General features: G+C 41.1%; 1 protein-coding gene and 1 pseudogene across 13 annotated transcripts; one reads left to right on the top strand and one right to left on the bottom strand.

Moving 5' to 3' along the window:
* Window positions 1-185595: 185595 nt before the first annotated feature.
* LPP (LIM domain containing preferred translocation partner in lipoma) lies at window positions 185596-900277 on the bottom strand. 13 transcript variants are annotated; one of them, XM_067034208.1, is made up of 13 exons: window positions 900058-900227; window positions 847204-847329; window positions 828066-828179; window positions 710454-710517; window positions 655745-655945; window positions 584560-584672; window positions 554522-554644; window positions 456224-456916; window positions 361019-361145; window positions 306965-307134; window positions 207870-208048; window positions 201879-201999; window positions 185596-200602 (listed from the first exon to the last, which is right to left on the bottom strand). In XM_067034208.1, exons 5-13 carry the CDS (start codon window positions 655935-655937, stop codon window positions 200474-200476), a joined length of 1848 nt encoding a protein of 615 aa, XP_066890309.1. In that variant the 5' UTR covers window positions 655938-655945; window positions 710454-710517; window positions 828066-828179; window positions 847204-847329; window positions 900058-900227; the 3' UTR covers window positions 185596-200473. The 13 variants fall into 13 exon arrangements, with proteins under 13 accessions (XP_066890309.1, XP_066890311.1, XP_066890310.1 ...); XM_067034210.1 differs by lacking the exon at window positions 900058-900227 and adding an exon at window positions 899894-899939; XM_067034209.1 differs by lacking the exons at window positions 847204-847329; window positions 900058-900227 and adding exons at window positions 841928-842062; window positions 842714-842946.
* Window positions 890453-890995, top strand: LOC131756830 (large ribosomal subunit protein eL28 pseudogene; annotated as a pseudogene).
* Window positions 900278-1153433: the final 253156 nt, after the last annotated feature.

Genomic DNA, 1153433 nt, shown 5'->3' with positions numbered 1-1153433 from the left:
TGGCCTTCTAGTAGATGTCTCATTTGGGTACAGCTGTGCCTTCTCTAAGAGTCTGGGGCTCAGAAGTACAGGACTAGATAACCTACCATGTAAGAACAAAATGAAGAGAGACTCAACAGGGAGGAACCTCAAAGACTTTGTTTTTCCAATAAATGGCTAAAGGACAATCCAAGGCCAGAGGGAGTAGATCCCTGAACAGCCATTGTCCACTTTCCTTCCATTTTGAGCAGCTGAGCTACCAAAGGGCACTCAGTCCAGCCCCACGTATTATACAGCTTTTTTCCAGCTCTGAGGCCCAGCATGTACAGAGCCAGAAGCTCACCCATGCTGTCACATAAACAACAAAGACACACAGAAACCTTTCTCTAAATTTTTGTGCCACAGATTTTGTGTTGTGTCTCCACCTCCAGGAGCAAGTAGCTTCCTGGAAGATTCAAGGGGATAAAAGAAAGCAAGACTGGTTCTCCCTATTACCCACTGTCACGCCACCGCCCTGCCCGCCTTCCCCTTCCCACCCACAAGCCCTCCTACTCCCCAGGGTGCCATTTTGGAGCCAAAATCCACTTTGTCAGTGCAAGAACAGCCCTGCCTTCTCTTGCTCCACACACCATGTGACCCTGGAGAACCTCCAGGGCATATTTCATCTGGCATCAGCAACTAGAGGTCACCGTGACCCAAGACTTCCTGCATTCTCAGGCCTGGCAGCCCCTGCCAAAGCCAGCCATAGCGGGGGGAGGAGAGCGCCGCTTGGTGGGGAGCAGACCACGTGTGGTGTCTGTCGCCCCGGCTGCCAGCAGACAGCAGCACTGGTTTTCCACTGCCGGCCATTCATTGGACTTGGAGAGATTTGTTCCTTCCCTGGGACCAAGTCAACAAGCTGAGACCAGAGGAGCTGCAGCCCTGGCATGAAGAGTGAAGCCAATTCTGTTTGCATGCACACCATGGGCCTCTGCTGTGTTCCATGGCCCCCAGAGATGCTGATTCCCCACCTATCCTACCTGCTGGGCACTGCAGTGTGACAGAGTTCAGGATTCCCAGGGATTGCTTTTTTTTCCTACATAAGAAAAAACAAATTGTTATAGAGCCCAGAGACTTCATGTTTAAAGACAGTGAAGGTGAACCTCTAAAGCCAGGAAACCATTTTAGGATGGGTTCACAGAGGCCCCTTGCATGCAAGAACCATAAAGTTTTAGGGCAAGAAAAGATCATAAACCAACCAAGTCGGTGGTTCTTCATCCAGTTTGGTAAAGAGACCTTTTGGTAACTGATGAAAACAACTCACTCCCTGCCCTAAAATAACCCATGGACACACAAGATTTGCTCACAATTTGGGGAGTGCAGGGACCCCTGGAGCCCACCTGTGGAAGGTCTTGTCTACCTCCAGTTCCATTCCTTTCCCACTTAGCCCTCTCATTTTGCAGAAGGGGAAATGTGAGGCCCAGAGAGGATGTAAACTCTTGCAAGAATAGAGGCTATAAGTGGTCCTACTGAACCCAGACCTCCTATTCACATCTTTCTAACAGATCTCATGATGCCCTCTCAACCCTGGAGCCCCTCTTCCCTTTGTCTTATTTTCTTTACTCTTATTGTCTTTCTTTATCTTCATTTTTTCCCCTTTCTGCCTTCTCTCCTTAGTTCTTCCCTCTTTCATTCTCATATTCTTCCTCTTTAAACCTTGTTTCCTCTGTGCTTTCTCTGACCCCACTCTCCTTTCTTTCCGCCCTGTGCCTCACGCACTCAATCAATTGACCAGTCTTAACTCTGGGGTCCTCTGAATAGGTCACCAGCTCCTGGCGAATCCAAAGGCATAACATGTAAACCTAGGAAAAAATGAAATTGCAGAAAGTAGTCAAATCAAAAAGAAAATCTCTCTCTCCAAATCTTCAGGATAGATCTAGCACAAATGGGTCTTTTCACCCTTAGTAAAGAAAAGATGCATACATAAAGAGGGAGAAATACAAAATCAATCCTATAGATCAGTGGTTCTCAGAGCATCATCCAGGGATCTCTGAGACTCTTTGAGGGGGTCTACATGGTCAGAATTGTTTTCACCATAACGCTAAGATATTCTTTGCCATTTTCACTGTGTTAACATTTGAATTGATGATACAGAAACCACAGTGGTTAAAATTTTCTGGGGCCTTAGCATGTGTCAAGGCATTGAAACCAAATTGGATTCATGGTCACTGTACTCCTCACTGCTATGGAAGAGTTTTTTTTTTTAAGTAAATTTTATTTAAGAATGCCCTTAAAGAAGTGGTTAAAATTATTTATTTTATTAAATTTAGAACCTTGAGTACACATCTTTTTCTGTTCCATGACAAAATGAGAAACAGGTGTAAAGCACTCCTACTGCCTCCTGAAGCATAATATTTGTCTCAAGGAAAAGTAGTTATGCAACTGAGCTGTAAGCTATACCGATCACCTTTTCCAGTTTTATCTGGAAGAATGGCTGACAAACTGTGGTTATTTACACCTGTGTGTTTAGCAGATGTTTTCTTAAGAATGAACGAAGTGAGGGAGAGGATGTCACTTCAAGGGCAGATTGACAATACTTTTTACCAATCGTACATTTAAGCTTTTGGTCAAAAATTAGAATGTTGGAAAATGTGTATCCACCACCATAAACTTCATGGCTTCACAATACATAAAACTTTTCTGATTAGATCAGTGGAGATGGTAACAAATGTGACTACTTGAATTTTGGAATCAAATATGTCAACATTTGAAAGATCAGTGTAAGTCAGTAAAGCAATGTTTTCCAAATGACTAATGCCTGCATTGGAAAAATATCCACTTGAAATGTAAGATAGATTAATAGATTTCACTGTATCTGAGTACCAAATGTTCATTAATATGGTTTCACACTCCACAATGCAACTAAATTTTAAGAAACTACCACATATTGAATTTTTGACGTAGTAGCAAAGAAAAATGTCTACAATTATCTGAAAAAGTTATTATAATATTCCACCCTTTCCCAACTGCATGTATGTACAAGGCAGAATTTCCTTCATCTACTTTAACTAAACACCGTATTATTGCAGGTTGAATATAACAGAAGATTAAAAAAATCTACCAGTTTCAAGTCAGACTTTAAAGAGATTTACAAAAATGTAAAATAATACCACTCTTTCTTTTGGAAAATATGTGAATTGGTAATTTTTTAAAATTTCTCAGTTTTAATTTCTAATACAGTAAATATGAATAGGTATAACCCATACAAGAAAAACTCTTTAGAGTGCTCATTAACTTGAAGGAACACAAAAGAGTCCTGAGGCTAAAATGTTTGAGCACCCCTGCTATAGACTGTCCTAGGAGGAAAGAGGGATAAATCAGTGCAGCACTCATTTGCTGAGAATCCAGAATGGGCAAGGCTCAGTGCTAAGTACTATGGGGGATCGAGCTCTGACAGACCTCACGGTCCAGTAAGAAGACAAGACATTAAGGTCAATAACTACACTACAAGTACAGGAGTGCCACTGGAGAGAAAAAATGAAGAGCCACCAGAGTGTCACGTGGGGTATAGGGAAGAGGTCTAGAAAAGTCTTCACAGAGGAGATAACAGTCTAGAAGCCCAAATAGAAACTGAGCATTCAGAAAATAAAACCAAAAAGAGGCAGAGGGGATGGGGAGGGGTTGTACCTACCAAGCAAGGGGAAGAACCCGGAAACAGAAGAGCAGACAGTTTATTGGGTGGAGAGTAAATATTCCTTTAGGATCAACTGAGGTACAGTATGCAAAGCCTCATGGGAGAAGCCCCTTGTACAGTTAGTGCTCCAGAAACATGGGTCAGATGAATCTATATATAAAACCAATGATTGACTAAGCCATGGATGGGCTTATCTGTATCTTATCAAGTCCACTTCCCACAGTGTAAAGGAGAAAATTTTATGGATAAATCTGCTAGAGGCCAAGAGAAGTGACATAATTCATACAAAATCAGAGGCAGAGCTGGGACCTGATCAAACTTCCCTATTCTGTCTTCAAAGTCTCCTTCACCAGTTAATTTCTTCTGAAGTCAAGCCCTGGCTGGAATTTCTCTGCCCAACTTGGAAGTGACACCAAATGAATAAGGGTGAGCCAGACAAAAATTTGGAGATTGATCATTTGAAGCACTTCCTCAGAATACCCACACCCTGATAGGGGCAGTGAGTGCTCAGAAATGAAAACACACTGCTCTTGTCCTCATAGTCTCTTGAACAAGACATTCAGGGGAGCAAGACCCATCTGACCATGACTGAGAGAGAATAAGTACAGAGCACAGAGAAGACCTCTGTCTAAAGACCTCTGTCTAAAGTTTCTAAAGAAGCTTTCAAGAGGGATGGAGAAGATGGGAGTGACTCAAGAGACTTTTAAAGGATAAAGGCTGATTACATAGATACAGAGCACTCATTCACAGCCCTGCAGGGCTGTGAGTCTGTCTTCTTTGTCTCTGGATCCCTAACACTCAGCATAGGGCCTATCACAACAGAGACATTCCATAAATGTTTGATGAGCTACTCTGAATGCAAGGGTGAGAAAGAGATACGCTACTGAGACCCAATTTTTTTCCACCTTTATGAAGATATTTTTGATGTATAATATGTGTAAGTTTAAGATGTATAACACAATTTGATACACATATATATTGCAAAATGATTACCATGATAAGGTTACTTAACACCTCCATTGCCTCTGATAATTACCATTTTTGTGTGTGTAGTGATAACTTTTAAGATCTACTCTCTTAGCAACTTTCAAGTATGTAATACGTTATTGTTAATTATAGTTACCGTGCCATACATTAGATGCCCAGAACTTACTCCTCTTATAATTACAAGTTTGCACCCTTTGACCAACATTTCCCCATTTCCCCTACTCCCCAGCCCCTGGCAACCACAATTCTAGTGTCTATTTCTTTGAGTTTGATTTTTTTAGATTCCACATATAATGAAGAACATAGAGTATTTGTTTTCCTCTGTCTGACTTATTTCAGTTAGCATAATGCCCTCAAGGTCCATCCATGTTATTACAAGTGGCAGAATTTCCTTCTTTTTTATGGCGAATAACATTCCATTGTAAATATATATTGCATTTTGTTTATGCATTCATATCTTGATGGACACTTAGGTTTTGCCATGTGTTGGCTATAGTGAATAATGTTGCAATGAACATGGGGTGCAGATACCTCTTCGAGAGAGTGATTTCATTTTCTTTGGATATATACCCAGAAGTGGAATTGTTGGTCATATGGTAATTCCATTTTTAATTTTTTGAGGAGACTCCATACGATTGCACCAATTTACATTCCCACCAACAGTGCACAAGGGTTCCCTTTTCTCCACAGGCTCATCAATACTTGTTGTCTCTTTTCGATAATAATCATTCTAACAGGTATGAAGTGATACCTCATTGTGATTTTGATTTGCATTCCCTAATGATTAATGATGTTGAGCATCTTTTCATGTACCTCTTGGCCATTCCTAAGACTCAGTTTCAAATATGCCACACATTATCTATGCTCTGGTCTGACTCCGCAATCTCCCCTTCTCCACCACTAGAAATCTTGTCAGTCATTGGGACCCAAATCTGCCACTGCAGGCAGCCTCTCCTGGACTGGCATTCAAAAGGTAGAAGGTGTCTGATTTCACTGCTGACAGAGCTTCGTAGGCAGCCACGACAAATGAGACAGTAGCCACTGCAGATCAGGTCTGTGTCACCTTCACACAGTCTTTCTCATCTCCCTCTCTTATCAGGCAGGGACCACAAGAACTGCATTGGTACCCTAGACATGAGCCAGGATCTCCCCAAGAAATGCTACAATCAATACACATGACATAAGACTGATATGATGCCCTGGAACTGGGGGAGCAACCTGCAAAACTGATGCCAATCATCTCCTGAGGTCGTGCACTGTGCTCCTCCAGGATGGATGGGCTGCTCCCCAGCTTGACCAGAACAAGAAGGAAGGCTTCAGTGATGGAGACAGCAAGAGGATTAGCACCGCTAAAGAAGGGATATTGTGTTCTCCTCTCACTGCTTCACCAGTACCGACATGTGCAGAGATTCAGTCCTACCCATCATCTCCAAATATGCCCACATTTAAAACACTTCCCCTTTGGGGGATTGACTGACAATACAGGTGACACCATGAGATAATTAATTACACCTGGGTGAACTTTGGTGCCGTAACTCACAGAGCTGTGTTCATCAGAATAAATGACACAAACTTAAGATGTAAGCAGGAGTCAGTGAGCTTTTAACAGGATAAATAGCAAGCCAATTCCAAACCCATGGACCTGAAGCAGTCTGGTCAACCCAAGACGTCCTAAGCACCATTTAAAGGGGAATCTCAGAGCACTTTCAATAGATATCTTTTGTTTATCAACAAAGCTTTAAAAGTGGGGGATTCAGAGGCATGGTGGAGTGAGTAGTAGGAGAAGTGGGGGCAGTCATAGAGTGCTTGAGGATGTATAACAAAGAACTAATTTTACTGAAGAATATCTATTCATCTTGTGAATCCAGGTAGAAGGTTACCTGTCCTGGACCCCCACTTACTCAGGTGGAGTGAGGCCTCCTCTCAGCTCATCTCATGTGACACCCTTTGCATCACCTTCTTACAACACACATAATGTGTCATAGTACTCTATTTCCAAGTCTGTCTCCCTATAGGACTCTGATGGCCCCTGAACTCAGGGACTTGGTGGAATTATCTTTGTGTCCCAGGGCTGGAACCTAGGGCTGGGCCCATAGTAGGAGCTTGGTATGTTTAGAGGCTGTATTTTGAGTGAGACTCAAGTGAAAAACTGAAAAATGAACAATTGATTAGAAGTGAAGATAAACCTAAACAAAGCCAATGTCCCAAGGGCTGCTCTGACCATGTCTTTCCGTAAGCTGCTTTCTTTACCAAGAATAATACTGTTTGATCTTAATTAAATACAGTTAGAACAGCTCTTGGAGGCACAGTAAATTTCAAACTCTAAAGAAATAGATTTTGATAAATATAGAGAATTGGGATTATGTTTCCTTTGTAAAACAAATACCTTTAAAAATAGGGGAGACATTTTTAAGTGTGTGAGCTTTGAAATTCCCAGAATCCAACATACTGGAAATTAGTGGCTTGAGCCCAAAATACAGATGGTTTCAACTGTCTTTCCATTGTCCATCCACATCCTGAAAATTATAGGAAAAGTCCCTACGATAAAAGATCACATTAAGCTGCAAATTCAAATCAGTCAGGTTCCAAGATTTAAATGGCTTCCTCTTTGGCATCTAGGTAAATATTGCCAATAAAGTCCCTGCAAGCCCACAGAATAAAAGACCATTTTATTTAGCTCACAGAAACAATCCATACAACACAGGACAAGATGTCTCTCCAATAAACTTATGAAAATCTGCCTTTTTGTAAGCCAAAATTACTATTCCCCCCCGTTCTCCTGGGTTACATCTCTAAGGTCACTATAGCCAGAGCTCTCTCTGAATGTCAAGGGCTACTCAATTAATCTCTTGTTTGCAGAGATTTGAAAGCATTAAAGGAAGGTCAAAAACTAACATCAAGCAAATGCAGCTGAATTCCCCACTCTTGTGCAAATTTCACCTTCACTCTTCTTCTTCCCCCTTTCATTGTCTTTTCTTTGTTGACACTTTCTCCCCAACTTCTCCTTCTTATTTCTTCTTTCTTCTCTTCTCTTCCTTTCTCTCTGTCTTTCTTATTTGCTTTACTCTGTTCCCTTCCCATTATACAGGGTTTGGCTTTTGGGTTATTATCCAATTACCCTGGAATATTTGGTCTATTTCATCCAAATAACTATGTCTTCATCATCCTTCCATTTACCCCCAGGAGTAAAGAAAGAAAAGAGCATAGGATGAGAATAAAGACAAATTGTGTTCCTCAATCTAAGTAAGTTAGAGGGACGAAACATACAGAGAGGAAGATTGATGTGGTTTAGATTTTCAAGGTTTGACAAGTTCCATCCATTAAGTGAGTTAATACATGCAACACTTAGTGTCTTTCATGCCACAGACACTCAAAAATGTTAATTTAACTGTTTCTGTCATCTTAATTATTAGATGTGCTGGTCAGCCCTAGCCCCAGCTTGTGCTAAACAGTTGGTAGCAGTGGTTTGCTCATATGCTAAAGCAGTGAAAGGCCACTCTGAAGTTGGGAGGGGGCTGTATCTAGAACCCCACATGCTACCATGAACTCCTCTGAGCAGGTTAGCAACAGGTAACTGACAAACAACTTAAAAATAAGGAGAAAAGAAGAAAAAAAGGAAAGGAAAGGAAAAGGAAGGGAAGAGAAGGGAAGGGGAGGGGAAGGGAATAAAAGATAAGATTTGAGAAAAACCAATGCCAGAAGAGAGAAGCCACAAACTCCACAAACACAAGTATTAACACTCAAGAAACAGAGTAAATAGAGGATACAGAGGCAGACATTTAAGATTAATGATTCAGGTCTTCAGAAAGGTTAAAGCGGACATCACAGCCATGAAAAAGGAGCAGCTAGAGCCTTGCTTATCAAAGTGTGGTCCACATCACCATGACCTGGGAGTTTGTTAGAAACAGAAATCTCAGGCCTCTTCCCAGAATGACTAAAACAAAACTTGTATTTTTACAAGATTTGTATGCCCACTGCCAGGTCATTTGTATGCCCACTGCCATTAGTGGAGCAGTGTGATAGAGGGCTTGGCATTTGAAAGTTTGATCATTGGATGAAAATGATTGGCAGGCAGAAAAGAAGAAACAGATTTAGCCGAATTAAACATTAGTGAGTTAAAAGCCCCAGTGGAGGTGGTTTCTTTCAATACTGCATCTGAGCTCTCATTGGCAAAGCTAGACATTAAGAGAAATTAAAGGAAGAGATATTTTTCTTAGAATCTTATACTTAGTATGTAAATTACCAATGAGAGCAAAATCAAGGCGTATTTAGGATTGCAAAGATTCAGAAAAGTTACTCTGGGGGCAGGGTGGGGAGGCAGGGGACACAAGGAAAGAGCTGTGTGAAGCACAAAGAAAATAAATCAAAGATTAAATAATATATAAGATAAAAGAGAGAGTGGTGAGTAAATGAAGTAGAAACCTAGATTAGGTTTAAATAACTGCTGATGCAGGATTTTAAAATATTTATAACTAAAATCCCAAATAATCTCAAAATGGAAGGGGGCAAAGGGAAAAGAGAGAGGAAAGAAGACAAAACTACTTAGGTTCTGGTCCCATTTAGGGGTGAATAAAGGTATTGAGTAACTAGATAGTAATAACAAAATATGTTTAAATGTATATGTCATGAAAGACAGCAAGCTGTATGATTTCATTTATATTTAACTCTAAAAAAAGCAAATTAATCCATAGTGGCAGAAAGCATATCAATGGCTACCTGGGGCTGGAGAGGGTTAGATGGAGTGGGAGATGTACTGAATAGAAAGTGGTACAGGTATTTTGGGGTGATGAAAATGTTCTATGTCTCAATTGTGGTAACGACTAAATGTGTATATAAATTTGTCAAAATTCACCAAAATACTATACACTTAAAATGGGTATGTTATATTGTATGTAAATGATACTTCAATAAAGTTGATTTTAAAAAATGCAAGTGTCACATATACAAAGTAACTGTTTGAAGAGTAAAAATTAGATGTATCACTTCCAAAATACTAGAAGAAGAAAGGGGGTAGGGGGTAGTTTGATTAACTCAACAGATACAACTGGGGAGTATCTGATAAATACGCATAATGATAAAAATAGCTAACATTTATTCAGTACTTACTCTTCCACAGGCAAAGTTTTAGATACCTTACGTATAATAATTTCCTAATGTCTATAACAAGGCAACAAATTTAGCATGATTATAGTCATTTCCATTTTATTGTTGAAGACACTGAGGAACAGAGATTTTATAGAACTTAACTAATGTTAAACATCTAGTATGAAGGAGCTAGGGTTCCAAGCCAGGTCACATAACATTCTGCTCTACTTTTTTTCATAGTAAAGAGAAACCATAAAGTAAAGTGAAAGAAACGATTGCAAAAATGTCATTAATCAAGCAAAAACATTCAAAAAAGGTTGTGATCTCAGTATAAATGTTTACTTTTGTTGGTCAATATTTAAACCCACTTTCCAGATGGCTCTTGAAGAAGCTGAGGAAATGAGTTCTTAGCCCTTATTGGGAGGGGACTATATATTGGGACTTGACGGGAAGCAGATGACCCAGAGCCAGAGCATCAACAACCAGCTCCTGCAAGTGAAGCAAACATTAGTCTGGGCTAAGCTGCAATATCCAGTTGCTGGAACTCCATAGTAAATATACACACACACACACACACACACACACACACACACACATACACACACACATACACACAGAATATGCAAAACACTCATGCAAACCATGCCCATCACCAGCAGCCATATTTCCCTTTTGTTCCCAGATATGATGGGGACAGGACTTACACACCTTTGCATGGCGAGAAGAGCTCACTCTGGAGCAGCTCCTTGATGGACTTACCCACCTTCAGGTATTGCGTAGCCTCTAGCCTTCTCCACCTGCAGGGGCCATAATTTATACATGCCCCACTTGCTGACAGAGCCTGTTCCTGAATTTTTGTTTTATTTTTGTTTCTTTTAGTCTAGGCTGTACAACTTTACGATTTCTGTGATTGTGGACAAAATCATTCAATCTATGTGTCCTCACTTGTTAAACAACGTATTAACACTGTCCTTACAGAATTGCTATGAGGAAAGTGCTTGCAGCCATGCTTGGTAACGTTTGTGTGCCTGTACTATCTCTTACTGCTATGTAACATTTCTATTAAGCAGCTACTATTTATGAGGTGATAGAAATGACAAAAATGTGGTTGCCTTCCTCTAAGGATGTAGTCTCTCCTGAAACATTTGGGTAAGATCATCATGTTTGTAGCAACTGTGTCGTTTACTAAGTACCCTGTCTTCTTGGCATGAGGTAAGGTTATCACAATAACAGAGAAACAACAGCTTTATGAAACTCACCTTTGTTTAGACAACACTGCAGTGTTCTCTCTCTGGAGGGCGGGAGGGGTGAGAGTCCCGAGAAAAGTGAGGCGAGATGGCCATTCTGAGAACTGCACACGAAGAGAAGAGACAGAAGCCTTTTGGCTTAGGAGAAGCTTTCCCCAGAGACTGATTAGAAATGAAACAAGTTAACCTAATTAAGCAAATGCTACTTTAACTAAGTTGAGGAAAATATAAGTTGCAAAGGTGGGGAAGACCCTTGGACTTTGTTCAGATTCTTTTCAGAGAAATGGAGGAGATCTTGCTGAAAGAAGTATAAGGAATGACAACCTGAGCGCAATTCTGAGGCAAACTTAAATAATGATAAAGAGCTAAGTGCGTTTTACAAGGATGTCTCCTTATTTTTATGAGAGAATGCATCTTCAGGAGAAAATTTTTTGATTTAGCAAGTCTTCTCGACAAGCTCAAGTTTGTGGGTCATCTCTATTTGTACACTTTATAAATTTACATTTTTATTAATGGATTGATAGGGTTTGTTATTAGAATATCTAATTAAAAATACACTAACAGGAGCTTCAAAATGGCGGAAGAGCAAGACGCGGGGATCACCTTCCTCCCCACAGATACATCAGAAATACACCTACACGTGGAACTGCTCCTATAGAACACCCACTGAACGCTGGCAGAAGACCTCAGACCTCCCAAAAGGCAAGAAACTCCCCACGTACCTGGGTAGGGCAAAAGAAAAAAGAATAAACAGAGACAAAAGAATAGGGACGGGACCCACACCAGTGGGAGGGAGCCATGAAGAAGGAAAGGTTTCCGAACACTAGAAGCCCCTTCGCGGGCAGAGACTGTGGGTGGCGGAGGAGGGAAGCTTCAGAGCCACGGAGGAGAGCGCAGTAACAGGTGCGGAGGGCAAAGCGTAGAGATTCCCGCAGAGGATCCATGCCGACCTGCACTCACCAGCCTGAGAGGCTTGTCTGCTCACCCGCCGGGGCGGGCGGGGGGTTGGGAGCTGAGGCTCGGGCTTCGGTCGGATCCCAGGGAAAGGTCTGGAGTTGGCAGAGTGAAAACAGCCTGAAGGGGTTAGTGCACCACGGCTACCCAGGAGGAAGTCCAGTTGAAGTCTGGAGCTGCCGAAGAGGCAAGAGACGTTTTCTTCCCTCTGCCTCCTGGTGCGCGAGGAGAGGGGATTAAGCGCGCCGCTCTAAGGAGCTCTAGACACGGGCACGAGTCGCGGCTAATAGCGCGCACACCAGAGACGGGCCTGGGACGCCACCAAGAAGCCTGTGTGCAAGCACAGGTTACCATCCACACCTCCCCTCTCCCAGGAGGCTGTGCAGCCCGCCACGGCCAGGGTCCCGGGATCCACAGACAAGTTCCCCGGGAGAACACACGGCACGCCTCAGGCTGGTGCAACGTCACGGCGGCCTCTGCCACAGCACGCTCGCCCCGCACTCCATGCCCCTACCTCCCCCCCCACCCCCCCACCCCCCCGCGGCCTGAGGGAGCCAGAGCTCCCGAATCAGCGGCTCCTTTAACCCCGTCCTGTCTGATCAAAGAACAGACGCCCTCAGGTGACCTACACGCACAGGCAGGGCCAAATCCAAAGCTGAACCCCCAGAAGCTGTGAGAACAAAGAAGAGAAAGGGAAATCTCTCCCAGCAGCCTCAGGAGCCGCGGATTAAATCTCCACAATCAACTTGATGTACCCTGCATCTGTGGAATACCTGAATAGACAACGAATCATCCCAAATTGAGGAAGTGGATTTTGGAAGCAACGATATATATATATATATATATATTTTTTTTTCCCCCGTTTTCTCTTTTTGTGAGTGTGTATGTGTATGCTTCTGAGTGTGATTTTATTTTATTTATTTATTTATTTAGTGGTACACTGGTCTCTCACTGTTGTGGCTTCTCCCGTTGCGGAGCACAGGCTCCAGATGCGCAGGCTCAGCGACCATGGCTCACAGGCCCTGCAGCTCCGTGGCATGTGGGATCTTCCCAGACCAGGGCACGAACCCGTGTGCCGTGCATCGGCAGGCGGACTCCCAACCACTGAGCCACCAGGGAAGCCCCTGAGTGTGATTTTGTCTGTATAGCTTTGCTTTTACCATTTGTCCGAGGGTTCTGTCCATCCGTTTTTCTTTGTTGTTGTTTTTTTTTTAATTTTTTTCTTCACAATTATTTTTTATTTTAATAACTTTATTTTATTTTATTTTATCTTCTTTCTTTCTATTTTTTCTCCCTTTTATTCTGAACCGTGTGGATGAAAGGCTCTTGGTGCTCCAGCCAGGCATCAGGGCTGTGCCTCTGAGGTGGGAGAGCCAACTTCAGGACACTGGTCCACAAGAGACCTCCCAGCTTGATGTAATATCAAATGGGTAAAATCTCCCAGAGATCTCCATCTCAACACCAAGACCCAGCTTCACTCAACGACCAGCAAGCTACAGTACTGGACACCCTATGCCAAACAACTAGCAAGACAGGAACACAACCCCACCCATTAGCAGAGAGGCTGCCTAAAATCATAATAAGGCCACAGACACCCCAAAACACACCACCAGACGTGGACCTGCCCACCAGAAAGACAAGATTCAGCCTCATCCACCATTACACAGGCACTAGTCCCCTCCACCAGGAAGCCTACACAACCCACTGAACCAACCTTAGGCACCGGGGACAGACACCAGAAACAACAGGAACTACGAACCTGCAGCCTGCAAAAAGGAGACCCCAAACACAATAAGTTAAGCAAAATGAGAAGTCAGAGAAGTATGCAGCAGATGAAAGAGCAAGGTAAAAACCCACCAGACCAAGCAAATGAAGAGGAAATAGGCAGTCTACCTGAAAAAGAATTCAAAATAATGATAGTAAAAATGATCCAAAATCATGGAAGTAGAATGGAGAAAATACAAGAAATGTTTAACAAGGACCTAGAAGAACTAAAGGGCAAACAAACAATGATGAACAACACAATAAATGAAATTTAAAATTCTCTAGAAGGGATCAATAGAATAACTGAGGCAGAAGAATGGATAAGTGACCTGGAAGATAAAATAGTAGAAATAACTACTGCAGAGCAGAATAAAGAAAAAATAATGAAAAGAACTGAGGACAGTTTCAGAGACCTCTGGGACAACATTAAATGCACCAACATTAAAATTATAGGGGTCCCAGAAGAAGAAGAGGAAAAGAAAGGGAATGAGAAAATATTTGAAGAGATTATAGTTGAAAACTTCCCTAATATGGGAAAGGAAATAGTTAATCAAGTTCAGGAAGCACAGAGAGTCCCACACAGGATAAATCCAAGGAGAAACATGCCAAGACACATATTAATCAAACTATCAAAAATTAAATACAAAGAAAACATATTAAAAGCAGCAAGGGAAAAACAACAAATAACATAAAAGGGAATCCCCATAAGGTTAACAGCTGATCTTTCAGCAGAAACTCTGCAAGCCAGAAGGGAGTGGCAGGACATATTTAAAGTGATGAAGGAGAAAAACCTACAACCAAGATTACTCTACCCAGCAAGGATCTCATTCAGATTTGATGGAGAAATTAAAACCTTTACAGACAAGCAAAAGCTAAGACAATTCAGCACCACCAAACCAGCTTTACAACATATGCTAAAGGAACTTCTCTAGGAGGAAACAGAAGAGAAGGAAAAGACCTACAATAACAAACCGAAAACAATTAAGAAAATGGGAATAGGAACATACATATCGATAATTACCTTAAATGGAAATGGATTAAATGCTCCAACCAAAAGACATAGACTGGCTGAATGGATACCAAAACAAGACCCGTATATATTGCTGTCTACAAGAGACCCACTTCAGACCTAGGGACACATACAGACTGAAAGTGAGGGGATGGAAAAAGATATTCCATGCAAATGGAAATCAAAAGAAAGCTGGAGTAGCAACTCTCATATCAGACAAAATAGACTTTAAAATAAAGACTATTACAAGAGACAAAGAAGGACACTACATAACGATCAAGGGATCAATCCAAGAAGAAGATATAACAATTGTAAATATTTATGCACCCAACATAGGAGCACCTCAATACATAAGGCAAATGTTAACAGCCATAAAAGGGGAAATCAACAGTAACACAATCATAGTAGGGGACTTTAACACCCCACTTTCACCAACGGACAGATCATCCAAAATGAAAATAAATAAGGAAACACAAGCTTTAAATGATACATTAAAAAAGATGGACTTGGAGACGGCTTAAAGATGGCGGAAGAGTAAGACGCGGAGATCTCCTTCCTCCTCACAGAGACATCAGAAATACATCTACACGTGGAGCTTCTCCTGTAGAGCACCCACCGAACGCTGGCAGAGGACCTCGGAACTCCAAAAAGGCAAGAAACTCCCCACATATCTGGGTAGGGCAAAAGAAAAAAGAATAAACAGGGACAAAAGAATAGGGACGGGACCTACGCCAGTGGGAGGGAGCGGAGAAGGAGGAAAGACTCCCACACACTAGAGGCCCCTTCGCGGGCGGAGACTGCGGGCGCCGGAGGGGGAAGCTCCGGAGCCGCGGAGGACAGCTCAGCCACAGGGGTGCGGAGGGCAAAGCGGAGAGATTCCCGCAGAGGATCGGTGCCGACCGGCGCTCACCAGCCCGAGAGGCTTGTCTGCTCGCCCGCCGGGGCGGGCGGGGCCGGGAGCTGAGGCTCGGGCTTCAGTCGGATCCCGGGGAAAGGGCTGGAGTTGGCAGAGTGAAGACAGCTTGAAGGGGGCTAGTGCGCCACGGCTGGCCGGGAGGGAGTTCGGGAGAAGTCTGGAGCTGCCGAAGAGGCAAGAGACCTTTTCCTCCCTCTTTGCTGCCTGGGCGCGAGGAGAGGGGATTAAGTGCGCCTCTTAAAGGAGCCCTAGAACCGGGCGCGGAGCTGCCGAAGAGACAAGAGACTTTTTCTTGCCTCTTTGCTTCCTCGGGTGTGAGGTGAGGGGATTAAGAGCACCGCGTAGAGGAGCTCCAGAAACGGGCGCGAGCCGCGGCTGTCGGCACGGACAGTAGAGACGGGTGTCGGACGCTAAGGTTGCTGCTGCCACCACCAAGAGGCCTGTGTGTGAGCACAGGTCACTCTCCACACCGGCCCTCCCAGGAGCCCGTGCAGTCCGCCACTGCCGGGGTCCCGGGATCCAGGGACAGCTTCCCCGGGAGAACGCACGGCGCGCCTTGGGCCTGTGCAGCGTCACGTCGGCCTCTGACGTCGCGGACTCGCCCCGCCCCCGTGCCACTCCCTCCCCCCAGCCTGAGTGACCTGGAGCCCCCGAATCAACTGCTCCTTTAACATCGTCCTGTCTGAGCGAAGGGCAGTCGCCCTCGGACAACCTACACGCAGAGGCGGGACCAAGTCCAAAGCTGAACCCCAGGAGCTGTGCGAACAGAGAGGAGAGGGGGAGATCTCTCCCAACAGCCTCAGAAGCGGCGGATTAAAGCTCCACAGTCAACTTGAAGTGCCCTGCATCTGTTGAAAACCTGAATAGACAACGAATCATCCCAAGTTGAGGAGGTGGACTTTGGGAGCAAGATATACTATTATTTTCCCCTTTTTTTTCTTTTTGTGGGTGTGTATGTGTGTGCTGCTGTGTGAGATTTTGTCTGTATAGCTTTGCTAGCACCATTTGTCCTAGGGTTAGACCGACCCATTTTTCTGTTTTTTGTTTGTTTGTTTGTTTGTTTGTTTGTTTTTGTTTTTGTTTTTTAAAAGGAAATTTTTCTTCTTAATAATTATTTTTTATTTTAATAACTATACTTTATACTACTCTGTCTTCTCCCTTTCTTTCTTCCTTTCTTCCCTCCTTCCCTCCTTTCTTCCTTCCTTCCCCCTTCTTTCCTCCCTTCCTCTCTTCCTTCCTCCCTTTCTTCCTCTGCACCTTCCGTCCTTGCTTTCTTGCTTCCTTCCTTCATTTCTTCCTTCCTTTCTTCCTTCCTTCCCTCCCTCCCTCCTTCCTTCCTTTTCATTCCTCTCTATTTATTCTACCTTTTATTTTGAGCCGTGTGGATTAAAGGTTCTTGGCGCCCCAGCCAGGCACCAGGGCGGTGTCCCTGAGGTGGGAGAACCAACCTCAAGACACTAGTCCACAAGAGACCTCCGAGCTCCACGTAATATCAGACGGCGAAAATCTCCCAGAGACCTCCATCTCAACACCAAGACCCAGCTTCACTCAAGGACCAGCAACGAACAGTGCTGGACACCCTATCCCCAACAAAGAGCAAGACAGGTCTACAGCCCCATCCATTAGCAGAGAGACTGCCTAAAATCATAATAAGGTTACCAACATCCCCAAACACACCACCAGACGAGGACCTGCCCACCAGAAGGACAAGATCCAGCCTCATCCACCAGAACAGAGGCACTAGTCCCCCCAACCAGGGAATCTACTCAACCCACTGAACCAACCTTAGCCACTGGGGACAGCCACCAAAAACAACAGGAACTACGAACCTGCAGCGTGCAAAAAGGAGACCTCAAACACAGTAAGATAAGCGAAATGAGAAGACAGAAAAACACACAACAGATGAAGGAGCAAGATAAAAACACACCAGACCTAACAGATGAAGAGGTAATAGCCAATCTACCTGAAAGAGAATTTAGAATAATGATGGTGAAGATGATGCAAAATCTTGGAAATAGAATAGACAATTTGCAAGAAACAGTTAACAGGGACCTAGAAGAAATAAAGAGGAAGCAAGCAACGATGAGCAACACAATAAATGAAATTAAAAATACTCTAGATGGGATCAATAGCAGAATAACTGAGGCAGAAGGACGGATAAGTGACCTGGAAGATAAAATAGTGGAAATAACTACTGCAGAGCAGAAGAAAGAAAAAAGAATGAAAAGAACTGAGGACAGTCTCAGAGACCTCTGGGACAACATTAAACGCACCAACATTCGAATTATAGGGGTCCCAGAAGAAGAAGAGAAAAAGAAAGGGACTGAGAAAATATTTGAAGAGATTATAGTTGAAAACTTCCCTAATATAGGAAAGGAAATAGTCAATCAAGTCCAGGAAGCACAGAGAGTTCCATACAGGATAAACCCAAAGAGAAACACGCCACGACACATAATAATCAAACTGTCAAAAATTAAATACAAAGAAAACATATTAAAAGCAGCAAGGGAAAAACAACAAATAACACACAAGGGAATCCCCATAAGATTAACATCTGATCTTTCAGCAGAAACTCTACAAGCCAGAAGGGAGTGGCAGGACATATTTAAAGTGATGAAGGAAAAAAACCTACAACCAAGATTACTCTACCCAGCAAGGATCTCATTCAGATTTGATGGAGAAATTAAAACCTTTACAGACAAGCAAAAACTGAGAGAGTTCAGCACCACCAAACCAGCTCTACAACAAATCCTAAAGGAACTTCTCTAGGCAAGAAACACAAGAGAAGGAAAAGACCTACAAGAACAACCCGAAACAAGTAAATGGTAATAGGAACATACATATCGATAATTACCTTAAATGTAAATGGATTAAATGCTCCCACCAAAAGACACAGACTGGCTGAATGGATACAAAAACAAGACCCATATATATGCTGTCTACAAGAGACCCACTTCAGACCTAGGGACACATACAGACTGAAAGTAAGGGGATGGAAAAAGATATTCCATGCAAATGGAAATCAGAAGAAAGCTGGAGTAGCAATTCTCATATCAGACAAAATAGACTTTAAAATAAAGACTATTACAAGAGACAAAGAAGGACACTACATAATGATCAAGGGATCGATCCATGAAGAAGATATAACAATTGTAAATATTTATGCACCCAACATAGGAGCACCTCAATACATAAGGCAAATACTAACAGCCTTAAAAGGGGAAATCGACAGCAACACAATTATAATGGGGGACTTTAACACCCCACTTTCACCAATGGACAGATCATCCAAAATGAAAATAAATAAGGAAACACAAGCTTTAAATGATACATTACACAAGATGGACTTAATTGATATTTATAGGACATTCCATCCAAAAACAACAGAATACACATTTTTCTCAAGTGCTCATGGAACATTCTCCAGGATTGATCATATATTGGGTCACAAATCTAGCCTTGGCAAATTTAAGAAAATTGAAATCGTATCAAGTATCTTTTCCGACCACAACGCTATGAGACTAAATATCAATTATAGGAAAAGATCTGTAAAAAATACAAACACATGGAGGCTAAACAATACACTACTTAATAACGAAGTGATCACTGAAGAAATCAAAGAGGAAATCAAAAAATACTTAGAAACAAATGACAATGGAGACACAATGACCCAAAACCTATGGGATACAGCAAAAGCAGTTCTAAGAGGCAAGTTTATAGCAATACAATCCTACCTTAAGAAACAGGAAACATCTCGAATAAACAACCTAACTTTGCACTTAAAGCAATTAGAGAAAGAAGAACAAAAAACCCCCAAATTTAGCAGAAGGAAAGAAATCATAAAGATCAGATCAGAAATAAATGAAAAAGAAGTGAAGGAAACAATAGCAAAGATCAATAAAACTAAAAGCTGGTTCTTTGAGAAGATAAATAAAATTGATAAACCATTAGCCAGACTCATCAAGAATAAAAGGGAGAAGACTCAAATCAATAGAATTAGAAATGAAAAAGGAGATATAACAACTGACACTGCAGAAATACAAAAGATTATTAGAGATTACTACAAGCAACTGTATGCCAATAAAATGGACAAACTGGAAGAAATGGACAAATTCTTAGAAATGCACAACCTGCCGAGACTGAACCAGGAAGAAATAGAAAATATGAACAGACCAATCACAAGCACTGAAATTGAAACTGTGATTCAAAATCTTCCAACAAACAAAAGTCCAGGACCAGATGGCTTCACAGGCGAATTCTATCAAACATTTAGAGAAGAGCTAACACCTATCCTTCTCAAACTCTTCCAACAGATAGCAGAGGGAGGAACACTCCCAAACTCATTCTATGAGGCCAACATCACCCTGATACCAAAACCAGACAAAGACGTCACAAAGAAAGAAAACTACAGGCCAATATCACTGATGAACATAGATGCAAAAATCCTCAACAAAATATTAGCAAACAGAATCCAACAGCACATTAAAAGGATCATACACCATGATCAAGTGGGGTTTATCCCAGGAATGCAAGGATTCTTCAATATACGCAAATCAATCAATGTGATACACCATATCAACAAACTGAAGGAGAAAAACCATATGATCATCTCAATAGATGCAGAGAAAGCTTTTGACAAAATTCAACACTCATTTATGATAAAAACCTTGCAGAAAGTGGGCATAGAGGGAACTTTCCTCAACATAATAAAGGCCATATATGACAAACCCACAGCTAGCATCATTCTCAATGGTGAAAAACTGAAACCATTTCCACTAAGATCAGGAACAAGACAAGGTTGCCCACTCTCACCACTCTTATTCAACATAGTTTTGGAAGTTCTAGCCACAGCAATCAGAGAAGAAAAAGAAATAAAAGGAATCCAAATAGGAAAAGAAGAAGTAAAGCTGTCACTGTTTGCAGATGACATGATACTATACATAGAGAATCCTAAGGATGCTACCAGAAAACTACTAGAGCTAATCAATGAATTTGGTAAAGTTGCAGGATACAAAATTAATGCACAGAAATCTCTGGCATTCTTATACACTAATGATGAAAAATCTGAGAGTGAAATTAAGAAAACGCTCCCATTTACCATTGCAACAAAAAGAATAAAATATCTAGGAATTAACCTACCTAAGGAGACAAAAGACTTGTATGCAGAAAACTATAAGACACTGATGAAAGAAATTAAAGATGATACAAATAGGTGGAGAAATATACCATGTTCTTGGATTGGAAGAATCAACATTGTGAAAATGACTCTACTACCCAAAGCAATCTACCGATTCAATGCAATCCCTATCAAATTACCACTGGCATTTTTTACAGAACTAGAACAAAAAATTTCACAATTTGTATGGAAACACAAAAGACCCCGAATAGCCAAAGCAATCTTGAGAACAAGAAATGGAGCTGGAGGAATTAGGCTCCCTGACTTCAGACTCTACTACAAGGCTACAGTAATCAAGACAATATGGTACTGGCACAAAAACAGAAATATAGATCAATGGAACAGGATAGAGAGCCCAGAGATAAACCCACACACATATGGTCACCTTATCTTTGACAAAGGAGGGAAGGATATACAGTGGAGAAAAGACAGCCTCTTCAATAAGTGGTGCTGGGAAAACTGGACAGCTACATGTAAAAGTATGAAATTAGAACAATCCCTAACACCACACACAAAAATAAACTCAAAATGGGTTAAAGACCTAAATGTAAGGCCAGACACTATCAAACTCTTAGAGGAAAACATAGGCAGAACACTATACGACATAAATCACAGCAAGATCCTTTTTGACCCATCTCCTAGAGAAATGGAAATAAAAACACAAATAAACAAATGGGACCTAATGAAACTTAAAAGCTTTTGCACAGCAAAGGATACCATAAACAAGACCAAAAGACAACCCTCAGAATGGGAGAAAATATTTGCAAATGAAGCAACTGACAAAGGATTAATTTCCAAAATTTATAAGCAACACATGCAGCTCAATAACAAAAAAACAAACAACCCAATCCAAAAATGGGCAGAAGAACTAAATAGACATTTCTCCAAAGAAGATATACAGATTGCTAACAAACACATGAAAGAATGCTCAACCTCATTAATCATTAGAGAAATGCAAATCAAAACTACAATGAGATATCATCTCACACCGGTCAGATTGGCCATCATCAAAAACTCTAGAAACAATAAATGCTGGAGAGGGTGTGGAGAAAAGGGAACCCTCTTGCACTGCTGGTGGGAATGTAAATTGATACAGCCGCTATGGAGAACAGTATGGAGGTTCCTTAAAAAACTACAAATAGAACTACCATACGACCCAGCAATCCCACTACTGGGAATATACCCTGAGAAAACTATAATTCAGAAAGACTCATGTACCAAAATGTTCATTGCAGCTCTATTTACAATAGCCAGGACATGGAAGCAACCTAAGTGTCCATCAACAGATGAATGGATAAAGAAGATGTGGCACATATACACAATGGAATATTACTCAGCCATAAAAAGAAATGAAACTGAGTTTTTTATAATGAGGTGGATGGACCTGGAGTCTGTCATACAGAGTGAAGTAAGTCAGAAGGAGAAAAACAAATACCGTATGCTAACACATATATATGGACTCTAAGGGAAAAAAATGTCATGAAGAGGTTAGTGGTAGGACGGGAATAAAACACAGACTTACTCGAGCATGGACTTGAGGATATGGGGAGGGGGAGGGGTGGGCTGTGACGAAGTGGGGGAGTGGCAGGGACATATATACACTATCAAATGTAAATTAGATAGCTGGTGGGAAGCTGCTGCATAGCACAGGGAGATCACCTCTGTGCTTTGTGACCGCCTGGGGGGGTGGGATAGGGAGGGTGGGAGAGAGGGTGATGCAAGAGGGAGGAGATGTGGGAGCATGTGTGTATGTATAACTGATTTAGTTTGTTGTAGAGGGAAAACTAACACACTATTGTAAAACAATTATACTCCAATAAAGATGTTAAAAAAATAAATAAAATAAAATAAAATAATTAAAAAAAAAAAAAAAAAAAAAAAAGATGGACTTAATTGATATTTATAGGACATTCCACCCCAAAACAACAGAATACATTTTCTTCTCAAGTGCTCATGGAACATTCTCCAGAATAGATCATATCTTGGGTCACAAATCAAGCCTTGGTAAACTTAAGAAAATTGAAATCGTATCAAGTATCTTTTCCGACCACAATGCTACGAGACTAGATATCAATTACAGAAAAAATTCTGTAAAAAATACAAGCACATGGAGGCTAAATGACACACTACTTAATAACCAAGAGATCACTGAAGAAATCAAAGAGGAAATCAAAAAATACCTAGAAACAAATGACAATGGAGACACGATGACCCAAAACCTATGGGATGCAGCAAAAGCAGTTCTAAGAGAGAAGTTTATAGCAATACAATCCTACTTTAAGAAACAAGAAACACCTCAAATAAACAACCTAACCTTACACCTAAAGCAATTAGAGAGAGAAGAACAAAAAAACCCAATTATAGCAGAAGGAAAGAAATCATAAAGGTCAGATCAGAAATAAATCAAAAAGAAATGAAGGAAACGATTGCAAAGAACAATAAAACTAAAAGCTGGTTCTTTGAGAAGATAAGCAAAATTGATAAACCATTATCTAGACTCATCAGGAAAAAAGGGAGAAGACTCAAATCAATAGAATTAGAAATGAAAAAGGAGAAGTAACAACTGACACTGCAAAAATGCAAAGGATCATGAGAGATTACTACAAGCAACTCTAGGCCCATAAAATGGACAACCTGGCAGAAATGGAAAAATTCCTAGAAATGCACAACCTGCAGAGACTGAACCAAGAAGATATAGAAAGTATGAATAGACCGACCAATCACAATCACTGAAATTGAAACTGTGATTAAAAATCTTCCAACAAACAAAAGCCCAGGACCAGATGGCTTCACAGGTTAATTCTGTCAAACATTTAGAGAAGAGCTAACACCTATCCTTCTCAAACTCTTCCAAAAGATAGCAGAGGGAGGAACACTCCCAAACTCATTCTATGAGGCCACCATCACCCTGATACCAAAACCAGGCAAAGATGTCACCAAAAAAGGAAACTACAGGCCAATATCACTGATGAACATAGATGCAAAAATCCTCAACAAAATACTAGCAAACAGAATCCAACAGCACATTAATAGGATCATACACCATGATCAAGTGGGGTTTATCCCAGGAATGCAAGCATTCTTCAATATACACAAATCAATCAATGTGATACACCATATTAACAAATTGAAGGGGGAAAACCATATGATCATCTCAATCGATGCAAAGAAAGCTTTCAACAAAATTCAACACTGATTTATGATAAAAATCCTCCAGAAAGTAGTCATAAAGGGAACTTTCCTCACCATGATAAAGGCCATATATGACAAACCCACAGCCAACATCATCCTCAATGGTGAAAAACTGAAACCATTTCCACTAAGATCAGGAACAAGACAAGGTTGCCAACTCTCACCACCATTATTCAACATAGGTTTGGAAGTTTTAGACACAGCAGTCAGCGAAAAAAAAGAAATAAAAATAATCCAAAGTGGAAAAGAAGAAGTAACGGTCTCACTGTTTGCAGATGACATGATACTATACATAGAGAATGCTAAAGATGACACCAGAAAACTACTAGAGGTAATCAATGAATTTGGTAAGGTAGCAGGATACGAAATTAATGCACAGAAATCTCTAGCATTCCTACACGCGGAAGATGCAAAAAAAAAAAGTGAAATTAAGAAAACACTCCCGGGCTTCCCTGGTGGCGCAGTGGTTGAGAATCCGCCTGCCAATGCAGGGGACACGGGTTCGTGCCCCGGTCCGGGAAGATCCCACATGCCGTGGAGCGGCTGAGCCTGTGAGCCATGGCCGCCGAGCCTGCGCGTCTGAAGCCTGTGCTCCGCAACGGGAGAGGCCACAGCAGTGAGAGGCCCGCGTACCACAAAAAAAAAAAAAAAAAAAAGAAAAAAGAAAACACTCCCATTTACCATTGCAACAAAGAGAATAAAATATCCAGGAATAAACCTACCTAAGGAGACAAAAGATCTGTAGGCAGAAAATTATAAGACACTGATGAAAGAAATTAAAGATGATATATATAGATGGAGAGATATATCATGTTCTTGGATTGGAAAAATAAACATTGTGAAAATGACTCTACTACCCAAAGCAATCTACAGATTCAATGCAATCCCTATCAAAGTACCACTGGCATTTTTCAGAGAACTAGAACAAAAAATTTCACAATTTGTATGGAAACACAAAAGACCCCGAATAGCCAAAGCCATCTTGAGAAAGAAAAACAGAGCTGGAGGAATCAGGCTCCCTGACTTCAGCCTATGATACAAAGCTACAGTAATCAAGACAGTATGGTGCTAGCACAAAAACAGAAATACAGATCAATGGAACAGCATAGAAAGCCCAGAAATAAACCCACGCACATATGGTCACCTTATCTTTGATAAAGAATATACAGTGGAGAAAAGACAGCCTCTTCAATAAGTGGTGCTGGGAAAACTGGACAGGTGCATGTAAAAGCATGAAATTAGAACACTCCCTAACACCATACACAAAAATAAACTCAAAATGGATTAAAGACCGAAATGTAAGGCCAGACACTATAAAACTCTTAGAGGAAAACACAGGCAGAACACTCTATGACATAAATCACAGCAAGATGCTTTTTGACCCACCTCCTAGCAAAATGGAAATAAAAACAAAAATAAACAAATAGGACCTAATGAAACTTGAAAGCTTTGGCACAGCAAAGGAAACCATAAACAAGACCAAAAGACAACCCTCAGAATGGGAGAAAATATTTGCAAATGAAGCAATTGACAAAGGATTAATCTCCAAAATTTACAAGCAGCTCATGCAGCTCAATATCAAAAAATCAAACAACCCAATCCAAAAATGGGCAGAAGACCTAAATAGACATGTCTGCAAAGAAGATATGCAGATTGCCAAAAAACACATGAAAGAATGCTCAACATCATTAATCATTAGAGAAATGCAAATCAAAACTACAATGAGATATCATCTCACACCCGTCAGAATGGCCATCATCAAAAAATCTACAAACAATAAATGCTGGAGAGGGTGTAGAGAAAACGGAACCCTCTTGCACTGTTGGTGGGAATGTAAATTGATACAGCCACTATGGAGAACAGTATGGAGGTTCCTTAAAAAACTACAAATAGAACTACCATACGACCCAGCAATCCCACTACTGCGCATATACCCTGAGAAAACCATAATTCAAAAAGAGTCATATACCAAAATGTTCATTGCAGCTCTATTTACGATAGCCAGGACATGGAAGCAACCGAAGTATCCATCAACAGATGAATGGATAAAGAAGATGTGGTACATATATACAATGGAATATTACTCAGCCATAAAAGGAAATGAAATTGAGTTATTTGTAGTGAGGTGGATGGACCTAGAGTCTATCATACAGAGTGAAGTAAGTCAGAAAGAGAAAAACAAATACTGTATGCTAACACATATATATGGAATCTAAGAAAGAAAAAAATAATAAAGGTCATGAAGAACCTAGGGCCAAGATGGGAATAAAGACACAGACCTACTAGAGAATGGACTTGAGTATATGGGGAGGGGGAAGGGTAAGCTGTGACAAAGTGATAGAGTGGCATGGACATATATACACTACCAAACGTAAAATAGCTAGTGGGAAGCAGCCGCATAGAACAGGGAGATTAGCTTGGTGCTTTGTGACCACCTAGAGGGGTGGGAGGGAGATGCAAGAGGGAGGAGATATGGAGATATATGTATACATAGAGCTGATTCACTTTGTTATACAGCAGAAACTAACACACCATTGTAAAGTAATTATACTCCAATAAAGATGTTAAAAAAAATACACTAACAGTGGGTACCACTTACTGGGCCCCAACTATGTCCCTGATATGTTGTATATTTGTTTTTAATGACCCTGACAGGAGGTGTCACTATCCTCATTATACAGATGAAGAAGCTGAGGGCGATAGAGATGAAGAAACTTGTTCAAAGTCACAGAGGCTGTGAATGACAAAAATAGGACCTGAAGCTGGATCTGCCAAGGATCACAGGTAACAACATGGTTATGATTCCACATCTAAAATTTGTCAAAAGTAACTTGACATAGGGCACTTGGAAAATAGTTGTTTAATTAATTGACAAGAGAACAATAAATTCAGGAGATGAATAATGTTAGACCTAGGAGGATATTTCAGATCAAATCCAAACTCCTCATTTCCCAGACCACAAAACTTAGAAAGGAAAGATGAGCTATCTAAGGAACAAAGCAAGTCAGTGACAAAGCTGATATGAAAAGTTAAGTCTCGTGATCCCTGCTCCAACTGTTCCCTAGATCCTTAGACAAGACCATGCGCCAAGCCCATGAACTCGTCATTCAGCTACAGTTACCATGAGATGCCTATCTTGGCCTTCCGTCTCCTTCTCTGGGTTCTTCTGGTTCTCCTCTGTTGCCCACGAACCTTCTAGAAGGAGTCTCACCATTGCTTCTCTAGCCCTGGTCAGAACCCAACATTCCAGGCAGAGTGGTCAGAGTTTCCAGGCCTCTGTCTCCGGGACTGTGCTGGCTTCCAGGCAGCGTCCGTGAGGAGTGCCTCTTCCGCAGCTCAGTGCCACCCTTGGTCACCTGGGCCCCAGTGGTCCTGCTTATGCCAAGAATCTCACAAAATAGTTTTTAAACAAGACCTGCCAGCTTCCCCCACCCTGCCCACCCCAGTCCATACTAATTATAGACACTCAAAGCCAGTCAATGGAAAACTGAAAGAATGAACCATGCTGTCTTCTCTCTTTTTCTTGTCTTTTTCTTCCCAGACTCTGTCCCCACCCAAACTTCATCTCTCTCTCCACCCAGTTATGTATGTGATAAGACACAAATACCCATAAATATTTCCTCCGTGTGTGTGTGTGTGAATATGTATAAACACAGCAGTGATGTTGTAAGCAGTCAAATATTCTGTTACGCTTGGTATTAATTTGCTGGCCTCTTTTAAGTGTCAGTTACACAGTTAATGGCTACTACAGCTGCCTTTATTAAAGTTCTGACCACTGGAATTTCTCTCTCTGAGCTCAAGAAATTCAAAGTAAATTGTAAAGCTTGACACAGAATCAGTCCAAGCAAATGGCGGTGAGTGACGGAGCACCTGAGAGTATTTGTCTCTGTTGCTCAAGTACTATAAGATGTCGCAAGTCTTGAACTGGACTTGGAATCAGTTTTAGGGACTCCATTAATGGGGATGTGTACAGGTAAAGCCCAGAAGACTTCCTGCAACCTTGAGGAGTTAGGCAGAGAATTCACCAACTGTTGTGTGGCCTTCTGACAAGAAGCCTAACAGGTTTCTAGGTTTTCATCTTACTGGATGAAGTATATTTAAAAAAAAAAAGAGTTCCACATATTCATCTTCCCTTGGTAGATCCTCTCAAAAGCTATGTAAGGTCCAGAGAGGTTAATTAATGATCTGTCCAAAAACATGCACCCAGGGATGGCAGAGCCAGGCAAGGACCCAGATCTTCTCATGTGAAATAGCATGGCTTTCCTGTGCACATACTTACCTACAGACCATCTTTCCATATATGAGACACGCCCTCTCCTATTTTCCCCCTTGGGTGTCCCCGTCTTGTCACTCACCACTAACAGACTCCTCCCTGGAGAGACAGTTATACAGTCTACTCTTCCCACTGAGCTGAGGCCAGTAGATATTGATAGCTTATTATCAAATGGCCTCCAACTCTTTACAAATGAGTTTAACCCCCTCCTAAGTCTCTTTTTGATCTCAAAAAAGAAATTAATTGAACCTAGATGACTCCCAGGCAAATTTCAACCTCTACAGGCAGATAAATAGTACTACAAAAAGAAAGTTTCATCTATATGGAGTTACAACCAAGGAAACCTAAAACAAGTAACACCACTAATGTTGTAGGACACTGTAAATTTTGACATACGGTTTTCACAAGGAAAGAAACTGGAAGAGAAGATAGTTATATTGAGTGTGTGTATATGTGTGTGTGGTGGATTTTTTTAATGGAAAGAAACACATCACTACATTTTAACAAAACTTGAAAATAGAGAGGTAATCTTTGTTACTAAAGGATACAGAGTAAATCCAGCATGAAGTCTTCTTGGTCTGTATTTCCATCAAATTCTCTGTATCATCCAACACTTTATGACCATACTTTGTTCTTTTCTTCTATTCTTTCATTCAAACACAAATTTTGGCTTGCTTATTATGTGAGGATACCTTACCAGTTGAACCATATTTCCTGCCCCTGTACAATACTGACTCCCCAACATGCCCTGACTTGTCTTTTCACTTTCCTTCTTAAATTCTACATGTCTTCCTACCTTTTTAATTGCACTCTGTTACCTATATGTCAGAAAGAGAAAAACAAATACTAACTCCTTTTTATCTCCTGTTTCTTAGGACATTAGCCAAGGCTAGTCCTTTGCTCTCACAATAATCCCTCTCCCATGCATTCTCTTTTCATCTCCTTCTTATTCATTCTCTTAGCCAGCTGATGACCTCCAAAACCACACTGCCACTTCTGTTCTTTCAACTACCTGCCAGTAGTATGTCTGTTTTCCTAGATTTGCCTGTTTATATTTTACCGTTATCTCGAATCCAACTCATCCAAAGGGTACACATCATCTTCTCTCACCAGCTCATCTCAATTACAATTATTCTTCCAGTTAGTCAGGCTGAAAAATTGGCATCATTTTAAACTTACTCTTCATTTTCACCTCTTATAATTAGAAAAGTTTGTCAAACACTGAAGTCTATTTATTCCTCTCTATAACTGCTGCCATTACCTTGTGAAGACTTGCTGGTCCACATGTGAATTATTGCAGTGGCTAGATTTGTGGCTTTCCTGTCTCTGGTCTCTTCTCACTCCAACCCACTCTGCATACCCCTTCGAAAAATTATTCCTTCAACACCATTTTCGTCATGTCACTCCTCTACTCAAATATCTGTAATGATATTTTAATAAATAATTCTGAAGCTCCTTGTCAGGTTTTCAAAGCACACCATGTCATGGTATAATCCTGTTGACTAGTTTAATCCCCGTACTACTCTACATGCACTTCCTCATCTACCCAGAGTGCCTTTCCTATTCTGTCATAAATATGCCTCACACCACTTTGTATTTGCTCATGTAGGTCCCATTTTCCATAAGTGGCTCATTCTTGACCCTTCAAGTCTTGAAATTCAACTTATCCTTCAAGACCTAACCCATGCTCCTCTTTCTTTAGAAACCTCTCTTGGTCAGCTGCCTGTTTGCTCCCAGGTCCATCTTCTCCCTTCCCTTGTACTCCCTGTATCATTACTAGGGAACTAGGCTCCTTTGCCCTCAAGCTTCTAGGTAGCTTTGGCCCCCAGAACCCATAGAAAAAGAGTAAAGGGGAAGATGAAAACTAGCAATGTTTTCTTTTTTCTTCTATGCTTTCTGTGATGTCTCCAATAATGGCTATGTCTCCTCCGTGGCTCTGGCTAATATGGACAGTCCCAGCTTCTTAAGTCTGGAAGCAACACCACCTTTCTATGGTCCTACCAGGTTAAGGGTGGTTTTTGTTTTCTGTGTTACCTCAACAGCCCCTGTTTGGTTTCTCAGCTCTTCTATCACAGGTATGGCCAATTCCCTACATTGAAATTCCCTCTATTTAAATATTTAGCATTTCTGTTTCCCTGTCCAGACTCAAGCAAAGTTGAACAGATAACTTTAAACATCCTTCCTTGCTCTAACAGTCTTTGTCCATTACCACATAATGTAACCCTTTGTTATATAGGGGTTGGAATTGTGCAATACTTTTTCTCATTTATTCATTCACTCACCAGATGTCTATTAATATATATAATGTACATTCAACCATATCAGGTCTTGGAGATAGAAGGGCGGGCACAAAAAACTATTGGGTACAAAGCATTTATAATCTTAGTGGTAGGGAGAGGTATCCACACACAAGTCAAGCACCAACATAGCAGTACTTGGATAAGGGTAGGGTGAATGCGACAGAAAATGATCGCTGTCCATATTTAAACTTTTTGCCCTAAGAGATGAGGTTTTAAATATGTGCTTAGAGGATGAATTTATGTCCAGACGGTCATTAAACATCAACTGGTTTATTTTTTCACTGTAGAAATTGCATATGGTACTACTGGGTTATGGGAAGTATAGAATGACAACCAAAACCAAGAAAATCAAAAAGATTTATTTATTTATTTGGCTGCTCCGGGTCTTAGTTGCAGCACGTGGGATCTTTAGTTGCAGCATGCGAACTCTTAGTTGCAGCATGCATGTGGGATCTAGTTCCCTGACCAGGGATAGAACCCAGGTCCCCTGTATTGGGGGTGTGGAGTCTTAGCCACTGGACCACCAGGGAAGTCCCTCAAAAAGATTTTTAAGGCCAAGAATCAAACACCAATTAATCCTTTCAAAAACTATTATTAGGTTGCATTGCTATTGAATTAATAATGAAAAGAGATCCTTAAAATGAAACAACTTATTTATTCATTTATTTTTTAACTATACTGGGTGGGTACTGGTGAAAAAATGTAAGTCATGGTCTCTGCCCTTGAGAAGCTTACAATCTAGTATGGGACACAAACAAGTAAACAAACAATAATGTATAGCCTGATAATGATAATTATGGCTACCTACTATGTACCAAACATTACACTATTACTTTACTTAAATTATAAAAACAAACATTTTTGCAGATATTATTACCACATATTACATTATTATTGTACAAGAATAAATAAATAAATAAAAACATAGACTCAGAAATTGAAACTTTGTTTAAAGGACACAGCTAGTGTGCGCTGGAGCCAAAATATTTAAACCCAAGTATGACTAAACTCAGAGTCATGAGTCACTAATTACACAGTGCCGCATACTGTATCTGTCACCGCCAGATCATTTTCCTTCATACAACCGTGAATTTATACAGCAATAAAGAGCTTATAGAACTTAGCTTACAAAGGAGTTTAGACTACAACCTAGCTAAGGGAAAGAGCTTTCATTGCTAATCTCATGTTTCCTCTTCTTCTCTTATTCAGTAGGAGGTATGTAGGAAATTAAGAATGCATTTGTAGGACATTCTAATTATAGAAACACATTTTTAAGGAAAAAGGTTTCAGGAAAAATGTATTGAGACAGTGTTCTTCAGAGTAGATTAGCTGGAGAAAGTTCTGTGACCAACTTTGTTGGGAAGAAACGAACTTTGTTAGCTTTGCTTGAGGAACATCGCATTAAATTTGAACCACTATATGTTTGGTTCTGTTCAGGTACAAAGCTGACAGTGCAATTTCTTAGTTCTCCAACTAAAACAAAGTTCAAGAAAACATGTAATAAGAGATATTTGTATTTCAACTAACCCATACTGAGTTCTTGAAAAGTGTAAGGTGTGACTAGCAATAGGCCGGCTTGACTGGAATTTATGTTTCTCTATAGTCACTTTTTAATTGAGCTATAATTAACATACAATAAAATGAACAAATCTTAAGTGTTCAGTCCAATGAGTTTTGACAATTTTATACACCTGTATAGTCACTCCCTCAAATAAAATATTGAATATCTTCACCATCCCAGAAAGTTCCTTGTATCCTTTTCCAGTCAATTCTTTCCATAGAGGCAACAACTTTCTGACTTCTAGCCCCATAGATTAGTTTCACCTGTTCTTGGACTTTGCATAGAATCAGATAATATGTATTTTTCTTTTGCATGTAGCTCTTTTCAGTTAATATACTTTTTATGTCCACCCATGTTGTTATGTGTCAGAATAATTCATTGTTCTTTATTGCTAAGTAGCATTCCATTGAATTAATACAACACAGTTTGTTTTCTTATTATCCTGACAGGGACATTTGCATTGTTCCCAGATTTTAGCTTTATTAATAAGTTTGCTAGAAACATTGTTGTTTAAGTTTTTGTGGACTTATTCTTCATACATTTTGAGTAAATACCTATAGATGGAATTGCTCAGTCATGGGGTACATACACATTTAACTTTAGAAGAAATTGCAGAACATGTCTCCATAGCCATGTACCATTTTACACTCCCATTAGTAATGTATCAGAGTTCCAGTTGCTCCACATCATCACTGACAATTTACTGTTGTTAATCTTCTTGATTTTTGCCATTTATAGCTTATCTCACTGTGGTTTTAATTTGCAGTAAGCACTTTCTCATGTGATTATTAGCCATTAATATATATTCTTTTGTGAAGTGTTTGCCCATATGTCTACATTTTAAAAATTAAACTTCTTATCTAGTCTGATTCAACATCATAATATTTAATTTGATAGTTCAGGTATTCATATATCAATTCAGAATAAACAGTGATAGATTTGCCTAGGTGGCCCATTAGTGTATCCTTGGAAATTATTGGGCATGTTTTGCTCAGTTACATTACTCTACCTCTTCCAGTAATAATATATATGCATTTAAAAGCAGGGAAGGAGAGATCATTAAGCCCAGGGGTTAAGAGAAACTTTTGTGTGGAATCATTAAATCACTTACTAACCATCTGCTTTTGGTGATGAGCCCATTCTGTTTTATTACAGAAGGTTTTTTGTAAAGAACAGTCTTAGTGACACATAATACACATATCTTAAAAATAAGTGATATTTGTCAACCTATGGCTTATTGAGAAAGGAGCAAACTAAGGTGATTCAAAGACCATTACAGCTGAAAGGGAACTTAAAGCTCATCTCAGCCAAACCACAATGTTCTAGAAAAGACTGAGGCCCAGACACTTAAATAATTTCCCAGCCAAGGACAGAACCCAAGTAATTTTACTTATAGCCCAATGCCCTTTCACCGTATTAAGACGCTGTTAAAGAAGAAAAGTACTCTCATCTCATTTACAGTCCAAAGTATTAAAGAATGTCTAAACTCAGTAGAAGTTTAGAAAAATACTAAATGGAGAAATAAAGCCAGCAGAAAGGCTACTTGGAGTCACTAAAAAAAATGTGGAATCTGAAGCCAGGAAATTTGGATTTGAATCCCAGCACTTTCACTCATTAACTGCACTTTAATATCCTCAACTGAAATTTGAGGTTGATGACAATAAATATGTTGTTATATAGAGAAACAGAGCAGAAGTGTAAATTGGGAAGGGGATATTGAAACAGAAGACCTGCTGGCCTCCAGAGCCAGAAGTCAGGAGTGGCAAAGAATAATGGGTTAAAAGTGTTTTATGTAAGATGGGTGAGAAAAACTAGGCTCACTGCTTGAGGCTAGGGATTTGCTGTAGGGGGTGTCCACATGCATAAAAGGGACAGTGGGAAAAAAGCATTGACAGTTTTATCCCTGAAGCTATGTTTCACAGTTTATAGAAAGCTGTGGAGCCAAGGAAGTAGGACTAAAAAAACACAGCCTGATGTGGAACTGAGCTAGAAACCCACTGACTCAAAGATTGGATCTCAGACTCCCCTGGTGGTCCAGTGGTTAAGAATCTGCCTGCCAATGCAGGGACACAGGTTCGAGCCCTGGTCCGGGAATATCGTACATGCCACAGGGCAACTAAGCCCATGCACCACAACTACTGAGACCGCGCACCACAACTACTGAATCCCATTTACCTAGAACCCGTGTTCTGCAACAAGAGAAGCCACGGCAATGAGAAGCCTGTGCACTGCAACGAAGAGTACCCCCCTCTCGCCACAACTAGAGAAAGCCTGAGTGCAGCAACTAAGACCCAGTGCAGCCCAAAAATTGATTAATTAATTTATTTATTTAAAAAGATTGGATCTCAATACCTCTAAAATCCCATAGAGCTGAAACCTTAAAATGCCATTATAATATCATGCTTGGGACTGGGTTTATAGGAGAGGTAGTTTCAAATGCCTGTGAAAATAAAAAAACTACTGACTATGAAGAAAAAGAGACAAAAATAATCCCTCTGACTCAAAATGGGCCTATTAGCCCAAATTTGAAATGAAATGATGAAATCTGTAGCTAAGAAAGACAACCAATGAAATCAATGATTAGAACATGAATTAACTCTTTGTAAAAATTAATTTTAAGAGACAGTGTGAAGAAGATTAAAATAAGAATGTTAGCCTAGCCAGAGATAAAGGAAGGCATAACATAATTAAAATGAACCAAAGATATGAACAACTAATAAATAATACAAGAATAAGTAGATATGACAATATGAACTTAATTGAAAAAGAACAGAACAGAGATAACAGAGATATAGAAATAGAAATATTAAAGAACAGTTAAGAATCATGGAGAATAAACTGAGATGCTCCAACATATATCTAATAGGAGTTACAGAAGAAGAGAAGAGAAGAAAATTAAGAGAAATATCACAGAAGTTTCCCAACTTAAAGAATAAAATAAGTTCTTAAAATAAAAAACACTCCAAGTACCAATGTGAATTAATAACGACGAATCTGCACTACAACACATGAAGCTGCAGAATTTCAGGGACTAAGAGAAAGGCCAAATTCTACAAATAACAATTATACTAATGGCATGAATGAAAAAATAACACATATTTGTGCTTACATTTCCTAAAAGAAACATGGAAAGGATAAACCAGAAAATAATCAAGTTGCTTACCTACCAGGGACACAAGAGACAAGGGAGAATGATACTTCTATGAGTATCCTTTTTTTGTAATGTTTAACATATGAGATCATGTTAATTACCTACAAATTCAAAACATAAAATTAAATTAGCAAAGATGGGAAAGGGAACAATAAAACCAAGTACAAACAGAAATCAATAAACATAAGTATATTAAATGACTAACATAATCACACTAAATGGGAAAGAAAAAGAGCTATTCAGGTAACTTTTGACACTGTCCTTTATATATATTTCATCTAAAGAAAAAAGAAGAACTGGAAGCAAATCTTGAATTTTTTTAAATTGGTTTGTTTTCACAGTGTTATAACAATATTTAAATATTTTTTTTGTGTTATGGGATTGAACAAAAGAGTAAATATATTGAAATTTTGGGGAGCTAGTGTTCTTACTTGGAAGGAAGGGAATACAAATACGGAATGGGGGAAGGGGAGGATTAACTCTGTGGGGGTGAAATGGAATTGGAGGAACCAGTTTAAATTCATGATTTCATATGGATGTCTATTTCCTGGACCTGTCCACTGAAAGATCTTGAAACAATGACACTCCCATAGCAATGAACACAACTAGCACCCAGATCTTGGATTATAAATATCATTCTCATTTAAAAAAAACAGTGCTCCTTGGGAAGATGGCTGATTCGAGAACTGGAACAGGGGAAGTACAAAATAAGTATGAAACATCTTGTGCCAGAAAGTTAAAAAGTATCTAAAAAATGGAGGCATATACAAATACACAAAAGCCTACTTGAAAGTGCTACCATTTTAAAATCTAGGACAATTTGAGTGTAAAAATTAATAAGGATTGTTGTGGATTATAACCAGTTGAATATAAGAATCCATCAATCCATAATAATAATAAATAAGTAGGTGGATAGATAGATATAGTTGGATGGATGGATGGAAGGGTAGACAGTTAGATAGGAGAAATGCTTCCTTACAGATGAATGCCAAGTGGTAAATATAGAAGAAATGATGAAATTAGACAATAACAGTTTGAAACCATTATAGTAAAAGTTAAATTTAGGCAAAAAGCAATAATGAATTTTGGCTAGAGGAAGGTACTTTTGTGAGTAACAGGACATTTACAAATCTAGAAGTATATCAATATAAGTTACTTATAAGTTAAGAAAGGAAAAAGCTGGAGAAACCAAACACTTTAACCAAGTGATCAAAATTAACCTTACCAATGAATGGGAAACAAGACATCATGGGTTTCTGGATGTGAGGCCCTTGAGAAAGACACAATATCATTTATAGAGTAAACAAACCAAAAGGAATATTATCATGAGGGAACAACTGAAAAATTCACATTGTGGAACAATGTTTGAAACAGTGGACCAGTATTTTTCAAAATTATCAATGACATGAAAAACAAAGAATAACTGAAGATTTGTTCCCACTTAAAAGAAAATAAAGAGCCATGGCATCTAAATGCAATGCATGACTCTAGATTGGATCCTGAACTGGGGGAAAAATAACAATTATAAAGGACATTATTAAGGCAGTTGACAATTCTAGAATATGATTTGTAGATAAAAGTATTGTATCAATGTTAAATTTCCTCAACATATTGATGAAAGAAGGGAAATACTTGAGTAATAAGCCCATCTGTTATGCCTCTTCCTCCACATATTTTAGAATCCAAGTTGAGTAAGAATATTAAATATGGTTTTCCCCCTTCATCACTGTCCAGTCTGCCTGATGAGGCCTAATATGGCCCACATTTCACATTCCCTGATCACTACTACTCAACTAATTGAGGCTTAGCTGTATTCTTCACGCACATGCCAAGGAGGCGAGAGAGATACAGGGCTTTAAGAGCTTGCAGCCTGGGGCTTCCCTGGTGGCGCAGTGGTTGGGATTCCGCCTACCAATTCAGGGGACACAGGTTCGTACCCTGGTCCGGGAAGATCCCACATGCCGCAGAGCGGCTGGGCCCGTCAGCCATGGCCACTAAGCCTGCACGTCCAGAGCCTGTGCTCCACAACGGGAGAGGCCACAACAGTGAGAGACCCAGAGTCTGCAGCCTGCTTGAACCCGGCTCCGTGGAGAGTTTCATAGAGATCCAAGTCCTGATTGTATTTGTGGGAACCAAAGCTGGATTGAATTGAGCACACAACCTAATTAACAGAATTTGAACTTTAGAAACCTTCATTATGCTAAAAATCACACATCATCTTTTGAAGCTAAAAAAAAAATGTAGCTCTGTTCATTACTTTATTGCAATAAGTGCATCATCTCTGCCTTTGAATACTCTGAGGCTAATGGTATGCCAAAGTATGCTGCAAAGAAAGATTCCAAATGTCAAATAGATAGCTAGTGGGAAGCAGCTGCATAGCACAGGGAGATCAGCTTAGTGCTTTGTGACCACCTAGAAGGGTGGGATAGGGAGGGTGGGAGGCAGACACAAGAGGGAGGAGATATGGAGATATATGTATACATAGAGCTGATTCACTTTGTTACACAGCAGAAACTAACACACCACTGTAAAGTAATTATTACAATTATTCCAAATAAGATGTTAAAAAAAAGAAAGATTCATAATAGTTTTTCTTGTAGGGAGTTCTCTGTATGTATACACATATGCCATTGTGAATGAAATTTTTTATACCTGTGTGACGGCCTCTTTCAGCAGTGTGTGCACAAGGAGGTGTGTGTTTACAGATGCACACTGGTATTTGTGGGTGTAGGTTCATGCCTCTGCACAGGCATGTGGACACCCCTGCACTGATGTATTTCTGTGTGTACATGAGAACTTACACACTGCTGAGTATAAGGTCAATAAACAATATAACTATTCAGGATCTCACAATTGCAAATGACATTAAATAAAAGTGAAAATTGTTTAAGCAAAAAGGAAATTTACTGACACATTTAACTGAATTGTCCAAGATTAGCTTTTTTTCTTTTTTTAACATCTTTATTGGAGTATAATTGCTCTACAATGGTGTGTTAGTTTCTCCTTTACAACAAAGTGAATCAGTTATACATATACATATGTTCCCATATCTCCTCCCTCTTGCGTCTTCCTCCCTCCCACCTTCCCTTCCACCACTCTAGGTGGTCACAAACCACCTAGCTGATCTCCCTGTGCCACGTGGCTGCTTCCCACTAGCTATCCACCCTACATTTGGTAGTGTATATATGTCTATGCCACTCTCTCACTTTGTCACAGCTTACCCTCCCCACTCCCCATATCCTCAAGGCCATGCTCTAGTAGGTCTGTGTTTTATTCCCATCCTACCCCTAGTCTCTTCATGACATTTTTTTCTTAGATTCTATATATATATGTGTTAGCATATGGTATTTGTTTTCTCCTTCTGACTTACTTCACTCTGTATGACAGACTCCAGGTCCATCCTCCTCACTACAAATAACTCAGTTAGCTTTAAATCCCCATTTGGGAAAGGGAGAAGTAGGGAACCACACCTAGTGGTGACTAATTCTCAGCACAATGCTGCTGAGCAGGAATGCCCAGGATTCCCTGACCAGGAGTTCTTGCTTTTGGTCAGCTGATCTGGGAGCCTCCGCTGAGCTCTCCCCAAGGCACTTTCCATTTTTTCAGTTTTAGTCTCTTTGCTTCTGGGGAATTCCTGGGGCAAATAAAAAACCCAGAAGTCTTATCAAATCACCATATTTGAACCCAGAAATTGGTCAGGGAATTTCTGTTTCCTAGCAACAAGCCTCTCTTCATCCACTTCACCCTCAGCTTTGTGGTCTGTCTTGATCAGTCAAAGGCCAGTTTGAAACAGTGGTCACCCAGGGAATCAAACTTCTTCAAGCCCTAATTTAATTTTCTACCATATTTCTTGGGCCACTGTGTTTGCTCATACTAACTGAAGATGAGGGAAATCTGTTTTTCAACACTAAGACTCTGGGATTCCTGGGTACTCAGATGTCTTAAATTTCAACTTATAGGTAGAAAGGGTTTTCAGAGCAAAACTGTATTGTCATTCTCTCTCTCTCTTTTTTTTTTACTACGTGTTTATATAATTTAAATTATTATTGAGATTATTGTTGATTTACATGTGGTTATAAGACAAAACACAGAGATATACTCCAGACACTTTTCCTATTTTCCCCATTGGTAACATTTTGCAAAATTATAGTACATTACAATCACAGTGTGTGGACTTTGATATAATCAAACCAATCTTATTCCAATTCCTCCAGTTTTACTTGTGATTATTGTTGTGGTGTGTGGTCTTTGTGTGTGTGTGTGTAAGCAAAGATGCACAACATTGCATCATTAAGGAGTTGCAAATTAAAATAACATGGAGATGGGCTTCCCTGGTGGCGCAGTGGTTGAGAGTCCGCCTGCCGATGCAGGGGATATGGGTTCGTGCCCTGGTCCGGGAAGATCCCACATGACGCGGAGCAGCTGGGCCCATGAGCCATGGCGGCTGAGCCTGCGCGTCCGGAGCCTGTGCTCCACAGCGGGAGTGGCCACAACAGTGAGAGGCCCACATACCGCAAAAAAAAATAAAATAAAATAACATGGAGATAACACTATACACCTATTAGAATGACCAAAATTCCAAATACTGACAACACAAATACTGGTGAGAATGTAAAGCAATGGGGGCTCTCATTCATTACTGGTGGGAAAGCAAGATGGCATAGCCACTTTGGAAAACAGTTTGGCAGTTTCCTACAAAACTAAACACATTTTTACCATATAACCCAGCAATTATAATCCCTGACATTTACCCAAATTAGTTGAAATCTATATCCACAAAAAGCCTGAGCACGTATGTTTATAGCATTTTATTCATAATTGCCAAAGTTTGGAAGCAAGCAAGTTGTCTTTCAATAGGTAAATGGGGAAATAAATGGTGGTATATCCATACAATGGAATATTATTCAGCACTAAAAAGAAATGAGCTACCAAGCCATGAAAAGACATAGAGGAAACTTAAATGCATATTAGTAAGTGAAAGAAACCAATCTGAAAGGCTACATATTTTATGATACCAACTGTATGACATTTTGGAAAAGCTTAAACTATGGAGATTTAAAGCAATCAGAATTTGCCAGGAGTTGTGGGGAGAGAGGGATGAATAGGCATAGCACGGAGGATTTTTAGAGCAGAGAAACTATTCTGTATGATACTATAATGGTGAGAACATATCATTATATATTTGTCAAAACCCATAGACTATACAACTCCAAGAGTGAACCCTAATGTAGACTATGGACTTTGAGTGATAACAATGTGTCAATGTAGGTTCATTGATTATATTGTTATTGGTACAATAACAAATGTACCACTCTGGTATGGATTTGTTGATATTGGGGGAGGCTTTTGCAGGAGAGGGGGAGGAGGAAGTGTGTGGATTTTCTCTCTACTTTCTACTCAGTTTTGCTGTGAATCTAAACCTGCACTAAAAATAAAGTCTATTAAAAAAATTAGTTCAGCGTATTTGTGTGGGTTTATTTCCAGGTTCTCAATTCTGTTCCATTGATCTATGTGTCTATCTTTCCATCAAAACCACACAGTCTTGATTACTATAGCTATATGCCTTAATAGAATGATTCCTCTCACTTTATTCTTCTTTACAAATTCCTTTGCTTATTCTAGAGTCTTTGGATTTCCATACAAATTTTGCAATAAGCTTGTCTATGTCTACAAAAGACAGTTCTGAGATATTGAAAGAAATACCACTTTAGGAGAATTAACACCTTTAAGATGTTGAGTCATCCAATCCATGAACACAGTATGCCTCTCCATTTATTTAGGTCTTATCTGATTTCCTTCACCAACATTTTGTAATTTTCATATTCTTAAAAAAATTGTAACTGTGTGAGGTCATGGATGTTAACTAAACTTATTGTGGTAATCATTTTACAACATATACATACATCAAATCATTGTTTTACACCTTAAACTTATACAATATTATAGGTCACTTATTTCTCAATAAAACTGGAGAAAAAACACTTGTTTTGTTAAGTGTAGATACATAAGTGTTTTATTTTCTTTGGAATGATTTTTGAGTTGTAATATCCAATGAAGGGCTTCCATGGTGGCGCAGTGGTTGAGAATCCGCCTGCCGATGCAGGGGACACGGGTTCATGCCCTGGTCCGGGAAGATCCCACATGCTGCGGAGCGGCTGGGCCCATGAGCCATGGCCACTGAGCCTGCGGTCCAGAGCCTGTGCTCCACAGTGGGAGAGGCCACAACAGTGAGAGGCCCGCATACCACACACACACAAAAAAAACCAATATCCAATAAAAACTTTGAACTTTTAGGCTCAGGCAAGTTTCCTTGACAGATGTTGTACATATGCAGTCACAATTCATTGCTGGAGGAATTAAGTGTATCCTGTGTGACTCCACTAGGAGAAGACTCTTAGAAGCTTTTGCCTGGTTTTCTTCAGACTTTGCCCCATACACCATTCCCTTCACTGATTCTGCTATTTATCCCTTAACTGTAAGAAACTGGAACCAAAAATATAAAAACTTGAGTCCTATGAGTCCTTCCAATGAATCACCAAACCTGTTTCTAATGTAAGCATTTTGGTGCTATAAATTTTCCTCTCAGGACTGTTTTAGATGCCTCTTACATATTTTGATGTATTGTATTTTTCAATATAATTTGGTTCTATATATTTTTTAATTTCATTTGAGATTTTCTTTTTTACCAGTGAATTATTTAGAAGTGTGTTATTTAACTACATATTTAGAGATATTTATTTCCATTATGGTCAAAGAACACATGTTGTTAGATTTCAATTCTTGTCAATTTATTGAAATCTATTTTATGGTCCAAGATATGGTCTGTTTTGGTGAATGGTTCACAGGCACTTGAAAAAAAAAAAGTTTATTCTGCTGCTCTTGAGTGGAGGATTTTTTTTAAATATGTCAATTAGATACTATTGGTTGATTGTGTTATTCATATATCTTATATACTTTCTGATTTTCTGTCTAGGAATTCCATTGTTTGCTGAGAGGAGGTGTTGAAGTCCTGAATTACAGATTTAACTATTTCTCCTTTCAGCTCCATCAGTTTTTGCTTCATGTATTCTGAGGTTCTTTTGTTTAATCTGTACACTCTAAGAATCATTATATCTTCCTGGTGGATTGATCCTTTCATATGTAATTTAACTCTTTTTCCACTTTATCAGGTATTAATATACCCACACATACTTTTTTATTTTGTTTTGTTTTGCTTTGCTTTGCTTTGCTTAATGTTCTCATAGCATGTCTTTTTCCATACTTTTATTTTTGGTATAGCTATGTCATTGAGTTTGAAGTGTATTTCTGATAAACAGTGTAGATTTCTTAAGTACTTATTTTTCTAATCAGCTCTGCCAATCTTTGCCTTTGATTGGTGTATTTAGACCATTTACATTTAAGATAATTATTGATGTGCTAGTACTTAAGCCTGCCATTTTCTTATTTGTTGTCTGTTTGCTTTCTGTGGTTCTTCTTTCTCTGTTTTTCTTTTCTTGCTTTCCTATGGGTTACATGAACTTTTTTAAGATTCCATCTTGATTTATTTACAGTGTTTTTGAGAGTATTCCTTTTTATGGTTTTTGTAGGATTTCTTTGGGTATTACAAAGATCATTATGGCACATCACATTCTACTGGCATCAATATTTTACTACTTCAAGTGAGGTGTGACAAACTTTCTTCCATTTAGTTTCCTTTACCTTCCTCCTTTTAAATATCATTGTCTTGAGTATTAGATGTTAGAATTTTTGTTCAATCATCATTTATGATTTAGAAAACTCCCGAGAAGTGTAGTCTATTGTATGTACTCATATTTTTGCTCTTTTTGCTATTTCTTTTTCCTCTCTAATACTCCAAGATTTTTCTTTTTTTATTGTTTCCTTTCTGATTGAAGAAATTTCATTAGCTGATCTATAAGGGTAGGTCTGCTAGCAACAAATTCTCCTAGTTTTTCTTCATCAGTGAATGTCTTAATTTCCTATTTATTTTTAAAGGACAGTTTCACCTGATAAAAAATATTCAGTTGACAGTGCTTCTTTTTAACACTAAAAAATATTGTTCCTCTTTCTTCTGACCTCTATGGCTTCATGTGAGAAATCGGTAAGTAATGCCTCATTTCTCTCTGGCTGCTTTCAAGATTTTGAAGCCATTTTGAAAACTAGAGATTTTGTCTTTAGTTTTCAGATGTTTAATTATGAAGTGTCTTTGTGTGGATTTGGGGGAATTTATCCTGCTTGTGATTTGCTCAGCTTCTTGAATCTGTACGTTTCTGTTTTTGCTTTAAGTTGTAACATCTTTGAATACTCTTTCAGCCCCATTCTCTTTTGCTCAGCTCTGGAACTCTGATGTTATGACTGGTGGTATTTTTGTTATTGTCATACAAGTCTCTGAGGCTCTGTTTTATTTTCTTTTTTTCAGTCTGTCTATTTTCTTTCTATTGTTCAGATTGGGTGATGTCTATTGATCTGTCATCAAGTTCACTGCTTCTGCTCTCCATCACTTCCCTGCTTCTATTCAGCCCATCCAATAAGTGTTTTTTTTTTTTTTTTTTTTAATGTCTGACATTTTATTCTTCAGTTTTTTAAATTCCTTTTGGTTCTTTTTTGTAAATTCCATTTCTTTGCTGAAGTTTTCTCTTTTTTCATTTGTTTCAAGGGAATTTGTAATTGATGTTGAATCACTTTTGTGTGGCTGCTTTCAAATCTTTGTCAGATAATTCCAACATCATATTCATCTCCAACTTGGTGTCAGTTGATTGTCTTTCTCATACCAGTTGTGATTTTCTTAGTTCTAAGTATGATGAGTAATTTTCTATTGTATTCTGGACATTGTTTCTATTATGTTAGGGGAATCTAGGTCCTATTTAAATCTTTTTACATTATCACTTAGTTTAAATTAACCATGCAGTTTAAATTAACTTAGGTTCTGGACTACATTTTTGTGCTGTGGTTCTAATGATAGCGTAATTTGCACAGCACTTTCAACATTACTTTTGTCTGGTTTATGTGAGGTTATTGGGGCTGGTTCCTGCTGGTGCTGCCTGAGGTGGTGGAAGGATTTCTCTCGGCGGGGCCACTGTGTGTTCCTGGTGGGAGAGGGGAGTTTCAGGCCTATGGACACCAAAAGTGTCCTGTTCAGGCACCTGTTGTGGTAGGACCCCCTACCTATGCTTCTAAGGTCCCCAGTGTCTCTGGGCAATAAATGGAATCTCAGGTTCTTTTTCTAAGAGGATTCCCCGGCTAGGCCTCTCCTTTTGGCTAAGTTTTTCTTCCTGCTTCCACCCACCCACACTGATATCTCTGGGCAGGGGAGGAAATTCTCAAGTCCAGTTAGGAAGCCCACTTCCCTCAGCTGCTCCAGATCAATCGCCCTTGCTGGTGATGTTTGGCGCACCTGATGTTGTCATAGACACTCCTATTTAATCTAGGAAAGAAGGAGTCTACCTGGGCTGCCTTCCATTGCTAGGTTGGAGGTCAGGAAATTCTGGGATTCCTTTTCCTGTTTTGGTGGAGGGGGGACTATATAACAAAACTCGTCACTGTGTTTTTCCTCCAGTCCTGGGGTTCTAAATGAGTTTGCCTTTTTCTTACCACCTTTTAGAGCTCTCCTTTTGGTTGCCTTCTATTAAATAATGTAAGAGGGTTTATACTTGTGCTTAGTGAGACGGAACAAAATCTATGCCATCTTGTCCAGATGTCATTCTCTTTTCATCAATAAGCCAGCTTTAATCTTAGCTGATCTCTTTCTTACAGAGTTTTTCTGGAGGCCACATGTTAGCCAGTAGACTCTAACATCATGAAAAGTACTGCATAGTCCCCAGAAGAATAAAGGAACTCTCTCTGCCTTTCATCCAACTCAGCCAGTTCTACATTTTTTGGTTACTTGCAACATCTCACTTCCTGGATTAATTTCTATATCCCTTAGGACCACGGCATAAGCAAAACAAATTGACTAATTTCTTATCACAAGGTCTTCATGACCTGGTACTTTTCTAGCCTTATCGCCTGTATTTTGTGACTCTGACTTCAGATACTGGCAACTGAAACTCTCCATATTCCACAAAGATGCTACACCTAAAACACTTTGCTCACCCAACCCGTCTTCACCTACTAACTCCTCTGACCCTCTCCTTCCTGTGCTAGAAAAAATAAATCCCCCTTCCTCAATGCAGGTTTGTTAAATTATTAGTTACTCTGCATGCAATTTACATAATGTCCTAATTTGTCCTTATTTATTGTTCTAAGAATACAGGTAACTTGTAAGAGCCTCTGGAGCCAGACTGTCAAGGTTTGAATTGCAGATACACAGCTATGGACTGTATGACCTTAGAGAAATTATATAACCTCTCTATGCCTCAATTTCCTCATTTGTCAAATTGAAACAATAATATTATCTCTCTCACAGAGTTGCTGCAAGGATTTAATTGAGTTTATACATGTGAAGTTCTTATAACTGTGCCTAGTACATAGAAAGAGCTCTGTAAATATTATTCTTATTGCTATTGTTAAGACCTCCTTATGTGCTAAACACTTGGGACTATGTTGTATAATCCTCACAACAGACCTGTGAATTAGATAATATCATTATCCACATTTTAGATATTAGGAAACTGAGGCTTGAAGTGATTAAATAACTTGCCCAAGATCACAGAGCTAGCAAGTGATGGAGCCAAAACTGGTACAAATCTGCCCTGGGACATCCTAATGATCTTGGAGTCTTGGTGCTAGTGTGCAGAGGGGCAAAACTAGATATGTTCATAGAAGGAGGATTGTCTATATAAGATTTTCCTCAGTCTGTTTTTGCTACATCTTGCTCGTGAACTAGTCTCTGCACATATGGGCCTTTCTCAAAGCCTCTGAATGTGTCCTCTACTTAGTATATGTTGAGGTCCATTTCACCAATGCAGCCTGAGCAGGAAAAGCATAAATCATCCATCTCTTCCCCAGCCTCAGGAGTAAAGACCGAATGTGTGTGTTAAATACAGCTGTTGTAAGTTAGCCATATCCTGGGTAAATCACCTTTACAGACAACCTACTGCTTTCCCAAGAAAGCCTTAGCTTTAAAAAACCAGCATTAAGGATTATTTTTTTTTAAAACAGTTTCATGATGCATGCCTCTTTGTTGAGGATCCTTATTTGTGGAGACTGTGCTAATCCTAACAGTACCTTGACTCTTCTCAATTCATTGATCCAGTGGGATGCTTTATGAGCCCCACAAAGTGGTCCATACACAGATATGTATGCATACAGAATAACTTAGTCAATTAGGTTGGGTGTTTGGTACTATGTTATAATAACCAGCTAAATTCTTCATTTTCTACCTATTACACTGTCAACTGAGGCCAGACCACTTTGTGGAGACTTTTTATGGCCCAAGATTACATGCTTTGATCACACAGAAGGAGTCTATTGTTAAACTGGTCAGAGTTGACTTCAAGGAGAACAAAACACAGGGTAGTGAAAAGATCCCGGGCTGCTAGGTTAAAACCTTGGCTCTAGCAAATATTTAAATTACTTGTCATCTCTAAGGCCTCATTCTTCTTGTATGAGTTGTGTAGGTGAAGGTGTATTAGGTAAAATCTAAGGCCCCTTTCTGGCCAAAAATCTATGGGTGCAGAACTCACCATCCAGGAAAAGAGTAGCCCAAACCAAATGAGTTTAAATTAACACTTTGGAGGTCCAGAGGAAGTTCCTGACATACATATATTCTTATGTTAATACACATATAGAGATATGAACTGTGCTTCACAAATGAGAAGCACAGTTGTTGTTGTTGTTGTTGTTGTTGTTGTTTTGGGGTTTTTTTAAGTTTATTTTATTGAAGTATAGTTGATTTATAATGTTGTATTAATTTCTGCTGTATAGCAAAGTGATTCAGTTACACATATACATACATTCTTTTTCGTATTCTTTTCCATTATGGTTTATCACAGGATATTGAATATAGTTCCCTGTGCTATACAGTAGGACCTTGCTGTTTATCCATCCTATATATAATAGTTTACATCTGCTAATCCCAAACTCCCAATCCTTCCCTCCCCCACTCTCCCTCCCCCTTGGCAACCACAAGTCTGGAGAATAGCTCTCTCTTGTCTTCTATCAGTGGGCCCATTTCTTCCGGTGTTTTATTTATTTATTTATTTTGTTTCCATGAAAGGTTTGCCCACAGCTGTTAACACTTTCTCCCTTGGGCCACACAGAAGGGTGGTTAAAGAATTCGTAGAAGGTGATGGGATTGTAGAAATGAGACCATAAAATGTGTAAAGAGCAATCATGTCTCTGTAGGAAGTGCATCTTCTTGCACATGCTGTCTTATTATCATCTCTGATGATTTTCTTTTTTTCTTGCCTCGTGTCTAGACAAAATAAAACTGCTGGAGGTTTATGAAATAATTTCCAATCTGAAAATCTTCATTTTCAAGGTATAGCCCAGAAGGGATATTTTCCACTTCAATGATTTAGACCCAAAGAGATATGGCACACAAGCAGGCACCTCATGGCTGAAGCATACATCATATGCTGGCAATACAAACAGTAATAAGCCCAGGGCTTCAAATGCCAGTGTATATAGAACATTTTTGGATTCACTCACTGATTTCCGAGGAATATTTTCTTGCTCAGCCTTTGCTATGCTCCCAGCAACTCCCCAATCCTAATGGGCCTTAGAGAGCTTACAGAAAGCATGATAGATGTGAGGTCAAGCTGTTAATTTAGCAATGCTCCAAGGAGGAAGAAAGAGTGATTAATTCTTACACTTCAGAAATTATCCCTTTGGGTGGGGAGGGAGGGGGGAATCTCAAGATGCCATTGGAAGAAGAAAGAGTTAGTGGGAATAAAAAGTTCAGGCAGTTGAGATTACATACCTTCTTCGATATTCACCTGGTGTTGGTACTTCCCAAAGGTTCTGCCATCATTTTGATTAGTAGCCCCAGACAGTGCAGTCCCCAAAGGAGTTGGCACAAACCACCCAAAGGAGTCAGCATGAACCAGAATAAAAACTAAAAATCCCACCCTGGTCCAGGACTATCTATTCAAGCTGTCCATCTGTCAGCATTGAGAGAATGGTTCAACCATTCCAGATGGAGTTGCACACAAGTAAGGGAGAGAGAATAAACAGCCATACGTCTAGTATTACAACAATGGGAGTAGGCATGAAGTGCCCTGCATGTCCTCCTCTCCTTCTGGGTCCTACTTCTCTATGTCCTTCTGGTTGCTTCTGGAAACACTTCCTTTAAACTGGCTTCTTTAAAATTGAATTTTTGCCACCTGGTCTGCTTCTGGGACCACAACCCAAGTAGGGAACATTACTTAGAAAGAAGATGGAAAAGGAGATGACACTAAATAAAGGCTGTGGCATTGATGACTTTAGACTGGGAACTGAGAGATGCTTTCCCATAGCCAATTGGTAACCTTGGAAAAGCACCTCCTACTTCTGGCCTAAGTGTTCACACACAGAACTTTTAATTTGGTCCAGAGGAACTACATAACTAAATACCAGGTAAGATTTCATTGGAAAAGATAATTTAGGGCAAATGGATATTTATAAAAGACCACACATATACATGTCTCAGTAATATACATGTTAAATCTCCTACATTTGATATCAATTTTTATAGCATCCTTCTCCATCTAGTTGGCCTTGACAGAAAGAGCCATACCTATATTTTTCAGAATAAAATAAAATAAAGCTGCCTGGATTCCAAGTTCTTTCTCTGCCTTAAACAGAGGTTGTACTTGTTCCATACTTTTTTCTTCCCCTCTGGGTTCAATGAAGACTCAGGTGTTTTTGTATCAGTTTTTCTTGGTGGTAGTCTGAGGTGGTGTTAAGGGATGTAGTTGAAAGTGTTGACTAATAGCTATAAAACAAAAATTGCCTTCCCTGGACAGCTTCCACCACAGGGAAAGAAGAATGGAAACTGTCTTTAATCTTCAAACTTTTTAGAGAAACCAGTAAATCTTCTCAAGAAGCTTTAAAAACTCTGTTGTAATGTTTCTGTTATACAATCTTTGGATTTTCCCTGGTTTGTCAGATGAATCATTCTCTTTTCACTGTATTTCCCTGCTGGGTTTTTGACTTAAAGAATTCCCTGCATAACTACTCCCTATATCTCAGGCCAGGAAATTTTTCCTAGCTATTTCCAAGAGAAACAGCTAGCTCTGCCTCACATATTTAATCACTGGATCTTTGCAGGGGTCCTGAGAAGCAGATTTGATCATCCCTCTTACAGGACTGCATCCTGTTCTCTGAGTCCACATGGGCTGTGTGTAACTCAGTGCCCAAGAGGAACAGAGTTTACCAGCCATATCTGTCTGCCAATCAGTGGACCCTGAAATTAAATCTCACTGTTACTAACCTAGAAATTCAGTGTGCACACAAGGAACCACTGATCCCCAACCAAGACTCAACTGGGCTTTTGCCTCAGTTTCCTCAACTTGCTGGTCCCCACACCCTGCCTCTTCTCAAGGCCCCAGGAGTCTGCTGACCTCCTGCCAGTTCCATTCTGGGAGTGGTGTCCTAGCTGAGACCCTGAATCACTATGCTGTACACCAGAAACTCACACAACATTGTAAATCAACTATACTTCAATAAAAATAATTTTAAGGAATTCCCTGGTCGTCCAGTGGTTAAGACTCCAAGCTTCCACTGCAGGGGGCATGGGTTTGATTCCTAGTTGGGGAAGTAAGATCCCACCAAAAAAAAAATTATTTTTAAAGAAAAAGAATTTAATATTAATGACAATGATAATGATTAAAATTCTACCATTTAGCAGAGAATTACTCTCTTCCGGCTCCTATTCCATGCACTATACAAATATTTTCCCATTTTACAGGTTAAGAACTGAGGTTTAGAGAAATCAAGAAATCTGTTCCAGTATTACTGTTTTAACTGACAGAGTCAAAATTGAATCTAAACATCTAATTCCAATATCTGTTCTTTTTTCCACCTCTACCACAAAATGTATAAATTCTGATCTTATTATTTAGAACATTTTGAGACTTATTGCCCTTCTTTCTCCTAGTGACAAATAGCAGTTATAAAAACCATTTGCCCATGAAGATGAAATGAAAAACTGGACCTAGACATCAATGAATCTACTGTAATTCTTGCAATAGAATGATGTGCTGTTGGCAATTAGATTGTATTAGCACTGAAAATAAAATCATATTTGTTTAGGAAGTCCTTTAGTATTCTTAGAACTGAAATATCATGCTTGCCATTCACGATATTTATCTTTACTGTAGTGCTTTAAAAAAATATATATGAGCATTGGTTAAAAATAGACCTTAGCCAATGAAGGGCATGGTTAAATAAGCTCTCTAAGGGTATATTTCTGCTTATGCTAGATAAATTAGATCTTCTAGGGTAGCAGTTTTATTTGGTCATTTTCCAGGAGTACTAATGAATACTCTGATTGCCTGAAAGAGTTCATTTTCTTCACCCAGGATGAGCATTACACTTTCAAAGATCAATCACACTTTGACCTAAAATGTAATACTGTGGCCCTTTTACGGTATACTAGCTTAGGTTTAAATGAGTGAACTCTAATCCTTTGTTCTGATCATAGCCTGCCCCTTCTCAAAAATGTCCAGTGGCTCTCCACTTTCAACAGAAGTCCAAAGCTTCTGTCATTCTAGTTTCTTCTCAAGACCACCACCAACTGACTTGATTTCTTCCCCACCTCGTGTATCCTAGACCACAGCTCTTTTCTGCCCCAAACAGTTCCTTCCTGCTTTTGCTATGCCTTTCTTAACCTGGGTCTCCTCTCCTACTCTTTACCATTTTTATGTATGAAAAACATACCTGTCTTTCAATGCTCAACTCATATTCCTTCTTTTTCATGATGTCCCATTTAATCTCTCCAGCTCTGAAGTCCCTGGCATACTTATCTCTTTCTTATAGTACAGGTCACAGGCTACCTTGTATTTATTAGTTTATGTCCATGTCTCCTCTGTCTCTTTCCTGTTAATTCTTTGAGGAGATGTACTGATTTTAGACATCAAGATTCATTTATTTATCCAACATTCCCTAGATATCAGCTTTGTGCCTACTATTTATAGAAAACAGACACCAGTGAAACACTGATATTGGATCATGAGATAGAAAAATGAGACATGAAAAAAGTTCAGTTCCTTGTGTAAGTTCCCTCTCCTGGGTATAGCTCAAATGCTGTAGATGGCACTCATCTTTCAGAGACCTCATTATTTCGAGAGAGCCGGCTTTCTCCTCTGGTAATGAAAGTCACTCCTTGTAATGGCATTCTTGTGGAAACTTTTGGCTCCAGTCAGTAGCCATATTTGGATCACAACCCAGCTACTAGTTTTAAAGGGCAATTCAACCACTAGCCCCAAGCAGAAATGCCAATGTCACCGTGCCCTTCTCCAATTCAAAAGAGTGGGAGTCATAGAATTCCAGGGCCATTCCAGCACCAAAATTGAGGTGGTGAATGGCATGTTCTCAATGTACACAAGCCAGGCCCTGCAGGAAGTTGTCGCCCCCAAAATTTCAACAAGCTAAGCACAGGATTGACTTTGGTGACAGACTGCTTCTTAGTAAATCAACAAATTGTTCTTTCACCTGGGGAAAATATGAAAAATAAAGAGAACACTTAATGTCACAGGAGGTCAAACCCCATAAAAGGCCCGCGTGATATGTGGTTCAAACTTGCCATGTTGGTGGATGGAAAAACTGAACCTCAGAAAGCAATGGCTTGCTCTGGGTCACAGAGAAAGCCCGGGGAAGTGTTGGGAGCCTCTCCACAGCCTGACCCCCCCTGATTCCCAGTCTTGGGGTCGTTACAGGGCTCCTTTTGTGTCCCTTTTCATTTGCACCCTCTCCATATTTTTTCCTCAAAGGAAGAATCTTATTTTTGTAAAAACTCAGACTTCATTAGGCCCTATTATATTCAAGCCAGTATTTGATGCTTCAGATTTACCTTATCTCTTAGTTTGGATTTAGTCTGTGTATATTCTTGCCTCTGTTTTCTGAGCAGGGCCCATTTATTTGTGACCTCAGAAGCAAGGTGAAACTAGAAAGGCCTTATAATTAGTAGGTGCAATAGTATTCTCTGTGGCCTGACAAAGGAGAATAAACAGTGGATGGTCAGTGTGATCAGTGTCACCAGTCGCAAGTGGTGATGGGAACTACGCCTACTATGGCTAGTTGCCACTGTCCCCTTTATGTAGGTGTTTGGGCCAAGACCAAGGTCCTAGTGCCCAACCTGCTGGCGAGCCACCGTGCATCTCATGCACGTAACTCTCCCCTTCTCTGGGCATCAGTTTCCTCCTCTGTAAAATAAGGTTCCTCCTAGCCTTAGCAGATTATATGTTGTGATATAATGCTTTATCTAAAAGTCAAAAGAAACTATTGCATTTTCTATTTTTTTTTTTTTTGGCATACTTTTCTTTGGGCAAGAGTGAGTTCATTTTCACCAGGGATTGTCAAGGGTGCCCTAAGCAGCTGAGATATAAAGAAGCAGTCAGAAGCCCTGGACGTGAGAGCCAACTCTGACACTTGCTAGCCCAGTCATTATGTAACCTCTCTGGGACGCTCTCTGCTCATCTGCAGACATAAGATGACAGACACCTTCCACCTTGCTCTTCATTCAAAACCCATTTATTGAAAATCTACAGTGGACCAGGGTTGGCGTGAGGTTTTTGAGAGGTAGCTATCTAAATAATCTATAAATTGTGAAACACCTTATCAATGGAAAACGTTACCAATATTTTTATTCACCTCTAATTTAAAACGTTTTATGTGTCTAGCAGACTTGGATGACTCAAAGGGGGATAAAATACATGCTAAGATGGTAGAAAAATAAATGCAACCAAAAAGCATGAAATTGGCAAAGACATTTATTCTTGATAGCTTAAAAATTCATTAAAGTTGCAATCATGTCACCAAGCTTCATTTTCTTTTGGCTTTCTGATACTTATTTTATAACCTAGGATATTTTCCAATTCCTAAAGATGAGAATATTTTAGTTTTTCAATGTTTGGGGCCTCTTAAGGACATAACCAGCCCTGATACCCATCAGGTAACTCAATTCACTTCAACCGTTGTTTATGGAGCACCCCACTACATCAGAAACAGGCCTCTGAAGTTGACATTAATGACCCAGAAGGATCCCAAGCTTAGGGGAGGAGGTGTTAATTTTTATATCAGAATCCAAATTATTAGGCTTGAGATTTATGTCTGGATTTGTATCTGACATTCAGCATTCTAAAGAAATAAACAGACCTGAAGCAACAAGGACAAGATGGCTCCATGTGTAAAGGTGAGGGCTCTGTGCAAGGCAGTTGCAGAATCTGCTGGGTTCCTCCCCCATCTGAAAGCCTAGCAGAGAGTAAGGTCAGGTGGTCCAAAAGAAATTACTCTTCTCTGCCACCAGAGAGCCCCATCACCAGGTAATAGGGCAGAAAATTGCCAACATCTGTGTGAATGACTCAGACTAGGAAGTTCCACCTCCCCACTTGAAGGTGGCAATTGATGCCATGAGCACCTCACCCGTGCCCTGTGTGTGATTTTGGTTTGCTCCCTAATTAATAACGGAAGTATCTCCCACATATTGGATGCTCCATGACATATGTTACTTAGTTAATCCTCACTGTAGTCCTGTGAATTAGGTAGTATTGCTAGTCTCCTTTGACAGATAAGGAAATTGAGACTGAGCGTGGTTAAACAATTTGCCCAAATCACACAGCTAGAAAGGGACAGAGTCAGGATTTGAACCAAGGCTGTCTGATTTCAAAGTTCAAATTCTTAGCCATAATGCTGTGTTTTCCCTGTTACCTGGATAACTCAAGCAGCTTTTAGTTCATCATCTTGGACCCGGCAGTGAGTTCAGAAAATGTAATGACCATGCTAAGTGAAACTTCAGCTTGTGAAATGATCCAGTTTCTAGAGGAAGGTGAGCTCCTCTTTAACCAAGTGAGAGAAAGCAGAAAAGGGAGGAAGGGAGACTGGTGCGGTCCTAAAATAGCTGTGGCTGGTCTATACTTCAATAACCCCTCCCCCATTCTGTTTTCATCCACCATATCTAGAGCTGTGATGTTATGCAGATAAAGGGCAAAGGGTCCCAGTTCAAGCTGCAGCTACTTTCAGCCTAAAATTGAGACAAGTCTGGAGAAGCCCAGACCTATATAAAGGGGGTGCTCAGGACTGAACAGACCTGAGGAGTCTCCTGGGAAATAAGTCAGCCTAAGGAATGTTGCCAAAACCCAGGCAGAGATGCCTGAAACTGCAGCTGAACTCGAGAGAGGAATAATATTGAAGACCACCTAATGTTTTCCCTTAGACTCTTCACTCAGCTCAGTCCCCAGGGACTTGTGCCCAAATCCTGGGGAAAGAAGACTTGCAAGTAAACCTTTAATGGGATGTTTTCACCCATTGTTGCCATACAGTTTTGGGTGTAAGGGGATACACCACCATGGGAACAGTGTAAGAGACAATGGCACAAAGAAGGGGAAGGGATTTTCTCCATCTCACAGACATCAGCAGGAGTAGTACCAGTATCAGCAGTGGTACCAGCTTTAGAAGGCAGGCACAGAAATGCTCTTAATGGTGGACAGAATGGCATTTTGATTCCATTGGTGGATGCCAAGGACCTCAGCCACAGCAGGAAGCAAAGCAGTTTGCCTGAGGTGGGATTTAGAGGGCAAGAGAAAAGCCCAAGAGAACCCTTGTCATAACTCTCTTGGCACCATCCACAGGGCATACCAGCAGCAGGGACAGTGAGGAAACTACCAGGGAAATGGGCACTTTGGCAACCATGACTGAGGAGGCTTATTTTTGCATCCGTAGGTGTACCTCTGGGGATGCTTAAAAATAATTGGTGGATGGTTAGAGAGTAGAGATCCAATATCTCAATCTTTTCTTGAATTTCGAGGGAGAGAGAAAAGTCTATTTAGTCTTCATTAATATTAATTCATCTTCATTAAAGTTCAGTTTATTCCTCACCACAATGAGGACATCATGTGGAAGATAAGATTTATAAGAAATGTGATCTCACTTCACAGAGGGAGGTGAGATCCAAGAGTTATAACCAGGTACCAGGGAAACTCTCTTAAGGATGGGACAACGTCTCTTAAAGGAATGGATCAATGGCCTGATTACAGTAGATTCTTGAGATTAACTTATTAGGGAATGGATATTTGTGGAGAGAATTCCATAGCAGGTTAGAGCTATGTTAGTTAACTTTTTGGAAGCCACTTCCAGCTCTAATGTTCTGTGGTTCTTTGAAAAATTTTAAAAAAAAATTCTGGAATGAGAGGGAGTCTATCTTTCTCAGATATAGAGAAAGATCTTCTTTCTGAGGTTCCCTCTGAATTGAGACAAACTTCACTTATTTTCTTGGTTTTCCTGAAATGACAGGAAAACAAGGAAAATTTTTGTTTTAATAACTTTAGTGTTCAAAACTAGATTTGTGGGCTTCCCTTGTGGTGTAGTTTGATTAAGAATCTGCTTGCCAGGGCAGGGGACACGGGTTCGAGCCCTGGCCTGGGAAGATCTCACATGCCACAGAGCAACTAAGCCTGCGAACCACAACTACTGAGCCTGTGTGCCACAACTACTGAAGCCTGTGTGCCTAGAGCCCATGCTCCACAACAGAAGCCACCGCAATGAGGAGCCCATGCACTGTAACAAAGAGTAGCCCTCGCTCGCCACAACTAGAGAAAGCCCGCACAACAATGAAGACCCGACGCAGCCAAAAATAAATTCATTCATACATTCATTCATTCATTAAATTTAAAAAAATCACAGGCCATTACTTAAAGAAAAAAAAAACAACTAGAGTTGTGCTAAAACTGAAAAAAACTTTGTGGCTCTTGGTACATGTTTTCACAGCCATATTCACTTATGGAGTTGCTTCCCTTTCACTGTGCGAAGGGAAAGAACAGAAGGGGGTCTCCAAACTTCTAAACCTCCTGTCTGCACTCAGAGATGTCATGGATTTCTCTTATTTGGCTGTCCCTGAAACCTATATTCTATCACCACCATCACCATTCCCGTGGGTTAAGAATTGCCTTCATCCTGTGCTAACAACACTTTTTTAAATGCTCCACTATATTCCTAATACTTTTGACGTATTTAACTTCCTAGACAGTTTCCACAACAGAGCACTGAAAAGTTTGGAGAGTGCCAGGGAAGGGTCAGTATATGGGCCTTGACAGTGTCCTAGGACTAAAGTAGAATGGGGCAATTACACTCCTACTTAACGAAGAGATTTAGCAAGGAATACAAGCCTGCAGACTCAGGAGAGCCTGCTCAAGCTTTATTATGCTTTGTTTCTCGCTGTTGTTTCCACCAAGCAACATCTCCCGACCCAAACTATAACGCTCTGACTATCCTTGTATATGCCATCTATGTCTCCGTGTAAGTTTCTCTAGGGTATAGATCCAGAAGAGGAATTTCTGGCCATGAGATTCACACATATTCAATTTCCTGACAGATTGCTCTACAGAATGGCTCACCAGTTTACACTCCCACCAGCAGTGCATGGGGATTCTCATTTCCCCACATCTGTGCCAACAATGGTACCATCTGACTTTCTAATTTTTACCAATCTGGTGGGTGTAAAATGAGTCTCATTGTGGTTTTAATTTATATCCCTCTCATTGCTTGTGTTGTTGGGGATCTCTTCATGAACATGTAGGTAATTTGGGTTTCCCCTTCTGTGAATTGCCTATTCATAGTCTTTGCCAATTCCTCTCTTTTTATTGTTGATTTGCAGGAATTGCTTAATTATTCTAGATATTAATCCCTTGTCAGTTTTAAATGCTGTAATTATCTTCTCCCAGTCTGTCTCCCATCTGCTACCTTTATCTACAGTGTCCTTCACTGAACAGAAATTCTTAATTTTTAATGTAGTCAGATCAATTTTTCTCATTATGGTTTGGACTTTTGGGGTACTGTTCAAGAAACATTTCCCACCCCAAAGTCACCAGGCTGTCTTCCAACATTTTCTCACTAGCTTATAATTTATCTATACATTTAGGAGTTCAATGCATTAGAAATTTTATCAATTCTTATTTTTCTCTATTTATTAAGCCACTTTTGGCAATACTATATGCTAAAAAAAAAAATCCATCTTTCCTTCACTGATTTATTGTATCAATCTAGTACATATAAGGGCATCTAATCATTTATAATCCAAACTGGAGAGATTTGAGAGTAAAGGGGGGGGGGATATTATTTGTAATTTTAGTAGGCCAACAGGCACAAAGTTAGGACTTTGCCAGGCAAATTGGAATAGTCACCTTAATTTTATACCATATATCATATGGGACTGTTTATGGCTATCTTATCTTTTCCATCATTCTATTTATCTGTTAATGTTACAGGCCTCATTGTTTCTTTTATGGCTATGTAGTAATACAGAGTACAACAAATATGCCCTTTTGCTTTTCTTTTCCAAAATTGTCATTTACTTGTGTCATTTACTTACTTTTATTTTTCAAAATATATTTTAGACCCAGTATTTCAGATGTCTCTGCAAAGTCTTGCTTACAATTCCAAGTGCAGTTTATTTAAATTGGGGAAATTTGACATCTTTAAAATGTTAAGTTATCCCATCCATGAACATGATTTATCTCTACACTTATTTAGATCTTCCTGTATGCCTTTAGATAGAGACATTAATTTCTCCAAAATCATCTTATACAATTTTTATTAGGTTAATACACATATTTTAAAGTTGTATTGGTATACTGTGAATAACAAACACATTTTACTTATTTATTCCTGGTGTGAAGAATGCTGTTGGTTGTTGTATCCATCATTTATCCAAATTATGATTCTACACCAAGTAGCATAAAAGTTTATATTAGTTTCCATAAACGGTTATGTCATCTGAAACTCTCTTTCCAATATTGGTATCTCACTGTGTTTCTTGCTTTATTATACCAGTTATATTCTGTAGCATTAGGTAACTAGTAGTGTAAATAAGGCTTTCTTGTCTTATATGAAATATGTCTAAAGTTCCTTCTTTAAATAAGATGTTTGCTGGAAATATTTCATATATAGCTTTTAGCTAGTTAGTGATGTACTTTCCTATGCCTATCTTTGTGAAAAAATTGTATAGTATGTAAAATTTGAATTTCATTCAGTAATTCTCTACCTCTATTGAATTAAGCATATGATTTATTTACTTAGTAAACTAATATGCTGTTTGCATTGATAATTTTTTGATGTGAAAAAGTCCTTGCATTGTTGAGTTAAACCATATAAGATCATAATGTGTTTTTTTTTAGTTAATGTAATTTGTGATCTAATGATTACTTTGGAATTTTTACATCTATGTTTATAAATAAAACTGGCCTTTTTTTAACATATAACATTTTTATACAGTCAAAAATCAATGCTACACTAGCCTCAGAAAATAATTTAAACACTTCAGCCTTTTTTATTTTTTCATTATCTAGGACCCCTGTATAAAGAGGATTATTTGTTTCTTAATTTTTATTTTAAGAAATCACTTACAAACCGTTTAGTGGAGGATAGAGGATGGGATGGGGACTTTTCCAAGAACCATTTCAGTTTCTTTTATGATGTTTGAATGTTTTATTTATTTATTTATTTATGGCTGTGTTGGCTCTTCGTTGCTGCACACAGACTTTCTCTAGTTGCGGTGAGTGGGGGTCACTCTTCGTTGCGGTGCGTGGATTTCTCATTGCAGTGGCTTCTCTTGTTGCGGAGCATGGGCTCTAGGCGCGTGGGCTTCAGTAGTTGTGGCATGCAGGCTCAGTAGTTGTGGCTCGCAGGCTCTAGAGCACAGGCTCAGTAGTTGTGGCTCAAGGGCTTAGTTGCTCTGCAGCATGTGGGATCTTCCTGGACCAAGGCTCAAACCTGTGTCCCCTGCATTGGCAGGTGGATTCTCAACCACTGTGCCATCAGGGAAGTCCCTATGATGTTTGAATTTGAAATTATTTTAATTTCAAATTTTCTATTTCTTTTTCTGCTGATTGTGAATTTTTTTACAAAAATTTAATAATTCCATCTAGGTTTATCAGTTTATAGGTCTTTCATGTATTTACTGTTTTTGTAATCTCCTTTACACGTGTAATTATATATTACACCTATAATTATAATCATACATCTACTCATTACATCTATAATTATATCTTTCCATTTTGTATTTTTCTAACTTTTATCTTCTTTTTTATCAATATTACCAAGTACCTATATATATTATTTATCTTATCAAAGAATTAAAATTTATTTGTTTATTTGTGCTCACTTATATATTTGTGTTTCTTATTTCATTAATTTTATTTTCTTCTTTTCATTATTTCTTTCTTCCTCACTTATATAGGATATTATGTTGTTGCTATTTTTCTTCTTCAGTGGAAAATAAGTTTTTATTTTTATAGATGTTTTTAAAGCACCAAATTTCCTTCTAAATGCTGTTGTTCCAATCTTTTATTCCTTTTCTTCCTTTCATCTGTTTTAATTAAGACTTTTCAAGGACTGCCCAACTCCAGATATTAATTTACCTTTATTCCACCATAGTTCTGTCAGTTGTTGCTTTATACATTTGAACATACATTGTTAGGTTGGAAGCAAATATGTTTATGATTGTTATATATCTTCATCTGTTGTTTGGGTTACCAGTATGTTACATCTATCTTTTTTTCCTGATGCTAAGTTTTCTCCATTTCTAATTTGTTCAAGTTTGAAATTGCTATTCTGACTTACTATCAGATTGTATTTGTCTAGTGTTTTTTATGCCTTATTTTTAATCTTCCTGTACACTCTTCTTTAAATATAGCTTATATAGATAACATAATGGTGTTTTTAATCCAAACTGAAAAGGTCTGTTTTTGGTGGGTGAGTATAATCATTTATATTTATTGTAACTACTACTTTGTTAGAACTTACTTCTACCAAATTGTTTTGTGTTTTTTATTTATAAAAATTTTATTTGTTTCCTATTTTCCCTCCCAATATACCTGTCATTGGATATGTCAAAATTTCTTCTGGTTGTTTGGAAATTATGCATTCTTTTTTTTTTTTTTTTTTTTTTGCGGTACACGGGCCTCTCACTGTTGTGGCCTCTCCCATTGAGGAGCACAGGCTCCGGACGCAGACTCCGTGGCCATGGCTCATGGGCCCAGCCGCTCCGCAGCATTTGGGATCTTCCCGGACCGGGGCACGAACCCGTGTCCCCTGCATCGGCAGGTGGACTCTCAACCACTGCGCCACCAGGGAAGCCCTATGCATTCTATTTTTAATATCCTGAAGTAATTCTTAAATTTTCAGGACACATACCTGTATTTAAATCACCAACAATTTAAAAGCTAATCAGTATCTGTATATTTTCCTCAACCAGACAAATGCTTTAATGTGCTCTGATGAAACTTTTGTCTCCCCCTGCATCTCCCCAAACCTTGTAGGTATCATTGATAATCTATACATAGAATATTCTACACCTTTTTTCTTTTATTAAGAGGGATAGCAATTTTACTGTTACTTGCTTAGTTGTCTCCAATATCTATTCTCCCTCTTTCCTATAGTGAGAGAGCCCTGGATTTTAATTGAGCACACAGCTACTCAAAATAAAGACTACATTTCCTAGCCTCATTTGCAGAATGACTATGTGATAAAGTTCTGGCCAAAGATATGTGAGAAATTATGTGTGCAATTACTGGAACGTTTACTTCAAGAGAAGGAACATGATTAAATAAGTGGTGCTGGGAAAGCTGGACATCTACATCTAAAACAATGAAATTAGAACTTTTTCTAACATCATATACAAATATAAACTCAAAATGGATTAAAGACCTAAATGTAAGACTGGAAACCATAAAACTCCTAGAGGAAAACATAGGCAGAACACTCTTTGACATAAATCGTAGAAATTGGGGGGGTGGGGAGGGAAGAATCTGTCTCCTAAAGCAAAGGAAGTGAAAGCAAAAATGAACAAATGGGACCTAATTAAACTTAAAAGCTTTTGCACAGCAAAGGAAATCACTGACAAAGTAAAAAGACAACTTACTGAGTGAGACAAAATATTAGCAAATGATATGACCAATAAGGGGTTAATATCCAAAATACATAAATAGCTCATACAATTCAACATCAAAAAAAAAAAAACCAACCTAATTTAAAAATGGGCAGAAGAACTGAATAGACATTTCTCCAAAGAGGAAATGCAGATGGCCAACAGGCACATGAAAAGATGCTCAACATTGCTAATCATCAGGGAAATGCAAAACAAACCCACAATAAGATATCACCTCACACCTGTCAGAATGGCTATCATCAGAAAGAACACAAATAACAAATGTTGGTGAGGATGAGGAGAAAAGGGACCCCTCCTACACTGTAGGTGGGAATGTAAATTGTTGCAGCCACTGTGGAAAACAGTATGGAGGTTTCTCAAAAAACTAAAAATAGAACTACCACCATGTGACCCAGCAATTCTACTCCTGAGTATATATCCAAAAAAACCCAAAAACACTAATTTGAAAAGACACATGCACCCCAATGTTCATAGCAGCATTATTTACAATTGCTAAACTATGGAAGCAACTTAAGTGTCCATCAACAGATGAATGAATAAAGATGCAGTATATATATATATATATATATATATATATATATATATATATATATATATATACAATGGAATACTACTCAGCCATAAAAGAGAATGAAATTTTGCCATTTCATTCTGGTTGGACTTGGAGGGCATTATGCTAAGTGAAATAAGTCAGAGAAATATAAATACTGTATGATATCACTTATATGTGATATACAAATATAAAAAATAAAAGAAACTAGTGAATATAACAAAACAGACTCACAGGTAAAGAGAACAAACTAGTGATTACCAGTGGAGAGAGGGAAGAGGGGAGGGGCAAGATAGAGATAGCAGTACAAAGATAGAGGTACAAAGTGTTATGTATAAAATAAGTAAGCTACATGAATATATTGTACAACACAGGGAATATTGTCAATATTTTATAATAAATATAAATGGAGTATAACCTTTAAAAATTGTGAATCACTATGTTGTACACCTATAACATATAATATTTTATGTGAACTATACATCAAAAAAGAGAGAAAGAAGGGACATGACCTTTCTTTTCCTTTTCTTTCATCCAGCTGCTTGAAACATATTTTAGTTTTGAGACATTTTTGATCATCAATGTAACCAACATTTTTAAGAGGAAAGATTAACAAGCTATAAGCAGCCAGGATTCTTGACAATCCTGTGGAGCAAAACCATCCCACCAGTCCTGTACCATCTACCACTTGATTCTTCTTAGGAGAAAAATAACTCACCCCTTGTGAATTAGTTTTCTATTGCTCCTATAACCAACTGTCACAATCTTAGTGACTTAAATAAATTTATTATCATACAGTTTTGAAGATCAGAAGTCATAAAGTCATGGTGTAGACAGGGCTATATCCCTTCTGGTGGCCCTCAGGAAAAATCTGTTTCCTTGCCTTTTTCAACATCTAGAAGTTACTTGCATTACTTGGGTCGTGGCCCCTTCTTTGTATCACTCCAATGTCTCCTTCGGGCATCAGACCTCCTGTTCTGACTCTGAGCCTCCTCCCTCTTTATATTACACTGGGCCCATCCACATAATCTATGGTAATCTCTTTATTTTAAAATCTGCAACATAACCCCATCTGCAAAGTCTCCTTTGCCACGTAGTAACAATAGTCATGTGTTACAGAGATTAGGATGTGGACATCTTTTCAGGCACCGTTAAAATACCTATAATACTTTATTTAAATAACTGTTAACTTTGGATCAGTTTTACACATAGCTAGACCTAAATTCTAATATTCCCTTTTTTCCCAAACTCTATTAGATTCTTCTTATTATCCCTTGTTTTTATTATTTTTGTTGCTTCTTTTCTTGTTAAGATACTTCTTCCAAGAGTGCTTGCAGAGAAGATTGTTGTTTGGAAAACTCTTTTTGACATGTCATGTACACTCTCTGTCTCCCCACTTCCCAAACAAGAGCTGCCTGAAATTTCCTCTCTTGGTCTTGACCATCCCTCCACAAAGCCAATCATCAACAGTATTAATAAAGAACCCAGTCTGTGCATATTTATATTTCAAGAGCCTAAAACAGTGCCTAGAACACAGTACTTACTCAGTAAAATTTTGCTAAATGAAGCACGGAATTTGTTTTTATGTGACATCCACAGCAAGAAGAGAAAAGCCAAATACATAAGGGATATGGCAGGAGAGACACTAGAAAAAATATTCATTTACCTCTCAATACTGTATGCCTTGACTTCCAGAGATGTGCACATCTATATAAAAAGGCTTGATATAAATGTATAGATATATATAACATCACTCACGCACATATCAAGTACATGTGTACCATATATCCTGTAGATAGGAGTTGTCTTGCCCAGTTTTCAATTTTACATAGTTTTCAGTGCCTTTTTACAATTTTGTATTGAATATTTTCTACAGCAATTGGTGATGGAGTGTCAACATTGATGACAAGAGACCTCTAATATTGTCATCAAGGGCACAGACACTGGAGCCAGATAGTCTGGGTTCAGGTGCTGAGTTTGTCTTTTACTAGCTATGTGACCTTAGACAAATTACTCAACATTTGTGTGCCTTAGTTTCCTCATCTGTCAAGCGGGATGATGGTGATAATAGAAGCTAATTGATAGGATTTATGAAGGGTTTAAATGAGTCAATAAACGTAAAGCGTTTAACTAGTTGCAAGTAGTAAACTCTATAAGTGCTAGCTATTATTTTTTAATGGCATTTATGAAGCCTTCAATCAATTTTAAATGAGTAAATTAAATCACTTTTCCCTTATACTTTATTGTGAAGTTTGCATGAGCAGCAGCGAAATGGAATCCACCCCATCCCATGAAAGATTGTCATAGACAATAGATAGATAGACAATAGACATAGATAATCTGCTCATTAACCTTTCTTTATGCCTCTAAGAGGAGTGGTCCACTCCACTCCCTAGGGTGGACTAGAGTGGGATGGGGCATGGGAGCGCGTCTCTTTGCTTCTTCCCCTGCAGGGGGATTGCCTGCATTTAATTTTTAGTAATTTTAATTGGGAATAATCATTGCAAGAGTGGGAAACCGGTTGTAACTCAAAGCCAAATTATCCAGTCCAGATTTATTAGGGAAAATAAAAAGCTGAGCCCAGTGTATTTTGACTCCTGAGTCCAGTGACTATTCAAAACTCATCTGAGAAAAGGGTATGACTGACACCTCAGAGATAGTGTTGCCAGATAAAATACAGGATGCTCAGTTAAATTCGAATTTAAATTTAACTATGTGTTGGTTTTGTTTTGCTTTTGTTTTCGTCTTTTGCTAAATCTGACAACTCTATTCAGAAACTCCAATAATCATCCTTACTCAATTCCCTCATTTTATGATGGGGAAACTGTGACATTGATGATGAAATAAAGTCTCTTCCAACTAGCAAATGGGGTCCAAGAGTCAAACCCAGGCCTTATTATGTCTTTTCTTAAGTGAAGCACAAAAAATGTCAGGAGTATTGAGGTTAAAAAGCAAGTAAAGTGGGGAGAAACATCTCTGGTTTCTACCTCTGACCTAAAAATATCTTAAATTTGGGATTCAGCTTCCCAGTCATTTGTGAAGCCCTATACTACCTTATTGTTGTTCCTAAAATCATTAACCCATTAATTAAGATCTTGTAGGCCTGCTCTGAAAAAGCTTATTGAATTGCTTTTGTCTGTTCTACAATAAACGACAGACAGAGGCAGTTTGGCATTAATTACGTTAAAGCCCTATCCATCTCTATTGATGTTAGCTCACGTGAAATGTTTTATAACATCAATATTTTATACTGTTTATTCCCTGCTCTTTTTATCAGAAGCAGCAGCAGCATAAAACACTGCACCTCTAAGTGAACCACATTTCCACGAGCCTCTTTTTGACTGTGAAATCACACCTCACACATAAACTGATTCTCTGTTTTTCTCCTTTAACAAATTTAAATTTCGATAAAGAGGTATTATTTTCTCTGGCTCCCTTAGCACAGGCTAGTGGACAATATCATATTAGCAACTTTAGGATATAAAAAAAAAAGGTTTAATTTTCATTGAACTTCTTCCTCAACTGTTCAATCCTGTTCAACCCACCTAAAATAAATTCTCACATCCAACCCACTAAATCACTTTGTTTTTTCCATCGAAAACACTTATTCGATTCCATCTTCAATAAGAAGTAGACTTGGGCTTCCCTGGTGGCACAGTGGTTGAGAATCCGCCTGCCGATGCAGGGGACACAGGTTCGAGCCCTGGTCTGGGAAGATCCCACATGCCGCGGAGCAGCTGGGCCCGTGATCCACAACTACTGAGCCTGCGCGTCTGGAGCCTGTGCTCCGCAACAAGAGAGGCCGCGAGAGTGAGAGGCCGGTGCACCGCGATAAAGAGTGGCCCCCGCTTGCCGCAACTAGAGAAAGCCCTCGCACAGAAACGAAGACCCAACACAGCCAAAAATAAGTAAATAAATAAATTTTTTAAAAATAAGAAGTAGACCCTGACTGGGGACATACAGAAAGTTAAATTAGTCTCCCTTGCTCCCCTATTCTAAAATTCTTGCTGTTTTCTCTAAAACACTTGTCATAATCTGCTCTGTAGGCAAACTATTTATGCACGTGTCCGTCTTGTCTGCTGGAATGGGAGCTCCCTGAGGGCACGGGCTATGTTGAACCCTAACCCACACAGTAAAAGTAAATGATTGTATTTGTTTATCACTTCTCTGTTTACAGAGACAAGTGACCATACTAACTGCCGTTTATTGAGCTTATCACACTTCAGGCAATGTGCTCAGCATCTTATCCAAAGTATATGACTACAATACTGAGTAGTAAGAAATATGAGCACACCTCCCTCACAGGTTAAAAAAAAACAAAACAAAACTGAGGCTTGAGGGATAATTCAAAACAACTAGAAAATGCTAGAGCAGGAATTTAAATCTAGATCTCTTTGCACCAGAAGTTCTTTGTTTGCTCAATCGTTAGTTATAATGGGTGAAGACCTCAGATGTGAGACCATGACTGTGATCCTTCTCCATCCTTCACTTAGTACCAAGGAGTGCAAAAGCAAATGCATAGAAAGTGATGCTTGGCCCTGGAGGAGAGATCATTAAGTGACACGACTGGTCATCTTCCAAGGCTGATTATCTGGCCTTTCATTGTTTTTCCCACCTTTATACAGTGGGCAATATGAAGAATGCCCAAGGGTCTATCTACCTCAAGTGCCAGTGTTACGTGGCAAGTAGGGCACTGGAATGGGAATCAGGGAGCTGGAAGCTTGGTCCTGACACTATAATTTACCAGAGTTTCTCCATCTGTAAAATCATGAAGATCAAACTGTATAATCATAATATAGATAATAGCTGTATCTTCCTATAATCCATGGGAATATGAGCTTCCTGAGAACCCCAGCAACTGGCACACAGTAAGTTCTCATAATAAATACTTGGATAAAGTAATGAATACATGAGTGAATAACAAAAATATGGCTCTTACTCCAGTTCCTAGGAAACACAAATAAGGTTTCACTTCAGTGCATGAGAGAGGATGCGAGCTCACTGTTTGCAATGCTGGTGTTTCTAAGCCTTCCAACACACTTCCATCTGGCCCTGGTTTTCCATTTTTCCAATCTGAAACAACTTTTCCCACTCACTGGAATCACTTCTTTTCTTATGTTTACAAAACAGATGATTTGGTGATTTTACATAATTCATCCTAAACATAGACTAACTCAAACTGAGTCCAAGTACCATCCACCAGCAGCAGGGAACATTGCACTGGATGTACAAAAAAATGATTCTGTACGCCTTTGAAAACCTAGTGAAAACTGCAACCTGACAACATTTTTAATCACAATAACGTTGCTTCTGTGAGCTTGTCCTGCATACACCCTGCATGTGTTTACATTCCTATACAGGGTTTATAGTGTTTTGATTCATTACAGACTGGTTGTTCAAGTGAATCCAGAAAAATGAGATTTTTAAGCATAGTTCTGGCTTTCTATTTACTTACCTTACTTAGTCCAGATGTAAACTTTTAGAACAGCTGCATCCCTTAGATGCAAAGGATTTACTGGTTGCTTACAGGCATTTTGGGTTTCTGGTGGAGTATATTTTGAGTTTCTCTTGGCAGGGTCAGTGGAAGCAGAGTGGAGCAGGCTGAAATCTAGTTGTTTACAAAAGTAGGCCTGAGAGATAAATGTAGTGGAACCACAGGCGTCATTAAGTGAAAAACTTTTATTTTCTGGTTGGTCAGGGAAAAAAGAAAGTGTTGATTTCGGATATTTGTCTAGGGCTTTCCCACCTTCACTATATAAGCAAACATTTATAGAGCATGCCAGGTACTTTTCTAAGCACCTTACATATACTGACTCATCTAAAACTCATAACACTTTGTTCAGCCCTGCCTTTCTTACAAAGAAGCAAACGCCCCGAAAAGTAATGCCATTTGCCTAAAGTTATTCAGTTATATAAGTGTTATAAATCAGGTTTGAAACCAGACAGCCTGGTTGAGAGTTGATGCTCTTACCAACCATACTGTATGTACCAAGCTGTGTCTGGACTATCCATTCTTGATTATTTCAGTGGCTTCCTAACTGGCCTCCTTACTTCCCACCTAATACCCACACCTTCCAACCCATCCTTCACCAGCATAATCTGCTTATAATGCAACTTTGACCCATGTTGTTCCCCAGCTCCAAATTCTTCAGTGGCTCTCAGCCATCTTCCCAAGTCAAGTGATACATCCTCACCCTGCTACTCCAAGGCTCTATAACTTTGTCCCAACCTCCTTTTTCAACCTATTTCCTGTATCTCTACCTCCACAAGTATTCTGTTCCAGCTAAACTTAAACCCTACTTGCCATTCCCAAAACACAGTTTTGATTTTTCTATGTCCATGATCTTGTCCATAGGGCATGGAAAACCCTCCCCAATACCAAGGCTAATATAAACCTCACCTGCCTTCCAATGTGCAAAAGTCACATGCTCTCTGTCATGGTCTGAATTAAAACCCCCTAAAATTCATATGTTGAAGCCCTAACCCCCGATGTGACTATATTTGGAGATAGGACCTCTAAGAAGGTAAGTAAGATTAAATGAGGTCATAAGGCTGTGTCTAAATCCAATATGTCTCGTGTCTTTATAAGAAGAGGAAGAGACACCAGGGATGCACACACAGAGGAAAGGCCATGTGAGGACACAGCAAGGAAGCAGCCATTTGCAAGCCAGGAAGAAAGGCCTTCCCAGACCTCTCTGGCACCTTGATCTCGGACTTCCAGCCTCCTCAAGTATAAAAAAATACATTTCTGTTGTTTAAGTCACCCAGTCTGTGGTATTTTGTTATGGCATCCCAAGTAGACTAATGCACTCTCCTTTACTCCTTAAGGTAGGGATTCTCAATCTTGTGTTCAGTGACTGGTTTTGAGTCCTTTAAATTTTGGTAATGCCCTAATAGCAGACTAAAAATTTAAAAAAAAATAATAAAACTCAAAGAAATCACTATTAAAATCTACACGATCACTTCTGAGGAAAAACGGAGTCTTTGAATGTTTAAATATCACGTTTTTTGCACTTTTTCTGGGTCATTGTACTGAACTGTATTTGTTTTTATTTTAGACACGTTGACTGATCTGATAGTACTTTCTTAAATATTTGAAAGACAACATTCTTACATATTTTAGAGAACACTCCAGAAAGCAAGCACAGGCTTGATTATGCCAAGTCTCTTCCTTCTCACTGTCAGTAAGTTTCTCCCTGCTCTTACCCTTATTTCAGGTGAGATGTCAATCACTGGAGTGTGTGTAATCACTAAGACCACAATTTAGTTTAACACTGTTCACATTTCAACAACACTCCTGAAAAGCACACCAGCAAACCAGTTAAGAATTACTGCATTTGGGCAACGACCATCTGAGAATCACAGGGTAACACTATAGGTAAATATTAGGCATAAATATTAGATTTATTTCTCTTGGCAAAGGACTTTGCATTAATAAATGAATAGAAACAAAGGACCAGAAAGTGTTGGTAGTAGAATTAAAGATTACGGGGTGATTTTAGTGTAGTTTTCTTTTTTTAATGTCTCTCTGCATTTCTAAATTTTCTCTGGTGATCAACGATTACTTTTAGAATCATGGGGGTGGGGGAAGGAAGAAATTTTTACTGAATAGAATTCCTAGCTCTCTAGTCTCCAGGGTTCTTCCTTATAGGATGTCAATGGGTCTTCCTTCCCTAATTAGCACGTTTCTTGCCCTGCTCCTTGGTCTAGCATCTACCCTTAAGCATCATTTACATTCACCAGATCAATGTCCTTTCCCTCAGGTCAGTCAAATAATTGACCATATTAATGGGACTAATTAATTAGTAGGGTTCAGTGCTCTACAACCCTGATTAATACATTTGAATTTTGATCGTGCCTTCAAAAAACATCCCCCCAAATTTGGACTTTCTAGCCTTAGTACTAGCCAGTGGTCCATGAAAGTATGTAGGAGGCTCGACAAGCCTTCTAATCACTAACCAGAATATGGTCACTTATTCAGTAGCTCTTCTCTGTGCCGGAATAAATCATTAGTCCTGTAGTATCAAACAGAGAGCTGCAACACCACACCAAATTGCAAGGCCCTAATTAATTCCCTTAACCTTTCTCATAACCACCTTTGCTGATCCACTCACTCTCAATCTGGAAAAGTCAACAGGCCTTAGAGAGACAGAAGAAAGTATTGAGATGTCTATGCCTTACCCTGCTGCGAGACAATATAGCATAATGCTTAAGGACTCTATTCAAACAAACAGATTTTGTTTTGTATTGTTTTGTTTTACTTAGCACATCTTAAATTCCAAACGGACTTGCCCCATGACTGTTCCCTTTACCATACCCATTTGATGCCTTCCAGAGTCCATAAACCCTGTCATGCATCATGCGTGGAGCAAGAACAATCTCTGACAGCAAAGAGCAAACCCCAAATAAGAATGACATTACTTTAGAGCCTCCCAGGCATCCTCCCAGCCCAAGGAAGACAGTAAAAATTCTTGCTTTGAAAGAAGGCATAGGATACCAGTGAATTTCTCATTGAGACATTCCACTATTTAGTTAAAATAAAATAGTGCCAGAGCTTGGGTTAGAACTATATTTCAGAAATCCAGGCCAGGGTTATTGTCACCACATTAATGATTCTCAACCTTGGCTGCACATTGGAATTACCTATAAAGCTTTAATAATTACCAATGTCCAGACACACCCCAAGAGATTCTGATGTAATTGGTGTGGAGTATGGCCTGTGTATCAAGACCTTTAAAAGATCCCCAGATGAATCTGATATGCAGCCAAGCTTGCAAACCACTGATCACAGTGTACTGCCTCTCCTAGTGACTAACGGCCAACCATCCAGGTCCCATAGATAGTGAATGAAATAATAGATGGACCTACATTTTTCACCCCAGCTTCCCCCCTCTGCCCCCTCTCCCTATTCACATATGTGCATGTACATACTTAACATAACGAGTTGTTTATTTAACCAGTGGCTGTTGCATGTCTCATGCATTTGGTACAGTGGCTTTAATTTAATAGATGCCCAATTAATGCTGAATGAATTGAATTAGTTTACTAATGATTTGTTTATATAGGCCTATATTTAAAATTTCTTTCTACTCTTAAGCCTTTTAAGAGTAATAAAAATATCCCCAAGGGTAGAAGAGAATTAGATGACTTTTTTATAAAAAGACAACACATAAAGGGAATTTCCTTCCCAACTCAAAGTAGAATCTCCTTGGCCAAGTGCACATGCCCGGAAACACTTTTGTTAACTACTTAAAATAAGGGAACATAACTCCCAGCTGATTTCTCTTCCTTATAGAATCATTAATGCTTAAAAGGTCACAAAAGCAAAGCTGTCAGCAGGATTTTCCTGGATGAGTAGATGCTCAACTTTGGCTGAATCATCAGTAAAAATTATAATTTCCTCTTCATTTAGAATTTTTCTTGGAACACACCTCAAAATACCCCTGGAGTGCTCTGAAGAGGGTCATAAGTTCCACCTCAGAGCTTGATTTGCAGATACCTCACCCCAGCTCCCCAGTCACCTCTCACCTGCTCCACTGGGAAATCAGTAATTGCTTAATTAAGACTATGAGCCCCCACTATGCATCAGACACTTTACCGGACACCGAGGTGATGAAAGTTCTATGAGTTCAAGCAGTTTATGATCTGATGAGTAAGAACAGATGTACAATCCTGAAATGGACTCTAAAGTATTCTATGGGGAGTTGGTTTCAAATTCCAGGGAGGCAGACAGACAGAGCAAGATGGGCCAGGGTAGGTGGAGAAAGCTTCCAAGGGCAAATTTCCGCCTCCAGACTTCTAGAGGTGCATGTATTTGCACTGCGTACAGGCCTCTGGGCAGGCATTTGAGGAGATAATGGCTAGATGAAGAGGAAGAAGGTTTACTAGCTGGCTCAAAAGGACATCTGAAGAGCAGGTTCCTGAAGAGTTCTACTCCATGCAATCACTGAGGGGTCCATGCTATCTTGTGACTCTCCCCTCCTCTGCATCCCTGGGTTCCTCATAATTCAGCCAGATGGTGAGTCCTAGGAGAGACGGGATCAATGAGAAAGGTTCTTAAGGGCCAAGCCTGGAAGTGGACACATTACTTCTATTCTTATTCCATTGGTCATAACTCATTCATGTGGTCACCTTGGACCACAAGGAAGATGAGAAAAACTTGTCTGCATTCTCAGGAAGAGGAGAATAAATCAATATTAAAGACTAGTAACAGCTTGCACCACATTGTGCTGTTCTGGCCATCAAGCTTCCAGTGTACTTTTTTTTCAACATATTGAACACACTTACATCCTCCCCAAAAAACACAACACAAAGTCCTATCCAGTCACTGCACCAAACTCAAAGTCCAGAATGTCTGAATCCATCCTCTCTGTCCAATCTGGATACATCTCCTTATGGTCCAGCGACTTACAAGCTACATGGAATATATCATAGTGAATAAAGAAGGATTACCAAAATAGAAATACTCATTCAACAAAAAGAAGAATGGGAGACATGCAAAAGTGACGCATCCATGTTAATTCCTAAATCTCTCTAGGAAGGCATTTTGAAGGCCTCTTACTATGCGGGTGGGGAAGATTAGTTGACTAGATGTTGAAGCTGCCCTTGGGAAGAACTCTCCAGTCTATTTGTTTCTATGACAGCTGTTTCCCTCTCTGGGAAGTTCTTCCCTGTCCATTACCCTATGGCCATATCTGAAGTGAATGTTTGAGCTCTTTTGAAGCAGTCCAAATTTCACAGCCAATTTCCTGCTGGTATAAATATGAGAACCTGAAGAAAATAGAGCAGCATTTTCAATCCTGGATCATAGTTTCTCTGACATTACAATGCACTAGAAAATTTGATAGGTTTATAATCTATTTGCTTCTCGTCAGTTCCTCATGCAAATACACACACTCAAAGTCTTTCCTAGATAGAGGAGGGATGAATGTTGATGAGCATTACTGGTTTCTGCTAGAACTACCCAGTGTGTAAGAAAGGGGGGAGATAAGAATATGCATTTATATTTACTTGTTATTTTTAAAAGAAACAGTAGAATGATAAGTACAGTGAGCAAGGGAACACAAAGTGAGTAGAGACAGGGTGGGAATCGGATTCTCCATTTATATCTGTTAACACTGTTTGGATTTTTGAAACACATAACTGTAATATTACCATTATGCAAAAATGTATTACTATTTCCAAAAAATCACAACTTTTAAAATGTACATAAAGAAAACCTGGTGCTCACATACATCCCAATAGCCTGTCTTCCTTCAGCTCTTCAGAAGCATCAGTTCTCTTTGTGGGCTTCACTGATAGTGTTTATTTTCCCTAAATTTTGCTCAGATAAAAATGTGAGCACATTGAATCAGGGGAAAGAACCAGGTGGTAAGATTCACTCCTAAATCCTCAGCCTACTCCTCAGCCTCTCTCCAGCTCCCCAGAGGAGTGATGCCAAGAACTAAACATATAGCTACAGGTACACTTAAAAAATTACAAGGACACCTCTGAGGAAAAACTAAGCCATGGCATTCTCTGGCATACATGAAGGGTCTTTTTAAAAAGTTACAATTGGGGAATTCTCTGACAGTCCAGTGGTTAGGACTTGGCGCTTTCACTGCCAGGGCCCAGGCTCAATCCCTGGTCGGGAACTAAGATCCCACAAGCCACTCGGTGTGGCCAAAAAAAAAAATCACATTTGGGTAAGTAGAGGAAAGGAAAAAAGGACTTCTCAGACTAGCCTTCAAGACAAGAGGAAACTGTGAAACCAACCCAACCAAGGATCAAATGAAATCTCTGATTCATACCCAGACACCAAAAATGAAGCAGGGATTACACAGGGTCCTGCTCTTCGAAGGGCCCAATCGTGGTTTAATGCTCACTCTACCATCTTGAAATTCTTAACAATTTTTGAACATAAAGCTGTATAGTCTCATTTTGCACTGTCCCCCACACATTATGGAGCCAGTCCTGCTCTTAGATAAAATTTTCATATCTTACTGTAGCTTATAAGACTTTCATAACTAGGTCCATTTTCTCTGTCTTGTCAGCCACTCATCTTGCTTTCTGTCTGAAAACACACACACACACACACACACACGCACGCGCGCGCGCACATGCACGACTCAAACATTGCACTCCATCCCCAACCCTTTATTAAAATACTATTCAATCTGTAGATCTCTGTTTCAACATTATTTTCTCTGCCTTGTCACACTCCATTCCATAACTAGTCCCAATCACAGGGTATCTCTGCTGCTCCAATATGTCACTCATCTCCCTCTATGGCAACTGTTATTTGCTTTTCTGTATCTTTCAGAGAATGCTAAGATCCATGCCACTGTGTACTACTTCATCCACAGTGTATTATATAGTTCCTATAATATTATGGATATATGTACCTAATACTTCATAGTGAATGGTTAACTATTACAACAGTAATTGTCTTTTTAATTTTTTTTCAAAAGAAATAAATATGCAAATGCTAAAAAAAAAATAATGAAGCAGGGGACTAGGCAACACAAAATGACTCTGAAGTCAGTCAATATACTAGGCGCAGCTATGCAACAGCATTCCACGGTGATTAGCTACAATAAGTCTCCATAAATTTTGAAGGGCGGTCTTAAAGAAGAGGGCAGAAACTTGGTCTATATGGTCCCAGAGAAGAGAAGTATAAGCCTAGATGAAAGTACCAAAGTGTCCCCAATTAAGAAAGTTTAAAAACAGTGGACCAGGTATGGAATGGACTGCTTTGCATTTTGAGGAAGGAGTGCCATGGAGGCCTGGGGGTGCACTAGCCGGAGGAGCTGCAGGAGTCCTTGGGGCCAGGTGGTCTCTCAAGTCCATGCCAACCCTGAAGCCCAGGGACTCAACACCTTGTGGGTGACTTTGACACTGTAACTCTCTCTCATTCTCTCCCTCTCTGTGCCACTGCTTGAATACTATGCCTGGGACGTGGTGTGGACCAAGTAGTAAGTAGTACACAAACACAATCACTGTTTCTGAAACCACAGCTGCAGGCGACAATGGCATGTGAAAAAAAAAGTGTTTGTTTCACCTTTAACACAACTAAGAGGATAAGCTGTGGGGAACACAGTACAGAACTTCATTTGGAAGATTCAAAAGCCATTAAAAAGATAATAATAATAACAGCTAATATGATTAAGCTCTTAAACATATAAGCTAGGTGTTGTTAAGTGTTTTTTACATTTTAAGTCATTTAATCCTCAGAGGAAGTGGTCTTTGAGCAAGTGCTTCAAAAATAAAAAAGGAAACTGCCATTCAATATAGTGGGCAAGTAGAATATAATGACTGAATTCAGGTCCTGGGTGAAGCCTGTGTTGGTTCAGAGCAAGGTCCCAATAATGTCCTCTAATCCTTTTTGGTACTGGCGAATTCTGGCTCAATATTTATCAGATGAAGGATGACATCTACAGACATGAAAAATGTAGATTCAGAAAACTCCTTAGGGTCATCATTTATCAGAGTGTAGCTACAGGGAGAATGGAGTAAGCAGTTTTGTTTTGTTTTTTGGTTTTTTGTTTGCCTTTTGTTTGTTTGTTTTTAAGTTCTTAAGTTTGGAGAGACATTTGGAGAGCTTGGTATGAAGTATTCTGTTCTGTAGCTGGAGCTGCTAAACCTTCAAGGATAGACTTAAATGTGATTGGCAAGACTCTCCACAGTTCAACAACTCGTATCTAAGAATTACAAATAACTCCAAATCACAAACTCCTAAAAAAGAGTTTGTAGTCTAACAGCAAAGGAGAATGGTAAAGACAGGGACTAGAAGCCAGAGAATCCTGCTTTCAAATCCAAATTTTGCTGCAAGTGTTGATAACACTTGGACACACTCTCTACTCCTCCCATCCAGCAAGGCTCGTGATTTTGATCCCTCTGCAAGGAACGTCTTTTCACCCCAGTTGCTGGGATTGCTGTCACAGGTCACCTTCAGCAGTCAACCCTCAGGGATTGCCTCTCATAAAGATCTACCTTACCCAAGGTGACACCCTTCCTGTTGTGGCACATATCCAAGAATGGAGGCTGGGCTGTAAAGGCCTGGCCATTGTAGTCAAGGTGGGACAACTCCGATGGACCACTTTAGCTGCAGAGCCCCTTGTGGTATTAGATGAAACTATCAGGCAGCTGTGTTCCCTTATGGCAGCTCTACTTCTCCCTCTGCCTACTCCTGCATTAGCCCCCTCCCTCCCACAGGCACTGATCCCAAGGATGCTCCCTAGTAAATATACTGGTAACTGATCTCTGTATCAGAATCTGCTTCCCAGAGAACTCAATCTTCCATGGTCACTAGTATTTATCTGCATCATCCTTCAATAAAACAAAGGTCAAATTTGCATGGAGTGACCTTGAAAAATTAGTTTACCTCTTTGGGCCTCAGTTTCCATCTATAAAATGGGGGCACTGCATATAAGGGCTCTTCTATATGTATGAGCCCATATAATATGTGGAATTTTCCCAGTGACCAGCAGAACAGAAAGCCCTACCTACACAGTGTGAATCCAGAAACTGAAAAATTCACCTTGATTTAAATTATTACATTTCCGACCCAGGTCTCTAATGCCTAAAGAGTCACATTTCTGCTCCATGATTTAGACTTCAGATTTGTCAATAGCTAAAATACATTAAACTGGTATAAATTCAAATAAAAATGTTATACTGTAGGATGTAATATGTAACCTTCATGGTAACCACAAAGAGAATAGCTATAGAATACACACAAAAGGAAATGAGAAAGAAACTTAAGCATTTCATTACCAAAAATATAATTAAACACAAAATAAGAAAGCAATACAGGTAATGAAGAACAAAAATGTATACTACATACTGAAAACAAATAGCAAAATAACAGAAATAAGACCTTACTTATCAGTGATTAAATGTAAATGGAGTCAATTCTCCAGTCAAAAAAGAGACTGCATCAGAATTGATGAAAACTCATTACCCAACTGTATACTGTTTATGGGAGACTCACTTTAGCTCCAAAGACACAAACAGATTGAAAGTAAAAATTTAAACAAAATTGACAAGGCTTTACCCACCCGCACTGAAAGATAAGACAGAAGAATCTAATCACTGAAATCAGATATGAAAGTGGAGACATTATTATCTACTCTATAGAAATTATAAAAGGGTACTATGAACAATTGTATGCCAACAGATTTGTTAACCTAGAAAAAATGAACAAATTTGAGAAATACAAAATCTACCAAGACTAAATCATGAAGAAGTAGAAAATCTGAATTGAATCTATAACTAGTAATGAGAATCAGTATCAAAAATCTCCCAGCAGGGCTTCCCTGGTGGCGCAGTGGTTGAGAATCCACCTGCCGATGCAGGAGACACGGGTTCGTGCCCTGGTCCGGGAAGATCCCACATGCCGCGGAGCAACTAGGCCTGTGAGCCATGGCTGCTGGGCCTGCGCGTCCGGAGCCTGTGCTCCACAACGGGAGAGGCCACAACAGTGAGAGGCCCGCATACCGCAAAAAAAAAAAAAAAAAAAAAAAAAAAAAAATCTCCCAGCAAAGAAAACTCCTGGTCCTGAGAGCTTTACTGATGAATTCTAACAAACAAATAACTAATACCAATCCTTCTCAAAATTTTCCAAAATACTAAAGAGAAGGGAATAGCTTCTAACTCATTCTATAAGGCCAGTGTTACCATGATTCCAAACCCAGATAAAGTGACAACAAGAAAAAAAAAACAGATTAATACCCCTTATGAACACTGATGCAAAAATCTTCAACAAAATGCTAGCCAACCAAATTCAGCAGAGTGTTAAAAAGATTACACACAATGACCAAGTGGAATTTATTCTTGGAATGCAAGGATGGTTCAAGAGATGAAAATTGATCAATAAAATACTCCTCATTAACAGAATGAAGAAAAAAAATGGAAAAAAAATATGATTACTTCAATTGTTGCAGAAAAGAATTTGACAAAATTCAACACCCTGTCATGATAAAAATGCTCAACAAACTAGAAATAGAAACTATCTCAACATAACAAAAGTCATATATGGAAAACTCACAGTGAAACACTAAAAGTTTTTCCTCTAAGATCAGGAATAATGCCAGGATGTCAAATTTAAACACTTCTAAATAAAGTAAAATCAAAATGCAATAGAATTGGAAAGGAAGAAGTAAAATTATCTCTGTTCTCAGATGATATAGTCTTATATGTAGAAAACTCCAGAAATTCCACACACACACCAAAACAAAACCTGTTGAAACTAATAAATGAATTCAGCAAAGTAGCAGGATTCAAGGTCAACAAGCAAAAGTCAATTGCATTTCTATATACTAGCAATGAAAAATCTTAAAGTAAATACAAGGACAAGTTCATTTACAATAGAATAAAATACTTAGGAATTAACCAAGTAGGTGAAAGATTTGTACAATAAAAACTACACAATAGTGGTGAAAGAAATTGAAGACATAAATAAATGGAAACACATCCCATGTTTATGAATTGGAATATTTAATATTGTTAAGATATCAATAGTACCCAAAGCAATCTACAGATTCAATGTCATCCTTATCAAAACTCCCAATAATTTTCTTGCAGAAATAAAAAAATCCACCCTAAAATATATATGGAATATCAAGGGACCCCAAATAGCCAAAACAATCTTGAAATAGAACAAAGGTGCAAGACTCCTGATTTCAGAACTTACTACAAAGCTACAGTAATCAAACCATGTGGTACTAGAATACAAATAGACATATAAACCAATGGAATAGGATAAATAGACCAAGAATAAACTCTTGCATATATGATCAAATAATTTTTAACAAGGGTGCCAAGACCATTCAATGGGGAAAGAACTATTCAACAAATAGTTCTGGATATCCACATGCAAAAGAATGAAGTTGGATCCTTACCTAACACCATATACAAAAATTAACTCAAAATTGATCAAAGACCTAAATGTAAGACCTAAAACTATAAAACTCTTAGAAGATAAAGTAGGGCAAAATCTTCATGACATTGGATTTGACAATGATTTACTGGATATGACACCATAGGCACAGGCAACAAAAAAAAAATTGATAGACTGAAATTCATGAATATTTTTAAAATTTGTGTATCAACAGAGTAAAAAGGCAACCCACAGAAAGGGAAAAAAATATTTGCAAGTTATATATCTGGTAAGAAATTAATTTCCAGAGTATATGAAGAATTCCTAAAACTCAGCAATAAAAAGACAACTCAATTCAAAAATGGTCAAAGGACTTGAGTAGACATTTCTACAAAGAAGATAAACAGATAACCAATAAGCACATGAAAAGATGCTCAATATCACTAATCATTAGAAAAATGCAAATCAAAACTACAATAAGATACCACCTCACACCCATTACAATGGCCACTATCAAAAAACAAAAACAACAAGTGTTGGTGAAGGTGTGGCAAAATTGGGACCCTTGTGCACTGTTCGTGGGTGATTATAATGGTATAGCTGCTGTGAAAACAGTATAGCAGTTCCTCAAGAAAATTAAAATACAATTAACATATAGATGATCTGGCAATTCAGCTTCTGTGTATATACCCAAAAGAAATGAAATCAGGATCTCAAAGAAATATGTGTACACCCATGTTCATAGCAGCATTATTCACAATAGCAAAACATAGATGTGACCCACGTGTCCATCAACAGATGAAGGGTTAAACAAAATGTGGTATATACATACAATGGAATGGTATTCAACCTTAAAAAGGAAGGAAATTCTTCAATATGTTATCACATGGATGAAACTTGAACATTACGCTAAGAGAAATAAGCCAGTGACAGAAAGACAAATACTGTATGGTAACACTTATACGAGGTACTTAGAGTAGTAAAAATTATAGAGACAGACAGTAGACTGGTGGTTGCTAGGGGCTGGGGAGAGGGGAGAGTGAGGAGTTGCTTCATGGGTACAGAGTTTTGGGTTTTACAAGAAGAAAAATGGTTAAGGAGTTGGATGTATTTAATATCCCTAAACTGTACACTTAAAAGTGGTTAAGATGGTAAATTATATGTGATGGATATTTTGCCATTGGAAAAAAAAAATTTTCTTCAAGGGAAAACATTCTTCTCCTTCCCCTTCTTTTGGTTTCTTTGTTTTATTTTTGGTTTTGGTTTTGCTGTTTCTCTTTCTAGCTTAAATATCTCAACTCAAATTAGCTGAACCTGAGGAACACCTAAATGAATGAATATACATCCTTGGTTGGGAAGATTTGATATATTATGTTGTTAACATTCTCCAAAATTTACTTTTACATTTAATATTATTCCAGTCAAAATTTGAAGGTCTTTTTGAAATGAGAGTTCTTTGGAAGACTTAAACACCCAGAAATAAAACGAGATTAAAGAGCTATAATTCTTTAAATAGTGGAGCAGGAACACAGAGATGGGTAAATAGAATGGAGAAGAAAGCTTAAAAAACAGAGCCAAACATGTATAATAATTATGTATTTACATTAAAAATGAGGTAGATGCACTGCATTTTAAAAATCCAGTCATCTGTATACTTATATAGGAATTTCTGTAGGTATATCTCAGTAGTTTGAGAGGGCAAGCATTTTAAATTAGAGAAGAAATAAAAGATTCACTTGTTAAAGTGTATTGATCAATTTAACTATTTTGAAAAATAAAACCTTAGATATTAAACTTATACCATAGACTAAAATAAATTTTAGTTTAATTAACCCTTTAAAAATATGACTGATATTTATATGATATCAGTATAAGGAAGGCAGCTGTAATATAGTAAAAGATGTACACATTGAATCCAACAACAATCCACTGGTCAAATAAATTAGATTGAAGCATATGTAGCAGTAAACAGTTGTTACAAATTGAAAAAAGAAGTCAAATACTCCAATAGAATAATGGCCAATGGCTAATTTTTATATATAACTTTCAGTCTACTCAATACTTTTTAAATATCAGTTTAATCAGTAGGGACATGTTATTTTTTTCTATCAAATTGGTAAATTTGTTTTTCTTTTTCTTTATGATAATGTCCAAATTTGGCTACAATGTGAGGAAATAAACAACTAGTGGAAGTATAAACTGGTATAATCTTTGGCAATAGGTAGCAAACCTTACATCTTGCATCTTCCAGAGTATCTGAGCCAGCAAATCCAACTGTAGGAATTTATCTTAAATAAATAATCATACGGAAAAATAGGTATGTATGTGAAAATTGTTTATTACAGTACTATAGCTAATAGAGATTATTGGAAATAATCAATGTTTGACAAAGGTGAAGATCAATTATATAATATATAATATATCCATATAATGGATATCATACAGCCATTAAAATTATTTAATAAATGCAATAACTTTCATTTCTTGCCAGACATTTTTCTAAGTACTTTACATGTGTTAACTCATTTAATCCTTATGAAATCCGATGAGATATATACTACTTATCATCTTTTATGAGGAAACGGGCAAAGAAGTTAATTTGACCTACATCCACGGTTAGGAAGTGGCAGGATGGAGTACAAAGTTGAGCAGTGTAGCTCAAGAGCTACAACTCCTAACCACCATGCACAATCCCATATTGTGGTGAAGGAATATTTAATACTCTGCAGAAATGCTTTGCTCCCTTCAGAATCGTATTTCTTTTTCAGTAGATCTTATTATAGGCATGCCATGAGTGCTATGATCAATGAAGAGTGTTCAGACATCAAAACCCACTTTTTTGCTCACGTCAAGAATCCAGGAGGCATCCTTAATTCTTCCTAATCTCCCACCCCTATTCCATCTAGTCCAACAGCAAGTCCTATTACCCGTACCTCCAAAGTATGTCACAGATATGACCACTTCCTTCCTTCACTGTTCTCACCCAACAACGAACCAGTTTTTACATTCATTTGAAAGACATCAATACCTCCCTAATTTGGTCTCACTGCCTCTACTCTTAACTCCTATGATCTTTCCCACACAACAGTCAAAAAGATATCTTTCTTTTTAAATATTTATTTATTTATTTATTTATTTGGTTGCTCCAAGTCTTAGTTGCAGCAGGCCGGCTCCTTAGTTGTGGCATGTGAACTCTTAGTTGGAGCATACATGTGGGATCTTGTTCCCTGACCAGGCATCGAACCCAGGCCCCCTGCATTGGGACCTTGGAGACTAATCCACTGCGCCAACAGGGAAGTCCCAAAAGATATCTTTTTTTTTTTTAACATCTTTATTGGAGTATAATTGCTTTACAATGGTGTGTTAGTTTCTGCTGTATGACAAAGTGAATCAGCTATACATATACATATATCCCCATATCCCCTCCCTCTTGCATCTCCCTCCCACCCCCCCATCCCACCCCTCTAAGTGGTCACAAAGCACTGAGCTGATCTCCCTGTGCTATGTGGCGTCTTCCCACTAGCTATCTATTTTACGTTTGGTAGTATATATAAGTCCATACCACTCTCTCACTTCGTCCGAGCTTACCCTTCCCATTCCCCATGTCCTCAAGTCCATTCTCTATGTCTGTGTCTTTATTCCTGTCCTGCCCCTAGGTTCTTCAGAACGTTTTGGTTTTTTTTAATATTCCATATATATGTGTTAGCATATGGTAATTATTTTTCTCTTTCTGACTTACCTCACTCTGTATGACAGACTCTAGGTCCATCCACCTCAATACAAATAACTCAATTTCGTTTATTTTTATGGCTGAGTAATATTCCATTGTATATATGTGCCATATCTTCTTTACCCATTCATCTGTCAATGGACACCTAGGTTGCTTCCATGTCCTGGTTATTGTAAATAGAGCTGCAATGAACATTGTGGTGCATGACTCCTTTTGAATTAAGGTTTTCTCCGGGTATATGCCCAGTAGTGGGATTGCTGGGTCGTATGGTAGTTCTATTTTTAGTTTTTGAAGGAACCTCCATATTGTTCTCCATAGTGGCTGTATCAATATACATTCCCACCAACAGTGCAAGAGGGTTCCTTTTTCTCCACACCCTCTCCAGCATTTATTGTTTGTAGATTTTTTGATGATGGCCATTCTGACTGGTGTGAGATGATATCTCTAATATTTCTCTAATGATTAGTGATGTTGAGCATCGTTTTATGTTTGTTGGCAATCTGTATATCGTCTTTGGAGAAATGTCTATTTAGGTCTTCTGCCCATTTTTGGATTGGGTTGTTTGTTTTTTTGATATTGAGCTGCATGAGCTGCTTGTAAATTTTGGAGATTAATCCTTTGTCAGTTGCTTCATTTGCAAAAATTTTCTCCCACTCTGAGGGGTGTCTTTTGGTCTTGTTTATGGTTCCCTTTGCTCTTCAAAAGCTTTGAAGTTTCATTAGGTCCCATTTGTTTATTTATTTTTTTATTTCCATTTCCCTAGGAGGTGGGTCAAAAAGGATCTTGCTCTGATTTATGTCATAGAGTGTTCTGCCTATGTTTTCCTCTAAGAGTTTGATAGTGTCTGGCCTTACGTTTAGGTCTTTAATCCATTTGGAGTTTATTTTTGTGTATGGTGTTAGGGAGTGTTCTAATTTCATTCTTTTACACGTAGCTGTCCTGTTTTCCCAGCACCACTTATTGAAGAGGCTCTCTTTTCTCCACTGTGTATTCTTGCCTCCTTTATCAAAAATAAGGTGACCATATGTGCATGGGTTTATCTCTGGGCTTTCTATCCTGTTCCATGGATCTATATTTCTGTTTTTGTGCCAGTACCATACTGTCTTGACTACTGTACCTTTGTAGTGTAGTCTGAGGTCCGGAGCCTGATTCCTCCAGCTCCGTTTTTCTTTCTCAAGATTGCTTTGGCTATTTGGGGGTTTTGGTGTTTCTGAACAAATTGTGAAATTTTTTGTTCTAGTTCTGTGAAAAATGCCATTGATAGTTTTATAGGGATTGCACTGAATCTGTAGACTGCTTTGGGTAGTAGAGTCATTTTCACAATGTTGATTCTTCCAATCCAAGAACATGGTATACCTCTCCATCTGTTTGTATCATCTTCAATTTTTTCCATCAGTGTCTTATAGTTTTCTGCATACAGGTCTTTTGTCTCCTTAGGTAGGCTTATCCCTAGGTATTTTATTCTTTTTGTTGCAGTGGTAACTGGGAGTGTTTCCTTCATTTCTCTTTCAGATTTTTCATCATTAGTGTCTAGGAATGCAAGAGATTTCTGTGCATTAATTTTGTATCCTGCAACTTTACCAAATTCATTGATTAGCTCTAGTAGTTTTCTGGTAACATCTTTAGGATTCTCTATGTATAGTATCATGTCATCAAAAGATATGTATTTTTAATGTGATTCAGAACACATCACTCTCTGACTCAAAATCATGTAGTGTCTTCACCCAAATTCTTTACCATAGCCTTCAAAGTCCTAGCATGCTCTGGTTCCCTCCTATCTTTCTAATATCATAAAATAACATATTTGCTTCCTGTTTTCCAGCCATATTGACCTTCTAGATGTTTTTCATACAAGTTAAGCTTGTTTGCATTTAAGAATCTTCATGTACACACTCTTCCTTTCTCTCAGTCTTTTCAAGACTGCCTCCTCCTCATATTTCCGGCTACAGCTCACATTCTACCTCCTCACAAAGATCTTTCCTTAAAACCCAATTTAAAATACACCTCATTACTCTTTATCCACCCCACAGTTTTATTTTTATTTACATCTAAATTATGTTACTCTTGTATTTCACACATTTGTGTGTTGGCTGTCTACTCCCACAAGAACGTAAGTTTCACATACTTTAAACCATCAAACCCCCAGAACCTAAAATAGTGTCTGGCATATAGTAAAAATTCCATACATTTTTAGTTGAACAAATGAGTGAATGAATGAATGTGAATGAATATGAATTTTTTTATTTGTCCCTGAATTGTTTTCACTCACAACACTTCCAACACCGAATGTGTGTTTTTTTTCCTCATGCTAACCAATTCTGACACCAGCTGGATGTCTTACATTTCAATTCTGACATTAACTACCCCAAGTTAGCTTTTAGGGCTCAGTTCCACAAGACTGTCCCAATTCAGATGCCACCCCTAAGTATTGGATCCTCAAGTTACCCATGCTTCTGTCTAACTTGGCTACAAGTTTAAGGGTTCCCATAACCCCTCAAACTCCATCCCCGCTGCAAGTTTCAATATTTGCTAGAACATACAGAACACAAGAAAATGCTTTACTTACTATTATCAGTTTGTTATAAAAGTCTACAACTCAGGAACAGCCAAGCAGAAGAGATGCATAGGACAAGCTACTGCAGGGTAATGTGGAGGCACAGAGCTTCCATGCTTTCTCCAGGAACACCACCCTCCCAGAACCCTGTTGTATTCACCAACCTGGAAGCTTTCTAAATCTCATTGTTCAAAAATGTTTATAGAGCTTAATCTCCAACCACACCCCACACCTTCCTGGAGGTTCATGGGTGAGGCTGAAAGTTCCAACCCTCTATTCTCTTGGTCTTTCCTGTGACCAGCCCCATTCTTTTTTTTTTTTTTTTTTTTTTTTTTTTTTTTTTTTTTTTTTTGCGGTATGCGGACCTCTCACTGTTGTGGCCTCTCCCATTGTGGAGCACAGGCTCCGGACGCGCAGGCTCAGCGGCCATGGCTCACCAGCCCCATTCTTAAGCTGTTTAGGAGCCCTATCCTAAATCTCTTCATTAGCGTAAACTCAGGTGTTATGAATAAACAAAAGACATTTCTACCATTCAGGAAATTCCATGGGTTTTAGGAGCTCTGTGTGTCTCAGGAACTGAGACAAAGACCAAATATATTTTTATATTATATCACAGTCTCTAAGAGTAAAGTTAAATCCTGGTGTGTAGAAAAAGGGTATATCTCTAAGGTAAAGCCAACCTGTAGTCGTTCAGATGTTCCTTCCCTGGATATATTACCAGGAGCTAGAAAATTAAGAACTCTTTTCAGGAACCTGAAAGCTTGTGCTAGTTCTTTGAGGCTGGAGGGTAAGTATCTCAGACAGTGAGATAATTGGGCAAAATATAGGGTGACCAACACATCCTAGTTTACCTGAAACTATCCCAGAAACCTCAGCCCCTGGCAAACTAGGATAATTGGTCACCCTAAAAGATCAGAACTTTGCACGTTCGTAAGCAAAACTTTATATTTTTCTATCTTTGACTTGAGTTCCCTATAGCTTTCCTCAGACTTGATATATTTAAAAATCCCAGGAACAACTTTCTGCAATATACAGAAATTAAGAGTGTTTAAAGGGGACCACCTGATGGTGTCAGTGTGATTATAGTGAGTGAGCCCCAGGGGAAAAATGACATATAAGGAAACAGAATTAGTGCTTCTTGGCCTAGCAATTCTCCTACCTATGCCAAATCTTGAAGACATTTTGCCAAGAAAATAATGAATGGAGAGAGGGAGAAAAACATAAATGATTTGAATTAAAAAGCATATTAATATGGCACTGATGAACCTCAATTCCTTTGAGTTGTTTTACCAGCAATAAAGATGGAATCTATGCCAGTTAATCTGCCTTCTCACACCAAGTCCCTCTTGTGGTCAAGTTGCTCATAGCTAAGAGATGCCAGCAAGACCACCTTCTCATAGTTTAAGATTCAATTTCAGTAGAAAATGTATTTGATAAATTCCAACATTCCTTCCAGGTTAAATTTTTTTTCAGTGGATGGTATCTCATTTTTTTAATACGCTTTTTAAAAATTAAGGTATAACATGCATACAGAAAAGTGTGCAGATCCTAAGTGTACAACTCCATGAGTTTTCAAAGTAAACACACCCATACAACTAGTAAACAGGTCAAGCAACAGAATATTAACACCATTTCAGAAATCTCTCTTGTTCCTCCCACTTCACTGCCCTCACTCTCACACAAGTGTTCACTATACTGACATTTTTGTAACAGCCTTATTGAGATATATCGACACACAGTAAACTGCACAACTTAACATTTTAATAAGTTTTGACATGTATATACCTGTCAAACTATCTTCACAGTCAAGATAACATGTCTATAACCTTTAAAAGTTTCCTTGTGTCCCATTATAATCCTTCCCTTCCAGTCACCCATTCCAGGTTAAATTTTATAATAAAATCGGAAATAAGAAGAGATGGATATACCATTTTGATTTCTGATCTTTTGTATGTGACATTTTCTATCGTCTAGAAGCTTTTAGAAACTTCTGTTTGTCCATGTTGTTCAGGATCTTTTTCATTCATTATGATAGGCACCACAAGTATACTTCCAACCTCAAGTGTCATGTGTTTTGGATTGGAGAGATTTTATAAAATTGATACTTGAATAATTTCTACTCCACTGTTTACTCTGGTCTTTCTGGAGTGCCTAGTTGTTGGATGTTAGAGCTTATGGTTTGATCTTCTAATTTTCTTTTGTTTTCTCTTGTATTGACGGTCTCTGTGCTTTTATTCTAATAACTGGCTTATTTCCTTAATTTTATATTTCAACTATTTTTCAGACATTTTCATTGCCATATTTTTAATTTCTCAGAAGCTCTGTCTTATTCTCTAGTTGTTTTAGTTTGTTTTATCTTTAAATATATTAATATAAAACATCTTTGTCTTATTTTCAGGATGTTTTATTTTCTCTTACCTCTCTGAGGTAAAACTATTTATAATATTTTAGTTGGCTTTTTCTATTAAGTCTGCTTGTTTCAAATTCCTTTTTATTTGTTATTTATTTATTTATTTATTCTGTTTTGTGAGAGACTTTTCTCAGATGTTTCTCTTTTTCCTTAGAATTGTCTGTTTCCTTTGCCAAATTTTCTTTTACTCTGAGAAATTTCTCTTGTTGCTATTAAAGAACTCTTTGTATATTAACGATATTGTAGGCAACCGTTTTCCTACTGAATAATCATTTGCCTTATTTGAGTATCTGTATAGAAAATTTTTAATTTTATGTGGTTAAATGTAGTTGTCATTTTATTCAGAAGTTTGGGTAATATTGAGGCAAGCCTTCCATAATTCAAGGTTGTATTTCATAAAATGTTACATTTTTTTCTAAAACATTTATTTTTCAACATTTACATTGTTATTCCATCTGAGACTAATTCTGGTATAAAAAGTGAAGTAAAGGTTCCACTTTGTTTTTTCCCAGATGACTAGGTACTTGTCCTAACATAATTTATTGAGAAATTCACTGATTTGAAGGGTTACATTTAGCTGAATATCTTAGAAATCTGATCAAAGTGATTAAATCAAGTAGATGTTTTTCCCCATATATAACCAGAAAGCTGAAAATAAAAAAGTCTCGTAGTGGGTTTTGTAATGCCATTAATATCCTAGTCTCTTTCTATGATTCTCTTCCTTGGTAAACTTTATTTTCATGGTTGCTTCAAGTCATATAAAGGCTGTCTGACCCCTTACATAAAATCAGCTTATTCAGGGAGGAAGGGAGCAAAGAGAGGATAAAGAGAATAAAGGGAAGGAGAAGTATCTTATGGATCTTCTTATGAGTATCTCATGAACAATATTTGCTGCAAGAGAGGCTAGAAAATCATTTTTAAGCTATATGTATTGCTGCCCTAAACAAATGTTAGGCTTCCATTAATAAAAGAGAAAGGGAGAATAAATTTTGGATGCACTACTAACAGTTTTGTGTACTAAATTGTTACCTGTGGACTTGGTAGACAACCCAGTGCATTTGACTACATATAAAATAATAATGCAGAGTATTTTATAAAGCTGTTAGAGCACAAGGGGGTTAATTAGTTATGTGTACTTAAAAATGAAGAAAATTTAAAAGGCAATCATTAACTCCAGGAAAACCAAAGAACTGTATACAAAAACTCAAGCAATCATGATTTACTATTTATCTCAACAATAAACCTTGCTTCTATAATCATGATAATGTAAATACTGAAGTCTTTCTGATTTCAGGAGAAAAGAAAAACCATTTCAAACAGCCTTTAAAGTTCCCATTTTTCCATACTTGCTCATCTCCTGGGTTTCAGGTTACAGTGCATCAAGGACCTCTGTGAGGAGACTAGTAACAAGAGGAATACCACAGACTCTATGGATTCAAGTGGACTTCACATCAATTAGGACACTCTCCAGCTTAACTTTTCTCTACAGAGTCCCTGATAAATGGTTACTTGCCTTCTGATTGAACATATCCACTGACAGGGAGCTCACTATTCCTCCAGACAGTCTATTCAATTCCTGGACAGCTCTAATCACTGCCAAATAACTTCTTATAATTAGGTTATGGTCAGTCAATTCTACTTCACTCTAGTCACCCTTTTCTGCTCCATAAAGTTTTACAGTATATGTTCAATTCCTCTTTCACAAGAAAGCAATCAGCTATTTGAATATTACTGTCAAGCTACTCAGTCATAATCCTCCCCATGTCAAACTCTTCCCCAGGCCCAATCATTTGATATGGTTTCACATTCCAGTGACATTTTGGACATCTTCTTTTGGATGCACTTCATCCAGTTAATGCCCCTCTTAAAATATGGCACTAGAACAGAACACATGATTGCCAGATGGAGTGGGAAAAAATATGAAATACAAAGTTTCTGAATTTCACATTATATTTAGAAGGTACCTTGTAATATGTTTCCTTTTGGGGTCTTTTTGGAGATCTTTCGGCAAAAGATAGGACTGTTTGTCTTTATAAAAACTTATGGAAAACCATGCTTTTCATCCCCCAGATTTTACCAAAGACATCTGTCCCTTTTCACTATCCACTATGCTAAAAAAGTGCCAAAATCTAGGCATGAAGTAAAAGAGAACGGGGTCTGAGTGAGCCATCCTCTCTTTCAGGAATCAAAGGAGAATTGTAAACTAGGATTATTTTAACAATGTTGAATATCAAAGAAGTCCAGGATGAGATCTTTTTCCAACACCCTGCCCTACCCACAAGAGACCATGTCCCAATTTGCTGGATTCAAACAGCCAGGCTCTGTTTCTGATCTGCAGTCTCTGTCAGTATTCTTTTTCTTTGTGTCTACTCATTCCTCTTCTTTATACTCATTTAGAATACACTAATGGAAGTAGCCTGCCACGAGGCTTTCCTTTTTGCCACTTTTTCTCAGGAAATGTGATTAAAGAACTTGGAGTGGGCTGTTTTACGCACAAATATTCCTACAGTCTCTTAGCAATAAATGGCTGTCGCTTCTATTATCTGTCTGGCTTTGAGTTCTATTATCTGTTGTGAATTGTTGCAGGGCTCTGTAAAACAATTTTTAAGCAGCCTCATTACTCCCTTCCACACCTTCTGCTCCATCTGAGAGTGCTGCTGCTGTGATTGCTGGGTAATGTTTGCCATTAGACAAGGCACATAAAAGAATCAAGTTATGACTAATTCACTTGATGGCTGTGTGCCCTGTGTCATGCTCATTAACACCTCTCAACTTCATTATTAAAGAGAATCACAGAGCAGATCTCAGTGGGCTCACATTTATACTATAGTATGCTTTATTTTTCCATCTGAGCCACATCCTTAACACCAAATTCTCCTGATCACCCTTACATTCTACCCCAGGCCTATTCCACTCAGCCATACCTAACTAGGTCTTTCACTGAATAAATAAATGTTTATGGGGGTCTCTTGCCAAGAGGCCTTTAGGTTATCTGGAAATGTGAGTTTATGCCCTCTGAAGAACCATCCAACCAATATTCAACTGAAAAGTCATCAAACATGCTCCTGATGGAAGTCCAAAGGGAAAACAATAACACCTTAACATATTGAAGTCTACTCAGCCCTTTTGTAATTATTATTTAATTTGAAGTTTACAACAACTTTTTGTGGTAGACTGAATAAATAGTACTCTATCAGTAGCTTGAACACTAGATTTTCTAACTCTGAAGAAGCATCATATAGAAGACAAACAGGTTATCTACAATTACAATGCTGGACAAAATAAAAAGCAATAGTATTATTTATGCTCGACTTTCCCAAGCTTAGTGATCAAAGTAATGGCAAAAGAAGAGAGAGAGTATTTTCCTTAGTACTGACTCATAGTGTTCTCATCCAAGACTATAGGGGCGTCATACTTAGCTGCCTTAATCATTAACTCTAGCTGAATAGTCATAAGTTCATATGGTAACTATTACTATTGTTCACTATTATCTAGGTATCCCCTACTTCTGAGTCCATGGAAGATTGCGCTGATCTGCCTCTTGAAGTTGGGCATGGCCATGTGATTTGATTTTGCCATGAAATGTGAGTGGAAGTGACAAGCATGGTTTTCATGTGGAAACATTTATTTGAAGTTGCTTTAATCTATAGCTTAGCTCTTCCCTTGCCATGAGAATTTCAGAAGCATGTAACCATATGGCAATACCATAAGATCTAAATAGCCTAAGATACTGAGTTAGCACATGGGAGACAGTAGCTCTGGAGAAACACTTGGACTTTTAGTAGAATCTGAATGAGCACTAGACAAAATTTTGTTATGATAAATTACTATGATTTTGGAATTGTTTGTTATCACAGAGTGTATAGTCTATACTGACTGATGTAGTTTTCATTTGCTCTAGATATATCATAAAATTAAGCCATTTGTGGAAAAGAAAAATAGATGCAGCATGGCTGAAGGCAAAAGGAAATAACTGAACTTAAAGTCAAAAGTTCAAATCCACTATACAACATGAACTCTGCCAGGTACCAAATAATGGTTGGCAAGGTTTTACAATGCACAAGGACAACTATCTGCTATGGACAAGTGACATCTGAAATCTAATCCATGCTTTTCTCATCATAGTTCAGGGCTATGCCCAAGAGCAGGTACCTTTCTCCAATTTACACAAAAGTGCTTTATGTGAAAGCCGATCTCACTTACCTTTTAGATGTCCTACGAGACATCAATTAACTTCTCTAAAGTTTTCATTTTTTTCTCATCTTTAACATATGAACAAAAATCTTCACCTCTTTGTCTGTTAGGAAATTTAAATTAAATAGAGATATAAAAGTGCATATATAGTATCTATATCATAGACCAATAACATTCAAACCTGAAGCGTTAACTTTGATTGTTGAAAGACCCCTTCAGAAAATGTGGAGGTAATGTTTGTATCACAAATGACCACTTTTCAAACTAAGTGGTTTGGGAAGCTTCACAAATGTGAGTTACATTGCACTTGTTCCAATGTTATGATAATATATGTTTCCAAGTGACAAAAATCTGGTTTGAACTAATTTAGTAAAAAAGAGAAGGGGGGGTGAGTGGTAAGAGAGTGGTAATTGGTTCACATAAACAAAACAAGATTTGGGTAAGCAAACCACCAGAAGAGGAGAGATGAAGCTGGACTTTGAAACAACTAGAATCAGGGACTTGAACATGACCATACCCCTCTCTTTTTTCATGTCTTTTCCTTTTTTGCTCTTTGCCTCTCTATTTGTCACCTTCCTTTCCTCTCACTGCAAACTTGCTTGTTCCAGATAACAAAAAACAGAGCTGCAAAGATTTCTTGAATTTTCCACCAGAAGATAAAGACTTACTCTCTTTCTCAATAACATTTCAAGAAATTCTAGAAATAATTCTGATGGCTTAGTCTGATCAAAGACCCACACTTAGACCAATAAATCATTTCCACATAAGAAAACACCCTGGGACTTCCCTGATGGCTCAGTGGTTAAGAATTGCCTGCCAATGCAGGGGACATGGGTTCAATCCCTGGTCTGGGAAGATCCCACATGCCATGGAGCAACTAAGCCCGTGCACCACAACTACTGAGCCTGCACTCTAGAGTCCGTAAGCCGCAACTACTGAGCCCATGTGCCACAACTACTGAAGCCCATGTGCTCTAGGGCCCGCATGCCACAACTACGGAGCCTATGTGCTGCAACTACTGAAGCCCACGCACCTAGAGCCTGTGCTCTGCAACGAGAAGCCACCGCAATGAGAAGCTCGTGCACCGCAGCGAAGAATAGCCCCCACTCGCCACAACTAGAGAAAACCCGCACACAGCAATGAAGCCCCAATGCAGCCAAAAAAAAGAAAAAAAGAATACATCCTGACTGCTCCAATTTGAGTAATATACCATCCATGGACCAATAAACTGGCCAAAAATGGGATCAGGGTCATAGAAAATCATGGCAGCCCCAACTAAAACCAATCAGTTGGAATGGAAGAAGAAACAAAGAAATGAAAAATATAGATTAGAAAATACTATAGATGTCCAGTTTAGATAGTAATTTAAGGTGAATCAGTTGGATAATGTGAAAGTAACAAAAACAAATTCAACATTCTGATGGGAAAGGAAGATCAAATTATCTCTATAATGGGTTCAGTGGCAGAATTTAGCAATGTATTTCTAGTTGTTTGAGTAATTTTCCAGAAAGACAGATTGTCTGGGCCAGCTGGATGTTTTCCCATCCATTACCTCTCCCATTATGAGGCACTATCCACTCATCAGGGAGATTTAGATAAACCAGAAGCCATTTAACTACATTTCTCTGAATCCCCTTTGTTATATAGTTCTAGATAGAGTTTGTCAATAAGAAAAGCTCACATAGATTTTGGAAGGCAGAAGTGATTTAGGAGGTCAAGGAGGCCACACAGAGGGCCAGAGGAAAGTAACATAGCCAACCAAAATACTCAATTGGGAGCTTTCCCTGAGACTCAAGAATTGCAGCAGTTGCCTGGTGAAATTTTTGAAACTACTCATTATAGGGTTTCAGGCTGTTTCTCTGATATTTTAACTGCACCCTTCCAAATCTTTCCTTTCCCAGAAAAATCTCTAATTCCTATATTAAAATATTATTCTATATTCTATATAGAATTCAAAAACTCTATTCTTTATATAATTCAATATTATATACACTTATATTCAATATAAAATGTATTCCTGCATTGCTTAGACTGACTCTGTTTTCCTGTCCTAACAAGACTGGTACAGGTGAAGATCCAGTTTGGTACAGGTGAAGATCCAGTTAGATGCAAGTAAAGAGATTCTAGCCTGGTTCACTATAAAGTACAAGAATCAGAGTGAGTTTGGTGAAGAAAAAGAATGAAAGATAGAGAGAATCAGGGGATTGATCGCCCAGTAAAATAATACAGCATATCTCAGGATCCAACATGACAGAAAGAATATACTTACCTATAAAATGTCCAAGTTTTTTTTCTTGTGCTACAAAGAATGTAAGTGGGACAACTGGTAACTGTAAGATGAGATAATATTGTATCAATGTTAATTTCCTGATTTTGATAATGTACCACAGTTATGTAAAAGAATATATTTGTTTTCAGGGTATACATACAGAAGTCGTTAGGTTTTGCAACTTATTCTCAAATGGTTCAAAGAAATTGGGTGGAAAGAGAGAGAGAAAAGAAGGAAAAGAAAACTGGAACTCCCAATTTTACCCAGCAGTAACAAGGAGCTCACCAATTGTGTGTCAATGGAGACCAAGTTGGGAACCTAGCTTCCAGCCCTACATGGCAGTAGCAGTGCAGCATCCTCCCCTCCCCGTGCCTAAGTGGACTCAGTGAAAGAAATCTGAAACAGAAGGTTTTAGTAGGATCCAGTTTCTTATAACATAGTTCCAAAATGTCCAAGTTTCAATTAAAAAAAAAAAAAACCCACTCATGCCAACTACAAGGAAGATCTCAAATTGAATGAAAGAAGACAATCAATAAATGCCAACACTGAGATGACAGTGATGTTAGAACTATCTGACAAATATTGTAAAGCGGCCATCATAACAATGCTTCAATGAACAATCATAAACACAGTTGAAGCACATGACAAAATAGGAAGTGCCAGCAAAAAAATAGGTCTCAGCAAGAAACAGAAAATACCTCCCCTCCCCAAAATTAAAATTTTAGAACTTAAAAATACAATAACCGATATTTTAAAACTCAATGGATGGGTTTAACAGCAAAATGGAGGGAATATATTAATTAGCGAACTTTACAGTAGAAATTACCCAATCTAAACAAAAGAGAAAAATCGACAGAGAAAATGAGCAAAGTCTCAAGTACCTCTCAAAGTCTCAAGCAAAGTCTCAAAGTCTCAAATATAACAAAAGATCTAACATTTGTGTAACTGGAGTTCTAGGAGGAAAGAGATAAAGGGTGGGACTGAAAAAATACTTGAAGAATTAAGCCTGAAAACTTCCCAAATTTGTCAAAGAAAATGAAAAATAAAAACCCACAAAAACAACACATAAATTTCCAGATTCAAGAAGCTGAGCAAACCCAAAGAAGGAAAAAAACAAAGAAATCCCCAACAAGATGTATCATAGTCAAAGTTATGAAAATTGAGTACAAAGAAAAAAATATTTGAAAGAAGCAAAAGAGAACCAAAAGCAACCCTCTATGAAAAACACCATTCAGATTACAGTGGATTTCTCAGCAAGAGCAAGTGGAAGCCAGAGCAAGTTGCACAACATTTTCCAGCATAAATAAAAGAACTGTCAATCCAGAATCCAATGTTCAGTGAAAATATTTTTCCGAAGTGAAAGGGAAATCAAGACATTCTCAGAAACAGGAAAATTAAAAGAATTTGTCATCAGAAGACCTACCATAACAGAATGGCTATGGAAGTTCTCTAAACAGAAAAGAAATCATAAAAGAAGGAATACCAGGAAGGGAGAAAGTACATGTAAGAAAAAATATGAATAAATAAAAATAGACTATCCCTCTCCTCTTTTCTAAGTTATTCTTGTTTTCTAAATTATTTTTGACAATTGAAACAAAAAATCATAACACTATGTGATGAGTATCTAAAGGGATGTGGAGAAAATGTTTAAGAAAGTTATATTTTAAGTGGGGGAAGGCAGAGAAATATAAAGGGAGGTAAGGTTCAATATGTCACTCAAACTGGTAAAATGACACCAGTGATAAGTTATGTGTATATAATGTAAAACCTAGAGCAACCACTGAAACAGCTATAAAAAGAGATAACACTCAGTTATAAGTCATAATTCTAGTTATTACTTTAAAATGTATATCTCAGAAATAACTAAATTTCCTTGTCAATTGCATTATTATGAACTTTCATCAAATCTTTAACCATGGTCATTTTTAAGTCTTTTGTCATTTACAGACAGTTCTGGGTGTACTCTGATGCTTTTGCAAATATGTTCCTATAAAAGGGTTTCAGCTTCAAAGAATTCATGGAAAAGACTCTGACAAGTACAGGTTTCTGGTAACTGACTGTACTGCTGAACTGAATGAATAAGCATTTTCAGAACTCTAATGGAAAACTGATGAACTCATAAAAGTGCTAACAAAAGATCAAGATAACAAATTAATTACATGGGACTGAGTGAACTGATGAGGATGATTATAATTTTTGTGACTTTCTGTTTGAATTTTTTAAAAAAATCCCACAAGGACTCAGAGGCAAAAAATATACAAATCAATTTTCACTGCAAAGTAAAGGATCTGTTACAGTGGAGGATTACTGGACTGAATGTCAATATTATGACATAGTATGAGTGTGTTTTGTGTTTGGTAATTGCAGTCATTGTTGCTTTTGTTGTGGTCATCCATTTACAATGCTTGGTGTCAGTCTATTTATCTCTTGTAAAAATAAAATACAGTGTGTGTGTGTGTGTGTGTGTGTGTGTGTGTGTGTGTGTGTGTGTGTGAAAAAAAAAAGAGAGGGCAGGATATTCACCCCCAGAAAATGAAGAGGGGGTTGGGAGAAGGAAACCAAGGAAGGATGAAAATCAGGGACACAGTCTGCAAAACAGACGGCTAGCATTTCATATTTTTATGGTTTGGAAATAGAGGTCTTCAAAACACTGAAAAAAAGAAAAAAAAAGAGAGATAACATTCAAAAAAGCTATAGAAAAATCAAAATGGAATTCTAAAAAAACTCTCAAGTAACCCAGAGGACATTAGGAAAAACAAAAACAGAAACAGAAAATAGAATAAAAAGACAACAAAAAAAATGGCAATCTTAACCCTAAGATATCAGTAATTATAGTAAATGTAAACAGGCTAAATACATTAATAAAAGGCAGAGATTGACAGAGAAGAAAAGAAGAAAAAAGTGATATAAATCATGCTACTTGATATTAAGGCTTAGTATGTACTTTGATTAATCAATTCAGTTTAGTATTCATAGAGGAATAGACACAGATCTATGGAACAAGATAGAGAACCAAGAATTAGATTCACAAAAATATGCCCAGCTGATTTTTGACAAAGGTACAAAAACAATTCAATGGAGGAAAGACACCCTTTTCAATGTATGATGCTGGAGTAATTGGACATCTACAAGCAAAAATAAATAAATAAAAAGAACTTCAATATAATCCTCACATCATCTTATACAGAAATTAACTCAAATGGATTATGGACTTAAATGTAAAACAGAAAAGTACAAACTTTTATTGTAAAAAATAGGAAAAAGTCTTCAGTATCTCAGGCTAGGCAAGAATTCTTATAATTGACACTAAAAACATGATCCTTAAGGGGAAACAAATGATAAAGTGGACTTCATCAAAATTAAACTCTTACTCCAGAAAAGGCTTAGGCTATGGTAGAACAAGATACAGACTGGGAACAAATATTCACAAACCTCATATACAACAAAGGACTATTATCTAGGATATATAAAAACTCTCACAATTCAATAGTAAAAACAAACAACCAACCAAGCATATAAAAGATGTCCATCGTCATTTGCTAAGAAATTTAAATCAATACCATAATGAGCTATCACTACACACCTATCAGAATGGCTTAAATAAAAAGTAGTGATCACACCAAATGCTGGTGAAGCTGCAGAGAAACCGGATCAGTCATACATTGCTGGTTAGAATGTAAAATGGTACAGCTACTTTGGAAACAGCTTGGCTATTTCTTTCAAAACTAAACATGTAGTTACCATACAAGCCAGCAATTGTACTCCTGGGCATTTATCCCAAAGAAATGAAGACTTGTATTCATTCAAAACCTTATGCACAAATGTTTATGGCACTGTGTTAGTTTCTAGTGCTGCCATAACAAAGTTGCACAAACTGGGTGGCTTTAACAACAAAAATGTATTATCTCACAGTTTGGGAGGCAGAAACCCAAGATCAAGGTGCCAGCAGAGTTGCTTCCTTGGGAGGGTTGTAAGAGAGACTCTGTTCCATGCCTTTTACATAGCTTCTGGCAGTTTGCTGGCCATTCTCAGTGCTTCTTGACTTGTTGAAGCATAAACCCAATCTCTGACTTCATGTTCACATGGTGCTCTCTCTGTGTGCATGCCTGTGTCCAAATTTACCTTTTTAATAAGAAAAGTCAAACTGGATCAGGGCCAATCCTAATGACCTCATTTTTACTTGATTACTTCTGTATAGACGCTGTTTTCAAATACAGTTATATACTGAGGTACTCGGGGCTAAGACAACAACATACGAATTCTGGGGAGATGCAATTCAATTTATAACAAGCACTTTTATTTGTAACATTCCATTACTGGAAACAATCCTGATGTCTTTCAGTAAGCAAATATTTAAACAAACTGTGGTATGTCCATACCATGGAGTATTACTCAGCAATGAAAAGGGGGAGGGGGATCTATTGATACACAGGAGAACCTGGATGACTCCCCAGAAAATTATGCTAAGTGAAAAAAGCCAACCCCAAAAGATTACATACTGTATGATTCCACTTCTGTAACATTTTCAAAATTATAAAATTGTAAAAATATAGAACAGATTAATGGTTGCCAGGGGTTAAGGAGGTAAGAGGGCAAGCCAGAAATGGGTATGGCTAAAAGGGGAATAAGAGGGAACCTTGTGGGAATGGAATGTTCTGTATCTTGACTCTATGAAAGTCAAAAATCCTGGTCATAATATTGTGCTATACTTTGGAAGGTATAACCATAGGTAGAAACAGGGTAAAGCGTACACGGGATCTCTCTGTATTGTTTTTTATAACTGCATGTCAATTTTAAGTTATCTCAAAATAAATGTTTAAATAACACATAAATTAAATGTTAGTTTTAAGTTTGTGCTATTTTTCTCAGATTGAAATAATCATATATGACAAAACCTGAAGACTTAGAAAATAAAGGATAATACATGGGGAAACATTTTTAAATCACTCATAATACACATAAGTTTGGACTGATATTTCTAAAAAGTAATGAGTTTACAATACATACATCTGGGATCACCCTGTCCCTTAAAGGATAGGTAAGATTGAGTCAAATACATCCTTACTTCCATGTCCCTTTCAGTGTTCTATAAAAATTGAAACAGTCTCCCCAGATTTCTGTTCTTGCCTGGAGGTAGGAACAGGAAGTGATTAGAGCTCACAGATGCCTGTGTTCCTGAAGTCCTGCTTCAGTTGAATAAGTTCCATTTGTGGATCATCTACCAATTCTGCTTATGACATATCCAAGTTGTTGCAGTCCCACCCCTTTCCTAATACTCTACTCTCTTGAGATAGGTGTGTGCTTAATATGTTTCACTAATGATCAAAGGAAGGTAACTGAAGAGAGAACTACATCATACCAACAAAAATGTATTCATACTGAACATCAGACTTCTTTGCTCTAGAAAGCCTTTGATTCTCCCACAAATGGATATTGTCACTGTCCAACTTTCTCCTGAGGTCTTCAGCCTTATGCTACCTTCTAACATCTTGTCTTTTCCCTCTTATTCGTTCACTTTTCTTCCCACATTCCCAAATTCCTATTCATCATTTATTCAAAGGTTATCCTTCTCCTTTGTTGTTGTAACTCCTGGTAGCCCATGACCTCTGAGTATCACTTTTCCAATAAGCATTTTGTCAAAGATTTTTCTAAACCAAGGCATTTTCTTCCTTAAGAGAAATTCCTGTACCATTTGTTAAGGAAACCCATTTACTTCACTTACCACAGTACAAAAGTGTATGCTCTCAGTGGATTCTGACTAGCCATGTGTCAAGGGACATTATCTAGAGACAGAGGTGATCAAATACCCTGATCTTTGGTTTCTCTGAATCATTTCTAATATGGGCCTGTTCCAAACTGTTTAAGTTTGGGGAAATTAAGGATTTCAACAATCATTACATGAAAAAATAATAATGCTAATAAGTGAGAATATCTGTTACAGTCATTTTTCCTGCTTTCTTGTTAACAAACCCCAATGTTTCCAGTAATATGCCAAATCCCAAAGGATCAATCATGATGGATATTATGAGCTAGATTGTATCTCCCCAGAACTCAGACTATATCGAATCCCCATTACCTCAGAATGTGACTATACTTGGAGACAGGGTCTTTAAAGAGGTAATCAAGTCGAAATGAAGTCATTAGTGCATTAGAGTGGGCCTTAGTCCATTATGACTGGCGTCCTTATAAGAAGAGAAGATTAAGACACAGACACACATAGAGGAATGACCATATGGATCACAGGTGGAAGACAGTTATATACAACCCAAGAAGAGATGACTCAAAAAATAAATAAATAAATAAATAAAAGATAAACAACCCTGTGGACACTTTGACCTTGGACTTCTACTCTCCAGAATCATGAGAAAATTCATTTCTGCTGTCTTAGCCACCCTGTCTTTGTTATGGGTGGCACTCTGTTATGGGTGGCACTCTGTTATGGCAGCCTTGAGAAACTAATACAATGGCTCCAAGTCAATCACGGAAATGTATTTATATTTTGCGTATGGCCTGGTTATGAAAAATTAGATATAACAGGAAGCCTTTAAGAGCTTTCCAGAAACTCTTATGTTGTGCTTTAGACATTATTCTATGAAGATATGATGCTTGGAACTGTAATAGCCATCTTGAAAGCATGAAAGAAATACAAAGAAAATTCCAGGAACATTGGTCTTAACCTTTGACACTGATGAATTGCTGATCCAGCCTGAGAACTGCTAATCTCTGGACGTCTTATTTTGTAAGTTTTATTAATAAATCTGAACTCTTTGGATTGGTTTTGAGAGGTACTCACTCTTTGCAGCCAAAAGCATCAAACTGTTACACCTATAAGCATTGCTACAACTGTTTTCATGTGAAGTCAGTCCCATTCTTTGTCTGAAATCTGAAAGACTCATTTTCAGAGGTAATATTAGTATAGCAATCACCAGAATAAATTTCAACACATTTCAGAAAGTGGAGGGTAATGGATAGATGTACACTAAAAAAATACCATTAAATTGTACCTAAAGCCTTATGGTCAAAGGTATTCCCTCCCTAGTCTTGGCATATTAATTCCTTCATTCCAGAAACATTTCCCGAGCATCGTCTACTTGTACTATGTTGATGCCATTTCCATTGAAAGAGATATTGGGCTTATTTATACTTTTTTCTGACTCTGGTTCAAGATTGTTTACTGTGTGTATGGAGACTAAATATTTCAGCAAGACCCATTTGTCTGACGAATAGAACCAACTGAGGGAGGTAAAACCTGGCCTGGTGACTTTGGCTCCAAAAGCAGCCAGACACTGTTCCTTCCACTTTCTTCCCCACACCATGCTAGAGAATCCACACTGGTCCTATTAGAAAATACCTGAAGATACAATGTTAAAATGCACAGTCAGTTAGTGGCCACAGAGGGACGGTGCAGCTGTGAGTCTCTGCTCCAGGGAGCATCCCAATGGCACAGGCTGCTTTCCGGGGAACAATACCATTTGTAAAAGCATGCTGGCGCCACCAAGACATGGTCAAGCACCATTCTCCCTTGAGTCTTGCTGCTCCAGAGGTGAGAAAACAGCTGACAAAATTGGTGGCAAGTTAACTCATCCTTCTGAACCAAGCAATTCATAGCTGGAGTGAAGAGGGAAAAGTAAAATAAGCCTTGGGTTTTGGGTTTTGTATGTATGTGTGTGATGACAGCCAAGGAATCATTATTTTCTTTCCAGGTGCCCAATAACTGAACAGCCACTTTTGAGGGCGCCAACGCTACCAGCTCAGTATTGTTGTTACCCCAATAAGGGGTGGGTAGAAGCTGGCAGTGAGACAGACTGTTTTAATTGGCCTCCTCCTGGAAGGGAAAGAGCCAAACGTTTGCGGAATGCTTATTCGAGCCAGTTTCAGAGTAATAAAAGTGCATCTTTGATACACAGAGAGTTTATGTTCTTCATAAAAATGCTAATTGCAATCTTTGCAGAAAGGAGTGGCTTGAATGCTTACCCCTTCAGCTTTTTAATATGAATACGGTTTACTATGTGGATGACCTTGTATTCATTAACAAGGGACAAGGCTGAAGTCCTCTCTGCAGCCTTTCAAAACCCACTTCAAGGATTCTACCACTGTGAATCTGAGAGCATTGAAACTCTTTTCATGGAAAACTGGAAAGCAATCTATTTGTTTCTTTAAAAAAAACTCTTAATACAAATACAGAGGGGGAGTTTAGAATATTTTTTTCCTTCAGTGAGTATGTTTTTCCAAGGTCAATTTGGAGATTCTTCCTATTTGGCTGAGGAAAACTGGAGCCCCAGTAAGCGTGTTCACAGCCCTCTCTGTGGCTTGGAAGCCTTCCCCACCTACAGATGCTACAAGAAGTTGCTGATGTTTTTCCAGGGCCCCCACTATTTGCTTCTCTCGCTACAGAGAAGGAAGACAGGGTGATGAGTGAGGTTTTATTTATCCTACAGGATGACTCATTCAATGAGACTTTCCAACCCAGAACCCTCATCTTTCTTTGCTCTATTCATCTGCACCCCCAGACCCTTTTAGTTTTTGGTCCTTGGGTGGGTTTCCATTCACCCTCTCCTGTCGAGCTCTCCCTCCAATCTCAAAAAAATAATAAGAAATTATTTTAAGTTAAACTTCCCACAATTGCATTCAATTTATTCTGGGAACGCATTTAAAGGGCACGGGTTTTGAAACATGATCAACAAAGTAATCAGTCAGGGTTACATTAAATACCATCTTTCCAGACTGAGCCAAGCCTTACGAGGGAAAACAGCCCCCTTCGATCCCTCCCACCATGAATGGGACTCTGTTTATCAAAAAGATTTTATTGAATATTTCCCGAAATGATGTCGTCTTTCCAACTGGGGCTATGTGCAGTCTTTCTCAGAACCCCATCCCATCTTTGGTCCAGCTGCAGGCAGGTGTTACCCAACAGCGCTGGGCTTCTCTGCTGCTGGCAGCATCTCCACAGCAGATGCTCTGTATTCTCAGGAATCCTGCTCTTTTTTTTTTTTTTTTTTTTTGTAAAGGGGTGGGGTGAGGAGACACTAAATAGAAGGGAATCAAAACAAAGTAGACTAACTGGACAGAGAAAACATCACATCATCTAACCAGTTTTTATTGCAGCCACACATCCAGGAGATCAAATGTCAAAATCTGGGTTCATAAAACCAATTTCTAACATCTCTATCATCTTTTCTAATGAATTATAAAACATACAAGATATTGCTCTTTAAATTTTGTCCTTCCCCATCTGCAAATTGGACAAAAAGAAAGAAGGAACACAGAGCAGTAATATTTCTTATGAGATGCTGCAGCCCAGTCACATAATAAAATAGTCATATGGAAATCATCTCTTCTGCCTGTTCTAGATCTGGCACAGTCCAGTACTGACCAAGGAGCCCGGGTCAATAGTAGCTTCTGTGGACTGCATCTTATAGGAGGTCAGGCTCGACCCCAGGCAAAAGTGACCAAGGCTGGGAGGGATCAGACAAATCAGACTGTGTGTTAGGGAAAGCAGGGGTTTTTTTGTTTTGGTTTGGTTTGGTTTTTTGGTTTCTTTTGCGTGTAACTGCTTTACAGTGTTGTGTTAGTTTCCACTGTACAGCAAAGTGAATCAGCTATATGTGTACATACATCCCCTCCCTCTTGGACCTCCCTCCCACCCCCGCACCCATCCTACCCATCTAGGTCATCACAGAGCACCAAGCTGAGCTCCCTGTGCTATACCACAGGGTCCCACTAGCTATGTATTTTACACATGGTAGTGTATTTCAAAGCAGGCATTTTAATTCAAGGAAGACATTCTACAAATACTAAGTTTAGATCAAGGCTAGCATCACAGAGCCAAGAGTTCACAGCCAAATTGATCAGTATCAAATGCTACCATGCTGTCGTAAAGAGAAGACAGGTACTTAATGGGGGAGGGGGGTGAAGCTGGTGAGTATGTTATAGTTGTGAGGAGTGGAGAGGTCTTCCTAGAAGTATTGATACCTGCATTAATGAAGGTGTCTTTAATTAACCAAGTGAAGAATTGCTAGTAACAAAGGAAGAAAGAACCACAATAGCAAGAGTATGGAGACAATAAACAGCATGGTATGAGGGAGAAGCACAAGAATATATAAATGATGAATGAATGAATGAATGAATGAATGGCACGAGATGAGTAAGTAATGGCAAAGGGCATTGATGGCATTTGAGAAGGAAAGCAACACAGTCAGATAAATAAATATAGCAAAAATGTGTTGCAGGATCTTGGGAGAGTCATAAGACAGAGAAACCTGTGACCTCCCCTGTTTTACTCCTGTGGTCACACTATGTGCAGTTTTATAATTTAAAATTTTTAATGTATATCTTCTCCCAGGTATGATTCTCTTTTGTCTTCACCATGTCGGTATCCCCTACACCAGCTAGATATCTAGCACATAGGAAATATCCAATCAATGTCTGTGTTAAACACATGAGTATATGGATAAATGGATATATAGAGTGTAAAGAAACCCAGAGCAATGACAGCCGATAGAAACAGAGATAAACCCACGCAAGTCTCTATGAGGTGTTAAAATCCATAGCACTTGGTGATTGATTTAATTTGAGGAACAAAGAGGGAGAAGTCAAAGATGACAGTTTAGGAACTAAGTGTCTGAGTAAATGCCACAGGTTTGGGTGGAGATGATAGTAGGCTACATTCTCAGGACCCAGAGTAGGACCAGGTCCAGATGGAGAGGAGGTTGGCTTTGGTCCTGTTGAGTTAGGGTAGTGATAGCTTTTGCTGAAATGTCTAAAAGAGCTAAAAATACAGAACTGGGGCTCAGAAAAGAGGTCAAAGCTAGAGAGAGGTTTGATTTTACCTGTGGAGAGATGGTTCGTTAAAGCTGTGGGCAAGGATGAACTTATCCAAGAGGGGGGACAGAGAAGAAAAAGCAAGGACAGAGCCTTAGGGAGGGTGGCAAGATGAGCTGGTGTCTGAAGCTTGGGGACTGTGTCTTGATAGCCTGATTCAGTTATCTGATCTCTCAGCCACCCAACCAACACAGAAAACAGCATAGATCCTTGTCCTGCCCAGGGAGAGGAGGCCTTTAAATGCATGCGGCATTCCAGCCCTTCACTACAATCAATAGTTCCTGCATTAACAATTAACAGCCACAGAGCAGCTCAAAGATTGCCACTTGAGCCTGTACCTTGCAAACTTATTTTTCCCTCTGATGCTATTTAGTGTCTGACAATGTTATTAAAATGAAAGGATTTTTTTTTTAATGAGCTGGAAGGAAATCCGTTTAACCAAATTGTTCGAAAAAGGAATAAAACACATCAAGACTCTTTGCTTTGCTCCAATCCACCAATATAGGATCCTGCAAAAACCTTCTTGTGTAAATATTTACAAGGAGAGTAAAAAAGGAAAGTGGTTTAGGGAGCAACCAGATGGAATAATACAAGAACAAACTTGAATACAGTCAAAATGGGATTCAGCAACAACAGGGCATCCTCTCAGGGATCTACTATTGCTTGTGGGGAGAGCAAAGAAAAATATAGAGTTAAAAAGAAAACCAGCTCCGGGAGAGAATCTCTTGAGCCCCATTTCAGCTAATCTCTGAAAACTGGGTTTTTGTTTTTATTAAAATCTTCAAAAACCAATTATAGTAGGCTCCCTAATAATAACATGTATGAATTAATTCATAATTCATCACTCCTCTGGAACCAACTTCTACCCTCTCCCGAAGTCTTTCAAAAGATGCCATTTTGGTGCCTGGGGGTCCATGAGCAGGAGTGGGGCTTCCTCCTGGGTTGTGAGCCTACGATGCTTTCTCAGTTTTCATTTCTCCATCTGCCTTGGGTAGCTTGATTATAAAGAGAGGGTCATTAACAAATATATCAATTACATAATGTTTTTGTAACTGCTTTCCTGCCCTCCCCTCCCCTCTCCCTGGGTTCCCAATGCAACCCTCTTCCAACTCAGGGAACATTTGAAGCGAGCTTGGCTCACAATGCATTTTGCAAACAAACCACAGAATAACATGATGGTAAAAATGTTAGCTGCAAATTTAATAAATAAGGAAATAAATAAGTGCGTAACCACAGAGGCTTGTCTGGCTCCTCGGCCCTCTGACCACAGAGGCCCTCTGCAGCCTGTCCTCACTAGCGGGGAGGCCAGGAAACTGGGAAGACACTTCAGCCTTGCCCAGGGGTCTCAGAGGTGAAAGTTACACAGAAATAGATTTTTTTCTCTCTCTCTCACTGTGAGGTAGACAGTTCTATGTCAAAGCTATCCAACAACAAACGACATCACCAGAGAGTGGGAGAGGTGGGGTTCTTGCCACCATTGTCTCAGATTCACCCACCATTTCTGAGCACATAATAGGGGTCTGTGTCTCAATGCATTCACAGGACATCTCTTTAGTAAGCTGGGGAAGAGGATATGATTAGTTCCATTATGCAGATGAGCAAACTGAAGCCCATCAAGAAACAAGTAGAAGTCAGATGACAACATTTCACAGATGCTATAAAATCTCCCTAATAATTGGAATGGGGGATGGGAGCATAGAAGAGCCATGTGTGATTTTTAACCCTGCTTTCAAGACTGGCTGCTGACACTATTTATAATAGCCAGGACATGGGCAACCTAAATGTCCATCAACAGAGGAATGGATAAAGAAGATGTGGTACATATATACAAGGGAATATTACTCAGCCATAAAAAGGAACGAAATTGGGTCATTTGTAGAGACGTGAATGGACCTAGAGAGTGTCATACAGAGTAAAGTAAGTCAGAAAGAGAAAAAAAAATATTGTATATTAATGCATATATGTGAAATCTGGAAAAATGGTGTAAATGACCTTATTTCCCAAGCAGAAATAGAGACACAAACATAGAGAACAAACATATGGATACCAAGAGGGAAAGGAGTGGGGTGGAAGGAATTGGGAAATTGGGATTGACACATATACACCATTGATTCTATGTATAAAATAGACAACTGATGGGAACATACTGTACAGCACAGGTAACTCAAAGTACTGTGGTGTCCTACATGGAAGGGAAATCCAAAAGGGGGGGGGATACATGTATATATACAGCTGATTCATTATGCTGTGCAGTAGAAGCTAGCACAACATTGTAAAGCAACTATACTCCAACAAAAATTAATTTAAAAAATAAAATGTATCCAGAAGACAAAAAAAAAAAAACAGACTAGCTACTGAGATATCATCATTTACAAAGATTTTGAGATGAAAACACCAAAGTCAAAACACCAGCCTTGCCAAGTTTTTTCCTAACTTTTACTTTGAAATCCTGATGGCCCCAAACTCCTCTTCACCAGAAGACTTCTGTGGCTGATGGGTTCTGCTAAGAGTATGACCACTACAGTCCAATCAAAGTTGCAATGGGACGCTGAAGGCTGGGCCTGAAACTGAATACTAGAGTGCAAAATTTTTGATTCAGGGACCAGAATCCAGGATTCACTAATTTTTTATGCCCTAGGACAGGGCTTAAGTATCAGGAATAGAAAACAGAATCCCTCATGTTTAATATTCACAGAGAGAGCAGCCTGCCAGGCACTTTAGTTGGACCTCCTGCATCAGACCACCATAGAGGACCCCATTCACTGCATGGTCATATGAATAGTGTTGGGCAGTGCACATGACCTGCACTGCCATTCAGGAAAGTTCTGTCTTCAAGGAGATACTAAAAAAAAAAAAAAAAAAAAAAATCAAGAAAAACACAACCTCAAATAAGTTAACAATCAAATAAGGGAGACAGATGTGGATGCAAATGATGCTTAGAGGTGGGGGTAGTTATAAGCGCAATGTATAGGCTGAGAATGAAACCACTGTCCAGTTTATTGATCTCATGTCAATTAATGCCTTTAGTTGTCACAATAACTCCATGAATAAGAGGTATTATCCCCTTTTTTTCCAAAGAGGAAAACAGAGTTTCAAAGTAGGAAAGTGAGGGACTTCCCTGGTGGTGCAATGGTTAAGAATCCACCTGCCCATGCAGGGGACACGGGTTCGAGCCCCAGTCTGGGAAGATCCCACATGCCACGGAGCAACTAAGCCCGTGAGCCACAATTACTGAGCCTGAGCTCTAGAGCCCACGAACCACAACTACTGAGCCCATGTACCACAACTACTTAAGCCCATGTGCTTAGAGCCTGTGCCCTGCAATGAGAAGCTACTGCAATGAGAAGCCCACACACCGCAACGAAGAGTAGTCCCCATCTGCCGCAACTGGAGAAAGCCCACACGCAGCAACGAAGACCCAACAAAGCCAAAAATAAATAAATAAATAAAAAGATTCAATGCTTCCTTGTAAAAAAAAAAAAAAAAAAAAACAATAAAAAAATAACAGTAAAAAACCAAAGTAGGAAAGTGATTCTTCTAAAATCTCTGGCTCTTAGTTAGGAAGCGAAGCCCAGTCCAGGTCCCGAGGCCGCCTCGGAGCCCCTCCCCTGCCCCTCCCCGCCATGTTGGAAATGCTGTAGACAGGGAACAACAGCCTCAGGGTGCCTGCTGCTAAAAGCCACAGTCAGGCAAGAAGGAAAAGAAACTTTAAGAATGCAGGAAGCATAGAGATGATGCAAAGGAGACTGGAAGATGGGGTTGTGACATACCATGACTCACAGCACTTCTGGATTTATTAAAAGTCAAACCACATTATTCCTTGTCTAGAAGGTAGCATTCCAAATGCTGAAGCTTTCTGGCTTTAATACAAATTTTATTGTAACTCAACTGGGAAAGAACTCTTTCTAAAATCGCTTACGCATTTGTCTGTATTCTAAAACAAAGCATAAAGAATATAAATTAGCCGTTTCTGAAAGGACTAGAGGCTGTCATTTTCTTCACTGAACTCTAACATCAGATGACATTCTAGAGGACTCTCTCAATTTCAGGACCGCTTGACTCCCACACTCAACCCAGATTGCTGTGATTTTTCCATTCTTGAGGATTTGTGGTAGGGTTTTGTTTTGATCTTCGGTCTCATCTTTTATCAAGCCATCCCCCTTGTATTTCTCTCCATTTTCAAGAGCCTACCTGTAGTAGCCCCTTCTCTCACTTTTAATTTGCTGGTTTTGGTCTCATATGTATTTATAGGTGACCAAATTTATTAGCAGTTTGTATAAACTAAAAGTAATCAAGCTCTGAGTGAAGACTACAGCCCATCAGCAAACTGTAAACATTTGTGCATTAAGCGTGAGCCCTTCTTGTGGCTGTGCCACGTCCTTTGCTCTTATTTGCCGGGTTTATTTGTGTTCTTCAATGAGTGGCCTTCAAGATCTAAGTCAAGTAAAACCTCCTTCAGAAGACATCCCATGAGTCCCCAGCAGAAACCACCTCTGCCTCTGAACTCCCAAACCACCAGATGTGCCTCTGGGGTGGGGCAGGGGGGCACACTGCCTACCTCTGGGTTATGGTCAGTGGGGCTGCTTCCTCTACTACAACGGAAGTGTAAAGATATGATTTGCATTTGACTTGTCTTTAATATCTTCCCCCAACCAGGGCTTTGTCCATAATGAAGACATACGTGTTGTCTTTAAGGGGATTTCATCCTAGTAGAAGAGGCAAAAGGGAGGAGGAAAAAAGGGGAAAAGTTGGTGGGGAAGGAAGATGGGGAAGGGAAGAAGAGAAATAAGAGGTAGAAGACCCTTAATTCCCCTAGCTCAGTTCCTTTTCCCAAACCAAGTATCAGCAGCACCAAGTGGGGCCATTTCTGGTATTTCCTGAGTCTCTTGCTAGATTCTGATCAGTGGCTGCCAACAAATGTAGACAGCTGCCACCCGAGCTAAGACAGAGGACTGAACGTGGGCACCCAGGTGAGCCCCCCACCCAGGCGCGTGTGTGCACGTGCACACACACACACACTCACACACACTCTGCCAGGAGGCTCGCGGGAGGAAAGAGCTGCCCAAGCTGGCAGGAGGCTATACAGTCCGGTCACTGCAGGCTCTGCCTTTTCCTGGCTCCATAGCGCTGAGCTCATCCTGGGGTGAGCTCACCAGAGGCCCTCCCGCTTTCTCACAGATATTCAAACGAGCGAATGTTTTCTTTTAAAAGACTTTGTTTAAAAACATGGTCTCAGGGCTTCCCTGGTGGCACAGTGGTTGAGAGTCCACCTGCCGATGCAGGGGACGCGGGTTCGTGCCCCGGTCCGGGAAGATCCCACATGCCGCAGAGCGGCTGGGCCCGTGAGCCATGGTCACTGAGCCTGCGCGTCCGGAGCCTGTGCTCTGCAGCAGGAGAGACCACAACAGTGAGAGGCCCGCGTACCGCAAGAAAACAAAACAAAGAAAAACATGGTCTCAGAACGTTCTCTGTTCCTCTTGCTCTCATGCTCACCAATGCCACAGTAAGAAAACTAGGCCCATTTGAAATCAACAAAATGAAAGCTGTTAAACATTGGGTTGGACTCCCAATATATGCCCGATGAATATCCCCGCTTTGGAACTTCCACAACCTGTCTTCTTCCAGATTTGTTGTTGAGTGAATTGATATGCTGATTCACCACGGTAACTTCCCAATGTGCGAAGCATGGTGTTGCCACATAGCGTTCGCCTTTTAAGCTCTCATGGCTTGGATGCTGCAAAGTCTCTCTGTTGTTTTGACCTTTCCAGTACCTACTTTCTCCTATTCTGGCAGCAGCACTTGACTTTTCCTTTACAGAACCACCGCTCCGGCTCTCAATCCACGTGGTTTATGAAGAACTGACCTCACTCCTCTAGGCTCTATTTGTGGAGGAGACCCAGGCTTGGGCAATCAGCATATCTAAACTTGCTGGCCACAGTGACCGACTTACAGATGGGCAAATGCCCGTGTCACTCCATGGAGAATTAATTGTGGAATTTTTGCCAAAATTACTTGGGGAAAATAAAACAACTTTCCGTTACCGTTTGTGAACTGATAGGATATAAACCTGCAGCTGCTGAGAAACACCAAGAAAAAGATGCTTGATAAAGAAGCCAACACAGAGAAAACCATAGCTGGTGGAAAAAGAGAAACATCATTCTGATTTTCTCACTGGCTATCTGTTGCAATTATTTCGTTAGGTGGCCAAAGCATGATTTTTCACTTAGTCGACTTTGAGTTGGGTTTCTGTTTGTTGCAACCAAAAGTGTCCTGATTAGTACAGGTGCAGAGACACGTGTAATATAAAATTCTTATCGTTATAATGTTTTATAGTTTGTAAAGTACCATCATATACATTTCTCATTTAAATATCATAAAAATTCCCAAAGGTGGCTATTATCATGTTCCCTATTTAATAAATGAGAAAATGGAGATTAACAAAATTACCTAAGCTCCGGTAGCCAGTAGGTACCAGAGTCAGGACTGAAATCTTGTGTTCCTGCTCTAAATCCAGTGTCACCCACCCTTGTTACAATCGAAAGGAGGCAAGGTGAGCCCGTGTATAATGTTAAACACAAAACATGACAGTCCGTTCGATGGTAAAATATACCAGATAAGGCAGCATTTGTTTGGTGGTAACATTGATGGTTCTTAGAGTAAATGATGTGTGTCCTCAGAGGGGAGAGAGCGCTGAGGACTGGCCAGCATTAGGAGAATGTATGGAGGGGAAGGGATTGCACTGCTGGTAAATTTTCCTAGAGCATTTTAAGGCATCTTGGGGTATCACATTCAGAAAGGCCTCTAAAAAATCTTGGGGTTTGTTATTATTATTATTGCATTATTGGTCTTTCACTGACTAGCTACTGACTTCCAGGCTCTATTTATGTACATTATCAACATTGCAAGTTAAGTATTTTTATCCCCATTTTCCAGATTTGAAAAGCAAAACCCAAAAGTTTTTTCCTTGGTTCTTTTGTACAAGTTGTGCTTTTACCACAGATGCCCTTCCTTTTTTATCCAAATGAAGAGCATCTTCTTATCTTCCAAGATATCCCTGAAGACGCCTTCCACAGAGACTTTTCTACCCTCCACTCAAGTGCCAACGAACCCTGTCAAAGCACAACACTTCATTAGACTTAGAGGTTTTCATTCACCCATCCATCTCCCCTCTACCAGACTGTGGGTTCCTTGAGGTTAGATACTCTATTTTATTTATCTTAGCATACCCAGTACCTGGCTTAAAAGCTGGCACCAGAGCTGATGAGAGGAGTGAGAGAATGAGAGAAGAAAAAAACAGAGGACACAGCCTTAAGTTGAGGGACATGCCCAAAGTTAGGAGGCTGTGAAAGAACTGAAGACGGTTAGGAAGGAGATGTTTGAGTAGAACCAGACTAACGCTGGGTCTCAGGAAACACTGGGAAAGAATGTCAAAAGTATGCAACGCTGCCAAGAGATCCAAGAAAACCGTCTGGAGAGAAGGTCAGACAGTGGGTAACCATGCTGGTTTTGCAACCTGCTGGTAATTCTTTGGAACAAATTATCAGGGCTTTTAGATTTATTGAGAGAAAAGCTTTTTTTCTGCAAGCAATCTGGAGGATTTATAAAGTTGAGCGATGATGTAATTACACTTCTGTCTGGTTTGCCTAAATGACCTAGGGTGAAAGACCTTTCGAGCTTCCGGTTTGTTTCCATCTTCAGAGCAGAGAGACGGGTTGTAGCAGCTTAGCTCTCCTGGGGGAAACCCAGCACAAATGATAGCGAAGCACATTTCGTATGCCAAGGATATCAGGGTTCAAAACCAAAGTGCAAGCCAAACTGATGATAAGCTTCACCAGGGTTTAGTTAAACTCATAGGTGAGACATTTTTAATGGAGTACTTAAAAAAAAAAATCTAGAAATACAGGAGCGACTCCCCTCGTTTTAGTTGTTGCAGTGAGAGAGACAACCCAGGTCCTTCTCCAGAATACTCTCCCTGGCCACTATCAGAGACCCAGTCCGGGGTGGATTAGCCTTGGGCCTTTTCCCAGGGGGAGGAAAGAAGAGTAAACCAGAAGACCTAATTTCAGTGTTTCTTCTGACCGGAGGTGTAGTGGTTACTCAAGACATTTCCCTGCTCTGAACCTCTATGTTTCTACCTGTGAAGTGGGTAGTGCAATAATAGCTGTCCCACAGGGCTGGTGTGGGAATCCAGCAAGATACTGGCCTTAAAAATTATTTCTAAACTCTAAAGTGTCATCCCAATACTACAGATTTCCAGCCTGGTAGAACTGCTTTCTTTACCAGTAGAGGTAAACGGTGGAAAGGGTCCCAAAGTGTGACGTCCAGGCCCACACAACTCAATCTTCTTTCCATTTATCTTTTGACCTTTAGGATTCATTAATCTCAGTATAAGCATCTGCTGAGATAGGGACTTACATTTTTATTCTTTCATTACTTATTTACTGAATACCTATTATATGCTAAACAGTGTTTTAAGCACTGGACATATGAAGGGAAGAATAACAATAGTAAAAATAATAATAACACCAACAACAAATACCCAGTATTCCTTGAGCATTGTCTATGTTCCAGGCTCTGTATTAAGCAGCTGACATGTACTCCCACATTTAATCTTTTTAACACAATAGGAGTTGGGCATATTTATTGACTTCATATCACGGATGAGAAAACTAAGACTTGAAGACATTCAGTAATTTGCCCAAAGTCACACAGTAAGTGGCAAAGCCAGGGCTAGAACTAGGACTACCGCAGGCTGCCTGTCCCTAAAGCCTGTACGGTCACCACCGTGCTAGAGTGCCGCAGTGGACAGACAGGACCCTTCCTCTCACAGCACTTGCAGACTAACCGAGGGTGTAGACAGGTCGTCGGGCAATGACAGTAATTGCCCCCATGGGGAGCACCTGGGGAGAGCACCCCCTCTCAGGCAGGGGAACATGCAGGCCTGCTGCCCTGTGCCTGCTGGCCGGGATCTGAGACAGAAGGCAGCACCTAACTCTAAGCGGATACTTTCAGTACCGAATATTTTCCTCTGAAATGGTTACTACCTTTTAGATCTAATCATAATACTACCCCCTCACGTTTCTGTAGGGCTTCATGTTTCTGACCTCTGTTTACAAGGTATTTTACACTCATGATCTCATTTGATCCCACAGTGATGTAAGATGGCCAGGGCTGGGACAATTAGCTCCATTTTACAGCTAAGAAAACGGAGGCCCTGAGAGAGAAGGGTCCCAAGTCATTCCAAGTAGCAGACTGGGACTTCAAACTAAATCATCAGACTCAAGTCCAGGCCCCACCTAATACCATCTAGCATCTTGGTCCAGACAATGTGACACACTGAATTACCTCTCTTGTCAAACCTGCAGATGTGTTACAACAGACCTCAGAGTAGGGTTTTGAAGTTCTGCTTTCCATAAACCTATAATTTTTTAGGTAAGGCTACTTTGTAGTTATAGAGTATCTTTTGTTACTTCTAAACACTTTCAGCCTCAGATTTCAGAGAATTTTGTACCCCCAGGATTACTTAGCCATTAACTTTGATTTCCCCTGACCTTGTCTAATGTGATCATCTAATGTGATCATCTTAGTAATTTTAAAACATTGCTGATCACAGTACATATCACTTAGGGATGCCTGGCATGCACAGAGCACATCAGTATCAGAAATGCACTGTACTTATTCTCTGGGGCAAGGAGAGCCCTCCAAGCAGATTTTTTCCATGGGCCTGAGCTTAAGAATAGCATTAGGATATGAAATCGATTTCCAAGTATCATGAAAAGGTCTTCAGAGACTTTGAACGCATTTTCTACTTGCTGAATATAGTCAATATAGTTTCAAATACCAGAATATGTTATTTATTTCCACCATTTCTCTCTCCCTCTTTCCCTTCTTCCCCAAAAGGCACCCAGCCATCTTGCCAGGGGAAACTCCATGCAGGCTGCCACTTTTATAGTGCTTTTTTTTAACACTTGGTAAGGACAAAAATTATTACCACTGACTCCTATGTGTCTTAGTAGTTATGAAGGATAAGAAGGTGATGAATGAGGGGGTTCTATGTAGAGGTCTGAAAGCTATTAATGTAAATTTAAGGCTCTTTCTCTTCTAAATCTTATCCAGTATTGTTCATGTAACCAAACATCCTTGAGTTTGATTTCTGTTGGTCCTGGACATGTCAGAGAGTTTCTGGGATAACCAAGCTGAACCACAGATTCCTTTTCTTAGGAGACTTGGGTTGAAATACTTTGTTATTCATCAAACTCAAAATTTGAATATGTGACCTGAAATGTATAAGTATCTTTACAGTGACAACAGAGAAGAAATCCAATGCAACCTGTAAAATGCTGGGCATATGATGATTGCCAGGAGGAGAGGGTGTGGAAGGGAAGGCCCAGCCAGACTGCAATTTGAATGTGTATCTGGAGGACTCAAGGCTATTAGGGCAAGCCACTAGACACTGTAACTGTGTAACTGAGGACTACTGAAATCACTACTCTATCCTCCAAAGCTATCCTTTGAAAAGAGCACAGCTCTGATCAGGGTACTCAGCAGTTCAAAATTCATCCCTTTCCATCTAAGTCCAGAGTGGTCCATGTTGTTTGTCGCAAATGTGATTCCCTCCACTTGGAATGCCCCTCTCAGACTTTTTCTCCCTGGAAAACTCCTACATCCTGATGTCCAGCAAGCTCAAATGTCACCCACTCTGAGAACTCTTCCCTAACTGCCAGTACAGTCCGTTGTTCCTGCCTCTGTGCCCCCTTAGCACTTTGTACATACCTCCAGGCTAGAAGTAACTGTTGCATTGTAAATTTTTATAGGTCTCTCTCCTTGGCTACGTTAGACTAATATCATATATCACATATATATATAAATATATCCTCAGTGTCATACACAATGGCTGACACATAGCAGGCACTTAAATGAAAGAAAGAGAAGAGAAAAAAGGAAGAAAGAGAGGGAAGAAATCAGGGAGGAAAGAAAGGAATGGAGAGGTGGAAGGGAGGGAAAGAAAGGAGAATGAAGGAGGGAGAAGGAAACAGAAGAAGGAATGAAAGGAACTCTGTTATCCCAACTGATAATCCTACTGTGAAATAGGAATAATCTCTCCTCCCTCTTTGCAGATATGAAGAATCCATATTTATTTCACATTCTCTCAATTAAATTGCTCATTTGGATCTACTAAGACATTTATTGATTCTTGGTTTTCTATTGATTCTGAAGAGGTCCTTCGGAAGATTTGATAAGTGTAGAAAAGATAAACAAGTGTACAACTAATAAACTCTAGATTACATAAGCAAACATTACTTAATTACATTCCTATTAATACACAGACCCTGTAATGAATTTTGAGGCATTTAATTATCAATTTGACAAGATAATCTAGGGGTAGTCAATGATTATACCAGTAAATTGTTTTAAAAAAATCACTGACAATTATTAAGTCTTGTAACAGACATCAAATTAACTTGCTGGAGCTGTCTGGTTAAATAGACAGCAGTTAATTATGAGGTACTTACACATGCCTCACATTTTAATGTGCAAGCCTTTTTAATTGTGTAATGTCGAAAATGTTGTGTAAGGGAATAGTTTACCCATGGGGAATATTCCTGTTCTGTGCAGTGTGGCCACTGGACAGCAGAAGCATTATCTGTGATGTCCAGTCTGGCTTGTCCCACTTTTCATCTTGGAACAGAAAGACAGAACTCCCTAAGAAACAATGATTGTCATGTGCAGTCCAGCCTCTGGGGCCATTCAAACTCTCTCTCTCAAAAGGAGTGATGGAAAAGTGGTCACATGACAAAAGTTTAGGATAATAGTGGTAACATTTGCCACCTTATGAGCACCAGCTATGGGCCAGACACCATGCAAGATGCTTTATATGGACTATCTCTTTTATGGTCAAAAGGTAGAAAATCCCATCAATAGGCAGGTTTCCCTCGGAACGCTTAGTGGAGGAGGAGGAATAAGAAATTACATGTACCAGGCCACTGAGATGACTTCATCTTAGCTCAGAAGAAGGCTGCTGGCCACAAGGTCTGGAACAAGACACAGAGCAATTGTCCCAGTGTTGAAGACATACACATAAACATAAATCAAAGATCATTTACTTTTCAGGAATCCCAACTACCTGTTTTTCCAACTCTTCTCCAACCTGGATTCTGTGGTCCCAGGAGACACCTATCTCCCCATAGCTGGGCCACTTTTTATTTAATGAGCAGAGGATAGGTGAGGCTTTATAAAGCATCTTTATTCTGACTCTCACAGTTCCAGATTTGACATTCTTTCTGGAGACTGACTTATTCACCCTATATCTTACTACCATCAAAACCCACAAACTAAACACTGGCACAAACTAAACACTCAAGAGAGTATTTCTTGAGTTGAAATGAATTGAACTGAATAGGACTGGACTGGATTGGATTGGGTTGAATTGGATTGATTAGATTGGATTGGATGGGACTACATTGGATTGCAATCCATTGGACTGGACTAATGGAACTGAACCTTGTAAGGAAGGAGAACAGACTCTAGAACCTATGTTTCTTTACTTTTAGGCCAAGGCACTTTCACTGATAATAAAGCAGCATGAGAACTATGCAGGGACTCTGTCTTCAGACTACAAAGTCCTAAGTTAAAAGTTCTAAGTTCCTAAGTGGTGATCAGTGCCACCACTTATCAGCTCTGTGTTGTAGGGTAAATTCCTTAATCTCCTTGTACCTCCCTGAGTAAAGCTAGGACAATCGTTGTACCTACTTTATAGGACTGCTATGAAGATCTATTCAATTAAGTCCTTGGAATAATGCCTGGCACATAGAATGCACTATATAAATGTTTTTAAAATAAAAATAATTTTTAAAAAATCATCACTTTGAATTGTATTCCACTTTACATTTTACACAGTCCTTTCACATATGGCAACTCGCATCACAGATGCATTGGAAGGATTATCCCTATTAATCCCCATCTTGTGAATAAGAAAACCAAGGCTCATAAAAGCAAATGCAGATCAAGAAGTCAAGCAGAACATAAACAATCATAGGACTTGAGCCCAGTTCTGTCTTATTTCAGGCATATTTTCAGTTCAGTTCAGTATGAAATCCCTGATAGTTTTCATATGTAGTCCTGACTGCAGTGTATGCTGTTAGCTGCCTGATAGGCAAGAGTTAAGTAATGTCATAGCATCCTCAGTGTTACTGGAATAGCCTCTTTTTCTTACCCAGTACTCAGCAAAGCAAAGGATTGCAGCCTGGACTAAGGTGAAAGGTCTGTGATGTGGTGTGATAGAAACAGCTCCGTTGAAGGAGTCAGGAAACCTGAATTCTGGCCTTGACCCAACCACTAACTTTTGTCATACTGATAACTAACACTGATTGAGGGCTTACTCTGTGCCGTGCACTATATTCATATCTTTTAAACCTCACAGCAAACTGTGGGCATACAGACTTTTATTCTTCCATTTTTCAGATGAGGAAACCAAGGTATACAGTAAATAAGTAAACTGTTCAGGTCAATTGCTAGTAAGTGCCATAATAAATCTTATTTGTAGTATGAGGGCATTAGACCACTATGACCTCAAAGGTACTTTCCAACCCAGTCCATCCATAATTCAGGGAGTTCTTGTCTAATCCTCACTCCCCTGGCAGGTAATTCTGTGGTTCTGAGCAATGCTACATCAAACCTCAGACATCTCAAGGTCTCCCGGGACACAAAGGTTGAAAAACTGGTGAATTGTTGCATAATGTGGGATTTTTCTAATCATTGAAAGAATGAAACTTAAGTGAAAAATAATCAGAAAATAATAAACCCAACTCTTCCCCAGCTTACCAATTTCATGTATACATTTATTACATTTGTAACCATGAAGTTCATTCCATTTTGCATTTTTCTTTCTTCACTTAATTTACTATCACAAACATTTTTCCAATAATTATGGCTAAAATTCTTCATAATTATCATTTTTATGACTATATAAACAATCAGCAATAACTACCAGATGATATTTGACCAAAATATCATAATAAAATGATTACCCCTTTGCAAAATTAGTTAAGCAGTTTTGGGCATATTTTTTAAATATATAATGCTGCAATGAACCTCTTTGTGCAGTTCATTTTTCTCCTCAGATATGTTGTTTCTATAGCATACATTCTTCCCCACAAGGCAAGGCTAAGCAAAAGGCGTACCTATGTTTGTGGCTCATACACTCTGTAAAGACAGAGTGTAATGTTGATAGTGACCACAAATGGGCCTGCATTGATGAAATCTTAAGACAATGAACAGTGAATCTGGTTCCAGATTTTGAGTGAGTATTACTGGTTTGCTAAGGTGAGCAAACATTAATTTAATAGAGGTTTTGAATGCTGAATTCTTGGTGCTTGGCTTCAAGGGGGAAAAGGTCTGTAAGAAGTGCTTACAAGAAACAGACTTACAGGAGTAAAATGAGATTTTATGGGAAGTTTAAAAAGGCCAAACCTTCAAGAGATTAGTACTCAGGAGACATGACCAAACCAGTACTCTTGGACCCCACTGGGATATTTTTATCTTAATACTAAAGAAACATACTGCCATCAGTGTCAACTGATCAGAAAATGTGGTTAAAGTTGGGAATCATCTGATATATTTTAACTTAAGACATTCATTTGCCAGTCAGTAGGCCAGGTCCTTTCTTTAAGCATACCTTTTCCAATTCCAGAGTTCCTTCTCATTTTTCTTGACTAAACCACTCCCATAACAGATATTCCATTATTTCCAGTTTCAAGTGTTTTTGCTTTTTATTGTGTCTGCTTTTCTTTTATTTGTCTTAATGGAGGAAATCTTTAAAAACTTGCAGAATTCTTCTAGATTTTAATTTTTGTCATCCTTTACAGTTGTTTCACCCACAAATTAACTATAGAGTATTTTTTGGCAACTCATCCCCTTTAAGCCTTTCCAAAGCAATTAATTATCATTGAAACAATCTCTTTATTTTCACACTCATACTTCATTTGTTTGCATAATATTTAAGTTATATAATTACATTAACTAATACAATTGGCATAAATAAGTTTGGGGGGAAGAAGTCAACTGACCCTTGGTAAGCATACAGTTCAACTGATGGGAAGAGAGAGGCACAGGACACCAGAGAGCAGCCTCACAGCCATGAGTATTTAGTGTGCTGTGGGCATCTGTCAGAATGCTTTACAAAGGGAATGGAGGGCTTCTGCCAGCTAAGTGGGAGTTACATCTACTGACTAATGAGTGTTCCTCAACATGGAAGAGAAGGAGAGAATGAGAACTGAATTCCTGGACCCTAAATGCAGAAGCAGTGTGTATCTGCTGTCTCCATGTCAACAAGGGGCTAAAGAGACACTAAGTGTAACTCTACGAAAAGAGTTAGAGCTTACGTCCTTCACTTTCTTGGAAACCTAATTCTAAGGTTAACTTGACGATTTGTTTGAATTTTGGGGTGATCCTAGACCCTTCTGATGAAATCTAAGGAGGTTTTTTCTTTCTCTCCAAGAAAATTCACAGAAGCGTTAACAACTACATGCAACTTCAGAAAGCTCATAGATCTCCTGGTGCAGCCTGATCCTATAGGATTCTGAAGATCCCAAACTAGGGATTACTATTCTAAAAGGGAGGAGTGTTTTTGTAATGGTAACCGTGCCACCATTGGGGAGGAACTCTGTGCCAAAATACAATGTACACTTGAAAATTTTAAACATTAGCTCTGGACCAGCCCTTAGAGATCATGTAGTTTCCCTCGTCTTAATAAATTGGGGCTCAGAAAGGGCAGCAGTTTGTCTGAAGTCATCTGTCCACGAAACAGTGCTCAGAACAGAATAAATTATTTTTCTGTGCTCTACTAGCTTAAGAAAATAACCTCTCTAATGGCTAGGGAACAGGGCCGTAGGTGTATTTGAAGCCTAATTATCTGGCCAGAGTCCATCTTCCAGATTCACTGAAGGTGAGAGATTCCGGAAGGTGTAAGGATTGGATCCTGAAACTAGAGCACCAGCAAAAGGTCCTGGGCTCCACTTCAAGCTTTACTACAAAGTCACTGATGCTGGAAGTCATTTCTATTCATGTTTAATTAGTCCCATTAGGTAGTTTAACTAGGAAATTTCTAAGATTCATTACCAATTCCCCAAAAGAAGTCTGGGTTTTCCTCCTTTTCTTGGACTTTTTTCTCTTTCGCACCACCCAGAGATGATGACCACTAGGGGTCAGACTTGCAAGAAAGAACCCAAGTCTTGGTTTGGGGTTTTTTTTTTTTTAATTGGGAGGAAATGAGAGATCTCTAGCCTGGCAAGTAGCACCACATTTAAACTCTTTCAACATGGGAGACTCTATTATATTCTTAAGACTTCTAAGAAGCAGAGGTTTCCACAACCCTCTCTTCCAAAAAAGTCTTCCTTATAGCTAACGTAGATCTCTCAGATATAACTTGAACCTCTTACTGCAGTGCTTCAGTGGACACTGGTAATTCCTGGCTGTTATCCTCTGGGTAAGATGCATGTTCTTCTGAGCAAGCATTAGTTTATGTCTCACTCTTTCTATAAATAGCACCTAACCACCTGACACTGTTCACAGGATACACAGACATGGACAAGCCCTCGAAGAGTTTTGACGATCTCCAACATCTCTGGTTGGCTCTAAAGTTCAGTGATGAAATGAGATTACATGTCATTTTCTTAAGTAGGGCCTCATTTTACACTTTTCAAAATAGAGGAGTCACAGTAAATGTCCCTTAAGCCTCTTTCATGTCTATGGCTGTAGGATTCTATGGTTCTGCTTGCTGCGCTATTCTAATCCTAGGAGCCTTCTTTCAGAATTCTTTCTTTCAAGCATCTTAATTATGCTTTATACTTTGTTTCTCCTCAAAACGTGTCCGGGCTTCCCTGGTGGCGCAGTGGTTGAGAATCCGCCTGCCGATGCAGGGGACACGGGTTCGTGCCCCGGTCCGGGAAGATCCCACATGCCTCGGAGCGGCTGGGCCCGTGAGCCACGGCTGCTGAGGCTGCGCGTCCGGAGCCTGTGCTCCGCAAAGGGAGAGGCCACAGCAGTGAGAGGCCCGCCTACCACAAAAAAAAAAAAAAAAAAAAAAAAAAAACGTGTCCATATTTTATGCCTCAGATGCACCTTTTCTCTAAGTATTCTTCTCACCCAGAGTTTACCATCTGCACTCATTTTCCAGGCTCTGTTCACCCAGGAGCACAGAGGGTGCCCTGGCAGAAGGAGAGCCCAGATACATGCTCCTCAGCTGGACACAGCACAAGACCCTCAGCCTCTTCCCATCCCACAAGGAGCTTAGTTTAGTTGTTGTCTTGTTTTTAAAATACTTGTTCTATATTATAAAGTCTCTGTATATGTGTAAAAATTTCAACCAATAAAAAAGTGTCGGGGGCTTCCCTGGTGGCACAGTGGTTGGGAGTCCGCCTGCCGATGCAGGGGACACGGGTTCGTGCCCCGGTCCAGGAAGATCCCACGTGCCACGGAGCGGCTGGGCCCGTGAGCCATGGCCGCTGAGCCTGCGCGTCCGGAGCCTGTGCCCTGCAACTGCAGGGGCCACAGTAGTGAGAGGCCCGTGTACCGCAAAAAAAAAAAAAAAAAAAAACAAAAAAAAAAAACCTCTTAAAAAAGTGTCTACATTCAAGAATAAAATTTCCCATTTCTTCCTCTTGCTCCAATTGCATGTCTCATAGGTAAAGACTATAAACATTTTGGTGACATTACCTCCATATTTTTTCTTTTTGTACATACACACACAAACTTTTTGTTTTTACCAATTCAGAATTCTCAAGGAGGTATGCGCACCACTTACTAAAGATAGCTTTTTAGTGGGAATGAACAAACTGCCAATACATACAGTAACAAGAATGAGTAATTGAAAACATTATATTGAATGAAATTGGACTTATACAGACATGTACATACTATATTATTCCATTTATATGAAGTCCTAGAACAGGTCAAACTAATCTATGGTGAAAAAAACCAGAATAGAGTTTCTCCCTAGTTGGGGAAGACAGGGATTGACTGGGATGGGACATGTGAGAACCTTACAGGGTGATGTTAATATGCTATATATCCTAGTAGAGGTTTGGAATACACAGATGTACTATTTGTCAAAATTCAGTGAATGTGTAATTAAGACTGTTCATTTCATTGTATATAAATATATATTAAAAGAAAAAAGTCAATAAATATTGATCTCTAGCTAATGATATTCATGCTGAAGAATTTAAGAAGTGTACTGTTATCTGCAAATTACTTTGAAATACATAAAGTGTGGATTGATGGATAAAGGAATGGATAAACAGATAAATGATAAAGTAAGTTTGGTAAAATGTTAATGGTAGAATCTAAGAAGTGGATATATGGGTGTTATGAAATTATTTCATCTTTAAACCTAAAATTAGGTTTAAATTTTTTCACAATAAAATGGAAAAAAAGAGTGCCTTAAACATTTTTAAAACATACAAAAAGAATAGACTATTATTGATAATTGATTATTATTATTGATGATAACAATAAGTCATCACATTTTTGAGCCCTTAAGAAATAACATAAAAGCGAGAGGCCCAATGCTGTCCTCTAGATCCTCACAAATTAGTAGCTACCTCATTCACATAGGCTCCAGGAAGAAGAAAAAATTCTCAGGAAATAATAGTAATAGCTATGATATATTGGACACTCTTGCTATAAACTTCAAATACATTATGTTGCTAAATCCTTTCACTTAGAAAAATATTAGTTTTCCTATTTTAAGGAAAAACACGATAATAAGGCTTGGACTTAAGGCAACTAATTCAAAATCACATGACTAGTGAATGGCTGGGCCAGGATTAAAATTGAGTCTTACATAACCCCAAAGCCCATGTTCTGCTCACTAGAATACACTGTCTCTCACACATGCCCCTCCTAGCCTCTGCCTGCCAGGGAGAACCACAGACCTGGCATCAAGGAAGGCAGAGGATGCAGAGAGAGGGGTCCCCAAAGTTGTAATGGAGCAGTAGATGCCTTGGTCACTTGGACCACTGTGGTGATGACTCAAGTTAGCTCCAGAAACCGTCAGCATCAATCAGTGCAGCCTTCGACATGAAGTGACAACCTTCAGGCTTTGTAGAGGAAGTTAAAGGCAGTAAACTCTAAGCCAGCAGTAAAAATTAAATGTGTTCTGATGTGTTGGATCAAAACTTGGAAACCTCATGGGTTCCACCCTCCCACTTCCCCACATAACAGCTGCAAATGTTTGTTTTATTTCTCTCACATCTGGCCAGCCCATGTGTAAACAGAATGAAGGGTCAGTGTGAGGATCTGAACTCCTCATTTCTCACAGCCTCTTAAGGATATAGTGAAATGGGACAGAGCCTGAGTTAGGAAATGTTTTTTAATTTCATTGGGATTTTAGCAGCAGTTTCCAAATGCATGTTAGGATCTCTTACATATGGGTCCTTTTTCACGCCTTTGTAGGGAGGCAGTGTTGAGGAGTGGTGAGACCTCTGGATTGAGAATTGGATGACCCAGATTCCAATCCGGGCTCCTCCAATAACTGCCCTTGAACTTTTGGGAGATTTTTTTCTTTCTAGATCTCATTGTACCATCTGAGTTATAAGAGGGTGAAATCCTCTCTAAGGTTTCATCCAGCTTTAATATTCCATTTATCAGCATAATTTCAGTGTTTACCATACTACTGCCTCTATTTATTCAGTAAGTATATTACTAGCCACTGCCTTTCCATTGTCTGCATGGTACTTCAAAGAGTGTCAACCCCCAAAACTTTTTAAAGTTAGGTAACTTTCACCTTGTTTCCCTCCAAAGAACATGTTAGAACTAAACTCAATGCTAAAGATAGGATTCAATCTACCAATTATTGCTTCTGTTCAAAAAGCTAATTATTTAAGCAAGGTCTTTTGTCTTGTTCAAAATTATAAGCAGATTAAGTATTTGCTGAGCCTGATTTTTAATGTGAAATGTATGACTTTGATATTCAAATATACTTTTTAAAATTTCAATACATTTTCATTTCCTAAAAACTAGATCAAGGTAAAGTTCTTGTTTAAAGTAAGCATGCTATTAGCCTTGATAAATGAAATGCAAACAAAATAATGCATTATGAATTTATAAATATACCTTGAATATAAGGTAAAGACTGTTGACTTAATTTAGAGAGCAATGAATGGCTGATGAAAGTTTTTAACCTAAGGAGTAATACAATCTGAGATTAGAAATTGAGTTTTTTTAAGAAATTGCTCTTTGAAACCCAGCCATTAGGCCTCAAGAAAGTAGAATCCATAATTTTATACCCATTTCACTAGACCCAGTTTCCCCTCTTTAAATCCTATTTTTCCACCCCAAGATGATCTTTTAGGCTGAATTACCACGGTGGATTCTTTCCCCAAATACTAATCAGCAAGATGAGACAAAAGAAAGAAATTGAAATAGAGGGAACGAGAAATGGAGAGGCAACAGAACCTCATGAAATGGATCCATCTTATTTTGAGCTTATATTGAAATAGGGGGAGCTCGGAGCTTCCCTGAAGGGGAACCCATGTCTCAAGGAAATCCCAATCCTGTTTCATCCTTTCAGAGTCCCTATTGGCCCCATTTCCAAGATGGTCGAGACTGCTGGGGCCTGCTCGGGTCCAGCAGAGGGCACTCTTGGAACAGAATTAAGGACAGTGGTGGGAAACTCTGGGAGGATAGTCTCAACCTCCTTCAACACAGGGCCGGCTGGTGTTATCTGAGCCTTCTGCACTGACCTGAAAGACAGATCATTGGTCCTTCTTGCCTTGTCGTACAGAATTCTGCCATAGTCCAGTTAAACTGCTTGAAGACCCCATTTTCCAGTTCTACCTCTCTTCCCACTACCAAGAATAAACAATGACTAACTGATCCTTAAGAGATAGGAAATGAGTTAAGAAATGTGGCATCCAGGTGACTGCACAGAAAAGCTGCTGAGAGCTGAGAAATCAGGAAAAGGTTAACCAGGTTTGGTATGTGTCAGAGATAGTCAAAGCAGCTTAAGCAAAATCACCTGTCTGCCTCTCCCTACCTCACCATCCACAAGGGAATACCTACATTTTTTTAAGTGGTGGCAGATATCATGGCCAGAGCCCAAATAATGACACAGAATGAACCTTAAATTAGGAATGGGTAGCAGAAATCCACAAAGGTTTTTGAGCCCAAGGATGATGCAATCCAAGCTTAGCAACTGGGTCGGTCGCCTAGCAGAAGATTTATCCATTGCAACCCAGCTAGTAGCAAAAAATAAGCACCAAGGAATAGTGCAGATCTGGGGTCCAGCCCTGGCTCTGAGGCTTCTTGGCTCTGCGTCTTGGGCCAAGTCCCTTGGGTAAGTCTCTTTAAGCCTCATTTTCTTCGTCTATCAACTGAAGGAGTTGAATCACACAATCTGTCAGATTCGTTTCACATTTTATATTCAGAGTATGGGTTTCTAGCATCTTAGAATTACAATTTAAAATATTTGGGGGGAATCCATGTATGGCAGGTTAAGGGTAGCTGTCCATTCATTCAATCACTCATTATTCAGTGAACACACATGTCCTTCACAGGACAGAAGAACTTGTGTCAGGCTTTCAGCCACATCGCCACTCCCCTCCAGATATGCCCTTCATTCACCAGCAGTAGGGGTGTGGTGTGGGGCTACAGGTAAGGGAGAAAACATCAGTTTCTTAGCTGGTTTATAGATTCTGAGGCGGATTGTGGAGCTCCATCAGTCAACTCATGTAGAGACTTGTAGGAAAATAGAACATGAGTACTAAAAGGGACCTCAAAGTTCAACTGCTCTCCCCCATCATTTGATAAACGCACAGACACAGATCTCAAGACAACACAGTAATTGATAGAATCAACCTGGATTATTTAGCCCTTATGGGTGAAATGTCACTTTCACCGTATAACCTCCATACCTGCTAATCCCATAAACTCACTAGATTATTTAGATTTTCTTCTTCCAATGATTATTGGGTCCTTGCACTGCTTACAGAAAATCACTATCTCTTCAAAACTTCTCACACAAAACTGCAACTCAAACAAAGGAGCAGTAAGAAAATAGTCTGAGTGAAGGATGTTTTCACTAGGGATGCTCTGATATTTTGATATTTTGCTTCAACTAAAGTTAGGAGGGCTTCAGTCAGTCCACTGGTCATAAGTGGACTTATTTCTCCACTTCACACAATGACTCAGATCCAGCTGAACCCTCATTTATTAATTTATTCACTTATTTACATAAACCTATGTGGAAAAAAATTTTAGGAAGCTTACAATAAAAAGCATACGTATTTTTAAATCCAACTATAAGACAGGAGCATACATTCAATTATCCCTGAACCTAAAGGAACTATTGTAAACCCCCAAATGGCCCCCCAAAACCCCACTTTTAATAATATATTCTTCTTTACTATATGAGTTCACTGAGGGTTTTCTATGTGGGTCTTTACCTAAGAACCATTAAATAATTTAACAGATGACGCCCCAATAGCACCTTCATAATAAAGAATCTTCTAGGTGCCAGTCTTATAGTGGACCTGGGTAAATGGCAAGGCATATTGTCAAGTCGTATTTCAAAGGCAGAGTTCTGAGGCCCCGAACCATGCAGTCCTGGATGGTATGAGCCTTCCTGGAAACCTAACACAGGAGAGGGTGAGATCCGAAGCTTCTTGAGGGGCAGCCAGTTAGCATGAACCTCAATTCAGTCTTCTCAAACAGCAGCTGGCTCAGCCCGACTAGGAAGTAGGCAGCAGACAAGTCTAGACAAAGGTTGCTGACCAGGCCTTAAATCCAGATGTGCTGTGTTGGGACCTGAAGAAAGATCTCCAGGTTCTGGACACACAGGGAGTCCTCCAGACCTGCTTAAGCTCTGAAGACTGCTCAGGCTTCCTACCTGAAGACCAAGGCTGCCAGACATAGCTTTGTGTCTAACAGAGCAGTTACCACCTCCCCCCTCACACACACACACACACACACACACACACACACACACACACACACACACAGGCTATATCCTGATGGTATTTACTGTAGCAGCACAGCATGTTCAAGTTATTCAGGGCCATTTTACCCATTTATTTTGCAGAGAGGGAAACAGAAGCTCAGATGGAGGGGAGCCGCCATTTGTTTAAGGCCAAACTGGGATGTGACAGATGCCAGCTCCAGAGTCTGCCCCTCCATCTGACACAGGTGTCTCACTAAAACACACTGCAGATCGTGCCGTGCCCCAACTCAGTCCCCTCCACTGATCCCCCGTCGCCCTCAGGAGAGAGGGCAAATGTCCCCAGCCAGCATTAAAGCCCTCCGTGCATAGTCCTGTTTGCTTTTTATTGCCATCTCCCTGTTCCCCTTATTGATTGCTCCCATGACTCTCACTCCCACTCAAACAGCCCAGACTCATTCCCACCTCCATCTTGAGACTTCCAGTTTCAGAGAGGTCGTTCTCAGGGAACTGAGGCGTTCCAGAAACTAAAGCAGCATCCTAAAACGGCTTCCCATACCTTCCATGTGTGCCCCTCCAGAGAGTCCAAAATACACTGACAGGACATTTTTACTTTTAATCATACTTTTTTGTATAATTACCAAGGCCTCTTAAAGCCTCAGCCCCCTCCTGTGTGGTAGGAGTGGCAAATACACCCATTGTATAGGGGAGATGAAGGAATTGAGAGCCAATGCCGAGAAAGGGCATATGATTCATGCTCCAGAAAGCAGTGAGTCAGAGGAGGAGAAAGAAGACCCAGCCTCCCTGATGCTGGTGCTCCATTCTCAAAGCCAGGCATCTTGCCCGCTGTTATTTCCAAACGCTTGCTGTCTTTAAAAATAAGTCAACAGGGCTTCCCTGGTGGCACAGTGGTTGAGAGTCCACCTGCCGATGCAGGGGACATGGGTTCGTGGCCCGGTCCGGGAAGATCCCACATGCCGCGGAGCAGCTGGGCTCGTGAGCCATGGCCACTGAGCCACTGAGCCTGCGCGTCCGGAGCCTGTGCTCCGCAACGGGAGAGGCCACAGCAATTTGAGGCCCGCATACCGAAAAAAAAAAAAAAAAAGTCAACAAACACTCAGCCCAACAGGCTGATTTTTGAGAAAACTTATGATGTAAAAGGCAAGAGACCATACCCTTCCTACCCTTTGAGCCATACCTAGAATGTTAACTACATATTTTGTAACAAAGCAGCTCTGAGCTTTCCAAGTTGTGACCTCCTAAGGCAACTACATAAATGAAAGTAATTCTGAAGAGTGGGACTGTTAAAGAAATTGGACAAGACCACAAATCCAGCTGAGGCTGGAAATGAGGGATTCATCCCACAGACCGAGTGACCTGCTCTAGCGTTTGATGCATATTTCCAACACCTGGCAGCTGTCCGACTATTGAGGGGCTGAGAAGCATGGGAAGAATTGGAGTAAGCCACTTCTAGTTGGGTCAGAACATCTGTAACCTTGGAAAGGCTTGTCAAAAAGAAAGTGGCACTAAGTCCTTCTGTAGTTCTTCCCGAGGGAATGTCTCCAGGCTGGAGAAAAAGGTAGGGCTGAGAGCCCCCAGGGAATTGGGTAAGAAACAGCTCTTATATACTCTTCACAACAGTTCACACATTTATTAAGTCTACTCATGTGCCAGGTACTCGGATAGAGACCCGAAGTAAGGTGACCACAGAATTTATCATCCAAACCAGAGCACTCCAGAGTGAAAGAAGGAACCATTAATTATACTAGGGCAACAGGCGTAAAGTAGGAAAGCAAACCAGGATATCTGGTCACCTTAACCTTCAGAGCTGAGATCAACAATAAAGGGTCCCTATTCATAGAGAAATGTCTACTCCATAAGAAGGGTATAATAAGCACAAAGATGGCTGGTTATACTGAGACAGTATTAAAAAGTCCCAAAAAGAGTTGAAAGAGAAAGATATCACATCTCTAGACTCTTTCTAAAGAGGAGTTGTCATTTGAGCTGAGTTTTGAGGGATGCAAAGGATCTGCATGTGTGGTAATGAGAGGTCAAACAGTCTTCCAGGTGACTGTAAAAAAGAAGCTTTGGTCCAGCTCCAGTGACAGGGGAGCGTGGGCCTCCATGGGACATGAGGGGAGCGTGGGGCTCCATGGGACATGGTGAGGAGGCATCACGGATCTGCTGTGGCTGCAGTGGACATGCAGAGTGAACCCAGTCAGGGATGGGACAGGAAGAATGCTGATGCCCGGTTGGACTTGGTTTTAATTTTGTGAACACCACCGGGGATGAGCTGTCCTCCTTTCCTAAGTGGGGTTGCATAAATCAGCTTTCCCAGTCTTGGACTTGGGGTGAGACTACCCAGATGTTCAGACTCACAGGGCATAGGCTGCTGCCGTTGTCACCAGGCCAACTGTCTTCCCTCCACTACGTAAGGGTGTCTCATCATTTGAGGAACTGCTCGACCTCTTCTGGTTTCAGTACTAAGCACTTTCTCTCTCCATCCAGCCGCTGGAGAAGTGAGTTTGGACGTTAGGGGGAAGTGTCTGTTTGGCAATGCAACAGGGCTAGACAGCTTGAGGGGGGTGGATTTTAAGGGCTTTCCCTTTGCGCGTATTCAAACCTTTGAAGCTTCTTGGTGAGACTCCTTATGTTCCTATTTTTCAGGAGTACACACAAGTCCAGAAGAAGTTTGGACCTTGGGGCTTTCAGAGGAGTCAAGAGAGACAGAGAAAACATCTGTGTATCTGTGACACTTAAGTAGAGCTTTGCCGTGTGTAAGTGACATTCATATTTGAGCCTCACAATTTTGCGAGATAGGTAGGTCAGGAAGGTGTTACTGTGGCCAACAAATAACATATAAGGGAATGAAGGAGCAGGGAAATGGGTGACTCATCCAAGGTCACGCAGCAAGTGACAGAGCTCAAGTCTCCTGGAACCAGGCCCTGTATGCAGGCGGCCACCCCACAGCCTGTTCTCAGAAAGGAGACAAGAGAGGAGGGGAGAGAGGAAGAGGAGGTGGAGTGGGAGGAGGGAAAGAGGAGGACGGAGCGTCGCAGAAGAGGGATGGCAAACCCTTCCCTCTAGTCGTGGGGTCTGGGATGCACCTAAAACCTTCTCCCTTAATCCTTTCCCACGCCAGTCCCATTTTTCCTCCTGGACCCAATAAAATGGGTCCGAGGCCGTGCGGTAGGGAAGGGCTGCCGGGTAACGTCTTCCCAGAGGCGCGAGCTTGGCCCCGCGGGGTGGCCCGGCCTTTCAAAGGCCACTTGTACACTGGGACGCGGCGCAGGGGCGGCCGGAGAGCCCGGGCCAGGAGGAGGGGCCAGGCCTGCCTTTGGTGCCTAGAAATCAAAGCAGCCAACCTTGGGCTTTTTCTTCCCCTCACACTGAGGCACTTTTATTGGCGAGATGAAGGGAGGCAAAGCGGGCCTACAGTCCTCGCTTTGCTTTTGGAGGTTAATGACCCAGTTAGCAGCTCTTGGCTGCGTTTCCGACATTTTGCAGACATCAAGCCCCGCGTCTCTGCCAAGTACATTCTGTTCCCTGGAGCTCATCCAATGCATCTCAGATTACTATGTAATGCGACAAAGAGGGAGAGGTGGCTGGGAGGGGCGGCGGAGAGGGCGGGGGAGCGGGCGGGAGCGGGGAGGGCGGGACGCCGGAGCGGCGGGGCGGGGTAAGGGGATGCCAGCCTAAATATAGCTCTCCTGCACAAGCAGTCCCAAGGTGAGGTTGCGGAGAGCGCCGGGGTCCGGGCAATAAGTGAAGGAATCCTGCGGCCGAGAGCCAAACCCCCGACCCGGGGCGGCGACGGGGTGGGGGCCGCCAGGGACTCCGGGCGCGGAGGGCGGGGAGAGGAATGATAAGGGGAGGGCCTAAGGGAATAGGCCCCGCCCCGAAGCCCTTCCCCCTGCAGCGCCAGCTGTGGCCGCAGCCCGCGCACTAATTATAGACGTGAATGGAAAGCGGCAGCTTTTGAATGATCGTGTTGCTCGCGCTGCCTTTGGAGGCTGAGGAGCAGGTGCTGCCCCGCTAGATACAAAGTGATTCATTTAAAAGCCCTCTGTCACGCACGCACGCTCACCGACGTGCACAAATCCTCTGGCTCTCTCCCACCACCTCCAGGCCGTGCTTCCAGAATTGGTTTTAAGAGTCCTGGGCCCCGGGGTGTGGGACTGAGACTGGGGGGTGGGGGTGGGGGGCGGTTCCTGTCTCTTTCACCCATCCTTCGAAAACTCCCCGTGAATAACAAGGACCTTAGGCCTTTTCAAGCTGTGGGAAAGTAGCATCTTGTTTTACGGATGGAGAAACTGAGGCTGGGAGAGAAGCTGGGATGTACCCAGGGCACAGGATGAGTCAGTGCAGAGCCAAGAGAGCCCAGTCGCCTGACGGCCTCTCCCTTTCCCTTACCAGGTTGAAACCTGAGCAGAGTTCACTTCAGTGACATTCATTTCCAGGCATGGATCCTTCCTACGTAGATCCATCCTTCCCCCTCCTTTCCCGGTTCAGCTCCTCCCCCATCCTACCCTGCACCTCCACCCGCTCCCACACAGAAAACTTGCTAGTGCCAGCTGATTCTCACTGGGAGGCTTAATACTTGCAAGCCTGGAAACTGGGTAACGTGGAAACCATGCCCATCTTCCTGTCAGGTTTGTGGGAGTCAACCTGATGTGCCCTCTGTCAGCATAACCGTGGCATAACCATGTCACGAGGAATTCCAGAGGCGGCAAACCTAGACGTGTCTTCCTCAGGGTCTCATGTGCCCCTAGCACCCACAGTGGGTCGAGCGCTCTCACGAACATCATGACCTAACCCAGGCCACACAAGCACAGTAGAAAGTCATATGTCCTTTTCACAGAGTCCCTGTAGAAATGGAGTGTCGGAGGGGGAAGTGATCTGCTCACAATCATCTGCTGATGAGTAGCCAAGTTGGGAGCCCAACCCCGGACTCCCACCCCTGTCCTGGGGTGTGTCCAGTACTCATGCTGTGGTCTGCAAGGGGGAGCAAGGATCCACCTAGTCATAGAGAGGGGTCGCTCAAAGTGACCTGGGCATCTCCAGCATGACCGCTGGCCTCCCTTCCCCATGGTCTTGGGTCACTGCCCCAATAATCTTGCCTCCATCCAGGCCATGGCATGAAACTGGGCACAAACAGCTGCTGCTTTCCCTAGGGCCAGAAGTCTCCTGACTCCAAAAAACAGGCCAGCCTCATTCACTCTGGGACTTATCCTAGCCCCTTACCTTTGCTGACCACTCTGGACATAACTCTTTTCCTGTGTCTCCCCGGTGCCCTCAAGGTCTCCACCAGATGGATGGATAAAGGAGCAACAACAAGTACCACACTGAAAAAAAAAAGAGAGAGGGAATAGGTGTGCAGGATAGTTTAATTGTTTTGTATTTGCCTCTTGGAAGCAAGGCACTGTATCCTAGTCTTTGTAAGTCCCCACCCTGCCCCATATACACAGGGTCCAGCCCAACGAACTGAGCAGAGCAGACCAACGGATGTTAAAGAATCATAAAACTTTCACATGGCTGAGGAAATTTGTATATACCTAGGCTGGCCATTGTCATGTGTTTCTGACAACAGAGATGAGTGGTTCAAGAACATGAGCTTTGCATGTACAAGACCAGGCTCTGCCCTGATCAGTTGTACGATATTGAGAATATCGTACCATTCTAATCTCTAGTTCTCAATTTTCTCATCTGTAAAATGGGCGTGATTATACTTCTCTAGTTCTCAGTTTCTCTCTAGTTCTCAGTTTAATCTCTCTAGTTCTCAGTTTTCTCATCTGTAAAATGAGCATGATTATACTTCACAGAGGTCTAACGAGAAGTACTGATCCTATGTGAATGGTTGTCTCTACAATCGCTACCTAGTTTGGAACCCACATTCAGCTATGGGTAAGTTTTTTAACCTCCACACGCCTTAATGGCCTCACGTATAAGATGAAAATGATAAGAGTACCTCTCTTACAGTGTTGCATGAATTAAATGAGCTGATAGATATAGAGGGCTGGAAATAGTGCTTGGCACAGAGTAAGTGCTCAGTACACATGGCTGTCCTTTTTATTGGAATTAGATCTAATATATGGAAAGTCCCTAGCATATTGCCTAGCAGAGTGTCAGCACCTAGTAATAATAATAACTATTATTATTTCCTCATCTATAAAATGAGATTGTAATAGCTCCTCTCACACAGGATTGTTCTGAGGATTAACTTAGATAATATCAATATATATGAACTCTCTTTGTGAAACTATACAGGACTGTTCACATGCTTCATTATTAACTGTATTATTGGGGCACTGATTCAACACATATTATGTGTTACCTGCACCTCTTATCTGAGATTCAGAGATAAGTAATATCCATGTGTTCAAGGGGCAGATAAGCAGGTAAGGCCTAGGATGGGTATAACTATATATAACTATCTCACACCAGGCAGAGGGTGATGAGCGCTCTGACTAGCACAATAAAGCAAATGCCATGAGACATCAGGGAAGGAAGGCCAGCAGATACACTGAGGCAGAAAGAGGAGTTCAGGAATGGCTGCAGCAAGAATATAGGGGCATAAACATAACCTGGATGAATAAGCAGGATTTGGACAAGTGAGGATAGAGGTGAGAGAAAGACATTCCTAGTAAAGACATCAGAAAGAGCAAAGGCCCAAAGCAGGAAAAGAAAGGGGGAGAAACGGGGTAATTGGAGAACTGCAAGCACATTCATGTTCAGAGAACAGAGCCTGACAGAGAAGGGCCGGGGAGGTAAGCTAGGAGGCCAGGCAGCATAGTCCCAGGGAGCCCAAGAGGGCCCTGTGATCCTCACTGAAGACATGGAGGAGCGATGTGCTGGGGACAGTCTAGGGATGAGGATTCATGGTCAAACTGAAGAATCCCATGTAGCAGAAGTGCAGACAGAATGGAGGAATGCTTTTGCAGGGCCAGAGCTGAAATGGCAGGAACTGGGATGGTTTCATAGCTCCTTCATAGCACCTCTCAGATTTCATAATTGTATATTTACTTTTGTGTTTTGTTCTTTATTTTGACATGTAAGCTCCCTGAGTGATGAGACTAAAAGTCTTTCTTTTCTTAATTATCCCCAGTGTCTGCCATGGTGACTGACACATAGTAGGAGCTCAATAAAGACTCACTGAGCAAATGTATGCTCCCTTGATTCCAAGGCCAAAAGCACCACCCATGTGGTCCAAAAGCAGTCAAAGGATTCTCCAAGGTTTTTCCTGCCTTTTGCTTCAGCAAACCTGTGTCCCCAGGGTTAAAAATTCACTGAACAGGAGAGCCAGACTTACTTCACAATCCTTCAGATAGGTCTATTTTTAGAAAATAAGATCAGAAAGAACTGGGGAAAAAGGGAAAAGAAGAAACCTGGAGCAGATATAAAATTCCTCCTGTAACTCTCCATCTCTTACCTAGTTACCTTAATTAGCATCTTCTGTTTTTAGTCCTTGCTTTCTAAAAAAGTAAAAAAGAAGAGGAAGGGAAGAAAGAAAGAGAGAAGAAAAGAAATTACCCAAGAAAGCTATGAATGTGATCAACTGGTTTTGTTGTCTTCTCTACCCCTCCATGACCTGGATCCCTTCCCAGCTCAAGTTGGGAAGCAGAAAAGAAATCCAACTGGTTTCAGTTGTTAAGGATTTGGGACAAGCATCTGGCTGATAGAAACTTTGCCTGCTCTCTGATTTCAGCCTTCTTTAAAATATCAATGTCATTGCCTTTCTTCCTCTCTCTTGGGATGGCAATTTGGTGCTATGATTCCTGATCAGAGGCACAGAAGGCCAGAGGTGGAACAAACAGAACCTAGAGGTTATTTGGTTCAACTCCTTTATGTTATAAATGAGAAAACCAAAGAAAAAGACAGAGGCAATGAATTCTCCAAGATCATCCAGCTCCTCTGTGATGGAGAACAGGACCCAAGACTTCAAATTTCAAGTTGAGTGCTCTTTCCATACTCCATGAAACCCCCTTTAATGAAGTAACATTCATATGATAACATATATCACATTCGTATTTCCCTGAAAAAAAATAAAGATAGCTTTGAAAGAAGCAGATCTGGGTTTGAATCCCAGTTCTACTATACACTAGCTGTGTAACCTTAGGCAAGAAGCCGGATCTTCTACAATAATAATAGCCATCATTGCTGGGCGCCGATCTTGTGTCACACTCAGAAAAGTTAAGAAACTGGTCCAAGGCTGTACAAGTTTGAACCCAGCTTAGTCTGTCTTATTCTGAATCCCATGATTTTTCCATTGTACTACACTGCTTCTCTATGCTTCAGATTTCTCATCTGTAAAATATGGGATATTATTAAGAATAAGTGAGATTAAAAGTGCCTAGAACTGTACTTGATGTATACAGTAGGTGCTTTATAAACAGCAGCTATCATTATTTTGAACAACACATCTTGAATACATGTTACACCTGAGGTCTTACCATTTTGATTACAGTATATTACTCAGGAATGTTAGCTACTATCAGTCATCATCACCATACTCATCAGCCTCCCCGCTCCCGGTCTCAGCTTTCCCCTGATGTGTTCTCTCAAGGGGTTGGGTTCCAAACAAGGAAGATCTAAGCAGAGCAGGTAAGGCAGTGTGGGACCTGAACCCGCCTACTGGTGCTGGAATGCTGAGCAGACAACTCAGGTCTGGCAACAGAGCTACAGACATTCACAGACCAGGCAACCGAGTATCCAAGTACAGATACTCTGGGGGGCAGAGTACAGGGATTTGAGATGGGCAAAGCCAAAGGCAGACAGACCATGGCTTCAAAGACCAAATCATGGGAGCAAGGTCCAAGTTACCATTTCTGGCAAAAGCCAGACAAGATGTTAGCTAGGAGGAAATAAACCTGGGTAGGAAGATCACCAGAAAAAGAACATAAAAACCAGGATTAAAGCAAAACCCAGTTGGAAGCAGCAGAGATTAAAATGGACCTAGGGGGGCTTCCCTGGTGGCGCAGGGGTTAAGAATCCGCCTGCCAATGCAGGGAACCCGGGTTCCAGCCCTGGTCCGGGAAGATCCCACATGCCGCAGAGCAACTAAGCCCGTGCGCCACAAGTACTGAGCCTGCGCTCTAGAGCCCACAAGCCACAACTACTGAAGCCTACGTGCCTAGAGCCCGTGCTCCACAACAAGAGAAGCCACCGCAATGAGAAGCCCGCGCACCGCAACGAAGAGCAGCCCCCGCTCGTGGCAACTAGAGAAAGCCTGCGCTTAGCAACGAAGACCCAATGCAGCCAAAAATAAATAAATAAAAAATAAATTAAAATAAATAAATAAATAAAATAACATCTAATAAATGACCATGAAATTGTCTTGGTTATATAAATAACCACGATATGATTTGTGGATACATCGTTTGGAGTGAAAGTACGAAAACATTCATGGGAATGATACCTACCAAATTCAAATAGTGTTTTCCTTGGTAGAGAGTGGGAGGGAAAGAAGGAGGGAGGAAGAGGAAATGGCAGGTGGGGGCTTTAACTATGTGTGTTACATTTAATTTCTTTTACGAAAAAAGAGATCTGAAGCAAATATGGCAAAATGTTAACATCTGTTAATTCTGATGGTGAGTACTCGACATCTGTTATATCTTTTCAGTACCGTTACATAGTTAATAACTTAACATAAAAATATAAAGCATAAATGTATTTAAAATCTAATAAATTGTATTAATATGTAATCACTGTAGAAAATCTGGGGATTTCATGAATAATAACATAGGAAGATAATGAGTTTTTAAAGTTATGATGTTAGTTAGCTGATGTGATATTTCTCAGATAAGACAATAGGTCTTAATCCAATGAGATTCATAGAAGAAGTTCGTGGTAGGTTTGCACACTGACAGTCCATATATGTGTGTTAGGAGGAAGACTTCAGGATTCTTCAAATCATACTATCTGGCCAACTATTCCAGAAGTACCCAACTGTTGATCCCTAACCTGGCTGGCCAGAAAGTCCCATTTTAAGATAAGAACCAAGATGTTATACTCTCACATGGAAAGAAAATCTAAAGAGACTTCTGGACCATCAAAGCTAATGTTACAAACTTCACAAACTAGAATTCATGGATGGAAACCCAGCAAGGATATGAAGAACAGAACACCCCCATCAACCACTGCATCTGATTGACATTTACAGAACACTCTGCCCAACAAGAGCAGAACACACATCCTTTTCAAGTGCACATGAAACATTCACCAAGATGGACTATATCCTGGGTCGTAAACCTTCTGGATGTCTCCCATGAAACAGGGACCTTCAGACCCTCACTCAGAAATGAGTCTCATTTTACATAAAATTGATGGACCATCTGGAGTCTCTGATCACAGCATGACAGAAGAGAAAAACAGAATTGCTTCCCGATGGGTAACACTCATCAGTAATAGCTGGCTGCCAAGCCATTTGGGAGGAGACAAAAGAGCTATAAAATACAGACACAAGGGCCCAGAGCTTAGCAGTCGAGGGCCATCTAGTTCAGGGCCAAAGCATAACAGGCCCAGAGGTGCCCGAGGCACTCCTGTACTAATACACTCAGTGGTTTAGTAGAAAGAGCATATGTGAGTCAGCTGAAGAGGGTTTGGGCTTGGCTCTACCACTAACCCACAAGAGGCTGTGGGCCGGTCCCTTTCACTTCTCCTTTCTGGGAACTGGCTTCCTCTTCGGCAAAATGGAGTCACTAGAATCTAGTGGCTAGGTCTCCAAGTTGATTTCCACTTCTACCTCTCTGTGACTACTTTTGTGTTCGTTCTAATACCCTGGTTCTTCAAAGAAAAGATAAATAATTCTTGGTGACTTTTGTGTTCGAAAACAGGACACAGTGTGAGACCTCAGAGGGCGTGTTTGCTTTCATGCCCTGGCTTGTTCTCCTCCACAGTCGTAGGCATGCTCACAAGTATCCCAAAGGGTTCCACAAGGACATATTTACAAACAGCTTCCAGAAAGCAGTAAAATGGCAAAAACAAGCCTTGCAAGAGAAATTCTGTATACCAGACAATTTAATTCAGAACAATGAACCACATGAGGGTGTATAAATAACTAATTACGCTGGACAACATGAACAGCTTTTGGGGATGATTGCAAAATTGGGGAGGAAGGAAATGTGATGGGTATTTATATATTTGGGCTTCAGTCAAAGATTTCATATTCACTCTTAAGCAATTTGACTTGCAAAATTAGCTCAAACTAGAACACGGTCAAACGACTTGAAACTGGCAGCAGGTCTGCTATCGAAGGGGGATGTTTGTGCCCAAGTGTCCAGGAGACTGGAATGGAGGGCTGGGTGCATGCCCGTGCCACCCTGCAGGATGTTCCGTGAGAGGTGCCTTGGTCTCCACAATGACCCTGAGGAGGAAAGACTGTTCAGGGGCGTTTGTAATAAGTAGTTTCAATGGGAAGTCAAACTCATCTTGTTATCGCACAAGCACATATTCCTGGACGCTCAGTTCCACATTTTCCTGAGTCTGTACTGTGTGATCAGTACTCTGCCAAGTCCTGGAGATACAGCGACTGGATCTCTGTAAGAAGCAGTGCGATACCTCACTCACCACTGTTATGTCTGGTGCCTACCTCTGCCTCTGGTACCTATATACCAGGTGTGCAGAAATACTCGTCTGACCAGTGAATTGTTGAATGAAATGAGTAACACACAGTCCTTACCCAAACAGAATGCTCGGTCTAGTGGATGACATAAAACTGAGCATTTCTCTCTACTACAGAGTGGGTGTCAATAGTGTGATCACCAAGGTGCCAAGGGCTCTGTGAACACAGGAGAAGGAGTAGTCAATTCCCACCTTAGGGGCTGGCAATGCTCTTTCCTTCCTGCTGCAGTGTCCTCACACACCCATTTCCCTGTTGATACTCTCTGCTAAGTCCTATTCATTGTCATAATATCACTTCCAGATTTGAGCAGGACCTTGAAAAAGATACTGACAAAGAGAGGTTTAGGAAGAGAGAATTCCAGGAGGATACAGTAGCATGACCAGAAGCAAAGAAAGGGGAAAGTGCAGATAAGAGAGACTGAAATGGTCCCCAGGAGCAGACCTGTCTTCCCCACAAATGACACACTAAGGAATGGCAAGGGGGAACCATCAGTGATTTCTGAGGTAAAGAAATAAAAGTACCAGAGCTGGAACTTAAAAAAGTGGCTCAAGAAGCTTTCTGAAGGATTGATTGGTGGAAAGAGAAACTGGAGAGAAAAAGATAATTAGAAGGCTGCTAAAGTAATCTGTGGAAAAAGGGATGGAGGTCTGACCAGGGCAGCCCTAGTAGGAAAGAAAAGATCAAAGACAAGGCTGTAGAATGATTGAAAGGAATCAACATGTGAGGAGACAGGAGAAGGGGAACCCAGCAAGAAGCCTCAAGTTTTTGCCTGGGAGACTGGCTTAAGGGAATGGAACAGTGAGCAGAGATTTCAAAGCAGCAAAAGGAGGACAAGTTTGCGAATGAAGTAAGAGTGATAGGGACAGCCGGCGTCAGAGGTGCTGAAGAGCCATTAATGGGAACCATTCCCAGACACGAGGAGATCAGGACTAAGATGTGGACTTAGGCGGCACCTGCCCAGAGTGGGTACCTCCATTTTCCCTGCACAGCAGCTCACCCTGAGCCTCAGACAGTGACCCCCAATCCTCCAGGATGCTAGAATCCTCTTTCTGCACCTTTGCTGGAAACGGTGGAGGTACACCCTGCTTGTTATTCAGTCATTGGCACAAATGGAAGCACAGCTCTTGGATCCTGGAAAATCACCTCTCTAACTTGAAAAGCTTTTTGACTGTCTCTCCTTCTGCTGGGTTCTTCCAACAAGTGCATGTAGCCTGGGCTGTCCCAGCCCACACTCCTAGTGAGACAGGAAGGAAGGGGGCAGGGCACAACCATTAAAAGAATGACACAACCATTAAGAGTGGGATACGACATAAACTGGTTAGAACCTACTAGGTCCAAGATGGCAGAAGATTCAACTTCCGGTAGACCTTGAGCCTCATTATACGCTCATTGTAAAAATTAGCATGCTACATACACACCCGCAGGCGCCATGACAGTTCCAAGGCTGACCATAAAAGGCCAAAAAGTGGGTGGTCCCCCAATTCCTGGAAATCCCCACCCTTCTCCAAGATAAGACTATTCCTCCCACTCGTTAGCCTATGAAATTACCCAGCCCATAAAAACTAACCTCCCCATATTACGGGGCCACCTCTTGCATTCTGAGATGGCCCACACTCTGCCGATAGAGTGTGTATCTCTCTAAATACAACCGCTTTCACATTACAGTGGATCACTCTTGAATTCTTTCCTGCGGGAAGCCAAGGACCCTCACTTGGTGGCCCGTCCCAGGGGCTCACCCGAGACCTGGGACATGGCCATCCTCTTGCACCCTAATTTTCCAGCAACACAAGCAGCCAAAGCTAAATTCCCCCTCACCATGTTGAGCCAAAGAAAAAATGGACTTGGCAGAAAAAGAACACAAACAAAATCCCCACATAGCTAGAAAACATTCTCCCCCATAGCAGAAACTTTAGCTTTGACTGACAGAAAGATTACACCCCTAAGTTTTTCCAAACATAAATAATAAGGAAACGCAGCCAGGTGCCAGATGGCTGTGAAGGAATTGCCCAAGGTGAGGGGCACCACACAGTTAGTTGGTCATGACAATGGACAGAGAGAACATTGTTTCTCACCAGTTGTCCAGGGTCAGGCACAGGGAGGGGGAGGCCAGACTGATGCAGACACCCTCAGCTCTCAAGGAGTTTTTCCTTGAAAGAGAAAAACAAAGGCAGGATGAGAACTCCCCCAGCTGCTTCCTCCAGGAGATCTGCTGCAGCAGAAGTCGCCCCTCACAGATCTGCCAAGAAGGAAGCTTTGAAATTACTACTGACAAGGACACGGGGTCAGAAGTTCCTAGAATTACTTCCTACTTGAATCAAAGAAGCGCAGGAAGAGAAGGGGGTCTACCATCAGATGTGAGTGATTTTGAACCCTGGCCAACACTCAGATTCCCTGGAGAGCTTGACTACCTCTGGAAGTAAAGGGGGATCCTGCCTAGCAGCTGACAATCCGCACAAGCCATTCGCTCTTTTTAAGGCCCCAAAGTGTTTAGCTTGAGCCTTTCGATGGGAGCAAGAACATTACTGCCCTAGGGCAGGGCCACGGCACCCTTCTCCACCTCTGTAAGGGATGCCCATTATTTTCGTCTTAATTTCAAATTTATTTCTCTTGTCTTTGATGTTGGTATTCTTCTTCTTACTGTGGGAGGCAGCAAATTTGGATTTGGAAAAGGCCCGAGGTTAAAACCCCCTTGGCCACTGGCAGGCCTTTTGGTTTCCCTGCTGAGGGTTCTCAGGCCCTTCTGAGGAATAGATAATACTGTATGTGCACATGGGAAAGGGCTTTGTGCCTTTACGCTCTCCACACATCAGAGATCATAATCATGCACTGACTGAACCTGTCAGGTGAGTTTTCTTCCTCCTCAACTGCTGTTCCATTTCCCCTGAGGGTCATGCAATGTGGTAAGTGGCCGTCACCTGCCTTCTCCGGCTGCTTTCTCTCTGTCTCTGTCTCCGGTGGAACTGACATGTCTACGGAGCATGAGGCTACTCAGCATCTCCAGTCTGTGAGAGCTGCTTGCGTGGCTGATGTTAGAGCAAATTAGACAGGAAAAGAAAGCAGAATGATTCCCACCAGTAACAAAATCCATAACGAAGCACAGCCAAGCTAATCAGAGGACGCTAGATCAACCAACCTTGCCTAGAACATTCTCACATAAAGGGAGTTCATTCAGATGGATGGGAACTTGGAGCCAGATCATCCTGGGTTCCAGTCTCAGAGCCAGTTCTGGCTGGGTCACTCCAACAGGGACACCTAACTTCTCACATTGTCCTTATCAATATAATGTGGTTAATAATAATAACTAATGAAAAGAGTTATCAATATTAAATGAGATGGTAACTGTGGAAGTGTCTGTCACAAAGTAAGTCCCCAGACTTATGGGTTTCCTTCCTTCCTCACAGAACCAGAGAAAAAAAGTAATAAAAACAATGACAGTAGAAGCTAATGTCTATATAGCATTTGTGATATAGCAGGCGCTGTTCTAGGAGCCTTACTTATTGACTCAATCTTCACAACTGTTTCCATCCTCATGTGATAGATGGGTGAGCTCAGTGAGATTAAGCACATACTTGAGGCCAAGTAGCTCTTAGGAGAAGAATCAGGGTTTAATGCAGGTAGTCTCACACTCAAGCATCGTGCTTACCCACCATGCTCTAGTGCTTCCCATGATCATGGATAGTAACCCACAAGGGTGCTTTCTGCTTTGCTCTGAGATTTGATGCATAGGCTTTTCCCCTCTCATTAATATAAAATGGCTTTCTACAAAATATATATTCCAATTAGTTTTTTTAATATAGCAAATGTGCTTTCCTGTCATTTATAATGACTCAGCTTCTGACAAGCTTGTTAATTGAATGCTATTTTTCCCCCACCTAAACCTCCTTGGCAAAGTTCACATGCGTCATGCAGTTATTTATGGTTTGAATATCCTATATGTAAACTGAAGAATGTTTACTAAAGTTAGAATTAACAGTGATTGATTTGATTTCACTGATTCGGTAACTGGGGAAATGAACAGGTAATTTAGTATTTACAGAAGAAGGTCAGGCATGATATCTGGGAGGGGCCACCAGATCCTTTCCGGAAGACTTTGCTCAGCCTTGCCTCCCCCAAAACTACCGCACTGTGGATCAGGAAAGAAAAGCACTGCCTCTACATTTGCTTCTGGCTGATTCACTTTTCTCACTGTGATGGGATCTACTCCGACACCTCCACAGACACTGTTGCCTATGGGATAAAACCAAGCCTCAGCTAGGCCTCAAGGGTCCTCCACACTTGTCCAATATTCCAGACTGCTTCTCCAAAACTCTCTTCTACCACACTCTAGACTCTGCTCTTCCCCAGTCACTCAATGACCCCTCCTTCCCCCGGGCCTTTGCACAGGTGCGGCCCTCCCCCTTCGACTCTGCCAAAGTTCTAGTAAATGTTCAAGACGGTTTAACCTGCGCCTTCCCCACATGTATGTCCCAGATACCCCCAGTTCAGAATTATTTTTCTTGCTTGAGTTTCCCACTGCGTAAAACTTTGTTAACATTTTAGAATTCATCACTGATCATCTTGAGTTGTGTGTGTGTGTATGTGTGTGTGTGTGTGTGTGTGTGTGTGTGTGTGTGTGTGTTCCTTCCACCAGCGCAAACCTATAACTGGCAGGGTGAAGGTCACATTCATCTCTAATCACCCTCACAGTCCTTCATCAGCACAATCCCTGTGAAAGGAAGGTTTCAATAAATGTCAGTTTACTTGAATTGAGCTTCTCACACAGCAGAGTGAAACCACTTCGTGCTTTTGCTTGAGCTGAGAGTCCACCCCCAGAGGCTAAACCAGCCAAGGAACTTTTTCCACAGTGACTATGACACAACTTCAGCCATCAATCTCTGAGAGCCGGAAAGAAAACTCTTCTTCAAGCACCTGGAGATGTACTTAACTAAAAGAGTCATTCCACCAGAACGTGTGATTGTGATTTCTCTTACTATCCAGAGTATGAATAAGAATCATTATCATGATAAATTAGTGGCAAGAGTCATTGATTTATACAAAGGAAAATTAATAATGCACCATGAAATTGTATTTATAGAATCTTACTCAGGCATTCTTTGCACATACTCTCTAATAATAAGAATTTGGACTTCCCTGGTGGCGCAGTGGTTAAGAATCTGCCTGCCATTGCAGGGAACATGGGTTTGAGCCCTGGTCCGAGAAGATCCCACATGCCGTGGAGCAACTAAGCCTGTGTGCCACAACTACTGAGCCTGCACTCCACAGGCCACAAGCCACAACTACTGAGCCCACGTGCCACAACTACTGAAGTCCGTGCACCTAGAGCCTGTGCTCCGCAACAAGAGAAGCCACCACAATGAGAAGCCCACGCACCGGAATGAAGGGTAGCCCCTGCTCACCGCAACTAGGGAAAGCCCGCACACAGCAACGAAGACCCAACACAGCCAAAAATAAATAAATAAATAAATTAATTAATTAATTAATTAAAATAACCACACAAATTTTTTTTTTAAAAAGAGTTCACTCTGTAGCATTTTACAATTGGTATATCAACCTATGATTTCATCCTCATACCAATCAAGAGAACCTGGACTCATTGACAATTTACAGATAAGCAAATCTAAGTCCAGGCAGACAAAAACACAAAGAATTATTTAGGAGGAGCTTCAAAATGGCGGAAAAGAAAGACGCAGAGATCTCCCTCCTCCTCACAGATACATCAGAAATACATCTACACGTGGAACTTCTTATATAGAACACCCACCGAACGCTGGCAGAAGACCTCAGACATCCCAAAAGGCAAGAAACTCCCCACGTACCTGGGTAGGGCAAAAGAAAAAAGAATAAACAGAGACAAAGAATACGTACGGGACCTGCACCAGTGGGAGGGAGCCGTGAAGGAGGAAAGGTTCCCACACACTAGAAGCCCCTTCGCGGACGGAGACTGGGTGGCGGAGAGGGAAGCTCCGAAGCCGCGGAGGAGAGCGCAGCCACAGGATGCGGAGGGCAAAGCGGGGAGATTCCCGCACAGAGGATCGGAGCTGACCGGCACTCACCAGCCCGAGAGGCTTGTCTCCTCACCCGCCGGCGTGGGCGGGGGCTGGGAGCTGAGGCTCGGGCTTCAGTTGGATCCCAGGGAAAGGTCTGGAGTTGGCAGAGTGAAAACAGCCTGAAGGGCTTAGTGCGCCACGGCTGGCTGGGAGGGAGTCCGGTTGAAGTCTGGAGCTGCCGAAGAGACAAGAGACTTCTTCCCTCTTTGCTTCCTGGGGCGCGAGGAGACGGGATTAAGCGCGCCGCTTAAAGGAGCTCCAGAAACGGGCGCGAGCCGCGGCTGTCGGCACGGACAGTAGAGAGAGGTGTGGGACGCTAGGATTGCTGCTGCCGCCACCAAAGGGCCTGTGTGCGAGCACAGGTCACTCTCCACACCGCCCCTTCCGGGAGCCCGTGCAGCCCGCCACTGCCGGGGTCCCGGGATCCAGGGACAGCTTCCCGGGAGAACGCGCGGCGCGCCTCGGGCCAGTGCAGCGTCACGCCAGCGTCACGCCGGCCTCTGCCGCCGCGGGCTCGCCCCGCATCTGTGCCCCTCCCTCTCCCCGGCCTGTGCCAGAGCTCCCGAATCAGCTGCTCCTTTAACCATGTCCTGTCTGAGCGAAGGGCAGACACCCTCGGACGACCTACACGCAGAGGCGGGGCCAAGTCCAAAGCTGAACCCCAGGAGCTGTGCAAACAAAGAGAGGGGGAGGTCTCTCCCAAGAGCCTCAGAAGCAGCGGGTTAAAGCTCCAGTCAACTTGAAGTGCCCTACATCTGTGGAAAACCTGAATAGACAGCGAAATATCCCAAGTTGAGGAGGTGGACTTTGGGAGCAAGATATACTATTATTTTCCCCTTTTTTCTTTTTATGAGTGTGTATGTGTGTGCTGCTATGTGAGATTTTGTCTGTATAGCTTTGCTTTCACCATTTGTCCTAGGGTTAGACCGACCTGTTTTTCTTTGTTTTTTTTTAATAGAAAATTTTTTTCTTAATAATTATTTTTTATTTTAATAACTATACTTTATCCTACTTTATTTTGTCTTCTCCCTTTCTTTCTTCCTTTCTTTCTTCCTTTCTTGCTTTCTTTCTTCCTTCCTTCCCTCCTTTCTTCCTTCCTTCCTCCCTTCCTTCCTCTCTTCCCTCCTCCCTTTCTTCCTCTCCTCCTTCCTTCCTTTCTTGCTTTCTTCCTTCCTTCATTTCTTCCTTCCTTTCTTCCTTCCTTCCTCCCTTCCTTTCTTCCTTCCTCCCTTCCTTTCTTCCTTCCTTCCCTCCCTCCCTCCTTCCTTCCTTCCTTCCTTCATTCATTCATTCCTTTTATTTCCTTTCTATTTTTTCTCCCTTTTATTTTGAGCCGTGTGGATTAAAGGCTCTTGGCGCTCCAGCCAGGCACCAGGGCTGTGTCTCTGAGGTGGGAGAACCAACCTCAGGACTGGTCCACAAGAGACCTCCCAGATCCACACAATATCAAACGCCAAAAATCTCCCACAGATCTCCATCTCAACACCAAGACCCAGCTTCACTCAAGGACCAGAAATGAACAGTGCTGGACACCCTATCCCCAACAAAGAGCAAGACAGGTCTACAGCCCCATCCATTAGCAGAGAGGCTGCCTAAAAACATAATAAGTCTACCAACCTCCCCAAATACACCACCAGACATGGACCTGCCCACCAGAAAGACAAGATCCAGCCTCATCCATCAGAACAGAGGCCTAGTCCCCCCAACCAGGAAACCTACTCAACCCACTGAAACAACTTTAGCCACTGGGGACAGCCACCAAAAACAATGGGAACTACGAACCTGCAGCCTGCAAAAAGGAGACCCTGAACACAGTAAGATAAGCAAAATGAGAAGACAGAAAAACAGACAGCAGATGAAGGTGCAAGATAAAAACACACCAGACCTAACAGATGAAGAGGAAATAGGCAGTCTACCTGAAAAAGAATTCAGAAAAATGATAGTAAAGATGATTCAACATCTTGGAAATAGAATAGACAAATTGCAAGGAACAGTTAACAAGGACCTAGAAGAAATAAAGAGAAGCAAGCAACGATGAGCAACACAATAAATGAAATGAAAAATACTCTAGATGGGATCAATAGCAGAATAACTGAGGCAGAAGGATGGATAAATGACCTGGAAGATAAAATAGTGGAAATAACTACTGCAGAGCATAATAAAGAAAAAAGAATGAAAAGAACTGAGAACAGTCTCAGAGACCTCTGGGACAACATTAAATGCACCAACATTCGAATTATAGGGGTCCCAGAAGAAGAGAAAAAGAAAGGGACTGAGAAAATATTTGAAGAGATTATAGTTGAAAACTTCCCTAATATAGGAAAGGAAATAGTCAAGCAAGTCCAGGAAGCACAGAGAGTCCCATACAGGATAAACCCAAGGATAGACACGCCAGGACACATAATAATCAAACTGTCAAAAATTAAATACAAAGAAAACATATTAAAAGCAGCAAGGGAAAAACAACAAATAACACACAAGGGAATCCCCATAAGGTTAACGTCTGATCTTTCAGCAGAAACTCTACAAGCCAGAAGGGAGTGGCAGGACATATTTAAAGTGATGAAGGAAAAAAACCTACAACCAAGATTACTCTACCCAGCAAGGATCTCATTCAGATTTGATGGAGAAATTAAAACCTTTACAGACAAGCAAAAGCTGAGAGAGTTCAGCACCACCAAACCAGCTCTACAACAAATGCTAAAGGAACTTCTCTAGGCAAGAAACACAAGAGAAGGAAAAGACCTACAAGAACAACCCGAAACAATTAAGTAAATGGTAATAGGAACATACATATGGATAATTACCTTAAATGTAAATGGATTAAATGCTCCCACCAAAAGACACAGACTGGCTGAATGGATACAAAAACAAGACCCATATATATGCTGTCTACAAGAGACCCACTTCAGACCTAGGGACACATACAGTCTGAAAGTGAGGGGATGGAAAAAGATATTCCATGCAAATGGAAATCAGAAGAAAGCTGGAGTAGCAATTCTCATATCAGACAAAATAGACTTTAAAATAAAAACTATTACAAGAGACAAAGAAGGACACTACATAATGATCAAGGGATTGATCCATGAAGAAGATATAACAATTGTAAATATTTATGCACCCAACATAGGCGCACCTCAATACATAAGGCAAATACTAACAGCCATAAAAGGGGAAATTGACAGTAACACAATAATAGTAGGGGACTTTAACACCCCACTTTCACCAATGGACAGGTCATCCAAAATGAAAATAAAGAAGGAAACACAGCTTTAAATGATACATTACGCAAGATGCACTTAATTGATATTTATAGGACATTCCATCCAAAAACAACAGAATATACATTTTTCTCAAGTGCTCATGGAACATTCTCCAGGATTGATCATATATTGGGTCACAAATCTAGCCTTGGCAAATTTAAGAAAATTGAAATCGTATCAAGTATCTTTTCTGACCATAACGCTATGAGACTAGATATCAATTACAGGAAAAGATCTGTTAAAAACTACAAACACATGGAGGCTAAATAATACACTACTTAATAACGAAGTGATCACTGAAGAAATCAAAGAGGAAATCAAAAAAAATACTTAGAAACAAATAACAATGGAGACACGACGACCCAAAACCTATGGGATACAGCAAAAACAGTTCTAAGAGGGAAGTTTATAGCAATACAATCATACCTTAAGAAACAGGAACATCTCAAATAAACAACCTAACTTTGCACTTAAAGCAATTAGAGAAAAAAGAACAAAAAAACCCCAAATTTAGCAGAAGGAAAGAAATCATAAAGATCAGATCAGAAGTAAATGAAAAAGAAATGAAGGAAACAATAGCAAAGATCAATAAAACTAAAAGCTGGTTCTTTGAGAAGATAAATAAAATTGATAAACCATTAGCCAGACTCATCAAGAATAAAAGGGAGAAGACTCAAATCAATAGAATTAGAAATGAAAAAGGAGATGTAACAACTGACACTGCAGAAATACAAAAGATTATTAGAGATCACTACAAGCAACTGTATGCAAATAAAATGGACAAACTGGAAGAAATGGACAAATTCTTCAAAATGCACAACCTGCTGAGACTGAACCAGGAAGAAATAGAAAATATGAACAGACCAGTCACAAGCACTGAAATTGAAACTGTGATTCAAAATCTTCCAACAAACAAAAGCCCAGGACCAGATGGCTTCACAGGTGAATTCTGTCAAACATTTAGAGAAGAGCTGACACCTATGCTTCTCAAACTCTTCCAAAAGATAGCAGAGGGTGGAACACTCCCAAACTCATTCTATGAGGCCACCATCACCCTGATACCAAAACCAGACAAAGACGTCACAAAGAAAGAAAACTACAGGCCACTATCACTAATGAACATAGATGCAAAAATCCTCAACAAAATACTAGCAAACAGAATCCAACAGCACATTAAAAGGATCATACACCATGATCAAGTGGGGTTTATCCCAGGAATGCAAGGATTCTTCAATATACGCAAATCAATCAACGTGATACACCATATCAACAAACTGAAGGAGAAAAACCATATGATCATCTCAATAGATGCAGAGAAAGCGTTTGACAAAATTCAACACCCATTTATGATAAAAACCCTGCAGAAAGTAGGCATACAGGGAACTTTCCTCAACATAATAAAGGCCATATATGACAAACCCACAGCCAGCATCATTCTCAATGGTGAAAAACTGAAATCATTTCCACTAAGATCAGGAACAAGATAAGGTTGCCCACTCTCACCACCATTATTCGACATAGTTTTGGAAGTTCTAGCCACAGCAATAAGAGAAGAAAAAGAAATAAAAGGAATCCAAATAGGAAGAGAAGAAGTAAAGGTGTCACTGTTTGCAGATGACATGATACTTTACATAGAGAATCCTAAGGATGCTACCAGAAAACTACTAGAGCTAATCAATGAATTTGGTAAAGTAGCAGGATACAAAATTAATGCACAGAAATCTCTGGCATTCTTATACACTAACGATGAAAAATCTGAGAGTGAAATTAAGAAAACACTCCCATTTACCATTGCAACAAAAAGAATAAAATGTCTAGGAATAAACCTACCTAAGGAGACAAAAGACTTGTATGCAGAAAACTATAAGACACTGATGAAAGAAATTAAAGATGATACAAATAGGTGGAGAAATATACCATGCCTTGGATTGGAAGAATCAACATTGTGAAAATGACTGTACTACCCAAAGCAATCTACAGATTCAATGCAATCCCTATCAAATTACCACTGGCATTTTTTACAGAACTAGAACAAAGAATTTCACAATTTGTATGGAAACACAAAAGACCCCGAATAGCCAATGCAATCTTGAGAACGAAAAATGGAGCTGGAAGAATCAGGCTCCCTGACTTCAGACTATACTACAAGGCTACAGTAATCAAGACAGTATGGTACTGGCACAAAAACAGAAATATAGATCGATGGAACAGGATAGAAAGCCAAGAGATAAACCCACACACATATGGTCACCTTATCTTTGATAAAGGAGGGAAGGATATACAGTGGAGAAAAGACAGCCTCTTCAATAAGTGGTGCTGGGAAAACTGGACAGCTACATGTAAAAGTATGAAATTAGAACACTCCCTAACACCACACACAAAAATAAACTCAAAGTGGGTTAAAGACCTAAATGTAAGGCCAGACACTATCAAACTCTTAGAGGAAAACATAGGCAGAACACTCTATGACATACATCACAGCAAGATCCTTTTTGACCCATCTCCTAGAGTAATGGAAGTAAAAACAAAAATAAACAAATGGGACCTAATGAAACTTAAAAGCTTTTGCACAGCAAAGGATACTATAAACAAGACCAAAAGACAACCCTCAGAATGGGAGAAAATATTTGCAAATGAAGCAACTGACAAAGGATTAATCTCCAAAATTTATAAGCAACTCAGGCAGCTCAATAACAAAAAAACAAACAACACAATCCAAAAATGGGCAGAAGAACTAAATAGACATTTCTCCAAAGAAGATATACAGATTGCCAACAAACACATGAAAGAATGCTCAACATCATTAATCATTAGAGAAATGCAAATCAAATCTACAATGAGATATCATCTCACACCGGTCAGATTAGCCATCATCAAAAACTCTAGAAACAATAAATGCTGGAGAGGGTGTGGAGAAAAGGGAACCCTCTTGCACTGCTGGTGGAAACGTAAATTGATACAGCTACTATGGAGAACAGTATGGGGGTTCCTTAAAAAACTACAAATAGAACTACCATACGACCCAGGAATCCCACTACTGGGCATATACCCTGAGAAAACCATAATTCAAAAAGAGTCATGTACCGAAATGTTCATTGCAGCTCTATTTACAATAGCCAGGACATGGAAGCAACCTAAGTGTCCATCAACAGATGAATGGACAAAGAAGATGTGGCACATATATACAATGGAATATTACTCAGCCATAAAAAGAAATGAAACTGAGTTATTTGTAATGAGGTGGATAGACCTGGAGTCTGTCATACAGAGTGAAGTAAGTCAGAAGGAGAAAAACAAATACCATATGCTAACACATATATATAGACTCTAAGGAAAAAAAAAATGTCATGAAGAGATTATTGGTAGGATGAGAATAAAACACAGACCTACTAGAGCATGGACTTGAGGATATGGGGAGGGGGAAGGGTAAGCTGTGACAAAGTGAGAGAGTGGCAGGGACATATACACACTACCATATGTAAATTAGATAGCTAGTGGGAAGCTGCAGCATAGCACAGGGAGATCAGCTCTGTGTTTTTTGACCACCTAGAGGGGTGGGATAGGGAGGGTTGGAGGGAGGGTGACGCAAGAGGGAAGAGATATGGGAACATATGTATATGTATAACTGATTCACTTTGTTGTAAAGGAAAAACTAACACACTATTGTAAAACAGTTATACTCCAATAAAGATGTTTAAAAAAAAAAAGAATTATTTAGTGCTAGAGTTGGGCCTCAAACCCAGGACCCCTGACTATATGCTGGATTCTCTTCTCCCAGACGTTGTGATATAGAGTGAATGTTTTTCCCCCCGTAAAATTCATATGTTGCAATCTAATCCCCAATGTGATGGTATTAGGAGGTGGGGCTTTTGGGAGGTGAATGGGTCATGAGAGTGGAACCCTCATGAATGAGAGTGCCCTTATAAAAGGGACCCCAGAGAGACCCCTTGCCTCTTCTTCCAGGGAGATGACAGCCATCTACGGACCAAGAAGCGGCCCTTCACCAGACACTGAATCTGCCAGTGCCTTGTTCTTGGACTTCCAGCCTCCAGAACTCAGACACAAATGTCTGTTTTTTAAGTCATCCAGTCTGTGGTTTGTTATAGCAGCCTGAACAGACTAGGACACATTGCCAAGGGTGGAACCTCCAAAAGGTACAGTAGTCAGGTGAGTAGCTTCCTCTCCAGGCACCAGGGCTCTTGTCCGAGGCCTGCGTGTATATTGTTTGTGCCACCCTAGCTACACTTGGGCAAGCACACTTTAGGAGTCTCAATGCTATGGAATTGCTCATCTCCAGGGTTTTGGTATCTATGGCTCTCTAGCCTTCTGAAAACATCTCAGGGACTTACTTTCAATTTTTGTATCCAAGTCCCCTACATTCAAGAAATAATGCTATATCCTTACTCTCTAAACCCCTCCTTCTCACTATCACCTTCACCCTGCACCATAAACTGCCTTCTTCTTTCAAATATCTTCTTTCAAAATGAAATTAGTGACATAACTGTACCCAGAGGAGGGGTTGTTCTAAGTGAGCTCAATCTGCATCTAATTCAGTAGAACATTAGTTTACGAGATAAACTCCCCTGTTACATGGAAGAGAGCTCGGCACACAGGAAGCACTCAGTACATATTATTGCTGAGGAAAGTTAAATAAACAAGAAATAATAATATTAATCAGCATGTTATTTAGATTTGGGGAGGTAATCACCGTCAAAACTAGAGTCAGGATGGTTAGACATCCTTGCCTCTGAGTAAAATGACTCATGCTGGGAGGGACAAAAATCAGGAGCTTATTGCTTTTATTATATGTCTTCCGCAGTATTTGACTTCAGGGAGGAGTCAGCCTAATCCCAGCCGAAGTCTCTTTTTGGCCTTTCTAACTGTTAACCACATCTTCCCCACCTGAAAATGGAAAACCGCCCACTGGGGAGCCCGATGTTTGCACCTGTTTTAACCATGTGTGGCTGTATTAACTTTAACAAAAATTCAAACGTTCAATATATTTTACAAATCAGTCTGTTTATATGCTTTGCACCTGTGGTTTCTGGGTTGCATAAACAAAGGACCAAAAGCCTCTAGCAAGCATCCTTTCTTCACTCTCCTTCCTGTAGCCTAGAGCAATGAGGCCAAATGGAAGAGAGAAGCAAACACCAAAAGAGAGATGCACAGCCCTTTCACAAGCTCAACAATGTTTCCTTCAGAATGGTTTACTAAGCCATCTCCCCATCAATTTTCTCATGATCCTGGTCCCGGTGTCCACTTAAGTCCCAAACCACCCCTTATGTCTCCTGCTGTCCACACTGAATCTCAGGCCTCCTTAGCCCGGGGCAGCCCTGCCCGTGCAGAGGGCAGAGGCAGCATCCCTCCAGGCTGGTCTCATAGAAGGAGCCCAGGACACGTCTGTAGACCTTCTGATTAGCCAGATGCTGAGGCTGAGTGAGGATGGTGTGCCATACTGGAAATGACGCAATTTCAACAAAAGCCCCAGATAAATGTTTAAGTCTGAAATTAAACAAGAGTGACAAAGAGGAGTGGGTAGAAGGAAGATGTGGGCTCTGGGCCTGCCTCTGCTGCCCAGTGGCTGGGGGGGTCTCTGAACAAGTCACTCCTCTGGACCACAGGCTGTGACTCCTCACAGAGGGGGACAAAGCCCTGCCTCGCCAGCCTCATAGGCTGGCTGTGATCCTCGGAGGAGATTGAGGGTGTTAACAAGTTTGGGGAGCTATAAGGCTCTGTATATTTTGAAAGTTTCTGTTACCATGCATTGGGCTGGAAAGAGGAGAAATTGTTTTATTTTCCCCTGGTCTGGAACTTTGAGTCACAAAACAGCTAACTCAGCAGCTTTGGGGCAGACCTAGGGTAGGAATTCTGGCCTCCTGCCTCTGGTCCTAGTTGTTAAAATCCAGCACATTGCTCTAGAATAGAATTCATCATATAGATGTCAGCTTTAAAAGCCAACCCAGAGGGGCCGAGGGCTGCTCTCCAGGCCCTTCCCGCAGGACCCCAGAGGACAGTCACACTGACTCTCTGAAACCTGTGCTTTCTCTCCAGGCTTAACCTTTCAGAGCCAGGTTCAGAAAAGAGGCATTGAGGGCCTCCTGTTTCTGGGGAAGGTTCACAGCATTTAGCTGAATCCCAACAACCCTGTGAGGCAGGAGCAGTTAGCACCCCATTTTCAAGATGAGGACTGGGGTTGAGAAAGATGAAGTGAGCTACTCAAGCCTGCCTGGAATTCCAGGCCCAGATCTCTTCAGCCTGAGCTCCTCCTGGGCTTTATGGTGACTGGACACGGGGCCAGGAAACCAGCTGTGAGGTATCAGAACCCAGCTCCAGGTTAGACTGGTCCAGAGGTGGTGGATACCCCACCATCCTCCCTCCCTGCAAAGCACTTACTCTCCAGGGAAGTTCTAGAGACTTCTGGGAGGAGCTTCTTTAACCCAGCAATAGGAGTGCTGCCAGCCTAGGGGAGACGTCAAGAGGGCCTGTCTGTTTCTCTGCTCAAAGGGGCCCTTGCAGGGGATGGTTGTACCTGGCACAAATCTCCAGGGTCTCCGTCTGGCAGGGGACCCTCTCCGGGTGACCTGCCCACGTCAATCGCACTCGGGCTGAGTGGGCATGGCCTGAGTGGGTTCCCAGCCAGCCACGGCCTCGTCTGAGACCTCCAAGTTCCCGGTATGCACCCGGGGAACAATTACAATAGGTTCTAGGAGAGGGTCTCTTGGTCTCTGGTCAATACAGGACTCAGGAGAGAGGGCTGCCATCCTGAAGCTGAAGCAGCCGTTATATTCTCTAAAGATCTCTGGAGGCCATGCAGTCTTTGTCTCAGGGTTTGTTCTATCCAGCTCAGCATTTGATATAGGTTCCAGCTCAGGACTAGGGGATACTGGCTCTAGGACACCCTTAAGCTAGGAATTGCATTGATCTGGAGAAAGCTCTGGAGCCAAGGCTGGGGTCCCAGATAGAATGCACTCTTCCACTGATAGTGGGTGCAATTGTTCCCACAGGCCTAACAGATAGCCCTGCCCCTGCTTTCTCCAGGTAGCTCCACCTCTTACAGTTATGCTTCAGGGCAGCCCCTGGGCTCTTCAGCTCCCACCTGGGCCACAGGGAGGTAGGTGGACCTCTGGGAGGTGAGAGGCTCACAGCCTCCTCCCGCCTCTCTGACCATGGCCTGACTTCTGGGTCTGCATTTAGGAGAGTCAGCCTGTGGCTGTGGGACCTGGGTTTTGGAGAAGCACTGAGGCCTGAGCCTCTCACCTGGATCCAGGTACTGTGCAGGGAGGGGCTCCAGGAGGGCTGAGGGTATGAGGGGCCGGCTCAGGGTTGCTGTGGGGGAGGATGGCAAGCTACACTTAGGCTTCTTGTCTCCTTAGCCTCTGCGCCTTCAGGAAGGGAGTCACTTGGCTTCCCTGACCCCTGGCAGTGGGCTGGCAGGGATCTAATTCTGACAGTGGCATTCTGAAAGGGCAGCTGGACACAGCCAGGGCAGGCAAGGATCCTCTCTGGGCCTCTACACATACACAGGCCACGAAAGGGATCTGTGGGGCTGGAAATGGGTAGGACCTGGGCAGGGTGAAGGCTGCAAGGTAGGGGAAGTCACAGACTTTCAGGCCTCAGAGTCTGAGTTGTCTTGGAGGGTTCTGGGCACCAACCTGACCTGGAGGTGATTCAGAGAGAATTTGTGTATCCTCTAGAGCCAGAGAGCGGGAGAGAATTTGGGAATGCCTGGAACCTGATTGGGTTTGGTTGGAGAGCTGCAGGAACCACTTCCTTCCCTACAGTCTCTGGAAGTAAACCCATGGGTCTCTCATTCTGGGCTTTCCTGGGTCTAGCAGGAGAGGCCATTGCTGGGCAGAGTCCTATCAAATTCTCCAGGCACAAATCCAGGAGCCACAGGTGGAAGGACTAGGTTGTGAGAGTGTGCTTTAGAGCAGCTGTCCTGAACAGACTGGGGGAGCCTGGAAGGTTCAAGTAACCATCAAGCCCTTCCACTCCACAACCCTTCCCCCAAAGGCTAACAGAAAGGCCAGGCTTGTGGGCACAAGCACCTTGTCAGGAGAACACAAATCTAGGCAAAGGGAGAAGGCTGCCAGGCCACCTACTAATTCAGGAAGGTCCTTGGTGGGGGGGGGCGGTCCTGGGAGCATGGCAGTATGGCTGGGGACAAGCAGTGAGCAGAGATTCAAGTAGTGATGGGGGTTGGGGGACCTGGAAGCGAGTACACGTTCCCACACCTGGGTCAGATTTGGGGGCAGGCCAGGTCCCACTAAAATGGGAAACTTGAGAAGTCAAGGATATTAGCTAGAAGGTAGGATTCCACTCCATGAGTTTATAAACGCAGGGCCCCAGGCCGAGGAGGAGCAAAACTGGCCCCAGGTTCCAAACGCAGGCAGAGGAATCACGGCACCAGGGCCAAAGGGGTGAAGTAGCCACGGTGACTTGGTGCTTATTTCCCAGAACTACTGATCCTGGGCTTCTTAAATTCTAATTGATTTTTTCCTTAATAAAAATAACATTTATGCACCAAAGAACCTAGGGCCAGGCTGAGCCATTACAGGATCTACATGGTATCTGGTACCAGTTACTGGAAAGAGGATGGAGAGCCCAACTCCATCACTAAATCCCTGTTTGGCCTTTAATAAACCACATCACCCCCTTGGGCCTTCATGACCTCATGTGTGAAAAGAGGGTGTTGGATCACAGCAAAGGTTTCCAAACTGCTGTCTGTGAAGCCCAGCAATCTGAGGAGGGGCCTCAAGGGGTCAGATAAGACGGAAGCTAGAAAAGGAGGCCAAAGCCCCATACCCACAACTGCCTAGAACACTTGCATTTTTTTTTTTTTTTTTTTTTGCGGTACGCGGGCCCCTCACTGCTGTGGCCTCTCCCATTGCGGGGCACAGGCTCCGGAGGCGCAGGCTCAGCGCCATGGCTCACGGGCCCAGCCGCTCCGCGGCATGCGGGATCTTCCCGGACCGGGGCACGAACCCGCGTCCCCTGCATCAGCAGGCGGATTCTCAACCACTGCGCCACCAGGGAAGCCCGCATTTTTAAGTTTAATACGTTAGATTTCCATATAAGATTTTATGTGGAAGCCGCAACAAGAAAAGGAATGAAAAGGAAAGGAAAGGGGGAAATAAAGACTAGAAAAGAAAAGGAAAGAAAGGAGACAAGACAAATAAGGGTTCTGAGCTGGATGATCTCCAAGCTCTTTCAGTCTTGTCCTTCTCTGACTCACCATGACGCTCTCCTGCTCACATTTTCAAGAACCACTTCTGTTCCTTCCTGCCACCCTCTCAGGGAAGCATCCATACATAAGCCCAGAAAAAGCCACTGGTGAGATCTCATTTCCCAGCTCGGAGGAGTGCTGGCACACAGAGGAGGAAACTGGGGGGTTTATGTGGGCCGGGAGGGAGGAGATTTGAGGCCCTGAGCTGTAAATCAGGCTCAGAGGTTTGGATTCCCTGCTGCGTGACCTTGAGATGCCCCCTCCACTCCAGAAGCCGGCACGCTAACATCCAGGCCGAGGGAAACATGCCCAGCTCCCAGGCTGCCCCTGAAAGCTGGGCCCACTTTCAGGAGTTGTTTTGATTTTTCAGGGAAAACTAGTCCAAGCCAAACCTTCCCTCCCAAAAACAACACAGGCAGGGATTTTCGATGCGCTTGGGAGATGAAGGCTTTGGGTGGCTCTTTGCCATTGCCCCCCGGCCAGTGAGACCAACAGATAACATCCATACCTGAATCAGTACAGATGGCTCCTAATTGTGATTTCTTTCTATTCTAAACACCTCCCACTCCTGCCGAGTCTCAGGACTTCCTATTTTAAATGGGTTTGCTCTCCCATTTGCCAGCCTGACTGCATGATTGCACATCCATCAATACACAGCCCACGAGTCCAGGAATTCCACAGCTGCTTGGAGATATGGCAGTCCAGCTTGAACTGGGGACCTCCTTTATGTGCACACATGCCACCCGGCCAGGGCGCTCTGCTGCCCTCTCACACAAGAGGAGGGTAGGTGGAAACTACTACCTGACCGTGTAGGGTGGTGAGATGAAATCTGGACGAGGAGTTAAGAGATGGATTCCCTGGGGCCATCACAGCTGGACCCTCCCTCCATGTGAGCTCCAGTGGATCACCTGCCCTTGCCAGGCCTGTTTCCTCCTCTGTGAAATGAGGGAGATCCCTCACTCACTCAGTCAGCATTTACCATGTGCCTGCTTTCTGGTGAAGTGGTTCTCCTTGACCAAGGTCACAGCCCAAGGAATGGCATGAAAGCCACATCAGTCAAATTAACTCTGGAGTTCCGTAGGGTATCTGATGTCAAGACAGTTCTGCCTGTGTAAAGAAAATGAATTAGATGTATTCTCATCCCTGGGAAAGCTAACAGTGTAGGGAAGGAGAGTGTGACATCGAGGGATAATCACCTAACAGGGTGGTAAATGCTCTGAGAGGCTGCTCTTACAGTGTGTCCCAGAAGAAGTGACAGCTAAGTTGAATTTTAAAGGCTGAGCACCAAGCAGGGGAAAGGAGGTGGAGAGAAGAATATGGGAAGGGGTGAGTTTGGAGAATTTGAAGTAATTAACCAAGGACGGGATGCCGGGGTGAGAAGGGCAGAGGAAGTAAGAGATGTAACAAATCAGATCTCCAGGGGCCTGTGTCCATCAGGCTATGTGTATTTCAGGTTATGGGCTACTATTTTTGTTGCTGTTGTTGTCGTTTCCTGAAGGCAGTGGGGAAACACTAAAATGCAAGGGAATAAGATAATCACATTTGTATTCTAGAAGTCTCACTCTGACCATCTTGTAGGGCATGGTTTGGAGAGGAAGAGAAATAGAAGACAGGGAGATCACTCTGGAAGCAAGAGCAAGAGGAGATGGTGTCACAACCCACGCCAGGCAGGACGGGAGTGAAGAAGGAAGCGCAATCCAAGAAGAGAGTAAGGGCTGTGACTAGATGAGCATTCTCCACGGCTGACTTTCTAGGACTCAACAGCTAAAGAAGTCTCCCTGCACACATTCCACCTCCCATTTTTATCCACCCCTCCTCCCTTCTCCCACACACCGCGAAGTCTGGCCGGACCCTCCCACTCCCAGGCTTGGATAATAGGTGTGGCAGCAGGCCCAGGAGTTCCCGCCATCCCTTCCACCAGCATGTTCTGCTGCCTGAGCAGTTGGCTGCCACCATGAGTGTTAATTGGAGAGACATCTGAGGTGACCAGACTGGTGACGCCGCTGCCATGATAGACACACTCCATCTGCCCCAACAAGGCGCGTCTCCTGCACACAGGAGGCCGGCCCCACTCCCTGGGCCTGGGACTTGTTAGAAGTGAGACTCAAAGAAGTTACATCCACAGGCTTTGAAACTGAATACCGCCTCCGAGAACATTGAACCCAAGCTGCTCGGTTGATGAGGAGGAAACTGAGTCCCCGTGCCACCCAGGCTTACTCTTGGAGCTCAGGGCTATGACGTCTGCTGACCTGTCCCCTGTCCTTTCTTCGTAGGTGGGTAAGGTGCGAAGCCGGAGACTGAGCATCTAAAATCATGAGCTGACCTGTATGGGTCCCTCCACAGATCTGCTCAAACTCTCCACGAACTGGTAAGTGTTGTGACTTGACTTTAGGATGAAATTTTCATGGAACCCATCAGTTTCTTGGAAAATTGTTATGGAAGTTTATTCTATGATCTAGCTGGAAGGGACTTCAGAAATAGTCCAGGCCAATGGTTTTCTCACTGGTATTCATTTATTTGGGTTTTGGTTTTGTTTTGTTTTAGTACGAGAGCCTTTTTCAGATAATGAAGCAGGTTCAGAAAGGGTAGCACTTGGGTAAGATGACATAAGTCTAAGTGATGAAGTTACAAAATAGGGTTGGAACTGAGCCCTTGGAACCCCAAGCATGTAGTTCACATTCGTTATCTTATTTGGTCTTTGCGACTATTCCCACTACCGCCTACCCCCAGTTCCACCATGGATGGGGACAGAGAGGAGAAAGTTCCGTGGTGAATAGTGTCTGTCTTATTTTAAGTTCTAAAATCTTCTAGAACAGACTCTTAATATTGCCTGATCAGTGTATGGTATTTTCTAATTAAGTACTCACTTTCACATATATAATCTTATGTTCACTGTGAAGAATGTCAAGTATGCCATTTTACAGAAGGCAGAAAATAGAGAAATGGGGGAGTCCCATCCAGGGACTCCCGTACCTGGGAGTTACCGTGCATCCTGAGAGTACCCCCACCCTCCTCAGTTGCTTTTTGTGGACTGAACTCCAGTTTGAAGGAGGAGAACTAAGCTCCTGAGCTGAAGAGATGCTAAGCTGCAGCATCACAAATAGCACTGCAACTCCCTTGATCTTGGTGCATCAACAGGGAGATAGAAGTCATCAAAGAGACCAACCTGAGATCTGTAATTAACTAGGATCCAAAGCATCCTGAAGAACCAGCAGTGATTGGAGGTCTTAGTGAAGAGATGAAGGATGTCTCCTTTCTGAGAGTCAACCAACACCAGGGAGCCCCAGCTTGGCCTCTTCTGCTGCCCAGATGCTGAGAAGGTAAATATGTTGGATCAGGCCTGCTGAAGGACAAAGGTGAAGCTATGTGGCAGGCCCTAACCTCAGCAGGGTCGGCAGTGCAGGTAAGATTGGATGCCAGAGGACCAACAAGGTGCTCCTAGGAGACCCTGGTCATCTGTGGCCCTGAGGTGCATCCTCCATCTGGGTGGAGGACGGAGGACCATGCCTAGGAAGGGCTCAGGACTCTGTCAACACCCCTCCGCCTGGACAGTTTCAGAATAGGTTAAATCTGGCTACAGTGACCCTGAGAGGGAGAGAAACGCAATGGAAAATGCAGCTATAAGCAGGACCATGGTTTTTTGTGGAAGGGGCTTCAAATGCATTCTAATGTAGCCTATTTTTGGTCATGCGGTGATTGAGTCACTTGGCAATGACAGCTGCCTGATTCTTGGAAGCAGCTAACAACCCTCCCACGGCAATAATAGTGATAAAAATAATAAGAATAGCAGTGGTAATTATTAGTATAAATATATATTAAAATAACTACTATTACTTTAAGGACAGTTGACAGATATAAGCAGTTTTTAGTCCACAACAGTCTTTAACTGTTCACTGTTTTGTGAACTGTGGGTTCACAAAACCCACAGTTGGTAGGCAAGGCAGGAGTGGTAACCACACCCATTTTACAGAAGAAGAAACTGAGGCCCAGGGACTAGGACTGGATTCCCTAAATTGTACGGTAAATTAGTGGCAGAGCAGCCAGGATTTGGAGGTGGGAGAAAGGAGGAGGAAAGTTGAATAATCTGGACCTGCTAAATCCCAATGAAGAGGGATGCAGATTTCCCTTTGGAAGGGATGCGTAGTGTTCATCCTCCTGGGTAAGGTGGCCTTGGAAGGATACACTGTTGAATGGGGAGTCAATATCCCCAGAGATCCAGCTGTGTATGTGGAATGTGCCTTAAGAGGAACACCTTAAAAAAGGGAGATTCCCGGGACTTCCCCAGCCATCCAGTGGTCAAGGCTCTGTGCTTCCACCACAGGGGGTGCAGGTTCCAATCTCTGGTCAAGGAGTTAAGATCCCACATGCCACGCTGCGTGGCCAAGAATAAATAAACAAACAAACAAATAAATAAGTAAAAAGGGAGATTCCAGCCTCTGGGCCTTGAGCACAGAGTGGACAACACTCACAGCTGCCCTGGCCTCACCTACGTGATAGATGCCACAAGACCAACGGAATAGAATGAATAAGCTGCTCATACACACTTCCGGGATTGCTCTTAAAGATCACGCTTACCCCCTATCAGCTTCCTGCTGCTCTGATGTGAGGAGCTTCTTGATGTCCAAGACTTTTTTTCTTCTTTGTCTTCGGTGCCTATTACATTGCCGTGATCAGTACGTGTTGATTTCATGTGTGCATAAAGAAATAGATGGATTTACCAAGAGGCAACTGACCTGGAGGCTGGGGAGACATGTAGTGCAACTCTTGACCGAGATAACCTGCTTTTTGGTGTCAAGAACTTGGTCTCTGTGTGTCTTCCCCCATGAGACCACTAATATTTACTCCCTTGGAAAGTTCAGTGAGAACAAAAACAACATGGAGTCTGAGAGACAAAAGGTTAAATAGCGGCATGAACCCCAAGGCATCACTGATAGGCTCTGCTTAATAAATGCCACACAGATGCCATCCCCCTCCACATTAGGCCTGGCATCATTTCTAACCTGATGAAAACCCAGCTACCTGAAATGATGCCTGTTTAGCTGTTCCAGCCCACCTGGCTTCACATGTACAACAGTTTCAATCTAGTTCTGGGACTTCACCCAAAAGACCATTTGATTCAAATGCAAATACCCCAAACAGGGCATTTGATTTACATTCAAAGGCATAATAGGCATCTACATGTGCAGAGTTCTGTGTTAGGCACCCAGGGGATAAGACCATTTATCTGATCGGTCCTTGCTCTCAAGGAGTTTGCAATATTACGAAGGACAATATAGTACCAGGCAAATAATAAATAAATGCTAAGTAGAGAATATTAGTCTCTTCTTGCAGCTTTAAAAAATTACCACATACTTCATGGCTTCAAATGACACAGATGCCTTATCATATAGTTCTCTAGGTCAGAAATTTGAAAAGGGGCCACTGGGCTGCATTTTTTCTGGATGCTCTAGGGGAGAATCTCCTTCCTTACCTTTTCCAGCTTAGAGAGGCGACCTGCATTTCTTTGCTCCTGGCCCCCTTTCTCCACCTTCAGAGCCAACAGAATGGCAGCTTCTCTTCTCTCTGACCTTCTTCTGCCCTTTTATAAGGACCACTGTGATTACACTGGGTCCACCTGGAGAATCTAGGATAATTTTCCCATTTCAAGATCTCAACTTAATTGCATCTGCAAAGTTCCTTTTGCCATGTGAGGTGACATGGTCACAGGTTCTGGGAATTAGGACATGGGCATTATTGGGGGCCGTGATTCTGTCGAGCACTTAAAGGAACAGTTAGAAGCTTTGGGGGTACAAAGAAAGCCATGGTAAATTCCAACAAGAGGCTTGAGGGTCAGAAGGGCGTCACAAAGGAGACAACATTTGAACTGATCTTGAGATTTAGGGAGGATTTTACAGGGTGAGAGGACAGAAGACACGATGGCAAATAATCTGGTGAGAGTGGAATATAAGATCTATTTGGGAGGGAAGCACTGGGAGAAGAGGCTAATGGTGTTGTTTAGGCCAAACTGAGTAGTACAGCCAATGCCATGTGAAGCCCTTTGTGCCCTCTATGCAGGAAGACCTCAAACATTTTTAGAAATGTCCTGTCCTTCTGAAAGATCATTTTCGCAACAGCATGGAGGATGTATAAGAGAGGAAGCATGTACAGGAGAGGGTAAGGCGACCAGTTTGAAGTTGTTGTAATAGCCAAAGCAATAAAAATGACGACCTTGGTAATGGTCTGGAAGGAGGGGAAGATGTAGAGATACTGAAGAAGTAAATTTGTGAGGACTTGGTAATTAATTATATACAGAAGGTTAGGAACATGGAAAAGGTAGAGCTATAAATGCAGTAACTGGAACTGATGCCCTTATGTTGATTGTTAATTAGATGAACCATTAGCTAAAATGCATATGGGAAAAGGAGCAGGTTCGGGGAAGGAAGGGGATGGGTTCAGTTTAGGACACGCTGTTGAATCCAAGCTGCCTGTGGGGCTTCCAGGTGGAGACGCCAGCAGATAGGCGGAGTTTCAGAATTGTACAATAACTGACAGAACAAGACCCCTTACATCTGGCTGCCTCCCATCTGCCCGGTACTAGGGTCATAGCTAACATAAGTTTTTGAAATGAGTTGCTGAGAATTGTCATCACATGGCAGAAATTCCAGTTCTCAAGATTGAAGGAAGCATGACAAGAAGACACACTGCCACCTCCAGGCTAGTGATTCTCAGACATGAAATTTTCACATGTCACAACGAGGGAGCAATTGTGGGTGCTGTTCTCAAAGAATCAGGAACAGAACCCCTGTGTATCCTTGACCAAAGCCAGACTGTGTGGGGCTCAGGTTATGAGCAGAGGCAGAGAAGAGTGAGTGAGAAGACAGAGCTCTCTAGGAGTGGGCTTTACTCTCCTCCATTTGTACGTGTTCCAGCTCAACTCTCCTTCTACTTTCCTGCCTCTATGACTTATGACCTCCCCTTCCACTTAGATTGCTTTTTCTTCTTCCCATCAAGGCTCAGCTCAAAGGCCACTTCCTCTGGAAAGCCTTCCATGGTTCACCTCCAAGGACATAATACTCTTTCCTTACCATTGGTTGTATATTTTTTATGATTTGCTGCCTGTAGTATCTATTACAATCAACTGTGTTATAAGTATTATAATTAGTATTATAATCATCCGTGTATTTAAGGCTCTCTTTCTCACCTAACGCAGAATTTCTTGAGAGTGAAGATTTTGCCTGATCTCTTTTTGTGAGCATGCCAGCACCTTACGTAATGCCCTATACACTGTCTGTTCTCCGTAAATGCAGGATGAATGGATAAAAATAGTTGTTTGGGCATTTATGTTATTCCCTCCTCTCTCTCCCACCCTTTGATAAACAGACTTTGAGTGACATCCTTGCGGACAGGGGTCAGTTCTTACTAAACTCCCAAAGCCTGTCTTAAGAATACCTTTCAAACGGCCGGAAAACCATCCAACATTGTTGAACTCAGTTGGGTTGATGACTTATGACTTTAGCAAAGAGACATAGAATAATGAAGCCTGGGATATACTTATGTTGAAGCAATATGCCATGAGACATATTTAGAGAAGGAACTCTGCCTGTCTGATTCTTATCAGTAGCCCCATACTTTGTGTTTGTCATATTCTAGGTACCCAATATTTGTTGAGTATTTGACTACCTATAAAATAGAAAAAGGTTGGGGAGTAAGAAGAGATGATTTCTAGGAAAATCCTGTCTCTCCTAACTGTACAACTATACATGTCAATCTGTATACCTCTGATGCCCTTGGAAATTCTGAAATGAAATATAAATTTATGTCTCCATCATTATTGCAATGACATGTTCTTTGATATATAGTTGGTGGCCTAATTCTTCTTCAAGCCTCTTGAAAATTCTACCAATAACATCTTTTGTTTTTGTTAAGGATTATAATTTAAAATGCATTTTCTCATTTGATCCTACAAGCACCTATGGGGAAAAGTATTATTATCTTATTTTACAAGTGAGAAATCTCAAAGCTCAGTGGGGTAAAGTGATTAGCCCAGGGTCACACAGCTTGGCTGTGGCTGAGGCTCCAGGTATCTTGTTCCCAAGTTCTATGCTTTCCCCCTAGATCTCACTGCATCTTAGCCACCAGTAAGGTAAAGCTCTATACTGTATGAAAAACAGTATATGCAAGACAAATTCTCCAGTCTGCAGTTGCTACCTCTCCCATGCTGGCATAAGCAGGAGGGTTCACTGGGCCAGTGAATTCTTCTCTCTATCAATGCAAAATCAGTCCAGCTGTGTCAATACTCTGGCCTGTGAGGTCCAGGGACTCTGGTCACAGAGGTAGAGAACTTTACAGTGAAAAATAGAAGAGTACCTAGATATCACCTACTTTTACCTGAGGCACGAAGAGGAACTCATGACTTCTGAGTTCTCCTGAGTCCAGATCTTTAAGTCATTGTACCATAACTACTCACTGTCTCATGAAGACACATGGGGCAATCAAAACTGGATTCTCTGCTTTAGGAAAAAAGTGAGCCTGGCCTGCATTTGCCCTGACCTGGTGGAGAAAGCCTGAATTAATGAGGGAACAAGGACTAAGAGCCCCTTCTCTCTGGGAGTAAAGGAGAGTGCAGCCCTAGGTCCTTCAGAGCAAATCCCACAGCAAAGATGCTCTCGGGAGCCTGGGGGAATTGAAGCCTCATCCCTTGAGGAGTGTGACAACCTGAGAGTCTCTGCTCCAAGCCACAAGCTGCCTCTGCCTATGCAGGTGGGCTAGAACAGGCCAGGCCCATAGGTAAACCTGAGTGGTGCCCCAGGAGAGGTCTTACCTCAAGACCCCCAGATCTAGATGCCCTCTAGGGGACACAAGGTATGGGACTTGATTTTTCCCTAAACTCGATAAAAAAGTCAAGCTCAGGTCCTCCATTTTCTCCTCTGTAGAGTGTGGCAGGACAGCCCGGGGAATTAAGTGGTTTCATCATTGACAGACACTAGCCCATTGGCACATTACTGTTTTATCTTTACTTCTAAAAAATCTGACCACTTAAGCCATAATCAAGGCAAGAGAAAGGTGTTTTCTGACTTTTGGCATTAGACAGCATTTTCTCCGTTAGTGCTTAAAGCACTCTACACACTGTTGGCATGTTGTAATTTATTAAATGTTCTCATATTCATCATATGACTTCACCCTGCTAGTAACTCTGTGAGGGAGACAAGCCAGGTTCTCATTGATTCACCGGGTAGTTACTAGGTAATGAAAAGGCTTTGTTCTGTGCCAGCAGCTGTGCTAGATGTTGGGATCACCTGTGCAAAAGGTGACAGAAGGGGAAACTGAGGCTCAGGAAGACGATGTGATTTTTCCTAGGAGTACAGAGGTACTCTGCAGGGGAACTGGAGCCCAGAGCCAGTTCTGCCATGTGGTCTTTTCCTTGTCTACACACACCTCACTGCCCATTTCTGCACACAGAAATTCAAAAGGATGATCATCTCTCTCTCCTCCTTTCTTCTCCTAATTTACATATTGCTAAATGATGAAATTATACAGTACATAATTCCACAGCAACTCTGCTGCTTAAAAAAAATTGGGAATGGAGTAATTAGGCAGAAAGTATTCTCAATTAGGCAGTGGATTCTGTTTCTAAAGCAGTAAATGGGGAAGAGATATTTTTTAACTGTCTCTTGCATACATTGCCACAGAATGATTGCTGCCTTGGAGAGCCGCAGCGTGGCTCTGAAATGGAACCCTCTGGTCTGGCCTCCAAGCAGTATTTTGTATCTGAGTTTCCTGCCTAGTTCCAGACTCTCAGATTACATAGGTAACCTCACACTTCAGAATCTTTGGAACAAAGTGGCAGTCAAGACCACCACTTAATTCCAGGTGTCTTCTCTAGATTTCTTTGTTTATTTTGAGGTTGGAAATGTGAAAAGTCCAGAGGTCTTGCCAGAACCCCTTGTGCTGGGGAGCAGCAGAAAATGATGGAAAGTATCTGGGTTTTCCGGAGCTGGTCTTGAATTCCTGAGCTGCCACCTCCAACTTGGGTGGCCTTGCAGAATTCTACCTCTCTGAACTTTAGCTCTCTGGGCTAATGAACACTGGGTAATTCCAGCCCTGAAATAATAGTGAGGATGATGGGAGGTAATAGTACTAAGTGTGAGGATGTGATTTTAGTTCCCATACAGTCCTTTCCTGGTCTTATCCACACCTGATCATCTATAATCCCCTGTAACGTTCTCTCAAACTATTTCTGAGCAGCCTGAGGGGGTGACTCACACATGCTCTCATACACAGCATCATTTGGAATATGTCATTTTGCCCTTTCTAGTTCCTTCTGTTGACTCTAGCAATGAACTGAGGCAGAATCTCCACGCTGCCACCCCAAATTCAAGTTCATGTAACTGTCAAAGGTGCAGACACCACTCATAGTGGTACCCTCAAAGCATTAGAGCTACCTTGTGCTGCCTTCTTCTATGTTTTGTAGGCTGATGTTCCATGGGCCCCTACTGGAGCTGCCTGGCACTCCTAATCCTTACAGACTTTAATGAAACCTTGCTTCAGATTTATTATGAGCATCCATTCTCCTGAATTCTGGCATGAGTTGAGGCAAATGGGTACAATATTCTGAGAATGGCTCCTCTCCTTTCCCAAGGTTCACGTCCTATGGACCTTTGTCCTCATCCTTCTCCCATCCCTTAGAAGCCTTCCTTCCCAGCAGGTTTCTTGGTCACCACTGCAAATAGTCACCTGCTGACCTATCCCACAGACCTTCCAGTCCTCTGCAGACAGATCTGCATCCTAGGCTAGGATGAACTCAGCCTAGCTGAGTTCTGTGATTTCCATATCACAGATGTCCATACTACATACATACACATGTATATATACATATACATAAATATACAGTATACATATATATATATTTATATATAAATCCACAGATAATAAATTGTTACATTGTGCTATACTGGCAACTGGAGGATACAACTTAGCTGAATACAAGTAACTATGGGGTAGATTTTTAGGCTGTCAGGCTAAAGTTGCTTTCTCTCAGATCTTGAAAAGTACAAGAAGCATAGGCTGTTCCAGGGACGCAGAATGGGCATCAGCTGTACTGCACTCTTTCAAGTATGAGTGCCACCCATGTGAAATCCATTTCCATAATTCAAATACTTAAGCCAAAGGCTGCTATGGTATCCTGAACCTCAGCTGGACTGGGACCTCTCAGAGGTGGGTCCTCTCATTTGCAGAAGCACTTAGATGTCCCTCACCAGACCAATGACCATCAGCCCAGCAACGCCTGGCAAAGTCTGCAGCATCCTACTTGGAGGTTTTACTCTTTGAAGGTGAGGCAGAAACTCCTTAAATGAAGAGAACAGAAAACAATAGATCACTTCCTATGTCCATTTCACAGAGGAAGGCAGTATTTCAAGGAAGCGGATGTTTCTATGTCTACACAGGTTTCCACTTAGCCTCTGACCTCTTCTACCACAGCTGTACATCTGATGACTGCCCAGCTGTCAGCTTCCCAGACGGCATTTCTCTGCCATGCCCCTTTAGGAGAAGAAAAAGTGCACCAGAGGAGAGAGAGACTGTCTCAGGCAAGGTCTCTGTGAACAAAGCAAATGGTTGTAGCATGACATTGATGAGAAGCTGAAGGGGGGCGAGGAAGAAAGGGGGTGTGCGTGTGCAGGCACATGTGCGGATGTGTGTGCCCTTTGAAGCCCTGTCCTTCTAATGATCTTTTCCTCTTGGTACCTCACCTGGGGTTGGAATTGTTGCTTAGGAATCAGTTCTGAGGTTGCAGTTATGGCAATAATTTGTTTTAAAACACTTTATGATTTCAGAATTGGATTTCAATCTTAACCCTAGTCACCAACAGACTAAGTGACCTTGAACAATTCATTTAACCCCTAGAGTCTCATTTCTTTTTGCATAGCTGAGAAAAATGTATTTATCCCACAGCATACATGGAGCACCCACTCTGTACCAGGCTCTCTGCTAGTTGTGGTGTTTTGCGGGGGGAGGGGAAGAAAGAAAATAAGCCACACTTTCTATCAAGTTCTAACGGGACTGCTTGATTCTTTTTTTTTTTTTTAATTTTTGTGGTATGTGGACCTCTCACTGTTGTGGCCTCTCCCATTGCAGAGCACAGGCTCCGGACGCGCAGGCTCAGCGGCCATGGCTCACGGGCCCAGCCGCTCCACGGCACGTGGGATCTTCCCGGACCGGGGCACGAACCCGCGTCCCCCGCATCAGCAGGCGGACTCTCAACCACTGCGCCACCAGGGAAGCCCGGGACTGCTTGATTCTTAACACTCTCTTCTCTCGGCTTGCGTGGCACCATTTGCTTTCTCTGTGACCAGAACCTGTCTGGCCCCCACTGCAGATCTCATCTTTCCCTGCACAAGCATCTTTCACGTACACATCTATAGACTCTCTCTCCCTTATGCTACCTTCCATATTCTCGCTCTCCTGAACTATGAAGTACGTGTGCTATTTAGATTGCCCAACATTTTTCTATATACACACTCCCAAAGAACCATTTCTTTCACCTTCTCAGCATTAGCACAGTTATAATTTTATCTTCATCTTTATTCTTTAATTAATGGCTATCTCACTCATTTGATTGAAACCTTTCATGTAGACAAGACTCACATCTGCTCTTCTTCACCACTCTATCTGCAGAGCCTAGCACGTTCCCTGATACCAAGCGGGCACTGAATATCTGTTAAATGAATGAAGTAATAAACATTTTGTTTCTACCCTGCTCTTCCATAGATTCTCCTTCGGGTTTATTTAGCCCAACTGCCTCATTTTACAGATGAGAAAACTGAATTCCTGGGAGAAAGAAACTTGCTCAACATCACACTGTGCCTTAAAGGCTGAGACAGAACGACACACCAGGTTTTCTGACTCCAGGGAAAGAAGATAGAATACCTATCATACTGTTCTTCCTTTCCTTCTGGAGTGTAATTGAAATGCCTCAGGGCTTACCAGTCTGTGACTACCAAAAAACAAAGAGGTAGGGGAGACTTATTTTTTAGTGAAAGTATGATAATACAAACTCCTAGCTGCCAGAAAGCAGCTTCCGTTAAGGTAACTCCCATCTGTAGTTGGGAGTTCCCCAAAAGGAGAGTCACAGGGACCCACAAAGCAGAGTGTCAGCAACAACCAGCATTCATCCGCCCTACTCTTTGCCTTTCCGCCCACTTGTCCACAACCGATTCCTACAGAATGAATTCTAGAAACCTCCCGGCTTCCACCCACCATTGCAAGAACATCAATTTTGGTGTCAAGCCTTCTGTCTCCAATGTTTTTAGTCTGCAGGATGCAAGACCGTCACTTGTTTCCTGCAGAAGGAAGGGAAGCAACTCCTCCCTCCCCCATGCCTTATGTACTGTTCTCCGTACTCAGTCTCACAAAGGCTCGTGTCAGTTCTCCAGATCCTATCAGTCTCTCACTCTTCTCTCTATAGGAGCCACAAATCAGCCTGAGGACCAGTGAGGGACAGCAGGTACCACTGATACCCTGGATCGTCTTCCCCAGCACAAGCCCCCAACCAAGTCTCTCAAGGGACCTTGATGAGGACTGAGACTGGGGAATGGGACGTGGTGTCTGTCTACACTGCCTTAGTCCGAGCTTGGCAGTCAGTAATGTACCTTTTCATCAGTACCTGGGCTGAGACCGCACAGAAACTCAGACGTTTAGACAGCAAAGCCGATGACCTTGCTTCTCCTTTGTAACGAAGGCACTTTTTCCTGAAATCAAAGCATCGCAGGTAAAATTCCCTATTATCTGTCAGGGACTTCCTTTATATTGTAGTGCATCTCTCACTGAGTGCAGCCCACTGTGCTTCTCACAGAAGACCCCTAATACATGTGCTTTCCGTTTATAGCACATACAGGGTAACTCAATTATTTTGATGCCGTGGATTTTGTCCAAACAAACACATAGCTAAAAGTCATATGCCAAGTTCAAGGGAGAGTGAAATGGAACAAAGTGCTACTTGGTCTCTCCCAGCAAGATCCTAGAGGGTGATGGAGTTTCTCTGCTTTTTCCTCCACCCCTTCCTTTATTCATTCATTAGGATTTGGGCTGGGACCTGGGGCTACAAACATAATAAGACCCAGGCCTTGGCCTCAAGGTGCATTTAATGTCCAACTCTACTGGACACATGAAAACAGAAACAATCTAGCATCCGGCTTGCTAATAAAAATGCTGGCCATGGGGGTGTCTGGGGGAGAAATGGCTAGAATCCAGATATCAGAGGAACACAAGTTAATTCCAGAAAGATCTGAAATAAAGAGGACAATGCCAAAACAGGAAATTGGATATACTATGAACAAACAAAGTCCTGGAAACTGAGTGGGAAAGCAGATGGCCAAGTACGTCCAGACATTAGGTAAGATCACTAAGCCATGTGTATTTGGGTGGCAACAGAACCAAGCCAGGAGGAAAGAGAGAGCACATACAGGATCATAGCCTCTCCAGTCCAGGCGGGCTCCTGGGTAACTTGGGCTGACACAGCCAGGAAAGCAGAGGGGCAGCTCAGACCCTCTGCTGGGCCTCAAAGACCTTGCATGGCCCTTTGAGGGCTGGGATTTGATGTGTGACCCCAATTTAACAATGTTCCCGTTTTGGGGGGCAACTCTCAATCACTTGATCAAGGTCATATCGAAGAAGATTTAGGGCTAAAAATAAGGCCCCCAGACTCCACAAATTCTCTTGGTTGTCTGAGGACTCACAATTCTGCAGAAGACAAGACCCAGAGAGCTCCCCTCAAAACTACGGATGTGGTAGGGAAGTGGAAACCAAGCCGACATTTGGTGTGTTGTAGCATTCCCAGCTCTGGTTTAACACAAGTGATGTGTTTCGCTCACAAACTGGCACTGAGAGCTCATTTACATTTAAATAAGAGGCTTGTTAATGCCAGCAGGAGGACGCTGTCAATGCCAAGCCTGGCTCAGGATTCCTGCCAAGGAGTTTCTAAGAGCATTGCTCTAGGAAACTCCCCCAGAAGAGAAGCAAGCATGCCTTCTCATTAAGATAACTCCACCACAGTGACATTTGCCTCAGAGCGGCAAGCCTTTGGCTGGCCTGGAAGCAAGTTGTCAAGTCTCAGAAAGTTATGTGTCTCCAAGACTGTCTTTTAGTTCAGTTTGGCTCCATACACACTCCAAGACCACCTGGCATATGTAGGGTGGACCGGTCAGGAGGGTGGCCGGTTCATTCCTGACCGCTGGCCCCTCCAGTCACGTCAGGAATTACCAAGAAGCACATGCAGATCATCTTGCTTCATAAAGAGAAGACCTACCCCGTTATTGGACAACTCTTATTATTGGAAGTTCCTTCCTGGCATTGACAGCAAATATGTTTGTCTCTTGTAAGGACGGTCCATTCAAATACCTACAGATGCCAAGCAGGGAACATAGAGGATGAGACGGGTTGTTTACGAAACCCTCCAAAGTCGTTGGGAGTGTAGCTGTCTAGTCTAAAGGGGAATGTGCTACTCAGTGAGAACTGATTTTGATTTTGTAAACATGGATCTTGTTCTCTGTGGCTTAAAAACTAATGGGGGGACTTCCCTGGTGGTGCAGTAGTTAAGAATCCACCTGCCAGCGCAGGGGACACGGGTTCGATCCCTGGTCCGGGAAGATTCCACATGCCACGGGAAAACTAAGTTCGTGAGCCACAACTACTGAAGCCCACACTCCTTAGAGCCCGCGCTCTGCAACTACTGAGCCCACTTACTGCTACTACTGAAGCCCACACGCCTAGAGACCATGCTCCACAGCAAGAGAAGCCCATGCACCTCAACGAAGAGTAGCCCCCACTCATCGCAACTAGAGAAAGCCTGCGTTCAGCAAGGAAGACCCAACGCAGCCAAAAAAAAAAAAAAACTAATGGGGAAATCAAGTAATTAGACAAGAATCACAACACAATTAATGAGTGCTGTGATGGGGAAGTAAAAAGTGCTGTGGAGTACACAGGAGTAACACGGGTTCCTAACTCATAATTTAAAGTTCACGAAGGGATTGATGTTTAAGTTCAATCTGAAGGATAAACAGAAGTTACCCAGGCAAAGAGGTTTAGGAGAGAGGGAGGGGCAGGTACCAAGGTCCTGAGGCCATAGCGAGAACAAACTACATTAGAGAACCTAGAGAAATTTTGTAAGGGGAGAGCTTAAAATTCAAGGGAGGGAAAGGATGAAGAGGTAACTAGGGACTAGACTGTGAAGGGCTTTCCAAGCCACTGAAGTGTTTAGGCTTTAACCTAAGAGCAATGAGGGTAAGCAGAGAAAAAACAGGATCAGGGTTGATGCTGGCTGAGTCTTCTAAAGGTTAAATACCCCCAGTTCTGGTAAAGGAGGCAGCACAGTGAATTGAGAAGAGCTCAGGACTTGGAGTCAGAAAGCTGTGGGTCTGGGTCTAGCTCCATCACTCTGTAAACATGGACAAGCCTCATATATCTCTCCTGTAAAATGGGAAAAACATATACCATTGCTGGTGAAATAATGGTGACAGGGAACTGTCGCACTCTGTTGGTGGTAACGATAAAAGCATAAATTATTATGAAAATCTTGTTGGGGCTGTTTGACAACATGTATCAGAAGCCTTAAAACTTGCATTCTCTTGGACCTAATAATTCCATTTCTAATATTTAGCCTAAAGAAAAAATTAAGTATTGTTTGCAAATATTTAACTATAGTGGTATTCTATGCAGTGTTTGTAAGAGCCAAAAAAAAAAAAAAAAAGAGTGTAATTCAAGTGACTGCTGACTGGACATTCTTCAAGTCCTTTCTCCTGCTGAGGTCATTTTAGCCATTAATATTTAAGCAAGTTTGGCTCAGGGACTCATCTCAAATGCAGGGAAAACCCTGGGACCCCGATCCCAATATCTCTGGTGTTTCTTGTTCTCTAAGTTGACTCTGCCTCCAAAATCTGTTTAATTCTCCATCCCTGCTCTGTTTTTGCATCTGCCCCTACTGTCACTTTTCTGTCAGGTACCACTCTGCGTTAGACAATCCACCCCAAACATCTTTCACTCTCCCGTGTACCTTGGCGAGGAGTACACAGCAAGGAGGGTGGTCAAGTTTTACTAAGGGTTTGGACAGTGAAAGGTTTCATGTTCAGCAGACAACTACCTTTCTCAGCACCCTCCTCCCCCCATTCTAAGCCTCTTTCCATCTACTCTCTTCTTTGCTTTCCAGGATCCTGCATTCTTGGCCTCTTCTTCAGCTACCCATGCCTAGGCTATTTCCCTCCCCTTATACTTTTCAGATTCATCTGGCTCTCTACTCCTCAATCCCTACCCCGTACTAACCAGAGATTCCCGAATGGACTCTACTCAGTATCTTACCCATTAACAGCACAGAAGAGCCTTCACTTCTTTCCCTTTCTTGCTTCCTCAATGATGTCTGAATGAAAAGACACACCAGAAAGACTTATTTCCCCATTCAAATGCATTATTCCAAACTCTTCCCATTTAAGAAGGCAAAAGACGCACAAAAGATTGGTTTTGGTTTTCATCTTCTTATCACCCTTGGAAATAATCTCCAGGTCCCCAAATCAAGGATGAAATCAATCATGTTACAAGTGTGCAATGGAGCACAATGGAGAGGGTAAGATAATATTGTAGGACAGATATCAACATGGGAAAATGTTCAGGATCGTTGGTTAAGTGAAGAATGAAACTACAAAACAATATATGTATTGCAACTCCATTTAAAAAATATGTATCACTTGTTTGCATGTAGGAAAAAAGACTGGAAAATGGCATTACTGCTTATCTCTAGAATTTTGGTTTTTAATGGGAGTAATTTTGCTGCTAGAGGGCATATGGCAATGTCTCATGACCTGTTTGTTGGTCCAGTGGGGGGAGGAGACAGTGTACTACTGGCATCTAATGGGTAGAAGATGCAGGGATGCTGCTAAGCATCCTGCAGTGCACAGGACAGCCCTCCAGCTTTGAATGTCAGTAGTGCTGAGGTTGAGAGAAACCCTCCTCTAGATGATGGGCTTATGGAATACTAAAACTTTCTTTTTTGCTTGTTTTTATTTCCTACTTTTTCTACAACAAGCATGTAGTTCATGTGTAGTTTTTATTTGTTTGTTTGTTTTTGTAAAACACATTAAGAGAATACTTCTGAAAAAGATCTGGAGCAAATCCCTATATTTTTGCTATGGAGATAACTCATTTGAAGGTACTTAGCACAGTTCCTCAGGTTTCCTCATCAACACGGTGACTTTCTCTAAACTCACGCCTTTAAACTGGGGCCAAGGAGTAGGGGACCCTCTACCCCAGAGGAAGCAGATGACCCTCTCCCCAGCTGTGCTTCTAGTCAGTCTCCCTGCGTGGCCTGAGCCTTTGGGCACTGTTATCACACAGCTGACCCAGTGAACTTGCTATTCACAGTTTGTCACATATGTGGTCTCCCAAGGCATCTCAACAGAACTAGAGGTGGAGCAGGGCTCTGGCAGAGGAGACAGGGTCCCTTGCACACCCAGAGTTCCAGGCTACCAGATCCTCCACTCATGAAGCCACGTCTTGGGGATGCCATTACCTAGGAGAACTTTTGCCAAGGAATGGTTCTTGTGGTAATCAAAATGTGTTTGCTTAGAAGTTTAATCACTTGAAGAAGTAGTTTACTGCCCCCAACAGACTCCTCTGCTGTGAACGTTAGTCCTAATTAGTAGCTGAAATAGTGATGATTTAACAGAGCCTCTGTATTTGATGGCTGTGGTTTCTGGGCCACCAATCACAGTTGAAAAGGAAAAGGCAATCATCTCTGCCTTGTAATGAATCCTTCATCCTAATTCCCAGGGAGCTAAAAGGCCCTGTGGGAGGGAGATCACCTCGGTGCTTTGTGACCACCTAGAGGGGTGGGATAGGGAGGGTGGGAATGAGGGAGACACAAGAGGGAAGAGATATGGGGATATATGTATATGTATAACTGATTCACTTTGTTGTAAAGCAGAAACTAACACACCATTGTAAAGCTATTATACTCCAATAAAGACGTTAAAAAAAAAAAAAAAAAAGGCCCTGTGGGGACTGGCTTTTCCTTTGACCCTAAATCTGGTAGAAACTCAAAGGCTGTAGAAATGACTCGCCGCCCCCCCCCCCCCGGAGAAAAGTGAAACCGACAGCTGGAAGGGGCTTTGGTTGATTTTCAGAGTGGCGCTGTGCCTTCCTATGAATGCATCCAGCTTCTTGCAAAGAAAGGAGCAAAGCCTCAGAGAGGGAAGATGTAGTATGGGAGAGTCAATCCCCTCTGCCACCAGACTGGTTGGAGGAGAGGAGAAGCTGAGTGGGAGCTAGGAGGGCCAGCAACCTGGAAAAGTTGGGTGAGGCAGGGGCTGGCATCTTCTGATGTTTTGGAAGGAGAGAATGAATGGAGAAAACATTGGGACTGAAAAGCTTGGGTTAGACGATTTCAGCTATCCATAATCTGCCATGATGAGGAAGAAGGAACTCTTCTGATCTTCCAAAGGCACATTTGATGGGTGTCCTTCCTCTCTGTTTCCACTCTCTGAACACAGTTCTAGAGCTTCGGTTCTGCTCACTTCTCCATTTTCTCTCTGACAGAAGTCATTACCAACCTGTGTCTAGTGATCTAGTCCACATGGAAAAGGCTTGGGATCTCTTTACTCTCTGTAAACACCACTCTGCAATAAAACTTCCCACAAGGCAGAACTAAGAGGAATAGTCTACAGGGAGATGGAGGGAACTGTTGGCAGCCCAAAGGTGTGAAGGCTTGTTTTGGAAGGAACAGAGCTCCCGAACTAAGAAAAAGGGTGTTTACATCGCGCCTGATGGGTGGTGGGGGAAATGTCTTGGTGTCCCAGGGACACCGCAGATCTCAGGATGGGCAAGGAGAATGTTGAATCCTCACTAGATGACCTGGGCATGGTCCTTTCCAATTTGGATTGTGATATTCTTTGTTGCTTTTGTGAATAACACAGGACAACAAAAACGACAAAATCCAAGAACAAAAAGTCATTGCTAAACTTAAGGGGACCCTTGAGAGGTTGTTTTTATTTTTTCCCCTCTTCCATTTTTTTCCCCTTTTTCGAGTGGTTATGATGAGCAGCAAATTATCCTGTCCAGACAGCAACGTAGAACAGCCTGGAACATTTCCCTTCTACTGAGTCCAAAAAAAAAAATGCCAGAGGAAGTAATATTAGTCAGTACTTAGTCACACTTGAAAACAATGGGATAGTTTAGGTTGGCTTGACATGACACATTTGCGTCTGGCTATGGCCACGATGAAGTACTTTTAGTGGGCAGATTTTGTCCCAGGTTTGAAGGGATTCCTCCCTGCCCCTGGATTACAGTAAAGCATACAAAGTGGTTCTCCACAGCCCCTGAGAGAAAAAGGTTTGCATACAAACTCAGAAAGACTTGGGAATGGAGTGGGAAATCTCTCGGAGACAAGAAAGGGCAAGTGTGTACTGGTCCAGTCTTCCTCTCCTCCTGGAGAAGTGTAATTGTTTCCCTCCTGCTCTGCAGCCACACCTCTGTGTCCATTTCCTTTAGGGACCACTCTAGCAAGAGAGCATATCTTAACCTTTACCACCCCTTACAGAAGCACCCATTTACTCATTCATTCATCCAGCCTCCTCTTCATATGCATGTATTCCAGGCCTGTTACACCTGGCTCAATGCATACAGGGACGGATAAAACACAGTTTTCAACCTTCCAGGTTTTAGTCCAGATGGAAATTTAACTAGAAGAAAAGAAAGAAAATTTTACTTTAGTAAAATAAGTATCCTACTATATGTCTGTTAGAAGTTGTATGGGCTTACATACTAAGAGTGACAAATATCATAGTGGAGGTCAAAGAAAGAAAAATTCTTTCTTTGGAGGTGGTGACATGGAGTCTGGGTCTTGAAGTGTCAGTAGTGTCAAAGGTAAACGAAGCCAGACATTAAAGTGGAGAAAACATATTTTATTCTGTAACTACTGACGGTAGGGCAAAGAGCTTTCCATTGGTGCAGTGGTGACTGGGCATTTTAAAGGGAGAATGAGGTAATAGGAGGGGAGTGAGCAGGGGCTCAGCTAGCGCTGGGGACATGAAAAATTACAGAAAGCAAGTAAGAGGATTGGTCAGCGTAAATGTGATCAGACCAGCTGTGTCTGCTGGCTGGCAACCATTGAAGTTAAGATTTTATCCTCCCACAGAGACTGGGAGAGAGGGGCTCTATCCTTCCTGATGACTGCAGTTCAAAGGGATGGCTTTCAGGACCTTGAGAGAGACACTCTTGGGTTGTTTGTCTTAAAAGGACAGAGGAAGAGTTACAATTGTAAGCTTTTTAAAGTAAATTCTCTAAGAAAGAAGAGGTCAGGGGTCTATTGTCAGGTGGTGGCCAGAAGAAAGAGTAAATTCTTTTCATGGCCTTGATCTTTTGCGGATAGAAACTCAAAGTGGAGCTGGGTTGTCCCAGGGACGTGCCCTCAGGCTGCCAGCAACCATGCTAGCATTGATCAATCTCTTAGTGCCGGGGTTTGGATGGAGTTATGTGCCAGAGGTCTTTTGTGGTTCTCAGCGGGTACCAGGTGAAGGTGCAGCCTAAACACAAAGAAGTGAGCATAAAGGCATGGAGAAGTGAGAAGGCCTGCTCTGTTTGGGAATGGTGCATGGTTTGGTGGTCTGCATGTTGGAGGAGGAGGAGGAGTAGATGAGTATGGAAAGATAATTTAGAAAAATTGTCAATTAATGGTGCTAATAAAATCTAGACCTTCAGCAAAAAGAAAGATAACCCACAGTCTTCAAGGTCATGGCAAGGAATTTGGATTGAATTTTGAGGGCAATGGAAAGACAGTAAAGGTTGGAATCAGCGGAGCAGCCTTGGAAATAGGCTGGCCCCAGTGAAGGGTGGTCTAGAGGTGGTGCTGAGCTCAGAAAGACTGAGACAGGGAGAGAAGTGGTGACCAGTGACTTCCTAAAGGAATGAAAGTCTGGAATGAAAGCAGGGTGGACAAAATGTGGGAGATGGGAATTGAGGAGAAGGAAGGGACAGCATATGGGAAACAATTAGATGAGGAAATAAGAGGGAGGAATTGGGGACAAAATTGAGGTCTGAACCCTGCATGACCCAAAGGACATGGCAGACTTTGCTGGCATGGCCATCCTGTGTTTGTTTCTTCCTTTTTACCTATTTATCTGGCTCATTCCCTTCGTAAGAGAGTTGGGAGGGAGGAAGCTCTCAGACCTGAAGTTAGGAATCTTAGTTGTGATACTTCATGCAGAATTCACTACCACTGTTAGTTTTACAACATCAAAGGGAAGTAATGAATATTTTATTTACTTCCTGACTATAATAGCCGAGTTAGAAAGAGGTGAAATGCTTTGCTTTGGACATGAAACTGGGGTGAAACTGAAAGAGGATCAATTTAATTCAATTGGATAAGAATTTATTTAGGGTCTGTAATGTGCCAGGCTGTGCTTGATACTTTGAGGGCAACTAAATTAACAAGATCATGTCCTTCCCAGAAAAATCATGGAAATCGTTTGGGTATGCAGACATGTACATAACTGAGGAATGGTGGTATGCTAATCTGCACTGGAATGGGAATCCGGAAGAGGGAAGTAGTCAGTTTCAGTAAAGAAAGCAGTGAAGGCTTCATGGAAGAAAAGTCTTTATAGAAGATGCCAGGGGCAGAGAAGTGTGGGGAGGGAGAGGGGAAGTGTCCTATAATTGCATGGCCCACGCTGAGAGCTTTGCTCCCCATTTTCCATTCATCTACATCTACATTTACTAAAGAAGTTACTTGTAGGATTTTATATAAAAAGTGCTGAAAAGTGCTTAGCCTTCTTCTAAGGCAGCCTTAAGGTCATTAAGGATGTATTGAGCACTTGACTCTGCACAGGAGTGGAAAAAAGAGTTATCAGAAAGCATTTCTTTTGGCATTCCCTGGTAGTCCAGTGGTTAGGACTCCATGCTTTCACTGCTGAGGGCCTGGGTTTGATTCCTGGTGGGGGAACTAACATCCCACAAGCTGTGCAGCACAGCACACACACACAAAAAGAAAGACAGCATTTCTTCCTTTTCCTTCTCTCTTAACTATTATATTATGAAATATATGATAGGTATATAACACATATTATAATGTATAATAATAAAATGAAGGTCTATGAACCTACAATCCAACTAAAGAAATCTAATATTAATAACAGCACTGAAGATCCCTTATGCCATGTTTTTCACCAATCACATCTCCCTCCTTTTATCCTAACTCCACATGATGAGTTTTCTGTTTTAAAATTTCCTATAAACAATATGATATGAATATATCTGTTTATGAATGTTTTCCTCTAACATTGTTTCTGAGAATTGACCACATTGATTTATTCAATTATAGATAATTAGTTTTCAGTGTTATGCATCATTCTATTACAGAAATATACTATTATTTACTTACCAATTCTCCTTGGAAGGACGTTTGTCTTCAGCTTTCTGCCATTACAAACAGTTCAGCTCCGTATGTCTTTGTACATGCCTTTGGGTTACATGGACGAGAGCAGCATTGTTGGTCATGGGATTTCCACATCATCATCTTTATTAGATAATGCTAAATTATTTTCCAAAGTGATTTTAACAATTTATACTCCCACCAATATTGTATATAAATATCCATTGCTCCATGTCATCTCCAATATTTGACATCATCAGCCTTTTAAATTTTTGCTGATCTGGTGGTATATGATACCACCAGATAACTTATATCTTATAACAAGTGATAACTTATATTGGTTTTCATCTGCATTTCCCTAATGACTAACATAAGTGTTTTTCATATGTCAATTGGCCGTTTGTATTTCCTCTTCCATAAAATGACTGTTCTTGTCCCCATTTTTCTATTGAATTTTCTTTTTCTTAAGAATTCTTTGAATATTCTGGATAGTAATCCTTTGCTATTTTTATGTCTGGCAAATAGCTTTTCCTAGCTTGAAGCTATTATGAGTCTTTTGATTAACTACATTTCTTAATTTTAATGGGGTTTAAATTATTATTTTATTTACAGCTTTAATGTTTTTTATTTTGTTTAATAATTCTTTGTAACATAAAGATTCTTTTTAGCAGGTCTTAAAGTTTTGTATATATGAGGTAAGCTTTGGATGTTATTTTTTTCCACGTGGAAAACCAATTATCTCAGCATCTACCCTTGCCACAGTGATCTGAAATATCATTCATATCAAAGATTAAGTTACCATAAATGGATGGTTTTGTTTTAGGATTCTCAGCTGTGGTCCATTTAGATTATACATGTCTTTTTCTTATACAAATAAAACGTTGCCTTAATTACTCTAGCTTAGAAAGTTCTATCTGGTAAAGAAAATTATCTTTTCTTGTTCTTTAAAAATTTTTTGGGTATTTGGCATTTGGTTTTCTGAGTAAATTTTAGACTCAGCTTGCTAAAGTCCATAAAAATTCTGCTGGGACTTGGATTAGCATTCCATTAAATCTATGAATCAATTTAGGGAGAATTTACATTTTTATGATATTATTTTCCTATCTTTGAAGATGGTATATCTTTCCACTTAGATCTACTTTAATGTCTTTCAATAAAGATTTATGATTTTCTTCATTTAGGTATTTTATATTTTAAAAAAGATATTCTAGGGTACTTTACATTTTTGGTCACTATTATATATGGTTTATTCAAAAATACATTATCAAAAATACATAATCAAACTCTTTGTGGCTATTGCACAGAAATAAAATGCAGTTTTGGTATATTAATGTTATATCTAGCAAACTCTTATTTATATAGCATACTGATTTGACAACCAAATACATTAATAGCTGATCACCACGATAAGTCTAGTAACCATCTGTCACCATACAAAATTATTACTGTTATACTATGTTCTTTATGTTGTACATTACATCCCCGTGACTTATTTATAATTGGAAGTTCGTACCTTTTAATCCCCTTCATCTATTTCACCCAACATCCACTCTCCTCCCCTCTTGCAATCACCAGTATGCTCTATCTATAAATCTGTTTTGATGTTAATTATTTATATATTATTTTGGGCTTCTATATATAGTTTTCTGTAGTTATATCATCTATGAATAATGGCACTTTGGTTTCTTACATTCTATTCTTTATATCTTTTATTCATGTTTTTATTATTACTGTACTGGTTAGACTCTTCAGTACAAAGTTGAATAGAAGTGTTGATAGTGGGTATCCTCTTTTATAATTAAAAATAACTACTTCTAATGTTTCACCATTTGTGGTGATTTTTGCATAGACAGACTTTACTCAAGGAAGTTTCTTTCTACTCTTAGTTTGCTAAGGGGTTTTCCTTTCTTATGAATGTTTCATTGTATTACATTCTTTTCCTGCATCTATTGAGATATAATGATCATAACACTTTACTATTTTGTTCTGTGAAAGTGGTGAATCACATTAGTAGATTTTCTAATGTTTGGCTACTCCTATATTCTTGGGATAAACTCAGGTTGAGATTGAACTATATGCTTGCCATCCTCTCTGCTCACCATTCCTTGTGTATCACTGATATTCCTTCTTGGTTTATTTTCTTTCTTCCTGAAATATGTCTTTTAGAATTTTTTTTAGTTATGCTCTATGGACATTAAGTCCTCTCAGTTTTTGTTCATTTTTAAATTGTCTTTCTTTTTCCTAGAAATGGAGATTATATATAAAACTCTTTTTCTACTCTCTTCCACATTATTAAAGCTGTCAGTATGATAGCACAGGACTGGGGGTCAGGCCAGGACACAAGATCCAGACTTGTAATTAAATTACACTGTGATCTTAGGTAAGTTCTTTCTTCTCTCTGGGACCTAGTATTTCCTCACAAAATCAGAGAACATGCTCTCTATTTGCCCTTTCTAGCTCTCACATTTGATGAATAGGGGCAAATAAATATATGTGCAGTGTTAAAACACAAAGCAGAAGGGGGCCAAAGAACATAAAGTGAGTAATTTGAGGAAAACAGGGAAAGGAAAGGCAAGTTTACATGCCCTTCTCTGTTTACAGCTTTCTGGCAAGAAGTTATGAATACGCCGAGCCCCAGTGATGTATCTACCATTTGTTAATTCAAAGACACACCTTGTGTCTGGTACCTTTGAAAATGGCGGCCTCTTGCAGACCTCTCAGACTGCTCGGCATTAGTAGGCTGAAATATGAGGTTGGAGAGATAAAACCCAAAGCCTAAGTGGGAAGGAGAAGGGATACCCATTTCTGAATTTCATGGAAGGAGTTTCATGTGCCCTCTAGTTCTAGTCACTCTTACGTTTTAGACTGGACTAGGGGTCAGGGTACTGGGTTCTCTTGTAGATCTGTTTAAAAAGTTAAAAATGAGGGCTTCCCTGGTGGCGCAGTGGTTGGGAGTCCGCCTGCCGATGCAGGGGACACGGGTTCGTGCCCCGGTCCGCGAGGATCCCACGTGCCGTGGAGCGGCTGGGCCCGTGAGTCATGGCCGCCGGGCCTATGTGTCCGGAGCCTGTGCTCCGCAACGGGAGAGGCCACTACAGTGAGAGGCCCGTATACCGCAAAAAAAAAAAAAAAAAAAAAAGTTAAAAATGAGTGTTCAGTGAATGAATGGTGATCTTGGATTGTTAACTTTATTTCTCACTTTCTTAGCATATTCATCTATAAAATGTGGGCAAAAATCCTTCCAGATCACAGAGCTATAAAAAATGATATGATAGGGCTTCCCTGGTGGCGCGGTGGTTGGGAGTCCGCCTGCCGATGCAGGGGACGCGGGTTCGTGCCCCAGTCCGGGAGGATCCCACGTGCCGCGGAGAGGCTGGGCCCGTGAGCCATGGCCGCTGGGCCTGCGCGTCCGGAGCCTGTGCTCCGCAACGGGAGAGTCCACAACAGCGAGAGGCCCGCCTAGGACACACACAAAAAATGATAGATAATGAAGTTTTGAAAATGCTGACTTATACTCTCCCAAGTGTCTGATTTTTCCTGTCTTCTTACCATGGTTATTTGTCAGCTTTACTAGAGACTTCTTGAAAGCAGGAGTTATGTCTGATTTATACCTGTATCCCTCAAGGAGCCTAGCAGAGAGTAGATTCTCAGCATTGGAAAAGTATGCATAAAACAGGTGGAATAAAAGTGTGAAAAGTCAGCCAGCCGTTAGTGATGTGAATGAGAACTCTCCATTTGCCGTCCCCCACCCCAGGAACTGATTTATTTGGATCCAACTTTAAAAGGGGAAAGTTCTTTACTTGAAAGTTTAAGACAAAGTGGTCAAGTAATTCCTGAACATATCTAACCTTAAGATCTTCTGTGCTAACAGTGGAGAAGAGTGGGTGCCTTCATTCTCTTGTTGGCATCATATTTGCTTTGAGAGACGTTCCCTTTCTCAGAGGCCCATATGGAAAGCAAATGATGTAAAAAATGAATCACAGTAAAAGAGGTTAGAAGAAAGAAGACAGGGATTATCCAACTCAAAAAGAATTCCACATATAGGCAAGTAAATGTAATAACTTTATTCGATTTCTAAATATAATAAAGTAGTTGCAATTCTTTTACAGAAAAAAAAGGAATATGATTTTCATATTTATTCCTATAGAGCACTGGAAAAACATAGTTGATAGGAAAAATTGATAGAAGGTAAATAGAAACATGATTTAATACAGTTGGTAATATATAAAAACAAAAGAAAATAACCCAAATCACTTGCTTATAACAGGTTTTATTCTCTTATTTTCATAAGGAACCACGAGGGCTATTTTGGATATGTCAGTGATCGTTCATGATGTAGTGGAGAGATGCAATTTGCTAAGAATAAAAAAGAGAAATCTGTATTTTGGGAATACCATGGCTCTGTCAGTATCATACATGTGAAAAAAGGCATATTCCCTATACATTTTGTGTGTGTGTGTGTGTGTGTGTGTGTGTGTGTGTGTGTGTGGCTTTCCCTAAGTCAGAGAATGTTATTCAGACTCACAGCTGATCATGGTGGGTCTATGATTGTATTTAGTTAGTAGGAAGTTCTTGTTCTCCGACACATTTAGCACAGAGAAAACCTGGTTTCTCCTCCTTTCCCCTGGATTTGTCTACTTGTAAATACCATTTAACATCACATAAAACTCTCTCATAGTCACAATCAGATTGAAGCCTGGAGCAAAGCTATGCTCTCTCTTTCCCAGTCCATCTTGTTTCCAAGGAGGAAAAACTCTGTAGTACCCCAATGCCACTTTTGACATCACACAGAGATTGAACTCTTATCTAGTACTCACATCTGATTCTCAGAAAAAAAATAAAAGAAAATGACTAGTGTTGAAAATGAATAAAGTAAAAACAGAACAAGAACATCACCAGGAAGAGGAGACAGTTTTAGTGAAGAGTATCACTTTCTCCAAGAAGACAAGCGGTCTCATAAAATGATAACTAAGGAAGGGTGGTCTACACTCTGGAAATTATGAAACAATGATCCGTTCCGCCCTCCTCCCTAGTTTAAGTAGTGGAGCCCCTTAGATGGAAAGCAGAATGGTGGCTGATTTCAAGGGCATGGGAAGCATCTTTTATTGCTTGTCCCCCTTTACTTCCATTTGGTGAAACTAGGTGGCATAGGAGACAACTTTGTGACCAAGAGGATGCCAAGAACTTCCTTGGGGAAAGGCTAAATGGAGGTATCCTGCCTTCCCAGGCAGAATCGAGTGAACGTGGAGCCAACTGACTTAGAAGGGAAGAGAGCGACTTGGCAAGTGTAATTTGCCAGCTGGTTGAGTCAGACGACACATTGAGAAAGATCTTTTTTGGAAACATGTCCTCCCTTCAACCCTTTTCCTAAAATCGTGCATAGTCTACCTCGTCCTATTTGTCCAGACCCTCTCCTATTGCCACACCTGGGTAAGAATCCAACTTTCTAGGCTGAGCTGCTGCTCCGTCGACAATATCTACAGTTATAATGTCAGTGACAGAACCATGGAAACAAAAGCCATTAAATAACATGGGCTACTATTTTTAGGAGTCAAAGATGCTCTAAGGATCTGGCAAGGGCCTTTGGCCCCCTGAGCCTCCAATTCTCAGAGCCAAGACTTTTCTTTAGTTTTCACTGATGTTAGCCTGAGAGATAAAAGGAGAAGCAATGTGCTGACATTCTAAGCTCACCAATGCTTAGTTTATAAAACACACATATGACACATATCCTAATACAGACCCTGGCTCATTAATTCCCTTAAACAATTTTTTTCCTGACTAAATGTTCCAATTCCATAAAGCATAATATATTCCCTTGAAGTAGCTACAGGAAACCTCAGCAATATGCCACCACCCAGTAGGATAAAAATATAAAGTGGCTGTATCAGCAAGGAATGCTCAGGGAATGTGCTTGCAGCCTGTTTCACGGTGCCGCTTGGGAGGGGATATTGGAAACGAGGGACTTTCATTTGGCAAGGTTTCCTTATCTTAGCACCTACTCCTTTCGATGGTATGTTTTTGAAGGCTGCACGGTATGACTCTGGGTACCGTGTGTACATACATATGTAGGAATAACGTCTATGTTTCTCAGAATAGGCACTTTTTTGAAGGCAGTAAATCTAAAAGTAAAGTTAATAGAGCCTATATTTAGTGCTCATCTTCTCACTTTGCTGATGTGTATGCTGAACAGAAGATCACAGATTTGAGTCAGTCTCGCAAAGAGGCCGGAGTCGGCAAATGGTTATATTCAGAGCTGGGGAAGTCTTGCCAACTCAACTGTAGCTGTTAAAAGGCAGACTTGGAGAAGGTGCAATCATTTTTCTCAAAGGTGACAGCACAGAAGGAGAAAAGCCTGTGACAAAGCCATGAAATAAAAGCTGGTGTGTACGGCTCAGAGAAAATTACTATCCTCCGGCTCTGCGTCTTCATGTCACGTCTACTTCATGCCACAGATTTGCAACCTGAAAGTTCTTTCTTTTCCCTTCCTTTTTGGGGGGTGCATCTCATAATTGCACATATTCCCAGTAGAGAAAGAGACAGCCCCTAATCTGTTTAACTAATTATAAAGGATGATAAAGGTGAAGTTTAAAAGGCAAAACAAAAAAAGTAATTAATTGCATAGATACCAAGGCAAAAGTTCAATACTGCATCCTGCTGTGAAAGCTTTGCCTTTAGTTTAAATTTTAGCTGAAGGTACATTAAATCACATAATTTTATTCATGCTAAATAATCAGACAACCTATGCCATCTTTAATTCTATTTGCTTTTTCATATATTTCCTGAAAATTAATGAGGACTACTTCAGATTTTTGGCGGGGAGATATTCTGACTTTGTTTAATAAGAAATAATTCTTGGATAATTTGCTCATCAGCTTTCCCAAGAGAAAAAATGGGTACTAAAAGGAAGAAAGTCATTTAAAAATGATTTTGCAACTAGCTAAATAGAAGCTAATGGTGGGTGACAAGATTTAGTCTCCAGGGTCCTAAATCTCTTTCATCAAGGATACACCTCAGTTCAGATATTTCAGTTAAGTAAGAAGCCTGGCACGGCTTATCCCAGTTTCAACTTGCTACCCAGTGAGGAAGGTCCAAAGCACTGTAACACTTTTTGGCAATTTCACCCTGATATGTTAATGTAATGAAATTCATCTAAAAACTAAGCAGAAGGCACATAGGGTTAGTAAAATGCAAACACTGCCCAAATATCAACTCACCTTTTACTGTTTGAAAGTTAAAAATGAGGCCATTCCTATTGTTGGTATTTAAATGATAAAATCTCTTTTCCTCTCAAAGTCTGTGTTTGAAGGAATGAAGCATGTTGGCAGATACATCATAACCTGGCTAAGCTATTCGCCTACTTCTGGTTTATAATTACTAAGTGATCATCAACTGTCACCCAAAGAGAAAGAGAGATGAAAAGAAACTGGATTTTTTTCCTTTATATCTGTCTCCCAAGAAAGAAGAAAAATGGAGACATATATCCAGGAAAAGCTAGCTCTCCCCCTTGTGCACTTTCTAAACTAGCTCAGAAATGGAGTGAAATAATTTGGTGAGGGAAGACATTCAGGCTTTAATATTTACTCCCTCGTGATGGGGGAGAAGGAGTCAAAAAAACAACTCATTCTTATGCCTCGGTAGGAAGCAAAGCAGGCACCGTACAAGGTGGCAACACAAATGCTTCAAATAATAATCGCCCAAGAATAGTTCTTATCCTTTTCCCAACAGGTAGAAATATAAAGAGAGCCTCAAGCAGCAGAGATAAATACCTTAGTCTTCACCTTCACCGCAAATTGCTTTGGCATATTTTAAGAGATAAATTGATGCGTACAAAATTTAAATAGCTTTCTCTTTTCTTTTTTAGCAGTCACTAAAATGGGTCAGGTCTAGGAATTATTAGTTTCTTGGCCTGAAAAATCCAAGTGTTTTAAAATAAGATTTCCTTTTTGAAGTATCAGCCTTCTTGGAAGAAGTCTGCGTGTGTGTGTGTGTGTGTGTGTGTGTGTGTGTGCACCTGTGTGCAGGCACGTGCATGGATGAGCGTTTTGAGATACAAATACAATTGTATTTTCCCTAAGTATGGGGGGGTAATATTGTATACAGTGGAGGAAGAAAAAACTGCATTCATAATTTCCTTTACATTATGTAAAGATAAATCAGAGTTTGTGGCTCCCTTGATTTTTTTAAAGGGCTGCTTTTTCGTATTCACAGCTTCACTGTCCTTTTATTCCCTCTAATAAGACAGCACAGTTTCTACCCAAGTGAGTCTGGGCTCAGGCATACTCACTCAGATAAAGTTCTCAGAATGCTGCTTCTGCTACCCCACTCCTCTAGTGGGGGTTATACCTGTTATTCTACAAGAAATCATTTTCCACTCTATCAGTCGTCACATTAATCAGACCTCACAGCAAGATCAGCCACCATTCCAGTGTCTAAACGTTGCCATTTCAGCCAAGGAGACTCATCTGCTGGCCCCGCGGGCCACGCCTGTATCTCCCAGGTGTGAAGACTGGAAAGGGGTGAGAGGCCATTTGTTATTTAACTTGGCCCTCATTAATCCCAGGGAATTCAGCAGAGGGATGATGAGGCCAGCTTGATGGATGGAAGCCTCTAGGGAGGGAAAATGCCTAGAAAGCTTATTAGATAAGCTCATTTTAAAGGTTCCCTGCAGTAGATTTAACTCAGATGCAGAAAGATATTTTTCAATCAGTGAACAGATCTTAACTTAAAGCCAAACAACTATAATGAGAAATGGGAGGAACTAAAAAACCAAGAGCACACATTAAAAACCACAGGTTCCTGAGGGATGCAGCTCAAGAGAAGGCACGCCCAGTTGTTGAAATGCCACGTAGAGCAGGTTCTAGAATCTACACGCAGGCTTCCAAGTAAGTATGCTGGAAACAACACAGTACCAAACGCCTCATGATAAGCGCACACAAATCACAAAACGACCACAGCTGGGTAGGCCCAGGCTATCAAATAGCAAAAGCCAAGTCACAGAATGGCAGTCAATCCCATAGCATTTGTTCACAGATATTTCAAGGTCAAGGTCGGTTGGCTGGCTCGGAAAATGCCTGAGGCTGTGACATATACTTGGTGGACCTCGATAAATGTGAACTGAGAGAAGAATCTGCATTGTTTACCTACAGCAGTTCCTGCCTCTGTGGGGTGTAAATCATAGCCCACAGGAGAATCTCGTCCTAAGGGTCAAGTCACTTCTGCATGCCACTGGATTCTAAATGACACGGTCTTGGTTGATAATCGGAACCTCACATTTCCAGAGAGCTTTTCAGTTAATGTAAAGTAAACCACGGTCTCTGGGGAAATTTGCTGCAGTGTACTTCAGTGCCCCAGTGTTTGTTCTTAGCCGTGGCCCTTCCTCACCGGCTCCATCACACTGCCAATCAGAATACCTAGTAATTTCCCACAAGATGACAGAAAATGCATGCAAGCTCTAAATGATCTCAAACACCACAGTACACACATGGCTCTGCCACCTGATAGCTGAGTAACCTATGTGAATTTCCTTGGATTCCCTCAAACAGGGGGTCACGGTGGTCTGTGAGAAGCATACAGTGTACTCTGAGGTATTTTGTGCCCTGAGAGCGGCCACTAGAGAGAGCACTGGACTTGCAAGACCTGGGTATGTCCCCAAATCTACCACTTACCAGCTCTGACGCTTTTTTCTTTTTCCGGTACGCGGGCCTCTCACTGCCGTGGCCTCTCCCGTTGCGGAGCACAGGCTCCGGACGCGCAGGCTCAGCAGCCATGCCTCACGGGCCCAGCTGCTCCGCGGCATGTGGGATCCTCCCGGACCGGGGCACGAACCCGCGAGCGCTGCATCGGCAGGCGGACTTTCAACCACTGCGCCACCAGGGAAGCCCCAGCTCTATGGCTTTTGGCAAGTCACTTGACAATTCTGAGCCTCAGCTTTCTCTTCTAGGATAGGGCTATTAATAACCTTCCTCCCAGGGCTGTTTTATGTGTGAAAGCAGTTTGTAAGCTCTCTTAGGAATTATTATTTCAGAGCTCAGAAAGCCACCTCCAAGTCCTGCCCAGGAGCCTGGTGACAGGTTCTGGCGATAGGACTCTGGAATTTAAGGCTGGGGTGGGTGGAAGGGCTGCAAGCCTTGTCCTCCCAAAGACCAAGGAATGGTATTGACACTAAATAGTAACTCGGGACAGTATGGAAAGAATGTATACATTTCTATGTAAAACCATGACATAATGTAACCTTCTTCCTTTCTCAAAGGACAACTGGCCAGAGGTGATGCATTTCAATAGAACCAGTATTTTCTGCTTTTGACGTTTTCCTTGTTAGAAGTGGAGATCACATGCTGACATTTCCCAACATTTTAAGGTCATTATCAGCAGAATGAATAACAGGAGAGGGTTTCATGGGTTAGTTACTGGGGGAAGGCATGAAGCTGTATAACAACGGTCAGAACAGTTTGTCTTTTGAATAAGAAAGTAAAAACAGCAACCCCAAACTCATACTCTAAAACCTAACCCTCAGAAAACCCTTCAGACTATTTTTAAGGATGTTTAAAGGTTTTTATAATCCTCAGCTAAAAAAAAAAAAATCAAAGTTTATTTTTTGTAAAGTAATTTGTTGCCAAAAGCAATATATATTTGGAAGGAAAACAGAGGGAGGAAGCAACATTTTATTATGTACTAAAGATTAATTTTCTGCGGCACCAAGGAGCACCTAAGCCTGAAAGACTGGTTCTGGGAGCTTGGAACAAAGCATGATGGAGGAAATGGAAGAGCTTAAGAAGTAATGAGCTCCTTGATGCAGGTGATGCTTAAGCAGAGTCTGGATTATCACCTAGCAAGAAATCTATAAGGGAATTTTAACACCAAGTGGAATAAGTGGAATAGATGGAGTCCTTTCCAATTGTGGACCTAGAAGTAATAGGAAAATAGAGGTGTCCTGCTCATTGCCTTGTGGGCTCAAAAGATAGGGGTGTTTGGTGCAAGAGTGGAGTACAGAACTATGAACCAATGCAAATGTGCATTTTGTATGTTATCAAAAAAGATTCCTGTTGATACTGTATGGATTGGATTATAATTTGACAACTTATCCCATCTCACATTTGCATAGAGATGAAAAAGCAAATTGAATCAATCTTGCTCTATGCTTTTCCCTTCTCACTGACCTTGAATATCTGGAAGCGTTTTCTCCTGTGAAGGACATTCGAGAATCTGTGACACTTAAAGCAGAAGGTCTTCTCTGAACATAACCTATGCTTTCCTTTTGTTTCTAGTGCCGTCAACAGTCTTCTCTAAACTTCGAAATCAAGCCAAGGAACCAAGATTCCTTAACAAAGTTCACTCTTCCATGAAGCCTTACTGATACCACTGGGGAGAATTACTTTTCCTGAAGCTATATTCCGTCCTATGGAGTGCAGACTGAACTTATTTGATTTTACTGCAGTTAGCTTCAATCAAAATTACTGATTCTCTTAAAGTAATTACTACATTGTGGAGATGAGTAAGGGGTAAAGATGTTAGAAAGACAAAAGTATAGAGAAAACATGGACTCCTAAGGGTAGTTCTTAACTGATCAAGTAGGGAAGCTGCTCACTTGGTCTAGAGTGCAACATCTATAGGTACTAACATTTGAGCCCAGAAGAATCAAAGCAAATCTCAAAACCCAACCAGCCAGAAATATTTATGTGGAAACTATAAAGAGCTCAGGACTCTTTTTGTGTATTCAGTATGGGAACATGGACAAGAAATGTCTTATTCTTGAGAAGACAAAAACAAAGGGAAAGGGTTGAAGAGAATTTATGAACATTGACCAAGAAGTGGGAGTCTTATGGATGACATATATACTAACTAGCTCACTTCCTCTTTTGACTTTTTGGTAACAACAAAAACAGTAAAGGACATAGTGTAAGAGGACTGTTTTGCACACATGGGAGATCTATCCTCATCAAGCTTTCACTCTCCTGGGTCTGAGTCCTTGGGGGAAGTTTCCACATCGAATATCAGTTTCCTTTGGATGACTCCAATTCCACTTATTTTCAACCCTGAAGAAAGTGTTTTTACCTAGCCTGACCCAAAGTGCTGGCCACATTTCACCAAGTAGATTGAAACAAAATTAGAAAATATTGTTGGGTCCAACTGTTCAAAGGAGAAGAGGGTGACTGGTCTTGATACCATGTCAATCAATGAGGAAAAGTTGAAAGAGTTAGTGATATCTGACCTAGAGGCAACGATTTAGACATTATACATTAGACTTCTTGTGCATAGCTCCAGAGCCAGAGTTTTGTTTAACACGGAAGAACTTTTGTAGAAAAAAGTTGCCCCAATGGAAGAAGGGACTGCCATGAATACTACTACATACTAGCCAGCTCTAAGAAGATGTGAAATGGAGACTTTTCAGGAAAATAACGGGAGATTCAGATCCTTAAAGGACGCATGATTTGTCTAGGAACAGCACTGGGGCTTGGGGTCAGCTATAGCCCTCTACACTGGTGTAGAACACAAGATGACATAATGAAACCTGTCTCAGTCTTGTAGATCATTCTATTCCTGGGGTTGAACACTGAATTTAGAAGCTATGTTCAGTGCCAAGTTGATTTCACTTGTGGGTCATTTAATAAGACTTCTATTTGGGACTATTAGGTAAATGTCTAACAGAGTCAGATGAATGATGTTTTCTCTTGCCCATAAGTGAATAAGTATCCTGGAAAAAGTAGCAAGCACACAGTAGGGAAAGATTAATGTAACCATCTTAAGGTATTACAAAGAATTAGCTATCGGTTTCCCTCATCTTTCTGGTATACATAACATTTTGCTTGTAGAATCCTACAAAATCTGTGCTTATAACAAGGGCTAGGATAAGAGATATTCATTAGTGTGGTTAGAAACTGCCATAAATTAAGTAACAATCAGGAATAAAGAGCGAAGATTTTAGTAATTTTTTTTTTTGGTAACTTCACGGGAGAAAAGTCAATGAGTTTAATAAAATACAACTTCCCACAAAGTAAGCCAAACCCATGTTGGATAACAAAATTACAGAGTCTACAACTTTTTGCACAGAGTCCAGGAAAATAGAGGTAAAGGAGTAAGTGTCTTTCCTTTCTATATTGAAGGAAAAATATGCCATCTTATATTTCTTCTTTGAACTTAGTAAGCTAAAGTTAGTTTTCTGTGCTTGTAAGTAAAAAGGAAAACAACAGTACAAATCAATTCTAGTACGGCTGTTTAGGCAGCGCATGACAGAAAATGGATGGCTGGGTTTGAACAAGAGGCCCGCAGACCAAAACAACTCCTGCTTACTGTGCACACCAAGTAGGTACATCAGAAGGGATGAAATATTGAATGTGTGAAAGCAGAAACCTCTAACCTTCAGAGATGCTCAGGGTGTAGTACAGCTTAACTAAGACTACGTAAGAATATGCATTGCCATCTGTCACAAAGAGAACGAGCTATGGCCCTCTCACAGAGGGATGAAATGACATGTATTATAAAAGTGTGTAGTTATGGCCATGCCATGAGGCTGAGAAGCAGCTCCAATTTTAATTCTCTTCTGACAAGGGAAAAATACATTGTTAGCCATAGTGATTTTTAAACACCTCATAAACTTGGAAATATAAATATTTTACTTGTTTAAAAAACTACAATTGCCAATCCTTAAAACCCCAATGAAAATTCTGAGTTACACTGTACAAGAATCTTATGGTTTAAATTGTGACCTGCCCCTTCTCTCAAATTCCTCCTTCCCCACCAAATCCCTCTCTTCTTGGAGACAGGTAAAAAAAACCCCAAAAAACCCACCCTCCCCCAAACCTCTGCCTGTTTATCAAAGCAACACATTCACTGAGACTATCATTAATTCTCGGCAAATTCATTTGTGTATTGTATTATGTATGTATTAGTTATGCTTTTACTTTCCTCATATGTGATCCTCGTAAAAAGGAAAATCGAGATCAACTTGTAGAAAACAGAAGGGCAGAAACCAAAAATAGAAATACAGTCCTAGAATTATAAGCTTTTTCTAAACAAATTTATAAAAAATGGACACAGAAGGCATGTTTTGATCAGTATTAGCCAGAGTTCAAAAGAATCTCAGACTCATTTTAAGACAATGTTTTACTGAAAGACCCAGATTATTCTTCTCACGTTGCTTTTTATAAACAGACTACAGGTCTGTAATCTGTGCTTCAGGAAAAACTCTGTTGCTGACCTACTCCCTGCAAAATACTGTGATTCAAGTATTAGGGTTTAATATTATTGTCATGGGAAAAATGCTGATATGTGTAAAAATTCCAGAAGGATAATAGCTTTCCCCTGCCATAAGGAAAACTCTCAAGTTTCATTGATCTAAAATAACATGCCACCACTTAAAAATATGATTGTTTTGTTAGTCAAAATGCTTTGGATTAAAAAATAAATCTCAACCTAGTCTTAGAAAGATCACTTTGCCTATAGCTGAGAAAAGTAGGCCAGTCATAAAGGAATTTGCCAAGAACTCTGTGATCTGAGTCCCTGATGAAAACTCATTAAAATAAAACTGAAAGACTCTATTATCTCAACTCACTTTATGAATAAACACAATCTGGAAAAATAGGCACTTTTAAAGAAAGAATTGATGGATGACACATATATTTTGCGGTACAATTCTTCCTTTAATATGATCATAATTCCATAAGGATTGTAATGCATTGATTTAACTTATTTATGAAAAGTCCAATCACGATAACATTAATGAGTAGGAATGGGAAGGAATAAGACGGGAGACAAGGGGTGGGGGGAGGGAGAGAGAGAGAGAGAGAGAGAGGAAGAACTCTCACCATGCCACACAGCTTTAATCAGATCACTTTTTAAAGGTTGAAATAATAAGTGAACTAAATAACAGCTTCATGAGAAAAGTTATCTGTCAACAAAATAACTTGACCTGAAATGTTCATGATTGCACCATAAATAATGACTCAGAACCAAGATCCTCAAAGTGTTCTGTACACTATTAAATTAAAAACAACAAACAAAAAAATTGTGGCAATTAAAAAGAAAGTGGACATGCTGAATAGGTGTTAAAGGCTCAAGTGGAAGTCTGTCTTCATTATCTAACTAAAATGAGAGTAAGACCACTAAGTCACTAACAACACCCAAGACATCACCTTGTGGCATAAGAATGTTTACCTAATTTAGGAATCCGTAAGGTATTTCTAAGAGATGGCAAGAACAGAAATACTGTTAGAATACATTAAGATGAAGAGTTCAGATTTCTCTGGATTTTGACTTTTTGATGAGTATACCTTGGAGATTTGGGGATGGTTAGTTAAGGGACAGACTCTTCAGTGGAGCATTCATAGTAGTGTAAAGATTCTTTAAAAATTAGACACAAATACATATTGCTCTCTGATTGTCTCCCATGAAAGTGCACCAAAAGAACGATCTCAGGAAATGAACTTGAGGCACATTTTGCAGAGGTATATCTTTTCCAGCCTCCTGGTTTCCTACAGATGGCTAAAGCATGGTATGGAACATGCTGTCATATTTCATTCATAACACACATGTACTGTAGCTCTAGGCAACAGATGGACAATCGCTTGTTTAAACTACAAATGTGAAATACTAAGGTAGAATAGCAATATTTCTAGAAATGTATATGGAAAAAAAGCCTTTCCAAGCCAAGAGGAATGGTGAGAGGCTGTGAGGTTACATCAGTGTTTCCCTGATCTCCCTGGCAGCTGCCATAACTTCCCCAACACCCTGCAAAACTTGATAATGGAGGGATCAAGGGGCAGCCGACACAGATTTGACAAGAGAAGCCTAAACCATATCAAATAGAAATAACACTGTTACTCCTAGCTGGTTCACATTAATAGGATTTTTACTAACTAGGAAAACTGTTGGAAGTTGTGTTTTCAGAGTCCTGTCTATATTCCATAAACCCTCTACTATAGCCCCATGGTAAAATGCTCTTTTTTCCCCCCTGGGACTCAAATATAAAACACTTGAGAGTTTTATATGCTTGAAACATCATCACAAACATCTCTGCAGAATATTTCATAGTGAGAAAACAATTATACTGTTGATATCTCCACTGTATTAATCAGCATACACCCAATGAAGTAATTTTGATCAGAGAAGTTGCTCTTACAGAAACAATTTGTTAATGAAAGAAAAAAGAACCCACATCTTTGAGCTGCAGAGATGTTCAGGATCTCAAAGTCTTGATGCACTTTGCTGGGACACATGACTTATTTTTGAGTTTTAAAGGCCGATTTGTTTGCAGATGAGACTCCACACTGAGTCGCCATGAACTGGAGATCCAGGCAATGGAGAAATCTAACTGTGAAACGGTCTGCAGAGCCCAAGACACAGTGGGTTTCTTTTTCCTTTTGCATGTCTCTCATGTTACATAAAATTACCAAATATTTGTGTTCTTGACAATTTTTTTTAAGCCAGTATATTTTTAGTATATTTTTACAAACTTTCTCTTATAGACTCTATGATTCTTTTCTATTATTTATGTATTTAAATGATTAACAAGGCAATATATCAAAAGACAGTAGAATTATAATCCTTAAGGTACTAGATCTTTATATCTCTGTTATAGGCAAAATTTCATGTAGCTAAAACAGTAAAAAATGATTTGGCATTGCTGACACCAAATGATTAATAGAAGATAAGAAAGCAATATAAATCATATATTTAAGAAATCCTGAAATAAAATATTTTAGGATCCTTTCCTTATTATACCTTGTGAAAGAAAAAAAAATCTAAATCTAAATAGTCTATATATGTAGGTGTGCACATTCATTATTATAAAAGTATGATAAGTCTATATTAAAAAGAGATTTACTTAAAAAATCTTTGGTAAAGATACTCTGAGGTTATGTGATAAAAATGCACTATAAAGATTGTAAGCAAGCAGTATTCTGGCAATGCCACAGTGAGGGGCCTGTGAAAGCATTTTTTTATAACTCTTTTTTTTTTTTGGCATGTAAACATTCAGTTACATAAGGACTTAAATGTAACAAACAAGTAGAATGTTATTGCATTTTTATAGTATAAATATTTCATAAATTCTCCCTCCTTTGGCAAAATTCATACTAATAGGACTGTACTTCAAGAGATAAAATCTATCTCTCAATAAACTGGGCTCTTTGCTTTTGACCAAAAGACAATTTCTCCCCAAGTATTTCATAGAAAACAAGTTACTGAAACAATTCAAACAGATTATATTATCATTATCACCTCAATTGTCTAATAGTCAGTATTCTTTGAGTTAATCTGCATGGTCTGGCCTTTCATTTGGAAGACAGAAATTCAGAGATACAGTTGCCATTGTATCCTAAAATTCACATGCTGCCCGCAGTGAACCCCTTGTATTTCACATTATGAGAAATGTGAGACCAAGGATAAGGGCAGCAAGGTAAGGAAAGGACAGTGGTCAAAGGACCCTTTGAAAAGCTGTAACTGTGGTGGTTCTAAAACAAAACCGTTTGGTGACCAAAGCAAATGAGCCACAGATTAACTCAGAAGACCTATAAGCTTAAGAATTTCTTACAGAAAAAAAAAAAAAAAAAAAAAAAAAATCAACCACCTTTATGATTATTCCTACTAAAGTAAAATAAATTTAATTGGGACTCTTGAGGCCTGTGTTGCAATTCAAAACACACACAATTTTTCATTTTTGAGTGTTAAAATGAAAAATTAGAAACAAAAGTCAGACTAGAAAACGTTATCACTTTCTAATCATGAAAAAACTATCTGTGGAATCAGGGAAGGGTATACAGGGGAATGTAGCTATATTTGTTATATTTGATTTCTTAAACTGGGTGGCACAGAGATTCATTATATTATTATTTATACTTTTGTGTATATTTAAAATACTTCATAATTTAAAAGTATATACTTGTGAAAAATTTGAAGAAAGTTTTAACTAATCTTAATCCAAGATACTTAATTAGTTTACAAAACGGTAACCTGCTACTAAGAGAAATGTCTTTCCTTAAAAGAAACATGTTAAAACGTAATAAAGTATATGCGGTCCTGGAGCTGGCAAGCAAGCATTTCACTGCCCAATAAGAATTTGAATAAAGATTCTAGGCAGAGACTCTGCATATTTTTAGCTCAACAAGGCGATTTTTTTTCAGTGATTGTCTTTGAAAGTGTGGTGTAAATGTCACATCGATGATATGAAAATGTCTTCTGCAGTGTATGTAATTTGAGTTGTAGAAGGATTATAAGAATAATGAAACTGTGGTTTCACAAGCTTTTCAAGCTTTCCTGTCTTTTTAAAGTAAACTACACAAAACTAACACAATTTTATGTGCCCTGATTTGCAACTGTCAGGCAAAAAGGACCTGGGCCTGGAAAAAAAAATTTTAAACTGCTCTTTATAGCTATTTTCCTCTAGAGAAGAAGTCAATTTTGGTACTTGTGTTTGGATATTAAAAAAAAAAAAAAGGCAATATTTCTGACATGAAAAGCGGAACAGTATTGGAAATGTTATATTCTAGAGAAAACCAAGTTTGTCCATATTATTATGTCCAGGTAGCATGGAAAAGGAAAATCTTAAGATAATATTTCGGGGTAATAATGAGTTTTTCAAATATAACCCCCAAATGCTTTATCCAGCATACCCTATCTGTAATTTCTTTAGAAAAATATTGAAGTTTGGTTCTCTCTCACCAGTATTTGTTTTCAAATGAGCCCCAAACACTGGTCATTATAGATTTTGAATTAGGGTTGCTGCAAATTCAATGTGGGCTTCTTTTAACCTATGTAATTTACAGCTTAAATTCTTTATAGCCTGACACATAATTGTGCATTTTTTTCCCCAAGGAACACGACTAGTTTACAGCAACAGAAACATGTATTTTTCAAAACACAGAAAAAGAATGGCTATCTCTTATGCTCGCTGGCAGTGTGGAAGTGATAGGATGGAGCCTCCAATCCTAAAAGCACCTGTGAGTTGGCAGACTCACCCAGGAAAAACTGTGTGACAGCAAATACCACACTAAAAAAAGCCATTCAACCAGATGAAAAGTGAGACAAACATAGGGATTAAAAGTTAAAGGAATGCAGAAGTGAATGGGATGGAGCATAATCCGTGCAAAAATGTGCAAGTCCTTGGGAACAAAGGCCCATCAAGGTCCTACATGATTAAATGTGAAATGTGTATCTGGTAAGAACTTTAAAAAATCTCATGCTCTATGTGTTTCTAAAGAAAGGTTAATAGTGGATGAAGTAGAGACCATCCCATAGCTTGATTGCCCTTCCTCTCTTTTCCTATTTCTCTTCTTATATTTTTCTTGTGTTTCATCCTTCTCAGAGCCACCAACTAACCGCTACGTAGGTGACTGGATTTAAAGGTCAGTGCTAGCCTTGGCGGTCAACACCCTGATGCGGGCAGAGTTGCAGGTCTTGCAGAGGATGTGTCCATCCAAAGGGTAGCAGCCTTGGTTATCTCCTTCAGACAGGAGACCACCACAATCCTGGAAGAAGGAAGACAGATGGAAAGGATATCAGTGAAAATGGAAACAAATTCCTTTGCTTTCCATTCAAGGCTTCCATAATGAGGCCAACTACTACCTTTCCTCTTCATATACTACCAACCCCTTCAAATCCTTCTGCAGGATATAACATGGTATGTCTTGCATTAAGCTTAAGTAGAGACTGGGGACATCAATATGAACAGGGTGAAATGAATGACCCTCCTGAGATCACTTAATGGGAAATACAGGTACAGGAAAAGAAGAACCTGAGGGTCTAAGCTCCCAACTAGTAGTTTTGCTCCTTACACCCAAACAACAAGAACAAGCACAAGAGAAAATAAAACAAGAATAGATCCCGAATTGTTAATTCATCTTTGACATTTATCATTAATTTAAGGATCTCTCAAAAGTAATATACAGGTGCAGGGACAGAATCTCCTGGTAATTCCAGGGCAGAAGCTAAGTTGTAGAGTGACTCCTGCTAAGCAGAAGGGCCACCAACGGGCTCTACTTACTTATTCCAACTTTAGAAAGAAAATAAACTCTTAAGGTTTGGGGGCGGGAGGTGGAGGGAAATGATCAGCTGTACTTTCTAAAGGATACAGCACGGAGGACAGGACACTGCTGTTTCTCTTTAGTCATAAAACCTAGTGTAAAAGCTGGAAGTCTTTTATTCTCTTTGCTCATGTGAAGGCCAGAGAGAGGCACGTAGGGCCAAAGAAGGCACACTGCATGAAACAGGTAGTTGTTACAGCTCAGGCGGTGAATGGAATGACTGCAGTCCTGGAGAGCAGGGGCCACCCTGCCAGCCCTGCCAGCCTGTGTCTTGGGAAAATCTCCTCGTGGGACTAGAAGAGCCAATCTCATGAGGATGTGGTAATAAAGAAGTTCATACTATCTCTCGCAGACGGCTAATGCTAACTGCTGCACTCAGAAGAGCTGGTAGAAAACAAGAAAAGTGCTTTCAAAGAGGAGCTCTGGGTAAGTCATAGGACGAGGATAAGAAAATGTTTTAAAATCATTCTCTGAATGTTTTTATACCTTTTCATACCCAGATTATAGGAGAAAGACTTGCTGCCCTTTGCTGTATAAATGAAGACATGGCCCTTGGGCAAGAGGCTTCCCTTGTCACTTCCAGCCTGGATTACAGACCTCTTGTAAAACACAAGTCCCATGAAGACAGGCACTAGGGGCTCCCCCAGATTTAATAATTGCTATATTTATGAAAATCCGGCTCTAGTGGGCCTGGCAGGGTGAGGGGGAGCTGACCACAGACCTCACACCGGTAGCAGTGAACATGGAAATCGCGATCCAGAGCCACAATCCGGACAGTCTCTTCCTGGCCGGGGGCTGGCATGATAGGCTCCTTGCACACAGAACAGCGGGGGGCAAACTTCCTGAAAACGGAGAGATAGTTCTGGTTAGATACTGAGCATAGACACTGGCAAAAAGATGAGACTTGGAGGTGAAAAGAAAAGGTGTAAACCAAGAGCCAGGACACCTGGTCTGCTGTCTTGTGTGACACTGAGCAAGTCACTTTCCTTGAGTCTGCTTCCTCAGCTTAAAATAAGGGACTTACACTTGGTGACTGTTGAGTTCCTTCTAGATGATAAATATCATGATATTTGGTGAGGTAGGGGAGTGAGTGTGTGAACTGCTTCTGCATGAAGAGCTACCATGGCGTGGGATTCACCTGTGGATAGATCGCAAACACAAACCCTGGGCTTGGGCAGGTCAGCCAGAGAGGCAAGAAGGCCCCTACTTGTTTCTGACTTCTGCTTCTAGAATTTTGTATGTGCTCCCCAGGCCCTACCCGAGTATCCTGAGGTTGGTAATTTGCCTCATTCCCGATTATTAAGCCTCTTCTTTGAAATGTGTCTTGAATTCTAGGAATGAACACAAGAAACCTCAAATACGTATCTTTTCAAAGCAGCAGAGGTTAGCGAGTTTAACTACTCTTTTTTTTTTTTTTTTTTTTTTTTTTTTTTTTTTTTTTTTTTTTTGCGGTCCACGGGCCTCTCACTGTTGTGGCCTCTCCCGTTGCGGAGCACGGGCTCCGGACGCGCAGGCTCAGCGGCCACGGCTCACGGGCCCAGCCGCTCCGCGGCACGTGGGATCTTCCCGGACCGGGGCACGAACCCGCGTCCTCTGCATCGGCAGGCGGACTCTCAACCACTGCGCCACCAGGGAAGCCCTAACTACTCTTTATACCAAACTTCCTATGGCCCAATCTGCACTTCTTATATTTTGGTCGTGTTAAACTTTTGTTTAAAAAGAAAAAAATTATAAAGCTGTCCAGTTCTCTATTCTTCAAAGGATTTTAGAACTTCCAAAGGGTATGTGTATATGAATACACCACCCAACACACACACACACACATATATACATACACACATATACATATGTTTCTGAGGTTAACTCTCGGTGAGGAATTTTAATATTTCCTAATCTCTTAATATTCCTTAATATGACAAATGGCCATAACATTTTTTTTTTTTCTCATAACAGATTAATAGGCTGCAAATATAGGCCGTGCACCCGTCTGTACCTTCTGGAAATTAGGTGTGGTATTTATGAAGGTGTGAAATGAGACGTGATTTGAAATGGACATGAATAAGAACTGAAAAGATTAAAAAAGAAAGACTGAGCAGCTCAGTTTTTTCATCGTAATGGTTTTAAGACTAATGATGTTAAAATTTATCTATTTGTAGAAAGACTTAAAAAGAAATAATGACAGTAATCTAACTCTTTGCAGAGCACTTTATGGTTGTCGAAGCATTTTTACATACATTATACTCTATATGTACATATTAATTTTCCTGGCAGCACCCAAAAGGCATCTGTATGGCTGCAATCTAAATAAATATGAATTAAGCGGCAGATCAATTGATTGCTATGAAAGAAAAAATTAAAGGATCATGGTACAATTGCAGCAGTAATCAGAGTTGTTATAATTGGTATTTTATGCAAGAAGTTCATACTCAGTGGCAAAAAAAATTGCTTTGGACTACTTGATTATTTTTGAATCTGGGTCATCAGTAGTGAAATAAGCAGCCTTCTGGAATCAGCTGCAAAATTTCCTTCCCCAAACCCACTGGGACTGTAAACTCTGTGAGGTCAGAAGTGTGTCTTGCCTATCACTTTATCTGTGAGTCTTCCCCAATGTCCCCAAGTAGGATTACTAACTCCTTGAGGATAAAATATCTTTCACTGAAATTGCCTATTTTAGCAGTAATTATCTGCATATCTTTGGAGACCTCAAAACTGTGAGCTTCCAAAGGACAGGATTTGCTCTATTTCTGAGTTTCTAGAAATAACTAGTGTGACTGGTGCAGAAGGTAAAAGTCAGGCAATATCTAATGGAATGAAGTACTTGCCACATTTCACATAAAAAGATGTTGCTTAGGCCTTTACATTCAATCTCAAGGTTCCTCTTTGGAAAGGCACAGACTGTATTCTTGCAGAGTAATGATTTCTTCTTACCACTTGGCCTCATTTCTATGATGGGAAAAGGCAAAGTGAAGAGACAGGAAGTGTTTTCCACCGTCCCCACTGTGTTCCTTGGCCGGCATTTTGAGGATTGTTAAAAATCCCAGGTGGTCTATTTCAAGGCTCAGCTCACTAAGCAGACAATAATAATAAAATTAATTTGATAAAAACACTTCTGATGGTTAAAACTGTGTGCTTATCATTGTGCCAAGCCTTGTTAAGCACTCTGTACACTTGGCCTTATTTTTTACTGATAGCAAACATTATTAAGAAATACTTTTATCATTTCTGCTTTACAGCCATGGGAGCCAAAGCTCAGAGAGGGATGATCTTAATCATTGGGTCCTGGCACATTTCTGGCAATCCACAAATGGATGCTGATTAAACAAACAAATGGATGCATGTAACATCCCTGATAAGAAAGCACAGATAGTGGAATAAAGACTCAACACAGTGAAAGGGTCAGTTAAATAAATCTGCTTTTCTGAGCTCACTGTCCTGGCACTGGGAATACAGAAATAAACTCAAACTCCAGCAATCACACTGGTGAGGGAGTTCTATATATTTCTGCATTTGTTCTGTTAACATATATACATATCCTACCATATTGCAAAAATGATTTAAGGGGGTTACTGTAAAATAGCGTGTGTGTGTGTGTGTGTGTGTGTGTGTGTGTGTGTATTCTTTATTACTAATCAGGCTATGTAAAGTGCTATCTATAGTGAATTTACAAAACTATAAAACATAGAGAAGGAGATATAAATTCAAACATGGGTTTAGGGAGTGTTTGAGATCAGAGGAGGATTATTGGAGTAGATGATAATTGAGTTGGGCCTTGAAAGATGGCCATTTACATGAAATGGGAAAGTAAGTCTGTGTGTGTGTGTGTGTGTGTGTGTGTGTGTGTGTGTGTGTGTGTGTGTGTGTTTTGGGGGTGAGGGTGCGATACAGGCAGTCTGCCAGGGAACTAGTTTGAGCAGTCATCTGAAATGACATATGGGAAAGAGTTTCTGCCTAATAGGATGGAGGATTTGGGCCAACCCTGACTGATGGCAGTTATGGAGGGGATGGCCCATAAGCAAGGCTTTAAAAATAGCATTTCAGAAGCTTGTTACTCAAGAGTGCAGTCCAAGACCACCTGGGACCTTGTCAGAAAGGCAGAATCTTAGGCACTCCCACCCCAGACCTCCTGAACTAAAATCTGCAGTTTCACAAGATCGCTAGGTGACTTGTAAGCCCACTGAAGTTTGGGAAGCACCAGTTTAAAGGACGGGTTTCTAGGCAGGAGAGGTAAATCCCTTCTCCTGGGCCTCCTGCTTCTCACCATAGCTTCTATTCGCAGGCTGTTCTAGTTTCAGCCAAGCGGATCTTTCTTGAAAGCAGAGAGCCTTTCTTCACCCTGGGCCCTTTGTTATTGCCTGAGTTGTTCCTTCTGCCAAGAAATCTCCATTTTCCATTTAAAACACTCTGCTTCCAGAAGCCTACTCAGATCCCAGGGCTGAGTAATATCTTCTGGCTCTGACAGCTCAAGCCCTTGCCTGTGCCTCACGTCGTCACCTTTACAGTCTTTTCTGCCTGGTATCACACAGAATCTGCACTTATTCTCTCCCCTCCTCCTGGCAAGCTCCTTGCAGACAGGGGCTTCTCTCTACGTATTTCTACCTATGCAATTTCTCTCCTTTAGCACTAAGCACAGTAATTGGCACATAGAGGGCTCTTCATAGATGCGGTTGAACAGAATTGAAATACATCTCCCAAAAGCTCACAAATGGGAGACCTGTTCAGAATGACCAAGAATCTGCAGAAGGCGGCTATGTTCCCCTCTCTGCAGTCCACTCTTCTTAGCCATGCAATGTCCATGGCTAAGACATGGCTAATGGGTTGGACTTGTAGCTGCTTTTTACTCCAGTCCTTTCAAGACTCAGAAATGGAGTTCTGTAAAATGTATCTTTTATTCTTCTTTGGGAAATGGGGAAAAGATCAAAAAGCTCTTCCCCCTGCATACCTGCCAATCATGCAGACAACATTATTTTTAATAATTTGTAATTTAACTGGCCACTGAATTAGCGGTGATGGGGAGTATTGGGGGTTTCAGATTCTTTTTCCCTTTCAGTTGCTCAAGTCTGCCTTCCTGGAGTGTTCAGACCCACACACATGTCACCAGTCACAAGTCTCTAATTATGCTCCCCACTCCTAGAAATGAAAGATAAATGGCATAGATATAAACTTACATTTGTCAGAATTGATTTCCTGTTTTAATTGAGGGGTGTAACATATCAGTCTTTTTCAGCAGCAGAAACATGTGTGCTCTGATTATATCTATCAGTCTTTCTTGGATTAGGGTAAGTCTAAAGGAGAGAAACAGTGACAGAAATACCCTCCCCAATGGTATCTTTTCACTTCCCTTAAATAGATGCAGGGTTTTTTTCCACGTGTAATTAGAAGCTAAAAATATCAATAACGTGAAGTACACTTTATGCTGTGACTGCCCTTTCAAAGTGAACCCTTTCTTGTCTAATTCAGGTCGAGAATTCCTGCCTCTGGGGTTTTTGTTTGTTTGTTTGTTTTTGTTTTTTTAATTTATTCAGCCTCACATCTTTTGGTGAGGTTTTCACTTTCCCTGCTACTTGAAAAGTGGTCAGGAAATTCTTTTTTTAAAATATGAGTCTCAGGTCCCCAAACTGTTTGTGGCAGGTACCTCCCAGTTGTTGACAATCAACAGAGCGGTGAAAATTAACCCACAAACTGCACATGTGGAGGCCATAGAACAGACACCCAAACTGGTGAGCCATGTGAGCTTCATCTCTCTGAGAGCCTCAGACTGTTCTTAAAGCCACTGCGAAGCAAACACGAGCCAGAAACCTCCGTGTCTGCCACTTACAAACCACATCTATAGCTGTCATATGGTTCCTAGAAATATGCAACAAATGTGATCAACCAATGAACCAACCAACAAACTGGCCAAATAAGAATAAGCAAAATGCAAAGCTATACAATTTTCATGAAAACTCCAGCTATAATAAAGAGGGATCTACAAATTAGAGAAGTGAGGAAGTGGTGACATAATTTTCCAGGCCCATCAGTTAAGTGGTCTTGACCTTAAGATTCTACTTTTAAATCGTCATCAAAAGATTAGAAAATATCCTGAGGAAGAGAAGACCTGGGTGGGGGTAGAGATTAGCAGAGGGTGTGAATATGCTGATAATGGCATAAAATAGCCTCCAAATATGTGAGAGGCTGCATTAGCAAGAGGGGTTGAACTGTTCTCTGTGCCAGTCCCTCCCATAACCTCCTATATGCAGGGTGGCCAAGACGTAGAGGTCAGCTCTAGAGAGAACCCTAGGCTGTCTCAGATGGGAAGCTTTAAGACAGGGTCTGGTCTAATGACCAAACTGAAGAGCTCAGAGAAACTGGGCAATTTGTCCACTGTCACATATCTTGTTCCTTTTTAGGCCAGGGAGAGCTACCCCAGGATCCTGCCTCTTTCCAGTACACATGTTCTGTGGCTAAGTCAACTTCCTCATAATAAGAGCTACACAAAGATGTGATGGATAAGGCCCAGGGAAGTCTTGAAGCAGAGGCCAGGCTGGAGGACAACATGGAGTACCTAATATCAATTCCTGCATTGGAGGAGGGGATAAATAACCTCTTTTTAACGTCCCACCAAATCCGGAGATCCTCTAGCTCGGAGAGAGAAGAGTGTGAAGCCCAGATACAGGAAGTAAGAATAGACCCCAAGAAGACAATTAGGCTGCAGGAGGGGCAGTAGGTTGCCTACTTGTGGAAGTCTTCGATGCAGTGGATGAGGCCGCCAGCGTCCACGGTGAACGGGATCCCATCCAGGCTGCGGTGGCACATCACACAGGTAAAGCAGTGAGGATGATAGGCCTTCCCAGTGGCTCGGAGAATCCGCTCCATGATGGGCTTGGAGCACACGCTGCACTGCTCCAGGGTATTCTGAGGAGGAAAAGAAAAATGCCAACGTTAGGCTAAGACGTGAAGAGCTCCATTTATGTAGTAACTTACAGCATGACAAGCACTGTTACACAACACATGGGCTCATGTGCTTATCACAGTATTTGGAGGAAGGCAGAGTGCATATCTTTATTACAGAGAGAATGAGACACAGATGGATCAAGTGGCTTCTCTAAGGTCATGCAGGTTCTGGGTGGCAAATCTAGGATTTAGAACTCATGTTGTCTGACTTCTACTCGTGTTCCTTTCCCAATACAGCAGGGGTAATAGCAAACTTTTCTGTAAAGCCCCATGTAGTAAATACTTCTAGCTTTGTTAGAGCAACTCAATTTTGCTGTAGTGGCAGGAAGGCAGCCACAGACAGTGTGTAAGTAAATGGGCATGACTGTGTTTCAACAAAACTTTATTTACAAAAGCAGGCTGGATTTGGACATGGCGATAGTTTCTTGACCCCTGAACTACACAATCCGGGTTCTCCACTGGAAAAATACTTCTCTATTACTTCTAAAACTTGATTAGTCATCAAAATCCTAGTGGGGTCACCAAGGACTTTAACATTTTAGAGTGGTCTTTCTGATGACCCAGACTCACAGAGAGCATGCCGGTTGCAGAACCCAATCAGAGCTCAGCATAATCAATGAGGCTTTTGATCATTTAAAGCCTTGATTCAAACACCATCTCCACGCTTAGTGTTGTGAACTCTTGATGGAAATGTTGAACCTAGAGGGATTCCAGTTTTGAGAAATGAATTAAGAAAGTCAATTTATTTGGCTTTAAAAATATGCTCAGGCACAGTGGTTGAGAGTCCGCCTGCCGATTCAGGGGACGTGGGTTCGTGACCCGGTCGGAGTGGCTGGGCCCGTGAGCCATGGCCGCTGGGCCTGCGCGTCTGGATCCTGTGCTCCGCAACGGGAGAGGCCACAACAGTGAGAGGCCCGCGTACCGAAAAAAAAAAAAAAAAAAAAAAGCTCAGCTTTAAAAATAAATCCCTCCCCCCCTTTAAAAGGGATACCATTTATTGAGTCAGGACTCAGAAAGACTGATACAATTAGCTGTTAACTTTCCATCCTTGCCTAGGATACCATGCTCTCTTACCAACAGCCATGTTTCACATGTAATATGCTATATTCCAACTGAGAAATCTGGACTGACTCAATGAATTTACGATTTAGAATAAACCTGGGATGGGGATCTGATTAGAAATATGCAGAACTCGAAGGGATGTGGCAATCAAGGAGTAATTTCCCTCTTACCACTAGAACCTTTAAATGGGCATGAGGCAAGGCGTGCCTATAGGTAGATAACTAGTGTGCCAATGACAACTACAGCAACAGTTCCTGACTGGTTTCTTGTTTCCATCTCTCTTCCTGTAACACTTGCCCATCCTCACAGTGACTTCCAGTTTCCTTTCTAAAACACAGATGTGACCAAGCAGCTTTCTTGCTAGAAAAACGTATATGGCTCCACAATGTGAAAACAGCTCATTCCTTACCTGACATGCAAACTCCCTTTTTAGGCTCAGATTCCCCTGATGTCTCAGACTGCTCACTTTTGTTCAAACCTATGAGAAACTTCCATATTTCTGTGCATTGGCTAATGCCCAGAAGAAATCATAATTTGCTATTTTGACCTTTCAAGGTACGGGTCAGAAGGCATCTCCCCGGTAAAGCCTTCCTCAATGCCTTCAGCTGGAATAAACTGCTTCTTTCTCTCCCCTTCCTGAGCACTTAATTCATGTTGCTTAAAGCACTTACAGTGTTCACTGTATTGAAATTATTTGCACATATGTCTATTTCCTCTAGTATACTGCAATTCTTTAAGGGCAGGGACTATGTCTTAAGAATGTATTTCTCTGTTCCATGCTTCACCCACTATACTACCTGAAGAAACTCAGGATGAATATGTGCAAAAAGAATGAAGGAAGGAATATTGTTTACATCCCACTTTGGCATCACAGTGCTGGCCCGATTCCCCTAACTCTGGAATCCAGAGGACAGTAAATCTATCACCGTCCTCTCCTCCAAGTTGTGGGTTGCTGGAGTTTCTGAAATTGCTTAGTATGCCTCTGGTCACAGTCTAAACTCATGGAAACTATTAACCTATTTCCCCCCTATTTTGAAGTGGTGAAATTAAAATAGCAGAAGGACATAAGATGAGAGTCTGGAGAAGACGATGGTCTCGACAATGAAGGCCCTGGTTCTTTTCTACCCTGGTGATCTGAGCTAATGTGGCTGGAAACTGTCTTCCCAGGGTTTGTGTTTTGCTCTTCTGTGGGTTTTAACTTTTTTTTTTTTTAAAGCCAACCCTGTAATGGAGTTGAACAAATGAGAAAATTCTTGACCAGAAAATATTTTTGTTTGCATTGAGGCTTGGCTGCAAGATTCAAGCCCATTTACTCAAAACCAGCAGCAGCATATAAGGTAGAGTCAGTTTCTAAGGAAAGACTTTATGGTCCATGTTTAAAGAACGGGTAATCTGAACATTTCTGCTACAAAGGAAGAACAGTGTAAAATATACGTAAAGTGAGACTATTGTAAAATGCCCCTAAATAAGAAAATAAAGGCTCCAAGAATGCATCTGACTAGAAGCTTGGACTAGCAAATGGTTGAGGACATGTGAATCTTCTTGAGCCAGTTCTCTTTACTGTATTCTTCTCCTTTCAGTCTTCAACTGGCCCACTAGGACCCTTAGACATATCTGCTCCTAAAGAAAGGATAAAGACTCTTAAAATGCCTGGGAGGAGGGCTCTGGGAGTACCTCTAGCCCAGGCCTCTGATTTCCCAGGTGAGAAAACAGACCTGGAAGACCGATACAGCTGGGACCTGAGTCATGGAGATGATGAGGGGCAGAGGATGGGTTGGTACCCCAGTTTCCTGCCTCCCAGTAATTCAGATAGGTATCTGATGAATTCATTATGTAGCCATAGAGAGACAAAGTTGCTAGATGAAGAATATGAATTGTCCCTCTGGATTTGTCAACATCTACTGTGTGACCTTAGGTAAATGATTTCTTCTCTCTAGACCTTGGTTTTCTCACCTGTAAAACAATGATTAATTCCAACTCTGCAATTTTGTTACTCCGTGATATATCAGTATTAACAGAAACAGGTAAAGGTCAATGTTTCCATTACTAGAGATATACTAAAAACAACTGGACAACGCTTCATCTGAGGCTTGAAATGGGGGTTCATGTGTTAGAAATCTGGACTATCTAAACTTTACCTTACCTTACCACTTGGAATTCCAGAAATTGCTAGTGGTAGAATTTTAAGCACGATAGAGAAAGATCCTTGTGTCTTTTTATAGAAGGTTATTTTAAAGCCAGACTAAAAGATACACTCTTTATATAAACATGAGGCTTTTCTAAAGTAGGTTAAAATGAAACGGTTAATAAATAAAATAGTATTTAAGAAAATAGAAAAAGAAATAAGTCTTCAAGCAAACAAGTGGAAGAAGGGTGTCTCTAAGTATATCTACTCAAATTACATCTTGTATGTGAAGTAGGGGTGCCAAGTTTGACAGACGGGAATTAGGAAGGAAGAGGGCACTCCAGCATAAGAACCTTCAAAATCAGTAGTGCTTCATGGCCTGGCTCTGAACCCATCTCTACTGGGACCCAACCCGTGAAACCCACCTTCCAGCTGCCACACTGAGCTCTCTGCCACATCTTTAATAAGCTGTGTTGTTTTACAAACCCAGACTACCTCACATACTTCTTTGTCTAGAGAAGACCTACACATTCTTCAAAGTCAAGCTCAAACATTACCTCTTCTGCAAAACCTTTCATAATTCTTCCTATGTTATACTCCAAGCAAAATAAGTCACTTCTTCCACTTCCATAGGATTGTATGATGCTTCTCTGACACCGACTATAATAATGTCCTTGATTTAAAGGTTTATGTCAACCTCCGTGACCAAACAGTGGCACCCTGCTCTCCCCGTATGGAGCTATAGTCATAGGTTGAGTGTGTTAGGAATCAGATTCTGAAAAAGAGCTTTGCACTAAAGAAGTTATTGAAGAGTGGCTTTGAGCTCATGCCTGTGGGTGAGAACAGGAAGCATCTGGATAGAGGGAGGAATTGAACTATGATTCAGTTATAACAAAGGCTTCTGATGGTTTCACGGAGAACTCTGGAGTTAGGATGGCTCTGCAGAATTGTCTTTCCTTGAAGCTAGGGGGTAGGGCTTTTTTATCCCTACATCTGCCAGCCAATGGATACGGGCTGCTTGCAAGGAAGAAGAGAGGGACTCAGCTGTGAACTGTCAGCAGCCAACAATCCCAGCCAGTGGGGGAGTGAGAGCCTCAGTCCTGAAGGGGGTCTGGGCAGTGCAATACAGCATCCACAACAGTAAGCATCCTTGCCCAGGACCTCCATGGTCCGTGACACACATTAGGCAACAAGTAACCAGGTGTGAAACACCTTCTAGATCAAGCTGAATGAAGAGCCTAGATTTTATGCTTTTTAAAAATCCTAGGCCCTGTTTGAAGATTTTAAAGGATTTTTTGAAAATGTTTTAAGCAGTTACTTCAATGAGAGTGTGGTTAACAAGAGAAGATGTTAAAAGTAGCAGAAAAACCAAGAAATTATTTAACGGCTAAAAGGCACAGCTTATAAACTTTTCTGAAATGATGGCAATACAATTGTGATTAAAAACAAAAAGTTAAATGAAAATAAAAATAAAATCACCAACAAATCTTGTACACAAAACTCCCAAATGCAACTGTTTTTAAATTAGAGATACAATCTGGTTGTATCTTTTCTATCCCTGGATATTGTATAAATAATTTCTCTAATTCACAGTCAGAAGAACTGGAAGAATCATCTGAACCTAAATGAAGCATACAGGTAACATAAGCATTGACTACTAGTTAATGATGGAGAAAATAATATTTCTAAAATTTATATATTGCTTAGGTGTATGTGTGTTTGCTGTTGAAGATTTTAAATCGAGACATACATATTTGAAGATTTGGAAGACTATAAAGTATTGCCATTTAGAAATGTTAAAATTTTCATTTCATAAAATTAAAATGTCATCTTATATTCAGTCTTTATTGTTTTTTTTTTTTTTTTTTAGGTACCAAAGCAATACTGGAACAGAAAAGACTCTTGGAAAGATTAAGGGTGACAACTCATGTTCTACATACAGTTTTGGTCTTGTTGAGCTAAGAATAAAAAGAAAAAAAAAAAAAAGGAGAGTTAGAAAATATGAGACTTTTAAAAGTCTTTAGAGATTATTCTGGTCCAGAAGTTTTCAACTTCCCTCACTTGCCTTCCTCTTCCATAATCCTTTGTTCATGGAAATAATTTATCAAAGAAGCACATCCAAAAGAGTCCAAAATCACTTCTGGATGAAGAACAGGAAAGGATGGAGCCTATGGGGAATACATATAGTACAGTTTAAAACCCATCCATCTGGTCCAACTACCAGATTCAAGAAACTAAGGCGCAGAGAGGGAAAACTACTAGAGGAAGATTTGGAATTAGAGTATAGGTCTAATTCTCCATCCAATGGATAACCCCACTGCTATATCACAGTACACCTATTCCATATTTCAGTAGACTTACTCCACATTACAAATATAAGGCTGACGACCTGCAAGCTCCATGCATATAAATAAAGAGAGGAAACACACTGAGATCTTAAGACGTTGGCTCCCGCGGGGTAAGACAAAAAATTCATTGTTGGATCCCTAGCATCTACAACAGTATCCTTGCATAAAATTGATGCTCAACAAATATTGGTTTCATCATGAATAAACTCTGGATACTTGACATAAAATAAAATTATTCTATTTAATCATGCAAAACAAGTCTCTAGTGCAAAGCTTCTCAACTGGCAGGCTAAGACATAGTGTGCCTCAAATGGGCCCCAGGTGTACCATATTTGGGAGGGTCAGAAGGGGCCAGAGATTCCATAGTCCCTGAGCAGTCACCTTGGGCCAAGAGAAGCCTCACCTACTCATGCCAGTGTGCTGAATGAATGCCATCACTTTCCACATGAATCGTGATGTGAAAAAAGTTGGGAAGCACAGCCTAAGTGTAGGTGTTCCCAACAGAATAGCAACGCGGTACAGTAAGAAGAGAACAGGGCTATGACTCAGCAAGCTCCACTGAAATGCCATTGACATTATTTAAACTCAAATAATTGTATTACCTACTTTAATTCTGGAATACAAACTTATTCTTGATTCTGGTAATCAAGGCTTCCCAGGTAATGACAGTACTTCTGGGTTTCCTTCACAAATGAAGACATGATTTTATCTTGGTAGTTTTCCTAATAAGCCTGCAGTACAAAACTGCCCAACAGCTCTGCCTCCCAGTGAGGCACGCATTACTTATTGAAAGTTTTTGTGCACTTGCCAAATGTCCTTTGCCTATATCTATATCTTAATCTAAATCTATACTGTATTTATATCTAATACGTGTTTCAAGACAGACTGAAAATAACAATGATAAGCCTAGTGATATGCCGTCCCTATGACTGTGATTTTTCCAATTAGAATCAAAATTCCTACTCTGCAGATGAGAATTCTCATTTTTCAAAACAGGAAAAATTTTGAGTCAATTTATCAAATGGCATCAAAACCTCAAGATGTATTTTCTTTTGATGTCATTACCGCCACACACAAAATGACAGCTATGGAACATGTAACTGAAAATTCAGTAAAAGAACTTCAACATTCTTATTTTTGTCACTTCTGTTACTCTTTTTGGGCACAACTCTGCATCCAACGCCTGTGTTACCTCAGCTTTCTCATAAACACCCTTTAAAAAAACTTTTCACATGATTTTCTGATGAGCAGAGCGGCCTCCCCACATAATTTAACATTGCAGAAAGCCTAAAGAGTGGGACAAAACATTTAACATCCTGGCAGGTACGGCTGAAGAGAGAACAGACGGACACCATGCCTGCCCTCAGAGGTTCCCACCATGGTAGGAGAGGTAGACACTTCCGTAAATAACTGACTAGAGGCGAAGGGCACAACAAATTGCTGTTATAGAGGAATGAGTAATGTGTGATGGGAACACAGAGAAAAGAGTAACTACTTATGAATGGTGAGGGAGCAGGCAATGTGGTGGTGATGTACGATTCTGGGAATCTATTCTAAGTGGGATTTGAGTTGGCTCTTGAAAAAAAAAAACCCACATTATAACACTTTTTGGAATTAATGTTGTGTTATAACAAAAGTCTTCATTATATAAGTCCCAGATATGCCTACACTGAGACAAAATTTATTTCACAGGCAGACTATTGTAACAAAATCGGTGTATTGGGAGCATTGGTAAAAGGGAATTCAACATTGCTAGAGATGCGTGTCTTTGTGTTAAACTAACTCAAACAAAACATGTGTGACGATTAACATAGAATTTAGGGAAAACAATTCTTATAAGATTTTCTGTTTATATTTGAACTAAATAAACTGGATTTAAAATTAAGAAATGTGTCTTAAAACCACAAATGTGAAAAAACCCACAGACAGGACACAAACATCAAGACAATTAGATCATTTTACTCAATTTTGCCATGAGCCACAAATCACATGCCCTCCTGTTTATTCTGAAGCACTTAGGTTGGGCTTACAATCGGAGCTTTAGCGAATTAAAAAAAGAATCTCCATTAAAGGACACTTAGTTTGTCTATATCTTCAGGCCCAGAGAGGTGCTATTTTACCTTAAAATGTGTAGCCCTTGTGGAATGCTAGTTCGTTCACAACAAAAACAGTTATCTTGAACGGCTCCTAACCCTTGAGAAAAATGATGGGGTAGCTGGGACTTGATGAGCGTGTCAGACCTTTATGCCAGGAGCAAAATTAAAAGATCACAGCACTCCACTGAGATTATGGTGAGAGGGGACAAAAAGAGTAGAATTCCTTTCCTTCCAAGCTAAGTCAGATCATAGATTTCCCTTTACAACATCATTAAGGTGCAGTCTGTTGGGACTTGTTAACTCAGGAACCAGAGAAGAGTCTGTTATGTGAGGTAAGAGAATTACTGGTAGATTTAAGAGACCTGAGTTTGAAATCTAGGCAATTTTCTTGACCTCTTCGATCATTTGTTTCCTCATCTAGTATAGAAAAATGAAAATATTTACACGGCAGTGTCATAAGGACTAAATGAGATCACATATATGAAAACAAGTACACAGTGCCTGGCTGTATAATAAATGTTAGTTTTGTGTAATTCTTACACAAGAAGAGAGTAGAGCATATATTGAATTAATTTGACATTCCTTGATCATTTAATTAAATTATTATATGTACGCACTACATTTCCAATTTTTTGTTTCACAATCAATTCTCTTATATTTTACATCTCTATTTAAAGAAATGGATTACTGAAGGAATTCTGTGCATGATACTCTGGGACAACTGGATTACATAATAACATAAAATGGGCTTCTGGATTCCTAAGAGGTTTCCCCCCCTACTTCCATGAGAATTTTGTGGAAAAGCTGTCCTTCCTTTTACGGAAAATGATTATACCTCAAACCCTTAAATACCTTAGTTCTTCATAAAAGTAATTTCCATCATTTTATACTCTCAAAACAAAAACTGACACTTTGCTCTGGTAGTTTTTAAAGTTTAGTAACTGTACACAACCAGGACCTCATTTGATCTCCACAACAGTCAGTAGAACGGTAGAATTCTTATCCCTGTTATATGCCATGTGCCTATAAATGTGGTTGGATTTGAAACCCTATGTCTTTTAAGTCCAAAGACAAAGTTGTTTATTCTTCTACTTCACACTGTTCTCCAATTAACAGATTTTTCCTATCTCTTGCTATCTGGTTCCCTTTAATGGCAATTACATTGAATGGAGATATTAACCTTTAGCAAATTGCTGTGCTAGAGCCTTTCACAAATACAGTTTGCTTGAACTTGAAAAAAATTATTAAAATCATCTTGCCCAACTCTCTCGCCTTATATACTAGGACACTGCATTCAGGGAATTTGATTGGCTAATGTAAACTAGTGAAAGAGCTGAGCACTATATAGAAACCAAGGTTTCTAACCAATTACCTTGGCTTCTATGTAGTGCTCTTTCCAAACCCCATACTAGATCCTTTTTGGAGTACCCAAACTTCTCTTTGGTGTTCTGGCCCTTGTTAACAATAAGAATATGACAACTCTTGTTGATTAGTTATTGACAATTATTTACATGACCAATGGAAAATCATTAGGCGGAGTATATTACATTACTTGGGTTTTTGTCACTGTCAAAACAAGGCTGTCTCACACTGATAAGTATAGAGGTTCTCTGGCCAGTAAGTCAGAGGAGCTAATCCTAAACTCAGCATCATGGCATGATGTATTAGGTCCAGCTTTTATGATGTCTGCTATTTGCAACCAGAGGTTGTTAATAGACACTCAGACCAGTTTCACTGAGGCAGACACTTTGCGGAGTAGCTAGAATATCACGGCATCTTGAACAAAATTCCATAATCTGAGTGTCAATTTTCTCATCCACAGAGTGAGATATAATTACCCTGTCCTGTCTACCTCCCAGAATTGTGATAATTAAATGAGATGAGAAATGTAAGATGTACTCTTTAAGAATGTAAAGAGATGTAAAAATATTGTCATAAAGTTCTTTTCTCTGGGTAAAATTACTGTTCCACGTGAGAACAGAACCTAATTATTAGTTCTTCAGTTTCTGACTAATCAACTGAGAGGTTACTTTGCATTACTCTTATTACTGGAGAGAAGAAAATATGATCTGTACACACAGACATCCACAATCCTATGTATATTGAGTTTGAGAAAATACAGTGTGTTTTTTCCCTTCATTTTTGTTGTTTTGTTTTCAACAGATATTTTTCTTATTATAATTTTACATACCTGGAACACCTAATAAGTGATGGACCAATTACATATCAGGCATTTAGGATGTACACAGAGAAGCCTCATGGAACATGTACTTTACTGCAGATACACTTGGCAGGGTCCCTAACTTAACCCCTGATACCTGTGCCTGTGAGGCACCATCTTAATCACCCTCAATCATGTTCTCTTCAATTTAGAGTAGACGGGAGGTCCTGATGGGGGAAAATGACTTATCTTTGGGTCCCAATACTAAGCCCAGCACTATTTGAAACTGGAATTGTTGAAACAGATGTTTATGGAAATCCTGCATGGTACAGTGACAAAGAGAAATGACCCTAAGCCAAGGGCTGTGTTCTAGTCTTGCAAAGCCCAGCCACTGGCAGGGAGGCATGTGCAAAGTGTTTGCTTCTCTGGGCCTAAACTCCTTCACCTCTAAAATAAGAGACTTAAGTTAATAGACCTCTTGGTCCCTTGAAACTCCATGATTGCTTTGAGGCTGAACAAAACTTTCAATAGGGCAGGGCTCATTTTCTTGTCCACTGCTTCACCCCTAGTTCACTGAAAAATGACTGGCACATAGAAGGAACAGAATAAATATTTTATTAAGTCAGTAAATGAATGATTGGGAACGAATACTCCCAAGAGTCATCCAATACCACTTATTCCCATAGACAGACCTGAAATTCCATCACCATCCTCAGATGGCCTTCCATCACCACACTATGTAAGCAGTCACCTCTCCTGAGCCAGACTCTAGCTCATGACCCTGTTACTTTCTTCACAGTCCTTATTACTATCTGATATCACCTCCTGGATTTAGTTGCTGACATACTTAGTGCTTATCTCCCCACGACTGCATTCACAGCCTTTGGAGCAGTACTTAATATATAACAGGCACTTAATAAGTATTTGTTGAATGAAAAAAGTAAATGACATTTAACTACCTAAGGTCTCTTCCAATTCTTGGGTTTTTTGGTTCTACCTCAGCAAGAGTATGTTTCTCAGAAAAATCAGTGCTACAAACTTTGCTAAGAAAAGAAATGATATGAAGTGAATCACACAACATAGTAGGTAGGACAACACTCTTTTTACTTATTGTATCTGTCTACCATGGGTAACTGACCCATCCAGGGGCAAAATCTAAAACTGGGGTTTCAGTGATGGTGTTTTCAGCCCCATGTATACATAGCAATCACTGCCTGCCTGTGCATTTCAGATCAGAATTAAATCTATTGTGAATCATCCATCAGAATCAAGAACTGCAAGCAGAGACTAGAAATGTTCCCAATACCATTCTGCTCACGTGTCAGTTCCTTTCAGAATTGCCCGAAACTCAGCTCTGCCAAGATATTTATCTTCTACCTGGCTTTATGAATTGCAATTACTTCCTAAATTATAACAAGCCATAAGTGGTCTGAGCCAAACAACTAGGGTCACAGAAGGTCTCTCCTTGTACTTCTGGGGATGACAGAAAAGCTTGTTTGAACCAAACTTGATCCTCTTTCAAAAGAAAGAAAACTTTAAGCCTTTAACTCCTGGGAGTGGCAAAGAGAACAGCCAGAGGGCCATGAGCTAACTTGGATTCTCTAGAGATCAGTCTAACAGATTTGGCAATGATTTGGCTTCTGGTGAAAACAAGCCCTTCTAATTATACTTCTACCGTTGGAAGACAAAAGACAGCACCATCACTTAGAAAGACCATGATGACATGGCACCATCATGGCTGCAACTGTGTAGTTTCCTTCTGAGCAGAGCACTGTCAATGTATATGTCAAACACTGGGCTCTGGCACCTATTCATGAGAACGTGACCTTCTGAAGAGTACAAAGTGAAGCCAGTGAAGTGATTTCCTTTCCTTCAACTGTATCTTGGCTGTAATATTTTCTGACACGAGAAACAAAATAATTCCATGTTTTGGTTCCTCTCTCTATCCTCACTGTGCCGAAAGTGGTTTACATTAAGTAGATAAGAAAGGCAGAAACAACTAATATAGGGTTTTCCATTCTGTAACTACTGAAGAACAAAGGGGACAGAAAATACAGATGTTTTCTCTTTGCTGCTACAAAAGGGTGGTGGACTAACTCTTTCAGTGTCTCTGGAATGCAAATTTTCTTTCACAGTTTAGCAGTCTTTTTTGGATTTCAGCACAGTGAACTAACACTTTCCTGGATTCCAAGACCTCCAGAGAACCAGATGGATGAGAGGAATTGGGAAAAAAAGAACCCACGCTACTTGAAAAAGGTATGAATTTCTCACTCTGCATCTAGCCAAAAGCTCTGAAAATTAGAAGAGTGAAATCACTTTGGGTTTGTTCAAATGCATGCCATCCTAGAGTTGTTTGTGGTGGGGTAAAAAAAAAAAAAATCTAAAATGATATGATGGTTTAGAGTCTGCGTTCAGTTTAAACTAGGAAGCAAACTTTAACAGAGATGATATGTTTACTATCAAAGGCAGGAAAGAATGTGGATGGAGATTACACAAGAGCATCATCCAATATGGCTGTGCTCTAAAGCCAGTCACTGCTCCCCAGTGCCGAACTTTTTAACTTAACACTCGAGGCCCTTCAGGATATTGTCTTCCCTTCCCTTTCCAGGCACCTACACCATCATTCCCCCAATACAGTCTTTAACCTGTCAATCCAAACTTTTTAACACTTCACACGCCTTGTTCTTGCATGATTTTACATCCACTGTTGCCTCTGCCTTGAACATTTCTTAACAAGTTAGATGGCTCAGACTTTATGACCCAGGGCATGTGAATGCAACCTTCCTTACTAATCATTTCCCTACTCTTCTGTTCTTTCACAGCACTGTTCATACCTTCATTATAGCACAGACCCTGTGTAGAATGTCATTTGTCTATATGCTATGACACAGTGTACTTTCCAAAGATGTGACATCAACACATATTTCATCCCATACACTCCTCTTCTAGTGTGACCCTGACAGTCCATCAAGGAGAGATGGATGCTTGGGAGGACATTTGTAACTGCCTGGCCAATGGAATGAGGTAGAAGTGATGCTGTATGACTCTCAGTGCTACTCATAAAATGAGAGATGGGTTTCTTTTGAGACACATACCTTTGAAGCCCTGAGTTGTCATGTTAGAAGCTGAGCTATCCTGAAGCTGCCACGCTGAAGAGACTACACACAGATAGAGGGAGATGCCTGAAGAACCCCAGTTGTTCTAGAACAGCTACTCAAGTATTCCCAGGCTGGGCACCAGACGTATAGGGGAAGAAGTCTTTGGGAGAACTCAGATCCAGGAATCTCATGAGGGACCCCAAGCCAGAACTGCTCAGTTGAGATGCTATCAAATGCCTGACCCACCAAACTGAGAGATAATAAATGTCAATTGTTCTCTTTAGCTACTAAGTTTTGGAGTGGTTAGGCATGTAGCCATAGTAACTGAAACATAAGCACAGTTTCCATATTTGATTTTGAGCTCTTCCAATATAACAATTAAAAATGTATGTTTCTAGCATGAAAGAGGGTGACTGAAATATGGAAGAGATTATTTATTGAAGAAATACTTGAATGAATAAATATTAACTTTTGGACATGGCCACATAAATTAATATCCTGTAACTTGATGAGGCCAGTTAGGTTTATTCAGCTAGGGCATTCTGAGTAACACTAATGCCCAAACCATATAAATGTAAAATAGACCTTCCTCTTCCATACGGGGGGATAATGTGTTTTTCAAATTTGGCAAGCTATTGTTTATTCCCAGTAATAGCCTGAGAATAAACTGGTCCAGAACTATATGTATAGAGATCTTTTTCTTCAAAAGCTTCCAGTACTATTCTTAACATCTCTACATGTGAAAAGACAACTTTCTCTTAGCATCGGCATCAGTTAATAAAGACAAATTACCTATTTAATTGTACTGTCAAAAAAATTAAGGGGCTACAACTTCACATACAACATGGAGTAACATCAAAGTGAGAAGGACTTAGGGACCATCTACCCCAGTCAATCTGTCTGATCCATAAATCCCCTCTGTAACATCCTCAGTCAGTCAATCAACACTTGTCCAGTCCCTGGGACTGCTTGTGCCATGTCCAGTCACAGCAGACTGTCTCAGAAGGTGTCCATTCTACCAGTAGGTCTAATTGTTAAAATATTCTTTACTATATCAATTTAACCTGTCACCTCATTAGCCCTACTTCCGCCCTCTCAGGACAAGTCTGTTGCTTTTTCTATACAACAACCCAAAAGAATACTAAAAAAAATTGTCCCTCCCTTTAGCCTTCTCTTTATTGGGATAAACACCTGGATTCCTTCCACAATTACTTACGGGACATGATTTCTTTCTTCTTATCCTCTTGAGCATCCTCGTCTGCACCAGTTCCCTTCAATGTGTGGGCCCCAGGAATAAACACATCACTTTAGGAGCTACTGTTTCCCCTCTTCTACACACTCCTCTTTATATGAGTGCTGCTGAAGGTGCATTACTTTGCTGTGGTCTTATTTATTATTATTGATGTTGGGGTCAAATTGTCTCCCTTACAAGTCTTTTTTTTTTTTTTTTTTTTTTTTGACATGAATGTCTGTCAAATTAAATGATCCTCATATGTACTTGGAGAGTTAATTTTTAAAGCTAAGAATAGGATTTGACTTTTGTCTCTCTTATATTTTACCTTGTTGGATCTGGGTTACTGTTCCAGATAACAAAAATTTTAGTAATGTTAATGATCATATTTTACATATTTTCCTCCCATCTTTTACCTCAAACCAGTAAGTTCAAGTTAGATATATTTCAAGAGCTACAATTTTGCTACTATTAAAAGATGTTTGACAGCAAAATCAGTATCAACGTCCCTCTTCCTGCATCCCATGAGGCACCAAGTTCTACTACTGTGCCTACTAAATATGTAAATTCATCAATTATTCTCTTTCTCTACCATATTATTCCATCATCTCTCACCTAGGTATAATCACAGTAGCCTCCTAATTGGCCTCTCAGCCTCCCCGTTTCTGTCTACTCCAATCTGCCACCATATTGATTTGTTTACAACACAATAGCATAGACTCATCAGACAGCTTTAAAAACTAAAGATTCCCGGACCACTCCCAGACCTATTTCATCGTTATCTCTGAGGTCGGGGCTCAGACATCCATAACTTTTAAAAAGTTCTATGATTGTGCCAGAGTTTCCTGATCTTTGAAGATTGTCTGAAATGTGAGTTTTTATAAAGCAAAAAAGAACTGATGATGCATCTAAACAAATTTATTGTGGGTATCTGGAGAAGAGTTTTGTCAAGGATATAGATTCCTTTCAACGACCTCCTAGGAAACTGAGGTGGCCTCAGAGGAAACCCGAGGAAGCAAGGAGAAAGGAGATGGGAACTAACGTTTGCAGCACTAGATACCTATTTCCTTACTAAGCACTGGACTAGGCCTTTTCATGGGTATTATCCCATTTAATTCTTAAAACAATGCCACTGATAAAATACTATCATTATTTTAGAGGAGAAAAAACTCAAGTTTATATTTTTAATCCGTATGTACCTGTCACAAACTGGAACACAGGAATTAAACGTGGGTCCGCCTGACTCCTATCTACAAGGCCTAGGGATTAATAAATACAAAAATATCTTAAGTAAAGGAGAAACACTGCATGTTTTATGGACACACACAATGATGAATTTATACATTTCAAAGTGGTCTATAGGCTTTAATTAAAGATCACATCTCTGTGAGAAAAATCTAGAGTCAGGAAACAGAATATTAGTCCTGAAAATGTTCCGAATTTGCCATGGTATGCCTTGATAGTTGTTGTTCTATAGCTGCCCTCCCCCATCTTTCTTTAGAACCTCCAAATTTTAGCTAGGTACACAGCTGTCCTGAATAAATATTACATTTTTCAGCCTTCCCTGCAGGTAAGTTTGGCTAGGGACTTGAAGGTGGAATGGAAGTGTCCTCAGAGGGAAGGGGTCTGGTCTCAGTCCATTGGGATGCAGGAGCTGCCATCTTGGGCCCCTCGATAGGAGCCACAAGCTGACTGTGGCTGAGGAAACTAGCAGGAGACTGGGTCCTTGTCTACCACTGTCCTGGATCTCTACTTCCTTCCACAGAGAGAAATGAACACTGTTTTGTTTCATCACTGATTTCTGTCACTCCAGCTGAAACTAATTCTACCGTATACACTTGCTTTGTGATGTCCAGTCATCCCCCTTCTTTGTGTTTCAGTTTTCTCATTTATGTTAGAAAAAGGTTGGACTAGATGACACCTAAGGTCTATATCACATTCTCTATGACTGAATAACTTGCCCTATAGAAAAGATTCCAAATTGAAATCAGGCTCTCAAAGAGATATCTGCACTTCCATGTGCACAGCACTATTCACAATAGACCATGTATGGAAACAATCCAAGTGTCTCCTGACAGACAAATGGATAAAGAAAATGTGGCATACACACACACACACACACACACACACACACACACACACACACACACACGAATATTATGCAGCCCTTAAAAAGGAAATTCTTCTATTCACAACAATATGGATAAACCTAGAGGACATTATACTAAGTGAAATTAATCAGTCACAGAAGGACCAATACTGCATGATTCCACTTACATAAGATATCTAAAATAGTCAAATCATGGAAGCAGAGAATACAATAGTGGTTGCCAGAAGCTGGGAAGAGAAGGAAATAGGAAGTGCTTATTGAATGGGTATAAAGTTTCAGTTTTACTAGTAAATTCTAGAGATCTGCTCTACAACATAAATGCCTATAGCTAATAATATGGTGTTGTGCACTTTGAAATTTGTTAGGAGGTCAGATCACATGTTAAATGTTCTTACCACGAGAAACAAAGCAAAAGCAAAGCAAAACAAAAGGGACACAAGGAAACTCTAGATGTTGTTGGATATACCTATTATCTTGATTGTGGTGGTGGTATCATGGATATTTGCATTGTCCAAACATCAAATTATATATTAAATATGTGCAGTTCTTTGTATATCAATTATACTTCATAAAGCTGTTAATGGAAACAAAGTCCTAATGTTCTAAAAAAAATTCTTACCTCCAGCAGCTTGACACCTGACCTGCTAGTGATTGGCCCTTCAAAATCCATAAGAGGGCTATGTCAGTATCAGTGGAAGCTACTGGAAGAAAGGAATCCACCCCAGTGCAGAATGCCAGTATAAACAATTATCAAGCAATTGCCTATCGCTGGATATTCTAATGATAGTCCACTCAGCTCAGCCCCACCTGGAAACTCACGAGACAAGACTTGAGGCTTTAATAATACCAACAGGTCTCAATCTAGAGTTTGTATCACCCCATGGTGGAGACATACATAAGAATTAGACAAGATTATTAATCATAAATGATTAATTGTAATCAAGGCCTATAGACTCTCATGGGATGGAGAATAACATTTTATGATTTGTGATCATAAATACTTATTTGTTTATTTTCAAAATCTGCTTATCAGGGCCAGGGTTAAGGTAAAGCAAGTGAGGCATTTAGGGAGCAAAATTTAAGGAGGTGTTCACTTTTAGGTTAAAGGATAAGTGGCTGGACACTCAGCCACTCCTCTTATGTAACCTACAGTCCAGCCAAATCAGATGCTCACCTTACCCTGAACATGTCCTACACTTTCCCCCTTGAGGCCTCTCTTCATATGACTCTTCCCACTTCATCTCAGCCTGGACAACATCAGACTCTAGTCATATGTGCTCTCTTCTCTGATGCCTTAACCGAGTTAGTCCCTCTCAGGCAGAATTGGCTGATACCTCTTTCTTCATCTATAAAACTTCTGCAGGTGTACTGTTGTGGCATTTTTGAACTGCATTCTGGTTTTGTGAACGTTGATCTCTCCCACCCTATTTTGAGCTTCTTGAGAAGGGACCAAGTTTTACCCATCTTTTGCATCCCCAGCACAGTGTCTGGTACAAAACAATAGGGATGCAATAAGAGTGCTTTTGCTAATGTATGATTCAATAAAAGCTCAAATGCGCAAAAGCCTTTAAGTTGATTTTGTTGAGGTTAACAGTGTGAATCCTCCTTTGGTTTAGTAAAGACTGGAATTCAAAGAAAAGTTAGGTTTAAAAGACAAAAGGAATAGCCTGGAAGTTTGGGCAGCAACTCTACCCATTTTCCTTATCTGAGGCAAGCACAATAGTAAACACTTTGTAGCCATGTAGCATCTTTCTCCCATGAGCTCTCAGCCCATTGCAGACATGATCTTCTTCACCCTGTGTTTGAATCAACTTGCTCCAAGGTCAGAGTCAGTATTTGACAGAAACAGCAGACGTAAGAGCTCCTGATTCCCATGTCAGTGCTCTGAGTTCTAGAGCACACTGTCTCCGTTAACAGTGTTCTTCTTGTCAGGGATACAGGGTATATACACAGGAGGAAATTTATGAAAGAAGCTGGCTCCAAGATCTGCTTAGATATGCTTCTACACCCACTCATGTTCCATCAAGGAGAACAAATCACAAGCACTCCAAACAGTTACCTGAAGAGAGGACCATTTCAAAATTCTAGACAAATAATGCATCTCTTGCATGTGAAAATTTACTTTATGGTGTGGATCTTTTTTGTAATTCACTAATCCTTCCTGAAGCCCACTGAATTTCTTAATCTCTCTTAAGCTTTTTACCATCCTCACCCACACTTTCTAGTGACAGGAGGATGGTTTCCAGATTTTGGGGCTGCCTTAGCCTCGACTACACCATCAGGAGATACCTACCCATACAGAGGTCTTATCTCTGCAATGCACACAGAGTGTGGTCACTTAGTAAACATTCTGATTATGCTCCACCTGGTCCTCCACTGGAAAAGAGTGTGTATGAGGCCTTTAAGATATGACTTTCTGGATCTAATCACAATTTGGTAAGCTATAAGGCAATGATAAAAGATCTCAGACTCTGTGAGTGTGCACATGAAATTTACACTTCATTTTGGAAGTTCCAAAGTTAGAGATTAAAACTTTGGGCTTTAATTTTGATGTTAGAATGAGGAGTAGCAGAAATGACAACTCCAAAGTAATTGCATTACCATCTTTATTGGGTTCATGCCTTATGTGCCATGAATTTTATATGTATTATCTAAGAACCTCAAAACAACCTTGAAAAATAGAGACTACTATTCCCAATTTACAGATAAAAATATCAAGGCTTAAAGAGGTTAAGTGATTATCCAAAGTTATTCAACTGGAACATAGCTGGGCCAAGATAAAAAAATTAGACTTTCTAACTCTGCAAGTCCATGCTCTTTCTTGTCCAATATATTGCAAAGAATATACCCAAGGAGATGGATAATAAATATGATAGATACTTCCCAAATCCATTTTTGCTTAGAGATGGAATTTTGAATTTTCCGCTGTATATGAGTAAATATACTAACCTCTAAACTCCCTTGGTTTCCAAAATAATTATATTATTTTGACTTAAAAGAAGCTGGAATAATATTCTTCTTCACTGTTCATCTCCCTCCAGTTAATTTCATTCTAAGGACAGATACAATTTCTTAAAGTGAAGCAAAGTTGCCTTTAAAATAAAAAATTCATAGAAAACATTTCCCGTAGGGAGAATGGTTGTCTTTCAAAGACCCCCTCCCTCTTTTTTTTTTCTATGAATTGGGAAGAGAAGGAGAGGAGGTATTAATAAGTTGAGTTCTAAAGTAAAACAGACACTGTCAAGTGAATAATATTAGCCCAGGACTAGCTGAAATATAGGTAGGCCAGCACTTGACTCTCTGGTGCCTAAACTCAGATGACACAACTGTTACTACAAACAGGAGGAAAAAACTTAAGTCAATAGTTTAGAATCCACCACCAAAGACAATTGTTCAACATGGAAGGGAGACAAAGTACAAATCCACAATGTAGTTTTGAAGTATGATATAAAATACAATAAAGTATGATATTGCTGATTAACTTTGCAAATAAATAGTATTTAAGAACATGACAAATAGGTGAAAATTTAAGACCCAACACTTTTTAGGGAAATCTTTCTTGCAGCAAGTTCCAGACAACATTTCTTCTCTATGCTCCAAGTCTAGAAAAGGAGCATGTGGGGTGTGGAAGAGGAATAAGGACCAGAGATATTTGTCAAATAATCTGATGCTTTGGATACTTCACCACAGAGATGTAAAAGAGTGAAATCCTAGGACTGACTGATAAGGATGTGATGTGCAGAGCCCAGAGGAAGGATTTGCAAAGAACCATGGGATCTCTGAGATGAAAGAGCTGAAGGGTTATTCAGTCTAAAAAGACCATTTTACTGATGGAGAAAGTGAGGCTTGGTGATGAAGTAGCCAGTTATAGTGCTGAGCGGGGGCAGAGCTGCTGTCTGAACACAAGTCTCTTGACTCTCAGGCCAATGTCTTCCCAATTCCACAAGACACTAGTGGAAACAATGATGTAATAAATGGCTACTACGAGAAGCAAAGATATATGCCTAATGGTTCAGATTGGTTTCAAGTGACAAACACCTGAGGCCCTTGGGCCTGAACAAAAGATGGATTTGACCCAAAGATTCAATACTTACTTATATTTATATCCCCATGTTTCCCACTTATATAAATTCATGATCAAATCAAAAAAGAGGAGAATGGATGAAGGAATTGGGAGTACGTTCATACAATGAAATACCGCTCAATAACAAAAAGGAACAGACTGATGATACAACAGCATGTATGAATGGATGAATCTCAAAACCTGCATGTAGAATGAAGAAGCCAGACACAAAAACAAATATGGTGTGATTCTATCTATCTGAATTTTTTAAAAAGACAAATAACTTATGGTGACAGAAGTAGGAAAGTAGTTGCCTCTGAGGGTGGCAGGTGGATATTGGTTGGAGAGATTCACAAGGGACCTTTCTGGGGTGATGTATACAATTGTCAAATCTCATCAATAGTTTAGAGGCCCCTAACAGAAACACTCATGATCTGAGTATTTTATTGCATGTAAATTATGCCTTTTTTAAAAATAAGAAAAAAAGCATGAAGAAAACAAGTAATAATATTAAGTGATATTATAAATAAATGCTAAAATATACTAATATAATATTTTAAAATATAAATAAATAAATAAATAAAAATAGGAAAAACATTAACTTTATAGCCCATTTAACATAATGAATGTCCTAACTAGGCAGGGGTCTTACTCTCAGAGTGCAAAGAAAGAAACTAAAATTGTGCTTTTTCTTTTTATAAGGAGGGACATCATTAGAAAAAGATGCTCTATTTCTCTGCTGCCTTAAATAGCTCCTATTCATAACTTAACCTTTTTTTCATAATGAGATCTGTAGCTCTTTCAATCAGCTCTTTCAATCAACATAGAAAAGTTAAAGAACACTTTCAGAGAAGGAAGGGATGCTTGAAATCATCTGGTTCAAACACACAACTGGGAACAGATTCAGAAAGGGGAGGTGACTTTACCAGAAGAAGCAGGACTAGAAGTTAGTTTTCTAAGTTTTCAGGATAAGCATTTTCACTGTACCACACTAGCTCATGACCTTGAGAGATGCCTGAAAGTTAGCCTGCCTTCAGACATTCAGCTTTATAAAGCACTGTCACTGAGAATACTAAACGCATACAGGTACAAGTTATAGAGATTGCTTTTCTAATGTGTCTTCCATGACAAAAAGAATCCACAAAGATTGTGTCTCACAAGCACACTTTATCGCTAGGCTGGTCCTCATGAAGAACCTATGGTATAACCCCGGCCCTGGTGCTCTCCTAATTCTCCTGATAGGTCAGGGGTGATCTGAAGACCCCACAGCCCACAGTAACCCTGTGCATTGGGACCTGAGAAGGAAGCAAGTCCCAAAGACAGCACCATTTTCCCACGGGGTCTGGATGCTGCCACATCAGACTCCACCTTTAGTACAAACTGATTAGTACACACTGAGCCCGAGCTTGCTCCGCGGGCCTGAGGGAGCCAGAAACAAGGATGGAGGTGGAAAAGAACGTTATTGGATTCTGGAACAAGCCAAGACACTATTACTGGCTCATGTGATTTCATATCATGGGCAAGTAAATTCACCATAGTTTCCTCATCTGTAAAACAAAGATAATAATGTCCCTTTGTGGGACATAGTGAAAGTAAAATCCAGCTTCTCCAAGTGCATAGATTCTCTGTTACAAGGGTTGGCATAACATCTTCCCTTAGCTTGGGGAATAGCTGTATGGCCTCCTTTCCCAATTTCAACATCTGGTCCTCTATGTCTGAGAGGAAGACATGGTTGTGTGCAGGTAAAACACAGCCTAACACACAGTTGCACACTCAACTATCCCTTGAATTCCCAGATACTGGTTCCCAAATAGATAAGGGGTGCAACAAAGATCTGAACATATCATTCCCTGCCTCCACCAACAGCTGGAAAAAGGAAGGGAATCTTGAGTTTCTTCGAATATGAAGGAATAGGAAAACATATGGTGGGGAAAAGAAACTACCTCTGTTTCATGATAAATCTTTATGTCTTTTAATTTTCTAGGAACTAGGATTGGAACAATATCCAGCACCCTAAATTGACTTGATGGGTGCATTTTTCTCACATTTTACTTGTAAAGCAGACATTTATAAATTTACTATTTGTGGATAGTAAAACTAAAGTTCAGAAAAGTTAAGTACTTATCCTGGATTGGCTGTATAAACAGTTAAGTGGTGAGGCTGGGTTTTATATATTTAGGCCTGTTTGATTCATTCCTATGGCTTCTCCCCCTTTCTCTTGCTGTTGACTCAACTAAATAACCCTTTTAGCAGATGTCTGAGCCCAGTCTTGACAATGATTACTGCATTTACTGCTAGTCCTAGAAGTGATGTGCAAAATGTTTGCTGGAACCTTGGGGGCTCTAAGTACAGAATAAACATCAGTTATCCTTGTTGACCTCATAAGGGAGCTGGGCCTTGAAATCTAACCTAGGGTAACAGCTGACACTTGCAGACAGCTTTTAGATATTTAGATAAGACTCTATTAAAAGCACCAATAAAACCTCTTCCCTGTTTATACACCACACTGTCCACTAGCTTCAGAGTTTAAAGAGGCTTTGTGTAGCCCAAATGCCTTTCCCTACTTGTAGCTGCAGTCAGGGTTCTCTCTCATTAAGAATAAAAAAGACCTCCTCTTTGGCGATTCTTATCAAGTTGTGAGCAGACAGAGGTGTGGGAGATACCACCGCAAATTGTCACTCCCACCCCCCAGCTTGAATGTCCAAAGTCTTATAAGAAATTGCATTTCACATTTTTACATGGGGAATGAAATCCACTCGTGTGAAATGGAACTGCTTCCAACCTAAAGCTGTATGTTTTCAAGGAACAAAATTCTTTCTAGAATATATTGTGAGAAAGACGAGACAAAGAGGGGTGAGGGGCTGGATAAACCAAGCCTTTCTGACTCCGATCATGTCAGATGTTCAGGAGCTCCACAGCCTTACAAAAGAACCTGGGTTTAGGAATTTCAAAATGTGGGTTCGAATCTTGCCCATTATTCAGAGGCAAACTTGGGTCACAAAGTCCTTTATTCTCCTATAGTCTCTCTTTTTTCATCTGTAAAATGTAGATCGCGATACATCCAATATTCTACTACATTCTATTATTTAATACATTCTAGATTTAAATATATCTAATTAATGTAATATATATCTATATTAACATTCTAATATACTCTATTATTCAGTAATACAATACTAAAGTAAAAGAGAACATTTATTTTAATACTAGAATAACATTAAGCAATATTAACAATAATTGAATGATAAAATAATAAAGTACTGTATAAGTCATAAGATGTTAAATAAATACTGGCTGCCATCTGAGATTGTTACTCATGAGAAGCTACCTGACCAAAGAAGATTCAGAATAGGAACCACTAGAGATAGTGGTTTTTAATAATATGAGTTTGCATAGGTTAATCCCTGGTCCGAAACTGTTCCACACTTTCCCATACTAGATAGATAGGGCGACAAGGTTTCCAGGGTTCCTGACGTTCCTAAACTCATAAGGCTAAAAGGACACCGTGCAAGGATTCAGACAAGGATCTTATAGAACTAAGCAAGGCTCTCCTCATTTTCTGGCCATTCTGCCTCCTTTTTTTGACTCGAGCAATATCCCTTCCTATTTCCTAACTTGTTAAGTTGTTAATTTTTCTCCAAGTAATGACAGTATTTAGAAAGTCCTCTAAGGTGGAAAAGATTTTGGAAAGCAGGGCTGCAGGCATAGCAAAAACAAACCATGGCTTTAATAGTCACTGGCCATCAAACTTGAAATAAAGGCAATTTCAAGATTTGTCAGAAAATATGAACTCGGTCAGCAGAACAGAATGAATTTCTCAGCTGGTTATGAAAATGACTATTGTCCTCTTTTCCCCTGAACAAAAGCAACCTCAATTGAGCTATGAATACAAAGGACAGAGGTCTTGCCTGACAGTGAGAATAGCATCGCTGGAAATGAAGCAGGTAGCCCAGATTCCTTCTTAGCTCTTCTCTACCTCTAGAAACAGTCAGTCTAGGAACAGTCACAAAACAGAGTCATATTACATTTGTACTGAAAAACATATTGTGAATATGCACAGACTATCTTGATTAGGGAGAGTGCAAACTCTTAATTCATTCCCTAGCCATAAAGAATGCAAATATGTCTGCTTCATCATCTGTAAATGATATGGATGTAGACAGGATCTCTAAAAGCCTGTGCAGCTCTGAGAGTTTAGGAATTTAGGACACATGAACACAAAGTTAAGCAACCAAGCTGGCCATGAAACCCGGGAACTGAGTCTCATGGACTGAATGCCATTTTGTGGGAAGATATTGAAAAGATTAACTCTGTCATTGGAAATATTTTAATTTCTATTCATTTGAGCTCTACTGAAAGTAGAGTAACACAAACCATTCATTTTGGTATTAAAAAGCAATAAGAGGGGATATGGGGATATATGTATACGTATAGCTGATTCACTTTGTGATGCAGCAGAAACTAACACACCATTGTAAAGCAATTATACTCCAATAAAGATGTTTAAAAAAAAAAGGATAGGATAGTTATACCAAACCTTAATGAATGGATAATATCAAGGCTGTACAAACTGTTTAAGAGAATTCACAAAGAGGTAAACGGCCAACTTCGTGCTTGTGTGACTTGGATACAAAACTGGACAAGGAGTGTATAAGAAAAATATAAATGAATTAATCTCTGGTATGAAAATAGATGCACAAATTCTAAACAAAATATTACCACATTGAAACCAGAAATTTATTAAAAAGTACATCATGACTAAGTTGGATTTACCTTACTATCTCAAGGATCTTTTGGGCATCGGAAAATCTTTCAATACATTTCCTCAGTTTAACAAATTAAGGGAGATAATTCATATGATCATTTTGGTATAGGGAAGGATTCCTTAGGACGGAAAGTCACATTAGAAAAAGACTGATAAATCAACTACATTAAAATTAAAAATAACATTCATGCTTAGTATAAGACACCACAAAATGTGTTTAAAAAGCCACAAACTGGGAGAAATGATTGCAATGTATAACACTAAGATAAGATAAGATAATAGATAGACAAAAAACAAACAAAAACATTGAAACAGTTGACAAAGGCAATTAACTGAAGATGGATTCTGAAAGGCCAGTCAACATAACCTCAGTAACAGTGAAATTTAAATTAAGACCACTATGAGATACCAATTTATATCCAGTCACCAGAATGACACAAAAATTCTGATGATATGAAGTACTGTAAAGATATAGAAAAATAGGAACTCTTGTACACAGCTAATAGGATTATAAATAGGTACTCCATATTCAAAGACAAGTTAATAATATTTTAAAAGTTTTGAAATGCACATATTCTCCCATCTAGCAATTCTACTTCCAGGGATAGTTCTTTAAAACAAAACTCTAAGAATCTGAAGGATGTTCATTGCAACATTGTTTGTAGGAATACAAAATTGGGAAAAAATAAAATGTCCATAAGGAAGAGAATCACGGTGTAAATTTCAGTACAATGGAGTATTATGCTTCAATTAAAATAAAAATATTATATTTATAAACATTTATTTGGATGTATCTTAAAAACAATGTTAAGTGAAAAAGAGATTCAGAATTTTACATAAAATATATTTATGTAAATGTAAAACACAATATGTTGTCCAACATATAATGAATATTTTTTTAAAAAGCAATAAGAAAAATGTACCAATTAAATGTCTTATGAAAACCTAGGTGGTGCATCTAATAAAATTAAACAGCTCCTGGAATCAAACTGAAAATTCACCCATGCATTCATTCATGCATTGAGCCTCTATTGTGTGCAAAGCATAATTATAAGCCCTGCAGGGATAGAGTGAGGAATCAGATCACGGATGCTACCCTTGTCACATTGCTCACAGAGAAACAATACGAAGGAACCCCATACAGGTCTGGAAAGTTGACAAAACTGAAAAGTCATGTAACACCAAATGCTTATCATGTAAGTCGAGGGAAAGTATGAAAGCCCTAAGACCGGCACCAAGAATTGCTATAGAAATATGAACACACAGAAACATTTTGTGTTTGCCCTCCTCCAAGGCTGTAGAATAAAGAGAATAATCTTTTATGTTATGCTTAAAGGGACAACATCAAAGAGTTGAAGGCTCAAGATGTGGGGAAGCGAAAGCTCACACAAAGAGAAATCAAAACAGTAGTTTGGCAGTAGAAGCTTTTGATACATTTTTCTTTATTCTCCCCTTCTTTAAAGAAAATTAAAATAAACATTTCCTGGAGTTTCAAAAAAACCTAACATGACCCTACAGTTCTAGACAGAAGTAATATATGAAATTTATCTGAAATAAAAGGCAAAATTGCTGGAAAGCATTTGTTCTAAATTCTGGCAGACAGGTGTTCACAAGATAGGTAACAAAGCCCTTGTTTTCTTTATCAAAAATGAAAAGACATGCACAGGAACAAGATGCACATGGGAGACGATTATAATGGTTTCCCTGCAACAAAAACTATTGTCCTTGCCTATGAAGACTGTGCAGAGGCTCGTCCTTGAATCAAGAACTGTTATCTATTGTAAACACCTCTCCTGTTAGATAGGGATGGGCACCCTACCCCCACACACTCCACTGACATCACAGTGGATGGAGCTTTTCCTCATGGTAGCAGATGTCCTTTCTTGCTGCCACCACTGATGGCTGCTGGAACTCTTTATCATTTGCCTTATATCTTATTCTCTAGTAGGGTCAGGCCATGTGAATAATCATTTTATCTAACGCTGGATTAAATGAGTTTCCCTGTGGGCTAAGGGATGTAACTAATTGGTATAAGTGCCTGTGATAAAATGAGAATAAACCATAAGGAAAATACACAGAGCCAAGCAGGAATTAGTTTTGCCACAAACTCTTCCCAGGACTTTCAGTGAGGCAAAGTGCTCCCTCAGGGTTGAGTTGCTTCATCTCTGAAAAGGGAAAGCTGTAGTGAATTCTGTCAAGATCTATGAATTGGAATACTCATTCATCTCTGAACTACTAGAACATAACCCATCTGTAATTTGGGTGCTTCCCATACCGATTGTCACTGATCATTCAAATCCTTTCACTTGGGGTCCCACATGCTATGGCAAAACTTAGGATTGCATTACTGGTCCATGAGAAAAGTGTAACCTATGAACAGTCATTCACTTATGAAATAAACAGTAATGGAACATCAGCTTTCTGCATTGTCTTGTGCTAGGCACTGGGGTTATAATGAACTGGACAAAGAGGTTTTCTGCATTGCAAGAGCTTACCACCTAGTGGGGGAAACTGAGGAAGTAAGAGATAACTTAAAATTTCAATGGTGGGATTTATGGTAGGTTGATTAAAAACTCTCTAGGCTCAAAGATGAGAAAGCAGGTAACTTCCTTGGTGGGGAAGACTGGTAGCATGACATCTGAACAACTGAGATCATCAGCCAGAGGAACTCCAGGAAACCAGGCTCAAATATTTCACTCTAGCATTCAGCTTAGCACTGGACTTCAGGCCCAAAATCCAAAACATACAAAGAAAAACAAAAATTGAAAATGAAAAATGAAAAATAACAATACAGGTTTGATAAAGGGTAAAGACACACATGTAGCACTGACAGCACATTGCTATATGCTCCTGCCACTTGCTACCACGACATGGATTATTATGCTGACAAGAGAACAGGGTGTGTACAGAGGCAGGTAAAATTCAGACCAAAGGTAGGAAACATTTTTGTGAGACCAAATATAAAAGGCTATATAGATACTTGGCTGGCTCAACACTTTTTAATCTAAGTTTTTAAAAGGAGGGGTTTGTGGAGGATTTTGGCTTTAATAATGAGATCTTGGTTTTAATCTTCCTAAAGTGGGCAAAACAATACAAATATCACTACAATAAAATAGTGATACTTTTAATAATAATGTGAACCATACAATGTAAAGATAGATAGCAAACAGACCCTGAAAAATACAAGTATAAACATATTTTTCTTTTCCAAATGAGGAGAATCACAATACATAAACCGTCTGTACAAAAAGAATTAGCAGCGCTTTGCTGGGATATCCTTGAATGAACAGATTAAACGGCCTCATAATTTCTTGGGCTCTTGGGGATTAATTTACTTCATGGTGGTTTGTTGTAGGGAGGACTCTTAAAGAAAATAAATGAGTTTGGGGCTGGCTGAAAGTGTAAAGTGGCTGGATTTGTAAGTGAAGACATTTTGCTTAGTGAAATCTCTCATCAGGTAAACTGCCAAGACTCCAACAGCCCTTCAAGAACAGACAAACACGTTCAAACCAGTTTTGCCTGTAGACAGAGCAACACTAATTGCTTTACCCAGATTCTCTTGAACCTTCCTGCATGCAGAAACATTCAAATAGCCAAGCTGCATACACTGCCTCCAGGATCCAACCCTCCACCTGTGGAAAGGAATTCAAGTTTCAACTCTATCTGGCTGCCACAGGTTTGCTTCGGAGTCTAATTACCAACTAAGTTTGAGACAATGTAACTGGCTCCAGGGCCTTCTTGTTCCTTCCAAACAAAATGAAAAACAAATTCCTGAAGCAAGACCTAAAATGCACTGCTGGGAATCCAGGGTCAGTGATGCAATTCCCGACAGGGGCTGGTCTCCTCTTAACTTCACATCAGTAGCTTCCCTGGAGAGCCTGTCTTCATAAGCATGGACCAGCTTTAACAGATATTTACTGACAAATGACTATTATTTTAATAATAATAATCATTTGCAATCATTTGCTGATGGACAGCCACCAATATTTTCATAGATGCCATCTCATTTGATGGCCACAATTCTATAAGGAAAATATGCAGATCAGGGCTTATTATAACTTATTTAACTGGGTGAAAGTTTAGACTGCGGCAGAGCGGTAAAACTGGGAGCAAGAGATCCAGTGCTATCTACCTGTCACATGCATTCCCCTTCAGTCCTTCTTTTATGAAAAAGGATGGCTCTGGACTGTTAGCCACTTGGGATAGTCCAGACCCAAGAGAACTAGGACCTCCTCACCGGCCTGAATCCATGGCTCATCCTAAGCTATGTCTGCAGAGTGTATTACCTCCACAAGAACTGAGCTGTGACAACATGCAAACCTGTTTAACACTGAAATGGGCTGCCCTGTGAAATGGTAGCTCCCTGCCACTGAAGATGTTTAAGCAGAATCTTGGTAACCGCTTGAGTTGGACAACAGTAGAGGGGACTCCTTCATTGGGTGAGGCTTTTCTGAAGAGTATCTGTTTAGAATACTGTAAGGAGTACTGTATTAGCTTTCAATTGCTGCCTAACATTCTCAGTGGCTTAAAACAACATACATTTATTATCTCATGGTTTTTGAGGGTCCATGCATAGTTTTTCTGGGTCCTCTACTAAATCTCACAGGCTTGCAACTGAGATGTTGGCTGAGATGCATTCTTATCTGGAGGCTTGACTGGGGAAGAATCTGTTTGTAAAGGATAGTTGATCCGTGATGCAACAGAAATAATCCAGGATAACCACAGAATCTGAATAGGTTCCTGGACTATGCAATAAACTTGGCCCATAATGCTGAGCCTCTTACTATAACAAGACAGATCAACACATCATTTAGTATCACTGAATTGTACAGATAAATATAGAGACCTCTGGGGTTTGCCCAGAAACAACCTTCTTCACTGTTTCTTAAGTATGTGTGTTCATTGGGAGAGGGGCTATTTTAAAATGATATTTAAACTCTGGAGACGGGGGTTGTGCATACACTCTTTTTTCAGCCTATAAGCTTAAAAACGCTTTCATAAATTCTATATTCTTTACCATTAGTGTCAAATCTTAGATATACCTGAAAATTCTAAAGGGCTTCTGTTTCTCTGGTGTGTGTGGAAATTATAAAAAGTGTCCATTTCTTTCCTTCACATACATCAGTCATTATATTTGCACAGAGTTTATTCATCCCCCCTGACATTTATACATGGCAATTTATATTTTCTGAAATTTCTTAACATGTCTTTTAATCTTCAAAGTATTCCTGTGAGTCAGGGAGGGCAAGAGTTAGTTTTATTTTATAGAAGTGAAAATTGAGACTTTAAGGCATTTTCCAGGGTCACAGGGTGAGTAAATAGCAAAACTCGGGTGAGAATTCAGGTCATCCAAGTGCCAGGCATGAACTTTTTCAAACTCGATATCATTGATTCAGGTAATAGGAATTCAGGTGTTGACTCTGCCTTTTTTGCCATGTGCACTTGAATTTTTCACTTCACTCCTCTGAGCATGTTTCCTTACTAGAAACATGCAGCTGATCATATCTGAAGTTTGTACCTCACACAGTTGTTCTAAGGATCAAACGAGAAAACGTATGAAATTGGTCTTTTTACAGCTAGAATAACATGATTACTAGAGGTATATGGCATGCATGTGGGTTTTGACAGGGGACTGGGTGACTCCCAATAGAGAGAAATGGTTAAGATTGCGTGAAGGTGGAATGAGGCTATAGGAGCTGGCTGGATCCACAGTCAAATGATCCTCAAAAAGCTTCTGTGAAGGAGCAGAGGGGTGTGTGAGTCAGGGAGACAAGGACCATGAGTTTGGCCTTCTGTAAGAGGTGGGAAGGATGGTGATGAGAAAGCAGGGAGGGGACGAGGAGATGATGCAGCTGGTGTTTAGATGTGATATGAGAATAGGGAGAATTAGAGAAGGATTCTAAAAACTGGCTTCCAGGAAAGATTACTGTGTCTAGGAAAGGGATATCCCATTTGTTTCTTTCTAATTTAGCAAGCGAACATAGATTCTTCTGTGTGCTGGGTACTATGAGGGACACAGAGACCAACAAGAGGAGGTTGTTGTCTTCAAAAGTTCAGTCCAGTAGGAGAAACAGACACAGATGAAAATACAGGTATTTTGAGAAAAATGGAATATTAGAGGCACAAAGTCAGATAAGAATATCATACACACAACATATACACTTATACATCATTTTTGTATATTATACAATATATAACATCACATTAATAATAATACAAACTAACAATCATTAAGTGCCTACAGGGGACCAGCCCCTGTGTTGAACACTTAACAAGTATCATCTCATGTAATTTCCACAACAACCCAAGAAGATACTCCGAGAAGAAGATTTCTCTTATGATCCCTGATACAAAGACGAGGACTCTGAGGCCCTGTGAGGTCTATTAACGTGCCCAGTCATATGACTTGGATGGATGGACCTGGATTCCACCTCCAGCCCACGCTGTCTGAGCCGGCACTGAGACCTTTGGTCCCTCCTCCTCTGGAACTTCCTCTTCCTTCCCGGCTTATTTTCTCTCAGCACTTATTACTTTCCCAATATTCTATATAACTTCCAATGATTTTGTTTATTGTCTCCCCCTTTGAATGGAAGCTCCATGAGGAGGAATTTTTGTGTCTTTTGCTCACTGTTGTATCCTCAACAACTAGAACGGTACCTGGGACCAAGTATGTCCCCAATAATATTTTGTTGAGCAGGTACATGAATAAATGTTAAGAGATCACATTATCCTACTGTGGGTCTCATAGCTAGGGAAGGAGGCGGCCAGATGGAAACATTTGGAAGAAGAATGCGATGTACCATGAAAAGGTAGACGGAGAGGAAAGTAGGAGAATGGAAAAAGTTATGCAGATAAAGAAACACTGAAAGCAGGTGGTGGGGAAGTAGATGGGAGGAACCGGGGTTGTTTGCAGGTCAGTGAGGAAAAGGACGATGAGAGAGATTTACAGTCCACATTCCACCAGGCACTCAGCTCAGTACACACTCAAAGCTCTGAATTCCCTCACGTCACGCTGTTACATGGCTGGAGAAAGGAATCTTCCCCCAGCCCCACCCTTTGGCTCCTGCCCACATCTCCTCCTACTGCTGAAGTGCAGAACTCCCAGTATTTTCTTCCTGTCTACTCCTCTCCCCGTTGCGGGAATGTCAGCCAGCTCCACTACTACTTCCTTTCGTGCTGTCAATGACCCAACTGCCTGACCTTCACTCATTCAGTCGTTTACCAAGTACAAAATTGAGTAAGACTTGTCTTATCCCCTTACCTGGGTTTCTGATTCAGCTGGGTAGAACCAGCACATGATGGAAGTAGTCATGTTTCCCTCTCAAGTCGCTGCTATTTGGTTTGTACTCTTTACATCAGGAAGAAAATAAAGGTATGTGGTGATGTGCTGCAGGGGTGGGAAATTATCTTCCCATAATCATGTGTCTTGGCAATAGTATGTTTATGTCACTATTATTTTAGCTTTGTTTCAAAAGAATATCCTGAGTGATTGCCGGATCGGAGTTACAAGTCCTAGCTCTCTTATTTCCTTACTATGCGATCTGGACTGGTCATATATAAATCTTTGTTTCCTCATTTGAAAATGAAGATGGTATGGTAGGTGAGGTGGTGGTAACATTTTGAAGTTCCAGACGACTCTAATATTCCATCCCATTATTAATAAAATTTCTCAAATCTCCTGTGTAATCAATCGCTTTTTAATAGCCCCAGTCAATGGAACAACTTGCTCCGGCATCCTGCATATGGTTTCTGCCATTTATTCATACACCTATTCAACCAGTAGTCTTTGAACAGCTACACTGTGTGAGGAACTAAGCCTGCCCTAAACCTGATCAGGAAAGGCGCAGGAGGAGATAAGATGGGACCCTACTATCATCTCAAGGAATTTCATATCTAGTGGGACATAAAGCGTATTCAACTAAAAAACAAATAACACAAGATAAAAAGTGGCTGAAGATATCCTGGGACGTACAGAGATGACAGTGGAAATTCAGGAGAGGACTGTCACTTTCAGCCAGGACAATCAGGGCAATATCTTTTCAGAAGATGAGGTATTTGAGTTAGGTCTTAAGGGATAGGACACATACCAGTGGTGGAGGTGATGGTGGTGGTGAAGGAATTCCAAGCAGAGACAGCAATACAAGCAAAGACACATTGATGGGAAAACCTATTGCTAATGTGAGGGGATAATGAAGGAGGTTAAGGACATAGAGTTACCAGTCAGATCATGAAGGACCCACAATGCCAATCTAAGATATCTAGATAGTATGTGATAGATATTATTTGACATTGCACATTAAGCCACATTCCTGTTTGCATGCAGTCTTCTGCCTATTAAAATGTCTGTCCTAATACACACTGCTCAATTAAGACTAATAGGGCAGAACTTTCCAGATGAGACCTTGAACTAATTACTACTGAAAGTTAATGGGGCAAGAATCTACACTGAGGACAGCAAGATGTGTCCAATAAGTAAATCAGCAGAAACCAGAGAGTATTTTGTTAGTGCCCCAACCCAAGCATTAATTGGATGCATTCAAAAATGGCAAAACCCCCTCAGCCTACAAGAGAGCAAGACCCGCTCGAGAGAGAGCTAACCGGTCCACTGGAGAGTCTGGAAGTGTTTGCAAGTGTACTGTTCTCTTCAGTCCGTCTTCTGGCAGCTGCTTCTGAACCTAAATAAGTGACAGGCTATAGAGAATGAGCTGTCTGCCACGAAGAGTGGCACATAAAGACCCAGGGGAGGGGAGGGTGAGAGGAGACTTGAGGGGGTGGAGAGAGGAAAGAAAGGCTAGGTAGGATTATGTCAGTGGGTAGCCTAGGTAACCAGAAAACATCTTGTATATTCTGCTTGAGAGTTCAGTGGCACATGGAAGAAAAAAGTGCCCGACTTCTGTCAACATCAACAGCATGGGAACAGGACATCTCTGTGCCTCGGTCAAGGTGAGAGCAGAGCTCTCCAGGGCCCTTAAGTCTTAAGCATTTTGCAAAAAAAGAAACACACAGATTTGGAGTGTGTGTGTGTGTGTGTGTATGTGTGTGTGTTGGTGGGTGGGTGGAGGTGGGAGAGCTCTCACAGTGAGCGGTAGGTATTGTGAAGGTCCCAGACTATCGGGGTTACGTAGTTCTGAAGGCAGCATCCTATCAACTCAAGGGTTGAGTGGATATCCTGCAAGGGAAGGCCTCAACCCAGTTGACAGGGCTCAACTCCAGAGACAGGACATGGAGACACCTTGCTATCATCCTCAGTTTGGCAGACCACAGGGTTCTGGGGCAGAGAGAGAGCACTGGACTTTGTAGGTTCACTAATGAGAATATTAGTGCCCTAATAATTATGGCTACTTTATGGCTAATACTTAATAGCACTTACAATGTGCCAGGAACTGTACTGAGATATATGTATGTGAACATACACATACATATATACGCATATGTGAGGATGAGTATATATGTATGAGCATAAAGTCAGCCCTCAAGATCTGTGGATTCTGCATCCACATATTCAACCAACCACGACCAAAAATGTTCAGAAAAAGTTCCAGAAAGTTCCACAAAGCAAGACAAATTTGCTGCACGCTAGCAACTATTTACAGAGCATTTACATTGTATTTACAAATGTAGCATTTACACTGTATTAGGTATTAATAAGTAGCCTAGAGATGACAAAGAATACAGGAGGAGGTGCATAGGTTATATGCAAATACTAAGCTATTTTATATAAGAGACTTGAGCATCTGTGGATTTTGGTATCTGTGCGGGGTCCTGGAACCAATCCTCCCACATATATTTGTAGACATATATAGTCACAGACATTCTCATTTAATCCTCATGGCAATTCTGTTACAGAAACTTACAATCCTCACTGTAGATAAGAAAAATAAAACACAAAGAAGGTATATAACTATGCCAAGACCAACTAGTCTGTGGTGGAACTGGGAATTCTACACAGACAGTCAGGTCATGGTCCATACTGGGGAAAAAAGGTGAAACTGCCAAGCATAAAGAAAAAATGTACTTTCACACTTGTGAGCTCTAGTAAGTATGCATGTGAGTGCGTGCTCATGCACACACACACACACGCACACACACACATGAAAGGAGATACTCAGGTACCACTGCACCTGTACTGAAATGAATCTCAGATTGTAAAGGCAGCATAAATGGTCACCACTCTATAACTTTATCACAGTGTTGTCAAAAAAAAATAGATGATATTAATAATCAGTACTAACTTGGGTATATGGTTTTATAGTTCATAAGAACTTTCAAAATCAGACATTTGCATAGAATGTGGGGGGCTAGCAAACCATAAGCAGAAGGGGTATATATTTTCTGCTTATTATGCAGCTGCTTCTGGTCACTTAAGACGAATTTCTGCCAATCCATAATAGCAATATGATTCTCAGATATGCCCTCACTCGTCATTCCCAGAACGATTATCCCACTTTACTTAAGGCTTCTAAAGCTCAGTACGTCATCCTCACCTTGCCCTTGGATGACTAAATTTATGAAGGAGACCGTGAGGTTTCATTTTGGAACTCAGATGAAGCCGGAGAAATGTGCCAAAGATGACAATGGACATATGGTACTTAAAAATGATTCTGACAGAATTCAGAATAAGCATGCCCACTGATTTCACATCTGTGGTGATGCAGCTGACATGCCATCAACACAAAGTAACCACTCCCACATGGCAGGTTCACGATCTTGCACGTGGTTCAAGGAGAGACAGAGTTCTTTGAGGGCTGTACTGTTCCAGTAGCTCACAGGTCAACTCAAATTGATACCATCCAAACTCAAACAGCAATTCCCAGCACCATGGAAGGGGCTGTCATTCTAGATCAGTGCTGTCCAACAGAACTCTTTGCAATGATGAACTCTTTGCACTGTCCAATATGGTAGCTACTACTTATTTGTGACTGTTGGGCATTTGAAATGTGGCCCATGGGACTGAGGAGTTGAATTTCTAATTTTAATTAATTTACATTTAAAGAAGCCACATGTAGCTAGGGGTTACCATATTGGACAATGCAGTTCTGGATCACCTAGACCAGCAAATTCATTTTACTCCTCCCACGAGTCATCTCCTTTAAACCTGACATCACCCAGATGAGTGAATGCACTGTTCAGAAGACAACACTATAGCGACAGAGGGTAAATTACTTAATCAAAATGGCACAGCCATTCCACAGCAGAGCCAGGATTATAAAATAAACCTCCTGTTTCTTCTTCCACTTAACTACATATTTCTGAGATGAAATTATGATACAAATAGATTAGGATGAGTCAAATCATGACCATTAACCTCCTCTTTTCTCTTTAAAATTAATGACTTTTGTAGCAAAGTATACTTAAGATCTAATGGTTTTAAGAATTAGCAACAGTAAAAACAACAAAAAAGTTCAGCCACAAAGATTGGATAGATGCCCAAAGGGCAGAATGTAAAAGTTTTATGACTAACAAATGACAAAACTGGTGAGTTGAAGACATAATTTGAAAATCCTAAATTAAAGGTTATTATTAATAGCATAATCTTTTTGGACGAGGAAAAACATGCTAAAAACCCCCACTAGAATATTTGCCAGCTGATTACTATAGTTCCACATCTTACCCCTGATATTTGCTCACTTTATTTAACTTCGTTTGTTATTTGTCTTTCTGTACTAAAGCCGTTATGGATTGTCATAAAAATCCAAAAGTATTCTGGAGTCATGGGAATGCAAAAAAGCCTCTTCAAAACAAAACATTTTAATTTGTTTTACTTGCTCTTTTTTTATTAACATTTACAACATAGAAATTGTGTTTGTTTTTTCCTCCCTCCACCCAAATCTGTACCCAATAAAAAATGTTTCCAAACTGGGATGCCAAGTTTCCATTCAAATCCCATTTTATTTTATAGCCCTGGGTGAACCCTCCTTAGAACAAAGATTTACACTGAAGCTTGGATGAACTTAAAGTTGAAATGGTGAGATAAACCATCCGGTAGCCATCCGAGTCCTCCCAAGCCTTGACGGCGCTGGGAGAGGAGCCTTCAAAGGAGAAGTGCTGGCTTCAGCAAGGTCAGGCTCTCTCTCTGGCTACTAGGGAAAGCTGCTTATAATCCTGAAGTTATTTATTCTCACCCATCTCCTCTAGAAAGGCTGAGAAATCTCACACCTCTTTTGCCATATTATTTTGATTATTATCCTGGCTTGCTCCTCTCTCACAGACTGGCTGGAATTCTGAACAAGACTCTCGGAAGGAAGTACATAATTGAATTATAAAATGTCCAAGTAAAACCTTTACAGAAAGAGACAGGCCATCTAACCTGAACCCAAGCCTTTGTGAAGGACTGTTCCCCTCTCAAGAAAGCTACCATAGTGTAAGGTTTACAGTTTCCTGTACATACATGTATGTATATATACGCACACACACACACACACACACAACTATGACAGGGGATTTTACTTTGGAGGGATTTCACATTGACATAAGAAAGAATTTCCTGTACATATGGTCCCCAATTTTAGACACAATGCATTCCTGGAAATTGTATCATAAAGCAGATCACCAGTAGGGAAAGCTGTGATTGTGCCTGCTTCTTTCATTCAACAAACATCTACTGAATGCCCACTATGTCCCAGGCACAATGACAATCTCTGTCCCATTCACATGGTCTTAAAAATGATCCATGCATCAGACTGGGTAAGACTGTAAGAACAGAAATAAGTGTTTAGGAAGCTATGTCAAATGAGAGAGCAGTAGAGCTCTGAAGAGTAGGCGCTGCCAGGACACTCTTTGGACCGCTGAGTTTGGCACTTGATCATAAACTACCTGAAACCATGACTTTCCAAGCAGACTGTCAGCATCCTGTGAACATACGCCATGTCAAACTCAGGTGACACAAGACTCCGTGGAATTTCAGTGCTCTCATCAATCTGCTGCTTCCTCTATCACTCTTGACCCATTTCTCCCAGAATTTGGCTCAGACCTTCCTGATGCCTCCTGCCTCCAAATTCAGGCTCACTTCTCTTACCCTAAGTAGATGGCTTCAGCCTTTTATGTCAGAGGAGGTAATGTTCATATGCCACCTTTTCCCCAATATTTTTTCACTTCACCTCAAAGAGTCCTTGCTGTCATTTCGTGACCTGTGTTTCCTTTCTCAGAGGAGAAAGTGTAGCCAATCACTTCCAAGATAACCTTGACAGTTAGCAGGGACTCTTTCAAGGCCAAGGTTCAATGCTTCTAAAACCCAGGGCAGTTCTGTATTAAGTTCTGAGTCTATAGGAAGAGCAGAAAATAACACTTCCTTTAAATGCCAGAAAGAAATAGGGTACCAGGGAGCTCTCAAGGAGCTACTACTCTCATTCCTGTGGAAAAGTATCCCACATAGAAAGGAATCAATAGATCACTCAATATATCCCCAAAGAAAAACTGGATTAATGCCCCCAAATTTTTTAAGGATGTTTCCTGCAATCTTAATGTATAAGAATAGAAGAATAAGTGAATGGTGGTATAATCATGTAGTATAAATGTTACACATATATTAAGAACTAGGTTCTTAGAGAATATTTTTGGGAATATGTGGGAAAACGTGCCTGAAAATAAAAGAGATTTGGAATAATACCACACACACATATTATCGTCAACTTACATACAAATATGTAAAAAGGTATACAATATGTAAGCATAAATAATTTTTTTTTTTTTTTTTTTTTTTTTTTTTTTGGTACGCGGGCCTCTCACTGTTGTGGTCTCACCCATTGCGGAGCACAGGCTCCGCGGCCATGGCTCATGGGCCCAGCCGCTCCGCGGCATGTGGGATCTTCCCGGACCGGGGCACGAACCCGCGTACCCTGCATCGGCAGGCGGACTCCCAAACACTGTGCCACCAGGGAAGCCCCAGCATAAATAAATTTTATATAATATATATATGATTGCAATTTTGTTTTAAAAAGAAACAAAGAAAAAGATTAGCAGGTAAACTATTACAAAATGTTTATAGTAATTAAATAGTGAATTATGGAATTACAGGTGTTTTAAAATTTCCTTGTCTTTTTTAAAAACGTGTTTTTGTTAAAAAAAATGTTGAACATCATAATAAAAAAAGATTTAAACCAATAATTCCCCACACGGAATCACCTAAAGAGCTTTAAAAAATACTGATGCCTGGAACCCACCTTCATATATTCTGTAAGTGGTCTGAGGTTCTGCCTGGGTATCAGAACTTTATTTCTTATATATTTTAAAATTTGTTTATTTTATTTGTGGCTGCGTTGGGTCTTCCTTGCTGTGCTTGGGCTTCCTCTAGTTGCAGAGAGCGGGGGCTGCTCTTTGTTGCGGTGCGTGAGCTTCTCACTGCGGTGGCTTCTCTTGCTGCAGAGCACGGGCTCTAGGTGCATGGGCTTCAGTAGTTGTGGCACGTGGGCTCAGTAGTTGTGGCACGTGGGCTCAGTAGTTGTGGCTCGTGGGCTCTAGAGAACAGGCTCAGTAGTTGTGGCACATGGGCGTGGTTGCTCCTCGGCATGTGGAATCTTCCCGGACCAGGGCTCGAACCCGTGTCCCCTGCATTGGCAGGCAGATTCTTAACCACTGCGCCACCAGGGGAGCCCACTCCCCTGGGTATCAGAACTTTAAAAGCACCTAGGTAATTCTAATGTTTAGCTATAACAGAATCATTTTAAAATTATGTTTATTTTCAACCATATGCTTTATTTATTTTAAATATATGTCAAAAAAGAATTTGACTTGAATTACAAGTAAAAGTCACATTCATTAAGGTTGTTGCAACTAAAATCTGAAAAAAAAAAAAATTAAGAGACTACAGAGAAGAATGGAGGAGAGAACTGTACCAGAAACCTAAAAAAGATAGTTACTGTAGCACAGCATTAAATTTACGGTTGTGCTTCCTGGTGGCCAGGACAAAGAAAGGAATTGAATATAAAATAAAAATAATTAATTTCTATTAAAGAAACTTAGACTTAAATTCTAAGAGAAAATGACCTTGGACATTGATATAGTGGAAAACATCTTTATCAATGTGTCACAAAAAATAGAGACATCTTTTCTTATAAAAGTTTCTAACACTGATTTCTCATAAAAGCCAAAGGTAAAAATAAAAGCAAAATACTATAAAGTGTTTGATATTAATTTTGTGAAACATTTCAGTGGTAGACTGAGCTAAATGGTCTGGGCTTACTGTAGGGGACAATGTATTTCTTTACTATAAAAAGGATTATTCAAGAACACTGAAAACTAAAATGTGTGTCCTTTTCATTGAACTTCCATATATCTGTGACACAGAAGATAATTTCTCAGTTTAGTACTTTCAGATATGTAAACTGACCAGATATAGGAAATTTAACTTTGGGGCTATGTTGGGGAGTGGGGTACCTTGGGGAGATGCAAATACAAACAAAGAATGAAATAATTCAAGTCAGCAAATATGAAAGTAGGTTTTTGGGGAAAAATATTGATGTGAACGTTTGAGAACTGCTTTCCACCTTTTATACCAATTAACACACACAGACTCAGTTGTAAACAGAAAAGATAACGCACATACTTCTGTATTTTAGTGATAACTTCCAAGATATATTTATAAACATTTGACTCAAAATAACTTGAGAATTTCAACTTGAGTCTCCTCTGATCTTTACTCAATTGCAAACTCACACACATACACATATGTGCACACACAAGTTTACAGGAGAGCAAAACATACCAGGGAGTATAGTAAAGGAATACTATGGGGGAAAATTTTTGACCTTTAACACAGAAGCAATGATTTATTGCTAACAGTACTTAATGTGAGGGCTTTAGAAAAATACTCAGCACACTTCCTTGGGAGAATCTGCTAAAAACAAAACTGACCCTATTACACAACAGTGAAAATAACTCGAGTCTTGTGGACTCTGCATGTGTAGTTGAAGTCACAGAAACTATGTAACCTTTTGAAATCTCTAGTCTGCTTCATGTTAGAGCACAAAGCTTCCTTTTCAGATATCATGGCCAAATATTATATATATACACACATATATATGTATATACATATAATTGCACACACATATATATAATACATACAATAATTTAATCTCTTAAGATGGCTGGCAGAGTTAAATTGATGGCTGGCAGAGTTAGTTGCTTAAAAATCCAGGTTTGGTCATGCTTATTCCACCGTGCATAAGCCTTCCTGTTGACCCCCAGAGGTGAGTACACCATTCAGGACCCTCCTTGAATCAGCCCAAAATGTTCCTCTGATCCTTCTACCTTTATTTTCTACTTCTGTCTTTTTACATTGCTGCCCCACTGGCTGGATGATCACCACCCATGTGTTGATCTTGTCCAACTCTGATCCTCGGCCCAGGCTCTTGGATCTTTCTCCTCCTTTCTGCCCAACAATATCTGCTGAAGTGTCTACTCAGTCTTTAATACCCAGTTCCCATCTCCTCTACAAAGTATTCTCTCCCTGATCACCTGGTTAAAATAAATAAATCCTTTCTCACCCAATTTTATATTTCTATTATAACATCCTTCAAATTCAACTTTTTTTGTTTTGTAAACAACTTAAGGTTTTTCCCTTCCTCTTACAAACTCCCAGAAGGCAAAGTTTGCCGTGTGGGTCTTTGTAGCACCTACAGCAAGGTGTACCAAAGGTATTCGGTACAGATTTTTTAAAATGTAGTTGGATTTTTAAAACCAGACTAATCAAATAGAGTCATAGAGGAATAAGAGAGATGGCAAAAATTTCATAAATTATACACATATAGAAATAACATATGCTTTGCAACTCTTTAAAGATGAAGGGAAACAAATTCTTAAATTAGCTTCAACTGAATTCTCAAGACAATTATCAGACAATTATCTTCATGGCGAATTATTTTCTCTTCCTACAAACCCAAGTTGGTGTTAAAACAGATGCTGACCATACAAGGTTGGGAAGGAATCTGGCATGTGTTATGTGTTTACAAGGAGTCAGGTACTTCACATATGTAATCCAGTAGAAACACTGAAAGGAAAAAATTTAACCCACACCCGCCCTGTGCTTTTTTTATTTGAAGAAACTGAGACTAAGAAAGGTAAAAAATTTTGCCCAGGGCCACACTGCTTGAAAACAGTATAAACCCTGGACTGTAGAATTACAAAATCTACACTCTTTCTACCCCACCAAGCTGCCTCTCACAAATACATAGTTAAGACTCTAGCTGAAGATGAAAAAGAGAATGGTTCTCATATGACCTTACATTGTTTTAGGGCTTTAGAGCAACACCTGTCCAATTGACATGGAACTATCAATACAAAATCCTGACATTTGCTTAGAGTTGTAAGGGAAGAAACAGCTCAAGAGAGAAAGTAACAATAGAAACTATTATAGCACTCACAAGAGCTTGAAAATTACTAAAATGAGGATGCATGCTTATATCAACTATTAAATAGTTCTGTCAGCTTACACATATTGTATGTTATTATTCCCCAAAAGCACAGGTAGATGTACTAGAAAAACAAAAAGGGCATTGATTAGAACTCATGAGGCTGATTTCAGTACAGAAAAGCATGGACTCAACGGTGGTACCCTGAGTAAGTCTTTTCCTTTTCTGGGTTGTCTTGTGGCCCCTTTGTTCAGTAAAGGGGTTGATTACATGATTTCCAATGAACCCTTTGGTGCTGACATCCTGTGAGCCTGAGGCTACTAACTGATATACCTACAAGATCTCACTAACAATGAAGACAGACTCTGCTCATGCCTGCCCTGTGAACATTATTTGATGTGCATTGAATTATGATCCACACCATTTTCCTAAAAGTATTAACTCATTGTGGATGCTAAGTTAAGAATCAGAAGGAAGAACAAAAATGTGAATGCCTAAAATAGGCCTCTGAAGGTGATTTCCTTGCCACTTTCCTTTAAAGGGTGCCCAGACACTTCACTGCACTGTAGCATCTCTTTCTTCACTTTAGGTTAGGATGTGGAATTTCAGTTTTCAGACAAACACAGGATCTGGTTTTCCATTTCTGTTCTATATACAAAGCACAGTTACAACCATTTTGAATTCAAGCAGAACTCCTTTCCATCCCACGAGCCCACAAGAATTCTAACAGGGCTGGGTTTTGTTTTGGGGTGGGGAATGGCAGGAGCTGCAAAAATACTTGTAAAATGGAAGAAGGTGTGATACGTTGCGGCAAAGGGATGAGCTGCCAGGAGCAGCGAGGATGGAAAAACCTGGCATCCTAACTGAAACAGCTGCAGAAGAGGCATCTAGTTTGCTATATTCATTTACGTATCTTTATAGTGCAGAGCTAAGTGCTTAGGCAGCCCTTTTGAAATCTGAAAATGTGTTTTCCATTCATTCAGAGCTTATACATTGGCTCAAACTAGCTCTTGTTAGGAAGGTCATCTGGGAGGTCATGGCCCGTTGTATGCCAGAGTCTGCATTAAACTTCGATAAAGCTCTGGGAAAATAGAGTAAGTGCTGCTCGGAGGATATGTAGAACTGTACCAATGTCTACTCCCACCAAACCACTCTGGTAGCCAGGGCCCATAACACAGGACATTCTCACAAACAATTACAATAATGGGGAGATGGCAGGAAATGGACTCATTTGCTCTGAAAACTTTGTGTTGGCTTTATATTAATTCATTTCAAATTTAATTGAAAACGTCCCTGTCTTTTCAAGGAGCCCCATTTCCCCCTCTCTATTATTTACAAATGCCTGTTTCCATGCAACAATCCAAGAGGCAGAGGAACGCCAGGGTAGTGGTTGCTTCTCACTGCTCCGTTTTGAGGGAGAAAAAAGGAGATCGAGAGTGGCTTTTCTTCTAACAATGAAGGAGTTGCTATCAATGTTTTATTGCAATATTTTTTGTACCCCTACTGGGTGCTTAGCTCTATGCTAAGTGCTGGGGATTATATATGATTTTTCCAGGAACATAAGATTAGTTTTTTTAGGAACATAAGATATTGGTCTTGGCTTCCCAAGTACATTCAAGTTCTGTTCATTCCCAGCAAGTAGATAAAAAGTGTAAGTTTGTGTGACACTGAATCCAAATGGCATAGGATTTTAGAAAAGGGGACACTCTCAGGAAAGGTTTCATTAATACTGATTTTAATATATATGATGGGAGGTATAAGCTCTGCCTGATTTAGGAGGGAGAACTGGGAGAGTAAATCAAAAGACCTTCCCAGCAGATGAGGAGATTTGAGTTCTAGCTTAGATAAAGAGAGTAGAAGCAATGACTATGAGGTACCAAAGTACCTGTGGAGTGTTTTATAATTTATCAATCATAGTTTCTGATTTTACCTCAATGATCTCATTAGGAGAGAAGGTCAAAAGTGGGCAGAAACTTTACTCATTTGGAAAAAAAAAAAAACCTCGCAAAACTAAAAAAGCATATGGGCAGGATATAGATTTATTTTTCTTCTTATGAAATTTACTTTTGGATTCTCTCTGAACACAATGGACATAAGTGATCAGTAGTTGATGCAAAGACCTTAGTAATGAAATTCGCTTCCCTGTGGCCTGTAGGAGCCTGCCTGCAGCCCACCACTGGCTTGAGGCAGAGAACATGGCTAGTCTACCCTGAACAGTTGCCAAGGGAACAGCCAGCAATTTATGACATTATGTTCTGATTAGGGTGAAACAGACTGACCCTGTAACAATGCCAGGAGAAGACCAGCTGCTTGGAAAATCACAATGCTTACCCAAAGTCTTCTTTCAAAAGACGCATGAAGCAACAGAAAATCCAAACCAACATATATGACCATGAAAACAATTGCTTTTTCCAACAAATCCACTGTGGAGTCCTGGCCTAAATATAAAAGTTGATTACTGCTTCTATTTTTTTTTAAGCAGTTAGAATCCCCTGATATTTTGTCTCATTCAGAAATATAATCTTAAATCCAGACTTAGATTATTAACCAACATCAGCCAGAAAGGAAACGAGTCTATGTTGAAGTACTCTTAATAGCACACCTATACCTGTCTGTATAGTCCTTGAACATCTTGGCTTTCCTCATAAAATATTCATGGGAATAGATGCAAAGTCTAATTATGCCTGTATCACATCAGAATGTTTAAAGAAAGGCCAGAAAAGTTATCCAGGTGGCCTGGGAGCTGCCTTGAGTTCAAGGGATAGGGTTGGGTTTGGAACAAAATCCAAATGTCATGATGAGGCTTTGTTATCCATAGGGTAGCCATCAGAGTGAAGAGTTAGGGGCACTAAATTCTAGTCCTTTAAATATGTACCTATGAATAAGTGCCTGGATCTTCGCAGATGTTTAGTACATGCTGGTTGAGGTTAAGTAACTAGTGTTCGTTAAGTCTTAGTGTGTGTGAGGCACTGCTTGGCATGTATTTTCTCATTTAATCCTCACAATTGCCCAAAGGGAGGAAAGACATATTATCCTTGCCCCCATTTATGGATGTGAGCACTGAGTCCTGGAGACAGGAAGAGTAATTGGCTTGATACTCCATAGCTCACAGGCAGGGAAGCCTGTCTCCTGAGTTCTGCCTCTAACCAGTCTGCTATCTTGCCTCTCAACTGAGAGACTGAAGCAGTGCAAGGCCCAGCTTCCCACAGTGGGTGACAGATGAATCATATACTGTTTCTGTCTTCTAAGAGGCTACAAAATAGTCTGTGTTTTAGTGTATATATGTGTGAATGTGCATTAGAGTAAAAGAGGGGTGGAGAATATGTAGAACCAAACTAACCAAACATGGAGTTGCTTATGTCAGGGGCAGCATGGAGACAGTCTACACAGGTGCAAAAAGCAAAATTCACCTTGCAGGGATTTACAGCTCTCCTCAGAAATCAGCAGAGGACACCAGCCAATCCCCAAATGCCAAGTCTGTTCACGCCATTTCTGGACCTCTTTGTTCCCCTGACTCAGCTTCCCTGATCCAAATAAGAAAGAAGACCACTAGGCAACCTATCAGCTGAAAAAGCCAAATAACTTCCATATTCGTCCCATACAAATCCATTAGCCTGCGAGTAACTCGGAACTCACTGGTTCTGTAGCCTTGAGTTGCCTCAGCTTGCAAGTCAAAAGCTTTGTAATAAACTCATGTTTCTGCTTTGCTTTATTCAATGTGCAGAGTCTGGGTTTTGACAACATAATGTGTGCAGACAACTCTCATCCAAGCCAGAATAAATCTACTACAAGAGAGGAAAGAAGAATTTGGGGAACAACAGAGAGGAATTTTAATCCCATTTGACCTGCGAGAAGCCATTTAGTTTATTTGAAAGGGAATATAGGAAATTCAGGTGAGCGGGCAGTTGAGTGGAATTTCAATTAGAAGTAAATAGAAAAGTAAATAGAATAGCTTAACTCTTTAACCCAGAGCCATTTCCATAAGAGTGGACTGTAATACTGTTAGGGTATAATAAAGAAAGGGGGAGGAGGGGTTTTAATATTACTCCTGGGGTACTCATTATCTTCACCTCTACTTTTAAACTGAGTCAGTGCCATATAATGATACTGGGAAAGTGAGGTTGTAAAATTATTCCCAAGCTAACTGCTAATTGTGGTTGTCTTCTCAGTTACTATCTCATTGTATAGTTTTGGGCACCTTCTCATCTACTCACTGAGGGAGCTAGACCGATGATCTCCCAAGTAAAGGCCTGACAGCATCTCCTAAGGTGATATTGGGATGCACTGACCATGACAGATAAGTGAATGAATGCTTTGTTAACCAAATTCCCTTGGGGAACTAGCTCCTTTAAAATAAGCTAGATTTTGCTCAAGTGGGTCCCTGAACTCTACAACAGAATTAACCTTGTGGAGCCTGGCAGTTCCAAGGGGCAGAGTGTGTAGCCTCTGTGTGATATCTAGTGTTATCTGGCTGAGAGATTATAAACACAATTAGAAGGGGGCCTAAAATTCTGTCTGATGCATAGTAGGTATCCAATGATATATCGAATAAATGAACAAATGAGTATTGATTAAGAATTCACTACTTACTAGCCTTTTAACTTAACAGTGACCTACTTTTCTCTTTGGATATCAAGTAAACAATCATAATAGTGGTACTGATTTAACAGATCACTGATATGGTTAAATAAGATCTGGCATGCAAAATGCTCAGCACAAAAACTAGCACAGAATAAAGCATGAAGTCGGTGATATTACTGAAGAACCCAGAGGGACATGCATGATTGAATAAATGGGTATTGGTGTTACTGCCGTTAAATAGCTAAGGTATTTATTCATCTCACTGGAGGCTAATAAGTTCATGCATATGAGAATATATGTAGTGTATAATTTCCATTATTCAAAGACCATTTTTAAATTTAATTCATGAATTCTGTATATATCTGGGTGGCACAATTCTTTAAGCTTTCAGTGCTCCATTTATTACCGGGACTGGCTCTGGAAATTGGGGAAAACAATAGAAAACTTCACACTGATTCAGAAGCTATGTTTTGTTCATAATCACTCATCAATTCCCCTATTCAGCTGGGTTCATTCTCCTCTAATTCCTCTGCCTTCACTGATTGATACTTTAATTTAAACAGAAAACATAAAGGACACTAAGAGAAGTGCAAATTTTTCTCTTGAGTCAAACCTGTACTTGGAACATTAGACATCTGGAGTAAAATTTATTAGACATAATATACCAAATCAATAAAATATAATTGGCTCCTGGGGGTGAAGGAAATCTTAAAAATTACCCATGAATAAGTGAAAAAAAATCACTCTGGGCTTAGCCCTTTGAATTATTTAATAATCACATCTACAAAGCCCACACTAATCTACTCCATCAGTGAACATTTTGGAAACTATTTAGTTGGTTTTTAAAATATAATCTTAAAAAATCCTCAATATGCACAAGAGAAATGAAAAAATAAACACCGTTGTGAAAGAAACAAACTGAATTGTGCTTTTTTGGATCCTCCTAGTCATCTTTTGCAAATTCCTTCAAAGTATGCATTTAGATCTTTTTATGTTCTGATTACATTCACCATTAAAACACTGGGTAAAATCCACCATTGCTACTATTGTGGAATTGGAGGTTTATGCTAGCTGCAGGAAATAACCTTTCAGAATTCTCTGGTTGTATGGAGACTGTTATTTGCCCACTGGCACTACAAGTACCAATAAAAGGAATTGGGAAGCATTATAATGAAGAATTTTGTACCCGAAACACACAGAGGAAAAAGAGAATAACCAGCATTCTCCAGGTTTTACTTTGTTCTCTGCTGCCTAGATCATCAACTGTATAAACTACCTTTGGTTTTGAACAACAAACTATATTTACAAAATATTTTAAAACTTGCTCACCCTTGCCCTTGAACAGGCCAGGAGGAATGTAAGGGAATAAGAATTCTGTCCTTATTTCTACAACCACAAAGTTCACTACCCAAGGTTTCACGAAGAATAAAAAGATGAGTAAGACAACGTTCCACCACTCAGAACTTTGAGTACAGCTGGGAGATTTCAACAAGTAAGTATCTTAGCAGAGTGCAACCCTGGGCAAGTCCTTTCCTCTCTCTGGGCCTTAGTTTTCTCCTCTGTGAGAATTTAGGACCTGGTGATCCCTAAGGGACTGCCATTCCTTAATGAATGGTTCTGAGATTAGTTCTTCCAGGGGAAAAAGACCCAGATATCCTCAATATCTCCTTAAAACAAGGTCATATATTTCATTCCTGACATAATGACTCTAAATTCTATGAAACCGCTGAAGAAGATGACTCTGAGATCAAATTGATGTAGGATGATGCTGATGCTGATAATGATGATGGCAGTTAACATTTCTTGAGCACTTAAGATACGCATGATGGCACATTATTTAATTCATGTTGTTATTATGATTATTCACATTTTAAAGAAGGGAAAACTTGAGTTTTACCCAGCTGGGATGTGCAGAACTAGGATTCAAGTTAAAATCTCCAGATTCCAGTTCTTAGCTGATATTTATATTACTATACTTGAGGGTCCAGATCAAATGACATGTTCTCCAATATGCTTCTCCTGATTCTTCCAGTCATGATTTCTCTCTTTCTACTCTTGTTCTTTTTGGACAGAACTTGATCACATCCCTATATTTTAAGTTCCTCAACAGCAGTGACTTCTTCACCTTTCAATTCCTAAGTGCCTATTATGTTAACAGGTTCTCAGTTAATGTTTGAGTATGTGAATATCCATAGATGTATTATGTTACATTTTAAAAGATGGCCTGTGGTCATTTAAGACAGGTGTACTTTTCTATAAGTTATACTTCATGGAAATAATTTATCAAGATTATACATATATACCTTATAATACATATGTATGTATATATATGTACTCCATAACTCATCAATTCTACTCCTATGTCTATATCTTACAGAAATATTTATATATGTGCACCAAAAGACATGTGATCACAGAAGCATTATTTGAAGTATTGAACCCAACTGTAACTAATACAAACTTCTCTCCATAATAGAATAGAAAAAAATTTAATACTTTTTTCATAAAATGGAAAGCTATACATATAAGAAAATGAATAAACTGAGATCGATGGCTTCTTCATAGGATGAAGAAAGCTGGAAAGAGCACTGCTACCATCCTTACAACAAAAAACCATGCCAGACAGTCTGCAAATTCACATTTTTTGAACCCATTAGAGAAGTGAGGCTGTCAAGTAACCAAGTAACATGAAATCTAAGGAGAGACAGATGCCTCCAAGGAGAGACAGGACACCTGAGGCAAATGCCTCTGAATGCCACACTATCTGGTAAGAAGAAGTCATCTAAAATTATTAACACATTGTTAAAGGCTGGTTGTGGATGAGTATAAGAACACAGAGCTCCTGGGGAGTAAAGATAGAAGGGAAATTTGAATCACGACCCCTTTTAGGATTTTCTGCACAGATCTCACCAGATTCTCACAAGAACGGCCTGAGGTAGGGTTAGAGTCCTGATAAAGCGTCTGTTCTGGTGTAAGCCTAAGGAGGGGAAGAGCAGCAGCCCTGCATAAGGCCTAAAGCCCTGCCCAGATCCTTCTCATATTTCCCTTCAGAACAAAAGCCTTAAGCCCTTGGGAAAAGGGCAGTGAATCCTGTTGCCCTTAGAGCACCAGTGAAGACCTACTGTGGCTGGGGAAGGAAACAAAATAAGACTCTAGTCCTGGGGGAGAGGCAGGATCATCGAGAGAGCTTGTTCCTGAGACCCACAAAGTGCTGCCCTAAAACTGAGATTGAAATAGAATGGAGAGCACCTCTCTCGCTTTATGAACATCAGGTAAAACATCATAGCAGTCTAGTATTGGGAGAGAGACAAGAGAGAGTTCTCTGAGGTACAGGCACAAAAAAAAGACCTGAATCTGAGGGTGGGACAGATACTGAGAAAATCCCTTTGGCAAACCACTTCCCACTGCAAAGACAACATTAAAGGAATTTGAAACCTGTGTTGCACTGAGGGTAACTGAAGCAAAAAGACAAAAACACCCCAAACTAAGGGCAACTCATGACTAGGCTGACTCAAGCACCCTACACTAAAGGCCTAACAGAAGAAAAGATATGTCTATTTTCAGGTACAGAATATTTTGGCCTAAGTCTCTACTATCCTATACAAGATGTCTGGCTTTCAAGAAAAAAATTACAATGCATATAAAAAGCAAAAATAACATTATACCTTATAGTGCATATAACTCTATAACCCATCAATTGTACTCCTATGCCTGTACTTCATAGAAATATATATATGTGTGCACCAAAAGACATCTGACCATAGAAACATTATTTGTAGTAATGGACCCAACTCTAAATAATACAAATTTCTCTCAGTAATAGAATAGAAATAATTATGTTATTTTTTATACAGTGGAAAGCTATACATACAAGAAAATGAATAACTGAGGTGGATGGCTACAGCATAGGATGAAGAAAGCTGGAAAGACCACTGCTGCCATCCTTACAACAAAACATGCCAGACAATCAAGAGACAAAGCAAATAGCTAAAACAGACTCAGAACACAGATATCAAACTGTCAGGGAATTTAGAATAACTGATTAACGTTAAAGGCTTTAATGGAAAAGGCAGATAACATGCACGATCAGAAGAGACACAGAGACTATAAACTATGAGACTATGTCTTGTTCTCTCTTATGAGAATAAACGGAAAGTGCTAGAAATGAGAAACATAGAAGAAAAATGCATACAATAGGCTCATGTGTACTCTCCACTACTGGGGAAAGAATCATCAAAAGTGAAGATAGGTCAGTAGAAATTATGCAAACACAAGCATGCAAAAGAACAGAGCACCAAAGAGCCATAGGACAATATCAAACATACATGTAGTTAGAATCCCAGAAGGAGAAGAAAGAGGGAATGAAGTAATAAACAACAATTTGAAGGGATAATGGCTGAGTATCTCTAAAATTAAGGACAAACAACAAAGTGCAGGTCTGAGATGCAAGAAATTAAGGGACCATCAGGAAGGATATGTATAAAAACTAAAACTAAAATAAGAAAATGAAAAAACCCTATAAATATACCATTTTCAAACTGTTGAAAAACAAAGAAGAAATCTTGAAACCAAAGGGGGAAAATATATACTGCATAGAAAGCAAAGAAGAAAAATTTTAGAGACTTCTTGTCAGACATTATGCAAGTGGGAGAATAATGGAATGACACCTTCAAAGAGAGGAAAGGAAAAAAATCTGTCAACATAATTCTCTACTCAGTAAAAATATCTTTCAAAATGAAGGAGAACTGAAAACAAAGATTAAGAGAGAATTCATTTCTCACAGACCTCTACTGCAAGAAATGTTATAGGAATTTCTTCAAGCAGAAGGAGTATGACACCAGACGGAAACCTGATTCACACACACAAAAGGAAGAGTGCTAGAAAAGCCTAAATAAATAAAGTTCTTCTTACTTTTAATTGCTCTAAAAATTGTCTAAAGCCAAATTAGCAGCAATGTGCTGTGTGTTCATAGCATATCCACAAATAAAAAGAAATGACAAGAGCATAAAAAATGGCAAGGAGAGTGGGAATATTCTATGGTAAGGTCCCGATATGGTACACATAGTGATATAATATTATTTGAAGGTGGACTCTGATTAATTCAGATGTATGTTGCAAATCAAAGGACAACACTAACATTCAAATCAAGAGTATAAATAATTGAAAAAGAGTAAGAATAACATAGTTGTGAAAAATACACAACCCCAAATAGAAAAAGAATCCAAATATTTAGAAATTAAATAATATAATTCTAAATACCCAGAGGTCAAAAGGAAATAACAGAGAAATTAGAAAACATCTTGAATGAAAATCAAAGTACAACATGTTAAAATTTATAGGATGCAGTTAAAACAGGGCCTTTCAATTAAATGTTTATATTAGAAAAGACAAAAGACCTCAAATCAATGATTGAAGATTTAACTTTAAGGAAACAGAGAAGAGCAAATTAAAACTGAGGTAAGAAAGAGAAACAAAATAATAGAGCAGAAATCAATGAAAGTGAGAGCACAGAAACAGTAGAAAAAAATATTGATGGAACCAAAATCTGATTCTTTTGAGAAAAAAAAAATCAATAAAATTGCTAAATTCTATCCAGACCGATCAAAGGAAAAAAATTAGATAAGACATAGATTTAAACATCATGAATGAGAGAGAAAACAATACCATAGTACCTACAGACATTAAAATAATAATAAGGGAATACTGTAAACCATCACTGTGCCTATAAATACAGCTATTTAGATTAAATAGAACAATTGCTTGAGAGACACAAACTGTTAAAAGTTCACTTAGGATAAATTAAATTTGTAGGTAAAAGCTTTCTAACAAGGAAAATTCCAGGTCCAGATGTCTTCACTAGCAAATTCTGCCAAACATTTAAGAAACAATACCAATTTCCACAAATTCTTCCAGAATTTAAGAGAGGATGGAACACTTGCTAATACCTTTTATGAGACTAGTATTACCCTGATACCAAATCCAGACAAAGACATTACAACAAACAACGACAACAATAAAGTATAGACCAGTATCCCTCATGAAGATAGATGCAAAAATCCTTAACAAACTACTAACAAATTAGATCTAACAATACATAAAATGTTTAGTACAACATGACAAAGTAGGTTCTAAATGATCAGTGCTCTTTCCCCCAAGTTACCTCTCTGATATCATCTCCTACTACCCCCCGGCTTGCTCACTTCTCCATGTTTACTCTGGACACTGATATTCCTCCAGCACTGAAGGCACACTCCTGGTCTAGGGTCCCTTCCTCGCAACTTTCAACTCACTGTTCAAAGATGGTCTTCTCAAGTCTGACCCTGACCACCCAATTAAATGTTACAGCTTCCACTTGTACTGCATTCTTGATTGCTTGCTTTATTTTCTTTTTCCTCTCCATTGCATATATCATTTTCAAATATGCTACATAATATACTTTTGTGTCAGGTTTATCATTTATTGTATATCTTCCCCTGCTAGGAGGGCAGAGGTTTCTGCTTCTCTGATGCCTACAAAGACCCTGGAATATCTGCTGAAAGAACTGAATGAATAATTGTGAAGTAACTCTAAATAACTATATATTTTTAAAGGAATAAAGAAGATTTTTGAGTATGCAAGAGTAAGTTATCTTGTAATATAAATATCTACCACTTTCCCATTAAAATATCTATTTTGAATAAGCCTTTGAATTAATCTGTTATATTAAGTCTTATTTAATGAATAAACTGGTATAAAAGAGTCCTGTAGATGACTGCAGAATTTATCCCCTTATTAAATGAACCAACACAGAAAGATGCATTCAAAAGAATGTCCTCAGCTACTACCTGGACCATTTAGAGTTATTACTCCACTCTTATTTCAGAGAGAATGAAAGAATGAGAGCCATACTACATTTTTTTATTTTTTTCTTTCAAGTCTAAAAAACTAAACTGGGAAAAATCAAGCCCATTTCAGAGGAGATGAGTGCTAAAATATCAACACTAGTCTACATGATATGGGGATATGTTAAAACACATTTAATTACTACAGTTCCTGTTCAAACTAGCAGTCCTTCTTTCAACACCTTAATAAAGGGCAATAGATACTTGGATTATTCCTTGCATTTTTGTAAGGTACTGTGCTATTCACAAAAGGTAAGAACATTCATTATGTCTCTACCCTAGTCAGGATGACAATGCATGCATTAGTACTCTCACTGTAAAAGAGAAAAAAGAACTGAGGTTTAGAAATGTTAAGAAGATCTGTCCAAGATTAACCAGCAAAGAATGGCAAAGTGGGTAAAATAGGAGTCAGGACTCTAAGGATCTGGGTACCACGCTGGTATTAACTAGCTGAGGGTTCTCAAAGATTGTCTCTTAACTTACAGAATTGAAAGCCTGGCCCAAATCAGCTACTCATAACTGTGGGCAGCAGATTCCTGCTGGGCCTTGAGTCAGCAGGGTCCTCAGATGAATGCATCATCTACGAACTACATAAAGTAACAGATAATAAAGAAATAATCAAAATAATAAAATAAGTCCTGAGCATTGTCTATAGTCATATGCATACTTTCAGTTTCAAATATATGTTGAACAAAAATAAACAAATGGGATCTAATGAAACTTAAAAGTTTTTGCACAGCAAAGAAAACCATAAACAAGACGAAAAGACAACCCTCAGAATGGGAGAAAATATTTGCAAATGAAGTAACTGACCAAGGATTAATCTCTAAAATTTACAAGCAGTTCATGCAGTTCAATATCAAAAAAACCAAACAACCCAATCCAAAAATGGGCAGAAGACCTAAACAGACATTTCTCCAAAGAAGATATATAGATGGCCAACAAACACATGAAAGGATGCTCAACATCACTAATCATTAGAGAAATTCAAATCAAAACTACAATGAGGGGCTTCCCTGGTGGCACAGTGGTTGGGAGTCCACCTGCCAATGCAGGGGACACGGGTTCGTGCCCCGGTCTGGGAAGATCCCACATGCCATGGAGCAGCTGGGCCCGTGAGCCATGGCCACTGAGTCTGCACGTCCAGAGTCTGTGCTCCGCAACGGGAGAGGCCACAACAGTGAGAGGCCCGCGTACCACAAAAAAAACAAAAAACAAAACAAAAAAAACTACAATGAGGTATCACTTCACACCAGTCAGAATGGCCATCGTCAAAAAATCTACAAACACTAAATGCTGGAGAGGGTGTGGAGAAAAGGGAATGCTTTTGCCCTGTTGGTGGGAATGTAAATTGATACAGCCACTATGGAGAACAGTATGGAGGTTCCTTAAAACACTAAAAATAGAACTACCATATGACCCAGCAATCCCACTACTGTGCATATACCCTGAGAAAACCATAACTCAAAAAGAGTCATGTACCACAATGTTCATTGCAGCACTATTTACAATAGCCAGGACATGGAAGCAACCTAAGTGTCCATTGACAGATGAATGGATAAAGAAGATGTGGCACATATATACAATGGAATATTACTCAGCAATAAAAAGAAACAAAATTGAGTTATTTGTGAGGTGGATGGACCCAGAGTCTGTCATACAGAGTGAAGTCAGAAAGAGAAAAACAAATATGGTATGCTAACACATATACATGGAATCTAGAAAAAAAAAGGTTCTGAAGAACCTAGGGGCAGGACAGGAATAAAGACGCAGATGTACAGAATGGACTTGAGGACACGGGGAGGGGGAAGGGTAAGCTGGGACAAAGTGAGAGAGTGGCATGGACATATATACGTTACCAAATGTAAAATAGATAGCTAGTGGGAAGCAGCCGCATAGCACAGGGAGATCAGCTCTGTGCTTTGTGACCACCTAGAGGGGTGGGATAGGGAGGGTGGTAGGGAGATGCAAGAGGGAGGGGATATGGGGATATATGTATATGTATAGCTGATTCACTTTGTGATACAGCAGAAACTACACACCATTGTAAAGCAATTATACTCCAATAAAGATGCTAAAAAATATATATATAAGTTGAAGATATTATGAAGAGTAAAATAATTATCAGTATTAGGTATTATGGAATTCATGACAGCTATCTGTCAGCATCTTATGTGTATTGACATATATTAACAGTATAGTTCACATGATTTAGGTGTTTGTAATGAAATTGGAACTTAATATTTACTTTCTAAGCACCCTTCCAATTTAAAAACGCCAAGTTGTAGAGCCTGAGACAGATCACTTTATGACAAATCTAGGGCTCTTCCTCCCATGGGAGTGTTTTTTCAACATCTCTTTAGACCCAGGAGAATTTTCTTTTTAAGTCTTTATTGAATTTTTTACAATACGGCTGCTGTTTTATGTTTTGGTTTTTTTGGCTTCCAGGCATGTGGATCTTAGCTCCCCAACCAAGGATCGAACCCGCACCCCCTGTATTGGAAGGCAAAGTCCTAACCACTGGACAGCCAGGGAAGTCCCCACGGGAGCCTTTTTAAAATCTCAAGCCCAAAGTTCAACATGAAATGCAAGTAAAAACTGGGCAACTCTGATCAATATCTATGTGTAGGAAGTAAGAAGGGGGAGGTAGGACTCTGGAGAGCCCATCCAGCCAGGCCAATTCTTCCTCCTCAGGGTCTTCTCCAAGGAACTCATGGGGTTCTGCGGGGCAGTTTCAAAATAACCACCAACAAAAGGTTAAAACTCATATAACTTGCGATACGTCCATAAGAAAAACAACTCAACCAAAAAAGGACAAAATATGTGAATAGGCAAGTGGCTACTAAGCATATGAAATGACGCTAAACCTACTAAAAATTATAAAAATGAAAAAGAATCCCATTTTGGGGGCAAAAATTTAAAATATGAACATGTACAAGGTCAGGGAGGGTATGTGGAATCAGATATTCTTATACACCATTGAGAAGAATGAACTGGGACCACGGTTTGGAGGACTATTTCAGTAGGTATCAAAATGGAAATGCACATACACTTTTGACTCAGCAAGTTCATTCTAGAGATCTATTCCACAGAAAGTCTCAAAATTGCATAAAGATAATTGCACAAAGATATTTGCTTTTAATGGCAAAAATGGAAACAATGTAAATATCCATTGGCAGAGAAATGACTAAATTATGGTTCATGCACCCTATAAACACTATGGCACCGTGACAAAGGTAGACCCATATATACTACCATTTTCAGAAAGATATCAATACTCTATTAGGGGAAAAACAAAAGTCCTGAGATGTAGAATATTATGTATGCTGTGTCTGTATGAATACGTATGTACACATATGTGTTTATAATGTATAAAAATTCTGGATTCTGGAAGTAGATACACAGAACTGCTAACAATGGCTTCTAGGGAGAGGAGTTGGGAAGAATTTCACTTTTTATTTTAGATATTTCTGCATAATTTTATTTTTTACTAGAAGATCAATTACTTTTATAATTATAAAAAAGAATTCTACTGTACAGAATGCTGCCTCTCTACATAAACATTGCTTGAATGAGGAAATGTAAGCCTAAATTACACATGAAGTGCAAGAGACAATTCTGAACCTCACTTCCATACCCTTTTGCTGATAAAGTCTATAAAAAGAAGGTGACAGGCACACTTTATGGGAATTTCAGCCCTTTACACATTCTGAAGACAGAAAACACTAAATACTACTAATGATGGAAAGAAAAAGGATGTCAACAACAGTAAAAAAAAAGAAGATTTAGTGGAGTTAATAAGACCTTTGTTAAAACAGCAAGACACTATTAAAATAATTAATAGGGCAAAGAGGACATGGAAACAGAAGGCAGTGAAGAGTGGATCCTGGAAGTTTGCAGTGACCCCCATGTCATGCTTCTACAATTCTTGTGAAACACATCTCTGAGAAAAACGAGATCAACGTACAAGCCCATAAAAAGAGAGGTTTAAATTTTAAGTGGTTTTGTATATGTTGCGAATACAAAGGTCAAATGGGTATTAAAAGAGCCATAATTCTTTCTGATTAAACTTTGATCCAAAGATAGAAGAAAATGTTCAAAATGAAGTAGAGACTTTATTAACAGTTACAGCAGATGCTGTGAGAGTTAAACAAAATCTCACTGGCTGAGGGGGAGCTCTTCTTTCTTTTTTTTTTTTTTTTTTTTTTTTTTTAGCTAAAGGTGAGGTTGTAAAATTGGAACCTTCTTGCTGTGCCAGACTGAAGGAAAACCTGTTAAAAGGCAGTTGACTAATTCTGGATTATTTTTTTATTATTGAGAAGACTTGGCTTACACCGAAGGGAAAAGAAGCAAAACAACTACACACATGTAGCTGAACTGGCAATTAAATAATTATTCATCACAAATAGTTAATCATCCTTTTAAGTGAAGAGGGTGGAACTCAGCTGCAGCTGTATTTTCACACACTGAGCAAGACCATTCAGTAGCAAGTGACAGAGTTCATAAAACCTAAACCTGTAGAGGCTTCACAAAGGGCGAAATCTGCCTCCTCTCAAGCATCTTTCCCTCATTTCTATTCAGCATCTTCCCAGCCTGGGCCACCCAAGTGATGGTGAGTACTGACTCAAGTCAACAAGTGGCTGCTTCACGGTCCCACTGAGGTGTTCTTTGACAACAGGAACTGTAACTTCTATTTCTGCCACCTCTCTGAGTAGTAATTCGAAGCAGCTATATCTTACACTTTAAAAGGCACATAAAAGAATTGGAACCTGTCCAGGGCAAGGAGACCAAGATGAACACAGGGAGAGAGCAGAAAATGTGACCTGTGAGGAAAGACAGGATGGACTTGGACTGTTTACTTTCCAGAGGAGGCTGCGTAGCGGGGAGCTGAGATTTATTCTCAAATGTCTGGGAGAGTGAACAGACTTTATTATGTCCCTGGACATGGCTAGATTTACGAGTTGCATTGCCTATTTAAGTGATAATTCAGCTTGGAGAAAGTATCAGGAAGGCAGTGTCAAGAGCACAGGTCCCAGAGTCTGACTGACCAAGTTTAAGTTCCAGTACCTCTAACATCTGGACAAATTACTAAGCTTCTCTAAGTCTCAGTTTTCTACTTTATAAAATGAGATGGATCAGAGTACCCATCTCAATGCATGAAATGTACCACATAAGTATTTACTAAATATTAAAACTATTTATAAGATATTTTGTATTTTGCGTAAACAGAACATACCAATGTGTGCAGACATATCAATGTGTGCAGGATATAAACTACCCTCTTTAAATATCTACCATAACAAAGTCCCACACCAGAAGTTCTCTTATAAGTCTTCTCATTTATTCCTCACCAGAGATTCTTCTAGTGAGGAACTTAGGAGATTTAGATAGGTTAAGAAACTTGTCCATGGTCATAAATAAATGTTTTAATCATAGAGCTCTATTTGAACTAAATTCTTACTGACCTCAAAACACTTTGTCCCACTAGAAGTAGCTCTAGGAAACACAAATGTCAAGAAAAGTTACAGGCCCTTCTCTCAAAAGCTGCTCTTATGGAGAATATAAGACATACACATATAAAGGCATAAGTATATCAATAAAGGTAACCTATGTCATAAAGTGAGTAGGAGAGAAAGTGATTACTTCCAAACTGTGAGACAAAAGGAAGCTTCAGGGATGAGGTGACACTGGAGTTGGCCATGTAAGATTTTGACATAAAGGTGAAGGGAAAGGCATTTCAATGCAGGGCACAGAATGAACAAAAGCAGAAGGTCAGAAAAGGGTAAGACTTTTTGAGGAATACAAAACAGGTCAGGACAGCTGAAGTATAGGATGTATGAAATGAGATTATCTGCTTTTTGATAATTCGGGTCATATGAAGGCTTTGATCTCTCCAACTCTTCTCTATCTAGAAGTCTAGAAGATTCCATGATTTTAATCTTTAGGCAATGCTGAATCTGTAGGAATGAACACTCATCAGGCAACATGGATGGGATGGACTGGATTAACTGCAAGACGCCTTACTACCATTTTAATCATCACGAAGCTCAACCCTCTGGCACAGGAAGCATTACTTACTATGTATGGACTGTAATATATGGGCTGTATCAGCTCATGTATTAACAAACTGAGGAAGAACACTCAATAATAGCTTGACCATGGTTTTCCAGCAAATCCAGGCCAAAGATAGCCTTCGAGTCCTGTCAGTTTCTGTCTTTCCCTGCTTTGTTAAATCACCAAAGCCCACACTCCCCAGTTCAGAGCCCAGACTTGTGTTATCAAGAAAAATAGCTGAAGACAATTCCCTCAAGCAGGTTTTCTATTCAGTGGGAGAAGAATAAAATCAATAAATTTGTCCTCAGGGCAGATTTTGTGGAGATGAGAGTCTTGAGTTCCAATCTGAAAGTTAGTTCCAGTTTTAGAAGGAAAAGAATGGTCATCTCAGTGGGAAGAAAAAGGGAATAAAGAATAAGTGGCCTGGTTCAATCAGAAAGGGTGTTTTAAAGATTATGGAGAAGGGAGAACTACAATTGGATCTGTGTGGAAAAGTAGAAAGTATATTGGACTAGGAATCAGAAGGCTGTAATCTAGACCCATTTCTGAAAATAACTGCTGGGAAGTTGCTGATAAGTTGGAATTGGGTGGCAGAGGCAAGGCCTGGAAATATGACTCCAAATCCAGTTGTGTCTCTCTACTGAATCATGAAGTAGATGATGCAGACAGGGATCACATTTGGAAGAGGAAAAACCATTCACTCTGCAGGTTGTGTTCTTAACTAAGTCATGTTTCCATCAAGCTTGTCTTACTCTTAGCTCTAGGAAACAATGAGGAGAACTGGGGACGTGGAGAATGCATGGTGTGTGGCTAAAAACCACAGCACTTAGGGAAAAGCCTCTGCCATTCACTTACTCATGATGTTGCTTCCATATCTCCCCTATTGCCAAAGACCTTTCAGGAAAAGCCTGTGATGGATGAGTGGTGTAAGAAGTAATGAAATGGATGGGCTTTCCTTTACTTTGGAGAGAGTGGCTAAAATCCTTAGCATGGCCTAAGTCCTTCATGGTCTGCCTCTGAAAACTCGCCTTGCATTATGCTTCTTCTGCCTCTGAGCTCTGACCACACTGGCCTTCTTTCAGTTCCTCAAATCAGCATGCTCTACTGTCTGAGATGGCCAAACTCCAGTCACTCCTCCTGCCTCAGTGAAGGAGCACTTCTTCAGGAAGGTTTTCCTGACCCCTCCGTCTAGGTCAGGTTCCTTTGTTTTAATTCTTTTAAGACAATCTTCTTTTTTTAAAAAAAACACTCTGTCTAGTTCTCTGTAGAACATAAACTTCCTGAGACCAGGCTGCTTGTCTGTTTTTGCTCACCACCGAATATCCAGTTGCTGACCTGTGGTGGGCTCTCAATGAATATTTGGTGCATAAGTAAATAAACATTTTCTTCCTCAAACATAAGGTACATCCCTCAGTTGTGGACATGGAGGAGTTAGAGGTTAAGTTATCTAGTTGGGGCCCATGGAATCTATTTTTTCGTCATTATTTTAAATCAGACCAAGATAGAAAACACACACAGGAATAAAGATAAATTACATTATGGAAAAGTGTCTTTTACATACTTTGTTAAGCTAAGTGACCCACAGAGTTTGATTTGGAAAATTCCAGGAAAGTACACTGATGATGATGATGATTAAAGCATGGCTAGACATATACCAAACCACTTCCTCTTCCTTTGGGGCACGTGGTGGCTACATTTCCAAGCATTCTTTGCAGCTGTAGCCAAATGACTGAGTCCCGGCCAACGGAATATGAGTAGAAAGGAAACACATTACCCAGTCTGGCCCAAAACCATCCTCACCACCTCATGAGATCCTCAATGTTCTCTCTTCCCTCATCTGAGAATCTAGTATGGGACCTGCAAACTCTAGGGAATGGTGGAGCCAGTGGATGGAATAAGGCAGAGACTCTGCCTCCCCAAATGGAAAGCACCTGCCAAATATCTGCTTTTATCAGAGAGAAATAAACTATTGTGTTAAGTCACTGAGATTTGGGAGTTTATTTGCTACAGCACTCAGCACTACTTGTCCAAACTAAAACATCAGGCATGGCATTAAGAAAATTATATATATATATATATATATATATATATATTTTTTTTTTTTTTTTTTTTTTTTTAAATTTATTTTTGGCTGTGTTGGGTCTTCGTTTCCGTGTGAGGGCTTTCTCCAGTTGCAGCAAGCGGGGGCCACTCTTCATCGCGGTGCGTGGGCCTCTCACTGTCGTGGCCTCTCCTGTTGCGGAGCACAGGCTCCAGACGCGCAGGCTCAGTAGTTGTGGTGCACGGGCCTAGTTGCTCCGCAGCATGTGGGATCTTCCCAGACCAGGGCTCGAACCCGTGTCCCCTGCATTGGCAGGCAGACTCTCAACCACTGCGCCACCAGGGAAGCCAAGAAAATTATATTTTTAAAGTTATCTTCCTCCATAATATTTGAGGTGAAATCATAAGGGTAAATTTCAAATCGACTTTCTGCCCAGTTCTACTGCTTCGTTGTTTTTGGCGCTTGTAGATTCCCAGGGCTGGACCTGATCTTAGGGCCATTTTGTCTAGCTCCTAGCCAATGCAGAAAGTAATCTTTGTCATCACAGGTCACCAACAGTCTCGGCCAAGACCCTCATGAGAGAAGGCAGGAGGACCCTTGAGATGGCTCTTCTCAGCCTGCATTCATTGTTATAAAATCATTTCTTATGCTGAACCCCAAATCTCCTCTATGGCTTCTTCCAGTGAATTATTCTTTTAACACTTAAAGAAATGGGTTTAAAAAACCATGTGCCCCTCCTTGCCTTCGTTAATATAAACTCAGTTAAACATAAATTGGGAGTACGACAGAGTGGTGGAGGACAACCACAGTCACTTAAACCACAGTTGCAGAATATGCGAGAAAGTTTGAGAAAATAAATCTAAATTCACCTGTTATGCTGGAGGCACTTAAGAGCTGGAGAGGTATCTTCTTTACAAATGAGCCGCCAAAAGTCAGATTCTTATGTGATATTTGATTATTAATGATTTGAAGTAATATATTGCCTATGCCTGGGCCTTAATTTTAAATATTCTGATTTCATTGTTCTGGAGTGGGGGCTTAGCATCAGAGTTTTAAAAAATTACCTTTTTTTTGGTTTGCTTTTTGACTGTGCAGCTTGCGGTATCTTAGTTCCCTGACCAGGGATCGAACCCACGTCCCCTGCAGTGGAAGCGCAGAGTCCTAACCACTGGACCGCCAGGGAATTCCCTCTAATTTTTAAATGATTTGAATGCACAGCTAGAGTTGAGAAACAGTGAGATACACTTCTATCAACTATCAATATAAATTATCCATGTAGGACTACTGCAAGGAATAAAATGTAAGATTGTTTACAAAGATTCTTGTCCAAAACATCCCCTAAAATCAGGCTGGATTCATGGACTGACGAAAAAAAAAAAAGCATCTTTTCTTGCCATGATTGTCACTCATTATCCAAGCACCCTAAATTGGAGGAGGATGATGAGTCTTGATGAGAAAGGCCTGGCTGGGGGTCAACCAAGACAAGGACTTATGTCCTGCAAAGCACTTCCAAAGGAAATTATGCCAGCAAGTCACTTTATGTATTACACAGGAGAAGCCCAGAGCTCCTTACAGACATGGGAATGTGAGTTCCAGGAGGACAGGGACCAGTGTACCTTACTCCCGGCTCTATTCTAACATCTGCAACACCAGCCCCTAAGCACCGAAGGGTGCATGAAAATTCTTTTTATAGGTTCTTTGAATGATATTGAACCTAGTTGGATAAGAAACTAGAAAAGCTGTCCACTCACTCACAGGAAGAAAAGAATGGCTTCTAAGAGACCTGGATACCCCTTTGCTAATTTCTAAAGCTCATATCTCCTAGATGAGCAGGCTTCACTTAAAGGGTGGTCATTCTGGCTTCAGAGCCAGAGAGTGAAATGATTGGTTACCTCCCTCATCTGGGTCTCAAATTCACTATCAGCACAATGGGAAAGGGTAACTTGAGTCCTTTATCTTGACAGTCTCCTTCTCCTAGATTTCTAAATAACAAGAAACTTCTCTGTGCCTCTGACTGCTATGTGCCAGCCCCTCGGAAGCTAACAGCCACCACAGCTGGGCTCGCTCTCATGTGGACCAGTGCCCACTAGAGGGACTAGAGACACATTCACTCGCAGCCCACAGCCCTGACTTCCCTTCTTCAGATGCTTCAAGATGCTGTGGCTTCTACTCTTTATAAAACTCTTCTCTTGCACCAGAAAATGAGGAAGTTTGAAACTAAATGTAGCGTCGTCTTTATCTTCCACTATCCACACAGCTAATACTTGAATGCAGTGCCTCATTACCCCAGAGGTCTTATTAGCAGGGTAGCGTGACTGAGCAGAGGATCCCACTTTGATTTTACCTAATTTCTGATTTTAGCACACATATGAGTGAGTGGGGAAGAGGCGGGACAGACTGATCTAAACCACTCTTGTGTGCTTTCTGCTGTTTCTCCTGTGCCTCAGAGTCAGCCAGGTAGGGTTGTTTACTTTCAGAAGAATCTGTGAACTTCTAGACGGTTTTGACTGCACTGCCTCAGAGAAGTTGGTCCTGCCAGAAACAGGAGCCCTTCAGAAGAAGAGGGAACAAGTGATTCTAAAATTCTGCCAGTGCAAATCTGAATCCTTGTCTTAAAATTTTTAATAAGAGGTTGACTGAAACCCTGAACAGAAACGTAGGATTCACGGCCCCACCTCTCACCATTGTCCAAACTGGTAAGGCCCAGTGCAATCAGAGGTGGAGGTAGTGAGCTGGCCTTGGGTGGGTATCATGGAGCCACTCCCCGAGACCATAAATATTGACTGACATGTGATAAACCCATCTGATTGGAGCTGAAACTAGGAAAGATGGAAAGCAATTCTCAAAGTGAGAATGATTCCAAGTCTTCTAGCCCTTCTCTATTAAACAGAATCTTGAAGGACATTACATTGGCAGCTCCTATCCTGCCCTAAAAACTCTGAGGATATACATGATCACACTGGACACAGTGCTTGGGCTGAGAGAACAGAACAAGGGGAAGGCAGCGGGAAGAGAGCCCGGTGCAGGAGCAAAAGCAGGGTGCTCAGGCTCAGAAGACGTGGTGTCTGTCCGGTCTAAAGCTTATTCATGCAGTACACGCCGATAATGCACCTACTGTGTGTCAGGCACCAGGTCATGGCAAGGGATGTAATAGTGCCCTCAGTACAATCGGAGGACAGAAACTTTCCCTGTCCTCGAAGAGTGGCCTGCAGACAAGCAGAGCCCAAATCCAGAGTAAAAAGTAGTAGGTGGGGCTTCCCTGGTGGCGCAGTGGTTGAGAATCCGCCTGCCGATGCAGGGGACACGGGTTCGTGCCCCGGTCCGGGAAGATCCCACATGCCGCGGAGCGGCTGGGCCCGTGAGCCATGGCTGCTGAGCCTGCGCGTCCGGAGCCTGTGCTCCGCAAAGGGAGAGGCCACAACAGTGAGAGGCCCGCCTACCACAAAAAAAAAAAAAAAAAAAAGTAGTAGGTGCTATGAAGGGAGACCCAGAGTGCTATGAACTGCACACATCAGCAGGACAAAACTCGAGAGGCCAGGGAGACTCCATGGAGGAAGTGAAAAGTCAGCTGAGATCTGAAGGATGGGAGAGAGTATTCTAGGCAGACAAAGATTATGCACCAAGGGCTGTGGCTGGACCAACCATGGTGCAACTGGAAAACGGCAAGTATCTGAAAGTAACCCAATGCGGTCAGAGTGGAGAGTGAAGGGATGAGGCTGGAGTACAAAGTCTGCCTTATCTCAGCTACCTCTTTGGGCAGCTGACTCATTCAACACATGTGTCATGGCTCAAGGCCAGTGATGAAAGGTCCCATAAACAAGGGCACATTTAAATACGTTGAGAAGCTTTGCATTTATATACAGAGTAACTAAGGACAGTGAGGCTGGGAAGAAGAACTAATTGAAGGGTTTGAAATAAAGGAGCAACATGATGAGGTTTGAATTTCAGAAAGATCATTCATTCTTCCATTAAGAAGATATTCTGGAGTAGGAGGCAAGCCCATGAATCTAGGTGGCAAAGGCGCCAGAAGGAGCAAAGAGTAGACAGGCACTCATTTGTCTCATCTGATGTAGGGCCTTCATCTGCAGAAGGAGGCTATTGTTGAGAGGTGATGGGTGGCCTCTCGGGTCCTCCCACACTGAGGCCTACGCTCCATGACAGCTGACAGATCACACGGTGCAGGAAAGGCCAAAGATTAGTCACCTGCTTGCTATTATGACTTGGGGTGAAGGTGGGAATTCTGACTTGCTGAGTGGGATTATTAATTTTTTCTTACTTTAAAAGTCATATAAATATAAAGCTTCCGAAGTGTGTTTTTTTCTTCTTTAGGGTTTTTCTATTGTGGTCAATTACATTGGGCAAACCAATGACACCCACTGCAGCTCACTGAAATAAGAAAAACTGTCTAAGCTGAAGGCTAACTTTTCAACTTTTTATATGTATACACATGTATACTCATTTAAAAATCAAATTGGCACAGAAGGATATAAAGTGAAAAATAAAACTCCATCCCAGAGGTAACCACCCCAAAATTGATGATTCCTACAATTTTTCTATGCTTGTACATAAATGGGTGGCGGTGTGTGCCCGCATGCATGTGCGCACACACACACACGCACATACATTCACACATAAACACCCTTTTAAAAAGTTTCTCTTTAAACACAAATGAGATCCTTTAGGTACTGTTCTGCTCCTTGTTTTTTCTTTAACTAGTTTTTCTTGGGTGTCTTTTATAGCACATATAGATTTATCATGTCTAAGTCTCCACGTTGTCATATGAATTTGCCGTATCTTATTTATTTTGTAATTTTATTTAACTAGTCTCTACAACATTACGAACAATGCCACAATGTATATTTTTGAACAGGTACTGCTGTGCCCTTCTGCAAATCAAACAGCATACTGTTTGAAATTAAAATAGTGTCGAAATATGGGTATAATTAAAATTTTGAAAGATAGTACCAAATTTTCTTTCCAAAAGATTGTATCAATTTGTACTCTAATCAAAAAAAACACAAGAGTACCTGTTTCCCTCAGCTTTGTCAAAAGCAGGTGTTAAACTTGTACATCGTGGTCATTTTGATGAGGGGAAAATGGTATTTTAAATTGCATTTCTTTAAATAAAATAAGGCTGAACATCCTTTCATAGATTTAGCAGCTATTTTTATTGTCTCTTTTTGAATTGCCTGTTGATGTCCTCACTCTTTTTGTCTAATGGATGATGCTTTTAAAATCAATTTTCATGTGATCTTTATATACAATCAAAACTATTCGTTCCACTGTTTATTATTTTTGTTCACTTGAATAAGTCACTGAACCTCAGTTTCCAAATGCGTGAGGATTAAATGAGATAATGGATATGAAAGCATATTGAGAAGTAGAAAGCACTACAGACACATAAGTCTTAGACTTTACAAGATTTCTTCACTGGAGTGTTCCAAATCATTGCACACATATAATCTAGCCATACAATGGGACACAATGAGATGTGTTTACTGCCATAAAATAAAGACATCCTTTAAAGGGATGGGCACGTCAAATGCTCCACGGCGGCCCCTTAGTCAGCGGCAGAGCCAAGCGGGTCCAACTTTCCTGATTTCCAGTTCAACGTACTTTCCACTAGCCAGACGTGTTATAATAACTGTTAAAAAACAACAAAAAACCCCGACTCTCTAAGGATGAGGTAACATATTAGGTGAAATAACCACGGATGTTGGAGGGACCACAAACTGGGAGGATTAGCCACGCCCTACTGCGATGAGCCAGCCAGCAGAGTAGCAGCCACCAAAACTGAGAAGGAGCGCCAAAGACTCATGACGTCACACTTAAATTCAGCACTGGTTAGACCCCGGGTCATTCTGGTCTATACAGTGTGAGAGAACTTGCAAAAACAATTGAGAAGAGGGCTGGCAAGATTCACAGGAAGTGACTAAAAGGTTTGGAAATCAGGGGCTGTGCAGAGGGGAATCATTCTTCCAGTACACGATGATTTACGCCACAGCTGTCCCTATAGCACTTATGCGTATGGCTTTGTATTCAGTGGTCTCATCTTTGTTCAATTCAGTCCAACCCAGCAGTCAAGAAACATCTGAGTGCTTACTATAGGACATGACGAGGAACAAGATAACATCTCTGCCCTTGAGGAGAGTTTATAGAGAATGGGGTACATGAGAAATACATGGGTCATTTAAATACAATCTTCTAAGTGGTATGGTAGAGGTAAAGCAGAAAATGCTACCACAGTGCACTGGGGAGGACAAGGTACAAGGACCACACTTTTATTGATGTCTAAATTGAGGTCTTAAGGAGGATAAATTCTTGGCTCGGTGATGAAGATGGAAGTGAGAAGGTCACGTATTCCAAGAATGAAAAGTATTTGCTCAGCCCCAGAGGTAAGAGGAAGTCTCCCTGTTTCGGAAGTGTGTGTGTGTGTGTGTGTGTGTGTGTGTGTGTGTGTGTGTGTGTGTGTGTGTGTGTGTGCGCGCGCGCGCGCGCGTGTATGCACACACATTGGCACGTGTATGTGGGTGCATGTGGCTATGGGCTTTTTATACGACAGTCTGAGCAGTGTGACCTTTATTGTGAAGGCAGTGAAAAGTCACTGAAGGATTTCTGAAGGTAGATATAAAGGAAGCTAAAGTATTATATCAGAATTTGGTGAGTGATGGATAAGAGGAGACAGTGAAACAAGGGCAGAATCAGGACAGCTCCTGTGCCTTTAATTAGGGAAAGCAAGTGGTGTCATTCACCGTGGAGGAACACAGGAAAGAGCTTTTTTAAAAGGGAAAATCGTGTGTTCTGTTTTGAAAGTGTTGAATTTGTGAGCCTATAAGCCAATTTATGAAGACTGGTAAGCGGATAGATACATCCTCTGGAGCTCAGAGGGAGCTCTCAACTGCAGACCTTGGCCAGAGAGTTTTCAGCACATAGATGATATTTGTGGTCATGGGAGCAGATGAAATCACTTAGGAGAGCATGGAGTGAGACCAGAAGGGGGATTAGGGCAGAACTCAGAAAAACATTGAAATAAGGAATGAGGAAGGGAAAGGAAATCCGTTAAAAAAAGAGTGGGGAGCTGTGAGTAGAGAGGTAGAAGGAGAACCCAGAGTGGATGGTATCACAGAAGCCAAGTGAAGAACACGTTTCGAGGAGACAGTGTCAACAGCTTTAAATGGTGAACAGGGCTCAAGAGAGATAAGGACAGAGCAGTCCCCAGCATATTTAGCATCAAAGAGGTCACTGGTGGTGCTGAGGAGTGCAGTGTACGTGGAGAGGTGGGGACAGAAGCCAGATTGCAGGGGGTGAGTAGTGAGCAGGAGGTGAGAGAGCAGAGAGAACAAAGCTTAGATGTGTGTGTGTACACGTACCTGCATGCACACACATGCGCACATGCACATATTTATTTCTAGGCAATTTTAATACATGTATACATGTAATACGTCCACCACCACAGCAAAGATACAGGACGGCTCCCTCATTACAAGGATCCCTTCTGTTGCCCTTTTATAACCACATCCACTCCTACCCATCCTTCACCCTTGACTTCTCCCCTCAACCGTAACCCCTGGCAAACGGTGATCTGTTCACTGTATCTAGCACCCTCTCAAGAATATTACATAAGTAGAATCATGCAATATGCAACCTTTTGGGATTAGCTTTTTCCACTCAGCATAATTCTCTTGAGATTCATCCAAGTTGTGGTGTGTATCAGTAATTCATTCCTTTTTTATTGCTGAATAGTATTCCTGGGTAAGAATATACCACCTGTTGAAGGACATCTGGGTTGTTTCCAGTTTGGGGTTATTATGGATATAGCTGCTATGAACAGATTTTTGAGTAAACACGTCTTCATTTCTCTGGAATAAATGCCCAGAAGTCAACTGCTGGCTTATATGGTAGTCGTAGGTTTAATTTTTAAAGGAACTTCCAAAGTGTTTTCCAGCATGGCTATACCATTTTACATTCCCACCAGCAAGGTATGAGTGATCCAGTTTATTCACATCCTTTCCTGCATTCCATCATCACTGGCCATTAGGGAAATACACATTAAAACTATAATGAACTATCACTATACACTTAGAATGGCTTAAATGAAAAACACTAACACCACCATCCAGGTACCTAGTTGAGTCATGACAGCATACTGATGGAACTTAGACGCTTGGGAGGAAATGAGAGTGACTACAGAGAGAACTGAGGGAGAAAAGGAACCAAGAAAAGCTAGACAATTTAGGGACATGCGAGAAGAAGCAAGACAGCAAATCTGAGAAGTAGATAAATAGAAAAATCAGAAAGCTGGAGATGCCAAGGGAGCTGGGAGGATAGCTTTTTAAAGATGAAATGTCCGTCCCACCCCTGCTGAGATGTCACGTCAGATGAACACTGACATTGATCTATGGTTTTGGCAATGTGGAAGTCACAAGTCACAGATGTCCTCAGCCAGGGTAGTGGAGGTAGGAGTGCTGGGGAGAAAAGCCAGAATGTGAGATAAGGAAAAGGAGGCAGCATGTGTAATGAAAAATCTTCTAGAGTCTGGCTTTGGAGAGGAGATAATGCAACAGCTAGAGAGAGCTGTGTAGTCAATGGGGGCGGGGGGTGGCAGGGAGGGGATCTATGCCATGCTAGAACACAACTGGATGCTAATGAGAAGAATCCAATCAAGGACGGCAGAGGATCCAGGATGAAGAACGGATGAACAATGGAGTGAGGGTCCTCTCAAGATGAAGGAAACAGGATCAGAATACATTTATGCCAATTGGTGTTTGCTTGATAATCTGATGAGCTCTTCTGCTTGTTGTAACAGAAGGAACAGAGAGGACAGGCACAGATTTGACAGCACAAGCTGAGGGAGTGTCTTCTGGTGGTCTTCACTATCACTGCGGAGAATGAGGCAGTCATTTCTTAAGGAGCGGGGGAGTGGGGATGGGGTGCAGTCAGATACTGGGGTAGAGTAGAGAATGTAGGTAACAGCTGAGGGCAGCATGTAAGAATGTAGGCTGTGAGTGGGGTTAAGGTGGGTCACAATTTATTCTGATATCAACATGCTTGGATGTGTGCTTTTCTCCAGCGACATCCAACCGCTTTGGTGAGCAAAAGACAAGTGGTTGAGTTCATCCAGATTACAGTATTACCAGGAAAGAGTGACAGGAGACAAAAGCAAAGGATTGAAGGAAGACATTATGATGTAAATTTCTATGGTATATTTATAATCTATTTTCCAGAGGGGGTATGGTATGATAAATGTCTTCAGGGTGAATCTCAGCAACAACAGATAGCATTTATTAAACACCTATTAGGAGGCAGGCACTGTGCTTGGCACTTACGTGAACTCATTTAACCTTCCCAGGAGCCCAACACAGTAAGTACTATCAACCTCCTTTCATAGCCTTGCTTTAGAGAACTAAATAACCTTGACCCATCACAAAGTACAGAGTAGTAAAGTCTGGGTTCAAACAAATTTCTCTTTGATTCAGTCTGAGTTCTGTGCATTGACTTGCAGCCTTCAGTTCAGGTACTTGGAGAGTGAGCCAAGTGACAAAAATGGTCCTGAATATCACAAGACACTGAATTTAGATTTTTCATCTTGGTATGTCCTGATGTGAATTTGCAGTTGCAGGTGCAGCTAAGTACCCTTTAACTAAAAAAGGCATTAACTGCTATTGTCATATTATTTCCATGCAGGGCACATGAATAAACTCTGCTACTCTTTAAAGAAGATAGGTATACCATGTGGGCTGTGGATGCAAGCATGTCAGGGGTTTATGGACAAACAGGTCCCTTTCCTGTGTTCGACTTTCATGTTGGAAAGACTGGTAGAGGTCATCTTCTCCACTCCCCCTTCCTTGACAAGAGTCATCTCTGATGAGTGATCATCTAGAACTTGCCCCTTTCCTTCCGGTGGCAGGATACTCCTGTTTGATATGGTGTGTTCAGTGTCTTTGGGGATCTCTCAGGTATCTGCCTTCCTTTATATGCAGTACATGTTGCTGAGGGCTGAACATGACCCATGAATGGCAGTAGCCGTTGTCTCAAAAAGTTCTATTTGATTTTCACAAAACCCTGAAAAATATTGTTGTAGCAATTTTACATGAAGAAGAAAGTGAAAACCATGTTTACCTCTCCCAGTGAATTCTACCCCATGAATATACACAGGACCAATCTAACAGCTCTTTCACCCCAAAGCTCTCCAGCGCTGTCACAGTCAGGGTCCAGAGGCCTTTCACCATCCAGATGCATACTTTAAATACAACTTGAAAATGGGATTTCTCAATCTCCTTTGAAGGGGGTGAGCATTGCTTAACAGTTGGAAGTGTCTCCTCCATTACTGGAACTGGCTGCGCAGTACTGTGGTTACTGGAATGGGCTTTATGGCTGGGACACTTAATCAAATGTGGAAAATTTCAGGAGCATTCTGAAAGAAAGAGTGGGTCCCATTTGATAAGGACATGGACCCAGAAACAGAATGGTGTGATGAGACCGCTCCCCCGGCAATGGTGAGGTGGGATAGATGTGGAGTGATGGTGGTGAGGTCAGAGAGGCAGTGAGGAGGAGGTTTTTCACTTGAAGGGAGAAACAGGTAGAAGCATTGGACTTTTACTACAAGTCCAGATTAAGCATAAGCCTGGGCTTCTGGATGACTGTGTCCAGGTGGCTGGGGAAACTGGCTGGAGACTAGGAGCCCCGAGCTTGAGCTCTTCCCCTGACCCCATAACTTATTTGTTTGGGATCATCACTCTTTTCACTGAAGCCTCACTTCTCCCACTTGTGTTTCAGAATTTGGATACAAAATGAACCTGTTGCTGGGAACCCTTAAAGAGGTTCCATCTGCTGTCTCAGTTCTGGTTCTCACAGACCACCCATTCCCCCAAATTACTGCAGATTCATTTTGGATACAGAGGCTACAATGCTCCAGAGAAATGCTGCTCTAATGCAGCTCCTAGAAACCCAAAGGATTGCTTTCAAATTTACCAAAAGCCTTTGAATTTGAATAACACCTCCGTCAAGGGTATAGAAATCAAAGCTCTCCCTCCCCACAAAGCATTTAAAAATACATTCTACCCAGGCAGAAACCAAGGAAGAGATAACCCACTAACAGATGCTCTGTTTAAATGACAAAGTTTATAGCCACAATGTCTTACATTCAAATCTGCTGACCAGCTCTGCGTTCCTGAGTAAGTCCCTTAAACTTTCTGAGTCTTGACTTCCTCATATTAAAAAACAACAACAACAACAAAACATACACACAAAACCAAAACCTGTACACCAAGCTCAAATTTAGATTGGAAATGTTTTATAAACTGGAAAGCACTAGGTATTATTATTATTGTTCTTTAATTCTAAACAATTAATGGACATCACCTACACCAAGACAGTGCTGACTGCTAAAGGTGCAAAGAAATAGGTAAATTACCCCTGGATGGAGATGAAACATGTACTTTAATGTAAGTTAGAAAATGATAAATGTCGTAAATCTTGTTTTACTTCTGATTAAAACAGATTGAAGAGAACAAGATCTAATATGCAATTTTACTTTATTCCAGTAGAATTGGGCGATGGGTTATAAAATTTTCCTTCAACTTTAAAACACGTATTGTTACTCAGAATCTTCTTTTTTTTTGTTGTTATGTATTGTTGTTATGTATTGTTGTCTTTTAAATCAAGTTCTACATATCCCAAGTGGTCAATTTCTTTACACAAGGTAATGGAAATTCTAAGTACTACACTGGAAGAATGACATTGATATGCTGGACGAATCCATTAGAAAGTGGTCAGGATGGAGAATTTCAACATTCATTCAACAAATGAATGGAGAAGAAGAGAAGATTCAGATGGACTTGAGAACTTTCTTCAAATACCTAAAAGGCTTTCAAACGGAAGAAGTATTAGCTGTCTACTTCGTGGACAGATGAGTAGCTGTTGTAACGAAACAGACTTCTGTCCAAAACAAGAAGTAACTTTATAACCTTTAGAGCATTCAACAAAGGAAAAAGCTGCCTTGAGAGCTAGTAAATTTCCCATGCCTGGAACTACTCTTATTTAAAAAAATATAATCTTAAATCCATTGCAAAACAACTTTGCAAACTCCATGGCAAAAAGACTTCTTTTGAAAAGTGAGTAAGCACGCCTGTTTGTTTCTTTCATAAACTGTTCACTTGTCTAACTGGCACAAAATGAAAGTAGACCTCCATAGGCCAAGACCCACCCAGAGAAAGAGAACCAAATGTCACACTCAATGAGTCCGACAGGGCCTTTTATGTACTACTCAAGTGAGCCTCTGCCATCACTGGATCCCTATACTCCATCCCACATTGATCCACAACCCTTCCTGATGTTCTGCTGTCATTTGTACTAAATGCAATAACTTATTGTCTATAAAGTCTGCTTTACAATCTGATTTTACTCATCAAGGGAATGTGTCTGCAATATGTACTTTCGCCAACATCCCTATCTCTTGACAATGTTATCATCAGGTACTTTTTCAGAAGGGGAGGTGGCAAATTACTTCAAACTGCATGAATTTCTATAAGTGCAATAACGTTCCTCAGTTTTTAAAGGGCATCTTTTATTTTTTTCTTTTACAGTTGTCATTTGAATTCAAACTCTTTGGAAAACATGCATAATAATCTTAATGATCCCATTGAGCAGTTTAAATTCAAATTGTGGAGCATTTGAAATACCATGCTGGCAGCACTTTCCATAAATTACTTTCAAATTCAATACACACACACACATACACATACACACATTTAACCAGTACCACACTCAAAAATATTTAAATGAGTTTCTCTTTTCTAGTCCCATTTAAATTATTATTTGGTTGATAAATTAGTGCCATACTATCTGCTTATAAATATCCAAATTAATTTTCAAGAAAATAATTTTGTGGTAGGCATAAATTTTTATTTGCCCTCAGGATAAATGGAACTTTGTTTTGTGGTAGGGTTCCTGGCTTTGGTGTGAGCTTGTGCTTGTGTTTGTATGCACACACGGGTGGGTATCTTGGTGTTTGGTACATCAAGTCCAATTTACTCATTTACCTTGCAGTTCACTCTGTACACTATCATTTTTAGGAAATGCTGGGAGACAATCGAAAAGGCCACTTTTGCTAGAGAGACTGCTCAACCTAGATTCTTTATAATGAGCTCCTATCTACAGCAGAATTGAACTAATTACATCTTGAGAATTTAATGATTAAAGGAAACTCTAAGATATATGAGAGAAAAACCTCATTTTTGCTTTATTTCTAGTATCTTTGAAATTAATATTTGTTCACAAAGCTTGCCAGTAACATTTCAGAAACCAGGAAATATATATAAGTGAGCTGTGAAATATTCTGTTTGTAATATATGGTAGAAATAAAGCAATACAAAATGTTGGCATTGTGCAGCAGAATTCCAAGCTTGTGCAACTGACATATTTAATCACAACTTGGCTATGAGGAAAAATTTCCCCATAATTTTGAAAATATGGGTGTTCTTTGGCACTGAATAGCACTGAAATCCATCCCCTTCCTGTGCAAAACAGTTGCAATGTTTGATACCACTCAAATTATCAATGAAACAGTAATGATTAGATACTCGGGAATAATTAGAATTTTTAAAGACTGATTAAAGGCTGTTTTGATGTGTTAACAGCCCCTAATGAAAGATACAATTCACTGACTGAAGAAGAGAACAGTCATACAAGTAAAACACTCTAAACTGCAAATGTTGGGCAAAGACTGGTTAAAATAGAGGATCTACTATATTGAGCATGTTAGTATTTAGAAGCTATCTCATAAAGTTGTGTATTTTTCTTAAAAGTGATTTTTAAAAGGCTAACTCAAATTTGTAAATTAAACTCTGCTCTACTCAAGGGCCAGCTGGAAACTTCTCCAGTGTGAGAGTCAGAGGGAAAAATCATCAGCATCATCAACAACAGATATTGACTGAATGCCAGCAGAGTATGAGGCTTGTGATTGGAGTCTCGGGGGAGACAGAGACACATGCCATGGTAAGATATTTACAATCTAGCTGGGGAGACAGGACTGTGACATGCTTAGATAAACAGCTACAAAATTATTCCCCCAATCTTATGTGTCCCCATTCCCTCAAAGACCCAGTATGCACTTAACATGCTACATATTTGTTTGAATGGCTATCTCCTTCAAATGGGGAGCTCCCCAAGGACTCGGGGTTGTATCTTTCCCAACTTTGTAACCCTAATGCCCACTACAATATTTGAAATATAGAAGGTGCTTAGTAAATATTCAGTGGTTGGATAAATGACTGAAGACCACTGAGTCAGGCAACTGAGATGCCAAGGTAAGAAAACCAGACTCCCAGTCAGAAGATGGAAGTCAGAGCCCATTTCAGTTTCTTAGCTATATAGGCTACTTTCTCTGAGCCTTAGTTTTCTCATGTTTAATCTAGGAGTAACACCTGCCTTGTGGAATTGTTGTGAGCATCAAATGAAAAACAACTATAAAGGTACTTTGGGCACATGCATTTAAGTATAAGATATTATAATGCTAAGCAATTGGTACAGGTGGTAAATACTAAAAGATATATAATTACCATAGCTGAACAACAGGTAGGTTATTAAGTGAAGTTGCCTAATACCATCCAATAGGAACTCAGGGAATTGGGAGTCAATTTATTCCTCCCTGAAAGCCTAATCATCCTCTTCCATGTGAAGGTAACACAAATACCTAATAATAAACTGGTTGTTATGTGATTTAGGAAGTTCACTTGGCTCTCTTTCACCTAGAAAAACTGTATTCTGGTCTTCAGTTTACTAATATGCAAAAAGTGGGCCTTGGTTAGAGAGTCTTCAAGGTCCTTTCAGGTTTCAATGGCATCAGTATTGACTTCCACTCAATTCTACTAGCAAAATGGACTTAAACCATCTAAACGGATAGCAGCACTTTTTCATAGCTTTTAAGTACCCACTTTTTCCGAAAAGGAAGAACAGCATCAACATGGCTTTTCCATTGGTTGCTGTTACTGGTGTTCTCAGGACAAAGGAACTTGGCCTTTGTAATAAATCCAATTAAGACGCCATCAGAAGAAGGTAATGAGTCCGAGACTATCTTGTTGCGTATGCAGAAAAACCCATGAACTAGAAGATATTCTTTACTTCCTCTGCTCCCACTTTCTCTGCAGAATAATACACATACAATGAATGTTCAACAAATCCTTACTTAGCAACAGGCTGGTTTCTTTTCCTTTTATCCCAGGTGTTGTAAAGGAGTTCAACATGGAAAACAAATGTTTAGAAATTGGAATTATATTTGTGCATTCTTTTCCCCCTATCATATCCACACTGCTTTCAAGGCCTAGCTCAAATGCTGCATCATCTGGGACGTCTTTCTTGGTGCTGGTGCCCTCCAAACCCACCCTTTTCTGAGCTCTCATCACTGCCTGAGTCTCCCTCACAGACAGATTCTGCCTTATAGTATACTTGTGTATGTGTGTGGTGCTGCTTCTCTGTCTAAGGGCTCCATGAGAGCAGGGATTGCACCTCATGCTGCTCGTATCCCTGACAGCATTGAACTCAGCCCTCTGTACACAAAAGGTGTTCATTTGATGGCTCTCACAATCAGCAAATAGTTTATTCTTCAGTTAAAAGTATTTAAGAGACATAAGTTTAAATGCTTGCTTTTCCCAAGGCAATGGAGACAGTAATCCTCCCCTCCATCTCCTGGATTCTATTCCATAAAAACTCAGAAACACTCTTGAGCAAAGTCTGACAGCACAATTTCACAAAACGACCTTCATTTTATTTTCCTTTGAACTTAATTAATAGTAATACTTAACCTACCACCTCTTAATTACATTGGCAAGTTGGTGAGGCTTATTGATCCGTGTCTGAGGGGTTAATTCCAAAAGAGACTTTGACAAAAAGTACTTTACTGGAGAACACATCGTTATTCTGGCAGCTTTTTTGGAATGACCTGCAGACACTGCCTGGCCAGACACAGGCCAGTTTGGCTTCCTGCCACTTGTGCCAATTTCCTAATGATCTAATAGGAATGCACAGCAACTCTCCAAAGAACCAAGTTTTTCTCTTTACTCTTGTCTAAAAAATGAGGTAAGATCTAGTGGGTAAAAGTGTAACCTTAAAGGAAAATGCAACAGGGCTATATGATGTTTTAAACAATAGGGTCCTACTGAGGGTCCACCAAAATTCTTTAAAGGCAACAGGATACGCAAATACCTGTTAAATATCTCAGTATGTAGCTTCTATATCTAGAAACACAGGATATTCTAATCACCAGTCCATCAACCAGGACCAATAATGCATTTACAGACCTATGGCCAAAAGGTATAGTTCATTGCTATGGACTGAATTGTTTCCACCCAAAATTCATGTCCAAGCCCTAACTCACAATGTGATAGTATTTGCAGATGGGGCGTTTGGGAGACAATTAGGCTTAGATGAGGTAAGAGGGTGGTGTCCTTATGATGGGATTAGTGCCCTTATAAAAGCAGACATCAGAGAGCTTGCACTCTCTTTCTTTCTCCCTGTCATGTGAGGGCATAGTGAGAAGTCGACCTTCTACAAGCCAGGAAGAGGTCTCATACCAGAAACCCACCATGCTGACACCTTGATCTTTGATTTCCAGGCTCTAGAACTGTGAGAAATTTCTATTGTTTAAGCCACACAGTCTGTGGTATTTTGTTATGACAACCTGAACGGACTAAGTCATTCATTAAAGAAAAAATAAGTACTAAATACCTCCCAGAGTGAGAGGTATTGCTTTGGGCACTATTTTGGAAAATGTGGAGTAAGGTTTGGGCATGAATAGGAAAGAGACACAAAGAAGAACAGGAAAAAAATGAACCTGCTTCTTAAGGAGCTCACAGTCTCTATACATGTGGGTGAGACTGTCTGCCTAATGTAAGGTTAAGACAAAGGTGAATGATTAAAACAAGGGTATAGATAAAAGCTCTGGGGAGTCAGAGGAGGAAGTGCTTATCTTCAGCTGGAAGGACATAGGGAAGGATTCTCAAAACAGTGGTAACCAAACTGGGACCTGAGGGCTGTAAAAAAAAAAAAGAGAAAAAAAAGCCTTGTTGATTAAAAAAAGACCTATCTGATGACAGGCCATCTGTTAACTTGAATTTATTTAAGAGAAAGGTAGAGGCTAAGATTTAGAATGCAGGAGCTCAAAGTTCTGCTCTAATCCTATGCTAATTCCTCATTTTCCAAAGCCCTTGGTTTTTTACGCCTTGATTTTGTTAATTTGTAAAAAGGAATAGTAACAGTTCTCATTCACTTGTCAGGGTAGAAAAAGAATAAATATGTGGTATTAGAAGAAACTAAGATTTACCATGTGACACACTAGTACTGGTCTCGTCCTCCACGAAGATGTTCTTGTTGATTTCCTCCTTTTTCCTCCAAATGTCTCTACTCCCTTTCCTTAGTTCTTTCCTCTGAGGCCCCAGCACATTCAGTGCTATCTACTTTATGGAAAAACTATTTGTCTATTGGTTATACTTTTATAATAGAATTTACTTAGAGTTTTTACCTAAACTAGAATAAAAATATAAACTTTCATTTTTTTAGGGATACATTTTAGAAGGTTCAGTTTTACTTTAACTAATGTGTCCCAATGGCTTTATTGATATAAATTGCCTCAAATATCTTTTAGCATTATTAAAGAGCCCATAAAGTAAAAGTAACTTCTGTGGAAGATGTTTATGATCCAAAATAACTGATACAATTTAAAAACTCATCACATAAGTGCATTTGCGATTTTCTCATTTCTTAGAGTTCTCAGTGCATCTATGCATTCATGACATCCCAAGCAAGTCTTCTCCCCTCTCCTGGTATCCTACTTTCCTATATTGTAAATGTAGGAGACTAAATTATTAAATAATCTTCAAGTTAAAAAAATACTTTTTGAAGACCTATCAGGTATACCAGATATACCAGGCCCTTGTCACTACGAAGGGCTCAAAAAGAGTACCTGCCTTACTATAAAGATGATGCTAACCTCACCTGGCATCCCCTCACTCTGCAGGGAGGTGAGTAAAAGAGAGGTTCAGGAAGCAATTTTTTTTTTTTTTTTAAAGTAAGCCAGGCTGTGGGAGAGAATTACCATGTCCCATTCAAAGTCATCAGAACATCAGAGAACCTCCACCCTAACTCCCCGGCAATTTTCATCTGTAAGTAGGGCCAGTGTGTTTGACCTTGAGTACAGCAGCTCATATGAAGATTCTACAGCTGGAAGCAAGACAGCTGGCTTCACTCTCACATCCCTCCTTTCAATCTTTTACATTTACATTTCAACAGTGACTGCTCCCAGGCTCCTGGAGCCAAGTTCCCTTCTTTGCTTCTTATACACACATAGAGTTCCAAATACAAGGTATATAAGCAAAGGGCAAATGGTCAAAGACTCTCTCAGCAGTCACTGTGATCTAGAGGGAAACCCAGTCCCTCTCCAGCCCCTCTCATCCCAAATAAATATCAGAGCAGTCATAGGCTCACATGTTGGGACAAGAACTAAGGAAAAGAAAAAAATGAATAAAATCTGATAACCCCTGACCCTAACATACACACACACACACACACACACACACACACTCACTCTCTCTCTCTCTCTCTCTCTCTCTCTCTCTCTCTCTCTCTCTCTCTCTCTCTCTCCCTAAGGATTTCAAATCAGTAAGGAAATGTGCCAGAGTCTCAAATGACTATAATACCAGTTGTAGAGGGTTAAATCCTATAAGAGCAGGAGAAACAAAAGCCTTGCATGTTCAGGAAAGGCCACATCTATTTGGGGAAGTTCCAGGAAAGCTTTTTAAGGTTGGATGACACAGATTTTCAAATGATGCAGACGAAGAAAGGTACAAGACAGACAGCAGTCTGGGCACACAGAGAGAAGGCTAAGATAGCAATGTCTGGGAGAAGTGTCCAGTTTGGTCAAGTGTTCGAAAGGAATGGGTAGGAGAGAGATGGGGGTAAAAGTGAAGTATTTGGGCGACTAATTCTTACAGAAACTGGGGCTGGAAGTACAGGCACATGGATCTCAAACCTGAGCATGCCTAAGAATCTCTCCTCAGAGCCTTGTAAAAGATGCTAATTTCCTGGCTGGCTGTACAGGGATTCTGGTGAGTGGTCCAGAATTTTATTTTTAATGAGGACTTCAGGGTGATTCCAAAACAGGTGACCTCTGACACGTTTGGAGAAACCAAGTTTCCAGAGTCTCGGGACTGGCCACTGCTCCTCAGACTCTTGGAACTCTCAAACCAGTAGTGTGCAGGTAACATTGCGGAAACTGAAATGCTGGCAAATAACTGTCCTTTGGTGATGCAAGTTAGGCAAACTTCTCCTTTGCAGGTTTTGTAGGTGTGTCCCTGAGGCTTCGTCTGTGCAGTTATTTACTGCTCAAAGCCCCCATACCTTGAGTTTTATTCAGCCCTGTCAACCTCTCTGAACCCTCACTTAGCCACTGAGGTAAGAAATACCACTTTCATCCTATTTGTGAGGAAATTTAAGCGAAAAGAAATGAGGTGAATGCAGCATTAGTAGCTGGCCAAGCTGGGTGTGAATGAGGTCTGACTTTAAATTCCATATTCTTTCTCATTTGCTGCTTCACATCAGGTCCCGTAAGTGAAAGACTGATATCTTACCTAGGACTCTTGAACTTATATTCAGGTTTATTTTTAAGATCAATCTGAAAGCCTAAACTTACTCTCTCTCTCTCTCTTCTCTCTCTCTCCTCTGCCCCAATCCTTTTCCTGCCAATTGAAAATGTATTGCATTTTTCTCTTCTGAGGGTATGGAGCAGTTCAGAAGACCCTACTAATGCAGATTCCAAGCTGTAGCTGGGTAATTATCATTCCTTTATCCTTTAAGAGATATAAGATAAATATGAAAGAAAATGAGGAACAGACTCCTTCCCTATTTTCTTTCCATCCTTTTATCTCTAAAGTAGGAAGTTTACTGAACCACTGCCAACAATTCACTCAGCCTAATGAAGTATATAAGTAATAGGATTAAATAATCTTAAACCATTATTACAGTGGCCTGATGCTGACATTCAGCCAAACTCTGGCAAACACCGAATGGTGAGTTCATGCTTGATTTAAAAATAAACAAACTAGGGCAGTGGAAAGGTTCTAGCATAAAGTTTCAGAGGCATTTAACCTGGAAATCTGAGACTCTCCATCTTGGTTGGGGCTGAAGCAAATGCTGTCCTATTTCTAAACTCTCCAACCAAAATTTACGCAACCAACATTTTCTAGGGATGTTTCTCCGGGGCCTGTAGCCACATATGGTTAAATCTCTTCATGTCAGTCACAAAGAAAGCAGTTCTTTGAAGGCATCATCAAGGCTCATGGTTTCTATTCCTGCCCCTGACATTAATAAACCATATAACCTCAGGCAAATCAGTTAGCTTTCTTGGGCTTTAGGTTTTCTTGGCTATGAAAATGACGTTATTGAATTTCTAAGGTTCCTCCTGGCCCTTAAAAAAGCACTCTAATTCTATGACAACAGGAATGAATATAGTTTGGGATAGGAACTGGAGGAAAAGGTTTTGTTCAGCTAGGTCTCCTTCTTATTCCGGGAGGTCTACTTACAGGTGTGAGCTTTACTACCCTTATCAAGGACTGCGTTGAAGCCTGCAGGGATGTGGTGGACAGCCATCCAAATCAGCAAAGGACTCGGGGCTATCTGGGGAAAAGGGCTAAATAAAAACCATTAGCAGAGGACAGTGCAGTAACTATTCTTCTCCCACTGAAAGCTGTGCTGTTGTATAATTACAGGGTGCTGATATAAATGCCTGTTAAAATGAGAGGTGCTTTCCAAAGCATTTTCAATCCCCAAATCATTTTGCTCATGAGTTAATTATCCCTGTAAAATTTTATAGCATTCTTCACTTAGATCATTTACACTTTGAAAGGTTTACCTAGGTGTTTTATATTTTTTGTAACTTCTGTATAGGGATTTTTTTTTCCTGTTATAATTTCTAAACTTAAATTCCTAATTTTAATGTTGGTAGGTTACTAAACTTTTCTTATTCTAATACATTAGGTTTTCTCAGATTTTCTTAAACAATAATCTTATCATCTGTAAACAGTTATACATCCTAGTCTTATAATTTTGAATGAAAAAATCTCAGAAAAATAGGCATGATACAATGCCATTCATTTAAAATTAAGAAACACTATATACAAACAATACTATATATATTTATATATTACATATATTTAGAGGTATAAATATATATTTTAGAGATACGTAGTAAAACCACAAAGAAATGCATGGATATGATAAAAAAACAAATTTAGCATAGTAGCTACCTCTGTACAGGAGTCTTGAGAATGTGATTAGGGACAAGAACCTAAGGGATTTCAACTGAATTTCTAATATTTTATTTCTTAAATTGGATAATGGATACATGGAATTTCATCTTATTATGTTTTTAATCTTTATCTGTGTTAGAAATATTATGTAATTGAAATATACATAAAACAAAGAAAAAGTCATATATAATATATATTTATCCTTTGTTTCTAAATTTCCATTACAAAGACTAGAATGTTAAGAATAATATTGATATAATAGCAGGGATTCTGTGCATATCTAGGAAAATCTAGGAATAAGGCTCACTATTGGTTTATTTTATCCTATTGAAATTATACATCTTTTTTCTTCTATTTTACTTAGAGCTCATTTTGAGTTACTGCAGTTGTTTTTGTTTTTAAACAAGAATGTGTGACAAATTTCATTAAATACCCTTTTGGCATCTATGGAGATGATTATCTAGTTTTTTAAAATTTGATATATCAATACAATGAATTATGTTAAAAGATTCCTGATACTATTCTAACATTGGAATCATGGAATAACCTGGGTTGTTTTATTATGTGGCATTCAATTTGCTAATATTTCATTTAGGATTTCTGCATTTGTGAAAGTTTGATTAGCATAGAGTGTTCTTTGGGGGGCAACCTAGGTTAGGTATTATTATTCAGGGTCAGGCTAGCTTTACAAGATGATTTGGGAAGCTTATCTTCTCTTACTAAGCTCTGAAAGTTGAAATAGCACAGGAATCAGTTGTTCTTCAAAGATCTGAAAAATCCTGTTAGTGAAATTTCTTGGTTCTTTCTCAGATGGTAGCTCTGCATTTCACCCATGTTTATGAGGTTATTTAAGTTTCCTTCCCCTGTATTTAGATTTGCAGAGAAAACAGCCTCTTTTACATAAAATTTTAAGTGTAATAATTTTTATACGTCTTCTATACCTATGCTAAAAGCTTCTTTTTTCATTCCTAATTTTCTGTAAATTTTATTTCTCCCTTTTTTTCTTGATTATCTTCACTGGATGTTTATTTGATTGTGCTTTTCAAAGAATCACCTCCTGGACCTGAAAATTCAGTATTTTTCAATGTATTGATAACTGCCTTTATTTTAAACTAATTCCTTCTCCCTGTGGGTTTTGTTGTCCTTTTCTAGCTTTTTAGGTTCATATATTTGCACTCTTGTTGCAATTAATGATTCTAACTTTACTTGGAATTCAAGTTTGGCTGCATCTCATCCTCCTGTCATACGGTGTTATCATTATCACTACTTTCTAAGAATTTTTTAACCCAAGAGTGTGTTTGTTTATCCTTTTATAGATTTCTTGTCTTACCCTAACATATGTACAACTCTGCCTGCCAAAGTAGGAACTGTCTACATTTTCCTTTCAGACTATATTATGATGCTTTTCTAAATCTTCCACAAAGATTTGGAAAGATATAATCTCTTTGGTTGTATGGACCAAAGAGATTATATTAATCATATTAATCACATTATTCCACTTCTATAATTGGTTTGTCAGAGACTGCAAGAAATGTGTTACAGTTTTATAAAGACTATGGTTTTACCATTTTCATTTCATATTTCATCAATATTTTTATATCATATATTTCAACATAATGCTATTTAATGAAGAAACACTCAGAGCTTTTCTTTGGAAACTGTGACATTTATCAATAAAATAATGTTCTTTGGCTTGATAGTTTTGTCCTAAATTATATTTTGTCTGCTATTTTTTTCTCTCTCTCTTTTTTTTATTTGGCTGTGCTGCATGGCTTGTGGGATCTTAGTTCCCCCACCAGGGTTTGAACCCGGGCCCCCTGAAGTGGAAGCATGGAGTCTTAATCACTGGCCACCAGGGAATTCCTGTCTGCTTTTAATATTATAGTTAGTAGGTAATTAATATTATTTTCTTTTGGTCTGAATTTGCCATTACATCTTTTCCTATCTATTTATTTATTTAACATCTTTAATGGAGTATAATTGCTTTACAATGTTGTGTTAGTTTCTGCTGTATAACAAAGTGAATCAGCTATATGTATACATATATCCCCATATCTCCTTATTTTTACCTATTAGTTTTATTGGTTCATGGCTTATTACCAATTTTATTTGCTCTGGATTTCCCACACACTTTTTGATTAATTTATTTGTCTGCTGGAATATTTCTTTGAGTCACTTTTTCAGAAAGGGCATGTACATAATACAACTTCTTTTTGAGTGTCCATGGAATATTTAAAAGAAACTGTTTCTGTAGAAGGCAACATCTGATATACTATTAAGTAATAAAAGCAAGTCATTAATTCATATGAATAGCATGACCTCATTGTGTTTGTGCATATGTGTAAACATTTATACAGATGTGTGGTTACATTTATAAGCATATATCCATACAGAGGTACACTGAAATAGAAAAGGAATATGTGGTAAAGAGTAAACTTTTATAATATTTAGATGGGAGAGCTACATACCTTTTAAAATATTTACCAATTTTTCTCTAATAAGCATGTAATAATTAAAAACTGAGTTTTTATTGTTTTTTTTAAAGAGTTACTACTATAAGAAAAAATATTCTGAGCTCAATATGGTAATAGAGAAAAAATTAATAGGAAAAAAGAAATCTACTAATAACAAATGATATTTTCAGTGATTTGCTGGATATGTGGAAAGAGCTGGACTTGAGAATCAAAAGCCAGGGTCAAGTCCTGGATCTGGCACTCATGCTCTGTGGAACTGAGCAAGCTGATTTTTTCTAAAACTCAGTTTCTTACTACTGGAAATGAAGGCAATAATAACTGTACCTATTTTCTAAGATCACGAGAGAGTGACATGAGATAAAAGAAAAGTGCTTTGTAAAAGTTAAAGCACCACAAAAAACGTTAAGTTATTCCTATATTATTTTTAACCATAAAAAGAGGCCTTTGTCTTAAAACCTGAGGCATTTCAAAGACAGCAAAAAGTAAATGCTCAAGAAAAGACGGGGCTATGGTTTTACGTTGGTAGAAGTTCAGCCTTTCAGGTTCTGTAATCCTGGAAGGCATGACTCATGCGGTCATCAGTGAAAATCGTGGGGATCGAAGGCTATAATCCCAGGGGGCTGTCAGTATCTGCATATTTTTAGGAAGCTGAACACTAGTTTCAGGGCGGCAGCATGTATCCAGCCATAAAATGCAAGTTAAATCTGTTCCCTAGTCTTCATTTTTGTCTTTTACTTTGAAAATATCAAAGCCACTGTAAATGTGACTAATAATCTTCCCCTTGTCTGTTTCACAAGATTCTAATAGGTATGGTAAGGTGCAGTAATAGAGGCTCAGGAGCACTGTAAAATGTAAGGGGCTGTACAAATGGAAGAGATAATTATTCATAGTAGTTAGCATGGTTAAATCTCTCAAGAGCATACTTGACAAATTCTCTTCTCGCTTGAAGCACTTTTCTCCTTCCTGGGTGAGTGCTTGTGGGATGATGACGTAACATTAATTAGGAAGTGTGTGTGTGTGTGTGTGTGTGTGTGTGTGTGTGTGTGTGTGTGTATGCACCCATGTGTGTGTGTGAGAGAGAGACAGAGAGAAACACTCCTTGGAAATGAGAGAGCAGAGATGGGCAATTAAGAAAAGAGGAGGAGTGAAGTTCATGTGAATTTTTCAAGTTTAGTCCAAACTCCAAGTCCTTTCCTAATACCCACATAAAGCATATGTGGCCATAACTGCATTTAAAACATTTTATTAGGAGGAATTGAGCATATAAAAGGACAACTTTCCTGCAGAGGTACAAAACCTACCTCCTAATGTAGCTTGAAAAGTTAGAATGTTTTGACTGTAGCCATTTAGTCACAGAGGGAGCAAATGGCTGTTAGTGTGTTGGCCACCAATGCGTCAAATTCAGGAAACTTCAAGTGTTTAGTCTCCTGTGGAGTTGGCCTCCTATTTCCTGAGGTCTTTTAATCGCTTGGATTGTAACTGTAATAAAAATGTCTGTACCAACTTCCACTGCTAGAGAGTCAGGAGTTGGATTTCACCCACTCTGAGTAAGAGCCCTGGTTTAGGGGAAGATCCTTGGCTGCCATTTCATAAACAGACTTTCTGAGAATCTCTGATGCACTGTGTCTCTAGGCCCAGACTCTTTGGCAATGCTGAGAACACAGCAATTCTTTTGTAAATCTGTACTTATGAGTAAACCTGTCTCATTAAGGGCACAAGGACACATAAGTGGGAGGCATGGTTGCTGCCTATACCAACACAAAAGTCTTCTTAAGCAAAACATGCACCTCTTCTTCTCATATATGTCCTCATATTCTTTCTATGACATCTATTTATTTCAGTATTTCCATAGCAACTGCAGCTATGAAATTACCCCAGACGTAGAGGATTTCTAAATTCTATCAAATGAAGCTAAGGGAAAAAGCAATGATAATAACGCTATTAATCAGATTAAGCCCTTATATTAGTAAACAATTTCTTCATGATGTACAAAGTATGACACTTGTTCATTCCTTCCCTTTGAAGACAAAGAAGAAGTTAAAAATCTCCCTTTAATAAATGAGGACACTGGTACTCAGAAATTAAATGACTTATCTAACATCACACTAGGAGAGCAAGGCCTAGCACCAATGTATTCTATGTACATCACTTTCCTTCCCAAGGAAGCTTAGTGCTCTTCATTTGTTCATTTATCCAAATCCATAAGAATAATCAAAACTAAGCTTTTAAGAGACCTATCATCAAAGTAGAAAAGCTTCTCATTGATTTTGCTAATCATAAAAACTCAAATTAAAAATTATTATATAATGCATCTATTAAAAATTGGTTCAAAATAAATGTAAACAAACCTCTTCAGTAGTGGATAGGGTATAGTTTAACCTTTGGTCTCATTATTGCTTATGGTTCTGAAAATTGGAAAAATCTTTTTAAGTAAATCCAGTAAAAGTTCTCCAAATTGCCATAAAATAAACTGGGTAACATAAATCAAAGGATTTATGTTAAGAACATAATTCAAAATAAAATAACATAAAAATTTTTACTCATTTGTAGGCATGTTATGTACAATACTAAAAGTTTGGAAAATACCCAAAATCTTCCTAGTGGCCAATGGTTTTAAAATGTGGTGTGTAAACATAATGTAAAACTAAACAGATAAAAAGCTAAAATGGAAATTATTAACAATGGAAAGCTATATACATATTTACATTAAGTCAATCAATAGAAAATACAAAGGAAAGCATGTATAAAATGATTAAAGAGAATTACAATGCCTTACTAAATCCAAATTTGTTTGATTACAGCTATGTACATGTAAGGATTAAGGATTCAAGAGATCATAGGAAAATATGAATAATCATTAAATCAAAGATAAAGCCATAACTGGTATAGTCTCTCTCCAAATTATGTAAATGTTTAATTTAAATATGATCTTAAGTTGATCAGTAACCAACATAGGCAAGAATAAATTAAATTTATATTAGACTGGTCTCCTTCCTGAACTCAGAGCATCAAACAGGGTGCTCCTTACACAGAAATAATTAACTAACTAAACCACTATCTTAATATTCTGATTCCATCAACCAAAAAAAAAGAAAAAAAAAAAGGCACAGACTGAGCCCAAGGTTTAGGATTTCTCTGTTTTGTACAGGATGTCTTTCAGACATCTTGTTTCCACTAATGGAACAAGAGGCAATTTGAATGAATGACACTGCTCTGTCCTAACGGCTTTGGTTCCAAGAGAGCTACATATAGCCCTAGGGTCCTGCTTAAACAAACTCTGTCCTCAAAACAAACTTATTTCACTTTATTCTCCCAGCTTCCCCAACCTCCCCCAAAAGAGAACTCTTTACATTTTTCGTGTGGCAACTTATTGGACTTACGAAAGTTCAGAAGAACTTAAAATGCTAAAACATCCATCTGAGGGCTTGAGGGCTGTGCTGAACTCTGAAATCAATATCGAACAAGGAAAGGTCTTTCAGTAAAGCTTAACTGAATTCTGATAAGAATTAAATTACATTTAGAGTCACCACGGATAGATCTCATTAAAGAAAAATCTTGATTAAAGTTTCTTCAGAGGGAGTGAAGTCAAAAAGGATGGTAAGAATTTCTGTTATTTGAATTTACCCACTTCTTCCAAAGATGTGATTAAATATCACCCAGATAGTGCTCCTTGTCATGAGCATAGTAGAGTAACAGACAACCAAGGCCTAAGGAAACACATCCTAAAGAATCACTGAGCAGCACTGCCTGGAATGGAGATGGAAACCTCAGCCCAGTACTGTAGAAGCTCATAATTAGCCAGCTTAGACTTTCTTCAGTTTTACTATACCCTCAGGAGAGCAAGCAAAGCATTTAAAAATGAGAGAAGTTAGGTCTGAGATTTCCCAAGCCCGATGCATCTCACTACACAAGTAAGGTGCTCACTTTCGGAAACGCTAAATAGCCCAGAAATCTTATGAAAATTAATCTCAATAACATTAATTCCACTAGCCTTCCCTGAGCCAGACAAGTGTGCTTCACAAGGACTGCCTCATTTCATATTAGCAAGTCTGGGGAGAATCCAGCAATCACCACCATTATATATATGAGGAAACTGAGGCTTAGAAAGATCAAGGAACTTTCCCAAGGAGTCAAAGTATTAAGTGATGCGGCACGCCTCAGGCTGGTGCAATGTCAAGTTGGACTCTGCTGCCGCAGGCTCACCCTGCATCCGTACCCCTCCCTCCCCACCGCCTGATTCGGCCAGAGCCCCCGAAGCACCGGGTCCTTTAACCCCGTCCTGTCTGAGCGAAGAATAGACGCCCTCAGGCAACCTACATGCAGAGGCGGGTCCAAATCCAAAGCTGAATCCAAAGCTGAACCCCGGGAGCTGTGCGAACAAAGAAGAGAAAGGGAAATCTCTCCCAGCAGCCTCAGGAGCCGCGGATTAAATCTCCACAATCAACTTGATGTACCCTGCATCTCTGGAATACCTGAATAGACAACGAATCATCCCAAATTGAGGAGGTGGATTTGGGGAGCAAAGATATATATATATTTTTCCTTTTTCTCTTTTTGTGAGTGTGTATGTGTATGTTTCTGTGTGTGATTTTGTCTGTATAGCTTTGCTTTTACCATTTATCCTTGGGTTCTCTCCGTCTGTTTTTTTTTTTTTTTTTTTAACTTAAAAAACTTTTTTGGTAAATAATTATTTTTTATTTTTATAACTTAATTTTATTTTACATTTTATTATTTTATTTTATTTTATTTTATTTTATTTTATTTCCTCCCTCCCTCCCTCTCTCTCTCTCTCTCTCTCTCTCTCTCTCTCTCTCTCTCTCTCTCTCTCTTTTTCTTTCTTTCTTATTTTTTCTCCCTTTTATTCTGAACCATGTGGATGAAAGGCTCTTGCTGCTCCATCCAGGCATCAGGGCTGTGCCTCTGAGGTGGGAGAGCCAACTTCAGGACACTGGTCCACAAAACACCTCCCAGCTCCACATAATATCAAATGGCGAAAATCTCCCAGAGATCTCCATCTCAACACCAAGACCCACTTTCACTCAATGACCAGTGAGCTACAGTGCTGGACACCCTATGCTAAACAACTAGCAAGACAGGAACACAGGCCCATCCATTAGCAGAGAGGCTGCCTAAAATCATAATAAGGCCACAGACACCCCAAAACACACCACCAGACGTGGACCTGCCCACCAGAAAGATAAGATCCAGCCTCATCCACCAGAACACAGGCACTAGTCCTCTCCCAGGAAGCCTACACAACCCACTGAACCAACCTTAGCGACTGGGGACAGACACCAAAAACAAGAGGAACCACGAACCTGAAGCCAGCGAAAAGGAGACCCCAAACACAGTAAGTTAAGCAAAATGAGAAGACAGAAAAACACACAGCAGATGAAGGAGCAAGATAAAAACCCAACAAACCTACAAATGAAGAATAGGCAGTCTACCTGAAAAAGAATTCAGAATAATGAGAGTAAAGATGATCCAAAATCTTGGAAATAGAATAGAGAAAATACAAGAAATGTTTAACAAGGACCAAGAAGAAGTAAAGAGCAAACAGACATTGATGAACAACACAATAAGTGATATTAAAAATTATCTAGAAGGGATCAATAGCAGAATAACTGAGGCAGAAGAACAGATAAGTGACCTGGAAGATAAAATAGTGGAAATAACTACTGCAGACCAGAATAAAGAAAAAAGAATGAAAAGAATTGAGGACAGTCTCAGAGACCTCTGGGACAACATTAAATGCACCAACATTCGAATTATAGGGGTCCCAGACGAGGAAGAGAAAAAGAAGGGCACTGGAAAATATTTGAAGAGATTATAGTTGAAAACTTCCCTAATATGGGAAAGGAAATAGTTATTCAAGTCCAGGAAGCACAGAGAGTCCCATACAGGATAAATCCAAGGGGAAACATGCCAAGACACCTATTGATCAAACTATCAAAAATTAAATTCAAAGAAAACATATTAAAAGCAGCAAGGGAAAAACAACAAATAACACACAAGGGGATCCCCATAAGGTTAACATCTGATCTTTCAGCAGAAACTCTGCAAGCCAGAAGGGAGTGGCAGGACATATTTAAAGTGATGAAGGAGAAAAACCTACAACCAAGATTATTCTAACCAGAAAGGATCTCATTTAGATTTGATGGAAAAATTAAAACCTTTACAGACAAACAAAAGCTAAGACAATTCAGCACCACCAAACCAGCTTTACAACAAATGGTAAAGGAACTTCTCTAGGCAGGAAACACAAAAGAAGGAAAAGACCTACAATAACAAACCCAAAACAATTAAGAAAATGGGAATAGTAACATACATACTGATAATTTCCTTAAATGTAAATGGATTAAATGCTCCAACCAAAAGACGTACACTAGCTGAATGGATACCAAAACAAGACCCGTATATATGCTGTCTACAAGAGACCCACTTCAGACCTAGGGACACATACGGAGTGAAAGTGAGGGGATGGAAAAAGATATTCCATGCAAATGAAAATCAAAAGAAAGCTGGGGTAGCAATTCTCGTATCAGACAAAATAGACTTTAAAATAAAAACTATTACAAGAGACAAAGAGGGACACTACATAATGATCAAGGGATCGATCCAAGAAGATATAACAATTGTAAATATTTATGCACCCAACATAGGAGCACCACAATACATAAGGCAAATACTAACAGCCATAAAAGGGGAAATCGACAGTAACACAATCATAGTAGGGGACTTTGACACCCCACTTTCACCAATGGACAGATCATCCAAAATGAAAATAAATAAGGAAACACAAGCTTTAAATGATACATTAAACAAGATGGACTTAATTGATATTTAGAGGACACTCCATCCAAAAACAAGAGAATACACATTCTTCTCAAGTGCTCATGGAACATTCTCCAGGAGACATCATCTCTTGGGTCACAAATCAAGCCTTGGTAAATTTAAGAAAACTGACATCATATCAAGTATCTTTTCTGACCACAACGCTATGAGACTAGATATTAATTACAGTAAAATATCTGTAAAAAATACAAACACATGGAAGCTAAACAATACACTACTTAATAACCAAGAAATCACTGAAGAAATCAAAGAGGAAATCAAAAAATACCTTGAAACAAATGACAATGAAAACTCGACGACCCAAAACCTATGGGATGCAGCAAAAGCAGTTCTAAGAGGGAAGTTTATAGCAATACAAACCTACTTTAAGCAACAAGAAACATCTCAAATAAACAACCTAACCTTACAACTAAAGCTATTAGAGAAAGAACAAACAAAAACAAAAACAAAGTTAGCAGAAGGAAAGAAATCATAAAGATCAGAAATAAATGAAAATGAAATGAAGGAAACGACAGCAAAGGTCAATAAAACTAAAAGCTGGTTCTTCGAGAACATAAGTAAAATTGATAAACCATTAGCCAGATTCATCATGAAAAAGAGGGAGAAGACTCAAATCAATAGAATTAGAAATGAAAAAGGAGAAGTAACAACTGACACTGCAGAAATACAAAAGATTATTAGCGATTACTACAAGCAACTGTATGCAAATAAAATGGACAACCTGGAAAACAATGGAAAAATTCTTAGAAATACACAACCTGCAGAGACTGAACCCAGAAAAAATAGAAAATATGAACAAACCAATCACAAGCACTGAAATTGAAACTGTGAATAAAAATCTTCCGGCAAACAAAAGCCCAGGACCAGATGGCTTAACAGGCGAATTCCATCAAACATTTAGAGAAGAGCTAACACCTATCCTTCTCAAACTCTTCCAAAATATAGCAGAGGGAGGAACACTCCCAAACTTATTCTACGAGGCCACCATCATGCTGATACCAAAACCAGAGAAAGATGTCACAAAGAAAAAAAACTACAGGCCAATACTACCAATGAACATAGATGCAAAAATCCTCAACAAAATACTAGCAAACAGAATCCAACAGCACAGTAAACGGATCATACACCATGATCAAGTGGGGTTTATCCCAGGAATGCAAGCATTCTTCAATATGTGCAAATCAATGAATGTGATACACCATATTAACAAACGGAAGGGGCTTCCCTGGTGGCGCAGTGGTTGAGAGTCCGCCTGCCGAGGCAGGGGACACGGGTTTGTGCCCCGGTCCAGGAAGATCCCACTTGCCGCGGAGTGGTTGGGTCCATGAGCCATGGCCGCTGAGCCTGCACGTCTGGGGCCTGTGCTCCGCAACGGGAGAGGCCACAACAATGCGAGGCCTGCATACCGAAAAAAAAAAAAAAACGGAAGAAGGAAAACCATATGATCATCACAATAGATGCAGAGAAAGCTTTCAACAAAATTCAACACCCATTTATGATAAAAACCCTGCAGAAAGTAGGCATAGAGGGAACTTTTCTCAACATAATAAAGGCCATATATGACAAACCCATAGCCAACATTGTCCACAATGGTGAAAAACTGAAACCATTTCCACTAAGATTAGGAACAAAACAAGGTTGCCCACTCTCACCACTATTATTCAACATAGTTTTGGAAGTTTTAGCCACAGGAATCAGAGAAGAAAAATAAATAAAAGGAATCCAAACTGGAAAAGAAGAAGTAAAGCTTTCACTGTTTGCAGATGACATGATACTATACATAGAGCATCCTAAAGATGCTACCAGAAAACTACTGGAGCTAATGAATGAATCTGGTAAAGTAGCAGGATACAAAATGAATGCACAGAAATCTCTAGCATTCTTATACACTAATGATGAAAAATCTGAAAGTGAAATTAAGAAAACACTCCCATTTACCATTGCAACAAAAAGAATAAAATATCTAGGAATAAACCTACCTCAGGAGAGAAAAGACCTGTATGCAGAAAATTATAAGACACTGATGAAAGAAATTAAAGATGATACAAATAGATGGAGAGATATGCCATGTTCTTAGATTGGAAGAATCAACATTGTGAAAATGACTCTACTGCTTAAAGCAATCTACAGATTCAATGCAATCCCTATCAAACTACCACTGGCATTTTTCACAGAACTAGAACAAAAAATTTCACAATTTGTATGGAAACACAAAAGACACCCAAATAGCCAAAGGAAGCTTGGGAAAGAAAAATGGAGCTGGAGGAATCAGGCTCCCTGATTTCAGCCTATACTACAAAGCTACAGTAATCAACACAGTATGGTACTGGCACAAAAAGCAGAAATATAGATAAATGAAACAGGATAGAAAGCTCAGAGATAAACCCATGCACATATGGTCACCTTATGTCTGATAAAGGAGGCAAGAATACACAGTGGAGAAAATACAGCCTCTTCAGTAAGTGGTGCTGGGAAAACCGGACAGGTACATGCAAAAGTATGAAATTAGAACACTCCCTAACACCATACACAAAAATAAACTCCAAATGGATTAAAGACTTAAATGTAAGGCCAGACACTATCAAACTCATAGAGGAAAACATAGACAGAATACTCTATGACATAAATCACAGAAAGATCCTTTTTGACCCACCTCCTAGAGAAATTGAAATAGAAACAAAAATAAATAAATGGGACCTAATGAAACTTGAAAGCTTTTGCACAGCAAAGGAAACCATAAACTAGACGAAAAGACAACCCTCAGAATGGGAGAAAATATTTTCAAATGAAGGAACTGACAAAGGATTAATCTCCAAATTTTACCAGCAGCTCATGCAACTCAATATCAAAAAAACAAACAACCCAATCCAAAAATGGGCAGAAGACCTAAATAGATATTTCTCCAAAGAAGATACACATATTGCCAACAAGCACATGAAAGAATGCTCAACATCATTAATCATTAGAGAAATGTAAATCAAAACTACAATGAGATATCTCACACTGGTCAGAATGGCCATCAGCAAAAAATCTACAAACAATAAATGCTAGAGAGGGTGTGGAGAAAAGGGAACCCTCTCGCACTGTTGGTGGGAATGTAAATTGATACATCCACTATGGAGAACAGTATGGAGGTTCCTGAAAAAAGTAAAAATACAACTACCATACAACCCATCAATCCCTCTACTGGGCATAAACCCCGAGAAAACCATAACTCAAAAAGAGTCATGTACCACAATGTTTATTGCAGCACTATTTACAATAGCCAGGACATGGAAGTAACCTAACTGTCCACTGACTGATGAATTGATAAAGAAGATGTGGCACATATATACAATGGCATATTACTCAGCCATAAAAAGAAATGAAAATGAGTTATTTTTAGTGAGGTGGATGGACCTGGAGTCTGTCATACAGATTGAAGTAAGTCAGAAAGAGAAAAACAAATACCGTATGCTAACACATATATGGAATCTAAGAAAAAAAATATGTCATGAAGAACCTAGGGGCAAAACGGGAATAAAGACACAGACTTAGTAGAGAATGGACTTGAGGATATTGGGAGGGGGAAGGGTAAGCTGTGACAAAGTGATAGAGTGGCATGGACACATATACACTATGAAACGTAAAATAGCTAGCTAGTGGGAAGCAGCCCCATAGCACAGGGAGATCAGCTCTGTGACCACCTAGAGGGGTGGGATAGGGAGGGTGGGAGAGAGGGAGATGCAAGAGGGAAGACATATGGGAACATATGTATATGTATAACTGATTCACTTTGTTATAAAGCAAAAACTAACACACCATTGTAAAGCAATTATACTCCAATAATGATGTTAAAAAAAAGAAGAAAAAGTATTAAGTGATGTAATTAAATTCAAACCCATGTTCTTCGTACCGTGTTATAGTGTTTCCAGTATTGTTCATGTGATTCCTAGGTCATAAAAGATAAAAGAAAACCGAAGGATGCAGTCCTAGGAGCATCATTCAAGTAACAAGAATCAACAATGCAGTCAAAAAAAGGGTGAAAAATAGACACAAGAATTACAAAAAACAGTGTACTCTGTGGTCACTTAGTGTATGAACAAACAGCCATAGGTGCTTCTAGAGGCTCTGCTGAGCTCACTGTAATAAATAATTTCACTGTGGTCCTAGATGAGTGTGAATGACGATCCACACAGTCTGTTTATAAAGGCAGGGAATTTTGTAATTTTCTCATTCCACAAAGGTTTCTAAGAGTGATATTTGAAACATTTTTATTTCCTAAAGAGGCAAACTTTTGTTCCCTAGACTTTTTCTGATATGTAATTGACCCTTCCAAAGCAACGGGATATCACTGTGTTTGTGTTTATGTTCTGGATAAACTAAAGCCTGTGGTGTGTTTATGTTCTGGATGAACTAAAGGTTTGCGGTGTCTACAAAATATACGAGACTAGTGTGACCAACTGAATTTAATCCTGGCTTTGACACTAATAAAATAAATCATTTTCTTCCTCTCTGTGTATTCTCACTTCTTTTTTTTTTCCTTATACATTTATTTTATTCATTTTTGCCTGCATTGGGTCTATGTTGCTGCATGCAGGCTTTCTCTAGTTGCAGTGAGCGGGGACTACTGTTCGTTGCAGTGTGCAGGCTTCTCATTGTGGTGGCTTTTCTTGTGAGGAGCACAGGCTCCAGGCACGCGGGCTTCAGTAGTTGTGGCACGTGGGCTCAGCACTTGTGGCTCACGGGCTCTAGGGAGCAGGCTCAGTAGTTGTGGCGCACAGGCTTAGATGCCCCGTGGCATGTGGGATCTTCCCGGACCAGGCCTCAAACCCATGTCTCCTGCATTGGCAGGTGGATTCTTAATCACTGTGCCACCAGGGAAGTCCCTGTATTCTCACTTCTAAAGAGAGGAGTTAGACAAATGACCTTAAGCTTTTTTTTTCCAGTTCCAACATTGTGTGGCACTATAATGATGTTATATGTGGCCAAGTTGCCCTTGGGGAGGAAAATGAAATAAAATTGAACTTAAGAGATGCAGGGCTTCCATGGTGGCGCAGTGGTTGGGAGTCCGCCTGCCGATGCAGGGGACGTGGGTTCGTGCCCCGGTTTGGGAATATCCCACATGCCGCGGAGCGGCTGGGCCCGTGAGCCATGGCCGCTGAGCCTGCGCGTCTGGAGCCTGTGCTCTGCAGCGGGGGAGGCCACAGCAGTGAGAGGCCTGTGTACCGCAAAAAAAAAAAAAAAAAGAGAGATGCAAAACAATATTTAATCTTGCAAGATCTTAATCTCGAAGAAATTTCAGATCAATGCTACACATTCCAGGGCTGCAATGAGTTTGAGCTGTCAGGTTATGGGAAAATCCCAGTGAGGCCAGAAGCTTATGCAATAAACTGAACCTTGGGGCTCTGCAAAACTATATGTATAACTTCCAATACCTCGCACCCAAGGTTTCTCTTAGGTTGAAATGCCGGGTGTGCTGAGGGCCAAATCATGCCTCTTGTGTGGGTTTGCAAAAAAGTACTACTTTTTCCACTAACAAGTGTTCAACAGAGAGATAAAATCGTGTAGAAGGATAGCAAGGAAATTTACTTTAGATTAAAAACATTTATGTTCATTTACCAAACTGCTCTATCAGAAGACAGCTTAACGTGTAGATTTAAGTAGCCTGACAAACAGCTAAGATAATGTGACAATGAGTATTTTTTAGTCACCCAGCTATGTTATTAAAATATAGTTGTGTATTTTTAAAAAAGGAGACAATTATTAGCTCAGTCAGCATGACTATTTATTTCCCTTGAAGGTACTCTATAATCGTTTCTCTAACTGCATCATGAAAACCTGCTGGGTATGACAGGTAAGAGAAATTCTGGGTAGAAAAAAGGTGATTCAAAGGACCCAGGAGTTTGAAAGAGCACTCACAAGTCCCAAGGCCCTGCAACGTTTCTCTAAAAATATGACATCAAATATGGAGTGAGATCTAATAAGAAGTGGTGTGACTTTGCTACTTGGGAAACCTTCTGATGCTTTAAGGGGGAACGTGTTAGCTTGTACATATATGCTTGTAAGCCACAGGGTGATGATCTTCCTGGCAGACCACTAATTGAATGGTAGCCCCATCTAATGCGCCCTTTAACCTCATGTGAACAGGGGGCACATGGATAAAAATTAAGATATACCAATTTACATACATGTATATTTTGAGATTTGATGAGAAGCAAAGATCTGATGGCTACGTTTGAGCTAGAGTGACTGGCATTTTGCCAAATAAGTCATCTCTGTAAGGTACCTGAGGACCAAATCTGAACTTACGATGTAGCAGGGCTCACAGTAGGCTTTCTTCTCCACCGCGTAGAAGGGCTGCCCTCGGAGCTTGTTGTTACAGATGATGCAGGTAAAACAATCCACGTGGAAGACCTGATCCATGGCAGTGCATCCTGTACCTTCCCCTACTACATTTTCCCCACAGCGAGCACAGCGGCCTGAAAGAAAAAAGGAGTTGACTGTTAAGAACACCTTCAGTCCTTCTAAAGAAGACAATGTGTGGGGCTTCCCTGGTGGCGCAGTGGTTGAGAGTCCGCCTGCCGATGCAGGGGATACGGGTTCGTGCCCCGGTCCGGGAAGATCCCACATGCCGCGGAGCGGCTGGGCCCGTGAGCCATGGCCGCTGGGCCTGCCCGTCCGGAGCCTGTGCTCCGCAACGGGAGAGGCCGCGACAGTGAGATGCCCGCGTACCACAAAAAAAAAAAAAAAAGAAGACAATGTGTGGTGGAGACAGCACGTTTGTAATGTCAACAGCGGACGGGATCACCACCACCGCCATCACCATCATGAGCATCATGCCCCCATGAGGCCAGCATGACGGGGATTTTACGAACCACTTGAGAAGTTGACCCTCACAGCCAAGGTCCCACAGAGAGTGATGAGTAGAACTCAGGTCTCCTGAAGTTGAGGTCAGTGCTCTGCCTCTAATTGCACACACAAATTAAGAGGAACATGACTCAGGATGGTAGGAGTAGAAGGCTTAATCTAGAAAAGTCTTTCTCCTTGGAGAGACTATGTGTCCAGCTAGACTGTGAGGGAACTGGGTCCAAACTCAAACTTCAACTCCTTCCACAAAAGCCTGGCTTGCAAAACCTCTGCATCCAGCCCTCAGTGACAGGCAGATAAAAAAGTAGTCCCTTTTATTTCCAGCTAGCGCTGACTGCTAGAAAGTGTTCTTGTATTGAGCCGGAATGCTTCTTCATTCTGTTATACAACAGTCCCAGTTCTGTCCTTTAGGGCCTCAAGAAATAAGTCTCATCTCTTACACTTGACAGCCTTTAAGATATTACAACTCAGCATTGCCTCCAAGTCTGTTTATAGTTTGAATATCCCTTAATCATGCAACAGTTCCACAGACTGTAGGATTTTAAGTCCCTCATGGCCTTGGCTGTCACTGTCCAGCCCAGTGTTCTGCAAATTTTCAGCATGATTCAACTGATTCGTGGGGCTTCTGACCACTATGGACACTGTGTTTAGGTTAAAAAAACCTGCATTACAATTTGAATAATAACATTAACATGTAATTTACAAATAAAAATTTATGTCATTGAGAGGCATTGTGCTGGCTGCAGTCTGTATCCATAGCTGGCTTCACCATGGGAATCTTGAGCCAGAGGTCAGAGCCGCATTCAGTTTCCCTTCTTATTCTTTATTTCTACCAAGGTAAAAAGTTTTAACAAGTAATTACAAGTCACTGGGAAGGTCAGCAAGAATTGGCAGGCTTTTACAGATAAGCTTTAGCAAAACTAGTGCTTCCTATGGGTCAGGCATTTTCTAGGTGCTTTATGTGTATTAACTCATTTCATATTCACAACCTGTGTGACAAGTACTATTAGTATCCCTATTTTACAGATGAGGAAACTGGGTTACATAAGTGGTTGACTACCTTCTAGCCCAAGCAGTCTAGCTTCAGTGTCGATGGTCCTAACCATTCTGCTGTCTTGCTTCTGCCTAGTTCTGTGCATTAGGATTGAACACAGAGCTGACACTATGGAGAGATTTCTCACTAAAGGCTGCCTTCAGCCCTCCACCACATTGGATTGACGACTATTTCACACCTAGAAGGGAGGAGGTTTAAATGTTTCAACTTGGGAGAAAAGAAGCAAATGTGTTTCTAATCCTCTCTTGCACTGGCCTGGAAAGTATTTCTTTACATTTTGTTGCAGAATTTGAATGCATCTTTAAAATATAGCCCAAACTATAGAAATTTTCCCCCTAAAGAATGAGAAATATCAAGCACTGAAAAAAGAGTCAAACTTTTGGAAACTGAGCCACTTCCACCATAGTTGATATTTTTATTAAGTCTTGACATCATATTCTTGACATCTGATAAACTTTTATAAAATAAATGTTTGTAATAAACTTTGTGGCTTGATTTACAAACTTCTATCCAAGAGTGAACTTGTGTCTGTTTTTTATTAAAAGATGTATAACCTTAGAAAGGTGCTTTAAAATTTTAGACTCTCATTGCCTTTAGTATCAAAATTAGGATTTTCATATGGCACTATTTTGTGATTATTCAGAAAAAAAACTTCATTGATTTACTAGAAAGTTCACTATACTATGTTTGAAAAGGATGCTAAAAGTCTGAAAGCTTCATGCCACTATCTGACAACATTTCACTACAGAGAACATATTGGGAATAACAGGCGAATGGATCACCGATCCATAAAATATAATTTAAAAAATTACATCATCATCATCATCATAGCATTCCAAATTTTCTTTTTCAACTGCTTGTGCAAAATAATCACATTCATCCCAGTGTATATAGATTCATTTCCAATATTTATACTGGAATTGTCTTCACTAACATTTACATTTGTAATATTAACCTGAAGTGGTATTTATGGGATTATCTTTACTACTATTTTTTCTACTTTCAAAGACTCATATTCAAATAACAGATCTATTTTGGCAAACTGAAGAAACAGGGTAATATAGTAATGATAAAAAAATGTAGGTTTAGCAGCAGTAGAAAAAAAAACATGGTAATGACATGAAAATACTGTGAGCTTAACGGCAATGTTACTGAACATTGGATAAACAACACCGATCAACATAGGTTTGGTGGTACATATGCAATCTTTAAGAATGTGGGGCTTCCCTGGTGGCGCAGTGGTTGGGAGTCCGCCTGCCGATGCAGGGGACACGGGTTCGTGCCCCGGTCCGGGAAGATCCCACATGCCGCGGAGCGGCTGGGCCCGTGAGCCATGGCCGCTGAGCCTGCGCGTCCGGAGCCTGTGCTCCGCAAAAGGGAGGGGCCACAGCAGTGAGAGGCCCGCGTACCACACACACAAAAAAAAAAACCAAAAAAAAGAATGTGATGGTTCATTAACAGCATATTGGATTCCTGTGAATATTGTAGTTTTACAATTCAGATTCATTAAATGCAAGTCAACAAAATAATTATTTATTACTCTTTCCTTTTCTAGACACCAAACTGGACTCCTTGATACTCCATCAGGGAATACCAGTGATCTGTGGACCACATTTCGGAAAAAATTTGTTCTGGCCAAATGTGATTGACTACTGGTCATGGTGGTCGATGAGACAGGTAGAGGTAGCAATTATGATTCCAGACCATGGCTGTCCAATGCGTAATATCTGGAATCTAAGAGGCTGAGCCTACATGGTTTATGGAGAGTTTGAGAGCTACCCATAAGGATCTAGGAGAAAATTTCAATCACTGATTAAAGGGAAAGGTTGGAGCAGAGCCCTAAAGGGCAGGATGAAAAGCTAAGCTTTGGAATTCTCATTGTATTCAACAGGCATTCCCCAGGTATTTACTCTTTGCCCAGTACTGTAATCTGTATGATACCCAGAAATGAACTAGGCGTCGTCAGTGCCTTTCACATTAATTATGAGACTATATAACATCCTACAATCACATTACAAAATGTGGTGTCATCTGAGAAAATGCTCTGGAGATGTGGGAGGAACATCACACTTGAGAGGGCTCAGGAAAGGTTTTGTGGAGAAAGAGGCATTTAAGTGCAACCTTAAAGGATGGAATTTTGACAGGTGGGGATGCAAGAGAAAAAAACATTCTAGTTTTTCCACATAGTGAATGAGTGGCTGGGCTTCCTGGATCCAGAAACTCTGCAGTGGCTTGGTGGTGGGACAACAAGGTTTTGTCCTCTCTGCTATGAAAGCAGATGGGCTGTGTTCACAAGGAACAATCTTTTCCTTTATATTTTGGAGAATATTCTTCCAGAGTGGGTCAGGCTAATATGCTGGACCCAGACATGACCAGCTTGCTGCCTCCCATATTTTTCCTATTCTTGGGAGAAATTGGGGACACCAGGCTCGAGGGCAGTCAGTCTGGCACCTTTAAAATCACAAGCACAGGAAAGAGCAAAGAACAAAAATTAAAAATAGCTCTCTCTACACTTTCTGTCTACGGCAGGACAGAAAAGGTGCCCGAATGTTACCTTTTCACATTAACAAAAATGTACAAACTATACCTTTTAGGGAGGCATTCACAATGGAAAGAAAGTCACCAGAGCATAATACATCCTTGCCCCTAGAGGGGCTCATGCTACACATCATTAAAAGCATCCTGCAATCTTGCTGCCCATTTTGAAGACAAGTATCTCAGCGCTTTTAAACGAGAAAAACCAGGGGAATGGTACCAGACTTGGAGGCATCAGAGTATGAAGGAAACATTGTTGATTAGGGGCCAGTGGGAAGCTCAGGGTCAAGTTCAGACCCAGGGATGGTATGAGGAGCTCATTGGCAAAGCTTAACACAGTAACTTAAAAAATCCAAGGACAGAGGGTTAGCCTGGGGGGAACTTTGTCAGTGAATTGAGATGCCTGAACCAAAAAAAGCTTCTCCACGTATTATCGTTTGTTATATATCGATAATGCTTTGTATCAATTGTGGAGCCAGTCAGAGACTCTTCTCACCCCTCCCCCTCCTTCTTCCCCACTCCCACAACTATTACAACCTCTGCAAAGTCTCTGAAATGCTTCTCTTCCATCACAGGTCTGCTGCCCGCATTGGGCTTATTATCTTTCATGGGTCATTTCAATGACTTCCCGATTGTTCCACTAGCTCTGACTTATTCCCTCTTACAAATGGACAGGCTTTATGGTGGTCTTACTACTTGAGCTAAGTCTGGAAGTTTAGATAGTTTTTGAACAAGCCATTTTAGGAATGGCATGGGTGAAGGGCGACGTTACAGGCAAATCTACAAGTTAAGCAAGACAGGTGGAGTAGTGGGACATGGGTTTTCATATTTACTGGTGCCAGCTTTCTCTTTCTGTAATGTGAATTTATTTTCTTTATAATATGAAAATAAAATTTCATTTAAAAATGATGTTCTTGTGACCAGTATACCATTAATATGATAGGCCATAGACCCTCTTCTGCAGATACTGCTTGTTTCTGAGGTGAGACCAAAAATGTCCAGTCATTTTGAGAGTCGGTGGCATGGTGATGGGGGGGTGACATACTCTCAAACATGTGCATTATTCAACATCAAAAGCAAACTAGTATATTTATGCAGATGTAAAGCCAGGTCACATATGTCTCCATCTCCTCCTTGCCACTTGCCTTGTAACAGAAATTTTTGGCATAAGCAAAATTAATAGTCTATCTCTAAATATTATAATGAGTTGAAACTCTACATGCCATTCTCACTAAACACCTTTTAAAATATATTCTGAACAAAGTCCTGCTCCAAAAGTTGAATCAATAAGGTTATATCAGAGTAGTGAACTGATAGCAAATTATTCCTAGAAACAAAGCTTGCTCCAATTTACCCTACATGTGTCCATTGGAGTTATCTTCCTAAAGCACAGGCTCCATTAAGTTGATTCAGAAATTATCTTCCACTGAAAGTACAAAAAGACCATAGAACAAGTTTGTACTCTTTATGTGACAGGTCCATATGACATTCACTGAAGTCTAGGATGATGGCATTTTCTAATCACCAAAGCTTTTATTTTATGAAACCCTGTAGTATTAATACATGGCATAATAGATAACCTGTCTTTTAAACTGCATAAGTCCTAGGACAGTGATTCTCAACCTTGCCTATATGTTGGAATCATCTGGGGAATTAAAAAAAAAAAAAAAAACTGATCTCTGGGTCCCAGCTCCAGAGATTCTGATTTCATTGGTCTGAGGTAGGATGTCTTAGGATTGGAATTTTTAAAAGCTCTCCAGGTGATTGCAAGTTAAGCCACTGTTCCAAGGGGTGCCTACTTCTGCACTGCTTGTCAGAATAACAGCTGACAAGAATCGCCGAGACAGACCTCATCTGCACGCAAAACAGTTAGGGGACAGACTGTTAACCATGAGTTGGCTGAAAAAAAGAAATATAATATATATATATAATATATATATATTATATATATATATAAAAATATATATATATATTATATATATATAATATAATATATCTTGCTTTTCACCAACAAGAGTAATTTCCCTAATGCTGTCTCTTTATGTCTTAGTTTGAAGAGCTTTCAGTAGTTTTCCATCCACTGTAACATACATGAAGAGAATCAGCTAAGTTTTACCATAAAATACTTTGACAGCATTAAGCCAGAGAAAGCAGTTCACATATATTAATTACAAGTATTCCTATAGAACAGGCTTCTTTTGTGCTGTAAATAAAGTTATCATATGGCACTGCTATGTGGCCTTCGACAATACAGAACACACAAAGAATGTCAACTGATAGCCATTTAAGGTAATGATACCACATAGTATACATCATACATCAAATTAAGTTTTATATATTTTCTTGGACTCTGCCTTTAAATACTGTACCAATATCCGGTTTCCTATGGTTAGTGCTATTTAGCTCTGTGAATCCTGGGATCCTTAACATATATTAAAAGCTGGACTGAAGGACACATCTAATTTTGTCACTGCTTGTGTGTATATAATTGTATTATACTACTTCACTGTTATTGCTTAGATGGTCCTTGCAGAGATGGCTTGCAGATTCAACGGGCACATGGATGGAATGAGAAGCAGAGGGCAGATAGCTGTTCTCTCTTTCTCTTCTCTATTCTCGCTCTCTCTCTCTCTCTCAGGCACGCATGTGCACAGGCAGACAACAGGAAAAGGAGCAATGACTAAAACAGCACTAAAACCAACGGTAGACATGTAGAGCTTTCAGAAGGAGACAAAATAAGAAGCATTTTAGTACAAAATAAGAAATTAAGCTAAGTAACAAGAAAACAAAACAAAACAAAACAAAACAAGACTCCCCCAAATTGTCAGAGAGAATGGTTCGGGAACGGGTGGACAGAGGCCTGGGCAACAAACCAGATGAGATGGAGTGAGAAATGAGTGACCTGGTAAAAGGAAGTCATTACAAAGTCTAACCATGAGGTGATTCATTTATAGACACGTATTTGCTTAGGTTGGACCTTCAGGTAAGGAGGTAAATTGGGAGGGGAAGTCCCACATAGGGCTGCATAAGCAAGCATGTTTCACTGATTTAAATACACTAAATTGTGAAGAAGCATAACAAAAACATAAAAGAAAATTACTGTACTTTTTCCTCTGGGTCAGACACTGCCTTAAGCTCTCTACATGTATTCTCTTGTTTAGTCTCATCAAGATTTATCTATTCTTATTTGATAGATAAGAAACCAGGGGTTAAGTCTCTTGGCCAAGGTCTCAAAGGTAGAAATGAGGTGAGGCTGGGATGGGAACCAGGTCAGACTTCTAAAGCCCATCTTCTTAATCAGCTTGTGGTTTTCTAGGAATACACTCCATTTATTCAATCATAACTGATGTTTTCGGCATTGCTGAGGAGTGGGGTGTGTTCCCACCCCCAGGGAAAGAAGAGCCAGTAAAGTATCACTTCTCCAACACCCCAAGCCTCAGGCGAGCTTAGCAAAGTGTCAGAATCAGCTACACGTGGCGAAATCAGTACAGCTAAGGGTCCTTCAGAGACCTTTGGTTGAACCCTAACCCTTACCCTTTGTTGAATCTCAAACTCTGGCTTCCCACCAGGAACACTTTTAAAATAATACTGATGGCCACACTCTGCTTGCAGAGATTCTGATTTATTTGGTTTGGGGGGGGGGGCTAAAACCAAGACGTTAATGCACAGTGGGGTTGGGGACCATTGTTCTAAAGGGAACCACGCGTTCATATGTTCCACAAAGCGGAGTTCATCCTAGAGTGTTCTTAGAAAGCAGTGATGTTTGGGACCAAAAGCCCTGGCCCTAAGGAGCTATATCCTAGGAAACTGCACAAGGAGCAAGTTGGTCACCATGTACCCTGGTCCTAACCTTCAATAAACTAATGTACACAGGCACAGTGGTCAGGAAAATTACTTTCTGACAACAACTTCCAGTCTCAGGAGGAGCAATAAAAACATAACCAAAAACCAGACAACAACAAAAGCAAAACAAAACACAATACTGCTTTGCAGTTTCGGATACAATACATGGTGCCCTTTGAACAAAAGTATATATTCCATGGCATAAAGGCAATCAGACAGAATTGCAAGTCTTGCCTGTGTTACTCACTAGCTATGGGAACCTGGACAAGTTTCCTAAACTCTTTGATCCTGAAGTCCCTTGTTTTCAAAACAAGTAGTTCAGTCATCTATCCAGTCATTCTTTCAATCCCTCCACTAATGCACTTACTGAATCTCTATTCTGTGCTAAGTCCTGTGCACAGGGGTAACCTTTTCTCAGCCTCTGTAAAAAGGAATGGATAAACAACAAGGTCCTACTGTACAGCACAGAGAACTGTATTCAGTATCCTATGATAAACCATAATGGAAAAGAGTATAAAAAATGTATATACATATATATATATGTATAACTGAATCACTTTGCTGTACAGCAGAAATTAACACAACACTGTAAATCGACCATACTTCAATTAAAAAAAAAAAGTCATGACGATGACTGCCTTGACTACCTGGTCACCAAGTTCAATGATGGTAACAGCTACAAAGTGCCTAGTACAGTCCCTGCTTATTTCCCCCTCCAACTAAGGAGGTAGAGGAAAACTTCAAAACGAAGAGCTCATTATGACTAGGACCAGAGATGGTGGTCCATGAAGGGGTAAGAGGAAGCTGCATCTATGAGGCAGTTACGTAAGATTTATATTTACCAGTATGGTATTAATAGAATTCAGTGCTCGAAATTCAATCTCAATCTTGAAAAAATCTGTGGACCCCAGAGTGATGATAATCATCAAGATTTATTCAGCACTTATTATGTGCCAAGCACTGTTTTAAGTATTTAAATATAGTCTCTCAAGTAATCCTTCCAACAACCTGATGACGTAGGTCCTCTCATTATGTTCATTATAGTATAAGAAATGGCAGCCTAGAGAGATTAGGTAGCTTGCCCAAGGCCACAGAGTTAACTATGAAGCTGGAATTGGGAACCAGTCAGTCTGGCCTTGAAGCCCACTTAACCAGTCCTTTAACCTGGCTTTTGACTTTAGAATTCCAAAATTCTTAAAAACATCTGGCCTGGCAGATGTAAGCTTGCATAAACCTTACAACATTCCTAAAGGAATATCTGTATCTGTTTTGGCTAAAGCAAGATTTCTTTTCACTTTAATTTTTACACACAGGCATTTTCATATCCTGACTCTTAATTTTTAATCTATTCTTCTATATTTAAAATTTATTTCATGATTGATCTGTTAACGGAAAAAAAAATCAGTGTTTACTAGTACAGTTAAAACTGCTACTGCAATGTTTATTTTTGACTTATGATTAAAATATGCTCTAGGGTATCTCTCATGGGAATGTGCATTTCCCTCAGCCTCCACTCAAAGCTGAAAAAAACTTTGTTTGCCATGTTACTTTTAGTTTTATTGAGGGGAAATCTCCTAATGTATTTTGGTTATTTAAGAGCAAACCTAACACTGGTTGTTCCCGAAGCTACTGTATTTCAATGCCTAACAATAGTCATGATCTTCTCCTTATAATATTAACAAGCACGCCTTATATTTATATATTGCCTTATAATAGTAAATGTACTTTCTTACCCGACGCTACCAAAAAGAGCAAAATGAAAGCTATAATTAACACTACTTCTTTTAGCTTTCTGATAGATGAAGAATGAGAGTAACCCTGCAAATTCACATAAAACTTCACCATTTCCATGTTCTCATTTGAACCTTACAAAAACTAAAAGCCAGATAAGACAATTATCCTCTTTTAACAAATGAGTTAGCCTAGGAATAACCTTGTGCATGACTTGAAAGGTAGATAATAGAGTTGGAATTCAAGCTCAGTTCATCTGACCCAAGACTACTGATCTTTGAGCTGGACTACGTTACTTGCTTGCATGGTGCTGGACCCAGAGATGGGTGATATTCTCACCTGACACGTCCCAGGGAAGCCAATTAGTCCTACTTGGGTTTTGGATTTTCTACTTAGTGCTGAAATGCCCCTAACACATTTTTAGAGGATTTTAAAAGTCCTAAAATGTAAGAGGATGTGAAAACTTAGAAACCATCCAGTGCAACCTCATTTACAGATGAAAAAGCAAAGGCTCAGGCAGAGGCAGTGCCTAGATGAAGATCCTACAGCAAGCCGAGACCTGAATTCAGGCCTTCAGGCTCTCAGTACAGCGTGCTTTCAGCCGCACAAAACTATTTCCCAGTGTGCTGCCTCAGCTATTAGTTTCTTTCCACTAGCAGGCGCTGTGGCCTGAGCATAAGATAAAGTTTCACTGTATCAATAAATGAAAGTATTATGTGGGGACTGCAGTCCACAGGATGACTCCTACATGATTCCAGAACAAGGTTAACGCCATTACCCTCTGAAGCAGCACGATCATTCCATTTCTGTCTGAAACACCTGGTATACTTTGGATTTGTACATCTGTATGTTCTGAAAATGGAAAAAAAGGCAGCAGGATGTGGGTACTGGGTCCCGCAGAGGTACCTTGGGACCAAAGAAGTCCAGGTTCTGGTTTCTGTTTGACCATAGTTGGTCTGAATCAATTTGGTTTGTACATTTGAGTTACATTCCGTATTCACTTGATAGGTTTCCAGTTTTATTTTGTTATTTATTATTGTTTTTTTAAAGACTAAGAACCACTTGAGTGAAATAAGTGGCAGATTTGTGGTTAGAAGAGCTGGGTTCTAGTCCTAGTACTACCATATCTGTGACCTTGCACAAGTAACTAGGTGACTCAAAGTGTTACTGGGAGCAATATATATATACTAAATTATAAGTGACAAGAAGATGTAAGGAATTCCTTCAAAACATATCACTGTAAAATAAATTTTGTTATGAATATTAATACAAATCACATGCACAATAGAGCAGAAAATATTTATGTATCTGGGACTTGCATCCAGAGATCACATTCTAAGGAATCCCTATGCAAAAGCTACAAGATGGAATGCCGTACTGGATGTGAGGAGACACTGTGAGGAGCTAAGCTTCTTGGAAATGCTGGCACTGCAATTTATCTTTGCAGTGGAGTAGGCAGATGGATGCCGTGAATATTTGACACATGATGCTACATCGGAGCTCAGAGGGAGACCCAGGCGTGAAGTCTTAGACCTCAGGCCATCTTCGCCCTTGCGTGTCTGTAAAATCCTCGTTGCTAAACTGCAGTCGGCATGGATTCCATCTCTGGCACTTGCATAGCAACACTGCTCTCTGAGCGCTGAACTGACGTCTTGGGAACAGTTATTAATACATGTATGTATGCACACAGTATGTGAAAATATGCAAGATTGAAAGCAATTAGTGGATTACTTTTAGGTAATACTTCCCACCGGGACTATGCTCCTGGAAAAATTCCTCTCTCTCAAAAAGCTTGCACAATTGTCTGCTATCACTTACCAAAATGTTTGGGATAAAAATGGTGTCAATTTTAAGGAAACACACTTCTCAATGTTCTTTGTTAACATCTGAATAAAACATGAGAAGGTTCCTACTTTTCCCCTCTCCTCTCTCATTCAGAGAATAAGTCCCTTCACAACCTTGCTTTGAGTGAGAGAGGAGATAGTCACCCTTCTTAGTCACCTCCAGAATAGCACTATCACTGAGTTTAAAGGTAGAAAAGTTTAAATTCCATTCTAATAAATTCCACGGGCTATCATCATTTCTGAGGTGCAGTGCAATGTTTTATAAAAAGAACAGAGCAAGAAATCACATTTCTACCTTGTAGAAGCTTATGTTCCTGTGAGATCACGGGAGAGCAGCACAAGAAAGGCACAGAAAGTTATACAGGAAGGATCTGGTTGGGATTGAAAGAACACTTTCTGGACCATATGAGAGTATGAGAAAAATATGGAACATTTCCTTAATGTAACTTGGCTGGACATATACTTTCTATCTCCTGTTATAAAATGAATACACTGAATCAACTGTCAAGTGTTTTACTAAGCACCTTCCCAGTCTTTAATTTTTCATTCTAAGATACATTTTATAAGATGAATATGCAAATTGAAGTTAGATTAAGTCTGCCTGAGGGGAAGGAGAATAAACTCAATAATAATCTTTGGACAGCTTTTCAAGACCCCAAATTTGTTGAAAAACTATGAAAGTTATGAACTAAAAAAAAAAAAAGAAGAAAAAAACAAGAACACCAGGCAATAGGCATGTTCTATTTATGTCAGCAGAGTTATTTCTGGTGATTCCTCTCATGCTAATGTAGTTTCCATTTTTAGATTATCATATTTGGTAAACATTTAATTTTTACAGGATGACTAATACCCAAGTGTCTCATATCTAGTGAGATAAGTAAAGGGCTCTTCCTCACTAAGGCTTATAGGGAGATCCCAGAAACCAAGTAAATCCACAGAAACTGCACAAAAACAGGTAAGTTCAGTAATGGGTTGTTGCATCGGCTCCTGCTTATGTGTTTTTATTTGTAGTTCTGTCTTGGGCAAGAGATACCACACAAGGGGAGTGCAAAGTTGAAGGTCTTTAGCAAAAATTTGCACTGTAAACACAGCCTGGCATTATCAGCATTCTGTTAAGTTCAAAGAAGAGGTAGTTACAACAAATACAGCTTGCTTTATTTCTGAAACAAAACTGTGCACATATTTGTGGCCATACTACTAAGTAACCTATAGATTGTTCCTTTCATCTATTCAGCGTGTTTTTCTGCCCCCTGTTACAATATGTTGGGGTTATTTTTTTCCATCTGGAATATCCTCAAACTGTTCTCTTAGAGGCACTAGAGAGAAGAATGGTACAAATGATGAAGAGACTAGAGACACTAACTTGTACAAAAAGGTTAGAGGAGCTATATATGTACATATAACGAGGCCAAAGGATGACTAAGGAGTGCCACGATGATGGTCTATAAATATTTGAAAGGTGTAAACACCGAGGAATAATTTAGCTTGGTCCAGGTGGTACAATTGGAAGCGATGGTGTATCTTAAAGAAAAGGGAAGATCTCTATTAAAGAAAAATGTTTAAATAAATATAAATGTTTAAATGTTTAAGATGTTATCCATGCGATACAGCAAAATTGAAACAGAAAGGCAGTTTAAAAATATTAGCATAAAAGTCAGAAGACATGGGCTTATGGGCTGGCTTTACCATACATACATAGCTATGTGACCTTAGGTCATTTAACCACCATGGGCCTCAGATACTTGTTTCATAAAGTGTGAACCAGAACTAGATATTTTTAAAGTGTGCTCAGAAAAACCTTAAGGGTTCTGAGGATTCAGCTATGTCAGATTCTGAGAAAAGAAAGAAGACTGGAGGGGGGTGATGATGACCAGAGCCCCTTTATCAGTTTCATCTCTATACCATCAGCTTCCTCAGAGTAAGTTTTTAGGAATTTCCTAAGTTAAAGAAGTTTGCATGAGAAACTTTCCAACTTAAAAAGTTTGAGGAAGGTATTAGAGATCAGTTTTAGACCCGTTCTTGTTCAAAAGACTCCTGAGAAGACAGAAGACTCATTAAAATTATGCTTTCACAAAACGTTTACTGAGTACCTACTATGGGCCAACATAGTTGATAAAGCAGTAATGCAGATATGCCCTTGTGGAACGCACATTCCATATGCAATTTTTAATATAGAATTGCCAAAAATTCTAAAATGAATAGAGGCTTAACTCATGTAATTCCATGTAAGATTGAAAATAATTCGACACTTATTGAGCACTTACTATCAAATCCTTGAGACTCGTGACATATAATATAGAAGGTAGACATTCAAATTAAGCAGATATTTAGCACATACCCTATGTCAGGCACTGTGCGACAAATTAGCAATCTTCATTTATTCCGTTTCTATCCCAGTAGCCACTCAGTCGTGTGTCTTTGTGTACAACCAGTGAACGCCGTCATGAGCACAGCCTGACTCATGCTCCAACCCGCTACTGGGGTCAGCTGGATTTGATCCTAAACTTACTCATACCATTTGAACTTGTTATTGCAATTAAGCTATTTAATGAACTATTATGTAAGTTAGCAAAAAAGTGAAAATGTTTTCATTTTTTAAAATAACATCTAAATACAATGTTTTGGAAAAGTTCCAGAGAGACATTTCACTTAGGGAAAAAAAAAAATAAATTATTCAGTAAGGTATGGATAAGCAACTTCAAAATATTAGGGAAAAAAAGCTTTAAAATTGTAAAGCATTCTGCACTCACATTATTTCACAAGTGTTTTTAAATTCTTGCTCTCCGACCATTTCCAATCAGGTTGGAAATTGTCAGGGACCCACTATGACATTATGCACAATGACACAACAGACACAAAGCTGACAGCTCTCACTCAAATATGTCTTGTTCATATTTCAAAAAAAAGGTGAAATATGCATTTTGTTGATTTATTAAAATAAACTTTATTGAGGTATAATTTACATGTAATAAATGAACTCATTTTAAGCGTGCATTTTGATAAATCTTAAGAAATTCATAGTCCCTTTTAACTATCACCATAATCAAGTCCTAAAACATTTCGATTACCTGAAAAGTTCCCTTGTGTCCCATTAGAGTCAATCCTCTCCCCCAGCTTCAGAAATCCACTGACTGTTCTCCGTCACGATAAATTTGTCTTTTCTATGATTTCATACAAATTGAGTTATACAGTAGATACTTTTTTTGGCAGGGGGAGAGGTCTGGCTCATTTCGCTCAGCATAAAGCTTGTGAGGTTTTCCCACATTGTACATATTGGTAGTTCACTTTTTTATTAATGATGGGTAGCATTCCATTCTAAATATATAGCACAATTTGTCCTTTGACCTGTTGATGGGCATTTGAGTTGTTTCCAGTTTTTGGCCATTGCAAATAAAGCTGTTATGAATTTTTATGTACAAGTCTTTGTATGGAAAAATGTTTTCATTTCCCTTGGGTCAACATATGGGAGGAAAAATGCTGGGTCATATGATAAATATGTGTTTTATTTTTTTAAGACACTACCAAAGTGTTTTCCAAAGTGGCTGTACCATTTTACATCCTCACCAGCAATGTATGAGAGTTCTAGTTGCTCCGTCTACTAGTTAACACTTTGTAATGTCATTCCTTTAAATCTCAGTTATTTTAATCAATTTGTAGAGGTACCTCACAATTTGTACTTCTCTGAAGACTAAAGGTTTGGAACATTTTTTAATTTGCTTATTGGTTTTGTATATTTTATTTCAATAAGTGTGTCCAAATATTTTGCCAATTTTTAAATTGAATTGTTTGCCTTCGAGTAGTAAGGGTTCTTTTTATATTTTGGACACAACTGCTTTGTCAGATATGTATATATTACACTTATTTTCTCCCAATATATGGTGTGTCATTTCATTAAAAATTAACTGAGGTATCACTAGTTTACAAAATTATGTAAATTTCATGTGTACAACATTCTATTTCTACATCTGTATGCCCTACAGCATGCTCACCACCAAAAATATACTGATGGTCACAAGAGGGGAGGAGGGTAAAATCAGATGGTATTTGTCTTTCTCTTTCTGACTTAGTTCACTCAGCATAATACCTTCTAGGTCCATCCATACCATTGCAAATGGCAAGCTTTCACTCTTTTTATGGCTGAATAATATTCCATTCATTTTTATCCATTCATCTGTGGATGCACATAGGTTGCTTCAATATCTTGGTTACTGTAAATAATACTTCAATTAGGGTGTATATTTCTTTTTGAATTAGTGTTTTTGTTTTCTATGGATAAATACCCAGAAGTGGAATCGCTGGATTGTACAGTAGTTCTATTTTTAATTTTTTGAGGAAACTCCATAGTGTTTCCCATAAGTGGCTGTTCTAATATACGTTCTCACCAACAGTCCTCTAGGGTTCCCTTTTCTCCACATCCTTGCCAACACTTACTATTTCTTGTCTTTTTGATAATAGCCATTCTGAGAGGTGTGAGGTGATATCTCTCACTGTGGTTTTGATTTGCATTTCCCTGATGATTAGTGATGCTGAACATATTTTCATGTGCCCATTGGCCATGTGTATTTCTTCTTTGGAAAAAATGTCTATTCAGATCCACTGCCCATTTTTCAATCAGATTTCTTTTATATTAAATTGTATGAGTTCCTTATACATTTTGGATATTAAGAATATCATTTACAAATATCTTCTCCCATTCAAATTGCTTTTCATTTTGTTGATGGTTTCCTTCACTGTGCAAACATTTGTAATTTGATGCAGTCCCATTTGTTTATTTTTGCTTTTTTTGCCCTTGACTGAGGAAACAGTTTCCCCACCCCTCCCTCCCCACCCAAATACTGCTAAGGCCAATGTCAAGAGTGCAGCATCTATGTTTTTTTCCAAGAGTTTTATGGTTTCAGGTCTTATATTTAAGACTTTAATCCATTTTAAGTTTCTTTTTGTATATGATATATGAAAGTATTCTAGTTTCATTCTTTTGTAAGTAGCTGCCCAGTTTCTCCAAAAACATTTCTTGAAAAGACTGTCTTCCCCATTGTTATATTCTTGCCTCCTTTCCATAGATTAATTGACCATGTACGTGTGGGTTTATTTATGGGCTCTGTTCTGTTCCATTGATATATGTGTCAGTTTTTGTCCAATATCATTCTGTTTTGATTACCTTTGCTTTGTAGTATAGTTTGAAATGAGGGAGTGTGATAACTCCAGCTTCTTTCTAAAAATTGTTTTGACTATTTGGGGTCTTTTGTGCTTCCATACAAATTTTAAGATTTTTTGTGCTAATTCTGTGAAAAATGCCATGGGTATTTTGATAGGGATTGCACTGAATCTGTAAATTGCCTTGGTTATCCTAGGACTTGGGGCATGCTGGGTGACCTTAGCAGATAGGCTAGAGCACCTGAACCATGTTCCTGCAATACTATAAGGTGGAAGGGGAATGCAAAAAATGGCACTCTCCGGCTCCTCTTCCACCAGAGAGAGTTCCAGCAGTTTCCTGACCATTTGGCAGATGCATTAGGGCTAGCAAATGGATTTTTTCCCCGTATACTCTAGGTGTCCTTTAAACTGCTCCTTTTTCACTGTGTTTCAGGGTGGGTGAGTGTGTGCAGGCCGCTCAGTGATGTCCCTTTCCACTGCAGGTTTCTGCATCGAGGGTGGGGTTCCTGTCAGTACTGTATCTCCATCTGTCCTACCAGTCTCTATGTGGTCCCTCTATCGTTTATTGTGCAGAAGCCACTCAATCAGCTCTCAGTTCTTCAGGAGGAACTGCTCTATATGCAGGTATAGATTTAGTGTGTCTGTGGGAGAAGGTGAGTTCAGGGTCTTCCTACATTGCAATCTTGGACTGGAAATTATTTCATTTTTAAAATGGGGTTTTTGAAAAGCCAAAGTTTTAAAATTTTTATAAAATACAATTTATTGTGTGTTTTTTTAAATTTTCCTTGTGGGTTTTTTTTTTTTTTTGATAACTTCTCTAGGAAATCTTATCTTCCCCCAACATCATAAGGATTTTCTATGTTTTCTTGTAAAAGTCTTACAATTTAGCCTTGACATTTAGGTCAATGACCCAAAACATGTGTAAGACCTTTACAATGAGAACCATAAGACATTGCTGAGAGAAATTAAAGAAGATCTAAATAAAGAGAGAAATATGCCATGTTCATGTATTGGAAGACAAGTTAAGGTGTCATTTCTCACCAGTTTTATTGGCACAAATTGGTAAACTGATTGTAAATTTTACATGGAAATGCAAAGAATGAAAAATAGTCCAAATAATTTTTAAAAAGAACACAGTTGGAGAACTTATGTTATCTGATATCAAGATTTGATCTAAAGGTACAGTAATTAAGACAGAGGAGTACTGGTACAAGGATAGATATAAAGGTAAAAATATTAAAATTAAATTATGTAATCTCTCTCTCTTTTTCTCAACTGGGATTCCCCAATTCAAAGTGCATTTTGATTAGCTCCGTGTACCCAAATGCATTGAAGAAGGTTCTATTATATTTCTTTTCCATAAAATTTTGCCACGAAATTTCAAGGTTTTTTGTTTAAATAGCATGTTTAGGAAAGCGTCACACTTCCTTTGCTAATTTCCTCTATAAGGATACTAAAAACTAGTATTTTGATTTTTTTTTGATGGTTCATACCAGTGAAACACACTAATGCCTTTTTATTTGTTTTCCTCTCCAGAAGAACATTTGTACATATTTTATCAAATATATTACTATTGCCCCTCAAATTTTTTTATTTGCTAAAAAAAATAATTGTGTATGGTCATGGAAACTGAGAAGAGGTAGATGATCAGCACAGAGATTTTACATTCTGTCAAGAGATTGAATTAATACCTGGTTTTTGATGTTAAACAAAACTACACACTTTTTTTTCCTGGTGTGGGAAGGATGATAATCATTTTGCAACTCACAGATTCAAATTTAAAAGTATTTCATTACGATGAAGCCATTTCTTATGGATCACTACATAAAGATATGAATTTTACAACCTGCTGAGCATATCAAATAAGTTTAACTATATGATCAAAATCTGAAGACAAAAGACTTCTAAATGGCCCTTACCCTATGAATTCAGGCTTATTTTTCATTTCTTACCATTTATTGTGCCTGAAATATTTAAAGTAAGTTATGAGGGCCTGAAGTATGAAGCACTCCTTATAAAGGAATATTCTTCACTAATAAGTGAATGTAATTTTTCTAACTCTGTGGAATAAAATATTCATAATGGATTAATGTGAAAGGATAGAGACACAATTAAATGTAATTTCTCCTTATTAAAACAGATGTCAGATATTGGGCTTAGCTAAGTATGCTTTAATAGAAAATATGGGGCTTCCCTGGTGGCGCAGTGGTTCAGAGTCCGCCTGCCGATGCAGGGGATACGAGTTCGTGCCCCAGTCTGGGAAGATCCCACATGCCGCGGAGCGGCTGGGCCCGTGAGCCATGGCCGCTGAGCCTGCGCGTCCGGAGCCTGTGCTCCGCAACGGGTGAGGCCACAACAGTGAGAGGCCCGCGTACCGCAAAAAAAAAAAGAAAATATGAATGTAGCAGAGCATAAAATATGTTACTATATTACTTTTTTCTTGCAGTCCTAAAATGCAAGAGTTCACTCGGAAGTCCGCAGGTAAATCCATTACTCATTGCTACTATTATGAGCAAATTAAGGCTCACAGCCCATTAGGTACCATAGTCCCTATTGCAAAAGCAACATTTAGTAAACAAATTGGCTTGATGATGCCTGAGTTAACATCCACATTTGCTCTCTATTGACAACCTGGAGGAAATCACCTTCCAGAGTCTGTAGTGCATATGGAAATACATTTTGGCCCTGGATGGACATAGATAACACCCTTGCAGAGTTCTGTGGGCATTCAGATTGAGAAGCAAAAGGCAAATTTTTTATTACTTTTTAGTATCAACAAATTCGAGACAATGTGGCCATTGAATGACAATCATTGATCATTTACCTTTATGAAACGTGAGATACATGTGAGGACCTAAGAAGCAACTTTCAGAGATTATTATAAAAAGGCACCGTTGTCAGTCAAATTGTTTTATCAAGCAAGAGTAAGGGATCACTCCCAATTCTGGCCTTTAGCAGGAGATAAAGATAGGATGATGGCAACTCAAAGGACTATCAGAAATTCTGGTCTTTAGTAGGCTTATAGATAACTCTGTTACATCCACGTCAAGCTGGTTTATCAAGAATATTTGTGACCCTGAAGTAACTAACTCCCATCTTCAGTTACAAGACGCTTCTATCAGATGGGAACAGATTTTCAGGAACTTCTGGGTTTATCTTATCACCCCATCCCCAGTTTCCCAGAATTCATCTTCTAAAGAATCATGCAATGACACACCATTTGAAATGAAAAGTCCTCCATTATAGGAATATAGAAAGTTATCCCTATACTACCTCCTAAGAACCAGCATAGATCCTTCAATATTATAGAGAATTACATGTTTCCCTCCTGACTTCTGTTTTCCAATTGCTCCATGTTTTCCAACCTCTATGTCTTTGCTGAAGTTACTCCTACCTTCTTCATGCCCTGCAACCCCTTTTCACCAATCACAAGTATAAATAATTATCCAAAGCCTGTCTCAAATGCTGCCTTCTGACAGAAGCCAGACAAGAAACCAGTCCTTTCCTTCTCTCTTTCTAATAAATACTGCAATATTCCCCTCCTATGAATTGCCTGTTTAAAACTTTGACCCATTTTTCTGTTGGGTCATTCAGGAACCCTTTCTTTATACTCCCAAAGTATATATAACATCTCCCTTCTTCAAATTATTGTAGAAATGTTGGCTCTTTTTAGGCAATCATATTAATTCAGTTTGTGTTACAAGGACTTACATAATTGACTGATCCCCATGATAAGATCTTGAGAACCTTTACAGCAAAAACATTTATTTATGCACTCCATGGGATCCCAGCCTATGCCTGATAGAAAAACTTCAAATAAGTATAAACAGTGGTAAGTCCCCATTTTTAAGAGAATTTTTAAACCAATCAGGACAGCAAGTCTTTGCAAGAAAGGAGTTTGATATTTAGACCAGTTAATGTTCTCACGGTGAGAGGTGAAAGGTACATTGCTCCTTGGTTTATAGGAATTATGTCTTGATACTGCCAAATGAAGGAATAAAATGAATATAACTTTCATATCAAAAGTCAAATAGACATAGCACCAGGGATCCAATTAAATGTTCAAAGTTAAGAGTTAGGGGACACTAGAAAACTTGTGTTATCAACAAAGAAACTATTTACATTTGTGATTAAAAGCAACCCACATCCTATCAAGTGACTATGTTTGGAAATGGGAATCCCTCGTACCTATATAAAGCAACACAGTAAAATAGAGCTTTAAACTCACCACTAGGGTAGACTAAAATTCTCCAGATGGTCTCAGTCACATTACTGTATTTAGAAAGGAGCATGCAGGAGCAAGGTTTCTGAAGTCATATTATCTGCCTTTAAGACTTGGCTTTGTCACTTACTGGTGTGTGTCCTTGGGCAAGTCACCTAACCTATCTGGACATAAGTTTCCTCCCCTGGTGAAGCACATATAATGTTTTATTATATAATAATATTATTATTCAATATGTTTCAAAAGGTATAATCATACCTACTTAAGCAGAGTTGCTGTGGGAATTACATGTCAATGCATAGAAAGAGCTTTGCAAAGCACCTAGCACATCTATAAATACCATCTTTACTGTTATTGTTATTGCCAAAGAGTCTGCGGATACCCTGCATGACTGATCCTCATTTGGAATAACACTGCTGAGAGCTTGTTTGTTATGAAATTTAATTTCCTTATAAACAGAACAAGATGTGGGACTAAGAACAAAAATGCAGTCCCTGACTCTACTGAAATAAAAGCATACAGGTACCAAAAATAATAACAGCAAAAAGTGGGGGAGGTGAGAAGGGGAAGAAAAAGAGAATGTATGTTGGGTAGGAAGGTTACATCAGACAAGATATTTCAATTTATGTCTGGAATTTTTTTAAAAACAGCAAATGAGAACAGGTTGCCACAAGATGTGGAATAGGCCACATTGTAGAATAAGGTAGGTTGGAGCTAAGAAAGAGGTAAAGTGAAGGCTGAACTGCAGACCATTCTAAACTAAAGGTTTCCTGGACATGATGACTACAATTTCAATCTGAATCGCACGGTCAGAAAAGGTAGATTTACACTTCCTTAGTCCCATACTTAGAGGGCACTGCCACATTTCCTAAGGCTATTAAACATTTCAAAATCCATGATGGGTATATTCAGCAACAAACCACAGCCAACGCCAGCCAAAAATCACTCTGATGCTGAAGTGGTGTGAGGGTCTAGAACTGCCTAAGAGCACAGATATTACTGAATATGTGCTTTCCCCATCTCAAAGCTGATGTCAACTGGGAAGGGGACAATTGGCATCAGTAATTTCTTAGTTCTCTTCCAGAAGAGTGAAAAAGGATGAAAGGTGGGAAGGAGTTCGGAAATTCATCCACAGGAAATTTAGTCTGGTTTACTTACTGTCTACCAGGGTTGGCAGGCCCATGGGTAGACAGGGAAGGGCTCTTGCGTAGAACACTGGCTCGTAGACTCTTTGAGCCAAAAGAGACAATCTCAACAAATCTCTCGGGATTCTAGAATCCAGGTCCCCCCACTTCCAATCTAGAACTCTCTTCATTATCTCACTCACAACTTCATTTACTTGTTCTTTCTTACATTTTTATTTTGCTAGTTAGTTCTATTTCTCTTTTTAAAATGTATTTTATGATTACAAACATTTTCATTGTAGTTACTTTGAAAATTAAGGAAAATTATGAAGAAAGTAATAATCATATGATCTGATTAGTGAGAACTAGTCTGTTTACATTTTAATGTGTTTTCTTAAAGAACTTCTACACGTATTTTTAACTTAACGTTTGATCATACTAAATACACAAGTTTAAATCGTTCCCCCTCCCACAGAAGAGCATTTTCCTAAATATATTAAATTCTTCAAATACAGTATTTTAATATCACATCATTTGGGATCTACAATATTTTATAAAACATGTCCGCTAACTTTTGGTCATTTCAACTTGCAATTTCTCATTATAAATTGCTCCTCAGTGAACATTTTTGTAAATAGGTTTTGTTCAAATTTCTATTTCCTTGGGATAGATAGATGATATATGTGTTATATGTGCATCTATCTCCCTGTCTGCCTGCCTATCATCTATTTGGATTGAGAAATATGAAACATTTAAAGTTCTTGAAGAATATTGCCAAATAATTTTCCAGAACTACTGGGCTAACTTACACTCCCACCAGCTGCAGATGAGAGTAGTTGTTTTCCCTCAATCTTTGCTAATTTCATATGAAAAACTAGAATTCAGTTGCTTTAATTTTCGTTCCATTTTAGTGAGAATAAAATTTAAGTTAATCATCCACTGTACTTATTCTGTTAAGAATTGTTTACAGCCTTTGTGTTTCCCTATTGGGAGTTCTCCAACTGTGTAAAAGTTTTCATATCATATATATCATATATAATAAATATTTATTATCATATTTATTGCAAATATAATTCCCATTTATTTTTTCTTAATTTTAATCTCTGACATTTATAAATACTTTAAATTTTTTCTCAAATCTATTGCTAATATCTTTTGCTATTGTCCTTATTGCTTTATAAGCATAAAGCATAAAGAACGTCCTTTCTCAATACTAGATCAGATCAATTCAGATCTGATTACATTTCACCAGAGGTTATTTTTAAATTGTTGTTAGTTTTTAAACTTTGAATTCTTTAATTCATCTGGATTGAGCAGATAGTATGAGTTAAGGAACTTTTTGTTTTTCCAAAAGCACTATTCTTTGGATAAGCCATAAACCTTATTTTTAAAGTAGTTTAAACTTTCAGCAGAGGTTTGTGACTTGTCCCGTCTACCTCTCCTAATTTCACTCATCCAAACCACCTCTTGCATGCAAGGTTAGCGGGTACCCTAAGTCAGAATCCCTCTAACTCTGCTAGAATGGTTATCCCACGTGGTTATCCCACGTGGTTATCCCACGTCCACCTTTGCAAACTGGCCATGGGTGGTTTATAACTCCTTATGTCTGACATATCATTCTGAAAAGATTTGGGGGCATTTCTCTTCCTCTATGACTTTAAAATAGATTAGGACGTTGCATACAATGAAAATTGGATCACAGTTAAGGTGATTTAACTCGGTTAATTCATTGAATCATTTTGTCTTTGTACCTATAATACCTTTATTGTTGACATGCTTAGGGCAGCTCTGCTGAAAGATTAATCAGACCATTAAACTGCCTGGAACAAACACACAATAACCTCTGAGGAACAAGGTTAGAAATGTCAAGGTCAGTGGTTACTGCATCATGATCTGGCTTAATGAGAAGAATCAGACTCAACAGCATTTGAATTTATAGATATGGATCAGTTGGACTACCTGCTAAAAAAAAATTCTGCTTGTGATCAAAGATTTGAACTACACTAATTTGAACTACATATGCATATAACTTTCAAGGGTGGAATAACTGAATGCTGGGTTCACATGTAGAGGATGGCATTCTTTTTTTTTTTTTTTTTTTTTGAGGATGACATTCTTGAATTCAGGGCACAGGATGACACTAAGTGGCTACAATTTCAAGAAGGGCTGAATACCCTCAGGCTCTTGACCATATGCTCCCCAAACCTATCAGTGTTTCTCCTGGACTCTTTTCAAACTCAGCAAATGCATCCTTTCCATTGAAGTCATTGGGATGGATGACAATCTTCGAAGGTCATCTAATCCATGCACCTGCCTTTAGGCAGGGCTGCTCTTAAAACCACCCAAGACAGATGGTTCTTTACTGTTCTCAAAATTCCCCAGGGAAGGAGGTTCCACAGGCTGCCACAATAATCCATTCCCATGTCTCCCAGTCACCCGTAGGACACTGAATCCTAAGTATTTAGTTAATAGCAGGTGGCAATGAGACAACTCTTTGTCTCTCTCTGAGGAATTGGAAACTGGCCAGATTAGCCATGGGGCAATTGCCAAAGTGTACAGGAACCCCAATGTTGCTCTGAGCTTTACAGATATCAAGTTAAGTGAGGGTATTTAGTGTTCCCAGCTGACAAAACACCAAATCCAGCAATGAGCTGGGCACGTTTTATAATGCTCAGTCTGGAATTTATATGTCAGTAATAAATTTCAAGGCTTACTTTCTTTCAATATAAAAAAGAAAAATAAAAAGATGAATATAACTTGGGAATAAATTTGAAATAAACTAAAAATAACGGGAATAAATTTCTAAATAATTCTTAGATGGAAGAACAACTGAATTATAAAATATTTATAATAAATCTAAAAAGACATATCAAAAACCCATGGGATACAGATGAAGTTAGAGGAATATTTATAAAATTAAATGCTTTCATTATTAAACAAAAGAGACAGAATAAATGAACTAACATTCAGATTAAGATGCTACAACAATGGATAACTAAATGAACTAAAATAAGGTAGGAAATATAAATTAATAACACACTAAATGTAATGAGTTAGAAAACAAACAAAAAAAACAACTCCACACACATACACATAAGAAAACTCTTAGAAGAGCTTAGTTAAAAGGAAAACAGGAAAATTAGGCAAAAATTTTAAAAAGAGATAAATATAGACAAAGATATTTTAAAAATTACAAGTGAGTAATATGCCTACATCATGCTAACACAGTTAAAAATGTTGATGAAATGGATGATTTTTTTATAGCATTTGGATATAAACTACCAAATGAATTCCAAGAGAAGTTTAAACGCTTCAGCAATCCCATAGTCACTGAAGAAATTTAAACGTTTGTTAAAGATTTACCAATGAAAAAGACAGATGACTTTAAAATTCAGTTCACCCTAATGTTTAAGGAAGATATAATTTCTAAATGAATCAAACTATTCTAGACCATATTAAAAAATGGGAAGCTTTCAAACTGATTTTAGGAGGTTAGCCTATGCTTAATACCAAAATATAATATTGTGCAAAAATAAAAGCAGAGCTCAATCCTAATTTATGAACATAAGTACAGAATTCTAAATGAACAGCATTAACAACTTGAAGCTATTAGTTTATTAAATAGTAAAAATTATAAAGTAAAATATAAACCAACAATGTAAGGATGGGTCTACTTCAGGGATTCTACTAACATAATTCATTTACATGAATAAATAAAAGAAAAAATATAAGTAAGGTTAAGTAAATCTGAAAATTTAATAAAATTTAATGGCTGTTTCTAATTTTAAAAATACAAATAAGAGAGAAATAGAATGAAATCTATAATAAAAAGGTATTTGAAGCTACTAGTAAACATTATGTCAAAATATGAAATGCTGAAGTCACTTCTATTGAAATAAGTAACAAGAAGAGATGTCCAATATCATTGCTACCATTCAGTAACATTTAAAAAAACTATAGTAAAGCCATAGGACAAGAAAATGAAATAACAGTATAAACATTGGAAAAGAAAAGACAAAATTGGTAAATAACACTGTTTGATTAAAAGAACCCAAGTAACCCCAACAAAAGAATTATAGAACTAATAACATAATTCAGTAATGTGTTTGGATAGGTAAGTAAAAGTCAAGAGCTTCCTTTTATACAAGCAATTACCATATAGAAATGGAAACAAACGAATATAAAAATTGCACAATAGGAACAAAAACTGATTTATTAGTTTACTGAGGAAAGATAAATGACTTAGATGAAGAAAATTATTTTAAAAATGTACTGAAGGGCATGAAACAGAATTTAAATAAAGGGAGAGGATATCACAAGGAAGCCTAATTTTTTAAAAAATTGACTCTAGTACAGAATTACGGAGCAACATGCTAATAGTAACTTATTTTTCAGAAGTATTATAGAATTGTTTAGCTTTTTTACAGTTTTTTTTGCGTGTATGTCTGCATGCATATTTGCATGGATATACATATACAGACACATACATATACACAGACACATACATACATACACACATTTTTGGTGAAGGAAAATAAAATGGGATGAGTATACTTTACTGTAGACATAGTCACTCTGCAGCACAGAAATATAGGAATGTTCCATTTAGGCTATGCCTATTGCACAGTAACAATGAGACTTGGATTAGAATTTAGGACTGTAAAGGTAATCATCTCTAAAGAAACAAAGTTCAAACCCTCTGTGGACATGACTATGGCAGCAGGAGCTCAGAGATAGCCAGTGCTGGTGCTTTTTCACCAAGTCTAACTTACACTTATTCTCCCACTTTGATACCCATGCCCAAAGTAGTGGCTAGTCAAACTTTTCTCCCTGGCTCAAGTAAGAGAAAATCAAATATCTCTGAGGTGAAACAATAGAATAAAGAGGAGCATAAAGAAGAAAATTTACAACTCTAATAGTTTAAAGAATATTTTTGACTGATATTATTCAGTTTGATCTATATCTCAGTACTGTAGGAGACATATTTAACAATTTTATGAAGAAGAAATATGAATCAGACACCTTAAAAATGTTTGACTTTTCTCTTGTCACTAGGATATCCTTTTATGATCAATATTGGTTCATCTAATTCTTATAATCAGTCAGCATTAATATGGCAACTTACAGTGCAGTGGTTCCTGGAAGAGGGAATTTTGGATGTAAATGCAAGTGTATCTTGAGGACTATTAAAACGCATCCCCTTATTTCTCCTCCTACCCAGACCTCAGAATAAGTTCACTCATTTCTGAATTGTGTCTGACCTGATTCTTATGGTCAGAAATAAACATTTCCACTTGGGAGCCATGTTTGTTTTCTAATTGAGAAAGAACCCAAGCTTTGATGAACACGTCCTTTCCCATAGTACCAGTCATAAGACTCTTATTTCCCTTTAGTGTCTTCCATAGAGCTACTACTCAATTCTGGAACTCTTGGCTTAACTATTTACAGGAAACACAACCGTTTTATAGGACTACCTAAGACTGGCAGGGGGTTGGGGATAGAGAAGCTTTCCTCCTGGCCTCTTCTCTTTACCCATAAACTATTTTTTTTTAACATCTTTATTGGAGGATAATTGCTTTACAATGATGTGTTAGTTTCTGCTTTATAACAAAGTGAATCAGTTATACATATATATATATATATATATATATATATATATATATATATATATATATATATCCCCATATCTCTTGCAGCTTGCATCTCCCTCTCTCCCACCCTCCCTATCCCACCCCTCTAGGTGGTCAAAAAGCAACAAGCTAATCTCCCTTTGCTATGCGACTGCTTCCCACTAGCTATCTATTTTACATTTGGTAGTGTATATATATCCAAGCCACTCTCTCACTTTGTCCCAGGTTACCCTTCCCCCTCTCCTTATCCTCAAGTCCATTCTCTACTAGGTCGGGGTCCTTATTCCCATCTGGCCCCTAGGTTCTTTATGACCATTTTTTGTTTGTTTTTTAGATTCCATATATATGTGTTAGCATACAGTATTTGTTTTTCTCTTTCTGACTTACTTTACTCTGTATGACAGACTCTAGGTCCAACCACCTCACTACAAATAACTCAATTTCGTTTCTTTTTATGGCTGAGTAATATTCCATTGTATATATGTGCCACATCTTCTTTATCCATTCATCTGTTGATGGACACTTAGGTTGCTTCCATGTGCTGGCTATTGTAAATAGAGCTGCAATGAACATTGTGGTACATGACTCTTTTTGAATGATAGTTTTCTCAGGGTATATGCCCAGTAGTGGGAATGCTGAGTCATATGGTAGTGCTATTTTTAGATTTTAAGGAACCTCCATACTGTTTTCCAGAGTGGTTGTAGCAATTTACATTCCCACCAACAATGCAAGAGGGTTCCCTTTTCTCCACACCCTCTTCAGCATTTATTGTTTGTAGATTTTTTGCTGATGGCCATTCTGACCAGTGTGATATGATATCTCATTGTAGTTTTGATTTGCATTTCTCTAATGATTAATAATGTTGAGCATTCTTTCATGTGTTTGTTGGCAATCTGTATATCTTCTTTGGGGAAATGTCTATTTAGGTCTTCTGCGCATTTTTGGATTGGGTTGTTTGTTTTTTTGATATTGAGTTGCATGAGCTGCTTGTAAATTTTGGAGATTAATCCTTAGTCAGTTGCTTCATTTGAAAATATTTTCTCCCATTCTGAGGGGTGTCTTTTTGTCTTGTTTATGGTTTCCTTTGCTGTGCAAAAGCTTTTTAGTTTCATTAGGTCCCATTTGTTTATTTTTATTTCCATTCCTCTAGGAGGTGGGTCAAAAAGGATCTTGCTGTGATTTATGTCATAGAGTGTTCTGCCTATGTTTTCCTCTAAGAGTTTGACAGTGTCTGGCCTTACATTTAGGTCTTTAATCCATTTTGAGTTTATTTTTGCATATGGTGTTAGGGAGTGTTCTAATTTCATACTTTTACATGTACCTGTCCAGTTTTCCCAGCACCACTTACTGAAGAGGCTGTATTTTCTCCACTGTGTATTCTTGCCTCCTTTATCAAACATAAGGTGACCATATGTGCATGGGTTTATCTCTGGGCTTTCTATCCTGTTCCATTGATCTATATTTCTGTATTTGTGCCAGTACCATACTGTCTTGATTACTGTAGCTTTGTAGTATAGTCTGAAGTCAGGGAGCCTGATTCCTCCAGCTCTGTTTTTCTTTCTCAAGATGGCTTTGGCTATTCGGGGTCTTTTGCGTTTCCATACAAATTGTGAAATTTTTTGTTCTAGTTCTGTGAAAAATGCCAGTGGTAGTTTCTTAGGGATTGCATTAAATCTGTAGATTGCTTTGGGTAGTAAAGTCATTTTCACAATGTTGATTCTTCCAATCCAAGAACATGGTATTTCTCTCCATCTATTTGTATCACCTTTAATTTCTTTCATCAGTGTCTTATAATTTTCTGCATACAGGTCTTTTCTCTCCTGAGGTAGGTTTATTCCTAGATATTTTATTCTTTTTGTTGCAATGGTAAATGGGAGTGTTTTCTTAATATCACTTTCAAATTTTTCATCATTAGTGTATAGGAATGCTAGAGATTTGTGTGCATTCATTTTGTATCCTGCTACTTTACCAAATTCATTCATTAGCTTTAGTAGTTTTCTGGTAGCATCTTTAGGATGCTCTATGTATAGTATCATGCCATCTGCAAACAGTGACAGCTTTAAGTCTTCCTTTCCCATTTGGAGTCCTTTTATTTCTTTTCCTTCTCTGATTGCTGTGGCTAAAACTTCCGAAACTAGACTGGCTGAATGGATAGAAAAACAAGACCCATATATATGCTGTCTACAAGAGACCCACTTCAGACCTAGGGACACATACAGACTGAAAGTGAGGGGATGGAAAAAGATATTCCATGCAATTGGAAATCAAAAGAAAGCTGGAGTAGCAATTCTCATATCAGACAAAATAGACTTTAAAATAAGACTATTACAAGCGACAAAGAAGGACACTACATAATGATCAAGGGATCAATCCAAGAAGAAGATATAACAATTGTAAATATTTATGCACCCAACATAGGAGCACCGCAATACATAAGGCAAATACTAACAGCCATAAAAGGGGAAATCAACAGTAACACAATCATAGTAGGGGACATTAACACCCCACTTTCACCAATGGACATATCATCCAAAATGAAAATAAATAAGGAAACACAAGCTTTAAATGATACATTAAACAAGATGGACTTAATTGATATTTAGAGGACACTCCATCCAAAAACAAGAGAATACACATTCTTCTCAAGTGCTCATGGAACATTCTCCAGGAGAGATCGTCTTTTGGTTCACAAATCCAGCCTTGGTAAATTTAGGAAAACTGAAATCGTATCAAGAATCTTTTCCGACCACAATGCTATGAGACTAGATATCAATTACAGGAAAAGATCTGTAAAAAATACAAACACATGGAGGCTAAACAATACACTACTTAATAACCAAGAAATCACTGAAGAAATCAAAGAGGAAATCAAAAAATACCTAGAAACAAATGACAATGAAAACTCGATGACCCAAAACCTATGGGATGCAGCAAAAGCAGTTCTAAGAGGGAAGTTTATAGCAATACAATCCTACTTTAAGCAACAAGAAACATCTCAAATAAACAACCTAACCTTACAACTAAAGCAATTAGAGAAAGAAGAAGAAGAACAACAGAAAAACAAAGTTAGCAGAAGGAAAGAAATCATAAAGATCAGAAATAAATGAAAAAGAAATGAAGGAAACGACAGCAAAGATCAATAAAACTACAAGCTGGTTCTTTGAGAAGATAAGTAAAATTGATAAACCATTAGCCAGATTCAACACGAAAAAGAGAGAGAAGACTCAAATCAATATATTTAGAAATGAAAAAGGAGAAGAAACAAATGACACTGCAGAAGTACAAAGGATCATGAGAGATTACTACAAGCAACTCTATGCCAATAAAATGGACAACCTGGAAAACAATGGACAAATTCTTAGAAATGCACAACCTGCTGAGACTGAACAAAGAAGAAATAGAAAATATGAACAGACCAATCACAAGCAATGAAGTTGAAACTGTGCTTAAAAATCTTCCAACAAACAAAAGCCCAGGACCAGATGGCTTCACAGGCGAATTTTATCAAACTTTTAGAGAAGAGCTAACACCTACCCTTCTCAAACTCTTCCAAGATATAGCAGAGGGAGGAACACTCCCAAACTTATTCTATGAGGCCACCATCACCCTGATACCAAAACCAGACAAAGATGTCACAAAGAAAGAAAACTACAGGCCAATATCACTGATGAACATAGATGCAAAAATTCTCAACAAAACACTAGCAAACAGAATCCAACAGCACAGTAAAAGGATCATACGCCATGAGCAAGTGGGGTTTATCCCAGGAATGCAAGCATTTTTTAATATGTGCAAATCAATGAATGTGATACACCATATTAACAAATTGAAGGAGGAAAGCCATATGATCATCTCAATAGATGCAGAAAAAGCTTTCAACAAAATTCAACATCCATTTATGACAAAACCCCTCCAGAAAGTAGGCACAGAGGGAACTTACCTCAACATAATAATGGCCATATATGACAAACCCACAGCCAACATCGTCCTCATTTGTGAAAAACTGAAACCATTCCACTAAGATCAGGAACAAGATAAGGTTGCCCAGTCTCACCACCCTTATTCAACATAGTTTTCGAAGTTTTAGACACAGCAATCAGAGAAGAAAAAGAAATAAAAGGGATCCAAATCGGAAAAGAAGAAGTAAAGCTGTCACTGTTTGCAGATGACATGATACTATACATAGAGAATCCTAAAGATGCTACCAGAAAGCTAGTAGAACTAATCAATGAATTTGGTAAGTAGCAGGATACAAAATTAATGCCCAGAAATTTCTTGTATTCCTATACACTAATGATGAAAAATCTGAAAGTGAAATGAAGAATACCCATAAACTCTTTAATACATTTATTTAACCCTCATCTTTCTTCCCTTAATCTTCTCCTTCCTTTCTTCCTGCACTCTTCTATAAGTGAAAAGAAGGAAAGAAAGGGAGATAGGGAGGGAGAGAAGAAGGAAAGAATGAAGAAAGGAAAGAGTCAAGATATAGTAAGGGAAGGATTGGAAAAGAGTGACCAATGTTGAGAGAAACTATAGCTTTGTTTCTAATAACTTATAAGGTTAAATGTTCCATCAAAAGGATCAAGTTTACCAGGGCATCAGAAAATTTGTTTTAGATACTCCAGGACCTTCATATGGTTGTTTAAGTCAGAATGACCTTTTTTCTCACAGTGGAGCTATCAGCACAATAAAATTTGTAGGCAAATCTCAAGTTTTCCTTTACTACAAGATTAGAATCCATAGGAAGAGTTGGGACCTTTAATAGATAGGTTTTGGGGGCACCTCCATCCATGTCCCAAGGATGAGCCTGGCAGTGTAATCTCTAGAAGACAACCAGAAATTTACCAGAAGAGAATTTTGGTAGGAAGCATAATGGTTTCTATGTCCTAATCCCTAGAACCTATGAATATTTTATGACAAAATATAATACATGACAAAGGGGATTTTACAGATGTGTTTAAGGATCTTGAAATAAGGACATTATCTGAGATTACCTAGGTAGGCCCAATCTAATCTCAGAGGTCTTAAAATCAGAGCGTTTCCAGTTGTGGTCAGAAAGAGACTTGAGTATGGAGAAATGATCACTGATGCTATTCTGCAGGCTTTGAAGATGGAAGAAGGGGGCCACAAGTTAAGGAATATGAGCAACCTATAGAAGTTGGAAAAGACAAGGAGGATTCTCTCCTGAAACCTCCAGAAAAGAATGGAGTCCTGCTAACATGTTGATTTTAGTCCACTGAGACTCATGTTAAACTTCTGACTTACTGAACTGTGAGATAATAAATGTGTGTTGTTTTAAGTCCCTATGTTTTTGGTAATTTGTTATAGGAGCAATAGAAAACTAATACAGGTCTCATAAACTAGTTCTGACACAATCCTTTATAGTTGATAAAATACCCTTTCATGTCACATCAAACCAATTTGAGAATGAAGAAGGGAGGAGAAGCCTTCATATTCTGCTTACCCATGTCCTACCTTCTTCCCCTTGTGAAAGATGATTTGAACTAAGGTTGCTATGATAAATCCAATCATACTTCCTTACCAAATTCCTCAAATATTCTTTTCTTATTGTTTCTACATTTACAAATGAGTACTAAGATATCTGTTACCTTAGGATAACTCACTCAATCCATAACTGCCAAAACACTTTGCAAATAAATGATACCAAAAAAATGAGGTTTCCATTTTTATAATGAATTTATAATAATGGAAAGAACGAAGTTTTAACTTGGGCATCGCTACTTGGTGGCTGTGGCTTGGACTACTGCTTCTCTCTGGACATCATTTTCTTTATCAAAAAAATGACAGAATTAGGAGATGACTTCAAGGTACTTCCTATGCTAAACACTACATGTATTTTCAATTCTTAAGGAGGAATCCAGACCTTGAAATGTTTTCTGCTTGAAGGTAGGACCAGCACAAATAACATGCATGCACACACACACACATATAACGATTTTCGAGGATCTGTGTATTTTTTGAAAGTTGAGAATCATCTTTAAATTTGTAGGTTCATATAATCACTTTAAAAATCTGCTAGTCCTTCATCAGTTGAATCTGGTGAATTATTCACATAGCAGTACTCAGCAGCAGTATCGCTGATGTGCAAAAAGCAGAATACACACAAAACACACCAAGAACACAGTTTCCTCGACTTGCATTTTTGCATACCTAGGCACTTCCTGTTTTGAACTATGAGTAAAAAGATAGCCATTTCTTTTTTCTCACTCCACAAGTCACTTAAATCTGTTTTCATGAAATCTCCAGCTTCATTATCCCTTGTGAACTGGCTCTATAAGGTTATCTAGGCCACTAGTAGTGTTACATGGCAATAGAAGTGGCTACCCCCTCAATTTTTTATCACTAATCTGATATTTCCCTCTGTTTAACAATAGTCAACAATTTCCCATTTTTCCACAAAAAAAGTTACAAAAGTTCCTTTCTATGACATCACACCTCATCTTTCATCACTGCAACTCAGGTTCTCTATACTCCCATGTCCCAAGACTTTTCCCCCAAATCAACTTTGCTTTAGTCCCAGGGAGCTTCTGATATGAAGTCTGTAATGCTTCCTGTTCCCCAGTACATCCTGCTTTCCTACCTCTATCCTTTTGAACATGCTGTTTTTTCTCTAGCATCTTTCCTCTCCTTTTCTACTTGGAAAAATTCTGTTCCTCCTTGAAGACTTGGCTCAGGTATCACCCAATAATCTCCGCACTCACACACAGACCTCCAGACATTCTCATAGCCACATGCACAAAGCTCCTTCATAACATTTATCACACGGTAAAAGGATTATTATATATTTTTGACTCTTTAACCTCTAGTAGTCTACAAATCTCTTGGGAGCAGAGATCTCTGAATTTAATTACTTATAGCACATTTTTCCCCCCCAGAAAAGATTCATAACAACTCTTGATTCAACCCACCTAGGTCAGTGATGGACATATGGTAGGCTCTCAGTAAATATCTACTTAACAAACAAGCCAAATAACCTTAGAATCTACTGTGTCATTACTAGATATACTGATTCACTAGAGAAGAAAGATCACAGAAAATCTAGGAGATAATTCTCCTCTGAGTTTTGTCATCTCTGCTATTTGTTCTGTTATCAAAGGAACAGAAATTGAAAACAGACACACAAAAAGCTAGGCAACCCACAAACCTACTATTATGAAAATGTGCATTCCATATTGATGAGCTGTTACTTTACGAGAACCAAGTGAATAGGTGGAGAAGAGCGTAATACAGCAAACTTATCCTCTCTTGACCAACTGATTTGTTATGGGAACTTGGGCAAATTAATCACTCCTTTTGTTTTGCCTTATATTCCTCTAGAACTATCAAGGAGGGCATAGTTCATTCCACAAAGGCAGTTTTAAGGAATATACAGGAAAATTGCCTAATACCGAAAGTCAGAGGGCCCAGGTTCTACAGGTAGATGTGAAATAAATGAGCTGTGATCCTGGGGAAGTTACTGTCACTCCCTGATTCTCAATTTTCACTACATGAAAATTTATCAGTAATTCTCAAACCCCCCCACCTTTTTTTCTTTCCACCACCTGGGGACTATGGCACGCTCCATCAGCTAAATTTTCTCAGAGTAATAACATTTTCTCAGTGGAGGTGGGCCCAAGATTATGTCAGAATCACAATGTATGTACAAGGTAGGTGTGTGTGGGTGTGTAGGTTTAGTGATAAAGTTCCCTCAGGTGATTCTTAGTCTTCAAGTTGAGAACCAGGAAACTCCCTCCAGATCCTGCCAGCAAAAACAACCAATGATTTTATAATTTTATGAATGAATAGTATGAATGGCACAGAAAGGACAGTAGTGTAAAATGCAGACTGCCTGCAGCATAAGTAGCTACTTAAGAAAAAGTATCATCATTAAAAAGTAATGTGCTGAACAAACAAGAACGGACTGGTTTATGAAAATTTAGTCTGTGTCTCTTACTATCTTATTCGTGTGACCTTGGACAAGGTACCGAAACTGCCTTTGGACTGAATTTTCTCATCTGTAAAATCCAAATACAAATGCCTCCCTGCAGTGGGATTAAGTATGATCAACTATGTAAAACATTCAAGCATGGTGCTTGGAACACAGTCAGTACTTATTAAATGGCTGTCAACAGTTACGAGGCCAATCTGTGCTAGATGTACATAAATGGATCCTGACGTATTCTTGTCTTTAAAGGCTAGGGTTCCATTTCTGGTTTAGAATCTCATATAACTCAGTTCTAGAATGAATTGTCTAGAACTAATGTGAGTGAAATGAATATCAAAGTTATTTTAATGTGTTCTATATTTACTCAGTGACCCAAAGGAACTTGTTAATATTTTACTATATTAACTGGAAATTCCAGAAGATCTTATGTGTGGCCATCATCACAGACTGGCTTCAAATTTATAGCCAAACACACAAAGTCTAAATAAGCTATATCATAACGTTCTAATACCCCTAGTATAGTAATAATATAGTGAACATTTTCTGAACAGTAACTGTGTGTCAGGCACTGCTGTGAGTAATTTACATGTATTAATATTAACTTTAATCCTCAAAAACACTCTCATAAATACTATTATAATCATCCCTATTTTGCAAATGAGGAACCTGACACAGAGAGGTAAAAATTCCTTGAGGCCACTGTGGCAAAGGAGAAATTCAAACCCAGGAAGCCAGATCCCAGATCCCAAGCTTTGGGCCTGTCTGGTACAGTGGACAATGGTAGGAGTTCTAGATGAACTGTTAGGAAACCTAAATTCTAGACCTAGCTGGGTGTCCTCAAATAAGCTATTTTCTTTCTCTGTCTAAACTAAAAGATATGGATTAAATCCAAGGTTCTCTAGCATTAAAATATCAGAATTATTATCCTGGTTCAAATATTCTCTCTCTCTTTTCTGTGAAATTCTAATTCATACTATCCAGCATTTTGAATGACAAGAATTAGTGTCTGAGGGAGCCTCCATCCATTTTTTTCCTTTAAAAAAAAATGTATTTACTTTTTTAGCTGCTGTTTTCTTTTGTTTTTCTTGGCATGTGTTACGTTGGCAACACAAACCATTGTGTCTACATTTCTGTGTTTGTAAATGTTTATGTTGCTATTTATTTCCTTTGTTTAGGAGAAATAACAATTTATAAAACACAAATGAAAAGGAAACAAAATTAGGCAGACCAGACTTCACCAGCAAGAGGAACCTCACAACTACATTTGTCACACTTTTACTGTGTTACTTCTACCCCAACTTCCAATGTTGCATTCACTGTCCCCTTCTTCTGCTCAATGTTTCTCTATAGGATACGTCACCATCTGACATAGGATGTATTTGACTTATTTATGTGTTGTCTTTCCTTACTAAAATGGAAGCCCATAACAGAGGCTTTATGTCTGTTTTACCCCTGCTTTGTGTCAATGCCTACAACAGTGCCTGCACACAGCAGGTGCTCAATAAGCACCGACAAATAGAACTACATTGCTTCCGGATAAGGAGGATCTCTGGGGGCTGAAGGCACGTCACTATTGAACTTCTGTTTTCTCACCTCACTTATGTCATTATCCACCGAATACAGAAGCACAGGAATAAGCCTCCACGCATCCCTCTTACTCTCCCCTGAATTGTCACAACATGACTGCCTTGGCTCAGGCTCTTTATCCCCATAGGCTGAGGCAAATGACTTTCAGTCTCCCAAATCACCTCCTGTTCAACGCCAGTCTCCCCAACAGTACCCAGCATGATCTTTAATCAATGTCTATCAGATCATGTTGTTCCTTGTGTAAATCCTTCATGGATCCTCAGGGCCTTCAGGACAGACTCTAGACTCTTTAGCAGGAAACAAAAACCCCTTTTGATCTGACCACTGATCATCCTTTTAGTCTCATTTCCCCACTACATTACCCTAGTTATTCTGCACTTTCTGTAATCCTCTCTTGGTCTCTTTGTATCCACTGAATCGTTTGTCTGAAATGCCCTTAAATTCATCGTTTACCTGGGAAATTACACCATATTCAGCCCTGACATCGCCTATGCTAGAAAACCTTTCCCCACTTTTCCAATCACACTAAGCCATTCTAACTATTTTCCTCCCATAAGACTTTTCACCTAACTCCAGTAATACATTTATCATATTATAATTCAGTTATTTTTAAAACTTCTGTTTCTCTTTTGTAGACTAATGTTTAATGGAAATTAACACAGTGCTTGGCACATAGTAGGCCGTCAACAACTACTGAATAAAGAAATGAACAAACAAATACCATGAATGTCCTATCTAGAAATCCTTATCCTTCTCATTTAAAAGCATGTTTATAAACAAATCAGATCCCAAATCCTTACCGACGAGACCAAGTTTAGAATTTTCCTAGTCTTACCTAAACGCATCTTGTGGCCTGTCTAGGGTATCTCTTGACTTTGACAGTAACTGCAGTGCTGAGGCCATTCCTTCCATAGGTATCTTCTTACGTGATCTCCAAATGAAAATCCACCTTGAGCCTAATGCTGCTATGACAGACACACGGTGGAAGGTAACCGGATGCACACACCTGAGTTGTATTTCCTTGGTCAGCCAGAGGAGAACCAGAAGCAATGGTATTCCCACACCACCTGTGACCAGAGATGTAGAGCAGGGGAGATGCCAGGATAGTAGGATGTGGGGTAGACTGTTCCCAGGATTGCTTTAGAAGCACAAGAAAAGTTTTCTTTAGCATCAGGGTATCACAACAGCTTCCGGAAGACAACACATCCAAAATTAGGAGCGAGAACTATGTCGAAGAATCAGTTAATCAGTGTCTGGCTTCCTGAACCACCTTAATGAAATAAAATGCCAAAATTCACAGATACAATGACACTCCTGCTGACAGCCTAAAATAGCATCAACTTCCGACTGAGTGAGCCAATTGCTAGCTATTGCATAGAACTCTTCTACCTGATGATATGTCAACAGGGTGACCTTATTTTCAAGATAAGTTCCCTTTTCCTTGCTGTCTCTCATTTCTGCTTTGACAGTGAGACTGAACTTGGCTTTTTCTAAGGCTAACTAGATTAGAAGATGCCACTGCAGATGGATTGCTAAAAGTTAAAAGTAACTATTTCCATGTGTGAAAGAAAGCTTCACTGGATTGGGATGAAGCATTGGGAGAAGGGACTTTCTGGATTTAGATAATGTTAAAATCACAAGAACCAGGTTTCAATTTCAAGAGGGAACAGAGGAATAGAAATGTATATTTCAAGTGCTAACAAAAATAGTTTTACATTCAGCACTTGTCTTACATTGTCTGGAGTAAGTGGCACACATGGGCACTATTATCCTTGTAGGGGAGCCAAGACGGTATCCCTGAAGACATCTGGTAGACTGCAAACAGAATGATGGCATGCAGGGATTTCTGTCTGCTGCCTGGCCAGTTGTGGGACTCTTCAATCAGAGGAAATCAAATCATACTAAAAAAAGTCCCCCAGAAGAAGCAGAGGGAGAAACAGAATGGAATTTGGCAGAAAAGCCATATGATGAGCACAGGCTTTGTGGCCCAATCTTCTGCCAGGCCTAGTTAGCTGACCCTCTGCAAGCTATAGTCATTGACAAAGTACATACAGTGGTTAGGAGGCAGACTCTGGGTTCAAATTACAACTCCAATAATTACTAGACCCTGGGCAAATTATTTACCTTCTTTTTGGTTCAGTTTTCTCATCTGGAAAAGAACAATGCCTACACCTCACAGGGTCATAGTCAAGAAATATGTATAATGCATGTAAAACTTGTAGTATATCGTAAGTGCTCAGTGCATGCTAGTCTTATTGTAAACAGAACCATTAGTGGGGATATTTAGAATCAAGTCAGACTAGAGAAACTCTACTGCAAGCAAAAGTCTTGATGGAGGGGCACAGAGAGAGTTAAGAACTCATCTAGCTCTATCTCCTTGTGGTGCTCTTTGGGGAAGAGCAAGATAAGGAAGAGGTGGTCTTTCTTCACAATGATCTTACAGTAAGGTAGAAGGTATAGACATATAAACATATATTATGTATATTACATAGTATATATAACATACATACACATGTGTGTATGTATATATAGATGAGAAAGAAAGGCCATAAAAATTATGACTAAAATACAACAGTAACAAAAATTTAAATGAAATTAATGCTGACTTAGAAACTGGAGACTATATCCTAGGGTAGGTTACAGTGCCTTTCTATCTGTATCAAACCCTTTTTTAAAAAAGCTACATTTGCAAGTAAGGTAGATTATACATCTGAATCCTGGACTCCAGCAGGACAAAGTCTTCATTTTTCTTTAATCATTCACATCAAAAACCCAAGTAAGTTAAATTCAAGGAAGCAGCAATTCTACCCTGGCCAAGTTTCTGTTATTTTGCTGTCTCCCTGCTCCCTACTGAACTGACAAAGGAAACTGGGATCAGATGTGGTCCAAGCTTGTCCCATCTCTGATTGGCCTCTAATTGTTCAATAGAGAGCACAGGTACATTTCTGAATGTTTTGGACAACTTCTGATGAGTCCCAAACTCTCCTGATTGGAATGCTTTAAACAAAGCAGGAAAAAAAATCAGCAAAGAAAAAATTAACCATGTTTTCTACTACCTGCAATTCTTAGCCTAGTAGTAATACACTCTTTGTTCTGCGGAAAAACACTCTATATTGATTATGCTGACACTGACAGTAAAGCTGTGTGGTGTCTGGCTTTATTTTAATTTATTTTTTCTTCACATCTCAGATGAGAAAGTGGGTTATGATTCATCCTGCACAATCTGAGTCAAAATTCATTTTTGTATCTTTTCAATTAGTTCTTCTTCATTCCACATTAAAAAGCAAGAGTAGTTTGCTCAGCAAATGAGAACACTGTGGTATGTCTGTGTGTTGCTTTCTCACACACAATGACTGAAAAACATTTTTTGTAATGATATTCCAATAATAAGAGAACATCATAAGAAAATTCAAAGTGTTAATTCAAATAAAGACAAACAGTGACATTAAAAATTCAGAGTGGCTGATTATTACACACTAATCATAAGCGGCATAAATCAAGCTAGATGCTGCACTGGGAAGCAATACTGACATCTCTTAAATTTTTGATTTGTTACGGTTTAGAATACATTTTCACATCTATTTCTTTAACTTGGTCCTCACAATATATAAAATAGATAGGATAACCTTTATTAATAGGTAAACTAACTGAAATTCAAAAAGTTTAAGAGGTTATATAAAGTTGCTTAAAGTACATGTAATTTAATCCAGAAAACCTACATTAAGAATTTAGTTCCATCTCTTAACTGGTCCTTGTTTAAGCTGATTTCTCTCTAATCCTAAAACTGTTAAAAAAAGTTTGCAAATAATGCATAATATGTTCTAAAGCACATTGCAAATGTCAAATGTCACCAATGTCACGCAGAGAAGATACTTGGATTTCCTGACTCCAAGTCCAGTTCTGATGTCACTATGCCATGTAACAAAAGATGAGTTATTTATTTTTATGACAGTGCTATATTATACACTGAAGACCATGATCACATTCATGGTTACTAATATTAGTATTATTTATGTATACAAAGTATCATTAGTGAAAAACATATTAAACCTGGAAAATCCTTAAACAGTGATGCTAGAATATCCAACTCAGCACACAGTGTTCCTTATGTTCTACAATCTTAGTTTATGTTTGTTAACTGACATTTAAAGCTACTTCAAATGATGTGAACCTTCTCATAAACCTTAGGAAATGAGGAACAATACTGAGCAGAGTATAAAACAGTCTAGGAAATATAATTCTTGGGTTTCTTTTCCAATTCTTCTGAAGTAAGCAATATTGTAATTCTACATAGGGCAGCTATTTTCCTACCCACTTATGTTTTAACGGTGTATAGAGGACAATATACGAAAAGTATTTGAGGTAAGTAAATTAAAAGGCCAAAGGATCCCAAGAGATCATGAAGTCTATGAGAGATGAGGTCCATGGAAAAGGGACTGGCCTAATATATCACAGCAAGAATGTGGGACAGTAACAGGCCCAGAATCTGGCCTCTGGTTACTTGATACCTGACTCTTTATACCACTACACAGCCTCTCATGATAACATGATGATGCTGGGTATAAAAAAAAATTTTTTTTAGTAAAATTTAACTCAGTGGGTAACCTCTGACATCACTTCACCATAATATTCCATCAATTTATCTTCTGGTTGAGTTATACACACATTTCTCAGTATTTTGAACATTGGTGGGTTCATGGATGAACATTTAAAATTTAATTATGGTATTTTTTCATGCCTTTCATGAAACTTCATAAAGTTTCATGCCTTTTAGGGGAAAAAAAGCAGCAAGTACTTTAATCCATAAAATCAAATTATGGATATTATTGACATGAATGAAGATAAAATAGGTTAAAAAATAAATGAATTGATTTGAACAAAAATGTTAGGCAAATAATAGTACAGATGGTTTGCATATGTGGTGAAAATTACGAAGGTGGCCTCCAAAGACCAAAGAATGGGAAGCTTTCAAGTTGGAAGATTTATAGCCAGCTCTCTAACTGTGCCATGATCCTAGGGCTGAATGGTGTGTGTGTGTGAGTTTGTGTGTGTGTGTATGTGTATGAGTGTGTCTGTGAGTGTGTGTGTGTTTCTGTGTGAGTCTGTGTGAGTGTGTCTGTCTGTGTGACAGTGTGTGTGTGAATGTGTCTATGTGTGTCTGTGCGAGTGTTGTTTGTATCTGTGTGTGTGCGTGTGACAATGTGTGTGCGCCTGTGAGTGTGTGTGTGACTGTGTGTGTGTGTAGAGCGAGAGAGTAGATGTTAGTAACTGTTTTCTATTACCTACTGCCTACTGTATCATCTTAGTCTCCTTCAACAAGTCACTCCTGCACAGTGTTTGTGTTCCCTCTTGTTGAATTTTAACAAATGATGTTCACTTCCAGGTAGGAGTGGAGCCAGGTCCAGGACTGATATAAATTGAAATTTTGATAGAGAACCAAATGGGGACTGAGATCAGAACTGTGCAGTGCTGTAATGAAACTGGGAGAATTAAATGTAACATAACTGGCATCAGAGTGAGAATTAGGAAGAAAATCAGGATAAGGTCATTAATTTGGACCTGCTTGTGGGATTTCCCAGTTTATCGGCCTTGGATATTTTCTGCTTGCTTTTCTTTTAAAGCATTCAATTGTCTTTGCTGAGAACTCTGTCCACAAATAGTGCTTCACCAACAGGTCTCTCTATTCCCCAGCAATAGGTGGACTCCCCTGGCATTTTATCTGGCACAGGTCAGCTGGCAATAGTGGCAAAAGCCCCTGAACCTGGATGAAAAAGAATGTATTTCCCACTTCCAGTCATGAAATCTGTTTTCCATCAAAGCCCTTGGTGCTAGAGGATTGAACAAATGCTTTCTCTCCTTGGCCATTATGTTACCTTATTTCTTTTCTCTCCCATAGCACACACTTCAATGATTGGTATATAGCAAGCACTCAATAAATATTTGAAGATGAGTGAATCCGTTCAATTGAAAGTACAACAGATGCCTACCAAGTAGAACTCTGCAGATGTTCAAACAATGGCTTTGCTGACAGTCAATTAATTATGCCTTCTGACAATTCTAATGTCACTTCAAAGTCTGGAAGGAGATGATTATCTGTTTTAGAGAAAGTTGTGGGGAAAGTTCAGGTTGGGGGAAAGGAGCGTGGTTTGGAGAGGAAAGGGAGTTGAGTTCACAGTTATCTGTATTTGTGTGTTTAAGATCAGAAAATGCATAATTAGCACTTGTAGGTTTGGGTCTCAGCTCTGCATGTCTCAGTACACAACCACAGACAACCTGCAAGTTGAAACTTCCTTTTGCCATACACACTGTGTGCCCCGCCAGCTCTTTCTCTCTCAGGACATCAAGCTTATTTCCACAGTCATTAGGTAAAGGATGCTTGATTATAAAGTAAAAATGTCTTTTTTACTTTTTTTTCCATTCTTTGATAAAGAGAATGGTGATCCCAATGCAAAAGAATGAGTGAGTATCTGCTGTATGTATGAAACACCAATCCTGGGTGAGTCTTCCCAGCCTTGAAGGGGTGGTAATATAAGAGAATGATCTTTTATAACTGGTTGCTAGGGAAGAAAAACATGTAAACATGGAGAAAGGATTTCTCTTTTTCAGTGTGATGCCCTGCCCATCTGACCCAATTAGATTAGAACAGAAGAAAACTGAGGAGGTAAGAGATTGTCTTGGGAACCAAGAACCACAAAGGAATCCCAGAGAGGAGAAAATGTGATTTAGAACTTAAAAACGAAAATCCTAACTATGTAAGCTATCCATTGACGAATTTCAATCTTTAATTTTCAAAGAAAACACACGGAAAAGAGATCAAGTCCAAGGGTATCTATCTAATTTTGACTGAAGTTCAATGATCGTAGCAACCATGTGTTGTTCTACCTTAAACATTCTCTAGCGCCTTTAAGTGATTTAAAAAAGGAATGAGAAAGTCTGAGTTATAATCCATGGCTCTGTCACTAATTAGTTTGTGAACCTAGAAAACTCCCTTATTTTCACAATCTCTAAAAATGAGAGGATTTTCCTAGATAGTCTTTACGAATCCCTCTAGCTGTAACATTTTAAGATTCCATAAGTTGTTAAATAAATGAAGTATTTTCCCTCTGTAGTTTATACCATGTCCTGCCACAAGGAATATGGAATGTCTGCTCACAATTTTTATTCATGGGCTAATTAATTAATTAAACATTAAGTATCTCCTATGTGCCAGGCATTGATCTAGGACCAAAGATGGGGACACAGCAGTGTACTAAACAAAAACTACCTTCAATCAGACTTATATATTAGTGAGGTAAACAATAAATACTACAAGTAAGTAATTTGATGAGTGTGAGAGAAGAGGATATTGGCAATCTCTTCAGTTCATTTATATGTGAAAATCAAGGAGATAAGGACAGTATATGTACAAAGGTTCTAACAAGTTTTTATCATTTTATTTTATTATTTTTAAGGGCAATGTGTTCTTAGCTCAAATTTGAATAAGGTTGTCACCATGTCTGGGTTCACAAAAATGGCAGGCCCAACCTACTCCCTCACCTTTGTGAACAGCCCTGCCATTCCTCTTCTTACCATCAGAGACTAATTTCTACTCTTTGTTCAGAAAGGAAATTTTGGCCATAGAGTTCAAATCACTCCCAGGTGTATGACCTTGAAGGAGTCATTTGGGCTTTAGTTTTCTGGAACATGAAAGGTTGTCCTAGATAGTTTCTAAGATTAAATTATTCTTTATGATACTATAAGTCTAGGTTTCCAAATCAATGCTTAAAAACACACTATGTAGCCAAATTAATTAAAAATAAACGTGTGCTAAAATAGAACACATAAAATGCTTAGGATTATTATTTATTTAGTGCTGTGACCATATATTGCCCCAAGCAAACATTTTACCAGAAATCACTACCACAAAAAGAAATATATCAAATATGTCTCATTAATAGAAAACATTCTATTCCCATGACCCACAGAGACCTTAAACAAAAAGCTAGAGAGAAACAAAACCAAGAAATCCATTTTTTTCCCAAATCAATACCAACTTTTCTCTATACCACTTATTTTCTACTTATTCTTCCATTGTGGTTTTGGGGTTTTTAATTAATTAGGTTATTTTTCTGTGAAAATAAGATCCTTACGGTTTCAGGTTCCATCTGTACTAAAGGCAGCTCTCACTTGGAATCACTTTCTAGTGTGTAATTGACAGGAGCACTTTGGAAACCATTTCCTTGACACAAAATAATAATAACAATGAAATACAAATTACTTAGCACTTGCCAGTTGAAACCCTCTAAAAACTTTTCAAAGCAATCACATTGTTCCTTGTACCGATGAAGAAGCTAAAGCACAGAGTATGTTCACTGATTTATCTCATAGTCTATGACCAATCCAGTAACATGGTGCTAAGAGACCATGATGGGGTGGAAAGAGAACAGGGTCTGGGATCAGTAGGCCTGGGCCCCTGTGTAATTCTGATGCTAATGGGATCTATGACTAACAGTGGTGGCAGAGGGCTCTGAGGAATGGGGAGTTCCTTAATCACACAGATCCCGTTTCTTCATATGCCAAATGGAAATAAACATACAGTCTGTTTTGCAGGGCTGCTGTCTAGTTTAAATTAAATTATATAACAAGTATAAAAGTGCTTTACAAAGCACTATATACATGTTAGTTGTAATCATGTAATAATAATGACAAGCTGGGGGTAGCACCAGAAGTTAGATGCAAGAGCTTGATTCCCACGCAAGTTGAGATGCCTAAGTCACTGAATATCAGAGTTGGACAAGTATTTTTGAAATCTAATCTTATAGTCCATTGAATGCTTGAGTACCTTTCACCACTTCCCCAACAAGGGGTTACTGGGCTTTGGCCTACGCTCTTCCAAGAAATTTCTTCTGTCTGTTAAAGAAGTTAATTTATTATACTGAATGTAAATTTGCCAGCTTCCCCTCACTTGCCTTTGTAGCTAATTTTGTAATACCACATATTAAGTCTAGTACCTTTTCGACATGACATTTCTCCAATAGCTTTCAGGGCTCCAGGTTTTCTTTTCTCCACTCCTTCAACTGTAGCTCAAATAGTGGTTTCCAGTCTCCTAAGCCTCTTAGTCCAAGTCCTCTAGACATGCTCACTTATCCTTTGGTCTTACTAGAATAGAAAAGAAATAAACCATCTTCCCCATTGTTTGGGGCACTCTACTTCTACTCACAAACATCCTTTGGGCCTCCATCTTGCTCTCAGTTGAGAAGATATATAGTACCAAGTATGGTGAGGTTGTTTTATCAGTAAAGTACTCGTAGCACATTCCCCTCCATGCCTTTCTTCTCCTAGGGCTTGACACATGCCAGGTCCTCACTGCCTCATAGCTTCCACCCTGTCCACCTGTCCTTTGAAGCAATAAAGCCTACTTCCCCTAGAACCAACTTCTGGCTTTATGCAAAAACTCTCAATATGCCTCACTAACAATGCTCAAGAGATAAACAAAAAAATTCTTAGATAAATGCCAAGTTCTGTGAAGAGAATTTACCTAGTGCCGCTCTGAAGGCATAGGGATTCTTCAAATAGCTCACTAAACAATATTAAGACTCACACACTTCAGTTTTTTTTTTTTGGAAGAAGGAATAAGACAACACCATGTAAACACTGCCAAGATAATTACAGCTTCCTGCTTAAAAATAAGCTGGTAGATATTTTTAGTTCATCCTCAGATATATTACATTGTTCATTTCCAGAGATACTGTATTCCAAGATTGTTGCCTTCTGCCTTAGGGTCTGTACAGCCAGAACACCATTATTTTGGAAAGAATCATGCCATGGCTACAGACTGAGACATGGAACTTCTCATCTACAAACATGCTTTTTCTTTCAAAATGAATGAAAACACAAAACTTAGAGGCTCTGGGTATACCAATCAACATGGAGAACACCTGCATAAATTCACAGACATGGCTCAAGGATATCTAGAGACAAACTCAACTTTCCTTTACATTTCTCCCTCAAAACTATCTGAAAAATATAAGCTCCAAATGCTGGCCACTAGTCCTGTAAGCTCCCTAATCCCTAGCAACGAAAACGTTCTCCCCCATTAATTTTAATAGCTAATTTAAAAATCCTCCCTCTCCTATCTTAAGTTCTGAACTTTACCCTAAATTATAGTAATTTATAGTTCATCACCCCTTGTTCTTTCTATGTATATACCTCTGGCACTGAATCTCCTCTAGTAGAAACATAGTTTTCTATTTGCCCAGGAAAACAGGTTGCTCCAAGATGCAAGCACTTGCACCAAGGCCTGTAGCCTTGCAAATGATGTGAACTAAAGATCTACTGCCTGGTTAACTGAATTAGATGAGAATTTCTCCTTACCTTCAACTTTCTTCTATATTTCCCCTCTTCCCCTTATAACACAGCATTCTAGGCCCACTCAAGTACACCCTTGCTAATGGAAAGACACTTAGGAATCTGCTACAGCCAAAATTCAAGTCCAAGTAGATGAAAAATGTTCAGAACATGAGAGGCTAACTTCCCTTCAAAGATCTGGACTTATCATACAGCTCTACTATGATTCATCTGCTATGGCATTTAGCTAATACTGTAATGCAATAGTTACAATTTTTGATGAAGATGTAAAAGGAAGGGCATGGAAGCACTAAAACTAGCACATTTTCAGAAGAAATCATTAAAAAAAAATCAGCTGAGACTCAATTGAAGGTTCCAGCTTGTAATATTTTATCAAGAAATGACGTGAGGAAACAATCACTATAGCTCTTAGTGATTTTTAGTGATTTGCTTTCCCTTAAGGTCAACAGTCAGCTAACATGGCTGATAGAGAGGTATTAGGTGGGTTATCTCCCTAGAGTATGTATCTGAGCCATGGAAAAAAGCCTGTGCTTAGTGTCACATCAGTTAATTCAGGAGTTAAAGATAGTCAAAGTATATTACCAGTGACATTGAAGTCTGGGCTACAGATGCCCTTGGAACAGTTGGTCTCTTACTTAAAGATCATGACTTCAGTAGGTAAAGGATGACGTGAGGCAGGAATAGCCACCCACAGGAACAGCTTATGCCTTTTTGTAATGGTAATGAATCAGAATGGACTTTGCGATCTGAAGAATAAGTCGAAATCCTCAAACTTATAACTGTGTGACTTGAACAACTCATTGAGTCTCTCTGAATCGCCGTTTCCTCATCAGAGAAATGACAACTTCATGGCCAGATATATGAGTCAGACCATGACTGGGAGCAGGCTTTTTAAACTTGTAGAGCTTTAAGTAAATATAGCTTTCATCATCTCCACCACAATAGTTACCATCTCACCAACAATAGAAAGGGTATGTGTCCAGTAGAAAATAAAGAAACAGATACACAAGAAAGGGAAATTTTAAAACAGTCAAGTTTACAAGATATAGGAATGACTCTCTACTTCTCCCGCCCAAGAAGGGAGTGTTAAGATGATTCATTTGTGGGACTTCCCTGGCGGTCCAGTGGTTAGGGCTTGGCGCTTCCATTGCAGGGGGCACAGGTTCGATCCTTGGTTGGAGAACTAAGATTCTGTATGCTGTGCGGCACGTACAAAAATAAAAGATAATTCATTTGTGATACGCTTCAAGGCTCCTGGGGTGGGGGGGGGAAAGGGTATCCTTTGTAGCTGTGCAGTTATAGTGTCTCTCATTGTTATAATCTGAAGTGATTCTGCCCTCTTTATAATATCTCTACATCTATCTATCTTGTTTCAAAATAGGTTGCTGACATAATGACACTTTACCCTAAATACTTCAACATTTTGCTCCGAAAAACAAGGATATTATCTTATATAACCACAATTCCATTACCATACCCACAAAATTAACACTGATGTATTATCTAATATATAGTTCATATTTAAATTTCTCTAAACTTGCCCTAAATACTTTTTTTTTTTTTTTTTTTTTTTTTTTTTTTTGCGGTACGCGGGCCTCTCACTGTTGTGGCCTCTCCCGTTGCGGAGCACAGGCTCTGGACGCGCAGGCTCAGCGGCCATGGCTCACGGGCCCAGCTGCTCCACGGCATGTGGGATCCTCCCGGACCAGGGCACGAACCCGTGTCCCCTGCATCGGCAGGCGGATTCTCAACCACTGCGCCACCAGGGAAGCCCAATACTTTGTTTTTTGATCCAGATTCAATCAAGACTCATGCCTTGCATTTGAATGGCATGTCTTTTTTCATTTTCTTTTTTTTTTTTTTTGCGGTACGCGGGCTTCTCACTGTTGTGGCCTCTCCCTTTTCAGAGCACAGGCTCCGGATGCACAGGCTCAGCGGCCCTGGCTCACGGGCCCAGCCGCTCCGTGGCATGTGGGATCTTCCCGGACCGGGGCACAAACCCACGTCCCCTGCATCGGCAGGCGGACTCTCAACCACTGCGCCACCAGGGAAGCCCTTTCATTTTCTTTAATCTTGACATTTTTAAAGAATTCAGGACAACTGTCTTGAAAAATGGCACATCGTTTGGATTTGTCTACTTCCTAATGGTTGGATTTTAGGTTAAATATTTCAGCAAGACTATATTACACAGGTGATGTTGTGTACTTTCTACTACATCATAGCAGCTGGCATATGTCAGTTTGTCCCATTATTGGTGATGCTAAGTTTCATCACTTGGATTAAGAAAGTTTCCAAACTCTCTATTTGTGAAGGTGTCTTTTTTCCTTTGACTTAAGTCACCTGTGAGGTGACATTTTGATATTCCTCCCCTACTTTGAAGCATGCCATAATTATAGTTCTTCAAACAAAGAAAAACTGCTAAGAGTAATGGGAAACTCCATAATGAAAAACAAAACAAAAACCAAATATATTCATGAATTATTCCACTCAAGGAAAAAGAAAATAAGGGCTGCACAGAAAAAAATGAACATGACCACAGGGGAATCTATTCCATTGACACCATTTATTTACATCTTGTTCCCTCTCACTCACTGGTGCAGCTCACAATCTAGTAGGAGATCTTTGACATGAAAGCATTTAATGACCTTCAGCAAATCAGCTACAGTGTCAATGAAAATTCCAGCATTAAATAGGCAATCTGATAGAAAGAGTGAGGGGGTTGAGTTGGGGCTGGGCATGTTAACACAAGAGTGAAAAGTTCTTTTAAGGTAGTGATTAGCAATGCTATTTCCAGCCCAGAATGGAACTCAGGTAAAATTCTGATAGAGAGCAAGAGATGACTCTTCTTCATCTCCCTTGGGTCAGGCCCTTCTGTTGCAAACGCATTATTATGTAGCCTTCCTTCTCTCATTTTCAGACTTAACTCTGTCTTCTATGCTCACCTAGTGTCTCAGGCAGACCCAACAGAGTGCTGCACCCCTTGCTGCGCTGACATTCCTTACATGCCTGCCTCTCTCCTGTCCTTCCCAGAACGTGTGGATCCCCTGAGGGCAGAGACTCTGCTCGGTGTCCCTTGCACACAGCAGCAGGCATGGAAAACATGTTCGGGAAATGTTTAATGTTTGAGTAGAACAGTAAACCATGGTTCTGTTAACTCATCCTTTGCTTCCTGCTTTTATCTAGCCAGTGAGAGGTAGAGCTGGCATTCAAACCAAGGCATTCTGGCTTTGGAACCCACATTCTTAACCACATTTCAGAAACAGTTCCCATAACCTTTGATCTCAACGTGCAGCACTCATTATATAAGATAAAGTCATTAGTCTTTAGGCCATTGGTCCCAGCCTACCTCTCCTACCTTATTTCCCCAAATTTGTTCTGTCCCACATGGGTGCCTCACGCCAATGATTTTATTGCCTATTGTGTTAAAATTCTACTCCTCAGAAATAACATCACTTCTCTACTATCATCACACTTCCAAATCTCTATTACCGTAATTTTAAAAACAACCCAAAGGCTATCCACTCCACAAACACTTTTCCATTCCTGCCTCATAATGTTCTCTCTCTTTTCTTCTCATTTCTCAAAGTACTTTGGCTGAACTTCAAATAAGTTACTTGTCGCTTGCTGCCTTGTATTAGGATTAAACACCACAACGTTGTATACATCCTCTCTTAAGACTATAAGCTCCTTTAAAGGTAAAACCCACGTCTCCCTAGCTCCACATGTCTCCAACACCTACCTAGCACAGTAGCCTGCACATAATAGGCCCTTGGTGGATATCTGCCATATAACGTAATTTTCCTTAAATAATCTTGGCCTCAATTTATATTTTATTCATTCTATCTACTTAGAAGAGAATGCCCTTCTCTTATTTTCCATCTGTCCAAAGCTGATCTCCTGCGTAAAACCCTTCCTAAACATCCAGACTAAACTTTGGAAGTGAAGGATATGTTTATTACCTGGGTTGTGGTGACGGCAAAAATAAGTGTACACATACATCCAAATCCACCAAATTGTATACATTAATTATGTGACTTTGTTTACTTCTATAAAGCTGTGGAAAAAGGTTTAGAAGAAAAAAAAAAAAAGTATAGACCTGGAGTTTGGATTCTAATCCAGTCCTGCAACTTATTAGCTGTTGGTATTGGGCAGATTACTTAACATTTCTGTGCCTTGATTTCCTAATCTGGAAATAATAGTAGCATTTACTTCACAGGGTTATATTTTTTTCTGTAAGGATGAAAGGAGTTAATTGTTAATAAAGTACATACTGTATAGCAGTGAGGCCATATTGTAAGCACTCAGTAAAACTTAATGATTATTCCACATTCTCTCTCATGGTTTGTAATACTCATTTGGCAATGATTATTTACCAATTGGTGACATATGTTCTATTTTTGCTAGGAACTTCAGTTTAAATCACGTATTATTAATGGCTTTTTAATGGGCATATCTTGTTTTCTTTAGTAAAGCACGGGATAACTTTGATTATTGAGCATATTCTACATGCCAAGAACTTGGCTAAGTGCTTTCTATAAATATTTCATTCAGTACTCACTATAAAAGTATAAACTAGCCATTATTTCCACATTATAGATAGAGCAAAACAAAAAGATGTAGAGAATAAGCAATTTGTTCAAGTTGTCTAAGCTAGTGAGTAGTAGAGCTAGGACAGTTCTTGAAGGCAAAGATAATAGTTAATTGATCTCCCAGAGCGATTAATATATACTCATTAACACAGTTACAATCTATGTTCAATGTTTTCTATTGCTATCTATTCTGTTGCTGTGAAAATTGAATTTGGTATGTTAGCTTTTTGTGCTTGGTATACCTTAATACAGAGGCCTTACTTTTCACTCTTAATAAGCTTTTTAAAAAAGTTACCTTAGGCTCCAATATAAGCCCTTCCCCCATGTCAATGACAATAGCGTGATATACTTTTAGTATATTTTAATATAACTAGAGACTTTTTTAAAACTATTCTCTATGCATTTGTGCTAATGTCTATCAACTTACATTTAACTTTTAGCTTTATGTACTTCTCTGCATGAATGCTGTTTCTACAGAGAACTTACTATGAAAGAAACGCTAAAGCACATTTGCTTCACGCCTATGATTCACCCAGGTGGGAAATGGGGTTGAGGCAGTTGAGGAATGGGCCAATATTGCTTAGCTGGTAAAAGGCAGAAAAGGAACCAGAATCAGAACTCTTTATCCCCACTACTGTGCTATTTTAGCTAAGCTACATTGTCTCCTGCATACAAAGAAATGTCACGTTTTTCATATTTTAACCCAGTGCAGTGCATTTATGATGTGGCTTTGTGCCCTCAGTTTACCTGTCATTACATATTCCCAAATAGGAAGCAAGTGGGGAGCCATGAAAATAGGAAGTATATGAAGAAGCAGAAGTCCCGTGCAATTTTCCCACCTCTATGCCTTCGCTCCCCCTCCCCCAATGTAATAACCTCTCTCCAGATGCCCGAAAAGCAGTGCTACTCAGAATATCTACAGGTTCCTATCTAAGTCACTCTGCTATGAGACAAGTACAGACACAGACAGTATTTAGAAAATATGATAGCAATTTAACAGAGTAATTTATTCCTGTTAAATGTAATAATGGTAAAACTCAGTCTTCCATTTTGTATTCTGTTTATTTCATTTTCTTAGTAACTAATTTTAATTGTACTCTATGGAAATATTGGTCTCCAACAGATTAGGGAGAAAACAGAAAATCTGAAAGGCACTGCTTTGAGTCCAGGTTCAAGAACCACCAATTTTTCTCAAAAGCATTCCCGATGTTCTTGATGACTAGAGCTTTTACATTTTGTAACATTTGACCTAAGCCTCTCTTATGCCTCATAACTTTCTACCTAGATTAGCAATTGTTTGTTTTTCTTATCTTTTCTAAATAATTCCAACCTCCCTGAGGATAGGTTATGTATCTGTAATACCTATACTTGGCGTATAATTCATAAATTCACATTACACAAATGGACTGGATGGATTAACCATTGATAATTATTCACAGGTTTGGAGAGAGGAGAAGTTAAAAAAAAATACAAAGGGAACAACTTTTCCTAAATAGGGAAAGGACTGAAAGCACAAAGTTTAGATACTACCCAATTCCACATTTTGTAAATGAACATTAAGATCGGTGAGAGACCTGAACACACACAGAAACCCTATTTCTGCCTAATAAGAAGCTAACAAATTGTCAAAAATTAACTTTTAAAATCAAATTTGTATTCAAGAAACTCTGCATCACCCCTGAAATTTTAGTCCAAGCTAAACAGACATTACATTTACAGCAGTCTCACAAAGCAATTTCCAGAACACTCAGGTGTGTGTGTACATGCATACCAACTCCAACGCATCCAGACTCAAAGCTTTTACCAGTGGAGCCGGTACTATTCCTAATTACTAATTAAGGAAAACAGAACAGAACCTTTACTTCAGAATTCAGCCTTACACCCCACTCACCAAAGTATTCATCGGCGGGTGGATTTTCCATGTCATACAGCATCTTCTTGGTCAGATGCTCGAGCTCATCTTCAGGGCGGAATGAGGAGGGGACAGCCGGAGGCCCCATGGATCCTGTTTGTCCACTCTGAAAGGCATAAAACACAGAGTCCTTTAAGTGCAACCTAGACGTCAACCAAGGCAATCAGGTAGTGTTTGCACTGTAGAGGAAAAAGCACTGGATGGGGATATTAGGAGGCCTGGGTTTAGAATTGGTTTATCAGCTACTCAGTGTCTGACCTTGGAGGCACTACTTTATTCACTTGCCTTATATAGATGAGCCATCTATCAGACTTAGAAATCCATGTTTACAAAGAATAGGACTCTATTTCATTCAACAATTGCTAAGCAGTCACTATGTGCCAGTTGTAGATTTATAAAAAAAGATGAAGAAACTGAGTCTCTTCCCTTACAGAGCTTACGGTCAAGTAAGAGATATAGGCACCCTAGTAATTAAAGATAAAGCAACTGTAGAAAGTGCACAATCAGAGCACAAAGGGGACTCTCACTTGGCTGGAGAGGAAGAATTCCAGAGGAGAGGCATCAGCACAGACTAGGATTTGTTCAGCTAAAGGAGAGGAACCATAAACGTTGAAGTTTATTAACATTCAGGTGAGGAAGAAGCCAGGTGGCATAAGGAACTCCTATGTATAAAGTTTGAGGTAAGAAAAGAGATGAATATTATTGGGTACATGGGGTCCACAAAGTGAAGGGCCTTGTGTTGCAGTTAAGGAGGTTGAGTAACCCCCCTGCCCCACGCCACCAGACCACCCCTGCACTGCAAACAACCAGATGTCAAATGAGGAGGTAAATCAGCAGGAGTAAACACTGGATTGGTGTTAAATAGGTGGATGTGTCTGAATTAAAGCAATGCAAGGGAATCAAATGTCAGGTGAAAGAACACTTGAGGTGATCAACCAAGAATCTAAAGTATGTAAAGAAAGAAGAAAGACCAGAGGCCAGATGTAAAATAGCTGGTGCTATGTAAATAAGAGGGAATTTGTTATATTTTCCCTTGCCTATATTATAACTTTGACCAATTCCAATATTACACTCCAGTATCTTCAAAGTATTAAAAATAAAAAGACTGTTAAAAGTTTAGAAATATTGGTGATGATATTCCCCATGGCAAATGGGAAGAGCTGAGATTGGGAATACACTGCCTTGATCTTAATGCGCTCTTAAAATTGTTGACTAAGAGTTTCTCCTTTCATGAACAGTTTACAAGAATCAGCTCAACAAGACTTGAAGCTGCATATTCATTCACCCGTTATCTTCACTATACCAAATGAGTTCTTGGATGTGAAAATCCTGTGAAGAACAAATCCTTGTACAAAAGTTTCATTATTATTACCAGCAACATTTCAACAACTAAGAAGGTTATTAATTACTTGTGCTATGGCTAGGGCATGAAATGCCTTCGAAACATATGTGAAATTGTTGATTGGTACCTATTTGGCCTTTTCTCTCTAATTATCTTTCATCTGGCATCTGCAGGATCATTACCTCAATCTACTCATTGTGAGGTAAAGAAATTGACACACAAAAGGACCCGGCAGGGCTAATTAGGATAAAGCCAGGACAAGAGCCCATTCTAGATTCACTCATTTGTCCTAAACATTAATCTCAGGGCCTCCTCTAATCTGCAAATAATGCCTGCCCTATTGAGTTAGTGTGAGGGTTAAAGAAGTTCTTGACTCATTCACATTTGTTTTGCTTATTAGTTTATGCACACGTTCTTACAGTGCCTATTTTGTGTACCCTCTGCAAGCATCAGGGAAGAACACAAAGAGGTATTTGACACAGTCTTTGCCTTTGAAAGGACTGGAGTCTAGTGAGGGTGAAAGACAGACATAAGTGATCATCAGTACCATAAAGCACACTATATTGGGGGGAGTGTTTGCAGATATAAACATTGGAGGAGTGATTTGCTCGTGTAATTAAACTTCAAATTGCTCATATATGCTATCAACTTTCAAGAAAATTTTACAGAAATATTCATATAAGAACATAAAATTATTGTGGCCAGAGATAGTGAAGGGATATATGGTGTGGCAGTGGCATTGTGGTTGGAGACAGATTTAATGAGGTGAGCTTGTGAACCTGTCTGAACTTGAGACCCTATTCTGTAAAATGGGCTTGCAATGCTACCTCACAGTCTTTGTGAGAATTAAGATGAGATAGCTTGCATTTCATGCTAAATAGAGCTTAACTACTTTCAAGCCATGGCAACAAAGGGACTCTAGATGCCCCAACCTGCCTCTGAGGGAGGGGACAATCCCAGTTCAGGTGACAACATTGAAGATAGGAAAATTATCTACAACTTTTTTTTGCAGGTTTGCAATTAAGAGAGAACTTGAGCCCCAAATTTGGTATTACCTGACTCTAAATTCTACGTATTCTTTTCCAACCAAGCATTGTTTTCCATAGAGAAAGTGATAGAAAAGTATGAAATATTAATGGTGGTGGCTGTTTTAATTTAAATCAACAACTAGTAGAGAAAAATCTGATAATTCCTGCTTCCAGTCTTAGGGTGAACCCTCAGGGAATGGACACAATTTATTATTGTTTGGCCCTAAAATCTTCTGGCTTCCCTTTTCATATAAACAAAGGAAGCAAGAAAGCCAAGTCTGTCCTCTGTAAATCAGAGCCAGTAATTGAGATTCTACCTTTAGCACTTACATTTCAAGCAGAGGCCTAATTTCAAAGTACTTACCCTGTCAGTATTTCTCAGATTTTAAGAAACAATACGTATATTATACCTTTTATTCTACAAATACTCCTTCCTATTTGCTTGCGATACTCTTTCTGAAGTTTGGGAAGGCTCTTTTCTTTTAGATTCTAATCTCATATACTGCTGATCTTGGATTCCTGGTATTCCTTCTGAATAAAGACCCCAGGAGATCATCTCTTCCAGTGTTTCTGGACCTTATTTGTCTAGAGAACTCTCCCCACTGCCCCCACCTCCAGTGGGTAATACTCAACATCTGTGGAATACATAGTGGTAAAAAGTCAAGTTCTTCCCAGTTGTCTCTCACACCCAGGAAAATATAGCTCAGGACTTTCTTCAGGGTTCAAGTCTCGTAAGTAGTAGTTTAGCACTTTCTCACTGGGATGAAGAGATCCCTTTCAATTTCTCTCTCCTGGGAGTGCTTAGGACTCAACAAATCCTAGGAAAAATTAATAATTGTGTCCAAATCATTTTCAAATAAGCAGCTTCTAAATTGTGTCTGGGCAATAAAACACAATTGAAAATTTATAAGTGGGGGGTGAGGGAGGGCTGGCAGGGGATGTGATATATTATTTTGTTTTTTATTTCTTCAGAAGTAGAAATATGAATAGTATCAGCAGTATATTCATTGTGACATAATAACAGTTCCTTGTATCTGTATGATCCTTTTCAAAGTGCCTGCTTTCACATATGTCATCTCAAATGTTTATACAACAGCCCTGTGTGATATATCATCCTATTTTATGGATGAGGAAACTGAGGCTCAGAAAAGATAACTGAGCAATGCTGTGTGCAGTACCAGCCCTGAAAGCCAGCAGAGCCCTGACTGAGACTAGGTATGCTGAGTTGGCCATGTTTGGGCTCCACTTCAATGCCTTGCTGGATTCCACTATTGTTCTTTCCAAGCCTTCCAGCTCTATCACTATAGTCATTTGGATTTTAAAATACTGATTGTATTGTCTAATAAGCAAAGATGTTTTTCAGAGTGGAGGCTTACTGCTAAATAGTGAAACAAAAGCACTGCAAAAAAAATAAAAACACAGCCTCCAGCCTTTTCTAAGAAAAAGACATTCTTACAAGTATCAATATTAATCACTAATATGTGCGTTCTTTGAAATGCCTGGACCTCCTAGTAAAGGCAAAAAAAGAAAAAAAAAAACATTGCATGACCCATAGATGAAATTATTGAGAAATAAATTTCAGAGGATTCCTTCAAAATTATCTTAACATACTTTTCCTAAGGAAATGGCAAATGCTAAGCACTACCATTATAAAGTCAAATTATTCAGGATACCTGACTCTGACAACTCAGTTTAGGAAGAGAGAGACATGAAAATAGGTAATTACAGTAAAGTGTAAGTACAAAAACACAGGTATGAATTCAGTGTTCTGACATAACAGAACACTGCCAGAAAGGAGGTGACCATTTAGTTTGATATTGAAGGATAAACTGGATTTTACTAGATGAAAGAAAGGAAGAAAGAAAGAGAGAGAGAGAGAAAGAGGGAGGGAGAGAGACAGAGAGAGAGAGAAGGAAAGGAAGGAAGGAAGAAGAAAGAGAGAAAGGAAGGAAGGAGAGAGAGAGAGAAAGAAAGAAAGAAAGAAAGAAAGAAGGAAAGAAAGAAAGAAAAAGAAGAAAAGGAAAAAAGAAAGAGAAAAACAGTAAAGATATTACAAGAACAGTATGTACGAAAGAACATGAATATTAGCAAAAATGTTAAGAAACAGAGGAAGAACAGAGCTAGGATGAGGCTAGAGAAATGGGTTGTGGTCAAAGTCAAGACTGTTTTAGGCAACAGATAATCTTTAGATTTAAAATGGTGGGCTGACTTTACTAAAGTCATGCTTCTGAAATATGCCTATTGGCAAATACCTCAAACCCAAAGCCAGTGATGACTTAAAAAAAATGCAACCAGACATCATGGTATTTCTGAGCAATTTAATGGCTAATATGCTTTAAAAGAACTCTGATATGTACTATGTAAATTTGCTAACTCCTCACCAAAATGTGTTTCCTCCTCCTTCTGAGCACACAGCTAGGCTATTTTCCATTCTCCCTTGCAGTTAGATACAGCCATATGAGGCATAGGAAGAAAGGAGCTCACCCCTGGAGGAGAGCCATCCACTGACCAGGCTGCTTGCCTAGAACTGTTACAGAAGGGAGACTGGAAAGAAATATGCTCAGAGGTTAATGGTTAAAAGTGATGGGCAGTGGTTTATATTCCTTTTATTTATACTTTCCTTTTTCTATAATGAAGATTTTTTCCTGAGATGTGAAAAAATATATATATATTTTTTCCTGACACAAAAGTGTCAGGAAACAGAAAATGTCCAAGTATCTACAGCAGACTCTTCTCTGCCATGGTTCTTTCCTTGCTAGGGGCCCAGCTGATTATCATTCTGGGGAAGGCCTAATATGAATACCACAGCCAAATTTGGATCTAGGCCCCTGGTAAAGGTTATGGATGAGACTGTGCAAAAGTAAGGACTGTTTCTGCAAACAAAATGCATATGGACAGAATCTGCTTGGTGAGCAAAAAACTCTGCCAGATTAAGAATAGCACAAATAACAGTATCCATCATACTTATATAACACTTCATGGTATTTGAAGTGTTTTGTATTTTCTTACATGAGAACCTATTAAGACAAAAGACCTATTTATCTCTCTAATCTTAGTTCCGCCTTTAACTTGTCCAGTCATTTGGATCAAATCATTTCTATTCTCTAAGCCTCAGTATGTTTATGCGTAAAATGGTGTTTTCAAAGATTCCTTTGATTTTAACTCTATCACATTTTTGTACCCATAATATGCAGATATTTACAGATATTTATAGCAAAATCACAGTATTCATATCTATGGCAACTTTGTAGTTTATAAAAACAGACACACTGAGCAAGTGGAGACCTCATTATTATAGAGATTTCCATTTACATGAGGACTTAAACCACTTGTCAGCATCCCCTGAAACAATCTAGAACTTTATTCAGCATTCTGAATCTGAGTAAGCAGCTGGCAGGTCACAGGGTTTCTGCAGCCTACAGAACTTTCACTACACATGGGGCATGAAATCAAGAACATACAAAGGTTAACCACCCTTTCCTACCACCACCCTTCCTTGGGTGGGGAAAGCAGAATTGTCCCTCCTAAAGAGAAAATGAAGCATGGTAAACAGCGTACACTAAGGTACAAACAGCAAAGACCCCTAGGAGAACACCCACCTCCTTGAATCTTTGTTATCACCAACTTAACTAATTAAATATATGTGTTAAGGATCCATATTACAAAATGGCTACCTAATCTGTCATCACATCAGCCTTCTGGGTTACTCTGATATTGACCTCACCATGGGCCATTTTTCTCCCATGAGTCCTTACCTGCTGTTGATTTCCTAGTTACAGAGTGCTAGGTAACTGGAACTTAGTGCAAATCTGAACCTTACCAGAAAAGCACGGCCCAGGCGGATACAACACTGGGGAAAGGTAGCCAACATATTCAGAGGGATTACATGATAATGAATACTCTATCACTCTAGGTACCAGAGCTTCTCATTTTTCTTGTCCATTTGCAATGATGTACAAGAGGTTCCTTCTCTCAGAGGGAAAATAACTTCAATTACGTGTTCTTGAAAAAAGAAACACTGAAATTATCTTCTTTCAAACGGTAGAATTAGCCCCATTTTGAGCTGAAAGCCTGCCAGAAAAAATATATTTCTGATATTTTCGTTCTTTTTTTTCTCCCCTTATTTAACTGTGTCAAGTTTGCAGTTTGCAGTTTCCTGAGGCTGCTTCTACTTTCTGACTCTCACTGAATTATCACACTCTATGCTCAACGTCTCACTGTTCAGTGGAAGGAGCACCCCGCTTCAGGCCAAAGGCAGAAGATGTGCTGGACACCCACCCTGCTTCAGGTTTAAAGCAATGGGTCTCAGAGAAGGAAGGGGGAGGAGGAGAACCACTTATTAATAATTAGAAACCCACCAGTGAACATTCCTCACAGCTGCATGGGAGCAGAAAGGCATGTGCTTAGTTCTTCTATTCCTAAGGTCCATTTTCTTGGAGAATGAATGGTTAAGGGCACAAAGAAGACCATCCAGAAAATTTGACTTTAAAAGTTTGACAATACCTTGGAAATCCATGCCAGTTAGTCTTCAACTTTCAAAAGGTTTGTTTTCTTACAACCCATTTTTCATATTCCCTTTCTCATGCCATGCATGGATGCCCCTAAATCACCCTTCTTAGGCCAAATTGGGAGTCATAGCCAAGGACTGATGATTCTGAATGACAGCCTGGTGGAGTTGCTGGATGTTGCTGCAGCCAGGGGAAAGTGCTGGGTGTCCACCTAGGGGCTGTGGTGTTTGGACACCAGAGAATTATGGTAATGTAGGTTGAGCTGAGAGGTAGTGGCTTCTCTCCATGCCCACCCCACCAGTCCCCAAAGTATCAGGGTAGCCTTAAGAGTGCCTCGCTTGGAGCATGCTTATTTCTGGCCCTGACAGCTAGGGCACCATTTCAGTTCCCCAAGGGTTTGTTTCTCTATTAGACTTTCCCATCTATAAACTGGAAGATACTAATATCTAATTCATATGAGGAAGCTCTGTAAAATATTAAACATAATATTGTGTTTAAATGACAGTTGCGGTTACCAGGAGGGACACCTTAGAAACCACTAACAAAGATGATTTTCTTCTTGGAAGTGGAATGTTTGCAGATAATAGTATCTCTCCAGTAAATCTTCACTCTTCTATCTGCTGATAAAGTACTTCAGTCTAGTCTATCTGAATTTCACATTAATTGTTGTAGTAAGAGATGTAATTCCTCTGAGTCTTTTTAATTGTAAACCTTGAAATACATGACATTTGGTGAAGGTATGCCTTGCTGGCTCTCCAAATTGTTAAACTCTCTACATCTTAGCCTTTGGCACCAAAGATAAATGGTAAAGCAGAGCTCATGTTTGGTTATTCAGAACGAAGTAGCCTTCCTTATGTGTTCCTGCCTAGATGAGCTCCAAGCAAAAAAGGCATAACCACATATGCTCTCCCACCTAGTAGACAGGTAGGAAAGGTCAGAAGCAGGAGTCCCAGATATTCAGGGTCAGGGAGAAGCTAAAGCAAAGATCTCTTACCACCTTGCTTCATAGTTCTCGTTTCATGACTCTTTCTCTCCACACTCCCATATTCTCCATACTTTCCATCCTTCAAGAAGGCAGGCCTTCCTTAAAGGAGAAAGCCGGTGGCCTCTGTGGCAGGTGATAAGATCTCTATCAATTTGCTTCCATCTTATATACCACCATACAAGATTCCTACACAAGGCTACTAGAAGCTATTTCCACAGCACGGGAGCTAAAAGCTACCTGCATTTCTTTGCTCCATTAATTAGGCCTATGTGTGCTATGCAGAAGGGATCTGATAAAACAAAGGAAAGACAATGACAAGACATTATTTCCATTGGTAGGTTTCACCTCAACAAGACTCAAGACATAAAAAGTTTGATGAATGGGATGAACTGTTGTTCAAGGTTGTTTTCAAACAAAAGGAGGTCTTGGTCTTTGCTGTGCTCCACTAGTACCTGGCAGTGACTTCCGCTGAAAAGACATTTCATGTTTATTTGATTGCCTGGAACAATGTAAAGGGCTAGTTGCCCCAACACTGGGAACAAAAGTGTTACCACAGCGCACTACTTTCCATGCACTGTCCCACAGAAAAGTCATCCTCAACCAGACATCTTACTGTTTCTCTTACCAGGGCTCCAGCCTTGACCACGGTTCTAATTCACTGGGGCTTTACCAATTCCTTACTGTTACATATTTAGATTGTTTCACAATTCTTGTCATTATCATGTTGAAAAAAAAAACCCGAAAGATATTAAAATAGTACTATCTGATAATTCCAAATGTATACAAATATATATGTAAGGGTGCCAGCATGTGTTTCTATGTAGGTATAAAAAAACAAATACTGGAAGAAAAAAATACCAACATGTTAACAGCTCATGTTAGGATGATGGGAATATTAATTTTTTCTTTAATATTTTAAAATTATCTAAATATAGTAAAAAAATGGATGAGCCTTAAAAAATAAGAACTATTCTTTATAAGACATGGGATTTCAGTCTTTTCTTTAGCATTTTCAGACACAAAGCCAGAATAAATAGAAGAATGTAAAGTGGGGACAATTTGTTGAAAAAAATAAAGGCACCTAGATTTTCAGTCAGATATGCACAGAAACACTTTCCTATTATACAAGCTGTTTCTATCTAAGTGGGCTTGACAGATGCCTGAACGTGACACAAGACACTGAAATAACATGCAAATCAGTTTTCGGTTTTAATATGCAAATATGACGCTTGGCACATCACTTTCCATGGCCGAGGTGAATTTCTGTTTTTGAGTTTTTCGTGGGAAATGCACGCCAGCAAACAAATGGTTAACTCCCCATATTTCACCTAACACAAGGTGGTTTTCATTTGAGTCAGAAAGGTTCTTGCTCAGCAATCCAAGGCACTTAGGATGCAAAGGAAGGGCATGTGTTTTGCTCAGTAACAATGCCACCCGCAGCAAACAAGTCCATCCTCTGACAGATGCCCTGATCACACTGGATTTCTGGGCCTTGGCGGGGAGGCAGGCAAAGTGTGTCCGTGAGAATAACAGAGAAAAGGTTTTTTGCTTGACCTGTGAAAATCAAATCAAAGTAGCTCAACATGGTGGGAAGATTAGCTTCTGGAGACAAAGACAAGGAAGGAGTCAAAAGTCCTTGCTGCCAGGATACTGAAGCACTGTGAAAAACTGTACCTTCAGTGAAATCTACATCAAATTATCCACAAATACTAGTAATTAGGCATTATGGCAATCATCAAGATAACTGAGGTGTATTCAATATCTCAATTACTGGAATTGAAATTCCAGTTCAAGGAATTTATAATTCAGTCAAGAAATCAAGGCACATGAGGGAGAAATAAAGAACGAAGCAAAACACTGACTGCTGATGGTAATCAGTATGGTTTAGACACTTAAGAGTATAGGCTCTAGGGGCTGGCTACCTGCTTGGATTCAAATCCCACATCCACTACTTACCACTAGTGTGACTCAGGGCAAGATGCTTCATTTTACAAAGTATTAGTTGCATAAACCATAAAATGGGGTCAATAGGATTTACCCCATGAGTTAAATGAGATGGCCCGTGTAAATCATTCACTGCCTGCACTGATTAAGAGCTTATTCTTATCCTTAAAGATATGCTACACAGTAATAGATACCATGTGAATACTCCAATGGATGATATGAATTTAGAGGAAAGAGAAGTTACAGTGGACTGGGGCATACCAAAAACATGCCACGGGGGATGAGAAGATTGCATTGGGACTTGAAGCAAAGGAAGAAAGGCCTTTGCATTTCCACGCTCCTTCACAGGCAACAAGGTACTCTGGGGCAACGCTCATGCACGCTGCATTTTATTTAATACTTTCCAAGGCAGCAGTGTGTGTCTTCTGTACAAAGAAACAAACAACGTTAGTGGTTTGTTAAGTGACTATGTTAAGTGACTTAGCCAAAATCACACCCATAGGAAGTGGCAGAGCCAAGAGTTAAACATGAGTCTTCTGATCCAAGCTCAGTGTTTTTCCACTAATTTACAGTTGCCTCTATATATTCATTTAGAAATATGAAACTTACATGATCTGTCACAAAGATTAATCAAGACAGTCAACCTCACTGATTAAAGCATGATGCTAATTATATCAGAGGTTGGAGACCAATGTGGCCCCATTTACTTTCAGAAACATTGATTGTGGTGTAATGGAGAAAGTGTGGGCTTTGGAAGCAGAAAAAGCTGGTTCAAATACCAAGTTATATCCCTTATTTTGTATAACACTTCACAAGTTTTTTTAAACTTCTCTTAGCATAAGCATATTCATCTGTAAATGGGGTCGGGGGCAGGCAGTGAATAGGGAATGCTTCCATTTCAGGGGCGTTGTAACACCTAAGATGATACATGGCGTGTGCTAATATTTAATAGGGGCTCATGGCTTGCATTAAATGCTCACAAACAGTCTGTCAAATTTGAGCTATGGCTGCCTTTCAAATGTGGCAGAAAGGTGGATGAGGGAATATGAATGACTCAGTGCCATTCATCAGCACTGCAGCAGAGGGGGAAATAGATCATGCCCTGATACTGAATCTAAAGGTCAATAGCATTGAATATTTCTAACTGATCAGCAACCTTGATTCAAATAACAGTAATTCTATTGAAGGAATATCTCCTTCCATAAACTCTGAAAGGTAGAAATATGTAAGTATTTAATTTATATATTTATTGATTTATAATTGATGACACTGAAAATAATTAAGGTATCCTGAATAGTTTAGCAGGGACCAGACAATGTTCAAAATACGTTAACTCATTTAATCACGACAGCAGCCCCATCAGATCAGAGATTCCAATTTTACAAATGAGAAAACTGAGGCACAGAGATCACCTTGACAGTACCTGGGGACTTGAAATCAGAATGCAGTCATCAATCCAGAAAGTGCATGCTTAACCATCATACAACTGCCTCAGCCTCTCAACCCATCTACATTTTTTTTCAGAGGGATCTTATGACCTATCTACTTATGTTTAGGAGAATTTAATCTTGTATTATGAAGTCTTGAACTATCAAAGGAAACTTCCTAAGGGACAAATACCAACAATTTTTTAAAATCGAAATATAGTTAATTTACAATGTTTTGTTAATTTCTGGTGTACAGCAAAGCGATTCAGTTGAATATATGTAAATATATTCTTTTTCATATTTGTTTCCCTTCTAGTTTATTACAAGATATTGAATATAGTTCCCTGTGCTAGAGAGTAGGACCCTGTTGTTTATCTATTTTATATATCGTAGTTTGTATCTGCTAATCCCAAACTCCTAAGTTATCCCTCCCCTGCCTTTCCCCTTAGGTTTCCATCAGTTTGTTTTCTATGTCTGTGAGTTTGTTTCTGTTTTGTAAACATGAAGTATTTACTGTGTAGAAAGACGGCAACCTAGAAAATAACAAGCGTCCTGGGTAATTCTGATGTTGATGGACTGAGCACAAGAAGTAAAGAGACAGGGCCACTTTTGAGGTCTTCATTCATGATTCAGCAAGACAAGTAGAACTGCTCTTCAAAAGACTACTTCCTTTATCAATCTCTGACACAAGCTGGGGGGTAATGCTGAATCTTAAAACAGTAAAAAGAAATGATAACTAGCACTGTACTAGAAGTGAGCAAAGGGAAAATCATGTAAAGGGTCATTAATACTTTGATATAAAAAACTAAAAGATAATACCATTTCCTAGTGACCAAAGTAATAATTTTTTTTTCTGCTGGGTTAAAAGCCCAAGCATGAATAAAACACTACGCAATATTCTATTCTATAAGAACTTGGGCCTCACCGAAATGTAAAACGCTGTAGTCTGCGGTAGTCTACTGGGAGGTAATTGTAGATCCCTGGCACTCTCTGAGTATTCCAGAAACAGAACACACTAGAGATCATTTAGTGGTAGGTGAATCCCCTCATTTATAATGAGAAAACTGAGAGTCAAGGAGGGGAACTGAGCTGTCCCAGGTCACCTAAAAAATGAGTGGTGGAATCAAGAAGGGCTCAAATCAGGAAAGAGGTCTACTTTGAAACTAGTTTGTTCTTTTTCCACCGTGAAAGATGCGCTCAGCACAGTGACGCATTCTTGATGCCCTATAAAGTATGTTCTCTCTTGGCACGACTTTGGGAGCCCTCACCTCCATTTATGCAGCATTCTGAGATCCTGAGACGGAAACTGCTTTAAAGTGAAAATCATGGCTGTTATTCTCGGCGAGCTTACACAGACTGACAACAGCTGGCACAAACAGATGTGGTCCCCAGAGGAGTCTGCAGGCTGTGCTGGTGTCACCCCCGTGCCAGTCTCTTATTCCTTGACTTAACAAAAGGTGTCTCTCCTCACATGATGCAGACCCCACAAGCCACTTTTCGTCACAGGGGAGTCCAGAGTCCTAGGCAAGTTGGCCTCAATATCTCCCCTCTCTTTCTGCCTTATCCATTGTTTCCTAATGACATACATGGCTTTCTGAAAGAAATACTTCCTTCTGGTAAGAATTTTCTTGATCCAGGGCCTTATTTAATGCCCAGGGATTATAATAATACCATTTATGGAGTCACTTACTGTCTACATGTGTTATCTCATTTAGCCTCTGAAATAATCCAACTACGTGAGCACTTTTGCTACCTCACTTTACAGATGAGGAAACAGACACAGAGACTCCAAAGAGCTTTGCTCAAAGTCACGGAGCTGGTGTGAGAAGGAGCTAGGATGTGTATCCAATTACACTGATTCTAGAAACCACCTCTCAAGTTCTAGTAACTAGAGATTAAGACCCAGAAGGATGGGGTTGAAAGTACCACTATAATAAGGATGAAGTGGGGTGATTAAGAATCCGCCTGCCAATGCAGGGGACACAGGTTTGAGCCCTGGTCCGGGAGGATCCCACATGCCGCGGAGCAATTAAGCCCGTGAGTCACAACTACTGAGCCTGAACTCTAGAGCCTGAGAGCCACAACTACTGAGCCCACATGCCACAACTACTGAAGCCTGCGCGCCTAGAGCCCATACCCTGCAACAAGAGAAGCCACCGCAAAGAGAAGCCAGTGCACTGCAATGAAGAGTGGGCCCTGCTCGCCGCAACTAGAGAAAGCCTGCGCACAGCAACAAAGACCCAACACAGCCAAAAATAATAAATAAATAACCTTTTTAAAAAAAGAATGAAGTGGATTGGATATCATTAAATGCCAAAAACTTACAGTTATTGTTATAACACCACCATGAATATCATCAAAAACTCTATATGTTTCATCATCACTGTCATTCTAACTACCCTCACTGATAGGTAGGAAGCAAGTTATTACTGGCTTTATTCTTTTTCTAACCAAGAGACATATTGCAGTGACTGACCCAGTCACTCGGCAGGCAGTGCCTCAACCCTCATGACAATGCTGAATGTTATGGACTCAGCTCACATTGCTTCTTGAATATAAAATGAGCTTGTGGGAGAAGAACAAGGACAAGATGTTACAGTGCATCAAGCACATTAAAGATCACATTGTTTCACATATGAGATGCAACGTAGCAAGTTCCTAATAGCACAGTAACTAAACATAACTGAGGAGATGACTGTAAGTAATACATTTATTCAAAGCACAATTGCCGAGTGCCTAGCAAGTGCTAGAGCTAAAGAAATTAAAGAAATAACTGAGACACGGCTCTGCCCTCCAGGAGATGTAGTAGGAAATATTAGACATCTGGAAATATCCAAAAGTAAAATATCCAAAAATACAATAACCGAAGTTAAATGTTTTAATCAATGCTACCAGAACACAGAGAAAGAGAAGGTGGCTCACATTGGGAAGATGAAGGGACACTCAAGAGGGAAGTTGGCATTTTAATCACGTCTTGGATGAATACAGAATTTGGACATCCAGAGATGTAGCAAGAATGACATTCCAGGTGAAGACGCCAAGAGGGACACATGAGAGAGTCAAGTTGATAAGTTATCATCTTTCATTTCAGGTAAAAATCACATGTAATTGACCTTTGGCTCTTCTGCCCTCTATGTTCCTTTTTGTTAGTTTCACTGCGCTGTGCATGAAGATGTCCGTAATACTTTAGTGAAAGTGAGGGAATTGTCTACTGGGACATCCACCCCTACATGAGGCTGCAGGAGAAGATGTCTACATGTCAGCCCATGACCTCGGCACAGCAAGTCAGCTGTTCCAGACTCGAGTGCATACTACTCACTGAAATGTTTGCTTTTTGCTGCTGATCTTAAAAAAATGATTGCTTTAGTGAGAGGCTGAAGAAAATGAGCATACAAGTGGCTGTGATGATTTCTGATGCCAACAACTCAGTGCCTAGAGGAAGGTCAGAGTAGAGAAACATGGGGGCCCTGGTATTTTGCTGCAAGGGCTGTGCTGGCACATAAAAGATGAGGATTGGCTTCCCTGGTGGCGCAGTGGTTGAGAATCCGCCTGCCGATGCAGGGGACACGGGTTCGTGCCCCGGTCCGGGAAGATCCCACATGCCGCAGAGCGGCTGGGCCCGTGAGCCATGGCCGCTGAGCCTGAGCGTCCGGAGCCTGCGCTACGCAATGGGAGAGGCCACAACAGTGAGAGGCCCGCGTACCACAAAAAAAAAAAAAAAAAAAAAAAAGATGAGGATCATGATGGAAGGTGTTTATTTGTTTGTTTGTTTATTTGCTTTTGCAGGTTCCACAGAGGGATATGCTGTCTTTACTATGTAAAGCTTGGCTGTACGTTTTCAGGAATCCTCTCCATTGGCCCCTTAGAAATCTACATAGGTATCTATGCTCCAGTTGATATGAAACACTGTCATACAAAACCAGATTGAAAAAAAAAACCTAAATGTGCTTTACTGTCTCTTTAGCTTAATCTGCAATCTCGGATAGTAACTAGGAGTCAAAAATTACTTTCCCCAACTAAGAAGTCTATATAGGAAACAAACACAGAGCAGCCTGGTGGTTAGGAATTTTAGGTCCCTCTTTTCCATAAACTTGCTAAATACAACTTAGATAGTCATTTTCCCTCTCTGGGTCTGGTTCTCTCCAATGGGTATAATCTTCAGTCTCCTAATGCGTGTTTCTATGGCAAACAAAGGGAGCAAGAGAGGTAAAATCACTCAAGTAATTTGTGAACAGCAACATGCATAAAGGGGACACACAAACCATGCTCACCCGCCTCTTCCTCATCATCACAGCTAAGATTTATTGAGTCAGGCCCTGTTCTAAATGCTTCAAATGCACCTCACCCTCCCAACCTCCTGCTCAGGTAGCTACTCTTATTGTCCTCATTCAGCGATGACGAAATTGAAGCCTGGAGTTGTAAGTATAGCACTCAAGGTATCACAGCCAGGACTCAAACACAACTACAGTTCATGGCCTTGACCGCTATACCACGTGTGGCATTCTGAGTGTTGCACTGTCGGTGTTTTCTCTTCTCTAGTTTCTAAACTTTGGGCCGTGTTGCTCTCATAAGTTAAAATTAAAATTTATTAATCCAAATCGTATTTACTGAGCCGGCACAAGGTGGCAGACACTGCATTAGTCAGTACTTTGATTAGAAAGGTGAAGATAAAATTAGACATGCAAAACACCCCATGACACAGTAGCATAAACTGACGTTAAATGTAGCTGATACTATTTCTTCTCTATGGAAAAGACACGACAGACGTATCCTAAAGGGTAAGAAAAAGGGTCTTGGATGAAGATAAACACAGTGATAAGAGGTAACCATAATTACCAACTAAAAATGTGCAGGCATTGTACTACATCAATGTTCTACAAATTACATGAAATAGCATTAGACCTTTCTCCAAATGAGGAAAACAGAGGCCCCGGAAGGTTAGATAGATTGTCTACAGTCTTGTAGGTAGTACAGGGAGAGCCAAGATTCAAATCCTGGACTGTCTGGCTCTAGTGTTTGTGTTCTTAACCACGAAACTACGTCTAGGAGAGGGAGGAGGATGGGGAAGGAGAGAAGAATGCCGTGACTATTCTCTTAGTCTACCTGGTTCCGACTACAGGAATTTTGGTGAGAGTTTATAGAACCCATCTATATGTCACACTGCTATTTATCATCCTTTAAAATGTGTTATTGCTTGTGCTTGAAGGGAACATAGAAATTAGGCCAACCTCTCACTTACAACTTGTGAATTAAAGAAACTTGGAACATTTTGCGGAATGTTAAAACAATTAGAGGTAAAATTGGGAAATAAATGAAAACTTCTCTTTAAACTAGTGGAGCAGTCCCCTTAAAGCCACATATTTTTCACTTCGAAGGGTATATCACACCTGCATTACTGTGGCAAACTTAGAAGCTTGTCAGTTTAGCTTGGCCAAGTTCTAACTTCCAAAGGGAAATCCTAACCCACAGCAAACAGCAAGGAGGTCAGATGGAAGCTGAGATGTCAGCTACTATAACAAATACTGGAGTCAGAACCAGAGGACTAGGATTTCAGCCCTAAATCTGCCACATACTAGTCACATGACCTAGCATATGTCACCTGATCTCTCTAGAGCTTACTCTGGACCAAGTGGGTTCTACCTATACTTTACAGAGTAGGTTTGAAGATAACTACCCTTGGAAGCATCATAGAAACCTTTTAAGAGTTTGTCAAATGTAAATATGGTCAATATATTGAAGACATGGTCTATGATGGAATAGGTTTACCTTGTGATCAGTCAGGGAAAGAGAGACAGTGATTTCACAGGTCAGAGAAGCATATCAATCTTAAGAACCCCATTCTGCGTTGCCTATGCTCACTCACTGAGCCAAAAAATGAACCCAGATCTCCTGACATACCATCATGTGTTAATCAGACAAAAAAGTACTAGTATCTTTCCTCGCAGTTTCTCTGATGTAACAGCAAACCTCTTACAAACACATAGCACGAGGAGCTTTATGACTTTGGGCAAGTCAGTTTACTTTTGTGGGTCTCAATCTCCTTGGTGACTGAATGAATACAGTAAAGTGTTCAAATTCCGACCATATGGACTTCAGGAATGAGTGACATCATGAATTGTGAAAATGTGGAAACAACAAAACGTCAGACAAAGACCAGGGACAGCCAACACCACCCCTTTAAGCCACTGTGAGAAGGACTCAGTTACTTGCGAATACGATTATAAGCACAGGCAAATCAACTCCTCCTGCCAAGAAGTTTTGTTGCCCTTGATGAAGTGAGAGCATTTTGGCCAGAGAGAAAATTTCGTCATTGTCCTTTGACTTTGCTTCTGACTTTTACAAGATGCATGCCTGGGATTCAGGGACTGAGGATCCAGAAGGCAATACAGTCCTGACTGCAGTTCACAGCCTGGAGTAAACAACTTGATCACTGCTCGAGCAGAGAAGAGATCTGCCAGCTACAGATCCTAGGCTGAAATCCCCCCAACCTACAGGCACCAGAGTACACAGGCCTTCCAACCAGCCAGACATCAGAAGTATACTTCCTGAAGCCTACCACAGGCCAGGCACTGTGATACAGAAAGAAACAGATTACAAAGCTCCTGTTGTGTCAAGCGCATCCTATCTTCTCATTTAATCTTTCCACATCCTCAGTAAGGCAGGTACTAAGAGCCCTGATTTACAGATCAGTGAACTGAGGTGCATACAATAAAAATAATAGAGCTGGGATTGTAATCCAGGTTTAACTCTGAAACTTGCACTTTTTTTTTCAGTTGAACAAAAGTGCCTGCCCTCCAGGAGCTCACAATCTAGTGGGAAAGTCAGAAAGGCAACTCAATAGACTGTGAGCTCCTTGAGGGCAAGGACCATTTTTTATTCTTTCTTGTATCTTCAGAGCCAAGCGTGGTGTCTGCCATGCAGAAGGTGCTTAATTAGTGTCTTCTGAATGGATAAACCATAATCAGATGTTTTCTCTCATAAAATACAAATCCACTTACACCACTCCTCTGTTCTCACACACCTCTGCTGAGTGCTCTTTGCCAATCCCCTGAGAATTACTTTACAAGGTTCTTTGCAGCCCTGCCTTCATAGCCTCAACTTTCACTATTTATGCCCTTCCATATGCCCTGTGCTCCATTTCCCTAACCTCCAACCACCCGGCCATGGAGGTGGCAGTCAACAAATGTTCACTGAATGAACACACGGATATGAGAAGGGAACGATCAGTGTTATGTATGAGCCCTGAATCTAATAATGCCTTGTGAACACCAGCGTTAGATTTATCCATTAGGAAGCGTCACAGAAGACGATGGATTGGGGCCATCTAACTCTAAAATCTCAAAAGGCTGGATGGCATTGCATAGGGGAAATTCAGTCCTTATTTTTACTATTAATTAAACAAGTGACATCAGAACAAAACATGTTTCTTTAAATCAGAATATAAGCTGTGGCAAATTGTATCTTCTTCGCAAGGATCTGGGTGCAGGGCCAAAAGCCCATCATATGCATTATTGTTTTTCCTCTCCTAAGTACTCAGGGAAAATTGAGTCTCATCTGGCATGCAGTGGCTCTCAGCAAGGTCATGGTTCTTCTGCAGTGGTGCCTAGGGCAGTTAAGGTAAGAACTGTGTTTCAAAAGGAAGAAATGTCAGTCATCTTTGAAAATAAGACACATGGTTAGACAGGATGGCATGGGAACAGTCCAGGCTTTGGTCAAGAAAACAGAAGGAGTAGGAGAAAGTTGGGGACACTCCTAAGTCAGCCCTTCCATCCTTGAACCCCGTATTGAGTAGACCATGGTGCACTGCCCGAGGAGACAAGAGATCTGTTCCTACAGGACTGTGAGATGTCACGCATCACTCTGTTTGCTCATCTCTAACATGAGGCAGCTGGAACTGAACTAGATGATCTCCCATAATTTGGAAACTGGCAATGAGAAAGCACGGAGAAAAGAGATAAGCTGTAACCAAGCATATAAATCTAAAGACTCGTAAGAAAGCCACAAAATTCCTTTATTATTTTGACAGCAAAGCCAAATTAAGAGAATCTGTCCTTTCAGAGAGCCTGACATTGAGGCATTCACATCAGTACATATACTTCACCTCAGCACGCACATACCAGGTGCCTCTGCTGGTCCCCAAGCTAGAGTCATAAAGCCCCTGCTTACTGTCTATTTGAAGATTAGAAGCAACTTTCACATCCTTGATGTTGACGTCCCCCTGCCCCTGCTTTTTTTGTACTGCCTGCAAATGTGGCCCAGAGATCAGAGATAGAGCAGAAACAAAGCTCCAGCTCCCGGAGCACTTGATGAGTCTGTCTCACATTGATTCTTCTCGTGGTTGCCGTCAGAGCATTTCCATTTCCTCCCTCGGTTTCCCCATCCTCTAAGTCATGGGTTCTGAAACCTGGCTGCCCATTGGAATCACTTGGGGAGCTTAAAAAATAATAATGCCACTTGAGGATATGGGGAGGGGGAAGGGTAAGCTGTGACGATGTGAGAGAGTGGCAGGGACATATACACACTACCAAATGTAAATTAGATAGCTAGTGGGAAGCTACAGCATAGCACAGGGAGTTCACCTCTGTACTTAGTGACCACCTAGAGGGGTGGGATAGGGAGGGTGGGAGGGAGGGTGACAAAAGAGGGAAGAGTTATGGGAACATATGTATATGTATAACTGATTCACATTGTTGTAAAGGAGAAACTAACCCACTATTGTAAAACAGTTATACTCAAATAAAGATGTTAAAAAATAATAATAATAATAATAATGCCCACTCCCCACCCAAGAACAATTAAATCAGTATCTCTGGGGATGAAGTTCAGGAATTGGTGTGTTTAAAAGGCTTCCCAGATGATTCTGACCAGCAAATGGGGACAAGAACAAGTGCTAGTTTAAGCACTGGAAGTCATATACCAAGTGAACTTCTCTCTTTTTTACTGTCTGGCATTCCTCATGGGAATCTTCTATTCCTCCTGCATCCATGGTGCCCATTCGATTTCTCCCCAGAGCCATCAGTCAGGGTAAGAGTTGCAAGAACGGCTGTGGGGATAAGTTGGAGCCACTCAACTTAGTTTAAAGGAGGCTAGAACTTTCTATACCTTCTCCTTATCATCACTGCCTTTCGTATAGGCCTGTGGCTACGTAAAATAAAACCATCTAGAGGAAGAGCTGGTACTTTGACTGGTATGATTCATCCTTCATCTTGTTATCAGTATTAATAATGCCTACATTTATTGGACACTGAGTGTGCAGGCACTGGGCTAAGTATTTTATATAGGTTATTGCATTTAATCCAAAAACCCCTGTGAGGCAAGTACAGATAATATCCCCATTACATAGATGAGGAAACTGAGGCTCAGTGAGGTGAACTATGCATAACACACTCTGGCCCAGGGCTGCCTGCCTTCAAAGCCTGTAATTATACACATCAGGCCATGGTGATACCCTGATTGCATCACTGTCTTCACAAAGATGGAGGGAAAATGAAGCTCTCAGTATGTCCACGTTTGGCTCCAAGAGTAAGAAGTCATCCTTTGGACCTGTTTGTGTGCCTAACAATACCCTGACACTGGCCTAAATAAAGGCCAAACTGAGTGAAGAAAAGGGAGGTGGTGGTTGGTAGAGGAAAGAGAACCTTTAGAGGAAAATTGGTTGTTAAATTAAGAAAAGTTTTAAGCATAGGTGATAAACTAAGCATGGCAGCTAAACTCAGCACAGGCTGTCATATCAAATGTTTTTCCAAAAGATTTCAAGAGGCATCTGAAAAAGGGAGCTGTGCAGCTCCCAGGCAGTGGGTTCGTCTTGCTGGTTGATAAAGTCAGCACCGTGGAGAAGGCAGAAGAGCTGCAGCTGTGTGTGAGCCATTGGAAGTGATGCCCAGGCGGGCAAAGAAGCTTTCCTCAGCACTTTGCCCTGCTAAAGGGCACCCCCTTCAGGGGGCTCTTTACTCCTCTCTCTCCTTTTCTCAGTGGAGACTCATCCCTACCTAGGAAGGGGTGACCCAGAAATTATTTAAGAAGGGTAGAGAAAGTTGACCAAGGCAGCAAGAAAAATGTCTACAACTCAGAATTCCTTGGTCCAGCAGGACATGGGTTGTACTAAAGCAAACGGGTTGAATTTGGAAAGCTTCCATCACCAAAAGAGAGGTGAATACCTTTTAGGGAAGTGGTCCAGCTTGCTTAATTTGGTTTATGCATCTCAGGGTGCTCTCTCTCAGGACAGCAGGTATTAGCAGTTAGCTTCTCTACCTTGAGCCGAGTGCTGCAGTGGACACAGGTGTGCTCTGCTTGCCAAGCTGGTCTTAGACCTATAATTGCCTAGTGGCCTCACACAGACAAATGAAATTACTATTCTTTCAGCACAACCACAGAGGCCATTTTCCACCTCAAGGCTACCGCCCATGTCCACTGTCATGAATACCAAGAGCCAGACAGTCCCAAACATCCTCTGTAGGGTCAGTGCTACTTGTCTTCACATCCTACTTCAGATGCCTCATTCCTTGATCCTGAACCCAAAGCAATTTCTTCGTCCTCTCACCTCTCAAAGCATAGCATAGTGCTTATGAACACAAACACCAGAGCCTACTGCCTGGACCCACTGCTATTAGCTGTGTTACTCTGAGCAGATGACTTACCCTCTCTGTGCATCAGTGCAAAATGGAGATAATCACAGTGCTCACATTTCAACGGGCTGTTTTGAGGATGACATGAGTTAATAAATAGAACAGTGCTTGACACGTAATAAGTGCAATATAAGTACTTGATAAATGAATAAGTACCTCCTCTGAGGCACCAATTACTGTCTAGCCAGTAGTGTACATTATATGCTTTTAGCACATTATAGGAACTCTTTTTTTTTTTAACATCTCGATTGGAGTATAACTGCTTTACAATGGTGTGTTAGTTTCTGCTTTATAACAAAGTGAATCAGTTATACATATACATATGTTCCCATATCTCTTTCCTCTTGCGTCTCCCTCCCTCCCACCCTCCCTATCCCACCCCTCTAGGTGGTCACAAACCACCGAGCTGATCTCCCTGTGCTATGCGGCTGCTTACCACTAGCTAGCTATTTTACATTTGGTAGTGTATATATGTCCATGCCACTCTCTCACTTCGTCACAGCTTATCCTTCCCCCTCCCCATACCCTCAAATCCATTCTCTATAGAAACTCTTAAGTGTTTGTTTCAGGATTAGTAGTGTCCATACTTTCACAGCATGGACCCAGCACCTGACCCAGAGAAGGCAAACAGTAAATGTTCATTGAAATGAATTGTGTTGAACTAATGAGTATTAATGCCACATTCCTATGATTCTGCAAAGGGAATAGCAAAGCAAGCGGCTTTGGCTAAGATTGAGCACCTTTGTTATCCTATAGCATCTTCCCAATAGCACACAGAAAACTAGTAAAAAGGCATTTTTGTTTTCTTTTCAGTGCTGTATAATTTTGGTCTCATGTTAACATGCCTCGGGGAACAAAATATGTATTTACATAAAATTTCTGGTAATGGCATCTTGAAAAGTAATTAAACGAAACAACGGATTCTATCTGCTGAGGGCTCCGTTTCTAATACCAGGTGTGTGATGATGTTCTGGAATGTGACCTGGACAGCTGCTCCCCCCAAACAGTCTACCCATGAACCACAGGGGAGAACCTGGCTCATCTATGACTTCAGTAAGCCAGAACTATCTTAGGAATATGCAAGAACCTGGCAGGCCTTAGGCCCACTGACATAATTCCCTGAGTAAGGTGAACACAGGTGTTCCATAATTAAGAAGACATACTTCCTTCTCCTTCTCTGCCAGCTTTCACTCCCCAAAAGAGTTTGGGAGAGAGTTTAACCTAAGAACCTGGAGAAGATTTTAGAAATCATCTAGGTTAATGGTCCTCAACCTTTTGCCCCTAGGGTCTGGTGTGCCATGATACCTGTATAATAGAGCTTCAGGATGACTTCAAAATTCTAAAAAGCCTAAAATACACAAGTATTTGGCTGGGGTTAGACTGTTTACTGATAGAATATCAACTCATTACAGTGACATTGGTTATATCACTCTATGATCAAAGTGTCTGAGCTGGAGTATAAAAACTGGAAAAGAATGCACATTTCCTTAATAAATGCAGCTTGTTGGGCAGTATCTTCAGCACAAGGGGTCTTAATTCCAAAAGTAAAATGAGGTGCTTGTGCTGATGTAAAGATCCAGCCTGAGATTAAAATGACATAAAGACTCAGGTTTCCTGACTTCAAGTCTAGTATTTCTTTAACTACATCATAGCTGATACTTCTGACTGGATGGTCCTTACAGGGGTGCTACATTGTATCTACATTGATATTTTGTATGTAATATCTTTGCATCTATAGAATAAGATTTCTTGACCCTCCTATTGTTCACTTACACTGGCTTACTTGCTGTAAACATATAGACAACTAGAAACACATAAACACAAGCTGCCCTCCCTACCTCCCCAACTGTGATTTCCTAACTGACCATTCATTTTCATAAACTTGTTTTTAAGAAATTTAAACAGCTTTCCCTCATTTCACGCCTTGTGCCTTTCTGTCAGATTAGGAAATAATCAGAGTGCACGATCAAAAACCCAAGCGGGCAAGGCAGATGGACCAAAAACACAGCACTTTTGACAAGCTGTTTCCCTAGGAAACCGGGCAAAAAGCAGGATTTTGACCAAATATAGAACTGGCAGTCAAAATGTGGAAACAGAAACTTCCAGTCGTGGATGGGTGGGAAACCCAAACAGCCCACTTCTGCAAACCACACACAGGAGGTGAAACCAAAGGGGAGGCGTGCTTCACTGGGTGAATCCAGTAAGCTCAGAGGACATGCACTTCCACGGTGCTAATTCCAGGATGAGATACTCACATGGGTCTCCAGTAAGTCTCCTGAGTCATTTATGAGAAAGGAAAAGGGAAAGAAATGAGTCCTACCTACACCTAGCACCCCAAGTTCATGGACTACAGCCTGACTCATGGTCTAATGGAGAATCAGACTCATGAATGTGTAGACATGCCTTTCACCCCGTTATGATCTGTCTGAGTGAATAAGAAGAGAGGCCTTGGGGAGCTCATGGGCTACTCACTGCCACTGCCACGGAGTCTGTGACTTAAGATCTCCTTTTTACAGTTTTTTTTTACTGACTCATCTCTCCCCTCATGGGCTTCGGATATAAGCAAACGCTTGTTTTCTCTTGTACTTCAGTGTAGGAGCCTTTATCACTGTAAACCTTATTCCTCTTTGTAGTCATCCTGTTTTAAGATAAAAGCAAAACAGAGCTGTGCCTGAGAATAGAAAGTGACTGTTGCTACACCTCAATTTGCTGCCAAATGTCTCCAGGTCCTTCCATGCATCAGGGCTTAAGGGGTGTCCTTTCCTGGCGGGTGTGTATGCACCAAATCTGTCTGCAATGATAGGGGGAGACGGCATGTGATGCCTGGCTTCTGTTTCAGCAAAACATGATATTTCATTCAGATTTCATGGTGATTACTGACATCCTTGGACAACTTAGTAATTTGCATGGATGTTTACTGTGTTTGCCAATGTGAGCTACAATTAGGGTGAACATAAACTTTTGACAACAGCCCAGCCTACTTCTACTCCTGAAATGCCTGCTCTGCTGCTTTCTTCAAGCCCTTTGCACTTGCCAAAGGGCCAAAGGGACCATAACAAACCCTGCTGCATGTCACTTGGTCTTGGCCTGACCAAGCAACAGCCCTGACAGGTACGGGTGCTATCAGGGCAGGCAGAGCCTACAAGAGGAATTAACAAGGGACTGGAAAAGTATAAGCTGAGAGCTGCAGGGTGTGTGTGTGTGTGTGAGTGTGTGTGTGTGCGCGCGCGTGTGTATACACTGACACATATGCTAATAAAGGCAAGAGGATGGAAAAGAAAGGCTTTTCCTTCCCCCAAAATCACACAATCTGTGTTATCATTGGATTGAAAAGTCAGTAATTTCTTGTGTACGCATCATGCATTTAAATTTGGAAACAAATTTTCCTTGTGTGACTTTTCTTGCTTTGCTACTAGTATAGCAAATTCCCAGAAGACAGCAGGGAAAGGATATGGAAATAGAAAATCTGAGTTCAAGTCTTGGTTGTGCCACGACTAGCTATGTGACCTTGAGTGGTCTCGAGGCTTTAGGTTTGCTACCTGCAAAACAGGAAGACAAGCATGGTGTGGTATTCACCTCACAAGGTTTGGATGATCAAAGAGTTAATATCTTCATTCATTCATCTAACAAATATTTATTGAGCTTCCCCTCTTTGTCAGGCACTGTTCAAGTAGCTGGGGATATAGTCATGAACACAACGATGTCCTTGCCCTAAGAGAGCTTATGCTTGTGGGTGCACACAACGTGTGTGTGTGTGTGTGTGTGTGTGTGTGTGTGTGTCAGAGAGAGAGAAGCAGAGAGAGAGGAGCAATATACACACATTTTAAAAGATACACATACAGATAGACACTACACACCCATGCACACAATATTAGGATAGGATGAATGCTACGTAAATAGTGAAAAACTGTATGTGGTAAAAATGGCATACAAGTCAAAAGTATTATTTAGCATTATTACATTAGGGCCCTAGATATAAGCTTTCTATAGTTGTAATATACCCTTCCTTTCATCTTTCCCACCTTCCCTCCCTTCTCTCCCTTCCTTCCATAAATATCGGTTAAAAGCATACTTTGAGAATTGCATTGGGGTGCAGGTTCATAAGGGAAGCAGATAAATTAGAAGCAGCTCCTGCCCTCAGGAAGCTTGTAGATGGCATAAAGATAAGGCATTATGTAAGTTACCAGCGTTGTAGGTACGCCATGATCAAAGCGATTTCAGAGAAGAGTAGGTCTAATGCCTTGGAGATTTCCCCCAGAGAGATCACTTGCGCTTGGGAGCGCAACAGCTCAGAAGTACCTTCTGGAGGCCAGAGGGAGGCAGAGCCTGCGGTGGGGAGGGCTGTCCCAGGAAGAAAGGAAGGAGGGAGCAATAGGAGTGTGTCCTAACATGGACTTGTGACGCTGGCTGTCTCCCAGGACGTAAAAGGGAAGTGAACTTGGGAAGATGCAGTGGGGATCTGTCAGCTCCCCACTGTGGAGAATCAGCTCACTTAATGTTCTCAGCTCCATTTTCTCTGTAACAGGAAGTCCTCACTTCTTCTGGGAAACTTAGTTCTCCAGCCTCTAAGTTCTGGCCTTAACCAGAGTAAAATAAGATCTGTGTTTCATAATGAGATTTTCCCTAATTTCAAAGTTTGGGTAACTATTACACAGGCTCCTTTTCAGTAACAATGACACAATGATCCTTTCACACATGACTGTTAAGAAAAATGATAAGTAAATGCATCTTCCTCTATTGGGTCTGTATCTCTACTTACTTCCTAAAGTTACACTTTCAGGAAAGCTGAGGCCTGTCCTATAAATTGAAGCAAATGATTCTTTTTTTTCTTGCTGCTGTTTGAGTCTGAATGTGTCACCCTCATTTTCCGCTGCTGATTTGGGGATAAGGCCGGGTAGTAAGGAAGTGTTCTTCCATTACTGCAAGCATCTGTAATATGAAGTTAGAGAACTAAGTTATGCTTTTTGGCTTGATTTCAAATACCCTTCTTATTATGAAGGGTGTGAACTGGAAATAAAGTTGTCTTCTTTCATTTGAAAGATAGTGAGCATTCTTGCTTGATAGTCCAAATAAATGGATGAAAGCTGCCAACAGTATGTGGCTTCAAATTAGCTTGTTCTTAAAGCCACAGTGAACTGAGACAATCAGCTGTGATCCAATTTAGAAACACTCCTCTAATTGTTATGACTGAAGAACAAAATCTGAGCAGAGGGTAAGGAAGCATATAGTCAGAGCCTACATTTCCCATTTCCCTGAGAGATGGAAAAGAAAAGAAGATGATGATGAAGAAGCAGCAGCAGGAGGAGTAGACTCAGCTCTGTGCTTGTAAAATAGCAATTTGAAAAAAATGCCAGATCTCTATCAAACTACCAAAGGCATTTTTCACAGAACTGGAACAAAAATTTCACAATTTGTAAGGAAACACAAAAAACCCCAAATAGCCAAAGCAATCTTGAGAAAGAAAAACAGAGCTGGAGGAATCAGGCTCCCTGATTTCAGACTATACGACAAAGCTACAGTAATCAAGATGTATAGTACTGGTGCAAAAAAAAAAGAAATATAGATCAATGGAACAGGATAGAAAGCCCAGAGATAAACCCAAGCACATAGGGTCACCTCCTTTGATAAAGGAGGCAAGAATATACAATGGAGAAAAGACAGCCTCTTCAATAAGTGGTGCTGGGAAAACTGGACAGCTATATGTAAAAGAATGAAATTAGAACACTCTCTAACACCATACACAAAAATAAACTCAAGATGGGTTAAAGACCTAAATGTAAGGCCAGACACTATAAAATTCTTAGAGGAAAACATAGGAAGAACAGTCTTTGACATATATTGCAGCAAGAAACTTTTTGATTCACCTCCTAGAGAAATGGAAATAAAAACAAAAATAAACAAATGGGACCTAATGAAACTTAAAAGCTTTTGCACAGCAAAGGAAACCATAAACAAGATGAAAAGACAACCCTCAGAATGGGAGAAAATTTTTGCAAATGAAGCAACTGACAAAGGATTAATCTCCAAAATATACAAGCAGTTCATGCAGCTCAATATCAAAAAAACAAACAACCCAATCCAAAAATGGGCAGAAGACCTAAATAGACATTCCTCCAAAGAAGATATACAGATTGCCAACAAACACATGAAAGGATGCTCCACATCACTAATCATTAGAGAAATGCAAATCAAAACTACAATGAGGTATTACCGCACACTGGTCAGAATGGCCATCATCAAAAAATCTACAAACAATAAATGCTGGAGAGGGTGTGGAGAAAAGGGAACCCTCTTGTACTGTTGGTGGGAATGTAAATTGATACAGCCACTATGGAGAACAGTATGGAGGTTCCTTAAAAAACTTAAAATAGAACTACCATATGACCCAGTAATCTCACTACTGAGCATATACCCTGAGAAAACCATAACTCAAAAAGAGTCATGTACCACAACGTTCATTGCAGCACTATTTACAATAGCCAGGACATGGAAGCAACCTAAGTGTCCACTGACAGATGAATGGATAAAGAAGATGTGGCACATATATACAATGGAATATTACTCAGCCATAAAAAGATATGAAATTGAGTTATTTGGAGTGAGGTGGATGGACCCAGAGTCTGTCATACAGAGTGAAGTAAGTCAGAAAGAGCAAAACAAATACCATATGCTAACACATATATATGGAATCTGAAAAAAAAAATGGTTCTCATGAACCTAGGGGCAGGACAGGAATAAAAGTGCAGACGTAGAGAATCCACTTGAGGACACGGGGGTGGGGAAGGGTAAGCTGGGACAAAGTGAGACAGTAGCATTGACATATACACACTACCAAATGTCAAATAGATAGCCAGTGGGAAGCAGCCACATAGCACAGGGAGATCAGCTCAGTGCTTTGTGACCACCTAGACGGGTGGGATAGGCAGGGTGGGAGAGAGACACAAGAGGGAGGGGATATGGGGATATATGTATATTTATAGCTGATTCACTTTATTATAACGCAGAAGCTAACACACCATTGTAAAGCAATAGTATTTCAATAAAGATGTTAAAAATAAATAAATAAATAATTTTTAAAATGCCAGAATAAAATGATTCTTTCCTCTGATGGATGCTCCTCTGGGAGCTATGAGCATTCAGTGCTTATTGGCTCATATTCACCAACAATTCTAATGACCATTTTGCTGCTGCTTCCTCATACCAGAGGAGATTAGAACCAGTAAACATTAGAAGGTGGTGGGAAAGACTGTGAGAGGCAGAGCAGTGACAGCAGAAATGGCAACTGACAGCCTGAGGGGACAGGAGAGACAAATTCCTGCATTACAGCAGAGTCAATAATAGATGGTCATTACGATGACCTTGAGTCATCAAGAGGTTTCAAATGCTTAGAATGGCCTCTATGAACGGAGAGAAATATGAAATGTATTTGAATAAGGTTTTCCACATAAGCCATTACAACTGCTTACCATTATTATTATTATTACTACTAATTTTGTCTCTGTTAGAGGAGAAAGCTTAAGCTTTGTGGAAAAGTCAAGTGTAAGGTACAAAGTGGTTATATAGAGCATGTATATAACACATTCATGAGTACACAGAAATGCACTAATTCTCCACTGAGGCCAAATATTTTTCACACACACACACACACACACACACACACACACACACACACACACACACACACGTATTCAAAGTCTTGGCAAACTAAAGCAAGATAATCACAAATACTGAAATGTGCATTTGCTTGGCTAGAGTGGACACGGTAATAGCCATGGTTTTACAAACAGGTGAAAGGGCACAATCTTAAAGAAGGTGGCTCCTATTATATTCCTGATAGTAAAAAAAAATGAGTGAGCTTTCCCATACATTTTCATGATTTACAGCCACACCTGTGTTGTTATCTGCATGTTTTCAGACCACCCTGTGAGGTGGGCCTTCCAATGATCTCCATTTTATACCTGAGGAGTCTGAGTTGTCTAAGCCTTGGCCCACGGTCACATGCTGCTGGGTGACTGGAGCCCAGGTCACTGAGTTACCATCCCACATGGCTTCTTCTGTCCAGCACTACTCCTCCCTTAGTCAGGGGCCTCTCTACCAAACATCTCCCAAAGCTCACTTTGGTACTCCTACTATGGATTGTCTGTTCAATGCCAGCCACTCCCCATGTCTTCTCATTCAATCTTCCCAACAAATCTGTAAAGCAGATTATTAGTCCCCATTTTTCACATGAGAAAACAGTTCTCAGAAACATCAAGTTACCTACCTACATCAGCAGATTTATAATCTAACTGCACTCACTTGAGCCTGGCCTTCTTTTTGTGCATCTTTTTCTTTCTTTCCACAAAACCCAGAATTTTCACTTCCTTAATTATCTTTTTCCTTATAAGGGCAAGATCTAGGCCTTATTTATCTGTATTCCCTCATCGTATCTAACATGGTACATGGGACATAGTGGATGCATAGAAAATGTTAGCTAAATATATGTCTGTGCATAAAGGAAAGAGTATAAAGTTTGGAAATGGCAAGACTAGGATTTATATCTCTTCCCTGTTATTTTTGAGCTTTGTGTCCTTGGGAAAGTCTTCATAAGCCTTAGGAGTTCTCTGCTAACTAGTAATGCAGAATTGTATAATGTATTCTGAACCCAGAAGATAATCAATACTTTCTTGGTTAAGTTACAGTCCAATTGATTTCCCCATATTCTTTTGGGTGACCTATTCAGAATGTTTTAGAAATAGTTTAACAAAACGCTTTTAACTCATAAAATAAATCTGAGCTATATGTAGCTATACCAAATGTAATGTCCCTCACGGGAAGAAAAAAGTGGTTTGTCTTATTAACATTCAAGCATACTTATCTGCTCATTCATTTCCTTTTTCACTCATTCATTCAAAATTGAGAGAAACGTGCTATAAGGCAGGACCGTGATGGAAATGGAAGCTCCAAGAAGAGGGGCTCTGCTGATACTGGGACAGAAGCTAGAATGATGTGATGAGTGTTATAAAGATACAAGTATGAAGTAGTGTTTCCGGGAACTTTCCAAATAGCTCTTTATCTTCCATTTGGTTGGGTGAATAAAGAAATAACTGAGAGCTTAGGTGAGGGTTTGGTAATTTCCCATGTAAGTGAGAAGAGGCATGATCACACTGGGGCCACATTGGGGTTACTCCAGGGCTACACCTTGTTTCAGAGTATTAGGAGTATTAGGATCCTCTGTCATTTCCAAACTGTCAAGCCCCTATCTTCCAGCAAACTGCACCTGGGGGTCACGTAGGCCCGCGGGAGACGGAAGAGGCGGCTCTGATACAGACACGAACTTCTTTTGGCCAGTTTGAGTGCCTGCCCCACTTCCCTAACATTCTTCAGGCTCAACAGTGACCTTGTAAAATGGCAGTTTCATTTTAAGGCTCCTATTCTAGTGATTTTTAACTGAATTTCACTAGAATGCAGATAACAGAGAAGCACAAAGAATGATCTTCACACCCCATTTTCCAGTAGGAAAAGTTCTGATATACCACCTATGGCTCAGAAAGATTTAACAACAGCTCTCAGAGAAACTCATCTTCATATAATTCAACTGGATTCAGCAAGGATGTATCAATGATTTTCACCCTTATCCAATTTCCTTATAACACATAGTCAAGGGACATCTCCTTTGAAGAGATACTGGAAACTGAGGAGCACATCTAAGACCAACACAAAGCGACAGATAAGTCAATTCCTAAATAAAATACCCTCAATGATTCTGAAGATGGGGTAACAAGCCACTTTCACTTAGTAACTCTTCTGAAGAGAATGAAAGATGAAGAAAATGGTGGAGTCTAAAAATAACATGATTGTACTAACTATTGCTGCATACCGATAAAAACGTAGTGGAGTGAAACAACATACATTTATGGTCTCAGTTTCTGTGGGTCCTGAGTACCATCGTGGCTTAGCTGGGTCCTCTGCCTCAGGGTCTCACAGGCTGCAAGCAAGGTGTCTGCTAGGTTTGTGGTCTCACCATTAAGTTCAACTGCGGAAGGATCAGCTTTCAAGTTAACATGGCTGTGGGCAACATTTAGTTCCTGCAGGCTGCTGGACCGAAGGCTTCAGTTTCTTTTAGCTACTGGCTGCCCTGAACTCCTTGTCACATGGTCCCCTCCATATGGCAGCTTACAACACGGCAGCTTGTTTCTTCAAAGCCACCAAGGGAGAGAGCCTCCTTGTAGGACAGATATTACAGTCTCATGAAGCACAATCCTGTATGAGTAATCTTGCACATGCCATCACCTTTGCTTTATTCTATTGGTTAGAAGCAAGTCACAAGTCCTGTCCTCTCTCAAGGGCAGTGCCATACACAAAGGTATGAATACCCGGAGGTGGGGATAATTAGGAGCCAGCTTAGGGTCTATCTGCTTTCATGACATTTCCTGCCTTCTGCATAAATAGCTGTCTAAGAGGCTGCAGTGGTCTTAAATACAAGAGAGGGGTTTTCATTTTCTAATTGAGAAGGAACTGTAGGTATTCATGAAGACTTTGCCCTGTCATCATTTGTCTGATACGGAACACGTATTTTTTCCTCTGTTAAGCACAAAGACTTATGATAAAGAATGGAGAAGGGGCTTCCCTGGTGGCACAGTGGTTAAGAATCCGCTTGCCAATGCAGGGGACAGAGGTTTGATCCCTGGTCCGGGAAGATCCCACATGCCGCGGAGCAATTAAGCCCGTGCACCACAACTACTGAGCCTGCGCTCTAGAGCCCGAGAGCCACAACTACTGAGCCCGCATGCCACAACTACTAAAGCCCATGCGCCTAGAGCCTGTGCTCCACAACAAGAGAAGCCACTGCAATGAGAAGTCCATGCACCGCAATGAAGAGTAGCCCCCGCTAGCCACAACTAGAGAAAGCCCGTGTGCAGGAACGAAGACCCAACACAGCAAAAAATAAACAAATAAGTAAATAAATAAGTAAAATAAATATAAATACATTTATTTAAAAAAAGAATGGAGGGCTTCCCTGGTGGCGCAGTGGTTGAGAGTCCGCCTGCTGATGCAGGGGACACGGGTTCGTGCCCCGGTCTGGGAAGATCCCACATGCCGCGGAGCAGCTGGGCCCATGAGCCATGGCCGCTGAGCCTGCGTGTCCGGAGCCTGTGCTCCGCAACGGGAGAGGCCACAACAGTGAGAGGCCCGCGTACCACAAAAAAAAAAAAAAAAAAAAAAAAAAAAAAGAATGGAGAAAACATTTTTGTTGTTTTTGTTTTAAATCCTTCACAGTGTAACCTCTGGACAGAGTTAGAAAACTCAAGAGTTACTTTGAGATGTATTAATCCTGCTCTGAAGTCCAGCCCTGGACTACTTCAGTGCTAATGGCCTGTCCTATACCCACTGCAAATTACCTAAGAGGTGGGGAAACAGAGTAGGTGAGTGAAAACACTTAATTGAGAGTTGCTACAACCTGCCCTTGGGATAAAGTGTAGCTGTTTCTACAATTTGGTATATCCTCTCAAAACGTATAAGGCAGGATTTTATCAAGAACATTCCATGAATAGACAAATATGCAAGGGTTGGAGTCCACTAGAATATGGTAGTGATTGCTACTTACTTTTTCTCCAGCATGTTCCCTTTCCTAATGCTTTCTTCTCAAAAATATTATCTTTTTATCCAGCCTATCTCAAATTCTGAATTAGAGATGAGTAATTTTTCACTCCTCGTACTCTTTCTCATGAATAAATAAGGGGATTTCACTCATCAAAACTTAAAACTGGCTTCCAATGTAAAAGGGAAGAACACCAAAACTTAAAACTGGTGTCTATTATAAGAAAGAGGAACACAGCAGCAGAGACATTAAGGTACAAAAAGAAAACTGAAAATTAAGAATTTTGAAAGCATGATTCCAGAATGTTTTTTTTTTTTATAACAAGGTCAGCCTTTAACATTTTCAAGGAGAAAGAACACACCTCTTTTGATGCATACTAAAGTAGTTAATATATGTCCCTATACTGCAGTGGGCAATCAAAGCACACTAAGAATTGTACAATCATTAAATGCTGGAGCTGAATTAGAACTTCATGATCATCCAGCCTAATCCCTACAATTCCAGGAGAACACTGAGGAGCTGAGAGGTTCTACAATAACAGTAACCTGACGGTAGGACTGGAACTCAACTCGGTATACTTGGCTTCTAAACTTAGCCAATTTTACCACCACCACTTTGTGATGTGTTGTTCTTCATACCCAAACACCATACATACACCAGGAAATACAGACTCGAAGATATTTCTCCTATTTGCTGGAGCTATTGTCTCCCTCTTTCTCCCAATCTCCTTCCCTCCTTTGTACTTGTGTTTTTTGGTGAAGGTTTTTTTTTTTTCTTTTCACGGTACGCGGGCCTCTCACTGTTGTGGCCTCTCCCGTTGCGGAAGCACAGGCTCCGGACGCGCAGGCTCGGCGGCCATGGCTCACGGGCCCAGCCGCTCCGCGGCATGTGGGATCTTCCCGGACCTGGGGCACGAAGCCGTGCCCCCTGCATCGGCAGGTGGACTCTCAACCACTGCGCCACCAGGGAAGCCCTTGGTGAAGGTTTTGAACAGGGAAGGAAGTCAAATGATGGAAATGGAGACCCAGGCTACCCATTCAGATCTTACTATTCCTCAAACTGGTTAACACCCACACGCTCCCTCTGTGAGGCGCTCATTATACCCCAGCGAAAAGTGATTTGACACACTGCCTCATCTCTGTAAATTAACCTAATCAGCGCCAGTTATTTGATTATTTCAATTCTTCCATCTTTTTATCTACCATCCAGAAGGACTATTTTTCTCCTTTTATATTATACAAATAACTAAGCCTAGTGCTAGGCATGTAGGAATGGCTTAAAAAATATTTCTTGATTATTCCGATGCCCATATAATCATAATTATTTTCAACGGGATCGGAATGGCATCCAAAAGTCATTTTGTCAATGACTTACACAACAGAATACCAATATTTCATTCACACATCTCTAGTTGCTAAGGCACGATGCATGCTCTGGGATTATAGACTTTGAAGTAATAGATATGTCATAACCGTTGAAGCTTCCATCTTGATCTTCTGTATGGTTTTCCATGAGGTGGAAAGAGCATGGACTTTGAAGTCAGAGATGTTTGGGTTCATAGCTCACCTCAGACATGTATCCTCAGGCAAAATATTTAATATCTCCGAGCTCCAGATTCCACATTGCAAAGTGGAATGGTAACCCACACTTAGCAGGGTTACCATGAAGATTAAATGAGAAACTGTAAAAGAAGAAGCCTAGCCCAGTGTCTGTTGCAAACTAGGTACCCATTATATGTTACTTTTCCTTCCTTACCTTCACTGAGAGTATGGTATTAAGTTAACTCAGAACTTGGGCACAGCAGTATCAACAAAACAAAGTGAGGTTTACAAAGGAAGAGTTTCCTAATCTAAATCATATTGTGGTATGCTAAAAGATTCACATGCATTACTGTGTATCCAAGACAGGATGGAAAAGAGGGCGGAAAGCCAAGCCACTTCTGCAATGAATGAAAAGTGAGAAGAAAGAAGGGAAAGAAATCAAGCAAAAATTGTAAAAATTTACCCAAAGTGTCTACAGAAAAGAGGCTGGGAAACAATGAATTGAAGAGTAATAGAAAGAAAGATTATTAGGAATTTGAAAGCTGGGAACTCCTTTGTGCCAAACTTAAAAGTGAAAGAGTTTCCAACCACGTTTTTGTAAACCTAGCGTCCCTGAATGTACTAAGTGAACACTTAGCCAAATACGACTAGCTCAGCTCAGAATGGGGCAATTCAATAGGGAGGGCTGGGGCTTCCCTGGTGGCGCAGTGGTTGAGAATCCGCCTGCCGATGCAGGGGATACGGGTTCGTGCCCCGGTCCGGGAGGATCCCACGTGCCGCGGAGCGGCTGGGCCCGTGAGCCATGGCCGCTGAGCCTGCGCGTCCGGAGCCTGTGCCCCGCAGCGGGAGAGGCCACAACAGTGAGAGGCCCACGTACCACAAAAAAAAAAAAAAAAAAAAAAAAATAGGGAGGGCTGTCAGGCTAATTCGGTAAACCAAGAGTTCAATAATATATTACAGAAAGCGGTGGTGTTTGTTATGACATGCCCATAGTTATAATGGGCTGGGAATGTTCTTCCTTATACTCTACAGGAATGAGATGCAAATAATCCAAGGGGTATATTTCATCAGTCATCTCCCGGACAGACTGAATCTTACTCAATCTTCTCTGAAGGCAAGACAAAGAAAAAAAAAAAATTACCAAAAAAACCAAAAAAACCCCAAGAGCCTCTAATTTTCCTCAAGAGACTGTGTGTTGGTCTTGGCCATATTCCAATTTACTGCTTTTCAGTTACTCCACCAATACGCCACCCCCGCTCCAGTTTCAGCAGGGCATGTTAAGTTTTCATTTCTTGTCTTCAATATGGAGAAGCAGCAATGTGGTCCATTCCTTTTATGCCAGGAGGGGCAGGAAGGTGCACAGAATCCAGAACCATAGCTTCAGGGAGTGCTAGAAGAGTTGAGATCAGCGGGTTAAATTACTCCCTAGCTGATGAATGAATTCTGCCAAATGACCTCTCCTCCATGATGCCTTAAAAGCCTCAGAGACAGAAAACATGAGTCTAGTTATCATCGATATTATAGATCCTAATTTAAAATGGGAAAGTATCACAGAAGTGCTATGTCCATTAATTATAGAAGCTGTATGCTATCAAACCATATTATAAATATTTAACAGTTTACATAAATGTTGATGGGGTGAACACATCTTTTTCTTTGACACTATTTTATAGTTTTTGTCTGTTTGTTTTCATATGCAGGGCCCTCAGCCATTCAAGAAATGATGTAAACTGACCAAGCTCACAGGGGCCCTCACATGAAAAAAAAGAAAAGAGGGCCTTCTTTATCATGAATTTGCTTGGCGGAAGTTGAACTTCTCCTGGCTAGCAATAAGCCTTCTCTCACTTGAACCTCCACAGGCTGTTTTATGTGTACCTCCCTAAAGCATTCTCATCACTTGTAGGAAAGTTATTTATATGATATTTCATTTCCTCTATTTGAACAAACAGACCATGTGGCCTCCATCTTAGTGTCCCAAATGGGAGTTAAGACAGTTGGAGAGTCTCAGTAAAGGAGTGCTGAATGGAAGTAAAACAAAAGAACAGATGAAAAAAGAAATCAGTTTTGTCCTCAGATATATAATTTGTGTTAAACTTCATGTCATGAAGTCTACAGCATTTTGTACACTGTATCAACGCCATTCTTCCAGTTCCTGTCCTTTCAGGGTCCAGACATTTAGAAGAGAAGCCATTATTTCTTTTAGCCACAGTTCAGGGAACAACCCTAGAAGGTGTCATCAAAGCAGTGAAGAGAATGAACAAAATTTTTTTGTGGAAAGAACAGGTGACTCAAGAACAGTGAAGGTGCAGACTTCAGTGGCATGGACTAGGAGGAAGGCACCTGCCAGCAGTTCCTGGGGTTAGGGAGTGAGTTGGCAGCAGCGAATAGAAACAAAATGGTACGCGTAAAATCACTCTCAGGCACACTCACTGAATATGAGAAAGGGCAAAAGACAAATGGTATTTTTACTTGGATCTTTTAACCATCTCTGTACAATCACAAGAACAAAGTCAAAACAACTAATCAAAAAAATTGCATATATTAAAACAAAATAAGTGCAGCCCCTGTGGACAACAGTATGGAGGTTTCTCAAAAAACGGAAAATAGAACTACCATATGACTCGGCAATTCCACCCCAGGTATACATCCAAAAAACCCAAAAACACTAATTTGAAAAGATACATGCACCCAGATGTTCACAGCAGCATTACTTACAATGGCCAAGATATGGAAACAACTAAGTGTCCATCAACAGATGAATGGATAAAGAAGTTGTGGTATATATACACAATGGAATACTACTCAGCCATAAGTAAGAACAAAATTCTGCCATTTGCAGTCCATGCAGACTTAGCATTATGCTTAAGTGAAATAAGTCAGGCAAAGATAAATGCTGTATTATATCACATACATGTGGAATCTAAAAAATACAACAAACTAGTGAACTTACCAAAAAAGAAGCAGACTCACAGATGTAGAGAACAAACTATTGGTTAACAGTGGGGGGCGGTGGGGGAGTGGGTGGTACAAGCTATTGGGTATAAGAGAGGGTTATGGATGTATTGTACAACACAGGGAATATAGCCAATGTTTTGTAATAACTGTAAATGGAAAGTAACATTTAAATATTGTACAAAAATTAAAAATTAAAAAACAAAACAAAAAACAAAACAAGAGCCTAGAAGACAATGTACCAAACTCAGCAGGGTGAGCCCTGGGCAGTGAAGGCTGCTATCGGTGCCTTCCACTTTTTCTTTCATATATTTTTGCATTGGTGATTAAAAAAAAATAATAACATCCTTTATCCTTTATAACAATTTAAAATTTAAAGACAAAAAGCTCACCCTAAACAGCATTTGGAAAACAGACTGCCTTTTATGAAGTACCATGAAAGATTATAATGAACCTGAGTCCTGCCTTCCAGGAATGCAAATAGCTTCCTCATTTCTGCTCCTCCCAGTTCTTACTTAAATTCTTGTACAGTCAGTTCAGACTCATTCAGTCCCTTGATACCAAAAGTGTGAGCAGGAAAGCAATCAAAATGCAAAAATGAAGATTAATGGAGGATTTTCAAGCACTTCTATTTAAACAATGTTTTGCAGAGAGTGTGTTCTCGCTCTTCGGCGGCAGTGTTGCTAGAGACCACTGAAGAATACTTTTTTTTTCATAATTATATGTCCCACAAATGCAGTAAATGATGCAAAAAGAGCACAATGTTCAGAGCTGTCATTTACAGTCAAATAATTAGTCGACATTACATTCAAATGCTACCTCTGGTATTACAGCCTGAAGAGTTCTGTATTTCATTAAATGCAGAGACCTATTCCAGTAATTTCTCTAAAATAAACTCCTTGCTTTCTGGAGAGAATGGATCAACCCCTCTAAACCAGTTACATTTCAAAATGGAAATAAGGAACAGCACAGAATTAAGTAGAAGTTTTTTTTCCCCCAAAAAATAACATATGCAACTACCTCTCAGTTGCTTTTCAATAAGTCATCTCCTTTATTTAAACCACATACACATATGCAAACATGTATGCACACATATGGGTGTGCATATACATGCTCATTGAAAATGTTAATTAGGTTATCTTCACTTCAGAAGCAAAATTATGTTTGGTATGCAGCAGATTACCAGGCAACTCTTTTGAAAAATAGATGATACATGGGTATTCAAATTAATTCGCTCTTTCATGAGACATTTATTGCACCTCTGCATGCAGAAGACCTCGTGCTATATAATACCATGTGGGGAAATCAAAAGATACAAGGGACCCCCGTCTGTGCAGAAGCGTACAAGTACAGGGACAAGACAGTAATACCAGGTTTAACACAGAGGGTCTGTGTGCCTTAGCTAGGTTTTAGTCCTGGAGTTTTTCCAAAACTCAGTTATTACTAGTAATCCTAGATGTAAAATGGTAAGTAATCTTAAACATCTATAAAAATACTATAGACGCTCAAAGTGAGAAGGCACTCTGCCAGTCTCACATAGAAAATGCTGACATCTTTGATTCCTCTCTGCCTCTCCCGCCCCACACCCAATCCAGTGGCAAATCCTGTCAACTTTATCTTTGAAATATAGACACAATTGGAACACCTCGGCTACCACCTGAGTCCAAGACACCATCACCTCTTGCCCAGTCTATGGTAATAGCCTCTTAACTGGTCTCTTGCTACTGTCCTTTACCCCTACAGTTTATTCTCTGCAGAGCAGCCAGAGTCATTCATTTAAAAACTGGTCAATGTGGCACATATATACAATGGAATATTACTCAGCCATAAGAAGAAACGAAATTGAGTTATTTGTAGTGTCTGTCATACAGAGTGAAGTAAGTCAGAAAGAGAAAAACAAATACTGTATGCTAACACATATATATGGAATCTAAAAAAAAAAAAAAAAAAAAAGAAAAGGCTCGATGAACCTACAGGCAGGACAGGAATAAAGACACAGACATAGAGAATGGACTTGAGGACATGGGGACGGGGAAGGGTAAGCTGGGATGAAGTGAGAGAGTGGCATGGACATATATATACCCTACCAGATGTAAAATAGATAGCTAGTGGGAAGCAGCTACACAGCACAGGGAGATCAGCTTGGTGCTTTGTGACCACCTAGAGGGGTGGGATAGGGAGGATGGGAAGGAGGGAGATGCAAGAGGGAGGAGATATGGGGATATATGTATATGTATAGCTGATTCACTTTGTTATAAAGCAGAAACTAACACACCATTGTAAAGTGATTATACTCCAATAAAGATGTTAAAAAAAACCCACAAAAACTGGTCAGCACATGCCATGCTTCAGCTCAAAACACACTATGCCTTCTCAACTCATTTAGCATAAAATCCAAGTCCTTCCATGGCTTATAAAACCCTATAGCACCTGGTTCTTGGCTGCCTCTCTGACCTCATGTCCTGCAACTCTCCCCCATCGTTGCACTCCAGGCACCTGGCCTTTCTTGTTTCTGCATGTTTCAAACCTGCTTGGGCTTCAGAGGCTTGCATTTCTGTTCCCTCTGCCTGGCATTTCTTCCCCAGATCCTTCACACATCCTACATGTCATTCAGGTCTCAATCCAAATGTACCTAATCAAAACAGCACTTCCATAATCTACCCCACTGCATCCATACTCCATCTTCTTCATCTTTGTTTTTCTTCCTAGCATTTAATATCATTGAACCCTGTGTGTGTGTGTGTGTGTGTGTGTGTGTGTGTGTGTGTGTGTGTGTATGTGTGTTAACTGCCCTTTTCTACCCTCTAGAATTTAAGTTCCATGAGAGCAGGAACTTTAATTTGTTCACTGCTGGGGTGAACACTTCAGCACCTAGGACAATGCCAACCATATAGTAGGAGCTCAAATTCTGGTGTAGGTCCTTAAAGGGTGGAAGGATCTAGACATGATGAGGATGGAAGCAGTATCCAAATTATTCAACGTTTCAGTGCTTTGAGGACACTCATTCATTCAAACTATACTGAACACCAACTTTGTGTGAGGCACTGTTGTACTCTACGCATAAAAAGGCCAAAATGGAAAACATGGGTTGTCTATGAGTAGACCAAACTCCAAGAGGCTGGGAGATGTAAAATACTTCTCAAGGAAGTTGGAATCAGGTTAACCACTAAGGTCTACAGTGTTAGTTATCACCTGAAAGAAGAAGGCTAACAGCACTTGATGTATAAAGAGTAACATCAATCCAATCAATAACCTCACTATTCTTCCCGCCTTACGATGCCAGAGCTGCACAAACCCTCAATGAACCTCTTGACCAATCTTCATTTCAGGTGACATGAAAGTTGTATTTTCAGAACGTGTCACTTCCATTGCCTAATCAAGCAGTTCTGATGGAGAAGCTGTGACATTTAACACTAAACAGAGCTGCGCTGACCCGTTTCACTCTAGTGTCACTCAAGTTTGAGGAGTGAGCTAGGTTAGATTCTGAGAATTCATGAATTTGTGGATAAACGGAGCAATGGGACAAACTGTTAATATTAACAAAAATGTTTCTCCTTTTATCATATCAAGATGTAATTCTTCCTATTGCTATTGTGAAGGAAAAGGGGAGGGGAGGGTATTAGTCAACTGGATTTGTGCTTTTTGTTGAGAAAATTTCCAGTTTTTATTTTTCAATTTCAGTGAAGTAAATATTGAAACATGATAAACTGAAGGAAATGCTGACAGCTTTGCCAACACTGCTAGATGTCAACTTTTATAGTTTTTAACATGATTGCAAAGAAAGTCATGTGAAATTTTTAGGGATACGGGATAGTATGCCAAAATAATTTATTCCCCATATATTTATTAAGTGAAAAAAAGGCAATGCTAGGTTCAATGGAGATAGTAACTATAAATATAAACTATTTCTCTTTTCAAGGTTGCAATGTCTAGTGTCAGTATAATAACTATAATCCAAGATAGGCTTTAATAAATGCCATAAAAGAGGCAGAACCATTTTAGCCTGGATGGTGCTTGATCTGAGACTTAACAATTGGAAGAATTTTAAAAGGTAAAGAGAGCATCCCAGGAAGAGCTAAATTGCATGAACAAATGTGTGGAGAAAAGGCAACTGCTGTGGAATATGTGTGGGGGGCTGGAGGTATTGAAATTGCTCCATTAGGTTGGAAACATGTAACTGACAAGTAGCAATGGTATGTGTCAAGGCCAAAAGGGTAATGAAAGACAATTATGGAATGCTTCGGATGGCAATGGGGCCAGCAGTAATAATGGTACTGACTGAAATAAAAAGTCTGTGGCCATGAGATGTGACAGTTCAGAACTCCTTGACTTCATTTTGCTCCCCTATCGAGTTTGGAGGCAAAGGAAGCTGCATCCCAAAATAAGTATAATCTTCAAATATGTTTGTGGTAAAGGCCTTAGCTCCAACCACATGTGTTAAATCCAATAGCAAAATTATAAAGGGGAAGAGGAGGTAATATGTGTGCCAACACAGAGGTGAGTTTAGTTCAGCAGGAGATCTGTCTCAAAAATGCCCTCAGCCAGAATTGGTTCAAACCCCAATGGCTGGCCTGAAGTAGCCTTGGCTAACAGTGGACACAAATATGAACTAAAAGGGTGGAGACTATTGGCTTAAATAATGGGCAACCTGGGTTCTCATCTTGTGTTTTCTATTAAATAATGTTAAACGCCTGTGTGACCATCGGCAAATCCCTTCCTCACCCAGACTCTTGCTTTTCTCATCGGTAAACAAGGAGCTTTGACTAGACAAATTAGGGCAGTCTTTTAACTCTAATAATCTGACTTCATATGCTGTGTGCTCCGAGTAGGTAAGACTCTACAACCACCTGAGGGCCGACATGGAGTTGAAATGGCCTTTTCTCTATCATGATCCCATTGCTGTTGCCCTATATCAAAAGGCTCCCTACTTCCCTCTGTAGTTTTCCTAAAATGATACCTTATTCCTTCTCTCCTAGTCTATATATCACTTAAATATCCCACTGAACTCGTGTTTGTATCTGATAGAGCTCCTAGTCCAGGATCTTACAAATAATGTTCATTCAATAAATATTTGTGGAGTGAATGAATGAAATGTCAGAGTTTTTGAGTAACACAGCAGATTATATTTCCAGAAAAATCTTGAAGTATTAACAATAAATCTCAAGGAAGATTACACATTGTTGCTCCCATTATTATTAATATTTTACTTGTGGATATATCTTAGGCAATTGGCCCCAAAAGAAGTAACTGTCCAAAGGAAAAATCAGCAAATCACTCAGTGATTGTGTATTTCCATGCCAGATTGTGACCCGTAGCTAAAGTCTTTATCCCCAGATTCATGCATCAGAGAAGGATGAGACCTGAGGATCTAACTTCCAGGCTTGCCTCTTACGCTTACATATCTATCAAAGAGGCCGATTACATCTTGGCTGTTTCAGTGCCATTGGTGATTCTGGAATGAAGAGCTGTGCAGCACTGAAAATTGCTTGTTTGTAAGCAATTACACATACTGCGCTTCTTCCTAAGTTATCTATAACAGCTATTTAATACCTGAAAAGTTACATTGTTCACAAAGAGACCATACCACTGAGTTATGGTGTTTGCAGTGAACACCTCCCAATACCCACTCTGCATAACACACAGTGGGTGTAAACTAAATGACTTCCCATTGTACACTGTTCATGTCACAGGCGTAAAATTATAAGAGTTTCCATCTTCAGAGTCAAAAAAAAAAAAAGGAAATAGGAAAAAAAAAGCCCCTAATTTAACACATCATCTTTAAGAATAAATGAGGTTACAAATCTACATTTGGAAGAACAGAATCTAGTCCATATGTACTAGATACCATTTTTTTTTTTTTTCAAACTCAAACTCCGGATTTCAAAATGTATACTCTCTCTATATACTGAGGTAACAGCTTGTCAGAGGAATGTGGCAAAAGCAACAGCAGGGCTAGCACAGCAGATGGGCAGTATTTTTATACTGGCTTTTAAGTGATAATGTGAGTTTACATAGGGTCATCCTAAATATTGTTTAAGTGCATGGAATGACTTGAGTCACTGTCTAACCTTGAGTAGGCTGTTTTGCTTTCAGTTTTTGTCTAAATTTGCTGCCGTCAAGGCTTCATCGAGAGAAGTCTATCTTTTCTTTGAAATAGGAACTGCACAAATTTCTCAGAAACCCTCTTTTCCGATTCTTGTAAATGTTTTAAACTGACATTAAGAACATAGGGAAGAAAACAGCTATGATAACTTCTCTAGTTAACACAGTGGACTAACTCAGTCTCCGCCAAAGGTTACAAAGGATATGTGTCCTGGAAGAAAAAACATAAAGCCCTGCAGGGTGGTTGGTGACCCTAAGTTTTCATTTCCACTCTCCTCTGTGAATTGGCTTCATAGAATCTCTGAGCCTCAGTTTCCATATCTGGAAGATATGCTTATCAATAACTACTGTACAGAGTTGCAGGGGTGGGAGGTATCAAAAACAAAGAAAGCACCCACCAATGCACTCAAGGTTCACGCCCTTCCCTTCTTGCGCCTGGGTCTAGTTCACTTTATGATAAAATGGAGGGAACAGTCTTGGTGACTTTCAAGTTCAATTTCAAAAGATTTTATGGATTTTTAAGCAATCCTATGTAATCAGAACAAAAATTTCATTTGGCTCATTCACAAGTAATGTACATCAATCTTAAGAAAATCTTAAGGAAGCCTTAGGATGGTAACTTTTATCAACACCTTTTCTGTGTGGCAAACCCGAGGGATCGAACACGCAAGGACTAGAAACAGTGGCTTCCTTTACAGTGACAGTTCTTAAATGGGGATGGGTAGGTTGGAAGAGAGTGGAATGGAAGTTTCAGGATTTTGGCAAGGTATTAGATACTAGTTCCTTTGAAAAGCTGGGACGCCCAATATAATACAGTCAGAATGAAAGCACCCAGGAGGCAGGTATTTTTTATTATTGTGTTCAATACTGTATCTCCAGTGCCTAGAAGAGACACACTCAAAAATATTTATTAAAGGACTGTTAAATAAATGGCAGGCTCATTCAAGCATATCATTTTCCCTCTTCCCTACCAAAAAATCATGGTCCTAAAGTGATCTGTGAGGTATGCTCTTTTCCCCAAATAAGAAAATACTGTGTTCAGAATTAAATATCTTACCTTAGTTTACATATCCAGAGAGTGCCTGAAGCAGGATGCCACCCCAACTTACAGTTTCCTATTCTTTCTCCTAAGCCAGGTTGCCTTGATGAACCTTATTAGTTGAAAGGCATAAGGTCAACTCATTTGACCACAGACAAGGCTGTGAATCATTCTGACCTTTCAAGTTCCATCTCTGTAAGGATGGGTTAATAATATAACACTTCAGAGAATCACTGGCTCAAAAGAGATCAAATTATAAGTGAGTAAAGGAGAAATAAGAATGTGTTCTCAGGTCTCTTGGGTACAAATAGGAATATGTGACTTTGTTTTATAAGTGATAAAATACTACAGAAATATTAATAATTACTGACATTATGATTCTTGGTTTATAAGCTTTAGTCGAGGCACTTATTCACCTACTCATGAACGAACTGGCCAGCACCTGATAAGTAGTGTCTGGCAAAGTTGGCATTCTGAGATTGAATGACAGGATAAGTGAATAAGAATGATAAAATCTTAGAGGGATAAATGTAAATGACTGTATTTCTGGTAAAACATTAATTGTAGAATTATAGGATGGGTCAGATCCTTCCAAATAAGGCAGAGGTTAAGTAAAATTATGCACTAAATGCAAAATTCATAGGTCCCCATTTACTTCTTCAACAAAACTGATCCTTGTTACAAAGGAAAAGACAAGTTGGCCTCAAGGCATGTATTTTTTAAATTGTATTTAGGAACAAAGTAATATGTTAGATATATTTAGAGAGGAAATTATAATTTTCTAATAATACAGTAACTACTCAAACATGAATTGTAGGAACTATGATGAAATACATTGATTTACCAGAATCTTTCTTTCCTTTGCCCTAAAATTCTACCCTTTAGATTGTCTGAAAATTTTACATTTTCTAGAACTTAATGTTCAGCACAGAAAAGGGGGATGTACTATTTACAACAATATTCAACATATTCAATTCCATTAAAATGACAGTTTAAAAGATCAAACAGGGCACACAGTAACAAAATCTGAATTTGAGAGGAACCAGCCAAAAGAAAAACAGCACAGGATTCTCAGGCAACCCTTGATCACAATCAGCCTTAAGAGTTCCACAAATCCAGACAGTGGTTCTCCAAAGACACCAGAGTGAGAGGACAGATTCCTTCAGGGGGCTTAATACACTGGGAGTGTTTTTGGTTGTCACAGTGGGTGTGTGTGTGACAAGGTCATATGGGCATTCAGTGGGTAGAGACCAAGAACGTCAGTGTGCTTCCATGCACTAGACATTGCCCCAAAATGAGGAACTCTCTTGCCCTAAAGGTGAATAGCACCAGTTGAAAAACACCAGACTACATCCTACTTTACTCCAGTTTTCCATGATTTTGATCCCTAGTAATATTTCTGTAGCTAATCTGATGGTTAATTTGATGTGTCAACTTGACTTGGCTAAGGGATGCCCAGATAGCTGGTAAAATATTATTTCTGGATTTGTCTATGACAGTGTCTCTGCAACCGATTAGCATTTGAATCAGTAGACCAGTTAAGAAGATCTGCTCTCACCAATGAGGGTGAAGCTCATCCAATCCACTGAGGGTCTGAATAGAATAAAAGGGTGGAGGAAGGGCAAATTTGCTTCTGCTGGAACTGGGACATCCATTTCCTCCGGCTCTCTGGTACCCGTGCTCAGGGTTCTCAGGCCTTTGGACTGAGACCAGAAATTAAACCATCAGTGCCTCCCCACCACCAACCCTACCGACCCCACCCTCCCACTCTGGTTCTTAGACCTTTGGATTCTGACTGAATTAAACCACCGCCTTTCCTGGTTCTCTAGCTCTCAGACAGCAGACTGTGGGATTTCTCAGCCTCCATGATTGCTTGAGCCAATTCCTATAATATTTAAATATATGGATAGCCTATTGGTTCTGTTTCTCTGGAAAACCCTAACACACCTTTCACCTGAAAAATCAATCTTTGATCAAAAAGACCACTAACACGAAACACAAAACAGAAGCTATCGACAGTCTCAAAATTATTTAGAATTTTTAATTTTTTCACATAACTAGAGGACATAGCCGGTGTAATGGATCTCTCTCTCACACACACACATTCTCTCTCTCTCTTTCTCAAACGGTAAAGGTAAGTAAAATTTTAAAAATTGTTTTGATCAGGCCACTAAGTAAGTATATGAAGGTGTTAGAATACACAGGCCTTGAACTTCACAGTTTTAATAAAAGCAGACATCTTGATAGTCAAAGAAATAGGTCAACTTGAAGCACATTGTGTGATTTTCTTTGTTCATTCATTCAAACAAGGTTATGGAACACCTTCCAGCTTTTATGCACTTAGCAGCATACCAACATAGGAAGCAGGAGATTAAAACTTCCATTAGAGGTGTATGATCAAGGGCAAGAGGAATTCAGAGAGGGGCACTCACTTTTAACTCAACGAGCTGAAAAGGCTCACTGGCTAGGTGGCACCTGCGAACAAAATGTTCCTGCTCTACCCACCCCGACACTCTGAGTATGGCACATGGTGGTGATACATGGCTTACAATGGACTGGGTGTGTAAACCAGGTAACATTTAACTGTATAAATTCTACAGCCAATTTCATTATAGTACCTTATAAAAGCATTTGCTCCAATTACAAAATTCCACGAAAGTCATCCTGAAGACACAAAATGACAACAGTTGGCTTTTTCCCACTTACCATAGTTTTTCACATTGCATTAAAAAACAAGGTCATGGGCTTCCCTGGTGGCGCAGTGGTTGAGAATCCGCCTGCCGATGCAGGGGACACGGGTTCGTGCCCCGGTCTGGGAAGATCCCACATACCGCGGAGCGGCTGGGCCCGTGAGCCATGGCCGCTGAGCCTGCACATCTGGAGCCTGTGCTCCGCAAAGGGAGAGGCCACAACAGTGAGAGGCCCGCATATAGAAAAAAAAAAAAAAAAAAAACAAGGTCATGGCATTGTGCTCTGAACATAAGTGTAATATTTATCATGTGCACACGTACCGCATGTAATAGCCATGCTACTTGTTGTACGTAGCTTTAAGCAGTAACATGCATGATACTTAATATGACAAAGTAGGGTGGAGAAGAGAATAGCAAAAACTTGTTTGAAAGAACTAATTTTTAATTTATTAGGTGCAAAGGGATTTAGAAGGCAAAAAAAAAAAAAAAATAGAGCCTCCTGTGGAAACACTTCATTTACCTAACAGCTTGAAATCTTTACTGTGGATTATCTTTAATGTGAGTTCCCCCACCCCTTTTTGGAGTTTGTATACTGCAATTAAAGGAAATATGAAGCCTAGAAGCCAGGGACACCATGGACCTTTAATCATCGAGATCTGAGATGCCTGCACTTGAAACAAGAATGGGACGTCCACGCAAGATTCACGTTCAGATAGAAATGTCTTCCAGTGATTTTCATCCCACCCCCACTGCTTGTCCTGGGTTTTTTCTTCTCTTTTGCTTCTCCTTTCCCTGCGGTTTTTCTGGGGACTTATACTGTCTTCTGTTCCATTTGATGACACTTTGTCAATTAGATGCATTCCGTTCAGTTCAGAAGTTCATGAAATTCAGATAACACACCATTCTTGCAAACTGACTGAGTTTTATTAATGTAACATGTGAAACGGGTAATTCACCAGGGAATTTGAGCCATTCTTTGCATAGCTCAGACACCTAGAATAATGCAGTGTGTCTGGAATTCATCAGGGGCGTTATGATATTATTTACACATTTAAAGAATCCTTGAAAGTCACATGCCTCTGAGAAATTCAAGAATGTGTGCATTGTGCAAAGATAAATCAGATATAGGCAATATGCTGATTCACAGCCCTAAACAGCTTTGATTTTTGTGTCTGCATTGTGGGGAGTGGAGAAGGAGAGGGGCAAGAGAGAGGCAATAAGAAGTCCTTTACGTAATTAAGCGCTGGGTTTTTAATAAGATGTTTGAGATTATTAACAGCTAACCTTTAGGTTAATAACATTAATCTTTAAATAGTAAGTACAATTTTCAAAGTTATTTTCCTCTGTTTGTTATGTCATTAAGGGGTTTTCTATTATGTTTTTCTGAAGAATAAAAACAAACATAAATGAAACAAATAGTAACTGATCCAGTCCTTAGTCACATAATCTTGCTAGCAGGAAGGATTTCCAAGTTACATGGAATTGAAAGAACTGGAACTCAGGGAAGGGCATATACCCACCACCCATCTGCTCCCTCAAATCTTTATAACCTTCTGTGCCAGTTGAGCCCATTACCACAAAGATGGTGATCTGAAGTCCAATGCCTACCACCTGCTGGGCACTCTTAGATTCTCTGAGATAAATCTCTTCCTCTTTGGAAGCTCACAGTTTAGGAAGAAATAAACAAGTACCATGTATGCATAACCGAGAGCAATTATTTAAATATTGCTAATGTTCCATAGATAAGCAAAAGACTGAGCTGATGATTCTGCCTGTTTTCCTTCCTCTCTCCCCTCTCTCTTTCTGATGACACTAACCACATGCATTGAAATGTCATCGTGTGTACAAGTTTGCTTATTGCAGTAATGGTCAATAATTTTACTTAAGAGTTAAAAAAAGAGAGATTAAGCACTCACTGAGCATCAGAATATTCTTGTATCCCACCAAGGCTGCTTTTTACTACATGATTCAAAGAGAAAAGGAATATAGAGAACTCAAAGAAAAAAATCAGCTGCTTGAAAGTTAATCTTTTAAACCCATTTCAAGATATGCTATAAACAAGGGACAGTATACTGGAGCAAATATGGTTGGACAAAAACATCTTTGTCAAGAGGATAAGAAGACAAGCACAGATGGAAAGAAAATATTTGCAAAAGATATATCTGATAAAAACTGCTATCCAAAATATACAAAGAACTCGTAAAACTCAACAATAAGAATATGAACAGCATGATTAAAATATGGGAAAAGACCTGGACACCTCACCAAGAAAGATATACAGATGGTAAGTAAGCATGTAAAAAGATGCTAAACGTCTAATGTGACTAGGGATTTGCAAATTAAAATAACAATGAGATACATTACATATTTGTTAGAATGGTCAAAGTCCAAAACACTGACAACACCAAATGCTGTCTAGGATATGGAGCAATAGGAACTCTCATTCACTGCTACGGAAATGCAAAATGGTACAGCCACTGTGGACGACAGTTTGACAGTCTCCTACAAAAATAGACATACTCTTACCATAAGATTAAACAGTCACACTCCTTGATATTTCCCTACATGAGCTGAAGACTTCCGTCCACGCAAAAACCTATACATGGATGTCTGTAGCAGCTTTATTAATAACTGGTAAAACTTGGAAGCAACCAAGATATCCTTCAGTAGGTATATGGATAAATAAACTGTGGTACATCCAGACAATGGAAGATTATTCAGCCCTAAAAAGAAAGGAGCTATCAAGCCATGAAAAGTCATGAAAGAAACTTTAATGCATGTTACCAAGTGAAAAAAGCCAGTCTGAAATGGCTACACTACTGTACAAGTTCAACTATATGACATTCTGGGAAAGGAAACACTATGGAGACTGTAAAAACGTGGCTGATTGCCAGACATTAGAGAGGAAGAAGGGGTGGATAGGTAGAGGGTTTTCAGTTAAGACTTTCAACGGTAAAACCATTCCGCAGGATAATCTAATAGTGGATACATATCATAATACATATGTTCGTACACATGGAATGTACAACAGCGCGAGTGAAAGTTACGTGAACTTGGGTGATTATGATGTGACAATGTAGGTTCATTGATTGTAACACATGAACCATTGTGGTGCAGGGCATTGATGGTGAAGTAGGCTGTGTGTGTGGAGGCGGTGGGGTGGGAAAACTTTGATCTTCCTGCTCAATTTTGCTGTGGTCTAAAACTGCTACAAAAAGTAAAGTCTTTTCAAAACACACACACACACACGCACGCACACACACACACACACACACACACATCTTTGGAAATTCACTTCAGGCTGGGAAAGACAAGAAATCCTATGATGCTTAGCACTGTAGCCTAAAATAGTTGAAAGAAAGAGGCTTTTAAGAGAGAAAGGATGGATTGACTCCAGGTTCTAGTCTCTACTAGTTGTTTAACAACTTCTCTAACAACCTCCACGTCTGTAAGATGGCATGAAACACCTAAGGGGTTTTGTGAGCATGAGAATGAGATAATGGACACACAAATGCTCCACATTTCAAAGCATGTGCGTGTTACTGAACGTTTCTGCTTTTAGGTGGTTGTGGTAACTTTCTTAAAGATTTGATTCCAAAGAACTTAGGTTTTCTGTCTGCATATGCAAAAAGAGAAAAAATATCATGCATTCATGGCGGTGAAATAAAATTGGAGTAGGAGGTAAAAGCCCGGTGATTGGTGGTCTTAGAAGGATTCCCACCCATCCCAAGGACAGAGGCAGAAAGTAAAGAGGTTGGGGGCTCCCCTGGTGGCGCAGTGGTTAAGAATCCACCTGCCAACGCAGGGGACACGGGTTGAGCCCTGGTCCAGGAAGATCCCACATGCCGCAGAGCAACAAAGCCCGTGCGCCACAACTACCGAGCCTGTGCTCTAGAGCCCGTGAGCCACAACTACTGAAGCCTGCGCACCTAGAGCCTGTGCTCTGCAACAAGAGAAGTCACCGCAATGAGAGGCCCATGCACCACAACGAAGAGTAGCCCCCGCTTGCCACAACTAGAGAAAGCCCACATGCAGCAACGAAGACCCAACACAGCCAAAAATAAATGAAAAAAAAAAAAGTCCTAAAGAATTTTAAAAAAAGAAAGTAAGGAGGTTGAGAATGTAAAATGAAAAGCATGTACACAAATGCACACATATGTGAGTTGTGCCATGTGTCATTCCACATCCATTTATTCTCACATCCTTAGGCATTAAAAGATCCAACCAATGTAATCTAGAATCAACTCATTTCTGTTATATGTAAAATGAAAACCACTTGGGCAAGAGATGAAGAATGAAGGGAAATGGATTAAGAACAATAAGGATTAAAGACAAAGCTTAGCAGGATTGCAAAATCCTTTCCAGCTCTCAACTTGTGTGTGTCACATGAGTGTGTGTGTAGGATCCAATCCACAAGGCAGAAGCAATAATATAAAATTAAAACTGAATAAACTAATCAGTGCAACGCAAGAAGCCTGATGGTGAGAACCTTTGCCAAGCTATGAAATGAAGAAAGGATCTGGAGCAATCCTGCGAGGGGGGTACTCTGGCAGCACTTCTGGGCTCTAGTGGGGCCTCCCTCCAAGCTCCCAACACACCTGTTTCTCCACCAGACTCTTATTTAGTATAAATTGAACTTTGATAAACAACTGTGGAAACATTTGTTAAATAAGTGAATAAATGAATGGCAAAAGAATATATCGAAGGCCACCCCAGATCCCATCCTTTATTAGCAACTTGTGAGCCACAGAGATAACCAAGTATATACTAGCTCATCTGATTGTTACACAAAAATGATTCTAGGGAAAGGATTAGTAATCCTATTTTATAGACGAAAACTGAGGCACTGAAAGAAGATGTAACATGGGAATGTGGCCTTTCTAGAAAGCAGCTGAGTCCAGGTCTCCAGACTTAAATAATAATGTTCTATCCTCTGTATCATATTCCAATCATCTCTAAACAAAGATCATTAAGTCCCTGGGAGGCAGAGGGCAGAGAAATATATCACATATAACCAATTATCCCCAACACCTAACAGGTTATTTTATACCATAAAGAATCTATCAAGATACACTGTTCCGTAACACTTATTAAGTATCTAGACTATATTTGTTAACAAAACTGAGATGAATATAGGCTGTCAGCTCTGTGTTGCCTTGTATTTCTTGTAAGGACGTTAACAATTTCCAAGTCGTTCTATCATTATTTCTCCTGCAACTTTCAAGGCTAAGTGTTGTGGGGAAATGGGGCCCTAGAGGATCATCAAGTAACTCTTTTGGCTCAAAGGCAAACATCATCAGCCTAAAACACCAGGTCAGCAGGCCAGCAATGAAGCCAGCAGCAAGAAAGGACCTCATTGCCACAGTTTCCTGATTTTGGAGGGAGAAGGGCAAAAGCCCCCCAAACTGGGAGGCTCTAAAAAGTCAAACACACATATAGATGGAATATTCATATCCTTTGTATTGTTAATCCACAGTTAATGTCTAAAATTCAAGAATCCTCAGATAGAAAACATGCCCTTTTCTTCTGAAACATGGAGCAGTGCAAATGCCAGGGAGAAGCATCTAAATGTTATTTGCAAAGTAGGACTGGGAGATTGGAGAAGAGTGGAACATAAAAAGGATATTGTTTGTTTTACACCTATTAGTCCTATTAGGCTTGTTAAACTAGAAGGTCGTATTACTTTAATTTTTAAAAAGACAGAAAAACTTGAGAAATATGGAACTTTTAAATGACAAGATTGCACAGCAAAGGAAACCATAAACAAAACAAAAAGACAACCTATGGAATGGGAGAAAATAATTACATATGATGAGACCAACAAGGGATTAATTTCCAAAATATACAAACAGTTCATACAGCTCAATATCAACAAACAAACAACCAAATCAAAAAACTGGCAGAAGACCTAAATAGACATTTCTCCAAAGACATAGAGATGGCCAATAGGCACACAAAAAGATGCTCAGCATCACTAATTACTAGCAAAATGAAAATCAAAACTACATAAGGTATCACCTCACATGGGTCAGAATGATCATTGTTAAAAAGTCTACAAATAATAAATGCTGGAGAGGGTGTGAAGAAAAGGGAATCCTCCTACACTGTTGGTGGGAATGTAAACTGGTGTAGCCATCATGGAGAACAGTATGGAAGTTCCTTAAAAAACTAAAAATAGAGTTACCATATGATCCAGCAATCCCACTCCTGGGCATATATCTGGAAAAGATGAAAACTCTAATTCAAAAAGATACACGCACCCCAATATTCATAGCAGCACTATTTATAATAGCCAAGACATGGAAGCAACCTAAATGTCCACCAACAGATGAATGGATAAAGAAGATGTGGTATATACACACAGACACACACAGACACACAGACACACACACACAGGAATATTACTCAGCCATAAAAATGAATGAAATGATGTCATTTGCAGCAACATGGATGGACCTAGAGATTATCATAGCAAGTGAAGTAAATCAGGCAGAGAAAGACAAATACGATATCACTTTTATGTGGAATCTAAGAAAATGATACAAATGAACTTATTTACAAAACAGAAATTGACTCACAGACATAGGAAACAAACTTATGGTTACCATAGGGGAACGGGGGAGAGGGATAAATTAGGAGTATGGGATTAACAGATACACACTACTATACATAAAAGTGATAAATAACAAGGATCTACTGTACAGCACAGGAAACTGTATTCAATATCTTGTAATAACCTATAATGGAAAGGAATCTGAAAAAGTGTATACACACACACACACACACACACACACAACTGAATCACCTTGCTGTGTACCTGAAACTAACACATTGCTGAGAAACTACACTTCAATAAAAAAATAAAAATAAATGACAAGAACATTGGTTACTCATTCATCATCATTGCTACTGTGTTGATAATAAACAAACATGTCATATAACACCAGGGAAGTCAAGGAGATCAAAATTTAGTAGGGATATTAAGATGCCCTCCTGTCAGGTGCAACATTACATGTTTTTATATGTTACTCTTCAGTTTACAGAGCACACTCTCATAGGGCTATAAGAGAGGTTCAATAACGTGCCATGGGCATGCAGAGGAAGAAATTATTTCCATCTGGAGGAATCTGTGAAAGTGTCATAGAAATGGTCTTTTTGAGCTTAGATAACCTAGATTGAAAAAAAAAAAAGGAGCATTCTTCACAGAGGGACAGTTTAATTAAAAGCAGAGAAATAGATGGTTAGTATGCATAAGGACCAGCTCTTTGATTGGATTGGGTAAACTGTGGAGACTGTGAAGGACAACTGGCAAAAAGTAATGGAGAGAAAACAACAAAATGTCCATGGATATCAGGCTTCCTTCCATCGTCATGGGAAGATGTTCAGAGCAAAATTAATGAGTAGCAAAGTGACTAAAGCAAAATGAAAAAGCATATAAAATATAAGGTAAGTAGTAGTATGGCTAAATTTATACCAGCCTGTGATCAATGATTTAAAATACTGCAGAAGGCCAAGTGTTGCAAATAACATAAGGGCAAACATTTTTGAAGTTAAGGTTGTAATGACAGTCACCAAATTCTTTGCCATTTTATATTGTTTCTTGCTCAGGTCAAAGTAAAACAACTATAATAAATGTCTTACACACTTTTTTTGTGTATACATTCCTTGACAGCTCTGGGAAACTCATACATCACTAGAGTATTAAGGGGAATGTGCACACTGGAGGGGAAAGAGGAGAAAATAACTGAATTCAGCTATGATATCCTGGGACAACTTAAACCCCCCCAAACAATTAGGCAACTAATAAAGTACCTGAAAACTTGTAAAACATCCCATGGAAATGGGCCAACACGGACCCTGTTTGGAAAGCCCTGTGAGAAAGTAGGAATCTGGTATTATTTTCAAAGGAGGTAACAGAATCTCCTTTTCAAGAACTATCAAATGGGTGGTTAGCTAGAAGCAGGATCATGTAGTAGAAAGAACAAGTGATGTGATATCGGAAAGCCTGGGCTTGAATTCTCGCTTCATATTTTACTGGTCCTGTGATCTTAAGAAAGCCTCTTCTCTAATCCCGTTTCCTCATCCATTCCACAGGGCTGTTGTGAACCTCCAATGTCAATGTTAGTTATTAGTCACTATTATTCCCTCAAGTGGAGAATTTTCATGGAACCTTCATTCCAAACGGAGAAAATGAGCTTGATTTGCTCAACCTCATACCTCTAGCCAGTGGGAAAGTCATGTTAAGAGTGAGGGCTCCAAAACCCCTCCAAATTTAACCACTAGAAATGGCTCACCTGCCAGTAGGGCACGGTCTGATGTAATCTGCTGTAATTTGGGAAAAACAGAAACTTAGCCACGAGGCCTTGGCAGGTGGGCAAAAAGGTTGTCGTTGTTTTTCCCCAACACTTTGTTTTTAAATGTAATTGTTTGTTTGCTTTTTTTGAGTCTACACAATCTGTTCTTTGATTTGGGATCTCAAACAGTTTGCTATTACTTCACGACTTTGAAGATCAGCTTCAAGAAACGAAATCAATGAGCTGTCACAGATAGTGAACATTAAAGCCGCCAGTATTTGCAAGCATCACCAGAGGAAGGAGCCCTCAAGTCCTGTCTTCAGCACCCTCACTTTGAGGTCTGGCAGTACCCCTAACCTTAGTACTGCTTGGCATGGGTGGGGCCTCTTCTTAAATCAAAGTGTTTCTAAATCTGAGAGTTTTACTGCTTGCAATTTGGGCAAGGAAACATCAACATCACAGGCTGATGTTTTCTGAAGTCACAGTTAAAAGCTGCATAAAGAAGATTTTGCCTGAAAAGTTCAGACCAATGTCAGGATTATCTAAGATAAATAAATTTGTAGTTCAGCCAATTCTCTATAACCTCTAGTAGATACCTTTCTCTATTCTTTGAGAAGAACTCATTTCAGTGACTAGAATCTTGGAATCTTAAGGCTGGAAACAACCTCCATGATGATCTATTCAACCCCCAACCTCTGCTTCATTTGATGAATCCCCACTGCAATCTACCAGTCCAGAGATGGAAATCTCACTACTTTCAAAAGCAATGGCGCTTTATCTCAGACAGCTATGTTTTGGTCTTCCTGTCATTGAGCTAAGCTATCATTTCTTCCATGTACCTTCCACTTATCATTATTACATTGTCATGTTTATTAAGCAATCTCCCTAATTCTGTCTGCCAAAATTTTGCCTTATTCATTTTCTAAAACCCACCTTAAATTTCATTTCTCCTAGAAACTCAGCAGGGCTATTCTACCCTTTTCGGATATCCCTTCCCTCATCTCGAACCTGACGGTGCTTACCAAGCTCTGGGTTCTTTTCCAGATGATAGTAGGAACTAGACCTTCTCTTCTGGACCTTCTTACCCTGAAGTTAAGAGGGGAACAGGGGCATATTTTAGACCCACACAGATATTAGGTGACTGGATCATGCAGATGTGTCAGTTAAAGGGATAGTACATCATACCCTTCACTGCAAAACAAAACATAAGCCTAAGAACACTTCATTTTGCATCTTCTGTTCATAGTTGGCTTTCCAACTATATACATGCCTTCACCCAGTGAATAACTTCTACCACTTTATTTTATACACATATATATTTTTTCCATATAAATTATGTCTCCTCCCACCTTACCCCAGGGCAATTTTCCCCTTCTACAGGATGCCAGCCCAACACTATGAAATCCCTGGACTGAAACTATTGACTGCATGAGTCTGTTCTCTGAGTATGATTAGGATTATTTTCTCCCTGCTGGTGTAACCAAGTTGAAGCTATTGTCCTCATTACTGACTGATTAAAGGGACAGCAGGTGGGTGTTGTCTAAAGTTCATCTGTGAAGGGATGCTGCTACCTGCAGATGTAGATTCTCCTATCCTCAGCACTAATCCAGGAAGGGACTGGCTAAGCTTTTGGAGACCACGAAGAAACTCAGCAGGACTGAGAAATATTGATAGATTTCATCATTTTGCTGAGTGCAGTGCTTAAGCATGCAATTATTTGCAGTAAACTGTGGAAAATTGCTCCATTTGGCATTGTCATTGATTTGTGGAAATGTGTGGAGTTTGCCTGTGTGTATGTATACACACACAATTCAGAAAGAAATAATTTGTCTGCATTTTGAGGGTTTGCTGATTTTTACACTAAAGTATGTGGGAATCTTAAAGTAAACTGTGGCTATATTAATAAGAGGTGCCACTTTTAAGCCATACTAACAAGCACAGGCAGATTTAATCTCCAGAATTCTCTGCCTCCCTAAGTATACTCAAACCATTTCCTCTATCAGGAATGTCACTCTCCTAATACTCTGTACCCTGAGGTCACTGATTGCCCAAGCTCAGTGGTAAGACCCAATCAACACCACTTTCCTCTTGAACCTCCTCTCAACTCCCAAAGGACATTGTTCTTCTTTGTGGCACTTAATATACTCCGTTTTCTATACACATTTTATATTGGTGCAAGTCTATTGGATTTATCTTTTGCATAAAACTCAGTATTCTTCCTAGTTCCAAACATGATGAGGTCCCCAGCATAACTTATATTTATAAAGCATAAAATAGAGGTCATGGACATTTAATAAAGCAAGCAATGAAATACCTTCATCGAGTCTAAGCTCACAAAGGGCAGGGGATGCTGGTATGGTAACCTCTCACCCCATTCTAGCACCAAGCAATGGCAACAGTGGCAGATCACTAACTCAGCTCAGTTTACAAGCCTGAGGACAGATACGATAGGACAATCAATTAAATATCTGTCGGTTTTATATCTAAAACCCATGAGCAGATGCCGCTCAACTACTGGCGGTCGTTCCGTAATTAATGAGGAAATGGACATGGTCAAAATGTATAAAAGCAAAAGCCAACAAAGAAAATACGTTTACTTCATAAACCAAATGACTGAGGGCTGTATACATGACCATGATTGGTTGCATTGGGGCAGGTGCTTTAGAAATGCCTATCTTTGCAGACTTTGTTATCTTTCACCATCTGGCTCCTTCTTCAAGTTGGAGCATCTCTTATAGATGAGTGACTTCAGTCCAAGAGTTTCTCTGTAACTCATCGTTTGGATATCAGGAATTCATGCTTTCATAAAAACAGTGCTCTAATTGGAGGTTGGGCTCCAAGGCTAACCCCCAAATTCTATTAAACCTGTGATTATGTGAATCATATTTTCTGAACCCAAAATAGAGACATGGTATGAAAAGTTCAAGGAGAAGAGAAAAACAATGATAATAACAATAGTAACTAACCCTTGCACAGCCAGGGACTGTCCTAAGAACTTATCATGTACTCATTTAATCCTTAAAACAGCCCGATCAGGAAAGTCCTTGCCCAGAGACATTGGGAGATGTGTTTAAGGTCCAGGCTAGTAAGTTAAGTAGCAAGACTGAAATCCTGATCAACTCATTCCAGAGCCCATCTCTTAACCTCTATACTTTATGACTTCCAGCTAAGAAAAAAAAATGTACTGAAAGCTCCAATTTAGTTTTTTCAAGGCCACTCTTGTTGGGATAAGACTTGGCAGTAGAATCTGTTCCTTTAGCTGCAGAGGAGCAGTGGAAAGATAGGCATTTCTTACACACATTTACAATACAGTGTTAGAGGTTCCCATGGTCCAAGTCAGACAACTAAGGAGAAAATAGAGGTTTTGGGGGGTAAAGAGCTTGAACATTTGAAGCTAGGGTTCTGGAGAGACGACCGAGCACATAAATGGAGAAGAGACATCTGGGACAGGATTTGGTAAGGGGAGTGGGCACAAGGTCAGAAGCCCATGGTTACCAGACTGTGAATAACAGGACCTGGTGAATGGTGGGTTTTGAGGCCCCTCCCACTTTTCTCACATTCTACGAGGTGTTGGCATTTCACCAGATTCCTCACCCTCTGTCCAAAACTCCCTTAGTGAAGGAGGGAACTGTGTGATGAGGGGGTAGAGGGTCTATAAGCTGTTATCCACAACAAGGAAGGGAAAAAGGGATAACAGAAAGCAGAGAAAGCTGCAAGTAAATGGAGAATAAGAGAATCCAATGACAATCTAATGAGGCCAGCCATACTTATATAAGAGGAAAGCATATGGAGCCCCGACCATGGTTACTTCAACCAGCAGCATGTACAATAATGCCAAGTGCAAAAAAACATTTCTTAGCAATGTCTGAAATAAAGCAGGTTACTTAAGTGCAGGCAAAGTCAAAGGACCCTTTCTCCCATCTTTCAGACCAATTACAAGTTCCAGGGAATATTTTTAGACTTAAGTCAGGGAAGTTTGACTCAGGGGGACAGTCTTGTGGCTTTGGAGCCAGAAGAAGTAGGGTCAGGTCAGTTTTACTGTTTACAAGCAATGGAAATTTGAACAAGTAACTTATCTGTCCTGATCAACTCTCACTTCTTAATAAAACATAGAAAATTATATAACTAACTTCCATTGTAAAAACAGATTACAGATGAATAGTATTTCATAAACTGTGATGCTGTTGCTAGCATACCAAATTATTTCAAGGTAGAGTTGAAGCTACTAGAAATAAAATATTTGTTTCTACCCTTGATCATCTATCAAGGCTCATCCTTTCAGACACAGGTGAAATTTTAACAACCCTGTGATATCTTTCCCCCAAATTACAAGAAGTCAGGACACCCCTACTCTATGCATTCTCTCGGCCTCTTTATTCTATCTCGCGTACAGCATCTATCACTGTGAGAGCATTTGCTGATTTGCATGTCTGTCTCTGCTAACAGACTGGGAGCTCAGACTGTGTTGTATTTGCCTGAATATCCAGCATCTGGCAGAAATTCCTGAAACATGCAGTATCCTCAGAACAAGCTGGTAGAAGAAGATGAGGAATTATACTCTACGGATTTCTTGTCCATCATCTCTTAGCTTGGGGGTTTCTGTTTTAAGTTTTTTTCTCTTCTTAATTGTTCTGAGTTTTATTCCTGGAGAGTTTCAGGACCACATGTTACATAAATAGAAAAGTATGATTAGGGACATTAGAATTTTTGTTTTCTTTGTCTGCTTTCCTTCAGAGATTCATAAGTTCCCCTAGGTTGGCAAACTTCTGCTGTAAAGAGCCAGATAGTAAATATTGTAGGGTTTGTGGGCCATTTGGTCTTTGTCACAACTACTCAACTCTTTCTGTAGAGCGAAATCAGCTACAGACACATACACAAATGGGAATGACTGAGTTCCGATAAATATTTACAAACACAAGTAGTGGACCGGATTTGGCCCAGGAGCTATAGTCTGCTGCTCTCTGTCCTAGATACTAACTGAAATCGTTTTTTCTACTATTTCCAACAGTTCCAAGTCACTTAGATAATGTGAAACACTATGTATCAAATGCCCTATCGCTCCAACAACTGATCCTAAGTTGCAACCAAGTACTTAACACTTGTGAAAATGCTCACGTTTTGATTTTCAGTCTTTTATCTTCTGATAGCACCTGGTATAGGTCCACTGAAACCCAACTACAAGGATGGAAGATAATAGGAAAGACAAACAGTGCAACCAATGTGTACATATCTTGGCTAAGATGAGCAGAAGTAAAGGTGCAATCACAATGGCAAGCATTCAGGGTTAGAAACAAAGTCTCTTGATAGCGGAAGAATGTATGTCCTCACTTTATGCTAGTACAGTGTCTGATATGGAAGGAATGCACAGTAAATTTTCAAAAGATAGATGGGGAAATGTGATTCTGGCTCACAGGCATCATTCTCAGTAGGAAATGCCTGAGTTTGTGATTATAATGACACCATCTTCAAGAAGTTCTATGTGTCTTTTTCTTTAACTCTTTTATAGATCCATAACATTTACTCAGCTGTTTTTGTCTCCATTACTAACTCACAAGTTATTCCTAACCAAATTCTTTATCTCCATTAGGATATAGAAAAATGTCTGTCATATTGAGGGCATGAACTTTTGCAGAATGAATGGATGGATGGATGGATGGATAAATGGATAGACAGATGCTGTGTTATCATGTGAGGAATCTTTCCCAATATGAAACATATCATTAGGTGGTAACTCAGATAGATAGATACATAGATAGGCACATACATAGGCTATAAATAGTAAATGACAATAATGATATAGAAAAAGGGCAAGGTAGAAGCCAAATTCCTAATTATTACCTATGACTGAGGCAAATTCCTTCAGGAAGAATTCATCAAAGTCTCCTATATGCTTCCTTGGTATCCTGTTCATTATACCTAGATTACAAATTTGGAAATAGCAACTTACACATCTGTCTCCATTCCTTGATGATGAGCTCTCTGTGGACAGGAATCATAGCTGACTCAGGAATCATAATTGATTCATCTTCTGTCTCTGTCTCAGATGCTGCTTCATTTCTTCTGTAGCTCACTTCAAGGCCTGATCTAGTAAAAGCCTCCATAGCTATTTGAAGACTAAAAGCTCTTGGATGCCTGACAGAGGAATGTAGGGATTTTGCTATCACCTCAACACTAGAACGATGGTCTTTATCTAGCTCACAATTTCACCTGTGGTTATCATTTCCCACAGGGGGCTTGGTTTCACTGCAGGAGCTCTGAGTTTTCTTACAGTCAAGTCCAGTCTCCTTTGGGGTGGCTGAGATGAGGTCTGGTTTGGTTACAACTGTTAAAACTAGAGAAGCATTAAATCAAAGTACCTCAACTGTCATCCAAAACCTGGAGGCCATTCTGGCAAATAGCCGTATCCCCCCTTCCTCCAAGGATTTTTTTTTTTTTTTTTTTTTTTTTTGCTTGAGTAGTTACAATATAACAATAGTCTGGATTAAGCATCATCATTTACCTGTAAATGGTACTGTCAGAGCAAGATGCACTGGAAGCTTAAAGCTATTTTAAATTTAGCGTTTTGAGAACTGTAAATCTAATTAGCTTTTCACTATTACTTTTTGCATTTGAAATTTCTTTTGTTGAATTTACATAAAATATGGAATATCCTTGGTACAAAGAGAACATTCCTGCTATTAAGCTGAAAATGACAATGACGATAGCACTTTGAAAAAAATAACACGGTGATAAAAGCATTTTGTAGCAAACACTTCACATGCCAGAATTAGAATCAAGCAAACACTCCTCTCCTATCCTGAAACACTACAGAAAAGAGGGAAGACCTTTTCAGAGAGAAGGAAAACATTTTTTGACATGTGCATCTTAGCTTGGTTACAAGAGCTAAGAAACCAACACAACCTAGCAACATGCTGGCCCAAACTGGCGAACAATAAAATAGAAAGGGGAAAAAATAAACCCCCATGCCAGATCCGCCTCAAGCGGAAATCTTCTTGGTATTTGACCACCAAAGTCTGCAGTTAACGCTGGAGAAATCCACCAGCCTCAGGAATACTGGAAACAAACACCTAAATGATGGTACCATTTATTTAAAATAAGGGTACCATGAAGAAGATGGTTCTAGAAGCACGGGAGCTGGAGAGAGCAATGGAAGGAAAGGGAAAAAATGAGAGACCAGTAGGACAAGAGGACAAGGCTTTCACTGCAATGGGCCAAAGCTGATGTCTTAAAGAGAGCTGAGTCGGGCCTACAGCTATGTCATGGTTCCCTCCTCATCCATCTTCCTTCGTGAGTATTCATTATCTGAAAAGAAAGACCCCATAAGCCAGTCATAAGCACACACCAGGATCTAACTTCCCATCCTGATTTGGCATTAGGTGAACCCCTGCTAGCTCAATGCATTCCCAGGGGACTGCGCTCATCATCTATAGAGTGGAAATAAGTAAGGCACAGCCCTTTGGGAGCTCATACTGGTGGTACAGAAAGAACTCAACATCCTTCGTCTAGCCTGTATGGCCCAGAGAATTACACCGGTAACTCATTTTCTCCAAGAAATTCTCAGGGAAAGTTTAATCTGAAGTCGACCGCATCATGTGCTCCAGATCAATGCAGAGTGTCAATTTATTAATGGAACATGAGAGAAGTCCAATACTAATTTTCCTATTTATATAGTGTTCTATTGTCTATGAAGCACTTTCTCACTGAGTCTCACATTTAAACCTCACCATAGCAGAGTGAAATAGACAGGCCAAATATAAGTATCCCGGATTTCCAAATCAAAACACCGAGGCCCAATAGGACCAAATAACTGAAGTCCTATCTTCTGACCACAAGCCCTGTGTGCTGGCTGCAAACTGTGCAGCTCCCTTCACTGGTGCTGCCTCGTGTTTAATTATGAAAGACTAATACTTTTTGAGAAGTGAAAAATATGCTAGGTTAGCTAAGGCAGAGCAGAAAAGGATCAGGTCAGGACAACAGTGATACATTAGGGAAATGACCGGCAATGACCCTTTTCTTGGAAAAATGTGCTTGAGGGAAATTCAGGTGCTCAGATGGTCTCTATTAAAACCTTGTGGCCAAAGTGGAGGTAATGTTTCTTCTGAGGTCCCCATAATAACCAGGACTCATGTGAACGCACACTCTGTCTCATACCCACACACCTTTTATTGTCTCTTAAAGATGTTCAAGGGGGAATGGGGAGGGAGGGCGACGGCAGAGAAAGGTTTCTCTTAACCTTGGAAGAGCCTCAGTAGCAGCTGTGTCCTGAGGTGTAAACACACTAAATTAAACAAAAACTAAGAGAGGGCAAGAGAAAAGGAGCAAGTGAATCAAGTCTTCTCTTCTGCTTACAGTCCTTCCTGGCAAATATTTTGTCACTAATGAAAGATCCATTCATGAAGCCCTATCTCCTAATTAGGTAGGTGCTTCCAACCAGGCCCTGCAGCAGAAGCCCCTTAGACTGGGCCAGGCCCCCTGATACCAAACACTGTATGAGGACCACTGTTAGGGTCCCAAGGTAGGCAGTGGCCTGCACAGGACAGACCCAGAGCCATCATGGTGGGACTGGGGGGTGGGTGGTGTACTGTGCTCATCTCCAAGTGGGGTTACACAGGGAAATCCAGAAATGAATAGCCCAAAACAGCAGTCCTAACAGCATCAGAGGAGGACTGAAGGGAAGAAAGGAGGTAAATATTAGTGGAGCATCCATTATGGGCCAAGCATTAAGCCAGACACAGACATGTTATCTTACTTAATAAAGGCCGACACCCTGCTTGGCATGCATTATTCACAATGAGGCTCAGGGAGGGGAAGCAATCTAACTTTACAGACATGCCCAGGAAGTAGCAATGAGATGTGCCCTGAGGTCACAATGATTCCTTGGTCCTTTTATAGTTTCCTGATGCTTTCCTGTGTTTATGCATCTAATCCTCAGCACAATGTGATATAAAGAAAACTTGTGTTTTGTTTCCACCTCAGGAACAATTTAGCCTTCTTCTGTCAAGTGAGGGCATCAGAGGAGATGATTTCTAAGGAAAATTTCAGATCTGGTAATGTTCCAATTCTGTGGAACTCTAGGGGCTTTCTGTACCTAAATGTAGCAAGCTACCGGTGGCTTTGAGGTCATGATTCACAACATACCAGCTTGCCGTGGGTGATTCTACTTGATATCCTTACCTTTATAAGCAACCTTACTTCTGTGGGCTTCAATTGCCTCATCAGTAACACAGAGACAATAATAACCCTGCCTTAACTAACTCAAATTTGCAGGGAGCTTATATTACTTTGTATGCAAAGAGTCATTTTGTAAATATTATCAGCACTCCTGCTCTTCCAAGGGTTAGCCTATAGAGTTCCAGAATCGCCTCAACATGCAAGACATTAGGTATGGTTCTATCTAACGCATTGCTGCTCCAGGTAGTGGACTGAGGTTCTGATGGCCATCGTTGGCCACTCCCCTGTGTAAATCCTAAAGGACCATGGAGGGCAAACAGATATTAGGATCTTAAGGTGAATGACTGAAGCTATATAGTATATTTCCCCAGCATGATGCCTTATCATATCAACAATGTCACTCCTTCCTGACAACAACCCTTAGATGTAGGGAAAGAATATTTTCTCTACAGGTGAGGGGACATATATAATGTCAAAATCAGAAGAAATATCAGAAATGATTTAGTTTTACTTCTTTATTTAAATTCAGGAAAACAGAAACCCAAGTTTTGGAAGATATGGGCAAAGGTATGAGATATAAAGATGTTTGGTACTCAACATTTATCTAATGACTAGAAAATTTTATTTTCTGCCAATGTTGTTTAGAACTGCATTCATTCTTTGGATCTACGTTATTTAAAGATTTTTGGAGGGAATTCCTTTCTTTTTTTTTTTCTTCTTTTGTTCAAGGAATGATATTTGGCTTTGGTAAAAGGAAGCACACAACACATTTCTTCTAAATGTACTATCCCTTTACAAATATTTTATGACCAAGGAAAGAAGGGCTCAATAGGTTTCTCTGAAGCTATGCTCAGTTACAAGGGACCACACGGCAAAACTGATGTTAGAAAGAAGGGATCCAGGTGCCTACACAACAGCTATTATTGGGCCCCTATCACCTAATAAGAAGAAAGTGACACTGCACTCCACTGGTGAGTTCACACCTCAAGGACAACATCTGATATTGAGCCATACATTTCTTAACATAGATGAGGGCAACACCCTGAATACAGATGTGGTCCTCAAAACCATATTAAAAACAACCATTTAAGAACTGGCAATGGTCACCCAGATGAAGAGAATATTGAAAGCATTTATGACTATTGACTTCAATATACTAAAAAGAAAGCCATGCAAATCCTTCCTTCCTTCCTTCCTTCCTCCCTCCCACCCTCCCTCCATCCCTTCCTTCCTTCCTTCCTTCCATCTTCCCAATATCAGAGAAAAAGTTCCAGAGTTTAAAAGTAGCACCAGGGTTTAGAAAGCTTTCAGCTTAATAAAAGCAGAATAGATCTATTCAAAGATGGGATGAACTGTTTTGGAAGGTAATAAGCATCTCATCACTGGAAATAATTAAGCTTATAATAACTAAAGTAACCATTAACTAAGTATATAGTATGTGTCAAACTGGGCTATCTGTTTACATGTATTTTCTCATTTACTCTTTACCACAATCCTATAGGTACATGCTATTGTACCACTTTGCAAACAAAAAAGCTGAAGCTTAACATCACATAGTGAATATAAGGCAAAGAAAAATTCTGAGCCCAGTTCTGCCTGATTTCAAAATTTATACTAACCTCTTTCTTCCGATTCCTTCTCTGCACCCTTTACTAGGCCATGGCCACCTAGGAATGGATTTCTCCAACAAATATAAGATTCGGAAGAACTGATTTTCCTTTTGTTGAGTTAATGAGTCTGCCTATAGTCAGTTTTATACCACCCATCACCCATAAGTATGGCATTTCCTCCCAAATGTTGATCCCTTGAGTTAAAGACGCCATTATGCCATATAGCAAAGCCTCACAGATGAAGCCAATGTATCCCGAATCCTTAACATTAAAAATTTAATCTCCTAAAGGGAGACCTTACCAAACACTGAATGAGGGCATTTATTCCATTTCTTAGTCTGGCACTGTGTGTGGCTTCAGGAAAGTTGTTGACTACTAAATGTTAACCAAACATCCTATTTTTAGAAGAATATTTAGCTCCATCTTTATAGTGTCTGGACTTGTAACTACCCATTTCTCTAACATTAAGCTGAGCCACACAAGAAAATTACTACAGTGATAGTATTTCCAGGGAACACTGAGTCACTGTCCAATGTCTAAAATGGGAAATAAATAATTTGTGAAGATTTGTTGGCACAGTGAGAAGGAGGATACTCCACTGTTGGTGTTCCGTAGTAAACCTCAGGGTTTAATGTGGGGGAAATGATCTATTTCCCTCAAAAGGGGGTTGCTATCTTGTTTTTTTAAATAATACTTCAGGCTTAGGAATAAGAAAGTAAGAGTGGGCAAAGGCCAGTACCACCAATAATTATCATGCATCACTGCTGTAAAAGCAAAGATGCAGTTTGCTTCTGATGGTAACAGGCCTTTTGGGGAGAATGAATGACCAGCGTGACCCTACCCAGCAGCCAGCCAGGAGACAGGCCAAGGATCAAAGGCCTCAAGATTCAAATCCCAGGCCACACAGAAAGAAAAGGGCGTCTATCAGAATAGGTCAAATGTCACAGCTATTGTGGGAGGTTGCCCTGTCCCCAGGTGAAGTAACAGGAGCGTTTTGTCTGTACTTCATCCATCCGAAACCTTCCTTTGCTGCCAGCTTCACCTCTCCAAAGGAAAAGAAGAAGAAAAACAAAACAAGCCCAAATGATTATACAGGCGACGGTAATGTACCAGTCTTCACTGTGGCCAACACTATTTTGATCAAACCTAAGCTGCTTCTTCTTTTTTTAAAAAACATTAATTAATTTTTAACATCTTTATTGGAGTATAATTGCTTTACAATGGTGTGTTAGTTTCTGCTGTATAACAAAGTGAATCAGCTATATGTATACCTATATCCCCATAAACCTAAGCTTCTTTTAAGATAGTTCTCCAACAAATATTTCTCTTCAATGTTTATCTTCTCATAGGTGAAGAGAAAGGAAAGGATAAAAGAAACAAACAAAACTCAAAATACGATTCACTCTCTCAGCAGAGCAGCATGGTGTAAACAAAAATAATAGTTACGCTCCTGGGTTCTGAACCCTCACAGTGTTGCTGTAGAAAATAATTTTAATGGAGAGCGAGAGAGTCTTGCAAAACACATAACGAAGCCACAATAAAGTGGGATACTTCTCCTGCTGCTCCGATTAGACCACTTCCATTCAATGGTTGTAACTAATGGCTTGTTTTTCCTCTGGTATTAGGAGCCTATTACTGTGCTGAACATAACATACCTCATTTTGTTTTGCTAGCCATGCTTGTCTCTTTCCCTGATGACTACAATTCTATATTTATGAAATCACATAAAATAATGTATAATCTTCCTTATTACTCCCTCCCAAATAGTATACAATTATTCAGAGGACAATAGATTAATGTACACTCCAATGCATGTGCCCTTTTTTTTCTAACCACTTCTGACACTCTCTCTCTCTCTCTCTCTCTCTCTCTCTCTCTCTCTCTCTCTCTCTCTCTCTCTCTGGCTGGAGAACACACTGTACAATGGAGATAATTGACTGTGGAAATATGATGATGTTTATTCAAAAACAGGTCACACAGACTGCAATTTGAGAGTCTTCCTTTATCCTCCTTACTTATTCTCATCCAAGGGAAATGCATAATACCGTTTCCTGCAAATCAGAAATATGGAGTCTTAATTGCTCCTTTAGATTTAACCTACTGAGAAAAATCCACTGCAAATGTACCCACCTCCCTTGAGATTGGCAACATTTGGAAAACTCACTTCTGATTACTCATGTGTAACAAACTGGGATGAGATAGACGGTGCACTCATATCATTTTAACAGTATGTTCTACGGTTTCTAAACAAGCACATTATGGCATTTAGACTTGTCTTCTCAGGAATTTCACAAATGGACAGTAACCGCTGAGTGGGAAGGTATAGTTGGGGGGAAAACATCTCGGGCTATCAATAACCTCTGGCAATGGTATGGACATGAAGATTGGTCTTTGACCTTGGGGTAGAGCTTTTCCTCCTGTCTGCTGCTGGTACATTCTGACTAATTCAAGTAAAAAATGGAGTTGTCCAAAAGGCAATGAGAATTCTGCCACTGAAAGTGTACTCATGTAAATCATTTATGCTGTACAAAGAGGCAATCATGTTGAATGGGTTGAATTTCACCCTAAGATGACATTCATAGGGATCTAATTCTCAATCTATAATACCATTCAACTTTTAGGCCAGACACTGGGTAGAGCAGGTGACTACTAGCATACTGTCATCACACACACACACACACACACACACACACACACACACACACACACACACGAGTCCATCACTTTCCTGCCACTTCTCAATGTAGTCTAATATAGGCCTGTGTTTAGGAAATGGGGTCAGATCACAATTACAATGATCTCATTCATTACAGTCTTTTAATAAATGTTTACTGAGTACTGGGCTAGGTGCTCAGAAATATGCTAGGTCTAGAAACATGAAGGGAATGAGATATAAACCTGGAGTTAGTTAAGAACTTGTTATTTGAAACATCATTGTGATATGTCCTTAGTATCTATTTAGAGAAGTTCTCAATGAACTTGTGAGCTAAATACTAAGCATCTTGATTCATAGGCTCTTTAGGCACTTGTAAAAGAGAAAGGAGTCCAATCTCCTTGTTTTGTAAAACTGAAGAAAAGAGAGATGACTTGTCTAAAACCACTTACGGATTATTGACGAGAGCTAAAGCCTAGGATTTCAGACCTAGAAAAGTCTACTTTCCCACACCACTTCATTTTCTAATTTCAGTTCAGTCACTTAAATCTGGTATTGACTTAACAAACATTTATTGAGCACTTATTGTGCCATTTGAATGCTGAGGAATAAATTTTCATTATTTCAAGGGAAGTACACATCGTTCTTCCATTCCCCAAGGCATCCTCTCATTTCCCATGGCATCAAATTCCAAAACAGAGAACATCTAGACTCCAATATATCAGAAATGGTACACAGGATGTTGTTGTATTGAGGCAATTCCCAGTCTCTGCCTACTTGGAGTGGGGCACCCCAGGGACTCCAGCAGCATTGTCTATACTTCCCTGGAATGCACATGTTCAGCCCTCATGTGGTTCAAAACGCCCTGAGTATGTCAAAATAGTCTGACAAAGCCTGCTCTCACCATATCTGTGGTGGGCTAGAACCAAACGTGCTGGGAACCTCTTGAGAACAAGCTGTCTTATGAGATCTATGCTCCACAATTCAAATGAAAGAGCTTGAGAAACACATCCAGACTCTGTTTGGGTAGATGCAATGCAGGCTTTCTCAACTGCCACTACCGATGGCCAAGAAGCACTGTCACAAAAGGGAACCTTTCTAACAGCCCAGAATGTGAGACAGAGGCTTCTGAAAGCTCAGAGCACTCAAAAATCTATCCTTTCTTTTTCCAGATGTCTTTGGAATTAATACTGAACACCACAATTCATAAATGTGAAGCATAAAGTTTCGACACAGAGCCCGTGAAGTTTGTGACCAGGAAGAAGAATAATTTCAGCCCAGCTGCAGATTCTCTGCCATGTCCCGCGTTAGCGGGATGGAGCAGTCGTGGAGAACCAGAACTGAATGGTGGGCTGGGAGACCTTGTGCTAGTCTCCCTTCTGTCTTCTATGCCTACAAGGCCTTGAGCACTTGGCTGTAAGCATTACTTTCCTTGACTATTTCCTACCCGACTGAAGTCTTCGCAAGCAAGGACTGCATCTTCTTCATCGCCGTAGATGGAAGCCCTAGCACAGGGTCTGGCACATGGTAAGAGCTCAATCAATGTGTGTGGAGTAAATGAGAGGAACAAGGGCTTGAACTAGATGTTACCTAAACCCCTCTCTAGCACTTTAGTTTATTAGTTCAACCGAGAAAATATCAGGGTGGTGGCTTGAAGGTCTGAGAAGAGGGGCGATAAGGAAGAAAGCTTTGATTCCAGAATCTGAGGCACTAAGTGCTTCCTGGTACTTTCTTTTTATTAAGGTTTATGGAACTACACTTTATATGGAAGATTTTCATTCAGCTTTTTGTAGAGATCTCCTTAAAATATACCTTGTGCTGAACCGCTAGACTGACTGAAACAGGTAGTACAGTTCTGGTCTAAGCAAGCTACTCAGTTTATCTGATAGTTTCATGGCAGACAGAATGACCCACATCTGGAACAGAGCAAAAACATGAGATCACAAAGTGAAAGGACTTCAAATTAATTCTTACGACCAAAAGCAAAAGAGAAAAAAAGAGAGGAACGCTATGTCACATTAGATAATATTTTGATGAAACATTAGTCAAAGACAGAACTGTGATAGTTTGAAGAATTACTGTATGAGTGATATACAGATATATTTTTCAATTATATCCCTGCTATTTTACTTGTAAATATTGTGACTGCATTACTTGCTATTTGTCAGAAGAGGGAATGATTATTTTTATTGGCATATTCTCCTCACTCCACTCAATTTTATTTTAATATACTCACGCCATTAGAATAAGTTATCTGGAAAAAAGAATCACCATGGGCAGCAAAATTATGTGAGATACAAATGTGCTCGAGACAAGTGTGTTCATTCACTATAAATGGAAGAGTAGTCTTTGTACAGTCTTTCCTATTATTATTCCTAAAAACTCAGTACACAGACAGCCATTGCCACCAGAGAGTAATATTAATAGTGCTCACAGGGCTGCTCTCTGCTACCATTAACCCTTACAATACCAGGTACGTCAACAACTGATTCATCATTACCTTTACTTCTCAAATTACAGTAAGAACTGTCACAGAAGCCACAACAAAAATCAATGTAACATTTACTGAACACGTGCTCTGTACGAAGAACTGTGTTTCCACTGTGAAGTGGGAGGCAACCCGGCTGGGTTCTGTTTAGACTGGTTGGTGCCTATGCACTACCAGTTACCAAGGTATTGTGCCCTTTGCTACAGAGTTCCTTACTCTCAAGAGACTGACAGTCTAGGATGCGGACAGCGAAATGTCTCTTTCGCGAAGATTAAAATAACCAACAGATCTATATGACCTGGCAGAATGATGCAAAGACGACTGAACAGGCAAATACCCCTATTGTTCCCATCATCACGTCACACTGGGTGATGCTGGGCCAATCACCTGCCTCAGATCTCCCGTGAAAGAGAAATTTTTCTAGATTCTTCTCCCTCTGCGCCACGGAAAGCTCAGAAAGAAGGCTGTGCCTAGACTGTCTTCTATGGGAGACAGAAGAGTCGCTGAAATAACTGAAACAAAGGAGCAAATGGGAGTGGGGAAAAAAAAAGGAACCACAAGCAAATACTAAATTTGGGAGAGAGTGGAGGACTAGTGAGAGAAAAAAAAAACAGCAAGTCAAAAATGGAGCATCAACATTGCTACTAAATGTCATTGAAGAATAGATTCTATTTGTCCATGGGTGGTAGTGTTGAAACATGGGGTCTTAGTGAAAGGGTTGTCTGAAATCTATCTCTGGTGAAGTAGACAAAGCTATTAGCTTAATTCCTTCAGATGCTGTCACATAAATGACTTAAGGGATCCCACAATAAAGATGTGATCAGATGTTCTGAACCTTGAGCCTTAAAAGAGGCACCAAACTCTGGAAGACATTTCTCAAAAGCACAGAGATGGCCACCACATCAGAGATTTCCCCTTAGTCCATTTGTTTTGACCATGTAACCAAATAAACCTTTAAACATTACAGATACAGAAAAAGGTCCTGTAGAAGTGCAGCCATATGCAGCACTGGCGGTCTGGAAGGCCCTTTTGTCTTCCCAGTATCACCAGTCCCAATCCTAGCCATCCTTTAGGCTAGATCAAATGCTGCTTTCTCATAAAGACTTCCCTGACCACTCAAGCTGAACGTGACCCTAAATCATCTGATACCAGTAGATTTTTAACAGCTTTGGCTACCCATCACTTTATACTGTGCTGTAGGCATCATCATATGTGTTTTATCCCTCCTAACACGTGGTGTGGAATATGGTGTGCACAGAATAAATATTTAAGAAAGAGAAATATGGAAGGAGGGAAGGAGGCAGGAAGGGAAGGAATAACTCTTCCCAAGCAAATAGCCAGAGGAGAAGAGATACTTTTAAACAAACATGGATTGACAAGAAATGAAGCTTCAGGGCCCGTCACTTCCTTCGGCCTCTTCTAAGACCTTCGGAGGGTCCAAGCAATGTGTTCCTTGCTGCCTCTTTCCACTCTGACTGTCCTCCGTTACATGCTCATGTGGGACAGTGTTGGAATGGTGTCAGGAATTTGGGGGTTTGGTTAGGGGAAGATGAGTTGGGGATACATTTAGTTGAGCATCGTTGGATACATTTATGTACGGTTTGCTGTCACTACAGTGTGTGCATAAGGCATGGCCAATTACCATTGTGTAGGAATGACTTCCTGGCATACTTTCAATGACCCTGGGTCCACTACTCCCCTAGCTCTGGGACTCAGGGGTATGGAGCCAAAAATCCTGTGACAAGAATGTGTCCTGCAACACCCAGCATGTGGACTGTGCTGGTAGAGAAGAGAAACAGGGTGTGAAATGTATGGAGCCAGAAGCTAGGTCAGCAGAAAGTTCTACCAATTGTCAGATGTGTAAAAGTATACACACAGAGAGGACTACTCAGTGCTCAGTGATGCAAAAATAGATGCTTTCCCTTATTAGGACTGTACTCAGTGATGTACTAGAAGCAATTATAAATGTACCACTGACTTGGTTTTCTTTTTTGATGTGGATTTCACAAAATAGAATGTATCAGTGTATGAACTTACAGCAACAGTATACGTATTTTTGTAACAGCTTTCAAGTAAAAGCAACTTGATAGAAGATTCCCCAAATTTGACAATCATCTTAAGTTTTAGGACATTACCAACAACAGTTGTACAGATTAAAGGAAGTTTTCCAAACTTTTAATAGTAATAATAATAAGTTTCTATTAACCATTTAAGAGGAAAGAGTGAAATTCTCTTTCTATTCTCCTTACAGAAAAAAATTACAAAGTTAGGTTGCATGGAGAGGTGACCAGAGAGCATGCAGCCACAAAATGTAAGAAAAAATCATTGGGCATTTAATTAATTAATTAAAATGATATTTTTCTGGATTTTGTGACTTTTATCATATTTCACAGATTTTTAAAAACAATTTAAAATACGTTTCGGGCTTCCCTGGTGGCTCAGTGGTTGACAGTCTGCCTGCTGATACAGGGGACACGGGTTTGTGCCCCGGTCTGGGAGGATCCCACATGCCGCGGAGCGGCTGGGCCCATGAGCCATGGCCTCTGAGCCTGCGCGTCCGGAGCCTGTGCTCTGCAGCAGGAGAGGCCACAACAGTGAGAGGCCCGTGTACAGCAAATAAATAAATAAATAAATAAATAATAAACATAAAATATGTTTCATTCACTTTTCTCACTTGAAATAAGTATTCATTTTCTTATATAATTGTTTTGGGGTGAATTATGTCCCCCCAAATTCATATGCTGAAGTACCCTAGTACTGTAGAATGTGACTGTATTTGGAGATAGGATCTTCAAAGAGACACTTACGTTAAAATGGGATTGTCAGGTTGGGCCTAATCCAACATGACTGATGTCCCTCTAAGCAGAGAAGCTCAAGACACAGATGCACAAAGAGGAAAGAGCAACTGAGGACAGAAGGAGAAGACGCCCATAGATAAATAAGCCAAGGAAAGAGACCTCAGAAGAAGCCAACTCTGACAACACCGCGATCTCAGAATTCCAGCCTCCAGAAACATGAGAAAATAAATTTCTGCTGATTAAGTCATCCAGTCTGTGGTACTTTGTTATGGCAGCCCTAGCAAACTACTGCAATAATTTTCTGGTCATCATTTTGTATTTTTAGAAGAAGTCTCCCCAAAGTGATAGGCTTCAAAGCTTTAGTTCCCAAAGAATCTGAATATATCTACACACACACACACACACACACACACACACACACACACACACACACATAATCTCACTATTCACTGTTGGGTGTATTAACTATGGTAGCAAAAGCCAAGGCTGTTTTGTCAGAAGTTCTTACTTTTTATACATACTTCTTTACAAAAACTTTCTATCTTGAACAGTCATTTATATTGTAGTAACTACCAATTAGTATTCAATCATTTAATCAAAAGGTTTATTTGGTTTCTGAGATTTGTGTAACCTTGGCATCTACAGAGACATCATCTGTAGAGCCTTCCCAGGTGGAGTGCTGAAGAACACCTAGATATCAGCCCCAGCCTTTTATTGACTGTCCTGTTTAATGAACTGCCTATTTTTCAATCTAAATTTTAAGCAACTGAAGAGGACATTCTTTAAATGGAAAATCTGGCGTTTGCAATTTCTTTTAGTTCCATGTTGCATGTTATGGATTTTATAGACAAGAGACAAGGATTCTATGATTTATACAGTGTGCAAAATTGGAGAAGTGACTTGGATTCTCTAAAATCGTGTCATTATCTGTAAAAGAAGAGAACTGCCCACTCTTTGTCCATATCAATGAGTTTTGTTTTGTTTTGTTTTCAGGAACAAATGAGACAATGGATATGAAAATGTATTACGTTAAAAAGTTCACTGTTATTTTATTGAAGGCAATGGTAAATCACCTATCAATGTAGACATAGGATTGTTCTTGATCTCCCAAATCTAGAGGTTTAAAAATTGTTTTAAAATCCTGCCTGTGAGACCTTTGACAGTCATTCTCTGGGTCTTAATTTCTTGTAAATGGGCAAGATGGCTTCTTAGGAAAGCAAAGGGACACATTTCATCTCTGACAGCCTAAAAATCTGTGAACTCCCCATCACTGAAAACATTTTTGTGGTAATTATTATGTTCCAGGAGACTACTGGGAAAGCTTGTTTTCATTTCTAGGACTTTTTTTTTTTAACTTTGTAACTGGTTAACACTCAAAGTAGAAAACTAGACTCCTGTTTTTAACAGGGACATTTAGCGTGGAATAAGCATGGAACCAGAGGATATAAAATGGAAACCAATGACTTCCTCACCTCAACACCTCTTGCTAAAGGAAAGGGTCCTTTGTAAACATGATCCATGCAGTTAAGAACAAAAAGGAAAGCAAGGGCTTCCCTGGTGGCGCAGTGGTTGAGAGTCCGCCTGCCGATGCAGGGGACACGGGTTCGTGCCCCGGTCCGGCAAGATTCCACATGCCGTGGAGCGGCTGGGCCCGTGAGCCATGGCCGCTGAGCCTGTGCATCCAGAGCCTGTGCTCCGCAACGGGAGAGGCCACAACAGTGAGAGGCCTGCGTACCGCAACAAAAAAAAAAAAAGCAAAAAAAAAGCAAGCAGCAACAGCACACTTGTGCTCCTCCCTATTAATAGCCTGGTACTAGAACTCGTAGAACTGCCACAGAAGTCTGAACAGTCCTGGGCTTTGCACGTGACCACGTTCACACTTCCACGGTTCATTAAGTGTAAGGCTTTCCAAACAAACTTGGCCTAGTCTCACTCATTTGGCATTTCTCCTGTAGGAATGCAACTCAATGCTCTACCCGAGGGTTCTAAGAATGACAGTTTGGGATATTTATTGATCGATTTAATCCTCTCTCAGGACCGGCTCATTTTGGATCAATGGCAAATGTCACGAGTCAATGGAACATTCGCTTTGTCTGGCTTTGTACTTTGGATATAAGTGGGTTGGGTTTTACAGCTTATTTTAACGTTTCCTTTCCCCTTACCCTTTTCTGATCAGCTCTTCAAAGACAATGTCAATTATTCATGCCAATGTACAAAACTATGTTACTCCTGGCATTTTGCAAGCAGTTCACATGTTTGGGGGGAATTATATCACACTTGAAAAACTGGGCATTGTTGGGTTTTTTTCTCACTTGGAGACACTATGCTGATGACACACATTGGCTCTGAGGAGGGCTTCATATCTTCATGCATCTTCATGCAAATTGTCCTGCAGCTCTCAGAGCTCAGTAGTACTTTCCTCCCGGAGATTCAAGGCTACTGGCTAGATTCTTGCCTATGACATTCCATTTAGCTCCATTCCACAGCCCACCCATCACACCCCTCATGCTGATGCTTCATAAGTACCAGGCAGGAGAGACCAGTAGATGAGGAATGAAGAAATAAACTTAGATCATCTATTAGAAAAATAATTAGGAAAGCTTTCTTGGCAGATAACCTCTCAATAGACTCATGCTAAGAGGAGGGATCCTCAGCAGCTTAGCATATGGGTCTTACTCATGATCAGAAAAGAACGTGATTTAAGGTTTACAGCTGGGTTGCTGCACATCAGGGAGGATTTTTGTTAACATCCTTTTATAGAGAATTTGTGTAGCATCACGCATGGCTAAGAGCTTGTCATGTGGTCTTGCGCGAGTAGCCTAATCCCTCTCTATCTTGGTTTCCCACTCAGTAAAAATTCAGGATATTAATAGTACTTTCTTTTATACTTTCTTCTAGGACTAAATGAGCCAACGCACATGAAGGCATTGCAAAAAGAAATAATAACTCGCCTTGGGTGATATCTAGCATTCATGTTTGAAAGCAGGTTTGAAAACTTCAGAACACACACACATTTTGCCACACTAGATTTTCAAGCATAAAGTTTCTCAAGTGATTAGAATGTGCTTGCTGAGGGGACATGAGCTCCCAGTAGTTAAAAATCACTATTGTTAATATTCATCATTTATTCGGTATTGCTTACCTACTAACTTTAGTAAGTAACAAAAAGCTATGTTATGGTCTTCACTAGGCATGCCTGCATTTTTTTGTTGTTAATTTTAATTTTTAAAAAATTTTTATTGAAATATAGTTGATTTACAACATTGTGTCAGTTTTAGGTGTACAACCAAGTGATTCAGTTATATTGATACATATATATAAAATACATATGTTTACTTTTACATTCTCTTCCATGATAGGTTATTAGAAGATATTGAGTATTATTCCCTGTGCTATGTATACGGTGCAAGCTTGTCTTTCAGCTATAACATGTAAAGATATAAGTGGTGAGCCAGCCTTTACTTTGATCTTATTTTTAGAGGTAAATGGCAAGAGAATCAGAATGGCCGCAATTAATATTGAAATAAATCTAAGTTAAGGAAGATCTTTTGATTTCTCAGCCATTAGAGGCTCTGGACAATAAAACAATCTAATCTTGGCTACTTTCCCACCCCTCATTTTGAATCTCACTGATTCAAAACTAATAGAGGTCACATCCTACATGAACCCTTGCAAAACTGAAGATCACTACCTCTTCAGAAGATCACTAGAACTCTCTCAGGCCCTTTCTTTTAGCATTTACAATTCCTGTCTTGTGTGAACTATTTGTCCATAAGTAACTGATCGTGGGTGGAAATGCTCTATTCTCTAAGCAAGTGGGGATGCCAGCTCTATTTTTTTTTTTTGTACTTCACACTGATCAATAAGAAGGTAAGAATGGTCAGAGGCCAGTGTCACCAATAATACATATCTCAAGCTCTTTGAGGATGAACTAAATTTTAGTTGATTTTTTGCTTATCTTCTGGCATCTAGAAAAATGGTATATGTTATTTGTTGAAAGTAATAATTTAAGAAAAATAGTTCTATGCAGCAATATACTAACATTGGTACTTTGAAAGCAGCTCTTGAGCTGCACAGAAAGACCTTAAGATATCCCCAACTTGCAGGTGCAGGGAAAGCGGTCCCCTGTTGGGCCATTTATACAAAGAATCGTTATAAAGACTACAAAGTATTGCAGTAGTAGTCGTTTCAAGGCAAAGGGATAACCTGAAAAGATAACTTGAAAGAGGAGGGTGAGACAAAAAATCAAGCTGATGAGAAGCATATGTCAAGGTGAATGACATGTGGTGTGAACAGAAAGTCTTGAAGAACGCGATGTCATCATCATCTGCCTTTTATTGGTTATACTGCCACCAGGGGTGGAGACTGGATGAGGAAGACGGTCCCTGTTATCCTAGTGAGCCTGTCATAGAAATAGAAGTAGATAAAACTCTCATCCCTCACCCATGTCCATGCTATCTTTAACTGAGTATTCAGTTTTTAACTGCTCAAGTGCCATTAAAAAATATATATATATAGTAGTGTCATACTATATCTTTTTTGGTGAAGTAATTAAAACCAGAAGATTTTGAAAAACTGTCAACTCTAGTTCACCTCCCAAACGGCTTGAACCATCATGGCTTCCGTTACTACCTATCTTGGGAAAACTTGCCCTGCCACTTGTGAGAGAACAAGTGGTGTGTATTTGCTATTTCCACTTCTCATTCAACAACCACACTCCTCCACTGTCCCTAGAGCCAGAGACTGTGAGTCTGTTTAAGTACAAAACTATAGGAATCTGCAGATATAAACTCTGTACTCATATAGTGGCCCATACCTTCACAATTTCTTAATATAAAAGCTTTTCTATTTGCAAATAAGAAAGTTCATAAGCCCATCTTTTCAATAATGTTAAGGGAACCACAGAAGCATCAGAACCTAACAAATCTTCCTACAACCACTTTGATCTTACACAGTGGCTAGGATTATCTTAAAACAAAACCAGGCCCTATCAGTCCCTTGCTAAAACGCTCCAGTGGATTTCCATTTCATTTAGAATAAGGACAAACTCCTTACTGCATCATGCAGGACTTTCTTTGTAGTTTGGACTCCAACCTCAGATATGATGTCAAATACCAGGGTCTATCTACCATGTCAACATTATCATGGTGTTAAAGGGAGGGCTGGGGACCTCAGGGAGTAGAAGGTGGATGGGATGGGGAACACGCAGTTTGGGGAAATCATACATAAATGAGTGGCATATATTGGAAGACCTCAGGGCTTTGCACCCTTTTCACATAATAAAAGTCACTGTCACATCCCTGCAGACTTATCTGGATAAAAAAATAACACAGGGAATGATCCTGTGCCCAGCATTTGTTCATTCATTTTTTCTGAGGACTTACTACTTGTCAGACAGTGTTCTCTATATGGCAGTTAACTAAACAGAAAAACAAACAAACAAAACTCTGCTCTCGGGATACATTCTAGAGGGAGAGACACAAAAAAACAAATGATTAAGATACACAGTATATTAGATGGAAATAAACATTACAGGGGAAATTGTGAGATTGGGATTGACATGTATACACTGATGTGTATAAAATGGATGACTAATAAGAAAAAATAAAAAAAAAAAAGAAATCAAACCAAGCACACTGTGGAGGCTCCAGATAGCTCAGAGCAAACAGTCACTATATATGGACTGCATGGCCTGCACTAGTTTTTAAAATTGTTATGTTTTTAAGCACTTATCTATGTGCCTGATACAAATGATAAAAATACATGGTCTCTGTTCTCTAAGAGCAGGAATGTGCAGTGAAATCATAATGTAACAAAAAAAAAAGAAAGAAAAACAAAAAACATTACAGGGGAATAAAGTGAAGGTAGATAGGGACACTTTGGGGCAGTGGAGGGATTTTAGGGCTGTCAGGGAAGACTTCTGCAGCAAAGTAACCTTTGAGTGAGGTCCCGCAGGAGGTGAGAGAATAGGCCACGTGGATACCAGGGGAAAAGGGCTCAACAAAACAAAGGCCCTGAAACAGGAGTGTGGCTGGAGCAGAGGGAAGGGGGGCGCGGAGCTAGATGAAGTCAGCCTGTTAATGGGTGGAGACAGTGGGGCCTTGTAAGCACAGTTCCAGCTTTTTTTTTTTTTTTCCTTGGCTGAGATGGGAAGCTGTTGGAGAGTTTTGAGCAGGACAGTGAAAGAATGTGACAAACAGGATCACTCTGGGTTGAGAACAAGGCAAAGTGGAACAAAGGTGAGTAGAGCAGAGCAATAGGAGGGGGTTAAATGATCCAGGCAAGATGTGCTGGGGCTTGGACAGGTGCAGGCAGTGGAGGCGCTGAGACATCGTGGGGTTTTAGACACACTTTAGAGGTGGAGATGAACGCATTTTGCTGTGTGAGAGAAAAGAGGAATCAAGCATGACTTTAGGTTTCAGGCTTGAGCTCCTGGAAGAGCAGAATCACTTCTGAAAAGAGCAACAATGCCATGTGGGAGAAGGTGAGATCAGAAGGTCCTATTTCCCTCAGTGATGAAAAATGCTTCTTTAGGTTTACACATAACATGAGCTATATGGGACAGAGACAAGAGCAATTTAAACTGACCACAACAAAGGAGAGAAAAACTACAATGATGTAGGCTGGGAAATTAACAAGGACTAAAACAGACTCCATCTGAAAGATTAATCTACTGGTAATACAAGCTTAGAGCTAAAGACCAGAAGAGATCAGGAACACAGCTAGAATTTTTTAAAAAAAGTTAAACACCTATAAAAGCACAGCTATTAAAAAGAACCCTCAGTAATAAGAACTGCATGTGGGTCCATGCCCATTATTTCACTTTGAGTCTTTCATTCATGAGTGCCTGACATATGCAAGATACTATGTTAGGTGTACAAGAAACACAACTGAATTAGACATGATTCACACACTTGAAGAACATAGATATCTACCTGGGGAGGCAGACATGTAACATGATTAAAATCAAATGGGATGTGGGGATGTGGAGAAATTGAAATGCTCATACACTGCTGGTGGAAATGTAAGATGGTATAGCTCCTTTGGAAAGCAGTCCAACAGTTCTTCAAAAGGTTAAACAAAAAGTTACCATATAACCCAGCAAGTTCACTGCTAGGTATATACCCAAGAGAACTGAAAGCAACGTCCATACAAAAGCTTGTACTCAAATACTGATAACATCATTCATAATAGCCAAAGTGGAAAAAACCCAAGCACCTATCAACTGATGAAAAAATAAATATAGTGTAGAATGTCCACACACTGGAATATTATGCAGCAATAAAAAAGAATGAAGTACTCATATGAGCTACAACACAGATGAAACTTGTAAATATTATGGTAAGAATCCAGTAAAAGACAATATGTTGTATAATTCCAAATGTCCAGATTTGGCAAATCCATAGATACAGAAAGTAGATTAGTGGTTGCCAAGGGCTGGAAGGTTTGAGGGAAATAAGTGACAGCTAATGGGTAAGGAGCTTTTTCCTGGGATGAGAAAACTGATGATGGTTGCACAACTCCATGAATATACTAAAATAATAATAACAATAATGATTGAATTGTACATTTAAAATGAGTAAATCCTATTGTGTATGAATTACATCTCAATAAAGTTATTACCTATTTAAAATATCCAATAAGACGCATGCTATAGTAAAGGGAGTTTTAAAAGTGCTGTGAGAAGAACTCAGAAGAAACAAACTAATAATATGTGGGGACTGGGTGAATGGTCAAGCTTCTCCAAGCACTTAATATTAGAGATAGCTCTTGAAGGCTAAAGAGTAGTTGACCAGGCTGGGTAAACAGGAGGGAAGCAGAATCTATTCTGTAAGTAGCAGGTTAATTTGGAGTTTTGATATTTAATTCTTCCCTGCCCCCAGATTCCCACCAATAACCTTCAGCTCAAGATGTAGTATATACTGGTTAAGAAAAAAATAGCTGAAAAATATTCAAGCAATTTTAATGAGAACCTAAATTTTGCTAAGTCATTTCCATATTTTCAGTAAGGGGTTGATAAACTTCTTCTGTGAAGGGACATAACAGTGAATGTTTTGGGCTTGGAAGATCATACAGCTTCTGATGCACCTTCTCAATTTTACTGTTGTAGTGTGAAAGCAGCCATAGATAATATTTAAGCAAGTGAGCATGGCTGAATTTCAAATAACACATTATTTACCAAACCAGGTGGCAGGTGAGATTGGCCCATGGGTTGCAGCTGGCAGGGCCCTGGTCCATGTTGCCCACCTGCCTTGCTTAACTCTTCTCTGGTTCTCTGCTGGTCACTAGCAATTTCCCCACTCCTGCAGGGATTATCAGCTTCAGCTGTCTCATAGAGAGCCTGCTTAATACTCTGCATCCTTTGGATGGGATGAAAAGCAGGATTAAAAATGGGGTTTCATCTGGTAAAGATTATAAATATCATCTTTATAGTAAGTCTATCCAAATTCATGTTAAAGATTGCATGTATGCACAATGAAAAATACACTTATCTAAAAGATCTATAAAGAATACAAAGCACACCTCTACTCTCTTATCCTTTTTCACAATAATACCTAAAGGTACATAAAAAATAAACAAGGTGTCCATGTTTGAGCAATAAATATACCAAGTACTTATAAAGACAGAATAAAAGGGGGCCTGTTATCTGGAACTTATATTCAATATATAGCTTCAACTCCTGGACTCTTGATATAATGTTGACTGAATCTTGGGTTTCAAATGTTAAATGTGTTACGTCCCAGAAATACAACTCTAAGGTTTTAACCCCTAAAGTGTTTGGCCTAGTGAATATTTGATGTTTGGATAACTGTACAGTGAGCTAACACATGTAAATACAGACAGCTATGAATGAAGGCAAGTGTCACAGAGTGGAAAGAACATATTGGGTTGGCAGTCAGAAGACCTAAGAGCTTATCCTTCCTCTGACATTGGGTATTGGTATGATACTAGGCAAGCTGCCCCTGGACATGTTACAGAGTTTTCCCCACATATGAAAGTATTTGGTAAATTTTGTAAGGGGTTACAAAAATGCTACATGTTATTGTTACATAAACTAAGATGTTATAGTTAAGTAAACTTCTGAAATAAACCATATTGTATTTTTCTGAAGAACAGTCACTGAATTCTAAGGATGAAATAGAGCAATCACTGTATTATTTGCTAAGAGTATATTTAAAAGTTGGGTTTTCCATATTCCAGAAAATCAAAGGCCTAACATAACAAGTAAATATTTCTGGGACAATGGGAGGAGAACAACTATAGTTTCTCCTCTGAAATAGGACAGCGTGCGTGTTTGCAGCTGGCCAAGAAGGAAAGGAGATTTCTAGAGGGACATATCAGTGGGTCCACTTGCAAAATGAAGTGCATTCTCTTGCTCATAAACACAAAAAAATTACATATCGCTAGAGTCGTTTGTTAAAACTATTTAATTTTCCAAAGAGATTAGGGACCTGGGATACTTTCAAACATCTAAATCTATGAAAAACATTATACAAGTAAAATGAATAAATAATATTCACAGACATGTCTTAGTGTACTAGGACATCCATCCTCACGGTAACTTTTAAAGTCAGGGGCAGGGGCTTCCCTGGTGGCACAGTGGTTAAGAATCTGCCTGCCAATGCAGGGGACATGGGTTTGAGCCCTGTTCTTGGAAGATCCCACATGCCACGGAGCAACTAAGCCCATGTGCCACAATTACTGAGCCTGCGCTCTAAAGCCTGCGAGCCACAAGTACTGAGCCTGTGTGCCACAACTACTGAAGCCCACGTGCCTAGAGCCCATGCTCCACAACGAGAAGCCACTGCAATGAGAAGCCTGTGCACTGCAACAAAGAGTAGCCCCTGCTCACCTCAATAAAATAAATTTATTTTTTTAAAACTCTAATAAAATAAATAAATTTAAAAAATAAAATCAGGGGAAGGAGAGATGACAGACTGAGTCAAAATCATAAAGACCCTAAGAACCAGTCGTCTCACTGGAACAACTGTGAGCCCGAACAAGGAACACCAGAATGGCCTCCATTTTCTATTATTATTATTATTTAATTTTTTTTTTTTTTTTTTTTTTTTTTTGCGGTACCTGGGCCTCTCACTGTTGTGGCCTCTCCCGTTGCGGAGCACAGGCTCCGGACGCGCAGGCTCAGCAGCCACGGCTCACGGGCCCAGCTGCTCCGCGGCATGTGGGATCCTCCCGGACCGGGGCACGAACCCGTGTCCCCTGCATCGGCAGGCGGACTCTTAACCACTGCGCCACCAGAGAAGCCCCATTTTCTATTATTAAGAGGCCTTACAGAATTAGTGTGGAGGTCTAAGGCCAGGAGATCAGCTCCGTTTAACAATAGTTATTATACCTTTTTTTTAAATTTGTGGTACGCGGGCCTCTCACTGCTGTGGCCTCTCCCGTTGCGGAGCACCCGCTCCGGACGCGCAGGCTCAGCGGCCATGGCTCACGGGCCCAGCCACTCCGCGGCATGTGGGATCTTCCCGGACGGGGGCACGAACGGGTGTCCCCTACATCGGCAGGCGGATTCTCAACCACTGCGCCACCAGGGAAGCCCATTATACCTTTTAAAGGTCCTTTATACTTCCGATCTCATTGGTCTTGAACCAATGTAGAGAGAAATTGTGATGTAGAAAAGAGTGTTAAGTTTTCTACTCAAATGTGCCACTTACTAGTTGTATAACTAACTCTTCAGGTCACTGTAACTCTTCAGGTCTCAGTTTCTCATCTGTAATTTTAAGGGATTATAATCTACTGATTCTGAAGATAACTTCTACATCTGACAGTTTCAACAGGCCAGTCTAGAGGAATGGAGAGTAAAGATTTATTTATTTATTTTTTTCCAATTTCTGTCCTTCAAATTTGTAGGAAACTGTCTCTTCTTCAATCAACAAGCAAATCTTCCAAACATAGAAAGTTGATGGATAGACTCTTATCCATAAAGGATATAAACAGTTGAATCAAGAATTTATGTGCAGATGAAATGATCAGGTAGAAAATCCTAAGGAGTCTTAAGAAGCTAGTAAAACTGTTAAAGAGGTCATAAGATGCAAGGTCAATATTAAAAAATCAATGGTATTTGTATACACTACAAAATGACAATGACTGCAAATTAAGAAATTTTTTAAAATACCATTTACAATAGCACCCAGAATATGAAATAATTTAACAAAATATGGGTAAAACTACAATACATTGTTGAGAGAAATTAATAAAAGCATAAATAGAATGAGAGATATACAATGTTCATGGTTTGGAAGACTCAATATTGTTAAGATATCAGCTCTTTTCAAATTATAGATTCAACAAAATCTCAACTGAAATCACAGCAAGCTACTTTGTGGAAACTGACAAGCTGATGCTAAAATGTATAAGGAAATGGAAAAGACTTAGAATAATCAAAGCACTTTTGAAAGAGAAGAAAGATGGAAAGCTTATACTGTCAGATTTCAAAATCTTGTATAAAAGTCAGAGATCAAGACAGTGTGGCATTGGCTTGAGGATAGATATACAAATTAATGAAAAAGAATAGTCCAGATGGACCCACACATCTGTGGTCAATTGATTTTTGTCAAAGGTGTCAAGGTATTTCAATGGAAGAAAAGAGTCTTTTCAATAAATCATGTTGGAAAAACTGTGTATATCAATGGGGGTAAATGACTTTTGACCCTTATCTCACACAATACACAAAGATTAACTTGAAGTGAATGATAACCTTGAATTTACCTGTAAAACATCTAAAAGAAAGCACAGAATAAAATCTTTATGACCATGAGGAAGCAAAAATATCTAAGGAAACAGAAAGCATAAACTACAGAAGATAAAAGTGATAAATTGACCTCCATCAAAAGTAAATACTTCTATGATACAAATAGGTGGAGAAATATACCATGTTCTTGGATTGGAAGAATCAACATTGTGAAAATGACTATACTACCCAAAGCAATCTACCGATTCAATGCAATCCCTATCAAATTACCACTGGCATTTTTTACAGAACTGGAACAAAAAATTTCACAATTTGTATGGAAACACAAAAGACCCCGAATAGCCAAAGCAATCTTGAGAACGAGAAATGGAGCTGGAGGAATTAGGCTCCCTGACTTCAGACTCTACTACAAGGCTACAGTAATCAAGACAATATGGTACTGGCACAAAAACAGAAATATAGATCAATGGAACAGGATAGAGAGCCCAGAGATAAACCCACACACATATGGTCACCTTATCTTTGATAAAGGAGGGAAGGATATACAGTGGAGAAAAGACAGCCTCTTCAATAAGTGGTGCTGGGAAAACTGGACAGCTACATGTAAAAGTATGAAATTAGAACACTCCCTAACACCACACACAAAAATAAACTCAAAATGGGTTAAAGACCTAAATGTAAGGCCAGACACTATCAAACTCTTAGAGGAAAACATAGGCAGAACACTATACGACATAAATCACAGCAAGATCCTTTTTGACCCATCTCCTAGAGAAATGGAAATAAAAACACAAATAAACAAATGGGACCTAATGAAACTTAAAAGCTTTTGCACAGCAAAGGATACCATAAACAAGACCAAAAGACAACCCTCAGAATGGGAGAAAATATTTGCAAATGAAGCAACTGACAAAGGATTAATTTCCAAAATTTATAAGCAACTCATGCAGCTCAATAACAAAAAAACAAACAACCCAATCCAAAAATGGGCAGAAGAACTAAATAGACATTTCTCCAAAGAAGATATACAGATTGCTAACAAACACATGAAAGAATGCTCAACCTCATTAATCATTAGAGAAATGCAAGTCAAAACTACAATGAGATATCATCTCACACCGGTCAGATTGGCCATCATCAAAAACTCTAGAAACAATAAATGCTGGAGAGGGTGTGGAGAAAAGGGAACCCTCTTGCACTGCTGGTGGGAATGTAAATTGATACAGCCGCTATGGAGAACAGTATGGAGGTTCCTTAAAAAACTACAAATAGAACTACCATATGACCCTGCAATCCCACTACTGGGAATATACCCTGAGAAAACTATAATTCAGAAAGACTCATGTACCAAAATGTTCATTGCAGCTCTATTTACAATAGCCAGGACATGGAAGCAACCTAAGTGTCCATCAACAGATGAATGGATAAAGAAGATGTGGCACATATATACAATGGAATATTACTCAGCCATAAAAAGAAATGAAACTGAGTTATTTATAATGAGGTGGATGGACCTGGAGTCTGTCATACAGAGTGAAGTAAGTCAGAAGGAGAAAAACAAATACCGTATGCTAACACATATATATGGACTCTAAGGGAAAAAAATGTCATGAAGAGGTTAGTGGTAGGACGGGAATAAAACACAGACTTACTCGAGCATGGACTTGAGGATATGGGGAGGGGGAGGGGTGGGCTGTGACGAAGTGGGGGAGTGGCAGGGACATATATACACTATCAATTGTAAATTAGATAGCTGGTGGGAAGCTGCTGCATAGCACAGGGAGATCACCTCTGTGCTGTGTGACCACCTGGGGGGGTGGGATAGGGAGGGTGGGAGAGAGGGTGATGCAAGAGGGAGGAGATGTGGGAGCATGTGTGTATGTATAACTGATTTAGTTTGTTGTAGAGGGAAAACTAACACACTATTGTAAAACAATTATACTACAATAAAGATGTTAAAAAAAAAATAAAAAAAAAAAAATAAATAAAAAAAAAAATAAATAAAAAAAAAAAAAAGTAAATACTTCTGCTCTTAGAAAACAACATTAAGAAAATGAAAAGTCAAGTCACCGACTGGGAATGCATATATCTAAGGACTCTTACTCAGAATACATAATGTACTCTTCCAAAAAAAAAAAGAAACAATCCAATTTAAAACATAAACCAAAAATTTGATGACACTTCACAAAAGAAGACATACAAATGGCTAATAAGTGCACGAATAATAAGTGTTCCACATCATTAATCAAAAGGAAAATGTAAATATAAACCACAATCAGATACATCTATACAGCATGAAAACAGCTAAACTTAAGAAGGTTGACAATACCAAGTGCTGCCAGGATTAGGGAGCAACTGGACCTCTCATACATTGCTGGTGAGATTGTAAAATGGTACATTTAGGAAAACAATTCAGCAGTCTCTTATGAAGTTAAATATTTACCACACAACCCAGCAATTCCTCTGCTAGGTATTTATCCAAGAAAAATGAAAACTATGTTCATATAAAGACTTGTACATGAATATTCGTAGCAGCTTTATTAATAATCAAAAATGGGAAAAAAAATGTCCCCAAACAAGTGAATGAATAAACAAAATGTAGTATATCCATATAATGGATACATAAACAAATGAAGCTCAAAAAAATTCTAGTGAGTAGAAGGAGCCTAGATGCAAGAGTGTATACTATATGATTCTATTTATATGGAACTCTAGAAAGGGTAAAAATAATCCATGTTAGAAAGCAGAAAGGTTGCCTGGGGCTGAGGGCAAAGGGGGCTGACTGCAAGAGGGCTCGAGGGAGCTCTGTGGGGTAATGGAAATGTTCTATCTTGATTTTGATGGTGGTTACCGAGGTGCATAAATTCGCCAAAGATTCACTGCCTTGTGCATTTTAAATGGGCATATTTTATTGTATATAAATTGAACCTCTAAAGGTAATTAAAGAAGCTGAATCAACAAAGTCTATGGACATTTTGCAAATGCAAAAAGTAAAAAAAACTGTGTACATAATAGCATACACATACACACACGTATCCCAGAAGGAATGTAAAACATTAGCACAACTGTGAACATGAGAAATTATCTACCTACTTTGGATACTGAGTTGCTCATGTGACAATGTGTGGGTTACTGAGGTCACCTAAGCTAATTTGGTGGTGTAGGTTTGGGTTTTGGCATTTTGACCAACAATCTGCTAAGTTCTAAAGCAGGGCTTACTCCTTATTTTACTAGGACATAGGAAGTTTCTTCAAGTACCTTCACTAAACAAGAATGTATTATGTACTGTCTTAGTTACTCTGGACGAAACAGTGCTCGGATACCATCTCTATCCCCTAAATCTCAGAGTCTAATATAAGCTAGGGCATAGGCTGGTGAAGGACAGGTACATAAATGATTCTAGTACAGTAAGTGTGTGAAAATTTACATAAGAGAGGGTAAAATAATGTACAACTTAATTTTAGAAAGAGAAGGCTTCACAAGAGAGATTAACACTTTAGTTTGGTCTTAATGGGTCACGTTGGATATGCAAACATTTAATTTATTTGGGGGGAGGTCTGGGAAGGCATTTGAGGAAGAAGTAGCTCCACGATGAAAGCTATAGAGATGATAGGAATGTAATCTCAGCTGGAAGCTGGGATGCTTAAAGGGGGAGATAAAACTGGAAATCTAGGCTGGGGTTTCAATTCATTCCATAACTGGGGGGGTACTCCTGAAGGTTTTTGAGAAAAGGCAATTAGTGATGAGTGCGGAGCTGTGGGGTAGAAAGGTTAATCTGATAGCATGTGTAGGATGAAGAGGTGTGGAGTGACTAGAGGTGGGGATACCCAATAAAGGGCCATTTCAATGGCTCAGGTGAGAAACGGGGACAACTGAGCCAGGACAGTAGCAAAGGGGGTTTTAGTAAGAAAACAGATTTGAGATACTGTGAACATAGAAACACTGGAATAAATTGTACATAGTAATGGGAAAGAGGAAGCATAGCCCCATGGTGCTGAGCCTGGGTGCCCAGCAGGGATTTAACAGTGCTTCCCCTGCAGCTGTTCATCTCATGACACAGCACCGCAACTGCCTGAGCCTATCGACATGTCTGCCAGTGATGTGGGCCATAGCGGAGCCACGCCCAGTGGCTGCCAATGCTGATGTGGCACTCCCCCCATCAAACACCAAACCAAGATCCATAGTTTACCAGGTGGAAAGCATGAGGACAAACCTTCTGAAACCTTGATTTGGAATCGTGGCTCACCCATGAATTTGACATATGACCTTAGGTGAGTGACTCTCATTATTGAGCTTTTGAACCCCGATCAGTAAAAGACAAAATCCTCTACCTGTGCTTATCGCTTATGTTTTTTGTGAGGTCCACAAAGCATTTTGGAAACTGAAAAACCCTGTGCAAAGGGGAATTACTAATATTACGGTCACTGTCCTCCTCAAGCCATCTCTTGAATCCTCAGCTTTATACAGACCTAGGTATTATTAGCACCTGACTGGAGGCCTATATCCACATCTATCCTTCTCCCCACTCTATCTAACTCTTCTTTTTTGTTTCTCTGATCCTGGAATTGAGAGATATTTAGCATAGGGATTACCATAAAGATAGTTTTCTCCCAAATGCCACCAATTCTTGCAGGACACCCAATATATACAACCTCCATTTCACTGTGGAAAAGACCACAATGAAATGAAATTTAAATATTTTGATATTACTTGAATATCTGAAATGCTACTATATCAACATTCTCAAATATTTTCTTAATCTCAACAATCCCCAGGTCTTGGGGATCCGTCAACACTGACCCTGGTGGTTCACTACCTTCACTATCCTCTGACGCATTAAATATCCCCAGATTCAAACACTAAATGAACAGCAGTAATCTGTTCCGACTCTGGATAAGATAAACTTGGTGTTGGATTTATTGAAAGGTTGACCTCCAAGTTCTCACTGTCCTGAAGGATTTTTCCAAGGAAACTTTAATAGATGGTTTTAGAATATAACTTACCCCCCACCCACTAGTTGGGTCTCCACAGCTTTCCAGAGATGCACAGCACCAGCACTCTTAACATATTGCAGAGGAAATACCTGTCTCTGCAACAGAGCCGAGGCTGCCACAGTTTAGGTTTATGACAAGGAAGTGGAAGCTATAGCTACCTGCCACTGTGGACCTGAAAGTGATGACTGCCTCTAGGTCCTGGCTCTGGGGCTTTCAAGCTGACTCACCTTACCTGAATATTGGAGAAAATACACACCCTACCTCACGGGAATGTGAAGATAAGACACAGGACAAAAGTTCTGTGAACAACACAACAACTAGCAGATGTTAGCTTTTATAAAATGGCAAAGAGAAGAGATTCCGCTGTGTCTTTAAGAGGATTTCCAGTGAGAAGAGAACATTTCTCTCTTATAAAGACTTGCTTATAACAATATTTTTCAAGGAACTCAGCTCACATGGTCCACGAAACACATTATGGCCTACTGTAGCATGCAAATTCAGTGCTCAGCACATTATGGAAACACAAATATAATCATGATCCCCCAAGTCTTGTAGGTTCTGATTTGGTCTCCCCTTCCTTTCTTCATTCTTTTCTTACTTTCTTTTTTCTTTGTTTTTTCCTTTTCTTTCCTACTTTCTCCATCCCTTCTTCTACTTCTTCTTCTATATCACACCATGGCGTGGAAAAATTAAAGCAGCTTATTCTCAAACCTAAAGGAGATTTCTTTCTTTCATTTTTTGAAAACTTTTTCCTTAATGGGTTAAATGCCAAACTCCTAAGAACTTCTCAATGTAACAAAAGGTAATTGTTTTAAGGCACCGAGGTATGTTTTCCATCAGTGCCTAAAAAATTGGAAATAAATGAAAGCCAGTGAAAAAGCTGAATAGTCCTCACTTGGCAATTATTCAGCCCTTGGAGATTTCCAAGCCCTTTGCAATCATTAATTAATTAGTGAAGATGACATTCCACTTTACTGAGGCTGGGAGCATGACATAAAGAGGTCTAGAGGCTTTCCTCAAGCTGAAAGAAGAATATCAAGGGAGGTACTGGGATTAGAATTAGGAGCTCACTTCTCACGCCGGGAGTCACATCGCTAAGCCAAGCAAAGTTAATATTTGAGACAATACGGTGCTCTGTGCACAGGTGCAGTTGAATACTGTAGTGTTTTGCTCAAAGACCAACTGTGAAAGAGCCCACCCCTTCATCCACCAATGCTCCCACAACACACACAGACGATATCTGTAGCTTCATCAGCCTCTTTCCCCTTTCCCAAAACAAAGACAGATGGCTAAATATCAATCTCTAACCAATCTCCTTAATAATCACAGCAAAAAGTACATGATTTGATTTTCATTTTTGAAATGCACAATATGATGTTAAAACACATGACACTGTTGAAAAACAAATATTTCAGAATTTTTTTAAAATGACATGAAATCCACTGATGTCCAGAAACCTTAACAAGGTAATAGATCATCCTGAATAATTCTTTTACTCCAATAAGAAGGAAAATAAAGTTTCATGCTTTCTGGAGAGTGGTTAATAAAAGTCCATTCTGTCACCCCAAATAAACTGATGAAGACAGACCAAATAAATACTAGTGATGTTTCTGGACCTAACATCTTAGAACAAGGTCTTACAGCGGGTGCTGATCCTTTTTTGTACACTACTGGATTGGTTCCAGAGGGCCCAGTGACATGATGGGAAATCAGGACACTCAAAGATTGGCTTTGTACTTCACCAGATCATTCTCTCCACCTAGACATACTTTTGCTCTGTCTCATGTCTGTTTTCCCAGGTGGGGTAATAGGATCCTGAAATACCTCAGGGCCCATCTCCTGCTCTTAGGAACATCACTCAGCCATCCTATCACAGTCAGGCTGCTTTGGACAGGGCAAAATTGCATACCTACTGGAACTTAAATGTTGATGGCCATTGTCCCAACCTAAATTTTTAATCTTCTCTAGGGGAATTCGTTGCAATTGTAACAAAGTGAGGTAAAGTTGAATAAACCCATTTTCTTCTGAACTGGTCGCTCTGGGGTCAGGACAGACGAACGCAAATATACTGCAATGTTAACAAAGGACAAGTTTGTCCAGCTTGGCTATTTGGGGCAATATTTATTTTAAAAACAGAACAAAACAAAATTTTAAAACCCTTAATAACATTTCTTTTCAGAAAGAGATTTTTGGAAAGAAAATCCTTCCAAGAGTAATGTTTCAAAAACACCTAACATTTTCACTTGAAATCTTTATGTTGGAAGATGATCATGGCTTGGTCCACTTTCATGTAATGGGCAATCATAAGGTTGATGGATGCCTCCAGCTACCCACAGGCCCCACTTGTTGGGAAGGGTTCTTTCCTCTAAGGAACCTAAAATCCATCTGCATCATTAACAGAGAAGATGCTTTCATGTGAGAATAGTGATTTAGTAAACTCCCTACCTGGAGAGTAAGGACCTCACTAAATTCTGTTATAATGTTGAAAATGTGAATGGATATGCCTGGAAATTGACAATCTCAACTGTGTAAAGGATTAAAAAAATAACACAAACATATAGTCCAAACTTCCACCCAGTACATCCTCCCAATTTATCATTGAACTTCTTGATAATCAAGGGCTCTCCAATTTCTGATTTCTTACAGTTCTTACTACAGGGAAAGGGAGTGCTCGGTTCTAACACAATGGCTGAAAACTAGATTGGTTTCTCCATCTAAATCCTTCCAAGTAACTCTCCTTGGTTCCTCTTTTCATAGTAGAAGGAAACATCATCATGTTGGTTCTAGGACACATGAAAAATCCAAGTTGTAGGTGAGTAGGTGTGTATAGTATTATATCTTGCCTATTCACAGGAAGTAACTGAACATGATGACTTAAAACACATACATGCTTGAAATTAAATCAAACAACAAAAAAGATAACTGTCATAAAGAATTTTTTTAAGTTGCCTAATAGGGTTAAAGGTTGGAGAGTAATATTCTTCTTGGAGGATCATTAATGTAGATAAACAAGGCGTAGTAAACAAGTGCCATTCTACTACAGCCCCTTCCCAAAGAAAACTAGACAAGATATCTGCATTACCTTAGATCTCCTTAGCCTCACCTGTCTCCTGGGCCCTTGTCGACTTGTTCTTCCCCAGCAGTCACTATGGTACCAACTTTGCTTGGGTTCTGACCGCCTTCACATGAGCCCAACCTGTCATCAGCTCATCTCATGCTGCCCTGAGCACCTCTCACCTCCACATGTGGGAATTCCCTGTCCCTGCTGAGGCATCAGATACTTCAGATCTATTTAGTGACCAAGTAAATGCAACGACTAAGTGTGAGGAAGTCTATGACCCACAGAAGGAAGCTCTGACCAACAGGAAAGGAGCTGGAAGATAAATTATTTTCCCTTCCTCTCCCCAAACAGATTGTCCTGAGCTGCTACGGTTCATATGGTCTTTTGGAAGATGGTCCTTCAAGATTGAAAAATTAGTTGTACTTGATACTAAACGGAAGCCATATTGGTAACACCCCCCCATATCCCCAAATAGGATCTCCCCATTTTCCTGCTTCGCTCATGCACTTCCTTCAGATTGTACTTTCTAATGAAATAAAAGTAGCACATATACTTTTGCCTTAGGCTCTGCTTTCTGGGGAAGGCAGACCAAGATAGGTACCCCCTTATTCCCATCACTATATTAATGAGTTCCCTACCTTTGGTTGCAGTGGTGGTGCACAGGGGGCTGAAACAGGATCTGTGATATAAGTCTTCTTGGGACCAGCAACTGGATACATCCCAGCAGGGTTCTGGTTCCCGGTGCCAGAAGGAGTATACCCTTGTTCCCGCTTCCAGGTATTTGGGTGACCTTGTTGACCATAGGCAGGATCAGAGTCATTTTTGCCCCCATAGCCAGGCCCCGCTGCACAATAGGGTTCATAATAGCGTCCTTGGTTGGGGGCATACCCATACCCAGGCTCAGGCTGAAGTCCTGCTGGTGGAATATACGCATAATCCATGCCTCCCCGTGTAGAAGGAGGTGGACCCTGCCCAGCGATAGGAACTGGTTGAGTGTTATAGCCCTGGGTCCCTGGTCCTGAGCCATAAAATTGTCCTGGTGAAGGGGCAGCCATGTAATGAGAGCTGGGCTGGGCTGACTTCACCTGCACATTGAAGGTAGGCCTTGAAGGGGTAGATGCCGTAGTGTAGGAGGCTGGGACGGGCTGAGGCTGGAGTTTTAGTGTTCCAATTGGAGCCACGGGGATGGGTGCAGCCTGGGGTACAGGCTGTGGCTTCAATGTAGACTTTTTCGTTGCCGTCAGAGGGGGCTGGTTTGGTATGACCATTCTCTTATGTCCTGTGACAGGGGTGGAGACTGGAGGAGAAGCTGTTGTTGAGCTAGTAGAGCCCTAAAGCAGAAAAGAGAAAAGGAAAAAAAAAAAAAAGACAAAGATTATTGCTAATGCAAAATAAAAATACATAAACAGACAAATATTAATAAACGCCATTATTACTTTTGTATTAACTCGTCAAAACATAAACAAGGCATGGTTCCTGCCTTCTAAGAGTTCACAGACAACACAAAAATCAGTTGTGCTTCTGTGTACAAATTCCATTTATAATAACATCAAAAAGAAAGAAAAAACTTAGGAATAAACTTAACCAAAGAGGTGAAAGTCTTATACACTGAAAAGTACAAAATGTTGCTGATAAATTAAAGAAGATACAACTAAATGGAAAGACATATCATGTTCATGGATTGGAAGACTTGATATTGTAAAAATGTTAATACTACCCAGAGCAATCTACAGATTTAATGCAATCCCTGTCAAAATCCCAATGGAACTTTTCTGCAAAAATAGAAAAATTCATACGCAATCTCAAGAGACTGTGAATAACCAAAACAATCTTGAAAAAGAAGATTGGAGCTCTCACACTACGCAACTTCAAAATTTATTACAAAGCTATAATAATCAGTGTTCCACTGGCATAAAGACAGACATAGACCAATGGAATAGAATTGAGAGCCCAGAAATACATCCTTGCATACATGGTTTGATTTTTGACATGGGTGCCAAGACCACTTGATGGGGAAAGGATAGTCTTTTCAACAAATGGTGCTGGGAATACTGGACATCCACATGCAAAAGAATGAAGTTGGACCCTTACTTTATACCATATACAAAAAGTAACCCCAAATTCTAGCTCTAAATGTAAGAGCTAAAACTATAAAACTCCCCCCAAAAAAAACACAGAAGAAAAAAATTCATGACATTGGACCTGGCAATGATTTTAAATACATATAGAAACATCAAAAGCACCAGCACCAAAAGAAAACAGATAAATTGAACAATGGGATCTCAAACAAACTACCCAAAGACTTGGTCACCATACTGCTAAAAGGCAATACTAGAGAAAGAGAGCTGAAGGACTAAGCAGAGGGAACAAAAAAAAGCAATGAGGAGTGTTGGGAGAAATAAACAAATACCTCTGGTACAACCAAAGAAATACTAAATTTAGGATCAAAGATTCCTGTCAAAGAGTGATTAACCAAAGATAACTCAAATGCAGCCTCCTCCCTTTACATCTTTCTGTTTTTTGTCGCATTCATTTGTTCAATTCAGAAATACTTACTGAATGCCCTAAAAATGTCCTAAGGCCACAAAGATTAAAAGACTTTCTGCTGAACTGTGAGAGGTCTTGGTTAGGCTGGGGATAAGTAAATGCTTTGGGAAGGTTTGAAGATTCAAACATTCATCCTAAGGCACTAGTCTATTAGGGATCTGTAAACATTCCAGTGACAGAATGTCTTAATTTTGCTCTGGCTTACTATGATTAGATTCACTGATACAAGAAATGAATGACCACACCCTAATTCAGTTGTTCATTAATTTCCAGGTCAATTCTAGTATGTATAGGAAGAAATGACACAAGACTTTATATTACTCTAGTGTCATTTGCCCACACCAAGCCATTAGAGATACATACATGTAGGGCAGATACTAACTGCCTCCCCATACCCACTGCCTTTCTTCATTACTCAAAAAATTTCAGTTTTGTTTGGGGCAGCAATGTGCCCACTCTTCCCTAGATTACTTTGCAGGTAGGAGTCGCCATGTGACACAGTTCTGGCCAATGAGATGTATGCGAAGCACTTCTTGGAAAGCTAGAGCTCTCCTGACACAGCATGATCCCTTCCTACTTTTCCCTTTTCCTCCTTCCTGCCTGGGATGTGGATGTGGAGCTGGAGACAGTACAGCTATCCTGTCCCCACCATAACATACAAGTATACTGATTTAGACACATGGCTTTCTGGGAATAGCTTTCTGGTCATCTAGGTTGATCCAGAGATAAAGATTAAAACATCTCAGGGATGTTTGGTTAACATATAGTAGTTTTATTTTTTTATTTTTTATTTTTTTGGCCGTGCCGTGCTGCTTGCCCAATCTTAGTTCCCGGACCAGACCAGGGATCAAACCTATGCCCCCTTCAGTGGAAACATGGAGTTCTAACCAGTGGACTGCCAGGGAATTCTCTGTATAGTGGTTCTCAACTGGAGAGGAAATCACCTAGCGACCAGGGAGAGTTTAGAAATGTGTGGCAATGCTTTTACTGTCACAGTGATTAGGGGATTCTATTTTCATTGAATGGTTAAAAGGCAAAAACACACCATTTTCAAACCCAGGATGACAACAGTGCCCCTGTTGAGAGACACCAGTAAACTCTTAAGCCACATGTCTTCTGGGAACCTGATTGTGAAGTTCCCAGCTGTCAGCCAAGGAGGGTCACTGGTCCTTTCTAGGATCTCTCTTCTACCACACTCTCGCCTCCTATTCAAATCACTGCTCTCCCCCTTGGTCCTCTTGAACCTAGGGAGATGACAGTTCTGACTCTGCTAGCCCCAGATTATCACTTTGTCCCTAATGGCTTCTCTATACCCAAGTGGACCTATGTACACAATGCATTTATAAATCAGCTCCTTGAGAGGGACTCGTTTCTGTATGCTATCATTTTCATTGGGATCTGACCATGACGGCTATCTTTTCCCATCATTTGTGATTTGTCTCAATTGTAGTTTCCTAGAGACTTTGTAATTCTATATATAGTTTTCTGTTAAGTTACAGAAAGCTGTTGAATAGAGTTATCTTTTTTTCCTTTTTTGATAGCCTCTCAGGAGGCAAAGCTGCCATTTCCTTTTGTAATTTAAGCATCATTGAGTATTCTTGTCTTGGTAGAGTAGCCTTTCCCTTCTGAATGAAGGTGGTCCCAATAGTACCCAACAGAAGATGCAGTTTCCACATTAAGTGGTTTGCTAAAATATATATCCTGAAGAAATTCCTAAATAAATGCCCAGGAAGACCCTGACATTCTGCATCAGAGAGTATGGAAGAGTCAGTTTGAACCTAACAACAAAAAAAGTAAGGTTAGATTTTTCTAGTCAACCATGTCAGTCTTAAAAAATGTTCACATTGGGGACTGACTCTGCCCCCCATTAGCGTGGTACTGGCCACTGAACAGAAGAGAAGTCCTGGCTCACACCTGGCTCTGGCCCTAGCCCCTCCATCTCCAGCCCCGCCTCCTACCAAGGTGATAGCTGCCAGCACGCCCTGGGGAAAGATGTAACTCGTGCTCACTTTGGATACAGTTCTCCCACCAAAGCCACTGGGCAGACTGTATAGGGATGCTCCCACACAAGGACACCTCTTCAAGACTGGGATGGGTAACTGTTTCATCAAATTTCACTGAGACAGAGAAAGTTAAGCAAAATGAGAAGGCAGAGGAATTTGTTTCAAAGGAAAGAACAAGGAAAAAAAAAAAAACTAATGAAACAGAGATAATTTATCAAATAAAGAGTTTAATCAAGGCTTTAAAAAAATGATGCTACTGTGCTATGAAATTTTGATAAAAGCATTGTTTTAAAGTGCTTAAGTGGGCTTCCCTGGTGGCACAGTGGTTGAGAGTCCGCCTGCCGATGCAGGGGACACGGGTTCGTGCCCCGGTCCGGGAAGATCCCACATGCCGCGGAGCAGCTGGGCCCGTGAGCCGTGGCACTGAGCCTGTGCCTCCAGAGCCTGTGCTCTGCAACGGGAGAGGCAACAACAGCGAGAGGCCCACGTACCGCAAAAAAAAAAAAAAAAAAAAAAAAGTGCTTAAGTGTTTATCAGTGTTTAGGTCTACAGAATTGTGCAAAATCACTGATGGAGTATTTTTGAAAGATGATAATAATAATTGTTATTATTATTGCTAACTATAATAATTACAGCTTAAAATAGTTGATTGTGTTACACCCTCTACTAAGCAATTAACAAATCTATCATTTTATTATAATTTGTTAGAAGTTCCTGAGAAATAAAAATTAAACTTGATAAATGCAAAAAAAAAAAATGTCCACATGGATGGAACTGAATATAAGAAGGAATAAAGCTTTGCTTTTCTTTGATGACTCAAGATCAGCAGAAACCCAGAGTTCCTATTTTAAACACTTTACAAACCCAACTATAAATGGAGACAGTGACTGAGCAACTGAGCTAATGACAGGCATACGCTGGGCCGCAGCTGGAAAGGAGTCTGTCCCAAAAAGAGATACTTCAAAAGTCACATACTTTGAAGATGAAAACCAATCACATTCATAAAGTAAACAAAAAAGAATGTAGACCTAACTCCTTAGAAGCAACTTTTTTCAACAAATTTCTCTTTCACTTTTTCTTTCTTGGTGAACACGCACACATGTGCACACACATTCACTACTTACAGATTCCTAAAGTCTTTGAAGGAAGGCATCAGAGAGCAATTTCAGGAGCCTTTGCTATCTTCTAGGAAATATCTCCCTAGATGAGAAGGTTTCTCACAACTTTATTATGAATTCTGCTATGTATGTGCCGGCATGTTTCTGAGTATTTTCTATTTCAAAACTACGTGTGTGAAAATAGCACATTTAGCTCTATTTTTTTTCCTTTGCAATTTTAAATTCTTTACCTCATTGGAGGTGGAAGGGGTAAAGAACAGGAATCATTTTAAAGCATACTTATTTATGTTCTTGATGATAAAAGAAAGCTATGGCAACACTTTCTTGGCCCACATATTCAATTAAATACACAGCGCATCTTTTCTACTTACTGGATTAGTAGGCACTTCCAAATATTTATTTTTGGCATTTCATTTCTTTTTTGTTCTTTGCAAGAATTCTTGAAGTTTTATCATGATTTAACATTTTCATTTTGAAAAACAAGAACATTTTAAAAATTACACTCATACAGATATATATATATATATATGTATATACATATTATTTTCCCTGAGACTTGAATGTCTCTGTAGCAGTGTTTTTATGTGGTTATTTTTCCATTAATTATTTTCTAAGCATCTACCACATGGAAAGCTCAGCGAGGTTCATGGGAGAAGGATAGTGTCCCAGGATGAATAGCGCATGTCTCCCTGTCCCCCAGGAGTTTGTATGTAGTCTGGTAGAGGGACTGATCAATTACTGTTTGAACGGATGTCTCCACTACCAGGCAGAACTGGCTGTGGCCATGAGACAAGAACAGACAAGGGGCTGTAAGAGCACCTCTCGTGCTCACCTTTGGGAGCAGGCCCTCAACTTCCTTTTTGCCCAACTCGGAATAACATCCTCTATCCCTCTCACCATTGACCTGCCCATTCCCTGAACACACCCCGCATGTACGTGTACACACACACACACACACACACACACACACACACACACACACACACACACCCCTAATCTACTATTGTCTTCTATATAAGCCCTGATTACTTCTGGCATCCCTGTACTTTACCCCAGTCTCACTTTCTCTCTCCTAGTTCTGGCTCCCATCATCACTTCTCAGAGCTGTTTATTGCCATGATCTAACCTCACTTCTCTCTCTATCTCCTCCTCAGTACTGTCACAGTGATCTCTCTAACATGACTATATGATCCCGGCTCTCTGCTGATCCAGATTTGCCAATGACTCTGCCTTGTGTGGAACTCTTTTTATCATGGTGTACTCTCTATTCCTTTTTTAAATACACTTTATAAGGACATTCCAATCTAGCCCTTGCCTTTCTGTCCAGACACCTCCTTATTTCCTATATTAGTCACAGCATATTAAGTCTAATCTTAGGCTTATGTAGAGACGGGATTAGACCATAAACTCATGTGTGTACTCATATCTGTCCACCAGCACCTCCTTCTATAGTCTATGATTTGTTCTTTATGACTCTCCTCCATGTTTCTCATCTGCAGCTTAAACATAGCCATCTTCTGCCTGGAAGTTGCCTACTGATTCTTTAAGTCTCTGATCAAATGGTGCTTCTTCTGTAATGTCTTTCCGGAAGTCTGGAGACATCCATTCAACAGTTACTATGTATTAGCCCCTATACCAGACTATAAACTGCTGGGGGATAGGGAGACATCCTATCCTCTTCCCACTAGCCTGACAGAGCTTTACATGTTGAAGATATTTACAAAATAATTAATAGAAAAATAAAAACATAAAAAGACATAAAAATCCCCTGGAAGGATTTTGGGGGTCTTCTATGGTCCTCTGGCTTTACCGCCAATGGGCTTTGTACATACCTCCATTAAAGCAAATACCTTACAGGGTTTTCACAACTGACTTGCATGTTTTATAAGTTGGGAAGAAGTCAAACTGTAAGCTACAGAAAATCAAATTATCATGGTCATAGACAGAAATTTGTCTTTTGTAACAGAAAGGGCAGCCAAGAACCACTATGTCTGTTCATCAGTGACAGCAAGGACCCAGGCTCTTGCTAGCTTTCTGCTAGAAGTACTTTTGCAATCTTTCTATAAAAGTGCTACTGACAACATTAGTCAACATATTGCCCAATCGCCCCTGAATAAAGATCTTTTTTATCTGACACAGGACCTCCTCTCCTCTATTAACTCTCTCCAGGACCATGCCCACAACTTGAAATAGCTCCTATGTATGATGACTCTCTTGAAGTTCTCTCTCCAGAATCCATCTGTACTTGAAATGCTAGACCCCAATATTCAACTGTCTATTTCATGTGTTTTCTTGGATGTCTCATTTGCTCTTCAGGCAAAAGATGTTAAAAACTGTTTCATCATCTTCCTTGAATCTGCTTTTCATGCCTTTCATCTGGTTTTCTCATCCACCCCAGCACTGTTCAAATGAGAACACTAGGAGTCATTCTTGAGCCTCTCCTTCACATCCCATTCAATTATCAAATCCTGCTGATCCTATTCCCTATATAGGAAATTCTATATCTCTCAAAGTTGTCTGCATTTCAACCATTTCCTCTGCTGTAATTCAATTCCAAGACACCACCACTTCTCACCAGGAATTATCCAACAGCATCCAAACTGGTCTGCCTGTACCTACGCTTGTTCCCCTTCAATGAATCCTTCATTCTGTAGGAAGAGTGATTTCTCTCAAATGCACATCTAATCACATTACTTTCTTGCTTATAAATCTTCAGAGGTTTAGTGGAGTGATTTGGACTCAATCTATTTCTTCTGTCTCTCCTTGAGAGGTACATGTCATGTCACTCTCGAGAGGTACATGTCATGTTACTCTTTGACACTGACTTCCTTTCATATCTGATGTGCTAGACTCTCTCCTATCTCATGGATTATACCTCTGTGCTTTCCCACCTCTCTCTGGATTCTATGACTAGCTAATTCCTAAGAAACCCTGAAGTCTCAGCCTGAGTGTCAGGTTCCTCAGTGAACCTTTGCCCAAATCCTCTGGCACAGTGAGCTCTTCTACACATATCACACTTGTGTATGTCTGTTCTCATAAAGTTAGAGATTGTCCCTTTTATTCACTGCTGCTTTTCCACTGGCTTTTTCATATCATTGTACATAGTAGGCATGTAACAAACATTTGAATAAATGAGTAATGGTCTCCCAAGAAAAGTGCATTTCTCTTGTCAGATTACAACCAAATACGTAAAATATGAGCTATCTCATTTCTCTTATTACTTGACAATCAAGGAACTCTGATATAACACATTTTTAACATCTTTATTGGAGTATAATTGCTTTACAATATTGTGTTAGTTCCTGCTGTATAACAAAGTGAATCAGCTATATGTATACATATATCCCCATATCCCCTCCCTCTTGCGTCTCCCTCCCGCCCTCCCTATCCCAACCCTCTAGGCAGTCACAAAGCACCCAGCATACAGCTGCTTCCCACTAGCTATCTATTTTACATTTGGTAGTGTATATATGTCAATGCTACTCTCTCACTTCATTCCAGCTTACCCTTCCCACTCTCCGTGTCCTCAGGTCCATTCTCTACATCTGCGTCTTTATTCCTATCCTGCCCCTAGGTTCAACAGAACCATTTTTTCTTTCTTTTTTTTTTTTTAAGATTCCATATATATGTACTAGCATACAGTATTTGTTTTTCTCTGACTTGCTTCACTCTATATGACAGACTCTAGGTCCATCCACCTCACTACAAATAACTCAATTTCATTTCTTTTTATGGCTGAGTAATATTCCATTGTATATATGTGCCACATCTTCTTTATCCATTCATGTGTCGATGGACACTTAGGTTGCTTCCATGTCCTGGCTATTGTAAATAATGCTGCAGTGAACATTGTGGTACATGACTCTTTGAGTTATGGCTTTCTCAGGGTATATGTCCAGTAGTGGGATTGCTGGGTCATATGGTAGCTCTATTTTTAGTTTTCTAAGGAACCTCCATACTGTTCTCCATAGTGGCTGTATCAATTTACATTATTTAACACATTTTTGACTGGAGGCGTATTATGGCCACAGGCATTAGTTTCTGCAAAAATTCCCCAGTCAATAATGTGTTCAATGCATGCTTAATTACAATAATCTCATTAGTCTCTCCCTCCCTCTAAACAGTTTTAAAAAGTAGGACTTTACCTTTTGAATTTATTAACACTACTATCTTTCAAAGAAGCATTTGAGGTGCTTATTTTCATTTCAATGGTCAGATTGTATATGTAAGTTCTACTTGATGCCAGCTCAAACTCCTACAGAAATAGTGAAAGGGCAAATTTTAAATAAAAGTACCATGAAAAGAAAGAGACTAAAGCATTTTAAAATAATCTTTAACATGTACTGAAAAGAAACACATTTTGGGGCTTCCCTGGTGGCGCAGTGGTTGAGAGTCTGCCTGCCGACACAGGGGACACGGGTTCGTGCCCCGGTCCGGGAAGATCCCACATGCCGCAAGAGCGGCTGGGCCTGTGAGCCATGTCTGCTGAGCCTGCAAGTCCGGAGCCTGTGCTCCGCAACAGGAGAGGCCACAACAAGTGAGAGGCCTGCGTACCACAAAAAAATAAAAAAAGAAACACATTTTGAATTAACTATCAAATAATTACAATATCCCAATCTCCTCAAATTTAATGAATCCAAGGTATTTACTAACAAAAATTTATTGAAATTCTGCTCTGTGTCAGGCACTGAGCTAGTTGCTAAAGTCACAATAAGGCAAAGTGAATCAAAGTCACTGCACTCAAATAATTCTTAATTCATTCAATTTTTTGACAAAATATGGTGTAATGAGAAAAAATGATTTCTACTTAGAAAGGAAACTTTCTAAGGTAACAAAGGGGAAAATATACAAAGGCTAAAGCCTGACATATACACAGCAACATAAAACTCAAAGCTCCTTCATTACATTTTGATTCCAGCTATTATAAAGACATGAAAACATGCTTAAGATGCTAAATGAAAATGTAAATATTAAATGAAAAACATAGAATGGGAAATCAATCATGTGTACAATACAATTGAGGCTACACAGAACGGTATTTCCATATGGACAAGGACCAGACAAACTATGGAAAGAGAGATGGTTGATTTGTTAGAAGATAGGGTTACAAATATTTCAACTTCAATTTTCTTTTCATGACAACTGTTTCAGGTTATTTGAATAAGACCTGTTGACCATTTGTCACTTGAAGTTATGTATTTTATCTGTATATCACTGTGGCAGTAAAAACAGACTAAAATACCTACTGGTGTCTTTAAAAAGATGTATAATAATAGCAAACACTTATGTAACATTTACTTTCCATAAATATTTTGTATTCAATGCAGTTTATACTTACGCCTCACAAGTACCGTTGAGACAGAAACTACTACTTACCCCTATTTCCCAGATGAAGATACTGAAGTACAGAGAAATTAAGTAACTGCCCAAGGTTACACAGCTAGCAGGTGGCAGATCCAGGACTCAACCCAGGTAGCCTATTCCATAGTTAGAAGTTTTAAAAACAATTCTACCTCTCTCGGGTAAAGAAAAAGTAAAATAAACCACATATGAGAAATTCACAAAAACACAAACAAGAGGCCTTCTCAGTCTATGTGGGTACAGAAAAATATTTCTCTCCTAGAAGAAAAATAATGGAGTAAATGGGACAACTGACAGCAAGTGATACTCAGTGTCGTTATCTGGGAAACAATAGAGTGACATGAACTGTATACAAGAAGAGTTCATAGTCTAAGGCAGCTGCTGTACTGTGCCAGCTGATTGCTGTCGTATAAAAAATGGATCCAACATTCCTCTTCTGACTTTAAAGCTTTGCTTATGATTGATTGATTCATTGATTGATTGCAAACACCAGGAAGCCAAATTTTTCAAATTCCATTCTCAGTTAAGGACACTGGAAGATAGAAATATCACCAGCGAGGATGAACAATTAAATTGAAGGGTCATGCAGTAGAGCTCAGGGGGAAAAAATATTCCAGCTTTGCCACTATTTAGAATTGAGTGACATTGAAAAATTCGTATTACTTCTCCAGATGGACTCCTCATTGGAACAACAAAGAACACCTAGGAATAGTGTCATTTTCTCCTCCTATCTTTTTCTTCAAATAAGAGTCTTTCTATAACCCAAACAAGAAATGAGCTTCACTGGACAAAGCACAGAGTTGAGGGGAGCATGCTTACACTTCTTGTTCTTCTAATACTATTTATTCCTTTACAAAATAAGTCAGAAGGACATTCAAAATCCCTTGATTCTAAGAGTAAATTCTGAATATTTGCAGTGAGTTTTACTGGCCAAAAGAGCTTGATCTCATCATAAGGATTCACACCAGGTAGGTACTTAACAAATCATGACTGGATAAATGAATGGACAGGCTTGGTGTTTGAGTTTATACAGTGAGGAAAAAAAAAGAAAAGAACCACGGCTTACCCATTTCAGTTATAAAGCCGTGCATCCATTATTTGCTACTTGTTTTTTGCTCAAGAAAAATTACTTAACATTTTCTCCAAGGCCTTAATATAGAAAATAACTTAATTTTGTTTTCTTGAGTCCCCTCACTGATTATCTTCCATAATTCAGAGTTTAATACTCATGGCTCCATTCCTCACTCATTCGAGTCACACCCTATCCACTTGATAGATGACCCCATGAGCTAGAAAACAACCCAACAGACTAAGAGTACAATATATGAATATGCTACAATATATTTAGAGAAGAGCTTTTCAAGTCTGACTGCATGACAGAATCATTGAGCACTCTTTAAATGCAAAGTATCTTGCATTTAGAGCTTTTTAGATACAAATTATCTTAGACCCATCCACTTGGGGAGTGAAATCTGGAAATTAAAAAGGGGAGGAACAAATGATTTTTTGTTGATACCAGAGTTAAGAACCACCTTTTTAGGTTCTGTTGCTAAGCAGACTAGGGAATCACACCTGGAGCTGGGGGCTATGGGTGATGGGAGGCTTTTATCCCAATTGTCTTCAAAGGGCAATGTTTATATAATTTAGACTTAGGAACCAACGTGATATTTGTTTCTGTAAACTTCCTATGGGCAATCTGCAGGTTAATTTTGTGATATGTATCAGAAACCCTAACAAAGTCTGTACCTTTTAAGAATTTAACCTAAGGAAATAACCATAGATGTTTAAATCTTCAGATTTCAAGAAATGTTCATGGTAACGTAATTTATAAAAGTAAAAGATTATATGCAATTTAAATAATCAATACATGGGGATTGGTTAAATAAATGATGGTATATTCATATAATGGAATACTGTATTATTAAAATGTTTCAAAACATAGCAACAATCTAGCAACTCCACTTCTGGATATATACCCCAAAGAGCTCATAGCAGGGAGGGACCCTAACAAGCATCTGTATACCCATGTTCATAGCAGAATTATTCATGATATTCTAAAATGTGGGAGCAACCAAAGTGTCCACTGATAGATGAAGGAATAAACAAAATGTAGTATAAACATACAACGTTGTATTATTCAGCCTAAAACAAGAAAGAAATTCTGAAACGTGCTAAAACATGAATGAACCATGAAAACATTATGCTAAAATGCAATAAGCCAGTTACAAAAGGACATGTATTATATGATGCCAATGATATAAGGTACCTAAAGTAATCAAATTCATGAAGACAAAGTAGAATGTGGTTACCAGGGTGGTCAGGGGAGGGGGAAATGAGGAGTAATTCTTTAATTGATACGCATCTTCAGTTTGGGGGAAAAAAAATTTCTGAAGATGTATGGTGGTGATGGCTGCACAACGATGTGAATATACTTAATGCCACTTAAATGTATCCTTAACAATGATTAAGGTGGTGAATTTTGTCATGTATATCTTACTATAGTAGAAAGGAAAGAAGGAAGGAAGGGAGGGAGGGAGAGAGGGAGGGAAAAGAAAAGAAAGGAAAAAAGAAAAGAAAGAAAGAAAAATCAATAATTTTATACATTTTAAAATCACATTAGGGAACACTGTTTTATATGTGTTAATCAATATATGCATCTCTCTGTATCTCTCATATACACATACACATGTATAGAGCTAGAAGGATTTGTTCCCAAAATGATAACAGTGGTTAATTTAAGGGGGTGATTTTGGAGTATATACTTCTCCTATTTTCCAAAGTTTCTAACACAATCACATATAGTGAAAAATGTATATAGATCTTCCTCTGATGTGTGCATATATACATACATATGCATGTAAATATATACATTTTAAATAATATATGAAATAAATTATTTTAAAAATTAATAGACACCAAAAAATTACATTGCAGTATCCCAGCTTGGGTGTGTTTGTGTGTACATAGAAAAAGAGGAAGGGACATAGGAAAAATTTAAAATGATTTTAAAATACTTTTAAAAGGTTAAAAAATGGCATCAGCTGATACAATTAACAGAAATTTTTATTTTTGTCTTCATATGTTTTTGAATTTTCTACATTAAAAGAAAAAGTTACCTCATGAACAGTAGCAGAAAACTGGTGAATGGTTAAAATCATCTCAAAGATTACTTTTGAAATTAAAATCACAGTATTTTAACTGGTGCCACTGAGTTCAAAACAATGCTGCCAATATGGGGATGGGGACACTACTAATATGCTAATTTTCAGTCATTGATGGACACCTAAACCACACACACACACACCTGACAAGTCCCCCAAAGAGCTCTTGTCAGAGAGATACCAAGATGTCTTACTTCCGTGCATTGTATCAGCACTTGTTCACTTCACACTGTGGTGCTTTGGGAACACGTACAACAGCTAGCGAGGGGCTATTCTCAATAACTTCAGAAGGCTGAAATCGAAAAAGCAGTACAGTCTGGTGTGGTAGTCCAGGACAGTTTTTGTCTTAGAAACACTCCACTTAATTAATTCTCACGGCATTCTGAATGGTATAAGATACTTCGAAGACAAAGGGCTCCCTGGACTACTGAAGACGTGGATGCCAGTACGTCGACTTGTTTTCTCAGAAATAAAATCAAGGCAGTTGGGAGCACCAAGATGCTGCCTGAAGTCCTCCTTTCTTAATCCCTAACTATTCGACAGAGAAGCAATGACCCAGGTGGGCCCTGCACTCACAGGTTCATAAAACTAGCATGTCATCATGTTAAAACCAAGAAAGCCAGTATTTTAAGGAGTGTTTTCCCCCCAGTAAATATCCAATAAGGTGGTATGTCAACAGTTTTGACTTGGAGAGGTGTCCAGGGCTCCTATTTATATAAATACCCGTACAGTACAGAACACTTAGTCCCTAGCATGCATGGGACCGGCACTGGATAAAACGCCATTGTGATGAGGGTTAATTCAATCTCAGTGTGAGCCTACTGGCATAGCAAGCAACCTCCTACACTTGAGTCATCCCCTCAAGGGCCTATGTGCTCTTCTCCAATCAGGCCAGGGGATTAATGAAAAGCACCTGGAGTTGAAGCACCTAGTCAAGAAATAATAAAACACCCTCTCTGTGAGAATATGATTGTGCGGGAGCATTATTACATGACTGGTAGCACCGGAAGTTTGAATAATTCCTTTGGTGGCTAAGCTGGCAATGAAGAGCCATTAAAATGCCCATAACTTACACTGATTGTATATTTAAAAATAAAATATTAGAGGATGCTTGAGAAAAACATGGTGCATTGTTCTGACGGAATGTTATACAACTGGTAAGCAAGGAAACAGGTATTCAAAACAATGGTCTATAAAGAAAAGTAAAATAAGAGTGCATATGTACACTGATAAAATTGTAAACCAGTAATATTTAAGGTTAGTAGGTATTTCAAAGACTTATAGTAATGTGACTAAATGTTATAGATATGGCCATACTAATTTTTCTCCCCTTGGTATTTTAAAGGTTGTTGATTCCATCTCATAATTACCTTCGGCCTTTCCAGTTCTCACTATTGATGTGTGGATACCCTAGTTTTGTCCACCATCACTGGTGCCCTAGTTTACTGCAATATGTATATATACATATATATGTATACTGCATACATACACACATATGCGGATATAGGTATTTTTAAATATGACCTCTTATTGGTCACTAGCACACTCTGCTGCAATCAGAATATTCCTAAAATCCAAGTTGATCGTTGCCTTCTTTTATTAAATCTCCCAAAGGTTCTCACTGTTCTTAGGATGAAGTTCAGTTTTTTTTTTTTTTCCCTGATACAGCCATTGCTTTGCTTTCCAGTCTCCCCTCTTCCTTCCCTCCCCCTGGGACTTGATGTTCCAGCCATCCTGCAGTTACCGGACTTGGACGCTTTCCAACCTGCCTCACCTCCCAACTCCTAACCAGTATTCATCCTTCAGGTTTTAAATGAATGACACTCTGGAAAGCCAGTCAGTCCTGAGTCCCCATGTCTCAGTAAGGTGTCCATCACTGGTGTCCTTTAACAGGCCATACTTCCCTTATGATAGCCCTTGTTCACTGCTTCGCAATTCCTTCTTTAATGTCATCTTCCCCTCTGAGCTTCATACAGGCAAGGACTTTGTCTTTCTCATTCAACATATACTTTAATGTCCAGCAAAAATATACTCCATACGTATTTATTCAATGAATGAATGATTTCAAGAATGCATTATTGACAAACTCTACAAAAGAGAGGTACAATGAAATAAAACAAGAATGGCAGTAGTTGGCTAAATGTTAACCACTCCATACTCTTCTACTTTCCCCACCAGCTTATTTTTGCCAAGTCACACAGCACGCAGGATCTTAGTTTCCTGATCAGGGATTGAACCCACGCTCGTGTAGTGGAAGCATGGAATCTTAACCACTAGACCACCAGGGAAGTCCCTTCTCACCAGCTTTGTGAAGCCAAACCCTTAGTTATTTACCCAAGAAGTATTTAGGTATGATAGAGGATTCTGTAATTCAATCTAATTTTTAAAAAGTATTCTGACTTAGTTTATGCATTTTAGATTTCTTAGCTGTAGGTAATAGGAAATGTGGTGAGGCTGGTTCAGTAGCTTTTGGTTATAATCAACTGCCATGATAGAACCAACCATTCCAGTCTACTGTTGCTACTCAGAATCCATTTTAAAAGACAGAAAGATAAATAAAAGAGTGAGATCCTTTCAGTAAACCCCCAAGTCCTATAGGGGTTTCTCAATGCTGAAGTTTGCCTGTCAGGGTGGAAGTTAAAATGTGGTCACCTTTGAGACACAGTCTGAAGAGAGGTATCTGGTACAGATGTAGACACAAAGGAATTTATAAGAAGAAATAAAGTTGACTTATTTGTATATCACTAAAATACATGATATTCTTTACAGAATCACAGAGTATTAGAGCTTGACGGAATTTGAAGGTCATAAATTTCTACCTTCTCCTCAAGGAACTAGGTTCAGGAAAGATTCGCCCAAGGTGATAAGGCCTTGACAGGTCAGAATTAGAATCCAGTTTTCCAAGACCACTGTTGGAACTCTAATACCAGTGTTCCTGCCATCACACCAGAATGACCAGACTTAGTAACAAGCTTACCAAAAGGCAACAAACCCAGTTTTGTTTTGTAACAAAAGTGAATCTCAGTATATAGACACTGGGCAGTATTGCATGGAAATCACCCACGAGGCTCAAATGGGGACAGGTTGGGTTGCTGTGTTTTCATACAGGAGTTTGCAAAATAGTAGTGGAATTCAGTGAGGGAAGCCACCAGTGTGAGCAAGTGGCTATATTTGCTTCAGTGGAAACAAACAGACCCTTCGTTCACATATGTCCAAAGGAATCTGCGTGCCCGAAAGCAAGTAAAAAGAAAAGGAATAGGTGGTGTGTTAAAGTTCTCAGAGAATACGGTGAGCAAAAATTTGCTAAGGCCTACTGAATATTTCAAATAAAATGCTGCAAGGACACCATATTTACAGCACAATAAGCTCATAGCACAGTCACTAGATGTTTGCTCTGTTTTTTTTTTCCTTTTTGCAGAAAAAATGCTCACTTTAAAATGATCACTTCATTATTATGATCTGAATATACATCATCCATATTATATATTGTATGGGAAAATGAAGTTTCTCTTCTCCTAACATATTTGTTCTCAGAAATGGAGGTTGTTTGTCCAGTTATTGTAGACAGATAAAAGGGCTGAATCACAGAAGGGTATAATTTCTAAGGAGAGAGCACATTTGCCACCAAGTAGGAGAAAGGGTAGAAAATGTTTTCATAAAAAGCAACTATTAGGGACAAATAAGAGCTCTAGTCACCAAACCTGTACGTATCCCTTTATCCTTGTAAAACAAGCTATGAAAGCACATAATGACTAACTGCAGCAAAATTACTCACATTCTAACTTTGCACAATCGCTAAAATGGTTCTGGTTTTTTAACCCTCCCCCTTCAACAATTCTGCACTCCTAAAAAATTTTTTTTTCAACCACAGCACAAATGGTTATAGCAAATGAGTGTACCAGGCACATCTGCTGTTCCAGAAAGAATTCACTCTCCTGTGCCAAATCCACGTCTATCGGAAGAAATAAAAATAAATTGTGAGCAGGTTCAGCAAATGCCCGGATAAATCCCGCAATGACCCCATGGGGGTAGATTCATTTCTGTCCGTTGGTGTGGCCAAAAAAGGGTGAGGCAATGGAGGAGTTGATCTGGAAGCAAAGGTTTCTCTCATGCCTGTCTTTGTCACTCAATCACAGAGAGCACACTTCAGGTAGCTCCCTACTCGCTTTCTCTGGACAACTATTTAGGTAATAGGATTGAGCTTTTATAACCTCAGAGGTGAAGGAAAATTGGTACAGTGTTTTCCAATATATGGATAGTCTCCTTAAAAATACCAATGACAAGAGCAACAACAGTCCCAGTGTGCATGGCCCCCCAAACCACCCAATGCTATTCTGTCTGTTTATATTTTTGAAAGCTTTGCAGGTAGAGTCTGTATGATATTTTAGATCATGCAGTGTGGTAAATGTGTTAAAATCTGAAGTAGTAAAGAATTTGTTTTCTCTTTTCTAGATAGACATTGTCAGCTGGAAATCTGAAGATGGCTCATGGGAGGGACCACCATTATTTTGGCCATGGCACACGGTGACCGAGCCCTATGGAAGAGCAAGGGAATGATGGCTAGGCCAAGATCAGGGTAGCAGCTCCACTACTAAAACGCTTCAACAGCTGAAATCCTACAAATGGCTGATAGAGTTCAATCATTCGGGGGCTCATTTCTTCAGTGGAACTTCCTTCCAAAGGTAAAATGAAGAGTTGTTTTATCCTTTTTTCTTTCTTTTTAGCATTACAAAATAGAAAACAAATACAGGTAAATATTCTTTGGGACACAAATTTAAATTGGGACAAGGTCTGAAAGCCCTGGATCAAAACAAATTCATTTATGTTGTTCTTTGGGTCTCAATTTCCTCAATTTCATCTTATAAAAAGATGAGGGGATTTGAATGGAAGAATTCAAAGATCTCTGGTTGAACGTAGAGCATCTCAGGAAAGCCTTTGATCCCATGAACTCTGATACCTGAGGTCCTCTGCAATGGTGTATAAACTGAGACACTTCTCATTCTGATATTATTTTCAAGATTCACTTTGATACATCTCAAGATCTATATACATTACAGAATGCTAATCCCCTTATGTTATAATGTTACAAGAAAATAAAAGGACATAAACTTGTACATATAGCATGACTTAACTCCAATATCTGAATAAGAAAAAACAGAGTGGTTATTATTAAGAAAACAGGTATTTTTCCCTTTCATTTTGTTTTATAAAATGAACGTGTATACTAATATTTAAAATAAAATAGCTTTATTTACGCAGAAAAAGAATCTTACTTCCAAATATCTTTTCCTTTCAGAGAACACATTGCATTTTCCCAAGCCACACAACAGCAGAGAAATACATTAGTTGCCCCTAAATATGTGACTTAAGAAAAATTTTTTTTTTTTGAAAAATGGTGTCATTCATACAGTCATCAACCATTAACTGACCACCTTCTAAATGCCAGGAATTTTGCCAACTGCTGGGTAACAAGTTATGGTTCCTGGCCTCAATGAATTCAACTATAGCCAGGGAAAACAGGCAGAAAACCTGTGGAAACTTCTCAGATTCCCAGAAGTCTGACAAATGCTACTTGGAAAACACTGCTCCACTGCAACCCATTCATTTTTTTAAACAGAGAGCTGAGTTCGAGCCAGCCAAAAAGCACTGTCTTAAGAGGCCAAGGGCCAGGGTCCTTTATTCTACTCTGTAACTACTGGAAAACATTAGGCAAGTCCCTATCTTCTCCATTCCTCAGCTCCTTCTACCTCAAGTGCTGGCTAAAAATCCTTCTTTTTTGAACATCACATAAGCAGCTGAATTCAAACATCTTCCTCTAGCCTGCTCTTCCTCTGATATCCTGTGTATATCAGATAAATGCCATTATTTACATAATTCTTATGCATGCTCAAGTTTAAGAACTGTGGTGCTAAACAACGTAAGTTGAGAGTAGGGGCCATATTCTAATATTCATCTATTATCCTTTCATAACACTCAGAACATGGTAGCACAAAGATTAAGGCACGGCAGGCTATCAAAACATCATTGAGGAAAAAAAAAAAAAAACGAGGAAAAAAGAAACAAACAAAAAAACATCATTGAGGAATTAATGAATTAATAAATAAATATATTTAAGTATGAAGTTAGTATGAAGTTATCCTCCTTTCTCTTAATTTTGTGTGTGTGTGTGTCCGCCCTTGTGGGTTCTAGGTATCAACTATATCACTATTTGGTGATAAAAAAGGAAAATCACAGGAGTAAAAAGAAAAATTACCACAAATGATCCCAGGCATCAGAGATGTAATCTATAGAGCTTTTCATTTTATTGCTAGATTTCTTCACTCAATACCCCAGTCATTTAAAAAAAAAAAAAAAAAAGCAGCAAAACATACAATTTCCCAGAAGCATTGATCATAGATGGCAGGCAGTGGAAGTATTCAAAATGTTATTTTACCTTATAAAAAGATAATTCAACTTTCACTATTTATTGTGTCACTCCATGATTTTTTAGTGATGTTTGAACAAAATAATATAATTCGCTCTTGAACAAATTAATATAATGAGTGAATAATATAATTCACTCATTTCTCACTGAATGAGAGCGCTAGGTGAGCCCTCATGTAAGCTGCAGTTTCCTCATTAAAACAGTAATACTGGCTTCCCTGGTGGCGCAGTGGTTGAGAGTCCACCTGCCGATGTAGGGGATACAGGTTCGTGCCCTGATCCGGGAAGATCCCACATGCCGCGGAGCGGCTGGGCCTGTGAGCCATGGCTGCTGAGCCCGTGCGTCCGGAGCCTGTGCTCCGCAATGGGAGAGGCCACAACAGTGAGAGGCCCCCGTAGCACAAAAAAAAAAAAAAAAAAAAAAAAAAAAAAAAAAACCCAGTAATACTCATTGTAGAAAATACAGGAAATATTAACAAAATTAATAAAGAAAATGAAAAAAATTCATAAGTCAAAAACCTTAGTGACAGTAATTATAAGTTTTGGTTAATTTCCAAGCTTCTTTTTTTCTAGGCATTTACATGTATATTTGTGTGTATGTTTGTGTGTGTGTCTGAGTATGTTTGTGTGTATGTGTGCACGTGTGCAAGCGTGTGTTTGGTGTGGGTGTTGGTGTTTCAATGTGAACACTGTTTATGTGCAGTTTTATATCTTTTTCTTTTAATATATCATAAATGATAAATTTAAAAATTCTTCAAAAAAGCTGTTTACAATGTGGTAACCAAGTAGTCAATCTGCTTTAACAGATATGAACACTCAAATGCAATAACCTCCTATTTAGCATACATGTTTAATTGCAAAACCAAGACCAGGATGGAAAGTATTAAGATTTTCCCACTGTCCTGAATTATGCTATATTTTCTTGACAATGTTTCTGATAACAAAGATTTGAGCAGGTGCGATGGTTTATCAAAACACCAAGTATGCACTTCTAACAAAATGTCAACTCCCCACCCACTCACTTCTCATGTATATCAGATGATCTTCTTTCAATCAGCCACACTACACACATGCGTTCAGACCCACGCCAAATACCTCAATGTTAAACCCTCTGATATTGAATTCCACTCTGTTATCTCAAGACATCTTATATTTGAGATGGAGCATCTAAGAGCGTTCACTAATTATTATTGTCATCGTTATCATCATTATTATATTCCTTCTATCTGTATAACAGGTAGATTGTTATGAAGCCACATATAGAATGATAGGACCAGGACTGTGTTAAAGAAATATTAATCTCAGGCTTCCCTGGTGGCGCCGTGGTTGAGAGTCCACCTGACGATGCAGGGGACACAGGTTCGTGCCCCGGTCCAGGAAGATCCCACATGCCGCGGAGCGGCTGGGCCCATGAGCCACGGCCCTGAGCCTGCGCATCCAGAGCCTGTGCTCCACAATGGGAGAGGCCACAGCAGTGAGAGGCCCGCGTACCGCAAAAAAAAAAAAAAAAAAAGAAATATTAATCTAGAAGCCATATATTTATGAAGGGCATAAAGGAAGCCAGATGAGAAGCTATGGCAATAATCCAGGCAAGAAATGATGAGGCCCAAATGAGGGGCAAAGTTTGAAAGAAAAAGGGTCCCACAGCATCAACTAGAGAGTTTATACCTGTAAAAACTCTGTCCCAGCAGATATTTCTCTAGCATCTTTTATTTTGTACAATGCTATTTCCGAACATGAGTAAGTATGGAGCAAACAAGATCCACTGGTTTAGCTGATTTGATGGAAACCAAGAAAATATAATTGAAACGATCATTGTTCCGACACCTAGGGTGTCAGAACAGAGAGAAACAGAATCATGGAAAAGGGCTGTTAAAACTGAAGGTCTCTAGTCTGGTAGTTAAAATTAAGTGATGTTTTTTACATTAAGTAATCCATGGTTCCTTTAACAGAGTGAATGATTTGTTTCTTTTGGGAAATCCAAGTATTACAGCAGTCATACATATGTTTTAACAGAGGGGCTAGAAAATTTTGTGAGGAAGCACAACGTATGTGTCCCAAATGACCTAAATGATTTGACTGCAGTCAAAATCCAATGATATAATCTTGTCTCTGATTCAGAAAGCTATCATCTGGTTGTGGAGATTCCTATATACACCCTCAGGGGGGAGAGGGAAAAAACCCATATTATACTGTATTTATTTCACATACTTATTAGACTTTATCTAAATAGTTCAACCAAAATTGGGATTTGGCATTAGAAAAGCATGATCAATTTGGTTTTGTTAAATAAAGCAATAACTGATTGTTTTCCAGTGATGTTAAATCTCAAATTAAGTCTTAGAAGTCACAGGCCATTTAAGTAGAACTCAGTCCCAGGGATCTAGCAACACTTGGGTTTGCATTGCTACGTGCAGCTTGGGTTACAGCTGCCATACTCCCTCATCACTTCCTAGTATTTCCCAATCAGAAATGAGGTGTCAGTTAACCATTTATCTCCCTGCTTATACTGTGGTTTTTCCTCTAATGAAGAGTAAAGTGAAATACCTCGTTTGCAATAACTTGTCTATCTAAAAAATGGAAAGAATATTTGCTTTAAGAAATATGGAAGAATATGTAAATTATTCTTAGGTGTGCTCTGTGTAAACAAGAAGCATCTATGAAGAGAAAACCTAACCTGAAAAGCCATTATGAAACAAACCATACTTTTTGGTCTGCTTTGATCACTTACCTGGATCTATGATGATGAAATTACCACCCTAGAATAAATGAATTATCATTTAGCAATGAGGAAACATAGAGATTTTTTAAACCTATGTACAAGAGTGCTGTGCAATGCAACAGAAACAAGAAGCAGACATGGAAATGCTGTTGCAAAAACAAACAAAAAAACAATGACAAAAGAAAGCAAAAATAAAATCAAGCAAAAAATGCAGCAAATAGTAAAACCTTCGTATTTTCAAACAAGATATACAAGCTATGCATTTCATGTCTTTAAGTCAAATTTTGTTATTTTTAATAAAGTCTACAGCCTTAAAAAAATCCAATAATAAAACATTTCCCAATAGAATTTGCCACACTATCATGTTTTATGATTTTATGATTTGTTTTTAAAATATAATCAAGTAGCTTCAATGTCTAAAGATTAAGCCTCACAAGTTATCAGTGTAAAGAAAAAACACAACATAACTTTTATCATGGAATATAGTGTTAAAATATTCTTTCAGAGTATAATATTTTTAAAGACATAACAGAATTACAGTTTCCAGAATGTAAGTGTTGGTTTATAACCCACATGAACATCACACACACAAAATGTATCATTCAGGCACAGAGTTTCTTGTACAGTTTTCATAGAGTATATATGTGCATTAACTGTACATATAGTATTTAAATATTTTGTTTAATTATCCATCAATAAAGAACATAATTCACAGAAGTAACAGATCTGCTTTCATTTTATTTTAATAAGGAATTTGTCATTCTTTTCCCAAACTATTGAGAGCTAAATGAGTGAAGGAAACACAGAGGAACTCAACATATTGCTTAAATGAACTAAATGTATCTGTTTGGGTTCCTCCTAATTTTCTGACCTTTGCCAATGCCCAGAAGTGATAGGATTAATGTAAAAATATAGAACACATCATGTACATTCAAAAGTGTTTCAAATAAGATATAAAGAAAAGCACTCTTTGCTAATTAAATAAGCACAGCAGATCACAAGGCAATGGGCTCTCTGTAGTAGGGTGAAATTCATCACATGAGTTCCCTGGATTCAAGGAGCTGACATACCAGCAAAAGAGGCAAAATAACACTAGCAAATGCCTATAGCATAAAAGTTGAGAATACTAAGAAACACAAGAGAAGTTATTAAGGTTTCAGATGCATTAGCCCCAAACTGGCAGGCAGAGAAAGGGGCTCTCTGAGCTGTCTCATGGAGTGGACACAAAGATGGCTTCATGTTTACACTTGCACGTGCCTGCCTTGCAAGAGGAGGGCGGATTCTGTTCCAAGCAAAAGATGTGAGCAGAGGCACAGACAAAAGGATAGGGCACACAGGAGAGCAATCAAGTTTGGCAGGAATTTAATAATAGCTGAGACATCCTATGTGCCAGTTCTTCTCTAAGTGCTTTACGTACAGCAAAGGGCCTGTTATTCCCATTTTATAGATCAGGAAACTGAGGTCTAGTGAGTTTAAGTAATTTGTCCAAGGTTACAGAATAATCTAATATTGGTGTCTGAATCTACACTTTGCAGTTCCAAAGTTGTTCTGTTAGCCACTTCTACACTAAAAGCAAGTACCTAAAACAAATCTGCAAAATTAGATCAGGACAGATTGTGAAGGGTAACAGCTGTCTTTAACTGTAGTTGACAACTAATCTGATAGAATTAAGGGACAAGTATTAGGGCAAAAGAAGGGCAGGAGTGGGACTCTCAGCGCTGAGAAAAAAATACGTTCCAAGGAGAACAATTACTTTCTGAAGAGAGACACTGTTGTTTCATGAAGAGTAAGGACACACACACCTCTGATGCAAATTACTTCTGTTTAGCTGAGGGTGACATTTTCAGTCTTGAAAAAGGCAGCTTACAAACTATGTTTTTTATTAAAGCCCTATCGTCATAGCTGGATACATTATTCTGTATCCACGTACAGTCTCAGTCTAAAAGATAATATTTTTAAATATCAAAGATTTTCCTCCATGTATGATGCCATTTAAAATTCTTTCCTCACAGGACACTGGGGGAATTTAATTATCATGTTAACACATTGTGAAAATTAAAACAACTACAATGATGGCCACAGAACCAGAAGCATGACTTTCCATTTATTAGGAGACATCACAGTGCAGTGTACTGTATACTTCTTGAAATTAACATTATTTAATATTGCTTGGGGTTTTTAGAAAGAGTTAGAGGGAGGGAGAGAGCAAAAAGCCAACAGATGAACTATTCCCGAAATATCTTCACTAGTGAGCCCACCGAAAAGCAAGAAATTTATTTTATTTTAAAAGAAAAAAATAATACAAGATCCCTTATTGATGTAAAGTCCTGAGTACATTGCAGCAGATAATTCTGGCCGTCAATCTCTTTATTTAATTCAAAATTCAACAGACACAAAGCACATAACCACTTTAGGAAAGGCTATTTCAAAACACACTGCTTTTTTATTACCCTATTAAACAAAAATTATGGTAATTTCTTAATAAAGTTATGGAAATAGGTCGCATTATTAATTGTATTGCAAATATAGTATTTAATTAAAGATACATTATGTTGACAGGATTTAGCATCTGGCGCTCGGGCTGTGCAGACAGCGTAGAGTAACAACATGAAAATAGTCGCTATAAATGACCTCTTATATTTCAGTCCTCAGTACAGTGAACTTTCTTTAGAACAAGAGTTAAGGTCTATTATATGTTGTGGAAAATACCTAGGACTAAGGGAGAAACTCATTTGCAACTGCCATGTACTATATCACCCAGTTTTCTGTGGGTCCCCTTCTCTTGGGAGACATAAACAGCTTTTCTGTAAGCATGTTAAAGACACGGGTGCTGTTTTGTGGACACTCACACACAATCAACTGTTTCTAAATTTTAAAACAGATACTCTAAAGACTTACATTAGTGTAACATCAAGTTTTCTAATATATACTTCCCAAAGTTTTCCAGAATCTAATGTCAATTAAATATAGTCAATGGTGGACTAATGAGACCTAATTAGTAGTGATTCATCATTTACTGCACTTGTACTGTTGCCTACAGGGTTTTATTTCTCACACTAAACCACAGTCATATCTCATTACTAGTGCTTCATGACTACATTCTGGTCTAAATTTTGTCACTGGCACTTGGTTAAGTAAAAGATTTTTCCATAAAATCTAAAGAATCTTTTCCATTTAAAAATGTCAAGTCACATATATACACTACCAAATGTAAAATAGATAGCTAGTGGGAAGCAGCCACAAGCACAGGGACACCAGCTCGGTGCTTTGGGACCACCTAGAGGGGTGGGATAGGGAGGGTGGGAGGGAGATGCAAGAGGGAGGGGATATGGGGATATATGTATACGTATAGCTGATTCACTTTGTTATAAAGCAGAAACTAACACACCATTGTAAAGCAATTATACTCCAATAAAGATGTTAAAATAAATAAATAAATAATAAAAATGTCAAGTCAAAGTGTTCCTAACTTAAAAATACTACAGTCAAATTAAGACGGTTAATCTCAACAACAACAATAAAAACAACAACAAAAGAGGTATTTTTTTTCCTTCTGGTTTTAAAAGTATTCCAGGGACTTCCTTGGTGGTGCAGTGGTTAAGAATTTGCCTGCCAATGCAGGGGACATGGGTTCAAGCCCTGGTCTGGGAAGATACCACACACCGTGGAGCAGCTAAGCCCGTGCGCCACAACTACTGAGCCTGCTCTCTAGAACTCACAGCCACAACTACTGAACCCATGTGTGACAACTACTGAAGCCAACGCACGTAGAGAAGCCACCGCAATGAGAAGCCCATACGCCTCAATAAAGAGTAGCCCTGGTTCGCCAGAACTTGTGAAACCCCGCACGCAGCAATGAAGACCCAATGAAACCAAAAATAAATAAATAAAATAAATAAATTTATTTTTTTAAAAAAGTATTCCACATTGTCATGAAAACTTGGACAAGTCTGCACACACCCACTTCTGCAGGTAGCAATGACCTTGCTCTGCTTAAAAGCAGAAAGTAAAAGCTCTCCACACCTCATCCTGCCCCAAGGAGACCCCCTCCAAAAAACTGTAATCTTTTATTACAAGATGCAGTATGTGACAGCATCTGGAGATGGATAAAGAAACTGTAGGAGTGTTACCTAATAATGCTGCTCCTTATGTAGATTTATATATGTATATAAATACACAGATATGTGTTTCTGTGTGTGTTTGCATGTATTTCACACACATTTAACGAAGGAACAGAAATAATCTTGGCAATTCAGATATAAAACAGTGCATTTACAAGTCCTCTATTTATTCCCTCATGAAATACTGATATAAAAATACAGTAATAGTTAACTGTAAATGGAAAATAGGTTTTCAATTGTAAATGGTTTGGACATTTTCAACTTCAAAATTTTTAAGTTTTGTGCCCCAGGGGCAAACGCAGTATTTATATCCAAACTCTAGGACAGAAAGAAGAATGCCAAGTCCCCTAGACTGGTCCATCCGGCTTAGAGAAGGGACCCATTTCTCTATTTCACTGGGGGCCACGCTGTCAGAGTTGTGAGAGAATCCTCTCTATTCCCAGGAGTCCATTCAGTTGCCAAGGGAATGGTTCAAGCTCAGAAGTCAGTCTTCAGAAAATAAGGAGAAGAAGAAGAAGAAGAAGAAGAAGAAGAAGAAGAAGAAGAAGAAGAAGAAGAAGAAGAAGAAGAAGAAGAAGAAACAGGAAAATAACTTGACATACCCTAACATAACAGTGAACCTTCAAAGAAGTAAAATGTAAAACAAAAAGGGTAAAGCCCATGCATTTCAACAAACCATATAAACTTGTTACTAAAAAAACAGGCATGGGGGTTTCCCTGGTGGCGCAGTGGTTGAGAGTTGCCTGCCGATGCAGGGGATGCGTGTTCATGCCCCGGTCCGGGAGGATCCCACATGCCGCGGAGCGGCTGGGCCCGTGAGCCATGGCCGCTGAGCCTGAGCGTCCGGAGCCTGTGCTCCGCAACAGGAGAGGCCACAGCAGTGAGAGGCCCGCGTATCGCAAAACAAACAAACAAACAAAAAAACCCAGGCATTAATATGCTGAAGGCAACAAATTTAATAAACTTCTAACAAGTTATTCTACTTCTTGAGGACTCTGAATTCTCTAAATGAGTCACTGGTTCTCTGTAGAATTATAAAAAAGTTGAGTCATGCCATGCCATGTAATTTATTTCTTTATTTGTTCCTTTAGGTTGCCAGCTGAAATGTGGGGTCCTTAAGAGAACCTTTCAAATGACATGTATATTTGCCAGAATTCAGTGGAAAAGCTTTCCATCTCCAAGTCGTGTTGTAAATAAAACATGAAAACACATTTTCTAAACTCTTAAGGCAATGGTGTTTCATTTCAATTATACCAAACAACTTTTGTTCAAGTTTTTTAAACTGTTGTAGAAATGTTACATGAATGAGATTTTTCAGAGAGGGAGAAATTTATATCACAGAAGGAACGCAGACCATCTTCACCAGTTTGAATTTTAAAAAAGAAGTTGGTTGAAGAAATCTGGGTTTGAGAAGTGAGATGATGTGTAGCGTATTAAAAAGTAAGACCCAGATATAGAAATATGAAAGAAAAAATTGAGGGAACAGGATGTAAAAATGAATAATTTAGATATAAAACATAAGGCATGAACCATGCCAATAAACAGACATAATTTAAATAGAAAATGTCCTGTGATTGTTTTAAGCCATGACCAAATTCACACAGATGCAAAAAGACCAAAAGTAAAAAACAACATCGAAACCTATTTTTTCCTAGTCTAAAACTGGAAATAGGAGCTTACTTTTTAAAGGAAAAAAAAAAATCCCTCATTTAATTCTTGTTCTTATCAGAGAACCTTCTTTGTCAGTTTTAACAGCAGATTAATCACTTTCACAACCTACGGAAAAAGTTTTCTGGAAAGCATAACAGCCTGCAAGTGTAAATGACAGTATTACTTTTCCTACAGCTCAGCCGCCTACAAATTCTCTCTCATCCATGACTCAGCATGAGGTAAAAGGAGCTAATGAAAAGGGCCACATTTCCTTTTAAAATTTGTGAACTTTCTTTCAGCATGTAGAACTGCTAAAAAAAAAAAAAAAAAAAAAAAAAATCCCCCAAAGCTGGACAGAAAAGTAAAGCAGCTCTCCATGAATGCTTGTCAGTTATATACCTAGAAACTTCCTTCCAAGTAATGCTAAAAGTAGGTTTGTTGTTACCCATCCAAGGCCGAATGTTATAATCTACTGGGGATTTAGTGTAAACACATATCTGTATTACATTTATAGGATTCTGGGGCGAGGATAAAAATGTTGCTTTGCTGTAACCAAGATTTCAAAAGGAAAGAAAGAAAACATAGAACTTCGTGGTCAAGACAAGGGACTTGTCCTGGGGCTTTCCCTCCTAGCAAAATACCACTTGATTTGATTGTGTAAACAGCTCTCTAGAAGCAGTCAGTTTCCTAGGGAGCTACCACAGAGGTAGGAGAATTATATTTTTTGGCATGTTTTCTCCCACAGAAGGAACAATGTGATCACTTTGTCGGAAACATAAGTGAATTAGCGAGAGCATCTTGTGAACATTCATCAAATATTCATTGAGTGCTCAAACTTTGCTAGACACTGTGCTAAGCACTGGACAGCAGGAACAGGAAGCTTAACAAGATGGTCAAGGTCAGTAGTCAATATCTGCACAGAACTTACAGTGGGTGGACACTGGATGATCAAGTGGGAGGAGAAGGCAGTAAGTAAATGAGCATTCACAGGACAGGACAGAAAGTATGTGGATTAGGAAGTTCAAAGAAAAAGATACAGGAGCACATAGCAAGAGCACTCAAACTACATAAGAGCAGAGGGCGTTGCTGAACAATTTCTCAAAGGAAATGACATCTATGTTGGGACATGGCAACAGAGGGCTGGGAGCATGGATAGTGTTGAATGCCTTTGGGGATCTGAGAGAAGTCCAGTGTGGCTTCATGAAGCATAAGAGGGGCAATAGTAAAAGAAGTCAAAGGGCATAAAACATCTTAAAAAACAAAAAAAAGTAAAGAAGAACAAAACAAAACAAAAACAACCCTGCTATCACTATTCCTGTTTTACATATGGGAACAAACCATTAAAGCTGGTTACTTGTCCAAGATCACATAGCACATAAGTGCGATTCAAACTCATTTCTATTTGATTCCAAAGTCTGTTTTCTTAATCATTCTGTTATACTACTGGGCTAAAAAGATAAGGCATTAGGGGAATTGTACAGTGAGATTTGCATTTTAGGAACAGACTAGGTGGCAGGCAAGGGGCTACAAGGAAACCAGTTAGGAGTGTATGGCCAATGCCATACATATGTGGTACATGTGAGATCCCTCAGAGGAGAGGCAGTGGGGATGGGGAGAATTAGAAAGTATGTTTAGGAGGTAAAATTGACAATAAGGGAAAGAGAGGAGTGTAGAAATAGTACCCAGATTTCTGGCTTAGGAAAATGGTTAGATGGTGACACCATTAAATTTAACAGCACAAGATGAGAAGGAATTCCAGAGAGAAGTTGATGAATTTATTTTAGACATGTTGAGACTAAGTTTTCTTGGATATATACAAATGCACCTGGCTGATAAGCACTTAGAAAGGTCTGGATCTGAAGTGCTAGAAAACTTGCTGAGACACATCTATATAACAACATTACAGCACAGGTATTTGAGGCCACAGAATTGAGAGTCTCCAAACCAAATTGGGAAGTAGAACAAGAACAGACTCCAGGAAAGACATTCCCCACCCCTGGTCCCCATCACTACCACCAACAAAGAAAACCAACCTTCTGGCAGAAGAAGATGAGCTAAGGAGATCCTTAAAAGTGGAATTGTTCAGAAAAGGAGGCAGAAAAACCAAGAGAGCATGGTATATAAAAACCTAGGAAAGTTGGCAAGATGGCCTAAGTGCTGCAGGTTGAAACAGGGCAGGTACACAAATGAAATTCTGGAAAAAGCCAACTGAAAGAAAGTCAACAGCAGGAAGAATGGGCTGAAGTATTGAACCATAGAATCTAAATTGGATAAGAAGAAATACAGTCAGGGACTGATGGGGAAATAGAAATAAAGATAATGGAAGGCAAAGATGCTGAAGAAGAGTAGAGTATGAGTTGTCTAAGAGTTAGAAGAATACAGCGTTGTGGTTTTGTTTTGTTTTGCTTTGTTTTGTTTTGATTGTTTGATTAATGAACACGGCAATAACAATATCCAGGTTGTAACCCTGGGATTGGTGGCTACAGTTGAATGGAGATAAGAGTCACAGGAGATGTGAGAGCAAGGGACTGAGAAGCCAGCGAATTAAGCCCTGAAACCTTCCAACAAGGCTAAAAGCCTGGATCCAGAGAAGAGACAGAGAGCCATTTGCCAAGAGGTCAGTTAGTGACAGCCAGGACCAGTAGACTAGGGGATGATAGCAATGTGGAGGTAAAAGCATTTTAGCCTAATGCTTTCAACTCTGAAGAAGCATATAAACATGTTACAAAGTTGTATTGATAACTCAATACAGAACGCAAAAGAAACTACAATCAACTCTGATGTTTGGAACTTAGAACTAACACAGAGGAACTATTTGACAAGCAACAGTTCTATTCCCAGAGCAGGTAGGCAAAGCCTTTTCAGATCTCAACATGCATGAGGTAGAACACTAGTCTGTGCACATTTACTGTCCCATATATCTATCATCACTCCGCCACCAATCCCAATGATGCTGCTGGGATTCTCAAGGCTCCTCCTGTACCTTTCCTGCTTTCCCTGTTTCTGATATCAGTGCCCATGGGTTCTCTACCACAGATTGATCTTTTGTAGAAAAGATCAATTTGTAGCTAGCCTTCTGTGATGATCAGTTTTGTGTGTCAATTTTGCTAGACTACATTCTCACCAGTTATTCAATAAAGCATTAATCTAGGTATGGCTGTGAAGGCATTTTGTGTAAGTGTCTAGAGTCCACAATCAATTGACTTTAAGTAAGGGAGATTATCCTACATAATGTGGGTTGGTCTGACTGAAAGTTGAAAGGCCTTGAGAGCAAAGCAGAGACTTCTTTAAAGAAAAAGAAATTCTGGGCTTCCCTGGTGGCGCAGTGGTTGAGAATCCGCCTGCCGATGCAGGGGACACGGGTTCGTGCCCCGGTCCGGGAAGATCCCACATGCTGCGGAGCGGCTGGGCCCATGAGCCATGGCCACTGAGCCTGCGCGTCCGGAGCCTGCGCTCCACAACGGGAGAGGCCACAACAGTGAGAGGCCCGCGTACCAAAAAAAAAAAAAAAAAAAAAAAAAAAAAAAAAAAAAAAAAAAAAAAAAAAAAAAAAAAAAAAGAAAAAGAAATTCTACCTGTGGACAGTAGTGTCAGCTCTTGTAGCAAAGTTCCAGCCTGCCCTTCCTAACAGCCTACATTACAGATGTTGGATTGCTGGGCCAGCCAACACAATCACATAAGATAATTACTTGCAATGAATCTCTTAATATTTATCTCCTACCAGCTCTGGTAAAACATTGACTAATATACCTTCCACAGGCATCACCAGTCACAATGGTTGATCTTTGACCAAACAACTATTCATAAGGTCTGCCAAAGTTGCTGCAAGACCTTATGTAGGGACTGGTTCAAGATTGCGGAGCAGAAGGATGTGCTCTCACTCCCTCCTGCGAGAACACCAGAATCACAATTAACTGCTGAACAATCATTGACAGGAAGACACTGGAACTCACCAAAAAAGATACCCCATATCCAAAGACAAAGGAGAAGCCACAATGAGACAGCTAGGAGGGGCACAATCACAATAAAATCAAATCCCATGACTGCTGGGTGGGTGACTCACAGACTGGAGAACACTTATACCATAGAAGTCCACCCACTGGAGTGAAGGTTCTCAGACCCATATCAGGCTTCCTAACCTGTGGGTGCGGCAATGGGAGGAGGAACTCCTAGAGAATCAGAATTTGAAGGCTAGCAGGATTTGATTGCAGGACTTTGACAGGACTGGGGGAAACAGAGACTCCACTCTTGGAGGGCACACACAAAGTAATGTGTGTATCAGGACCTAGAGGAAGGAGCAGTGACCCCAAAAGAGACTGAACCAGACCTACCTGCTAGTGTTGGGGGTCTCCTGCAGAGGCAGGTGGTGGCTCTGTCTCACGGTGAGGACAAGGACACTGGCAGAAGAAATTCTGGGAAGTACTCCTTGGCGTGAGCCCTCCCAGAGTCTGCCATTAGCCCCACCAAAGAGCCCGGGTAGGCTCCACTGTTGGGTCGCCTCAGGACAAACAACCAACAGGGAAGGAAACCAGCCCCACCCATCAGCAGTCAAGCAGATTAAAGTTTTACTGAGCTATGCCCACCAGAGCAGCAGCCAGCTCTACCCACCACCAGTCCCTCCCAACAGGAAACTTGCACAAGCCTCTTAGGTAGCCTCATCCACCAGAGGGCAGACAGCAGAAGCAAGAAGAGCTACAATCCTGTGGCCTGTGGAACAAAAACCACATTCACAGAAAAATAGACAATATGAAAAGGCAGAGGGCTATGTCCTAGATGAAGGAACAAGATAAAACCCCTGAAAAACAACTAAATGAAGTGGAGATAGGCAACCTTCCACAAAAAGAATTCAGAATAATGGTAGTGAAGATGATCCAGGACCTCAGAAAAAGAATGGAGGCAAAGAGCAAGAAGATGCAAGAAATGTTTAACCAAGACCTAGAAGGATTAAAGAACAAACAAACAGAGATGAACAATACAACAGCTGAATAAAAATACACTAGAAGGAATCAATAGCAGAATAACTGAGGCAGAAGAACGGATAAGTGACCAGGAAGACAGAATGGTGGAATTCACTGCTGCGGAACAGAATAAAGAAAAAAGAACAAAAAGAAATGAAGACAGCCTAAGAGACCTCTGGGACAACATTAAAGGCAAAAACATTCGCATTATAGGGGTCCCAGAAGGAGAAGAGAGAGAGAAAGGACCCAAGAAAATATTTGAAGAGATTATAGTCGAAAACTTCCCTAACATGGGAAAGGAAATAGCCACCCAGTCCAGGAAGCACAGAGAGTCCCACAGAAGATAAACCCAAGGAGAAACACACCTAGACACATAGTAATCAAACTGACAAAAATTAAAGGCAAAGAAAAATTATTGAAAGCAGCAAGGGAAAAATGGCAAATACCATACATGGGAACTCCCATAAGGTTAACAGCTGATTTCTCAGCAGAAACTCTAGAAGCCAGAAGGGAGTGGCATGATATACTTAAAGTGATAAAAGGGAAGAACCTAAGACCAAGATTACTCCACCCAGCAAGGATCTCATTCAGATTCGATGGAGAAATCAAAAGCTTTACAGACAAGCAAAAGTTAACAGAATTCCGCACCACCAAACCAGCTCTACAACAAATGCTAAAGGAACTTCTCTAAGTGGGAAACACAAGAGAAGAAAAGGACCTACAAAAACAAACCCAAAACAATTGAGAAAATGGCAATACGAACATATATATTGATAATTACCTTAAACGTGAATGGATTAAATGCTCCAACCAAAAAGACACAGACTTGTTGAATGGATACAAAAACAAGACCCATATATACGCAGTCTACAAGAGACCCACTTCAGACTTAGGGACACATACAGACTGAAAGTGAGGGGATGGAAAAAGATATTCCATGCAAATGGAAATCAAAAGAAAGCTGGAGTAGCTATACTCATAACAGATAAAATAGACTTTAAAATAAAGAATGTTACAAGAGACAAGGAAGGACACTACCTAATGATCAAGGGATCAATCCAAGAAGAAGATATAACAATTATGAATATGCACCCAACATAGGAGCACCTCAATACATAAGGCAACTGCTAACAGCTCTAAAAGAGGAAATCGCCAGTAACACAATAATAGTGGGGGACTTTAACACCTCACTTACACCAATGGACAGATCATCCAAAATGAAAATAAATATGGAAACAGAAGCTTCATATGACACACAGACCAGATAATTTTAATTGATATTTATAGGACATTCCATCCCAAAACAGCAGATTACACTTCTCAAGTTTGCACGGAATATTCTCCAGGATAGATCACATCTTGGGTCACAAATCAAGCCTCAGTAAATTTAAGAAAATTGAAATCATGTCAAGCATCTTTTCTGACCACAATGCTATAAGATTAGAAATGAATTACAGGGAAAACATGGTAAAAAACACAAACACCTGGAGGCTAAACAATACGTTACTAAATAACCAAGAGATCACTGAAGAAATCAAAGAGGAAATCAAAAAATACCTAGAGACAAATGACAGTGAAAACACGACGATCCAAAACCTATGGGATGCAGCAAAAGCAGTTCTAAGAGGGAAGTTTATACCTCTACAAGCCTACCTCAGGAAACAAGAAAAATCACAAATAAACAATCTAACCTCACACGTAAAGGAACTAGAGAAAGAAGAACAAACACAACGTAAAGTTAGCAGAAGAAAAGAAATCATAAAGATCAGAGAAGAAATAAATGAAAGAGAAGCAAAACAAAACAAAATAGCAAAGATCACTAAAACTAAAAGCTGGTTCTTTGAGAAGATAAACAAAATTGATAAACCATTAGCCAGACTCATCAAGAAAAAGACGAAGAGGACTCAAATCAGTAAAATTAGAAATGAAAAAGAAGTTACAACAGACACCGCAGAAATACTAAGCATCCTAAGAGACTACTACAAGCAACTGTATGCCAGTAAAATGGACAACCTGGAAGAAATGGACAACTTCTTAGAAAGGTATAACCTTCCAAGACTGAACCAGGAAGAAATAGAAAATATGAACAGACCAATCACAAGTAATGAAACTGAATCTGTGATTAAAAATCTTCCAACAAACAAAGTTCAGGACCATATGATGTCACAGGCAAATTCTATCAAACATTTAGAGAAGAGCTAACACCCATCCTTCTCAAACTCTTCCAAAAAATTGCAGAGGAAGGAACACTTCCAAACTCATTCTATGAGGCCACCATCACCCTGATACTGAAACAGACAAAGATACTACAAAAAAAAAAGAAAATTACAGACCAATATCACTGATGAATATAGATGCAAAAATCCTCAACAAAATACTAGCAAACAGAATCCAACAATACAGTAAAAGGATCATACACCATGATCAAGTGGAATTTATCCCAGGGATGGAAGGATACTTCAATATATGCAAATCAAGCAATTTGATACACCATATTAACAAACTGACAAATAAAAACCATATGATCATCTCAATAGATGCAGAAAAAGCTTTTGACAAAACTCAACACCCATTTATAATAAAAACTCCCCAGAAAATGGGCATAGAGGGAACCCACCTCAACATAATAAAGGCCATATACAACAAACCCACAGCAAACATCATTCTCAATGGTGAAAAATTGAAAGCATTTCCTCTAAGATCAGGAACAAGACAAGGATGTTCACTGTCACCACTATTATTCAACATAGTTTTGGAAGTCCTAGCCATGGCAATCAGAGGAGAAAAAGAAATAAAAGGAATACAAATTGGAAAAGAAGAAGTAAAGCTGTCACTCTTTGCAGATGACATGATACTATACACAGAGAATCCTAAAGATGCCACAAGAAAACTACTAGAGCTAATCAATAAATCTGGTAAAGTTGCAGTCTACAAAATTAATGCACAGATATCTCTTGCATTCCTATATACTAATGATGAAAAATCTGAAAGAGAAATTATGGAAACACTCCCATTTACCACTGCAACAAAAAGAATAAAATACCTAGGAATAAACCTACCTAGGGAGAGAAAAGACCTGTATGAAGAAAGCTATAAGACACTGATGAAAGAAATTAAAGATGATACCAACAGGGCTTCCCTGGTGGCGCAGTGGTTGAGAATCTGCCTGCCAGTGCAGGGGATACGGGTTCGTGCCCTGGTCTGGGAAGATCCCACATGCCGCAGAGCGGCTGGGCCTGTGAGCCACGGCCACTTAGCCTGCAGGTCCGGAGCCTGTGCTCAGCAACGGGAGAGGCCACAACAGTGAGAGGCCCGCGTAAAGCAAAAAAAATGAAAAAAAAAAAAAAAAAAGATGATACCAACAGATGGAGAGATATGTTATGTTCCTGGAAAAATCAATATTGTGAAAATGACTATACTACACAAAGCAATCTACAGATTCAGTGCAATACCTATCAAATTACCAATGGCATTTTTTTACAGAACTAGCACAAAAAAATCTTAAAATTCGTATGGAGACACAAAAGACCCCAAATAGCCAAAGCAGTCTTGAGGGAAAAAAGCAGAGCTGTAGGAATCAGACTCCCTGATTTCAGACTATACTACAAACCTACAGTAATCAAGACAATATGGTCCTGGCACAAAAAAACAGAAATATAGGTCAATGGAGCAAGATAGAAAGCCCAGAGATAAATCCACACACATATGGTCAACTAATCTATGACAAAGGAGGCAAGGATATACAATGGAGAAAAGACAGTCTCTTCAATAAGTAGTGCTGGGAAAACTGGACAGCTACATGTAAAAGAATGAAATCAGAACACTCCCTAATACCATACACAAAAATAAACTCAAAATGGATTAGAGACCTAAATGCAAGACCAGACACTATAAAACTCTTAGAGGAAAACATAGGAAGAACACACTTTGACATAAATCACAGCAAGATCTTTTTTGATCCACCTCCAAGAGTAATGGAAATAAAAACAAAAATAAACAAATGGGACCTAATGAAAGTTAAAAGCTTTTGCACAGCAAAGGAAACCATAAACAAGATGAAAAGACAACCCTCAGAATGGGAGAAAATATTTGCAAATGAATCAATGGACAAAGGATTAATCTCCAGAATATACAAGCAGATCATGCAGTTCAATATTAAAAAAACAAACAACCCAATCCAAAAATGGGCAAAAGACCTAAATAGACATTTCTCCAAAGAAGACATACAGATGGCCAAGAAGCACATGAAAAGCTGCTCAACATCACTAATTATTAGAGAAATGCAGATCAGAACTACAATGAGGTATCACCTTGCACCAGTTAGAATGGGCATCATCAGAAAGTCTACAAACAACGAATGCTGGAGAGGGTGTGAAGAAAAGGGAACCCTCTTGCACTGTTGGCCGGAATGTAAATTGATACAGCCACTATGGAGAACAGTATGGAGGTTCCTTAAAAACTAAAAATAGAACTACCATATGACCCAGCAATACCACTACTGGGCATATACCCAGAAAAAAACATAATTCAAAAAGACACATGCACCCTGATGTTCATTGCAGCACTATTTACAATAGCCAGGACATAGAAGCAACCTAAATGCCCATCGACAGACCAATGGATAAAGAAGTTGTGGTACATATATACAATGGAATATTACTCAGCCATAAAAAGGAACGAAATTGGGTCATTTGTAGCGACGTGGATGGATCTAGAGACTGTCATACACAGTGAAGTAAGTCAGAAAGAGTAAAACAAATATCATATATTAACACATATATGTGGAACCTCGAAGAATGGTACAGATGAACCGGTTTGCAGGGCAGAAATTGAGACACAGATGTAGAGAACAAACGTATGGACACCAAGGGGGGAAAGTTGTGGGGGTGATGGTGGTGGGATGAATTGGGGGATTGGGATTGACATATATACACTAATATGTATAAAATGGATGACTAATAAGAACCTGCTGTATAAAAAATAAATTTTAAAAAAAGACTATATGTAGACCATTCTTGCTGCATTCTGATTTCCACCCTAAACAAAACTGTAAGGTTGCTTCTGAAAAAAGATGCCTTCCTACTATAAGCCAAGAACACTAGCAATATATCTCCCCAAGGGCCTCTCAAGACGGAAATTCCTGGTTCCCTTGGAAGCTTGTACCTGTCCCACAAGAAGGGGGGGAGCAATTACAAGACATAGAAAGTTAATAAAAATGTCTTCATACTCTACATTCAAAGTGAAGTAATTAAAATAAGGAAGAGGGCAGCAATGGGTAGTAATAACAGTGGAGAAAAACATATAATTGAAGAGGCAGAGGTAGCAGGCATTACTGATACAACAATTCTTTATAGGTTTTATCTGCATATAATTATAAATAAATACTAAATGCTGTGAGTCCTATTTTTTTTTAATTGTGAAAGGAGGGGTTTATTGAGAAAAATACAACCATCAAAGTATTACTCTCATGAGAAATACGAGAGGATTTTTGATAAAATAGCTCTTGGAGCCTTGTCAATTGCATTGCATATAGTATTATAGTTTGTACAAGCTATGGTTTGAACCTGAGCTCTTAACTCGACAGCGTCTTTAAAAGTATAATTAGATCCAGAATTGATATATCCTGACTAACTAGAAATACTACACATGTATTTTTTTCATTCTCTACAATGGGATTGCTTTTGTTGTCATCGTTGTTGTTTCATTTATTTTAGTTTAGTTAACACAGAGACATGATGAACATGTATGGACTTTCTGTTATGGAATAATCTAAAGCCCAGGATATCAATGATGAATGATCTTAAGTCTGACATCCTTATTTTACACATGATTAAATGCCAAGGAAGGTAAATAACTTTTCCAGTATGATGGAGATTAGGTGAAACCAGGACTAGAATGCAGGTTTTTCAGCTTTTAGCCAGTGTTCTTTCCACCACACACTGCTGGTAAGAAAGCTTTAAAACATATTCACAGCCACACCTCCATATCCCTGGTTTTTCCTAACTGTAATAAAATCCCAAGGGATGCTTTCTGCAGGATGCAGAGATTGTTTTGGCAACTCTAACATCATTCCTGGAATCCATTTGCAAATGCTGGTCAGCAGAGCCTGCTTCATTCCCTTTTTGGTATTACTCACTCAGTAAAGGTTAAGTGTATGTGAATTATCATAAGTTTATTTTTATTCTCCCACCACCCCCTTTTTTGGTAAGTGATCAGTGACTACAAGGCACAGGAAATACATTTCACTGAACGACTTTCTAAAATCAAAACTCCATCTGGGCTGGAACTGAGACAGACTTAGGGATGATCATTTATAACACTAATATCAGCTACAACAAGCCATTCAAAGATGATCAGAGTGAGGAAGGGGTCACCATCTTTTCCTGAAAGTACTTTCCAGCCTGAACCTTGGCCACCACACTGTCTAGTGTGCCAGGTGGAAGAGCACACAAGCAGCTGGTGATCGCATTGTGACTCAGTGCATCTTGGGGAGGGGGGCCGCAGGAGGAACTCACTCAGAATTGTAGAACACGAGTCTCAACTAGCAAGTACTAAATGTGGTCTCCTTAGTTGGACAGATCAAATTGAAAAAAGAAAAAAGTGAGAGGATAGACTACTAAAGTCAGTCTCCTTAAGTGAGAAATAATACTTTCCCTTAAAAAATTCAGAGAGACACACAAACAGTTGCTCCCTTCACTCTGGATTAAGTTCATATCATAATAACTAAAATGAACAGTATCACATGGACTGACAAGGGAAACACTACACAAAGAAAAAAGCATAAGTAGAGCAGGGTGGTCCCATAGCAGACATCTGTAGAGAAAAAGTAAAGTGTATAAGCTTTAGTTATTAGGACCCAAACTCCTGGCTGCTACAAAGCTAATGAACCAAGATCTTGTAAACTTGAAAAGAAAGGAAAAGAAATCATCCTGGCCACTGAGAACCATAGAGGGCACTCAACTTGGACGAGTGCTACTAGAATCACCAGACTTGGGTTTAAGTGTTCTGTTCTCTCTCATCAGGGTGGTTGGGAAGGAAAGTCTATTCATTAAAGACTGAACTTAGTATTAAAAATCATAGCTCTACTTTTGTTTTGAGATAGGTTCAGTACCACAATGATATATGGATACAAGGACAAGACATCTCCTCTCAAAACACACATTCTATTTTTCTAACACACTATATTTAAGATCAATATTGTTTCAGTTTCTATTCTGAAAGGTGCTAAAGAGGTGCTGGGCAGGGACAAAAGAAAGAAAAAAAAAAAGGATGGAGGGAGAGATTAGATAGATTAATAGACTGATAGAAAGAAGAGGGAAAAGGGAGGGAGAGGGGAGGGAAGAAAAAATTAATGGTTTTACAATTTTCCCCTGTAGATGTTTACTGTTAAAGGGTATTTTACTTTGCCAAAATACTGTATGCATGTGTATATACATACATACACATATTTATATAAATTTATGAAATGAGACATTATATATACATTTACCAAAACATTTACATAAATTACACTATACCTGTAAAACAAAAGCAAAGTAGGTTAATTATAGAAACCTTAAAAATATGTAGAATATAAGAAAGAAGTCTTATCTCCTATGACCCCAGAAATAACTGTTAGTGCATTTATCACTTTAAATGTTGTAAAATATGCATATGTAATTGTATGTGTATGAAAATATATATATGTCACAATCCAAGTAATATATAGATTCATATCTAATTAAGAGGAAATATAATAGATGTGGAAGTATCAAGGGTGTTATTTCTCATTTCACATGGAGTAAATTAGAGAAGAATCTGCTGTCAGGGAAATAAAAACAGAGTCAGGATTTTAAAATCTAAGTCCCTACAGTTATACATAAGGAATATCAAAGATACTCTCAGACTGTTTTACACAACTAGAAAGTATCGGGGGTAAAAAGAGGGGTGAATGTGAAAGATAGCTGGTAATCACAAGAGTGACACTACTACCGTCCAGGAGATTAATCCTTTGCAGTGGAGAAAATACTTCTCACTCATTTCTTCACAACCCAACATACTTATCCAATATTATTATTGTTACATTTTTCTCATGGTGAAATGAGACCTGAAGACATCAACCAGAGTAGTTAAGGTCACGGAGCCAGTAAATGCGGGAGACAGGACTTCAGTGAACGTCTTTAATTACTGACAGGAAGAAAAGCTAACACAGAATGTAGAATGTTTTATGAAGATGCATAATTCTCTTCACCATTTTGAAGTTCTGCTTCTAGAAATCTTCTCCCTGGTGACAGAGTGAGTCACGGGAATATCCCTTCTCCAGGGGTACACAGTAAGATGCGGCCCCCTCTCCTCCCTGGTTATTATCCTTCTCGACAGGATGTGCCAACACTCTTTTCAAGACAAAAATAGTTCTGGCATTAGAACTTCAAGAACTCAGATTCAGTGTTTTTAATCCTTGTTTTGTTTTCTGAGATACAGAAGATCGACCTTGACACAGTATGGTATAAAGAAAACACTGGACTACAAGTTAGGAACTTGTGCTCAAAACTCACCATCATAACCTCACAACCCTGGAAACGAGCAAGCCATCTCTTCCAGATTCTCCTTTACCTCCTCTAGAAAACAGAGCTAATAATAGAGCTGATGAAATTCACTGAAGTAATCGGTAGTGCACCTGACATAGTGTGTGATACATGCAAGGAAGTAACACAACATTCCACCAGCCTACCAGTTACCCTCTCAGGGAGCTGACAGCCCACTGGCATAATGAACATCACTTCCTCCAAGCTGGTGTCACTGGGGTAAGCACTGACTATCTTCAATTCTATGTAAATTCTGGGTATTTAAAGGAAACTCACCAATCAAATCACTGTGAACCAAAGCAAATTCTTTGTGCGTCAGAAGTCTGTAAAGGGACAAAGAATATCGAAGAGCTGCATCTTTTCCTGAACCAAGTCTGGATATAAAGCAATAGGCTGAAGTGGGATAAGAACCACACAAACAGATGACCAAGAGCCTTGGCCATTCAGATGAGAGCCCTAAATCAGCAGACTGTGGTGGGGTGGGCGTGGCTACTCAAAGGGCAGGCAGAATCCAGTCAGGCTTCTTTCCATGCACTTCTATGCTCTCTAGCCACTGCTGAAAGCCCAGGGGCCAAAAAGACAATCCTAGTGTAACTCTCAAGTCCAATCAATCACCCAAAGGAGCATTTGTTTGTTTGTTTGGTAGAGTGAAAGAATGATTCCAAGTGGTCCTAAGAGGCAAGAACAACCGGTGAGAACCCATTTCTTAGCACCCTTCCATCAAGAAGTCCATGTCATCAGAACGCTAATTTAATAAAACCGGAACGGTGGTGCTATAATTGGATTGCCATTCTAACTAGTGGGTTTCCAGGGTAACCGTGTTCTTGACATAGATGAAATGCACCTAGTAGCACAAAGATTAAGGGTTTGGCAAGAGTCAGTGTCAAACAAGAGGTCAAGAATTCAGGCTGAAGAGAGCTAGCTATACCGAAAGCAAATTAGTGATAGTGGTCTAGATTCAAAATCCCAGCCCTGCCACGTCCCAGCTGTATGAATTCCGAAAAAAACAAAACAAAAACAAACAAACAAACAAAAAACCTTTAACTTCTCTAGGCCTTGTTTCCTCATCTGTAAGATGAGCATGATCAAGGCATCTGTCTCATAGGGTTGTTACATGGATAAAACAGGGAACTTAAAACAATAATTGGTACATTTTAAACTCTAAGTAATGTTAAAAAAAAAAAAAAAAGCTATGACAGATGTCTCTAAACCTAGATATTCAGAGGCCTGAAAAACTAGAACAGTAATTTTTGTTCTTTTCAGTTTAGTGCTTCGGAGGGAAAGACCCTGAAAGCTTCCCAAAGGAGCCCGGAATGGCTTAAATCCACGTTGCCTTAAGGTCGGGCTCATGTTATTCCTGCCTCCAAGGCCCTGACTTCTGGGAATATGCTGCCATGTCAGAGGCAATCCGGCAAGTCTTAATTGAGGAGGGACACAGCTTTTCAGGCCACAAATTCAGGATCGGGAAATCTCCCTTGCTTAAGGGGTAGCAGCTATCAGGAATGGTACATAGCCATAAATACAGCAGCCAACCTAGCATGCTTCCCCCTCAGGGGAGAGACTCAGCTGCTGCACAAGTAACACGAAGAAAAAGGGAAAAGGGAAATTTTCCTTTTGAATGAAAGAATGCATTTCAGGGGGGCGGGAGGAGGCCGCATACCTTCCTTTGTGTCCATTACAGTTAGAACAGGTATCTGAAGGTGAAAACCTAGAATTAAGTTCAGCTGTAAGACCTATCATGCTGGGACCACCCCCCCTCACCCCACCCCCACACACAACAGGAAGTTAAGCTGGCAAAGGAGAAAGAGAGCCACTAATAAATGTCTGTTCTCACACTCGCAAACTTCCAGGCAACCAACAGCAAAGCGGCGACGAAGATGAAGTTTGAGAGCAAGAACATGTACGCATAAAAAAAGTTTCTGTTGTCCTCAGATTAAATGCTGAGGCAGGAAGAGATACTATTCTTGAATCAAGTGAGAAAAGATGGTAAAGTGTGATATTAAAATGCAGCACACTGGAATAAGTTTGCCTCTATAAAAACTGTTATGTTCTGTATGTGATTTAAATTAATGCCTATATTTGTTGGAGATAAAATTAAAATGAAGATAAACGGTGCCAACATATAACGTGTTTGCTGGAGCAATAAATAAGGCAGTGAAAGGTACTTTACATTTCAGTCACATCTATCCGAGCGGGCAGCTCACAGCATTTGAGGAACATTTGTTAATTGAATGTTATAATAGATTTGTGAGGCCCCCGGATGGTGAGTATATGCGTCTTTCAAAGAGACAGGGAGGTTCAATGACCCAGCGTCCTCTGGATGCCGCTCATTTGGAAGCCCAGGGCGGTCAGGTAGTGTGCTTTCTAGTTCAGCGGATTCTCTGCCTGACGGTAGGGCCGAGAACACAGAGCTCCTTTACCCTGCCCCATAACAGACATCAGATGTCCAGCTCTCTGTTTATTAACTATCTCAGTGGTGGACAAGACTGCAGTTTTAGCTGGGAAGAAAGGCAATAATTTTGACATACATTAACAACAAATCTCTCCTCTCCCCACTTACCTTTCAGGACTGTCCCATGAATGATTAAATACTGTCACATCATTCATCCTCAGCTTGAAACTTGTCCATTGAGTGATGCCGTCTTCAAATCAACCTCTTCAATTCCGTCCTCCCCATGTCCTCACTAAGCCTGCCCAGCACAAAGCTGCCAACTTGTCACCGGCTTTCTGTTTCATGAGTCCTGTTCTCTGAGTGCCACAAACCCAAGGAACTCAGTCTATGTTCAAAGGTCTACTTGATAGGTGGCTAGATTAACTTATGAAGCTAAATGAAGCAGGATTGGGTGAGCACTGACACTGTGTATGGATAACTGATAATCTGGTATACTGGGTTCACTATAATCTTCTGTTTTTACATATGTTTGAAATTCCCAAATAGAAAAGTTCAAATAAGTCAAAGAGGGAACATTCACAGCAACCCTGGTGGCCCGTTTACTGGGACAACACTCCTCTCCTGAGCTAGTAGGGGAAGTGTGCTGGTCAAGGAGGGCCCCTGGCTTCTGAAGATGAGGTTGCCAAAGAAACAGGTGAGACACCTTTTTTGCAGGTCATTTTAGGATTCAGGTGAAATTTTAGGGAGCCTTAGGGCTCACTTAGTCCACTCTCTTGTTTTTGAGAAAAGAAGAAATCTAGGGCTTCCCTGGTGGCGCAGTGGTTGAGAGTCTGCCTGCCGATGCAGGGGACACGGGTTCGTGCCCCGGTCCGGGAGGATCCCACGTGCCGCGGAGAGGCTGGGCCCGTGAGCCATGGCCGCTGAGCCTGCGCGTCCGGAGCCTGTGCTCCGCAACGGGAGAGGCCGCAACAGTGAGAGGCCCGCATACCGCAAAAAAAAAAAAAAAAAAAGAAGAAGAAATCTCAACTGTATCCTCCTTTTACAGTTTAAAAAGATACATTCAATTCCATCAATGCAATAGATCCTGCAACAGCTCTGCTCTGCCTCTTCTGCACAGGTTAATCTACCGCTTTTCTGCTTCAGTTTCCCACCTGTACCATGGTGATCATGAGCATATCTGCTTCACAAGGACTAAAGGACTCCACACCTGGAAAGCACTGACAATGAAACAGTTCCTGGTATATAGGAACCATTATTATTATTACTGCAAACTTTGTGGTAGTCATCAATGCTACTTTCCAATATTTCCAACTCTGCTCTCTGGCACCCTTATGGCTAGATGGAGCCATATGAAGAGTTTTGGCTGACAAGCTGTGAGTAAAGTCCACATGTGTTACTTATAGGCCAGAGCATGCAACTGCCAGGTAAAGACCCTCAGAGGTCTTTTACTCTGGGATGGGGGCCAGCAGTGTTTGAGATGGTGGCTATTCCATCAGCCTGCAAAGAAGTTCTGACCCACAATGAACGAGTAACAGAAGCAAAAAATAAGCTTTTGTTTTAAGCACTAAGATCTGGAGAATATTTATTAACACAGCATTGCCTGAACTATCCTGACTGATACTTCTTACTATGGTTTACAAAATGCTTTCACTTCTATTATTCAACTTAACTCTCATAATCAGGAGAAAAGGGCAGTATGTAGGTATTTAGAAGATGTGACTTTCAGCCCAAGTTAGTGCAGTATCCACTGAATGAATGTAGGCAAGTCTTACTGGTATAGCTGCAAGTCAAGTTCTCTAGACTTTAGGTAAATCCAAGGTATTCTTTCAACACACTTGACTCAGAATCAAAGGCCTTTTGACATTGTACCTACCCACATTAACCTCAACCCAAATACTAATTACAACTGCTAGCATTTTCTGAGTGCTTCCTACAAGGTCCCATCAAAAAAGGTGTCACGAATTATAAAATGCACCAATAGTTATTGCACCACTAGAAACAAAAATATTGTGATTTAAATTACGACAGTGTTTTATTATTAGAATTGTTGTTATATGTTATTGAAAGAAATGTTTTAAAATTATTTAGACAGTTTTAAAAAAATCATGTCACTCCACTGCATATATACAAAAATAAATAATACATGTGAAACAAGTTGAAGCATTCCAAAAGTTTCTTCATATTCAGAGTTCAACCCTCTGAATCACTTTTCAACGGAAAATCGTGGAAGTTTTATGCTTTTTCCCGTAATACTGTTCACTGGGCCATCCATAACAATGATAAAAGAGGGTTCCATTATCACCCGCAGGATTTTCTTCCAAACAAGTGTTGATGTGCATTTGCAACAATGACAACTATGTCATTGTTAATTATTCACCAACAGTAATTAGTCAGCAATGGTTCAGGATGTGAATATGGGTTTTAGAATTGACAAAATATAAGTATGTGAGAGACACAGTGCTTTACTGATCTAGGTGTAGTAGTGTTTTACTCCTCATAACAGCTACATGAAGTGGGCACTGTATTATTATGGCCATTTTGCAATCAGGAACTGAGAGGCATGGAGATACTACATTGCCTGCTGAACTTCACATAGCTAGTAAGTGGAGGATTCAGAGTTTTGCATCTAAGGTAGCTGCCATCTTTCAAGTAACTACTCTTAGCCACTATGTGGTACAGCTTCTCATTACAGCAATCAGATCAGCACTTTTTTTAGCAGGGGATGGGGTGGAGAGTGGAGGCACAAGAATTACAAACTCAAAGTAAGTGCTCACTTGTCTCTTAAAGTTTACACATTGGTCTGTTTTGTTTAAAGCAAACCAAAGGGGCTTTGGGGCTTCCCTGGTGGCTCAGTGGTTAAGAATCCGCCTAGTTAAAAAAAAAAAAAAAAAAAAAGAATCCGCCTGACAGTGCAGGAGACACGGGTTCGAGCCCTGGTCCGGGAAGATCCCACATGCTGTGGAGCAGCTAAGCCTGTGTGCCACAACTACTGAGCCTGCGTGCCACAACTACTGAAGCTGTACACGCCTAGAGCCCGTGCTCCGCAACAAGAGAAGCCACTGCGATGAGAAGCCCGCGCACCGCAACGAAGAGCAGCCCCCGCTCACTGCAACTAGGAAAGCCCGCGCACAGCCCAACACACCCAGAAAGAAAGGAAGGAAGGGAGGGAGGGAAGGAGGGAGGGAGGGAGGGAGAGAGAAAGGAAAGAAAGAAAGAAAGAAAGCCAAAGAAAAACTGACCCTTGTATTACTGCCAACTTTTTTTATATACTAAATGGACAATTTAGCAGATGTCTTGGCCTCCTTTTGGTTACCTTCAAAGAATTATTGAAAAAAATCTGCATGCAGCTCTATCTTTTTAAAATATTGGGATGTATGTGCAATGAACACAGATATATAACATCTATACCTACACAGACATACATGCTGTATGTACACATACATACACATTTTAATCGCATTTAGTTTTATTAGCGTCTATGTTTCTACATGGATATAACTTTGGATAGGCAAAGCGATAACCACTGTTGGGTATTAGAAGACCAAATGTGTGCTTGATCCTTACAGAGCATGAAACTAGACTTAGTCTATGCCTAGAGCGGGCAATCTTACTGAACAAGTATAACAGTTGATTTTTTTTCAGCAGTTCTTTGTCTCTTCTCCTTTAAAAAGGACAGTTAGCACAACAGAACAATTACTTAGGAGGTACGATACAAAGCTTTGAGCGTAGCTCTTTATACACTTACCAAATGAGTATTATAATTTGCTATAATTCTTCCTCCTGATTACATACAGTAGCTATTTCATTCTCTAAATCATATCTTATACTTTTTTTTTTTTAAGAAGTTGGTTAAATTGCTTAGGAAGAGAATATTAGGCTCAATTTCTTTGAAGGGTAATACAGTGGAAGTGACTGCATAATTATCTCTACCGGGTTCTCACCCACTATACAATGTTGTCTACTATATCTACTGCTTTCCTGTTGGGAACTCCAGTTAATCCTAACTAACTAGCACACAGGAAAATGAGGCAAGAGGATTTTATTTTTAACTTGGGACTGAGAAAATAAGAAAAAGAAATGCTAAGATTGATGAAATCTGGTGCATTTGCAATTTTTATTTTAAGCCATTTTAGATATATGAGCTACCAAATAGGTACAGTAATTCAGGCCGAACAGTTACTTATGTAGCAGCGTCCTATCCAGTACTCTCTGCCTGAGACCAATTGTCCTATAAGCTACTGCACAGCTGGGCTATTTTATGTCTGGCAATTACTACTCTATTCTGGATGGGGAGTTTTATTTTATTTAACATTGATGTGGATTTTATCTTCCAAATGCCAAGCAGTCCAAATGCTTCATACATACTAGATTTTTATAAACAACTCAATGGCTTCCAGCAGAAAGAAGTTTAACACAAGTCCTTCAACAAATACATCGAGATTTCTAGACGAATTCCATTCCCCAGTGTTGTTCAGTGATGTGTCTATTTATGTGTCGGCATCTCCAAAAGATAAATGAACTCAAGTGTGGCGCCTGGAGCAGTCTTACTCATGTGCATATGACTAATGACTGACACAGGGCTGGCACTTTTACACTTCTCTGCCCTAAATTAAGAACAGAGAACATTACTTTCATGCAGATGTTAGAAATTAGAAGTTAAAACTATGTTACACTGCTGAGTTACTGAGTAAGCCTATCAGATTGCTACTATTCAAAACAAACTGTCACTAAAGTGAAATCACATTCATTTAAAGACTGATGACCACTAAAGCAGATTGGAGGTTGCATAGGGTTAGAGGTGAGAATAGTGACTACAAACTGGTATGAGACTTCTTTTAAGGATGGAAGAAAAGTTCTAAAATTAGATCAGGGTAATGATTGCAAAATCATTGAATCATTGAGTTGTAAAAAAGACAAAACAAACAAACAAAAAACTGCCCCCAAATTCCTCCTCACCAACACAATTACTGTTAGTATTTTTGATTATGCATTCAGTTTTCAATTCTTATAATTAGGCTTAGTAGCTAGACTGGTTTTGGCTCAAACACCAGCTCTTCCACTTACTAGTTCCAGGTTTCACCTCTCTAGGCCACAATCTCCTCATCTGTAAAATAGGGGGAAATGATAGGCTACCTCATTGGGCTTTTGTAAGGATCAAGTGAATACATGGAAGTGACACAGTACATTTTCAATGAATGTTGGTTAACATTTCCATATCTCTTATTTAATTATAATTTCCTACTATTAGAAATTATTGAACATTGGTGCAAAGGGTAATTGAATTTTATACAAAATGTTAACTAGAAAAATAATAGAGATGACATACTCCTAAGTTTCATTTACAACCCTGGGCTCCTCCGATTCAAGTATAGCCAGAGTTATCTTAGAAGATTAGAAGCATACTTCTGATTTATTTTCTCAAATCTTCAATGTTCTAGTCTTCTCTCAAAATGTGGTCCCTACCCTCCACCCCCAGCTGCCTACAGGATGAAAAGCACAATGTACAAATTCATTGCACTGCACAGAATCCATCTATAAGCTTCCCTTCAACCCTCACCAATGTACTATTTTGGCTCTGGTCTTTCTCTGTTTCACTTACCTCATCTTCCAAGCCCTTCAAATTCCTTACCCGGCTGAAAACACCATTGTTTTACACACATTTATTTCTACAATTGTAGTTCCTTCTGCCTGGACTAACTGTAGACTGCCTCAACAACCTCCTAGACATCCTTTGTGACTCAACTCAAATGTCACATCCTCTAGCTGACCTCATCCTCCTTTGTGACCTCATAGTAAGACTGTGAAGGCACACATTAACAGACTCTCTGACCTTCGGACCCAGCGGAAACTGTCCTTCCCACACCATCCCCCATGCTCTCTATAACTCTACTGAACTGCCATGGGTTACCTATGTCTCAGCTCTGTGCGGTGGCACGTTTCTTTCCTCCTCCCTAAAAATTCTCCCTTCTCTTTTGTCCCCAGTCATCAACCTAGCAAACTCTTAACAGGCTTCTCAGATTCTGTTTAGAGATGACAACCTCTCAGAAACCTCCCCAGTTCTCCCAAGAGTGGGTTTCCTTTGTCTCTCTGATGTATTGCCCGAGTACCCTTAGCTGACACCAAATGTTGGTCTTTAACACCATACTGAAGAGTCTATTAAACAGACCCACAGACATAGAAAACTTATGGTTACCAAAGGGGAAAAGGGGGTGGGGAGGAATAAATTAGGGGTTTGGGATTAATACATACACACTACTATACGTAACATTCATAACCAATAAGCACAGGGAACTATACTCAATATTCTGTAATAACTTATAAGGGGAAAGAATCTGAAAAAAAAATATATATATATATGTATGTATAACTGAATCACTTTGCTGTACACCTGAAACTAACAAACACTGTAGACGAACTATACTTCAATAAAAGAAATAAAATAAAACAAAAGATTCTGCTGATGAACATTTTGTGAGAGGCTAGGGTTTGTAGAACTACTGTCAGTCTCCCTAACCTCAGCACCTAAACAGTCCCTGGTACATAGCAGATGCTCATAAAATACTTGTTGAGTAAATATATAATCATCTCCTTTAAAAATAATTTGAGTCAGTGAATTGTATGGTAAGTGAATAATATATCCAAAAAATCTGTTGTAAAAAAACTCTGAGTTACCAATCTATGATTTTCACTACAGTTTAACCTCTCAGTTGCTGGACAGAGGTCTTATATGCTTGTATCCCTATTGTGGAGCCTGGTACCTATAAGATGATCAATTATATTTAATTTCATGATTTAATAAAAATGAAAATGTTAGCTAGATTCTAAGCTACTGAACCACTTTCTACAAATGCCCAATTTATATGATGTTTCTCAGTAAGTAAATTAATAGTGATATCACGGATCATACAGCTAGAAAACTCATTTATTTCAACATCCACATTTTATAAATAAGGAATCAGGTGAAATAAAATAAACAAATTACCCAAGATCATGTGGATAGGATCCCAAATGAATGCTTCCTCCAAAATCACTATCAGTAATGGTGTCTGACTTAGAAAGATGCATGTCACTGTTGAAGTCAGATCGAGAGTTATGAGTGTAGACTATGCAAGGACCTAATACTGGTGCTAAAAGCTATTTTTAGAAATAATAGATCACCAATTTTTATATATGATCAGATTAAACAGGTGTTGATAATCATGAAAAGAGGAATAAACAAACTCTTCACAGCCTAGGTCTTTCACTTACCAGTTGTGTGTCTTGGCTTGACATGAGTCATTATTTGATGGTCTATTTCAAGACAGAATTGATATTTCTAAACAGCTGATACCAAGAGAGGCAATACCAAAGAACCACAGAAGTGGGGGAAAAAAAGCCACTAATGATTTCTTTTATAGAGCAATTCCATACACTGTGAAAAGTTACCACTTTCAGATTTGTAGTATCGGAAACTTCCACTTGGAAGAGTGTAGGCTTTTAAAAACTCTCCCCCCCGCCAAAAAAAAGAACAAAAACCTCCAAAACTGACACCTAGGTGTAAGTATGTTTGGCAACTAGATATCACTAGCACTGTACAACATTAGAAAACTAACTAGGGAAAATCATTTCATAGCTTGTTGTTCAGTGTACTCATCTAGATAAGAGGATAAAACAACCCATGTGCTTATATCCCTCTCTAGAATATAAGAACTTCCCTAAAGAACTCAAAAAAATATAAGCTTATAAGGTATGGTAAAGAATACCCAAATCCTTTGCTCCTGAGAGACAAAACTCAGCATCTGCTACGAAGCCTAAAATCACAGCCACCTTAGGACTGTAGGCATCTACCCGCCCTGGTCCACCTGACCCATTCCATGTCCTTAAAAGACTCAAGCTCATTTCTGTCTCAGGCCTGTGCATTGTTCTGCAAGCACAAGTTCTCAACTTGACACTGAGTTGTCACTTCAGAAGTGAACTCCTCAGAGAAGTATTGCCTGACCTTCTCAGCAAGCATCCTTCCAGACACACCAATCTGTACTTTTCTTCCTGTTTCACTGTCTAAATTTGTTTACTGACTTGTTGTTTATGTCTTACTCTCCTCACGTCTCTCTTCAGCATTTAAGGTCAGAGAAAAAAAAAAAAAAACAAACCTCATCTGCCTTAGTTATCTCTCATCCTCAGTACCCAGAGTTTATACTATATAGTAAGACTCAATAAAGGTGAGATAAATGTAGCATAAATAAAACAACCTAAGTTCACAGCCTAGGTCTTTCACTTACCAGTTGTTTGATCTCTGGCAAATATTCCTGGCTCTATTTATTAAAATAAAGATCAGGAATCACAAGTATATCTGCCTCATGGTGTAGAAGTCAATAAGATTAGGTACAAATGTCCTACAAACCACAAATATGGCATTCAGACAATGATAACAGTATCGCTCTGGAAGACCTATTATGGGCCAGGCTCTGTTCTAATAAGCACTTTACACATGCAATATGATGCGTTTGATAGTAAGATGCATTATTATTTTTTTTTTACTGGTAAGAAAGAAATAACTGGTTTCTATTAATCTGCAAAACAATGAAATCTTATCAAATCAATCACAGTGTGCATATCAATCTCAAAGAAATTTAACCATGGGGAAAAAAAGGTGCTTCATAAAATGGAAGGAATATAATTTTATACATTTAATGCTTTAACAATCCTATGAGATGTCCTATTATCATCCACATTTTCCAGATGTGAAAAACAAGGCACAGAGAGGTTAAGTAGCTTGTTTAAGGTTACACAATGAGTTTTAATGATGATAAGACAAGAAGGACTCGTGAAACTCTGTGGTTTCAGCTCTCCATAAAATATCAAGAATTAGATTTGCTTTTATTTTTCCTCTTCTTTTTTTTTTTTTTTTTTTTTTTTTTTTAGCGGTACGCGGGCCTCTCACTGCTGAGGCCCCTCCCGTTGCGGAGCACAGGCTCCAGACGCGCAGGCTCAGCGGCCATGGCTCACGGGCCCAGCCGCTCCGCGGCATGTGGGATCTTCCCTGACCAGGGCACGAACCCGTGTCCCCTGCATCGGCAGGCGGACTCTCAACCACTGCGCCACCAGGGAAGCCCAGATTTGCTTTTCTTAATGATACAATTCAACCAGGAAATTTTCCTCACCAAAGTGTAGGGTGTACAAAATTGTAACAATTCTCATGGCAAAGTATTAAGAAAATAAAAGTAGAAAGATACCAGTTTTAAATACTGAACTTCATTTCTTAATTTGCATCTCTTTGCATTTATATAACTCAATTCTTACCAGACCAATTTGCATTCATTTAGATTTTGCTTTTAAGTTTTCTTAATCCTTTCATTTATCTGTTTTCTGTATTCGTAAAGATATGGGCAGCTATTCTGGAGATTATGATAGTCTATTTGGGTTTAGATCTAATTTCTGCCCTTCTCTACTCTCCAAGCTTTTTGCTCTGAGCTTAGTAGGCATTAAATAAATGTTGCTGACTAATTAAAAGCAAAAAAGAGATCTGATTTGGGATATTAAAAAAAAAAAAAACACACAACTCAAGCAAATATTATCGTGAGCTTCCCAAATACAATTAGTGGCAATATTAGTGTAATTTACGTAAAGAGAGATCATGGCTTTTTTAACTAAACAGAAAAATCCAGGGGTGTGGTATGTATGGGGGGGGGCGGGAGTCAAAAGCAACACATAGAACACTTCAGAGATGTGACTGTAATATTACCAAGACTTGATCATTGTTCTTAGTCTGATCACAGTTGAGATTAAAAAAAAAAAATCTCAGTTATTTGGTGAGGTTATAAAAATAGCTAATGAAGCTAACGTATGAAATATGACCCAGATTTTAAAGAGCACATTCTCCATCAATGCTCATTTTGAAAACAACATTCTTTTATATATAAAATCCCTCAAAGTACAGAAAAGTTGTTTGCTGAGTCCTGCTACCACATACGAAAGTCAACACGTAATATTCAAATTCACCTGTGAAATTCTAACATACATATTAGGAAAAGCAGACAAGGTGTAAGCCCTTTCATGTTGCCTTATAATCAGTAAGGGAAGACCAAAAAGAAACACAGTTGTTAACTTCTGCAATTGTTTGTCATTAAAGATCTTGGCTAGTTGAAAAGTTACCAAGAATATAAAATTAAACCTTATTAACCCATTTTTCTATCATATGAAAAGTTCTATTGACTACACTGTAAAAGTTTCCTTGCTCATACACAGGTTAAGAACTAGAGGCTGTTCCAAAGTCATTTTGTCTCTAAATCCTAAATGACAGTACACAATCGTGCATCCACACCATCTCTTAGTGGCAGGTAGAGATGATTTGCATATTCTGGCAAAGAGCTTTATCCACATTTGCAAAAATTTGAGAGTTTGTGAGTAAAGGAACTTATACACATTTTTCAATAATACATGTTACTAACAATAACCTTGAGGTATAGTAAAAGTCCCTTTTGAGTCATCAAATATTGAATGCTTTCAATTATTTTAGTATCAAATATATCTTATTCTATTTGGTTAATTCTTTCCCCACAATCCATAAGACACACAATATGCACCTGACAACATGTTTATGAACAAATTAAAATTCTATTCAGAATTTTAAAAACTACTAGAAATTTTAGCTTTGAATGGACAGAAATGGAATGAAACCTTTTGGAAGTTGTCAAAGCTGTGATGCCAACTCACAATTGTTTTCTAAAGGGCTCATTGCTGTGCTAATTGTCTTTATCAGAAATCTATAAAGTATGTGTGTATGTGTTGCTAATTCATCCCTCTTAAAGAATATTGGCACTCTGAAGAAAGGTTTACTTGGACAGGAACTTACTTGCCCTATACTCACAGGTGTATACTCATAGGTGTGTTTGTATATGAAGAGGCCTCTGTGAGTAACTGGACATTTCACATGATGGAATTAGCAATGTGAAAGTATCAAGGGAGCCAGTTTCTTCTGCAAGGATTCTACTATTTGAGCTTTGACTAAACTTCTTTGGCTGTTAGTTTTACATTCTGTAAAAAGGCAAATACAAAAAGTTGTTCTTGAATACCTTAAAGAGTCACTAAGTTCACTAAGATGTGAACATTACTTGAAATACAAATCTTTAGTAATGACAGTAATTTCCTTTATTAATCATGCTCTTATAGGAAATTTTCCCTTTTAGATGCTAACTAAATTTCACCGAGACTGCACATCAGAAACCTAAGGATTCTTTTTCATGCCTGGATCAGCCAAAATGACTATTTTACAAACTCACTTGAAAATCTCTGAAAGTAGGCACAGCTGATTGCAGATAAGGGAACGAGGCTCTGATGTGATACTGCCATTGGAGGCAAGCCCAAACGAGCTTTTGCATAAGTTGTAACATTAGGAAGAATCATGTAGTCTACACTGCCTTTCAGCAAACCTAATACAGCAACTGTGCTACCCAACAGTTTTGAAACCACAGTGAAAACTAAGTACGCATGGAATCTGGACCAGGAGCCCAAGGCAGAGGCAAGAGGAAAATGAGAGGAGCAGATATCTAAGTTACAGAACTTGTTAACTTGCAAGCATGGGGGAGAAAGCCTACCTCAGATAGTCAGTTCACCCTGACTCATAATTCCTCCCTCTTTCTTACCCCATTGGACACTCAAGTCCACTCAGCAGTACCCACCACCCAGCTACATTCCAGACCTCACCTCCACCTCTTGCCACACTTCCTCCAGAATAGGTGCCCCTTTAATCCTCTTTGCCTTAGCCATCTGGAGTCTCTTTGCCTTTACAAGACATCAAATCACTCCACCTTCATCCAATCCCTCAACACCCCATTTGGAACTGCCATCACTAAATGAAGGGGGAAAGTTCATTCCGTACTCGAGTTTTCCACAAGGAGGGACCTTCCATGAAGAAACATTCCTATCGTCAGTCTATGTCCCACTCAACCTCCTGACTAGGAGCAATGACTTAACCTTGTGACTTTGAGGAAAGAAACAAGGCAGGTACGGTTCAGCCCCTTTCCAAGCTCCACTCAGAATCTGCTGCCTGCAAGATCATGCTTTTCTCTACTTCTTCAGGCTCAAAATTGTTTAGGGGAAGGGGGAAGGGTGTGGAAGACAGCTTCACTTCAGGAGGAGCCTGCAGGTGACAAGTGCTGACCACTATCAAAGGGCCACCTGTCTATTCAGAGGTAAAACAGTAGTAATTTCCTTGGACCTAAAGGTAATGGCAGTCATCCAAGGTACTTTTATCTGTCATAAGGCTGACATTTTAGTCTCCAAGTATCTGATTCCTCTATTTCTCAATGGCTGCTGAACATGGGTAGAAAGGAGGGTACTATTTATTGTGTTCCCTGAAGTCACAACGATTAATACTCAGTTAGCCTTGTTCCCTTGTTTTTCATCCAACATCTCTGCTAACCTTTAACTCACAGTCACCTACAATGTCTCCTCACTCCCTTCTTCCCTTCCTCCCTCCCTCCCTCCCTCTCTCCCTTCCTTCCTTCCTTTCATTTTATTTTATTTTTGGTAGCTGTCTGGGATTGTGCAGATTCTTGAGAAGGGTAAGAAATAGTGCAAACCTCATCATTAGATTTCAAGTGGGCCTCAGTGCTACACCACAACCTTTTCATGCATCTCTTTATTAAACATCCCCCAAAGGGTCCAGCTAAATGTCCTTGGCCTCACACACTCCCATGCCGTCTTTCCACACATAACTTCCCTCCCTACTTTGGAGAAGAGTAAGGCTCTATTAGCATAAATGTTCTCCCCTAGTCAGTCACTTCTCATCAACCTATCTTTGTTTCCATAGAGGTACTTGTCTCTCTCTGCAGGAACAGAGGAAAAAAACACCCAATCTCCTTGCTAAGCAAATCCTTCCCATTGTGTTCTTGATTCCAGCCCCTACTGCCTCCTCTAGAACCCCATTCCCTCCTTCCCTCCCTCCTCCACTATCATAAGTATCTTCCATGGCTCCCACTCCATGGGTGCATTTCCAAGGGAATACAGGTCTCACTTTTACTTGCGGGCAGAGGATTGTGGGCACTTAGCCTTAGTCCTCCTTTTCTCTTAAGCTATCTTTTTCCTTTTTTACAGTAAACTTCTTGAAAAGATGGGTGAACTGAAGCTTAGAAATGAGAGCTAAACTATAAGAAGCTCCAACGCTTGTTGGAGTAACGTAAGAACCAGAATCGAAGTCTTCCAAATGTTTCTGGAGCATGTGGACTTGAATGCTGCATCTTCAAAACCTTCCAAATGGCTGAGTTAAAACCTCACCATGACAGAGGAGGGCATAAAATGTTGAGTCTCTACTACATCCACAGCTCTGTTTAAGGTGAGAGCCCAAAAAGTTGTTTGTTTTTTAAATAAATCCACTACCACATCTTTGTAAACAGGTAATTCTGAGTTTGGCCCACAACTAACTGGATCAGAGACTGAACCAAAACCAGCTCCATGAGATGTGCTGGAGGAAGACGTGTTTCCCAATTTGTACTGGACAGGAACCAGCTAAAATAATGGATCCCATTGCTTCGAGTGCAAGGCATACAGAGAAAGAAGAGTGGGTAGCAGAAATAGAATGGGGCACAAGCAAGAGATATACAGAATGGTATGGAGAAGCCCTAAGGCAGGAGAGGGCGTTATAGAGTGAACATCACGGTGTCCAGAAGAAGACTAAACAGAATCATCGCCAGGAGCATCAGTAGGAAATGGAAAGGAAAACTGAGTGAAGCTAAGTGCTAGGAATGGAGACCCACTGGTTAAGGAAACATGGGGTGTTTATTTGGAGGGGATGACAAAATCAGCTACTGTTGTGTCCTCAGTGATCTTCTAAGTTTCCACGGGGCTTGGTTGTCTGGCTGCTGACATGGTTTTTGGACTTCTTTCCTTCTCTTTGTATCCTTTCCACAAATCCCCACCATCTAATAACATCTGAGGTAGCTTTAAGCACATCTTGGATTCCTGCAACCGAAAAGGACTTAAGGACAACAAACCTGAGAAATAATTTCTTTATTTTAAAAGAACTTAGGCGAACAGGATTCTGACCTACACTGGTATTTATGGTTTTAAAAATAACTAAAGCCTTTTAACAATGAAAAAGAAAACAGAAGGACGGGGGGAAAGGGAGTTTATTTTGTGTCTCTGCTTGTCACACATTCTTTGTGATTTGGGAAATATCTGTGAACAGGCTCTTCTGCAATCTATAAACTGCACAAGAGCTCTCTTCTCTTCCATACCCACACTTTCAGACTTTAACCCCTATTAATTACCTCCAATATGAAGCAGCAAGAAAATGTGGAAAGAGACAGGATGGTTTGGAAGGTAGAACTGACTCTCTGGACACTCATGTAATATAACTGGTAGACAAAGTTAAATCATATTTTTTTCAAGCCTGATTATGCAAAACTCTTGTTTCTTAACAAAAAATAAATTCATGGTAGTTTTGAGCACATGGCACCATTTGCATTTTTAATTCTGATAGATATTTTCATTGCATTAAGTAACTTCTTCTAGCCGAATGAAGAATGTGGCTGTCTTAAGTAAACAAAATTGTCACAAGAATACCCTACTCTTCTTCTTCCATGGTGAGTGCCACCTGTATCCAAGCCACAAAGCCATGGAAAATAACCTCCCCAACATTTACTCTCCTGGCCACAAGAGTCTGCTTAGAGAAGTGTCTAGATTGTTCTGAAAAACACATCCTTGAACAACTAAGTGGAAGCTCAGGTCTATAACATGGGCTAATATGAGGATTCTAACATTTGGGATGGTGGCTGAAACTGACTTCTGATAAACCTGGAAATTCCAAGCAATTCCAATTCCAGACATTTAATTATGGATTCACACAAAAACAAAGATGCCATGCAAGGAAACTCAACTTAATATGACTTATAATAAAGAAGAGCTGAAGCCCATCCTGAATGCCTATCAGTGCAGAAGAGGTACATGATGGTGCATTCAAACTATGCAGCACTGAATGGGTGTTAAAAACAATATGGCACATCCCTGTTTATTGACATGAAAAGGTCTGGAGGAAAAGAACAAATTAGAGACAAGAGATAATATCATTCTACTTATGTTTAAAATAAATGTTACCTATACAGCCATAGCCATGTATTGAATATATTAATGTATTGGTAAAAACCTGGGAAGATGTACAAACGGACTATAGTGATTACTTCGTGAAAAAAAGTACAGAGTCGGTGTGGGTAGAGAAGAAATAGAGTGGTTAGTGAAGGATGACTTTGAAGTGCTATTCGACATACTTCTGATTGTTGGGATAGTGTCATGAGAGTTTATCCACATACTCCATTCATATATATGTTTCAATAAAGCTAAGGAAAAGGATGCCTCCAATGTACTGCACACATATTTGACTGATGGGCCAGTACAGAAAATTGGAGGAATCACTGGATTCAAAATCAAAATCAAGGGACTTTCCTGGAGGTCCAGTGGTTTAGACTCCTCCTTCTAAATGCAGGGCATAAGTTCCATCCTTGGTCAGGGAACTGAGAACCCACATGCCGTGTGGCCAAAAAATAAATACATAAATAAATAAAAAGAATCAAAATCAAAATCAACAGGACCACTTTAGAAGTAGGCGTTTGGGGCAATTCATTCAACCTGTGTTAATGTATTAAGGGGACGGTAGTTTCTGGGCAGGCAAACTCACAGACTTGATGTCAGGATAGGATGAGAAATGAACACAAGGCCACCCTATAAGCTGCTAAGCGCTCTATAAATCTCAACTACTACTAGTAGTGTTTGCGTTATTTGACCTCTCCAATTTCCCCAGAGAGAAATTGACAAGTTTGTGATAATAGATAATTTATTTTAAACTCCTCTGTTTGAGCCACATCCTTATATCTCCTCTGTCTCCTCTCACTAAGGTCTGAAATGAAAACAAACATCAAATGAGGCCATAGGATTCTATTTTATCTGTCACATACTGCTGTCATTAAACACACTTGAGATGAGTGGGTTTAGTTCATATAAAACTGCTTCTTTCCCAAGCTCAACAAACACGAAGTGGGGAGAAAAGGAAGTTTGCACTTGAATCACGCTTAGAAGCGCTACACTTCAAGGAGATCCATCTGGCAGGCTGACACAGTAATAAGTTCTTTTAATTGTCAGGTCAGGCAGATTACAGATCCAGGCTGTCAATTCTTTCATTGCAGTTTTATTTTGTTACTGGTAGCTCATTTAAAAAAAAAAATTCTCCCAGTGATTCAACATAAGAAAAACCACCTACTTTCTCTCCTTCCTAGGATTTTAGGCAGGCAGCAATTCAGTGCCACAAGCATTTCTTACCAAGTACCAACTATGCTGGAACCATGCTTGGTGCTGGATATTCAAGAAAGAATATATACAAAATTCTGTCCCACAAGAAGTCACTACCAACAGGGGAGATAAACTCTTACAATCCCAAATGACAATCATATAGCTCAAAGATGCTGGTATACCTGATTTTCTCCACTGTTGTAAAGGAGTTACTTCTCAGATGTACACATCTACTTAATCTTGACGTTTATCCGTTTGCTGAAGTAAAAAGAGCAACAGTCAGGAGACCCTTAAAAGAGGTGTGTATGTGCATGTGCGTGTGTGTATGTGTGAGCATGCCTGCAGTACACACTGTGGAGATCCCCTAGACTCACGCCAAACTGCCCTTCCGCACAACCTTATCTCTAACTGCTCACCTCCACGCATACAGATCCTCAGTGACACCTCATATTCTCAATAGAACCTGCGCTTTCCAACTGTCCTATCATTACTCATAACTTCATCTTTTTGGATGTCTCCCTCCTCCAAACTTCCATTACACCTTATTTATATTTCTCATAGAATGCACTCAATACATAGCTGTAAAGCCTCCTCATTGTACATGCAACAAGCATTTCCCTGCAAAATGCAAACAATGACAGACAGTATTCCAATAAGTTACAAAGGAGAAAAACTTGCTGAAGAATTTACCCATCATTAGAGTTGAAAAGAACCTTAGAAAAGATTTAGTTCAATGCTTTATAAAAGATAAATGAGATGTTCAGATAAGTGAAGCGATTTTTCCAAAGTCAAATAATTAGTGGAAGAGGAGGGCTTGGAATCTGCTCTTCTGACTTTTAGCCCAGTGCTCTTTCTACACCGTACTGTTCCCTTACAGTTTTGACTAATGACAGGAACGTGTACTGACAAGCACAGTGGATTATTAACCATGAGATGGCATTCCATTAAAGAGAGGGGAGAAAAATCAAGGGTGCTTATTAAAATAAGTGTGCTTTCTTTTACCATGACTGCCTCTCAAGTTAATACTCAAGGCGAGGTACATTCAGCTACCAAGTGCACCGCTCTTGTCCATCACAATGAAGAAATGTGCTTTACTGAGAAATCTGCAGAAGCCAAGGTAACAGTGAATTTCTTGAGCTTAACAAGGAATTTAAATTTAGGAATGTATTGGAAAAGGGGGGAAATGTAGAACCTATAAGCTTCAGATAATGTTTGAAAGTTTCGATTTATACTCATGTTAGAAAAGACAGATTTGCTTAGGGTCTAACAAGCACAAAGACACACTAACTCAGGTTGGGGGGGTCACGTTTACATTCAGAACAAAGGCCAGGACATGGGTCTGGGAGAAGAAGGATGCTGCCTGAAATCTAGGTTACGCAGCACTTACTATAGGACTCCTGGGCAAATCATTTTGTCTCTCAGCCTGTTTCCTCATGTCTAAAACGTGGATAAGAATCCCCATCTCTGGGCTTCCCTGGTGGCGCAGTGGTTGAGAGTCCGCCTGCCGATGCCGGGGACACGGGTTCGTGCCCCGGTCCAGGAAGATCCCACATGCCGCGGAGCGGCTGGGCCCGTGAGCCATGGCCGCTGAGCCTGTGCGTCCGGAGCCTGCGCTCCGCAACGGGAGAGGCCACAACAGTGAGAGGCCCGCGTACCGCAAAAAATAAATAAATAAATAAAAATAATCCCCATCTCCAAGAGTTATTGTGACATTTCAATCCTAAGGAATAAATAAAAATATTTTGTAAACTCTAAAGTATCAGAGGAAAGTACTGCATTATCATTATCAGAAAGGAAGACCAGCCCTTGAAGGGCCTGTGTATTAGTCAGGCTGAGAAATGTTACCTACTGCCTATTTCAGGGGTAACAGTGGGAACATATAAACTTTGAATCCTAAGAAAGGAAGGGAACACAGGAGGGGATGGCCCTCAATACTTCAATATGTAATAAACAAAAGCATAAATGATCTATGCAGTTCTCGAGAGACCTTAAGGGATAGGACTGTCATTTAAATATGTAGAAGGAAATGGGGACACATAGGTCAAACACGAGGTGAATCTGAGAGTTAGGACTGGAGTCCAGGTCTGGTGGATCCCACACTACATTATGGAGACTGAAACAACAGAAGTCTAAGAAACACACAAGGAAACTGACATCACAGTGCTGAAGAGATCCGCTGGGGAGTGATCTGAGGCCTCACTAAACTGGATGGGATCCTGAGCGGTGGTTGACTGCCATTTTTCCTAACTTATCAGAGCAGTGGAAGACCCCTTGGGGATAGAGTAGCAGAGAGAAAAAGCAGGTGAAGCAACAGAGACCACGGGCCATCTGGAGGAGGGGAGGCAAACCTGCACATACTATGGGTCATGGGATGGACCCATGCATGAATAGAATGCTTTCTATGCATTCTTTCTCATAATTCTAGACATGTCAAAAAGTAAATGTAATCATTCCTCTCTTACCGATGAGGAAATGAGGATCTAGAGGACTTCAGTACCTCCAGCACTCACACAGCTGCTAAGTGGTAGAACAGAATCCAGGTCCAGGATTATCAGAGTGAGACCAGGAGCTCTTTGTGCTTTGCCAGATGGATGGCCCCAGCCCTGTCCCAGCCCAGCAGGCAGAGGGCCTGAGGTGCTGGAAGGAGGAGGTCAGGAGAGCTGCTGTGTAGACAGCTGGCATTCAAAGGAGAAAGTGGTTTGAGGAACAGTGTTACATTCACATTTTCTGAAGTGAGTTTATGTGAGGTAAGTGTTTTTATTTTCTCTGATGGGAAACTGGGCAATTCTGGGTAACTTTTTCAAAGGAAAAATATTTCTCTTTGTGGCACTGCTGTGGTTAAAGAATAATAAAATATGCAAAACTATAAATATAACTGGTATGAGTCAGGAGCCAGAATGACTTGGACAAAGAGGCTAGCAGGAGGCTTTATTTTCCAGTTTTGAGTGAAATAGTTTATTCTGTGAACACAGAGATTCAAGAATGAAAACAACACATGATCATTGGTTTTCCTTACTAGAGACAGTACTACATATGGCAGCTCAGGCTTCCTATAACTGGAGCTCTTACTATACCATCATCCTTAACTCACAAAAATCAAATTGTATTACTCCCTTATAATGTTCTTTCTCGCTTGGTGAATATTTCACTTATCATTTTACACTCTAATGAGATACTGAATAGGTTATATTACATATACATCTGATAGAATATTTAGGACTCAATTTTCACCATCACTGAACAGCTTTATGCAATTCATATATTCAAAAATGTGTGAATAATCAAGTACTTGTGATCATGACGGTGGGCCAATTAAGAGCTGAAGGTTGGGTCATATGTCATCAGAATGAATTCTTCCTCAATCCCAACCTAGAATTCCAGGTGGAGGAAGCACTGGAAATTAACTACTTCCGCTCCCTCATGTGACATCTGGAGAGACTAAGGCCCAGAAGGGGCAGGGACATGTTAGGGTCACATGGCTAGACGGGAGCATAGGCAGAGCCGTGCACTGGAACACAGATAGTTTGTTTCCTTATGTCTGTGGAGATCTGTGTCTCCCACTGGAGACAAGAAGTCAAGCTCTTTGTTGTAACAGTAACTCTTCTTTTACCCCTGAGTTCAGAATAGGACAAAGGCCATCGCTGCTCTGAGAAAAGCAGAGTCCTATACCCATCACTAGACATAAAGTTAATCAAATGTAATCAGTGTGGCCCACTATCCTTTAGATCATCACATACATTTGTGACCTTTGGGGAACCTGTAGTTTTATTTTGCTTGTATTTAGAACTGTAAGTGGGAGGTAAAAATGGCAAAAACAACTATGGCCTCGCAGTCCTGGAAACTCTATTCGCTGAGTTGTTTTAATAAGTGTTGAAGCAGCCGCACAGCACAGGGTGATCAGCTCGGTGCTTTGTGACCCCTAGAGGGGTGGGATAGGGAGGGTGGGAGGGAGATGCAAGAGGGAGGAGATATGGGGATATATGTATATGTATAGCTGATTCACTTTGTTGTAAAGCAGAAACTAACACACCTTTGGAAAGCAATTATACTCCAATAAAGATGCTAAAAAAAAAAAGTGTTGAAGGTTTAATTCCCACCCCCCCACCCTTTGTCTTCATTGGTTCAGCAAACATCCACTGAGAGACTAACCCATACCAAGTATTTTTGTTAATTTTACTGATTGTTTTATTCCATTTATGGGTTATTTACTATGTGACAGATACTGTGCTAAGTGTTTATCTCGTTCAATCCTCCCAATAACCCTATGAGGTGGATAATATCATTTCCTCCCTTTAAAAAGAAGCACAGGGCTTCCCTGGTGGCGCAGTGGTTGAGAGTCCGCCTGCCGATGCAGGGGACACGGGTTCATGCCCCGGTCCGGGAAGATCCCACATGCCGCGGAGCGGCTGGGCCCGTGAGCCATGGCCGCTGAGCCTGCGAGTCCGGAGCCTGTGCTCCGCAATGGGAGAGGCCACAACAGTAAGAGGCCCGCGTATCGCAAAAAAAAAAAAAAAAAAAAATTGACCAGCAAAAAATAAAAAGAAGCACAGACAAAGGTTAAATAAGTTGTACACACTTAAACAACCGGTAAATATGGAAGGAGGATTGGGCTCCAGGCAATGTAATTCCAGAGTCCTTGTATTTAACGATAATTTAGTGTGGATTCCACCGGGACAAAGGAAAAGTAAAGCAAGTGTGAGCCAACAGCTCAGAAGAATGATGAGAACTGCTTGTGTCAAGGTATCAGCCATCAAAGATTTAAATCCAATGGTCCATTTTTAGTCCTCATGGCATTTGATCCAACAGTGCAGAAAACTTGCTCACTCACTCCCTTCTGAAGCACCTTTTCCACTACATTTTTCGATGGTTCTCTCTTGCTTCTCCTCCCACCTCAATACCCCTGTTCACGACATCTCTAATGGTTCCTCTGTGTCTCCAAGAGACCTCAAAGTCGTGGCCTCATAGCTTAATCCAGCATCTTAAATAATGTCACTCAGTGCCAAGATTTTAAATTCATATCTCCTGACTCCTAAATCTATATCAAGTCAACACTCTGCCCTTGAACCCCAGACTCAAATATATAATTGTCTACTCAACCATTACTTGGAAGGCTAACAGCTCAAATTTAACATATCAGAAACCAAATTCCTGATCACCTTTTCTTCTCAAAACAAAACAAACAAAAACAAACCACAAAACTAATTATCTTTTGTCTTCCTGACATCTCTCTAAACCGCATGTCCATCCTTCTTATTGCTCAGGCTTAAAACCTAGCAGTCATTCTTGACTCTTCCTTTGCTCCTATATTCTACATCTAATCTGTCCACTAAACTGGTTGATGATGCCATCAAAATATATCCAGAACCCCACTACTTCTCAGCACCTGCTTCATAGCTACCAACCAACTATCATTTCTAGCCCGCATTCAATTCTCCACAAAGCTGCCAGAGTGATTTTAATGTAAATCTGATAACATGACTCCAAATGGTCCCCATCTCACTCAGAGTAAGAGTCAAAGTCATTAGAACAGCCTACAAGGCCCTGTGTAACGGTCCCTCTCACCTCCTTGCCCTTATCTTTTCTCACTCTCCTTAAGATCACTCAGCTCCAGCTTCCCTTGCCAACTTTACTCTTTCTCAAACAAGTCAGTTGCCAGCCAGGCTCCTTCCCAGTGTGCTTTCACATGCGCACTTTCCTCTGTCTGGAACACATTTCCCTCTGTCCTAAACACCTGCGTGCACACTCCCTCACCTACTTGCCTTCTCTAAGCTTCTCTAACTGCCTGATGTAAAGCAACCACAATTATTCCACTCCAACCAAGGCACTCTCTCTCCCCTTTTTGTCTTGCCTTATTTTTCTCTACAGCACTTAACTCCATTGGACTTAAATGTGTATTCGTTTATCTGCTTATGATGCCTCTCCCTAGAGGAAAAGGAACTGTTTGAGGAAATACACTTTGTTTTATTCATAGGTGCACCCTCAGCCTCTAGAAGAGACTTGTCACCCAACAAGTGTTCAATACATATTTGAAATGATCCTGAATACATGGCTCCTCTTGTTACTCTTATAGGGGTTCGAGAAATAAGACTCAACGTGAAGAATCCAATAGCGTAAAAAGTAAGGCAGCAGTGTAAGCACTTCTAAAAGTGGCTTGTTGATTTAGAATCAAAGTAACATATTATATGTCACCATAGATTTGGACTGTGAGTCACAGACTATTAAACTTGGGAGGCAGCTGTGCTGGACCAGAAAGAAAGTAACTGGAAGTCAGGTGATGATGGCTCCAGCCTTGGCAGTGCTACTGACCTACTGCATGACCTCAGACAAGCAGCTTCAGCCCTGTGGGCTCTCCTCGTTCATCCAAATAAAGAACAATTCACCTCAAACCTCTAATGTTTTGTAGTTTGGTATGAAATTCAACTACTACTTGTTCAACAGATACTCCTTCTGAGTTCGTGCAGAGAGGATCAGTTCACTGTTGTCAACTCTACTTGCAAGTTAGGAAAGAAGTCACGTTTGAAATTGCATGCCTTCTCTGAAAAAATACATAATTAACATCTAAAGTGGAAGACAGAAGCTTCTTCCACTCCATGCACCACAGTGGATGTTAGACATTATCAACTACAGCATAGAAGGAACAAGTATTCAGGATGTTAAACTCTTCCAGATACACACACCTACACACACGTATGCACACACACTCATGCACATGAAATTCACACACGGGAAAACAACATGCAGTTTTCCTTCAAACATGCTCATTTCCCATTCTTGATATGCAGTCTCACATAAGCATAAAATGTGCTTTCTCATGAGTAATAGAGATGACCTTTAAAAATACAACCCTCTCTTTATTCCCTAGCCTGCAATCTCATGAAGATCAAAGCCAGTTTGCTCTTCTGCATCAACATTTCTGCGATCAGATATAATGTGGGCACCCTGATTCTATCTGTGTTAAGGCATCATCTCACAAGTGACTCGCTTGCTAGATGATCAGGCATTGAACACGGCTCTGACACCATGTCCTTTGAGGTTGATTCCCCCCTGGTAGTATCACAAGCCAACATCCTGTTTAGCTGCTTTCCTCTGCAAGACAACAGGGCAATTGGAACTGACTGAACAATAAATCTCAATTTCCCTGTTCCATGAGGAGAATCTTTGAATTTACTAGGCTCCTTCTATTCAGCAATTCCTCCTCAGGATTACAAATCATTCCTGGACGAGTGTACAAGTTAACTGCCCACTTTTACATTAAAGGCAGAGGGGAGCAGTGCCAATTCTTTCATTAGACTTCCTAGATCTGTTCCTTGGGGACCCAAGAGAAAGCTGGGGGTTGCTCCTGGGTTGAATATATGAAGAGGCCATCCACCTCCTCACTCAGGCTCTGTCAGCTCCAGGAAGCACGAGTTCTACGTACCGCTGTCCCGAGGAACAGGCATCTCTTTGTCCACCTAAGCACTCCTTGCTGCTACCAAGTTCCAGTTTCCAAAATCTGAGACACTTTTGCCCGATGAAAGCCATCCTGAACTTTTCACCCAACAAGTCAGAGACCATGAATGGCATTCCTTCAGGCTCCAGAAAAACTAAGTAGGGAGAGAAGGTAGAAAAGAACATGGTACAAAGGAATGGGGAACGTAATACTATGCTCAGGACACAAAATATGTCCCAGAATACTAACTTCAAAAATAGACTTAAGGGCTTCCCTGGTGGTGCAGTGGTTGAGAGTCCACCTGCCAATGCAGGGGACACGGGTTCGTGCCCCGGTCCGGGAAGATCTCACATGCCGCGGAGCGGCTGGGCCCATGAGCCATGGCCGCTGAGCCTGTGAGTCCGGAGCCTGTGCTCCGCAACGGGAGAGGCCACAACAGTGAGAGGGCTGCGTACCGGGGGAAAAAAAAAAAAAAAAAGACTTAATTTTCCCATAGAAATAAATGCAAAGGATTGTTGGGTACCACTGAACTTCTTACTTCAATAGCTTAACTTCATTATAGATTAAATATCCTTGTACTAAAAAGAATTGACTAGCTCCCTGTTGCTAACAGGTTACTTTAGAACTCTACATAAAGCACAAAACACGCTTCACGATCTGGCTACTTCAGCTCTTCTCATTTATATCCTCACTCTCTATACATTATTAACAATGTGTAATTATTTACATTCCCATAAAAAGACTATGGTTGACAGAATCATGGTTCCCCTGTAGATATCCACATTCTGATTTCCTGGAACCTGTGAAAGCATTACTTTGTTTGGCAAAAGCGACTTTGCAGTTGTGATTAAGATGAAAGATCCTGAAATGAACAGATTATCCTGGATTATCCAGCTGGCCCTAACCTAATCACATGACTTCTTAAAAGCAGGGAACCTTTCTGAGCTGTGGTCAGAGGGAGACATAGCTATAGAAGAATGGTCAAAGAGATGCAATGTTGCTGACTTTGAAAGGAACTGGAATTTCCTTTTGAGAAAACTAGGCCACAAGCCAAGACATACAGTGTCCTCTACAAGCTGGAAAAGGCAAGGAAAGTGATTCTCCCCTAGAACCTCCAGAAAAGAATGCAGTTCTGCCAACACCTTCCTTTTAGCCAATGAGACCTGTAATGGACCTCTGAACTACAGACCTATAAGAAAATAGAGAACTGTGTTGTTTTAAGTCACCAAGTTCACAATATTTTGTTACAGCAATAATAGAAAACTAATACATATACCAAGCTCATGTCCTCTTTCTGGTCTTTGCCCATAATGTTTCCTGAGCAGGTAATGGTGCTTACAGAATCCTCTACTTAATTCTCACAGAGTTTTCCAGATCATATTTAAATCAGAAACACATGACTATTCTCCCAACCCCAGTTCCCACTGGACTTCTCATAACTTGAGTTTATTCAGTGCTGGGCCCCTGGGACCTAGCTCAGGGTGCTATAGATCTACTGTAGAACCACTGCAGTTCTATTATAAATATGTACTGAATAAATAATTCTCAGTGGGAGATTAAGATTTAATATTTCAAGGAATTACGAAACGTCAGAGATCATAGTCACAACTTAGAAGTTGTAAAGACTCTCATTTGATAGATGAGCAAATTGAAGCTCAGGGATGGGAAGTCCCCATGGATACAATGTAATTTTCTTTCAGTGAATCAGTGAATATTCAAACTATTTGCACAAGTTTTTCCACCTGACTTGCAAGGACCTTCATGATGGAATCACATCTTTCTAATCTGAACTTTTACCATTCCTTCCTCCTTGTACCCTACTCCAAATGAAAAGCTAAACTGCTCAGGGTTTCTTGAAATTGCTTATGCTAGAGATCTCTGCTCCTAGAACAGCACTACAACAAGTATCACTGAATGCTCACAGTTGATCAGTTAAATAAATAAAGGCCAGGCTCAAACATGATTTTTTAGAGTGTTGATTTTTTTCAACAATCTCCCTGGCAGAAAGTGACTCTTCAACAGCCACCACCATCCCTCTCACCTCCCAACACCCATAAGCTGTATATCCTCCATTCATCTCTTATGGACCAAAGCTCCTCCTCTTTATTCTCTGTTACTGTATATGTAATAGTTTCCCTACTCAAAGGTAAGTTTCTGAAGGCAAGGTTTCTTTTTTACATCCTGGTGACTAACATAGTATCTGTTCCATACATTATCTGTTAATTTGATGAGAGGCCAACATGTTTTTTAAATATTTGGAAATATTAGATATTCTATAAACAACTAGGTTTATTATTAAGTTTGATATTACTTCACTATGTAGAAATTTATACAATTCTTTTTTTTTTTTTTTTGTTATACAATTCTTAATGAAAATGTCCTATGATCCAGTTTCTTACTGTAGATACAACAAGCTCCCTAAGGATCATAAGGAGAAACTTTGCCAAAAGATCCATAGACACCAAATAAGATGTGTAGACATATTTATTATGTCTTTCATTGAGATCGTCTCATTTAACACACAACCCCATGAGTTAAGAAGCACAGCTACATTGTCTCCATTCTAGAAATAAGGGATATTCATTCATACAACTTTTCTCACCATGATCTATGTTTCTTACCACCTCTAACCAGCAGCCTTTCTGGTCAACTCTCCAGTAACCTAAAGCCTGTAAGTGCAATGGACTAGCTGATCTGTACTTTATAAAGATCTCAATTACCAAAAATAAATGAGTGCTTAGGGCTTAGCTACTATGATTAATACCCCAAAACCTGGTTTGTTTGTCTTATTTTTCAAAAACTGTTGCACTGCTAGTTTTTGTTTATTTGATTTCTTATTCTGCTCTATCTTGAGTTATACTTTTAAAACTTTGCACAAATCACTATTTATAACACAGAAGAATTTTTCAATTTAAAAAGTTGTGGAGAGTGTCAAATGGGGAGAAGGAGTTCTGTTAAGATTCTGATAAAAGTAAGATTGCCTTTGAATTACCTTGGTCACATTAACACCAAAACAACATCCCTTTTCTTTTACCATAGAACTACCTTGTCAATATATTATCAATACATCATCGGAGACCTACACGAAGTTCAAGAAAGATTCATGACCAGTGTGCAAGTGATGATGTAAATACAGTGACAGAGGTCACAAACACCACTTTCCACAAAAGTAGCAATGAAAATTTAGCACTAATACTTTAATGCACACCAACCTTAAACCTCCTTGTGTTCATCAACGTCCAAGGTAGGAATGATGAACTAATGAAAAGACAACTTGACTGGTAAGCATAAGTCCTATTTTACTAAATCCCCTATCTTCTAAATATTCTAAATACTCTGTAAATTTAAGCCAGTGATATGTCTCAGTGTTCTCAGTTATAGTAAAGTGCAACATATATGTGGCAGTGCTTTGGAAAAGATACTGCTGAATAAGCCTAAGATACTGGTTCTTGCTGGGAGTGGAACTGTACACAACAGCTAAAAGCTGTATCTTGGCTCTGAATATCCCTGCAATGAGGTAATAGTGAAGCCAGTCCAAGTGTTTGCTAGAATAAACAAGAGGCCACTGATGAGATCTGACATGGCTTCCCCCACCTCCCCACCCCCAGGCAAACAACTAGGCAACAAGGTCAATAGCAGAAGATGGTGTGAGAGGTAAGGGGACAAAAATAGCCATACCACAAATGCAGATAATTTTGCCTGTTTTCCAGCAGACATCTTACGGGACCATCTCAACAGAGCTTAATGACACCTCTATGTGGTTACAAATTGAATTATTTTCCCATAATGTACCTGCCCAAAATCACCAGAAAGAGACAGAGAAAGTGATAAGGACCTAGATGTTCTGATTTCTAGTCCAGATCTATTCCTACCATAATAGGTCACCTCCCTGTCTGGAAAAGTTACTTGATATAAATCTCAGTGTGCAAAGAATTCTGATTTATTTTTGAAGAGTCTTTCAAGTGGCCAAACCTTTTCTCAGTACTATCTCAGAGTACCATTGTGTAGTAGATAGAAGCATGGGCTTTGAAATTAGACAGCCACTGCTGTAATTCCTGCCTGCTTACACAGTCATGGGCTGTGTGACTCTGGAAAACTTACTTAACCCCCTCTCACACCTCAGTTTCCTCCTCTGTTCAATTGGGATACTACTAGTACCACCTCTTAAGTATAAACATGAAACAAGATGATGCATGCAAAACATTTAGCAGACTATGACTATTACGTCTTCAGACAGTAAAGATCACACCTCTAACTAGTGCTCAGAATGTGTGGGTATCTGTGTACACGTCTCTGTTATATGCGTAAGGTGTGTGCATAGGCATGTTATGTGTAGAGGGCTGTGTGTTGCACATGTATATGTCTGTGTGTGACTGTGTGTACATAATTCTATATGCACATGTATGCTACATAAGTGTAGGTGTGTATATGATGTGTTTGTATAAATGTGTGAGTATGGGGATATAAGTGAATGCATATGCTTGTGTGCATGTAGGGTTGGGGAAGCTAGGAAAGGGGTGAAGGAAAAATTAAAGAACTCAGGGTCAGGTAGATGGGAAGAAGCTAGTTTACAAATAAAAATAAAGGCCTTGACAGATAACACTTTAGAAACGCATATCCTGTGTTTGTTTAAAAACAAAAAGCAGAAGGGCAATTAGATATCTCATAGCACAATAATGACACATCTTTAGATTAAGTTTCCAAATCTATCTTCCCACTCTAAGGTCTTTTCTTCTCAGAAATTGCTGGACAGGGAACAAGCATAAACGTGTGAGCCTGTGCTCAGATGTTTCTTACTCATTTCAGGAAAAGGCTGTGAGGTGGTCATAAGAATATAAACTTAATTGTTAATGAAGAACTTCATTCCCCCATAAAGAAAAGGAAATGGGTGGTGGTGGAGGCCTCTGTGCTCCTCAGTCTCAGGTAAGCTGAGTTTATATGTATTGGGTTTATCAGTCTTTTCTTCACCTCACATGCTATACTTGGAGATGATGAGATAAAGCACAATGCTATAGCCTTCAGTGGTAAAGCCAGACCACTGTTATAAAGCAGAATTGTCTGGTAATCGGCTTGGAGCTACCAAACATACATAAACTACATAAAATTATTTTTTAAAAACGACTGTTTGCAGGTTTCTGAGATACCAGTCAAGTCGACATCTTCTAATGTCTTCAGATGGTGTCCATGGCATCAGAAAAAGGATTTGGAGAGGTAGAATTACCACAGTGAGGCCTCATCAATTTATATCTTTCTTGGATTTTTAAAAAATAATATGGAGCTTTAATATATGAGGGGAGATAGTATATTCCAGTACTGCCATATCTTATGTTCCAAGTCAAAAAAACAAAACAAAAATGGAATCATTAATGAGTAAAACAAAACAAAGTCTTCTCTTAAACTGTCCACCAACATCCAGCTTATATGGGAAACTGCTTTGTATTGGAACATCTCATAAATATTTTCATAAGTTCCAGGGCTCTAAACATGTTAAGTACATTCCAGAAATGAGAGTGGCACCTGTTGTTATCAAAATTAAGCTCGTGGTTTTCTTTTCCTGCCACTCCTGTGGGAGTCTTTATTTCTTCTCAGTTAGGCCTCACCCCTAGCACCAAGCACCTGTTAATGACTATTTAGATAGACCCACAGTTTTCTGAAACATCTAGGACCACGTGGCCCCTGCACCCACTGCTCTCCAGTGGAGGCCGTTCTCTACAAACTACCCTGTGAAAGGAGTGTGTGGCAGCATTGCGAGTGGGAACGTCAGTCTCCAGCTCAGGGCTGGTTGTCCTCCTCTTTAAGATTGAGGGGCTTGATCCAGAAGACTTCCAAGGACCCTTCCCACATTGTAGTATTGGACAGAGGAAAGGTGAAATATGTAGCCTTTTACAAAGGGCTCTGCCATCAATACCATCCATGCCCCTCCTGGTGTCTACCTTGTCCTCCTTCCTGCTTTTTAGATCTGAGTCAAATCTGTCCTGATTCTTGTAGGACAAGAGATACAGTGGCTGGCAAATTTTACATTCATAGCCCTTCTCCTTTTCTGCCTTTCTCCTCCCTCTTTTTCACCCCCAGGATTTCCTCACTTATTATCCCCACATTCAAGCCAGCAATATAAGGCAGGAAGTCTAATGAAATGTTTGAACCTAATGAACCAACACATGGACAAAAAGTGGGTAAGTACTTATTTCCTACATGATGATAATTTATCCAACTCAGCAGGCGAAGCTCTCTCTATCCATGAAACATGACACTTCTGAAGCATCTACCATAGGAGGTCATGAAAGGGAGTGGGAAACATTAGGGTTGATCCTTTTGGGGTCTGAGGTAGGACAAGCTATGCGTCTTCCTCAAGGAATGAAGGCCTCATGGAATATTTTCTAACAGAACCCGAGGGGACTTGGAATCCAAATCCTTCATTTGTGAATTGAAATACTGGCACAAGAGAAGAGAAATAGCTTGTCTGCTAAAAATCCCTCAGCAAGTTAGGGGGAGAATTAAGATAAGAATTCACATGCTCTGCCCACTGCACCAAACTGCCTTCATCATCTTCTGGTTCTTTTACTCTCTCGTGGGCTGGGCTTTGAGCCACAGGAACTCAGAGTAGGATCAGTGGGGAAATGGTGTGACTGACCCCACATGGGCAGTGAGTGACTCGTGCCCCTTGTTAATCCCACCCTCAGAAGCAAAACGATCATGTGGTTTTTCCTGAGGGCTCCAAGGAAGGACATGAAGAATTAGCACAGTGCAATGGGACTGGTTTTCACATTAGAGATGGAGATGCTTCAGGGCAGCATCTGGAGTGAGCAGGATGACACTCAGCAATGCTCCAGAGTCCCAACTCCATATTTTAACCAGAGCTGTTTCACTTTAGCCATTTTATATACCAAGTTCCAACTCAGAGTTCATTTGAACAGAGATCACACTATGGAGGACCACTGATGTACTAGAAATGGGTTGGGACTTGGAGACAGAGGACATGGATTTAAGCAATGATTTCTCCAGTCTGCTTTTCGTGAGAATTAAGGCAAGACATTTCATATTTCTGGACCTAAATTTCATCTTATGTTGGACGGATTAACAACCTATATGTGCTAAATAATCAAAAAGACACTGTATGGTATATGTGATTTTTGTGCAGTGAAGCACTTCCAAATCATGACTGTTACCACAGGACACTGCTACAGACAGGCCCAGCAGCTTTATAAAGAAGGGATGTGAGAAGAGAGGCTGACCCTAGTGGCTCCAGTGACTTATGACTGGTGTGATTTTACCCTGATGGGACACATGACTTTCTAGCCCCCATCCTGACAGCGTTTAGGTGAGTCATTGGCAATGAGGTATTTGCACTGAGGACAGATAGAGAGAGGGATCACAGAGAAATGTAACACTGTGTATGTTTGCTGTCTGTTGCCTGAGATTCCCGGTCCTGAGTCATCACTGTGTCTCTAAGGCAGAAAGGAAGACAGAATGAGGGAATGCATTTGGAGAAACATTTACCTGCCTTCCTTTCCAGGCACATGCCATGACACCTGCCCTATGCACCCTGAGTTCCAACCAGGCTGAACTATTTCCATTTCCTTAATATATCTATGTAAATGCCACCTCTGGAAAGCCTCCTCTGACCTCTCCAGGAGGGGACTGGAGCACCTTCCTCTATGAATCCATACAGTTATGTTCATTTCATTAGTCATATACCCCTGTTATCTATTTAGGCATCTGTTTCCTACATTAGAAGTCCATTGTGGGATGGGGAACAGTAAGAACTGTGACCCCCTTGATTTTAAACTGCAGCATCCTGTACTCAGCAGGGGCTTAACAATTGTTGGTTGAATAAAGAAGTGACACGATTTGATGAATAAATAAGTTTTAAAAACTGATACAAATTAATACATAATTAGCTGTAATTTTCTCAATTTGGGGCTACACTTTAATAAAAATTCCAACATAGAAACCAATTCCAATATAGGATTTAGTTTGCTGGATAGGTCACCAGACAGAATACCAACTAGCCGAGCTTTGATGGGACAAGGGTAGATGTCCCTCAATTTCTTTAGTTTTCCAATATTGTCCCCTGTTGTCCATTTTCTCTTCTCATCTGTTTCTTCTTACTCAGCTGCTCTCCCTGGCTTTCCCCAGACTTCCATATGTCTTTTTAAATTAAAGCCAAAATCATCATGACCACTGCAATCTATGGATGGAACCAATGGCATGTTGTTTCTCTTCTTGGGCCCTCCTAGCATTGGTCCCTGAAGCACCCGGAGACAGGCTTAGACCCATCACTTTCAAAGGCAGTACTGCTCCTACATGTGATCCCTCCCTATTAATATTGCTTCTCCAACTACCCACTCTTTTAAAGGTAGATAGATGGAGATGGGGATGAACAAGGTGTGGGCAAGAGCATGGTATGGACAAAGACCTGAGATATAGATAAAAACATAGAAGTCATCAGGTAGAGTGGTTAAAAGTATGGGCTCCAGAACTAGATCAGATTAGAACCTGATTAGAATCTGAATTCTGCCACTTATGAGCTGGTTTGACCTTAGGTAACTTACTTAACATCTTTGTGCCTTGGTTTTCTCATCTGTGAAAATGAGAATAATGATTACTTCATAAGGTTGTTGTATAAATTAAGTGAACGATAAGAGAATTACAGAACTTACAACATGTCTGGCACTTAGCAAATACTCAACAATGGAAAACCAATAAAATATAACATAGGCCATTATAATATGATAGAATAAACTATGACATGATACAGTACCGTACAATACAACAACACATTATATTTTCCAAAGATGGCCACAACAGTACCTCTTGCACATATGCTATTGTAGAACCTTGCCACAACCCCATCAAAAGGTGGAGTCTATGTCCCTTGCCCTTGAGCCTGGGTGAGTCTTTGTGACTATCTATCTTAACCAACAATGTACAGTGGAAGTGACATTATACATGACTTCTAAAACTAGGTCATAAAAATGCATGCATTTCCACCTTGTTCTCTTGGAATATTCACTCTCGCAACTCAACCACCATGTTATAAGGAAGCCCAAGTAGTGTGTGGAGGTATCCACATGGGGAGAAACCATGATCCCTCATGCACAGCTCTAGCCAAGCTTTCAGCACCAACCTGCCAACCAATAGTCACGTATCTTGAAAGCGAATGTTCCACCCCCAAGTCAAGCCACCCAGCCATATTTCACAGAACAGAGATAAACCAACCTCATGGAGAAGTACCAAAATTATAGATTTGTAAGCAAAATAAACAATACTATGTTTGGAGTAGTTTATCATGTACCAATAGATGACTGATGCAGATATAGAAATAGATAAAATTATCTGTATTTTTATGAACTGATATTCACGCTTTCTAGGAAAAGGGGCTGTTTGTTTAATGCACATAATTTGTTTCAACAAAAACATAGTATTTTCTAAAAGGCTGCCATAGGTTATAAGGACTTTTCTCAAACAAGAGTCAATGTAGCTTTTCTTCCCTCTTTGCTTCCTGGGGCGTGAGGAAGATGCTGCGTAAAGGAGCTACAGAAATGGGTGCGAGCCATGGCTAACAGCGCAGACCCCAGAGACAGGCATGAGACGCTAAAGCTGCTGCTGCCACCACCAAGAAACCTGTGTGCGAGCACAGGTCACTCTCCACACCTCCCCTCCTGGGAGGCTGTGCAGCCTGCCACTGCCGGGGTCCCGGGATCCAGGGACAGCTTCCCCGGGAGAACACGGCGCGCCTCGGGCTGGTACAGTGTGCCTCTGCCGCCGCAGGATCACCCCGCATCCGGACCCCTCCCGCCCCCCCACCTGAGTCACATCCTCCGAATCAGCTGCTCCTTTAACTCCGTCCTGTCTGAGCAAAGAGCAGACGCCCTTGGGCGACCTAGACGCAAAGGCGGGGCCAAGTCCAAAGCTGAATCCCAGGAGCTGTGCGAACAAAGAGGAGAGGGGGAGGTCTCTCCCAGCAGCCTCAGAAGCAGCTGATTAAAGCTCCACAATCAATGTGAAGTGCCCTACATCTGTGGAATACCTGAATAGACAGCAAATCATCCCAAGTTGAGGAGGTAGACTTTGGTAGCAAGACAGATTATTATTTTCCCCTTTTTCTCTTTTTGTGAGTGTGTATGTGTGTGCTGCTGTGTAAGATTTTGTCTGTATGGCTTCGCTTTCACCATTTGTCCTAGGGTTCTGACCGACCCTTTTTTTTTTTAATTTTTCTTATTAATAATTATTTTTTATTTTAATAACTTTATTTTATCCTACTTTATCTTCTTCCTTTCTTCCTTTCTTTCCTCCCTCCTTCCTTCCTTTCTTCCTTTCTTCCTCCCTTCCTTTCTTCCTCTCATCCTTCCTTCCTTCCTTTCTTCATTTCATCCTTCCTTCCTTCCTTCATTTCATCCTTCCTTCCTTCCTTTATTTCATCCTTCCTTCCTTTCTTTCCTTTCTATTTTTCCCTCTCTTTTATTCTGAGTCGTGCTCAGACAAAAAAAAAAAAAGGATCATACACCATGATCAAGTGGGGTTTATTCCAGTAATGCAAGGATTCTTCAATATATGCAAATCAATCAACGTGACACACCATATCAACAAACTGAAGGAGAAAAACCATATGATCACTTCAATAGATGCAGAGAAAATTTTTGACAAAATTCAACACCCATTTATGATAAAAACCCTGCAAAAAGTAGGCATAGAGGGAACTTTTCTCAACATAATAAAGGCCATATAAGACAAACCCAGAGCCAGCATCATTCTCAACGGTGAAAAACTGAAACCAGTTCCACTAAGATCAGGAACAAGACAAGGTTGCCCACTCTCACCACTCTTATTCAACATAGTTTTGGAAGTTCTAGCCACAGCAATCAGAGAAAAAAAAGAAATAAAAGGAATCCAAATAGGAAAAGAAGAAGTAAAGCTGTCACTGTTTGCAGATGACATGATACTATGCATAGAGAATCCTAAGGAGGCTACCAGAAAACTACTAGAACTAATCAATGAATTTGGTAAAGTAGCAGGATACAAAATTAATGCACAGAAATCTCTGGCATTCTTATACACTAATGATGAAAAATCTGAGAGTGGAATTAAGAAAACACTCCCATTTACCACTGCAACAAAAAGAATAAAATATCTAGGAATAAACCTACCTAAGGAGACAGAAGACATCTATGCAGAAAATTATAAGACACTGATGAAAGAAATTAAAGATGACACAAATAGATGGAGAGATATACCATGTTCTTGGATTGGAAGAATCAACATTGTGAAAATGACTCTACTACCCAAAGCAATCTACAGATTCAATGCAATCCCTATCAAACTACCACTGGCATTTTTCACAGAACTAGAACAAAAAATTTCACAATTTGTATGGAAACACAAAAGACCCCAAATAGCCAAAACAATCTTGAGAACGAAAACTGGAGCTGGAGGAATCAGGCTCCCGGACTTCAGACTATGCTACAAAGCTACAGTAATCAAGACAGTATGGTACTGGCACAAAAACAGAAATATAGATCAATGGAACAGGATAGAAAGCCCAGAGATAAACCCACACACATATGGTCACCTTATCTTCCATAAAGGAGGCAAGAATATAGAGTGGACAAAAGACAGCCTCTTCAATAAGTGGTGCTGGGCAAACTGGACAGTTACATGTAAAAGTATGAAATTAGAGCAATCCCTAACACCATACACAAAAATAAACTCAAAATGGGTTAAAGACCTAAATGTAAGGACAGACACTATCAAACTCTTAGAGGAAAACATAGGCAGAACACTATGACATAAATCACAGCAAGATCCTTTTTGACCCATCTCCTAGAGAAACAGAAATAAAAACAAAAATAAACAAATGGGACCTAATGAAACTTAAAAGCTTTTGCACAGCAAAGGATACCATAAACAAGACCAAAAGACAACCCTCAGAATGGGAGAAAATAGTTGCAAATGAAGCAACTGACAAAGGATTAATCTCCAAAATTTATAAGCAACTCATGCAGCTCAATAACAAAAAAACAAACAACCCAATCTCAAAATGGGCAGAAGACATAAATACACATTTCTCCAAAGAAGATATATAGATTGCCAACAAACACATGAAAGAATGCTCAACCTCATTAATCATTAGAGAAATGCAAATCAAAACTATAATGAGATATCCTCTCACACCGGTCAGAATGGCCATCATCAAAAAATCTAGAAACAATAAATGCTGGAGAGGGTGTGGAGAAAAGGGAACACTCTTGCACTGCTGGTGGGAATGTAAATTGATACAGCCACTATGGAGAACAGTATGGAGGTTCCTTAAAAAACTACAAATAGAACTACCATACGACCCAGCAATCCCACTACTGGGCATATACCCTGAGAAAACCATAATTCAGAAAGAGTCAGGTACCAAAATGTTCACTGCAGCTCTATTTACAATAGCCAGGACATGGAAGCAATCTAAGTGTCCATCAACAGATGAATGGATAAAGAAGATGTGGCACATATATACAGTGGAATATTACTCAGCCATAAAAAGAAATGAAACTGAGTTATATGTAGTGAGGTGGATGGACATGGAGTCTGTCATACAGAGTGAAGTAAGTCAGAAGGAGAAAAACAAATACCATATGCTAGCACATATATATGGAATCTAAGAAAAAAATGTCATGAAGAGACTAGAGGTAGGACAGGAATAAAACACACACCTACTAGAGCATGGACTTGAGGATATGGGGAGGGGGAAGGGTAAGCTGTGACGAAGTAAGAGAGTGGCATGGACATATATACACTACCAAACGTAGGGTGGATAGCTAGTGGGAAGCAGCTGCATGGCACAGGGAGATCAGCTAGGTGGTTTGTGACCACCTAGAGGGGTGGGATAGGGCGGGGGTGAGAGAGGGAGACGCAAGAGGGAAGAGATATGGGAACATAGGTATATGTATAACTGATGCACTTTGTTGTAAAGCAGAAACTAACATACCATTGTAAAGCAATTATACTCCAATGAAGATATTTAAAATAAAACAAAAAACCCCATAAACATGTTTAGAAGTATACTCACACTCCAGGTACATTCATTTCACATGCACACACCCATTTCCTTACCCATATAAAATATCGTTGACACAAACAGTAACATGCTTACATAAAGAAAAAGTCAATGTATTCATCACACATAACTAAGTATACATGACAAATGATAGCTCCATGTTACCAACTGAGTAACCATATCTTAAGAAAGTAAATCAATCAAGGTCACACAGCTACTCAGAGGCAAATCAAATATCACGAAGCCACATCTTTTTACCCCAAATCCAGAGCTGTTTCCATTATATCACACTGACAATCTGGACAAAGAGGTTTGAAGACTTGATCCAACTACTGGCTCAGTTACAATCCCTGTGGCCTGAGCAAGGCCCTCTATGAACCTTGGAGTCCTTGAGAAAATAAAGTGTTTAGATGAAAAGACCTCTAAAACCCCACACAGCTCCAATATTCTCAGAGAGTAGGAATCCTCCTACACCTGTTAGAGCCTTTCATTACCTCTTATTCCTTCCAGATTGGATTCTTCTCTTGATATCCTACCTGCCTCCACTGTCCTTGACTCACACATCCACTAGATTCCACAAGCAAATTCACATTTGTGTTAAATCCCTGTGCACAAGAAGTCTTACTTCACCCTCTCCTATGGTAGGCAGGTTTCTAAGATGGCCCCTAGTGATCCCTGCCTCCTGGTATTCACAGCCTTGCATAATCTCCTCACTCTGAGTGTGGTCTGATCCCAGTCGCTTACTTCTAACCAACAGAATGTGGTATATGTGATGGGATATCACTTTCACAATTAGGTTTCACATGATTATGACTTATATCTGGTAAGCAGGCTCTACCTTTTGCCTTCTCAGATTCCATGCTTTGATGTAATGAGCTGCCATGTTGGAGAACTGCACATGACCAGGAGCTGAGAGCAGTCCCCAGCCAACAGCCAGCTAGAAACTAAGGCTCTCAGTTCAGTAACCCAGGAGAAACTGAACCTCTGATAACAACCAGCTGGGCTTGGAAGTAGATCATTCCCCAATCGAGCCTTCAGATGAGACTGCAGACTCTGGGGCTAATACACTTATTGCAGACTTGGGAGAGACTGTGAACTGATGGTCCAACTAAGCTGTTTCCAGACTCCTGGCCCACCAAAAAAATGTGAGAGTGTGTGCTGTTTTTAAGCTGCTAGATTTTTAAGAAATCTGTTGCACAGCAATAGAGAACTAATACTTTTTACTATGCATTAATAATAAGGGAGATCCTCTGAATATCACTGAAGGGAAAAACTCACTAAAAACATGAAAGCCTTGTCTCCACCCACACCACCCAGCATCTCTATCTCAGGGGATCGAAAACAAGACACAGTCTTGTTACATTTTCAATCATACCAACAGAATCACAGCCCAAAGAAACCCAGTCAGACCCTGAAGAAAAGGGATGGTGGAGTTATACTGCATCATATGACATGCAAACAGCAGTTAGGCCTGAGGCATGAAAAGGAAAATATACTATTAGAATAGATCCAGGTCAATGTGGACACTGTTCAGAGTTTCTCAAGAAGATGATAAATATCATTTAAAAGCTGCCTTATAACTCTAATACCATAGACACTGTGAGTGGAAGGAATGAGTAAGGTCTGGCCTCATTTATAAATGGGGACCTAAGCCTTAGAGAGAGGAATTGACTGACTTTACACAACCTGTTAATTGTAGAACTGGGAGCAGAATCCATTTCTGTTAGCTCAATTCAGTTCTGTTTCCAACTCAAATGCAAAAAAAAAAAAAAATTCATTTCAAGCAAAATAGCAATTCACGTATTTCATTCTTAATAAATGTGACTTGCAGGTATCTTACATAAAAGAATACTAGGAGAAAAATTCATAGCACATGCATATGTGTATGACAACATTTCACATATATGTAAGTATTCAGATGCATAAATAGCTAAATGACAATTTCTAATTGCTTAGTTTTAAAAGCAGATTAGCAGAGAAATCAATGTTGGAAGGAAATGAAAAAAATTCTATGCAAAAGGTGACAGGTTTATAATGTACTACTTCCTCCCCAAATCTGTTACAAACATCAATATTTACCCTAGATGAGTGAGAGAATGATGTGCCTATCATAAAATATATTATGTTTAACATGATATTGCATCTGAAAACTGGAATGAGTTTGAAAAATATTTGTATAGCACTTCATAATTTACAAAGCACTTTAATGCACAGTATGTCACTTACTTCTCACAAAACCATATATGGTAAGCAGAGGAGGTATTCATATCGTGGATGAAGAAAATGAGGTTCAGAGAGATAAAGCAACTAAAATTCATACTTCCTAACATGGCAGAGCTGGAACTGGAATGCTAGTTTTCTAAATCTAAATGCTTAGTCTAAGAATTAGAGATGCAAATCATTCTCAATTAAAAACAAAAATCTTGGGCTTCCCTGGTGGCGCAGTGGTTGAGAGTCCGCCTGCTGATGCGGGGGTCACGGGTTCGTGCCCCGGTCCGGGAGGATCCCACATGCCGCGGAGCGGCTGGGCCCGTGAGCCATGGCCGCTGAGGCTGCGCGTCCGGAGCCTGTGCTCCGCAACGGGAGATGCCGCGACGGTGAGAGGCCCGCGTACCACAAAAAAAAAAAAAAAAAAAAAAAAAAAAAAAAAAAAAAAAAAAATTCCAGATTCTGTCAATTTACTGTGTAACCAGGGGGAAATACTTCTGAGTTTGGTTTTCCTCCTCTAGAAAATGAAGACATTAGGCTAGTGTCCGCTACTGACACTAGAGCGAGCCTTCAGAGAATACAGCTGTAGAGGTGAGACAAAGGAGGGAAAGGATGCTGCTTCTAAAACATTTGACTGACAAATCAATGTTTGCTTTAAAGGGTTCTCAAAGTATGGTCCCAACATCAGCACCATCTGGGAACTTCTTAGAAATACAAACTCTTGAGAATCACTGCAGATCTACTGCAACAGAAATTCGGAGAGTGGAGGCCAGCACTTTTCTCAACAAACCTGCCAGGGCGTCCAGAAGAAGAGTAACTTGACCATAGCTGTCCACGCTTTAGTCTCTGTGCAGGTGATAAACAATGAGAATAGGGGCTTCCCTGGTGGCGCAGTGGTTGAGAATCCGCCTGCCGATGCAGGGGACACGGGTTCGTGCCCCGGTCCGGGAAGATCCCACATGCCACGGAGCGGCTAGGCCTGTGAGCCATGGCCACTGAGCCTGTGCGTCCGGAGCCTGTGCTCCGCAACGGGAGAGGCCACAACAGTGAGAGGCCCGCATACCGAAAAAAAAAAAAAAAAGAAACTGAGAATAAACTATACCAATAGTCCAATATTAGGCTTATTAAATTGTGACAAGTTCATAATCTGTGAGTCATGATTTTTGTTTTTAAAGTGAACCTTATTTATCAGAGGTTACCCTATAATCCACAGAAATAGATGTTGATGATTCATGCATATGTCAAATGAAAGGTTATTTGCTCTAGCATTGGCTTTAGAATCCATGCATTAGAAGCCACTAAAATAACCAAAAGAACTGGACAGAAGCTGAGGAACAGCTAGACCCATACTCTTTGGCATATTGTAAGAACGACTTCCGCTTTATGTAAGATAGATAATCTGTTCAGAGTTGTATACAGACCAAATTTACAAATCAATTTTTTTTTACATAAAAGCAACAACTTGGACAATTTAAAAATAGGCATTAGCATTTAATTCCCAATAATAAGATCTGTTACTGCAAATGGTGCTAACTATATACCAAACACTGTTTTAAGTGCTTTTCACCTGGTAACTCATTTATTCCTCATTACAATCCTATGAGGTGGATACTATAACTATCTTCATTATAGAGATGAAAAAACTGGGGTACAAAAAGCTTCAGTGACTGATCCCAGGTCACACAGAAAATGATAGAGTTGGGATTTGAACTCAAGGCAGTCTGGTCCTAGAATCTATGATTTTAATCACTACAATATACAGCATTTTGAGTAATCTTAAATTCTATGAGGCTGGTTCCAAATTATCCTGAACACCATGAATCTGGGTTCACATTATCTTGAAAAACATTACTTGGCCCTTCAATTTACAGACACTTTCCTCTGGTTGCACATCATGACTCCCAGAAACTTCAAACCAGTTGTACAGAAAAATCTTCTATAGTGAAATAATAAAAGGACAGAAAGAAAAATCAACATACACATATTTTTTCTTTTATACAGGGCAAAAGCCATACCAACTCAAAGCTAAAAACACCACGAGAGATCACACCTCATTCCTCAAGTCCAGTTTACAGACATTGAAACAGACCCAAAGAGAGGTAGTGATATCTTGGCCAGTCATGGAAATTCTGGACCTTGTAATACATCTTAAATAATTGTTTCCAGAGGTCTAACACAGTTGTCCAACTTGTTTTTAAGAGATGACATGTTTTTGCGAGGTTGAGGAAGCAGTCTCTTTGTGCTTCACCCTCACACTGTTTCACCTAGAGCCCTTCTAAATGTTCATCCGAGTTCTATGGATATTTGTAAAGACCGTCTTCCAAGTTCATTGAAGGTTCTCGTCAGTAACAATTCTTAAAAAATCACACATCTATACTAGCTATTATAGCAAACAGCACAAAACCATTATTGAGGCTGAGTAGTTTGTCTTAGACACAGAAATAGTCAATTGGGGGCCTGGCATAGGACCAAGGTCTGTCTTTCCTTCCAAGTTTTATATCAGCGAACAGAAAACTCCAAACCCTGTGACCAAGAATGAGAGTACCACAAAATCTTAGCATCATTCAAATCAATTCTCCCATCTGTTGCCTGAATTCTTTTCCCAGCATTATTGCCAAAATTCATTTGATAATGATGATGGTGGTGAGAGCGACGGTAATAACAGTGTCATTAAGTGCTAGATAGCGTATCCACACATTATACACACACCCATTATTTCATGTGGTCCTCATGTAAACTCTGAGATGTATTAACTCAGGTTAATAACCAGGGTTTTAGAGAGTTTAAATAACTCACTTGGTAAATGCCAGAGTATCATCTCAACCAGCTCCAATGAAGGCAAACTTGCCATTTCCTGAAGCAGCCTGAATTGAACTTCAACTGTCCTTAATGGTAGAAAGGTACTGTCCTTATACTGTATTGCCGATTCCCTTTCTTGGCTTCTAAATATTAGGCTTTGTTCTGCTCTCTGGAGCTGCATAGAAGTCTGTTCCTATCTGCAGAGATTCCTATCCAAGTAAGGATGGAAAGCACAGACAGCTTCCAGGACATCCAGGCTGAGTTCTACCTCTTCCTCTTCCAGAAGCATTCTATATGTGCTTCTTTCTTAGGATGTATACTCTGTGCTGTAATTGTCAGTTTGTATTCTCCCAATAGACTGTGAGCTTCTTTAAGGCGGAGGCCATGCACAATTTTATCTATGTATTCCAGGCACACTGCTCGATATAGAGCTTTATTTGTTAAACTTTTAAGTGAGATATAATTTACATACCACTAAATCCACTCTTTAAAAATGTACACTGTTCCTTAATATATTTATATCACCATCTAATTCCAGACTATTTTGATCATTCCCAAAATAACTATTGTCCCCACTGGTAGTCACTCCCTATTCTCCCCACTCCTCAGTCACTGGTGGCCACCAATCTTTCTATGTATATATACTAGGCTATTCCTATAAATAGAATCATGCTACATGAAGTTCTTTGTGTCTGGCTTCTTTCATACAGCATAATTTTCAAGACTCATATATGTTATAGCATGTATCAGTATTTAATTTATGATTATATAACATTCAATTTTATGGACATACTACATTTTGTTTATTCATTCTTCGAACGATGGATGTTTAGGTTGTTTCCACTTTCTGGCTATTACGAATAACGCTTCTATGCACATTCATTGACAGGTTTTTGTGTGGATATATGTTTTAATCCTTTTGGATAGATAATTAGGAATACAGTTGCTTGATCATATGATAACTCTATGTCTAATCTTTTGAGGAACTGCTAGACTTTTTCTAAAGTGGCTGTACCATTTTACAATCAACCAGCAATGCATGACAATTCCAATTTCACTACATTATTGCCAACATGTGTTACTGTCTGTCTTTTGTATTATAACCATCCTAGTGTGGGTAAAGTGATATCTCATTGTAGTTTTGATTTGATTATTTCCTGGATGACTAATAATGTCAAGCATCTTTTCCTATGCATATTAGCTTCTTGTATATCTTTGGAGAAATGCCTATTAAGATCCTTTGTCCATTTTTTAATTGGATTATTTGTCTTCTTAGTGAGTTGTAAGAGTCTTAATATACTCTAGATACAAATCTCTTATCAGATATATGATTTGCAAATGAATTCTCCCAGTCCATGGGTTGTTTATTCACTTTCTTGATGGTGTCATTTGAAGCACAAAAGTGTTTAATTTTGAAAAAGTCCAATTTATCAAAATTTTTTTAGCCGTTTGTACTTTTGGTATCACTGACTAATCCAAGGTCATGAAGACTGCTCCTATGTTTTCCTCTAAGAGTTTTATAGCTTTACTCCTGATATTTATGTCTTTGATCCACCTTAAGTTAATTTTTGTATATGATATGAGGGAGGTGTCCAACTTCATTCTTTCACATGTGGATATCCAGTTGTCCCAGCATTATTTGTTGAAAAAACTATTCTTTCCTCATTGAATATGTTGGTACCCCTGTCAAAAATCAATTGCTATAAATGTAATGGTTTAATTCTGGACTCTCAATTCCATTCCATCATCTTATATGCATACTTTATGCCAATACCACACTGCTTGATTCCTGTAGCTTTGTATTAAGTTTTGAAATGGGGTAAACCTCTGCATTTTTTTTCTTCAAAATTGTTTTGGCTATTCTGGGTCCCTTGAATTTCCATATGAATTATATATTTCACCTGCCAACCTCTACAAAGAAGAAAACTGGAAAATTCTGATAGGAATTAAATCTGCAGATCAATTTGGGGATCATGCCACCTTAACAATATTGTATCTTCCAAGCAAAGAACCCGAATATCTTTCCACCTATTTGGGTCTTCTTTAATATCACTCAACAATTCAACAGAGATTTTATGTTCAGTTATAATCAGTGAACAAAAGAAAAAACTAAATAAATGAGTGAATAAACCAATCAATGAATAAGAAAGCTCTTAGTAAAACATACACAATGGCCACCTTCTCAAATTGCATTTTCCTTTTCAAAAAGCCACCCTTTACTAGTCCCAGTTTTCAAGCTACATTTCTGTCTTTTCCTCACATTTTTGTTTCTTGGTTTTGCTTTTTTTTTTTTTTTTTTTTTTTTTTTTAAATAAATTAAGGGCAGGCGCGCCCACTAAGCAACTTGAGACAGAGACAGCAGCACATGCATGGCAGGTTTCCATGAAGATTTTCTTTTCTTTTTTTTCAGAATGGATATTTATTTATTTATTGGCCCCCCTCACAGCATGTGGGATCTTAGTTCCCCAAGCAGGGATCGAACCTGTGCCCCCTACAGTGGAAACAAAAAGTCCTAACCACTGGACCACCAGGGAATTCTCACATTTTTGGTCATAAATTTTATAGTTTCTTTCTCTTTTTTCCATTGATATGATGCAGTGTGGTGGAGAGGTGATGGCTGAATGATGCACCTCCATTCACACCTTTCCTTCAGAAGGTACTCCAGGAAACTTGTCCTAACACAGCTGCCAGCACACCACCCTGAACCTCCCTCTTTTTTTTCTCCATGCACTGGTTGTGAGGTCTCATCTACAAGTAGACTTCCCTATAAACAAAGTAAAGCAACATAATTTTTAGCTATGCTAGGCTGGCTGATGAGAAAAGGAGCCCTACAATTAGGATTACATAGAATATTATGTCATCTAGGATGCTATTTGTAAAATCTGTTCCCTGGCTTTGACTGCCTTGGTAAGGATCAATTTAACATCGGCCATTTAGGAAATAAAACAGCACTCTGTGTAGGTTGGGTGGCAGAGAGAGCCAAGAAGACTCCTTACTGCACCTCTAGCAGTACCTGAGAAATAACATTTTCCAGTATTTTCATATAAGTAGTACAATATCAAGATGGAATTCAAAACAGTTCAAGACAATTTACAAATGATTCGGGTAATAGGCTTACATGTCTCACTACTAGTACTTCAAGCTTTCTGAAACACCACATTTCTTAAAAGGAACAAATAAATATTCTATCTCTTTAGCCCACTTTAATTCTTTTATTTTACTTCCACAAGCAGAATATGTTACTTTAATGGATCCACTGTTTACCATCAATATAAGCAAAGAATCCATTTAGAATTAAATTACCTCTTTAAAATAAGTATGAAGTTTACATATTTTTAAGGATGTTCAGAGGGACATATAGATAGAAAGTTTATTTCCATTTAAAAAGCACAAGTTAGGTTAAGGCAATTAATTAGTTGTGAAATAGCTTATAATTGGCATACACTTATATCATTTCAAATATCATGTCAGGAGGTATCAGAAATAATGTGGTAAAGGAAGGAGATGAATCATAGAGTCTCAAGCAAAAGTCATATGATAATTCTGAAGACTTTTGCTTTTTTTCTGAAAAAAAGGAGGCATATATCAGCTCATCAGTCAAGTAACTTTTTGTCTCCTATCATTGAATCCAAATAATTGATTGTGTTGATCTTTGCTTTAGGCAACACTGAGTAACATGAAGGTCTTCTCTTTTCAGCAGTTCCTTAGAGGATACAGAAAAGAACTTGATATTTATTTTTGTATCAACCCAATAATAAGAGAATAGTTATAGTACTGAATTATAACCCCAGATAATATCTTTTCAACCAAGTGCATTGCCTTCAAGTGATATAAGTGCAGGGGTAAAGGTAGAAATTTTAGCTGATTCAGCAGCTACCATTAAGTTGTCCTTATAAAACTCATTTGCCTCAGCTGTACTATTTTTTATTGGTGCAAATACCTGTTAATTATGGAAAAATCAGAAAGCAGTTATAACTATGTCATATACTAACTCGATATCAATTCTGGAGTGGGTTCTCTAGCAAATTTCTAGGGTATGAATCCTTACAGCATTATTGGATTTGATAACAATATTTACTTATTTATGCAGCACATATGAATCTGTATGTCTCTTGTTTGCCAGGAAACGAAAAGATAATCTTGCCTCAAGGACTTCATACTCTGGTATTTAACACAATTATATTTTTATTGTTCAAGCTTAAGGCATTATGCACTTTTATACTGTCTCTGTAAGGTATACTCTATGAGGTACAATTATTAGAATGTTTACTTTATATTTGAGTAATTTGTGATTTAGAACAACAAAACATAATCCAGTTCTATTCTGTGGTCTTGAACCCCAATATGACAGCACAGATTAGGGGCACATTTGGGTGAGGGCCCAGGACCTCAGAGAGGTCAAATTCACAGAGAGGCAAATTCTAAAATTCACAAGTGGCCTTGTCTGCACTTACAGATGAAAATTATACTTACTGGCTCAACAGCAGTAAGTGCCCAATTTGTATCTTTTATTTCAATAAAATTCCAGTTTGTAGTTTTATGTAAACTGGAAATATGTATGTTCAAATTACGAAACATAACAAATTAAACTTTCATATTTGTAGTTGATATATGCACTGAAAGGCGATATATAACTTTCCTGGTAATTCTTCCACAGTGTGAAAGGAAACTTAGCAGTTATACTCCAACGTGGTATTTTGTGGAGAGGACAGACCAGTTACTCACCATGACAAATGGTGATATGTAGGATTGGTTATTAACCACCTCCAACCTTCTGTCTAGAGAGGCCATCGTTATCATCATTATACTTTAGTTTGGCATATAAAGGAAATGGCTGTCAAAATGCACAAAACAGTGACAACATCTTATCTGAGATTCGGCTTTTGCTCTTAAAACACAATATTCCCATGTATTTGCCATGGTAAAATCTAATCATCTCGGGTAAAAAATATAGCCGGATTTGTATTTTGTTGTTTATTTCCTTTTACATTAAAAAAAAGAAAAGAAGAAGAAGAAAGGAATAAAGGGAACCATGGGGTTTGAGACCAAGGCTACTACCAAAATAGATATTTAAACAGTGGGAGAGGAGGACAGAAATAAGAAAACCAGTCCTGACAAGAAAGCTCTTTAATTTTGCAAATGTGATGTGTGCGTCTGCATGGACATAAGGCTAATTATTTCCACTAAGATGCTGTTATAAAATGGAGAAGCTCAACAGGCATCTTTGTGAGTTTCTTTTTAAACCAATGCCTGGATGGAGTGACTAAGTCTAATGTAACACAATCATCTCTGAGCCAAGGTCTTGCAAACATATCACAGCTAAAGGTTACCCCAGGGACCATGGCCAGGGTACCATAGAAGACTCCCCCTCCCTGCCCTAGGCTCCAGCAGAGCTGGCTTCTCCTGGGTACTCTCAGCAGCAGCTGCCTTGCTTACCTTCCTCCTATTTCACTGTTGGCAGCTAACCTACACCACATACTCAGAGCACACCTTTACACTGGGACAAGTAAAATGGGCATTTGGGGGCAAAAGTTTTGTAGAGGTTCAATTCAAGGTAGACCTTCAACCTAAAGTTCCACTCTGAAAATGTTACATTTTCATGGTGCTCAAAACAAGATTAAAAGTTAACTTTATTATGCTTGTCATATAAGACACAAACACAAACATCACCCTCTTGAAAAGGAGGAGGAGGTATACATGTTATTGAGATGCAATTATATACAATCTAAACATCAATTGCCTGTCATCAAACTCACGGCATGCAACTCTGAGTCAGCTAAGGGCTCCACTACCTCCACCTCATTGTTACTTAATGTTGAGGCTTCCTGGCAGGTACAGACTAATTCAAAATAACCCAGATCTTCTAAACATGGGCACTGCAAAGAATTAGATCCCCTGTTCTTTTAAAATGGTATATTTGCCTCTATTATTTTATTGGACTCCATTTGGTATCATATATGAGGTTTCTACTATATTTCAACTTTGACCCTAGCTCTCAGAGAGAACTATTAGTAAGCAGACAGTACAGACACATAGACAAATCTGTTTTTCTCTCTTAAGCAAATCACAGGATGCACCTCATTTTTTCCCAGTTGAATATGGGAAAAGGAAATGACACTATTCACACCTCTTCTCTTTTTCAACAGTATAATACCCAGTTCCTATCTCCATTCCCAAGAAGCCAAACAAAGCAGCAGCCAAGTCCCAGTCTGCAGGGATAGTCTACATCTTACCACACAGTATCAGCATGTTGCAGCGTTCATCTCCCAGTAGCCTGCATGTTTGGGTTGCAACGAATAATATGGAATATTAAAAATTTAATTCCTAATTAATCTCCCCTGCAGCTGCTCATGGCTTTTGCAAGCTAGAACATGGAGCATAAGAGAATAGAAGATCCATGGCACCATAAGACTCCACCCTGATTATGCTGCCTGCAAGCCCTCAGGCCACATAAATTCCAAATAAAAAGCCTTCCATGCCACACAGACACACCTGAAATAATTTCTTAGGTTGCCTCATAGATTATTGCTCTATGAAAGGGACTCAGTGTGGCAGCACTGGAATTTCAGTTTGAGATGTGTCCATGTGATCAAACAGCATGTATGTACTCAGTTTCCAAATAGACTACAATACTTGTACAACACTTTTAAAATGCTTTAAATGAGAAAGATAAATATATCATTGATAGCGCAACCAGCATTCAGAAAGGATAAACCCCAAACGTTCAAAGACCTGAAGCTTCAAAGTAAGTTCCAGACACAAGCTAGCAATCCCAAAACAAAAATGGGAAGGATTGGGCTTCCCTGGTGGCGCAGTGGTTGAGAATCCGCCTGCCAATGCAGGGGACACGGGTTCTTGCCCTGGTCTGGGAAGATCCCACATGCTGCAGAGCGGCTGGGCCTGTGAGCCATGGCCGCTGAGCCCGGGCATCCAGAGCCTGTGCTCTGCAAGGGAGAGGCCACAACAGTGAGAGGCCCGTGTACCACAAAAAAAAAAAAAAAAAAAAAGGGAAGGATTGAGTGGACTGCTGCTCAAAGCCAACATCTTATTTCTTGTAATTCTAGAACAATATGGTATCTCTGCAAAAGGGGAAAAACTGTAGCTACCATGCCCATTTTTGAAATATAGAAAAGAAAGCTAAGACTGGTGATGTGGAGAATTCACACAATTGGAGCTCTTTTTAGAGAGGTGATCACGGAATTGAGAAGACAGTGCTCTTCTTATTGGCAAACTTGGGAGCCTAAACTATCAAACTAGGTCCAACCCTATTCTTATCCCTGGAATCTCTCCAAATTTTTTCATACTAGTCTAAATGAGGATAGTGAAATTTCAATTCCAAAGAAATTTGATTCAAAAATACTAAATCCCCAGTTACAATTAATATACAATATCTGAAAATTCTTCCAAGTCACCTAGGTACCAGCTCCAACCCTGCTAAACTCACTGCAGGGAAGAAAAGGCAGCTTTGTAATAGGAATTAGAAGGCCAGCACTCTAGGCCTGGTTTTCTCAAGAGAAGGGAAAGAAAATCATAAGTCCATGGATTTATCCTTTTTCTTCTAAGAAATCAAGAGAATTGCAATGTGACCACGTGTGGCTCTTCCCAAGAGTCTAAACTGTACTTTTATTAACAGTAGAAAGCCAGATGGGTGGGATCTAGACACATACTAATTCAAAGACACTATACTATCAAAAATTTTCTGTTTACCTTTATGTTTTTGATCTGCCTACTCCTTTATGTTTCCAAGCCATATTTTAGGGAAAGTACCACAAAAGAGAGATATTTTGGAATAAACTAATTGAAATGCTAAAGGGAACCAAGGTGTCCCTTGGTTGCTCTCAGCATCCACAGGGAACCATTACATCATGGGTCAAGCAAAACAGAAAAAAAAGCATTCATCCTATCTCTAACTGAGCCTCCCTGAGCAATGCTCTTTCCCTCTCTAGACAAAAACTTTCCTTCTGTAAAGTAAGAGTTTGGCTACATGACCTCTAAGCTGTGATACTCTCAGATCATACTGAGTCTGCAATTCACCCCACAACCACTTCCAAGCTTCTCACAACTGTTTTTCTAAAACCACCCCCTAATACACACATTTTTAAATGATCATAAATTTTATTGCTAAACACTAAGGTAGTTTAATTGCATTACTCTGGGCAGTGGCTGGCAGAGGTGTACAATTTATATCTTCTGTAAAACTTGCTAAAGGTGTTACCCACCAAACCCACCATAGCCAGAAACACTGTTGCTACCCACCCCTCCCCCCAATTTCTCCTTTTACTGAGAGAGTCCTTGGGCATCAAGGCTACTTAGGTATTAAATTAGTGCCTGTGATTTCATCTGCCATTCATACCCTATATCACAATTGAACTACCTTCTTCTTCCAACAAGGCATTCACTTTCAACATTCCTTGACTTTCTCATTCCTGTTATTCTCTCATTTGAATCCTATGCCTTTCCCATGACATATGCAGCCAAAGGAACTCAAATTCTACCTGCTCTGTGCAGTGCTCCCTGACACTTCCCTAGAAAAGTATAAAATATAATGTTGATATTCCTGTCTTTGATTTCCCAACAATTTCAACATCTGGTGAGTCACACAATAACTTAAAGTAGCACATCCAACAACGCCCTTCTTTTGTGTCCCTCTGAATTGTTTATGCATTTGTCTCTTCTGTAAGACTAAAGATTACTCTAGAGCAAGAACATGCTGATACACTAACCTCTATATTTCCATGCCTAATCCACAGTGGGATCCCAATAAATGTTAGTTGAGTGAATGAAAATGTGGAATGAAGCCGTGTTTCCCAAATAAAAATATGGATAAATAAGTGAACAGAAGTAAAGTTGGGAAATCTGAGAGTGGAAATTGCCCTTTTCGAAAAAGGAAGAAAATACCCCATAAAAATCGATTTTCAAGAGCGCAGATATTTTTCAAAGTTGTTATGTGAATAGAGCAACTTTGGACCACTTACTGTACAAACATACCACCTATATGATCATTTTCTGCTCAATCCACGAGTCAAAGCAGCCTTGCAAAGAGGTGATTCAGAGGTGGGTTCGGGGAAAGCACACAACACATGCTTGAATAATGAGAAATCACAGACCTACTAGCCTACTTTAAGTAGCCAGGTGATTCAACAGGTTTTGCAGTTTGCTTTGGATCAAAAATGGAAACATCAAAACTGGGCAGTAACAGTCTACATTTCTAGGACTTTTCAAGTACCTTTTGTTTACAACACAACACAGTCTACTACAGACATCATCCTCTCTTAGCACATATTTTTAATATTTTAAGTGTGTGATTACTGTTCTCACAGCATATAATTATGTTAACCAATAAATACTAACACATCTAATTTAGTTCCACCAGAGTAAAGATAACTCAGAAGAATGAGCTGCTTCTCCCAATTAACTCTTGCTTTCCTAAATCAGAATAATAAAGAAGTTAGAATGGATCACTCTTTAATTTCTGAATGGAACAGGCAGCTGAAAAGTGGAATTCTCAACCTGTTCTACTTAAGACTTATCACTATTAATTTTTTAAATTTTTATACAATTTCTAAAGGTAATTTGCCATTTACAATTACAAAACATTAGCTATGTTCCCTGTGTTGTACAGTATATCCTTGAGCCTATCTTATACCCAACAGTTTGTACCTTTCACTCCCCCACTCCTATATTGCCCCTCCACCCTAATTTTTTTTTACCCTTTGAATATTTTTCTTTTTATGAGAAAGCCATACTCAAGGGACACTGTTACTCATGTGACTGATCAGTGTCCCTTGAGTATGGCTTTCTCATAAAAAGAAAAACATTCAGAGGAATATCCTCAATCTGGTTCTAGAACTTAAAAATCAAACACAGGTCTAAATTCAAGGTTCAGCTGTGCTCACACTGTAGTCATATGTCCTAACTTAGTTTCCTCATCCACAAAGTAAGCACACCATCTATATCTCAGAGCTGAGATATCTGTATTTCACTGAAGTGTGAATAGATGTGAAAGTGCTGCATTTTACAATCAGTAAAGCACTGTCCAAATATCAGTGATTATGAGTTTGTGTGCACAGTGAGATTGCTCCAACAAAAATGTGGCTGCTGAATAAACCCATTAAAATGCAGTGGTTTATGGGAGGCATGTGTAGACACAGTCTTAAAGGATGAAGGCTATATTAAGCAAAAATCTCTATGCAGAATCTCCCCAGTGTATATCAGGGTATGAGAATTTAGGAGGGAAAAAAAAGAGCAAACAAAACTCCTATTTAATAAGGGGGAGAGGGCATAGAAGTATTTACTCACAAAATGGATGAGTCCAGGGGCAAAGTCAGTGGCCTTGCTGTTCTGAGAAAGTAGGCTTGAGGTATTTGCTTGGGTGAATTGGAAATATGCTTAACATCAAACTACAGTTTGCTGGAAAACATTTCTGAGACTTGGGTCCATCCTCTTGCATCTTTCCAGAGTTTGTCTTATTTCCTATGTTCCTTTTTCAGGATGAATTATAGCTTTCCTCTGCTTGAAAACCTTCAACTATCACCCATTATTTATAAAAGACAGACCAAAATCTTAATCTGGCATTCAAACAAGCCCACAGGCTATTAGTAGGAAGCCCCCAGGCCTGTAGTCTACTTGAAGCTTTCGATGGCCTCGTCTGCAGCCACCACGCTGCTTGCTGTTCTCTGAATGCAGCCTGGACCTTCCTGCCCCGTGACTCAGGCTGCTCTCTCTCCCCTCTTGCTTCCAACATCACCGTTCCACCCATCCCTTAGCTGAACGTGCAGATCTTCAGATGAACCTTCTCAGATGTTGCCACCTTTACAAGAATATCTCGCTCTTTTCCTTGTGCTTCTATATATCTGCCATTGTTGAACTTAGGATATTATAGGCTCCTGAAAGATGACAACTCAGTCCTATTTTTCTCCCTTTCAACCTCCTAACAGTTCCCCCAAAAGACCACAGCCCATGCTACCTACTTGCAGCTCAGCACGTGTTTACAGAAATAAAGAGCATTTTCACCACTGACAAGTCTAGTGGAGCCAAGGGTAACAAGATCTAAGGAAGAGCTAAGCTCTAGTGTGTTTTGTCTTGTGCCCCTACATAGCTGACAGTCCCACTGTATGTCTAGAAAAGGCAATGGGAACATGTCTAAAGAGGAAAGCACCTTACGAAGTTCTGTGTTGAAATGACTGACAGCAGAGAAGCAGGACTCACTTTTAATCTGTGAAATGAACCATTGTGAATATAGAGGCTGCTGTTGAAGAACTAGAGTGCTGTAGGTCAAGCAAACATCACACGAGAGTCAAACAGCGCAACAGTGCCGGTCCAAGATCTGCATGCAGAGTCCTGCTGGCTGTCTTCGGAGGACTCACAAGCCCTGAAATTAATTTGCCGTTACTTTCTCAAGACCAGAGGGAAGCAGGGAATGACCATAAGCAGTGCAAGGTTGGCTTCTAAAATGCATATAATAAATGAAGGTGCAGAAGAATAGCCATGCCAAAGGATACAAAGAAGAACTGATAACAAGGCACCATTTGCATTAAAAAAAAAAAAAAAGATTAATTACTGTCACCAAATTCTGGTAAGATTGGGGAGAAACTGATATATTCAAACTGCTGGCGCCAGTATAAGCTATGTACCACCAGTGGAAAGAAAAGTAAAGAAAGCACTCGTAATCTGCAATGTAGAAATCCCACTCTAAAAAAAAATCTGAGTTAGTGAAAGAGCTCCAAAGAAAATATACACGAAAATGCCCCACATAGCATTACTTCCAACAAGCAAAAAAGCAAGCCGCCTCAATATCCAATGTAAGGAATTTCTTAGAAAAGATGTAGCCCTCACCCTAACTTTAACATAGCCATGCTAAGCCATATTTCTGAAGATTATACCAACATATAACAAAATATCCAGCTAGACAAAGCCAGAAAAAGAGCAGGGTAATGGAATAAGAGATTTAATTTTATAACGTTTGTGTGTAACACTGTTGGGTTATTTTAAGGAAAATACTAATCAAATCAATGAAAGAAATGTCTGTCTGTTAACTAACACATGTGGATATTAAATAAAAAGACAACTTAGACTGTTGACTCTGAGAAAATCCAAAAAGAATGGAAGGGATAAATGAAGCAGCTTATTCTTTCAGATAATTTCTGATTATCTGTGGTGACTATTTGCAGATAGCTCTTACCTGTGGAGGCCGAGGCTTGTAGGAGGAGCTGCACTCCAGGTCAGCCAAGATGCTAGTCAATGAGTCGATCTCAGCGTCTAGGCTCGAGCGTCTCTCCTCGAGGGTCTTGCCTCCAGGATTTCCCTGTGAGAAGCAACACAGCCATGTTAAAAAGGGAAATTTCCAGTCTCCATCCATATCAATCTGAGTTCAAATTTCTCAAGTTACACTGTGACTCTGTCCAAGTTTTTCTGCACCTCATTTCTTTTAGCTTTTTATAAAATCTCAGTGAGGTAGGCTGAAGAATTATCCCTCCTTGACAGGTAAGAAAACTGAAATATATGAGGTGATTTTCCTAAAGTCATACTCTTATTTAGAGGATATTTCCTTTGATGAATATCCAAGTTAAAGGAAATAAATGTCTCCATCCCTGCCCTCAAGGAGCAGATCCAACTAGGGACATAATGCAAATTCCACGTTCAGAAACCACTGTATAGAATGACGACATTTTAGTTGGAGCAGGAAAAGACAGGGAGAGACTTACAGTCCAGGAAGAGGAATGGAGTCGGTGTGAGATCAGTGGACTGGGTGTGCCTGTGTCAGACAGAGATGGCAAGCCCCAAGCGATGCCCCTAAAAAGTGAACTAGAATAAGACCGCTCAGGGTCCTGGCCAAGGGGCCGCAGAGGAAGCATGGGGCAGTGACCACTGATTATGAACCAGGGGATCTGTGGATTTCGTATGTCAGGGTTCCATGTTAGCACGAGCACCAACTGCTACCGGTACTGAGAATCCGTGCGGAGCAAGCAGAGGGCAATAACAGCACCACAAGGGCATCCCCAGGAAGTGGGAGCAAAGCTTAGGAGAAACAAGCAAACAGTTTGCCTAGAGCTTAAGGCAAGGAAATAGGGAGGGAAATACAAAGGAACCATAAAGGTCGCCCTAGAATTTGGAAGCAGGGTGAGTTAAAATAATTTTTTAAGGTGACAATGTAATAACGATCATGGACATGTGATGAGAATGTCTCTTAAGACTCCATCAAGAAAAATCAAAGTGAATCTGCAGTAAGGCGCAGTAGGAATGAAATAATGGGAAGTTAGTGTAATTGAATTAACTCTATTGAACTTGTCTAAGGAAGTTAAATATCAGTATAGTGTCTGGAAGAGGTTAGAAGAAAACCAAGAAACCAGAGTTTCCTCAGTGACAACAAAAACTAGGGTACCCTGACAAGCTAGCATTAAAATCTTACAATTCTCTAGGTAAATTTATCTTTTTAATGCATATGATGATGCATCAGACAATGAGAGCATAATGGTATTTCCATTTAAGACCACTAGTTTCTTTTCCCTTAGTAGTTTGCTCCCAAAACCTTCCCTGAGTTCTTATACCTATTTAATTCTCTGCATAAAACATCTCTATTGGGATCTAGCATATTGGTCAGTCTCCTGTGAACTTCGATAGCATGAGTTAATCCCTCTGGACCTTATCTATCCCAGGCATGATGATAACATCGAGGTGTATGAAGCTATAGCCCAGCCCCTTGGAGCCAAACCGGAAGACTGCTGCCTGCCCCGTAGGCAGTGGTATCTGTTCTTGTGAGCCCTCTTTAACTATGGGTACCTTCAATCACATTATCTAAAATAACCTTCTCATCATTTTCTCTTTCTGGATACATTTGTATGACCCCTCTGTGGCACTCTATCCCCTCACCCTGTTTTGCTTATTTTTCTTGTAATATCTATCACCATCTAACATTATATTTTATGTATATTTGTCTGTCTATCATCAGACTCCCCAGGAGAATGTAAGCTTCATGAGGGCAAGGAATTTGTCTGTTTCCCTCCTCATTATTTCCCCAGAATCTTGCTCAGGGCCTAATCCATGAATGTGTTCAATGAATAATTTGAGTAAATAAATGAATAAGTAATGGAAGACTCTGCCATAGGTCCAGCCCATTACCTTTTCCATATCAACATCTTTTGGGTAAAATCAGCTAGAAGTACAGCAGGATCAGTGGATGCGAAGGGAAGCAAAAGGTTCAGTGTGCCTGTGTGTGCACACTTGTGTGTGTCTGTGTATTTCACGCTGTATGGCCCAGATTTGAAGGCCACCCTTGTGAAAATTGAGAGGCTTTCCTCAGCCCTATTGCTACAGCCAGAAATGGGAAAACAGTGAAATGACACGTTGGTTATGTCTTCTCAGAGTCTGAATTTCCAGTTGACCAAAGCCTCTAAGACCAGTGGGTCTCTGCCCTAGGACCAGATGTTTTCAAAGAGCTAATCCCTCTATTAGAGGTGATCTCATCTTCACTTCATTGACTATTAGTAACTATGAAATACTGTGGTATTATTAAGAAAAAAAGACCCTTAAAAATTTAAAATTCGTGTGAACATTCTGGCAATGGATTCTGCTACAAGGAAAGGTAGGATCTCAGTTGCGTTATGGAAGGCAACTGAGAATTGTGTGAACCTGATTCTCTTATATGCAGCTATAAAACATTATTATTAACATGAATTTGATCACTGTATTCCCATATTCTCATAGACGGCACAAAATACTGGTAAGGGTGGTGGACTGGAGTCTAGTTAAATTCTTCCCTGGGCCATAGTCTCCTCATCTATAAAACTAGGAGAACATGATGTTACAAGACTCAGATAAGAAAATGGATGGGAAAAACACTCTTTAAATTGTAAAGCACTATAATTATTATGATTTTCATAAATTGTATTAATTATAGCAACCAGTAACTATAAATTAATATGAATAATATAGCTATTGTTAATTCTTCTTCTTAAAGGGAGCATCATTCATTAAGTATTCCCTTGGGGTATCAGAAAAGAGACAGGATTTAATCAGGTCTTCAACATCTGTACTTCACTGTAGCAGACAGCACAGCAACTGCCCATGCCCTGAGTAAAGGGACACCATGGAGCCTCAGAAGTCACAGAATTACCCTGAGCCATGCAATGAAACAAGTAATTATAGTGTCCGACCAGCCTGTGCACGTAAGACCTCATTCTGCCTTCCCTCTGAGTTGGGATGACTCCCCATTTTCAGTTTCTCATATTAGGTTGATGCCATGGAACAAGTTCCAGCCTAATGCTGTGAGATTTTTCACCCAAGACCCCCCTTGCTGCCCTACCTGGCCTTCTGATAAGAACTTTGTTCCTACATTTCAATCCCCATTATGGACTAGGATAGGCTTCTTTCTCACCACTGATTCTCTACTTAATGTCTCAGTTCAAACAACTGAAGTCCTGCACAAGTCTCACCACCAGCCCTTCTCTTGGTGCTTCATCTACTACCACAGCACCTTTAGATCCGGGAACTACCTTGCTACTCTCAACACTATACACTTCACACTGGAGGACATAGTCCTATAGCCAGCTAATGGAATCCTACACACTTACTTGTGTAATCCTATTACTTGTAATAATCCTACACTTACTTACTTGTCTTCTCCTTAACTCCCTGTCACTGCAGCCTTACCAGTCACCTGATGGTTGAATGACCTGCTCGAGGCCAAGTAACAATAAAGAAGAGTCTCCTGACTCTTGGCCTAATGCTTTTTCCAGATACCAAAGGGCCTCCTATAAAGTGGTCACTATAATAATAATGATTCTTATGCTCTTCAACAATAAGTAGAGAGATTCCATTGTCTTAGACCAGGATCTGCAGAAAACAAAGCCTGAGACAAAGGCTTGTGTGCAGGTCATTGATTTTGGGAATCAGTCCCAAAAAAACAGTACTGAAGGACTGGACAAGTTAAGCAGGAGAGGAGGGAAAGCCAATTCAAAGGTGCTGAATTGAGCTGGTCACCAATATGGATAACTAGGGCTCCATTTTCCTGTGAGTCCTCTAAGGAGCTCCGTGAAACGTGCCTCCGATTTTCCCATGTAGGGAATGAGAGAAGAGATGTTCATCCTCTGGCTCTAGTTCTCTACTGGTTTCGAATCACCTACAGGGATATTAACTCCCTCATACTTGTCCCAAGAAGTACAGAGGTAGCAGAAAAGTCCCAAGACAGAGAGTAAGAGAAACGTTTTACAGCTGAGGCTGTACTGCCTCAGGTACTGCTAGGTCATACCTATGCAGTGGTGAATGCCATGGCAATGGCTGGTGTCTGAAGGTGAAATGAGAGGGTGAGAAGTAGGGTACAAAGGGTGTCCAGTGACTGTGTCCCCTTATTAACAGCTATAAAACTCAAATGAATAAGCCATTCATGGGATATTATTTCCTATAAGACACTTGATTTCATTCATTCAATAAATATGTATATGATAAAAGCTCACCAAATCACAATCAAGGCTTATTACAATTTGGAAAATCATAATTCTTAGTGCCACTACTAGAATTACAGGGTGATGACTCTCCCACTATAAGTACAAAGAAACATACTTTAAAATAGGGCCCAGAATCAGAATTCATAGCATGTGAGGCCATTTGGGTTATATTGCTAGTCCACTAATTACAGGTGATAGATAAGGAGTGCCAGCAGTGAGTCATGAAAGAACATTATTTATATTTATTTCTTTACTCACTCTTTACATCCAAATATCTTATGTAAAAAATTAACTCATAGAAAAGTTGAACAAGTAGCAAAATGAACTCCATCCACACACCCTTCACACAGATTTATCAATGGCCAACATTTTGCCTCCCCTTCTAATAACAAAAATATATTTGATTGCTTGTTATTGTAATTTAACTATTTGAAAGAAGTTGCAGAAACTTCCTCTCCATATACTTCAGCTTACATATCCTAAGAACTAACTTTTCAATACCACTGTCACACCCAAGAAATGTAATGTGGGTACAGTAATCTGACGCATGCATGTTCACGTTTCACCAGAAGTCCCAGTAATGTCCTTTTATCGACTGTTGTTAATTTCCATCCAGAATCCAATCAAAGATCATACATTGAGGTTGACATGTCTTTTTAGTCTCTTTTAATTTAGAACAGGCCCCAGCCTATTTTCGCCTTTCAGGAAACTGACTTTGTGTAAAGAATTCAGGCCAGGTGTCTTATAAAAAGTTGAACAATATGGCTTTGCCTGATGATGAGATTCAGATTACACAAGTTTGTCAGGAAGAGTCCGTGCATGAGGCTGTGCTCTTTCCATTGCATCACATGAGGAAGCTCATAATGTTATTTGGACATTTAGTGATGACAAGTTTGATGACTTGGTTAAAGTAGTGTCCACCAGATTTCTTCACTGTAAAAGTGTCTTCTTCCCTTTTAAATCAATACATGATGTGTGAGGTGACATTTTGAGACTCTGCTAATATTCTGCTCATCAAAAACCTTTCACCCAATGATTTTAGTATCCATAGATGATTCTTGCCTGCATGGATTATTGCACTGGTGGTTGCAAAATGGTGAGAGTATCCATTATTAACAAATGGAAATGAATGGATCCTGCTTAGCATAATAACAATTTATTTGTTAAGTATTCATTTCCCTTCTGAGGTAGGGAGCAGAACTACAAAGTCCTCTGCTCTAAAAAAACATCAGGAACCTAATGATCAAATCAGCATTCTTAAAGAGAGAGTTCCCATTCAGGCTGTTAAGAAAAACAAAGGATTGGGGAATGGTCTAGTTAATCAAGAACCACTCTCTGCCCTAGGAAGTTAACATCCTAGAATTAGAGCCAATCCACAGGGTCACACTCCAAACATGCATGAACTGACCTAATCCTCAACAACATCCAGAATCTCTGAGGTGGCCAAGCGATCACACTGACACATTGCAGAAGAGGGATTTGAAGAGCCAAGATCTGCATGTGACTGCTCAAAATAATCAGAGAGAGACCACTTGATGTTGGAGGTACTAAATCTGTGATATTTACATTGCATTTCCCAAAGCTCATGGAACTCCTCAGGGCAGACTCTATGTGTAACACTAAGGGACTCCCAACCCCTACCTATGCCTGGACTTCCCTTTGTGGTCCATTAGAGAAAAAAGAAGCTCTCCCTGAGACCTGAGCAATATAAAACTATCTCATCTTAGGGAACCCTAGGAGGCAAGTGGCACAAAATAGTATATTCCTTTTACATACAATTTTGATTTTCTTTTCAATGGTATTATTTCAGTATTAATAATACAGTGTGAATTTCACTTCATTTTTGTATTCTTTTACGGTTAATAGAGTTCATTATTCCCTTATTTCTAAATTAATGTTAAAAAGATACTGGTTGGTGAAAACAAAAGGGATACAAAAAAGCTATATTATCTCTAAGCAACAAAACTAAGTATATCATTTATCCATCATCTTTCTTTCTTTGATGAAGCTGAGAATATAATCAATGAATTTCTTTGTGATCATTTTAATTGAATTAGACTCCCAAAGCATCCTTAACAAGAAAAAAGTAGTGGTGGGACTTGCCTGGTGGCGCAGTGGTTAAGAATCCACCTTCCAATGCAGGAGACATGGGTTCAACCCCTGGTCCAGGAAGATCCCACATGCCGCAGAGCAACTAAGCCCGTTCGCCACAACTACTGAGTCTGCACTTTAAAGCCCGCAAGCCACAGCTACTGAAGCCTGCGTGCCTAGAGCCCGTGCTCCGCAGCAAGAGAAGCCACCGCAGTGAGAAAAGTCTGTGCACCTCAAGGAAGAGTAGCCCCCGGTTGCCGCAACTAGAGAAAGTCCACGCGCAGCAACAAAGACCCAATGCAGCACCCCCGTCCCCCCAAAAAAAAGTAGTGGTGAAGGCTCTGGAGTCAGACTGGAGGGGTCTGAAACCTGGATCTGCCATTTACCGGTTTTGTGACCTTAAGCAATTTACCTAAGGTATCTGGGTCTCAGTTTGTCCTGCAGTTGTAAAGATTAAATGAGTTCGTACATGTCAAGTACCATTCACATCTTAAGTATTCAATAAACAACAGCTACTCAGTCATTACCTTGATCACAGTCTCAAAATGAATGCTTTGGCTGACATGGTCAGTCAACTGAGTATGTAACTTTTAAAAGCATTTTGATTCAAAGTAAAAATCAGCTGCTGGGGGCTACAATTAGATGGGGCACCTATGCTTCTTAACATATGATGGTGCTAGGAATTAACTGTGAAGCATATAATTCTGCATCAGCAGTTCTCAAACTTTAGCCTGTATAGAACCACCTGGAGAGCTTGTTAAAACACAGATTACTGGATCCCACTCCAGAGTCTCTGATTCTGTAAATCTTGGGTGAGGCCCAAGAACTTACATTTCTAACAAGTTCTCGAGTGATGCTGATGGTGCTGATCTGAGGACCACTGCTCTAAATACATTTCTAACACGACGAACATTTGATAGGGTAGTGTATATTTTATATGGTTATGGATGCCATGAAAATATCAATAGGCAATCCAAATAATGAGTAAGAGAAACCTGGATCAAAATAAAATGGAAACAGTAGCACTGCTTCTTAATATAATCCCGCACGCTATATAATAGTGTGAGCGTCCTCATCACACTGATTCTGGTAATGCTGAGTTGACACAGGCAGCGTTCAGCAGTAAGAACTCCAGAAAATATGGCCTATTTTATCTAACAGAAATGTCACTGTATTGAATTTGGAGGAAAATGTTGAAAAGAGAAAACAAATGGTTTAGTTCATGATTGTACATTCTTCTTCCCACTCATTGAGTTGAAGGGCTTACCTTTCCAAAAACCCATCTATCTCATCATATATACTCTTCCAGGAAGGCATCACTGATAACTCAGCTTATATGATAATTGACTCTTCTTTGTCTAATTCTCTCTGATACCAGGGTTCACAGGGTAACTCATTGTTGGTTCATGTGAATGGCTCTTCTCCCACGCTGCTCCATGAAATCATTGTGCTAAGTAGCAAGCAGTCTAAGGAAGGCATGATCCCCAACCTCAAGAAGCTACAGTCTACTGGATAATATGACTTTCACATCTGCCTAGTGATATCAAATACACTTATGTTCTTTAAGACTGTAAAACCACACGGAGGAGGCAGAAATTTAAACAAACAAACAAACCTTCCCTAAGAAGCTTGTTATCCAATGGCTGATAGAAATACAATTCAACTTTCCTAATGTGCAAAGCTAGGCTAAAACTCGAGTCTCATTATTATGTAAGAAGAGTCATCTACCCCACAGGTTAAGGACCGTGAGGAAAGGTGCCATAAAAAGCCATCTTTGGTACAAACACTGTAGCATTCAAAATAGAGACAACATCTTCACAATTCAAAGTAGAACAATAGTTTGGCAACTGAGAGTATGGCAATGAATAAACAGAAAGTAAGTGGACAACAGGAAACAAAGAGAGGTTTTCATGGTTCTAGCATACTTGGAGCAAGAAACGTCAAGATAAAACTTCAGCACTAGGCTTGACACAGGCATCAGTTTTTTCCTTCCTATTCCCTATCATTCCATCCTGTTCAGGCCTAGAACACTCACCCAAAGTTGATAATGTTTGGTCAACCCACATCTCTTTAAAGGAAACAGTCTTGCCCCCAGACCTTGTTGCTAAAAGAGCCATGTTTTGGACCACGGGACTCCACTTCACAGTACTGTGACCCACAAAAGTAAGGCTGGACAGCCCATCTACAAACAGCCTGATGAATCTAACCTTTGGTCTGTGACAAAAAGATGAGCTAGGCAATAAACCTCCTTCTCTTATACATATGAACTAAGCAACATGTGACAAAACTGCCATGAGGATGAACTGTGGTCATGATAAAACAAGAGGATCATGTTCATGGCTAATAATCAGAGCATGTAAGAAGATAAGATGCAATTATTGGAGAGAGGAGATTAATGGGAATGCAAATAATAGAAAAGAGGAAGATCAGAGAGTGAAGAAGGGAAAGGAAGAAGAAAAAGGGGAATAAAATGGAGAGAGATATGGTCCCATCCTTGAGCCTTCTGGTGTCAGATCTCATCCACATGGATCCTTAAGATAAACTCCTTTATATGGAAATATCCCAAGTGGCCTCTGCTCCACAGTCAGCCTTACTGAAGCAGCCAGCACAAGACCCAGTTATCCACAGGGATGACAGCAAGAGGTCAGGTCTACTTCTGACACCATCAGGGAGTCATTTTTCCTTTCTGAAACCCAACTTGCACTTCTATAAAATGAAGGGTATGAACCTGCCAGGTCCTCTTTTATTTATTTTTTTTAGCTCGAACATTGCATGAGTCTATAATGACATTTCACAGCTTGCCTGCCACTATCTTTGCTGCCCACTCGCAACCAGACCCAAACCCACCAGAGTTAGGCCCACTCAGAGTTTAAGCCAACTCAGATGTAAGGAAAGACAGGGCCATGGTTAAAGTGGTCCGTGCTTGAGTACACACAAGTAGCCCCTTTGTTCAATGCTCTATTCAGAAGCAAAACATACACACACACAAATCAGCGCGTGCACACACACACAGAGTATGGAATTATTTCTACTGAATTCTAATCTTTATAAAATAAATATTGATAATGTACTCTTAAAGTAGTCCCTTAAAATTAAAAAGTCAATTTGTATGAGAATAGCTATATAATAACATAGAAAATACATACAGTATCTATCCATTGATAAAATAAGAGCCATAAAAATAACCATAATAAAATTAATTATTTGATAGTAAAAGAGACATTTAGCACACCTTTATTAAGCAGCAGAACCCTATGGGGAAAATAAAATCATACACGGAACCCCATTATTTAAAACAGATAAAAACAGAGCTGCTCTGGTTCAAGTGCAAACAGGGAAGTGTACGGTTCCAACCACTGGGTTGTTCCCATTGCCTCCAATAATGTCTGCTGAAGCGGTTCTATAAAAGATACTTGGAAAATCACTGCTGCTGATTTTCTGGGCGAGCTATAGAGGAAGAAACAGGATCCTTAGGGGAGCCACCTTGCCAGTCAGTCCACACACATAGTTTGGCAACACTATACCAAGCAGCCTTTTCCACACTGTGTGTGCCTGTGTGTGTGTGTGTGTGTGTGTGTGTGTGTGTGTGTGTGTGTGTGTGTAAGAAGGAGATACAGCCAACTGAAATAGCTATAAAGATATCATCATACAGTGTCATGGAAACTTTCCCAGGAATGCTTTGCTAATACAATTAACACAAAATATTACAAGTATTAGAAGTTTTAAAAGGTAGAGAAATTAAGAGTTTGGTTTGCCCTTAAGGAAATAATATCTGAGCGGGGAGGGGAAAGAACAATTATCATTCAAACCTACGAAACAAATAGACTGATGAAATATTTTTGGTCCCTGCTGTAGTATGCAGTAGAAAATAGACCATACCAGGTATTTTTGCTATTGATTTTGTTTTAAAACCTCATGGAAGACAGTTTTCTGATTTTGCATTTTGATAACACAGGACCAATGGGTTTCGGCATGATAAATTCCAGAAACCACTTCCTCACACTCCCCAACAATGCAATAGAAATACCAGAAGCAAATATTCAAATACTTAGAAATGTGATGGTAACATTATATATTGGTTCATCATCCTCACACCTTTTATCCTTGAATCCTTTCAGGACTCCTCAAAACATTACCAAAATTGAAAACGAAGGAAAGTGTTCAGTTCCCATGTCAAGCACTCCATGTCAAGTAGCCAAAGCTATAAAGCCCAGGGGCTCGTCATCGAAGCAGATAAGGGGTAAGAAATTCCTTTAAACTTTTGTGTTTCTTAATCTGTGTGCTAAGCACCATCAACCAGGACTTACAGATAAGAGATGTTTGGGAACGTGTGAATAGATTATAGATGATTAGCATAGAAAAGGTAACTCAGGCTCATGAAATATTAGAACTGGAAGGGGAATTTAAGCAGTTATTCCAACATTTTCACTTAAATATAATAAAATGCCCCCAAAGAAGTGATTTAGATGTCAGCGATGATAATTCAGTGAAAAGGACTGAAATCAGTCTAAAAACTGAACACCTTATACTGTGAAACATCTTCTCCAAAGCAAATATCTCATACATTATTTCAACTCTTCCTCTTAAGAATCCATGAAATAAGCAGAAAGTTTCTCTCATCCCATCTTCCAGATGTGGAAACTATATGGAAGAGAGGAGCACAGGCACTGTCTGAGGATTTCCAGCCTCACTTGTGGGACAAGATCAACAAAATTAAGCAAGGACTTCATCCTGCAACTAGTGGAGAATGCAATACAGACACATTGGTGCAAACCAGTGCTACAGAAATTCCTAGAAGACAGACACCAGAATGGATGGAGACACTTAGATTCACTGAAGTGGCATTGAAGACAGGAAGATCCTTAGCTAACATCTATTACAATATCATAATCGTACCAAAAAGGAAACAAAAGCCCAGAGAGCATAAGTGATTTACTACTGGTCAAACAACCAGGTGATAAGGATGGCACAAGGAGACCTGAATCAATGCTTCTTTGTCCCAGTCCTCCCACTCAAAACTCACTGTCAAGTAAATGAAGACAGGATCGTAATTTTCCCCTAAGAAACTAGTGAGTACGCTAATGTCAGAAGATGACTGAATATTTAGAAATGTTGACCCAGAAAAGTGACACATTATCCACCCAGTGCAACCACAGAAATCCCTTCAGTGAATACTGAGGCGAATGTGTAGGCAAGGAGAGTAGAGAAACAACAAACTAGGCATTTTGTCTTGGTTCTGCCTTAATTCAGTAGGGTGACCCTGGGCAAATCATTTTCCCTTTCTAAGCCTGTGTTTTCTCAACAGCAAAATGATGGGTTTAGACCTGATCTTTATGTTTTCTTTTAGTTTAAAAGTTCTGTTATTCTAACACATTCATATAAATACAACCTAACTAACATTATAAGGAGTTTAAAGTTTTTCATTGTTGTTGTTTTTTTCCCTTATAGCCACTTACTGGAACCAAATTACTCTGTTTCTACTTAGTGTAAGTGTACTCAGATAGTCAACAATACAGAAGATATAGAGCAGATACTAACAAGATACAATTTGAAACACTCCTTTCAAAAACAGGGTTACTGATAACTTCAGAGAGGAAGCTGCATTCAGTTGTATTGTTTTCAGAGTCACTAGCTGACTAATGGAAATGGAAAAAGATAAGTGAGAGTGACAACATCCTAGCAAGCAGGCAGGAGGGGAAAAGGCAAAACACACGTCTTATCTCAAAGGCTAAGAATGGAAAAAATATGGGGGAAATTACCTAAAATGGCAGGAATCATATTTTCTAACAATCAATGATGCATCAGTTCCCTAATAATCATTCTAGATCTGTTCATCATTTTCTCTTGGTCAAATTCTCTGTTCCAAGACAGTTCTGGGAAATATCCTATGAACCTGCAGCATTGCTGGCCAGATACCCAGTGCACTGTACACAGCCTGGGACACGGTTACCACTGAGAACATGGAGAAAGAAAATCATAGCTCCCTCTCTCTACGCTGCCATTATCAACAGAGAAGTGCCTAAGTGTAGAAAAGCGCTTTCATAAATATTATCTCATTCAATTCTCCCAGCAATCATAGAGACTGGTAGCTATTATTCCTATTTTACAAAAGAGGATACAGAGTATCAGAGAATAAAAGCCTTTTCCAAGTAACTCAGGTAGAAAACAGAAGAATTAAAATTAGGGACTCAAACATTTTGCTCCAGAGCTCTAATTCTTGTACTTTCCATGACACTAGGCTGGAAATGTTAAAGGTGAAAGGTCTTCCCTTCAAACATGAAACGGAGAGTATACGGGCCTATTAGGTTACCATGAATTGGGTCACGGCTGCAGCTACTGTTAAAAGCCAAGCTCTGTTCCTCCCTCTCGCCTTCTATCTCCCCATTTAGCACAGTTTTCATTCACTTTTCCATAAATATTTATCATATATTCACTACATATTGATATGAAGGACAGGAATTACTTTAAAGAAAAAAAAAAAAAACAGGAGAAAGGAAAATCATCGACTCTCTGTCCTCCAAGGACTTACAATTCCATTAGAGGGGTTAGTTCGTCCACATATAACCGTAATATAGGGCTGAATACAGGCAGGTAAGTATTAAAGTATATGAAACACAAGATGCTAGGGCAAAAAAATAGAAAATCAGAGAGGGCTGCATGGATGCAGTGAGAAGTGAGATGATCTTAGAGGGAGAAAAATATTTAAGACATATGCCACAGGAACATAAAGATACAGAAGGAAAACACTGCAATGTGCACTAGCACTTGGCAAATACAAGCGTCCTTTTAGGTAAAAATAGAGGAGGATCAGACTCAGAGGATCAGCTGTGGTCAGATTATGCAGGTGTGCAAACCCTAGGCATAGAAGAAGCTTGGCTGGTATCCAGGGATCAGATATCCGAAGGATAAACATGGTCCTCATGACGAAAGGAGAGTGGGCAGGGGTCACTGCAACCTGGGACTTAGTGTTGATGTGAGAACAAACACATCGTATGAATCACATATATTTTGGTCTGTGCACAGACAATTTACATTAATGACACTCCCAGGAGGAATTCCTATCTTTACAAAAAGGTTGGCATTGATAAAAAGTGAGTATGGGACCGTAGCAGAAAGTTGAATTCACCTTAATCAGGAATGAATGTGAGTCCGCAAGAAAACAAACATTTCTGCCTTCGACCTCGGGAATACAAATGAACAAGTGCTATGAAAAGTCTGTTATTACCCCCAACAGAAACTAAAGAAGCCAAAGGAGGCAAGGGATGATGCTGTCTCAAGCGTCAGCGTTCTCATCTCCACTGAAAAAGCCTTCCTCTACTCCACAACTCTGCTCATGCCTCTTATCAGGCTTTCCTGAGAAATGTTGCCTCTTCGTAGAATGTTCAGAGTCAAGCCATAATCAAATGGCTACTATTTACTTAGTGATGATTCAATACCTAGTCTATATTAAAGAACCAGGACAAATAACAAGGAAATAATGAAAAACTGAATTTGTCATTTCTACCATTCCTGCCTTCCTCTCACCTATTGCATCGTGAACTTTCTTCTTTATGACACATTCCCCTCAAACCAGTTCTAGATGCTCTGTCCCCAACTGTTTTTCAAAGTGGAATCCAGGCCCCCACTTGGATTTCAATCAAAAGGATTTAAAGTAGTGAGATATTTCACCAAGTCATATCCCCTCTTGGTTTTAGTTCCCACCTATGAAATAGAAAAATAATAATACAACTCCCACAGGGATACTTTGAAAACCAGGTTGGCTAAGGTCTTGGGAACCACATGTCCTGTAGAATGCTAAGGGTACAGTAGGTTCTTCTGTCAGTGTTGGCTCACAGGATGTTTGGAAATGAGAGGATTGCAGGATTACACTAAGCGAACGGTAGGAGACCCTACAGATATTAAATCACAAGTCTTGGTCTCAGGATGAGGCTAGATTTTGGTGGTGAAAGAAAGACCCTACAAGAAGGAAAAGGCTGAGGTTTTGAAGGGACACTGAGCCGCCTCTGAGGACAGAAGCACCTCAGATGCCCATTAAAAGGGAAAATCCTTAGGTCCATGGGAGCAGGGCCTAGTGATCTGAATTCAACAAGCCCTTTGCAACCCCTTCTCTAATTCTTTCCCACACTCAATTTGAAATCTGCTGGCCCAGAATTTGGGTATTGGGCGCTAATGCAAGTGCTAACGATAACTGGAACAATTTAATTAAAATCCCGCAACTCTGAACACATTTAAGGAGAACTCTTTACTAATGTATTCTAACCCAATTCCCGGGGACAGGGAAAACACTTTTCTCTCCCTCGACAGCTCTGTGTTCTCACCCACAGTGCAGACAGAGCAAACACAAGCCACTTCACTTGTCCTCGTCTGTAGAAATGGCAGCAGCGTTTACCACCTTGAAGGGGTGCTGTGAGTTTCCATTTACTGGTGTTTATGAAGTCTTCAGAGTGTTCTGATAAATCAACTATAAATTGGCATTATTCATAGCACCCTGTTGGAGCTTAATACATATTCAATTGAAAAGCAATGACAACAATACAGCAATATCCACAAATTAGCATTCATTATAGCAACGTATGATTCTCACCCTACCATCACAATTTTATCTAAGCAGAGCTGTTTCTGTCTGGAGACTGTAGAGTCCCTCTCATTAATGAGAGTAATCTTTGCTCAGTGGTATCCACATTTCCTCCAGTAAAGTTCACATTACACTTGTCTCAGAGTTCTGATTTTTCAGAGGAATTTCCTATTTGGCAAACATTAGGATAGAAAGCAAATATCTCTTTCCTGAAGAAAGTCAGGATCCTGCAAAGCATCTTGGGCCCCTCCGTTTCCCATCTCCCCTCTTTCCAAATGGCTCTGGACTCTAGCCCCCCTTCACCATAGTCATGGCCACCACCCCATTTCAGGCTCTGGTCTGCCTCACTAGATTCTTGCAGTTGGCTCCAAACCATCCTACCGTTGCCACTTCTGACCAGTCAAGGCCTGCTATATTATAGAAAGCCATCTAAATGGAGACCAGGTAATTCTATTCTCTTTCATAAAGTTCTTTATTGTTCCCAAATAATAACTAGTATAGAGCCTCAGATTGGGAAAATCCCCAAACTGTCACCTAAACAGCTAAAGAGAAGTAATTCACTGATTTGAATTAGGGGAGTGGCTGTAAGGCACTCAAGGAAAGGAAGAGAGCAGAGAGAGACTCAGGCAGAAGGAACAGCTTGAGCAAAGGGCTGTTAACACTAGGTGTCCTTTTATCTATGTAGTTCAGAGTTCAGCTTTCTCCAGGGGCAACATCCGGTAGCCGGCCAAGACTCCACTGATGGAGGTGTCCCCCTCCCCTCCTCCTGCCTTCTCTGCCCTGTCTCTCAGGAACCAGAGCACATCTTGCCATCCTCGGTTTTGCTGACTCCAGTCTCCTCCTCTGCATAAGCCTTTGACATGCATAGTTGAGGTTGAGGAATCTGTGCCTAGTGGATTTGAGGTTTCATCAAGAGAAAAAGAAGGAACTTATGTGATTTCACTGAGTAACTATTTTCACTACAAAAAATTCCCATATTTATTTTTTTCCCTTTTTGAAATGGCACTAAGGAAATACATGCCAGACTGCCATGAACAGGGTTGTACTTTCCAAACAGTAGCAAGGACTAAAAATAGAAAAGCTTGATTTGCTCAAGATGTATATAATATAACTTCCTCTCCTGTTTCCTTTCCCCACCATGCTGAGCCAGTGCACAGAAGTGTACATGTTGGACACATGTTGGATGCTGTTTACAACAGCATCAAAAGCATCAAAAGGGTGATAAGCCTATGTATAGTACATACTCCATAGAGGTTTCCAGAGAATTCTTATTGCCAAGACAAAGAATGAATCAATCAATCCACAAATATCTACCAAATATCCCTCAATGAGATACACACTATGGGTGATACAGGAATGTGAGCTGTGATCCAACCTTCAGACAGTTTCTAAAAGGGGAATAACAAGAGAATAATAGATAGCATTCAAATCTGTGAGTCCAGAACTTCCAGTTGGCATGGGGGTTGGGGTCACCTCTCCTACTGTGTCACCCTGGGCAGCTGACTCAAGAAATCTGGGCACCCATTTCCTCATCACAGGAAAGATGAACTGGATTATGATCCTTTCGAAGATGAGGCTCTATGATTTGTGATGTTAAATGATTTCTACAGGTCTCCCCCATGTCGTATTTTGATTCTGGCTTTATGATACAGAGTTTGGAGGCACATGATATAATTACATCAGTCCACAAACAGGCGTATAATTCAGTGGCAGGAAAATGAAACATAATTAACTGATTTATCCATTAACTGATTCATTGTAGCCTTCACTATGAAACAGATACTACTGGATACTCTATACTCTTCACCTTAACTAATCCTCAAAATAACTTTCTAAGTGATCATTCCCATTTTGCATGTGAAGATAACTGGTAAGACAACTGGTAAGCAATACAGCAGAGCTTCCTGGAATTAAACCCTAGGTTCATATCACTTCACCACACCACCCAGTCAATAGAGTCAGGATGCAAAGAAGGGAGAGATGGGGATGACACATCCCCATCGGTGTCAGAGGGTAGGAATTAGGCTTTTAAAAAATGGGGAGGATTCCTGATCAGCTGAGAGCTGAGGATACTTCAGGCACCAAGAAAGACACAGGAGAATTAACTCACATGGGAAACTGACAGTGACGCCATCATCCTGGCAAGAGCAAAGATGAAAAGAGCACAGTGTGAGATGAGGTGTACTTTAAAGGATGAGGTAGGTCTTGGAGTACTCTGAAAACCAACTAAAAGAGGAAATTTAGTGTGGCAGTCAAAAAAAGCCATAGAAGGAAAATAACATTTTTTTGAAGACTAATTGGTTAGGGAAATGCAGCTGGAAGGGAAAAAAACCCACAAAGCAATGAGTCTATTGTGATACGGAGAAGGAATGAACTAGGACATCGAAAATGAAGAGACTAGGGCTTCCCTGGTGGCGCAGTGGTTGAGAGTCCGCCTGCCGATGCACGGGACACGGGTTTGTGCCCCAGTCCGGGAAGATCCCTCATGCCGTGGAGCGGCTGGGCCCGTGAGCCACAGCCACTGGGCCTGCGCGTCCAGAGCCTGTGCTCTGCAGGGGGGAGAGGCCACAACAGTAAGAGGCCCGTGTACAGCAAAAAAAAAAAAGAAAGAAAAAAAAATGAAGAGACTAGAGCAAACCTGAGAGTCATTTTGAACCAAAAAAAAAAAAAAAATCAGATGTTGGCGATAGATACATTTAAAAAGCAAGACACATCAACAGTGACCACAGAGTTTAGAATTTGGGAGCCAAGAAAATATGGTGGTACCTCTAACAGAATGTAAGTTTTGGGGGAAGACATGAGCAGAATTTGCACACCTATTGAATGTGAAGGGGTTCCCTGTGGAAAGATTTTCTATGGATAAATGGCACAATAGTTGTCAAAGAAAGACACAGTGCCAAGAGTCGTAACCAGTCCAAGTCATTAACTAGACAGGGATGGAAGTTGACTCTGTGAAAGTTGTGACTTCTACTGAGAGAAGACAGAAGGTCAAAAGGGAGAACACTGAGTGGGCACCTAAAAAATTAGGGACAGAAAAAAAGAAAAAGGGAGTTCTAAGAAAGAAAAGGAATAGTTGCAGATCTAGCAAAGGAACCAAGGAGGTTCTTTTTTTTTTTTTAATATTTATTTATTTATTTATTTATTTATTTATTTATTTGCACTGGGTCTCAGTTGCAGCAGGAGGGCTCCTTAGTTGTGGCTCACGGGCTCCTTAGTTGCAACACACATGTGGGATCTAGTTCCCTGACCAGGTATCGAACCCGGGCCCCCTGCATGGGGAGCACCGAGTCTTAACCACTGCACCACCAGGGAAATCCCCGAAGGAGGTTCTTTTTAATGAAAATTGAAGGAGGAAGCAAGGAGGTTCAAGTCATCAAGAGTGTTCCTTGCCTGATAGAGGTAGAAGAATGTCTCAGAAAAATAACAGTCATTAGTGAATCACGGATTGGAGGGGGGGTTGCGGGGGGGTAGGTGGTAGCAGATGCATAAAAGAGCCATTTCAATAGAGTTGAAATGACTTAAGTTCATGGTAGGATTGTAACTTAAAATCGGAGAGAAACATGGTGGAGGGGAGGGGAGAGAGCCTCATTTGCTGAATCTGTAACTGTGGAAATAGTTTTCTGTAGTAGTTGCCCTGCCCAAAAACTGATTTCTGTCCCCACTGGGTCAGAAGAGAAATACTAAAGTGACACTGTATGGCTTTCAATGAGCTAAAAGGAAATGGAAACAATCCAATAGGCACATTTCAAGTTACAAAATGGCTTGATGTAAAATGGTAATACAAATGATGAAGTTCCCTGAATGTGCACAGTGAAATATTCTTCTGGTTGCTGTATTTTTTATTTAATTGTTTGATCATCTCTCAATGGAATACCTGAGTCTGAGCCAGCCAGGTCCTCTGTGCAGTTCTGAGACAGGTTTTCTGAAGTCATGACCCTGACTCCCAAGTGCACATACCGGTGCAGTAAACTATGGCGTGAATCCTTAAATCTGTGTTCAAGGGACAGTTTGCCATGGTCTTTTCAATACGCATCATACATCAAATATACCATTGAAGGCCATTCAGTTAATCATTGCTCTAAATATATAATTTCTAATAGAAAGAATTAAAGCTCAAGGATGCTAAAATAATGTTACAAAAAATACATATTTTAAGGTAAATCCTTTAATTACTGATTCAGAAAGTGCTATCAAATGGGTTATTTTCATCTGACTGTACAAAAAAAACCAGAAGATGAGAGAAATAGAATTATCATACTAGTTCTATGACTGAAAAATTGAGAGATTTGGCTCTTAGAGATGATCCTCCCCAAATCACATATCATATGGATGTGTCATCTACAGGTCAAAACAGAAGGTGGTTTTAAGATAGGCACAGACTCCTTTAAGCACTAAAGGGAATGAAACAAACTGTGGAGAAAGGAGGGAGTGTCTCGGCTCTTGCTCTCCCTCTCTCCCTCTCTCCCTCTCTCTCTCTCTCCTTGTTTACACCAGGTACCACCAATTTTACTTTTTTCTACAGTAATAAAAATTGACATATTTACTGAAGTTTACTGACAAAATAAATATAAAAACAAACAACAAATTTGGAAAAAATTCCATTTTAAAGGCCTACAAGCAGCTTTCCTGTATTTTAATGTCAAAGTACAATCTTCCAATCTGTAAAGATGCAGACAATTTTAAAAAGGCTAAAGACAATATTGCAATAGAGGATTTTACAACCAAACTAATAAAAGCATGGGCTACCAATTAATGAAATTACTTGGAGAGGAACATGACAATTGGCGTTTTGTGTCCTTCATTGAAAAACAGTATAAAGGAAGAGTAACAATAAAGCAGTGCTGCCAAAAGAGAAAGAAATGGACTGGCATGACTCAGAAAAAGGTAGGGTTGCATTCCTGCCCCAAGACCCCTAATACTATGGAAACCTGGACTATTACCTAACTCGCTGAGCCTCAGTCCCTTCACTAGCACAAGGTGGAGAATTATCCCTACCCTTCCCCTTCATAAGTTATTTGAAGGCTCAAGTGAGATAAAGTATATGAAAGTCTTTCATTAAAAACAAAACAATGTCAATTTTGGAATTTATGAAATTTACAGGGTAGGAGCCTTGGACAGGTCAAACTCACAAAAGTTAATGATAAAATAATGATAATAATAGCTTAACCCCTCAAGGATTCATATAAGTACTGCATGAAATAATATATTTTCAGTTTTAAATACCTGACTTTTGAACGGATCAACCCAAATTAGCCATGCACAGAAAATCTCCCTAAAACATTAGAGTTTCAAAAATAAAATATGAGTTAATGCCCTCAGTTTTTGGTTTTGGCATCCTCTATGCCCACTTTTACCCCTTCTTTCGGATCAAGCTGTTTTGTGCTCATGTTGAGAGGATTACGTAAATTACAAAGGAACTAAAGATCTGTGAGCCCAATAGGGCTTCCTTACCAAATCCACGGATAAGAAGTACGTGGTAATATTGGTGAGGGGATTGTCAGGGAGGCTGGGAAGGAAGATGTGCTTATTTCCACTAAAGAATTACAAAGAAAGCTATCTTGGTGGCCCCTGGCCACTAGCCATAAACACATATTGTTGATGACTTTGGCTGCTTTTTGAGAACTTAAAATGATCTGCCTTCTCTCATTTGCAGGGATTTGATACTAAGCCAAAAGGCTTAAAAGTCCCCCAAATGCATTTTGTTTTTGTTTTTATCCATTCAAAAATAAATTACTGCTTCCATGAAACTTGCTGTGAAATCTAAACAAGCTGCCTCAAATTTCTGAGTCGTAATTTTTTCTGTATTTGTTAAATTAAATGTGTGCTGTTCTTACTTGTGAAGATCAAATTCAATAATATAAAGTATTTTGCAGTTTGTAAACAACTATGAAGTAAATAAAAAGCTAATTTTATTATTGGTAATAACACCTTGGGGCGTTGAATTTTAGAGTCATAAGAGAGCTAAGATTATTTAATTCAATCATTTTGATGAAAGAGCTGTGGGAGTATTTCTTTGGTAAAAAGCCTTAAAATCCTCAAGTGAGACTTGGAGAGGTGTGGGACATCATTAGTGAACCTTGGGGGAGGTGTGGTACAAAGCAAAGGACAGCAATAACTCTGCCAGAACTCAGCACAGAGACCAGTTAACCCAGAACAGTGTAACCATAGCATCAACAGTAAACATTTACTAAGCTCTAGGCTATGGCAGGCTCATATGATATTCTCTATGTAACCTCACAACAACCCAAAGAGGTAGGTACAACAATTATTCCCATTCTACAGATAAGCAAACAGGGGCATGAAAAGGTTAAATAACATGATCATAGTCACATAGCTAGTGAGTGGGGAGCCACGTGTGACCCCAGGTAGTCTGGATCAGCACTTACAGTGTTTACCATCATACTATGTTGTCCCTGAAGTTTTACTTGGCCTAGATGATGCAATCAGGGAGGGCTTTTCTGTGGTGGCGCCCTCAAGGGCAGCAGCCAGCAGCGTGAGCTTGAGATAAATAGCAAAAGATAGCAATATCTGAGCTGACTTCAAACTGCCTCGACAAAAAAGGTGAGGGGGTGGGGGAGCCTCTTAGAAAAGGAAGTTTGGGGTACATACTGAAAACCAGTCGAAACAGCAGTGAAATCACGTAATGAGTTCATTCTTTCTAATAAAAGGTACTTTGCCACAATCCCTCACACTCCTGGTGACATAGTCATCGAAAGGCATGAATGGGGAAAAAGTGAGGGAGGAAACTGAGAACTCAAGCAGAGAGCACCCCGCAGAAGGGCTGGGCACAGCCTACTGTTGCCCTCACTGGGCATATATGTACAGCATGTAAAACAGGGGCTTTGCTACCCGCCAATGGATCTTCACAACTAATAAATAGCACTGATGCTTGTTGTTCTGCTCTTGGTATGTGTATCTAAGGGAAACCCGTTCCCTGGCCTCCCACACAGTGACGACTGGATGTACACACCCTGTGGCTGACCTGATATTTAAAGGACTATATGTTGAGGTAGGTTCCCTCTATGTCCACTTTCTGGAGAGTTTTTCTCATAATTGGGTGTTGAATTTTGTCAAAAGCTTTCTCTTCATCTATTGAGATGATCATATGGTTTTTGTTCTTCAATTTGTTGATATGGTGTATCACGTTGATTGATTTGCATATATTGAAGAATCCTTGCATCCCTGGGATAAATCCCACTTGATCATGGTGTATGATCCTTTTAATGTGCTGCTGGACTCTGTTTGCTAGTATTTTGTTGAGGATTTTTGCGTCTATGTTCATCAGTGATAACTGGTCTGTAATTTTCTTTTTTGTGTGATATCTTTGTCTGGTTTTGGTATCAGGGTGATGGTGGCCTCATTGAACGAGTTTGGGAGCGTTCCTCCCTCTGAAATTTTTTGGAAGAGTTTGAGAAGGACAAGCGTTAGCTCTTCTCTAAATGTTTGATAGAATTTGCCTGTGAAGCCGTCTGATCCTGGACTTTTGTTTGTTGGAAGATTTTAAATTACAGTTTCAATTTCATTACTTGTGATTGGTCTGTTTAATCACTTCATTGTACAGCAGAAACTAACACAACATTGTAAAGCAATTAAACTCCAATTTAAAAAAATGTGGCAAGTAAAGGACTGTATGTTTCTGATCTAGATAAAAGATAAAGTTTGGAGTGCAAGCGAGCTAGGTCTACCAGAACAGCAGATTCAGAGCACCTCCCCCAAGCACATTTTCTCCCTAAATTCAGGTGTATATAGCATTTATAATTTGAGAATACATCATCACCACAAAATTAAAAATAAAGAACGGAAGCAAGCAATAGGGACTCTTCCATATGGCAGAACTATTGAAAAAGAATACCAATACGAAGAATGGGGGAAAAAATCCAAAACCATAAAAAAGGAGTTCCATACGGGAGAAAACGGCAAATGAAAAATTGAAACTTTCTCCCAACATTACAAGAAAATCCCCCTTAGCTAAATAAAAACTTGACTCCTCAGATCAAACAGATTCACTGAATGCTGAGTAGAAATATTGGGGTGAGGGTGAGGGAAGCTGTATCTAGAAACAGTGTAGTAAAATTGCTGAATCCCACAAACAAAACTTACAGATCAAACAAGAAAAAGTTACTAAATTGGAAAAAGAATCAGACAGGCATTGGATTTCTCTGATGAATGATGACACTGAATGATACAAAGTAATAACATAGAAATCTTTGTTGAATACTGAGGTAAAGAAAATTTGACCCTAGAATTCTACTTGCAGCCAAACTTACTTTAAAAAAGTCATTTTCAGATATGCAAGAACTTAGAAAATATATCATCCATGTAGCCTTTCCCAAATAAATAAATAAATAAATAAATAAATATTTTATAAAGTACTGTAGGAAGAAGAAATTTTTAAAAAAAGGACAAAAAAGAACCAGTATGATGAATTCAAGAAAAAGAAATAGCAAACAAGAAACAATGCAATAAACAAAAGCTATAGTTTATTAAGAATGTGATGGTACAATTTAATGTGAGAAATAATTCTTTAAAAAGACGTGTTATAAAGTTTAAAATATGGCAATACATTCTCCGAACTATGTTAATAATACTTTAGATGAGGCAGGAAAAGGAGTGCTCAAACTTCATATGGTGTATATATTAGGAGTGGGGCACATATGCATATCATAATTTTTCCTTGATAGAGAAACATGTTTGAAAATATTTACTCCATATTGTTTGATTTATTTACATTACTAAGAAAAAACATGTATTACTTTTAAGATGTACAAAACATAAATACATGTATTTCAGCTTTGAAGGAATCACTAAGATTCTTGATGGGAAAGACAAAATGGGATAAAAACTTCCATTGACTCAGAAAGAACCAACTTAAGTTTCACTTAATTTGGGCATGGGAAATTGTCTGAAATATGCAAATATTGTAAATTACTCCCAAAAAAGAAACTCAGGAGCTAAAGCAAATCTAACCTCATTGGTTATCTCAACACACAACAGAACTGACCGCAACCTATTTCCCCATAAGACTCTTCTTGTCCAGCAATCAGCCAAACTTTCACTGCAGAATACACGCATGTGTCCTAGATTATTTCAAAAGAGTAGCAACAGTGGTAATTGAGTTGATATGCGTGAATGAGCGTGTGTGTGTGTACACATACTCCACTATCGATCCCCGGGAAAGGGTTTACCTTTTAAAATAGATGCTTAAAAAACAAGGAAGAGAAACTATGGCATTCATGAAAAAGGCTCAAATTACTAAATGAAACATTGGAATACTCCCTATCGGCTGTGACCTGCTACTTTCAAAGAAGTTTTTATAAGTCTAGACACCAAAAATATCTCATTTCTCACCTGAATACCCAATCGGAGGATGATTCAGAGCGAAAGGCAAACAGGAAAACTCCGACATTCGCTTCTAGAAAGTCACACTGCCCGGAGGCTGTGACGTGCCTAAGAACCCACCAGTCCTGCTAAATAAACACACACTCCTCTACATGTGTGGACCGTAAAAGGAGGAGATAATCTTGAAGCAAGCTGCTGCTGCTACTGTTGTTGCCAGGGTCACAAACAACCCTACAAATCAACTAGGGCCCCTTGTTAACACAAAACCCAAAGGAACAAGGCAAAGGGCCAGGAAGAAATAAGCATCACGGTCACTCCTTTGGTATGTTTTCATGGATCAAGATATTCTTATATCCTCACTACACAGGAAGGATAAGCACTTCAGAGTGGATTAAAGCTTTTGTTGAGCATTTTGGTTTTGCTCTGGCAATATTGCATCTCTACTCTTAATTTTTGTAGACTGGATCTCCTTTTTCACCCAGCCTCTTCCTTTCTCACCCCACTACCAGGTAGCAGAAGGGATGACTTCTATGGTAGGGTATGTCCAAACCATATAAAGCAAGGCCTGCTGCCTATTTCTGTGAGTTCATGAATGAATGTGCCCATGGCTGGGGGCCTGAGTTCTCTACGTCTATAAGTAAAATTCTGTCATTCCATACCTGTAATCATGATAGCACTAGACTAAGGGTCACAGGACACAGATTTCAGTTCCAGTTCTACTGAAACATCAATAGATTTTTAAACTATTATTGATAAATGAAATACATAAAATGAGTAAGTAGATAAATGACTACAATCCACCATTCACCCTACACATCTATGAGCTTTGAAATTGTTTTCACAAGAGTAGAAATGACTTGGCCCACAAACTTTTGGACCCTGACTTTAAGACAAGAACATAAAGGATTTCAGAAGTTTCTCCAGAAACAGACTCATAGAGTACAGACCTGTGGTTGCCAAGGAAGGTTGGGGGAAAGGGGAGGGAGGGACAGATGGATTGGGAGTTTGGGATTAGCAGATGCAAACTAATATATATAGAGTGGATAAACAACAAGGTCCTACCTTATAGCACAGGGAACTCTATTCAGTATCCTGTGATAAACCATAATGGAAAATAATATGAAAAAGAACGTATATATAACTGAATCACTTCACTGTACAGCAGAAATTAACACAACATTGTAAATCAACTAGACTCCAAATCAACTATACTCCAATAAAATAAATTTTAAAAAATTAAAAATTAAAAAAAAAAGAAGTCTCTCTTCTTCCTTCTCTTTTCAACAAACTCTGGGCATTTCCCCAAGTTCAGTGAATAGCTCACATGACACTGTTTTCATGCTCTCAGAAAAGTGACCTCTTTCAAGAGTTTTATGGATCACCCCTTGAGCAGACACTACCTCTCTCTCTCCTGGCCTGACAGTTCCTTTGAATGCACATCATTTTCTAAGAGGGTAGGAAGAAAATAAGTACGAGGAAATCATAAAGGGACTAATTTCAATTCAATAAGAGAAAGACATTTGTAATACGCGGAGTAACCAGCAATGGATGAGACAGTCTGTTTTCTGAGGTGGAGGGGCTGGAGGTACCCTAGCAAAGGCAGCCATCTGCCTGAAGGAATGGAAGAGCTGATGGGAACAGGAAAGGTAAAAGCCCAGGGTCACAGACACGTAAAAGCAAGCCACGGTCTGGGCCACAAAGAGAGGCAGAGAGGCAGAGAGAGGAGGTGTCAGCTGGTGGTCATGAAGAAAAAGTCAAGCAAACATGTCATAAAAAGAGGAAGTTAAATATCGGGCACCTGAACTCAAAGCCATCAGGTATCAGCAGGTAAATCCCTGAGGAGCTCAAGGAAGTCTACCAGACAACTCAGAGCTATTTGCATAGGGCTTCCCACAAGGGCAACACGTTTTGTCTGATGGTGTGTTAAAAGCACTGCTTGGCACCCAACAACATACCTGGGGATGTCAACCTTATATTTCAATAATAACAAATACCTGCAATGATTTCAGAATATTCTTCAGAATATTCTGTATTCTTATACTTGTTGCTTTATTGCCTAAAATTACATTCCCTCACTTGAAAATTAAGACCCTAATTAGTCATCAAAGTTCAGTTCAATTGAAATTGTTTCCAAGAATCCTTCTTGCATGTCTCTAGACATAGTTAATTTATTTCCCCCACCCTCTACCTCAACATAGGACTAAGATTGTGCTTCTGATCAAAGCATGATGACTAAGGAATAATTTACTACGAAACACCTTAATTTAGAAGTTGGGTATATATGCATCTTCCAGGCTTGAATCGGAGGTTGTATCTGATCTATTCCCTGGCCTTCAACACTGCCTCAGCTGTAGTAGTCACCCATAAACATTTTGTTAAATTGAAAAAAAATTAGGAGAGTCAAACGACAGAAAAGGCACTTGAGTTAGGATCTCTAATTCCCTTGCAAACCTGAAATTCTATGACATATTCTCCCTCTTTAAAACTTCTCTAAACAATGCTATATGCCTGCCCATTGGCTGGCTGAAACAGAAAGGAATTACCAACTGTGGCATGAGATCAAACAAAGCTAACAGTTCCAAAGTTGAGACTCAGGGCACTAGACCCACGATGACAAGTTCCAAGGCTATAAACGCCAGCATATGTGTCTGACTTACAGAAGTTATTCAACTTATCATGAATGAATAACAAATGAATGAATGAAGTGACTGATAAATGGTCACCCCAAACCTTACAGCCACTATGCTTGAACCGATACTGACAGAAAATTTCTCATTGATTTTCCAAGGTTCATCTTTTCCCACAAAAATGAGAATTCTCAAAACAAGAATTCTTGACACTAAATATTTGCCTTTTGCAAAGGAAAAAGAAAAAAGTTTACGCCATACATCAGAAATTCAGAGACAAGCAAAACTCCAACAACACCTGGTCCTTCCAAACAAAAGCATGTTACCCCCTCATGGGAACCTCAGAGTCTTGAGAGGCCTGAAGCAAAATCACGTGCACAGTGAGAGGAAGGATAGATAAAGAGTCAAGATTTCTCAAAAGAGTTTTGTCAGAAACTATAGGATCCACATCTTCTTGGGTCTCAGTTTCCTCACTTGTGAAGAGAGGGAATTAATTCATTCAGCAAGTATTTGAAAAGTTGTAACCAGATGCCTGGCACCAGGTTTAGACTCAATGATCTCTTAGGTCCCTTTCAGCTCTGAAAAACTTATAATTCTTAGAGTCACACTTAATAGAGGTTCTTTTGGCTCTGACCTGAAGATCTGGCTGGAAACATAAACAGATTTCTACATAAAAACACACATTTACCAGCTATAATTTGGACCTGGCAACAGGAGTTTTCACCATTGGCTGGGAGAAAGACATGCAGAATTTTCTCCTGTGATTACATTACTCTGAGTTCCATCGTAGCTCAAATCTAAAGTTGGGGCAAATATGGCCAGAATGGGACCAAGCCTCTATCACATCACATCACCACCACACAAGGAAAGGACAGGCCCTTTTTCTTCTTCTTCTTTTTAAAAAATTTATTTATTTTTATTTACTTATTGGCTGCGCTGGGTCTTCATTGCTGTGCGTGGGCTTTTCTCTAGTTGCTGTGAGCGGGGCCTAACTCTTCATTGTGGTGCGCGGGCTTCTCGTTGAGGTGGCTTCTCTTGTTGCAGAGCATGGGTGCTAGGCACGTGGGCTCAGTAGTTGTGGCTTGCAGGCTCTAGAGCGCAGGCTCAGTAGTTGTGGCTCACAGGCTTAGTTGCTCCGCGGCACATGGGATCTTCCCAGACCAGGGCTCGAACCCGTGTCCCCTGCATTGGCAGGTGGATTCTTAACCACTGCACCCCAGGGAAGTCCCTGCCCATTTTCTTTTGAACTTGCCAACGATCTTCCACATATTCAATAACAACACACCTCTCCTACCAGATCTGCCCTTTTCCATTTAGCAAAATGTTTTATTTTTTTATCCCTCTTCCTTCTGTTTTATAGAACATAAGCCAACATGGCAACAGGCTTTTTGTTTATTTCCTTCCTTTTCAAAACCAAAGTCATAGTTTGGATATAGTTAACAGGACAAGATCTATACAGAAAAAGACTTTTTGTAATTTTATGAAAGCCCCAGGTTTGATTTTTCTTAATGAAACCCTTGGCAAGTCTTATTATTATTCCTGTTGCTGTTATTTTTATGTGGCGACAATTATAACATCAAAATATCTGTAAGGTGATTATAGTTTAGTACTTCAAATCCATCTGTATTTCATTTAATTATTAGAGGTAGATACAGTTATCTTTAATTACAAGAAAAGTGGGCCTTAGTGTGACCTGGTCGAGATCATGTGACAAGAATAAGCTGCTCAACTAGTATCAAAGACAACTCTTCTTGTCACAAGGTCAAGCAAACTTTTCAGAACTCAAGACTTTAAATGCTTACAAAATAGTTACATAACTATTCAAGAAAGAAGATAGACTAAACAAAGTGTTTAATTGCATAAATTAAACAATATGCAAAAAACAGCCCTTACTAACACGTAAGTTTCATAAGGGCAGAACCCTGTTTGTCTTTTTTGCTACAGAATACGTAGTGCTATAAAGGTGCCCACAGAGCACAGAAATATTTGTTGAGTGAATTAATCATTTCTACCTTTGTCTCCTCTAACCTGAAATTTAAGAGAAAAAAAGTCACACAATGAACTGAACTATTTAAGCAGTTACTTGCTATGGCTTTCCCTCTTTAAAATTTATTATGGGAAATCTTAAACATATACAAAGGTAGAACAAATAATGAATTAAACCTCCATGCACCCAACAATTATCAACTCATGACTAATATTTTCTCACCTATATACTCACTCAGTAGCTCCCTACTCTTACTATTCTTTTTTATTGGCGTATAGGTGATTTACACTGTTGTGTTAGTTCCAGGTGTACAACAAAGTGAATCAGTCACATATATACATGCCCACTCTTTTTTAGATTCTTTTGATTTTAAAGCAAATACCAGGCACTATTCCACTTCATTCACCAATCTTGCTGACATTTCTCTAAAAAATAATGATTTTTTTCTTTGACATATCTATAGTAACATCATCACCCCTAAAAACATGACAATAATTTTATGACAGTATTATTTAGTTTTCCTTCCTGACATAACTGGCATTTAACTGCCTCAACAGTAGCAGCTGGTCACCAGTGGCTCTACATGAACACAGGCTGAGAACTTTTGCTGTTGCTTCTGAATCTAGCCCTGAGTCACTTTGCTCTCAACACTCCCTGGAGTACAAATACTTCTAAATAGTCAATACATACCATACTGTGCACGCCTGACCTCACTCAGAAGAGAAAACCTAAGAAATTTTGCTGTTGCTTTTGCTAGAAAGATGTTGCTGACCAATTAGTACGCACAGTGACCGACCAGAACCTTAAAATATCAGCCTTACTCATTTAGAATGCAACATCTGTGGAAAGAGAAAAAAGGCAATAAAAAAGCCTGGTTATGGGCTTCCCTGGTGGCGCAGTGGTTGAGAATCCGCCTGCCGATGCAGGAGACACGGGTTCGTGCCCCGGTCCGGGAAGATCCCACATGCCGCGCAGAGGGCAAGCCAGCAGAATTCTGGGAAGCTTGAGCTGGGCAGTTGGCATTAAAATGCCTCAGTGCTTTGTGAGGTGTCAAGCTCTCTGTAGGATCTGGATAAATGTTTATCCACCACAGAAACAATCTCAGAATTCATGATTCCTAGCATGGCTTATAAACATGACTTCAACCCCAGATCTTACCTGTGCCCTGAAAGCACTGTCATCAAGGGGAGGTGGAGGAGGGAAGTTCCCAGAGCCCGATGGAGAAGCACTGGAATCATCTAGAGGTGGAGGCGGGGGTGGAAGAAAATCACCTATGGAAAGGAAACACACACATGAAATTAACACGGATGCAATGCTATAGCACTCTTACAAACACAGATGATGTGTGTAACCAACTTATGATGGTTCCACCTATAATTTCTCGACTTTACCATGGTGCAAAAGCAACAGGCATTCAACAAAAAACGTACTTTGAATTTTGATCTATTCCTGAGCTAACCACATGGGGTGCAATACTGTTGTGATGCTGGGCTTCGGCAGGCAGCCTCAGCTCCCAGTCAGCCAGGAGATCGCCAGGGTGAACATACACTTACAACCATTCTGTGCCCTCACAACCACTCTGTTTTTCACTTTCAGTACAGTGTCCAATAAATGACATACTATACTCAACTTTTTATTGTAAAATAGGCTTTGTGTTACATGATTTTGCCCAACTGTAGGCTAAATGTAAGTGTTCTGGGCATGTTTAAGGTAGGCAAGGCTAAGCTATGATGTTTGGTAGATTAGGTGTATTAAATGCATTTTCCATTTAATATTTTCAACTTACAGTGGGCTTTTCAAAATGTAACCGCATCATAAATCAAGCAAGATTTGCATTAGCTGGCATTTTACTGCTTTGTAATTGGCTTTGACACATAATTTTTTGTCCGGCACAGCAATTATTCCCTACGTTCTCCTCAGTTTAATTAGCATCCTTAACTTTCAGAAGAATGAGGACCAGACAGGATACTTAGAAGTGACATAAAGCTGGTGTAGAAGCGTGTCAAGTACATTTAGCCAGAACAGGGAAGGTGCTTGGAGTGGTGGATTGCTGAGGTGTATTAGACTTGTTGCTAGTCCTCAATGAATTTTCAGTCAAGTAGAGAAGGAAAAAAATGTGTAAACAGGTAAAAGGTAACAGAAGATGCAATTTATTAAGCTCTACAAACTCTTTTGGAAGTTAAGATAAAGGAAAGCTTACATTCATTTGGAGTAACAAGGAAGCTTTACTGGAGTATTTAAATTGCCCCTGAACATTATGATGTAGATAGTAAGTTCATGCTAGACAGAAATAAAGGAAAATAGAGGCATAATGGTAAAAACAAACAAACAAAAAAAAAAACACAACAGGGTCTAGAGAATAAAAAGCAAGTTACAATATAGCATAAACACAGGAATGTAAAATAACACTAGTAGGTTATAAAAATTAAAGCAGTATGAAAATAAGCTTTTAAGTGTGTTCCACATCTAGCATAGAGTTTGAATTTTATTGTGCATGCAGTGAGGATCCATTAAGGATTTCTGAGAAGGAAACACTTCTAAGAATATGATTTAACTAAAGACTAATCTAAATGTTTGTGCAGGACAAGATTAGGAGAAACTGGAATAAGAAACACCCAATTTGGAAATCTATACACTATCCAGGCTTTAGGATACTAGGAAATCTAACATTGCTATGGGTTCTTGGTATGGAATCTTTTTAAATATTCTTTGCAAGAAATTCTATTAAGAAAAGGAAATCTTCATTTTCTAAAAAAAAATTCTCTATGTGCCCTTTTCCTTTTAGCAATAATGTTTTAGACGTGTTGGGGAACTGTCCTCCTCTATGGATAAATAGTTTTTCCTTGCATTTCAGCTCTTCAACACTTAGTGGTAGAGTATAGTCTCTACCACTCTATGAGTCACTGTTGGATAGTACCAAAACATCACAACTTAGGTCTTCAGAAAAGAAAGAGTCTAAATCTCACAGTGGAAGGATGGTGACTTGGACTGATTGTTCTGATACACCCTTGAGATTGTTCAGTTGAGCTCCATTTGCCTTATAAATAACAGTCTTACACAGAGAACAGATTTGTGGTTGCCAAGAGGGAGGGGGAGGTGGGGTAGGGAAGGATTGGGAGTTTAGGATTAGCAGAGGCAAACTATTATATATAGAATGGATAAACAACCAGGTCCTACTGTATATAGCACAGGGAACTATGTTCAATATCCTATGATAAATCATAGTGGAAAGGAATATGAAAAAGAATGCACATATATGGATAACTGAATTACTGTGCTATACAGCAGAAATTAACACATTGTAAATCAACTATACTTCAATAAAATAAATTTTAAAAAAGTAACAGTCTTAGAGTTGGAAGAGTAGCTAACAGCTGTCGAGTCTAGCTCCCCGCCATATTCAGGCTACCAAGAAGTCAAACACACTATCTTTAGAGTACTCTGTTTTTTGGACTCTCACCATGCACCAGGCACTGTGCTAAGATTTTCCTAGGCTACCTCTTACTCCCACAACAACTCTCTATGCTGATGGTTCTGAAACTTTAGAGCTCACTAGGATTGCTGGAAGGTCTGGTTAAAACACAGATTGCTGGCTCCCACCCCCAGAAGCTCTGATTCAGTAGGTCTGGGTCAGGGTCTGATAATTTGCATTCCTAATAAATCCCCAGGTGATGCTGGTGCTCCTGGGCCTGGGACCACACTTTGAGAACCACTGCATTAAGCAAAGTGTCACAGTATTCCTACTTTGGACCCCATAGAATTGGAAAGGTTCAATGACATGTCATATAGAAATATCTCTACATCTCTCATACTTCTGCGTGTGCACATCTGAAGATATATGTTGTCTATATCCTTATTCAAATTATAAGTCTCATAAATCTTTATTAACTCCATCTAAGAGTTCTAAACATTCACCAAGGAATCTTATCTAAAAATGCCAATGCCCAAACTCTATCTCATACCAATGCATTCAGAATCTCAGGGATGGGGGAAAGGCATGGGGAGAAATGATCAGACACCCGTACTCCTTTAAAACCCAGATAATGCTAATGTGCAGCCAGGACTGAGAAACTCACTGGCCTTCAAAAAAAAAAAAAAAAAGAAATACCTGTCAAGTAAAGAGGATCATCACCAAGATCTTTTCTACCTTTAAAAGTCATAATGTATGAGACGAAAGCTCACAATGAAGTTTTAGGTGATCAGCAAAGAAATCTAGGTTGATGATCAAATTCTACTTCACAGCTTAATTTTCAGGTTCAAATGTTCTATCTGGACCTATGTCTTCTTCATATTCAATTTAAAAGAGAATTTCTCAGCACCTTCTTATACTTTACCAGATCCTTTATGTCATAGGAATTGTCAGAGCATTAAACAGTATCAGAACTGACCAAAATCTTGGAGATCATATTATGAAGGTAGAAACAGAGGCCCACGAAAGACACATGAACTGCCCAAATTCTCAGAGCAAACTTGTCTTAGAATAAAAAGTATACCTGCCTGTCTCTAAGGTCCCTTAGACCTATATCTCTCTCTTGACCCTATACTTCTGTCATGGAAATTAAGTATAGTGAAGTACAGGTTGGAGAGTCCTGGGAGGGTGAAAAGGAACCAAGAAAGAAAATAGAATGTATTTTTTTTAAAGGAATATCTTGAAAACAACATAAATCTAGACCATGTGTTCTAGGCAAGATTAGGCAGATTATTAAAGTCATAGTGATAACCTCATAATACATATCTGCTTATTTGAATCAGTTACTAAGTTAGACCAAAGTTTTCCATCTTTCAAGCTCAATCATAGGCTTCTTGCTACATTGTTTAGAGTGGAGCTCACATTTTAAAAGGATGTGGAGGACTGGGGTAAATGTCTAGAAAACAGACCACACACACGATAAAGGGACAGAAAATGGGTCCTCTGAAGGGAAGCAGGACTAGTTAAGACAGTTGGAATGAAAAACTCTCCGTAAAGAGTTTTAAATCAGACTAAGAACTATTAGAATTCTGACTGAAGGCTCACCATTTTAACAGGCAGGTCAACAGAGGGAAATGCCTCTAAGTGACAGTAAGTTCAGCTTAAGAGAGAAGGCACAATTTCCATGTTTAAGGAAGATGTCAAAAAGGAAAGAACAAAATGTGTGTATATAAATGTTGCGGGGGAAGATCCTTTCCTTTTCAGTAGATTTCTTCAAACGATGAAAGAGCACCTGGCTGAGATGCTTGTGGGGCAACCCTCCTAGAGGAAAAAGCACCTGGACGGAATCAGCTGTAGTACCTTACAACCAGCAACGCTAAGCTGTAGACCTTCACATTAGTGCATGCCCTGCCCTCTGGGCTCACTGGGGAAATCCAAGTGAACTCCCTACAGGGGCACTGAATAAATCAAACAGGCAAGACAAAAATGGACACACATCAGGCAACTGGGGAATGCAGTGATACATAAAAGCTAAGGAAGAAATATTTGGTTTTATTAGGAGTAGTCACAGACACATGTCTGTAAACCTGGTTTCCTCCTTACCCTTTTCCTCACCATACAAAGCCTACCCAACACGCAAAATACATTTATTCCTCAATTACCAGCTAAAATGATTTACTCCAAAGTTACACTGCTAGTGAAATACAGAGCTGGAAATGGATGCTCACAACACCTTGGAGAGAAGCAAGGAAAGACCTTGCTTAATTTGCTCTATACCATCCCATCTCATTCAGCTAATATTCAAAAGTTTTTGCTTTGTGCCAGATGTAGCACCATGAGGCAGTTAAAGGGTGAGTTCGGCAAATAAAGTATTATATCCCTGATTCCCAAACACTACTTTATTCCAGCTGACATCAGAAAATAGCCCGTTATTCATACCATTAACTTGAAGAGAGTGAGGAAAAACTCCCAGAAACCCAGCTATTTATATTTGCTCAAGCTACCCTTTCTAGTCTAGGGGTAAAAAGGCAGTGGCACTGAGAAGGAAATGTGGCTACTTGATTGTAACTGAGTTATCACCCACTGTAGTTACCCCAGTAACATGGCTCAGGCATATATAAAAGGCAGCTACCTGAAAACAGTTTGCTTAGCCCTTCATGATATGAAGTCCCCCATGAGAGGGAGAAAATAACAAGAATTTACCAACAAAGAAGATGGTAAGTTACTGGTTATGTATGATTGTACTGCAAAAATACAAGGGAGTAATTAAACTCAGATCATCAATAAAGTCTGGATTCATTTACCACGGTTAAAACAAAAAAAAAAAAAGCAAGCATCATTCTCCTTCTTCTTGATCCAAATATCCACGTAAACCTACATACACACACACATACGGATTTAGATAATAGCCCCTTTTGTGCCTCATACAGGTTCTATCCCAGCATCTATAATACTTGATTGCATTTATATGTTCATGGCCATTCTCTCCTAGTAAGAACTGAAACGCCTAACAAACAGAGCCCACTCATAATTTATCTTTATATCCTCACCACTTGGCATAAAGTTTGGGCCATGTCATCCCTCAGTAAATGTAGGTTGAAAAACTAAATGAATAAAAAGCCATTTAATCACTCAATTGCTTTTCTAAATTAAATGACCTGGTGTCTTAGGTGCTTTTCAAACATCAATGTTCAAATCACCAAAAGGATCCAGCTAAAATGCAGGCTCTGATTCGCCAGGTCTGGGGTGAGGCCTGAGATTCTGCATTTCTCACATGGTCCCAGGTGATGCTGATGCAGATCTTTGGACTGCACAGGAAGAGCTCTTGCAATTGGCAGATGTTGGCTCTCTTACTTTCTTAAATGGAGAAATTCTGGTTGTTTAAGGAAAATCTAAACTTTAAGGTAATTATAAATAAAATTACTTTGGAGCTCCTCAAATTAAGAATGTAAATTATGAGTACACAAGAGATTGGGTTGGAACATACACACACACACACACACACACACACACACACACACACACACACACATACACAAAATAAAAGTAATTATGGTGACCAAATCATAAGCTTCAAGTAAAGACAGTTACTCTTTTCCATTAATAGTAACTAATAGAGAAAGGAAATATGTTCCAAAGAAAATAGTACAAAATTTCAAGCCCCCAAACTTAAAACACAAAGCCTAGCTCTACCCTTCACTTTGGAAAAGGCAGTGCTACCATCTCAGGTTCAGTTTTCCTCACCTATTAAATGAGTATAACAATAACCAGGGGCTTCCCTGGTGGCGCAGTGGTTGAGAATCCGCCTGCCGATGCAGGGGTCACGGGTTCGTGCCCTGGTCCGGGAAGATCCCACATGCCGCGGAGCAACTAAGCCCGTGAGCCATGGCCGCTAGGCCTGCGCGTCCGGAGCCTGTGCTCCGCAACGGGAGAGGCCACAGCAATGAGAGGCCCGCATACCGCAAAAAAAAAAAAAAAAAAAAAAAAAAAAAAAAAAAACAATAGCCAGTGTCACTCTGCCCATCAACCCAGTTAAAACTGAGACTCTGGACTTTTTTTTGACTACAACCCAGAGTAAAGAAATAACCTTTTATATGATGATGCAAAACTCCTATCTGGACATGTGTAAGTGCATGTATATCTGAAACAAGGGTTTCATGAAACCATATTTATTGCATGTAATCCACACTGACATTTTCTCTGTTGTTTATTTACTTTAAAGGTGTTGTGTGTGACCCAGGAAAGTGGCTGTGACCCATAAATAGGTCTCAATCCACAGTTTGAACACTGCTAAGCTGAACTGTAAGTGACTTGTACAATGTGTACATGATAGATGACATTTTTTTTCTTTTCACTTATGCACAAAAGAGCAGCTGAGTCTAAATTTGCCCACTCGGTAGAGAAGACCAAATCTGAGAAGATGAAGCTCTCTGAGCAAGGTTGAGAAAAGAGAACAAGTGAGAAGATAAAATAAATAGAACAGGAGTGAAAAATCTCTGTAAGGTGGTTGAGTTATATCACAGCTATAGCATTCTCCTCATAAATGAGAGGCAATTTATTAGGAAACCAACCAACTGAAGACTTTGTTTACAATTTTACCCTCAAATCCATCTTCTGTTTGCATTAAAACACATGTGCCACCAAGAAAACTCCATCAGAAAGCACACTGGATAAAATCTTTTAAAAATGAAGTATCAAGGTTTATGACATTAAGTAAATGTTATTTGTGTGATAACATATATACATATATGCCTGTAATATCAGGGAGTATCTTTTAAGTAGATTCCCAAGAAATTGTTAAAGGCAAGTTGCCTCTAAGAAGATCAATTTTGCAACTGGGGAGCAAGAGTGGAAGAGAAACTCACTTTTCGTTATACAAATTTCTAACCGGTCATTGTTCTACCCACTTATTTTAAAATAACACATACACGCAATTCAAAAGAGAATTTTCAGTACCTAGAAATGTGTCATAAGTTTTTAAAAACCACCAGGAAATATTGGGATATGGCAGAGATCAAGGAACCATTGAGGATAAGTCCCATTTAATGCATCACCTCCCAGTCTTCTCAATCTATTTACTACCCATTGGTTGTAACTAACAATATGAAAGGAGTTGCACTGATTTACTCAATGTGTGGCTCCTATTAGAGATAGTATAAAAAGCCTGCTTATTCCCACACCCAAAGCCTAGGCACCATCTCAGAGTGACCACAGACCTCTTTCTTGGATTAAGCACTCATGGAGCTACTAATAAGGCAGCTCCTGAATTTCCATTTTTCTCCTGTTCCTTCAGTGTGCAGCCCCTCTCAGAACTCACTGGTAGAAGTGATAATTATGAGGGCAAGGTTGGGCATCCCTGGTTCCCTGTCCTCACTGTCATCAAAATAGCAACAATACTGACCCCCTTAAATGACACATCTTCATCTGTAAATGAGAAGATACGTGACCTCAACCAAGTAGCTTCAGTTCTCTAGTTTTCACACAACACATTTTTGGAGTTCATGCTTTTATTATATATAATTATATATTAGAAGAGAAACCTTTCTACTTTTCTTCCATTTTTATTTTCTGCTGCTTAAGTAAAAAACAAACAAATTTTGATTCTGATAGTACTTAATTTTCTAGTCATGTTATTTAAATGAAAGGTCAAAATTAAAGAGTGATGAAACACAATAATGGTATAAGATGATATAAGAAATTCAGTACTCTTGTATGCTACTTATATATAAATAGGAGTGTTAAAGATAAAACTTTCTCAAGAAAATTTGGCAACAGGTATCAAAAGCCTTAAAAATGTTTATACACTTTGATGCAGCAATACCACTTTTAATAAATTATCCTACTAAAGCAGTGACTAAAGACTATACAGGGAAGCATGTTAAAGAATCTTAATCACAGTGAAATACAATGGAAATGATCAGACTATTCATCAATAAAATTGGGGTAAAAAAAATCAGTTGAAGTCAGTGACACACTAGAAAATTGTGTTGCCATCAAAATGGTGGTGTTGATCTAGATCTGACATCTATTTAGTCATTGACTGGGTGCCTTCTATGTGCCAGGGATTATTTTAGACACCAGAAGGAAACATCAAACAAACAAATAAATAAAACAAACAACAAAGAGCTGCACTCGAGTAATTTATACTCTATCAGAAGAAGAAGAACACTTAAAAAATAAATTACATAAAACATACTTGATGTCAAATCTTGATAAGCACTTTACAGATATATAGGGCAAAGAAGGGGGAAAGGACTGCTAGGGTGATGGTGGAATGTTTCAGTTTTAAAGAAAAAGGTTGGGGAATGCCTCATGGAGGTGATATTTGAACAAAGACTTAAATCTAGTGAAGGTGTGAGTCATGGAGTATCTGGGACAAGTACATGAAAAACTGTTTCTGATGTATTACCTTGTGAGAAAAAAATGGGCTATGAACATTGTTTATAATATGGCACAATTTCTGTATAAACATTTTGTATATGTTAACAATGTTGCCTATAGCTCACGGGATGGTTGTCTACAGCTCATGCCTTCTCCTTTTGGTTTAATTGTTATACAATAAATGTGAATTATAGGCATGCATTTTTTAAAAATCAAAAGGAAGATACTTTGAAATGAATTGCAGAATCTACTTAAGCCAGTGTTTAATTTTAATGCATCACTATATTTACCCAAGCCAAAATGTAATGTCTCCGTCATCCTTCTAAATAACTTAGCTTGAAATGCTCTTTCAGATTCTCAAATTAAAAGCAGGAAGAATGATTACCCTAAAGTAGATGAAGTCTCCCTGATTTTCAGATGGACGGTTTCACTCTACATCTAGCTAATATGGAATCCCTGGGTCATCACTGAGTTCAGTAGTCCTCATGTTTGACCACAATTAAATAGTCTGTGTGAAGGTGAAACACCTTAGGGCATCATATCTAAGTATACTGTATTTCTCTATCACATGGTGGTTTTCATTTGTTGAAAAACAAATTCACTTTCTTAGTTAAGAAACACTGAATGATTTTCAAATAATATGAAGTTAGGAGGACAGTCTGGTTCTACAAATGGACTAAAACCAAATAGCATTTTTTAATCCACCAAGTGTCAATTGTCTTACAAAAAGACAGTAATTTCCACTGAAACAACAAACCACACACCATATAATTTGGCTTCCAAAGATGCGCATTCAAAATAAACAGGGCAATGATTTAAGCCTAAGCATCAATCTTCTATCAACTATTGAGATACCTTTAGCCCCACACCAAAACGTGAAATTCTCTCAGTTTAAAAATTAAAAATTCATGCCGTGGACACAAAATGAGGCAACAGTCTAGAGAAACAAAAAATCTTAACTTACCACTGAAAAAAGAAGCTGGCAAACAAATATCAATGTGCTGAGAGACTATTCCAAAAATACTCTTTTTTCTTGGAGATGGGACGTCACCCTGTGGCGGCCACTGAGGCCAGAAGCTTACCTTCCTTCCAAAGCTGGTGATGGAGCTGGAGGGATGATCGTTTCAGAATAAAAACACTTTAAATAGCTCATTTAAACTTATTTCACCACTGCTATATCTGGATAGAGTGACCCATCGTCACTTCCAGTGACAACATATTGCTCCTTCCTGATTTAGCTCTATTGGAGCCCATATTCTGCTCTCTGTTAGTTTAATTGCATATCTACTGGTTTCTCCTACTAGACTATAAGCACCTTGAGAGCAAGCTCTCTGTTTTAGAGGGCACAGAGAGCACACAGGAGATGCTTGATGAATAGTGATAATATTACTATCATAAATGATTATTATTATAAATCTATATTATATTAAACTGAATTGAACTCTGAAAAAAAATGAACATATGTATTTCTACCATGGACCATTTTGCCCCTTTTCAATTACTGACATAAGGTCGATACACTATAGTACTGGAGGCGGGAGTGTCATAGGTTCTGCATGATGCTCATATCTGGATAGTTAATAACATGGGTCTTAAAGTAGCCACCTAGTTTTGCTGTTGTTGTTATCATTGTTTTTATATTAACTTACTCGGAGCATGTCTTCAGGATACAGGCCCTGAGTCCTCATCCCTAAGTCACCACCTGGCTATGGGGACACCCTCATCTCAAGAAACACTGCAACCATGTGTACTGTACTTGATCTTTCTTCTGCAATAAAAGGTCTGTAGATAGGTCTTAACAGTATCTTATCCCACAGCGTATCTAGAAACTCCTTCAAATCCTCCAGGAATGTTGGAGGGTCAGGTTTCTGTCCATAAAGGAGACTTGGGAATGGAAGAGGAACAGGGCAATGAAGGAAGTGGAAGGAGAGATGTTATGTGAATAGAAACACAAAATGGTAGTGCTTGAGGTGTTGAAACAGCTCTGACTTTTAAAGGAAAGTATGCATCAGCATCTCAGGAAGCACTTTCTTTTACTGCATACAGCGAGGCCCCACTCTACGATTCTTAGATCAGAAACTTTGGGGTTAGGACCCAGACACAAGTGTCTTGACAAGCTCCCCACATGATTCTGACATATAGCCCTGGTTAAGAGTCACTGACCTTCATAAAAGACAAACTAAGACTGAGAAGCTATCCTAGCTTAAAGAAGACTAAGAAGACAAGGCAACTAAGTGCAACTTGTGATTCTGGACAGGGTCCTAGACCAGAAAAAGAATCTTAATAGAACAACTGATTAAATCTGAATAAAGTCTATACATTAGCAAGAAGTATTGTGGTCAGTGTGTTAATTGCCTAATTTTGCTAACTGTACTATGATTATGTAAGATATCAACAGTTGGGGAAACTGGATAAAGGCTAAGTGAGAATCCTTTATACTATTTTTCAACGTTTGTGTGAAGTCTGAGATCATTTCAAAGTGAAAAGTAAAATTTTATTTTTTAAACTTTAAGAGAAAAAGTCATTGATCTAGTCCAATAACTTTTATTTTACACATGGAGAAATTTCAACCAGTGTGGTAAAGAGAAACACATATAGTGTAGAACCATACCAAGAAACCCACTGTGACCCTGTATCCCCTAACTTCTGGCTGAGGACACATTTACCACGATAGGTGGCAAATTTAGTGTGAGAAACTGAGGCTGCTTAAGAATACGGAGGAAACCTGCTCGGCCCCTACAACTTCAGAAGACTATGAAGAAGAGAAGAGATTCTTACTATTTAGGAGACTTGGATTAGATGATCAGAAACACATGAAATATCTTCAATAACACCCAGGCTAAATGCAGCATGGTTAGGCTGGGAATCCTAGCGTGACGATCAGCAGCAATGAAATCCCATCACATTTCCTTGGCCCGACTGTGTGAGCCCATTTCCCTGCCTCAAGAGACTCCCTGAGGATAAGAAGGGCTGTCTGAGACCAGGGGCTTTGTGTGATTTCTCCAGTCTTCATCTTTTATGCACAAATGACTTTAAATCCTTCTCACTGAGAAATTCTTGTTACTATTTATATAAAATGATGCCAACGTTACTCACTCTCGTTCAACCCTGCCATTTCATCGAGACTGAGGCTTAGCAAATGCATAAATGCTTTAAAAATAATCAAACAGAGACACTCATTTCATCTCAAGGTGGTTGTTTTTTGGCATGTTTTTTTTTTTTTTTTCCCCAAAAGAATACTGGAGCTGACAGGTACTTGCTTTAAAAATTTACTTCACCACCTGCTAGCTGAAATATTGCTTTCATGGGTTTATATTGTATTAAAAGGTCACTGGCTGTTTAAGTCTTAAACAGTTTTAATCATTCTAAAAGTCTCTTAACAGTAAGAAAAGGAAGCTCAGAACAAACAGCAGCAGGGACTCTAATTAAAAGGGCCAATTCATTTAATTTTATTTGGGGTTAATTATTCAGGATTCATTCTTTGATGTGTAAGGAATAGCAATTAGTAATTTTAGTGATTTGAGAATCGTTGGAGGTGTAATCAGTTAAAATGAGTGAGTGTTTACAACACAAGATGGTGAATTAGTCTCTCTCAGCTGGAGAACAGGAACATTAGGCTCCAAGAGATCAAGGCTACTAAGGATTAGAGACGCTGGTAATAACAGTCACTTCAAAATAAAACACATGTCAATAGCATCTAGCATTCTCTTTCCTCTGAGCTAAGGCAATGCACAGAAGCATCATGAAATTACCTTTCACCAGATCTCCATCTTTGCTGCTCTTGCCAACCACGTCCCTTCATTTGGCTCTTGCCACCATGGTAACCGTAAATGTATTACATTAAAAAAAAATTCTACACCATTTATAAGCAACATAAGACCCAGAATAACCATGACACTCATTTATTCCACGTCGGCATCTGTAACTGATGGCTGGGCATCCCCATCTGAACCTCTAGCTCAGCGTTCAAAACTGAATTCAGATCCCTTAACCCACAGACTTGCTCAGCTCCTCTTGTGTCCTTTATTTTTCTATGTATTTCAGTATAATTCTTCCAATCACAAAGGTTGGGAGAAAACCCCTTTTCTCTTTTTTGTCTCATTCATTCACACTGAATATAGCTAGCCATATTAAATTATTCCAAATCTGTTTATTTCTCTCCAACTCGACTGCCACCAAAATACTTAATGACTAGTTACCTCATATCTAGACTTATGAAACAGTCCATATAGTTTTCATTCTTCCAAGCCTAGTCCTTTTCAACTAATCTTATACACTGTTGCTGGCTTGAAAATTTCCATTGGCCCCCAAATAACCAAAACAATCTTGGGGGGAAAAAAAAAAGGACAAAGTTGGAGAATTCTCCCTTCCTGATTTCAAAACTCACCACAAAGTTACAGCAATCAAAACAGTATGGTGCTGACACGAGGAAAGACATAATGACCAATGAAATAGAATAGAGAGCCTAGAAATGAACCCTCACATACATGGCCAACTGAGTCAATGGCAACTGTGCTGGAGTTTTAGAGAAGGATGGCTTGGGAATACTACAGGCTTGGTAAGACCCCTGGTCCAGGTTACCCCAAATCTGACAGGACCTCATCTGGCACAGGCAGAATCCTTAAACAGGATGGGTCTCTTAGGAGAAAATGGAGAGCTATGTGACAAAGTTCACTGTACTGTATACCCTCCTGGAGTGCTCTGGTGAGTATGCATTCTTTGAGATCACTGCTGCCAACACCAGCTCTGCCAAGTTCAGCGCTTCAGAACGCTGACTTTTGCTCAGCCACATACCCAGTCATACATCTGACTACGTCCCTTGACTCTAATAATTTGCTCATGCTTTTATCTGCATGAAGACCTCCCTCTCCACAATTTTTCATTGTGAAACGCAAGCTCTTCTTGGAGCCCAGGTCACCTGCCAACCCGATACAGCCTTTCTTGGCTGCCTCCCGACAAAAGCACCTCCCCAGCTCTCATCCTCCAGAGCCCTTGGAGACCATGTTCATGATGCATCTTGTTGAGAATACAGGACCCATTTACCTGCACCACGTGTTCCTTGAGGGCACACATCACATATGATTCATCACTCTAGCCTAAAAGTACCTCTTCCCATGCCTCAGAGAGTTGAGATGGACAAGATTTAAGAAAATATTTGCTGAGTGGGTATATGCACAAATTCTTGACAACTACAAGTTGAATCCCAGCCAAAGTTATCCTTTAAAGGATGAATCTGAGTGGTTATCAATCTCAAAATAACTGTATGTATGTATGAGGAAGAGAGAGTGAGAGTGGTGCAGGGGAGGGGAGGAGAGACAGAGAGACAGAGAGAGACAGAGAGGCATAGGAGTGTAACTAAAACAATAGCAGAATGAAGTCCTAGCAGCCAAATAAACAAATACTGTGCTCTCCCTGGAATGTTTAGAAATCTTGGAAAGGAACCACATAAAGAGCCCTGAGGTGGCACTAACTTGGCACATCAAGTGCTTCTGTGACTGATTAACCCAGCATTTCCTTGGGTCTGGGAGTATTATTAGGTCACTTTTATTATGGACAAACTGTTCTTGAACAATCTGTAAGACATAAACAAGCTATTGTGATGAATCAATCAAATAAGTCAGTTTTGTTCTGAAAATCTGCCGAAATAGCCAAGGTAAAACAACCACCACCACCACAACCAGGCAGTCAAACAAACAAGAACATCCTCAAACCCCAGTGCCTTTCACTGAAGTCTGAATGGGCTCTTCTTGGCCCACGTTGACCTATAAACCCACACCCTCACACCTACAATGGGCAAGTCCTGCATCGCAAGAAAATGTCAAAAGGCCTTCAAAACCTGTTAGATGCTGCAAAATCTATTAGATCCATAAACTTATGTTTTTTTCAAATTAGAATAGAGAATTCAAACAGTAATCTCCTGAAAAGTCAGATTTTGTCTCTAGGGAGGCACTCCAAGAAATACCTCATTCTTTGTATTTCATTCACTCTGCTTTCTTCACTTCCCCAGATTAGGAAGTCATGTGATAGGAGACGGTCCCCAGTGCAAAGTTTGGTGACGTGTTCTGGGCAGAAGTTCAGGCACTTTGTTATTTTGACAGACCTGGTCTGGCTGCCCAAAGACATAATTTAGCTAAATGCGGACCTTGTCCCCTCCTCCTGCTTCATTTGGCCAGCTGTCTCAGAAGGTCTTTCATTATGGAGGGCAATGGATTTATGGCTCCCTTTTATTTCTCCAACAGTAGTTCCACTTCTTTTGAGTTTCAAGTTCAATGAGCTCAACCTTGGCATTCAACGTTCTCCTTATGTCTCATCCTAAAGAGTGTTTGTCCCAGGTCCGTTTGCCAAGGACTTGGTGGCAGTTCCCTTCCTGACACTCAAGCTGGCAATACCATGCTTCTTCTTATAAACAGACTCATCCCATTACCTGAATTACCTCTTCAAGTCCTACTGACACTTGCATGGCTTAACTGGCACTAATGGTACAACTTTATAAACTCACAAAATCATCAGGTTAGAAAGGAATTAGAATGGAATAAGGAGGTTCTGCTAATCTACGAGTCAGCAAACAATGGCCAAATCCAGACTGCCTCCTGTTTTCTAAATAAAGTTTTATTGGAACACAGCTACAGTCATGAACTCATTTTTCATCTATGGCTGCTTTTGTGTTCTGTTGGCAGAATTGAGTAGTTGAGACAAAGACCTTACAGCCAGCAAAACCTAAAATATTTTCCATCTTGACTTCCAGAAAACTTTGGCAACCCAGATCCAGCCCTTGAACTCATTTTATAGATGAGAAGATTAAGATTCAGTAAGGGTAAACAATGTTCCTAGGGAGTAAGCAAAATTTGCAAAGCACAATGATTAGGGCAATGCTGGGTATAAGGTACATACACACTTGGTAAATACTAGCTCTCTCCGGTGTTTGACAGAAAATTTTACTCCTTTAAGGTAGAATAGTGCTAAGTTTTTTTTTTAATGACACCATTGTTGCCTTTGAGAAATTCATTGTCTAGAGGAGAGAAGAGACATAAACAGGTAATATCAACATAATATTGTATCAGTTTTCTACTGCTGCTGCAAAAACTTACCACAAACAATTGTTTAAACACAACACAAATGTATTATCATACACTTCTGTAAATAAGAAGGCTGTCATAAGTCTCACTGGGCTAAAATCAAGGTGTCAGCAGGGTTGCATTCCTTGCTCGAGTCTCTAGGGAATCCATTTCCTTGCTTTTCCAGCTTCTAGAGGCCACCATCATTCTGTGGCTTGTGGCCCCCTTCCTCCATGTTCAAAGTCAGCAAAGGCTATTGAGATCTTTCTCAAATCACATCACTCCAAAGACCTGTTCCATCTCCATCATTCATTTCTACAGACACTCAAGATTAAGGACCCTTAATTCCATCTGCAACCTTTATCCCCTTTGCCATGTAACGACATATTCACACACTCTGGAGATTAGGACATGGACACCTTTGAGGCCACTACTGTGCTAACCACAGGTGTCATAAAGAAGAGAGTGTGCACACAGTGCTATAAACCTCAAAGGACAGTTCGTCTGCATAGGAGCACAGTGTAGGCAAGAGTCAAAGCTCTTTCATGGTACAAGTTTTCTGGAGTTTCCCACAATTTTCTGAAAATGTCATCCTATTTCACCATATTTTTAATTTTTTTTTTTTTGTTCGGTACGCGGGCCTCTCACTGTTGTGGCCTCTCCCGTTGCAGAGCACAGGCTCCGGACGCGCAGGCTCAGCGGCCATGGCTCACGGGCCCAGCTGCTCCGCGGCATGCAGGATCCTCCCGGACCAGGGCACGAACCCGTGTCCCCTGCATCAGCAGGCGGACTCTCAACCACTGCGCCACCAGGGAAGGCCCATATTTTAAATTTAAATGTATTATTTAAAGTTGTTTCATTTTGTTCCACACACATAGTTATTTTCTTTTGGCAACCATCATCTTGATACCACATTTAAGAAAAGAAACCCTATTAGATATTAGGTTGAGGGCTTTTAAGAAGTAAGTTTGAGTTAGAATTTCATACTCTCCCTGTGGGATTGCTTTTCTTAGGTCAATTCTGTGGATAAGGAAACTTAGATAAACTAGGAACCTGCCCACACAGACCCCAGCTAAAGCCTAGAGAAACTTATTTCATCTCTCTGAACCACATAAACAGAATAAAAAATATTAGGGCAATGTTTTAACGATGATGGCAATGCCTTAAAAAGCCGGGGGGTCGGGGGGTGATAAAATCTATTACTTTGAGAAAAATAAATGTTATGATTTAGCAAAATGATACAGCTATACATTTTATTTCAAGTATAGTTAGCTCTTTAGACAAAACTATAACTGAGACTAAAGGACATAAAGATATGTGCCTTTACTGTTATTAAGATGTAGAAAGAAAAATTAAGATTGCTTACAAAAAATGTTAAGAATTTCACAGAAACATTAACAAATGTCTATCAATCGAGTGTAACTGCATTTACAAATCCTAAGGCATAACAGTGAAGACTGAAGAGAAATTACCTGGTTTGAGAATTTGTGAGTGACAAGTGACTGGAAGTGTTCAAGTAGAGGCAAGAAAACTACTTGATGTGTACATTATAAAGATCTGAGCTTTACAAACCCAACAGACCTAGTAAAATGGCCTTTAAAGGTCCTCTCAATACTGGTAGTTTGTGATTTCATGACTTAAAGTACAAGAGTCAGTTAATGGCGATAGGAGACTGAAGTTTCTTTTTAATGGATATAGTCAGAAAATGCCCTCTGATGCCATGATAGGACAGTTATCCCAACTACAAGTAGGTGCTTACCAAGCATAGGACATAAAATAATTCTTGAAGCAAGATCCCACAAAAAGCAACTTGCAATGTCGGCAATACCTATGGTCTGACCCTGACTCCTGTGTCTCGCTGCCTCACTGAAAATGAAGCTATTTGTATTCAGAATTTCCCCAAAAGTTATATTTTACTCACTATAAGGTCATAATTTTCCAAAGGACAGATGAGTGCTTACCTAAGCAGTGTGAAGGGGAGTACCTAGGCTGTCAATTCTTGCAAATGTTACCCCTCGGGAATCCATAAACCTGCTTCTTGGAAATAGTTTATTCCCTTTGGCTTAATAAGCATATAAAAATCTGGTAGAGAGGCTTCAAAACATGTGAGAACTTTCTAACCTGGCCCTTGTTAACCGAGATGGAGGTGATGCAACGATATTTCTTAAATTAAGGTGTACACATTTCCACCCTTTACAATAAAACCAAGTAAAATACCAAATTACAAAGATGGAAAATTCCCACCATAAACAACCAGAGCTACCCAGAAGAGAAAAATAAGACATCCAATCACAGGAACTCAATGCCCTCCTGTTTAGAGAAAATATACACACATTCCCACGCAGAACCCTTTTCCTTGTGAATAGAGCTCAAGGTGCAGGAAATAGTTTGATAGAGACATTATATTACTTAGACAAAACTGAACTAGACTATCTGTTTGTTTATTAGATTAGGGCTTTAGGCACATTGTTCTCCACTAAGAGCTCTTGACATGAGCAGACACACACATTCTTTGGAATGAAGGCTTTTGTGAGAGTATTTTATGGTACTTAGTCTCTTGAAAAGACTTGCGAAAGCCTTCACACCAGAGGATTAAACCCAGTCTTTGGGGCCACCACATTAGGAAGGTACAGTTCACTTCACACAGTCTTAACTAGGACATGTGAGCTTTCTTGGACATAATGCCAAAGGGTTCCAACTCATTCATTGTGGAATTTCTCATGTGGACCCCCACCAGCTCATCTTAGTCACAAACCAAACACCAGATCCTGAGTGCTGGTGGATGAAACTGAAAGCAGAGTACTCTAGAAATGGAATTCTACTAGGTTTCATTTCTATCTGTCACTAAAGGGGGGGGGGATATACTCTTGGTTTTATTTTTATTTAAATTTCAGTTAGAAATAATAAATAAATAAATTCTTAAAATAATAAATAAATTCCCAGAACGTATCACATCACATGTTCTAATTCCATATTTGCCTGTGAATAAAAGATCATGGATTAAAGATCATGGCATCCACGCGGGTTCTAGTCTGATTTTGTTGGTTTGTCTTCAATAGTAGGGCTTTTTCAGCCTTGAATTGGGTCTAAAATTAGACCAGTGTGTTGAATTCAAAGAGTCTCATTTTAAGCTTCCTTAACATTTAAAGGACTCAGAATGACTGTTCATTCTAAACTGTCAGAGGTATAAATGTAAAAAGACCACATATTTCTATATACAGAAAGACCTCAACACTTTATTCAAACACCTGCAGCCTTTGTTTCTCTAGTATTTAAGGTGTTGGGCTGTGGAGATTCTCTTAATCCCCTCAGTTATAAAATGAGTATAGTAAGTATTGATCTACCCTTATAGTAAATGACTTTTGTATCTTGTTGTTCTGTTGATTATTGTCCATGAAATTATTTGAAATCATGGCATCTCACTGTTTCATCAATCATTAAAGAAAGAGTTCTTTGACCAAAACTTACAGAACCCCATAAGGTACACCTCAATACTTCTTCCTTTTTCTTAAATCTTCTGTCTGTAGAATCACGTATACCAATGCTGTACAACAGAAATTTCTGCAATTTTGGAAATGTTCTATATTGTGTCAGTACTCACCAAATGTGGCTCTCTTGAGCACTTGAAATGTGGCTAGTGACTGAGAGACTGAATTTTTAAATTCTATTTAAGTTTAATTAATTTAAATTCAAATTCACATTTGTACCTTCCACATTGGACTTCACAGATTTTGTCATATTTTACTTAGAATTTTACTCTCTACCGCCCCCAAAAAATGTCTTCTATAAAAGAAATCCAAGATTTCAATAGCAAATAACTTAAACCGTATAAAGATTTTAGATTACGAGCTGGAAACATAAAACACACACCTGCATTTCTATTTATTTAAATGGAGCCATACCTTTGGGAAGAAGAATTATGTCTCACTTTCTCTCAAAACTCCAAATCCAACACTGTTTCAAGCACGCTTACAAATGAAAGATTGTAAACGGGAAGAGTTTTCTTAGTATGCACTGGTATAAAAAGGACAAAGCAGCACAGGGGCCAGTGCTGGCTCTGTCATGGGCTTGCTGTAAACCTGGGACAAATCAGTCCACAGACAGTTCTCGTGCTTCCATTTAATGAATAATCTTACCTTTACTCATTAATTTTGCTATCTCTTTTTCTATATATATATATGTTTAGTGTACAGGCATGCATATTTTGTTCCATTAATGTCTGTCTATTCTTGTGTAAACACCTCCTCATCATCAGTGTAAGGATGTTAATGATGATCAAATTACAGAAAGGATGCAAAAGTGTCTCAGGAAAGCCTAGAACAGAACAGGCAATGAACACAAGCTGGCTAAAGTCTACTCTCCACCTCACCAAAAGATGGATGAGCAAGAGGGCTGCACAGCTGGTAAAGTTCCTACTCAGGTCCTATCCCAGCCATGACAAGCTAGCACACTGTTCATGTCTTCTGACACTGAGGAGAACTTTTAATAAAATTAAGTGGGGCAGGGCTTCCCTAGTGGTGCAGGGGTTGAGAATCCGCCTGCCGATGCAGGGGACACGGGTTCGTGCCCCGGTCCGGGAAGATCCCACATGCCGCGGAGCGGCCGGGCCCGTGAGCCATGGCCGCTGAGCCTGCGCGTCCGAAGCCTGTGCTCCGCAACGGGAGAGGCCACAGCAGTGAGAGGCCCGCCTAGCACAAAAAAAAAAAAAAAAAAAAAAAATTAAGTGGGGCAGAACTGGATTCCTGCAAGTTCACCTTCTTTGTAAAGACACTGCAGAGATAGCTAAGAAAATCTAAAACGAAACTGAGGAGGAGGAGCTGTTTACACAAGAGGAGACAGACGTTAATGGCACAAAATACGCATGCCTATACGCTAAACACATATACAGTAAAAGAGATAGCAAAACTAATGAGTAAAGGTAAGATTATTCATTAAATGGAAACACGAAGACATATACATATGTCATTTTAAAAATTAATTTAGATCCTCACCTTAAACCAAATAGTTCCAGTTTGATTTAAAAGCTGATTAAAAAAAAAAAAAATTGAAACCAACTTGTACACACTTCCAAATTGGAACACAATTGAAAATAAACACCAAAAAAGGTAATGCATACATACACTTATATACAAAGCACAAATTGTCTAAAGATGCTAACACAATATACAAATGATTTTTAAAAGTTCAATGAAAAGGATATACATGTGAGAGACAGTAGAGTATCAGGCTAGAGACTAGAGAATTTAGAACCACAAACATGCCACTAATTAGCTTCATTACATTGGGCATGTTACTTAGTGTTCTGTTTCTCAGTTTCCCCATCTGAAAAATGAGAGAAATAGTAATAATAACAATCTTTTTAGAAGTTAATTTAAAGCAGTAGAAGAGGTAGTATATAAAGACAATTTAGCATCATGGCTGACTATATGCACCAAAAGTATAACTGGTTTACAAATATGTGAAAAAAAGTTGCTATATTAATAATTCAAGAGAAGGAAAAAAATAGTTTCTCATAGAATTAGAGTATTTTTTTTAAAAAATTACCAGCATATGGTTAAACAGGCACTATCATGCATTACTAATGGAAGTATAATTTGGTAACTTTATGATAAAAATTTGGTAAAATAAATCCAGAGTTTTAAAAATGCATCATACAACTAGATTTAATAATTCCACAAATGCGAGTCAATCTGAAATACTGGGTGGGATGATGCGTGTAAAGAGATGGGGGTGGACAGGGTGTGGAACTATACGCCCAAAGACTTTAATAGTGAAAAACGGAAAACAACCTAAATCTTGAATGTTAGAATATTGGTTACATAGACACTAAAATTCTGCCTATAATTACTTATTTCATAAGGCTAGGCATATATAGAAACTTACCAAGAAGAACACTGCTATTTAAGCCTGAATCAAAACGTGAAGAACATGGATTAAAAATACTTGGTAACACTGTATGGCCCCTATTATATTACAACTTCTTTCAACAGTTTCTCATAAGACATGGTATCAAGAACTCTCTCCATCTTGGCTGGTTTTCTCTGGATGACAATATCTGTTTTACAGTGGAGTGCTCAGAAGTGAATAGCAAGTTTCCCAGTGGAGGTCTGATTGGGGGAGAGAAAACTGAGACAAAAGGCAAACTCTATTCCATTAATGGACACTCCTTGCTCTATATTGCTAACTCATATCAAGTTCATTCAAGGAACACACTCCTCATCACACAATTTCAGACATCACAGACTGGTTCCTTATCATCTTAATTATGCTCCCTGCGTTCAACTTTACCAATGTTCTTTCAAAGTAAAAGTTATACATACGGTCTTAGAAACTAAGAAAACATAGTTTCCTGAAATTTTACCATAAGTCATAAATGAAGAATCTGGAATAGCCTATTCTCTTACACTAGGAAAAGAAAAAAATCAGTGGTGATAATGGGGGCAAAGGATTAAGGAGAATGCTGTTCCATTGGTCACTGTCCCTGGAAAAAGTCATGTTTTCTGTGACGGACAAAGCCAGGTTTTCAAGTTCCACTACCATCTCCAGGAGATGTTTAATCCAGAGATCAGTCATTTGAAGTCTACAAAGACCAAACTGGAGAGAATATTTAAGGAGTACCTTGTTCAATCTCCTTGTAGAGAATGGAGGAAACCAAATCTAAAGTAGAGGTGCCATTCTCAAGGGCACAAGCTCTTTGTGAGAAGAACTCTGAATGGCCTTGATATCTGCACTCCAATTCCAGACAACTTTAAGAACTATATACTCTTTGCTTATGGATCCTGTTCAGATTCAAAAACAGGAAAGGCAGGCATAGCCAATAAAGTTGGTGTTAGTGTTGATGAACAGAAAGATGTCTTTAGATTAATGAGGCAGCTGTTTATATTCCCAAAATTTTCATCATAAGGCAGACAACACTAAAGCTAGAATTTTTACACAATTGACTACTTTACTCAATGTGCAGGAGATGAATTCATCAAACTGCTGCTATGAAACTGTCAACCAACTGTCCATCTTTCCTTGAATGTAGACATTCCAATCTCAAGCAAGAGATTCATGAACACAAGAAAGATGAAAATGTTGACTAAGACAAAACATGGACATGTAACCGGGCATTCTCTTGATCTCAAAATGAAGGATCCCAAAAGAATAATCAACATATATTACTAAGGAGAAAATAAATATGCTCTTAACCTGATTCTATTGATGATAGTCAGATATAAAAGTTCAGAACTACATTTGGTGTGAATATTATGAAACCCTATCTTTCCCTTGAGGTCACACTCGATTAGAAAGGTCCCCATGAAAGTGGATTCTCAGAATTTCCTTTTCCACAATTTTTATTTTAAAAAGCAAGATCATACTGAAAAGAACTATTTTGGAAAATAGAGCTAATGAAGCAGGTTTCGTGGAAAAGTCCATTCTGAACAGGAAACTCACTGAGCAAAGGGGAACCAGAACCAGTGCATAAATTCTTCTCCCTTCCTCCTATATGTGGACTATTTTGAGACACACTGGTCGGGGGAGGGGGTATAGGGGGAGGGCCTTTTGTGAAGACCTGCTGTGAAACCAAGACATCAATTCCACTTGTTAGGAAGTGTGGCCAGCTTGCTAATGTGGCCTTTATATCTTCTCTCCCTCCTTCCGTGTCTCACTCTTCTTTTCCCCTGCTTTCCTTTCTTGCTTCCTGGGGGGCTACTCCTTCCAATCAAGCAAGTTTTGCCTCAGGCTCTGTTTTCTAGGTAATCTGTACTTGGTACTAGGCTTGGTACACAAAGACCCACTTCCTCAACTCAGGGAATGGGAGGAATCACCATAGTCAAGCTCAACCTGGGCTTACTTCAGTAACTTTACTTACAGTGTTTTTTAAATTAAAACCACAACTCTGCTACAAATAGAATACCAAATGATACTCAGATAATTTAAGAATGCTAGCTGTTTGGGCCTCAGGGCAAAAGGATCGCTAGCTAATGTTAATCTAGTTTACCTGATTAGGCAAATGCAAATAAACTTAGACTAACCTGCTGTCTCTCCCAACCACTTATAGTTTAAACCCTCATCCAATAACACCCTCACAGTGTGCCCGTAAAGCTAAACCTACCTCAAGAAAGCAGAGAAATGGGCAAAACAAAAGACTGCCTTTTCTAATCTCCTCTTCAATAAAACAGTAGCCACTCTTGTACCAAAGCCACAAGATCAATAAATAAGCCTCTTTCAAAAGGGGCTTCCTAACATGCTCTTCATGGCTGTGAGAGACCTTTTAGACTCAACTACTAACAATGAAAATTTACAACAGCAATTAAATTATATGGTAGCTGGGATTAGCTTTAAAATAATCTTGTGTGAGGGAAAATATAGATGAAACAAGACTGGCCTAAATCAAATCATTGCCGAAGCTGGATAATATATTCATGGAGGTTTATTGCAGTATTCTCCTTACGCTTGTATATGTTTGAATTTTTCCATAGGAAAACGTTTAAACAATGAAAAGTAAATAATTTTAAAAGTTATAATAGCAACCCCCTCTCTCCTAAGATTAAGAAAGGTAATGAGGCTTAACTGTTCACCTCATTTCTTAGCTGAATGTGCTGCCCTCATCTTGTTTTACAAAATAAAAAAGACAACTCTTCAGGATCAAGAAAAAGTCCATCTTCAAGCTAGTCTCAGCCAGTATGTTTAATGTTTCATGCAGGTTGGAAGTACCTCAAAGCCTTGCTGAATCTTTTATACACATACCCAATTTACCCCATATACAAGTTCTCCTTCAGTTTTCTCTTCAGAGCTTAAAAAGGCACCTAGTGCATGCAAAACTAATAGTACCACTTGGTTCATATTTACTGGAAACTGTCTGCACTGGAATTCTAACTTGTGAACGCCTGAGGTAACTGTGCAAGTACAATATTTGCATTTGCCTAAGGAAATGAACTAAAAATACAATATCTACTGCTCCATATATCAGCTCATAGTTTAATTCCAATATGCTGCACATTACATCAATAATACCACCATTATTTGTATAGCACCAATCCAGTGACTTCAGAGGATGAGGGGAACACTACCATATTTTAATTCTCAAATCATCCCCCCTTGAGGAGTGCAAGTGTTGGGAGAAATGACACTTAAACAACGCGATTCCAAATATGGGAGTGTTTCATGTGTTTCGACCCATCAGAGTGAAGAGCTAGTATTTTGCTCTCAGTGGGAAACTCTAGGCAAATTCTAGCACTTTAATGTTTCTTCCTCTCTTTAAAAAACAAGATGGAATTAAAATTAGATTGGCATCCAAATGTCCCAGTATCCCAGTACATTTTTCCTGTGTACTAGGATCTTTTGAAAATTATTATTTAACTGTACAACAAGATAGTAAGTTTAGGGTGAGGGGATGGGTTATAGAGTGGGAAAAGATCTGAATGCCGTGGCGCCAACCTCTTCCCTTACTGAAATATCTCCTCTCCCAGCTCACCCAGGAACAGTATTGTCCAGACTCAAAGACTTCAGCGCCTTCTGAGGAACACTGTTCCATTTTTTAACAGGACCAAATTCTGGGGAAGATTCACTCCAAATTGACCACCCATGTGTATGTGCCCAGAGAAAACTGAAGGCTTCTTTCTAATGGTTCTCAAATGATTCTCTTCCAGATGTGAAATTCTGTGACTCTTTAGTACATTTCTGATTTGGATACCAAAAGGCAGTGCTAGAGTTTCTAAAGAGTTAATGAAAATACTAGAGCTGCCTAATTTTCTGCAAGGAGCAAGGCCAGCTCTGGCTAGTCACCTCTTGCCCTTTCCTCACAGGATTCAGGGACTAAGTGCCTGTCGCATCCTCTACACAAGCAATCTTAAAAGTAATTAGAGACTATTATCATGTCACTTCATACACTTTCTTCCTTGGACTTGGCTCTTCTTCTGATAAATCACAGGCATTCCCTAAAGTCCCAGCTCCATTGGTTTAGCTTACTTATTTGCTCAAGGTGCTCACATTCTTCTTAAACTCAGAAGTTGAGGTTAGCTCTGCCATCAGTGGCCAAAAGAAATGCAATGCTTCTTTGAAATATCACGGAATGTTTCCGCACCTTGAACCATATTGACATACACCGATCCCCACCCTGACTCTCATATACCAAACCCCATTCAGAATTAACCAACTGTTCAAGTCCAGCACAAACGTCACCTCCTCCATTAAGCCTTTGCTGATTTCTCCATTCAAGCTCTTTTCTGTTTTCACTGCATTCTCATAGCAGATATATGTGTCTTCCTTTTGGCATTATCACTTTCTACCTTATAACTGCATCTAGACCTATTTATGTGTAAGTTCCCTGCTGATGGAAACTGATTGATTTCTATGACCCCCGACCATCCCCACAGCAGTTTCTCAGATATACTTGGCCATCACCCAGAAAAAGAAATGCATTTTACAGAGATCCAACACAACCTAAGTACATGTGCTTCTGCACCCCCACACACACACACACAACTGAAAAGTTTTCCCAAACAACACTGACCCTCACTACATGTGACATGTTTATTTTTGCTGGGCATATCACAACCCACTAATTTGATTTGTTACCTACTAATTGGTTGTGAACCACTTTGGTAACATAGTACGTAGTACAGTGCCAAACGAATGCATGAGTCAGCTAACCAAGACAGATTTACTTTTTCACAACCGTATTTGTCAACTATACTTCTTTGTTCCCTTAATTAAAAGATTCCGTGCAAAATGATGGACAAAACTAATATCCTTTTTACAGGTCAAGCACTGAGAACTGGCTTTACCACTTACTAGAGCAGGTCACATTCATTTTTTTTGCCCTGAAAAGTTTATCAACATTGCCGTTCTCCTTCTTAAGTCATTATATTATGATAAAGAGATCACTTTAAGCATCATACTTAAATCAAGTACACATATCTACTGTTTTCAACCTTAGGTGATGGATAAAATTCCGCTGAATTAAATCTCATACATGATATCAATGACTTCACCAACCAAGGGAAGCAAGGATTTGAGCACTCTTCCTCTGAGTGTGTTTTATTTATTCCAAACATTAATTGAGCCCTATTATCAGGAACGCATAAAACCTTGTCTTCAGCTGCAAGGAAATCACACTCTCCTGAGTGTGTGTAGTTTCCATTTTACATAAACCATATAAAAGAATCTTTCTAGGAAGAGAAGGCCAAGAATGTCAGGCCAAGAATGTCAGGTCAGTACCTCCCTTCCTCCGCCTTGTCTGTGCTTACCATGGTAGCACTTTGCTCACCCCCAAATTTTATTATTAATGATGATCTTGAGATTTCATCAGGCTCTCACCTAAAAATTTCGTTATACAAGCCACCGTAAAACCACCCAGCTTAATGAAGTAACACCTATATTATCTATTAAACCGTCTTCTACTCTAATTGTCTCGCCCTAGAACTATGATCCTATTCTAGCTCAGCTCTTATAAAGACAAACATAAAAACAGGGTATTAACAATCTGTGTCATCTCCCTTGTATAAAGGCTACTTCTCCAAATGTTCAAGACTAAGAGAAGTTGTTTTTCCAATAACATATTGTGAATACCTTCTAGAACATAAGACAAATAGTTAGCTTATCCTTGTGTATAATGCCTAAAAATTGAAGCTGTTTGCAAATAATATAAATAAAGATTTTATGGCTGAATTATTTGCAGGTAGGAAAGGTTTACTAGTTTATCTTAAATTATAAATTTCAAATTCCACAGCTGAGAAATCTTTGAAAATGTTAAAGTCTTGAAACACAAATCAAAGAGATACGTTAGTTTTCCACTGGGAAAAGTTACTGAGAAATATCATTGCCCACAATTCTCAAACATTATTAACTGAGAATGTCAGTGGCTTTAGGCTTCTATTTTGAGCCCCTGCTCTCCTGCAGCTTTGCAGGGCAATTAAGAGCATAGGCTATGGAGCCAGACTTCTGGGTTGGTGTTCTGGCTGTCATGTGCTGGCTACATAACCTTAGACAAGTTACTTAACCTCTCTCTGCCTCACATCCTCATATGTAAAGTGGGAACAGTAAGATCAGTTGCCTTAAAGAATTTCTATGATGATTAAATTAAATAAACATTGAAATATGGAGCACAGTGGCTGGAATACACTAAGCACTCAAAAAAAGGTAGACATTACTCTAGTATCCTGCTCTCAACTGTATTACAAAAAGGTAGGACTATACAAAAAGGAAAAAATGGGGTATGGTGGAAAGAATTTTTCATTAAAATGTGAAATTAGAGGGACTTACCTGATGGCGCAGTTGTAAAGAATCCGCCTGCCAATGCAGGGGACACGGGTTCGAGCCCTGGTCCGGTAATATAGGACATACCACGGAGCAACTAAGCCCGTGCACTACAACTACTGAGCCAACGCTCTAGAGCCTGCGAGCCACAACTACTGAGCCCACATGCCACAACTACTGAAGCCCGCATGCCTAGAGCCCATGCTCTGCACAAAGAGAAGCCACCGCACTGAGAAGCCCACGCACCGCAACGAAGAGCAGGCCCTGCTCACTGCAACTAGAGAAAGCCCACGAGTAGCAACAAACGTCCAATGCAACCAAAAATAAAATAACTAAATAAATTTGTTACAAAAGAAAAAAAAAAATGTGAATCAGAACCTCTACAGTTCTACCTGCTCTATTTGTGACTTGGAGTTATTTAAACTGAGTCCTGTCTCCTCATCTGTGAAATGCTAAGAAATAAAACAGAAGTACCCGAAAATGTAGCAGAAACTCAAAGGAAATGAAAATAACTCCCAGCTAAGAAATCAGAAGAGGCTTCATAGAGAACGTACTATCTTGATATAGATCGTAGAATAGACATGTGGAAGTAGAAACATTGAAAAGTGTGTTCTAGACTCGAGGAAGGAAAGCATGGCATGTTTTCAGAGAATAGCACATGGTCCAATCTGGCCAGCACAAAGAGTGTAAAGGGAAGCAGTTGGAGTTGAGGTTAAACAGGCAGCTTCCATCGGCAAGGGATCATAGGTTCCTGGTTGGATTGAGACTTACGCCCGTAGGCATGTGGATACAATAAAGGCTGCAATAGTCCATTAACAGGATCGGGTCAACAGTTTAGAAGAAACAGTGCAAGGTACAGAGTGATCGGAGGCCCAGGGCCTGAAGATAAGGAGTTCCAGAATCTATAAAGGGTCTAAACAAAGCTATTGCCAAAGAATGGACGGGTGTGATGCCATGGAATGGCAGAGATGATGGGGATGTAGAACACGTTGATCTCAACACCTGAGGAAGAAAGAAGCAAAAAAGAAAAATGACATAGCTGTGCAGTGTCATACACAGATGCCTGCGGAGGAGGAGATTTAAAAGCGATGAAACCAAAGAAACCACAAGAGGTGGTCCACCTAAGGAGAAATCTTAAACAACCAACTACAATCTCTTTCCTGTGCGCCACTAGACACAACTGAGAACCACGTTCATGTACAGTATGTGAGCTACCTTATCGTAGAAGTGAGTTTGAACCTAAAGATCTAGGATCAAGAAAAGAATTGGTGTTGGGGGAATGCTTGGAGAATAGAGATGTAGGAACTCTAATGAATGAATAAGATGTGACAAAAACAGGGTTTTTTCATAGGACACAAACTAACTCCGTCAAATAGACAAGATAAGGCAAAACCAGGCTATGGTCTCTCTCCCATGAAATGGACCATTTGCATTATGTATTATGCCTACTTCATCCCTTAGAAAATAAAGCAAGGGCCAATAACAAAATCTCCCCTCAACATCAGCCATTTTCCACTCACAAACATTGACAGTCGGGGGCAAAAGTGGTAGGTGGAAAACATTAAACTATAAGGTCGGGAAGTCAGGAGTGGGTAGAAACTGTTCAAAAAAACATTTTTTTTGTTGTTTTCCCTTTACATCACGTGTCAGTTAAAGGAAAAGGAGACTTCTGCCCACCCGCCCCCGGACAAAAAAATAAACTTGAAGAACTGTTACGCATTTTGCATGACAATACTGACTGAGCTGACAAGAGCCTGACTTTGTCCCATAGCAAGTGCAGTCTTCCTGGGGACAAGAAGAAACAAGAGGTGTGGAGATCAGTCAGCTAAACAGCAGACTCAGAGCCCCAAAGCTATCTATTTTCATAGAAGCTCCACACAAACAAACTATGTGCCCTTGAACAACACAAACTTTTGATATATTGCTGGGCTTATGGCAAAAGAAGAAAAATAAGAAGTGATATTTGCTGATAACAGCAAGGAAACTTAAGAATGCACCTCCTCGTGATAGTAAGATTTCAAATCCCACAGGCCCCTGATGAAGAGGGTCTCAGACAAACTGTGCCATCTTCCGATAAAGGTAAACAGAAGCTTAAAAGAGATCTGAAACCAAATCATTAAAAAACAAACAAAAGATCACTGGAACATGGGCTGCTTGAATTAGAGAAAAATCAAGGGAGATAAGTGCAGGAAAGAAACCCCTTGCCTGTCTTCCCAAGTTCATCTCACTCACTCCTCAGTGCTATGTCCTGTTCACTGCCATATTCTGGACTATAGTAAGCACTCAACAAAAGTGTGTTAAATAAATGAATAAAAGCCTTCCAAAACAACACTCATTTTTCCCTTCATTGAAGATACTAGATTCCTTCTTGCTTCTGGGTCCCTGCACAGGTTATTCTTTCTGTCTGATATTCTTCCTCAGCACTTCACCTTATCCTATAACTTTCCTGACGTACAGCATCCCCACACACTTGCATCAAATAAATATTTGCATCAAATAAATATAAGTACGTCAACTACACCCATTATATACCAGAACTGCTTCTGCTTCCTCTGCATAGCACTGGTCATGGTTCATGTTGACATGAGTGCTTGATTAACAGCTATCCCCCCAACTAAACTACAGGTTCCAAGAAACCAAAGGTCACATCTATTTTGCCACCAATTGTGTTCCCAGGTACCTGAAAAAGTCCCTAAGATGTGGATGTCACTCAGTAAATTTTGGAAAAAAATAGAGGAATGAAATAAGGACCCCTCAGTAACCTCAGTAGAACAGTCTGCCTTGATAACACCACTTCCTCAGAGAATCTGTTCCTACCCACGAACCCTGCTGGCAATTTGCCTCTCATGACCACAGTCCTAGAGATCTATTTGACCAGAAATGGACACCTTGCCATTGTGAAACAAGCCTGTCACCCTGGTAGTTTTGAGAGAACAAGTCTGTTTATTATGTGTAGAACAGAAGCAGAAACTAGAAGTTACCACTCTACACCCATCATATTAGTAAAAAGTATAAAGTCACATGATATTGTGAGTTGGAGACAACAAGAATTCTAATGTTTTACTGGGGGAAGTGGACCCCGGTGCAGCCTACAAGTAAAAAAATTTGGCAGAAACTAGTGAAATTGAGTATGAAAACATACTGGGACCAAGCACTCTACTCCTAGCCACAAAGCTGAGCTAAGTTCTGCCAATCCTTGAGAACACTTGTACAAGGATGTTCAACACAGGTCACAGGTCTGTGGGAGCAGGGAATCGGAGGCAGCTTTCAGGTATATGAAAGGAAAATATCTGAGGAAAATGAATCCATGAAATGCAGTAGATCCATACTCTGGAATGCCCTGCAGTGTCAGAAGCAGTAAACCTCCTTGAGGGGCAGCAGTGTAAATATATCTTTAAAAGACAACGCTGATCATATAGTCAAATGCAAATTAATATAATTGTTTAACCCATTAGTAATATTGGAGCAGTAGATCCAAGTACGGCAAGACTGTATGTTAGAGATACTGCAAGGGTCCTAACCATTATATGCTCACTGAGCGTTATTTGTGTATACAATTAAATATGACTCACACAAGCTTCCCAGTTTTGAAGTGTAGGCAATTTTTTCTCATCTGTTAAAAAAATTAATACCAATATTTTAGCGGTATTCAAAGTGAACAATCTAACCCATACGAATAATGTCTGATAAAACCTAACCCCTCTATGAATGTTATCTATGTATTACAATTAATAAAAAAACTACTTAATTTGGGGAGCAAAAAAAGACTATGCTGAGCCACAATAACAGCAAAAAAGATAAGAAATAGGACTGGGTCTACAGCACAGTACCACGATCTATGGGCACAAGAGCAAACTAGCCAAGAGGGAGATGTGCAGAGTCAGACTATGTGGGGTTTGAATCCTGGCCCTGCTACTAGCTTGCCATCCATGTGACCTTGGGAAAGTTACCTTCTCTGTGCTGTTTTCTAATCTATAAAACAGGTAAGATAATAGTCCCTGCATCAGAGTTTATTGTGAGAATTACTGGAGTTAACACACGTAAAGGACTTGGAACTGAGTCTAGCAAGTGGGAAACAGATGATAAACATTAGGCATTATTATTAGGTAAATTAAAATGCTATATATTTGTAAAGACTCATGCATATATAAGGACTATTCCAAACACATTAAAGCGGGAATCTATGGGGTGGAAGGGAAATAGGATAAAGGATGAGGCAAAGAAAAAATTTTTTGAAAAAAAGACAAAAATAAGAAAGAGGCTCTTCAAGAACCAATTGTGGAAATTTACCATCCTTGGAGTCATACGGTTAACTCAGTCTAAAGGAGGAAAGAGCAGAGATGTACATGGACTCATGGGATGGAGGTGCAATAGAGTGAAAGTCTTGAAACTCTTGTTTCCAAGGACCCCAGAGCTACTGTGGCTCCCACCTTCGTGGCTTTTGACCTCTCTTGAATTTTCTAACATACAGCAAACCAACCTTCACTTGGCTTGTATGAGTTGGTTTCTGTTTCTTGCTACCTTAAAGCATTTAACTAAGAAAGGCCCTCAAATGGAAAAGAGATCAGACTTGCTCTGTGTTATCTCAGAAGGCAAAAGACTTGAGAAGAAAGAATCCAGTATAAGAGACGTATTTCCGGCATATGATTCACCCAACAAATAAACAGGCTCCAGGGAGTCATGAATCACTTATCACCTTGGATGTGCAAGCAGAGTCTATGCAAACATTAATCCAGGATGCAAGTCCTGGATGGGAGGCTGAACTAGTTAACTTCCAAGGTTTTTCAGGAATGCATGATTCTAGGACTCACTAAGATCTTTATGAGCAGAAAAAGCCTCAGGTATACTAAGGAATATTGCAAAATGCATCTGTGATACAAATGTTGGAGGAGATTTTGTTGCCTTACAGGCATTGCGCCTGTTTCCTCCCAATGGCACCATGTGCCATGCATGTTTCACGGGTGAGACTTGTCCATGGTCTGCCACCTAAATCCCAGTGAACATCCTAAGCAAGACTGACAGAAATCACCCTTGTGATTTGGCCACACACTTAGTCCTGTCTCCACTGCTGCAGCAAATATTAGATAGACCTTGCCTTACTTCCAAATCAATTAACACTTATTCAGTATCCTGTGTCAGCTTTCACGTATGTTATCTTGAGGAAACTGCCTAAAACCCAGGAAGAAGGGAAAATTATCTCCATTATAAAGACAGGGGGAAAGAGAGCTCAAAAGAAACAGAGTTTTCCCAAGTTCCCAGACCACACAAAGCCAGAATCAGAACTTGAACCCAAGATATTTCTCAACAAATATGATATCTTTACAATATACCACAAATACCTCTTAGGAACACACTGCACATTTTGAAGTACCAAGCCCTAAAGCTAACTCCTATGATCCCCTCCTTGGGAATCTATACACACCCAATTATCCAGATTCCCCTTAACATCCTGAGTCAACCACCTGCAAACGCTCCCTGTTGATAACGTTGATGGGTTGGAGCACTGAACACCCACCCTCGTGTCTACTCTCCTGTGTGATGGAAGCTCGGGAATTCTCCCCACCACCCAGGCGCAGAGGAGACAACATGGCCCTCACCAAATGAGAGTCAAGGGCAGTAAATGCAGTGGAAACAGTGCCTACTGTAGATCAGGAGACAGATGTTCTTGTCCCTACTCCATGGTCATACTGCTATGGGAGCCTGGGCAAGTCACCTTTCTCCTTGTAAAATCAGGTGGTGAGATGAACTCAGTGATTCTCAAACCAAGTTTCTCAGAATAATATGAGAAACTTTTATAAAGTACTGACGCACAAGCCCCCTGCAGGACAGTTAAATCAGAATCTCGGGTGGGGAAAGCCCTGGTACTTGTAGGTCATAAAAGCTCTGTTCCTGATTCTGAGGTAAAGGCAGGGTTGACAGCCCAGATGATCTTCCAGGTTTTCCTCAAGACTTTCTAAGGTTCTTGACCCAAAAGAATCAAAGAGTTAGACCACTCAGACCACAAAGGCACTTCAGGCTTTCTGAAGTTTCCAGGCTTTCACGCCTCAGAAAGCCTCCTTAAGGCCAACAGCCAAAGGAGAGACACCTTCTTGTCCTGCAATAGTCATGTGGTCACCAGCATCTGCAGTTTAGAAAGCAACTGTGAAAACAGCAGTTCAGCAGTTCTATGGCAAATAGGACATGTCTAGAAAGCTTAGAAATGAGAATTAGGGCTAAAAAAGGCATAGAGGAAATGTAAAAATGAGAAATATAAATTGTCCAATCCAACTCTGGACAACTCTACCTCATTGTCATTTTGAAAACATAAATGTTAGCAAGCAAAGGCTTTTGAAGAAGGAGAAGGCGAGCTGGGACTTGGAGATGACAAGGAATGCGAGGCACCAAGAAAGGCCGACAAGTTTTGGAATAAGCTCAGTATTTTCATCAGTCAATAAAAAATTAGGAAAGCTCAGGGAAATGAGGTTAGAAAAGTAGAGTGGAGCTAGATTATTAGAAAACAAATAACAAACAACAAAAAAGAAAAAGAAAACCCACAGAAAATTGCAGACACACTATAAAAGCAGTCACCTTAGGAGTGACTAAGGCAGAGAAGTTAAATGTCATTCACAGTAACCAACAGGTCACAAAGACGCTTTTACAAAGAAAGAGCTGAAATGATCTATGGTCCATTTCATGAAGTGTTGGCCCTGATAGCCCACTGGCACAGAACCTGGAGAGCAGCAGAAAGAGACACATTTCAGAAAAACTAAAAACCAAACACCACCTGCTACTTTCACTGGTTTAAAGGCCAGGTGAGATTTGAGTAGCAGAAGGGAAGCCAAACCTACAGGCCCACTTCAAGTGATGAGATGGTCCCGGTATGCTTACAAAAGAGAGCTGATTCTAGTCATTTCAGTGGTGCCCCACAAGCCTTTTTAAGGTAAGTACTGTGGACAGGACTCTCCTGAGATTATTAAGCACAAAACACACGTGCAAGACCGCTGCCTTGGAGCAGAGTATGAGAAAGTTGTTTTTACTGACAACTGAAAGCATTAGGTGCAAAAGTGGCAGACAACTCCGCGCCCCACGAGATGGGACATGGAAGGACCAAAGGAAATCATTCAGTATAAGAAGAGAGGCCTTTAAGGATGATGGGACTGATGGCAAATCATTACATCTATTCTATATCACAAATGACTGGGGAATTCTTTATCTTCTTACACTGATGTATAACACACTGATATGCGTGTGTGTGTATGTGTGTGTGAGAGATTTTCACCACTTGAACCATTATACACTTATTTCTGTATAGTCTATCCTCCCCCTTTTTACAGCATAAAATCCAGGAGGGCAAGGACTTTGGTCATTGCTTATTCCCAGTCCTAAAACAGCACCTGGCACATTTGAGTTCTCGATGCTTGACAAAAATGAATGAATGAACAAATGAGTGAATTAGTGTCTCTTGTCTTCTATATAATGAATTTATGCTTGCATCTTTTCCTTCACAAAATCCTGAGAACCATCTCGTTCAGGCATAACAGATATGTTTTCCTAGTTATTATGTAATCAGAGAAGCAGACAACAACCTTTTGATTTTCAAGTTCAGTATTGAGATGCATAGCTAAAGCGATAAGACAATTTCGTCCACAATTGTGTCTTAATGTCTCAAAATGTACCTCTACTCCACTTTCTTTTCAAAATATACATGCAGAGATACAAACTCAAACACACATAGATACAAATGGATTATTTGTATTATCTGAAGAAGAAAACAGCCCAACCGTATCAATGCTGTAGAGGCTGAAAATGTGTCATCCCTGTAGTTTAAAATATTGAAATCTTTCTTTGTTCTCTTCAAAAGAAGTGAAAAAATGTCTGAATTTCCAAGGACGAAATTTCCAGGTTGGAACATTTTAATGAAGAGAGGAAAAACACAGATTCTGAATAGGTTTGAGACAGATTTAAAGGCGTATTTGAAAATTAGGCACTGTACAAAATTCTTTATACACATGCTGACAAAATTAAGGGCATACCATCCTTTGCTGAATGAGAGCTTATTAGAAGTGCTGGTGTGAGCCATTTCCTTTTGTTCCCTGGAGAAAAAGCTAAGGCTTGAAAAAAATACTTTGTTAATGAATCATCTTAAGCTGGCGAATTTAAGTCAGTAAGACTGATAAATTAAGGTTCTGATGGCAACACGATTCTTTCCTGTCATGCACATGGTAGAGCTATAACAGGAACACTAGTTTCCATCTTAAGGATCTGGGAGGATTGATACAACGCTGAGATTCAGCATTGCTAATTAGGAATGTCAGCAAAAGTTCTGACGCTTTCTGTGTTGCTGAAGTCAAAATAGCAGAGAAAGGTACATAGACTCATGCTCCCATCTTCTCCTTAGCCAGGGGGTGAAAAAAATAACAGCCCCTTCACACTCGTTCAGCACTTGCAATTTACAATTCACTTCTGCACACAACTACCATCTGAACTGCACTGAACGCTCGAAACATACTGTTTACGCCCATTTGATATATCAGGAAACTGAGTTCAGTAGGCTAAGTGACCTCTCCCATGTCACAGAGCCTGCAACTGATAAAGCCAGGCCTCAAAGGCAGGCCAGTACTTTATTTTTATATACAAGGCTGCACTGAATTACAGCACCGGCAAGAACTTGCCTTCTACTCTTTCGCTTTGCTTACATTATTTTCAAAAACAAACAGGGATTGCCATTTCTGTTGTTGGGACAGTGGTAAATGAATGAACCAGTAAATGGAGCCCAAGTATGGAAATGGCTTCTACTTTTAGCAAGCATTATGTGTCCCTTTGTGTATAAGTGCATCGGTCGTAAAAGCATGGAAAGTCAAGTTCAAGTAGTGAAAATCGAGTTCTGAGAGGACAGATCACAAACATGCTTTCACGACTTGTCCATCTGCCTCTATCCTGCCTTTGAAACAGAAAGAAGAAAAGAAAGTGTCTTTCTTAGAATGCTTTTTGCCATCCCCAAAATGGTTTTACAAACAGACACATAAACCGCTGCAATGTGTTGTTAAGTGAGGAGGCCCTGGGAGCTCGGGAGAGCTCCTCATGTTTACCCAGATGCTCCGCTGCTTTGTAAAGCCAGGTGACATCCTCCGGACAAAACACCTCAGTCTGACACACAACCGTGAAAAACACTAGGCATCTTGGTGGAGCAGTTTCTATTACAAATGGGGCTTATTATTCTTTTAAAAAATGTATTCACAGAGCTGAAGTTTGGGAAATTCTCCACAGTGAAAGTATGAACTGAAGCCATAGCCACAAAATAGTCTAAGCAAGAAAAGCCAAAGAAACCTACTTCAGGAAGCAACTCACTTGGCCTCGTGCTATGAGTGATAGAAAGTGTGGGGCTGCCCAGGCTGCCTACCTGTCACGTTAATATATGAACAATCTAAGTGTCAGATTCTGGCAAGAAAGACAGAGGGAGAGAAGAGTAAGGGAGAATGGTGGCATGGATAGTTAAGACAGGGGTTAGAGAAACACAATAAGGGATGGATAAGGAGAAATAATGAACACATTTAACTTTGCAGAGTCACTGAGCCCTGACATCAGTGATCACAATTCCCACTGTTTCTCTATTATGACCCGGTGATTCATCCTCATGATCCATTCGCTGAATATACTGTTCTTTCTAACATTGTTCCCATTCACAAAAAAATCTACTTTCTAAGATCCAGACGAAATACATCTCCAGGAAGCCTTGCCCAATGTCCCTGATCAGAAAAAATACCTTACCTCTCTCTGCTGTTCACAATAGGCTTTGCCCAGAGCCCTGCTAGAATTCATTTCACATATTTTAAATGCCTCCCCCCTCTATAAATTATTAGTTTTTGAGGGTGGAAACCATGTCTTGTTTCTCAATACAAACTGCAAAGCATCTATGTCAGTGCTTGGAATAGAGGTTTTTAAGTAATATTTTATTAAGTTGAATTCAAGTACTTAAAAGGCTCCTTGTAACACTGACATTCTGGACTTAAGAAGTGTGTATCCATCTTGCTTAATCATTTATCCATTCATTCATTCATTAAACAGTTATTTACTAAGCACCTATTGCCTCCCACCCATTGTGCTCAGACCCCTAAGACGCAACGGTGCCCCCTTGGAGTTTACAGTTGAGTCTGAGCAGTGATCAAATAATTATGAAATTAAAACTGTGATAAGTACCACAATGGAAAAATTTAGGAGGATTTGAAAAGATCCATTCAGCTCTAACACTGAAACTTCCAGGGACCAGTTATCAAAACACAGACAGAGGCAACTGTGATAAAAACAAGAAAAGGAGTATGAAAGGCCTTAAATGATGACAAATGCAGCTTCACTTCAGTTTTATTTGTATTAGGAACTTAAGCAACATTACAAAAGAAGAAGTAAATGTTCAACTCCATCTTATATCTGTGCTTCTAAATTGTCTTCTGATATATTCTGATATACAACATGGTGAAAGATTATACCTGCCTCAGGACTTTGAAAATCTGTTCAGCCCTTGCTCTAGAACACATCAACTGTTGACTCTGAACTTCCCCATCTGTAAAATGGAGACCATAAATTCTGCTGTGAAAAACTACACAGGGTTGATGTGCAAGGATTCAATGACAGTGGAGTATAAACACATTTTCTAAAGTGCATATCATGTGCACACAGAACTGTCAACCCAAAAGTCCGATATATATATAACCATACAAAATATATACATATATTCATATATATACACATAAATTCATATATATAATGTATACAGTTGGATTTTGCATTATGCTACACAGTTTTTTCATCATAGCAATTTTTCAGTCACTCTGCTGTTCTTCTTTACAATACGTTTCTCTGCCAGCAGGAAATGGGAGAGGGAGGTAAGAGGGTATCAAAGTCTTTCTACCTGACTCCTCTGCTCACAGCCAGGATAAACAAAGGACAAAGAACCAAGGACCTGAATCAAACCCCAAAGGTCAAGCTGCACCACTGGATGATGGTACCAATTAACATAACCTCTTGTAAAATTGTTGCCAGCAATAAGTATCTGGAAAAATTCTGAGACTTTAATGATACCACGAATTGACATTGAGGAGAAACGGTAGCATAATTTTTACCCGTTTTGTCAGCAATCATAGAAGAATACGAGACATATACAACTGAAACGGCATATTTACATCTAGTTTCCTATATAAAGAAGGCTGACGTAAAATCCTAGACTGCATGTCTCTTCTCTATCAATCATAAAGAACTGCAAGAAAATCCTAGAAAGAAATGCTAGCACTTCCCAAGCAGCAATAAAATCATTTATTAATGATAACATGTAGCAAATGCTTACTAAATGCCAGACACTGTTAAAAGAACTTTCAGTACAATACCCAACCTTCACAAAACCCTAGAAGTAGGAATAATTGTCCTCTTTTTTTTTTTTTTACAGAAGAGAACACTGAGACTCAGAGAAGTTCACTGATCACACAGTGAAGACCACACAGTCAGCATTGACCAAACATACTGAACAGTACCATTTATCTGGAACTGTGCTAGGAGACCAGGACAGGTTGGGGTGGGGAAAAGTCAAAAGGGAGACATCCTTGACCCAGAGATGAGTCATAGACTGCTTCAACCCAAAGAATCTGCAGCAAAGCTGAGACATGAACATAAATTACTATAATCCAAGGTAGACAATTTTAAGTACCATAAGAAATGCACAGTTACGTTCTATCTTGCTATTTATGGGTATGCGGGCAGGGCGGACGTAAGGGGTATGTGCGCAGCAGATGAGATGAATTCTAGGCCGAAAAGAATTACAGAATTAACATGAATAACCTTATTCTTCACAACTCTACAAATGTCTGGGGCTTGATTCCTTTAAGATAAGCCTATGGACTATGTATTCTCTGAGTTTGCTTCCTGGGGTAATTCAGTAATACAGTTCACATTAAGTATCCTGGAAGGTTCCTGAGGACACGTGCTGTCTGTACTGTATCCTCATACCTAGGACAGTGTCTAGTACACAGAAATATGGAATTAGGGGTCGAATGAATTAATGTGTTAGTTAAAAAGAGAGCAAATGAACGAATACAGAAGCACAAAGTCAGGTGTACACTGTTAAGAAGTATAGACCACACTGGAGTTCATGAACTCAAGTTCCCTGACTGCTAAAGTCCTGTCTCCAGGTGTAACTTTGCAAACACGAGTGCCAAGGGACTTTTGCTAGACAGCAGGTGGGAGTTCTCTTAACCGAGACACCACACTGGTGACCTACCTGGTCAGTGATTTGAAGAATACCAAGAAGCAAAGCATGAACTCTTGTTTTATTCCCCATTATGGCAGGAAGCACAGAGTGAACCACAAAAGCTGTATTATCTAGAACTTTCTTGAGAGCTATAATATAACTCATTTGCAGAAGTCGTTGATTTCGTACATGGGGGCTGTTTGGTGAGACTGAGGAAGCCAATGATGGCTGACTTCCTGGAGTGAGTCATGGCCGTAACCCCCTTTGACAGTATTAATAGAACAGGGGGAAAATTTCCAGGAAACGTCAATTACCACAAGCACCAAAATAGAAAAGACCGCTAGTGACTTAATCACTAAACTTTTGGGGAGACTGCTCCCTTTCTTTATCATAAAGAGCTAACAATACATCAAACTAACACATTTTGAAACTAGTTAACAGCATCCTTTCATAGTTTGCAGAGTTATCTTTTAATTCTACACGAAGATTTAGCTTTAGCAAAATGACCATGCATACTCTGGGCTAATTCCAGTTAAACCAAGCTTCCGAGGTCATGATTTAGACCTCCAAGAAACAGACATATGCAATGAATGATTCATTCATCCATTCATTCCTTCCTTCAAACCTGAAATTAATAGGTACTTAATGGGCATCTACTACTATGTTCCAGATTCATATTCCTTAAGAAACAAAGAAGTAAATAAAAGAGATAATAACTATAATAAATGTCTTGATCTCTGCTCACTGTTGTGGCTAAATCTCTTCACGTTGTTTGCAGGTTATAGAGTCATTAGGGTTAAGAGATTATTTCTGTTTTGTAGCCTCAGAAAGTGCTAGGAATCTTAGGTCAATCTGATACATTTAAAAACCTAAGGGGGCTAGTCCTACTCTAAAGACATGCCATATCTGCCTTCATAGCTTCATTTCCTCATAACCTGGCAGCATAGTGTAGGACCTATGTGTACAAGTTCTGGGACCCGCATGTCTGGGTTCAAAGCCTAATTCTGCTACTTAATAACTATGTGACTTAAGAGCAAGTTATTCCACTCCTCTGTGCTTCAGCTTCCACATCCAACAAATGGAAATGAATGGCAGCATTATTTAATAAGATTATTATGGGGATTAAATAAGCATATATATATATATATATATATGTATATACATACATTTATATACACACACACACATATATATAATCAGGAGATATATATGTATATTTATATGTTTGGAATGGTATCTGGAACATACACTTCAGAAAATTTTACTATTTTTCTCATTACTATTATTACCCCCACTTAGTCCAAGAGGGGGGTTTTTCATTACTCTGCACAGGAGCAGAATCAGTTGCACAGCTCTAACCCTGGTCACATATGCCAACTGACCTCTGTCTCCTACTCACTTGCGATGATCTTCTGTGCTCTGCCGTCCTGACTACAATGAGACCGCATGCACCAGCCCAAAAGGATATTATATCCAAGCAATCCAGTTGGACCACCTTTCCCTCACTGCGGTTGATTTGCTTCCATTGCCTATTTAAATTGAATAAGTGTGGCTAAGGAAATAGCCTGCCCATCCCATGCTCACCACCTCAAACACATAAAAACCTTCTCGACTAACCAGTTCCAAGCATCCTTTCTGGCCCCCAAGTATTTCACCACAGCTGCTGTACTAACTGCAGAATGGAATTTAATTAAAAAGGATATTTTGGCAAGAACCAGTAATAAGTTGGTCATAAACATGTTCCCAATTTCTTCAACATGCTCTTTCCTTAAAAAGCTGTAGCTGTGAAGACCTTCACTACGTTCTCTAACAGAAAACACTGGAAGTAATGCATATGATTGGCGACATGGCAATATTTGAATAAATTCTGAAATAACTACTCCAAGGACTGTAATACCATTGCTAAATACGATGATGGAAATTCTTATTCTATAACATTAAATGAAAAAAAATGCAAAATTACATCTCTCCCGATTACACATTATAAAAACTACAGACCCATGTTACTGAAGACATAGAAAATTGGGTTGATGTGTTAGGGAAGTAGGATTCTGGGTATTTTTTAAATGAGTTTATTTTCTTATTCTTATAAAAAGCACACGTGCACATTTTAAAATATATCTCAATAATCTTCAAATTTACCTAAAGTTCACAAAGAAAAAAATATCTTAAGAAGGATTTATACGATTTAAATACATTAGAAAACTTTAAGTGCATAACAAATCATCCTAATAAGCAGGAACTTTTCCCTCTGAAGGATACAAAAGTACTCCCAAAATTAAATCCAGGCATTACTCATACTCAGCACATCACTCAAATGCAGGCGCTTTGGGACGGAAGCTCTCACATCCTCCCAGATCCACCTATGCCTGAAGCCCACAGAAGCAGCAATGTGCCTAAATCTCATTCATCAGTAGCCTCAAGTGCTACTTAAGAAGGGTGCTCACAACCAACAGCATCACCTTAATTCCTAATTATTAGCATGTAAGTGGCTATGTAATTGGCTGGATGAGGCTCCCTAATTCCAAGGAGTTTTCATCCTTAACTCACACTATGGTTCTAGGCTCCAGGCTGGAGGGCTGGTAGTGTCTTTTCCTTTCCTTCTCTTTGATCATTCCTTCCACACCTAGGAGACCAGAACTCCCTGCTTGTGTAGGCACCTCCTACTGCCATCGTAGTCACACATCTCTCTTCAGCTGACCACCCGTTCTACCCCAATTCTGCCTGCTTACCCCTCACCGTCCCACTCCACGTCTCTCACCCCATAGCCAGTCTGCATCTATCCAACCTTCAGCACCCACCTACTTTCGACTATCCAGGCCTAAAAACACACACTCTTTCTCAAAATTCCTACTGAACTTAAAGTCTGGATTATTTTCTAATTGGCTCATTATTTTTCAAATCTCATCAAAAGTACTTTTGAGCATTTCAAATATAAATCCCAGGTCTTAAGTTTCTGTCATTTGTTCCCAAGGCAATTCATAATACTGGACAAATATTAGGGCCTAAGTAAATATGTGCTTAAAGAATACTAATTATACATAGAAGATGTTGACAATAAAGAGGAGTTATTTGTGAAATGCCCACATACTTACTTCTCAAGTAATACGAGCACTGTACAACGTTATGATCAGAACAGGGGACCTGGAGAGGGATAAATCTGTGAGGTACTATGTTAAACCCCTGAAACAGGGAATTGAAGACCCGCTTCTGTGTACTGACCTCCAAAACGCTAAGAACTCCATTTTTTTCAGCCTCAGTTTCCTCACCTAAAATTAGAAGTGTTCAAACAGATCATCTGAATTGTACATCGGCAGTGACCTTCCACAACCTACCTGACCTCCCTTAGCTCAGGAGTCAGGAGCCCTATTATTCTGGTCTTGGTATCGTGATTTTATAGGTGAGTCATACGAGATGACATCACCTCTGGATACTTCAGCTGAGACATCTACAAAATAGGAAGAGTATCCCCTGCCATTTACCTATCAAAGAAGAGTTCTAAGGATCACGTAAAATAATGGCTGTGAATGTTTTTCCAATGTAAAATACTATACAATATTAAGGAATTTTATTTAGTCCTGTTAACTAAATTTGCTAACATTAGGTTTGGGCCAGAGGAAGTATCGGGAGTATAATCTATGGGACAGTTGCTCTAGAAGAGGCCTCTGAAGAGACAGCAGCTCAGTAAATGGACTTCAAGAGGGCAATGCACCTTTCTGTCTCATTACACCAATAAGGAAACTTCAGAGAATTGGATGGTTGAGTAAGATATGTGAGTGTCTGGCGTTTCCTCAAGGAAACGCACAAAATGGAAGCACAGTTACAAACCCAAAGTCCTCAGATTCATTCTGGTGTTTGCACTTAAGTCCCTTAAACTGACTTAACCAAACCAGTCTCATTCAGAAAGTGACATCACTGAGAACATTATTTCCAATATACCCAATAGTGCAGGGTATTTCCATGGTTTATAAACTACTAAAAGATCAGCTCAAACTAAATAAGGTCCTGCCTAAAGGGGAAGAAAAAATAAGAAGAAAAAGAAAAAGGTTCAACCATTATTTGTTCTGAAAAAACCATAGGTATTAATTTGTATTTCCTTATTTACTTTCCTCACCCCCAGGGGTGAAAAAATTTGTAATAACACCTTGTATTTATATAAGCATGTGTCTCTTAGCAGCAGGGAGTGCTGTACAGATATTATTTAATCAAACTTCAGCTTATCACTAGGTAGTGGGCAATGGGTCATTATTAAGGGGTCATGTTAGTTGGGAAGAAAAAAAAGTCATAAAATACAGAAAAGTTCAGGGTGGGATTGGGGGTGGGAATCAGCCCACCATACTGGGTTCACCATACTGAACTCATACCGGTGAGTTCAGAGAGGTCAAAAAACACAACTCAGAGGCGGCAATTAAGATGCCATTCTTCCGTTACTTACAACGTTTAGTCTACCTGCATGACTACTATCATCAATCTCTGCGTGTATGAATCTTTTTCTCCCCCTCAGAAGTCCAGCCCCAAAGCTTCCTCCTCCTACACTAATGTAGCTTTCAGCCTTTACCTTCCCAGTCAGATTAATTTATCCTTTCTTGTGATCTTTTATATTTTAATTCTACCCTAACTGTAGTGTTTAACAAGTTGCGGGTTCTTTTGTTTCTTGTTTTTTGCCAAGCCGTGCGGCTTGTTAGATCGCAGCTCCCCAACCAGGGACTGAACCCTGGCCACAGCAGTGAAGGCCGAGAGTCCTACCACTGGGCCACCAGGGAACTCCCAAATTGTGTCTTTTTGAACTTAGTTGTGTACACGTCGTTACTCCTATACCAGACCGAGACATTTGAGGTGAGAAACTAGGTTTCAGCCTCTTGTGTACATTGCCTCCTAACACAGAGCCTTAGATTTAGGAAGAAGGGAGTCTGTCAATGTTCTTTTTCTCAAACTGAATCTTGGAGATAAAGCAATTAGACTGGATAATTTCTGGGGTCCCTTCCAGCTACAAATTCCAAGATGTCACAGTCAGAAGGAATTTATGACATTATCTAATGCAACCCCATCACTAAGTAAGGGGCTCCAAGTGAGAAAAGAATGTGCCCAGCTGGAACCAAGTCTCCTGAGCCCCATCCCCTACTTCCCGGCCACACTATGGCACTTCTTCTAAACTGTTGACAGGCCATGAGGAATAGCCTCAGGTTTATTCCCCTAAATTTCAAGCCAAGATCTTAGGATGCATCTACTTGACAGATGACAAGAAAATATTTCGCTTAAATAACCATAATTCAGAACATCACAATGCTGGCCAAGGACCCCTCACCATGGCTGAACTTGCTGCTTGGCATCATTTTAATACAATTAAAATGGAAGGCAAATGCCGCCCCGAGACTAGTGTGTTTCAAACTCTAGAAAGCAACTAATTAATGGATCATAAAATCAATTTACTGGATCCTCAAAAGTATTTTAAAAACTGAAATAGAATAGAAAACATCAACGTGTATCATGTAAAGTAAGAGCATGTACTGTGAAGTGAAATTTTCTTTCACATCTTTATCTACATCTATATGTGTATGTAATTATTAATGTAAAATCTATTTCTTACTGCCATTTGTGTCAAAAAAAAAAAGTTTGCGGGCTTCCCTGGTGGCGCAGTGGTTGAGAGTCCGCCTGCCGATGCAGGGGACGTGGGTTCGTGCCCCGGTCCGGGAAGATCCCACATGCCGCGGAGCGGCTGGGCCCATGAGCCATGGCCGCGGAGCCTGTGCTCCGCAACGGGAGAGGCCACTACAGTGAGAGGCCCGTATACCGCAAAAAAAACCAAAAAACAAAAAACAAAAAAAAAAAGTTTGGACGTCACTACCTTGGGCCAAAGTCTGTAGCGATAAATATTAATAGCTACAGAGCTGACTGCTACACAGTTAACAAGCAGGGCAGGCAAAAACAGATCTTATAAAACTAATAATACCACCTCTAGACTTTGCATTCCTGTTCCTTGGGGAGCATTCTAGTATTTCCAGTCTCATCTGGAAACACTGGGCACAATGAAATGACACCACCTCCCTCTCCCAGCATCCTCTCGTGCTTGGGACCACCAAGTTCATGTTTTAGGAGACAAAAGATTCTTTGGTCCCTGCCCACCCTTTGCCTCTTTCTCCCTCTTTCTGAGATAAGTTTTAAAAAACCAATTACCACAAGAGAGAGGAAGGAAGGCAAAGAAAGGAAGGTTTCTGTTTCAGAGATTTGTTTGTTTGTTTGTTTACTTATTTATTTCTTACTTTCCTTTAAAAAAAAAAAAAGAGACCCAAGCCAGCCTATAGGAGCTGCCACGTAGAAATCATGTTCCTGAGCACTTTCAGCAGTCTTTCAGACTATTTTTCTTTCTACTTCCCTGGCTGGATGGCCAGGTTTGAGTAATTTTCTCTTTCTCCTGGGGTTGGTTGCTAAGAGACACTCTATTACTTCTCTTTCTCTTATGACCTGATTACTGTGATCAGCAAAGACGGCATGCAGACAACATCCTGACATGTCCTCATACAAGATCACTGGGCCTGGTTACAAAACAGTGGACTCTCTTTAACCCTCTCACAACCACTGGACCAAGATTTTCAAAGTCCTTTTTCACAAAGGTCTAAGGATTTTCCCATCTTCCTTTAAATGGTGGTCATGATGGATCAACTGTATCCATCATTACAGCAGCCAATATTCATATTAAAATATATTTCCATAACAGTTCCATGCCATCTCCTTACTTTTAATATACATTTCTTTTTAATTTCACAAGTAACCAAATAGACCAAAAAATACTTTGGGTGCATCTCCAGCCTGGATAAGGACAAAGCTGAAAGGAAACTCTTAAATAGCTTCTTAGCCAGAGTCCTCCTGCCTCCCCTGCTTTGGCTCAAATACATAGCCAAAGTAAAGTTCCCACAGTGTTTACCTCTAATTCTACACAGCTCTTGGGTGTGTAGGATTAAATGTCCCAGGTGCTCAAAGGATGTTTGCTGAATGAATAAACGAATGAGTGTTCAGATTAGGCTTTTATTCCCATTTCTGGAGGCTCCTTTCCACTCCCCCAGCACCCACCGCCTCCCACTTTTATTTCAGTAGAAAGAAAAAAAAAATGGTTACAGGCTCTTTGCTAAAGGTTTTGATACCCTCAAAACAGACTAGGAGTTTTTTTAAATAAATAAGTTTAAGGAAGTAACAAATATTCTGAATCTTTATCCAGTTTATCTTCCCTAGTTTATGTTTCGTATATACTACCTCGAAGAATCAGGTAGCTAGCCATCCAACCATTCTCTCCTCCTGATCCTGAGGTTAACTGGGAAGAACTTCTATTTTACCACACTTCTTGCCACAAGGCCAAGTTCCTATATCATCTCTTGTATATATCCATAGACATCATGGCCCCCAGATTCCTCTCCTGGTATCTCCTGATATCTAAACTTTTATCATTAGAACCTCAGGCCTTCAGTTTAAGGTTCTGATTTCTATTCAAAATAGAAGTCATTCTGGCAAGGTTCCACTTTGGCATACTCTCAAAGATGTAGACCTCCCTCTTTCTGATAGCTAGTTAGCTAGCTGGATATGAATATACAGATATAGGTAGATATATATCTGTATCTCAGTGTGAGCACATTTAACAATTATTTCTTGTATAGATTTTGGGAGTCAGCATACAAAATACAACAGAAAGATCATGAAATATGGATTTAGAGATGGCTGGATTCAAATCAAAGATTCATTATTCATTAGCCAGGAGACATTAGGCAACTTATTTACTATCTGTCTAAGCCTCAATTTCATTATTTGAACATTTGAAATATTAGTACCAAATTTCAAATGATGATATAAAGATGATATATCAGAGACCTGCCATATAGTAGACACAAATAAAATGTTAGCTTCTTTATGAACTATATGTAGTTAAGAACATGAATTTCTATCTTGCTCTGGTGTAGGAAAAAGAATGTTTGAGGATATTAGCCTAGAATGGAAGACTTGAAAGGGCATGCAGGCGGGTGGCAGAGGACCATGCAGAGGGCACACAGAATGGAGAGCCGTTAGCCCATTTCATGGCCTTACTAAATGCATGATATTCCATGGGAACAATTTTACTCCACGCCTCTTAGGAGTAACCAATTTTACGCAATTTCTGTAGCTGAATCATATTTTCATACAATTTTAGAACAGGAAATGAAGAGATAATATTGTTCAATCTCACTGTTTTACAATTGGGAAAACCAACCCCGGGTGGTTTGGTGATGTACATAGGCCGTAAGTGCGTAGCTAGGAAGTGTCCTTTCCACTGGACCACACTTCCCTCTGGTTAGCTCTTGTCATGTGCAGTGGTTGCCTTCTTGATTGGCTGGCTCTTCCTTTCTGGTGTAGCTAAGGTAAAATTTCGTTTATTCTGGCAAGCTATTTGTTCTCTCCTTTCAGTTGAATATCCACACAATTCTGAGGTTGCATTCAGAACAAAGTCAAACTTTGCAGTAGATCCTAGCTATTAACTAGGATTCATGGTTCTTTATAATCTGGGGAAGAAATAACAAGTGCTACTAGGGTTGAGTTTATTTCTGAAAACAGGATGTTTGAAGGGCACTTCACGAATGGTGCCCACCTTCTAACTACAAGCCTTTGCCCTAGTATTCCCTCTGTGACTCTAGCCTTGCCCTTCCTCTACTTCCAGCAAATGCCCAACTAGGGCACTGATCTACTACCAACAAGTGTCCTGGCAGCTGTTGAAGAGAAGGAAAAATTCCTTGTAATACCCAAAGTGAGCATAGATCCTAAGATATCTCCTTCTTCAACCTTAGGCTGATACTGTTTTCCTGGATAAGAGGCACCAATATCCGATGACAATTTCAGTCTACAGCTGGCCATATTTTCATACAGGTTAATTTTTATCTGGGTTATATCCAATACAGAGCAAACTGCATGGGACACACTGCTTAGGAATGTTATAGATTCACCACTCGCAAAACACGATGCCTCAAAAAACCCTATCTTTAAAGGGAGCTATGGCTGAAGCTCTCTGAAACAGTAACATTATTTGGAATTTAAGATGCCTGAGAGAAAAAAAAGAACTGAATTATGACATGGTTAAATGAATTGAAAGGAGACTATTGGCACAAATAAAATCTATATAACCCCCCCAAAATATCTACATTGAGGGGGGGGAGGGGGTGTTGGAGGGCTCAGTGCCATCAGTGATGATGTAAAAGTGTTTTCAGTTTTATTGAACTTGGCCTTATCTATGTGACTTTGAGTTTGAGGCCTGTGCCTATGCGTCTACCTTGTCAGGATGCCACAGGAAGATCTTAGAAGTTTCAGGAGACAATCTCACCAGTACCTCCTCTCCAGATGTCTCTGGGTGTTGAGTCATCTGCCTCTATTACTCTAACTATGAATTCTTTACATTCTAAACGAATATATGGGATAGTGAATCACAAAGGTAAGTATAACTATGGACTGAATGCTGCCACTTCATCACCTTAACTCATAGGCTGAGTTTTAAGAGCTTTGATGTTCACTTTTTCAATTAACCAATGTTTTAGGCATGCTACAACCAGGCAGGGGTAGCATGTAATTGCAACACATGAATAACAAATCAGTGGCATAGGCAGAGGGAAAGTAGCAGATTATCCTTCGCCCTTAAGAAAAATACAATAAAAAGAATAAAAATTAAAGGTCTGTAAAACAACTTGAACCCATGAACAAGATAAACCAGGGAAAGCTATTGCAAAAAACAATTACATGGGCAATGCTGATAATGTTCTTAATAATCTTAGTTTTGCCTTTACTATTACTCATTCTGAACTCTAACTTTTCCAATTTGTTTCCTCAAAATTTAGACTTGCTTGAGTCCCATGAACTCCAAATTATTTATTGAACTATAAATCCTATTTGCCCTAATCTAGCTACTTAATCTAATCACAGGGAAGTTCTAAATTCATTTGTTGACCTTACTACCCCCCAAGACCTTGTATTCTTTTCCATTTATAGTGAAGGAAAAAGAGTATTTTCAAAAAGTATACACATGAATTTTTAAAGAGTCAACCATAATAATACCACATAGACTAGTCCTATAAGTAAGCCTGGCAAACTGTGCTGAAATTGTAACAGCAATCCTTGGTAATTGCACCTTTGTTTAGGAAAAGGAATTCTCTTAGAGGATTTTGCCATTTTCTATCTGCACTCAGTATCATTAAGTTCAGTTCTGGGTCCTGACAAATGACGCTATCCAGGATAGGCTAAATATAATAAAATAATTAACAGCTTTAGAAACCCTACAATGTAACTGTTCAGCTTGAAGGGGGGTAAGAAGATGGGGTGAGGGACAAATCACTATCTTGTAAGGCTCCAAGTGCTCACATAGGGAAGAGGATTTTTCTTTGCAATTCACCTGAATATAGGAAAATATCTTTTAATCCAAAAGAAACACGAGTGACTCTATAAATAAAATATGCTCCCACCTCCACCATATAATAAAGCCAAAGCAAACTTCAGATTGTCTAAGAGGACAGATCTACAACAGGGGGACTGCTACTGAGTCTTATGTCATTCCGGAGGGCTTGAGGGTCGTTATTTTGTTTTTGTTCTTGTTTGTGTGGCTAGAGAAGTTCTGTTATCTCTTATTAAATTTGTGCCTAGGCATTTTAAGCTTTATTCCCTCTGCTAAAGGGACCTTCTCCCACTCTATTTTCTAAACTATTGTTACATTTAAAACTATCGGTTTTGTATATTTAATTTGAGCCACCATCATAAATTTCATACATATTATTTATTCAGTAAATATTCACTGAATGCACCTTAACTGTGTTAGGCACCGTGAATTTCATGGTGACCGGCATTCCCGCTGGTTCCTGCTCTTAAGGCCAAATCAGCTAGTTGGCAAGGTAACTCTGATGATGCCTCACTAGAATAAGTGCCTGCGTAATTTGTTTCTCTGTTCGCTCTTCACCGTTCCTTTCCCAGAGATTCATAACTCAAAAGTGGTTCCATTTAATGACAACTGGATCACAACTAGGAAAATGCAATTAGATTGTTACAGATTCTTTCCCCCTGAGGGTACATACTTACAACATTAAGTACTAACTAAACTCCATGACAAGAGATTATAAATTTATAAGACTAAGTGATATGGCCACTGATTTTATGAAAGCAGATTTCAAACCAGAATAAAGATGAACTTTATGAACAAAAACTCAGAACTGTCCAAAGACAGAAAGGCCAGTTTCAGTTTCCTGCACTAGAAAGATTCAAGAATAGCCTGAAAAACACCTTGTTAGAGAAAGTAGAAACTCAAGTATCAGAAGAGAGACTGGCCTGCCTCAGTGGTTCTAAAGCTTCGAAAGTGTCTTAAAAAAAAAAAGAAAAGGTGCCCAGATCGATTATGTTAGAATATCTGAGGGTGAAGGCCAAGTCTTGGTATTTTTAGAAGCTCCCGAGGTGATTCTTTTGCATGTCATGAGGGTAGAGAACAACTGAGAGACATTTAAAGCCCTCTGCAATACAGTGCGGGCTGTCTTCTAAAATGTTTGCAGATTTTAAGCCCCGAAGTAAAGGGAAAATATGGTAGAAAGACAGTGGCATAACCTCTTCCACTTTAGCAGGGTCATCAAGGAGAAAGGCAATAGGCAACAACATCGGCTGTAATAAAAGAGTCCAAGTTCTAAGATGGGTTCATGAGGGAGAAAGGTCAGAGCTAACAGTAAGTAATACATTGAATGCAGACAGAGAAAGGGAGACACACATTTTGAGATTCCAGAGACCATTACTCTCTCAGGCTCTACATGGAAAAGTTGTACTGAGTAAGATATGCATTTCATATTGTTTGCAGTTCTTGCTCCTTTTCTTCCCTTTATTTATTTTTTAAACCAGAAACTCCCCAGTCACAGTCTCACCTCTTCCAAAGCTGCAGTTATGTTAATGAGATGTTTTCAGAATTCACTGGAATTTTGGGAAGACTGGCAGGAGAAACAGCTTAGCAAAATTATTTTATCAAGGGTAGAGCTCTGGCTTTGGGTATTGAAAACAGATCTACCAAAGGCATAAAAGCAAATGTAAAATAAGCTCAAGGCCCCCACTGAATGTCTATGATTTCCAAGTACCATAATATGCGAACACTATACACTAGAAAACAGCCTATTTTTAGTACTTGGGGCTGTTTTTGAAAAGCACTGTGCCATTGAACCTTTTTTTTCTATACTACATCTTTTCCATCCCTTCAAAATTACTAATGATTATTCACCGAGATACCCTATAGTCAAAGGCAACAGTGGTAATAAGGTTGACAGAACCTGAGAAGGGAAAAGTCCACCACCCCCCTTCAGTGGCTCAGAGGAAGAGAAAGGTAAATGGGGAATAGAAAGGTAAGCACATTGGTCAAGGCCAGAGTGAAAGCTGGCACTGGCCCCAAGAGAAAAATGCAGAAGTTCTGACTCTCAGCCCTTATTGCAAACCACCAGCCATTCTCACTTCCCCTGCCAACAGAGCTGACTTTTGCCAGGGAGGGAAGAACTAGTTTCACAAACAATTATCACAAGAAACAAGGGTGGGGTATGAAGGAATCGTAACCATAGTGGATTTTTTTTTTTTTTGACCATATGATCACTGCCAGGTTTTCAAAAGAAATCAATTTGCTCCTTCAACATTTTACTAGGCCAGTTTATAATAAAATCAAATCAGTAATCGTTGCTTGCGTTGATGTAGTTGAACTTTCTGAATAAGAGTACAAAAAGCTCCAGAGGATGGAGAGAGGCAAGCTTGACCCAAACAGTTAACCTTCAAAATATAAAAGCTGCCAGAAGAGCCACCACAAATGAGCCAGGGCAGGAAAGCAAAAGGGGATTTTCTACAGCCATTAATTGCCATATTACTATTATTATCATTATATAACACAGTAGCATATGGGGAGTATTAAATGGTGTACTTTCCAAAGAGACTCTGGCCAACTGGGTTAGGCAATGGCCTCCTTGAATCAAAACCTATTGCTCCTTGAGACTTGCATAGCTGCCTTGATTAAACACAGCGGCAGGCTGCAGTTGAAGGGATGATTCTTCTTTTTTTTTGAAGGGAGGTAGAACAGAGTAATTGCCAGATGTTTGCAATTTTAGCTATAAAAAGATGGCTGCTTTCCATTCCTGAGTATGTTGAATCTTTTTTTTTTTCTTTCTACCCAAGCTATTGTGGTTCACTAAAATAGGCCACTGCACTGATGAATCATCATTCAAAACTGCAATAATGGAAGCAGAACAAATATGACATTTTAAATTCACATATAAGAGAAATAAGTAAAAATGTATGGGTAATAGTTATATGCTAGGCAACAGAAAGCATACTGCAGTATAAAGAACTCAAGAATCTCCTCTTGACTACTTTCTACCTGTAAGACCAGGTATAGTCAAATTCATCACAGAACCTCCATCTCCTCAACCATCAGATGGGAATGAATACCCCTGCGTGGTTAGAGGAAAGAGCCCATGCCTTATCCATCTCCATGCCTCGCCTTACATATGCACTGCCCAGAGGAGATGTGCAAATAGATATAAACGTGTATCAAAACCATATATCATGAGATAATTGTGTATATACATTGTATGTTATATTGTACATTCACTGTAATTTCTAATATAATTATTAGAACCTGTACCACCGTCACAACCAAATGCTCAGTTCTCTCTTCAGACACTGCCTCCTAACACTTGCAAGAGGAAAAGGAAACCCTGACCTTTATTTAAGCAGCATTAATATTACTGGCTTGGGAGACTGGTGACCTCTTAGGCAGGGGATGTTGTCTTTCTTAATAAGTGAGTTAAGTAACTCTTTGAGGATTTGATGACATGTGGACCCTTTCCCTGAAAAAGACATACACATGGACCAAGTTTAAATACAATTTCAGGAGATAGGCTAAATTCCAAGTATGAATCCCAGGGATAAATGGGACCCAATATAAAATTCCTAAGCAAATTAATTAATTATTTTTCTGTGATGATATAATTAATAACATCTCTAAAATCTCTCTGCCTCATTTAAGAATTTGGAAAACAAAAGGGTTTTTAAATTAATAAAAATGGTTTACTTTATACAGTTTGCTTTATATAATGTTCACTTATGTTATTATCTGTGATACTAGTTCAATAATAAAAATGTTCCTTCTTAAAGAGATACCATACATATGAATCCTTTTTCTTCCATATTGACATGGTTAAAGTAAAGCCTCTCTCTGAGAAAGGTGTTTTGCAAATTCCAAAAAGGACATATAAACACATCACAATTCTACCAGGAATAAGACAAGCTGATCCTAAAATGTCAATTAGCAAAACATTATCATAGAACAGATAAAACCATGGTTATTTTAAAAAATAGCCAGTAGGAATTATATTTAGACAATTATGATTAAAAATCTATAGATGAAAAAACTATGGATTATTACTCCCAGGGTTAATGTTCATGCTTTAATTTTAATAATAATAATAGCAACAATAATGCTGTCAGCTTCAATCGATTTCACCTTTATTTTGTGCCAGATACTATGCCAATTTATTCACTTAATTTTGAGATATGTGTATCTCTATTTTAATGTAAGAACATATTGAGAGAGCTTAAGTAGCTACTTAACCTAGTTAGCCCAAGTTCCTAGAGAAGTAAGGGGTAAAATCCAAACTTGAACCCAGATCTATCTGATGTGAGTCTATGTGCTTAACCATTGCCTCCTCTGAGCCTCCCCTCTTTTATCCTTCCAATCCTGTCCTGGCCCCAAGCAGTCTCTTCTTTCTGAATCCTCTGAGAAGTTAACCATAAAGCCACTTCACAGACAGAATTTATAGCGTTATATTGTTAGTTACCTGATCATTTTCATATGGCAGGTTTCTAATGAATATACAAACTGCTTAAGGGCTAGCATGTGTTTTTACTCTTTCCCTATCTATTATAGAGTTCTGTTCAATAAAAATGGCATAAGGTGCCTCTGAATTGGGCCGAGTAGGGGAACTGAAGTAAAGGCAGAGGGTGAGATATGAAAATGCAAATTCAGTCTACTGGGAACCATACTGGGTTGGGTATGTGTGACACCTCAGATGGTGATGTTTCTAGATACACATCATGTAACTGGGAGATTTCTTTTTCCAGTAAATTTTTTTTTTTTTTTTTACAAAGGAAGCACTTAATAAACTACAAGTCATTATTATATATGAACAGATCAATAACAAAAATATCTGCAAATTTAAATGTCATTTTAATGTCAGTAAAACTACCAATGACATCTAACAAGTCTAAGCAAAATGACATAATTCACCAGAATTAATGGATATTTCAAATGGTTATTCCAAAGGCTCTCTGAAATAATGTCTTCTTGGTAGTGACCTACAGAGATTACTCTGGCTGTTTTATACTTTCATATATCATCCCATACACACCCATGCACAGGTGATTCTAAGTAATATTCACATATTTTTGGACAAATTCAATTTTCAAACATCTCTGAATGGTAATGACCAGGGAAAATAATTGTGAGAATTTTCTTCTTTTAAAAAATAATAATAGCATTAACATAAGATGCAATGTAGTGCCAAGGAAAACCTCTGGACTTGGAGTTACGAAGCAAGGATTCAAATCCCAGCTTTGCCCTGTGCTGGCTGTTTCACTTTGTATTATATTCTCTGTAGATTGAGGGTGATGACACCCATCTTTTATAGTGTATCTGAAAGATTAGGTTAACAATGAAGCAGATGAAACAGACTAATAAATCCACTAAAAAGTCTTTCACATCGTGACAACAAAGTTCTCCCAGAGAAACTATTGTAGTAATAGCAGTGGTCAACAATTATTATACACTGGTTATTCTATATTACCAATGCTTTACTTAAGGGAAAACATTCAAGTTTGGTCAAATGTGGCTTCTACATTTATAAGCTTCGCTGTGAGTCCTCTGAATCTCAAATTGTTCATTTGTCTCTAGGAACCTTAATAATATAGGAACCATAATAATGTTACAGGATATGGTGGCAATTAAATTAGATACCATGTGGGAAAGTGCTTCAAAATCTATTCACACACACACACACACACACACACACACACACACACACACATCTTTAAAGTTGCAAGTTATAGTGGATATTTCATAATGAAGTTCTTCCTTCACTGCTTCCTATTTTCTCAGGATCACCCCAAAAAGGAGATAAACCAGAACCAAAAAAAAAAAAAAAAAAAATGTTTTAGTTGCCTCACATCTCACATTCTTAAGGATGAGTGTTTGACTAGGTAAAAAAGGCTACTTTGACCTAGTTTGGGGAGAATTAAAAGAGACTTGATTTTTTTCCCCTGCTTTTTTGACTTAGTATCTGTACAGACAGAAACATTTCATTCTCAAGTATGACAGACGTTTGGAGAGAAATGGCCTGATCCTTCTGGCCTAGACCACCAGGATAGTATCTCTTGCCCATGGTGTAATAAGATCAGTATGCTTTGTTTCTTGGTGCTTCCTGCCTGTAGCTACCCAACTTCCTGGAGCTATTCCTAGAGATATGTGTCAAAGCACATGAGATGTTGAGTCTGCTCAGAGTGAAGTTACTTTGCTCATATTGCAAAGTTCCCAGGAGCCCCGATGAACCACCTAAGGACGTCAGCAAAGAGCTGCTAAAATTACAAGGGTCAGAACAGGCACCTTGCTCTGTGTTTGCATATGCCGTTCCCTTTGCTTGGCATGTCATGCTGTCCACCACCCTCTTCCACCTGGCTAACAACTAAGTCACTCTCCAAGACTCAGCTCAGATGTCCCCTCCACTGTGAAGCTTCCCCCAATACCTCCTACACCACATCCTTCATCTTCTTTTACGGCACTGAATTTACAGAATTCAACTTCTGCTATTATATGTCTACCTTTACTAGCAGACCATCCATTCTGCTTGAAAGCAGCAAGATAAAGAACAACATACAGAATGGACAGTAAGAGAGAATGCTGGAAGGTCAAAGTGCTAGCAGGGTCTAGGTGTCACACCTCAGGGATCTGCCCTCCTCTCTCTCTGGTGCTGTCCTCAGCCATCCAGTCTCTGGATACTGTAAATTTAAGGAAGGATGATAAAAATATAACAGCATGATACTTCTTTCTTTTACAGCTCCTAGGGTCAATCACTGTTGCAGGGTATGACTTCTTTATATGGCACATTTGCCCAAAGGCTTAGGTGTCAGATTTATTTTTATAATATTCATAATGAATCCATTTATAGATGATTTACATAGGCCTGTTGTGACCCAAAATCGGCTGACATTTCAGGCATTGTTACCTGAAGTTACACAAGAGCAAGTGCTCTATAATGAAAAAGTTTGGGCACTGCTAAGGCATTCTAGAAGAATCTTTTTTATTTACATCTTCTTCTGTTTTTTGGATCTCAATTAAAATTCCTTGGAACAACATATGCAGGAAAATGGTATTTATGAGGAAAAGCACAGCATCATGAAAGACGATTTGAGCCCCTGAATCGCTACATTGTTCATACGATAAAAGATGCATAAGACTTCCACAGCCACTATCCTTTACTAAGGAGAGAGTCTGTACCCACAGGACCTGGAGAAGGTTCAAGGGCATTAAAACATTGGCCCTTGGAGTTAATGAAATAAACAAATGGTTCCCAAACTTTGGTTGAGTGTCAATCAGAATTATCTGGCGAGTTTTATTTCATTTTGTTTTAATGCAGATTTCTGAGACCTGTGCCCTGAGATTCTGATTCTATAGGACTGACATGAGCCCCAGGGACCATGTTCTTTTTTTTTTTTTTTAAATGTTCCCCAAGTCTTTTTGATGACTGGCCAGCTTTGAAAACCACTGGTGTAAAACACCATTGTAACAGTGATCTTCAAATGGTGCATACAAGATGGCACCTTGAGAAGGACAAGAAAACATTAAGAAATCTATATGTATGTATTTAACTTACTGTTCTGAAACTTTTTATTTTAAAATATAGACTCACAGAAAGTTGTAAAAATAGTATAAAGAGTCCCACGTACTGCTCACCCAGCCTCCCCCAATGCTAATGTCTGATAAAGATATAATACAAAATCCAAGCCAGGAAAACTGACATTGTTTCATTACTGTTAACTAGCCCTTATTCAGTTTTCACCATATTTCAACCTGCATTCCTTTGTCTGTGTATATAGATCTATGCTATTTTAACTCATGTACAGGTTCATGTAACCACCACCGCAATTGAGATACAGAACTCTTCCACCACCAACTCCCTGTTGCTTTTTCTTAATATGAATTCTCTGCCCCACTCCATCCCCAATCCTGTCAGCTAACAACCATTAATCTGTTCTCCATCACTAGAGTTTAGTCATCTCAAGAATGTCTTATAAATGGAATCATATGGTATATGTAATCCTTTAAGATTGATTTTTCTTTTTCATTAAACATAATGCCCTTGAGGTGAATCCAGGATGCTGCATGTATCAATAGATCACTCCTTCTTATTAATGAATAGTACTATTCCACTGTATGCATGGACCTGAGTCTATTTAAACATTTACCCACTGGAGGACATTTGAGACATTGCCAGTATCTTGCCATTATGAAAAAAGTTATGAACATTCATGTACAGGAGTTTTTGTGAACATAATTTTTCATGTCTCTGTATTAAATGCTCCAGGGTACAACTGCTAAATAATATGGTTAGTACACATTTATGTTGGTTTAAAAAAAAAAGCTGCCAAAGAGTTTTCCAGAGTGATTATACCATTTTACATACAACTACCAGCAATGTATGAGAGATTCAGCTTCTCCACACCTTCATCAGCATATATGATTTTTTATTTTACCTGGCTTAATGTGTGTATGGTGACACCTTATTGTAGTTCTACATTTATTTTTATTCTTGAAAAAGAAATTAAGCTTTCTTCATATTTAAAACATGGAGTGAAAATTGTATCACACATTTATATAATTTAAAAATGAAGATTAAAGAGCACCTCACCACACAATATTGCATTATTCACAGTTTTTGGAGTCAGACATGGATGAGGAATCTACCACCTCATTAAGGCATTCACTTCAGCAGTTAATTAAGCTGACAGGTTACAAAATAAAAGAGATTTTTGTCAACAATTCATGAATTCGTTTTTGTTCTAAAACATCTAATCCACTCACTCTGTGCACATACATTAATTCTATCACTGTAGATTCTAAGCAAGTCACCCAAAACACTTCAGTGACACAGAACAGTGGCCATAATGGAAGGATCCACAGGATCCAGACTCAGCTTCACCACTTACCATTCTGTAATATTGAACAAACCACCTGACCGCTCTGAGCCTTTAAAACTGAGGTAATAACCCCTGCCTGTATTCAACAATTTTGATTTGTTATTTACAACATTCCTAGAGAAAAGGTCCTATACCTCCTAGAAATGTATTAGGGAATTAACAATCCTTATCTGAGAAATGAAATTGTATTAGATAATTTTTAAGATTCATCCTGGTTCAAGAATCTTATAATATATATAATACTGAGGCACTGTGATTCCTATCACTGTTATTAGAGGTTAATACTGTTTACCAGTATTTATGACTATTATAATTAGTAATAATTATATTTATATTACTATATATTTATTAGTCTTATAGTACTAGTATAATTTAGAAAAATTATTAGTAATAGTATGTATAAAATTATGAAATGCATTTATTAAATAAATACTGTTTTATAATTTTATCAATATTACTTACTAATATTAATAAAAACAACTAGTTATTTTTATTATAGCAAGAAATACACTCTATGAGGGCAGAGATCAATCTCTGTTTTGCTCATTACTTCAGCCCCTAGAAGAGTGTCTGGCCCAAATTCTGTTTTAAGTAAACGATTGTTGAATAAGTATGCAAAAGTAATTCCTAGAGTAGTAAGGTATTTTATAATTTATAAAACATTTTTACACTCACTGTTATATTTGATCCTCAAAACAATCTGGTAAGATAATTAATATTAATAACTAGTTTTATAAATTAAGAAATATGGAATAGAAAATCGTCATGCCCTAGGTCAAGTGGTGAAACTGAGGCTGGCATGTAAATACCCTGACCACCAAGTCAGCACTGAACCTTGGCTCTTTTGAGTGTCAATAAGGCCTTTGAATATTTAGTAAGATCTGATTTCACGATTTCACCCAAAGAATTACAAGTTCTTTCCTCTTCAGGAAGGTGCAATGTAAAGATGAAATTAATACAATTACTACCCAAACCTTTAATGAATGAACAGCTTGTCCTTTTTCCCCCCTGAGGCTCTGAAAATTAAAACTCATGTACTGGCACTCCACAGTGATAGATGAGGCTCAAGATGCTTACCCTGAACTAGAAAAGGGACATGCCAGTCCAACTCGAGTCTCATTAGAGTTCCTGATGTTTCGGTGAATCTGCGACTGTCCTCTTGACAGACCATGCACGGTTATAACAAACAGTCTGAGAAGTCGTGAGTGTTCTTCTGCGATGGCTGGCAACTTAACAGGACTGTCAGAACTACATAAAGAAGATGTTTCCCATTTGTACCTCCGAAATCACAGGCCAGATTCACCTTTCATGTCAGGGAAGAGAGACGATAGGACTCCAGAGACAAGAACGTACAGTGCAGGTATAAATATTTCGACATTAACTTGTTCAGAGCTCACCATCAGTCCTTATATATTTTCTACTACCAATTCTTCCAGGTGTAAAAAAGAAAAAGCTTTTACTAACTGTAAGAAGGGAAGCAGCATCAAATTGGCTTATATGGGCAAGATTAAAAATGGCAGAAAAAATCCATTCTAAATTACTTCTTCAAATATATTGCCATAGGTGGCCATCCATTTCCCTCACATTTTAGCTATCTGTTGAGAAAACAAATATGTCCTGCCTTACCAAGTTACATGACTTCATATCACTAAAAGCTACTTCTGCACCAAGTAACAATAATTAGATTCATCAATTCCTAAGAACCAAGCCCCAACTTTGTCTCTTCCAATCTAAGTGGAGACCCAATGGAATGAGCATATTTAGAGCCTGAGTTCTGGAGCCAGTTCAGCCCCAAACTCTTGGGTTACCTTGGGAAGACATTCTCTTCCCCCTCAGACTCAGTTTTCACATCTGACAAGTAAAAGAATTGGCCTAGAAAACCTTCAAACACTTTTCTAATTCTGCTGCTCAAAGACTTTGTGATTAAAACATGAAGAATGGCACTGGCGGGAGAGTGGAATGGAAACAAGCTTGGCTGCCATTTCCATCATGGGAGATCAGGTGCTTATGAGGACATTTGTTCTGGTTACTATGTTTACCCCAGACTATCAATCGCCTATAACTATTCTCTCTCCATAGAATGGATTAGTAACCTCAGGTAGCAGAAAGCACCGAGAGATCTAGTAAAAAATTTCCAGGCTTAGGACCCTCACTAAATAGAATTCACTTCACCTATTCTGATTTGACCTTACAAGTCAAGGTGAAGCAATGTAGGCAAAGCTTGAAAACAGAGGCTTTGTTTATATTATACAGAAGTGTGCAAGGTAATATATATAGGAAAAGTTTGTGAAAAGAGCAACCACTTTGAAATTAACTTCAAAGAAAAATCATGAAATAATAAAGTAATGGAGTTAAAATAGATGAGGCTGTCTAGGCCTATCTTTATTAAATAGAAACCTTTAAAATCAGCAAGAGCCCTAGATATAAAGAATAGAGCCTAGCTCTACAATTTTACTAACTACATGATTATGGAATAAGTTATTTCACTTCTGGTAGTTTACCACTCAGTGAAATGGCAATAGCATCTGTTCTACCTAACTCAGAGAGCTGCAGTAAAAACTCTCTTTTGAGAATTAAATAACAATGAATATGAAAGTGCTATATGAACTACAAAGGAGGGTACAAATAAATGGAATTCTACTGAAAGGGTCACCTGGAATTTGTACCCTATGGATTCATTTTTTTAAATATTATATATATAAATATTTTTTAAAAGAAACTTCAGACACTGGAGAAAGTCAACCTCAAGCCGTAAGATAACTCCAACTTTACAAACTTGCAAACTTTATAAAACATTCCGTATGATAATCTATTGTAATGAGGGATACAAAATATTATCAAATGTCATTCAGCCAAACTATTGAGAGAGAGAGAGACAGAGACAGAGAAAATTTCCAACTGCCAGAGTTATAACAGTAGGAAAATTTCAAAATCATCTCCATAAAATAATGTATTAGTAAAGGAAAACAGCTCACTTACTTTGGTATCTACCAAGGACAAAAAAAGAAAGATCTATACCTTATTCTGCCATCAAAGTCTAAGGCTTTGGGGAATTTTTGAAAATTTGAAGCAAAGAGAGGACCGTGATTATAAGAAAAAGAACACTACTGCTGGGTGGGGCTAATGGCCGACTCCAGGTGGGCTCACACCAAGGAGTACTCCTCAGAACTTCTGCTGCCAGTGTCCTTGTCCCTGTGGTGAGCCACAGGTGCACCCCACCACTGCAGGAGACCCTCCAACACTAGCAGATCTTGTGTCGAGAAGCAAGAACAACTACAATCCTGCAGCCTGTGGAACAAAATACAGGTTCAAAGAAAGACAGACAAGATGAAAAGGCAGAGGGCTATGTACAAGAAGAAGGAACAAGATAAAACCCCAGAAAAAAAACTAAATGAAGTGGAGATAGGCAACATTCAGAATAATGATAGTGAAGATGATCCAGGACCTTGGAAAAAGAATGGAGGCAAAGACCAAGAAGATGCAAGAAATGTTTAACAAAGACCTAGAATAATTAAATAACAAACAAACAGAGATGAACAATACAATAACTGAAATAAAAAATACACTAGAAGGAATCAATAGCAGAGTAACTAAGGCAGAAGAACAGATCAGTGACCTGGAAGACAGAATGGTGGAATTCACTGCTGCAGAACAGAATAAAGAAAAAAGAATGAAAAGGAATGAAGACAGCCTAAGAGGCCTCTGGAACAACATTAAAGGCAACAACATTCACATTATAGGGGTCCCAGAAAGAGAAGAGAGAAAGGACTCAAGAAAATATTTGAAGAGATTATAGTCGAAAACTTCCCTAACATGGTAAAAGAAATAGCCACCCAAGTCCAGGAAGCACAGAGTCCCATACAGGATAAACCAAGGAGAAACAAGCCAAGACACATAGAAATCAAACTGGCAAAAATTAAAGACAAAGAAAAATTATTGAAAGCACCAGGGGAAAATGACAAATAACATACAAGGGAACTCCCATAAGGTTAACAGCTGATTTCTCAGCGGAAACTCTACAAGCCAGAAGGGAGTGGCATGATATACTTAAAGTGTTGAAAGGGAAGAACCTACAACCAAGATGATTCTACCCAGCAAGGATCTCATTCAGATTTCATGGAGAAATCAAAAGCTTTACAGACAAGCAAAACCTAAGAGAATTCAGCACCACCAAACCAGCTCTACAACAAATGCTAAAGTGGGAAATACAAGAGAAGAAAAGGACCTACAAAAAGAAACCCAAAACAATTAAGAAAATGGCAATAGGAACATACATATCGATAATTACCTTAAACGTGAATGGATTAAATGCTCCAACCAAAAGACACAGGCTCTCTGAATGGATACAAAAACAAGACCCATATATATGCTGTCTACAAGAGACCCACTTCAGACCTAGGGACACATACAGACTGAAAGTGAGGGGATAGAAAAAAGATATTCCATGCAAATGGAAATCAAAAGAAAGCTGGAGTAGCAATACTCATATTAGATAAAATAGATTTTAAAATAAAGAATGTTACAAGAGACAAGGAAGGACACTACATAATGATCAAGGAATCAATCTAAGAAGAAGATATAACAATTATAAATATACATGCATCCAATATAGGAGCACCTCAACATATAACGCAACTGCTAACAGTTTTAAAAGAGAAAATCGACAGTAACACAGTAATAGTGGGGGACTTTAACACCTCACTCACACCAATGGACAGATCATCCAAACAGAAAATTAATAAGGAAACACAAGCTGTAAATGACACAATAGGCCAGATAGATTTAATTGATATTTATAGAACATTCCATCCAAAAAAAGCAGATTACACTTTCTTCTCAAGTGCACACAGAACATTCTCCAGGATAGATCACATCTTGGGTCCCAAATCAAGCCTCAGTAAATTTAAGAAAATTGAAATCATATCAAGCATCTTTTCTGACTATAACGTTATGAGATTAGAAACCAATTACAGGGAAAAAAATGTGAGAAACAAACACAGGGAGGCTAAACAATACATTACTAAATAACCAAGAGACCACTGAAGAAATCAAAGAAGAAACCAGAAAATACCTAGAGACAAATGACAATAAAAACACGATGATCCAAAACCTACGGGATGCCGCAAAAGCAGTTCTAAGAGGGAAGTTCATAGCAATACAAGCCTACCTCAAGAAACAACATCTCAAATAAACAATCCAACTTTACACCTAAAGGAATTAGAGAAAGAAGAACAAAGAAAACACAAAGTTAGTAGAAGGAAAGATCAGATCAGAAAAAAAGATCGGAGCAGGAGGCTTCACTGGTGGCGCAGTGGTTGAGAATCTGCCTGCCAATGCAGCGGACACGGGTTCGTACCCCGGTCCGGGAGGATCCCACATGCTGCGGAGCAGCTGGGCCCGTGAGCCATGGCCACTGAGCCTCTGCGTCCGGAGACTGTGCTCCGCAATGGGAGAGGCCACAACAGTGAGAGGCCCGCGTACCACAAAAAAAAAAAAAAAAAAAAAAAAAAAAAAAAAGATCAGAGCAGAAATAAATGAAATAGAAACAAAGAAAACAATAGAAGACTGAAATCAATAAAATTACAAATGAAAAAGAAGTTACAACAGACACCGCAAAAATACAAAGCATCCTAAGAGACTACTACAAGCAACTCTATGCCAATAAAATGGACAACCTGGAAGAAACAGACAAATTCTTAGAAAGGTATAACCTTCCAAGACTGAACCAGGAGAAACAGAAAATATGAACAGACCAATCACAAGTAATGAAATTGAAACTGTGATTAAAAATCTTCCAGCAAACAAATGTCCAGGACCAGATGGCTTCACAGGTGAATTCTATGAAACATTTAGAAAAGACCTAACACCCATCCTTCTCAAGCTCTTCCAACAGATAGCAGAGGGAGGAACACTCCTGAACTCATTCTATGAGGCCACCATCACCCTGATACCAAAACAGACAAAGATACTACAAAAAAAGAAAATTACAGACCAATATCACTGATGAACATAGATGCAAAAACCCTCAACAAAATACTAGCAAACAGAATCCAACAACACATTAAAAGGATCATACACCATGATCAAGTGCGATTTATCCCAGGGATGCAAGGATTCTTCAATATACACAAATCAATCAATGTGATACACCATATTAATAAATCGAAGAATAAAAACCCTATGATCATCCCAATAGATGCAGAAAAAGCTTTTGACAAAATTCAACACCCATTTATGATAAAAACTCTACAGAAAGTGGGCATAGAGGGAATAAAAACTGTTAAGAATGTGGGCATAGAGGGAATCTACCTCAACATAATAAAGGCCATATACGACAAAGCCACAGCAAACATCATTCTCAATGGTGAAAACCTGAAAGCATTTCCTCTAAGATCAGGAACAAAACAAGGATGTCCACTCTCGCCACTACTATTCAACATAGTTTTGGAAGTTGTAGCCACGGCAGTCAGAGAAGAAAAAGAAATAAAAGGAATACAAATTGGAAAATAAAAAGTAAAACTGCCACTGTTTGCAGATGACATGATACTATACATAGAGAATCCTAAAAAACTACTAGAGCTAATCAATGAATTTGGTAAAGTTGCAGGATACAAAATTAATGCACAGAAATCTCCTGCATTCCTATATACTAATGATGAAAAATCTGAAAGAGAAATTAAGGAAACACTCCCACTTACCACTGCAACGAAAAGAATAAAATACCTAGGAATAAACCTACCTAGGGAGACAAAAGACTTGTATGCAGAAAACTATAAGGCACTGATGAAAGAAATTAAAGATGATACAAACAGATGGATATACCACGTCCTTGGATTGGAACACTCAATATTGTGAAAATGACTATATTACCCAAAGCAATCTACAGATTTAATACAATCCCTATCAAATTACCAATGGCATTTTTTACAGAACTAAAACAAAAAATCTTAAAATTTGTATGGAGACACAAAAGACCCCGAATAGCCAAAGCAGTCTTGAGGGAAAAAAACGTAGTTGGAGCAATCAGACTCCCTGACTTCAGACTATACTACAAAGCTACAGTAATCAAGACAGTCTGGTACTGGCACAAAAACAGAAATACAGATCAATGGAACAGGATAGAAAGCCCAGAGATAAACCCACACACCTATGGTCAACTAATCTATGACAAAGGAGGCAAGGGTATACAATGGAGAAAAGACAGTCTCTTCAATAAGTGGTGCTTGGAAAACTGGACAGCTACACGGAAAAGAATGAAATTAGAATACTCCCTAACACCATACACAAAAATAAAGTCAAAATGGATTAGAGACCTAAATATAAGACCAGACACTATAAAACTCTTAGAGGAAAACATAGGAAGAACACTTTGACATAAATCACAGCAAGATCTTTTCTGATCCACCTCCTAGAGTAATGGAAATAAAAACAAAAATAAACAAATAGGACATAATGAAACTTAAAAGCTTTTGAAAAGCAAAGGAAACTACAAGCAAGACGAAAAGACAACCCTCAGAATGGGAGAAAGTATTTGCAAACGAATCAACGGACAAAGGACTAATCTCCAAAATATATAAACAGCTCAATATTAAAAAACAAAGAACCTAATCCAAAAATGGGCAGAGGAGCTAAATAGACATTTTCCAAAGAAGACATACAGATGGCCAAGAGGCACATGAAAAGCTGCTCAACATCACTAATTATTAGTGAAATGCAAATCGAAACTACAATTAGGTATCACCTCCCACCAGTTAGAATGGGCATCATCAGAAAATCTACAAACAACAAATGCTGGAGAGGGTGTGGAGAAAAGGGAACCCTCTTGTACTGTTGGTGGGAATGTAAATTAACACAGCCACTATGGAGAACAGTATGGAGGTTCCTCTTAAAACTAAAAATAGAATTACCACATGACCCAGCAATCCCACTACTGGGCATATACCCAGAGAAACCGTAATTCAAAAAGACATCCCAATGTTCATTGCAGCACTATTTACAACAGCCATGACATGGAAGCAACCTAAATGCCCATCAACAGACGAATGGATAAAAAAGATGTGGTACAATGGAATATTACTATACAATGGAATATATTCAGCCATAAAAAGGAACGAAATTGGGTCATTTGTAGAGACGTGGATGGATCTAGAGACTGTCATACAGAGTGAAGTAAGTCAGAAAGAGAAAAACAAATATCGTATATTAACGCATATATGTGGAACCTCGAAAAACGGTACAGATGAACCGGTTTGCAGGGCAGAAATTGACACACAGATGTAGAGAACCAACATATGGACACCAAGGGGAGAAAGTGGAAGGGTAGGGGTGGTGGTGTGATGAATTGGGAGATTGGGATTGACATATATCCACTAATATGTATTTTAAAAAAAAACACTACTGCTAGTACTTTAAAGACCAAAAGAAAAATTCCATCATCTTATTGTCCTCATCAGTCTAGAATAGAACGTGATGAGACAAAACCATATATACATACCAACTTCATTCCATAAAAATGTATGTAGACACTTAACATGGTAAAATTTGCAAGAAGACAAAACAATAAAAAATATATATAAGCTCATAACCATATAGTTACAGGACACAAAAAGGCATTTGGAAATGCAGGGGCATTCCAAGACACACAAGTTGTTGAAAAAAAAAAAAAAATCAATGAAAAATGAGAACAATGGTAGTAAAATAAAAAGACCCTAAGGCCTAAAGAGCTACTAACTTGGAAAAAAAGTACACCTACTCTTAAATATGCCAAAGCCCTTTAGAGAAAGTTATTAGCAGAATACCTTATAAAAAAATTATAACATAAGGTATCACATAAATATAAGTTGATGTGGAAAACATGTGGGTACTTTTTCTGCTTTCACAGTCAGAATTTTAAAATGAGAAAGCAAACCCCAGAGATTACAGACATAATACCAAGGTGAGAAATGTAATCTGTAACTTCAAGGTAGCAGTGGTTAAACAAATCCCGGGCTAAAAAGCTCAAGAAATGGGGAGACGGGGTAAAAGAAATTCAAACAGAACCATAAAGCCTAAAAAGTGGTTAAGAAGCTCGAATCTGTGCCTGGAAAAGCAGGCTCATATTGCTGTAGTTTAACTATCACTGCAAACATCATTGAGTAGCTACTAGGTGTCAGGTGTCCTGCTGGATGCTGTTGAGAGTAAAGGCATGAGTCAGGCAGCCCCAGCCTCTAAAAGGTCCAAGTCGGGCTTCCCTGGTGGCGCAGTGGTTGAGAGCCCGCCTGCCGATGCAGGGGACACGGGTTCGTGCCCCGGTCCGGGAAGATCCTACATGCCGCGGAGCGGCTGGGCCCGTGAGCCATGGCCGCTGAGCCTGCGCCTCCGGAGCCTGTGCTCCGCAAAGGGAGAGGCTACAACAGTGAGAGGCCTGCGTACCGCAAAAAAAAATAAAAAAAATAAAAGGTCCAAGTCTACCAAAGGAGACAGGACCATACACAAGTAAATCTATTAGAAGGACAGTTGTGAAAAGGATTGTATGAGATGCATAGAGCTTATGGCTGAGGGACTGAATAGACTATAATACAAGGTCCTGATAACTCTGGACTCAAACAAAGGGGACCTGAGGTCTGGTACCAACTTGACCACAAGCAGGCCGTGCATCTCTGAACAAATCACTCACACTCTCTGCACTGCAGTTCTCATCTTTATACCGGCAAAAGGTGGACTGTGTGATTTCTGTTAGCTCTACACTCTGTCTTTGTGGCTGAGGTTCTTGGAAGTCAGGGCCTGAATTAAGCTATGAATGTTAAGGCTTTACGGGCTAGAAATTGAGGGCGCGTATGTACAGAGGCAAAGAATGGCAATGGCGTGAGCTGAGACACGAGACCTCATCAACTCACGCGGTAAATGAAAACTGTGTTACCTCCTACCTGGGGATTTCACTAATGGTACAGAACATTCTAAATGGACAAAAAAAGAAAATGGATATAAACTTTAGAAAATGTATAAAAAATTAAACAAAAATAACATGAATTATAAAAACACTGAGAGCAACAGAGGATGCACTAACATTTAAATTAAATATAAAGGAAAGCAAATCTTACACTTCTAACAAACATCATGTCATAATATATAGCAGATGAAAAGATGGAGCTATATTTCAAAAAGTCTGAATATCCATGAACCTTTATCCATGTTTGTCTTTAAAATGCATATATGCAAGGGAAATTTCTTCCTTTACGTATTCAAAAAAGGTTATATTAAAAAGAAAGAGAGATTGGCAGAATTGCAAGAAAGAGACTCAAGACTTCAGAAATTCAGTGAGACCGAGTTGCTTCGAGAGAGGATGCCACATTCCAAACTGTTTATTGAAAGAGAAGAATTACTGAGCAGTGCACTCACCCATGCAGCCATCCGCCATCCATCCAAATATATATACACATAGGAACATACAGACATACATTTGACCATACACAATCATTCCCACTAAAAACACAGTAGCATAATAAGAGCCAAGAGGAACATAAGGATGAGTGAGAAACCATGTCTTCTTGCTTAAATGGGGAAACAAAGCTTACATTCTTATAAGGAAGTAGGGAAGTATCACCATCATATGGGGCCTGAGTGCCACATATTCCAGGAAGAGAAGGACCAGCAGCATAGCAGGCTGGGTGAAGACAACAGCCTCACTTCAGAAACTCTGTAGCCACAAAACCACAGAGAATGTCACCTCTTTTCTCTAAGCTTCCATCTCTTTATGTGAAAAAATACTTAGTTCATAGGGTTATAGGGAAGGCAATAAAATGACAATGAAAAGCATAGTGCCTCACACGGACTCTCTGGTCAGCAGTGGCAGATTAAGAAGAGCAGGAGGAACAACAAAAGAAGTAGGAAGTTGATAGTCAGAATAAGATGCATGTGGAAACCCAGGGAAGGGAGTGATTACTTGGGATCTAGGTCAAGTCCAGACACTGGAGAAGGTGAAACAAACAGGATTGTGACAGGTGACTGAAGGGTGTGAGGTGGCATGTTAAGAAAGAACAAAGAGTTGAGCAAAGAGCTACAGAGGATCAGAGATGATGCCAGTGTCCCTAGAGAACCAGCTAGACACTGGGAGAACCTCACAGAGTACAGTGACGAGGATGGGGCATCTCAATGCAGGAAGTTGGCCAAGGGGACAACTCACTGGAATTCACAGCACTCCTGGTGAATCCGACCCCTCGTGGAGGGGTCTGAAGTGCAAGTGTTACCTGCTTCTCTCCTCCCTCTCACATACGCCAACACAATATAGGACCTGCCCCATCCTGCCCCTCGGGTGTGCATCGACTGTCATACCTACTAGACTTCTTCACACCTCTGCCTCCTTCTCTGTAAGAAACCCTGTCTTTATTCCCTTCACATTAGAGGGGAGTCCACTGTTTGGCAGCATTTTTGGACACATGTCCAATGGCAAGAGGGAGGGACGGCTGGGTGGTAGACACATTTCTACAAGACAGTGGGATGGGGATGGAGGATACAGCAGTAGAAGAACACTGAGCTATGAATGAAGAGATGAGGGTTCTAGTTTTAGCTCTGGCCCGAACTCACTGTATAACCATAGTCATATAACCCCTAAGAGATCTCAATCTTTATGCCCCAAAGAAGAGCTGCCTAGATGGTTACTTGATGCTTTTTAACCTTTGACAGTCTATACACTATGATAACCACACCACAAATTCTTGAGCTACCTTGTTCCAACACAACATTGTACTACAAATCACTTTTTATTATATTGAACTCTCTCATTTGGGCCACCCACCTCTGCAATCCTTCACTCACCTTCACCGCCAGGTTGCTTGTATGGGTTGTACTTGGGCTTTGGAGCAACGACTGGGGCAAACTTCTTTGGTGGTTGTTGTGTGGACACTGAAATGCTGGGGGTCCCAAAGGAATGGGTGGTCTCCATCCGTGCAGACACATGGCCAAGGGGCTCAGCAGAGCTTTTGGGTGGCAGCCAAGATGGGTGAGACATTGTTGAATCTGGAATTAAAAAGAAATAAACAACAGTTGTTTTTAAAGAAACACAAAAATGAAGGCAATATACTTCACTTCGTTATTACTTCTTCTTAATCCATACTTAATAAAATCTTTAAAAAGGACTCTGAGAAGAAGGAGAGAAGGAAGGAAGGAAGGAAGGAAGGAAGGAAGGAAGGAAGGAAGGAAGGAAGGGAGGGAGGGAGGGAGGGAGGGAGGGAGGGAGGAAGGAAGGAAAGAAGGAAGGAAGGGAGAGGGAGGAAGGAAGGGAGGAAGGAAGGAAGGAAGGGGGAGGGAGGGAGGGAGGAAGGAAGGAAGGAATGAAGTTAGGGAGGAAGGAAGGGGGGAGAGGGAGGGAGGGAGGAAGGGAAGGAGGGAGGGAGGGAGGAAGGAAGGGGGGAGGGAGGGAGGAAGGAAGGGGGAGGGAGGGAGGAAGGAAGGAAGGGAGGGAGGAAGGAAGGAAGTTAGGAAGAAGGGGGGGAGAGAGGGAGAGGGAGGGACGGAGGAAGGGAAGGAGGGAGGGAGGGAGGGAGGAAGGGGGGAGGGAGGAAGGAAGGAAGGAAGGGAGGGAGGGAGGGAGGGAAGGAAGGAAGAGGGAGGGAGGAAGGAAGGAAGGAAGGAAAGAAGGAAGGAAGGAAGGAAGGTAGGGAGGGAGGGAGGGAGGAAGGAAGGAAGGGGGGAGGAAGGGAGGAAGGAAGGAAGGAAGGGAGGGAGGGAGGAAGGAAAGAAGGAAGGAGGGAGGAAAAGAGGGAGGGAGGGAGGGAGGGAGGGGGAGGGAGGGAAGAAGGAAGGGAGGGAGAGAGGGAGGAAGGAAGGAAGGAAGGAAGGGAGGGAGGGGGGAGGGAGGAGGGAGGGGAGGAAAAAAAGGAGGAGAGTTATGAAAAACTTGTCTTAACTGGAGGAGGAGAAAAACTGAACACTCCCCTCAACCAATCTGGAATTCCTCTCTTCCAAAAGTTACCTATTTTAGTGCCTAGGACTCTTCAGGAGATAGACATGAGTAAGAAATGGTCCCTAACCTTAAGAAGTTTCTATGGGAGGAGACTCTTATACTAGCAAGGTTGGAAAAAAGCTTCAATTTTATTAATAATCTATTAAAATGATTACCACATCAATTAAATGGTGGTAAGTGACCTAAATGAGGCGATATTATCTAAATGAGGTAAAAAAGGTAAAGTGTTGCTGGAATGCAGAAAAAGATAAGATCCCTTGTTGCAGGGAGCAGAACTAAGGCGTCATTAATGAGGCAGCCTTCAGACTGGGCCTCGAGTGCCAAGTAGAGGTCGGGCCTGAACAAAGGAGGCAACCTTGCACGAGCAGAAAAGTACAGGGTACTTCCATTTAGCATGGCCGTGAAGGAATAAGGAAAAGTACCTAGCAAAAGAACTAAAAATGTGGGGTGGAACCAAAGCACTGACAGTTTTGCATGCAAGCTTGAGGAGTTTGAATTTATTCTGCAGGCATTAAGGAACCCCCAAAGGCGTATTCTTGAAACAAGGGCATGACTAATGCATAGCAGGACATTTAAAACGATCCCTCTGGCAGGAGCAGTACTGCTCCTCACCGAGGGGCACTTGGAAATCACAAGGAGGGACACTGTTTGCCACAATGCCTAGGACAATTACTGGTACTTAGTAGCCAGGGGCTAAACTATTCAACCCCTGTAATGCACAGGGCAGCCCCCCTATCACACCCATCAGGAACTCTGCTGAACGGATAGCATACAGGACCTTTAGGAAGAACTCAGCGAGGAAGGGGATACACCAGCCAGTCCAGGGGCTATCCTACTGGGATTAAAATACACTCTGTGAGGAAAGAAGAACGATGTCTTGGTGTCAGGGTAAGCCAACCACCCCTACAGGCAGCCTGCAGGCTGGGGCCAAGCTTCGCAGACTGTCACTGAGGAGGGCTCTCCAAGTCTGATTGCAAGAGCTCTCCAGCGCAGGGAGGCCCGGAAGGCTCCCTCACCCTCTCCCAGCCCCAAATCCACCCCATAATTTATTAATTGGACTGAATTAATTGAGAGGGCTCCATGATTACCTCCAGATGTCTGTCACAACAAAGAAAACTGGAAATGCAGGAAAAAATAAAGGCCTCAGCACGTGGCTTGGCCAGGGAGAGATGGGGTGGAGGAGGAGAGGTGGAGCCCAGCATGGCCTGGGTAGCATGACACCACGCCAGCAGGAGTGACATGACCCTGAGCAGCCCCACTGCCCTTATCTGCTGTCCCAGGTTCCCCTGCTCTCTGTCCCCCTTAACTCACAGAGTTTCATGACCAACAATGAGCTGACAACACTGAAGTGTTTTATATACTGTCAAGCACTAAGCAAAGTGAGGGGAGGAAAACTGTTCGAGGTGTAGGTCTCTCAATCAAAGAGGACGACATGAAGCAATGAGGAAGCCTCTAAATTAGGAATCAGGAGGGTTCTGTTACTTAAGCCAGTGGGGACACTGGCTTTTCACTCTGGTTGCAGGGCCTTATTTTCCTCCCCTGCACCTTGTACACATGCTAATACACACAGACACTTGGTAAATTGTAGGTTCCTTGGAAGAGCGGGGACCATATTTTATACATCCCTAAACCACCATTAAGGCCCAGCACAAAACCAATACAGAAAAACAACTGTGAATCTGGTTTACTCCTGGTTCTTAAAACTGGCTGCACATTTAGAAGTCTTGGAGATTTTTTTTTTAGATACCAAAACCAGGCTCATCTCTCAGGGTTCAGAAACATTAATTTTGGTTTTGTTTGTTTAATTGAGCCTCAGTTTTCTACTAAAACGGAATAAAGTGTCTGTTCTACTCTCAACAAGACCAAACTGAGTATAAGTGGGGAACAAGTAGGACAAAATAAAGGTTTGAAAATTTTCACGTGCCCTGCACATTTGTAGTATAAATTTTATTTGTGGATTTTTTTAAATGGGTTAATATTATCCTTGCAAATTTTCTATAAAACTCAAGTTATTCCAAAATAGAAACTTTCAAAATGGGTTATTATAGGATACAGTGATTTCTAAAGCAAAGAGGCATGTTTCCTGAGCAATCACACATTGCCAATTGACTGTAGAATCCTGGCCTTTTCAGAAATTCTACAGATATAAAGGAACAGGAAACTTCTGGGAGAGTATGAAAAATGAAAATGTAAGCATCCATGTGCAAACCATGGACCCCACCATATTTTATCCCCAGCACCATATATCATCCTTCCACTGTACTCTCCATGGAGGCAACCCCAGTGACACCTTCAGTGAGTGCCAGGGTCTGGCCAAGTACCTGTCTGCTAAGACCTTAACAGCATCTTCTCAAACCTTTCTTCTATATGTTACCAGTGGCCCAGTGACACCACTCCCTGGATTTATAATGAAATTTAATGACCCTGAAGACTTGCTCATGCTGTCTCCACCATCTACAATGCCATTACTTTCTACCAAATACAACCCCCCCTTTTTGTTATCTTAACCCAGCTGAAATGTCTCTGATGCTGTGAACACTTCCCTAGCTCCCTCCAGAAAGAGTAACTTAATTCCCCAGGCTCTTGTTTCATACTAATAACAGTCCACATGTAAGCTATTTAATCACCTGCCTATCTGCCCCAATAAGCTGGAAGTTCCTAAGTGGTCTCACTATACTAGCACAATGCCTGGCCAGGAAGCCCTTAGAAAAATATGTTATGCATGAATGGGTGAATGAATAAATGCTGATCTCCTTGGTTACTCCTCCCTTTCTAGAATCTGCATCTCCCTTCTTAGCATCCACTGATGGAATCATCTCTTTTTTCCCTCCCTTAATTTAGAGATGTAATGAATTGTGTTGATAGATTTCTAGATATTGAACCATCTTTGCAGTCCTAGAAAAAAATCCTACTCAGTCACAGTTGTCATGTTTTGGTATTTTTTTTTAAGATTCTCAACCACTGCGCCACCAGGGAAGCCCTCTTCCCTCTTGCATCACCCTCTCTCCCACCCTCCCTATCCCACCCCTCCAGGCGGTCACAAAGCACAGAGCTGATCTCCCTGTGCTATGCGGCTGCCTCCCACTAGCTATCCATTCTACATTTGGTAGTGTATATATGTCCATATTGATGAATTAAATATTCTATTTTACATAGAATTTCAGTACATATAATACTAAGTAAGATCATTCTGTAGTGTTTTCCTCTATTTGTTTTACTTATCATTATTAGGTTTTGCCATGGGGGCTCTGCATCCTCTTCTACTGTTTGGATTAGTTTACCGATAAGATTGGAACTATCTGATCTTTAAAGGTTTATCAGAATTCAGTGTAAAGCCAACTAGATATGAAACTTTCTTTAATAATAGAGCTTAATCATATTTCCAGGAACTTCTACAATAATTGTAGCAGTTTTATATTTCTTTTGAGGTCATTTTTCAGCATTTATATTCTGCTGTAAATTCACCCATTTCCTCTAGGTTTTATCTCTGCTCCCCTTCACCCAAGCTACCTCTCAATTAAAAATGATGTCTCATGTACTATGTATCATTTAGATCTGAGCATCACTTCCTACTAGTCCTTGAAGACATAATTAACATTCTTCATCCTCCAGTTCCAGCTATGTCCCCTTTCAGCACGTGGGATACTGCCGTCATCACTCTCATCACATGTCACTCTGCCTCTCTGCTTGCCTGTATCACAAACTCTTCAATCCTTGAGAGCAGAAGTAATTATCATGCTCTAACCTCACAGCCGAATACATAATAGTCACTCAATAAAAATGTCCATTAATTTAATAAATGAATAAATTTATTTGCCAAGCCCTAGAGCTCCAGATAAAGCAAAGTCTCATCCTGTACTCAGATGGTTCAGATTATCATCCTGTTTTCAAGGAGTTTAAAGCCTACCTGAGGAAGATATATTTTTATATGTGAGAAGAGAAAAAGGGCAACACAAAGTATACAAAAACAAACAAAACAAAAACAATTGGGGTATGTCACAGGATCTAGCACAGGGGTACTTTGAAAGCTAGGGGGCTCTGAAAGACACAGGGAATAAGCAAAAGGACAATGCCTGAAAATTCTGTGAACTGAAGGAAGAAGCAAGGCACTTCTTTGAGAAGGCAGCAGACCAGCTGAAATGAAATGAGGGACTTAGAATATGTGGGGGAAAGATTTGAAAGGTTAAAATAAGCCTTGCTCATTTAAAGGTCTTATACAGAGAAATAAAAAGCTAGAACTTTTATCTTTGAACAGGAATCTAACAGGAGTGAAAACTATGTAAGAAAATCTAATCTATGCAAAATGGATCCAAGGAAGGAGATAAATACAATAGTATAGACATAGAGTCCCTATGACCCCAGTTCTAGTCTCAGCTTTGCCAGTGTGACCTTTTTAACAAGAAAGGATGCTCATTTGCAGAATGAATGTCTGTAAAGTCCCAATCAGCTCTAATATTCTAGAGTGCTTTCCTTCTCTGAAACCTTAATTACAGCCCTTCATTTTGATAAATGGGTTTGAGAAAACCTCACAAGTTTAGTGAACGGACGAACTAGAACATTTCCCTGGGGTTTCTCAGCTTCTCAGAAAGAGACCCATGGTAAACAGAGAGATAAGCACTGGTGAGAGCTGGTTTTGCTGGACCAAAACTTACCCTGCTCTTACTTCCTCTGGTTCTCGATTGGTTTCACTCTAAGCACATAATCATCATGAAAGCAAGAAGTGAAAGGGAAGATCTACACAGAGGCTCTGAAAATACACAAATACCATCAGAAGAGAGGAAAACAAGAGAAGTGGCCCTCTCCAAGCAAGATGCCCACTGCTGATGCGAGTTTAAAAGCAGGGGCTCCCTAAGCACTGGTCTTTCAGGAACTGTCATCAAATGCAAAGCAATTAAGAAGAACCCAAGAGGTTTCACTTACTGCCGCTCTGTCGCCCTTCTGTCTTCTCCTCCTAACTGTTCAGTGGGTACAAGAAAGCTACAGACTGACAATAAATAGCAAGTGTTTATTTAGGACTTACTATACGCCAAGCAATTTTCCACTGGCCACATAATCATTCTGACTATTACCTGAGGTAGGGTTATCTTTCTCCATATTTAGTAGATCAAGAAAGTAAGGCTCTAAGAGTTAAATAACTTGCTCAAGGATACACAGCTAAGAAAGAGCAAAGCTGAAGCTTGGACACAAGTCTTGGACCCAAAAGCCATGGTCTTCACCATGGTACTACCTGTCTGTTTGGAGGAAAAAGAAAACGCCACAATCCAAAGAAAGTCATCACTTAGAAACAGGAGATTTTGCTTTCGCATCCATCCCTAGCTCCAGCATCCTACCTGCCATAATGTCTTCTCTATTTTGTTCCATCAAACCTAACTATCATGAGCCCCAGGATCACAAATTGATGAAGCCAAAAGTCTAGCCAAATTGATTAGACACAAGAAAACACAAACAACTGAAAAAGGCCATGTGACGTCCAAGACCCTTCCTCTATGAGTGGGAAAACCTAGGGCTACAGGTAAGGTGACATTTAATACTAAAAATGGCTACCAAGCCTCTCTAAAGATAGCATGTGAATGGCAAGTCACTGTCATCCACAAAAATAGAACGAACTAGTGTTTGCTCAAGTTTTGCTTCTTTTCTAAAATCAGTAACAAGGGAGTTCCCTGGCGGTCGAGTGGTTAAGACTCTGCCTTCCCAAGGCGGGGGTATGCGTTTGATCCCTGGTCAGGGAACTAAGATCCCGTATGCCGCATGGCACAGCCAAAAAAAAAAAGGCTTAAAATAGGTAGTATTCTTCTTTAAACATTTACATAGCTCACCGAACTTTAAAAACAACCAAGCCCCGTTGTATGGTGTTATCTAACACCAAGTGCTATAAGCTTAAAGAAGTGGTTTTCAAAACTGCACACTAGGACTCATCTGGGAATCTTTATGTATGTATTCTGATTCAAGGGTTGGGAATAATGACTTCGAGTGTTTATTTTAATCTTTAAATTATGTTGCATTAGTCCCTAAATCTCCCTTGGCAATTAACCCAAGCAAGGCCTGGCTCTTGGTCAATGTTTGATGAATAAATGAATGACACTGAAGGAAGAGACAGGTATGAACAACACTATTTTATTGGTAGGAGAATTGAGAGGCGGAGGGCCTTTGTGACTTAAACATCAGAAGTAGTTGATAGCCGATTAAGTTTAGGATTCGTGTCCCTTAGCAACATTTTCTCCACTTAAACAAGCAATTAAGATTTAAATAACACTGTCCTATACCTTTGGAGATTTTTCACAATCTTCCCTCTTTATATAAAAGTCAGTGGGCTTCCCTGGTGGCGCAGTGGTTGAGAGTCCGCCTGCCGATTCAGGGGACGCGGGTTCGTGCCCCGGTCTGGGAGGATCCCACATGCCGTGGAGCGGCTGGGCCCGTGAGCTATGGCCGCTGGGCCTGCGCGTAGGCCACAACAGTGAGAGGCCCGCGTACCACACACACACACACACACACACACACACACACACACACACACACACACACACAAAAGTCAGTGCCTTCCTAGAGTTTCAAAACTGCTTTCTTAAGGGGCTGTTAAAATGGTACACTGTGCTTCCCTCCCTAGACTACAGCTAATTATCCTTTTCTACATCTTGGTCCTCAGCTGCAAGATACCAGATCTTCTGAATTCAGACCCAGCTCCCAGTCTCAGCTCTGCCATGAGCTCATAGTGCGACCTCTGCTCTCTCTGGGATCACAGTGACCTCCTCTGAAAATTATGTGACTCGATTATTAGATGAATACTAATGACAACTACGCACAAACTCACGAGTCTAGGGAAGATCCTGACTGTAGAACTAGCCAGAAACAAGTAAAAGTCAGCCATGGAGATTCCAAATCATCCATAATTCTACTCTTAGGTCATCAGTGAGGAAACACAGCCCTCTTTTTGGTGGTTGTTGTTCTTTTTTTGTCACCCGTTTCCCTGTCTCTTCAATCCTCCCCTTGTGGGAGGGGAACCTTAGAATGATCTCAGAGGTCACCAAGGTATCAATCAAGATTTATTATGCACAAGTAAATAAGTACTTTAGGCAAACCTTTTCCAAACGGTGTAGGTAAGTCCCTACCAGTGTAATTACGAAGCAGACATGCTGTGGCATGTGATGGAAGCATGGGAAGACAACGTTAAACAACAAGGCAGGCTGAAAATTGCACACAATTGCTAGTTGAATAGCAAATGTAATCACTCTTCCTCTGATGAGAGCTGGAAGGGCAAACAGTATCTTCCACGGGCTGAAAATGTCAATGCATTCACTCCACCTCTCTTCACAGGCAGCTCTGGCCCCACACTAGCTAAGTGCCCCACTCTCTGCATGGACAGCTGCCATTACTCAGAAGGGGTGACAAGAGAACAACTCTACAGAAATGCCAAACATTTATACAGACTATCTGACAGACAGATGGAAATACTGGAAAAAACACTGGACTGAGATGCAGAGGACTTGGGTGGATTTCCAGCTCAGCCACTAACTGGCTCTGTGACTTTAGTCCCTTGACCTCTTTGAACCTCAGTGTGTCTCCCTATCTGTAAACTGAAGATGAGATGCCTGCTACCATTCCTTCCAACCCTCATGTTCCACGACTCCCCCTACAAGTCTGCCAGCTGAGTGAGCTGAGGTTTCTTACAAAACCGTCTTCACTCCTATGAGTCCCCTTGACTGGGGGTGGTAGAGTGAGGGGAGGCAGACCAGGCATCAACAGGTTAAATGCCAACCTGCCTTGCACAGAGTTAGTACAAATACAAATCAATGCTAAAGGTGCAATCCCTACAACTGGCAACACAGCTGGTGGCAAGAAAAACCCAACTACATTTGCAGATGCCAGTAAACTAAGAAGCAGAAAGAGGGAGAAGCATCAGTCCGTCCAAGTAAACATTTGTCTCTGATAAAGAAGTGAGGCGGAATAGAGACATAATCCACATTGCACTGTCACTTCAGATTCAGAATAGCACACGGAAAGGGAACAAGCGATCCTGACAGGGAAACAACAGCACTGGAAGACCAGGCCTCTCAGAAGATGGTAAAGGAGAGAATGGAACCAAACTAATCACTACCTCATGGGCTTTTATTTGCCGCAACTGGGTGACAACAGCCAGGACAGGCTATTCAGTGGCTAAGAAGTCACAGGGAGTTAGTTGCACCTGGATTCAACCCAGTTGTTCTGCTTCCAGAAGGTGTCTGTGGTGGAAAAGTTTCACTAAACAAGTGAGAAACTCTTGCTTATTGTTGGATAATAACTAGAAAGAGTGGGTAAAAGGCACTGAAATAGACATAGGATTAAAGAACTTCTCTTCCCAAAGAGTCAGCACCCACGCCATTGGAGATCAGCACTGAAGTCATGAGACCCCAACTTTGCACCCTAGGTCACCTTTAATGACAATGGTTCTGCTTGGCTAAGTGAACAAGAAAATATGTACCCTGTCTGGACCTCAAATTCTCCAGCTCTGATCAGCTCGGTGCTTTGTGACCACCTAGAGGGGTGGGATAGGGAGGGTGGAAGGGAGACTCAAGAGGGAGGGGATACGGGGATATATGTATATGTATGGCTGATTCACTTTGTTATACAGCAGAAACTAACACACCATTGTAAAGCAACTATACTCCAATAAAGCTGTTAAAAAAAAACATTCTCCAGCTGTAAAATAATGAGCATTAAGAAGATGATCTCCAACATGCTATGTTCTGCAATGGTATGGCTAGTCTGTGGAGTGTGCTGTGCTTTTGTGTGTGTGTGTGTGTGCTTATTTTTTTAATGTACTCTTAAGGGGCTTTCTCGTAAGTCTCTGATTCTAGTAGACTTTTCTGTACAAGGCCAAGAAAAGGGGGCAAACAATACCTTGAGTCCTTTGAGTTCAGTAAGTCTACTTCTAAAAGTGGAAATCTGGATTTACAAAGATGAGATTCTGAGTGCCTGATTCATAAGGGTTTAAAATTCTGGTTTATACCCTGCCCCTCCACCAGGATGAAAAAGTGACCATGGGAAAAATCACCAGTAGCATCTCTAACAAGGCCTAGCAATCTCTTTGGTGGTATCTGGCTGGAATCCGCTCATTCCAAACCCGCTGCCAAGTGGGTAGGTCCACAAGTTAACTGCTGCTCACTGTCTGCTTTCCCCTGACAGCTTGTTCAAACCTGTATTAAAATACATGAACACCGTGTTTTAGCTATCTGTTTACAAGTCCATTGTACCCGTTAGACAGATCAGAGACTATTACTAGCACTTGAGGGATGTTTTCATTGATTTTAATTTTTTTTAAATAATTTTTTTGTTCTTCTTTATTACAAATTCACTTTGATCTCCCAATAAAACTATATTGAATAAGAGAAAAAAACTCTATTTTAGATATATCTTGAAAAGTAGAAATATTTCACTGTGTCATCAATGAATATAAACCCTCTATTGACAAATCTCAGGCCATATTTACATGACACTACTATATGTGACACTGTGAAGCAATGTTTGCCCAGACCATATATCCTGCCAGGAGTAATCACAGCAACAAGACACAGAGTTAACTGTTACCCTCCAGCCTTCTAAACATTATATTGCTCACAAAACTGTCACCTGTCAACTGTGCTGTTTGTATCCTAATGTCTCATTACTGGTTGTAAACTAGTTCAGAGCCTTTTGCATAGAGTTTGGATGCTATAATTGGAATTAACATTATTGAATTTGGATAATATGATTACTACAAGTTAAAGTTTCCAAATTAATCTTTGTTTCTCTAACGCTTAATTTTCATCTTAAAATTCTGTTAAACCCCAAATCTACTTCATTCTAAGGTTAAAATGTAAGGATATTGCTAAATTAAATTAAAATGCCCAGTCACTGGAAAAATAAAGGGAGAGGAAGAAGAGGCACAACTTTTCATCCTTCAAGGATCATAAGATACAGCTTTAAAGAAGAAAGAGACTCAATTCATTTTATGCTCTGAAATAAAAATTTCCGTTTAACACCAATCCAAGAGCCTGGAGAAATTTCTCAGAATTTGAAATGGTATGAAAAACAGGCAGGCTTCTCATTAGAATGTGTTATAAATTCAAATTATGTAAGAGAGGCTAGTTTTCCAATTTCACATTTAATAGCAAAACAATTGAAACCATTTTCAACTGGTGACCTTTTTCTTAAGTCATGTTGGAAGCTGTTCCACTTTTATTTCAAGATTTTGAAACAGAGACAAAATCTGTAAGAGCATCGACCAATAGCCGCTGAGTAAAAACGAGCCAGGCTGTTTCGGATCAGTTTCAGAATGACATGGGTGGATGTTATTCCCTTTCAAATTTCTTTCGATGAGAGTGCTGATGTTATGCCTTCTGCATTTTTATTAATTACTAACTACCATGCAGAAAAGACAATGCCATGTGTGAAGAATGTACTAAATTGGCTAATATTCTGGGGAAATAAAACACATACATACACATGCACTTTAGACATATGTAAGGCAGTAGCTAACGACTTACGAATATAGAACTTTTAATATCCAAGAAGCATGAAATTGTTAATGAAGTTATTTCTTCTAATATGGAGCTGAAGTTGAAACTTAATCACCCTCTGTGACTGTGCTTGTCCAAATCAATGACAAGGAACTTATTACCTCCCAAGGCAGCCCCTTCCATGGCAGGAAAGTTATAACTGCTAGAAAGTTATGTGAGGCTGAAAACTATTCCCCTAAGAACCACCGATCAGTCCTGCTTTTTCCTTGGAATCACAAGCCCGCTTATACATGGAAGCCCTCCAGATACTTAAAATATTTTTTTTTAGTTTCATACGTAACTTTTTCTGTGTCCCAAGTTTTAAAAGTCCCACTCTTCCTTTTTTATTTTCCAACTAGCCTTATAGCTTTAGAACAATAACATAAAATTCAAAATCTCAAACCAGTAGTTTTCAAACTTTTCTTTGGCAAAAAATTGTTTCTTCATGCCAAATCTTTAAGAAAATCCCAAGAATAAAATAGACAAATTGATAAAAGAGTTCCTCGGATTTATTTAAATCTTCGTCCTTCGGCAGAATACACTTCACTTGTGGAGGAAGTATAAAACGTATTACTTCCTTAGCCCTCCAATTAGAACTATGCTTTGAGCCAGGTTGAAAACCCTCTGCTCTAAAATCTTACAGTGATTGTAAGGAAATAAGGAACACAGACGGTATCTTCCTTTATTTTCCTAGTGCCTAATACAGAACCTGTCCCATCGTCAGTGCTTAGCACATGATTATTATATAAAAGAGAAGGGAAACTTCAAGATTTGGGAATATAAAGAGTTAAACTCTGCTTCTGAATCATGTCAGTTCACATTTCAAGCACTGTTCTCCATAATTCCTTATAATTAGGGTGACCATACATCCAATGTATGCCTGCTGTTTCAGTGTAATTATTAACAGTGTCCCTTTTCACTCTCAGAAGTGTCCCAATTTAGATAATACCTTATATATAGTCACTTTACTTATAACAGCAATAATGAGGTTTTGGTCACTGAGTCCAAGAGAATTCTGAATATGATAGGGTCCTCTCCCAAAGGCTCCATATGGTCAAACACCTTCCAACTTTGAGCCTATTACTGCAATTGCTAAGAGGGCAGAGCAATTAGCAGTGAGAAGGCCTTGGGGGCTTCCCTGCTCCAGAAGCACGTGCTTTCCAGTAAGGACGGAAGAAGGTACCAGAATGATTGCTCAGGAGTAGAAAAATACAGGATACAGGAGAAATCAAGAAGAAGCTAGTATCAACTGCCCTACTCACTCAGCCTCTTTCTCCTGAAGTAAAGAATATCACCTTTTCCAAGAAAATCAGATTATTTACTTCAATTATATCTTTACCACCTGCCCACTCCTGTCCCCATGACCATCAATATTACCAGTGATTTTATGCCTACTCTGTTTCAAGTAGAAGGACAATTGGGAACAGGAAAAATTAGGGAGTGGGCAAGAAACAGGAATAAAATATGTCCAAATGTATTCACTAGGGTACAAGAGTAAAGATGGAGGGGATTACTTATAAATGTTTTACATTTTTAAATACGGGTTGGGGGAAAGTTAAGGGAAACGAAGTCAAAAGAATTCAATGCTGGCCCATAAGCTATATGTCAATTTAATTTATTTTAAATAAGCTATTTTACATTGATTTCCCTTGGAAATTCAAAATGTATATTCCACAGGGGCGGGGGAGGAGGCGAAGCATTCAAAGTGGAAAGTTGACAACCCCTGCCAAAGACGGAACTCCCCCCAGACATGGTAAGCACTGTTGTATCATAAAATCGCATGTCTCCTTGTAGTACCTTCCAAGATGTTTGAAACCAAAACAGTTTAGAATACTATCCCAGCTCAGGATCTTCCCTTCTTATGGCTTTTTTTCTGATAAATAAGAATTCCCCTTAGGGATTCCCTAAAGTAAAACTCTTGCCTTCCCTTCTGTTATATAATTAATTACACTGACAAACAGAGATCTAATGCAACATAATTTTTTTTTTTTTTTTTTTTTTTTTTTGCGGTACGCAAGCTTCTCACTGTTGTGGCCCCTCCCGTTGCGGAGCACAGGCTCCGGACGCGCAGGTTCAGCGGCCATGGCTCACGGGCCCAGCCGCTCCGCGGCATGTGGGATCTTCGCCGACCGGGACACGAACCCGTGTCCCCTGTATCGGCAGGCGGAATCTCAACCACTGCGCCACCAGGGAAGCCCGCAACATAATTTTTAATCCATCCTCAATTTAATATCAACGACACACAGAGCCTTATGGAAGGCATGCCCAAAATGTGACAACAATAACCCTTACTGTGTTGGAAATGGTGGATGAGCACTCAACCTTGCCATATTGCAGAGGCTGCCTGGCAGGGTTAGTTTGATTGCAAAAGAGATTTTGCCAAAATATATGTACCAGCTTGAGACTTGGAAGATAAAAGTAAGATGGAGGCCACGTTCTGTCACTTTGGCTTGCTGTCTGCTGGAAACACGGTCATGGAGACAGAGGGTTTTTCTGCATCCACATTCCAACATTCAGTCTTCAGCCTTGTGGTTGCCAAGAAGCAGCTGCGGCAGAGAGATCAGCTGGACTCCAGGTTTTAGGGTCCAGTTACTACCTTCCCAATCGTGGCTTCTTGATCTCTGGCTCACAAGTAGTGTGCCGTATTCTTGACCACAGCAGTTCCATGGTAGCCTCATGAATCTCTGCTGTCCCACACACAGTGATTTTATGTGGTTCTGAGATTTACTATTGGGAGCTCAGCCTATAGCCTGCTCTATACAATCCATCCAATGATTTTGAAGCACCTAACACCCTGCATTAAAACCTTTCTGCTTCAAATATCTAGAGTGGTTTGTTTCCCAGAGTAAACCCTGACTAAACCCCACCTCCATACCTTTAAAATTCCATTTGCCAATAGACAGTAATGGTATTTTATCAACAAGAGACAGGTTCAAATCACTCACTGAGCGAAGAAATCTTGAGTGTCTATGCAAAGCCCTCTGATTTTCACTAGGGAGCAGAGCCATGCCGAGGGCGGATACAGTGGCAGCCCTCTCAGAGCTCAGAGACTGGTAAGAAGAGACATGACACAGCAGGGGAAGTATGAAGTGACATGCAACAAGACAGCAGAGAGCCTAATCTAACTCCAGCAACCTAGCCTCCATTTTATCACTAACTGGCCACGTTTTCAAATCAAGGGGGCTAGATGGATGAAAAGTCCCTTGAAACTCTAACATTCCACAGTTCTATGAGTCTTTGTACTCATAAGGGAATTTACTTGGATTCAAGTCCTAACAAAACTTCCTAAATTTTCAGTTCCCTAATTCTGAAGGTCAGAGCACAAAGGTCACATAACACACAAGCCTCATAGAGTTAAGATAGGAACAGGAATCACTGAGCCCCAAATGTGAAGCATTATAGCAGCCTACAACTAGAAAACCTCAGGGAAAAAATCCAAATTCATGGTTGCAATGGCTGTTAAGAATACCAAAGAACAAACACAGTTTCTTCAGGGTCTCTGTCTTCTCTGAAAATGTCTGCCTCACTGTCTGAAAAAAAAAGGGGAATATTTACATGTAACTGTCTTCTCTGAAAGTACTCAGGCCAATAGGTGAAAGAAATATTAGGCAAATGCAAAAATGCTTAGACCTCTCAAGAAAAGTCACCAGTTTCTTCATGTCTTGGACAAGAAAATCCCTGAAACTCATAAAAGAGAAGCAATTTCGTGGACAGGAAAAAAATTTTCAGCAGAGTCAAGGTCATGCATTTAAAGGCAGTTCTGCTACCAGCTCCAAGGGCAGTCCAAGGCCAGGGTCTTCCAGACCTCGCTGGGCCTTAGTTTCCTCATCTGTAAAATGGAGACAACAATCTCTGCCCTGCTTACCTCATAGGTGTTGATGAGGATTAAGTGTAACACAGAACACAAGAGCATTTCATAAACAGCAGATGATACATGTATATATGAAGAAAGATTATTAGTAAAAGAATTTCAAAGGAAAGCTGTGAATGGTACTTCACAGCAAAAGGAAATATAAATATAGCCATGATTGTACACTTTTATAATCAGGAGGAAGAAATAGTGTTCAGAATTGTGACAAACAATGATGTCCAAAAGAGAAGAGAAACCAGCTTGGCTCTGTCATAATGGTCTCAGTTCCTGTAGCACACACAACAATGGAAAGACTGCAGGGAGGGGCAGAGGCAGCCTTTGTGATGGCAGCTCACCCAGGACATGGAGACTCTGGACCAAGAAAAGGACGCTTCCACCTCAGTCACTATCATAATCTCACAGTGTGTGTCCTCTAAGAACTTCTGTGTGGCTCTGTGCAAGTCACTTCACCATTTTCTCAGTCATATCTCTTGGAAAACAGAAATAACCATCATCACTCAAGAGTGAAACATAATTCTGATCATTCTTTAAAGTAGTGCAATTGGAGGGAGGGAGGCTCAAGCTCTAGGGTTTCTCACCAGGACAGACAGAAATGCAAAGGTAGATCTTGCCCACAATTGGATTTCAGGCCCCAAAGGGCATAGGTAGGTTCAGGTAATACTCAGACAACAACTAACTCTAAAGGAGCTGGCAGCAGCAAAGCACCACTCAGCATGGAGAAACAAAGTGGTCCTCCAGCCTCAGTCTATTGGCAAGTAGCTGGCCTAGGACACGGGTAAGAACTGGACTGAAAATCAAGTCCCAGGCCCTTGAGCACAAAGTTACAGGAAGAGTTATCATTCGTGATGCAAAATGGTGCCCTGTTAGTCTGCACTGGTCTGGAGATATCACAGGTCTCCAGGGCCTTGAGACATCAAGTGACAAGAAGATAAAATAAGTGAGATAAATTAACCCTACTTGTAATTCACTGAAGAGGAGACCTCAATGGAAAACAAATATAGCAAATAATAATAATAATAAAAATACACATACACAACTTCAACAGTAGAGAAATGCAAATTAAAATAGCAAGGAGATACTACTTTTCACACACTGGCAAAAAAAATTAAAAGATACATAAAATTCACTTTGGGAACAGATGTGTGAGGAAACTGACACTTACAATACTATGTTTCTTCTTACAAACAGATGTGTTCTCTATTTCTTTATTAGATGTGTGACTTGTCTATGGCTGCTTTGGTACCACAATGGCAGAGTGAGTAGTTGTGACAGAGACACTCTGGCCTCAAAGCCTGAAATATTTGCTACCTGGTCCCTCACAGAAAAATTTTGTAAACCCCAGTTCTAAATTTTAAAAAGTTATTATTTCCAATTACTAAAGATATAATCAATCTGTTCCTTTATTAAAGCTTTTCTCTAGTTGTCTTTTTTCTAACATGACCTTTAATTCACAGCAAGGTCTATTCTGATATATATTCATGATACAACTCTTTTTTCATTAATGTCTACCAATTATCCCAATGCCATTAAAAGAACCCTCCCGGATCAGCTCGGTGCTTTGTGACCACCTAGAGGGGTGGGAGGGAGGGAGACGCAAGAGGGAAGAAACATGGGAACATACGTATATGTAAAACTGATTCACTTTGTTGTAAAGCAGAAACTAACACACCATTGTAAAGCAATTATACTCCAATAAAGATGTTTAAAAAAAAAAAAAAAAGAACCCTCCCTTTTCAAAATGTTTCAAGGTGGCCCCTTCATTGCATATTGAATTCGACCTGCAGTTGCTCTCTTTCTGGGTGAGTTATGTCACCCCAATGGCCTTCATCTATTCCAGCACCAATACTTCACCACTGCCAATTATGGTTCCCTTATAATCTACTTTAGCATCTGGCCAGGCTGGCCCCTGTCCCTCATTATTCTTGTTTTTCACATTTCTCTTAGCTGTTTTGCCTGTTTATTATCTTGACCATGTTAGAATTTTTTTGTTAAGATTCAAAAACAATTAACTTGAAAGTTGTGCTGAGATTACATAAAATGTAGAGGTATATAACTACTTAACAACCTTAACATTTCCATTTATGAATAAGGTATGTCTTTCAATTTATTCAAGGGCTCCTTCATATGACTCAAAAAGTGCTAGAACCTCTTTGGACAAGTGATGTACAATTCTCATTAAAAAACTGATTCTTCATTTTGCTGTGAAGAGGTTCCCATAGATCACAAAGTATTCATTTTCAAATGCCATAAACAAAATATAACTAGACATGAGACATGAGGACACACGTTTAACCTCACAATAACCAAAGAAATACTAGTACCAAGAAGACAACGTATCTAATGCTGGCACCACTGGGGAGACACTGACCCACTCACACATTCCTGCTACAATTACAGAAACATCCCTTGTAGAACACAAATCATCAGGGAATTTGAATAACCATAAAATGCTAACCTCTGGGGCTTCCCAGGTGGCGCAGTGGTTGAGAGTCCGCCTGCCGATGCAGGGGACGCGGGATCGTGACCCGGTCCGGGAAGATCCCACATGCCGCGGAGCGGCTGGGCCCGTGGGCCATGGCTGCTGGGCCTGAGCGTCCGGAGCCTGTGCTCCGCAACGGGAGAGGCCACAGCAGTGAGAGGCCCGCGTACCGCAAAAAAAAAAAAAAAAAAGCTAACCTCTGACCCTGAGATCTCAACCCTCCAACATGTTTAAGATTTTTGACAAACTAAGCTATATTTATGCATAAAAATGTCAATCACAGCAATACATAAAAATAATGGAATAATTAAGTAAGATATGGTGTAACCACTCAATGAAATATTAAAGTTATTAAAATTGTAACCTTTCAAGAATATGCAGCAGTACAGAAAATGCTTAATATATGATGCCACATATGTATATGATACATAGCACCATGGTAATTTTTGCCTAATAGCTAAAGACTGGAAGGGAATATACAAAAATGATACGTTGTACTTATCAAGTGGTGGAATTATGGGTGACATTTTTCCTCCTAAATGGTCTGAGCTTGATATAAGGTTGCAACTTTACTTAAAAAAATTTTTAAAAGAGAGGACCAATTTTACATGCCTTCCAAATCTAAGGTTTGCAATTCCTTTGTTATTTAAGGTGGAAAAATGAGACTCAGGTGTCTGATCTGACTTTTCTAAGGCCCAAAGATCAAGTCACAGTCAAAATTGGGACTAAAACCCAGGTCTTCAGACTTGAGAGGTAGTATTTGTTCCTACACAGCATTTTTGTGTTGTCATTTTTCTCAAACCAACTCTAGGGTCATTTAGAAATTTTTATACATTATTAATATATAAAATAACAATGAAACAATTAATATAAACTAAAATAACAATGTTCAATTACCTCTCTAAGAGAGCAACTGCTTTTAAAAATCCTACAAAATGCTTTAATGTGCTAGAGATTGAATTAAACTTCTTCTCTAAACATGGCTATTCAACACAGCAGAGGGTATCAAAGTATATCTTTTCTACAAAAGCTTGTTTAGTAGAAAGAGTCATTTCTGCATAAAATCATAAAGCAATTTCAGTGAGTTAATCATTAACTTAATAAAAAGGTAAACTCCACCTTTGGACACTTACTTTAGAACTTGTGAAGTCTCAACCTGCAGTATTACTACTCTAGAGGAGAAAATACCTTCGAAATTCAAAAGCTAATAAGAACTAGTTCCTTGACTTTTCTCACTGCAGCCTGACAACAAATTTGGCAGAAGAGGTATTTATATACCTGTATACACAATGGATAACCATAATTAGTTTGTAATATTCTGTAATGCCTAAAGATAAATTTGGAACCCACATGTATTCTAATGTTCTGTGAATTTTGAGAGGTTCTAACTAGGTCCCAGCAGAGGTAATATTTGGAAAAGAACAAGGTAAATGAAGTCATCAAATAAAACAGAGTTAGGAAGAAATGGTTAATAAGGCAGAGAGACTTGTGTGTGTGCATGTTTGTGTGTGTGCACACACTGTGATTTAAGCATCATCTGCTGAAAGCACACTTTCCAAGAGTCTGAGCAACCACTTCCAGCAGCTGGTGAGATAGCTTCCTATTTCCTGATATGCTCCAGACCTCTCTCCCTAATTCCTATGGTTTTCTAAACATTGACATACACATCAATCATCCTCATACTTTTTCTTGTTCATCTTCTGAAAAAAACACCCCAGAAATCTTTCATTCTGCTTTGATACTATTCAAATCATAATAAAATTAAAATTAAAAGACTGAGAGGTAGAGTGAGGCAAAAGCCAGGTACAATTTTGTATAATATATAAATAATATATATATATGTGTGTGTGTGCACATATACATGTGTATATATAATTTTATTTTTTAATTTTTTTTTTAAATTTTGTATTACATATAAAGAAGAATCACCTCAGGCAAGGAGAATGTGGGCGTTAAATACACAATGGTAATGAGTATACTGGCAACTTCGAGAGTCCCCGTTCAAGTTTAATCGTCTCACATACTCCAATACACACTTTTGTGCCTTTACTGTTGAAAGCATCCTAGCCCAGCCAGTGCTAGAAACTTCCTGTTAAAATGTCTGTCTCTTCCAATAGATGTAGAGCTCCTTGAGGGCAAGAACTACACCTTAACCATGTCTCCAGTCCTAAAGCATCTTACATGGTGTCTGGTTAAAAAAAAAAAAAAAAATTAAGTGGCAAACCATGCTAAGGAGGTGAGGAGAAAGTAAAGAAAACTGAGAATAATATTTACCCAAAAATCAATTAAAATGGATTATGTGGATCCATACTGGCGACATTCAACACAATAAAACAAACAGTAAATTTTCCCCTAATACATGGCAAAATGTTTTCTATGCCTGGTGTCATTCCTGATTATGTCTAGGAACAAACGCACCACAACAGGGTGAAAAGGAGAGTGCAATCTGAGGTAGAATAGGATGGAACTGGGTTCAAAAACAGAATCCTAATGAAATTTTAATGTGATAAAAGTCAGTAATTTCATCCCAAAATCTGAAAAAAAAATTAAAAGGCAAGAAGCTAAACAAACATCCGTAAGTCTGAGTGGAAAGCACAGAATTAGCACCGATCTGAAACCAGGCCCCACACTGATCTGAACCAAATATGGATGAACCCTCTCTGGGTCTTAGTTTTCTATGAAGCCGTTGGACTCTATGTTCCTATAGGATTTAACTGTCAGCAGACACACTATTGGCATCATTGCTGGGGCAGAGTGAGAACATCAGGATATCAGGAGAGACCCACCTGATGGCAGTAGGACAGCACACCAGCAGAAGGTGAGACACAAGGGAGGGCACCAACAAAGTCAAAGAATAAATTCTTCATAGAGAAGTTAACATCCCACTAACATACAGGGAAAACTTCTTCAAAATAAATGCTACAACACCAACCAAAAAACAAAAAGCCGAAGAAAAGAAATAAGACTCTAATCATTATTGTGCAATGAATGTCTAATACATATAGGTACTGAGGAAGCTTAAAAGGAAAAAAAAATGTAGATGAGAGGAAAAAGTGTTATATAAATGCAAAGGAACTTAGAGTTTACCTGGAAAGTGAAAACAAACATCATAATTACTATATTATAAATGTGGGGAAAAATTACAAAAGGAGATTTACAGGAGTTCTGGCGCTGGTGGACATTGCCCAGGTAAGTGATAAAAGGGCTATCTGGGCAGATGGGACTTGAGATAGATGTCACCCTCCAGAAGGAAAGGAGGAAGAGAACTTTTTTCTCTCTTCAAAAGTTCCTTGAGCCATATCGTCTACTGCTGCACTTTCACTGTATCCTGACAGTTCCCAACTTTAGTCCTGACCTTTCTTCGAAATTTTAGTCTTGAACATACAATAATTCATTTGCTAACCTTTCAAATCTGAAAAGCTAAAAAAAGCTTCCATTCTGCCCTATAACCACATAACAGAGGAACTCCCTTCAGTATTGCCTATTTCAATGACTGCCACCATCCAGTCTCCAAAATTAGAAATCAGGGAGCCTCCTCTGCAGGAGGGTAAGACATTGGCTTCAGGTACTTTGCTTTCCCTCAACGCCGTTTCGTGTGTGACAGCTCCACCAAGGACCTTCTGGGATAGAGACGTGTTGACCACAGACGAGTAGGATAGTTTCCAGGTCCCCCACCACAAAACCATCTTAAGAACATTAAAACACTCAATTACTAATGATTCCATCTTAGCTCAGTGAGGTAAGTGCTCAATAATGCTTACTGAAGGAAGAAAGGAAGGGGAGAAAGGAACGGAGAGAAGGAGAGGGAAGAAAAGGAGACAAGAAGAGAGCGGGGAAAGAGAGAGGGTCAGAAGCAGAAGAACCAAAAGGTCAAAAAGGAGCATTTTGATTTTAATTTTAAAATGTGTGTTAAAGTCTCATGGTTTGACTTTGGGTTTGTTTGTATCATTGTCACATGTTAACAGGTATGTGTTCTTAATCACAGCACCAAATTGAACGTGTTTGACTTCTCTCTGGGCTTCTACTACCCCTTTATCAAAGGAGGGTCTATCAACTTCAGAGTCTAAACAAGGTAAAAGAGAGAAATGCAAAAGACATGCTTGGTGAAAAGGCATAAGCGTGAGAAGCATGGGCTCTGGCGTCTGACTGCAGGGTCTGAATCTAGGTTCTGTCACCTACCAGCTCTGTGATCTTGGGCAAGGTGACTTAATTGCTGTACGACTCAGTTTCGTGGTCCATGAGGGTGAGTTGTAAAGATTTAATGATATAAGCAAAGGAGCTCGATATGATTAGTATGGAAGAGATTTTTCCCCTTCGGAGGGAAACAAACCACTTGAGAATCTTACAGGCACTGGGGGGAAGGAGATATGCCGTCACACAAATTTAGAGAATTACACAATTTCAGAAGGCTCGTGGACCACTAACCCTTAGGTCAATAGTCCATGAACCAGATGATCTCCAAAATTCCTCCTCTTGCAAAAGCCTGTGACAGAAGCATCTCAGAAACAAGCAATGAGTAATTTTTGTAGGCTTTAAGAGAACCAAACATTTACCAACTACACCTGGGATACCTCTGACTTCCATTTGATTGGCAGGAATCTATCAAATGACTACAGGGAACATAGCCAAGGCCACAAGTCCAAAGGAAATCAAAACAAAGTAAGACTCTGATACAGACTGAATTGTGTTCCCTACAAAATTCATATGTTGAAGCCCTAACTTCCAACATGATGATATTTGGAGATAGGGCCTTTGGGAGGTAATTAGGTTTTGATGAGGGTGGGAGGCCCTGATGATAAAATCAGTGCCTTTATAAGAAAAGACACCAAAGAGTTTACTCTTTCTCCCCTCTCCATGTGAGGACACCGTGAGAAGGTGATCTTTTACAAGCCAGAAAAATATACCGTACCAGAACCAGACCATACTGGTACCCTTATCTCAGACTTCTACCCTCCAGAACCATAAAAAATAATGATAATGATTAATTTCTGTTGTTTAAGCCACCCAGTCTATGGTATTTTGTTATGGCAGCCCAAACTGACTAATACAGACTCTGTATCCAAAACAGCACATGACAGGATACTGCAGAGGCAAGCAAATGGGCCAGAGGAGATCCTGTTTCCTCCTGATGTGATAAACATACATAGTGGGCTTTACCATGAAAATATCGCCTTATCCCAAGTGTCCAAGGAACAGCATTTTTAATCATAACCTATATAATTTTATTTTTTACATGCTTCTAATAGTTTTTTAAAACAACTATAACAGAAAAAGTCACCTGTACTTTTTTACTCACTCCAGCTAACAAATAAAAAGCAAGAGGCAGTAGAATGTGAGGAAAAATTACTCGGGAGTTAGGAGTTTTGATTTCACACCTGGCTTTCCACAACCAACCTAGGTGACCTTGGAGTTTTAATTACCAATTTCTCTTTATCTTATATCTATCAAGTCATAGTACTCCCCTTTCAAAAACATCTGCATCCTGAAAAAAGTTCAAACTTACTCTTAATTTTCATACTCTGCTCCAAATTATATTTCCGTCTATATTTACCATAGGTTCCCCAACAAGCCCTACTCTGCAGACCCAAAATTCTACTTTCAACCCCTCAAACACAACCCATGCTTTCTTAAGAAGGTCTTTCTCTTACCTCACCCTAGTGCATCATTTTGGGGTGAACTTCCTTCTGTTCTCCAGAAATCAAAAACCTACTCATCATGCGACAGCATGAATGAAACTGGAAAACATTACGGCAAGTGAAAGAAACCGGTCACAAGAGTGTCCATATCATGTGATCACATACATATGAAATGTTCAGACTGGGCAACTCTACAGAGCAGGAAGTAGATTAGTGGATGCTTAGGGCTAGGTGAAAGGAGGTTTGGGAAAAGAAGGGGAGACTACCAATAGGTACAGGGTTTCTGCTGGAGGTTATGAAAATGTTCCAAAATTGATTTTGGTGATGGTTGCGCAACCCTGGGAATATAATAAAAACCATTGAATTGTATACTTTAAAAGAGCTAATTGTATGACATATGAATTAGATCTCAATAAAGCTACTATTTAAAAAGAAGAAGAAAAAACTTGCCCATCCAACTTGGCTTTTCAATTGCTGTATAAATTTACTCTCCCCACCCTGTCAGAATTAAAATCCTTCAATTAAGCCCCCTCGGCCTGTCATTTGTACCTCTGATTAACGTATTTCCTTCTGGCTGGCAGTATAATTATGTTTAGTTATATTCCCATGTCTGCCTCCCCCACTAAACTATGAGGGCTTTCAGAGAAAAACAAACCTGTGTCAGACATTTCCATACCCAGGCCACTGCTAACCATTAGGTTCTTTTGAACACATTAGAAAAATGTACCCGGTCTTGGCTTGGCAAATAGAGGGGGGGCAGGATTTGACGCCCACTTGCCCTCCTGCCCTGGAGCAGGATAGCTCTGCCTCTACCCTTTTCCTTCTCACCTCCAAAGGTCCATTACAATACCAAAGGCCCCAAGGGAGGCATTCTGAATAGATAAATAAATACATGCAGAATGAAAATGATACATCTGAAACAATTTCTTATGATAAGACACTCCCAGAAAAGGGAACACTCTTGCACTGCTGGTGGGAATGTAAAATGATACAGCCACTATGGAGAACAGTATGGAGGTTCCTTAAAAAACTACAAATAGAACTACCATATGACCCAGCAATCCCACTACTGGGCATATACCCTGAGAAAACCATAATTCAAAAAGAGTCATGTACCAAAATGTTTATTGCAGCTCTATTTACGATAGCCAGGACATGGAAGCAACCTAAGTGTCCATCAACAGATGAATGGATAAGGAAGATGTGGCACATATATACAATGGAATATTACTCAGCCATAAAAAGAAATGAAACTGAGTTATTTGTAATGAGGTGGATAGACCTGGAATCTGTCATACAGAGTGAAGTAAGTCAAAAGGACAAAAACAAATACCATATGCTAACACATATATATGGAATCTAAAAAAAAAAAAAAAAAAAAAAAATGTCATGAAGAGATTAGTGGTAGGATGGGAATAAAACACAGACCTACTAGAGCATGGACTTGAGGATATGGGGAGGGGGAAGGGTAAGCTGTGACGATGTGAGAGAGTGGCAGGGACATATACACACTACCAAATGTAAATTAGATAGCTAGTGGGAAGCTACAGCATAGCACAGGAAGTTCACCTCTGTACTTAGTGACCACCTAGAGGGGTGGGATAGGGAGGGTGGGAGGGAGGGTGACAAAAGAGGGAAGAGTTATGGGAACATATGTATATGTATAACTGATTCACTTTGTTGTAAAAGAGAAACTAACACACTATTGTAAAACAGTTATACTCAAATAAAGATGTTAAAAAAAAAAAAAAAAAAAAAAAAAAGACACTCCCAGATTCCAGCAAAAAGCTCAAGGCATTGGTATTTCAGTTTTTCTTTACTGTTATTTATTTTTGTGTTACTTAACAATGACATGAAAAGTGTTTTTCTTACTAATTGGATTCAAGGACTTCGGGTGTACACATGAAATACGGTGAATTATTTTAACACATCTAGGAGGTAGTAAGGAAAACAGAGAGGTCGTCTTTTCTTAAATCAATTTACAATTACTAAACCAGGTCATGATGCTACAAAAGCCCACCAGTGATAGGGGATAAAACCAAGGAAATATTCTTTTTTAAAAATAATAAATTTATTTATTTAATTATTTTGGGGGGGCTGCATTTGATCTTTGTTGCTGCACACAGGCTTTCTCTAGTTGTGGCGAGCGGGGCCTACTCTTCGTTGTGGTGCGCGGGCTTCTCATTGCGGTGGCTTCTCTTGTTGTGGAGCATGGGCTCTAGGCGCGTGGGCTTCAGTAGTTGCGGCACGCGGGCTCAGTAGTTGTGTTTCGCGGGCTCCAGAGCACAGGTTCAGTAGCTGTGGCGCTCGGGCTTAGTTGCTCTGCAGCATGTGGGATATTCCCAGACCAGGGCTCGAACCCATGTCCCCTGCACTGGCAGGCGGATTCTTAACAACTGCACCACCAGGGAAGTCCAACAAGGAAATATTCTGAAAGGAGTTTTATCATCAAACAGTTTTAAAACATTCTTCCTCACCTCACCTTGAGCTGAGCACTGACCATTTTCTACCTTATATGAGAGGCATCTGTCCAAGCCCGCTCCCCTGTGCCCATCTTTCTCTGGCTAATTCCACCTCTTTTGGGAAACATACCTCGCCCACAAACTAGGCCAAGGGGGAAAAAAAAAAAAAACTGTTTAATATTCCCACCACACCTTGTACCTTTGCTTTGTGGCACCTATCACAGCCATAATTATACAATTATCTGTGAAATTATGAATGTGGTGGTTGTCACTCCTGTACCAGAAGTCCTATGATGAGAGGGCGTGTATCTGCTGGTATCCACAGTTCTGATACACAGTCATGGTGGGCACTCAAGAACTAACTGTTGATTAACAAAGAGAATCCTCCCCCTTTCAAAGTATTAGGTCCTTATAAACAGGGATAGTGTCAAATTTATTTTGGTATCACTATTCTGTCTGGTAGGTAGGTAATATCACATAATTCATATGTAGATGAAGGAATAAGTGAACTCCAGAGTGGGTCACTTATGGGGATTCCATTGGAGAGGTGTGTTAGTGGTAAAATCTACTGAGTGGATTAGGAGTTAAAGGCAACCCTCCAAGAAAGCTGGTCCCAGTAAGAGATCTTGGAACAGCATCACATAAAGAAGGAAGGCAGAGTCAGGGAGATGGAAGATGTCTGTGACCTAAGATTTATGTCAATGTCCTTGGGCTCTAAGAGTCCATGTTCTCCCAATTTCAATGGGTGTGACTCTTTCCCAGATGCAACTGGGCTACAAATCTTGGGTGGTATGCAAGCAGAGCCCAAGAAAACCAGGCCTTCAGAAAAATAAAATAACAGCACAACCAAAACAATCTGACACAGCCAGGAGACTCTGGTGGAGAGTCTTCAACCAGAACTCACTCAGATAAAGTTAAGCAGGCATGAGAAAGTCGGAGCGCGCACGTCACGCAGAAAACAAACGGGCCGCAACTTGAAACCTGCCTCCCCTGTGGAGACTTGTCCAGAGTCACACCACAGCAACCTCAACTGGCTTTTGATGTGAAAAGGTCATTCCGTCAAACACACTTTGGGGAGATGCCAATGGCAGGCCTCCCTGAGGGGTTCAAAGACTCTAAGGTTGGCCAGAAAGCAAACGGTGCGCATACAGGGAGATACTACCCATTGCCAAACCCTGCATCAGACATTGGAAATACACATTCCAGCACTGAAAACCTGCAATCAAGATTCTGGAAATCTACTGTGGAGTTCAATGACAACCACCACCAAAAAACCTAAAGAGCTAAATGATAATCATGGAGCTGATTAGATGAGGACTCTGACAACAGGACACACCTGGGATCGCTGGAGAGTTCTTCAAATCTATCTAGCTGCTGTCATTCTAGGGCACCAGAGCAGAGTTTGAATCCCAGCTCTCCCACTCACTGGCTGTGCAGCCTTAGGAAAGTTACTTGAGCTCTCTGTGCTTATGTGTCCTCATTTGTAAAATGAAGATGATGATGGCCCTCAGTTTAAATGTGAGCTCTGATTACTGATCAGCGACTGAACCTGTGAGGGCTAAAAAAACTGCTGAACAGAATCACAAATCCCAGAACAGAAGGGCCCTTACATTCAACCAGAGTCCAAGTGCTTATTTTACAAAGAATATACATCTCAGGCCCAGGGAAGGGAGAAACATGCCCACAACCATTGAGTAAATCGCCAGCTGATCCAGGTAAGCAGCCGCCTGGTGGTTCATGATGCCAGGTGCTATTCACTAACACACAGATCTGCTGTCAGAATTGTGAACTAACAGATGTACAGGGCTTAAAACGGTACCTGGCTCAAAAGCAGCAGTGTAGCTGTGTCTGCTATTATTATCACTTACCTGATTGCTATAAATATGCTTACAAGTACTTATAGGGTGCTTTATAGTTTACAAAGCCTTTTCATATCCCTTATCTCATTTAATCCACACAATTCCAGGAATCAGGATTCCCCAAGCCCCAATGAAGAGATTGGGTCCAATGAAGCTCAGAGAGGTTTTTTGGTTTTCCCAGGATCCCATAGCTAGTTAGCAGAGAAGTGCAGTCCAGAACCCATATTTTCCACTGCTAACTTTAAGGCCCTTGGCCTTCTTCACATGATACTACACCACCGTTATTGCAAGCACCAGACTACAGATTCTGCAGTAGCTTTTTAATGGGGAATTTCCTAAGATCTCTAACCACCATCTCTAACCACCATCTAAGGATCTCTAATACTTCTACCTAAAGGAAAAAACTCAAAGGCATGAGAATTGTTTTTTGCTTTTGCTACAGCTGGGTGAAACCTCACAGAAGGAATGTCTTCCTTGGATCTGAGCTTTCTTTCCTGTCTTTGAAGCGAGATAGCCCTCCTGCTGAAGACATGGGCAATGGAGAAAGGAGAGAGGGGCTGAAACTGGGAGAAGGGGAGAGGGGAAGAGGAAAGGAATAACCACACAATGATGTATAACTAAGCCATAGCCCTCAAGCACTTGGTGACAGCCAGTTCTCCTCCTTAGGTCGAAAACCTTAAATACCCCCTTGCTGTAGTGAATCTCTCAGCCTGAAATAAGAGAGATTAAAATGTTCAGCATGACCCTCTTTTTCACACCTATCTCTTCCATGGAAGTGAATCGATTTCTCAAGTGAACAGTATCGAAGACCTGGCCTGAGGTGGGTGAAGTTCTTTTTTTTTAAAAAAAAAAAAAAAAAAAGGAGACAACCAAGGAACTATGGAGGGTCTTCTTACCTTGAGGGTAAAAGAGTTTCTAATTATGGGCATCTATCTATCATCTGTGTAGGTACATATCTACCTACCTACTATCTAATCAAGAGAAGCAATTAACTCCTTTTTAACAGAGTGTACAATAAATTAAAAGTTACTAGGCTTACTTTAGTAAGTAAGTGAGAGTTCTTGATTTTTAGTTCTGGCTTTGTCACTAACTAGTAAAGAGACTCAGAAAGGTCACTGAAGCCTTCTGGGCCCCTATTTCCTCATCTGTCAAGTGCAGGCTGACAAGGACCCTTCCAGCATTTAAAAAACAAAAAACAAAAAAACCTAATATCCTAAATAAACAAAAAAAAATGCCATGACGGTCAAGCCAACTGTTTCAGAAAAGTTAAAGAAAGTATTGTTTCCTCCACAAGCCCTGGTTTTGAATGCAAGAAACATGTCAGTTTAAAAGTACCCATATTCGCGCCTTTGATGGTGAAAAAGTCCCCCACCAAAAGCCATAAAAGTTTTGCTTAAAAACAACCTATTTTCAGGAACAACTCTCCAAGTTAAAGCCCTAATTCACAAAATTGGGTTTGGCTGGTATAATACTGTCTTCTTTCTGCAATTATTAGGCTCTAAAAGGGTTGTTGTTGTTTTTTTCTCCTAACAACATTTCATTTGAAAAGTGTTTGATCCTGAAATAAACCTGTAATTTCTCCTATGGAGAAGGGAGGGCAGGTGAAGGTCTATAGTTTAGCCTAGATGACTTTATATTTCACACAAAATTATTACAAGATGACAGATGTGAACCTTAAGAATTTTAACAATAAAGTCATGCTATCCAAAGAATGTTCCACAGAACACAAGTCTGGGAAATCATCCACAAAATGGTTCCATGATAAAATAAGTTTGACAAAGCCTGAATTTCACATTACAGAAAGGAATGGCGTGGTTATTGTTTTTTACTTATAGGTCTTCTCAGAGATAATCTTGCTAAAGGTACATGAAGAATCTCCAAGATGGAGATTGCAATAAAAGCAACTGATTCCCGACCTGATTTGGCCATTTGTAGAGCTAGTATATCACAGAGCACACTTTAGGAAATGTTGCCAATGGACCATGACAAGGACAAATTTATCCCTGACAAAATCCCTACCCCTGAAAGGTAAGGTCTACAATTCAATTAGGAAATTGTATGTTTAACTCTATATGTACACCAGATTTTACAATAGATGTAACTATAACCAACTAGAAACTCAAAGTGATTTCTGTCTTGAAACTTTCTTGTAAATAGAGAAGGAGCCTCATGCCAGGAGGGCTGGGTTTTCCCTGTGCTGCAGATACACTCTGTGATGTTAGGCAATGCTAAAGGGAACTTGTTCCCCTCTCTCCTTCTCTCTCTTTTTTTTTTCTAATTATTCATAGGCTTAACACAGAATCAATTTTCTTTAAGGCAGAGAAACAATGAGAAAATAAGCCGAGAGAGCTAACAAGGTAATTGAGAACGGATGTTTCCCCATCTAAGGGAAAGACCCCACTGTACACAACCATATTTGTCTCAGGGCCTCAGTTTTCTCCCATTCAGAATGAGGTTAGTGGATTTCATGGTCTCACATTTCATGCTTCTATGACTTTTTAGGGTGGCTCATCAGTATCTCTGAAGGCGATTCCAAGGATGCTTTGAGCAGTGAAAGCAACTTAGGACCAAGTGCTCCCTGTGCTGGAATGGAACCCCCACAAGGCGTGCTACTTGCATCTACATGTACCAGGGTGTTGGCTAAAACTCCAGTCTCGTTATTTTGCAACCATGCCATGTCATGTTTGGCCAGCTCACATTATGGTGCCTCATTTTGCTAGAAGTGTCAGTAAGTTTAAAGCCAGCTTGCCATGGCAGAGAGCTGATGGAGAGCAGCCACAGTGCTGAAACACACTCACTGACCTCCCACAGGACTGCTGGTAGCATCCTGACACATAGTGACCTTCCTCTATAGGAAAGGCATTTAAATACACAGATCTATTGCCCAGCTTATACTGTATTCGAGGAAATACTCATACTTCCCGCCCAGATTTATTTTTAAGGGCAGAGGATAGAGTGATGTTAATACTGGTTCTTTAAAAAAAAAAAAAAAAGAAGACGAGACAAGGAGAAAAAAGTGACACTTTGAGATATATATATATATGCAAAAGAACCTATATCTCCCCTAAAAGCGATCTGAGAAAAAACATAAAGAGTACTCAGTTGGCCTTCATTATAATCCCTCTACAAACATCCAACATTTCCTGCCTTTGTATCTCCCATTATTCCTCTCTTACACTGCCTTTATTTATTTATTTATTTTTTTGCGGTACGCGGGTCTCTCACTGTTGTGGCCTCTCCCATTGCGGAGCACAGGCTCCAGACGCGCAGGCCCAGCGGCCATGGCTCACGGGACCAGCCGCTCCGCGGCACGTGGGATCTTCCCGGACCAGGGCACGAACCCGTGTCTCCTGCATCGGCAGGCGGAATCTCAACCACTGCGCCACCAGGGAAGCCCTACACTGCCTTTAAAAGACATTAATTAGAATGTAACTCTCTTACACCCCCTTTAAAAGACATTCATTAGAATGGCTCCTTCATCCACTTTTTATACAGGACCTGGGGACTATGAAAGCCTCACTTACACACTCACTGGCTTTCCAACTGAGGTCCCACCTGCAATAACAGCTCTCCAAAGGGCCTGGATAGTGGCCAGAGGGCAGCACGAGGAAAACGTGAGAAAACCAAGTGCAGTTCATACACTTCACTTAGCCTGGGAATTCTTTTCCCCTTTTCAGTCAGGTCAAATTCGACCCAGCATTCAGGTCCCAGATCAAATCCCTCCTCCTCCAGGAAGACTTCCTTCATTTTCTCCACATTTGCATTCAACCTCAACCAAAGTTAATGTCTCTCTCCTCTAAGGACCACAGATTCCTTAACTAGACCTCTTAATATTTAGGAATACTATTCAAATATCTTAACTCTCATTGGCGTGATCTCTAGTCTATCTCCAGTAAGAATTATCTGCATTAACTTTCATCTACCCCAATTTCCCCTTCAAAAAGTCCCTTAAGGGCAGAGACTGGGTCTTGCTGAATTCATCAAATATAAAGATAAAACCTATCTAAAGAAAGACTTAAGACAAGTATATAAATAATTATCTTACAGGAATGATTCTATTAAAGATAAAACGACAAGGATAGATGAAGGATCCCAGACTAGAAGTGAAGCAAGTCCGTGTGGGATGTGTACTAAAGACCTTCACACACAGAACAGTACATTGCCTTATAAAAATGAAGGCAGCTAACATTAACTGAGCACCAGTTATAAGTCAGGTAGAGCCTTAAACATTTTCCAGGTATTAACTTTCTTAATCTTCAAAGCAACCTTGGAGGTAGGTACTGTTTTTACCTCCATTCAATAAGGGGATGAGGCAAAGAGAGCTCACACAACTTTCCCAGGCAAATACAAGAGCTGGCTTCACAGCTCAGCAAAGAGACTCCAGCTAACGTGCTTGACCACCACGCTCTCCTGCTTCTGCAAAAGACTGTCCACATCCTGCACAATAGAAGAGGGAGGTGGTACCCTCTAGAACCCAGTCAAAGGAGGTACTTTTGCAAAAGGACCCAAGAAGTGACAGTATACCGGCAAAGGAAAGTTTAAGGATAAACATCACATTCTAGATGTCTCTACCTGCACAGTTTGAAAGGAGAAGACTAAAGCCACTTTAAAGCTGTAGCTTTTTCTAATTTACCTGACTTCCTCAAACTGGAACTTACTCATTCTTTGCTGAGAGCAGTGAGGCTGAACTTCTTTTTCCTTGCACTGTTATTTTATGAGTGAAAGAAATGAGGTTGTTACCTTGACTGCTAATGTTAGAGATGCTTTGTGATGAGCTGGTCAGTATTTTCCTTCCAGAAAAGGGGAAAGGCCTTTTAGCAAAGAACTGGATGTGAAAAATCAAACTTAAATGATGAAAGAGCATCTTGTGGCCAATCTTAATGATACTTAATTCTCAGATGAGGAATTCTGTAGTAAACAACCTCTTGATTCTGTGCAAAACATTTTTAATTTCATGCCCTGCTAATCACACAGCTGTTAAATTTCCCTTCCCATCAGTTGGAAAAAAAATAAATAGATAATAATTGTAATAATAATTTAAGAAACAGTTGGGCTTCAAACAAAATTTGAGCCCTAATGAATTTTCCCATCTGGAATTAATAATGTAATGGATAGTGAAATTGATTCACCATCAATTCAGTGGATTCAGTTGATATAAACATATATTACATGATTATAAGTATCAAAACGTAAGGCTCAACATCAAAGGCTTCTGACACGCGGGCCACAGAATGTAAAGTCAATCTACACTGCATTCCCAGACAAGTCTGGCACCTGATGTTTCTTCCAACAGATTTTAACAACCTGTTCCCTTTCACTGTGACCTTATCTCCTCTTGGCCACAACAGGCACTATACGCATCTAAGTACCACCTAGACTTGGTGTTACAGGCTTGGCGATCCAGAGCCTGGAGAAGAGAAAAATCAGTGTGAACGCGTCAATCTAATCAATACAGGGACATTTTTAAAAGGCAATCATTAATGCTGCAAATCAAAACAAGAGTGAGGATGAAAGGGGTTTTTTTTACTAGTTGGGGAACAGAGAAAGAGGTGGTCCAAAGGAGTATGATGATATGGTATGGTAGCAAGGGTGAGCCAACTTTGCAGGCAAGAGAGGCTAAGGACCAGGAAAGAAAACACCAGCAAGGAAGTGGCAAAAAGGAGTATCCCGTAAAGAAGGAGGGGACAAATATACTAAAGGAAATAAAATAAGCATAGTCAGATGGACCAGAATATCAGCAGGGCATCTTCAAAGAAGATCTTCTCTTTCTGTGCATCAATACTTTTCCCATAACCTTGGCTATAAAACACTATAGGAACTGCCTGGAGTACTAACATAGTGTCTCTTCATCTGGCTTGCTCCAACCTAAAGTTGGTTTGCTGAAATCCTTTCAGTTCTTCAAGGCATGCTCACACACTACCTCCTTCAGGAGGAGGTAGATCCTCCGGGTTCCCACAGCATGCCACCTGTGTACCTCTCCTTTGTCACCTAGCTGGTTTGGCTTTGTGAAACAGCTAGCTGTGCATGTGTCTGTGTCTCCCACTGGACTGTAAACTCTGTGAAAGAGGAAATTATACATCCCACCCTATTTTTATTCCTCAGTGCCTGATCTAGACTTTGTACCGTAGGCACTTAAGGAATGCATATGCTATCTTTTTGTGTGTGTGTGTGTGTGTGTGTTTGTTTGTTTGTTTGTTTTTTTGCAGTATGCGGGCCTCTCACCGCTGTGGCCTCTCCCGTTGCGGAGCACAGGCTCCAGACGCGCAGGCCCAGAGGCCACGGCTCACGGGCCCAACCATGGGATCCTCCCGGACCGGGGCACAAACCCACGCCCCCTGCATCGGCAGGCGGACTCCCGACCACTGCGCCAACAGGGAAGCCCCATATGCTATCTTAAGAAAACCTAGAAGAGGACACTTCCTGTTTTAGGTATTCTTGTTACAGGAAACAGAAATTTAAGGATTTATAAACTTGGCCACTAGCAGTCACCCTACAAACCCCTGTAAGTGACAACCACTATGAATATTTCATCACTCTTCTCAAGTTTACATGAGAAGTTCATAAAATGAACACAATTTTCATAATCATCATCATGGCCTACCTGAAGAAAAAGTTCAATATAAAGGCACGTTGCTTTTCTGACCTGAGCACGGGCTTATAACTGTCAGTGTCAGTGTGAGAATCATTTCCAGAAACTGAAAAGAACTTCCCTGAAATCTCAGCATCACTTCAGCCCCACCCTCCACACTCCACATCTCATCAAAAACCAACAGCATTTCCTTCATGCCTCATCATTAATGATAAAGTGAATGAGTCAACTGCACAAAACAAACAAAACACCAACAATAATTTACTGTGAATATCGTTGCATTTGTACCACACTTTACATACCCACTCTCTCATTTGATGTTTTCCATGAGCTTCTGCAACAGGAGGAAATGGAATAATTTTAGAGATGAGGAAACTCAACTCTACAAGATGTGATTTGCCCCAAAACACACAGCTAATAAGCAGCTAGGACAACCTGTGAATTCAGGATTTGAGATTCTCCATCCAGACTTACGTTCATTTACTCAACGCTGTCTCTCTTATCTAAAGCATTTAAGCAGACAGAAGAAGTTGACAATGAAGCCCCAGAGACTTACATAAATGAGAAGTTATCTAAATCAGATAGGGCCTAGGTGAGTTCCATTAGAATATGAAAGAAGGAAAGAAAAAGAGAGAGAAAGGAAGAAAGAAATCACTTTGCGTAAAGATAGTTAAATTTCCTGCAAAACAGGGGTCTTGAACTGTACTTTAAAGGTGTATTAATCAAAGTAAGCCCACAAACTGACAGTTTCAGAATCATCTGGGAGCTTGTTAGAAATACAAATTCTCCCACACTGTGTTCTCAGACCTCCGGGACCTCTGAGGGTAAGATTCCCCAGGTGATTCCAATACACAGCAAGTTTGAAAAGTGTCACTTGAAAGTTAAGATCAGACCTGAGCAAATAACAAGAAGGTAACAGGTAGGTTCCAGGAAGAGGGGGTGGAGGTGGGGTGACATTAAAAATTCAGAGGCCCAGAACCCAGAAAACTCAAAATATGTCAGCGAAGAAGGCCCAGAACTCTGGGCTGGAGAAGAAGTATCCTGTGAAGGACGCGGTCTGAGTGAAGTTACGACGAAGTCACACGGTAGAGAAAGCTGAATGCAGGCAGAGCAGTGCAGCTCTAGAATCACTCAGGCCCCAAGTTTGACCCTTGAGAGAAAGCATGTAGCCCTCAGCAACAAGAGCACCATGCAGTTCAGGACAAGAGGTCCCACGGGGTTCAGGTCTTTAGAGGAGAACCTCTTTTACAACCTGGAGAAACACAAGTTCACCAGGCAGACAAGGATGGAAAGGAACATGGTCATGGTCCAAGATATAAAACAACGTGATCTATTCAGCACCACTGAGATACCCTGGATTCGGTGTCCTCATCTCTACAAGAAGAGATGAATAATCCTAACCTAGTGGAATTGTTGAGGGGATTAAGTGAGAAGGGTGTTACACTAAGACTCCGAATGTGGTGTCTGGGAAGGAGTAGACACTCAACACAGTCCACTGCCTTTCTTCCCCTTTCAGGACAATGCAGCACATGAGAGTGAGCTAGGCTCCTTGCCCTCTCCGGGGCTGGCTGGCAAGCTCCTGACTTGAAGGATGTTTTCTCATAAATGTTCACAGGGCAGCCTGCTGGGGGTGGTCCTGTGGTTGCGATCTATTGCACTCAGACACATTCCAAGACCTAGGGCTCCTTCACTTCCTGCTTCTCACTCTTACTTTTTCAGAGGGGCTGCAGGTTCTCAAGGTTATCTTGAGCACAGCTTTCTTTCTAAATGACACATAACCATTTCTACAGGCAAAAGTGCTCTGTGCAACTTCTTCTTTCAGAATGGGACTTCGGGCTGCCCTGAGAGTGGATCTGCTTCTCCTCTCAGAGGATCTGCTGGACAGCAGACACAGATCAGTCCAGCGGGTGGGCTGGAGGTCTCTGGGAGTCTATCTACTCGGGGATGTTAACTAGGGTTGCTCACAGGGAAAAACCAAGTTCCAGAGTCAACTGAAAGTAAGCTGACGGCTGTCCCACAGGGCTTCCTGAAAGATTTAACAAGCTAACATACATTGTCAATACCTAAGAGGGCGCCAGAGCATGCTGCATTCTCTAGGCTTACGGGGGACACATCTTTTTAGACTGGTATCTCCTTGGACTAGTATTTATGGACCACGCACAAGAAAATAAATGGAGCCAAAGCATGATCTACGTAAGGCAGGGTTCATCCATTTGCCTAGAGGTGACTCCCAGAAAGATGATGAAGATGGCAGTTTGGGGTTATGCTTTTTCACCTTCCCATTCATTACCTTACTCACCATGTCCTCCCGTTCCTCCACACGCCCCTTCCCTTCCCCGTTCCTCAGTGCACACTGTTTTGGAAAGAATCTGCTAAACTCAACATCAGCATTTGATGAACTAACACCTTCTTTTTCACCACCCTGCACTTTGATGACTCTATTTCATTGTTCATTCCATTTGCTCAGAAAGCCTCCCCCTTTATCAAAATCCCGCTCAAGGCCAACCCAAGTGTCACTATCCCCAAGAAGCCCTCCTTAATCCCCTGCCCTCTACCCCAGTTGGAAGTGATCATTCTTTTCTCTGAACTTTCTCAGCAACTTTCTACTTTCTACTTTATAGTTAACTGTGTGCTGTCTCACCTTCACCTGTTGGTTCACCCCTTTCCTAATGCTTTCACACGTATCATCTTGTTTCAGCCTCATGACATGCTGGGAGGTAGAATAGACATATATAATTACACCCACAGTATGGAGACAACGTAGCTTAGTGGTTAAGAGAGCAGCTGCTGGGGACAGACTACCTGAGTTCAAGCCCTGGGCTGTAACTTTTGGTTTGTCCCCATGTCATTCCCTCTATCCAAACAATCCTTTATACTATTCCACTTTGACCAAAACTATACACAAAAATGCTTCCTGTTCCATTGAAAGCTGGATGTCTAGAGTTTGACATTGGTTTAGAACATTTTGCCTCATCTCACCAGTTTCTTTAAGGAACAAGTCAGGAACCACTCCTGTTTTTTTTCTAATTATCCTATACATGTATTTTGGGTCATCCCTTCCCCCCCAGCCCAATAAGCCCAGGTGCATCCCCAATGGCTGATATGTGACTCAATAAAAGAACATCCTGTCTTGGCACTCAGCTACTGCTTCTGGGCTTACACAGTTTTGATGAGATCTGTTACCAAAGGGCCGTTTCACTGTAAGGAACTGTCATGACAAAATTGTACACTTGACCATTCTCTCCCTTCACAATTTCAGATATTAGGAGAGTTAAACTAATCCCCAAACTTGATCCCTGAGGAACTTTGAAAATGATGCTTCTGAATGTCTAGCAAAATAGACATTCCTCCTCTCTCCAATTTTTAGGACACTTTTTTTAATCTATGAGAAATATTTTCTCCAATTTGATTTTATTATGTTCACACGTAAAGGCTTTTCTAAAGTCTTGCTACGTCATATCCCTTGACCATTTGTCATTCTTACAGTCTTTTCCTTGATTTGTAATCCACAACTTTTTAATTCACCTGCCCCATCATTCTGGGGAATATACACAGGAATATGTCCTGCAGAGTGGATCAAGGTGGTAGTGTATGTATGGGGTGGAGGGAAGGAGAAAATAATGGATGAAGTAAAATTTCAAGTTGTGGGTGCTCACCCTCCTCTCCAAATTGGCTGAAACGCTCCAGCTTAAGGAGTAATATTCATATCCTCAACCAAAAGCAGATTAAATACCTGCCAAAGCTTCTATATCGTCCTCTGTCTGTACTTGTTCTAAACAATAGTCTTTGATGATGTAAAAATCTGCCAAATTGGAAAGTAAGTTTATTAAGACTAAAAAGCTCCAAGGATTAGAATCAGACATAGATAGGCCCACAGTTAGTGGCCCTTCCCTCAAATCTCACCATGGAGAATCCTTTGCCATTGAAAGGACTTCCACAGAGGCCACATGGATGCACAGGCAGAACCTGAGGCCAGATTAGCAGAGATCTGCTGGTGTAGCTGCCAACTGATATATCTCTCAGGAAATGAGCCGCAGAATCAGAGAACACTGACTTTACATCGCTTAGTAGAGTGGCTGCCAACAGGTAGGCAAGTTGGTCGCTTAAGAAGTGGAGCCTTTTATTGACATGAAATAGTACATAAAACTAAATTAAAACAGATCTAAGAGTTAGCCGCTCAGGCAGAAAGTCCCAGAGTCCTCGCCACTCTCCCTGCACCCCATCATCTGAGGCTGTACATCCACCCAGAACTCTGGGCTCCTTGAAGGCATAAGTTTAAAAATTCACTAATCTAATCTAATTTCAACCTTAACAATTCTTCAGAGGAAACTGAGGCCCAGAGATTGAGTGTGGTCCTTGTATCCAAAGCTAGTAAGTAGCATAGCCACAAATTCTTCCGAAGGAAACCATGCTGCCTGTTCCCAAGCATATAATATTTATGTTCTAGGATTCTTCCCTTTTATTAGGATGAAGAAGTTGGTATGATCAATGTGCCAAGTAAAATTCAAAACTGCACCCAAGGTCAAAGAGTAAGGACATCTAAATTAAACCTTGGGAAACCCAGCTTGGAGAAACACAAAACATCCATTCTATCAAGGTTTCACGTGATGGTTCTGCAGCGAAAACAACAAAATTACAGTAGGGGAATTTTTTTTTTCTTTTAGCTTCTATATATAAATGTGTCAGGCACAGAAGTCAAACTACTCTGAAATGTTAAATCCATTCAGTTGTAAGTAAAGGAAAACATAGCAGCATTTGTGTGAGCTGTGGGAGACACGTAACCCAAATGTGTTCCTTGGGTTAGTAACTTGAACTGGGAATTCATTGAAAAAGTGCAAGGAGCCTACAAGAAAGAGAACTGAGCAAAAAACACTGTGAGACACATTTGATATAATAGTCATATGATTAACAAACTGTCACATCAAACTTTCCCACAACGTGGGAACACTTTGACACTTCATATTTTTAAAACTGACATTTTGATTCATTACTGTAAATAGCACATTGGGTTAAATATTGTGACAAGGAACAGATCATATATATATGATCATATATATACATATATATGTACATATATATTTACTCTATATATTACGTGTGTATATTTTTCCTAGCTCTGTAACATTTTAGAATATATGCAACCTTTTCTTACAGTGACAGTTTGGGCCAGTATGTAAACAGGCTATATTGCACTACTTAACTATCCATTTTTCTTGCAAGTAGGCAGATGGACAACATTTCTTCATTCCACAGAAAGTAGAGCAATTTCAAAAGTAATAGGATGACTTCTCAGAAATTCTGAATAAGCCTATCAACTCCAAGTAAAGGATGTTATCAAAGTTGTTTTGATTTACTGCACTTGAGTTCAGAAAATCATTGTCACAAACATGCATGAAACATTTCTCCTGTCTTCAAGGTGTTCCCAATCTATTTAAAGAGACACACACATATGCAATTCTAAAGCAAGGCAGACTGCTTCACACATGCAAGAAAAGTGCAAAGTGCTGCTTCTTTTTTTCCTTTCCTTTATTTATTTAGTGTGCATGTGCATTGCTTATAATAAATAACATGTTTTCTAAGCCATAGCTCAGTGTAAACTAATTCAATCAAATTAAGCAAAGTATGGGCATCAGTGGGGGCTGAAGAAATTTAGAAAGTTTGCAAGAATACTCAGATTCCCAAGCCAAGATTTCTTCACAAAGAAAATATAAAGATAGTGTTTGGTTTCCATCTAACACCACACAATACACTCTTCTAACCTTTCACTTTACCTACAGCTCTAAAACAAAAGATAAGATATTCATTCCCTTAAACATCCAAGTTTTGATTTCAATTTTCTCTGGTAATTCCAACGTTATTATGTACTTTCAAAGTACAGACAACTTTATAAAAAGATTGAGCTAATCACACACACACACACACACACACACACACACGCACACACTACAGAAATAGATTCCATGCATATTTGTTTTATGTATTCAACTTTCTCTCTGGACATTATACCATTATTATTCAAATCATTCTCCTATTTAAACACCTTGAAAGTTAGACACAAAAAGGAAACATGACATCTATATATATCAAGATATTGTGCTCACTACAGATAAGCTTTGCCTCTGTACTGAAATTTAAATTAGACAATGGTGGTCTTCCAAAGGACATACATAAAAAAGGAAGACTGCTCCACATTTATGTTTTTTCAGAAAGGATGCAGGACGCTATCAACCAAATGCATCCAAACCCTATGAGAGTTAGGAGGCATAATGGATATCATTTAATGTATATGATAAATATTGAGAAAAACCTACAAAACATGAATATCAACTAAAACCCAGGCTTTAGCTGCAGCATCAAAAAATTCTTGTGTCCTTCATTCGTAACCAAAAAAAGTGCTCTAATTTTGTTTTTAGCTAAATTAGTCAATTCATTTAGGGCAGAAGGCCTTTTTATCCCCATATTCTGCATGTACCCAAATGTATTAAAAGTTCAAAGAGTCTTACACACCATTTCAAAGTTTCTTTCAAACTAAGCAAATTAAAGAATATAGAAATGCACTATTTTTCCCTTGGCTTGCTGGAAAAAAAAAAAAAAGCAGCCTAAGGTTGTCTAAACCATAATAAGTCACTGTTTCAATCTGGGGACTCATACTTACTTTTCCAAACTCTTAAGGGGGTAGGTTACAACCTTCAAAGGTTCGAGACTCCTCGATAGAAGGATGAACCACTGTCTATGGAACAACTGCTCTTCCATAGTACTGGGGAAGAGTAGAAGTAACATTATAACATTTGAAGACAGGAGATCTAGATGCAAACAAAATCTCACCATTTACTCCTCGAAGTGAATTGGAGCAGGTCACTTGGCTTTTGTTTCTTCATTGTAAAATGAGGATAATACTGGACAGAGTACCGGGTTTCATGAAGATTAACTAAGAGTGTACAAGAAATCTCACTGAATCCTAATTGGTGAGAACACTATTCCCCCAAACTTTTATTTGCCAATTTTTACCATCCATTAATAAAAATGTTAAGAGGTCATCTGAATTCAACTAAATTCAACTCAACAAAAATTTACTGGATGCTCATTGTATGTGATTTCAGTCTCTGCCAGGTGCCATGATTGAAGGCAGGCAGGGGAAGGAGGAAGAGAGGGAGGGAGGAAAAAGGAAGAGAGGAAGGTCCAGCAAAGACATAATTTCTGTCCCCTAAGACCCTGTAATCTTGTGAAGGAGACAGCATTTCACATATGAACTTTCTGAAGAATACTTAACGCTATATAATAAAGTACCCCAAAAAGGGTGGTGCTGACAATGGCTTTTAATGGTAGTTTTATATGAGGTGTAACATGAGGTGAGGAGAGTGTTCAGAGCAATAGAGAACGTGACCTAATCATTGCCCTGCCCCTGTAAGCATCTACTTCTCAGTGGACCAACCTGTGGAATCTGATAGAAAAGAGTCTCTTCGGATGGGCCTTGCTGAGGGGCCCCTTGGGCGTTTACTCTGGCCTCTATCACCCCCACTCTATCCGTAACCCCCCTCCTTTCCTCATTCCTCCCTCTGCACTGAGCTTCCCCCTCTCTCTTCACCTCCTCTGCCCATTCCTAGGGAAACCATGTCCCCGGGTCTGGCTCATCTCCATCCACAGCCATCTGGGCTGAAAAGGGTCCTGAGGCAGGGGTAAGAGTGGCACAGTTGGAATATTAGAGTACCGAGAATCAAGAGACCCGAGTTCCTGCCCCAGCTTTGTCCCTACTTCACTCTGCGACCTTGAGCAAGTCACTTCCACTCAATGGGCCTCAGTACCCTCACTCATCAAAGGAGACTTGAGGATATTTAACAGCCCTTCTTGCTCCTAAATGTTCAATGTCTGTGACCTGACCTACAGCTTCCAACAGTTTCCAAGTCATAACTGGGGGCCCACCAGTCCCAGGCCTCCTGGAGAGGCACTGACATGACCACATCAACGGTTTCTACTGTGGGGAAGGTCAGGGACTCCTTCAGAAAATAGCTGATCTAAACAGAGCCCAAGGAGTGTCATGGCAACACTGCTCGCAAGCTGCCAGAGGTAGGGAGGAAAAGCAGCCAAGATGCATGTGCAGCTGCCACATTTCAGCACAGCACTCAAACCTCGTTAATATCATCTTGCTTAATACCGAGTCCCATAGATCAGAAGCTATTTTTACTGTGTATTTAACAGATGTGTGTACCGTCTTCCCTGCCAGCGTTTTCACAGTCCAGTACAGGAGACGCTGCCATTGGAGAGTCTTCAGAACCTGAGGCCACCCAGGGTTAACTCAGGAGAGAGAGGGAGGGGGGAGAAGAAGAATGAATAGAAGGGAGAAAAATAGACGCAGTGGGGCTGGAGGCTAGGGGAGAGGCGGGAGTAAGATGTAACCAGAGCAAGTATGAGCCAATACTACCAACCCCCAAGTGTGAGGCATTCTTGTCTCAGTTCTCCAAAGACTGAGGGATGCACATGTGGAGGAGAGAGGGGGAGAGCTGAGTTCTCTCTAATGCTCGGGGGAGTACAGGTCCTCCCCCACGGCAATTGTGATCACCGCCTCGGCTCGCTTTCATTGGTCTCCCCCATCAGTTCCCCTTAGAACAGCCAAGAGTACCGCTCTGCAGAGCCCTCTGCCAACATTCTAGGAGGCAAAAACCTATCCACTACCGCGCACTCTTCAGAGCTTACGGGGAAGGGCTCGGGCTAAATGTCCTGTTTCAACCTGTCTCCCGCGTGTAGGGGTGGGAATTCTAGATGATGATGATTGACCAAGCTGAACGATGTGAAAGCACCTGCCACGGGCCTGTCACATAGTACGTCACAGTAGACACCCAGTAAACGTCTGCTTGCTTCCATCTGCTTCATACGGCAACAGCGTCACATGTACCACCTTTATTCCTAACATTCTTCGTAGAAAGAAGGAACCCAGCCAAGGCTTGCCGGGTGGTGAGGTGAGCGGGAGCTCAGGTCCCAACCATCCCTCTCTCCTGCTTGGTCATATGGGGGCGCCATTCTCAGACCTGCCACTAATTGGGCAGGTAAAGTAGGGTAAGTAATTTCTTCCCCGGGAGGGGGCTCAACTAGACAGAGAGTTTTTAAGTTCCTTTCCCGTTCTGAAATTCTATAAATCTCTACGCGTCACATCCATCTTAAAAACAAGCAACAAGCACAGGGGAAAACCGTTGAAGAACACAGTTGTGTGTTTCTTTATTGAGCATGATACAGAAGGCACTGTGCCACGAGCTAAAGGAAATTCAGAAAAGCAGAATGAAGTAGTCCTTAGATGCAGAACCCTTATAATATATGTATATTGGCGAGGGGAGATAAGAGGAAATACAAAAAGATGGCAGTACAAAATAAAGTCAATTATAAAACAAAAACAAAGTCCAATTCTAAGACTCTACTTCTGAGCCAAGGGGTGGAGAGAGAAGGCTTCCTCTGGAGGAGGGAGGTGTGCTGGTCCTTCAGACGGGAAGGCAAAGCCCACAAAGGCAAAATGGAGGAAGGTAACGTTTTACAAGAGTGGACCCTCTCCAGCGGAAGGGTCATCAGGTCTGTAAGATGGTTAAATATCTTGTCTGTTTTATGTCTTAGATTATTTTAAAATTCTGTGTTTCATACATTAAAGGATAGAATAATAATGGTCATCCAACCCACTCATCATCATAATGCTCTGTGGGGTCACAGGAAGAGCAGTGAAATAGGAAACAGGACACTTGGGTTCTGAAACCTGCTCCATGGCCACTATGAGCTGCCGGCCTTTAGCTGAACGGCTTATCTAGCTGTGGGATAGGAGATCTTGAAGAATTCCAGTTGGAGTTCTTGAGGCTTCTTGAGAACCAAACTGCCCAAAGCTCATGCTTTGCAGATGAGGAGACTGAGGTCCACCAGAAAAAGAAGTGATTTCTCTCAACTACCCATTTCTGTCATCTGTGCCCAGTTCTCTGGGCAGGGCTGGTACTCACCTGCTTCTGGGACTTGCCTCAAGCTGATTCTTGCCTGCCAGAGATTTCCTCTGAAGTCCCTGTAATATCCCATCAAAGTCCATTCAATCATCCTTCAAAGTCAATTCCAGTCCCTGGTTTTATATGAAACCTCCCGTAGAAAGAGCTCCTACATTCTCTCACTCACGAAGTATAATTTCTGAGCCCACACATCACACTGAGTCCTGGCTGGCCCTGAATCAAACTCACCTCCACACACCTGCCAGCTCCCTCCTTCGATGTCTTAGCGAGCCACCTTTCTCAGGAAGTGCTAAGTAAATGCTTCTCAAGTTAGGTTGGTCTGCACCTCGGTTTTCTGACACTCGGCTAAGTACCTTCCCAAACATATCATGCTGCCTCTGATCATCACAAGCCTGGATGTGTGCAATCTCCAGAGCAGCCAAAAGAGCTTCAACCACCTCCAAATCCATCAAGCTATTTACCAGATCGACTAAACACACAGCAAGAGAGAAGAGACATAAAGAAAAGAAGAGGAGCAGCAAAGGGCATGGACTGCAAATCGGATAAAGAGCCATGCCTGTGAGTTGAGATGCACTGGAATCACCATTCTGGGTTTACAAGGGAGAAATCTGCAGTGCAGACACCAGTGGGGGCCCAGAGTCTCACACATAGTCCCCAGTGGAGCAAGGAGATCCAGTGCTGCAGTCTGAAAGGATGCCGTGGTAAACTGAGAGACGGACAAAGTCTCAATACCTAGCCATCCGCTAGGCAGGTCCATTCCTTCTACTGCAGAGAGAGAGAAACATCTGGAAAGGAAGAGCACGGTAGCCCTCGACTGCAAAGGTTTTTTACTGAGTGACACTCCACCAGTAATGTCAGAGTGAAACATGGCAGAAAGATTCATGAGGCAGAGCTGTGCAACTCCAGAGGCAACCCAAGGCACACATCAGATGGGAATTTTAAATAATCCCTTTAAACACACGAGGACTCAGATGCCAGCACACACAGTGATGGCCCTAGCCAGACAGCAAAGGCATACTGGCACCACTGTAATTTGTCCATTCACCAATATGCTTCCGGAAAAACAACCATATGCTTTCTTTTAGCTTCCATATGCTTTTTTAGCAAGGAAACTAAAATATTTCATTAGTTTTGAGTAATTAATAATTACTTATTTCACAATAGTCTCCCTCATTAAAAAATGAAAATAACTGATTAAGCTGCAGGATCCTGGCTTTCAACTCAAGCCTTTTAATTTAATTTAATTTTTTTAATTCTTCCCCTCTAGGAATCGAGTAATAGAGTAAAACAGCAAGTGTGGAAATACTGGAACTATGGGAAATGAAGAGTTATCATCCACACAGCCCAGCATTCCTCCTGACTGAGACATCACGGTTTAATGAAAAGAACACAGACTTTGGGAGCCCAAAGCCTTGGGATCCAATCCCAGTTTGACCCCTGGCGAATAGTACTTCTGAGGAAATGAAGGGCGTTGAAAAGATAAAGCCTGCTGGATTCCTGCAACCCGGCCTTCCATTACTCTCAGGGAGCGACTTCACAGGGCTCCCTCCTGTCTCTCAAGGCTTGGGGAAGGCATGTCACGGAATGCTGGCTCAGACTCAGTCGGTGTCAGCAGGCCCGTGGCCAACAGTCTTGGAATTGGTCTCCAGCGGAAAACAATGCTTCGCAAACTCGAATGAGCCTAGGAACTACCTGGGGATCTTATTAAAATGCAGATTCTGATTAGGAGGTCTGGAATGGGGCCTGAGGTCTGCATTTCTAACAAGCTCCCAGGTGATCCTGATGTTCCTGGTGTTCAGACCAAACTCTGAGAAGCCATTTGACCTGAAAAGTATCAAGATGAAGTTAGGAAGGAGAATCTGTAAGAGCAGGACACGAGTGCCTGTCTCATTGGGATAGGATGAGGATTGTTAATCATATGGACAATAATACTTCTGTGTGTTGTACAGCACAATGGTACTTCACTTACCCTCACAACTGTCCTGCCGATAGGGTGTGATTTCCATTTTACAGACAACAAAACTGAGACCCAAGGAAATCAAGTAATGCATCCAAAGGCATGCAGCTAATAATGCTAGGCTCCCAATCCAGTGTCAAGTATGAGCGTGAACCGATGGAAGACAGAAAATTTAAGCAGCTATTACTGTAGGGTGCCAGTACGAAGCCTGGTTCTTGCTCTGCTGCCCCTTCTCGGGGCCTCCATCTTCCCATCCGAAGCTGTTGCCCCTGAAACTATCCAAGGCCTCTTCCACGTCTAACACCGGCCTTCATTCCCAGGGCTCCCACATAGATTCACAGTGGGTCACCAGGCGCTGAGATTAAATTCACACATGTGGCAGTCATTACATCTTGGCACGATCCAAATTCTAGCTGCTCACATCTGCATTTGTGCTGATCTGTGCACTGCCAGAAGTCTATCTCTGGTAAAACATCTCACGCTCAATGTAACAGGGAGAAAACAACCAACGGATTCCCCAAAGCATCGAAATTCCAATTCAGTTGATAACTTGCAGTATGGTCAGGGCTCTGTGACCCTAATCACGCTGTCTCCTCCTGCACTCACTTACAAAAATGGAGAGTCTGAGACCACTAACCTGATAGAAGTTTGAAAGAAGAGGAAAAACATGAGCTATTTATAATGCAGTTTATACAATTGCCCAGCTTTTCTTATTCTGCCTTAATGTACCAGAAGGGAATTTAATTAATGAATTATCATATAATGATTCAGGATATGTGATTTTGTCCCTCTCTGAACTCCCAGAGCACACATTCACTGTACTCCTCAGGGGCCCACTGGCCATTTTCTACCGGGAATTTCTATCGTTTATAGAATTGTTTCTTGTCCCTATTCACATTCAGTGTTATCTCTGGAGGTATTCACATATTTTCAAGCAGATCTGGATTTGAATCCAAACTTTGCTATTCATTTGCTGTATGACGTCAGGCAAATTACTCAACCTCTCTGAGCTCAGTTTCCACATATGAAAAGTGGGAAAAAATAATTTTCTATTTTATGAGATTAAATGAAATGATGTATTAAAATGGATAGCACTTAACAGATTCTGGGTTAAAAGTACATTTGAGTGAGTGACTGAGTGAATAAATGAATAAAGCAAGCAGAATAAGAGTTTCAATATTAAAACATCACTCAACAGTGTGAAACATAAATGTCCAGAGTCACACTCATAAATGAGTCTGACACTCAGAGCAAAACAATAGGTGAATTGTGAGAGAAATCCAACAGCAAAGGAGATGTGTTACCCAAATGTCATCTCAAACTTCGCACACTGAAAAACATCTTTCGCTTAACCTAGAACCTATGTATGGCCTTCAGAAGGTTTACAAACCTCATGAAATTGTAGACAACATTCTATGCAGATGTGCATCTTCTAACTAGTTCATAGATTCATCCGAGTTTCCAAATATTCCGTAATCCTCTCACCTACCACTACACACACACACACACACACACACACACACACACACACACACACGGACGGACGGACGGACGGACGGACGAATTAATAACTACTGCCTTAGGCAAGTCCCTTGACAGAAAGGGATCTGCCAACTGAGAGAGAAAAAGTTCACTTAATAAAACAAGGCTGAAAGATACAAGCATGCGGTTTAGAAAGTATGGACAGTGGAAGTTTTTACGATAAGCACTCCAATCCAGAGAAAAGAGCTCTGAATCTAAGACTCAGCTTGGCTGCAAACTTGCTACAGAACCTTAGGCAAATCAGAGACTCAGGAAAACCAGGATTTGGGGAACCTTTGACAACCAATCTATTTCACCCTCCTCCTCCTCCTCCTCCTTGCATCTCATAGATGGAAAAACTGAGGTTCAGAGGAAGGTAATGCCTTCACCAAAGTCATAGCAAATAAAGTAGAGCCAGGATTTGAACCTCAGACCCAGTAAAATGATTTCCACTCAAGTGTGTCATTATTATGAAGTACAAGGTAAGTGTTTAGACCCAGTGGTCTCTAAGTTATCTTCCAACTGATAGATAATTACTACTCTCTTCTCTGGACCTGGAAATCTCATGAAAACATTAGTTTGGTTTTGGCAAAGATCATTCTAGCTGATTCTCAGCCCCAGCCCAGTCCCACAAGAACAAGGCAGAGAGAAGATCTGAAAGAATGAGAGATGCTGCTATTAATCTTGTGTAGCACAGAGACTGAGAACTGCAGGCCTTGAACTAGATTTCACTGTGTTGGCTATTACTCACCTGTCCTCCTGTGTACTAATCCTGCATCTGTCTTCTCTTTATTAATGTTCCCAACTATGCACAGTACACAGCCAGCTAGGAACTCATCCTTAGCTTCCTATAATTCATTGGATCAGAAAAGGGCAGGAGGAAACAGTGTGATGTCAGGGTCAAGTAATCTCTTACAGGAAGAACTGCAAGAGAATCCACAGCCTCCTAATAAACACAGAGAGCAGAGGCCAGCCAGAATCCTCTATTCCATGCTTCACGGAATGAACGAAGAAGTCTGGCATCCACTTATGTTTCAAAGGCATCTCACATCCCTGCGTTAACAATAGGATTGGTTTTGCCTGAAAGATAATGTCCCGTTAAATGGTGGGAAGAGAAAGGATACTTTACATACAGAGATTCCTCTCCTAAAACAGAGATACAACTATGGAGTCAGAAGAAAGAATTCTAGCCTAGGATCTGCCATGAAAAGCTTAGACAAATCATATTCCCTCCCTGACCCCAAAATCTCCATCTCTGAGATTTGGCTAGATGGGTCCTTAACGTTCCCTCTGCCTTTGACATTCTGACCTCTCCTTACAAGTTACTGACTCAACGCTGGAAAAGTCAAACAACAGAAGAGGAACCTCTCTATATTGCTAGTGAAGTTTACCAGAGCCTCAAAAGTGAGACTCAGATTATCAAGCAGAGAAACATGAAGGAAGATGGATTTTTTTTTTTTCCCTTTCCAACCAGAAACTGAATGTTGCTGCGGGTAGGGAACAAGCAATGCATAAATGCCCAATCACAGTGTATATATAATTCAAATCACTAACTGCCCTTCAGGTATGTACAAGAATCAAAAGCAAAAAAAGAACAACTATTTTCACACACTGAACTCTGCTATGACTTTGGAAAAGTGGCAGCAGGAGGAAGAAAGAATTGACCAAGAAATAAAACCAGAGATATTAGGACATTTGATTAGAAATAATGCCATAAGCACGTGGTCCAACTCTACCTGTTGTTAGATACTGAAATGGACCCCAAAGAGGGAAAATGACTTGCCCAAGGTGACACAGCCAGAGCTGGGAGTAGAATTAGATTCTCATGACTCCTGGTTAATAGAACATAACCCATAACATATTACTTCACTCCTGCAAGCCATGGGATTCTATCAGGTAACTAAGAAAATAATTTTCAAAATTTTGAAATAACAATAACTCGTAACTCAGTAACAATAACTCTATCTCAAATAACAATAACTGATTTATTGGATTTAAGGCAGACTAGGGCTGTTTCTATCAAATTATAATAAACAATTCACTGTAGCAATATAGACAAGTCCATGAGAATTAATCGTGCATTATTCATCCTTGCTAATGAATCACCCTGTGGAAAACAGGGATAATTAACCGTCTACCAAAGGCCAGAAGCCTGTTCTTGCTCAAGTACAGATCTTCCCTGTTAAAGAACATCAGGTATCAGCTCTAAATAGTAAACAGGGTATACAGTTTCAGATTCCATGGAGTACAGCTTTAAATAGATTCGGTTTGGAAATGGGACATGGAACACACCACAGTCAGTGGATCAATGTTGAAAGCTGAGAAAAACAATGATTACACTAATTAAGTGGGTACCTGTTGACACATCTACTGTCAAGTCTAATTATTTATTTAAACTGTTATTCTTTCTTCATTACTGCCAATGACACCAATTATTACCACAAGATTATTTTAAATTTCTTGTAGCATGCCCCCAGAATATTTACTTCTCTACCTTCCAAAGGCTATGTGAGAAGTTTTTATCCTTCTTTCCCCACCAAATCCACTTCCAAAATAAAAAAAAAAAAAATAGATGAATAGATGAATGGATCGATGGATGGATGGAGCTATAGACAGAGAGATAGATGAAATTCCTCTTTCTCAAGAGCAATTTTTCATAACCTTTCCAGCCTTGCTTAAACTCTTCTTTGTAGCTTCACGATGGGTTTCAGTGAGGAAGTGGGGGCATAGTTAACCACTTTTCAAAATTTACTTTATTAATATTTAACAACTGGCATTTGGAGGAAAGTTAATATAACTGCAGCTTCTAAGTGAACAAACAGATCTCTGCCTAACAGAGCCACCAAAAATTATGATATCACATGTCTACAGTACATTCTTCTCTGATGTGTTTATCCCTGAAAATACATGAAGTACATAGGAAAGGATTTTTTTGCAGAGGTGTTTTATGGACTAGAGAGGGATAAAAAGATGGGCAGGAGTCACTCCTGTATTTTTGGATACCACCTGTTTTTTTAGTAACCCTCTCTTTTGTAGAAACAAGCATAAAGTCTAAACAACACAAGTGGCTTCTAGGTCTGATCTGCTCATAGAAGAGTTTCACAGTCCATACGTCCCCCCTCACCGGCCTTCTTTGCACATGACCTCTTCTTATTCCATGTGTATGATGAATATCAGCTTTGAAAACCATATTAATATAACACCAAAATTTCCACTCAATTCTAAATTGCTAACTCCTGCAAATATGGGTCAGTACCAACAAACCTCAATTCTTTCAAAGGTCTGTGTAATTAAAATTATGTTTAAACTACTACATATAAAACTGATAATTAATAAGGACCTACTGCATAGGAATTCCCTACTGCAGGGAACTCTACTCAGTATTCTGTAATGGCCTATATGGTAAAAGAATCTAAAAAAGAGTGGATATATGTATATATATATAACTAATTCACTTTGCTGTACACCTGAAACTAACACAACATTGTAAATCAAATGTACTCCAATAAAAATTTTTTTAATTATGTTTAAGATCATGGAAAGAGGGACTTCCCTGGTGGTCCAGTGGCTACGACTCCAAACTCCCAATGCAGGGGGCCTAGGTCTGAGCTCTGGTCAGGGAATTAGATCCCACATGCATGCCGCAACTAAGAAGCCCGCATGTGGCAACTAAGAGATCCCACGTACCGCAACTAAGACCTGGCACAGCCTACATTAATAAATAAATATTTTTAAAAAAAGATCACGGAAGGAACATACCAAAGGGATAATCAAAATATTCATCAGAACAAATGTTTACAGTACTTGAAATACTGATATCAAATCTTCCACAAAGTTGTTATTCTATAGGGCCTGCAGTTAGGATCACCATAGTGACTACTTCACCTCTTTTTGGCTAAGACTTCTAGAAGATTATAGAGAGCATAGAGGAGCTAGCTGGGAAGTACAGATATCAGCTGGTTATCTGCAGAGGAAAACTCACATTTTGCAAATTTTAAAACTTTTTATGCTTCCTTAAACACATAAAACAAATTTTATGCTTCCTTATTTTTTGTTTTAAACGCGTCTCCGTTTTTTTTCAAACATATTTATTGGAGTATAATTGCTTTACAATGGTGTGTTCGTTTCTGCTTTATAACAAAGTGAATCAGCTATACATATACATATATCCCCATATCTCCTCCCTCTTGCATTTCCCTCCCACCCACCCTATCCCACCCCTCTAGGTGGTCACAAAGCACCAAGCTGATCTCCCTGTACTATGCAGCTGCTTCCCACTAGCTATCTATTTTACATTTGGTAGTGTATACATGTCCATGCCACTCTCTCACTTTGTCCCAGCTTACCCTTCCCCCTCCCCATATCCTCAAGTCCATTCTCTAGTAGGTCTGTGTCTTCATTCCCGTCTTGCCCCTAGGTTCTTCATGACCTTTTTTTTTTTTATTCCATATATATGTGTTAGCATACGGTATTTGTTTTTCTCTTTCTGACTTACTTCACTCTGTATGACAGACTCTAGGTCCACCCACCTCACTACAAATAACTCAATTTCGTTTCTTTTTATGGCTGAGTAATATTCCATTGTACATATGTGCCACATCTTCTTTATCCATTCATCTGTCAATTGACACTTAGGTTGCTTCCATGTCCTGGCTACTGTAAATAGTGCTGCAATGAAGATTGTGGTACATGACTCTTTTTGAATTATGGTTTTCTCAGGGTATATGTCCAGTGGTGGGATTGCTGGGTTGTAAGGTAGTTCTATTTTTAGTTTTTTTAAGGAACCTCCATACTGTTCTCCATAGTGGCTGTATCAATCTACATTCCCACCAACAGTGCAAGAGGGTTCCCTTTTCTTCACACCCCCTCCAGCATTTATTGTTTGTAGATTTTTTGATGATGGCCATTCTGACTGGTATGAGGTAATACCTCATTGTAGTTTTGATTTCTCTAATGATTAGTGATGTTGAGCATCCTTTCATGTGTTTGTTGGCAATCTGTATATCTTCTGTGGAGAAATGTATTTTTAGGTCTTCTGCCCATTTTTGGATTGGGTTGTTTTTTTGATATTGACTTACATGAGCTGCTTGTAAATTTTGGAGATTAATCCTTTGGCAGTTGTTTCATTTGCAAATATTTTCTCCCATTCTGAGAGTTGTCTTTTTGCTTGTTTATGGTTTCCTTTGCTGTGCAAAAGGTTTTAAGTTTCATCAGGTCCCATTTGTTTATTTTTGTTTTTATTTCCATTTCTCTAGGAGGTGGGTCAAAAAGGATCTTGCTGTGATGTATGTAATAGAGTGTTCTGCCTGTATTTTCCTCTAAGAGTTTTATAGTGTCTGGCCTTACATTTAGGTCTTTAATCCATTGGGAGTTTATTTTTGTGTACGGTGTTAGGGAGTGTTCTAATTTCATTCTTTTACATGTAGCTGTCCAGTTTTCCCAGCACCACTTATTGAAGAGGCTGTCTTTTCTCCATTGTATATTCTTGTCTCCTTTATCAAAAATAAGGTGACCATATGTGCGTGGGTTTATCTTTGGGCTTTCTACCCTGTTCCATTGATCTATATTTGTTTTTCTGCCAGTACCATACTCTCTTGATTACTGTGGCTTTGTAGTATAGTCTGAAGTCAGGGAGCCTGATTCCTCCAGCTCCGTTTTTCTTTCTCAAGATTGCCTTGGCTATTCCGGGTCTTTTGTTAAACTGGTCACTGTTTTCTTGACAAACTCAGGAAGAATGAATTCTTCTGCCAAAGTCCCAACTCCTTCACACTGGTTCCCCAGGAGAGTGGAATGCAGACACTATAGGTCCTGGGTTTCAAAAGACTCTAACTCATGTCCTGTATTCTTAAGATTTTTTTTGTTGTAGCCGTAGATTATGTCCTTTTGAGATGTGTTTTGGGCAGTTAAGAGGCAGTGACAGAACCAACGAGTAAAGTTTGGCCCCTTCAGAGCCAGGTAACACTGGTAGCATAGTGTAGTGAAAAATGCACTCTATCGACAGCCAGGAAACTGGAGAGAAAGCCCTCCTGCTATATACTCACTGGGGATACAAGAAGGCACTAGATAAGAACATCCTAGGTAGAGAACAAACATATGGATACCAAGGGGGAGCTGGGGGGAGACTATGATACTATTATACATAGTGTCAATAGTGTATATATGTCAATCCCAATCCCAATTGGAAGATTGGGATTGACATATATACACTATTGACACTATGTATAAAATAGATAACTAATGAGAACCTACTGTATAGCACAGGGAACTCTACCCAATGCTCTGTGGTGACCTAAATGGGAAGGAAATCCAAAAAAGAGAAGATATATGTATTTGTATAGCTGATTCACTTTGCTGCACAGCTGAAACTAACACAACAGTGTAAAGCAACTATACTCTAAGAATAAGTAATTAATTTTTTTTAAAAAAAAGGCCATCCTAGGACATGGCATACTATGGACACTTAAATACTTCCATGTTGCCCAGACTTTTGTGCTTTTGATATGAACCTTAAAAAGCTAGGAATTGAAAGAGAAATCAAATCAAGATGACATAAAAGGGGCAAAGTTCACTGTCTTGGCCATTTTTCAGGTTTTGATGCTCATGAAATACCTTACTATTTCTTCTGTTGGGAGTGAAATCTACCTTAAACTTTACTGGCTAAGATGCCTATCAGAATTTCATAAACATGATGATGCCAAGCCTCTCTTACCTTGGACAGCTAGCTCTTGGAATGATCAGTGGACACAAGGTTCAGCAAACTGCAATGCTAATGTCTGTAAATGAAACAGCTAAAGGTTACTCTTAGGTTCCAAGCTCTATTTATTCATTAACAATTATAAACTCTTCTATCTATACAGCAGTTTCTTGTTTGCAAAACACTTTAACATTCATTATCTCATTTCACCCCATGACAACCTGGTGAAGAAGGAGGAAGAGATTATTCTACCCACTTCTTAGGTGAGGAAACAGAAGCTCACAGAGTGAAAAGGAGGATGAGAAGGGAACTAACATCTCTCTCTTCATTAACTTCACAAATATCATGGGAAATGGGTATTACTGTCTTGATTTTACAGATGTGAAAACTGAAGTTCAGAAAAAGTAGGTAACTTGTCCAAGACTACATACTACAGTACATGGCAGAGTGAGAGTTTGGACCCTCTGAGCTCTTCCTGTTTGTCCAGTGGTCTTCCCTTTATACCTAGGATATTAGGTGGGAAAACACAAGGACAGACAACTCACTGATTAGATCCACTAGACTTAGTGGAAGAGGGAATAATGAAATAAAACCAGCTATTTGATTGATGTGAAGAAGTAGCAAAAACACATGGGATTTAGAGCCAGTCAGACCTGTCATCCTCTTACCCACGGTCTTAGGCAAGTTACTTAAGCCACAAATGTCAATTTCCTTACACGTAAATGTGGCATATAATACCTACTTCATAGCCAAAGATGAGTTAAACTTTTTGTGGAAGATTTTCCTCCATTATTTCATATTTATAGGCATGGGCAGCAGTGGTATACAAAATGGTAACATTTCTTCCTATGAGCCCACACTTATATGATCAAAGAATTATGCTCTAAGCACACAAGACTAGAGGATATCTCTGGGTTGGGTATTTCCTTGATTTGTGACCCTAGTTTTAAAATACCACAATATTTATCTATATCAATCTTAACATGGCCTCACCTAACAGCAGCACAAAGAACTTTTGTTCCAAATGACAAAACCTCAAAAGTTAAGAACCATGTATCCCCCTCAACCCCCAAAAGCAAAAAAAAACTGCTTTAGGTGAATGGCCTGCAGGTTTATCACAGATCATTCTAAAGTGTGTGCCTGTATCGTGCTTTAGGTTCAGAGAGATGGAGCTTCCAACAGGAGTGCAAGAACAAGGGGATTTATTTTAACATAAGGATAGATTTACTGAGAAGTAAAGACCTCTGAGAAGTTTTATGAATATATCACATTTTCATACAGGACTCAAATCAGATGATATGAATAGAGCATGGTTGATAGGATACTCTGCAAGAAACTCTTATCATATGCCACCAATATCAAAACATTAATCATCTTTAACATTATGCTTTATAGTTTGAAAAATATTTCATGACCATGTTTTCTCAAGTCATCCTTGACATAACCCCAATGAAACCTTACTACCCCAATTCCACCAATCAGGAAACCAAACTTCAAAAATCACGTGGTTAACATGGAACAAATAAAAGTTTAACCTTGTATCTTGATCTACAAACAAGTAAGGACTCTTCTACTACACGATGCAGCCTCCCATTTGGGAATGCTCTATTTGGAGGGAAAGGTTAAATGAGTATATACCCAATAAAAGTCCATTGTCAAGGCACCAAAGCACATTTAGTATTGAGTCCTGCTTCACAGGCAAGTGAAAGGAGAGAGACTTCACATCTGTGGTCTAACCAGAAGGTGACACATTACTAAGCTGAGGCAAAAGAGTGTTCGATGCAGGGTTACCATGAACACTTTCTCAGCTCTCCCCAGTGAAGTTTCAGAGATGCGACATCCTTGGGCAAGCTATTGAAACACAAGCCACAGAAACAACAGAAGGCTGTACCACTGAATTTTCGTAAAGGGGTCTGCATCACTAAGTTTCACCTCATACCGTAGAAAAGCTGAACCCTTCTAGCTAAGAAGTTCACCGTCCTCTTCTCACATGGTTTGAGTGGCACGTGTCCTCAGTAACTCAAGTATTTCCCAATGCAGTGGAGTTCTCCACTAGACCCATAAAGACATCTGGGACAAGTGACAAATCCCACTCTAGCATCTTGGTTATAAAGTCAGTTATCCTTGGCTGCCTCTGTAGATTTTATGACTGCTGGCCCAGAACCTGGCAGGTCTGCATCCTCTATCAAATCACCCATCCTCTCCCAAGAAAACTGTTCTCACCTCCAGAAGCAATTTCAACCAAAAATAAAGAAATCAGTATGATCAACCTCTAACTTACAATATTTCAACTTATTAATTAGAATCAGTGCAAAAGCAAGACTCACCAAACCTAGCTGGGACTAGTATAAAATAATTCATCATTTCTACTGTATTTGGGGGAAAATAGGAGAGAACAATGGAGCCAAAGGAAGAAATAGAGAGAGAGAGAGGGGAAAGAAAAATGATGGGGAATAAGGAAAAAAAGAAGAGAGGAATGGGAGGACATGAGAAATGAAGAGAGCAGAGAGACCTGTTTCGACAGGTTTTTCACAAATCTTGGTAACCTCTGGATTGACCACTGCACCTCAGAACATTTTTAGGCAACATAACTCTAGATGATGATCCTGACATTACGAACAAAAATTCCAACCAAATGGCATGAGAATCACTAAGGTCAATGATAGATGCCCCTTAATACTTGATATTTTACAAGAGCTATAGTACAAATGAGCACTTGACAGAGCCTTGTAAAAACTTCCTCTAAGCCAATAAACAAGTAAGTCTTCAGTCCTGTGGTACCAGATTTTCTTTCTGAACAAGGGGGGTTTATCTTGAAAAGAACACTGGAATAGGGATTGAGGACCTGGGTTCTGGTTTTAGCACTACAATTCCCAAGTCTTTTAAATCAGAAGTTGTATTAAATATACATTTTTCTACTTCTCTTTCCATGGGTCTTGACCATGGTTATCCCTAAACCACTGTGAAAAGGCCAAGAATTATTTTGTCTTGACTTTGTGCATTTTGGTAAATTTTATGGATTGATAAAGGTGGTGGTGAGAGGATTACTTATAAATTAAACAATGTCATAATCTTAAACATGATTATTAGGAAGTCTGACCCCAAAAGCAATTGAAATGTGAGGTTAGGCCAAAGGCTTTAGATGACAAACACGGAATGTCCTTCATTCCCATCATCAAATCCGTATGAAGAACATTTTTAAATGCACGCTCACCTGATACCTTAAGACGTTTATCAAGAATACAACATACTCCATGGCTTATGAACAATTTGGATGTCTCATTAAAGTAATTTTTGCCAGTATTTAATTGCTTCCCTCCCTGATTTTAATTTCCTCACCTGTCAGCATCTATCAAAGGCACTGAGATCTTCTGACATCCCGGCTGATTGTGTTGAAATTAATCAGATTTTTTAAAAGTAAATTGCATGGCCTAAAGGTAATGCTCATCTTCTTCATGTGATATTTATAAGGGTTCTATCAATGGAACTTATAATCTAGAAATTAAATCAGAGGCTTTAGGAATGCTAAGCAGAAATATAAGTAGCTCAAAAATTTCTAGCACTGGACTTCAGAAGATCAGTACTTTAAAAAATTCAATCAACAAGTGTTTACTGAACATATAGCACTTGCCAGCAGTCACTACTGGGTAAACAGAAGAAAGTAAGACAAAGCTACCTCAGAAAGTTTAAGAAACAAGTGAAAATTATTTAATTAAGCTGAATTGACCTTGACAAAGTAGCCAACAATCTGGTCACTCAAAAGATACATTTTGTATTTTCAACTGTGATCAGTTATATATATTGCGTTTTCACATGGATTAATGATTTTATTCTTCACCTCAAGCCAATGAGGTGAAATTGGTATTATTGTTAGTAATAGTAGCAATATTCCTATTTGACAAGTCACAAATGTGAGGCACAGAGTAGAAAAGGGACTCCTTCTTAGATACCTGGTTATGGGCAGAGCTGGTCGGTGATCTAAATAAAATCAGACAATACAGCATGATCACTTTGAAATGAAGAGAGAAAAACTTATTTGTAAATCCTCCATACGTAATTATTCAGTGCTAATATCTATCAGTAACAATGCTTAAGATACTCACTAAGGAAACCCACAGGCACTAACCTGTTCTATAAGAACAGGTGAGATGAGATGATGGATGGGGAAAGACTTTGTAATGTGTCCTACTATCATGAGATTATTTTTTTGTATTTATGTTATTATTCCTACTTTAGAATACAGAAATATGCATTCATGCAGTAATTAGGTCCCAAACACTGGTTCTAAGGCCCCTAAACTAACCAGAAAAGAGGTAAATGTTTCATGTATGCAATTCTGGGCAGCAGGGGTGGGGAAGTCAATGATAACACATAGAACTTAGAAGTTGGCTTTATAACCAAACATAACTAACCCGTAGTATATGGGTCTTATCTTTCCAGCGGACTCTAAGCCCCTACTCAGCCTTTAAGCGTATCTCCTGCTATGAAGCTTTTCCTGACCCAAAGGGGTTTGGTGAAGCAGTCTCTCCAAAGATGACCATAATGCCTAGTTTCATATCTAGATCACTAAAATTACCACAATGTTTTATAACTTTTCCTTGATTCTATGTCTTGAAGGAAAAACCTTGTCCAATTCAATTTCTTGAAACCAAACCCCAAATCCAGAATCTGGTCCTTAGCAGGTACTCAAGAAAATGTTTACTGAATGACTGCATGAACAAATGATAAAAGTGTTCTATGTAATTCCTATAGCATTTAGATCAATACATGTCATATAACAAGTGCTTAGTAAATGTCGGTTGAATTGAAATTAACTGAACAGTTAATTTAAAAAGCATATTGTTCAACTAAATGATTCTAAAAGCTACTAAGTGAGTGGTTCAGTGAAAAGTTAAGTAACCTGCAGTGGCCCAGCCATCATTAACCCAGTAGAGGGGTGAAGAAATGTTCTTCACAGGAAGAATAATAAAGGCTGAACATATGGACAGAAATGTAGGCAGGAGTTGAGAAAATTCATGTACAGGAAAACAATACTTGTCAAGAAAACCATGCTAAATGATACAAAATTTTAAAACAGAGGGGGAAAATAATCTAGAGATAATGGAAATTTCTTTTAAAATTATAGGTAAAATTTTAAATTAAATCCAAACAAGGAACAATGGAAAAAGAAAGAGGAAGGAGAGATTCTTGAAATAATGAATACTAAAAACCAGGTCATATGTGGGGGAAAAAAAATCAAGGGCAGAAGGGTATGTGTGTGTGTATTTATATATATATATATATATATATATATATATATATATATATATATATATATAACTGAATCACTGTGCTATACACCTGAAACACGATATTGTAAATCAACTCTACCTCAATAAATAGAATTAAAGATTTTTTTAAAAATTGATCAAGTCAAAAGTAATATCTATTACATGCTATGTTTCCGTAACTGAGCTAAGCCCTTCACATATTTTAATCCTTAACAATATTCTTATAAGTCATTATATTTCCCCCTTGCATCTGAGTAAAGGAATGCTTAGAAAGAGTAAGTAATCTGATCAAGTTCACATACCTAGTAAGTTATGGTACTAGAATTCATATCCCAGCTTTTAGGTCCCCAAACTCATACTGTTCTCAGTATAATAACAAAGAAAAGAAGTCGGTTTGAAAAAGGCATTTAGAGTTGGATGGCAAGATGGAACTCTAGAAAGTGGTATGAAATAGGGAAGGCATAAAGAATATGAGCATCCTGGGACATAAATAGCAAGAAAAAGACTGAAGGAGGAAAGAAGATGGATGGGGAATCAAAGCTATCTTGAGGTATCTGAGGATGTGTCCTGTATAAGTCATATTATACTTTTGAATAATCTACAATGCTGGAACTATTAGGGTTGAAATGATAGAAAATCCAGTTTCAGAGCAATGCAAAGGAGAACATTAAACATGAAGCTGACCAGCAGCAGAACCAATTGCCCCCAAAGAATTAGAAGTGTTCAAGTAGAGGCTAAGTGGCCATCTGCCAGGAAAGGCATGCATGACATTTGGTGGGAGGGACTCGACATGAGAAGATGGGTCAGTGCAGCTCTGTGTTTCAGAGATTTAGCTGGCCAATACTGAGACATAAACAATAGCTCAGATCACTAGATAAAAATCTGAAGAATGCCCTTTGAAGAAGAGATAAAAATAACATCCACTCAACACATCCATGGAGCTCCTATGATGCACCAAGCATAGGACAGACCCAAGCTCCAGAAGTTCCGACGAGATAGCGGAAAATATTGTGAAGAGCCAGAACTATTGCTAGGCAATTTTTGAGCCTAATAAATGACTGGGGAAAACCATAACTAGAAGTCTAAAAAAGAAAGAAAAAAAGACGTAATGGTTTCCAGGTAACTAAGGGCCGGAAACATCAGTTTTATGGAAAGAAAAGGAAGTTACCAAAGGCCTAGGTTTAGGGAAGAGTTGATTCACAGGGGTGACCAAAGGCCAAATCTGATCACATTTGGGGGTAATGAAAACAGACATGGGGGAAGAATCAGAAAATTAGAAAACAAAGTTTGGCTCACAAAGTTCACAGGTAAGGGAAAGCAATCAATGTTGGATGAGAAATAGGAAAAAATGACATCTTGCAAAAGAACATCCAACTTATTGGAAAATGAGAGAACAATACATTTGAGAGTCTGCAAACCTACTTTTACGGCTTGCCAGACATTCTCATTTTTATACACTGCAACTGCTTTCAACCCCCAACCTCCCTCAAAACTACTCTAAAACAGCAGGAAGGTATTAAAGAGAAAATGCAATGCCTAGGTCTGGTTCTACTACCTCTCTCAGCATCCTTCATTGCAATTTCAAAATCTGACCAATTTTTATTGAAGAAGACATCACATAAAACATTAACATAAGCAAAAGCAAAATTAAGAGTAATTTTTATTGGACAACCTCCCTCCTTCAGGGAAGGGGAGAAGGAAAGAGCAGGGGTGGGAGAGAGGGAGGGAGGAAGAGAGGAAGAGAGGGAGAGGGGGGGAGAGAGAGAGACAAGCTTTAATAGAGAATTGAAGGTTGAGGGTGGCTGGCCTGTGAGATGACTTGTCGTGATATGAAAGATAATAGATGTATGTACAATTTCCTTTCCTGTGACTTTCAACTAATCTAGGTGAAGAAGGAAGTCGTTGCTTCAGCCCAAACTCACTGATTCTTTTCTCCCCACAAAGCTGGAATTTTAAACCAGAAAATGAATAAGCAGTCAACTGCTCCCTCACCTTCTCTCCACTCAGCAAAGGCAAAGCATGCCCTGTTTAAAGAGACAGCAGTGGTAACTACTGAAATATTGAAAAGCAGAAGAGAGAGCAGTGAAGTGGTGAGTACAGAGTAGGGAAAATATGCAAAGGGTTTACTATGTAAAAAATATAGAAATCTTCCTAAATATGTTCAATAATTATATACTTTGGCATCACCATATTTACAAAAGAACATCACGAACATCTACCTTGAAATTTCTGAAACTGAAACAGGAAATCAAAAGAAAAAAAGAAAGAGGAATGCACTAACAACTGAGTTCTTGTCTCTGTTCTACCGCTAACTGGTGGGGCTGTCTTGGGTTGGTCTTTTCCAGCTCCCCTCTGTCATAAAATGCAAAGACTGGATTAGATCAGTGACTCTCAAGTGTGTGATCCATAAACTCGTAGGTCCTCTAGACCTTTTCAGGGGAGTGTAAGTTCATAATACTAAGACGTTATGAACCTTTTTCACTGCGTGGACATTTACACCGATGGTACAAAAGCAATAAGTGCGTAAAAATGGCTGGAGTTTTAACATGAATCAAGGAAGTGGCACCAAATGTACTGATAGTCATTGTACTTTTCACCACCAAGCACCCACAGTAAAGGGGGGGTTCAGGGGGACTGTTTCACTTAAGACTGTCCTTAATGCATTAAAAATCCTTAATTTTGTTAAATCTCAGTCCTGAAGTTTTCACATCTTCTTCGTAAGACTGATACATCTTTTTAATATTCTGTGTGAGACAGTAGGAAGTATTCACAAAGCACTTCTGCTGAATCCCAAACTATAATGGTTGCCTCCAAGAAACACATGTGTGTGATTGTTTATATTGAGAGATGAACTAACAGCTCTTTGCATGAAACACCGTTTTTATTTGAAAGAATGACGTACAAACTGTGGTCATTCTGACTTGGTCATATCATACATTTTCTCAAAAATAAACCAAAAGAACCTATCATTTCAAGAAAAACAACTAACAGGATTTGTTGTCGTTGATAAAACTCAAATGTTAAAGTGAAAATTAGAATTTTTAAAACCTTGCATCTACTATTATGCACTTGACATCTTCCTAATACTTAAAATATTCTTTTTTGATGAAATCAGTGGTGATATTAATGAATGTAATTGTTTTTTTTAAATGCTAAAGAATAAAACGTGTCAACATTTGGAAGATATGCATAACTCCGTAAACCCAATAACCAGTGAATGATGTTACAAAATCATAGGTGAAAATTAATTCAAAGTAAAAATTAGACCAGTGGATTTTAATATAATGGATTATAAAAAAAAGATTTACTGATATGAGTTCAGACTTCACATTGCAACTAAACTTTAAGAAACTACCACTTGTCAATTTTTGGTGTATTATCAAAGAAGAAAATCCACAATTACCTCTTTTTTACTTCCTTTTCCAATCCTTTCTGTAAATCCTTTCTGGATTTTCTTCATAAATTTTAATCAAAATACATGTTGCAAAAAAATACAACGCAGAGGTAAGAATCCAGTTGCCGCTTTTTTCACTAATTTCTTTATCTTGGAAAATGTTCTTATTCTCATACAAATATTTTTATTAAAATATTGGTTTTATTTTTGTTTAATTCCTAAGATAATGAATAGCATTAGCTAACACTCACATAAACAAGAACTCATTTTTAAGAGTGTAAATAGGTCCTGAGACTAAACCACTGGACTTGATGGGATTTATGTCTGCTCCCTTCCCACCCACCTCATAATCTTCTTTGGTTCTTTTTTAATTTTTTTTTTTTTTTTTTTTTTTTTTTTGTACGCGGGCCTCTCCTGTTGCGGAGCACAGGCTCAGCGGCCATGGCTCACGGGCCCAGCAGCTCCGCGGCATGTGGGATCTTCCCGGACCGGGACACGAACCCGTGTCCCCTACATCAGCAGGTGGACTCTCAACCACTGCGCCACCAGGGAAGCCCTCTTCTTTGGTTCTAAACCTTTAGGGAAGATACAGAGTGGCCTCAGTTCTGCGTTCAGATCCTGCTTCCTGTTTACCTTAACGCAGCTCAATGTTAGTGAGCGTTTAGGAACTCTGAAACATCTGTATGGCTTCACCATGGACTAGTCCTTTGGTTAGTCAACAGACATTCATTGGGTGCCTTCCGTGGGGCAGCCACTGGTTAATACGGCACGTGGACCAGAATCCAGACTCCATTACTACTTAAGGGATGCTCTTGGTCAAGATACAAAACCTCGCTAAACCTGTTTCTTTAATGTAAAAATGAGAATGACATTAGGACCCACTCAAGATTACTGTGTCGCTCCAGTGAAATGATCCACTGAAAAGCTTAGTATACACAGTGCCTGGCCCATAGTAAAAACTCAGTAAATCGTACCAACTGTTATTATAACTAGGATGTCTCTTACCAAAACAGACTGTTTGCCATGAACATGAAAGAAACAAAAACAGTTTAACATATATATTATCAGGGGCTTAAAACTCAACCTCAGCTACCAAAGCATTCAGCTCCATGGAAACATAGAAGCAAAATTATCCAGGAGCACTTGTTTCTCACTTCAAGAACAAGAATCTGGGGAGTTCCCTGGTGGCCTAGTGGTTAGGATTCCAGGCTTTCACTGCCATGGCCTGGATTCAATCCTTGATCGGGGAACTGAGATCCTGAAAGCTGCAGCAAGGCCAGTAAATAGATAGATAGATAGATAGATAGATAGATAGATAGATAGATAGATAGATATAAATAAATAAAATGTCATTCTGTTTAAAAAAAAAAGACGACTCTGTCTGTGACCAGGAGTGAAATCAGGGTTGTAATAATGACCCAGCCACTGCATAATTGCCTAAACTTTCTGTGGTCAAACGAGCAAGCAGTTCATACTCAGCATCATTCTCAGCACCGTGGTGACAGGACAAAGGACAAGAGGGGAGTGAGGATTCAAACCAAGTTCCTGATTAGACAAAACTCTGACTTTTCCTTTGTTTGAGCAAAAGGTCATGTGCATTTTATCTCTTTACTCCACTCCATTTGAAACCCCAAAGGAATGAGGTTGGGGAAAAATAAGGATGCTTGTCAGTCTGAGGTCAGACCAGAAGTGAAAAAAGATGCCCTAATATTGCCAAGAATGGATTATAAGTAGGAGAGAGGAGGTCCTTGATAAGTTTCTTTCTTTTTTTTCTTTTTGACCGCATGGCACGGCATGCAGGATCTTGGTTCCCAGACCAGGGATCAAACCCATGCCCCCTGCGGTGGAAGCGCATGGAGTCTTAACCACTGGACTACCAGGGAAGTCCTGATAAGTTTCTTTAAATAAAAAATTTAATCTGGAGGAACAGACAAATGCACACTTACCTCCAAATTTTTATAAATATTCAAAGATACTAATCATTAAACTAGTTATACTGATGAGGCCCAAATTTTACTTTTAAAGGGAAAAAAAAGATGTCTTTATTTCACTTTATTTCATCAACTCTAAGTATAACCACTTCTAGTGTCAATATCTTACTAGCCTGATAAGACTTCAACTGCTGATTTAATAGAATGATGTAAGTTATGCTTCCAGAATAATGTATAGAAACGATCATGCCCCCTTAACAGCACTTGGATCTTCAATCAGGAAATTCAATTTTAGCTGCAAAACTATGTTTTGGCAAAAGTGCAATTGAACTCAGTGTACTTGTCACATTTCTAAATATACTCCAGTCACCATGACAACAAGGGAGACTGATGGATCGCTTAAAAGAGTACGGTATATTTAATTGTCAGCATTTTAAACTGACTCAGAAAAATGCTGTGTGATAGGTCTACTCACCATGGTTACTGCCGGCTGAGTCCATAATAATAAAAGGTTCACACACACACGTCGACAACGTGCACACAAAGAACATAAAACTCAGAAGGCCCTGTGTTTCCAACCAGGCCAATCGCCAAACTTAAGGCTTTAGAAAGACTTGTTCTCATTTAGGTGCCACTCAAGAACCTCTCTCCCAGATTTTCAGGACCTGCATCTGTACCAAGGCCACTAGAGCAAATCCTAAATCAGATTCCAATGCCTGCTCCACCTCTTAGACTAAAGATAAAGACCAACTTAAGGTTAATTTCTCCTGGAACATATCTGGAATAGGGAGGAAAGAGACTCTTCTTTCCTTGCATGTAGATTTGTTTCCAAATGACAATCTTCTGGGACCCATTCATTCCCTAAATAACCATTTCCCAAGTGCCTCTCCTATATAAGGCAATCTTCCACAGGCTGGGGATACAGTGGCAACAGACAAGGTCTCCACCTTTAGAGAGCTGACATCCTAAAACAAGAGGAAGATAAAGATATCAATAAATAATACTTCAAGAGAATGAGATAATCCAATTACCTAATCCATTGGAGTATACTATAAGCAGTGCCTGGTGTAGAGTAAGCACTCAGCAAGTATGCAGAAAGGTCACAAGGGGAAGTCATAAAAGTATGGAGACCGGTTCAGACTCTACTGCCACAGTCAAGGTTATGAATGGTGACTTCGACTGGGTCACTACTCTATCCCAGTGCTTTTCCACAGCGCATGCTCACCTGCTTAACCACCTCTTACAAAAGAGGTAGTGAGAACAATCAAAACGAGGAAATATTCCAAAGGTAGAACAAACACACACTGGCCAAGCAGAGCAAAGGGGGTAGGTGGTAGCAAATGGCATTGGATGTAGGCCATGCAGCCTGGTAGGGAATGTGCCCCAGGGTTCAGCAAGTCTGGAAGGTGCTAGAGATGCTGCCTATCTAGCAAGCTGAGGCTTGACGGCGATGCTGTTGCTTGGGGAACCGCAGTTTGAGAACCAGGGCTCTAGGAGAGTCTGGAGGCAGGAACACCAAGTCGGGCAGAAGGCAATGAGACGTGTCTTAGGGCAATAATAGGTGGTACACAGAAAAGGGAAAATACCTCAGAGATGTAGCAAAAAAAGATAATATCCAAAACTTGAGGCCAAACGATCCATGAGCACAAATATAAAGGAAGATGGCAGAATTGATTCCACACTTTCTTTAGTGACTTTGTTCACTCAATAGATAGTTTCCATCTTTCTAGTACAAAGCCCTTTCACAACTAATGTTTCCTGTAGCCACAGTCTATCCCTATAGGGCAGCATCAAGGAAAATGATTGTGGTGACATAATAACAATAACAATAGCAAACACAATACCAGTCATTTATTGAGAGCTTATTCTGTGCCATGCACCTTACTCCATGTGCTACCTCCAGTACTGACACAATCCTATCCCTGTTTCACAGGAGATGAAACTGAAACTCAGCACGCAGCTCGCCCAGAATCACTCCTGCTTCGGCTGGACTCAAACACGGGAACGGACCCTATAATCCATGACCTTCACCTCAATCCTGCCTGCGAAGCTAAATCTACAGGAGAATTAGATGCCCATGTAGGGCATTCATCCTCAGAGTCAGGGTTCTCTTCTAATCTGACTAAGCTTTAAGACTGCAAGTGGCAAAGCTTGATCTATGGACTCTATCTAGTAGCACAGGAGTGAAGTAACCAAGGTCAGCTGGCCTGTCTGGAGCAAGGCTGTGACTCATTTCATACCCTCAGAAAGCAAACATGGCTTGAGTGTTTCTGCTCTAACACTCACATTTCTATATACCTACTCCATGTGCTTTGCCATGGCCCCAGGCTTACCCTCTCAACTTGATTCTGCTTTGCTTTATACCTTTTTCTGCCCGGAGAGTAACAGGCTCTCTATACATTGATGTATTTGGAGTAAGGACGTTTGTGAAGATGCATGGTGAACGGTAGTGGATATTGACAAGGCATCAGCAGGTAAGAAAGATGAGCTTAGACATTTGCCAGCCCAGGAAGTGGGTAAGAAGTGAACCACAAGATCTTCCTTCTAGTCACCCACACTGTGCTTTCCCAGGATGATTCACAGGTATGGCTCCACGGACCTGACAAAGGGGACTGTCTTCAGGAAGATGAAAGCATGTTTTTATGCCTGCTCTCTCTCTTTTTATTTGTTCTTTCTTGAGTAGTAGCTATTAATTGTGCTATGCGGGCAGTACAGAGATGAGTCTACCGGGAAACCAGCACAAATCCATCAAGTGCTTTTAGTCCGAGCTTTTTAGAAGCAATTGTTTACCGCATTTTCCCTGCTCTTTTTCTCACAGCTAGAATTAAAGTGGATTTTACCACACGATCACCGCAGTGCCCTCCTCCCCCACCTCCAAATGAAGACAGAATATGGCTAGTGGTCTATCATCAGCAAAATCACAAGACCTGTGTGAGAAAACCAATTCATTTAGTGTCTGTAAGCCTAAGGATTGGTCCCTAAAACAAGTACTGCACTTTTATTAACATAGAACCCTGTGATGTAGATATTGTCCCATTTGAACCGATGAAGAAACTTATGCTCAGAGATAATATGTTACTTGTCTAAAGACGGACAACTAGAAAATAGCAGAGCTAGGAAGTAAACACAGGTCTTCTGACTCCAAAGCCAATACTTTTTCCACTCATTACAGCAGCCACCATGTACACACTTCCAAGAGAATCCATTACCTTCCATTCTGTTCAGTAGAAGAATCGAAGCTTCAAATAGTCTTAGAAATAGGCTGTATATAACCAAAAAAATCTCTTTTGAGAGGCCTTTATTAGGAATAGTGAGCTACAAAGCCACTGTAGATTCTATAAGCCTTGCCTCTAACCGAGGCAACATGTCCTGGACTGCATCTGGACATTAGGTAGAGTCTGCACCATGCATAATGTAAAATCAAAAATCATGGAGGCTCCTGAATTTCCCAGCACAGGGCTCAGGCCAAATAACAACATAGCACAAAGCCTGCTCTCTCACCCAGCCCCAGGGCTTATACTGAAGAAGGAACACTCAAGGGAATGAACATAATGGAAGAGTAAGGGCCTGTAAGTCATGTGTTCACAGAGGCTCTTGCTCATCATGAAGCTGAATAAAATTTAAAAACCAGATGAAAAGTTAATATAGCCCAAGCTTAAACTCATTTTTCATTAGTATTCCTAGATCCTCCAAAGCATAGGTAGATAATGAAAAGGGTCCAACAAGAGGAAAAATAAGAATAATCCAGTCTTCAGGCCCTTAGATTTAATATCTGAACAAGAGGAGGATTAATTTGTGTAAGCGGCATCTTTTTCTGACTCCCCTTACCCAGGGGAGTGGTAAACTTAAGCATTTTGAAAAGATTCTTTATCATAAGCAAAGCTGACAGGGACACCTGATGAGAATGATAATTAAATCAAGAAGTAAATAAACACTTGGATCAATGTTCTTTACTTTTCATGACTGACTTAAGAAAAAAGGTTGCCTTATAAAGGGGGATATTGCTCTCTTCCAACCATAAATATAGGGTAGCTTCATAAGGTTTTCACTTCTTTAAAAGTTATTTTGCTTCTCAACAAATGCCAGTCAACCACCTTCTGTGTGTTAGTGTGTGGTCTGGGGGGAAAGGATGGTAGAAAGAGAAAGGACACCATACCTATTTTCAAAGAGCTCAAAGTCTGGTACCTGAGGCCAAGCACAAAATGTTGTGATTCTTTTTTTTAAGTCAGCAAGTTATGTTCTCAATTATGAAAATACCAAATGTCAGATTCTTCTCCAGTCCAAGCAATCATGTAAAATGAACTAATTCTTCTGAATCAGACTTTTTTTAATGAAAATTATGACTGTTGAAGCCTTTCCTTTTAATGCCAACATTATTAGAACTCAGAGGAGAACACAAGGTCAATTCACTGTGCTCCATACTTTTCCCAGGTTCTAACCACTGTCCAACAGAAATATAATGTGAGCCACATATGCAATTTAAAATTTTCTAGCCACCACGTTTTAAAAGAATATTTAAAAGAAATTTATTTTACAAACAGATACAACATTTTATTCTTTCAGCATGTGACAGAAGCCACATTTCAAGTGCTCAATAGCCACACGTGGCTATGGCTGTCATATTGGACAGCACATCTCCAACATCTCCTCAACCTTCACCTAACAGAGTGAAACATTTGTTGCAGAAAGGTAACAAGTTGTGCAATAGCTATTAAGATACTTGACTCCCACAGGCAGACCCAACTCACCCAATATTGCAAAGTATTTCTCTCAACCTTATACCTCAAGGCCAAGAGATTGTAGGTCACTGTGACAGCAAATGCAAGAGAGAGAAAATGCTCCATCTCATATGTGAGGATGAGGAAAACCAAAGAGGACCAGGGATTATGACCAACAAAATAGCAACTTAGGGCTTCCCTGGTGGAGCGGTGGTTAAGAATCCACCTGCCAATGCAGGGGATACACGTTTGTGCCCTGGTCCGGGAAGATCCCACATGCCACGGAGCAACTAAGCCTGTGCACCACAACTACTGAGCCTGCACTCTAGAGCCCGAAAGTCACAACTACGGAGCCTGCACACCACAACTACTGAAGCCCACGCGCCTAGAGCCCGTGCTCTGCAATAAGAGAAGCCACCGCAATGAGAAGCCTGTACACCGCAACGAAGAGTAGCCCCCACTTGCTGCAACTAGAGAAACCCCGGGCACAGCAACGAAGACCCAACACAGCCATCCATCCATCCATACATACATACATAAATAAATAAATTTATTTCTTTTAAAAATAGCCACTCTACCCACTGCGACACTGATATCATCACATAGAGGACCTGAGATTCTACCCTCAAATCTTTTGTGTCTTGAATCAAGTTTGTTTTCCAACTCTAGTCATCAGTACTTCTCTTCCCAACCCGACTGTGTATCCTCTGAGAATAAGACAAGGTAGGTAAAAATTCAGTAGATGTGCAATGCGTCAATGCATGAAGCTACAGAAAAAAAGAAGTGAGAAACTCTTCATCTTTTCATATCTTCTGGTTTGGGCCCGTGAATATGGAAGATTCTGTTCCCTTGTCAAATGCTAAAGAGCTCTCCCTCTATCACTTTTTCCCCCAAGATAGGAAGGAGGATGATAATGGCTGGCATCCATGAAGCCATACCAATCAAGGAGAAGGATCATCTCCAGAAGTCTGGCAGAACCCATCTCTCTCTCTTTCCTGCCTTCCCTAGTGTTCTCCTTTCTGTTGGAGATTTGGTTTCTAAGGTGGGCCCCAATCCCTGTGTTGTTCACTGGGTAAGAATGCACAAAACCAGCACCGTCGTTCAACTCTCCCCACAGGCAAGGCCCAGGGTTAGGACTGGAGAAATGTTGAAGCCAGCCCCAAGACGAGCCTCATGCCGGAACCACGTTTTCTAACTGAGCTTTGGCAGACACTTGCTTTAGGAGTTTTGCACTTCCATTAGAATGAAGCTGGTAGTTTGAAGACTAGTCAGCGATGGTCACCACTAATGTGTCAAGATGTCCGAGTGTTAACAGTCCCAGACAAATAGTCTTTAGTTAAAACATAATAAAACAAAACTGATCAACAGCAATGTTAACATCCTAGTGAGAGGTCATGTTAATATAATGTAGTCCCTGATATGAAGCCATGAGAAGGGCTTTACCTCTACGGTGGTCTTCCCCAAATCCACAAGCCTAGTCTAATTATGTGAAAACATCAGAGGGACATTCTACAAAATACCCTGCCCAGTACACTTAAAAAGTGCCAAGGTCATAAAAAGCTAGGAAAGGCTGAGAACGGTTACAGACAGGAGACTAAGAAGACATGATGACCAAACGCAGAGGAGTATGCTGAACTGGATTGTGGAACAGACACAAAAAGCGTTAGTGGAAAAACTGGGGAAATCCAAATAAAAGTTGTAGATTAATTAATCATGTGAACTGATGATACTTTCTTAGCTTTGATAAATGTACTATGGTTACATGAGCTATTAACAGTAGCAGAAGCTGGGTGAAGTGTATAAAGGAACTTTCTACTCTTTCTGTAACTCACCAACAGAAACAGGTAAAAATTACTGGGGAAATGAACACCCTCAGGCTGCTTCCAGCCAAACCAAAATTCCATCAGGAAAAGAGCTGACAACACTGAACTACAAGAAAAGACATTACATAAAGTGACTTCTTGCTTTTTGTTGTTCTTATAATAAATTTAAAAACATTTCCAATTAGTTAAAAGATTCACTGCAAGCTAGAAATTAGCTGAATTAAAAAGATTTTTTTAATTATAAATAAATAAAGGAATAGAATGTGAAAGGACAACTTGTCCAAAAAAATAATTGGTAATTGAAAAAGTCACAGGTTTGCTAATTATTGAAATTTTTAATTTTATATTCGGACTGGCATTATATAGGGAATCATCTTCCCAAATCATGTTTGAAAGTTTCAAAGATTATATTGGCTCTGTTTTACTGAAAAAGAGTCTGTCTCCATCTGTGCTAAGAAGAAGAAAAAATGCTTAGCCAACACATTCACAGGGTTTTCAGATAGCAGTGTGTCCAAACTTTTTAGTTCCCATCCCAAGTGTCTGTGAAACTGTATAACCTAGGTTGGAAAAAATCCTTTTCAAGGAATCATGACACTTTTTTTTTTCAAATTTTTCTTTCAAAAGTCAGTTTTTCTTCAACTCAGTTGACTTGATTCACCAAACCAACCAAAGTCTAAAGTATAAGAGAAACTAAATTATACCATCTTCCATAGATAGGCAGATAAGGGAGCGAGGGAGGGAGGTGGGTAGGAGAGTAGACAGAGGAAGGGAGGAAGGGAGAGGGAAGGAGAAGGAGAGAAAGGGAGAGGGAGAGGGGGAGAGAGAGAGAAAGAGAACAAGAATAAAAGCTAAGATTGTCTGAGCTCAGTATGTAAGCTGAAGTCCTCCATTAAAGGAAAAGGACTTTTGGAAACATTTTACTCCTTCCCGAAGCCTTGGCACTGTAACAGAAATATCAACATATTCACTGAGAATTTTTTTAGCCCTAGTTTTAGAAAAATGTTTTCCCTTCAACAAAGGTAGTGAGTGTTATAGAAACCAAGTCATGAAGCCCAACACTTTTTGGATGAGGAAACAGTGAAGCTAAAACAGAAATGGAATTACACAAATCAGTTCTTTCCTGTCAGAACCCCTCCTAAACACTCCTTCAGATATTTAACCTTGAATTAAAAAGCAAGTCCCAAAACAATTTTTTTTTTTTAAAGGCAAGTATTGTGAACAAAGTGCCACGCTAATGGCAGGATACAGAGACAAATAAAGAAGACAAGGCCATCCCTGACCCTAAGGAGCTTTAGAACCACTCTTACACTCCTTGGAGGGCATGTGGAGGGCTTCTTTGGAGATGGCTCTCCTCTGAGGATGCTCTTTTCCCTGCAACCTCTCTGTTTGTGTCTGCCTGTCCTCTCACACTCCAGATACACAGGGTCCAAAGGCATTGCCAGTATTTTTCTAGTCTTTCCTTCACTATCACACACCCTGACTCGAGCCTCCTATTCTCCCACCTCTAATTTTTACTTTTACTTTTCCACTGAGACTTCCAGTTCCTAAGATCGTCTCTTTCCTCCCTGGGTGCCATCCCTTCACGGCAGCATTTTTCTTCCTGGTTTAAGGTAGAGCCCACGTACTACATTTCAGGCATTATTTTGGCCCTTTATCTGTCCTAACCATCCCCAGTGTTGGATAAATACAACAATCTGCCTTCCCAGCTCTCACACCAAATAAACATAACCTTAACAGACTAAATTATCAACAATGCAAAAATAACTTCAATAACAACCCTCTTGATTTACAGTGTACAGCTAATGAAGCATTTCCTTACTTTGATTCCCACCACCCTAGTAAACAGGCACAAGAGAACTGGATGCCCATTTAACAGAGGGGAAGCAAAGTTGCATAGATGGGAAATAACCTCTACCAAGGGCTCACAGGAAAATTCTGGCACTGCTGAAACTGGGACCCAAATCTTCTCATATGTGGCCTAAGGCGATTTCGGTTATCCCAAGGTTCTACGATCCCTTGCACGAAAAACGACACACCAGGAACGGACAGGACAAATCTTAACTTACACCAGAATTAGACAAGCATTTTTAGTTGGTTTAGAAAGGGGGGAAAACTCAAAGAAAACAGTTCTGCAACTGATTCTGGTAGAGACGATTAGCAGAAATATCTTGTAAAGAACGTGGGTGTCCTGGAAGACTCATCGTCGTCGTCATTATAATTTCTAATCATGCTATGTGGGCAGGTGTCCGTGCAGCAGAAACACCATTGGCACCCAGATTAGCAATTTCATCAGGAGACTAGAAACTAAGTCTGCAGTTATTAGACCTCAGAGCCTGAATCACAGCTTTCCCCTCCAGGATCAGCAAATAAACTGCCTATGCCTTAGCAAGGATTGTTAAGCCTGCCAAGGGAGGTCATCAAATATCAGTTCCATCAAAAAGCACACACTGGTGCAAAGTACAGGAGGCCTCCCGGGAGCCCGGAAATACCACTAAATGCAGAGACAGAAGGCCGGAGTTGTAGTCCCACGTTATGCCTCTAATTCACTGAGTAACTTTGAATGAATCATTTGCCTTCTTTGCATTTTTGTTTTTCATTCTCATCTGAAAATTGAGAGTTTTTGAACTTAAACTATGGTTTTCAAATGAGACATGGGAGGAGGTCAGGAGGGAAAGCGGCCAGCAGTAGGGTTTTGGGCTTCCCTGGCTCTGTGCCCTCCCCTCTACTATAGCAGGTGTGTTTTCATCATTTTACATTTCTGGACTTGCGCCTGTCTGCAAGATTTAGCTTGAACAAAGGACCCAAGTCCACAAAAATCATGTGCATGAGCTCTGATAACTCGTCAGCTCTCACATTATGATTCTACTCAAATATATTTTCTCTGGACTAATCTTTACAAAATTCTTTTTACTCAGGTTTATTTGATTTGGGGGAAATTGCATTGGTAGACTTTAAAAATAAATCTACTAATAACATACTCTGAAAACAGAACGTGAAGCATGTCTAATATTTTCTCATGCCTCCACATTAGTAGATACCGAGAGAGAATGTCCAAAGATGGCAGAGATGAACTAGAGCAACAGGAGAGAATCAGCCACAGATCCCATAATTATTTCACAGGGTTATTTATTCATACAAAAATATTTCTTAAGCACTTGCTATGTGATAGGTGCTATGGTAGGCTCAAAATGGATAAACAGGCTCCTATCCTCGTGATGCTTACATTATAATTGGATCTGGCATTTTAGAAAATTGTACATAGCCAAATAACTAAATCGAAAACAAAATGTATGGCATACAGCTAGAGAAATCTGTAAAGAAAAATGTATTCCTTATTTATAGGAATAAGCAAACAGAAATGAAAGTACGTGAACTAAGAGTCAAGCTCAATTAGAAAAATGACAACATAAACATAGTCACAGCAGAAGAAATATACTATTGAAGATTTTAAAGAGAAAATAAAGAGTGGTACAGCCAATAATAAATGCAAGAACTGTTTTTTGAATGAATAATAAAACTTTTGCTAAACTAATCAAAAGGAGGATGGGGGGGACAAAACTACAAAACTTTAAATAATAATGTGGAAATAACCATAAACAGAGAGGAAATGAAAATAATTACAAGAAATTGTTTAACTCCATGCAAATAAATTTGAAATAGGTGACTTTCCTAAAATACAATTAACAAAAGTGGCCACAGAAAAGATATAAAAGAAAATCAGTCCAATTACTATAGAAGAAATAAAAAGTTTTTAAAAAGCAAACACCTCCACTGCTCTAAAAAAGGTGCGAGATCAAGGCAGTTTCACAGAGGAATTCCAACACACTTTTAAAGAATAGATCATACAAATGTTATTTAAACTATTTCAAAAAGGAACAAAGAAAAAGAAAAGCTTCCAAATTATTTTTATGATGATTTAAGCATAACACTAATAGTAGAATCTGACAATGCAAATACACACACATATACACAAACATAATTTTGAAATAGTCTCATTTATGAAAATTGATGCAAAAATTGTTAATAAATCACTGAGATCTAGATTCCAACAACACTAAAATAAAATAAAATAAAATAATGCACAAACTGTTACAAAGTGGATATTACTCCAAGAACACTAGCATGATTTCCTGTTCGAAAAATGTGTTTATATATTTCACCAAATTTATAGGACAAAAGAGAAAAACAACTCTTTTCTTAGAAAAAAGAAAAGGAAACAATGTATGATTATTTCTATAGTTTCCAAAAAGGTATTAGATAAACATTTAACAATGAGTCTCCACTTAAAAAAACAAAAATAAGAAAACACTCTCAGAATAAGGATGGATAGTTTTTAACACAATCTATTTCTCAAAACAAAACCCAACATCACAATGAACAGGGAACATTATGAGCATTCCCATTAAAGTGAGAAAGAAGAGGTCATTCACTCTAACACTAACACTGCTATTCTATATTCATTCTTCTCTGGGTAGCAGATAATATAATTAGAAAAAAATCTGTGAGTTATAAAAATTAGAAAGAGAAAGGTAAATTATTGGCAGATGATATGATTACTTAACTAGAAACTAGAAAAAAATTTAATTATTCAAGTAATAAAAGAATTTAGTAAAGTGACTGTATAGAAAAAATACTGAAACCAAGAGGCTACACACACACACAAACACACACACACACACAATTAGTTAGATGGTATAATATAAGAAATAATTCCATTAACTAGAGCAAACAGAAAATACCTAGGAAAACAAACCTAGAAGAAGCATGCATGGTCTACATGAAAAATTTAAACGTTCCTAGGGACATAAAAGAAGACTTCAACAAATGGAAAGGCATAGTGTTCTAAGAACAAGAAATAACAAATTTCCAATGCATAATGTATGAAGTTAATGAATAAATTTAAGGCAACTCCCATAAAAATGTCAACAGGACATTACTTTTAAAACTGGACAAGTTCATTCTAAAGTTCATGGAAAAAATAAACAAGTGCTAAAAGACAAAAACTTGGGAAAAAAAGGAACTAATCACAGTGAAGTAGCACCATCAGATAATAAAACATTACACAGCTACAGTAATTGACAATGATGCATGAAGTGACAGATGAATGGAACAGAAGGCCCCCAAAATGAGGCAAATTCCTAAGTATTAAATATTTAAGTACTTAACCATTTAAGTATTTAATATATAATAAAGGTGGCTTTTCAAATCAGTGTGGAAAAGATGGACTATTCAATAAATAGCTTTTGGACAGGTGGATCTGAAAAAAATATAAAAATGGATCCCTACCTCACATCTTTTACCAAAATGTAATTTCAATGAATTGGTGATGAGAGACAGAGAGAGAGAGAGAGAGAGAGAGAGACCAGATGAAACAACCCAAAGGAAAATTAGAAGATTTTTTTAAATAAAGTGGAAAAGGCATTTCAAAGTGTTACACAAAACTCAAAAACCATAAAACCAAAAGACTGAACTGACTATATATATTTTTTAAATTTTGATCTGCAGGTTAAAAAGACAAATGCAAAATGGCAGGGTATTGCTCCTCCTATCACAGACTAAGGGTTCATTTTCTTAACTGTAATAAATCAATAAGCAAAAAATCCAACAATACAATAGAAAGGGAGGCAAAGGGCAGTTCACAAAAAAGGAAATACAAATAGGGATAGTCTATTTAAAATGATGTCCCAAAATCACTAAACAGAAATGTAAATTAAATCTACAAGATACCAGACCAAAATACTGATACAGAAATCATCTAGATATATGATTATATGAAAAAAGCAAGATGCCAAATATACGTAGTATGCTCCCCTTTGTGTAAATATTCTATATACACTGGGATATACAGGAATATAAATACTTACATATGCTTGTTTATACCCAGTTTATTTCTACAAAGGGACATAAGGAACCGAAAACAGTGGTTGCCTCTTGGGGGGGTGAGGGAGCGGGCAGAGTCGAGAGATAAGACATTGATAAGAGTAAGATTTGCTTTTCATTACATGCATTTTTGTAACTTATTAATTGTGTACTATCTTTTTGTGTTGATTCCTCAGATTAATTTTTAGTTTTCTTTAGAGAAAGTCTGACCAACAATGCATCAATGAGAACTTCAAATGGAGGGGAAGGAAGCCTGCTAGATGGCCAGCAACCTTCAGACTCTGCAACTGAACAGGGTATAACGGAATGAGAATGACAAAGGTGTCAGGGTTTGAAGCCCAAAGCAGCTACTTAATAGCTTTGACTTTGGGGAAGTTCTTTATTCTTGCAATACCTCAGTTTCTACAGCTGTGAAACAGAAAGCTAAGATCACACCTCAACAGAGCTGTGGTGAAAATTAAATAAGATAACAAGTATAAAGCTCTTAGCCCAAGGTCTGGCAAGGAATATATGTTCAATAAACGTTAGCTCCCCGTACTATAAGGACTACTCCTTAATTAATAGTAACGATAATAATAATAATCTTTCTAGTGCTGTTCTGATCAACCACATCCATTCAACCAAACACCCACGCCCCACTCCCTGGCCTCAGCTTCCCTTCCCACGGCCACGACACCCCAAGTCTCCATGAAGCAAGACTTGAATAAATAATCACCAATTTTAAATACCACTCAGGAGAATGACTGGAAAACATCTATTTCAACTCCCACATTTCAGTGAGAAATGAGCAGAGGACAGCTGTGGTTAAGTGGCAGCCCCAAGGGACGAACACTCAAGTCCCTGACCTCCATTCCATAGACTTTTCACCACATGTCAGGTGTTGGCAAGGAATGGGCCTCTTTCCCTCAACTCCACTGGTCTCTCATTTTTAAAGAGTGCTTTGTTTTACCTCCAGAGAGCTCCCTTTTTACTCTATAGCACACCCCTCAATCCAGCATGTCTGGCCCCTCTCTCCTAGTGAACTTGAATAGTCACAATACACACAAAGTCATCTGTGTCAGGATGCCCATGCACATTAGAGGACAAAATTACCCTTCTTGCAGCGTCATAAAAGGCCAACTTTGCCAGTACTCCAGAAAAGGGCAAAAAAGAAAAAAATAGTTTTAAGAAATGCAGGCCCCTTCCCCTAGAATGTGATGACTTAAATGGCTAGTTATGGGGCTTCCCTGGTGGTGCAGTGGTTGAGAGTCTGCCTGCTGATGCAGGGGACATGGGTTCGTGCCCCGGTCCGGGAAGATCCCACGTGCCGCGGAGCGGCTGGGCCCGTGAGCCATGGCCGCTGAGCCTGTGCTCCGCAACGGGAGAGGCCACAGCAGTGAGAGGCCCGCGTATCGGGGAAAAAAAAAAAAAAAAAAAAAAAAAAGTTGGTTAGAGACCACTTATCCTCTGCGCACTGGGGTTTGTTAGTGGTGATGGTGATGGTGGTGGCGAGGTTTTTGTTTGTTTGTTTTATTTTTCTTTCTGTGTTGGGTGTTTGAGAAAGATTCTATTATGGTTGCTATCAATTCTCATTTAGAGAAATAAGGACAATGGTATTAATAATGAAACAAAAGTACTCCTTTTTACTCTCTGTGGTCTGCAAGGAGTTTCATATTCCACTCAGATCAGAACTCCATGTTTTAATGATGTGAAAGTGTGTGGTTTATGCGATAGCCAAGTTCTTCTAATATTCAACTTTCTGTTGTTTCTTACTTACGACTTACAGTAAACGAATCCCAATTTTTCCCCTTTGTCAAAATCAGCCCATTTTCAAAACAACAAGGCCACCACAGACATGGCACTTTTCATGAATATCATAGAGGCATGAGCCTATTCAGACCCAGTTTATTGTGTTAAACAATCTTAACTATGAAACAGATCGCCCAAATTGTATCTTAGGACTCCACAGAACATAACTCTTCTGGAGAAGCACAGAAGGAAGTCCAGTCCCGCCTTTGCTTTTCTCCCCTCTCCCCCAAAGTCCTCTCAACCTTCACTTTTGGCTACATGTGGATAGAGAAAGCAGGGATTATCATTCTGCAAGAGGAGAAAAAACACTGCTGTCATCGCTCCCTTCATCATCATCCTTACCTTGGTTACAGTGCCTTGTCTCGCACGGGGGCTTATTTCCCATCCTATCAAGCCTGGGAGATGAGGGGTCGCCAAAATTACACTCCCTCACTTTGTATTAGAAGAAACTTAGGCTCAGAAAAGGCAAGTGAATTGCCCAGAAGCTCCCAGCAAGAACTAGCAAGAAGAGGGCCTCAACCCAAGTTTTATCTTTGGGAAACAAGACCTCTTTCACTCCCCACCTGGCCTGGGGAGAGCGGCCCAGGGTCTCCCTCCATCCTGTATACATCACTGGCTCTTGGCTGCTTTGTCAAGACAGGCTCTGACTCCGTTAGCAAGGCTGTACTTGATGGCACAACTGTTTCTGTCAGGGTCGGTTTTGGTGATTCAGTGCCTGGGCCACACCAGCGGTTAAGTATTTTCACTGTCACCGAGGTCCTTCAGTTGTCAAATGTGTGACAAGCAATTTGTTACTGTCATCGTTAAAGTCCTAAAGTTCCAAATGAATTGTTTTTATTTAGAAACTAGTGCTCTATCAAGGTTTATCCCTATGATGTTGTCAAGCACAATCCCACTGACTTTCTTAAATGAAAGAACAAGAGGCAGAGCTATAGTTAGGTCTCTAGTTATTCCATGTAACCTCAGCCTGCCTTCCGTTGGTCACAGTCCATGGTGTTCTGTTGTAGGAATATTATCTACCGTAAGAGTCTGTGATAAATAAAGGCTGAGAGCTACTGCTATAGGTGGTGGGGGCAGAATGGCCTACAGAAGTTGGCTTTCCTAGAAAGAGAAGAGAATATCTGAATTCCCTACTGACTGGGTGGACCTCTACCATCAATCCTGAACCTGTTCTATGGCCTGATCTTTGGGTAAAAAACTCAGAATGCCCTGCTTGTAATCCCTAGCTGTCTCACTAAAACACTGTACCCAAACAGGGTAAGATGAGTGTGTTACCTATGACTCAATTTACACTTACACACACACACACACACACACACACACACACACACACACACACACACACAGAAGGGATCCAGTCCAGCACAGCAGATGAGCAAAAATGCCACACAGTCTATTCAGTACATGTCAAGACAATTTATCTGAACAACATACAAGTGATAAACAACAGTATTCCAAGTTTCAGTGAAGTCGGCATGACCATCACTGTTATCAGCTTCTCTCATAAAGACAAATATGTATTATCTGTCTTCTTCACTAGAATGTAAGTACCCCGTAATGAAGGACTGATTATTCATTCAAATTAATATTTACTAAGTACCTACTATGTGTCAGGCACTAATGCAGATGGTGGGGATACAGCAAAAAAAAACAACTAAATTCCTGCCCTCATGGAGCTGACATCCCAGTGGTAAAGGCAAAAAATTCACAAACAGGTAAATGAACACATAACTTTCAGAGAGTAATTAATGCTCTAAAGAAAAATAAAACAGGGTACAGAAGGTCGGGAGTGCCTGATGTGGAGAGAAAGGTTGTTATGTATATTACTTCTACCTCTAATCACCTATTTGGAGCTTTTTAAAAAAATACCCATTCCTGGGTCCCAACCCCAAATATTCTGATTTAGTTAGCTTGGAGGTAGGCTCAGGAAAGAGTATTTTAAGGGTACTCCAGTGATTCTAACATACAATCAAGTTGAGAACCACTGGCATGCTTGGTTTTGAAAATGAACAGGCCTGGGTTTGAAACTCACCGGTTACATATGATCTGTGTGATCTCAGGAAAGATACTTAATCTCTCTGAGCCTCAGTGTACTTACCTATAAATTGGGATAACAATAGTAACAGTACCTCTGGGTTACTGTAAGAATTAACTGAGGGGCTTCCCTGGTGGCACAGTGGTTAAGAATCCGCCTGCCAATGCAGGGGACACGGGTTTGAGCCCTGGTCCAGGAAGATCCCACATGCCGTGGAGCAACTAAGCCTGTGTGCCACAACTACTGAAGGCCTCAAGCCTAGGGCCCATGCTCTGCAATAAGAGAAGCCACTGCCATGAGAAGCCCACACACCGCAACGAAGAGTAGCCCCCACTCGTCGCAACTAGAGAAAGCCCACACGCAGCAACGAAGACCCAATGCAACCAAAAATAAAAATAAATTAAAAAAGAAAAAAAAGAATTAACTGATATATGTAAAGTCCAAAGAAGAGTGCCTAGGACATGGAAGGGACTCAGGAAGTGTTAGCCATCATTTACTGTTACCTTTAACAGTTAAAAATATGCACAGAAGATGCAAACTGGAGGGCTACAGGTCAAAGCAGGTCCTTAGATGTGTTCTGTTTGCCATGTACAGTGTGGACTTTTAAAGCGCTTTGTTGTTGTTTTGAGCCAAAGCTGATGTTACTGAGTGAGATCATAAGTTGCATTTTTCTCCTTCCAAGAGGAAGTATCTCTTGCAATGTTTTAAATATATTTGAATGAGTTGCCAACATTCGAAAACCGAAACACTTCACATACAAAATCTGACCAGCAATAACTGATCAGTGCCAGGCAGCGCCACCATTCTCAGAGACAGCCCTCTCAAGCTCTCCATGTCCCCCACTACCCGCTTCAGCTCTCTCCCCAAGACACATACTCAGACTGTGGCCAAGAACAAGTCCCATTTCATCAGCACACTTGCACTTTTATCTTACCTACGAGAAAAAGGAAAACAAAATATGTCCTGCTCCTAAGACTCTACGAAGGGAAAAGGAAAGCTAGATAAAAGGGCTTTGTGTTTCAAGCAAAGGGACCAGAAGCATTTCTTTGTGGCAGTCAAGGATCTCTGTCTATGAACTGTGCCAATGCAGTGTGTCTGTGTCAAAAGCGTGAAACTTACACATCATCTGCTCCCTCTTTTACATAACTCACATGACTCTGTAGGCAAATGACCTCTCATATCCTGGGCACTGAAATAGGAGCTTGGCAAACATCAGCTCCTTTAATCCCACAACTCCAGGGGTTACTTTCCATTATGACCATTTTCAAGATGAGGAAAACGAACCTTGGAAAGGATAAGCAACGGTCTTGGGTCACATCAATAATAGATGGCAAAGTTAGGTATGGAACCAGAACCTTCTGACGTCAAAGTCGAAACTTCTTCCACCACGCGATGCTCCCTCCACCCAGGGAACGATTTAGTGTAATTTAACTACTGAGGTGAACAATAACTAGATGGGAAAATTCTTGGAAAGAACACCATTAGTTTAGAACAGGACACTCTCTCTCTGGCCAATATGCTTGCCATCCATGCCACTGATGACGAAGGCCATCTGTGTCTTTTGGATGTTGCAAAACCTACAGATGACACAATGAAACCTGCTCCTCTCTCTACATTTTGTCTCATGTAAAGATAGTTCTACTCTTAAATCTACAGCCCAACAGATTGCAAAAAAACCCCAAAAAACAAAAACCATCACCTTGTGTGTACAGGTGTGTGTGTATGTGTTGTGTTGACAAAGATCAAAACCAGGGGCTAAAATGAAAGAGCAAGACACATTCAGGTTCATCTCAAACAATGTCTCTTGGCTAAAAACCCTCCCTCGATTCACCTCATCAGAATTAACCTGCCTCCAGATTCCAGCACAGGTTATTTGTATCTAATATTTCTATATCACATTATATTTATGTGTTGTATGTCAACATCCCCACCAAACTAGAATTCCCTGAGAGAACGAACCATCTTTTATTCACTTTTCTATGCCGTCCCCAATGCAGCCCTACCACCAATGTTATGCACAAAACATGGCACAAAGTCAGATGCAAAATAAGAATGAATTAAGTGAATACGTAAAGATAAGACTGACCATTTTCTATCCATCTTTCTTTAAGTAAATGTATACTTAGTATGAGCACCTACAGAGCTAGGCTTTGTGGAGATGCAAAGATTAATTTTTTTAAAAGCTTTGATTCAAGATACTCACCATCTCCTGGGAGAGACAAATGTACATATATAACCATAATGCAAAAGAAATAAAAATAAAGTCTCCTAAAGATATACAAACAAAGTTCTGGCAGTTGAGAGAAATGTGCAAGATATGAAAAGGAGTTTGCTATAATCTTTAAGTGGTCAATTAAAATATATCTTACCCAAATAAATATGCAATTTCTTTCTCTGATAATTTACTGACATTTCTTTATTGAAGTTACTGACATTTAACTATCAAAAGAGCTGGTAAGAAAGGTCTCAGCCATAATGAGGAATTCAAATTTTTTTTAAGGAAATTTAAGAGAGAGTATCTTTGTATTTCAGCAATTCTGTAAAAGCCTGACTTTTCTGACAATATAACTGCAAAGAAACTTGCGTCAAAACACACAAGAGGGCTTCCCTGGTGGTGCAGTGGTTGAAAGTCCGCCTGCCGATGCAGGGGACACGGGTTTGTGCCTCGGTCCGGGAGGATCCCATATGCCACGGAGCGGCTGGGCCCATGAGCCATGGCCGCTGAGCCTGCGCGTCCGGAGCCTGTGCTCCACAGAGGGAGGGGCCACGACAGTGAGAGGCCTGTGTACCGCTAAAAAAAAAAAAAAAAAAAAAAAAACCACACAAGAAACAAAAAAGGTGTTCAAGATATTTCAAGTCTACAGTCACTTGCTGAATACATGCTAAAGTGCCAGGAAATTGTTAAGCTCTCCAGGGAAACAGAGCTCAGTGTTTATTTGGAGTAACAAGGAGATATAGGTCCAAGAGAAGATATTAGGATATAACTTGATGATAAGCAGCATACAAGAGATATGGGCAAAAGGCTATGAGAGCCAAGGGGAAGAGAAATTATGTAAATTAGGACCTTTATTGATAAATGTGGCATTGCACTATGACAAGAAAACTAAGTTGAATAAGTTGGTATTTGCGTTATACTCCTGGTTCTGCCAATAATTTGGTGACAGAACTTAAGCAAGTCACTGCCTATGTTTTAGTTCAGTTTCCCCCATCATTAAAGAGACATATGGCCCTCCCAGTGGTCACAGTCTACAAACCTGGGCATTCAATTAAGCGACCTTCTGAACTGGAGTTACAGCAAGAGAAAGCAAGTTCTCTACTGTGTTGTTTGAATCCATTTGCCCTCTTAGATGTTTGCCAATCAAGAATTCAAAAGCAATAAATCTAGTAGCTACATGGAATTTGATGTTTTCATTATCATTTATAAAACTGACTAAATTACATGCCATCCCATCATAAAGGCTAGAGTACTCCTACAAGATCAGTAGGGGACATCTGAAGGTGGGTAGATAATTATGGTGGATATCTACCAGAGCTCCCCCTCCATTCTATGCGCAGAACATACAGGACAAATCTAGGTCCAGCTGCCATCAGTCAATACTGATTCTTTTGGAAGGAAAAGTAAAAATTTTATTTCCCATCAGAAATGACCCCAGTGTATCTTTCCTGTGTCATCTCCCACTACTACTTCCTTGCAAACCTTTATTCATAAGCTAGTATTGGCCAAACTTGCCTTACTAAATCAGAATTTCTAGGGAAGGTACTGGGAATCTGTATTATTAATAACAAGCAATTTCAATGACTAGGCAGGTCAGGGAAATCCTATTACAGTATACATCTAAACTACTCATTATTCATCACAAATGACCTGCTCCTTGTCAATGTGTGTGTTTCTTCTGCCTGCAGTGTGCTTCTCCCATCTCTAGTTGGTGACTTATATTTACCTATTCTTCAGGATCCAGTTAAAATACCACCTGATTCCTCTACTCTCATACATGTATTCTTATCTCCTCTCTTGGATTATGAACTCTTAGAGATCCGAGGAGGAGTCTCATTCACTCATTCATTAGTTCATTTACTCAACAAATATTTATTGAGTGTTTGGCATCTACCACGTGCCAGGCACTGTTCTAGGCACTGGTGACGTTGCAATGAATAAGACAAAGTTCACAATTTCATGGGCATTCAAGTACTGGAGTTGGAAAACTGTGGCCCACAGACCAAATGTGTCTCACTGCATGTTTCTGTTAAAAGTTGTACTTGAAACATGGCCACACTCAGTTGTTTACATGTTGTCTATGACTGAGTTGAGTATTTTACATATTGTCTGATAGCAGAATGAGTAGCTGTGACAGAGACCACACAGACCACAGGGCTAAACTATTTACCACCTGCCCCTTTATAGAAAAGTTTACTGACCCCTGTTCTAGTAGATCCCCACATAGCAGAGTGGCTAGTAGACAGCAGGCACTAACAAATGCTGAGAGAATAAACTGAAGATGGAAAGTGAGAAATAAAATCATGTAAGGCCATGCCACTCTCTCACTTCATCCCAACTTACCCTTCCCCCTAGAGGGGTGGGATAGGGAGGGTGGGAGGGAGACACAAGAGGGAGGAGATACGGGGATATATGTATATGTATAGCTCATTCACTTTGTTATAAAGCAGAAACTAACACACCATTGTAAAGCAATTATACTCCAAAAAAGATGTTAAAAAAAGATCATGTAAGGCAGGTCCTATTGCAGAGCCTCTTTTACCTACTCTCTATCTTCATTCCTAGTGATGTCAAAACATTAATAATTAATAATTGACAATTTCTAGGATGTTATTAGCAATGTAACAGTTTAGGGTGATAAAAAGAGAGGGGATAAGTTTTCAAACCTATAGAAAATTTAAGAACTAAATAAATTTGCTGTGTCTTCAAAAGTCATGACTATTTCAGGTCCACCTGTGATTATACCAGCTGGTCTGGCAAAATATATTACAATAGCTGTTATGTCTGGCTTTCCAGAGCTTACAAAAGTTTGAGAGTTGTTATTGTATTTCACTGGTTTGTCTGCTTCATTAGATGCATCTTGTAGATGGGAACTTTGTGTCTTTCGGATCAAGCTGACTAAGAAGACTCAAGTTAAATAAAACACAAACACAAACACAGAGCTGCACATGAGAAAAACCCCATTCTGTCAAATAAGTCAAGTTTATAGATTCAGTCTTATATCCATATCCTCAGAACTGTCTTCTTTATCATGTCCATAGGCAAACCCTCTCATCTTTCAAGAAAAGAATTGAAAACTGCAGGATCATTTTCAGAGGCTGAGTTACTATAAAATTTAAAGCCAAGAGCTGATATACAGCTAAGGTTTTACAAGTCTTCAGCACACTGTCAGTGTGGTTTACTGCAAAGAGTAACAGTTTTAGAGTCAAACAAGTCTTAATTCCAAGAAAGCTGTGCCACTCGTTAACCATGTAAACTAGGAAAATTGTTTAGCTTCTTCAAAAATAAAAAGCTATAATATAGCTCTTGTTTAGTCTATCTCCCGGTGACTGATTTCTAGCAAACTATTACTTGAAACAACATTCCCCCAAATGCAATATACTAAGAACCTACTGATGACCATCATAGAATAGAAAATCAGGTCAGTTTTGAACATCCCCTCTGATTTCAAGGTGAAACAAAAATGGTCAAGTTCTAGTCATTTTCACTTTCTTTTTCTTGCGCCCTTGATTACCGCAATCCCCTTTGTAAAATGTAACAAAGAAATGCATGTGCTTCCATCAAAACAGTCACCCTTCACTGTACAGATAGATATGGATACGATGAGCGATGGAGATGGAGAGAAATAAGTGAGTGAGTAGATAAAATGGCCAGGGGAGAGACGATTAGATGGATGATTGAATGAATAAGCGGAAGGATGGATGGGTGGGGGAATGGAAGTCAGGCAAATGTAGATGACAAGATGTCGCACAGACATGTAGAAATTCATAAAGAGGCAAAGAGATAAATCTATGACAAAAAAGCTCAATCTCAGGACTGAAATATTAGCACAATTCCCTCTCTAGCCCACTGCTCCTTAAATCTCCATTTTTAAGACTATCCAAAGGTTTCTCCTCATCATTATATCATCATATTCAAATATATGGTAACCATAGTATTATGTATCTGCCCAGCAATGGAAATTGAACCCTTTGGGCAAAACAAATTGACCATACCCTCCTAGTAAGAGAAAATAAAAATTCTTCCAGAAGGCATCAAGCAACTTTTCTAATGCAATACATTCATGAGACTACCCTTACTATGTTTCAATGTTTCTCTAATTAATGTTATGTTAATTAAGAGAAGATGGCCTAATAGATTTTGTTACTGTCAGAATTTTCTCTAAATTAACAATTCACAGGTGTAATTTTACCTTAAAACTGAGATCATAACTGAAAGTACTGCTAAACTCCAGCCCAATATATATTACTATAGGATGAAGTAAAATACGTCAAATTCCTCTACTGTAAGAAGTGTCAAGGGCCCCTGCCTTATTTTAAAGCAAGTTTTCATCTTGATAAACAGTCAGCACTTAACAATAGAAACAATGGTCAAATATATCACAGTAAATGCAAACACAGCACTCACATAACGCAATATCATGCAGTGATTAAAATATGTACTTTTGAAGAATGTTTAATGACATGAGAAAATGTTTACACTAAAATATTACATAAAGGAAACATATACAACTAAATATGTGTAACATGACCCCTCTTTATAAAAAGAATAGAGTGGCTATATGTGTAAAATAGAATGGTGGTTATCTCTGGATGATGGGTTATGGGGGTTTTAATTATCTTCTTCATACTTTTGTGAACTTTAAATTTCTAAAATGAGTGTATATAACTTTTATATCTGAAAAAGAAAGGTTTATTTTGTTTTAGGAAAATGTCCAGCAGCTGTGCTAAGGTAACAAATAGGAAGGGTTTGTTTGATTTTTGTTTGATTTTGATTTTTTACATAGTATTTTCATATGCATTAGTAGCTCATCTGATCCATTCAACAATTCAGAGTGATGGGGTCAAGGATGCCCACCAACAGCGAACAGTCAAGCTCATTTAGCAAAATGGGACAGAGCAGACCCAACTCAAGGTGCCCTGGTACATTATCACCTTCTTTACAAGGTCCATTCATTTATCTCAGGAAAAGAATTTTCTTTTTCAGGGATTTTTTTCTAAAGGGACTCCAACCTTGTTTTGCTTTCTTCCCAACCCCAAAGTGTTAACATTCTATTAAAAAAAAAAAAAAAAAAAAACCACACATACAAGCATACCTGGGCTCCCTAACACCTCACCCCAGAGTGGGAAGGGAATACTGTTCAAGAATGACAAAATGTCCCACTGTTGCTATTTTCAAAGCATATAAAGCCAATTATCCTAATGGGACCAGTCCAATCTATGAAGGGCATGTCCAGGCACAACTTTTTAAAAAGACATGGCCTGACCTAGATAAAGAAATCTGAGACAAGGATTCAAAAACTGCTTAAGATGACAGAATACTGAGGGAGGCTTCGAGTCAGCAACATCAAAGAAGCACCTCAGCTCAAATCTTGCTGGTCTTGGGATGACTCACCAGCACTGCTGTGATGCCTTCCTGCCCCATTCATCAGACAAGTTTTTTCCATTAGAATTTATTGCCGAGGTGCTCCCCAGTAAGGTAGTAAGATCAACTCTGCAGTTTTGGGGTTGGTTTTTTTTTTTTTTTGGCTGCTTTGGGTCTTTGTTGCTGTGCACGAGCTTTCTCTAGTTGTGGCAAGCGGGGGTTACTCTTCGTTGCGGCATGCAGGCTTCTCTTGCTGCGGAGCATGGGCTCTAGGTGTGCAGGCTTCAGTAGTTGTGGTGCACAGACTTCAGTAGTTGTGGCTCGCAGGCTCGGTAGTTGTGGCACACGGGCTTAGCTGCTCCACAGCATGTGGGATCTTCACAGACCAGGGATCAAACCCATGTCCCCTGCATTGGCATGCAGATTCTTAACCACTGTGCCACCAGGGAAGCCCAACTCTGCAGTTGTAAAATAGGGGAGATATGACTGAAAAGTCATAACACTGATTCCACATACTACCCTCAAAAAAGCCCAAGGAGAATAAAATGTCAGTTGAAGGAACACTGGCCTCCATTTCACCTCCACCACTAAGTAAACGCACCAGAGTCTGTTCTGGATTTTTTTTTACTAAAGAATTAGCTGATTCAGACAAAACCTGGTGTATTACTAAAGGCATAAGACAGATTAGTTAGGTGGGGAATATATAGATGGAAAGTCTGGGCCTGCTTAGGGCCTGAGGGCAAGAACAGAGGTTGTTTTTGTAAAAAGGTTGAAACCTATAGAATAAGATAGAGCCTCATGATTGGCCTCATCTTTAGTGGGAATGAGCTAGAAACTCCTGCTCTCAGTCCCTGTGCTGTGGAAACTTCTAGAACAGAACCCATAGCACATACATGTGGGAACAACGAGAATGTGGTTGGGCAAAATAAACACTCATTTGGGGCATGAGCCTGGGGAAAACAAGAAGCGGATGGTCAGGACACTGAGCCTTGGTTCCCTTATAGCATGATCCAGCTTCCTCTCCACCCTCCTCGACTCCCTTTTCAGGCCCTGAGTTTGTGCTTCCCGTCTTGGAAGCCACAGCTTAAATATCTTTTAAAAGGCTTTACGTCTAAGCATTGCACAACATAAGTAAACTGAAAAGAGTAGATTTTAAGCTGGAGTGCCCACTGGAATTACCCAAAATGGTTTTCAAAATGCAAATGCCCATTTCCATACCCAAAGATTTAGGGATGCAGACTGAAAATCTGAATTCTAGTAAAACTTCCCTAAGGGATGCCGATCCACAAATTCAGGAGAGAAACTATTGCTATAGGGAGCAGTCACCAAACTGGGAACTCAGGAGAACCAATGGGAAGGAAAGCAATGGGGTACCTGGGCTAGTGCCCCCAGGAGGACCAAGTGGCCCATAGGTAACCTGCATTCATGGTGGACAAAGGGAGGAAAGGAGGACCGGAGAGTAACCAGGGTAACAGACAGGTGCCCCATGGAAAGAGCAGTCTGTCCTGTCAAAGATTTCCAGAAAAGAGGATCCACTTAGGAGACATGGAGTGAGATAAACAGGGAAATGTGGACAGGATTTAGGTTTTGCAGGGATGGGTTTGCAAAAGGTATTCACCTCAAGAAGGCTAATTAATCAATTTATACACTAGATTCCATTTATTATCTTGAAAACAGACAGGAGATAAAAATAGATGAGCATATCCTCTGTACATTTCTTTAAATATTGCTGTAACAACAACAGGACCCGGATGAACCCTGAATGGAAAGAAATTTGTCATCGGCCCCCAAATCAAAGATGTATAATCCATCATGGCCACTAAATTTCTATGACAAATCTCTTCAGCCAAAACAAGGTAGAGCGCTTAGCTAATTACAACTCCCTGATCCCTTTGGATGTCACAACCAAGTCCAATTCCTTTGTCTTATGAGTCCCTATAAACAAATCCTGTTGTTCCACTTCAATATGAAAGCCCCAATATAAAACAAAAGATTAATCTGGCTGATGAAACCTAGTCCAGGTGTGCTAGGATAATGATCTTCATATTTGTCTATCATTGTTTCATCTGTAAAATGGGAACAACAGACTTCTCTCCACAGTATAAAAAAGAAATAATACCTTAGGCAGTTGCCAAATAATGAAATACTTAGCTCTAATTGCTAAATAAATGACTTACATAATTAAGATCTACGTCTCCTTTGTTTTTCTAAAAGCAACATCTAGTTCCTAATTTGCATCATCAACCTATTCAAACCTGAATTGCAAGAATCCCTTCTGCTTTATCCAGAATTCCAAATATGGAATTTATCTATTTGATTAGATTCTCCCACTTCTGTTACCATTATGGAAGCTATGCCTTTACCCTGTGGATTTCTTTATCCTATGACATTCTCTGGAAAGAAGTCTGGGAGGGAAGCAAAGAGTCTGATATTCACGTGTGAGGTCTGAAGTTTAACACTGAGGCATGGTTGCTATTTCTGAAATGGGGATTGATTCCGTGACTGATGGACCATAGACCCTGAGACCTGTTTACTCTAGTTTGAGTTATCTAAGTGTGTCCTTCAGTGTTTCCCAAATAGATGAACCAGCCTGAATGACTGAATTACATTATTCTCTGCTCAGAAAACTGTCCCTCGCTTCACAATACAGCTCTGTCCTTCCTTCCAGCCTCCCACTACTGCCCCTCAAAAAACTATGTTGGGATCTGGGTAAGAGTGGGGGAGGTGAGGAACCTGGGGATGGCAGAACATCTCTTTTCTACCTTGCTTCATGCCTTTCCATGTTGGACTCTCTCCACCCGCCTTGTCCACAGGGAAGAAGGGGTGAGTTATCTAATTACTGAATCTGGAGAAGGAACTGGGCATGGGCATTTCAGCCCCTTCCTCCCAGTCTTGGGATGTACCTGACTGCAGGAAGCACACCCTCCCTGCTGCCCTCAAGGTGAGGAATTTTACAGGCCAAGTCCCCTATGGGGAAGTTGTCACAGGTAGAAGATATACGAGAGGAAGAGGGTAACTTTGATTCAGGGATGCTGTGTTAACAAGCCCACTGAGCTAACAGGCCTAAAGCCCATTCTGCAACTAGTCTTTATCTCCAGCTGCCTGACGCTGCATTACCTTCAACTGGTTTCTAGATGAACACACAAGAACAGGAGGCAGGATAGCAAATGGTACTGGAACTGATGCTTAAGGGCCAAGGCAGAGGCTAGATTAAGCCTTAATGAGCTCCCTCCAACCCCGACATATCACCTAGTCTAACCACACTGAACATACCCGACCTTGCACATGACCTTGCTCGTGGTACTTTGGGGCTTCTGCCTTCACTCACACTCTTCAGTCATCCTCGAACTACCTTTCCAAATCCTTCACTGGCCCCACCCGACCCCCAGGCCAGGATTACCCAGCCTTCTCAGATGCAGCCAACCTCAGGGACCTCTCCATTCCCTGAATCCTCACTGCTCATTCTCTCTTGGTCTTTACCACTCTGTAATCACAGACATTTTTAAATGTAAATCTAATCTCTAGGAGAGTCTTAGTTCCTTCACTGTCAAGTTCCAATCACCTCCTCTCCATCACTGCTCCACTGGCAAAAGTTAACTAGTGTTTATTGAGAACTTATTATGTACCAGGCATGAAACTAAGAGCATTATGTTCATTACCTTGTTTAATCTTCCTTAGGAAGTAAGTACAGTTATCATTCTCTAGAAGGAACAGGGTCTGTGCTCAAAAAGGCTCATCATGTCAAGCACATCTCACTGTGTCTGGTGTAACTATGGGAGACTTGCACACTTGAGACAAAACAGCAGATGGGGATGGGAAGTAAGACTCAGGGGGACTAAATTCAGTTCCAAACTGAGGGTTCCACCTTCACTGCCTTGACCTTGACCTTCACCTACACTTGCCCCTGGCTTTAAGGAGGAAAAGGAGTCTCACTTTAAAAAAAAAAGGAAGAAGAAAATGGAGAAAATAAAAGTCCAGGTGGTCACTGCTCCACGAAAGGTCTAACTGCTCAATATGAAAAGTCTCCCCAACCTGAATCCTTGCTCTGAAAATAGAGGTCTGGATCACTGTGGTTTTGTCCTGAGATGAATAACAAGCCCTGAGGATTGCTCGAATTACAAGGCCCAGACCAGATCCACTCAAATATAGCTGGAAGCTTTCTAGTAACTCTTACTGTGCATGGGGAATGAGCTGCTCAGAGAAGTGACTCACTTACTGGAATCCCTGCTGCCTGCATTACTCAGCTGATATTAATACACCCACTTGTTCATTAAAGTTTAATTGGCGTTCATGTGAATTGGTTTCACCGGATACTTAATCAAAGAGAAGTGTCTGTGTATGAAGTGTTCCCATACAAAGCTAGAAAGCACAGCTCTTCTCCAGCATCTGCACACTTCCCCTGGCTTCTCTGCCAACCCTGTTGACATAGTAAGTTAGTCAGAGAGGGTGGGACAGTAATCTTGAAAAGAGAAAGGGGGAAAAGCTGTCCAAACACAAAACAGGAATCAATGATAAATCCTCTGTACCACACTAGACACGGTTCCCTAGCTCATCAGCGACAGTCTGACATTGGCCAGGACTCAAATGCCAACTCCTCAATACAAACTTGTTCCTTTCTGGAGTTCATTATCAAAACTGCAGGGCTCCTCTTCTCCCTGGGCACCTGTCTCCCAGCCGTGCGTCTTTATTTTTCAAATGGGTAGATAAGGAAATTAACCATCATTCAGCATAATCACACACTTTTCTTGTACTGACAAGCAAACCATGAACGCAATCCCAAACGCCTATTTATACAATCAGGGCTGTCAGTACCCTGTTATTTCTTATCGGATATCTCACTGATCAACATTTCTGGAAATATAAGTTTTTAAAGCTCCTGAAAAGACCGTGCATGAAGCTGGGGAGAAAAGATTTCAAGTCTGGTGGCTCTGGTTGTATTATCAATTTTTCCTTAGGGATGGTCACTGTTGTAAAGTACGCATGACTCCCTGGCCCAAAACAAATCAAGGTGGGTTAAAAACTTGACACTCTAGACTAACCCTCCGAGACTGTAGGGTTGAAAGGCAATGTACTGATTTTTTTTTAATAGCTTTATTGAGATTTGATTCACACGCCATACAATTCACCCATTTAAAGTCTACAATTCGGTTTTTAAAATACTCACAGAGTTGTGCAACCATTGCCACAATCTAATTTAATAACATTTTCATTGCCCCAAAAAGAAACCCATACTCATCAGCAGTCACTCCCTAACCCCCACCCCACCCCTGCCAGCAACCACTAATCTACTTTCTGTCTTTATAGACTTTACGAATTTTCCTACTGTAGACTTTCCATATAAATGGAATCACATAATATGTGGCCTTTTGCGTTTCTTTCACTTACCATAACGTTTTCAAGATTCATTCATGTATCAGGACTGCATTCCTTTTTATTGCTGACTACTACTCTGTTTTATGGATATACCAAATTCTGCTTATCCATTCAGCAATCCGTCTTTCAAAAATAAAATAGGGCTTCCCTGGTGGCACAGTGGCTGGGAGTCCGCCTGCCAATGCAGGGGACACGGGTTCGTGCCCCGGTCCGGGAGGATCCCACATGCCGCGGAGCGGCTGGGCCCGTGAGCCATGGCCGCTGGGCCTGCGCGTCCGAAGCCTGTGCTCCACGGCGGGAAAGGCCACAGCAGTGAGAGGCCCGCGTACAGCAAAAAAATAAAATAAAATAAAATAGATCTACCAAAGAATAGCAAATTATTTAGCAGCACTCAGCTTGGCAGATAATTTGCTAATCTCCTTCATGATCCAGCCACCATCAGACATGTAAGGTAAGTGGGGTTGGAGTAGGGCTTCACACATGTGGGAGGAGCAGAGCCTAGCAGCATCAGCCTTTCGAAAGTGAAAGCTCATCACGATGACCCATCTGCACATGGCTTCACAGTTTACAAAGAGCTCTCACTGGCTCCATGTAGCTAGACAGTGGTTCCTTGAGGAAGGAGCTGCCGTGTCTGCATCTCTAACTTCCCCAAGGCACCCAGCATCACTTGGAATGCACTGAACGAACAACAAGAGCAACCACTTCTCTCTCTAGGAAAGCCACCTTTTTCAGCTTCTTAAGATATGACCCAACTACTTAGTAACAGGCACCTACGATGTGCCAGGCGCTATCATGGTGATTAATAAGATATGACACCTGCCTTACAGGGGTTTAAAATCTAGTAGAAAAGACCAAAGGAATACACACAGGACAAATCAGTGCCAGATGAACAGAATTAAGGATGTGAGAGAACTGAGAGAACGAAATCTCTAGCTTATTACATCTCACTTGCCATGCTAGTGATTTCATTTCTAACCTTGTTTGTATAGTGGGAGCTAATCACAACATGACAATCATAGATAGTACATAGACTTTCATGGAGATAGAGAATTCATAGCTGTGAGTGTCCTGAAAAAGTACAAACTGATCTGCATCTAGAGCACAAAACAGAGCCAACTTCAGCATGCACATGATTAACATCACCAGATAATGTAGACCAAAAAAGCAACCATCCAAGATGGAAAGTCAAGGGGGTCATCTGTCCAAACCAAAGGAATTTCTGCCTCCTTCAAAGCAGGCTTTTTAAGACACTGTCAGGAAGCTGGCAATTCACCCAGAAGTTGCCACCTGAGAAACCATACACTGTGAAGGAAAGAAATAGGCTTCCAAAATACATGTAATCTAACCATACTCTGGTACATGAGGCCAATAATACAGCACTGGGCTTATTTGGTGCTATATGTCTCAGGGACTCAAAGACATTTGCCAAAGAGAACTCAGTCCTTCCCACCCCCTAAGCAAGTGTAGAGTTGACTCCTAATCATTAAGAAGCTCGAGAGCATCTTCCATTCCTCTGTCCTGTATTCTGAGGACACACTTGAGCTCCCAGATAAAGGTACTTTGCCATCAAACGAGAAGTCCAACTCATGTTTCTGTTTTTTGGAGTGTAGGGATGTATACATTCCTTGGATCCAACTCATGGAACATGAAACATTAGATCCTCACACAAACCGAAAACAGTTGACACACTTAATGAGAGCTTCTTTCACTTAAAATTTCTACCAGCATGAAACCCTCTTTAATATATTCATCCAGTTTGTACATCAGTACAAGTGTTCCTTTTTAAATTCCTATAGCAAGTTCGTACATCCTGTTTCCTAATTACCTCATGCAAAAAAGGGAATTTTACCTTCACCTCTCTTGTTCATTAAAGCAAGTTTCAGGAAATACTTTGACATTTGATTTTTTAAAAACACATGCTGATTTAACAGAAAGTTTTAGAGATTCATTGATGCTTATACTTGGGGAGAAACAAGTTAATATCAAATCATAGTTAACTTTTTAACCAATGGGGAAAAAGAAAAATAAAGGAGAACATCTTTCAGATTTATTGAAACTCTATATAACCTAGATAGCGCTTGGTAAGACCTCATTACACCAGAACGAGGGTGGTGAAGCAGAAAGCAGCCCAGAGCTAAAGGTTCTAGGTTTGCATCCATCACTGCTTTAAGAAAACTCACCTCATCTCTCTGAACCTCACTTACATCATCTCTAAAAGGGAAATGAATGACAAGCTCTGCCTTGCCTACCTCATGGGGCTGTCATAAGGTGCACATAAGAAAATGTGTATTTAAGTGCTTTGCAAACTGCAAAGCCCCATACACAATGTGAGGTATTCATAATATGAGGCATTATCTCAATATCCTTTCCTATAAAGACATTTTTAAATGACATGAGCAAACACTTGTGCCTTTCTGTTTCTATTTTGAATAAGCCAAGGAAGCACCCCCAAAATCAGCACTACCACCAGTTCCAGGAAGCTTCACTCTCTCTCTCTCTCTCTCTCTTTCTCTCTCTCTCTCTCTCTCTCTCTCTCACACACACACACACACACACACACACACGCACGCACGTGTGCACACACACATAAGCTTTTTAACGATAAGTGCTGTATAAGACAATAAGCCCAAGAAAGCACGAGCTCCTGAAGAATCTTCCGTCTCTGAGCTATCCTCATGAGCACAACTTTAAAATCAGTGTCTTTCAGTGTATCTTATTTTTTGAAGGTGTGTGAACTATCTTAGAGTATATCACCTTTCAAAAACCGTTATGCCAAAATCCCCACCCACCCCCTTCTGGTGCAGGAGAAATGGTCCCAGAAAGAAGTGGCCCCAGCATATCAATCTCTTCTGGAGAGGAGGGAAAATGGGAGCCAGCACTGAGGACAGGACCAGGCACGTGCAGACTGAGAGAAGACAGAACCTGCCTGGGTGACACAGGAAAAATTCCACCTTACAGGCCATCTTGGATCAGCAAACTGACCCTCAGAGCCACACGGCAACGCTCCAGGAAGCAGCTTATCAAGGATGCGGATGCCTTCAACTCCCCACGCGCACTCTATCATCTGAAGTGACTCTCTCAACTACCATCTGCAAATAAGCAAAGATCAAGGACAGAGAAGCCAAAACTTTTCCAAGGTCCCGAGTGGCTGTGCAAATGCAATTCCTATGTCCCAGGCTAGACTGGTTCCTAGTCCTCGAGTGAACAGGCCAGGGTCCTAAAACAGGCCTAAACCGTTCACTTGGTACCCGTCCATCATTGTAGCAGGACGGAATGATGAGAGCTAACACTTACAGAGGGCTTGCTGTGCCAGGCACCATTAAATATGCTTTACACACATTTTTAACTTATTTCTTAGCTTATTGAACGTTTACAACGACCCTATGAGGTAAGTATATGAGATGAGGAAACCGAGGCACCAAGAGATGGAGTTGTTTGCCCAAGGTTCTATAACAACATGTAGTGGACAGATTTAAACACTGGTGGTCTGGCTCTGATGGCCGTTCTTACCCGTACACACTCTGCCTATCCCTGGGTACTTCCCACACTGGCTGAACACCCACCAGGAGCCAGGCACCACTGGAGGCTCTCACATATATTTTCTAATTTATTCTCACAGTGACATAGGGAGACAGATTCTATTATCTGGAATTCAAAGAAAGACACAGAGACTCTAGGAGGTCATTTAACCAAGGTTTTAACAAACACTTAGAAGCACACTAGGATTTGAGCCCCTGTCCAATTTCAAGTTTGGTTGCTCTTTGTAAACATCTAGGTTCTGCCCCAGCTCTGACAGCAGCAAACTACACAGTCCTCTAATCAGCATTAGCACTGTCTATCTATATCTACCTAGCTATCTACTCATTCAGTTTATGACAAGTGGTGCAGCGGAAAGAACATGTGTTTAGGAAACAGGAAGACCAGAGAGGTTCCCTCACTTACCAGCTGTGTGACTTGGACAAGTTATTTAGCTACTCTGTGCCTCAGTTTCCTCATCGAACCAATAAGAACAATGATAACAGTACCACCACCTCGAGGATTGTTATAAAAATTAAATGAGATGATGCATGTACAACATTATGACAGTGACCAATGCATCATCAGTGCTCAATAAGAATTCACTAATAATTGAGTGAAACCTGAAGATCAAATGGCATAATCTAAGAACAATTCCTAGTAGAGTTCCAGTCATATAATAGCTGCTAAAGTCAAAACTGATCTTCATTTGTTGTGCATTTCCTCTGATAGTCTAAACATGTCTTGTCTCACAGCCCTCTCTGACTCAGTCCCTAAACCCCACCACATGGCCAGCACATAAGTTGCACATTAGAGATGTTCAGAGTCAAGGATTATATGATCCTTCTCTGAACTTACTGAGGAAAGAAAATCTAAGATGCTAACTTCTCTGAAAGGTTGGGAGCTTCGGTTGTCCATTTTCACCGGAAATGTTACCTTCAATGTGAAAATTATTACCCATAATTGAAGTCCTAAAACACACTAAAAGGCCTCAGTTGAATGTTCTTATTTATTTCTGATACATTTCTCAAGAAATAAAGAAGAAAAATGATTTCCCAACCTCCACATTTTAAAACTTTTTGTCTGTCTTCTCTACAAAGACTACCGCGTTACTTATAAAATCATTTATTTTCCATCAGGTCCTTCACAGATGGTAATCACAGGGCTTTCCTCAGTCATTCACTAGTGAACAACAGAGAGGAGAAAGGGAAGGAAGGAAAGAGGGAGAGAGGGAGAAAGAGAGATGGGAGGGGAGATTGTAAATACAAGAAATACAGGACATGTGACATTAAAAGAAAATTCATATGGCTGAACTGCTTTAACCAGGACATGAAAGGAAAAACAGCTGTAAGAGTACATCATTAAATTTGGTGGAAAGGAAAAAATGTGTGTGTGTGTGTATATGTGTTTAGGTGTGTGTGTATGTGTGCATGCACACACGCACATATATGAAAAAGAGCTAAGATGAAAACCATCCACCACTGAGCGTGAGAAGGGGTGCCCACACCAGGAGTTTTGGGCAGCGCTGCATTGTGCAAAGGGTCACAATGCTGCCAGGGCCCTGGGGCTGGAGGACTAGATTTGCAGCCCAGCTGTGCTGTGCCATCCAACTTCCCCATCTGGAACAAGCCATTTCAACTCAGTCTCCTATGCTCAGAACGGACCCCTCCCAGGACTGGTGTGCGATCTAAGCAACAAAAGAGATATGAAAGTGTTTTGGAAACATCTGTACAAACATAAATGGGCGTTAGTAACCCGTTTACTCCAATGACGAGGAGAGTGACTTTTCATCTGAGCCACCGTTCCTCAGAAGTAGAATCTACTCCCATCCCAGCCTGCTTTCAGAACAGGAAGAAGGGATACAGACAGTTTTCCAGAGGTGATGATTTTTAATTTCTCTATTATTTCCACAACAAAATAGCAAAAATCTTCCCCCCTTGTTTTTCCAAATAAAAATAAATTATAACCCTAACTTGCTAATAAATGCAGGTTGGAGCTGTCCTTAAGTAAAAGCTTTTGATAACAAATTGCCTGCACTAACTGCTATTTTACTGTTGAATTTTTTATTGTTGCTTAAGCACAGCAATTATGCTAATAAGCCTGGGAGGATGGTACATCGAGTATTGAATCTGACAGATAAAATACTCAATGAAATGCTAATCTCACCTGAAAATTGGAATCAGACAGCCTTATTAGTATTTATGGATATGGCATCTTAAACATGTTTTTTTTCAGATGAATATATATGAAATCAATGTTGTCTCCTAATACAGCCTGCCATTTCGAGGCCTCTGTGTGCTTTAAATTCAAGGTGACGATTCCTCATTGCTTCAGCGTTGCTCCTTGACCGAGAAACGAGAACTTATTGTTCATCTGTGCCGCAGAAAGAATCGGGCAATAAAATGTGTTTCTTCCTGCACCTCCCTCCCTCTCTACCCATCTCATCTAATCCCCCCAAAAAGGGAAGGTAAGAACTGTCTTTCCGAGCAGAAAGAGGAGGCAGATTTGACAGTAACAAGAACCATTTGTCAAACCATCTGGCTTCTCTCTTCACCTGACAGGAGGGAAGAGTGATGTGTCAGAAAGAACAGGGAATTGAGGATCCAAAGAGCTGGCTTCTCATCTTGATCCTCCACGGGAGGACTTGATGGGGCTCAGTTTCCTACAAAGGGACCTTCAGAGCCCCATGATCAAGTCTCTCTGAGAAACAAGTCTCCACGGCAGACATAAAAAATGGGGGCCAAAGCCCCAGTGTCTATGAAGAATTAAATATTATAAGCCAAGGTAGACACATCGTGGGAATCTGAGATTCTAGAACTTGTGCTTTGATTTATATTTACACAGTCCCTCCTTACCATGTATCCCCAGTATATATCTGAAATGGTTCAGCTTAAATTCAGAGACCTCAGACATCAAATACAAAAAAAATAAACAAGACTGGACTGTTTACCAACTGTCCTCAGGAATTTAATTGGTTTTCTTCTTTGGTATCAATATATTATTTCTAGGAGGGAGCAAAGAAGAGAAGTCAGCTGCCTATTTTAAGCAGGAGAAACTAAAGCTATCTGAATATTGCAATATTATTTATTTAAAAAATCCTTCTTTCCTTTGATTTCCATATGAACCCCATAAAGCAGGAAAGAGAAAATCCTCTTCTCCAGAAGCTGCTGTAGATAAGAAAATTAAGAATCAGAGAGGACTTCCTCATCCAGCCAGAGTACGCGGGTTCTGGGGTTACAGGATGAGCAGCTTTGACTTCTGACTAATTCCAGCCTGCCGTCAAGCACACTCAGGTCCTCTGGGTCATGGGCCTGTTGACTCACCCCAAACCCAAATACCCAAGTTACTAGTCACTGCTGGACAAGAGAGGCAATGAACAGGAACCTCAACACCTGCAGCAGTCACAACAGTGACTTCTCCCACCACCTTCAAGGCTGACACCCCTTCCAGAAGTTTCTATCTCCCCCGGGTAGGTCGTAGGCATGGAAAAATTCAGGCTTGCCCGGAACGGAGGAATGTGACATGTTGTGACAAAACTGGGCACAGATCCCAGGACTCCAATTCACTCTGGGGCCTTGGAGAGTCCCCTTCCTCTATAAGCCCCCGTTTCTTCCTCTGTGCCGCTTCGCCTTTTCAAGACAAAAGACGTCCCTTGGCCTTTAGCAGAAGGGAAAAGAGAGAGAAAATGGGCTTCAAAAATACAGCGTTCAATGCAACTTACAGAGGGCCCTCACATCCCTTTCTTCAGCAAATCTTCACAATGCAGCCATAGCTGCACTGATTATTATCCCCACTTTGCAGGTAAAGACGTAAAGGCCTAAATAAAAATTCAGAAATTCCCCTCAGATAACACAAGAGCTAGGAGATCCTCAGCCCATAGCTGGGGGTTAGGGGGAAATGCGGGTACAGGTGGTCAGCCCAAGGCAGGGTAGAGCCAGTAGATTCTATAGGCGTTAATCATAATGTTCCAAGACATACCACCTCCAAGAAAGAGAAAATTCTAGTATCCCTTTAATATTAGTGATCCACACCACCCATGGGTGCTGACCAACTCGCTACCATCTCCCTCTGCTTCACACACCTAGAAAGTCCAGACACCCCTTTATCTTTATCATACGAGGACCAACACTGCAATTTGCAAAGCATCATCACAACAAATTCATCAAGTAGAAATCAAAAAGCCATGCACTGAGAAGTCTATTCACTCGCCCAATTTTCAAAGGTCTCACAAAGCAGGGCCAGCACCCAGACCCAGGCCCCCTGTTCTTTCCACTTGATTAAGCCACCTCTGAACTGCCAGGGCCACCATCTCTTTAGTAAACAACCACAGCAGAAAAGTCAGCTCTGAACTGAGACATCTCCCAACAGAGTAACGATTCGAGTCATACTTCGAGGAATAATTTCTGGGAAAGCAGAGGAGGTGATGCTATCAAACAGTGAAACTTCAAACTCCTACTCACTACCTGCCCGGGAGGGCGCAGGAAACGGGGCTGAGGCCCTTTCCCTACATGCTCCCCGTACCCATTTCTGTCACTCACAGTCATTGCTAAACTTAGCGCCTTAAGCAAATGAAAGATGTTTCCTAGCGGCACGGCCTTGGGTAAATCCCCAACCTCTTTGGTCCTGTTCCTAATACACACTTATGCACACATGCACATACACAGATGCACGTGCGTGTGTGCGCGCGCACACACACACACACACACACACACACCCTAGGACCAGCCCTTCTTTTCCCTAGTGGGGTGGTGACAACAGAAAGCCCCCATCCTGCTTATCCTGCGAAGTCCCACAGCTACACCATAATCGTTCATGTGTCTCCAGCCTCTGCACCCAATACTCTGACCAGAACCCTCCACCTCTTCCTTGGGCTTCCTAATTCCCATCCTCCTTCTGCTAAGCCCCACTTCTCCATCCTCACCTGCCACTCTCCTCTGTTAGGCCTGGTCACCTCCACCCTGGACCAGCACTAACTTCTCTCTCCATCACTAATCTCAACCTTCCCCTCGCATCTGAAATCCACCTTTCCCCAACTGAAATACTGCCAGCTCTCCAACAAATGAAAGCTCTTAAAACATCCTCCACTGAACTGGCTCTGCACTTCTCCAGACATGCTCTGGTTGGTATCCTCCTAAAATCAGCATCTCCATAACTAAGTCTATTCTACAGGTTTGGTTTCTAGAGAGAAAGGTTTTGTGCCCAGGACACAGGAAGGAAGTATGGCGCTAAGGGGAACTTCAGTCAACACGTCTGAGACACATCGCCCCACAGTGTACATCTCACCACTCCAGAGAAGCTGGGGCAGCGGAGAGGGTCAATCCCCGGGCCAGATACTGAGAAACACCACCTTGCTAGGGCTTTTACAAACATTCTCTAATCTTTACAACTGAGCATGCAAGGTATATTTAATGCCAAATAAAATCCATTTCAATTGGGGCTCAGAGAGGTTTAGTAACTCAGCCTCACTGAAGTTATGTAAATCATCCTAATTCAAACAGCTACTGGAGCCAGGCTCATAACCAAGTCGATACAATTTCACTGAGATTCTCTGTTGTTGAACCATGTCCGGTGCTCTGCCAGACGCTTTGCCTAGATAATCTCAGTTAACATACATAACAACCCCTCCTAGTAATTATTAGTGTCCCATTTTACAGATCTGGAAATTAAGGCCACGTGCCACACAATATGTCTCTGCACATTTAGGACTGGAAGCAGGGGTCTTGGACTTGCTCTTTTTCTCTTTTCTCTATATCATACATCTTTTTCACACCTAAAGTCTCTATCTCTATCTGTGATGTGTTAAACATAAAGGGTTTTTCTGTGCATGAGTCACTAGAAGCAACACTCAGTAGTCCATGCAGAATCTGCACTGTAAGTCAGGAAAAGGTGTTTCACAAGCAGCAACTGAGTTAAGATCCCAATAGTGATGGCGGAAGGTGGATTTCTGGAGTACGCCATGTGCGTACAGCCTGACCCTGGACTGTTCCCAAGGGTCAGAGTCACAAAGCCAGACTGGAGTTTCACTCAGTTTCACAAAGCACACCTTGACTTGTTCACTTTCCTTGTAGCAGGGGCAACGGCAAAGTCTTTTTCAAGAAGGTCCATAACCAAAGTCAGAAATCCAGAGGTCATCACATAAACCACTTCCTCCTCTTCAAAAGGAAATCTTTTCCTTTGTTGAGGAGCACAGGCTCTTCAGTAGCTATGGCATGCAGGCTCAGTAGTTGTGGCTCATGGGCTCAAGAGTGCAGGCTAAGTAGTTTTGGCGCACGGGCTTAACAAGAGAAGCCACCGCAATGAGAAGCCTGCGCACCGCAACAGAGAGCGGCCTCCGCTCACCGCAACTAGAGAAAACCTGAGCACAGCAATGAAGACCCAATGCAGCCAAAAATAAATAAATAAAATTTTTTTTTTAGAGAGGAAATCTTTTCTGATAGAAGGAAGGTTGATACTCCAAGAACTTGAGAGCTAGAAGAAGAGATGGTGCATCTTGACCTATCTCATTGGGAATGTCACCAGCATCTTAAGCAGACATCATCTTTCCCTCTGCCTCTGGAAAAACAGGATTAAGAAGGAGCTGGGGAAAAGCTGATAGCTGCTCTTAAGAGCTATAGGTACCTAAATCAGTTCCCAGGAGCCCTTCTAATTCCTTGGGTTAACTGTAGATAACCTTCCAACCCCTCAGGCCTCCTAAGTAATTCAATTTAACACATATTTACAGAGCGCCTAAAAATGCCAGCTACTGAGCTAGGCTCCAAAGGCTCAGAGATACCTGCCTTCTGCAGATCAGGGCTCAGAAACAGATATCACCCATTAAAATACAAGATGGTCTGAGAAAGAGTTTCTGAAAATACAAACCATGGGATGGGGAATGTAGGAGCAAAGAGATTGATTCCAAACGGGAAAGCTGATGTTTCTGAGAAGGCGGAATCTGAACTAGGTATGGAAGGATGCTGCCTGGCATCCATAGCCAGCCAGGCAGAATGGCCCTCCATGTGAGCATGGGGTAGACAGGGGGAGTCAGGGAGCAGGGGGAAAGGCAGCCTGAAGTCAGTGCAGGTAGGGCCCCGTGCAGGCTTATCACGTATATTAAGGACACTGGGAGGCCAGAAAAACACAAGGCAAGTCTCATGACAGAGGCTGTGAGCTCACTACTCTCAGGGCACCCCACCAAAATAAAATCTACCCCTCCAAAAAACCAAAGAATGTGCATGTGTATGCAGCCAACCTCCTAGCATGCCACAGACAGAACAAGGAAAGACATGTTATCACTCATTCACGCCCCAATATGGCCTCTTGAGGCTGGGCATGGTACCACAACCTCCAGTGTTAAAGACAAGGAAACAGAAGCCCAAGAAAATATATTGGTGAGACCTGACAATTCAGAGCTGGAACTGGGTGGCCAAAGCCTGATTCTCCGAATGCCTATAACATCATGCAAAGAATGGTCACTAAGACCCAATTTAAGCTAAGGACAGAGATTTTTTAAAATGAAAAGAGGAAGAAAGGTAAGATGGTAGATAACCAGGCAGGGAGGGAAGGAAAGAAGAAAGGGAGGGAACAGATGAGAAGGGAAGGGTAGGTGATGGAAGAAAGGAAAGTCTCCCAAGGCCACAGTGAGAAGGGAAAACAGTATAGGTACCACTGCCTACGGATAAAGAATGATAATACATAAGTCAAACATAGGGAATTCCTTAAAAAAACTAAAAATAGAGTTACCATATGATCCAGCAATCCCACTCCTGGGCATATTTCCAGAGAAAACTCTAATTCAAAAAGATACATGAACCTCAATGTTCATAGCAGCACTATTTGCAACAGCCAGGACATGGAAGCAAACTAAATGTCCAACAAGAGATGAATAAAGAAGACGTGGTACATATATACAATGGAATACTATTCAGTCATAAAAAAGAATGAAATAACGCCATTGGCAGCAACATGGATGAACCTAGAGATTATCATACTAAGTGAAGTAAGCCAGACAAAAACAAATATCATACGATATCACTTATATGTGGAATCTAAAATATGAAACAAATGAACTTATTTACGAAACAAAAATAGACTCACAGACATTTAAAAACAAAAAACAAACAAAGAAAAAATTACGGTTACCAAAGGGGAAAAAAGGGTGAGAAATAAATTAGGAATTTGGGATTAACAGATAACACACTACTATATATAAAATAGATAAACAGCCAGGACCTACTGTATGGCACAGAGCACTATATTCACTATCTTGTAATAACCTATAATGGAAAAGAATCTGAATCTATAATAGAACTGAATCACTTTGCTGTACACCTGAAACACTGTAAATCAAGTATACTTCAAAAAAATTAAAAAAATAAATTAAATAAATAAATAAATAAGTCAAACATGGCACTGCAGCTCCAAGTGACTGTTTCAATTTTGATAGTCCTGGTATTCTTTTGAAAAAACAAAGAATGTAAACTTTTTTTTTTTTTTTTTTTTTGCGGTACGCGGGCCTCTCACTGTTGTGGCCTCTCCCGTTGAGGAGCACAGGCTCCGGACGCGCGGGCTCAGCAGCCATGGCTCACGGGCCCAGCCGCTCCACGGCGTGTGGGATCCTCCCGGACCGGGGCACGAACCCATGTCCCCTGCATCGGCAGGCGGACTCTCAACCACTGAGCCACCAGGGAAGCCCAAGAATGTAAATTTTTACAAATAATTTTTGAGGTTTTTTTTAAACCAAGAAATAAATATATATTTATAGCAATATAAATGTACAGGGGAAAACTAGACACATACTAAATTTTTAATGATGGTTCCTTCTTGGGAGAAAAAAGGATGAGGGAGTAGGAAGGGGTTTGGTAAGTTGCAGAAAGGTTCACAAACTCACTCACTCCCTGCATCCTCACCCTTGCAATGTAAGTTTCAAGCTTCTCTACCCATGTTACTAAAAAGTGTGTATTCATTCAAGGACCCATAAATTAATCCACTGCCTGTTTCATAATCCACCCTACATGTCTCCATCTTATCTAGAAATATGTAAAAGATTTTAAATGCTTTATTAAATTCAAAGGTCTCCCTACTACAAGTAACGATAGCAACATTTACTGAATGCTTAATATGTGCAAGGTGTTGTTTCAGGATTTCACACGCATTATTTCATAGTCTTTCTCTGTTCTATCATTAGCCCCACTTTATAGAAGAGGAAGCTGAGTCACAGAAATAAGCAACTTGCCTAAGGTCGTGTAGCTACTAAGCAGAGGATGCTGGATTTAAACCCAGACAACCTGACTCCAAAGCCTGCCCGGTCTACACTATGTCTATGATATCACTCTAATCCACCAGCTGATTAACTCAAACAAAAAGGGAAATGGCGAGGTGACCCTGTTCCAGCTCCTGGTGAACACAGCTTCCTTTCAAAGACTCATAAATCATCTGTCGAAAAAGCAAGTCTAGAATTATACCGGGGATCACAATAAAGTCAGCAGATTCTAGACTCCGGATACTGGTTTGTTTGGGTTTGTTTTTTGTTTTTTGATAACTGATATCTATTTCCTCATCTCTCACTTCTGGCATTTCTGCTGATTTCCAGGTTTCCTCAGAATTACTGGCCGCCCTTCCACAGTCACCATCAGATGTTCTCTGTATCCTGAGATGCAGTACATGTGGCCCATGAACTTTGAAATCATTTAGTAGAGCAGACTGCTCTCTTGCAACCTCCTCTTCTGTCGAGGACATCAATTTCTTCTTAATGATGTCGATTCTACCCTTCCTAGCTCACAGATTATCCCCCTTCCCTTGACAGAGATGACTGACAGAGGCAGAAAACAGTCATCTGGGCCATTACATCACCCTCCCCAGGTTACAGGATATTAAAGGACTCCCTCCCCTGGAGCCCATTCTAATCCCACCCCTGTCCAAGAAGTAACTGGAAACTAAAGGCTGTGATTGGCTGCAAATTACATCATTGCTCTACAGGCCTGACTGAACTCTTAATTAAGTGAATGCCACTTTACTTCCTCACCTGACTCCATGGATGAATAAATAACCACAAAGAGAACAACATGAGGTGAAGGCAGTAATAAACTATAGCCTCTGGCTCAGGTAGGAAAGAGGAACCATTTCCTGGGGTCACCTGTCATTAAGAACGATTTGGTCACCAGGTGAGGACAAACAGTTCTCTATATTAAATTAGAGGAATGATTCAAAGGGGACCAGTTTCAGCTGACAAGAGCAAAAAGAAAATCAATTTCGGGTTGCCAGGACAACTAGACTTTTCCTGCAAGAATAAATTTGATACAGCCCTAAAATCTGACAACTAAATGTTTCCTCACATTACATCATATCCCCAAAACGTTTGTTGAACCAGTTAGATAATCAAGCCTACTAATTACTTTCTACAACATCCATAAGACACAGGATTGATGCTCTTGGCTCCAGTCTGGCTTTCCTCTAGCAGCTCCACTCAGTACCTTAGTTTTACAGTGAATGAGGACTATGTGCTTCTTCAAATAAATCTGAAGGCTTATCATTGTAGGTTGTCCTTGGATCCTGGAAAAGGGAAGGTGAACACCTTTTGAATATACATCCCCTAATGGCTGATCTATACCCATGTTCCCTGTCATATCATTCACCAACTACCCCTTCCAAAGAAGGGGTCCAAAGTCATAGAATTATATTTAACACAATGTTGGGACTTGGGACTTGGGAGATGACCCTTGTTTTACCAGAGAGTGAATCCAAGATACAGATAGGCAAAGTGATGGCTCAAGGTCAATACAGATGGTCAACAGCCAAGTCAGGACTGGAATCCAGGTCCTTTGATAATGGCTTCTAGGCAATTTCCTTAAATAGCTACCATCATTCCACCTCTGCCTTAGAGACTCTGGGAGCTAAAATAAAGTCCACTTGGTCTCCTATTAATCCTCATGAGGCAATGACCCCAAATGGCCTTATCCCAGCAGTTCAAAGTCCTGACCTCAGATCCAATAATATCTGATGAGATGAGCCTTCTCTATGCATTTATGTTCTCAGAAGGTTGAATATCAACTTACCTCCAGGGGCTATTAAAAACAAGAACAGCTAATAAATCACTGGAAAGCACTCTGCAAATGTAAAGTAATACAAAAATGCTAAGCACCAATAATATAAGTGTCCCAGGCTGAGGCAGGTCCCTGGAGAGCAAATGATTTCAAGGGGCTGTGCTGTGCTCACCATCATCTACCAGAAGATGTGAAGGCCACGCCTCTCTCCAAACTTCACTCTCTTTTCTTAGACTGCTCCCCAAATCTCAACTATACCTCTAGATCTTATTATAACATATTGTATTATGACAGATACGCAGGAAGGCACTTGCTATCAGTTCATACGGTCATAGAGTCTTTGCTAAGTGTGGAGAAACACTGAGAGGAGATCAGAATCCAATAGACAGGAAAGTAAATGTCAAGCTGTCCCTCATTGGTGATAAACCAAGTAAACCATGAAAAACAATGAACCCATTAGAAGGTACCTGTCAGCAAATTCAGCCTTGAGAGCCAATTTAGAATCTGATGAGAGGTCAGAAGAATAGAGGGCTCTGGCTACAGGTGCCAATGGGAGAAAGAAGTGAGGACAGAGCATTCCTTCCATCCAATACCTGGTCCTTGACCCTCATAAGCAAGGTGAGCAGAAAAGGGCGGGAGAGGAAACCAGGGGTGAGTAGAGTAATTCAGAAATCAAAAGCTGGTGCCAAACCCTGTCATCACATTTTGTGTGATGTTGGGCAAGTTACTTAAACCTCTCTAAGCCTCAATTTCCTCATCCATCCAACATAGATAATACTACTACCTACTACACTGGCTGGCTTTGAGGATTAAATGAAAGGAAATATGGAAAGCAATTTAGTCAGTGCCTGACATTTAGTATATGTACAATAAACATGAGTTATCATGCTAACCAGAGAGACCAGGGGCTGGAATCCAGCACAGAAACAAAAGGCAAAAAGTAAAGCATGGGACTTCCCTGGTGGTTCAGTGGTTAAGAATCCACCTGCCAGGGCAGGGGACAGGGGTTTGAGCCCTGGTCCAGGAAGATCCCACATGTCGTGGAGCAACTAAGCCCGTGCACCACAACTGCTGAGCCTGCGCTCTAGAACATGCAAGCCACAACTACTGAAGCCTGCGCGCCTAGAGCCTGTGCACCGCAACAAAGAGTAGCCCCCGCTCGCCACAACTAGAGAAAGCCTGCGCACAGCAATGAAGACCCAATGCAGCCATAAATAAATTTTAAAAATTATTTAAAAAAAAAAGTAAAGCATGCTGTTAGAGATCAAGATCATGGGAACAGAGAAGAAAAGCTCTATCCTACCAGTTCTACTTTGTATCTACTAGGGAGTTATCACGGTCACATTCCCAAATATCGGATTTAGGGGTAGATGACAATAACCCAGAAATGGTCAGGCATCTGGCAAACCTCAGACTTGAGTGGAAATCCAGAAGCACTTGAAAATTCAACCACTTGATCAGTGTAGAGGTCAGCTCTCTGCATTTGAACCACTAAAATCTAGGATTGAGTAATAAATGTGGCTCCAAGAGTCCCATCCCAAAACAAGAAACAAATTTTAGTTTTCATAAAATGCTCCCCCTCCCATGCCCAGTTCATTTAACAGACTTTAACACACATGGACACAGTCCACGCTTCCTAGGGAGGTAAGAAATGGGCACAAGAACCATGACATTAAAGAGTGAGTCCCATTAAGTCAAGCCCAGATAAAGAGACATGAGACTTCAGAGAAGCAAAAGAAACTAAATTTACTGAGCTTCTATTCTGGCAAAGATGCATGATAAGAATTGAGAGGAGAGAATCAAGGAAGACTTCCTGAGAGAAGCCCCTATGAGCTGACAATCTGCTGGAGCACCTAGGATTTGGGGCCACATCCATCTCTTCAACAGGATCCTGACAATGCAGTGCTGCTGGATGGGCAACCAAAAGCTCCAGAGCCACCAGCCACCCTTCCCTCCAGGTTCCAATTGGCAGCATGGGCATCTACCCACCACTCCATGCCTGGAGGTGAAGCAGGAGCACAGAGAAGCTAAGGTGTGAGCACAAAGTTGGGGGCAAGCCAGCATCAGGGCTCATCTGCTGCATCCTCATGTACAAAGCACAAGCAGACATAAAGAGGAGACAAGGAAAGGAATGAAGAAAATATGGGCTTTATAACTGATTCACTTTGTTGTAAAGCAATTATACTCCAATAAAGATGTTTAAAAAAAAAAAAGAAAAGAAAATATGGGCTTCTTGGTAAGACAAGGTGAGAGAATAAAGGGTGTTGAGTCAGGTTATGAAGAGAAAAAAAAATAAGAGACAAGAGAAAGAGTAGGAGGAAAGGGCAGAAGCAAAGAGCTGGTGTGTTGTTTGTGGTGTTTATTTCTTTAAGCATAATTCTGCCAAATCATTTTTTTAAAAATCATACTTGTGTTAAATCCTTCAAATGTCAGCTTGAGAGGACTTTGTTTTATTCGCTGACCAGCATTGAGAAGAGTTCCTGGAATATAGTAGGTGCTGAATAAATATTTACTCGTTGAATGAATAATGCTCAGCTACAGTGGGTCACTGTTGCTGAGAAGAAAGAAGCTTTGAAAGTCACCAAGAAAAACAGCAAGATTCTGTTTATACTTCAGTTCACTCACTTTCATAAGGTGGGATAACACAGGTGAAAACGTAGTTCATGGCTCCTGCTGGGCAGTCACCGTATATTCACCAAATTTGAATCAGACTGACCCACGCTTCAGGACAAAGGAAAGGCAGGCCATTCCCTGGATGAAATTCCTCTTATACTGATGATTCAAAGACAGGATGGGCCCTGACCATTCCACCGTCTCCTTTGGAGAAAGGTGCCATTTTCCATCGCTTGAGAATACCGATGGTCTGGAAGTAAAGTAGAGGTGACTACAGACTCCGTAAAAGACATAACAGTTGAGGAAGAGGACAGGATCCAGAAAGGACTGGATTTAAGCAGGGAATTAAAGCCTTGCCTATCCATTAAAGACTTGCCTATCAATTTTCATGATGTTCCTTCCATCCCTCTCCTAACGATAATTGGAAGGCTTAATTCCTAGCCAGTTCAGAAAGTAACTTTGCCCACAATGAGGAATATACAGTGACTTGAAGATAGAAACACTAATTGCAAAATGATGAAAGGGGTCAACACCAACCATTTCACTCTACCACCATAAGATCTATCAGAAGTTTCTATAGCCCGTTATTATTTATTACACATGAAGCACTTTCTATCTGCAAAGTGCTTTGGAATCGTATTTTATGAGTTACTCAGCATTCTTAAATCTAAACACAGCTAAAGCCCTAGCGGAGGGTGGTTAACCCCGTGATTTACTTATTCACCACACTCAATGGGTCCATACAACCCTTCCCAATGACTGAACAAGTTGAGGAAGGGGCAAAGAAAGCACAAAAACTGAGAAATCCAATCAATCCAATTCTGTTGTCAAGGCCCCCTGGCACTGGCAGTAAGAGGTATAGAAATATATCTGACACAGCTTTTGATCTCAAGGAATTTATAGTCTAGGGCTATCTGAGGGAATCTTTATGCTCCCTTCCAACTTGAAGAGTTTGCATTTCTAAGAAAGTATAAATAGTTTTCAAATATCATGTGCAGAAACATGTTCCTACATGATCCAAAAGTTGAGCAATTATACAGATATAATTCTGGTCCCCAAAATGGAGTTGAAAGAATACAATATGGGCTTATTTCCCCAATTTTCACCTTCCAGAATCAAGATAAGCAGCCCCAAATCATGTAAGAGGAAATTTTAGGAGAAATGAGAGTTAATAATCTCTCTCAAGAGCAGACAGCCAACCCAAGGAACTTCCTCTAAGAAGAAATCATAAATGTAAGAGAGGGATTCCATTTTCATAAAGCCACGTAACAGATGAATAAATTAACACTGATGGAAGTTACAAATAGTTTGGGTACATTAAAGATCAAAGTGTTTGGAGCAACTACCCCCTACAATAAGAGATCACATGAAGTATTCAAGTACAGTTGGACATATCACCTGATGAGAGTAACAGAGGAGGAACTGATGGGTGAGAGGAAAGATGGGGTATTCTACACACATTTTAAAGTCCTTCCCAACCCTTGGTTTATGATTCACTTCTACGGATTAGCATCTAGCACTAAACCTGGCACATATTAAATGTTTGATAATTTTTAGTTCTTTGCTGTCTTAGGTAAATGAAAGTATACATGCAAGAATGAACAGTCCCAAACTAGAAATCCTCAGTTCTGTTCTCTGTCCTAGTGCCCTAGTTGAGAATTCAGCTGTGAAAATGAACTGACTGTCACATCACCCCACTCACCACCAAGACTGATTCACCAAATATTATGGCTCGCACAATTCACAACTAATTAAATACCATCTTCTACCATCTTCTGATGGGGGAGGTGGGTGTGTACGTGTGTGTGTGTGTGTGTGTGTGTGTGTGTGTGTGTGTGTGTGTGTGTGTGTGTGTGTGTGTATGTGTTTATCCTGATTTATTGAATAGGCTGAAGCTTCAAAAAGAAACACAGTGCAGACATAAAAGCACTAGACAAATCTCTGCCATGCCATCTCTTTACCCTGCAACACTGGGCAGCCTCTTCAACTTTATTTGAGCATCAGTTTGCTCTTAAGTAAAGTGAGGGTATATTCTTTAGCCTGCCACCTCACCTATGAGGATCTGATGAGTTAATGGGTATGGAAAAGGGTTAGTCCACTGGAAAGCCCTGTAGAAACCTACACCACATATCATACCCCCCGAAGGATTAGTCACAGCCAATAAATTATTACTGTTTATATGACTGGTCTTCCCTGTGGTTTTCTCATAATAGCACCAAGCATTTGTAACCATTACAATGTATGCTTTCTACCAAAGCAGAAGATACACTGTGCTCAGTTTCCTTAAATATCCCCTAACTCACTGGTAGAGTCTATCACAGAGGCCCAGGATCCTGATTCATTCTTCTCAATTCCACTCCAGCCCCAGTTACGCTGCCTGGTCATCGTGCGCAGTCTCCTCTTTTTATACACACACCTACCTCTGGGGCACCAGAGGGCTCAAAGTCAAGATGAAGACCACCCATGCAAGGAAAGGCTGCTGAAGCCCCCATTCCCCAACCCAGAGCCATCAGTTGGAACTTGACTGTGAAGGGAGTTGAATGCCTTGCTAAAAAATTTGGTCAAAATAGTACAATGAGTGGGAACCCACAGAGAAGCCATCCTGTCTTTGTTCTATTGGACATTAAGGAGGACTGGTCAGAACTCTGTGCAAGTTGATGAGCTCAGTATGACCGGGGATATGAAGTAGGAGCAATATGAGACATGAAGCAACGATCTGGAAATATATTCAATTAAATAACCTCCAAGGCCCACTAGCATTTCACTTTCCAGATGGAGAAATGAAGGCCTAGAGACCTGAAGCATCTTGACCAAGTCACAAAGAAAGCTCACGGCACACGTGTCAACAGAACACAGACCTCTTAGCTCCCACTCTCTCTGGAGCAATCGCTCTCTGCTTTCTCAGTACTCGCCTGTCTCCTCCTCCACCACCTAGGACTTAGCGGCTATGCAGAAGCATTTATTGGTCCCATCGAAGGGGCCGTCACAGCGAGGCAGAGCGGCACCAGAGATGAGCCTCAGCAGGGAGAAGGGGCTCCCCTGGATGCCTGCTGAACCACCGTGGGCTCCTCCAAACAGCACCTTTCCACGACCGCTCAGCGTGCTGGTGAGCATGGGCTGCCATCAAGACAGGAAAGCCCAAGGGCTGGAACGTTTTGTCAGGGAACAGAGAAGCCTCCCTTTATCTCAACTGAGCAATGAGAGAAAGAAAGAAACCATGTCTGGTCTCATAAAGTAGAAATGACTGCGGTCCTCTCGAGGGCTAAAATTTTGTGTTTTTATTTCTTCTTAACCTTCTTAACATGTGGGACAGGCAAGTGACTCATCCAATTACTAACTGGAAAGCCAATACCTCAATTTCACATCCCTAGTTCCACTCCTGAGGTGTGAGGAAGTTTCTGGAGCTGCCTCTTACCAGTCCCGCTTCTCCCGCAGAGGAGTCGGAATTTATAAAAGACGCAGACACCTGATAAGGCCATTACAAGGCTGCATTTGCTAAGTGCATACCTGTTCCTACAACTCCCCCGTTGGGCATACCTGAATTTCTTCTCCAACAACAAGAGGGACCAGCAGAGGGGAGAAGACCATGAGTATGCAGTAAATGCAACCATCTCCACCCTCAGTAAGAAGCTATCTGCCAAGTGAAAGGCTAACAATGTGTCCAAGTTATATTTAAGGAAATCACAAAGAAAAATTCAAGACCAGGGTTTTTATTTTGTCTTTTTAAGTTCAAACCACAGAAAGTATTTGGAAGAATTAGAAACTACTCTCTGTGGGGAATTCCACAGGAACTGGAAAATCTCAGGCAAAATTAGAACCAAAGACAACAGAAATAGTAGAGATCTCAGAGATCATCATATTCAGCCCTGTCACTCTGACATTGAGAAAAAACAAGCCAAAGAGAGTTTCACAGCTGGATGGCAGTCTTATTGGGCTGAGTACCCACATCTGCTGACTCCAAGAATAATTTTTTAGTCCTCATTCCTTGCTAGCATTGACTTCAATACTGACTCCTAATTAAACCTACATGTGACCAAAAATAAAAGGGAAAATAAACTGTTCCCTGTGGCAGATGCTTGGAACATTGGCTTCTTTCTGAAAACGTCACAGTTTCATGTTCTGCAGAAGATGGAAACCAACAAGGGTCCTGTTTTGTCAGTTGCGAATGCACACTTCTCAGGAATGCATTTTATGTCTGGTATTCTCCCTCCGCTCCCTCACCCTGTTTCGCTTTTGGCCATATATGGAACTGAGCTCCAATGCCTGGGTCACAGAACTCAGGCCTCGGGTATGAAAGCAATCTGCTTTCTGAGCTGTTTGTCTTTACTGGAAATTTGATGAATCCATCTAGGAAACATTTACTAAAATGCAAAAGCCAGGGAGAATTGATTCACACCCTGAACTTGGCACAGAGAAAAAGATTTTTCTTTTGCTCACCCAAAGGTATGCTAACCAGATTCTGTGGGGAAAGTGACAAATTTAACAAATAAATGTAAGAGGGTCTCTTGCTCAAGAACTCTGTGTGTGTGTGTGTCTGTGTGTCTGTGCGTGCGCATGCTGACATGTGTCTTGGGGGAGGGGAGGATAGTTGTCCTAATACAAGAATTAGAAAGACAAAATTGACACTGAAGAAAACAAGATACCAACAGCAAACCAATCAGAATATGTATTAGGCATTCATCTTCCCTGATACGACTTAGTTACCTCTTCATGTGGTGTCTGACTTTCAAACTTTGGCAAATAGCATTTCAGAAGCAGAAAATCTCTTTGAAAACTGGCATTACCTGCAATTATCACTTCAAGTTAAAACAAGCATTTACTGAACATCTATAATTCCCAACAATATTTTTGAAAGGACTTATACGAAGAGAATTCAATAGGCACATTCCCCAGACATGTAAACTGAGATCAGGAAAGAAAAGCTATTTTGAGTGAGGGGGAAACCAAGGGCCAGGAATGGAAATGACTTGCCCAACGGTGCACAGATCAGTAATTCCCCATGGTGAGCGCATAAAATCTAAAAGGAAAGGAGAAGAGACTGCATAAAGATGTTACGAGCTCCAAGAGCAGAGAGAAAATGGCCACCTGTTAACTCTCCACAGTATGCAGCACTCACTGTAGCATGTGGTCACCCACAAACTAGCCTTGTCGTTTTCAAGAGAGCACTTTTGGTCTCCCTAGTGAGGAACAAGGATGGGCAGAGATCACATCCTCTATGTGAAAGGCCTCTGGAGGCAAGCAGTCCTGATTAGAATACGAGGTCCACTGACTCTGTGAAAGAGGAACCTTCAGCAAGTTACTTGTCCTCTCAAGCGATTCATCTTCAAACTGGACATGATCATTTCTGCCTTATATGATAGCTGAAGAGATTAAATGAGCTTTTTACAAAGTGTCTCCCTAGCAGTGTTTGACACATAAATAAGCACTTAATAAACAGTAGCTGTTAGTAGCATATTCGTTCATAATTCCTGCTACAAGGAGAAGGAATACTTTGGTGTAATGGTATGAGTCAGGGAGCCTAAGGTTCACATGCCCGTAATTCCTCCCAACCTGACCGTGAACTGTGTGAGCCTCACTCTGATTCTACATGTATTACCTCGTTGAGTCTCCTTTGCATCTGCATTATTGTGAGGCTCAAGTGAGATCTTAGCTAGAAAAAAAGCTCTTTAGAAATTGTCTTGCAATGTGAAAATGTAAAGTATGATCATAAAGGTCAGAACCTTCTTTGGGGAATAGCAGAGTGTCATACGATTGTAGGTACTGCGTAAGTATCAATAGAGAAATGAGAGATGGCCCATGCTTTACTTTTCTGCCAAAAAGCGAATTCAGCATTTAAAAAAAAAAAAAAGGTTTCCTTAAAAATGGCTTGAATGCCATGTTACTCCTCTCATAATGTTCCTGAGATGGAGGCTGGGAGCCCAACAATGGTAGCAAGAATTTACTGAGATGACTGCTCAGTGCAGTGTAATGAATAATGATGAGGTGCTGGCCAGGGCAGGCACAGGTCCTGGCCCAGGTGAGGAGGCCTGGGGGCGGAGCAGCCACCTGAGAACAATCACCGGAAGTGAGCTAGCCAAAAGGCCTTCAAAACGTGGGATTTCAGAGCCAATGTAAGATCATGTCTCCCTCTGGGCCCATCTTCCTCATCTGTACAGGTGCCACTTTCTCAACCTTGAGAGATGTCCAAAAAGGCAGAAAGCTTGAAGAAGCCAGAACCATGGTCGCCAGGGCTGCCAGAAGTCTTGAAGCACCTCCACTACAATGGTTTTCAAAGTGGGTTCCACAGAGGCACAGAGTTCTGGACGATAACTTGGCCCTGGATAGAAGCCTTTTAACAATGGTTAAATAGCATCACCATATAACTATACTTTGGTTATTCTATATTCAGGTATCTTCTGCTTTTCGAAAGTTTTCTTTATAGCACTTTGCTTTTATGAAAGACCTACATTACATTTGTTTTCACTAACCAAAAGAAAGCCGAAGAGGATTTTCACTTTACTCCATTTCGGCTCATAAAACATTTTATACGAATGCTCTACTTCCGGATAGCAGGGGAAACCTGCATTGGGATATCCCATGATATTTCATGAGGGCCAGTTAATGTCTGGACCACACAGACGTTTCTTGGATGAAGGCCTGGGAATGAGGGGCTAATGAGAAACAATCAGAAGGGGTTAAAAGCACTCCAGAGAGCATGCACTGCAATCAGAGAGGTCAACTTCCCCCCCTACCAAAAGGCTGGAAATCTCTAGAAAGATTTGAGAAGCAAGAAGTGGAGCATCATGGGAGCCAGAAGGACAGGTATCCCAGGTCTGGAAGTTCCTTAACTTCTATCCTCCACGCTCACCTCTGGGTTTTCACACCCAGGTCAACCACCTTGGAAGAAAGCTCTTCCTGCATGGTGGCTGGGCCCTGAAGGAGAAGGGCGAAGCTGGGAAAAGAGAGCACACACTTTTCTCTGGCTCTTCAGATGGCACTCTGGCAGCTCAGGTGAAAGTCCCTCTTGGGCGCCAGTAGACTTCAGCTGTGCATTCCTCCACCTTTCCACGGGCCAGATAGGAATAAGAGGATCCACGTCAACCCTAGAGGAGTCTGGCGAAATCGCAGGCAGGACTCTCCAATCTGCTTAGTAACGGCAACAGAAAGTGCTAAATTAGTGAGTCAAGAAATATTTCTGGAAGAGCTATTCAACCGGAATGCTTGGAGATCCACCCGCATTGCAATAACTCGATCTGTCCTCATCTTTTAGAACACTCGTGAGCCCGGGTTTAAAAAAGGACTTCACAGCTCCAGGGGCAGCCAAATAAATAAATAAACACATAGAAAGCTCTCAGTGGCTGATTGAAGTTATTAGGGAGAAAGTTATGTTCTCAATAAGGATGAGATTTCCCTCTCTCTCTCTCTCCATCTCTCTCTCTCTCTCTCTCTATCTCTCTCTCGCTCTCTCTCTCTCTCTCTCTCATTTCACATCTTTTCCCCAACCACTTTTGGTAGTGAGCAATTTGTCATGCTTCCAAGGAAAGCGACGCAGTCTCCTGCACGGCTGATCCATCTAAAAAACATATCATCTGTCTCTGCGGCAGAAAGCCCAGTTGGAAGAAGCAAGTTCTGTGCGTTCAACTAGAAAACACTTCTTGTTCTCACTGTCAAAATAATTCTGTATTAAACTTCTGGGATATGTGACTAATGTGCTTGGAACCTTTTGGAGCGACTGGTTTATTTATTGTAGGGAGGGGAGGGCTGCTGCTCCTGCTGGGGGTGAGGAGAGAAAAAGAGGAGGAAGAAGGATGGGAAACCGTGAAGAACAGGCCCAGGGTCTGCTCAGACCTCACATAGGCTCCCAGGAGCCGGCCCTGCCACACTTCATTATCAGAAGCCAGACAAGGCCCCAGGCCAGGCCGAAAGAGGAAAGAAAAGACACAGAAAGACAGGCAGTGCACGCTTCCCAGTGTCAAGGTTGCCTCACACTTCCTAAAAAGACTCGGAAAATTAAAAAGTAAAAAGCAAAATAAAACACACACGCACCAGAGTAATCCTATCACAGCTCTTTCTAAAACTCATAATCCCTCCCTTCTGCTTACAGGGAAAAAAAAAAAACAACACCAAACATAGAGGGGGTGGAGGATTTACCCCTTCTGTGATTCCTCACCTCCACAGCCTGCCACTTCCCATTCTTCTATGTCTTCCCATGCCTCTGCTGTTTCCTTTGTCTTGAAGACACATGTCTCTCTTCCTTGTTGATTAAAGTCCTAGCCATCTTTCAAGACCTTTCAACACCACACCCCCCAGTGAAGCTTTCTGCAGCAGCAGCAAACAGCACCTCCAGGTGATCATCAGTTGTGGGCAAACCAATCTACCTACTCCCTGGACCCCACTTCCATCCCTAGAAACCAGAATCCCCACAGCCACAGTGCGCAAGTGCACACACATACACACAGCCAAGCCCTTGCAGTCAGAAGTCCAATTTTCCTATCTCAGCATCCCCCGCAAATAGCTTGAGGCCTGCATATGCCAAGTACTCAGTCAAGGCAAGCCCATCACTGAAACTTGGTGCCTTCCACACCAAAGCATCTTTAGCAGTACACTCGAGAGACCAAAAAAAAAAAAAAAAAAGAAAAAAGTCAGCTGAAACATCTTCAGAAAAAGGCCAGGAATTTGCTCATGTTAAACCTCTAGAATCAGCACTTGAAAACTGTCCTGCTCACTTCTCAAATCCGGTTGTGTGGTCAGTCTCCTCTCCAGCTTTGAGTCAGAAAGTGGGTGGAAGTCTGGGAAAAGAAATGAGGAGGGGTGGCAGGAGGGGAAGCTCCCAGTGGGAAACATATCAGGAAAACAAATCTAAAACACATCATTTTTATAACTGAGATTGAAATTATCTGCTTGCCTTGTGTTTCGTTTTAATTTTCCTCCAGCTTCTCATTTGTAATACCTACACAATTAAAAAAAAAAAAAGGAAGAAGGAAAGAAGATGTTTGGAAGTGAAGAACAGGCATGGGAGAGTGAGCAGGACAAGGACAACAAAAAGAAAGAGCAAATTAGTCTGCTCAGGCAGGCCCTCCCTCTGAACTTTCTCTCCAGGGAGCTATTTGGCAAGAGAACTTCAGAAAAGTTTTCACTTTCCTTCTCCAAACTCCACCTCCCTCCCCCACCTCATTTTAAAAATCAGCTCCAACATCCTAAAGAGGGAAAGATAAAGTGAGACCCAATTCGCTTCACATTTTATACCACTTAAGGAAAACCATTTCTTGGAGCAACTGCTTTACAGTTCAGAGAATAACCTCTCTCATCCCGTTTCTCTCTACTTCTGCAGTTTTCCTGTCATTCCTGTCTTTTTTGCCTTTCTTCAACTTGGAAGGGGTTCTCTGCCCTCAGAACTAGCCTCATCCTTTTTCCCATTCGAAATATCTCTTCTCTCTCCCTCTCTCTCTCTCTCTCTCTCTCTCTCTCTCTCTCTCTCTCTCTCATTTTACAGATAGAACAACACACACAGTGTTGTTCCTATTTTTTTCTATCTGTAAAATGAGAAGTTGGTTCTATTTTCAACACACACAGATAGAACAACACACAGTGTTGTTCCTATTTTCTTGCCTTTATTAGAAGGTAATAAATACCCACAAAGTGTAACTTTATTCATTCATTTATTCAACTTAAATATAGCTTAATAAGCACCTACTAATAAGCACTCTGCTCTCAAAGAGCTAATATTCTAATAGGGGAGATCAAACAAACCCACCCAAAACTGTAAAGCAACGTCCATGGTGATGTGTCAGAGGGATGGCAGAAATGATGGACCTCCCGCAGCTCCAAGAACCGTGGAAGCCTTCCTAAATAATGCACCTGGCACACAACAGAATCTCTAAAAAAAAAATCTGTTAAGGGAATAAAGAATATGTGAATTAGTGAAGAAAGAAATGGATAAAGATGCATTTGAGCCTGGCCTTAAAAGGATGATTAAGATTTGGACACACATGAAATGAGAGAGCCAACATGTTAAATTTAAGGGTCACAGCTGCACAGAGGCAGGAGAATGAGGGGACCATCTCAGGAATGACCAGAAGTCTAGTGCAAAAGGGAAATGCTATCAGTGGAGGAGCTGCAAAGGTACCCATTTAGTAAACAAAGAAAGCACTTTCTATGTAATGTATTAGGACCTAGTCACTGGTAAACCTTTACAAATCCTAACTCATTTACTCCCCAGAATGATCTTATTGCCATTTTACACATGAGGAAACTGAAACACAGGTGCAGTATCCTGCCCAGGTAAGAGTGCTAATTGGTGGTGGAGCAGCCTGGTTGCCAAGTCTGGCTCTTAACTGCTACATTATTACATCTCCATATTATATCAGTGTCAAGGATAGATCACAGAGGGCCTCAAATGCCAGGCAGGAGTCCATGCTTTGTTCTGTATGCAAAAGGAAACAACTGAAGGTTTGGGGAGTTAGAATAATAGGGTCACATTTAGAGAGAATGAATAATTTACATTTGTGTATAAGACTTATTGGAGCTCATGAATGAACTACAAACTAAGATGAATCTACCTCAACTTCACCTCCTGCCCCACCCCCAGTCAGTCATGCTCATCCATCACTGTTTCATTAAGTACACAAGTTTAACAGGATACACAGTAATTTTTTTCTGTGTACACTCAGACCCTGAAATTTGATTGAAAAAGTCTGTTTCCATCTGCTTTCTGGGCCCAAGATTCCATGGAGCCTGCCGCAGAGGGACAGCATGGCTGCAGTCAGCAGTGAATGGCCTCTTGGTCCAGCCAGAACGCTGCGAGAGGCAGCATTGTGCATGTATTGAATAGTCACAAAAATAGCTCTGAGAAAGGACGCGGGGGAAAAAACCTGCACTCTTTAGAACTGACGTGTTTTTCCTTTTCTCTTTCCACCACTGCTTCTATGACCTAGTAAGGAGGTATCACTGTCGAGTAGGAAGAGCACTGGACCGGAATTCAGGAGACCTGGGCTGAAGTGTCGATTGCCACTTTTTTTTAATGTGATCTTGTACAAGTTCTAGGCCTCAGTTTTCCTATCTGTAAAATGAGAAGTTGGTTCTCAACAAGAGTGATCGTTCCCCTTTGTGTGCGTGTGTGTGTGTGTGTGTGTATGAGGTTAGCCTGCGTCAAAAGAGATGAATGTGCATTTTGGTTGAAATACAGTATTTTTTTAATCTCAAATATTTTAAAAATATTATATAAAGTAGAGCGGAGAACTAGATTGTGGAGATTGAGTTCAGGTAAAAAACCTGGGGTCATATAGCCAAACAGAATTCCACAAATAAAATGTCAAAGTAGTGAGACCTGTCAAGGGTGGGATTACAAGTGGTTTTCTTTTTTTTTTACACTTTCCTCCACATTCTAAATTTACAACATGAGCATATGTTACTTCTACCAAAAGAACCACTATGTTTAATATTAATTTGATTATTAATTAATTTTAATAATAACCAGAATCATACTTGCAGGGAATATCGGGAGAGGCCAGCAGCTAACAATGTGAGTGCAGTTTTCATTTGGTAAATGAAGAACTGAATAGAGACTGTCATGACTGTCCCTGTGCCCCCTGCGCACCCTCCCACCCACCCACCACAGCACATGCGGCTTCCGGGTGTGTGCGCTTCGGCCAGGCTGAGACCCGGAGGACGGAAGCAGCATCTCCGGCTCTGGTTAATGCCTGCACCGAGCAGGGTGCCAGCCCCATTCTAAAAGCTTAGTCATGTGATATCACTCATATGTGGAACCTAAATTTTTAAAATGATACAAATGAACTTATTTACAAAACAGAAATAGACTTACAGATATCGAAAACAAACTTACGGTTACCAAAGGGGAAACGTGGGGAGGAGAGATAAACCAGGAGTTTGGGATTAACATACACACGCGACTATATATAAGATAAATAACCGACAAGGACCTACTGTATGGAACAGAGAACTCTGCTCAATATTCTGTGATAACCTATATGAGAAAAGAATCTGAAAAAGAATGAATATATGTATATGTATAATTGAATCACTTTGCTGTACACCTGAAACTAGCACATTATAAATCAACTATACGTCAATAAAATTTTTAAAAATTGAAAAGTAAAAAATAAACGTTTAGTCAATATGTCCTCAAATAACAAACGACCTTGATTAGAATTACTACAGGAGTAAAGCTGATAATATCCAATTTTATCTAAAGAACTTTTTAAAATCATGAAGCCACAAAAAAGGGGGGAAGGGTCATTTTAAAAGACATGTAAACAACCGCCACCATAAAAAATCCAGGCTCTTCTTTCACAGAGTTTAAACATGAGCCTCCCTCACCAGTGAGCCTGCAGGGGATATTCTGTAACTAGGTCACCGGATTTCACTCTATCACCGTAGACCTCTCCAAATGTTCACCAAAGCTACCAACATTTCATGAGATTAATTTTGGACAACTGCTGAGTTGAACTAAAAGTAACACATTTACTCAAAAAACATTCAGGGAACGGCTCCAATATTCTCGGCACAGCAGAAGACACCAAAATTAAGAGGCTGCCCCACCCTCCAGAAGCTTACAGAAGAGGAAGAATTAGACACACGCATAAATAAGAATAGCTCAAGGTACAATGTGGTAAGTTCTAAAAGTGCTCCCACTCAAAGCAGTGTGGGGTTCTAGGAAAGAAAATGGGATGAGGGTCTGAGTGTCATGTTCCAGCAGGACGAGAAGGGAACAAAGGCAGGCAGACCCTGGTCCAGGGTACAGTTCAGCTGGCTGCAGCCCAAAGACAGTAAAGAGTGGCCTTAATTCCAGAGTGAAATACTGGCATCAGATAATGGGGAGAATTCTGAATGCCAGCCTGGGAGGTCGGGTGTACTGCCACCAGAGCAAGATGCAGTGCCTCTGCGCGCATAGTGATCTTGGCAGTTGAAGCCAGCCTTTTCTGTGTTAATAGTAAATTCAATCAGTAAACAAAAAGTAAAGAGGCTACATAGAAACATATATCCAAGCAAGCGTAAATAAGCCACAATAGGCTCAAGAGTAAAATCGCTGGAAGTAATTGTAAATACCCCACAACTAGAAAACACACTCCTTCAAACGCTGAAAATCTGGTGCCGGGGTTGGGGGGAGAGAATGAATTAGGAGGGAAGGTGGCAAAAGTCATGGCTCTGTCTTTCGGTTGCTCCAAAGTGGTTCGTTCATTCCCATCCTCTAAGGCACACTGATTTCAGTATCTGTGTCTGTTCCCGTAACACCTTCTCCAAAGTCTAAGCCACCTCAAAAAAGCATGAATGCTTTGGATGAGTAAATTCAACCTCTCAATGGAATGATAACATCATAAGATTGAGGGTTCACGGAAGTCAGAAGAAAACATACGTCAACAAAAGAGTGAAGAGAGGGCATTTCTGCCCCTAAAGCACTGATTTTGGCTGGACATTAGAATCCTCTGGAGTACTTATTTTTTTCAAATGCTGATACCCAGGGCCCCACCCCAGTCCATTTAAATCAGAATGTCTAGACGGGGGACACAGGCATGGTTATAATTAAAACGCCAGGTGATTTTAACACACAGCCAGGATTGAGAGTCACTCCTGGAAGTTTGGATAAAATGTTCAAAGGAAAGCAAGACAGCAAATAAATGACAAGAACTGACTGGCAGTTCAATTCAAGCAGCACAGTAATCCCAATCAGGCACCAGCTCCTTGTCAAGGAATCCTCCCTCCGGCTGGGGAGTCCAGGGTGAGCTCCTGGTGGGGGGGGAGGGGAGGGTCAGCTTCCCCTGGGGTCTGTCAGCGGATGACTTCTGGAGGGTCATCAGCATCCTGTAATTAATGAAGGTATGTCCCCCACATCAGAACACAAGTCAAGGATAGCCGGGCAGCAGGAGCCAGCACTGGCTCACGTAACGTTTTCCCTCCCACTGTACTAGGACAGGAGGAAGGAGGAGTGTGTGGATCTGTTTCCAGACTTCAACGCCGAGGCAGTGTGGAAGTGGGGTTAGAGGCTTTGCAATTAGGTAAATGCTGACTCTGCCACTTTCTTTGTGAACTTAAGCAAGTTCTTTCATCCCTCTAAGCCTATGTTTCCTTATTTGCAAAATGGGAATTAGAATATAAGACTTGCATGTCGTTTTTCTTCTAAGGTTAAGAATGCTGTGTGTTTGCAGCAACATGGATGGACCAAGAGATTATCATATTAAGTGAAGTAAGCCAGACAGAGAAAGACAAATATCATATGATATCGTTTCTATGTGGAATCGTTAAAAAACTGACACAAATGAACTTATATCCAAAACAGAAATAGACCCACAGACATAGAAAACAAATTTATGGTTACCAAAGGGGAAAGGGGCAGGGAGATAAATTAGGAGTTTGAGATTAACATATATACACTACTATATATAAGATAAGTAACCCACGAGGATCTACTGTATACCACAGAGAACTATACTCAATATTTTGTAATAACCTCTAAAGGAAGAGAATCTGAAAAAGAATATACACACACACACACACACACACACGTGTATAGCTGAATCACTTTGCTGTACACCTGAAACTAACACAACATTGTAAATCAACTATATTTCAATAAAAAATTAAATTAAATTAAAATACAGGAAAAAAAGATGTCTGGTACACACTAGATGCTCACTAAATGACAATGAATACATTATTATCATTATTGAGCAAATAAACCGACCTGAAATTGTCCCCAAAATTGTATTCCATGACCACACCATGAACTGAAGACAAAATAAGAAATATATGTGGCAGACAACCAATTTCATATCATACACCAGGAAGAAGTATTATTTGCACTTCCAGTGACAACTAAGAACCAGCCTGATTAAACCTAGAATGTAATATATTGCCCTCAGTCATACCTGTCAGCAAATACAAACTGGCTTGGACTCCAACAGTCATCAAGACTCACCTTTCCTCTATTCAGCCTTTATCACACAACAGAAAGACAAAGCTGAAGGGTCTCTGGAGAAGACATGACCATCAAGCTCACTGTGCAAGCGAGAGAGAAAACCAAAGCTGACGGGGACACACAGCATGTAAGGAGCACGTCTGTCCTCAAGAAAGTGGTCAATTTTAATTAAACTTAGAAGCTACTGATGTTCAGAATAGAACTGTAAACACAGCCTAATTTATGAGTTTACTAACATTTCTTCTCATAAGACAGGCAGTATGGAAATTAAATGCCTTACTCTATGTGTGCCAGGAACAGCTCCAAAGCCAGGGCTAAAAGCCAGGTCTGGGGGATTCCAAGCACTGGAATGGAGATGGGGTCAAATGTCCAGGATCCCCCACCACCTGACCCTTAAGGATCAGGGCCCCCCACCACCTGATGCTTAAGGATCACCAGCAGAATTAGTAGATGGCTACCATGAAAACCATTTGTAAACAAATTAACGGTAGATAAACGTGAGGAATTTGTTCCAGTCTGACCTGGAGACACCTACATGTTGTCTCTCAGTACAAAAGCATAAAAATCCCCTGATAGAAGATTTGTACCCATTACCCACATGGGCCAAATGCCAAATAGCTGAGTGTTATAAGTCAATACTAAGGCAAAACTGAGACTGAAATCTATTACCATCATCATCTAGATTTCCTTGATACAAGAATAAATACAAAATTTCTCTGTGTTGAAGATAATTTATCAGTTATTTTGCTGTGCATGATTATGGAGGTTTTCCTGATCATGAAATGTTGAGGGGACAAAGTTGGCAATCTTCCTGTAATTTATCTTTTTAAAAAATTAAACAATTCTTAAATAGGACTTTTCTGGAAAGATTCATGGCCTTACATAAAATTAAATACTGAAACTTAAAAATAGTTCCTAACAGTCACTCTTTTTAATTATGAATGCATTCACCAAGCAATCCTATAATGATTCAAATTATAATATAATTTAATCTCATAACAATGCCTCTATTACATTTATATATATATATTTTTTAACATCTTTATTGGAGTATAACTGTTTTACAATGGTGTGTTAGTTTCTGCTTTACAACAAAGTGAATCAGTTATACATATACATATGTTCCCATATCTCTTCCCTCTTGCTTCTCCCTCCCTCCCACCCTCCCTATCCCACCCCTCTAGGTGGTCACAAAGCACAGAGCTGATCTCCCCATGCTACGCAGCTGCTTCCCTCTAGCTATCTATTTTACATTCGGTAGTGTATATATATGTCCATGCCACTCTCTCACTTCATCACAGCTTACCCTTCCCCCTCCCCATATCCTCAGGTCCATGCTCTAGTAGGTCTGTGTTTTATTCCCATCCTATTCCTAGGCTCTTCATGACATTTTTTTTAGATTCCATATATATGTGCTAGCATATGGTATTTGTTTTTCTCCTTCTGACTTACTTCACTCTCTATGATAGACTCCAGGTCCATCCACCTCACTACAGATAACTCAGTTTCATTTCTTTTAATGGCTGAGAAATATTCCATTGTATATATGTGCCACATCTTCTTTATCCATTCATCTGTTGATGGACACTAAGGTTGCTTCCATGTCCTGGCTATTGTAAATACAGCTGCAATGAACATTTTGATACATGACTCTTTTTGAATTATGATTTTCTTAGGGTATATGCCCAGTAGTGGGATGGCTGGGGCGTATGGTAGTTCTATTTGTAGTTTTTTAAGGAACCTCCATACTGTTCTCCATAGTGGCTGTATCAATTTACATTCCCACCAGCAGTGCAAGAGTGTTCCTGTTTCTGCACACCCTCTCCAACATTTACTGTTTCTAGATTTTTTGATGACAGCCATTCTGACCGGTGTGAGATGATATCTCATTGTAGTTTAGATTTGCATTTCTCTAATGATTAATGATGTTGAGCATTCTTTCATGTGTTTGTTGGTAATCTGTATATCTTCTTTGGAGAAATGTCTATTTAGGTCTTCTGCCCATTTTTGGATTGGGTTGTTTGTTTTTTTGTTATTGAACTGCATGAGTTGCTTATAAATTTTGGAGATTACTCCTTTGTCAATTGTTTCATTTGAAACTATTTTCTCCCATTCTGAGGGTTGTCTTTTGGACTTCTTTATGGTATCCTTTGCTGTGCAAAAGCTTTTAAGTTTCATTAGGTCCCATTTGTTTACTTTTGTTTTTATTTCCATTTCTCTAGGAGGTGGATCAAAAAGGATCTTGCTGTGATTTATGTCATAGAGTGTTCTGCCCACATTTCCCTCTAAGAGTTTGATACTGTCTGGCCTTACATGTAGGTCATTAACCAATTTGGAGTTTATTTTTGTGTATGGTAGTAGGGAGTGTTCTAATTTCATACTTTTACATGTACCTGTCCAGTTTTCCCAGCACCACTTAGTGAAGGGGCTGTCTTTTCTCCACTGTCTATTCTTGCCTCCTTTATCAAAGATAAGGTGACCATATGTGCGTGGGTTTATCTCTGGACTTTCTATCCTGTTCCATTGATCTATATTTCTGTTTTGGGGACTGTACCATACTGTCTTGATTACTGTAGCTTAGTAGTATAGTCTGAAGTCAGGGAGCCTGATTCCTCCAGCTCCATTTTTCGTTCTCAAGATTGCTTTGGCTATTCGGGGTCTTTTGTGTTTCCATACAAATTGTGAAATTTTTTGTTCTAGTTCTGTAAAAAATTCCAGTGGTAGTTTGATAGGGATTTCATTGAATCTGTAGATTGCTTTGGGTAGTAGAGTCATTTTCACAATGTTGATTCTTCCAATCCAAGAACATGGTATATCTCTCCATCTATTTGTATCATCTTTAATTTTTTCATCAGTGGCTTATACTTTTCTGCATACAGGTCTTTTGTCTCCTTAGGTAGGTTTATTCCAAGATATTTTATTCTTTTTGTTGCAACGGTAAATAGGAGTGTTTTCTTAATTTCACTCTCAGATTTTTCATCATTAGTGTATAAGAATGCCAGAGATTTCTGTGCATTAATTTTGTATCCTGCTACTTTACCAAATTCATTGATTAGCTCTAGTAGTTTTCTGATAGTATCCTTAGGATTCTCTATGTATAGTATCATGTCATCTGCAAACAGTGACACCTTTACTTCTTCTTTTCCTATTTGGATTCCTTTTATTTCTTTTTCTTCTCTGATTGCTGTGTCTAGAACTTCCAAAACTATGTTGAATAGTAATGGTAAGAGTGGGCAACCTTGTCTTGTTCCTGATCTTAGTGGAAATGGTTTCAGTTTTTCACCATTGAGAACGATGCTCGCTGTGGGTTTGTCATATATAGCCTTTATTATGTTGAGGAAAGTTCCCTCTGTGCCTACTTTCTGCAGGGTTTTTATCATAAATGGGTGTTGAATTTTGTCAAAAGCTTTCTCTGCATCTATTGAGATGATCATATGGTTTTTCTCCTTCAGTTTGTTGATATGGTGTATCAGGTTGATTGATTTGCATATATTGAAGAATCCTTGCATTCCTGGGATAAATCCCACTTGATCATGGTGTACGATCCTTTTAATGTGCTGTTGGATTCTGTTTGCTAGTATTTTGTTGAGGATTTTTGCATCTATGTTCATCAGTGATAGTGGCCTGTAGTTTTCTTTCTCTGTAACATCTTTGTCTGGTTTTGGTATCAGGGTGATGGTGGCCTCATAGAATGAGTTTGGGAGTGTTCCTCCCTCTGCTATATTTTGCAAGATTTTGAAAAGGATAGGTGTTATCTCTTCTCTAAATGTTTGATAGAATTTGCCTATGAAGCCATCTGGTCCTGGGCTTTTGTTTGTTGGAAGATTTTTAATGACAGTCTCAATTTCAGTGTTTGTGATTGGTCTGTTTATATTTAATATTTCTTCCTCGTTCAGTGTTGGAAGTTTGTGCTTTTCTAAGAGTTTGTCCATTTCTTCCAGGTTGTCCATTTTATTGGCATACAGTTGCTTGTAGTGATCTCTAATAATCTTTTGTATTTCTGCAGTGTCCGTTTTTACGCCTCCCTTTTCATTTCTAATTCTATTGATTTGAGTCTTCTCCCTTTTTTTCTTGATGAGTCTGGCCAATGGTTTATCAATTTTATTTATCTTCTCAAAGAACCAGTTTTTAGTTTTATTGATCTTTGCTATCGTTTCCTTCATTTCTTTTTCATTTATTTCTGATCTGATCTTTATGATTTCTTTCCTTCTGCTAAATTTGGGGGTTTTTTGTTCTTCTTTCTCTAATTGCTTTAGGTGCAATGTTAGGTGTTTATTCGAGATGTTTCCAGTTTCCTAAGGTAGGATTGTATTGCTATAAACTCCTCTCTTAGAACTGTTTTTGCTGCATCCCATAGGTTTTGGGTTGTCATGTCTCCATTATCATTTGTTACTAAGTATTTTTGATTTCCTCTTTGATTTCTTCAGTGATCACTTCGTTATTAAGTAATGTATTGTTTAGCCTCCATGTGTTTGTAGTTTTTACAGATCTTTTCCTGTAATTGATATCTAGTCTCATCGTGTTGTTGTCGGAAAAGATACTTGATACGATTCCAATTTTCTTAAATTTACCAAGGCTAGATTTGTGACCCAAGATATGATCTATCCTGGAGAATGTTTCATGAGCACTTGACAAAACTGTGTATTCTATTGTTTTTGGATGGAATGTCCTATAAATACCAATTAAGTCCATCTTCTGTATTGTATCATTTAAACCTTGTGTTTCCTTATTTATTTTCATTTTGGATGATCTGTCCATTGGTGAAAGTGGGGTGTTAAAGTCCCCTACTATGATTGTGTTACTGTCGATTTCCCCTTTTATGGCTTTTACTATCTGCCTTATGTATTGAGGTGCTCCTATGTTGGGTGCATAAATATTTACAATTGTTATATCTTCTTCATGGATTGATCCCTTGATCATTATGTAGTGTCCTTTTTTGTCTCTTGTAATAGTTTTTATTTTAAAGTCTATTTTGTCTGATATGAGAATTGCTACTCCAGCTTTCTTCTGATTTCCATTTGCATGGAATATCTTTTTCCATCCCCTCACTTTCAGTCTGTATGTGTCCCTAGGTCTGAAGTGGGTCTCTTGTAGACAGCATATATATGGGTCTTGTTTCTGTATCCATTCAGCCAGTCTGTGTCTTTTGATGGGAGCATTTAATTCATTTACATTTAAGGTAATTATCAATATGTATGTTCCTATTATCATTTACTTAATTGTTTCAAGTTTGTTCTTATAGGTCTTTTCCTTCTCTTGTGTTTCTTGCCTAGAGAAGTTCCTTTAGCATTTATGTAAAGCTGGTTTGGTGGTGCTGAACTCTCTCAGCTTTTGCTAGTCTGTGAAGGTTTTAATTTCTCCATCGAATCTGAATGAGATCCTTGCTGGGTAGAGTAATCTTGGTTGTAGGTTTTTCTCCTTCATCACTTTAAATATGTCCTACCACTCCCTCCTGGCTTGCAGAGTTTCTGCTGAAAGATCAGCTGTTAACCTTATGGGGATTCCCTTCTGGGTTATTTGTTGTTTTTCCCTTGCTGCTTTTACTATGTTTTCTTTGTATTTAATTTTTGACAGTTTGATTAATATGTGTCTTGGAATGTTTCTCCTTGGATTTATCCTGTATGGGACTCTCTGTGCTTCCTGGATTTGATTAACTATTGCCTTTCCCATATTAGGGAAGTTTTCAACTATAATCTCTTCAAATATTTTCTCAGTCCCTTTCTTTTTCTCTTCTTCTTCTGGGACCCTTATAATTTGAATGTTGGTGCATTTAATGTTGTCACAGAGGTCTCTGAGACTGTCCTCAGTTCTTTTCATTCTTTTTTCTTTATTATGCTCTGCAGCAGTTATTTCCACTATTTTATTTTCCAGGTCACTTATCTGTTCTTCTGCCTCAGTTATTCTGCAATTGATACCATCTAGAGTATTTTTAATTTCATTTATTGTGTTGCTCATCGTTGCTTGCTTCCTCTTTAGTTCTTCTAGGTTCTTGCTAAATATTTCTTGCATTTTCTCTAATCTATTTCCAAGATTTTGGATCATCTTTACTATCATTATTCTGAATTCTTTTTCGGGTAGACTGCCTATTTCCTCTTCATTTGTTAGGTCTGGTGGGCTTTTACCTTGCTCCTTCATCTGCTGTGTGTTTTTCTGTCTTCTCGTTTTGCTTACTGTGTTTGGGTCTCCTTTTTCCAGGCTGCAGGTTTGTAGTTCCCATTGTTTTTGGTGTCTGTCCCCAGTGGCTAAGGTTGGTTCAGTGGGTTGAGTACGTTTCCTGGTTGGGGGAACTAATGCCTGTGTTCTGGTGGGTGAGGCTGGATCTTATCTTTCTGGTGGGCAGGTCCACATCTGGTGGTGTGTTTTGGGGTGTCAGTAGCCTTATTATGATTTTAGGCAGACTCTCTGCTAATGGATGGGGCTGTGTTACTGTCTTGCTAGTTGTTGTTCATAGGGTGTCCAGCACTGTAGCTTGCTGGTCGTTGAGTGAAGCTGGGTCTTGGTGTTGAGATGGAGATCTCTGGGAGATTTTCGCTGTTTGATATTATGTGGGGCTGGGAGGTCTCTTGTGGACCAGTGTCCTGAAGTTGGTTCTCTCACCTCAGAGACACAGCCCTGACACCTGGCTAGAGCACCAAGAGCCTTTAATACACACGGTTCAGAATAAAAGGGAGAAAAAATTGAAAGGAAAGAAAGGAAGAAGGAAGAAAGGAAGGAGGAAAGGAAGGAAAGAAGGAAAGAAGGGAGAAAGGAAGGAGAAAAGAAGGAAGAAAGGAAGGAGGAAAGGAGGAAAGGAAGGAAGGAAGGAAGGAAGAAACAAAGGAAGGAAGGAAGGAAGGAGGAGAGGAAGGGAGAATGGAAGGGAGGAAGAAGAGAAGGAAGAAAGGAAGAAAGAAAGAAGATAAAATTAAGTAGGATAAAATAAAGTTATTAAAATAAAAATAATTATTAAGAAGAAAAAAATTAAGTAAAATATATATATATATATTTAAAAAAGGGTCGGTCAGAACCCTAGGACAAATGGTGAAAGTAAAATATACAGACAAAATCTCACACATAGGCACACACATACACACTCACAAAAAGAGAAAAAGGGGAAAATAATAATCTATCTTGCTCCCAAAGTCCACCTCCTGAACTTGGGATGATTTGCTGTCTGTTCAGGTATTCCACAGATGCAGGGTACATCAAGTTGATTGTGGAGCTTTAATCCGCTGCTTCTAAGGCTGCTGGGAGAGACCTCCCTCTGTTCACACAGCTCCTGGGGTTCAGCTTTGGACTTGGCCCCGCCTCTGGGCGTACGTAGGTCGTCTGAGGGTGTCTGCTCTTCACTCAGACAGGACCGGGTTAAAGGAGCAGCTGATTCAGGGGCTCTGGCTCACTCAGGCCGGGGGGAGGGAGGGGTCCGGATGCGGGGCGAGCCTGCAGCGGGAGAGCCTGGCGTGACATTGCACCAGCCTGAGGCGCACCGTGTGTTCTCCCGGGGAAGTTGTCCCTGGATCCCAGGACCCTGGCCATGGCGGGCTTCACAGGCTCCCGGGAGGGGAGGTGTGGAGAGTGACCTGTGCTCGCACACAGGCTTCTTGGTGCCGGCAACAGCGGCCTTAGCATCTCATGCCCGTCTCTGGTGTCCACGCTGATAGCCGCGGCTCGTGCCCATCTCTGGAGCTCCTTTACACGGCGCGCTTAATCCCCTCTCCTCAAAAGTTCTTAATAATTATTTTACCCATAAATTTAACAGCTTTCACAATCATCATTAAATATTGTTCCATTCTGCTCTTATATACTTTTATATGTCAATGGATTTGTAGAATTTCAGGGTATAAAACACTTGTAGAAGACTTTTCAGTACAAATTACATGTAAAAGATTCACCTATATTTGAAAGTAACAATCTGGAAATTAATTTGTCAGATATTCGGTGGAAAGTAATATCTGGATATAAACAACAAATCTGAAATACATGTTTGTTCATATTGCAAATGGTTTTATGCTGATATGACAGAACTTATGTGATGTTAGCACTCAATCACTTCCTGAACAGAGATGCCCAAAATATTAATGAAGTAGGCATATGGCTATCTTACCCTTCCAAGGGCTGAAGCAGAGGTCTAAGCCAAAGAGCATCTTTACACCAAATATTAAAGCAAAAACCAAAGTCACTACATCCTTAAAGGCAACTGAGTTGCCTAATTCTAAAATGGCACTTCTAGATTTTTAGTGTCTTAGCATGGAAACACAACATGGGGCAAAAACTAGAATTTTCAGTACATATATATCAAAGGCCTGACATGAATCAGAAACTGTACTAAGTAAGATATCTAGAACTCACAGTTCAGCACAGGAGACAAATATGTACACAACAACCATCACTGTATTCATAGAGATCTGGCACAGAGTGTGTGTGGTGGGGAGCAGGGTGTCAGGAAAACCTTCACAGAACAGGACTTTCAAGCCCCAAATGGAGGCTGCATGACCTGAATCTATGAACAAGCTCTGAGAAACAGTGGTGCTCTAGAATGGCAGGTGGACAGGAATAGTGACAAATGTCATGGCTTTCCAGACCTGGCTTTGAGTCTCAGTTCTGTGACTACCTGGGAGATTAACATAAAATATATGAGCCTCAGTGTCCTCATCTGTAAAATGGGGTAGCATCTCTATTTTGAGTGGGTGTTGGAGAGATTGTACAAGGTGTTTATTGGAAGCATCTAGCACAGTCCCCGGCTGTGGATACGGCATTCTGTATCTTTTTTGCTCCTTTCCCAATATCAATGCACATGCCTAATACATGACCGCAGCCAAATGGTTCTTAACCCTGTGGTTGAAACAACCAAGACGTTTCCACAACTCCATCAAGGCAGAGGGTACTTTCCCAAGAAGCCATAATAGGAATAACACTTAAGTAAGCCACTCAAATATTTTATAACCTCCCTGACATGTGGTGGGAGTGAGTCAGGATGTGAGGGTTTATCTGTGTATGTCCAGCACTACACAGAAGAGACAGACGCTGTGACTGGTGAGTATAGCTGAGAAAGACAAAGCCACCAGGGATCTAAATATTTAGGCATCAATTTCTGTTAGAAGTCCTGTTGAGAGGTTACACTCCAGGAAGGAGACTATCCTTCAATAACAGTTGCCCTGGGTGATTTTTGATCCTTCGGCTACACATGCCACATCTTCCACCAAAGGAGAGGCAGTGAAGGAATTCTACCCACTGCATCTGGTGGGCACAAGCTTGTTGCGGCCCTGAGAGGAAGACACCCATGGAGCAGCGAATATTCTCCTTTAGATCCTCCAAACACTTTGCTCCGATTCTTCCTTCACCATGCAATGTCTCTAACAACCAATCCCATTCCAACAGCATCCAAGGAAGAGCACAAACACTGGCAAGCCAGTTAATGCAAAGCTCTTGCTCCCAGGCATGTATGAAAGTGGCACTGAGTTGACCCCAGGCTCCCTCATGTATCTGACTAATGCAATTTCCTCCCCATCCCACTACTGAAACCCTGATTCGCTATTTTTAAAAAGGGGAGTAGGAGGTTCCAGGCCTAAAATGATGAGGACCAGATACAAACTGTGCTGACCACACAATAAATTGAGGCCCTGTCTCATAACTGGCAGACACTTTCAAATCAGCAGAGGTAACACCTACTGAACTGGTACAATCTTACTGAACTTGTCCTGCCCTTATAAGGGCACCTTCATCTGCAGTGGCTCTCACCTTCTTCTGTAGTTTTAGAATACATCACATGTAGAATTTAACTTCTTAAGAATAGGTGGGCATATCCAATTCTGGTTTAATGTCTAGTCACTGAAATTCATCTTGCATTTATTGAGAAAAAACCATGTGCACAGACAGTCCTGAGCTAGCCCCTAGAAGTGCAAAGGTGAACCAAGATACAACCATTGACTCACGTAGCACAATGATTTGCCTTGTAGGCACTAAGTAAAGGTTAACTGTTGAGTGTTGCAATACATAAATATTATAAATATTAATTGTAACGTTAAAAATACAGGACTTATTTAACAATGGAGGACAGGTTTAAAGAGCAAGCCAAAGAACAGCAGTACGAGCTGTACGCGGTACGCGGGCCTCTCACTGTTGTGGCCTCTCCCGTTGCAGAGCACAGGCTCTGGATGCACAGGCTCTGGATGCGCAGGCTCAGCAGCCATGGCCCACGGGCCCAGCCACTCCACGGTATGTGGGATCTTCCCAGACCAGGGCACGAACCCGCGTCCCCTGCATCGGCAGGCGGACTCCCAACCACTGCGCCACCAGGGAAGCCCCTCACTATAATGTATTTTGAGGTAATAGGATTACAGGCAATCCAAATGTTGTTCCTTATACTTTCCTGTGTTTTCCAAATTTTCTATAATAAAAATTAATTACTTATATATTCAAAAAGAACACAAATATAATGTTGAAAATAAAGAAAGGGCTTCCCTGGTAGCACAGTGGTTAAGAATCCGCCTGCCAATGCAGGGGACACGGGTTCGAGCGCTGGCCCAGGAAGGTCCCACATGCTGAGGAGCAACTTAGCCCGTGCGCCACAACTACTGAGCTTGTGCTCTAGAGCTCACGGGCCACAACTACTGAAGCCCGCGCACCTAGAGCTCATGCTCTGCAACAAGAGAAGCCACTGCAGTGAGAAGCCCGTGCACCACAACGAAGAGTAGCCCCCGCTCGCAGCAACCAGAGAAAGCCTGCGCACAGCAACAAAGACCCAACACAGCCAAAAATAAACATAAATAATAAATAAAATTTTTAAAAAAACAGTTCATTTAACTTAAAAAAAGAAAAGAAAGAAAGCACAATAATAGCTCAGAATTCTGAGTTCCCAAAGAGCTCCTGTATTAAACCTAGATATCTGACACCTCAGCCCCTCAGATGCGTGTGTGTGCATGTGCATGCATGCCCCTAAGTACACATTTATGGCTGATACCAACTAACCTAAAATATGGGATCCTCTGTAAGATCCTGGTTGGGATGGGAAGGTGCAGGGAAGATTGGACAAGCTCCAGGTGATAGTTGGTCATCTTTCAGAGCAGCGGAAACTGGAATACATCAGTGCGGTCGCTGATCAGAAAAGCTATTCAAATCTATAAGATGCATGGGACAAAGAAAACCAACAGTGGTTTCCAGTCCAAGTCCTAAAGTGAAAATGCAGAAGGGCAGAGCTCCTGAGCACAAGCATTGCCTGGTAAACTAGCTGCTTCTCCCAGGGGCATTTCTATGTGTGTATTTCGGGGTGGCAAGCAGCAATGTTTATATCATTTATGTAGTAATGATTCATGATTAAGCTTTACACCTCTAGAGAGGCCAGGAAGTTATACACAGAACGCTTTGCAAACATGTTATCTGATTGTTGGGACTAAAAAGAAAGAAACTGCTGCTTAAAACATACTTTGGAAGGGGAACCAAACCAGAAACATTGTAGCAAGGTCAATGAGAGCTGACAACTTCAAGGTCAGAAATACTTAATGAGCACCTACTACACTCCAGGCACTGTAGGTATTTGTAGCACAGTAATGAATAAATGCCTTCACAGAGCTTAACTTCAGAAGAGTTTAAGAGGAAACAATAAAACCAAAAAGGGGATATGGAATCCTGCTACTATATAATACAATATTTCAGCCCAAATACACTTGATGGTACAGATCAAAGTATCAAAGCTATTAATAGGTGTAAATGGGTTGGGAGGAGGGGGGCAGTTATTTGTTCCTGATTAAAGAAATTTGACAAATTCATACTAAGAGCTATGAGAAGTCCTACAGCAAAGAAATGTGTCTAAATTTGCATAAGCTGTCATTTCTCAAATATGTTTGACCACAAAAATTTCCCTTTTCATGGAATAGCTATCCACAGATCAAAGAAGGCTAACGTTTAGCAGAACTCAGTTTGCAAAATGCACAAAAATGGCTGTGCCATCAATATTAAATTATCATCAGGTGAGTTCTTTTAAAGAAGACAGGAGACATTTATTATGTGTTCTATAAAAATTAACAAACTTTTAAATTTTGACTCCTGAAGGTATGAAACTTATTTATTTGGAATTCTTCATTCCCAAAAATCTAGAAAAAGAGATTTTTGTATATTTCCCAACTTGATGGAGATTTATGGAGCTGTAAAGCCAGCCCCCCAAAACCCTAAAACCTCTGGGATCCCTTCTCACCCCATGTGGCTATGGGCTACAAGCAGAGATGTCACTGAAACAAAGGCAGTTGGCAGAAGTGGGCAAAGTGAGTAATCAGCGTGTGACCAGGTGCTACAGACAACAGACAGTGTCACAGGTGCTCACCAAAAAGTATGCAGCCAAATTCTCATAATCTATTTCAGGTAGGAGGAGTGGTTACAGATCACTGAGAAGGAGGAGAGGACAGATAATGCCTAAATCCCTCTTTTGTTTTAAACATCTTTCCTGTTAAATATGTTAGGAGAAATGGATGAGGAGGTTGACTTATAAAAGGTCAAGTATTCTAGATTGAAAGTGAGGAGACATAGGTTTGATTCTGGTCTCAGTCTTTAGCCAGAACCTCTAAATTTTCCTGTAATCACACTATTCCACTGTTCACCATCATTCACTCTCCTTCACATCTAGTCAAGGTATAGGTTAAAAAGTAACCATCAATCTCAAATCACAAAGAATTGTTTAACTAAATGGTGTTGGGGCCCTAGACAGCCATTTGGATAAAGATAAAATTAGAGCCATTCATCACATCACATATAAGAATAAACTGCAAATGAATCAGAGATCTAAATGTGAAAAGTGAAACTATGGGCTTCCCTGGTGGTGCAGTGGTTAAGAATCCACCTGCTAGTGCAGGGGACATGGGTTTGAGCCCTGGTCCGGGAAGATCCCACATGCCACGGAGCATCCGGGCCCGTGCGCCAGAACTACTGAGCCTGCATGCCTAGAGTCCACGCTCCACAACATGGAAAGCCACCGCAATGAGAAGCCCATGCACCACAAGGAAGAGTAGCCCCCGCTTGCCGCAATTAGAGAAAGCCCACGTGCAGCAACAAAGACCCAAAGCAGCCAAATTAACTAATTAATTAATTAATTACTTTTTTTTTTAAGTGAAACTATGTAGGTACTGGAAGATAACGCAAGTGAACATCGTGTCATGAAATGCTTTCTAACTATGATCAAAGAACAGAAGCAATTAAAAAAAGAAAAGATTGTTAAACTTATCTACATAAATATAAATGTTGCCTTTTTTCATGACAAGAAAGAGAAAAGCACTATAAACAAACTCAAAAAACAAACTGGGATAAAATATTCATAATATATTTCATAAACTAAGGGCTAATTTACAGAGATATTTTTGAGGGAAAAAAAGACCAAAATCCAAATTTAAAAAATGGGCAAAAGATATGAACAGACAATTCACAAAAATTGAATTTATAAAATTAACTAATATGGTCTTTAAACACAGGAAAAGATGTTCAACTTCATTCATAATAGGATATATGCAAATTTAAACTACACTGAGATATCATTTCTCACCCATCACACTGGCAGCAATTCAAAAGCTTGACGATATACTCTGTGGTTGAGGATGCTGTTGGGACACCCCCATGGAGAGGAATATGGCACTACCTACCTAACAAAACATTCTCCCTTGACCCAGCATTCCCACTTCTAAGAATACAGCCTGAAGATACACCCTCAATGTTATAAAAATAAATATGCATAATATTATTCATGGCAGGAAACTACTCAACTGTCCAAGCATAGGAGATCAGTTATATAAAAGAAAGAGACAGACAGAAAGAGAGAAAGAAAGAAGGAAGGAAAGGCAGAAAGTAAGGCAAAAAAGATGGAAAAGAAGGAAGAAAAGAGAGAGACAAAGAGAAAGACAGAAGGACAGACAGAAGAAGGAAGTTCTAAAGAAAGAAGAAGGGAGGAAGAGAGAAAGAAAGAAGAAGGGAGGAAGAGAGAAAGAAAGAAGAAAAGAATTTTTAAAAAGCAAAGTACAAAAGAGCATATATGTTACCTTGTGTGTAAGAAAGAAAAGGAAATATGAGAGACACAAGAAGGATAACCAAGAAAACAATGAGGCTGATTACCTACAAGAAGTGCAGGGAGTAACAGGGTAGAAGAAATACTGGAGGGAGTAGCACTTCTCTGAGTATACTTTTATGTTTAGTTTTTTTTTTTTTGGTGGTACACGGGCCTCTCACTGTTGTGGCCTCTCCCGTTGCGGAGCACAGGCTCCGGGTGCACAGGCTCAGCGGCCATGGCTCACGGGCCCAGCCACTCCGCGGTATGTGGGATCTTCCCAGACCGGGGCACGAACCCGTGTCCCCTGCATTGGCAGGTGGATTCTCAACCACTGCGCCACCAGGGAAGCCCTATGTTTAGTTTTAACATTTGAAGCTTGTTAACATTTTATGTATTCAAAAGATAAAATTAAATCAACAAGACAAGGGTGGGAAGGAGAGAAACTAAAATCCAAAGCCAAATGAAACAACTGAACTCAAACAAATTTCAAATGAACAACATAATGACACTGAGGGGTTGGGGGGAAGGATCGTAAAGAAAAAAGAACCAATCCAGGTAATTCCTAAACATAGTATCTGACAACATACCCTCAATCCTGGGAAGGGTAAAAGTTGGGGGAAAAGATCACAAGCAAGCCCTGAACTCTTTTTAGCAGGTTTGTTTTGTGTTATGTACAAAAATAAAAATAAAATTGTTATTATTATTTGTATACACATATATGGATACACAACGATATAGCACAGGTATGTATACATGTGGGTGCTTTATATATACATTTGCCTATATACTTTTATGTGTAAAATTTCCCAGCTCTGGCCACTGGAAGGGCATAGGACCAAAGGCACCACATTACCCATGAGCACATGTAGCACTCAAATATTGGTCCCTAACACCATTCTCCACTGAAAATAACCAGGACATAGTGAAGAAATGGTTGATTTCAGAGCTCAAGCAGAGAAGATACAAGATTAAACTAAAATATCTTTTTATCTGAGCAGGTAAATAAGTGCTAGCAACAACAAAGATGGGGACATATCACAAGGACACACAAGCCAGCTTAAAGGGGCTCCACTGCAATAGTCTGGGACAATTTAAGCGTCACAATTATTAAATAGCACTAATGAATTATACAAGATTAAAACAGAAATCTGGAGTCCATACCTATATTTGAAACAGAGAGAAAGAGAAGGGAAGTAGTCTTGCTTAGAGTAGACTGCAGAATGTTGCATAATAAACATTAAGAAAGCACTAAATATGGAAAACCATCATTTTGCAAACATCATAGTAAAGACTGGTTTCACAAGAATTTCAAGGAAATTTTTGCTGAGGAGCAGGAATAAAGTATCTCCTTGTGGACTACTTAATAACTGCAAGGGAAAAATGGTAACTATATAGTGGAGAAACTGAACAATACCTTGACTCACCATCGTGAGTCTCCAGACATAATTCCTGAGGTGGACACAACATCACCTATACAGTATTCTACCGGGGAATGCATAACTGAATCTTAACACAAAGAAACAGTGGACAAACCCAACATGAGGAATATTATATTTCTCAAAAGGGGGGTACTGTATTCTTCAAAAATGTCTACGTCATAAAAAAAGAAGAAAGGCTGTGGAAATGTTCCAGATTAAAAGAGACTAAAGAAACATGACAAGTAAATGCACTGCCTGATTTTAGGCTAGATTCTCTACTAGAGGGGAAAAATGCTGTCAAGTATATTATATAACTGGGCAAGTTGACAAAACAGGAGTACAAAACAATATATTAAAGTACTAAATCAGACTACAAAAAAAGAAAATTACAGACCACTATCACTGATGAATATAGATGCAAAAGTCCTCAACAAAATACTAGCAAACAGAATCCAACAACACATTAAAAGGATCATACACCATGATCAAGTGGGATTTATCCCAGGGATGCAAGGATTCTTCAATATATGCAAATCAATCACTGTGATACACCATATTAACAAATTGAAGAATAAAAACCATATGATCATGCCAATAGATGCAGAAAAAGCTTTTGACAAAATTCAACACCCATTTATGATAAAAACTCTCCAGAAAGTGGGCACAGAGGGAACCTACCTCAACATAATAAAGGCCATATACAACAAAGTCACAGCAAACATCATTCTCAATGGTGAAAAATTGAAACCATTTCCTCTAAGACCAGGAACAAGACAAGGTTGTCCACTCTCACCACTATTATTCAACATAGTATTGGAAGTCCTAGCCATGGCAATCAGAGAAGAAAAAGAAATAAAAGGAATCCAAATTGGAAAAGAAGAAGTAAAACTGTCATTGCCTGCAGATGACATGATACTATATGAGACAATCCTAAAGATGCCACCAAAAAACTACTAGAGCTAATCAATGAATTTGGTAAAGTAGCAGGATGGATACAAAATTAATGCACAGAAATCTCTTGCATTCCTATACAGTAATGATGAAAAATCTGAAAGAGAAATTAAGGAAACACTCCCATTTACCACTGCAACAAAAAGAATAAAATAACTAGGAATAAACCTACCAAGGGAGACAAAAGACCTGTATGCAGAAAACTATAAGACACTGATGAAAGAAATTAAAGATGATACCAACAGACGGAGAGATATACCATGTTCTTGGATTGGAAGACTCAATATTGTGAAAATGACTATATTACCCAAAGCAATCTACAGATTCAATGCAATCCCCATCAAATTACCAATGGCATTTTTTACAGAACTAGAACAAAAAATCTTAAAATTTGTATGGAGGGCTTCCCTGGTGGCGCAGTGGTTGAGATTCCGCCTGCCAATGCAGGGGACACGGGTTCGTGCCCTGGTCCAGGAAGAGCCCACATGTCTCAGAGTGGCTGGGCCCGTGAGCTATGGACGCTGAGCCTGCACGTCCAGAGGCTATGCTCCGCAATGGGAGAGGCCACAACAGTGAGAGGCCCGCGTAATGCAAAAAAAGAAAAAAAAAAACTTCTGTGGATTCACAAAAGACCCTAAAGAGCCAAAGCAGTCTTGAGGGAAAAAAACAGAGCTGGAGGAATCAGAGTCCCTGACTTCAGACTATACTACAAAGCTACAGTAATCAAGACAATATGGTACTGGCACAAAAACAGAGATATAGATCAATGGAACAGGATAGAAAGCCCAGAGATAAACCCATACACCTATGGTCAACTAATCTATGACAAAGGAGGTAAGGATATACAATGGAGAAAAGACAGTCTCTTCAATAAGTGGTGCTCGGAAAACTGGACCGCTACATGTGAGAACTAAATGTAAGACCAGACACTATAAAACTCTTAGAGGAAAACATAGGAAGAACACACTTTTACATAAATCACAGCAAGATCTTTTTTGATCCACTTCCTAGAGTAATGGAAATAAAAACAAAAATAAACAAATAGGACCTAATGAAACTTAAATTTTGCAAAGCAAAGGAAACTACAAACACGACAAAAAGACAACCCTCAGAATGGGAAAAAATATTTGCATATGAATCAACGGACAAAGGATTAATCTCCAAAATATATAAACAGCTCATGCAGCTCAATATTAAAAAAACAAACAACCCGATCCAAAAATGGGCAGAAGACCTAAATAGACATTTCTCCAAAGAAGACATACAGATAGCCAAAAAGCACATGAAAAGCTGCTCAACATCACTAATTATTAGAGAAATGCAAATCAAAACTACAATGACACCTCACACCAGTTAGAATGGGCATCATCAGAAAATCTACAAACAACAAATGCTGGAGAGGGTGTGGAGAAAAGGGAACCCTTCTGCACCGTTGGTGGGAATGTAGATTGATACAGCCACTATGTAGAACAGTATGGAGGTTCCTTAAAAAACTAAAAATAGAATTACCCTATGACACAGCAATCCCACTACTGGGCATATACCCAGAGAAAACCATAATTCAAAAAAACACATGCACCCCAATGTTCATTGCAGCACTATTTACAAGAGCCAGGACATGGAAGCAACCTAAATGCCCATCAACAGATGAATGGATAATGAAGATGTGGTACATATATACAATGGAATATTACTCAGCCATAAAAAGGAACGAAATTGGGTCATTTGTAGAGACGTGGATGAATCTAGAGACTGGCATACAGAGTAATGTAAGTCACAAAGAGATAAACAAATATTGTATATTAATGCATATATGTGGAACCTAGAAAAATGGTACAGATGAACCGGTTTGCAGGGCAGAAATTGAGACACAGATGTAGAGAACAAACGTGTGGACACCAAGGGGGGAAAGCGGCGGGGGGCAGCGGGGATGGTGCTGTGATGAATCGGGAGATTGGGATCCACATGTATACACTAATATGTATAAAATGGATAACTAATAAGAACCTGCTGTATAAAAAAATACATAATATAAAATTCAAAAAAAAGTATTAAATCAGTGTTATGGGTACTGAAGTTGATAACTATAATGTGAATATGAAGAGATGATCTTTATTATTAGGAAATACACACTGCACTTAGGCATAGGGGGCCATGATGTATCATGACATATGCAACTTCCTCTCCATCACTGTAGAAAAAATACTGTAGAAAAAAATATATATGTATATGCGTGTGTGTGTGTGTGTGTGTGTGTGTGTGTGTGTGTGTGTGTGTGTATACATAAGAAGAAGATAGAAGGGAGACTGCAAATGGGATAAAATGTTAACAATAGATGAATCTGATGAAAGCATATGGGTATTCTACCATATGACCCAGCAATTCCACTTCTGGATATATATGTGAAGAAAACAAAAACACTAAATTGAAAAGATACACAGGGCTTCCCTGGTGGCGCAGTGGTTGAGAATCCTCCTGCTGGTGCAGGGGACACGTGTTCGTGCCCTGGTCTGGGAGGATCCCACATGCCGCGGAGCGGCTGGGCCCGTAAGCCACGGCCACTGAGCCTGCGCTCCGCAACGGGAGAGGCCACAACAGTGAGAGGGCTGCGTACCGCAAAAAAAAAAAAAGAAAAGAAAAAAGAAAAAACACACGCACCCCAATGTTCATAGCAGTATCATTTACAACTGCCAAGATATGGAAGCAACCTAAATGTCCATCAACAGATGAATGGACAAAGAAGATGTGATATATAATGGAATATTGTTCAGCCATAAAAAAGAATAGTTTTGCCATTTGCAACAACATGGATGAACCAGGAGGATATTATGCTTAGTGAAATGAATCAGACAGAAAGAAATACTATATGATATCACTTACATGTGGAATCTAAAAAATAAAACAAACTAGTGAATATAACAAAACAGAAACAGACTCACAGATATAAAGAACAAACCAGTGGTTACCAGTGGAGAGAGGGAAGTGGGTAGGGGCAAGATACTGGTAGGGGATTAAGAGGTAGAAACTACTATGTATAAAATAAGTAATCTACATGAATATAATGTACAGTACAGGGAATATAGCCAATATTTTTAAATAACTATAAATGGAGTATAACCTTTAAAACTTGTGGGTCACTATGTTGTACACCTGTAATTTAAATAATACTGTACATCCACTATACCTCAATAAAAAAATAATTTTAAAAATTGTAAAAGCTTATGGGTATTATTTGGACTATTCTTTTTACGTTGGAAATCACAATAAAAAATTAAATAAAAGTAATAACCACTGAGAAAGAGAAGGGGAAAAAATGTAGCAATTAAGAAGTAGCTCTATCTTCTAACAGGATTTGAAAGTAATTAATAAATTAAGTCAAAACTACTTCATTCCATATGTGTCCATATGTTTCATAGCGACACAAAGAATTTTGCACATTTTAATTTCTTAACATGGAAAATTATCCTATCATTTCTTCTTCTAAAACTCCTGGGGTAAATTATACATAACATGTACAAGGTCACAGTGTATATGTAACCAGGGCTACAATTACAAGATTTGTAGGTCAATTCAAGCCTCTGAAATTCCAGTTCACCACATTTGCAATCCGAGTACTATTTCCCTTCTAGAAAGAGCAAGTTTAGAGTTGGAAGAACAACTATATCTAACAAGGTAATAGCTAGCATCCGTTTTTTAACATCTATCAGCAGTGCCCTTTGAGGTTAAGGATCAGCAAGTGCACGGTGTTGGGGAGGGGGATGGGCAAGGAGCACTCTTTTTGTCAAAATATAGATTAGGTCACATGTGCTACACACCTAAACTTCCCAGCAGGAGGAAAAAATAGTAAATCAGGCCTTGCAGTCTTCTTCCTGGATAAGTTTGGAGAGGGAAATAAAAAGATATGAAGGTTAGACATTATGAGGTCAAGAACCATCAAGCAAATAGAACTTGATGCTTCAACAGAAACAGGTAAAATATCTGGGAAGGCAGCAGAACTCTCAGCCCTCTGGTTCCAAAACAGGGCCTGCTGACTGGGGGAAAAAAATAAATAAATATATATATATAAATAAATATATAAATATATATATATGTATATAAATTAAAAATTATACTGCAGCTGAATACTAGGTATTGATCCTTTCCAAAAAGCATTAAAATATAAAGGTCAGTTAGCTTAAATGGTATTTTATTGAACATACTTTAAAAAGACCTGAACAATTAAAGCAATGAAATATATTCTTTGCTATCATTTTATACGTTCTTAGAAACAAAAAAGAAGGCATGTATCAGTGTAAAAAATATTAAGCCCTTCTCTCCCTTTATATTTATTTTAAGACCTCGCAGAACTTATGAGCCTTCTCTAGAGTTCCCAGGGCGTTCGTGTTGTTTGGGTGAAATTCTTGGTCCTCCAGCAGTTTCACTTGTGTGTCAGGGGTGTGACAGCCCATGGAGAGAGATATTTACCAAGATGCCACCAAAGACACAGGTTAAAGATCAAGACGAGATCGATGGGTCTTCAAGGAGCTCTAAAATAAGACTGAAGCTCAGACACTCTAATTCAGGTGAGCAGCTTAAGGAGGGCATTTTTTTTCTTAGTTCCTCCAGAGATTTTAATAGGTGGCCAGGCTTGCAAACCACTGGACTAGAAGATGGTAAACTCCTCTGCAGCTCCTAAGCTCTAGGAAAAACTTCAACCACCTGCTGCTTTACAGTATCCTTAGACTGACACTGATAGCATCCTACTATTTCTCTCCCTGGTTCAGTTTCCACAAAAATAAAATGGCAAAAATGACAAACCAATTTCACCAGGCTAGAGGAAAAAAAGGTGATAGATTTTAAGGTACTTTGTATATGTATCAGTTTTTATCAACTTCCTTACATAATATATAAAAGCGTTCCTTAACTTTTCAAAGGTATTGCTCTCCTACCAAATAGTCTATAAGCAGTCTAGGTCTCTGAAAATAGCCTCAACTTTCTTTTCCCCACCCAAGTACCTGGCAATTACTACCCTGGGAGTGGTACTTGCTCACAGAATCATAGATCCCAGGGTAGGAAGAGCTCCCCAGAAGTTGTCTGGACAGCCCTCCACTTTCATGTAGAAAAGAGGTCATTACCCCATTTCACGCATGGGTCAAGTGAGGCTCAGAAAGTTCAAGTGATTTGAGCTTAGTCACACTGACGTCCCACAACTCCACACCAACATGCCCCTCTGATTGCTGAAGGTCAGAGGCTTTCCTGTCAGGCCTTTAAGTATAAGATGACTACAGTTCCTGTTCTAGTTCATACAGGTGACGAGACAACCGAGTCCCCTCACCAGGCCTTGGTTCACTAACCTCTAGCGAAGGAGGCTGAGACCCAAAACCTCTCATCTAAGGCCATAAAATAAAAAGAAAAGCCTTAGATGTCAATAAGTTGTCGTCACTTAATGGATTAATAACTTTGAGCAAGAGGGAAAGCATACCCTATAGTTACATTTCAAAACATGAGCTTGGGATATGAGAAAGGGCAGAGAATGTTAATCACAAACAAATTAGTGCAATGAAGTGTGGGGTGTCTGCTTCCTAGAGGCGTCTGAAAATTACTGAGGCTGATGACTATGTGCGTGAAGGGGTCATCATTCCACTTAAAGGTCAGAAAAATGAAGATGCCTAGAAATATCTGTCCATTCCCAAAACTCTCAGGTGCCATGGATTTAATGTTAATGAGGGAAAAAAATTTGTGGAGATCATCTTGATAATCTCATTTTAGAGATCAAGAAATGACAAGGGATAAAGAAACTTCCTCAAGATGACAAAACAGGGCTTCCCTGGTGGCGCAGTGGTTGAGAATCCGCCTGCCGATGCAGGAGACACGGGTTCGTGCCCTGGTCCGGGAAGATCCCACATGCCGCGGAGCAACTAAGTCCGTGAGCCATGGCCGCTGGGCCTGCGCGTCCGGAGCCTGTGCTCCGCAAGGGGAGAGGCCACAGCAGTGAGAGGCCCGCATACCGCAAAAAAAAAAAAAAAAAAAAAAACAAGATGACAAAACAATTAAGAAGCAGATACAACACCCAAGGGATACTCTCAGACATTTCTCCATTAGAAAATCCTTACACCATGTCACACTATTTTATACTATCAGCCAATACATAAAATGGAAAACTCTGAATATATATTTCAACAATTACAGTCAAGAAACAGATATCTTTGTTTCTCTAACGTATTACAATTTCATGGACAAAGGAGAACGGTAAGAGCAGCACGAGATATTTACCATTATTTGATTTTTTTTTTTTTTTTTTTTTTTTAGCAGAGCACACCCAAAAGCAGAGTTTTTTGACCTACAAAAAATGCGGGGGTTGGAGAAGAAAAACATGCTTTATTGTTCGATTATTAAGTTTACTTTGACGTCTTCATTGTACGGGAGGCATTAGCACACAAGCTGCCTCCTAAGACAAGGTGAAAGACCTGGTGGCCTAAGACCTCATTCTCACAGCCCACGTTTTTTGTCAGCTCAAGAGGGGAAGGACCACACCAAAAGGATACATTAATTAACTGTGGACTGCAAAGGCAGATATAAGAAATTAAGAAATGAAGGAAGAGAGAAAGAAACCATTTGACAACATTTTGTCCACAAGTTTCTCGAAGAGCCTTCCCAGACCCTGCCTTCTGCAATCCCAACCCATGTCCTTTGAGGTTTGCTCTCCCATGTTAAACTGCCCCAACTCTCAGTTTTTCCAGCAGTCTCGAGACAGCAAAGGTGGGAGAGGATTGCCAATTTCTCATGAATCCTGAAGATTTCCTTTCTGAGTCATGGGAAACTGAAATAACTCGGGGGGCGGGGATGACTTTAGAAAGAAGCACAGTTTTAAATCAGTTCCCACTAATTTGTTCTGCTTTGTGGTATAAGTCCTGAACACAGGAAAAATTAAGTTTCTAGAGTTGACGCAAAAATGGGAGTTTTTGTTAGGTTCTGTCAATTGTCACCGTGGCAATTCTTATTAGGATTTTTCTGTCATTTTTTTGTTAAATTAATTATAGTTTGATCAGTGTAGGAGCTATTTTGAATCCATGGGACTTTCCTCACCAGATTGTTTTGGCATTTTAAAGTCACTCACATTCAGGGCCTAAACAATATGGCAAGTATCTCTTTTCCTCTCTCATTTATACTCAAATTCTAAACAAAGGAACCATCTGTTCTCTCTCTAAAAACATCAGCCCTTGTTTTCATTTCTCTGTTAATAATAATGCCTCAAAGCTATAGCACGTCTTTTTCCAACTTGCTTATTAAAGCATTCTATAGATACTGCCTCATTCATCTGCAACATCACCCCTGATAAACTGGAGAGAAAAGGGAAATGTTTGTCAATTTTTAATTAGATAAGTGACTATCAGATGTTTGATGAGTTTTGTACAAATGACTGCATGTGAGCCCCCTAAAGGACGTGGCCATCACCTGGCCCAGCTCTGACTCTTCCATATGTAAAAGGGAGACCAGAAAGGAGAAGTCACTTCGTGATCTATTTTTGTACTTGGTCCTCTATCCCCAACTGTGAGCAGCCAAGGTGAGAACCGTGTCTTACACATTTTTTGTGTCTCAGGTAACTGATGTGTAAAAAGTGCTCACTTAAATATTTCTTGAATAAATGAAAATTTTGAGGGTAGTTCCACAGACGGTTGTAGCAGAGCTGGGGTCGGAGCTCAGCTCACCCACCCTCTTATTTAGTGTGCTATTTTTAAGACCAAATAGACCTAAATGCAAGACGAATCAAATAGGGACATCACCAAAAAGGAGGGGAGGGCACATAAGAGGCAGGCCTGTGTCTAGATGTAAGAAATTTGTTGAACAAAGCCAGTAGGCATCACCAAGTTTGGCCACTGGCCACGCTCAAACACAATCCATGCTAAGGCTGACTCTTCAAACGCTCTGCATTCCCTCTGGGCTCCGAGTACTTGGGGATTTGGTGGAACTAGTCCTTAAACATGACCCAACTGGAAGAAATGATGTGCCTTAATGCCGAAGGACACTATGTCTCTGTAACAGCCCTGAGCCCAATAAGAGAGCACCCTCCACCCTGAGATTTCCCCTCATCATTCTCTGTAACCTGAGAGCACTCAGTCTCGGGATCATGAAATCTACCAGCCTAGAGTTTTCCAACTAGCAGAGAGGTCACCGAAATCAAAACCTTTTTTCCATGTGCCTCGCTGGAAATCAGCAACTCATGTGGCACATTTTTTTATTTTCAGAATGCCCTATTCCCCACTGCTACTCCTTGAAGCTAAAGGGAAAATAAATTGTCTCTAGAAAAGCAAGTTAACTGTGGGATTCCGTCACCCGAATTGCTTCTACACTAATAGTTCCAAAAAAGTTGGCAACTCCCTAAAGAGTCTTCAAAAATAGATTGTCTGTGTAGATGAGAAAGCTAGAGGTCTGAGGACAGAAGGAAAAATCCCTTTTTTAAGTAAAAGAAAAAAACAAAAGAAATCATAGAGCCAAAGAGAATTCAAGCATATTATAATGTGGTCTCATATAAGGTGAATTTGTTTCAGATATGAACAGGAAACAAATTAGTTAACAAAATACAAACAGGACTTCCCTGGTGGCGCAGTGGTTAAGAATCTGCCTGCCAATGCAGGGGACACAGGTTCGAGCTCTGGTCTGGGAAGATCCCACATGCCGCGGAGCAGCTGAGCCCATGCGCCACAACTGCTGAGCTTGCGCTCTGGAGCTCGCAAGCCACAGCTGCTGAAGCCTGCACGCCTAGAGTCTGTGCTCCGCGGCAAGCAAAGCCACCGCAATGAGAAGCCCGCCACAAAGAGTGGTCCCCGCTCACCGCAACTAGAGAAAGCCTGCGTGCAGCAACGAAGACCCAATGCAGCCAAAAACAAACAAATAAATTAATTAAATAAAATAAAAATACAAACAAATCCGCATAGATGAACCTTCAAACAATTCGGGTGATTTTTTTCTCAAAGGCGGGAGGTGGGTGGGCATGGTGGGGCGGAGGGGAGAGAAAGACATGGGAATAAGGATGGAGTCACTTGAACACCCAACACATTGCGTCTGACACGGACACAGAGGCTGCGGCGGTGTCTGGCATTGTCCAGCCCACAGTGGGAAGCATTTGTATCAAGCCACACAGTATCAGCAGGAGAAAAAGACAGCGAGTACTTCAGGGCAGACAGTTACAGAGAGGGCCCCTGCACAGAGCCCACACAGCAAGCTGAATGCATCTTATATCAATAGTCCTTCCCTCTCGCTCACCACACGCAACTCCTGGAGGCCTTCAGGGTCAAGGCTGTCCCCAGAACCATTCATCATTCCTGCCGCCACTACCTGTTGACCGGCTCTCAATATGTTCCTGACAAGTTTGCCCTTTTCATACATACGGACCTTCCTGCTCTCAGGCTACCTCCGAAAATATCACCTTGGACTTCGTGTACATCTCCAGTAATCCGGCATCCTAACATTTAACGTTTAAAAGTGAAAGGGTCCTACATTAAAGACCATGTAAAAGATCCACAAAATGTTACTTAAGTGGCCTTCATCTCCAAGCCTAACTTTTTCAGAAGGTCATTTGGAAGATGGCCACTGGGGAGGTCGGTCAGGCGTTCATCTGACGTCTGATTAGGTGTCTGTCACAGCTGCAAGAACAGAGAAGACCTGTGCTTGGAGCTGTCACAGCCCTTGACAATCTCCTCCTGGCAAAGCCACCTCTGAGAAAAGAACCCCTAAGAAGGCAGATGCTTCCTCTCACATGAGTGGCCCTACTGGCTAACCAGTAAATTCGACTTGATAGTGATGATCGGTACTTTTTCAAATAAAAGTTTCTATCAAAGGATGTTGCCGGTGTGATATTCTAACTACTCAGTTCAAGTTGGATGATTGGGGGGCAAGACTCTCAACCACTCTGGACATCATGATGTTTCTTTTTCTACAAAATAAAGCAATCCAATTCAATAAGGTTTAGACTTCCTTCTGGCTCAGAAATCCTGTGCCTAATTATTTAGTTCCTACTGCCAAGTGGTCTGCCCTCTCCCTCCTAGTTTGTTCATCTCCATCCTCTCTCTCCCTCCTCTTTCTCTCTCTTTCTCTGCCCCCGCCACACACACACACACACACACACACACACACACACACACACACACACACACACACATAACCCACCCCAACATCCCTCTTATCCAGTCCACAAACTTGTTATTTTAGGCAAACTGCAAGCAATTCCTACCCACGATCCGCATCACTGCTTCTCTGCTTAAGATTTGACACCAAAAGGATTTTTTAATTAGTTTATGAGAGAAGAAAAATGGGGCACATGCCCACCCCCCTTACACACAGACCTCACCTTGAGATGAGATCCTCTGAGGGCTCCAGCAGTCTCTTCATCCCCCGGCCACAGAGGCTGCCACCTGCCGGGACTCCAGCCGCTCAAGTCTGATCTCTACCCCTTACTCTCTGACACCCTGAACAAGTCATTTTACCTCTCTGGGCCTCAGTTTCCCTAACTGCAAAGTGAGGCATTTGGGATAAAATAAATGCCAATGTAACTACCAATTCTGACATTCTTCTCTAGAGCTCTGAAATGTCATCAGACATCAAAACAGACACCCTCCAAAGCCCTCTCTCTAATATTGGTGTTGACCTACAGGCTCCCAGATAAATGCAAGTGACTTTTTGCATGATCTTGCACAATAAGTAATAATAGCGCATCAATAGGGGCAAGTACTTCTAATTTGTGTTTGTTTATTTGTTTATTTCCAGGCTAAAGAAGTTGTAGGAACTGCCTGCTATTGGCCTTTGGAGACCCCATGATGCCTTTTTTTTTTTTTTTTTTTTTTCCTACAATGGACCAGAAGTTCAGAAACTAAAAAGGTAAACGTGGAAACCACACAGTAAAAACATGGAGGCTGAAAAATTGAGAAAATGATTTAGGGTAAATAATACCACATCCCTCTTAAAACTTTTTTTTAAAACAATAATGAGAGTAAGAGGAGTACTATAAAGTAAAAATAAAATTGAGCACAGAAAAGACTGATTTGCCTAGGATTCCTCTCAGCCATGTAATCAGCACGCATAGCAAAGACCGTATAATACTCATGTTTCTATTTGTTGCCCTCAACTGACATGGTTGGTCGTTTGTTTTGTTTTAAATAAAATGGGGAAGCAACAAATATATTAAATCCATCTGCAAAAAACCCATATTTGCATGTGGAAAACAAATAAGTGGGTGTCTGAATGGGTGATTAGGCATGCAATTGCCCATCTGCACCCGGGGCCCCAGCCTCCCTGCAGGTGCGCCTGACGCAGGAGCAGAGACTCAGAAAGGAGGGTCCTCCACCACAGAGAGCAACAGACAGGAGGGCAACCATACCCTCCGCAACTGGATTTGTTCTGAGCTGCCCCTGGTACTGTCCCAGCTCTCCATCCACTGTCCCTGTATCTTAAAGCTGAAAGCCAGAAATAACTTTCGTCATCCTTTTCTTAGATTGCTGTGGATTCTTTAAATCACAAAGGCAATTTCTTTTTCTGAGCATCTTCAGTACGTGCTTAACAAATATTTGTTATTGCATCTGTCTTTATGAGAATGGGCGGCCTCCTCTCCTGCACTCTTCACCTCGGTCACTCCACTCCAGCCATGCTGGCCTCCTCACTTTTCTGGAATGCATCAGGCATGCTTCGGCCTCCGGGCCTTGGCAATTGCTTTCTTTCAGCCTGAAACATTCTTTCCCCTCTCTTCAGCTGACTGCCTCACTGCCTTCAGGCCCGTGTGCTTGTGTACTCGTATCAGTAAGACGGTCTCGGACCAATGAATTTTAAATCTGTGTCATCCCCACACTCTGCCCTTAACCTGCTTTATTTTTCTTCTGAAAATAGATCACAACCTAAATATTATCTGTTTACTCATTGATTTATGTGTTGTCTGTTCCCATCAAAGAGAAAGTTTGTCTGATTTTGTTCACGGTTCTATTCCCTACACCTGGAATAGTCTAGCACATAGTAGGTGCTAAATACCCAGTTGTTAGGTTAATGAGTCATCATCATTATTTGCAAACCACTACACTGGGTACCATGGGTCCTCTCATGGAATAAGACAGGATTTATGCTCTTAGGAAGCTTCTACAACCCCGTGGAGAAGGAAGACTTGAAATCTGCTTACACAGCAGAGCAAAGCAATGCGAATGCTCCACTGGAGGTATAAACAAAGCACTCTGATAGTACAGAAAAAGCAAGCTTTTGACATTGGAGGGGGGAGTGGGTAGAAGCGGATTGAAGGACGCCAACAGAACAGAATTCTTTGGAACTGTCTTGAAAAGAAGCTCAGAAATCATGCTCAAAACTGCATTCAGCACAAACAAGTACCAAGACATCCTTAGTTAGCCTCCTTTCCTTCATCAATAATGCTAAGTGAAACAAGATTGCCCAAGATAAGTCAGCATTTCTGTGTGCCAAGACCATGGAGAAAAGAAGAATCACTTCCCTCCATAAAGCCTTCACTTTAAAATGGAAATTATTTAATTTGCACACAAAACGCACACAAAACATGTCTATAGAAAATTCCATGCTCTCCGGACAGGAACGACCTTAAAGGGCATCTAGTCCAATGTCTTATTTCCTCTGCGAGGACCCATCAGTATCAGCCTCTACCTAAATAGCCCTAACACCCGAAATGACCCATGCCACTGTGGTCTGCTCTTAATACTAAAACATTCTCCCTCACACTGTCTTTCTGTTGCTTCTACCCACTGCTCCCAGAACTCCTTCTGGGGTCACAAAGAGCAAGTTCATGTCCCCTTCCATGGCAGAGTGCCACTCTGCCCCCTCCTCCTCCATTCCCTTTCTCTCTTCTCCACACTAACCACTTCCGCTTCCTTCTTTCATCCATCCTAAACTGCCCCCTTCCTTTCCCTCCTCTATCTCTCTCTGTCTCTCACTGTTCCAGGACTTTTTTTTTTTTGGAGCTGACCTAGTGCTCAAGCAATTTAGCATTCTTTGGAGAGCTGAGCATTTTGTCTGGGGTCTGAGAGAGGGGCACAGAGGATCCAAAGGAACATGGGGGTTAACTCTGTGAGCCTTGACCCAGGAAGAAGACCCTGGCAGAGTAACCTAACTTTCTGACCTTGACCTTGAAATGACACCTCTGACATCAATTAGAATACTGTGGACATTATAACTCTTTGAAAGCAAAGAAGGCAAAGAGGTGAAGAGCATCTCCTGAGTCCCTTCTCCTCTTCTAACTCTGATATTCTATTAGTGTTCCTTGCAGTGGGGATGGGGAACTTGCTGTTGTATTAAGTTCTGTGGTATTAAATACAGAGAAAGGGTTTCTAAATAGAAGGCAGAAGCTTCAGAGAAGGCTTGGAGGAAGAGGTGCACTTGAGCTGGCCTGAAGAAGTTTGCTACCTGTAGGAACCAGTAAGCTATATCTGCCTTTCGCTGAAGAAAATTCAGGATCCGGGAAGCATTTCCTGTAGCAAGAACAGCATAAGCAAAGGAATGGTGAGGACTATGGCGTGATGAGAGGCTAAGGACTGCTGAGAGAGCTGTAGCCAAAACAGAGGCCAAGGAGAGCATTGGGGGAGGGGAACAAAGATGATGACAAGACAAGATTAGAAGAGTCAACCAGAGTCTTTGTGGGGTTTTAAATGCTGATTTTTTTTTAAATTGACTTAAAGTCCTTAAGACTTACAAATGAGAAACAGAGATAAGAAAGGACTGGAGGGAAAGTAAAGAATCCATCTCTATTCTCAAAGGAAAAAAAGCCTTGCCCTAAACTATATTACAGGAACACTTTCATTATGTAAAAGCCTATTTTGTTTTCATGTCATTCTTAGATTACATCATAGAGTGGCTGTAGCCGTCTCGTACCATATTATAAATAAATCACCAGCTTAATCATAGAATAAGCCAGGGCCCTAGATTTAAGAGGAAAATATTAGATCATTTTTAATAACTGATATAACTCAAGCCAGTCACCACTGAAGCAGGGGGAAGTGATGTCATCCTAAAGGAGTCCAAAGAGGAACAGGAGAGGGTCAGCCCTGGGCAGGTCCCAGAGAAGCTTCCATTTACAAAGGAAGAGGTGGCTGATGGTAGCTGAGTGGAGCTCATCCTCTATACTGAACAATCTTGTCATGAAAACCAACAATGACTTCTTTTTTGTTTTTTGTTTGTTTGCTTTGCGGTACGCGGGCCTCTCACTGCTGTGGGCTCTCCCGTTGCGGAGCACAGGCTCTGGACGCACAAGCTCAGCGGCCATGGCTCACGGGCCCAACCGCTCCGCGGCACGTGGGATCTTCCTGGATCGGGGCACGAACCCGCGTCCCCTGCATCAGCAGGCGGACTCTCAACCACTGCGCCACCAGGGAGGCCCCAACAATGACTTCTTAATAGACCTTCTTCATGAAACACAGTGTACAAATAGTTGTTCCCAAAACGACTATATTTCCAAAGACCAGAAAACATGAGCATATTTTGATGTCTGTATTTACGTCTTGGGAGCCATTGAGCAAAATTATAAATGTTAAGGCTTTTAGTTATTCAGGAAAAGATGAAATCTGGGGTGACATATGCAAATGCTGGCCCAAGCCGAGGAGACAGTGCAAAGTGGGGACACTGAGATAATGGTCTGACAAAGAAAAGAACCAGGGTGGTTTCTAGCAGTTACAGACTATTAAGGAGATTGGAAACTAAACTGTATAATGTGCACCAACTATGCACTAAGTAGCATACACAATTGGCACTTTTTTTTTTTTTTTTTTTTTTTGCGGTACGCGGGCCTCTCACTGTTGTGGTCTCTCCCGTTGCGGAGCACAGGCTCCAGACGCGCAGGCTCAGCGGCCATGGCCACGGGCCCAGCCGCTCTGCGGCATGTGGGATCTTCCCAGACCAGGGCACGAACCCGTGTCCCCTGCATTGGCAGGCGGATTCTCAACCACTGCACCACCAGGGAAGCCCCCACAATTGGCACTTTAAATACGTCATGCTGCTTTGTGAGCACAGAAGAATCTGTAAGATAGGTGCTACTGGCACAATATTTTTCAGATATGGAAACCAGTTTAAAAATGATTAAACAACTTAAGTAAGATTATGCAGCTAATATATGACAGTCTTCCTATTCCAATTCCACTTTATCAGGGACACATAGTTTTTTGAGGCAGGAGCCCAATGTGTCCCCCTTTGCCTGGCAACGTATCAGTAATAAAGCTATCCTTTTAAAAAAAAGATTATTCCGCTTATCTCGTTGCCTTCTCCCAATGAAAACTACTTCTTACTATAGACTTTCAATAAAAGTTAAATAATTGATAAGAAACACTTTGAAAGCACCAAAAGCAAAAAAATATATATATATATTGAAATCCAAAAGGAACCGTGGAGTTAGGAATAGTATTGACATTCTGGCCAGGGACAGTCTCAATGACCAAAGCTGGCCTTCCATGTTTTGGCTGCAGGGTTGCTAATGAGTTTGACCATCCTTTTAAGTGTCCCATTTCCATTAATTTTTAGGAATGTTAAGGTGGGCTCTAAGGCAACCTGTCATCTTCTATAAAATGTACTGCCGAGCTTGGTTTTATAAAAAGACTATTTTGGTGGGGGAAGGAGATGGATGCTCTGGAAAAGGGCTTTCTGCCAGACAGAAAGTATTGACTGAGGTTTTCTGTCTGATCCTGTCAGTCTCACAGTAATGTTGTGTATTGGCTCACTGTTCTTAATACAAATGTTATTCATAACTGCAGAGACACACTGTCTGAGCCAAGTAATACTGATTTATGCAACTTTTCAGGACACAGCGTGACTCAATAGGAGACGTAGATGCAAAATTTAACTAAAAGAACAACATCAAGGCTCAAGTCTCCAAATTTTGACCTATTTTCCCCAATCTCTTTCTGGGACAGGATAGAGGTTGCAAAAAGCAGAGAATACATGCCTAAAAGTTGTATGGACTGATTTGGAAGCAGAGACTGTGCGGAGAGGTGGAGGGGACGCACTGGGCCAGAGTCTGAGGTGCCTTAGATGTCCCTCCCATGGCTACCCCTGGCTCCGTGGCTCTGGAAGAGTCTGTCACCTCTCTGGGTCTTGGCATCTCATCTGCACAGCAAAGAGCTCAAGTAAGAACATGCAAACATTTCCACCAAAGCAGCCCTAACTGCTAAAGAGGGCAAAGAGTTAGAGGTATAATAGCACAGCATTAATTAAAAACTTGTGTTCTTCCTCTGAAAAGCCATGCTAGTTTTTCATTCTGTGTGATTATATATCAATGCTTATATTCAGATTTTAAATGGAGTTCTCCCCCAAAAAAGTCTTCAAGTAAAATTGTTCCACAGAGGTGCACTGAGAATATGCACTTTAGCACTTGCCATGTAAGCTTGGGTGTCTGAGGCAGGTAGTGCCCAGAGGGCCCCCTGTAACTCCACCTCCTGTGCTTCAGGCCCTTGTGCAGTCCCTCCCCTTGACTGGGCTGGATCTAGTGACTTGCTTTCAGCAAGCAGAATGAGGCAGAGGAAATGGTGTGTCACTTCCAGGATTAGGTTACAAAAAGGCTGTGGATGTGGCTTGATCTGAGGAATTGTGTCTTGCTCACTTGCTCTGATGGAAGCCAGCTGCCATGTTGTGAGCTGCCTATGGAGAAGCCCACAAGGCAAGCAACTGAGGGCAGCCTCCAGCCAACAGTCGGCGAGGAACTGAGGCCCCGAGTCCAACAACCCGTGGGGAACTGGATCCTGCCAACGATGTGATTGATCTTAGTGGTGGGTCATCCCCAGCGGAACCTTCAGATGAGACTGCAACCTCAAGACAGACCTGGAGGTACCCATCTAAGCTGCTCCCAGATTCCTGACTCACAGAACCTGTGACATAATCAATGTTTCTTGTTTTAAAGTGCTAAGTTTGGGGTAACTGGTTATGCAGCAATAGATAGAGAAGACATCATTCCAATCTGAGAGGTTCAGTCCTGGATTATTTTAAAGGCCCCTACCAACACCACCATTTTTCTTGAGGCTTAGGGAGTAGACCAAAAGAGACTGGCTATCAGGAACTCTTGAAAGGAACCCATGTCCCACAGAATGTAGAGATGATTGCTGGCTTGATAACATATACCCAGGCATACTCTGGCCACCTGGAGGTGACCATGGAAATAATATCAGTGCAGATCAAAACCAACATGATGCTTTCGGCAGCAGTACAGTGATGGTAAATAAACCAGAGACTGAAGCACATGTGGAAGGTGAAAGGCTCCTTGCCTGCCCAGCTATGTTCTGCCATCAGCTACATCACCATCAGAACCTGTCCAGCCAAACTGCAGCTCCATGGTTCACTGAGAAGTTCTGAGGTCAGCCCCCCTCCTCCTAGAAACCTTCCCCAATGTTCCCAATTCTTCTCACTCCCCCATCCTTTCATCTAAGCCCCTTGAGAACTGAAGCTATAACTTGATTACCTCGATTTCCCAAGCACCTAATATAAGACCTGGTGATGGGCTTCCCTGGTGGCGCAGTGGTTGAGAGTCCGCCTGCCGATGCAGGGGACACGGGTTTGTGCCCCCGTCCGGGAGGATCCCACGTGCCGCGGAGCGGCTGGGCCCGTGAGCTGTGGCCGCTGAGCCTGCGCGTCCGGAGCCTGTGCTCCGCAACGGGAGAGGCCACAACAGTGAGAGGCCCGCGTACCACAAAAAAAAAAAAAAGACCTGGTGATCAAAGGGAGACCTTCACGTGGCGGAGGAGTAAGACATGGAGATCACCTTCCTCCCCACAAATACATCAACATGTGGAACAACACGTACAGAACGCCTACTGAATGCTGGCAGAAGACCTCAGACTTCACAAAAGGGAAAAATCTCCCCACATACTGGGTGGGGAAAAAACAAAACAAAACAAAACAGAGACAAAAGAATACATCTGGGACCTGCACCTCTGGGAGGGAGCTGTGAAGATGGAAAGGTTCCCACACACTAGAAGCCCCTTCGTGGGTAGAGACTGCGGGTGGCAGAGGGGGAAACTTCAGAGCCACGGAGGAGAGTGCAGCAACAGGGGTGTGGAAGGAAAAGCAGACAGATTCCCACACAGAGGATCGCTGCTGACCAGCACTCACCAGCCTGAGGGGCTTGTTTGCTCACCCATCAGAGCGGGTGGGGGCTGGGAGCTGAGGCTCAAGCTTCAGAGGTCAGATCCCAGGAGAGGACTGGGGTTGGCTGCGTGAGCACAGCCTGAAGGGGCTAGTGCACCACAGTTAGCTGGGAGGGAATCCAGTAAAAAATCTGGACATGCCTAAGAGGCAAGAGACCATTGTTTTGGGGTGCATGAGGAGAGGGGATTCAGAGCATCGCCTAAACGAGCTCCAGAGATGGGCACGAACCACAGCTATCAGCACGGATCCCAGAGACGGGCATGAGACACTAAGGCTGATACTGCAGCCACCAGGAAGCCTGTGTGTAAGCACAGGTCACTCTCCACACCTCCCCTCCCGGGAGCCTCTGCAACCCACCACTGCCAGTGTCCCGTGATCCCAGGGACAGCTTCCCAGGGAGAACACATGGCACGCCTCAGGCTGGTGCAACATCACGCTGGCCTCTGCTGCCCCAGGCTCGCCCCACATTCCGTACCCCACCCTCCCCTCAGAATGAATGAGCCAGAGCCCCCGAATCAGCTGCTCCTTTAACCCGGTCCTGTCTGAGAGAACAGACGCCCCCAGGTGACCTACATGCAGAGGCGGGTCCAGATGCAAAGCTGAACCGCAGTAGCTGTGCGAACAAAGAAGAGAAAGGGGGCTTCCCTGGTGGCGCAGTGTTTGAGAATCTGCCTGCCAATGCAGGGGACACAGGTTCGAGCCCTGGTCTGGGAAGATCCCACATGCCTCGGAGCAACTGGGCCCATGAGCCACAATTACTGAGCCTGCGCATCTGGAGCCTGTGCTCCACAACAAGAGAGGCCGCCATAGTGAGAGGCCCGCACACCGCGATGAAGAGTGGCCCCCGCTCGCCACAACTAGAGAAAGCACTCACACAGAAACGAAGACCCAACACAGCAAAAAATAAATAAATAAATTTATTAAAAAAAAAAAAAAGGAGAGAAAGGGAGATCTCTCCCAGCAGGCTCAGGAGCACCAGATTAAATCCCCACAATCAACCTGACGTTCCCTGCATCTGCGCAATACCTGAACAGACAATGAAGCATCCCAAAACGGAGACAGTGGACTTTGGGAGCAACTGTTGACTTGGGCTTGCTTTCTGCATCTAATTTGTTTCTGGTTTTATGTTTATCTTAGTTTAGTATTTAGAATTTATTAACATTGGTATATTTGTTTATTGATTTGGTTGCTCTCTTCCTTTTTTATATATATATAGATTTTTTTTTCCTTTTTCTCTTTTTGTGAGGGGCTATGTGTTTGCTTCTTTGTGTGATTTAGTTCGTATAGCGTTGCTTTTACCATTTGTCCTAGGGTTCTGTCTGTCTGTTTTTGTTTGTTTCCTTGTTTTTTAGTATAGTTTTTAGTGCTTACTATCATTGGTGGACTTGTTTTTTGGGTTTGATCTCTTCTTTCTTTCTTTCTTTTTTATTACATTTTAATTTTTTTAATAATATTTTTTGTTTTAATAACATTTTTATTTTATTTTATTTTTTTCTTTCTTTCTTTCTTTTTTCTCCCTTTTCTCTGAGCCATGCGGTTGACAGGGTCTTGCTGCTCTGGCCAGAAGTCAGGCCTGAGTCTCTGAGATGGGAGAGCCAAGTTCAGGACATTGGTCCACCAGAGACATCCTGGCTACACAAAATATCAAACAGCAAAAGCGCTCCCAGACATCTCCATCTCAACGCTAAGAACCAGCTCCACTCAATGACCAGCAAGCTACAGTGCTGGACACCCTATGCCAAACAACTAGCAAGACAGGAACACAACCCCACCCATTAGCAGAGAGCTTGCCTAAAATCATAATAAGGTCACAGAAACCCCAAAACACACCACCGAATGCAGTCCTGCCCAACAGAAAGAGAAGATCCAGCATCATCCACCAGAACACAGGCACCAATCCTCTCCACCAGAAAGCCTACACAAACCACTAAACCAACCTTAGCCACTGCAGGCAGACACCAAAAACAAGGAGAACTACAAATGTGCAGGCTGCAAAAAGCAAACCCCAAACATAGTAAGTTAAGCAAAATGACAAGACGGATAAACACACGGCAGATGAAGAAGCAAGGTAAAAACCCACCAGACCAAATAAATGAAAAAGAAATAGGCAGTCTACCTGAAAAAGAATTCAGAATAATGATAGTAAAGATGATCCAAAATCTTGGAAATAGAAAGGAGAAAATACAAGAAATGTTTAACAAGGAACTAGAAGAAGTAAAGAGCAAACAGACAATGAAGAACAACACAATAAATGAAATTAAAAATTCTCTAGGAGGAATCAATAGCAGAATAACTGAGGCAGAAGAATGGATAAGTGGCCTGGCAGATAAAATAGTGGAAATAACTACCACAGAGCAGAATAAAGAAAAAAGAATGAAAAGAATTGAGGACAGTCTCAGAGATGTCTGGGAAAACATTAAACACACCAACATTCGAATTATAGAGGTCCCAAAAGAAGAAAAGCAAAAGAAAGGGACTGAGAAAATATTTGAAGAGATTACAGTTGAAAACCTCCCTAATATGGGAAAGGAAATAGTCAATCAACTCCGGAAAGTGCAGAGAGTCCCATACAGGATAAATCCAAGGAGAAACACGACAAGACACATATTAATCAAACTATCAAAAATTAAATACAAAGAAAAAATAGTAAAAGCAGCAAGGGAAAAACAACAAATAACATACAAGGGAATCCCCATAAGGTTAACAACTGATCTTTCAGCACAAACTCTAAAAGCCAGAAGGGAGTGGCAGGACATATTTAAAGTGACGAAAGAGGAAAACCTACAATCAAGATTACTATAGTCAGCAAGGATCTCATTCAGATTAGATGGAGAAATTAAAACCTTTACAGACAAGCAAAAGCTAACAGAATTCAGCACCACCAAACCACAATTACAACAAATGCTAAAGGAACTTCTGTAGGCAGTAAACACAAGAGAAGGGAAAGACCTACAAAAACAAACCCAAAACAATTCAGAAAATGGTAATAGGAACATACATATCAATAACTACCTTAAATGTAAATGGATTAAATGCTGCAACCAAAAGACAGACTGGGGATGAATGGATACAAAAACAAGACCTGTATATATGCTGTCTGCAAGACACTCACTTCAGTCCTAGGGACACATACAGTCTGAAAGTGAGGGGACAGAAAAGGTATTCCATGCAAATGGAAAACAAAAGAAAGCTGGAGTAGCAATTCTCATATCAGACAAAACAGACTTTAAAATAAAGACTATTACAAGAGACAAAGAAAGACACTACATAATGATCAAGGGGCCAATCCAAGATGAAGATATAACAATTGTAAACATTTATGCACACAACATAGGAGCACCTCAATACATAAGGCAAATGCTAACAGCCATAAAAGGGGAAATCAACAGTAACACAAATATAGTAGGGGACTTTAACACCCCACTTTCACCAATGGACAGATCATCCAAAATGAAAATAAATAAGGAAACACAAGCTTTAAATAATACATTACAGAAGATGGACTTAATTGATATTTACAGGACATTCCATCCAAAAACAACAGAATACAGTTTCTGCTCAAGTGCTCCTGGAACATCCTCCAGGATAGACCCTATCTTGTATCACAAATCAAGCCTCAGTAAATTTAAGAAAATTGAAATCATATCAAGTATCTTTTCCGACCACAATGCTATGAGACTACATATCAATTACTGGAAAAAATCTGTAAAAAATACAAACACATGGAGGCTAAACAATACACTACTTAATAACCTAGAGGTCACTGAAGAAATCAAAGAGGAAATCAAAAAATACCTAGAAACAAATAACAATGAAAACACGACGACCCAAAACCTATAGGATACAGCAAAAGCAGTTCTAAGAGGGAAGTTTATAGCAATACAATCCTACCTCAAGAAACAACAAACATCTCAAATAAACAACCTAACCTTACACCTAGGGCAATTAGAGAAAGAAGAACAAAAAAACCCCAAAGTTAGCAGAAGGAAAGAAATCATAAAGATCAGATCAGAAATAATGAAAAACAAATGAAGGAAACAATAGCAAAGATCAATAAAACTAAAAGCTGGTTCTTTGAGACGATAAACAAAATTGATAAACCATTAGCCAGACTCATCAAGAAAAAAAGGGAGAAGACTCAGATCAATAGACTTAGAAATGAAAAAGGAGAAGTAACAACTGACACCGCAGAAATGCAAAGGATTATAAGAGACTACTACAACAACTATATGCCAATAAAATGGACAACCTGGAAGAAATGGACAAACTCTTAGAAAAGCACAAACTTCCAACACTGAATGAGGAAGAAATAGAAAATATAAACAGACCAATCACAAACACTGAAATTGAGACTGTCATTAAAAATCTTCCAACAAACAAAAGCCCAGGACCAGATGGCTTCACAGGCAAATTCTATCAAACATTTAGAGAAGAGCTAACACCTATCTTTTCAAAATCTTGCAAAATATAGCAGAGGGAGGAACACTCCCAAACTCATTCTATGAGGCCACCATCACCCTGATACCAAAACCAGACAAAGATGTCACAAAGAAAGAAAACTACAGGCCAATATCACTGATGAACATAGACGCAAAAATCCTCAACAAAATACTAGCAAACAGAATCCAACAGCACATTAAAAGGATTATACACCATGATCAAGTGGGGTTTATCCCATGAAGGCGAGGATTCTTCAATATATGCAAATCAATCAATGTGATACACCATATTAACAAATTGAATTATAAAAACCATATGATCATCTCAATAGATGCAGAGAAAGCTGTTGACAAAATTCAACACCCATTTATGATAAAAACTCTCCAGAAAGTGGGCACAGAGGGAACTTACCTCAACATAATAAAGGCCATATATGACAAACCTACAGCCAACATCGTTCTCAATGGTGAAAAATTGAAACCATTTCCTCTAAGATCAGGAACAAGACAAGGCTGTCCACTCTCACCACTATTATTCAACATAGTTTTGGAAGTTTTAGCCACAGCAATCAGAAAAGAAAAAGAAATAAAAGAAATCCAAATCAGAAAACAAGAAGTAAAGCTGCCACTGTTTGCAGATGACATGATACTATACATAGAGAATCCTAAACATGCTAACAGAAAACTACTAGAGCTAATCAATGAATTTGGTAAAGTAGCAGGATGGATACAAAATTAATGCACAGAAATCTCTTGCATTCCTATACACTAATGATGAAAAATCTGAAAGAGAAATTAAGGAAACACTCCCATTTACCACTGCAACAAAAAGAATAAAATACCTAGGAATAAACCTACCTAGGGAGACAAAAGACCTGTATGCAGAAAACTATAAGACACTGTTGAAAGAAATTAAAGATGATACAAACAGATGGAGAGATATACCATGTTCTTGGATTGGAAGAATCAACATGGTGAAAATGACTCTACTGCTCAAAGCAATCTACAGATTCAATGCAATCCCTATCAAACTACCACTGGCATTTTTCACAGAACTAGAACAAAAAAGTTCACAGTTTGTATGCAAACACAAAAGACCCTGAATAGCCAAAGCAATCTTGTGAAATAAAAATGGACTTGGAGGAATCGGGCTCCCTGACTTCAGACTATACTACAAAGCCACAGTAATCAAGACAGTATGGTACTGGCACAAAAAAAAAAAGAAATATAGATCAATGGAACAGGATAGAAAGTCCAGAGATAAACCCATGCACCAATGGTCAATTTATTTATTTATTTATTTTTTTGTGGTACGTGGGCCTCTCACTGTTGTGGCCTCTCCCATTGTGGAGCGCAGGCTCCGGACGCACAGGCTCAGCGGCCATGGCTCACAGGCCCAGCCGCTCTGTGGCATGTGGGATCTTCCCGGACCGGGGCACGAACCCGTGTCCCCTGCATCGGCAGGCGGATTCTCAACCACTGCGCCACCAGGGAAGCCCTGGTCAACTTATTTTTGATAAGGGAGGCAAGAGTACACAATGGAGAAAAGATACCCTCTTCAATAAGCGGTGCTGGGAAAATTGGACAGCTACATGTAAAAGAATGAAATTAGAACGCTCCCTAATGCCATACACAAAAATAATCTCAAAATGGATTAAAGACCTAAATGTAAGACCAGACACTATAAAACTCTTAGAGGAAAACATAGGCAGAACACTCCATGACATAAATCACAGCAAGATCCTTTTTGACCCACCTTCAAGAGAAATGTTAATAAAAATAAATGGGACCTAATGAAACTTAACCTTTTGCACAGCAAAGGAAACTACAAACAAGATGAAAAGACAACCCTCAGAATGTGAGAAAATATTTGCAAATGAAGCAACTGACAAAGGATTAATCTCCAAAATTTACAAGCAGCTCATACAGCTCAATATCAAAGAAACAAACAAACCAATCCAAAAATGGGCAGAAGACCTAAATAGACATTTCTCCAAAGAAGATATACAGATTACCAACAAACACACGAAAGGATGCTCAGCATCACTGATCATTAGAGAAATGCAAATCAAAAGTACAATGAGCTATCACCTCACACCAGTCAGAATGGCCATCATCAAAAAATCTACAAACTATAAATGCTGGAGAGGGCATGGAGGAAAAGGAACACTCTTGCACTGTTGGTGGGAATGTAAATTGATACAGCCACTATGGAGAACAGCATGGAGGTTCCTTAAAAAACTACAAATAGAACTACCATATGACCCAGCAATCCCACTACTGGGCATATACTCTGAGAAAACCATAATTCAAGAAGAGTCATGTACCACAATGTTCACTGCAGTTCTATTTACATTAGCCAGGACATGGAAGCAACCTAAGTGTCCATCAACAGACGAATGGACAAAGAAGATGTGGCACATATATACAATGGAATATTACTCAGTTAAACTGAAATGAAATTGAGTTATTTGTAGTGATGTGGATGGTCCTAGAGTCTGTCATACAGAGTGAAGTAAGTCAGAAAAAGAAAAACAAATATTGTATGCTAACACATGTATACAGAATCTAAAAAAAACAAAAAACAAAAATGTTTCTGAAGAACCTAGGGGCAGGACAGGAATAAAGATGCAGATGGAGTGAATGGACTTGATGACACGGGGAGGCAGAAGGGTAAGCTGGGACGAAGTGACAGAGTGGCATGGACTTATATACACTACCAAATGTAAAACAGATAGCTAATGGGAGGCAGCCACATAGCACAGGGAGATCAGCTCGCTGCTTTGTGACCACCTAGAGGGGTGGGATAGGGAGGGTGGGAGGGAGATGCGAGAGGAAGGAGATATGGGGATATATGTATATGTATAGCTGATTCACTTTGTTATAAAGCAGAAACTAACACACCACTGTAAAGCAATTATACTCCAATAAAGATGTTAAAGAAAAAAAAAAGACCTGGTGATCAATGAATGTGTGTTGTAAACAATATCTTTCTAATGTGTATTTCCCTCTTATGTATGTCTTTCTCTCCAACTAGACTATAAGCTTCTCAGGGTTAGGGACTATGCTTAATTCACCGTGGTGTCCTAAAGATCCTGAGTTTTCTGACTTCCAGGCAAACACTGGGATCAGGGCAGAGAGCAAGCACACGCCCTGTGAACCAGGAGTAAATATTTGGCAGCAATCTATACAGGACTCATGGGGCTCTCCATCCACTCACCATCAGTCCCCCTCCACCACAAAGTAGCCCAATGGGGGAGAACCTGAGAACTCCTGACAACCTAGGGCTCTGCCCAAGGTACAGTAGAAGTGTGTCCACTGTGCTGAGGTCAGGAAATAGAAGCATGTGGAATTAGGAGGAAGGAAACGAAAGAAAGAGCCAGCTCCACCTTCTACTTACATGGACAGTGAAACATCTCCGACAACACATCCCTTGGTTATAGAACAGCCACAGGGCCTCAGGAGTCTGGATGAGTCCCTGCTCATACCCAACAAACCCTTTTGTAACTGTTGAAGCAGTAACATAAAAGCATTAAAGCTGGCTACACAGATAGTCACACATGCCCAGAAATCACCTGACTGACAGACTGGAGGGAGCCAAGACCTTCACCTCTGACGGAAGTGACCAATGCTTTGCTTCCGGCAGAGATTAATACCTGATTCTTCTGAGGACCAAAGAGGAAATATTAAAACTGAAAGCCCTTGGCTACCATCAACAATTGTATGCTAGTATCAACAGAGGGAAATAATTTCCTTCCTGACTCCCACTAGGCCAGTCATGCCTAGAGCAGAAGGTGTGATTATCTAATCAAACAACGCAAGTCCCAAATGGCTAGACTGTAGCTTCTAGGGAATTTCTCAAAGCACTGAGACTTCCTCAGTCTCTGAATCTACCTCCCTCCACCTCCTGTTGCCTAGAGCAAAAACAAATATGGAAAGTAATCATGATACACAACTTCATCTCAACTTCAACCATGATCATTAAGCTGGGTTACAGACCTCGCTCCTTTCCAAGACTGAGGACACATTACTGCCCATCCAGTCCTGGGGATGATGTGGGTACAGAGTTGGAAGGAAGGACACACACTGAGCATATACTATGCCCCAGGAACAGTGCAGGGGATTGCACATGCCATTGTCTTATGTTTCTTTATATTCAAGATCAATATTTTTCTTTATAGTCAATGTCTTATTTTTCTTTATATTCTTTATGTTGAAACTAAAGAAGAAAACAAGTGTAATGACCTGTCATGTATGGACCACACTTCACAGTTTGCAAAACAAATTGGCATCTATCAACCCACTTGCTCTAAACAAACAAGAGAGGTGGGCAGGACAGCGATTATTCCTAATTCTCTGACCAGGGGAATGAAGGTGGAGGGATGTTGTTTTCTAGGGTTGCACATCTAATATTTGGCAGGTCTTCTGATACCCCATGCCACCGTACTCGCTGCCTTTTTATGCACTAGCAAACTGTTTAAGGTGTACTGGTCCCAGAAGCCTATTTCTGTCCAGTCATTCGTTTCATTCTCATAAAACCATGAAGTTCAGCCTCATCTGTGCTAGAATTCCTAAAGCTTTCCAACAGAGAATTGGCCAGCACCTGATAGAACACCCTCAGGAAAAGGGCCGGTCACTACCTTTGGATTTAGTCTTTCTATCCAGGAAAATACACTGTGCACCTATTATGTGCCAGAGATCCTACCAGCCCGTGGAGCTACACATATGAGCAGGAGATGCTGCCCCTCTTCTGACTGCATTTTATATTCTTAAAGGCCATTGTCAGGTGCACCCTGCATCCTGCCTTTTCCGGGTCTCATTCCTCTAACAGTGGGACATCATTTCCGGTCCTCTCAGCATCCTAGTGTGGAGAGGCCAGTTGGCTAATGTCCCTTTCAGAGGAGGAGGCAAGGACTAAAGTCCAACACCATAGAAGAGCCCCAACAGGAGGGTTAAAAAAAGGTTCATGGTCGCCCACAAAGCCTTAATCCTCTCTCTGCCCCCTATCAGCACTCACATACTCTTTGGAAGAACCACCTCTTCTCCACTGTGTAGCTGCCATAAACTTCTAGGTGACAGCAGGCAGCCAGCTCGTGACCAAGAGGGGAAACATCCTGAGGATGAAGCCAACACACATACAAGAGGGCAGGGCAAGGAGCACTGCAGAGAAACAGAGCCCAGGTCCTGCTCAAACTGAGCCTAAGGCCCACCTTACCTCGGGACTTGCCAGCCTCTGGCAGGGTCACCCACCCACGCTGTTCTCTCTGTACTGCAATCTGAGGCTGCATCAGTGTTTTGGAAGACAAAGGCCACTGCTGGCTCATAATTAGCTTATGGACAAGAGACACTTCTGAGTTTCTTCCAACGTGCTCCTGGTAAGGTGCTCTGTCCTGTTTTGTCACGACACACTGGATTTTTTGTTTGAATCCAAGTACAAGGCTTCATATTCATCACAATTTAATTTTAAGCACTGAAAAAACTCAGGCAGTAGAGCGGAGAACAAAGATTTACATCTGATGCTCAAAGTGTATGCTTGGGGCAAAACATTTCAGACCATGTTGGAAATGTTAACAGACTAAAATGTTTAAGAGTCCAAGCAGTGGTTTCCAGCCTTTCATCTTATGCAGATCCATAGGTGCAAAGAACACTGGGTGTTCTTTTAAGATACACTGATTAAGAAAACAAAGGGTGGGCTTCCCTGGTGGCGCAGTGGTTGAGAATCCGCCTGCGGATGCAGGGGATACGGGTTCGTGCCCCGGTCCGGGAGGATCCCACATGCTGCAGAGCGGCTGGGCCCGTGAGCCATGGCCGCTGAGCCTGTGCGTCCGGAGCCTGCGCTCCACAATGGGAGAGGCCACAACAGTGAGAGGCCCGCGTACCACAAAAAAAAAAAGAAAACAAAGGGTGACAAAATTAACTGTAAACTCAGCCATACTTTTAAATGAAATTAGGTTTTATGGATCACAACAGCATCTGCTCCCTGTTGAAAAACTACACCATAAACATGGCAACACATATTATTTACCTGTTAAAAAGCCAGAGGTGGGGCATATAGGGACTGGCTCTGGAGATGGAGAGCAAAAATCTAGAATTCTAAACAGAGGCCTTTCCCAGAATCCCCCAGCTATTTTCCTCAGATCCCCCTACAGCCCAGGGTATCCCACACCATCGATTCTTTTCTAGAATACGATGTTCTACCTGCTATAAACACAGAGGAATTCCAAAACACAAGGGGAAGTTTCCCTTACCTGCTCACCATTCTCCTTTCTGAGTGTGCAACAGGATTCCAAGATTCAAACTCAGATCCCTAGGGAGCCCGTGTAGGCCCTTTAAGACACAGGTGCACACCCTTGACTAAGCGAATTTAGCTTCCCCTACCTCAAAGGGTTGATGTGAAAATACAGTAAGATCACAGAAGAAGCATCTTGCACCGGGGTGAGCAAGAGCCTCTCAATACTACTACTTCTTTTCCTCAGAAACACCCATAACACAGTTCATTGACACTTTCTTTCTGGTCCTTCAATTTCAAGAATACTTCCCTCCATGACAAAGGAGAAAGAAGGAAGCAATGCAATTATTGGCAATCTAAAATCCTCATTCGTCCAAATCTTCTTCCAATTTCTCTTCCCGCCACCTTCCAAGAGCTGAGTCCTGACTTTGCTTTGCCACACATTTTATTGGCATTATTATATCCTGTCCATTGCCAATGAAATCGGCTCAAGAAGACAGGAAGAACATTTTTGTTCTTCTTAGTCTATCCTAGTTACCAGTGCCCATGCTTTAAATGGAAACCACTGATTTTGAAAACTCATTAAAATATGCGTATTGATTATAAAAGGAAAAAGTTTTCTTCTTTGCATTGGACTCACCAACTGAGGAAAAATATCTTCCCTCTGATGAGTGTCCTGTAGAACGGAGAAAGCACTAAACTGGAATCAGGTGACCGGATTCTGTCTTCAGTTCTGTTTCCTCAATGTTCCCACCTGTGGAAATGGGAGAAGAAGGTTGTTTATGAATCTCTAGGATCTTACCAGCTGTAGAACTTCCCAAATTTATGAACTTACTGGGTAAACCCTACTGGGAATACCAGGCTTGAAACCCGCAAATCTAGTGGCTGACCTCTGTATCTCCTAAGCTGTCAGTCAGTTCCTGGCACTTCTATTTCGCTAATGTGCCTTAGAATGATGAGGAAAGAGAATGCTGGTACCCCAGTGTTCATACCTCAGCTTTTGGGGGGAATATAGCTTCATCATAATATCAGAAGTGAAAGAGATAGATCAATTAGATGCTCACATGTTAGGCAAGAAAAAATTAACAGCAAAATATGAACTACAAAAAATAAAAAGAGACAAGGAATATGAGTTGGAGATAGATTTCTAACTATGGGATCTAGTGGCTGCTGTGAACCTTACTTTCCTTGCTCAAAACATGAGAGCCAGTGAGCAGCAGAGGGCTGGACAACCTTGATGCTTCCTGGGAAGTCCTCATTACTGGCTTTCTTTCATTAAGAACTATCAGTATCAGTAGGGCTTCCCTGGTGGCGCTGTGGTTGAGAGTCCGCCTGCCGATGCAGGGGACACGGGTTCGTGCCCCGGTCCGGGAGGACCCCACATGCGGCGGAGCAGCTGGGCCCGTGAGCCATGGCCGCTGAGCCTGCGCGTCCGGAGCCTGTGCTCCGCAACGGGAGAGGCCACAACAGTGAGATGCCCGCGTACCACAAAAAAAAAAAAAAAAAAAAAAAACTATCAGTATTTTGCTATGGATTCTGCAATATATATTCCAACAGACAAGTATTCCAGGGTAGCTGGTTGTTACAAAATGTGTCTTTTGTAGACACAGGGGAAATCCACATGCCAGAAAAATGACTACTCCCATTTTCATTGCTGTTATTTTAAACATTATTGAACCAATCATACAATTGTTTTGTGAGTATGATCCCATTCAATCATCAAATACCTGTACAAGCTCAAAGTTGAGAGAGACCTTAAAAATGACCCACTTCAACCCTTCCAACTGACAGGAGAAGAACCTGGGGGCCAGAGGAGGGAGGTGGCCACCCCAGGAGCGCACCATTAGTGAGTGGCAGGCAGCCCAGGGCTGAAGCCCGGGGCTCGTTCCACTGGACCGAGGTACGGCCACTGTAACAGAAGAGGTCACTGACATTCGCTGGCCAGAGACCTGCCATCAGCCACGCAATCAGCTTCAGAGGAAAACCAGGACTTACACACCCAGACCTCAGAACACCAGCTTCAAAGCTCTTGCATAAACACATGAAAGGATGCTCACCATCATTAATCATTAGAGAAATGCAAATCAAAACTACAATGAGGTATCACCTCACACCAGTCAGAATGGCCATCTTCAAAACATCTACTTACAGTAAATGCTGGAGAGAGTGTGGAGAAAAGGGAACCCTCTTGCACTGTTGGTGGGAATGAAAATTGATACAGCCACTATGGAGAACAGTATGGAGGTTCCTTGAAAAACTACAAATAGAACTACCATATGACCCAGCAATCCCACTACTGGGCATATACCCTGAGAAAACCATAATTCAAAAAGAGTCATGTACCACTATGTTCATTGCAGCTCTATTTACATTAGCCAGGACATGGAAGCAACCTAAGTGTCCATCAACAAGTGAATGGATAAAGAAGATGTGGTACATATATACAATGGAATATTACTCAGCCATAAAAAGAAACAAAATTGAGTTATTTGTAGTGAGGTGGATGGACCTAGAGTCTGTCATACAGAGTGAAATAAGTCAGAAAGAGAAAAACAAATACCGTATGCTAACACATATATATGGATATATGGAATCTAAAAAAAAAAAAAACAAAAAAAAACACTGGTTCTGAAGAACCTAGGGGCAGGACAGGAATAAAGACACAGACTAGAGAATGGACTTGAAGACACGGGGAGGGGGAAGGGTAAGCTGGGACGAAGTGAGAAAGTGGCATTGACATATATACACTACCAAATGTAAAACAGATAGCTAGTGGGAAGCAACCGCAGAGCACAGGGAGATCAGCTCAGTGCTTTGTGACCACATAGAGGGATGGGATAGGGAGGGTGGGAGACGCAAGAGGAAGGAGATATGGGGATATATGTATATGTATAGCTGATTCACTTTGTTATAAAGCAGAAACTAACACACCATTGTAAAGCAATTATACTCCAATAAAGATGTTAAAAAAAAAAAAAAAAAGTTCTTGCATATAGCCCAACAGCAGAAAGAAACTAAGTTGGGAAAATGGAGTATAATCAAGGTGAGTCCAGCAAAGCAATGTGTTTCCTGAGAGCTAGCGCTCTTGACCGGCATTGGAAATTTCAAAGCCATCTCATTAAAATGAGAGAACGGCATAATTTCAAACTTGTTGAGGGGATGGAATGTGAGGAGTTCAACACTGGCTCTGTGGACAGTGAAATCTCAAAAATAAATAAATAAATAAAAACAAAAAGACCCCACCTCCAAGCCCCAGGAAACCTAAGCTTCTCCCGGCAGAGGGAGATATCGATCATAACAGCTTCTACAACAGCAGCAAAGGGCAGCTGACTTCCCAGATTTTCAAACTTCACTGAAAGGTAAAGCGCTCCACCTTGGGCCTGGGGCAATGTTTCAGGCACTGGCTAGCTTCTCTCCATGCACAAATGAACACAGTTCCCCTTTTCCATAGTCAACTTTTCTTCTAACAATTTTTTTTCTTCTTTTCCATAAAGAGAACAAGCAGTTCTGCTAAAAAACCACTGTGAAATGATTGAAGTTCTCATGCAAACAAACCATTAGCAGAGTTCAAATGCAATTTAAATTACCAGTTGTTAAAGCGCGCCTCAATTTCTCTGTAAGTTTCCAAGGAGAATTACATACTATACACCATTTAATTGGTTGTTTTCTATTTTTTAACATCCATTTATTCCCCCCCATTTTATTTTCAGAAGTGTCTATAAAAGCTTCCCTTTAAAAAATTATACATTGTTGGATAGATTAAACCCAAAGACTGAAAAGTAGCAGAGAAACAGCTGCAGGATTACGCAGCTCAGTATAAATTGATGGTTTTGACATCATAAGACATGCAGAGTTTTAAAATCTTAGGAGTCACCTGATGGTGCCCTCACTGTTTACAGATGAAGACGCTGAAACCCTGAAAGGGATAGGAAGGCTTGGCCCAAGTCCTCTCACTGGTCAGTGACAGGTGCCAGGTGAGAACTCCCTACTTCCCAGCTCCGTGCTGCCTCTTCCCACTACCACATGTTGGAGGAGATGATGGGAAATGCTCAACAGATTTAATTTCCACCTGTAATTTTTTTCTTAAAGAAAATATGAAGTCATCTTCAAATACATCTCTGACCTCAAAAGTGCAGCTGGCCAATGGCAAATATCTCCCCAAAGGGAGAAAAAGTAAAGGCTGATGAATGAGTATAGTCAAAGGAGCTCCAAATGAGCAGATTCCTGGCAGGAAAAGTCAAGACACTCTTCTAGACTCATTAAACAAGTTATGGGACATTAAGACTGCCGCTTTCCACTGCTTTATCTGGCCCAGAACTTGTGGCTGCCCTGGAATGAAGGGATAAAGGCAGGTCTTGTCACTTCTGTAAATGGAAAGGATTTCTAGAGGCCATCACAAGTACAGGGCGAAGTTCAAGGCTTTGCTATGGGACCTGTGTAAATCATGTAACGTCCCTGAGCTCAAGCTTTCCTATCTTCAAAGTGGGGCTAATATCACCTACCCATCAGGGTGTATGTAATCATTTCTTGGAATGCCGTACCCAGCATGCAAAGCACAGAGCCTGCAGGCAGTGTGCATTAATCAATGCTCACCCCCTCATCTTCCAAAGTTTCTATCTACAATTTCTCAAAGCCTATGGTTCTGTGGTTCTAACTTATTAGAACTATAACTGAGTCTTATTATAAGCCATGTATGCTCACTAGGTCTCCTAGATACTGTGTGTCCCCTGACTGTAAATTCATTTATTTTGTCATCCAAAAAATAAAATTCATGTGTGAAAACTTACACATCCAAGCATTATCCACCAAAAGCAAACTTTGGAACTGCTATCTAAAAATGTCCTTCGAATCCAATTGATGAGCTAGACAGTAGTAAAAACCCCAATTTAATGTCCAAGACCTCATTTAAACTGTCCATCAGCCCTATGAAAAAGATTTCCCAATTGTCCACGGAGGAAACTAAGGGTCAGGGAGGCCAAACAACTGTCTAAGATTTGGGGGCTAGTAAATGGTAAAGCCAAGACTTGACCCCAAGTCTTCAATATCAAGCTCCACGACCTGTGTTTTATTATTTTGCAGTTAAAACTATACTATGGACAGCTATTCTGCTAGAGGCAGAAATATACCTGAAAAAAAATCTTCTGCTATGTTCACATTTTAAAACAAAGTCTGAACTTTCAAACTAAAAAATGTTCACATTAAAAGTAGATAGATCCTTCTTGAATGACACCTTGCTGTTATGTTCTATTTTTTAAATTTATTTTATTGAAGTAGAGTTGATTTACAATGTATTAATTTCTGCTGTACAGCAAAGTGATTCAGATATATATATGTATGTATGTATATTCTTTTTCATATTCTTTTCCAATATGGTTTATCACAGGATATTATAGTTCCCTGCACTATACAGTAGGACCTTGTTGCTTATCCATTCTATATATATAATTGATTGCATCTGCTACTTCCAAATTTGCAATCCATCCCTCCCCCACCTCCCCCCTTCCCCTTGGCAACCACAAGTCTGTTCTCTATGTCTGTGAGGCTGTTTCTGTTTCATAGATAGGTTCATTTGTATCATATTTTAGATTTCACATGTAAATGATATCAAATGATATTGATATCATCAACAAATATCATATGATATTTGTTTTTTTTCTTTCTGACTTACTTCACTTAGCATAGTAATCTCTAGGTCCATCCATGTTGATTCAAATGGCATTATTTCATTCTTTTTTATGGCTGAGTAGTATTCCATTGTGTATATATAGTACATCTTCTTTATCCATTGATCTGTCAATGGACTTTTAGGTTGTTTCCATATCTTGGCTATTGTGAATAGTGCCGCTATAAACATAGGGGTACATGTATCTTTTCAAATTATAGTTTTGTCCGGATATACACCCAGGAGTGGGATTGCTGGATCATAAGGAGAAAAGGGAACAATCCTACATTGTTGGTGAGAACATAAATTGGTGCAGCCACTATGAAAAACTGTATGGAGGTTCCTCAAAAAACTAAAAATAGAAGCTGCCATATGATCTTGCTGCTATGTTCTTAAGTGAAATAAAGAGCTCAGAGCCCTGGCACTAAGCAGACATCTGCCAGGTATGTGAGAAGCAGGCCTGAGAAAGGTTAGCAATGAGCTAATATCAGGGCAACTCAAAAACATTATTCAAATGTCTAGGCTCATGATCAAATGAATCACGGGTAATCCTAGCATGAGCTTCTGAACACCCCCCAGTGCAACTGTTAGCTGCCACGATGTCAGATGCCCTGCATTAAGAGGTGCACAAAACAGGCATTTGCTGGCACCTCCTGTCCTTAAGAAGGCACAGTGTACAGGCCTCGCAGATATAGGCGCTGAGTCAGACATGCCTTAAGCTCTCAAAGAGCTCACAGGTTCAAGAGGGACACACTCGCCCATGATAAGACAGAAGGAAAAGTGTGCAAAGTACCAGTACGTGCAGTGTCCTTTTGAGGGTCAGGAAGAGCTCTGCTGATGATGCCTCCTAAACTGAGCCTGAAGACCCAATAGGATTTCCACGTATGAGGAGGAGAGAAATAGGCCCAGAGAACACAGTGTGCTAAGGCCTTAAGGAGATGAGTTCAGGGTGTTCTTCTTGGGGAAAGTGACTAATCTGGTGAGGTCAGGGGCAAAAAACATGGAGGGAAGTGGTGGGACATGAGGCTGGAAAGGAATGCTGTGGACAGAACATGGAGGACCTTGTGTGCCAGGCTAAAACACCGGCTCTTGAGACTCATGGCTACTGCATTTTGGAAAATGACACAAGAGAAAGTTAGATGGAACTGAATCCCCTTCTATAATCAGCTTCCAAGCACAGCAAGGGTGGGAGTGTCTAAATGAAAGCTTCCTCTGGAGGGACCCCTTCTCTGTGGCCCCATCCAGAGAAGTCAGAGGAGTGGGTGGCCCTCAGAGTTGCCCCAAACCCACCCTTCCATTGACACTTTCCTCTAGTCCGGAACACTCACCCATGGAAGACCCAGAAAAGAAACCAGGTCTCGTGTTCCAAACAGGATTTCCATATGTCAGCACTACACAATTTGATGAACCAGAAGAACACAGGCTAAACACAAGCTCTAGCCTCTTTTCTGTCACTCAAGAAGCAGGAGCCAGGGGCCTATCCACACATATTATGTGTGCTCAAAGCTCCATATCACAGAGCTCCCAGTCAGGCTGGCACCACGTGACTGGGGCCTTGTAATGAGCCTGAACTGAGTGATGCCACCAGTGATGTTATAAGGAAACCTTTCCCTTAAAGGAGACTTTGTGGCAGGTCCCATATGTCAAAGGCACAGGCAAGATGTGACCCTTCCTGCCCTTAAAGAGCTCCCAGTCTAGAAACAGAGATAAAACATAAAAGCAGGTGATGGCAGGTGCCATAGAAGAAGCACAGATAACAGCACAAATCTTCATAACAACCTGTGGGTTGGTGGTTATTTGTACCCCCTTGACAGATGAGGCAACTCATCAGGTTAACTGACCTAACAAATCACACAGCTAGGAAGCATCACAGCCAAAACTCAAATCCAGATCCCATGCCTGTAAGCACCATACAGTTTTACTTTATTGCCTCCTGGCCCACTGTGTTGTGAGTTAGCAGAAGAGAGAGATGGCTTCTAGGGGAGTGTGGATGGTAGGGAACGGATGGTGATCAGAGGTTACTTCATTCAGAAGGTGGCATCTGTGCAGAAGTTTACAGGAGGAGCAGGAGTTCTAGGGATGAAGATGGAAGAGGTTATCTCAGAGGTTATCTCAGGCAAAAAGAACAGCATGAGTTACAGCATGAAGGTGAAAAAATGAGTGAGCAGGAACATCAAGGGTGTTCACAACGGATAGGTACCACTGTCTGGTTATGATGAGCCCTGGGTAGCAGGGACAGGAGTTTTTACTTAAATGCCAAAAATACTAGGAAAATGTTATGAATAACAAAATAAGTGAATTTAAAGTCAGGGAAATACCACTGAATATACTAGGAAAATAATAAATGTTCCAAAGCAGGACTGTGGCATGGTCTCAGCTTTCCTTGGGATTCTGCTTCAGTGCTAAGACCATGCACTAACCTTTCAGGACCTGGGCCAGAGTCATGAGTAAAGGGCCTTCAGGTCCTTTCAGGTCAATCTACAGCGGGACACTGGACCCTCTGGAAGTTAGGACTTCTATACTTATCTCATGGATCCTGACCTTCTCGAGAACAGTTTCTACAGATAACTAAATGAATTCCAGGCCCTCGCTGGAGCATAAGTACCCCCCAGTTGGTAAGAGCATGGAGTACAGGACGGGAGTTATAGAATCAAAAGACCTTACACTTGATTCTCGGATTCTCCACTAATTAACTATGGAATGCTGAGCAAGTCACTTCCTTTTAACTAAGGCACAGTTTCCTCAGTTGTAAAATGGAAATGATCATACTTACATAGCTAGGTTCTTGTGAGCATTAACAAGGAATCTGTGAGATTAAATATAAGGATATGTGTTTCTACATGTGGGGTGACATGTTTAGAACAGGTGATCCCCCTGAAAGCCACCCCATTGATAGAAATAGTATAAAAACTGCCCAATCCTCCTGGTGAAGTATCTAAATCTGGAATTGTCAACAATTTTCCCCCTGTTGAAAATTGAGCTATATTCCCCAGGCAAAGTCATTACAACTTTTTGTGCCAAATTGTTTTCATCTTTTAAATGACCCAGTAATCTCACTTTGGGCAATATACATAAGGGAATAATCCAAAAGGAAAAAAAGAAGGCAATTTGTTCAGAGATGTTATTCATAGTGCTATTTCTAGCTCCTTATATATCCCTCTATTATAGCACTTATCTCACTGTGCTGTAATTATCCACTCCCATACGCCTCCAAATTATCTTTGAATCCATCCCCGGCACCTAGCACAATGCCTGGCATACAGTAAGAACCCAATAAATGTTTGTTGACTAAATGAATGGGTAATATACGAGAGAAATTTTAAAAGAAATTCAAGTGAGCAAAAACAAAACATTGCTTTTAAGAGATGATGCTAAAAGAGTGTAAAAAAAAAAAAAAAACAAACAGAAAACAAAACAACACTGGCGGGCTTCCCTGGTGGCGCAGTGGTTGAGAATCCGCCTGCCAATGCAGGGGACACGGGTTCGTGCCCCGGTCCGGGAAGATCCCACATGCCGCGGAGCGGCTGGGCCCGTGAGCCATGGCCCCTGAGCCTGTGCGCCCTGAGCCTGTGCTCCGCAACGGGAGAGGCCACAACAGTGAGAGGCCCACGTACCACCAAAAAAAAAAAAACACCAACACTGGCAACTATAGACTGCAAACTATTTGAAGAGGAGTTTGTGAAGAAGCCTCAAGAGTGAATTTCAGATGATTTCGTCTATAATCTCTGAGCATCTCCAGGCTTAGGCCAAGTGCAGTATAAGATCGCCATGAGACACCTGGGAAAAGAGGTCACATGCTAGGTCACTTTGGCCTGGTGACCAGAGCACGAGGCTGGGTCAGGAATCTTGGATTCCCAAACTGACTCAGCCACTACCTAACATTGACTAATCACCTAACTTCTCTGAGACCAGTTTCTCCGTTGAAAATTGGAGTACTGGGCTTCCCTGGTGGCGCAGTGGTTGAGAGTCTGCCTGCTGATGCAGGGGACGCAGGTTCGTGCCCCAGTCCGGGAAGATTCCACATGCCGCGGAGCGGCTGGGCCCGTGGGCCATGGCCGCTGAGCCTGCGCGTCCGCAGCCTGTGCTCCGCAACGGGAAAGGCCACAACAGTGTGAGGCCCGCGTACTACAAAAAAAAAAAAAAAAAAAAAAAGAAAAGAAAATTGGAGTACTTACAGGGAAGTCCAGCCCATTAAAAGGAATTACAGGGAGCAGGGCAAGGGCCAGCAAGTGTGAATTCAAATGTAAATAAAAAAGGAGGGCTGAGGGGTACCCTTGGACCAGGGTCCCCAAGGCAAGGTGGGGCTTTGAAGCCCCAGCTCTTCCGGGCCCCCACTGAGCCTTCTAAATCCGATAGGGTGGCTGAAGGCGCCTCACCACAGAGTTTACCGGAGGCAGGAGTCTCTGCAAGAACAGAGGACACATCAAGGAACAACAGTATGTTAAATATGGCCCATGAAGTCACTATCACTCTGCTGTTCTGTATTCTTGGTGGGAAAGAATGCTTTATACAAATACCCAGAAAGAGCAAAGGAAGCGGCATTTTCTGCGGGGCTCATCGTGGGGCGTTCCAGCAGCTCTCAGCCAGGAAGTCAGAGGCAGGAAGCCACTGCCCTCAGGTCCTTGGCCAGAAGCTCAAGGCTAGAAACCAAAGCGGGGAGCACTCAGACTCCTTAGTCCAAACCAGCTGCAAGTCTGTGCAGCCCACTCCACATCCATCGGGGTTTCTCAGACTGCTGCCCACTTGAGCTTGACGTTTCTCTGGAGGAAACTGCACCTGACATCCTACAGAGTTAGATGATCCCACCAAAGAATGTCATGAACCCATCCCCTTCTCTCTGGTTCCACTTCGACTACCCTAATCACTGTGACTACCACCTTTCACCTGGATCATGGCTTGCTTCTACTCCTTGCAAGGCGTTTCCCCCACAGAAGTCAGAATGATGCTGGTAAACGTAACTCAGATGCTTGCCATCACACCTCAACTCAGCTCCAAGCCCCATCTCAAGCTCACTGATACCTACCAGCCACTGCCTTGCCCTGATCTCATGCTTCTCCCCCAGCAGTCCACTACCTTCTGGCACACTGGTCTCCTCTGTTCCTCAAACACAGACTCATTCCCACTTCACAGCCCTGGCACTGGCCTTGCCCTCTGCCTACAATGCTCCCCGCCCAACCCTGACTTTCCCATGGCTGGCTCCTTGTCATTCAGAGCTCAGCTTAAACATCACTTCCTGGCCTCGTCCTCATTCCCTCAGGGGCAGAGCACCCTCTGTGAACCCTCCTAAGTGTTACTTATTATTCTCTGCTGTTTACATGTTCATCTATTATCGCCTCCTCCACATAACCCTACTAGAATGTAAGTTCCAAGGAATCACTGTTTTGTGTGTCTTTTTCTTCACTCTAAACCCAATACTGGATCAGGTCCCAGAGCAGTAAGCGGCACATAATTGGGAATCCAATAAAGACTTAATGAAATTAGATGAATGCACGCCACAGATGACAGAAGCCTCAAAGGCTGCTTCAAGGCAAGTAGCCCAGCACTGCGGCTAACATCCTGGACTTCAGAGTCAGACACGGATCACTGATATTTGCACTCAGGAGCTGTAGGAGTTCAGGCAAGTTTTCCCACTTCTCTAGGCCTTATGTATCTCAACTAAAAAGGGGACAACAGGATTTCCCTGGTGGTGCAGTGGTTAAGAATCCGCCTGCCAATGCAGGGGACACGGGTTTGAGCCCTGGTCCGGGAAGATCCCACGTGCCGCGGAGCAACTAAGCCCACGCACCACAACTCCTGAGCCTGCACTCTAGAGCCTGTGAGCCACAACTACTGAGCCCACGTGCCACAGCTACTGAAACCTGCTCACCTAGAGCCCATGTTCCGCAACAAGAGAAGCCACCACAATAAGAAGCCCGCGTACCGCAACGAAGAGTAGCCCCCCCTCGCCACAACTAGAGAAAGCCCGCATGCAGCAACAAAGACCCAATGCAGCCATTAATTAATTAATTAATTAATTAATAAGGAAAAAAAGAAAAATAATATTAAGGGTAGGGTGGGGTGGGGTGGGGTGGGGTGGGGTGGGGCGGGGGGGGACAACAACAGCACCTGCCTTGTGGGAGTGTGGGGAGAATTAAAGGAGATAAACCATGTGGAGCGCCTAGAGCAGGGCTCAGCACAAACAAAATGTTCGCTGTCATCAACTGCAGCCCCATCTTCCAGGCGGGAAAACTGAGACTCAGAACGGTGCATGCACCTTCGCCCAAGTTAGACACTGAGTTAATAGCAGAGTCAGGTTAGAAAATCCCCGTTTTAGTCTCTGTCCAGTGCTCCAAAGACCACATTCCTTAGACAATAATAATAACAAAAATACCTGATATCATGTCATCGATTTATATATTCTGCCTTGTTCCAGAAAATACCTGAAGTACCTGACAAAAGATGTACACCGTTTATGATTTTTTTAAAGTAATAAAATTGGGAAGGGAGATGGAAAAATAAGTTGAAGGAAAGGGACAGAAATATAAACCTTATGTCTCATACCATTTGCTAGAGGTGGGCTTCACATTTGGCTCTGAGCTTCCCAGACCAGAGGGAAATACCTGTGTACATATGGTCCTTGGGAACACTTGGTTACTGAAATGTCACAGCACTGTGTGAGGAGGTGTCACCACCCAGGTGAGAAACACCCTGGTTTTTCACACTCTTGACAGCTGAATTTCACCATCTGCTTACTCCTGATCACATGCACTCTAAAGCCACACGACCTGGGTTCAAATCCCAGCTCCACTACCGATTGCATGATGTTGGACAACTTACTTATTAACTCCTCAAAGCCTCAGGTTCTTCCGCTTGTAAAATGGAGGTAAAAAAATAGTACCTAAATGGATAAATAAAATGTGGTGGTATATATACAATTTATTACTATTCAGCCATAAAAAGGAAGGACATTCTGACAACTGCTACAACATAGATGAACCTTGAAGACATTATGCTGAGTGCAATAAGCCAGTCACAAAAGGACAAATACTGTATGATTCCACTTCTATAAGATACCTAGAAAACTCAAATTCATAGAGACAGAAGGCAGAATGATGGCTGTGGGGCTGGGGGAGGGGAGAATGAGGAGTAAAAGTTTAATGGGTACAGAGTTTCCATTTTGCAAGATGAAAAGCATTCTGGAGATTGGTTGTCCAATATATGACTGTACTGAACACTACTGAGCTGTACACTTAAAAATGCTTAAGATGACGGGGCTTCCCTGGTGGCACAGTGGTTAAGAATCCACCTGCCAATGCAGGGGACACGGGTTCGAACCCTGGTCCGGGAAGATCCCACATGCCGCGGAGCAACTAAGCCCGTGCGCCACAACTACTGAGCCTGCGCTCTAGAGCCTGCGAGCCACAACTACCACAACTACTGAGCCTGTGTGTCAGGACTACTGAAGCCTGCGTGCCTAGAGCCCGTGCTCCACAACAAGAGAAGCCACTGCAGTGAGAAGCCCGTGCACCGCAACAAAGAGTAGACCCTGCTCGCCACAACCAGAGAAAAGCCTGCGTGCACCAACAAAGACCCAACACTGCCAAAAATAAAATAAATTTTTAAAAAAAATTTTAATGGTTAAGATGGTAAAAATCGTTATGTGTATTCTACCAAAATCAAAAATACAATTAAAACAATAGTACCAACTGAATCATTTTGCTGTACAGCAGAAATTAACACAACATGGTAAAACAACTATACTTCAATCAAATAATTTTTAAATAAATAAATAAATACCCCACCAAATAGTACCTACTCACAGGTAGCTGTAGTGGTGAATCAATGTAGGTCAAGTGCTTAGCCCAGTGCCTGGCACCCAGAGAGCAGTCAATGCATGTCAGTTCTCCTTATGGGCAGCAATAGCATTCCCATTGGTACTACCAACCCTAACCTCTTGGTGCCCATGGTCAGCATCACAGCGGGAAAACATCCCAAGCCTCCATGCTTCAAGGTAGGCTCCTCCCACCTGGTGAGCAGAGCCTACAATCACGGCCCAGGCACAGCGGGGAGGAGGAGGTGGAGTGCACCTGCAGGTTCCTGGGAGGGAAGTCCCTGTCTCCCGCGTGCTTCAGAGCCGCTTAGAGAGCTGCTTCCCCTCCCTTCCTCACCGACCATACAAGCTCAGGTGTCAGAGCACTTTCTCCCCTCTATTGTGATCTGTCACCTAACGCCATGGGCATCAAAGCACTTCTCCAAAACACATCTCCAAGATCTTTCCTGCTCGAGAGAAAGAGGCCCCCAAGCTGATCAGAAACTGATTAGGGCTGTGTAACATCTGGGGGACTGTAGTAGGGTGGTGCCCTCTTGGTCTCTGTTGAATGCTGCTATCACATCAAAGAAGGCTAAAGAAGTCTCTGTCTGTGTGTGTGTGTGTGTGTGTGTGTGTGTGTGTGTGTGTGTTTAAAATCTACTCAGAATCAGGGCTCACCTATGAATGGGAATTATACTCCAGAATTCTTGCAGCTTTAAGAATAGTGGGAGAGGCTTAGACGGAAAGCTGTGGTCAGTTTCTTTCAAGGCCTGTGCATAATTTCACCTCCACCGGTAAAGCTGAAATAAAGGCCTCCACTATTCAGTTCCTCCTCTTGGACAAGCTATCATCCTCTTTCAGGAAAGAAAAAGATAACAGGCAGCAAAGCAGATCAGAAGGTAGCAGCTCACATTCAAACAATGTTCACATGACCCAAAGAAGAAAAGGGTAAGTAGAAACCAAAGATGAAAAAAAAAAAAAAAAAGTGAAATTAAAAAACCAACAAATTCAGACCTTTGAGTCCATGTAACGTGATAGAAAGAGGTCTGACCTGGGAGAACTTGGTGGCAGTTCTCAATTTCTCACAAATTAGATCAATAAGTGTGGGCAACTCTGGCATCCTGAGTCCCAATTTCCTCATCTGCAAAATGGGCATCTTCTCTGCCTTTGTCTGAAGGGGCAGCTTCTGCATAGTAGAAGGAGGAATGACCCGAGAATAAAAAGATCTGTATTCTAATCCCACCTAACTAGCCATGTACCTGCAAGGCAGATGAGCTGCATTCCTGGGCATGCCCTTCCCACCATCATGCCGTAAAATGAAACAGATCAATCAAATCACCCCAACTCTGGCAGTCCATCAGATCTAAGCAGTGTCCACACACCAGGTATTTATTGCAGAGTGGATGCCGTGCAAATGCTATACAGAAACCTTTTGCGTACTCTTAAGTCCAACCATAACTTTGCTTTGCAAGATAAAACTAGCCCTCCCCAAGTGTCCACAAACATCCCTTCTGGGGTGTTACTCTAGCCCTAGCAATCAGACAGACAACAACACTCCCAAATTATCTTTCTCCCCAAATTAAGTTAGGCCTCAGGTGGGAGGAATACCTCTCTAATTTTTAATATACGAATAGAATTTTTCCTCAGGCATAGCCTGTCTCTAAATCCCACTGTGAGAAGTATTACCCTGGGAAAGCAGCTGTCCACAGCCCAAATGAAAGCAGCTAGTGCGCCCAAGCCACATGCCCCATCACCATGCAAGCGAACCAGCCCTCAGGACTCTGAGCCGTGGGTCTGCAGGCAGAAATGTCACTGGCTCCGGCAATGATATACTCACGCGCCGTCAGGCCCCACAGGCAGCTGGCCTTCCGCTGGCCCTCACTCTCTCTCACACACCCTGAGTCCCACTGCGAGGAGGTGGTCCCCAGGCCCGAGGGGAACAGCACTGAAACCTTCTCTCCTCCGCTCCCAGAACAAGGGGCAAAGGAAAGGAGGGGGAGGGGTGGGGGGAGGGGGCGACTTTGTTTCTGGAAACAAGAATTCAAATCCTGCTTCTCCTAAACCCTGAGTCACCTCCTTCCCTTCCAATAGATCAGTGTGGTGGGTAAACATTTCCATATATGGAGAAGCAGGCTGGAGGATGTCAGAAAAAATCACCCTTCTCTCCTCTGGCACTTGAAGAACATGCCCCACTAAAGACAGAATTCCTTATTCAGAGTGAATGATTAACCCCCAAAGAAGTGGAGTCTCAACTGTTCCACAGGCTCTCCTCTTACAGGAAAAAGGCTCCCCTGTCCAGACAACGAAGTGACTGGTTTGAAAGGCTTTAAGTTCGTCTTAGGAATGGGGCCATATAGAATGCAACTACATTTATGAAGTCAATTTATTACTGGGGAGGGGGGGTGTTTAAGAGGATGCACCTGAAGAGGTCACCAAGAATCCAGCCCACAGTTCTTTCAGTGGCAGATGAGCATGAAAACAACCCCTGGACCCCAATCCCTGACCCCCTTGGGCCTAGAGTCCTCTTGGGAACTTAGTTTCACATGAGTTCTTCATAGGACAGACACCAGGCAAGAAGACCCAGAATAAAACCAGAATTCCAGGAGAAAACTGGAGCGGGGCAGGGGGCACAGAAGAGTGACGTGCCCAATTGAAGTTGTAAGATTCATTCCCTTAGTTTGTAAGATTAATTCTAATCCCAAGGTCCTGAAAAGTGTCCAATGACTAAACTGAGCCAGTGGAGTCAATCAGGGATGAATCTGGTCTGAAATGACTCCAGACTGAATTGGAGAAGAAAGGAGAGAGATGCAATAGCAGTGTGGGGAAGTCGGGGTCTGCTCAGAGAAGGAATCCGTATCTTGGCTTCCTAGTGGTTCTATTCCTTAGCACGATCTTATTCTACTGTTGGCTGTAAAGGCTTTCTATAGGTCAGATGAGCCATCGTTCAGAATCATCGCCCACTTGCTGCTTTGGGGGCCTTCACCATGAGGATGCTTGCTCTCATCCCAAGGCAACCTTCAAGCAATAAACACCACTGGTCGGGGAGCAAGGGGACTCAAGCCCTAAGCCCAGATTAGTCACTCCTTACCACTTTGGACAAATCTGTTCTCCTCTCGTAGCTTATATTCTCTCATCTACAAATTGGGTCGATATCCCAAAATTGTCCAACTCTGTGCTCTAAAAGCAGCTTCTGTCCAGCCTATCGAACAGTCCTGACATTTATTTTGATCACTTGTTTTCTATTTTTGCAAGCATGCCACAAGTACCTGAAAAAATGGCCAAACACTTCTTATTCATTGCATGTTTCATAAGTAAACACAAATAGAAGTGATTACTAAATGAGGTAAGGAAAGAGGATCAGAAAACCTTCCACCACATGCCAGAACCAGAACTCAGCACGGAATTCTTGCAACTGCAGTACTCCCAAGAGGTCCCAGAAGTAGGCATGAAGAGGGTAAGGAGATGGTCCTCATTTGTAACTGACACTGAACAAGCCATCAGACTTAGTGTTTCTGCAGAAAGACTGTCATCCTTTCAGGAGCTCAGAGTTCCTTCCAATGTTCCAACAGGAGCATTTCAGCAGAGGAAAGAGCTATTCCATGGAAAACAGCTACCCAGGGATGACCTGGGAGCTCTGTAAATCAAGGACCAAGGAGGGAACTACAGAGACAGGAATGAAAACCAGAATGAAAGGTCCCAAGCTACCCTCCATTCTGCTAGTAGCATTTGGAGATCAGTTTCCTTATCCACAAAACAATCCTTCATTCCTTAATGTATGTGTGTCTTTCTTCCTCGTGACTCCTGACAACCACTGGCTCTGGGATCTCAGGGGGAAGAAAAGACCATAAAGGCCACTGATCCCGATGTCTCTCCTATTTATGAATCAAACCCTCCCCCCATGGCATCCCTGAGGTCTCCAGTGAAGTGCAGATCATTATCTCCTGCAGCTGTAAATTCCGTCTTCCCAACAGAAAGTTCTACCTTATATGGAAATAAATATGGCCTCCAGGCCTTCAACCTCTGACTCCTTATTCTGATTCTCTGAACCATACAAACAACCGATGTCTGTCTCATGGGTCTGGAACTTTCGTAGGTGAATGTGGCTACAGAAACAAAGCTCTCCAAGATCTCACTCCTCGGTCACCCTGGCTGCCTCCTGCCAACTTGAGGCCCATCCTTTTTGGATTTTTCCAATAAGCATTAGTGCTTAGCAACCCTCTGCCTATGTACTGCTGGCCTTGTGGGTTCACAAGACGTACCCTATTAAATCCGAGTCACTGAGAAAAGACTGAAAACAGACTCTGAGATCCATTCCTCAGCCACATGGACCCCATCACCCACACCACATTCCCACCCTTTGTGGAAGAAGCTCAGGAATGCAGATCCCCTCCCCAGCTCCTCACTCCTGCTCTCCAGCCTGGCCAACCTAAAACTGTCTCCAGGATACAGGACTGTTTCAAGGAACGTTAAGAGCAAGCTCTGTAAGAAAAGAGCACCTTGCCAACATAAGCGCTCTCAGAATCACAAAGTAGCCTGTAGGCAGGGCAGCAGGGCCAATTTGCTGATCACAAGGCTGGGAGCTCGCGATCCCTGACCACTGCCGGCTCCATTCTCCTCAGTGTCCTTCCAAAATGGGGGAAAAAAGTGTTCTTTTCTGCCACTGTTCTGATGTGGCACTATTTGAATTCAAGGTACGTGTGATAATGATGCCTCACATTATTGCATTCTTTACAGTTTAGTAAGTGCTTTACCAGCCAGTCTCATTTAATTCCTACTGACAACTATCCCTGGAGGATTATACCCACTGTAGTGATAGGAAAAGTGAGGCTCAGGGAGGTTAAGTATATTCCCAAGGTCACACCGATGGTTAAGTAGTGAAAAGAATGCTGGTTTAAGAGTTAGACTATTTAAGATTCCAGTTCCAATTCTGTTGCATATGAAGTAAATGACCTCTGGCCAACTGTATGACGTTTCTAAACCTCAGTTTCTGCAGCTGAAAATTAGAGATGAAAACAGCCCCTCTGCCTACCTCTCAGAGTGGTTATGAGGATCAACTGAGATAAGGCTAGTGAAAGCCCTCTGGAAAATGGGTAGGCATTACAAAAGTGTAGGGGATACAGTATTTGTTTTTCTCTTTCTGACTTACTTCGCTCTGTATGACAGACTCTAGGTCCATCCACTTCACCACAAATAACTCAATTTCGTTTCTTTTTATGGCTAAGTAATATTCCATTGTATATATGTGCCACATCTTCTTTATCCAGTCATCTGTTGATGGACACTTAGGTTGCTTCCATGTCCTGGCTATTGTAAATAGAGCTGCAATGAACATTTTGGTATATGGAATCTAAGAGGAAAAAAAAGGTCATGAAGAGCCTAGGGGTAAGATGGGAAAAAAGACATAGACCTACTAGAGCATGGACTTGAGGATATGGGGAGGGGGAGGGGGAGGCTGTGACGAGGTGAGAGAGTGGCATGGACATATATACACTACCAAGCGTAAAGTGGATAGCTAGTGGGAAGCAGTTGTGTAGCACAGGGAGATCAGCTAGGTGGTTTGTGAACACCTAGAGGGGTGGGATGGGGGTGGGGGTGGGAGGGAGGGAGATACAGGAGGGAAGAGATATGGGAATATGTGTATATGTATAACTGATTCACTTTGTTATAAAGCAGAAACTAACACACCATTGTAAAGCAATTATACTCTAATAAAGATGTTTTTAAAAAGTGTAGGGGAATTATTGTGATTACTTGTCAATGACTGTGCATTCCATTACAAACACAAAAAGCAGCAAGGTCATTCTCAAGACAAAGACAGATTAAGACTCAGGGAACTGAAGGGAAATGATTCGACATTCTGCAGGGTTCTGTCTATATGCTACTCATTCTTGCGGTTGAAACTCAGCAGCAACTGTCAGATTTTCAGCCCCACGTCACAAATGTCTCCAGGACTGCTCAAGACAAACTCGCCCTTTTTGGCTACAAGCAAATGCCAGGCCAAAAGGAGGTAATAGATATGGGCGCTGGGAAGACCCCCTGAGAGTCTCAGTTCTGAAAACGTGACCTGCAATGTTTTCCTTGGAGGACTTGTTAGAAACACGGGCTCCAGTCTCTGCAACAAGCCCGTAGGGAAAGAAACGCACGGTACGGAGCTATTTACCAGAGAACACTAAGGAAGTTCCCGAGCATGAATTAGTCAAGGGTACAGGATATTTCAAGCTGCAGATTCCCAAAGAAATCTCCAACCCATTAAACCTCCGGCCCAGCTCACGGAGCCTCAGCCTGGCATTTGGGCAGCCCAGGCTGCAGAGAAGCCCGTTTACATACCAGAGGTCCTGCAGCAGGTCACCAAGAGCCAGAAGGCACCCAAGAAGATCTGAGAGCTCAGGTGGGAGAGCCTGGCTTCCTTCAGGCCTCCCCCAACACAGTAGTCATCAGGATTCTCTTCAATTTCTGCAAAGATCCAAGTCATCCATGGCATTTATGGAAGAGACGTATCTTCCCCAAAAATCCATTCTCAAGGCTGATGTACATACAGCTCAACGATGACTGTTTTCTAGTTTGCATTTGATCATCTGCTTCCTTGTGCTAAACGGCGAAGGAAGACCCTACATTATTTTGTTGCATAGATGTGTGATTCCTACCATGAGTGTGTGCCTGCATCCTCAGGGATGCTACAGCAAAGGGCTTTGAGATGCAAACAACCTCAGGGAGTTCACAAGCATGGAAGAGAAAGGCTGACCATAATACAGGACAAGAGACTTCAGTAGGGTCCCCCTTGATGGGAGAGATGCATTTCCAGGTCAGTTATTAAGAGGCTAGAACAGGAAAAGGGGGAGGTGAAAGAGTAAAGGACATTCCAGGCAAAAGGAAAGATTTGAGCCCAGGCGATAAGGAGCTATGTCCAGTGAACAGCAAGCTTAGAGGATGTGTAGGGAACTAGTGGGACGGGTGGGCAGGTGAGTGGAGACAAAGAGTAGCTCAGCAAGGTAAACTGAAGCCAAATAATAGCTAGAGGTTAAGGTGACTGGATTCCAGTTCTAAAAACAGTCTTTTTCTGAGAAGCAATCTTCAATCACACCACTGATCATCTTTTAAAAACTAGTCTCTTTGGGCTTCCCTGGTGGCGCAGTGGTTGAGAGTCCGCCTGCCGATGCCGGGGACACGGGTTCGTGCCCCGGTCCGGGAAGATCCCACATGCCGCGGAGCGGCTGGGCCCGTGAGCCATAGCCACTGAGCCTGCGCGTCCGGAGCCCGTGCTCCGCAACGGGAGAGGCCACAACAGTGAGAGGCCCGCGTACAGCAAAAAAAAAAAAAAAAAAAAAAAAAAAAAAAACTAGTCTCTTTGGCTCCTCACTGCTAAATAATAACAATAACAACTATAATTTATGGAGTATTTCATCTGTGCTGAGCACTGAACAAAGCAGGCTGCATACACTGTCCTATTTAACCCCATCAACAACCCTGTGAGCTAGGCAGTCTGGCTCCCATAATACAGATCAGGAAATGAAGGCTTAAAGATAAACTGTGCCAGTCTTAGAGAAAGAAAGTGGGAGAGGCCAGGATTAACTAACTCACAGTGCAAACTCAACCCCCTGCAATTCTAGACCATACTCTCCAATTTCTAACCTTCTTCTTTCCTACCGCCCAGACTCTTCCTATCCCATTTCTATGAGATAAAATCATCCTATCACACATAATAATCCTACATAACAAACATAATGATCTCCAAAACTGGTTGACAAAATTCCTTATTTGATTCTGTTTCCCCACAAAGCCCTTGGAGTCAGGAAACTTGTCTGTGTTCTCAGCACTGTACACACAGTGGACAATCAATAATTACAAGTTATTCAGCTAGACAACATCTTTGAAGGTTGGGCCGTGGAAGTAACACAATACTGGCTGTAATTTCCACTCTCTTCTAAATAGAAATGGAACTAATCTCAGCGAAGGTCCCAAGATCCAAAGGGGTGACACAGCCAAGCTGAAAGATACAGGTCAAGAATCATGTGCCTGGAGCAGCCCGAAGGCTCTGCAGCTACTCAGGGGATGCATGACTCTGAACCTACAGCCAGGTGCTCCAAAGGCCCATCAGAAGGAGACGGACAGGACACGTATTTTCTTGACAAAAGGAAAAAGCTCCGGGAACCTCATAGCTGTGACTTGTGCTATGCCACTTTGCCTTTCAGCCTTAGTACAAAGACAGACTGGGCCAGCACAGTGGTTTTCAAACTTTTTTTTCCCTAGCAGTAGAGCTTTTCCATTATGCAAAATGCTTTGTGGATGCTTAGCTTGTAACGAAGATAAAAGAAGAGCTGCCAAGACTGGGCTCCAGAGCGCCCTTCCCTCCTATTCTTCTGACCATTTGTCACCTCCCTACCTCGCAGCCCAACCCCAAGGCACCTCTCGGAGTCTCTCAGGCTCAGGGGAGCACAGCTTGAAAACCAGCAGCCTCTGAGAGCTTCATAGTACCTTCCAGCTCTGATTCTAGTAACTTCCAAGGTCTGAGATATACCTCCTTTTAAGCAGCTCTGCATTTTTACCAGTGAGACAGGCCATATATGGTGTAGCAGGGAAGAAAGAGGTCTCAAAGTAGAAAACTAGAAAACTTGGATGATAATCTATTTAAAGACCTGTGTTCTCAGAAGCAAGTTATTTAAATCTTGCTAAGCCTCAGTCTTCTCATCTGTAAATGGTAAATAATATTGTTATCCACCTAATAAGGCATTTATGAGAATTAACTAATTTCATGCATAAGTTGCTTAGCAGAATGCAACAATAAATACTGTGCTATGATCACTCCATCTACAAATCCATCTATGTCCACAGATGTAAAAGCAGGTAGCACTGCATCCAGGGCAAAGAAGATGCTCAACAAGTGACAGAGGTCCAATTTTCTCCTTCCTTGCTCTCATGGACATTTCAACCTAAACAAACAATATGATGGCAATAAAGAGCTAAAGGGAAGAATTCATTTCATGTCCCAAATTCCCTACAGATCATCTTTGAAAATATGACTTCTTGTCTCTGGAACCTTTGAAACTCATGGCCATCTCAGGCTTCCGAGGATGTCAATCAAGACAGTCCAGGGTGGAGAAGGTGAGTTTGAGAAAACCAGGTCACTGGCACAGGAGAAAGTGTGAGACTTGGCATCCCAGGATCTGGCTATAAAGCTATTATCATTTTTATTATAACCTCAAGTAAAAAGTTGAACCACTGAAAAAATAACTTAGAATGTGCCCAAAACTTGGGAATCACCTCATCTTGAGGCCCCTGCTCCAACTACAAGATTCCCTGTCTCTCACCTGAGTTTTGCCCCAGGTTCCCTAACATCCTGAAGGTGCTGCCAGGTTAACCCCCAGTTTCATCCCAACTTTCGCAGGTGACCCCTCACCAGTGCTCTGAACTGCACAAAAAATAATGTCCAACTTCCTTCAGGCCAGCACTCATGGCCTCCAGGATGGGCCCCAACCCATCTTTCCAGTCACACCTCCCATTATATTGTCATTACGGGTACCCTCCCAACTCCAAGGTTTGGCCATGCTTCCCCCAGGACTGTGCCTCCAAATCTGAGTGCCAGATCTCTTAACTGTGCAGTGGGAAAGAGGAGCCCTTGGGAGTGGTTTGTGATCAGGATGTAGTCAACAGCATCTTCATTGCCCCATCCTTTCTCTAAAGATGGTCCCACCAACTACTGGTCCATAAACATCCACATGATGGGAAGAAGAAATATTTGTGTATTTCTTTGTCGTCAACAAAGGTTTTCACATGCCGCACCTTTTTAAACGCTTAATGTAAGATACGACCATGACACCCACTTTATAAATGAGGAACCTGAGGGTCCAGAATATAGTCAGGAGCTGAGCCGGTAGCCAAGCACAGGGCTTTGGCTCCAGAGCCCTTACACACTACACTCTCCCCCAAGAGCTGAGTGCAACTGAAACCCTGCTATAAAAGGTGCTGTTCTCCCGGCCAGCTCACTGCATGGCCCCGGGCACATCACTTTCCTTCTCTAAGCCATAAAATAAGGGCTCTGAGGTTATCCCACACATCTACGTACCTCTCCCCTTGAAAGATTTCTGAAATAAAGCCTTATAAGGGAATTACCAAGGTAACGTCTTGTGTATGTGTTTGGTCAGTTCCATCCCAAGCTTTCCCTCCCAAACTCCCACACCCAACCCGAAAGAAGGAAGACTGACTGACCCGAGTGTCAAAAAGCCACCAGGACTCTACAGGACACAATACAGGGAATGCAGCATGGCAGAATCACCATACAGACCAGCAAGCTGCTCCCCAAGAATAACTGCAGTCATGGTCACAGTGCATGAACCTTGTCAGCAGATTGCTGGTTTGATTGGCAATTTATAATAAGCTCAAGATGCACAAGCATTAATGCGGACAGCACAGTATGCATCTTACATGCCCCACGGCCTATGGGCTCCACGAGGGAGGGCGATGGAAAAATCCCTCTTTCTTTCAAGATTCTGAAGACATTAGCACGTCTTTTCTCTTTAGCACGAGCAACTACAATTGCTGCCTGACCGGAACACTCCCATCCGGATGTGAACAAGCTGCCGTGCCCTCTCTGTGCTTTCTCCTCAAGTCCGAATGCTGACTGCCAGGCTCTCCCAGGACCATAGGATCCTAGATCTGGCAAAACTCAAATAGCAATGGTCCAACTCCTGTAAACAACCTGTCTGGGGGCATTCATTCATTCAGAAAGCATCACTGATGTCTCCTTAATGCACAGCGATAGGATGAGGCTAGGTTTCTACTCTCAAGAACCCTGCACCAATATCTTCAGTGGCTTCTCAGTGGCCACAGAATAGTCCAAGCGCTTTATCTAATATCTCAAGTTTCTCAATAACTTGGACTCAATCTTCTATTTCCACCATGAACTCCCTCCTGCTCCCACTCAGCACACACTCTTTGCTTTATTCAGACTGAACTCTTAGCTCTTGGTGCTTTTGCTTGATCTACTACCCTTCCCCATGCCAAGATCAGTTTATAGATAATCCTACAAGACCTACTGGTAGTTCTCAACTGGAACAAGATTGCTCTTTGAAGAAAGGCAGTTATTTCAGCAGTGTCTCATGCATTACAGGGTACCCAGCATCTCTGGCCCTGACCACTGAATGACAACGGTGGTCTGGCCTCCAGCACTGAGATAACAAAAAACACTCCACCACATTCGCAAATGCCCCTTAAAGTGATGTTACTGCCCCCCCCAACGGAGTCACCAGACCACCGTCACCCTGCATGAAACCTCCCTTGCTTCTCGGTCCAGCCAGAACAGTCTCTCTTCTCTGGATTTGCTCAGCCTGCTACCTAGGACAGGGACAGTGACCTTCCTCGTACTAGTCTCACTACGTACTTGACATACTCCCTTTCCAGGGAGGGCTTCCAGTGGGAGAGTCCATGACTTATATCTGCCCCTGGTGCCCAAACTAGCACAGCACCAGGCTCATAGTAAGTGTTTAATAAACATTTATGAACAAATTACGTAGTAAACAAGACAACTGTCCAGGGCGTGACTCTCAGGACGAGATTAAACCGAGCTGGAAAATTACAAATCAACCAGTGCTGTCAGTACTAAGGAGCACTCATTGCAGGGGCTGAGACTGAGCAAATGGCTTGGTTTTCGGAATATTAAGTCTAAATAAACAAATATGAAGTAGAACACTCTAGCAGTTGTATTACAGTATTATAATTAATTATACATATTAAGTATTACATATTAAGTATTGGGGGGGATGATAGCCCTGGGCTTTTTTTTTTTTTTTTTTTTTTTTTTTTCCGGTACGCTGGCCTCTCACTGTTGCGGCCTCTCCCGTTGCGGAGCACAGGCTCCGGACGCACAGGCTCAGCGGCCATGGCTCACGGGCCCAGCCGCTCCGCGGCATGTGGGATCTTCCCGGACCGGGGCATGAACCCGTATCCCCTGCATCGGCAGGCGGACTCTCAACCACTGCGCCACCACGGAAGCCCAAGCCCTGGGCATTTTTAAATGACTGTCAGTGGCTGATACATTCTCTCAATTGGCTCCAAGTTCCCTTACACCCTCTGAAGTGCCTTCCTGTGCCACAGAAGCAGACTGCTAGAAACTACATTTCCCACACTCCCCTGAAGCTAATAAACTAGATTCCAGGAATAAGAGGTACTTGCGTGAGACTTAGAAGGGTGGAAGTGAGGCTAAGGCCTCCGGCTGCTCCTTCTGGCAAGCTACACCTTGTAATCATAAGTCAAAATGCCGTTCCATTTGCTAACCCAATGTCCCCCCGCCAGCCATGAAGACATGGACCAGAGAAAAATGTCAGAGGTCTCTGTAGGGGCTTCCTAATCCCATCTCTCTTCTCCCTGCAGCTGTGGAATAAATCCTTAAACTCAATTGCTATAGAAGCAGCCTCCTGGCTCCCACTGTTCCAGCCTTTCCAACAATTTTGTCAGCATCTCTTTCCCCCCATTAATCCCTTTCCATTTAAATTATGTGGAATGTCTTTCCTGCACTTAAGCCTGAAACACACAGGGGAAGGGGGGGAAAAAAAACCACAACAGATCAATTAACTGCTCATCCATTCGTCTATTTCCAATCTGATGGCGACCTCTGTCTATCTATACCTAGATCTTCTCCGTTGCCTGTGGGAAGGGGAGAAAAATATGTCACTTTACTGTAACCAGCCAAACAGACCTAAGGGACATAAGTAGCAGATGTCATAAACTAGTTGATGATCAACAGAAACTCTAATTTTTATAAAATGAAGGACGCTTATAGCATAATTACTGACTCTTTCCTGAGAGTTCTTTGGCTTGACCTCTTTGTTTTCCAGAACTGCCACTGAATCCTTCAGTACCTCAAAGGCATACTGGCTGCACACCTAGCCCATCTGCTCTGTGCAGCCCCACAGAAAAGGCCTCCAGAAATGTCTGTTCCAGTCCTTGTTTCCTTGTTTGTAACACAGGGGTAGCAATAGTACTTTCCTCGTAGGTTTGTTTAGAGGATTAGGTGGATCACTATGAATAAAGCAGCTATAAGAGCAACTGGCACACAGTGACTGCTTACCACGTGTCACCTAGTGTATAACCTAGCAGCAATCTTAGGACACAGGTCTAAGTCCTGTTTTATTGATACAAATGAGGAAACTGAGACTCAGATTCTATAACTCTCCCAAGGTCAAGATGGCTGGTAAGCAAGGAGTGGAGGCAGGATCCAAATCCAGCTCCATGGCCTCCCACCAAATCCGACGCTCTCTGCACCTCAGCATCCTGCTTGCTAATATGAACACCTAGTGGAAAAAGGTATTAAACAGGAGGGGCAAAACCAGCCCAGCCATAACGGGGCTGTACCTTTTTGGGAGCTCTCTGGGCCTCACAGGATGATAAAGCCAATGTCATAAGCCCTGCCCTTCAGCACAGTCAGCTCCTGTGGATAAAATTAGCTCAGCTCTGCTCCAGTGCTACCTGGAGCCCCGAGGCAAAACTCACCCCAGGCACAGCTCGACCTCACCTGACCCTCACTCTCAGGAAGGGTCTCTCATGCACCTCATTAGGGCCTGAGATGACTCATTTTGCTCTTTCCAGCTCTGGCTGCTAAGGTCACCTCTCTGCTCTCCAGAAAGGCAGCTCCAAAGGAGAAGTAAAGATAAAAAAATCAAGCAACCGTCCTGCATTCCTTTCCTCTAGGGCAGCTCTCGAGCAAGGATGGGGTGCCTACCTGCTATGCCAGCTGTGCCCTGGGGGAAGGAGGCTCTGCTCAGTTATACAACCCAGCTCAGGACCAAAGACAGACACTAGCCCAGGCGGACTCCTGAGATTATCCTCCTTATTTTACTCTGGTGATGACGATACTGACCCGGGGAAGGGCCCAGTCTATATTCTTGTGTGCTGTAGAACACAGCACACTAATGATACCCACCAGGGTCTCCTCTGCATCCTCCCAACCCAATGCCACCAGACTTGAAGGTGGAGCTCAAATGTCACCTCTCCTGAGGCCTTCCCTGCTCCCATTCCTACCAAGCTAGAATTTTCATCACAATTTCCACAGTGCCTTATCTCTACCCTTTTTTTTTTTTTTTTGGCTTTTATTTGTTCAACAAATATCTCTTGCATACCTATTTTGGACTTGAAGGTACAGAAATGAAAGGAATAACCCTTACCTTCAAGGAAAGACAACCAACTGCAATAAATAGCCAAAAATGGGGGAAATGGAGCTATCAGAGGTCAGAGGTACATGCCAAGCAGAGGTGATATCAGAGCAAAGTCTTGAAAGGAACCTGTGAGCTACCCTGATAAGGTGGGAGAGAAGCGATGTTTTGACAAGGAAACAGTATGTTAAGTCGTAGAGGCTACAGAGAATCCCATGTATATTCTGGAGCTCAGGATCTGTCTTGGAGATTAGTGAGATGAGGAGGAAAAGAAGCAGGGGCTAAACTCCCAACAGTCTTCTATTTTATGCAAAGGGTTTTGGATTTTACCCCAAAATCATTGAAGGATTTTAAAAACAGAGATTTGTCATGACTGCATTTGCATTTTTTGGAAAACCACTCTGGAAGAACAGAGAATGGAATGGAGGAGGGTGAGAATAAAAAACAAAGAATAAAAAACGAAGGCCAGTTGAGCATTACTGAAACCCTGTAGAAGAGAGATGCTGAGGGTGTTAACTGAGGCGGGGCAGCAAAGGCAGAGTGGGTAGGTCAGGTGTAGTTACCTGCAGTGGGTGAGGAACAGCAGTTACCATGGTTGACTCAACAAGGTCTGAGGATGAATAGATAGAAAGGTGAGGTACAGGGAGGAAACATCCAGAATGAGTTTCCGGGCTTGGGTGACTAAGTAGACAGATGTTGCTATCATTCATTAAGGTGACAATGCTAAGAGAAAAAGATAACATTAAGATTTCCAATCGGAGCATCCAAAAGGCACTTACATATATGGCTCTGGGGCTCAGGAGTTCCAAACCCAATATAACCCCCTAGGAGTCATGAGCACAGAGACATAGAAGGAGGCTAAAGACAAAGGTTTGCATGTGAGCAGGGACTAGGGCCAGCAAAGGAACCTTGAGGACAGATGCAGGGAAAGAATGAAAGAAGCAAGAACGGTCAAGAGTGACCATACCACAGAGCCCAGATCAGAGCAGTGCTAACAAGAAATGAACTTGGCCCCATAGACCTGCGTGAGAGCTGCTTCTGTCAGACTGAAATGGGCTAAGAGGCCAAAAGAAGGTGAGGAAGGACAAAGAAGTGTAAAGACAGAGAAGCAAAGAAGAGGAATGGCATGTTGTTGGAGAAGGTGAAACGAGTATACATCTTACTTCCCCTACTAGGCAGTAGGCTTGGAGAACAGTGCTGCCCAGTAGACAGATAATGCAAGCATCACTTGCAATTTGTTTTTTTTTTTTTCTTTTTCTTTTTTTTTTCCCTGTACGCGGGCCTCTCACTGCCGTGGCCTCTCCCGTTGCGGAGCACAGGCTCCGATGCGCAGGCTCAGCGGCCGTGGCTCACGGAGCCAGCCGCTCCGCGGCATGTGGGATCTTCCCGGACCGGGGCACGAACCCGCATCCCCTGCATCGGCAGGCGGACTCTCAACCACTGCACCACCAGGGAAGCCCCAATTTGTTATTTTCTAGCAGCCATCTTTTAATAAAGCCAAGAAGGAACAGGAAAAATTAAGTTTAATAATATATTTTACTTAACCCAATATACCCATACTCATTTCATAGGTAATGAACATAAAATTTATTAATAAGATATTTTACCTTTTTTTTATACTAAGCCTTTGAAATCTGCTATTTTACACTTACAGCACATCTCAATTTGAACTGGGCCACATTTTAAATCTTCAACAGTCACATGTCATTCTGATTTTACTTTGACGAGTCAGGACTCAGCATGGAAGCTGGCACATTGCATTTTTTTTAATATGATGAAATGAATGGACAGGTGATAGATGGAAGGATGGATGGATGAACTGTCATACCATTGAGAAAATTACTGAAGTCTCTGTGGTTCTTTACCTTTATCAACTACACTTTAAAATTCCAGTCCTGGGTCATATTATGACTGGAGACTTGGTATAGCTTAATATTAATATAAACAGCATAACTTCTATTCCTTCTAAACTTCCTCTCTTCCTTCAAAATTCAAAACCAGTGTCAGTCTCTAATTTTCTTAGAGCAAAACAACTCTGTCAAACACTGGTCAGAAGATCTACCACTAACATAGATCTCAAGCAGGTCACTTTACTTCTTTGAGCTTCCGTTTTCCCTACCATAAAAATATAAGCCTAACTCTGCATATCTCATAGACTCATTGAAAACTCAAAATAGTGAAAACACTAAAGTATTACACAGAAGCAAGGTTATCACCAAGAAGCTTCCCCATATTATAAATATAAACCATATGAGCTTATCATATTATAAACTCCAATCATGCCTAATGCACACATACAAAACAAATAAAACTCTGAGTGGCTACATTAACATTAGTATTTTAATTTCCAATACCACTATTCTTCCCATCTCCTTGCAAAAACCACAGAAGATGTGGTCACCAGCCTTAAGTAGAGACTTGAAAGTACGGGTCCAGCATGTGAGTAAGCCTGGGAGATAGTACGGTTGAGGGCTCCATGGCCTTTCAACAGATGGGACATGGAAAATGTCCTGTATTGGACTGACCACTTACAGTTTAACAGTGAAAATCTTCTCCACCCCATTCAACTCCCAAGAGCGGAATGGTAATAACTATTTGCTTTCACCCGGCTTTTTGAGTATGAGACACAAATACTAGGGGAGATTAGAAAAGGTGTGAAGCTGAAATGAAGACTTCTTAGGGGCACAATTGCCAAATGGAGAAGAAAAAATTAAGATGATCAGTTTGTTTCTTCTGCTGACCGGGGTCACCATCCACAAACGTGATTTTAAAAGAAAACTCCTTCAAAACTCTGCAGCTAACTGACCAAGAATGAGGGCCACTCACAGACCCCAGAATGAAGGAGTTCATCTAACCATCCAGCACCTAATTTTAGCGGGGAAGAAACAATACGAAGAAGAAGAAGAAGAATGCGGAGGTCCCTAGTTATTGGGGGAGGAAGAGGGGAACAGGGCTAGAGGGAGTGGGTTACCCCTGGGGTTATGTTATGTGAGTGGCACTGCGAAGCCTTAAACCCTGTTGATCAGAATCCAAATCTTTTGTTGTCTCCCTTTATGTGACCCCTGATTTGTTTAAAAGCCAAATTAAAAATTACCCACTAATTAACCCAGCCAGATAAAACTACTGACACACAGCTTGCAGAGTATAATACCAGGAAAAATTTTAAAATACATAAACTTAGCTGTAAATGCCACTTAATCCAACCTCTGTTCTACTAGCAAAAGACAAACCTTTGCTCCACCTGGTATTTCTCAGCCACACATTTTCCACAGCCAGTAAAGTTCTTCCGGCAAACTAGCCATCACAACCAGTCTCCACCTGACCGCATATGTGAACGCATCACCTTTCTATGCTGACCACACAGCAGAAGTCAGACTTGTGCCCTCATCTGCCAGGTTTTAAAGGAAAACCAGAACACACTAGTACATCCTGGCCATGGAAGGCAGGGTCCATTTATAAAATATGGCTGATGTTGATTAACAAACACTTGTTATGTGCCAGGTAATTCTCTAAGCCTGTTACCGATATTGACTCATATAACCTTCCCAACAAGCCATATGACATACGTACCATTATCATTATTCCCATTTTACAGATAAGAAAACTGAGGCACAGGTAGACACAGAGGTAGTAGTAGTGGGGCTGGGAACTGAATCCAGGCCATCTGGCTCAACGCCTGTGTTCTTCCCCTCCACGCTACGCTGTCTCTCAGTTGGTTTTGTTTGTCCTCCTTGTTTTTATTGTTGGGGGAGAGAACACAAACATTAATGGACAGTAAGAAATACGAAGGGCGCACAACCAGCACATTCTCTCCCTAAAGTCAAGTGACAAGCGAGGCCAAATCTTAATGAGGAACCAAGTCACTGATTTGCTCTGAGAAAGCCCTTTCACAAGACCAGAAATACGCAGTGTCCGTGAGATCAGTATACTCCCTGTCACCATCAGGAGGTGGTCTCAGGAGAGGTGAAGTCAAGTCCAAGTTTCAGGGACGGCAGGAGAGATCGATTGAAGCATCACCCCCGTGATGTCAGGCTGAGGGGCCTGGAAGGCACGACCGAGGCTCTCTCTTCCCTGAGCACTGCCCATGTTTGGAGTAGGGACTCCGATCCCCATTCTACAGAGGAGAACACTGCTGCCCCCAGTTTTCTTCCAAGTTACAAGAGAAGCACCCATTCCTCGCAGACATCACTACGAGGTCATGGGACACGGTGGTGACACAGTGCAGCGGGGACCGTTCAGGCTCTGCAGTCAGACAAATCCAAGCTCAGATCCTGTTCCTGCCACTGCAGAACACTGTGACAGTTACATGCAGAGTTTTGACTTCTTAACCCATGAAGTGGCGAAGGATAAAAATCCCTACTTCCCAGGGTTACTGGGAGATTAGAGACAATGCTTGCAAACAGCAGAACACCTGGCCCAGGGCAGCTACCACAGTTCTCCCCGCCTTATCTGCAGTTTCAGTTACCCGAGGTCAATGTGGTCCAAAAATATTACATGGAAAATTCCAGAAATGAACAATTCATAGGTTTTAAATTGAGGGCCATTCCTGAAATCTCATGCCATCCTGCTCGGTCGCCCCCAGAGTGAATTATCCCTTCGCCCAGCATATCCTGCGCCCCTTAGTCACTTAGTAGCCGGCTTGGTTATCGAATCTACTGTCTCGGTGTCAACGTTTGCGTTCAAGTCATCCTTCATTTACGTAACAACGACCCAAAGCACAAGTGTAGTGATGCTGGCAATAAAAGGTGAAAAGTTCTTCACTTAATAAGGGAAAAAAAAAAAAAAATCGTATGCTGAGGTTGCTAAGATCTACATACAGGAAGAACGAATCCATGAAATTGTGAAGAAGGAAAATGAAATCCATGTTAGTTTTGCTGTCGCACCACAAACTGCAAAAGTTATGGCTACAGTACATGATAGGTACTTAGTTAAGATGGAAAAGGCATTAAATTTATACAAGGTATTTTGAGAGAGAGACCACATTCACATAACTTTTATTACAGCATATTGTTACAACTGTTCTATTTTATTATTGTTATTGTTAATCTTTCATTGGCCTAATTTATAAATTAAACTTTATCATAGATATGTATGTATAGGAAAAAACATTGTATATAAAGGGTTCAGCACTATCCACTGTTTCAGGCATTCACTGGGGGTCTTGGAACATATCCCCTGCGGATAAGCAGGAACCACTGCATCTTAAATACAAATAAAAATTGCCTGACACACCCCCTGCCCCTGGATCTCTTCCTTTCCCTTGTGGGAAGGATAAAATAGACATGGCTCTCTTCCTCCTTTCTTCCCTGCTCTTTCAATGGCACTGCTATGTTCACAGTCACCTGGGCATTATAAAATCCCTTAAGCCCTTCAACCATTCAGTCATGTCCTCTGTGCTTACATACACTGGTGCTCTTATCCAGGTCCTCCCTTTTTTCCTAGAAAGTTTTTTACCAAACTCCTATTCATATTATAAAACCCAACTCAAGCCTCACTGACCCCAGGCAGCCATTCTAATCATTCCTTCCTCTGTGCTTCGTGTGCACGTCAATTATTACAATGATGACACTAAAAGATAATTGAATAACCACATGCAAAGCTGATATTCACAGCCCACAGAGATGTGGCGATACAGACTGCTAAAATATTTAAATATGTCCTTGCCTAGCTTCTGTTTCGAGGCCCCCAAATGTCCTCACACCACCTCTGTTTTCCCGATCCCTCCCTTAGGACCCCTTGAACCTCTCCGCAATCCAGCAACAAAAAGATTCCCTGTGGCACAGCTTGTGCCCCTTCAGCACAGAGGATTATACACATATAAATATCACCTCTGTCTGTAGGGACAACTCACCTCTAAACTAAACGTTGATTTACATACTTTTTGGAGCAGGACAGGTATGAATTACTGGCTAGGATGCTCCCTGAGGATCAGAAGCACTTGATTCCTCAGCATCCAGAACACACCCCCCAGGGCAAACTCGTAGCAAATGCCCAAGTGATTCACAATGTCTCCAATGGTTCTCCCTCCTCAGCCAGGACTTGGCACATAGTAGGCTTTCAGTAAGTACTTGCTGCCCGACCGCCCTGCTGTGTGCAGCTTTGGAGTCAGACCCAGTTTGACTCCCGCCTCCCCCAGCTGCCCAGTCCATCCCCCTGACCCCAGCTACTGGCCCTCCAGTCCATCCTTACCCCCCAACGACACAACCGAGAGGCCAGCTCTCTGCTCCACCCCTCCAATGGCCCCCAGTTCTGACAAATCCAATCCAGACTCTCCTGAGACTGCACGGGCATCCTCATTCTTGACTTCCTTCTAGGAATACAGAGATGACCAAAGGGCACACCATTCCTCAAAGTACACAAAGGGCAGTGAATAAGCATAAGTGACCCTTTAAAAGTTAACCAAAGCTGTTAAAAGCAGCTCCTGATATTTTTATAACGTATTAAGGTTTTAAACACCTTTTATATCAAATTGATTCACTTCCTCCTCCCTCATAATCCAGTGAATTAGGAAGAACAGGGATTACTTTCTCCAATATTAGTGATGGGAGGTGACTTCGCCACGTAACACAGCTGGGTCACATCGGCCACGACTGAATTCTAACTTCAAGAACCTCAGTCCAGAGCTGTTGGGCTCCCTTGGGTAAGCGCATCTCCTTAAGGCACAATTTTGTGGACTAGGATTTGAAAACACAACATACAACTCTGTCGCTCGCTGGGTCCTAAAGCTGCTGTATTCTCCTGTGTAGCACTTTCCACTTTCTGAAAGCATGGATCTGTTTACTTGTCTGTTGTCTGTCTCACTCCCTAGACGGCCAGCAATCCGAGGCCATGGACTTTGCCTGTCTCCTTCATCACTATATCCCAGCACCTAGAACAGAGCAGGGTGCACTCGACTGTGAAAAGAAAAGAGGATTTGGAGTCAGACCCAATATTGACTCCCTCCACCCTCCCTTCCCAGCAGCTTAACAGTGGACAGCTAAACCTCTCCAAGCCTCAGTCTCTTCATCCTTAAAAGCCGAATGATGACACGTACTCCCCAGTGTGCCGGGGAGGGGTATAAAAATATATATATTTGCTAGTGCTCCACACAAGATAAGCAGTCAATAAATGTCAGTTCCCTTTCTCTACCAGTCACCAGCTGTGCTTCCTGCAACCCCTGCCCACCCCTAAATGTCTTCTTCTCCTGTCAATCACCCCCATCTCCTGCAGCCCTAGGGCCACAAATACGCCCTTCTCCACCTCCGCCCTTCTCCACCTCCGAGCGTCAGATCCTTCCTGTGGCCAGTGTCTACAAGAGAGGCCCAGGCTGAGCTCACAGCTGCAAACGACCACATTTTCATGTCTACCAAGCTCTGACCTACTTCCCAGCCAAACCAAAGCAGGTGATGCTGGTAGTGATTCAGCAAGGTCTTTTTTTCTCCCCCAAGTCATCTTGAACATAGGTTGTAACACAGAATCATGGGCTCACAGAGCTCAGAGCTAAAAATGTCTACAAAGCCCAGCCCATAAAGTGCAACTCTCTTACTTTATAGACGTGGAATCTGTGTTCTAGAGAATGGAAGTGTCTTAAGCAAGAACAAACCCCCCAAGTTCCCCAAAGATCAGTTAACAACAGCATGGCTCCAGTTATATCCTAAGATACAACCCTGGGTTGCCCACCACGTTCCCTCATCTCAGAAACGATTCCTTGTGTCTCAGAGCTTAAATTCTTGCTGATTCCATTCCAGGCAAATGTATTCTCTCCATTGTTAAATATTCTGCATCTCTGTAGATGATGGAATATTTCTCTAATTTTCAACCCCATGAACTACAGTTTACACATATAGAAATAAAATTGCAACTGTTTTAAATTATAAGAGATGGTATAAGAAAAGACCAACAGACTAGAAGTGAGGGAGTATGGAGTCTAAACTTGGTTCTGCTACTAACGACTTATATGACCTTGAGTGAGTCCTTCTCCCCTCTGGGTCCCCTTTCTCTCATATTAAAATGGGACTGCTGGGGCTTCCCCTGTGGCACAGTGGCTGAGAGTCCGCCTGCCAATGCAGGGGACACGCATTCGTGCCCCGGTCCGGGAAGATCCCACATGCCGCGGAGCGACTGGGCCTATGAGCCATGGCCCGTGAGTCTGTGCGTCCGGAGCCTGTGCTCCGCAACGGGAGAGGCCACAACAGTGAGAGGCCCGCGTACCGCAAAAGAAAAAAAAAAAGGGGGGGGGGGGGGTGGGGACTGTTGGAGCAGATCCTCTCCAAGCTGTGATATTCTCGATCTGTGTATCTCATCATCACCTTCAATATAATATTATCACTCACTATCCAAAATAATTAGACTGTAACTCATTAAACCCAGAATTTTTCCGTAGTGTAACTGGGTATATGTCCTTTAGCATGTGATCAGTGTTGTCAATGAATTGTAAAGCTTTTCAAAAACAAGGGTCGCATTTTCATGTAATTATGTCACACAGGCTTTGTAAATACCATAGAGTAAATGCTGCCAAACTGATGAAGTTTTAGAGTAATGCATGCTATAGGGTGAGAATAAAACAATAAGACAGTCTCATCAATACATCAAAATTTAGGCTTCCCGTGACTGTGGATTTCTTCACAGTGGTTCCTTTATTCTAATAATCCTGCCATTCTTCAAATCCCTTCCTTATAAACTTTGTGAAGAAGCAGCTGTAGATCTTGTAGAATATTCTCAATGGGAGTGCCTCTGATTTTGGAGATGGATTCTTATTTTTCCAACAGTCACTGAGAGACAATTCCAGTGAATAGGGAGATAATCCAGTTGCAGGGGATCAGGCTGAATAATACTTCGCCAAGAAAATTATCACATGAAGTTTTTGGGTGATAAAAGCATCATGGGCACAAGTCACAGAGCCACAGCTGACCCCAGAGGACTCACCTAAAGAGGCTGATACGATGCTCAGTAGATTTCTAAGCAGTATCAGGTTTGCAATAAATCACACTAAATCTTCCTAAAGCTGCCAAGAAGACTCAATGTGCTGATTCAGAGGTGGTACTTCTCTCCTGCTTCCTACTGCTCTTTTCCCAAAAAAGAAAAAAGTTTCTTAATAAGAAATGCCAGGTGAACTCTATTAGAACCCAACACGAGCATAGTCACTGGAATACATCCTCAAAGATGATGACACACGTTCCCCAGTTATCTTTCCCTACTAAGCACTCATAAAACAAACTAATGAAAAAGACCTTACGCGTTAAAATGTTCATAACAGTGTTATTTAGAAAAGCAGGTAACTGGCAATAATCCATGTCCAAAAATATGTAAATGGCTAAATCTAAAAACAGTACATCTACCCAATGGAATATAAGTGGTCATAAAAAATATGAGAATTGGGCTTCCCTGGTGGCACAGTGGTTGAGAGTCCGCCTGCGGATGCAGGGGACGCGGGTTCGTGCCCCGGTCCGGGAGGATCCCATGTGCCGCAGAGCGGCTGGGCCCGTGAGCCATGGCCGCTGAGCCTGCGCATCCGGAGCCTGTGCTCCACAGTGGGAGAGGCCACAGCAGTGAGAGGCCCGCATACCGCAAAAATATATATATATATATATGAGAATTATATAGGACTTCCCTGGTGGTCCAGTGGTTAAGACACCATGCTTCCACTGCAAGGGGCACGGGTTCAATCCCTAGTGAGGGAACTAAGATCCCACATGCCACATGGCGCAGCCAAAAAAAAAAAAAAAGTATTATAAAATAACCTGAAAATGTTTATGAATACTCACTGGAGAAAAGAAAAGCGCAAGTAAAACTGCCTAGTAAGAATAAGAAAGTACTAGTGGATAATATTTTAATAACATACCTTCTTTTGAATAATAATGATGATGACTAACAGCTAATGACATGACTCATGACTCCTCCATGACAGCCTGGAAATATCTGAAGCTATGATAAAGACATAGGGGTTTAAATAGAAGGCAATCAGAAACTCCAGAAAAAACAAAAGACTACATGAGAAATCATGACGCAAATTTGGAGAAACCAGTACGAAATAAAAGAAAAAGTTGATGGAACTTCAAGAAGAAATGTAGAATAGACTCCAAGCAGGCGGGAGAGCAGTTAGAAAGACAGAAGATATATAGGATATGGTAGAAAATACTTAATTTTCTTTGCCCAATCAAAAAAATAACAACCCTCAAAATTCAAGAATATTAACAACAACAACAACAAAGCAAGAGTCTCAGTGTAGAAATAAAACAAACAACCTGGAATGATTTTAAACAACTAGAGGAAAACTAAAAGGATCTATTAGATTTTGATGCTAACTAAGGGAAAGTTCAGTCCCCTGTGAGTGGCTTAAAGGTGGTGACCTCAGAAGCCTAGAAACGGAAATGAAACCACAGCACATGACTTAGCCGGGTAGTGACCAATATTTACCTAGAAATCATAATGTAAATGTTGTTGATTGTTTTCAGTTTTTGAAATCAACCCACAGACACAGCACAGAAGACTCAGTGATGGCTACAAAACTGTATAAAAGTGCATGTAGATATATATCTGTTATAAAAGCTGGAGATGCAAAAGGTAACATAAAACATAACTGACAAAATTTAAGGGTAAAAGTGGGAGAAGAAAGGTACAGAAAAACCTCAACATCTTCATCTTACAAAATGGTGAGTAAAAAGATACTGCCAAAAGTTGATATGGCAAGGAATGGAGATGAATGCACATTATATAAATTTATAAAGGAAACTAACCCAGAGAGAGTAAAAGAAATGATCCAACTGTCACAAATTGGGAAGGGGGATGGGAGGTGCCAGAGTGTATATGAGTTAGTCCTTGCCTATCACAAAAGAGAAAAGTCAAACACCTAAAACTAATAACTTAAAAACTAAAGATATAAGCATACTCTTTAGAGATATGATAATAACCACTAGAAGAATTAAAAACAAAAAATGGTTACAAGTGGGGAAGGGACTGGGGTAGGGAGAGATGGGACAATAAATTCTTTTTCTTGGTTTTTTGGGGTTTTTAATAAATGTTTCTGTAGTATTTTATTGCATTTTTACTATGAGTATTTATCTGAACAACATTAAAGATTTTTTTAAATTAATAAAAATAATATTTCAAAGGAAAAAGGAATTGCTCCAAATAGCACAACTCAGAGGTCACAGAGGTCAAATGTGGAGGGAACTTCTTGGGAAAATCATTACAAAAGGACACTCTCGTGGAGATACTAAATGTGCAGCCAGTCCTCCTTTTAAGTCACTTTGCCCCCTTTTAAAAACTTCCCTCTCCCCTTCTCTCCCCAAGCTCTTTAACTCTCTCCTAACATCTTCCTATAAAATTTTGAACACTCTATGTCCCTCAATTTTCTTCGCTGGCTTCAAAATAAAAAGTAAACCTCAATGTAAAGAATCCCTGAGGAAACCCTAAAATCAACAGACAGCTCAGGCTGTGCAGTCCTGTGGCCTAGAAGCACACCAGGGCCTGGAGGTTGGAGCTATAATTAGCTGCTTCTGGGCAGACAACAAGGACTCCTGTTCCCTGGAAAGGAGGTAATTAAAGGAAGCAGATTTAGGCCTGAGGTGGCAAGTCTCAAGGAACTGTGGCTCCGGGCAATCCCAGCCTACACCCCAAATGAGGAAATAGGAACCTGCTGGCCTGACACTCCATTCCTAAACCATTTTTTCTTCTCCGGTTTCTAAGGCCAGGGGAATGCCACCCATCAGCCCAATCACTTTTTTTTTGGTCACTTAAGACCAATTTACCCCCTATGTACCAGGCATGTGCTCAGTGCTACAGGGAGGGTGGGGATGAGTCAGACCCGAATCTTGACCTCAGGGAGCCAACAGGGGAGCACAAACAGAATTTAGAGCACACAGCACTCCTGATAGACTTTCTCGCCCATTCCTGCAACCACCCAGCAGGGTAAGATGCTTTCCCCCTGTTTTACAGATGAAGAATGTGGAGCTCAGAGAAGAGAAACCACCTTCCCAAGGTCACGGAGCTGTAGGGTGGGCACAAACTCAAAACCAGGCTTCTCTAGCTCTAAAACCCAAGCCTTTTCTCCCTGTGCCACCAAAAGAAATAGGAAAAGAAGGCATCTCTGCAAAAGGGGCTAAGGAGATAGGCCAGTGACCACGTGTGAACCTTTCTCAGAGCAAAACTCATGGATTTCCGTTTTTAAGAATTTCCAGGGGCTTCCCTGGTGGTGTGGTGGTTGAGAGTCCGCCTGCCGATGCAGGGGACACGGGTTCGTGCCCCGGTCCGGGAAGATCCCACATGCCGCGGAGCGGCTGGGCCCGTGAGCCATGGCCGCTGAGTCTGCGCGTCCGGAGCCTGTGCTCCGCAACGGGAGAGGCCACAACAGTGAGAGGCCCGCGTACCGCAAAAAAAAAAAGGAATTTCCAAAATTTCACATTGCACCTGTGCCAGTGTTTAAAGGGCTCCCTCTCATACCGTCCAACACCTTAGCTGTCACCATCTCAGCATTTAGAGCCTTTCAAAACGTGGGCCCTGGCTCAGCTTTTATCTCCCAGGGTTTGGCACTCCACAGGGTCCTTGCTTTATGTAGGAAAGGATCACACAGCATGAGCCACCAAAACCCCACAAATCTGAGCTCCATCGCCACGAGCCTAAGGGAGATAGCAGCTCCAGCTTCATGCCCTTGTCTCGCATCTCAGCATCGTCCACCTGAGACCCTCCAAATACAGTCAGGCTTCTAGGGTGAGTGGCCTGGAAGAGCAGCTCTGCCTGGCACATGTCTCTCCTGCATAGGGAGGCCTGCCTTCTGCAGTTCTGTGTCCATCTGCTAATTTTCCCTGCATATCCACCCAAAACTGTCCCAATAAACTTGACAGGGGTGATGCCAAATTTCCTCTGCTTGGGAAAGAGAAGAGGAACAGGGGAGGGGAGGCTTCAGGTAAGACTGGATCGTGACCTTGTCATGAAACAAAGATTTAAGATACAACTCAGCTACTGGATGCACCAGTTTCCCCATTACACGTGGCAACCCCATGATTTAGGGACACTGCTTTGCTATCCTGTACATCCTAGAGTTTGATGTTCAACTAAAAAAATACAGCCTGAGGACTGTTCTCCCTATATCACAACCACTGATCAGTTCCTCTTACCCCAACACTTCTTGTAGGCACATGGACACTCCTGGCCCTTTATCTGGGCATCCTGAAGTCAGAACCAAGGTTGGTACTGAGATTAGCTACTTAAATATAGCTGCGCCTTGCAAGTCTTGGCCCATGTTTGTAAGTTTGCTACATATTAGCAAGTGTCCACCTGGCTACCCGCTACCCAGTTGCCCCCATGAGAATTTTCCATGAATTCTTCAAAACTTTCCAGCCTATGAATTTAAGAGGACTTCCCAGACATTCCCTCACCCATCCTTAATAGTCTTATACTGCAACCAGAGGTGAGAATTAACTTACATTGGGCATAAGTATATGAAGGCAGATGAGGGAAGTCCTTCATTCATACCTCTGGCAAAAATGTACTGAGCAATTAATTCACGTAGGCACTATGCTGTGTTAAGTGCCTGGATACAGAGCTGAAAACACAGGGAGGCTGCCCTCAAAATATTCAGCCTAATAGGAGGCCAAGGACAAGCAAATAATTGAACAAGTACTGACACAGCAGAAACCAAGCCACCCACTCCTGACTCCCAGCCTCCTCACAGGCAGCAATGCACATCTCCCATGAGCCAGCATCCCTGGACCACTCTAACAGATGCTAAAACACACTTCAGTTCTCCCAGCTGGAAGTGGTGGGAGGAAGATACAGCACCTGATCGGTTAGTAATACACAGTGGAATCTATTTCATGCTGAAGAAAAGGGGGAAAAAATAGAGATGAAAAGGAACTTTTCCAAGAGCTTCTTCAGCTTTCAATTACTAGAAGATACCAGACAGAGAGACGGAGACAAAAGTACTGGGAATTTCCCAGCTCTTTCTGGCGCCACACACCAAGGCACTGAATCCAGGTCAAGATCAAGGAGAGCAAAGAGTTGTGGGACCCTTACACACCTCAAGGCCACAGAGATAACCAAGTCTCATCCACACCTTTACCGACACAGCTTCCTCTCCCTGACAGGTCCCTGCCCGACCTCTCCTTCGAGCTCAGCCCTGCTCATCCTTAGAGATAGGCTTTGCTCTCTCCAGACACAATGGCCACACAGCAAAGTGCTAATGGAATTAGATAAGACACCCCTGCTCTTTCTCCACTACTTTGCAAAATAAGAGTTTAACAGATCCTTATAACTTTCGGAAGAAGCCCAAGAGACTCATTCTTCAATTGCTTATCAGCCGAGGCCCTCCACAGCAGGGCCCGACCTGCCTTCTCAGCATTACAGTGAGCTCCATCCTAGGGAGTCTAAGCATCCTCATAAGCCCAGTTCAAGTCCAATACCGTTCATAGAACAGTACAATTCCCTGCTCATAGAACCCACCCCTTCCTCTAAGCCTATGGGGCACACGCTTGTCCACTTTCCCCACACTATCTGCTCTTGGGTAGTTTATCTTTTCATGCGAGCGTGTCCTCCCACCCCTACTGGATGGGGAGCTCCCTGTGGGCAGGTCCTCACACCAGGGACACCCCAGAGCCTGACTGTCGTGGTGCATTTGAGGCACTCAGAAAACCACCACAGCACAGCTCTCGCAGCTGGAAGCCATACAAAATCAAAAATTCACCACCTCTCAGTGATCAATCTATACATTTTCACATAATGTACTTTTTATTGTTTTATGACTAGATCCTCCAATTACATTTACAACATCTTGGCCAGTCCAATCCCCATCTGACAGTCTCCCGCCAAGAGGCTCTCCTTGAACACTTCCAACAACTAGAAGTCTTTCCTTGCTCATTTTTTGATATCTTTTACCATGTATTCTTTTTTTTTTTTTGGTACGCGGGCCTCTCAACGCTGTGGCCTCTCCCGTTGCGGTGCACAGGCTCTGGACGCGCAGGCTCAGCGGCCATGGTTCACAGACCCAGCCGCTCCGCGGCATGTGGGATCCTCCCTGACCGGGGCACGAACCCGTGTCCCCTGCATCGGCAGACGGACTCTCAACCACTGCACCACCAGGGAAGCCCTACCATGTATTCTTAAATATTGAGTTCAATCTATCTCCATGGGCTTCCTGGTTAAATCCCTAGGAGCAGCAGGTGAGAGGGGGTTAGCACAGGCCCAGCTGCAGAAGCAGTGTCATGTGACAACTAAGAGCGTGGACTTTGAAATCAAGCAGAACTGGGTTCACCTTCCAGCCTGCCACTTGGGAGAAGGCATCAAACCCCAGGCCTCTCGTGGCTGTTAAAGGAGTAACAGAAATATAACTCAGGCAGAGTGCCCAGCACAGTGAGTACTCAATAAAGAGCAGCTATCATGGTAATTAGCTCTATTCCTGTTTCCCATTCCGGCCCGCCACATAATCAGAGTGCTAATCGCACCCCTGACCTCTCCGTGATGCCCGTCCCCCCTTCCATAGGAGGTCTTTGCAAAGCCTCAACCAACATCCCGTTCTGTTTGCCCCTGGTTGGCAGGACTGGAAGGCTGACCACACTTCTCATTAAAATCCTGGCACCGAGAGGGCCGTGAAAAGTCAGGGGGAACACAGATTCTTGAGCTACTGCCTTGAAGGGTGCTGTCCACCCACCACTCCACAGAGTGACGGACATCAGATGCCTCAGCAGCTGCCTCGGCCACTTGGAACTGTGGACGGTCCTCAAGCCTCTCCAATCAAAGCCCCAGATGCTGGCACCAGGAAGGAGGGCAAAGGTAAGGAAGAAAGGGAAGAGCAGCACGTGACCACGTCTGTCCTCTACAGCCAGGCTGCCGAGCCACTCGCCGCCCTGGGACACGTCTGTCTCCTCTTCACCCAGTTTACTTCCCACCCGTCAGCAGCCCAGGGGCTGCGTCCTCGGGTAGAAGACACGGGATCCAGTCCTGGCTTCGGACTAAACTCTAGGTGATCCCAGAGGCTCAGTGATCTCTTTGAGGCTCACTTTCCTCATCTGCACAACTGGATACTGGCTTAGACTGCTGGTTCGTTAACCAGGGAAGCCTGGCAAAAATTAGGGAATTTTCTCTAAGTACTCGGGACCAGGCTAGCTCTCAGAAATTCTGAGTCAGGACTGGAGTGGCAGCTGGGCATGTATATATTTTTAAAATTCTCTGGCTGATTCTGAAGGTTAAGAATCACTGGCCTTAGTGGGCAAGGTCAAATTAGGGGTATGCAATTAACAGGTATAAACTACTATAAATAAAATAGATAAACAATAAGGATTTACTGTACAGGGAAGTGTACCCATTACCTTGTAATAAACTCTAATGGAATATAATCTGCAAAAATACTGAATCACTATGCTCTACACCTGAAACAATCACAATATTGTAAGTCAACTATACTTCAATTTACAAAAAAAGAATTCAAGGGGGAAAAAAAGAAGCATCATAGACCTAAAAGATCCCTATGTCCTCTCCGTCTGAGATCATCACGCCTCACCCTTGGGAAAATGTGTGTAAAGATCTTGGCACGGGGCCTGGCACACAACAGGTACTAGTTAAAGGCTCACTCCTTCCACCATCACATCCACCCCCCCAGCCAAAAGCAACAGCAGCCACATAGGCTCTAGTAGGCGAGATGGCAGCTGTGAAACAAACTGTGTTGGCCAACCCAGCCAGTCCAAATCAGTGCAGACCCATGGTCCACCCCTAGGAGGTTCCTACCCTTCCTACGGGGAAGGGCTGCCTGTGAATAAACATCTGCCCAGAAGAGCGGAAGTGAACACTAGAGTGATGCTTCTCAAACCTCATGGTACACACATCATTGCAGGAACTTGTTAAGATGCAGATTCAGGGGTGGGGCTGAGAGTCTCCATTTTTAACAAGTCCCAGGTAATACTGATGCAACTGGCCCGAGAAATAAATCTTGAATAGCAGTGTTCTGAATAGAGGCATTTGGAAGGGGTAAACTCACACACGAATTTGCTGAGCATCAACTAAGTACCACTCCACCCTGTGCTGGGGCCGGCAAGACAGAGATGATGAATAAGATGTGGAAAAGAGACATCTCAGCAAACAGTCGCAATAAAAAAATGCTTTAGTTCTACGTCTGAGGCAGAGCCAAGGTGTCACGGGCATTCCAGCAAGAAGCCATTAATAATATCTGAAACAGAAAACCGTAAGGAGAAGTGAGGAGGTAGTTACATTGTGGAGGAGAACAACACAAAGGAGTATGTATGGCAGGGCCCCACTTTGGAGGCTAGACCTGTAAGGGTTCTAGCCAGTGGTGGTTTTTATATTTTTTAAATGGAAAAAGAAGGAGAGGGAGGGGGAAGAGGAGGGGGAGGAGGAGGAGGAGAAGATGTGACATAGACTGTATGAGGCCTACAAAGCCTGATATATTTACCATCCAGTTCTTTACAGAAAATGCTTGCCGATACCTGGGCTAGAAAGATAGAGAGATGCCCAGATACAATACACAAATTTCACATTGGTTATTGCAAGTGGCTACAGGTAGTTTTTTATTTTCTTCTCTGTGCTTTTCCATATGTTCCTTATTTTCTTCAGTGACAATGGATTATTTTGAAATTAAGGGTGAAAAAAAGTTCTCGTACTTTCGGCAAGCAATCTCATGTCCAAGTAATCTATCTTGGAAAATAATCAGAGGTGCAGATAAAGAATTTGGTAAAAAGGATGTTCACCACAGTGCTATTTACAATGATGAAAAATTAGAAATTCAAATGTCAGCTACCAAAAAAAAATTAACAATTATGGTATATGCTTATGATAGAATAATATTCAGTCATCAAAAATTACATGTATGAAGAACTCCTAACGCCATAAAAAGGTGCCCAGGCTCTACTGTTTGGTGAAATGGTAACATACAAAACTGTATATACTGTTAAGACGTGAAGTCAGTCAAATGCACAAAAAGGTAATGAAAAGAACTACTCAATAATATTAAAAACAAGAGTGTTTGAATCTAAATCATGGATTTATGAGTGAGTCTCATTTCCTCCTTTATTTGGTTCTATATATTTGAAATATCTTATTATGAGCATGTACTGCTCTTAGAGCAATACTTATAAAATTTGGCCTTGTTTTATGCTTTCACAATTCTTCCTGAGGGATTGACAGGAGGTTTGAGAGAAGGAGACATCTGTACTACCTTTTGAGGGATGAGCAAGTTGTTCACCAAATAGAAACAAAGGGCCCAAGGCCAAGAGGAAAGCACGTGCAAAGACACAGACGTGTGAGAAGGGGTGACCAATAACACACTTGCAGTAGCTGAAGCACAGAATGTGATTGGCAGGGGTTGGCAGGAGACACTTCTAGAACGGAGGCAAGGTCAGATGATGGTAGAGCAGAGGTGTGCCCAGGGAAGGATTTTACCCACAGGCCATGGGAGACGGTGAGCAGGAAGGCAGAGGCCAGCTGGGAAGCTGGAGGAGAAATGCCTGCCCTAAAGCAGAGATGGGGATCGCAGAAGACCAGGCAGACCAGGGAGAAAACTGGTAGGCGAGTGTCTTCCACTCAGTTCCACTCACAAAATGATTCTCCTTCATTTTCTCCTGACAAGGCTGTGCATGTATTTGTGCCTAGAAATAAAATTAATTGGGAAATCAAACCAACACATTCTTATTGTCCCAGGCATTGTCAGAGGCCATTCTGACTTCCTCCTAAAAGTAGACCCAACTAACCCTCTGTGTTGCTTCACAAGTTACTTCTGAGTGTCAGGCACAGATGCCAGACAAAGGAACAGGTGCCATTCTGTCCAGCAGACCCAAGGCAGGAGGCTGAGTGGACGAAGAGGAAGAAGAAAGCCTCACACGAGGGGAACAAGGAGGATGAGGTAAGACAGGGCCAAGAAGGGCTGGTCCCTTCTCTAGCAGGAGGTCATGATCTTGGAGGAGAGAAGAGGCTGGGCTAAAGTCCCATTCAAGACTGGCTTCCCAGAAGGATGAGAAATGGGGCTCCAGTAAACCAAAAGGGTGTTGGTGGGAGACATTAGGACCTACTCACAATGGATTTAAATGGAAATACGAGAGCAAGGGAGGAATTTAGAAGTGCAGAGCATGTGTTGGGCAAACAAGTGTGTCCAAGATATGGGCACCCCAGAAGGGCAGGGGCTCCGGAATCACAGGGGAAGCCAGGGGAAGGAGATAAGTCTGGCCAGCTCTTCCAGCCTCCAGGGGCCCTGGAGCCAAGGCAGGAAATGAGCTGCAGCACTGGGGCAGGAGCCCGGGAGGAGATCGCAGGGCTGCATAGAGAACTTCTGCCTGGCAGAAGTTCACGGATGAGCCAGAGAGGGAGGCAATGCAAGAGGAGGCCGCTGTGGAAAACTCTGCACAGCCCTCAAGGATGGCAAACTCAAAAGCCCTGGGATGAGCACGCTGCCAAGGTTAACAGGGAATGGAGAGGACTGTGGCTCTGTAGGGCCACATCAATGCTCGCCAATGTCTCTCTTTCTCTTTTTTGGTGGCCAAACATTTCTGCATGTCTGCAGAGCCACTGATCTGCAACCCTGACGGGCTCTCTCCATCACTCAGCTGCCGCGACGCTTCCTCTGTGTCTTATACACACACACACCCGGCGCTGCTTCGCCCGCTGCCCCAATCTGGTTTGCATGTCTGTTTCCTGTGTCAACCACAACCTCGCAGACGGCCGAAAGGGTACCTTATTCATCTTCTCAACCCCGTCCCGGGAATGGCAGACAGTGGACACAGAGTCGACACGTGTCCTCTGCTCCACACGTCAGCTACGACTCTCCTTTTACACCAAGCAATACGCCTGATGGATTCTCACTCTGACTCACCAACAGTGTGACCCATAGTTGAGGGAACCAAAGAGGTAAATGATCACCTAGAGTTTAATTCCAACCAAGGAAGAGCGGTTTGATGCAGTGGGTAGGAGCCAAACAATGGAAGAATGATACCATATTGTCCTGAGTGAAAAGCTGAAGAAAGAGAGGTTCCAAGACCTTGGAAAAGCACGTGGGAGGCAAGCAGCCAGGAGCTCGAAGTAGTCCCAGGCAGCAGAGAAGAGAGACCAACCGAGACGGGTGGAGAAGCCAAGATATGGGGGGTCGGCCTACGTGGAGTATGGCACGAGGGGAACCTGCCAGAGAAAGGAGGAGCATGAGGGGAGGGGGCTGTGAGGGGCACGGAGGCCCTTCCCATGGGCGTGTGGTGCGTTCAACAGGGGACAGACTTCCCATCGTGGATCACTCCCCCCATCTGTGAAATGAGCGGAATCCCTGAGGTCCCTCCAAGCACAGACTGGCTATGGAGCCACAAGAGAGCCTGGACACCCTGGGAGCACCATCCACCGCCCTGATACCCCTGTCGAAGTGAGACCACAAGAGCCTCGCTCTCCTCACCCGTGTGAACTGAGGGTGCTGCAGTGTCCACCCCATCGGAGCCCCCAGGCACACCTGAGTCGAAAGCTCCATGGATGTGAAAAGAAAAGTGTGTACTGAATCAGGCTGGGGCAAGCAACAGTCTCGTAGATGCTTAAACCCTACACAATCCTCACACACATACACCCATCCTCCCAGCATCCCTGTCCTCCTCTGCGATGACTTCCCAGATTCCTGTAGCAGCTCCATCTCCCCATCTCTCATGCTTCTGCAGCTCTTTGGTGCTCCTCTGTAATACGAACACCACCACGCAGGTCTCTGGTATTTCAGAACCATGAAGTGTCTTCCCACAGGCAAGTACTTTCATTCTTAATCCAGACAGAATGGAGGACATCAGCATAATCACCATCACTCCCCTTTTACAGATAAGGAAACGGAGGCTTGTGGGAGCCCTCATCTTTATCTTCCCCAGGACCACCCCCACTTCTAGCCAGGCCTCTCCCAGCTCCTGGACCAATCATGAAAGGCAGAGCAAACAAATCCAGTACCTCTCTAATCTAATCTATTTGCTGCTAAATAAGCCCAGAAACCAAGGTGCCAAGGTCAATCCTGGGTTCTGATCACTGCACTGTCTTTCATCCTGTGCTGGTCCAGAGGGCACAACCATGAGTGCACCTCCAGGCCTTTGTCCAAAGCAGATGCCATGACTCTGGCCATGCTCCAATGCTGGCAGCCCCCTCCCTGCCAGTCCTGGGGGCTCTCCACTGGTGGGGGTCCCTGACATGGGAGTGAGGACATCTCTTCGGGGTTGCAGGCAAGCCCCACTCTGGGCTGGCTGGCCCAGTCCACCGTCACTGGACCACCCTCAGGCCTGCTGCCCCTTCCAACAGCAAGCCTCACGTCACCCAGCTCCTTCTACTCTGGCCTCTTCCTCAGTAAGAAGCAGTCCCCATCAACCCGCAACTTGCACCTGGCAGACAGATTTCCACCTTTCCCCAATTTCTGTCCTTTCTCTTGCTCATTATGCTCTTCTATTATATAAACTAAGTCTACCTGCTACAAATTATAGCTCAGAGAGGTCAAGTGACTTGCCCAAGACCACACAGCTAGTAAGTGGCAAAGCTGGGACTTGAACTCAGCTCTCCTCATTCCAAGCCATATGTTTGTTCCACTACTTTCCACTTCCTCTCAAGTGTAGAGTTCAGGAAGCCACCTATACATGAGAGGGTAGGGACCACATCTTACCATCTTTAGTAATAATGATGGCAACAAAAGCCACCACTCACATAGTGAAGGCCGGGTACATGCTCAGCACTCTACCTACAGTCCTAGGAAGTGTTACCGTTCTCATTTTCAGACGAGAAAATGAAAAAGTAATTCACTCAAGGTCAGACTAGTTGAAGCCCATGCTTTCAAACTACCACAGTGCTACACCGCCTCGGGTTCAAGTGCAATCTCCAGTGCACAGCAGTAGCCAAAAATGTGGATTAACTGAATAAGAATATGTAGGTGGAGACAACTAAATGGGAGGCCATGAAAAATAAAGCTGTGACCAGATCAGGCAAAGCTGGTGAAACCAAACCATAACCCTGCAGTAGAACTAAAAATAATATTGTTCCTGGACAGTCTCTGATGACGGTACGGAAATGACTGCAAACCAGGATTCGTGGTTTTCACTCCAGCCTCGCTCCTGACAGCTGTGTGACCCTAGGCAAGTCCTTTCCACCTACCTCTGCATCTCGTTTCCCCATCTATAAAAAACCAACAGGCTAGCAGTTGGACTAGGTCAGCGGTTCTCATCAGTCCTGGCACAACCCGTGAGCTTGTCGGAAGTACAAATTCATGATCTACTGCATCAGAAGCTCTGGGATGGGGTCCAGCAAACCCTCCAGGATGACTCTAGTGCTCCTTTGAGTCTGAGAACCATGACACTAGATGACCTTCGGATCCTGCCATCCCTAACCACTCAGAACCTTAAGCGTCTGCAGTTCAGCATCATCAAAGTCCTCCCAATTTTGCCACTCTGATTTCGATCTGACATGAACTTCAGTCAGCTGGCTCTCTCATCTGGCCGTGTCTGACGCCTCCTCCTGTGACTAATACAGAAGGCCCCAAGAAACAGACAGTTAACTCCACTGCACTTCTTTTTCCATTTACCACCTCAGCGGTATGCATCCTGTCACTATATTAAAAAAATAAGAGTAGAGACATTAGCAAGGAAGCCCAACCATGAGCACTGTGGCATCCTGGCACCATCTTTAAAAAAAACTGGGATGGGGACTTATTCCTAAGGAAATCAGTAAGGGACTGCCAGATACCCTGGTGCCTTTCTAAGCCCAGTGATCTCTCTTTACTACCAAGCCAGCTGAAGGAATGAGACAGCATTTGCTTTGTACACCAATAACACATGCAGATGAAACAAAACATTTCTTGCTTGGTCCTTCTGTGTCAAAAGAAAAAAAAATTCCAGATAAACCTTACAAGAATAAAAACATATGCCAAAGAATACTATTCTCTATGCAGACTATCAACAAACGGACTATTCACTGCTTCAACCCTGAAGTAGTGCCTGAAAGTCTATTGTGGAATGATGAATGAATGAACGAACGAATAAAAGTGCACCTTCTCGGGGCTTCCCTGGTGGCGCAGTAGTTGAGGGTCCGCCTGCCGATGCAGGGGACACGGGTTCGTGCCCCGGTCCGGGAGGATCCCACATGCCGCGGAGCGGCTGGCCCCGTGAGCCATGGCCACTGGGCCTGCGCGTCCGGAGCCTGTGCTCCACAACGGGAGAGGCCACAACAGTGAGAGGCCCGCGTACCGCAAAAAAAAAAAAAAAAAGTGCACCTTCTCAGTACTGATACTGGGGGGATGTAGAGATTAGCAACTTAAAATCCTACTCTAAAGGAACTAAGTTTAAGAGTAGTATGGGCAATGTCAAACCTATCCATCCATCCATCCATCCATCCATGCATCCGTCCATCCATGCAACAAGTGTTTGCTATATGTCTGCCAGATTCCAGAGGATTGGGAATGAATGTCCTAAAAAAGTTAAAGACCCCAAACAAGATAGGAACACAGATAACTACAGTAGAAGGTAAAAAGTGCTCAGTGCCCCGCATGCAGTGCAGATAAAGGGCCATGGGAGATCATAAGATGACGGGATTATTTCCTGCTTGGGGGCAAAGGGTGGAAATCAAGGCCTGTTTCATGGAGGAAGTGCTGGCTTTGAAGATCAATTTGGATTCAAACAGGTGATGATGGCAGAAAACAGCGATCCAGACTGAGAAAACGTTATGATGAAGCAAGAGTGAGGGAAAGTAATGGAGGTTAGGTTCCAAAAGTCAGTTGGTCCCATTCAACACAACCATAAATGGCTGGATAGAAAGGATATATGTGGAGACAATAAAAAAATCAGTGGTTGCCAGGTTTTGGGGAGAGATGTAGGTATGAATAGGCAGATGACAGGATTTTTAGGGCAGTGAAATAATCTGTATGATATAATGATGGATGCATGTCACTATACATTTGTCCAAACCCACAGAACGTACCACATTGAGAGTAAACCCTAATGTAAACTATGGACTCTGGGAGATAACGATGTACCAGCGTGGGTTCACCAATGGTAACAAACATACCACTCTGGTAGGAGATGTTGATAATGGGGGAGGCTCTGCGTGTGTGGAGGGCAGGCGGCATGTGAGAAATCTCTGTTCCTGCCTCTCACTTTTGCTGTGAGTCTAAAACTACTCTTAACAAGTAAAGTCTTAAAAATTTAAAAAGTATTTTAAAGATATGCAAAGGGTTTACTTCTCTAGGATTTTGCCACTGCCTGGACTGCCTTCAGCTTCTCCACCCAGCCTCCCCGATGGAGATGGCCTCCCTCCATCTCTCCTGGCACTGAGCACGACGCCGGACACCTGCTCGCCTCATCCTGGGTACCAGTGCCTGACGCAGGCTTAACTGTACTTACTATGCCATGTCGTTACCCTACTGTTTTCTGTAATTTATAAAACACATACTGCCCACGAGTTTGTATTTTTAATTCCTATAAGAACTTTTGGGATCCAATTTGTGTGAAAGTCAGACTGCAACATAATGTTGTATTATATGATAAAAGCCTCCAAGAATAAAAGCAGACAGTATATACCCCACTTATCAGCAACTCAAACACTGGTTCCATTTCTGAGTGTCACAGATTTCCTTATGAATGACTAGTTTTGGTTTTGTATCAGTTTGTCCACATCTTCTTGAAATCAGTTCTAATGATAAAGTTTCCTAATTTTCAAAGCTTCTTTTTTTCAAACATTTACTGAGAACCTACTACATTTCAGGCTATACTAAAAGTAAGCATCTTGGCTCATGTAACTTTCACAAGGTAAATGGTGGTACTTTGTGATTATTAAGTACTGTGAGGTATCACTGACCACCAAACACACTTTACAGATAAGAACAACTGAGGCATATAGTGGAAGAGCCTGGATACAAACACAGATCTTCCAGAGTCCCTGACTGCTGCTCACTCATCCATTCAACAACAGAGACAAGATCGGGATATTTCCATGATCCTTTTTTGACCTTCTCTGGGCTTCCAGTTTCATGCAGCATCATCACTCCCCATTCAGGGGTCTCAGTCTCCTCCCATGAAAACAAGGAGACTGGATTATGGTGACACCTAAGCCCTGACACTTAAGCCCTACTTTACCAGAGCCTCTTCAAATAGAAAAAGCAGGGAAGGGCAAGAAAGGCGGGTACGTCCTGCCCCATTTCATCCACAGCTGCTCCAGTTTATTCCTTCAGCATTACTTGTTGTAACAGGCTTTTCTATAAAGAATCCTTCCCTAACTATTAAAAAAAAAAATGAAAGTTTTAGAGCCACTCTAGGCAAGGGAGATATCAGCTAAATGCAATGTGGTACCCTGGGTTGTATCCTGCAAAAAAGAAAGAGGACATTACTGGAAAAACTGGTGAAATCTAAATAGAGTCTATAGTTTAGTTAATAGCCATGTACCAATGTCAGTTTCTTAGTTTTGACAAATGTACCATACTAATGTAAGATGTCAAAAATGAGAGAAATAGTAAGGGGTGTTTGGAAATTCTCTGTACAATCTTTACAACTATTCTGTAAACCTAAAACTATTCCAAAATGAAGTTTAATTAAAAAGACAAAAAACAAAAAAACAAGAAAAAAGAACCCACAAAACCTCATTCATCTCCAATATCTTTTCCAAATCACAATTTGCTGACTTTATAAGGATAACACATAATAACAGCAGCCAATATTTAATGGATACTTGGCATGTGTCAGGCTCTGTTCTAAAGGCTTGACATAGCTCACTTGATCCTCACAACAAGGAGATAGGTAATTTTCTTTTTCCCATTCTTTGGATAAGGCAACAAAATCCTAAAGAGACTGAGTAACAAGTCAAAGTAGTAATGCTAGAGCCAGGATGCAGCCTAGCTCCAAAGGCCATGCTCTTAAAGCGCTACACAGATCAAAGCTTTCAAAATGTTTCTGGATAGTTTCAAGTAGGCCTATATAACTGGGAAAATAACTAATCACAAAGACCAAGAGGTGAGGGTTATGTTTAATACAAAGAAGAGGAAGCCAAAGGATTCTCAAGGTAAATTCCTAACTTTGGAAAATCTTTCCTGGAGCAGAACCAAACCTCACTGCCATTACCAATGGCAACTCCACATGAGAATGACATCTCTGGGCCTGTGCTGTGCCTTGTGCTCCCTGACACATCATTCTTGATGATCTGCACTACCAGCCCATGTTATGGCCTCTGGTGTGTCACTTGCCAGGCTGCCTGCTGACATTTTCATCCCTGAAGTGTCTGTCCAGGTAGATGGTGAAATGAAACACGCAGGCTGCCTTTTCAAGGCCTGCAAAACAAGCTTCAGCTTTCCAAGTGATTAGTTTTCCTAGATGCTTAAGAGTCCATGCCGAGGACCTAACAGTGCATCGCCCAGCTCTAGAAAGCAAAAAACCTTCCTCTCCAATGTATAATGTTCCTCACTCACTGTGGTTTCCATCAAGTGTCAACGAGACGTCAGAAAGCTTTTCACTGCCACTGTGGGCTCCCTCTAGGCAAGACTGGTCTCATTCATTGAAGAATATTTGTTCAATAGAGAAGCAGTTCTGAAGAACAGATAGTCTCCTGCAAAGATCTGAAGCTGGCCAGGACCGCCATTCCCCAATCTGCCCCACTATGGTGGTCATTTGTCTTTAGAAGGTTCCAGAGTGGACACCCTCCATGGGCAGAGCCAGAAGGGAAAAAGGAACCTAGGGAGGGGCTGGCTATCCAGATGGGCAACAGGAGAGGAACATTTACAGCAGGGAGAGTGTTGGCAAAGAATAGGTAAGCTTGAGTGGTGGAGGAGAAGGAGGTATGACTAAAAAGTAACAGGCAATATAAGGAAAATGAATCCAGTTGGAGGCTGGGCATAGGAGAACCACACCTCCCATGTATGAACATAGAGCTCTGCCCATTGCCCATTTCCAGGCTCCAAAATATGTCTCATCAAACAGCCCAGACTGACTCCAGCAAATGTTGACTTAGCAAATGCTAACACTCAACATGTTTAGTTGAAAGGACCCTGAGAGCACACTGGGCCTACACCTAACATTTCACAGATGGATAAACTGAGGCTCAGACAGGGGAAAAACTCGTGCCCAGAAATAGAACCCAGATCTCCCCCATTCCTTTGCCTGTGCTCCCTTCCGTACAGACATGGTTAACAAGGTGGGTACTGAAAGAACCCAAACTGAGGGCAAATCTCCCCTGCTATGGAGGACCAGATCTGTAGATTATCCTCCACTTCATACAGCATGTTCCATGTGCTGGTTGCTCCTGGAGAGGAGAAAATTCGTAGCACTATTTCAAGTGAAATAAATGACTTGTCAGGAAGAATATAAAGGGTAGTTTGCCTCAGATGGACAGGATGATACAGATGGATAAGAATGAAAAATGCAGACACAGGTGACTCATCAGAAGAAGGGATGCTAGGTTGGAAGGATAGGTGGAGAGTGTGGGATGTGATGAGGCCAATGGAAACTGGACCTGCCAGACTGAAGCTGTCAATGAAGAAGCAGAGACGCCTCTTCACAAGGCAGAGGCTCTACCCCAGACGGTGTCAGGATGCCTTACAGAAGGGATCACTCCCGCAGATGGGCAGTCACTCAGTGGAACACGGCCTAAAGAGCAGACAGTTCTGCACCAAAAAAATCTGCCACCTCTTACCTCTCCAGATTTAGGCTATAACAAAAATTGGGGGGCTCCCCTGGTGGCGCAGTGGTTGAGAGTCCGCCTGCCGATGCAGGGGACACGGGTTCGTGCCCCGGTCTGGGAGGATCCCACATGCCGCGGAGCGGCTGGGCCATGGCCGCTGAGCCTGCGCGTCCGGAGCCTGTGCTCCACAATGGGAGAGGCCACAACAGTGAGAGGCCCGCGTACCACAAAAAAAAAAAAAAAAAAAAAAAATTGGTCTAAGTTGTATCCATATGCTGGGGTGTCTCAACCAAATCAGCCATGTCAGAATTTCACAACTGTTCTGTTCCCGATGACACTTCAGCAATCCTCCGGGTCTCTCCACTTACACAAACTGTGTTTCTCTCACAAGCCCAACTCTCCTCTATGAGAAAAGTTTGCTCTGGTTTCACACCTTCAACCCCAGCCAAAAGTCCCTATGTCTGAAATCACCCACTTTTTTCTGCACACCTTTCATACAAATTAGAACTTCCAACCCTGTATGGGTTACTAGGGTGCATGCCTGAGTACCCCTGCTAGGCTGAGATGCTGAGAGACAGGATCCATGGCTCACAGTGGCTTTTCCCAAAGCACATTGATAGACTAAGACCAAGAAACGTCTGGGGGCAGGGTGAAAGTTGGTGATGCAGAGAGTCTAGGATCTAAAACTTTGAGAACAAACCTCCCAGGAAGTCACAATGCACATTAGTTTCCTAAAGATTCAGAAAAGTCCCACAGTAAAGATACCCATTTAATTCTGTTTAACCTGCCAAACTTTCTTGGCTACAAGACCTTTTCTCATAGAACAATAAGGGACCTCAGAGCTTCTACAGGAGCACCTTATCCAATATTTCCACTACTGCTCGTCTCATACTAGACTACATGTCTTCCTTAACAGCAAGGACCTTGTCTAAATCATCATGGTATCTCTGACACCCAGCAGTGCCTTACAAGCTGTAGGCCAAAAAATATGTGTTCAATGAATGCACTAAATCCAGTCCTCTCATTTCTAAGATGAGAAAATAAAAACAAGTATGTCAACATGACCTCCTCTGTATCTTCCTAAGTGTCCAAAAGAATGTCTTACACAGAGAATGTGTTCAACAATTCTTGAAGAATGGAATGCAACGGAACGCAATGCAATGGAATGGAACAGAAAAATTTCTCAGCTGTGCCCCAAGCCAGAAGTTCCCATAACACAATAGACTCCTACCTCTTCTCCTCCTCCTTCACCCAAGCTGGGTGTCAAGCAGATGAAAATGAAGATGACAAATCAGAAGAGGAAAGCCATGGGAAAACCAAAGGCCCTTTGGGGTGGGAGGTGGGGAAATGGTGTTTGCAAACTGATGGGGATAAATAAGACCTGTCTGTATCTAATTTAGACTTCATAAGAGAGTTTGCTGAATGTTAATTAATACTCAGTGGTTGTTACCAACTGTGGTGATTAACTTAATTTTGAATTAAATAAGCAATAAATGCTTAACTGAAGTTCTATTAAATTTTACCCAGCAAGTGAGGTATATGAGGCTCTTAATTGACTTTAAACAAGATAGTTATGGCAAGTTAGTTGAATTTTTATTACCTGAAGATAACTGCCTTATTAAAACTAAATTGACTACTTTATTTGATAGAGAAATGTCACCTTCTTCCCTTTTCTTTACCAAAAACATGTACAAAAAGGTTCACAGTTGGTCTAAATGGCTTAGATGGAGTAATTTTATTTTCTAGTCCTATTTTAATAATAAGTGTGCTGGGTACTTCCCTGGTGGTCCAGTGGTTAAGACTTCGCCTTCCAATGCAGGGGGTGCAGGTTCAATCCCTAGTCGGGGAACTAAGATCCCACATGCCTCACGGCCAATAAACCAAAACATAAAACAAAAGCAATATTGTAACAAATTCAATAAAGATTTAAAAAATGGTCCACATTGAAAAAAAACTTTAAAAAATAAATAATAAGTGTGCTCATTTAAGAATGAATGTAAATGTAAGAGGCCAAGAGCTCTAGGAAGGAGTTATATATGAGACTGAAGAACCAGGTGATCATATTTTCTAAATCAAAAATCAGGCCTCTGCTTTCTCAATGTAGATACAGTTTGGAGGTGTTGTCTAGATATCACAATTCTGCAATTTCCAGGATATTTCCAAGGCCTAAAAGGCTACTGATACAAAACATATGAAATCACAATTACTGTTCAAATAAATGGTTGGCTCTGCTACTGAACAAGCTAAATGACTCTGGTAATTATCTCTTTTTTCTAGATCTCAGCCACCACGCATATTACACGAGGAGGCTGGAGTGGAGATCACTGACTTTACTCACTTATTTTTTTCTTTGTGGTTTGCATAGCCCCTGGAAGAGTGCCTGGCACATAGCAGGTGCTCAATAAACACTGAGTGACTGAATGAATGAATGAATACATAAACTAAAGTTTAGGCAACTCAAAACACTAAACATTTTTAGCCCTTTCATATGAACCTTCTCCAGCTCAGACCATTTTTAAATATTGCCATTTGAGAATTCACGCAAGGGGACACACAAACTCTAAATCACTTCTCAGGATATTTTTTCAGTAATTAAAGGAATACAAATTGAAACAATAATGAAATATGATTTCCTACATATTAATTTAGCAGAGACAAATGTAAAGTTATAAAATTAAATTTTAGGGAAGACATGGAGAAACCAGTAGATTCACCCACTGCTAATGACTCTGCAAATTAATACAGTCTTAATGGAGGCTGAATAGCAACGAGCATGAAAAGTAATAGAACTATTCAGTACTTTGTGCCTATAATTCTCCTTTGAAAGAACTTAAAACTTATTTAGCCAGCTGATATACATGTATTTAAGGTCGACCTGCTATGGGTCATACTCTATGGGGAAATACAAAGGGGAAGGATCTTGGCTGTCTTATCATTTGGTGGGTGACGAGAGAAAAGAGGGAAAAGATAGCATTTTTTCAGCAGATCACATGGCAGGCTTCAGTGCTTTCCTACCCTGACCACAGAATTCCTTCCACAATGACATTACATGGAAGGCACTATTATCCTCTTTCACAGACGAGCAGTTGGAGGTTCAGAGAGGCTAAGTAACCAGTATGATTATATAACTATCAAGATACAGTGCCGTAATTGGAACCCAAACCTGTCTGACTCTCCAGCCATACATGCATTTTCTCCTACATCCCTGAGATAAGATACATAGTCACATAACCACAAAACACAAGGGACAAAATGGTAACCAATGTGCGGGAAAGTGGAAGTGCCAAAGAAATCATTGTCTTCAGGAAATAATTTAGAAGGAAGTAAAAGCTATTTATTTGTCCACTGATGTTTACAAGGCATGTTTTAACATACTGAATTGTATTAAATTTCTTTAAAAATTAAAAACTATCCTAGTGTCCACATGGGTAATGTCAATTTCAACAAATCTTTAGTTATATAAAAGATAAATATAGGGCTTCCTTGGTGGCGCAGTGGTTAAGAATCCACCTGCCAATGTAGGGGACACGGGTCCGAGCCCTGATCCGGGAAGATCCCATATGCCGCGGAGCAACTAAGCCCGCGTGCCGCACAACTACTGAAGCCTGCGCGCCTAGACCCCGAGCTCCGCAACAAGAGAAGCCACCGCAATGAGAAGCCTGCGCACCGCAACGAAGAGTAACCCCCGCTCACCGCAACCAGACAAAAGCCTGAGCGCAGCAAAGAAGACCCAACGCAGCCAAAAATAAATAAATTAATTTAATTAAATACATTTATAAAAAAGATAAAGACCAGGCCAAAAGAAGAAAGAGTTTTTCTTGTAATAATATTAAGTGGAAGGAAACATTGTACACAAACAGAGAAGTGGACATGCCCTTTCGGGGGGGGGATTAAGATCAGGGTTAAGGTCCCCTAAAAGATCAGAGAGAGGTATTCAGGTAAAAGAGTTTTGGTGGGAGCTTTTCTGGTGGTTTTTTTTTTTTTTTAATGAAGTTGAGTAAATGTATTCTAAATGAGTTCTTTCTCATTGTCTTTTTATAACAGATTAATTAATGTTTAGAGGAGCTCAATTAGGTTTTTTTTATTACTAAAGATATTCTTAAAACTCAAGTTGTCATTTATTACTTCATTTATATTATTCATTCTCATGTTCATTCAGCAAGCACTGATTAAATCCTTACCTTATATCAGGATGCACAATGGATTTAAGGTTATCAATAGGAATAAACCTAGAGGCTGTCTCGGGGATCTGCGCAGGCTGGGAATAGGAGGAATCTAAAATTGTGCAAATAAAAACCTCAAGTTGAAGTCCTGGTTCAACATCCGGCTAGCTGGGGCCCTGAGCAAGTCATTTAATCTTTCTCAGCCTCACGTTCTTGATAGTAAAACTTGAACAATAGTAACAACTCCTCACAGTACTATTGTGAGGATTTTACCTGTAATTTGTAGGAAAACACATGATTAACTGTAAAGCACTATAAAAATGGCGATTGGTCAAAAGCATCATTAACTGTACGGTGGATTCCATTTTGATCAGGATCATGCAGGCTGGCCTAGGTCACAAAGGTCTCCCTGGTGAGTATTAACTTACTGGCCCCCAAATAGTTATTCCCTCACAACTCTGCATGAACTATGGCCCACCATTCTTAGTGCCTAATCATCCATTTTTAACTCTCTCTGCCTTTTGTCCAATTTGGCTAAAATCATCCTGAGGAACCAAATGGAGAGAGGAACCCCAGGTAAGACTGTTATAAATATATTCTCCAAGGGAGGAAGAAAGGGAAGGAGGGAAGGAGGTAGGAAGGAAGGAATTTTTTAAAAAAGAGTCAGGGTTAATAGACCTCAAAGATACTCTAGACCAAGTCTTCAACCATTGCCTGAGTTTTCACTGTAACATCCCAATCAGCCACTGCTTGAATATCTCCAGTGATCACAGATTCCATAACTCTAGAAAGAGCCAATTTCATTCAGAGGTAAGAGATTCCATGGAATTCTTAAAAGATAAAAAGTGATGGAGATCTTCCTCTTGACAAACGGCTACCTCAGCAACTAGGCACCTGTTACCCTGGTCAGAGGATGGATCACCTGGGGGTTATGATGGAACCAGGGCTGTGGACTCTGTATGTGTTGTTACCTGCTCAGGGCCTGGGTTTCCTCTTGTTTAAATGAGGAGATTGGGTGACCTCTATTCCACCTGTGAACTGTCCCTCATAGCCAATGCCTCAACCTCATTTCATCTTCCATTTATCTGGTGCCTGGACTACAGCAGCACATCTCACCATCTCCAGTACGAGGCCCCTCCAACCATCCGTAACCCATCACTTTTCTAAAGCACAGATCCAATCATCTCCCTTCCCTACGTGATGCTCCTTTCACAGCACAGTCTCAAGTTCTCAGTCAGCAATAAAGACCTTTATCAATCCGCCTCCCAGCCCACCCCTGCACCCTCATTTCTATGGCCTCTCTACCCCACAGCCCATCCCCAGTGACTCCAGTTTTCCAAGGTGCCATGCACTTTCTCACCTGTTCATGTTATTTCCCTTGCTCAATGACCGCCCTCCTCCTCTAGCCCACTAGACAAATCCCCACTCATCCTTCAAGGCCCAAACAAATGAGAGTCTTTTTATCTGTGAAGTTTCCCCAAGGTCCCTAGAGTTAGTCGCCATTCAATCAGTCACCAGATATTTTTTCCATATACTTTTACATCCTCTCTTTTTTTTTTGCGGTACACGGGCCTCTCATTGTTGTGGCCCCTCCCGTTGCAGAGCACAGGCTCCAGATGCGCAGGCTCAGCGGCCATGGCTCACAGGCCCAGCCGCTCCACGACATGTGGGATCTTCCCAGCCCGGGGCACGAACCCGTGTCCCCCGCGTCAGCAGGCAGGCTCTCAACCACTGCACCACCAGGGAAGCCCTACATCCTCTCTTGATTATTTAAATGACCTCTGGAGGCAGGGATGGCACAGCATTCATGTTTCCATCCCCCAAGCCCAAACTAGAGTTTCACTCATTCATTCACAGGTACACCTAGCACCTGGTGTGGAATGAATGAACACACAAACACATCAGATCGATGGACAGATGTATCTGTAGGGTCCTGTCCAGCTGTCATTACTGGAACACTCATAGTTTCCTATGAAGTGAAGTTGCTGCAGCCAAGAAGAGAAGTCCAGTTTGGAAACAACCAGACTACAGGAAAGCTGACCTGCCTTTCACCTCATTCTAAGAAAAGGTGTCGCTTACCCTCCAGGTCACTTCAGAGTTTGCCTTTCCCATGAAGTCAGGGAACACCCTGCCATCTGGGAAGCAACTCCTTCCTCCAGTTCCTGAAAATGATTCATTTTCATATCAAACAAGACAGAAGCTCTAGGTGCCAACTAAGTTGTTTTTATTTCTGATTTTTTTTCTTCCTAGGAACTAAACAAGAACCATATTCTTTGGAAACTCATTAGAAGAATAAATATGTTACTCTGGTGACCTCTTGGCACAGAACTTGGTACCGCATTAAGCTGCCACAGTTACAGTTAAAGATCTTAATCAAGATGGACCATGGGCTAGAAAATAATAGATTTAAAAACCCATCTAAATTACACACATGGGGAGTTCCCTGGTGGTCCAGTAGTTAGGACTCTGGGCTTCCACTGCAGAGGGCCCAGGTTCAATCCCTGGTCGGGGAACTAAGATCCCACGCGTGGTGTGGCAAGAAATAAATATATAAAATACACACATGGACAGAGATTCAATCTTATTTCTTGACTGTAAGTAGCCAGAGCAATTTAGCTGCCCCATCACATCCTGGACTAAGCCTTCCTGTCCTTCCATGTTTAACCCAAGGCCTGGCCCTTCCAATAAGCTTCCACACATGTTCCAGAGGACTCAATAAGCCCTCCATCCGTACCACTCTCCTGGCATTTTTTTAATATTCTAAACAGGTACTAACACATTTTTATCAACCTAATAAACTCTAACTACCTACAAGCTAGACATTCCCTTCAAACATCCTCAAACTTTACCTTTATAAAAGTAGTTCACTGAACAAACATTTCTTGAGCACCTAGCATCTCCTCTGACAAAAACAGTAGACATTTGTTGACATTTTACTTTAGTCTTGGTCTTATACATATTACTTATACCAGCGGTCCCCAACCTTTTTGGCACCAGGGACTGGTTTCCTGGAAGACAATTTTTCCACGGACGGGGGCGGGGGGGTGCAGGCGGTAACGTGAGCAGTGGGGAGCGAGAGGTGAAGCTTCACTCCCTGGCCCGCTGCTGTGGGCCCCGTACCTAAGAGGCGGCTGACCGATACCGGTCCACGGCCTGGGTATTGGGGACCCTTGACCTACACAACCTCACTCAGTACTAACAAGTAGGGTGACCCCCAATCAGAATACCTCTGAGAGTGGAAGGGGATGCTCTATATACTACACCAGGCCACAGGCATAAACCAGGGCTGTCCTGGCAAAACCAGAAAGTATGGTCCCTCTACCTCTCCATCAAGTACTGTTGCTACAGCCATTTTTACAGACAAAGAAACCGACACTAACATTAAAGACAGGATTCCCTTAACGCCCAAAAAGCGGTCTCCTGAAAATGCCAAGGAATTCGCACTACACATGCCCACGGCCATCTTCTCCGAAGCTGTGGCTGATGGCCTGAGTGACTAAGGAATGCCAACCACGGCTGCAGCGGAAAAAAGTGCCCATTGTGGGGATGGAATGAGGCCAAAGCACACTTCTTGAAGGACGCTGAAACAACTCTGCCCTGTCCTGACCCTCTTGCTTACCTGCCCCGTGAAAGGTTCCCATACAAGTTTCTGAGGAAGGCCTGGAACCACCCCTCAGCACCAGCTTTCCATGGGAACTACAGGGGGCTTCGATGGGAGGCCGGGAAAGAAGCAACGACTGCACTAGAAGCAGAGCGCAAACACAGCGCAAACCAAACCCCAGAGAGGCCCCGCCCCCCGCCTGCCCCTTTCCAGCCTCCGCAACCAGAGGAGCTGCCGCCACGTCCGCGCGCCTGCAATGGCTGGTCGTCCGGAACTGCTCCAGCTTCTTGATCAAGAGGAACAAGCAGACGTACAGCACCAAACCCAGTAACCTAAAGGCCCGCGACTCCTTCCGCCACAACGGGCCCATTCACCGCAAGACTGTGGGTATAAAGCCGGCAGCAGATAGCAAAGGGGTCGTGGTAGCGATGAAGCGGTGATCCAGCCCGCGAAAGCCGGCCACCTATGTGAGGACCACCATCAACAAGAACGCCCGGGCCACCCTCAGTAGCATCCGGCACATGATCCAAAAGAACAAGCACCGCACGGATTGGCGCCTGGCCTCGCCCTGCTGAGCCAGCGCCATCCTGCGCTGCCAGAAGCCTGTGACGATGAAGAGGAAGCAGACCTTCCCACCAAGAGCTCCTGAGTGACCCCCTTCCCCAAAGCAACAAAGATGTCAGCCGATTTTTCTCAAATAAAAATAAATTTTAAAAATTAAAAAACCAAGAGAAAGTTGGAGGATCACAATGGAGAAGAAACACTGGACAACCATTCACTGGTGACAAACCATCCCTCTGCACAGCCTGGAAATACCTGTGAACATCTGTGGCACTCGTCCCACTCCGCAAAGTGACTGTTGTCAACAGTGATGCCCTCATGAATAAGAAGTCTAAAAATGAGTAAGTCAGTACACCAGATCGCCCGTGACCATCCCAGGGAGCACTCTCCGTTAAGTCGCACAGCTAAGACTTGAACTTGGGGCTTCCCTGGTGGCGCAGTGGTTGAGAGTCCACCTGCCGATGCAGGGGACATGGGTTTGTGCCCCGGTCCGGGAAGATCCCACATGCCGCGGAGCGGCTGGGCCCATGAGCCATGGCCGCTGAGCCTGCGCGTCCGGAGCCTGTACTCTGCAACGGGAGAGGCCACAACAGTGCGAGGCCCGCATACCGCAAAAAAATAAATAAAAATTTAAAAAATTTAAAAAAAAAAAGACTTGAACTTGGAGCTGCCTGGGTCTAAATCCCACAATCTCCTCTAGAAGGACAAGGTGCCATTCCTGTGGGCTAGACACCTTGCTGGGCACCAAGAATTAGCCACGTGTACCCACTGCACGGCCACGTTACACACTATACAACCATGAATAAAGCATTGTCAGGGAAATGTCTGGTTCTCACAGATGCATTGGGATAGATGATCTATATCAAAGGTAACTGAGGCTCAGGAATATTCTGGAACTTGCTTAAGATCACAGGGCTAATGTGTGGCTCAAACACAGGTCTTTGTTTTCTTATACCAAAAACCAAGTTGATGATGGTACTGCTGAAATGCTAGCATCTGAAGTCCATATCCTCAGGACTCTGGGGTCTCCAACCAGATTCTCAGGTGCCTTCCAAAGTCACAGACGGGGGCAGCTAATGCTACCAATTAGCACACCATGAAATAATAACAGTTTCTCACCCGTGTATAGGGCTTGCGAAGGACCTTCACATCAATTATCTCCTGCTCACCAGCAGAAGTGAAGGAAGGAGCAAGACAGGAGCTTTAGAGCTGGGAGTCTGATTCTCACTCTACCACTTAAGCACCGCAGGGGAAGTTCCTTCACCCCAGAACTTTTACAAGATTGATCCTGCTGACCCACCTCTTGGATGGCAAGTGTGAGCTAAGTAATAAAAAACAACTGTAGAATGCATTCGCCACATAAAAAGTGCTACAAAGGCTATGAAACGCTAATGGGTTCTATGAGATGGGTTGTGACGGGCACGTTTAAGAAGGAAAGAAAACACAGCAGGATCTACTCTGTAAGGGATCTAATGCTGGCAGCCTGAAAACCTTTAGGCAAGCAAAAATAAGTAAAAATAAAAGGGGAGTGAGGGTGGGGAGCACCACAGGCAAGGAACCTTAAAGTTACATGCAGAAGCTTGGTTCCCGCAAACAAGGGACAGGAATAAATAGCAGAAAAAGAAAGAAACCCCCAAAGCACTCTCAGACTGAAACTGAACCTCTTAATCACTTTGTTTTCAAAGTGCAAAGAACAAGGTTCAAGCCCAGTAACAACGATCTCCAAGTTATAGTCCCTCCCAAATTCTCCCAAGCAAAGCCCCTGGGGGTGGGGTGGGGAAGGAATGTGTCCAGCCAGGCTCAGCAGAGAGAGAATCAAAAACACCCTTGAAACAAGGCAGGAAAGGGAGTAAGGGCCACACCCAACTCCAGCTCAGCGAACAAAGGTGTGACTGAGCACTTCTGTCCTTTCCCTGGGGCCTCAGTTTCCTCACCAGCAAAAGGAGGAATCAGATGGCTCTGGCCACCAAGGCCCCAGCCCACAATTCTAAGGCATGAACTGGCTGCCAGCCTGCTGCTTCCACGGCTACAAGCTTTGGTGCCCATAAAATAGTTTTTCCAGTCAAGGCTGATAAGCTGGCAAATCATTGGAAGGACAAGAGTAGGAACTAAGCTGCCTGATAAGATTCTAACAGTAAACAACTTTTTCCCTCTCTACTCTGCTGACCTGGTACAGGCCGGTGTTTCCTGACCTGGAACATTTCAGCAGCCTGCTAAGCGGTGTCCCCGCCTCTGGCCCAGAACTGCTATCGCTCTGCCACCAGAGTTCTCTGAAACACAGACCCAACGACACCCTCCTTTGCTCAAAAAGTAACAAAAGCCCTCCTGCTCCCTACCGACCACCACCGCTGCCATCACCCTTAGCTCAAGCTGCCAGCCCTTTACCCTCTAATCCTCCCTGGCCAGCCCCATCTTTCTCAGTGATCTCCAAACACGCACCCCAAACACTCTTAGGCCTCAGGCCTGTGCCTGTATATCAAGGTCTCTCTGCCCAGAAAGCTCTTCCACCTCTGTCCACCATAAGAACCCCTACTCACCCTTCAAAACCCAACCCAATGTCTTCTTCTCCATGAGCATTTTTTCCTGTTCTTCCAGGTGGTCAGTCAGCCATTTCTCACTGCTCCCATTCTTTCTTTGTTCATCACTCTAGTAGGGCCTTCCCATGTTCTATTTCAGTCTGTCTCCTAGGCTGGAATGAAGATCCTTGAAGACAGAGCCTTAGCTGTCTTTGTAAGATCAGTTTCCAGCATTTCTGTCTGGCATGGGGTAATCACTCAGGACCAGAATGATGTGCTGAACTGAACACAAGAGACAGAGATGCATGTGATCACACATATAAGTGGGGTCTAAGGGGGGCTAAGAGTCTGGGAATGGCTTCATGGCACAAGGTGGGTTTTCGCCTTGAACTTAAAAAAATCACAGGTTTACAACACGCAGAGAGGCCTGGAACTCCAGGTAGAGAAAACAGCATAAGCAAAGGCATGGACATGAAAACAGCGGAATGTTCAAAGACAACACGACTGACCACCTGGCTGTTGAGGGAGAAGGGAAATCACAGTTTGAATCACACTTACTCTTGGGATGGCTAGTTAGTTTAGACCCTCAGTTCTACACTCCCGCCCCCTAATCTTGACCCTGATGGTGGGACTGCCGAGTACCACCTGTGGCGGCTTCACAGCATCGTGGGGACTCAATCCAGTCCTGGGACCCCACAGGCCCAAACTTCTCGGTCAGTAAAAAGCTCCTTTCCCCCATCATTGCTATCTTGTGGTTGCAGTAAACTAAGCCAACCCCTTTCTTCACCTAACAAACAGTTCCAGGGTGCCTACGCTGTACCAGGCACTCCTCTGAACGGGGGAACATGGCCCTTAACAAAGCAGGCATCCTTGTGAAACTCCTCCTGCTTATTTTAAAGAGGAGGGGAGAACAAAGTCAAGCAAATATATGTGGTCAAGCGTGATCCGTGCTTACATTGTATCAGTAAATGTTACTCATTCTAAATGGGTAAACAAGCAGTTACTGAACATCTTCAAGGTACAGGAGATGAGAAGTATTCAAAGAAGAGAAAGCCAAGGTCTTATTTACCTTGCTGGGTGCCATTCCTAGGATCTGTCTTCTCGCCCCTGAAAATATCTTACCTGTAAGTTATCAAAATGCAAATAACCCACCTGAGGTGAGTAGGTCAAAGAAAGGACCTTAGTTGATCCCTCAGAGTCCTGAGCCAGAAACCCTTCTTGGAGGAAGAGGTCTGCGTGACCTAGGGAAGGGCAGGATCCAACAGGAGCTATCTGGCTCGACTCCAGAGAACATCGTCCCAGGAGCCATAGATCAAGGGCAATGACTGAGATCAAGACCCTCCATCACTCCCCTACTTTGTTATCCTATTTCCCCAACCGCCTCTCTGTGGGGTACCTCAAACCCTTATTACTCCAAGAGACTGGGGAGAAGGCAATGTTGGGGGGAGGAAGCAGATGTTTTCCAGAGAAGCTCTGTCCTCTCCGGTTAGCTTTGCAGAGAGAAGACACCCAAAGGGTAGAGGGAATGGCAGCATCTCAAGAGAGACGGGGCTGAAGCAGCACCAGAATGGAAGTGAAAAGCCTGCTTGCCCAGGGAAACCCTGGATTATGGTCCTGCTGGGGCCCAAGGAATGGATACCGAGTTAAATTCTGAGGAAGAACATTGAAAGACAGTGGTGACTTTGTGAAATAAAATTCATATTTTATGGCAAGGCAAGAAAATTTAAACATAAAAATGCTTCCCTGCCCTTTGGCCCCCTCTCTCCTCCCCGCAATGCGCATCGCAATGCGCATCTCATATCTGCATTACGATTCGACCAGACCTCCCCCTGGCAGCAGCAGGAGTACCTGCTCAACCTTCAAGAGCAACATGCTCCTAGCATCAACCAGACCACGCCTTAATAACATTCCTTCTTGATGTTGTAGGGGTCACATGACCCACCAGGATGATGCTTAGATCTGCATTAAGTAAACTGTTGATAATATCAATACATCATGTGACGTACAGCCCTCTGTCTCAAAAAACTTATATAACGGTGCCTTGACTTCTAACAGGAGGAACAGTTCTCAGCGTTCTGAGATGCTCTTCCCGGGTTATAATGCTCAAATTTGGATCGAATAAAATTTTCCAGTTCTTTTTTAGATCGACTGATTAATTTTCACCGACAATTTTCACTTTTCCTTCTGTGGGCACAGAGAGAACGGTGAAGATCAGGGAAAGGTTCTAAACTCGGCCATTTCACTTAGTAGTTGTATAACCTTATTTAACCAAACTCATTTTCTCATCTGCAAAATGAGACTGATAATCATAAAACCTACTTTAAAGAATCAGGATGAGAATTATATAAGTACTCAAATTTTTTAAATTATGTTATTATTATTAAGAAAGAAGGATCGAAAGATAAACATTTTCTAGCCTCAGTCTTGTGGTTTACCTGCTTCCAAGCATGAATCCCATTAACCCCCTGGCCAGCCACCCACCCTATTTGTAGAAAGTCAGGAGAGGTGAGGTCCTCATCAATGCCTCAGTGTCCGTCCCCATTTCTATGACTCGCATTAAGAAGGCACTGCCATTTCCTCCACACATTCAAGCCATCTAGAGCAGACTCCCACGTCACGATTCCATTCCTCCTTCTCTTTCCCACCTCTGCTTCGAACACACCTTCAGCCCATGGATTTCCACCCAGATAAGCTTCCTGCATGCATCACAACTTTACCTCCCCTTTCCTCGCCTGGGTTTCTTCCAGCTGGGTGCTGCCTTCCAATGCCATTATCCAGGAAAAGTCCCCACCCAGCAATGCACACGCTGAGCTAGGACTCCTAATTACTGCCCAGGGTCAAAGTCTCAGCTCCACTCAACCACTTACTAAATATGTTACTCTTCTTCCTGCAGTTAGCATCCAATACCTAATCCCACAGATGCTTCCAGAGCCCTTGCCCAGCCTTGTTTTCGTGCAAATCTCTAGAGAAGCCTGTAATGGCCCCTAGAGCCCACAAGATAAATTTAAATCTATTTAGCAAAGAATAAAAGTCCTCCCTTTTACCATTTCCCACCACCCTGTTCATGCTGGCCATGCAAAACCCAGCCTCAACCACCATGCTCCTTCCCTACATTCGTCTGCATATGCCTAACAGGTTCAGCCCTTACCTGTTCTTCCACTTGGGCGATTCCTATATAACCCTAAAGATTCTCTTCAGACACTGCTCCCTCTTGTAGCTTCCCTGAGGTGGAACCACGTCAGTGCCCCAGAAACACAGCCCTCGAACAGCACCACGCGCACACACACACACAGGTGCTCCCCAAGAACAGGGACCGTGTCCTCCTCATCTCTGTACTCCCAGGGCTAGCCAGTTCCTGCTTCACAGAAGGGAGGCTCCAGAACCCATGTGCTTCATCCACGGCTCCTCTCCTTTCTGTGGAAAAACAGCAGCGTGCTCCATCCTCTGGTTTTAGTATGTTACCTGGCATCTTCTATCTCCCTGCCCATTTTCTATTTAATGCAGCAAATCTCTGGGCTAAGGGATCCTCCCAGTCCTCATGAGTTACATTCTGCCCTTGACCAAACCAACCCCCCCCCCAAAAAAAACACCATCATTCCAGCATCTTCAGCCATAGTTCTGAAATCAAATTCAATTTGACTCTTCCCATTCCTAATTAACCCATGCTAGTTCCACAGCAGGGTAAAGTCACATATTTAACATCAAGGGTCAAAGTTCTAGGCTGTCATTTTGAGCACATTTCTAATTAGCTCTGTGACCTTGGGCAAGAGGTAAAATCGAGATGACAGGATCACTAGGCCCAATTCTCAGGGGATTTTTGAGATTCAAATGGAATATCTGCTGGAAAACTTTTATAAAGTGCAAAGCACTGTACATTCATAAAGGGTATGATCAACAAATTTTATCAACTCTTAACCATCAAGGTTAAGATTATCAACTTAGAATGAAGAGCTGCTCAACTATGACACATCTGTGATTATAAGACAACCCTATTTCAGTGATATTAAAATGTGAAAAAGTATACTTTTTATATGCCTCAACACATACAATGTACAATTTATATGCCTCAATAAAACAAGCAACCTGCCATAAAATTTTCATGTTTGCCAATGGCACATAACAGATGCTCAGTAATATACGTGGGGTAAATGAGCAACACCCCACCGAGAACATTCTTAGGCCAGATCATGGCCTCTCTCACTGGAATGGGCAGCAGCCCTCCCAACGCCAGTTCCTCTCCTCTCACTGATGTCCCAGCCTGCTCAAAACCCTCGAATGATCACTTCAAGTCCTATCCATACCTGGCATTTTTAAGGACCTTCATGATGAAGCCTCCTTTCCCATCTCCTACTGCCTGGAACTGACTGTCCACTGGCATATGTCACTCGAAGAAGGGTCCTACTCAGTCAGTCCCAATCATAGGAAGCAGCTCCACGGCTTTCTCCTCCTCCTGTCAATCCCCAAAGCCCGGCTCTAGGCCTGCCCACTGCTTACAAGGAGCATGACCCTAGGCAGCTGCCTGACCCAAAGGCCCCAGGCGTGCACCCCCACCATTCAGACAGCTAACCCCGGCTACCTATCTCGCATCTAGAGTCTACACTCTAGATTCTGAAGGCCTGGGTGTTGGTGTTGGGGGACTGCCTTGCAAAAATTAAATGCCAAGATACACATTCTTGCACCTAGAGACTGTCACACAGAGTGAAGTAAGTCAGAAAGAGAAAAACAAATACCATATATTAACGCATATATGTGGAACCTAGAAAAATGGTACAGGTGAACCGGTTTGCGGGGGAGAAATTGAGACACAGATGTAGAGAACAAACGTATGGACACCAAGGGGGGAAGCTGCAGGGGGGGTGGGGGGGGGTGATGAATTGGGCGATTGGGACTGACATGTATACACTGATGTGTATAAAATGGATGACTAATAAGAACCTGCTGTATATAAAAAAAATAAAAAGTGTATTCTTATACTGAGATTTAAAAAAAAAAAAAAAAAAAGATACACATTCTTCCTTTTGACTGAACCTGGTGCAGGCAGAGACCCTGAAAGGAAGAAGGCTGGTCATGAGGTACAGAGAACCCTACTGGAAGTTCTGGCCTCCCACCGGCTACCATTATTCACTGTAGGCTTTAGAACTGGCACCCATCTTCTCTGGGCTTTTATTTGTGTTTCACTATCTGTAAGGGCAGGGAGGGTGAGGATGCAGGGGAGAGGAGAATGTTAGCTGGTTTCTCTCCTTCCGCTTAAAGGCTTTCTTAAAATGCGCTTGTGCTGGGCGAGGTAAGCCATTGCCAAGTCACTAACACCTTCGTGAGAATGAGTTTTATTGGTAAGCAAGCACTAGAAAAGGGGGAGGAGGTGGAAAGAGAGGCGGGATTGGACACAAGGTTAAGCGAGTCTTGTCCTAGAAAAGCAGCTCAAACGTGAACCTAAATTTTTGCATTTTGTGTTGAGGGCGAGCAGACATTGGATCACTGGGAAGGGCAGGGAAGCCATAAAGCTCTTTCAGCTCCCCCAGCACCTCAAAGTCCCAAAGACACCCCTCAGGCTCAATTCCACTGATTATCTCATCTCCTGTACCCACGCCTCCCAACCCCGTGCTCCCAGCACAGTAACAGTTACAGCTCCATCCCCACTCTCCACATTTTCTTGAGTCTTCTTTGCTCTGCGGTTGCCTCCCGCACAAGGCCTCGCTCCTTGTGCCTGGCTGGCTTCAGAAGACACCCCATCCTTCAAAAGCCTCTGATGCTTCCTGAGGGACGAGGAAACCAAACTCTTCTCCGACCCCCTTGAAATTTTACCCTTGCCTTTTCCCCAGCACTTAGCACCTTCTACCTTGGGTCACCTTTGGCTCCTTGGGTTGACTGTGCGCTCCCTGAGGACAGAGTCCGGGCCCTAAATGCATCTGACCCAACAACCCGGCACAGCCCGGGCTCACAGTGGGCGCTGGAAAACTGCTTGGAGAAAAGGAACTAGGAGTCGAGAGCCATTTATTTTAATTATGGCTCAGCCTCTAGTGAGCGACTTTGGGGAGGCTCTCCTCCTCTCTGGGCCTCAGTTGCCCCAGCTGGAAAATGGGGGAACTTGATGTGAGGGCTCCTAGGCCCCTTCCACTGTGACAACTGTGATTCCGCGAAAGCTCGGAGCTGCTGGGTGTGGCCCCGCCCCCTGGGAGCCCTGAAAAGCCCGGGCAGGGGGCGCGCAGGGAAGGCCTCCGCCCGCGCCCAGCCCCCGGTCGACGCTTCCCGAAAAACTCGGGGTCCCCCTCCCCCACGCGTGCACCCCATGATCGCGCTGCGGCCGGCACTTCCGCACCGCGGGCCCTGCGGCCCGGCCCGGGCGCGCGCTCGGCGCCCTGCGCCCCGCGCTCCTGCCACCCCGGAGGCGCTCGCGCTCGGGGAGGGCTGGGGGTTCCCGAGGCGCCCGCGGGCGGAGAGTGGGGGGAAGGAAGGAAGATTTGCAACAAATACCTCGGGGAGGAGGCGGCCGGGGCAGCGGCGGCGGCGGCGGCGGCTGGAGGCGGAGGCAGCGGAGAAGGAGGAGGTGCCCAGGCACTCCCCCTCCCATTGTCCCCAGGCCCGGCCCCGCGCCCCGCACCGCGCCCCGCGCCCCCGGCCGCGCAGCCAGCCCTTACCTTGCAGCGCCTGGCTCTCCCCCGCTCGCTAAAGCTACTTATCCCAGGAAAGCTCGCGCGGGGCCCGGGAGCGAACCCACAGACAAAAAGTGAAACTTCGGCAGGGCTGGAGCGGCTGCTGGTTGGTGCCTTTCCCCCTCCTTCCTCCCCACCGTCCCCACCCCCTCCCCTCGGTCTCCCGTGCGGTGCCCTGAGAGCTGGAGGCTGACGTCAGGGGCCTGAATTCCTGACTTTGCCTGCACGCATTTGTCCATGTAAGGTATGGGAAGGCGGGTGCCCGCGGGGCCTCCGCGCCGCGCTCGCCGCCGGGGGAGGGGGGCGCCCGCCGCGGGCCGTGGCCTTGCCCCAAGGTGGGCGCGCTGACGACAGTTGATTTCCTGGGAGGAAGGGAAGACGCGGGGATGCGGGGAGACTGCAAAGGAGGAAGGGAAAGGGAGCTGTGGAGGTTTTGCCTGCACTGGAGGAAGAGGAAGGAAACGTAGAAGGAGGAAGCGGCCGGGGCGAGGGGCTGCCGAACAAATGGGGGAACCTGCGTCCACTGTTAGGGCGCCAGATTAGGGGGCTGAATCTGAGCAGACGAGATCCTGCCGTGGAATTCCCTTCCGAGATCTTCCTCATGAGCCCCGCCCCGGATTCCCAGCGAGGTTCAGAGCTGGCCCAGACCAACTTCCAACCCGTCCACTTCACACATGGGAAAACTGGAGCTCTGGAAGAGAAATGACTCCTACAAGGTCATGCCCGCCACAGATCCAGGCGCGGGACCCGGATGCTCGGCCTCCCATCTGTGTTCCTGTCTCCAGGCAGAGCCGCGACTCCCTCCTTCCCGCGGAGCAGTGAAACAAGCTAGATGTCAGCGGGCAACGAGGACCACCCTGGGAAGAGATTCAGAGCTTCCCTGGGCCCCGGAGGGAGTCAGTTCCTGGAAGGTTCTAATTGCCAGTGAGCCCTGGATAGCCATGCCAATCAGTGACTTCAAGGCAACTCCCTCTATCCGGTGCTCAAATAAACGAAACCCTGGAGTTCACTTCACAGCCCTGCCGGAAGCCCAGAAAGCTTATTCTGTGCTTACAGCTTCAAAAAATATCTGCGAACTGGATGAAAGGCAAGCCTGTTCTTGGAAGGTTTGAGTGGGACTTTTTTTCCTCAGAAAGTTGTAAATGTGAGCAACCAGGGGACCCACCAATTACTGTGTCAGGGGGTTAAAATGTGCAGCAGCCATTGCCAGGAAGGCACTCCAAGGTTGGAGGCTGTTTCCTTGTATTTCTATACTGCTGATGTCCTCACCTCAGCACATCATAAAAGCACTTTCTCACTGGTTTATTAGATCTTCTTGTTAGGAGAAATTATAGTCCATCGTTTACATTTGAGGTAAAAAGTCAGGTAAAATGACTTACCCAACACAAAATAAGCAACAGAGCAAGCACCTGAACCCACCTCCCCCCAGCCAGGTCACCTGACTAATCCCATGATTTTTCCACCCAACAAGGAGGCCCTGACCTCCTAATTTCTGTTAATGAATGTTGAGAGTACACCGTGAGTTAGTAATTCATGAAACCTCCAAAACTTGGTTCTTTGGGGATTTGGTGGGATTCTTTTTGACCAAGAATTAAACAGACGCAGAAACACATTTCTGCACTTACCATTTATCGAGCATCTTCTTAGTGCGAAGTCTTTGAATCCAGACATTCTTGAGTCCAAATTACTCCATCTCTCTTGCTCTCAGTTTCTCATCTACTCATACAAAAATATGAAAATAGTAGTAGAGGTAAGGTCAAGGGTACCTATTCTGTGCAATAATGAAGTATTTTTGTCTTTGCAACTAATGTAGTTTGAAATGGAAACATGAGCTCTTAAAGAGATTTTATTCTGGGTCTTTAAAAAGATCATTCTATTACACCACAATTCACTTACTCTGTTCTCAACATTTCAGCAAACCCACGTTCTGAGTGCTACTGTTTAACATGAAAAACTCCTGGTATCACACAAACTAAGAATAGATTCACCCGTTCCCCAATGGACATAATGGGACTTGACCAGTGCTTCTTTTTTTTTCTTCCCCAGTAACCCACTTATAAAGAATAATAGGGTTCTATTGAGGATTAATAAGATTTAATAATGTATAATTAGCATTCATTTCCTTCATCATACACATTGTAAGAGTGCAGTGTTAGATCAAGAAATGCTCCTAATTATGTTGAAACTGTCGTATGAGTGTGTTGGGGAAGATCACTGTGTCTCTCCTCCTGAAATATTTATGAATTGCTCAGGTGGGCCTAGAGTGAGCACAAGCATTATATAAAGTTAATCACAAAAGATAATTTCTACTCAGGTGGCACTCACCAGGAGTGTAAGAGGCAAAGTCATAAATTGGATGCTTGGCGAACAGCATGCAGTGTTGTCATCAGTGCAAACCCAAATCAAAAGCCTTCTCATTTGCTGATCTGGTTTCTTTTGTATTCACACTTTTCTCAACAACCCTATTAAAACCTGCTGAGTGCAGGGACTTGGGAAAGAAGGGAAGGCTGTGTAAATCTGCAGACTCAGTGCTAGAGAAATACAGGTTTACCAATTCAGAGACTAAAAGAAGCACGGAGTTTCAGGTGGGGCGGAGGGCATGTGACTGAAGGATTGAGAGTGATGACACCAAAGACTGAACGCTAGGCTGTGTTCCCACCATTTGCTTGCATCCATGACAATCGCTTTCCCCAAGGCCTTTGTGTAGCTCTTGTCAGCCCTTTCTCTGTCCTCATATATGCCTGGCAATATTCTAAGGATTTTTATCTGCATTTCACTGAACCCTCAGAAAACCCTTCTGAGGTTGGCATTATTATTTTCTCTAGCCCAAGGAGGTTAAGTAGCATGCTCTTAACACAGAGCTAGTACCCGGTTAAACTGAGACGCCCCACTGAGCCCAGGCAGCCTGACTCTTCCCTTACCCACTGCTGAGTGGCCATCTGGTCTCAGATTGAACATTCCAATGTGCAGAACTCATAATCTGCCATGGCTGTCCAAGAGGAAAAGATATGAAGAGGCTACTGGAGAAATAATAAGAACAGGGACATTGAAGATGGAAGGTAAATACCAACCCTATGTGGCCTCTCCCCAGCTTAAAACCCATCAGGCCAAACTCCTCAGTGTAGTTTGCATAGCTCTTCAGCCTCATGTCTGCCAGTCCTGAACCCTCCAGCCAATTGGAAGCCTGGTGGTTTCTCAAACACCTTAACTGGCCTTGCTTCTCTGCCTTTATACGGGTTCTTCTTTCTCCCGGGAGCTCTCTTTCTTCTCTGTACACCTGGCAACCCTTACCTAGCTTCTTCAGACTTGCCTTAAATATCACGTCCTCTAAGAGGCCTTTTTGCCCCTCCCACCACCTCCAGTGGATGCATTGCCCCTACAGAGTGCTCCCATCACCCTGTGCTTACCCTCAGTCCCTGTGACTCTGCATGATGTCATTGGTCACCTTGTCTTTCTCAGCTACTGGGCTGAGAGTGCAATTTGTCTCTGAGTCTCTAACAAAGTGCCTGCCGTTGTCAATGTAGGCATTCAACTGTTGTGTTCTGTTTTTTTCCTTCTTGTTCCTGGTCAAAGGCAGAGGAAGATGCAGAAGGTAAAAGGCCTGGGCATTTAATTAAAATCGGATAACTTCCTCAAGAGATGAAGACTGGATGTAGGCAGACCAGTGGGAAGGGAGAGGAAGAATCAACAGGGCCTGGCCACTTGGAAACAGAAGCAGGATGGACATGGGGAGGCAAAGGAGAGGAAGGTTTGTAGTCCTTTCCTTGTCCTAAAACTGCTCTGTAACCTCATGGCAGGTCACTTCGTCTTTGGTCTCAGTTTCTTTATCCACACAATTAGGTTCTCAGACTTTATGCTCTCCAACACTCTCTTCAATTTGAGGCTACTTTCAACCTGTTGACCAAATTCATCTTCCCAGAGCATAGCATGCCACATTATACTCTGAACTTGTAAAGGTTCCATGATATCAACCACATTAAGTCCAAACTCTTCAGCTGCCCCTCCCTGGTTCCATGATCAGCTTTTTCCAACTGTAGACTGTACCTCCAACCCTCCACCATCACCACCACCACCACCACCACCACACACACACACACACACACACACACACACACACACACACACACACACACACACACACTCACACAGCTTCCTGCACTTCCTGCCTCAGGACTTTTGCTCATCTAGTTCCCTCTTCTCAAAATACTTTCCCAGGCCCACCTCCATGAATGCAGATTTTACCTGTCCTGCCAGCATCCTCTCGAGGAATCTCTTCCCTGTTGCTCATTCCCTCCAAATCTCCCCCACTGATATGAAAATAATTTCTCTATCTTCTGAAAAAGGCACACACTGGATTGTCCCATTGCATTGTAATTTTTCCTAAGTGTGTTTGATCTGCTCCTGTCAAACATACAGCTCTTCACAGTGGACTTCATATCTTCTTCATTTCTCCTCCCCAGCAGCCATTGGCAACACCTGGGACTTACGATCAAATGTTATCCAGTGAGTGAGTGAATGCAAGAATCCTTCATCTCGGCTAGAAAAACAACACAGTTGATCGTCTCTCTGGAAGACTGGTCATGTTATCTTAGACCATGACTCTGGGCAGGTACCAGGAGGGATGAGGGAGAGGGGTTGGATTTAATATTTGTCATTTGTTACAATGTGCTCTGTGTGCGAGATTCTAGAGAAACGGTGCACCTCAGATTGGAACTTGAACCCACATGCTGGGACTCGAACCCAGCCTAAACCCTGACTGGGACTTGAACCCACACGGCCAGGACTCAAACCCAGCCAAAACCCACTGTCTTCCAACTGAGATCACATACCAGGTTTCAGGACTTAGTGAAGCTCAGGTTCTTGATGTCTCATCACAGAAAGAATTCAGTGAGAGACAAAGTGATAGGTAAGAAATGGATTTATTTAGAGAGAAACACTCCAAAGACAGAGTGTGGGCCATCTCAGAAGGTGAGAAAGGCACCAGGGTATGGGGTTGTCAGTTTTTATAGGAGTGGGTAATTTCATAGGCTAATGAGTTTGAAAAGTATTCCAGCTATTTCAGGAAGGGGTGGGGATTTCCAGGAATTGGGCCACCACCCACTTTTTTAAAAATTGATTTATTTATTTAGTTTTGGCTGGGTTGGGTCTTTGTTGCTGACCTGTGGGCTTTCTCTAGTTGCGGCAGATGGGTTGGGGGCGGCGGGGGTGGGGGGTGGGGGGTGGGGGTGGGGCTACTCTTCGTTGAGGTGCACAGCCTTAAGTCTTCTCCTTGCATTGGCTTCTCTTGTTGCGGAGCATGGACTCTAGGTGTGCAGGCTTCAGTAGTTGTGGCGTGTGGGCTCAGTAGTTGTGGCTTGCGGACTCTAGAGCACAGGCTCAGTAGTTGTGGCACACGGACTTGGTTGCTCCGCAGCATGTGGGATCTTCCTGGACCAGGGCTTGAACCTGTGTCCCATGCATTGGTAGGTGGATTCTTAACCACTGCGCCACCAGGGAAGCCCCACACCATCCACTTGTTGATCCTTATGGTCAGTCTTGGGACTGTCATGGAGCCTGTGGGTGTGTCGTTTAGCTTGCTGTTGTGTTACAGTGAGTGTATACTGAGGTTCAAGATCTAATGGAAATCGACTTGTCAGCCATCTTGGACCGATGGTTCAAATTAGTTTATGTTATGTCCTCGGGCTATGTCATTCTTTCAAAGGTTGTGCCCTGCCCCCTTCCCTCCTGTTTCACTTGATCTTCTCACATTTAGCATATATCAATTTTACAAATTATCTGAGGATATAGTTCTGCTCTGGGAGTAGACACAGAATTAAAGCAATGGTTGCTTTGAAACTTTATATCAAATAAATTCTTTAAAAAAATACTCAAGGTCAACTTTTTCCAGGAAGAATTAAGCACAAGTGACAGCTTAAATATTTGGTGTGTCCTGCTCTATAGCTGAGCTTAATTCTCTTCTCAAGACTATCGTACCAGCCTGTGATGCAAACAAGACCTCTGACCAGATCAGATAAGCATCAGCCTTTTGTAAAGAAATGAAAACTTGTATGGTAAACAATAGTGGTAGGCTTTTTTAAAATGCAGTATTAAAGATAATGAAGTCTATTACAAAAGGTCTGTTTACTCTCTATTCTTCACATCCTATTGTACAATGTGAAAAAATTATCTCCATGTAAAAAAGGAATAGATTATCAGACTTCCTAAATGAATATTTTCTCCCTGTTTTGAGAGGGAGAAAAGACTTGTTTTTTTCTTGAGGGAAAAATGGTATCACAAGCTACTTTCTTTATTAGTTTTGAAAAATCAAGCCAATGTGGACAAATGATAGTTTGTATCTGCCCACGAATTTCTGCACAATTTTACCCAGCATTGCAGCCCAGTTTTCAGCCAGAGGCTGTAATCATTGTTTGCATTTTATCAGATCACAGGATCAGATTATCTGAATGCATTCTGGCCCATCACAACTCACCCCTTGCACAAGTCTGCTGGCTTTTGACCTCAGGTAAGCCCAGAACATAGGAGAGCTGTGACCACGCCTGGAAGCCAGTGAAACTTCAAAGGTCAGGCAGTCTAGTCTGACAGGGGGCCAGTCTGTGGTAGTAGAAATGTTGATGGATGGAGCTTTAATCCCTCCTGGGTCCACTACCAATGAAAAGTTTCACAGAGACTCAAACACAAAGGGAGACAGTTTATGCCACCTTTTTATTTTAACAAGTATATAATATGCACTTGCTAATTGTAGTAGACCTAGGAATAGTGTTGAGAAAAATAGACACAATGCCAGTTCTACATGTTAAAACAAAGATAAAACAGGATAGCAACTCCAAGGAAAGGAGTAGGGTGAGATAGCTCAGCTGAGATCTCCCAATGGACCCCTGGATGGACTGGACCTGCTACTTCAGCCAGGAGCCTCTTTTGATAGTGATGGAGCAGGCAAGGATGAGCCTGGAGACACCCCCCAGGGCCTGTTGAAGGAACACACATCTTTGTCCTCACAAAACATCAAGAGGTAGAAAATAATGTCCAGAGGTTTGATGTCTGCAGCCTTGGTCTTGGTGGCCTCTCTGCTTCCTTTAGGAAGCTGTGTAGAGCTGTGTGACTTCTGAAGAGAGTCTGCTCGTTCTTGATGACCTGCGTATCTGGGTATATGCTTTAGGATGTAGTTTGCCTCATTCGTGGCTGTGATACACAGCCTCACCCACTCTTAGAGAATCACAGCAGATATCAGGGCAGGAGAGAGAATCTCTGCCCAACAGTAGGGATTTGATTAGATTTATATTTCCAAGTACAGTTTTAGGTGAATGAAAAGAGGTCCATGATACATATTTTGACAGCTTAATTGCAGTATAATTTATATACCATAAAATTCATTCATTTTAAGCATACAAGTGATTTTACATAACTTAATGGAATTGTATAACCATCACTGCACTCTAATATTAGAACAATTTCATCATCCCCCAAAGAAACATTGGACCCATTTACAGTCATTCCCCACTTCTGCCTGCAGCCTCAGGCAACCACTAATCTACTTTCTGTCTCTATAGATTTGCATATTCTGGACATTTCATGTAAATGGAATCATAAATTGTGTGGCTTTGCATCTGCCTTCTTTCACTTAGCATAATGTTTTCAAGGTTCATCCATGTTGTAGCATGTATTAATGGGTTTTGTTCTTTTTTATGGCCTAATACTAATCTATTGGATGGATGTACCATATTCTGTTTATCCATTATCAGTTGTTGCATATTTGGATTAGTTCACCTTTGGAGCTATTATGAATGACACTGCTATGAATGTATCATGTAAAACTCTCTGTGTGGTCATGTATTTTCATTTATCTTGAGTACACAATGTTTTAAAGTGGAAAAAACAAAGGATAGGCATATAAAGAGGAATCTGAAAGGATATGAACTTAGGTTTTCAAAGTGATTAGCGTTAAATGGTAAGATGATTCCTTCTTTTTACTTACCAAAATTTTCTTACAATAAGCTTATATTATTTTAAATTTTCCTATGTGTCTGGAATAAGACAAAGACAATATAGCTCTCATTTTTTAAGACAAAAAAAAAACCCAACAAATATTTGGAAAGTTACAGTCCCTCTTTTGACAATTGAATCTTCTCAGGAATCCTTAGCAGGTGGTTTGTAGTGAGATATTATTTTGAAATATTTAATGAGATTTTTTTTACACATATTTTTAACCATTAGCCCTTCACTCAACCAGTTAGCTTAAGACATTCTGTGTTAGTGCATTCCCAGAGAAAAGGTGGAATAGACCTCTAATTGAATGAGACTACATTTCTCCTACCTTGCAGAATAAATTTAATTTTAATTAGAAGCTCCCAATTATAGACAATTTTTATATTTTTATTTCTCACTTTTGAGTTGCAGACTCAAACTAGTATTCTCTATAGGTTTTCCACCCTTTACTTGAGAACCCTCAAAGTCAACATGGCTCTAAATTCAACTTCCTAAGTTCTCCGTACATTATACCTCCCTACTTCCAACCATCCCAGTCACAACCCTGAATCATTCCTTACCTCTCTCTCCCCCCAGCTCCTCTCTTCAATGAGTTGTCAAGTCTAGCTTATTCTGCCCTAAACAGTTCTCTCCCACTTGTCCCCTTGTGTGAGGTCAGGTTCTCATTACAGTGTAGTCCCATCATTGATGCATGTAGCATCCACAAATTCAGCATGAGAGCAGAGAGAGGAGAGGGGAGACCATGGAAATGCCGCTGGTGGTCCTTACCACCAGAGTTCTCGTGAACAGGAGGTGCAAGATGTGAACCTGCTCTCCTACACTGGGTCTCCCAGTCTCTGCCCATCTTTCATTGTCAACTCTCCCACCTCTATGATTTTGTTGTTTAATGGTACCCATTTTTTATTCAGCATGGTCCTCAGTTAAAAGCCAGCTACTGCTTCTGGGGCTCAACCAATAAACAGCAATTAATTCCAAAGCTGGAGGAAAAACAGGCTGGGTTGGGCACCAACAGTGCACCTTCCTAAGTATTTTTCAAGGATAATTTCAAGCAAAAATTTTCACTATATGCTTTCATTTCAATCACTAACACTAACATTAGATGGGGCTCCACTGAATGGTCACCAGGAAAATTCAAAGGCACTTTGAGTACACAGTATTAGCACCATCCTACCAAAGAAACAAAAAGAATAAAAATAAATATACATCTGGAAGAGTAGGTCAGCAATTCAGGTTTGCATCCTGAAATGATTTTTTTAAACCAAGGGGGCTTGGTGTTTTCACCTTCCACTTGAAACTTACAGATTCCCAGTCAGGCACATTATATTTCATTTGTCAGGTTGACTCATAGATTACCCCACTACCTTAGTATCTCACCTTTAGATCCTGTTCCCCTCTAGTTCCAGATCACCCAGGTGGCTGCAGGTGTGTAACCTGAGGCTCAGATACCCGCAGAAGGCTCTGGCAATAAGATATAGCTTCCTTTCTGCAGTTTTTTTATTATAAGTTTTCTCTTTGCTCACACATATGGCTTAATAGACAGACAGGAAAAGAACAAGAACCCTTCAGGATTTCCTTAGCAGAAAGATACGCAGTGTGAAAGTTTTCTGGTGGCACTTGCAAATTCCGAATAGGGCAGGTCACATTTTTTAGGCCCCCTGTACCATGCACAGATGAAGCACTCAACCATATAACTGAGCCCAGGGGAAGATGCTCAGGCAAGGAGTCAAGAGACTTGGGTTCTAGTCCCAACTCTGCTAATAATGAATAGTGAATGTGAAAGCACATTGCAGACTATAAACACCATGCAAATGTATGAAACAACTGGTATTGGTTTCCATGATTCCTAGCACTGCTTTTCCTCTCCCCCTGAACCTTTTCAACATTGTTCTCAAAGTTAGCCTCCAGTGTTCTCTCATGGTCTATTTGACCCTTAATTTGTCAACCTATTGATAACAATAGATCTACTAAACCACAGTTTGACCCAAATGCAATATATATTGAGCCTTGATTTCCCTGAACAGAATGTAGATAAGAAGACTTTCTAGGGCATCAGGCTCGTAAATGGAGGATGACTTAACTGATGCTTAAATGCTCCTTTTCTTTAAAGAGAAAAAAAGTGGTTGCTGCATTGGGATGATGGCTGAGTCTTCAATTAAATTCTTTAAAGCACATGGCTTTGACATTTTATTCCTACCTCTGATTACAGTTAGAGGATTATGCTTGATCACCATGGTAGAGGTAGAAGAAACAGATTTGATTTTGTTTCCTTCTGTTTTATATTGACTAATGATTACAGTTCAAAAAGTGTCTAAATTGCAATGTTTCCCATTGCATATTCCACACTTAATCAAAAGGGAAGTAGCATTCATTAGGGTAAAGAATAAAGAGAATCAAGAATCCTGGGCAAAAAAAAAAGAATCCTGGGCAGTTTATCTGATCGTGTTGCTAATACCCTGCTTACAGTTTGATTATGAGATGACAAGCTTTCATACTTAGTTTGTCCTTCTAGAGAGTCAGTGTAATGCCAGAAGCTCTCCCTGACCCAGCACCTTTTAGCTTGGTTCCTGAGTGCATATACAGGTATGTAGCCTTTAAAAATCACCAAATCCCATCCTCCACTTTAATAGGTGAGGAAACTGACCCTCTGGGCAAGATCTGTACCCGACAGAGCCCTAGGTAGCTACCCCTTCCCCCATCAGGCCTCTATTTCTACTTTCTCAGAGCTAGGAAATCCCACCCCCAAGCAACAGACCTGCATGAAAACCTGAAGACACCAGGAACTGGGCCAGAAATGGAATATGACATCCAGCTCTCCTCTGAGAATGGGTTCGACCCTGACCCAGGTGGATAGGGTAGAGTCAAGGATTTACTGTGTTATCAAAGCAGATGACCACTCATTTAAGAAACGGTAACCAGAAAATAAGACCACTATGGGGTCTGTTTAAAAGATATTGATCGTATCATGCAGGGTTCTTAGTTGTAAATTAGTTGTGAACTAGTCTCTGACAATACAAACAGAAAATAAATTTATTAAACTGGTGTTGAGGAGCTTCCATAGTCTACTTTGAGACTAAAGAGCAGGTTCAAAGACTATATAATAAGCTATTTAATTGCTCCCATGGTGACACTCCTAAATGCCACAGCTGGCTATGGACATTAGTGCTTGTACCGGACCCTAGGTGCTGCCTCTAGAACTGCCACCATGCTGCATCTGGAAACTGGAGTTGGCCAGTTCTGCTCTGCTTCCTTGATCCACTCGTGTTAGTCCATGCCTAGACCAGAGACATCTAATTGGCAGAGCCTACTCCATGTGCCCTGACGGTAAGGGAGATGGAGAAACTGAGTTTCCAGCATTTTCAGTTTCTATATGGAAAACAAGCTTTGCTCCACAAAATGAGAGATTCTCCAAATGTAGGAAGGAGGAAGGAAGAGATTCAGATGCTGAGACACAAAAAGAATGACAAATGTCCATGACCCTACAGAACAAGGGAAAAGAGAATATTATCCTGGAAAAACAAAGGGAGAACAACCTTTGATTTGCCTAAGGAACCAGAAGAAAATGAGAAAGAAGTTTTTGGTATTCTCTAAAAAGTTAAAGGCAATGCCTTTTGCAACAAGGACATAAGTAATAAAAGAGAGATTCCAATCTGGAAAGACAACAGAATAACTGAAATGGGAAATGGACAAATATTTAGGAAATTTTAAAAGTGCCAATAGCAGAATTAACATCCACCTTGGGGGCGAGAACCGAGAGCAGAAACCACCCAGAAAAATCTAGCCAATGACATAGAGGATAAACTTAAGAATCTCTCCTAGATTATGGAAAAAAGCCTAAAGAGATCAAGGTAAAAAGAGAAAAGCATCTATGTAAGTCAGGGGCCAGAGATCAAACCTGAAAATTATTGAAAGTAAGTCCTTAGGAAGAAAACAGGACCTGGCTCGGAAACAATCACTGGTCAGAAACACTGACAAGGGCATCAGTAGAGGAAACTTTCCCAAGCTGCAGAGGTTACCTGGGTGTGCAAGTCACAGGCTCCACACTGCATTCAAGGCAAAACCAAAGACGAGAGATTCACACGCACACACATCAGGGTGAAATGTCTGTAACACGGAGTAAAGCAAAACGACAACAAATCCCGTAAACATCTGGGTGGCAAAAAGAGTTTACCTAGCAAGGAATAAAAATCACCTTAGCCTCAGGACTTCCCTGGTGGCGCAGTGGTTAAGAATCCACCTGCCAATGCAGGGGACACGGGTTCAAGCCCTGGTCCGGGAAAATCCCACATGCGGCGGAACAACTAAGCCCGTGTGCCACAACTACTGAGCCCGCGTGCCTAGAGCCCGTGCTCCACAACAAGAGAAGCCACCGCAGTGAGAAGCCCGCGCACGGCAACAGAGTAGCCCCCGCTCGCCACAACTAGAGAGAGCCCACGCCCAGCAATGAAGACCCAACTCAGCCAGAAATAAGTAATGAATTAATTAATTAATTTAAAAAATCACTTTAGCCTCAGCTTTGGGGGCCATAATAAAATGTCAAAAGTAAATAAAATAAGATTTACATCATTTGGGGGAGAAAGCTTTTGACCAAATGAACACGTTTTATTTGTGTGAAAGCAACAGAAAGACATCTTAGGTATGAAAAAGAAAATCCTCCAAGATCTCGCTTCTGAAAGTATGGTCTTGTGGGCCAGCAGCACCAGCACCATCTAGGAGCTTGTTAGAAATGCAGAGTCTCCAGCCCTCCGGACCTACTGAATTAGAATCTGCATTTTACCCAGATCCTCAGGCAACTCCTATGCGTGTTACTGCCTGAGAAACACTGGTTTAAGACAAACCCTACAGACCAAGAACAGAACCAAAGTTATGAACCATCTAGGAGCTTGTTAGAAATGCAGAGTCTCCAGCCCTCCGGACCTACTGAATTAGAATCTGCATTTTACCCAGATCCTCAGGCAACTCCTATGCGTGTTACTGCCTGAGAAACACTGGTTTAAGACAAACCCTACAGACCAAGAACAGAACCAAAGTTATGAACTCGGGAATGGTGAAGTGATGGTTTAAATGATTGGCAAACTGCTCTGTGAACTGTCCACAGAGCCCCCACCTCATCAGAAGGTCCCTGAGGAGCACGGTCAAGATCACCCATGACTAAACAGGTGGCATGAAGCATCTGCAACAACAGGAAGCATTGGTGCCCTCTTGGCAGTAGCATCTGGATCGAAGTTTCCCTTTTATCGCTTTCAGTGTGGCATTTTATCTCTTCTGAGACTTAATACTGTCATTGGACACAAGACATTTTTCTTTCAGGACCCATCACTTAATTACTGGGGAAAACAAATAAGTGTGATTAAAACAATGTTTTAAAAAATCAAAACAGTTATGTCTGTTTAAAAAAATACTGGAAGGAAATAAAGCAAATTATTAAATAATAAGTTATTTCTTTTTAAATCTCTTTGTTTTTCAGATTTTCTTGAATGAGCTGATTATTACAGATTATAAAAATAAATTTAAAAAATAAATGTTCTCTGGCATGGTGAGAATACTTAAGCCAGGAAGCAAATCATAACTTATATGGGATATTTCCCCTAAGCCTTCCTTTCCAGCATTTTCTCACTGTTCCCCTTCCTGCTCTCTGTTCTAAGAAAACTACCTTATGTTTTGTCACCTCACTGTCTTTACTAACTGGGAAATCCACCTCTCCCAGCCTACCAAAAATATCTGAGGGGACAAATCCTGTAGTCTTTCAAAGCTGGTTCAGGTGACACCTTCCCTACAAAAACCTCCCTGATAGTTAAAACCATTGGTATTCTAACCCTCCTTCAACTCCCTGTAGGTTTCTTCAGGTCTTTTACACTTTATACCTCATATTATTATGTTATTAATAGTAATAGTAGTATTAGTAGTAATAGTCTAATGCCTTTGCTATACTATGAGCTCTTCAAGGCCTTTTGGAGTTTTGAAAATACCTTGATTATAGTAAACACCAATAGGTGTTGTTAAGTGAATGATTCATCATTTGTCCTAGGAGTTGAGGCAGGTGCAAAAGATTGTGGAAATACCCCACAGTCTTCTTTTTACCAGCTGTGTAGCATTGCTTTGAATTTGGTTAATATAGCAACTGAGCAGTTTTAGTAACAATAGCTTTTTAGGCTTGACAAATAGAAAACCCAAGGAAATACTTATGTTTCTTTTTGAAAAACACCAAAAAGAACATGTTGTATCTTTCTGTATTTAGAACAACTTACTATCCTGCCTTGGGCAACTTGCTTCCTGGGCTCCAGAGGAACTGTTTGCGCTAAAATTAGAAGAAATGAGTTTGGATTCAGAGCGCTCTAAGGCCCCTTCCAAATCTAGCCTTCTATAATCCTAAAAATGATGATAAAGCCAAGTTTGGCTTTTAGGGACTTCAGTTGTTGTGTTCCAAATATTACAATGTCAAAGTGCCATAACTATTAATAATAAATGCTTAGTATTTACGAGAATATGCAGCCTCATTCTTTCTTGATTCTCACATCATCTAGTCTCTGCTATAGTATTATTTTTTTCTTTTTTAGAACAACCTAAAGCCAAAGGCTTCCTCTCTCATGTTTGCCTTCTCAAGTGGAGACACGCCTTCTGCAGCCACAGGGGTGCCCAATTAACATTTCTCCTTGCCACCAGTGCACAAGCCCCCATGACTCAGCAGTCCCAGCCTCTGAAAGAGTCCATCATAATGACAAAGGATCAACCATTAAGCTTTCTTGCACACTCGTTCTGAGTCAGGCAAGTACAACTTTCTTCCCAATGTAAATCTCCAGATCCAATTAAGTGACCAACTTTGAATTCATTCCATGGGAATTTTATTGATAATCTATTAGGTACATAGTTATACCTTGTAAACTGTGGATGATACGTAACACATAATCTACCATAACACAAACAACTAATGTTTATTTCCAGTTTTACAGTTTATGAGTGGTTTCCACATATATGTGTGCCATATTGTCTCTTAGAATTCATATCAACGATTGTTGAGTTGACTTTCAAATGTGTTGTAGTTAAGAAATACCAAGAGAGCCCTGCTCTGCACACTCTGTTGTTGTCAACACAGAGCAGAGTCCAGTCGTCAGCACTGCTGCATCGACAGAGATGGGGACATTGTATTCATTCAACCAGAGGTGATCACTTAATATATCCATATGTCATCTCAACTGCCCAAGCTGAAACCAGAGTTTTCTTTCTCCATAAAGTGTTCCTAGATTTCCACCTCTCCAGCCAGAAATATCTCCCCTTTTCTGAACAGCCATAGTACTTTTCTTATATCTCATCTATTATATTTTTATTACATTAAAAAAATGTTTTTTGAATTTTTGAATTGTATTTTATTTATTTTTTTACACAACAGGTTCTTATTAGTCATCCATTTTATACATATCAGCGTATACATGTCAATCCCAATCTCCCAATTCATCATTTTTACATTAAAAATTTTTTATTACATGTTTCCTTCTTGTTCATATTTTATTGCCTCGGCTACTCTGAATACCTACTCTAGACCCATTGAGGCAGCGTCTAAGAGGCATCTGTCATTATAAAATGCCTCATGGTTCATATGTGGAGCCAGAGTCACCTGCGTGAAGGGCAGAAGCCCTATACGTAAGTCACATATCCCTTGAGAGACAGTGGACACAGCGGTGAAGAGCCCAGGTACTGGCATGCCAGAGTATCCTGCTTCACAGCCAGCTCTGCCACTTACAAGTTAGGCCTTCAGCAAGTCACTTAACCACTGTGAACTTAATGTGTGAATGAGGAGATAATAGAACCTGCCTCATGGGCTCATGGTGAGCTTCAATGCATCAACACGTATAAGCACTGGGAGTGACTGGCTATGCCTGTCAACTGTTACTGTCCCCTATGGAAGCCTGTGCCCAGGAGCTGCTTTCTGATTAAATATAGAAAAAACCGTAAGCATATAATTCTATTGCTGTGAAGCACAACCACATGCATAGACTTGTATCACTTGTTTCTCAGGGGACTTAGGTGAACTAATTGATTTAGGTTCATAAATCAGAGCCCTCTGATCCTTACAAAGTGTACATACTAGTACATGCATTATTTCTGTTTTTACAACAATCGGGCCACTTTCTTCTCTCTGTAGCAAAGTTCATTCATGGGCATGTAATTGTTGTCAGCAAGCAGCAAGCACAGGGCATTTCTAAAGACTTCATTGGCCCAATCATGCCATGGGTTGAGAGTCCCCAAGCAGAGGAACTTTCACAGGTCATTTCCCAGTGACATGTGACAAACTGGAATCCTAACAGAAGCCCCAGGTGAGTGAGGCCAGAGGGTGCACTGGCCAGACCTGAGAACGCTGTGGGCAGGAGATTAGACTTTATGGTAGCGCAGACAAGTGAAGGACTCTGATTTATTTTCACTTTTCCTACAACTTGTATATATTTTAGTCCTCAGGCTGCATTTTTCATATGCTATACCTTGTTTAAAGATCAGGAAGTAAGAAAACTTAAAGTAAGTATCTTTAAGCAAAAATCTCCATTGGTTAGGGCAGTAGCATGTTTGCAAAGATGGCTACAATAATCTCTTTGCAATGTGACTCTCCCTGCTATTCCTCCCACAAAGAGGTGGAGTCTACTTATCCATCCTTTGAATGGAGGCTAGCCTTGTGACTTTGACTAATAGAAGAATAGCAGCAGTAATATTTTGCAACTTCTGAGCCTAGGCCTTGAGAAGCCTTGTAGCTTCTGCTCTTATCCTCTCTTGCTGTGTTTACAACTCAACTGCATGTGAAAAACCCTGAGCTGGCTTGCCAGATATTGCAGGCATACAACCTAGACAAAAGCACACAACATTGTAAATCAACTATACTCCAGTAAAATTTTAAATAAATAAATAAATAGCCAAAACTTAAAAAAAAAAAAAAGGAAGGGTTCAGCAACTACGAATGAGTGTAAAGACACTTACATAGCTCAGACAGCTCATTCACAGACAGAAACTAAAGTGAGTTAATGAACTCCCCACCCCTTTCTATACACATGAACTCAGATTTCCAGACATTTCCAGAGCTCAGATTACCACGGAGCCTACAGCTCCACTGTTATCTCCATTTTCCACAGGTGAGGGACTTGGGCTGAGAGTTTGAGATCATTCAGACCAGGCAAGGCTCTAACAGGAGGTTACTGAATCTAAGCCCAGATCTTTCACACTTGCCAATGATGTTTGAGAATTGGTAACTGTTGAGTTAAAGCTCAACCACAGGAAAATTATATACTACATCTATGTCATTGCCCACTATGGTCACCATAAACCAAGATTCATGATTAATTTTTTTTTTTGGCCACGCCACGTGGCATGTGGGATCTCAGTTCCTCAACCTGGGATCAAACCCGTGCCCTCTGCAGTGGAACCTCGGAGTCTTAATCACTGGACCACCAGGGAAGTCCCCCATGATTGATTTCTAGCAAGTGAAATAGCCTGTTTTAACATTCTTGTAGAAACACTTGCTCTCAAATGTTAGAAAAGCAATGGCTTTCTTTCTTCAGCAACCCACAGAAAAGAAATGAACTTGCCCTTGTGACCCCAGAGGTGCAGAAGTTAGAATCAAAATTTGGACGTGGCAGGAGGTAGATTGTAGCTTACATTTTTTTAATCCTTTTTTAAAAAATCTAACTTCTGTCATAAAATTGGCATCTCCCGTCCCTAAGGTGTCCAGAATCTCGCAGATGGGACTCCAGGGCTAGTCAAGAGGCCAGGTAATCTGACATCCCAGATTCCTATAAGGAAGTTTATAAAAGCTGAGATCCTTGGACTTAGGTGAGGATTACTGCTTTTATTGACTCTCTGAAAAATCGTGTCCCCAGAGAAAAGGCCTGTTGCATCTGGTCCCCAGACATTGAGAACCCTTTATTCAGGACCCTTTTGGAACATAAAGAACATTTGTTCTGACTAGGTAGCCTGGCAACTGAAATTCACCAGCCCTTCGTATGTGCACATTACAGTGCCAAAGATATTTATGGCAGGGTCTTTAGGGGTCTCACCCTTGGCCAAATGTCTTCAGTATTGGGGAGACAGGCTTCTACAAGAGGAAAAGCCCCCTGTAATTTTTGTCTATTTCAGTTTTCTCATGCATGTCAAAGTAGGAAGAAATAAGGTGGGGGAGGGCAGGAAAGAAAGAAGCTGGTACTGGTCCTTGAGGGTATGCCAGGCACTAGACTAGGAGCTTTGCAAAAGTTATCTTCTTTAATCCTGTAGACAACCATAGAGACAGCTAGGTTTATTCTCTTTATTTTACAGACAGGTAAACTGAAGCCCTGAGAAGTTAACTTCTCCCTGATCCCATAGCTAAAAGGGGTTAGCTGGCTCTAAAGCCCGGCTCTAAAGCCCCTACCTTTCCCTCCAGCAGCCCCGCAGAAAGGCTTTGTTGAAAGTAGCTCAGTCTCTCTCCTGGAGTCCAAAAGAAGAATCATGTACAGTGTTATTAAGCCACGTAATCTGTGTCATACACACAAACCCTCACCACCTCAGGCGGCCCCCAAGGAAGGGAAAACAGTGTTCTGATTCACTGGAAAGCCCACTGGGCTAACCAAGTGCCCATCTCTGCTCTGAATTCCAGTTTGTTCACTTGTAGATAAAGAGCTTTGGACTACTTGCTTTCTTCAGCCCTATTTCTAGTTCTAAAAAATGTCCGTGGAATCAGTCAAAGAAATGATTACCTGACTAATGTGTGTTAAGGAATTTCTTTCAACAGTGAGAATCCCTACCTCTGTGAGTTTTATTTTAAAAAAATTTTTTCATGTGCATATACTTGGTAGGAGTAGAAGGTGTGAGAGTGGCGACCTTTATTTATTCCCAGGGTGTCTTTGGCATAAGCAGGATCTGAGAGCTTCCGCCTCACATGAGCATCACAGACATCTCTGCCAGAGGGTGTGAGCAGAGCCCCACTCAGCCTTTGCTGAGAAGCTAGCAGCCTGCCAGGTGGGGCTGGAGGTGACAGGGAATGTGCTAGGAGACAGATGGAAGAGCAGTGTTGGGCGTCACGAGATGCCGTTCTAGTGTGGGCCCCAACTCAGGGTGTGATGGCAGGTAAGACGTGGCTCTCCCAGCCTCTAGTTTCTCAGCTCTGAAAGAAGGAACTTGGGCTGACAGATGGCCAAGCAACCTAATAAGATGGCCCGCACATGATCATATAACTTGATTCATTAGTTATAGACTTCAGTTCTTTAGAGCTGGATTTAAAGGTATGCCCTTTGGACCTTCTTTCAGCCTCGTAGATCATCCTGGGCTAGTCCAGTTCATTTTGTACACTATGTGTCTGTGAATAAGTTACCTTATGGATCATCCAAGATTCCTACTCCAGGAACAAAATAGATTTTGCTCTTTATCGAGCAAAAATGTATTACTTGAGAAGGTGCAAAGAACCAAATGAAAAACTCCTTGAATTAGACAAAAATGGCTCTGGGGAAGTTACCCACTCATCATTAGAATGGGGCTCACTACCCCTCACAGACAGTCAAGTAACTGGTCTAGATTTAAGAACCCAGTCTCAAGAAGACCAGAGAAAGATGCTAATCTCAGCTCTTTCCACTAGTGCTCAGACCAAGTCCCAAGTCATCCAGCCTGAGAACCTTCAGTGAGTCACAGCCAGCTGAGAGGCACAGCTTGAAAAGGACCATAGGTCTCTAGCACTTGGAAAGCATTTTCATTAAACCTGTTAACTAGGTGCTAGTACATTCTCTCGCCTAGTAACTAGATGCTAGTACATTCTCCCGCCAAATCCAAGAATCCCTTCATCCCTGACAAATGGTTGTTCCCTTTCTGTTTCAACATTTCAAGCAACTGGAAATGTACCACTTTAACGTGACAGCCAGTCCCATTCTTTTCCAGCAATTAGTTAGAAAGTTATACTGTGAGAGCAGTCTCTCTGTAACTGAGTAAAGAATGTCTTTTTATCATTCACTTGTATCAAGCTTTCTAAAGGAGGAGCCATCTCCTATAGAGCTAATCAGGATTGTTAACTGCAAGCAACAGAAACAGACTCTGGTCCCTTGTGAAAAGGTACTATATTAAAGTGTCATTAGAGCTCACAAAACAAGAGGGAGACTGAGAGAATGAGCTTGGGCAACAGGCAAGATCTACAGTCAGGACTGTATTTCAGGAACAATCTGGGCCATGTGTAGGTGCTCTGACTGTCTGAGCTGCAAATGTTTCCTCCATCTATACCTATTCACTAAAGATTCCAAGTCCTAGCAGTGAGTGTGTGATTGGTTAAAGCTCAAGGCATGTGGTTTAGACTTGGAGAACTCACAAGTCAGACTTTTTTCTAAAGGAGTGACCATAAAGCCTTAGTCATTGAACTCTCTGAGTACGTATATAAGGCTTACTTCTTTGTAACCTAATTATGCCTTGTACAGACTAAAAGCCCACTGCCTGTCTCTAGTGGAGACACGTAGTTCTCCTCCAGGAGGGTTTTTTGTTTTTGTTTTTGTTTTAATAAACTTACTTATTTCTTTCTTTTTGGCTGCATTGGGTCTTCGTTGCTGTACGCGGGCTTTCTCTAGTTGCAGCAAGCAGGGGCTACTCTTCGTTGTGGTGCGCAGGCTTCTCATTGTGGCGGCTTCTCCTGTTGCGGAGCACAGGCTCTAGGCGCAAAGGCTTCAGTAGTTGTGGCTCATGGGCTCAAGAGTGCAGGCTCAGTAGTTGTGGCTCAAGGGCTTAGTTGCTCTGCGGCATGTGGGATCTTCCCAGACTAGAGATTGAACCCAGGTCCCCTGCATTGACAGGCGGATTCTTAACCACTGCACCATCAGGGAAGTCCCAGGAGGGTATTTTAGAAAGGAGAAGAAATGAATTTTGCCATCCAATCCAGTTGTCCCTTTCAGCTTGTTAATGCTGTGTATAACTTTACACTTCTATTACCTGAGCTAAAATGCACCAGTATCACTTAATGAACTTTTTAATTGGCTCTTTAAAATGGTAGTGCAATCAGGCTCCTCATTTGATTCACCCAGAAAAATCTTCAGACAGCCTAAAAGGAAAAATGTGAATCACAGTTTAAATAGATGCTTTTCAACTACTTTGTAAGACAAACAGATGTATTAATTAACACATACTTTAGGGCATGTTTTATACTTGAAAGGAGAAAGGAGAACAGAATATCATCTCACCAGAGGCAATAAGAAAGATTTGCGTTCCGACCCCAGAAACAAAATGGCATCTTGTTTTCAGAAATGCCTATTCCTGAGAATAATGAATTCAGGGGCTTAGATTAGGGCTCTGAAGGCCTGAACAGGCCAGAGAAATGATCTCTGGATTTATGGAACAAGGAGGCTCTTGTCTAAGAGGTATATAAGAAGCAGACCTCAGCCTTAGTAATGTGGGGAAAAGCCTTTTAACATAGATATGCATGAAGAAATCCAGTAGTCATAGAGCTAAGACATTTTAAAAGGTCTTTAGTAACACAGTTGTGCTCTTATATGCCAAGAACTTAAGTATAAGAAGATTAGGCTGAAGGTAGAGGCAAAATTCTGGGCATACATGATATTATGCTAAGTGTTATTGAGATAATAGAGACAACAAGGTCCCTACCTTGCAGGAGATTTGAAGGGGTCACATGGACACAGACATGAATTTAAAGTAGCATGTTTTCTTATTGTGGTAAATTCATTTTTTTCTTTTAACTAAAAGGTGAGACAAATTCTTTTTCTTAAAGTGATGATTATGTGATTCTTTCTTGCCTTGAGTTTCTTTGGCATCCATCCCCACCCACCTTGGGTCATTATTTGTAGGTCTATCTTATTAGATTTTATGCATGAGAGAAAGAATTATGTCTCCTTCCTTTCTTTTTCTCTCTCCACCCCCCATTCTTGCCTAGCACATAGAGGATTCTCAGTATGTGTGTGCAGAATGAATGAATCATGAAACAGAATCAGGAAGACATAGGGCTCCTTGTAGGGCTCCAGGAAGAATTCTTCCATTTTAGACAAGGCTGTATAAGGTTGGCAAGTAAATTCAACTCTCTGAGGCCTTCCTTTCAAATGAAGGGGTAGAGTATTGGCTAGATTGAGGATGGTAGTTTTCAGCTTACATGCCTACTCAGATTGCTAGTGGCTGAATTGAGCTCTAGTTTGGGAAGGATCTGGAGGCCACTTCTGGGCTTAGTCAGGAAGAGGATTGTGATTGAAAAGCCATATGTCTATCATGGGCATTGGAGCAGCAAGTAGCTGCATGTGTCATCTCTCTGTCGGAAGATACCTGCATCTAGGGCCTTTTAACTGTTACTCAAACTGAGAGCTTCAGTGGGAAAATAAGATGGAGGTGGACCAAGGAGATGGTCAATTTCTCTGCGTTCTTTGAATTCTCTCTTTGGCCAAATTGCATACTTCTGGTATGGGCAGGCAGGATGCTGCCTGATGGAAAAGAAACAGGACATTCTGAAGCTTCTTTGCATCTGATCATCCATAAGCCCTGCTCACCTATAGGTTGTTGTATCTACATTGTTTTATAGGATGAGGAAGTAAATGATTTGTAAAAGAACATTAACAGAATACGAAAGTTATAGGAGAGTCATTGCCTGCCCTTCCATGTAGATAGCTTCTTACCCTCTAGGCAGTTCCCTAGAAAAATCATGTTTATCAAGTATGTAAGTGAAGCTGAGCAGGCAAGGTTATGGTATAACCGGGATTTCCAAATGCGGGCTAATGGATCCTGATGTACTCACTGATAACCACATAAGATGCTTGTTTTAGGTACAGCTTCCTGGGTCCTTCCCTAGAACAAGTGAATCAACATCTTGAGAATAGAGTTTGGGAGGAATAACTATGTTTGAAATATTTTCACAATGATTCTGGTATGAAACTAAGATTGGAAAGCACTTTTTTGGGGGGGTTCTTTTGGTTTGTTTTTTTTTGCGGTACGCAGGCCTCTCATTGTTGTGGCCTCTCCCGTTGCGGAGTGCAGGCTCCGGACGCGCAGGCTCAGCAGCCATGGCTCACGGGCCCAGCTGCTCCGCGGCGTGTGGGATCCTCCCAGACCGGGGCACGAACCCGTGTCCCCTGCATCAGCAGGCGGACTCCCAACCACTGCGCTACCAGGGAAGCCTGGAAAGCACTGTTTTTGATTGCTGAATCATAGTCCAAAAGTGTCTGGAAAGGGTGAACAAACAAGATAAAATGTCAGAGACAAATGTAAATTCCTCAATTTTACAATAACAAGAACTGGGGAAACCTAGGCTGACAACCGCATGTGTAATAAATCTGCAGTATTTGATTTTCTGTGAACTCAGGATGAACTCTGAGACTCAGCCTCCCAAATGGCAACTGTGGTGTTAGGCTAAACGCATATGAATGTAACATCCAGAGCAGGGGAGGAGATCTCCCTTTCCTAGTCTGTACTCTTGGAACACAACTGGATTATACTGTTGATTTAATAGTAGTAATTGTTATTTTTCAGTAGTAATATCTAGCAGCAGTAATACATTTTTTTATGAAGCATTTCATCGTTTACAAGCTTTCTGTGTCCAACATTTCATTTACCATACATAAAAACTTCAGTTCAGCTGTGTTGATGGAATACAACCCATTGGTAGATGCACAATTCAAACCTAGGTCTTTTGTCCCCCAAGCCCCATGTCATGTTTGACAGTTTGGAGAATTTATAGACCAGAGGAGTAATATAGCTGAAAACCGTGCCATCAGGAGAACTGGAGTTTCTTATCCTTGAGAAGATGTAATAAGGCCTTATGTGTTGCCTCCAAAGGTCTGGTGGGTTTCCATGGGGAGAGAGGATAGATTGCCATGGAGGCCCCAGAGGACAGATCTGACCAACGGTAGAAATTACAGGGAGACAGACCTTGACCCACACCTTGACCCAAGACATTTCTTAGTAGTCAAAGCTCTTTAAAAATGGAACAAACTGCCTCCAGACAGAGGCTGGAAAACTATTTACTAGGAATGCATAGGGAAGAAGTTTGGGGTTGGTGACTTCAGAGGTCCTAGAAAGAACCCTAAGTTGTGAAACCCAGGCCCATCCAATCTTCTGATGATCAGGGTTGCTGAAACAGCAGGTCTGGGAGCAGGTGTTGTTGGGGAGAATGGTGACCTCAGATGTGGGAACCTCCCGCTCTGTGCCCAAGTGGAGGAGAGTCTCACCTCTTGCCCTCTGACCTCTTGCTGGAGAAGCTCATGCCTTAAGCTGAGCTAGAGCATTGGGAGCAGCCCGATATCCCTTATGCTTCTGGCAACCACAAGGTCTCTCCTTGTCTATCTGTTTAGTGATCACTGATTTAGTCATAGAACCACAGATTCCCAGAGCTAGAGGGCACTTAGAGGTCATTTGGTCCAACCTGGCCACATTATAGATGAAAAAACAAACAGTGAAATATGTGACTTGAATCACAAACACCATTAAGTATTAGAGTTGGAAGAGGATCTTAGGGCCCCCTGGCCATGACCCTTCATTTCTCTGCCACTTGAGAAGGGGAGTGATTGTCCCACCCTCATAGGATGAACGATAGTGAGGCCGAGACTGCGGCCCAGTCTCTCAGCATAGTGACCCCTTTGTTCCACACATCACCTCCTGTTTCTCCCTGGGGATCTTTTCTTTCTGTCCCAGTAAGGACAGTATCCTCTGCTGTGAGATGGATAGAGGCTGGAGCTGAGCTCACGGAGCACCCACCCCATCATGCCCAGCACCACCTTTGCTCCAAGCTGGGCCTCAGGAAGGCATGCAACCCTGCCATGGCTGAAAACAGGGTTCTCCAAGCAAGAAGCAAAATGTCCGTGTTTTATAATCTGCAACTCACATCACTGAGGTTTTCAAGTAAACAGACTAAACATTCTTTTGGATAATTCTACACATTAATCCTTCCCTGGGTGAGTTTTGTGTGTGTTTGTGTGTTGGAGACCAGAGTTAGTAGTATGGATGGAAAATTGAGTTTAGCATAGAGTAGAATTAATCCTTATATTTGTTGAGATTTTTTTTAATGGAGTGAGGAGAGAAACAGCAATTGGCTATTTTCTTCCTCCTTCCCTCCCTCCCTCTCTCCTTCCCTCCCCTCCTTCCTTTCCTCCTGAATTTTCCAACTCAGGGCTGCAGGTGCTCATCAGTTGAACAACGAGTGTCCTCACTCTGAAGACCTAGTGCACACCACTCTAATTTAAGGATGCTTTATTCTACCTTTCAGCTTCTTTGCCCATCTGAGAACACAACTCTAAAGAACTGGGCCATCAGACACTCTTCTTTGCTAAAGTCTATACCCAAAGCCAGTGCAAAATCCCTCTTAAGTCTGACTAACACCCTCATTTGTTCTGAACTTATTATCTCTGCAAGGCCTGGCGTTTGCAGTCACAAATACCAGAGGTTACCAAATGCCCGGCCTGTTTCAAAATTTCTATTCATGATTGCTCACTGCTTTTTGAGAAGTTTTCCTTTCTCCACTGGAATTTTCCATAGAGTACTCTACCCTAAAGGTGAATTTTTCTGGTGAGATAATCCAAATATCCCATTTACAGATATTTTTTTAAAAATCATGACTGTGCTTGCCATTTTTAGCAGGAAAAAAAGTCCAAAATCAGAAGATCCACCTCTTCTACATCTAATTGCCCTAGGAAGTGACTCTCTAGGGTAAGAGTCAGTTTCCCCAAAGGTACTCAAAAAAGAAGAGTTTGGAAACTAGTGATGTCACCTCCTGAGAGAATGGAATGAATGTGGAAGAGCAGGTGCCTCTGTGGGATGGAAGACCTGGGCTCATCTCCTGTTTTTCTACTCCTCAGAACCTAGACTGACAGCTCTACTGTTTACAAGCTGTGTGACCTTGAGCTTAAGTGACTTAACCTCTCTGTACTTCATGTGGGGGTAAGACTGCTCCACACTTCATATGTTTGTTATGAGGAATAAAGGAGTATCTGCATCTAAAGCATGGTGAGAGGACGTCCTTGGCAACAGAAGAGCTGAAGCGGAGGTCTGGAGGCTGGCGTGAGGTGCCTGAGTGAGGGACAGGGCAATGAGAAGAAAGGCCAGCTGATCTGGGCAGGGCTACAGCTAACGCAGTGGGGCCGCAGATGGCCAGGGCTGGCCAGACCTGCTCACTGAGGGCCTTGGGAACATAAAGGCCAAATGAGGATGCGTCAGAGAGCTGGGATTCCCTCTTTTCAAATGAAGAACTGGAATTCACAGCTGGGAATAGACAGTGAGGTCAATCACTGTTTTAGCAAATAGACCATATAACAAATTACCAGATTTGGAAAAAATGTTGGCCAGGAGGACAGGAGATCTCAACCTTGTCTCAGCCTGCTAGGAATCTGATATTTGACTATGGCAAGTAAGTAGGCAAGTAACTTGCTCTTTCCAAGGCTCACTTTCCCTGTTTCTTAATAAAAGAAGCAGGGCTAGATTACTAGATTTTCTCCTCTGGCTCTGATATTCTGTGATTTCTGATTTATGAGCATTCTCCTTAGTGCTTAACAAGGAGAGAAAAGGTTATGCTGAATTGCAATTTTTTTAAAAAAAAAGGAAAGAAAAAGGAAACCCTTAAGCTCTAATAGAACTAGTGAGCCGTGCACCATTTCTAGCAATCCTTGGCAAGTGTTTCATAACAGGAGCAGCTTGCTTACCCTTACGGAATATTTGCAGAAAGGGAGGTACAGATTGTCAGCAGGAAGACACTCGAGATGTTGAATATCTTTGAACGTCTGATAAGAAAAGGGAAAGGAGGAAATGGCATTTGATGGTAATTTTATTCACTCAGTAAACATATGTCAAGTGCACCCTGTGAGCCTGTGCAGCTGGCCCACGTGGATCCCACTTGATTTGGGTGTTCAAGAAGTCACAGTTTCGTGTAGGAGATAGACATGTAATAGAAAATCGACTCTACAGACATAGTGAAAAAAGAGCTGGAGAAAGGAAGGATTCTTCCCAACTGGGGGAGGATTAGGAAAGGCTTCACACAGGGTGATGTTGAACTAGCCTTTAAACGATGAGTAAGGTTTTGATGGGTGGAAAGTGAGAAAAGGGGGCATTCCAGGCTGAGATAATGGCATGAATAAAGGATTGCAAGTGGGAAAGTCTGGGTAGTTTTAGGGCACAGAGTTAGGCCACATTGCTGAAACAGCAGCATGGGAGATCTCAGAAAAGTGGCTAGAAAAGAAGGGATTTTTAAAAAATATATATTTTAATTTATTCAACTTTTTAAAAGTCGTTAATATACTTTTATTTATTTGTTTTATTTTTGGCTGTGTTGGGTCTTCGTTTCTGTGCGAGGGCTTTCTCTAGTTGTGGCAAGCGGAGGCCACTCTTCATCGCGGTGCGCGGGCCTCTCACTATCGTGGCCTCTCTTGTTGTGGAGCACAGGCTCCAGACGCGCAGGCTCAGTAGATGTGGCTCACAGGCCTAGTTGCTCTGCGGCACGTGGGATCTTCCCAGACCAGGGCTCGAACCCATGTCCCCTGCATTAGCAGGCAGATTCTCAACCACTGCGCCACCAGGGAAGCCCCAGAAGAGATGTTTTTTGTTTCTTAGATGCTTTCACTGAAATTAACTTACTGACGGTTCTTAATAGAGAATTCTACCCAATATTCATTAGAGGGACAAAGAACCATATATAAAATGCTTGGGAAGATGATGTCAATGTTTAAGAATCCAGCCAAGGTGTGACCAATGTTTAATAATCCAGCAAGTTTGGACTACAGAGGCCTATGGAAATGACATATTGTCAAGAAATGAATCTTGGTTTTCATTCTTTGGCTTTCTATTAAAAGTAAGACATCTACTGGGGACTCAGTGATTATGGTGAGGGGACTTGGACAAGTCAATTTATATCTTCAGGTCTCTCTAGACGAATGACCTGCCGTGAGTTAAGGATGACTTTCTTTTTCTTTTTTTTTTTTTTTAAATTAATTAATTAATTAATTTTTGGCTGCATTGGATCTTCGTTGTGGTGCACAGGCTTCTCATTGCAGTGGCTTCTCTTGTGGAGCACGGGCTCTAGGCATGTGGACTTCAGTAGTTGTGGCATGTGGGCTCAGTAGTTGTGGTGCACGGGCTTTGTTACTCCGCGACGTGTGGGATCTTTCCGGACCAGGGCTCAAACCCATGTCACCTGCATTGGCAGGCGGATTCTGAAGCACTGTGCCACAGGGAAGTCCCAAGGGTGACTTTCAAAAATAAAGATTCTGGGGCCACATATTCGAAGCTCATTTGACCCTGTCACAAAAAAACTCTGTGACCTTAGGCCCAATCAACTGGCCTTTCGTTGTCTTAGCTTCTTCCTCAGAAAACCGTGGCAATGCTACAGTGCCCTGAGTCACCGTGGGAGGCCCAGGGTGGGGTGTGAGGAGCCCTGGAGCAGGAGCCAGGAGCTGGGACTTCTAGGGTGGCCTCCAGGCGGGACTCAGGGTCCCGTAGCCCTGTGTGGAGGCTGCTTTCCTCATTCTAAGAATAGTGATAGTATTGCTTCTTACATCGTAGGCTTGCTTGAAAATTAAACAAGGTCAAGAATGAGTAATAAAAACCATCACAAAAATGTATGATTATATATATATGATTACCTAAAAATTAGCTTATATATATGATTAAAAATAGTTAAAAAACATAGACATGGAGTATATTTAATCAAAACACAAGTTTACCAGCCACATCACATATATTTAGTACAAAATTTACATCTAATGTAACAATCAGAAAAATTTAGGATGGAAGATTAGAAAGAATATAAGACTTTTCTTGAATAATTTTCTTTTTTGGATAAAAAATATAAGATGCAGAAGCACCTATTCAGGTCTAGTTTAAGACCTGCGTTGGATGATGCCTTGGAAATTGTCCCTTTGTCTTAGAGACAGGGCATTGTTTGCACAGGGCAGACCAGTCCTCCAAGGAGATCCAGTTTCCCTGGGGGCAGCTCTCAAGTTTGAAAGGGTCTTTCTTGTGCGGAGTTTTTGGAATTTTAGAAATTCAGAAATGAAAGCGCCCTTGGAGTTCATCTAAGCCCATCCCCCAGAGAACACAGAAATATCTTCTACAACCCAGCTTCTGTGGATGGGGGTCTCTGGGCCTTCCAGATGGGTTTCTCAGCACTTCAAGGAGAAAACCATGGCATTATTGAGCAGGCCTAATTGTTAGAAAAGATGCGCTTCTTTCTTGGCTCAGGTTCTCTGAGACCACTGCAGACCGTGTGGCCTTAGGCCCGATTAACTAATATTTGGAGTCTTACCTTCACAGACCAAGGCTTATCTACCTTCGATTTGATTACCCTTCACATACATGGAAACCCAGAATTATCTGGGTTTGTTTTTTTTTTCCAGCTAATCATTCCCAGTTCCTTCAGGTGTCCTTCATTTCACCCCTCTCCCCAAACCTTTCCTCACTTTGGGCCCCATCTCTTAATGTGTGGCTCAACTGCCTCTCCCCTGACTTCTTCCTGCTTGAGTCCTACCACTCATGGAAGCCTGGGCCCTTTCTTCAAGGCAGTTTCCTTGAACCACCCCCTTAGAAACAATGGCTCCTTCATTCAGACTCCAGATGTACTCTACTGTTTACCATCTTCATTTTCTGCCTTATCTACATATCTGTGACTATATAATGAAAGAAAGGTCACACTGTCTTCTTATTGACCTACATTTTGGGGAGTGTTGAAGTTATCATTTACCTTCAACTTGAAGAGTATATGACCTTCTCTATGTGTCAGCCTTGGCTAATTATGCTAGTGTTTACATCCATGGTGGAGATGCTGGAAAAGGAACATCATTCCCTGACTTACTGCTAAAAGAAAATTATGTGGGGTGGCTGCCATTATGTGAGAGGTCATATGCTGTCACGAGCAAAAACCAAAAGACATAGATCTCAGCAGATGGACAATCTTGGGTCTTCCACTTTACCTTCTTGTGCTTCATTTTATTTCAACTCTGGAATGTGAATAATAATATCCTCAATATAGGGCTGTCCTGAGAATCAAATGAGGTGCTATGTGACAGCACCTGGCTTATAGGAGCTGCTCCATTATGTTACATGAAGCCAAGTAGAGTAGAATTGCAATTCAATATGACCCCTTAAATTAGAGAAGTTGACATGAATGTGCAGGATTATGCTTAGCTGAGGGAAAGGGAGTTCTCTGACAGAAAAGGAGTAAACAACCATTATACAAGAAGAGGGGATGACAGCCCATGCTCATAATAAATATCAGAGTGCCATACAGATATCAGGAGGTATTTTGCAAAGAATGCAGTAATTAGAAATTAGCATAAGTTAAATATTATTTAATGATACCTTATTATCAAAACTCTTTAGGCCTTGTTTATAGTTCTTTGTCTCAACACTATAACTGAGGACCTTAAGCAAAACCATATACGTAGGAGCCGCAGTCTTCTCGTGTGCAAAATCTAGATGTTTGGAAGAAGTGATCTCTAAGATCTCATCAGCTCTAAAATCCTAGACTGTGTCATTTTAAACTCAGAATTAACAAAAATTCTTAGATTAAAAAAAATACATACATATATATAAAACCACTGCATTTATAAGCGTTGGGAAATCCTATGGAAGAGCTCTCTCAATACCAGCCATCAGGCATCAGAAGGGATATTACTGTAAGGGTGGGGGTATGGGTGTGTGTGTGACAAGCTTTTTTCCATTCCCAATGAAGACAGAGCCAAAGCAAACTCACTTCAATTGCATAAGGGAAGTCTTTCCAACTATCTGGGGTGTGTAACCCAGAAACAGTTACCAAAGAGAGCTTGGGAAATCAGACCTTTAAGAAGAGCAGAGCAAAATGTTTCAGAAAATGGCTTTGTGAAGGTCTTTCCAGCCCATTGACTCTCAGACACATCTCTGTGCTTGGTTGGCTATCAAGCACCTCCCGACTCTACATCCTGGCCTGGTCAAGCTCTTCTCACTTTCATTCAATGTTACTAGGGAGTGTGACTCAGAGCCAGATGGGTGAGCTGGATTCCTAGTTGCTCAACGTTTTCTATAAGCAGTTAGATGACACTGTGTTGGTGCTAACATGCTTCACAATGAGTTGCATTAGCTGCTCCTTGCAATTATTTTGAAGGGCGTTTGCTGTTTCCCCATTTTTTAAGATGGAAATACTGACAATCGGAGAGATGAGGGCAAAATCAAAGATGGCACTGGAATGCATAACTTCCCAAGCCTGAGCCCTTAACTTGGTCTTCAGCTATCCATGTTACCTAGTAAGTCCTCTTAAGTCCTAATAGGCACCCATTTAACAAATAGGAAAGATAGAGCATGAGCATGTGAGGGGCAGGAAAATGGATAATCTACACACTAGAGACCTCTACTATACTTATTCCAGAGCTAGAAAGAGAATATAGAAAATCCAGCCAAATGCTGTAAACATTTGGTGTCACTAGAATCACTGGATAGAGGTAAACATGGTCTTGGACCTGTGCCAAAGTTTGTGACCTGGGTGCCCGGGACCATGGACCTGTGGGAGTATGTCCAAAATGTCCTTCCTTGAAATACCCAGGAAAATAATGTGTTGTAGGAGTGGTATTCAGAGACCTAGGTTTGAGTCCCAGAAATACCATGAACTGGTGTGGGAACCTGGGCATGTCCCTTCTGGCTCTGAGCTTCAGTTTCCTTCTCCGTGCTGAGGCAAGTCTGTGGATGTTGGGGGGCAGGAGTTGTGTTCAGTTCATAGGTGAACTGCTTCTTTCTGCTCCAGTGGCATCACTGTGGATGTGCGGATGCTTCTGGGGCCACGTGCTATTGCAAGATGGGTCTCACAGCCTCTGAAGGATCATGAATATCAAGATCATCCAGGATTATCAGACCACAGCCAACACTACCATGGAACGGAAATGCCATGTACAGAGTGGGTATTCAGCATGTGCCTATTACAGGAATGCATTGGGCTCAGTTGTGGGCAAAAAAGACCTGAAAAACAGTGGTTTGTACAAGATAGAAGTTTATCTCTCTGCAGCTATATGGTAGGCCTCACAAAGATGTCCATGTCTTAATCTCCATAACTTGTGAATATCTTAGGTTACATGGCAAAGGGGAATTAAACTGACCTTAAAATATGGAGATCACCCTGGATTATCTAGGTGGGCCCAATGTAATCCCAAGGATCCTTAACAGTAGAAGAGGAAATTGGAAGAGAGAACCAGAGTGATGGCAGCATGAGAGAGAGTGGCCAGATGTTGCTGGCTTTGAATATAGAACAAAAGGGTCATTACCCAAGGAATGTGGGCAAAATTTCCCCTATGCTTCCAGAAAGGAATACACCCTGCTGATACTGATCTTGCCCAGTGAGACCCTTGTCCAAATTCCGATCTATAAAACTGTATGGTGAAAAAAGATTGTGTTGTTTTAAGTTAATGAATTTGGAGCAATTTGTCAGAGTAGCAATCAGAAACTAATACAGTCCCGAAGATCAGGGACCCAGGCTCCTTCTCTTTTGTCACACTAATGTGTGACTTTCATTCTCAAGGCCACCTCAAGGACAAAGATGGCTGCTGGAGTGCCAACCATTACATCTGCAGTCTGAGTAGAAGAAAGACAAAGAGAGGAACAGTTCTTCCTCTGAGAGAAAGAGGGAAAAGGGGAGGGACAAGAAGGAGGTAGGAGAGTTTCTGGAAGTCACACATATATCTGCTGACTTTTCACTGACTAAGACTTAGTCATCTGGGTACATCAAGGGGCAGGACAGGCTGGGAAATCCAGCTGACTGATTCTGTGGCCGGTCAAAAACCAGGGTAATTACTGAAAAGGAGGCACTAGATGTTTGGAGGCAACTAACAGATTTGGCACGATACTGACAGTCTTTTTTGCTCTCTCTATAACAGATTTTTAAGGAAACAAGTTCTACTCTCAAAACCTGCTTTTGATGCATGGTGAGAAAGAGTGTAGACTCTCAGTGTGTCAGTTACTTGTTTTCTAACCCTTTCATTTTGGCCCAACACACACTCTCAGCCTTTCTCTCCACTTAGCAGCCTTTCAGAGCTTATCGCTCTCCGCCTTGATGGCCCCTGTCTTTTTTCAGGCAGCGACTTGTCCCCTCTTGTCTGGATTCTTACTGAAGCATTTGGCACTCTGTTGAGGTAGATGGTGTAGATATATTATCCCCCATCTCCCCCACCTGAAGAAAGTGAAGTGCAGGGAGGTGATGTGACTTGCCCAGGATCCCAACTGGCGGATGGCAGGGAAGCAGTGTTGAAAGGTGTTTGGCGGGGTGTCAGCTGCCTAATTGCACCAGAGTCCTTTTCCATTGCTAACCAGGCGTCTGGGTGGGAAATAAATTTACTGATCATATTCTGGGATAAGTTTTTTAACTTATCCAAAATTGTGGCAATGTATAATCTATTATCTGTCATGTAGAGCTCCAAGCAGAGCTGAAGTGGGAGAAGAAGAGATAGAAAACAAGGATAGGGGTCAGCTGTAAGGTAGGCTTCCTCATTCTCAAAATCTGTGTTGACCTCCTCTCCTTAAATCCACTGCCCCACCCATATCACCAAAGTCTTTGTGTTTCCAGGCTAGAAACCTTGGGATTGTCTTTTATTCCTCCCTCTCTTACCAGCTTCTTTACCTGGTCGCCCATCATCTAGTTATTGCCAAATCCTCTGGATTAAAAGTCAGCAATGCTTCCTTCATCCATGTCCTTCTTGTCATTCCCCCGCCACTGTTTTTCTGTTTCATGCTTTGGTAGCTGCCCAAGGGTCTACCTTCCTCCCATCTGTCCCTCCCTTCTTCTTCCCCGCAGTGCTGTCAAACAGGGTTGTCTAAAATGTAGCTATTGGTTCCACCCCAGAGAAAAGTTCAATGCCTCTGCCATTACACCGGAACATAGTCCAAACCTTGCCCTTTCCTGCTTTGCTGCCCTTGTTCACACTATGCCCTTTAAATGGAGTCCCCTTCCCCTACCAACATTCAATAGCCAAATCTTACACAATCTTCAAAACAGGCACAAGTGGCACTTGTTGATCTCTGAAACCTTCTTTAATATCTGTCCCCATATACCCAGTGAGGGAGCAATTCCTCCTCCTCCATTATGATCCTTCTAAAATTTGATTTTTCTGTTTGTAATTGTATATTTATGTGTATAATTATTTGGCTAAAGTCTACTTCCTCCATTCCTTGTGTAAGTTCTACGAAGTCTTGGTCACCAGGCAAGGATGTGGAGAAAAGGGACCCCTAGTACACTAGTACATTGGTGGTAATGTAAATTTGTGCAGCCACTATGGAAAACAGTATGGAGGTTCCTCAAAAAACTAAAAATAGAACTACCATATGATCCAGCAGTTCCACTCCTGGGTATTTATTCGAAGAAAACAGAAACACTAATTTGAAAAGATACATGCACACAATGTTCATATGTTCATAGCTGCATTACTTACAATTGCCAAGATATGGAAGCAACCTAAATGTTCACCAACAGATGAATGGAAAAAGAAAATGTGTGTGTGTACACACACACACACACACACACACACACACACACACACACACACAATGAAATATTACTCAGCCAGAAAAAAGAATGAAATTCTGCCGTTTGCAACATCATGGATGGACCTAAAGAGTATTACGCTTAGTGAAATAAGTCAGATGGGGAAAGACAGATACTGTATGCTACCACTTATATATGTAGAATCTAAAAAATAGAATGAATTAAACAAAACAGAAATAGACTCAAAAATGCAGAGAATATGCCAGTGGTTACCAGTAGAGAGAGGGAAAAGGGGAGGGACAAGAAAGAGGTAGGGGATTAAGAGGCACCAAATACTATGTATAAAATAGATAAGCTACAAGGATATACTGTACTGCACAGGGAATATAACCCATATTTTACAATAACTTTAAATGGAGTATAATCTATAAAAATATTGAATCACTTTAAAGAAAGACATGATCACCATTGTATGACCAGGGCACAATGCCTGCACATTATAGGTACTCCAAAAATATTGAATGAATGAATGAATGAATGCATCAGTTGGATTAGTTCTCATGGTTGCCTGGTTATATCAGTATGCCTTGAATGTTTATATAAATAGATAAAACATATCTATTACATATGTATATAAAGATATCTATAGCATAGATATATCTATCTATAGATATAGGGATATCTTAACACACACACCAGACACACACACACATATATCTATATCTATCTATATCTATACCTATTTCTATCTATCTATCTATGTATCTATCTATCTATCTTTCGAGAGACTGAGGTTCCTCACATCCTACCTACCCACCAAATAACCAAATAACCAACAAAGAAATAATCAAAATAATTCTGAACAAGAAACACAAGTGGGGACTTCCCTGGTGGTGCAGTGGTTAAGAATCCTCCTGCCAATGCAGGTGACATGGGTTTGAGCCCTGGTCCAGGAAGATCCCACATGCTGCGGAGCAACTAAGCCCGTGTGCCACAACTGCTGAGCCTGTGCTCTAGAGCCCGTGAGCCACAACTACTGAGCCCATGTGCCACAACTACTGAAGCCCACACGCCTAGAGCCCACGCACAGCAACGAAGAGTAGCCCCTGCTCGCTGCAACTAAAAGAAAGCCCGCATGCAGCAACGAGGACCCCACGCAGCCATAAACAAACAAACAAACAAATTTATTTTAAAAAAGAAACACAAGTGGGGAGGAATTCAACTTTATTTTATTTTTTTTGGCTGCACCACGAGGCTGGCGGGATATTACTTCCCCAATCAGGGATCGAGTCCGGGCCCTGGCAGTGAAAGCACCTAGTCCTAACCACTGGTCTGCCAGGGAATTCCCAAATTTAACATATTTTGAAAAAGCTCCTAAGTGATTTTGATAGGAATGCTTTCTTGCCCCACCTCTTGGGCATGCCTTTTGCTGCCCACCCAGATGAAACTCTTAATGGACTAGCTGGAGTCTAACTCATCTCTGTATCTCCACCCTCCAGCACCATGGATGCATCACACCTTCAGTAAGTGAATGACAAACCAACTAGATGCCGTGGAGCAGTGCGTGTTGCAAATTGAAGAAATATTGTTTTCTTCTCTTGCCCAGAGCAAAGGAATATTTAGAAATTCTAACCTCTTGCCTCTGCCAGAGAGAGCCCTTCTGGTAATGAGAATGCTTGGTTATACAAAAAAAAAAAAAAAAAAAAAAAATTCAAAGCCAGGGCCAAACATTTCAAAAGGTGAGCAGACGGCCTCCAGGTAGTATTCACTGACTAACTGGGACCGCTTTCAACCGCCCAAGCTAAAATTGGTGCTAGAAGCTAATGTCTTGCTTGTCTTGCCTCATTAGAAAGTCTTTCTCTTTCTAAGACGTGTTTCGGGAAAAGAAGAAAGAGAAATGAAGGAGAGAAAAAAAGACAGCTGCTCTGTTGCCACCGGAGGGGAACAGGGTCTAAAGATGCAGTATGTATTTGAAGGTTGGACTGATCCAGTTCACCTTTCATCTCTTTTTATTACTACTTCACACTCCCATGTCAAGCTTCATTTCCTGTTAGGATCCTTCCAAAGAAAGGAGCTTGCCTTGCTTTTGCCTCCCCCAAGCTTCCAAAGGCACTTCTGATCTCTTTGGCTAGAACTAGCTGAGAGGGGCCACGAACTCTCTCTTTCCTGCCACTCTGAGGAGGAACGCAGAAAGCAGAGGTGAGGGCACATGACCTACCTTACAGTGGGAGTAGGGAGTGCTCTGCCCAAATTAACATCCCAGAGAGAGGCTGAGGCTCTCCTTACCCGACGCTGGTGTTAGAGTCTGGTTCACAGCAGCAGTCTGAAGCGGATTCTGTGGGGATGCAGGAAAGAGGTAGAAATAGTATTGTAGTTAATTTCCCATTCTACACACACACAGCGGCAGAGGGAGGGCAGCAAAGCTACAACAAGTAACAACAAAGAGTGGGTAATCCCAATTCCACATCCATACACATCTGCTGGAGCATGGTACAGAGCTGGCTTGGGGTCTGGAAGAAACATTTATCAATTTTTCATGAAGTGGATGAGTGAGAATTGACCCAATTTTTTGGACAAAAATGCAATTGTACAGTTGTGATATTCTTTACACTTCCTACTGTTGAAAACATGCTTAATTCAGGGTTGTTTGGCTATTGGTGCATTGATCTTAAACTCACTCCCCCCCCCCCACCCCAGGGAATAACAGTGGATTAAAAGGCAGTTCAAAGCATGATGAGCGGAATTGTGATCAGCTTCTCCAGGAGCACCGGCCTCACCCTGAATTCTCCGGCACCCTGGACCTTTCTCTTTTGAGAAACTCATTGATGAGTGGAGGATACATCTTATTTAAAACTGTGGCTTGGGGCTTCCCTGGTGGCGCAGTGGTTGAGAGTCCGCCTGCCAATGCAGGGGACACGGGTTCGTGCCCCAGTCCGGGAAGGTCCCACATGCCGCGGAGCGGCTGGGCCCGTGAGCCATGGCTGCTGAGCCTGAGCGTCCGGAGCCTGTGCTCCACAGCAGAAGAGGCCACAGCAGTGAGAGGCCCGCGTAGGAGTTTCCTCCTCAACACACCACAGTGCCCACCTTAGAGAATGGACTCTACAGCAGAAATTGAGCCAGGGAGGTGTATATGCACCGCACTGACACGCCACCCCTCCAGCAAAGGTTCTAGAGAAGAGCTCTGACAGAAACCCGGGACTATATCAGAAGAACCCAGGAAACCTCTATCCTGTCTTTGGTCATAGACCTAGCCTGCAATGACTTCCCCTTATTTGGAGATAATGGAAGAGAAAGACCCCCAATGTAGGCTCTTAAAAAAAATTCTATCATGTGAAAGAAGGACTGCATAGTATTCAAGATGTAGAGAGAGGACACACAGTTGGAAAGATGTATTGTTGGGCCACCCTGATGTGCAGCCTTCTTGAACAAGGCTGTGAAACCTGGAGCCAGCCCCTGCAGAGAAGCAAGTCACATCATGTGAGTTGGGATGCAGGCTACTTTCACTGGGCAGTAGCCCTGTCCTTGGAGGCCCTTCATCTTCAGTCTTGCCTCTGTGCCATCCCTGAAGCATGGACCTTATACTCATGGTCCAAGGTAGTGGTTAGAGTTCCATCCATCACATTAATATTCCAGGCATCAGGATGACAGAATAAACAAAAGCACACACTCATTATCTTTTAAGCAAAGTTATCAGGAACTGCTATACACTTCTGCTTACATTCTATTGGTCCAATTTTATCACATGGCCACCCTCAATTGCAAGAGATTCATCCTAGTGTCATATCCATTTAAAGTATGCATCCTTAGCTTATTTAAACAAATGAGATCACTCTGCTAGGTAATTTGCCTTCTTGCTCAAACTACCTTGCATATGCAGGAGCACTTAGTTGTTTTTAATAGTTGAATGGTATATGTCACTGTATGGATATACCTTGATTGAATTAATCACTTGATATTTAAATAATCTTCTACCTCTCCTTTCTCCAGAACCACAACCAATCCTGCAGTAAATATCCTTGACTATCCTTCTAGTCTACTTTGTGAGCAGTACTTTTTTTTTTTTTGCTGTTCTTTGTCTTAGCTTGAGTTCTTCAGAAGTCATAATTGAAGTAGAATTATGTTGTTTTACTTCATTAAGGAATTTAATCTCAGGCAACATGAGTGAAAAGGGAGCAAAGCAGGGAAGGAGAGAGAGCCAATATAAAAATGGTTATTGAGCTTGTCATTACTTTGTGATACTGATTGCTCAATAAATGGGATGACACCCCAAGCTGCCTTAGAAGCTGCATCTAGTGACTACCCATTAATAGGGGGAGAAGAGAGAGGACTTTATCCCCTGGCTTCTGTCTCCCATTGGTCAAAGGTTTACTCCACAGAGTGTTAAATCCCCTACACTTCTGACTAGCGCATGTACACTCAGGGCTGCTGACCTGGTCGTGCAGCAATCTGTGTAAGAAAGCCCTGAAGCAGGAGATGAGCAGGGTTCAGTGTGAACATGAGATGGTCAGTTTGTCACTCTACAGTTCACCGAATCCACACAAAACTGAAACAAGAAACATGAGGCCAAGAGGATCTGCCCTGGTACAAGCGGTGGACTGTGTTAGACATTTATTATGCACCCCCTGCAGCTCTGTTTATTCTCCTTATATCTGGTTTCCATGCTGCAATAGAGAAGGATCTCTACAAGAACAAGAATGCTTCACTTCTTTTCTGTTGCGGTGATAAAAGTTCAATGAGTCTTCTTCAAGGTGATATTGAAGCCAAAATTGAGATCCATTATATCTCTGTTTAACCACTCTTTCTAAGTGTCCCTCTCCTTGGCTGGCACACCAGCTGGTCGGTTTGCATGCCTGGTGGAGTGGCCAGTTACATGTCTTACGTGAACATAGCAATGCATCCAGCTGTCCCCTGAGCCACACTCATGCTACCGACCACTACCTCGGTCCACATCTGCTTCATCTCTGCCTCGAGTGTTACAATAGGCTTTCAGTTGATCTCCCCAGCTTTCATCTTTTCAGCTCTCCGTTCCATACTCACGACCATTTCCAGATGAAAATTTATAAAACTGCAGACTGGCTTATGTGATTATCCACACAAAAACAGCTTCCCCTTGCTCATGCAATGAAGTCTAAAGTCCTTAGCTGCAAACTTAAGGCTCTTGTTAATCTGACTCCTACCTGATTCTCCAGCATTATCTCCTCCTTTATACCCTCTCTAACCTCATGTGCTCTAATCCCAGATAACCACTCTTGATTCTGTGCTTTCCTGTTGTCACCCCTCTTATCATGCCGTTCCTATCACATGTGCGCGTATTTAAACCCTACTTATCTTTGGAGGATCAACGCAATGAAGATACTTACTAAACTAGGGGGTGAGGGATAGAGTCAATGGGAAGTGAAGAGAAGGGGTCAGGGACCATCCTAAAGAAACAGGGAGGTTAGTCAATAGCAAGTTTAGAGACCCCTTGCCCTATCACTCACTGGGTACTCTACTGTCTCTAACACCCTAACTATAGTGTTCTTCTTCTGAGTTTTTGTTTTTAACATACTTCTCTGGTTTTGATACATCATTCCTTGTTTAGATCAAAGGCTTCAGAAACAGGAGCAGATTTACTGAATATTAATATACAGTATTTTAGACTAAACAAAATAAAAATAATTTCTGTGAATTCTTTGATTTACAAGGGAAACTACACTTACATATTTTCATGTTTAATTGACTATGTTACTTTGCTTTTTTTTTTTTTAGATAGACCAATTCAAAAGAGAGATTTAAAAGGCTTTACATACATGTGTGTGCTGAGCAATACGTCACATATTTTCTGGAACTTTTTTTGAGAGCATATTCAACAAATACAGTAATAATTATTTATAGATTAACTAGTATATTCTAGGCACTGTGCTAGTGGTGAAAAAGACACACACTTTGCCACTAAGGGGCTAACATACTAGTCAATAAAATAGACAAGTGAGGGCTTCCCTGGTGGCGCAGTGGTTGAGAATCCGCCTGCCGATGCAGGAGACACGGGTTCGTGCCCTGGTCCGGGAAGATCCCACATGCCGCGGAGCAACTAAGCCCGTGAGCCATGGCCGCTGAGCCTGTGCGTCCGGAGCCTGTGCTCCGCAACGGGAGAGGCCACAACAGTGAGAGGCCCGCATAACGAAAAAAAAAAAAAAATAGACAAGTGAGTAGGAAGTTAAATATAGGAGGAAAAGTGGTTTTATGGGACACTGGAGAGCTAGCAAGGGGATGGGAATGTGTGACACCTGGATAGGGGATTAGAAAAAGTGACAGGTGAGCTGAATCAGTCTAAGAGAGGGTCTCAGTGTCAAACGTTCATTCATCTGTTTCTGTAATCACTCAGTCATTCGCTTTTGTCCCTTCATACAGCAGACCTTTACTGGGAGCTGTGGCAGACACTCTTGATTAATTAAACTGTTTTTTATTCCTAATCACCTTCCAAGTAAGAGTAGCCATTTCACCCGATTCTCGCCAATAAGGTGAAAGAATAAAATTGCTGCAGGAGTTCTATACATATTTTGATTCCCTGACAAAGATACCACCATTTTCCTTTCTTCTTTGTTTTTGCAGGATTTTATATATATATATGATGGTTGTAGCTGCTGCAGCCAGAATGTAACCATGAAGAATAAAGCCCAGAGAATTTCAACTTAAAAGAATTGTGATGACTTTATTGAGCCTCTAAGCCAGCACCAGCAATCATCTTCTTGTGTATATCTTATGTGAGAAAAAGAAACTTCCATTTGTTTAAGTTGGCATAGCTGAGTTCTCTGTTACTTGCAACTGAAAGCATTCTCAACGAAACTGGGCATGTGCTTTTGGCCAGGCCTTTTGTTTGGTGATCTCTTAATAAAGTTGTCTGTTGCAAACAGCTTGAAAAGGTGAGAGCCCACTACAAAGGAGCAGGTGATATCTCTTCAGTTGTTCCTCTTCAGTGAATGAGGGACTAAGATTTATAACTGGGAGACTGGGGAAAGAGTTATAGGTATCTGGCCCCCTGTCTCAGCACCATTGTATATTTCTTTAATGAAGTGTGAGACCAGAACTTCATAAATTCACACAGTAGCAGAAACGGGCAGCAGCTCCTCAGTGTAGCTATTCAGGGAGCCCAGCATCACTCTCTGCGTATTAGAAAAGTTCATTGCTGGTTAAAAATAGGCTTGGAGAGAAATCACTTTTAGACCACAGCTCATTTTGGATTTCTCTGGAGCTCCATTCTGGGCCACAATGTATTTCCTTTTTCCTTTCCTTTGAGTAAGAGCACCGAGGCAGTTCCAAGACAATAGATGCATAGTTATCTTTAGGTCTGCTGTGCACTGAAAGCAGAACTAGGGAGAAACAACAGTAACCCCTTGGGCACAGGGAGAATTACAGCTTTTTAATAAATACCCGCACTGATTGAGGCTTCACTATGGGCGAGGCTTTAAATCCTCAAAACAACCCTATGAGAAAAATACTATACATAGCCTCTTTTCTCTGTTGAGGAGCCTGAGGTTCAGAGCAGACCAGCAACTTACTTAAGGTCATGCAGCTAGTAAGTAGCAAGACCGGGATTTGAACCAAGGTCTGTCTGGTACCACTCAGCACCGTGCTCTCAGGCTGCTCACACAGGACTTTTGGCCTCACGTCGTTTTGATCCTCAGAGCAGCCTTGTGAAGTAGGCAGGGTGGGGAGAGGACCCCAGTTTGTGGAGGAGAAAACTGAGGACCAGAGAAGTGAAATGATTTGCCAAGGTCAACCCACCCATGTGCAGTAAAACCAGGACTTGAGCCACACCTTCTGATTTTGTCCTGTGAGCACAGTGCAAGCTGAGCGTTCAAGCCCCTCAGTTCTGAAAGAAGAACATCCTGAATTTGGGGGGATTGACTTCTGAGGTTCAACAGCAGGCCCTATATCAAGGAACCAAATATCCCAGGGCTAACCTGATTTATTCAGAGTCTATGATAGAAAACTTCTTACCTAGTACCTCTGTTGAATGATATTTGGAACTAACATTTAAAATCCCCAATGGAATATTGTTTCACTCTTAATTTAACAGTCCTTCAAATAAAGGCAGGGGGGAATGAGCTGGAAGGGATAGACATCTTGAATAGGGGACTGCCAATTTAGCTGATAAAGCTAGTATAACATCTCTTTGAACATTTAAATTATCCTGTGACAAGGAAGCTGAGAATTAACTTATGAGGGGGATAGGGTAGGTATTGTACATGTGAATATTTTTTTAAACACCTGAGTTTTGAAAAATGAAAGTGGTCTGCCCACATTTTCAAGCACAGTGGTAGTCAAAAGAGAGCTCTGTGGAGGTAATAATACCTTGTGTTTAAATACTGCTTGTCTCTGAAGAGCTCAAAGCATGCTATAATCATTTCCTTATTATGATTCTCAAAGCTTCCTGGGTCAAAAAGTTACAAAGTTTATACCTTAGCTCTCTGGCCTCAGTTTCCTCTCGGAGAATTTGAGGTGAAAAAGTAGGCTGGGGTCTCAGAACTCTATCAGGGCCCAAACCTTCCGCACTGTGCCCCCATCTGCCCCTGCCTGTCTCCCCAGACCCTTGTCCTAGTCATCCTACTACCCTATTTAGCCTAGCTTCTTTTTTTTTCTAGATCTAACTAGTTACTCTTATGACATCGAACCACACAATATTTTAATTAGAAGAGTTCCACTCCAGTGAGCTAGGGCTGAGCACATAGTTCCAGGTGGGGATGGGGGAGGGTCCCTGCAGACAGAAGGGTTCCACTTTTATCTGCTTTTAGATAATATTGGAGATCTGCAGGAGATTTCATCTTTAAAGAGGATTTTTGCTGTTAAAAAACTGAAATCTGCCAGTCCAGTCTAACCCCTTCATTTTGCTGATGGAAAAACTGAGGCCCCAAGCAAGGGAGTAACTTGTTCAATGTTCCACTCCAGCTGTTGGGTGGCCCATCTGTCCTTGAACCCTGGTCTCCGGTGCCAGTCTGGGGCTCCTGGGAGGCCATCAGGTTGCTTTTCCCCCAGCTGTCACTTTCCCTGACATCACCCCAGTCCCAAATGTAGACCCATGGCTGTGGGCTCATACCTAGGGTGACTTGAATGCTCCTGACAGAACAATATCTACTTCCTTTTTTAGAGTTAAAGGGACTTATTTTACCTAGGAAGGTTAGACTAGACCATGAAGGGAAAAGCAGGGAGAATTAGTATGTGCCATTTTCACCTAGTCCCAAAATGGTTCTCCATTTCAACTAGGTCATGAAGAGAAAAAGTGTAAGTACAAACATACACATATATTTATATAGCCACTGCCTCCCAGTGAGCTTGAAGCATACATAAACACACACACACACACACACACACACACACACACACACACACACACACTTTATTAGTTCTCCTCGAGGAAAAGAAGGGTAATTATTGCCAGCCTTTTTTGTAGTGAGAAAATCAAGGCACAGAAGAAACTCATTATGACTCAAATCATGGCCTGAATTGGTGGTGTTGGCATAGACTGTCTAAACATTTGTCGTATCATATTGTGCTCCAGGAGCAGAGTCTGGGAAGTTGAAGACCCAAGTTGTAGACCTGTGTTGAGATGTGACCTTGGGCAGGTCACCCCCTGAGCCTCAGTTTCCCCATCTGGTAAATGGATAGAGGAGGGGTGTTGGCTGTTTCCTCTTAATGGCTCCTTTCTTTGTACTACAAGTTATGTGTGCAGAGGTTGAAAGGAGCAGGGGTGAGCCCGGGGCAGCCCACGTGGATGGACTGTGGCTGTCGCTTACTTCCCTAACCCTGGGTATTCTAGTCTTTGTAGGGTGTTCAGCTTGCGTTCTGCGGGCTAGTTTTGTTGGGGTCCTAGACCAGACCACATACCAAGGGTTGAGGCTGCTGCACAGAGGGAATCCACGTCCCGGCTGCTGTTATATGAATCCTGGGGCTGAAAGTGAGAATGGGGTGTGTTGATGTGTATGGGAGGTGGGGAGGAAAGTTCAGGGGGTAGTGTGTAGTGAGTGGTGTGTAGTGGGTCCATACTCCAAGCGTGGAGATGCCTGAGTGGTTCTGCTGCTGTGGCGCTTGCCCCCCTGGCCTCAAGGAGGTGTGCTAGGAGCAGGATGGGGGACTGGCTCTGTTAGAGACCCCAGAAGTACCCTGGGAGTAGTAGTAATTTTAGGCTGTTTTTAGCTTTCCTTTCCTTTCATTATTCCTAGAATGGTAGGTACTTCACTGTAAGTCATCCCTGACACTGCTCCAGAGAAGATTTCTAAATAGCCAACAAGCACATGAGAAGATGCTCAATGTTATTTGTCAATAGGGAAATGCAAATCGAAACCACAATCTGATACCACTTCCCACCCACTAGAAGGGTTATAATGAAAAAGAACAAAAACAAACAAACAAAAAACACAGAACAACCAAATGGAAAATCACAAGTGTTGCGAGGATGGAGGGAAATAGAACACTTGTATATCGCTGGTGGGAATGTAAAATTGTTCAGCCACTGTGGAAAACTCTTTGGTGGTTCCTCAACAAGTTAAACACACAATTACAATACGATTCAGCAATTCCACTCCTATATATATAACCCCAAATAGTTGAAAACAGGGACTCAAACAGATACTTGTACACCCAAGTCCATAGCTGCATTATTCACAATAGTCAAAAGGTGGAAACAACTAATGTCCATCAATGCATGAATGGATAAATGTCTTGTGGTATAGACTGACAATGGAATTGTTCTCAGCCATAAAAAGGAAAGAAGTGTAGTAGCTTCAGAATCATGCACTAGATTAGATTAGCTCGGATTAGGATTAGAAATGAGGAAGAGAGAGAACAAAGTCTGCCCTTGGCATTTGTGAAGTCCAAGGCAAGTGTACAAAATGAGGCCCCTTTCCCCACCCCTGCTTGCTAATGCATTGTGAGCACCTGGCATGCGCTTACAATGCGTGGGCTCCAGCCTCATGACAAAGATCCACCCACAACCCAATCCCCACCCCAGCCCATCCCTGGCACCCTGCACACAGCTGCCGCTTGGCCTAGGAGTACACACACTAACATCATCTGTCCACAGGACAGACCTGGGGAAGCAAGGTCCTAGCAGTAGGTTCAGGACCATGTGGGCAGGGAATTCTGGAGTCCTGGGTTCTTTTTTTTTTTTTTTTTTTTAATTTCATTTTATCGTTTCATTTGGCTGCGTCAGGTCTTAGTTGCGGCATGTGGGATCTTCATCGTGGCATGCGGGATCTTTTGTTGCGGCACACGGGCTCTTCACTGTGGCGCGCAGGCTCCAGAGCACATGGGCTCGGTAGTTGAGGCGCGCGGGTTTAGTTGTCCCATGGCATGTGGGATCTTAGTTCCCCGACCAGGGATTGAACCCGCATCCCCTGCATTGGGAGGCAGATTCTTAACCACTGGACCACCAGGGAAGTCCCTAGAGTCCTGGGTTCTTGGACTGTGGTCTAGAAGCTGAATATGACTCTAGGTGGGCATGTCCCCTAGTGCCTGTGGACTCCTCACCTAGTGGAGAGGAGAATACGTGATGGTACGGCCTGGGGCCTCAGAAGTGCCAGGTCCTGCTGGACCAATCGGGTACAGGGCCCGTGGTGCTCTAGTCTAAAGCAAGGCTAGAAAGAACTAAGATGTATTGAGCCAGGCCATGGCGCGGCACTTTTTTTTTTTTTTTTTTTTTTTTTTTTTTTTCCAGTATGCGGGCCTCTCACCGCTGTGGTCTCTCCCACTGCGGAGCACAGGCTCCGGACGCGCAGGCTCAGCGGCCACTGCTCACGGGCCCAGCCGCTCCGTGGCATGTGGGATCCTCCCAGACCGGGGCACGAACCCATGTCCCCTGCATCGGCAGGCGGATTCTCAACCACTGCGCCACCAGGGAAGCCCCATGGCACGGCACTTTTTGTTTGTCACTGATCATTATCACAATCTCAGAAACTATTACTTTCCCCATTTTACAGGGGAGACTCACGAAAGGAACTTATGGGGGGCCACACAGTGAGTAAGTGGCAGTGCTTTTAAAGTCTGTGTTTTTTCAAGGACTGTGCTTTTCCATGGGACAACTGGAGAAGGCACCAGAGAATTCTAAGGATGCTTTCTAGACAGAGGTGGTGTATTTTGGCGTCAGAAGTCAGGCTGTGCAGCAGGTTAGATAGGATTTTACCCTCGCATTTGCTTGCTGATGAGGGAGGGTCTTTTGCAGGTACCCTCCGCTGCTCTGCTCAGGGCACCCAGAGCGTGTTCCATAGCATTCCCGGCAGTTCAGGTTGACAGTCTGACAGTGAGCCTTGATATAGCCACATCTGTCCGGGACCCCACAGCCGTCAATCTAAACACTTCCACTAGCACAGCGGTGGGAAAGGCACCCTTGAGTTCCCTGGTAAACAAGGCAGGGCGGTTGCCTTGGTGTCTTTCCATCCCTCTCAGTCTCATAGGAGATTATCTGCATCACAGTCCAGAAACCAAGAAGCCTCTGAGCAGCACGATGAGATAAATTAAACCAGAACTTTCCTTTACTACTTTCCTTGCTACTGAAGAAAACGTGTCCTATTCTCATCCCGTGCCTTAGTGTCCTTGTTTGGAAATGAGACATGTAGGCACTCGCTTCATATGGTGAAGGGCTTTAAAGTGGGTTCTTCTGATTGCTGCTTTCTAAATAGAGTTGTCTACCCAGGGAGGTAGTGAGTTCCCTCAAACTGTGGATTTTTAAACTGATGATGGAAGTCTTGGCAGCGATGTAGGAAGATGTGTGTGGAAGATGTGGAAGATTCAAGAATTAGGTGCTCTCTTAAGTCTCATTAAATTACAACTATTTTTTTATAATAGAAGAGAAATTGTGTTAAGTACCATAAAGAAGCGCAGATTGAGCCCTTATAAAGATATTACGTAAAGAAGAAGGTGATTCTGGCTGGGAGAGTTGTAGGAGGATCCATAGAAGGGGTGTCCTTTGAATTTGGCCTGGAGAAGTGGCTAGAATTTGATGGGAAGAACAGCAGGAGCAAAGGTGTGGAGCACCTTGCAGCAATGCGTGAGGACTGCTTGTACAGTTAAATGTAAGTAGTTTATTCTTTCTGCAATGTGATGTGGAGAGTGGGACATATTGCCGGTTTCGTAACTTCAGGTTAGATGAGAAGATGGAAGATCTTGAAGCCTAAGACATTTTGCATTTATCCTGAAAAACATAGGAAGTTATCAGTTTATTTGTTTGCTTGCTTGCTCTTTAAGCAAGAGTAATGAAATAGTCATTAATGCTGTTCACTGAATATTTCTGGGTCCACACCTTCTGGACACATGATAGGATTGTACTTCCTGGTCAGCTGTGGATGGGGCCATGAGATCAGTTCTGCCCAGTGAGCTGTGAGCAGAAGTGGCCTTTGCCATCGCCAGGCAGACATTGATCTATCAGTGTGGGACCCTCTGGAGCTCTCTCATCTCTCTTCCACAGCCTCAGTAGTGTTTCAGATGGTCGCTGGGTCTCAGAGGGGGGACAATAATGGCATGGAGCTGACCCCAGCTCCCAAAGATGAACGTGTAGTGAGAGTGAGAAATATGCCTTTGTTGTTTCAAGTCACTGTAACGTTGTGTTTGTCCGTTACTGTGGCATAGCCTAACCTATCCTGACTGATGCAAATAGTGACATCAGGGCTGTACTTCAGGGCTATGGTATGCAAGATAGATTGTCTTTAGGAGAGACTGGAAGGAGGAAGAAGAGTTAGGAGAGAGTGCAACAGGCCAAACCAGAGATAAAGAACCTATGAGGACAGGCAGTGGACAGGAAGATGGAATGGAAGTTATAGATGTGATGACTTTCAAAGGCGACTCTGAAAACGGAGCAGTCACAGGACCTGGCAAACAATCAGATTTATCTGCAGGCAGATTTTTGACTACTTTCAGCATCCCACTCTGATGCAGCAAACAGGATTCCCTAAAAATATCCCTGGAAGCTCACTGTTTTGCCAGGACAATTAATTCTTCGGGACCAGAGGCTCCCCCTTCTCCCAACAGGAGGAACTGCACCCAAATTCAGCTTCCAGTGGGATCTGGCAGGAGTTTCTTCTCCCAGGTAGGAAGGGCTGCTTCTGAACCCAACTACTTATGATTCCCCAGGGTTTGCAGGTGCTACTCAGTTATCTTTCTTAGGAAACTCCTGTAAACACTGAAACTCACTGGTATATAAAAGCCAGACAGCCTGGCACTCATGTAGTCCACAGTTACCCTCCCCCAATCTCCAAGTGTGCTCTCAATCGTGACCTTTAAAAGGGAACTTTCAGCTAAATCTAGCAGGGTGTCCTGGCTCTAGCATGCCTCTCCATGGATAAGTAAGACTGGTCCACATGTCTTCCACTGCTGACCTTTGCTTTGTAAGTTTTCCTAATAATCCCTGTTGTGAAACCCATATCATGCTCTGAGCCCTGTTGCATGTTGCAAAATAGGTGTGACAACAAAGGGACTCAGCTGCAATACCACCACGGATGATGATTTACTGTGTCACTCCGGATGAGGGAGTTGGGAGAGCAGACGTGCAGAAGGCCTGATACAACAGGATGTATCCTGCTGGCCTGGAGTTCCTTCGAGCAGAAAGACCAAGAACACCCCGGATCAGAGTGAAACACAGAGCCTAACGTGAAAACGAAACAGTACTCTGAGATGTATACTCCCCTCCACGCTGGTAAAAATTATTTGATTGTATTCAGTAAATCACCATTTTTTTTTTTTTTTTGAAAAGAGGGTCATTATTGTTCAAAATGATCAGCCTGCACGTTTCCATTTTTCAACTCCATCACAGAGCTCCTTGGTGAATTCTTGAAGGATCGCAAGGCATGGACAACTTCCCTATGAGATGACTCCTTGGGGCTCAGGGCACATTTCCTGGATGATGCTTTCAGTGTTAAGCGGAGCCCCAGCCCATCTCTCTATGGTCTCTGAGCCCCATAGTATAATTGAAGCATAATATATTTGTGTTAAAAATAGTAAAACCCAGTCTAGTAATTTAAAATCTAGGGTGGTATTTTTGTTTGAGTTTTTAGGTAGCACATTGGTACTTGAAGACAACAGAAGGTGAGGGTACTGACAGGACTTTGGTAGGATGGCCAAAGTAACTTGTGGGCATTTTCATGGACTTTAAGGGGCTGATGGAATAAGTTTCTTGTAATGCTCACTCCACTACAAAAGGCAAGTCTCCCTTTGTCTTTCACTTGGGGTGTCATAAGCACTACACTGAGGGCTGTCAGTCTGAGAGAGTGGTTTAGGGCTCATGCCAGAGTTGATGGAGGGGAAAGAGGGCAGAAGAGAGATTTTCCTGTGGTAAATGGGAGAAAGTTGGAGAAGAGACAGGAAGAGAGGGCCAGAGAGGCTGTGTTTGCACGTGTCAAAGAGAAGTGGCTGGAGGGGCCTTACCTCAGTGGTAGGCGGTAAATGAGGGGAAAGGTGAACCATATGGTAAATGCAAGATTCCCGGAGAAAGAAGAGCCTTGTGGGAAAGCCAGCCTCCCGGAGTGTGGGATGAACCAGAAGCATTGTGTGGGGCCTGTGCCACACGTGTGTGGGATTTTGAAGGCTGGAGTGTGTTTCTTCGTGACCATAGCAGCAGCGTGGTGTAAGAGGCTCCAAGTCAAGACCCCTAAGCTCTTATCCTGACTTCTACTTTAATTCATTACATGAATAAGGAGTACCTGCGAGGTGGCCGGCCCGGGGTTGGGTGCTGAAGGGTCAAGAGTGATGTCGCCATCTTGAGGAACTTGGGTCTGATGAGGAAGCAGCTGCCCCTACTGCTGTGTTCCGTGGTCATGTCACTTACCCTCTCGGGAGAGTGTGGTTTATGTCTCTGGGGTGAGTGCTTCCTGATACTGAACCCCGGTTGTGTTGATTTATCCATCCTGCCACAAGCACTCCTGGAAAATAGCAGCCTCTCACAAGCCCAAGGCCTTGGTTGCTATGTTTACACTGGGGCAAGAGCAATTGAGACCACATATGCTCGGAGGGCAGACTGAAGGGGAAGAACTGGAAAGGTGCACAGGCCACGACCCCACTTCCAAATAGCCCATTGGAGAAGTGACTCTGCTCCTTTCTACCCAGGGAGGGGTGCAGGGGACCTGGGGTATCCCACCTTTGTAGCTCCCTACACTGAAGGAACCTTCAGAATGGAGAGTAGGGAGAAGGTTTCCCCTCCTAACAGACATGTGGTAGGGAAATTTATTCTAGCCCACCACTGTCTTATCATTTCCCACTGGGATAATAGTCCTCTAAACTGGATAGGAAATGAGAACAAAATGGGAGCAAAACACATATATGGTGATGTATGCACCTCCATCTCAACACATTCTAGTGGGAAAAATAATTAAATGCTTGTCAAAAGACTGCTGAAATATATACCTGGCTTCTACTTATTATAAAAAGATATAAAAGACATTGACTAATTTCATTTAAAATGTAATAGCTTATTTGCATGTCCAATTTTTTTTTTTGTATATTATAAAGCTGAGCAACAAAGTTCCTCTAAACTCAAGTAGGTTGGAGCCTTGAGATGGTCAATAAAAGAAACTTGGCCACAAAGTGTCCTCAAGCTATTGGAGCATAAACCTGAACTGGTATTGTGTCGGTTGCAATTTGCTCTTATTTATCCATCAGCATCTTCAACTAAATATGAGTGTAAAGAGCAGTTGCAGATATAGACAGGCATCGGCGTCTCTAGAATTATTAAGAACCACTGACGTGTGAAACATCAGTATTCAAAAGTACTGATTTCTCCCGTGAGGTACTTTTCATATCTTATTTTGATATCTGAATGCAAACGAGCCTTAGTAAACCCTTCCTCACCTGGGTTCTTTGCATGATGGTGCAACAGCGTCTGTTTATTACAGACAATTAACAAATATATAGCCCAGTTTAGATTTATACAAATCGACTGTTAGGTGAGTTACCAAAAACATATTTGAAGGTGAAAACAAGACTATCTTTAATTACAGCTCTGTTGATTCTTGGCTTTCTATAATTATCATGATTTGCTACAGTGCGTGGGTATGTTCACTGCCAAGAATGGGGAGTTTGAGTCCAGGCTCTGCCACGTACTAACTCTTGGATCTGGGACAGTCACTTCCTCTGTCTGACCTTGGGAAAATCGGGATAAGCATCCTCTCCTCACCTATCTTACTGGTTTGCTCAGCAGCTTAGAAAACAGGATAGACGTGATAGCTCTTGGTGAGATTATCCAAACATGTAAGGAGGAGCATGACTCCGCATAGAAGAGCCCTAGAAAACCAGGGGCACATCTGCTTGTGTCCTAGGAGAAGCATAGACACTGAGAGCTCTTTGGAAAAGTTACTTTTGCTGTTATTGTTTCAGTCATTTTTGTCACTTAGCAGCCATGACTAGATGTAATAGTAGTCCCACCTCTCCCTCTTAGGGTCCTCATACATCTTGCATATATTTAATTTGACAAACACTGATGAGGAGCCTACTGTGTACCAGACACTGTTGCAGGGGACCTGGAGTTGGGTAAGAAACATTCTTACCACACACAAATGATTCTAATGAAAGGCAGAGGTGCGAATGGGCCTTTGGGGTGGCACAAGCTCTTTGTTGAAGGAGAGCTTCATTCCCATGGGGGTGGTTTGAAGGAGTGCTCGTAGGAAAGGTGGGATTTCAGCAGGTCCTTAAAGGGCCTGACACAAGTGTCTGCTAAATACTTCCTAAAGAATGGGGGCTTCCCTGGTGGCGCAGTGGTTGAGAATCCGCCTGCCGATGCAGGAGACACGGGTTCGTGCCCTGGTCCGGGAAGATCCCACATGCCGCGGAGCAACTAAGCCCGTGAGCCATGGCCGCTAGGCCTGCGCATCCGGAGCCTGTGCTCCGCAACGGGAGAGGCCTCTAAAAACAATGGGAAAAAAAAAAAAAAAAATCACTTTTTGCACCAAGGCTCGTTGAATCCATCCCTGGGTGGCAAACTGGCTGCGGTCTTCTTTCCTCTTCTTCATGGCTGAATGTCTGGAGTTTAGCAGAGGACCAGCACATAATGAGCACTCAGCAAATGTCATGGAGGGAATTACTGAGCAAAGTCATACTGCAGTTTTGGAATGCAGTTGGGTGGGTCAGACACTAAAGAGAGGGAGTGCACCTGGCTCCAAGAACTTGACCAGGTCGCTTTCCTTCTTCTCTCCTCGGGACGCTGGAGGGGCACATCTGATCTGCTTTACAGGCTTGTGAGCTGTCTGCTGCTTGGGAGGTCTCTGGAATCGACCACCAAGTAGCAAGAATAAAGCCACTTTCTGGAAGCATGCTGGGGACGAGAATGACTATCATATGAAATTTAGCATGGGGAGAGAGAGCGTCATGTGGAGCAGCCATCACTGTTCTGTACAGGAGGGCCAGCCTGAACACTAATACCAGGATAAAAGGAAAAGGTGATTAACAAAGGTAATTGTCTATTGTGTCGAGGAAAGCTTCCTAGGGCACTTTTCTTTAAGAAAGTTAATGATCTTCATATAGCTACAATATTAGGGTTATTGGGGGGAAAAACAGCTGATGTTTCATCTGTAATTATTGGTGGCGTGCTAATGAGTTGAGAAAAAGAAAGTTGATTGGCCCAAAGGCTTAGCACAGAAAGATCATTGGGGAAGAGCAGAGGATGGGTCGGCCAACCTCTGAGTTATCGCCGTGCAGTCATCAAGTAATCACTGCTTCCCGTTCTAGCAGACATCATGTCTGAGGAGCAGGCAGCGGCTTGTGGGCACAATGATTGTACTTAGGGGGGAGTCTCTGAAAGGTGCAGAGAGCACCGTCAAGAGTAGCCTGTGCCTACCTCCTCACCCACCTGCGGGACTAATTTTATCTTTTGGAGTCTTTAGAGACTTGGAGCTGCTGGTCTCCCTTGCGTAAAGTGTGATGTTTTGTATGCATGTAAAACACTCGTACATATTTGAATTTGTTTTGTCCCATTTGCAAGAGTCAGAGAAATGCTGTTGACCTCAGATTATGGGAGTTGAAGGTAGTGGGGAAATTAAGAGTAAAGCCTCTCTCTGGCAGAGAGACTGGGCCTCCGGCTATGAGGAAATGTTCGCTGCCCTTCTGGAAACAGCTGTCATGCCTTGTGGCCATCTCCTCATCTGTGGAGGCCCCTCAAGTCACTCTGGCATTCTCAGGCCTCGGCTTGTCCTCCATCCTAGCACCTCTTCTTGTCATGGCTACTGACCTCTTCGCTCTAGGTTTCTCTTATCTCATGGCTTCTCCTGTCTGATCGCACTCCTAGGTCTCTGAGAGCCTCCATTTCTGCACCTACTTGTCCCCACTTGTGGTCATATCAGCCCTTAAGAGAGAAACCACACGACCTAGAGGATCTCTGTTGGCAGGACTGGCTTCACGGGCACACAAGCTGTGCATTCTCACAGCACCCTGTGCTCCGAAGAGGCCAGCACCGGGTTTAGTTTTCTCCTCTGGAAAGACTCTCAGCAGTGTGACACCTCCATAAAAGCACACATTACATTGCAGTGTCTTTATCTGCTTGTGTATCTGTCTTGTCTCATATACTGTTAGCCCCTTGAGAGCAAGAAAAACATCTCTTTCATTCCTGTGTCCCTGGTACCTACCTCAATATTCAACCTATATTAGGTGCTCATTAAATATCTGTGGAATGAAAACAAGGGCCCACAGAAGGTTGGTGGCACTGGGACTGTAACCAAAGTCTCCCATCTCTCCACCTTGGGCTTCAACAACTGCACCAAATATGCAAATGGATTTTCAGTTGACAGCTGTTATGGAGACTTTCTTCTTTTCTGTCTTTTGTGAGGTGGATTCCTAAGCCAGCAAAATTGCACCTGCTGCTCTACTCTTCCTTGAAAGGCAGATGATGTTCAGGTGAGCTCTGGATTTCCAGCTGTACAGACACCGCCCCCAAGGTGACCCGGGCTCAGAAGGACCCAACGTGGTTTAGCATGGACCCCGCTTGACATAGCTGCAAGCAACAGAGGCAGGCAAAAAAGAAAGCACTAAGAAAATTCCAGTTTGGGAAGCTAGGAGGGAAAGGAAGTTGTGGGATACAGAGAGCTCTCATTCTTTTCTCTCTCCAGGTTTCTTGTTTTCTTGTTTTCTGCCCCAGTTCTGTTATTCAATAGTTGTGTGACCTAGAGCAGGTCACTTAACCTTGATGGAATTCATCAATAAATATGATAGTGACATCTCAATTGCACACCTCGTGATGTCTTAATAGGCTCAAATGAAAGTGCTTTGTAAAATTTGGAAAGCATGTTGCTCATGTCATGCTGTTATTCCATGTTATTCCATGTAATAACATGTCTGTTATTCCCAAATATACTTATCACACATGTGGCTTTCCACTGAATTTTGGCCAGACTTGACAATCCTAACTGAACATTGGTTCCTAGGGTAAAAGTAGAGATTTGTGGCAATCATGAAAACCCAGAAGTGCCTTTATTCACATGAAATATAAATGGCAGGCAGGCCTTGTTGTTGCCTCTGGGGAGGACAAATGTTATCAACTTTGGTCTTTATACCTTGTAGAAGTTGTCTGTTGCTCTGATGTTTCCCCATCAACCCCACTTCACATAAAGTCAAAACATTTACCTATGACCTCGTAGTATGTAACAGCATAAGGGATAATGTAAGATATCCTGTCTGAAGTCTTAAGAGAAAAACCAGATGCCAACATGAATAATTATAACCCAAGGTAGACCATAAAAGAGGGAACCACAATGGTCTTTGACAGCTTTGAAGAGGAGAAATGACATCCCACTGGAAGGTTGAGGAATGATTCATGGAGCCTATCTCTGAATCTTGTCGTTCTTGGACCCAGTCCCTTTGATAAGGAAAAACCCTTCAAGGTTCTTACAGAGCTCGTGGACCCGTAGGGCGAGGGCATCTTCAGGAATCTTTCTCTCTCAGAGCCTGGGAATAGCACTGTCAGACTGTTTCAATCTCTCTCTCCCTGTGAGGCCCAGAGCTTTGCAGAGATGAAGTTTGAAATGCTTGGCCTCCTAGAATCTTGACTGAGTTGCCTCTAGGCGAGCCCCTTAGCTTCTCAGTTTTCTCATCTGGAAAATGGACATAATAATACTAACTTCAAAGCAATGTTGTAACATTTAATTGATGTTTGCAAAACCTTCTGAGATCTACAGATGAAAGACCTTGGGGAAGAACACAGCATGATTATTCTATGGGAATTAATCCCTTCATCAGCCTTTGGGAGTTCTCTGTTCAATCTGTACCATCTTTGGGGGTCACTGGGCTGCATTTCCAGATGCAAAACATTCTTACAAGAAGAAACAAGTGGTTCTTGATTTCCTGGTCACCCCTGGGACTTTTTCAGCTCAACATCATCCCTAGACTATCACCTTCTCTCTTCTTTTTTCAGACTCTTGAAGCAAAGGCCTTACTCTTTCACACTGGGGCAGCGGTCAGCCTGGTCTCACCCTGGAGCATGCTGTGGGTGAGAAAAAGCTGACCCATTAATAATATGTTTGTTAGCTTTGAAGACTCAGTGTTTTCTGCTTTTTGAGCTACAGGGAAAATGTTCTGCCCACTCTTGGAATCAGTGACAGCTTCTTAGCCCCTTAGAAAACATAGCTCCCTTGTCCAGAATCTGATACTTTTCATCTCTTCATCCTGAAAATGAGATGAACGTCCTTGGCCTGTGATTCCATAGGAGGAAGAACGAGCCCCCAAATGAAGTCTGATAATTTCCTTTGATTTTATCATTGATTTGCTTTTCTCTCAGCCTTTCCTTTCTTTAGATTCCTCAACTATAAAGTGAGTATAATAATTCTTCTCAAAAATTTGTCCTGAGGAGTTAATGAGATCACGTAATTGAAAGCACTTTGTAAACTCTAAAGGATGTGTAGATACACAAAATGAAGTAGAGTATTATCTGATTTGTAATGCAGAAATCGTTGGATACACCCAACGCTTACAGAAGTGGATTTGGCATAAAAAATAAAGACATAAAGATCAGCCCCACTCTTTCCAAGTTTGCTGAAAGAATCTCCTCTACAAGCTCCCTGTCTGTTGAACATCTGGCCTCTGAACACCTCTAGTAATGGGGAGCTCACTTCCTATCAAGGCAGTCTATTTCATACTTGGAGGCTTCTCACTGGTAAAAAGTTCTTTCTTTGGCTAAGATGACATTGGTCTCTCTGTCACTTCCAACTGCTTTGCAGTTCTAGTTCTGATTCCACAGGAAAAAAATCAAACCCTCCTTCCTTATAATGGTCCTTCAGATTTGTGAAATCAAGTATCCCATCTCTCCTGGGTTCTCTCATCACCAACTAAAATTCCCCAGTTCCTTTCATTTTTCTCAAGGTGTTATTTCCAGGCCTTTCACCATTCCAAGAGGTAAGATCCATTAATTGCCCAAGAAATGGGGGGAGCAGAGGCTCCAGGACCAGCAATAGAGCAGGGTGGGAACAGTTGGATCCCTGTGCACTCAAGGTTGCAAGGAACAGCATGGAAAGGACATTTTTATCACACTGACTAGAGCCAGCTAGCTCAGCACCCAACACTGTCAGTGCCTTGCACACAGTTGGAGCTGAAGGAATAAATACCGTGAATGAATAAACAAAGTGAAAGATTTGTTGTCCGTAATGGATACATATTTTCATTCCTCCAGACCATTGTGATTTTGGAGTGTCTTTTAATAATTTTTCAGCTGCTATATCACTATGGAGGGACAGGACAGCTTTTAGTTTCTTCTTCAACCCTGAGATATATCAAATTCATCCAAAGTTCTATCTTTGGGTCTCATACTTTATAGGTGCACATGACAAAATGGGGTATGGGGGCAAATTGGAGAGTGGTTCAGATAGGATGCCTTCCCAAGATCTTTCTTACAGATGTTTGTAGCTCTTTGCCATGCCCAGTCTTAGAGTGACAAAACTTTTGGCCTCGAACAGAAATGAGGTCCCAAAGCATTAAAAAGGGGGTGGGGAGGCCTGAGTCACAAATCCAAGCGGAAGAGATATTGGATGTCAGCCAATCCAGATCAGCTCCTGATGACTGATCTCCTTTATAATGCCAGATTCTATTTGGTTAATAGTTACTGAGAGGTTATGATATTCCAGGAACTCTGCTAGATGCTTTAACACACAATCTCTTACTTAGTCCTCCCTTCTATGTGATGAGAAAGCTGTCACAGTCTCCCAGAGTCAAGAGAGATTGGACATCAATGACACTGACCCGCAATTAGTATTCTATCTTCCAAGGGAGCATGCTTCATTCATTAATCAAGAAATGTCTATAAAACCCTCAGCAGTGGTTCCCAGACTCGGGATTCTTTTAAACGTATGGAGCTTTTGCAAGAAAATCTCTGAATCCACATGTGTGTTCAAGATTGTTTAGAGACTGCAAAAGACAGGCGTATTTTACTCGTATGTACTTGTATTTCTCAAGCATATGTGGGCGCTGTTGTGATTAATCAGAATATAATTTTTAAAACCAGGCTACGAAAACCATGGTGGTGTTGTCATCATATGCTTTATGAATCATTAGAATTTTTAAATTAATATACAATATTGTTTGAGCAGTTTTAGTTTTACAGAATAGGCAAGTGGAAAGTACAGCAAGTTCCCATACTCCCCTTTGCCCTTCCACCAAGTTTCCCATTTTTAGCTTCTTGCATTAATGTGGTATATTTGTTATAGTAAATGAGCCAATACCGATACATTATTATTAGCTGAAGCCATAGTTTACATTAGGATTTACTCTTTGTGTTGTGTATTCTATTGGTTTTGACAAATGTATAACGACAAGTATCCACCCTTACGGTATCATACAGCATAGTTTCAATGCCCCCCAAATCCCTGTGCTCCACCATTCATCTCTCCTTTCCTCTCTCTCAATCACTGATTTTTTTTTTTTTCTGTATCTACAGTTTTGCTTTTTCCAGAATGTCATATAGTTGGAATCATGCAGTATGTAGCCTTTTCATGTTGCCTTCTTTCACTTGGCAATATGCCTTTAAGGTTCCTCTTTGTCTTTTCATGGCTTGATAGCTCAATTTTTTATTACTGAAAAATGTTTTATTGTATAGATGTACCATAATTTGTTTATCCATTCTCCTATTGAAGGACATCTTGGTTGCTTCCAAGTTTTAGCAACTATGAAAAAAGTTGCTATAAAAAATCCATGTGCAGGTTTTTACGTGGACATACGTTTTCAGCTCATGTGAGAAAATATCAAGGAATATGATGGCTGAATTGTGTGGTAAAAGCATGTTTATTTTTGTAAGGAATTGCCAAACTGTCTTCTGAAGTGGCTGTACCAACTTTTCCATTCCCACCAGCAATGCATGAGCGTTCCTATTGCTCCACAGTCTCATCAGCATTTGGCATGTACTCAGTGTTCTGGATCTGGGCCATTCTGATAGATGTATAGTGTATCTCATTGTATTAATTTGAAATTCCCTATTGACATGTGTTGTTGAGCATCTTTTCATATGCTTATTTGCCATATATATTGTTTATTTGGTGAGATGTTTGTTCAGATCTTTTGCTCATTTTAAAATTGGGTGGTTTGTTTTCTAATTGTTGAGTTTTAAGAGTTCTTTGCATATTTTTGATACCAGTCTTTTTTCATATATGTGTTTTGCAAATATTTTCTCCCAGTCTGTGGCTTGTCTTTTCATTCTCTTAACAGGGTCTTTCACAGTGTAGAAGTTTTTAGTTTCATTGAAGTCCAACTTATCAATCTTTTCTTTCATGAACTGTGCTTTCGGTATTGTTTGTAAATAGTCATTGCCAAACCCAAGGTCACCAAAATTTTCTCCTATCTTGTCTTCTTGAAGTTGTATAGTTTTGAGTTATATTTACGTCGATGACCCATTTTGAGTTAATTTTTGGAAAGATGTGAAGTCCGTATCTAGATTCACTTTTTTTGCATGTAGATGGTCAGTTATTTCAGCACCATTTATTGAAAAGACTATCTTTTCTCCATTGAATTGCCTTTGCTCCTTTGTCAAATATCAGTTGGCTATATTTGAGTGAGTCTATTTCTGGGCCCTCTCTTCTGTCCCATTGGTTTTTCTGTTCCTTTGCCAGTGCCACATTGTCTTGATTACTGTAACTTGATTACTGTAAATCTTACTGTTGCGTAGCATCAGTCCTCCAATTTTGTTCTTCTTTAATACTGTGTTGATAATTCTGGAGATATATATATATTTTTTTCTTTTTAATTTTTTTTTCCTTTCCACACAAACTTTAGAATCATTTTGTTGCCATCCACAAAGTAACATTTTGGGATTAATAATCCCTTGATTGAGATTGCTCTGACTTTATAGATCAAGTTGGGAAGAACTGATATCTTGACCATATTGAGCTTTCTAATCCATGTACCTGGAATATCTCTCCATTTATTTAGATCTTTAATTTCTTTTCATCAGAGTACTGTGGTTTTCCTCATATAGCTCTTTAACATGTATTGTTGAACTTATACATAAATATTTCAGTTTGGGGAGTGCTAATGTAAATAGTATTATGTCATTAAAAGTTGAAAGTATAACTGGTGTCAAGTGGGAAGTCTGTGATATTTTTCAGGTTAAAATGTGGTCTGTATAATCCCGAAGATGAGAGAGTGCTAGCTGACGTGATGTTGGACATGAAGTAGCTGACAGTAAGGCTTTGAGCTCCTGTTGCCAGAAGGGTGTCTAATGGTGTTACGGTGGCAATGTCACGGTACACTGGAAGGAAAAATCTCATTTGCAGCTCAGACTTTCAATGTGAAATAACTTTTTCCGTCCAAAAGAGTTTAAAACTCTTTGTCCTTGTCACAGCCCACATAGAGAGAAGTGGGCACCAAAGAGCCTGTGCAGAAGGTACAGGTTAGAGGAATGAAGAACTGAGGCAACAGCCTACCATTTTATTTTTTTCGCTAGCAGAGTAAATAACTCACAATGCTCATGGGATAAAGATAAAAATTCTTACCATCGCCCACAATCCTGGAATGGTCTGACCTCTACCAGCCTCTTAAACCATATATGCTCCCTCCTTTGCTCAGCCACTTTGTCCTTGCACATCCTTTTCTTTGCCACACTTCTTTCCTGGGGCCTTTTCATATGCTGTTCCTCCCCCCTCTTCAGCCAGCTCTTGAATCACTTCCCTGGTCCTCCTCGGCCAGGCCTCTGAAGCACAGCTTACTTCTGAACGCATATTACATTGTGATTTTACATTTATTTTTATTTATTTATTTTTTTAAAATTATGTTTATTGCTTTGTCAAGGGTATTCTTAAGTGAAGTGTGAAGTGAGTGTTTTGGTTTTTTTTTTTTTTTTTGCGGTATGCAGGCCTCTCACTGTTGTGGCCTCTCCCGTTGCGGAGCGCAGGCTCCGGACGCGCAGGCTCAGTGGCCATGGCTCACGGGCCCAGCCGCTCCGCGGCATGTGGGATCTTCCCAGACCGGGGCACGAACCTGCGTCCCCTGCATCGGCAGGCGGACTCTCAACCGCTGTGCCACCAGGGAAGCCCCTGATTTTACATTTATTTATGTGATTAGCTGATTACAAAACTGTAAATTCCTTGGAGGAAGGCACTGTCTGTATTGCTCACCTTTATGGTCCCAGCGCTACAGTTGTTGAGTGAATGGATGATTGATGACATATACTACAGAATCATAAACTGTGTATATTTCTCAGTTTTGAGTGTGGGGACCGCTCAATGAATCATTTAGTTTCCTAAAGGGCTCCTTTGGGGGTTATGGTACATGCAGTTACCTGGTATGGTTGGTTCCCCACCCAAACACTGTAATCAATGTTTTGGTCCCTAGAGCAGTGAAACCTGAGTCAATAGCTTCCTTTGCATAGTGTTGGCTAACTGAGGCTTATAGGGCTTTGGGTAAACATTAGTTCTTTTAAATTTTATTTAGCAAACACGTATTAAATGTCCACTATCTACCGCACATTGTGTTAAATGAGAACCAGGTATGGAACCTCTGCAGCCATGTCTCCACCTGGGAAGACTGGTGTGACAGTATAGGAGGGGTGTTTACCAATCCAAGCCAAGCTGAACGTTCCAGGGTGGAGTTAGAGTAGGGGCTGTAAATTTTGTTGGCTCTGGGGCCCAGGCTGCATGCGTGCTTTTCTTTTTAAATTTTATTTTTATTATTATTTTTTTTTATTGGGGTATAGTTTTTTTTGCACTCTTCTTTTGGCTGTACGATCTTTCTAAAACTTTTGGACCTGAGCATCTTAGGTGGGTCCTGCATGTTTTGTTCCCTCAATCTCCTACCACTCCCTATTGTCTCAGACCTGGCTTGGGATTTCTTGTGTTTCCACTGCCTGCCTGGTCCCTAAGCGCATCCAGTTGGTGACCCTTGCTTGAGTCCAGTCTTCCTCTGGGGTCAGTGGCCGGCCAGAGAGAAGGGCTGCTTTTCACATTCCTATTTTGTACAGGAACTGGGGGAGCCACACAGCTGGATCACACAGGCCCTGCTGAAGAACTCACAGTCCAGTCAAGGAAGTGACATGCACATAAACGGCCAGAACACTGTGCTTCCGAGTGTTTACAAAAGCAGCTGTGAAAAGGGCAGTGACTGGAACACATGCTTCTGACCTGCATGTTTGTGGGTCTGGTTCACAGGACGGTGGCGGTGTGGGCGAAGATGAGGCAAAAGCAGCCTTCAGGCCCTGGTCTCGTCCTCCATCAGTGAAACACACTGTGACTCTTGCTGTGGGTCCCTGCGTGAGTTACTTCAACTTCACCTCTTTGAGCCTCAGATTCTATAACTGTAAACTGGAGGTGATGTGAGGGGCAAGAGGGTTGTTGTTTAAAAAAAGAATGCCTATGAAAACGCTTAGCATGATGCTTCATACGGAAGAGACAAGTGGAAACTGCTGAATATGAATCCTGCTTTATGGGAACCTTTATAGAGACTGCTGCAGAATATGTCTTGGCAACTCTTGGGCCCACCTTCCAAAGGACGCCTCGGTAGGGGGTCAGGCAGTCCTCTTCCTCGCCCAGCCATCGGCTGCGTAGAGCACCCTGTGCCAGCAGCAGGCCAGGCCATGTGACCTCTTCTCCTTCTTGGCTGTTCCCACTGGCAAGCGATGAATAGCCAGAGAGACACCCTCCATCGTGCCGAGAGTTTTCCCAAGGAGCCCAGAGGGAAGAATGTTCTGTGTTTTTGCAAAGCCTGACCCTCTTCTGGAGCCAATTCTGGTGGAGATACAGGAACCTAATTGTTTACTGTTCTTCAGGTCCCCTCCATTGGGGGCCACTTAAGCCCTCCTTTAACACAATGAATGGAATGCTTCAAAGAGTCAGTATCTGACAATCTCAGCTTCCAGTGGTCACAAGAGCACCAGGAGTTTCAGGTTTACAGATTCAGAGAGTGTCAGAGCAGGAAGGTGTCCCAAACTTATTTGTCCAACTCTCTCACTTTACAGCTAAGTAAACTGATGCCCAAAGAGACAAAGCCAGTGACAGACCCAGGTCTCCTGCCTTCCAGTCCTGGGCTTCTGCCATGACACCATGCTGCCCTCCATGTACGGAAAGAAACATTGAGCATGAATGTGAGCGTGTGATTCCACTAGTGTCAGTTATCACAAATGATAGAACAGCAGATTCAGCCCTCCCACCCCCCAAAAAAGAGTGTGTGCGTGTAGGGGGTATTTATTAAGTTCTGTAACTGAGACGTACAGGAGGACATCTGGCTTTGGCAATGTTCTTGGGATCCGGTTTTTCTCTCTCCATCTCTTAGGTCTTCTTCTCTTTTCCTTCAAGAAGGCCACCAGAAGTTTCCAGGGCAAAATCCTTTCAGGATCATGTGCCATGGGAAAATATGCAAGTTCTCTGTCCCTGCTTTGTCTGCAAAAATCCCAAGGTTCACCTTGATTGGGGTTTCTGTATCACGTGTTGTGCTGTCAGCCAATCACTGGGGCTGGAGACTGCAACATGCTAATTGATGTAGGTCTGGGCCACATGCTCCACACCAGGGCTGAAGTTGAGGCCCACTCAGACCCTGTGAATTGAAAGTGGGGTGCTGCCAGGAAGGGGAAATGGGGTTCAATGGCTAAAAAAATGAAAAATGTCCTCTGTGCCCCCGCAGTGCTCCCATGTCTGAAAATAAATGTGATTATGTCTTAGGTGCATCAAATCTTCCATCTCGTCAATTTAGGGAGTGTTTTGCTCTCTAGCAAACAGTGCAGTTGAGACAGTAGAAATTAATGAGAAGAGACTGGGGCATTTTGCTGTGAAGTGGAGTTCTGGGGTTTAGGTAACATGACATCCTACAGTCGATCAGCTAACCTATGTCTTATTCTGCATGTACTTCTATGAAGTAAAAAAAAAAAAGAGATAAGCAAACAAACAAAAATCAAAACCAACCAACAAATAAACAAAACTACTCAAGGCCTAATCTTTCAGCTTGTTCTAAGAAAGTCTGATTAAACATATTCCAACATAAGACAGGGGCTACTACTGTAGCTGTATGAGGGGCTTTCTTGGTACCTAGAAATATGCAACCCACCTCACCGAGCATCAGTTTATTCACCTTACAAAAGTCAGGTAATGTCTGACAGTTGCACAGAGCTAACCATTTATGAAGCACTTTCATGACAACTATTTCACAGCGTGGACAGACAGGAAGGTGAGGCACAGAGAGGTTGAGCAATTGTCAGAGGTCACCCAGCTTGTCAGTGGTAGATCTGGGAAGCCAGCCCAGGCCCTTTGACCTCAGAGACCATTATCTTTCAGTATGTCATGTTTTCTCTGAGAAAGTTAACACACTTTAAGTGTTAACACTTTTTATTATTTCCCATTTTAAAGGAAAATATGCTTGAAATGCAAATTAACATCAACAATGCATATTTTATTTTTACTATCAGATTGGCAAAAAAAATTAAGAGAATCCATGATATTAAGTTTTAGTAAAGGATATAAGAATATAGGTCCTCTCCTACACTGTTGGTCAGCCTGCAAATTAGTGCCATACTTTCGGAGTCAAATTTGTGTTTCTGAGGTGCCACATACAAAAATGTTCATTGCAGCATTGTTGGTGATGGAGAAAAACATAAAGATCACTAGAGGTCCATTCACAGGGGAATGGCTTAACTGCACGGTAGCAATATTATGAAATACCAAGGAATAGAGTACATCTATGACAGCTAACAAGGCTAAAGCTCCTCTATGCGTTAAGTTAAAAAAAATTGTAAAACAACGTACACACCATTAGACCATTTACATAAGGAACAAACTGCAAGACACACTGAGGTATTTCTATATGCACATGTAATTAGTTGCATGATACTGATAAGTACTGATAAGTACTAACGATAGGAGTCGGGGATGGGGGTGGGGGGAGAGGAGTAGAAGGGTGGGGAGTTAGCAGGGAGAAGGGATTGGGATCAGGAGGGTCAGTCAGAAGGACATTTGGGGCTTCCCTGGTGGCGCAGCGGTTGAGGGTCCGCCTGCCGATGCAGGGGACACGGGTTCGTGCCCCGGTCCGGGAAGATCCCACGTGCCGCGGAGCGGCTAGGCCCGTGAGCCATGGCCGCTGAGCTTGCGCGTCCGGAGCCCGTGCTCCGCAACGGGAGAGGCCACAACAGTGAGAGAGAGGCCCGCATACCGCAAAAAAAAAAAAAAAAAAAAAAAAATTTGCTTTTAGATATTTGAACATTTTGCAGTAAAACTATATTCATGTTCTATTTGTGTAATTTAAAATATTGAAATATAAAATAACCCAAGGTTCTTACTAAAACATATTAAGTCATTTGAATTAAGAAACGTTTTATTGGTAGCTGAGTTTAGATGGAAAAGATGCTGATTCTTTTCCCAGTTCTCCAGTCATTACAAATGCTTATCCAAAGCCTCCTCAGTTCCAGGTCACCTTGCAACGTTGACGAACTTGTAGATCTATAGAACTTTATGTCAGAAGGAACTCAGGGATCACTGCTGTTCACCTGCAGGGAGGAGGCTATTGGAGACTAGAGTCCAGTTACCTTCCTGGTTCTTTTCCAGATGACTCATCTGGGAGTGAAGTCACGACTACACTCCTGGGACTCCATCTCTAGAGAGAAGAGCTAATCATAATGCTTTCTTCCCTGCTTTCTTGTAAGGATTAAACCAGCCGATGAGTATGAAATTGTTAGGGAACTGTCAAACATGATAATAATGTTAGAGAGTGATGTCATTGCTCGTGTTTCCATTTTTCCGAGCCTCAAAGTTGAAGTGATTTGCCCAAGGACACGAGGCTGCAGGACAACTTCGGCTCCCTCTTTGTCACAGTCCTGGTGACGCTTTGCAATAATGCTCATATTGCACTGTCCACAAATTGTGAATGTGCCTGTGTTCTCTACTAGGTGGGGAGTCCTCTGAAGTCAAAGACCCAAGCCCAGTCATCTTTTTACCCAACATCTGTCTAACATCTTGCAGGCCTTCAGGGAATGTTATGTATGAGACTTTCTGGACTCAGCTTCTCCTTCTCTAAACAAAGAGTGGGATCTAAATTGCTAATATCGGGCTTCCCTGGTGGCGCAGTGGTTAAGAATCCACCTGCCAGTGCAGGGGACATGGGTTCGAGCCCTGGTCTGGGAAGATCCCACGTGTCGCGGAGCAACTAAACCCCTGCGCCACAACTACTGAGCCTGCACTCTAGAGCCCGAGAGCCACGACTACTGAGCCCACGTGCCACAACTACTGAAGCCCGTGCACCTAGAGCCCGTGCTCCACAACAAGAGAAGCCACCGCAATGAGAAGCCCGCGCACCGCAACGAAGAGTAGCCCCTGCTCACCGCGACTAGGAAAAGCCCGTGCACAGCAATGAGGACCCCAACGCAGCCACAAATACATAATAAATTAATTAATTAGTTTTAAAAAATTATAAAAAAATAAATTGCTAATATCCTTTTCAGCTGCAAGGGTCTGTGATTTAAAGATCGAGGTCTTCACTTCGCTCATCTTTAACCAGATGGTTGACTCACCTCAAATCCTCTGAAACTTGGACATTTCAGCTGGATGAGAAGCTGAAGGATGAGCTGGTCCTTTCAGGTCCGGAGAGAGAGGAGTTTTTGCAGGGACCTGAACTGTGATGTCCTTGGCTGATGTGTACTTGGAGGTAATAACACCTTGTGTTTATGGAGCCTCTTGTTTCTGAGGCGCTCAAAGGGCTTCCCATACATTATCTCACTCTTCCTCATGATCATACCCTGGCATACCCAGTGCCAATGGGTTAAGTGGTTTTCCCATAACCCTCTGACGGCAGAGTCAGGACCAGAACTCAGGTCGCCAGACCTGTTATTGCATCCTACCGCTTTCAGGATCGATGCTCTGCCTCATGGAGAAGGGACAATTTTCCATCACTGTTGTAAGGGCTTGGGACAGCTGCTGGAGCCGCTGGGGAGAAAATGCTCTTCTCTCCTCTCCTGCTCCAGCCTCATGAAGTTGATAATGTATGAACTGATTCTAATTTGAGCACGGGTGAATCATCCTCTGGAAGAATGAATCAGGGACATCTACTGATGCCAGAGTGCAATATGGGGGGCCATTGGAAGCCTGAGTGGTCTCCCAGGTTCGGTGGGTACTGTGCTTCAGTAATACGATATCAGAAACCTTAGCTGGACCATCCATTTCACTCCTTGATTATTTCCTACATGATAAAATGACATTGCGGAAGCTGGGAAAAAGGAATGGATTTATAGTCAGGAGGTCTGAGTTTCATTCAAGTATTAATATGTATTCTGGTGCCATGTGCTACTGGGAAAAGTACTTAATCTCTCTGTTCTTCAATTTCCCCATTGATGAAAATGGGTAATACCTGCCTCATCAATTTGTTATAAAGAACAAATAAGAGACATTGTAAGCCAGTCGTGGTTTTCCAAACATTTGGGATACTTGGTAGTTCCAGGGAATACTCTAAGCCACAGTGATATCAACTTCAGCCAAGATTTGGGGGAAATTAATTTTATATTAAAATAAGGACACATTTATGGTACAGTAGCAAGCTAAAATTGAATACATTTTAAAGATAAATTTTATTTTGCTCCAGAGATGGAGGAGGGCATGACTGATCCTCTATCTCCCCATCCCACAAGGATTCCTCTTCTCTCTGCCTTTGGGTGCTATTAGGAACACTGGGTGGAGAAGTTTGAGAAGTGTTTGTTTAAATAGTTCATTCCTTTGAATTTTCTGAGTTATTTTCTTGTATCCATTTTGGTTACTTCGATGATATTAGCTCAGGTTCCTGTAGCAATGACTTCACAACTTTTAAAAAATATCATGTCCTCAGATTTTTATCAAGTGTCAGTATAATAAATGGTTGTGTGGAGAATGATTCTGCATTGTCTGCAAAACCACTGTTGAAGGTTTGGTTCCTTATGTTACTTAGCGCCTCCTATAAAAGGATGCAGATGATAAAACTCTTCCTCAAATTTTCTGCCCAACAGAAGTTTGTCTCCTTTGAAGAATGAGTATTTGTACTTTTGATCACATAATAAAAGCCAGGTAACTCTGCACTTTTCTAGTTTTGCTTTAGCAGTCAGGAGGCTCAGAGCTGTTTTATTCTTATATTTAGTAAAAATTGAATCCAAGGCTCCTGGCATGATTATTTCCTTTCTTTCCTAGCATGGCAAATCTGTATATTTCGCCATCTGGTATTTTTACTGCTAGGCTTCTCCAGGGTTTTGTTTTTGTTTTTTAGAAACAGATAGGGTATCAATGATAAGGAAACCAATTCTGAGATAGCCTTATTCCAGAGAGAGAGGAAGAGAGGCTAAGACACACCTTTAAAATATAAAATCAAATTTCTCCAGAGGAGAGGCCTGAGGCAAACCTGGGAAGGAGCCTGGGTTTGCCTGTGGGCCTTTGAAGTGACCGACTGGACAGCTCCAGCTTGGGAAAAGCATCACCACTGGGCGGCCCACTCTTCTTCCCACCACCTTCCAACGCGGATCCTTCACAGCCTGCTGTTCTTTGGCAGCCAGTCCCCCACCCCAGCATTTGCAGGTCAGGTATCAGAAGAAATGGAGGTTGCTGGTCATACCCCACTGTCCCCACCCCCTCCCCCCTCTCTTCCATCCCCGGCCCTGCTACTCACTGGCATTGATAGGCATTTGCACCCCAAAGGCAAATGCTTTGCAAACTTTTCCACTCAAGTATTCCTGAGGGCAGGGAAGAGTGGGGTGTGGATGTGGAGCATCAATCACACCCCCCATCCCTGGACCACACCTAGGGGTGTGCACCCTGGGGCTGTGATCTGCTCTGGGGATGAGGAACCAGGGGAGGGATCAGGTAGCGCCTGGAAGCAGACCTTGGGCCATTTGCACAGACCCTTTCAGGGTCCCAGGTACCCAGAGTTTGCTTTGAAAGGGGGATGTGGGCTCCAGGGACACATGTTCTTGGCACCATGGACCTCTGCCCCGTAAGGAAGGCCAGAGCTGCCCCTAAGTCACGGGGCCCAGGGCAGGGTGGCGGTGGCCTGGTTGTACTGTTATCTGACAGCCCTCGTACTTAGAAAGACTACCCTTGTCATCACAGCGGACCTGCTCCGTGTCTCCTTCAGTCATTCGGTCCTGGAGTATTGAAGCTGGAAGCAATTATGGAGACTCCTCATTTTAAAGATGGGAATATCGGGCTTCCCTGGTGGCGCAGTGGTTGAGAATCCGCCTGCCGATGCAGGAGACACGGGTTCGTGCCCTGGTCCGGGAAGATCCCACATGCCGCGGAGCAACTAAGCCCGTGAGCCATGGCTGCTAGGCCTGCGCGTCCGGAGCCTGTGCTTCGCAACGGGAGAGGCCACAACAGTGAGAGGCCCGCATACCGCTAAAAAAAAAAAAAAAAAAAAAAAAAAGATGGGAATATCGAGGACTAGAGAGGCAACTGACCAACTCAAGTCCTTTAAATTGTGTTCTGAATACTTGTACCAAGTCTTCCAAGGATGGGGGTAGAGTAAAAAGAGAGAGAGATTTATAACATTATGTAATGGTGATAGCATAGCCAGATCCGTGTCTGTTTAATACATCTTCGATTAAAAATTCCTAGAGGCTCATGGATGAACAAGGTGTGAGAAACGAAAGGTGGGGGGAGGAAAAAATTCATATCCAACTTCCACCGTCAGAAAAAGTATTTTTCCCCCTTGGATATATTGCACGGCAGAGATAAAAATTAATAGCTTTGTCACCTGTGATCTATTATCAGCTAAAGTACAAGGCTGTGGCTCTCAGTAATTTTAATGGAAAAACTGAAGTCGTATTATCAGGTGATAAGGCTGTGTCAGGCGTTATTTTATTCTCTTATCTCGCTTGTTCAAGGCGAGGTGTTCTAGCCCTGAGGGATGAGCCAGGCTACTGTGACTGTGACGTTCCCTGTGCCTCGATCTCACTCCACCTTTTAAGATAACTGAGGCAGGTGAGAGAGGGCTCTGGGGCCAGCTGATTCTGAACACGGATCCCAGGGAAGGCTGTGACGGCTGAGATCCTTGTCGTAGGAGGCTGGGACAGGTAGCTTGAGAGCTCTGCAGACTCTGTCCCATGGCCCAGGTCACCTATATGGCTGAAGCTTTCACGACTCCTCCGGGAGAATTTATTCAGCCCACACTAACTGGTGATCTCGGATGTTCCCAGCATAATGTCTGATAGGGAGGGAAAGATGAGTCATGCCGGTTCCTGCAACCTTAGGGAAGCTCGGGCGGACAGACGGTTGCAAGTTTGGTTGCATGGGAAGGAGGCTTAGTCACATCCTCCTGCTCTGGGCTTCTAGAGTCCAATCTACCTAGTTGCACTCTGGCTTCCGTCACGGTGTGTGGTCATTTATTTGTCTGCGTGTCTGTTTCTTCTCCTGTTGGAATGTGTGTTCCTCTGGGGCAGAGACCAGACCTTAGACGTGGTCTCCGGTCCGTCTTCTGTGCCAGCTGAAATATTATCAGTGTTTGCGTACTCCATTAAGGTGAGAGCTACTGCATTTATTCATCTGTTCATTCATTCCTTCAGTATCCAATGCCCAGTTGCTGATTTCATTATATGACACTACCTCTAGTCAGCCTTGTTGCTAATATCAGAGATTTACAAAAGGAGTAGCTCGGCTCTGAGTGTCAGGTGTGGCTCATGGAGGAGAATTAAAGGAGACCCCTGCCCCAGCTCCCTTGTCGCACCAACAAAGACCCCTGGCCTCTCATCCTTTGCCAGCCCTAGGAGTGATTCAGAACTGGCTGCGGACAAGACCCCTCAGACGTTGTAAAATGAGTGCTGGCCACCGTGGGACAGGCTGGGTTCTGACTGCCCCAGGTCTGCCACTTCTTAGATGGGTGAGAGGGGACAGGTGGCTTCCTCTCCCTGAGTCTCTAGGAAATGGGGAGGCTAGAACTCCGTCTTGCCTTCTTCACAAGGCTTTTGAAAGAGTCACGGGTGTGACTGGTAAAAGTGCACCAGGGGAAGCGAAGATAGTTACAGACTAAGGCACCTCCCTCTGCACCGTGCCCTAGGACCCTGCGTGTGCTTTGGAAAAAAGCTATCCCATAGGCACACACCATGCCTTCCTTTTGGTATGTAGAATAATTATTTCTTCCCTTTATTATGTTTCTGAGAGTCTGGAGGAGTGGCTTGGCAAGAAGTGGAACAAGTCCCCAAACTGCCATCCCATGATGGCGTCCACATTTCACTAGAAGCCCATGTGGAGCTCAAGAAGACTGCATCCTCAGCAGGGGCTTTCTTGTGGAGATTTTATGGTTATTGGCTAGAAAGCCAATGAAACAATGGTCACTGGCTAAAGAGCCAAAGAAAGTCCTCCAGGCCTGCATGACTCAGCCCCAGGAGAGGCTCCTTGCATGTTAAAATCAAGGGAAGTGTATATATGTCTATGCCACTCTCTCACTTTGTCACAGCTTACCCTTCCCCCTCCCCCATATATATACTACCAAATGTAAAATAGCTAGCTAGTGGGAAGCAGCAGCATAGCACAGGGAGATCAGCTCGGTGCTTTGTGACCACCTAGAGGGGTGGGATAGGGAGGGAGGGAGGGAGGGAGATGCAAGAGGGAAGAGATTTGGGAACATATGTATATGTATAACTGATTCACTTTGTTATAAAGCAGAAACTAACACACCATTGTAAAGCAATTATACTCCAATAAAGATGTTAAAAAAAAAAATCAAGGGAAGTGCTGAAGCAAGGCAAGGCACAGGAAACTATCCAAGATAAAAGACAGCATCGATCAAACTACAATCCCAGACTCCTCTTCTCACTCCTGCTGGGGTGGAATTGAAATAATCATGGTGTCTCCTTTGAACTGGTCAGAGTCCTGGAGCCCTGGGTTCTGGGAATGACTCGGCAGGAGTGATCTTGGACTAGTCCTTGACCTGTTCTGTTTTCCAGGCTTTTATCTGTCATATGAAGAGGCTGATTAATTCCCAAGGTCCCCACTAGCTCTGGCATCTAATGATTCTAGCTATCCAACTGTTTTATGATTCCCGGATACTCTGAGGTGATTTACAGGTACGAGTCTTGTCTTATGATTCCCCCAACGTACTTCTGGGTTGCCTGAGCCCCTGTCTCTACAGGAGGCCCCACATAGCCATTAGCAGGGCCTGGGGGACAAACAGCAGCAGGCTTTTTCCTCCAGAACATGACCCTGCGCTAGCACTGACCCCTGTGGGATTTAAGCTGAATATTGGACAAGGAAGCAGAACATGGGTTCTAGTCTAGGTCAACTGTGACTCCCTTAATCCCTTAAGGCCCATCTCTGGTGAACTCTCTTTTATGAAGCTTTCCCAGATTCCCACCTAGAAGATTCTGTCCCTCCCCTGTTCTCTTAATTCTTTTACCAGTCTGTGAGAGTGGTAGGGGCTGGTGGAGTCACCTAGCTTCCCACAGGTGCCAGGAGGATTTTGTGCACGGTAGAAGCTCAATAAACATGAATCAGCGAATTTGAGATTGAGATTTGAATTAGATATGGATTCAGATCGACAGATATAGCAAACACATTTCTGTGATCTCCTTGGTGCTTGGTTAATGATTCCCAACCAGGGATCCCTGGTGCCCAGAGATCTATTTAAGTAATAATGAGAGGAAGGAGGGAGTAGATAGAATTATTTGGTTGTAAGTGACAAACACCTGACTTATATTGGCTAAAGCAAAAAAAAAAAAAGGAGGGGTACTTCTTGGGAGCAGAGCTGGCTTCTGGTTTGACAACCAAGGTGCTTGAGCTGTCATCAACTTCTGCTCTCTCACTCTCATCTTTGCTTCCTTCTGTGTTGGTTCGATGCTCAGGCATACCCTTTGTGGTGGCAGTATGGCTGGTAGCAACCCCAGGGAAAATGAAAACCCATTTCTTCCCTAATTTTTTCAGAAGAGTACTGGGCTTATCTCTCAAAATTTATTGTTAGTTAACAGTCCTTATAACCAAAGAGGAAGTGGACTTGGATTGACTTTGGTCCAAGTACATCCCTGGAGCTGGGGGTGGTCTATGGATTGATGTGGTATGGGGTGGGTTGGGGAAAAGTGCTGTAACCAGAAGAAGGGGAATTAATGCTTATGGCAAAACCAATAAAGTGTCTTCAAAATATTTTCAGTGTTTTAAAAAGCCTGGCAGAAATAGTCCATTTACTGATGTTGAAGTCACAGACGCTAATGAAAATGTCAAGTTTTTTCTACCTTTGTCTGAAATTATATCAGCTCAGTTTGAAAACATTGGAAATCTCTTACTGACCAGAAGCTCTTTGCTTCGTAAAGAATGGAAAGGAAAGTTAATTTCTGGCATACCCCATTTAATAACACAGATTCATTTTAACCATCATTACTATGAATTTTTTCCCTTGAAACATGTATTATACATAGCATATCTTAAATATTTCTACCTGGGATTGGAAGGTTAGAATATGCTCTCAGCCAATAAGAGATGGATAAACTTGGCTGTGTCCTTTCAGCCAATAATCATTACTGCCCCATCCTACAAGTGGCTCTCAGCCAATGGGCACTCTAACTGCACTTTGAGAATTTGGTGACTTGTGTTTTTTCCCCCAGGACCCTCTCTTTTTGCTGTATATATTGTGCTCCGGTCAATGCTTTGCCATGGGACTATAAGTATTGGAGAAAGATGAAGAAACAAAGTTGAGTAACTTAACTGCAGGAGCTTAGAATGCAAGACTCAGGAGATCTTCAAAGAAAGTGTCCAGAGTCAAGATGTAGAAGCAATTAGGCAACTATGGAAATCTTTTGACCTTAGGAAGGGCCTGGTGAGCACATCTGAGCCCAGGGGCTAAAACCTTGTAATAATAGGTAGGAGAAGCCATGGCCAGGGCAAGTCATAACTTAAGGGCATTGGAAGGAACCAGAAGATCCACTGCCTAGGAGAGTCAAAGGCTGGGAACAAGCTCTTTTTTTCTGGCCAACCTACAATAGTTGGCTCTTTAATTCTGAGGATTTACAAATGCTAATGAAGAATTTTGTAGCTGCTTTATGTAATCATTAGACTATCTTAACGAAGGAAAAAAGAACATCTCTGCCTAGCATGTCTTATCTTAAAGGAGCTCACTCTCTGTCCAGGTTTTGCTTTCTTCTGAGCAGTTCAAGTTGATTAATCTGGAGCATCACCTGCTTAGTGGACTCTAGATCTGAGGCAGGATTAAGGGTGTAGAGAACCAGGCAGTTCCTGGACATTCCTGCCTGAGGATAGACAGTGGGTTGCAGAGGTAAGGGCCCGCAGACTGAAGACCCGCAGTGGTGAAAAGGAGAACAAGTTAGAGAGCATATGCAGCAGATGGTGTGCAGTGGGGAGGAACAGGCAGAGAACCCCTGAACCCCTCCATGGTCCACACTGAGCTCTGTGTGAACGAGTACCTGTATTTGAGTTAAATGCCGCTGTAAGCACATGGCCCATCTGGGCTACAGAGCTAACCCAGAGCAAGGCAAGGACCCAGCCTGTTCATTCCCAAGTCATAAGAGCTCTGTTGCCTGAATCAGGAGGTGATCTTAGAGATGATCCTTGTCCTACCTCCTCATCCACATACGGGGAAATTCAGGCTCAGAGAAAAGGGGACAGTTTGCCTACAGCTGGTAGGATTTTGGTATGTTTGTTCTACCATCTATATCTACATCCTGATATCCAGTGATATCAGGATCAACTAGGAATGCTGGTTAAAATGCTGATTCTTGGGAACTAAGCCAGACTTAGAAGATTGGATGTCCTGGAAGTGGGCCCAGGAATCTGCATTTTAGCAAGTACCCCAGGTGATTCCTAGACACCCCAAGTTTGAGAAGCACTGGTCTAATGTTCCAAAGCTGGTTCAGTATCGACTCTGTAGAAAGACTCCTGACTCCAGGCTCACTCCTCTGTCTGATACCAGAGGGCTGACAGAGCTGGTGACTGTGGGGAAAGACAGATCCAGGAGAGTGAACTGGGGAGCTACGAAGAGTGAGGTTTTGTTTCTAATCCTTCCTGCACTCTGAGAAGACCTGGTTGCCTTTCTTCAGACTAGATATAAAGAAATTAACCAAATGATTCCTGTTTGCGGGCCGATCAGGCACTATGATGTTTGAGTGAGTGTGTCTTGAAATACTGTTACTCCTTAAACTGCAACTGATCATTTGACAAATGACAAAGCTCACAAAAACTCCTCTCTCTCTCTTTTTTAAAGTTAATAGCTCCTCTTTAGTCTCCAATACTGCATGTAACAGTTTAACAGGTTGGCATGCATCCTTCTACTGCGTTCACATCTCAAACTTAAATTGCTGAAAACCTCAAGAGATAATCTCCAAATCTTTACAAAGATTAAAATGAAAAGAATCGGTTCTTTTTGTTATTTTTACAATGACATAGTTCTTTACTGATGGTTAAAATAACATTTACCTCATGCTGTAAAGTTGTGTAATACACACAACTTTAGACAATACATAAGACAATACGTCTTACGTTTCACTATGTGAAGACTTCTTTAATCTTTTTAAGCTGGATTCCATTGGCATGTCCTAGGACCCCAGTAGAACTAGAGGTTAGTTGCTAAAATTTTAATTTTCAATTATAAAAAGTCAATAAATAGCTCATCGAGTTACTAATAAATGTTAAACAAAAGAATAGGTTTTTTTTTTTCTTTAAAGACTCAGCTTGTATGTGTATGTTTCTTTAGAACATTTGACTGGGATTCAGGACAGGGATCCAATGCTGGCTCTGCTCTGAATAGGCTGTGTGAACTTGGACAAGGCACTGCCCTTCTCTGGGCCTCGGTTTCCCCTTCCACAGAACAAGAGGGTCAGGTGATTTCTGAAGAGTTCTTCAGCTCTGAAAATTTCAGGGCAAAGTACCAAGGGGTTAAGAAATGTCACACAGTGCGGGAGGGAACAAATATGTCATGACTTGGTTCCAGTTTAATCTGTTTCACATTTAGTATAGTCCAATCTGAGATAAGTCCTCTGTGGAACACAGATGACTCACTTCCTGTCCTAAGTGGGTCTTCTCTGAGGTGTGGAACAGATCCTTCTTTCAAACATCAAGCCGGCCAAGGGGGTTAAGTCTATGGGCCTCTGGACAAATTCAGCATGTTCTTTGTCTGTGTCAAATTAAACCTGGTAATTAGCACACACAGACACACCCACACATACACACGGACATTTAACTACATGGTGGTTTAGAAGCTAGAGATTCCTGAAAAGTGTGCACTTCAAGTTTTTATAATCACAATCGCAATTGAAATGAAGAATGGAGTGAAACTTTTTGTAAGGTGACAGATGTCTTTTGTGTAAGCAATTATGAAGGCTGAAAAAGCCCAGCATACTTCAGAAATATTAAGAGTCAGTTGTTAAACCATCCTTGCATTTGGCTATGATGGGTGTACTTACTCATGGAATTTGGCAAAATCAAGACTTTTTTCTTCAGAGAGCCGGATTACTAGTACATCACAGTAAGACCCAGAGTTACCAACTCAAATGCCCTTTGAAGAAAGGAAGTAATATGTATAAGTGATTTGTTCAGATCTAGAAACATTTCTTTCAATGAAATATCAAAGCATGCTGGCCCCTTGCTAGACTAAAATTAATACCTAAGGAAGTCCAGAAACTGAAATTTCTCAATATAAAATATATGTTTATATAAATATATATTATATAATATATAAAAATATAAATTACACATTTATAAATATAAATGTGTATTAAATATATCTATTACAGGTTATTACAATACATCCAGCTCCCCTATTACTTTCCCCATAGATATTTTTAAATTCGCATGATAGAAAAGCCCTGATGAACATTTTTCCTGAAATCATACAGTCTGTCTCAAGATGAAGCCAAACTTTCATCTCTAATTAGGGAGAGATGCATCCCCTCTATAAGAAAAAGCACTAAGATGTCAGTTGCCACTGTAAAGATTCCAGCCCAGTGTTGCTAGATCTTTTGCTTTTTCAAGAGAAGCCAGAAATCTGGGTTTTAATGAGAAACTTCCCAGCTACTAAAAGTTGACTTAAAATTTTTAAAAAAACACTGTGGGCCAAACAAAACACTTGCACAGCCTTCATCGGGCCCCAGGGCTGCCAGTGTGTAACTCTATGTGAAAGTTCATGTACATGGTCATCCATCTGGGGGAGGGGAGGGAACCACCCCACCTCCAACATGCCAGAAATCAACTTTCCTGTGAACCCTGGCATGTGGCATGTAGATATCAAATTTATTTCATTAAGAAACATTGTTCAAGTGGCATACGTTGTCCTCCAGCATGCTGGAGCAAATCACATCAGTTATATTTGTTCTTCCCATTTAGCTGTGGGCTCCTCCAGGTAAGCCCCTGGACTGCATCTTTATCTCCTCCAAGCATGTAGTACTGAGGACAGCAAATAGGAGCTTGCTATGGAGGGAGCCTTATAGACATCTTGCCCAGTCTCTTGAAGAAACTGGCACCCAAAGAGATGAAGTCACTTGCCCTGGGCCTCAAGAGTGAATTAGGAAAGAACTAGAACTAACCCAGATCTCTAAATTGTAGATTCCAGAGCTGGAAAGGACCTATGGTTCTCAGGAAATACTTGCTGAATTAATGAGTATATGTGAAATAATGATAGAAGAATCAGTGAATGTATGAACGAGTGAGCACTGTCTGAAATGACCAGCTGGTTTATGGAATAGAGTTTACAATATGGATCATGTGAGTTAGGACTTGTTTTCAGTTCTTCAGCTCACTACTGTGTTGCCTTAGGCATGTGCTTTATCCTCTCTGGTCCTTGACTTTCTTATCTATATGCTGTCTTATATCTCAGAGTTGTTTCAAAAATCATAAACTAATAGCAATAGTCAAAATTATTGAGCGCTGTATGCCAGCCATTGGGCTAAATGCTTTACAAGGATTTCATCAATGCTTATGATAGTTCTATGAAGTGAAGACTGTTTTTATCACCTCCATTTCATAGATGAAGAAACAAACACACAATATTACAACTAACCTGTCCAAGTTCACACAATTTGTAAGTAAACAGTAGATGGGATTTGAGGCTAGACATTTTATTCTGGAATTATAACAGCAATAAAAATGTTATGAGAAATGAAAGGATGACACAAATGTATGATCAGAATGTTTTGGGGAGTTTCAGAGACGTGGCATTCCTAAGGCTCTTGAAAAGAATGATGCTCAGAGTTAAAGAGACATTTTTTTCTGTGTTTCACACTGTAGAGTTGACATTCGAATCAACTTCAGTATTAGAATAAGTGACTTCTGGGGAACCTTTTAGAGTGATGAAAAGAGCTGGCTTCTAGTCTTAGAACTTTTCTGGGTAACTTTGAGCAGATCCTCTCAGTTTCTCTATATATTCACAGTGGACTGGAACACATTAGAAACTATTTCAGCTCTATTATTCAAAGGCCCTATGGAGGATTTAATAAGAAGCTAACTAATATGAGTCAAGATTATTGTGGTTGCCAATGACAGAAACCTAACTAAAATAGCCCAAGCCAAAGAGGGTATTAATTAACTCAGTAATAGAAAAGCCTAAGAGTAGTCTTGGTTTAGACTTGGCTGTATCCAGGGGCTCAGATAATATCATCAGGTTTTCTTCTGTCCAGCTCTCTCCATATATGGGCAGGATAATCACCTGTAAGACTCACATTATATCAACTAAGTAAACCCAATGGGAAAAACTAATCATCTTCCCTAAAAGCAGAAAAGTCATGGTGAGCCATTGAATTGACTTGCTTTGATCTCATATTCACCTTCATCTTCATATGGTGATCTGGCCCAGGACATAAATGTTTGCCTCTTTGCCTATGTGGCAAGAGTCTGTTTCCGTATATAGTACACAGGATAGATTTTCCACTGAATAAGAACTTTCTATATGAGAAGAAAGAGAGAGGGTGCTGGGCAAGAAACAGAGAAGCTAACTCCAAGAAGCTTCACCTCCCACTTAAGAGGAAGACTGAGAGAATGGGCATTCTGGGGCTGAACTTTCAGCTCAGAATCACAAGATGTGCTGTTGGTCTTCAGTATTAGAAATAAGTCATTGCTATATATGTCTTTTGGAAAGTTTTCCTCCATCTTCAGGGACTTTTGGCCTTTTTTTGGTTGTTATTTTGCCCTATACTTACAGTTCCTTGGAGAAATATATACAGCAATGATCTTAGCACAGGTAATAAATTAGGCAATAAATGATCGAGCTTTGAGCAAAGTTTGCCAGAGCTGTATTTATGAGGAATCAGCCAATTAGGCAACTTGGCTAATGCCTCTGATTTAATTCACCATCCCCCTGGTTTGTACTGGAGAGGGTGGCCAGCCCCTTTGCCTTTTTTAGTTGGCACAAGTAGTTACTTGTGCTAATCAGCAGTAGGGCAAAGGGGCAGGAAATATCCACCAGCAAGATGTGATGGGTGACAAAAACCTCTCCTGGGCACTGACTTCTAGGACGCTAATGGATAGAAAAGTGTTTGATCAACCCCCACTCAAAAAGCACCTACACTTACCATTTGGATACTTACAGCTTATTCGAGCTAGAAGAATGTTTAGGCATTACGTAATACAACTCTTTTATTTTTCAGATGAAGAAACTGAGGCCCGGAGAGGGCAAATAACTTGGTCAAAGGAGTGCCACTAAGGAGCAGCTGAACCAGAACTTCAACCCAAGTCTCCTTATTCATTTTCCAAGTGCTCATCCCTACATGGCAAGCTCCCTTTGGCTTTACCCTCAGGACTCTGGTAAACATTTTGAATTCCAGAAGCTTTGCCAGGAGGAAACTTCATTTAATTTGATCTTCGCTGGAAGTGCAAGGAAGAGAAATAAGAAGTGTCTGTTGCAATGCTTTAGACTGAAATATTCTCAGCTCTCCCTTCTGCAAGCTCAAGGAAGGAAATAATAGCCTGAGGCTCTTCAACATTAGAAAATCAAAAGGTAATTCATGACTCTTTGAAAGGTACAGAAGGGGTATAAGTTATGTTTACTTTCCTAAGTCTATTTATGTTTAGTTAGTATTAAAAGAGTGCTAAAGGAGGAGTTTGGGGATCTAAATTCTACTTGGATGTGGATCTTGATGGGTAATCTTGGCCAACTCATTCTCTCTGGGTTTCGGTTTCCTCGTCTGTAAGTTTAGCCAATTCTTAAGACCCTGGTCAACCTCAATCTTCTGGGGTCTAAAGAAATTTCTATGCTTTGAGTATCATTGTTATGGGTAGGGAAGGAACTTTTTGAATGGAAGGTAGCCAATTTAAAGCCAGTCTGCCTTTGCAGATTAAGTGCTCCCCTTACTAACGGCCCAATGGAGGAAGTACAGGGCCAAGAGCCTAGGACATGACTGTGCTTCCCTTTGCTCCCTGACATTGGGCAAGTTCTTAACTTTCTCTAGGCCTTTAAAAAAAAAAAAAAATCTCTCAAATAGTATTAATGCCTTCACAGACTTGCCTCACAGGGCTGTAGCCTGGAGCTAAAGGATGTAGAAGTGCTTTATGATATGCAGGCTCTTTTGTATGTGTGACTTAATACTGAGTTTGCCTTTGGTGACTGAGAACAATGTAAAAACAACCTGTAGATACAAGTTTCCATGTGGCCAAGACCACGCTGAGGGAACTGAAATCTTTTTTGCTCAAGGTCATTTTGTTTTCTTGTTTTTCCAGTAATAGTGCAAGTTGAAACAGGGTTTAAGAAAATGTCCATACATCCAGTTTGCCTGGTACAGTCCTATTTGCTATGGTCATAATTATTAACAATTTTTCACATTCAAAAGTGTCTCTATTCTGGCAGTAAATTACACTGTTACCCTTAGACGTAAATATCATTCTATTCAACCTCTTCACTTCACATATTGGAAAATGGAGGCTCAGAGAAGAGAAATGACTTCCCCAATTCACTGAGCTCGCCCAGAGCCCGGACTTGGCAAACTCTTTCTCCTTGTGCCTGGGAAGAAAGTGAAGGGGAAAGCAGGGTGAGAGAATGCTCCCTTTGTCTGCCCTCTAGCTTCCCAAAGCAACTCCACAGCAGGAGCAGCCCCGCCTCTCTCTCGATTTCCTGGAAAGTGATCAGCAATCCTGTGGCTGCGAGTGGCCAAGAGGGAGCTGGGGGATGGAGCAAGCATTGCAGGATGCTGGAAAAGGAAGCTTTCTCTCTTCTGTACCCAGAAGAACAACCCCAAGGGGAGAACAACTCCCTATTACTAACTAGCCCTTTTTTAGGCACATAGGTTTTTTGAATTAATATTATTGTTCACAGAGCACGTTTATATCCATAATCTTTTTTTTTTTTTTTTTTTTTTTTTTTTGTGGTACACAGGCCTCTCACTGTTGTGGCCTCTCCCGTTGCGGAGCTCAGGCTCCGGACGCGCAGGCTCGGCGGCCATGGCTCACTGGCCCAGCCGCTCCGCGGCGTGTGGGATCTTCCCGGACCGGGACACGAACCTGCAACCCCTGCATCGGCAGGGGGACTCTCAACCACTGTGCCACCAGGGAAGCTCTATATCCATAATCTTAATTGGTCTAATTCTTACTGCCTTTGGAAAAGGTCTTGGAGGCATGATTATTCCCATTTTGTAGTTGAGAAATTGAAGGCCTACAAAGACAGTTGGTTTGCTTTAGGTTTCACAGTCAGTGTCAGAGACGGGAACAGGGCTTGATCTCCTGACTCCTGGCCCAATGTTCCTTCTACTTCTCCTTGCTTCCTGCAGGGTCTACCTTTAGGCATCTCCTAGGAGAAACCTCATTATAATAAGGTATTTTGGTGTTCAAGTAACTAAACCCTTTGGATGCAGCCCAAGGCAGAGCTACCTTGTACCCTGAATTTGTCTCTGTGGCTAATAGTAATGTTAGAACACGGTTCATGATTAACCATGGTCTTCGTTCTGTTGACGTCATCTCTGAGAAAATGAGTATGTGGATGGGGAAAACGATATTGAATCCTGGTATAAGATTTTTGTCTTTAAAATTATTGATGGGATCATGGGGAATAGACTCTCACGACAGTCCTTAACTGCGCTGTGCTTCCAAATCACTGACCTGATAATTTGCCCATTCCCCGTTTCAGAAAGCTTTGTTCTGGCGGAGACTGAAATTCTTTATCTGGAACTTGACACATCCCAGACCCATAAGAACTCAGCATGACAAGATATGCAGCTACATCCATCCTTACTCAGCACTAAGCAGGCAACAGTGCAGGGCAAGGCTTTGATGGGCACGTCAGGGACCCCAGGTACGTCCCGATTGTGTGTGTGACTCATGTGATGTTAGGAAAGCCAGTCTTCTGTTAGGAAGCTCAGTTGCTTCAGCTGTCACATGTTGAGATTGGATTAATCAATGTGCTGCTAACTTTGAAAGCCACTTGATTCTTTTTTCTGAGAATGCTGTGGGAACCTAGGATGTAGAAATGGTAAAACAGGTAGGGCTAAGGACTTGGAGTCCTTTCATTTAATCCACTTGTGTTGTCATGTGACATCTGCATGGACGATATCAGTGTGGAAATGACTGGATAATTTCCCAAAGCCTTTTAGTCCCCAACACTGGCATTCCGAGGACCAGTAAGATTGTGGATAGATTGAACACCCAAGGGCTTGCAGTGAGCCCAGAATTCAGGTTCCAGAACTGGGCAGACAGGGGAAGGGGTTATAATGGCATCACGAAGAGTAGAATTTGGGGCAGAGGGCAGCATGATAACAGTTGTTACCCTTCACAGGTGCACAGCACTTTTTAGTTTTTGTGCATCAGTTATAAGTATTTGCACATCAGTTGTCTCTTTTGTGCTTGCCCAGCACTGTACATTCAGATATTTACACGATGACCTTTCATAAGGCCACAGTGGTATGACCCATACTGTGGTCGTGCTCGGAATATAAAGAGGATCCATTCGATCCTCAAGAAGCTCATCTTCTGATGAAGGAAAAGGCATGTAAACATATCATTGCAACTGCAAAATTGAAAGCCTCTTAGAGAGGTGCATGCAAATGTTGAGGAGAGAAGGAAGAGAAAGAAACGATTCTCTTTTCCTGGGGAGGGGAAGAGGCATACTTAGGGTGTGGCTCTGCAGGCGGTGTTCCCCTAGGGGGTTAATCATCAACGTCATTCTACCTGCTCTGTCCAGGCTACTTGAGAAAGCCAGCGGGGGAGAGGGGAAGAGTTTGGGGAACCCGGCCAGCAGGGAGCAAACAGAGGTGAAGCTGTGAAGGTAGATTCACTGGGAAGGGCTTTGCATGCCATGCAGAGAGTGGCAATGAGCTCTTAGTTTTCCAGTTGAGGAGACAGGCGCACAGACGCCTGAAGCTTCACTGTCGCCACAGGCGCTGGAAGGGAACTGCAAGGCCGGCCCAGCCGGCGTCCTGCAGCTCTTGCTGCTACCCTGGGCTGCCTTCAGCAGGCCCGAGCGGAGCAGGCCCTGGTGGGAGAGGCCTCCGGGCTGTCGATCCGGCTCGGTGGCGCAGGCCCCGGCGGGGAATGGAACTGGGTGGGGTGAGGCCGTGCAGGAGAGGAGGGGCCTGACAACAAGGGCGACATTCAAGGCCTGCACTGCAGCCGGGCGAGGAGAATGGAAAGCTACAGCCTGTCGGAGCGTCCAGCCTTGGCAAGGCGGTCGGGGCCTTATAAGGAAATGTTGTTCTCTCCCAGCCAGAGGCGCTGGGACGGAGCCCTGTGCCCACAGGACAGAGCTGCCCTTGTGGGAGGAGGCCGGGGTGCCACCCGCCCTGGGCTGTGAGTGGGAGCTCTCAATGGGCCACTTCTGCAGGCTCAGCATTCCCTCTCGGGCCGGCCGGCCGGCAGCCTCCACCGGCTCCGTGCCCTCCCACTCCCCGGTGCCCTGGGCTGATTGGAGGAAAGGAAACAAAACAAAACAAAACAAAGACTTGGCCAGATTTCAGGCCTCAATGCTGTTTGATACCGAATTACCCCGAAAACAGGCTCAAGTCAGATTCCCCCTCCTGTCCCCTCAGGGAGCACGAGGGAAGGGATGGCTCTGTGCCCTCCGTTCCTGCCCTGCGCCCAGTCTCTTCCTTGTGACCACAGACAGGGAGCAGAAAGGCAGGACCTGAGGCCGAGAGCGGGGGAGGAGGAGGCCTGGGGCTGGTGCTGGTGCTGAGGAAGGGCAGAGCCACGGGCGCATTTGTCGGAGCAGGGCGACTTTTCAGGCTCCTCGCCAGTGCCCGACAGGCCAGAGGGCCTGGGAGACTCGGGAGGCGCAGAGGAAAAACACAGCCAGCCCACAAAGCAACGGAGAGGGCTCACTGGGAGAGGGCGGGGGGCATTAGTCAGCTCCTGGAAGGAGCACCTCTCCATAGCTGTGCCACAATGGTGAGGAGTGATTTAAAGCTCCCTCGATCCCTAAGGGAGCTCCCTGAACCTGGGATTGGGGGTGGAAGCAGAAAAGATGCTTAGCATGGCCTTTTGCTTTGCCTATTCATAGCCTCACGGGCACATGAAACCCTGGAGCTACCAGGAAACAGGTCAGCCAGCTCAGCTCTCTACCTAAAGCTAACGTGGCAGAACTTCAGGAGACCTGTGCTCTCCCCGTGACCACGAACGTGGTCCCTCAAGCCAGTCCCTCTGGTATCTACAGGTGACCCTGCATGTCAGCCATCATGGGCCCCCCTGAGGGCACTCTCCAGGGCCGAGCCATGAGAGGCACACAGGGAGCAAAATGCAAAGGAGACAGTTACAAACACTGAGAAAAACACAGAAAAAGTGCTCTTAGAGTTGAGAGAGAGGGAAATTCCTCTCGAATAGGTGACCAGAGCAGTGGACAGTAAAGGTCCGGGGCGAAGAGAAAAGCTTTGGGGTGCAGAAAGCCTTGGAGCTCAAGAAGTGACATTGTGAAAGCTTGGAGAGTAGGGGAGATGGTTTCTGGGGGCTGCTGGCATGGGCAGGCAGGTGGGGTGGGACGGCATGAGGCTGGCTTGGTACATGGAGGGATGGGCGTGGCTGCTGTACAGAGCTGAGAGACCGGAGCTTTGTCGCCATCCTGGTTAGCACCAGACTTTGGAGGCCCTGAGTGTCAGAGAGAAGAAGAGACTCAAGTGAAAGACAGCCGGGAGCTATGGAAGGCTCTTGAGCATCAGAGAGGCTCGGTTTTGGGCAGTGTGATCCAGTAGCACGTGCAGGAAGAGGCATCTTTCTCGCCGCTTCAGTCGAGTCAGGAAAGTGTGTCTTCCCCAGGCAGAGCTCCGGGTGGGCCATATTCCCCTTCCTGGGGTCTGGAGGCCTGGCTCTCCAGACGGCCACCCAGACCCCAGGATTTCGAGGGACGCTGGATTTTAGAGGTGCCTTTTGAACAAGCAGCGACGTTTCCCCCAGGAGAGGACTAGGACTGGCTGCTTTGGTTCATGTCTCTTTGCGAATTGAGGCTTTTGTACACAAGTTGCCCTGTTCAGATGGGGTTAAGAAACCTCATCTTCAGTCCTTTTCGGCAAGAAGTGATTAAAAAGCACCCAGGGTTGAAAGGCAAAGACACAGCGATCCTGTCTCATCTCAGAGAGCCTGTCCTTTGCTGGGCACCCACTGATCACACACTGGTGCTTGTCTCACTGCTGATGGCAGACGGGCGGCCTCCTCCATTTTCCCTCTATTGCTTCCTTCTCTTCCTTTCGAGGCCCATCCCCATTGTGGCACCACCAAGGAGAGAAGAGGAGGCCCTTTGCAGAGGAGAGCAGGGCTGACTCCTTGCCCGTGGGGAGCACTGAGGGGCTCTCAGGCAGAGCACCGAGCTCACTTGGTGTTCCAGCCCTGGGTTCCGTGGTCCACTGCCCGGGATAGCTGTCTCTGCATCAGGCTTGGGAAGAACTTGAGCTTGATCCTCACACCTGGTTCCTGCCTCGTGGCCATGAGGGCAGAAACTGAGGAGCTGATGTTGTGAATCTCCCTAGCACATCTTGCTTCCCATCAACTTTTTCTTCCCCTTCAGTGCGGGCACTGACACTTAGGGTCATGGAGATACAGTTTCAGTCCCCCTGCCGTAGGCAGGGTTCAGTTTAAATTTGTGTTAGATGAAAATGAATTTATCTCTTTCTTTTCAAGGGCATATGTGAGTATTTTATGGTGAGATATTGTCTTAACTCTAAAGAGTGAATTTCAAATAATAATAAGCTCAGATGGTGGCTAAAGTCCTATTATGTGATATCTTCTTGGAACCCCTTAATTTTTATTGCCAACTCTTAAATTGCCTACTAACCTCAGCCTCCATTTCAGGGAAATGTCATTGGCAAATCTCTGGAGATTTTCATTTTGTTTAATTTTACCTAACTGTTCGTTCCTTATTCACACATTTATTTGAGTTGGTAATGAGTAGTTCAAAAAAATAGAAGAGCAGAAAGGGAATGCAGTAAAAGTCTCTCTCTTACCCTTTCCTCAATTTCCTCTTGTCCTCCCCCAAAGTAGCCTGTGCTACCATCTGCTTGTGTATCCTTCTCCTCTGTGATGATTTTATGGAAACCATTATCAAGGATTTCCTCATCCAGTAGATATAGGTTCAGATTCAGAAAGATGCAAGCTTGTTAAAACAAAAATTTCTAGGGGCAGTTTCTCTCCCGGGTTTGCCTTCCCAGGATGCTGATCCCTGATTCTGGACGCCGGAGAGCCTCACCTGATCCAGGTATCTATAGAGCAATCCCTGATGTCCTAAAGGACTTTATCATGATGTGCTGAGGATGCCTGAGAGCAGCCTCTTGAATGAGATTTAAATAACACTCCCTGCATGATCTTACAGAAAATGAATCGTACAGAGACAATGAGTCTCTGTACGATTGTCTCTGTACCATCGTACAATGAGTTCTGGTGCCAAATTAGGAAGGATGTGGTATCCAGGTGGCTAGGGTTGAGGGAAGAGTCCCTGAGGGGTTAGCATCCTCTTCTCTGGGGCAGAATTCTCTGGTTCCTCATGGTTTGAACTGGACTGAAATGCCTATCACTTGTTCTAGATTTCTGCTTACTGACCACAGAGGAATCTGTGCCTGCTCCCCCTGGGACTGGAAGCTCCGCTAACACTGCAGCAGCTCACCCATCACACGGGAGCACTGCTGGCTCACTGATCGTGCAGGGGCACTATCTTGTTCAGCGATGGTGCTGGAGCTGCATTTCCTCAGTGAGAATCAGGATTCATGAGTCCTAGCAGCTCTGGTCTCTGCATACTGGTTGCTGGGAAGGTTTTTAAAGACTCTTTGGTGGGAAGACTTCCTGATCGGAATCCAAACTGAAAATGGATACTCCATTTGCAAGACAGTGACACTTCCAGTGTGGTGTCAATCAAACGTCTCCCAAGCAACAGCAGCCTGGAACATTATTGTTTAACCACTTCTTGCTCAACATTGTGTGGGTTTCACTTACAGAAGGATCTACATGGTGAGTGAGGTAGGAGCAGGTCAGCACAAACAGAACTATAAATATCTTGATAGAGACAGGTGTATGAAATCGAACTCGGTGGGGAAAACGGACGTAGATAAACAGCTGGATAAGAACACAGGCTCGAACCTACTGAAATACTAAGATGATATAAAAGATAATATTATAGAAAAAGTTACCTGTGGTTCTTTTATTTTTTGAAGCAGTTTTTATTTTCCACAGTCCCTTTAATCTTCTTGTCCAGGTACAATGCACATTTTTGCATAGCTGCAATCCTATCACATATACTATTCAGTCTGTGTTTTTGCTTAATATTATAAGCACTTCCCATATTGCACCAACCTTTATTTTATGTCTGCAGAAATGCCATTGTGGTGATTCACAATACATTTCTTGTTTTTACCTATTGTTGCAATTTTATGTCTCCAGCTGCTTAGTGTTATGGATAATTTGGCAAAGAACATCTTAGGATCCTTTGTGCTTTTGTTAATTTCCTTCAGATCCATTTCATGGAAGGAGATGATTTGACCAAAGAGTGTGGACAGCCTTATGAGGAGTAGCATTGCCTCTGGCACAAGGCTAACTGTGTTGGGCAGAGCTCTGAGCCTCATACCGATCTTTTTTTCTGTTTTTTTAAAAGATTTATTTATTATTTATTTATTTTTGGCTGCATCGGGTCTTAGTTGCGGCACGCGGGATCCTCATTGAGGCACGAGGGATCTTTCGTTGTGGCGTGCGGGCTTCTCTCTAGTTGTGGCGGAGGGTTTTCTCTTCCCTAGTTGTGGCGTGCAGACTCCAGGGCACCTGGGCTCTGTAGTTGTGGTACACGGGTTCCAGAGCACATGGGCTCTGTAGCTTGCAGCACGCGGGCTTTCTAGTTGGGGCGCGCGAGCTCAGTAGTTGTGGCACGCAGGCTTAGTTGTCCCGCGGCCTGTGGGATCTTAGTTCCCTGACCAGGGATCGAACCTCTGTCCCTTGCATTGTAAGGCAGATTCTTTACCACTGGACCACCAGGGAAGTCCCTCATACTAATCTTATTGGCCTGCTGCTCTAAGCCAGCAAATAGCATGTCACCTGGCAACTGAGCAGAAGAGCAGAGGTTTACTAGGCCCTGAGGGAGACCTGTTACTGCACAAGTTCTCTACTTTTGACAGCAGAATATATATGGGTGCCATTCCAGGGGTCTGGTTTATTTGCAAAGGTTGTTCATTTGTGGTTGCCATATAAGGGTCTCTGAACCAACCATTGTTTGGGAGCAAAAGCAAACCAGTGCTGAGGTCCCAGCTCTTGTACTGTGGCTGCAGGGCAAGGGCTGCATGGGGTGTAGAGGTACAAGCACTGTATTCTTGGTGCAAGGACACGGTGGGTCTCATCAGTGGCACTGACCAGGGGCACAGCCCTTGGGGCAGTTGTCCAATTATGTTCAACCCAGATGTCAGCCGAGGCCCTTGGAGATTTCTTAAACTTGACCCAGACCCCAATGCCAAGCCTCGTGGGAGCCTCAAATCCATCACCCTACTTCCGTGAGCGCCCACAGTGTATGTCATCACACCTCGCTCAGCCTCCATGCCCGCTCACTGGAGCGTGTTATTCAGTTCTGCCCCACATTGGTTCGAGGAGCAAAGCCAAGTTCCTTCCCTGGTCTTCACAAAAATCCCCTTGCACCCAGGCCTTTGTGAATTTGGTAACTTTACTGAAGATGGAGGGTCATGGGGAATGAGTCTCATCATGGACTGGGCAGCCTTTTTTTCTTTTTAGCCCCTCCCATCTCTCTTTGTCAATCTTATGACCCCTGGGCAACATGCAGCTTATTTCCGCCTGTCTTTCTCAGAACAATTCTCCCACATTCAGGCTCCTTCTGTGCCATCCAGGGAAATACATGTCACTCCCTGAAAGGGATTCTGCTGGATAAGATTTCTCTGTCCATTGTCAGTACCATGCCCTTGCAGGACGCTGGCAAGTGTGGAGTTTTATTTGTTTGTTTGTTTTTTTAATGAGATAAAACTTTACACAGTGAAGAGGTGTTTGCAGGGTTATAGGTATCATCTCATTCAGGTCTCCCAGTGGCCTTGACAGGTGATCAATTGGACAGGCATTCTTATCCTGACTTAGAGGTGTGGAAACTGTGGCAAGAAGAGGGGAAAGACCTATCTTAGGCCACTCAGTTGACTATCTGATGAGCTGAAACTGGAAGCCAGATCTCCCCTGGGCTCAGTGAGTGGTCCTTTTTCACATCACGCTGCCCAGCCATCTGTTTGGGTGCCTCATGGAGCTTTAACCATGGCAGGCATCGATAAATGCCCATTGACCGTGCCATTGCCTTGGGCCTGCCTTTAAAGAGTGCAGAGGGAAGGACGCAGGAATAAATTGAGGGACTTCTTATTACCCCAGTACCAACTTAGTTAAAACCAGGTGTGATAGTCCAAATATGGTATATGACAAAGGAATATTACTTAGCCACAAAAAGGAATGAAGTGCCGACACATGCTACAACATGGCTAGATCTCAAACACATGATTCTAAGTGAAAGAAGCAAGACCCAAAAGGCCACATATTCAAAGATTCCATTTATACGCAGGGTCCAGAAAAGGCAAATCCATAGAGACAGGAAACTGGTGGTTGCCATTCTGGGTGGAGGTGGGGTAATTGATGACTGAATGGGTATGAAGTTTTCTCTGGGGGTGGTGAAAATATCTTGGAACTAGGTGGAGGGTGATGGTTGCACCACACTATGAATCTACTAAATGCCACTCAGTTGTAGATTTCGAAATGGTTCATTTGATGTTATGCGACTTTTACTTCAATTTTCGGAAAAAGGAAAACCAAGCCAGCAAATAAAAGCCAGGTGTGAATTTCATCTCCCCATCTTCTGCTCTCTACTTCCTTGCCTGGTTCCATGTCGTGATGTTCCCTCCCTGCATGAGGAATGAACATGAAGACACAATTCTCAATTCTGTCACTTATCAGCTGTGTGGCCTTGAATAGTTTATGCCTCTCTCTGGACCTCAGCCTCCAGATCTACAAGATGAGGAGAATGACTCAGATTTTACCCAAAGTCCCTCCTGGGTCAGCTTCTGGGATCTGGAGGGAGGAAAGGGGATGGAATTCACCGTGGGGAGGGAGGCATCCTCTGAGTTTCTTTTGAACCTTTCTCTTCTCAGCTAGTGAAGTGCGGTGACTTTCAATTTCCTCTGTCCTAGGGCACCAGGGAAAGAGTCACAGAGATAACAGCCTTGGCTCCTGACCTGGCTGGCACCGCTGGGGCTCCCACCATGCTTCATTGAGCAACGTGAGCCCCTCGGTAATCCTGTTAAGCAGCTGGGGCTGTGAGTCATTTCCATACCACCAAGCACCTTCCTGTCCTGAGGAGGAGAGGCGCTCCACCAGAACGTTAAGACTTGACCTGCAGCAACATTCTAAACATAAATTGGAACTTTTAACTGGGCTGTGACTTGGAAATCCATCATGCCTAAATTAGTGTTTAGGAGAGCTCAAACTGTGCTCATTTGTTTACTTATGACCCCTTTTCTGAGCCTCTGTGACATCCCAAGCCCTGTGCTAAGCTTCAGGAAGACACAGCTGTATCTGAGCCTCTGTCTTCAAGAAATTCAAGGACCTCTGGGAGAGACAGACTTGTAAACAAGTCTGTCTGGGCTCTGTAGTTGTGGTACATGGGTTCCAGAGCACGTGGGCTCTGTAGTTTGCAGCGGGAAACTACAGTACAAAGGCAGGGGGAAAAAATGTAACATAGGACAGGGAGCAGTCCAGAGGAGAGAAGCCTTACCTCTGAGGGTGAAGGGAGGGCTAGGGTGGAAGGTCAGGGAAAGTCTTTACAGATGCGGGGGACACCTAGGCTGGGTTTTGAAAGATGAGGCAGGCTTCCCTGTTCCAGTGGGACTCCGAGGGAGTGTGATGTTTGAAGCGGTGCCTGAGCGGAGAGAAGTGTTTTGTCACTGTCCATGTTTAGAATTGCCAGTGTAAGGTGCCAATAAAAAGAAGGCTACATTTTAGTTGGTTTTATTACTGATTTTAAATTCCTACAAACAATGCACCCCCTTATTGCCTAGTCTGGTCCAGATTGCTCTTTCCCCCACTACTACCAGGCATACAAGGTGGGGAAGGGCATTGAAAACAGTGGGAACAGAATGTACCCAAAGCCCAGAAGTATGAAACTTGAGAATATATTAGTGCAATGGCAAGCAGTTTGGTAGGATGAGACATGGGGTATTTGGAGAAGGAGAGCTGGAGATGAACTGAAAATAAAGCCTCTTCCCTTGCGGGCCCAAGTTACTGTGTAACATCTCGGTTTTATCCTAGAAGGCAATGGGGAGCCATAGATGGTTGTAAGCAGGAGCATGATATAACCGCCTCTGTTGTTGATGTAGCACTTTGACAGCTGATAGGATAGGATGGAAATGAGGATGGAGGAAGGAGACTGGTCGGGAAGCCCTTGCTGTCCTCTGGGAGAGAAGATGAGAATTATATCAAAGCTGGGTCCCAAGGGGAAAAGTAGAAGATGGGCTCAAGGGATATGTAGAAACTCAACTCCAAAGGCTTAGAGTCTGATTGGAGGTGTGGATGGGAGAACGAAGGTCTAAATGATGATTCTGACTTCTCTTCCCATGCAAATGTCAGAGATGGAGGGATGTTCAGGACCACCCACTCAACTGCTGTGGGCCAAGGAAGGGTAAGGTACTTACTTACCACACAAGCTCTTGAGTCGTCAGTGGGAATCCCTATCTCTAAAGCCCCTGTTGCAGGGCTCTCTTCCACTGTGGCAGCCTTCCTGTTGCCTTGACTCTGCCCTCCACCCACCTCCGCTGGCTGAGCAGTGCACTGGACAGGCTTGCGTTCCCACCCAGACGCTGCCCACAAGACAGAGTGACCTCCAGGAAGACCCTCCCTTCTTTGAGTCCCTGTCTTCCCATCCCCCAAAGAAAGGCCTGCAAATGTGGGGTGTCTCCATTTTTTCTCTCTTGCTTTCTGGTTTTTGAGTTTTTATTTTGCTCCAGTCCGTGACCATTTCCTCTTGCTTTACATTAAGCTCACTTCACTCATGTATACTCTCTGCCTGGACCTGAGGGCATTTGTGCCTGGGAGTCCCTGGGCTGGATCACCTCTCAAGCCTCTCCATCTTATCTCTAGCAATCTGGGCTTGTCCGGGTAGATGATATGGTTTTTCCAGAGCCGCACCTCCTCTCTGGCTCAGAAAGGCTACCTCCTTCTCTTCTGTGGCTCTCCCTAGGTTCTCTACCCCTAGAGCAAAGTCACCGAATGCAGGTGGTGTGGATCTATAACTATGTCTGCTGGGCCCAGCGTAGCTCTGACCAAGCTTGCTCAGGAGGAAACAGCTTTGGGGCCTGTGATCTGTGAAGACAGTGTCCTCGGTGTGGATGAGCCCAACTTGCCTGCTCTCTTGGGGCATCACAGTCTCTTGGGTCAGGTGCCTTAGAGGCAGATCTCAAGGAGAGAAAGTGGCTCAGGTGGGCTTCCTCATCTAACCTTCTGCCTCCCCCTTCCTGCCCCTCCCTTCCCAAGTGGCAGGAGACTCAGAATGCAGGGAGGGGTGAGGGTTCCCAGAGGCCCTGAGGCCACCCTTGCAGCCAATGCAGGATCACTTCTTTGGCTTTCCTGTCCTTTAGTCTCTTAGCCTCACTTGAACACTTCTTACACTTCATGTGTGGCCGTTTGGGGCATCTTGTCCTGTCCTTGTTTAGAACTGTCTTCCAGATGAAACTGCCTTCTTGTAACTCCCAGTGACTGCTCCTCTTAGAATGTACCAGATCCCTCTCTGGCAAGACCGTCTTTTGAATGTATGAAAAAAAAGATTTTATATTCTACTCCCATCCAACTCCTTTCTCTTCTGCAGGTTATCACATCTCTTATGTCATGTAGTTGCCATACTCTTGGAATGTGGTGCTTCCATAAGGCGAAGATTCCAGATATGGGTTAAATAACTTCTGAAACAAACAAACCAGAAATGCCAGTGACCTAACACAAAGGAAGTGTACTTCTCCATATATAACTGGTCCTGGTCAGTGGGTGGTCTTCTTCCACACGGTGATTCAGGGTTCCAGGTACCTGCTAACTTGGATCTCCATCATCCCCTCCCCACTGCCAGGGACAGAAAGGGACGGTGGAGAGGGCACAGAGAGCCCCCCCTGGAAGGGTGTCTCTAGCCCTCCACTCTCATTCCATTGGTGAGAACCAGTCACGTGGTCTCACCTCATACTCACATGAACTGGGAACTACAGTCTCCAGCTGGTCTGTTGTCCCTTGGAGACAAATTTATGAGGGGGAGTGGGAAGGTGGGGGACACCTGGAGGGCAGCAGGCCACCTTGGCCACACCTGAGTCACTCTCCTGCCTCTCACTTCTGAGCACCCAGCTTGGGGGACATGTTAGAGGCTGAGAATGGGGCCCCCTCTTGTTTCTAATTGGTAAGCAGTGTTTTCCTAAACTTCAGTTCTGCAAACACCACTTTGGAGACTTTGGGTGTATTTGCATAACACCTGTACTCTAATTGACATAATATTCTCTTTAAATCGATTCACTTTTTAATTTAGTTTCACCTGAATAATATATCTAGGAAATCATGGTTTTGATGTGCTAATTATATTTTTCCTAATATACTCTGAAATAAATTTATAGCTACTCCAATAAAAATATTTGCACATATACCACCCCAAATATTTGCACACACAGGTAGTATGCATTGCACATTTGGGGACATATGATGATTGAGTCTGTATAAAACCCTCCATGATCTAGCCCTAGACTTTCTCTCTGATCTCATGTTCTGCCCCTTTCCACAACCCACCACATCCACAGATTTTTTTAGTTCCTCAAACCTGCCAAGCTCATTCCTACCTCAGGGCCTTTGCACTGGCTGCTGTCTCTGTCAGGAGCACTCCCCACACCACCCTCACATCTGCACATGTCTGACTCTTTCTAGATTAGTTCAGATGGCTCTTCCACAGGGAAACACCTAGTCTAGCTGTCTCACACCCTAGTCCACTCCACCCTTCAAAGTCACTCCTTGTGTCAGGCCCTTCAAAGCACTTTTCAAGATCTGACATGCTCTGTTTATTTGTTCGCTGATTGATTTACTGTTTCTCTGTGCCCAGTAACGTGTAGACTCTGTAAATGCAGGGATTTTTTTTCTATTCTCTTTACCCTGCTTTCCCAGCACTTAGCACTGCGCCTGACACATAATACACGCTCCATAAATATTTGTTACATGAATAAAAACCGTAGAAAATAGACACATAGGTCACCAGTCAAATGAGACCTAAAATACAGTTTTATCAACTGCTTGGTAATCCCTGATATGCATCTCATCAACTTCTGCAGAAGGCAGCTTGGAGGTGAGGCCACCATGATGTCTCCAATTCCATCCCTGCAATTCACAGGTGTGCTGGTCACCTGACTTGTTCACCCAGCCACAGAGAGAGAAGCTGGACAAGGGAGAGCTGGAGGGCCAGACCCACCCCTAGAAGACACTTGCTACAAGGAGGCAAGAGGTGAGGAGAGAACAGGCCAAGGCCCAAACACCCCTGCTTGGGGCCGTGAGCAGCCATGGTGGCCCAGAGAGACTGCCCACTGGAGCACATGGTCCAGCAGCCATCAACCTCCACTAGACTGGCTTCTGCCCCTACGCCTTGGGGTGTGTGTGTGTGTGTGTGTGTGTGTGTGTGTGTGTGTGTGTGTGTCTGTGGCGGCACTGGTGGGGCTGGAGATGGAGGTGGAGTGAAAATAAGGAATGTCGAAAAACCTGAAAGTGTCCAATCCACACCCTCAAATGGGACCTGGGATGTGGGAAGGGGAGTGAAAGTCTCCTTTCTTTATGAAGAGAGTGGTCATAGTTTTCCTTGCAAAAGGAGTCAGTCCACAAAAGAAATCCAAGTTGCAGGAAAAGGTCAACGTTTCCATCTCCTCCCCTCTCCAGAAGTACGTTTGTCACGGATGCCGTGGTGCACCTGCCTGACCCCTGTTCAGAACCAAGGTGCTCATTCCTGCCACTCACTGCTGCTGGATCACAGCTGAGTCTCTTCCCAGGAGTCGTCCTAGGCCAAAGGGAGCTGCCTTACTCAAGGTAATACCCCCAGCCCGGGGACAGTTCACATTCAATGTGGGGTACAAAATCCTGGCCCTTTTGCTTCGACTAGGGACAATTCTGAAGGGCCAAGCCAGTTCTAGACCAACCTTGTCTGCTGTCCAATCCTCCCCTTCTATCCAATCCTGCTTCCTTCTCATTCCCAATAGACTCCTTGCTTCCCAGATCTTGGAATCTCTTCCCAGGGAACCCTAGGACAACATGGGTCAAACCCTAGTTGGCTTTGTCCTCCACCATCAGTTACCCTATTGTTTAGGTGAGAACTAATTTCTCACCAAGTCTTTTACTAGATTTGCTTCCTGTACTTGAAGTTGAGACAAGCCACATACAAACAAATGATGTGTGGGTGCGCCTAAGAGAATGGTGGTCACTCCCTTAAAACTACTCAAGACAATAAAGGTTAAAATTAAAGGAAGGCGATAAAGATAAAGTAATATTTCTAGAGCGGTTGACATTTTTCAAATCTGTTTCACATGAAGCATTGGACTCTGTTTAGTTCTGCCCCATTTGCGTGACCCCACCTGTTCCCCCTGGGCCCTCCACATACTCAGGGAAGAGCCCCTGTGTGTCCTACCTCCACCAGTTTTCTCAGACACCCTCACCCTGTCAGGCTGGGCCAGAGCTTGGGCATGGCCTCACCACACTCAGTGCATGGGACCCCCACTGTCGCAGCTCCAGTGCCCAGGACCCACCAGACAGGACCATGTAAGCTTGTCTCCTCTTATGGTGTCTAGATGCAGATGGTGAGTCAGATCTTGGATCCCCAGTGGCTGCCCAGAGGAATGGGGTGATACCACCTGGAAATCCAGGAAAGTTCATTCTCGATGGGGTGAAGTTTGACCATCTAGAGACTGGTAACTGTTATACTCTCACCCTTCCACTGTCCCCTCCTGGCCCCAACAATGGACGCCTAACAGAGGTTCTATCTGTCCTACCCAATGACGTCTCACCAAATAGCACTGGCCGTATTATCTGGCGATGCTGTGGCCAGTGTGGTGCTCACCTTCTTGGACTTGTTTCCCCTCCTTTCTGCCTCATTTCTCTTTTCACCTCTTGCTACCCTGAGATTACAACCCCTCAGGAAAGCATCAGCATGTAAGCTACATGTAAGCTTTGCTTTGCGTATTTCTCCCTAGACAACCCAGATGAAGACATGGCATTTGCTTATTTGATTGATTTTCACAAAAAGTCATTCTATGGGGGGTAGGAATTCTTACTGCCATTTTTCAGTTGAGTAAACTAGAGTTAAAATGAACTACTCAGGACCAAAGCTACACAGTAAGTGGCAGATCAGGATGCAGTCTACGTGTTTCGTATCCACATTGGGTGTTTTTCTTACACTTGAATGAAGGTTTCCATTAAGAGTTACAAGAACCAGTTAACTATTTCTTTTCCTGTAAAGATGGTGTCTAGGGAGGAGGTGGGGCAGTAATTACTAGAAAGTAGATTATTGAAGAGCCTCCTGAAAGGATGAGTTGAGGTGAGAGGCCCATAGACTCTGGTTAGCTTATACTTTCCATAGGTTCAAGGTCAAATGTATATACACTTTGGACCGATGAGAGTACAGAGAACAGTGTTGTCAGGTGTATTATTTCGCCAGGGCTTCCTTAACAAATTACCATAACTTGGGTGACTTAACATCAGAAATGTATCCTTTCACAGTTCTGGAGGTCAGAAGTCTCAAATCAAGATATCGGCAGGATCATGATTCTTCAGGAGGCTCTAGGGGAGAACCTCTCCCTTGCTTCTTACAGCTCCTGCCGGTCGTCCATAATCCTTGACTTGTTGGTTGAATCTCTCTCTGCTCAGTCTTCATATGGCCTTCCTCCTGTGTGTCTGCACTATCTTCCTTTGCCTTTCTCTTATAAGGACACTTGTGATGGCATTTAGGGCCCTCCTGGATAATCCAGGGTAATCTCATCTCAGTGTGCTTAACTTAATTACATCTGCAAAGACTCTTTTCCCAAAAAGGTAACACTTATAAATTCCAGGCATTAGGACTTAGTATTTCTGGGTGGCCATTATTCAGTCAACTATACTGTATGAGACCAGTTTGCCTGGAGACATCAGTGTGTGCTTAAACATGCTTAAAGACAGTTCTGAGTGTTCCTCTACATTACACTATTTGTCTTACCCACTGGCACAGCAGAGGAGTAATCAGGGTGGTAAAGGTAGAAGAAGCCAAGCTGTCTACATATTCAGCAGTGAGCTAGAAGGGGCACCAGAGTGGAATTTGCCCTGCCCCTCCCTCCTAGCCTTAGGTACGGGAGAGGGTCTCTCAGATATTGTCAAGATGGTGACACAGTTCCCCTGCTGCTGGGATCATGGAGGACACTGGGCTGTATTGCTTGTGTTTGAATTTTCAGTTGCCATCAATCACCCTGATCCAAAGTGTGTATTTTGCAGAACTATCTCATGGCAAGTTTTGGAGGAAAGATTCCCCCTAATCACAAGTATTTGCAGTACTTAACCTCTTTGCACTTTGGCCAGTGATGTTGAAAATGGGTCATGTGCTGCCCTGAGGGACCCTACAGACATGTCTGTTTGGAAGGTTTACTGGCCATGCCATCTTCTTAGGCCTCTCGTGGAAAGGACAGACGTGCTGAAAGGAAAAGAACATGCTGTGCCTGACAGAGGGCCAGATGCCTTGCAAAGAAAGTCCTCACAAATCCCAGCTTCCTTCTTTTGTTTATTCTCAGGCCGCTTCTATTCCTAGCTTGATGAGTGGTTTTTTTTTTTTTTTAATCAGGAAATTGTGTTGGATTTTGTTAAATGCTTTTTCTGTGTATTTTGAAATGATCACCTTTTTTGTTCTTTATTCTGTTAATATGGTGCATTGATTTTCATATGTTGAACCAACTTTCCAACCCTGGGATATATCCTGCTTGGTCATGGTGTATAATCCTTTTTATGTGTTGCTCAAGTCTCTCTTTCTCTTATATCTTCCATATTTTTTTCCATTGATTTCTTTCCCTTAGCTGATAAACTTGCTCACATTTCTTTCATAATAACAGAAAACAAAACAAACTTACTTCATGGGCCCTATGCCCCCAAACTACTGTCTTCTGTCTCTTCTTCCATTTTTATTCAAGTTTTGGAAAAGGGTTGTTCTCTTTCTGGCTTAATATCAATTTGTAACTTAATCATAATGGAAACTGCTTTCATTAAAATCAGGAAGGACTTCCTAACTACCTAAGTCCTTATTTTACCAGACTTGCATATCATTCTCCAGTTTCCTACTTCCTTCTTCTTTGAAACTTTCAAATTCCTGGTTTTCTTTGTATCTTTTTGATTATAGTGTCTTGCTCTCCTTTGTGGGCACTTTCTCCCCTGCTTATAAAATAGTGGTGTTCCTTAATGTTCTGTCTTTAGTTCACTTCTCTTCTCACTTTATACCTTGTCTGGGAAAACTTACAGATACTCATCACTTTTATTATCATCTGCATGCTAATGAGTACTGAATTGTTACCTTTTCTTGGATCCAGCCAGGTGTATTCAAACACTTCCTGGACATCACCACTTGAAAGTTCCACAGGATTGTCAAATATAAGAGGTCAAAACAAAACTTTGAAACCTTATCCTGCCTAACCTGTCCTTCTTCCAGCCTGAGGCAAACCTCTGGAATTTAGGGAAATTTCAATGGCTTCCTAGATGAGGTGAGGATTGCCTTAGTTTACCAAGGCAGGTTGGCAGTCCTGCCTTTTCATTGATGTGAGAAGCTGGGCAGCAGAAAGAGAGAATTCAACATTTTACCCTAACTTCAGAGAGCTTTTAGTCTTAAATAAGAGATAGGAAGAGACACAGCTGACTTTATTCCAAGAAAGGTTAAGAAAGAGCAACAAAAATGAATGATAATAGGAGATCAAAGGAGAATGAGCTTGATTCTGCCTGGGAAGGTAGCAGATGGGAGTGGGGAGACCTCCCAGACAGAGATGGTGATTCTGAACTGAGACAGGAAGGTGAGCAGGACTTAGATGTGCAGGAAGGTAGAGAATTGGCTGAGCTTTCATGCGGAATAAATCCAGTATGTTCAGGGAGGAGCATATGGTTTGATGTGTCTGGTGGGAGATTGAAAAAAGTAGCAGGTATCCAGGTGAGGGCCAGAATTTGAAGGGTCTTGAATGGCCCCATGGAGAATTTGAGATTTTATTCTGTAGACAGGAGAGACTCATTAAAGCTGTTAGGTAGTGTGGTGTCAGGGTCTGAGCCATATTTTGGGAACACTCAAAGAGTCCTACGCATCTAGATTTTACATGCATTTAAAGTTATTCTTGGGCCTCTCAGAGTTAGTGACGTGGAAAAGGTCTTGAGAAGTCACCTGTCCTTGTTATTGCTCTGGAAGGTGTGGTTCTTATATTTAAAAATAAGAAGATAATGAAGCTGCATTGGACATTAGCCTTTGAAAGATTGACGATCTCTGCCCAGGGGCTCTTTCTCCCCACACTCTTCTGGCACCGTGTCCTGAAGTGCCACTGAAATGTGTGTCACTATTTTCCGAGGGCGGCAGGAAAATATATGTGAAACAAACAGGAACAAAAGAGGCCCAAAGAAAAACCCACCAACAGCCATACATGGCAGGTGTACTGACTCTTCCTCATTCAACAGCCTTCCCCCACACTCCCATCCTGTAAGGTTGCTGAGGTCAAAGTAGAACATGTACAAAGAGGGACTTCCTCAGGGTATAAAGCACAAAACTCTTTGTATGCTTCATAACCTCCAGGGCTCCCTCTCCCCTAAAGACTCCCAGCTCTTCTCCAATAGGAGAAACTCTTCTCCTCTGCTTTCACAAAACACTCTGATATCTGTGAAGTTCTCATGGCATGTGTTCCTGACTGCTTGTGAACCCAAGAGCAGGACTGCGTCATCCATCACTGTATACTCCATGGCTTTCAGGCTCCTTAGGGCAGTGATCTGCAAATGTGCGCAGCCTTGGGGGATGTAAACAACAGTCTTTTGGAGAGTGGGAAGAAAGTATTAGAACTTCATTTATGCTTATTTCTAATCCAAGATAAGCAAGAAATCAAACTTTATTATTCTATAATATATAGATCGGCAAGAGTATGTACATACAAAGTACAAATAAATAAATAATAAATGAGGAAAGCTCAAAAAATTTTGTTGTTGAGATTTGATTAAGAAAATGGGATCACAGCTCTAGGTGCTGAATTAATGATTGTTGCATGAAGTAACTCTAAAGTATTTGACGATGAATAGGAAATTTATTGCCAAAGAAGAACCTGAGTCATTAATTTATTCATTTATTCTTGTCAACAAACAAATACAAGCATTACATAGTGCCTTTTATGTACCAGGCAATATGCCAGGCTCTGTGGGTTGTTTTGTTGTTCAGAGATGAATACTACATATGTATGAATACTTTGAGGAAGTTTTAAATCCATGTAATGTAATAATGGGAGCAAGGTTACAGGGGAGCATATGGGGAAATGGGCACCTTTGTCTCCTCAAAGATCTTTAAAAAGTCGATACATTGACCCAGCCAGTCCACTTCTAAAAATATATCTAAAGTATAATTAAGGATTCGTGCAAATATTTAGCTACAAGAGTGATTATCACAGCATCATTTATTTTTTTATTTTTTTTTTATTTTTTTTTGTGGTACGCGGGCCTCTCACTGTTGTGGCCTCTCCCGTTGCAGAGCACAGGCTCCGGACGCGCAGGCTCAGCGGCCATGGCTCACGGGCTCAGCCGCTCCACGGCATGTAGGATCTTCCCGGACCGGGGCACGAACCCGTGTCCCCTGCATTGGCAGGCGGATTCTCAACCACTGCGCCACCAGGGAAGCCCTCTTTTTTTTTTAACTTATATGTATTTTTAATTTTAATAAGATTATCAGATTGCCTTCCCAAAAAGGTTGTCACAATTTCCATTTCTACTAACAATATACGAGTCCTCTTTCCCCTGTATTCCACCAACAATAGATATTAGGAGTTTTATAGTTTTTGCAAGGCTGTTTGGTATAAAGTAGTATCTACTACTTGATTTTTCATATCCCTATGAGTGAATTTGTACATCATTTTGTGTGGTCTTCTTTTTTATCGTGGGAGGGAAATGAAGGTATTTGATTTGCTGTTCTCTAAATTAACTTTAATATTTTTTGCCTATTTTTTTGGAGTTATTTTCTCCTTGTCATTTTGAAAGATATCTCTACTATATATAATAGCTATATATATGTTACAGCTATTAAGTTATATTTTTCTCCAAATCTAGTATTTGATTATTGACTTCAACTTTTCTTGCTCTGCATGTTTTTTTCTCTTTTTTAACATCTTTATTGGAGTATAATTGCTTTACAATGGTGTGTTAGTTTCTGATGTATAACAAAGTGAATCAGCTATACATATGCATATGTCCCCATATCTCCTCCCTCTTGTGTCTCCCTCCCACCTTCCTTATTCCACCACTCTAGGTGGACACAAAGCACCCAGCTGATCTCCCTGTGCTATGCGGCTGCTTCCCGCTAGCTATCTGTTTTACATTTGGTAGTGTATATATGTCCATGCCACTCTCTCACTTTGTCCCAGCTTACCCTTCTCTCTCCCCGTGTCCTTAAGTCCATTCTCTCCATCTGCGTCTTTATTCCTGTCCTGCCCCTAGGTTCTTCAGAACCTTTTTTTTTTAGATTCCACATATATATGTTAGCATACGATATTTATTTTTCTCTTTCTGACTTACTTCATTCTGTATGACTGTCTCTAGGTCCACCCACCTCACTACAAATAACTCAATTTCATTTCTTTTTATGGCTGAGTAATATTCCATTGTATATATGTGCCACATCTTCTTTATCCATTCATCTGTTGATGGACACTTAGGTTGCTTCCATGTCCTGGCTATTGTAAATAGTGCTGCAAGGAACATTGTGGTACATGACTCTTTTTGAATTATGGTTTTCTCAGGGTATATGCCCAGTAGTGGGATTACTGGGTCATATGGTAGTTCTATTTTTAGTTTTTTAAGGAACCTTCATACCGTTCTCCATAGTGGCTGTATTAATTTACCTTCCCACCAACAGTACAAGAGGGTTCCCTTTTCTCCACACCCTCTCCAGCATTTATTGTTTGTAGATTTTTTGATAATGGCCATTCTGACTGGTGTGAGGTGATAACTCATTGTAGTTTTGATTTGCCTTTCTCTAATGATTAGTGATGTTGAACATCCTTTCATGTGTTTGTTGGCAATCTGTATATCTTCTTTGGAGAAATGTCTATTTAGGTCTTCTGCCCATTTTTGGATTGGGTTGTTTGTTTTTTCTATATTGAGCTGCATGAGCTGCTTGTATATTTTGGAGATTAATCCTTTGTCAGTTCCTTCATTTGCAAATATTTTCTCCCATTCTGAGGGTTGTCTTTTGGTCTTGTTTATGGTTTCCTTTGCTGTGCAAAAGCTTTTAAGTTTCATTAGGTCCCATTTGTTTATTTTTGTTTTAATTTCCATTTCTCTAGGAGGAGGGTCAAAAAGGATCTTGCTGTGATGTATGTCATGGAGTGTTCTGCCTATGTTTTCCTCTAAGAGTTTTATAGTGTCTGGCCTTACATTTAAGTCTTTAATCCATTTTGAGTTCATTTTTTGTACACAGCATCATTTCTAATACTGCAAAATCAGAGACAATCCAAACTTCCAACAACATGGAACTGCTTACATATTAAGTGTTATATCCATTCAATGGAACACAGCCTAGCCATTAAAATTGATATTTAGATACATATTTAATTACATTGAAAGATATTTACAACATTTTAAAATCAAAATGGGTTATACAGTATTATCTAATACAGAATGATTCTATTAATATATACAACTAGAGGAAAAGATTCAGGTGGAGTGTGCTGACTTTTTTTTTGAACTTTTGAATTTTATTTTTTTTTTATACAGCAGGTTCTTATTAGTCATCAATTTTATACACATCAGTGTATACATGTCAATCCCAATCGCCGAATTCATCCCCCCACCCCCCCCACCCCCACCCCTTCTCCCTTTGGTGTCCATATGTTTGTTCTCTACATCTGTGTCTCTATTTCTGCCTTGCAAACCAGTTCATCTGTACCATTTTTCTAGATTCCATATATATGCATTAATATACGATATTTGTTTTTCTCTTTCTGACTTACTTCACTCTGTATGACAGTGTCTAGATCTATCCACGTCTCTACAAATGACCCAATTTCTTTCCTTTTTATGGCTGAGTAATATTCCATTGTACATATATAACACATCTTCTTTATCCATTCCTCTGTCAGGGGGCATTTAGGTTGCTTCCATGACCTGGCTATTGTAAATAGTGCTGCAATGAACATTGGGGTGCATGTGTCTTTTTAAATTATGGTTTTCTCTGGGTATATGCTCAGTAGTGGGATTGCTGGGTCATAGGGTAATTCTATTTTTAGTTTTTTGAGGAACCTCCACACTGTTCTCCATAGTGGCTGTATCAGTTTACATTCCCACCAACAGTGCAAGAGCGTTTCCTTTTCTCCACACCCTCTCCAGCATTTGTTGTTTGTAGATTTTCTGATGATGCCCATTCTAACTGGTGTGAGGTGATACCTCATTGTAGTTTTGATTTGAATTTCTCTAATAATTAGTGATGTTGAGCAGCTTTTCATGTGCCTCTTGGCCATCTGTATATCTTCTTTGGAGAAATGTCTATTTAGGTCTTCTGCCCATTTTTCGATTGGGTTGTTTATTTTTTAAATATTGAGCTGCATGAGCTGTTTATATATTTTGGAGATTAATCCTTTGTCTGTTGACTCATTTGCAAATATTTTCTCCCATTTGGAGGGTTGTCTTTTCATCTTGTTTATGGTTTCCTTTGCTTTGCAAAAGCTTTTAAGTTTCATTAGGTCCCATTTGTTTATTTTTGTTTTTATTTCCATTTTTCTAGGAGGTGGATCAAAAAAGATCTTTCTGTGGTTTATGTCAAAGAGTGTTCTTCCTATTATTTCCTCTAAGAGTTTTATAGTGTCCGGTCTTACATTTAGGTCTTGAATCCATTTTCTAAGACTTATTTTTAATTTAGTTTTAAAATCAACATACGGTAATGTATAATTGTATGAGTTTTACTATGTATAAATTTGGCTAACCACCACAACAATCAGGACAGCCAGATCTATCACTTCAGAAAAAATCCTTGTGCTGCCCTTATGAGTTAACCTCAAATCCCTGGCAACCACTAATGTGTTCTCTGTTGCTATAGCTTGGCTTCCAGAATGTCATATAAATGGGGTCATACAGTATATAATTTTAAAACTTACTTCTTTCATTGGGTGTAAGCCTTTGCAATATGGCACTAATAGTTACTTTCTTTTTATTGTGAGTAGTACTCCATTGTATGGCTGTACCACAGCTGTTTACTCATTCATCTGTTGAAGAACACTGACATTTTTTTTTTTTTTTTACTTTGAGGATAGTATGAATAGAGCTATTAACATTTGTGTACATTTTTTACTTTCTAAAAACCTACCAAGCTGTTTACAGATGGTTTTACCTTTATATTTTCTCACCAGCAATGTATGAAAATACCAGTTACTCTGCATTCTTGCCAGCACTTGGTATTGACAAGGTTTTTTCCTTTTTTTGTTTTCTATTTTAGTCATTCTAATAGGTGTGCAGTGTTCTCTCATCATGGTTTTCATTTTCATTTCATAATGGCTAATGAAGTGAACATCTCCTTATGTGTTTATTTGCCATCAGTAGATCCTCTGTGATAAAATGTCTATTCAAGTCTAGTGTCCATTTGAAAAATCAGACTGTGTGTTTTCTTTTGATTGAGTTTTGAGAGTTCCTTATACATTTTTTTATAAGTCCTTTGTCAGATGTGTGTTTTGCAACTATATTCTCCCAGCATTTACCTTGTCTTTTCATTCTCTTAATATTATCTTTCATAGAGACAAAGTTTTTAATATTTATGATGTCTGATCAGTTTATCATTTTTTTCTTTTATGTATTGTGATTTTTGTGTCATAACTAAGACATTTTTGCCTAACTTTAGGTCATGAAGATTTTCTCTTATTTCACTTCTAAAAGTCTTATGGTTTTAAATTTTATCTTTATATCTGAGATCCATTTTAAGTTAATTTTTTTCTAGAATGTGTGAGGGTTAGGTTGAAGTGGTTCATATACTTGCATATAGATCTTCAATGGTCCCAACATGACTTTTTGATAATAAATTAAATTGCTTTTGTGTCTGTGTAAAATATCAACTGACTATGCTTGTGTGAGTCTATTTAGGAACTCTGTATTCTGTTCCAATGATCTCTGTGTCTCTTCTTTTGCCAAAACCACACTGTCTGATTACTTTATCATAGGTCTTGAAATCAGGTAGGGAGAATCCTCCAATCTTCTTCCTTTTCAATTTTGCTTTGGTTATTCTAGTTCCTTCACCCTTCTATATAAACTTTAGAATCAGCTCCTTTGTATCTACCAAAAAAAAAAAACTTGCTAGGATTTTGATTGGAATTTGATTAATTGTTTATATCAGTTCATAAAGAATTGACATCTTAACTATACTGAGTCTTCCAATCTGTGAACATGGTATATATCTCCATTTGCACTAAGATTTTAACAAGGTTTTTGGTTAGATTATGGTTATTTTCTTTTTGCTTATTTGCTTACTTTGATAGTGTCTTACTTTCAATATTTATTGTTATTTTTAATTTAAAAATTGAAAGGCCTTTCAGTAGGCAATGGACATGGCAGATCAGGAGAAGAGTAGAACTGCAGATTAGAGATGTCCGTCATGGAGAGTTGGAACAGACCCATTTGCCAGCAGAGTGAGGGATTCCAGTATATAGATATGGCACCTGGAGAGTATGGTATGGGGTAGCTGTTGTTCAGAATCAGGAAGTACCAGGGAGAACAGGAGTTTCCAGGAGAAAGTCAGCCAGTGATGAGACAATGTCACATGCTGGTTCAGGGTCTGGGCATTGTAAGACGTTAGGAAGCAGGGTCTTAGCTATTGGGATTCAGGAGGGGGACATTCAGTCTCTCATTGTAGTAGAGATGGTTAGCACAGGCTTGGGATGGGAAGCAGGCATTCTGGATACTAAAACTGGAGTGCACACGGGGGGCTATGGGAGAGGAACAAGGCAGTAATCCAGATATGGACTTGACATCACTGTGGAAGGATTGGCCAGATCACTAAATTCTGAGTCTCTTGGAGATCTAAACTGAGCCTCCTGAAATTCTACTTGACTAAGTCCTAAATTGGTCCTAAGAATGGTACAGTGTTAAGCCTGAAGGTGGAATTCAAGTAGCCTCAGTTGTGACAAGAGGAGGAATGTTGGGGTAGAAAGCCAGGTGGAGCATTGCTCACTTGTTCACTTATTCACCCAGTATTTACTACATGAAAGGCATTCTTATTGTTATTGCTACAGTTGACAGCAATGCTGTCTACTTGTGGAATGAGCAGATAGTATGCCTACACACGCTTGAACACACCCACACATTCACACATGCATGTGCACATGCGCACATGCATGGGTGGTTGCACAGAAGGAATGGCAAGCATTGGCCAAATGCCAGCTGGGAAACCCACAGTGATACTGAGCCTTAGGCACTGGGAGCCCCATGGATCAGTTCACAAGGTAGCTGCTAACATCAAAGAGCACTGGGAATGTCTCAGAACTGGGACAAAAGTGGCTGTAACCCTGAGGTGTTGTGACACCAGAGAATAAGTTGATGCATTTCCTTGGGATTGAAAAATATTCTAGGTGGCATTTGAACAGCTGAGCCTAAGGACACAATGAATTGGCAAAAACTAGGAAGGGAATCTATAAAAAATATATTAAATAGTTCTTGATTTAGATAGCAACATGAATGGGGTAATTTTTTTTTTCCTTTTTTTTTTCCAACAGGAAAGGGGATTAGCAGTTTCTTTTCAGCATCTAAAAGCAAGAAGACAGCCAGTCTCTTGAACTTAACCTTTCTTATTATAAGCCCTTATCATAAACTATCGCTTTCTGTGTATCGATTTCTAGCCAGTGATTAACTAGATGTGACCTTAGAGCCTTGATAATAGCTGGGGGACTCACTCAACAGAGGGAAGCCTGCTAATTTTATGAACAAAGTAGGTATTTACAGACCCCTTCAGCCTCAGGCGAGTACTTTTCCATCCAGGTGGCATAAGAAGTCACAAACACAGAGCTCTGATGGGCCCCTGAACATGAGTTTGTGTTGACCATCAGGAAGGATGAGGCAGTCTAGGCCTGACTGGAAATGACTCAGTGCCAAAATTGTGAGACCGGCCAACTGCTATGGAGGGTAGAAATTCAATGCCTACATCCCCATATAATAAGATTACTGATAATAATGTCATTCACTTTTGCATACATTATACTTTACGATTTTTTTGCATCCTATATCATAATATTTTTTTCTCTATGATTCCATTTATATAAATTTCAAAAATAACTCAAGTAAACTATATTGTTCAGAGATGCACGCTTAGGTGGTAAAACTATACAGCAAATTAAGGAAATTATCACAGTAACGTCAGGAGAGCAGTGACTCTGGGGGGAGAGAGCAGATATGATTGGGAAGGGGCACACGCAAGCCTTCTGGGGTGTGGCGTGTTCTATGTCTTCACTTGGATGTAGTTTACACAGGGATTTACTTTACAATAATTTGTTAAGCTGTACATTTATGACCTATGCACTTTGTGCATGAATTTATGTCTTGCTTTACACACAACAAAGAAAAAGCTGAAAAAGAAAAGAAAATCAGTTTCTTTCCTTTGCGTCATTCCAACCATGACTGGTTGTTAGTTATTGAGATTCTAGGCTAGAGATGGCTAAAGCAAATGCAATATTTAACATGAGACTGCCTTAGTGGTATTTTGGATATATTGATCTTTCATATCCCTTAATTTAAAAATATCAATCTCTCTATATAGTCACAGTCTGAGAGACCCATGGAAGGAGTAGAGACTTGTTCAAAGTCACCAGCTAATGTCAGAGTTAGAACTCAATCCCAGGACTTCTGACTCTACATCCAATGCTCTTGGGTGATGATACTCATATTTTATTCCCAGCTTTAAAAATTCCACAAATATCTTTATTTCAAATTCAATTGAGTTGGGTATCTTGGCAAATGGTGGAATTGTCTTTTGGTTTTCAAACTTGCTTTAAAAGATAGAGAATGTTTGGCTCTATACTAGTTAGAGATGCCAAAGAAAGGTTCACTTAGTATTGAGAGTTAATCCAGTAGGAAAGATACGCCTGATTCCTAGTCACCACAGCGTCTTAAAAAATTAAAATCTTTTACATGTAAGATTCAACTCATTATAACATTTTTGTACATCAAATATATTATGTGTTCATTATAAGCATTTAGAAAAATTCAAGAGAGATAAAGAAGGAAATAAAAACCACCCACAATCCCAACGTTCTGAGATAAGCATTGTTAAATTTTGATGTTTTTAATGTGTTTGATTAAAAAGTGTTAGCAAAATTGATATCCTAAAAATACTGTTTTGAAACTTTTTTTATCTTAACAGTATATTATGAACCTTTTTTCTTATTAATAATTCTTCTATAACACATTTTTAAGGCCTGCACATTGTACAAACGGATGTATCATGTTTTTCAAAAAGCCAATTTCCTTTTGTTGGCTATTTGGTTTTTTTCCAATTACTTCTATTGTAAATAACATCACAATAAGCATCTTTGTAAATGAATCTTTGCATATACCCATTATTATTTCCTTACAGTAAATTCCTAGAAGTAAAAACATTGTGTGTGGGTCAAAGGGTATACACACTTTAAAGGCTTTTGATATATTTGCCAAATTACCTTTCAGAACGATTGTCTCAATTTATACTCCCACAAGTAATATATAAAAGTGTTTTCCCCAGCCAAGCCAATACTAGATATTCTAATCTGAAATGTAAAAAAAAAAAAAATTGTTTACTAATAAGGTTCCATTTTCTCCTGTGGTTTTTTAGCCCTCATGTTGATTTAGTCCTTTAGTTCTTCAAGAAAAAATGTGTATTATCTCTCTTATAGGAGTCCTGATGATCAAACATGAATTACAGGACTGAGATATCTCACCTGTCTATGCACATTTAAAATTTTCCACTTAAAACATGAAGGGAATCCATTATTAATAAAAAGGAGAGTGGATTTTTGTCTGTGTTAACACTACAGTTCTCAGTTGAATCACTTATTTACATACCTAATGCCCCATTAGGCGTTCTAAGCACACTTACATATTGTTAAAATACCTAATGATCATTCTTAGAAATGGGAAGTCAAACAAGCCCAGTGTATAAATTTGCCAGATTCAACAAACTCCTTGGCAATGTGCTTACAAGACCCTATGGGGGACAGCAGTCAGGAATAGGCTAGACATGTTAGCTAGGCTAGCATATTAGCTTATGAACAGAGCTGTTGATGCAATCATAATCTTCTTGCCTGCATTTCATTGACATTTTTTCTGAGCTTATGGTGATAGAAAACTATTTCCCACATTCCTACTGAGGCACTCAGCAGAACGATAGGCAGGTTAAATCCCCATAAAACAAATCTTGCTATGATGCGAATCTTTCTGTAACTGAAAGAATGTTAGGCCCCAGGTGGAATTCCATGCATTTGAAATATTTTTTGATATCATAAAATCCTAACACAACAAAATAATTGGGACAGTACTTTGGTTTGCATTCTGTTGGGATTTGACTTATTAGTGATAGCTTGATTAACAAGGCTTCTGGAAAGAAATCTGCTTTGATTAAAACATCAGCCTGGGGGACAGAAGTTTGGGAGAAGTATGGACTTGTTCTTTGTTATTCCAGAACTCTAGAGGATAGAACTAAGGTCAATAGGTGGAAACAGAGAGTCTGATTATAGATTTCTTAAGGAATACATTTCTAACAACCAGAACTGTGCCAAGAGTGGCTGACTTGTGCAGTAGGAAATGCCCCTTTTCCTGTAAGCATCCAAGCTCCTGCTGGAGGAGTAGGCAGGGAGGCTGAAAAAGAGTTTCCTTTACTGTGGGACCCAGGGTCTGTGTTTTTGGAGGGGATCACATAGACATTGTTGGGATGGGTTGCTCTACTGCTGACTGTTTATTAAGCAACAAGAAATGTGAGAAATTTCAAGTTCATATTTTTCAAAAGGCTTATTCTTTTTTGAATAATATGTTAGTCAAATACTGATTGCAAAGGTGAAAGCCAACAACAGCTGAGTTAGGCCAAAGTGACAGGTTAGATTACTTTCCCCAAATCTCAGAAACATCTATTTCTTTCTCACAGAAGCTTCGTTGAAGGCTGGAGGGTCCTCCAAGGCAGCTCTCTCTCAATCAGTGACTTAAGGATTTAATCTAGTTTAATTTTGCATCACACCTCTCTTAACATATGACTTCTAGGGTCTCCATGGCAAGGGAAGAGAAAGCATGGAAGATTTACATACACTTTTCTATTCTTTTACTTATGTCACTTCTACTTATTGCCCATTGGTCAGAACTAGTCACATGGTCCATTGTAGTTGCAAAGGAGAGTGGGAAATACAGTCTTCCTGTGTCCCTAGGAAGAGATAAGTGAAGTAGGTCTTGCGAACCTATAGCACTAGTTTTTGCTCCTGAGTTTTCTTTACTTTCATATTCTACCTTGAAGAAAAATAATGTGAACTTTATCCCATCATAGAACAAGCTGTAGTATGACTTACGCTTTACCACAGTTGCAGAAACTTTGTCTGGTCTGAGAAGCTGGGGATACGTTTTCTCCATGTGCATCCTTGCCCTCTTTCCTGATGCTTTATTTATTTGGAGTAGGGTTATCAAGAGCCTCTATATAGTTCTAATATATAGTTCTAATATTTTTCTGACTTTCAGCTCTGGATTCAGTAGTCCTGGGCCTTCTGAACAATCGCTGTTGAGGAAGAGGAGTGTATGAGTTTGCTAGGGCCATCAAAACAAAGTACCACAAACTGGGTAGCTTAAACAACAGAAATTTGTTGTTTCATAGTTCTGGAGGCTAGAAGTCTGAGATCAAGGTGTTCTTTCTGAGGGCTATGAGGGAGAATCTGTTCCATGCCTCTCTCCTAGCCTCTGGTGATTTGCTGGCAGTCCTTGGTGTTCCTTGGCTTGAAGAAGTATCTTCTTGATTTCTGCCTCCATCATCACCTGGCGTTCTGCCTGTATGTGTGTCTCTCAGTATCCAAATTTCTCCTTTTTATAGGGACAACAGTCATATTGGACTAGGGACCACCCTAATGATCTCATTTTCACTTGGTGACCTCTATAAAGACCTTATCTCCAAATAAGGTCACATTCTGAAGAAAGAGACCTGGGTTTAGACCTACTTTCCTTTTCTGAGTCTCTGTGCTTTAACCTATAAGAAGAGGAGGATGGATGGGTGGACTTTGAACTTCTAGCCTGATCTGAGCCTCTGATACACAGTTAGTGACACTATAAGATATAAAGACATCATGATAGAAGAATTCATGACTAGAAGGGTCTATATGGCTTTCTGAGTCCCTAATTTCCTATTACAGCATGGCTTAGGTGCAGGGAAAAGAGGTCACAAATTGTGGCTTATGTTTTTAGGGTCTCACCCTGGCAGGCAGGCTTTAATGCAATCTCTCTCATATACAAACAGTTATATGCACACAGCTTTATTTTTGAATAGAAAAAGGAGATTTTTTTAATAGAGTTTTTTGTTAATCCCTCCCTTCTTTTTTTCCTGGAAAAAGATGAAATCATCTATTTATTCTGGACCAATTACAAGCACTAGAAAGCACAGAAGGAAGAGAAAGCTTGATCACAAATAAATATACACTGGGGGAAGGGGGAGGAAACTGTTATTGATTGGCCTTGTAAAATCTGCTGCTGAATTGATAGCAATTTCTGGAAACGCCAGACATTTATTTTGTGTGGCTTGAACAGCGGAGATAATAATAAACATACTTATGAAGTGGGTCTCTTGACACTATTTCCTTGAGCCCCTTATAAGAGCACACATACATAATGGGTGTGATAGGTCTACAAGCCATAGTGAATAGACTTCAGATTTAAACCCCAGGCTGAGTTGCCCATGCTAGCCTCTCCACTGTGTTGGACGTAGCATTTGAATAAGTCTCTATTAAAGAAACACAAACAATTCTTGCATGAAGAGGTGGGAGAGGTGTCCTCATCGGCTGTGGAAAGGCAAGCCTGGGCTTATTCTGATGCTCACGGAAGAAAACCAGATGCTGAAACTGCTGGACCCTGCCCTGCCCTTCTGAATTTCTGGACCTGCTCTGTTCATTGTTTCTTTCTAACAATGGGCAGCATACCTTATCAGGATGCTCCCTCACCCCTACCCATCACCCTCACCTAGTCCCTTCTCCCACTCCTTGTGCAAGGGCATTTGATAACCTTGCCAGGGCCAGTAAGAAAAGGGCCTAAGAAAAGACTCGGGTGTAACCGAATAGAGAAGTTGCTCGGTGTGCTTCAGCATAGTAAAAATAATTACTGTTTATAGAGTACCTATTAGGTGCTATGTACTTTAAACTCATGACCTCATTTATTTCTCACAACAACATTTTGAATTATTATTCTTTAAGCAGTTTTTTGTAAGAAAGTGAAGCTCATTAAGGTTAAATAAGTTACCCAAGATCATGAAGTTGTTACAAAACTGAGCTAGATTTGAACTCAAATCTAATTCTAGATTATTTCCATTCTGCTTTTGCCTGCTGGTGTGTAACAGGGATTGTGGGAGGTGAAGTTACAACATGAAGAGGGCCTTGAATGCCTGGTGAAGGCACGTCAACATTATTCCTGTGCAATAGGGAATGTATGAAGGTTTCTTTGAAAATATAAATGGTATAATCAGACTTAAGTTATAGAGAGATCTTTTTGGTGCTTGTGTTTAGGATGAACTGATGCAGGTAAACGCACATGGTGGGAGACCATATAAAGGGTACAGTAGCAGATATGGTGGGAGGCAAAGAGGTTCAGACTAGGAGATGGACAATGGAATCCCCAAGAAGTTGTTCTTGACAGTAACAGGAGTGGCAAAGGTTTCCCCTTCTCCTTACTTTGTCTCTGGCTCCCTGCCCAGCTACCTCACCTTCTCCTATTTTGGGATGGTGGGAGGATTCCCTGGAGAATATTCATTCCGATCCTGGGCCTTTTGATGCAAAGTCAATGTCAAAGATGTTGTTGGATACGGATGCCTGCTGAGCTAGGAATAGATGGAGATCACTTTTCCATCCTGCTTCCTTAATACATCTCCATTTAGTATGGTGCTGCTAAGGAGAATTTGAACTACTAATTTGGATGGTGGGAGAAGATGTTCTTCTATACACTGGTAGATTTACAAATCCCTGGTTGTGTCCTGTCTCTTCACAATGAACCTATATTTTTATGAGATAGTCTTTAGGCTCTGAAAACCAGTCTTTCCCCTGAGATAGGGATTGGTGGCAATAGTGATGCTTTCCCTCCAATTACTCAAGGAACCAGTTCTTTTCAGATGCTAAATCAATCCCAGTTTCAAGAGCAGGTCCTGAAAAATAGCTCCCTAAATACCTGAAGAAGGGAAGTCAAAGAGACTTCTTGGATGAACTGTCATGTGAGGACCCATGTGAGTTAGTTCTTTAGATGCCTTTTGTGCATGTATTTTGTGTCATACCCTGTGCCGTGGCCTATGGAGGAAGCCAAGAAGAATCATACAGTGTTTCATCCTTCATAGTATAGTAAGGGGACATAAGTTCATGTTCATAAATAACTTGTATACAATTTCACACCACAGAAGTGCCACAGATAGTATAGGTCATAAGAGTTCCAAGGGAAATAGGAAAGATAGTTTGCAGTTTTTGAGTGGCCCTAGAATGAGAAGAAAAATTATTTTGAAGTTGTGGGGTATTCCCGGTGTAGAGAATGACAATAGCCAGGTGAGGCAGTGAGAAAGCACAGAGTGTGCAAGGAATCCCAGAAAAGAATCCAAATTACTGCGATCCCAAGTCACTGAGATTCATGTGACCTATGGAAGCGAAGAGTAAGAGATTGAAGAGATGGGTTAACATCAGGTAGAGAAGAGTTTAAACACCAGGCAGATGCAATAACTCTACATACAAAAATTTGACAACTTGGATGAAATAAACCAGTTCCTCTAAAACTACCACAGTTTACCCAATACAATATAGACAATTTGGATAGTCCTATAATTATACAGAAATTGTACTCATAATTTTAAAAACTTTAGATAACAAAATCTCCAGTTCCAGATGGTTTCACTGAAGAATTCTTTCCAACATTTAAAGAAGAGTTAACAGCAATTTTACACATCTGCTAGAAAATAGAAGAGGAGAAAACAGTCTACAATTCATTATATAAAGATAGTATCATCCTGATACTAAAATGACAAACACAGTACAAATAAAGAAAACTACAGACTAACATCCCCCATGAAAATAGAAGTTAAATCTTAAAAAAAAAAGGAAAAAAACCCAGAATGCAACAAAACAGAAAAAAATATAAATTAGAATTTATCAATTATGAAAAGAATTATGGACCATGACCAAGTAGGGTCCAGGGGTGCAAGCCTGGTTCAGTATTAAATAAGCAGTTAATATTAATCCACCATACTAATTGTCTAAAGAAGAAAAACCAAATGATCATATCACTCAATGCAGAAAAAGCCTTTGGTAGTCAGTAAGATTAAAAGAACAAGCAACCAGCTGGGAAGAAAATATTTGCAAATCACATATCTGTTAAAGAACTAATATCTAGAATATATAGAGATATCTCAAAATTCAACAGTTAATAAACAAACAATCTGAAATCAATAAAAGATATGAAGAGACATTTTACCAAAGATGACAAGTGAACACATAGAAAAAGAATTCAACGTCATTAGAGATCAAGGAAATGCAAATTTAAAACACCAGAGATACCACTATACACCTATCAAGAGTGGCTGAAATAACAAAAAATTGCAACAACACGAAGTGCTAGCAAGTATACAGAGAAACTGGTTTCATGGGAATGTAAAATGATCTCGTCTCTCTGGAAAATAGTTGGGCAGGGTCTTAAAAAAAGAAATAAACATGCAACCCAGCAGTCACACTCCTGAGCATTTATCTCAGAGAGGACTTATGCTCACACAAAATCCTGTACATGAGTGTTTATAGCAAAAGTTCACAACTGCTGTAAATTGGAAACAAATGTCTTTCAATGGGAGAATAAACTGTGGTACATTCATACATGAGATACTACTCAATAATGAAAAGGAATTAACTTGATACACACAACCTGGATGAATCGCCTGATAGAAATTATCCTGATAGGAAAAAGCGAATTCCAAAAGGTTACATATGGTGTGGTTCCATTCCTAATTGACAAGATTTTAGAAATGGAGAATAGAATGATGGTTACCAGTGATTAAGGGGTGAGGGGGTGGGAGTGAGAGGGAACTGGGTTTGTCTATAAATGGGCAACACGAGACATCTTTGCGGTGACGGAAATATTCTCCATCTTGACTTATTAACATCAATATATTGATTGTGACACTGTACTATAGTTTTGCAAGATGTTAACATTGAGGGTAAAGGGCGCACAAGCTCTCTCTGTATTATTTCTTATAACTACATATGAATCTATAAGTACCTAAACATAAAAAGTTTAATTAAAAAAATCGTTCAGAGGAGACCCAAACTAGGATGCTAATAGTGGTGCTGGTGGGGGGATGAACTGGGATTGTTCACATGACTCTGGTTGTTCAGCCTCTCTCCTGTCTTCTCACTTACTTGGTGAGGAACCGTGAGGGACTTCTCCACCTAGTGTCCATTGTTGCCTTGGAGTATTGTCCTTTTCAAATTTACTTCAATGACTTCTGGAGGCAAATCAAAGGGACATTCATAAGAGCCTTTGAGGGACCAAACTGACCTCACATTGGTCCCGGTTTCCAAGGTTGGAGAAGTCACATAAAGAAATTTTCTAAAACTCTCCAAGCCAATAAAGAAGTGGGTGTGGAAGCAGAATATGGGCATGAGCTGAATATGAGCTTGCCTGGTAAGCCCATTGGATTAATAAAGAAAAAGAGCAAAAAGTGAGAGAATGCTGGCTTCTGGAGCGGTTGGGAGGTCCTCGTCTCCCCTCTTCTTCACACCCATGTCTGCTCCCACACAGGCACTCCACCCTCAAGGATGAGTCAGGGTCAAAAGCAAGGGTGTTCAAATGTAAAATAGCTAGCTAGTGGGAAGCAGCTACATAGCACAGGGAGATCAGCTCGGTACTTTGTGACCACTTAGAGGGGTGGGATAGGGAGGGTGGGAGGGAGACACAAGAGGGAGGAGATATGGGGATGTATGTATACATATAGCTGATTCACTTTGTTATACAGCAGAAACTAAACAAAGCATTGTAAAGCAATTATACTCCAATAAAGATGTTAAAAAAAAAAAAAAAAAAAAAGCAAGGGTGTTATGGAGTCCTGAGTTAGGGAGGGAGCTTTTGCAGGCCTGAGCTGGTAGCTTGGATGTTCTATCCCTGTTGCTTGCAGGGGGCAGCTCTACTTGGAGGGCGACTGCCCTGGGAAGGCCTGAGGGAAGAAGCTCAGGGGGAGTTGTACTGCTTTCAGCCTGCAGCCTGAGCGCAAGGAGACCTGATGAGTCCCATCGGCCCAGGTCAACGGGAACTAACGGGGTCTGGGGGCCGGGCCCAGGCGTGTGATAATACATCGCTCCTCTGCTGGACTTTGCTGCTGCACGGCTCCCTCAGGAAGAGGTCACAGGAGTTATTGCAGCCTGGATCAAGATTCCAGATCTGAGAGAAGGAGAGAGGGAGAGAGAAATGGAGCGAGGGAGGGGAGGGAGGCAAAACAAGTGAACAGGATATGGTCTTTTTTCCCTTTCTCTTTCTTTCCTCATGCCTCTCACTTTTTCTTTCCCTCTCTTCCTTACCTAACTTTAATCCTCTTTACATGCTTTTGTTGTTGTTCTTATTGTTTTATTCTGCATTGTACTTCTTTGTCTAGTTTTTAGTTTTGTCTTCTTTGTGTGGTTGGTTTGGGTTTGGCGTTGAGTAAATGATAGTAGATTCTCCAGGTCAATGGCAAGTCTTTCTCACGGGCCTCCATGATGTCTCCCCAAACTCCACTCTCTCCTGCTTCCCCCTTGTCCGTCCAATCCAGCCACACCTGACTTCTCACTGTTCCTTGCACGTGCCAGGAAGGTATCGCTTCAGAGTGTTGGCACTTGCTGGGTTTTTTTTTCTTTTTTTTTTGCTGGCACCCCTCTCCGCCAACTCCATATATCCCCATGGCTCATTTATTCACCTGCTCATGTCTTGACTTAAACACAACATTTCAAAGAGATGGTCCCCGAATAGTCTGTGTAAAATTGTATCACACTCCTCAACACTTCTTACCTTCTACATTTTTATTCTTCAAAGCATGTATAACTCTCTTACGTACTCTGTATTTTACTTTTATCTCAGTCACTGTTGCAGTGCCTCAACTAGAATGGAAGCTTTAGGAAGGCAGGGCTTTTGCCCGTTTTGTTCACTATTGAATGTGCCTAGAACAGAGTGTGGTATAGAGTAGGCAGTCCATAAATATTTGACCAATGAAAGATGGGAATAAGGGAGAGAATAAAATTCTTTCTGGTGCTAGGAAGACATGTGTATATAATATGTAATTTAAATGAAATATATCATTAATTAATTTAATACTTTAAAATATATTTAAAATAAATCTAGTTTAAGTATGTGTGTATTGACAGATTGATTAAACGTCTGTGACCTTGAAAAGAACCTTGGACTGGAGTTTGAAGAGTTGGTGTCAGTTCTGGTGTGGTTTTTTTTTTTTTTTTTTTTTCTTTTTTTGCGGAACGCGGGCCTCTCACTGTTGTGGCCTCTCCCGTTGCGGAGCACAGGCTCCGGATGCACAGGCTCAGCGGCCATGGCTCACGGGCCCGGCCGCTCCGTGGCATGTGGGATCTTCCCAGACCAGGGCACGAACCCATGTCCCCTGCATTGGCAGGCAGATTCTCAACCACTGCGCCACCAGGGAAGCCAGTTCTGGTGTCTTTAAAACAGATCTGATGGGACAGAAGCATTTCATCTCCCCGCCTCGGTGTCTGCCCTTGTGAAATAGGTATAATGTTCCCTTTGTACCTTACAGGATTATCATGAGAATCAAATAAAATATTGGACAGGGGTGTGTAAAAACTAAAAGGCAAATCACACATACACTCAAACCTCTGCAGGGATAAAACACTGTTATATTAATGTTTAGTTATCACATAATGAAAGAATTCAGAATGTGATCTTCCTTATCCTAACGGTGATAGAAACGCATAATATAAGAGAGCTGGGTATTCTGTAGGACTTAATCTCCACACGATACCGTGAGGCTGTCTGAGGAACTTATCTTATGAAACCTGAGTGTTATTTGGGAGCTTATCAGGAATGTTTCATGAGAGGAAAGGAGAACAGAGCTCAACCGTGTCATGGAATATTCCTTCCTTTCTTCCATTGCCCCAAGCCCTGTGCTGTTGCATTTCTTGCTGTGTATTATTGACAGAGGAAATGCTGATTCATGGGTCTGAGTTACAGGAAATCTTGTTTCCTGGTGAAGAAACAAGCCTGGTGGTGCTGCCAGCATCCTCCTCTGCCAGTTTCTGCCACAGACCCTTCTCCCAGGCCGGCACGAGACAGTCTGACAAGGGGTAGAGCCAACTTGAGCTTAACCAGTGAAGTTACCTCCCTTGCAACAGAGTTTAGCACCATGCCTCTCTAGACCCTTCGGCTCTGACCCCACAATAATTTTCCAGCTCAGCTCCCTCCTCTTCCTTCTCATATCCTGAGCTGTGGCCACACATGACTACTCCCAGTCCTTTGTGAACACCTTATATTTTCCAGTCTCATTGCTTTGGCTCATGATGTGCCCTGCCTGGAATGGTCCCTGACCCAGTGTCGGCTCATTGAAATCCTACCCATGCTTTCACCCTGCTCAGCAGCTACCTGCTATGTGAAGCCTGCTAACTTTCCTTCTCTTTATTTTTATTCTTTTTAGTAAGGGTATTTTCCAATATGCACATAAGTGGACAGAGCTGTATGGTGAAATTCTATGTACCCATCTCCCAGCTTCAACAATGACATGATTTCTTTTAATTAGTACTTGATCTCTCCTTCTTTGAGCTCTTCTAGTAGCTCTTATGTTCTGTACTTAACCCATATTTGCTGAATTGAATGAGAAGGTGAATCGGTGGATTTAGAATGCTCTGTTTACCCACTTGCCACAATGGGGAAACTGAGGCCCAGAGAAATGAGGTGAGTCACCCAATGTCATAAGACAGGGAGCATCAAGCTGAGACCAGAGTCTTCTGAAGGACCCCATGGTCTAATTGGAAGACGTGAATAATACACTTATAACAAGTACATGCCACTTGGATCTCAAGCACTACAGGAGTTCAGGTTAAGTGATTAGTACATGCGTGTTGAGTGAATAAATTAATCTTCTATCCAATTGATTTTTTAAAATAAATTTATTTTGTTTATCTATTTTTGGCTGCATTGGGTCTTCGTTGCTGCGTCCAGGCTTTCTCTAGTTGTGGTGAGTGGGGGCTACTCTTTCGTTGTGGTGCTCAGGCTTCTCATTGCGGTGGCCTCTCTTGTTGCAGAGCATGGGCTCTAGGCGCGCGGGCTTCAGTAGTTGCAACACACGGGCTCAGTAGTTGTGGCACACGGGCCCTGTAGTTGCGGGGGGACCTAGAGCACGTGGGCTTCAGTAGTTGTGGCACATGGGCTTAGTTGCTCCACAGCATGTGGGATCGTCCCAGACCAGGGATTGAACCTGTGTCCCCTGCATTGGCAGGCGAGTTCTTAACCACTGCACCACCAGGGAAGCCCTATCCAATTGATTAATAAGATGACCTCTTAAGCTTTGCACGGAGCAGCACCCTGTCTCTCTCCGTGCTATAATCTGATGTCAACATGCTGAAGGCCTTGGAAATATCTGACTTATATGGAAAGAAAAGCCATCTAATTCTAAAGAACACTAAGAGTTTGTGAAAAGTTTAAATTGATAAGTATTCTAAAACAAATTCTGTGTTATTACTACATGGATTAGAGAGCAGGCATTTTGTGCCTGAAGAAAGTAACTGATTCTGAGTTAACTTGGACTGGAAAGTAGAGAGAGAAATTAAGGGAGTCTTAAGTTTTGTGGTCTGGTGTACTTGTGCCTTTGGTCATTTGGGAGGAAGGTAGGAAGAGAAAGCGTGGAAAGATAAAGCAAGAACTAAAAAGCCAGTAGGGGAATAATGGCAATTTTTCATCTTGATCCCGATTGGGCTTGAACCTGGATTTTGGAAGGACAGCAAGAGGTCATCTGGATGTCCTGTCTGAGATACCCTGACTTTACTGTCTAAATGGAAGGAAGGTCATGAGCCAAGAAGCTGTTGCCACTGGGGTGGAAAATAGAAAGTGCGTGTGGATTTTCCTCATAAAATGAAGTTAAAAAATAATTTGAGATCCTTTCCTTGATAAAGGTCTTTCGAATCAGATTCTTTCTAAAGGTCACGTATAATTAAGGCACAATCCCTGCCTTTCCTTGGTAAGGCAAAATGGGCGTGTGCTGCGGGGAGCTGTAGGGGGCTCTGACCAGGCAGCTACCAGGCCATCCGTCTGCACTATCGCACTGGCCCATGAAAACAGTGGCAGTCACGCCATGACCTAGGTCCCAAGGAGGCTGAGGCTCACCCGAGCAACAGACACAAAGAGATTTGTAGGCTGTGAAGTGCCTCACCAAGGTCATGACATCTGCCATGACTGGAAGCACAGGAGTAGTAATCTGATGGCCTTGGAGATGTCTCCGGGAGGCAAGAGGGCAGGATAAGGAGATGAAGCAGAGTTATTAGAATCGTGGGCTCATGGTTCACACTTCAGTGTGGTCCAGAGACTGGGTGAGGAGGACGTAGGAGAGGATTATGAAACTGTGGCCCTTCCCTATGTTTGTCTCTCTCTGCCGGTGTCCCTGTGAAGTTTATCATTAAAAGTGTGGGACAGAATACGTGGCTGTGTGCCTCTTTTAGAGGCAGCAAGTCGAGGGGAGGGTACTCAGGAGGAAGTGGGGTCCTGAGTGATGCTTTGAGTTCTCTAGGTGGTCTGGAATCGTGAAGAGAGGAAAATGGGTAGAATTTATGGATCCTGTAGGGAGGAAAGAGGATTTTAGGTTTAACGGGCAGATGGGTTGGGTGTGTTCCCATTTGGGCCGTGGGAATCCGTTCAAGTACAAGCAGGAACAAAATAATTGCTCAGAGGAGACCTGCGATAGTCACCAAAGATAGATAGGATTCCACTACAGCAGGTGATGGTTTGCCCTCTAAAATCCATAAGAACACACTTCCCTCACAAAGAAAAATATCCCTCCCTCCACCCCATAACACACATGCTCACCCGCCTGTTATTTGCTTAATGATTCTTTCTTCAAGGGGATATAAAGGTTAAGTGTGCCCGGCACTAAGTAACCATTACAAACTCCAGATGTGGCCCTCGGTACAGCCGATCTGAATTGAACACCACCGAGGGGCAGGGCACTTTCTCGGGCCTCTGAGGTACACAAACTGGAACAGGATCTGAGCCCTCAAAATGCTAAGGCCTTAGCAAACTCATGTGGTGTAGAGCCTTCACAGAGAAGAAGGAAAGGCGGGGCTTTCTTTTGACCCCTGTGAAAAATTCATCTTCTTCCACACTCTCTTTGGTAAGAGACATCAGTGTTTCCAAGCCAGACGCATTCATGGGGTAGTATGAAGGGCACGGTCCTGGAGGGCCTGGAAGATTTTCCATTACAGAGCTCAGGTGAAGGCCTCGGCCGCTCCGGGGGCCTGCCTCATCTGGGGGGAGTCAGGTAGGAAGAGAATGCTTTGGCTGTGCTGAGCAGATCTCATTAGCCGTGGGGTTAATCCTGAGGTTAATGTATATTCGTTAGACTTTTTTGTTTCCTGGTGTCGTGTTTCCACTCTTAAGCTGAAAGTTGTCCTGTAGACTTTGGCATGGGTTTAGCTGCATTCTCACTGAAACTCAAGGCCAGTTTGTCTGCGTAGGAAAGCTTCCGATGTCTTCCCGTAAAAGGATTACACCTGGGTGTTCAGGTCAGATGATCAGGCCCAGAGAAGGTACAGAAAGAATGAAGCTTCCTCACCAGTGTGCCTGTAGCTGGTGAACAAGAGACTCTCAGGGGAAACAGCCCTACTGTAGTGTTGGCTGATTTCGGCTGTGTAGGTAGTCTTACCATAGCCAACCTCAAGCTACCAACATGGTCACTGACTGTGGAGTTGGGAAGAGATGTCAAGAATCAGCTTTGTGCCCTGGTAGGATCCACCCCAGCACACCACCCGCCAGCAGTCAGAATGAGACACAGCGGAACTGGCTCAGAGGAGCAGGAGGAGTTGGAACCCAGAGACCAGAGGAGGCGGTTAAGTAGGTAAGTGTGTGGGCAGCGCCAGCAGCACATGAAGACAGACAGGAGATGACAGGCCAGGAGGCAGTCAGCACCAAGCCAACCATAACAGATGGTCATCCAAAGAGAAACAGCTACTGGGGAGGGGGAAGGGTAAGCTGGGACAAAGTGAGAGAGTGGCATGGACATATAGACACTACCAAGTATAAAATAGATAGCTAGTGGGAAGCAGCCGCGTAGCACAGGGAGATCAGCTTGGTGCTTTGTGACCACCTAGAGGGGTGGGATAGGGAGGGTGGGAGGGAGATGCAAGAGGGAGGGGATATGGGGAGGAATATATGTATACATATAGCTGATTCACTTTGTTATACAGCAGAAACTAACACACCATTGTAAAGTAATTATACTCCAATGAAGTTGTTAAAAAAAAACAAAAGAAAGAAAAACAGCTACTGTTCACTGAGCAATACTGTGGGTCAAATTCTCTGCATTGTCACTATTTTTCACAGCATCTCCGCCCGGGTATTTTTATTTCCATTTTACAGATGAGGAAATTGAGGCCCAGGGAGATTAAATGGCTGGTCATGTGAGATATGGCGGAGTGAGAATTCAAATCTGAAGTTTTTTTTCCCCACTACAGCATCAGGACAGGGGAGGCCAGGAATAAGACCTGCTCCTAAATGTGCCAGACAGGATATATGGCTGCTGGTGGCTGACTCTGATTCCTGGGACGGCTGACAGTTTTGTAGGAATGAGGGCACTGGTGGATTATGAAATCAGGGACTCAGTATCAGGGATGAGTCATTGAACCTAGGGTGCCAGGTCAGAGAGAGATGAACTTGCTGCTGGGTCATAGTAAAGGCCCTCAACCTTGGAGTGGGATTGAAAATTATTAAGTTGGGAATTCTCTGAATGTCATCTGACCAGAGTATCCATCACTAAATCCTTTTTGTAGCCGTTGGCACTTCTGAAGAAGGACCTTATATAGCATGACTATGGGTACCTGTGTTTTATACCAAGATGATGTCTACAGCCCTTTAAAACTGTAGTACAGTCTATGGAAGCTAATTTGAAAATACAAATGTGTATTTAATTAATAAATTACTTAGGACCCTACACAATTCAAAGACAGAGCTGAGGCTATTGTACAGCTATGCACTGTGTAAGGCAGGGGTCCCCACCCCCCAGGCCGTGGCCTGTTAGGAACCGGGCTGTACAGCAGGAGGTGAGCAGCGGGCAAACAAGTGAAGCTTCATCTGCCGTTCCCCATCGCTCCCCATCGCCCGCATTACTTCCTGAACCATTCCTGCCTCCCCCACCCCCGCCTGGTCTGTGGAAAAACTGTCTTCCGTGAAACCAGTCCCTGGTGCCAAAAAGGTTGCGGACCACTGGTGTAAGGCATGGAGGTGGGATGAGGGAGGAGCTGTGTGGTCCCTGTGGGGGATGCAGATCCAGTGAGTTAGATATCGAAGAAGGATGCAACAAAGTGTCTGGAAATTGGAGAGAAATGAAAGCCTAAGGATGAGATCCAGAAGGAGAGAGGGAAGAAGCCCACCCTCCAGGTGGAGGATCAAGAAGGCCCAGTTCTGGGAAGAGCCTGTGAGGCCTCCAGGGACTCCACGTGGGGCTGGCTCGAAAGGGAAGCCTGGGTGGGAATAAGTTGCTGAGAAATCAGGTTTAACTTTACTGGTATTTCTTATCTGTTTATGTTCTGAAGTTTCCTTCCTGAGTAGGAGAGTTTAATCATATCTCTTCACTTTCAGTATTTGTGTGTGTGTTAATTGCGATGGCACTAGGTGGGAAATTCGGATATTATTGGAAGGAAAACCCATAGGAGATTGATGGTGGGACTCTGAGACGTGGATTTCCTGTCTATGGAGGACTAATCTCCCTTCTCACTCTTGGGTGCTAGTGGCCAAAGACTGTGCCATGCCATGGGCGCTTTCATTTGTGACAACCACTCTATGAGGTAGGTTCTATTACTATCCTCATTTTAAGTCATAGACAGGAAAGGTTACTCTGCTAATAAATGTCACGGGGAGGATTTGAACCTCAGGCACTCTTCAGAACCCAAACCTATATTATTAGGGCAGACCATAGGAAATGGTCTTTTTTTAATGTCTTTTTATTTTTTTAATTTTAAAAAAATTTTTGGCTCCGTTGGGTCTTCGTTGCTGCACATGGGCTTTCTCTAGTTGTAGCGATCGGGGGGCTACTCTTCGTTGTGGTGTGAGGGCTTCTCATTGCAGTGGCTTCTCTTGTTGCAGAGCATGGGCTCTAGGCACGCCGGCTTCAGTAGTTGCAGCACGCGGGCTCAGCAGTTGTGGCTCACGGGCTCTAGAGCACAGGCTCAGTATGTGTGGCACATGGGCTTAGTTGCTCCGCGGCATGTGGGATCTTCCTGGACCAGGGTTCAAACCCGTGTCCCCTGCATTGGCAGGTAGATTCTCAACCACTGCGCCACCAGGGAAGCCTGGTTTTTCTTTTAGATTGAATATTTGTAATTCCATATTGTGCTATTTTTGACTCTCTGGATACTGAGAGTGTCCTTGAAGTAACTAGATCTTGTTGTTACAGTGAGCAGACCCAGGAACCGACCTCAGCTGCAAGGTGGTGGTGTCCTGCCTCTTTTGTCACACATGATGCCAACAGTGGGAAGAGAACTTTTTCGGTAGCAAAGGTGATGAACGTGTGAGATTTTCAAACCTGCAGACGTGACTTGAATGGCTTCCCTTTGGGTAATGGACACTGGCTACAGACCTAGAAAGGGATCGGCCACAGGGTGAACTACTGGAGAGAACTAGCATGGTTTCCAGCACATGGTGTCGAGCAAATGGTGAGCAAAGAACTCGTGCTTAGGTATGACTTCACACTGGGATGACGTAAAAATATGGCTCTCCCCCGTACATTCACCATTCAGCAACTCAGCCTCTTGGCACGTGGTAGAAATTGTGGACCAGAGCAAATTTTGGCAGGGCAAATGGTGATGAGGTGGAAGAGTCAGCATTTGCCCAAATGGTTCTTCCACTGGCTGAGCCAGGTGACTTCAGGAATGTTGCTTACACTTCCTGGGGCCTCTGTAAAGTGGGCAGGCTGGTTCTTTCCAGCTTTCTCTCTCGACGGTTGAGAGGATCTTAAGAGCTTAGAGAAAGTAAGTCTTTGTGAGCTTAGAAAGACAAAAAAAAAAAAAAAAAAAAAAAAGAAAATTGTCTGAGGTAGAAAACAAAAGGTTTAATTTTGTAGGAAAAAGAGGGAAGCAATATGGTGGCTGGTTTGGAAGTCTGGACAGGCTCACTACTAGTGGGACAGTGGATGGGTCAAAGGGGACAGTGAAAAAGCACTCCTGACACTTTGCCCAAACCTGGCCCAGGGCCTGGATGTCTACAGAGGCCACATCCCGTGCTGCCGGCTCAGTGCCTTCACCTGCTGCAGAGGGTGACTAATTCGAATGCCCACCACCACAGCTGTGGGCTTCCTGCCCCCGCCTGCCCCCCGGGCCCCTCTCAGCCTCATTCCTCCCAGCCTCCTCCCTTTGCCCCTTTTTAGAACAACTGTGCATAATCTGCTCTCCCCTTCCTTCCCCCTGCCCCAACACTCCCACCTGCCCCTTCTGATTCAGTGCCAGCAGCTGGTCAGTGAGCAGAGCCAAATCAAACAGATGTGTGTGGGATTGGCCGGCACGTGTCATTGGGCTCCCTGTCCAGACCCCTCCCCGAGCAGGGCTCTCTCTCAACTGGTCAAAGTTTGGGTGCCCCTTTTCAAGGGCACTGCAGGGCTTAAGTCGAGAAGTGGTCAGATGCCTCTGCCTTCTGACCCTTCTCGTCTTTCTCCTCCTCTTGCAATTCTCTTTTTCTTAGAGCAGTATCCTTTCCCCTTCTTGATTGCTTGTCTTTTATTCTATTTTTTATTAAAAAACATTCTTCCTCATTAATCAAACTCATGAGCCTTTTAAGGATTACGTTAAAAAAAGAAGGCAGGACACCTTCTTTTAAAACAGTTTTTAAAGTTCAAATTCTCATAGATTCATAAAGGATATCACAACAGGCCAGAAACCAGCCAGAAGAAGAATAACAGCTGGTCTTTTTCACCACAGCCCGTCCCAGCCCAGGATCTTCAAGACATCACTTCCTTCCTTCCTTTCTTAGTCAGTGGCATGCAAAATTCATGGTAATTCTCAGAAGCAGGTACCCTTGCAAGCAAACATCTTTGATTTTTCTGTGCAATTGGCTAATTCTCCTCACCCCCACCTACCTGTCTATGTGGGGATGACTTGAGAACAGCAACAATTAACCCAAGAGAGCCCTGTGACAGATCGAAGCCCTCTGGGCACTGAAATCTTGTTGAAAATAAGATTAGCAGGTCTAGCATAATGATACAAAGATTGCTCTGTGTTTTCAAGTGTGTTTATTTTTTTCTTAAAAACACAAGAAGTGAAACAGCCTGCATTCTAGCTGAGAAACAGTCCCAACAGAAATGCTAAACAACAACAAAATAGTGTAATGTCATACAGATTTTTCTAAAATAATGGTCTTAAAGGTTGATAATGGTTACTGGCTACCTGAATGTCTCAACATTCCACGGCCACGCATGCCTTTTACTTTTGTTAGATGAATAGAAAATGCAAGGTTACTGGATTAGGCCTTGCCTAGTTTTCTGAATATCGCTTAAGAGAGTGTTCGCATTTGAGAAATATTAAATTATAATAATGTGTTTCCCATCTTGCCCTGACTTCCAGGAAGATCAGAGTTGAATCTAATGCTTAATCGAACAATTATATTAGCCTTTGCCATTTCTTTTTGTTTTAATCTCAATATCTAGTTCTATCTTTTTATACCTCAGTGTATATCTTCTTTAATGTTATAAATTGTTCAAAATTCTTTTTTGGAAAAAAGGATGATATACTAAATATGGGGAATTCCATAAACATGACTTCTAATAATGATGAAGATAATCATTCATGACACTTCACTTTCTACCTTTAATTAGCTATTTATGTACTTGTCCTGAGATCCTCATTAGACCTCAGATTCCCTGAGGGGAGAGCCACCAGTGTCCCGGAATCTCCCCTGGGGTGGGTGTTTAGTAAGATTCTGTTGGATAAATACAGCCTGAGGATTAATTTTAGGGGAAATAGAATGAAGTTTTCTTCCCCTTTCTTTTCCATTCCATTCCATTCCATTCCTTTCCTTTTTTTCTTTTTTTGTTTTCCTTAGAGAAAACTCCATTGATGTGATCTTTGCACTCAGCCAGCTTGCAGCTAATATATGGGGATGCTTCTACTGTGCCGGGTGAGGGTGAGAAGTTATTTCCTCCTCCTTCCCCTTTGAAGCCCATCGTAAATTTTTCTTTCTCTGTATTGTTCTCTCCCTCTTCCTGCATCATACTCAGTAATGTTCTCCTACATAAATAATAACCACTTACATTTACATAAGCACCGGTAACAGTGGCACATTCCTTCCCAAAAGGATTTGAGATGGCCGGCTTAGAGGATTTTTAAACTATACAATGCACTCTCAGATGCCATCACTGTTATTAGCTAATATTTATTGCATGCTTGCCATGTGCCAGGCACTAGGCAAGGGCTTTTTGGACACGACCTCTGTTAGCCCTTACTGTAATCCTATGGAGAGGCGACCGATAATATCCCCACTTTCAATGCGAGGAAACTACGAGGCTCTGGAAATTGCCCAAAGTGGCACAGGCGGGAGGGTGCAGGACTGGGATGGGAACCCTGACCTCCAACTGGGAAACCCAGGCTCCTAGCCTCTGAATACATATAATTCCTTTGGGTCACTGTTTCAACCCAGTGAAATGGGTGAAGTGGGGGTGATTCTCTCTGTCTTACAGATAAGCCGAAAGAGGAACAATGTTTACCGAGGCCTGATGATGTCCAGGGCTTACAGTTTACTCATTTGGTCCCTCCAGTCATCCTACAAGGTAGACATCAATTTCTGCATCACAAATGAGGGAACAGAAGCTTCGAGTGTTTAGTTAACTTGCATTGGCACTCAGCCGAGGAGGCAGGGTTTGAGCCCGGTCACTTTGGCTCTAAAGTCCAAATTTTTTTTTTGTTTTTTCATTGTACACGTGGAGGTACAGCCCAAGTGCACACGGTAGTTTCCCCCCAAAACCAAAAAAACCAACCAACCAACCACCAAGTTCGGTCAAACTAGAATTCTTTAAACTGCCCTTTTCAAGTTCTGGTGTCCTGCTGGGGTCAAAAAGTGCAGTGTCTGTCTGGCTACTGAGTGTCTTTCCCCATGTGACCTTGAGAGGGAGGGAGCCTCTTATTATGACTTGACAAGGCGAATGCAATTGAATTTCCATCTCATTCAGAACAGAGAGAGAATAGCTTTGGGAATGAGGCTAGTTTGAAACAAGGGCTCCTGAAGCTAATTAAAAGCTAGGCTGGAGCTGTGCTTTTCATTCCTTAAGAATGTTCGACCTCATTAAATAGGAAAAATCAAGTGGAATTTTCTGATTTTTTTTTTTTTTCAGGTTCTGCAGGGAATGGGGACTCTGAACCAGCGAGACACATGACTACGGCTTTCCGGCTTTCAGTCTGCACGGTGCCAGCATCGGGCATCCGCATCGCTGTTGAGATGAAGACTTACCCTTCTCCAGTGCTTATCACCCTGAAAGGATCGCAGCTTGGTAAAGCAGACGCAGAAGGACACAGGCTCCTTGCTTCCGGCTCCGGTTCCCCAACCCTCCATCCCCCCTAGTCACAGGGGGTGGAGGAAGCGTCTGTGGGCTCCATACAGTGAACCAAGTGGTTGGTCTTCATAAAGGCCCTGCCCACAGACACCTGGAGCTAACAGACACTCGCAGGCATGAGGTTCCAGCCAAAAGGGACAGAAAAATTCACAGACTCTCCATGTGGCTTCTGGATGGAATAGAAGACTCCAAAATGGACTTAGAACTCACAGTGGGAGCAGCGAGTCAGGGGCCATATGCTCAAGCCACAGAGTTGCCTGGGACTGCAAAGATCAGGCTCCCAGAGGCTGAAACTGGAAATCTTTAGGTTTTGATTTAAAAGTTTCCATTGATGGGGCACCTACTGAGTGCCAGGCACTGTGCTAGCAGCTTTGCGTCTATTGTATCTAATCTTTCCAGCCACCCTACAAAGTAGGTGTTATTATCCTCATTTTAGAAGTGCGGAAGCAGAGGCGAAGGCTACGATTTCCCTGTTCATGGTTTTTGGTCTTTACTAAGTTAGTACAGCATGATCAGAGGAGTCCTAGTTTTACAAGGTATCAGAACTGGAAGGGATGGTAGAGGTCACGTCTGCCATCTGAGGATAATGATGAAAAAAGATCCAAAGTGAGAAAAGTAAATTATTTTGCTCAAGGACACACAGCAGAGCTGGCATCTCCTCCTAGGCCTCTGGGCTTGCCGTGTGGACCTGTCTTGTCTTCTCCGTGTAACAGCAGGGGAACACGGAGATGTCATTGCTGTCTGGGAGGAATGGAACAAATGTCAAGGCCTGTCTGCCTCTAAGCAGTGATCACCACAGACATGGCCGTTTTCAAACCGATTCTCACTTGATCTGCTCCACATTCCTTAAAAAGGAGGGAAGGGGAAGTTTGGACGTTTTGGAAGATGAAGCAACTTGCAGATGATGAAAAGGGACATCCGCGTCTATCAAATGTTTTAAGCCCCTCAGGAGAAAGGTGCAGGAGGAGAGTGAACTGTTTTGGTATGTTCTTATTTCCATCATCTTGTGATTTAGGTGTCACACACTGGGAAATCTTCCTTTCAGGACAGTAATGAGTTGCTTTTTTCACTCCTTGGTTTTCTCCAAACTGCTTGGGGTTGCAGTGGAAAGCTCTTCTAGAAATGTCCCTGTTTCATCTCACCACGTCTCTAAGGAGTGTATAGTCTACATTCACAGCCATAACGTAAACCCCAGTCTCTTTGAGCTACACACAGGATTGCCCAGATGCGGGCATCTGGCAACTCAGAAATGGTTCTATGTGCTGGGGTCTGGCTGCAGCACCGTGCGCAGGATGGTTAAGAAGCATTAGGGCTGAAAGGGATCTTGGAGGCTATTTCAAACTCTTATTTTCTGAATCACATGGTACCTGTTTTTCATTAAACAGTGGCTTTCAGAAATTCTCAGGGATTGAACCTGTAAGTATAGTGACAGTCAGGGTCATTTGCAAAGGCACAGAATAAGCAGTTTAGATGCTTGGTTCTACTTTTCACTTGGAATGTTCTTTATGAGCCAGTTTTATTTATCTGTTAAATCGATACAATACTGGATGAACACAGGTTTTAAAATGGAATGAAATATAAAATCCACACAAGTCATGGTCCCTTCACTTCAGTCACTGGCTGACTTGCTGGTCCCTGAAATTACGTCATGACAATGCCCACTAGAAATAAGACTAATAATTTCTTCAATTTGCTATCAGTGCTTTACACTCTTATCACAAAGGACTGGAAGCTTTGAAGTTAAACTTTCAGATCTACTTTCCTGCTTAACCTTCAAAAGCACCCTGCAAAGTAGATGGGAAAGGGATCTTTATCCCCCATTTTGCAGATGAGCCAACTGAGGCACAGCCAGGTGAAATAATCAGACCAAGCTCACGCAGTGTGTTAGACACAGGAATAATGGGTCTCCTGAATTCTGATCAAGAATTCTTTCTTCTGTACTACATAGGGTAAGTGTTTAATGCTCCCAGATTTGGAGGATATGTTTGGCCACTAAAGCTTTCTCCCAAGATAGGAAAAACACCTGGCTGCCGCCTGCCCCACCGTAGTAATGACTCCATACCTCTTGTGCACTCAAGCTTCCCTGCCTTGATTCACTCTGGTCCCTCTGATGGGAATGCCCTCTCCTCCCCTTCTCCAAATGATCGGCTCCTCCGAATTCAGTTTCAGGCCAACTCAAATCATACCTCCTCTCCACGCGTTCCCTGATTAAATTCCTTTTCTATGTCTTTGCCTGCCTTTGCTACAGCACGACAATGGATCCTAAGCAGTAGCCAGGCATTTCTTATGGAGTCACAGAAGGAAGAGAAGCCTGTGACCAACTAGAAGGCCAGCTTGTTGAGATCTGGAAGCAGGCCTTTGTTTTTGTATTTTCATCACTTAACACAGTGCCTGGAATATAGTAGATATTTGACCTAAGGTTGTCCAGCACCTGAAAAATAGGCTGCTCCTGAAAAGAAACAAGGTGACAGGCAAGGGGTGATGTAGTAAAAATGGAAACCAGGATCTCAGCCCTCAGATTTCAAGGTGGATTTCTCGGGGCTATGGATAAGGTCCTACAGTGCTGTGCATCTGGGATGGTTATGAACACTTTGGAGGCTGAGGGACTTGGAACTTCTTGTGAGATGGATCTACCAGCAGTTCCTGTTCTGAGTGAGTGCGAGCCCACTAATGCCTTGAGGGCTGAATACTGGTGTGACATGTACTGTTGCCTTAGACCAGATTTTTCCTTCTAAGTGTCAAAAACAACTTTAGATGGAGAAAATGAACTGAGTGGGGTGAAAAAAAACCTATGAGTCCCAGAATAACCTCCAGCTTGGTAATGATTTATCCTATTTCATTGTTAATTTTGCAATTAAGCAAGAGTACTTTATATGCCTGAATAACCCATGGACCTTATCTTAATCAAATTAATGTGTCTGTAACAGAAGACTGATTCAGTGTTCAACTATTAGGATAACAAATGATGCAAAGCCCAAGTTTTCTCTCTCCTCCCCCAACAACAGCCAAAAGGTCAACACGAAAGGTCAACTGCCTGAAAGACTGTTGTTTTGATGACTGATGTGAGATTCTATTGGTTAAAAATGTGAGAAAACTGGCTACCTCCCCTCCCCCCCACTTCAAACCAACTGTATGTATGTGTGACAGTGTGTGTGTAAGTTTGGATGAAAAAAAAATTGTGGTTAATTCTTCTTGTTGTGTACTTCCTGCCACTGACATTTGTTGCTGCTGCTGTGTAATGACGTTGAGGTTGGGTAGGAAAATCAGATGCAAATGACCTATTTACTTATTCCCCAGTTATGACTACCCTTCTCAACTCCTGTTCTTGGAAAACCTGGAAAGCAGAGAAAGGGGGTCAGGAAAGCCAGCTGAACATGGCCTTGCCCTGAAGCAACCCCTAGAACTTTAGGTCATCCTAGTTGATAAGAAATTTGAAAAAAATACGATTCTGTTTAATAAAATGGTATATATTTTTAAAAAATTATAAGTTACGAATAATGGCTTTTTAATAAAGACTTTTGTGGTTTAGGCCAAGGACCAGGATTTATGTCTCCCCGGGCTCAATTCATCAGCTTTTACAGGGACTTCAGCAATATTTTACCATGCTCATCCACTCCATTTTCCACAATTAGTGGGGTAATTTTAAAATATGTTAATCAGATCACATCTCTTCCCCGTCTCAAATCTTTCAATGGGTTTTCATTCCACTACTTAGAAGAAAGTACAAAGTTCTTGCCATAGCTTAGAAGGCCCTACGTAATATGGCCCCTGCCAGGGAAAGTGGTATTCGGGGCGGGGAGGATGAATTGGGAGACTGGGACTGACATATATACACTAATATGTATAAAATAGGTAACTAATAAGAACCTGCTGTATAGCACAGGGAACTCCACTTTGCTATACAATAGAAACTAATACAACATTGTAAAACAACTATACCCCAATAAAAAAATATGCCCCCTGCCTTGCTCTCTGGCCTTTTCTTTTTCCCTGCCCCCCTTGAGACACTGGCTGCTTGCTTTCCAGCCTAAGGGCCTTTGCACAGGCTGTTCCTGCTGCCTGCTTGTCCCTCCGCTCCTGTCCTGGCTCACAGCATAATGCCACCTCTTTAGATAGGACTTCCCTCACGCTTCCCTATGCATTCCCCTCTCATTATTGTATCATAACTTGTAATTTTATATTTATTTCTGTGCTGAATTTTAATGTTATTATCTGTTTTCTCACTCGTCTATAGGCTTTATATCTGCTTTGTTTGCCACTGTGTCCAGTTCTGGGCCTATCGTAGGAGCTTAATTAATATTTATTGAAAGAAAGAATGGGCAAACCATTGACTTTCATAATACTTAAAATTCCTTAGCCATAAAATGGGAATAGTCATCTTTATTCTGTGGCTAGCTATGGAATTCATTTTGATATTTGTTTTGCACTGAACTTTGAGATGTTAGGATATTGGTTGGACGTGGAAGGAATGTGAGACTGAGAGTTTTGTTTTTTGTTTTTCCTTCTCTGTTCAAAGTTCACTGGCTCATGTGGCAGGGATTAGACACAACCCCTATTCTTCATCCCGAGCCTGGCAAGGGTAGCCACTCCATGACTGGATCTCCTTTCCTTCGGCCCCTTTGGTTAGTGTCTCTGCCTTTAATGAGCCAGGTAAATCATGGGGAACATGTAAGCCAACTGTTCAAGACTTGCTCCTCACTGCTCCCTCATTCTTTAGGAGCTTCTCATTTACTAAATAACCCTGGATATTTGAAAAGAGGTGCACAAAAAATGTGGGAGAAGATATTAAGTACAGAATGCCACTGTTCCCCCCACCGTCTCTTCTCAAAAGGCTTTATCCAGTCCATCTAATTTCTGCTCGGCCTCCCTTCTCTTCGTCCCTTTCCAGCCCTGGGATGCCAGAGCCGAGAGTTCCAGGTGTGTTCCTGCAGAACCCATGGCTCTGCTTTCTTTTTAGCCCTGAAATTTCTTCCAAGGTGGATACAGAAACCTGAAAGAGGTTGAGAATAAAAAGAGTCAAAAGGAGCTACATGTCTTCTGGAAAGCCAGTGAATGTCTCTGAACTTTAATTTATCTATAAAATGGGAGTTTAAAATACCAACCTAACAGCACGATTTAAGAGTAAATTAAATCACATACGTAATAGTATTTTTACAATGTCTGATACTCAATGCTCAATAAACATCAACTGATTATTCATCAACCACTTTCACTTCTCCCTGCTCTTCTTTGGCCGCTCCAGAATGCATGTGATTCCTTCCGCCCCGGAAGGGAGGAGACTATCATTATGTTGGCCCACCTGTTTGTCAAGAAAGTGGGAAAATGGGTTGAGTTTAGAAGATGAATCAGTTAGGAGCATTGACCTCACATTGGATTTTCCATCTCAGCTCTGTGTGTGCGCTAGAATTTAGCCTCTAGAATTCCAGTATGCGGAGGGGTTTTAATGGTAAGCAAATTCAATCTCCCCCACTCATTCATAACTAGCAATCTAGTGAACAAAGCAGTCTTTGTAGAACCATCCCACTGTCTGACTTTGCAAACATGCTCATTTCCACTTCCCAAGGGAGAAAATCCTAGAAAGAATGTGAGATGACCAGATGAGAAAAAAAGAAGATGCCACCCAACTACTAGCAAATCCCACCATCAAAATAGAACCCTAAGCTTGTTATGTTCGCCTAGAGAAAAATAGCTGGGTTCTCAATCAGGAAGGGTTCTTTAAAAAATCAGTTCCCTTCAAAGAGTAGGGTCCCTGACCATCTAGAAGCTAAGTGGATGAGGGATGTGGCAAGATGCTTGTAGAAGACCAAGGATCTGCCTTGAACCATATGATGCCTGCCTGGGCGGCATGACTAGGCTGGTGACATTTGAAAGGGATGAGAGAACTTCCTGGTTTCCAGCTTTTTCTCTCCAATGCTGTGTGCTTTCCAATAGAACTTGGTCTTCCTCATTCTGCCTTTGTTTTTTCCTATGTCTACTATGCAGAATTCTGCTAAGGTTCTCAGGCTGGGAGAAAGCTTCTGGTTCTGTGCCAGACTCCTCTTCTGGGACTCCCCCTCCTTGAAAAGTGCAAGCCTGGGGACTTCCTTGGCAGTCCATTGGTTAAGACTTCACCTTCCAGTGCAGGGGGTGTGGGTTTGATCCCTAGTCAGGGAGCTAAGATCCCACATGCCTTGCGGCGAAAAAACCAAAAAAACATAAAACAGAAGCAATATTGTAACAAATTCAATGAAGACTTTAAAAAATGGTCCACATGAAAAAAATCTTTAAAAAAGAGAAAGAAAAGCAGCAGCCTGGAATCAAAGAGTTGGCCCATTTGAGTCAGTGGATCTGAGTTCACATGCCAGCGCTGCCATTTACAGCTGTGTGAACAGTCACCTTACTTGTCTGTGCCACAGTTTCCATATGGTAAATGGAGGAAGGTGGCGTCCACCTCACAGAGCTGTTAGGGGAGATTACGTAAGACACTGAAGAGTGCCCGGCACTCGGTCAGCTATCAAGGCTAGTTGGTTCCCTTTCTTTTCCAACCTCCCCTTACTCCACCATGTTCTGTGCTGTGGAAGGAGCCTGGCAAACCTCAGGGACTATGGGGAAGACTGAGAAGAAAAATTTCAGGTGGAAATGGCCTCCGGGACTTCAAGATGTAGGTGAGGAGCTCTGTCTATCAGGTTAATTTCGCACATGAAGGAGTCTTCTCTTGAACTTGTACCGAAGTTTGGTTGTGCAGGACTGGGGCATGGAAATAAAATGGAAGCTGTAGACAACTTTCCTAGTCCAGATTTATGGTGCTACTTTGAAGTATACCCCAAATTCCAGAGGAAGAATTCCATTTCAAAACTATATGATTTTTATTTTTCCTCTGGCTGAAAGTGATCTTTTCAGCAAAGGAGCTGGAGCATTTGAAGTTTATCAGTTAAAAGACTTGTGTTGGGCTTCCCTGGTGGCGCAGTGGTTGGGAGTCCACCTGTCGATGCAGGGCTCGCGGGTTCGTGCCCCGGCCCGGGAGGATCCCACAGGCCGCGGAGCGGCTGGGCCCGTGAGCCATGACCACTGAGCCTGCGCGTCCGGAGCCTGTGCTCTGCAACGAGAGAGGACCGTGTACCTCAAAAAAAAAAAAAAAAAAGACTTTTGTCATGGCAGTATTAGAGCAAATGAAAAGACATGCCCACTTTGTTGACGTTTCAGTGGAGAAGACAGAATATGAAGTAAGTAGCAATGATTAATTGAGTGAGGGCTCTGAGAAGGGTAGCACACTGTGCCCTGAGAACACATAGCAGAAGCACAAACCTAGTTTGGTGGAGGTGGTTGCGGGGGAGGAGGACAGAGGTGTGGTCAGGGGAGGCTTCCTGGAGGAGGGGCATTTAAACTGAGACTTGAAGAGTAAGGAGAGGAAATCTAAATGCAGAGAGTCAGAAAGGTAGAGGAACCAGCATATGCAAAGGCCCCCGCAAGCAAGGTAGAGCCTGAAGGACGTTTGCTTGGTCTGGAGTAGAGGGTAGTAGGTAGGATGAGTCAGAGAAATAGGCAGGGGCCTGCTCATGAACATTCTGGGAAGCCAAGCTCAGGGGTATAGACTGTATCCTAGAACCAACCAAGTGTTTTCCTCAAAGAGTGATTCCTAATCAGCAACGCTGGCTGCTGGGTGGGGCATATCTAGACAAGTCAAGCAAGAGAGGCATGTGGCTCCGATTCAGGCAGTGATAACGGAGAAGGAGAGAAAAGGAGGGACCAAGAGATGTTTAGGGGGAACATGGGCAGGAAGCGGCAGGGGGTTGGATGTGGGGTGCTGGAGGAGGAGGGAGGTTGGAGGAAGATACCTAGGAATCAGTCTGGGTGAGGTTTAGTGAGACAGTAACCCAGAGCAAGAAGCAGGTGCTGGCAGAGAAGGGGTGACGTTCAGCCTGGGAGCTGGGTTGGGGGGTTTTAGTGTGTACACAAGAGCTAAGGTGGAGATAAATATTTGGAGGTTATCAGCATGTAGGTCATTGTTTGTCAAATTATATTCCAGGTACCACCTGCATCTGCTGTATTCGATCAAAAGAGATGACTGGGGAAGGCTGGGATAACGGCTAAAGAATTGTTCAATATTTTGCCCATAAAATGAGCAGAGAGAATATAAATTTGAACACACTTAACTGGAATGGTGTCTGAATATTCCTGGTGTGGTGAGATGGCAGAACCGCTGAAGAAGCGGGATGGGTTCCTTTCCTCTCCTTCTCTCCTTCTTGTTACCCATTCCACACCCCCTTGGCCCCAGCGACACTCATTTTGTTTGTTTTGTTTTTGGGGGAGGAATGGTACAAATGAAGCCCAGCCCCATTCTTTTTTTCTTTTCTTTTCTTCTTTTTTTAGTCTAATTCAGGACAGAAGAAGCTTTCATTGAAACAACAGATGTCATCTGCTTTGGTCCTTTGTGGTGGTTTTATTTTATTTTATTAAAAAAAAATTCTCCTGCAGATGAGGGTAATTTAAACATAATGAAGAGGCAACAAGAGACCTCTCACAGAGAAGGCTCAGATTCAGTCTGACTCAGGGGAGGGAGACCAAACAAGACACTGTCCTGTCCACCGGACTCCCCTCTGTAGGGCCCCAGCAGCTGCATTTCAGATGCAAATGGGAGAAGAGGGTGGGAGCGGAGGAGGGGAGGGGAAGGGCCCAGGAAGCTGACATGCAGGTGTTGAGGATTCCAGACAGCCCTGTAACAACAGGCTCTGAAAACACAGAGCTCACAGACAGAGCGGGCTTGAGAGCGCTTGCTTGGAGGGCTCAAGTGGCCCCGCAGCTGCATTGGACATTCCTTTTCAGAGCCATCAATGGGCCCTGTATTGAAAATATGAGAGCCAGCAAATGGCACGTTCGGAGAAAGGAAACGCTTTGGGAATGGAGCAAACACCAGGCTGAGGGGGCTTCTCTTTGGCCGTGCTCATGATTGAAATCCACGAACAGGCATGAAATAGATATTTGCTGTACGACACTGGCATCCTGGGGCTGGAAGGATTCCAGGAATCGAGTCCATCCCTCTCATTCTGTAGACGAGAAAATACATGGCAGGGGACTGCAGGGCTCACCGCAGGTCACACAGTGCGTGAGAGGAACAGTTAAGAGCACAGAACCGAGACAGTGGCATCTATGGAGCCCTCTCTGTGCTAGATGACATTCAGTATTTTGTGCGCATGATTTAACTTGCACAACAGACCTCTGAGAGAATTTTCATGATTTCTGTGTTTAATATGGGGAAATTGAGGCTTCAGTGAATTTAAAACTTGTCTCAAGTCAAAAAGCTAATATGTCATAGAGTCATCATCAGGATTTGAACCTAGATGTGTATGTCTGATTCCAAAACTCATGGCTTTTTTCATTACACTTCATTCCTGATTCCTGGGCAAGTATTCTTTTCTTTCAAGCACACACATGCACACGTACACACACCTGTGCATATGCAAATATTGTTTCTATTCCCATATATGTAAAATGCATGAATATATATATATACATACACACAAACACACACACGTATATATCTTGAAATATGAAACTCTTGACTTCAAACATATAAATATTAAACTACAGCATTATTGAATTCAGCTACGGAAGAGTTATGGTTAAGACCGGTAACAACCCTTTGCACTGTGTCTGGCACAAAGTATGTAGTCAATAAATATTTGCATTTGAATTGTTCCTTTACATTTGAAAAGGTGCTTTTCCTTAGAGACAGAACCTAGTGTCTGCTGGTATAATTACTCCTATGAATCCTACATGTTTGCATTGTGCCTGTGTTTATAAGACACATTCACATGTATTATTAGCTCATTGCATTTTGGTAATACCTAGGTAAGGAAGGTAAGCAGGGCCACTGGGGCCATTTTATAGATGAGAAAACTGAGGCTCAGGGAGATCAAATAATTGCCCCAGAGAAAGCTGCGAGGTGAGCTCAAGTCTGCTCACGCCAGCATGTTGGCAGGAGCTGTTTAGTGAGGGGCAGCTAATGATGGGGGTCAGAGGAGGAGAGCCATCAGAATACGGGTGCACCTGTCTTATCTGCTGAAATATGCTGTGGTCCGATGGGTAGACCTCCAGATTTTCAGACAGATGACCCAACACTCTGTGGGTCTGTGAGTGTGGGGTTGGTGCTGGGAGGTACGGGGACCATGGAGATAAGACCTGGGGGTGGTGAGACTGTGTGGGTGACTTCCTTTGCACAGATGTGTCACCCTCTTGTGCCTGCCTGAGGACTGTGGCAATGCCTGTGTGAGTGCCCACAGACAGGCACCCACGGGGGTGGATGATGCCCATGACTTGCTGGGGATGTGGCTAGAGTCCTGGCCTGTGGTGGTTTCTGGGTCCTCTTGTATAGCACTGGCTTTGAGCAGTTCTGTGATTTCAAGCGGAGCTTCTGAGACGAGCCACATTGAGTGTGGGTGGACCCACAGTCCCACTGCTTCCTTGGGAAAAACAACTCAGCAATATCTCCTACTAATGAGTGGGCCGGGAGTGGGAGCTGTGTTATTTGAAGGATGATGCTGTATAAAATCTGAGGCTGATAGAGTTGTAAGGTACCTGGATCAGATGCCTATTTTATGGATGGAAACACTGAGGATCAGAGGACAAAAGTGACTTTATTATTTCATGCTTCTCTTTAATATTTTATTTATCCAAAAAACATTTGTTACATAGGCATTCTGTGAAAGCACCTGCCTCCAAGCATCTCTAAGTGGAGGGAGACATGTATAAACAAGAAGTCACAGTGCCAACGGGTGCTTAGTGAGAGTGACCATGGTTTGAGAGAGAGCTCAGAGAAGGAGGTACCAGAGCATTTCTGAGTATCTGAAAGGGCCACACAGAGAAGATGACATTTCAGCTGAATCTAGAGAGATAAACAACGTTGCCAAAGGCAGAGAAATGCTTACCTGTGGAAAAAACAACATGTTCAAAGACCCAGGGGAGGAAAGAGTGCATGTGATACCAGGACTCTGAGGGTTAGCTCCAGTCTAGGTGGTGTCTCTGTGCATAGGACTTGTGAGGTGGGATCAGCAGACGAGACCAGAAGGTGGGCGGGTCCTGGATCCTGAAGGGCTTCATACACCAGACTGAGGAGTCTGGGCTGTTTCTTGTAGGAACTGGGGAAGCATTGAAGGATGTTAAGCAGGGTGATAACAACATAAGAAGCGAGGTTTGGACATAGCATTCTGTGAACAGTCTGGAAAAGACTGAAGAGAATCAGGAGTCAGGGAGACTAGTTAGAAGAGGCCAGAAAGAGTCGTAGGGAATGATGACAAAGGTCCAGCCAGAGTCAGATATAAGTGGGGAAGGAAAGGAGGACATGGAGTGAGATATTCAGGAACTGAAATTGACGTAGATCATGGGGCGATGGGAGTATGGGTAGAGGAGAGGCCCAGGAGGGGTCTACGTTGGCTGGTTGGGTAGATGGTGGTACAGCCAGTGAGAAGAGGAACTGAGGGAGGTGGGCGGGAGGGGGGACATTTTTAAACTTGTTGCATGTGCAATGTTTGGGGATATCAAAGTGGTAATGTAGGTGGGGAAAACAGTCTGGAGCCCAGGAGACAGGCCCAGTTTGGCAATCAGGCAGCTGTCAGGATTAGAACCCCTGCACACTGATTTTGGTGATATGGAACACTTTTTAAAAACCAGTTCATCAAAAGTGGTATTCAAATGTGGCTCAGTCCTTGGGCTGAAAGCCTCCAGAGGGCAGAATGACACCCAGCATCTGCTCTGGAAGGTCCCCCTGGGCTGGAAGGGTTTAGCGCACCATGAGGTGAGGTGCGGAGGGTCGTGAGAGGGTGCACAGGTCCCTGCCTGTCTGCACCGTGTCAGAGCCTGGAACCTACCAGGACCACACACCTTTATCTTCAAGCCATCCTTCATCAGATAGGGTATTCACTCATTTCCTCTCTAGCCCCCGTGCCCTTCCCACCAACACTACCTCCTCACCTTAGTCGCTGGAGCTGAGCCATCCCGTGAGCCTCTTCCTGTCACCTTCCCCTCCATCGGGAGGGAAAGGGTTTGGGCAGGAGCCACTGGGCATAGGTATTGCCATCTGCTGGCCAGATTGGAACAAGGGAATGGGTCTCAGACTCCAGGTTCCAATCCCTTTTCTATCGTTTGCTTCCCAGGAGGCCGAGGGAGAAGGCTGGCCTTCTCTGTGACTCCCAGAAAGGAAAGGAGAAAAAGGAACTAATGTGGGCTGAGCCCCTCTGGGGTGTCAGGCAATGCCAGACATGTTAACACCCATCCCCCGTCACAGTGGCCTTAGGACAGGGGTGTTATCCTCAGATGGGGAACACGAGGATCATGAGGTTAAGCCATTTTCCCAAGGTCACATAGCAAGTATAACTGAATGATTTCAAAGCTCACACTATTTCCACTACATTTCTCTACTATTGCTCTATCATCTCTGGAGGGAGGATGGCATTCCAGTCAACACATGTTGAATACCTACTACGTGCAAAGCATAGCCCCAAAGTGGTTAATAGAGGCATTTTGCTCTTGAGAAGCTCAACATGTCACGTTGGAAACCCTTGATCCTTTGACTCATTCACTCAATATAATCTGAGCACCACCGATGAGCAGAGCCCTCAGGGGGCCCATGGAGATGGAGGACACAGGGGCTCAGCCCTGGCACACTGTAACCCTGACCTCAGGATGCGGTGGGAAAGCGGAGGAAGGGATTTTTTCATATTCTGTGAAGAGTTCAAGGAAGATTTCTCAGTTATTTTCTACTGACGTCAAGGTTGAGGCTTTTATAGACAAAGAACGTGGGGAAGGGAAGCCAGGGCTGAGAGAATCACAAGCACCCTACAGTGAGGAAGTATAGGAAACAGCAGGTATAAAGGAGAGTAGCATGGCTTAGCAGATGTTGGGGAGATGTTGGATTGCTGAGCTAAGATTTCAGAGCCCCACTGACAAGAGAGAATTACTAAAGATTTGAGTACTTGTGTCCAGCTGACCCCTCAGCTCTTCCTCGTATTCACTCCCTTCACCGCTCCCTTGATATCAGGTGCTGGGTGAGGGCTTTGGGGGACAACAGAGAGTAAAAATCAGGGACAGTCTCTGCCATCAAGGAGGTTAGAGACCCATATCAGAAGGTCACAATTCAACGGATGTTTGCAAACTTGGATTGTGTTCGGAAAGAAAGGAAGATGGTGTGAGAGACCATGGGACAGGGGGACGTGTTTTGGGGGGACAGTGGTGGTAAAAGGAAGAGCTGCTTTGAAGAAATAGCACTTAAATTGAATATGAAAAAGTACCTAGGAGTAATTAGATGGTGTGTGTGTGTGTGTGTGTGTGTGTGTTGAATGGGTGGTGGAAACGGGGTAGAGGGCAGAGAATATTATCCCAGTAGGATGGCATTAACAAAGAGGAGACAGATGATATAACAAGCATTCTAGCAAAAGAAGGATATGCAGGATGGTCTGGAAGCTGTTGGCACCATGTTGGGATCCCTGAATCCAGTTATTGAAGCCATGCCCTTGTGCTTCTCCCGAGGAACAGCAGCCGTGTTTGGTCTTGGTGATATTCCTGGGTTTTGCTCTATGACTAGGACCTTTGTGTCTCAGCATCTTCATCTGTAGAGTGTAATGGAACTCACCTATGTACTTTTCAGAATACTGATACTAATAAGAAGAGACAAAATACAAGTTATCTATAGACATTTCCTGAAGGATTAACAATTTGGAGTTGACATAAAAAGTCAGAAAAGAGCTTCAGAGTGTTAATTAATCATACATGCCCATATGCATGCGCAGCCCAGGACTTAATGATGTCAGCTACTAGTAGACAGGTGTGGGTCTTCATTTCCATATCCACTTATCTCTAAATAAAGAGGTGGGATTTGAATAGAAGCAGGGCATGGACAGCCCTACTGTGCTTCTTAGGAAGCTCCTGAAAAGAGACCGCTGCTTTCATTTCCCTCCATTTCTTGCACGCTTTTCCTTCCTGGGCTACAAAGGGGATTCAGTTTGGAGCCAAAGCACATCAGACACGAGGATTAGTGTCTGAGCTGGGAGGAGAATCCAGATTTCCACAGCACTGAGCTGCCACTTTCTGAGAGCAGAAGCCCTGGCAGAGTTTTCCAGTTTGTTGTATAAGAGCCTAAGAACACTTAGACCCTGAAAACTTCAGAGACCAATGAGAAAATGTGTCCATGTTATTGAGCAAATTCCCATCCCTGAGAGTTTAAGGGCAGGGACATTCCTCAGAACATCAGTGGGCATTTTGGCCTCTAGCCTCGGTTCTGCCACATATTGACGGTATGACCTTGGACACAGTCACTTCCTGGATCAGAGGCCCTGTTTGCCCAACTCCAAAACAAGGTGGTTGGTCCAAGGTATCTGACCTGCTGTGTTTCTAGGACTTGAAGCCCTCACAGAAAGACCCTGGGTAGTATTGAACCTGGTTTTGGATCACTGTTTGCCTGTGTTTGCCATTGGAAGGGCTCTCTTTCCTGCTCGCTGTTGTCCTATCACCTAACCCCAAGCTGCAAATAAGGTTTTTTTCCACACACTTTCAGTACCAGCATTTCACGGATGGCTTCCACATAATTTCAAGATTTTCTGTTGATGAGGGCCCTGGGAGTCTGAACTGATGCCAGATTAAGTTTCATTTATAATACAGGTAGTACAATGATCAGTCAGGGCAGGCTGAGTTCAAGGTGATGGATGGCATGATCAAGGAATAGCTGGGTAGGATGGGCAGATAGGTTTGGTCTAAACAACCCCTAATTAAAGCTTTCCCCTTCACCCCCACTATCCAATGCTCTCCTTCCAGCTCCTGACCGAGAGTGAATTTCCCTGACAGTTATAAGTTTGCTTGTGAAATTTGATAAACTAAAACAAAATTTACAGTTCTACGTGTTTATGTAATGTAGTACAATACATAGTTATATATGTATATATGTATTATAGACACACTATATATATATATACCATATACATATACACACTATATACATATATATACATACGTGTGTGTGTGTATATATATATATATATTTTTTTTTTTTTTAAATTTGACTTCTGTATATACCCTGATTTTTTTTTTTTTTTTTTTTTTGCTGCACGGTGCGGCTTGTGGGATCTTAGTTCCCCGACCAGGGGATGAAACCCAGGCCCGCTGCAGTGGAAGCGGGGTGTCCTAACTACGCTGGACTGCCAGGGAAGTCCCTCCCCTGATTTTGATACAACTGTGCTTCCTAGAGCCGTAGAAAGTGGTAAAAGCCCCAGTGCTGTAAGAAAGCCTTATTATGAAGGAGCTTTCTCACCTCTCCAAGACTTATACAAAATAAGAAAATAGACTTCGTCCTCCTGAATTGTATCAGGGTAACCCCCAGCTTATATTGTTTTCTTTGGACGCTCACGATAACCCTGTGAGGTAGGTTAGTCTGGATGAAGAAAGAGATCTTGGAAAGTCACCCACGTAGCAGGTCACGGCACTAAAATTCAACTGCTACCTTAAGAAAAGAAAGAATAATGTAATTGTGTGCCTCTCATTATGCACCTGTTCATCCAGTTTTGCAGATGAGGAAACAGAGGTTCCACAGCTGATCTCCAAAGTGCTCTCTGGTTTGTGACTTGGCTTGGCTCTACTGAGGACTTGGACAGATTCCATCACACGGTGGTGCTTCTTTTTGCTCCTTTATGAGCGTTACCATTCTGGTGAGACAGCTTTAGTCACGGCTTGCATGTCTGTCATTCTCTGTCCCTTGGAAAACACATTTCATGGTCCAATAGAGCAGAGTTTCATCCAATAGCACTTTGACTGGGTGGCTTCAAAGTGTGGTACCAACCTCCGGCTGGGTTTGGGGCAGTAATGCATAACAGTCTGGTAGTTAAATTAGAAACAACAGTAACACAACAGCCAGGTTTGGTCCAAAACCTTAATGATCCCCAAACCTCACGCTGTAAGTGGAAAAAATAGAAGGGGATGGATGAGTCTGTGATTCTGTAGAATTCCTACCTTGTTCTTCTACAGCCAGACAGAGCAAGAAATCCCATTTAGCCATGGCCCCAAATCCCACTCTGTGGTTGAAAAAACTTGTGCTCTGTCGACCACCTCTCAAGTCTCAATGCTGACAGGCTGGGAATAAATGGGAATAATTAATTCTAAAATTATCCCAAAGACAAACCTTTTTTTTCCAAAGATATGGGTTGCTTTAATGTCTGGAGTGTGTGGTATTTGGGTTTTTCTTCCATCATTAATGAAATTATACATCTAGCTCAGGTCCCAGGGCTCTAGGGTCTCCAGAAATGGAGTGTCTCATTTCCAGGTCAGCCCTCGCGTGAGTGCCCCAATATGACAAGGCAGCGGACTTTCAGAGTTTAATCCCCTCAGATGCTCTGACCAGGGTGGCTTGGTGTGTGGTTCACCTCAGGACAATGCAAACTGAGCTATGCATTTACTGTAATTCTAATCAGATGACTCTATAATTGGAAGAACACCAGTGGCATTCTGTCTTTGGAATCTTCTCCATTAAATGACTGAACGAGGGCCAGGGGACATTTGCTTGTCCCAAATGCAGGTTCTGATAGAGATGTTGGGATCTGGGTACTATGTTCCATTCTGCAATAGGATCAAGTTCTTCCTTTGTTGGTAAGATTCTAAATCAGTCTGGAATTGGCACATCGTGTGTATAGCAGTCATTTCCCCTCTGCTTTCAGTAAAGTCTGGCCAATTGCTCTTCTAATAGTAAAGAACAAGTAAAATGAACACAGTGTGTGTGTGGCAGGTAGGTGGGAGATCTGTGCATAAGCTTCATGACAGTGACTGAGCATTTTAGATAAACATTTCCAAGTCTAGATCATAATCATATGTGGTCATGGTTGTCTAAAATAACAAGAATAATAATCTGAATTTCTTAATTTCTCTGGATACCCCTGTTAGAGATAGAAAGAAACATTAAAGACAAATGCATCGAGGAATCAGTTTGTTGTATGAACTTTGCAAAGTATTGTGTGGCTTTGGGAAATATAGAAATGAATCAGACCTAGACCCTGACCTTGAAGGGCTCATATTGGGAGAGAGATATAAATCACGCTCATAAAAATTATAATCCAAGATAGAAAGTACAAGGCCTGTGGCACTGGGACTTAGAGAAAGGAAAGATCACTCCCTCGTGGGGATATCTAGCTTGACTTCTTGGAGGAGGTGGATTTTGAGCCAGACTTCAAAGAATGGGAGGGATCTGGTTCATGGGAAAACCAGGAGAAGAGATCGTAGGAGCAAAGCTGAGAGGGGAAATGTGAGGATGTGGGGACTGGTGAGGGTTGTCTTTAAGCAGCCAGGGTGAGGAGAACTTTATGCCCAGGGTCAGGAATCTGGGCCATATTCTTTGTCAGTATTTCTCAACACTCAAGTGCAGACCCATGGGGATCTTATTAAAATACAGACTCTGAACACTAAGTCTGGGGTGGGGCCTGAAATTCTGCATTTGGAATAAACTCCCAGGTGGTGCTGAAGCTGCTGGTCTGAGGACCACTCTAAGCAATGAGGAATCACTGAGGATTTTTTTTTAAGCTTTTAAAAAAATTTTTATTTTATATCGGAGTATAGCTGATTAACAATGTTGTATTCGTTTCAGGTGTACAGCAAAGATCATTGAGGACTTTAAACAGTAGGGAAGGAGTTGCTGTTATAATCAGCCTTACACATCCCTTTAAGGAGATATTCTGAGGTTGCTCACACACACACACGTGCGCGCTCTCACACACTCATACACACACACACGCGCACACACACACAACTGGTACGGCAAGCAGGGTTCATGTGAGCGTTTGCTTTCTATCCTTCTTTCCTCAATTGTACTGACTCAAAATAAAAATCCAGTTAGAGGGTGAAAGTGAAAAAGAGGTGGAAAGATAGTCAAGACCTGGATTCGAGAAACCAGATAGACACAAACCACGGTATAAATGCTGTTTTGGCTTCAGAAGTGGTTTATTCTCCTAAACTGTTGAAGGGCAGAAGTGAGCTGATGAGTGCCTTTGTATTTGAAAGCAACTTAAATACTGGCCCTCTGGCTTGGTCATTAATACAATTTTGCAATATGATGAAAATACTTTAATTGTACTACAGATGAAAGAATAGAGATTAGAGTCAGAAGATCTGACTTAATCCTCTAACCTTTCTGGGTCTCACATGAAGTTCCTCATCTAGAACATGGGAGAATCATCCTTTCCCTGGTCAGCTCTCAGTTCTCCATAAAAAGCAAATGAGTCCATGGGTATGAAGGTTCTTCTTAGACTGAGAAGTGCCTTGCAGGTGAAGAGCTTGGCAGGTGCAAGGGCCACCTCTTATTACTACAGATGGAGACATTAGTCTTTGCTCTTGGGAATTGCTGGTGGAATGACTTAGCATGTATGGGGAGGGGCCTGTGACAGCTTCATGGGCAAGGCTCCAGGTACTAAGGTGTGCGAGATCCTTCCGTGGAGTTTTCATCCCCTGTCACAGCAGGATGTACCTGCAGCCGGTGGGTCAGACTTGCCCTCGCATGTGGTGGTGTAGCTTCCTGTGATCTCTGGGGAAGTGTTATCAGCAGCAATATTGCTGTGCAAAGCATCCTCTGGGAGTGACTTTGAGGCCAGACTCAGGTGCTCATGAGCTGTTGCCTGAGTTATGTCCTGTGTTCTCTGCTGCCCAAGGAAGGTTTTTCTGGCTCCAAACCCAGAGCCGGTAATACTGGCAGGTGGGGTTATTTGTTAAATAAGGGTAGAGTCAAGAACATTAGGGCTCCAAGGGCTAAGAGAAAACAAGCAAGACACCAAGAGGCAGTCTTTGGGCCAGATAGAGAGGAAGGCAAAGAGGTGGCATTCAGGGTATGTGGGGAGAGGAGAAGATAGCTCCTGAGAGCCAAACCTGCAAAGTCAATAACCTGGACCAGGAAGCTCATTTTTAGGGAGGATTCTACAGCATTTCATGCTTGATAGAATTGGGTGTTCTTAAAACAACAGACATTAGAGATAACCATGGGGGTCAGGTTCAATCCCTTCATTTTGTACATGTGGCAACTGAAGGATTTAGCAGGGACTTGCCCTGGTTAAACTCTAAATTAATAGAAGACCCCAGGGTGAATGCCAGGTCTCTTGATTACCTGTTGACGTTTGAGAAGGATCATCCTTTTTGCCTCTCTTGGCCTCAGTTTCTTCATTTGGAAAATGAGGGGAATGGAAGAGCTGTTCTTTCCCTTCTATAATCTTCCAGCTCAAGTATTTGATGAGTCCCAAGGACCCAGACTCAATATAGGTCTAGGACATTTCCCCCTACGGGCTGTGCTCTGAGGAATCACATCCTCTCCCCTTATTCTTCCTCAGGAATCTGTAATAATGCTTAATTCTTGCTCCCAGACTCACTTTCGCCAGAGGAAATCAATAGATTATTCAAGCGGTTGGACCACAGGATGATGCCTGGGCCTAGTTTGTCAACCAGGTGGCTCTGGTGAGGGAAGTCGTATGAGTCATTGTCGGCCAGAAATGTAAATCTACCCTGAGGCTTCCCTTGAAGCAAAATTTAGGTCATTAATAATAGTGAACGTTACAGCACGTTACAGTTACAAAGCACTTTACATACCTCATTTGTTTATCACAACTATTCAGAGATAGGTGTTATTGTTATGCCCATTTTACAGATGAGAAAAATAGGCCCGGGAGGCATGGTAAAACGTTCCTAAGGTGACAGGAAGTGTGAGTGGTCAATGTGGGACTTAGTTAAGTCTTTGGACTTAATAATCCGTGCTCCATGCACCACCTCTCTTTACATCAGGCTTCCTACTGCCAATTCAGCCTCCATGGAAATAAACAACAGCAAGTAAGGTCAACCTGCTCAGAGTCATTACCATGAAGAAGCAATGGTGGCAGCACCCGTGTGGGTATGACAATCATGGTGATGGACCCGGGAACAGACCTAGGGGGGCTGACAGTTTTACTACCTCTGTCCACCTACCCTGCCTCTTTCACCTTCCATTCCTCAGATGGAAGCCCAAGCCTCCTGATTTCCAAACCAGGGCTTTTTTTTCTTTTTTTCTATTTTGTAAAACATGAAACATAATTCAAACTCGTAAAAAGGCTGATGAGAACTGTAAAAAATATCCATTGTGGTAAACTTTCTTGCCGTTAGCCAAATATTTCCAATTCTATCCACTGCTGGGCTTGTAGTGGGATTGTACTTCCTGGCCCCCGTGAGCAAGGGAGGACGATGTAATTAGTTCTGGCTAATTAGTTGTGAGAGGAGGCGACCATGTCACTTCTAGTCTGGAGCGTGTAATTGTTCTTTCTTTTCCTTGGCACAGCTGCCAGCAAGAAGGTGGTGGCTGCTCTGTTAGCCTTGGTCCCTGAGTGACAGCAATAAGCAGAGTCCCTCTGTTAACCCACCACGTGTGAGCAAAAAACCAAATCTTTGTTGTTTGAAGCTACTATGATTCCGCTTTTTTGTTCCTGCAGCAAAACCTAACCTATCCTGACTTTTATATTCATGTTTCTACCACCCTGACTTTGAAGAACATTAATGTTTTCTTACACCTGCTTCAGCTTGTAAAAGAAACAAACATCACCCAAAACAATTGAGTCTCTTTCTAGCTTACCTCTTCCCAGCCCTTTCCCTTGTTCCTCCAAACAAGCACCATCCAAAGATGGGATGCCTCTGTCCTGTCCATGTTGGATACGTTTACTCCATAAATGTGTCCAAGACAATAGATAGTGTTTCATGTTTCTAAAATCTGCATGAATGATATCATGCTGACTTATTCTGCAAATTACTTTTTTCATTCAATATTATTTTAAATATGCTGATATTGGTACATAGTTCATTCCTTTAACTTCTACATCACATTCCTTTTTATAACTGTGTCACAATTTATGAAGCATTTCTCTACTAATGGGCTTTTAAATTTCTTTTACTTCTTATAAGCAAAGATGCAGTGAACATCCTTGTGTAAAGCTCTTTGTGTATATGTGCAAGAATTTCTCTGAGTTGTGAACCTGAGAGTGGAGTTTCTGGGATATAAGATATACATATATATAGCCTCAAATTTAGTAGATATTGCCAAGTTTCTCTCCAAAGCATCTGTACCCATTTGTAGTCCTATCATCATGGGTTTGTGTTTTGCTATTGCTTTATATCATTGTATAAACACTTCATATTGTCAGACTTCAAAAATTTTGGCTAATCTGATGGATGTGAGATGGCATCTCTTACTTTTTAAAATTTGCATTCACTTGATTGTTAGTGAAGTTGAGCTTCTTACCATATGCTAAGAATCATTTCCTTTTCAGCACTGCGTGTTCATATAGTCTGCCAATTTATTTCTATTGTTTTTTCTTCTTCTTATGGATGTGTAGGATTCCCCCCCCCCATATTCAGTGTATTAATCCTTTGTCAGTTACATATTTTGAATATGTGTCTGTGACTTACTTTTAATTTTGTGCATTGCCCAGTTCTCATTCTCTTGCAAGCCACAGGCTGCCTGCTTCTGGACACACTTGTCTTTTCAGATCACAGCAACAATATAGTGAAAGTGGCTTAAAGGTGTATTTGGAAAAGCCCATGTGAATAAATGTTCCCTGACTCTAAATACCTGTAGTAGGCTAAGGAATGTGTTCTTACAAAAGATTCTGTGAAGGACCTATTTTGCTTACACAAGGATCTCATTTGCTAATATAATTGTGTGGTGAAAGCAAAAGAACCAGGTGTAAGTGGAAAAAACCTTAGTCACTAAGGCTTGTTTGGGCTGCTCATGGCTGGATACCAGGGGTGACATGCTCCCCTGCCACAGTGAGTCCTGGCATGATTTTGCCATGATTTTGACATTCTGTAGCCCCAACATATGTGGGAGGACACCTGAGAGAAGTTTCATACTCAGGTGGTCTCTCCTTCCCCCACACACACCTTGGAGAGCCGTTGCAAGGGTGTGATAATGGCGAGGCTGGGACATGTTCATCAGAGGTAGGAGAAAGCAGTGTCTTGGAAGTGCTTCTAGATTTCCAGTGGGGAGAGTCACTTTCAAGCTTTATCTCTCGGTGCCTCAGCTAACCCCAGGGGAAAACCTTAGCTAAGGACAGGAAGCTCAGAGCACCCAAAAGGATGACTACACAACTCAGGTCTATTTATGTCTGCCTCTCACGTGTCCCTCCGTCTCTTCCCCAGGAGGCTGGGCTGCGCAGGTGCTCTAAGGATGCCTGATGCACCATCACTCCCTAGGAAACCAGTGGGCATGGCAGAAGCCGAGCTCTGGGATCAATTACGCTGGTGAAACTACAAAGGCAAGAGATGAGCCAGGAGTGTAGTGGCTTAGGAACGACTTTCTGAAAAAAGACTTGATGTTCCCAGGTGGAACCCCGTGCCCCAGGGGAGGTGACCCTGCGTGTCTGACCGACCGGCTGTAGCGCTGGGGGCGAGGAACGAGGACACGCCTTCCATTCCAGGGGACTCACTCAAGTGGCAAATTCTTTTCTCTCGTGCAATCCTCTCATCTTCAAAGGGAATTCAGAAAACCCCACAATGCCATCAGCGCTTGGCCAGGTGTTGTACCAGGCCATTAGGTGTATACAGGCCACTACCCCAGGGAGCATGCCGAATGAGGTGGAGCGCCCAGCTGAGACCCGTTGACATCCCCCAAGATTGCCGTGAGGCAACTTCTACAAACCCTCCAGCCATTTCAAACAGTGTGTACGTGGTTCTCAGCGCATGCTGTGTTCTCTCCTCATCCCCGTGCCTTAGCTCACTCTGTTACCTTTGCCTGGAATGCTTTTCCACTCTGTGCGCTCAATACCTTCAAATGCCAACTCCTAAGTGGAGTCTTCTCTGATCCCCCTGGGCAGAACTGACCTCTCTGAAGTCTATACATCCCCATCCTTATAGCGTTTTTTATCGTTGCTAATATGGCGCATACCATATGTGCCAGAATCGTTTGCTTACACGTTTATCTTCTATAATGGAGTCTGAGTTTCTTGAAGGTGGATTCTCTGCCTTATTCATCTTTGTTTTCCCACCAAGAATTCAGTAGGTGCTCAGTAAACGTGTGCCAGATTAAATACAGCAAGGGCACAATTCACGCTTTTATCTGATTCCACCTTGTGGTAGGACTGCAAGCAGGTCACGTCTCTCTGAGTCTTAGTTTCCTGCTCTGTAAAATGAGAGTGGGGAGGATAAATGATATAAAAGGCTTCTGAGAGGTTTTCTGACTCTATTGTCCATGATTTGAAGATTCTGGTCTCCTAGCAGAAAACTGACAGTTCATTATAGCTCTGTAAAGACCAGGGTAGTGTTTGCATGTACATGTATTAAAGGGCTCCATAGTCCTTCCCACCTCTAGTCTGTCACCTTTTAGAAAATGTGTACTATTTAGCATTTTTCAAATTCTCTGACTAAAGTTTCAAGAAGCTTGTGAGATTGATTGATTACAGGAAGTATATACATTTTATCTTCCCTGGGGAACAAAACTGTTGAGCTAAGTGATTCTCTCTTTTTTTTTTTTTTTTTTTTTTGTGGTACGCAGGCCTCTCACTGTTGTGGCCTCTCCCATTGCGGAGCACAGGCTCCGGACGCGCAGGCTCAGCGGCCATGGCTCACGGGCCCAGCCGCTCCGCGGCATGTGGGATCCTCCCGGACCGGGGCACGAACCCGTGTCCCCTGCATCGGCAGGCGGACTCTCAACCACTGCGCCACCAGGGAAGCCCTAAGTGATTCTTTGAAAGGAATTTCTGACTATATTTTCTGATAACGTCTGTCAGCCTGGATGTGTGTGGAAGGGGTCATTGTGTAGCTGTGTATGTCACCCCAGCATCTCTCTTCCCACCGATGCAGGCCTACTGCATGTGTCAGGCCCAGTAGCTCCGGACCCATGAGACCACCGCTTTTCCTATGCCACCTCTCTGCCCCTTGAGTTATAGGTTTGGAATTCCCTGCATGAATAGGATTGAGTAGCTCTCATATTCTGAGAACATTTATACGATGCTAATAATACACAACTGTGATCTTTGTAACCGACCTATGAAGTGAGGCAGGACAGAGGTTATTATTGACCCATTTTGCAGATAGAGCTAAGACTCAGACAGGTGAAGTGACTTGTGCAAGGCTGCATGGCTAAGAGGAATCTCTGAGTCTGGCCTAGTGAAATACATTTATCCTGCACTGTTCTAAATTTAACTGACCCCTTTAAAAATTGTTTAGATTGCTGTTTTCTTGACTGATTGCTCTGAGGCTTATTATCTGGTGAAACCAGAAGCAGGTGAATTCTAGCAGAAGGAAAGAAGGAGTCCTAACTCACTTCTGATTTTGTGGTACCAAGAGGCTGCATTCATTAATGAGGAGGGAAGTCAGATGAGTTAGACCTGTCCATTGGGGGTTTCTATCATTAGCATCTCACTTTGACAGTGAAGAAGTTGTTGAAGCCTGGCAGGTCTCCCTCTGAAAACCTGAGAAGACTCAAGCTGTAGGGCAGGGTTGGAGGACATCTTAGGAACATGAAGTCTTAGTGCCCTCCCTTTACTTCTCCAAATCCAGCTCAGAGGGGGCATGACTTGCTAGCTGTATCTGTGAACTGGAGATGATATATCCTTCCCAGCTTACTCAGCGGGTGGTTGTGAGGGTCACATATTATATGGAGGTGACAGTGTTCTGGAAACTCAAAGTGCTGGGCAAAAATCAGGAGCATCAGTATACTTCCATAGCTACAAATGGTCTTACTGGAGGGATAGGAGCTCAGACCAGTGTTTTTTTCCTAAAAGTGGTTCCAAGAAACATTATGCAAGAGAACACATAGTATGAAGTATGAATAACCTCAGTTCCTGCCCTACCTACCTGTCAGAACACTGCATTAAGTTAGGCAATGATGTAAGGGCATTTTAAAATTGCAGCAATTGCTATTATTATGACATTCTTGTTCCTCAAAGGTTAAAAGGTAGTTCTTCTACAAACAAGATGAAAAGACAACCCTCAGAATGGGAGAAAATATTTGCAAACGAATCAATGGACAAAGGATTAATCTCCAAAATATATAAACAGCTCATGCAGCTCAATATTAAAAAAACAACGCAATCAAAAAAGGGCAGAAGACCTAAATAGACATTTCTCCAAAGAAGACATACAGATGGCCAAGAAGTACATGAAAAGTCACTCAACATCACTAATTATTAGAGAAATGCAAATCAAAACTACAGTGAGGTATCACCTCACACCGGTTAGAAAGGGCATCATCCGAAAATCTACAAACAAGAAATGCTGGAGAGCGTGTGGACAAAAGGGAACCCTCTTGCGCTGTTGGTGGGAATGTAAACTGATACAGCCACTATGGAGAACAGTATGGAGGTTCCTTAAAAAACTAAAAATAGAATTACCATATAACCCAGCAATCCCACTACTGGGCATATACCCAGAGAAAACCATAATTCTAAAAGACACATGCACCCCAATGTTCATTGCAGCAGTATTTACAATAGCCAGGACATGGAAGCAACCTAAATGCCCATCAACAGACAAATGGATAAAGAAGATGTGGCACATATATACAATGGAATATTACTCAGCCATAAAAAGAAACGAAATTGGGTCATTTGTAGAGACGTGGATGGATTTAGAGACTGTCATACAGAATGAAGTAAGTCAGAAAGAGAAAAACAAATATCATATATTAACGCATATATGTGGAAGCTAGAAAAATGGTACAGATGAACTGGTTTGCAAGGCAGAAATAGAGACACAGATGCAGAGAACAAATGTATGGACACCAAGGGGTGGCAGGGGTGGTGGTGGTGGGATGAGTTGGGAGACTGGGATTGACATGTATACCCTAATATGTATAAAATAGGTAACTAATAAAAACCTGCTGTATAAAAAATAAATAAAATAAAATTCAAAAAAATAATAAATAAAAGAAACTGCCAAGTGGTTTTTTTTTAAAAAAAGGTTAAAAGGTAGTTCTTAATAACCTGAAAGGAATTTACCCAAACCCTCTGTGTTGCTATTTATGTTGTAGCCCTGCCTCATCTTGGGAGTAGTTTTACTTGGCTGAGAAGTACAAAATGGGCTGGGTTGCAACTCCTCTGCTCAGATTTTGTTTCTCATATCTTTTGGATGCTCTTTTTGAGACAATGGCTCAGGCTTTCTATAACGATCTGTAGGCTTCTGGCCCCCTTGGCTCTAAGTGGTCCCTGAGGACTAATTCCCTTTCCAAAGAGGGCTTTTTTGGTTTGTTTTCACTCTTGTACCTGGGAAAAAATAGTTACTCTCATAGATTGTAAAGAAAAATTCCTCAGGAGGCTAAAAAATATTTGAAGTGGATAGGGTCCAACCTTAGCTTGATAATATCAAATGAAAGTATATATACTTTTTATTTCCAAAGAGTAGTAGAGGCAGCTTATGATATGGGACATGCACTGAGGATATTAAATTGTAAATAAAAAAATTAAAGCCATAAAAATAGCAAGAAAACAAATATGTTAATTATAAGGCTTAATTAGCATATTATTGCAGTTGAGCCTTAAATTTAACTCTGAGCTTCCTGGCAGGCTGGGCAAAAGGTAAACATGGTGACTTAGGTCCTTTTTTCTGATTGAAGGGAGTGTCCTGATTGTTTGAATTTTTTTCTGGTACTAATTTTGAAAACAAATTTCATACCAAGTAACCCTCAAGGGTAATGAATGTCTTTAGCAAGAATTTCACATCTAATGCAGGAAAGTTCTTTTTATATTTCCATCTTGTTCCCCTTTTTGAGTTCAAAGGCCCATATTAACTAGTGACTAAATTCCTTCCCCTATATATTCCAGAGTCATCTCAAACTGAACAAATACCAACATGAATTTAACTTCTTTCTGAAATTAGTTCATTCTCCTGGCTTCATTAATTCAGTTGAAGCATCGCATATACAAGCTGCCCTTGCCAGAAAAATCTCAGGTTGTTTAGATGACTCCAACCCTAACCTCCAGCCTGCACCCAGTCAATCCTGGAGACTCTGTCTTTTGATTTAGTTTAAGTCCCCCCTCTCCTCTTCACTCCCATCACCACTATTTTAGGTCAAGCTCTCACCATGTCTCACATGGGCTACTGCAATGGCTTTTTAACTTGCCTTCTGATTATTTCAACCTCTTTTTCAAACTGCGTTTCTAGAAACTGATCTATAAAAGATGCAAACCTTCTGCAAACTTTCCAAAGGCTGCACATTGCCTTCATGGTGAAATCTAAACTCAGGGCTTGGCAGGTGAGACCTTTCACCGCTGAGTTTCCAGCCTCATCTGCTGCCACAGCTCTTAAAAATTCTCTAACATAGGCTACTTATCCCCTGAGCACACATCATGCCTCCTGCCTTTGCACAGCCTATTCCTTTTGCCTGGAAATCTCTCCTACTTTGCAAACTTGGTGTCCGCCATCTGGCAAGCTTTTCTGATACCCTTGCAACATCCACCATAGTTAGGTTCTCCCTGCTCTGGATGCCCCAGGACCTGGGCGTGTCTCAGGTTATACTTACCACATGGTGCTGTAACCACTGGCTGAGTTTCTGAATCCTCCAAGAATATTAACACCTTAAAGATGGAAATGGAATCTCATTCATCCCGGATTTCCAGCTCTGTATGTAGGTCTGACATAGTTGGAGCCTGATAAGTATCTGTTGACCAAATGGGTGGGAGAAAAGAGAGAACACTGTTAGACATGTCTCATGTCTCAGGTACAGGGATCCACAGAACGTTTTCTTTAAGATATCTGGAAGAGTGAGTGTATAGACAGCACTTTAGATAAACCTCTCTGAAAGTATCTCTCTGTGCAAGCCTTTGGTAGGAGCTGGTGGCTGACAGTGAATGGTTTTGCTGTTTGCAGAGGCCTCAGTGGCTGATATTCTATGCTGACCAGGCAAGTCTTTATACCCTGACCATCCTGTATGTGGGTGGATGGGTAGGGACAGTATTATTCTATCAAGCGAAGAAAGAAGCCTGACCAGCACATGGATTATGAGGGTATCTCCCTGCACACCCAGGGTTTCCCTCAAGAAGTACTGCTTTCTATCAATGCCCTGGCACAGCATTGATTGAGTCCTTTCCTTGCTCCACTCCATCATCATGTAGCGTTTTTGTCAAATGCATCTGAATTAACTGGGGCACTTGTTTAAATGGCAGACTCCCCAGTCCCCCCTCACCCCCCAAAAGACCCCTGCCTCAAAGATGGCCTCCAAGTTGGCTGGGGAAATCTATCAAGCAGGCCCCATTGCTTAGCTCCTTGCTGATCCTCTCCTGGCTCTAGGCTGATGGAGCTTGGGCTTGATCTTGTTTTTAACCTCCACAGGTCATTTGGTGTGAAGGTTTGTGGGCACAAGCAATTTCCAATGCCCCTGGGCCCAGTACAGTGGAGCCAAGCTACCCCACAGGCTCTGGGCACTGTTCTCTTCATGTTACACAGACCCCACCTGAGAGCAGCTCTACTTCAAGGAAGGGATGTGAGCTCCTGTGCAGGGTTTGGCCAGTGTGGCACAGGTTGGTGATTCTTATGAATAATAATGTTCAGTAATCCATTTTTGGAAGTAAATAATAATCATTCAAAGCCAAATATGATTTTGCTGTTATCCAAACTCTTGCTCTTGCGTGATTTCCTTTTATCTCACGATAGCCCTTCGAGGCGGGCAAACCAGGGCTATTCCTATTGTATAGACGTAGAAACAAGGTGACTTGTACAAGGTCGCACAGATGGGATGTTAATACCTGGTCCCAGGTTTTCTGACTCCATTTTCATGCTGCATTCCATTCCACCTTGCTTGCTGATCTCTTATCAGATTTGCAAGTTGAGGAATAGGAACATTACTAAGGATGATAGAACTGTATTTTAGGGCTCAACAATGTCAATAAAGAAATTTGCTATCAAATACTAGGTACAAAGTTAAGTAAAAATAAGAATTTCCATTTCTGAATTGTTGGAGGAACAGACACTGTGGCTGGATGTTAAAACTTAAGCCCCGGGCTTCCCTGGTGGCTCAGTGATTGAGAGCCCGCCGGCCGATGCAGAGGACACGGGTTCATGTCCCGGTCCGGGAAGATCCCACATGCCGCGGAGCGGCTGGGCCCGTGAACCATGGCCGCTGAGCCTGTGCGTCTGGAGCCTGTGCTCCGCAACAGGAGAGGCCACAACAGTGAGAGGCCCGCGTACCGCAAAAAAAAAAAAAAAAAAAAAAAAAAACTTAAGCCCCATGTATTAAGAAGTCTTCCAAAATCCATTATACCAACCTAAGCCTTGAGCAAAGTTTCCGGGTGTGTGGCCCTCTTTTCCTCACTTCATGGTTTAGTGATGTCATATCGGTAGCTTGAAATCGGCATGGCGCAAGAATTTACCTCATGGAAGTCAGCAAATGCTGCAATTCAGGGCTTTGTCATTCCAGAGAACCAGTTGTTAAACATTTACCAGCACACCACTGCTTCCAGCTAATAGTAACTGGCACAAACTTAGAATCTGAAAGTTCTCCTCTGTCATCTGCATGGGACCGTTTTCAGTGTTGATTTCGCTTCTAACCACAAGTCATACCCCATTCGTGGGATTATGCCATTCCTTAAACAGGAGACTCTTTCTATCTGAGCTTGCAAAATCAAGGCGGGTGGGCTTCTACTAATAGTCCTTCATGTTTGTATAGTTGGCAAAGAGTTTACACACCCTTCATCACTTCTGAGGTTTGTGTGGTCTGTGGGGCAGGTGCCTTCTCCTCTTGGTAGAGAGGAAGGGCCTGAAGATCCCACAAGGGATGTGACCTCTCTCAGGGGCATAGGCCTAGCAAGTGGTAGACAGGGGCTTGAACGGGGACTTCTGCCTCCTCGTTCTGTGCTTCTTCCCCTTGTACCAGACCCCCTCCTTTACTTGGGACACTTGCAATACCTGCAGCTCAGGCTGCTGTCTGGGGCATAGAGAAGGGATGCCTAGATAAAGTCTGGGGTGTAACATTTCTCTTAGCCCTTGACAGAGAAGGACAGACATGCTAGCTTGGGAATTTCTGCAAAATAACAGCTAGCTCCACTTTACTGATCTCATGCAAGGGGAAAAGTCTGCTTTCACTCCCCCTTTTCCTTGATCCTCCCTTTGATTCCTTTAAAAACTGTTACGGGGACCTTGTGTTTTTAGGTCCTGCTCTCAGAAGAAATTCGGAGTCTCCTGAGTGACCGGAATTAATGTCCTGCTTCCCCTCTTGCACAACTCCCACCTTCTTTACTGCCTAGTGATGGAATTATTGATTGGTACGCATTTCACAACACATTTTCAAAACATGCTGAAGGTCAAGAATTAATGACTCATAGGCAGTCACATTTCTTTCGCCATGGCCCCTCTATATTATATTGATGAGGTTGGTGAATGCAAGGCTTGGGAGAAACTCAGAAAAAGTTAACTCTGTCCAACTCTGGCCAGCAGGACTATTATGTAGCTTGAAAAAATAATTCTTGATCTTCTATTTAGTGCTTGACCTGCTGAATCACTTGGTTTTCAATACCCAGTCTCTTGAAGAATATAAGATGTAATTAAAGGATTTCAGTGCTGATTTTGCCACCAACTTGTCCCAGGGGATCAGAGTACCAGAGAGGTACTAAACTGAAGAAAAATCTTGGGTTATATCTGAGGGGAATTTTGCTGCTCCGATCGTCTGTGATTGTACAGCAGTCCTTCAGAGAACAAATAGATAACCCCCGATCCAGTCTTGTAGATAATTATTCACCTCTCTGCTTAAGGCCAATAAGAGCTCCCCTTGGGACAGTATGGAAGAACGCCTAGCACAGGAACAGAGAGTTCCAGACCAGGAGGCAAAAGGTCTGGGATCACTCTCAACTTTGCCACCTATGATTTGTGTTCACTAACAAATAGCTCGACCTATTAGAGCTTCAGTTTCCTCACCTGTGAAAAGGAGACATTGACAAAGACCTTCTTTCAGAGGGCTGTTTCAAAGATCAAGTGATATCATGTGTGTGAACTTTTCAGTTATAAACTCTAATGCATAAAAAGCCCTACAATCTGGTCCTCCATGGGCTGGTTTAAAGGTTTTGGGGCAAAGAATGTCAAGGTGATATGTTTTTCTTCTTGATATGAAAATTTTTTTCTCACCTTTTTTTCCCCCCAAAGTAATCTAATTTGCAGAATTAGAGTTTCTGAATGCCTTTTCAGCAACAATTATGGAACTGAAAATTTCTTAATGATTCTCCTGTAGGTGTTCATAGTCTAAATACCCTGAAGGTCCTTTAATATCATCACAGAAATAAGTGTGATGCAGTTGAAGTAATTAGTGGAGTCTGTGCCTCCTTAGCAGCATGGACCCTCCCCACAGATACTCCTGCATCTTCCCCCTCTCCAAGCTGGTGTGGGCAGCTTTGCTTCCCTTGCTCCCCACTAAAGAACAAACTGGCAAAAAAAGGAAGTAAATTCACTTATGTAAAGCACATTCTGGGCGAGGAAAGGCAAGCATGTGTTTTGCCTTGACTGAAATTGCTTTGTCCCACCAGTTTGTCCTCTCTCCAGGACATACCAGAACTTATACAGACCTTGGCAGTCACCGCTCTCACCTCTCCATTGTGAAAAAGAGCCACAAGGCTTAGAGCTGAGAAATGACTTCACAGGGTTACACGACTAGCTTGGGGAAGAATCAGGATTCAAGCACCCATCACCTGACTTCTCCCATCTCCTCTCTCATTACACCAGATATGGAGAGAACACAGAGAACCTAAAAGAAGAGAAAGAAGAAGTACATCCTGGTTGAATATCTTGGGCTTCTGGTTTTCAAGGACAGTTTGATGATCAGCAGCAATAATGCCTCAAAAGCTATGGTGATTAGCTTGAATGAACTTATGTAATAAACACTTATCACAGCACATGTGGCATCAAACACCTGCTAGATCTGAGCGTTGGAGCCAAAGCTGCTTTCATTGTCAAAGAAAAGGCAGGGGGAAAGGAATTTGGCTGAACAAAGCTGACAGACTTTTCACTAGAAAATTCAGGCGTGGTTTTTGGAGGAATAGGAACACATTTCCAATGGTTTTAAAAATTTATTTAAATGTGAGTGGGTGAATTTAGTAATTAAAGAAATGAAGGCCACTGAGAACCATTTGTGCCTCTTCCAGACTGGCCCCTTCTATCTGCCTTGGTCATAGTCCTAGAAGCCTCAAGATGGGCAGGTTCAGAGGTTTGCCCAGAGCAATGGCTGAGGTTGGTGATTTCCATCTAGGCTCCCACACAAACACATACCAAACCACTCATGCTTCTCCCTGGAATCTCTTCTCATTACCAGAACAAAGTCAGAGAGGCAGGGGCCATCTGTCTCTCAAACTGAGTCTATCCATACAGAGTGGATTCTTTAGCCTGTTTTGGAGCTTAACCTACATCAACAGAACAGGGCAGTTGCCAAATACATGGTCACTTCCCTTTGGCTACCCACACATTTTTGAACTGCAAGATCTGTTCATTTATTTACTTGTTTGATAGTTATTATTGGGAGAACAGTGGATTAGAACACTTGCTAGATGTGCAGCTCCCTCGACCTGAGTTTCCTCACCTGTAAGATGCTACTCATTATCTGCTTCATGGACCTCACCATTTGTTTCAGGCATCATTTGCATGACACATGGAAGTGCTGTTTCAGCTTTAAAGGCTGCCATGAGAGTGAAGGATTGTTGCTACTACTCTGTGCCCAACAGTGTGCTAAACACCAGGGGGGTTACAAAAGAAACATAAGAGATGGTCCCTACCATCCAGGAACTTCCAACCCTGTGTTGGGAAAACAAGACACACCCAAATGAAACAGATATGTAACACCTCAAGGCTGTATTTTCTACTTAAATGATGGCTAAAGACTGAGACCTGTAGGAGCTCAGAGAAGGCCAAGATCATCAGCATGCTGGACAAGTTGGGAATGCCTCTTGGAGGAGGTGAGGCTTGAGTTGGGTGACAAAGTAGGCAAAGACAGAGAAGGTCTCTCCATCAGGGTGTGGCACACCAGGAGTGGAGGGCTTTCTTGGTAGACCAATCTACTTGGAGTTAGACTCCCTGTCAAGCTTGACTTATGGATTTAAGAACTTGAGAGATTTATAGGAAAGGGAAAGTCAGGAGAGCTTTAAGATCAACGACAGGTTATGATGAAACAATGATTTAGGAGGACTCATATGTGAAGGATGGACTTGTGGTGAGATACAGGAGAGAAGAGGGCTGGTGTGGGAGTCTAGGCTCGGGATGCTGTGGTTTGGACCAGACCAATGGAAATGGTAAGAGAAGGAATTACATGTAAATGAAAGATAGTGTTCTTTGTAACGGGAGGACAAATCACATTAGTAACCCTTCCTTCTTTGTTCGTGTCTACACTTTGGAATTTGAGTTAAATTGGGTAAGGAGGGGAAAAAATAGGGAGCATCTCTATAAGTACATTGGAAGAGTCTAGAAAACCCAAATTGGTCTCACAGTGTCTATTTCTCTCTCTATAAAAAAGGATTTGAAGTGGCTAGCTGATCCATAGAATGATAGATTTTTAAGAGTTGGACAGGGCTTCCCTGGTGGCGCAGTGGTTGAGAATCCACCTGCCGATGCAGGGGACACGGGTTCGTGCCCTGGTCCGGGAGGATCCCACATGCTGCGGAGCAGCTGGGCCCGTGAGCCATGGCCGCTGAGCCTGCGCGTCCGGAGCCTGTGCTCCGCAACGGGAGAGGCCACAACAGTGAGAGGCCCGCATACCACAAAAAAAAAAAAAAAAAAAAAAGAGTTGGACCAAACCATAATGTTCACCTGTTCACACCTGTGGCCAATTTCAGAATTTCTGCTCCAATATCCCCAGCAAATGCTCATCCATTCTCTTCTTGAACTTCTGTAATGAAGGGTGTTCACTACCACTTGAGGAAGACCTTGCATGGTTGGATGTCTGTAGCTTCACAATTTTAAAATTTTGAGCTTTTGTGAATTTTCTTGATTGGTTCTCTTTTTGGCTCCCAGGATCATCCAGAACTTTTTACATTCCTTTCACCTCTTCTGGACTCAATCATTTTAAATTGAAGGTGCAGGCCAGGCCTTCTAAGTTTTCCTCATCACCCACATTTATAAATTACCTTTTAAATTAAATAAGTAAATTGCCACAAAATCTCATCACTTCTATTTTTAGTTATCACTTGACCCAAAGACAAGAGACTTTGATTCTGGACTTTACAGAAAAGATAAATAAATAAGAAAGGAAGAAAAACTTGTGGGATCCTTCTTATCCTTTTTTCTTTATTTCAGCCGGGGTGTTTTTATGCCCTTGCACAAAAGTCAGGTCCCACAAATCCATGAAATAGGTGTTTGCATCTCTTTCCTTTTTCAGCTAGCAGCTGGATATCTTTCCAGGGATTCGGTATCAGAAATCAAAGCCAACAAGTGGGAAGTTTGACTTGATTCACGACAGTCTTGCCAAGTAGCCAAGTGGAGGGTGAAGTCAGGTCAATTAGAGGGGGCAGCAAATGTGAAGCTTTTAAAAAACGTGCTGTATATTTGGAGCAGGAAAGGACTTTAGTTAGTAGCAGTTGTTATTAATAAAACATAAAAACAAAAGAAACCATCATCATCATCAACCAGGCAAACCCTAAAACATCTTCACTGACAGAGAAGGAAGGAGATCTGTATAAACACACTATTGTCCTCAGATGGTCTTTTATCATTGCCTAAGTTATATTGCAATGGTCTCTTTCAGGCTGTGTTGCAGAAAAATTTCAGCATTTACTTTAAATTTTAGGGTAGGAAGGATAATCTTTAACAGAACATAGAAAATGCTCCTTCAGATCAAAACCAACAAGCAAACAAACAGAAGCAGGTCAGTTCTCTTTTTGGCACTGGGCAGGACCATATGCTTCCAGAGATGAGAATTTAAAAATAGCCTGTCACACAGCTCACATTGTAGCCCTGGGACATGGTGGGGTGGGAAGGATTGCCTCACACTTAATAATAGTGACACTTCACATTTATATCAACCTCTTCTCAAACTAACTCAGACTACTTTCCAGTTATTTATTTTTCTTAAAAAAATCGAATCCTTCTGGAGTCCCTAGAAGTTGAGTAGGAGCTGGTACATTTCTTCCCACTTCACAGAGACAATGACTGAGGTATCGAAAGGTAGAGTTACTAACTCAGGATTATAGAGTGACTCAGGGGTTAGTCTTGTACTCTTCAAAACACGCTAGGCTGACAACTGCAGCAATATCCTGGCCTGTGAGAGCCACGAGTTCATAGGATGTTGCACAAAAAAGAGAGACAGTTGCTTCCCATTGCTTCTGTTTTGAAATGCACTTGCCTTTCATTTTAAGCATTTCATCAGTTTCCAATTTTAAGGCAAGTAGCTTATAAGCCGTGCTGACCTATATTTGCAGACCAACTTACAGAGGCATCACAATAATGTAATTTTTCACATCTCCATAATTCCTTGCAACTGAGATGGTTTTATACTCACAATCTCATTAGGTCTGTGTAATGAGCTGTAACTTAGGCAGGGCCAGAGGTATGAGGGAACAGAGGCTCAGGGTGTGAGAGAACTTTCTCACCTGGTGAGTGCAACAGACACCGACAGAAACCCAGGTCTTTTCTCTGTAGTCTGGGGTGTTTTCCTGCCCCACACTGTTGCCTAGGTCTAAGCCAAGTGGTGAGACTCGCTGTAGAGTGTGTGTTACTAGGAAAAACATCCCCCTCTGTGCTCAGGTTTGACTCCCCCCAGCCCCGGTTTGGTGCCCAATATTCAGTTTCTAATTGGTGGCATAACCCTGAAGGGGGATTCTAGATGTGGCAAAAAACCAAGGGAAGTCAGTAATAAGCTCCCTTTTCCGGGGGAAGGAAAACTCTTGGCATACTGAGAAGTCTAGGCGGACAGTCTGGATACAAGTGGAGTCCAGTGATGTGTTATTGACAAGTCTTAACCCCTATTTCAACCATAACTCTCTCTGCTCTGTGTCATAACCACTCTCTTTCCAATACTCTAAATTCCCTTCCTGCTTTCCCCTTCATTGGGCTAAACCCCAATCCTGGTGAAATGTAATTATTTTCTCTCTCCTCCTTTGCTTGCAACTAAGCAACAGAATGCTGTTAAGAACATTGCGGATCTCGCAGACCAGCTCACCTCACGTTTTTGACCACAGTCCTCAAATGGACCCTGCCAGAGCGCCCTCTAACACTTTTAGCAAAGTTGCTTTTTCAGGCTCTGGATCTATTCTTTCATACCTTTATCTCACTCCTTAAATATCCACCATGTTTCACTCTCTCCGTCCCCTAGAATGATGACTTTCCTCCACTGCTATCAGAGGAAATCATTCCATCTTTCCACCACCAACTCCTTAACTCACCTGCATCTGCACCCACATACACTGCCTCCTTCCTATTAAGTGGAGAAAGTGTCACAACCTCTAAGGTCACCTCTTCCATGTGTCCTCTGGATCCTGTCTCCTTTCACGTACTTCTTTCCTGCAACATTATTTTCACTTATTCTGTTACATCCATTCTATAAGCAAACAAATATGTCTTCATTAACAGCCATTAAAAAACAACAACTCTCCCTTGACCCTACACGCCCCGGCAGCTACCATCCCATTTCTCTGATGCCTTCACAAAGAACTTTAAAAAAGTGAGATCTACATTTCCTCTCTCCTTTGCTCCCATTCTCTCCTCAACAATGCTCTGAATTTCTTCTGATCCTGTCTCTCTACATAACAGCCCTTATCAAGGTTACCAATGATGGACGTTTAGGAAGCCAAAATGTACTGAACTAACTGGACTATTCAGTAGAATTCAACATGGTTGATCCTTCCAACTTTGAACGTTTTCTTCTCTAGCCTTCCCGTGATTCCACACTTACCTCGTTTGCTCTTAACTCTTGTCTCCTTGTCTGACTCTTCTTCTATATCATATTTTGGAGTGCTCTGGGGTTTTTGTCTTAATTCTGTCTATACTCTTCCTAGATAAACTCCTTGAGTCCCATGGCTTTAATATACTATCTATATGCAGATAACTTTAAATCTCTATCTCTGTCTGACTTCTCCCTTGAGCTCCAGACTTGATAAATCTAATTGTACATCTAATAGGTATTTCACACAAACCATGACCCAAACCAAACAATTGCTTTATTCCTTCCCCACCCCCAATTCCTCCTTCCCAAGCCTTCCCTGTCACAGGAAGTGGTCTTGAGCCTTCTAGCTATTTGTTCAGGGTCAATCATCGAATCATTCTAGTTTTCTTTATTTCCCTCAAAACCCCATGTTTAATCCATTGGCAGGTTGCATCGACCTTACGTCTGAAACGGGTGTCAACTTAGACTATTTTTGTCATCTCCACAGCAACCATCTTATTCCAGCTACCATCATGTTTTTCCCATCTAGACTTTTGCTCCCCTAGTCAGCTTTCCGTGCACTCACCAAAATGGTATTTGTAGAATAAAAAATTATAATGTTACCTCTCTGCCAACTCCTCTTACCGTGACCTATAAAACCCTGCAGGACCTGTCCCCTGACTACCTGTCTAGCATCATCTCCTTTCACTCTCAGCCCTGCCCACAATGTTCACTGGCCTTTTTCTCCCTCAGACTTGCTAACGCCTTCTAATCTGAGGACCTTTGCACTTGCTTTCCCTTCTTCTAGATGCTCTTCTTGCACATTTCCAATGACTGCTTCATCTTGTCATTCAAGCCTCAGCACAACTCTTGTCATTCCCTGAGAACCAATTCGCTTGACCAACATAGCTAAGGTAGTTCACTCTAGGACCAAGTAAATAAGTATCCTTCCCACCTTCCCCCACTCCCAAACAGAAGTGTTTTATTTAGGTTGAATTTGGGTGAATTAATTATACCCTCAACTTTCATAGTGAGTCAATATAAGAATTAACATTGAAATTTGTGACTACACTGTCCCTTGTGGTTTAGAGGACATGATTTGGCATGTCATTCAGTGGCCTTTCTATACAGCTCCATCGGAGGAATTCTTTTAGGTCTAAGGGCTAAAAAGTTTGTTTCCTCTGAGGAACTAGTAATGGGACACTGACTTTGATTTGTTTTTTGGCTTTGCTAATACAAAGCTTAGAACCAAAATCTTGGCTGCATTATTGTAAATGTGTAGAACTGTAGCACCTGGTTACCTGTCTAGACAGCAGTGTCCAATAGAAGTTTCGACAATCATGGAAATTCTCCATATCTGCAATGTCCAATAAGTAGTCATCGGCCACATGTAGTCACTGAGCACTTGAAAGGTGGCTAGTGACCCTGGGAGGCTAGATTTTTTAAATTATATTTAGTTTTAACTAATTTAAATTTAAATAGATATATGTGCTATTGAACAGCATGGGCCTGGGTATCCTATGGTCCATTTCTAAGACATTAGTTTATTTTTATGCATGCTTTATTATTGATTATTGGATTTCCTATAAGTTGCTTTGATCCTTTGTGGCTGGTAAAAAAAAGAAGAAACGATATTTAAATGAGTAATTGAGTTTGCAGGCAAGTTAGTATGTTTAGAGCCTTAGGAGACATGGTCAGTGAATGCAGACAATGAGTCTTAAATCCTCTCTCTCTTCGGGAGCTCTGTGGAAAGGGCAACAACAGCAAGTCTGAGCTCCAGGTTCTAATCTTTGTTTTGCGGTTGTGACTCCAAGTGAACCAGATATTCAGTATGTTCAGATGTAAATGGGACTTACGGATTGATGACTTGATGTCTTTGGCATCTGGGATGCCAGATGTGTAGCCCCTGCACCCATTCCCATGCTTTCCGTAGCCTAAGAAGCTGGCCCTTGTCTACCTACTTGGAATATAAGGCAGACCATCGGGAGGTGATTTCATTCATGCCTGTGCCTAAGGTGGGGTCATTGATAAACCAATTTAAAACAAATACGAAGAGTCCCATCTTCAAAACATCTTTAGGGAAGGAGAACCCACCCTAAGTGCTTAGGTATTTGGATGGTTTTGAATGCAGGATGAGGTATCATTTCTTTTATTATATAAAAGCATAGGACTGAAATCAGAAGACATGGGTTCTGGTCCCATCTCAACTACTAACTAGCAATGTGACTTTGATCAAGTCAGTTTCCTTTCCTCTCAAATGGGAAGATTGAACCAGATGATATTTAATTTCCTGTCTCACACTAGCCATAACAATTAAAACTAACATTTTTTGAGTGCTTAGAATGCGCTGAGGTGCAATACCTTATTTAGTCCTATGGAGATTGATAATACTACTACTTCCACTTTCCAGGACAGAAGAAACTGAGCTTCATTGTTTCCAGAGAGTTGGTAAATGGTGGATTCTCTATCTGAATCTTGGTCTGCTTTCAGGATTCACTTTCTTACCTGTTCTACCTTCTTTAGAATTTCGTGTTTTTCCATAGGCCAGAACACCATTGTTTTTCTGGAGTTGCCTTAATCCTTTCAACCAATGCTTTCCAAATCTGGGTTCCAGTGGGCCCAAATATTGTCTCCTTAGTCCTTGGAGTGACCAGAATAAAGGGGTTGGTTGCCACCATGCAAGAACAGCCATGTTCATTTGCCCAGTACACTGTACAAACACTGTCACTTTCTAAGGATGCCATGATATGCAAAATGTTGGGAAGCACGTGGACTTAGACATATATCATGACTCATTTGAAGGGTTTAGCTTAGACATTTCACAAGTCACATCACATACATTATACAAGATCTTATCAGGAAGATATGGTCTATCCCACAAATCCAAATCATCACTCCCTGAGATGGGAGTATCACAGTCATTCCATCTCAGAACCTGGCCTTAAGCTGATCCTCAAAATAGAAGCTATTTTGCTAGGTGATAGAGTAGCATCCCTGTGTTGGTTAGAATTCTAGAAAGTTAGAGCCAGAAGGAAGTTTAGAAATTTTAAGTCCAACCCAAAGAGGGTAGAGGGTTTTTTTAAGGTCAGTGTCAAAGTTGGAAGGAAAACTCTGGTCTCTCTCATGCTCAGTCCAGGGCCTTCCCCCTACCTCTAAACCCCCAACTGATTATCAGAACTGCTTTTTTTGGGAGGTGATGCAGAGGAAACATAACTGAAATTTCATCTCGCCTCTGCAGATGTCAGGAGCAATGGAGCACCCGTGGTAGGAGAACGTGCCTTCCTGGCTCCTTCAAAGGCCACAGACCCATGAGAACCATTCAGTGTAGCCTGAGCCACATGCCCGGAGGCCACAGCAGTGCACAGGAAAGTGAGGGGAAGTGGAAACGTGTGAGCAGACGCCTCAAAGCGATGGGCTCACCACCGGAAAAAAAAGTAAAAATAAACACGCTCAGAAATAGTGTAACTGATATGCAAAGGAGATCAAAACAAGGGTTTTAAAATACCTTGGCTGCTTTAGAGGAGGTGAGAGTGGTAAATGAAGCGAGGTTACAAATGTGTGTTAGGGGAATGGGGTGATAAGGGGAGATGGTTCACTGCAGCCTGCTGGGCCATGGGAACCTGGAACGCAGGGGTATTTCAAATGAAAGTGTGGACGCATGGACCCGGGAGCAGGAACCTCAGAGTCCCACAGCCCCAAACTCCTCCCTCCCTGACCCCCTTGCTCTTCCCTGAGATTCTGCCCCCTTTGCAGTCATGGACATTTCTCCTGGGGCAGGGCATTGAGGCTCAGACGAGCCAGCAGTGGAGGCACCCCGAAGTCCACCCAGTTTGGCTGAACTTCAAGGCTCAAGTAACAGTTTGGAACCAATGTTCCAGGGTTAAGGGCTGGGGCTGAGCAAACTCACAGAAGACAAATTCCCCAGTCTTGCAAAGTGCAATTCCCTTTCCTTTCAGTGGCTCGGGAAGAACTGCAGACATGCACTCTCTTCAAAGGAAAAGCTTTCTTTCGAAACTGGTTCCTGAAACGGGAAGCCCAAAGGTTAATGATGGCTGCACGGGCTGTTTATAGGCTCCTCTGCCAGTGTAACCATCCCTAATAATAGCTCAAGGAACATGGGACATTTCCAGCATCAGAAGGCCATTGGTCAGCAGCATAGGTACAAAAGGGAGCACGGGCTTACTTATTCTGCGGCATGTGGGATCTTCCTGGATCAGGGCGCGAACCCGTGTCCCCTGCATTGGCAGGTAGATTCTTAACCACTACGCCACCAGGGAAGTCCAGGATTTTTACTTTTGATCCAAAATTTTTTCTGTTTCTTACTTGTTTGGTCATGGGAAGGCAAATCCTACTCCCAACTTTTCTTGAACTTGGTATTTAGTAGAGAACCACCAATAGATGCATGTGACTGACCTTTTTCTGATGTTCAAAGCCTAGCCCTGGGCTGAGGCAGGGAGATAGCAGGTAAAGGCAAGCTTGAATCCTGCCTGATACAGGTTTGCTCTGAGGCCACGGGAGTAGGGTGACTGACGCAGGCTGAGGAATGTCACAAGGGAGAGTTCACTGTGGGCTGAGGGTATCCAGGGGAGACTTCTAGCAGGACGTAGCCCTTAATGAAGCAGCATCTTGAAGGACAGATCTGGGTTGAAGTGTGGGGAGGTGGTCCAGAGAAGCCACAGGATAAAAGTCCAAAGGTTTAAAAAGTGCAGAGGATATTGTCAGAAATTCAATCAGACCCAACATTCAGAAGCAGTGGAAATAATGTTGAGGAGACACTTTGGAGTCACACTCTGGAGGGCCTTGAAGGACTAGCCAAATCACTGGAATTTTACCTTGTAGGTGGGAGGAGTCTCTGCAGCTTTGTGAATGTAAGAGTAGTCCGAGAAAAATGGTGATCTAGAAAGCTCCTTTTAGCCAAATATGCAAGATGGATAATAAAGGAGTAGCTGGGAGAAGAAAACTTACAAGGAGCACTGGACTTGGAGTCAGGAGGCTGACAATGCTGCTTTCTAACTAGGTAAACTTGGTCAGATCATGCCCAGATATATGCACAACTACAGGATTGTCTCCTCTTGAATGTGAAAACCTGCCCTGCCCACGCCTCAGGGAGGTCCTGGACATCACATACAATGAGGTTAAAAAGCTTTGTAAACTATAAAACTCCAGAACAAACATAGGGGGATAATAACCCAGGCTGGCGGGAGGCGGTGGAAGCGTGAGTTGGTTGGTGGCTCTGGGGTTGGGCAGTTGGGCGGGGAGTTTGAGTGAGAGGCTCCATTCAGAGGGCAGCATCTTCCCTCCGGAGGGATATCTTTTTTCCTCCCTGGCAAGTCCCGTGTCACCTGGCCCAGACGGAGGGCCAGCAAAAGATGGGGGCGTGTAGAGCTAGCCATGGAGAGCCGAAGACCAGAAGTCCCCCGGGTCCCTAGTAACTTCCTCAAGGGAAAGAAAGAAAATACACAGCTAGCTCTTCAGTCTTGAGCTTGAAATAAAAACAAACAGTTGGGTTACTGTTTTGCAGAGTTGCCGAGTAATTGTGGAAGGCGAGGAAGAGCCGGTTTGCACAAGGTGGTTGCTCAATGGAAAGGTCTTACCAGAAGAGGTGTCCGGGAAGGTACAAGCAGAAGTCAGCGCAGCTGCTCTCAGAGCTTCTTGTTGGGAGAGAACTTTCTAGGCTTTCAGCCAGCCCTGGGCTTCTAGTGGAAGCATTTCACAATCTCCTCCCTTGTCCGCGGGTTATGTCCTTGGATTGCACAGCCAGCCAGTGGGGGCTTCTTGGGTGAGTGGAAAGTGCACTGGACTCGGGGCCGGAGCTCTGCATTCCAGCCTTGGCTCCATCACTGCCCGGTGGTGTGACCCTTCCTCTTGGGGCCAGAGTTAGACAGGCTGCATGATCCCTGGGGCGCCTTTCAAATCTAGACTCCTGGGAGGTGGGGGACAGGCCAGCCTCTCTCTTCAGATTGGGATTCAGAGGGGACAGCAGCTACTGTGAGTGAACTGACCTATGGCCCAGAGCTGCAGAGTTCTGTGACCAGACTTTAGCTCTGGCCACGACGGCAGCACGGGGAATTTCAAATGAGGTCAGTTTGGGGCAGAGGCAACTGTGTGGTTGCCAACCAAGTCTGGCAATTCAGATGAATCAGAAAGCTGGGATCCCTCCTAGTTCACCTGCAGTGAGCTGTGGAGCTCCATGTAGCTAGGAGCAGACTTTTCCTAACAGATTCCATGTACAAGGGCAGCATCTCCCCTCGAGCTTGGAAGAGCATAAGCCACAGATCATTTCCCTCCCACTCCCATATTCTCCTTCCCCAAGTCTTAGGAAATAAGACCTCTTCCCTGCCCCTTGTCCCATTTCCCAAGCAGAGTTTCAGTATAAATGCAGCATTTTCTCTCTCGTACTCACTTCCCCTATTCTTTCTGGTCACCAGGAACAGCACTGTTCCGGGCTTTGGGAAGTATTACATTGGGGCATGAGGGTAAAGTTCACTGAGCCGAACTGATGGTCCCTTTGGCTGCCCAGGCTGTGCTGTATCCATGCAGGCAGAGTCCAGTATTGAGCGGCTCTGTCTCATTTCTAAAGAGGGACCCATTACTCCCAAGCAGCTCAGGATCACCAACAACTTTCTCCAGCCTTCTGTCCAGGGTCCAGGGGAACAGTCGAATGAAAGAAACCTTTACTGAGCACCTATGAAATGCTAGAATCCATTTTTAGATGAGACAAAGGATTCAGAGCTAGGTCAGTTTCTGCTTCCAAGGCGGGAGACAGGATAACTGGAAAGTCACTATAAAACCATGTAGAACATGGGGACAGCCATCGTACAGGGACACTTCAAAAGAAGGAGAACTGGTACTCGGTTGGAGATCATAGAAGGCTATATGGAACAAACGACGTAAGAGAGACGAATCATCAACGTCATTATGATTATGATTATAGCTAACTTTTGTTCAACTCTTACTATGTTCTAGGTGCTGTGCTAAGCCAAGCCCTGTGTCTAATCTGAGCTCTTCTTTACGAAAGCCCTTCCCTCTTAACATGAGGCTCAGAGAGGTTAAGTAAGTTTCCCAAGGCCATCCTGTGGGTAAACGATTAGAGCCCATGCTTTCCACGGAGTTACAGTGTGAGATATTCCTTGTGGAGAATAAAGAATGACAGCTTGGAGTGGGAAAGTACAGCATAATTTGATGGGGAGCTGCGGGTGTTAAGATCGGCGGGACTTGAGGGCTAGTGAGGAGTTTGACTTCATTCTGGCAGCTGCAGGGAGACTCGGGGTGTTTGAGCAGCACTGGGCATAATGAGAAGCTGGCACTTGGAGTGGTCATTTAGCAGGGAGAGCAGGGGAACCGCATGAGGACTGAAGATGAGGGGACTGAGTTGAGAGACCTGGGTGTAAGGATAGAGTGATGAGGACTTAAGTTGGGGTGGCGGGGGTGGGAGGAGAGGGGGAGGGGGAGGAGAGGAGCGACCTGAGTCTGAACCCCTCTCCACCCATCCCCCTGCTCTCAGCATCAACGGCACAGCACACAGAGAAGTGTAGGAGGGTGGCCCCACTCTGGTGAGGATCCACAGGAGCCTGCGGAGCTTTCCTGTCACTCCAGTCTTACATCAGGCCCCAGTGAGGTGGCTGGCACTCTCTCCTCATCCTCAGTGAGCTGTGCATCCTCTGAATTAGAGCCCTCTGTTCATGTCCGATTTTTACCTTTTCCACCACTCTCTTGTCCCCGCTCTCAAAACCCCAAAGCAGCAGAACCAAATGAATCACAGAGCTCTTTCAATGGAATCCGGGTCCGAAGGAGAATCCCTGGGTGGAACCAAAGAGAGGGTTCTGTGAGCCCTTAGCCACCTTCAAGAGATCAAAGAGGAGGAGGGTGAGAGAGCGACAGAGCGGGGGCAGGTGGAGGAGGGAGAGTGTCCGTGACAGCGAACGGTGAAATCTGATGGGAGCCACTGCGCAAACTCCATCTCCATTCTCCCGAGGAGCCTGCTGCAGCGGCTGTGGCCGAGAAGGCAACAAGGAAAGCTGCAGAGTTCTTTCTTTGGCCAGGTGAGTGTAGCCTCCCGTGGCCATGCTCTTCCTACCAAAGAGCTGTTTTGACATCTCAGAGCAGCCCAGGGTGGGATTTCCAGGACTCACTTTCCCAACAAGGAATGCAGTCAACATGACAGCAAGAGAAAGGGGCCCCTAGAGGCAAGTTAATCCAATCTGTGAGTGTCCAGAGTGGGTATGTGACTCACTGCCACTCATACAGTCGCCTGTCTTCCCAGTTTGCTTTATAAACACACGGTACTTATGTGCCAGGAACTATTCTAAGCACTTTGTAAGTTATTAACTTATTCAATTCACATAACGTCCTGTAACATGTCTACCTTTACCCTCTCTTAATGATGAGGAAACTGAGGCACAGAGACATGAAATAACTTGGTCAAGGCCTCACAGTAACTGGTAGAATCAGGATTGAGCCCGGGCAGTTCAGCTACAGGGTCCAAACTCCAAACCCCTGAGCTCTGTTAGTATTTATACTAATTTCCACTCTAAGTCTCTAGCACTCTTACAAAAAAGGGAGATCAGAGCAAATCATTTCTCAAGTTGCACCAAGCTCTAACACTTTGCGATTCAGTGGAATCAGTAAGTGGTTAGGTCTCAGGCTGTGAGTTTTCGGTGGGCTGTTAAATATGCTTTGGTGTGACACAAATCGCCCGTGTGTGTGCATTTCACTGAGTTCTGGCGTTGGCTGGCCACCAGCCTGGCTGTGACTCAGTGGATCTGCTGGCCCATTGCAGGGCCCCAGATCTTCATATCAGGGACTCTCAGATTCTGCACCTCTTTGCAAAGCTCTAGCCAATGGGATTGTGAAAACAGCACTCAATCTAAGCAAAGAAGTAAGATGCGGAAGTAACTAAAGATTTGGGCTGCAGGGGTGCAGTGATTCAGTGAGATAAGGCCGAGAGGAAACACTTAGCCTTGAGCGCTGGCCGTGGAGGTAGACCAGAGGCTTCGGTTTCCTTAGCAAGGACAGTGAGGCAGGTGATTGGTTGTTGGCAGTGGGGTTACTTGAGTGGAAGAAATATGACCTTTCTAGTGGCCCAAATGAGAAAGGCTCTGTATGGTAATACAGTCTCAAATTTCCCAGTTTGTTTAAAAATTCAAATGGGATATAGCTAAATTCACATTGTAGATTTCCCGGTGGGAAGGTAGTAGGTAGAGTGGAAAGAGCACTGGCCTGGTGTTTGGACATCTAAGTTCCAACCCTGGATCTGCCCCTAGCTAGGTAAGAGGTGTCAGACAAGTCAAGTCCCACCTTGGTCTCAGTTTACCTATGATAACAGTGACAATTTCTTGAGTCGTTGGCACGCTGAGAACAGTTCTCCGAGCTTGACATGGATTACCCTTTCTAATTCTTATAGCGGTGCCGTGAGGGATGCACTATGATTATTGCTATAACCCAGAGGAGGAGAAGGAGGCTCCCAGAGGTGAAGGAACTTACCCAGGGTCATACACTAAGCAGTGGACTGGGAATTGTTCCCAGAGTGTCTAGCTATACCTCCCACATTCTCAGACATGACACTCTACTGCCCTTGCCTTTATAGAGAGGGGTGGGTCTCTGGAGTGGCTACAAACAAACCGATTTAGGATACTTGTGATGAAGATGGCCCTTCCAGGAGCCTGTCTTTGCTCATGGCTTTGTGCCCGTGGAGTTTGGCAGCTTCCATCAACCTCCCCTGGACGGTCAACTCTGTGCGGGCAGGGCTCCATCACTGCAGTCCTAGTGATAAGCACCATGCTTGATCCGTAGTATCAGTGAATATTTGTTGAATGAATGTAAGGAAGAGTCACTGAGCCTGGCAGGGCCGAGGAGCAGTTGAAGTGATGGGAAGTATGAGAGAAGCAGAATGGAATTAGCTCAGCGGAGGATGGGCTGGTCCAGCCAGCCTGAAACCTGAAGATGCTCACGAAGAGTTAAGATTTTGGCTTTCAGATGAAAAGCTGCAGTGTAACATGTGATCCCCTTGTAACGAACAAACTGTCCACTGAGGATTCATGTATGGAAATGTCTGCTCCATAGGGTCTGGCTGCTAAGGAAGGGCCTTGAGAGTGAAGCCCAGGTCTGCCAGCCCTCAGGGAGGCCTTGGCAAGCCCTTCAGCCTCTCTAGGCTGGGCTTGCCTCCTCTATCTAATTCCTTCTCTAGCCAGTTGGGGTTGGGACTAAGCCCTCAGCCTCTTATGACCCACCCCAGCTTTTCTTCCTACACAGGGAGCATATCAAGCCCCGTTCTCCCCAGCCACCTACTTCCCTTCACAACTTAGCTGTCTTGTGCTCTGTGTCTTCAGGATCCTGTCCTCTGCTAAGCGACATTTATCCTTAGCTACTGCAATGAACACACCTGCTGATGTGCATTTGGGTATTCGTGTGCTTTGCCCTGGTAAAATATTCACATTTCACCAGGCCCTTGAAGACATAGTTACTGATGGGACTTTTCAGCCCCGGAGAGGTTTGTTGGGGGCAGATGGTCATTAATCACAGGGATAACAACTTCCAGTACAACGGGCAAAACACTTTGTTGTCCCTTATCTCATCTGACTGCCCTGTGCAAGGGCAGGTTGGAGGGGCACCGTGGGCCTGTGAGAGGAGACCTGTGTGGCTCCAGCTCTGCCACTAACTGTGGGGCTTCTTTCTCAGTTCGTATGAGAGAAGGTTGATGAGGTGATTCTAGGACTCCCTTGGATTTAACCCTCCTCAAATCTAGTATTAGGGGCTTGTTTTACCGAGAGCAAGTGAGGTTTAGGTGGTTTGGCTGTTTAAACTGCATTCTTACATGGCTTCCTTACATGACCTTCTTACTTACGTGGCTCCCCAATGTGTAAAGTGCTGGCCCATGCTGAGATAGGCAGCACAGAGGTTATCATTATTACACTCATTTCACAGACAAGGACTCAAGAGACTCAGAGAGATTAAATGAACTGTCTGGAGCTGCACAAAGCAAGACGAAGACACTGGGATTTAAACCCAACCCTCAGGATGGCCAACCCTGACTGTGGGGCTAGTAGCATCTCTTGGGAGCCCTTGGTCTGCTTTTCCTTGTGCTCCCCTGAGACTTAGGGCCAGATTGGCTCCCAGAGAGTGGCAGGTGGGCTCTAGGGTGACTTTACTCTGAGAGAATCGGGCTACTGCTTCCTCCTCAAATCCCAACCCCTCAGACTCTGTGCTGTGCCCCCTCCACCAATTTCTTGCCTATGGCAGCTGTGAGCAGCTGTGTGCTGGGTGTTCTCTCTCTGACCCTCCACATCCATGCTTCTTCCTTCTCATTCAGCCTCTCCAGGAGATCAGTAGTTTCCTCTGCCCTCTGGCTTCTGGTTGTATTCAGCTCAGCACTGCTTAGGTGAGCAGAGGGTGGGAGAAGGGAGGATGATTCTTCCCCAGCCCCTTCTCTGCGGGCCGTAGGTTGGCAATGGCTGCGTGCATCTGTCAAAGGCCACAGAGCCATCTGGACAGCCCTCTCCTAGCTCTCCAGAACTGCCTAGCCCACGAGGTTCTGGCAACTGCCTCTCCCTTTGTCCTTTCAGCCCAAGGACTGGTAACGGCTCCCAGTTATCGTTAGCCTCAGGGTGCATCATCATCTCCTGGTTTTCCTTAACCTTTTCTATACCTTCATAAATTATCCTTTAATTAATCTCTCTTGGGTCACCCTCTTTTGAGTGTGTCCTCTGCTTCCTCCTTGGACCATGACTGATATACGCTGCCTCTTTCCTTCATGTCTCTAGTCTTCCATTTCTTAAAGGCACAATGATCCCAGGCTTTTAGCATGAAGGGCTGCCGATACTGCTTCTTGCAGGATTTAACAGAAAAACAAAACCAAGCTAAAGAGAAAAGCAAAAGGTTGAGATGGCCAGGGGGTATGGTAAAGGGCACTGAGCTCGGACCTGGGGGCTGAAGACCCAAACTTGCCACTAACTAGCTCTGTCATCTTGCCAGTCCCCTGGCCCTTCCAATAAAGACAAGGAAGAATCATTTTTGCATTATTTTTCCCATAAGCCTCTTGGGCAGATCAAATGAAGTGATGTCGGTGGAAGTACTCTGTGAACGCTGAAGCCTTTTCTGAGCATTAGGTGTTACTGTTGTTGTTTTTATCAGACACGACATGCAGACAAAAATCCTCAAAAGGCCATGTGCTGCATTTTCCAATGCACTCAGATTTCCCTGTTGCCCATATGCCTCCTGGATTAGGAAATCTGGCATTTGCGGAATCCAAGATTGATGTCCAGGGGGGGTTGGCCAAGTCTGGACCCACATGAGCGGAGCTAAAAATACCCTTGACCTCGGCGGGAGCATCTCAGTCCTGAAGAGGATGAACCCAAGGGACAGAGACAGTGAGGGAAATGACCTCTATCATTCACTGGCTGGGGTTAGGAGAGGGCAGGGAGAAGGTGGCTGTCACAGGCCGTCCTTGTCAAGAGCCAGTGGGAACACTGGCTTGATCTTTCTCCCTGTCTCTCTGTCGCTCTGTCTGTGAATAGGATTAACCTGAACCTTTTGTACTTTCCTGTTAGAGTGAAGGCTACATCTTAAAAGCTCTTCCTCATGGTCAAGCCTCTTAGGGGGTTTTCCCAGCCTGCCTTGTGGCCATGACAAACACCTCCAGCCAGAGGGAGGTAAGGAGGTGATCCTAGGACCTTGGCTGACTTCCATCCAGAGAAGAGACGTTAATCCAGGAGCCTTGGTTTGATTTCTCTGGGGATGGGGAGTGGTGAGGTTCATCACCTCTCTATCCTAAAGATCAGTGGTTTGGGAACAACAATCCTTAGAGCTCTAGACTGTTGCTATTTAAAGTGTGGTCCATGGATCACCAGCATCGACGTCGACCAGGAGCTTGTTAGAAATGCAGAATTAAAAAAAAAAAAAAGAAGAAGAAGAAGAAAGAAAAAAAAGAAATGCAGAATTTCAGGTCCCACCACAGACCTCTAGACCAGAATCTGACTTTTAACCAGACCCACTGTGGATTCATATGCACGTTAAATTTGAGAAGCACTATTCTAGAATCCTTCTGAAGGACCTGAGGGGGTCACACAAATAGGTTGTCTATGTGGGGTCCCATAAAAGATAACATTTGAAAAAGAAGTTTCACTTGTATTTTAAAAAAGAAGAAAAGGTTGAAACCAATGTGATCTTTCCCTTTCTTTTCGGAGGTACGCCGGCCTCTCACTGTGTGGCCTCTCCCGTTGCAGAGCACAGGCTCCAGACGCGCAGGCTCAGCGGCCATGGCTCACGGGCCCAGCCGCTCCGCGGCAAGTGGGATCTTCCCGGACTGGGGCACGAACCCGCATCCCCTGCATCAGCAAGCGGACTCTCAACCACTGCGCCACCAGGGAAGCCCTCTTTCCCTTTCTTTGATAGGAACTTCTGCTGATGTTAGGACTCTGCTCCCTGTCTCTCCCTCAGTCCCCACGCCCCCGCCCCAGCCTTTCCATTAGATCCTCAGTGCCTGGTGCAAGCCTGGCATGGTGGCTGCTCTATCAGTGAGGGGCTATGTTAGGCGACTTGTGGGAATCGGACTATTTCCTAAGCTGCTTCTCGGCTCCAGGGATCTAGCCTTGACAGGGCTGCCTGGTGAGGCACTGAGGACAAAAAAGGAACTTGCCACAAGCTGGGAGTTTAGGACTCAGCTCGTTTCTCTGAAAGGGGAGGGCAGAAGGGTGTGGAGCCGCCTCCTCTGTAGGTGGAATTACTCGGGCAGCTGAGTGTTTGTTGTACGAGGAACAGCCTGGCAGGAGCTGAGAAGAGAGAAGTCTGCCACCAGCTGGGATCTGGGCCCAGCCCCACGGCAGCAGGTTTTCAGGATTTCCAGAGGGAGTGCTTGGCGGCCCGCAGTCTCAGTTTGCTGCAGTTATAAATATCTGTGATTTGCATTCCCTTCACATCCTCCCCTGGAGCTGCTCAGCATGTTCTGCCGTCGCTGCCCCCCTGCCTCCACCCCCAGCTCACACAGGTCCCTTACCGGAACATTCATGGCTTCCAGTTCACAGCAGGGGAAACTGAGGCTCTACAAAGCCACCCAAGGGCCCCACCTACATCTGGGCTGACTCAGGGAAGAAACTAGCACCTTAGCACAGCCTCAAAGTCCTTCACACACCAGCTGCAGACCTCCTGGCCTGAACTCTAGCCCTTTCTCATCCTGCGTTTACCCTCAGTCCAGACCACCCACCCCTGCTAGCCTTCCCTGAGCACGTGAGCCCTCGAGTTGTGCAGACGTGTTCCTTTCTCTCCTCTCACACCTTGACACCCCAGACACACACCTGTGCCTCTCTCCGGTGGCACGACTGTCCTCCCTTGATTGGAGCCATCTGGCAAAGTGCCTCCCCTGTCCCCACCCTCGCCAGCTTTCAAAATCATGGAGTCAGATGTGTTGCAGGCCCCTCGGTCCCAACTCAGTGCCATCCTCAGAAAACACTTGTGTAATGATGAATGAACCAGAAGACAAAAATATACAAGCTAGTGGATGAAGCAGAGACAGAGTATTTTATAGATTCTCATGGGTGAAACGAGCATGCCATTCAACAGTTCTGATGCTTTGCAGGAGCTCATGTGAAAAAGATTTGGAGCAGAAGCTGCAGATCCCTAATGAAAAACATCTCTCTGGGGCTCCCCTGGTGGTGCAGTGGTTGAGAATCCGCCTGCCAATGCAGGGTACACGGGTTCGAACCCTGGTCCGGGAAGATCCCACAGGCCGCAGAGCAGCTAAGCCCATGTACCACAACTACTGAAACCTGCGTGCCTAGAGCCTGTGCTCCGTAGCAAGAGAAGCCACTGCAGTGAGAAGCCCAGGCACCGCAACAAAGAGTAGCCCCTGTTCACTGCAACTAGAGAGAGCCCTCATGCAGCAGTGAAGACCCAACACAGCCAAAAAAAAAAAAAAAAAAAAAATCCCCTTGTGCCTTAGAGATGTCTTAGGTACAAACCTGACACTAGCTTGTGACTCAAGGCACTTGAGTTATCTGAGTCCCGGGGTTGGTTTGTTTGTTTTCACCTGGACATTCTGAGATTATTTACCACCTAGTGTCGTTGGGAAGATGAAATAAAGTGAGGTACATGTAAGATGATTATTAGAGGATAGGCACCTCCTATACTCTTGGCACTTCTCTACCACTAGCTCCTAGGAGGACTCTTCCTTTCTTCTATCCTGAAGCTCAATTATGCCTGAGGAAGAGGAGAGAAAGGTGACAGGTAATCCTGAATTTGGAACTGAGACATTCATTTCAGGTCACAAATGCTCTGGATCTTCAGAACTGGTTTTCCAGGATTCTAAAAACAATGATTTAAAAAATGGAGTCTGATCCAGCCCACACTAAGTTCTTCGTTCCAATCATGTAACTCTTCACCAGTGATTTAGGAATCATGCAAGCCCAGCCTCTGGGCCAGCAGTCTCCATTCTGGCTTCAGTTGGTAGAACCAGTGAAGTGGGGTTGAAGAAGGACTGGCCTGGGATCCTCAGGACCTGAATTTGTCCTCTGACTCACTTTGTGACCATTGACCGTTCATTCCTCCTTTTTGGGCCTCAGTTTCTCACCTGTCAAATGAGGAGACTGGACTAGAGGCTTCACAGCGCCAGTCACCTTAGATCTACATGGAAAACAGGAGCCTCCATAGCCTCTGCTCTCTAGGCATCTCTGTTTCTTTCTTCTCACCCTGTCTACCTATCCTGATGAATGGGGTCTGAGTTGAATGAGAATAAGCCCGTGAAACAGTGCTTTATGTATTCAAATGGTCCCATACTCACTCTAGCTTTACAAACACCTCAGTGGGGGGCAGATAAGATGGATGTCACAATCCCTATTTTATAGACAACAAAACTGAGGCTCAGAGGAAGAAAGGGGCCCCAGGGCACATTGCTCAGCAGAGACAAAGCAGCGCCTTTGCATTCCCAGTTCTGATTTTCTCTGCCAAGGACTCCCAGGACTGGTGGTGGTTATACTGCTGGGTTGGTTCCTTGGGGCCAAATGAGCCTCTTTTGGTTCCTCCCAATCTCCCTCCCCTGCCCAGGCTCTGCCATCTTGGTCCTTGCTTGGCCTCCCAGTAATAGAGGGATGTAGTAAAGCTGAGTCCCGGGTGAGTACACAAGACGAAGCCCCATGAGGCCCCATTTCACCCCGTCTGCTGCTTCCTCCTGTGCTGAAGTCCTCATCCAGTTTTCACCTCCTGATCAAACCTCCTTGTGAGGGCACAGAGATGGGGGGGGTGGCTATTGTTCTCTGCATCTGCAGGTAGACGGTGCTGAGGACAGAGACAGGGCAGGGGAATGACCTAGGCCGAGTGTGACAGTGAGACTTCTGAGCTGCACGGTTGACCTGCTCTGATGGGTTGAAGACAAGTAATTGGGCAGAAAGTCACGGACCTGAGAGATGGAAAGATAAACTTCCAAAGAGGGGGTGGGGCAGGTAGTATGACGCCTCCAGTGAATGGGTGTATGAGTTACTGAGGAGAATTAGTCAAGGGGATTTGGAGACATGTAGGCAGCTCTGTGGAAACATTTCTCACACCCATCCCTTCCTTCCATTTTCACTGCCACCACCCTCTCACTTCTCATACAGGAGGTTGCAAGTGCCTCTTGACTGGTCTCTCCACTCCAGTCTCCTCCTGCTCCATTCCACGCCCACATGCTCAACCTACCTGTTGAGCTATAGTCCTCAGAGCTCCATCTGAGCATGCAGCCCTGCTGAACTACGAACTCTTCCTGGTCCTGTACTTTTCCATCTCTGGATGTGGCTGGTGTTTTTTTCCTGCTCAGCTGTGCCTGTGAGTGAGTGCAAATCCTACTTCATTCACTTCAATGCCACCTTCTCCCCATAATGTCTTTCCTGGTCCTGCCCTTCTCCTCTCCTGGGGGAGTGATCCCACATGGCTTGGGTGTGTATAATACCTGATGGTTCCATCTCTTCTTTTAGAGTGTTTATTGCCATCTACCTGGTATTATAATGATTTCTGTGAGTGTCTTGTCTCTCCTGCTAGACTGGGATCACCTTGCAGTTAGTAAAGAGATTACTTTCAAGTTTGTATCCCTCATGTCTCGGCTGCTATTTAGTTATTGGATGAATTGATAAAGACATAAGTGAACCAGTGCTTGCTTGGACAGGAAACAGAAGAGCCCTACCATCTAAGCTACAAATCAAGTTAACCATAAACCCAAAATTAAACTGAGAAAGTCATTTTGAGGCACGTGTGGAGGGAAATGCAAATAAATACATTCAGAGAAAGGCGGATCAGAAAGAAAAGAGCTTGGCCCGAGAGTGCAACCCAGGGGACCGAGAAGATAGGTACGAGGGAGACGACACTGTTTTATGCCTGGTAACAGGAGAAGTCAACAGAAGCTGGAAGAAGCGCCTTAGGGTGGGACCAGATGAATCATAAGGCTTCCATTTAACCCTTGAATGGCCCCATAGGTCCTCCCCCTGGTAGAAGCCGTAGGAAAGAAGAGTGTCCGGCACATTAAAGGGGCATCAAAAGTTATTGAATTCATCCACATTTCGTATTTACCTTGAGTCAGTGAAGAGTAGCAACATGAGAAAGACACAACTCTTGTTCCCAAAGAGTTCACAGTCTACTAGGAAAAAGATGACATGGTTCCAAGTAATCATGACAAAACATATGGTCAGATGTGTATGTGTATGGATGTGTTTGTAAGAATGTATCAAACATGTGCTGTGGCACTACAGAAGAGGCAACAAGTTACTCTAAGTAAGGGAAGGGGGAGATGAGGATAAGGATGAGGGAAGACGTTATAGACACCATGCCTGGGAAGCAGAGGCTTCGAGAATGGGCTGGCTTTGCACCAGTCTCCAGAAATTGTCTGTGAGAAGGTAATCAAGGTATGAGTTAAAGTCATGAGGTTATCCGAGGAGGGCAAACCTGATTGGGTCAGGGCACAGGAGACTGTCACCCCCAGATAGGCAGCAACAGTGGCCTGTCTTTTCTAAGGACAATGGGTATTGACTGACCAGTGTTTATATCTTAGAATGACTAAAAAAGCCCACACTGCTTTGTGAGTGTCTCTGTGTGTGTGTGTGTGTGTGTGTGTGTGTGTGTGTGTGTGTGTGTGTGTGTGTGCAGGAAGGCTCAACGAAACTATGAAATGGAAAACTCTACTGAAAAATGGAAAGTAATTCCTCCTTCTTCAAACCTAGTCTTACCTGTGCAGGTGGAAGGCAGGATTGAGTCCCACAGGGAAGAGGGTGTTGGAAAGGAAGCCTCACCTTGGCCACTCTTGGCTTAGGAAAAGTGAAAGGCTGAGAAGAACGTGTCTTTTCCCTTTGGGTAGCCCTTGCTTATTCACAGCCTCATCTGCATAGGGAAATCGGAGCGGTCAGCAGTGCAGGACGAGCCAGCTGTGGCTGTGCAGCTGCATGGAGAGATGCTCCGGCAGCGGCAGCAGTGGGGAGTCCCCAAAGCTACTCTGGGCTATCAGCGCACGCCCTGCTTGGAGCTGGGGGGGGACAGGAAAGAGGGGATAATGTAATGGGAGGCTGTCAGAGAGGAAAGGGGCCCTGGGGCTATTTTGGCTAACTCCCTTATTGGGGAAACTTAAGAGGGGCAATGGGCTTGTCCATGGCCTGTCCGACAGTCAGTGACTTTCAGGACCTTGGTGAGAACCCACATCTCCTGGGGGCTAGTGCTGCATCCTGTCTCCTTGCAAGACTGGCACAGAGGAGAGGGACAGAAAAGGAAAATAACTGGGGTGAATAGCCCCTGGGTACCCCCATAAGACACACTGGCATTCCCGCCTGACCAGCTGTTCTCTGCCTGTCAGCTTCTGTCTTTATCCCACTCAGCTTCCAAGCCACGAGGCTCCCAGGGCTATAGGAAATTAGGGTGCACTATGGCTTCTGTAAGAAACACTTTCATAATTTCCATGAAATTTGCAAGGTGTTTTTGTTTGTTTGTTTGTCTTTATTAGAATCCTTTTGAATCTCGTCAATGTTGCTTTCACGGGTAAAGAACTTACAGTCACCAATTATATCTGAAGGTTTTGAGTGGCAGAAAGATGAGCATTAAGACATTCATGCTTGTTCCACAAATTTTACTTTATGTTTCGAAGAGATTAACCCCAATTTTATTGTAGGTTTTTAAGGTAATTAAGCTGAGAGGCAGTTATGCTCTCATAACTTGACATCAGAAAACCTGGGTTCAAACGCCAGCTCTGATGTTTCCTAACCTTTTTTATTTTCATCAGTTTCTCTCTCTGAGCCTCAATTTCCTCATCTGAAATGGGGATATTAATAATTCATTAATATTAATACTTTATATTATTAATGTTCATTTAAATTTATTTAACAGATATTTATTGAGCCCCTATTATGTGCCAGGTTATGTTCATGAGACTGAGATAAAACCATGAACAAGATCGCTGAAATTCCGGCTCCCTCAGAGTTTATAATGGAGATGAGATGTGGTAAGCTGTTTTAAAGAGCTTAGCAGTATTCTGAGCATGTAGTAGTTGCTTAATAAATTGTAAAATTAGAACTCTCACAACACTGGGTTCTGGGAGAGCTAGTTTAGTTTTAGTTGTGCCATTAACCAGCTGGGAAACCTCAGAAGTCTCTGGATACCTAAGTCTTTGGAGTATTGTCCCTTGGCTTGTGTGACCTTCTGTAGCACAAATGATTGGGGACCCTCCTATGTTTCACCATTCTCATAGGGTTTCACAGACAGAAAACCCCTTTGCTTGTGTAACTCCCATTCATGTAGGGACCCTGGGTTACTGGCCTTAAATATGACCATTGAATAGTCCTTGCCTCATGGATCAATTCCAAGGTCTGAAACTAAATTTTTAACCTTTTTTCTGTCTGTTGCTTGCTTTCTACTTAACTTTTCTCTGGCTATTAATAAGCAGCTTAGCTAACAAAAGTCTGTTGAAATCTGCTCTAACCTTAGATGAACCTGCTTTCACAAGGAATGGGGGTGAGAGAGTTAGTGACCAGTAATCATGGTCAATGAAATTTCCATCCAGCTGTGTTGGTCCATCTTAAGGGACTGATAAAACTCCTTTCCACTGATGGTATATTGAAGAGAGTTTCAGAAGTGGATTGGGGTTTCACAGCTACCACTGGCTGACTAAGCTGAAGCCAGAGAATCATGGACAGAAGGGAGAATAAACATTATCATGTTCCATCTCTTTATCTTACAGTTAAGAGAACTGTGGCCCATTATTGACAATCGCCAAGACATGGAAACATCCTAAGTGTTGATCAATGGATGAATGGATAAAGAAGATCTGGTGTGTGTAATGGAGTATTCTTTCAGCCAAGACAAAGAAAGAATTTCTACCATTTGCAACAACATGGATGGACCTTGAGGGCATTATGCTGAGTGAAATAAGTCAGACAGAAAAAGACAAATACTATATGATCTCACTTATATGTGAACCCTAAAAGAGCCAGTCATAGAAACAGAGACTAGAAAGGTGGTTATCAGGGGCTGGGGTGTAGGGGAAAGGGGAGATGTTGGTCAAACAGTACAACCTTCTAGCCATAAAATGACTAAGTTCTGAGGATCTAATGTACAGCATAGTGATTATAGTTAACAATACTGTGTTATATACTTGAAAGCTGCAAAGAGAGTAGATCTTGTGTTCTCAGTACAAAAAAGAACTGGTAATTATGTGACTTGATACAGATGTTAGCTTATGCTATGGTGGTCATAATTCTGTAATATATAGTGTATCAAATCAACCTCTAACTTACACAGTGTTGTATGTCAGTTATATATCTCAATAAAGCTGGAAACAAAAAGGACTGAAGGTTGGAGGGAGAGAATTTGGTGTGGAACATATGGCGTATAAACTGCCTGCTGGATATGAGAATAAGGATAGCCAAAAGGCACTTGGAAGATGATTCTGAAGGCTAAGGAGCAAAGGATGCATGTGTGTGTGTGTGTGTGTGTGTGTGTGTGTGTGTGTGTGTGTGTGTGTGAGAGAGAGAGAGAGAGAGAGGGAGAGAGAGAAAGAGAGTGAGAGAGAAGGAGAGAGAAAACCTGTGGTCCATAAATGTGAGGTCCCTGCCCTCTAAGATCCATTTACTAATTAGTGACAGATAAGTAACATGGACTTCATATAAAAAGTTACAGAACACCACTAGAATCTAGGTCTCCTGATTTCCAGTCTAATACTTATTCTTTAGCCCTCTCAAAGCTGGAAATGTGACATTATACTCTTCCTTTAGAATTTTTAAAGTCCCCCCCTCATACAATTGCTGCCTAAATATGATTTTTGTTCATGACATTGACTTCAACAAATAGGAGTAAGAGCTGGATTTAAACACCTGAAGGAACGTGAAAAGGAAGAGTTTTCAGATTTGTTGTGTGGCATCTCAAAGGCAGAGATGGAGCCAAAATGAATGTAGTAAATAGAGATAAGTTTTGTTTAAACCTAAGAAAGCACTTTTTGATGTGCAGAGCTCTCAACAGCTGGAATCACCTACCTTGGGAGAAAGTGAGCTCTTTGCCATTGGACGTAAACAAGTGGATGCCCATGAGGTGGTAAGTCAGGCCAGGACAATTTTAAGTTCTCACTCATCTTTAATAAACCCATGTGGAATTTATGAGCCTTTATGGTATTTAAATAATCCCTTCTTAAACCCACTTCTAGCTAGTTACTACCTCTGCGCTCATTGAGTTACCACCTACTACGTAAAGTATACTTCCTTTCACTTTCACTGAATCTAACTCTTGCAAACATTGGGTTAAGGGGAGGTTGGGATAGTTCTGTTTTTCTGAGATTTGCTGATTAAGTACACAGTTCCATTCTATCAAGCATTGTAGTATCTCCTCTCAGCCTTCTCTTTTTTGATTGAGGGAATCTAATTTTGTTAAGTCTACCTGTTTTACCAAGAAGCTCCATCATATTGATGATTTGAATAGTCCTCCATCCTTTCCCCACCTCCCCAGCTCCACTAAATTTTTCTTGACGGTCCATGACTATAATTGACATGTTCTTCCTGAGCCCACACACTGCTATCATTTGATCATAGGATAATGTCTTTCTGTTGGTTTCCATACTCTTTCTGGTGAAACTCAAGTGCCTCAGCTTAAGCTACTGGAGTTCAGATTTGTCAAGATGATCTCCGTTTCTGCCCTGCCACTTATTAGCTATGTGACCTTCGACATGTCACTAATTTTCCTTTGGAAATGGGGAAAACAATACTCCAAAAAATTGATAAGAGACTCAAAAAAGAGAAGATCCTTGCAAGTAGCTTGCACGGTACCTGGCACAGCATCTATACTCAGTACTTGTTTATAGAAGTGAAATGAAATAAATTTAAATATATTTCCTGAGTTGTGATACATTAGTGTCCATCATTTTATAAAGAGAGATTAGGGTGTAAGTTACCTAAGAGCACTGCATTCTATTTTCCCAAATTGAAGCTCAGTTGTTACATCCTCCCCTCCCCGCCATTCTCCTGAGATCTTTATGCCCTTGAGATTTAAAGTCAGGGAACTCCAGTTTGAGTTCTTTCTCTATGATTTATTAGCTTTACAGTTTTGGTTTATTAATATTTCTAAGTCCATTTCCTCAACTGTCACATTGAGATAATAGAAATATTTGACCTAGAAGGGCTTTGAACCCAAATAGACTCAGGTTTCAAATCTGAGCTTCACCAATTTCTGGCTTTGTAACCATGGACAAGTTGTCTAACCTTGCTCAGTTTCCTAATATGCAGAAAGAAAAAATGACACCCACCTCGAAGAGTCATGGTCATAATTCAATGAGACAACTATATAGAGTATCTAATATAGCCCCTCGTCACACACAGCAGGTTCTCAACAGCCAGTTGCATTCCTCCCTGTGTCACGGAGCTGTCTAGATGCTTTGTAACTTCTGAAGAGGTGTGCAGATATTAGAAGCTGTTGTTTGCTGTGGTATTTCTTTGCCCAGAAGCAATACTGTGTAATGAAAAGTGCACTGGATTTGGAGTCCAAATGGGATTCAAGTGATGTAAGGTTTGGAAACACATTCTGCTCCCTGAAGCATGGCTTCCTCATCTCAAATTGGGGATGATAGAGCTCGGTCTGCTCAGCTCACAGGTGCACCTTGAGCATCTGATGAAATATTAATGGTGAAACCATTAAGGTAGTCTGAAAATGAGGCACCATGATGACTAGAAATGCTCATGACATTTGCAAAAGTGGAGATTTCACTAGTTTATTTTCTTTCTTCCGAGTCCTCTTATTAAAATATGAATTAAAACCCAATTCTGGGTGATTTTTATGTCTGGAGATTTCTTTGTTAATCGTCTCTATTTGGGGAGGTTGCAACAATATTACCATATTATTTCCATGATCCTTGTGAAAGATGACATAGTATCATGACAAACAATTCTGGAATCAAGCCGCTCTCTGATGTAAATATTCAGTCACAGATATCTTGAATCTACGAAAATTGAAAGCCTTGAGTTTCAATAGTCCCCTACTTAGACCCTAGCCCTAGTTTCTTAGAGAACATTGGTTTGTTAAAGTCCTTCTGTTTTCTTCCCCTGAGAGGTTATGCTTTTACATTTCCATGATCCCACTTGTTCTTACGAATTTCAGACTCGGCAATGAGGTTTAGTAGCTTAAACTTCCCAGGTGGCCCTACAGATGGGTGGGAAATCCACTGGCAGTGTGACATTCCTTCTGGTTCAGTGGCCATTTATAATGACTGGATGTGCATTCTTGACAACTAGCATGGCAATTCTACCCATGACTTACTCCAGAATTCTGGAGTAGATGCTTTCTGGCCCAGATGACTTATTTATTTAGTTTGTCCATTCCATTTATTTGGTGAGGGGGTGGGCAGAAGTATATAGCATGCAGCCCTGACTTGAGAGGCAAGAGATTTGAACTCTTGCCCCCAGTTTGCTACTAACTTGTTGGAAAAAAAACTGAGCAAGTCATTTCTCTCTATGGCTCAGCATCCCCACCTGCGACTTGAAAGGGTTGGATGAGATGATCTCTAATGTCTTTTCCAGTTTTGTCATTTTGTGATTCTAAAATATGCTGTCATTCATAGTTCTTCCTGGCAAGGTCATGGAGGGCTAAGGCTGAGGTAGCCGAAACATCTGATAACACATTTCTCTTTCCTGGCCAGTTACTCAGAAGCTCCCCTCCAAATAAACTCTAGGTGGATATCCCTTAAATAAACACATCAGACTCTGTAGAACTCAGCAACTAGAATGGCAACTTAGACCAGACAGGAGTTCAAAGGAGATGATGGAAAATCATTTGTATTGATCTTCTATTAGTCAAGTAAATTGTAAAAATACCCATAAATGAAAATTAGAGAAAAAATAAAAAGGGGAAAGAGATGGCCCAGCTTGTTTCACCGTGCTGGCATTGGAACTATATCTTCATTAAGGCCTTGTACAGAGGAAAGGGACTTAAACTAGACAGTTCGCTGAGTTCCATCCTGACGACGTTCTTGTGCTGTGTGACCTCGCGCAGGTCCAGCTCCATGTTCGAGCCGTTGTTTCCTCCTCCTGTTGATGAGAATCTTGGACTAAGGCAGTGGTTCTCAAAGCGCAATGTGCATATGAATCCTCTAAAGATCTTTCTAAAATGCAGATTCTGGTTCTGTAAGTCTGGAGAGGTGCCTCCGATTCTGTAGTTCTAACAAGGTCCTCAATGCATCTGCTGCTGCTGGTCCTTCACTCGTTGAGAAGCAGGGGACTAGATAATTTTTAAAGCCCTCTTCAACTGTGAACTCTCCATGATTCAAATAATCCCCCATCCTAAGGTGGGAAGCAGAATAGAAAAGCCTCTCTCGATGGTCCACCATCTATATTAAAATACCCTTTTTTTAAGAGAGATAAGAATAGAATTCCTAAATCAGGGCTTAAGCAAGATGGAAGGTGGGCACCATTGAGAATATTTGTTCTGAAGCCTAAGACAATCTGAAAAGATATTGATGCTTGAAAGGAAAGCAGAGGAGAGAGGCAGAAGGTTTGCTTGAGGCAGGTAGAAAAGTTAGGGAACAACCGTCCATAGAAACCACAGATGACAGTGTTGGAAATGGTCATAGAAATGTAATAAAGAGCTTGATGCTAATTCCGCTGTGAGGCCTGGTTGGCTCTGGGTTTCGAGATATTGTCTCATGCACCCTCACAGCATTCCTGCAAAGCTGAGGAGAACAGCAGACCTCTCCCCATCATAAAGGGGAACTAGGTGGAGAGAAAAAGGGGGCCGAAGCTGAGAACAACAGGGAGGTGGGGGTCTCCGGGATCTGGCAGCAGAGCCTTGGCTTTGGCATCCCAGCGACGAGCCTGGTGCATCTGTCTCTGCACACACTTGGGCATAAGCCGCTGAGGCTCTCCCTATGTCACCCCTTTGGAGCTGCCCGTGGGCAGCGGTGGCGGGGAAGGAAAGTGTCTCAGCAGAACCTTGGTTTCACTTCCTGCCTCGAGCACAGAGAGTCATTATATAAATATCAACCTCAGCAGCTGCTACTCTCACCCCTCTTCTCGCTATTACTCCCGAGGCCCAGCTCACAGGCAGGACGACGCCTGCAGCCTCTCACTTTCCCCTGGTCCCACAGCCTTGCACCAGGCCAACCAGGTGGGTGCCTGGGGCAGAAATGAATCACAACCTCCCTCTGGCCCTCCAGCCAGCCATGCCCCGTGACCCTCGCCTCACTGAGCAGGGGAGGTTGTCCTGACCAGTGGCCCACATTAATCAAATGAAACCTCGTTTACAGATGTGACAGGCAGCCAGCCCATCCGTAGAGGCCACAGAATGCATCGTCAGCACTCGTGCTGGTCGAGGTGGGGCACGTTCATATATGTATACTCTATTCTATGAAATGAACGAAAATCGTCCAACCCTTCCAAACCTAAGGCAGGAAGGCAGTGTAGCATGGTGTAAAGAAATGTTTGGAATGAAAGATCAAAAGAGTTCAAGACTCCACTCCACTACAAATGGACAAAATCCTCTGCTAATCTTCAAATGTAAGAAACTCCCCTTTGAACATTGGCTCATAGTTGTTGACTTATTGTATTTCTGAAGATATTATTTTTAAAAAACCTGAGCAGAACAAAAATCCCAGGCAGGTACATGTAATCGCCTTGATCCTAAATTTCTTCATCTTTAAAATAATGACGTGAGCCATGCTTCTCCGGGGCTGTTACAAAGACCATACAAGATGTATGATGTCTCTCTCTCTGCCTGAGTGCACTGACTGACATATAATAGTGGGTGTGCGTGCAAATTGAAAGCTGTTATTCCAAGCTATTTTAATTACTCATATCTTAACAATGTTTTAGCCATGGCCATATTAGAGGCAGGAAATCCTCTGCAGAACCCAGCAAAATGCCTTCATTGGGCCCTTGAAACAGTCGATGGAAAGCAGTTTTGGGGGATCTCAACATCTGTGTGTTACTCAACAGATCAAATGTTGTCAAAGTATTACGCTCCTTCTCCCACTTGACCCACTTATGACCCAACCAGATATTTGTGATTTATTATTAAATGACAAAAACAGATTACTAGGCAGTTTGTTCAGCATGAATCCATGCAACAAATTATATATACGCTCGACGAAAGACTAAAGAAGAATGGATGTTCACTGAGATATTAATGACTGGTAATCTCTGCATGGCGATATTGGGGAGGTTTAAATTTCTGCCTCCATGCTTCTGTGGAATGATTGGCCCCTTAAAGATCAGGGCAGTTAGGTTCCTCTTCCCTTAAGCACACATATGAGGTGTCAAGTGAAGGGAAACCAAAGGTGAGGGAGCTGAAGTAAGTTGCCATGGGTCCAAGCAGAGTGAGGGTCTGGAGTTATTTTTTTAAAAATCTTGGAAACCCCAAGAGTGACTGGTTGATTCCTATGTTTGTTCGCTGTTCATTCATTCATCCATTGTATCACCACGATTCATTCACTTAGTCACCAAAGAGTTATTGAATTGCTTATGCTGTGTAGAGGAAGGGCATGGACTAGTTGTCAGAAGATTGAGGTTCGAATCCTGCTACCATTTTTCTGAGGCCATGAACCCTTTGCCCTTTGGACCACCTGAGGCTCCCCAATCTGTAAAATGGGGCTCATAAGGAACATGAAAACCCTTTGAGAACTTCGCAGTGCTGAGCAAAGAAAGAGTCTCTGTGAAGTCAAAACACTATGCTAGCAGTGCAAGAGAGATGGGTGAGTCATACAGAACCTGCACTCTTCAGAAGCTTACACTCAGATAGTCTGCTGGCTTAATGCCAAGACTAACACTATGGGACATGGAAAGAATCTCTAAACTGGAATCCAGGAAGCCTGGGTTCCAGGTTAGTCTGAGCTGCTGACATGCTGTATGACTATGAGCCACTCAGTTTCCCCCTCTTGACTCTTTTCCAGCTGTCCTATAAAGGGATTATCAAGCCCAGTTATCTCTTAGGCACCCTGCAACTTGGACATTCTATGAAATGAGTGAAATCAGGAAAAATTTGACACACGTTAAGCTATCCATCATGAACCAATATGCATCCTGTGCTGGTTTCTGTTTGTGCAGCAAAGACACGGGAACATTTTAGGTATTACCGGCCTCCCACAGGGCAGGTCCTGGGTCTGTGGATGTTGATCTTGTGCCATAACTCTGCTCCTCTGCTTAGCTTCCATCACTTCGGGAGAAAGAAGGAGTGCAAACTCTTCTACAAGATGACTGGGAATCTACCTGCGAGTCATCAATAAACATGATGGGCAGAACTATCTGCAACACATTTTGGCCACGTTTCTGAGCTGTTTCTCAAGCCTATGACGTGAATCTGAATGGGAAAGGCAGAAAGCATGAGCAGAGGGGAGTCCAAGCTTGCAAATCTAGAGCCTCGGGTCTAGGGTCAGCTTAACCAGGGACTGACCAGTGACAGTCCTTTATTCATTATTCATTTATTCGGGAAGAATTTATGGAGCACCGACTGCATACGTTAGCTAGTACTGGGTTAGACGCTGGAGAGAATGAGGAGAACTTAGTTTACTAGACTCTGTGTTTCCTGAAAGCAAGCGTCTTGCGCTTATTTCTCCAGGGCCTAAACATGACCTTGCCTTAAGAAGCACATAAACTAGTGGGGTCTTTGGACAAGTAATTTCCCTTCCTACAACTCCCTGTTGTCATTTGTAAGATGGTTTTGGGGAAGTGGACTTAATGATCTCCAAGATCCCTTCTAACCTGGGTGTTCTGTGGTTGCATTACCTGGTGTCTTGCAGTGAGAAAGGTTTGCATACAGAGATGGAGCAAAGGTCACAGAACAATCTGCAGCGGAGGTGTAATGAAACCGCAGAGCCTCCAGGGAGTGCGTGAAGCTAGTACATTCCCCCACCCCTCGCCGCTGAAATAAGACAAAGCCTGGTCCAGAAGTTCAGTCTGTGTGCTCAGACACTGCAGGAACAGTAGCACCGGCTCTGGGTCTCCGTGGACACTTCCCTTAGGGCAAGGGTGGGGCTTATCTGGCAACGAGCTGGACAGTGCCACAGCCAGCCCTCTGGGCCAGACCAGGAGCCAAATGTTGAAGCTGAATACACTCGGGACAAAGAACCAGAATCTCTGAGTTCCTGTCACAATCCCCCACCCCCTGCTTTTACCTGTGTCACCAAAACTCTCCGGGGATGGAGACACCTACCTCCCATATTACTGTGATGATTAAATGTGAAAACACATATGAGAGGTCTTCGTAAACTCTGAAATGCTTTATACATGGAAAATAGAATTAATATTCATGAAGGAGGGAGAATTAAAGGGCATCTGAAAGAATGAATAGGTACCACCTAAGTGGATAGCTGCGTGCAAGGCATTGAAATTAGCACTTCATACAAACCAACTCATTTAAACCTCATAACATGAGGCAAGAGATATTTTTCCCATTCTACAGATGAGGAAACAGAGTCCCTGGGAGTTTAAGTAACTTGATATGGATCACTCCACCAGTAAGTGACAAAGCTAGGACTCACAGCAAGGGAGACTGATTGCAGAATCTGTGCTCTTCACCAATGTGCCTTCTGCCTTCCTGCATGGAAAAATGTTTTCTAATTCAAGTTAATTCCAGCCCATAAATGTGGCCTGAGAGCCAGACTGAGCACTGGGCACATGACAGTGGAGATATAGGAGCATAAACAAATAAGGAAATACTCCAAGGAATAAGGAAATAGATACCGTAAATATGATCGGTATAACGTAAAGAGAAATGTGGAGATGGAAAAGATGAAGAGTGATTCAGAGGCTCTGCATTTATCGGACTAGGGAACAAAGTGGTGGATAAAGAATAGTTCAAGGTGAGGCTGAAAAGGTGAAGTGTTGGAGCCTTATGGTGAAAGATCTAGGGTGCCAGGCTAGAATGATCGGGGTTTAGCCTAGAGCTAATAGGAAGTGATGAAATTTCCAGAGCAGGTGAGCAGTGCATCAGAAGTGGAATTTTAAGAGAGTTAAACTAACAAAAGAGAAGAAAACCATTCATCTTGGACCAGCACTATTGCCATAGTCTGTGGACTAGTAAAGATGTAGTTAGATGAAAGTGAATTTTTCAAGTTGGACCCCTTATCAGGGAAAAGAGGGGATGAAATTTCAGGGATTTAGTACATCATTGATACTCAAAATGGTGAAGAATGGAGAGGCGGTCCCAGAAGATTGGGTTGAAAGGCTGTCAGGGGTGACGCGTCTCCATCCCATGCTTGACTCTCCCACTTCATTGTTGCGGAGGTGACCTTGCCTCTGGCAGACTCCTCAGGTGATGGGGAATCATCACCCCAGGAAGCAGCCTGCTCTATCCTTGGACAGCTCCTGCTGCTAAAATGAATTTTTGTTCTTTTCTTTTCCTTCTTATTTAACTACAAAGTGCTCAGCACTGCTTTATTCAAACCTGAGAATATCTTTATCTCAGTATCACCAAGTTGGCAGCCCCCATGGGCCTAAAACCTGCATTAGGTGTCAGCAAGGGAACTTTGTGGGTGACCAGAGGGGCTGGATCTGGGAGGCTCAGGACCCAGACAGACTTAACAATTCGGGGGAGGAAGTCCAGCCAAGTAGGTGAGACACAGAGCTTAGAGGCAGAAGAAAAGAAGGAGCTACTGTTTATGGGCCTCCGCAGCCAAAGTCCAAGAACTGGGCTTCAAGAATCACTGTGTTAGTCAAGAAATAGGTGCAGTGCTCCAAATGAAGCTCAACTCTAATTCCTCTTAAGAAGCCTCTCTATCTCTTTTATCTGTGAGGGAAACCTCACAGATCATTCCTGCAACCAATACCTACTGGGTGTCAGTCAGAGAGATTTACAAGTGGACTAGGCATGCCTCCTGTCCTGAGAAGCTCACACTCTAGGGGGTAGATGAAGGGGAGGAAGGAGTGAGCAAAAAAAAATTATATGAAGAATCTGTGATGTATGCATAGGCGGCCACCAGCCCAGGTTCCATGAGGTCAGAACTATGTCTGTTTCAAATAAGTGTCTGACAGCATCTGATCTAAAACCGTAACGAAGTTCTTCTGACCTTCAACTTAATACTTTACTCGCTGTTACCTGGTGATCCTTATGTTGTAAGGTCTCCTGTGAGGCTTGTCTGAGCAGGTAGATATTAACGAATTGAGGATAGGCACATGGCATCTACCAGTTTCTATGACAACACTGCCCATCCCAGTACTAGTTCCTAGGCCACATGTTGAATCAGCAGAAGCCTGACTTATTGAGTGAACTTGGGCAAGTCACTTAACCTCTTAGAACTTCAGTTTCTTTTCCGTGAAAGAAAGAGAGCATCCTATCTAGTTCACATTGGTTATTAAATAATTTCATTCCAAGAAAGAGCTTGACCTTGCTGAGAAAGGAACCGAATGGAAGGCAGGCCTTTTTCCTAAAGCAGCTCGATCTTATCAGAACAGTCAGACTCAAAGGTTAGCCCCAGGGAGCAGCTGACATTAGAGTGGTATTTGAACCTGTGAACTTTTGCCTTAAAAGTAAGAGTTCAACTCTCCCCGGGTTCTCTGTGGTGTTGCAATGTTGGCCAAAGGTGGCTGCTGTACTCAGCGGAAACCTTCCCCAGCTTCACCTCCAGATGTTCCATGGGGGTTTGAGGTGTGGAGGAGGAGTTACCAGAGCTTGGTGTGTCTGTGACTGAGGTGAGTCTGTGCATCCGCGTGCATGAGGGAGCTGGGGGTGGAGGGGTGTCCCAGCCCGCTTCTGTAAACGGGTGCCACATACTGCCACGGGGTCCTTTAGCCAGAAGGAAAAAAATGCTTCTGTAATCACGAGACAGAGGTTTCCCCACCTCCTCTCTGAGAAAATTGGGAGGCCATTTCTTTTTCGGCAGCTGCCAAGCTTTTCCCTACATCAGTAATACTTCAATGGCTTTTACAAACTCGCCTGCCTGCTTTTTAATAAGCAGGGCTTTGCATTGATGGTACATGTGCAAGGTCTGACCTTTTCATAGGAAAAAACATTCATAACCGAAGCCTATATATAGAAGCTGAAGACGGGAGCAGATAAAGATGTAGGTCATATGACTTTTTGTGTGTGTGAAAAATAATGCAAGAGGGATGCAGCAGACAATTCAAAACTCATGCAATACTGCCACTGGTTTGAGCCTTCCTAATATTTAACAGAGGCTTTCAATAATGACTTTGTTTTCATCTGGGAGCTATAATGCCACCTTCTATCGCTGAACACAGGACTTTTTCTCCACAGGGGAAATTTACTTAGTTTAAGAACGTATTTCACTATCTGGTTAACTCTTAACGATTCCTGTTAAAGGAAAGAAGAACAGTGACCGTAAAAATTTATTCAGTGAATAAATATTTCACATAATGTGATTGGTAATCCAAAAATCTGATTTGTTTCAGAGGAAAACATTTCCCCAGGCTCATCATTACCTAGGTGAACAGAAACCAAATTCCTCTGCGTTCAAGGCTGACATGATCAGGAAGTTGTTTGTCTTGCCAACAATCTTTCCAGTGCCCCCTCTTATATGCTTTGTTCCACCAAATCTTATACTCCTATCTATGTTTCCGTGTTCCTTTATCTTTGCCTTTGCTCTCTTTCCTCTCTCTTCTTGGCACCTCTCTTCCTGGACGTCTCTGTATGTACAAGTCTATTCTGAAATCTATGGCTCAAACGCTGTTGCCTCCAAGAATCCTTCCTTCTCTCCCTTCCCAAGCTTTTTGGTTTTTTTAAATGAGCTGATCATAGCTTGCTCTGGGTTACACTTCCTGGTGTCCATTATATTTCATTCTGTTAGACTGTAAACTCGTTGTGAGCTGGGCAAGAGTCATGTTTGAGGCACTCTGAATCCCAAAGCACGTAATACTGAAGATCATGTACCACAGGTAACACCTATAAAATACGTCCCTGCAAAATGTTTATTGAGTGAATGAATTTGGCTTGGAATGCACTAACCGTGATTTGTGGAGTGTTTATGTATAGCTACTGTGCTAAGCATTATCTCATCTGAACATCACTAATAAACCCATGAAGCTGTTAGTGTGTCACCTTCCACAGCTGAAAAAACTAAAGCTCAAAGGAGATTTAAACCTCACCAAACATCACATAGCTGACAGAACAATAGGCCAGGATTCAAACTCAGATCTGTCTGGCCCAGTGGTATGCTGGGGGCTGACTTGTTCCAGCTTACAAGAGCTGATCAGGAATTTGGTGAACTTGTTGAAAGCACAGCTGCTGTTAAAAATTAAATCATGTAAACATATGAATAAATTACATTAAAAACAATGGTAGAAAATACTCAAAACTAATCGCTTCTTATTTATTTTATGAAATTTTATTATCATATATGTTCTTGAAGTTATTAATATTGCTTTTATCTGCATGTTAGAACCATTACATACTGCTACGCATCTCTTCCAAATTACACACTCAGCAATGTTGCACTAGTAGCTTGAAAGTAGCTGTGGTGGGAATATCTATACTAAGGATATTGGAAAACACAGCAAGTGGGACTTTCCTCCTACCACACTCCTCCCACTTAGAGCCAGTTGTTAAATATTTACCAGCACACCACTGATCTGGCCCCAAAGTGACACAAATACTTCAGTAAGTAATAGACTTCGGATCCAATACACATACAGACTCCTCTGTTTCCAGGCTTAACTTTCACCCTGTAAGGTCTAGCTTTGGACCATCATAGATAAGCTGCTTCCTGATGATAGAAAATTGACACTTAATGGCTCCTTTGGGCTTCAGGGTTGGAATAAAAGTAATTCTTAGTAGTTATGTTTTGCCTATACCCATCTATCTTAAACCACTAACACGAATTTAATTATGCTCTTCATCACATCCTATACCCAGGAACACGTGATGAATCTCCATTTATAGAGTAAAATGGGAATTCCAAAATATGGATATAAACTTATTTCCCCAAATTTACATGAATATAATAACCTACTGTTTGATCTACATTACCTCAGAAGCTGTATTTCATGTACACACTTTCCTCGCTCTGTATTTTATGTGTAGTTCTCATGAAATGAGGTCTGAACTTTGAACCGGAGGTTATGGGTTTTGGTACTAATTCTTTAACTCAAGAGCAGGTGTGTTAGCATTGCTGGGCCTCAGTTTCCTCACCTGTCCAGTGAGGAATTTGGCTTAGATGTCCTTATAGATCCTCCTGGCTCTATTTCTAAAATGACACTACATGTTGCTTCTCTTCTCTAGGGCTCAGTTTGTGCATCTGTAACCAATGGGGGGTTGATCCAGGTAGCTCCTAACTGCAGCTCATCAGTTTGTGGCTGCATGTGAAAAGACTTGTCTTCCACCCAATGTGTCATGCCTACCGGATACCATCATGCCTTACTTACCACGGGAAAAATGCCAGGTAACCTGCTGAACACCCAGAACTCGAGTGCCAAGAGAGGACTTGGAGGTGGAGCTGCTTTTCTGGCCAGTAGCTGTAACTGCCACAGGACCGGGCTGGCACAGCCCTCAAAACAAAGGGAAACGCGTAGGTGGAGGGAGCACCTCTGCTGTTTTCTTTTAGATGGTCTAGAAGACTAAAGAAGCGAGGGTGAGACATCTGCACAAGGGTTTTGATTTGACACTCCAGCTGGGTCTGCAGTGAGGTGGGTGGGGGTGAGAGAGGCACAAGACGTAAGACGGGTGACACTTTCTGTTGGACTGGGGAGATGGGGGTGACGGTGGAAAGGAAGGAGAGGGTTATGCATGAGCTGCCAGGGTAGTTCTCAGGGTGAGCAGAGCACTCAGCTAGCACATCTCTGTCCTTGCCCTTACTTGTTGATCGTGAACCTACAGCTCATTTGTATCTCTATGGAAAATCAATAGTGTTCATAACCCCTTATCTACATCTTCATCCTCATCCTCCCCTACACAACCCCTTATGCTTTTCAGGTTACAAGCACTTTGACATCAAAATCTCATCTGACCCACAAGACAACTCTGTGGAGTAGGTATTATTACCTGGACTTTTCAGAGGAAGAATCAGAGGTTGAGAAAGGGAACTGAAGTTGTTTAAGATCACCTAGGTTGTAGAGCTGAGACTGGAATGGAGCCCGTTCTTTGGACCCCAAAATGGGTGCATGCTTCCCATGGCTACAAGAGTTGGAGTAAAAGTAATTTTTGGTGTCAAGACTGTTAGCTGAAATCACATTTTTCTGAGCTGCTGCTCACTTGAGGACTCACAGAACTGTACTAGGGAAAGGAGGAATTGAAGCATTCATGCTCTCAATGAAACCTAGAAGTGGAGGGGACCCTGCACATCCCCTGCCTGACCTCTTCAATTTTCAGATGGGGGAAATGCAGCCCACAGAGGCACGTGGCACGTCCAAAGTCAGGTACAGAGTCAGGTTCAAGGCTGAAACTTCACCTGCTGGTCATTGCCATCTGCTCAGGCACTGCTCAATTTTGATGGCTTTTTAGCCACCAGCAGCATTTCAAGATCATAACTACTCTCAAAGCCTTCACCATCACTGTGAGGCAAAGTAACATTTTCTACCAGCTTGGACATGGACAGAAGAACTGTGGATGAAGGGAGGCCAACATTTTCCAACCTCAGCCGTCATTTTGCGTTTGATCTCTTCTGTGCCAGCAATTGGATTTATTGCTGGTGAGAACAGTGATTCGTGCTCTTTTTTGAAATTTTTTTAAAACATCTTTATTGGAGCATAATTGCTTTACAATGGTGTGTTAGTTTCTGCTTTATAACAAAGTCAATCAGCTATACATACACATATATCCCCATATCTCCTCTCTCTTGCATTTCCCTCCCACCTTCCCTATCCCACCCCTCTAGGTGGTCACAAAGCACCGAGCTGATCTCCCTGTGCTATGTGGCTGCTTCCTACTAGCTATCTATTTTACATTTGGTAGTATATATAAGTCCATGCCACTCTCTCACTTCATCTCAGCTTCCCTTCCCCTTCCTTGTGTGCTCAAGTCCATTCTCTATGTCTGTGTCTTTATTCCCGTCCTGCCCCTAAGCTCTTCAGAACCCTTTTTTTTTTTTTTTAGATTCCATATATATGTGTTAGCATACGGTATTTGTTTTTCTCTTTCTGACTTACTTCACTCTGTATGACAGATTCTAGGTCCATCCACCCCACTACCAATAACTCAATTTTGTTTCTTTCTATGGCTGAGCAATATTCCACTGTATATATGTGCCACATCTTCTTTATCCATTCATCTGTCAATGGACACTTAGGTTGCTTCCATGTCCTGGCTATTGTAAATAGAGCTGCAATGAACATTGTGGTACATGACTCTTTTTGAATTATGGTTTTCTCAGGGTATATGTCCAGTAGTGGGATTGCTGGGTCATATGGTAGTTCTATTTTTAGTTTTTTAAGGAACTACTGCTCTCATGGTGTCTGTATTAGTTTACATTCCCACCAACAGTGCAAGAGGGCTCCCTTTTCTCCACACCCTCTCCAGCATTTATTGTTTGTAGATATTTTATAATGGCCATTCTGACTGGTGTGGGTGATACCTCATTGTAGTTTTGATTTGCATTTCTCTAATGATTAGTGATGTTGAGCATTCTTTCATGTGTTTGTTGGCAATCTGTATATCTTCTTTGGAGGAATGTCTATTCAGGGCTTCTGCCCATTTTTGGATTGGGTTGTTTGTATTTTGATATTGAGCTTCATGTGCTGCTTGTATATTTTGGAGATTAATCCTTTGTCAGTTCCTTCATTTGCAAATATTTTCTCCCATTCTGAGGGTTGTCTCTTCGTCTTGTTTATGGTTTCCTTTGCTGTGCAAAAGCTTTTAAGTTTCATTAGGTCCCATTTGTTTATTTTTGTTTTTATTTCTATTTCTCTCGGAGGTATGTCAAAAAGGATCTTGCTGTGATGTATGTCATAGAGTGTTCTGCCTATGTTTTCCTCTAAGAGTTTGATAGTGTCTGGCCTTACATTTAGGTCTTTAATCCATTTTGAATTTATTTTGTGTATGGTGTTAGGGAGTGTTCTAATTTCATTCTTTTACATGTAGTTGTCCAGTTTTCCCAGCACCACTACTGAAGAGGCTGACTTCAATTAAAAATATAAGATGACCATATGTGTGTGGGTTTATCTCTGGGCTTTCTATCCTGTTCCATTGATTTCTATTTTTGTGCCAGTACCATACTATCTTGATTACTGTAGCTTAGTAGTATAATCTGACGTCCAGGAGCCTAATTCCTCCAGCTTCGTTTTTCTTTCTCAAGATTGTTTTGGCTATTCAGGGTCTTTTGTGTTTCCATACAAATTGTGAAATTTTTTGTTCTAGTTCTGTGAAAAATGCCATTGGTAGTTTGATAGGGATTGCATTGAATCTGTAGATTGCTTTGGGTAGTATAGTCATTTTCACAATGTTGATCCTTCCAATCCAAGAACATGGTATATCTCCCCATCTGTTTGTATCATCTTTAATTTCTTTTATCAGTGTCTTGTAGTTTTTTGCATACAGGTCTTTTGTCTCCTTAGGTAGGTTTATTCCTAGGTATTTTATTCTTTTTGTTGCAGTGGTAAATGGCAATGTTTCCTTAATTTGATTCATACTCTTTTGATGCCAACCAACTAATTTTTTCTGCCATGGCTTAGTAGGTACAAATGTTTAGTACATGATCAAAATTAGAGAACTCCTTGTCATCCAGGCCCTTATGATTGGTCTTGCCTAAGCCTGAGAACTTTGTCAAACCCAAATCAAACTTTTACCTGAAATGTAATAGGCTTCATTTCAGGAATCACTGACTTGTAACCCAGCCATGAAGGCTAGCATAATGTAAAAGGGAAAAGAGTCTCACCTAATAGGTCCCTGATCCTCATTTTGTAAGTTGAATTGCTTTGTCACCTCTGGCAACTCATTTCCTCTCTCTGAGCCACATTAGCCCCATCTGCCAAATGAGAGGGTTAAAGGGGGTGACTTTGGGGGATTGTCTATTCTGAGGAGCTCCTTATAACATCACACTTTTATCAGAGACATCTTGTTACATCTGTTTTTCTATATGGTCTTGATATGCTTTGGGGATGAAGTTTAACCTGTGTTTTAAATAGGGTTCTGCTCTATTTCAAAAAGGATGAAGAAAGCTAAGAAGAACTATATCTACTTAACCTATATAAAGTTAACTTCAGGATCAGCAATGGAGGGGTGTACAACGAACTTCTGAACTAGACATCACTTGAGCTTTCTTTCTCTCATTACAGTATTTCTTTTGAAACCTACTTTTCAGATCAGATGGACAGGGCATACACCATAACTATCCAAGAGGTGAAGATGAATTCAGAGGAAACTCCTGCAAGGCTTTAAACAAACGAGATGTTTTATTTTAAAAGTCACAGATAGTTGTATCAAGATTCAGCCAGTTTTGATCCTGGAGAGCTGACTGTATTGATTTTTCTAACATGACTGTCAGAACTCAGGTCTGAAACTTGGGCCTCTTCATTCACTTATTCAATGAATATTTCCTAAGTGCCTGTGTAGTTCCAGGCACTTTGCTATGGCTGTGGGAGAACAAGGATAATTTTAATTCCACCCTGATCATAAGGAACTTAGAGTCTTCCAGAGATGATTTGGCATGTGCATAGGTTGCTGTAGTTTCAGGCAGTGGCTTCAATGCCATGAGAAAGCTAGAAGCTGTTCAGAGGAGAGAGATTCCATCTCACTGGAAGTTCTTCCCAGAGGAAGTGGCATCTCCAGTCTTCATGGTGGTCAGGCAAGATTTTAATTCAGTGTTAATAAGCCAGAGATTGGGGAGCTTACGCCTCTGTGATTCTTTTTCTTTTTTTCATCTATAGAATGTGATAAGAATAGTATCAACCTCACAGACTTGTAATATGTGATTTCATGTGTATTAAAGCTCTTAGAAAAGTTCCTGGAACATTGTAAGTGCTCAAAAACACTCATCATTATTTTTATTCTTAGCATCAGAGTAAAATTACCGAAAAGTTTCTTGCAGTCTCAAGAGAGAGATCTGTGGAGGGAAGACCCACACTCATAGACTTTTTTCGTATGCTACGGTGAAATATACTCAGGCCTTCCCAGGTGTCCAGGCTGTGCAACTCACAAGTGTGCTCTCACTTTCTCCCTCTCCCCCAAACTCATCTTTCTGTCTCTCCATCTCAAACACACCACACACACACATTACTCTTTCTCTCTGTAGAAGCTGGACTCTTTATCAAAAGCCCCAGGTGTAGGAGTGTTTCAGATGATTTTTGGAAACTGAAATGATTTCAGAGATAATAGGCATCAAGACCGTGGGTGTAAAATACAAACAATAGGTGAGTTCATAGCGAAATCTTTACATTGAGAAGTGGGTTTTCCTTTTTGTTGCTTGTTTTTTTTTTTTTCCAAAAGCATCATCATTTATGTGGTTTGAAAATGATCTTTCCTCTGGAAACTAGACATCGTGACATACAACACAGAGATGTATCTGATTAATTGTATGAACGGCTCAATCTCTTTTGAGCGCGGCTTCGTCCTCCTTCAGGCATGGCAGCCTACAAGAATGAATTTGCTTTGAGTCATATATTTTACATAAACCAAAGAGGTTACCCCTAAGATGAACTGTCTGGCTTACTGTTCCCCACCCCACTGCGTCCCACACACCATCGCAGGAAGGTATTAGCAGTTTCAAAACTTGAACTTTCTCTCAAACATTTCTTTACTTGAACCAAGCAGGATTTCTATATTAAAAAAATGATTGTCACTGTACCAGTTGTAATGAACGATTATGGGCATGTTGTCCTTTTAGATGTAAAGCTAATGGGATAATATTTCTCACTTACCATCAGTGTGGCAAATACTGGGGAGAGGTTTGCCCTCCTGGATCCAGCTGTGTTTTTTGTCTCTCTGGTCACATTGTGAACAAAGACAAGCAGTCGCAAGAGGCCGACCATGATTAGGGTTCTTGAAGCTCATCTAGTTTACCCCACACCTCTTCTATTTTGGAAAGATCGAGGTGCAAAGAGAGAGTGACTTGCTGAAGGTCATGGAGGGGTTAGAACCTAGAACTTTTGAATCGCAGTCCAGGATTCGAACAATAGAACAAAAGATTAACCGTAGCCCATAACCACAGTGCTCCCATAAAGCGTAATAACATGATACAATAATATCTGGCTTGAATGGTTGTTATGGGGATAAATAAGATAATGAATGTGAAATTTTCATGTAAAATCTTAAAGTACTACCTAGGTGGTTGACAAAAAGTGCCAAACATCTACCTAAGTCAAGGAAAAAATGAGAATTGTTTTCTTCCTGCAAATAAAACAGAAGTCCCAAGGTCATTTTAAATGTGTTTGCCTGTATGCCTTCTTTCAGCCTGAAGTTTCCTTTGCATAGTTCAGCTCTAGGGAGTTTCATGTCATTTTAGAGCAAAAGATAATTTGTCTCAGTCTATCATATAATTAGCGATCTCTAACCAAGCACAAATGTGGCTGAGGTCAAAAGCAGAAACACTACCTTAAACTTGAAGATGGCATTTGCAGACCTAGACCCAGAGCAGGAAGTCCACACTCAGAGTGGAGGATCCCCAATCAAACAGGTAAATAATATCTTTGGCATCACAAAGACTTCCTCTAGAGCAAGGAAGATGGGAAGAGGCGGTAGAAGGTTAGTTAACAGGATACTCTGGGCTTGAGAATGGAAGTACACTCTGCTCATGGGACTTTTAAGATAGGGATTTAAGACAAGTCGAGTCACCTGTGAGATTGGCAGGCACACGTTGGATGCTTGTGGAAGCAGGATCAGACTTCTTCGGAGCCAACCACAGGAGGAAGTTCTCATGAGACAAAGTGTGGTTTAGAACTTCCGGACAATCTAAACTGTTAAAACAGGGAGCCAGGCTGCCTCTGAGAGGAGAGCATGTCATCTCAGAAGCTGTCCTCCAGGGGCTGTGGAAGGGATGCTGAAAGGAAGAGTCAAGCTGAGAAGGGCTACAGACCAGATAAAACCCCCTGTGCTCTGCCATACCCCAAGAGTCTCTCCAAGAGTCTAGAATTCCTTTTTCCAAAGAGGAAGGATGCTGGAAGAGCCACAGGAGTCAGAATGACAATAGACAGAGTGGAAAATCCTTAAGCGGTCTCACCTTTCTTCTCTCACAAAAAGAGGATGATGGGATCCTGCTTTCAGGGAAATGAAAGGGCAGTAACTTTCCAAAGCAATCGAAGGAGCTGCCTCTAGTCCTATATTCAGGTCACATGTGCAAGTGCTTTCTTTCTGACGGATTGTGGTGGTTTTTTTCAGCACAGAGGCTTCTGTGGCTGAAGTGATGAGATCCAGATCATGCAGCTGGATTGCTCCATGCTAGGTGGTACCCAGCGTGGAGGACCGCCCTCCATGGCCTAGCAAGTACAACACTGCTGTGGGGTGCAATGGGAGGTGGTGGTGGTGCTGGAGTGGTTGTAATATTTCTCTTGGAATCTGTGATGCTGCTTTAAAAGACCAATGGGATCATCAGAGAATTTCCCGCTATTTATCAGTTCATCAAAATGGGCTCCATACGGGCTTCCCTGGTGGCACAGTGGTTGAGAGTCCACCTGCCGATGCAGGGGACACGGGTTCGTGCCCCGGTCCGGGAGGATCCCACATGCCGCGGAGCGGCTGGGCCCGTGAGCCATGGCCGCCGAGCCTGCGCGTCCGGAGCCTGTGCTCCGCAACAGGAGAGGCCACAGCGGTGAAAGGCCTGCGTACCGCAAAAAAAAAAAAAAAAAAAAAAAAAGGCTCCATAGAATTTTAATTCCATGAGATCCATGTTCTAGGGCTAACTTAGAGGAATGTTTCACATCCATAGTCTCCCTCCCCATGTAGATTTGCATGTAAAGGCTCTGAGAAGGGCCAGAGCAAAGCAACCTGTTTCATTTTGAATAATCCTGCTTTTTTCTAACTTATTTGACCATGGTAACCATTTTTACTTTATACTACAGTCATCCTGAGCACTGATGCTCCAGGGTGAATCCTTTGGGTAATACTTTTGGGTAATCCCATGGATTCAGTAGTCATTGACACAGGGACACACAGAACGTTAGATCTGAAAGCAACACAGGATTTAATGCCTTCTTCTACATTTTAAATAAAGAAAGCAGAGACCTTGAAGGGTTGTACAAAAAGTAATGACCAACAGCCGTTAACCCTGACCTATAAGAACCTAAAATTTAAAAATGTCGACAAATGACTACATAACATTAGGTCATGGATTATGATGTAATATTATATTATATATAAGGTTAAAAGGGAGTTACAAGAATACTGGAGTTGGAATGAATAGAACTGGCTTCTAATCTGAGGTCTGTGGCTTTTCCACTCTCACGGCTTGGGCCCATCACTTTTACTAGCACTGGGTACTCTCTCCTGTCTAAACTGGGGAGGATAATGCTTGTTTGGATAATTTCACAAGTTCTGGTGAGAATGAACAGAGATAAAGGATGAGAAAGTAGTTTATAAATTGTAAGGTACTATATAAATGGTAGAGATCCTTCCCGCCCCAATAGGTTGATGTGTCGTTGGCATTGTGAGGATGTGTACATTTTCCGTCACTTTCCTGTTTCTTGAGGTTTGCATACATTTCTCCACACACTCTATCTTTTAACCGCTTTCCTGGGCTAGTGAGGTGACCTGTTACCTTCGTGTGGAAGCTCTCAGCAAAAAAGTCAGTTAGTTGCCCCCTGGAATGAGACATGGAATCTAGGACCTTAACTCACACACAGCCAAGCTGACTCGCAAGAGAAAGCAGAAAGCTATGCGCAGGGCCAAACCCTCAGCAGTTTTAGATATTTGGCTCCTACTTCTCGTAAATACCTGTGAAGAACACGAAGGCCTCCAAATTCTGTGGTGTCAGGACTGAACAAAAGAAAAAGAAAAAAATCTACAACATTAGCACCAAGAGAAAAGAGAGTGACAGAGAGAGACGGAATGACTCCGCTGACGAAGCCTGGGTATCTTATCTCTGGAATGTTATTGATGATCTGAGTGTAGTGTGAGATCTTAAGTGAAATGAATTGGTGGTTTCAGTTCCGGATATGGTATGCAAAGAAAAAAAAATTGCTCTTTGAAATTCAGAGCTTCCTCGTCTGGGCTTCAGGAAGCCACACGCCTGAAGTTGAGTGTGGAAACTGACTCATTTCTAGCCCTTTGAGATTAGTCTCTCCAGCCCCCAGACTGTGGGCAGGGTCTGAGGCCTAATGGGAAACCAGAATTGGATCCGGCCAAGTCTGGAGAAGGAGATCACAAAGAAGGGTGATGGATGCACACCTCTTTTAAGGTGCTTGGCCTCCCAGAAGATTCTACAGGCAGTGGACCTTCTGGACAAACTATCCCCAAAGCTTTTCAACTTACAGTTGGTGGTGGGTGGGTGGGTGGCCTGAAGTGGGAGGAAAGAAAAATTCAAATGCAGCACTTACCTCATTTTCAAAGTCACGTTAAAGCAGGTTGGCTGGCTGACCCACTTGGGGGACCAACTTGACCCTGAGGTTCTGAGTGTAAAGGATATCGTATGTTTTTCCACACCAACCAGCCCTCAGAAGCAATGAGTCATTCTCCACAACTGTCCCAACAATCTGCGGATTTGGTATTCTGTGCTCCACTCAGGGACAGGGGAGGCCTAGGAGAGGTATCTTAAATAACTTCTTTAGAAGAGAAAGGCATGTTAGAGATCACATTTCCCCATTTTCCCTTTACACCTCAAACAGAGTTGCACATGATGTGCCAGTTAAACTGAAGCATGGAACCCCAGGAGGACAGAAGGGAACTCAGATTTTCTAGAAGAACCATTTCAAGCTCAACCCTTTAGACCTTAAATCAGTGGTTTCCAGCCTGCCTGCAGACCATCTCAGCAAGAGAAACAACCATTAAGGTGACCTTTTGTTTCAATCTGATCGACACATTAAAAAACCCCAAACAACTTGTTTGAGGATAATGAGACGAATGCTGGTTTAAATGGAAGCCGGTGAGAGACAAGGTGATATGGGGAGTGAGGACCAACAAAAGACATGGCTCTGGGTCAGAAGATCTGAGTTTACTAACTCTGTGACTTCTGGCAAGCCACTTACTCCCTCTAAACCTCACTTTTCTCATCTATAAAGGGAGAACACTAATTACAAATGACGGCACATATATGAAGGCATTTGCCTTATTAAGTGGTAAGGACTACACAAAGGTCCATAGTTGTTATTATATATAAGCTTTTAAATATAAATGAGTAATTTGTGTTAGAAGTGAAATTTCAGACTTCATCATAGAATAAGCATTCATCTTCCAAACTTTCTCATCTGGAAAGCGCTCATGAAACATATTAACCCACATTATTGATTTATTTGCATGGCACTTCCAAAAAGTATCCAAAGTAACTCATAAGACATAGAGACAACAGCCTCATCAAAACACAGATAAAAGATTAAGACCTGGCCGGGAAAGAAGAGGACAGAGAGGAGGAAGAAAACTCAGAATTAGAATAACTTTACTGAAGCGTATAGTGTGATTTTGGGCTTCCCAGCAGCTTAGACAAAAAGGGAAATGCACGGTATTATGCAGTCCTTTTCATTCAGTAAAGGAAGAATGGTTATGTATGGATTGTGAAGGGGGACCAAATCCTTCCTGGCCCTAAACACCACAAGAAATGTGTCACGGATATCTTTATTTAAGGGCTTTGAAAAAATAAAAAGGGCAGGGTCTTCAAAAGGAGATGCAGCAAAGATACTGTTCCAATCTAACCACTAGGCGATATTTCCCTCTGTGAAGCAGTGCTTGCCCTCCCAGAACGAATAAACAGCAAGATGATTAATAGAAGAAGGAGGCTGCCTTTAAAAAACAGGGCAGTGAATATCAGAATGTTTGTCCCTGGCTGGGGCACGGACTCACTAGCCCGGGTGCTCATGGAGGCAGTCACCATTCATTAGGGGAGTACGGTCAGCAAGGCAGTCTACAAGGTGCCCTGCACAAGGTCAATTGGTGTCTCTGAAACTAACTCTGCATTCTGAGTTCCTTAATATTATTTTTTAGGTCACAGTGTTCTAGGCAAAGTTCCCTATTGATGTACATCTCTCATGCAAGATTTAGATCACCTCTTTTCGGGCAGAGCTCCATGGAAACACCACCCATGATTTCTGAAGTGGAGACTGATTGGGTCCCGGTAATGCCTAGCTGGAGTGGACAGTGAATCTGCAGTTGACCCGTTGCTGTACAGTTGGCAAGCCTGAGACTTCCAGAATGTAGTCTTTAGAGGCTACTATTATTTTTTTATTTTTATTTTTTCACACACACACTGTATTTTATTTTTACAAGAGATAAATAAACTGACACCAAGCATTGTAAATGGATGACCACAACAAAAGCAACAATGATTGCAATTACCAAACACGAAACACACTCATACTATGTCATAATATTGACATTCGGTCCAGTAATCCTCCACTGTAACAGCTCCTTTACTTTGCAGTGAAAATTGATTTGTATATTTTTTTGTAGAGGCTACTACTATTTTGATGCCACAGTAAATTCCCATTTACCTAAGATGGCTAGGGAATGGAGCATTCTGGGCAACAGAAAATTCTGGTTTGTCTGTTTATGATCTATATCATTTACTGATGCTTGGCTTCCAAATAGTAAATTACAACACACTTTGCTAAGCATTGAAATCATACGCTGGTATGATTTAACCTTTCTTTGATAATTCATAAGATACTTCAACATCTATTTGCATTCAATATTAGCATTAAGATCATAACCTCATTTTCTGGGATCCTGCGTACAAATGCAGAAGGTGTGGAAAAGTGGGCTGCTTCTGTACTATCTCCCCACCAGGCCATCGGAATTGTTGGGGTTTAGTTGAATCATTTCGTCCTGGATATCAGTATGTTGGTTGGTGAAATAATAAATGTAAACATATTAGCCTAGTGTCTGGTAAATGGTAAGTTATTGTTTTACCATTTTTTTTTCCCCTCATGGACATCAGGAAAAAAAGAATCTAATTCATTGAATTGGCTAAAGCGTCTGAAAAAATTCAATTCACAGTTCATTTCATTAGTTCTGGCAGGGGCCACAAAAATAACATGCCGAATGCCCTGGATTCTTATAAAAGAAAACTAAGGCCCAGAAAGAGAGTGTGACTCTGCCAGTCTCGTGGCTCTTAAGGGTTGGACTTGGTGCAGAACCCATATGTCCTAGGCTAAGGCCAGTGCTCTGCCTAGCGGTAGCAGTCAGACCGCTAGGCAGAGTTTCTGCACAGCGGGAAGTCAAGATGGAGGAGAAATGTCCCCTTTTTGAATGGACTCTGGGAACCCACCATTATCAATACCGTTGGAAGTTTCTCAAAGTCCTCTCTGCATAAAAGCCTGGTCGTGGCTCTCAGACAGTTCACAGGGTAAAGGACCAATGATGTCCCCAGCATCCAGGCAAAGTGAAAACTTTTCAAAAATTGCCAAGACACACATTGCGAAGCAATTATACTCCAATAAAGATGTTAAAAAAAAAATAGCCAAGAGCCATACAACTCCCCACATCAGCAAGAGTACACTTATAAAAAACCACCAGACAAGTTTAAATTCCTAGCATCTTTCTTTGCAGTTGCCTGTTTTGCAGCTTGATTCATTCCTATTTCTGCCTCTTGGATACTTTGAAAAGTAAGTTTGTACTCACTTAACTTCCAAATTAATTTACGGTGAAGCCACTCCCTGTGTGGGAAGGGGAAGAAGGAAATGAATGATTTTAATGCTGATTACATTTTTGAAAGGCAGGCCTCAATCCCTTTAAAATGAGCCTCTCTTTGGGTTTAGAAGTGTTTTCTTTTCCATGGTTTCCAATTCTGACTTGTCTCTTTTCCTCTTACCAGTCTCTGCAAGCTCTCTCCTGCCTTTGATCCTGGGCCTTGAAATCTGCTGTTTGCACACCAGCGACCAGAGGGCTAAGATCTCTACTGCCTTCCAGAGGAAATCTCACAGGAGACCCATCCTAGCGTCTGAGGGCCCCAACTCCTGCTGTTACTGTTGTCAGAAAGGTACGTTTGGTATCTGGTGATCTATATCACATCTTTTTAACTCCAGGAGACTTATTCTCAGAGCTGTGTGTGTGTGTATCTTGATTTTTTCCTGTAAAAGTCTTGTGTTGATGATAAGTAGTAATTGATCACATAACCTCCTAGGAAGGGATCACAGAGGTCATATAGGGAAAAGCAAGTTTCTCCACACTGTCAAACTCATCCCCATTCAGGATCCTCCAGTGGGTCCCATTGTTTACAGGATGCATTCTAAACCTTGGATATTGACACTCAAAGGTAGGAACAGGGCCTGGCAAAAATTGGCACTGGATAAATATTGTGTGAGTAAATAACGAGGCAGGTGTCTTAACACGTGGCTGACCCCTTCTGCCTCACCTCTTCCAGCACGGTGAGACCTCCCCCTCCTCTTCCTTCTCTTATGAACCTCTGCGGTAGCCAAACACACTGCCCACCTTCCTCCACTGCTCTGACTCCGGTCCCTCCATGCCCTTGTTTGAGCACCCTTCCTGACCGACACTGTCAATGACATTTCTGTCTGTTGTATACACCTCCTTTTTTGTGAAGTATTCCTTCCTTCCTTCCCCAACCTTCATGCACATGGACTTCCTTTCTTCTCTGCTCCCCAAAGAACTTACGTCTCTTAAGTACATCACTGGCCTCCCTCACTCAAATATAAACTCCTTGAGGACAGGAGGGACCCATTTCATCTCTCTCTGCCTTCTGCACAGCCCCTGACAGAGGGCCAAGCATGTGGCTGCCATGCAGACAGGCTCTCTGGCTTGAACTGAATCTCTGGTCACCTTCTCCTCCAGCCCGATAAGGAGGGAATGCTGTGTCCTCACTCTTTTCTCCTCCATGAACAGCTGAGTTAGGAATTATTTCTGTCCTCACCTCTGACCTAAATCTACACAAGTCTGTCCTGACAACCACACCCACAGATGATGGGTAAGCAAAAATAGCCACTGGAGCTGTGTAACATAGTGGCCCATGCTTGCCTCTCCAGGCCCTCACTCGGCCCTGGAAATTTACAGGCATGTATACCTGTGCTATTGCTGAGCCAGCTCGAAACCTGTTCTGCTTGAGGCTTCTTCCCTCAGCAAGTATGTCAGGCTATGAGTGTTGCCAGCTGGGACAGGAGGGCACCCGGCCCATGCCCGGGCTTTATTTACCCCAGTGCAGCAGGGCTCCAGGGGCTTTTTGATTCTTAATCATGAACCTGGGAGCCCTGTGAGTTCTCTCAAGCAGTCAGGCTAAGAAGGCTTTCTGATTCCAATGGCAATAACCACTTGTGATTTATGGACTCTCAGAACCTGGAACATCAGAGCTGGAGGTAACCTTCAGAATCACCTAGTCTGATTCGTCATTTCACAGATGGCAGACCAGATTAGAACTGCCTTGCTTTTAAAATGAGGGGGATAGACTGTATTCATCCATTTAGTAATTCCTTCATCCACCTACCCATCCTTCCATTCAATGGTCTATCAATCAACCCATTTGCTAAGTAGCCACTAACAGTAGGTGACCAGCCCTGCTAGACTCTGGATAGAAAGCACAACTGAGGCATGTTCTCTGCTTGCCATGCTCGCGCACACACACACACACACACACACACACACAAATAATTACAATCCAATGTGATATGTTATAATGCAACTGTGAACAAAATGTGTTATCGGCACATAGAAGGCAGTGACTAATTTGCTCTGCATGGACAAGTGGGAGAAGACTTTTAAGAAGGGGAAGCATAACCTTAAAGGAAGGGAAACACAACCTTAAAGGAAGGGAAATGGTTTTATAAAGGAGGGAGGAGGGTATCACAGAGTGAGGGCAGCCTGTGCCAATGCCCAGCCTCAGAAGAGTGGGCAGCATGCTAATAGGGCAGTGAACATCCTCAGGGGCTCCGGAAGAGGCTGTGTGGGGTGGGAGGGAGGTGGGACATGTCCTGGGGCTGCAGCGAAAGTGATGCAGAGCCTCGGATGGAGATCTCAGTAGCTGAGCCTACTGTCTGAGCTTGATCTTGGGGGTGACAATGAGTTTCTGAAAGTTTCAAAACTTTCAAATAAAATTTACATTTTATTAAGACCTCTTTGGCCAACCTTTGTTAAGGGCTGGTGTAATTGTCCTAGAATAATAAAAGCAGGCAATGAGCTTTCAAACATATAAATCAGATCACATCACCTCCTTGCTCATTACCCTCCATACTCGTCCGCTAACTGTACTCTTCATCACAAATTCCTGTTGTTTGTTTGTTTTTCTCCATAGTACTTACTACTGTATTAAATCATCTTGTTTATTTGTTTGCATGTGAATCGTCTGTCTCCAATCCTAAAACAAGAGCACCATCAGATCAGAGCTATATGTGTCTTACTCACTACTGTGTCTCTAGGCTTAGTACAGCGCCTGGGACGTAACAGGTGCCCACAAAGTGTTTACAGAATGATTGACAAGACCTTGACCTCAGGAAATGGTAATGAGGACGGAGAGGAGATGGCCTTAAAGGCAGAAAAACGGATCCTCCCTTTGCAGACTCATTATGAGTCTCATTCACTTAATGAGTGAATGGTGGATGGTCTTCGGCAGACAGAGTATAAGGTTATGCTCTTAACTGACTGATGTTACTACCCACATCTGAGAATTTTTATGACAGGCAACCCTATCTTTCCTCTTGCTCTCTTCACTCCAAGTGTTTTCACAAATTATCAGTCTCTGGAATATAACCAAGGACCCTCTCCTTGGGCTTCTTTTCTAGACCCGGCTCAGCCACTAACCTTGTGGGGTAGACAAGATACTTTTCTCAGCACTTCAGTTTCTTTAACTGTAAAATGAGAGTGGTAGCCCAGGATCTATAAGATGCTTGTTAACTGACATGCAATGGTTCTCAAGTTTCCTTAGCTAAGGCAAGAGTTCTCTGTTTTCATTTTTTTTTGAAGTTTATAAACAACGATTATCTACAAAATCTCATTAAAAATACTTTTTATATTTCTCTGTTGTCCCTTTCAATTTCTAGCCATAAGTATTTTCACAGAGTTGTAATCAGAGAGCATGTACAATTTTGCGTTCCGCTCTTATCCTTGAATGTTATTTGTTATGTGCATTTCATGTTGTCACAGTCCTTCCATGTATCATTTTAATGGCTACATAATTTTCCACAGACTTAATATATCATAAATTATTTAACCATTCCCAAACTGCTGGGAATTTGAGTTCTCTCCAGGTTTTGATATTTTAAAGGGCTTTGAACATATAGGTTTTATTTCTTTCTTAGAGTTATTTTCCTTAGGGTAAATCCCTCAGAGAGGGATTATTAGATGTGTTTTATGGCTCTTGAAAAGTATTGCCAAATGGCTCTCCAAAAGGATTGCTTCAATTTGTATTCAATTTGTGTTCCATGCAGGAGTGTGCCAGTTTCACAGAAACCTTGCCAGCATGTTTTTAAAAATCAATTTTTTAAAAGTTGAACTTGTATGAAATAGGGCTTCCTGATTGTTGCTGTATCAGAGCTATCATCGGTCAGGCTAAAGTTATAATACAGTGCTTGGCAAATAGAAGAACTCAATAACCAGTATTGTTATTATTATAGAAAGAGAGATCTTTGGAGAGCCAAGCATGCTTGTCCTACCCTCAAACTCAATTTTTTTTCTAACATGGTCTCCAGTTCAGCTCACTGCAGATACATACCCCTTACCTTCAATGTTTCCTCCAATCAAAGTGCCACCAAGTGCCCTCTATTCTAAGGTGGCCAAGGTTCTTCAGACTGAGAAATCATGGGTCAAGCTCCACCCCTTGCCGATTCTCTCCTCCCTTCAATTTTCTGTCAGGAGATGGTCCTCGCTAGAGATGGGATGCTGACTGCTTTCCCCTGCCAAATGCTGCTTCTATTAATCTGAAGTAATTCTCCATAGCCTCTCCCATTCCTCATCTTCCTCAAGATAGCCCACTGACTATTGGAAGATGGGAAATTAGTTCCCCAGTGCGTATTTTCTTCTCCAAGTTGGATATCTCATTTTAAATCTATCCTTTATCCTATTCAGATTTTCACAGTCCTGGTTGCTCTCCTCTGAGTTCCAGTTTGTAAAGTTCTCCCTTTAAGTGTTGGGCCTTTTAATTTATTAAATTTATGGAACATCTTCTGAGTGACAAGCAAGACATGAAGATGAATAAGCCCTAGTTCCTGGCCTCAATATGCACAGAGTCCAGTGGGTCAGAGTGGAGCCCAGGTGTCCAAGGTTCTGGTCTTAGAGAACTCTTAGGCAGCATTGAAACTCTTAGAAAGGCATCCCACAGCCTGAATTTCTGAGGTTCCAGCCATGAGAAGAGTTCTAGGAAGAGTAGGGGAAAACCACCCACCAAATAGAGCTGATCCTGGGCCACATCGATAATGGAGGCTAAAACACCTAGGTAGATGCATTACTGAGGCTGCTGCCTATTCAGGGAGCTGGTACAAGTCTTTTAAAAAGCCAGTTTCTTAGAGAGGAAGAAAGGGAACCTATTATTAACCAGCAAGGAGATGAATGGAGAAAACTCTAATCCTGGTCTGCCATTGTTGGGTGACCTGAGTTATGTCACTTAACCTCTCTGGAAGTCAGTTTCTTCATGTGTAGTAGTGGGTAGTGTTGAACTATTTATTTGATCTGTAGATGTCCCTTCCAACTCTGATAATTTATGATCCACAGAACAGCAAATCCTAACTTGTCAAATCCCTTCAACGACTCCTCGCATGCTCCCTCATCCGTTCCAGAAAAGCACAGGAAAGAAGATGACCTCCTTGGTCACTGGACGGATGTTGGGAGAGTCCATTGGGATTCCATGGCCTCTGTAGCTACTATGGTGACCATGCCCAGTTGCAGCTAAATCTGTTGCTGGCAGGGTTTATACCCCATTTACTGAGCCTGGTGCTGTAACTGCTGCCTTTGACTTCCTCTCATTAAGGCAAAGCACCATCTTATTTTGTTTTGTTTTCCCCGCATGTTTTGAGTTTGCTGCTTCCCAGCTCTTGTTATTAGAACAGACATAATTAATAACTCCTGGCACACAGAGCAGCCAGATTGGACAGTCTGCCTTTTGCTTTCTCGAACTGTCTTTTGAGCAATCTGCAAGCCTGAATTTATAGCCTGGACCCCATACAGTGGATTGTTTGTAATCCCCAGAAAGAATCAGGAACTCACCACATTGCCAGACTGAAAAAATAAAATTCTCTTTGTAGTTCATAGTGGAAGTTTTATCCAACCTCTTCAGTTAACAACTGAAAGCAACATATGGTCTCATCCTTTCTTAAACTTCTCCCGAGAAGACGATTCTGTGGACTTCCTTGGTCAGCATTCTAGAATTTTTCACTCCGGATTATCAGGAGCTGGTTCCTAAGGTCTAATCCACTCAACTTCTGTGGCAGCCTAGACCCACTTCCTTAGCAGAGATTAAAAGGAGACACTTACAGGCTTCCCTGGTGGTGCAGTGGTTAAGAATCCTCCTGCCAGTACAGGGGACACGGGTTCGAGCCCTGATCTGGGAAGATCCCACATGCTGCGGAGCAACTAAGCCCATGTGCCACAATTACTGAGCCTGCACTCTAGAGCCCACGAGCCACAAGTACTGAAGCCCATGCACCTAGAGCCCGAACTGCACAACGAAGACTAGCCCCCGCTTGACTCAACTAGAGAAAGCCGTGTACAGCAACAAAGACCCAATGGAGCCAAAAATAAATAATAAATAAAATTTATTTTTTTAAAAATAGAGACTCACCATTCTCATTTTACTTTTTCCTGTGATTGGAAAAGATTACTAAAAACCTTATCAGAGTCCTCTATTTTCACCCTAAGCAATCACAGTTTGTTGGCCTTTTCCACTTCAGGAAACACTCCAAAACGTCAGGCATTTCCAGTCCTGTCATTTGGACTTTTGTTAATTTGTCCATGTTTAAATTGTTAGAACCTAAATTAGACAGATGCAATCATTTAATAATATCCACTGAGCTACTACTTTTATCTTGGTGCTGTGAGGGATACATATTTCAATAAAATAAGATTTCTGCTCTCCAGTAGCTTACAGTTTATAATCATAGTACAGTAATTATAATACAAAGCTGAGCTATACAGATTTACAAACTTGTCTGCACATTGGATCTCCTGGGGAGCTTATGAAACTACTGAGGACTGTATCCCAGCCCCCAAAGAAGTTCTGATTTAACTCTTTTAGGTGTATGTCTTGGGCTTTGGAAGTTTTAAAATATTCTCAGGTGATTCTAATGTGCAAACCACTGTGGGGACCTCTGGTATATCTGAAGGACTGACACACACACACACACACACACACACACACACACACGACATTTCAATAGAGAAATTGAGAAAGTCTTCACAGAAGAGTTTAGTATAAAATTCTGTTGGAGATTCAGTTTAATAGTGAGGATTAAGTTGCTGGCTTTGAGGTGATACAAACTAGAATTTGAACATCAGCTCTGTCTCTTAGTGGCTGTGTGTTCCTGGGTGAGTTACTTACCCTTTCTGAGGGACAGCCATGGGCTAGATAGAACACACAGAATCTGAAGGAATGTAGGGGTCATGAAGGAAGTAGTAGGAGGTAAAGTGGCAGGTGGGAGACATAATTTTACCTGCTGAGATAAGGGGGGGATTTGCAGGAGAGCAGGCTCAGAGGAGACACAAAGGAAGTGGTGGATGATACAGATGTTATAGAGGAGGAAATTTTCCTAAAGTCCAAACATCTCTCCTCTCCATCCAACCCACCCACCCAAATGAAAGCAAGTTCAGTTGACTCCCTGTTATGAACCAGAACAAAAAATCTATGGCTAAAGACTCAGACCAGAGTCATGTCTGAGCAACTGATTCCGATGAGCAGAGTATATATGTAGCTTCTTCATCAGCTGCTTCCTATCTCTCTGTTACTTAGATTCTTTGGCATTCCCATTGAGAACAAAGGAAATGATTTTAAAAATTATGTAGAATATATAACGAAACGTGGACAGAATTAGAAATTGAGAGTGAAAAAGAGAAGGCTGAGAATAAAATATTTCTACTCTGAATAAATCCAGATATGCCCAAGTTAGCATTAATTGCTTTTCCTGGTTCCATTGTAAGGTTTATTTAAGTAACAAATGGTTATTACGCTGTGAACGTTGGTTCCTTAGGTTCTGTCATGTGGCCCATGACTGGCCTAAAAGGAAGTAAACCTACAACTGCAAGTGAAGAACTCGTTTTGCTAGAGCAGACTGATGAATTCCAAGGAGAATGTCACATAAATTGCAAATGCATGGAAAAGAAAGCTGTAGACATTTCACAGAATAGAATCAAGTTATAAAATGTAGGGGTTAGAAAGGCCTTTGGAGTTCCTCTCATCCAACATTCAAAGTGTACAGATGAGGAGGTGGGGGCCCAGGGTAGGTAACGTGATTTGTACAGGGTCACACAGTGAAATAACTGCTGGGGAGAGGAGGAAAATTAAGTGTTTTGTCTCCTGGTGCTCATTTACCGCAAGATAAACAATCTTTTTGGTCTTTCAATCAGGAAAAGCTGGTCTTTTCTGGAATGACAGGTTACCTTACAACCACTGAAGCTTGTCACAGCCCTACAACATGACCAAAGGATTCGGTATGCATTTTGCAAATCAACCTGATTTCTTGAGTTCAGCTTGGTACTCTAGTACCATTACTTTGCTGTCTCATTTTCTTTCTTTTTTTGTTTTGCATTAATTTCACTTTTGTATATTAGAAACATCAGTGCAAATTGTCTTAATTCCTTTGTTGAACAAGGTAGGATAAAAAGATAAGTAGTTTTATTCCACTTGTACAATGCTCTCAGAAGAGAGAAGAGAACTTATATTTATGGTTATCAATTATGTGTTTATATACATTATTTTGTTTTAATTCTCTCAACATCACCATGAGGTATGTACTAGCATCTTCATTGTACTTGGGGAAACTGAGTCTCACAGAATTTAAGAAATTTCCTGAATCTTATAACTGGCAAGCGGGAGGGATGAGGTTAAATCCAGGTCTGACTGTGGCCTCAACGTTCATGCTCCTTCCCCTACCCTGGGTGACTCTCCGGAGATATTTACTGCCCTGAAGCGGGAAAGCTGCCCGAACTCTGCTGAATGGCCCGAGTGTGCTGTTTCCCACAGTGCTTTGCGGCTTTATTCTTTAGAAGTGCCTAATTATTTCACTCAGCGAGACCTCAAATCTTACTCCAAACAACTGGCTTCCAAAGAATTGGCTATTTTCCCTGTTTTTAATGTTTGGGAAAGAAACTCAACCAGCTATTTTTCTTTTTTACTCCATTACTTTGCAAGAACAAAAATAATCCTATTAAGATGTCGAAAATTAATTTTAAATGGCCAATGTGGGAGAGAGACACCTCCTGTCTGGTAGAGTCCAAAGGAATTTAAATAGACTCATGTGTGTTCTTTGTGTGAAATGCAGTGGCCACAGTTCAAATTAAGATGTTAATAAGACATTAATAAGAATGAGCCAGGGGATAAACACAGGACTGCAAAATAAGTTCATAAAGTCATGTAAGTGAGAAGCACATTATGTGATTGGGGCTCTGCACTGTCCTGTCCCTGTTATCAGTGCTGACCCCACAGAGACAGGCTTCCTTCTTGCTACTGCTTCTACAGGTAGATTGCAGTACACTCTCTGCGCCCAATCCTGAGCCAGATTCTTCAGCAGAGCAAAGGCACTAGTTTGTGCCCTTAAGAACTCCAGTATGGTTTTTGAATTTGACTTTGGTTACAGTGAGCAAAGCTTATACTCAAGAAACAATTAGAATTCATCTTACGAGGCAGGCTAAGTTTCAGGGCTGAATGAAGTGATGCCACAAGTTTGGATGGCAGTAAAATCTTGCAATGATGGAGCTTGAGGGAACCTCAGCGACAACACTCTGTACCTTCATTTTGTATAGGAAGTTTCCAGGGAGGCGCAGAGGGAAAGGGGCTGGCCCAGGGTCATACAGTTAATATATGGTCATAATCATGGCTACTTGTTAGGTACCAGACCCTGTGCTACACACCTGACATATTCAACTTCTTATACAATCCATGACAATGCTCTGAGGTAGTTATTATCCCCAGTTGGAGATTAGAAAACTAAGGCACAGAGTTGGAAGCTGTTTGCCTGAGATCACACAGCTAGTAAGTTGTAGAGGAGAGATTTGAACACCAGTACAACTGACTGGAAAGTCTATCTTCCTTTTAACCATTAACAACAGAGCTGGGTTAGGTTCACCTAACCCAAGGTGAACCAAGGTTCACCTTGGAAATACTTTCTTTGGCATAGAGAAACTTTGAGTATATTCAGTGATTTATTTGGTTCATATTTTTCTGAGGGTCCACTATGAGCAGATCTTGGGCCAGAGCCTGGGGATATCAAAAATTAATAAGTGCAGGTTCTTAACCTCCTGGATCTTAAATAATGGATTGACTGACACTTGAACAGGAAAATTACAGTACAGTGTGGTAAGTGTTATTATGGAGATATAAACAAGTGCTGCGGGAGATCAGGACAGAGTGAAAGTTCTGCCTGGAAGGAATGAGGGGTGAACTCACAGAGATGGTGAAATGGGAGTTGGGTCATGACATATGACTGAGTTTTCCAATCAGAGAAGGGAAGAGATACATTCCAGAAAAAGTGAACAGCACGTGCGAAAGCCCCAAATTGTGAAAGACATCAGTATGTTGGGGTAAGAAGTTCAGGGCAACTACACGAGGTGAGGAGGCAGGCGAGAAAGCCTGGGATCAGGTTGTGAAAGGTGTTATGTGCTCCCATCAAGGAATTGTGTCTCAATTCTCTAGGCAGCAGGTCATCCACAGAGATTCCTAAGCAACAACATGTCTTGGTTAGATTTGCTTTTTGAGAAGATAACGCAAGGAGACGTGGCGGACAGGGAAGCAGAAGTTGCAGTGGTCCGGCTGAAAACTAAAGAGGGCCTGAGCCCAAGGCATTGTGGATGGAGAGGCAGGATGGATGAGAGCTATTAGTTTCCGGAGTCAAGCTCCCAGGGTGTGATGACTGGCTTGTGGAGGGAGAGGGAAGGACGTGTCTGAAGATGACCCCATGATTTCTAGCTCTAGAGGTGGAGTGAATCCAATACTCGTAACCGGGACCGAACACAGAGGATGTGGAGCAGGTTTAGCAAAGCTTGGGTGAGAGGTGGGGGAAAGGGAATTCTCTACTGAGCCTGCCGTTTTAAGCTTTTACACAAACATGCCACTGGAGATGAGGAGTGCATTTGGAAGACAGATGCTGTGGTTGGGAGAGATGGAGGAGATGGAGATAGAGATTCAGGAGACCTCAGGATATCGATGGTACTGAATACTCTAGAACCAAGTGAGTGTCCCCAGGGAGATCTTCAGGGCTGGAATAGATGAAGCCCCAAGGTAGACCATGAGTGTATTCTATGTTCCCTCTTAAGAGTCCCTTTAGCAGGCAAGGATTCCCACAGGGCAGGTTCTCACTGAAGTCACCCTGGCTTCCTTGAGTAGGATGTGGACCAAGAGGTCATTCCATGCTGACGTCAAAGCCTCTACTAATTTACAATTTTTTCATATAATTTTCTAAAATTATCAACCTAATAACTATTGATTGAGAGCATCTTGGCTGGCAGGGCGTGGCGTGATGAATCAGACACAATCTCTGTCTTCAAGGAGTCTCTGTCTAATATTACAGGGTGCTATACAGCAAATTAAACAGCAAGTGTGAAAGTGCTTAGCGGGGCGCCTGACTTAATAGGTGAGAAATTATTTTCATTTAAAAAATGTTATCCATAAGCATCTGAGAGAAGGGATAAAGATGGTTCTGAGGAAGAGGAGATTCCTAGATTTATCAGAGGCATGAGGGAAGGCTTCTTAGAAGAGGTGGGATACAGGCCTGAGGTGTGGGTAGAGTTGGAGCAGGCAGAGGTGACAGTTGTTGGGGACGGGGACGCATTGTCTGATAAGCAGCTATGCTTACAGGTGGGACCAGCTGTTAAGAGCGGGCCCCCGGCAGTGCAGTGCCTCCTGTCCCACAGCAACGGAGCACGAGAACTGAGACGCCAGACACTGGGTTCACAGGGCTGAGTGGCCAGAAGCAGGACTGGTTCCCAAGAAGGGTCAGAGGGCTCCGGCCTCACACTCCCTTCCCCCATCCTGACTCATTGTGGGATGAAGCTGTTGTAGTGCTTCATTTCCCTTGGTCAAACCAGGATGATTTGAATGCACCTGCCTCTCTTCCGTCCCCACTGCCTAGCAAGGGTGGCCGTTGTGAGGGACAGGGAGTGTTTCCTAATTGTGGTCCTGTGGCCCGAGCGCCACGTGAGGGCTCTTGGCGGTCTCACTCAAATGAGGTGGGGGCCGGCTGACTACTCAGCCGCAGTTGGAGGATGTCTTGGTTATTCCTTCTCAGTAGACTTCTGGTCTGGTTTTGAAGTTGCACATTTCAGAAGCTCGCTGCTTCTCTTTTAAAAAGGGGAGGGGAGGAAGCGGGGGTGGCGGGGGGAGGGGGTGAACGGATTTCCACCTGCCAGATGGCTGCCGGGCCTCAGCAGTGGCGCTCTGCATCTCACTCCCGTGGACCCACCATTGAACCTCCCAGCGCCCCTCCTCCCCACCAGATTAGACACATTTGAAATGCAGAGCAAATGGTCTCATTGAAAAAAAGAGAAAGACGAAACAAAAAAAAAACAGTAAAAGCTATAAAATATCACCATGCTCCTGAAAGGGTCTCAGGGTCCTTTCACACGAAGTGGATTTTTCGGGGAACGCCTACTTCATCGTGCAAGGGGTCACCCTGTTTATCTGCAAAGGGCACAGGACCTTGGCTTCTCCATTCAGAACTCTGCTCCCACCAACCACACCTGCACAGTGGCCAAGAAACCACAGAACCCTGAGCCACCATCCCCAGGGACTGCGAGACAGTTGGGGTCAATGTTTTAAACACAGCAATTAGAGATGTTGACCTGTTTGAATTCTCTTGGTCTGCGGGGCACTTGAGGAGGATGATGATGAAGATGAGAATAATGCCATCAATAACTTTCTGTAGTCGTGAGTCATACTGCTACAGAGCACTTTCACATTTATTGACTAATTTTCTCTCAAAAACATACTGGAGATCCCAGGTGCTTTCATAGTATCTCCAAAAGATAAACTACCACCTCTAGCAAAGTGAACTTAAATGTGGATTCATTATTTAGAGCTGCACATGGTGGAACTTTTCAGATTTGCTTTGTGGTCTTGCCCTTACCAGCTGGGTGACCTTGGACAAATCACTTCACACCTCCTAGCCCTTAGATTCTTCATATGTAAAATGTGTTAATAATAACGGTTTCAAAGGGCTATTGTGGGGATTTAAATGACTTCATGTAAATAGAAAAGGACATTATAACCTCTAAAGCATTATGCAAATATTAATTACCATCTATACCAGGGTGCGCTATTTGCAAAAAAATGAACGTAAATATAGCTTTGAGATGGCCAGGGTGATGTGCCTGAAAGAGCACTTTACCTGGAATCAGAAGACATGGGTTCTATTCTGGCCTCTGCATGTCAGGTGGCAGCGAAGAGTGTGGCTTTCAGACAGACAAACACAGCCATGCGAGTGATGTATTTACCAGCAAAAAAACGGCTGCCACCATCCACCTGCCACCTTGTCACCTGTAGCAGGTTGAGTAATGACCCCAAAGGTGCCCGTGTTCTAATCCCAGGAACCTGTGACTATGTTACCTTCCATGGTAAACAGACTTTGTAGATGAGACTACGTTAAGGATTTTGAGATGGGAAGGTTTTCCTGGATTATCCAGATGGGTCCAACGTGATCACAGAGGTCTTTGTAAGAGGGATGTGGGAGAGTCAGAGTCAGAGAGATGGCTGTGTGACAATGGGAGCAGAAATTGGGGTGATGGTCTTTGAAGATGGAGGAAGATGAAATCAAAGAGTACAAGTAGCCTCTAGAAGCTGAAAAAGGCAAGGTAACACATTCTGTATAGAGCCTCCAGAAGGAACCCTCTCTGCTAACACCTTTGACTTTAAAGCCAGAAAAACCAGTTTTGGACTTCTGGCTTGCAGAACTGTAAGGGAATAGCTTTGTGTGGTTTTAAGCCATCTATGGTGGTAATTTGTTACAGCAGCAATAGGAAACTCATATACCACCTTTACCCTGAGCTCCCCAGTCCCCGAGCACTGGGGCTCCTGTTTTCTTCCTTCCAACCTGTACCTAGCATCTGAGTAGGCTAGTGGGCAGTGCCCAAGCGTCCCTTTACCCGCTTCCCAGTTTGGGCGGACCAGCATGTAGCTCATGTATTACTGCGATTGGAAACTGATGAACTCCTCAGCTCTGTACATCGAATTGGCCAGAGATCTTCCCGGGGCACCATGTCTCAGGAAACATACCTTGACTGTGGGTAAGTCACTTAAACCCTCAAACTGTCTATTTTCTCATCTATCATTTGGGGATACAATTTCCTTCCACCTCTACCTCACAGGGTATTTGGGAACCTTAACAGAAACGCTAGCAATAAAAGTGCTTTGCCATCTATAAAATTCTCTGCAAGTGTGCACTCCTATCACTATAATCACCAGTATTTTAGAAACATAGAATTTTCCAGCTTAATCTCTTCTTCACTCAATATATATGGTCGTGGCAAGTGACAAACGCTCTGATTCTAAAGAGGAGGGGAAACGTTTTTGGAAGGGGAATATCCAGTTGGGCATTCGATTTTGGACATCTGGATTACCCATGAACTTGAACTTTCAATATGGACCTAAAACTATTAAAAAAAAAACCCAAACAGATGTTGTGAGGACATTAAATATTGCTCAGTAATATTGCCCATTTGGAGATGGTGAGATGGGGCAAATTTCACTTGCCTTTCTCTTTGTGGAACTAAAAATAGAAAGGACACTTTGTTAATCATGTTAATCAGTAACAGGGTCTTCTGAAAGCAGGAGCTTTTTTTTTTTTGCTTTACGTGGGTCTCTCACTGTTGTGGCCTCTCCCGTTGTGCAGCACAGGCTCCGGACGCGCAGGCTCAGCGGCCATGGCTCACGGGCCCAGCCGCTCTGCGGCATGTGGGATCTTCGCAGACCGGGGCACGAACCCGTGTCCCTTGCATCGGCAGGCGGACTCTCAACCACTGCGCCACCAGCAAAGCCCTAAAACAGGAGCTTTTAAAACATCTTCAGCCACAAGACTGCTGAGAGCCCAGAAGCTGTGTGTTACTGCAGACCTGTGCTTGTGCATCTTGCCACCAAAAAATGGAAACCCCCGCTAGTTATGGGCTCTCTCTTAAACATTAAAACCACAATTTACCTAAAACTCACCCTCGACCCTCAGAATGGTTTATGCACCATGACCTCACTCACTAACCTTCTCTGACTTGATTAGGATCAGAAAAAAGCAAGCAATCGTCTGGTAAATTTGGTCAGAGAGCAGAGAATATTAGAATGCAAGGAGAAGGAGTTGGTGGAAGGGAAAAAACATTTACCAACCACTTAGTTCAAGATGCAAGACTATGCTTTTCCACACATAGTATCTAATTTAATTCTCACTGCAATCTCTTTATGTAGCTATTATTCTCAGTTCACAGATGTAGAGGCTGGGGCTCAGAAAGATTACGTGACTTTCCAGAATATCACAGTAGAACACGGTAGAGCTGGCTTTTCAGACCACTTCTAGTTCATCCCTTTACAAAAGAAGGAACAAGAGAGGACTGATTACCCTGAAATCATATATTTACTTAGTACCCTTACGACTTCTAAAATTTAGGTTCACTAAATAGGTTTTGACTCTCCCCTTCGAAACTTCCTCAAAGCTCTCTAAGTCCTTGCAAACCCAAGAGAACTAAATAACACTCCAGAACCATCTTCCTTGGACCCCAAATTTGGTACTTGAAGGTGTATTACCTGGGGTTCTGAGTGTGTTGAGGCCCATGATTTTCCCATAAGAGGCTGAAGTACCTTCCTTGACTGTTTGGCATGTTCTGCTTTGTGATGACCAGCACTTACTGTCAGCATTGAGCAGAAGTTATGTAATTTTTTTTTTTCTCTGTGCCCAATGCAAAGGGTAAAACACATCTTGGCTTTGAAGCCACAATACTGGAGGTCAAGACCCAGGTTGGCTATTATCTCACTTTGCCATTGTGGGTCAGCCAGGAGTGGGCTAGGTAACCGCCCAGGTGGGGATTTCTCACTTCTAGGAGATTAATTTGATTGGGTTGGTTGAAATCCCAAATATATGAGGTTAGTGAGGGATGCTCTAAATGCGTTCTGGCTTTGGCTGTCTGAAATGAACTCTTGTTCATTCATGGAGAATTCAAAACAATCTAGCACCCCTTCTCATGTTTCTTTGAGAGTGATGATCCAAGGGGAAACTATAAGGCTGTGATCAGCTGAGTCTGTACCAAGTTGGTAGAGCTAAAGGTGGAGAGAGGTTGGTTAGAGGCAGCAGAAAAAATGGAGCAGACTCTTAGGGAAGAGAGATAGGATATAAGTGGGGAGGAAACTAAAGCAGGTTAGAAACGTTGGTATTCCATGGGATGGTGCAGACCAGGGCCAGGTTCCAGAAGGCAGAAGATCTGGACTCTGGTTCTGACTGGACCAAGTGCTTCTTGGACCTACCTAAGTCATTCAAGCTCTTTGGATATCATTTTCCTCCACTGACAAGAGGGATAATGACATCTTCCCAGCTGCCTCATAAAGTTGTTGTAAAGATTAAAACGAAATGGTGTATGTGAACTTTCTCAGAAGAATGTGGAGTGAGTGTTGTACAATATAATAAAAAGCATTATCTGTAGAGCCCTCTCAGACGGTGCTATTGGGAAACAATTCTTATTCCCCTTTTCCTGTTCAGGGAAACCAGGTCTGAGATGTGATCTTCCTAAGAGCATTCATGTGGTAGGTGAAGGAGCCAGGGTGTTGCTACTAACAAATAGCGGAAGAAAGGGACATGGCTGAATGTTTTCCTGGATATTGGAGATGCACTAACAGTAACCAGATATAGCGCAGGATGGAGAAGGGGTATGTGCCAGTCGCTATGGCTGCATTTCGTGATTTAAACTGTGAGTAAGGAGTTTAGTAGCAGCTGGGCTGTGTAGTTCTGGCTCAGGGGCTCTTGTGTTGTTTCAGACAGGGGCTGGAGCTGGAAGAGTTGGGGAGGGGGTACTGAAGCAGCTGGGGGCAGGCCAGGCATCTCTCAGGACCCCTCCATGTGGTCCCTCTGTGTGGGGACCACACAGCATGGCAGATTCAGGGCAGTTGGACTGCTTCTTTGGCAACTCAGGGCTCCACGTGAACAAGGAGGAAACAGCATCATTGCCTTGAGCGACGTAGCTTCAGAAACCATACATCGTCTCTTACACTGTATTGAAATGATTACCACCCAGTCATAACCCCACTCAGATTCAAAAGAAGACTTAGACCCCACCTTCTGATGGGAGGAGGGGCAAGTTTCTAGAAGAGCACGTGGTATGGGAGAAATTGTTGCAGTCATCTTCAAAAAAATGCAGTCTGCCAAGGAAGGAAAGCCTGCAACATTGTTGGAATGAAGATTAAGGGTCTTGAATCCTGGGAGAAAGAGCAGTTACTTCTGCACCAAGGGTGTTGACTATAAAGCACAGTCTCATTGAGAGATAAGTCCTTTCATGAAGAGAGACTGAAAAAATACCAGCAATGTCCTATCATGTAACAAAGGAGTGTGTTAAACTGGAAATGGGATGGAGGCATTATTAGGGAAGGTCCTGAAATTATATCTGGGCACATCAGTGAGTTTGTTGAGAGGCTAACAGAGAAGATGTTTATGGAAGCAAACAGGAAGAGCTCTTTACAAATGGAGATCATAACTTACAGACTCAACTTTTTTTTTCTTTTTTTTAAAATTGAAGTAGAGTTGATTTACAATGTTGTGCCCATCTCTGCTGTACAGCCAAGTGACTCAGTTATACACATCTAGACATTCTTTTTCTTATATCCTTTTCCATTATGGTTTATCACTGGGTGTTGGATATAGTTCCCTGTACTATATAGTAGGACCTTGTTGTTTATCCATTCTAAAGGTTATAGTTTGCATCTACCAACTCCAAACTCCCAGTCCATCCCTCCCCCAGCCTCCTCCCCCTTGGCAACCACAAGTCTGTTCTTTATGTTTATGCAGACTCAACTTCTTGTTTGAAACCCTCGGCAAGCTCAGGTTTTCTACATGGCTTAATTATCTTGGAACATCCCTATCTTCCTTTTGGCTTAGCTGAAAGTTGATGGATTCTGGATAGAAATCAAAGATACCTTCCCGCCCAATCATTCCTCAATAAAATTATTTTTGAAAAAGAAATATTAATTTATTTATCAGGTCACTATTTATTTAATTAAACTAATTTAAATTAAATTGATTAATTTACTTATTTATTTTCAACTGACATTTCACCTTGTGCAGAGCGAGCACTGTGATATCTCCTGGGACAAACAGACATGAGGAGAGTGTCCTGCCCTCAACAGCCAAGAGCTTCCCCTTCACTAGAAACGAGGTGAGAGAAGAGGGAGTCAAGTGTGGCCTGGGAATGGAAATCCAGGTCCAGGTTTCTGGACTGTGTAAGAGACTGTGTTGAAATCCTGCTGTGTATATGACCTGGTTTAAACCTTGCTCCAAGCGTATGGTTACTGGTGAGAGTCCTCCTTGGGTCTCAGCAGGCATTAAAAGAAATGGTGTATGTGAAGCACTTGGCATGTGGATGGCACTTGGAAAAGTGCACTTTTGTTATTAGGCTGTGTGTTTTTATTATAACTCAATCCTAACATTAACATATGAATAATAACTTCTTATTTACAAATTACTGATATTTTTCATCTCATTTAATATCAAAAATCTTGTCATTTAGGCAATGTAATTATGCCCCCGGATCCCCAGTTTTACAGATTAGGACATTGATGTTCAGAGAGGTTAAGTGATTAACCTGGGGTCTCCTGGCTGATAACTGGCAGAGCTGGGCTTTCGAACCAGGTTACCGCCCCAAAGTCACCCCTTTCCACCCTACCGTGTTGTTTCCTAAATTGCCAAGTGACCTTGTGCAAGCATTCTACATCCCATACCTCAATCTGGCCTTCAATGTGTACATCTGCAAAGTGAGAGGCATTCAATCATGCCTGAGGTCCCCTCCTGGTCCCAGTGTCTCTGATTAAAAGCGTATGTTCAGGAATGGACTGAATGGCAGCTGTTTGCTGCCGGGCTCTGAGATGCACAAGGAGCCTGGGCTCAGGGGGCTGGAGACTGGACCTGCGCCCAAACACAGGCTGGCTTGGCGTTCAGTACTGTATCTGGCTGCCAAAAGACCAGAATTCTCTAGAGAACCTGAGTCCTATCTGGCCAATTTCTGATGGCCTTAAGTTATCCTCTGACCTCGAACTTGTGATTATCTGAAGCTTATTTTTAAAAAGACTTAGGAATAGCCATTCTATCCCTCTGGAGACCCGCTTCCTTTCTTACTTTCTTTATGTTCTTCCAACAACAGGGAATGGGACCTAGGAGTCAGGCAATCTATCTGTAATTTTTGCTTCTGCTGCTGCCTTTCTAATGACTCTGGGCAAGTCACATCCAAAGCAGGATTATCAAAGTGTTCCCCTGGCTGGAGGGTTTGTGAAACCACGTGGCTTCCTCTTGAAGAAGAAATGGAAGACCAAGGTTATATGCACCTTTAAGATATGAAACCTATCAGATTTACTAATAACGATGTCTGATATTCAGGGCTGGTCCACTTCAATTCCTTCTTTAAAAATAGCTTTTCTACTGTATTACAAAGGAAATAGGTGAGGAAAATGCTCTCTGTATCCGGCCCCAAGAGCAGTTGTAAGGCTCAAAGGTAATACTAGGTTTAAAGCATAATTCCTTTTCCTTCTGCATACCTCCTTCCCCATTTTTGATGGGATGTGAAGTGACTCAAAGTCACTCAGGAAGTACATCTCTGAGCCATGCTGGATAGAGTCTGTCTGCACCTTGACCGAGTGTTGCTTCTCCTGGGTCAAGTGCCTTGCTCTGGTCTCACCCATCATCTGGTTTCATTCTGCAGAGACTGAAGCAGGAGATCCACCTGCCCTCAGGAGAAGGGCCTTCATACTCCCTGGGGCTTTGCATAAGCTGAGGCTGAGGGGCACTCTCCTCCAGCCTCTCTGACCTTTAAGTTAAATAATTGGTTTTGGTTTGGAAGAAAGAGCCGATTTGATCTTTGCTCCACTTCCAGGGCAAAGACTGCTCAGACCCCTCTCCCACAGCCCTCTGCGTGCTTGTAATGGCCTAGGCTCTTTTCAGACAGAAACTTCAGACAGGATGTTGGGTAAGAGCAGGGTCAGCTTGGCAACTTGGCATTGTATATAGACAAAGAATTGCAGTAACTACCAAGAGACCCATGTTCTATGTCCAGCTTGGCCCGTAAATCACTTTGTGACCTTGAACAGGCCTCATTTTCCTTCCAAGCCTCAATTTCCCCGTATTTAAAACAAGTTGATTGAACTAGATAATCCCTAAGGTACCTTCCAGCTCTGCTATTCCCTAGCAGAATATTGCCCAATCTTTTAATTCCTTAGGGGATCTTGCTTAGAAACTAGGAGAATGATCTTTGCCACAGGAAGTCTGAGAATGTTTTCAGGATCATAAAACAAATATTAGGAAAAAACATAAGAATATTATGTTGTCCTGTGCTTTGGGCTCATGTTTTCTAAGGTCCATGTCAAATATTTGTAGTATAACCACATTTTAATTTTCATATGCAGAGAGGAAGAAGGGGAAATAGGAGTAACAATTGCTATGGAAATTAGCCATGCTATATCAAAATATGATTGCATCTGGTGGGCCATGGATCCTCAGCGTCCTGGACATAAATTCTGCCTTCAGAGCTTATATCTACCAGGGATCCCAGACATAGAGAAAAGTAACTCAAATACAAAGTATGACATTTTAAGGCCAATATAAAGGACCTTAGAGGGGAGAGAGATCACTTGCTGTTTAGGGGTATCAGAAAAGTCTTCATGGAGAATTTTGCATTTGATCTTGGTTTAGGGAAAGAAATGGTCATGAGAAGCAAGAGGAGGCCAATCAGAGGAAATACTGTGAACAAAGGCAGAGGCAGGGAAGCCATGTGAAGTTTGGTAACTAGTGAATGGGTAGTTTGTTTGGCTAGAGCACCAAGCTGTGAAATGAAGTAGTGGAAAAAAGACTACTTAAATTTATGTGTTATATTTCCCTGGTTAGCATATACATTATTTTAGAACAAAAATCTTAGTTCAATTTATCTTTGTAGCCCTATCAAAGATGACACATAATCATCTCTTAAAACTTGTTTAATGAATAGATAAATTATATTACATGGTACTTTTTCCTCCAAACCATCAATGCACTGTGTAGACCTAACTATATCTTAGAATCTCAGATGTTAAGTTGAACATGACACTTGTTGTGCTGACTGTCACGGATCTGAAGTGCCATCCCTCAGTCCTGTAAATGTAGGTAGGTGATTTCATCTGGGAAAGGAGGTTGTGTCATTTTCATCAGCTTCTAACAGTAAAAATGTGATGTGTATTGGACAAGTACAAGAGGCTGAATTCAGTAACTCGGTTGCAGAAATAAGCCCATCAACCATTGTCCCTTACAATAGCCTGTGAGGCCAGTTCTAGGGATAATAGAACAAAGGAGACCCTAGAAAACACCCATGAGTTGTAACAAATGAAACTAAGGTAATGCATTGATATGTGTTCCAGTGGGTTTCCATCACTTAGCAGTATAGTGTCCAAACTGCTGCAGAAAGGATGAAAAGAAATCTGGGCTTTTCTGTATCTTGACTATGGTACTCAGTAATAAGATTACACATGTGATAAATATGTATACATGTGTATACTAAATGCTAAATTCCCACACACATGGGAAATACAAATAAGAGAGGCAGACTGTATCAATGGTAATATCTTGGTTGTGATATTGCACTATAGTATTGCAAGATGTATCATTGTGGGGAACTGGGTAAAGGTCACATGGGATCTCTCTGCATTATTTCTTATGCCTGAATGTGAATCTATAAATATCTCAGTAAATTTTTTATTAAAAATATTGGGGCCCAGGTAGATTCAATAGTGAATTCTATGAAACTTCAAAGGAAGAAATTGTATTAATTCTCTACAATCTCTTCCAGAAAATAGAAGCATAGGGAATACTTCCTAACTCCCTTTATGAGACCAGCATTACACTAATACCAAAACCAGTCAAAGATGAAGAAAACTACAGACCAGTACCTCTCATGAACATAGATACAAAGATCTTCAACAAAATGTTAGCAAATTGAATTTAACAATGTATAAAAATAATTATATACCATGATGAAAGGAGATTTATTTCAGGAATGCAAGAATTGTTCAACATTCAAAAGTCAATTAATGTAATCCATTATATCAACAGGATAAAAAAGAAAAACCACATGATCATATCAACGGATGCAGAAAAAGCATTGGACAAAATTCAACACTCTTTCATGATAAAAACTCTCAGCAGTCTAGGAATAGAGGAGAACTTCTTCAACTTGATAAAGAACATCTAAAAATTGCCTACAACTAACATCATACATAGTGAAACTCAGTTTTCCCTCTAAGATCAAGAATAAGGCTGCTTTTCAACATCGCACTGGAAGTACTTGCTAATGCAATAAAGCATCAAAAATAGACAAAAGGCATACAGATTGGGAAGGAAGAAATGAAACTGTCTTTGTTCTTAGTTAACATGACTGTCTACATAGCAAATCTGAAAGAATCAACCAAAAAAACTCTTGGAATTAGTAAGTGATTATAGCAAGGTTGCAGGATACAAGATTAATATACAAAAGTCAATTACTTCCCTATAGACCAGAAAAGAACAAGTAGAATTTGAAATTAAAAACACTACATTTACATTAGCACTCCAAAAAAAATAAAATACTTAGGTATAAACCTAACAAAAAATATAAGATCTATATGAGGAAAACCACAAAACTCTGATAAAAAATATCAAAGAGGACTAAATAAATGAATAAATATTCCATGTTTATGGTAGAAAGACTCAATATTGTCAAGATGCCAGCTCTTCCCAACTTGATCTATAGCTTCAATGCAATCCCAGTAAAAATTTCAGCAATTTTTTTTTTTTTTGGTAAGCATTGATGAATTAATTCTAAAGTTTATGTGAAGAGGCAAAAAGACACAGAATAGTCAACTCATATTGAAGGAGAAGACCAAAGACAGAGGACTAATACTAACCAACTTTAAGATTTACTCTAAAGCTGCAATATTCAAGACAGTGTGGTATTGGAAAAAAAAAAAAAAAAAAACCTCAATGGAACAAAGTAGGGAGCCAAAAACTAGATTCTCTTAAATACAGTCAACTGATCTTTGACAAAGGAGCAAAGGCAATACAATGGAGCAAAGGTAGTCTTTTCAACAAATGGTACTGGGACAAATGAATATACACATATTAAAAAAATCTAGACACAAACCTTCAACCTTTCACAAAAATTAACTCAAAATGGATTGTAGACCTAAATATGAGACGCAGACCTCTAAAAGTCCTAGAAGATAGCATAGGAGAAAATCTAAATGACCTTGAGTTTGGCAATAACCTTTTAGAAAAACCATGATCAATGGAAGAAATAATTGAAAAGCTGGACTCCATTAAAAGTATAAACTTCTGCTCTGTGAAAGACAGTGTCAAGAGAATGAGAAGACAAGTCACAGACTGGAAGAACATATTTGCAAAAAACATATTTAATAAAGGATTGTTATCCAAAATATACAAAGAACACTTAAAACTAAGAAAATGAACTAATAGATTTTTTTAAATGGGCAAAAGACCTGAACAGACACCTTGCCAAAGAAGATATATAGAGGACAAGTAAGCATATGAAAAGATGCTTCTCATCATATGTCATTAAGGAACTGAAAATTAAAACAACAATAAGACACAACTACACACCTATTAGAATGCCAAAATCCATAACAATAACACCACCAAATGCTGGCCAGGATGTAGAGCAACAGGAGCTCTCATTCACTGTTGGAAATGCAAAAAGGTACAGCCATGTTGAAGAAAGCTTGGCAGTTTCTTACAAAACTAAACATACTCTTATTGTACAATCCAACGGTTACACTCTGGTATTTACCCAAGTAAACTGAAAACTTATGTCCTCACAAAAATTTGCACATGGATGTTTATAGCAGCTTTATCTATAATTGCTAAAACTTGGAAACAACCAAGATATCTTTCAGTAGGTGAATAGATAAATAAACTGTGGTATATCCAGACAATGGAATGTTTTCAGCACTAAAAAATATGAGCTACCAAGCCATGAAAAGACATGAGGAAACATAAATGCATATTACTAAGTGAAAGAAGACAATCTGAAAAGACTACATACCATATAATTCCAACTATATAACATTCTGGAAAAGGGAAAATTATAGAGACAGTAAAAAGATAAGTGATTGCCAGGAGCTAGGGGGCAAGGAAGGCTCAATAGGCAGAACACAGAAGATTTTTAAAGCAATGAAACGATTCTCTTCGATGCTACAATGGCAGATACATGTCATTATACTTTTTTCCAAACCCATGGAATGGACAACACCAAGGAGGAAACCTAATGTAAACTGTGGACTCTGGGTGATAAGGTTGTGTCAGTTTAATCATAATGAATATACAACTCTGGTGCAGGATGTTGATAATGGGGGAGGCTACGCATGTATAAGAGCAGGGTGTATATATATATATATATATATATATATATATATATATGGGAAATCTCTTTACCTTCCACTCAATTTTGCTGTGAATCTAAAACTGCTCAAAAACATCTTCTTAAAAAAAAAAAAAAAAAAAAGAAGGGAAGTAAGAAATAGCTTGGCCATAAGAAATAGATTGGCCAAAGGAAGATCCATAGCTGAAAATGCTCTAAGATGTGACCAACATGAGAACCATGACAAGAAGTGTTCTTTCTGGTTCCCATATTTGAAGTAAATATATCTTCCCAACTGAGCAGTTACCAAGGTTAAGAGATTGCCTGTAGATGTGAAAAAGATATAGGCCCACTTCTTGGTTTTCTCCAAGGATGAGCTTCTTAACTGCTATGCACTGGAGAACAATCAACTTTCCCCCTTCAGGGTCAGGGTGACATTTACAAATTCCTGCAGGGTCTGAGTCTGACTTACAAATCCCTTTACATCTCTTCCAAGTTAGCTGCTGAAAGGGTGTTTTCCTTTGCAGCTAGCATTCTGGACAGCCTGAACAAGTCATGAAAACAGGGTATAGCTACTGTGTGCTCTAAATGGATTCTGAGGGTCTGGCACTGAAGATATCATCTTCAGCCGGTAATGTTAGGTTTTTCTTTTTTCCTGTCTCCGTGATGCTTTTTTCAAGGTTTTTGATGAAAATATTTTACAATTTTCTGAGTATTGCTTAGTCAGAAGACCCTTAGAAGGAGCCTGTGGGAAGGGGTGAATGGCTTCAAGTCAAGGACAGAGGACTTGATATCAAACAGCTGACCACATTTCCTCCTACCAACTGGAGATGTTCCATGATCGTACAACCTGAGAGAGATGTACACCTCCCCCAAATTGTGCATATACAATCCTAGAATTTTAGAGATGAGTAGAGTTTTGAGCCAACCTATCCATTTTATAGATGAGGAAAATGGCCTGAAAAGAGGAAACGACTTTTCCCAGATCTCACAGTGAGCCAGAGCCATGGTCTTCAAAAAGGGCATGTTTAGAGGTGCATCCAACAATCCACTGGGTTGCCACAAAGATATTAGAACTTTTATTTATGTAAGTTTTGTAATAATTATGGATTTGCAGGAAGTTGCAAAGACAGAATTGAAGGAGATGGAATTATATCCTTCACCTAGTGGTAGCATCTTGCTATAGTCTACTATCAAAATAAGGAAATTTACATTGGTACAGTCCACAGACCCTGTTTAGATTTCTCCAATTTTTACTTACACTTATTTTTTTGTGTGTATATGTATTTTCACATATGTAGATTTATTACAACCAACCACCGAGAATTTCTATTTTTATAATATAAATCTAAAAAAGGAAGAAAACTTTACCAATGTTTAATAAGTGGATGGGCACTGCTACCCATATTGGTGCTAATACATACATGAGACAATTGCATCCTTGTAACATACCTGAGATGTCTTGAAGGCAGAATGGGAGTTGAATGGTGTGGCAATCACATTCATTCTTTTAAGGCTCTCAGTGTATTGTGACATTCTCAAGTTTACATGAGCCCTATCAAGTGGCTCTATGGGTTATATTATCCAGTTTCAACTAAACTAACCTTTCTGAAATGAACTTAAATGAGTTAGAATGGTTTCTACCTTAAAAGAGTTTGACAAGCAGTGGATTGAAGAAGATACCTATGTTGAAAGCATAACCAAACAAGGAAATGAAAATACCGACCCTTCGACTCTTTGTAAAAACTCTCTGCCAGTCATATTTCAAGGAAAATGCAGTAATCATCTCACCTGAGCCGACAGGAAGTCAATCAAAAATAATCAAAATCATTAAGATATTTAAAAAATGGATTTAATATTTCTGTCCAAAATGTACATGCATATTGTATCATGAGATGTATATTGTATCATTGACGGGATAAGCATCATGATTTGTAAGACATCTGGAACATGATGACAAGCCTTTATAAAATTTTCCACCGTGCTTAAAATCAGGTAATACATAAGACAAAATACATACCATTAAGGAATACTTATTCCTCTTACAATGTAGCAGCAAACTCAAGTGCAATCATTTGCTCACTTATTATCTGTGAGACTTTGGGTATAACATTATGTCCCAGCCACAGTGCTTTTGGAGGACCCAGGAAGAGAAAGATGTGAACATGCTTTGTAAATGCTAAACTTCTGTGCTGATGGGATACTATTATTATTATTAATTATTTTAACACAAAATTTCAGAAGAAAATTAATTGAACAGGAATTTTATCATCTAATAAGCAACTATTTGAATCTCAGATGAGAAATTTTTTGGTGGTCTGCTTGGAGAAACAATTCTTTGAGGCAGAAAACAATATTTAAGAGTAGCAGTATGGTGAGGTATCTCCAGACCCGGATTTCAGGGCTGACTTACTACTGCTGTGAACTTGGGCCAGATTCTTAATCTCTCCAAGCATCTTGTTTGTAAAGTCTACTAATAAATAATCCATGTCATAGAGTCATTGTGAGAATTGAGTAAGACAATATGTAAAGAGCCTGGCACAGTACCTGGTACATTGCAGGTTCTCAAGCCTCATTAGTCCTCTTCCTCCTCCCTCTCTTTTAGGAAGCCCAGAAGAAAGCCTCCATTCTACCAGCATTACATTTATTTCCTGTCCTCTTAACTATCCTGAATTTTCTTAGGGGACTGAATCAAGTACCCTAATTCCTCCAGAAAACTCACAACGCTGAACAGTTTTCTGCTTGCAGTAGGCATTTAATAAAAGCTTATTAAATGAAAGGTTGAAATTAATGATCTCCAACAGGGAGCAAATGTGTGGCCTCAGGCCAAGGTCCTTTGATCTCAGAATTGCAGACACTGACTGCCACTGAAGGATTATGAGTGCCCTCCTATCCTGAGACGTTAGTGGACAGATATAATATAAATGTAAGAATTCCTTTGATTTGTACAGAGCATCACAGTTTCCAAAGTGCTTTCACATCCATCATCCTATTTGCTCCACACAACAAACTTTTGAGTTATTCAGTCAATATTCCTAAAGAGAAGCCTTAGCCCCAGAAAAATAAAGTGGCTGCTAGGCCAGCCATAGAACACAATACTGGTATCAGCCACCAGTTTCTGCACACGTGGTTTTTACCAGGTACTTTATGTAAATTATTTTGTTCAGTCCTCAGAAAAATATTTTTTTTAAATTGATTAATTAATTTATTTATTTTTGGCTGTGTTGGGTCTTCATTGCTGTGCACAGGCTTCCTCTAGTTGTGGCTAGCGGGGGCTGCTCTTCATTGCGGTGCACGGGCTTCTCATTGTGGTGGCTTCTCTTGTTGCAGAGCATGGGCTCTAGGTGCGCGGGCTCAGTGGTTGTGGCACATGGGCTTAGCTGCTCTGTGGCATGTGGCATCTTCCTGGACCAGGGCTCGAACCCGTGTTCCCTGCATTGGCAGGCAGATTCTTAACCACTATGCCACCAGGGAAGTCCCCTCAGAAAAATCTTTGATTTGGTTTCTATTGCTGCTTTAAAAACAACCCCAGGGGGCTTCCCTCGGGGCTTCCCTCGTGGCGCAGTGGTTGAGAGTCCGCCTGCCGATGCGGAGGACACGGGTTCTTGCCCCGGTCCGGAAGGATCCCACGTGCCGTGGAGCGGCTGGGCCCGTGAGCCATGGCCGCTGAGCCTGTGCATCCGGAGCCTGTGCTCCACAACGGGAGAGGCCACAACAGTGAGAGGCCCGCGTACCGCAAAAAAAAAAACACAAAAAACAAAAAACAACCCCAGGGGGTTCCCTGGTTGTCTAGTGGTTAGGATTGGATGCTCTCACTGTCATGGCCCGAGTTCAACCCCTGGTCAGGGAACTTGACCATGTCAAGTTCAGAATCATTTGCACTATTTAAATTGTCCTCTCATTTTTCTGAGTGCTAATATTTAAATTCCCATAGATTTGATGCATTTTAAAAGGTAGATCCAGAACTGACTCAAGTCAGTCTGACTCCAAAGCCCAAGTGACAGTGTCAGGCCATGTCGCTTGGTCAAGCCAAGTGACATGGCCAAATAAATAAATAAAATTTGTTTTAAAAAAAGACCTCAAAACTTGGTGGCATAAAAGAACAATTTTATAATGAGCATTGGTTCTGGAGATCAGGAGCTCAGATGGGTCACAAAAAGAATAGCTTGTTTCTACTCCTTGATGTCTGAGACCTCAGCTGGGAGATACAAAGGCTGAGGGGCTCAACAGCTGTGGATTGGAATCATCTGGAGGTGTCATGAATTGCATGTCTGGCAGATGCTACTCTTTCCACTGGGATGGGAGCATCTACTGTGGCCACTCTCTGTGGCCTGGGTTTCTTCACAGCATGGTGGCCTCCGGGTAATTGAATTTCTTTCTAATTCTATAATAATTCCTTATTCATGGAGGCTCAGTGCTCTAAAAGCCAGTGTTCCAGGGAAAAAAAAAAGTGGAAGCTGGGTTGCCTTTTATGACCTACCTCTGAAGTCAGATTATATTCCTTTTGCTTTACTTTATTGGTTATAAGCAAGTCACTAATCCTCTTATATTGCAGGGGGGAAAGACATAGTTCCCACTCTTTGTGTAAAGAGAGCTCAGATGGGATGGCAGATGTTGCTGTGATCATTTTTGGAAAACACAACCTGACTCCCTCCGAAAAGAGTTGAAGAATAAGGAAATCAAAGCTCAGGGAGATTGAGAGACCTGTTCAAAGTCATAGCTCATACACTGGAGTAGCATTTCACCCAGTAGGATTTCAAAATCGGTGAATAAGGTAAACATTGCTGATAGTCAAAATTATCTTGGAAATCATTTAATTTGCCAGTAAAGTACAGTGTATGTGGTTTTGCATAAGCAACAGATTCTAGTGTGTCTTCTCATGCTTTCTGAGGTACAGCGCTAACTTAATGAAATGATGGGCAGAATCGTTTGCACTATTTTAAATTGTCCTCTCATTTTTCTGAGCACTAATATTTAAATTCCCGTAGAATTGATGCATTTTAAAGGGTAGATCCAGAATTGACTCGAGTCAGTCTGACTCCAAAGCCCAAGCTCTTTCTATACTGCTGCCTAGAAACCACCTCTGGTTTCTAGGGAAAGAGATCAGAGTTTCACGCCCACCTAGGCTGGCACTACTGACACAGGTGCAGGTCACCAGAATCAGGCCTCAGTTGCAACCTGGATGTGATATGCAGGCTCTGTCACTGGTTTAACTCTGTGTGTCTAGACTTTGTCCATGTTAAAGATGCAGTTATTTTTGAACCCCTGGATAGTCCCACCCTCCCTGCCCATTGCCTTCTCCCTCTAGGTCTTCATAGATTAGGAGGAAGGAGAGCTGAGATTTGAAAATGAGTGAAATGTCAGCAGGTAAGGATAATGGTATTTCAGACAGACAGAACAGCATGTGCAAAGGCAGGCTTGTGTGGAATTGCAGGAAGTACTCAGGGATTGGTGAGTAATACAGCGCTATTTTGCTGGGGAAAGATCACTGAGGTCCTATAATACCCTGCCAAAGACTTGATCTGGAGATAGTGATGTAAGAAAAGTTTTGCAATTTAGCAGTTCTGGAGGCAGTACGGAGAACTGCAAGGGAGGGTGAGGCTTAGGTCAGGAGACTGGTTAGGATACTACTGCTGCAGCAGAAGCAATTCCCAACCTCTGGTTAATGTCAGGGTGTCTGAATATGGAAATTTAGTCCTTGCACATGATCTTTACAACAGGTTTGGTACCAAAATTTATGGAACTAGGCAGGTCTATGGACTAATGGAGCAAATGGCCTCTAAATACATGACTCAGCTCTGCTCAAAGGAATCTCCACCTCTAGGGCCTCAGTGCCTGAAGTCTCCCATTTGAAATATTTCTTTTAGCTCTCAGGGATTTAGAACTGGATTAATCATAATCCTTCTTTCATGTATGACTCTACTATATTTACTTATTTAGTTAACCTAATGTATTAAGCATTTGTAAATGACCCTTCACATGTGAAAACTAGGACTTTGACAGTAGCTTGACCGCATCTTCTCCTGTGGTCTTCCCCTACTCAATTGCCAGCACCCCCCCACCAGGGTAACCACCATGATGCATCTTGTATTCATCATTCCCTTGCTTTCCTTTTTAAATAGTTTTGTCTCATCTATAGGTATTCCTTTAAAAAGTGTATTTTATTGGGCTTCCCTGGTGGCGCAGTGGTTGAGAATCTGCCTGTCAATGCAGGGGACACGGGTTCGTGCCCTGGTCCGGGAGAATCCCACATGCCGCGGAGTGGCTGGGCCCGTGAGCCATGGCCACTGAAACTGCGCGTCCGGAGCCCGTGCTTTGCAATGGGAGAGGCCACGACAGTGAGAGGCCCGCGTACCGCTAAAAAAAAAAAAAAAAGTGTATTTTATTAAGATTGTTCTTAATATTACAAAAAGGACATCATGAACAAATAGTTTTGATATTTTTACTTTTTAATTAATATTATGTTTTGAAGACTCGTCCATATTATTGCTTGTTGTTGTAATCATTTAATTTGAATATGCTACAGCTTATTCATTATTCCCTATTGATGGGAATTTTTTTGTTAATTTGTAAAGTAGTGCAATGAACATTCTTATCCACATTTTCTAGTAAACATATGCAAAATTTCCTTTAAGCATAGTCATAGGAGCAGAATTGTTGGGTTATAGAGTCCATAAAGTTCAATTTTATGAGATAATACCGAGCTATTTTTCTAAGTGGATTTACAAATTTCTAGTTCTGGCCATGACTAATTTTCTCACCCAAAAAAATGTGAAAGTTGGTCACAAAATCACATCATCTGAAAATAATGGTAATTTTATTTCCTCCTTTTCAATTATTAAGCCTTGAATTTCTTTTTCTTATTGTATTAGCAATATTTAGCTGATATGATAAATTACGCTTACAGATTTTCTAATGTTAAGCCTATCCTCATGTACCTGAGAAAAGTCCAGTGTGGTATATGATCATTTTGATACCCTATTGAATTTGATTTACTAAAACGTTTTTTAGGATTTTCACATTTATAGCAGTAAGTGGCATAGTTATGTAGTTGTCCTTACAGCTCTTTGTTAGTTTTGTTATAAAGATTGTGATCCTCATAGTATCTGATAGTATTACATCAACACCAGCTTTATTTTGTTCTACTTGCCTGATTAATCATTTTTTATCCTTTTATTTTTTGCATATATGTTGCTTAAGAATGTTTTTAGTAAATAGCAAATAACTGGATTTTTAAAAAAATTTGGCAAGTTAGTTCATTTTCATCTCTAGTAGTTACCATATATTAGGACTTTCTTCTACTTTATTAGTTTATTATTCCAGTTTGTCACACTTTTCCCCATGTTTTGTATTTTTTGTTTATTGTTTTAAAGTTGTTTATGTTTCCTCTTATATTAGATAAGGACATTAATATACTCTGATGTCCCTTGGTCTTCCCTTACTCTATCATATTGAGTTCATCTAGGCTTTTAATTCTTCGTTTTTATGGACATGTTTTTGTTTTCTCTTTTCTTTGGTCTCAGTTATTTTTTAAGGCAACCACAAACTTTACAAAGATCTTTTATCACCTTTTCTTCACATATTTCTTCCATCATCCCTTATATTGGCTTCTATGTAATGTCATTAAAAAATGTTTCATGCATAGATCTTTGTGTGACAAATACTCTGAGACTGTGTATATCTTAGAGTATTTTTATCATGCCTCACATTTGAATGAAAGTTTAGCTGGGTATGAAATTCTGTTCTTGCATCCTTGGTTGAAAACCCTGATATCAAGATTATTCTTATTCCTTTGTAAAGGATCTTCTTTCTTTCTCTCTGGAAATTTTTGTTTTTGTTTATGTTTTTTTGGTGTTTTTTGTGTTTTGTTTTTTACAATTTTACCTTATCTTTGATATTCTTAAATTTTAACATAATTTATGTCTAAGAGTGTGATATTCCTTATTGCTCCTCTTTTGCTATGATTCCTATCAATCTGAGGCTTTTCATCATTCATTAATTCTGGGGGAATTATCTCCATTATTCCTTTAAATATTTCCTCCTCTCCATTTGGATCTATTTCTTCCTTTTCCTTTTTTTCTTCCTGGGACTACTTTTGCCTTTTATACCTTAAATAGTTTCCATTTTAAAAATAATTTTCTGCTGAGGAGAATTCCTCAATCTGATCTCCCAGTTTACTAATTCATTTCTCAGGTGAATCTATTCTACTAATCACCATCCATTGTGCTCATTATCTCAACAATTATATATTCATACTCAACATTTCTACTTGATTATTTTTATGGTTTTATTTGTTCTTTATATATTGCTAATATCATTCCTTATTTTGTAAATATAAAAAATTAAATTCTTAAAAATATATGTAAATTCTTGATCTGTCAGTTCTAATACCTCTGTTTCCTATGGAATCTGTAACTCAGTTTGTTGTTTTACTTTGGAAATACTAGTGCTTCTCTTTCCTCCCATGAACTTCCATTCTTCTGGGGTTATGGGATACTTGGTCCAGCAGTACTGATGGTGAAAGTGATGAAGGCCAGACCTCCATCTATGTCGACACCAATGTGTTCAAAGTGGGGGTTGAGGATGGAGGATAAACCCAGAAGTAGAGGATTCCAGGCATCAGAAAAACAGAGCTAATCACCCCTGGCCCTACCAAATAGCACCTTAGATGTATTCTTTACTTTAGGAAGAATTAGTATCTAGAAAAGATTATAATCCACCAGCCCTGGGGGTTTAGAAGGAGAAGGTGGGGCAGTGACCACCTGAGACCAATCAATCTGCATATGTTTTCCTCACTTCCACTCGGCATAGGGCTTCTGCACTGCCCTGCTTTACACCCGAATCACACTTGCTCAAGAAGTCTAAGCTCCAGCCCTTGTCTGTCCCAAGGCAGTAAGGGTGGGGAGAGAGGGGAGATGAAGACCCTAAGAAGAAATGGCTCCTTTCTTGTTTTATTCTGAAACAGCAGCCTTGGATACCCTCTGCCTTAGGTAAGGATCGTTTCAGGCACATGTACATGCCAAATAAAAACAGCTTCTGCCTCTCCAGGGAGTTCTTACAGCTTTGCTTGCAACTTAATGTTTTTCCTCTGTAGTTCCTCCGAGGGGATCTCGAGGGAAGAAGCCAGTAGTTCATTCTAGTTCAGCATCTTCTTAGCAACCTCCCTTGACTTCTTCAAGGCTATACACTCTTCTTCCCATTCTGCCTTTCTTTAACACATAGGTGTCCCTGGGATGGCAGTACACTGAATACTGGTGTGAGTGGGTGCACTGGGCCAGTGTGTCCCCTTGGACTGGAAGAAGAGGCAACATACAGGAGAAATCGGGGCTGGGCTTATGTTCTTTTCAGTCATTGATGTGCTGTGTGGACTTAACACAAGTAATTTCACTTCCCTGAGCCTCAGTGTCCTCCTCTGAAACATGAAGTTAAAATAACATGACCTCACTGGGCTGACACAAGATTAAAGTGAGAAATTGGATGCAAAAGGGGCTTTGTAAACTGATTTTATTGATTATCTGGAGTCAGGGAAAGGCGTCTAGGGCTGGGCGAAAGTTCACTTGCACAACCTCAAAATTTTACTAAGTGCTGGCCCTGCTAAAAAAGCCTGATGCAACGGAACATTCTCTTATTATAGAAAATGTTGAATCTGTGTTTGATGCCAGAGTTGTCACATTCTTCCAAGAGTACAGAGTTTTATGGGACCCTGGAAGCTCTGCTAGGGACTATTTCTGAGGACGGGAACATTGTGCCTTGTTGGCAAAGCTTGTTAAACCAAGGCCACTTACGGTCATTGAAGAATCTGGGTCTGCCTTTGCTACACTGGGGGCAAGGCATCAGATCCTATCCTCTGATGTTTGCAGATTTGGATACATGGCTTCTGAACTTTGTGCCTTTAGCTTTGTTGTTTTGGAGGGGTCTTTTTCCAGTCTAGTTAGGGGAGTGAGAAGTGGGAGAACAGAATGGAGCAGGTCCAAATCAAAGACAAGTAGCAGAGGTAGAAAAGAATAAGAATAATATGTTCTCTCTGGGAATTTATACAAGGACAAAGCTAATGAGACTTTGGTTTCAATTACCTAAAATGTAGTCTGTCATTGAAAAGATGATGTAATGACTTTAAAACAGAACACAAGCCAGAATTCTACAACATATTCAACTATTTGTATTTTTGCACATTCTTGTCTATTTCTCGTTGTCATCATCATGCATGCATAATGCACATTTCATTTTGTGGCCTGATTTTTTAAAAATTGTATAATAGGAATTATTCTTTTAAAATTTGTATATTAATAACTATATAATAATTTTTCATACTGTTTTATAATTAGTAAAGCCATTTCCCTTCTTGGGCTCACTTGGGTTGTCTTCAGTTTTTTTTCTTTTTAACATCTTTATTGGAGGATAATTGCTTTACACTGTTGTGTTAGTTTCTGATGTATAACAAAGTGAATCAACTATAGGTATACTTATATCCCCATATCCCCTCCCTCTTGTGTCTCCCTCCCACCCTCCCTAACCCACCTCTCTAGGTGGTCGCAAAGCACCTAGCTGATCTCCCTGTGCTATGGGGCTGCTTCCCACTAGCTGTCTATTTTACATTTTGTAGTGTATATATGTCAATGTCACTCTCTCACTTCATCCCAGCTTACCCTTCCCCCTCCCCATGTCCTTAAGTCCACTCTTTACGTTTGCATCTTTATTCCTGTCCTGCCCCTAGGTTCTTCAGAACCATATATTTTTTTAGATGCCATATATATGTGTTAGCATACGGTATTTGTTTTTCTCTTTTTGACTTGCTTCACTCTGTATGACAGATCCACCTACCTCACTACAACTAACTCAATTTCATTTCTTTTTATGGCTGAGTAATATTCCATTGTATATATGTGCCACATCTTCTTTATCCATTCATCTGTCGATGGACACTTAGGTTGCTTCCATGTCCTGGCTATTGTAAATAGTGCTACAATGAATATTGTGCTACATGACTCTTTTTGAATTACGGTTTTCTCAGGGTATATGCCCAGTAGTGGGATTACTGGGTCATATGGTAGTTCCATTTTTAGTTTATTAAGGAACCTCCATACAGTTCTCCATAGGGACTGTATCAAGTTACCTTTCCACCAACAGTGTAGGAGGGTTCCCTTTTCTCCACACCCTATCCAGCATTTATTGCTTGTCGATTTTTGTTGTTGTTGTTGTTGTTTTGCAGTATGCGGGCCTCTCACTGCTGCAGCCTCTCCCGTTATGGAGCACAGGCTCCGGATGCACAGGCTCAGCGGCCATGGCTCATGGGCCCAGCCACTCCACGGCATGCGGGATCCTCCTGGACCAGGGCACGAACTCCTGTTCCCTGCATTGGCAGGCGGACTCTCAACGAATGCGCCACCAGGAAAGCCCTGTTTGTCGATTTTTTGACGATGACCATTCTGACTGGTATGAGGTAATACCTCATTGTAGTTTTGATTTGCATTTCTCTAATGATTAGTGCTGTTGAGCATCCTTTCATGTGTTTGTTGGCAATCTGTATATCTTCTTTGGAGAAATGTCTATTTAGATCTTCTGCCCATTTTTGGATTGGGTTGTTTGATTTTTGATATTGAGCTACAAGAGCTGCTTGTATATTTTGGAGATTAATCCTTTGTCAGTTGCTTCATTTGCAAATATTTTCTCCCATTCTGAGGGTTTTCTTTTCATCTTGTTTATGGTTTCCTTTGCTGTGCAAAAGCTTTTAAGTTTCATTAGGTCCCATTTGTTTATTTTTGTTTTTATTTCTATTTCTCTCGGAGGTATGTCAAAAAGGATCTTGCTGTGATGTATGTCATAGAGTGTTCTGCCTATGTTTTCCTCTAAGAGTTTGATAGTGTCTGGCCTTACATTTAGGTCTTTAATCCATTTTGAGTTTATTTTTGTGGACGGTGTTAGGGAGTGTTCTAATTTCATTCTTTTACATATAGCTGTCTGGTTTTCCCAGCACCACTTATTGAAGAGGCTGTCTTTTCTCCATTGTATATCCTTGCCTCCTTTGTCATAGATTAGCTGACCATAGGTGTGTGGGTTTATCTCTGAGCTTACTATCCTGTTCCATTGATCTATATTTCTGTTTTTGTGCCAGTACCATACTGTCTTGATTACTATAGCTTTGTAGTATAATATGAAGTCAGGGAGCCAGATTCCTCCAGCTCCATTTTTCTTTCTCAAGATTACTTTGCTCTTCAGGGCCTTTTGTATTTCCATACAAATTGTGAAATTTTTTGTTCTAGTTCTGTGAAAAATGTCATTGGTAGTTTGACAGGGATTGCATTGAATGTGTAGATTGCTTTGGGTAGTATAGTCATTTTCACAATATTGATTCTTCCAATCCAAGAACATGGAATATCTCTCCATCTGTTTGTATCATCTTTAATTTCTTTCATCAGTGTCTCATAGTTTTCTGCATACAGGTCTTTTGTCTCCTTAGGTAGGTTTATTCCTAGGTATTTTATTCTTTTTGTTGCAATGGTAAATGGAAGTGTTTCCTTATTTGTCTTTCAGATTTTTCATCATTAGTGTATAGGAATGCAAGATATTTCTGTGCATTAATTTTGTATCCTGCTACTTTACCAAATTCATTGATTAGCTCTAGTAGTTTTCTGGTAGCATCTTTAGGATTCTCTATGTATAGTATCATGTCATCTGCACACAGTGACAGTTTTACTTCTTTTCTGTTTTGGATTCCTTTTATTTCTTTTTCTTCTCTGATTTCCATGGCTAAAACTTCCAAAACTATGTTGAATAATAGCAGTGAGAGTGGGCAATCTTGTCTTGCTCCTGATCTTAGAGGAAATGGTTTTAGTTTTACACCATTGAGAATGATGTTGGCTGTGGGTTTGTCATATATGGCCTTTATTATGTTGAGGGAGGTTCCCTCTATGCTTGTTTTCTGAAGATTTTTTTTATCATAAATCAGTGTTGAATTTTGTCAAAAGCTTTTTCTGCATCTTTTGAGACGATCATATGGTTTTTCTCCTTCAATTTGTTAGTATGGTGTATCACATGGACTGATTTGTGTATATTGAAGAATCCTTGCATTCCTGGGATAAATCCCACTTGATCATGGTGTATGATCCTTTTAATGTGCTGTTGGATTCTGTTTGCTAGTATTTTGTTGAGGATTTCTACATCTATGTTTATCAGTGATATTGGCCTGTAGTTTTCTTTCTTGTTGACATCTTTGTCTGGTTTTGGTATCAGGGTGATGGTGGCCTCGTAGAATGAGTTTGGGAGTGTTCCTCCCTCTGCTATATTTTGAAAGAGTTTGAGAAGGATAGGTGTTAGCTCTTCTCTAAATGTTGGATAGAATTCACTTGTGAAGCCATCTGGCCCTGGGCTTTTGTTTGTTGGAAGATTTTTTATCACAGATTCAATTTCAGTGCTTGTGATTGGCCTGTTTATATTTTCTAGTTCTCCCTGGTTCAGTCTCGGAAGGTTGTGCTTTTCTCAGAATTTGACAATTTCTTCCAAGTTGTCCATTTTATTGGCATATAGTTGCTTGTAGTAATCTCTCATGATCCTTTCTATTTCTGCAGTGTCAGTTGTTACTTCACCTTTTTCATTTCTAATTCTATTGATTTGAGTCTTCTCCCTTATTTTCTTGATGAGTCTGGCTAATGGTTTATCAATTTTGTTTATCTTCTCAAAGAACCAGCTTTTAGTTTTATTGATGTTTGCTATCATTTTCTTCATTTCTTTTGCATTTTTTTCTGATCTGATCTTTATGATTTCTTTCCTTCTGCTAACTTTGGGGTTTTTTGTTTTTCTTTCTCAGATTGCTCTAGGTGTAAGGTTAGGTTGTTTATTTGAGATTTTTCTTGTTTCTTGAGGTAGGATTGTATGCTATAACTTCCCTCTTAGAACTGCTTTTGCTGCATGCCATAGGTTTTAGGTCATTTTGTTTCATTGTCATTTGTTTCTGGGTATTTTTGATTTCCTCTTTGATTTCTTGGTTATTTAGTAGCATATTGTTTAGCCTCCATGTGTTTTTATTTTATATAGTTTTCTCCTGTAATGGATATCTAGTCTCATAGTGTTGTGGTCAGAAAAGATACTTGATATGATTTCAGTTTTCTTAAATTTACCAAGGCTTGATTTGTGACCCAAGATATGATCTATCCTGGAGAATGTTCCATGAGCACTTGAGAAGAAAGTGTATTCTGTTGGTCTTGGATGGAATGTCCTATGAATATCAGTTAAGTCCATCTTGTTGAATGTACCATTTAAAGCTTGTGTTTCCTTATTTATTTTCATTTTGGATGATCTGTCCATTGGTGAAAGTGGGGTGTTAAAGTCCCCTACTATTATTGTGTTAATGTTGATTTCCCCTTTTATGGATGTTAGCATTTGCCTTATGTATTGAGGTGCTCCTATGTTGGGTGCATAAATATTTACAATTGTTATATCTTCTTCTTGGATTGATCCCTATGATCAATCCATATTGATCATTATGTAGTGTCCTTCTTTGTCTCTTGTAATAGTCTTTATTTTAAATTCTATTTTGTCTGATACGAGAATTGCTACTCCAGCTTTCTTCTGATTTCCATTTGCATGCAATATCGTTTCCCATCCCCTCATTTTCAGTCTGTATGTGTCCCTAGGTCTGAAGTGGGTGTCTTGTAGACATCATATATACGGGTCTTGTTTTTGTATCCATTCAGCCAGTCTATGTCTTTTGGTTGGAGCATTTAATCCATTTACATTTAAGGTAGTTATCGATATGTATGTTCCTATTACCATTTTCTTAATTATTTTGGGTTTGTTTTTGTAGGTCTTTTCCTTCTCTTGTGTTTGCTGCCTAAAGAAGTTCCTTTAGCATTTGTTGTGAAGCTGGTTTGGTGGTGCTGAATTCTCTTAGCTTTTGCTTGTCTGTAAAGGTTTTAATTTCTCCATCGAATCTGAATGAGATCCTTGCTGGTTAAGGTAATCTTTGTTGTAGATTTTTCCCTTTCATCACTTTAAATATGTTCTGCCACTCCCTTCTGGCTTGCAGAGTTTCTGCTGAAAGATCAGTTGTTACCCTAATGTGGATTCCCTTGTATGTTATTTGTTGCTTTTCCCTTGTTGCTTTTAATATTTTTTCTTTGTATTTACTTTTTGATAGTTTGATTGATATGTGTCTTGGCATGTTTCTCCTTGGATTTATCCTGTATGGGACTCTCTGTGCTTCCTGGACTTGACTATTTCTTTTCCCATTTAATGAAGTTTTTAACTATAATCTCTTCAAATATTTTCTCAGTCCCTTTCTTTTTCTTGTCTTCTTCTGGAACCCCTATAATTCGAATGTTCATGAATTTAATGTTGTCCCAGAGGTCTCTGAGACTGTGCTCAATTCTTTTCATTCTTTTTTCTTTATTCTGCTCTGAAGTAGTTATTTCCATTATTTCATCTTCCAGGTCACTTATCCATTCTTCTGCCTCAGTTATTCTGCTATTGATTCCTTCTAGAGAATTTTTAATTTAATTTATTGTGGTTTTCTAATTGTTTGTTTGCCCTTTAGTTCTTCTAGGTCCTTATTAAAGGTTTCTTGTTTTTTCTCCATTCTATTTCCAAGATTTTGTATCATCTTTACTATCATTACTCTGAATTCTTTTTCAGGTAGACTACCTATTTCCTCTTTATTTGTTTGGTCTGGTGGGTTTTTACCTTGCTCCTTCATCTGCTGCATATTTCTCTGTCTTCTCATTTTGCTTAACTTACTGTGTTTGGGGTCTCCTTTTCGCAGGCTGCAGGTTTATAGTTCCCTTTTTTGTGTGTGTCTGCCCCCAGTCGGTAAGGTTCGTTCAGTGGGCTGTGTAGGCTTCCTGGTGGAGGGGACTGGTGCCTGTGTTCAGGTGGATGGGGCTGGATCTTGTCTTTCTGGTGGGCAGAAGCATGTCCCATGGTGTATTTTCGGGTGTCTGTGAACTTATTATGAGTTTAGGCAGCCTCTCTGCTAATGGGTGGGGTTGTGTTCCTGTCTTGCTTGTTGTTTGGCTTGGGGTGTCCAGCACTGGAGCTTGCTGGTCGTTGAGTGGAGCTGGGTCATAACGTTGAGACGGAGATCTCTGGGAGAACTCTCACTGATTGATATTATGTGGGGTTGGGAGGTCTCTGGTGCACCAGTGTTCTGAACTCAGCTCTCCCACCTCAGAGGCTCAGGCCTGACAGCTGGCTGGAGCACCAACACAGTGTCAGTCACACAGCTCTGGTACTGATTGAGTGACTGGCTTGTTTTGATGATTGGCCAATATTAAAAAGGGTAAATTGCATAGTTGTGGGTGCTGAAGAGCTGAATGCAGTTCACTTCTAGCAGTCTCTAAATCATCTTCTGAAGAGGCACTGTCTAATACATCTATTACTCCTTGAGATCCTTGGTCATAGTGGCTCCAGTATTTCTGGATATTATCAGCCCCTCCAAGTTCTTTTTACATTCAAGATGGCATCCTGGAATGGCACTCCTTTTATTCTAAAACCTGCCGTTGACACAATGCTGTCAGGATTTTCACTGCAGAGATTAGACAGCAGGCTGGTCTTGCCAAAGCCTGTGAGGCCTGTGCAGACCAGGTCATACTTGGCATGCAGGTGGTGGTCCCTTGCAGCAGACTGCTCTAAAACACTTCCTCTAATTTTGACCCTCTCATTGTAGTCTGCCTACTGGAGACTGGGTACAGGATATTATTTACATCCTTCTAATAACTGAAGCCACTGATCACACTGTCTCCTTCCTTAAAGTATCATCTTCCAAAAAGGATTTTCTGGGTCTTGGAGTATTAAAGCAAGATAAGGCACTTAAAAAATGAAGAATCAGGGACTTCCCCAGTGGTCCAATGGTTAAGATGCCACACTTTCAATGCATGGAGCGTGGATTTGATTCCCCGGCCAGGGAACTTGGAACTATTCCAGAGTTGGTTTCTCCCGAGACCTCTCTCTGTAGCTGGCAGATCTCTCTTCAATTTTTTTGTTTGTTGTTTATTTGTTTGCTTTTTTTGCCATTATAGCGAATGCTGTTACAGACGCGTTTGTGCATTTTGCACATTTTGCTTTTTTGTTGTTGTTGTTGAATTGTTACCTTTGCACGAATTTTAAAATTTCTATGAATGGGATGACTGGAGAAATATGCCTGGGCATCTTTATAGCTCTCATATACTGTTTTTTAAAAAGTGTTAATTTAAAATGCCACTAACCAATTTAACCACAGCTCTTTCAAGCATTAATTGT

Source organism: Kogia breviceps, chromosome 5 (assembly GCF_026419965.1).
Source record: "Kogia breviceps isolate mKogBre1 chromosome 5, mKogBre1 haplotype 1, whole genome shotgun sequence".
NCBI lineage: Eukaryota > Metazoa > Chordata > Mammalia > Artiodactyla > Physeteridae > Kogia > Kogia breviceps.
Note: the sequence above shows the minus strand (reverse complement) of the source record. Positions and strands in the feature narration are given on the sequence as shown.

Excerpts from the sequence above, each read along its gene's own strand:
- LPP (XM_059064964.2), bottom strand. The coding sequence starts at position 655,937 with ATGTCTCACCCATCTTGGCTGCCACCCAAAAGCTCTGCTGAGCCCCTT. Across the intron at positions 554,645-584,559 it reads ACAGTGCTTTCAGGGCACAG|GGAAATCCTGGAGGCAAGAC; the intron begins GTAAGATCTGGG and ends TGCTTCTCACAG. Across the intron at positions 202,000-207,869 it reads TGCATCGAAGACTTCCACAA|GAAGTTTGCCCCCCGCTGTT; the intron begins GTAGGCAACCTA and ends CTCCGTTTTCAG.